At 45.6% G+C, this 1,153,433-nt stretch overlaps 2 protein-coding genes and 1 long non-coding RNA gene across 4 annotated transcripts; 1 reads left to right on the forward strand and 2 right to left on the reverse strand.

The window, feature by feature from the left end:
- Positions 1-50,569: 50,569 nt before the first annotated feature.
- On the reverse strand, positions 50,570-381,437 carry LOC144780992 (uncharacterized). The gene is made up of 3 exons (XR_013600855.1): positions 380,078-381,437; positions 127,169-127,290; positions 50,570-51,441 (listed from the first exon to the last, which is right to left on the reverse strand). It is a non-coding gene; the product is annotated as an uncharacterized LOC144780992 (long non-coding RNA).
- On the forward strand, positions 313,794-688,850 carry PLEKHH1 (pleckstrin homology, MyTH4 and FERM domain containing H1). 2 transcript variants are annotated; one of them, XM_078659588.1, is made up of 29 exons: positions 313,794-313,930; positions 386,983-387,152; positions 446,684-446,746; positions 448,537-448,686; positions 454,399-454,482; positions 464,109-464,190; positions 501,253-502,265; positions 504,035-504,113; positions 532,379-532,470; positions 548,449-548,599; positions 554,929-555,065; positions 556,184-556,294; positions 557,332-557,418; positions 563,203-563,361; positions 565,834-565,914; positions 575,835-576,014; positions 576,708-576,816; positions 578,852-578,964; positions 582,817-582,993; positions 584,551-584,648; positions 592,266-592,443; positions 640,430-640,585; positions 641,683-641,780; positions 660,656-660,797; positions 663,872-664,014; positions 665,254-665,383; positions 668,398-668,484; positions 671,904-672,047; positions 680,598-688,850. In XM_078659588.1, exons 2-29 carry the CDS (start codon positions 387,027-387,029, stop codon positions 680,787-680,789), a joined length of 4,362 nt encoding a protein of 1,453 aa, XP_078515714.1. In that variant the 5' UTR covers positions 313,794-313,930; positions 386,983-387,026; the 3' UTR covers positions 680,790-688,850. The 2 variants fall into 2 exon arrangements, with proteins under 2 accessions (XP_078515714.1, XP_078515715.1); XM_078659589.1 differs by lacking the exon at positions 313,794-313,930 and adding an exon at positions 313,961-314,078.
- Positions 688,851-760,986: 72,136 nt separating this feature from the next.
- On the reverse strand, positions 760,987-782,393 carry PIGH (phosphatidylinositol glycan anchor biosynthesis class H). The gene is made up of 4 exons (XM_078659587.1): positions 782,042-782,393; positions 768,501-768,710; positions 766,246-766,329; positions 760,987-762,388 (listed from the first exon to the last, which is right to left on the reverse strand). Exons 1-4 carry the CDS (start codon positions 782,249-782,251, stop codon positions 762,308-762,310), a joined length of 585 nt encoding a protein of 194 aa, XP_078515713.1. The 5' UTR covers positions 782,252-782,393; the 3' UTR covers positions 760,987-762,307.
- Positions 782,394-1,153,433: the final 371,040 nt, after the last annotated feature.

A 1,153,433-nucleotide genomic window follows, 5' to 3' on the forward strand; every position in this document is an offset into this window, starting at 1 on the left:
GCATTCTGAATCTGCACTCTGAATCTGCACTCTTCACTCTGAATCTGCACTCTGAATCTGCACTCTGCACCCACAATCTGCACCCACAATCTGCACTCTGCACTCTGAATCTGCACTCTGAATCTGCACTCTGAATCTGCACTCCGAATCTGCACTCTGCACTCTGAATCTGCAGTCTGCACTCTGAATCTGCACTCTGCACTCTGAATCTGCACTCTGCACTCTGAATCTGCACTCTGAATCTGCACTCTGCACTCTGAATCTGCACTCTGAATCTGCACTCTGAATCTGCACTCACAATCTGCACTCTGCACACTGCACTCTGCACACTGCACTCTGAATCTGCACTCTGCACTCTACATATGGTATGTTATGCTTACATACGTTCCATATATTATCCATGTATATGCCACATTTAGTTACGAATATATGTTCTGTTTAGTTACATTACTTTGTTTGTATACCCTTTTATGCTGCTCTAAAGTTATTTCAATGGGTGAAATGCGGAGCCTGGGTAGCAGGAAGGAGAAGATAAGAGAGTGCATCGAGTGCGGACTTGTGAGCAAGCGCCTTAAGCCATCAGGATGCTACTTCAAGGCACGTAGACAGGGTCGTAATACCCAATGATACTCGTAAAGGTAGCTACAAAAAATGGCGTTAGGTTGTGCACACACCCTGCAAAGATGCGTGTAGCGCCTTAAGTCACAAGTTGAACCTGGTGTAGTTCGCTACAATAGACGATAGTTATCAGTGAGGTTTGTTCCACCATGAAACGAAAGTTGGCTGCCGAGAGTAACAAGGCAGTGCTGGGAGGGGGGCTGCGCACCAACTGAAGTGCTCTGGTTGCACGGCCTGCGGCCGTGTGAAGTGTTATCAGTGAGGTTTGTTCCACCATGAAACGAAAGTTGGCTGCCGAGAGTAACAAGGCAGTGCTGGGAGGGGGGCTGCGCACCAACTGAAGTGCTCTGGTTGCACGGCCTGCGGCCGTGTGAAGTGATAAGCCTTTGAAGTATGGGAGTGTGGGAGGAGTGCTGCTACGGCCTGGGGGAAGCTGGCTGGGGAGGGGGAGGAGAAATGAATGTAAGGCTGTGGGGAACAGAGTTTATGGCCCAAAAGCGCGTGCCTGTGGCCACGTGAACTTCATGAAAACGCCAGCAAATAGCTAGTGGTTTCATGAGGATTTTGAGCACTTGAATTCTCGATCCCTCAATGCGCTAGCGCGCATTGTAGGTCACAAGACCTAACTAGGGCGATACACTGTGCTCCCATGGGACCGAAACTAACAATATTACTTCTGAGCCTCTCTCCCTCTATTCTTACATATCAGGGCCCTGATTTATCATTATGTCACACAACGCAGCAAGGTGACATGCTGCCAGTGGCGGCTGGTGAAAATTTAAAGTGGTAGGGCATAATTACCTCATCGATTTTGGATGTGTGCACTTAACGTTCTTGTTGGACAGGCCCCACGAAGGGCTCGCTCCCTCCCCGCATGACAGGGCCCAGACATCGGCTCTCCGGGGGCTACCCGCAGAAGCAACCCGCAACCCGTCCCCCTCCGGGACGCCTGCCCCCGGACATCTCTGTGCCACGGGCCCAGGCCCCCGTCAACCCCATTGCCCGGCCCAGCCGCCATCTTGGACACTGCACCACGCGGCCGCGTGGCCTCGGCTCGACCCCAACCCTGGGCCTGGCCGGGCCCCGACATCCCGGCACCACCATCCACCCAGGAGGTGAACGGACCACTTAGCAGGTTAATGGGAGAAAGAAGTGTCGATGGCTCTCCCCCCGCCAGGGGCCGATCGCCCCCAGCCTCCCCGGGTGCTGGCTCCACCCCCCTGCTGGGTGTCTGGACTCCCTCATCCCGGACCTCCCGACCTCCCAGTGCGAGGGTCTGGACATCAAAGGGCGCCAGACCTATAACTGAGGCAGCCCCAGAGCAGGAAGGCAGTTGTATCCTGGAGTCGAGAGACACCGAGAAGAACTCATCCTTGACGGACTGCTGGCGCTGCCGCAGCCCTGCCTTGTGAACTATTGTCCTGCCTGCTGGCGCTGCCGCGGCCTTCTGCAACCTTCATCCTCGTGGGACCTGCTGGCGCTGCCGCGGCCCATTGTAACCGTCATCCTCGTTGGGACCTGCTGGCGCTGCCGCGGCCCGTTGCCACCTACGACCTCTTTGGGACCTGCTGGCGCTGCCGCGGTCTGACCCGTCCGAACGCCGAGCTCGAGGATTGTGAGCTACCACCGTTTCACCTCAGTACCTTAAGGTACCAAGACTGTCCCACTACCCCCTTTCCCTAATAGAGACTAGAATTGAGAGGATCATCGTGTCCTAATCTCCTTGTGTCGTACCACCTTACTCAAAGAATTGCCTATAAAAGGTGTTAAGCTGATCTTCGTGTGGCGTCCATCTGTGGGGGGGAAGTTACTCGTCTGTACGATCGCTGGAGACGGCCCTCACCGGAGGCCTCTCCCCTTGTGCTCGGCCGACCCTCCAGGTCCCCGTCTAACATTGGTGGCCAGCGGCGCGATCCGAACCAACGCGTAACCGTACAGAGAGTAACTCACCCTACGACTAATCCACAATGACGACCAGAGAGAGCGGATCTGCAGAGAAATTCCAGATGAAAAAACTGGAAGAGTACAACCACCGAGAGCTAAAACAATTTTGCATAGAACTAGGCATTGCTACCACCGGTCTGAGCACGAAAGAGGACTTCAAACACGCCCTAGAATCCTGGGCAGAGACGAATACCGCTGAAGCCCCGGAACCAAACACCACTCTGACAGAAGAAAGGAGAACGGATCTCTCCCGGGAAGAGATCCGAGAACGAGAGAAAAATAGACTTCACGAGTTAGAGCTGGCACGGCTCAAATTAGACGGAGAATTGAAACTGACAACACAAAATATGAACTTAGAACACTTACGGCTCCAAGAAGAGCGAGAGGAGAAGCAGAGACAGAGAGAACTCGAAGAAAAAAGACTGGCATACGAACACGAGTGCAAGCTAGCGGAGATAGAGATGCGCAAACAGAACAGGGGTGCCCGAACAACCGCGCCCCCCAGGTACTACCGAACAGAAGGTCCACATCCCCAAAGATGTGGTCCGGGAATATTTTCGGAACAACGACATACAGCAGTGGTTCAAGGCCTACGAGATCGCCATGACTGCCCACCGGATCGCTCGAAGTGACTGGGGAGCCGGTCTATGGGGGAGATTCGTCAATGAAGGCCGTGATGCCCTGCTGCAGCTTCCGGACCATCAAATGACGTCCTATGACCACATGAAGGCCGCCCTCCTCAGTCGATATGGGCTGACGTCCGAGATGTACCGCCAGAGGTTCCGCAACTGCACCCGCATCCCGGGTACAACCTGGATAGAATATGTGAACTATTTCAGCCGAGCCTTCGAGGGATGGATCAAGGGTAGCAACGTAACAACCTACGAACAGCTCTTCAACCTCATTGTGTGGGAGCACCTCTCCAACAACTGCTTCGTCGAGCTCAGGCAGCACCTCCTCGACAGTAAATTGACTGACCCCCGGCAGCTCGCCGCCGAGGCTGACCGATGGGAGAGCACCCGAGTGGCCCGAAGTGGGCCCAACGAGCAGAACAGAACCAACCAAGGTCATCATCGTCCCCGAGGAGGAGGAGGAGGCCCGGGCCGGGCCGGGCCGGGGGAGAGACGTCGTCCCAGCCGCTCCCGCAAACTACACCCCGCCCCCGGCCGGCCGGGGCAACCCCCCGATGCGCCCGGGGTTCCGAGCCAACGTTACGTGTCATCGATGCCAGCGAGTCGGCCACTATGCCAGTGACCCGACCTGCCCAAAGAACCAGACCCCCGGGCCCCGCCAGGTGGCTGCCGCCGCCCTAGGAGAAGAGCAAGTCTCCGAAGGACCTGAAGAGTACGAGCAGGAGCAGCCCGAGTGGGAACCTGCCGCCATGACCCTGGCCTGCCTAGGGGGGAGAGACCTGATCCCGCGGGCTCCCCTACCAGCCAACACCAGGAAGTACAGCCAGTGGGTGAACATAAATGGGCGTAAGGCCGAAGCCCTGCGTGACACAGGGGCCAGTGTGACGGCCGTCCGTTGTCACCTGGTGACCCCAGAACAAATCCTGCCAAATGTTCTTTGCCCCGTCCGATCGGCCGACAATTCGGAGAGCCTGTGTTGGATGGCCTGCGTCCCCTTCGAATGGGGAGGAGTGTCCGGGATGCTAAAAGTGACTGTCCGCGACGATGCCCCCGTGGACTGCCTCCTGGGGAACGATCTCGAGAGTTCCCCGTGGGCAGCCGTTGAAAGAAGAGAGCACCTGGGGATGTTAGGCCTCCCAGGCTGGGCGTGCGTAACAACCCGGTCCATGGCCGCCGACACCATCCCTAGATCTGAAGAACCCGCATGGCCAGCACCTCCTCCCCCGATCACTCCGGAGGGAGACTCCATCCCTAACGACAACCCGGAACAATCCCAAGAAGAGCCCGCTCAGCCCCAAGACCTTCCGGACCTGGCTCAGTGGCGTCAGGAAGGGGGGCCCACCCAAGAACAATTCCGGCAAGAGCAAAAGACATGTCCCTCCCTCGAGGGACTGCGACAGCAAGCGCTCGCCCAGAGCGCAGGAGACACCGCAGGGGCCCACTGGATCTATTGGGACAATGACCTACTGTACAGCGAACAAAGAGTAGCGGAGCTGGGGACCAGTCGAGTGCTGGTGGTGCCCCTCCGCTTCAGAGACTTCCTTTTGAACCTGGCCCATGATGTCCCCCTGGCTGGACACTTGGGGCAAGACAAAACATACAACCGCCTGGTGACTCACTTTTACTGGCCGAGAATGAGAAATGACGTCTCCAACCACTGCCGGTCCTGCCCGACCTGCCAGGCCAGCGGGAAGAGCGGCCGCAAACTCAAGGCACCCCTGCAACCATTCCCCGTTGTGACCACCCCGTTCGAAAGGGTGGGAATAGACATTGTGGGGCCCCTGGACCCCCGAACAGCACAAGGGCATCGCTTCATCCTGGTCCTGGTGGACCACGCCACCCGCTATCCTGAGGCGGTTCCCCTTCGAACTGTAACAGCCCCCGTGGTAGGGCGAGCCTTAATGGGGATCTTCTCTCGAGTGGGCTTCCCCAGGGAGGTCGTCAGTGACAGGGGCACGAACTTTATTTCAAAATATATGAAATCCCTATGGCAACAGTGCGGAGTCACCTACCGATTCACAACCCCCTATCACCCGCAAGGAAACGGACTGGTCGAGCGATTCAACCGCACTCTCAAGGGGATGATCATGGGGCTGGAAGAACCCCTACGCCGCCAGTGGGACGTGCTACTACCGTGCCTCCTCTTCGCCTACCGAGAAGTCCCCCAGAAGTCCCTCGGCTTCAGCCCCTTCGAACTCCTGTACGGACACCCTGTTCGCGGGCCTCTCAGCCTAGTTAAGGAGGAGTGGGAAATGGCCCCCCTGAACACCCCTCCAGACGTCTACAAGTACCTCCTGACCCTCCGCAATCAGACCCGGCGATTCAGAGAGCTCGCCAAAGCCAATCTTGAGGCCAGTCAGGAGGACATGAAGAAGTGGTACGATCAACATGCCTCCTCCATCGAATTCGAGCCTGGCCAGCAGGTGTGGGTGATGTCCCCCATCGAACCCTGTGCCTTACAGGACAGGTGGACGGGGCCCTTCAAGGTGATCGAGCGTAAGAGCCCCGTCACCTACCTCATCGACATGGAATCCCCTCGGAACCCCCTCCGGGTCCTCCACGCCAACAGACTCAAACCCCACTTCGTGCGCTCGGAGCTCAGCCTGCTGATGGCCACAGACAGTGGAGCTGAAGAGGACTCCGAGCCCCTCCCTGACCTGCTGGGGACCGGGGAAAAAGATGGTTCAGTGGACGGGGTCCAACTCTCCGAGGCCCTGACCCCGGAGCAGCGCCAAGACTGTTGGGCCCTCCTGCTGCAATTTGCACGCCTATTCTCCCTCACACCCGGGGTCACCCCCTGGTGCCTGCACGACGTGGACACTGGCGACAGTCCTCCTATCCGACACCGGCCGTACCGAGTACCAGATCGGGTACGCACCTGCATCCAAGAAGAAGTCTCCAAGATGCTCGCCCTCAGAGTCATCGAACCCTCGGACAGCCCCTGGGCCAGCCCGGTTGTACTGGTCCCCAAAGCTGCGGCCCCGGGCACCACACCCGAGCTCCGGTTCTGCGTCGACTATCGGGGTCTGAATGCTGTCACCCGAACCGACGCTCACCCCATCCCCCGAGCCGACGAACTAGTTGACCGCATGGGGGCGGCCCGCTACCTCAGCATCTTCGACCTGACGGCGGGCTACTGGCAGATCGGCCTCACCCCCAGGACACAAGAACGATCCGCTTTCTCCACCCCGGATGGACACTACCATTTCAGAGGGATGCCCTTCGGCATGAAAAACGCTCCAGCCACGTTTCAATGACTTGTGAACCAGGTATTGGCGGGCCTCGAAGAGTTCAGCGCCGCATACCTGGACGACATCGCGGTGTATAGCCGCCACTGGTCTGACCACCTCCGCCACCTCCGAGGGGTCCTGCAGGCCCTCCAACAGGCCGGCCTCACAATCAAGGCCAGCAAGTGCCAAATAGGCCAGGGGTCCGTGACCTACCTCGGACACCAAGTGGGGAGCGGTCTGGTGGCCCCCCTCCAGCTCAAGATCGCTGCCATCCAGTCCTGGCGGCCCCCCGTAACTCAAACCGAGGTCCGAGCCTTCCTGGGGCTCACCGGATACTATCGGCGGTTCGTGAAGGACTATGGCAGCATTGTTCGGCCCCTCACGGAACTCACATCCAAGACCAACCCAAAAACCGTCAACTGGACCCCCGACTGTCAAGCGGCCTTCGAGAGGCTGAAAGCCGCCATGTGCACCGCCCCTGTGCTCCAGGCCCCCGACTACAGCCGTGAGTTCATCGTCCAGACTGATGCCTCAGACCATGCCATCGGGGCCGTCCTCTCCCAACTGAACCCCGAGGGAGTCGACCAACCAGTGGCCTTCCTCAGCAGACGCCTCCTGCCCCGAGAACAGCGCTGGAGTACCATTGAGCGAGAGGCCTTCGCAGTAGTGTGGGCCCTCAAGAAGCTCCGGCCTTACCTCTTCGGAACCCATTTCCGGGTACAAACAGATCATCGGCCCCTGCAATGGCTAATGCAAATGCGGGGAGAGAACCCCAAACTATTGCGATGGTCCATCTCCCTGCAGGGGATGGACTTCACTGTGGAGCATCGCCCTGGCCAAGACCACGCCAACGCGGATGGCCTGTCCCGCTTTTTCCGCCTCGACGAGGAGAGTCCCCAAGAGGATGGGTGACTCTCCCCGCCTTCAGCTGGGGGGGGACGCATGTTGGACAGGCCCCACGAAGGGCTCGCTCCCTCCCCGCATGACAGGGCCCAGACATCGACTCTCCGGGGGCTACCCGCAGAAGCAACCCGCAACCCGTCCCCCTCCGGGACGCCTGCCCCCGGACATCTCTGTGCCACGGGCCCAGGCCCCCGTCAACCCCATTGCCCGGCCCAGCCGCCATCTTGGACACTGCACCACGCGGCCGCGTGGCCTCGGCTCGACCCCAACCCTGGGCCTGGCTGGGCCCCGACATCCCGGCACCACCATCCACCCAGGAGGTGAACGGACCACTTGGCAGGTTAATGGGAGAAAGAAGTGTCGATGGCTCTCCCCCCGCCAGGGGCCGATCGCCCCCAGCCTCCCCGGGTGCTGGCTCCACCCCCCTGCTGGGTGTCTGGACTCCCTCATCCCGGACCTCCCGACCTCCCAGTGCGAGGGTCCGGACATCAAAGGGCGCCAGACCTATAACTGAGGCAGCCCCAGAGCAGGAAGGCAGTTGTATCCTGGAGTCGAGAGACACCGAGAAGAACTCATCCTTGACGGACTGCTGGCGCTGCCGCAGCCCTGCCTTGTGAACTATTGTCCTGCCTGCTGGCGCTGCCGCGGCCTTCTGCAACCTTCATCCTCGTGGGACCTGCTGGCGCTGCCGCGGCCCGTTGTAACCGTCATCCTCGTTGGGACCTGCTGGCGCTGCCGCGGCCCGTTGCCACCTACGACCTCTTCGGGACCTGCTGGCGCTGCCGCGGTCTGACCCGTCCGAACGCCGAGCTCGAGGATTGTGAGCTACCACCATTTCACCTCAGTACCTGTAGGTACCAAGACTGTCCCGCTACCCCCTTTCCCTAATAGAGACTAGAATTGAGAGGATCATCGTGTCCTAATCTCCTTGTATCGTACCACTTTACTCAAAGAATTGCCTATAAAAGGTGTTAAGCTGATCTTCGTGTGGCGTCCATCTGTGGGGGGGAAGTTACTCGTCTGTACGATCGCTGGAGACGGCCCTCACCGGAGGCCTCTCCCCTTGTGCTCGGCCGACCCTCCAGGTCCCCGTCTAACAGTTCTAAACCTGCTTTTAGGGGGTGGGGACTGTTGCTAACATGTAAACATAGATAAACCAGCCCTCCTGTCTGGCCTGGGCTGATCCAAATAAAGTTATCTGCCAAGTGGCTGCCGCCATGTCGCCTGTGAGCCTTCTGTCTGTCCCAGCTTTTTATTTAACATCAGTCTGCATGTTGTGATAGTGTAGACCCAAAATGAAGGGTTGGTTGGTTAAAGCATAACCATTAGCTCCAAAGCGCAATAACCTGCCCACTAACATGTTATGACTCGCTGACAATATTGACAGTGTCTTCAGTCCACGTGTTAGTTGTATAAATAAAATGGTTTGTGATTTTTCTTCATTTTTTCTTTCTTCTCCATCCATAAGTGTTAGACGGGGACCCTGAGGGTCGGCCGGATACTGAGGGAGAGATCCCCGAGGGGGACCGTCTCCGGTGATCGTACAGACAAGTTACCTCCCTCCCCACAAACAGGCACCACACCAAGTCGAGTTCAATGCTTTATATAAGGTTCTTAAGGCAAGGATATCAGCGATACAGGATATCTCGGACCCGGGGGTCCTCTCACTTCTAGTCTCTGTAGGGAAAGGGGGTAGCGGGACAGTCTTGGTACCGGATCGGTACAGGTAGGGGTAAGGGGCGAGCTCACAATCCTCGAGCTGGAGGGTCTGTGGATCGGGCCGCGGCAGCGCCAGCAGGCCAAGATGGTAGTCTCACAAGGCAGAGGGCCGCGGCAGCGCCAGCAGGCCAAGTCGATGGTTTCACGAGGCAGAGGGCCGCGGCAGCGCCAGCAGGCCAAGATGGTTTCACTAGGCAGAGGGCCGCGGCAGCGCCAGCAGGCCAAGACGATGGTTTCACGAGGCAGAGGGCCGCGGCAGCGCCAGCAGGCCAAGATGGTTTCACGAGGCAGAGGGCCGCGGCAGCGCCAGCAGGCCAAGACGATGGTTTCACGAGGCAGAGGGCCGCGGCAGCGCCAGCAGGCCAAGATGGGTTTACGAGGCAGAGGGCCGCGGCAGCGCCAGCAGGCCAGTCACGGATGAGTTCTTCTCGGGTCTCTCGACTCCAGGATACAACTGCCTTCCTGGTCTGGCACTGCCCCAGTTATAGGTCTGGTCCCCTTTGATGTCCGGACCCTCGCGCCTGGTGGCCGGGAGGTCCGGGATGAGGGAGTCCAGACACCCAGCAGGGGGGTGGAGCCAGCGCCCAGGGCGGCCGGGGGTGATCGACACCTGGCGGAGGGGAGCTGTTGACGATTCCTTCTCCCATTGATTTGCCAAGTGGTCACTCTGCCTCCTGGGGGGAGGTTGGTGCCCCGATGTCGGGGCCGGCCGGGCCCAGGGTTAGGGTCGGGTTGAGGCCACGCGGCCTCGTGCTGCAGTGCCCCAAGATGGCGGCCGGTTCGATGTCGTGGTGTGGATGGTGACCCGGGCCAGCTGGGTCCGGGGCTGGTGTCTTGTAGTGGAGGGATTGCAGGGTACTTCGGGTGGTCGTTTAGGGACTCTGGCTGGGGATGCAGGGAGAGCCAGGGTCTAGGTCCTACTGCGGGGAGGGGGGGCAGCCCGACCATGCGGCCTGTCCAACATGCGTCCCCCCCAGCTGAAGGCGGGGAGAGTCAGCCATCTTCCTGGGGACTCTCCTCGCTGAGGCGGAAAAAGCGTGACAGGCCGTCGGCGTTGGCGTGGTCCTGGCCTGGACGATGTTCCACCGTGAAGTCCATCCCCTGCAGGGAGATGGACCAGCGCAACAGCTTCGGGTTTTCCCCCCGCATTTGCATCAGCCATTGCAGGGGTCGGTGGTCTGTTTGCACCCGGAAGTGGGTGCCGAAGAGGTATGGCCGGAGCTTCTTGAGTGCCCAGACTACGGCGAAGGCTTCTCTCTCAATGGTGCTCCAGCGCTGTTCTCGGGGCAAGAGGCGTCTGCTGATGAAGACCACCGGATGGTCGACCCCTTCGGCGTTGAGTTGGGAGAGGACGGCCCCCACACCATGATCGGAGGCGTCCGTCTGCACAATGAATTCCCGGCTGTAGTCGGGAGCCTGGAGCACGGGGGCCGTGCACATGGCGGTCTTTAGTTTCTCGAAGGCCGATTGGCAGTCCAGGGTCCAGTTGACGGTTTTGGGGCCCTTTTTGGAGGTGAGCTCTGTGAGGGGCCCCACGATGCTGCCATAGTCCTTCACGAACCGCCGGTAGTATCCGGTGAGCCCCAGGAAGGCCCGGACCTCCGTTTGGGTCGTAGGGGGTTGCCAGGCCTGGATGGCAGCAATCTTGAGTTGGAGAGGAGCCACTAGCCCGCTTCCCACTTGGTGTCCCAGGTAGGTCACGGACCCTTGGCCAACCTGGCACTTGCTGGCCTTGATGGTGAGCCCGGCTTGCTGGAGGGCGTGTAGAACCTCCCGCAGGTGGCGGAGGTGGTCGGTCCACTGGTGGCTGTACACAGCAATGTCGTCCAGGTAGGCGGCGCTGAAGTCTTCCAGGCCCGCCAGTACCTGGTTTACCAGCCGTTGGAACGTGGCCGGGGCGTTTTTCATGCCGAAGGGCATGACTTTAAAGTGGTAGTGCCCGTCTGGGGTAGAGAAGGCGGATCGTTCTTGGGCCCGAGGGGTGAGGCCGATCTGCCAGTAGCCCGCTGTTAGGTCGAAGATGCTCAGGTAGCGGGCGGCCCCCATCCGGTCAATTAGCTCGTCGGCCCGGGGGATGGGATGAGCGTCGGTCCTGGTAACTGCATTCAGCCCCCGATAGTCCACGCAGAACCGGAGCTCAGGGGCAACGCCCGGGGCGGCCGCCTTGGGAACCAGGACGACTGGGCTTGCCCAGGGGCTGTCTGAGGGTTCGATCACTCCCAGGGTCAGCATTTTGGACACCTCGGTCTGGATGCAGGCTCGTACCCGGTCTGGTACGCGGTATGCCCGGTGTCGGATAGGAGGGCTGTCCCCGGTGTCCACATCGTGGAGGCACCAGGGGGTGACTCCGGGGGTGAGTGAGAACAGGGAGGCGAACCGCCTCAGGAGCGTTTGGCAGTCTTGGCGTTGCTCCGGGGACAGGGCCTCGGAGAGCTGGACCCCTTCCACTGAGCCATCCTGCTCGAAGGCCCTCAGTAAGTCCGGAAGGGGTTCGGAGTCTTCTTCTGTCCCATTATCGGTAGCCATCAGGAGGCTGAGCTCGGATCGCACAAAATGGGGTTTTAGCCTGTTGGCATGGAGGACCCGTAGGGGGTTCCGGGCAGTCTCCATGTCGATTAAATAGGTGACGGGCCCTTTGCGTTCGATTACCTTGAAGGGCCCGGACCATCGGTCTTGGAGTGCACAGGGTTCAACCGGGGACATCACCCAGACCTGTTGTCCCGGTTCGAACTCAATGGAGGACGCGTGCTGATCGTACCACCTCTTCATGTCCTCCTGACTGGCCTCGAGATTGGCTTTGGCGGTGTCTCGGAACTGCCGGGTCTGGTTGCGGAGAGCCAGGAGGTACCTGTAGATGTCCGGGGGGGGTTTTCTGGGGAGGCTGCTCCCAACCTTCCTTGACTAGGCTGAGGGGGCCCCGGACGGGGTGCCCGTACAGGAGTTCAAATGGGCTGAAGCCGAGGGATTTCTGCGGGACCTCCCGATAGGCAAACAGGAGGCAGGGAAGTAGTACGTCCCACTGGCGTCGAAGGGGTTCTTCTAGGCCCATAATCATCCCCTTGAGGGTGCGGTTGAACCTCTCGACCAGTCCGTTTCCCTGCGGGTGATAGGGGGTCGTGAATTTGTAGGTGACCCCGCATTGTTGCCAAAGAGACTTCATATATCTGGAGATAAAGTTCGTGCCCCTGTCACTGACGACCTCCCGGGGGAATCCCACCCGGGAGAAGATCCCCATCAGGGCCCGGCCCACCACGGGGGCCGTCACCGTCCGAAGAGGGATGGCCTCGGGATAGCGAGTGGCGTGGTCTACGAGGACCAGGATGAACCGGTGTCCTTGGGCTGTTCGAGGGTCGAGGGGCCCCACAATGTCTATTCCCACTCGTTCAAACGGGGTGGTGACGACAGGAAAGGGTTGCAATGGTGCTTTGATTTTTCGGCCACTTTTTCCGCTGGCCTGGCAGGTGGGGCAGGCCTTGCAGTGGTTGGTGACATCCTTTCGCATGTGGGGCCAGAAAAAATGGGTCACCAGGCGGTCGTAGGTTTTATCCTGCCCCAGGTGTCCGGCAAGGGGGACATCGTGGGCTAAGTTCAGGAGGAAGTCTCGGAAGCGAAGGGGCACCACCAGCACCCGACTGGCCCCTAGTTCCGCCACTTTCTGCTCGCTGTAGAGCAGGTCTTGGTCCCAGTAGATCCAGTGGGCCCCCGAGGTATCCCCGGTGCTCTGGGCCAGGGCTTGCTGCCGGAGTCCTTCGAGAGAGGGACAGGTTTTCTGTTCGGCCCGGAATTGTTCCTGCGTGGGGCCTCCCTCCTGCCGCCATTGTGCCAGGTCAGGGACGTCCCGAAGCTGGTCGGATCCTTCTTCGGTTTGGGTCAATGGACTGGCTCCTGGGGCGGCCTCCTCTGGGATGAGCGCGGGAGGAGGTTCTGGCCACTCGGGCTCTTCTGGGCTGGGGACCGCGCGGGCGGTCATGGACCGGGTCGTGACGCAGACCCATTCGGGGAGGCCAAGCATCCCCAGGTGCTCCCTCCGTTCGACAGCTGCCCATGGAGAGCTTTCAAGGTCGTTTCCTAGGAGGCAGTCCACGGGGGCATCATCGCGGACGGTTACTTTTAACATCCCTGTTACTCCTCCCCACTCGAAGGGGACGCAGGCCATGTGGCATAGGCTTTCGGAGTTGTCGGCTGATCGGACAGGGCAAAGAATGTTCGGCAAGATTTGGTCGGGAGTGACGAGGTGGCGTCGGACCGCCGTTACACTGGCCCCGGTGTCGCGGAGGGCTTCCGCCCGGCGGCCATTAATGTTGACCCATTGACCGTACTTCTGGGTGTTGGCGGGAAGGGGGGCCCGCGGAATCATGTCTCTCTCCCCTAAGCAGACCAGTGCCATGGCGGCGGGCGCCCATTCAGAGGGATCGGTCTCGTACTCTTCTTGGTCTTCCGGGATTAGTTCTTCCCCTAGGGCCGCCGCTGCAACTTGGCGGGGGGTAGTGTTCGGATTCTTTGGGCAGTTGGGATCACTGGCGTAGTGGCCGGGTCGCTGGCACCTGTGGCACGTAATGTTGGCCCGGAAACCGGCCCGGACGGCAGGGCTTCCTCGGCCAACCGGGGTCGAGGGGTTTCTGGGGGGTGACGAGGGGCCGGGGTCTCTCCCCCGACCCTGACTCCCTCCTCCCCCTCGGGGGCGATACGGTCTGGATAATTCGCTGGGTGCGTTCCGGCCAACTCGGGTGCTTTCCCACCGGTCGGCTTCGACGGCGAGTTGTCGAGGGTCGGTTAGCTTACTGTCCAGGAGGTGTTGCCGGAGCTCCACGAAGCAGTTGTTCGACAGGTGTTCCCATACGATAAGGTCAAAGAGTTGTTCGTAGGTGGTTACTTTGTTGCCCTTGATCCACCCCACGAAGGCTCGGCTAAAAAAGTTCACGTACTCCACCCAAGTTGTACCCGGAATCCGTTTGCAGTCGCGGAACCGTTGGCGGTACATCTCAGGTGTGAGCCCGTATCGAGTGAGGAGGGCGGCCTTCATGTGGTCGTAGGAGGTCATCAGCTGGTCCGGGAGTTGCAGCAGGGCGTCCCGCCCTTCGTTGACAAACCTCCCCCATAATCCGGCTCCCCAATCGCTTCGGGGAATCCGGTGGGAGGTCATTGCCACCTCATAGGCTTTAAACCACTGCTGTATATCATCGTTCTTGTGGTATTCCCGGATGACCTCTTTGGGGATGTGAACCTTGGGTTCGGTCGAAGCAGACGGGGTCGGTCGTTCGGGGAGCCCGAGGTCTTTATTCTGTTTCTGGATCTCCAGTGCTTTGAGATCGCGCTCATGTTCGTACTCTAGTTTCTTTTCCTCTAGCTCTCTCTGTCTTTGCTTGTCTTCTCGCTCTTCCTTGAGCCGTAAGTGTTCCAGGGTTATTTTTTGTTCGGCCAGCTTGAGTTCTCCATCCAAGCGAAGTCGGGCTAGTTCTAATTCGTGGAGTCTGGTTTTTTCTCTTTCTCGGATCTCTTCCAGGGAGAGACCCGCTTTTTCTTTAGTTGGTGCGGGGCTCGTTTCGGTCGTTTGTGTTCGGGGTACGGCCGTACCCGTTTCCGCCCAGGCTTCTAGGGCTCGTTTGAAGTCTTCCTTCGTACTCAGACCCGTGGTTGGGAGACCAAGTTCCATGCAATATTGCTTCAGTTCTCGGTGGTTGTAGTCTTCCAATTTTTCCATCTGGAATTTCTCCGTTGTTCCGCTCTCTGTTGTCATGGTGGTCGTGTGTCGTGGGTCGGGTGACTTTCTGTACGATTATGCGTAGGTTCGGATCCCGTCGCTGGCCACCAATGTTAGACGGGGACCCTGAGGGTCGGCCGGATACTGAGGGAGAGATCCCCGAGGGGGACCGTCTCCGGTGATCGTACAGACAAGTTACCTCCCTCCCCACAAACAGGCACCACACCAAGTCGAGTTCAATGCTTTATATAAGGTTCTTAAGGCAAGGATATCAGCGATACAGGATATCTCGGACCCGGGGGTCCTCTCACTTCTAGTCTCTGTAGGGAAAGGGGGTAGCGGGACAGTCTTGGTACCGGATCGGTACAGGTAGGGGTAAGGGGCGAGCTCACAATCCTCGAGCTGGAGGGTCTGTGGATCGGGCCGCGGCAGCGCCAGCAGGCCAAGATGGTAGTCTCACAAGGCAGAGGGCCGCGGCAGCGCCAGCAGGCCAAGTCGATGGTTTCACGAGGCAGAGGGCCGCGGCAGCGCCAGCAGGCCAAGATGGTTTCACTAGGCAGAGGGCCGCGGCAGCGCCAGCAGGCCAAGACGATGGTTTCACGAGGCAGAGGGCCGCGGCAGCGCCAGCAGGCCAAGATGGTTTCACGAGGCAGAGGGCCGCGGCAGCGCCAGCAGGCCAAGACGATGGTTTCACGAGGCAGAGGGCCGCGGCAGCGCCAGCAGGCCAAGATGGGTTTACGAGGCAGAGGGCCGCGGCAGCGCCAGCAGGCCAGTCACGGATGAGTTCTTCTCGGGTCTCTCGACTCCAGGATACAACTGCCTTCCTGGTCTGGCACTGCCCCAGTTATAGGTCTGGTCCCCTTTGATGTCCGGACCCTCGCGCCTGGTGGCCGGGAGGTCCGGGATGAGGGAGTCCAGACACCCAGCAGGGGGGTGGAGCCAGCGCCCAGGGCGGCAGGGGGTGATCGACACCTGGCGGAGGGGAGCCGTTGACGATTCCTTCTCCCATTGATTTGCCAAGTGATCACTCTGCCTCCTGGGGGGAGGTTGGTGCCCCGATGTCGGGGCCGGCCGGGCCCAGGGTTAGGGTCGGGTTGAGGCCACGCGGCCTCGTGCTGCAGTGCCCCAAGATGGCGGCCGGTTCGATGTCGTGGTGTGGATGGTGACCCGGGCCAGCTGGGTCCGGGGCTGGTGTCTTGTAGTGGAGGGATTGCAGGGTACTTCGGGTGGTCGTTTAGGGACTCTGGCTGGGGATGCAGGGAGAGCCAGGGTCTAGGTCCTACTGCGGGGAGGGGGGGCAGCCCGACCATGCGGCCTGTCCAACAATAAGTCTTACATTATTGGGTGGTAAATAAAAGTTTTTTAAAAATGTGATATGAAGGATTTTTATTGTGACCAGAACCAATTCATCACCGTCCTCATAGAGAACATACAATTGCTGTAACATTTCTGACAATATGACATGGTTTATCAGGCAAGAGGAGGGTGGAGCTGAGGTGCAGATGCTTGCATTATGTTGACACTACTCTGAAAGCAAATGGAGGTGTTAAATTGTCCCGAGCAATGAGAGTCTACTTGAGTTTTGGTTCATTGACACAGCACCACATGCATAGCACCTCCCTTATTGCAATAGGATGTGTTAAGGCAGGACCAGGATACCTGAAGAGACGTAATAAAACGAATCCAATATACTGGCACCATGCGAACTTCCATTATGCAAACTCACAAAAGAATGGACACCTCTCCGGGCTCCCTCAGCCTCCATCCTCGAGGGACTGAGTCCCCTTTCGAAAATTGGTGGGGGAACTCTGTGCACCCACATCTACCCTGATTCGTAACCTACCTTTCAAAGTGTCAGTGGTACAAAGGACAAATAGAAAGGGTACATAAAGAATAAAGAATGGACCTTGGTAATTGAGTGGGTATGATCGTTGCTAAAATTTGAGGTTTTTTGTGGGCTTGGCTACTACTGACTTGTCTATTCCACCGACAGCACACTGTTGCACCTTTTCCATTCTGGGTCAAGTAAACTGCTGAGATGCTGCTCCATTAAGAGACATTTCCTCACAGAAGTTTTAATCTTATCTACTTCGGATGTAAGACATTTCTATGCCCCATTTAGTCAGCTTCAATGTCGAAAAACAAAAAGGGGAGTAATACAACGGTACCTTCTATTATTGCTGGGCTCACAACCTCATCCAGGCCTTCAAAATGTGTTATTTTTACTGTGGCTCGAAAGAAATCTGAAAGTGAAACAAGTCCAGGTCCTACGTCAGAACTGAAGGCAGGCTCATTAAAACTGCTTTCACTCTCACTCACGCTACATTCTGCTGGCATTACTAGCTTTCGTGCTATGATCTAGCAGCATACCTCAGTAGGCCTTGCAGCCAATACCGGAGTACTCACTACATGAGACAGGGACTCTCTATGTGCACTTCACATGCGGCAGCAAGACACTCAGGTAAGAAGTGAGTACTAATTTTTTCTTCTTACGAGCATCTACTAACTGCTGATTGGATGTTAGGGAGCGCTGGGGAGGAGCCGGAGAGTCAGTCTCCTTCCTGGACTCCTCCCCAGCCCCTCACAAAGTCCAACCATAGTGAGCAAAAAGAAAAAAAGAGGGTGGACTTTCCTCCAAGCCTGCTCCACCCACTACTGCCTTGAATTTGCTGGTCTGTCCTGCCCCCAACCATTCAACCAATGGCACAGAGTTGGCCATGCCCAGGGCCACAAACATCGCCCAAGTGCCGATCGAACCACTGGCACTAACAAGAGGCCACGCCTCTTCAATGACGCCAGCACTCTCACTTGTGCCTCAGTGTGGTGTTGGGCCTCAGCAAGGCCTACCAGTGCTAGGGATTCGTCCTTCTCTGCACAAGTCCTCAGACCAATAGGATAGAAGTTGGCACAGAAACTGGAATAGAAAATACAAAGTTTATTAACCTCATGAGGTGGAACTACATTCACACAACACGCTTCGGCAATGTATGAAGTAACACACTGAATGGAAGGAGCGTGGTCCTTTTATACCCACGCAGGGGCTCAAAAGAAGGCGATACAAGTACAAGAAGTAGGTTTTAGGTACATATAAGGTCATACAGAAAATGCACAGTCAACAAGTGGGAGGAGCTAACAGTTGCTAATTCTGGTGAACACATCCTGACATTTACAGACTAACAGCAGCTGCATGGACAGCTGCAAGCTCAACTGAGCATGTGCAAAGTGGAAGAGGCTAAATATAATCTGTCTCTAGGCATATTTCAAGAGTATACAACAGCAAGGTAGGACAGAGCACATGGCATACACATGGTAGCACATGGCAAACAAAATGGCTGCCAGAAATACAAAATGGATTCCACAAAACGGACAAGATAGCCTCTAAATACAGGATGGCTTCTGCTAATGCTAACCGAATCGCTGCCAAATTACAACATCAGGGGCGCCTGAAAATCTTGCTCGGCACAGGCGCAGTTGCATGCCCTATAACAAAAAAAAAATACATCTCGTGGCTGTTGGAACAGCCAGTCCTTTCACTGGGCTGCTTGTGAGTTTTATCCTTCTCCTCTTTCTCTCCTCCTCTTCAGTGTGGCAGGGCATCGCCAGGGGTGGGAATGTGCACAAATCAGTGTTGTTAAATCTGGGAATGTGTGGAAGCATGCGGAATACCCATGCTCCACCCTGGCACAGTGTAACGCAAGGCAGAGCAAGTGCCTTGCGTTACATCAGATTCATCAAGCCATCCAGGGCCTCTGCGTGGCATGGTAAGTCTCATTCTAGGTTTTGTGTCTCCCTGCATCGCCTTATGTGGCACAAGGGCAATGCAAAAACTTGATACATCTGGGTCCTAATCTCTATTCCTAACAATACCATAATTGCACCAGCCTTTGTTCTGTGTATAGAAATTTGAATGTCACCACCCCACCACATCTATTCTTTTTCTTCATTTTTAGAATGAGTAGCATCACAAGCCTTTCCTTGTGGGATTTACATTTTATTTTTTATTATATTAATTTAATTATACATGGCCCTGGCCCCAAACTAGGGTGTGCTGGTGCTAAGGAGAAAGAAAAGGAGAAATCATGTTAATGAAACAACCATATTTAGTTTTACTTTCTGAAGGTCAAGTAAAGGTCAAGAAGGTCAAGGGAATATTCATGAATATTCACATTTTATTCCCGTTTTTTAATTTTTGGGGCCAATTCACAAAGGAAAGTAAGAGCATGTAAAAGAATAGAACTGGGCAACCAATTACAGGACTAAAAAATGTCTTTTGGAATAGACCGACCCCATTGAATCTACATAAGAAATAGTTATATAATCAGTGCTGAGCAGAGCAGGCGGACGGACGACTAAGCGGATAGCAGACAAGGGACAGCGAGTTCTGAGGAGGCGAGGTCGGCGTGTGGTGTGTGGCGTGCAGCATTATCGGAGAGCGCTGAGTGGCGGCACGCAGGTGTTACCGTGGACTTGACAGCACCGCCCAGTACGTTATTGTCCTGTCATCTCCTGATATTGCTGATATTACTGTGCTATCTCAGTGTGGCCAATGAGAAGGGGCTATTTCTGCATTGCACCGCACAGTACCGCATTGTACCCTGACGTTGTGTCAGCCAGCTTCGCTTCTCATGCCTTTCATGCCCTGATGGAAAGGAAACAATTTCGTGGACCCAGTATTAGTGCTGACCAGAGCCCGGGGGAAGCTGACCTGCCTTCCCCTCGCCGCAGGAGCTGAGTGGCGGTGTGCTGTGGTCCTGAGTGCGGAACACCAGGGAGAGAACTGCGCTTCGGAGGTGGAGCTGTAGTCAAGTGAAAACCACGGCTAAGGACCGCAATGGGCCTTGACTTAAGGTGACCAGGCGTCCCCGTTTTGCCAGGACGGTCCCTGTTTTTAACCAGTTGTCCCAGCAAATTTCAAGAAATTTAGCTCATGTCCCCGTTTTTGGAGAGGGTCGACTGAAAACGGTGGGAGGTGTTTTTTATGTTTTACAAAGCAGTTGTTTCAAGAAAGCAATTTAATTAACAGGCAAGCTACTGGGCTTAAAATTTTTATTTTATGTATGTTCTTATTGCCTGTTCTTTAATTCTCTGCTGAGGAGCGCTCTCATCGCTTGAAGTAAAATTGTAGTCCTTCTTCTATTTTTATGAAATGTCCCGGTTTTTGGCTTTAAAATTCTGGTCACCCTAGGCCTGTGCCTGCGGTGCGGTCTTGTTCTTTTGAGCCTTGGGGTCCGAGCAACACGCTACTGGTGATAACGCAGGCATCTCCCTAACCGCGGTCAGGATGCAGCACCTGGGGAGAGGAGAGAGGCCCACTGGTTCCAAGGCTTGATGAGCAGAGGGCCTTGTCCTGCGCACTTATTGAAGTTGGTTAGAGTCTGCAGCTAGGCAAATCCAATTGTTTTTTTTCGGGCACGTTGGGAATCCGGGAGAGCCTGCTGCCACTTGCCGGTATCCGGCGGAGAGAGCAGGACAGGACTGCATGTCCCAGACTCCTCTGTGGCCTCGGCTGCCACCGACGCTGACTTCATGCGCCCAGAGGTGCCTTTAAAACACCCAGAGAGCTCCCGCAGCATGCGTCAGAGCCTGAAAGAGACTGGACTGCGCCAACCCCCTCGGCTTTAGGAGCAGACGTACAGGGACGAGTGACTTCAATTGATTGACCCAATAAGGCTAGTGCCATCCATCAACTGATGTAAGCCTGCTATTCCTGGAAACATTAAGGTGCAATCCCCCTACCCACGGTCAGTATCCCACAGTTTGTTACAGTCTATTGGTCTTTTTTAATATTTTTCTTTTTTTAATTATTGGGAAAATGTTATCCTGCTGGTCAAATTTTTTATCTAGTACCACAGTAAACTCCAGCTATGGGCAAACGTGCTTGCACAGTGAGAAACTATGATACCCCACAGCCTGCACTTCCCTCCCAACCAACCGCAATTGACAAAATGCTCCAAAGGGCTATTGGAGCCGTTGCAAAGGAAATAAAGTGGACAGAGAGATGCCTTTCATTAAACCCCATCATAGCCCAATGTACCACCACCCAGGACTCTGTTAGCCCGCCTCACTTTTAACTACAACGCTGGACTCTCCCATAGAACCCCCAAGGACACGTGCGAAGGCCTGCACACAACATACTGTTGAGTCGCCCATGTAGTGTGCTGGAAAAAAAAGGGGAAACAAAAACCTGCTACAAATATGGGTACCAAGCGGAAAAAGCAAACAGTAACTATAGTAACGAGCAATGAAAAGGGGTCAATAGGCACAGGGGAAACACCACCGATGAACCTTGAACAACCAGCCTTGGTGTCGAATTTGGTGATGGACCATGTGAGAAAGTGGCTCTATATATACTGGACTATACAGTGTGCATAGAGTCCACTAACCCCAGAGGTATAACAGAGGTTAAAGTCAGAACTGACCTTACTCTCCAAAGTGTTGGTTTGGTCGAGCAGTAAGGCAGTACCAGAGGACAGTGTAAAGCATTTGATGTACACACTCAGTCAGCAAAAGGTTTCACACACTCAAGGACTGAACTCCAGGCCAATTGTTTGTATATCCAAAGATATGGTTGTTTTACTTTTAGAACCAACAGTTATAAAAATATACTTTTCAAGTTACGAGTACTCTCATGTAAATACTTTGCAGAGGAACAATAAGTTTGTACATACAATAATTACAGGTTGGCTAATAAGCAATACAGTTCTGAAACACACTCTAGCATTGAGCTCAATGGGTTTTCATAGGAAAGTACAGTTGATTACTTTATGGATTACTTTGGTAGTTCGAGGACTAGATCTTGGATTCAGTCTTGGGGTCTAAGCTGAAACCAGATTAGCAAAAACGTTTTAGTTACAGTGATGATTTTTCCTTAATATAAAGCTGTTTTAAAAGTTCACACTTAGAAAATTTTTGAGGCGATTCTAACAATGTTATTCAATGGGAGGAAATTCAGGTTACAGGTAAAGTACGATCGCGTTACTTTTGTAACCCAGCACTAGTCTCCTAGGGCCAGCACTGGGGGCTTAACTCAAAACAGGTAGGTAATTGCGTTTCAGTATTTCGTACGATTTTGAAAGAATATTTGCAGTTTTCAAAAGTAGACAGAAGAAATTTCATAGAAAAGCAGAAAATGGGTTCCTATGGAGAAAATACAGGTTACTAGTAAACCCGCTAGGGATTACTTTAGTGATTCAGTACTGGGCTGAAAGGTAGTACTGGCTTCTCTCCTGATCACAGGTGAGTATTTTCGAATTCGGACTCTGGCTGATTTTATAGGAATGTTTTCAGTTTTCAAAATTTCACACTTAGAAAATGGTCGAGTCAAAAATGGGTCAATGTTATCCAATGGCAGGTAAATGAATTAACGGTTTTGAGGTGAGTACTTGGTTGGTGAAGTTAGGGTTCTGGGCATAGACTCAGGGGTCCCCCAGGGTCAGGTGAGTACAGTTAGTTCAGTCCCAGCGGCGCAGGGGCGGCCGGGTGCAGAGGTAGGTAGGCCCAATGGTATCCAATGAGGAAAAGGGGGCCTTCGATTGGTGGCTGCTGGCGAGCAGGCCACGCGGCTCTGGGAGCTGGGCTCTTGGTCACTTGCTCAGGGCAAGAGGGGACATAGGTTAGGCCAAAAAAGAGGTCACAGCCAGCCGCACTCGGGCGTCTGGGTGCAGGGTGCTTTTGAGCCGTTGGTCGCTCAATGTTATCCAATGAGGATCTTGAAAAAGGAACAAAGGCTGCAGGCTCGGGGACGGTGACTCTCCAGGGGCGACCAGCACTTCGAGAGGTAAGTTGGGATGTTGGAGCACAGGTAGGTACCCCAAAGGGTGGCACAGGGGGCCGCGGGGCGCCGGGTGCAGGGGTGTCTTTGGGGGTCGGAAAAGCTTACCCTCGGCTGGTCGTGGTTGGGGTGGCCCCTGGTTCTGAGTCTGCAGGCGTAGGCTGGTTCGTCGAGGAGGGTCTTTAGGCACTGGACTACCGGTCCCAGTCGTCGGGGGGATTTCCTCGTGGTCTTGGTTCGAGTTGGCCCGGCCCGGGTTCGGCTGGTGCAGAGTGGCTGGTCCGGAGCTTCCTGGTGGGCACCAGGTGGGTTGTTGCAGCAGAGCCTCTGCTGATGGGAGTCCCAATCGTCGAGATGGTCAAAGCAGGCAGGTTCTCTGGGTGTCCCATGGTTGCAGTCCGCGGAGGTCGTCGGGTTTAGGCAGGAGCAGGTTCCAGGATCAACAGGCCGGTAGGGCTGGGGCCAAGTCAGTTGTTGTTGTCCAGTTGTTAGCAGCTGCACAGCTGGTCTTCTTCTTCTTGATCTTTTTTCTTCTTTTTGATATCGGGATCTCAGGAAGGAAGGTTAAATACTACATTTAGGGGCGTTATAGGTAGGGCAAGGGCAGGGACCAATGGGTCCCTGTCCTGGGGTGAGTACACCCCTAGCCTGCTCCTCGCCTGTGGGAGGGGGGCAGGAGCCTAGCTGGGATTGGGCAGGACTCCCCATCTACAAGATGACCAGAGCCCGGGGTCGTGCTTCACCTCGCCTCCTCCACCTGAGGGGTGGAGTTGGCGCACCCCCCTTCCTGACGTAGTTTTTCCCACCAGTCTTCCCGCCAGAGTAGGTGTAGGACTGGTGGGGAGCTGGTTGATGGGTACAGCAAATGGTCTGGAGAAGCTCTAAGAGGCGGTATGCCTTTGAAGCTTCCCCCTGTCCATCCTGGGGGAGGAGACATAGCACCTCACCCAGGATGTTCTTTGTTGCAGTCCCAGGAGAGCGAGGGGCTCTCCACCCAGGGGTCCAGCAACATGTCTGCTGTGTGGCAGCCTCTGCAGCCACTCAGCCCAGACGTGGATTGTAGGTTCGGGTTTTTGGAGGGCATCTCTAAGATGCTCTCTCGTGAATTTTACATTAAATCCCACACTGGCATCAGTGTGGGTTTAATGTGCTGAGAAGTTTGGTACCAAACTTGTCAGTCTTCAGTGAAGCCATTATGGTGCTGTGGAGTTCGTGAATGACAACCTCCCAGCACCATATACTCTTAAATGGCAACACTGAACTTACAGTGCCTAGGAACGGCCCTGGGTACTGTAGGGGCACAGGGCTCATGCACCTGGGCCCTCACCTCTGGCATAGGGCACCCAGCTAGAGGGGTGACTGAAATATGCCAGGGCAGTGGGTTCTGTGGGCATGGCACACAGGGATGTGTGCCATGTCGGCTCTTGCTTTAGATTTGTACTTAGGCACTCAGCCTGCAAAGGCAGTGTGCGGGAGCCAGGGTACAGGGCCCCGAGGGTGGCACAATAAGTGCTGCGGCCCTCAGGGGTCGTCTCTGGTCACCATGCCCTGGGTACCTAGGGTACCATTTACTAGGGGCTGACAGGGGCCAGAGATGCCAATTGGGTATTTTGTTTCAGCATAGCTTTTCTTTGTAGGAAGGAACACAGGCCCTGGGTACCTGATTGGCAGGGAACCAGGGCACACTCAGTCAAAGTACATCAGCAGTTCAGAATAAAGTGGGGGCATACCAAGGCAAGAAAGATGGCACTTTCTCACACAACCCCCCACCCCCTAAACGAAAGGTGAAGAGACTAACCTTGCCCTGGGGAGTCTTCATTGTCTAAGTGGAAGAACCTGGAAAGTCCATCTGCATTGGCATGGGCAGTCCACTTCAAAGTCCATACCCTGTAGGGATTGCAAATTACTAGAGTGGGGATGACTGAGTGTTAATTGTGCTGGAGTGTGATATTTGTAAAAGTTTTCAATCTGTAAAACAGCTCAAAGGATAAGGTTGCGTTCACCCACCCACAACCAAACTGGGCAATGTCAAAGAACAAAACCGCATATAGACAGTAAATAAATATATCCTGAGCTAAACAACAGTGTATCAAAATAACCACATCAATGCTACAGCAATTCATCCTCTGTGCTGCAGATCCATGATTCAATTTTTCATGACGAGCTCAGCTCGTAATGAGCACACAAGCAGTGTACTGCATGACGAGCTGAGCTCGTCATGAGCATGGAAGGGGTTAAACACACTAGCCGCCAACACGTGTTTTGTTTGGTATAATCAACCTTAGACTTCTTCAGGGCTATGGTTCGAATAAAGCAGAACTCTCCCTTTTTTTCATTAAAACATATAAGCGTAAACTTTATTCCACGAAGGCTCCTAATTCCAGTATAAGTAACGAGATTTGCAGTGTAAAATCTTCATCAGTTGGCCTCCGAGTATCTATCCTTATGAGTTGAAAAAGGATCGTACGAAGAGTGAGTACCGTGGCGTGTAGCTACAGGTATATTTACTTACATACCCTGTAGGGAGATGGACCATCTCAGTAGTTTTGGATTTTCCCCTTTCATCTGCATTAGCCATCTGAGAGGTTTGTGGTCAGTTTGAACCAGGAAGTGAGTCCCAAACAGGTAGGGCCTCAACTTCTTCAGGGACCAAACCACAGCAAAGGCCTCCCTCTCAATGGCACTCCAACACTGCTATCTGGGGAGTAGCCTCCTGGTTATAAAAGCAACAGGTTGGTCTTGGCCTTCCTCATTGATCTGGGAGAGGACTGCTCCTATCCCCAGCTCTGAGGCATCAGTCTGCAATATGAACTGCTTGGAGTAGTCTGGTGCTTTTAGAATGGGTGCTGAGCACATTGCTTCTTTCAGGGTGTCAAAAGCCTTTTGGCAGCTAATAGTCCAGTTCACTTTCTTGGGCATTTTATTGGAGGTGAGTTCTGTGAGGGGAGTCACAATAGACCCATATCCCTTCACAAACTTTCTGTAATATCCAGTCATGCCAAGGAATGCCCTGACTTGAGTCTGGATGGTTGGAGCTGCCCAGTCCAGGATGCTCTGGATCTTGGCCTGTAATGGTTGGACCCGGCCTCCACCAACAAGGTGACCCAAGTACACGACAGTGCCCTGCCCTATCTGGCATTTGGATGCCTTGATAGTCAGTCCTGCAGATTGCAGGGCTTGCAGAACATGCCCAAGGTGGATCAGGTGATCCTGCCAGGTGGAGCTAAAGACAGCAATATCATCACGATAGGCTGCACTGAAGGATTCCAACCCAGTCAGGACTTGGTTCACCAACCTCAGGAAGGTGGCAGGGACATTCTTTCACCCAAAAGGTATCACAGTAAACTGATAGTGCCCATCAGGGGTGGAGAATGCTGTTTTCTCTTTGGCTCCTGGGGCCATGCCAATTTGCCAGTACCCTGCAGTCAAGTCAAAGGTGCTTAGAAATTGGGCTGCCCCTAGTTTGTCTATCAACTCATCTGTTCTTGGAATGGGGTGAGCATCTGTCTTGGTGACAGAGTTGAGCCCTCTATAGTCCACACAGAACCTCATCTCTCTCTTTCCACCCTGTTGATGAGGTTTGGGGACGAGAACCACTGGGCTGGCCCAGGGGCTCTCAGAGGGTTAAATCACCCCTAGCTCCAGCATCTTGCTGACTTCAGCTTTGATGCTTTCCTTGACTTGGCCTGATTGTCGACAGATTTTGTTTTTGACAGGGTTACTGTCACCAGTGTCTACGTCATGGGTACACCAGTTGGTCAGACCAGGGGTCAAGGAAAATATACTAGCAAACTGCTGCAAGACCTGCTTGCAGTCAGCCTGCTATTGGGGAGTGAGGGTGTCTGAAAAAGACTACTCCATCCACAGACCCATCTTTTGGGCTGGTAGAGAGGAGATCATGGAGAGGTTCACTCTCTGCTTCCTGTTCCTCATCAGTCACCATCAGCATGGCGAAGTCAGCCCTGTCATGGTAGAGCTTGAGGCGGTTCACATGGATAACCCTTTTGGGTGTCCTTCTGGTGCCCAGGTCCACTAAGTAAGTGACCTCGCTCTTTTTCTCCTGGATAGGATAAGGACCACTCCATCTGTCTTGGAGAGCCCTTGGTACCACTGGCTCCAAAACCCACACCTGTTGCCAGGTTGAAATTCAACCATGGCAGCTTTTTGGTCATACCAGTGCTTCTGCAGCTGCTGGCTGGCCTCAAGATTTTTGGATGCCTTATCCATGTACTCAGCCATTCTGGACCTTAGGCTAAGCACATAGTCCTCAATATTCCTGTTTGGGTTCTTGGAGAGGCCTCTCCCAACCCTCCTTTACAAGACAAAGTGGTCCCCTTACAGGATGACCAAACAGAAGTTCAAAGGGTGAAACCCCCACTCCCTTCTGTGGCACTTCCCTATAAGCGAAAAGCAGGCATGGCAACAGGACATGCCATCTCCTTTTGAGTTTTTCAGGGAGCCCCATGATCATACCTTTCAATGTCTTGTTGAACCTTTCTACAAGACCATTGGTTTGTGGATTGTATAGGGTAGTGGACTTGTACTGCACCCCACACTCCTTCCACATGTGTTTCAGGTAAGCAGACATGAAGTTGGTACCTCTGTCTGAAACCACCTCCTTAGGAAACCCTACCCTGGTGAAGACACCTAGGAGGGCCTTGGCTACTGCAGGAGCTGTAGTCACCCTAAGGGGAATTGCCTCAGGGTACCTAGTAGCATGATCCACTACTACTAGAATGAATTTGTTCCCTGAGGCTGTGGTAGGTTCTAGTGGACCCACAATGTCCACACCTACCCTTTCAAAGGGTACCCGCACCACTGGCAGTGGTATCAGGTGGGCCTTTGGCTTGCCACCTGTCTTGCCACTGGCCTGACAGGTAGCACAGGAGCTCACAAACTCCTTCACTTTTTGGTTCATCTGGGGCCAGTAAAAGTGGCTAACCAACCTCTCCCAAGGTTTGGTTTGCCCCAGGTGTCCAGCTAGGGGGATGTCATGAGCCAAAGTTAGGAGGAACTCCCTGTACTTCTGTGGCACTACCACTCTCCTGGTAGCTCCAGGATTGGGATTTCTTGCCTCAGCATACAGTAATCCCTCTTCCCAATAAGCTCTGTGGGTACCACTGACATCTCCCTTTGCTTCTGCAGCTGCTTGCTGCCTCAGGCTTTCAAGAGTGGGGCAGTCTCGCTGGCCCTGGCACAGCTCTTCCCTAGTGGGTCCCCCTGGGCCCAGGAGGCCAGCCTGGTAAGGCTCAGGTTCCATAGGCTCAGTTCCCTCTAGGGTTTCCAAGTCCTCTCCCTGAGGAGAGGGGTCCTGAGAGGCTGGCTGTGTAGAAGCTGGTTCCCCAGTCTTCTTGTTTTTTCTCTTGGTGGGTTGGGCCATACTTTCAGACTCCAAACCCACTTGTTCACCCTTTTGTTTGCTCTGTGCTCTGGTTTGGACACACACCAGTCTAGGGATACCCAGCATGGCTGCATGGGTTACTTGCTCAACTGCAGCCCAGGCTGAGGTCTCCAGATCATTTCCAAGCAGACAGTCAGCTGGCAATTGTGGTGAGACCACTACCAGTTTCAGACCAGTAATCTCCCCCCATCCTAATGTTACCATAGCTAGGGGGCGTTGGGTGGTAATGCTGTCAGCATTGGTGACTGGGTAAGTTTTCCCAATCAGGTATTGCTCTGGGGAAATCAGCTTTTCCCTTACCATAGTGATGCTGGCACCTGTATCCCTCAGGGCTTCTAATATGGTTCCATTGATGGAGGGGTATTGCATATATTTGTTACAGTTGGTTGGCCACCCAGCCTCACTGGCAACCTCCATATTCCCCAAACAGACTAGACTAGCTTGAGTGTATTCCCAGATTTGCTCTGGGCACTCCTCTGATCCCATCTGTAGATTTACTCTCCCTGGAGTAGCTGGAATGGGTGCCTTAGGGGCTTTGTTGTAGGGGCAGTTCTTGTCTACAGTTAAATGTCCCTACTTCTTACAGTTGTTACAATAGGCCCTGTGAGGATCAAAGTTTCTTCCCCTATAGGGTTGAGGCACATAGGGAGTAGATTGGGACCCACCCACCTGAGCAGGTTTTTGGGGCACTTTGGAATACTCAGACTTTTTATCTGGGGGATTCTCACCACCTTTCCCCTGGAGGGGTTTTGGGACCACTCTCTATTGGTCACCCCCAGTGGATGTCCTTGTCACCCTAGTCTTGACCCAGTGGTCTGCCTTCTTTCCCAATTCTTGGGGAGAAATTAGACCTAGGTCTACCAAATGCTGATGTAGCTTTTCATTTGTGCAATTACTCAAAATGTGTTCCTTCATTAAAAAAACTATACAATCCAGTAAAGTCATGCACATTGTGTCCAGTTAACCAACCATCCAGTGTCTTTAGAGTAGTCTACAAAATCTATTCAGGATTGGGTCTGGGTTTTATGGGCCCCCCTGAACCTAATTCTGTACTCCTCAGTAGTGAGTCCAGATCCCTCAATCAGAGTCTTCTTCATGAGGTCATAGGACCCTGCATCTGGCCCAGAGAGGGTCAGAAGCCTGTCCCTGCAGTTACCAGAGAACAGTTCCCACAGGAGTGCCCCCCAGAGAGGTTTCTTTAGCTGTCTGGTATCACAAGCCCTCTCAAAGGTTGTGAACCATTTGGTGATGTCATCACCTTCCTCAAATTTAGGGACAATCCCTTTGGGGATTTTAGGATCATAGGATTGCTCTCTGTCCTTGTTATTGGTATTGCTACCACCAAAGATGGGGGTTAGGCCCATCTCTTTTCTTTCTTTTTCTAGAGCCAGGAGCCTGGTCTCTAGGTCTAATCTCTTGGCCAACTTGGCTAGAAAGTCATCCTCTGCACTGGGGTTTCCCCCAATGGGTTCTCTGGGGCCTAGTCCACCTGTGTGGTTCCTAGGCTCCCAAATGTTGACTATTGGAGTCAAGAGTACAGAGACCCCCTTCTTCCCTAAGGATGGGGGGGGCATTATCCTCTCCCTCTTCCCTCACTTCTTCCTCTGTGTGGGTGTCACTCTGCTCAGAGGGGTGGCCTTTTGCATACTCAGCCAGGAGCTCCTGGAGCCCTTGTTTGGTTGGATGCAGACCTACAGTTATTTGTTCAACTTTGCATAGGGCCCTCAATTCCTTGAAGTCCAAGTGCAAGTAAGGTGTGAGGTCGAGCTCCTCCACCAGGTCTGTGTTATCTTCACTAACAGCTGGGGCCCTTTGAGTCATTATAACCTGCTAGATCTAACCCTCAACCCTAGCTTGTAGTGACGTTTATTTTTCAGAACTTCTAATGGGACTTAAGCAAGGCCCTACCAGAGGTTTAGTATTTTTGGAAAAGACCAATTTCAGAATTCTAAAGGTAATTTGAGTTCTGTCGTGTGATCAGATGGTAACCAAGTAGTCCAACAAATGCAAGTTTGTATCCCACCGCTGATCCACGAATGTGAGAAAGTGGTTCTATATATAGTGGACTAGAAGGAAGTACAGTGTGTATAGAGTCCACCAACCCCAGAGGTATAACAGAGGTTAAAGTCAGAACTGACCTTACTCTCCAAAGTGGTAGCTTGGTCGAGCAGTAAGGCAGTACCAGAGGACACTGCAAAGCATTTGATGTACACACTCAGTCAGCAAAAGGTTTCACACACTCAAGGACTGAACTCCAGGCCAATTGTTTGTATATCCAAATATATGGTTGTTTTATTTTTAGAACCAACAGTTATAAAAATATACTTTTCAAGTTACGAGTACTCTCATGTAAATACTTTGCAGAGGAGCAATAAGTTTGTACATACAATAATTACATGTTGGCTAATAAGCAATAAAGTTCTGAAACACACTATAGCATTGAGCTCAATGGGTTTTCATAGTAAAGTACAGTTGATTACTTTATGGATTACTTTGGTAGTTCGAGGCCTAGATCTTGGATTCAGTCTTGGGGTCTAAGCTGAAACCAGATTAGCAAAAACGTTTTAGTTACAGTGATGATTTTTCCTGAATATAAAGCTGTTTTAAAAGTTCACACTTAGAAAATGTTCGAGGTGATTCTCACAATGTTATTCAATGGGAGGAAATTCAGGTTACAGGTAAAGTACGATTGCGTTACTTTTGTAACCCATCACTAGTCTCCTAGGGCCAGCACTGGGGGCTTAACTCAAAACAGGTAGGTAATTGCGTTTCAGTATTTCGTACGATTTTTAAACAATATTTGCAGTTTTCCAAAGTAGACAGAAGAAATTTCATAGAAAAGCAGACAATGGGTTCCTTTGGGGAAAATAAAGGTTACTAGTAAACCAGCTAGGGATTACTTGTGTGGTTCAGTACTGGGCTGAAAGGTACAGTACTGGCTTTTCTCCTGATCATAGGTGAGTATTTTCGAATTCGGACTTTGGCTGATATTATAGGAATATTTTCAGTTTTCAAAACTTCACACTTATAAATTTCGAGTCATAAATGGGTCAATGTTATCCAATGGCAGGTAACTGAATTACCGGTTTCCAGGTGCGTACTTAATTGGTGAATTTAGGGTTCTGGGCATAGACTCAGGGGTCCCTCAGGGTCAGGTGAGTATAGTTAGTTCAGTCCCAGCGGCGCACGGGGCGGCCAGGTGCAGAGGTAGGTAGGCCCAATGTTATCCAATGAGGGAAAGGGGGCCTTCGGTTGATGGCTGCTGGCGAGCAGGCCACGCGGCTCTGGGAGCTGGGCTCTTGGTCACTTGCTCAGGGCAAGAGGGAACGTAGGATAGGCCAAAAAAGAGGTCACAGCCAGCGGCACTCAGGCGGCTGGATGCAGGGTGCTTTTGAGCCGTCGGGCGCTCAATGTTATCCAATGAGAATCTTGAAAAAGGAACAAAGGCTGCAGGCTCGGTGACGGTGACTCTCCAGGGGCGACCAGCACTTCGAGAGGTAAGTTGGGATGTTGGAGCACAGGTAGGTACCCCAAAGGGTGGCACAGGGGGCCGCGGGGCGCTGGGTGCAGGGGGTGTCTTTGGGGGTCGGAAAAGCTTACCCTCGGCTGGTTCCCGGTTGGGGTGGCCCCTGGTTCTGAGTCTGCAGGCGTCGGCTGGTTCATCGAGGAGGGTGGTTGGGCACTGGACTTTGGGTCCCAGTCGTCGGGCGGACGTCCTCGTGGTCTTGGTTCGGGTTGGCCCGGCCCGGGCTCGGCTGGTGCAGAGTGGGCTGGTCCGGAGCTTCCTGGTGGGCACCAGGTAGGTTGTTGCAGCAGAGCCTCTGCTGATGGGAGTCCCAATCGTCAAGAGGGTCAAGGCAGGCAGGTCCTCTGGGTGTCCCAAGGTTGCTGTCCGCTGAGGTCGCCGGGTTTAGGCAGGAGCAGGTTCCAGGATCAACAGGCCTGTAGGGCTGGGGCCAAGTCAGTTGTTGTTGTCCTGTTGTTAGCAGCTGCACGGCGAGTCTTCTTCTTCTTGATCTTCTATCTTCTTTTTGATATCGGGATGTCAGGAAGAAAGGTTCAGGGAGCCCCTAAATACTAAATGTAGAGGCGTTACAGGTAGGGCAAAGGCAGGGACCAATGGGTCCCTGTCCTGGGGTGAGTACACCCCCCAGCCTGCTCCTCTCCTGCGGGAGGGGGGTAGGAGCCTAGCTGGGATTGGGCAGGACTCTCCATCTACAAGATGGCCAGAGCCCGGGTTCGTGCTTCACCTCGCCTCCTCCACCTGAGGGGTGGAGTTGGCACAGGTTGGCAACCCCCCTTCCTGATGTAGTTTTTCCCACCAGTCTTCCCACCAGAGTGGGAGTAGGACTGGTGGGGGGCTGGTTGCTGGGTACAGCAAATGGTCTGGAGAAGCTCTCAGAGGCTGTATGCCTTTGAAGCTTCCCCCTGTCCATCCTGGGGGAGGAGACATAGCACCTCACCCAGGATGTGCTTTGTTGCAGACCCAGGAGAGCGAGGGGCTCTCCACCCAGGGGTTCAGCAACATGTCTGCTTTGTGACAGCCTCTGCAGCCACTCAGCCCAGATGTGGATTGTAGATTCTGGTTTTTTGAGGGCATCTCTAAGATGCTCTCTTGTGCATTTTACATTAAATCGCACACCGGCATCAGTGCAGGTTTAATGTGCTGAGAAGTTTGGTACAAAACTTGTCAGTCTTCAGTGCAGCCATTATGGTGCTGTGGAATTCCTGAATGACAACCTCCCAGCACCATATACTCTTAAACGGCAACACTGCACTTACAGTGCCCAGGAATGACCCTGGGTACTGTAGGGGCACAGAGCTCATGCACCTGGGCCCTCACCTCTGGCATCGGGCACCCAGCTAGAGGGGTGACTGAAGTATGCCAGGGCAGTGGGTTCCGTGGGCATGGCACACAGGGATGTGTGCCATGTCGACTCTTGCTTTAGTTTTGTACTTAGGCACTCAGCCTGCAAAGGCAATGTGTGGGAGCCAGGGTACAGGGCCCCTGAGGGTGGCACAATAAGTGCTGCGGCCCTCAGGGTTCTACTCTGGTCACCATGACCTGGGTACCTAGGGTACCATTTACTAGGGGCTGACGGGGGCCAGAGATGCCAATTGGGTATTTTGTTTCAGCATAGCTTTTCTTTGTAGGGAAGGAATACAGGCTAAAATATACATTGCCAACAAACGCCCCCTCCAGGCAAAAAAAGAGGGCGGATCTGGACTAATCCAGTCTTGAGTCACACATGAGCGAAAGATCCCATTAGAGATAAATATCAGCTTTTTATGGTCGTCAATCATGGGTGCAGAGGTAACTCCAAACCTCTGCATGTGAGTGTTACAGAAATGCCAAGTATCAAAGAGAGAAAAAGTTGAATTTCAGATAGAATTGTGCTTAAATGTGGACATAGAAAAAACATATGCACCACGTCCGCAGCATGCAAGCCGCATCTGCTGCATGCAGTACCAACCGATGAACCCCATTTTGAAATTTTGGCTGGCGTATAGTACAGATCGTACAACACCATATGATGCTGTGCTCTACTCCTACCAGAGAACAAAATAGAGTTGGCCAAATAGATAGACTCCTCGATCTTAATGGAATCCAATCCCAATTTCTCAGCCCACAGCTGTTGTCTAAAAAGTAAATCATCTGGATGTGAAGATAACAAAAGGTTATAAAAATAGCCTATCTTTCTTTTTTGATACATAGAGTCAATCAGAGGAATTCGATGTAGCGATGCGCGTTCCTGCACCATTAATGAGTTGAGATAGCTATGCCACTGTAGATATTTAAAGTAATCCGCATTCGTAAATTTGAATTTAGTTTGGAGCTCAGTAAATGCTAGCAATTTATTGTCCTGCAAAAGATCACTAAGCTGAATAATACCAAGTTTGCGCCATCTTTTCATGATATGGTCTGTACCCGCAAATGGAAAAATATGGGAAGTCATCAGGGGAGTATATCTCGTGATTTTAGGGATATCAACAATGCGTTTGATGTATTTCCAAGCCCTAAAAGCAGCTTTTAAAATCTTGAATTTAGTTCTTTTATAATAGCTGGGCTCAACAAATTTTAACAAGCAGCCCTTAGCCTCTACCCCTAGAACCAGCTCATAAATTGACGGAGAGTGCGAATCCAAGATCGGGGCCTTGTCACTAATTATTAAGGGAGAGATGAATTGCAACACTGATGCTTGATAATAGTAAAAAAAATATGGAATGCCCCAACCCCCCCTAGCCTTTGGTAGTACCATTTTTTGATATTTGATTTTTGATTTTTTGGCAGCACATTGTTTCTGCCGTATAAAGACAGATGTAAATGGTTAATGCGCTCAAGTAAAGCATCAGACTTTTTAATCGTAGGTATGATATTTATTTCGGGAATCTGTGAGACTGGTGTTGTGATCTTGATACCCAGATAAGTCGCTATAGGAACTATATTAGAAAGTGAAGGGGGGTTCTTGCCAGTGAAGAGGATTTGTTTCTTAGCCATGTTCAATTTATAGCCCGAGAAGGCATCAAACTTATTAGCCAAATCTTCTATCTTTGGGATTGCTTTTACTATATCCATGGTAAGAACCACCACATTGTCTGCATATGCCAGTGCCCTATAATGTATACCTGCCGCCACCACAGGTGTTATATCCTGCGCATGATTTAGCTTATTTAGAAAAACATCAATATATCTTGCAAATAGCAACGGAGAGGCCGGACACCCTTGCCTTGTGCCTCGGCAGATGGGAAACAAGATTGATTTGTTTACTCCAATTTTAATAGATGAAGTGGGTGTTCTGTACAAAGCTTTCAATGCCCTAATCATACCAGGTCCAAACCCCTTAAATGATAGAAGATCCCAAAGGTAGGGCCAAGCCACTCGGTCGAACGCCTTTTCGGCGTCTAACAGAGTAACCCCCACCGGTGTATTTGTGCCCTCTGCCCAATCCAACAAAGCGATTACTCGACGAACGTGATCCGTGGTGTCGCGTTTGGGTATAAACCGTGTTGCCATCGGGATACTATGGTGGGAATTATCGATGAGAGCCGTGCCGCTAAAATTTTAGAAAAGGCTTTGCTGTCGGCATTAATAAGGGAAATCGGCCTATAAGAAGCCGGGTCAGAGGTAGGTTTGTCCTTTTTAATAAATGCCATGATAGTTGATTGGCCCCACGAAGGAGGAGTATCACCTTTCTGTGCTTCCAAAAAAGTAATCAGCATGTCTTGTTTTAGCACATTTCTGAACATTCGATAAAATTCTAAGGGGATCCCATTTAGTCCCATGGCTTTACCGATGGCAAGAGAAAGTATCGCCAAATCTATCTCTTCCCATGTGATATCCATATCTAAGGACTGAGCCTGTTTTGGAGAAAGTTTGGATACATTATCATTAGAAATAAAATTCAGAAATAAATCACTAGAGTAATCTAGAGTATCTTGAGCATACAGCTTACAATAGAATTGCCGAAAGACCTGTAGAATCTCATCAGGTTTAATATGTATCTGACCTGCCTCGTCCTTAATTGAACCAATAAAGTTTGATACCTCTTTTTGTCTAATCTTTTTTGCCAAAACTTTCCCGGACTGTTCGCCCATTTCATATATCTGTGCCCTCATAACTGCAGATTGTTCTGCCAGTTTAGCTGCGAAGACTTCGTAAAGTTTTGCTTTAAAGATAGCTAATGAAGATTTAATACATTCAGTGTCCTGGTTGTTCCTAATGGCTGATGTCAGCTTCTCTTCCCACTCTCGAACTGCTTTATATAAGAGATCCATTTTGTCACGAATACGTTTCTGTTTATTAATTGAGTTTGATAAGGTCTCTCCTCTCACCCACGCTTTAAAAGCATCCCATACTATTTTAGGAGAGGCACTCCCTCTATTAAATTCGAAAAATTCCGTGATCCAATTGCCCATATATTCTAAATATTTTGAATCCGCCAACAGTTTTCCGATCGAATGACCACGGCTTAAAGTTAGCGCCAGGGTGAGTTTTTATCGCTATCAAAATTGGGTTGTGGTCCGAAATTATTCGGGGATATGTCTCAAATATAGTACTATCTATGAGAGAGGTATTCATGAAAAAAAATCCAACCGCACCATCTTCTGATGTGGTGCGGAAAAGAAGGTGTAATCAGGTGACGTAGGATTCTTTGCAAATGCCACATCAGACAAACCATATTCTTTTATTAAACACTTTAAAGCCTTATAAGTCTTTTTCTTTAAGCCTGAATAATCGGCACTGCTATAGAGATCTAAGCCCCCATACAAGTGTATGTTAAAGTCGCCACAAAATATCAGAGGAGATGGCCATTGCGCTAGCTCAAGACTTAAAAAGTTCAAGATTTCAGGATCATCTGTATTAGGAGCATAAATTGAGCAGATAGAATAGGTTTTATTGTCAATATTAAGTTCCAGAATAACCCATCTACCATATGGATCAGCCTTGCTGCGCTTAAGAAACCCCAACCCTCTTCTAATAAGGATTGCCAACCCCTTTGTAGTCATTCCTTGATGGGTGCAAGCCAGTAACTGCATACCTAGATCATTAAAGCAATGCCGATCATTCCAGGTCAGATGTGATTCTTGTATGCATAATAGATCTATGCGCATAGTCTGTATCATCTGTGCACAAATCCCCCTCTTCTTTTTGTTATTTAGTCCACATAGATTCCACGAACAAATCCTCAATTTCCCCAACATTTTATTTTAATAAGATACTCCAAAACATAGTTAACATAACCGTTAAAGCCTGATTTACTGCAAAGGATTCTCTCTTGACATCCCCTATGCAATACAACAACAATCGACCTTTTGATATTAAATTTCATATTCAAATAAGCTGCCTCACCAAAAAATATACTCTCTGCTTTAGTTTTATGAAAATTGCTCTTCACCTGACCTATCTTGCACCCTGCCCTCCACCCTACCCACCCCCTTCCCTCTCTAGCTACCCCACCCCATCCCCACCCCCTCCCAAGGAAAGGCAAAGGGACTAGAAAGTCCCTCATCGTGATGATATTGTGAGATGCAACTGATGTGGCCCGCCTAGACTACACTGAAAACATCCAAATATATAATCCCTCCATCATCTGAAAAGAAAAAATGAATCCATGAGAAATACATAGAAAAAGGCATGGAGGTAATTAGCTACTAACTAATAGCTCTACCAAAAGCAATCATTACTTCCAAATATTATGCTCTTTGATATCCCCAGAGATAATCAAAACAGAAACCATCAGTAAATAGAGTCTAACTATAAATCAAATTGATGTAAGTAATTCTTTAGCTGCCCCCTCTGAAGTCAAGAAATATGTTCTTTCTTTAAAGATAACCTTCAATTTAGCAGGGTTAAGGAGAAAAGCCTGAGCCCCCTTCGCCTGAAACAATGGGATCAACTGCCGAAGTTGCCATCGGAGTTGAACGGTAGAGTGACAATAATCAGGACGAACAAAAAACTCAAGGCCTTTTCCCCTGCGTTTCCTGTCTGGCCTGGCTAGGTCATACAGAGCTTCCATTGCAAGAAAATTATTTAAGCAGATCAGGATAGCCCTGGGTTTAGCATTCGAATAGTTTCTGACATTCTTTTGAAAGGGGAATCTATGCACCCTTTGGAGTTCTATGTCCCATTTCCACTGGGTGAGCTCTGGAAAGGCCTCTGTAAAAAGATCAACTACGAATTGCTGGCTTCAGGAATGCCTAAGGTACGTAAATTATTCCTACATGATCTACATGATCTATTTTCAAGATCCACCAGTTTCCAATTGATCTCCTCTTTTAAGCCCTCTAGCGATGATAGCTGTTTGTTTTGCTGAGTCATTGAGTCCTCTATCGCCGAGATCCGAGCTTCTGCTTCTACCACTCTGGCTGAAACCTCATTACAGGTTTTGCCAACCCGTCTAAGATTATTTTGAAGGCGGCGAACTGCGCCTTGGGTACGCAAGTTCTCAGTTCTAGTCTCTTCCCGATGTTGGAGCATAACCTGATATAGAGTGTTTAAAGTTATTTCAGGTGTCGGTGATGTCTCAGACGTTATTACCAGGGGAGTAGGAGACAAATCAATGGTAGGACCTTGGACTGTGAGAACCGTATGCTCCTCAGCACCCCAGTGAGGCCGCTCCGAGGATTTATCAAAGTCATCATCACCCCACTCACCGCCTCCTTCTCCATCTCCATCGCAGCTGCCAACTTCCAGCGCATTGGATAAATCCGACATTGAATAGAATTGCCCTGCTGAGTCGGTAGATTCCACTTCTGCCTGCAAATTAGCTGCCTCTAGTGTCTCCGGTGGGATAATGAGGGGCAAGGTCACCTCAACTGCGGCTGCTGTGCGAGTGGTATGGCAATGTCAGCAAGATTGCTTGTGACGCCCAGCTCAGCTTCTGAAATAACAGGTAAGCCCAGTGTAGACTCATCTTGAGGAACCTGCTCAGTGATAGCAGCATTAGACAGAGTGGGACTATTAAGGATTACTGGGTCATTACTAATCAAAGTCATATGTTGCTGATTTGGTGGCTAGTCAGGTTTTTCTCCTTGTTCTCCCTTTCCTTTATTAGTAATGGCACTCTTATTTATTTTCCTGAAGATGCCGTGGATTTTCGGGATAGTACCGGTAGAAGCACTACTGGTCCCAGAATGCACTGGTGGGGTTTGTGCATGATCCAGTGCTGGAACGCTTGGTACTGATGCCCCTGTTCCTTCTCCAGGTAAAGTTTTACCTAGTACTGTATCATTACCGTCTTTACCATTTTTAACACTTTGACCGGTTGGTGGTGTAGCGGTCCCCCGGCTCTGACCCATGTCCTGAGCCACCGCAGCAGTCACAGCGCGCGTCTTTGGCTTCAGCTGTTTCGGCGGCATTCCGATATGTGCGTTACAAACCGCCGTCCGTAATCCACAACGTTGAAGCCCAGCTGAGCCGCTCACCTTGCGAACGCTTCCGAAGGGGCTCGGCTCAGAAATCTTGCAGCGGCCGGAGGCGTCTCCTCTCCCTACAGACCGCCGCCGCCAAACCACCTGTAACAACCGCTGAAGACTCCAAGAGAGATCCCGCCGCATCCCAGGCTCGCCGGTATGTATTAGTTGTTAAGCACTACCGTACGTGCATGCCAGGTCTCCGGAGACTGTTCAGGGGTGTGTAGAATAGATGAAGGCGAGACCACTACCGCTGCTCCTCACACGGACGCCCTTGCGTCCGCCATCTTATATGTATATTTTAGAACGTGCCATCTATAGAACGAAAGGGCGTAAAAGAAGGGCAATAGGAATAAAAATCTGGCCGCCTTTAGAGCGATGGATGGAGGGGGAAGTGGGGTAGTAGTTCTTGCGTTATTAATTATAATGTTGCCCTTTCTAATGTTTAATCTTGATTGGAAATCTCTGTTTTCTTTTATGTACCATTTACACAAGAAATTCCCCCTGCTGTTTTCATGTTGTTTTTTTGTTCTAAACATGCTTGTAACCTGACCAACTTGCAATGAAAAACAAATAATAAAATCTTATAAAAATAAAAAAAAATAAAAAAGGGAAGGAACACAGGCCCTGAAAAAAGTGGGGGCATACCAAGGCAATAACGATGGCACTTTTTCACAGACCTTCAAGTCCAATTTAGGTTCATTGTAAAGGATGAACTCAATACCTTAATGGAGCGGGTTGATAAACTTACAACACTGGTTGATAAATGGGTGGGTATGGCTGAGTCAAACCTACCAGATTAACCCTGGTAAAACCGCAAGTATTAGATATTCAGCACCAAGGCCTAACGCTCGATAAGGGACACACCACAGCCCTCATCCTCCTTGACCTCTCCGCTGCCTTCGACACCGTCTCACATTGCACACTAGCCACCAGACTCCACAACGAAGGAATACAAGGATCCGCCCTCGACTGGATCCAATCCTTCCTCTCTGGCAGAACCCAGAGGATCAGACTCCCCCTTTCCTCTCTGACCCCACTGACATCGCCTGCGGAGTACCCCAAGGATCTTCTCAAAGCCCGACGCTCTTCAATATCTACATGGCCCCCATCACCGCCATCGTCGGACAGCATGGGCTTAGAACCATATCTTACGCCGATGACACCCAACTCATCCTCTCCCTCACCAATAACCCAGAAATCACCAGACTCAGCTTCCAGGAAGGAATGAGAAACGTAGAAGCATGGATGAAGGACAGCTGCCTAGAGCTCAACTCCGAGAAGACCGAGGTCCTCATCCTCGAACCCTGCAACTCTGCCTGGGACAACACCTGGTGACCCCCCACCCTCGGGAGCCCACCCACCACGACAGACCATGCTCGGAACCTCGGCATTATCCTTGACTCCTCCCACTCCATGAACCACCAGATCAGCGCCGTCTCCTCCACCAGTTTCAACTGCCTCTGCATCCTCCGTAAGACTTTCAAATGGATCCCCCCAACTGCAGAAAGACCGTCACCCACGCACTCATCACCAGCAGACTTGACTACAGCAACGCCCTCTATGCCGGAATCAACAAAACTCTTCTAAGCAAGCTCCAAACCATCCATAACACTGCCGCCAGACTCGTCCTAGGGACACTGCGCCACGAACATATGACCCAACACCTTCAAAGCCTTCACTGACTCCCCGAAGAGAAGAGGATCACCTACAAACTCCTCACCCACGCCTACAAATCCCTCAACAACATCAGACCAAATACCTCAACGACCGAGTATGTTTCCACGTACCCAAGAGGAACCTCCGCTCCACTGACCTCGCCCTGGCAGAGGTCCCCCACATCCGCAGAAGCAGAACGGCTGGAGAGCTTTCTCCCACATCGCGGCCAAAACCTGGAACAAGCTCCCGGTCAACATCAGACGCTCCCCAACCCTCCACACGTTCTGGAAGGACCTCAAGACCTGGCACTTCGACTGACACGGAGCTGCTCCCCCCTAGTGCCTTGAGGCCCTCACGGGTGAGTAGAGCACTCTATAAACCACTGATTGATTGATTGATTGATTGAGGAAAGCACCCCGTGATGAATTTTTTCTACCAGGGACTGCTCTTCCTTGTATTAACCTCCCTCCAGTCGCAACTCCTTACGTAATTGTGCTAGCTGATGTACCAGAGTTGAATAGGGGGATGTAGGGAATCACACTCTGATCTTAAAAACAAATGTATGTTTTGGTTGGTTAATCATAGGCAATTCTACTACAAAGATGCAAATGAAATCATCCTCACACCCAGGTTAGGATGGGTGGGCTGGAGAGTGGATTTGGGGGTCTCCTTGGAAGACCACCCAAAGGTGCAGGGTCACCCTTTGTCCAGGGGTCCGGAATACAAAATGAGACCAACACTGGAGCACAGAGAGAAAAGATATTTATTGCAATCTCATGAGAGAGAGAACATCAGCAACAGACACCCATAGCTGTCTGAGGAGGCAATCTGCCGAGTACTTTGGCTCCGCACCTTATATACCCTTTATCCCCACCCTGTGTATGTAATAATAACAAACAAAAACCCATAATTACACAACAAGCAGTGGTCAATCTGATGAACCAGCAGATGGTAGCTGTTTGGCCCCCGCAGGGCGTAGCCCGAAAAACATAATTACACAACAGCAAGTGGTCAATCTGATGAATCAGCAGATGGTAGCTGTTGGGCCCCCACAGGGCGTAGCGCGAAAATCATAATTACACAACAAGCAGAGGACACCCGCAGGGAGTAATGCGCAGGGTGAAGACGATAAGCATCTGGAAAAACTCCCTGTCCGACTGGTTCAGCATGAGTTGGTCAGTTTGTGGCTGGTCATAGCACGAACAGGGTATGGGAGTCCATGCAGGAATGAGGCAAATCAAGACTGAAGCCCGAGAGTGTTCGTGATACAGAGAGGGAGTCAGTATTGAAGGGTGAAGTGCAAAATGGTTGTGCGAATGGCAAGATAACAAACATACTTTTCCACAGTCCCTCCTTTTGCCATTAACAGACCCATTTTTAGTCAATTACAATGTTCATCAATGGCTGTGTCTCGCATTCAGTCATTATAATAATAATAATAATGATAATACTGATACTTATAAAGCGCAAACAGCTACCCCACCTGGAGGTGTCCCGGCACTATGTGAGCAGCTTAGCAGAGCAAGTAGCAAAGAGGCTTAGATTTACTGCGTAAAGAGCCAAGTTTTTAATTGCTTCTTAAATCCAGATTCCGACGTCGCAGACTGGATAAAGGGTGGTAAGGCGTTCCACAATTTCACCGTGCCAGCAGAAAAGGACCTGCCTCCAAGTCGGGCCTTTCTGACTCGTGGAGCGTGTAACTGGAGCATAGAGTTAGAGCGCAGGAGCCTCGCTTGTTGGTAGCAGGGAGTCTCAGTTTTAGATATTTTGGGCAGGTACCCAAAGTGCCCTAAAAGCCAGGGTCAGAACTTTAAATTTGATTCTGCTTGCCACTGGGAGCCAGTGCAGCTCGCGCAGATGCGGAGAGACATGCTGTCTGAAAGGGATATGCTTTATCAGCCTCGCAGCCGCATTCTGCACGGTCTGCAATCGCTGAATCAAATATTTTGGTAAGCCAAGGTAGAGGCCGTTCGCGTAGTCCAGCCTAGATGTAACGGTCGCATGGACTACCGTCTTGCGGCAATCTTCTGGCAATAAAGAGAGAAACTTGCGGAGATTCCTGAGTTTATGTAGACATCCTGCTGTGACCTGCTGAATATGGGAAGAGAAGGAGAGGCTATCATCCCATCTCACCCCCAAGTTCTTTGCATTAGCGCTGGGGATCGGCGGGGGGCCCATTTCAGATGGCCACCACAGGTCCGGTGGGGGTCGGTTGTCTTTGCCAAAGAAGACCACCTCGGTTTTACCTCCGTTCAGTTTTAATTTGTTGGTGTTCATCCAACTAGCTACATCACGGAGGCAGCCCTTGAATTTGCTAAATGCAGACTCCGACACTTCTGAATAAGGAAAGACTAACTGTGTATCGTCAGCGTACGAAATCGCCTTAATCCCCCATTTGGCAATCAGGGTAAAAAGTGGAGCTAAATACACATTGAAAAGTAGAGGGCTAAGTGCCGACCCCTGGGGCGTTTTGATTTGGAGGAAAAGGGACCCAAAGCCACTTTCTGGGAGCGGTCGGTTAGATAGGAATGAAACCAAACCAAAGCTTTGTCTTTTAGACCGATATCCTCTAACCGTTGTAGCAGTCTGCCGTGGTCTACGGTGTCGAACGCGGCAGATAGATCCAGGAGCACCAGCATTGCTGATGCTCCTGAATCTAAGGACCACCTAATCGACTCAGCCACCTCGATGAGGGCGGTCTCGGTACTGAAACCCAATCTAAAACCTGATTGAGTTTCATGTAGGATCCTGTTTTCCTCAACTAAGCTATTCAATTGACGTTGTATCAGTTTTTCAAGCATTTTGCCTGGAGCTCCCAATAGGGAGATCGGGCGGAGATTGCTAAGGTCCTCAGGCGCACCGTTAGGTTTTTTTTCAAGGGGAGAAGAGTGGCATGTTTCCAGCACTCAGGGAACACCCCCGATGCAATGGACGTGTTCCAAATGTGTAGGAGTGTCATTGCGATTGAGCCTGACATCATATTCCAAAGCTTGGGCGGACAAGGATCGTCCGGGCCCCAGATTTACATTTTTTTATTTCCACCAGTGCCTCCAAGAAAGAGACGGTGTGAAATTGAGCTAGGGTTGGGGTGGGTACGCTATCGTCAGTCGTGTCCGCCATTGCTGTAGGGCCAGGATCAGTAAAAGTATCGTAAACTTTTATTGTTCTCGACATGTGCATTTACGGGGACTGGCTTGATAGCCTTTGCGCAGAGGCCGCAGAATGGGGGACCACATTGAAGGCAAAGACAGCAAAAGAAAATCAATGCAAGAGGTATTGGGATAATAATTAGGACCTTCCATCCCCATGTCAGTAGAAGTTGCCATATCCAGGAACCAAGGGACCATGGGCCGATGTCTTGATGGACATCAGAGGCGATTTGATGAAGGTTGGAAATAGCCTCGTAGACAGAAGAGGAATGATCTGGGACGTACACGCAACAGCTGGTGCCGATGATGCGGCATGCTCCTCCGCGGTCAGCTAGGATGACATCAAGGACCAGGCGGTTTTGGAGAGTGACGAGGTGTACCGCTTTGAGCTCCGCAGTGTTGTTGGGCAAAATACCAGCTGTGATGTTGATGGTGGCTTCCATGACTATTGTGACGTGGCACATGGGTCCGCTGTTTGCCATCGGTCCCCAGAAGGGAAGGAAGCCCTTCATGGCATCCAGGAATTATTGAGAGCTGGTGCCTGTTTAGTCGACCACATTGTTGTGTATGCCTTTGTCCCACACATGAAATAGGTGCTTGGGAGGCAACAAGGGGTGGTGGGTGGAGATATAATGTTCAGAGTTGTTGTTATGGCACAAGAGCTGCCCCAGATGTACTCAGTACTTAAGCCTCTTATATATACAAGTCCAGGAATGTGAACAACAGCTTGCGGTGGCATCCGCTTGACGGGTGTCCTTGCTTTGAATCTGGAGTAGCGAGGTCTATTGGTAGAGTTGAACACCAGCATTTCTTCCTTCACTTCCTCAGACATGGGTGTAGAATTGTTAGTTGGACAAACAGCATTTCCCGTTTTGTTCCGCCAGAACTCATCTTGCAATTGTTGGAGAACGATATCGGCAAGGCCTTTGGACCAATGGGCGCCCATGATGAGCGACATCCAGGCAGCACAAGAGGCGTGTATAGAGTGAGAGTAAGGGAGGAAGGGTATATTATTTTCCGTAGAGTGAGGCAGGAGACCACAGACTCAACAGTTCATTTTATTCAATACCGCATTATGTTTATTCAACATTTGGATGAAGGTGTTGTTCCAAAACTCTTGTCGCCTATTTTGGAGATAAGGGGATAAGGAGACATTGGAGTGTTCAGGAGGCGTGGCATCAGTTGGCAATATGGTATCTTTGGCTGGTACCCCTTCCGCTATGATCCAGAAGAGGATGGCGAAGATAATAGTAAGGAAGAGAACTGTCGTAAAAGCTATTGACCTGTTATTATGCAGTTTGTTACATAATGCTATCTTCTTGTTGGAAAGTTCCATTTTTTTTGTCATTGGTCTTCTTTAGAGCTCTACAGCTGTTGGGGAGGAAAGCTGAGCCCTATGCGTCGCCGGTAGCTGGTGGTTGCTTCACTGGCTAGGCTTCTCAGGACCCCACTACATGGAGTACTAATCCACCCTTCCAGCCTGTACTACCGCCCTGCGACTTTTGGCTCACCTAACCTGTCCGGTCGCTGGAGCTCCAGAGGCCATGCGTGGACGGAGGTTGTATCCTTCTTTGGTTGGCACGGTGTTATCTTCGAATAATTCGAGTTCTGGTTCTTGGAGGCCATACACAGGGGGGGTCGCACATTAATACTTCCTTGTAGGTGGACAAGGTGGGATCAGTTTGGGTGATACTCTATACCTTCCGGCAATGTACGGCATGTATCCAGGGGTTCCAATGTTTTCTTGCGAGCGAAATTCTTTATTATCACGTGATCACCGGGTTGGATGGTGTGTCCCGGCCCAGTGTAACGGTCAGGCAATGCTTCCTGGATCTGTTGATGAATGGCGGAGAAAGTTTGTGTAAGTACAGACAAATATTCACTCAGCAATTCACAAGGGGAATCGGACAATATGGTAGCAAGGGGCGCGCCCCAGATGTTCATTGGGCGTCCAAAAACCACCTTGTATGGGGTCAGCGAGGTGCGAGAATGTGGGACAGATCTTATTGATAGAAGGGCCAGTGGCAACGCATCTGGCCATCTGAGCCACGTAGTTTCCACTATTTTGTCATGTCATTAAGGTCAAAGGGCATGCTACCCCAGTTAGTTTGTTGAATTGGTGCCCATGTATAGCTTACTTCTGGGTATAAGTAAAGGACTTTTCAATCTCTCCCATAGTAAATAGGATATTTCTTCTATGTTAATACTTTTTGCTTTATTAATGACCTACTAACCTTCAGGAGGTTACTCAAGACCTGGCTATTCGAGCAGTAGCAGCACCCCCCAACCCCCGAGCGCCTTGAGACCCTCACGGTGAGTAGTGCGCTCTACAAATTTCCTGATTGATTGATTGACTGTGCCATCAGATTTAAGGGATCATGTTGATTGCCATCACTAACAGAGTTGCCACCCATTCTGAAATAAATACAGACAGCAGGTTTACTAAACTGGCTTTAAGTTCACACACCAAAATAGACGGACTGTCCAATTATTATTCTCATGTATTACAAACTCATATTTCTAAGAACCCACTCTCTAACAATCTGTGAAGAACAACAAAATGGAAAAATACTACACTAAACTCTTAGAGCCTTCTAGATCCTGACTCATATCTTACCAAAAAGTGACCATATCACAGCCCTCCAATTCCATCAAGGAAACGGTGTGATTGTCAGTGGCTAAGATTAATGCAAATATTACATTCACCACTTTTTTGTGTTTTTTATTGTGATGCCCTAACTGTGATGGATTTGCAGACATGGGTTTGGTGCCAACTGTAGCACTGGAACCATACAGCACTTGAATGAACCGGCCCAAATAAGCCAAAATCTGTCTAGGGTTGCTTGTCTTCTGGTTTGGAGACGGCCTAAGCTGGCAGTTCAGTGTGCAATGTATGGGTAACTCACTTAGAATACTTTTAAATTACAGTGTGATTGTAAGCATTATCTAAAACTCTACACAATTCTGCTCATCTCGTGTGTTGTGTAGTTTTTCAAAACACAGGTAGTTGTCCACAGGGCCTAGTTGAAGGTGCCTTATCGGTGAATAATGCATGCCTGTTAATTTCTTGAATCAAAACTGTGGGTCATGTGAGGTGTTTTATTGGATGATCTGATTAAGGTAAATACGGATCAAAAACTTATTTAAAAAGTGGGTGATCCATTTACAGTCCGTAGAGGCATTTTGTTCTGTGTTAATACCAGTAAAAAGAGGGTGACCTCGACCAAACATGAGTGAGTTAACAGACATGGAACATGCCCTGCACATTGCTAAAGTTTATGCCATTATCCGTTGATTATTTTTTGAGATTGTGCTAATTGACTTACTCCGAGTGCAGAAGCCTGTAGTACACTGGCTGATGTCATCAGTGATGTTATCAGTTATGTTATTAAATGTGTGATGAGTGATGTAATATGTGAGGTCATAAGCAGTACATGGTGGGGCGCCATTGTAGTTAGTTCACTATACAATAACTTGAGAATTTCCGTGGTATTTAGGCGTTGCTTTGTAACCATGGATGCATTTTAATTGTGTTTTTTTCAATGACTTTCAGTTTTTTTGTAACATATGTTATGTTGTATTCCCAAACCTAACTATAACATCACTTTAAACTTTCATTGTTTCAGTTAAGTACAATTCTTTTTATCCTAGTCTAAACTTTTTTAGATCTCACCTATGTTTACAGCTAACGTCCAGCCAGGCACTGCGTCTAACCCTCAATGGGCAACCAACTCACGAGGGCAGCCAAAAAATAGAGTGGCCATTTATTTTGCACACCGAGAGGCGGGAAGAAAGTAAACACTGTGACTGAAAGATGGCTTGTAATATGTGTGACATGGCTATCCCAGCATGTACTCATTAGGGACAAGTGGAATGAACCTGAACGTATACTCCCAGGCAGAAATGGAAGCAGTGACCCAAACAGAAATGGAAGCAGTTACAGGATAAAGAGGAGAAGAAACAAAACCACTGGAAGTCCTTCAAATTGCAGAGAAGGTGGAAGATCTAATGTTGCAAATGTTCTTAACTTACTTCAATAAATGTGAAAAAAAAGATATTTCAACTAGAGAGATGAACAAAGCCATCATCTTTCATTCTATGAACCGCAAATATATAATACCACAAAGCCTTCTTCGTAGGTCTGAAAAAGTGAAGAGAACAAAGAAAGTTTTAAAAATTGTTTTAAAACGTTTTTTAAAATATAAAGTACAAAGGTTTAACATAAGTTCACAAAAAAGGGATCCACTGTAAGAACTTTATTAAAAAAGACACTGAAAAAAACAGTAGGGTGGTCTGCCATTGGTGGGTTGGATGAAGCACCTAGCCAGAGACTAGTGGGTTGGCCAACTCTGGAATTTGACTAAGGCCCAGGGCAAACCCTGATGTGTATGGCTGAATGCTGTGCACAGAAGTCCTGGCCACACGTAGATGCTTTAATGTAGGACCTTCATGCAGGCGAGGCCCTACAGGTAAACCTTACTGCACACAGTAAAAGGTTGTGCACAGTGTGGGCTGGCTGCCTGGTGTGAGTTAAAGACTGGGCTTTGCTTGAAGCAAGGCCCTGTGGCTAATCTCCACTGTACACAGTTGTTTATAGAGCACAGATAGGGTTGGCTAGTCCCTGCAAATTTGGTGCAAGACCTGGCAATACGTCCTCCATGGAACACCTGATGAACACAGCCAGTGGCTATGCACAGCGGGGGGAAGGTCATTATGTGCAAAATAAAAACCCAAGAAATTCACTGGAAAAAACAATTAAAAACTGAGTTCTGTGTCAGACCCAGACACAACAAATTCCAGAAATTTGCCCGTTATAATGAAGGTGCAACCATGATTGGCACCACCCTGTGTGTTGTGTATGACATCCCACAAGAAATCATTGATAACATCACACTTGGCCACTCCCCCACCATGCACAGTGTTGCATCAGTGATGGAATTTGGGAGGTCATGAGTGCTGTAATATCTGCTGGTAAAAGCAGTGCAAAGTGAGGACGTGAGGTATAGTGACGTTAGGGCATGAATTTGTGTTACTTGAGATACCTATACCTGGCGAATTCCAGTGGTGTTGCTAGTTTAAAAAGTTAAGTTTTAACTGATATTTTACCTAAGTATAATGACCCTTTAACCACTCTTTTTAGGATTATTTTTTACTTTTTTATGTAAATTAAGTTATTATTACAGTACCTAACTATAACTTCAATTTAACTTTAGTTTTTTTCAGTGAATTTCTCTTTTTTATTTTTTATTTTACCATAAATTAAGATGCCTAAGGCCGTGCACAGCAGTGGGTTAGGGCAGGGCCCTGAGCCCAGCCCCATTCAGGTGCTCATCCCCTGCTAAGTACAGAGGTCATGCCCCCAAACCCCTGCAGATGCCTAATCCCCACTCATGCCCAGCCTGTGTGTGCCCAAACCCTATTTTCCTTTTTAGTAGTCTCCCGGATCCCCCATGATTCTCCGCACTGAGCATCAGGTTGGATCCCTGAAATGAAGAAAAAAAATATTTTTATTTTTGTCCCCAACAGAGTCCCTCAGCGACACTCCCACAAGGCCATAGGAGTCAGGGAACCCCTAATTCTACCCCATTATACTTTATTTAACTATAAGTCCTAAGATGGTGGCCACAATGTTTCCTTCAGGTTCCAGCCAGCAAAATACAACAAGAGGTTGTCCTCACGGAAGCGTGGATCCACCTCAGTTAGTCACGGTCAACCAATCACAGCTCAGCAGGAGGCGTTTATCCAAAGATAATTAATGGTAAGTAATGGGCGGGCTCGAAACCTGTTTTTTTTTTTGGTTTACAAAAGATTACACTGTGCTGTCTCAGGCAAAACCTACAAATCAAGCTTTTTGGACAAAGATCTAGCTTCCTGGCAAATTGAGTGTAATTCTGTTTAGCCGTTTTTGCAGAATTGCTGTTCAATTTTCCTATGAAAATTTGCATGGGGAAAAGAACACATTTTGGGACAGCCCTCTTTTTCTAGCCCCCACTTGACAGATCACCCCAAAACTTTGCAGAAGGGAGCTGAGGTAGATCGGACATTTTTTGGAACGTTTTGTGAAGATTTGTCAAATTGTGCCAAAGATATGAGCAAAGCAAAAATTGGTTGTCCTATAGAAACGTGGTCATATCTATAGCTACCCAGTGGCGAATGTCAGTGGGTGAAGATAGATAGAGTGGTTAGGCAGGCAGGCAGGCAGGCAGGCAGGCAGGCAGGCAGGCAGGCAGGCAGGCAGGCAGGCAGGCAGGCAGGCAGGCAGGCAGGCAGGCAGGCAGACAGACAGACAGACAGCCAGACAGAGATGTGGCACAGCGGCCAGGGCGACTGACGCTGGATGCTGGGGGTCACGGTTCAATCCCTGGCTCCGGTGGCAGGGGTCTGCCCAGCACCATGTGACTCTGGGCAATAGCTTGCTTAATCTTCCCGACGGCACCCAGTGCCTTGACACCTTCGGGTAATTGTTCGCACTTTACAAATAGTGGACATTTAAAAATACTGGACATAGATAGATAGGACATTTTTTGGTACGTTTTGTGAGGATTTATCAAATTGCACCAAAGTTATCAGCAAAACAAAAAATGGTTTTCCCATGAGAACGTGGTCCTAACTATAGCTACCCAGTGGCAAATGCCAGTGGGGAAGATAGATAGACAGACAGACAGGCAGGCAGGCGGATGGACGGACGGACGGACAGACGGACGGATGAATAGATAGATAGACGGGCAGAGGGTGGATAGATAGATTTTTATTTATATGGCTTGGCTCTTTGTTTCAGGAGCCTGGAGCTATAGTTACAAGACAGTGAACCAACAAATACAAGAGCCTGCTCCTCGCCTCCCATCCCTTGTCAGACCTACATTGTGTCACTCTTTAAGCAGCCCCAGGCTGACCACCACACGGCTGTGTTTAGCTCATCTCAGCCTTTGATGTTTGTGCTGCTTTCAAACCTTACCTTTCATCAAGCTGCAGACTCTCAGCTTTTCCCATCCATATGAACCACAAAAATGACAACAAGGTAAAAGAATAAGAACTGTTAGTCATAGTACCTCATCTCACCTCTCAGCCATCTGCTCTGAAAGTCAAGGTCTTTCATCTCTCAGGTTAGTGATGTATGTGTGTGTTTTGTGCTGGGTCCGAACTCTGACCTCAAGACAACATCTGCTGCACAGTTTAGACCTGCATTCTTAATGACAGCTGAAAACAAGAGTGATATGGACTCTCCTAAAGACAGCGGGCATGCAGGTTATGTGTCTGCAGTCCTGTGGAGAGATGTAAACTAGGCTCCAGAGCTAGTTTCTGACATGATCCGAGGTAGGTCCAGCAAAGAAAGGGGTGAGAGTAAGTAGACATCACTTTAGTATTGAATAATGCCTCTCACGTTTACCAAATGCATGTGTGAGCGCCATGTCCACTCCAGATATATGTGTTTGCATTAATGTACTCCAGTTGATTGCTTTATACTTTGAGGTTTACAAGTGCCAAGCTGCAAAGAACAAAATATCTAAATAGTAAACTACTGACACTTGAAATCAGGAAACGTGGTAGCTATGTAGTATATATATTTGGGGCATCAAGAGCGATTATTGGAAGGAGGCTGAGTGGCCATTAGGGAAACTCACAAATCCCCAAAAGGTCCAGAGTCTTTGAAAGGCTGGTAGGGCTGGGGCAGAGTCATTCACTTGTGAGTGAGCTTCAGGAGGCCCTGGAGGGCATAGGAGTCTAGAGGAGATGGGTAGAGAAAGTCCAAATCCGCAGAGAAATAAGTGAACAGTCTGTAGACATAGTTTCAAATCTCTCCTGAAGAAAGAAGAAAAATATATGAAAACAACAATGGAAATCATACTAATGTTTCTTAGATCTCTATGCCAATAACAATCAGATAAGTATGTAGTTTTCAAAACAACAGCATGTTTAGAAAGTAAGCATATTGAAATAAGTGGGGGCTTCTGTCCCCCTCCCACACACATCTTTTCAGCTGCAATTTGTGAGTCCTGTCAAAGCGTCCATCTCCCCCACACACCTCTCATCAGACTAACTCCTGGAAGCTAGGGTAGCTGCACCCTCGTACACATTGTCAGGGACTCCTGTTTGAGCACACACAGGATTACTGCTTTCATCTGTAGTGGATGGACCTCAATGCGGGACAGAGTGACTTTAGGTCAGCTTGTTTTCTGCAAACAGTTATTATGCTGGTCGGTGTACATGCCTCAGCTAAACCCGCACCTCTGCTGAGCTGCTATTAAATGTAATGAGGACGTCAGTCAGTGTCTGCTGTCAATGGTGTACCCTGGGGGTCAATGGCCCCCAGTGCAAGCAAAGAAACAGCCACCCCCACCCCCGAACCTATATTAACATACTGGTGTAAATAAGGTGCATTGTGCCCATCACACCCCTGAGCCCTAGTGTCACTGCACTTACTGCACTAATATATCCTTTACGGGTATCCAAGTTCCTCCCTCTCACCTTCCCATCCTCAATCGGCTCTCCTCTCATCTCCTTCACCCGTTTAATGCTCTTCTCTCTTACCCCTTGCCCACTGTCTCTCTTTACCCTTCTGACCACCACTCATCAGCTCCTTCCTCTCTTCCCTCTCTTTTTTCTGGCTCCTTTCTCTCCCCTTGTCTACTTTGCTCATCCTTATTTCTTTCACTTTCTGGTTCAACCTGAGTTTCTTCTTCTATTGTCACCTTTACCTGTCCTTCTCCCCATTCTTTCACCCTCTGCTTTTTTCATCCATTTGCTCTCTCCTCTCCATTGTTCCCTTAACCCCGACGCCCTCATGCCCTACAAAGATAATACAGTCTAGCCCTTGGCATGCACTGTGTGTTAAAAAAAGTCATAACACGCAGCCTCTGAATTAACATCAGCTGGTGCAGCGCAGACTGGACCCCTCCCACCTCTGGCCCATGGTGCATTGCACCGGCTGCATCAATGGTAGCTAGGTGCCGCCTACTCTATGTTAATAACTACCACTGAAGCTCCGCCTCCTTGGTCCAGGTCATTTTTGCATTCCTTTCTTATATTTCTACTCACCCTGTGTCTGCTTGAAAATTCCGACACAGATGGACATCTTAAACAATCTGTCCAAATCGTCCAAATTGTAAAGGGAATTAAGAAATATGCATTTTCCAGAGAAATGCCTGCACCACAGAGTTGGACCATCGCAATAGATGGACTCATAAACTTGGTTGGGGTGCTGATGACGAAGAAGTCAGGGTTCGCAGCCCTCAAAGTACCTTGGTCCAAGCACTGAGATTTGGATAGTCTTAGTATCCGACAGAAGATTGCAGTCCCATCAGAAGGTGAGACAGAGGGGGTATTTCCTCTCTTCACATTGTTTTGAGGTCCATATACTCATACTGCATAATTTATTTACAGATTCTGAAGCAAGGGTATCTTGTGAGGCAGAAAATGTGGTTATAGCACTAGATGGTCCAGATGCAGACCGAGCCATGCTTTTTCCTTCCCATGAAAATTATTTTTAACTTAGAAAAGGTGCTCTTGCTATGTGGGACCCGCATAACATTTTTAACTCCAGCCCCTGAAACAGGGGTGGCTCTAGGCTCATGGCGGCCCTGGGCAGGGAGCGTAGGTAGGGGGCTGCGGAAGAGGGGGTCCGGGCGGGTCAGAGCGCGGAGGCCAGTGAAGAGGGGGGGGGGTCAGGGTGTTTGGAAGTGGAAAAGAGCCGGAGGCCGCCAAATCCCTGCCAGGGGCCGCCACGCAAATATGTATCCACCCTCAGAGGATTATTATATTAAGGATATATATTGGCGTGGAGGCTCCTGGGGTTTGGAGGCCCTGTGCAGGTGCACAGCTTGCACATGCCTAAGGCCGCCCCTGCCTGAAACACTTCTAGCATGACTGGAAAGTTGACAGGGCAGGGAAGATATACTCTTGTCCCAAGAGTCAACCCTCTCCTTTCTGCATATGTATGTACAGTAATGTCACAGTACTGCAGGGGCAGACACAAGGCTGACAACCGAGGTGCCTTTGTAGTCTTGGCTGTGTGCCTTGTGCCAGAGCTACATCTTGGAATTATTGTCCTTCACTGGAGCCAAAGGACCGGTGCCCAGAGGCTCCACGGTTTCTAACCAGCAAACAACGCGCAGCAAGGGAGTCTGGGAAACAGTAATGGACAGGGACGTAAGGAAAGCAAGGACACAGAGGAAAGGGTTAAGAAGAGCATAGAGGGGAAGTGGGAAATGGCCAAAAAGGAAGCCGAGAAATGGAGGGACTGACAAAGGGTAAAGGTAAGACAAGAAAAGGAAAGGCCTTAGCATCAAAGAAGATTAATGGAACATTCCAGAGTCCCTTAAAACAGGACTAGACGTGATTTTAACAAACCCTAGTGGAGGAGCTGGTGTGATCTTGGTGTGTTTTTATTCCGAGGTCACTCTTACAAGCATTATGAAGCCAATTATGGCGTCAACGCGAATGAACAATACCCGGTCCCATAACATAAAGGCAGCTTTAAGTGTTAAGCTTGCAGTGCTTGCATCTGGGAATTTGAAGGACCATGCAGGACACTTAAGAACTTGCTCTTCGGCAGGATCTGATATACATTCATCCTCCGACCTCTGCTGTTTTCGACCAGCTGATTTTCACCAGGCCCAATCAGGTGCAAATCGAGAAGGCAGATAGCCCACGTGAACTCTTGTTCAAAAGGAAGGAAACATATTAGTATGTTGAGTTATGCAAAGAGGAAAGTGGTATAAATTGGCACTCTATAAAGTACCAATCAGTATTTAACCAGGTGCCCAGTTTGTACCCAGAAGTCTGCTGTACAATTTCAGACCAACGCCTCGTTGGGAGCTTGTGCTCATTTTGTACCCAATTTCAGACTATGCCACTCGGATTGGTGGAATATAGAAAAAAACATATTTTCCCAATTCTGAAGCGTACCTGTTTTTGCTTTATTTATATGCACTATTTGGGTACATTTGTACCTTGCAAACTGTGTGCAGTAAAATACCCAGGAAGTGAAACTATTGGGACGTTTGCAATTTCGGCCACAGTAAAGGTGGTGAGATCTGCACTGTGTGCATAGTGCTTTTTTCGGAGTTTAATCTGCGTCAGTTTTTAGCTGGCCAAAATTGGGTCTATATATAAGCAGCCTGCACCCTTAGCACACAAATCATCTTGTCCATTGGGCCCCAAAAGTACGCTTGTGCCTGTATCAGGATTGACAACAAACATGGAAATGGAGAACAATGATATAAACCGTAGAGGTGCACCACATCAGTAACCCAAAGCATCACGCATATACAACGAAAACAGCCAATGCGTTTCGTCCATACCAATGGACTTTTTCAGGTCAATGATGATCCTAGATGATAACTCAACCCGATCAATGCGTCAAGGCCAAGATGATTTCCTTCATCAATATCCACAATCTGTATGAATCAGGAACAATATCTTACCTTGTAATCCCATTTTCCACTAATTTGATCAATAAGTCAAACATTAAGAATTCCGAGATGGGGTAGTAGTAACAAGGAAAGGTCGGGCCACCAGGCCCTGGTATGCACTGCAATTGGTGCGAGAAACTGCTCAGGCCTGTCGGCTTCGCTGAAGGTAATGTGTGTAGATGGGTATGGAGAACACCATGATTAGCTTCGACATTCCTTTATTGTTTCCAGACTGCTCACGGGGTAGGTGTATATGATGGTCCTCCCTTGGCAGGAAAGGCATGAGGAGGCCAATGGGTGCCAAAATGGGAATTTCAGCTCCACTGTTCTTATAAATGGTCCAATGCTGGCAATGGGTGTTGGGCGGATGAAAGGAGGATCACACGATGCGTTCGCATTGTATCCCATAGAAATGTTGGACTGATGCCATTTACTAACCTGCAAACCATCTTTAGACTGAAACCCCCTGTCATGTGAATGGTGTCTTCGTATGGTCACTTGATTTATTGGTTTGATTTATTGAGATTTGTAGCGCTCATTGTTACCCGAGGGGGGCTTCCCAGCGCTAAAGACAGTCAGAGAACAAATAGACTTTGCATAATCAAAGCTGTTGGAATAACCAGGTCTTCAAAGCTTTTCTAATCTAAGGGCTTGTTTTTCTGGAGAGTGACGGGCAGCATGAGGTAGCGAATGCCACATCTAGGAGTATTGTAGGCAAACAAACGTGTTCACTTTTGTGATGAGTAAATCTGGGGAATTACCCTAAGATGGGACTTAAAGGACCTCAGGACCCTAGAGTGAATGTATGATGTTACAACGCATACATTTGCAATGCATGTCTTTACAACGCCGTTTTTACAACGCAACATACTTTACAACGCATTCTTTTACATAGCATGCCATTACATCGCATTTTCAGAAACTACCTTTACAACGCATGCCATTACAATGAATACCATTACATTGCATTTAAGGTAAGTGTTGAATAGTATAGGGGTAATAATTACTATTCTAACTCCAGTGAGTGCAACAGTAGGGTAAGTTTTGTATAGTGGAGGGGTAAAAATTAATATTCTAACTCTCGTGAGTGCAACAGTAGGGTAAGTGTTGGAGTAAAAAATATTTTTCTATCTCCAGTGAGTGGAACAGTAAGGTAAGTGTTGGATAGTGTAAGGGTACTATGCGTTGTAATGGTATGCGTTGTAATGACTTGCAATGTAATACCTGCGTTGTAGTGACAAGCATTGTAATGACATGCATTGTAGTGACATGCAATGTAATGGCTGCGTTGTAATGACATGCAATATAAAGGATGTTACGATGTAATAACTGCTATGTAAAGGTAGTGCGATGTAATGACTGCGTTGTAAAGGTTGTTTGCCCCTGGAGGGGATGTATGCTTGAATTAGATGTCTTTAAAGGCTTCTAGCAGATCCCGTTTAGCCTTTTGGCATTTAGTATTAAATACATCTACCACTTTAGATGTTAATTCTGCATGCAGTTTTGCAACTCTCTCAATAGTTAGTGGAATACCCTCTGTAAATGTATTCACTTCTTTATGGGAACCCAGTAGAGGTGCGCACAGGAAGTGCCAACTGACTGTTATTTAGGAATGTGGAGAAGAACTCTGCGATCTGTATTATCTGTAGTGATTTTAGTAGGTATTGGGCAGCGCACCAGTATATCACATTCCCATAGTCCAGGTAGGAAGTGATCATGACCTGGACTACAGTTTTCTGGGCTGAGCTGGGGAGGATCCAAATAGAACTAACTTCTGGTTCTCAGTGGGCCAACAGCATGCTGCCAGTTTCTTAACATGCTCTTCCAACGAGAGCTTGTCGTCGAACCAGAACCCCAAGCTTTTGGTTAGCCATTTCAATAGCCTCGCTTAATGCTATTCGTTCTTTAGATACATTATCGGTATATATGCTAACGTTCAATAGATATCTTTAAAATCAATGCAAGCCATCTGAGTGTTATTTCTTCTAAGCAAGGGCCATATAAACTTCCCAGAGGACCAGATCCGCACCAGATTTTTAGATTAAAGACTGACTCTAGAAATGTGTGCTCACGTATAACATGTAGGTATCCTGTAATTTTGCCATGGGTTAGGATCCCATGAATCCCAATTGGGCCCTCGTATTCTACGGTATCAAAGGGTGCATAAACCATTACAGAGTACTGTTCAAATGTTCAGTGCACGCCTCCCCCGCCAGCACACGGTGGTGCATAAACTCTGACTGTTTTTCCCTATGTCTGCTACCAGTATGATGAACACCACACACTTAACTCCCTTAGCAATTGCAGACAAAACATTACATCATAATTAACTTCTCAGTAAATAAAGAACACGTGGGACAGCAGCTGCACATGTGGCATGTCCAGGCAATGAAGTTGTCTTTACGCAATTGGTATTTGTGGTCATTTTAGAACTTGGTTGCTTAGCTCTAAAAAAATATTATTGCTAGTGAGTGTATTTTTACTGTGCTGTTTGTGCTGTGATTAGTTCTAATGTGTACCCCATTTCTGAATCAGGGTGGCTTAAGTTCCCTTAACCCAGATTATGTGGTGATTGGTGACGGTGGAAACACAATGGCGTAACACAAGCCCCCGCAGACCCCACAGTGCAGGGGGCCTCCAAGCTCCAGCAAAAGTGCTAGGTGGTGGGCCAGAGAGGGGCTCCCCTCTGTGCACTTTGCAGGGGGGCTCCCTCAAGTTTTGTTACGCCACTGTGGTAAAAAATTGATTGTCTGCAGGCACACGTTTTTTTACCAGTATCCTGTCCACTAATACTGCCCAGTGAAAAGGCATGAAAGAGTGAGTGAGAGAAAGACAACCTATTCAAAATATATATACATATTACTTACTGGCTGTTGCCAGTAGGTAGTTGTAGTTTGGACCCAATTTATGTAGGAAAAGCGTTTTTTGACTTGCCTTTATCTTTTGTGCCATTTGACAAATCTCCACCACATTTCCCCAAAAGAGTGCACCAGCGATTCTAGTTGTGCATGGAAAGTTTCAGGGCGATCCGTCACGCTGGGCCCGAGAAAAATGGGGATAAAAAAAGTGTGTTTCCCATGTTAAATCCCATAGGGATTTTTAGATGTGACTACAGCCCGAACCGCTGAACGGAATTACTTCAAGTTTGGCAGAAAAGTAACTCTTGATTCAGAAAGCAACCTTTTTGTTATTTGGTATATATCCGTTCAGTAGTTTTGGAGATATTAAGGAAAATCCAAATGTGTATATATATAGCGATGAGGATCCTCCAAGGATCCGAGAGTCCCCATGCTGAAATCTGATTGCCTTCAACCGTGAAGTGTTGGCAGCCATCTTGGGACTCGGCTTTTGCTGAATCCTCAAAAAAACATGAAACAAAGAAAAGGGGGCAGGATAGGAATACCCTGCCCCCCCCAGCACTGGTCCTGGAATTCCCTAGGGACCCCACCAGAGCAAAAAAGCATTTTTTTTAAAAAAATCGTCACAGAGTCGCGAATCCATGGCAACACTTAAAAAAAAAGCACAGGCTCCTGTGCTTGTTGAAGGTTTGCCCCTGGGCGGGCCAGGTCCTGGGGGGTTATTTGTATTTTAAATAAGGGGAGGTGGCACACAAGGCCCCCCTCCCCATAGCCTGTCTTGAACAAAATGGAGGAGGGCCACGCTGCCCTCCTCCTGAGGCTCTTACAGCCCCAGGGAGCCCAACTTCCCTGGGGATTTATGAAAGAAAAAAGGGGGGCAATGCAGGTACCCCTCCATTGCCCAAACGGGTCCCAGGGACCACCCCTGGGACATAGCAGTTTGCATTTGCTTGGGAGGCGAGAGCAAACACTAACTCCGCTCCCAGCAAGCATGAGCTGTCAAACTCAGTTCTTTCATCTGTTTCCCTGCCCGCATGAATCAGATAAAAGTTTGCTCCTGCATGCAGGGAGCTGCATATTTAGGAGCTTCCAGCATGCAGGAGCAATGCCGGCAGATGGGGAGCCAGCAGGCACCGCTGGGGTCTTGAGACTTCCCCCGCGGTCAGCATCATAGCACACTGATGTGCCCTGGGTGGGCTCCAGGGCACCCAGGGAGACATAGCAGGGCCTCGGGGGATCATGTCCCCCGGGCAAAAATAGGCTCGGGATGCGCGGCCCCTCCCCATTACAGAAGAGAGCAAACCAGAGCAGAAGAGGGCAAAACAGATGGCTGAAAAAGGAACAGAAAAGGCAAATAGGAGGACAGAAGAGGCGAAACAGATGATAGAAATAACATGCAGAAAAGGCAAACTGGAGGGCAGAAAAGCGAGCAGAAGAGGCAAAATAGAGGGCAGAACACAAGCAGAAGAGGCAAAACAAAGGGCAGAAAAACTAGCAAGAAAGGCGAAAGAGGGCAGAAAATTTGCAGGAAAGGCAAAAGAGAGGGCAGAAAAATGTGCAGAAAAGGCATAACAGTGCAGAGATGAGAAAACAGGGCCCTCAAACACTCACACACCCACTCAAAGTCCCACTCAGAGACTCATGCACCCACTCACAGACCCACTGAGACACTCATGCAAACACGCACAAACCCATGGGGGAGCCATACTTACCTGTGCAGGGGGACGAGGGGAGTCCTCTTCTGCCGCCGCCACCGCCAGGAGTCCATTCACGGCTGAGACAGCGCCGCCGCACCGGGACTGCAACTCCCGGCTGCCTCAGCGGCGGCGCTGCATTCCCACGCACCGCAAGCGCCAGGAGGCGCCTACAAACAGCGCTCTGCTTGGCGGAGCAGGGGGGAGCCATACATACCTGTGCAGGGGGACGAGGGGAGTCCTCTTCTGCCGCCGCCACCGCCAGGAGTCCATTCACTGCTGAGACAGCGCCGCCGCCCCGGGACTGCAACTCCCGGCTGCCTCAGCGGCGGCGCTGCATTCCCACGCACCGCAAGCGCCAGGAGGCGCCTACGAACAGCGCTCTGCTTCACTTCGCGGGACGCGAGCGGGACGCCGGGCGAAGCCCGGGCAAAGGGTGGGCCCTCTACGGCCCTCAAAGGCCGGATAAGGACGGGACGGGCCACCCCACTTGACCCTTTCCAAGGAGGAGGTATAGAGACGCTTTTAACTCATTATCCATCTCCCACTGTACTGCCTATTGTCGTTTTTCGGGCTTCTTTCTTCCATTAATCATGTCCATCTGGGAGGAGCTGAATGCCCTGTGTGGCACTAAGTACGTCCCGGACGTATCAACCCCCCCTATAATGGGTAGAGACGCTGACCAACTAAATGGCACCCTACGGGATGTACCTCTTTCTCCCATCAAAGTCCAATCTCAAGCCAACACACTGTCCCGGGGTTTAAACTGTAAAAGGAAGCATGATAATGACAATGAGATCCAATCTAACGCTAAGAAATCGTGCACCAGCCCTTTTTTAACCCCCTCCAACCCAACTACAATTATGCCAGACAAGGCTGTGAACAGAACATACGACCCTGTATCACCCCACCTATCGTCCTTACTGGCCCAGTTTGAGCAATTGTTAACATCTGCTATAGCACCTCTGGTCACAAAAATTAATGATTTGGGGGACAGGCTGACTAGCATTGAAAAAACGCTTAAAAAGAACTGTATACCAACCGAAAAAACTGTTTTATCTATTGGCCTTAATCCTCCCATCAACCACGAAAAGCCCAAGCGCTCTGCATGCAGAAAAGCTCAAAATCTTGAATCTTCTCCTCCCACAGCTACTGGCCCTAATATTACTTTTAACCCCGCAGTCGTACCTCATAGAGCTCCCAGGGTCGCTCTAGAAAGAAGGCATCGCATTAACTTACCTCCCGAAGCTGCCCCATACGTGACTGTCCTCTCTGGGGTCCCTGCACTCAGCCGGGGCAAGCTTGAAACACACCAGGACCTGCTAAATAAAGTCATTTTTTGGCTAGAACACAACAGACCGTTGCCACCTGACCTAGACGGCGGAATCCTGAGTGTCAGGAGGGTGGGGTGGCTAGGTACGTTGCCTAAAGACATCTCGGGGGACTTGATTTTAATCAAATTTAAGAATAGGAACATTGTCCCCTATCTACGATTTTGCCAGCCCAAAGAAGGAGATGGCCCCATTTGCATTTGGGACTTGTATGATTTTTATCCCGGCCCCCAACATATTCCAATACCAAGACAAATGACAATAACTATGACTTCTAATTCTTGGCGAAGGGGATCCCGTGTACCCTGTGCTATTAACCGTCCAGCCTGTAATTAGTCCTGAATATATACGAACATATGATTAGTTGATACGTTACATTTATTTAATCCTGTTTTAATAGTTGATCTTAAACTTTGTAATGAAATGTTGAGATATCTTTACATGTATGTATTGTAGTTGCTTTTATGGTTTTTAACTAAAAATCGAATAAAGCAAATCTGAATCTGAATCTGAATCACTCATGCAAACACGCACAAACCCTCTCAGAGACTCATGCACCCCCTCACAGACCCTCTCAGACACTCACGCACCCACTGACAGACCCACTCAGACACTCATGCACTTACTTATAGACCCACTCACAGACCCATGCATTCACTCACAGACTCACTCAGACTCTTGTACTCACTTACAGACCCACTCAGAGGCTCACACACACCTTGACAGACCCACTCAGAGTCTCATGCACCAACTTACAAACCCACTCAGACACTTATGTACTCATTCACAGACTGACTTATACACTCAAGGAGCCACTCGCAAACCCACTCAGACACTCTGACACCCACTCACAGACCCACTCAGACACTCATGCACCCATTCAGATACCCACTCAGACACTCATTCACCCACTCACAGACTCACTCAGGCTCTCACGCACCCACTGGGACATTCATGAGTTCACTCACATACTCACTCTCAAAGGTTAAAAGTTACAATTAGGTAATAAAATGCTAAAAAAACAACTTAAAAATATACTTTAAAAAACAAAGGTTACAGAGATGGCATAGTTAGAAAATAACATTAAAAACCGTAGAGATTAACAAAAAACACCAAAGGTTACAGGGGTGTTATAGTTAGCAAATAACATTAAAAAACCCACAAAATCTTAGAAATTCACTGACAAAACCAAAGGTTAGAGGGAAGTTATAATAAGAAAATAGAATTTTAAAAACATTAAAAGTTCACTGACAAAACCAAAGGTTACAGGGACATTATAGTTCCGATTTTACTCATACAAAACCATTGAAATTCTGCAGTTATAGTTACCTGAGCTAACTATAACTTGCACTGCTTATGACCTCACATATTACTTACCTCATGATGTAGTCAGTGACATCACAGATAACCAGATGACATCACGGATGACATCTCAAATGACATCACTTATGATATTATCCAGTGAATGTGAGTGTTCCGTAAAAGTTTCTTCAATTTAAAGATATATACTAAGCTACTACATAAGTTAAATTAGTATACTTTCTGTAGTACTAATGAGCGATAGTATTTCTAACATGTTATCTGGGTGGCTGTTTGACTGTCTGTATGTTAGACGATGATGCTCTAATATGCCTTCTCAAGATATGTCTAAAAGCAATCATTCTACTGCTTGGACCCAGGCTTGGGTCTGCTTCAGGATTATCAGCGCAGAGTAGAAAGGCAATGGTGTGTTGGCCACTGAGATAATCGCTCTCCACAGTCTCAGGAGAAAAAGCTTTGTACAACACCAGTTTACAATCTGCTATATTTTGGGTGTCAAATGTAATCAGACCAGAGTAATATGGAGGTGCTTTCTGTCCTCAGCTGTGGCTTCAAAGTTCTAGTCGTGTACAGGCACATTAGCCCCACTACACGCACTACAATTTCAACATTACTTAATATTTTTTAGCAAGTTCTTTGTAAAGAATTGCCACATGGGGGATATTTTTTAGGCACTGAGACGGTGATATTGATTGGTTATTGAGTAAATGACACAATGAGGCTTCACATAGTGAATCAAAAGCCAGGCCTGATTTAAATCTTGGCGGTCCAACTGCTGGCCCACCGCGGTGGAACTGAGTACTCCACCGAGTTGACTGTCTTCTGCCCGCCATAATTAAATGTAAACGCAATACACAGAAGACCGCCGTGGCGGCTGTCTTCTGTGCTGGTGAACCGCCCGCTGTTGCCATCTCAACAGCAGGGTACCACCGAGCACATTTGGATGTTCCCGTTGAGCTGGCAGTGTCCTGTTAGCAAAGTACTGGCGGGTGCGAACGAGGTGGCGGAGAGACAGGTAAGTAACTTTTTTATTTACGTACGATGCATATATGTTGTGTATGTGTACATATGTGTATGTAGGTAATATGTAGTAAGCATATTTTGTACTTTGCATTGCGCCCCACAAGCCTACACACATCATACAATGTATACCTGCACACGTAACAGAAACCTACCTTCGGGTCTATCAAAACAGGGTGCCGCTCCATCGCGGTCAAGGTGCAGTAGGTAAGGGGGGACCTGGGCAAAGGAGCAGAGGGTGACATTGCAGGCTGTACCCCGAAAAAAGGTGAGTTATCAGCCCTTTTCCTCCCTTTCTGTCGACTCGAAGTAGGAGGGATTCCCACTAGAATTCCCTTGGAAACAGCCCACATCCAAATCTGGAGGGCAGGAATCCTAGCTGGAGTCTTGCTGCCGCCTTCTGCAGCACATCCTGCTATAGGGGCGGAGAGCAAAGTCCTGGCGAAGTCGGCGGGACCGCAGCAGTCTTCTCTACCATTGGCAGCCAGAATCTAAATTGGGGGCCCCTTAGAGTTTGTTTTTGGTCCAAGTGGGTGAAGGTAAGTGAACAGTTCTCATCTCATTCACCTCAATTTCCAGTGCCGACGAGCAGAAGGCAGATCAGCAGCACCTTAGAGAAAAGAGGGGGGAGGGCATGTCTCTTGTTGTCACAGTTTGGAGGTCTAGCCAATCCAACAAAATTTGTGAATACACAAAATTTGGTATTTTACAAAAATAATATTTATTATGTGGTGTTCTTCTGTAAATCATACAGTTAAGAATGACCTCAATAATAATGAATGTCTCAGCAATTGAAAATATTATAGGGGACATAAGAGAAAAAGAGCTAGGGAAGTAAAAAGATGTTCACTATTATTTTGTATTTTTTACTCATTTACTTGGTGATGTGTATATTTTGTGCAGCATGTGTTTTACAATGGGTTTCAGATATAAATAGTCCAAAACTAATCACCAACATCGCTCTAGGGTTTAGATATCGGAAAGGTGTTTATAGGAGGCTGGCAAGGATTGATTATACCTTGACACAATAGCTCATCTAAAATCTATTTTTTAATGTCCCTTTTTGCTTTGGGTTTTAGAAGCAATTGGCACTGATCTTGCACCTCATCATGCAAGAGAATAACATGTGATGTTGCTTCCTTATGATGATGATGATGATGACATATTTATAAAGCGCACAATTCCTTAGGGTGTCTAGGCACTATCCATGAAGGTAGACATATTCTGCTCAGATGAATTAAGCGTTGTGCCCAAACAGACAAGTTTTTAGACCCTTTCTAAATTTTAGCAGCTCTGCTTCGTTTTTGAGTGATGTTGGTAAGGAATTCCACAGTTTGATTGTTGTATTGGTGAAGCTCTTACCACCCCACCTGGACCTTTTTATTCTTGGGACGACCAGATTCCCAAGCTCGGCTGATATGAGGGATCTTGCTGGGATGTAGGGTTTGGCCTTTAATTGTTCAATGATTTGAATGCAATGCAGAGGGATTTGAACTGGATCCATTCTGTTACTGTCAGTCAGTGTAGATGCGCAAGGGCATTGGTCACAGAGTTAAATTTAGAGATTCCTAAAAGTACTCTTGTTGCAGCATTTTGAACAGTCTGTAACTTCTGCTTACTGTGTTTAGAAGCGCTGGTAAACAGAGCATTCCAGTAGTCCAACCTTGATGATATCAGTTCAGATACCACAGTTTTTCTTAACTCCAGAGGAATCATGGGGAGTATTTTCCTGAGAATTCTAAGACTGAAGAAACAGACCAAAGTGGTGGAATTGATCTGTGCTTCAAAGGAGAGCTTGGTATCTATGATGACTCTGAGATTTTTTGCTTTAGGTACTGGCGTAGGTAAGAAGCCAAGTTAGGCAGGCCACCCGCTGTCAATCCAGATAGAGGGGTTATTGCCAAATATGAGAGCCTCGGTTTTCAAGGAATTAAGTTTGAAACAGTTGTCTGTGATCCAGCTTCCTATGTGGCTCATACAGTCATGGAATCTGGTGGCTGTGGAGCTGAGTGAACTGCTCACTGAGACAATTATTTGAGTATCGTCTGCATACGAGACAAGGGCAAATCCGTAACTTTTTATCAATTTGGCCAGAGGAGTGACATAAAGATTAAAAAATGTTGGGCTCAGGGAAGATCCCTGAGGGACGCCACATGGCAATGTGAATGGGGGAGACTGAAGCTACCAGACTCAACCTGCTGAGACCGCTCAGACAGAAAGGGGTGCAGCAGGGAGAGAGCTTTATCCCTGATTCCAATGGAGGCCAGATGGCCGAGCAGCAGCTCATGATTGACCAGATGAGCTCCAGTTCTGCTATAGTCGGCCCGAAAGCCAAATTGGGAGGGGTCCAAGATTACATTCTGAATAACAAAGGAGGACAATTGTCCTCCTTTGTTAATCAGAATGTAATCTTGTTAATGGCCTTTTCAATCACTTTTGAAGGGAAGGAAAGTCTAGATATGGGTCTGTAAATGGGCCTGTAATTCAGGGTGTCCTTAGCGTCCAGACTGGGTTTTTTTAGTAGCGGGAGTATAGAAGCTTTCTTCCGCTCTACCGGAAAGCGCCCAGCTGAAAACATAGCGATGAAAATGGCTGGCTGTGAGGGGAAAGGCTACACTTTACGATGACAAATGCAGATTAATAGGGAGACAGGAATCTGAGGGGGAGCCAGATTTAATTGCAACAAATATTTTGGTTGTCTGTTCAGTGGTCAAGGCAGTAATAGAGGAAAGAGTTGAAGAAACTACTCCTGCTGTGGGTTGTATCCTGCTGAGTTGGGCGGGAGACTGTGCCAGACCGTTGGATTGGTCCACAAAGATGTCAAAAACAGCCTTGACCTTGTGCTAAAAGGATTCTGCAAGGGAATTGCAGAATTCCTGACTGACATAGATATTCTGTGGAGTTGGGAGTTTGGCTAGGTTTTTTACTGTGGAAAATAATGTTTTAGGGCATCTATTGGCCACTCTGATTTTCTCAGTGAAGTAGGCAGTTTTCTCTCTGAGGATAAGATTTTTATAAGCTTGAAGGGATGATTTGTATTTGCTTTTGGTGAAAGTGCTTTCCTCCAGTCTCCATTTCCTCTACAGTTTACAACAGAGTTTTTTCTGAACTTTGAGGGTATCATTGAACCAGGGTTCTGAAGGTGCGCATATGAGGCGCCGGCTATTTTTAGGCGAGGCTAGATCTGTCATTGCCGTTTTAAGCCAAGAGTGGTAGTTTGCTATTGCAGTTTCCAAGTCAGCTGACATTTTAGGAGGAGTTACTGAGAGCTGCGAATTTAACTGGTTTGCCTCAATTTTACTCCAGGGGCGACTAATGAAGGGTTCCCCAGATTGATTAGAGCATGACCTTCAAGGTAATGATATTTCAAAGAGGACAGCTTTGTGGTCAGACCAGGTTAAAGGAAGAGAGTTGTTCCAATTTAGATAAGGATTACCGGAGAAAATCCCATCAAGGCAGTGACCAGCAGCATGTGTTGAGCCTTTGACATCCCAACCTCTTTGATTTGTAAAATGGACAGGAACTAATAACAAAGTATATTTTGCAGTATGAGCCGTGCTTGGGGGGCAATTGGTGAAAGGACACCATTTATGACCTCCTCTCCATTGAGAGTGGCAATCATAAATGAAGGTGGCAAGTCGTTCTCAGGAAAGATTGCTTAAAATAATTTCACTAATCTGGTCCAGAACATTATTTGGCTATTTCTTCCAATTGAAACAACAGCAGCCATCTTTTGCTCATCGTTAGTTAAGGCTACCAAATTATACCCTTCTCTGATGTGTAAAGCATCACTCTCATGTCTGGCATTACAGGCAACAAGTTCTTGAAAACCTTGAAAAGTGAAAGTATATATTTCGGTATCCCTTTGAAGGTGGACTTTGTACTATCTCACCATTTCAGTTTCTGTGTCTGTATGGTTCTTTGGCTAGAGTTTCATTTCATGATCCCCATGAGAGCACTGTGTATGAAAATATATACATTTGTGTACTGTGTTGTATACATTAGCTGTATGCTCATGGGATGCCGGATCATCACCTTGTTGTATGGTTCTGGGATTCACAAACTATATTTCTTTTTGCTAATTAACATTTTCAGACTCAGATTTCTTTAACACTACATTTCCTTCAGTTTGGATAGTCATATGTACATCAGGCTCCTCCACATACCCATCTGTAATTCCCACCTGAATATAGTTATGAGTCATACTCACAATTAGAAAAGGCAGAAGGGTCCTTAGGACTCTGCTGACCTGTCTAGTATTCTTGTTGCCTACTCCCCCATTCATCAAAAGAACCCTCACTCTGAGGGGCCTTCTGTTTCTTATCAGCTGCTCCTTTCTTCTTCGGTAAGTGCAGCTTCTGTCCAGAATCCTGTTCCTCTCTTTTTTCTCTATACTTTTGCCCTCTGTACCAGGACAGTCTTATGTCTGGTGCCTTGTGTTGATAGGGATAATCATTTTTGTAAAAATCTGAACAGTCACTTCTTTGGTTGATAGAGTGCTTATCTGAGCACATTTCATCTCCTTGATCCTGAACAGAATGTAAATAGAAGTATTTCCTTTTTGGGAGTTTAATTTACCTTCAGTCTCTCAAGTGATATCCGTCTCTGTACTCTACGTTATAACATGATGTTATCCTCCTGCCATGAAACCTACCCTTCTTTGGTCCCTGTTTCTTGTCCTTTGAGCTTTCTGCATTTTCTTTTTTAATCTATGGCTGTGACATAGGAAGTCTTGTCCACAGGGTATTCATTCCAATGGAAGTATATACCTGGGACATATATCATTTTGGGTAATTCCACTTCTTTCTGATCTTGTGGTATAGTCACATTTCTACTGCTTATGGTCAGAATGGCAGCATCACCTTTAATATTGCCTAGAACTATTCCAGCAACAGTATCCATATTTCATACCAAGATGTTCAGCAGGAGGATGGATTTGCTTCCACACTTCAGGAAGCACAGCGAAGGATCAAGAGCCATGGGTGGAGATGTGTTGCATTGTCTTTGTACTTCCTTGTTATTGTCGTGTTACAACCATCGCGATCTGGAGGCACATTGTATCGATTTTACGCTTGTCCTGTAGTGCAAAGTGATAATACACAGTGTAATACTGATAGGTTTGTGAGCTATCCAAAGGGTATCTTAACTTGTTTGCTTGACATGGAACCATTATGACTGTTATTGTTTCTAGATTGATTGTCAGGATTGTGTGTGGAGGCTCGTTATTCCTCTGCTAATAGGAATCCCCTCCCAGTTAGATGGAAGTAAACTACAAGACACACAGTCTCAGAAATATATACTTTGCCACCCATTATGGGCAAAGACACAGGCACTAATCAATATTTTTGGGTCTCCCCTTGTATCTGTTAAGCTTAGCAAACCTTAGTATCATCTCATATCATCTCATTTGTGAAGCGCACGACTCACCTGTGAGGGTCTCAAGGCGCTGGGGGTGGTGACGCTGCTACTGCTCGAAAGACAGGTCTTAAGGAGTCTTCTGAAGGTCAGCAGGTCTTGGGTCTGTGTAGTATGCTTGTTTGATGAATAAAAGATGAAATCCGAGGTGTTGTAATAAAAGTAGATTTTATTCCAAGAATAGATAAACCCACGACCAGCAATGATGAGTAACAGGCTCGTAATGATCGTGACATAGGAAACAAGGCATTCTAAGAACATTCAATAAGAACACTCACGTAACTTTCCTTAAAGCAAAGAAGTAAAATAAATACTATACATACTACACATCCTTCCCCTAATAAATAAACTTAAGCTAAAAATAAATGCACTTACATATGTAAAAAGAAACTAATTCAAAACATAATCCTGAAGTCTCACAGGAACAGATCTGATTCTGCGACCAACCCCCCTACCATCCCCCGCACCAATGGTATTTGAAACAGGTTGTAAAGCAGGGAGAACAGTAACATTATTTGAATCACCCTGAGCTAATAATGAAGATTCAGGAACAACATTTGCAGAACGATTGCCAGGAACAGATGGAACAGATGGAATCATTGAAGCTTCACCAACACCAAACCAATCAGCACTCGAATTATCGGATAAATTTGATGTCTGCTTGTTTGAGGAAATAATCCTTGCTTGCTCATCAGATATCTTAATGAGAGCATTCTTGTTCCACCAACCTCTTTCATATAAAAGAGCTGCACTTCGAGAGACTTTTAGCACTTTCACAGGAGCAGAACATTTGGATTGACCCTTAGTCATTTTGACAGGTTTCTTAATGATAACCCAATCACCCGTAACAAGAGGTTTTTCTGCAACATGCATACGTTTGTCGTAATAACCTTTGTAACTCTCCTGTTTCATTTTAACATGTTCATGAATCTTAGCTAAATCAACATTGACAAGAGAACTCTTCATTAACCAAGAAGGATTCAACTTAGAAGTTGGAATCCTACCACGAAGTAAAACAAAAGGAGAAACTCCTGTGGTACTGTGCGGGGTACAATTATAGTTCCAGATTTTCTCACAAAGAAATTCCGAAATATCGAGTTTATTAGCAGAAGCTGTTTGAACAGCTTCTTTCAACAAACGGTTTGCTCTTTCCACAAGACCATTTGATGCAGGACTGTAAAGAGGAACCAAAGTATGCTTAACCTCCAAATTGTTTAAAAACACATTCACATCCTGTGAAACAAAATGTGAACCATTGTCAGAAACAATTTCATGTGGAGTACCGTCAATGACAAATAAACGCTTTAAAAATGAAATCACAGCACCAGAATTCGGATTCTTAACAAAAGAAAAATAAATCCATTTTGAAAAGTAATCAATAGCCACAATCAAGAATTTATACTCATCATTAAAAACAGAAAATGGGCCAGAAAAATCCAGGGCAATTTTCTGCCAAGGAGCTTCAGGCCATTCTACTGGTATAAGTGGTGAATTGGACAATTTCCAATGTTTATCTGAGCATAAACATTGTGGACATTGGTTGACAAACAATTTTACCTGATTGTCAATACCAGGCCACCAATAAGTGGTTTTAATTTTATTTGTGGTACCAGTAATACCGGGATGACTCTCATGTGCCACAGAAATAATAGATTGTCTAATGCCAGCAGGTGGGACAAATTTGTCTTGCCTAAATAAAATGTCACCTGAAACAGACAACTCGGATGCAACTTGTGCATAATGTTTTTCCTCCATGGACATGCTTCTATCCATAGGCCAACCTTTAATCAAAAATCTCTTAACATTTAGTAGGCAAGAATCATTTTCCATGCCATGTAACCAATCTTGTTTAGTGATCTTACTACCTTGAAGGGCATCGTCAATTGCAAAAACACACTCTAGATCAGAATTTACTGACCCTTGAGTGGGTAAAGGAATACGTGATAAACAATCCGCACGGATGTTTTTACCACCTGGCAAATATTTTATCTCAAAATTGAATTCTTGGAGCCGTGCCAATATTCTAACTAAACGAGAAGAAGCTCTATTGGAGGAACTTTCACCAAGCATATAAATTAAAGGCTTATGGTCTGTGTACAAAAGAAATCTAGTTCCCCAAATATACATTCTAAATTTTTCCACTGACCATGAACATGCTAAAGCTTCCCGTTCGATAGTACTATAATTGAGTTCAGCCGAAGTCAATGACCGTGAAGCAAATGCAATGGTGCATTCTTCACCATTAATCATTTGACTAAGGACAGCACCTAGTCCCCGGGAACTAGCATCCACCGTAATGATGCTCTGAACGCCATGGGAATAAGGCTTGATGGCAGGAGCAGAGAGAATCAAATTTTTGATGGAGTCAAAAGCAGCTTGAGACTGAGTAGACCAGACATATTTGGCATGTTTTTTCAAAAGATCTCTAAGTGGTTGAACAACTAGTGCGTAGCCTTTGACAAAACGAGCGTAATATTCACTTAATCCCAAAAATGCCCTCAAGGAGTCTTTGTCTAAAGGAGAGGGAGCATTTTTAATAGCTTCTAATAGAGAAGATTTGGGTTTAATTCCCTCTTTTGAGAGATTGTGGCCTAGATAATCAACTTCATTTGCTAAGAATTTGCACTTCTTTTTGTTGACTGTAAGACCATGACTTTGTAAAGATTTTAAAACATATTCCATCAAGATATAATGTTGATCCAGGGATTCAGAATGTACCAAAATGTCATCTTGGAATGCCTGAATTCCCGGACAATTATTGAAAATGGTATCCATTAACCTTTGAAAGATACTAGCTGCTGAAGCGAGTCCGAAAGGTAGCCTTTTATACATATACACTCCAAAAGGTGTTACAAATGTTGTAAGAGGTTGAGACTCTTTAGATAACGGAATTTGATGATATGCTGAGCGCAAATCAATAGTAGAAAAATATTTGCTACTACCAATGTTGGCCAGCATATCATGAATTTTTGGCAAAGGATGCACATCAATTACAATGTTGCGATTAAGAACACGAAGGTCTGCACATAAACGAATTTCGCCAGAAGGTTTCCGTGCTACGACGGCAGCAGAAACCCATTCTGATGAATCAATCTGACAAATAATGTCTTGAGCAATAAGAGATTCGATGTGCTTCCTTAAATCTTGTTTAACAGATAGAGGCACTGGACGTACCTTCTGGACAACAGGACAAACCTTATCTTTTAATTTAATATTATGCTCAAAATTTTTTACTAAACCAATTCTGTCTTCAAAAACATCTTTGTATTTTTCTAAAACATTGCAGAGAATAGGATCATTACAAAAATCAAGTACGGCTAAAATAGGTAGATCTCCCAAGGCAACAGGTTCAGGATGACCAGGCTTTAAAATAATACCGAGCCTAGCTTGATCCTGCCAACCCAAAATATCCCTGCCATTCAGTGCAACATAAATTTTGGTATATATTACTCTCCCTTTAAAGTCAATGTTATCTGGGAAATAACCACGCATGGTTATATCAAAACCCCCAAAGGCTTTGGGATTAACATCTGTAGCAAGTAATTTTTTGTTGTTCCAAGAACACTGAAAAGTACTTTCATCTAAAATGGTAATGGGAGATCCTGAATCCGCCATAACTTGTATAGTATGTACACCAATAGAAATTTTACACATCGGACCTTTGATACTGAAGTCACAGAGAGCATTAATCTGAATAAAGGATATAGAAGAAACATTTAACGCATCACAAATTTCTTCTTCTGAATAAACCATATTAACTTTAGTTTTATCTTTAGGTAAACGACATGATGCAGCAAAATGACCTACACGTTTACAATTTGAACACCTTTTACCTTGTGCTGGACACTTAGGGTTGTTTCCAACGTGAAATTTTGAACCGCACCTGTAACAAAATACATTTGATTTTTGTTCATAAACTTTTTTGCCACTATTGCGGTTAGAAACAACATTAACATTACAATTATCACTAGATGCCTGTGAAACATTACAAACAGTTGAAGAAGAGGCATGTTCAGCTAAAATCTTTGAGGAAACCACGGAACACTCGATGCTTTTCGCAATTACAATAACTTCATCCAATGTTGGATTTTTACATGTCAAAATCCGCTCCTGGATCTTTTTGTTGAAACAATTAAAAACTAACTGATCACGCAGAGCAGTTTCAAGATAAGTACCAAACTCGCATTTCGAGGCAAGTACACGTAAAGTTGCCAAATAGTCTTCTATGGACTCTTCATGTAATTGTTTCCTTTTGAAGAAAACATGCCTCTCCACCATGACTGATGGATCATCTTTAAACTGTTTGCCAAGGCGTGTTAATGCCTCAGTATAAACATTCCAAGTGTCATCATCAGTTGGAGCTTGAACAACAGATAAATTATCAAATAATTGTTGACCTGCGTCTCCCAGATGGTTAAAAAGGATAGCTCTTTTTCTTGAGGCAGAATAATCCAAAGCGTCTATTGCTTCCAAATAATTTGTGAATACTCGTAACCATTTGTGCCATGGTGTTGGAGGCTTGCCAGGAGCAATTAAAAACGAAGGAGGTGCTACAATTCCATTGTTGTTGTTACTAGAAGTTGCCATTTAGAAGGAAAATAAATAACAATTTTGAATAAAATTCTTACTTGTCAGCCAAGAGAGTTCACTAACACCGATTTCTGTATTGTTTGTTTATTTAATCTTCTTGTTCAGTAAAAATCCGACTAGAAATGTTAATAGTCGCGTAGAACTGACAAGGAAATCACACGTCAATACTTAGCTTGATAAAATGGCCGTCAACGTGACTAGCGTGATGACACTACACGTAGATCCAGCGTTGGTTAGTAAGCAATGCGCGTTGCCATGGAGCGCATAGACAGCAGTGACGTACTAACAATTGACGTGCTGCGCGTGAACAGGCTGCTCGAGTACAAAGCAAGTCGGCTTGGTTCGCGAGCAAAGAACTCAGCTCGCGTTTGAAATAACGGTGATGCGGAGCCAAACCGTTGACGAGCGCCTTAAGGTAAAATGAAAGAAACTTAATAAACTCACAGTTTTTGTAGTAGGAAGTCCAATTAAACAACAGCGATCACTTGAAATTTGAAAATTCAAAATGATTCAATCGGCTCCGTCCCTGTGGTTTAAAAGCCAAAAGTCGATCTGCTCACGTCGGTGGGTTTGACATCAACAAGCTTCAACAAAAAAAAACGTCGCCAATAAATGTAGTATGCTTGTTTGATGAATAAAAGATGAAACCGAGGTGTTGTAATAAAAGTAGATTTTATTCCAAGAATAGATAAGCCCACGACCAGCAATGATGAGTAACAGGCTCGTAATGATCGTGACATAGGAAACAAGGCATTCTAAGAACATTCAATAAGAACACTCATGTAACATTCCTTAAAGCAAAGAAGTAAAATAAATACTATACATACTACAGTCTGCCGTCAGTGGATGGGGAGGGTGTTCCAGGTCTTGGCGGCGAGGTGGGGGAACGATCTGCCGCCGGAGGTCATTCTTCGGATGCAGGGGACTGTGGCGAGGGCGAGGTCGGCGGAGCGGGGCTGGCGGGTGGGGGTGTTGAAGCTGAGTCATCTGTTGAGGTAGGCTGGTCCGGTGTTGTGGAGTGCCTTGTGTGCATGGGTGAGGAGCTTGAAGGTTATCCTCTCGTTGACGGGGAGCCAGTGCAGGTCTCTCATGTGGGGTAAGTGGGTGCCTTTCCCACTCCTAAGCAAGATATGTTAGTACCTTAACAAATGGGAACTGTCCAGATTGAACTGCCAGGCCAGGTCCTCCCAGAACACAAGCAAACCAGCACTGGTTTCATCCTTATTAGGGCTCATCCGCCGGGTATAGCTTGGTTCCAGTGACACAGTGAGCATAAGACCCACATCTCGGCATCCCTGTCACACTTAGGGCATCAAAAACAAGGTGATGGATGGAATGCTTGAATTAATCCAAACCACTAGCAATCGCTGTGGGCCACATCCCATCCCATCGTTTTTGTGTGTGCCACCTCCTTTTCAACCCTGCAAAATACAAATCAGCCTTGACTTGCTCCAACGGGAACAGTCCAACCTGAACTCCCAGAGCCTCTATGAAGTGCCAGTAGAGTTGTCAACAGTCCTGCATTTTGCAGATTTGTCTAATTGTTGAGGCTCTGGTTCTGCTGCTCCCACAGAGGCAATGTTGTACATAAATTCTCATTTTTTTTTAGCCCTTTAGGATCTGAACAAGAGGGGCTTGTCTGTGGCAGGGAGGGAGACGCTGCATCACAGGAGGCATCCTGCACAATGACATTTCTGGAGGGAGGAGTTTCAGCTATCGAACTGTAAATACAGCACCTGCCATTAAACAGCCTGAATGTGTGCATCTAAACGGTGCTAGGGTTCTGTACTAGGACTCTGCATGGCGTGTTTGTTTCTTCCATTAAGCATGCATGTGCTCAAATAATGCAAAATTAGTGGGTAGAGACATATGGATAGAATGTTTTGCCCTGTATTAAACAGCATTTTAAAATAGGAGTCTTGAGATGGCAGCACACGGTTAGTCGCTCCAAACGCTATAAATGGATCACTATATTGCATTTTGATGCACATACAATGGGGCTGGGCACTGGTCCTTCTACCACAGGTAATATATTCCCATTTTTAAACAACACGCTTACTACCAGCTTTTACATTGATTCAGTCTTGCCACTGGGCGCTCAGAGGAATACGTTCAAAAAGTCATTTCCCAAAGGCATGCACTTTGGTGCAATGAAGAGTCTTGCATTAAAATCCATGCCTCCTTGTTTCACAATTTCCAACTAGTCCACTACAGCATCATTGTGGTGGCAGAGATTCTAATGGCAAAATCAACCCTTTTACCCATAAAAAGTCACTGAGCAGTTCATCCTGCCCAGCTCTAGAATACAGTGTTTATATTTAGCATATTTAGGTGACGTGGTAAGATGTCTAGAATGCTAATTCCATGGCTAAAATGTACCTATTGGGCAACATCTAGTTCTGTTTTCTGCCCACTTCAATGACTTACTCACATTGTTCGAGGTTATGTCAAGGTTTGCATTTTGGTAGCAGGCTCTAGCTGTATTGAGCCTGTTTCTAAGCTCTCCCAATATGTTCATATAATTGGAAAAATATATAAATTGATTGAAAGACCATTTCATTGGGTCTTGTGGCTGTAGGTGGTTACTGGGCAGTGTCCTTTGCGGATATTGTTCTTTATCGTTGGTGCTTCAGGGCTTATGTCTATTTCATTCCATTTCGATAACAGAATTATTCGTTTTGTAAATGTGTCTCTCCAAAGGTGCCAATAATGAACAGTCAAGGATTAATCCAGGAGGTGAAGAGTTTGGATCTCAAATACAGTACGAATAGTAATGGCCCTCTATAAGCTTAATATCCGCCCATTTAAAAACTTTTAAAATGGCCTGATTTAGAGGGTAAACAACCATTACAACACAGTCATTAAAATGCACTACCTTTACAACGCAGTCATTACAATGCAACATACTTTACATCGCTTGCCATTACAACACAGCCATTACAACGCATGCCACTACAACGCATGCATTACAATGCATGCCACTACAGCGAATGCCGTTACAACGCATTAAAGGGTGAGTAATGGGAAATAGTCATTTTTACCCCTACACTATCCAACACTTACCCTACTGTTACACTCACTGGAGTGGGAATAGTAATTTTTACCCCTACACTATCCAACACTTACCCTAGTGTTGCACTTCACTGGAGTGGGAATAGTAATTTTTACCCCTACACTATCCAACTCTGTTGTCCTAAAAGTATTATGCGTTGTAATGGTATGTGCTGTAATGGAATGCGTTGTAAGTGTAGTTTCTAAAAATGCATTGTGTTGGCATGCGTTGTAAAATCGTGCATTGTAATGGATGTTGCGATGTACAAACCGTGATGTAAAGGCATGCATTGTAAAAGTTTGCGTTGTAACGTGTCCTATTCGATTTAGAGGTGTGATATATAGGTTGCAACCCCAGAAATGCACCATGCGACACACAGTCCCCCCGCTACCCAACAAGCACTGATGTCTTAGCATGCAAACTGTTGTCAGGTGCAAAAAGTGTATAACAAAGTTGCAATAAAAGGATGGCCACCCTATGTATCACATGGCCAGGCAACAATGACTGTTTAGAAGACAGACACTGCACAACCATGCACCCATGATGGGGTCTCCATCACACAGGAAATACCCTCTTTCTGTGTCTGGTGGAGGGGAACCCAGCAGCACAAGTGGGCTGTCAATCTTGCTTTGGGTGCAAAAACACATCCGTGTTGTGACATCCAGCACTCCCCACATGACCTGGACTTTCGTCAGTGTCATTGTATGTCACTAATCTAAGGGTTACACAGTGATTCTGACGCAAGCCCTATGACCTAGAGCCCACACTTTAACTGGGGATTCACCTGTGCATCCTGACAAAGGACTGTCTCTGCTCTGTATACTTTCGGCATCTCTTCTAAGACTCAAGGTAGATAACAGAGACATAGCTATCGTAGTGGCTGGCATGAACGGAGAGTGGTGGGTGGGCAAATGGATGGTACTAAAATAAATAACAGAAATAAGCACTTACCTTCCTGGCTTGCTGCATGCCATTCTCCTTCCTCGGGTGTTCCAGTCTTCTTCCCAAGAGGCGCCAATACGGGACCCAGCCAACTCCCCTAACCAATCCGGCCACTGCTCTCATGCTGTTAACCAGCACGAGAGAAGTGCCAGGATTTGAGGTAGTGGCCTCTCGCAGCAGTCTTAAGAGCCCTAGAGGTCTGTGATCTCTCTAAGCTAGCTGTCTTAAAAAGATGGGTGAGAGTGATTTAAAATGTGCATGTCTGGCTGGCCGTCGCAAGCCAGTCGGCCAAAATGACTTTTTACTTAAAGTGCACAGCTCGCTGCTGCAACTCAGCAGCAATGACCCCACCCCGTCCTGACACTCATTTCAAGAAAGGTTGGTGGAAAATAAAATGGTAATAAATAAACTTTATTACCATTTTATTTACCCGCTCTGGTGCTTTTCGGTGGGCATTTTTTAGTGGGGCGACACTCCTCTTCTCTAATGGAGGAGCTGCTCCTGCATAGCTATCATGACACAGCCAGTGCAATGGCACCTGAGCCCAGAGTGGGAGAGGGTCTAACCCTTCCTGCACCAGCTGCTTTTACTGAGGCTTGGTTCTTTGTTGGCTTTACTCTTGAAAATTCAGCAGCATAAAAAATAATGTCAGCACCATACTTCAAAGCTGCTGTGTGATTTTGTGTAATAAGAATTTACCACTTTCTATTGTTTTACTGTTTGACGTTAAGCATTCAAGTACTTCCTACAATGTCACTTCCCTCTACCAAAAACGTTATCAGTTCTATTATAAAATTATAACAGGACTCTGTGTTACAAGATCGATAATGGTCCAGTCCTGAGCTTTCTTTGTAGAAACACATGCAATCCAGTAGTATAATCCAATAGGGGCTATTCATGGGAATCAAGGCTAAAACTATCCCAATGCATTATTTTATTAAATAAAAGCCTAGTACTCGAGCATTGCATCCTGATAATATGGAGTCATGTGGTCATCTTAACAATAAGGGGTATGTCTTTGTTGCTTGGTTAATTTAAAATGATTGCATGGCTGCCAAAAGAAAGACAGGGGCATATTTATGAGAGGTTTGCATCATGCTTGCACCAAGCAATGCCGTACATGCGTGGTGCAAACCTCTAAGTCATATTTTGGAAGCCACGCATAGCCACTATGCTTGGCTTTGAATGGCTTCAAAATATGGAGTAATGCAACACAGCGCAAGTCGACTTTCGGAGACAGTTAGTCCTGCTGCCATGTTTATCACCGAAACGTGGCTAAATGACAGCTCTGGCCCTGATATCGCCATGGCTCTCCCCAATGATTACACCTATGTGGGGCGAAATCGAGTGCTTAAAGACGGCGGGGGAATTGCTATCATCTTCAAGAGAGAATTCTCCTGTAAATGGGAAGACCTTGACTTTCCTAACTGTGAAGCGGGCCTGTTTAAATTAACTCTCTCTCCTCAGTTTACCTTAACCGGCTCCCTGATTTACCGCCCGCCTGGCTCAGCTAGCCTTTGGGCTGCCTCACTTCCTGAACTGATCGCCCGTTCTTAGCACTATCTACCAACTTCACTATTGTTGGGGATTTAAACATTCATTTCAACTCTGCTTCTTGTGCTATTGCTAAACGCCTTATACAGGATCTTGAAGCCCTAGACTTGCATCTCCTCAATTCCGACCCTACTCATAAGGCCGGTAATCTTCTAGATCCCATCATTTCTAACTTGACTGGCATCTCCTATCAATCTTCTACCCCGGTTCTCTGGTCAGATCATTTTATTGTCAATTTCTCTATTAAAACGTGCGGAGGTGACTCGTTCAAGCCTGACCCTCCTCACAAAGCCAGTAGGAACTGGAAACGTCTAGATCTTAACAAACTAAACTCTCTCCTTGCCAATTCTAAACCTTCAATTTCCAACATAACCATCAAAGAGCTACCTGCTATTAGATCATGGTTAAATACTGCATTGGATTCTTGTCTCCCTGCCCAAAAAAACAAATCTCAAATTCATCACCCCCGGCACCCTGGTTTAACGACTCCCTCCGTCTTGAAAAATCTAATTGCAAAAAACTGGAACGGATCTGGCGTTCTAATTATAACCCTGAGCATAAAGCAAAATATAGGTCCGCTCTTAAAATTTACCATGAGGCATGTGACACTGCTAGAGCTAACTTTGCCAACAACACCATACTGACAGCTCAAAACAGACCCAAGGCCCTGTTTAAAATAGTCAAGGAGCGCTCAGGTGCCTCCTCTGTTCCTAAGGATCCCTGCTTAGATACTGCTCAGTGTAACGCCCTAGCCAATTTCTTCCTTGAAAAAATTGACAAAATCTATGCCATCTTTAATTCTACTCCAGCCGCTCCAACTTATGCTGCTCAAAATTCTTATAACTCTCCCCCAGTTACTATTCCCTGCTCTCTGCCTCAGCCACATGAGATTACCACCACCCCACTTCATGCGTGGGATCCTATCTCCCCCGCACTTTTAAAAAAATATCTTCAGGACATCAAATCTGGCTCCCCCCTCAACCCTCTGCCCCCTCAAGTTCTGAGTTCCCTTGACCAAGCCCTACTCCACATTATTTTGGATGTCCTAAACGCTTCCCTAACAGAAGCAACTGTCCCAAATGAATGGAAGCACGCAATGGTGGTACCATTACTAAAAAAGCCCAATGCAGACCCCAATAATCCCTCCAACTTTCGCCCTATTTCTTTGCTTCCCTGCTTCTCCAAGATTCTGGAGAAACATGTTAATTGTTTGCTTAACTCCTTTGTTGAATCCACGAATTTTCTTCATGGTTCACAATCCGGGTTCAGGGCTGGCTTTTCCACGGAAACAACTCTCCTTGGCGTGTCAGAAACCATCAGACGTCAAGTGGATAATGGTGAGACGGTGGCACTCATCCTGCTTGATTTGAGTGCCGCTTTTGATACCGTCTCCCATTCCATCTTATTGTCCACTCTGAAGGCAGTTGGTGTCGGTGGTACCGCCCTGGCCTGGATCGCTAATTTTCTTTCTGACCGCACGTTTCAAGTTTTTTCTTCCACATCCGCGTCTTCTATCCTCCCTTCTTCTTACGGTGTTCCCCAGGGATCTATCCTTAGTCCCCTTTTTTTTAACATTTATGTGAGGCCTCTTGCTTTCCTAGCGGAGCAAGCTGGTCTCACAATTTATTCTTATGCTGATGACACTCAAGTCATCTACTCACTTTCAACTAATAAAAACCTCCCATTTTCCTCTCTTCAAATTGGGCTGAAACACATATCGGACTGGATGCTGAAGCACAAACTAAAATTAAACGGGGACAAAACTGAGCTGCTCTTGTTTGGCCCAGACACCTCCCTCTGGGGCCCACATCATTGGCCTCCGGAGATGGGTCCTCTACCCATTCCATCAGTGTCTGCTCGCAATCTTGGTGTGATCTTTGACAACCAACTCACTTTCAAACAACACGCTGTGAAAGTTTCAGCCACCTGTACTACCATCATCAGGTGGCTGAGAAAGATCACCTGGATGCTGCCTGCGGACACCTTAAGGACCGTAGTCCAGGCTCTTGTCATCTCCCGCCTGGACTATGGGAACATCCTTCTCTTAGGCGCCGCCAAGGAGGTAACCAGGAAGTATCAGGTGGTACAGAATATGGCAGTCCGCCTGATCTGTCACCTTCCGGCCAGATCCTCGGTTACTCATCATATGAGGAACCTACACTGGTTGAGTCAATTTCAAAGCACTTTGCTACATGCATAAAATCATGACGGGTAAAGCCCCCCGTTATCTCTCTAATCTGGTGCAGCAATATATCCCCCCCCGTACACTCAGGTCCTCGACGCAGAATAAATTTAAAATTCCGCGCATCAACAGAGCCAAGATGGGAGGACGCTCGTTTTCCCTGTTGGCCCCATCCTTATGGAATTCTCTTCCTCAATCTTTGCGCACTGAAGTGTGCTTTCTGAAATTCCGGAAGGGAATAAAAACGTGGCTCTTCAACAAATAATGCCTGATCTTACGTTCCTCTCTACCTTTCATCTGTCAGTTTGCTCTAGCGCCGGGAAACCTCCGGGTAGCTGCGCGCTTAATAAATGTAATTATAAATAAATAAATAAATGCATTGCATGACTAGAGATGAGTGCTCCCACGCAACTTCCATTTTTAGGTCGAGCCTAGCAGCAGCGCGCATGGTCTGCTAGCTCTGCGAGGCATGCTGTAGTAAAGTATGCTGGGGAATCCTCGCACACTCTCCGCCCATATTTGACATTGGCTTGTGTCATTGTACTTCTTAAACGCTGGATTCTGATTCGTAGAAAGGCTTGTTAGTCCCTCCTGGGCACCGCCTTGTCTCCTTTAGTTACCACCCATAAAGAGTGGACCTTTTACTTGACTTGTTACCCGGTCTGCCTTATAAGTGGGTGAGCACTATTTTATTTAATGACACTAGGGACAATGGCAGCAGCTTTTTTTTGTATCTGCATGCTGAGCCCGGCTCCTGCTTTAGCTCTGTTTTTTTTGTTGCTAACTTTAATTCAGAGCATGGCGCCCACTGCAGAGAGGTGGTCCGAGGCCACGCCCTTTTTTACACCTCTCTGCAACGCAGCTCTGTGGCGCTTACCGGAGGTACCTGGTGGGCTAGTTGGACCCCAGGGACCCTCAGGATTCAAGGGGACTTAATCCCCCAACTTAAAACGTGCCACAGGGCGCATTTGCACAGTGGTGAAGGTAGGGGCAGGGCCTGATGTGACAAGTGTGCAAACGCGCTCTGTAGCACGTTTAAAGTTGGGGAATTAAGTCCCCTTGTATACAGAGGGTCCCTGGGGGCCAACTAGCCCACCAGGAACCTTCAGTAAGCACGACAGAGTTGCGTTGCATAGAGGTGAAAAAAGGGGCATGGCATCGGACCACCTCTCTGCAACGCAGCTCTGTGGTGATTACTGTAGGTACCTGGTGGGCTAGTTGGGCCCCAGGGAACCTCAGGATTCAAGAGGACTTAATCCCCAACTTACAACGCGCCACAGGGCACGTTTGCACACTTGTCATATCAGGCCCTTACCCCCTCCCTTCACCACTGCAAACGGGCTCTGTGGCATGTTGTAAGTTGGAGGATTAAGTCCCCTTGAATCCCGAGGGTCCTTTGGATCCAACTATCCCACCAGGTACCTCCAGTAAGCGCCACAGAGCTGCGTTGCAGAGAGGTGTAAAAAGGGGCGTGGCCTTGGACCACCTCTCTGCAATGCAGCTCTGTTGCGCTTACTGCACTGCTGCCGCTCCTGCCTGCCTTTGCCGCCTCCTGCCTGCAGATTCCTTCGCTCGCTGCCCGCTGCTCCTGGGAATTTCCCGCTGCTCCTGGGAATTTCCCGCTGCTCCTGGGAACTTCCCGCTGCCCGCTGCTTCTTGGAATTTCCCGCCGCTGCCTCCCTGCGGCCCCGCCCCCCTGTGATTCCATTCGCCGCCCCGCTCCCGCCACCCATCTGCTCCTCCTTCCCGGCTCCTTACTTATGACGCCCCCAGAGCGACCGTGCAGCGGACGCGCGCAGCGGGAGCGCCGATTGAGCACCGAAGGTGCACCAAAGGTAAGCCCGTCTGCGCCCGTCCGCGCCGGGCCCGCGCCCAGCGCCAGGACCCCTGGCCCTCCCCGCCGAGGCAAGACGACCCGACTGACCTACGACGACGCCACTCTCAACGCACTCAATGCCGGCCGGACCCACGCCTGCTGCCGAGCCACCCCGAGATGCACCCACGGACCCTTCACCTGCTGCACCTGCAAGTTCACCTGCCTCCGAACCAGCCCCGCACCCGCCAAGACAAACACCAGCAGCAACCACCTCAAGTGCATCCTGATCAACACCCGCTCCGTCCACAGACACGCCGTGGAACTCTGGAACCTCCTCGACGCTATATCACCGGACGTCGCCTGGATGAACGCCTCCTCTGCACCCGACATCGCCATCGCCCTCCCGGACGGGTACAAGATCATCAGGAGGGACCGCATCAACCAGACCGGAGGTGGCATCGCCATCGTCCACAGGAACACCATCCGCATCACGACCGACGCCAACGACTCCTTCGCCGCAGCCGAACATCTCCACTTACAGATTCACACCGACCCAAAGACGACCCTCAGAGGCACCCTCGTCTACAGACCCCCGGGACCACGCACACAATTCAGCGAAGACATCACAGACTTCATCAGCCCGCACGCGCTCCCCTCCACTGACTACATCCTCCTCGGGGACCTCAACTTCCACCTGGAGAACAACAAGGACCGCAACACCACCGCCTTGCTGGAAAACCTTGCCAACCTCGGACTCAAGCAACTGGTCAACACCCCCACCCACTACGCCGGCCACACGCTTGATCCCGTCTTCTCTTCCAGCAAGTACATCACCTTCAGCCACGCCACCGGACTCCACTGGACCGACCACAGCTGCGTCCACTTCAGCTTCAAAAGATCCACGACCCACCACCACCCGCAACAGGTACCTCACAGGAATTGGAGCAAGATCACCGCAGACCAGCTCACCACCTCCCTCAGCCAGAACCCACCCGCCAACACAACGGACCCCAACGAAGCCGCCCGCAACTTCACACAGTGGCTGACCGCCTACGCCGACGACCTCGCGCCACTAAAGAACCCTCCCAGCAGACCCAGAAGCAAGAAGGCATCCTGGTTCACCGACGACCTCAAGGACTCCAAGAAGACCTGCCGCACCCTCGAGAAAGCCTGGCTCCTCGACCGGACCACCGACAACATGACCGCCCTCAAACACGCTACCCGCAAGCACCACCAGCTCATCCGCACCACCAAGAAGAAATCCCTGAAGGAACGACTGGACAACAACGCCCACGACAGCAAAGAGCTCTTCACTATCGTCAAGGAGTTCTCCAACCCCAGCACCGGCACCAACGACATCACTCCGTCACAAGACCTCTGCGACTCCCTCGCCTCGTTCTTCCACCGCAAGATCGCCGACATCCACCACAGCTTCGGCCCCCCACCCACGTACCCAACCGTCGAACCAACGCCCCCCACCGCCACCCTTCGCACCTGGACCACGGTGACCACCGAAGACACAGCCCGCACGATGAACACCATACACTCCGGATCACCGACCGACCCCTGCCCACACCACGTCTTCAACAAGGCCGACTCCACCATCGCACCCCAACTCCGGAACATCATCAACGCCTCCTTCAACACCGCCACCTTCCCGGAGAGCTGGAAGCACGCCGAGATCAGCGCCCTCCTGAAGAAACATACAGCGGACCCCACCGATCTCAAAAACGTCCGCCCCATCTCGCTCCTCCCTTTTCCTGCTAAAGTCATCGAGAAGATCGTCAACAGACAGCTGACCGCCTTCCTCGAGACGAACGGATCCCTCGACCCCTCGCAGTCCGGCTTCAGAGCCAACCACAGCACCGAGACCGCCCTCATCGCAGCCACCGACGACATCCGGACCCTGCTCGACAAGGGGGAAACAGTGGCCCTCATCCTCCTGGACTTCTCCGCTGCGTTCGACACGGTCTGCCACCGCACCCTAGTCCAGCGCCTCAGCAACATCGGTATCCAAGAGAAGGCACTGGAGTGGATCATCTCGTTCCTCGCCGGAAGAACACAAAGAGTCCGCCTCCCCCCGTTTCGCTCCGAGGCCACCGAAGTCATCTGCGGCGTCCTGCAAGGATCTTCACTCAGCCCCACCCTCTTCAACATCTACATGAAACCTCTCGCAGCCATCGCACGCCAGCACAACCTCAACATCATCTCTTACGCCGATGACACCCAGCTGATCCTCTCCCTCACCAGAGACCCAGACACTGCCAGAACCTGCCTACACGAAGGGATGAAAGACGTCGCCGAATGGATGAAGGACAGCCGCCTGAAACTGAACTCGGACAAGACGGAAGTCCTCATCCTGGGATCTTTGCCCTCCGCCTGGGACGACTCCTGGTGGCCCCCAGCCCTGGGCACCGCACCCAAGCCAACCGACCACGCACGCAACCTGGGCTTCATCCTGGACCCCTCCCTCTCGATGACCAGACAAGTCAACGCCGTCTCCTCATCGTGCTTCAACACCCTGCGTATGCTTCGCAAGATCTTCCGCTGGATCCCGACCGAGACCAGGAAGACTGTCACCCAGGCACTCTGCACCAGCCGACTGGACTACGGAAACGCCCTCTACGCCGGAACCACAGCCAAGCTACAGAAAAGACTCCAGCGCATCCAGAACGCCTCCGCCCGACTCATCCTGGATGTCCCCCGACGCAGCCACATCTCCAGCCACCTGAGGAACCTGCACTGGCTCCCCGTCGACAAGAGGATCACGTTCCGGCTCCTCACCCACGCACACAAGTCTCTCCACGACCTAGGCCCCAAGTACCTCAACGACCGCCTGACCTTCTACACGCCCACCCGCTAGCTACGGTCCACCAGCCTCGCCTTCGCAGCCGTACCACGCATCCGAAGAGCCACCGCTGGAGGAAGATCCTTCTCTTACCTGGCTGCCAAGACTTGGAACTCCCTCCCCATCCACCTTCGGCTGACCCAGGACCATCTCGCCTTCAGGAAACAACTCAAGGCCTGGCTGTTCGAGCAGTAGCATACCCCTCCCCCCAAGCGCCTTGAGACCCTCCCGGGTGAGTAGTGCGCTATACAAATGGCATGATTGATTGATTTATTGATTACTGGAGGTACCTGGGGGGCTAGTTGGCCCCCAGGGACCCTCAAGAAGCCTGCCAGGGGGCGTGTTTGCACAGTGGTGAAGGGAGCGGGGCGGGACTAATGTGGCATGTGTGTACTTATCCAATCACTTGGCCAAAACCCAAGCACTTATAAATTCACCTTGCACTCTCCTTGCAGTACTCTAATCATCCAGTCAGTACCCATGCACTCATGCAATGACCCATGCACTAACTCATGCACTGCTACAATACACTGAGCACTCCCCTTGCAGTCCAGCCATCGCCCTGGTAGTACCCATGCACTCCTTCAATCACCCAGCCAGCACCATGTACTTATCCAATGACTCCACCAAAACCCAAGCACTTATAAATTCACCATGCACTCTCCTTGCAGTACTCTAATCATCTACTCAGTACCCATGTACTTATGGAATGGCCCAGGAACTGACACATGCACTGCTACAATCCCCTAAGGACTTCCTATGCAGATGTCTAACCACCTACACACTACTGATTCACTCCTCCAATTACCCAGGTAGTACCCATGCACTCCATAAATCCTCCTGTCACTATCCATCCACTCCTCCAGTCACCCAGCCAGCACTATGTACTTATCCAATCACTCTGCCAAAACCCAAGCAGTTATAAAATCACCATGCACTGTCCCTGCAGCACTCTAATCATCCAGTCACTACCCATGTACTCATGCAATGACCCAGTCACTAACACATACACTGCTGTAATCCCTGTGTACTACCCATGCAGTCCTCTAACCACTTACACACTTCTCATTCGCTCCTTCAATTCCCCTGGTACTACCCATGCAGTCCAGCAATCACCCCGTCACTCCCTGTGCAGTCCTTCATCACCCAGCCACTACCATGTACTAACCCAAACACTCTGCCAATACCCAAGCACTTATAAATTCACTCAGGCACTCTACTCGCAGAATTCTAATCTTTCAGTCAGTAGCTATGTGCAATGATCCAGGTACTAACTGATCATTGTTGCAATCTCATATGCCCTACACATACATTCCTGGACCCACTTACACACTTCTCATTTGCTTCTTTAATTCCCCAGGTAGTACCCATACAGTCCCGCAATCACACTGTCACTCTCTGTACACTCCTCCAATCACCCAGCCACTACCATGTACTAATCCAAACACTCCTCCAACACCCAAGCACTTATAAATTCACCACACACTCTCCTTGCAGAACTCAAATTATCCACTCAGTACCCATGTACTCATGCAATGACCCAGTCACTAACAAATGCACTGCTGAAATACCTTGAGGACTACCTATGCAGTCCAGTAATCTCCCTGGTACTATCTATGCAGTACTCCAATGACCCTGCCAATCCTATGTGCTGATCCAATCACTGCACCAAAACCCAAGCACTTATAAATTCACCATGCACTCTCCTTGCAGTACTCTAATCATCCACTCACTACTCATGTACTCATGCAATGACCCAAGCATTAACTTATGGCAAATACAGAGTAGGCCATGGTAATTACAGGGGTACCCCAACGCATAGGGTTCGCTAGTGTATGTAGGTGTTTTCACTGTATTCTAAGTGTCTTTTAGCACAGAGCTTGCTCTAGGCCTGGTTAGTCAGAGTCAGTTACCACCAGTACCCATCAGCAAAAAGTTGGGGGCACAGGAGGACTTTCTGCTACTCTCTTGGTTCTTTCTGCACATCTCTTCTTCTTCCTGCACTTTTCTTTGTCTTTATGGACTTCTGTTGCCTCTTTCTGCATTAGTCTTGCTTCTTTCTGCGCTTTTCTTCCTCTTTCTTCACATGTCCTACCTTTGTAGGTATAGTTAGAAATTAGCATTTAAAAAACCTTAGAAATTCACTGAAAAAAACATAGGTTTCAGGGACGTTATAGTTAGAAATTTTCATTTAAAAAACCTTTGAAATTCACTGAAAAAAACATACGTTTCAGGGTCGTTATAGTTAGTTGGAGGTTTCACTCGTACAAAACCATACAAATTCGTCCGTTATAGTTAGTAGACCTAACTATAACTCCCGCCCCCGCAATGCATTGCTGATGACGTCACATATTACATCACTCATGACATGCTCAGTGACATCACTGATCACATCACTGATGACATCTCAAATGACATCACTGATGACATCATCCATGTGATCATCTGATGCACCTCCTCATACCCTAATAAAACCTTTCATACACCCACTCTAAAATACAGACCACCAAGATTTCAAGATTTTTATTTTGGGTGATCGGTCTTTTTAAAAATAAAAACCATTACACCAAATAACAATTTTTAAATAGTACTACTACATATAAACACATAAAATCGTTTGTAGAATATTACAAAACTAATCTATAAGATACTTTTACACATCAAATATTTAAAATTTCATTTTTAAACGACGATTTTAAAAAAATGATGTCTTTCTAACATCATTATTATTAAAAACAGCCTTGGACTCTTCTTAATTTTTCTGGTTGACCGTTAGTTTTGTATAGAGAATCTTTTTCGCTCTCTGTAGAGTTTCAACTGATTTCCTTTAAATACACATTTAAAAGTTTCACCCCTCTACATACTAATGGGATTGAGGTACCGCAGAACAAGGTGGTTACAGCTTCTCTGCATGAGCGCATATTCAAACTATTCAGTAGTGATTTTAATGGTGCCTTCTGTTCATTTAGTATCATAGGGCATACACAAAAAATGTGTTGAATAGATTCGTTTTTATATCCGCACAGTCTGCAGTCTCGATTTTCCCTTTTATCCTTCCATGCTGGGAGTAAGTCTTTTGTTTCCCACATGCCCAGACGCAACCTCATAAATTTATGTTTTAGAGTAAGTGAGAAATAGGCTGATAAATATTCCTGAGGCTTCCTTTCCCCATATGAATTAATAACCGTCCAGGCATGCCGTCTTTGCAGTAGGGTGTTCTCATTCATTGAGTGAGACAAACATTTTATTGCGATGTTGATTTGTTTTGTTGAATGCCTTTTTCCCTATGCTAAGCTTCCAAATATCTAGGGCAGAGATGTCCCTTATCACCTGGTTTAAGTAACTACCCCAGGATCCTTGCATTTTCTTTTCTTTTGGTCTTTCTATTTCTTTCCAGCATAGGTGATCTATGGTTCCGATTGCAGAAGCCCGCAACCTCCAGCACAGTTTTATGAATGCTCCTTTGCTGTGAAATTCCTGGTTTATTAAGCCAAACTCTAGCCGCACCTGAGCAGGCGATGCGCTTTACTGGATATGGAAGACTTTTTTATATACTTTTGTTTGTATTTTGTTCAAAGCCAGGATTTCACACCCTTTCATTATTTCGGTGCCATAGGTTACTGTTGGCATTAACTCTGCCTGCATAACTGTTAATAAATTGCCATATCATGGACAGCTTAATTTATTTTTTAATACATTGAAGCCATATATCAGGTTTTGAGATTTTGACTTCATTGAAATGAGCTGTAATTCATGGGTTAATTTTCGTTCATCCATAAATCCAAGATATTTGTAGGAAGCAACTGTTTCGACTTTTTCCCCTCTATATGCCATGTATATTTCTTGTTTTTGTTTTTGGCATCTACTAGCCGTACGACCTTTGTTTTTGATCAATTCAGTTCTAGCCCTTGTGCTGTGAAATATTTGGCTACGGCACTCATTCTTCTTTGTAAGCTGATTTGCGTTTGACTTAGGAGTACTAAATCGTCGGCGTACTGAAGGCACCTAATTTCCTCATTAACCATCAATGGGGGATGACCATTGATTTCCACAAGGGCATCTTCAAGATCAGATATGTACAGGTTAAAAAGAGTGGGAGCTAGCACGCACCCCTGTTTCAGACCATTTTGCGTGTTTTTTTTCTTTGTTTCCCACCAGCCATCTCCTAACTTTACCCGGCTCCATGTACGTGAATATAATTCTCTGATGGCCTTTAACAGATTTATGGGGATGCCCCAGGTAGCCAGTTTTTCCCATGGACATTCACGGGGCACACTGTCGAAAGCTTGCTTAAGGTCCACAAAACAGGCGAACAGGCAGGTGTTCTTAAATTTAGCTTTTTCGGCTAACAATGTTAATGCCGTTACAGACCACCAATATCGAAACCATAGACAGACCAATCGCAGTTAGTACATACCTGCTCAGTGATTCACACATCTACACACACATCCAAACACTAACCCATATAGTCACTCATACACACAGTCATTCATCTATACTGCCACTGATATATCCACCCATACACCCATATAGACCCTCACACACTGCCACTCACCCAAAGAGTTACTCACTTACCTGGTCATTCATGCAAAGAAACTATCACACACCCATTTCCTTGGTTTTACAGTCATACACACACCACCGCACTTATTTATACAGATACTAACACATTCTTACTCTCTTAAACAATCACTCATAGAAACACACACTCATCCATACAGATATTCTTGCAATCACTCGCTCTCACAAATAGTCATTTATATACTCCAACACTCACATATACTGCTTTAAAACATATGTAGTTACTCACACATGCACCACTGAGACATCCAGTCACTCACCAACACACCCATACACACACTCACCCACCCATACAGCTGTTTCCATATGTACTCTTGAACCCATACACCCAGTGAAACAACCACTCACATATCTATGCACAATCACACCACCCCACCCACCCACAAAGACACTCAGGCACCAATACAGATACTCAGACAACCAATAAATAACCCATATAGACACTCAAGTAGCTACTCACCAAGCCATGCAGCCGCTTACACACCAACTAATAGACTAATAAAGACATTCACACATAGTCACTAACCCATGCATTCAGTAAGACACATTTAATCACTCACTTATACAGGTGCACAGACATAATATCGACTCCAAAATATCGTTTGGACATAATATCGACTCCAAAATATCGTTTGGAGAAAATATCGACAGGACAGAATATAGACAGCCAAAGTATCGTTTTTAAGGTAAGTGAAGTAATATCGTTTTTAAGGTAAGTGAAGTAATATCGTTTTTATTTTTAGGGTTCAGGGTCAGTTTTGGGTTTTTGGGTAAAGGGGTATTTTTAGGGTTCAGGGTCAGTTTTGGGTTTTTGGATAAAGGGGTATTTTTAGGGTTCAGGGTCAGTTTTCAGTTTTTGGGCAAAGGGGAATTTTTAGGGTTCAGGGTCAGTTTTCAGTTTTTGGGCAAAGGGGTATTTTTAGGGTTCAGGGTCAGTTTTCAGTTTTTGGGTAAAGGGGTATTTTTAGGGTTCAGGGTCAGTTTTCAGTTTTTGGGTAAAGGGGTATTTTTAGGGTTCAGGGTCAGTTTTCAGTTTTTGGGTAAAGGGGTATTTTTAGGGTTCAGGGTCAGTTTACAGTTTTTGGGTATTATTTTATTATATTTTATTACTATATATATATATGTTTAATAAATATGAAATAAAAAAATATTTATTTAACTTTCATTAATTATTTAATTATTATAAGTTAATTTAAGTAATTTTAAGTATATTTTAGTAATTAATTATTAATATTAATTTAATTTAACACTGTTTTTAGTAAATACGATATTTTTTACAACTATATTTTTGTAAACGATATTTTTAACTCGATATTTTTGTACTTACCTTTTTGTAGATAGAAACTCGATATTTTGACTGTCGATATTTTCTCAACGATATTTTTGATGGTCGATATTCTGTCCGTCGATATTCTTTCAGTGATCCACTTATACAGTCACACACCTACTAAATCATCCATTCAGGCACTTATACTTCAATACACCTTGGCATATATATATATAAAACATATTTTTATACTTTACAGAAACACATATTCACTGGATAATGTAATAAGTGATGTTATCAGTAATGTCATTTGAGATGTCATCAGTGATGTCACTGAGCATGTCCAAAGTGATGTAATATGTGACGTAATCAGCAGTGCATTGCGGGGGTGCAAGTCATAGTTAGGTCTACTAACTATAACAGCCGAATTTCTATGGCTTTGTACGAGTGAAATCTCCGACTAATTATAACGTCCCTGAATCCTATGTTTTTTTCAGTGAATATATATATATATATATATATATAGTGCAGGAGATGCAAGGTACTCCATGCCCTACATTTTATAGCGATACCTCTGGGGTGAATGTATGAAATTGTTCTGCATTCTGTCCATCAACTATTGTTTTTGCATTTGTCACCCTGAGTGGGACGGGTATGCTCAGACGTGAGTCCCATGATCTCCATGCCACTGGAATCAAGCTATCCTGGCTGATGAGGGCTGAAAACCTGAAACCGGTCCTAGGATGCTGGTTTCCAGGCCAGGGAGGACCTGGCTTGGCAGTTCAGGCTGGACTGTTCCCATGGAGCACAGGGTCAAGACTGATTTGCATATGGCTGGGTTCAAACTGGAAGGGCATGGTGAGCAAGAAAACTATGGATTTAGGCCCAGATCTCTGTACTGGGATGAATGTATGACATTGTTCTGCATTTTGTTCATCAACTGTTGTTTTTGCACTTAATTTTATAGGCCACTCCACTTGGCAAGGATTAATAGATACTCTTCTTAGGTCATTCACCTTCAAGGGACCTCCCACACTTTTTTTTATATCACTGCCTAGTACCTGCAAGTTGAGGGTTGCAAGAAATCTCACCATGACATGCTAGAGTCAGAAGGACTGCCAGATGAAAACTGCTTCAGGTCTATCCCAAAGTTTGGATCGCCCTGACTTATCTACGATAGTATATTATTCAGAGTTCTGTCTTTCAATCAAAATGTTGTCTGTAAAGTGGTTTAGGAAAGTCGGGAGGTCTAAGGCCAGTGCTTGAGCCTGCAGATATGGTTGCATAAATGAGTGAAGGTCCTGGTTTGCAGGTGTAAGGTGATTAGAGAAGTATGAATATGAGATAGCAGAATAACCAATAAGGAGCATCATACATTTACATAGAGCCACTTGGTTCTCCACTCAAAGATAACAGCATCAAGATTCATCAATATGCCAATGATGTACTCTACTTTAAAGTCACCTCTGCTTCAGACATCCAACTCCTAAAACACTGCCTGCACATCATCCAGACCTGGGTGTCCAGCTCCTACATGGAGCCCCACCCAAACAAGAAATAATTCATGTTATTTGCCACAAACAACAAACAAGATACAGTACAGACCTGGGTCAATGACATAAATGCCAAGTCACTTGGATTCACCCTGGACACCAACTTCACCTTGGAGGAATACATGGCCCAAGAAAAAACATCGCCTGGTAACTGCCCTCTCCTCTGAAGAAAGCCAAATTGTTTCTTCCAGAAAGCGACTTTGGAGCTCCTGCGCAAGCCCTTGTGCTCTTGCATCTGGCTTTGATTTGATTTATTTTTGTAAAACGCAGCATATGCGTCTTGGTGACAGAAGTCTACCGTCAAGTCCTCTGTACCGACCATGATCAAAATTACAGTGGAAGATCAAAAAGCCAGCTTTTCAACTGTTTTGTAAAAATCTGCAAGTTGGATTGGATGTTTGTAATGCCCTACTTCATGACCTTGCAGAGTCCACTCTGGCACACCTGAGGGGCATCTTACAGGCTGAAGCACATCCCATCCATGGCTTGAGGAAATATGATCACATCACCCCCATCTTCATGCAGCTCCTTCGGCTCCCATTGCTGGTGATGGAGCGAGATAGAAAACAGAAATCTGTTTAAACTCGTGAAGTCACATTTCCATAACATAAATAATAATATTAATGATTTGTGATGTGTTATGCTAACACAACCTAGATTAAACGTTACATACGGGGACATTAACATGTGTGCTCATAAACGTGCATAAATGTTGCATCTTTTGTTCGTGCAAAAATAATAAATTAATTTTGTCGTTTTCGTTTTGTCATTATTAACTGCAGCAAATTTAAAAGTGGCATGTGCTTATTTTGCTTCCCTTGTCTATGTGGTGTCACTATATTCTCTATAGGTGCATAAAGAACCCTGCTGGATTCAATGAAGAATGGTAGATATAAAATGCTGCTTTATTTGTTTGCTTCTTGCTAGGTAACATCAGACTAATTGGGAGGGTTAATCAATTAGTAAACGAAGGGTGGAAACAGAATAAACGATATTTCTTACATTAATACTTTTCTTGTGTTTGTTTTATACTAGAAAAATAAGTTGCCTGCTTTTGGGCCTAGTTTGCTCGAGTTTGCTAAAAGATGAATTTAATTCTGCAAGGAGCACGAGATGTCAATGTTGAAAAAAGTTTCCGTCAAAGTCACACTCACTGAGCAAAAGATGAAGCGTTGTCATTATTCTGTCGGACGTGGCCAAGGTCAGAAACCGGTAGAAAGAACACTTGCTAACTTGGCATCCGCGGAAGTAAAATGGAGTCAGTGAGAACTTTTGATTAAAATTGTTGCAAACCAAGGAAGCTTTGGATCACGTACAAGAAAGACAATGGTCCCAAAGAATATGACCTAATGGAAGTTTTGAAATGTGGGTGACATGTCACTTGTCACTCTTGGACCAATGAGACATCGACTTTTGCAGAAAATTTTCCTTTACTTAGATTAGCTAGCATAGAAAGGTATAAAAATCCCATGCCCTGGGGATGGGCTGGCTGCTGCTTTCTAACTTTCAGATGAGGGTGTTGTGCTGTCGAACTTTGCGTGGAGCACGTAAGAATCCTCAAAGAACTTTACTTTATTTTCATTTATTTAGCTTAGCTAGGGACTTAGGATTTTAGAAATGTTAAATTTATAATTTCTTGTTTAAAACTGTATTTTTCTTATGATACTTTCCAAACATGCTTGCTATAATTTTAATAAAATTGCATTTATAAAACTATATTTTGAATAATCTAAAATTAGTTAATAAAATCTTACTTTTGAAAACAAGCTGGTCTTGGTTATTCAGAAGTGTAGGTTACTATTAGCTAGATGCCATCGCCATGGTGGTCATTTAAATAGTTAGGATTTGTTCAAATGACGTCATCATTTACAGCGGTTATATATAGTTTGTATATAATTTGTAAATAAGGTGTATATAGGTTTAATTTGACCACATGATTCAGTAGGTCAAAATATGTCATGTTTGATTAATGGGTCCATGAGTTAGAGTAGTATTTTATAAAATAGGTTATAGAGTTGGGTAACATTGTTTATGGCATATTTCCTATAGGCCGCTGGATCAATTCTTCTGGTAGCAGAAATTGATGGTTGCTAAGGGTAACCAAGGTGTTGATAGGGTAACCAAGGTGTTATTGGTATGTTATGGTATAGAAATAGGATCGATGTTTAACACATGTTAAGTTCGTTTTTCGTGATATTTGTGAGTTGTACCGGTACAAACTGTGTGATGAGAAGGTAGTCACACAGAACATTTGATCTGTTTCAGAATTGTGATATCGCCGTGTATCACTAGTGATATCGCCGTGTATCACGTGTTGTGGTCGTGCAACACAGTGTTGTGGTCGTGCAACACAGCGTTAGGGCTAGGTGTGAATCTTGTATAGTGAGGATGATCTAAGAAATTTGATCAGCATGAGAATAGGGACAAAGCGCCTGTTGTAAAACTCACTGTGATAAGAGTATTAGTTATATTCGAGCTTGAGTGAAGGGTAGGGTAACGTCGGTGCATGATTATCTATAAACAGGTGAGAGTCCTGTAAGGGTACATGTTTTATATCTATAAACAGGTGAGAGTCCTGTACGGATAACGTCGTTATTTTGCTAACGGTGCATGATTTCTATAAACAGGTGAGAGTCCTGTACGGATTTCATGTGTGTTTGAAGTTAGGGATTTTTCCGTGTGAAAGTGCGAGTTTGTTTTGTAATTTATGTTCGAGTGGAACTTTCGAACAGTCACTTAGTTGTGCGTTCTGAGGGAAATGAGTTCATAATTACTTGTTTGAAGGGCAGAGTAAAAAGATTACTCTACTAGCAAATGAAAATTATTCTATGAGAATAGGGCCGACTATTCCGAGTTGAGAATACTTGAATGTATGTAAACTATCCTATTTAGAGAAACAGACAGATGAGTCCTTATTGTCATTGTTAAAAATTAATTTTCACCGAAAAAGTGTTTTCAAAATGGCGCTGTGAAAAGATTTTGTGAAGGAGGGGTAAGCGCTAGGAGTGAGAAGTGAGAAACCGCAGCTGCTGTGTACGTCACAGAACCGCGCTGGGATTGGATGACATACGTCACAAGCTGTGCTCCGATTGGTTCTTGAGTCCCTGACGAACTGTAACTTGATTGGTTCTTCAGAAAGTCTTCAATTTTATTGGTTGAGTAAAAAAGTGACGTAGCTCAACTCTCATTGGCTTGTTGGTGTGTTTCGCGCACGGATTGGTTGCTTTTGCGGAACATCCCGGAAATATTTTACGAAAAATTTTGTTATTGAATTTAACTCCTAAAAATGAGTTATCATTTTAAACACATTGAGAAAAAGCCAACGTTGTGTCACAAATTAAAATTTTTTATTTCGCCTGACAAGAAAATTGAAACGCGAGGTGGTAAATTACTTCATAAGTACAAAACACCTGCAGTGTATATGGAAGGTGAATATGGTTATCATACTGTTTTGTGGTTTGATATTTGGAAACACTACACAAAGGATGATGGTGTTTTGGCCTGGCCTGATGATGGTTCATTTAATGTAAAAGTTTTAAGAAATTTGCGAGAGAAAATGAATGCTCTTAATCCAAAGCCAAGACCAACTCAATTCGAAGCTTTAGTTGAATGGGAGGATGAGATGTATCAATTACAAAGAGAAGCAAGTGGAATTAAAAGACCTCCTAAACCTCCTAGTTATAGAAGAGAAACACATGAAGATAGGATGCGAATGTGGAGACAGGGAAGCATGAGTGAAGGACTTTACTTAATTAGGGAAATGGTTTTAGGTTCTCCTGAGGGAAAAAGAACTGAAAAGAGAAATAATGCCCCTGTAGAAAGTGAATCTGAAGATGCAGTTTTAGAGGAAATCTATACTTCAGATAAAAGAAATCAGCCTTTGAGACCCCCTAGGTCGTGGTCTACTCCAATGGTTTCTACAGAAACTACACCAAGTGCACCTCCAAATAATGAAGCCCCTAAACTATATCCAAATAATTGTGAAATTGTTGAAACTCCAAGAAGACCGGAATCTGAGACAAATGCAAATATCCGTAATGAGGGTAGACATTCTTCATTAATTCCAAGAGCAAGGGAAGCTCCTAAAAATTATGTGAGAGAAGTCAGAAATGTAGAGGCTGGAGATTCTTCTGAGTATTTGCGATCAAAGGAAGAATTAATTCGACAAATAACAAAAAGCATGGAAGCTGTGACAGTTTCAGTAACTATTGGTCCTGTTCAGCCTGTTTTTGAGCAAAGAGAAGTTAATAAAACAGGGTTGACTATTCCTTTGAATGCAGAAATTCAGAAGGTTGCTGAAAAATTTTACTCAGATATATCCGAAATAAACTCTTCAAGATCGAGAATGCCAGATTTAACTTTTAATGAGGATTTATCTCCAAAAACACCGATGGTGCAGAATCTGATGCTGAGAATCCTGAAGTCAGGGTGAACAAACCTAAACTTGATGTTGCAAAATTAAAAGCAAATATTGAAGAATTAATAATTGGTACGATTGGTCCTGACAGTTTAAATTATTATCGAGATGATGAACTACTGTTCATTTGTAAGAGTATGCAGTGGAAAACAAAAAACAAATATGATCAGCTGGATGAACTGGCAGCTGAACTTGAAATTGATTTGAGCAGGCAAAAGAATTTTGCAAAACATTATAGATTAGACTTTTCAGAAGGTGACATTGAAAGTTTGAACTCAATGGGAAGAATAATGCACATAAAAGATTTGATTGTTTACATTAAAAAACTGGGAGAATTGAGCAAGTGGAGAGTGAAATGGACGAAAAAGAAGGAAGATGAGAAATTGGAAAAATTGTCAAAACAATTTCCAATGAGAGAGATTGCAGGTGGAGGATATGTTCATGTCCCATGGTCAAGACAGGATATATTGCTGTTCACAAATGATTTTCCAAGACTGAGGGAAAAGCCAGTCGAGTGGTACAGGCAAGTAGACAGGTTCATTAAAGTCTCAAAAGTTCTGTGGATTGATCTGGATGGATTTTTTGACATTGTTGTTCCATCAGATCTTTGGACAGAATGCAAAATAGCCATAAGTTGGCCAAAAATAGAACCTGACCGAAATAAGGAAACAGGTGCTCCAAATCCTCTTGTAATGGATTTTTATGAAAAGGTGATTTACTGGTTGAAAAACAAAATTCCACCAAAGGAGGTTGATTGGGTTAAGATAGAAAGAACAAACCAGGAAACAAAAGAATCAGTTCATTCATTTTACGAAAGGTTACTGTTGATTTTTAAACAATACAGTGGCTATGAAAAACTAGACGAGAAAGATATGAGTCATTTCGTCTACAGATTTGTTTATGGTCTGAAACCAGAAATTGCAGACATGATCAGGAATAGTATTGTCGGATGGCAAGCACTTTCTGTTGATGATATTTTGAGAAAGGCAAAGTACTGCAGTGATGAGCTAGAAGTGAGACAAAAGAAGCTCAAGGAGAAAGCCATGTGGGCTCAAGTAAAAGTGGCTGAGCAACAAATTGCCAGTCTTGGTAATAAAAATACAAATTTTGTTCAAACTACAAATACAAATCAAGGGCAAGGGAAGTTTAAAGGTAATAATTTTGTCAGAAAAATTAACCCAAGGATTGAAGAGATGAAACAAAAATTACCTTGTTTTAATTGTGGCGAGCTAGGACACTGGAGAGACGAATGTAAGAAACCACCTAGAAATTTAAAAAGTCCATTGTTAAATCCACAGATGCAGAATGATGTTGACCTGCAGCAACAGTTACAGTTGCAACAGAATTTAAACGAACTAAACCTTCAGCGACAGTTGCAGCAACAGGTGAATCAGGTGAATAACCGTCAGAATCAATTGCCACAGCCACCGTTTCCAAATTGTGGGGGAACTCAGAAATATAATTCAGGTGTGGGATTTCAAGGAGATGATCAGGTAATAAAACCGCAAAGACAAAGGGTGCAAAATGCAGCACAACAGTTTTTATTAACAGAAGGGCAGGAAAGTGATTCTGATGATTATTATTGATGGTGCCCGAGAGAGGAGGAAGAGTGTGTTGTTGGAGCCACTCTTGAGGTTGACCAGTCTGGTCCATTTGTAAATGGGAAAGTTAATGATGTAGACATCACTTTTCTAGTGGACACTGGTGCTACCCGTTCTACTGTTAGATCAGTGGAAATTGAAAACCTACCTCTCTCTGGGGATACCATCCAAGTTGTTGGAGTAAGCAATCAACAAATCAGGACTGATTTAACTGATCCAGTACCAGTTGAAATTGGAAATTTTAAGGACAAACACAGATTCGTGGTTTGTAACAGTAGTCCAGTGAATTTATTGGGCAGAGATATATTGTGCAAGATGAATTGCAGAATATATTGTTCTCCTGAAGGAGTTGAATTACAAACTATGGAGGAAGATGGCTTGTACAGGATGACAATGATGTTAATGGAAACAGAGGAAACAAAATTGTTTGCCGCGTTTGAAAAAGAAAATCTACCAGAAGAACTCAAAGAAACAGTGAAATCTGAAATTTGGGAATTGACTGGGAATGAGATGGGTCTAATGAAACATGTCGATCCAGTAAAAATTACACTAAAGCAGGGAATAGAATTTCCTAATATTCCTCAGTACAAAATGAAAGCAGAGACAATTGAAGGAGTTATACCTGTGATTGAAAAATTCATTAAACAAGGTGTTTTAAAAGAAATTGAGAGTAGCCCTTGTAATTCACCGATCATGGGAATTAAAAAGTCTAATGGAACGTACAGGATAGTTCAAGATTTGAGAAAGGTTAATCAGATTGTTGTTCCATGTTGTCCTGTGGTTCCAAACCCAGCAGTCATTTTGTACCAGATTCCACATGATGCGGAATGGTATACTGTCATTGATCTTTGCAATGCATTCTTTACTGTTCCTTTACACCCAGAGAGTCAGGAAATTTTCGCTTTCAGATTCCAGAGTAAGACCCTCGCATGGTGTAGAATCCCTCAAGGGTATACAGAAAGTCCTTCTATCTTTAATGAACTGTTAAAGAGATCCTTAGAAAATTTAGATTTACCTGGCAGGTCTACGTTGGTGCAGTATATCGACGATTTGTTGATAGATGCTAAAACAAGAGAAAATTGTGTGACAGACACAATAATACTTTTGAATCATCTAGCAGATGAGGGACATAAAGTGTCTCCAGCAAAATTACAATTTTGCAAACAAGAAGTGAAGTATCTTGGTCACAGAATTGCAAAGGGAAAAAGACAAGTGACAGTTGAGAGAATAAAAATGATTCAAGCAATGCAACCTCCAAGAACACAAAGACAGGTTAGAATGTTTTTGGGAATGGTTGGCTACTGTCGACAATGGATAAGTGGATTTTCAGTAATTGCGAAACCACTACAGAGACTGACAAAGTCTGATGTAAAAGATCCAATTATTCTAAATAAGACTGAGATGGAATCTTTTGAAAATCTGAAAAAGAGCTTATGTCAAGCTCCTGCTTTGGGCATGCCGAATTATGAGAAAGATTTTGAACTGTATTGCAGTGAAAGAGAAGGATGTGCATTGTCTGTGTTAATTCAGAGACATGGGAATCTAAAGAAACCTATTGCATACTTCTCTGCAGTTCTTGATCCCATTGCAAAAGCATTACCAGGTTGTTTAAAAGCAGTTGCAGCTACAAGTGTCAGTCTTGAGCAGAGCGAAGGAATCATAATGGGATTTCCTGTGAAAGTTTTTGTGCCTCATTCGGTTGAAATATTACTGACAAGAGGTAAAACTCAGCATTTAACAAGCAGCAGATTGACTAAGTATGAGAAAATCATACTAGGAGCAGACAATGTTTCCATTTCAAGATGTTTGAATCTGAATCCTTCTACATTACTGCCTGATTCTGAAATTGTTGATGAAAGTGAAGTGGAACATGAGTGTTTGGATGTCATGGAATTTTGCACCAAACCAAGGCAGGACATTAAAGATGTACCTTTGCCTGAATCAGATGTTGTCTACTTTGTAGATGGCTCCTGTCTGAGGACAGAGGGAGGTGTTTTAAAAGCATCTTACTCGGTTTTTACAGTTGCAGATGTTAAAGAAGCATCATGTCTTGAAGGAATTCGTTCAGCACAAGTGGCTGAATTGATTGCTTTGATTCGTGCTTGTGAAGTATCAAAGGACATAAGAGTTACCATCATTACTGATAGTCAGTATGGGTACGGAGTTGTGCATGATTATGGACAGCTCTGGTCTCAGAGAGGCTATTTGACCTCAGCAGGGTCACCAATTAAAAATGCAGTTTTCATCAAAAGATTAATTGAGGCCATACAATTGCCGAAAGAGATCGCAATTGTAAAATGTGCTGCACACACAAAAGGAGTGGATTATATCTCAAAAGGCAATGCCTATGCAGATGAGACAGCAAAATATTGTGCAAGAAAATGTTGTGCATATAATCGGGAAAAAAGTAAAGAATCTGATTCAAATTCATTGATGCTAACAACAGTTGTAGAGACATGGCAGGAGATTAGAGACTTACAAAATGAAGCAGATGATGAGGAAAAAGATCTATGGTTAAGAGCAGATTGTAGACCACGTGATGAGGATGGAGTGTGGACCTACAAAGATGGCAGAGTAGTCTTACCTAACTGTTTGATTGCTGATATGGCCAGATTGTATCATGGCCCAGCTCACCTTGGAAGAGATTCTATGATTAGACTTTTCCGAGAGACTTGGTTCAATACAAAATTCAGAACGATTGCAGAGTCTTTTTGTCAAAGGTGTTTGTCATGCCAACAAATGAACCCAAACAGAAAATCAGTTGTAGGTACAGGGATAATTGGTCGAGAGGGTGGTCCCTTTACTAGGTTACAGATGGATTTCATTGAAATGCCTTTACACAATTGTTTGAAATATGTTCTTGTGATTGTTTGTTTGTTTTCAAGATGGGTGGAAGCATTTCCTACACGACATTGTGATTCAATTACAGTGGCAAAATTGTTACTTAGAGAAATCATCCCAAGATACGGTTTTCCAGTCACTATTGAGAGTGATGGAGGAAGCCATTTTGATAACAAACTGATGAAACTGATATGTGAAGCATTAAGCATTGAGCAGAAAATACACTGTGCATACAGACCAGAGGCATCTGGGGTGGTTGAACAGATTAATGGGACAATTAAAAACAGGATTGGAAAAATGTGTCTTGAAACAGGTGTAAAGTGGACAGATGCTCTTCCACTTGTTTTGATGTCATTGAGAAGTACACCTGATAAAAAGACAGGTTTGAGTCCTCATGAAATATTGATGGGAAGAGTCATGAGGCAAGCTTTTGTACCTGTAGGCAAATTGTTGAGCATAAATGACAGTGCTATTTTGGATTACTGTAAAAAGTTATCTGATATAGTGACTTCTGTGTCTAATCAGGTGGGAACTGAAGCACAATCAAATGAAAAAGTTCTGACACATGATTTGAGACCTGGTGATTGGGTCAGAACAAAAGTACATCGAAGAAGAAATTGTCTAGCTCCTAGGTGGCAGAAGCCTAGACAAATAATTCTGGTCACTACAAATGCAGTGAAATGCAGAGGATTGAAAAGGTGGATTCATCCTAGACATACTATTCCAGTGCCTACTCCTGAGAGTTCTGATGTTGAGAGTGATACTACAGAAGATTCTGATTCAGAAGTAGAAGGTGAAACAAATCCAGATTCTGAAGATCGACAAAGAGGTCGACATCTGGAACCTGTGCCTGTGAATGGAGAATTAACAAGAAAAGACTTGGAGATAATTGAAATAGATTCTGGAGAAGAAGAGAATCTATTAGAAGGAAAAACGACTGAAGATTCAGTCAAGAAGATTAATGGAGTAAGTTCCATTGAGGACAGAGAGGCTGAACCAAAAGAAATTTCTGACCAGGAGAGTATCGAAAAGCAGAAGTTAAGCTCTGAAGTAAGGAACGGAAAACCAGAATCTGGGAAGTTGGAGGTAATTGAAGAGGAGGAGGAAGACGAATTACCGAGTACCAGTGATGGGAGACAAAGCATAGTTCCTGAAGGAGTGAAACTGCCGAATAGAGAAGTTCCTGAGTCGATCATTGAAGTTTCAGTCTGTGATACTGAAGAAAGTGACGTGGATGGTGAAGGTAGAAGTCCAAAGAAAAGATCTTGGAAGTCAGAGACAAGTGCTTCAGAACCAAAGAGAAAATTCGTGAGGAAGACAGATTTCTGGCCTGGTGGAAGATTGAGAGTCAGGTTGATCAAGAAACCGAAGGAACAGGTGGAAGAAATCAGTAGTCAAAAGGGTTCTGAAAAAGAAGTTGGAGTTGGGAGAAGAATTGAAGTAGTGACAAGAAAAGGGAAAAGGATTATAAGGCCAAATCAGAAATATAAATCACCTGAGTGGACTTATCTAGTGATTCCACCTGTCATTGACATTTATGATAGTAGTCAAGAAGAAGAAGAAATTGAAGAAATTAGTGACAATGATTGAAGTACAGAATTTTTAAAATTGGATTTTTGGGTTTTTAAAAGTTTGGCAAAAGGCTGAAGAAATCTTGTTAGGTGACACAAGGTCGAAGAAAAGTTGTTTAGTTGAGGACGATTTAATTGTGACATAAGGTCGAAGAAATTCTGTTAGGTTTAAAAAAAAAAAAAATTATTATTTTAAAAGGGGGGTGTAAATAATTAATGATTTCAATTTAAAATAGTTTTTGTTTTCTTTTAAGGCAAATCTAATCAAAGATGCCTTACGTTATGGAACAGAGTACTTCAAGGTGTTCCATTTTTAAGAGATGCTGTAAGATGACTCTGGTGTGTCTGCTCATTTTAATTCTGCTCTGGTTAGTCTTAGCTGTTATTATTCCATTTGAAATTAACAAAGATTCTCACAAAGTCAACATGACAAGTAAAGCTTCGGTTAGTCAAAACAAACATAGTGCAACAGGAAAAGTTATTGATCATCAACCTAACATTCATCAAGATAAATCTATTAGTGATTTTTCAAGCAATACATTTACAAAGCTTTTGAGTGAATATGTCAAGGTAATGGATGCAAAAGATTGTTATGTGTGCGTTAAATTACCTGCTTCTGTTTATGAGGGAGTGACATATAATATGCTTCCTCTTACATATGGTGTGACTTGCAGTGTATTAGCTAGTTTGTTCTATCAGACTGGACGCTTAGAATACTATTATTCAGATTTTGACGAAATTTTCGCAAATTTAAAAATTGAGGGTGCTTTGAATAAGCATAAGAAAGCCAAACAGATGAGGGAATTTTTCCTTGTTACTAATGAACTCACCTATGAATATGCTTCCAAGAATAATCTAACCTGCAAACTAAGTGCTGAAGGAAAGAAGTTTTTGAACCTGGTTGAAGAGAGAAGGGCAATTTACAAGAGAAATGAAATAACCAAGCAGACTAAGTCCAGGTTCTGGCAGAAAGAGGATGAGAAGCTAAATGGCAAAATGCTTGATAATGTTGCAATTCACATAGATAAACCAATTAGTGGTAAGCTTTGCATTAGGAGAGACAATACACTTTTTGATAACTACTTTGTGGGTGCAAGTAATTGTGAAGATACATATCAAATCTTGGGAGGATGGGGATTCAAAGGTGGAAAAGATCCAATTTTTCCTGGGATTTATTTTGTTTGTGGTGACAAGGCTTACTACAACCTTCCTGATCATTGGTATGGAACTTGTTATGTTGGGATTGTTTTTCCTAAAATATTCCATGTTGACAGAGATTCGGAAGGATTGTTCAAAATTCACAATTATGTAAATAGGGTTAAAAGAGAAACTTTCACAGAGGTTTTGGGAGATATTTTTCAAGCAGTGATACCTTTTGTAGGTATAACCCTGAACGCAGGAAGAATCAGAAAATTGTCCACAATTGTTGACAGATTGTCAACAGATACAGCTGATGGTTTCCAATTAGTAAATGTTGAGGTCATTGCAATCAGATCAATGGTGATTCAAGATCGCCTTGCTTTAGACATACTCCTAGCAAAAGAGGGAGGAGTCTGCGGCATTTTGCATGTGCAACATTGTTGTACATATATCCCTGATGAAAGTAAGGACATTGAGATGTACATTAAGAATATCACAGAGATGCATTCAGAGATAATTCCATTAGAGGAAGAAGATTTTACAGAAAGACTTTCAAAGAGATTTCAATCAATTAAAAACTGGTTCCATGATATTGGAAGTTCAGTTCTTGGCAAGATTTTGGCACCTTTGATTGTGATAATATTCATTTTCATTTTGACAAAAATTGGTTGTTTGTTGCATAAGAGAAAGAAACAAATGAAGGAAAAGAGAAGAATTTATAAAATGAAAAAAGAAGAGGAAAGGGAGATTGAGTTACAAGAATTACACAGAGCTCGTTATGACAATTGTAAAGATTTTGCAGAAACAAATTTTTAGAAATACTAAAACAGATGAATTTGAATCATTTTCCAAAAAGACTAAATTTCCAAATTTTGGGTGGTAGTGTGGTGATTTGTTAATCACCAGATGAGGGAGTTGATGGAGCGAGATAGAAAACAGAAATCTGTTTAAACTCGTGAAGTCACATTTCCATAACATAAATAATAATATTAATGATTTGTGATGTGTTATGCTAACACAACCTAGATTAAACGTTACATACGGGGACATTAACATGTGTGCTCATAAACGTGCATAAATGTTGCATCTTTTGTTCGTGCAAAAATAATAAATTAATTTTGTCGTTTTCGTTTTGTCATTATTAACTGCAGCAAATTTAAAAGTGGCATGTGCTTATTTTGCTTCCCTTGTCTATGTGGTGTCACTATATTCTCTATAGGTGCATAAAGAACCCTGCTGGATTCAATGAAGAATGGTAGATATAAAATGCTGCTTTATTTGTTTGCTTCTTGCTAGGTAACATCAGACTAATTGGGAGGGTTAATCAATTAGTAAACGAAGGGTGGAAACAGAATAAACTATATTTCTTACATTAATACTTTTCTTGTGTTTGTTTTATACTAGAAAAATAAGTTGCCTGCTTTTGAGCCTAGTTTGCTCGAGTTTGCTAAAAGATGAATTTAATTCTGCAAGGAGCACGAGATGTCAATGTTGAAAAAAGTTTCCGTCAAAGTCACACTCACTGAGCAAAAGATGAAGCGTTGTCATTATTCTGTCGGACGTGGCCAAGGTCAGAAACCGGTAGAAAGAACACTTGCTAACTTGGCATCCGCGGAAGTAAAATGGAGTCAGTGAGAACTTTTGATTAAAATTGTTGCAAACCAAGGAAGCTTTGGATCACGTACAAGAAAGACAATGGTCCCAAAGAATATGACCTAATGGAAGTTTTGAAATGTGGGTGACATGTCACTTGTCACTCTTGGACCAATGAGACATCGACTTTTGCAGAAAATTTTCCTTTACTTAGATTAGCTAGCATAGAAAGGTATAAAAATCCCATGCCCTGGGGATGGGCTGGCTGCTGCTTTCTAACTTTCAGATGAGGGTGTTGTGCTGTCGAACTTTGCGTGGAGCACGTAAGAATCCTCAAAGAACTTTACTTTATTTTCATTTATTTAGCTTAGCTAGGGACTTAGGATTTTAGAAATGTTAAATTTATAATTTCTTGTTTAAAACTGTATTTTTCTTATGATACTTTGCAAACATGCTTGCTATAATTTTAATAAAATTGCATTTATAAAACTATATTTTGAATAATCTAAAATTAGTTAATAAAATCTTACTTTTGAAAACAAGCTGGTCTTGGTTATTCAGAAGTGTAGGTTACTATTAGCTAGATGCCATCGCCATGGTGGTCATTTAAATAGTTAGGATTTGTTCAAATGACGTCATCATTTACCGCTGTTATATATAGTTTGTATATAATTTGTAAATAAGGTGTATATAGGTTTAATTTGACCACATGATTCAGTAGGTCAAAATATGTCATGTTTGATTAATGGGTCCATGAGTTAGAGTAGTATTTTATAAAATAGGTTATAGAGTTGGGTAACATTGTTTATGGCATATTTCCTATAGGCCGCTGGATCACTGGCTCGCACTATCTTCAAAACCAGCTGCTTCATCTACAAAGCCATCACGAACAGCACCCTTGCTTATCTTCAAGACAAGCTCATAATCTCTGATGGTTCTCGGCACACCCACAGTCAGGACACCATCAGACTGCAACCTAATAAGTGTAAAACAAAATTAAAAAAGACAATAGGTCTTTTCAATCTAGGCACCCAGGACCTGGAACAACATCCCTGTGTCCATCAGGAGCGCCCCAGCGCTGCTCCAATTTAGGAAAAAGTTGAAGACACGCCTCTTTAAAAATACTACATCACAATACATTAACATTCCATAACCCAGCGTCCTCCCATATTACTAGTTGACTTTATGCTCGTTGTTGATCATGTCCAGCTCTCCGCTGCCGTTTGGCTAGGTTCACTCTATAGAACGACTTTATACATTCATACATACATCCATGGTAAGGGGAGGTTTTGCAAATATCGGGAAACGGGTTCATTACTTTGTTTAAGCATTAAAAAAATCCATCTGAAGTTCAATGACCGCACCTATTTTAATATATTGAAAAGTACTGATTATTTTCTCTGCAAGCAAGGAAAATCTAGTCCAGATTTGCATTAGCAAAACACCCGTTGACTCATCGCAAAATCTTTGAAAGCTTTTACTGGGAAAATTGAGCCTTCCGCTTTTCACGAATTCCCTACAAAGTTTCCTTCCATGCTTCCATCTAGATTTTGTAAATAGATAAACAGACGCGGTGTCTTTCTTTCCAGAAATAGCCGTGCATAGTCCTATAGATAATTATCTTTTATTTAAAGCACTGAAACTTGAGACTACATAGCCCTGTAAATTAACGGTCTGAGCTATTGCATGATCGTTTTAAAAGGTCTAATTAAGCGCGTTTTAAAATGTTCATTGATGAATCCCTGTTATGTATGATATGCAAATGTCGTCTCTAGCAGTGACATTACTGAAATGCATCTAAGCCTGTCCTCTGACTCATGCGGTTTCCATGAACTGCGGGTGACCCACCAGGGGTGAGCCTGCGTCCTCCGCGCCACGTGGGAGCGGCTGGAGCGGCACGCGGGGCGCTCCGCATCCCTGCACGAGCCAGTGACATCATCCCGCTCGAGATCCCCCGGTGACACATCTGAGAGACGCCAGAGCCCACAGAAGCACAGCAGCCGCCAGCTGCGAGCACGCGGCCTTCCCTCGCCCGGGCGCCGAGCCAGCCTAAGATGCTTATTTCCAGTCTAAAATAGCAGAATACTGCAGAATAGATTACTGTGCGGTCCTCTTGGAATTGAGCGGCGGAGAAAAACAAGTATGTCACCCCGTGAAGTAAGATTGTGCGAGGGCCCGGGTCGGCCAGATATTTGAGGCTCAGCAGGGCCTTTCCTTTCCAATTTCACATCAGACTCCAGCAGCGGTCACATTGTGAAGAGAATGTAAGGGGGCGCGCCCATCAGGGAGCTAGCTTTACGAGGTAGGAAATTGTATAGACTTAAAAAAGATAAATAACTGAGCAGTAATAGCGATGCTTAATCCGTGGCTACCTTTACTAGCAAACTTCAACCTAAATTTGCACGCGACATTTTTAGCACTCTAAATTCTCTACTGCGGCTGGACTGAGACCGCTCTAATATGTCCACGTGACTTCGGCGCGTGTACGCGTGTCATGACCTAGCCTCGGTTTCTGTGAGGTGTGAGACGGCCGGGCTGTTATGTGGGGGTTCACATGGATGCACATTAATGGTGCGTAGACCTGTCATTTGTGTAGATAGTGCAGTTGCACAGAGGCAATGATTGTGAGAGGTTTATTTACACCTACTTGTGGCTGCCTGCCTGTTACTACCCAAAAGGAGTTACGATTTGTGGCATACACACAACTGTTTTGCATACTTCATGATAAATAAATAATACATATACTCACATAGAGGAAGCTTGAGTCTTACCTCTGCCCCTCGTGTGTTTCATTTATCCTCCCCTCCCCCACCACAGCATTATAGGGTAATCTCTCTGTCTACTTCCTCTATTGGCTGTCTTGCACTGTGAGTGACAGCATTTTGGCTAATCACATTCACATCTGCATATCAGTTAAAGTAAGAGGGAACTTACTATTTTTTCTAGCTAAAACATCAACAATTTTCAATACTATTAACGACAAGGAGAAGCGGGTTGTACTTCTCTTTTCTTTACTAGCAAATACAGCAGCCAATCAACTTTAAACTACATCACCCATGAACCCTCATGGCTCCTCCTTACCACAAATCTCATGTCAATGTATAAATGTTCATCGGACCGAAGTCCTTCCTCTTTCTTTGCGCAAAATAACATAAGTCCGTAAAACCTTGAACCGACTGGGCTGGAACCAAGCACCCCCTGGCCCATTTCCAAATGGCAAAGACGAACCCCCTTCTCAACGAAGAGACGCAGTGTCAGCCGAACATCAGGCCACTTCAAGTTGCCTTGGCATCACCGGGTGAGAAAAAGAAATCAAGGCCGTAATACCCCAACTCCAGAAACGTCTGTGAAATATTCAGGTGTGGGGGGGGGGGGGTGGAATCTCAGTAAACACAGTAAAACATGCTGTTATAACATCACAAATATATATGAAGCCAAAAGACTACAATAACCCAGTAGACATCTTCCAAGGGCGGGATAAACCTTGCCTCCGTGTCCTTAATAGAACTGAAAATGCTTGAAGCGTTAGCTAGAAAATGTGTTAATTTATGTCAGGAATGGAGGCTTCAGATTATGTTAGTTTAAAGTTAAGCCAGCACATTAGATGCAACATCAACAATTGGCTTATGATAGAATACTTAAAAAGTTGAATCAGAAGACCAATCTGCCGCAGCCATAATGTCCTCCAGACAGGAACCAGTGGAAAAGGCTTTAGAGGCCATAGCCCCTCCTACCAAATGAACTTCAAAAATGGAAATATCAATTCCAGCTACTGTTTAACCCAACGGGCCATGTTACCCTAAGTACCTGGGCTGAAAGGTTTCCTCAAAGAAATTAACAATTGTCCTGTAACATCATTACGTAATTCACGCGTACAGTCTTCATAACACTTTAGACACTGGACAACACACACTTTCTGATGATATGGAAAAGCAGGGTAATTAACACATTTGGAATCAGTTTTGGTACATCTAGAGATAGCAAATGACATCCCCAAAGCAGTAAATACTCCACCTGCTAAAACCAGGGCCTTTACATCCAAGATCCGTCGACAATAAATCATACATAAGAGGAGAATACTTTTCGCTGACAATTGTTAACATGAAAGGCCCTCGTTTGCGGGCCACTCTCTGTAATATTATGTTAAAAGTATTGGGAGAGCACACGTACACCATGTCGTTCCTTGGTGCTGATTAATTCATACGCATTGGAGAACTGCCAAGTTTTTAGGAGTCTTTTAAATTGAAGATAGCACGGTGAGGATCTGATATTTGGAGGGAGGGAGTTCCAAAAACGAGGGGCCAGAACAGCAAATATAGATCCGCCTAGTCTCTTCCTTTTAAAGGTGGGGATAACCAGGAGGCTAAGGTGGGATGACCTCAGGTTCCGAGCAGGGATATACATCTGGGTGAAGGTAGAGACAAATTCCGGGCAGGTGTTGTGCAGGGATTTAAAGATAAGCCACCCAATCTTACAGGCAACCACTGCAGCTTCCTCTCTGAAGATACATAACACCACATTCACACCCCACACCAAGGAATACTTAGTTTGAGGAAGCTGAATCATCATCATCCAAATCCCTCTCAATAGTTTACAAACTAATGGATGCTCACCTACCGGTTTACCACCCAGATGAGGGTGACCAGCAAAAATGGCTGAATGAAAATTGTTCACTATTCCATAAGCCAGACCCTGACTAGCAATATCCAACAGAAAATTAACAATCATATAGACTCTGGATCCATGGGATCCACATCCCGCTCACTACACCAACCAACCCATCTATGCCAGGCTGACTCATAATGTTTGTGTGTAGAGGGAGCCCAAGATTGTGACAGGAATAACAAAGCATCCTGCGAAACCCCTGGCACTTGCCAGCATTACGGGAAAGTCTCCAGATCATGAGGGACAATAGCCCCTGAGTCACCAGTGCGTAGGCCCATCAGATCAGAGAGAAGATCCAGGAAGGAAGGAAGGCACACCAGAGGCACACAAGACAGGAACATGGCTACCAGAAACCAAGACTAAGCCTTCCAATAAGGAATTATCAGAACAAATTCCACCATTATTCGACTCTCTTGTGAAAGGACCCTCTGAATCATGGCAAACGGAGGAAATTCATAAAGCAGACCCGTCGACCATGACTGTAGAAATGCATCCGAACCGATTGCCAGCAGATCCGGTCTCCAACTGTAAAAGTGTGGAAGTTGCGCATTCAGGAAGGAGGCAAACAGTTCTAACGTGCAAGGACCCAATGGTAAATTCAGAAGACGGACTATCTTGGGGTGAAGCCTCCAGTCGCTGGAGTCACAGAGGAATCAAGAGTTTCAATCTGCTACCACATTGGACTTGCCTGGAATGTATTCTGCCGTCACCAATATATGGTGTTGTATACAGAAATGCCAAAAGTCCTTGGCAATCTCCACCAGGAGACAAGCTCTCATCCCACCTAACCAATTGATATAGCGGACCACTAATACCTAGTCTATCCTTAACAAGATGCAACAACCTGGTCTGTTTGGGGATAGAGTATAAACCGCAAAAGAGCCCGCTAGGAGCTCCAGGCAGTTGATACGATGATGTGGTTTCTCCGAGGACCACCTGCCTCCCATTTTCACTGAGCTGCAATGAGCTCCCTAGCCCCACCGATTGGCATAGGATTCTATTATCACTTCTGTAATTGTGGCAAATATGGCCTGGCCATTCCAGGCATCCATATGTTCCAACCAAAAGGACATCTCCATCCTGGCTTCTTCCAACAGAACAATCTACTCCAAATAAGCCAAACCCTTGTGAAGATGCATTATCTTCAAGCGTTGTAGGTCCCCGATAATGGAGGGTACCCAGAAAAATCACCTGAATGGAGGATGCCAACAGTCCTAGCAGCCGAACCAAAATCCTCAATGATATAGTTGGAGCGGCAATCACTCTCCTCAACTCTTTCTTTATTTTTTTAAAGATCTGTTTTTATTATTTGCATTCGATACAGTGGCAGATAAATCAAAACATAAAACCGCAATTATGACAATCATCATATACATTTGCTTTGATAATTCAGCAAGACCTCGCACAGCAGCCCGGCCGGCGGCAAATAAAACTGTAGACATTAAATCGTACACCTCTCCCCCACATTTCTCATGGATCTTCATCAGAACTGTCATCATCATGTTCAGGTATAGGCTCACAAATGTTCCCCCGGTAAGTGTTCCATGCTGTCCATATTTTGGTCCATTTTTGAGGACAACCCCGTCCTCAACTCTTTCTTGATGGAAATTTGCTTTTCCAAGGGTAGCAAGAGTTGCGCCAGGATGGAATCCACCTGGAATCCCAGAAACCCCATCATCTGAGAGGGACCCATGATTGATTTCCCTGTGTTGATGACAAACCCCATATCCTGAAGGAGCTGGATCATCTAAGGGAGATAAAGAAGGACTAAGTCTTTGTCCTGCACTATAATCAGTATGTCATCTAAATACATGATCAATGGAACCCCCCCTTTCTCAGAGGTATTGATCAAACTGGCCGAAGAAGCTTGGTGAAGCACCAAGGAGCTGATGACAGGACGAATGGCATGGCGATAAACTCAAACCACTGATGGCATCACTGAAACTGAAGAAACCTGCGAAGGGGGACAAATATAGGGACAGCTAAATAAGAATCCTTGAGGTCGAGATGAACCATCCAGTTTCCCTCTTGCAAAAGATTGTGTAACTGGTATATACCCTCCATCTTGAAACGGCATCACACAATCCACTAATTGAATTCTTTGAGATTTAGAACCAGATGAAAACCCTGATCCTTCTTTAGAACCAAAAATATTGTGCTGGTGAAACCGTGCAGGTGAGTGGTGGTCTCCGTTATCGACCCATTCCGCAATAACGAGAGCCCTTCTAGATCTATGAAACTGTTCTCTGGGAAAAATGGAGAGGAGTCTTTCATTTTCCCTGATGCGGGGAGGAATAAAACTCTAGGTGGAAACCCTGAACAGTCTGTAACACCAACTGATCCTGAGTCGGCAATCTCTAATTGCTTAGGAATAATGCAATCCTTCACCCCACCATAATCTCTGAAGATGGGAAATCGTTACCTGAATAGGTGGTTTAGCTGGTGTTATTTCCTCCATTGTAGCCTCCAATTTGGGCACGTCCTCAGCTGACTATTGTGGGCAGGGTATACGTTTGAGCACAGAGCTCCCACTCGCCTTCTGAGTGCATTGCCTCTTGAAGCCTGGTAGAAGCCACTGCCTGGCACCCAATCTCGAAAGCGTCCAGCCTGTACAAAAAGGCCACTATTGAAGACTTTTTCTTCAGAGAGGTCTGAGCTTTATCTACGACTTAAATGGTAGACGTGTTTGCCCAGGTCCTTTACGAACTTATCTCCAAAGAGTAGTCAGTTGGCCAAGGTGCCTGCCTCCATAGAGGCTAAATCTGCTAACTGAGGGTCAATCCGCATGAGGAAGGATTTTTGCCTTTCGGTTGATAGGGCATAGTTAGTGTTGCCCATTCCAAGATCTCATTAGGGTCCCACTGAGTGTTTGTATCCTTAGCCAGGATATCCAAATCCAGTATTTTGGTGAGGAGCCCGTAAAAATCTAATAGCTTGTCCTGACATCCTTGCCTGACTGTGCCCAACCTTTTCTTAGGATCGTTCGCAAATTTCTTCAGAAATGTTCCCATATTCGGATCAAGTTCAGGGGTATCTGTTACCTTGCCCAAGAGAGATGGGCGGAGGCATTCTGACTGTAGTGTATTGCACACCTCAAGCTCAAAACACTGGTGAATATTATCCTGCACATAGTGTGCCGCCTCCATGCATGGCACCTACTCAGTGAATATTGGATGAATGATATTTTGGAGATCAAACAGTAGATTCTCACTGATGGGAACTTTGGATGAGACATGGTGCACCTTATGTTTGTGTTTGATCGCAGGGTGTTGCTCTTTTTAGGCATCTTCCAATTCAGAGGAAGGGGAAGGTGAAGGTGAGTATGCAGCCCCCACCCCAGGGTTGGAAATCGTGGAGGTTTTAAATGCACCTTGCGAAAATGAGCTCCCATAGCCGTGATCCCTATGGGCCGAGGAAGCCATTTGCGACAGAACCTCCACCGAGGAGGAACCTTTAAAATCAGCATCATGGGTAAAGCCTGATTACACAAATTCAGCCAGTTATAGACCCATCTCCCTCCTTCCGGCACTTTTGAAGGTCCTCAAAAAACACGGAAACCAGCAGTTTTGCTCCTATCTTGAAACCGACAACCTGTTAAATACTAGCCAATCTGGGGTTCGCCCCAACTGCAGTACTGAGACAGCAATGATTGAGGTGATCGATTTCATTAGACTTAGCCTTGATGCGGAAGGTAGGGTGCTCCTGGTGATGCTAGATATATCAGCTGCATTTGATACAATCCCTCATTATACCTTACTGGCCTGTCTCAGGTCTGTTGGAATTAGGGGGCAGGCCTGGAATTGGCTAGCATCCTTTCTCGATGGGAGAGGACAAGAGATATGGTGCCCTCCCTTCTCAGCCAATCCTCATAAATTTAAGGTGGGAGTGCCACAGGGCTCGGCTGTGAGACCTACACTGTTTAATGTGTATCTTACTCCCTTGGCATTCCTGGCAGAATCACTAGGGGACAAGATTGTATCATACACTGATGAGACCCTATTGCTGTTTTCCTGGAAGAATAACAATCAATCAATCAATCAATCAGGTCATTTGTAGAGCGCACTACTCACCCGTAGGGTCTCAAGGCGCTGGGTGGGGGGGGGGGGGGTGCCGCTACTGCTTGAACAGCCAGGTCTTGAGCTTCTTCCTGAAGGAGAGGTGGTCTTGGGTCAGGCGCAGGTCGGTTGGGAGTGAGTTCCAGGTCTTGGCGGCCAGGTAGGAGAAGGACCTTCCTCCTGTTGTCGCTCTTCGGATGCGGGGGACGGCGGCGAGGGCGTGGCTGGTTGATCTGAGGAGGCGCTTGGGAGTGTAGAAGTTGATCCGGTTGTTGAGGTAGCTCGGGCCTTGGTCGTGTAGGGCTTTGTGCGCGTAGGTGAGGAGACGGAAGGTGATTCTCTTGTTGACCGGGAGCCAATGCAGATCTCTCAGGTGTCCGGAGATGTGGCTGCGTCGGGGGATGTCGAGGATGAGTCTGGCCGAGGCGTTCTGGATCCGCTGGAGTCTCTTCTGGAGCTTGGCGGTGGTTCCGGCGTAGAGGGCGTTGCCGTAGTCCAGTCGGCTGGTGACGAGGGCCTGGGTGACCGTCTTCCTCGTCTCGGTGGGGATCCACCGGAAGATCTTACGTAGCATGCGCAGGATGTTGAAGCAAGACGAGAGTTTCCTGGGTGAGAAAATTAGAAACTGCCTCACCCTAGTCTTTCATTGGCATTCATTCAACTTAAATACATTGCCGGGAAGACCGAGCTCCTCTTCTTTGGACATGAAGCAGAGTTTTCTTTGCAGTCCTTGTGGCCAACAGATGCTCCCCCTGGACTTAATTTTACCTCCTCTGTAAAAAACGTAGGTATCAAGTTTGATGGACAACTTTTGTTTCGCTCACAAGTCAATACCGTGGTGGGTACCTCTTTTGCTTCATATGCTGAAAAGTTTCTGTATCTCCTGTTTCTGATGGCAAGACAGCAGGTGGTCCAATCCCTGATCACAGCATAACTGGATTATGTGAATGCATTATACCTAAGCCTGCCCGATTACCTGATTGATAGGCTACAGCTGGTCCAGAACACAGCTGCGCAAACTATATTTTGTCAGCCCCATAATTCCCACGCATCATGGCTTCTCAATGATCTCCACTGGCTTCCGATCATGAAGAGTATCAGTTTTAAGATCCTGCTCCTCACCCATAAAGCCTTATACGGGACAGGCCCTGATTACCTAGGAGCAAGAATTGAGTTCTACACTCCCCTGAGAGATCTGTGCTCTGCAAACAGCTGTGTTGCCAAAAGTCTGCGGATCAAGAAGGCAAGGTCCGGGGGTAGATATTTTTCCTTCCTAGGCCCCTTTTTGTGGGACAAATTTCCCCTGGACTCAGACGCATTGCAACTACCCCCCTATTGTGGAAAAAGCTGAAAACTTGGCTTTTTCCTAAAACCTGATTCCGTTTCCTTATTCCCCCTCGATTAGCCCTTTTTCTGCATCCGCACCAGGACACTCCTTGGGGTTGTATGACAGTACAACGCGGGCTATTACCACGCGTGCCTTTACAATGCTGTTTTTACAACGCAAGTCGTTACAACGACTTTCGCTGTAAGCGCTGGATAGTGGAATAGTTTAATTTTCTATTCCAACTCCAGCCCACGTTACAGGAGGGAAGGTGTTGGAATAGAAAATTAAACTATTCCTTGCCCAACAGCGCACTCCAGCGCAAGTCGTTGAAACGACTTGCGTTGTAAAAGCAGCATAGTAATGGCAGCGCGTGGTAATGCCCGCGTTGTATAGGCTGTTCCCCCTCCTTAGAGTAACAGTTTATGCTCTAGAAATCACACACATTCATACATACATTCACTCACATCCAAACCCCAATACACGTCTGCCATAATATGTCATGGGCTGAGTAAAGGGTTGCAAAGCCTTAATCAAAGCACGATTCATAGGGTTCTGAATACGTGAATCCAATGCCTTCACTAACTGCTCTTCCAGTTGGTGCTCGTAGGACACCTCTTCATACTCCACATAATCATAATCACCCTCCTCAGCATAGTGCACCATCCTGCAACTGGAGGGCTGGAAGAGGTTTAGGGGGAGAGTAAGCCCAAGGGATGAAACAGTCTGATACTCTCCAGGCCAGGAAGCCAGACCAGCAAAATCTTCAATCATAATATTCTTAATTATTAACTATGCCAAAGACTTATTGTACAGATTCTGGTAGAGGGAGCCACTCTAAACTCTCCTAGGGCAGAGCCCTATAATGCTTTTGCGCCTGCCGGGCGTTCAAAGGGACAGAGAGGCACCTGGAATTAGAGGCGCAGCGAGGAGCCGATTGGAAAGGAAAATTTCCCCGATCCACCCTCGCTTATGAGCTTAGCATTAGAAAGAAAAAGAGGACTCTCTTTTTGCACGTGCAGAGTGTGTAAGTCCCACTCCACCGTTGGTCAAACAATCGAGAGGCAACGCCCCCACGAGAGCTCGATCGACAGAACAATTACCAATTAATGTTTATATAGGTGAAATCAATGCAAACAAACACTTGTACTTTCAAAAATGAAAATTATGCAGAGACGCACATTACGAATGAAAGATTGAATAAGGCACTTAGCTGAGCTGCTGCAGCAGCAAAGAAAGAGGAAGAACTTTGGTCTGATGAACATTTATACATAGACATGAACCCCAGTGATTGTTGGGGAGAAGCTGTGAGGGTTCAAGGGTGGTGTAGTTTCAAGTTGATTGGCTGCTAGTAAAGCAAAGAGAAGCATAATCCGAAGCCTCAATTCCTGACATAGAATTATGGTGTCTAAGCCAGGCTGACTGGCTTTGCCAATGCTTTTTTTCTTGTTTTTATTAGGGGGAATGATACTCTTACTATACCACTATTGGAGATAAGCGCACCACTTGTGTTGCTGCTTATGGGTATCTATTCTTTTCTGGTCTTATTGGGGATCGCAATTACACCTTTAGAGCAAAAGTTAAACTGGAGGTGGCTTGGAACTCCTCAGTATGTTGTTCATTATTTCTGAGAGGTGGCTCACAAATTGGAAAGTCTAGATGTTCTGACAAGTCTTACATCCTATCCTGGGCAACCACTGCTGAAATTGCAAGTTATTTGTTACTTATTTAGTCTGTGATCCAGCTTAGAGCACACAATCATGCATTTAACTCTGACCAAATAACTGTGCAATGCCTCTTGAAATAAAATATTTGTATTAACAGGAAACCAGTTTGCAACCATTTATGGGGGAGCCATATGCACACCTTTGATAGTATAATGGTTCCTTTTCCACCTAATGAGTCTAAAAATACTAAGGCGCAGACTTTAAAGGCTGTCCTTTGTAATATTAAGCCAGCAGCCATTCACCACCAGCTTATTGTAAATTTAATTGAAATTGAAAAAAGTGAAGTTTGAATGTATGGTCTTGCTTAATGTATGTTCATTGTGTTTATTAAGAATTATTCATAGGAGCGCTCTGTTATGACTGAAGTTCTTACAAGAGTAAGCTGGTCCTTTGGTGGATAAGGTATGCTGATTCCTTTAGTGAGATCATATGAGAGTAGACTTGCATGTAGTCAATTGTTTCTCAATTATGTTGCTTTTTTCCCCAGGTTCTCATCCCTGCTGTTCCTACCCTTTCCTATCCCTCGCTTGATCGCCCTAAGACTCTGTAACTTTTAGTTGGAGTTTGGGGATGGCAGGAGGTGGACCCTTTTTTGCATCATCCAGATCCTGAGGAGCACCAAATCCTGACACCTAATACCATGCATAAGCGAGCCAAAGAAACTGTGCATGCAAAAGGAAACAGGCCAAAGAAAACACGGGAATTCAGCAAAGCCAGATGGAAGTCCAAGAGCAAAAGTCAGTGTATTGGTGCAGTTTGCGATCCTACCAACATGGCTGCCATTTCGGGAGGCTGCACCTCCTGTATTGGCCTCCAGGAACAGTCACGTGGGCTTGACCGTAGCCAATGAGCAGACCGAAACGGACATTAAAGAGAAGTATAGCCGGGAGAAGGGGGTGTTCCGGATGTACAGGAAGCCTGTGTCACAAGACACTCAATCAATCAATCAAGAAAGCTTTATTTGATTATCATATCAAATAATCATAAAAGCACATTGATAATACAACAATTCATACATAAAAATCAAAAAAATGTGCATAACTAGTTGATAAAACGTTAAAATTCTGCTTATATTTCAAATTACAATTTAAAAATGATTAAACAAACATGCGTTTCCTTTGATTCAGTGTGTATTTTAAAAAGGTAGCAATTCTAAAAACACTATGCTCATTGTCCAGAAATTGTAGAACGAGAAATGCAGGACGACATTGTCGAAGCCCCATCTATTTTCAAATGGGGAGTAGGCAGACTTTCCTCATATCAATATAGTATTTTCAAAAGAGGACTACATACATTGTGGAATGTATTGATTGGTTGTCACAAGGGCACTTCAAAGCACTAGAGCCCAATCATTAATTTTTGGGAAGGTAACCAATCTGTGAATTACCCCCAATCTAAATCGGGTCAATGAAAACCTATTGTAGATAAGTAGGGTTGGATATTAAAAGTAGTTAAAATCATCTGATTATTCATAACTGGGTTTTAGGATCCCGGAATCCTGGATGACACTCTAATCGTGTCTAGTAATCGGAGACCCTCTCATTTTAATTTCTTCCTTGTTATGTCTATACAACTTGAATTGGTAAAATATTCCATGTGACCTAAATCTTGGAAAAAGTTTCTGACATACCTTACCCACAGAATTTTTAGGACCCCTTCTAGTTTTAGAATGTCTATAATAATATCTCGATTGAGCCTAGGTTCTTCCTTAGTCTAGAGTCTGTGCCATAAAAGAACAGGTTCCAGTTTTATTAAGTCTGAAATAAAAGGGAGACTTAGCTCTGCGTGGCAGATAGAAGAAGAAGTGCTGTTCGGTACAGATAGGACATATCTTAAAAAGGTGTTTTCCACCCATTAAATAGGCAGCTTGTCAGCAAAGCCCCAGACCCCGCCCCATAGATTGCTATGGAGACGCACTTTGCTTTATAGATTTTAAGCAATTCAACCGGTGGTCTCTTACCCAATTTTTTAGCAAAGTTGATAAGGGCACTTGTGGATCTTTGCAGGGCAAATTGTTTTAGCTAAGACTGCCTGTCCCCAGGTATCTCTTTCGTCAAAGAGAATTCCCAGGTACTGAAATCTATTGGCGGCCTCAATCTTCTGCCCTGTCGCAAACATGTCCTTACGCTTATTTATGCTGCAACCGCACCTCATAATAAAAGTCTTCTTGGTATTGACAGTTAGTCCAAGGTCTGACATAAAGGTAGAAAAACTATTTAAAACCTTCTGAAGGCCAACTTGTGTAAGAGACATCAAAACCGCATCATCAGCGTATAAGAGAGCTGGGATTGGACGTCCAGCTACTTGTGGGAAATCTTTATTGTCTCTAAGGAGTGCATCGCCCAGACCATTAATATAAAGGTTAAAGAGAAAAGGGGCCAGACACAACCTTGTCTGACCCCACTCTTTATAGGAAATGGGGCGGTGCACTCACCATTGATACCATAACATAGCCTTAGCATCGGTATAAAAACACTTAAGAAAATAAATAATCTGTGTGTCAACCCCCATCACTTCTAAAATTGACCAGAGTTTACTATGAATTACGCAGTCAAAGGCTGCTGAGAGTTCCACAAACGCTAAAAACAGCCTTCCCTGTTTTGCCCGTAGGTATTTCCCCCATTAGAATGGAGAGATCAAGACTCTGTTCTACCATACCCAAGACTGCACGGAAACCATATTGTAGATCCGATAAAACCGCATTGTCTCCCGCCCAATCCTGTAGGCGTTCCAGTAATATTTGACCTGTTATTTTTGTCACAGTGTCCAGTAAAGAAATTAGTCTGTAACATCTGGGATTCTTCCGGTCCCCCTTTTTAAAAATTGGGACAATAATGGATTCCACCCAACTTGATATAAAAGGTGAACTACCTGGACTATTAATGGACCCCACAGAGCGGTATTTCATTTATACAAATCAGAAGGCACCCCATCTGAGCCTGGGGCTTACCATTCTGGCTCGCTGAAAGTGCCCTAATCACTTCCTCCAAAGTGAAATGCAAATCAATATGAGAAGGTACAGATGGTGAGATATATCCCTCTTGGGCACTAGTATCCTGCTCAGCTAGGATTGCCTCACCATTATATAATTTGGAGAAGTGATTAATCCATTGTTGTTCGGTAATGGCAATTTCGATGGACGGGCCACCTCCATCCATCAGAAAAGGGGCTTTAACTGCCTTCCAGAAAGCCACAGAATCTTTTAATAATGAGGCCTAATGCTGAGCTTCCCATGCTTCATTTTTCAGAGTGGTTTTTCTTTCTCTAATTGCTTGCTTGTAATCCCCTCTGGCCTGTCTTACTCGCTCCTGGTTTCTAGGGATCTCATGTAGAACGTTGTTTAGCTTGGAATATGTAATAGTACACCTGGAATCAAACCGGCCACTTGACCGGGCCTTACATTGGTTCTGAGTGATCATTGATTCTTTAATGGTGTTAGTTATTGTATGAAAGGAGGATAAAATATATTCTGGAGCAGCTGTTTCACTCAAACACATTACAAATGCAAGATTGAAGTTTTCAAGCACTGTCTTGAGTATTTCTTCCATCAACTGGTCATCTTTATCTTGAACAACATGTTCAGTTGATGTTAATAGAATAGGAAAACACAGGGTAAAATGATCGCTCAGAGAGTTACCATTAAAAAAAAAGAATGAGGCCTATGTGCATAGCTATTAGATAGAAGCATATAATCTATAGTAGAATATAGACCTCTACCATTAAAAGTCCATGGCATAGGAGCAGGGAATGAGCATAACTCATTTACAAATCCCAAATCGAAACTAACAATAATTTCTTTTAGCAACTCTCCCATCACTGTATGTTTAAAGTGAGAGTTGCTTGCACCGTCTTCAATTAGAAAACCACATGAATTATTATCAGTGTTAGGACACAAAGTACAATTAAAATCCCCTGCCAGAATCATCAGTGTATCTTTGGCCTTATTGTTACAGGCAGACTTCAAATCCCTGCCCATTTTTTTTAAGAGTGGCTAGAACTTTGTCTGAAGGAATATTATTGTAAAAGTAAACTAAAGCGATTCAACGTTTCCCATCAGCGTGTAGAACAATCACTTGGTAATATGTATCACTAACCAACATTACAATGTTCTTTACTTTCAAACTATTAGATATGTAGGTACATAGCCTACCTTTTGCCCTTCTGCTCAGGCCTTCAATTGGTGGTGTGTGGTATGTCCTATATCCATTAATATGGGCTACCTCGATATTCCATGTTTCTTGGAAGCAAAGAATCTTGAATCTTTTAACAAAATTCCACCATACAGGGTTGTTTAGCTTAGAACGTAAGCCAAAAATGTTCCATGAGACAATGTTACAAAGTGCCTGATTACTAGATACTGCAACTTTATTGTTAATACCATTTCTAGACAACGACCCTTCTATGTTAATATTTGAATTGTCTTTAAGATAATCGTCTAAGGGTTCGACTGAGGAACCCGTGTTTATGTTGGTTGTCGCCAAGCCTTCCCTCTGCTCGCTTGATACTAGGAGAGGGCTACAATTACTTCTCTCAGTGCATGAAAACACAGGATTACTATTCTGAAGAACTGTAAGGTCATCCCTGCAGCCCAAAGAAACAGACATAGTAGGGTGTACAACAGTCCCCACAGTGGGTCAATCTATATCCTCCAGGGAGTCTAAGATTTCAAACCGATTGTGCACTGGGACCATAAATCTCGAATACCTGTTCCCTGTATTATTCTCTACCAAAGGTGTGTGCCATCGAGGAATAGGGGGTTGATAAAAAAAACAGTGGTAATATGTTTATATCCTGGTGGTCGACAAACCAGTTACTTCCTCTTTCTAGGATTGCCTGCTCTAATTTGGGAGAACTAAAGTTAGCACGATACAGTTTCCCCTGAAAGATTTTCCCGAATTGCCCACCCACCGTATTCTCCTGGCCATTTTAAAATGTGAAAAGAGGGCGTTATTAATACCTGTCCTAGTAGTCAGAAGGTGTAACGCCTTGTTCCTTAGAGTGGACCAATGTTCAAACACATGTGATAAGGGTGGGACATTCGCCAGAACAACTGTATAAGGGGTTGCTTCTGGTGGTAAATTTAAGTTCCATGCTTGTTTGTTAAGGTCTCCTTGGGTGGGATTCTGAAGTTCTTTAGTATATCTGGCCTCCCCAGTTGGCACATGTGTGGATGTCATGGTAGGTCCATGTTGACCCTCTATTAGGCTAATATTTTGCACGTGTCGATTGCTTTGGGATTCCTGCAAGGGGAAGTCCTATGTCGGCGATGGTGCCCCACTTGGCCAGATGTTTTAGCGGGGGTATTGACTGTACTGGCAATAGTATTAGTTGCGTTGTTTGGAGTATTGACCTGTCCCCTAGAAGAAATACTCCGAGTGGTCTGCCCGCCTATTATTACAGGGCATATCAGTTCTAAGGTTTGGGCAGATACTGGCGTTACTTTCACAAAATGGGCCTCTAATTTGCTTATCCTAGCTTCCACGGTGGCTAATTTCTGTAATATTGGATACAATAGGACTGAGAGTAGAGTCTCTAGTCTACCCAGTATTCTTTTTCTTGTACGCTGTCTGGTGTCATTTCTGGCACAGTGCGTAACGCAAACATAGAAGACGTAGAAGGCCACTTACCTAAATCATGATCAATAGTAATAGGCCTAACCTTCCTCCCAATCACTTTTGGAGCTAATTTGGTTTGCTTCTGAGGACCTCGCCCCTTCCTTTTTTTGTGTGGTGGTTCATAGGTAGTTTCATGCCATTCTTTATTTTTTCGCGCTCTGGTAGCTACATTGGGGCTGTTTGTACTATGTTCTAACTCAGAGGATATGGGGGAGACTATCTCTGGCCCTGATAACGTGATGAACAGAGCTAGTTCGTGGGGACAACAGATCTTGACTGTTTGAAATTGAAGGATCTCCAGGGACTAAGACAGGTCTAGTCAGAAGGGGCAGAGGCTCTAAGGATAATCTGTGCTCGTGAGTTTGATTTCGTGGATGAGAGCTGATTCTGCCCTTAATAGGAAAGGATCAAGTGTCCCTGCCACACTTTGTCCAGTGCCTGTTTTCCACTTGTTCATGATGAGGGTCGGCAAAGATAACAGTGGAATAATAAGTTCAGCGGGGACAGCTTCAATACAGAGTTATAAATAGTCCCAGAATCTCACTGTCGAAAAATAAAGAGCTGTGGCCCAGCCTAGCCTCAAACAGTCTCGGATGGGCACAGACGGGCCCGCCCTTGGCCTGGGCTTCGCCCACGTGCGTCCCGCGCTGCGGGAGCCTGTCCCTGAGGATAAGGATCAGCTGGCGGGAAAACCAACACTAGCGGCTCCGACCGCTAAGCGCGTCGGTCTATAAAGTCCTCTGGGCCACGCAACATTATGGCAACAGTGTATCTCTGCGGTCAAGAAACAACCGCGCCCCACGCAGCAGGAGCCCGGCCCTGAAGATAAGGATCAGCTGGCGGGAAAAACAACACTCGCGGCTCTGGCCCCTAAGTGCGTCAGTCCTTGAAGTCATCCGGGCCTCACAACAATATGGCAACAGTGTATCTCTGTGGTCAAGAAACAAACGCGTCCCCACAAGAGACTCAGAAAACTGTAAGACACCCGGAGCAGCGAGAGGAGGAGGAGCCAGGTACCAGCGGCACCACAGAAGAATAGATTATAATTAGAAATTATTTAGAAACAAAAACATTATTTATTACATTAATTAACTTTTTTTATTTCCTACCCTATAACGCCTCACAATTTACAACACACATCTAAATTGAAAAAGATGTACTTGAATAATTAACATAATTAATGACCAATTAAAGAAATATTATTAATTAAAAAACAAATTAAAACTCATATTAATTAATACATTTCTCACACTTTACCCATGACCCCACAAACCACAGCTAAAATTAAACTGTAAAAAAATTAATTACACAATTAAAACTTATATTCAATTAAAAAACTAACAGTATTTAACAACTAATTATAAAGTAAGTAAAATTAATTTACTCCCCACCCTTTACACCTATAAAAGTAAAACCCACACACAAACAAATATGAACAATTACCCTAATTAAATATCAATTAATTAATTAATTAATGTTAATGCTCAACTAATTAATAATTAATTAAACATAAATTACTTCCCATCCTTTACCCCTATAATCCCCACAATCCTCACCTAAAATGAATTACACAATTTCTAGAACTAATTTACTATTAATTAATTAATATTTATTAACAACTAATTATTAATCAATTAAACATAAATTACTTCCCACCCTTTACCCCTATAAACCCCCAACCCCCACCTAAAAGTATTTACACAATTTCCATAATAAAGTTTCAATACATTAATTAATATCAATTAACAACTAATTATTCATTAATCAAAAATAAATTACTTCCCATCCATTACCCCTATAAACCTCACAACCCGCACCTAAAATTAATTACACAATTTCCATAATAAACTTTCAATACATTACTTAATATCAATTAACAACTAATTATTCATTAATCCAAAATAAATTACACAATTCCCATAAATAATTTTTAATAAAATAATTAATACTAATTAACAACGTATTATTTATTAATTAAAAATAAATTACTTCCAGCCCTTTACCCTTACAAACCCCACAACACGGACCTCAGAAAATTACACAATTACTATATAAAATCTCAATTAAATAAATAATAATAAATAAAAAATATATTTTTATTTATTATAATTACATTACTTTCCACCCTATTCCCCTATATACCCACAACCCACTACTGAACTAAAAAATGCAAAATTTTATTAAAATAAAATTGATAACTACTAAACATTTAACACATATACATAAACAATACTTATACAAAGAAAATACATCACATACATTTCAAATATATACTTAAGTACATAACACTAATTAAAAAATCGATATTTTAAACAACTATATATTTGCAAACGAAATTAATGACTTCTATATTTTTTTAAACAATATTTTTTACCTTAAAATCAATATTCTTGACCACTATATTCTTGCTGTCGATATTTCGGACTCACGATGTTTAGGATTCGATATTTCTGTAGATCGACATTTCCAACTCGATATCCTGTCTACACACCATATAACTGTTATTTATTTAGTGCTACTTGATGCAATTAAAGGTGGTTCAGCATGCCGTAGCCAGATTAATCACCCATGCCTCAAGAAGAGCTCAATTATTTCGGCTCATTTGCACAGGCTTCCAACAGATTTTATTTAATATGTTCACAATTGTGCTCAGAGCCGCAGAGCCATCTACTAATGCACACCAGACGTTTTAGCTGATACATTTTCCATTTACTCACTTGTAAAAAAAAATGTATGTTCTTGTCAGGCTTTTCTTCCAACTGTGTCTCGGAGACGCCTTTGTAAATTTGGCAATCAAACTTTTTCACTTGCCTTAGCAAAATCTTGGAACTCTCTCCCTTTTAATCTTCAAGCAGACTTACACTTCACCTCCTCTAAGAGAACATTGAAAAAAAAATTATTTTAGAAGTTTCTCAGCATTTACTGCAAGGGTTGAGTTTACTAGCACCATGCACCATGGTGGTTTGGCAACCGAGAGTTCTATATATCCGACCATGGGCCTCTAGCCCTGCTACAGCTGCATTATAGTTTGTATCCTCTCCTGTATTGGGAAGGTTCAGAATAGGTTAAGTATTTTCTCACCTATGTTGTGTAGTAGTAGAAACCTCTTGATGACCTTATCTGTCTGCTGGTCATCTTAAAATAGGGTTTGAGGTGTACTATCCACTCCCACCACTGTGAGGCTGGCAGGGTGAGTGCGTTTGCAACTCATCAGGAATGTAATTCTGAGCAGGTGCATCCGTCTACGCCCCGTTGTGGATACTGACCATGGCCTGAACTTTCACATGTCCAATGTTGCCTGCCTGGTTATTGTCTCCCATACAAAGTGTCTGTCCATCTCAAACGTTGTCTCGTTTTTTGAGCCAATTTAAAGCCTGTACACTGTACTTGTTGGTACTAGTGACTTCTGATGTGTCCCCCTCATTTTTATAAAACTATATGCACTATCTATTCACTCTTTCACAGCCTTGTGAGGCCAACTATGGGTCACAGATTGTATATTTCAACGTTCGCTCTCTCAGTCTTTTAGATATAGCCACCTTACCGGTGTATTCTCCTTTTTATTTCACCATCTTCTTATTGCCTCCTGGCCCATAAGTGCAGGGGAGTGTTTGTCATGTCACTGACTGGGTTGTGCATGGCAACGCAGTGTCCCATCCTTTGTCACTAGAAAGAAAGAAATTGGAGTATTAGTTGGAGGAGAACCCACCTCAAATAATAATCATAATCCTGATCAAATAATAATCACAAACCTTGTCATGAACAGATTGTACAGTGCATCCTACTTTGCTGCCCTTCACCCAACCATCTAGTCCCTCACTAGAGTACAGTAATACATCAAATCCACCAAGGATTGGTGAGACAGTTTCTGGCTGTCCCTAAATCTCAAGTGGTATTTCTCTGGGCTTAGACCACACTTGACAGCAAAGATTTATTTCATGGGGGCATACCTCATCTGGTCAGCTTTCTTTAGGGGTAATAGGGTATCTCTCCAAGTGACTAGAATATGGTCCCAGGCACTAGTCCTCAAATCCTCCTTCTGTGCACGCACAAAGCTACCTCTTAGGCCTCACTCAAACCACTTGTCAATGTCACAGGTCTTTGGGGATGTGGACTCTTTTACTTCCATTAGGAACCTCTGTGTCGCTGCCACCATCTTGATTCGACTCTGTGACCCTCCTGGTTTGCAGGACCCGTTTTTTCTGGCTCATCTCATGCACCAACAGCATTTTATTGTCCTCCAGGGCCATGAATTTCTACTACAGGGGCCTTTCTGCAGCCAATTTCTCAAAGACCTCCTTTTTCCCATCCATGGCTGAAGTGGCAACCTCAGCTCTCCCTTACTCTCTCAGCGTTCATGTCCGCCAGCTCTTCAGGGATCTGATTGTGAGAGGACCGACTGATCACAGGCCTTGACCCGGCAGGGGACCTCTCTCTTGTGGACCCTCCTCTCCCCTCTGGGGCTATTACCATGTGGAAAAGTAAATTTTGCCATGTTCTGTGTCCCTACGTGTCATCCATCATATGTTATGTGTGCATGATAAATATGCATATGTTATTCCCCACGTTTGATTAAAGACGCAATTACAGTTGTGTCCATCTCTAGTATGCCAGTTTCCAGTCCTCGTGAATACTACGAATATCAGGCCTATGTAAAGCCACGTTGCCACGTTTCTCAGTGTGCACGTTATTCCATTATAAAGTCCCCGTTTCTAGGCCTCAAAAGGGCCCGGATACCAGATTCAGCTCCTGTCTCCAGCAGCCTCGCTGAGGAGGGATACAGCCCCCACCTGTATCCTCGACCTTTCACTTACTTCCTGCCTCTCAGTGCCCGGTGCAGCCTGGCTCAGTCTCTGAGTCTGCCAAGAGTATGTTATGAGTCCAGTTATCAGTTCAGCCCTCCTTCCCTGCATTCCTAAGCTACTGAATCGCATCAATAGTTTCCGTCATTGTCTAGCCTTCAGGGCTCCATGTTAGAGAAATACTGCATTTAATGGTCATTTAATATTCTTCATCACGCACTACATGTAGAATAATGCATGGTCCAGTCTCGGAATCAAGTTAGCCTTTCCCCTCCTAACTTCTAGTTCATATCAACATGTTCCCTAAACATCAGATACTAGATAGGGTTTAGGTACATGTCGCTCCGACTCTCCAGACTTCAGTCTCTGCTCCTAGCACAGAGTTCATAGCCCCCAGCTTCTCCTAGTGATACGTCATTGCTAGTTTGCGCGCACGATCAGGTTAGAGGTCCCGGCTCCTCAGGTAGCCCCCTCCATGGTTTCCGCCCCATTCATGACATATCCTGTTACGTCTGCACCACATGTCTATGTATACGCCCCGTTACACCTACTTTCGCCCTTATCTTTCGCGACTGCTACGCGTCACACCTTCTGCTCCACCCACTGCTACGCCTACTGCAATGTAATGCTATGTGTTTGCGTTATGTATATATGCTCATGTATTGTTATTAAAAGTCAGCGCGCTCATCCCAGATCCAGCCCCAGCAGCTGCTGGGCCCTGTCATCCTATTCCTATGCAGGTTGTCCTGTTCCTGTCCTTATGCTGTATTAAACCTGCAAAACTCCTACTACCTCGAATCTTGACTCTTATTTATTGAGCTATCTGTTATGATATATGTCTAGTCAAAAAGAGAGGTATTATTTATTTATTTACCACATAATGGCGCCCGAATAGGGACTTGCCCTTTCCCCACGCGTCGGTGAAGCCACGCCGACCCCCTGACCCTCTGCAGTCGTGACGGAACTCTTCTGCGCAGTGGCAGATATTTCTGCTCAAGTATCCCTCAGGCCCACGGAGGAGACGGAGGAGGCGGTCCAGCATCCAGACGAGACGGTGGAGGAACGCGGCGAGTCCCGACCAGAGCCCAAGCCAAGAGTCCAAGGTCCGAGGTATCCGGAGGTCCACCCGTAACTGAAGTCCGAAGTCCGAAGTTCGTCGTCCGTCGTCGTAGCAGTCCAGTCCAGTCTGAGGCCTTCCGTTCTTGCTGCCCGGTGAGTACCGTTACTGGGGTGGTACCTAGACAGGGTCAATTTAATTGACTCTGGTCTGTGGGTTGGTGGTACACAGTCCCACAAACGAAGTGCCCACTTCGGTGGATGCGGGTCCTGACGTGTCTCTTTATGAGACCGGTAAGTTTCGTACTGTTTCAGCAGTGCATCTAGTTTCTGTTCTAGTCAGTTTCTGTTCTCGAGAAAATTTATGTGTTCTGTTCTCAGTATTTCCAGGTAGTATTCTGTTCGAACTGTTATTTTAAATGTTTTTCATGTATTTCAATGTCGTGGTATGAATGGGGAATAAGTATCGTGTTCATTGTGTATTGTATTGTGTCTAGATTACAGTTCAGTCATGCCCATATTTTCCAAGTTACGTCAGTTAAAAACTAGAAAGGGTCTGCTGGAAGCAGCAGTTCCTGTCCCGCCCAGGGACAGTCCAGGTCACTTTATGTATCAGAAACATGGCATAAGTGCCATATTGTATCTAGATTTATGGGTAGAGTATACCAAACAGTTAGAAGAAAAGTATAGATGGCCCGTATCGGGTACATGGGATGCCGAATGCATCATGCGAGTAGAAGAAGCATTATGGAAAAAGAAAGCCAGACAGTCACAGAAAGATGCCATCGAGTTATGGCGCAAAGAAGCTCATAAAAGAACTGAAAAAGAAATCAGAAAGTCAGAATTAAGTAGAGAATCCTTAGAGCGAGCCCAAGAAAAAGAATTAATCGAGATAGGTGAACAAGTCAAAACTGAACAGAGAGACAGACAGAGGAATGCCCTTATTAAGGGTATGTATCCTCTTCTTGCCGAGGGCTTGCCAAAAGCGACCCCGGAGGCATCCAGTAATTTCCCGCCACCATTAGTCCCGACCAAGCTACGTCACAAACCGACCGCAGCTGATATTTTTATTTCGTCCTATCTGGACGACACAGTCCCTGAATATGCAGATCCTGTTCGCGCTCCGCCAGTCCCTGTAAATCAGGCACATCCTGCTCCTCCAGACACCGGGGCACCCCATGCAGTACCTGCTACGGTACCCCCGGTCCAGCCAGCATTTCAATTTCCCGCTCCGCCACGAAGAATATCAGTCGACGATTCTAGTCTAGGGGCCGCAGGAGGAGGTCCTCCTCAAACCCCGCCGCCACGCAAGCGTTTATCAGCACTCGAATTACATGCTCAAGCATCACAGCGTACTCCCAAGAGTAATAAGTCTGTTGCAGAAATCAGGCAAGCCCTTGGCGAATGTGCCTATGACCCAGTCCCAGGCGAGAATAATATGGTTTTATATTCAGTACGCGTAAGGAGGGTGACCGAGTATCTAGTCACCCTACCCAATATGAAAGAAGATCTAGACAGAATATATCGTTTCATCCGTACAGGGGATGATCCAGAAAGTATTAGTGATGCCATGTCTCAAAGGAAAGCTGAGATCCAGCGTATGATATTAAAGTTTTTAATTAACTGTCTAATAAGAGAACAAGATTACCCGTCTAAAGATCAGGCCGAAATGAAAATCCTGACAAAGTGGAGTGATAATATAGCCGAGGGTAAGCACAATACCATTAGTGCCATGGAGAGTATGTACAAGAAAATCCGTAGAGAAATAATAAAGATACACGAACAACGTAAAGCAGCACAAGTAAGCGAGAAAGAAAGTAACTCTGATACTGAAGAGGTAGAGGACGAGAATCCCGCCAGAATAGCGTATGTAGGAAAATCTAGATTTCCAGATCGCCATTTACGCCTAGAACACAAGTCAATTTTCCATCATTCAGCACCAGAACAAGGTTCCCTAGAACAAGTGTTCCAAGCTACCGATCACATTCTAAAATCACGAATCGGTTACAGTGAGTTAAGTACCATGCATGAACAGGAACTAGCCCGATCAGCAGTCCGATGGATTACTGATTCTACCACTTTTCCAGACGAAATAGTGGCACAAATGTTTCTGAAATTGCCCCCAGCCGAGCAGCGACTGGTGGGTATGTATATGATCCAGCACCTCATTACTCTGTATGAGGGTCAGCACTCTGATCCAGGTCCGTTACACGATATCCTGAACGAGTTACTCCAGTATAGATGGAGAGGTCTAGGTACCGATTTAATTAGTGTCATTCTAGAACAGCGCCACAAATATAGAACGTTTCTGAACCCGCATTTTGTTCATGTCTCACCCCCAGAAAGTAAACCATTTTACATGGAAAGACAGAACCCGTTACGAGAAGTGCATCCAGTTAAGACAGAGGACGGTGAAATGCAACGAGTGTTTGTTTACACCCCGATTACAAAGATGGAACTCCTCGAAATGAAGAAATTAATTCCCTGTCATGACAAAGATCCAGCAGGGTTCCATAGAGAATTAAAAGACATGCTCCGTATGGGAGAATACACTTACCCAGATATCATTAAAATGTTAAAGGTCCTGTTACCCGCAGGGGTGTATGAAAAGCTAAAGGAAAAAGAATGGGAGGTGGGAGAGAAAAAGATCGATTGGGCAGTTCTAGAAGCTGAAGACAAGGCACGAGTACCAGGTACCGGTCTTGGGGATAAATGTAAAGAATTACCAGAATTATTAATACAAGTTTTACCCAGATTATTGACAACTAGAAAAGAAGACTGGGATGCAATCTCAGCCTGTAAACAGAAACAAGAGGAAGATATTAGTGATTTTTATTCTAGGTTTGAAAAATGCTTTAGCATCAATAGTGGCCTCAAGACAAGTAGCGAGTCATACCCTCATCTCTTTGTTACTAAATTAGTCGAGAATTCAAGCCCACAAATTAAGAATCGAGTCTTGAAAGTCGAAAGTACCTGGCAAGCTAATACCCCGTCCCAGATGTTGCAAATGCTTCAGTACCACCAGAATAGAATCAGAGAAGAACAAGAACACGAGAGAAAACGTATGAAAGACACGAAAATGAAAGTACTAGTTGCACAATCTGTTCCTCAAGACAGTCAGAAGAGGGGTCCGAATCAAGCCAGTCATCCTGCGGCTCCCGTTAAAGGGAACTGCAACTATTGTAAACAGCCAGGTCATTTTATCAATGAGTGTGCAGTTCTGAAACACAACATAGCTACTGGTAAGACTAAAGAAAGACCACGTCCGCCTAGACAAGAGCAAGTTTCACAGACTCCTCAGCCACAGAATGCACAACAGACAGTTACAGCACCGCAGCCTATTGCTGCAACACAGCATGTTACATCGCAGATGTACCAGTATGCACAGTCTGAGTATCCAGAGTACCAGCAGTATTCATGAAACAGCCTAGAGAGGGAGGTAGGCTTGCCTCTCATCGAGATACCTGTAGATCAAGAAGGTCCCTATGTTCACAGTCAAGTATTAGGGAAAGACAGAAAGTTTTTGATTGATACAGGGGCAAGTAGGACCACAATTAGTCATGCCGAAGTTCCAGGGGCTCCGCTCTCAGGCTCAAGAAATGTTTCCCTTGGATTTTCAGGAAAACCTATCGTAAATGAGATTTCAAAGCCAGTTACTCTAGAAGTAGGTCCATTGTCCCGCACTACTGATCTGTTACTTACTAAGTCATGTCCAGAAAATCTATTAGGCATCAAAACACTGAAAGAGTTAGGTGCAGTTATATGTTGTTCCCCAGAGGGAATACGATTGTTCCTACGTGACTTTAAGGGTCACTATGTATTACGAGATTTTGATCCAAGATTGTCTAATGTTCCGCAGCATTTATGGGCGCAAGGTCCAACTGATGTAGGTTACATGCAAATCACACCCTATCGTGTGACTCTTAAGCCAGGTGTAGTGTTACCACGAATCAGACAGTACAGATTGCCACCCGAGGCTGTAGCAGCCTTATCCAAAATTATTGACGAGCTCATCGCTCAAGGAGTAGTTGTAGAAACTGACTCCAACGTATGCAATTCTCCGATCATTCCAGTCATGAAACGTACTGATCCAAATGCACCCCCAGTATATCGATTAGTGATCGACCTACGAGAGCTTAATAAATGTATTATTCCGCAGTACCCAGTTGTCCCAGACATCTCTTCTCTATTGACAGCCATTGATTCCGAAGCCACGTTCTTCACTGTCATAGACCTCAAGAACGCATTTTTTAGTGTTCCAATTCATCCAGACAGCCAGTTTCTTTTCGGATTCTGTTTAAATGGAAGGAGCTATATGTTCACACGCGCTCCTCAAGGTTTCACAGAAAGTCCTAGTATTTACAGTCAAGCACTTAAGAGACAACTTGATAATGTTCACATGCCAACTGACACTGCCCTGCTCCAGTATGTCGATGATCTACTGATCACAGCCCGTTCTGAACGTGCTTGCGAGCGGGCATCCCTTACAGTCTTGTATTTCCTAGCCGAGATGGGGCACAAGGTGTCCCCTTCGAAGCTTCAATTCTGTGTCCAGCAAGTGGTATACTTAGGACACTTACTGTCCAAGAGGGGTAGGCAGTTGACACCAGACCGTATCCAGTTAATAGCGAGTCTTCCTCAGCCCAGGACCCAGAAGGAGGTACGTGCCTTTATCGGCCTTACTTCTTATTGTAGACAATGGATTCCTCAGTATGCATTTCTAGCCAAGCCAATGATACAGTTAACGACACAGGAGGCAGCCGCATCGACTGTCCTCCCTTGGACATCTGAACATACACTTAGTTTCAATGAGTTAAAGAAAGCTTTATGCCAAGCTCCAGTTCTAGCTACACCGAACTACAGTAAGCCTTTTACACTTTTCGTCACAGAACGTGAAGGTACAGCATTATCTGTTCTCACACAAGATCAAGCAGGACAAAACAAGCCATGTGCTTATTTTTCGAGCACATTAGATCCAGTCGCCCAGGCTTTGCCTGCGTGCCTCAAGTCAGTTGCAGCCACAGCACTAGCTATCAGACAAAGTGATTCCATAGTCTTAGAACACTCTCTGACAGTACAAGTTCCACATTCTGTGGAAGTTCTTCTGAATCGAACACAAACTCAGCACTTGACAATTGCACGTTTAACAGGTTATGAATTGACACTGTTCCAGCCACACATAGAAATCAGACGCTGCAACATTTTAAATCCTGCTACACTGTTACCATCAGTTAATTCAAATCCTGACCCACATGATTGTGTGGAAGTAGTTAACATTACGACAAAGCCAAGACAAGATCTGACAGATACTCCGTTACCAGACCCCGACCTGACACTTTATGTGGATGGTTCATGTATGAGAACTAGTACAGGAGAACTAGTAGCCGCGTATGCAGTGACTACTGACACCGAAGTTATTGAGACACACCGTATTGACACTCTGTCCGCTCAAGCAGCAGAGCTAGTTGCTCTGACACAAGCCTGCATACACGCCAAGAACTTGAAAGTTAATGTTTATACAGATTCACGCTACGCATTTGGAGTTGTACACGACTTCGGAGTGCTCTGGCAGGAGAGAGGTTTCATGACTTCTCATGGAACCAAGATTCAGCATGGTCTCCTTATTCAAGCTCTGTTAGATGCCATACATTTACCGACATCCATTGCTATCATGAAATGCAAAGCACATACGAAAGTCACTGACATTATTTCCCAGGGTAATGATCTAGCAGATCGCACAGCCAAGCTTACAGCACAGACTCCAGACATTCCAGTTAACATGACACATACTCCAGATCCGACTACATGCATGACAGTTAAGGACCCTACTCAAGATGTCATAGATATCCAGTTACATGCTACTCCCGATGAAATCAAGAAATGGTCCGAACAAGGAGGGGTCCAGACAGTTCAAGGATGGTTAACGAAGGGTAGAGCCACATGGTTTCTCCCCGACTCTATGGTTCAAGTCATTATCAATACCGCACATAGTCCAGCACATTTAGGGGAAAAAGCTATGTTAGATAGTATCCAGAACATTTGGTTCAACAAGCACTTACGAGCTGCAGCTAAGCAGAAAGTCCGTACTTGTATGATATGTTGTCAGTTCAATCCAGGTAAAAGTGTCCCGGTGGAACAAGGTGGTTTCCAGCCCCCTGACCACCCTTTTGAAGTCCTCCAGATGGATTATATTCAGATGGAGCGATGTCGAGGTTTCAAGTATGTCCTTGTAGTTGTATGCGCTTTGTCCAGGTGGACAGAAGCATATCCAGTCCCAGATTACACAGCCGCGACCACTGCCAAGCAGTTGGTTCGTGAGTTCTTCCCCCGTTATGGACTCCCTAGAGTCGTATATTCTGATAACGGCCAGCCATTCTCATCTGAACTCATGAAGCATGTTTCCCTTTTGCTAGGGTACCAGTGGAAGTTCCATTGTGTACGCCATCCTGAAGCAGCCGGTCTCGTTGAGAGACATAATCAGACTCTGAAAATCCGAGTCGCCAAAATATGTAAAGAAAAGGGTGTGGACTGGCTAGTAGCTCTACCAGTCGCTTTATTTTATATGCGCATGGTCGCACATTCCAGATCAGGTCTGTCCCCGTACGAGGTCGTTTTCGGCCGCCCCCCAAATATGTGGGGTACTCCTAGACCCCGAAGTATTACCGATGTTTCAAGTAATATGCTGACAGATTACCTATCTTCCTTGATGTCTGCCCTCAACTCATGTCGTTCACAGGTTGCCGCCGCATTTCCAGACAATACCGAGGTGGCACCGCATGAAATCGTTCCAGGATCCATGGTGATGGTGAGGAACTTTGACAGATCAAGTCCGCTGGAGCCTCGATGGAAAGAGCCGCGACAGGTCCTCCTCACTACCCGTACAGCCGTGAAGTTGGAAGGACGCAAAGGCTGGGTACACCTTTCTCATATTAAACTTTTTAATGGACTGAAACCCGCCTTAAAGAACATTTCCCAGGATTCAAAGGATTGCCAGAATATTGTTCTCAAGGACTGTCCCGCAAAAGACATTGCTACAACCCCTCCCCTGTTAGAGAAAACTCCGCAGCAGGAGTATAAGCTAAAACTCCGGTCTAGTAAAATAAGTCAGTCAGTTTGATTGTCTAAGTCCTCCCCTAGGTGAAACGGTTAGACTGTTTCTGACATGTATAAAATAGACCCCCATAGTGAGAGAGTTAGTCAAAACTCAATCCGATGTATCGTTTTTCTATGTTTCATATTGTTTTTCAGCCTTATGATTTCCTGCACCAGTTATGCATTTTTCCTGTATTTCCCAGTTCTTCATGTAAATAAGTCTGCTAATGCTACAGTAGAGCACACGTTTAGTGATCTGCCCCCTCATGAACTCTCTTACCGCCTCGCTATGCGAAATAACTCATTTATCCGTATGTTACATTACTCACACCAGACCAGCAATGCCACTAATTGTTGGGTGTGTGGTCGACTCCCCCCTTTCCAGACCCCGAAGGGAGTTCTGCCACTTTTTCCTTATCCATTCTCACATAATGGTTCGTGTGGAGCATGGTCCACGTTAACGTCATCCTCAACAGATATGTCTTTTCTTAACAGTACATGTTTCCCAGACAAGCAAGGTCCCCCTCACCGAACAGGTTTAGATCTAGAAAATGAAGTGTATAATTTAGGTAATTATTCGTCGAATTTTATGGTCCTGAATGTTCAGTCTGTTACTACTCCAGACTTACCTGCTATTTCAGTACTACCAGTCAAAGGCGAATTATGTGTCCGAAATAAGGGTTCTGTACACGTAGGACATAGTGATTGTACTACTATTGTCAAGTATAGTGACAGTGGGAAATCTATTTTCAAAGCTTCACGTCATTCATATTTTATTTGTGGTCAAACCGCATATGTTCGTCTGCCCCTCGATTGGGAGGGAACCTGTTACATTGCCTTCCTACTGCCACCAGTTTTCCTAGCCCCACCTGATTATCATAGAAATACACATCTAGTACACATTAGACATAGAAGGGAGTCCCCAATTGTCGATTATACTGAAACTGCTCTAGAACAGTATACAGATTTCAATAGAGGTTTCTTTTTCTTTATAGGACCTATCCAGAATAGTAAGCTAATCCGTAGGTTAACCAGAACCCTTGAAGCTGTAGTAAATGAGACTGCCTCTGCTCTAGGTAACTTAACTGAAGAGCAATCTGCTATGAGATTTGTCGTTTTACAGAATCGTCTCGTCCTTGACGTCATACTGGCCGATAGGGGCGGGGCTTGTAGAGTCATCGGATCTAGTTGCTGCATTTTCATTCCAAATAACGCGCCGTCTGTTTATTCAGCTATAACCAGACTCCATAAAATTGCCCATCTGATACACCAAGATCCAGGCACCTGGACATGGTCTGGTTGGTTCTGGAATATAATTTCCGCCTGGGGATGGAAAATATTGTCCTTTCTAGGTATTGCAGTAGCGATCATATTCAGCTGCTGCCTCTGTATACAATGTGGCCCTGCGATTTGCGGCATTTGTGCTACCTCTTGTATTCCTAGTCCCAAGCCCCGTTCTAAATCCCGTTCCAAGAGAATTCGAGATGAGCAAATGATACTGTATGAAATGATAGATGGTATCATGAATATTGATGTTTCCTGATGGAAACGTAGTGACAAGGAGGGAATGTGGAAAAGTAAATTTTGCCATGTTCTGTGTCCCTACGTGTCATCCATCATATGTTATGTGTGCATGATAAATATGCATATGTTATTCCCCACGTTTGATTAAAGACGCAATTACAGTTGTGTCCATCTCTAGTATGCCAGTTTCCAGTCCTCGTGAATACTACGAATATCAGGCCTATGTAAAGCCACGTTGCCACGTTTCTCAGTGTGCACGTTATTCCATTATAAAGTCCCCGTTTCTAGGCCTCAAAAGGGCCCGGATACCAGATTCAGCTCCTGTCTCCAGCAGCCTCGCTGAGGAGGGATACAGCCCCCACCTGTATCCTCGACCTTTCACTTACTTCCTGCCTCTCAGTGCCCGGTGCAGCCTGGCTCAGTCTCTGAGTCTGCCAAGAGTATGTTATGAGTCCAGTTATCAGTTCAGCCCTCCTTCCCTGCATTCCTAAGCTACTGAATCGCATCAATAGTTTCCGTCATTGTCTAGCCTTCAGGGCTCCATGTTAGAGAAATACTGCATTTAATGGTCATTTAATATTCTTCATCACGCACTACATGTAGAATAATGCATGGTCCAGTCTCGGAATCAAGTTAGCCTTTCCCCTCCTAACTTCTAGTTCATATCAACATGTTCCCTAAACATCAGATACTAGATAGGGTTTAGGTACATGTCGCTCCGACTCTCCAGACTTCAGTCTCTGCTCCTAGCACAGAGTTCATAGCCCCCAGCTTCTCCTAGTGATACGTCATTGCTAGTTTGCGCGCACCATCAGGTTAGAGGTCCCGGCTCCTCAGGTAGCCCCCTCCATGGTTTCCGCCCCATTCATGACATATCCTGTTACGTCTGCACCACATGTCTATGTATACGCCCCGTTACACCTACTTTCGCCCTTATCTTTCGCGACTGCTACGCGTCACACCTTCTGCTCCACCCACTGCTACGCCTACTGCAATGTAATGCTATGTGTTTGCGTTATGTATATATGCTCATGTATTGTTATTAAAAGTCAGCGCGCTCATCCCAGATCCAGCCCCAGCAGCTGCTGGGCCCTGTCATCCTATTCCTATGCAGGTTGTCCTGTTCCTGTCCTTATGCTGTATTAAACCTGCAAAACTCCTACTACCTCGAATCTTGACTCTTATTTATTGAGCTATCTGTTATGATATATGTCTAGTCAAAAAGAGAGGTATTATTTATTTATTTACCACAACCAGGTCATCTTCCTCTCCTGCCCCTTTATTCTTCTGCATCTGTGCTGCAGATTGTAAAAGGCAGACTTATGAGGTTCTGTGGTCTATCTGGTACTCCAGTTTTTTAGAGCATTTTGCTAGCTTCAGACCCATCTCCATTCCAAAATTCTTCAGCTCTGCCGCAGTGAAGCCTTCAATGTTGCTGAGATTCCTTCCATTTAAAAAAAAAAAATCACAGGAGTGAAATTTAGGAAAAATGTAAAAATCAAAAATCGATTTGAATGTCGGATTATGCAATGGATTATACCATGGAATTTTGATTCCACTCAGATCACAGAGTGGTACTGCAAAAGCACAAGTACTGCATCCCACCACTGAACACCAATGTTAGAAATTGGAGTAGTTGAGGGGCATGAGAACCCATCTCAAATAATAATAACCATCCTTGTCAAGGTGAACTACTAAAGTCGCTAAATAAACCTGTCCTTAACCCTCAGATAGCTTCTCAAAGAGTAGTCAGGCTTACATTAGAGGTAATGTGTGAAGTACTTGTGCAGCACTCAAACAGTAATAAAGTGAAAACACAACACAAGAAAAATCATTAACCAATCTAGAAGAAAAGAGTACATTTTAATAAATAAAAAATAACCAAAAAGACAAAAATCCAATAAGTAGTATTGGAGATATGGATTTTTAAAGTCTGAATTACAAATAGCAACAAAAATCACAAAGCACCAACCAAGGATATCTGGTCTTGCTAGATTGGGTCAAAGTCAAAAGTTACAGCAGTTATGTTATGTTATGTTATGTTATAATTGTTTATATAGAGCATGGCTACCCCAACAACAGGGCGTCCCAGCGCTTGCGGACATGCCTAATTACAGGACAGCCAGAATGATGGATCAGTCAGTGATGGATCACCAGTCGGGTACAGGGACCATGTTTATCCCTTTGGAAATATTACCTTCAGACTTAAAAGCCTTCATGGAGAGAAAGTGGTTATTGATGAGAATGGGATTCTAGTGTGGTCGTGGATGAAGGTTGGGAAAGTTCCAAGTGGCAAAGTTCAAGGTCTGTGCTCATGAATGCAGGTTGCTGCTCAGCGTTGTTCCCGATAAAGCCCTCTTCTTTCGGATTTAGAAACTTTTCTGGATGTCAGTTCGCCTACAGCATGGCAAACCAGCAAGCTAAGGCTGACGGCAATTCGACGTTGACAGCTGTGGTTACTATGGCGATCCTGGTCTTGATCGGTTCTTCTGGCAGAACAATGACAAAAAGTTTGTAAGTCCCACTTCTTACAGTTTGGGGACAGGGGAGTACCCTCATAACACCAGCCAAGGGTGCAAGACCTTGAGAGCACCATTTGGGGATTAGGGCTCACTCCTACAGAGGCCAGCAGCAGCATCCATTGTGGTCCCTCCAAACCAGTTGTTGGGCAGCTTCCTTTTACACCAGGTTTGGAGCCAAGCTGGCTAGCAAGACAAAAGGTCTTGGTGTCAGCTCATCTGCCAGTCACACCATAGGCATCATTTCAACTCTGGAAGTGGCTGGGCAAAGTTTCCCAGGACATCCTGCTCAAAGAAAAAAAAACCTTTTTGTTCACTGTCTGGGAGCAATCCACATCTCTCCACAGGGGGGCAATCAGCAGTCAGGTGACACTGGACACTGGGTAAAAGGACTATTTCAGTAAGGCAAGACAATTATAACTTTCTAAAAGTGTAACTTCTAAAAACAGTAATATAAAATCCAACTCGACCATTAAGTTGAATTTTAAATTGCTATTAAAATGAGGCTTTGTATCATTTGTCTAGCAGCTCCCAACCTTTTATTAAGCACTGTTTCCTATTGGAGAGCCAGCCATGCCACAGTGAAAAACACCTTGCCAAAGTGAACAACACATGTATAACATTAAACATACATGTCCTACTTTCAAAACACCATTCGCCCTGCCATATAGGCATTTAGGGCGTACTTTAGGGGTGATTTATAGATAATAAAAAGGAAGGTTCATGCCTGAAAAAAAGGTCTATTTTGCCAGTCTGAAATGGCAGTTTAAAACTGCATACCCTGCCTGCAGGGGCAGGCCTGGAATGCTGTTTTAGTAGGTGGCACAATGAGTGCTGTAGTTTATCAGTACAATTTAAATTACAGGCCTTGGATACACATGGACGAAGGAAAGAAGGCAGTACTGATATTGCTAGACCTATCAGCAGCGTTTGATTCAATCTCTCATAAAGTCCTGCTTATCAGATTAAGAGCGTGTGGCATATCAGATCAAGCCTTGTCATGGATAACATCGTTTTTGACTAACAGGACACAATCAATAGTGCTGGGATCATTCAGGTCACCAGTACAAGTCATTTCTACAGGGGTGCCACAGGGGGCTTCGTTAAGCTCTCTATTATTTAATGTATATATGGCCCCACTCGTCTCATTGATATCCAACTATGGGATCGAGATAACCTCGTACGCCGACGATACCCAATTGATCCTCTCATTGGATAAGGCCAACACCAAGGCAGAAACTGTCTGACGGCTGTGTTGCAGTGGATGAGAGAAAATCATCTCTGCTGTAATACCAGCAAGACAGAAATTCTACCAATTGGGAAATACAATCCTTTCCATCCAAAGGATTGGTGGCCAGATGACACCACAGCACCGCCATCAATTGTGGAAGTGGCCAGAAACCTAGGTGTCTGGTTTGATTCTGGTTTGTCTTTTAAGCCTCATGTCCTGAAACTGACCGGGACTTGTTTTGGGTTTATAAAAACCTTGAGAAAGTTCTTCAGTCTAATTCCCCTGGGAGCTTGAAAGACAGTGGTAGTGGCCCTGATATCATCAAGATTGGACTACTGTAATAGTCTCCTTGTGGGAATCAATAAAACCACCCTAAGGAGACTACAGGTAGTCCAGAACGCAGCAGCCAGATTGGTGCTGGGTCTGCCACGCAGAGCCTCGGCCACAGCTGCATTAAAGACCCTCCATTGGTTACCGGTTTGTAAGAGAATTCTGTTCAAACTGATCCTGATAACATTTAGAGCCTTCCACAGGCTAGGTCCGAGATATCTTTCAGTAAGATTTAAGCCATATATCACGACAAGAACATTAAGGTCAACCACGGCTAACTTGCTTTGCGTCCCAACATTTAAGCTAGTCACCAGAGGCGGAAAGACAGCCACTGTCCTGGGAGCCAAAGCTAGGAATAGCATGCCCAATGAACTGAGGGCCTTTAAACAAGAGAGTCAGTTCAGAAAACAGTTAAAAACATGGATTTATTATCAGGGGAATGCTGCCAAAAGCTTATCTAGGTTTCAGTCATCTATCTGACCGGTTGTAGCTAGCGCCAGGAGACTCCGTTAGGAGTGACAATTGCGCTTTATAAATTTTCCTTTCATTTCATTTCACATGTTTCACATGGTGCCACATACTAGGGACGTATGTGTAAATTAAATGTGACAAATAGGTATATGCCATGTTTACCATGTTTAAATGGGAGAGCACAGTCACATTGCAATGGTTGCAAGGGTAAAGTCCCAATAAAAAGAGGTTCAGCAACAGAAGGCAAAAATCTGAGGGAATACCATGCATAAATGGTCATTTCCAACAGTCTCCAACGTAGTGTGGTGGCAAAGAGCATAAAGAAACTACATAGGAAGCGGTATTGCGGTACACTGGAACTGAGCCCATGCACTCAGACTCTTCTCTGTATGCTGGATCCTGCACTAGGTATGGTAGTTGTGTGACATAAGTGTCTGACTTTCCGGGTACTACACTATATCTGTTAAGGAATGAAGAATGGTGGTCTGGCGAAGGTCGACAATGTGGCTCTTCCAGGCTTTTTACTGCATAAATCTTTAGCCCCTGTAGGCTAGCCAGAAGCTTGAGAATGCCAGCAGTAATTGCTTTGGGGTGCTAGGACTGTGCGCAAACATATGGAAGCGATTGCGACAAGACATAAGGTGGAGGCCAAGTGGAAGTTTATTCCAGAGTTTGGGTCCCAGGGTGCAGAAACACGCTCCCACTACATCTACCTATTTTGAGGCGTAGAATCTGAAGTAAGGCTTAAGAGCTGGACTGCAGAAGTCTAGATGGCAGAATACCCACCAGCACATTTGAGAGAATAGGGGCCCCATTTGTGGTAGGCCCACTCTGCTAGACGTAAGAACTTGAAATAGATCTACTGTTTACCTGAGAGCCAGTGCAAGGGCCATCTTGACTCAGAGATGTGTCGAAACTTCCAGCACCACAGCACGAGTCTCAGGCATTGCAGCTTTTGACAGAACCCAGCTTGGGAAGAAAGAAAGCTAATATAAACTCCCATCATAGGGGCAGAGATGATTGGCTGGCTGTTTCTGAGCAGATGAAGCCGAAGGAAATAGGTGGATTAAATATTTTGAATTCGAGTTTTGAAATACAGGTTAGAATGAAAATGAATACTCAAATTCTTGATCTATTTGGCCGGTACAGGAGTGGGGACCAAAAGGGTGGGTAAGAACTCTGGGCCCCAGCATACTGGCAAAAAGCAAATCATTTTAGCTTTTGAATAGTAAAACCATTTAATTGTTCAGATACACACTGGCTGAGAGTAGGGCTTTTGGGGGGGCGGCCGACCATTGGGAGGCCTGACCCCCCCCCCCCGGGTTTTTTGGGCTATTGGTGCAACCCAGAGCCCAATTGGGCTGGTTGGGCTATAGTTGGGCTGGCCCTATAAGACCGGCCATCTTAGGTCACCAGACATCATTGTCGGTGGGTGACACGACAGCCGGCCTGTAGGGACAGGGCAGAGTGATTTTGTCCCACCCTCCATCGCCAATTTTGTTGCCTACAGGTCTGGGAAGGGCCAGAGTAATTGGGGGGTTTCCTTTTGTCTTCATTCTTTATCATGGTTTGGTTTGTTGGGGACAGGTGCACTAGGTGGGGGACTGATGTAAATATGGTTGTCGCTTGACGCAGGTGCTGGTGTTTTTTCATGGGAAGATCTTAATTTGGTGTTTTTTATGCTAATAGTTGTTAGAGTGTTTACAGTTTAAGTTTATTGGGTGGGAAAACTCACTACGGGAGCAGGCAGGAAGGGGAAGTAGCATAGGAAAGTTTACTTAGATAGTTATCTTAGGAAGTGGTAAGAGGTTACAAGTTGAAGGGGTCTGCAGGGATGACCGAGTTGTTTTTTTTATAAATGTTTGGAAAAGGGGAAACTTTACGGGTGGGGGTTTGGGGGTAAGGAAGGTAGAAAATATTTAGTAAGGTTTCGTTTTGTACGGCACAGGATAAGGACATTTGTTGTAAGGTGCACCTGACTTCAATAAAGCGGCCTTTTTCACACTTAACAAGCCTTGTTTGTGGTCTGTGCTGCGCCCTTCTTTGGCCCAATGGATAGTTGAGGAAACGGGTAGACATTATCGACAGAGGCCATGTTGAGAATAAAGACAATTTCATAGAAGCAATCCTAGTTTGTTTATTTATTTATATTATATATTCCCTAAGAAACTAAAGTTGAAAGGGAGTAAGGATTGGCAAAAAGTGTTTTGTGACTTAAAACTAAAGAAGTAATACATTCACAAGTTACGGTGATATCTTACTTTTGTTTCTCACCCACCATAAGTCAATCTTAATTTCCAACCCTGTTATTACTTGATGAAGCTTGCAATTAAATCTATTTTAGAGACTAATTAATGATATTTATAAGAATGCCACTGGTTCTATGATTTGAAAAATTAAGGCGTTAGACCCTAAGGGATGTGGATTTAGGCAGGGCCATATGCAATCAACAACAACAAGATTGCCTAAACCACACTTTCTTTTAAAGCTTTTATGATTCTTGCTTTATGGCCAAACACAACTTCTTTTTGTTTGCACCATTATTTTATTTCTACCTTTTGATTTGAACTTTTTTATATTTTCATTAAATCATTTATGTATGAAAAGGAAAAATAAATTGCAATTTAATAAGGTCATAAGTGTTTGTTTGTTTTGTGTAAAATTGTGTACTTTGATGTAGTATGCTAAGTATGTCTTAGTGAATATGTGGACCCTAAATGTTTTCTTGTAAATACTTTGTATAAGTGTTTGTATACATATTGTACAGAAGAGTGGATTGTTTTTTCCTTTTCATACATAAATGATTTAATTAAAATATAAAAAAGTTCAAATCAAAAGGTATAAATAAAATACCGGTGCAAAGAAAAAGAAGTTGTGTTTGGCCATAAAGCAAGAATCATAAAAGCTTTAAAAGAAAGTGTGGTTTAGGCAATCTTGTTGTTACTGGTTCTATGATGGTGTGATGAAATTCTGAAAGTCATGCTGTTGAGCATTGTTAAATGGTAGCAGCGTGTGTGCATAATTGTTACTGCATTGGTATATAATGGTGAAAAGCTTGTTAAAAAAAGTGAGCATGTACAATGGTGTGTGTTTGGCTGTCTGATGTAATTGTGTTTGTGTGGTTGTGTCGGTATATGATGGCAACTGCAATGTGATGTGCTTGAATAAATTGTTGATTATGTTTTTGAGATTGTAAAAGGATGTGTGATTGTGTGACTAGGTTCTTCCTGTCACACTATATAGCAGTGATGATAAATGGTGGCTATGTTTGCCTATGATAGTGTGTTGGATTATAATAGTGGGTGTTGCTGTATTATGGTTGTGCAAGCTTTTACTATTGTGTATGGTTTGATACATGATGGTAAGTGTGTTGACATATATTATATGTATATGTGTGTGTGTGTATGTGTATGTGTGTGTTGCTCTTGATGAATGGCCATTTGATGTGGGTTATATAGACATGTGACTGTGTGGTGATGTGAAGGAGTGTGTGGTCGTATTCTGGTGTTTGTGTGCACATGTAAATGGTGCTTCTCTGGTCACAAGATTTTGGATTGATTGAATGAAGGAATATATGATGGTGTAGTTACTTGTGCCTGGTGTACTTAATGATGAGTTATATTGTGTAATATGTGTTTTTGTTTAAACGGGAGTGTGATGTACTGAATGCTGTATGCTAGGGGTGGGATATATGTTGCTTTGGTGGGTGCCTTGTGACTGGGCTGTTGGGGTATGTCGGTGTTTGATGCTCGGTGAGTGTATAGAATGGTGAGTGTTTGGATGTACAGTCACTGGTGTTTTGACATTTTATGGTTTCTGTGAGGGTGTGTGATTGTGCCTGTGTTGGCATTGATGTTGAATGCATGGACATATGTTGGTAGGTGTGGGGTTGTACCTATTTGGTTGTCAGATAGGTGGTGTGTGAGGGTATGCTATTGGTTGTGCGGACATTTAACAGTGTGTGTACAGTACTTGTGGTTGCAATGGTCATGTAATGGTGGAAGCATTGAAGTATGTTGGTAGATGGTGTATAAATATGGCTGTGTGAGTGTCTGGCTGGTGTGTTTGGGCCTATATTGGGCTTACATTGTGGGTGTGTAGTCCTATATAATGTTTAGTGGGTGGGCATATGATGAAGGTGTGTTACTGTCTGTTGGTTAGAAGGTGGGCGAATTGGCATACTATGGTGGGTTACTGTATATGATGTTGGTTGTGTGAAAGTATGCCTATTTTTAGCATATAAGGGATGGGTGGAGTTATGATGTTAGTTGTGTGGACATATGATGATGGGTATGTTGATGTATGATGGTTGCATTGTTGGCATACAATTGGCTGTGTGTACGTAGGCTGCTGGGTGTATGGATGTTCAAGGGCGTATGTTTGTGCTGGCGAATTGTGTTGATTTCTCTAATAAAAGAGAGGGACCCACAATCCAAAGGGGTAGGGTACCAAAAGACAAAATGTCAAAAAACGTTTCCCCTTTGGGTAAATGTATAACATAACAGCAGTTAGTTTCCGCACCCTTTCATACATATATATTCAACTTATAGACAACAGACCAGGAATAAAGGAGTATAGGTGATAAGTTTACAAAAAAATGCACATTTTATTACAATATCATTAAAAACAATATAGCATCAATAAAAACACAGTTATACACGTCAAATCATTACAGACTGTGGGAAAAACAATAAGGAAAATAATTCCAGTTTAAAAAGAGATGAAAAACGCTAGTTGGAAGGAATTTGATCAAACTCCAATTCGTAATTCTATCGAAAAAGGAGTAGTTGTATCCACTGACTTAGCGTATCAAGACTCAAATAAGCATCGACGCGTTTCAGTTTTGGCACTTATAATTTACAGCCAACACCTTCTTCAGGATTAAAAATAGTTTCCCACAAATATATAGTGTATCTCATCAGGGGTCATAAACAGACCTCAAGTTCCTTCACGATTATATCAATAGTATTCACCATGTGCGGTCCCATACATTTTGATTCAATGGGATGGGTTCATATACATAGGGTCAATAACCATGTATGTTCCACCGCTCTCTGATAGTCCTTCATCAACTTGCATAGTAATATGCTATGTATGTTGTTGTCGATAATAATACAAATTATTTCTTGTCCCAATCAGAACCGGGGCTATTGCTTTGATATCGATACCCCTTTTCAGCTAGACCGCCCGCAGTCTGCTAATAGTTGATCAAAGCGGAATACCGGTCACGGAGCCTCGTAGCGATGTGCCTTCCGAATTGTGTTGATTTTGCAGATGTTTGAAGATGGATTGCTGCTTTTGATGCCAGGTTTGTTCAGTAGCAGCTAGCAGGAAACAAGGTTAGTGGGGTGGGGGGAATAAAATATATATAAAAAAACACTTAACTTCTCACAGCCGCTGTCTCTACTCAGCTTCGGCTTCCTGGTGAGTCCCAGAAGCAGGAAAGCACAAAGGCTCCCCTAAGTCAATCACAACGCTGCAATGCAGCGTTGTGATTGATCTCAGCACTGTGGTTTGGTGCGCAGACGGGGACTATGAGCCTGTGCTGTAATGCAACAGGTTGTGCATTACAGCCTGGTGGGAACATGCAAAGTGCATATGACTGTTTGTCCGGCCCAAGAAGGCCAGCTAAACTGTCATGCGCGCTTAAGTGCATGAACCACTCCTCTCCCTGTGGCACCAGCCCCACCCCACCCTAACCCAGCCTCGTATAAAGTATTGTTTGTGTGGGCATGTGATGGTGGGTGTGTTGGCGAATGATAGTGGAAGAACTGGCCTATGATATTGGCTGTTTGTGCATACAAATATGGATGTGTTGGTGTATGATCTTGGTCCACTGCACCTATGATGAGCATGTTGTATGATTACTAACGAGTTGGACTATGACATGGGCGTGTTCTTGTAAGATGTTGGCTAAATTGGCATAAGATGCTGGTTGTGTGGTCATATGATGGTGAGTGCATTGGTCTAAAATGGTGGGTGTGATGAGTATGATGTTGGATGTGTGGTAGTAGATGTGTATGTTTTTGACAGTGGTTCATTGGATGTATGTTGTGGGTTTGTGGACCTATAATGTTACTTGGTTTGACATCTGATGATGGACGTGTTGGTGTATTATATTGGTTGTGTGTATGTATAATGGTGAGTGGGTCAATTTATTATAATGTATTGGCTTTTTTTACTGGGTATATTGGAGTACGATGATGAGTGTTTTGGGATATGATGTGGGCCATGTATAGTAGCTTGGTAGGTATTTTGCTCTTTTATGGTGGTAGTGTGGTGCTATTGTGTATAGTGGGTTTGCTGGCATTTGATGTTAGTGTGTGGAATTACGATTGAGGGCATGTTGGTATATGATGGTTGGTGTCTTGGCGTATGATGATATGTATCTAATAGAGCTGGGTGTCCCCTTTATCTTTCTGTTTGTCTTTGTCCACCACTTCTCCTTCATCCACTTGTGCCATCATCCCTTTACTGTCCCTATGTGTGCCCCCCGTCCACCCAGCAACCCTTGTTTTCCCTCTGTGTACCCCTCTGCCTCTCTTTAGCCCACCTTTGTGTCCCCTAACTGCACTGCAGATTTTTGGGTTGCCTCTGCCGGTCTGCTGCTCTGCAGCCCCTCTATGGGTCCACGGCCTCCCTCTTCCCCCTCTTTGTGCCCAACTGTCTTGCTGCCCTTTTGGGTACCCGTGTGCTCCTTGTAGCCCCTCTGAGCCGCAGCTTGCACCTGCTGTCCCTCTGTGTGGCTCTCTGCCTCCCTGAAGCTTCTCTTAGTGATTTTTAAATTTTTTTTAGAGAGTTTTATATAGCGCGAACTTGACCCGTATCGGGTATCAGAGCCTTTTACATTGCACCAGTTGCATTACATGAGGACACATTAGTTTTTGTTAGGCACGGGGAAATTAAGTGATTTGGCCAGAATCACAATATGTTCAGCGTCATTGTCGAGACTCGAACCCAGTTCCCCAGATTCGAGGTCGACCGCTCTAGCCGTTAGGCCAACTCCTCTGCTTTAACTTCCTCTGGCTAGCAGTTCTACCCTGTCCCTGCAGCCCCTCTTTGTGTCTCCAATCTCCTCTGCAACATTTTTTGTGTGCCCACACTCACACTTCTAAGCATATGTCCATGCCACCCCATGTGTGTTACCGTGTCCTATATGTGTGCCCCTTGTAGCCCCTTTATGTGTTGCCTCCCCCCTCTGTATGTCCCTGCGCCTCTCATGCACACCCCACCAAATTGTAACCCTTCTGCGTGTCCTCCGCTGGTCCCCTATGTGCCCCAGATCCCCCACAGTCCCTTTGGATGCCACTGCCCACCCGTAATCATGCTGTCTTTCTTACATTGCACCAGTTGCATTACATGAGGACACATTAGTTTTTGTTAGGCACAGGGAAATTAAGTGATTTGACCAGAATCACAATATGTTCAGCGTCATTGTCGAGACTCGAACCCAGTTCCCCAGATTCGAGGTCGACCGCTCTAGCCGTTAGGCCAACTCCTCTGCTTTAACTTCCTCTGGCTAGCAGTTCTACCCTGTCCCTGCAGCCCCTCTTTGTGTCTCCAATCTCCTCTGCAACATTTTTTGTGTGCCCACACCCACACTTCTAAGCATATGTCCATGCCACCCCATGTGTGTTACCCTGTCCTATATGTGTGCCCCTTGTAGCCCCTCTATGTGTTGCCTCCCCCCTCTGTATGTCCCTGCGCCTCTCATGCACACCTCACCAAATTGTAACCCTTCTGCGTGTCCTCCGCTGGTCCCCTATGTGCCCCAGATCCCCCACAGTCCCTTTGGATGCTACTGCCCACCCGTAATCATGCTGTCTTTCTTTGAACTTCCAACTCCTGCTGCACCAAAGTGCCACTCTGCTCCTGCAGACCCTACGTGCCCTGCCTCTCCTCATAATGTCTCTGTGACTCCCACACCCTGGAGCTCCAGAGCATGTTGCTCTTTGTGTGCCCAGCTCCAGCATTAACAACCCCAATATAGCTGACGTGTAACTAAGAATGCAAGCTAGACCTATTACCTTTAATAATTTTGTTGTAAAATTAAGTAAGTTGCAGATGTAGTTGGGCGGGCACACACGCGCACACTTACTTCCAACCTATCCACAGGCACACACACTGACACACATCCATTCACAAGCACACATACACACAGATACAGTCATCCATTCGCAAACACATGTGCACACAAACTCACACCCATCCATTCACAAGCACACACATGCACACAGTCCACACACTCACCTATTCACAAGCACATAAACGTACATAAATGCCTTTACCCATTCACAGCAAACGTGTGCAAATACACAGAGACACCCAAACATTAAATAAGAAACTTACAGGGTCACGGCAGTGATGAAATTATCAGTGAATAACAGGCGAGAAAAGCACTACAGCCCATGAGGAGCTGAAGGCTTCAGGAGAGAAGGCAGGAAAGGGAAGATCCCCCTGCATCCGCTCACTGGGTAACCTTGCCAAGGGTTAGCCAAAAAGAGGAGAACCGTCCCCAACTCATTGCAGAAGGGGGTGTGGTGGGTCAGTGACGCTTGCTGATAATGCCGCTCTCTGATGAGTTAGGGAAGAGTTAGGTGAGGCGTCCCTGATAGACAATCCGCCCTCTGAAGTGCCCATGGCTGACTCTATCATTGACTCTCCCCCGCAGAGTTTTGCTCGGCTCATTATGTCACTGGCTTCGTGGCTGTGAGATCTTTAGCCCAGGAAAACTTGGCTGAGGCTGCCAGATGCTTGAGCATTAGCACATGTAAAGCACTTGGCTGTCTGACCCTGGCATGGTGAGAATCTGTCAGGCTGACCTTTCCTTAGCCTCACAAGCACTCATCATGACACTCATCATGCTATGGAAGAGGAGTGGAGGTGCCCCCACCCTGGCCACCTCTATTTAAATCTCTTTTTTTTTTAAAGTACTTCTGGGCTTGAGGTGGCTTAACACATACTCTTTACTCATGACAAGGGGTAAAGTGAGGCATTTACCCCTCTCCTCACCCTCCCCCACCTTTTCAAATCCTGTCCCCTTGTTGCACAATGTTATGAATAGCATGCTGTCATGCACCCTCTTTCCTTGCTAAAGGCCAAGCAGGCGGCGCTGAGCCCCTTCCACCCTCACCTTGTCCAAGGGAGCGGGGGAGGGTCTATATAAAAAAAGTAGACCAATATTGCTTAAGCTGTTGCCCTCTTCTGGATCCTTTTGGTAACTTACAACAAGAACAGTGGCCAGTGAGCCCACTCGTCAGTGGCCCATACCATAATGAGAGCCACAGAGGCATGGTTTGCTGGTGACCTGTCTCTCATTGGACCACACAGTCCTGAAGGTCTCAGAATAGCAGGTCCCTGGACACCCAAGGACCAGTTCACCTCAATTCAATTCATGAAGCTTTATTCGGTACATATAAAATGACCATAAAAGCGTAGGCAAAGGAAAATACATGATATAAATATTACAAGGTTCAAAATTCAGATCAATAAAAACGTTCAGTAAGAATACATACAAATATCTAAAATATCATACTTTTACGTGCATTAATAGATTGATTTTAAAAAGTTGCAGTATAAAAACAGACATCGACAAATTCCAGGTTGAATATTAAACTCATAGCCTGATTGACTGTACAGACACCATATTTGAGAAATAAAGGTTTCAAATAGGCTATTCTGAAATTCATGTACAGTCTACAAAATAGTAAAAAGTGCAAGGTGCTTTGTTTAGAAACGCCATCACATAAACACGGCCCCGTCGGGTGTTTCTTAAGATTCGGTTGGGCCACTAAATGGTGTGCTGCCCCAAACCTTAGTCTGGTCAGCACATACTTATGCGATGGCCTAGTCACCAAGGTAAGATAAACTGGAAAACCTTCCTTTACAATATATTTACTGTAAAACGTGACAGTGGACAAAGATCCAAAGACTGAGGCCCGCTTCCTCGCTCTGCTAGTCAGAAATTTGGCTTTTAGCTCAGCTTTGGAGATTTGAGAAGCGGCAGTTCGGTCAGTCAAAACATTAATGTTAAAAATTTCCAAAAAACAATCAGCAACATATTTAAGCCAATGGATATTTTGGTGTTTATCCAATAATAAACAATCCTCGATTATAGATCTATTAAATTACTTTTCATCCTGGAGCCAGATAGAGCGCCAAGCCATAAGTGGCCTCAGCGATAATAGATCATTTAAGAAATTAATATCCAGTTCCCGATGGGTCAGCCCAGAAGAGGCGAGGGGGGTAAACACAAAAGCTTTTTTAAGAAAGTGTTCTCCTCCTTCTGTAAGTTAGGATCACATCTGTGACCCCAAACACCTGCCCCATACAATGCTATGGTCACACATCTCGCCTGGTATATTTGTAACATATCCCTAGTCCTTCTGTCCCCAATTTTTGACGCAAATTTAAAGACACCCTAGGCGTTTTTGGCCATTTTGTTGCTGTTGTTATGAAATTCATTAGTCCATTTTCTGTCTTTAGAGAAGGTTATACCAAGATAACAAAATGTATCTACTTGTTGCACCTTTTCACAATCAATAAAAAAAGGCATTAGTAATTTTGTTTCTAGCCCCACAGGTCATGGTGTAAGTTTTCCCCTTATTAATAGTAAGTTTTCTACCCTTGATAAAGGAGGAAAATCTGTCAATCAGGCGCTGTAAACCACGCGGGGTTCTTGAAATCAGTACCGCGTCATCAGCGTACAATAACACTGGCACAGAATCTTAGGGGCATCCGCAATTACATTTTTTAAAATTGCGTCGATTTCATTAATAAGCAATATAAAAAGGAGTGGAGCTAATACGCAGCCCTGTCTGATCCCCCGATTGACACCAAATTTGGGGGGTACATTCCTCATTTGTGCCGTAGCGCACACACGTTTGTAATTTTTGGTACAGCCTGGCAAGAAAAAAGATTATGCCCTTCGGGGCTCCTAGCTCTAGCAAGGTCGGCCATAAGAGGGAATGGTCAACCATATCAAAAGCGCTACTTAAATCTGCGAAGCAGAGATATAAGGTGCCATATTTAGCTTCCGTGTATTTACCGATCAGTAAATCAAGGTTTATACACTGGTCCACTGTACCCCGGCCCTTCCTGAATCCATACTGGCTATCGGCCAAGATAGCCTCCTGCTCAACCCACTCTTCTAATCTAGCCAGCATGACTCTGCTCATAATCTTGACTGAAGAGTCTAGAAGGGAGATAGGGCGATAGTTCTTTACATCTGCCCTACTGCCCTTTTTATGTATTGGGATTATGATGGATTCCTTCCAGGTTTTAGGTGCCTCAATGAAGACTGCTGCATTGAAAACAATAGCTAAAAGGGGACTCCACATCTCTGGCGCTGCCTTATAAACGTCTATTGGGACCCCATCTGGTCCCTGGGCTTTCCCTCCCTTACTTGCACGTATCCCAAGTTCCACTTCATTAACAGTTATCCCAGAGGTATAATGGGCCATCTACCAGCATTAATTTCTGTACAGCTATCAGAGCCAAATATATCTGAAAAATGCAAGACCCATCCGTCGCTAGGTACATAGGAGGTTAACTCAGGTATATTATCCTCCTTAAGAAACGGGGAATTTACCGTTGCCCATAATAGTGTATTATTGGATAATTCCGCCGCTTGGTTAAGGGAGGCCCAAGCCTCCTGTTGTAGCTCACGCTTCCTCCGTTTCAGGGCTTGCTTATACTCTAGTCTTAACTTGATTATAGGGCCAGGGTCCCAGGGTTTTTTGGCAAGTGCGTGTTTTAACTCAATTAATAAGCTGGTGCACGAATGGTCAAACCAACCTGGTCCATTATTTTTCTGGGTTCTTTTAGGTCTGGTAAACCTGGCATCAATAGATTTATTAATACAATTAAAAACATATAAAACCCTTTCGAAATCCATGTTATTATCAAGAATAAGTATAATATTGATCAGATTTTCTCTAACGATGGAGCTTATTAATTCTGTGGCTTTCTCTCCTATCCATCTTAATCGAACTCCATTAGGTCTATGGTGTCCCACATTGTTAATTATGGTTCCTGTACCTACATACCTTTTACCCCAAAGAGAGCAATCTAGGATTATGTAATTATGATCGCTAAGGGATGTGACTTCAATCCTAGGAGAAGCAAAAAAGGGAGCAATACTAGAAGAAACAATCACATGGTCTATGAATGAACTGCTCAGCTTGTTCTTATAGGTAGGAATAGGCTGGCCCCTATCATCCTTTGCAGGATCCAAAATTTCCAAATCATAGCATCCCATTAACTTATGCAACGTTTCACCATAACTATTATGTCTAAAATGCAGGACATCAGAACCATCATTATTGGTAACCCTACAAAACGTTTGGGTTGATAATTCACATAGTGAAATGTTAAAATCATCCACCCAAATAATATCAAAGAAAACACAACTTTCTACGCTAAAATTGTCTAATGCGCTAGCCAAATCATTAACTACTGTCGTCCTGGTATTATCAAAAACATTATTATAGTAATTGACTAACAGAATGTTACGCCCTTGATCATCAATGAGCCAGAGAATCTGTGCATGTGTACCCACAAACAGATATCTTTTTACTATAATTTGCAGACTGATAGAGACCAGAATCAAGAGGCCGCCTTTAGCTCTCCCTGAGGCGGATGCTTGCGCCGCTAAATTGTAGGAGACGAACCCCTCGTAATTAACGTCTTCCCTGGACCATGTTTCCTGGAAACAAATAATATCATGGCTATTGATGAAATTCTTCCAGCCCAAAACATTCCCCTTAGACTTCAGTCCGGCAATGTTCCAGCTGACAATTGTAAAACCTAAGGAGCCAGCTCTTTTTACAGCGTCCTGTGCATCATTAGCTTTTGTAACATCTCCAGCCATTCCATTTAAAATATCCCCACAGTTACCAGTCACATTTTGATCGCCAGTCGAATTTACCTCTGGGTGTATTTGCTCCTCACTTGATTCGATCACCTGACTGGGCGTTAACACCTGTCTAATTAAAGGCACATTCTGATCAACCGTCCGAACCAGCTCGGGGCAAATAATCTCCTTGCTAAAATCGGTCACCTGACTACAGGTAAGTACCATGCTGTTTGTGGGCACACACACGTGGGGCCCATGATCCTTAAAGCGTCAATCATTTGAGTCCAGAGAACTTAGGACTTGATACCTATTTCGCGTTGAAACTTCAAGGAAAGGGCAAGGAATAGGTGTGATTGGTCTATTTCTATTAATCGCTGGGGGTGATTTAATTAGGTGACTATAAAAGTAACCAAGTGGACGCGCACAAACATTATTCTCATTATATAATAGCGAGGCAGCTCTTAATAAAACAGTGGCAACATGTTGGGGGTGTTTAAAATTGACAATGACACAGTCACCCCTACAGGTCTTTCTAGAATTACCGATCCAGTGTACCCTCCTAGTAGATCAAATCTGGTCAGAATAAGCAATAGGAAACCCACATTGCCTATGCAGCCATGAAACTGTTTTATTTTTAAGAGAATCATGTGGTTCCTGCTGGTGCTGTCCAGAATGGGTTTCGATTGGTGGCACATTAGTTAAAACGACCACATACGGTGCACAGTCAGGGGGGAGGTTAATGAAATGACTTTTCTTGGCTTCTGCTAATCCTGTGCTACTCTCAGTTGCATTAGCAGCCTGTTTATTTTGGCAAGGTAATGGCAAAGGGTTATGCATAGCAATTTCATTTAAGTTAGGTCGTCCATTAGTTAAGTTGGATACATCTTCCCTAACTCTAACACTATTCTCAACCGTAGCCATCTTGGCAGTGCTGGAACTTCCGGCCGTATCAATATGAGAATTCAGGAGACCACCTAATCTTAATACTTCCGTAGAGATGATATCGAGTTTGAGCACCAGGGGTTTAATCAGCTTTTCAATTTTAGCGTCTATCATGCTGACTAATAAATTAAATTGCTCATTATCTATTTTAACAACTCCATTCTTATCTAGTGGCTCCGAATCACCAGGGGTATTATTAAGTGGTGGGTCTGCTCTTTTTTTATTGCAATTCCCTCCCCGTTTGGTTTGTGGTTTCCTACATGCCCTCACCGCTCTAGGGGCACGAGGGGTCTGTAACAGGGATTCATTAAAGACACTAGAGGCACCCGGGGTATCCTGGTTTGACTCAAGTTCAACAAGCACTTTGGTACACACATCAACAGGGTTAATTTGTTCACCACTATCATCTAGGAGAGTAGTGGTCAAGGCACTTGGAGTTGCAGGGGGAATATCGAGTGGACTCCCCTTAGCTAAAGATTTTCTCCGATCATTATTAATTTTGCTGACCACTTTCACTAGGTAATTATCCAGCATCGCTAGAACTGGTACAGTATTAAGGGCTTTCTGTTTAGACATTATTGACAATATCACCAAGATATAATAGATATGATAACTAGAACAAAGACTTTCATGAATTGTTTAAACCAAATATATGGATAAAATCAGCTCATATACGTATGGCTTTAAAACATTAATAAGTATGGCAGCCAGTCACATTCATAAAGTCATAAATGTCTCACTGATCAGGTGTGAATACCCTCCACTGCGACAACGACCAAGGTCTGTGGCCCAGCCCAGCCTCTCCTGCCCCGGACTGCCACAGACTGTCCCTCCCTTGTCCCGGGCTTCTCCCGGCGCTGCCCACGCGCGTCCCGCGATGCGGGAGGCGTTCCCGGCTCTTAATGCGCCTCCGGGCGCGTTGATGGTGTCACTAGCGTTGCGCCGGACCCCGGGGCTTCTGGGAATTGTAGTACACCCGCTGGCAGTAGGTCCGGCGTGGTCACCCTGCAGCCGTTTCCCTCACGGCATGGGATGGAATGAAGATGCCGTTGCCCTCATGACAGGGAAAGGGAGAGATGCAGGTACGTTGAGCCGTTCCCCTCACGGCGTAGAAAAGTGCTCCTACAGCGACCAGTTTACCTTTTACCCAGCCCTGTATCATGTGACCTGTTCTCCAATTGGGAGCATAGAGTCAGATGCACTAAACATTTTAACTGCAGCACACATTGCAATTCAGCATTTGCAACCATTAAAAAACATTTTTTTAGGTACTAATGTCAACTTATGGGTCAAATAGTTTTCTGAATTGTAAAATCGGATTACAAATGTATACTGATGTTGTATCTAGGAAGGGCGTGTTGTAGGCATCACTTCAAAATACAGATTCTGTATCTTATATGTCAATGCTTTGCGAACAAAATCCGGTCGCAAAACATTGATATTTTACAAACACTTCTAAGGAGGTGGTAATGCATTCGCGACAGAGAAGAGGGACCCTTTGTGAATATAATTTTTTTTTTGAAGAGCAGGCAGTGGTCCAGGTTATCACTGACAACATGTAAAAAACCCAAAGCAAGCATTGGCATAGCCAATAGGTCTCGCCTTTGGGACCTTATAAGTGTTTACCCATGCAACAGTTAATGTTGTTGCACCAATGATATTGTGCTGCATAACTAAATACTTATAAGGTCCCAAAGGCGAGACCTATTGGCTATGCCAATGCTTGTCTATTCAGATTTTGAGTGCTGTTTTTGTACATTTTTGAGAGCAAGCATCTGCTTTTCGAGGACAAACCAGGCAAAGGGTTGCCTACTGACCTAGTAAAGGACAGAACTATCTTGAAAAGGAAAACGAAAACACTTTACAAGCTTAAGTATTTCGGTATTTATAGTTACAGTCCAGGGTCACAGACCGGTGCCTCTGGAGGCAGTGTTGTGTCAATTCCGTTGCTCATTTGAACCTTGACTTTATGTGTTGTTTGTTTGACATTTCTAATGAACACAGTCACATGTAAGTGTAGTATCGCAGCACCTAACTGTTTCACTCTTCTTTTAGTGCTCGGCCCGTTGCCAACAAGCAGACGTGTGTGTGTGTGTGTGTGTGTGTGTGAGATATATGACGCCCTTCTATCGAGTTACTTTGATGTTTAGGGAGTGCTGCGTGTATGATCAGACTTGTGATTTTATGCATTTTGTGGCTGAAATGTGTGTAGCATGTATGAGTACAGTGGCGTGGTACTTCACCTGGGTTAGAGTGCCAGTGCTGCGTTGCGTACGTCTTTTAGCAAGACAGAGAGGCAGAGCAAGGCCCGCGCGGGGGGGGGTGGGGGGGGTGGAGGAGCATGCTGTAAGGCTTAATGATATTTAACAACAAGGGGTGGTGATGGACAGAGTTTCTGAATTAAGCGGAATACTCTCACCCAGTCAAGAGATCAGGGCTAGATCCAACACCGTTTTTTAGCTCACTGCACCATCCCAGTTCAGAACCTGGCTATATGCAAATTAGTCTGTTCCTGTCCCAGTGCATGATGGGAACAGGGCAAACCAAACTATCAAGCCAATTCTTACACTGGGAAGGAAACAAGATTCCGGGGACCGGTTTCTGGCATTTCAGCCGTCGTCGGCCCGGCTTGCTTGAATCCTGATGGTGCAATGAGCAAGGGACTCACATCTGAGTATACCCTTCCACGCTTAGGGTGGACAAAGTATTTAACAACAAGGGGTGGTGATGGACAGAGTTTCTGAATTAAGCGGAATACTCTCACCCAGTCAAGAGATCAGGGCTAGATCCAACACCGTTTTTTAGCTCACTGCACCATCCCAGTTCAGAACCTGGCTATATGCAAATTAGTCTGTTCCTGTCCCAGTGCATGATGGGAACAGGGCAAACCAAACTACCAAGCCAATTCTTACACTGGGAAGGAAACAAGCTTCCGGGGACTGGTTTCTGGCATTTCAGCCGTCGTCGGCCCGGCTTGCTTGAATCCTGATGGTGCAATGAGCAAGGGACTCACATCTGAGTATACCCTTCCACGCTTAGGGTGGACAAAATATTTAACAACAAGGGGTGGTGATGGACAGAGTTTCTGAATTAAGCGGAATACTCTCACCCAGTCAAGAGATCAGGGCTAGATCCAACACCGTTTTTTAGCTCACTGCACCATCCCAGTTCAGAACCTGGCTATATGCAAATTAGTCTGTTCCTGTCCCAGTGCATGATGGGAACAGGGCAAACCAAACTACCAAGCCAATTCTTACACTGGGAAGGAAACAAGCTTCCGGGGACCGGTTTCTGGCATTTCAGCTGTCGTCGGCCCGGCTTGCTTGAATCCTGATGGTGCAATGAGCAAGGGACTCACATCTGAGTATACTCTTCCACGCTTAGGGTGGACAAAATATTTAACAACAAGGGGTGGTGATGGACAGAGTTTCTGAATTAAGCGGAATACTCTCACCCAGTCAAGAGATCAGGGCTAGATCCAACACCGTTTTTTAGCTCACTGCACCATCCCAGTTCAGAACCTGGCTATATGCAAATTAGTCTGTTCCTGTCCCAGTGCATGATGGGAACAGGGCAAACCAAACTACCAAGCCAATTCTTACATTGGGAAGGAAACAAGCTTCCGGGGACCGGTTTCTGGCATTTCAGCCGTCGTCGGCCCGGCTTGCTTGAATCCTGATGGTGCAATGAGCAAGGGACACACATCTGAGTATACCCTTCCACGCTTAGGGTGGACAAAATATTTAACAACAAGGGGTGGTGATGGACAGAGTTTCTGAATTAAGCGGAATACTCTCACCCAGTCAAGAGATCAGGGCTAGATCCAACACCGTTTTTTTAGCTCACTGCACCATCCCAGTTCAGAACCTGGCTATATGCAAATTAGTCTGTTCCTGTCCCAGTGCATGATGGGAACAGGGCAAACCAAACTACCAAGCCAATTCTTACACTGGGAAGGAAACAAGCTTCCGGGGACCGGTTTCTGGCATTTCAGCCGTCGTCCGCCCGGCTTGCTTGAATCCTGATGGTGCAATGAGCAAGGGACTCACATCTGAGTATACCCTTCCACGCTTAGGGTGGACAAAATATTTAACAACAAGGGGTGGTGATGGACAGAGTTTCTGAATTAAGCGGAATACTCTCACCCAGTCAAGAGATCAGGGCTAGATCCAACACCGTTTTTTAGCTCACTGCACCATCCCAGTTCAGAACCTGGCTATATGCAAATTAGTCTGTTCCTGTCCCAGTGCATAATGGGAACAGGGCAAACCAAACTACCAAGCCAATTCTTACACTGGGAAGGAAACAAGCTTCCGGGGACCGGTTTCTGGCATTTCAGCCGTCGTCGGCCCGGCTTGCTTGAATCCTGATGGTGCAATGAGCAAGGGACTCACATCTGAGTATACCCTTCCACGCTTAGGGTGGACAAAATATTTAACAGCAAGGGGTGGTGATGGACAGAGTTTCTGAATTAAGCGGAATACTCTCACCCAGTCAAGAGATCAGGGCTAGATCCAACACCGTTTTTTAGCTCACTGCACCATCCCAGTTCAGAACCTGGCTATATGCAAATTAGTCTGTTCCTGTCCCAGTGCATGATGGGAACAGGGCAAACCAAACTACCAAGCCAATTCTTACACTGGGAAGGAAACAAGCTTCCGGGGACCGGTTTCTGGCATTTCAGCCGTCGTCGGCCCGGCTTGCTTGAATCCTGATGGTGCAATGAGCAAGGGACTCACATCTGAGTATACCCTTCCACGCTTAGGGTGGACAAAATATTTAACAACAAGGGGTGGTGATGGACAGAGTTTCTGAATTAAGAAGAATACTCTCACCCAGTCAAGAGATCAGGGCTAGATCCAACACAGTTTTTTAGCTCACTGCACCATCCCAGTTCAGAACCTGGCTATATGCAAATTAGTCTGTTCCTGTCCCAGTGCATAATGGGAACAGGGCAAACCAAACTACCAAGCCAATTCTTACACTGGGAAGGAAACAAGCTTCCAGGGACCGGTTTCTGGCATTTCAGCCGTCGTCGGCCCGGCTTGCTTGAATCCTGATGGTGCAATGAGCAAGGGACTCACATCTGAGTATACCCTTCCACGCTTAGGGTGGACAAAATATTTAACAGCAAGGGGTGGTGATGGACAGAGTTTCTGAATTAAGCGGAATACTCTCACCCAGTCAAGAGATCAGGGCTAGATCCAACACCGTTTTTTAGCTCACTGCACCATCCCAGTTCAGAACCTGGCTATATGCAAATTAGTCTGTTCCTGTCCCAGTGCATGATGGGAACAGGGCAAACCAAACTACCAAGCCAATTCTTACACTGGGAAGGAAACAAGCTTCCGGGGACCGGTTTCTGGCATTTCAGCCGTCGTCGGCCCGGCTTGCTTGAATCCTGATGGTGCAATGAGCAAGGGACTCACATCTGAGTATACCCTTCCACGCTTAGGGTGGACAAAATATTTAACAACAAGGGGTGGTGATGGACAGAGTTTCTGAATTAAGCGGAATACTCTCACCCAGTCAAGAGATCAGGGCTAGATCCAACACCGTTTTTTAGCTCACTGCACCATCCCAGTTCAGAACCTGGCTATATGCAAATTAGTCTGTTCCTGTCCCAGTGCATGATGGGAACAGGGCAAACCAAACTACCAAGCCAATTCTTACATTGGGAAGGAAACAAGCTTCCGGGGACCGGTTTCTGGCATTTCAGCCGTCGTCGGCCCGGCTTGCTTGAATCCTGATGGTGCAATGAGCAAGGGACACACATCTGAGTATACCCTTCCACGCTTAGGGTGGACAAAATATTTAACAACAAGGGGTGGTGATGGACAGAGTTTCTGAATTAAGCGGAATACTCTCACCCAGTCAAGAGATCAGGGCTAGATCCAACACCGTTTTTTAGCTCACTGCACCATCCCAGTTCAGAACCTGGCTATATGCAAATTAGTCTGTTCCTGTCCCAGTGCATGATGGGAACAGGGCAAACCAAACTACCAAGCCAATTCTTACACTGGGAAGGAAACAAGCTTCCGGGGACCGGTTTCTGGCATTTCAGCCGTCGTCCGCCCGGCTTGCTTGAATCCTGATGGTGCAATGAGCAAGGGACTCACATCTGAGTATACCCTTCCACGCTTAGGGTGGACAAAATATTTAACAACAAGGGGTGGTGATGGACAGAGTTTCTGAATTAAGCGGAATACTCTCACCCAGTCAAGAGATCAGGGCTAGATCCAACACAGTTTTTTAGCTCACTGCACCATCCCAGTTCAGAACCTGGCTATATGCAAATTAGTCTGTTCCTGTCCCAGTGCATAATGGGAACAGGGCAAACCAAACTACCAAGCCAATTCTTACACTGGGAAGGAAACAAGCTTCCAGGGACCGGTTTCTGGCATTTCAGCCGTCGTCGGCCCGGCTTGCTTGAATCCTGATGGTGCAATGAGCAAGGGACTCACATCTGAGTATACCCTTCCACGCTTAGGGTGGACAAAATATTTAACAGCAAGGGGTGGTGATGGACAGAGTTTCTGAATTAAGCGGAATACTCTCACAGAGTCAAGAGATCAGGGCTAGATCCAACACCGTTTTTTAGCTCACTGCACCATCCCAGTTCAGAACCTGGCTATATGCAAATTAGTCTGTTCCTGTCCCAGTGCATGATGGGAACAGGGCAAACCAAACTACCAAGCCAATTCTTACACTGGGAAGGAAACAAGCTTCCGGGGACCGGTTTCTGGCATTTCAGCCGTCGTCGGCCCGGCTTGCTTGAATCCTGATGGTGCAATGAGCAAGGGACTCACATCTGAGTATACCCTTCCACGCTTAGGGTGGACAAAATATTTAACAACAAGGGGTGGTGATGGACAGAGTTTCTGAATTAAGCGGAATACTCTCACCCAGTCAAGAGATCAGGGCTAGATCCAACACCGTTTTTTAGATCACTGCACCATCCCAGTTCAGAACCTGGCTATATGCAAATTAGTCTGTTCCTGTCCCAGTGCATGATGGGAACAGGGCAAACCAAACTACCAAGCCAATTCTTACACTGGGAAGGAAACAAGCTTCCGGGGACCGGTTTCTGGCATTTCAGCCGTCGTCGGCCCGGCTTGCTTGAATCCTGATGGTGCAATGAGCAAGGGACTCACATCTGAGTATACCCTTCCACGCTTAGGGTGGTAAAATATTTAACAACAAGGGGTGGTGATGGACAGAGTTTCTGAATTAAGCGGAATACTCTCACCCAGTCAAGAGATCAGGGCTAGATCCAACACCGTTTTTTAGCTCACTGCACCATCCCAGTTCAGAACCTGGCTATATGCAAATTAGTCTGTTCCTGTCCCAGTGCATGATGGGAACAGGGCAAACCAAACTACCAAGCCAATTCTTACACTGGGAAGGAAACAAGCTTCCGGGGACCGGTTTCTGGCATTTCAGCCGTCGTCGGCCCGGCTTGCTTGAATCCTGATGGTGCAATGAGCAAGGGACTCACATCTGAGTATACCCTTCCACGCTTAGGGTGGACAAAGTATTTAACAACAAGGGGTGGTGATGGACGGAGTTTCTGAATTAAGCGGAATACTCTCACCCAGTCAAGAGATCAGGGCTAGATCCAACACCGTTTTTTTAGCTCACTGCACCATCCCAGTTCAGAACCTGGCTATATGCAAATTAGTCTGTTCCTGTCCCAGTGCATGATGGGAACAGGGCAAACCAAACTACCAAGCCAATTCTTACACTGGGAAGGAAACAAGCTTCCGGGGACCGGTTTCTGGCATTTCAGCCGTCGTCCGCCCGGCTTGCTTGAATCCTGATGGTGCAATGAGCAAGGGACTCACATCTGAGTATACCCTTCCACGCTTACGGTGGACAAAATATTTAACAACAAGGGGTGGTGATGGACAGAGTTTCTGAATTAAGCGGAATACTCTCACCCAGTCAAGAGATCAGGGCTAGATCCAACACCGTTTTTTAGCTCACTGCACCATCCCAGTTCAGAACCTGGCTATATGCAAATTAGTCTGTTCCTGTCCCAGTGCATGATGGGAACAGGGGAAACCAAACTACCAAGCCAATTCTTACACTGGTGAAGAATTGGCTTGGTAGTTTGCTCTGCCCTGTTCCCATGATGCACTGGGCCAGGGACAGACTAATTTGCATATAGCCAGGTTCTGAGCTGGGATGGGGCAGTGAGCTAAATAACGGTGATGGATCAAGCCCTGATCTTTGGACTGGGTAAGAGTGGTCTGCTTAATTCAGACACTCTGTTCATCACCACCCCCTTTTCTGAATCGTTTTTGGCCACTATAGATGTGGCAGGGTATACTCAGACATGAGTCCCTTGCTCACTGCTCCATCAGGATTCAAGCAAGCCGGGCCGACGACGGCTGAAATGCCAGAAACCGGTCCCCGGAAGGTTGTCTCCTTTCTGGTGAAGAATTGGCTTGGTAGTTTGGTTTGCCCTGTTCCCATGATGCACTGGGCCAGGGACAGACTAATTTGCATATAGCCAGGTTCTGAGCTGGGATGGGGCAGTGAGCTAAATAACGGTGATGGATCAAGCCCTGATCTTTGGACTGGGTAAGAGTGGTCTGCTTAATTCAGACACTCTGTTCATCACCACCCCCTTTTCTGAATCGTTTTTGGCCACTATAGGTGTGGAAGGGTATACTCAGATGTGAGTCCCTTGCTCATTGCACCATCAGGATTCAAGCAAGCCGGGCCGACGACGGCTGAAATGCCAGAAACCGGTCCCCGGAAGCTTGTCTCCTTTCTGGTGAAGAATTGGCTTGGTAGTTTGGCCTGCCCTGTTCCCATGATGCACTGGGCCAGGGACAGACTAATTTGCATATAGCCAGGTTCTGAGCTGGGATGGGGCAGTGAGCTAAATAACGGTGATGGATCAATCCCTGATCTTTGGACTGGGTAAGAGTGGTCTGCTTAATTCAGACACTCTGTTCATCACCACCCCCTTTTCTGAATCGTAAGGCTTAATGAGGCATGAAAGGCAGATGGCGGCGGCGCTCGTGAACGCAAGCTTTAGGCCAGCCTCTGGTAGCACTTTTGAAAGCCTGTTTACAAAATTTCTCGCAGACCTAAAAATGAAAACATTACCAGTTCTAAAAAAAAATGGTCTGCTTTTATTTTCAAAAAGTTTACGTCATTAAAAAGCAATCACAGACATGTTGTTCTGCTGACCCTCAACAGATGGCATCCATTCATAATGAGTTGCAGTTTGTGATTTACCTCATTCATTTTCATGAGGTAGGTCAGATTCCGACCCACTATGATTCAAAACTTTAATAACGGACCTATTAACCCCTTCCGGGCTCATGACGAGCTCAGCTCGTCATGATGCACGGTGCTCGTGTGCTCATGACGAGCTGAGCTCGTCATGACCACACCCATTCCTATTATTGTCCAGCACAGGAGAGGAATATCAATAGCAGCCATAAGGTTAACACATACTTTGATTCATGAAAATTCTTTACAGGTCGCGGAACTATTGGTTGCAAATTTAAACTAGTGTATCTAGCCTATAGTGCAAAAGCAGGTAGCAGCTGACCCACTCCAATGTCTTTCGCATGGTGCTGCAAGCCAAGGAGGAGCAACACAACTGACGCCCTTGTGTCCTATTCCCAATTGAAGATGTTAATTAAAACTCTTTATTTTTTGTAAGCTCCATCACTCTTAGGCATGGCGAAGTGAAAAGGGACTCATTTTTCTCCTTTGCTCTTGGACAAGGTGAGAGTGTTTTTCCCTCTCCCCTCTCCATTGTGAAAGCTGAGGGGGTTGGCCCATCGGTGCTACACTGTTATGGAAAGTGAGGGGGAAAAGGACATTCCTCCCTCACCCTTATGTAGGGCATGGATGGCATGATCTCCTTTTACCCTTGGAATCTACAAGTTGTTGACCTGAGTGCTGGTAGAGTCATCCTTCCAAGTTCAATCACAGGCAAAAAACTTTGATTTGGGCTAATGCTAACAATTTCCTGTGAAAGTAAACTATATAGATATAAGAATCAAGCTGAGGTGCTCTAAATACAGCAGCAACAGGGAATAGTTAAAAGATGACTCAATACACAACAAGTGTACTATTTATCTAATTATCCTAAATCAGATGCTTATGCAGCAGAGACTTGGATGGAGACAAAACAAAGGCGCCTGAATGCAGAGAAAACAAGCATTTGCAATGCAATAGGTCTCGCATTAATTAAGTTTGAGCTATTGGCATTGCTAAATATTGCAACACCAATTGCAACAAAAGTCTATAAATTGTAGGCCAAAAAAAGGTGTATTTATTTTTGTAGCAATGGTGGCATGCTGCGCTTTAGATGAATATGTTTAAAAGTAAAGTGCGCCATACGGCGATTTCTACAATAGTTAATTGTGGATGCGTTAACAATTGATGTGTGCACTGATGGCTGGTGGTGCGTGTGCCTGGTGGAAGTGTGTGGTTGTGTGTGTGTGGTTATGTGTGTGTGTGGTTGTGTGTGTGGTTGTGTGTGTGGTTGTGTGTGTGGTTGTGTGTGTGTGGTTGTGTGTGGTTGTGGTTGTGTGCCTGTGGTTGTGTGTGGTTGTGTGTGTTTGTGTGTGGTTGTGTGTGTGGCTGTGGTTGTGTGTGTGTGTGGTAGTGTGTGTGGTTGTGTGTGGAGCTAGTAATATTTGACTAACATTTAGTATGGAAGAAAGACATAACAGACTGAGCAGAGAGAGAGGGAAAGAGCGAGACAGAGATAAAGAGTGTTTTAGGTAGATATGTGTGGTACTGGAGAGTATGAAAGAGTGCAAAACAAAGAATTAAAGAAGAGAGAGTGCACAAGAATCGAAAGGAAGACAAAGAGAGAATGGAAGAAAAGTGAGGAGAGAACGAAAGAGATAGATGTGGTTGGAAAATAATAAGAAATGATAGTAGGGTGTGAGAGAAGGGGAGAGAGAAAGACGGGGAGATAGAGAAAGAGAAGTTAAACAAGCTTGGCTCTGGCGACGGGAGAGGAAGAGCGGCAGAAAGGCAGTTGGCATGTAGATTTTTCTTGCCGATTTTTTCATAGCACCAATTTAGCTCGAGGGCATTAGAGCACTTTCCAATAGAACAGGAGTACGTATTTCCCCATCCCCCTTGTTGGCTTAGGGAGATTGAGTGGTTTGCCCTAAATCTCAGGATGTTGCCTGTTCCATGGCGGGCTGCTCTAGGCGCTAGACGACCACCCCCTCCAGATAAGATGACAAGTTTTAGCTATTAACATTGCAAATAACAATGCTTTAAAAAATGTTTTCGTTTTTAAAACATAAATAAAAGGCATTGTCATTTACACTGCCAATAGATTAAACTCACGTAAATGCGAGACCTATTGCATTGCAAATGCTTGTTGTTCTTGGCTACTCTTCCAACATTCCATCCTTCACTTCTTGGTTTTCTCTTGTCTGTTATCTAGACAAGACTATTAGATAGGAAAATTAGAAAATACTAAACATTGTTTATTTATGGCGTAATTGGTACGGATTAGCAACATCCTAGCAGTCTGTAGTTTGCTGGATTGCATGTTTCATAGTAGTCTTTTATCAAAAGCTTAAATCCCTCTCTGGAATGCCTAGTACCTATTCTTCTGGGAGAATCCTAGCTATGCTCTTGCTAGGACTGATATAGATGCAGAAATGTGTATCGTATTTACCAGGTGTTCAGCTCATACCTTTTCAATCCACTACTGCCTGTATACGGCGTCCAGAAACTGTCCCCTCTTGGAGCAGGGCTTTTCTTTTAATCCTGTTTGCTTAACTGGCTCTAAATCCTTCTCTTCTCACACTTTTCCAGTTTATTGTTCTCGTTTCCAACTTTGGTATGATGGTCATAACTGCCTGTTCTAGTCATTGTTCATGTGTTACCCTGAAGAGTCCATGGCGAAGAGGAGACAAGTACTTCATGGATTGTTGACCAGACGGTCTGGGATAACAGAGAGGGAAATATGGTCAGTTTTGAGATGGTACTGCATGTTCCAAGCTTTTGATTAAACTGTCTCTCAATTAATTTAGTGCTGCCTGAGATGGCCAGTCTGTGTGCGAAGCTATGCTGCTTACATGCTCATCTTCTGTATTGTTTTTCTTATAGAAAGGGGGGGATTAAAAGTGCTTCCGGGGATACTTTCTCTAAATTATTTTGAGAAAGTTGGATGGCTGTCTTTAAACAAGTAACCATAAAAGAACATATTCAGTTGTGCAGCAGGAACAATAAAGGCAAGTTACTAAGTGCAAGCTCGAGGCCTGGGGTAGTGACCTTCTTGGGTGGGTTTATTCCCTACACTAACAAGAACACTCACCCTCCCTCCAGCAGACCCCATATATTTTCCAACAGCCCACTTTCCTTTCTATGCTGCTGCCAGAAGTTGGGAATGGGTGTCAAAATGTCCGCTGATGGCTGATTAGACAACTTGAGTCTCCCCATGATCTGCCTGGCTAGATATTAATTGTCGCTCACCAATAACTGTGGCACAGACTGAAATTCAGTGAACCCTTTTTTGCAGCTTCATAATCCCATGAAACTTGGATTCTCAACCTGTAGGAGCCCACTGGTAAAAAAAGTATTTTCCCCACGACCAGTGCTCTCCAAGTCATAGCCTTGAGGTTGCCCACACTTGGGCCTTTCATCAGGAAAATTAACTGTATCGTGCTGGACTAAACTTTCACCTTTCATTCAGCTCTTCCCGCTTGTAGGTTGTTGAGGGGCTACAGGCGGGTCAAGCGGTCAACCCTGCGATGCCACTGGGAGGCAAGTGGTGTGCAGGCCACTCTTGCAAGCTAGCTTTCTTGTGCAAAACGCAGGTCAGTTAACAGCGCAATATTTTCTTCAGAAACATGAAATACTAATTCACCAGGACACCTACAGTACGTGGGTCACGCAGCTAGGACCGGAGCAAGGCTAGTGACCCAGGGCTGTGACAGGGCCCTGTTTGCCCTTGGTGATGGCCGCCCTCTGTATTTGCCAGTCGCAGAAGGAATCAGGCAGGCGCCTCTCTGCGCCGCCATGACAGCCATTTCTCTGGCAGTGCAGACTGCCAACTGCCCGCATAACCTGTCCCCGTTGTACCCAGCTACAGCTAAAGCAATTTTCGGAACACAAACAGCAAGAAATATGTCTGCCATTACCACGGTTTTGGACTACAAATAAGAGCCAACACTGGGTGTGGTGTTTTCTTATATAAATAATTGAAGAAGAATTTAGAAGATAAAAGAGTAGCTTTAATTAAAGCCTCAGCCACAGGATAAATCTTCAACTGACTCAGAGAGCCAAGATGCATTCCAGAATCTCTCATGAAAATAGAATACACACATTCAGAACTCTAATACATTAAAGGTACAAATACACATATTAGATATATGGTAATATCACACATCTCCCTCCTAAAGAAAGTTTAAACAACAATATTAAAACTGTATAAACAACAATAATGAAATTGCATATTACAGGTAATAAACAATTGAAAAGATATGAAATTATGGTAAGTAGTCTCTTAAATAAATGGGAGGTCTACGTATTCTTTGACTCCTAAGAGAAGATGATGATAAATTTGCACCATTGACAAAACTAGGAGTTGAAGAAATTAATCTTTGTCTTCCACACAAAGATTCACGCAGCGGGATTCTTGACCTAACCACAACCATTCTGCTCTTGTTCCAAATCCTCCCATCCTCTGTTTTAATGGCATTTCTAAATACTTTCACTACTGCTCTCACCTCAGTATATTTTGACCAAGATCTGCAACCAACTGGAGCTTTTATTCGAACAAGATCACCCACTAGTATCTTCTGTACATTCACACAATTTCTTTTATCAAAATATAACTTTCTTTCATCCAACTTCCTTTCTTCCTTCTTACGCCACTCGCCAATTCCATTATCAACCAAACCCTTGTTGAGATCCATCCAACCAGGACACAACCAAGTGTTGGGAGCCCTCCCTTTGAACAACACAAATGGGGATTTCCCAGTTGTCGAATGGGGTGCAAAGCGATAAGCAGATATTCTTTCCTGTAGAACCGATTTCCAATTTAAATTAGATGACCTTGCCAATTGTATAGCCTCCTTCAAAGTTTTATTAACTCTCTCAACTGCACCATTAGTCTCGGGATGATTCAAAGAACATTTCTTATGTAGTATTCCAGACTTCTTCATATATTCCTCAAAGATCCTAGAACAAAATTGTGGTCCATTGTCAGAAAGAAGACTATTAGGAAAACTCTCTTTCTTAAAAAGAGAATCAAGGAATTTTATTACCTCTCCCGAAGTGATCTCTCTAACAGCACACACCTCAATCCATCTGAAGTATAAATCCATTAAGACTAATAGATAAGGGGTATCACTCACACCTGACAAGGGGCCAACTATATCAATAGCTACCTCATCCCAAGGATGACTTGGCAACACTCTCTTAACCATGGGCATCTGTTTAGTTTTCAATATCTTATCACTGGCACAGCACTCTGGGCAATCCCTCACTAACCTCTCAATCTCCAAATCCATGCCAGGCCACCAAAACTGCATGCGTAAAATTTCTTTGGTTTTAACAATGCCAAGATGACCAGAATGGGCATGAGACAACAGTTTCTTTCTAATACCCAGAGGCGGTACCATCGTTGTACCACGAGTTAAAAATCCAGAATTTGTAGAGAGTTCATCAGAAACTAAAGTCCAGGGTTTCTCTAAGCGAGAATTATTACTCAAAGATAACATGACCCTTTTTATCTCTTCATCCTTCTCAAGCTCATCTCTCCATTCTTTCTCTTCAATGGTTCCTTCTGTAATCTCACATACATTTATGAATTCGTCCGAACAACCAGATTCATCTTCTTCTACAAAATGTTCCTTACCTACCATTCTTGATAGACAATCAGCAGATTTGTTTGATACACCAGGAATATAATCAACAGAGAAATCAAACTCCTGTAAGGATACTATCCATTTTCTAATTCTTGAGGAGATCGCATCTAGCCCCTTCTTATCAAAGACCTCCTTCAATGGTTTATGATCTGAAAGAACAGACACCTTAGTCCCCCAAATCAGGTTCTTCAATTTCCTCAGAGCCCAATAAATGGCAAGAGCCTCCTTCTCTATTACAGAATAGTTTAATTCTGAACCTCTCAAACACCTGGAAGAGCAGCAAATCAAACAATCTTTTCCATTTCTTTTCTGTATTAAAACAGCACCAAGACCTTTTTCACTTGCATCAGTGAACAAAACAGTGGGCAACCCTGGTGTGAATGCCTGAAGAGAAGGAGCCTTATTCAATTCAGATTTAATATCATCAAATTCCTTCTTGCCCAACTCAGTCCATATATACTCAACATTTCGTGCTGTCAACTTCCTCAACGACTGAGTTTTATCCGCAAAATTATAAATAAATTTACCATAAAACTCCACCATACCAAGGAAGGAAATTAACTCTTCTTTATTCACTGGCTCTTTAACCTTATTAATAGTCTCCACTAATTCTTTTTTTGGAAAAATTCCTCTATCAGTTATTCTATGACCCAAGTAATTTACCTCTATTACACCAAATTTACACTTACTTCTTTTAAGTGTCATACCCGCATCTTCCAAACGTCTAAGAGCAGCAGATACTCGACCATAATGTTCTTCCATACTGTTGCCATAAATAAGTAAGTCATCTTGATAGCACCTGACACCTGGTAACCCTTTTAAAATTTTAGCCATAATTCTCTGGAAAACGGAAGCCGCAGATACAAGGCCAAATGGCATCCTCTTATATCTGTAAGTGCCCATGGGAGTGATGAAAGCTGTTAAATCTTGGGAATACTCATCCAATACAACCTGGTGATAGGCTGATGCCAAATCTAAAGTGGTGAAAAATCTAGCCCCTTCTAATGTACTCACCATTTCATCTATGTTTGGAAGAGGAAACCTGTCAACCACTACTTCTTTATTTAGCGCTCTGAGATCAACACAGAGCCTAATTTCACCAGTTGGTTTCTTAACCACCACTACAGGAGCTAACCACTCAGTAGCTTCCACTTGTTCAATCACACCATTCTTCAACAATTTTTCAATCTCCTCTTTCACCTTCTCTTGCTCCATTAACGGTATTCTTCTTACTTTTGCTACTATGGGAATGGCACCATCTCTTAATCTGATGCGATGTTTGTAACCCTTTAAGCACCCTAATCCTTCTCTAAACACATTAGGAAATGTATTTGTCAAATCTTCACACAAGTCTTTTCCCACACTCTTAATGTCTACCGTGTCTATCTGATGAATTTGAACTTGGGGATTAGCATTGGTATTCAAAGTTACACCAAGTTGACCTTGATGTACCCAACCTAACAAAGTATCTCCCTTTTTGGCAACATAAATTTTTCCCACAATGGTCCTACCCCCAAGTTCTATCTCAGCCATGAAACAACCAACCAATTTAATTGGATTGTCTGAATACCCAAGTGGTCTCACATCTGATCTCATCATTCTTACTTTCCCAGCAAAGTGTGTTTTAAATAATTCTTCATCTATTAAAGTTATACGAGAACATGAATCAAATTTGAAGTTAATTATGACATTTCCTACTTTTACATCATGTTTTGGATGATCAGATATTTCACATTTTATCTCAAAAGTAATGGTTCTAACTTGAGGTTGTGATTGACTCCAACGTTTCTTTGTTAAATCTGGTCTATATACTTTTGTTCTACAACATTTTCCATAATGCCCTCTCTTCCCACATACGTTACACAAAATTTTTAATGCAGGACAAATTGGAGAGTTGGCTAAGTGACCTATCTGTCCACATCTGAAACATGAAAACCTGTTACTCTGTTGTGTAAGATAGTTCTGATTTGTCGATCCTGAAGCCAAGTTCTCTTTTCCAAAACCAGTTTTAGTCTCATTTGTTTCATTCTTCTTAACTTGACAAACAATTTCTTCCACTTTTGTTTCTTCTTTTTTTTCATTCAATGACCCTTTATCTTTTTCTTTTTTTAATTCGCCAACACACTTTGTCATATGTTCCACCTGTTTTGCTATGGCCAATACCTCTTCAAGAGGTGGTTCATCTTTTAACCACAGTTCTTTCCTAATCTCATCATGTGCACATCTAAGTACAAACTGATCCCTTATTCTTTCATCAAGGGTTAAACCAAAGTTACAAGAAGACGCTAACTTTCTCAATGAAGAAACATAATCTTCCACAGTCTCATCTCCCTTTTGCTCTCTTAAACCAAAATGGTAACGCTCCATTATGGTGCTGATCCTTGGAAGATAATGTTTATCAAGTTGAGCAATCGCAATTTCATACTCATTTAAGTTGCGTTGTTCTCCAGCAGATAAATCAGGAAGATGTTCCAGCACATCCTGTCCTTCCCCTCCCAAACAATGGAGAAGAAGAGAAAGCTTCCTTTCTGCACTCAAGTTAGTTCCACATACCCTTGCATAGTTCGCAAAAATGTTCTTCCATTTTTTCCACTTTATGTTTGGTTCTCCTGGGGTATTCAAAAAGAAAGCAGGCTGTGTTACATTCTGCATTTTTTTTTTTAAATATGTTTTCCTTTTCTCTTTTCCTTCTTAGACCTCCTAACGGTATGAAGCCTCTTAATTATGCCAAAAGAATGGAAAAAAAAACAATCCTACTATTCTTGTAGACCAACACCTTTGATAGTAATTATGATGCCAATCCTGCTTTGTGATGTCAAAAAAAAGAACCTGCAGGTTATTCAGAAAACATTGAGTAGAATGTTCTCTCTTGAGTAGAATGTTCTCTCCAGTGAGTATTCCTTTAGTGTTCAAAACATACTGAATCCAAACAATTACCATGCATAGAATTCATCAAAGAGTAGAACAGGAGCAGAATGTCATTGAATCTCACGTTCTTTTTTTTTTTACACGCACAAATAGCTTCAGCGCGAGTCAGGCTTCAGCGCGAGCAAGGGCAGCTCCAGCGCGAGTCAGGCTTCAGCGCGAGCAAGAGCAGCTCCAGCGCGAGCAGTGACGGCTTCAGCGCGAGTGATGTTTCAGCGCGAGCAGACACCGCGCGTCTTCTTAAGACTGAGCGCGAGAGAAATACGTTGTTTTGCCTAAACGTTTCTGCTCCCTTATTTTTAGTAAAAATACATTTCTAAGTAATCCGCCCGCCAAACTCCTCACCACAATTGTTTCTGAAACCGATACTGCCGCTGGGAAGTCTCCGCTTCCTTTCTCGTTTATATAATAAATACAGCCGCTGGAGGAGTGCGCGAGTTAACTTTTCTTTCTCTGTTTCCGTGTTGAGGCAAAGCTTTGGATCCCACCCTCGTCGCCATAATAATGTGGTGTTTTCTTATATAAATAATTGAAGAAGAATTTAGAAGATAAAAGAGTAGCTTTAATTAAAGCCTCAGCCACAGGATAAATCTTCAACTGACTCAGAGAGCCAAGATGCATTCCAGAATCTCTCATGAAAATAGAATACACACATTCAGAACTCTAATACATTAAAGGTACAAATACACATATTAGATATATGGTAATATCACACTGGGCTGCAGGACGAGCTCTGTCTGGCGGTGGGAAGGCGGATAAATCTACCTTCTACTTCCCTCAAAATCAATTCTACCCCTTCAAGCCAATCGCTCACTCCTAAATGCTCCCGAGGCACCACTGTGGACTCCATACCACTCACACCTCCAAACTGAGGGGAAGTTTAAGCCCGACCCGTAGCGAGGCCAATCCCAGGGCAGCAATAATTCACCGTGATCAGTCCGCGGCGTGTTGTCTAGTTTAACCCGCGGCTGACATCTATCGGCCTCACCTCCTCACAGGGAATAAGGGCTGAGAAGGCGAGAAAAAAGGATTTACATGCCCGGAGGAAACCAACGAAAACACCTCGCACAGATACACAAACCTATGGAGGGAGAGGAGACGAGTAACACAGAGGACCGACCAACAGCAGAGACTGAAAAGAGAGAACTTTGAGAAAACAGGGGTTCAGACTACAGAGGCATCCCAAACACACAGAACGCAGAGAGGGGCAGACTACAAAGAGCTGTCCTAAATAAACAGAGGAAAGACAAAGACAGATATCCTAAAGTCAGAGAAAAACAGGCAACACAGAGAAAGAGATGTTCTACACATACCAATAAAAGACGGGACACACTACGAAGAGATATCCTAACGGCCATGGTGCATGGAGCTCCCTCGTCATGGCTGGTGCGGTAGGCCCTGCCCCTTCCGTGATGTCACTGGGACTCCCCTGACATCACGGAAGGGGTGAGGCCTACCGCACCAGCCACGACGAGGGAGCTCCAGGCTGGGGGTTCCTGCGGCTGAGGCCGCCGATGCGGTGAGTGGGGCTTAGTTGTAGGGGGGGGTGGGTTTGTTGGTGTGTGTGTGTGTGTGTGCGTGTGTGTGTGTGTGTGTGCACTCGTGTGTGTGTGTGTGTGTGTGTGTGTGCGTGCGTGTGTGTGCTCCTGTGTGTGTGTGTGCGTGTGTGAAGCTGCCGATGCGGTGAGTGGGGCTTAGTTGTACTGGGGGTGGGTGTGTGTGGTGTGTGTCTCTGTATGTGTGTGTGTGTGTGCGTGCGTGTATGTGCGCTCGTGTGTGTGCGTGCGTGTGTCTCTGTGTGTGCACTCGTGTGTGTGCGTTCGTGTGCGAAACGAAAGCAGGGGGGGTGTGGCTGTGTGTGTTGGAGGCTTTCAAGGGAGACAGGAGATGGTGAACGCGCGCGCGCGACCTGTTCCGATTCCGGCATGCTGCGCGTGCCCATCTCCTGTCTCCTTGAAAGCAGACTCGACGACTATAGGTCTCCCTGCGACATCGCTTCGCGATGCGTCGCAGGTGCGAGACCTAAAAAGGAGAGGGAAACAATCCACCATAAGCCCCCAAATCAAGATAGGAATAATATCAGCTTTTAAGAATACTTTTGCCAAAATGTACAGCCTACCAAAGCTGTATTTCTTTGAAAGAGCCAGAAAGCAGCTGCAAGGGACTGCTCTCTATGGAGACTATTCTATATTGTGATTGTTAACACTGAAACGTAGTTTCTCTACGATTCTGATAAAAGTGCTCAGGTTCTAGAGGTTTTTTTAATAAGACACATTTATATATTGACGATTCCTAGACTAAATGAAGGTACTGGGTGTTGTGCCAAGGCCGTATGTATCCCTGTGTCTCTACCCAGAAGAACACTAAAGTGCATGCTTGGATAGTGAGGAACCACTCCTAGTGGAAACTTAAAAACATTGTCAGAATAAACATACAACATCTTTATGACTTTGATTTGTTTTTAACAAATACAACCCAAGCATCATTAAAAGGAGTCTTGCATGAAAATAGAATGGAACAATTTTCGAAGTGGGCGTGCAGTCATTACTGAAGCCACAGGGAAAGTGGAAGGTCCAAACATCATTCAAAGAAAAAGTGTAGCAAATGAGTCATGCCCTTTTACCAGGAGGGTGGTATGGGGCAGTAAGTGCTTAGTAATGCAGTTTAGAGCACACTATCCCGAATATATGATTAAAGTGTGGTGTGATGGGATTCTGCCATTTACAAAAATCTAATTTGCCATTGAAATGACCTCCTGAAATGGCTACTAAATTTGCATCAGACATGCAGATTAATTGCTAAACCTATATGGCCCACAATCGCTAACATGTGAAAATTTGGTTTCACTGCATATTTATCATTTTCGTATCACTCAAGTAAAGTGTGTTGATCTGTCTTGATTTAATTTGATACTATTAAAATCTTTGTTTCCATCGCATTTAATAATTATTTAAAAAACAACGTGCCTCATTTGCACTTTGCACACTGCTGATTTATTTTAAAGTCTTTGTATACTTCATTTACAACTATTTAAAGGTTGTACTGTGTTAGAAACATTTGACATCGTACACCCTTTCCTTTTACTGTACCCAGTGCCACAGTTAGATTCTCCCTTGGTTCCCATTGCAAATGTTCCTCACCTTGCAGTTAGTGAAATAAAAATGTAACAGCAGTCTCCATGTTAAATGATTAAGCAGCAGTTTGTGAGAAGAATTTGCCTGAAATTTGTTTTTTCAGATGTGAGCCTGGGTAAGGTTTAAGGCTGAGCAAGGTAGGCCTTTCATCCTTCCGGAGTAAATAAAATAATACAATATGTTGAATGGAGGAGTGGGCTCCAAAGAGCAGTACTTCGAACCCATCAGTAACAGTGATTCCACATGGTGGTTTGGTGTACATGAAGGTGTGGGGAAATGGTACATGAGGAGTGGTTATTCTGCATGATATCTTTGCTGTAGCACCATTCGGGGTTGAAGCAGCAAGGCACAAACATGGTATGTGTAGGCGAGGACAGGGGAAAGAGCACCAGGATGGCGGAGGCCAGGGACAAAGCACCTAAGGGAGACAAGGAGCTATGTACCAGGGTAGGGGAGGGTTACAGACAGGGCCCCATCAAATAATTGTATCACTGGCCGCACAAGATCGTGTGACAGAACTGGATCATGGAGTTACCCTTCTTTAACCCCTTCGCTGCTGCCATCGGCCGTTGAACGTCGCGCGAGCTACCTCCCTGGTGCTGCGCACGTCCAACGGCCGACGCGGCCGCACCTGTTTCTTCGAACGTTCAGCACTGGCGCTGAACGTTCGAAGCAGCAAACGGGTTAATCTACCCTCAAAACTTTTCTTACATTTGAAAACTGTGGGGGACGGCATTCAAGCATGTTCAGATACACTGTCACTTCACAGTACCACGATAAATTAAAAGTCCCACCCATAAGAGATGCTAGCAATATTGCTACTAAGTTACCTGAGGAGAAAAACACTGCATAATTCAGTTGGGTCTAGGACTGTAGAATGTCTAGCTCAGGCTTAGGTTAGTAAACCATTTTTAAAAGAAAGGCATAGTTCTAGGTTATGGCTACAGTTAAAATTTAGGAGCCCACAACCCATACTGCCACCTAGCCAACAAATTCAGAGCTGTTCAACAAATGTATTCAACAAATATGTTCAACACAACTAGAGCTGCCACTTTTGTGAGGGTATTTTTCCCCTGAAGAGCCTTCCAAATATACACAGCATCAGATACTCTGAAGTGAAAATGTCGATGGTTGCAAGTCCACCCTTCCACGTTTGCCTGAGGGAACTGCTGTCACTAATATGAGTCCTGAAAATTGACCACCAAGGTAGAGGTCAATTTCCAGAACTCACATACAAAATGTCCCTGAGATGCTGGGAGGTTTCTCACCAAAGCTATTTGTAGAGGACTTCATTGGTTTCATAGGTGGTCCCACCCATAAGTGATGTGTCAGACATGGTACCCGACAAACCACCCTTAATTAGGTTGCACATCCAACACCCATTCTTATTCACGCTCATTCAGATGGCAGAGGCAGTGCCAGCGCACCCATTGGGAATGGGGCAGTGGAACATAAAGGAGAGTGGTTGGTGCTTCCACATTTTTTGAGTGGATGTAATATTGCAGCCAGCCTATAAATCAGCTCTGGGACGTCTCCTACCTACTCTGCCGGTGTCCCCAAAGTATTTGTCATGTTTTATTGGCCCTTCAAAAATGTCTATCTATCTATCGATCGATCAATTGATCTGTCTGTCAGTCTACCTAATTAATCTAAACTATGGTCTGTCTAATTTAATTCATCCAATCTGTGTGTCTGCCTACCTCATGCATCTAATCTGTGTGTCTGTCTATTTGTCCGTCTACATCTTTGAATGTCTATTTGTCTGGACCAGTCTGGGGTCTATGAAGGCTGGTGTTCTCTCGGGGCAAAATGGTTGTGTCTGGAGATGAGCCGTTGTAAATTGCTTTGGGTGTACCAATGCCTGCTAGGGGTCTCTGAAGGTTTGCTGGGGTGTCTGAGGGAGGGCTTGCAGGGTCTCTGAGATATGACTAGTTGGTTTGAGAGGGCCGGGCCCTGCAGGTCTCTAAAGGGAGATAGAGGTTTTGTGTCTGAAGGTTGACTGAGGGCACCTCAGGGCTTGACCAAATAGTTGTGTCTGAAGGTGAACCTGAGGCTAGTTGAAGTACCTACTTCTCAGATCGGGGCAGGTAGTCCCTCCTATGCTCACAAGCAAAAGCCCATGCTATGCAGAGCGCAAAGGTTGCTTGGCCATTGAGAGTCCAAGGAAATGACTACTCCTACCCCATATATTCTATTTTAACCTATGTTGTGGATGGCTAGCCTATGTTAGTACTGAACTCCCATCTACCTGCTTCCCTTGAATGTTTAATTAGTGTTTCCATTTTTTATATACTCATGTTTATCTGTCTTGTTCCCAAGGTTCCATTTTCTGGATTTTATGTTTTTGTTCTTTTGAATATTTTATATTTTTTTAATGTTTTTATTTCTTATATCTTTTTTATTTTATTTATGTTAATATCATTCTTCCGTTGTTTTTAGGAGTTACCATCAGCAATAAATATGAAAGATGATGAAATAGCCTTCTATGCGATTTTCTGTCATCATTCAGAGAAGACAAGCCATTCAGAATATCAGTGGTCCTCAAACGGAATCCCCCAGGTACTGAGATCAAACCACTCGCTGGTAGACTCCAGGAAAGGGCCCTTTAAATGGTTTCTATTGTTCACACTGTTGTTTTCAAATATGTCATATTAATTGAAATCCTTCCTACAAGATTTTTAGTTACAGCAGTGTAGTAATTTAAATGACCGTCTTAATGGAAGATATTGGATCCCTTGCAGTGTGCAAGGCCAAAGGCAGCATGAAGAAAGGGTCTTAGAGAGCTCGGCTTGTTCCATCTTTGCTGGTAGGTGAGTAGTAGGCCTAAGTGGGTGAGAAGAAACAATATTTGCCTAGCAACAGGGATGGAGACTAGATGGAGCCTATGTGTGTATTTGGCAATAAGTCGGTGAGCGTTCTCACAGACCTCGACTCTCACTCCTTGTGAGGGAGACTCAGACATTTGGAGGTCAGGCTGAGCTCTCACTCACATCAGAATAAATGTATTACTTGCCAAGAACGGCTAGAACCTAGGGGCAGGGGTGCTATTGTTTTGGTTGCAAGAAGTGGTCGCAAATTTTAACCAGTCTTTTTTTGCAACGAGAATCTTATTTTGAGAACCAACCTATGTAGTAATAGTTCGGTTTGCAAACTAACCAAACGGAGTGGACTTACCTGAATAATATTAATTAGATTGGTTGCAAATTGAGACTCACTCCAGTAGGTCAAAATCATCTGGATGTGGCATTCCAGGGTCAGTAAACCACCATCATTGTGATAGATTTTGAAAAACATTTTTTTTATCTGCCTGATTTCCTTAGTGGAAACAGGGCTGATTTAAAAAAAAAAACTTTTCTTTTTTACAAGGTTCAAAATGAGTTTGCAGTGATCACCGGGACCACTGCCTGCTCCCCCTTAAGGTTGTACCCCAGTTCGCAAAGGGGACGGGTCCATAAGGCACCTCTTCTCTTTTGTAAAAAAGTTACCACCCCAACTTGGGATTGTGTAACTTTTCAATAGTTTGCGACCGAAATACAAGTCGCAAACTGTTGATCTATCTAGTTCTGATTCAATATTTGAACACATCCCCCTTTCAAATACCGTATCAGTTACTAGTATTCAGCCGCAATCTTTAGAAATTGTAAAACTTTCCTGACTCCTAAAATAAGTTTTCTATATGGCCAACATCTTTTTTGCGGGTACAAGCTTCGAATTGGAGTGTTTGCAATCGCAAAGAAGCTTTACACACCTGACCTTGTATGCCTAACTCTTGATGCTGATGGGTACGGAGTTTAGCAGCAAAGGTGCACCGTGCAGGGATCATTACTGAATATAGAACACACTCAGGCAGACAACGCCTCAGTTGTGACCCCTAGTTTCTGTCCCTTAGATAGGAGCCAGGCCCATCAGGTTAGTCACATGCTCCTTCTTACACAATGGGTTGACTTCTGCACAAGTCCCAGCCACCCTAGTTACCAAAAACAAAGTTATACTTCTAAGAGTGCTGTAAGGTGTCTCTAGGTTTACTCTCTCAGCAACTAACAGGGATAGTTCTCTTTCCTCTACAATCTGCCAGTCTGAGCTGATGAATGATGCAGGTTTGTTCTTCAGCTGTAAAGTAGAGAGACCCTCACGTGTCCCATACTGAAGCAAGGGGGCCCATGTATGCATGTCTTCAGGGCACTTGAGTGGTTTGAGTGTAAAGCCTCTCTGCACGCATAAGGGGGCTGTACAGGGCCCTAGCATAAATTTAGCTGCAGAATTTGTACAGGGATTGATTCACCGAAGAAGAACTTCCTGTAAGGTACTGTGCACTGTTTAGATACCATTATACCATCACTTTCTTGTAATATACCAACCATGGCCCAGGTTGTTATGTGGGTTACAGTTTCATTGTTTTCTATACACAAAGCGAGATTATTAAACCTGACATGTTAAACCAGGGGGAAAGGTAGGGATGCAGGACTTGTGTGGGAGGAAATCTGCATTTTATCATACACCAGGACCCTTTGTCCAGTAGTCATGTACTCTGGTATTCTAATGTGCCCTTTCCTAATCAGTAATAGGTATGCCCACTGTATTGCTTATATAAGAGTATGCCAATATACCCAGGCTAGGGCCTGTTATCTGGGTCTAGGACCACAACTTATGGCAAGACTCTTATACGCTCCCAGTACCATACCTCTGTCCTCTGCTAAATGCTTATTTCAGCAACTCAAAACTTGACTCTATTTGGGAAAATTGCCCTTGCGTAACACTTATGCCAACAAAACTGTTCCAGACAGAAATCAGATCCGGCCTTGTGTTCATAGATGTTCTGCATTCGCGCCAAATGACCTAGGTGGAAAGTATAATGTGAACCACAAAAACGCAAGCCAGATGTTGAGGTGTATCACCATCTGTGCTTCTAGAGAATTTCACGTCAGCACCAGCACATTCCAGCAAGCAGCGTTTTGCTTTCACCTATTCAGAGATTTCGAGTCTCTCGAATAAACACACATAGACGAACAGATGTCTGAAGGGCGGTTGAGGTCACAGCGGTGGAAACCACAGAAGCAATCAATTATATGTGGTTTGATTTAAGAAAATATCTTTTTAAGCCTACTCTGTCTGTGGCTGAAACACTAATGCTGGAATACATAGAATACAGAGATTAGGCCGACTGGAAGGCCTGGTGTACAGTTATTTAAGCCAGACAGGTTTGACACGTCTTCTTTAAGTTTTTTTGAGAAAATTGCAATGCTCATCAGTTTTCGGTCTAGCTTCACAACACAGCTGTCTGCATTACCTTTCACCCCAGAGGCATACTGCTGTCTCAGCTCATAGTGGCTGTTTGGATACATCCTCCCGCCATCCATTGCAATGCATGAAGGGCTGCTTTACATATTCAAAGTATACTCAGTGATTCAGTAGTTTTTGAGAAATTAAGGTTAAAAGATAATTGTATATCTGGACAGTGGGTCCATGAGAGGCTCGCAAGAGTCTTGCGGGGCTGCCCATTTAAACATGGAACATTCTGATTGGCCCAAGGGGCGTATTTTCCCTTCGGCCATCTTGCTCTCATTGCCTGCCAGCAACATGACAAAAATATTGAGCGCACCCATTAGAGGTCTCAGGAACTTAGTCCCCTGTCCTGCGCTTGTATTAGAAAAAGAAAAATCAGATAAGGGGCAGGGTAGGAACACCTTGCCCCTAAACACCAGGGGGGTACCCAGAGGGACCCCCCTGGAGCCATAATGTTTTTAAAAATTGGCCTTTGTTTCCAAGATCCTGCGGCACTTCTGCGGGATCACAGAAAAAATGCAACAAAATGTCAGCCTGGGACCACATTGTTTAATTGAGGGGAGGGTGACCCATGGCCCCCTTGCCTGTGTCGGTTCGGCCCTGGCTTCCCCATCACCCATGGCCCAATTTAATTATTTTGTGGAAGGGGTGCACAGCCTCCCTCCCTAGGCCTCTAGTGGCCCTGCCCTGGGGACTCTCCCACTCCCCGGGCCGGGCTTACTTGCTGTGTCCCGGGGAACCTACCCCCAGAAAAGGGCAGTTTTGCTTCCCACACCAGTGTGGGCAAGTAATCTTATGTTTTCTCCCGCCTGGTGTAAGTATTTTCAAATCTCCCACCAAACGGGAGCTGACACAAAGTCTGCTCCCAGCGGGCGGGAGCTTCAAAAATGCTCCTGCCAGCTAGGAGCAGACTTGTCTTCTGTTTCCCTGCCCGCAATGATGGGGGTAGGGAAACACAACAAGAGATTGCTTGCACCCTAGGGAGCAGCATAAATATCTGCTCTCTCATGGCGGGAGCAATGCCGGCTCCCGCAGCATGTGGGAAGCAGCTAGTGTTGTGGGGGCCCCTGGGGCCCCAACGTTGGGTAGACATTTTGTGCAAAACTGTGGACTCGAGTTAGCAGTGCTAACTATAACTTGCGCCTCTGCCATGCACTGCTTTTTACCTCATATATTATTTATCTCATGGCTCCATTAATTACATCACTGATGACATCACCAAGCTTCTTTTGTACACATTACTCAGTAAACTTGCATGGCATTTGAGGCCTGAAAGTAAGTACAAAATAGCTCGGAAGAAGATAAAGCGTCATTAATGCCATCCCAAGCACAACTCCCTTAGGTGCAGCAAGCATGTGTTAGGTGGTGCAATGCTGACCCTATACCATACACCTCACTGGTAGCCTAGTTCACATTAATAATCAACTACAGGCATATGGAAACCCTTATTGCACACGGTGTTCAGTATGCATACCACTGTTCAGAGAAACCCAAGTTCCTCAAGATACTCAACGTCTGCTCCAAAATTAATGCCCTACTATGGGCAGCTTTTATCTGTATCAAACCCCTCACAGTCACCAAACCTACATTGTGAAATTAAGTTGATATGAGCTGAAAAGTGGGTACAGTAAACAGGTTTTACTCTATAAAGTGAGTTTACTCTATAACACACTGGGTCATATTTCCAAGCCCCTAACGCCACTGGAGGATCACTTTTTGTGGTGTTCCAGTGGCATTGCACCATTCCCCATACTTACAAGGTGGTGCTAAGCCACGTAACGTGGCTTAATGCCACCTTGTAAATACACCCATTTCCGCCACTGTCCTCTACGGCAAACAGGCGTGCAATGGATGTTGCAGTGGGCATTCCACCTCAACACCCTTTGGTTTTTGACGCAGCTCCAGATTTACAAGACTGGGGAAGCGCCAAAAAGAAGGCCAGGTAATACTTGGTCTTAGAATGGAAATACAAGAAGAAATTATTAATTTCTCGTCGGTTTTTGCTCTTTCTATGATGCTGCATTTTGCAGCACATATAGAAAGAGCAAATTGCCATTATTGATTGTTTAGGTGCAGGAAAGAGCCCCTTCCTGCACATAAACAATCGCCACTGCAGCACAGGCACCCTTGCAACATGGCACAAGAGTGCCTGTGCTGGCTCTACGGAGATTCTTTTGCACCAGCACCTGGGGATATGTAGGGGTGCACTGTATTTTTGTAAATACCTTTGTTTTGAAAATATTGGAGCGTGGCGTTGCCAAAATTGGCATAACACCACACTCTGCCATTTTCATGATTGTTTGTAGACAGTGAAATTCTCATGTGAAAAACACCACAGAGTAGTAAAAGGTATCTTCTAAGAACAGTGTACACTGTAGGAAGGTGGATACCTGACTATGGTTACCCCAGATTTTTTGCCTTGTGTTTAGCTGGTTTTCGACTTAGTTGGCCTGGGATCCTGCTAATCAGGGCCCCAGGCTATCTGCTCTCTCTGTAAAATGGACTCCATGTACCATAGGTACATCACCAATTGGATTTGGGCCACTCTTATGAGTCCCTGTACAGTGTACTATAGGTACCCAGGGCATAGGTGCACCCAAGGCCTACCAGGGGCTGCAGCATATCTATTGCCACCCCTGGCTGGCCATCCAAACTGACACAATTGGCTGATCACTCAGCTGGGGCAAGGTCGTGTAATCACCCCTTGCTTAGATATAGTATTCCTATGTCTAACCTTATGTCTGGATACATATACACCTATAAGTCACTCCTATGGCAGGCCTTAACAATCTTGAACTAAGTAACACCAAAAGGGGTTGGCTCAAAACGCAGTAAGGCTGCGCCAAATATCAATATAAACAAAAACAGTTGCCAATGCTGCGCAAATTAATAAACAAAATTTCCATGCCCAATGATATAAAACAATTGAAGCAAGACCACCATGTACAGTGGGTTTCAAATATTTGGTAATTTATTTTCTCAAAGAATTAGAAAAAAGCCGTTCAATTTTTTTGAAATTTCTAAAGGTTATTAATGTTGGGAGGGGAGTGGGTTGTAATTTAAAATACGAACCAATGTGGAACAAAACGTGCAAGTGACAACAGATATGAACAAAAATCAATGATACTCTCAAACCTCACATTCTACATTTGCTCTGTGCAAGTCTTCCATACAACAATCAAAATCAAAAGAATGAGTGGACAAACGACACAACAAAGCATACAGTGCGCGGTGAAGGAGATTATCCTAATATTTACAGACGGATAAGTTGGTATTGTTATTAAGAAAAAAGTGTCCTAACCAGAAACCGAATAGCATGGTACTCGGAGAATGGTGGGGCACTAGTACTATTTTAAATCACTATCGAGTGTATGATGTGACAGGCCATCTAACCAGTATACATTTTGGCTCAATGTATAACAATAATCACTTCTACAAGATTGGCCACTTAATAATGAAATAAAATCACAACAACGGAAACAACAAGGTCGACGCGTTTCGAAGCCCCTTTAAAATGGGGTTTCTCCTCAGGACCTAGCCGGTAATTAAACCTGCAACGACAAAACACAAAAGAGCAACGTCTTACTTAATTTTGAAATTTTGAGCAGACCTTCAACTTGTCTCCAGACCAGCAAAACGAAGAGAAATACCTTATCTTCTGAAGAAACGATTAATTTCTTCTCACAAATCCTATATTATTGTAGGTACTCTTGAAATTCTCAGCTGTAAAGAGAGATCTACTGTCAGATGCGACACGGTGCCTGATTGAACTACTGTTTTAGAGAGGGCTAGCAAGTGCTCCTACCTTCGTGCAGAAGTCTGTGTGCGGGCACTTCTCATATTTCTTTTCTTTTCTCAATTTCAAATTCCAAAACAACTTTTAGCACCCTGCAGGAAAAACGAATGCGGAGATATAACTAGCTTGCTCTGTACTTTTTATACGGACAGTGGTGGTTGATCGAACGGACAGGGACTCACAGGCGGCTTACCTGGATTCGGGTTTCCTCACTCCTCTCTCGCGGTCGGCGTGTCTGAATCAGCCTTCGCGGAGTGAAACACAGCAAGTGCGTCATATGAAACAGACTTATTCCGGGAATGCTGGGATTTGTAGTTTAAAATTCTAATCCGCGGGTGTCATGTATGTTTGAGATGGTTGACGGAGACATTATTTTAGGGCCCCTAATCCGGTTCCCATTATTATTTGATGTACAAATTTTGAATGTTAGAATTGTACGTGCAAACTGAGTATATTTTCAGATTTCCTAGTCCAATTTATGGATTCCAAAGATGGATGGGCAAATTAGTGCATCCTATTTGTAATGTTAATGCAGGACAGTACCAGGGCATCCTTCACTGTTGAATTTGAAAACGCGGAGCTCAGACAAAAGAGCTCAGAGAAAAATTGGGCTGCTAGTCCTATTGATTGAACTTTGTCTTGCAATTTGTAAACTTGCAGTGCTTCCAAGAAATCCCATTGTGTTGGAATAAGTCGCCTTCTATCGTTAATGGGCAACATACACATGTCCCACATTGATGGTGACCTGTAATGGGTGGTAAATTCAGATATTCTCTCATTGACAGAGGTGCTTGTTTTGGCATGGCTGCTCGAACTATATGGTTTGCCAAGCTTTTATCCTTCTTGAATACAAATAGTGGCAATTCTGTCAGTTGACTGTCCAAATTTTTAACCAAATGCCAGTTCTTGCATATTTCTTTCTTTAACCACTTTTCAAAATCTTCATTCAACCAAGATTATGTGCCTGTACTGTTTTAGACACCCTGATATCATCAATCAATAGGACTAGCAGCCCAATTTTTCTCTGAGCTCTTTTGTCTGAGCTCCGCGTTTTCAAATTCAACAGTGAAGGATGCCCTGGTACTGTCCTGCATTAACATTACAAATAGGATGCACTAATTTGCCCATCCATCTTTGGAATCCATAAATTGGACTAGGAAATCTGAAAATATACTCAGTTTGCACGTACAATTCTAACATTCAAAATTTGTACATCAAATAATAATGGGAACCGGATTAGGGGCCCTAAAATAATGTCTCCGTCAACCATCTCAAACATACATGACACCCGCGGATTAGAATTTTAAACTACAAATCCCAGCATTCCCGGAATAAGTCTGTTTCATATGACGCACTTGCTGCGTTTCACTCCGCGACGGCTGATTCAGACACGCCGACCGCGAGAGAGGAGTGAGGAAACCCGAATCCAGGTAAGCCGCCTGTGAGTCCCTGTCCGTTCGATCAACCACCACTGTCCGTATAAAAAGTACAGAGCAAGCTAGTTATATCTCCGCATTCGTTTTTCCTGCAGGGTGCTAAAAGTTGTTTTGGAATTTGAAATTGAGAAAAGAAAAGAAATATGAGAAGTGCCCGCACACAGACTTCTGCACAAAGGTAGGAGCACTTGCTAGCCCTCTCTAAAACAGTAGTTCAATCAGGCACCGTGTCGCATCTGACAGTAGATCTCTCTTTACAGCTGAGAATTTCAAGAGTACCTACAATAATATAGGATTTGCGAGAAGAAATTAATCGTTTCTTCAGAAGATAAGGTATTTCTCTTTGTTTTGCTGGTCTGGAGACAAGTTGAAGGTCTGCTCAAAATTTCAAAATTAAGTAAGACGTTGCTCTTTTGTGTTTTGTCGTTGCAGGTTTAATTACCGGCTAGGTCCTGAGGAGAAACCCCATTTTAAAGGGGCTTCGAAACGCGTCGACCTTGTTGTTTCCGTTGTTGTGATTTTATTTCATTATTAAGTGGCCAATCTTGTAGAAGTGATTATTGTTATACATTGAGCCAAAATGTATACTGGTTAGATGGCCTGTCACATCATACACTCGATAGTGATTTAAAATAGTACTAGTGCCCCACCATTCTCCGAGTACCATGCTATTCAGTTTCTGGTTAGGACACTTTTTTCTTAATAACAATACCAACTTATCCGTCTGTAAATATTAGGATAATCTCCTTCACCGCGCACTGTATGTTTTGTTGTGTCGTTTGTCCACTCATTCTTTTGATTTTGATTGTTGTATGGAAGACTTGCACAGAGCAAATGTAGAATGTGAGGTTTGAGAGTATCATTGATTTTTGTTCATATCTGTTGTCACTTGCACGTTTTGTTCCACATTGGTTCGTATTTTAAATTACAACCCACTCCCCTCCCAACATTAATAACCTTTAGAAATTTCAAAAAAATTGAACGGCTTTTTTCTAATTCTTTGAGAAAATAAATTACCAAATATTTGAAACACACTGTACATGGTGGTCTTGCTTCAATTGTTTTATATCATTGGGCATGGAAATTTTGTTTATTAATTTGCGCAGCATTGGCAACTGTTTTTGTTTATATTAACAATCTTGAAGGCAGAGTGCTTGGTTTTATGTGAGATGGTGCTCTAGCATGAGCTGAGCCTGTCTGCAGTCTTCGGAACCATGTCCTTGTAGCTGTTCTAGGATATTGCCATACCATATACTCTTAAGTGCATTATGAACCTCGCGGTCAGATGCTAACTTTGGTTTGGTTTTATCAAAACATGTCGTGTAAGGTGTCATACGCTTTGGAATATTACCCCCTCGCCAGTCCTGGCGACAGGGGTAGCATTCCGCCCTTCTAGAGGGAGAAGACATGTTACTTCCATTAATCCCGGTTAAAGTTAACCAGAGCCTCAGCATCACAAAATGGATGCTGCCGCCACAGACACAAGTCTGACCTCCTGCTGCTGGGAGTCCTTCCAGCGAGGGAGGCTTGGACACTAGGTTTCCTGTCACAGGGAGGTGCTAGCACCACCCCAGACAGGCGATAGTGTATTGGGGCAGGGAGGGCTCAATGAAACGAGACACTGCCTGGGGCACACAAGGTGTCCCATGCATAGCCCAGTTCAAACCGGTGCTGGGGCACTCCAGCCCCAGCTCTGGCGCGAAACTGGACAAAGGAAAAGGGGTGTAACCACCCCCTTCCTGGGTCCCACCCATAGGAGGGACCTAGCAGGTAATCCAGCCCCTAGATTTTGTATATAGGTAGGAGCTGAGTCCCAAGACTTTAGATTTATCCTGACTGAAACTCTGATACGAAACTCTGGACCTTCGACATCCTACTTGACGTAGAAGACTGAAGAATCTCCCTTGTGGTCAAGGAGTGACCACACTGTGCAAGCAGGCACCATCAAGCGCTCAACGGTTTGATTTGTCATTGCTCCCGCCGGAGCCCGAACACAGAGCCTGACAAGACCCAGACTTCCTGTGGATCCTTCAGCCCGATCCACAGCCACAGCAAAGCTGAGACCCGTGGAGGCGACGCGAGATGTGGGACCGGCCATCTTGGAAAGCCAGCGAGACGCTTTCCGTGCAGCTTCTGAGGCACCCTCGAAGTTGTGCATTGGGGATTGAGAAGCCCCAGCCCCGAGCATCCACTGCACCAAAGATCACCTCTCCACACTCACCGAGTGCTGCGTGGGGCCCTTTTGCATTTTCCTGCTTGACGCGTCTGTCCGGTCATTTGCCCGGTGGCTAGTGGCCTCTGTGACGACGAAACCCGAAATCTACACTGCTAGTCTGGTTGCTCCAGACTGGCCCTTGCTTCCCTGCGAAGGAGAAGCCCCTCAGTCCTTGCTGGCCTGAGTAAGAAGCCCTCTTCGAATCCTGCATGGGTTGCAGAAGCCGACACCGCCAACAGTGAGAGCCTTCATGGGACAGTCCGTGCCCAGCTCCTGGTTGTCGTCGACACCTCCTGGTCCACATGGCAGTGGAGACAAGCTTCGCGACATCACCTGATTGCTCCCCGACATCGCCTGGTTCCATCCTGGTCACTGGCTAGTGACCCAGACTCTGTCCCCTCTGCTTTCAGGTACTCTTCATCCTCGATCTGCCCTTGGATCCAACCGGACTCTTCTCTCCTGGTCGCCTGCAGCATCTTTTCTCCAAGGCTCCATAGAACTCCACGACGAAACCTGACACACTTTGGGACCTATGCACCCGCTTTCTGTGGGTGAGGTAACGCGAGTACTGCGGTGCTCCTGTGAAGGTTAACACTCCTAGAGTCCTAGTTTCAAGTGGTTAGCTTCTAGTCCAGTCGGGAGGCTCCCAAACCTTTAACTTTCTAACTTTACGCACCCATTGACTTCTATGTGTGCACGCGTTTGCATTTAGACACTGCACCCGCATCCCGTGGGCCTCCTGCTTCTTAACTACTGTTAGTCCAGTGTAGTCCCAGCGATTCCCAAGGCCCTAGGCCTTACCATTGTTCATGACGTGGTTCTAATACCACTATTTTAGTATATGGTTTAGTGGGCCACCAGGGCCTATCCATATTGTGCAACTTATTGTATGTTATATTGAGTTACTTGTTGTTATGCGCTTGTGCTTCTGTGCTCATAAAGAGTTCAGGGGATTGATTTAGAAATAAATACATATATATTTTGAATATATAACCTGTGTGGTGTCCTTTCATTTGGTATTAAAAGGATTGCATATGGTAAAACAGCTGGCTTCACATGCCCTCTTGAGTTTAGCCTAAGACTGCTTTTGTCCATGCTACCCCTAGGATAGCTGGTCTATAAGGTTGACTTTACAACCATTACCATGAGGGTTGTTTGGACTGGTGCAAGGTGTTCACTAGAATAGTGAACATCATATACCAGGCCAACTTCTCACATTGGTGTGCAGCGGTTGGGATTTGAGCTTGCTGTTGTTTTACCAATTGTAATCTTTGATATATCATTTGAAAGATCACATTAGGTACCATAGGTACATATAACAAGACTTAGAATACATATGTTCTACTGAACTTAGTTGTTGTAGACCAAAGGGCCCAGCACACCCTGACTACAACTCCTAGAGAGGTTGTAGTAGGTAAACACATAGTGTAGGTAGGTGCACACACAACACCTCACTAGAATCATGTCTACCACAGGGGAGCCAAGTATGACTCTTCCTGGGGGAGGTGACCCTCCCAGGGCACCCTCTAGATATGAAATGCTCAATTTCCAAGAGATGAGACACTTGTGTACCTCAAGGAGATTGAAACAGGGTTCCAACCCTACCATCCCCACCTAATAGAACTCCTAGAAAGAGCTGATGCTGAGAAGGCCTCTAGACAGGGTCCCTCAGTTCATGCAGAAGAGGTCTTACCCTCTGCAGATGATGCATCAGACCCCACTATAGTAGGTGAAGAAGGAGATGAACAAGAGGAAGAATCTGAAGAAGTTTTCCAAGATAGCCAGGTCCAAGTTGGGAGACTTAGCCAGGCTAACCTAAGCCTACATGAGGCTGACAATGGGCTAGCCCCATACAGACCTATTAGTAGACTTAACCAGGGGTATGAGAGGAGAAGGTCCCACTCAGGTGAGTCCCTCCAATGCCTCTAGGGGATCCAATACCCTTGCTCAGAGAAGGATGACCTCTCCTGAAAGGAGAGAACATCAGGCTAGGATGAGGGAAGCTAACATGAGGATTGGGAGGCAAGAACTAGAAGTTGCCCTTGTCAAAGAGAAGCTTGCCCTAGCTAGAGAGCAGAAGTTGGGTGGGTTAGAACCCACTGGTGGCAGCAATATCCCTAAGGATAAAGACAGGTCCCATGAGAATACTAGGCACCTGAGTAAGATAGTGCCCCCCTACAAAGTTGGGGATGACATCCACAAGTGGATAACTGCTTTGGAAAGGGCCTGAAAAGTCCAGCAGGTTCCCCAGAGTCAGTGGGCAGCTATCTTGTGGCTCTCCTTTGAAGAAAAAGGCAGAGATAAGCTCCTCACAGTTAGTGATGCAGATGCTAATAACTACACTGTCCCGAAGAGTGCTCTGATTGATGGGTTTGGCTTAACCACTGAACAGTACAGGTTGATGTTCAGGGATACCCAGAAGACACAGACTCAGAACTGGACTGATTTTGTAGATTGTGCTACTAAGGCTCTGGAGGGCTGGTTATTGAGCAGCAAAGTACATGACTATACAGGATTGTATAATTTGATTATGAGGGAGCAGATCCTTAGTAATTGTCAAAACCAGCTTCTACACCAGCACCTGGTGAACTCAGATCTGACCTCTCCACAAGAATTGGGTTAGAGGGCAGACAAATGGATCAGAACCAGGATTAGGCCTACAAATCAGGGTGGTGACCAGAAGAAAGATTCTACCAAGCCTCAAGAGAAAGGTGGAGATAAATCAAAAGACAAGTCCTCTACAGGGCCCCAAAACTCCAATGGTGGGGGTGGGTCCCAAAACACTTCCTCTAACCCTAAGAAACCTTATTGCCATGTCTGTAAACAGCCTGGCTACTGGAAGACTGACAGCAGTTGCCCAAGGGCCAACAATAAGGAAAACACTCCCCCAAGTAATACTCCCAGACCTCCTGTTACTGTTAGTAGTAATCCCCCAGGTGGTGGGAGTGCCCCCAAGAATTTGGCTGGGTTTACTTTGGGAACTCATGTGGACTCTGGCTTAACCAGGTCCCCTTCCAGTTACTCTTGTCTGTGAAAATGGCATGGGGTTTGCCAACTTCACTGCTTGTCCCAACACTTTGGGCAAGTACAGGCAGGAGCCCCACATCAATGGCCAGAAAGTTGAAGCCTACAGAGACACAGGGGCTAGCATCACTATGGTGACTGACAGTCTAGTCCCCTCAGGACAACTTTTACCTGGGTTCACCTATCAGGTGATCAACATTGATGGAGTGCAGAAAGATCACCCCATGGCAGTAGTAAATCTCAGCTGGGGAGGTGTCACTGGCCCAAAGAGAGTGGCAGTGTCTACACACTTGTCTGTAGATTGTCTACTGGGAAATGATCTAGAGATCTCAGCCTGGGCTGAGGTTGAACAAGAAACCCATTCCAAAATGGTAGGCCTTCCAGAAAAGGTTAGTGGGGCTGTGATGGCTACAGCTCCAGCTCAAGCAGAATTCCTTCCTAAAGAGGTTGGAAGGGCTGTGATGGTCACAGTCCAAGCTCAAGCAGACTTTCCTGAAAAGGCTGACAGGGCTGTGATGGTCACAGCCCACACCCAGAGTTCCTCCCTGAAAAGGTTGGTAGGGCTGTGATGGTCACAGCCCAAACTCAAGCAGATTTCCGTGTTGTGAAGCCTGAAACTATGAATCACTCCACTCAAACAGAGATAATTGGGGAGAAAGAAGAGTCTCCCTCCCCCCAGACATTAGGTGAGAGTCAGCCTCCTCAGGGAACTGACCCTACCCCTTGTGAAGAAACTGCCCCAGAGGTAACCAGGCCTGGCCTGACAGAGCCTCTGATGTTAGTGGACCCTTCCAAGGTGGGACCCAGTCTGGAGCAGGTAACCTGCCCCTCTCTATCCTGCCTCAGTCAGCCAAGGCTGTAGAGGACAGGGAGGCCAGTGGACACCAAAGGGCCCCCTGTCAATAAGAACACCCCCATCAGCAGATTAGGGGCACCAAAGCTAGCAGCCCTAGCAAGGTGAAAATTTCAAAAACTCCTGAGGGATCTCCCTTACTCCTAGTTAGGAACCTCGCTCAGATGGATACTGTTGGGCACAGCCAAACCTGGGACCCAAAGGCCCCAAACCTGACCTGTCCCTCCAGTAAGCCTACAAAAGGGACCCAGCCTCCAGGTTAGCAGGTCTTGGGTCTGTCGTAGGCTCAGTGGGAGGGTGTTCCATGTCTTGGCGGTGAGGTGGGAGAAGGATCTCCCGCCTGTGGTTGTTCTCCGAATGCGCGGGACGGTGGCGAGTGAGAGGTCGGCGGAGTGTAGCTGGCGGTTGGGGGTGTAGAAGGAGAGCCGTCTGTTGAGGTAGGCTAGGCCGGTCTTGTGGAGTGCCTTGTGTGCGTGGATGAGGAGCTTGAAGGATATCCTCTTGTTGACAGGGAGCTAGTGCAGATTTCTCAGGTGGGGGGTGATGTGGCCGTGTCGTGGTACATCGAGGATCAGTTGTGCCGAGGTGTTTTGGATGCGTTGTAGTCGATTGATGAGCTTGGTCGGGGCTCCCGCGTAGAGGCCGTTTCCGTAGTCGAGTCTGCTGCTGACAAGGGCTTGGGGGACTGTCTTTCTAGTATCTGTCAGGATCCATCTGTAGATCTTGCGGAGCATGCGGAGGGTGTTGAAGCAGGAGGAGGAGGCGGCGTTGACTTGCTTGATCATTGAGAGCGTTGAGTCGAGGATGATTCCCAGGTTGCGTGCGTGGTCGGTGGGGGTCGGGGCTGCCCCCAGTGCCGTTGGCCACCAGGAGTCGTCCCAGGCTGACGGGTTGGAGCCGAGGATGAGGACCTCCGTCTTGTCCAAGTTCAGCTTCAGATGGCTGATCTTCATCCAGTCGGCGACGGCCTTCATTCCTTCATGGAGGTTGGCTTTGGCGATGATGGGGTCTTTGTTGAGGGAGAGGATCAGTTGAGTGTCGTCGGTGTAGGAGAGTATTTTGAGGTCGTGCTGTCTGGTGACGTGTGTGAGCGGGGCCATGTAAATGTTGAACAGTGTCGGGCTGAGGGAGGATCCTTGGGGTACGCCGCAGATGATCTCGGAGGCTTCGGAACGGAATGGGGGGAGGTGGACGCTCTGGGTTCTGCCAGAGAGGAAGGAGGTGGTCCATTCCAGAGCCTTGTCACGGATCCCTGAGGCGTGGAGTCGTGCACGTAGTGTGCGGTGGCAGACGGTGTTGAGGGCTGCGGAGAGGTCTAGGAGGATGAGTGCTGCAGTCTCCCCGTTGTCTAGCAGAGTCCTGATGTCGTCAGTGGCGGCGATGAGGGCGGTCTCGGTGATGTGGTTGCTGCGGAACCCTGACTGGGAAGAGTCCAGGATTCTGTTCTCTTCGAGGTATCAGGTTAGCTGTCTGTTACGATTTTCACAATGATCTTGGCCGGGAAGGGGAGCAGAGAGATGGGTCGGAAGTTCTTGAGGTCTCTTGGGTCTGCCTTGGGTTTTTTGAGTAGGGCGTTGATCTCAGCATGTTTCCAGCTCTCTGGGAAGGTCGCGGTCTCAAGGGAGAGATTGATGACGTTGCGTAGGTGGGGTGCGATGGAGCTGCTTGCTTTGTTGAAGACGTGGTGCGGGAATGGGTCTGACGTAGAGCCGGAGTGGATTGTGCTCATGGTCTTGATGGTGTCATTAACGCTCACGCTGGTCCAGGCTGGCAAGGGGACGTGGTCGATAGTGTGCAGAGGGTCTGTTTTGTTGCTGTCTGTTGGGGCTGTCTGGGTGTTGAAGCTGTTGTGGATGTCTGCTATCTTGCGGTGGAAGAAGGTGGCGAGGGAGTTGCACAGGGCTTGCGACAACGGGATGTCGTTGGTGTTGGAGCTGGGGTTGGAGAGTTCCTTCCTGCATTGTTGTCGAGGCGGTCTTTGAAGGAGGTCTTCTTGGCAGCCCTGATGAGGTGGTGGTGGTTGCGGACGGAGTCCTTGTGTGCTGCGTGGCTGTCCGGAGTTTGTTCACTGTGCCATTTCTTCACTAGTTTCCGGCAGGCTTGCTTGGAATCTAGGAGTTCTGGGGTGAACCAGCTTGCCCTCTTGCTGGTGTTTCTTCAGCGGGGCGAGGGTGTTGGCGCAGTCCTCGATCCAGCATCTGGGGTTGTGGGCAGCGACGTCGGTGTTTAAGGGTTCGGTGGGTGGGCTGAGAGCGAGGTTTGCATGTAGTTGGTCTTCGGTGATTTTGCTCCAGCAGCGGCGGGGGATCTGTTGGGTGCGGTGGTGTGTGGTGGGTTTCTGGAAGGTGAAGTGGATGCAGCGGTGGTTGGTCCAGAGGAGTTTGGTGGTGTGGCTGACGGAGACGTGCAGGCTTGAGGAGAAGACGGGGTTGAGCGTGTGGCCGGCGGAGTGGGTGGGCGTTGTGATGAGTTGCCTCAGTCTGAGGTTGGCGAGTTTGTCGTTCAGGGTGGTGGAGTTGCTGTCGTTGTTGTTCTCAATGTGAAAGTTCAGGTCTCCGAGGAGGATGTAGCCGGTGGATGTCAGGGTGTGCGTGCTGATGAAGTCGGTGATGGAGTCGCTGAACTGGGGGCGGGGTCCGGGGGGTCGGTAGACTTGGGTGCCTCTGAGGGTGGAGTTGGGGTCAGTGAGGATCTGGAAATGCATGTGTTCAGCGGTGCTGAGCGCGTCGTCGGTGCTAGTCAAGACCCTGATGCTGTTCTTGTGGACGATGGCGATTCCTCCTCCGACTCCATTGGTGCGGTCTCTGTGGGTGATCTTGTAGCCGTCTGGGATGGCTATGGCGCTGTCGGGTGCGGAGGAGTTGTTCAACCAGGTCTCTGTCAGGAAGGCGATGTCGGGGCGGTTGTGTTGAGCAGGTCCCAGAGCTCGACGGTGTGTTTGCGTGCGGAGCGGGTGTTCAGCAGTATGCATCGGAGGTGGTTCAGGTCTTTCTTGGTGGGTGGTTCGTCGGCTCTCTGGCTGGTGTAGCTCCAGTTCCGGCAGGTGAAAGGACCGTGTGTGCGTTTCGGGTGGCCTTGAAGCAGTTGTGGGTCCGTCCGAGGTTGAGAGCGTGCAGAATGCTGGCGTCGTAGTGGTGGCAGTCGCCGTGGTGGGTGCGCGGGGCCAGGGGTTCTGGCGCTGGGCGCGGTCCTGGCGCACACTTGCGCAGACGGGTTTGCCGCGCGGCGCGACCGTGCAGCGGCCGGCATGTATGGGGAGGTGGGAGAGAGGAGCAACTGGGAGGCGGGGGCAGCAAATGGGTGGTCAGGGGGGCAGAGCCGCAGGGGACGCAGCGGCGTGGGCGGTGAGGGGCGTCTAAGGAAACAGAAGGTAAAAGGGTACAACAATTGAGGGGAAACGAGTGCCACAGAGGGAAGAAAGGTCACAAAAGGACAAAAAGGTCACAAGAATATAGCGGGAAACGAGTGGCACACTAGGCAAAAAGGTCCGAAAAAGGGCAAAAGGGTCACAAAAACGGGGGGAAACGAGTGGCACAGAAGGCAGAAAGGTACCAAGAAAGGGCAGAAATGTCACAAAAAACAGGGGGAAACGAGTGGCACAGAGGCAGAAAGGTCCCAGGAAAGGGTAGAAATGTCACAAAAAAATAGGGGGAAACGAGTGGCACAGAGGGCACAAAGGTCACAAGAGAGGGCAGAAAGGTCACAAAAATGCAGGGGCAGCTAAGCAACAGAAGGCAAAAACGGGCAGAGAGGCACGGGGGCCGCGAGGGGAGCAGAAGGAAGAACCAGGCAGAGAGACACGGGGGCAGCGAGGGGAGCAGAAGGGAAACTGGGCAGAGAGACACGGGGCAACGAGGGGAACAGAGGGAGAGAACGGGCACAGACCACGTACAACGGGCACAGACCACGTACAGGCAGCGGGGGAGACAGACAACAGCAGTCACAGACGCAACAATGAAAATGCAGTCAGTACAACAGGAGCAATGAAAGAAAATACTGGCAATACAATGGAGGATGAGAAAACCTACAGCCTACCACTGGCCACCCGGGATGAGGCGCAGGTGGTAGCCTGCGGGTGGAGGAGGGCCTCGAACTTCCTCAGCAGCGGCAGCTGGGGCAGGGACACACAGGCGGTGCTGTGCGGAGGGGGAGCAACCTACCTGGAAGGGTCAAGGGTTTAATTGACCTTCTTTTTTATAGCAACACTGACTTGTTGGCTTGCCTATTCTTAGTAACCTAACCCTGAAGGTACCAGCCCTAATTAATTACACATGATCTTTCATTTTATGCATAGCTTATCTCTGAATTACTTCAGTCTCCCATACCTAAGAGCATTGTAACAACAAAGCTACACTGTGTTATTGTGTTATAATTAAGTTTTTTTTTGTTTTTACAGATTTTTACAGATAAATACAGACAGAAAACAATGTGTTTCGTTGCCTGTATTTATTTTTAAAAGCGTAAAAATACTGAAAATCGTGCTTATTTTGAGAGACTCTCCATGCTGTTTTTCATGAATTCCAGGCAACAGCTGAGCACATAGACAGCATGGAGAATTAAAAAACAGGATGAGATTTCTTCAAATACAGGCATATGCTAACATATATTTGTAGTATAACGCTAATATGTACCTTTGATTGTAGTCATTTGTTATACTGAAGCATGACAGGCATCCATTTATGAGTGCACGTCCAAAAGTTAGATAAATGTGGAGATATACCATTTTACAGTGCCATTTATTTTCAAAACACAAAATAAATATGGATAAACACCAATGAGATGGCCAAAAAATAAATATGGATAAATACAGATGGAAATGTTAGAAAAATAAATACCATAACTCTGGGAGCCCTAGTTATAATACAGTTCATCAGAAATTTTGCAGCATTGTTGCAGTAGGTAGGTGTGAGAAGGGCACCTAAACCACCACAGGGTAACAACTTGGCAAAATTTAACATGGCTACAAAAAAGCAACTTGTATTACTTTCAAGGAAAATAGCTCTTGTACAATTGGTGATTGGAACTGGTATAGAAAGCACATAATTACAAATGTTTGGAAATCATTTTTTGTTACAGTGTGACAAATTCGATAGTTCTGCACAAAACTGAAATATTTGGGTCATGGAGGAGCAAGCAGGATTATGCAAGGCAGTCCTTATTTTAAGTGAAAAATGCCTAGTTGCAGCATCAATGAGAGATGAAGCAAACAAAAGACCTCTAAAAGTAAGCAAATAATTGTGCGCCAATCTGTTGTACTGATAAAAAATGAAATGATCAGATCAAGTTGTCAAGTGTAACATACATATTTCGGTCTATGAGCTTTCACAAACATACAGCAACAAGTGAAAGATGAACTGGGACTTAGTTATGATTGTTAGGTATATAACTCGTTTGTGTGATTTAATCAATTATAATGCTGTTCTGTGTTTATTAAGAATCTAGGCCATTTATAGGGTGCACAAGGCAAATGACTTGCATTTGGTTTCTGCCTGCCACCCACGCTCCAATCTCATGATGTGCCAAGAATTAAAGACAACGCATTAACCTTTGATGTAAAATAGGAGAGCTTGGAGAAATAAAGAGATGTCCATCTAGTGGTTGAAATGAACAATATGAAAGCAGAAAACCTGGGATCAATCCCGGGGGTACCAGCTTGACCACTTTGTGTGAACCTAGACAAATCTCTCTCTAATCTTTGATTTAATTGGTTGTAATGTTGCATCACGTATAATAAAAATCAAGGCCACAAATAGGATGCACTTGACACTTGACTTTCATATGACTTCTTCCTGCCAGCCACACTCTAACCTGCGCCAACAATAAACAACAAAATATTAACCTGTGGTGTGAAATAAGAGAAATAAAGAGATGTAAATGTAGTGACTGAATTGCACAAAGTGAATGCAGAAAATCCTTTGAGCTGCCCATGACCTCCGTATGCCAGGAGAGGGTTGCAGTGATGCTTGAGAGTTGTGGCCCTGGTGCATTGCTCTATCAAGAAGAGGGCCGCCACCCTTTAGGGTCCATTTCCCCATGTGTGCAATTATGAGCTGCTTATGCCAGGAGGGGCCGTGGTGAAGGGAGCGGGCTGTCACTCTGGAGCAGTGTGCAACCATGAAGGAGAAGCAAGCCATTACCCACAAAGGAAGAGCAACAATTCAACTATGCAGAAATCCAGGAGGGCCAAAGACCTGCCACAGGATTCAAGAAGGCTTACAGCGGAGGAGCTTGTGGACACCTGCCACCTCCACCGTCGCATCAGGAAACCTGCTCACCCCCAAGCCCCAGGTATGTGTCAGGGCACTCTGAACCATCGCTCCAGCGAAACCTTGGAGGCAACTTGCACTGACTAACACTTTGACTTTTTCCGAGTCATCATAGAACTTCTAAGCCTTAAACTCATCAGCGGACCTAGCTGGCATGTCACCTCACGTGAATAGGGAATTACCATAATCCTTCGACAGGTAAGTGGGACTCAGGAGCAGACCCAGGGAATGCTAGTGTGCCTGAATTAAGAAGACTGTATATATTATTTGCACACAATATACATGTGTGGATATACGGGAAAGATATTTCTCCTTGTTATGCCAGCCTCGGGTAGACTCACCAGTTTAGCGCAAACCTATGCTTACAAGTCTTTGTAAATATGGGTTTATATCAAAATATATGAGTGGATGCACAGGAACGTCTAAGCACCACCCATTTTATGTTTAACTGATGCAAGTAAATGCAACACAGGTCAATGTGCTGCCTTGCGGTTGTTTTAAAGAACATAAAAAAATTAAGCCACACAAATAGGATTTGTATGGCACTGAATCCTAAAATAAATTTTGCGTCAAATTTTGCCAGATAAGTGACGCAAACCCAACACAAAATCTGAGGATCAACTTCAAACTACATTTGTTTTTCTAAACCTCTGCCACAAAGAATTTGACAACATGTAGAAACGTGACAGTAAACCTGATCTCCTTAATTGGTTGCAGAGTCTGAATTTTAAAATATCTTACAGGGTGAAGGCACCTACTGCAGAGATTTATGTTTTACCAATAAATCTGAGGAAATACTAATAATAACGGTAAAATAAGTCTAGTGGTTAAGGGATTTGATGGAAAGATCTGTATTTTGTCAAGTCTCAGTTTTGACACAAAGTATCATAGAGAGTTAAAGTGTCTCCAGCAAAGCACATCATGTAACATGCAGATGACAGATTTTTTTTGATGTAGGTAAGTGGGTTACTGCTTTTAACAGAGATGCTTTTGTTACTTGCAGTTCATAAATTGTAATCCTTCTAATATAGCACAGTGAACTATGAAGGATATTTATTTATTTATTTACGTCATTTGTAAAGCGCCTGAATCACCCCAAATGGGGTATCTCCGCGCTAAGGACAGCTGTAAGGACGGGCAGCCAGATTAAAAGAGTAGTGTTTTGAGCTTCTTTCTGAATCCTAAGTAGTTGGTGGTAAGGCGGATCTCAAGAGGTAGATGATTCCATAGTTTAGGGGCGAGATATGAAAAGGACTTTCCTCCCAATCTGGCTTATTTTATGTGCGGGACCTTGAATAGGCCCTTCTCTTCGGAGCGGAGGGAGCGGGGGCGATATATTTCACTAATTTATCTGCAAGATACGCCGGGCCCATCTGGTTTATGCCTTTGAAAACGATACAGCAGATTTTAAATTGTATTCTTTTTCGAACTGGCAGCCAGTGGAGTTTGCGCAGCAGAGGTAGAGAGGGGGTGCGATAGGGAGCTCTGGTTACCAGGCGGGCCGCTGTATTCTGTACCACCTGCAGGCCTTGCAGAGCTGATTCCTTAGCGGCAATCAGCAAGGCATTGCTAAAGTCCAAACGACTGAGTACCAGAGCATGGACAAGGGTTTTGTGTGTGGATACCGGTAGGAAATGAAAAACTTTCCGAAGGAGGCTAAGAGCAAGGAAGCAAGCTTTTTTTATAGCCTCTATGTTTTCGTCCATACTGAGATCGTTGTCCATTAGCACCCCTAGGTTTTTGACAACTGTCTTTGGGAGGGAGGAAGGACCCAGATCATCAGGCCACCAACTGGGGGACCAGCTGGTGATGGCGTCCTTGAAAAGTATGACTTTTCAAGGACGCCGTTGAGCTGTAGGAAATTACTGCTCATCCAGGAAGTTGGAACTCGCACCCCTTCTTGAAACAACTTTTGGATGTCAGGTGTGTCTTTCTTATATGAAAGGATAAGTTGTGTGTCATCCGCGTAGGAGATTGGGATAAACCCAATCTTCCTGAGAAGGGCCGAGAGATGAGCAATGTATACATTGAATAGGGAGGGACTGAGACATGACCCCTGTGGTACCCCTTTGGTGACTTGAGTGGTTTTGGAAGAAAAAGGTCCCAGTTTGACTGTTTGCGTCCTGTTTCTGAGAAAGTCTGAAGCCAGGCAAATGCTGAGTTCTGGATGCCTATAGAGCTCAGTCTGTCCAGCAAGATTTGATGGGAAATGGTCTCAAAAGCGGCGGATAGGTCAAGCAGTATAAGAATAACTGCTTGACCATCGTCCGCCAGCATTCGAATATCGTCCGTTACATTGACCAAAGCTAATTCGGTACTATGCAAAGGACGAAAGCCTGATTGGGACTGATCAAGGCAGTGGGAGGCTTAATAAGGGGAGCAAAGAGATCGGGCGGTAGCTGGATACCTCATTGGGGGAAAGTTTAAGATTTTTCCTAATCGGCATGATCTGCGCATCCTTCCATTCATAGTGGAGACGGCCCTGTGTAATGGAGCTATTGAAGATGGTGCAGATAGGCTCAGCTAATTCTGCAGCAGGTTTTTTCATCTCTTTAGTCGGTAGTAAGTCTTTGGGAGAGCCTGATTTGGCGGATTGCAATAATCATTTCGTATCCTCGATAGTAAGCAAAGGGAAGCCGTTCAGAGTAGACTGATTTTTTTGAGCCGGGTCGTGTCCTACTAGGGAGACATAGTTAGTGTTGGTGGGAGAGGCTAATATCTTATTGTAAATATTCTCTATTTTTTGCGTGAAATGACAGGCTATTTTGTCACACAGTGATTGAGTCACTTCCTCATCCGAATTACAGGTATTAGGGTGAATGAGGGAATTCAAAATATGGAATAGTGTTTTAGGTGTATTGCCTGCTTCTTCCAACTGGTTGGCTATGTGATTTTTCCGTGCTAATCTTAGATTTTTATGATACGTAACTAAGGCCACCTTATACTGTTCCTTATTTAAATGATTTTTGTTTCTGCGCCATTGGCGTTCTAGCCTTTTGCATTTACTTTTCTCTAAGCGCAGATCTGCTGTGTACCAGGGTGTCTGTGTGCCATGGGGACCACACAGGATATTTTCTCTGGAATTAGAGTGTTAAGCGTGCTCATAACTGTGTAGTGAAAGGACGACAAGTGGTTGTCGACTGTATCTGAGATGGCTAGGTTTCTGGGGATATGTGTCTCACGGAATTTGCTAGGAGAGAGTTTATGCCACTGTCTGTATATACGCGTTATTGGAGCCATTTGGGGATATGTGACTCCTATACCGTGTAACCCTCACTATCTTATGTAGCACATCCCGTACATTGATTTACACACTTGTATTGTTTATTGTGAATGTAATGTGTATGTGTGATGTAAAGCTCTCTTACATCCTGCATTGGGATGAGTAGCGCTATAAAAGAAATACAAAATAGTGATATTTAAATTGTTTTTTTGTGTAAATAATGGGACAGACCAAAACATCTGGCATTCTTACAGAGAACAAATAAATACCGTTACTTAGGACCAATGGGATTTTAAAGACCAAGCCCTGGCAAGCTCCCCAGATATATTGAACAACAGATATGCCAGAGGGTCTACAGAGAAAACTCTTGATATGACTAAACAAAGCACACTCTATAACTAGACTGTTCTTTTATGCATGTGTGTTGACAGACTAAGGTTATGCCTATAGTGGTCAAACATGGATGCCCATCAGTCACCATACGGAACCGCCCTTCATCATTTGGGATTCCGAACAAAACCAACTACAGGAGTGACCCTGTGTTCTCATGATGGGGGGCCCAGATGTATATAAAGGTACTCTTAACCCATCAATTAGATCATGTAATGGTCTTGTGTATTCAATTTAGAAGATAATAGCACACATGTAATATGCGGGGACTGATGTTTGCAGTGCTCAAAAAAGTACTTGTGCACAAAATTAATAATAAGAAAAAGTGATTTAAAAGTGGATGAGAGGATGCTAATAACTTTATTCTGGCGCTACCCCAACCTCCACTGTTAAAAAGTAGTTACTGTCAGTCACTATAATAAGGACTGTCTGAATGATTTTAAATGGTCAACATGTTTCAGCAATAAACGGCATAGTTGCCAACTGCCTTCATCAGGACCGTGTATAGTAATCGCTACTGCAAATAATAATAATGAAAAGAAACACAAAATCCGTGCTCAAAAATCAGAACAGATACGGACATCACCTGAGTTCACTAGGGGTCCATGTTGTTTCTATTCACTCTTCCAAGTCGTATGGGGATTACTACATGGAAAAACACATGAAATCAGAAGGAAGAGTACACAGTGTGCAAAGTTTAGTTCGTAACATAAAAGTGTAAATACTTGGTGACGTTCTGTGACCAAATTATGTATCACTTACACCATCTTAGTGCATTAACCCAATATTGGTTTTAATTATTAAGAAATACCAATCTTGTATCAAAACAGGGAAAGTCCCTTACCGTACTTGTAAGAGGGCAACACCTCACCCCACCTGGCCACGGCTCAGGAAAAGGGGAAGCACCGCTCTGTGGCAGGGAGAAAAGGAAACAGACAAACTCTGTTATCTAAATCCCCTGTACTATGTCTGAATTTCTTCAACCTGCTGCGCAATCGATCGACAATCCACTATGTAATATGGCATTTATTCTCGAATACTGGAGGACGTAGAGCACTCATTTTCAACGTCAACATTACGAGAAAAATACCTAGCGCTTCTCGTTTGAAAAGCCTGAGCGTGGCGAGTCATAAATAAATTGACATCATGCTTAAACTCAAAAGGTGCATATAACAAAACAAGCAGAAGCGCTTGAAGAAGTTAGCGTCAGGCAATCAACCTGAAATGCTAGTTTAAAGCAGAAAAGACGTTACTGCGCTTACCTATCCGTCGGTACTTCACCACTCGGCATCTAAGCCGATCGGGGAGGTGCCGCGGCAAGCTAAAGCAAGCGATTATAACCCAGTGTGTGATTGGTCAACAGGCCGATCACGTGGTGCGTAGTGCCGATGACGTACTGAGTCAGATAAAAGCAAGTTGCTGATAGGTTCAGCGCGCTTAGTTCTTGGCCAATTGTTGATGAAGACGGTATTTGGAAGGCAAACCCATTTTACCTTCGCTAAACCCTTCGTGACTTGTTGAATTAAAAACTTTATTAACACACGTAGACAAGATGTTGCATGTTATGTGGGTAAAAGCTCATGTATATAATGACAAAGACGTTATATACATAGGCCAGAGTCATATCACCACATCCAACGTAAGTCAGAGCGTGAACATGAGAAAAATAGTCAGAGTGCTTGATTAGCTGACTTTTATTGTTATTCTTTTATTCTTTAAAGGCCAGAGACAATAGTGAGCCAATTTTATTGATCAATAGATGTTAATATTCTAAGATCAGACCTACTGTCAATCTCTCATTCTGCTATTTACTTATCGGCCAAGATATCCCACAAATATAAATCAGAGAAATGAGAAAAATGAAAACTACAGTATGGATATCCAGGCGGGTGCAATTGTGTAGGCCATTGATCATAGAGCTGACCAGGGTATGTCATCGTTCAACCCAAGACGGTTAGTTCCCATTTTGAACACCCATTTTTGTTCCTTGAGCAGTAGATATTTAGATATATCTGGAACATGTGATGGGATGTATGGTTTTTCTAAGACTGTCCACACAAAAGATGTTGAAGAGTGGCGTGCTTCAAGGAAATGATTTGTCAACTTGGTAGCCTGTCTCTGACACCTAATAGTGCTTTTATGCTCAGAGATCCTGACCTTGATTTTACGGGTCGTCATACCTATGTATCTAAGGCCACAAGGGCAGGTAATTAGATACACAAGATTGTCGCTATTGCAGTTGGTGAATTTGGTTTGAATCCAAGGCCTAGACGTTCCTATGTCTATTTCTGTTGTCTTCATAGTTTGAGGGCAAGCTTGGCAAGTGCCACAGGGGTGGTGGCCACTTACAGGTGGCAAGTCCCAAAGAGCACCCACTGCCCTGGGTCCCTCTTCCCGCGGCCGTGTGTGTACCAACCGGTCCCTAAGATTTGGTCCCCGCTTGTATGAGAACAAGGGACTTTCTATTGAGACCTGATCAGAATTAAGGATAGACCAATGTCTTTTGACCACTTTTTGTATACTGTTTGACATGGTGCCAAAAGTTGAGTTCAGCTATAGGTTTCGGTCATACAGTGTAGGGCGCTCATACAGTGCTGACAGAATTGATGGTAATGAATAGAGTTAGAATAGGTTGAAACGGTGCATACAGTATAGAGGGAAACCTAAGAGCCTTTCAAAGGTGAGCAGACCTAGAAGCGTCTGAACACTTGAATACAATGAACAACAGGTACCGTGCACACGTGTGGTACAGTCGTATTCTGTGATACAAAATTCAAAAGACAAAGAGGAACTTGAAAATCAATCAATGGTCAGTTGTATTGGTTCAGTGTAGATTCTTTATTTCTTAGTCTTGTTTTTATAGCAAACGCCAGCCGACACGTGTTTCGTCATTAGGGTACAACCTGTGACTCATCAGGGCTGTAAGACATATTGTGATAAAAGAAAAAGGAGAAAAATAAAATTGAAAGCGGACTTATGGCAGCAGTCCAAAATATAAGGAAACATTGGATAACACCAAGAACAGAACGATAATGAGGTAAAAAAACACGAGGAACAACTCTCACTAAATGGTCATAGTGATTTGTGCGAAATCTTCGAGCGGCGTGCATAATCAGAAAACGCATGCACTAAAAGTATAAAAGAAGTGATAAGGTAACTGATTTCGGACAATATATACAAGAAACCTCGGTGAGATGTAAGGATTATGACATATCATGTGTCAAAAAACCACAATCCGAAATGAAAAAAGACACAGTGAATGTGCGTCATTGTGAATAAACAGGAAAGTATGCAAAAATATAAAAATATAAAAATCTCAATAGGGACGCTCTGGAAGACATTAACAGTACGGTGAGTATACCGTGCGTGTGTGCATGCAATCGATAAAAATAAGGGCATATTGAAAAAGTTGGCCAGGAACTACGTGTGAGAGAATAAAGTGGTGAAAAAGTGCAAGGCAAAACGGACGCCTATTTGGTAGCACGAAGCGTGGTATTGAACTGACACATGCTCACGGTGGAGACCGTACCTGGTAAAAAAACGACAACATGCTGATTTGATGGTGCACGTGACTAAGGCTAAAACAAGGGTCTGATGTTTTAGAAATCAACATACATGAAAAAATGACATTTAGGCAAAACATATGCGCGAAGAACGATAATCTAAAGTACAACTCACTGTAAAGTCATTGCTGTAAGTAAACATAATGAGCGGTAATGGAAATGGAGCGATTATCAATCTCAAATGGAGCATTAGTGATATGAAAACACAAATCAAGTGGGGCAAAACATCGAGAAAATATGATAGGAATTTTAAACATTCACTAAATGACGAAAATTACGTTCAGTTACCGCGTCTTTTCTCACAATCATACTGTAAATATAAGCACTGGGTATGATCCCCAAATAAAGGTAAGGCAAGTAGGAGTTACCTGAAAGGCGTATCAAGAATCTGTAGTTGGAGAAAACAGACAAAAAAACCGGGGTTGTGAAGGACCATAAGCGTGGAGTGATCGAAAAGCCAAAAAATAGATAAGGGTTGGGGGTTAGAAGTGATAGAGACAAAACACCTACCAGGGATAGTATTCTTAGCTACTGAAGTGACAAGGTCGACGCCAGCTAGTGTGAAAGCTGCAACGTCGCGACGCCAAACAGTGGATAATGCTGCTGGTGTATGGGAAATGAAAATGAAAAAAGGGCGTCGCTAAGCTACGAGTAAAAAAGGCAAAAAGCTCAGTCAGTGGATGTAAGTGCCTGGGAAATGGAGAAAACATACCTTCGGATCGTGAGGAATGCTCCAAACCGGGGTCTGGCAATATGTAGTGGAGAACGAGTCTCCAACAAACACAAGGTTAAGTAGTACTGAACACTAATGATGCACTAATTGCACCTGTGTCTGCCAGGCCGGAAATGACAAGGATCAAGGAAAACTAGACCACTACTAACCGTGGCGGGTTACTCTAGTGTAGGTGAACGGAAAGGGAGTGGAAATGAGAAATGTAAACAGTGAGGGCGCCGGGGATCGTACCAAGGTAAACAAACTATCTAATGAACGAAACAAACACGAGAGGACAGATAGAAAAAGAGCATTGTGTGCGGAGCATATTAAAGAACATGGGATGATAATTACATTCTGAGTAATGGAAATCTAACACATATAAAAACAAATTCAATGCACAAGTACAATTCAGAGAAACTGGGAAAAAGGTACATTATGCGGTATGATTACGGGGTAACACAATGTTAGTAAAAAGTTATGTCACTACATGGTAATATTCTGTGTTTATACATCTAGGGTAGAGATATTTATAAAAGAAAAAGAGCAACAGAATGCATGAGAAAGAAAGGATATAAGTACTCATCTAGAGAAAGGCAGGAGAAAAAGAGTACAGGTAGCAAGGGCATACTTTTCAGGCATTAATTACGTGACCAGGAAGTTTTCTAGTTCAGAATCCATATTCTGGCCATACTTGACTGTGTGTAAACGTAGGATCCAGGTAGCTTCCAATCTGCGTAAGCGGAGTTCACGGTTCCCCCCGCGTACGTTAGGTTGGGCAATGTCTATTCCGTAATATTCAAATTTCTTCTGAGTGGATTGGCTCACACAGTTGGCTATGTGTAGAGCCATAGGGTAGCGAGGATCTTGCTGTTGCATTGCTCTTGCGTGCTCACTAATGCGGTCTTTTAAGGCTCTGATTGTGCTGCCAACATATTGGCTGTGGCAAAGACATTCCACAATGTACACCACAAATTTGGTGTTGCAGTTGATATTTGTTTGAATTTCGTATTGCTTGCCTCGATGGTCAAAGAAATGTTTAGTGTTATTTCTTGCCCACTTACATACTCCACAACAGCCACATTTATGGAAGCCCTTCATATGTGGAGTCAGCCAGTTCTTGGTATTGTGAGTGTGTGGTACAGTGGGACTTAGTCTGGTGCGTAAGGTCTGACCACGTCGATAGGTGATCTGTGGTTTGGGACTGATGTGGGAAACAAGGGTTTTGTCTGCCAAAAGTACATTCCAGTGTCTGTTGATACTTTTTCTGACAACAGGGCTCATTTCATTGTAATCCATGACCATCCTTGGTTGGTCCACCATGTGGGTGGTTTTGGGCTTAGATAATAACGTGTTGTTCCTGTCAAGTGATTTCGCTCTCTGGATAGCTTTGTTAACCCCCTTGTGGTTGTAGCCACGTTTGAGGAAACGGTTCCGCATGTCCTCTGTGCAGGCTTTAAATTCACTGTCCTCACTGCAATTCCTGCGAGCTCTAACAAGTTCGCCATAGGGTATTGTTTCTATTTGGTGTCGTGGGTGTGAGCTATCAGCTCTGAGAATAGCGTTGCAGGAGGTCTCTTTCCTGAATAGCCTTGTTTGTAATTTGTTGTTTAGAATGTAGATTTCTAGGTCCAGGAAGGTTACTCGGGAGGTGCTGTAGTTGCAGGTAAATTTCATGTCCATATTGTTGGAATTTAGATGATCAAAGAAAGATTCGAATTGGGGGTGGGTGCCTGACCAGATAAGAAGGCAGTCATCAATGTATCGCCCCCAATACACTATATGGTCCACCCATTCTTTTCCTGCAGTGCTCCAAATCCAATTGTTTTCTAGTGTTCCCATGTATAGGTTCGCAAAAGAGGGTGAAAACCTTGAGCCCATGGCCACCCCCTTTATTTGTTTATACCACTTCTGGTTGAACATAAAGAAATTGTTTTTCAAGATAATGTCCATCATGGTGATTAGCATGTTGGTGTGTTGCCAAAGGTTTGCTGGTCTGGAGTTGAGATATTTGGATACTGCAAAAAGACCTTTTCTGTGGATCTATAGATGTGTACAAGGACACGACATCTAGGGTCGCCATTGTCATCCCAGATTGCCAATGTATATCATTCAAAATGCTCAGGATGTGTTTGGTATCCTGGATATAGGATGGAAGATTCTTGACCAAAGGATTAAGAAAAATGTCTACGTATTCTGCAATTCGTTCGCTCGGCCCACCTATACCAGATACTATAGGTCTTCCAGGGGGAAAGGGGGCCAGTTTGTGGATCTTGGGTAGTGTGTATAGCCAAGGGGCCATAGGTTTGTTGACTTTGAGATAGGATGTTTCAGCATCATTCAATAGACCCACTTCGTGCCAAATTTTCAGTTGGTTGTTTATCAAGATAGTCACAGTCTCTGTTGGATTGTTTTTGATGGCGGTGTAACAAGACACATCATTGAGTTGAGAGAGTATTTCTTGCTCATAATCGGTTCTGTTCATAATGACGACGTTCCCGCCTTTGTCTGCCTCTTTTATTATTAAATCTTTGTCCAATGATAATGTCTTCAGAGATATCCGCTCATTCCTGGTGAGATTATCCTTATCAATGTGTATCCGTGTTTTCTGGGTCCTATTTTCAAATCTTTCTAGGTCGTCTAGTACTAGTGTGTGAAATATGTCTATGGGATTTCCAGCTGGTAAGTTAGGGGTCCACTTGGATTTGCATTTTAGGTTGCTCGTGATGGTGTTGTCATCATCTATGTCTAGTTCTTGTAATAGATGTTCCGGTGTGAAAATGGCCTCCACACCTTCTTCCAAGGTCAGGAGAAGGTGTGTATCTAAGATTTCTTGTATGGTATGCATACTTTGCGTCGGCATAGCCGCTCCAATGTCAGGCCTTTGTGTTGGATTGTGTGCGAAATGTTTTTTAAGTTTCAATCGACGTACAAATTTGAACAAGTCTATTTTGATTTTGCACGGATCACCGGTGGCATGAGGATTAAAATTCAGTCCTTTACTAAGTACATTTGTCATATCAAGAGTGAGAGTCTTGTCAGACAGGTTGACTACTTGGACATCGTTAGTGTCAGTATTCATCTGCGGGCGTCCCTTGATCTCAACTTCTTCTTGTACTCGTCTTTGTCCGGCACGTTTGCTCCTTCTGTTTTTTTTGTAATGGGATTGAAACGCTGTTGAGTCCTTTTCTCGCGCCGGATAGTTAAGATCTCGCCGAAAAAATTCGACGCGTTTGTGTTCCTTTCTCCTTCGGTTTCTGTCTCACTTGGAATAGTGTTAAGTGAGGAAGAACTGGATGCGTTGGACACTGTTCCGGATTCTGGTGTCTTATCAGGTGTCTTCTGTTTTTTGACCAATTGGTCGTATTTTTTGGCGAATGTAAAGACTCTTCCCTCCCTGTAGTCAGCTTCGTCTCGTTTGAGTTGTCTACTCTTCCGTTCCTTGATCTCTTTTTGATGAATAATGAGAATGTCTTTGAGTATTGCGTAATTGTTATCTGTCACTTCCTTAAGGTTTAGACTCTTTATTTCTTCTTCCAATGTCTGAATTTCAGCTTGCAGCTTGCACACCTTCCTCTCACCGCTTTCAATAAGAATGTTAATGAGTGTATTGGAATTGATAGTCAATGCTTCTTCCCATCTGCCCAGTAGATCGTCGTCTAGATCATCAAAAGTGGGAAAAATTTGTGAGCGGAGTCCTCTGGGGACCCTATTCAGTCTGAGATATTGTTTCAAAGTGGCGACGTCCCACCACCTTGAATTCTCTGTTTTTTTCAGTCTCTCAAGTCTGATAAACTTATTCTTAAGTGAGTCCTGTCTTGGTTGGTTGCTACTAGTTGAGGGACCTGTGGATGGTCTGTCTTTTTGCAAGTTTTCAAAAAGATCCGATGCCTCTTTGTCTCTATCCATCACCCAGAGGTTGGGTAGCTATGTGGTGAAAAGCTGTAGAGCTGCCAAACTGTAATACAGAGATGAGAGTTCAGCTATAGGTTTCGGTCATACAGTGTAGGGCGCTCATACAGTGCTGACAGAATTGATGGTAATGAATAGAGTTAGAATAGGTTGAAACGGTGCATACAGTATAGAGGGAAACCTAACAGCCTCTCAAAGGTGAGCAGACCTAGAAGCGTCTGAACACTTCAATACAATGAACAACAGGTACCGTGCACACGTGTGGTACAGTCGTATTCTGTGATACAAAATTCAAAAGACAAAGAGGAACTTGAAAATCAATCAATGGTCAGTTGTATTGGTTCAGTGTAGATCTTTATTATTTGTTACCAGGTACGGTCTCCACCGTGAGCATGTGTCAGTTCAATACCACGCTTCGAGCTACCAAATAGGCGTCCGTTTTGCCTTGCACTTTTTCACCACTTTATTCTCTCACACGTAGTTCCTGGCCAACTTTTTCAATATGCCCTTATTTTTATCGATTGCATGCACACACGCACGGTATACTCACCGTACTGTTAATGTCTTCCAGAGCGTCCCTATTGAGATTTTTATATTTTTATATTTTTGCATACTTTCCTGTTTATTCACAATGACGCACATTCACTGTGTCTTTTTTCATTTCGGATTGTGGTTTTTTGACACATGATATGTCATAATCCTTACATCTCACCGAGGTTTCTTGTATATATTGTCCGAAATCAGTTACCTTATCACTTCTTTTATACTTTTAGTGCATGCGTTTTCTGATTATGCACGCCGCTCGAAGATTTCGCACAAATCACTATGACCATTTAGTGAGAGTTGTTCCTCGTGTTTTTTGACCTCATTATCGTTCTGTTCTTGGTGTTATCCAATGTTTCCTTATATTTTGGACTGCTGCCATGAGTCCGCTTTCAATTTTATTTTTCTCCTTTTTCTTTTATCACAATATGTCTTACAGCCCTGATGAGTCACAGGTTGTACCCTGATGACGAAACACGTGTCGGCTGGCGTTTGCTATAAAAACAAGACTAAGAAATAAAGAATCTACACTGAACCAATACAACTGACCATTGATTGATTTTCAAGTTCCTCTTTGTCTTTTGAATTTTGTATCACAGAATACAACTGTACCACACGTGTGCACGGTACCTGTTGTTCGGTGCCAAAAGTTGTTACAAAGGTAAGCCTCTCCATAGGTGGTTTGGGGACCGGTGGTTCCAGGAGAGCCAACCTGTTGTTGTTGCGGGCCCGCTTCAGTGATCGCTGTACTAGTCTAGGTGGATATTTTCTGGAAATCAGTTGTTCCTTGAGGGCCAATGCATGTGTTCTAAAAGCCACAGGGTTCGAGCAGTTCCTCTGGACCCGTAGAAACTGTCCATATGGCAGATTTTCCCGCAAAGACTTAGGGTGGTGGCTGTCAAAACACAACAGAGAGTTCTTTGCCAGCGGTTTTCTGTACAGCTCTGACTGAAGACCATCCGGAGTCGCTGTGATAAGTAGATCCAAGAAAGCTAGTTGGTCGCCCCCTACTTCCATGGTGAAGCGGAGGAAATTGTTTCTATTGTTCAGCCAGACCAGAAAATCATTGCACCTCTCTATCGTTCCCCTCCACACCACTAGGACATCATCGATGTACCTCTTCCATATTTTAATAGAATTGATGAAAGGATTTGTGGTTACCAGTATGTGCTCCTGTTCAAAAGAATGAACATAAAGATTTGCCAGGCTCGGAGCGTAAACGCTCCCCATACTGGTACCTGACGTCTGGAGGTACATCGAGTTCTCAAACTGGAAAAAATGTTGTTTCATTGCCAGAGTGGCACAGGCCATAATGAAACTGGGTGGTGTGATGCTATCCAGATCTTTTGACTGCAGCAGAAACTGTATCACATCAAGGGTTTCGTCCAGTGGAATCGATGTATATAGAGCTTCTACATCGAACGAGACGAGAAGATCCGTGGTTACATCGAAATCGATTTCTGGTAACAGGCGTAGTACATCGGTCGTATCCTTCAAGTAAGTCGGCATCTCTTGAACCATAGGACGCAGAAAATGATCGACAAATGTCGATAACGGTTCAAGGATGGAACCAATGCCCGAGATTATACACGGTCCTGATGAAGGCAGTTGGCAACTATGCCGTTTATTGCTGAAACATGTTGACCATTTAAAATCATTCAGCCATTCTTACAGAGAATACATATCTCTTATATACATAGGGCCTGAACAAAGTCAAAAGTGTGCCTCTCTTAAATATTTGTGAAGTGCTAACAAGCTGTGTGCCTTTGTTTCTCCTCCAATGCATTTGCATCTCGGTGAGAGGTTCCAGATAGCTCCCAGCCAGGACACTCGAACAAAAGGAGGCCTGATGGCTCCTTAATATCGGCTTTTGTTATGGGCCCAGCTGGAGTCTGAAATAGGAAAGTCCCATAGCCACCTGCACCTTGTTTCTGGGAGCCAAAGCAGACAATGAGCACGCTCTGCTGAATGTGTCCCAGTGTTTGAAAATTACACTGGAACGAGTTCAGTATATTTTACAGTGGGGCCCAACTTCTTGGCAAGGTGGAGAGCTTCCATCCTGTGGAAATAGTGGGTGGAGGCGTCTCCACCTCAACTTGTGCCCTGACTTCATACACCTGAAGAGGCACTGAAGCACATTCCGGGAAAGGGTAGTGATCACAGTGTTCCGTACATTTTGAACCATGAGTGACAGCTCCGTGCGATGAATATGAACTCTGATTCTCTGCTCTAGTTGGATAAAAAATGCCAGTTATGTTATGTTATATGGGAATTTGTAGCGCGCACAACTACTCTTGAGTATCCTGGCACCTTCTTGCCCAGTGATGTACTGCTGGTGGTACCAACCATCAGCCTAGGCTTGTCTCCAAGTACAGCACTCTACTGACGTTCAGCTAGGTTCATGCTATATAAATATGACATACAGCAGCTCATGTTGATTTTCTCTACAAAACTTTCCATTCTCTTCATTAGTCGCCCTCCATATCCATTCCTTCCCCCTTCCCTCTCATTCTCCCCCCTCACAAAGCTTCTCACCTATAAACAGGTGATTCAGGTGAAGGGGAAGGACGGGGAAATAGGCATTCACAGGCTGGTTGCTCCTAAGGTAATCAACCAGGACCTTACTGACCAGTTAACACTAAGCACCAGTGGCGCCTGGCACATTTAAGAGTGGGGGGATGCGGGCGGGGTGGTGGGGGTTGAATTGACAGATGACGGGATAGGTAACACTGCATTAAAAAAATAAATACAACTGCTTACCTTGCACTCGCGGCAAGCACATGGTAAGTGTTTTTAAAAAAAATATTTTTTCATTTTTACTATCCTGTCGACGTCACCCCTCCCATTCTGCCCCAACGTCCCACCGCTCTTACTTGTGCCGGCCACCACTGCAAAGTACAAAACAAAAGGCCCCATATTAAGATCATCTGCAGCAGCAAGGGGGAAAGACAAGGTCAGAAGCGTTGAAGGTGGCAGGCTTTCAATAATGCTCCCTTTCTTACCCAGTCTTGGTCCACAATATTCACTGCTAGGGATCTTTTGTGTTCTATACAACGCTTAGAAATGGCAGAAGGTGAGGAAGAAGTATAGGTGTCACCAAATTTCATTTTACCCAGGAGGCTAATTGGGCACATGCTGGCCCTGCTCACATACATAAACAATGTGGTAGGAAAGGCAGTGTCCCTCATAATACTGTATTCTGAAAAATAATGTCCACAAATGTAGCCACAGTCTGCCATAGTGAAAACAGACATGTTCATCTTTTATACATCGCCAGATAAAGCAATGTTAAAAAAAAATGCAAAGGGAAAATAATGTTGCTTAGTGGTAAAGTTACAGTATGGAAAATATGTGTTTGAATTCTGGCTTCCACTTTTAACTGAATTGTGGGATCTTTGGCAAATCACTTTGTGTATCTGTTTTTCTGTTTGTATGAAATTGGGTTACTAGTTTAGGGGGTTGAAACCTTATTCAAGCAGCAACCACAGTTCTTGTTAGGGGGAAATCACAAGCAACCCCCCTCTGGTAGCGCGGCACAAAAGCAGTCAGGCTCAATTTAGAGGCAATATGTAAACTATTTATGCAGCGCTCCAAACATTAATAAAGAGAATATACCACACAAGAAAGATCCCACACCAATTTAAACACAGTAAAGTAAAATATTTATTTTTTTAGACCAAACAACTCCAATCAGTAGAACCGGAGATGTGCAATTTTAAAGATTTCGGTAAAAATAGCATCTAGAAGCAGAAAGTGTCCAATGTGATTTTCTGGTCACGCCAGACTTGTACAAACTCACAAACTCAGGTTGATCATGATGAAGTGCAGACCGACTACCGGTACCCAGTCAGGCCCGCTGAACGAGAGTACCTTAAACCCTAGTTGTGGAGCATGATCCTGTTTCGATGATGTGTCACGCTGCAACGGTGCCATGGAGTTTTGAGGCTGTGATGCGAGGTCCTGCATTTTCGTCAAGGATACCATCGATGAGGGGCTTGCTATGTGAATTCCTGTGTCAAAGATGTTTTGCACACCGGTTGGTTCTGAAGAAGTTGCGAGGCTTGCTATGCGGAGTCCTGAGTCGTCGTCGAGGATGCTGTCGATGAGGGGCTTGCGATGCAAAGGTCTGTGTTGAGGATGCGATGCACCTTAGCGATTACGAGGAGATGCGTCATGCTGCATCGACTCTGCCCACAGGACTACAACTGGGCTGATAGAGCACTGCAGGTCCACTTCCAAGGGTCCAGGACTGGGGTGGCACTATTGAGGGAAAAGAATAACAGCAGACCAAGTCCTGGTGACTGGTTCAAGATGGTGGAAGCGTGTTCTGTCCCTGAGACTTCTGATCAGCAAGCCAGCCCACTGGCCCCTGGAATCACCCTTGTGGTCCTGGGTTCAAGAAGCAGGTCTGGTCCTTCACTCAGGCAGTGGGCAGTAGGGCCGCCAAACAGCAGTCCTTCTGGCAGAGCAGCACAGCAATCCTTCTGAGAATTCCACTGGTCCAGAGGTGCACTGAAGAGTTAGTTGTAAGGGTCCAATATTTATACCTAGTGCCCACTTTAAAGTAGGAGAAGGTTCTGGAGGTTTCCACCCCAGAGGTGTCTGGGATTTCCTGGCTCCCTACCCTGGCTCCAGCTTGACGGGACACAAAAGACTAGTGCCAAACTCTTTGTGACAGTGCTCAGGCAGGACCTTTGTGATGTGCAAGTGTGGTAGGCGACAGCTCCTCCCCTTCAGTAAGTCTGAGTGGCCCATCCTGCCAAGACATATCTTCCTTTTGTCTCACTATCAAGGATCAGTACACAAGAACCATCTTCCAGCTACACATAGTCATGTGACCCAGGGACAGTATACAGTCACCAAAGGGTTGGGACTAGAAAATGCCAACTTTCTATCAGTATTGTCAGGTAAAGTGTGCCAACAAAGGATTTCATTCTGGAGATAAAATCACTTATGAATTATTTTTAAAGCAACTTCTTTGATAGTTCAATATTAACACATTTTTAACCAGTAATGAAATGAATTAAATAACTTGTGCAATCAATGCGCAGAAAATCAAAACAGCAAAAAACAAAATACAAACACGGAAATATCTTATAATCAAAATATATTTTCAATTGTGAATCAAAATTAGCAGGGTACAGTCAAAACTGAAGTTAATTCAATGCATACACATGAAAAAGGTATAGTGCATTTTAACTTAAAATTCATGGGTAAAAATATCCAATTACTGGTTAGATAAAGACGAATTAAAATATTGGCTGTCGTAAAAAAAGATTGTATCCCAAGATTGACACGTACGAATTGAGTTCAATACATACGCCTTAAGGTATCGGCATCATTTCTCTGTCAATTAATACAACAGAGTCAGATGAGGAGCACCAGTGAGTGTCTTTGAAATTGATCCAAGCCTGCTGCAGTTCACACAGATTGGCCTTTATGTCAAAAGGGTCTTTGCTATATGCAGTTTCTTTTGTCCTGAAGATGGTATGAAGGATTCACATCATAGAAGAACGAAACGTCGACTGTATTTCACTCCCACGGTGTATTATGTAAACAATTATCAGGAATGTGACTGTTTTTGGGACGATGTAGTGCCCATACTCTTGTTCTTTTGCTCTTTAGAACCTGAATCAGGACCCCTGATTGTGGTATCAACCCGAAATGCATTGGGTTGTAGATCATAACATGAATTAATGTTTATGGAATCGACATTTCATCACTTCCTATGAATAGGAATGAATTACAAGAATAAAAACTTTAAGAGAACAACTAGCAGCCCGTCCCGACATTGTCCGGGTATGAATTGCTGCCGGCCAGTAGTATATTGTTTTGTACGATTTCGTTTTGATAGCATTTCTTATCTGTGACAGGCCTGTGAAACGCTCCGATTCACAGTGCACTGCTGATGCACTTAAGAGTGCGCGTTCAGTAGCGTGTGAACTCGAGTTTCCCTACTTTATTTTTCCTTGCAATATTATATAGCGCGAACTGGACAACATGGCAGGAGCACAATTTATATTACAGAAGAACACATTCATTTGTGGTAGGCATGGGGAGACAAAGCGATTTGCCTGGAATCACAAGATGTTGAGCTGATCGCGAGATTCAAACGTACCTCCCTAGCTCTAAAGTTCGCAATTATAGAACTTGTGGCGGGAGGTGTGTCTAAAAGTATATGTCGGTGCTGGCCATCAATGAGAGAGACCTGTGCATTTTTCAAATGGGTGGTGAAAAAATATGAGTATGTTGCTGGAGATGTGGGCCGCCGTGCCAACAATGTACTTACGGGGGAGGGTAAACACCCATTATTTTGCAACTTTCTTTCCGCATACCATCACTCCGCATACTTTCATTACGAAAGTACCATGACTCCGCAATGCCATTATAACGCATGACATTACATTTTATATGCTTTTACCACGCATACATTTACAACGAAATTCGTTGTAAATGCATGAATGGTAAAAGCATGTTTTTTTTATGTTTGGATAAGGTAAGTATGGGTATAGGGGTATATGTTTTGGGGTACTGAGGTATATGTTTTGGGGTGTTTGGGTTTTTTATGGGTTCAGTTATAGTTTTGGGTTATGGGGTACAGGGGTAGTTTTAGGGTTTAGGGATAGGTATGGGTTTTGGGGTACAGGGGTATTTTTAAGGTTCAGGGCTAGGTTTGGGTTATGGGGTATAGGGGTACTTTTAGGGTTCAGGGGTAGGTTTGGGTTTTGGGGTACAGGGGTATTTTAAGGGTTCAGGGCTAGGTTTGGGTTTTGGGGTACAGGGTTATTTTTAGGGTTCAGGGCTAGGTTTGGGTTTTGGGGTACAGGGGTATTTTTAGGGTTCAGGGGTAGGTTTGGGTTTTGGGGTACAGGGGTATTTTAAGGGTTCAGGGCTAGGTCTGGGTTTTGGGGTACAGGGGTATTTTAGGGTTCAGGGGTGGTTTTGGGGTACAGTTGTATTTTTAGGGTTCAGGAGTAGGTTTGGGTTTTGAGGTACAGGGGTATTTATAGGGTTCAGGGCTAGGTTTGGGTTTTGGGGTACAGGGGTATTTTTTGGGTTTAGGGATAGGTTTGGGTTTTGGGGTACAGGGGATATTTATAGGGGTAAAATGGGTTAGTGTTGAAGGGTGTTGGGGTATTTTAAGGAGTAAGGGTGGGTTATGATTATGGGGTGCAGGGGTATTTAAAGGGAGCAGGGTGGGATTAGCACACGATATGAGACATGGCATGAAGGGCAGAACGTACGACACGCCCCCAGCGTTTGTCACGCCCACAGCACAACGCAGACACGTCCACAAGGGACTACTTTGCTGGCACGGTTCTTTTACCATTTAAGTGTATATGGTGGGCGGCTGCATAGCCTATGTCCTTCTGCTGCAACTGCCCTTTCCAACGCTGTATTGGGTGTTGTGATTGGTGCTGTGGTTCCTGAGATTACCCGCCTCAAAGGTTTGGGCTCTCTCTTTATTATATTAATACTAGCAGCCCGTCCCGACCTTGTCCGGGAGCAATCAGGCTTCCCGGACCCCCGCCCGTCCCGACATTGTGCAGCAGCAGCCCGGCCCCCCGCCCGCCCCGACATTGTCAAGCAGCCCGGGCCCCCGCCAGCCCCATCCCGTCCCCCGCCCGCCCCGTGCCCCGCCTGCCCTGACATTGTCAAGCAGCATGGGCCCCTGCCCGCCCCGTCCCGTCACCCGCCCGCCCCCCGCCTGCCCCGACCCCCGCCTGCCCGGAGCCTTACCTCAGCCGCCGCTCCTCCCCCGCGCTCCTCATTTCACTGCTCCTCTCCGCTTACCGCTCCTCCCGCCTGTCCGCCGGTCCTCACCGCCATTCCGCCGTTCATCACCGATCCTCCCCCATGCCATGTCCGCCGCTCCTCCTCGCGTTCCTGGACGCCGCTCCTCCCTGCGCTCCTGACGTTAGCACGCAGGTCGCGGCTGGCGCTACTTCGAAGGGACTACTTTTTTTTTAATGTTAACTTTTTTAAATAACGCATATTTTTATGCTTTATATAGCCTATGTCCATCTGCACACCCTGACAATTACAATGATGTATCGGGTGTGTGGATTGGCACTGTGGTTCCCGAGTTTACCCGCCTCAAAGGTGCAAAGTTCTTCCTTTATAATAATAGTATAGATAGATGAAGACTCATTCTTATAGAACTGGATTAATTCAGTGCATAACATTTTATTTAAATTGGAGGAAAGCAATTGACCGTTGCTTCTTGAAGTTGTGCTCCCACCAGTGGCAAGGTGGTCCTCCCACAGTCTTGTATACAGTTCTGCATTAGGTGTCCAGGGACCAGGCACCAGGCGTGGATGCACACAACATTGTGATAAAACTTTAGTGAACCCGAGATCAACTCATTGAGTCACGAGTGCGCACAGGCAACATTGTTTCATTAAAAAGTTGGGGAACAACAACGTCAAGAATGTCAGGTCCAACACTGTTTCCCTGTATTATTGGCAGAACTTTCAAGCCATTTAGTTGACTTCCTTTTGGTCGCACAGGTGGTGGCCAGCTGATTTGGGAGAATTCCCGGTTCCAGTCAAGACGGTGAAGAATCTGGGTGGCATATTTGATGACAATTTGACCTTTAAACACCAGATCAGCAATCTTTCCTCCGCTATCTTCTTTATTTTAAAGATGATTAGGAAAGTTTGTACCTTCATACCGTCAAATTCCGTGAAAACACTAGTGACAATATTAGCTCTGTCCAGACTTGATCACGGAAATGCCCTTTAAATGGGCTTGCAAAAGCAGCATTTACTCAAGTTGTAACGTCTGCAAAATGTAGCAGCCAGATTGCTGCTGGATATTCTAAATTTCAAACAATCTCTCAAGGACTGAGAAAGCTGCACTGGCTCCCAGAGGAAAAAAGGATAACATGTAAATCCTTATGGCTAGCGTTGAAAGCATTGCATAGGAACGGTCCTCAGTATCTGAAACAACACCTAAACTGGTATTTACCTGTCAGAAAGCTAAGATCATCACAGAGCAAACTCCTAAATACCCCCAAATTCATCAAAGCTCGTTGGGGCGGTAAAAGCGTTATTCTGGGAACAGTGAAATCTTGGAATTCACTTCCAATTGACATAAAAAAGAGTCTGACACTGCTCTCCTTCAGAAAGGCACTAAAACATGGCTCTTCATTAACTAAATTTCCACTCTCACTTTTCTTTTGGGCACCTTACCGCTTAGCTGCTAGACGCCCTTGGGCATTCTTGCGCTGTACAAATTCTCAAATCAAACATTGCGCATAGTACAATTAGATTCATTAAGGGAGCACGGTTTACACAAGCAAGCAGCTGGCAGGCGGAATTGTAAATAATGTAAATAAAGCTTATATAGCACGCCATTACCCGATGGCGTTGTGGCGCTAGCTATCAAAAAGAAATCACCAAAGCTTAACCAGAGAGAAAAGTCTTAATTATATTTCTGAGAAAAAAGCCAGGTTTTTAACATTTTCCTAAACTGCAATAGATTGCATTGAGATCTTAAATTTAATGACAGAGAGTTCCAAAGTTTGCTAGCACAGAAGGAAAAGCTCTTACTGCTCAATCTTGCTTTATTTATTCTGGGGACAACCACTAGTTTAGCAGAGCTTGATCTAAGCATACGGCCAGGTGAATACCAAAAGAAGATTTTTTGAAAATATTCAGGTCCTGTCAGATGAAGAGCTTTACGAACCAAACATAGGGGCATATTTCCAAAAACTTAACCCTGCTGAAGGGTCAATTTTTTGACTTACAGCAGCTTTTTTTATCGCCGTATTTAGAAGTTGCCTCTAACTGCGGTTAGCAGCACTTTTTCAGCGGAAATGTGAATTTTCAGGATTGCCACTTCTGATAGTGGGACTTAACAAAAATCAGATGCAAGGTAGGCGTTCCCGTGATAAAACTCTCGCTAACCACACTTCGCGATATTTACAATGAAATTCCCGTACGGCGATAACACTCCAAAACTTACGCTAAGTCCAGTAAGAGGCAGTTTTTAAGACCAGAAAATAGTTTGCTGGCAGCTGTTATAAGCTCTACAGTTCCCAATTATGTTTCTGATTTCTCTAGGTACTCCGTCTAAATCACGGGCACTCATAGTAGACCTTGCAGACATAGTACCTATGTTCTTTTGTTTTTTTTAAAGAGTGTCAGCAAACACCGCCGCAGCAGCGCAGACTCCAAGAGACCCTGCTCTATGCAGGCCGGGCGATTCCAGTGATAGGCAGAGTGGAGCCACCGGGGCGCTAAGAAGAGGTGAAATACAACAAAGCCTCGTTAGCAGTAAATGGTCTTTTAAAGACCTGTGAAGTACACGGGTGCGGCTGTGTGTCTGCCCGGGAAGCTATCTCAGCCCGGGCTGACACACGCAGGGTGAGGTGACAGAGGGTGAAAGTGGACGGCAAACTGCAAAGGAAATCGGGGGCTGCTGTATAATGAAGGGGTAAAATGCTAACTTGGTATTAAGTGTGTCAGACAGTAACATGGACTAATCATATCATTGCCAAAGCCAACTAGGTGATGCTGCATGTGGCCCTGCATTTGACTTGGATTTTCCATTAAAAAGAGTCATGCAAGCTATGCCAGTGTGTCCCGTTAAAAATGATGGGGAGGATAGAGCAAAAAACTAGAAAAGAGACAATACATGGAGAACCGCAGTCACAAGGAAAATAAGGTAAAGAGAAAGAGTGACACAGATGAAGAGAAAAGAGACAGCAGAAGAGAGAAAGAGAAACAGAATGAGAGAGAGAGTTAGAGAGAGAGAGAAAAGTTTGTTTTCCAGTTACAGCCCATCAACAACAACAAGTAACGCGATCACAGACATAGCAATTGCCAATTGGAACATGAAGATAATGGTGTGTAGAATTTGAAAGTGAGCACAAACATAAGTCCTGTGTTTTAGGTGACAGAGGACAGCAGGGTGTGAGAGCTGGGTGAGGTGACAGAGGACAGCAGGTTGTGAGAGCCGGGTGAGGTGACAGGGCAGCAGGGTGTGAGAGTCGGGTGAGGTGACGGAGGGCAGCAAGGAGTGAGAGCCGGGTGAGGTGACAGAGGACAGCAAGGTGTGAGAGCGGGGTGAGGTGACAGAGGGCAGCAGGGTGTGAGAGCCAGGTGAGGTGACAGATGACAGCAGGGTGTGAGAGCCGGGTGAGGTGACAGAGGGCAGCAGGGTGTGAGAGCCGGGTGAGGTGACAGATGACAGCAGGGTGTGAGAGCCGGGTGAGGTGACCCGAGGACAGCAGGGAGTGAGACCCGGATGAGGTGTGCGTTAAGAGCCTGTGATGTGATGTTTACCGAGGCACAGAGACAGATAGAGACAGAAAACAGACAGAGACAGATAGAGGCAGAGCCAAATAGAGACAGGGGCAGAGAGAGCTAGATAGAGGCAGAGACAGGGACCGACTTACAGAGGCAGTGACAGATAGAGGCAGAGACAGGTAGAGGTAGAGACAGACAGAGACAGACAGCGAGAGAGACAGAGAGAGAGAGACAGAGACAGAGATAGAGGCAGGGACAGACAGAGGCAGAGACAGATAGAGGCAAAGACAGACAGAGACAGGCAGAGACAGACCGAGATAGAGACAGGGACAGACAGATAGAGGCAGAGACAGGGACAGGGGATGTCAGCTAGAGGCAGAGACAGACAGACAGACAGAGAGACGGAGAGGGAGACAGAGGGAAGGAGACAGGTAGAGGGAGACAGAGAGAGACAGAGAAAGAGATAGAGACACAGATAGAGGCAGGGACAGAGAGAGAGACACAGAGAGAGACAGAAATAGAGGCAGGGGCAGAGAGAGGCAGGGACAGATAGAGGCAGAGACAGACAGAGATAGATAGAGGCAGAGACAGGGACAAGGGCAGACAGATAGAGGCAGAGACAGACAGAGAAAGATAGAGACAGAGACAGGGACAGACTGACAGATAGAGACAGAGACAGAGACAGATAGAGGCAGAGACATATAGAGACAGAGACAGATAAAGGCAGAGACAGATAGAGACAGGGGCAGAGAGAGCTAGATAGAGGCTGAAACAGGGACGGACTGACAGCGGCAGAGACAGATAGAGGCAGAGACAGATAGAGGTAGAGACAGATAGAGACAGATAGTGATAGAGACAGAGAGAAAGACCCATAGAGAGAGGGACAGATAGAGACAGGGACAGATAGAGGCAGATACAGATAGAGGCAGAGACAGACAGAGACAGGCAGAGACAGACAGAGATAGAGATAGACAGGGACAGACAGAGACAGATAGAGGCAGGGACAGGGGCTGACAGATAGAGGCAGAGACAGAGAGGAAGACAGAGGGAGGGAGACAGGCAGAGAGACAGAGATAGAGGCAGGGACAGAGAGAGGCAGAGACAGAGAAAGGCAGAGACAGATAGAAGCAGAGACAGACAGAGATAGAGACAGAGACAGACAGAGGCAGATAGAGGCTGAGACAGGGACAGGGGCAGACAGATAGAGGCAGAGACAGACAGAGACAGAGAGACGGAGAGGGAGACAGAGGGAGGGAGACAGATAGAAGGAGGCAGAGGGAGGAGGGCGACAGACAGAGGGAGACAGACCGAGACAGACAGAGGGAGATGGAGGGAGACAGAGAGAGTGAGGGAGACAGAGGGAGACAGAGAGAGTGAGATAGAGAATGGGAGAGAGGGAGGGAGAGAAAGAGAGAGAAATAGAGAGAGGGAGGGAGACAGAGAGGGGGAGGGAGAGATAGAGCGAGAGAGAGAGACAGAGAGAGAAATGTGTGTATGCCGAGTCTGGTGGCTAAGTGGATAAAGGCGTCTGCTGCAGGGGCCTGTGTTCAACCTCAAGGTCACATTTTTTTTTTGCTCTGACCCTGCCCCCACCGGTGCGGCCCTCGGCCACAAACCACACTGTAAATGTGGCCCCGAGAGAAAGTTTGTGAGTACCCATGGTCTAAATGATGTGCTGACACTTGCTGAAGGACACCAACTCTAATGATATCATTGGGGCTATTCGCAAAGGTAACTTAATCTTGTGAGTAATTACACACATGTAATTTACTCTTACACTTTTGAGTGGCTTTCCTACTTTTAGCTATCAGAGAGTAAATTTACTCAGTGTAGACTTATTCATCTCCACCATCTAAAAAGGGGGTGGAGCCATATTTAAGAGCGTAAGTTACTACACCTGAAAATATACAGTTGTAAGTCTCGGACCACACATGGCCAACCACTGATACTTCAACACCCTCCTATAGAAAATAATGGAGGTAAGGACTTAAAATATGAGAAATAATGTTAGATTGTATTAAATTATTTAAAATGGTTTAAAATATAAATACATATAATATAATGTTAAAATATTTACAAATAAAACATATGATCTTAAATTATAAAATATTTTAACCTTTTTTCAGTTTATCCTTTAATATTAATTACAATATAATTTAACTACTTTTAATTATTTCTATACATAATGTATTTATTAAGTTACATTTCAGAAAAAGAATGTTATTTTGATATATATTAATTAATGACTTATTCACAATTAGGTTAATAGGGCCCTACCATTGTTTTCTTGTGCTATACATTGAAAATAAATATATTAATAAGTTGACAGTAACATTTAACATAACATATTTTTACCAATTTATTACAAAGTTTAACAAACATTTTTAATTTTCACTATAATGTACTGTAGGAAGATCTCCACCCCCTCCGTAGAGTCTCCCTACAGTAACAAATAGGGAAATGTTAAAAATATTTATTTAACTAGAACAAAATTAGTAAAAATATTTGGATGTTAAGTATTAATGCGTGTTCTGTATTGTGAGTATAGTGTGAGGAAGGTCCCGTGTAAGTATGAGCGATGTGCATGCACAGTCCCAATGTGATGACCAGAACAGTGCCTGGGTGAAAGCAAGGTGAGCATTGTTCCTGGGTGCTTGGATTCAGTGAATAGGGTGAGTGCATGGAGAGCTTATTGCCTGTTGAGTGCAGGGTAAGAGGAGTGCTTGTATTTGTATATGGTGAGCAGTGTGCATGGGGGTCTGTCTGTAAGACTGAAGAGCGAATTGTGCCTGTATGAGTGTACGATGAGTGATTTGACTGTGTGAGAGTAGAGCGAACAGTCTGTATAAATGCAGGGTGAAGCCAATGCTTGTTTTATTGAGGTGATCCCCTAATTGTTCAATTTATTAGAGAGCTATGTGGCTATTTAAATATGAAAAGCATATGAGCGTGGATTCTCCAAGCTGTAGCTCACTGCATGTCAGAACTCTACCAGGGTGTTATGTAGTTCCAGTGAAAAACAGTCTACAAGCATCCCTTAAGCGTGAAGAGTAGAGTGGCCTTTTTCTGTGTAACGATGTGGTTGGATTTTGTCTTTGTCGTCTAGTGATTTTTCTCCATTTGGACAGTAGGATGCAGAGATCTGTTCTCGTGTTCTTAAGCTTGTCATGGCTCCCGGTAATCCTTTTCTTGAGGTTGTTGTTTTTTTTATGACTTCAATGATAGCTGGTTGTGAGGGTTTTCAAATAATCAGTTGTAGAAGGCAGAAGCAACCTGTAGTCGCCTTCATGTTGAAGTTTTGACGCTGTGGGAATTCATTGTTGGGAAATTTGTTTTCTTCTATTGTCTGAGCATGCTTTGGCAACAATGCACTGTGTTTATGTTTATTCTGTAGGCCAGAAGGTGTATTAGGAAGGCAATGGCATGATGGTCAGCTCATATTACCAGAGGGTTGCTGATTATTAAGATGTCCAGGAGGGGCATCTAGTTTGTGCCTAGCAGTATGAGTAAGTCAGGTGTATTTTGGCAGAGGTTTGTGGACTTAGGTTTTGATGTTATGAAAGCTGCTGTTGGTAGATGTTGACTTTTGTGCCAGGTGTTAAAATCCCTAGGATGTACAGATTGGGATAATTCAGCAAAAGTGTTTTTCACTGCATCCAGTAAGGAGTCCTTACATTTTCTGTTGCTTGTGGACTGTGGATCAGGAGGAAGGAGCAAGCCTTCCAAGAGTAGATCAGAAATGTCCATGTGGGTGGCGTGGCTTGCGCGCCGGCTGTTGAGGACGGACTTCCCGTGAGCTCCGCTTCGGACGACAACGCGGATGCCGTGAGGTCCTTCCTAGCCGTTTCTCGAACAGCTTTTCTCATCGGCAGTGGCGTCGGAAGGCATGCTGATTATGGAGATGCAACTTTGCAGTGTCTCCCAGCAGCGGAACGGCAGATATCTGCTCTGGTAATCTGAACTCTCTCTTCAAATCGGGTGGCCGCCATTTTGTTTCATGTTTACCGCGAATGCCTCCCAGCACCGGCTTTTCATGCTGCGGTTCTTCCTACATTAATGCTGATGATTCTGAATGCTTATTTCAACGTGGCCTCATCATTTTATCAGCGTTTTACTCCTTGCTAGATGCCAAATGCATTTTGCCTCTAATTTTTGCTGTTCTTACATTTTCTCTGACGTGATATGGCCGCCATTTTGAGTCTACTACATATGCACTGCTGCATGTCTTTTTGAAGGTCTCTCCTGTGCCTGCTTTTGAGACCTTATTTCTGACTTTCTTGGCTCTTTTTCTTTTTGATTGAGCTCACGTCCTTAGCCTCCTGTGTCTTCCCAGCGCTCTGTTTTTTGGGTTTTTTTTTTTATATTGGACATATTTTTTCCTTCTTGTGTGAAGAAACCACGGCCGCCATTTCTTACTCTCCAGTGTGCCTCCACTTTCTTCATTTGGTGACAACATCTTCGAAGTGACTTTGCCTTTATGAAATACTGTTTTATACTTGTGCTGGCTTTCATTGATGCTCTCTATTTATGCTGTGGTTCTTATCACACAGTCTTGCTGGTTTTATCTTGCCTTTCGTCCAGTGAGGGTATCAGCACTTAAGAGTAGTGCGTTTTTTTGTTTTTTGGCTCCTCTTTCAGGTTGCTTCATTTTGAGCCACACTCTGTATGTCCCTCTTACTGCCTAAGCATCTCTGGACCCTGCTGATCTCTGTTGGTACCTACCTGAATACGGCAATTTGTCAGGCGTCCGTCATCATGGCTAATAACTCCACCTCTCCTAAAGTGTCACAAACTGGAACCAAACCTAAGAGGCCTAAGAATGACCCGCCTTCTCCTATTGCATCTTCGTCTAATCCTGTTCTGGACTCCATTCTTGAAGAGGTCCGTGGTTTACAACCTTTTATGTCCGCTACTAATGCAAAACTTCAACAAATTGAAGAGCGCTGGGTTGTTATGGAGGGCAAAGTTTTGAGTCTGGAACAGCGTGTGAGCGATATTCATGATGTCTCAACTAAAATTCCATTGTTGGAACAGGAGATCCTCAAACTCAAACTGCACACTGAGGATTTGGGAAATCGTAATCGTAGGAATAACCTACGCGTTTATGGTGTTCCGGAAAATTTAGAGGGCCCTGATATGGTCTCCTTTATTCGTAAATTTCTTCAGGAACTTTTGGATCTTCAACCAGCTTCCCACCCTCTTAATATCCAGAGGGCTCATCGGCTTGGTCGCATTAATTCCAACTCCTCCAAACCACGTGGCATCATTCTGCTGTTCCTCGAATTCACAGAATTAATGTCTGTCCTGAAAGCTGCCAGGGTCAAACGACGTCTCCAGTGGTCTGGTCATAACATTTTTATCTCACAGGACCTTTCCTCGGCCACGAATGCACGACGAAAAGAGTTCTTGAATCTTCGACCTTTAATGCGTCAACTGAACATTCAATATGGAATACTGCATCCCTGTTTCTGCAAGATCACGCATAATGGCCGCACCAGATCCTATGATGATCCGCAAAAACTTCACGAATATCTTCTGAGTGTCTCTCCGTCAAATATGGACACTGCTCATTAGTGTTTTTCTTTTCTTTCCTTTGCTAACTGCTGTTATTCGATTCTTTCTAGCCTCTTTTGCTTTTTCTCCTTTATTCTAGATCTACTTCTTGAGGTTTTGTCCTCACATCCTTGTGTGTTTCCTTTTTGTGTACGTCCTGTTTCTTGGTTGCTCATGGGCTGAGTTCTTTCTCTGGCGCATCTTCGCCTCAGATGTCTTGGTTTCTCTCTCCTTCTCTGATCAGGCCTTTCTGCCTTGATCTGGCTTTTCTCCTTACCTATCTTTCTTCTTTTTCTCTCTTCTTTCTCTCTCGTTGCTATCTTTCTCCTAAATGGTCTCTACTTTCATTTCTCTTCTTCCAATTACTGTTTCCTTGTTTTTTTACTCTTACTGGCTCTATTATTGTGAGCGTCTTCAGAATCCACTGTCTAACTGGTATTTTTTGTCTTCCCTTTTGTAGTGATCTCCTTACCATGTGTCGCTTCCATTTGTCGCCCATCCTCCCCTCCTCCCAACATGTGTAATTTTGTCTCTTGGAATGTACGAGGTCTTGGTCATCCTGTCAAGTGTCAGAAGGTATTGTCTCACTTAACCAAATTTCATTCACAGGTTGTTTTTCTTCAAGAAACACATTGCTCGGATGTTGAATCGCTTAAGCTTAAGAGACATTGGGTGGGTCAGGTTGTTTTTTCTCCTGCTGTTCACAAAAAGGGAGGGGTTGCTATATTGTTTCACAAAGCTTTGAATGTTCAGCTTATTTCCTCTCAACATGATGATGAAGGACGTTGGGTAATGGCTAAGGTTGTTATACAAAATAAGACGATGGTTCTGCTGAATATATATGGCCCTGTTCGGCCAGATCCAAAATTTTGGAAAGATATCAAAGTTCTCCTTGCATCCATAGATTGTCCTGATTTTATTGTGGCTGGCGATTTTAACCAATGGTTAGATCCTTTTTCAGACCGATTGTCCTCTAGTAAATTTCAGCCTGACAAATCTCATAAGAGTTTTCAATCTGCCATTGCCTCGCGTCCTTTATATGACTCCTGGAAAATGTGTAACCCTGATTTATTGGAATATACTTTTTTTTTTAATGTTCATCATACACGCTCAAGAATTGATTATATTATGATCAGTAAGTCTCTTCTACCCTCGATCCAAAAATCTGTTATTGGCTCTATTTTTATCTCCGATCATGCCCCTGTTTACACTACCCTAGACCTCTCCCTTACCTCCTCTAAATTTAGTCGCTGGAAATGTAATTCTTTTCTTTTATCTGATGCCACTTTCATGAAAAAATGTACCGCGTTTTTCAATGAATACTTTTCTTTTAATAAGCCCTCAGACACCTCTATTCCCATCACCTGGGATGCTTTTAAAGCATCTTTTCGAGCCTTTACGATTTCATATGTTTCTACAAAAAAGAAACTTAATCGACAAAAGTATGAAGATCAGCTTAAAAACCTTGAACACATATATTTTACTTCTAAATCCTCTTCTGCTCTCCAGGACTTGATTCTCGCCAAAACAGACCTTAACAAAATTATCACTAATGAAGCTTGTCACACCCTTCTTAAAATAAAATCTAAATTCCATGGTGGCCAGAATAAAGCAGGGAAAATGCTGGCCAATTACTTGAAAATAAAGTCAGAACGCAAAGCTGTTGGCCCAATCTTTAATGATTCTCTAAATAAATTAGTTACCTCTGATGAAGACATTGCTGATGTATTTCACAACTATTACCAAGCCCTATACTCTGATGATACACACCCATCTGATGCAAACTTAACGACATTTTTTGATGGCCTTCCTTCCCCTCCTTCCCTCCCGGTGGACTTCTCTCACTTGGAACGTGACATTACTATCCAGGAAATTACCACAGCCATCCACTCTCTCAAAAAATCGAAAGCCCCTGGTCCCGACGGTCTGCCTGTTGAGTTTTATTCCTCTTTCCATTCCTTTTTTGCCCCTAAACTCCTTCAGTTATTTAATTCCTTTATTTCAGATGCTAAAGCCTCTGGCTCCTTTTTGGATGCTATCGTTGTCATTATCCCCAAACCTGACAAGGATCACTCACAATGCAAAAACTATCGCCCCATATCTTTGATTAATTATGATTGTAAGATTTTTGCCAAAATCCTTGCCTCTCGCCTTGATTCCATTATCCCTCGCTTAATCAAAACAGACCAGGTGGGTTTTGTTAAGGGCAGACTTGCTGCCGATAATGCTCGCCTTTTTTCTAATATCATTGCTCATAGTAAGAATGTCAAAGTCCCCTTGGCAGCCCTTTCCCTAGATGCTGAGAAAGCCTTTGATCGTATTAATTGGCAATTTATGTTCCGTACCCTCCAATGGTTTGGTTTTGGTCCAACTTTTATATCCTGGTTAAGCTCCTTTATTCCTCCCCCCGTGCCAGTATTTTTGTTAACAACCAATTTTCCAGATTCTTTTCTTTGACCAGAGGCACAAGACAAGGTTGTCCCCTTTCTCCTTTGTTATTTATTTTATGTCTTGAGCCCTTCCTTGAACGCATTCGTTCCAACCCTGCTATTACTGGTATAAAATTTTCCTCTGTTGATACTAAACTATCTGCATATGCTGATGATGTCCTCATTTACATGTCTAATCCAGAATCCTCCCTCCCACCTTTTTTGAATGAAGTTCAGTTGTATTCCTCCATATCAGGCTATAAGCTTAATCTATCCAAAACGGAAGTCCTTCCCCTTAACTCAATATGTTTTCAATACATGTTTAATAACACTGATTTTGCATGGTGCCCATCTAAAATTAAGTACCTTGGTATATGGTTTTCTTCCTCTCTAAAGGATACCCTCAAATTAACTTTTGATTCACTGACTTGTAAAATTCAATCCCTTCTTCAAGTTTGGTCCCCCTTATTTCTATCCTGGTGGGGTAGACTGGACACCATCAAAATGATGATCCCCCCACATGTTCTGTACACTGTTTCTATGCTTCCTTTCAAAATTCCCAAATCCTTTTTTTCACGTATTAATTCTCTATGTACCAAATTCCTGTGGAATAATAAACATCCCCGCATTGGTTTGCATAAATTGATCCGACCTAAACATGAAGGTGGTGTTCGCTTCCCTGACTTTATCTCATACCACTCTGCCTTTTTGATCAAACAATCCTTCTCCTTGGCATATGACTTCACTGATAATCCTGTCCCTAAGTGGGTTCTCCTGGAACGCTCACTTCTGAAAGATTTCCCCTTTAAACATATCACCTTTATGTCAAATTGTACCTTTTTATCCAAATATCCCATTTTGAAATATTCCCAATCTCTATTACAAACTGTTTTCTCCTCTACCCTTTCCCCTCTTCAATGTTTTTTATCCTCTGTGGTTTGGTACAACAAATTTCTTAGATACAAAGGAAAATCGTTCTATTTCAAACACTGGAAGGAAAAGGATATAATGTTTGTACATCCATTTTTTCTTGACTCCTCTCTTATTTCCTTTCCAGTTTTACAAAACATGTTTCATTTACCTTCAACATTTCTCTCTGAATATACTATTATAACATCTGCTATTCAATCTCACTTGTCTTCCCTATCTTCTTCTTCTGAGTCTTTCTCTTCCTTCACTCCTGTCACTCCACTTTATTCTTTATTTTCTACTCAACTCCCTAAAGCTGCTCTAGTTTATTCAACTTTATTATCCAATACCTCTGATCGCCCAAAATCTAATGTGGAGACTGCTTGGGAGACGGATCTTGATGTCTCTCTCGACACTGCAATGTGGGATCGGTTATGGTCCAAGATTTTTAAAGTTTCCATTGCCGCACGCATTACCCAATCCTTGCTTTTTATATATCATAGAGTTGTTATTACCCCGGTTAGTATTCATAAATTTTCTCGTGCCTCTTCTCCTTTATGTTGGTCTTGTTCTGAAGTTCCAGGCACTCTAAAACACCAACTATACGATTGCTCCCCTGTTTTATCTTTTTGGACTAATGTTTGGAATATTTGCATGAAAATGTTATCTCTCTCTTCCCCATTATCTTTCTTACACATATTTTTAGGCTCTTTATCTGATGATATTGATATTGTTACACCCTCTTCTGCTAAATTATTAGACCTGTGTATTGCTCTTGCATTTAAAGTCATTTTATTGTGTTGGAAAGATAATTCTAAACTGTCTGTCCACACATGGTGGAACTACATCTGTGATGAACATAGAATTTCTATTGCTTCCTCCACCTCTGTACCTCTAAAAATTAAATCCGATTTCTTATGGCTTCCCTTCACTTCATATCTTTCCTCTAATCCCTCTCCCTTACCACGTGCTATTCTTCCCACATGATTTCTCTGGATACCTTCTTTTTTTCTTCCCTTTCCCATCTACTCTTTCCTTCTCTTTCGTTTTCCTCTTTCTTTCTCTTTCCTTCTTTTCTTTCTCTTCTTCTTTCTCCCCCTTTTCCTCATAAAACTCCTTTGGACTGATGTCATTTAATATTATATTCTTATGTACTTTTTTCTAACTTTTCATGACATGTCGTTTGTATTACTTTTAATGCCTAATAAAAAATTCCTTAAAAAAGAAAAAAGAAAAAAGAAAAAAAAAGAAATGACCATGTGATTTTTGTTCATCAATCTTGCATTGCAGAGCAGGTAGATCAGCATCCCTATTTCTATTTTACTTTTACTCTTGTGTAGAGTGGATTTGGGCCTGATATGGGGGGGGGGCGAGGTGGGAGCAGAGGCTTTGTACTGGGCTGATTTTTCTGGAGCTGGTAGTTGGTAGGAGATAGAGGAGCTCAGTGGTGACAGCTGAGGAGGTAGTTATTGGGAAGAGGCGGGTGGTGTTACAGGCCTCTGTACCTGTCAGAGATGAATTGTGGAGGATTTTTGAGAAAGGCGCAACCTTGAATTCTAGTAATCATCCCCTCATTCTGAGCTTTCATTTCATGGAATTCCCTCCCTCTTGCTCTTAGAGAGAATAACAATCTGCAGGCATTCAGAAAGCTTTTAAAAACGTATTTGTTTGGAACAACCTGTTAGCTCTGTGCCCTGTTACCCCTTGATTCTAGCCAAAGCGCTGCAAGGCCTCAGGGTAGATTATGCGATATACAAATTTAATTTTCATTCAGCTCTGATCCTTTGCTGGTGTCCTGTCCATTGTAGGTGGTTGAACATTTAGGAATGCGGTCCTTCACGGATGGGATGTCTATACATAACATTGAGTTTTGTATGTGCGTGGCAAGTTTGGAGTATAGATAGATAGTCAATCAAAATTTTCCATGTTGAAAACCTCAGAAGTTGGTCATGGTGAAGATTAGGTATACTCAGAGCGAGTATCCTGCCTTGTAACATTTGAACTGGGTTAAACATAGGGGAGATTAGCTCCTTTAAACCCAGCTGTGGTTACCACCGCCCTGTAGAAGTGGGAGGGGGTTATACCAAATAGCATCTGTCTTTTAGACCCAAGGATGAGTATCCCACCTCACGGGACTGCATTTGCATTATACCCAGGAGTGGTTATACCCTCAGACTCAAGAGTGGCTATCCGGTCCTGTAGAAGTAGAGGTGGGTAAACCAGGAAAACTACCCTTTGGATCCAAGGATGATTATCCCTCTGCATCTGTCTGGATGTGAGTTTTACCCAGGAGTTGTTAAACCCTCTGAGCCAAGAGTATTTCAGGATAGTTGTCCTTCTTCAGTAGATAGCAACACATGTATTGAGGGTGTTGGAAATGCTGCCTGTCACCGAAGTAAGTGTTATCATGCACTGCATTTACTATGATGCATCGGGGCAAACTGAGTGCTGGGATATGAGGCACTGTGTACCCACCCTCCTCCTGTTTGAAAAGGCTCCCTTGAGCTTATGAGCTGACGAGCTCTGGTTGATGCACCTGCGCCCAGCGAGTGGTACAGAGACCTGAGAAGACTTTGGGCAGCATTTCCAACACCCCCCCCAAAAAAGAATGTGTTGCTCTCTACTGAAGAAGGACAATTATCCTGAAACACATGTCTGGAGATACACAGCACTGGCTGCACCAACAAGGGTGAAAAACGAAAGTCAGTTGCCGAAGTAAGTGTTATCATGCACTGCATTTACTATGATGCATCGGGGCAAACTGAGTGCTGGGATGTGAGACAGTGGGCGCCCACCCTCCTCACACCTGTACAGCCACTTGCTTGACCGAACTAAAGCAAAGTGGTCAGCCCAGCCATGTGAATCAATGCCACTGGAGCTACCGCCACCAGGTATAACACTTTCCTTCAGTGGGAGGGCCAGGCAATTTAGTTGATGAATTCCACCCACAATAGCATTGCTGCAAGACAGAAATATCACTAGCGCCAAAAGAAGTAGATTTATCAATGCTTGTTCAAATTTTCGGGTGGTACTATTTGGCTGCCGTACCCCAAGCAGCATGAGGCGTCAGCTGTTTTGGGCCTTGCGCCTGATACATTTCAGTGTAATTCACTATCATTTGGCATCGTAAGGACGTGAATTAGATTAAAATGGGTAGTAAATTTAAAGGTGTTTCAAGGAGCCCCAAAATATGTCTTGTGCAAGATACCTAAAATCATTAGGCTGGCACTGCCTTACATGTTATCTTCGTGTATGTACTCCACCCCATTGCAGTGTGCATGATGTACACTTGTCTGTAAATCAGACCTGGGAATATATGAAATTGAAGTAAGTTGAGATTTGCTGAAGAAATCGTTGCCACAACCTATCATGTGCGGGCTAAGGAGATTTAACTCACCCGCGTAAAAGGTTAACCTCACCCAGCAAAATATTTTCTTTGTTGTAAATAAAATGTGACATTCTTACATGTAAAAGTCGTGAAACTAAACACTTTCTAAGCAGTTAGTAAAATCTAAACCTAAAAGTTCAATATGGTGAAAAACCCTGGAGTGCGCCTGATAAAATAGCCCTATATTTACATCGCAAGGGTTTCCAAAATATAGGTCCTTGAGAGTGAGATGCATGTCAGATTTTGAAGATAACTATCTAAACTAAATCTAGATCTGTTGCATGTAAAGTAATCTCATGTGGATGTCAGTGGGCATCACAACTTTTATGAGGCTTTGTGCAAATCCCTGAGAATCTCAGGGCTGTTGACAGTATCCTTGACTTTCCCAGAGCCTCAGAGTGTGCTGGAATATTCTACTCGTATTATGTCCTTTTTGCCTATGCCTACTGCAAGGGCCTATTACTCAGGAAGAGGGTCTTTAATAACCATAATAGCCCTCAGCAGCGGTCTATAATACTACATTATTCATGTGTTCGTGCAGTGCGTTAAAATTAAGCTTTCTCAAGAAAGACCGAAGTGCATTTCGGTTATGAATCGACCCCAGGAGACAGTCAAACTTCTCCCAGTGACCTTGTGGTTGTGCTGTGCAGACATAGCAAAACAGCGACGAAGACATTTAATTATGTCGGTGACTCTACACATGACACCTGGTGTTGTTGTTTTCCAAACCCCTGCCCACAGCTGATCCCTGTCCGAGACGTACACAAACACACTGGACGTTCTCTTGCGTCCAGAGCCACACCTGACAATTACTTTGACGTCTGCAATAACACCTGTGGACACCTTTGTGGACAATTAGACCTCCGGATTTAAAGGTGCAATGCCTCTAGCTTAGGAAAAGGACATCCAGGATTTGCGTGAACGAAACCAGGACAGTAACATTATTATTAGTCCTATTTGTGGATGGAAAGGATATTGCTCAGTTGACTGGATTTTTTGCAACTCATGGTTCCTTCGGTTAAGTGGGGTTCATGTTCACTGTCAATTTTGAGGAGACGATTGGCCTAAACAAATTAGAATTTGATTTTCAGACTCACAACTGACTGACTCTCTGTGTGATTCTAGGCAGGGTATTTTATGCCTCTAGCTTTTTTGTTTCAAATGTATTTAGTACTTTTGCTACAGCCAGTAATTAGGAGTGCCCTATTCGTTGCTACACTTTGGAAACCGTCTTACTTATTCACTTCTTGGTGCATGGCATATTCATATAATAAGGAACCTTGTGAAAGTTCATTTATTATTCAAGAATAATTCAGAAAGTGGAAGGTTTTTGAGTGTTAGATGTGGTTAGAATAAAATATAATGTAATCAGGCACTGGGCATTCGTTCTCGCCTTGCTCTGCCACCAAGATAATGCTTGTTACTATGAAGGGGCATTAAGGTTTGTTACCATGATAATGTGTGAGGTCATTATTGCACGCTTCTTGCATGCAAGCTTTGATGCGCATTTTTGCATGTGGCCATTCATGCATATACAGTTTGGGGTCACTGAGTCATGCTATTGCGTGGGCCATTGATGTATGTTGCTCTGAGAAGGGTGTGATGCATTACTGTCTGGGGGAATTTCTGCCCAGGGTCACGTATATATCCTGCATATTCATTGGCCCTTAGCTCCTTAGAGGTTGTTGAAGATAATGCCACACACACTTCACGCCTATGTAAATTAAGCAAAACACAAACATCCCCACCAAGCAGGCTTAGGGTTTTCCTGTGCAAATTAACGTATGTGGTATGTACGCCAATGTTCAAGTTTAACCAACACTCGAAACTCATGCAGTATAAGTCTTTGCCAATGCCAAGATTTTGGAGAAATGACCGTCGGGGTCGAGCTTATTGCATTTGTCAATGCTTGCTCTCTTTGTATTCATAAAAAACGATATTTCCAATGATTATTCATATACCCTTTTCCACTGTGGCCAGTGATAAGCTGTTTTCAGCCTAGAAACGGTTAAAATGTTCACCAAGTAATAACTTCTTTTAGCTTCTTCCACATGTCATCTACCGTTTTTTCTGCAAAGAATATTTTATTAGCATTTTGCAAGAATACAAACTGAAAAACGAGCTTCTTCTAGGGAGGACATTTTGCTCTTGTATACATAGCTACTTTCAGTTTCAACGTGCCCCAAACCAGTTCACCCTTCCCCTCACCGACCTTCTCCCCCTGAGATGTATAGTTGTCACAGTCATATCGTATTATCATGCCTTGTATCTGAATCAGTCATTTTCTGTGTACCTCTCCTCCCAAGCAGTGGTCCTCCATATCAAAAGAAGAGCCCAAGCCCTCCATCTTGGCTATAGGCTCAGTGAAGGTCTCACCTCTAGTAGATGCCCTCCAATGCCAGCTGCAAGCCCTTTAAAACACTGGTCAGCCATTCCATTGCCAGAATGGGCCATAGCCCTGGGTACCATCAGTCAATCATTAGGGGTTGAGCTTTTTTCCAGGCATATGCGATTGCTAGTTTTGCTGCACCAGTCAGGTTTTTTCATGTGTGGATATTTGGTTGGTCTGAGCCTCAAGAGGTACGTCCCAGGGTTGCACCGTAGCAGAAAGCCCAGAATTCTCTGAACTGTATCTGCAGCTTTCCTCCAAAACCGGGAGAGCTCTGGAGAGCCCCACTAGGTATGTACAATGTCTCCAGCTTGTAGCACAACCTCTAGCATGCAGATAAAGTTACTGGCACGTAGTGCTAGTCATGTAACACCTTCTAGTATATTTTCCTGTTTCTAACATTAGTGGAGTGCTGTCACGTCTCAGGATATCCCATGTTTTTTGGGCATCTACAAGTTTAAGAGTGCCTGCAGTCCCTTCTGCATGCAAGGTTATCTTACAGCTCCTTTCTGAAACATACTTCTCTTGATATAAATTACTATCTACAGAATTATGTCCCTTTCCCTCTTGAAAGAAACAGAAGTGATAGTAATAGGTAAGAATTGTAGATGATCATCAACATGAGGGATGACCTCCAAGTTTTCCTCCAGCTGGGCTTATTTCTGCTCAATTTGCAAACCTATTGCTCCAGATGCTATTAAAGAACGCCTCATTTTGCTTCTCAGGTTAGAATATACTGGGCAGCTCCTATGCCCTTTGATAAGGTAGTCAAAGACTCTAAGGGAGTGAAAGATGCATTTCCAAAATCCCTAGGTATTGAGACAACTGGATGTTTTGTGTCTATATTAAATAAACGAAATACAGCCGAAACCACCAAAGAGACGAAGAGCATCACCACCTCTTCGGACAGCTAGTCTGGTGAACTAGTTCAGGTTCATAAAGGAGTTATTGCCATAAGAGAGGAACAAAGACTTGTTCGGAAAATTAGATTTCACTGTTGTTCCTCCAGTCTTGCATGGCGTTCCTCAATTCAAGAAATATTTAACACTGATGTAAAAGGAATAATGCCCATACTTGGGAGATATTAACCGAAAGCAAATTGCAATACCTGCACCTATGGATTTCTCAGAGAACACTGCAGAAATCTGGGATTCCATTGTATTTCACTGTTGTGACTATCAAAAGACCTCTCCTTCTCCTTTTGCCCTTTCATTACATTCATTGTTTACCTGACAAGGTCGGGTGCTACACCTTGCTATGTTCCTTGACGTCATTAGACATGTTCTCAAATTCTCTCTTGTCTTACTTCAATTAGCTCTATTATAAGGAATTATTAAAGGCACACAACCCTATGCCTTGTTGTTTTACCAGATTTCTTTATCTGTCATTTATTTATTGTTCTGTACCACTTATGTCTGTCTTCCATGTTTTCTGCATTATGTTGTCCTTTGGCAAGATGATGTACTATCACACATATTTTATTCTATGTGCTGTAATACAATGAATTGTTTTGTACTATGACTACATCTTTTTTGACGCAAGGCCTATGCATCTTTGTACTGTACTTTGGTTATTTAAATGGCAATAAAATTATTGAACACTATAAGACCTTTAAGGCAAGATTCAGGTCCACCCGAGTCACATTAACAGCATATTTTGATCAGAGTAACAGAATAACCCGAGTTTCACACCCTCTCCTGCAATAAGTGAAGCAAGGCTCCCTTGATTGCCACAGTGACTGGAAGATCTAAAGCAAATGTTTCAAATCAAAGAAGAATGGAGCCCTTCTTCAATAAAGAACGGGATGTTGTTTTGCCATATGATGATGAGTTGAAGGATGTCCCAGACACTTGCTGTGGACAGCGAAGGACAGGAAGTGCCGGACACAATAGAGACACTTCTAGCCAGGGCAGGATAGACGCTGTCTGGTTTAGGACAAGCTCCCCTAGAAGAAGAAAACACATACTTATCTAAGAAGCTTCTCTTTTTCCTCTGCATTCGATCTTTATAGGGGGATTCCAATATAGTCAGAAGGGAGCCCAGCTTGGTGTGAGCTATGAAGTCATTCAGTTAGTTTATGTAGGAATTGGTTCCTCCCAAACAACTTAACCTTCTTAGAGGACCTCACCTTGATGATGGATGGCCATATGGGGCAACCTTTACAAATGAGACGATGAAACGTAATGATCTTCTGTAGCCAAGCATGAGTTTCCTTAGAATCTACCAGCTCGTTTAATGAAGTGGGAAAACCTGGGACTGACTTGTCTTATAGAGGCAGGTGCACTACTAACTAATGAGGTAATAGTTCTAGAGAGACTCCTCATTGTACTGTGAGAGTTCCATAACCTGTCTGGCTGCTCATTTACATTTTTTAGGGATAATAAAAGCTTTTTTGGAAAGATTATTTTGGAAGGCTCAAGTCAGGTTCAATATAAAACAGAGAGGCCCCTCACACCAAGGGGACAGGGTTCCACTCACCAAAAAGTTAAGAATCTCCCCAATGGATACGAATCACATAAAACACTCAACCTTCTCGATACATTCACCCCACATCCAAAAAATGCAAAAAAATCCAAATACCAAATAAGTAAAAAAAATATATAGCTGCGTCAATCCTCATTCTTAAAAATGATTACACATCAAATTGCAAATCAAGTTTATAACTCGAATTAATACATTTGAAAAAAATATTGTTTTTTTTAAAAAAAATCACAATGACAAAAGGGACAACAATTAGGACCAAGTAATTCATCTTCATAAAAAAGCAGGTATGCTGCTCTTGTCGACAGGTGTCCATGAATTAGTTTAATCCCATGTGAAGACCCCCCCCCTCCGAGCACTGCAGATTCTGCTTTATTGATCCGTTGGCACTTTTCGGTGGACACTATTATCAATACCCACCTTCTCAGAACTACAAAACATTCTCCATCCCAATGTTTTCATACAATAACAAATAATCAGTGGCAGCTCCTCTGATAAGGCGGAGGGGCGTCGCATCACTGCTCTTTGAGCAGTGCAAAAAAATAAAAATAAAATGATAATAGCAAGACTTTATTATCATTTTAGTTTTCTGTGTGGATTCTGAGCTAGGTCAGGGTGGGGTGGGGCTGGGCTGGCCAGAGCAGAGGAAGGAGTGGTTTGCACTCTCTAAGTGCACATGACTGTTTGGTTTGCCCTCTTGGGCCAGCCAAACTGACATGCGCACTTAGCATGTTCTCCACCGGGCTGTGTTACACAGCCGGTTGGAGAACATGACCAGGCTCCTGTACGGCCGCTCAGACCAACCACGACGCTGATGATGCAGCATCGTGATTGGCTAGAAGAGTCTGGGAGCCTGGGTGCTTACGTTCCTGCTGCCAGTGCCGAGATTGAGGACGGAGAAGATGTGGCGGCTCTGTTGACAGGTAAGTTTAATATTTCATTTTTTCTCCCTTGCCGCCCCACCACTGCAAATAATGATATTAATATTAAACGCTATAGGACACCTATGTGTTCTTTCATTATCTAAGAGGATTATCAGGCTATTCTATCTGTCTCCTGCTTTCCTTTCCTCTTCTATCAGAATAGAGAGACCATCCGTAGTCAGCTTGTCTGGTGCAATGTATCCACCACACCCCAATATTGGCTTGAAGGCTGTCCCTACTGAATAATGAGGTCTTACTGAGTTCCAGTTAACATGCTCGTTCTCTCCTTATCGGGAGTTCCTCAGGCACACTCTCCCCGTATCTGTTGATATGACTTAGCCCAACAATAACACTTGCAAAGCGCAAAATGAAATAAGATTAAAAATGTAGGTTTGAACCGGATGCCAAACTCTGGCTTAGCGTGAGGACTTCATGGACCCCCCCAAGACCTTAACCCAAATATGAGTTGAGCTTTTGTGTGGCTTCTGCCTGCCAACAACGTAGTAACGTTTTGTGCCAAGAATTAAAAACATCGCATTAACCTTAGGTGTAAATCAGAAGGTAGAAAGAGAGACCCATCTACTGGCTGAATTGCACAATGTGAAACACGAAAACCTGGGATTTGTCCTGGTTTAGTTGCTTGACTAGATAATGTGATCATAGGCAAACATTGCATTTCACTGTGCCTCCTCTTTCTTCATTATTGCATACAAGAGGACCTAGAAATTTGTGAGATCATGATGTGCACTGCCCAAAAACTAGGCTCACTAGCCTAAAATATTGCTCCATAAGAATCTAGGCCATATTATAGGGTACACATGGCAACTGACCTGCAGCTAGCTCACTAATGGCATTGTCGCTAGGGCTGGAGTTGGGGCATGATTGTGTCTACTAAGTTCATGTTTAAAAAGTATCAATTCTAAAAAATGCCACTGAATGCAGGGACATAATCTAATGTAGTGAGGTGAAATGCGTCCACATGTTAAAGAAATGTATTGTTTTGTTTTTTTGAAGAGGCCCTATCATATTTTTATGTGATGCTGTTTGCATGTCAGCTCACCCCGTGCACAGGCTCTTAGGTCCATATGTATCAAGCAAATTCGCATTCGCAAACACCGAAATTCTGCGAATTTCGGTGTTTGCGAATGCAAATTTGCAAAATGGTATGTATTAAGGAAAATTGGTGCAATATAAGGAATCGCAAAATTTGCGATTCCTTATTTTGCAATTGCATTTAAGGAATCGCAAATTTTGCGACTCCTTAAATGCAATGTATGTAGCCAAAAAAAAAATGCCAATTGTCCCTAAGGAATCGCAAATTACCACCAACTTCAAGTTGGTGGTGATTTGCGAATTCCTTGAAAAATGCACATTTTTGCATTTTTCAAAGTGCCATGTGATGCACATACATGCCCTTAGGGATTGTGTGTGCGCCACATGTGCGCCCATGCTTATTTCAGGGGTGCAACAGGGTGTCCTTTGGACACCCCTGTACCCTTGAAATTATTCTCAATTTGCGATTCTTAAATTGCGAATCGCAAATTGAGAATAACTTCCTATTCATTCCTATGGGCCTCCTGGCCCATAGAAATGAATAGAAAAGTATTCCTTAATTGCGATTCGCAATTTGCTAATCGCAATTAAGGAATACTAAGAATTCGCAAAAAAATTGCGAATTTGTACATACATCCCAATTTGCAATTCTGAAATAGCGATTTCTAAAAATCGCTATTTCAGAATCGCAAATGTGTACCTTGATACATATGGCCCTAAGAGCCACGCCTGACACTTGGCTCGGCTCTCGTTCTTCATGTGTTGGCTTGCCAACCACTAGTGTGATAGGCATTTGCAGTCATTTTCGGGGACCAATGTGTATTTTTCTTCATTAGCCTTTGAACCAGAAAAAGAGAAATCAGAAAAGGGAGATAGGAGGAATAAAAATATAGGAAAACAGTGAAGGGGAGGAAGGGGGCGAAAAAGAACCTGGAAGAGAGAGATTAGACAAATGAAGTGCAGCATAGTAGAAGAAACCGGCATGAAGTGGATTCAAAACTCGGGTGTCTCGATATTCTGCGACCATGATATTCGGTAGCACAGGGGCGAGATTCTAAGAAAAACTTTAGAACTACACTTATGTTTAATAACAACTGCTTGCTATACAACTTTGAATAGCTGTGTTGAAAAAAAAACAAATCATGTACTGTACAATAGTCTGTTCAAGTGGCAATCTGCCCGATAAAGGCTTGCAACAAAATACATTTTTCTTGTGTGCGTCATGGCTGGCAATTGGCAAATACCATTGGATAGTAGCTGAGCGATGGATTGCATCAGCAGAAGCCGGGCACAATGGTTCCAAGAGTTCGCTTTGGCTGTAGGAAGTCTTCGCTTCTCTTACGTTCGCTGTTGCCGTCGCTTCTGTGTCCCCAGACAGCTGTGTTGGACGATAAGTTCATGCGAGGGTGACCTTTGCAGAGGGAACAATGGCGCGCTCGGTATGTGCCTCCACTCAGATAAGACTATTGCCACTTAAACGTGAAACCCAGCCACCCCGTCTATATACCAGCTATACTTCAAAGGGATCTCAAACCAATTTGCGACGGAGCATAGCTAGAACACTTTTTGGGCCTGATGTACATAGACTTCTGTTTGCGATTTCATAATAGTGAATTTTTGCGTTTCGCAATTAGGAAATCGCAAACAGCTATGTACAATTTCCAATGGGTCGCAAGGGATTTGCCTCATTAATATACTTGCCGCAGGTCGCAATTTGCGACCAATTGGGAATGGCCGGCACTTACAGGGATGGTGGCCTGCTAGGGTCAGCACATCACCATGTCTGTGACTGCTTTTTAAATAAAGCAGTTTTTATTTTGAAATGCAGCCTGTTTTCCTTAAAGGAAAATGGGATGCATTTAAAAAAGAAAAATGAAAAGTTTCCTTTGAATTTTTTGAGTGTAGGCAGTGTTCCGTGGGACCACTGCCTGCTCTTAAAAAATGTTGGCGCCCCCATTCACAAAGGGGTCCCTTGAGGATCCCTTATCGTTTGCGAATTGGTTACCACCTCCTTCACAGAATCGTTAAAGTATGAATGTTTTGCGACCGCATTCCGGTCCCAAAACATTCAAACAAGCCCCTGCGACTCGTTATTAGGAAGGGACGCCCTTGGCACGCCCCTTACTAATAGCGACTCGCAAACCCAATTTGCGATTTAGTCATAGTTTACCAATTCGCACATAGGGTTTTGTACATGTAAACATGCTTTTTGCAAATTGGGCCGTTAACAAGCTGAAAAAAAGCTTCATACATCTGACCCATTTGTCCCTAATAAAAACTCCTCTCCCACCGTGAAATGGCGGCAAACATGTCCTGTCACACGTGGTGGCGCAGCTACAGGCCGCACTGCTAGTGTTCTTAACCATGCCTGTGTTCTGTCAGGTGTGCTTATGTAGATGCGCTAAGTGACGTAATTTTAGGCCACATGTGTTAAAATTGGAAATTGCGATTACCTAATTGCGATTTTCTGAGAATTGCAATTAGGTAATCGGAATTTCCAATCTATGAACCTTCAAGAGTTTCATATACCGATTCGTAGTGGGCCGCAATCCGACCTATCTCATTGATATTAATGAGACATGGACCTTAACTACAGCACCTCCACCCGACCTGTCCATTTCGAACAAACTGGTCATGGTCTTAAAGACCATGCATCCGGTCTTAAACATCGACCGCTTCGTCACAGGAAGCCAATATAGCTGCTTCGTATGCATCACCATGCTCTAGTAACTGTTTATAACCATGTAACTTTTACCAAACTACCTACCCCCTACCCCTCCCCGCTCTACTCCTCTCCACTTTCCTGCTACTGACCTCTGCCCTCACCTGTCATGGCCCTAGTCCCCACCCTGTTTACCTGTGAATTTTCCCTCGTCATTTGAGATCTAGCTATTTTGTCTGATGCCCGATGGAGCTACCTGGTTTAGCTATAGGGGAGACAGGTCGGGGATTCCCTTCTTGGACGTCACCTACCCAGTCGGTCTTTAGCCAGACTTCCTTTCGTCTCTCCTGTCGTCTCTTCCCGCATCCTCACCCTATTTATGTCTCTCCTTCTCTCCTATCTCAATCTATTGAGACTGAACTATTTTGTCTGATGCCCGATGGAGCTACCTGGTTTAGCTAAAGGGGAGATGGGCAGTGGACTCCCTCCTTGGTCGTCACCTACCCAGTCGGTCTTTAGACAGACTTCCTTTCGTCTCTCCTGTCGTCTTTTCCCGCATCCTCAACCTATTTATGTCTCTCCCTCTCTCCTCTCTCAATGTATTGAGATTTAACTATTTTGTCTGATGCCCGATGGAGCTACCTGGTTTAGCTATAGGGGAGATGGGCCGTGGACTCCCTCCTTGGTCGTCACCTACCCAGTCGGCCTTTAGACAGACTTCATTTTGTCTCTCCTTGTTGGCTCTTCCCCTATCCTCCCTCTCACACCTTCCCTGTCCCCTCCCCTCTACGCTCCATTTGTCTTGCCCTCCATGTTCTTTAATTGTTTCCCATTGAGACCTAGCTATTTGGCCAAAGCCCGATGGAGCTACCTGATAGCTATAGAGGAGATGGGTTTTGGGACTTCCCCCTTCACCGTCACCTACCTAGCCGGACTTTGGGCAGACTTTCCTTAGTCTTTCTGACGTATCTCCCTCCCACCCCTTTACCCTTACCCCCTTCCCATCTATTCTTCACTTATCTTGTTTTCTATGTTCTTGTAATTGTTTTTCACGCAACTGATGTAAATTGGAACTGATGTAATCTTGTAATTTTGTGGAATCTCATGTAAAGCACTCTGATACCTCCGGGTCTAGCCAGCACTATATAAAACTCTTATAAATAAATAAATAAATAAAAAATTAGGTAGATCGCAATTTACGACCCCCTAGGAATCACAAAAATCACTGGGATGGTGGCCTGCTGGTGTCAGCAGACCACCATGTTTGTGATTGCTTTTAAATAAAGCAATCTTTTTTTAGGTCAAGCCTAGCGGCAGCGCACATGCACTACTAGCTCTGCGACGCATGCAGTATTCGAGTATGCTGTGGAAGCCTTGCCTACTCTCCTCCCAGATTTTGCATTGGTTGGTGTCATTGTCCTTGGTAAATGCTGGCTTCCGATTGATAATGAGGCTTGTTAGTCCTTCCTTGTTACCGCCCTGTCTCCATTTGTGACCGCCCATGACGACGGGATCTTTTCCTTGGCCCCGTACACCATTGGCTTTATCTAGTGGGTGAGTACTATTTTGTTTATGGGCACTTATGGGTACAATGGCGGCGGCTATTTTGGGGGGTATTTGTATCCTGAGCACGGCGCCCACGTTAGGGACACAGCGCTCAGTCAAATTATTTATTTAATCACATTTAATACTGAGCGCAGCGTCCACTTCTGGGACACCGCGCTTTGTTTAATTTTCATTATTTTGAAACTTTTGTAGTGTAGCCTGCTTGAGAGACACTGAGCTCTGTTTTTTTATTTTTTTTATTTTACTGTAAAACTGAGCGTGGCGCCGCATCAAGGACACCTCGCTCGGTTTCTCAATTTAAAAAAAAACTTTAACACTGAGCACGGTGCCCGCGCTCAGTGTTAAAGTTAAAAAAAAAGGAAACCAAGCAGTGTCCTACAAGCAACACCGTGCTCAGTTTTAAACTTAAGTATTTGCAATGCATTAGGTATCCCATTTACGCAAGTTTAAGGTATTGGCATTGTAAATGGCAATGCCTTTTATTTATGTTTTAAAAAACAAAAATAATAGGCATTGTCATTTACAATGCCAATAGATAAAACTCGCGTAAATGCGAGACCTATTGCATTGCAAATGCTTGTTTTGTAAAGCAGCCCGTTTTCCTTAAAGGAAAACGGGCTGTTTTTTTCAAAAAGAGCAGGCAGTGGTCCGTGGGACCACTGCCTGCTCTTTTACAAGCATTCACAAAGGGGAAGGGGCCCCTTGGGGACCCCTTCCTATTTGCGAAAGGGTTACAACCTATTTGAAGTAGGTGGTAATATGCAAATGTTTTGCATTTACGGTCACAAAACATTAATACATTCCATTAAGATTCGCTAATTGGAAGGGAGGCCCTAAACACGCCCCTTCCAAATAGCGAATCGCAAACCCATTTTGAGATTAGGTAACAGGTTACCGATTAGCAAAATAAGGTTTGATTCATGTGTCAAGCATTTTTTGCGATTGCAAATGGGCCGATTCTGAGAATCGGCCCGTTTGTGCACACAAAAATGATTGACAAATGTGGCCCAATCTGATGTACTGCAAATCTCATATTTTGTACGATTTTCTTCTAAAAATATGTCCTGATTAGTTGCCTGTCCACATCTATGTTTCATCCGATCTTACTGCCACAGTATCTCAGCATCCCCTGCCTGGTGCGATCGTGCCCTGTAGCGGCATCAACATGTTCAATCTGGAACATTAAGGCTCCTTGAACACTTGGGAACCCGACCAAGTTCAATTCTGGCCCCCCTTAATTGGATATCCTACCGAGACCAAACTTGGCTTAACTCCATGCGGTCCAATTGATTACCGCTCACTCTAGATCTTGTTTACTGACTGTGCCGCCTTCTACCATTAGCTTCCTGCAGTAGCCCTTACATATTCCCACCGGGTCAAGAAACCCCTGCTGGAAGAGACGCCCTATTCACCCAGAATTGATCTTTACCACTTGCGTACATACTACGCAATTCTCAGTGGAACCAAGACCACGCTCAATACCCACTGCGGCCAGGCTTGCATATTCAGGCAATACAATGTTAGTCCTGATGATGATCCTTTATTTTTAATAGGATCGAAACGCCGTCGGCAGTTTATGTAGTTACACACCAGTTCTCCACTGTGTTACCCAATTGTGTCTACTACATGAGTGCAGCTGGTCTGAATTGTTTACCCTGCTAGCGTCTCACTAATTTTGAAATTGCCTGAGAAATTCCCTACCCTTGTAAATAAGTGTTGTGTGTACTGGATGCTTGTTCTATGTACTGGATGCAGGATTGTGTCCCACTGTGTTATTTGTCCCTTATCTTACCATTGATTAAATCTGTGTCCAGCTGGACACGCCTTTCATTATAGCGCAGAGTGGTGCCTATAAATTATTTAACAGTGTCTATAGTGTATTCTGTCAAGGACCGTTGTTGCTTGATAACAGTATCTCAGCAGGCAGGACATGTAGCAACATTTTCTTGGGTTTCCCAAAATATGCACAAGGTGCTCATCCATAACTGTAGGGGTGCTGGTGGCTGAGCTACACCCCTGTTCACATGAGGCAAATATCTGGAGTATGGTGATAACCCCAAAGGAGGGGAACATGTAATTTTCGAAGCTCAAGATGTGATCTTAGAAGTGTCAGAAAGATTCGATACAGCCATGAACTTGACACATCCTGGCAGCCTGGCTGCCGAACACATTTATTTCTTTGTGGTTAGGAAAACTTTCACAGCACCTGGTGGTGAGCATATGCCTAAATTGAAAGCTGGCAATTTAATAGCACACTGCTTAGGAATTAGTGGTGACGCGCTGTCACTATTTTTTAGTTTGCATAACTTATATGCTAAACTACACATAATATACACATATGTAAACTGTGATTTTCACGTTAAGTTAACTATTGTTAATGTAGGCCTCAGTTTAAACGAGTAGCGCTTACTTGAACATGTACTTTAGGCTGTTGTGTTTTCTTTCTCTTTCTCTTATTTCAGGCGCCAAGCTGCATAGTTTGAGGTAAATGGATTGTTGCAAAATGTTTTGGTTTCTGTGAGAATTGTTTATCTATGTGTGTTTCACAGAAGCTGAATAATGAATTCATGCACCTGTGTGAGGACAGGCTCACTGCGATATATCATCCTGCTACAAGATATCTCCTGAAGGCCGTGCAGCTGAAACCTTCCATTGTGTCATCATGGCTGAGAAAAGGACAGACTCCCCACTGTTGTGAAATGTACAATCCTGATTGATCCCTTCTCCCTGGATTGGACTGGCCTATAGGACAATCAGGCAGTGCCCAACCCAATGGGTTGGTCTGACAGAGTGTGTGGGCCAGTTTTTAAGCAGTTTGTGGGCCTGTTTTATGGCCAGTTGGGCCGATTTATACTGCTGATTTTCCTTATATTACTATAAACATTGCCTGCAAAAAACACAAATGCATGCAGTGTACCATACTTTGCAAAATACCCATACAGTGTGTCTTTAGAAGTTAAAAACTGGCCTAATTAGCAAATGTGGGCCACTTTTTTACATTCCTGGTTCGCTAAGGGGGCCACTTTTATTTTGGGGCCTGGGAACTGTGGGGAGTGTTGTGTCTTTTTAAGAAATGTATGATTTAATTGTGCATTGCTGAGCTAGTTAAATTCAGATGCCCCTTTCACTGTCTTGAGACTAGACATCCAAATTTGCTCCTGAATCCATTCTCATTTACATGACTGAATTGTGGCATCTGCTGCTATGGATGTCCTTACTTTCTATGTCTTGTATGCAGACTTAGCTTTTAACCAATCTTGCTCACAATGTACTACACTTCCCTCCAGGCAGATAACGCCTGACATTGCTATACAGCTAACTTACTGGCACGTGTGTGCCCTGGTTGACACTATGTGCAGTTCTTTTCTACATAACATGTATTATTGGAGTTGTGTCAAACTGAGTATTGCTAAATTTGTTTGACACGTTCAACATCCTTTTTTCAGAGCGGTGCCTCTCCCTGGGCTGTTGCCAGGCTGAAGTGAGGCCTCTTATCCTTAAACAAAGGGTAAGCCACTATGTTATTTTCGCACTCTGTATAACACAGCAGGCCAGTGATGAGAACAAAGTTTCACACGTTTTTTTTAATGTTCTTGCTTACATGTTATGAGACACGTGCATTTGATTTCTCCTGTTGCTTCTGTTTCCCACAGGTACGACCAGTAAATCAAGTACACCAAAAGTGGGATTACTGGTTTTGTATTTACCTCTTATTACTATTTTTCACTTTTTCACTTCTTTCTTTGCAGTAGCACTTATTCCAAGGTCCTGACGAAAGCGGCAACACCTTTTTGGGTCTATTAGGCTGAAACATGTTGACCTGGTTTTGTATGTGATGAAGCAAAGCTTCGCATTCGCGACGTGCTTTATTCATGAACCTCGCCCGTGTGTAATCCAGTAATAAGTTGTACGTCTTACTAACGTTTATTCTATGTTTAAACGAGGTTTCCCAACGCTTGCCTATGTGTTTTACTAAAATAATTAACTCGAGTCTTTTAAAATGGCCGCTGCTTGGAAGTAAGTGTCTGCGCATGCGTCAGTCACACTCACGTGTCCTGATGTGTTCGCGGGTTTGGAGGGAAATTGTTGCGCATGCGTAATGCATAGCTTTGCCAGTAACGTGGTACTGCTCGTGCCACTGCTCTTGTGTACGTATACATGTAGCTAACATTTAGACTGCATAAGTATATTTTATAGTGATAAGTTGAAAGTACAAACCCTGTGATGTGTTTTCATAATGTTATTTCTATGTATTAATTTGTTCTCGCTTACTTTTCATGTACCGCGGGGGAATGGGGGTCTGACTGAGCCAAATGCCATCTTGGAGGGCCTTTCTGCGCATGCTCCTCCATCTGGGGAACTGACAACCTTGACTGGTGGAACTTGGCCAGCTGGCAGGGATGGGCAAGATGCTCCTGAGAACTGACCTGAAAACCCAGGAAAATGGAGCCATGTGTCCCTACTCTGCAACAATGTAAATTGTCATTGTATTTCCCTGCAGTTTCTCATGGGAACCCCAATCTTGCTAGGCGGTACCCAAAGATGCAAATTAGGCATCCAAATAGTGTGTTATGATTGGTGTGTTACCCAAATCCTACCTTAGGACCAATCCAAAATGAGGGATTCTGACACTTTGCAACATTGGGGGGTGGTACACCGTCCCCAAACTGTATATCTACCCTGGGTTTACCTAGGGAAATTGTCCGACTTGTCTGGTTTAGCTGACCTGTCACTGACCCATCGTACTCAATAGGTGACTGAAAATACAGAGCGCTGCGGAGCACTCTGTCCTAAATTGACCATAGACTAAGGTTTTACTGAACCTTAAAGTGCTGGCGAAGCACTTGGCTGGGAGTTCGCTGACCCAATCGGGGTCTTGATCGATAGCCGCAGAGAGGGTGGAGCGCAGGCGTTGCTTCCAAACTGCGGGTGCGGTCCTGTCCTGAGCGGTCCTGTCCTGAGGGTTTTCCTGTCCTGTCCTGAGGGTCCTGTCCTGATTCCTAATCTGAGGGTATCCTGTCCTGTCCTGGGTGTCCAGTCTGCACCTGCTGTCCATTGAGGGGTATCCTTCCTTGAGGGTTTCCTGTCCTTAACTGACCCATGGCCAGGGTTTGGTTTTCACACCAGTCTAGGTAAATATTGCTCTAAAATTCTTTGAACTTGCACCTTTCTATTTTTCTGTCTTTGCTTCAATAAAGAGACACCTTTGCACATGTTGATTTTTCCATGCTTTTTTGCCGCAACTATTGAAACGTAAAGTCAATTGCATATTTTCTTAACTTGTTCCTATGTTATCCTACCTATTAGAAATCATATTTTGCATTGCAGTTTGTCATTTCCTGATATGGTCTAGAACGGCCTTACTTAAACTGTCTAAAGAACTTTTACCTTAAATGCATAGCGTTTCTTGTTGCATCTCATATTAGTATTTCCATGATTACCCTGACTTTATTTCTCTATAGTTATGTACTCTTCGTTATCTTGATTATTGATTGTCTCATTCTTGTAAACTTAATGCTCAACGAAAACGAACTTTAGATAAAGCTTTTAAAACTTCCAGTTGTCCGTGGTCATTTACAACAGTATTGAATGTCATTTTGGGTTGGTATTTTGCTGCCTTTCCCTTTACAGCTAGCTCCCTGATCCGTTGAGGTCATAGGTACCCGTGTCGGTGGATGGTAAGTCGGGTACGCTGAGTAATAACAGTAGGGAAATTCACACAAATTGGTAGCAGCCCGTGAAGTCACCCTGTCAATGAATAGTGTGAATTGAAAGTATATGGGCCCAAAGCCGGAAACGGCGAAATTTTTGGCTGGGTGCCCTCGCGCGCTCTATCAGTTTTTCTGGCTAGCAGAGGATGGTTAGGGACTAGTTGAAGGTTAGGCAGGATTAGTCAGACTAGTTAAGTCGGTAGCTGCTAGTATATCAATGCTGCTACAAAAGCGGCCATTCCGAGGGAACCGATCACTCTCTTGAAAGGTGTTGCTTTTTGAAAATTCATGAATTGTTTTATCATTGTTATTCTTGTTCTTATATTGTTATATGTATTAATCCATGCGTTTGTAAACCGTATCGTTCATTGTTGTCCGAACTCCCCGGGGAATTGAAAAGGCAAGTGGTGAATAGAATCCATTGCCTTGAGGTCGCAGGCTTAAGGACGGTTAGGTGCAGGTTAGGATAACCGGGAAGCACTGACTAGGGTTTTTCTGAATACGTGTGTGAATAAATGTCAGTAACGAGGTTCATTGGCAAAATTCCCATAGTGGCGTAACCTAGTAAGGGTCACATCGGAAGAGTAGCAGGTTCCTCGGAGCTTGGGTGAAAGCAGAGGGGTCCGCTGGGAAACCTTAGACTCGGATATATCCCGGAGAAGTGGATGAGTTTAGGGGAATAACAGGTTCACCGATGCTAGAGTGAAGGGTAGGCGGAAGAGATCTACCCGCAGCGCGTGAAAAGTAAATGGAAGTAGTTTACTTGCAGTAACAGAAATCTTTCCTGTCTAGACACTTGAGCACTGTGGCGAATGTGTATTCGTTGTTAAATAACCAAGCACTAGCACTTTAGAAAGAAAGAAAGTTTCCGTTACCTTGTGAAGGGAGGGAGTCAGCCGCGAAGCGTCTCTGACGTCACTCCGTGCCGCGCTGGGATTGGTAGAAGCAGCGGGTGGGTAGCGGGGCTGGAATTGTAAAGGAGGGGTGAAGCGCCGGAGCGTGAGGACAGTCTCACGAAGGGGCCGCGCACCCATTGGTCGAAACTATTTTTGAACGCGTGCACCCATAGGTCGCACGAAATTGCAAAACGCGTTCTGATTGGAGGTGACATTGTAAACAGAGTTAAGCGTAGAAATCGTATTTGGCACTCGTATTGTCCAGAGACTAGACCCGATCCAAGAAGCCAAGGGTTTGAAAGGATCAGTGGAAAGCCAATAGATACGATATTATGTACGGGACTAAGAGAAAGATGTCCCTTGTAAATAGGGTAAAGATTTTTTTCAAAACGGACAAACCGATTAAATCCAGAGAGGGCGTTATTGTCCCGCCACCGAACACTCCCGCCTCGTTCATGATGTTTGACCGAGGGTACAATACCTGTGTGTGGTTGGAAAATTGGGTAAAGTACACAAAAGATGACGGAATATTGGCTTTTCCGTTAGACGGTACTTTCAATGGCAGGATTTTGTTTAATTTAAGAACCCGAATGAATGAATTGCATCCCAGACCGAGACTAACGCAGTATGAGGCATTAGAGGAATGGGAGATTGAGGCTTTCGAAAGAGAGAAACCCCGAATGGACAAAGGTCTGACCAAGTGGTACCCAAGGCTGAAACAAGAGACCAGGGATAAAAAGATGAAACAGTGGAGACAGAGCATGATTGTTGAGGGTCTGTTTCCCATGATGCCAGCAGGTACCCCTTCTGCGGGAGAGAAAAGGACAGAAAAGAGTAAGCATTGGGGAGCGCTTGGAGAGTCAGACGATGAATTGTTAGATGACATCTTTACGAGAAGTCCGCCCCCTTATGATGAGGGAACCCGACTTTCCAGTACAGGAGGGAATCCCCAGCGTCCATCTATTAAGGAGGAGGACAGATCCCTAAGTAGGGGGGGAGGTGGTCAAGTACTGCCCTATTTTGAGAATCCTGGACCCGCGGAGGTACGAGAGATATATCCTAGAGTGCCCGTGAGCTCGGAGGAAAAATATTCCCGTGAAAGAGCCTTTTTCCCCGGACCTCTTTATGAAAACGAAGAAAAGCCATTAAGTTCAGGAATGCCCTTTTTGCAGCCTCCATATGGGGAGGAGCGCAGGTCATTTGGCACAGGAACTTTGTTCCCAAAACCAAATTATGGTGGGGGACCAAGTGAAACGCATCCTACTGCCCCGAGTCTTACCCCTCACCTGACCCCACAGATGATACCTGACCGGACATTAGGAAGAGTACTAGATGAAAGGGAGCAAGAGGCCCTAGCTAGACAGAGGACAGAAATAATTCAGAAAATCTCCCAGTTAAATACCAGTCCTGAGGCTTTGACTATTCCGGTAACAATCGGACCAGTGGTTCCATTGTATGGGAATAATCAAGGAGGTCCAAACCCTCCAGTTATGAACCCTATCATGGCCCCGCCGAGGCAGGAGCCCCTACTGATAGACGATCAGTCCAGTGAGTGTGAGTCCGAAGTTGTGTTTTTGGACCTGCCAAACAAACAGACCGGGAAGGGAGTGCAGAAGAGGCATAATCCTTTTAATGCGAAAGAAATTAAATTAGAATCAACGTCAGGTACTAGGAGTGTTTCTTTGGTAACTCCGGAGGAAATTGAGAATTGGAGTCGTGAATTAGAAAAACAGACTCCGCAAACGAAACCTTTAGCCCTCTACAAGCTGAGGGTAGAAATAGAGGAATTGATGGCAGGAAATGTGGGATTAGACAGATTAAACACCTATTCTGAAGAAGAGTTGCTGTTTATGTGTAAAAGCCTTACCAGAAGTACTAGGGTGCTCCACGAAAAGTTGACAGACACTGCCGCTAGTATGGGGGTAGATATTTCAAGATCCAAGCCCTTGCAAAAACCTTACAGAGCTGAATTCTCAGACAAAGATATAGAGAACTTGAATGTGTCAGGGAAAAAGTTGCAGATTAAAGAGCTGCTAGCAATTTTGCAGAAATGGGGAGACGTGGAAAAATGGAAAAGCAGGTGGGCACGAAAGAAAGATGAGGCTCGATCCAGACAAGCGACCCCTGAGTTCCCTTTGAGAGAAGTAGACAAGCCTGAACAGTTATGCCCCATGCGTGAAGTACCAGGTGGGAGGTATGTGCACGTTCCATGGTCCAGACAGGATATTGTGTCCTTTACTAACGATTTCCCGAAATTGCGCGAAAAGCCAGTTGACTGGTACCGGCAAGTGGAAAGGTTCGTAAAGGTGCAAAAATGCCTGTGGAAAGACCTGGATGGATTTTTCGACATTGTGGTCCCGGTAGATCTGTGGACCGAGTGTAAAATTGCCATAGGCTGGCCTAGTGAGGAGTACCCGAGGGACTCTAGCACAGGGGAGCCGTCGATTGAAGTGATGAAAAAATACGAACAAGTAATGCTGCATTTGAAAAATAAGGTGCCAGCAAAGGAAACTGATTGGACCAGGATAGATAGAACCACGCAGGAGAGAGACGAGACAGTGCACTCCTATTATGAAAGGCTGTTGCAGGTGTTTAAAACATACAGTGGTATAGATAACATCGAGATGAAGGATATGACACATTTCATTTACAGGTTTGTAAACGGTTTAAGGCCTGAAATTTGTCAGTGGATAAAGGATAACAAAATTTGTTGGCACTCCAAAAAGATAGACGAGGTCCTGCGGTACGCAAAGTACTGCGAGGACGAGATGGCAGAAAAGAAAAAGGCACTCAAGGAAAAGGTCATGTGGGCTCAGGTGAAGCTCGCAGAACAGCAGGAAAAACAGTTGAGTAATATGGTCAAAAACACTCAGAACCAAAGTCCTGGGGGTGGGGGAGGAGGTAAGCCCCGGCCCAAAATGAGCAGGGAGGAGGCTATGAAGAAATTTCCCTGTCACCAGTGCGGAGAAATTGGACACTGGCGTAACGAGTGTCCTTATTTGCCTGACGATAACCCCAAAACACCTGATTTAACTCCACAGACGCAGAAAGAAAGACCAAGAAAGACTCAACCACAGGTAAAAACGGTTCAGGTGCCCCGAGCTCCTAAGCAAGTACATAAGGGAAAAGGACCAGAGGGTGATGAGATAGAAGTCTGGGAAAGCAATGAGAACAGAAATGCAGCAACTTCGCAGTATCTGTTGAACGATACCTTCCTTTGTGATGACCAGTACTGACGGGGCCTGAGAGGGGAGGACGAGGAGTGCGTACTTGGCGCCTCCTTGCCGGTAGACCAGTCCGGACCATACATTGAAGGAAAGGTTGACGGAAATGATGTCACTTTTCTGTTGGACACTGGCGCTACCCGTTCTACTGTGAGAACAGTGGACGTTCCAAACCTACCCCTCTCGGGAGAAGCCATCCAAGTAGTGGGGGTATCTAATCAATTGATTAGTACTCCTGTTACCAAGCCCATGGAGATCTCAATTGGAAACTTTAAGGAAATGCATAGATTTGTCGTTTGTGACACCAGTCCAGTGAACTTACTGGGACGTGATTTGCTGTGCAAAATGAACTGTACCATCTTTTGCACACCAAAGGGTGTTGAAATTCAGACCCCAGACGAAGACGGCATTTATAAATTAATGTTAATCAGACCTGACTCAGAAATTAAACGAATGACCATGCAGGATTTGCCCCAAGAACTCCAAGAAGCAGTGAAGCCAGAGGTATGGGACTTTACTGGGAAAGATGTAGGGTTAATGAAAAACGTGGACCCCATACAGATAGCAATCAAGGACAATGCGGTATACCCCAATACTAAACCCTACAGAATGAATGCAGAAGTGAGAGCTGGTGTTACCCTGGAAATACAGAAATTGCTGGAAGGAAACATCATACAGGAAGTAATGAGTAGCCCATGCAACTCCCCGATTATGGGCATCAAGAAGCCTAGTGGCAAGTACAGAGTAGTGCAGGACCTACGAAAAGTCAACAAGATAGTGGTCCCCTGCTGCCCTATTGTCCCGAACCCAGCAGTGATTCTGTATCAGATTCCCTGGGATGCTGAGTGGTTCACTGTGATAGACCTGTGTCATGCATTCTTTTCCATTCCCTTGCATCCAGATAGCAAATTTATTTTCTCATTTGCCTTCAATGGTCACGTGTATGTCTGGAACAGGGTCCCTCAAGGGTACACAGAGAGCCCCTCTATCTTTAATCAGATCTTGAAAAAATGTTTGGAAACTTGGTCTTACCTGGGAACTCTGTCCTAGTGCAATACATAGACGACCTCTTGGTGGCGTCTAAAAGTCATAGGGATTGTGTGATTGACACCATTGCCCTACTGAATCACCTGAGTGAAAAGGGACATAAAGTGGCCCCTGACAAATTACAGTTTTGTGCAAAATCAGTGAAATATCTGGGGTACCAGATAGAGAAAGGGGTCAGGAAAGTAACATCAGAAAGAGTGAGAATAATTTAAAAGATGCAGTTACCCCGTACTCAGAAAGAGATCAGAATGTTCCTGGGAGTAATAGGATACTGCAGGCAGTGGATTCTGGGATTTGCAGTCCTGGCTAGGCCTTTGATAAAAATGACCAAGAGAGGAACACCAGAAATTGTAGAATGGGATGATGAAAGCTTAACAGCCTTCACCAAACTGCGAGATTGTCTGTGTACAGCCCCTGCATTAGGAATGCCAGACTATTCCAAAGAATTTGCCCTATTCTGTGACACTCGCGATAATTGCGCGTTGTCAGTCCTGACACAAGATCATGGCACAACGAGAAGGCCTGTGGCATATTTTTCTGCCACCCTGGATCCAGTGGCTGCTGGATTACCAGGTTGTCTGAAAGCAGTAGCTGCTACCTGCGCAAGTTTAGAGCAGAGTGAGTCCATTGTCATGGGACATCCGGTAACTGTGTATGTTCCACATGGAGTAGTAATTTTACTGACCAGAACAAAAACTCAGTATCTCACCCCTAGTCGGCTGACTAAATACGAGAGGATTCTTGTGGGTGCTGCAAATGTAAACATTGTTAGGTGCAGTATTCTGAACCCTGCCACCTTGCTCCCAGACCCGATGGATATGGAAGGTGGGATGGATGATGAGCATGATTGCATTGATTTAACAGAATTCAATACCAAGCCACGTCCAGACATTAAAGAAACACCATTGCCTGTGCATGACAAGGAATTATTTGTGGATGGTTCATGTCTAAGACATGAACAAGGAGGCCTGAGTGCTGCCTATGCGGTAGTCTCCTTAACAAAAATTGAAGAAGCAGGTTATCTATTTGACATAAAGTCTGCACAAGTAGCCGAATTGATTGCTATGATAAAAGCTTGCAAAATTGGGAAAAACCTACGCATAACAGTGTATACTGACAGTCAGTACTGTTATGGGGTTGTGCATGACTTTGGCCAGTTGTGGCTACAGAGGGAGTTCCTGACTTCCTCAGGTACCCCAATTCGAAATGGAAAAGTCGTTCAAGACCTTTTAGAGGCAATCCAGTTACCAAAGGAACTGGCAGTGGTGAAGTGTGTTGCTCATAAGAAGAGTATGGACACTGTATCACTGGGAAATGATTTTGCTGATCGAGTGGCCCAATGGTGCGCCAGAGATCGGTATATCGTAAATCCAAAACGAGGGGGGCCAGGAACCAGCTGCCAACTTCAGGTGTTTGAAGAAGTGCCTACATGGGATGAAGTGAAAGAGTGGCAGCAGGCGGCACCTTGGCAAGAGAGAGAGAAGTGGAAGGAAGATGGGTGTAGACCAAGACGTGTGGATGGTGTCATCTTAGGTCCAACTGGTATGCCTGTGTTACCTAGACACTTACTTAGCACAATGGCGAGGTTGATACATGAAGGATCACACATTGGTAGGGACGCCATGATTCTAGTGTTCCAACAGACTTGGTACAGTAAAAAGTTCAGGAAAGTAGCAGAGTCCCTCTGCCAGAGGTGCCTGTCATGTCAAAAGATGAACCCAGGGAAGAAGACTGTGGTGGAACTGGGGAAAATTGGGAGGTCCGGGGGTCCCTTTGTGAGAATACAGGTTGATTTCATCACCATGCCCCGTTGTGAAGGGAAGCGATATGTCCTTGTCATGGTCTGTTTATTTTCAAAGTGGGTGGAAGCTTTCCCTACTCCCCAAAATGACGCAAAAACAGTAGCTAAGTGTTTACTAAAGGAACTGATACCTAGGTTCGGGGTTCCAGTCACTATTGAATCAGATCAAGGCTCACATTTTCAGAATGAGGTGATCGCCGAACTCTGTAAGGCCTTTGGAATATCTCAAAAGCTTCACTGTGCATACCGTCCAGAGGCTTCTGGAATAGTGGAACAAATAAATGGAACTATCAAAAACAGACTAGCAAAACTGTGTGATGCATCTAAGATGAACTGGGTGAAGGCCCTGCCCCTGGTCCTGATGGGACTCAGAAGTGTTCCTGACCGCAAGACAGGCCTAAGTCCCCATGAAATCATTATGGGAAGAGTGATGAGACAAGTATGGGTGCCAGGAAGCAAACTGTTGAGTATTACTGATGATTTGGTGCTTGAATACTGCAAGAGATTGGGTGACCAAGTGCGTTCTATCTCTCGCCAGATCGGAGAAGACGCCATCCTCAATCCAACGACTCCCCTCCACAAACTGGTCCCGGGGGACTGGGTGAAGATAAAGAAAGATACTCGGAAGAGCTGCCTGGAGCCAAGGTGGGGAGAGAAACGTCAGGTGATCCTGGTAACTACCACAGCAGTAAAGTGTGCAGGGGTTCCGTGCTGGGTACACGCCAGCCACACCCAGAAGGTATTACCAGACTAGGAGCCTGAAGAAGAAGGGCGTCCAGCAGAGGACTCTGCAGGAGCCAGACCAGAAGTAGCTGACGACGTACAGCCCAGTACCAGTCGAGCTGCAGAATCAGCAGACGTTGGCCCAAGAATAGTTGAAAACGAACTACCAAGAGTCCAGCCTGCTGAAGGGGTCCAAGAAGCTGAGCCATAAGTAGCTGAAGACGAGCTGCCGAGCATATGGCCAGAGGAATGGATACCATTGATTGATCTCACTGAAGACCCCATTCGAACGAGTGAGAGACTTTGGGAAGGTAGAGAGTGGACTAGGGAGGAAAAACAAGGCACAGGCGAAGAGCCTCAGAATCTTGAGATTCACATCAAAACTGAGGAAGGAGAAGGTCAGACAGGGACAGAGCAAGTGATTGATACAGAACAAGTGATTGATACAGAACAAGTGATTGATACAGAACAAGTGAAGGATACAGAGCAAGTGATTGATACTCCTCCACTGACTCCTGATATCGGGAAGGGACAGACTAGACATAGCGTAATAGTTCGAGCAGAAGAAAGTCCAGAGATCGCAGTGCTTGAACAGGATCAGATAGGATTAGAAGAACGTGTTCAGGAAACAGAAACAGAGACATTTGAAGACCAGACGCAAAACTGTCCTGAACGAGGCCAGATTAGTAACCAGGCAGAAGAAATAGATGCTAGCCCTGGAAATAGTCAGATAGAAGAGGAAGAAACTGGAACAGAATTGCCACAAACTAATGAAAATAAAAGGGCAAGAGAAGAGAATGAGGTCTCAGTGCCAACTAAAAGACTCAAGAAAAGAAAGCACATTGAGCCTGGATACATAAAGAAATTGAGACTGAGAATAAAAACGGTAGAAGAAAAACGTGCAGAAGAAAGGAGAAGTGCTCGCATAGCAGGACAACCAGAAGACACTTCCAAAAGAAGAAGTGATCGAATAAAGAGACAAAACAAAAGGTACAAGTCACCTGAATGGACACTTGTGTTGGAAGAATTTGAAGATCTTGATCTAACTGACGAGAGCGACTGAGAACCCGTCCCTGAGTACTCTGCCGAAGAAGAAGACGAGCCACCGTGAATTTGCACAAAGTAAGCTACTCGTGTAAAGTCACAAAGAGGGGTCGAGAAACTTCTTCTGAGCCAAAATGTCTGATTCAACCGTGAATGGTAGACCTAGTCGCAGCTGTTGCAAAACTTGCTGCAAAGTATGTGTATGTAGTACAGTTGTCCTGATATTAGTTTGGATAGGACTAACAATTTTCATTCCCTTTGCTGTAAGCAAAAATACTAATATTGTCCCTACTGAAATTGTAAATACTGACAGTGAAGAGCTGACAACACAGAGTGTAGCCAGACATGAGAGAGCACTGAGACAAACAAAACAAGACTTAGAAGCATCAGATGAGGGAGAACTACATTATCATGGAGTTAAGAACAGGACACACTTAAATGTTTTCGCAAACTTGTTAATACACTATGTAGAGACTGTGGAAATTGAAAATTGCTATGTCTGCATGAAGCTACCTACTTCTGTAGCTGAAGGCGTGACATACCATCACTTGCCGCTGACATATGGAATCTCCTGTAGCATTTTAGCTAGTTTATTTTACAAAAGAGGACCGTTACAGTACTATTACTCTAATAATGACGTGATCTTTTCTGAGCTTCCTATACGTGGGAACTTGAATCCTGTACATACCAAAAGCGAAGTGATACGATATATGGGAGACTACTTTCTGACTATTGGTGATATTGACATAGGTGACGCACACAGAGATAACTTGACTTGTTCTTTGCGTGAGCAGGAAAAGATGTTCCTGAACATGGCAGAGAAAAGGAGAATTAAAATACAAAAGAAAGCAAATGACGAAAGTCAGAAAAGACCAAGGTGGGCAGAGAACATGGAAGGCACCTCAACTGGTGGGGCGGGTCCTGCTCTGTTGCTGGATTTTGAAAGGAAAGGCAAGCTATGTCTTCACCGCGAGAAGACTAGCTATTATAATAACATTTTCATTGGTTCCAGTGAATGCGAACATAATTACAAGGTAATTGGAGGTTGGGGTTTCAAAAATGGGTCAGAGCCTGTGTTTCCTGGAATTTATTATATTTGTGGGGACAAGGCTTATTTCAAATTGCCGGATCACTGGTATGGAAGTTGCTATTTTGGCATTGTCTTCCCGAAAATATACCATGTGAATGGAGTTGCTGGAAGCAGTGAAAATACTAATGGCTTAGTGCGTAGTAAAACAGAAAGTATAGGTGAAATAATGGGTAGTATTTTCAGTGCACTGATACCTGGAGTGGGAGTGGTTCTGAACACTCACAGAATTTGTAAATTGTCCACTATAGTGGATGTGTTGTCTACTGAGACAGCTCATGGATTTCTGCTGGTCAATACCGAAATGGTTGCGATCAGATCAATGGTTTTGCAGAACAGACTTGCTCTTGATACCTTATTAGCAAAAGAGGGCGGAGTCTGCCGGATGTTGAAGGCGCAACATTGTTGCACTTATATTCCGGACAAAAGTGTGCAGCTTAAAAGATATGTGAAAAACATTACTAATTTGGCAAAGGAACTCAAACCACTCGAGGTTGACAGTGCCTGGAAGAGACTGGTAGATGGTCTCTCAAATGTAGGTCATTGGCTTGCTAGCGTAGGTAAAGGCTTATTGTTCAAGGTACTGATGCCAATTGGAATTATAGGGCTTATCCTATTTTTTATATTTGTCTGTTGCAAGTGTCGTAAACACACTGGAAAGCAGCAAGTGAATGCCAGAGGAGTGAAACGAAGTGTGGGTGAGCTTGAATTGGAAGAAATGAATAATCAGATATACAAAAGGGTGAAGAATTCTCACCCTACCAAAGATGAAAAAGAGAAATTGAATCGTTTGCTGGAAGAGATAGAGATGTATAAGGTGTGATAAGTTGGCATCTGGTTCCACTTATTTGTGTGATGATAGTAAATATCATCAAAGAGGGGATTGATGAAGCAAAGCTTCGCATTCGCGACGTGCTTTATTCATGAACCTCGCCCGTGTGTAATCCAGTAATAAGTTGTACGTCTTACTAACGTTTATTCTATGTTTAAACGAGGTTTTCCGACGCTTGCCTATGTGTTTTACTAAAATAATTAACTCGAGTCTTTTAAAATGGCCGCTGCTTGGAAGTAAGTGTCTGCGCATGCGTCAGTCACACTCACGTGTCCTGATGTGTTCGCGGGTTTGGAGGGAAATTGTTGCGCATGCGTAATGCATAGCTTTGCCAGTAACGTGGTACTGCTCGTGCCACTGCTCTTGTGTACGTATACATGTAGCTAACATTTAGACTGCATAAGTATATTTTATAGTGATAAGTTGAAAGTACAAACCCTGTGATGTGTTTTCATAATGTTATTTCTATGTATTAATTTGTTCTCGCTTACTTTTCATGTACCGCGGGGGAATGGGGGTCTGACTGAGCCAAATGCCATCTTGGAGGGCCTTTCTGCGCATGCTCCTCCATCTGGGGAACTGACAACCTTGACTGGTGGAACTTGGCCAGCTGGCAGGGATGGGCAAGATGCTCCTGAGAACTGACCTGAAAACCCAGGAAAATGGAGCCATGTGTCCCTACTCTGCAACAATGTAAATTGTCATTGTATTTCCCTGCAGTTTCTCATGGGAACCCCAATCTTGCTAGGCGGTACCCAAAGATGCAAATTAGGCATCCAAATAGTGTGTTATGATTGGTGTGTTACCCAAATCCTACCTTAGGACCAATCCAAAATGAGGGATTCTGACACTTTGCAACATTGGGGGGTGGTACACCGTCCCCAAACTGTATATCTACCCTGGGTTTACCTAGGGAAATTGTCCGACTTGTCTGGTTTAGCTGACCTGTCACTGACCCATCGTACTCAATAGGTGACTGAAAATACAGAGCGCTGCGGAGCACTCTGTCCTAAATTGACCATAGACTAAGGTTTTACTGAACCTTAAAGTGCTGGCGAAGCACTTGGCTGGGAGTTCGCTGACCCAATCGGGGTCTTGATCGATAGCTGCAGAGAGGGTGGAGCGCAGGCGTTGCTTCCAAACTGCGGGTGCGGTCCTGTCCTGAGCGGTCCTGTCCTGAGGGTTTTCCTGTCCTGTCCTGAGGGTCCTGTCCTGATTCCTAATCTGAGGGTATCCTGTCCTGTCCTGGGTGTCTAGTCTGCACCTGCTGTCCATTGAGGGGTATCCTTCCTTGAGGGTTTCCTGTCCTTAACTGACCCGTGGCCAGGGTTTGGTTTTCACACCAGTCTAGGTAAATATTGCTCTAAAATTCTTTGAACTTGCACCTTTCTATTTTTCTGTCTTTGCTTCAATAAAGAGACACCTTTGCACATGTTGATTTTTCCATGCTTTTTTGCCGCAACTATTGAAACGTAAAGTCAATTGCATATTTTCTTAACTTGTTCCTATGTTATCCTACCTATTAGAAATCATATTTTGCATTGCAGTTTGTCATTTCCTGATATGGTCTAGAACGGCCTTACTTAAACTGTCTAAAGAACTTTTACCTTAAATGCATAGCGTTTCTTGTTGCATCTCATATTAGTATTTCCATGATTACCCTGACTTTATTTCTCTATAGTTATGTACTCTTCGTTATCTTGATTATTGATTGTCTCATTCTTGTAAACTTAATGCTCAACGAAAACGAACTTTAGATAAAGCTTTTAAAACTTCCAGTTGTCCGTGGTCATTTACAACAGTATTGAATGTCATTTTGGGTTGGTATTTTGCTGCCTTTCCCTTTACAGCTAGCTCCCTGATCCGTTGAGGTCATAGGTACCCGTGTCGGTGGATGGTAAGTCGGGTACGCTGAGTAATAACAGTAGGGAAATTCACACAAATTGGTAGCAGCCCGTGAAGTCACCCTGTCAATGAATAGTGTGAATTGAAAGTATATGGGCCCGAAGCCGGAAACTGCGAAATTTTTGGCTGGGTGACCTCGCCCGCTCTATCATATGTCGCATGTAGTTATATATTTTTTACAATGCAGATGCACTGTTTTTAATCCTGACCCTAGGACCGAGCTAATAAAGTTTTTTCCGCTCCTGTGAAGTTGGTTTTAGCATCACTATTCCCACTTTTGAAAAAAATAATTTACCTGCACTGCGGCCCTTACCCAACTAGTTTTGTGTCTTCTCATTTGTAGGATTTAGTATATCCTTCACAGACTAGGAATAAAAACATCCCTGAGCTCCTCCCACACTGTGAGTGGGTTGTAGCCCGTGGCGGGGCTAGGTGATCCCGTCAAGAGGAGAATTCCAGACGATAAAGCATGCCACCTCGGTGGGTGATGGGATTTCATCCTAATTAAAGGACTCCCCCACTCGTTCCAGGAGATCATCCCTGCTGTCTCTGTCTGTGTAGTTTGGCACTTTTTGCACCCGGAGAGTTCCTTTGTTTATTTGTTAATGTTTGGGGATCTAATCTTCGCCGCTCTCTAAATTTCCCTTGGACCCCCTTCTCTCTTGTGTGTGTATTATCTTATGTTATGCCATTGGTTCATATAATGTTCTGTTATGGAATGTTATGGTGTGATGTTTTAGACTAGTGTCAGTTGTGAAGACCTCCTGGGCACTTTTGTACCTGTGTAGCTGTCTCTTCTGTTCTTCAATAAATATACTAGACATTTTCCTACAATTTGGTTAAGCGTCACATTAGCACTGAGGAGGAAAGGAAGGAAAGCTAACACATATTTGTGTCAAGTTTGCCTCATAGAGCTATTGTTCCTAGCTGATGAATCAGTGTTCTGTCACGAGACAGCCTATGTGGAAAACCACTGGTGGTCTTGCATCTGTCTCCTTTGCTTTTACTCATATAAACTGATAGGCTTCCAGACTCGGGCTCGGCCTGACACCAAGCCTCAAGGTCCAAAGCAATCCACTGGAAGGCGGCTGCACAAGTCAGAGGAGTTGCTGCTTTTTTAGAGGATGAGTTTTAGAGGAAGACTAAAGCACCACTAGATCTGTGATAGGGCTTTTCCAGCATGACCTGAACTGAAAATATGACATCAGTTTACCTCAAACCTAGGGGGTTTAGAGACCACACCTTCAAGGCATGTAGGGGCGTATTGACAAAAGCATTTGAGAGCAGGAGCGGCCCATGCAGGTAGGAGCTGTGGGGCGGTTTGGCAGTGGAGAAGACAGACGACGATGAGGCAAAATAAAATGTAAAAAAAGAAAAACACTTACCTCGCGCTCGCCGAATCACCGACTCGGTGACCTGGATCCAGACGAGGTGATTTCACAACTTATGAAGGTTGAGGATCGTTGTTTGAGCAAGCATCAAAGGAGGAGATTGATCCTATTATTTATATACAGTAGGAACAGCGAGTATCAAAAAAAGATTTACACTAAAGTGATCAAGTCAACACCCGTCTTCAGTCAGCAGATTGAATGTCCCCCATAGGGTGAAAATATCAAGATTTTAAAGGTAGTTAAATCACATGGCAGGAGTCATTTGTCCAATCCTGACAAACAGTACGGATGGAAAATTATTTCTAATACAGTAACCACTGGTAAAGAAAACCCTGATGAAGGCTCTGCCGAAACTCGTTGGTAGCCCACAACTAAAACCTATGTTTTGAGAATGGGAAAACTAATATCATAATTGGTTTTTTTTCATTTTCTTCTTTCTATGCCAATATCACTAGAGCATAACAATTGAATATATAGATAAATATAGGGTTGTTTACACTATATGTCAATCGGTGGTATGAATATTATCATGTTGTTTATTTTCATTATTTATGGATGATTAATTATGTCTGATATTAAATGTCTATCAATGCTTTATGTCTAATCTACTGTTTTTGAAAACAGTTGACAAAAAGTAAGAATAAGATTAGGAAAAAAAAAATCAAAAAAATATATTTTTCTACACATGTTGCTTTGTGTATTTTGATTGAATATTGGTCTACAGGTTACGAGCTTCAACAAAAATATCCAGCACTGAACCCGGTGCATCACTTTCCTTCCCAATACAGTTTTTAAAATCAGAGACAGATATTGGTCAATGAACATACATTTTTATGAAAATGATAAAACAAGAAAATAAGTCAAAGAGCTATAATATTGTGGGAATCGACTTATCAGACCCATGGATGGCCAATGGCCGAATTACTGCTTGCAGCACGTCTCCTGATAACGTATGTTAATGGGGCCATAGCTTGAAAACTAGAGGCATTGTATCACTGATGCTGAGATGCGAGAAATATACTGCGTTTGGAAACATGTCTACAAAAATTGTCTCAGTGTCTATTAACATATGCATGATGCATGTCTTAAACCATCACATTAACATCTGGCTCACAGATAGAGGGATGAAGTTTTCATTTGTAGGAAGATAATGACATGACATAAGCGACTCTTAGGTCATACATAAAAAAAACATCACTCAACGCTAATGTTGTGATACGACAAACAAAAACATACACTCCAGAAGGTGTTATTATTATTAGCAGTGTAGCATATATGTGTGGGTTCTGGGATGTGTTTAGACATGGGGCCTAGCACAGCAGAGGCTGCTCCTACTCCAGCTGTTGGTACCAATGCACATGAAATGGGGAGTCTATAAAACAAGAAAGAATGCTATACAAATAATATAATACGTGCACTCTGTAAAAGGTGGTTAAAGCTGAGCGTGAGTAACATGTGAGAGGTGTACCTGGCTTTGGGCCTTGGGAGAGAGTGATATGACGTGGATAGTTAGAGGGGTTTTGTTTCTTTCTTGGCCCGACATTTGGACTTCCCATACTATCAGGTTGTATAGCAGGCCAAGGTGCGTGGCAGAGAGGCTATATAAGCAGTTGACAGGATCAAGCCTTACCTCCAAGAACAGCCTTTGCCGCCTGACTGGTGAAAACCTTCTCCTTCACCTGCCTCTTCTCTTCCTTCCACTTTTTAGGTCCCCTAGAGTGTGACCCTTCCAGGCTAAATGTATTGACAGGGACTGTCACCTCCTGCTTCATGTTTAAATTCTCTGCTCCACGGATGGAAACAAGCCATGCAGTTCCTTGCAATGATCAAGAACAAATGTAACTACAAGATCTATATCCTTCTCAGTGAAGTTCCACTTCCTCTTGAGTAGACTTGTGTGCATCCTGGAAGTTGTTGCAGGTCTCAGGTTCTTTGTCAGGAAGTAAATTAGCACAGTCCAATGAGAAGAAGGCAGATTTAAGGGAGGTGGGGTGTATTTATGTGCTTCTTGGGTAGAAATTGAAAAACAAGTCAGGCTTAACAACTCAATTATTAAAGTTCTAAAGGAATCCCTCTCTGCATTACAGCTGGAGGAGGCCTGGCTCACCCTCACAACATACTCCACCTTCAAATCCTTAGCAAACAAAGCAATCAAACGGATTTCTTTACTAAAAGATAAAACAGCTTTTTCAAAGAAACATCATGCATGGACAGTGATTCAAGGAAATCAGATGCTGAAACCTCAACCATACTTGTTGGATCACTTTTCTTTCCAGAAAAAGCATTACTTGACGCTGCTGCGGCTAGGGTCATTCCCAACGAAAGACCTGACTACAAAATGAAAATATTCCTGGCAATCCAATTAATGCCGCCTGTTTGGACAAGGGAACGAGTCAATATTGCACCTAATTTGTGTCTGCCCCTTCCTATTAGAAATCCGAAAAATGGTCCTTCAGGAAGTCTTGAAGAAGGAACAAATAAGAACTTGCAGAGCCGCAATCATTCAATGTCTTGGAGGATTATTGATCCAACTGTCTTGTAGAGCCCTAAAATTCTTGAAAATTGCTGCAAAAGAACTGGCCAATAAAAGTGAACTGACTTAAGGTGCCCTAGTATATACAGTCTATTTATATTGCCTTGACAGTGTGTCCTAACTTTTTTTTAACTCAATCAATGTCAACTGCTCGCAGAATGATCTTCTTGTCTTTTAAAATGTAAATTTCATGTATTCTTTTTTAATGATGGTTTTCCCACTCTTTTATGATTTTTTTACGTAATCCAATAAAAGCCGGCACATCACGGAGGAAGGTGAGGACGTGGAGACAGTGTATTCCCACCAACGCAGCTTGCGAGTGGCATGGTACCTGAGCCGGAGGCCCCAAGTGCATGAGAGGTGGCAGAGGCCTGGGCCTGCAACAGGTCCCGGTGGTGTCGATACGGAAGGGAGTCACCAAAGAGTAACACCGGGAAGGGCCTGCAAACTATCTTGGTGTGGGAGTCGCCCCACCTTGTGCCTCTGAATTGCAAGCACGCCGAGGAGGGGATGTACTGGACCTGAAGGGGGTCTGGAGGTTTGCTGGTGGTTTCAAGCAGTAGGGGAGTGGAGACACCCAGTCTTGCCGAAATGTTGTTGCATCCTCCTTCTGATCGCTGGACTGGTGGTGGACAGGAGTGGCCCTATGGGATCCCACGCTGTAGGGACTCCCTGAAGGACTGATGCCTGATCCACTACTGCCCAGTCCCCATGGGACCACTGCTGGGGTGTGACGCAACCTGTCCCAGGTACACAAGGGAGCCGGATTTCCTTTGGCTTGGAAGATGGAAGCCATAATGTATCTGGGCATCCAACTCGTTCCAATTATAGCAAAGAAGTTAGCTGCAAACTATGGGTCCCTCCAAGACCAGACAAATAAGTCACTTTCCCCTATGAATCGTCTGCGGCTGTCCTGGTCGGGCTGCATAGCAGTAGTTAAAATGACGGTACTTCTGAATATTCTTTATATTTTCCAGACCCTACCACTGACTCCAACACCCTCGGTGTTGTGCTCCCTCCAACTTGCTGTCAATAAATTTGTTTGGGTGAGAAAGGGCCACAAATCCATTATAAACAGCTCTCTCGGCCCAAAGGGGCTCCCCATGGTAGTTCGATACTTCCAAGCCATGCAACTCCACTTTCTGGTGGAATGGAATAGACCTCTCTCTAAAAAGTACTGGTCCTTCATGGACCAGATGGTTGCAGGTGCAAATATCTGGTGGGAGCGTGGCTGTCTCACAAGCATAGAGCGTGGGGGTTGTACTCCTCACCGATTACGACTATGAAAATATGGGACCACGTTGCCCTCAATGTTCCCCTCCCCAATATTGCTGTTTGTTGATAATCCTGACTTCCCCCCCTGGCTGCGGCTGGGAGGTGTTCAGCTCCTGGTGTGAGCAAGGGTGCGAACGGTGGACTCCCTCTTTGACTCCTCGGGGATGAACCCCTTTGGCCAACTTCGACTGGATTATGCGCTCCCCGCATCTGATCTGTTTTCTTATCTGCAGCTGCAGAACTGGGTGACCTCTCTGGGATATACGTCGGCGGCTTCTCACCCCCTTACTGTTTTCGAGAAATGGCTGGTTCATAAGGAGGGCGATAAACGCCTTATCTCTGAACGCTACACTATACTTTCCAAGAGCGCCTCCATGGGTAAAGCCAAAGGCCAGATACACGAGGAGGAGGAATTGGGCATTCTCTCTCCTCGACTCGAAAAATTAGAGTGATATCTATTACAGAGCACATCATACAACACACAACATAAGGTACTGAGGAGGCGTACAAAATAGGCTCCTACTGGTATCTCACACCAGTGCACATTCCCAGATGGAACAAGGGTCGATCTGAGAAATGGTGGCGGGATTGAGGACAGACTTTTCTCAATCTCCTGTGGCATTGCCCCAAACTGTCTCGGTCCTGGGAACAAGGAAGATGACATCGACTTAGCACTTGGCACCACGCTCTCCCGCTTCCACTTTACTTGGGCTGCCGAACCATCTGACCTTCTTGTTGCGTTTGCTATGGGTTGGCCAGATGGCCTAAGCGTTAAATGCTGCGTGACAAGTGATCCTCATGCTTTGGGGCTCTGAGTGCATACCGGACCATACTTCCTGGCTAAATAAGCACTGGTATCCTAGCAATGGAGAGAATATCTCTCACTGGGCCGGGCGAAGCAACATCATACCCTGACCTTTGGGCCCACTTTATCTGAATTTTCTCCGTGGAATTTCGGGAACTGACCAGCCACAAATATCTGCAAATCTTATGCCTGCTTCCCCCACAAGTCACTGAGGTGCCATAAACATTCCCAACAGTAGGGGACATATTGCAGAGGTCCCTAAGGGACACAACTCTGTAGAACGATGAATAGCTATTTGACTCTGCTACGGAGGAGAAGGGCGGGGTATATGCTCCCTTTTTTAGGTCGAGCCTAGAGCAGCGTGCATGCGCTGCTTGCAACACTTTTAGTAATGGGCTTCTGAAAGCTCACCACACGCTCATGTATGTGCTTTTGTTTGTCTCCCAGGCTATTGGGCTTTGCGTGCGTCTTTCTAAGAAAGACAGCACGCAATTGGGCAAAGGCAGGTGCATGTCCCGCCTTTGCTCTGCCCACGGGCTATTGCTTGTGGTTGCCCGCACAGGCCACATCTTTTTTCAATTATTGTGCCCAGACACGGGCGCAATAATTGAAAACAGATCACTCGCTGTGGCTCGTGCACGCGCACCACTCGCGGACTTGTCTTTTGAAATGTCTGCCTGACTCAAGATGGAACTGCTCCTACTCTACTCCTGAGTATAAACCGTTTCTGGAAGAATATCATCTACTAATTTTGAGGCATTTTCTCAATTTTTTGCATGAAAGGTATCATCTCAACGCATAATGGGTTTCTTGTTTACATTTATTTTTAAAAACTGTATGAACGCGGCACCCGCGCTTTACTTTAGCTAGCGCGTGTGCCATGATTGTTGAAAAAGTAAAGAAATAGATTATTTCTATTTCTTTACATGGTTAAAGGTAAAGCGCGGGTGTCGCAATTGTTGTAAAAGTAAACAAAAAGAAAAAAATCTATTTCTTTACTTTTTCCAACAATCGCGTGACCCGCGCTTAACTAAAGTAAAGCACGGGTCCTGCGATCATACCGTAACACATACTAAGGTGTTTACAAATATAATAACTTTGCTCAGCTAATGCGTTGCTCCAGGCTCTTCTGCGGGGAGTTCTCCTGCAGCAGCTGTCACAATGGCCTCGGGTGTCTCTCCTCCACTAGCGTGGGGATCAAGGCCCGTACTGGACCTCGGATCCGGCGTCACCTCATTCAGGGACACTGTCTCAGTGCCCGAGGAACCGCATGCACCTACTCAGCAGGTCGTGGCTTTCCTAGCTCCCTGCTGGTCACTCTGGCTATTTGGGGTGCTTTCCCCACACGTCAACAATCCCGCCCCCTGGTCACTAGCACTCCGACAACCCTGCTCTTCTCGCTTGCAACCACTTGCAGTCCTGGGCCCGAAACGACACTTGTGCCCCAGCCCTTTGTCTCCGCTGCGGGTGGTACTGGCCCCCGGATCCGGAGTCTCCTCATTCAGGGACACCGCCCCACCTTGTGCCTCTGAATTGCAAGCACGCCGAGGAGGGGATGTACTGGACCTGAAGGGGGTCTGGAGGTTTGCTGGTGGTTTCAAGCAGTAGGGGAGTGGAGACACCCAGTCTTGCCGAAATGTTGTTGCATCCTCCTTCTGATCGCTGGACTGGTGGTGGACAGGAGTGGCCCTATGGGATCCCACGCTGTAGGGACTCCCTGAAGGACTGATGCCTGATCCACTACTGCTCGGTCCCCATGGGACCACTGCTGGGGTGTGACGCAACCTGTCCCAGGTACACAAGGGAGCCGGATTTCCTTTGGCTTGGAGGATGGAAGCCATAATGTATCTGGGCATCCAACTCGTTCCAATTATAGCAAAGAAGTTAGCTGCAAACTATGGGTCCCTCCAAGACCAGACAAATAAGTCACTTTCCCCTATGAATCGTCTGCGGCTGTCCTGGTCGGGCTGCATAGCAGTTGTTAAAATGACGGTACTTCTGAATATTCTTTATATTTTCCAGGCCCTACCACTGACTCCAACACCCTCGGTATTGTGCTCCCTCCAACTTGCTGTCAATAAATTTGTTTGGGTGAGAAAGGGCCACAAATCCATTATAAACAGCTCTCTTGGCCCAAATGGGCTTCCCATGGTAGTTCGATACTTCTAAGCCATGCAACTCCACTTTCTGGTGGAATGGAATAGACCTCTCTCTAAAAAGTACTGGTCCTTCATGGACCAAATGGTTGCAGGTGCAAATATCTGGTGGGAGCGTAGCTGTCTCACAAGCATAGAGCGTGGGGGTTGTACTCCTCACCGATTACGACTATGAAAATATGGGACCACGTTGCCCTCAATGTTCCCCTCCCCAATATTGCTGTTTGTTGATAATCCTGACTTCCCCCCTGGCTGCGGCTGGGAGGTGTTCAGCTCCTGGTGTGAGCAAGGGTGCGAAGGGTGGACTCCCTCTTTGACTCCTCGGAGATGAACCCCTGTGGCCAACTTCGACTGGATTATGCGCTCCCCGCATCTGATCTGTTTTCTTATCTGCAGCTGCAGAACTGGGTGACCTCTCTGGGATATACGTCGGCGGCTTCTCACCCCCTTACTGTTTTCGAGAAATGGCTGGTTCATAAGGAGGGCGATAAACGCCTTATCTCTGAACGCTACACTATACTTTCCAAGAGCGCCTCCATGGGTAAAGCCAAAGGCCAGATACACGAGGAGGAGGAATTGGGCATTCTCTCTCCTCGACTCGAAAAATTAGAGTGATATCTATTACAGAGCACATCATACAACACACAACATAAGGTACTGAGGAGGCGTACAAAATAGGCTCCTACTGGTATCTCACACCAGTGCACATTCCCAGATGGAACAAGGGTCGATCTGAGAAATGGTGGCGGGATTGAGGACAGACTTTTCTCAATCTCCTGTGGCATTGCCCCAAACTGTCTCGGTCCTGGGAACAAGGAAGATGACATTGACAAAGCGCTTGGCACCACGCTCTCCCGCTTCCACTTTACTTGGGCTGCCGAACCATCTGACCTTCTTGTTGCGTTTGCTATGGGTTGGCCAGATGGCCTAAGCGTTAAATGTTGCGTGACAAGTGATCCTCATGCTTTTGGGCTCTGAGTGCATACCGGACCATACTTCCTGGCTAAATAAGCACTGGTATCCTAGCAATGGAGAGAATATCTCTCACTGGGCCGGGCGAAGCAACATCATACCCTGACCTTTGGGCCCACTTTATCTGAATTTTCTCTGTGGAATTTCGGGAACTGACCAGCCACAAATATCTGCAAATCTTATGCCTGCTTCCCCCACAAGTCACTGAGGTGCCATAAACATTCCCAACAGTAGGGGACATCTTGCAGAGGTCCCTAAGGGACACAACTCTGTAGAACGATGAATAGCTATTTGACTCTGCTATGGAGGAGAAGGGCGGGGTATATGCTCCCTTTTTTAGGTCAAGCCTAGAGCAGCGTGCATGCGCTGCTTGCAACACTTTTAGTAATGGGCTTCTGAAAGCTCACCACACGCTCATGTATGTGCTTTTGTTTGTCTCCCAGGCTATTGGACTTTGCGTGCGTCTTTCTAAGAAAGACAGCACGCAATTGGGCAAAGGCAGGTGCATGTCCCGCCTTTGCTCTGCCCACGGGCTATTGCTTGCGGTTGCCCACACAGGCCACATCTTTTTTCAATTATCGTGCCCAGACACGGGCGCAATAATTGAAAACAGATCACTCGCTGTGGCTCGTGCACGCGCACCACTCGCGGACTTGTCTTTTGAAATGTCTGCCTGACTCAAGATGAAACTGCTCCTACTCTACTCCTGAGTATAAACCGTTTCTGGAAGAATATCATCTACTAATCTTGATGCATTTTCTCAATTTTTTGCATGAAAGGTATCATCTCAACGCATAAAGGGTTTCTTGTTTACATTTATTTTTAAAAACTGTATGAACGCGGCACCCGCGCTTAACTTTAGCTAGCGCGGGTGCCGTGATTGTTGAAAAAGTAAAGAAATAGATTATTTCTATTTCTTTACATGGTTAAAGGTAAAGCGCGGGTGTCGCAATTGTTGTAAAAGTAAACAAAAAGAAAAAAATCTATTTCTTTACTTTTTCCAACAATCGCGTGACCCGCGCTTAACTAAAGTAAAGCACGGGTCCTGCGATCATACCGTAACACATACTAAGGTGTTTACAAATATAATAACTTTGCTCAGCTAATGCGTTGCTCCAGGCTCTTCTGCGGGGAGTTCTCCTGCAGCAGCTGTCACAATGGCCTCGGGTGTCTCTCCTCCACTAGCGTGGGGATCAAGGCCCGTACTGGACCTCGGATCCGGCGTCACCTCATTCAGGGACACTGTCTCAGTGCCCGAGGAACCGCATGCACCTACTCAGCAGGTCATGGCTTTCCTAGCTCCCTGCTGGTCACTCTGGCTATTTGGGGTGCTTTCCCCACACGTCAACAATCCCGCCCCCTGGTCACTCGCACTCCGACAACCCTGCTCTTCTCGCTTGCAACCACTTGCAGTCCTGGGCCCGAAACGACACTTGTGCCCCAGCCCTTTGTCTCCGCTGCGGGTGGTACTGGCCCCCGGATCCGGAGTCTCCTCATTCAGGGACACTGGCCCATTGCCCGAGGAACCGCATGCACCTACGAAGCAGGTTGTGGCTTTTCTGGCTCCCCTCTGGTCACTCTGGCTATCTGTGGCGCTTTCCCCCCACACGGCAACAATCTCGCGCCTTGGTCACTAGCACTCAGACAACCCTGCTCTTCTCGCTTGTAACCATGTGCAGTTCTGGGCCCGAAATTACACTTGTGCCCCAGCCCTTTGTCTCTGCTGCGGGACACAGGAGCGATCGGGGTCTCGCGCTTCTCCCTATGCGGCTGTCTCTGTGATTTGCTCACACTTGTCCTTCTTACCAATTTCATTGCGGTTTTAAAAAATAAATGTATAAGCTAACTGTCAGACTCTGCTGTCTGTTCATTACTCCATCCTTCATGACTCTGATTCCATTCCATTGCCACAATCTGACACCCAAATGTTGGGTTCCCAGGGTATGTATGTTTTTCCAGTTCCAGCGCTGTGCCCTCACATTATCCTTGGCTCTCTTCCCTGTGCCCTCTTCAGTCCCGCTCTTCCCTTTGCTTCCCACACACTCAGCCTGCTCCCTGCTGTACCTCAGTGTGCATCGGAGGGCCGCCTCTGCTTATGTCCTGGCAGGCGCGGCTGCTTCTCCCACTTTTGACCCCTTGGGTGCTATTTATTTATTTCATTTATAGAGCGCACTGTCACCTGGCAGGCATCCTGGCGCTAGCAATTCAGGGTATAAAATCAAAAGAGCATAAAAATGTGCCCCAGTGCCGTCAACCTGCTAGGTCTTAGGAAACAGACATGTTTTTAGTCGCCTTCTAAAAAGAAGAAGGTCACTAACTTGTCTAAGCTTCAATGGCAGTGCAATCCAAAGACTAGTAGCTGCAACCCCAAACGATCTACCACCTGACCTGACTTTCCTAAATCTAGGTACCTTCACCAGACTCACCAGTGAGGATCGAAGAGTTCTCATGGGGACGTACCACTCAAACTTTCTTTGCAACGAGACGGGCCCCATCCCATGCAGGGCTTTAAACACCAGGCAAAGAGACTTAAACTGAACTCTCTGTCTCAAAGGGAGCCAATGCAGCTCCACCAAGGCAGTGGAAGAAGAAGACCTTCTGGGCCAGCCTAGCGCTAACTTGGCCACCGTAAATTGAATCCTCTGCCATCTATCAAGAAGAAAATTCAGAGATTCAAGTAGCAAGGCCTTACAATAGTCTAGTCGACTAAGAATAGTACTACGTGCTAAGAACGCACGCGCAGAAGGAGGTAGCAAAGGGAAAATGTTCCGCATTGACCTAATAATTGCTAAGCAACAGCTAACTATTTTCGTCACCTGAGCCTCCATAGTCAGTTTGTTGTCAAACATAACGCCCAAATTGCGAACCGTCTTTACTAGACGAACAGCGGCCGAGGAGTCAATGGGCCAGAAGTTACTGGGCATCACGGAGGGAATCCTATCCAAGGAGCAGTAGAGCACCTCCGTCTTACCCGCATTAAATTGCAGCGAGTTTTTCTGTAACCAAAGTGCCGTATCATGCAGGCAACTATGAAACACTTCCAATGAAGTCGACCGATCTCCCTCAAGAGAAAAGATCAGCTGCGTATCATCAGCATAATTTACGATGTTAATATTATGATGTTTGATGACCGTGATCAGGGGTTTCATATAAATATTGAATAAAATGGGGCTGATGGCCGAGCCTTGTGGAACAGCATGCAGATATTGGTATAGGCAGATTGATGTTGGCTTCTCCAACACTGCTGCAGGCTCCCAGACCAATACACTCTCTTTTTCTTACCTGTGGGCTCTCTCTACCAAATTGTCACTCCCCTTCTTCCCCACCTTTCCCCCGGGGGTCCACTGAACTTTCAGCTCTCCCATAATGCTACTCACTCACCCCTCTCTACCCGAGTCCATCTCATCCCCCAGAGTAAGATCAAATGTTCTGCAAGAGTAACTTTCATGTTTTCTCCTAAAAACAGATAAAACAATAATTTTTTCACCTAGTGTGCACGTCAGGCCCGCTTTACCACAGTCATGGGCGTTTGATGGCGGACTCCATTTCTGCGTTATAAATTGGGACAGCTAATTCATTTAGTTGGGAAATGGTTCAGATATAGTGTGAACAATCATAGGTTTTCTAGGCAGCTGCTAAGAGAAGCTAATTAAATGTAAAGTACTTTTGACCAGTAATGAGGAGCATTATTTCTCCGAAGGAGTACATTATGTCTCCACTTGTAACTTATCAGGCTCAGAGGGCTGAATGCAGAGCAGTGTGTCTTAGCCTATCAAACCCTGTGTGTACCCTATGTAAACCATGCCCGCGGTTCAATCCTGATGCTGTTAATCTAAAATCCAAAACACGTTCCTTTTCTGCAGCCATTCCTCCCCACCCCCCACACTTGCTTTGTTTTGTGCTTGTTAAGTGTTGCTTTCCGCTTGTGTTTCCCATGTTTTTAAAGGCTGTGGTCACCCTACGAGAGTTCCTTTACTGCTGCTAACTTCTATCAGCACATCCACCCAGTCTGCCCTTCAGTGTGTCCGGCAAAGTTGCTAATTAGTGAAACTAGGGAGGAGCCTCTTTAAACGTGCACCTCATTGTCAATATTTTATTAAATAAAAAATAAACACCTGCAATGCACGTTTAATTTTCAGTAAGAAACTCATATAGGGGTTGCGTATTTCACAGATTCATTCAAGTTAATGACAGACAGACACCGCTTCCCAAGCGGACTTTGCACAACTTAACAATTAACAAATACAAGTTGATGGGGAGAGATAGATCTTAGTACAAGCCATTATTTCTGCCGCGCCTAGCAAATTTATTTTTAACACTTATATGGTCCCAAAGGCGAGACCTATTGGCTATGTCAATGTTTGTTTCTTTTTTGCTTTCTTTTGCTGTTTATTGATAAATGGTCCCTGCATTGCTGCCGACCTCAGGGCTGTGGGCATACAGCTGTGAACTACTGGCTTCTATTGTGCTCGCTGCCGACCACTCGTTGTAGGCAAAAAGCTGTGTTATGTCTGTGGTGGACCCCAATAAATACAATTGTTTCATAAATTTTAGAAGTGTCTAAAAGAGGTCACATTGAATTAGGTAATAGCACCACTTCCATATTGGGTTACAGTGCTGCAGGATAGTGCCAACAAATGGTACACAAAGATAGATTATATTTAAAAAACACTAATAATATGATAGAGACATCTAGCTGCAGTTTACTTACCTTAGAATTATCCCCAGGTGTCAGACTGGATCCGGACATTATTGATCAGTATCCTTGAGTGCCAGTAGGTGGCGTTGTTCGGTTCCGTGTTGGCATCATCTGCGCCAGAAGTGGCATGTACGGTGCCTATATAGGTGCCATTGCAGTGCGCTGATATCAGTTTTCTACACCAGCCCGCACAGATACAGAGAGAGCTATCCCCAGTCAATTTTGGCTGTCCTTTTTTCAACTTTTTGTCAAGATTTGTATGAGAATTTATTTTCTCCTGGTATGCTAGGGATATCCCCAAAGAAACCAGCTAGTTTCAAACCATGTGCTCCCTGTCAAAGGCAGATGTCTTTGTGTTAGAAATGGGGCTCTCTAGTTTGCAGTGGTAGGCACCTTGTCCAAGTAGGAACCCTTGCTTCTAGTCAGGATAAGGGAGTTACACACTTGAGATAACCTCTGCTCATCCCCTTGGCTGCCTGGCATGAGCAGGCTGTCTTATCCCAAAGGCACTGCATGAAGTATTTGCACCCAGACTTTCAGTAACACAGTGAAAAGACTACAAATGGACACCACAACAGTTTAGAAAAATTAAGTATCTTTATCTAAACCAAACCAGACCAAAACAACAAAAATCCAACATACACAATTCAAAATATGACTTTTAAAATGTTTCAAGCAATTACATCCATCGAAAACTATTACACAAAGTACCTCAAATGCACCAAAATCCACAAGGCAAAACTGTTGCAGAGAGGGGAAGTGTCAAACACCACAGCAATGCGTCAATTTCTGAGTAATTGGGGAGGCGATGAAACAGTTCTGCTGCACTCCAGAGAAGTGGTGCATCAAATCCGAACTGTAGGGGGAAGTGATGCATCAATTCCATGACGTTTCTGGTCTGCTGGTGATGCATATGAAAACTTGCCACCCTGGTGTGATGAGTGTAAATCTGGGATGTGACAGATGTTGATGCGGCAAAGAGGCGCTGCGTTGATTTCTTCAGCCACGATGCGCCGATTCTTTCAGCTGCACAGCAGGGCTTGAGTTGGAGTCGGTGCAGTGATCTTTGACTTCGGAGATCGGTGCACAGGACTCAGACCCTGGCATGGGAGGGGGTAGAGGAGTGCTATGTGTACTCTCTAAGTGTGTATATTAGTATGGCTGGCTGTCACAATGCAGCAGGGCTGGGGAAACCCCACAGACTCTCTGACCTGAGAAGTCGACAGATGATGGAATAGGTATGATTAAATAAATAAATAGCACCTATTCCGTCATCTCTCGGCTTCCCCCCCTACTGCGCCCTGCCCCTCCACACCACCCCACTGCGTTTACTTGTGCCGGTAACCGCTGCAAATACACACACTAAATTAACCTGTACTCACTCTCTGGTAACTTGGGACAGAGCAGGCAGGCATAACTTAAGAGATAATGTGTAAAGTATTCGTGCAACACTTTAAACAGTAAAACAGTGACAATACCCCCAAAAAAACATCCACACCAGGTTGGAGAAATAGAGCTAAATTTAAAGAACAGAACAATACCAAAATGACCAAAATCCAATTTGTAGAACCGAAGTTATGAATTTTTAAAGATTGAATGGAAATATAGTGCTTGAAAGCATTAAGCGCCAACCTGGGGCACCTGGCCGTGCTTGACCGTGGTAAATCCAAAAGTTCAGGCCGACCGCGATGGAGTGCAGGTTGGATACAGGGGCCAGCGTTGGCCCGTTGCAAACAGTACCTTGCGCAACTGTTACTCTGAGGAGTGTCCTGGCACTACTGCAGAAAGAGCATCAGCAGGGGAATAGGAGGGAAAGACCTACAGACTGGAAAAAATTACTATTTTTACTCCTGGAAGGTGCAACAATAAATAAAGTGTGTGATATTATTGTGGCAGGATTTACTATCCTAACTCTAAGAAGATGCAGCAGAAGAAAATGTATGTAAAAGTGTGTAGGTTCGAAAACATTTTATAAAACAACAGTAAATTAAATTTAAAGTGAAACATAGAAAAGCTGTCATTTTCGTTTCTTTAAAATGCATTTTAAACAATTAACAACATAATCATACTGTTCTCTTCTTGCAGATTCTAATAAAAGTCTCCATAAAAGTACAAAGAAACTCAAAACCCAGAAAACCAAGTCAAAAACACCAAGGAAACAACATCAGCCTCAAAAGGTAAATCAAATAACAAATATAAGCTATGTAAAAAATCAGTAGACAATACTACAGTATTAATACTGCAGGAACGTAATGCAGTAGGGAAATTGTAGGATAGTGTAAGAACACCATTTCATATTTTATCTCTAGAAAAGTGCAGCAGTAACAAAACTGTGGAATAGTGTAGGGTCAAGAACTACTAATCTGACTCCAGGAAGGTACAACAGTAGGGAATGTGTGGGATAGTGTAGGGGCAAGATTTTCTATTCTGACTCCAGGAAGGTGCAACAGTAAGGAAATTGTGGAATAGTATAGGGGCAAGATTTATTATTCTGACTCCAGAAAGGTGCAACAGTAGGGAAAGTGTTGTATAGTATAGGGGCAAGATTTACTATTCTAACTCCAGGAAGGTGCAATAGTAGGGAAAGTGTGGGATAGTGTATGGGCAAAATTTACTATTCTAATTCCAGGAAGGTGCAACAGTAGGGAAAGTATGGGATACTGTATGGGCAAGATTTACTATTCTGACTCCAGGAAGGTGCAACAATAAAAGTGTGTGATATTATTGTGGCAGGATTTACTATCCTAACTCTAAGAAGATACAGCAAAAGAAAATGTATGGGAAAGTGTGTAGGTTCGAAAACATTTTATAAAACAACAGTAAATTAAATTTAAAGTGAAACATAGAAATGCTGTCATTTTCGTTTCTTTAAAATGCATTTTAAACAATTAACAACATAATCATACTGTTCTCTTCTTGCAGATTCTGATAAAAGTCTCCATAAAAATACAAAGAAACTCAAAACCCAGAAAACCAAGTCAAAAACACCAAGGAAACAACACCAGCTTCAAAAGGTAAATCAAATAACAAATATAAACTATGTAAAAAATCAATAGACAATACTACAGTATTAATACTGCAGGAACGTAATGCAGTAGGGAAATTGTAGGATAGTGTAAGGACACCATTTCATATTTTATCTCTAGAAAAGTGTAGCAGTAACTAAACTGTGGGATAGTGTAGGATCAAGAACTAATAATCTGACTCCAGGAAGGTGCAACAGTAGGGAATGTGTGGGATAGTGTAGGGGCAGGATTTTCTATTCTGACTCCAGGAAGGTGCAACAGTAAGGAAAGTGTGGGATAGTATAGGGGCAGGATTTACTATTCTAACTCAAGGAAGGTGCAACAGTAGGGAAAGTGTGGAATAGTGTATGTGTAGGATTTACTATTCTAACTCCAGGAAGGTGCAACAGTAAGGAAAGTGTGGGATAGTATAGGGACAGGATTTACTATTCTAACTCAAGGAAGGTGCAACAGTAGGGAAAGTGTGGAATAGTGTATGTGTAGGATTCACTATTCTAACCCCAGGAAGGTGCAATAGTAGGGAAAGGGTTGGATAGTGTAGGGACAAGTCTTACTATTCTGACTCCAGAAAGGAACAACAGTAGGGAAAGTGTGGGATAGTGTAGGGTCAAGATTTACTATTCTGACTCCAGGAAGGTGCAACAGTAGGGAAAGTGTGGGATAGTGTAGGGGCAGGATTTACTATTCTGACTCCAGAAAGGTGCAACAGTAGGGAAGGTGTGGGATAGTGTAGGGACAAGATTTACTATTCAGACTCCAGGAAGGTGCAACAGTAGGGAAAGTGTGGGATAGTGTAGGGGCAGGATGTACTATTCTAAGTCCAGGAAGGTGCAATAGTAGGGAAAGTCTGTGATAGTGTATGGGCAGGATATACTATTCTAAGTCCAGGAAGGTGCAACAGTAGGTAAAGTCTGGGATAGTGTAGGGGCAGGATTTACTATTCTGACTCCAGGAAGGTGCAACAGTAGGGAAAGTGTGGGATAGTGTAGGGACAAGATTTACTATTCTAACTCCAGGAAGGTGCAACCGTAGGGAAAGTGTGGGATAGTGTAGGGGCAGGATTTACTATTCTGACTCCAGGAAGGTGCAACAGTAGGGAAAGTGTGGTATAGTGTAGGGGCAGGATTTATTTTTCTAACTCCTGTAAGGTGCAACAGTAGTGAAAGTGTGAGATAGTGTAGGGGCAGGATTTACTATTCTGACTCCTGTAAGGTGCAACAGTAGAGGAAGTGTGAGATAGTGTAGGGGCAGGATTTACTATTCTGACTCCAGGAAGGTGCAACAGTAGAGAAAGTGTGGGATAGTGTAGGGTCAGGATTTACTATTCTGACTCCAGGAAGGTGCAAAAGTAGGGAAAGTGTTGGATAGTGTAGAGGCACATTTTACTATTCTAACTCCTGGAAGGTGCAAAAGTAGAGAAAATGTGGGATAGTGTAGGGGCAGGATTTACTATTCTGACTCCAGGAAGGTGCAACAGTAGAAAAAGTGTGAGATAGTGTAGATTTTTAATTAATATTTTTAAAATACATATTAAAATAAATCTATTTTTTTCCACAGAAAATGTCATCTCAGGAAACAGCATCATATATGAAATCTAGAAAAGGAAACCGTTTATTAACACATGCAGGATATTTATATTGTAAAGAAAGGATACGTTTTCCACGGAATCATTGGAGGTGTGTGCAATACTATTCATCCCATTGCAGCAGCAGAGTGGTTACCCTTGATGATATCATAATAAAAACAACTGATCATAACCACTCTGCCTCTGCAATGGAGATTGAAATAAGGGAAACCTTAAATGAAATGAAAGAAATTGCATGCACCTCCAATGATTCTACAGGAACAATTTTAACAGAGGTTGCACAGCATGTTCCCAGTCATGTTGCTAGTAATATGCCTATTATTCCTAATGTGAGAAGAATTATACAAAGACAAAAGCAGGCAAGTAACCCAAATACTACAACTCCTCAAACTTTTTCTGACATTGTAATTCCTGAGGAGCTGACTATTTCTTTTGCTAATGAACCATTCCTTCTGCATGACAACAAAAACCCTCAAAAACGTATTATTATTTTTAGTACACCCCGTAACCTTGTTAAGTTAGAAAATATGTTATGTTATGTTATGTTATATTTATGCTTCTATAGCGCACGGCCACTCCATTTGGAGCATCCCGGCGCTTTTTCGAAGGTACCCACCAGATGAGGGAGAAACATAACACTGAAGGGACATGCAACACACACATAAAAAACAGCAGCGGTCTAAGGGAAAAGCCATGTTTTAAGGGCCTTTCGGAAGGACAGCAGGCTAGAAGCCTGTCTTAGAGAAATCGGGAGGTCATTCCAAGCACGAGGAGCTAGATAAAATAGTGAAATTTGGATGATGGATGGGACGTTTAAAAGTACACCCCATCCATTCACCCAAATTTATACTATTCATGGAAAAATTAACAATAATGTGATCCCCTTAGTATATAGTTTGCTACCAGATAAGCAATCTGCAACCTATACTGAACTTTTATCAGTTATTAAAAACATTAGAAAAAAAAGTCCTAGGAAAATTATTGTTGATTCTGAATTGACTATGATCAATGTGATCACTAAAATGTACACGGATACCCAAATTCAGGGATGTTTTTTCCATTTTTCCCAGGCATTCTGGCGTAAACTACAAAAAACATCCCTGGTTACCGATTACTCAACTGATAGCAAACTACAGTTTGAATTAAAAAAATTAACAGCTCTTTGCTTTGTTCCTCCCAAAAGTGTAGGCGAGTACTACACTGCTATTACTGAATCTGAATATTTTAATCAAAACGAAGACAAATTGGCACCCATTCTAAATTATTTTGAAGACACATGGATTGGACACTTAAGCAGATCTGGTCGCAGGAGGAAGCCACGTTACCATGTGGAGTGGTGGAACTGTTACACGAGCTGTTTAGAGGGAGAAGCAAAAACAAAAATGCCATAGAGGGATGGCATAACTCCTTCAACCATACAATTGGCAAACCACACCCTAACTTCTACTCTTTTCTTGAAACTTTGAAGAAGGAGCAAAGCTTTCAAGAATTGAGAATTTCTCAAACATTAACTGGTAGCCTAAACCCACGAATTTCTACCAAATCAAGGGAAATGTCTGAGAGACTATTGGGTGCACTACAACAGTTTTCGTTGTGTGTGGCTCTAGACTACTTAGAAAATGTTGCTAACATTCTCCATTTCTAAAATATAATTTCAACTTACTTTCCTGCTTTGACCTAAATTAAACCAAATACAAAATTCAATTGGCAGTTTAATTTTTTTAAAACATTTTTTCAAAATTTACGTCGGGTCACCCTACCTGTAGTTGCCTTCTTTTTTTTTTTCTTCTTTTTTTCTCCATATTAAATGCATTTGATCCAGTTAAAAAAAACAGAATAATCCAAACTGGAAGGAATACAAATATTTTCCAGCATTTTCAATTTTTTTTCTCCAGTTCATAAATCAAACCATCCAAATTAATGGCTTATATTTAAAAATGCATTAAATAATATAAAAATAAAAATATCTTCTTGACTTTCCAAATAAATTTTCTTCTGGAAAAAGCTTCTTTACAAGTCCATTTACTTTTCTTCTTTTTTGGAAACAATAATCTGAAAAAGTTTTTTTTCTCTTGTGAATAAACCCAAAAAAGATTTAAAATACATGTGGAACTTCTTTGAAAGTAAAAATGTGGAAATAGATATTTTTTCCAAAGTCCATTTTTAAGAAACTTTAAAGTTCAAAAAGTATATGTTCGAAAAAAATCTATTTTCCCCTCCGTCAAAATATCTTCTTCTGCAAAGTTGAGCAAAGTTTTTCCAAAGTGAATGCCCTTCTATTTTTTTACAATGGTACATTACATTTTTTTTTTCCAAAGTCCTTCTTGATATTGAAGATTATTCCAGGAAATCCAATTTGAATACCTTTTCTTTTTTTTAAAAAAACAGTCCATTAAATCTTTGTTTTCCAAAGTCCTTCTGGATATTGAAGATTATTCCAGGAAAAGCATTTCTCAAATGCAATGTTGTTTGAAAAATAATTATTTCTCCACAGCCATCTTGTTAAAAATTCCAAAAACCCAAATTCAAAAAACAGTTAAATTTTTTTTCCTTTTTTCCTCATAATCCATCTTCTATTTGATACAAAAACATGGTGCAAAAAAAGCCAAAGCACTATTAATGCATCCTAAAATAACTCCTAGCCAAACATTTTCTCACTATGTCTCCCTATCTACTTTTGTAATGAATCTAGAAGAACATACTTGTGTATTTACCTAACGCCATATATTCAAATTGTAAACTGTAACAAAAATATTTTAATAATTTCTACCTCCTAGCAAAACATATTCTCACTATATGTCCCTTGCTAGTTTGTTACATGTTTAAAATTTATTTTTGGTTGCAAAGATAAAACACCATGCAGAATACAAAACTTCTACCTCCTGCCAAACAATATTCTCACTATTTCACCCTTATTATATTCAAAAAAGTTCCACATCCATATATTTTATATTTAATTAAATAAAACTCAACCAAACGCAGCATACAAATCAAAGAAGCTTTTTTTCTAACTCATTTACTACAATTTCTACATTTCCATGCTGTTGAAAATCGAAAAGATATTTCTAAACAATGCATTTTCAAATATACTGTTGCGTAAACAATACAATTGTCATAAAACATATTTTTTTTTATTATCTATTTTTAACATTAAATCCAACAAATAACATTTACCTATTACTTTTAACGACCCGAGATAGACATATTCTAGTAACATTATCGGCGACATGCTGTTTTCACATAAATAACATTCTTTTTATAAACCGCAACCTCTCCTTATCCTTTCTTTACAATATATATATACTTATTTTCGATCTAATATGTTTAAATAAAGTAAAAAAGTGTTTCCTACCTGAGCGCAGATCAGCTTTCTGCTGCTTCCTCCATCGATGCTCTTCAAAATGGCTGCTTATGTAAACGTGAACGCATCGACGTCATCTGAGGCTGCAAAGATTGAAAATGGACTATTTAATGTTATATTATTTTCTTAAACATATATTTTTTTTAACGATATATAATTTAAAAAAATTTACAAAAATATGTAAAAATATTATAACTCGCTTGAAATATTTTTTACATGTCGTATCTTTTTTTCATAAATGTTTAAATCTTAACATAATCTTAAACTTAAATGTTTCAACATCTAAAATAATGTTTTTTCTTCTTACCTCTATGCTTATTCCATTTCTTTTCTTAACCTCTCCATTCATCCTTTTTCTTTACTTCAAAAGTAGTTCAGCGGGATCCATGGCTTCAACTCTAAAAATAAAAGAAGGACAAATGTTCCGATTGGTTTCAATGCTAAAGCGTGGGAAAATCTTTTAAGTAATGTAAAAATACATAAATTTTCAACATATTTAAATTTTTTATAAATTCTTAATGTACCTAATAAATGTTTTTAATTGTTCGAAATATTATTTTTTACAAATTACCAATATTTTGATACAATAAAATTATTATTTTTTAAAATACTATTAATAATTCTTAATATAAAAAATATGATTAATACTTAATTTATACTTTCCAAAATTTAAATATAAAAAATGTAAAACTTTAAAACTTTATACATTTCCTCTAGCATTAATTTAAAAAAATATTACCTCAGTATTAAATTACTTCATTAATTCTCAAATTCCCATCTTATAAAACTTTAAATTTTTTTTAAATCTCAGGAAATTATTTCCCTAATTAATTATTTTTTTATTTGTTAATTAAATATTTAAAGTATTATCACTATTTTAAAAATATATTTCCTAAAAAATATATCTTATTAATTAATACCAGAATATAACTTTAATTTAAATATAATCCCTTTTTATTAAACTTTTTAACTAATACCTGAATTTTACTTTAATCCAAATAATTTAAATTTCTTCAACAATACTCCATTTTCCCTCTTCTAATATTTATTTATTTTTAAACAATCACTTTTTAGTTAATTCCTTTATTAAATATATTTTTATTAGTTTAAAGTTCATTAAAATAATTACTCAAAATATAAAAATAAATTCCCAAATATTATAAATTTTAGATTAATACCTGAGTATTTTTTTAATAATATAATCCCTAAAATTATAACTTTTTAATTAATACCCGAGTATTAATTTAATTCAAATATATTCCCAAATAATATATATTTTTCTAAAAAAACAGAGTATTAACTTTATAAAAACATACTCCATTTACCCTCATATTAATCCATTATTAAATAAGAAAATATTTCTTTTTTTAATAATAAATAAAAATTAATGTACTTCAAACTCAATCTTTTTACCCTCAAACAAATCTATTTATAAAAAACAAAAAAAAATACAATAAAAAAAATACAATAACACTTAATACTTACGTTGTAAAGGCACTTGCGTTGTAAAGGCACTTGCGTTGTAAATGCATGCATTGTAAAAACATGCGTTGTAAAAGTTCTTGCGTTATAAAAGTTGCGTTGTAAAGGTAGTGCGTTGTAAAAGTTGCGTTGTAAAGGAAGCTCCCCATTTCTCTTTACTAGGGACTTATAAGTAAATTAAATATGCCAATGTTTAGGGGAAGAGCACATGCACTTTAGCACTGGTTAGTAGTGGTAATTACCCAGAATACTACGGCCAGCAAAAAATGATGTCAGAAAAACAGGAGGTCAGAAGGCAAAAAAGTCAGGGGAAACCAGACCAAGGATGCCAGGTCTAACACTTCCCCTGATACCACTCCTGCCTAGAGTTCTCAAAATATCAGGAACAACCAGGCCCAAGTCCTTCTTGTGGCTCCGGATTGGGCACGAAGAGTTTGGTACCCACAACTCCTGAGCATGAGCATCGGTCATCCGATCAGGCTGCCTCTTCAGAAGGAACCTGTGCACCCTCCTCCTTCATGCATGGAGATTGAGCAGCAGCAGTTGACAGCCTTCGACCTTCCTCCTGAAGTCTGATGTTATTTTGACGGACAGGATGCCTCACACTAAGACCGTATATGCATGCTGCTAGGTCAAATTTGTGACAAGGTATGCATCCAAGAGCACTGACCCTCTTGCTACACCATTATCCAAGGTTTTACTCTTTGTTCCTTCTCTGGCCCTGGTAAAGGTTAGTTGTTGGCTTTGTAGGCCATTTGCGATTGCCGGAACAACCTTCTTTGTTTAAATCATCTGGTGTGACTCATTTCCTCAAGTGACTACAACACCTGTTTCCCTCAAGACCATTTGTTATGTCCAAATAGGACCTCAATCTGGTCTTAATGTTTATTGTGTGTGCGCCCTTCGAGCCACCGCACAACTGTTGGTTTCTTACCATGAAAACTGCTTTTCTGGTGGCCATTACATCAGCCAGGAGGGTCAGGAAACTGCAAACACTCTCTGTGCATCCTCCCTACACAATATTCTTACCAGACAAACTGGTTCTGAGAACCTGTGTTTCCTTCCTTCTGAAGGAGGTGACTCCTTTGCATGTAGGCCTTTCTTTGCCCTGCCACACCCTTCTGAAGAAGAGGAGAGATTCCACTGTTTTGACCCAAAAGGACCATTACTGTTCTATATTGATCGTACTAGAGCGTTTGGTTGGACGATCAAATGCTCATTAGGTATGTCAGTGCAAAGAAAGTAAAGGCTGCACAGAAACAGCATTCTGATGATGGATAGTACTCTGCATAAGTAAACTGCTATTTATTGGTCTAAAAAGAACCCACTTTGGGTTTGCATGCTTTTCCCATCAGAGCCAAGGCTGCAACCACTGCGATAGCTCCCAGAGTCCCTGTCTTGACATCTATCAATCAGCAACATGGGGACATTACACACGTTCACCATGCACTGTTGCCTGGATGGTAAGGTCCATCATGATGGGCACTTTGCCTGTTTATTCCTGCGGGACCTTTTAGTCTTACCATTCGCAGACCCACCTCCTTGAAGGATTTGCTTCGGCATCTATTCTGAGGTAAGGAATATGCGGCTAGAAGTCTCTATCAGATGAACAAGTTACTTACGTTTGGTAACACCTTATGTGGTAGAGACTCCATCTAGCCACGAGTTCTCCATGCTCTGTGAATGGATGTCTGCCTAGGGTCACCCTTCTGAGGCCCACAGTGATGCACACCAGTATATCAGCATTCTTTGTGGCTCCGTGCTTCTGGTGTGGAAAGGTTGTAAAAAGAAATTGATGTCAGCGCACTAGTTTGGTGACTATATAGGCATCTTGCATGTCACTTCCGATGCGGATGAAGCTTACACGGAGCCAAACGTGACACATACTGGTGCACAGGGAAACTGCTCAAGAAATTCCAGATCCAGTTTAACGTCTGGGGATAATTCTAAGGTAAGGATTCTGTGGCTAGTCTCTACCATATATGGTACTACCGAAGGTAAGTAACTTGTTCTTTTGGAAACAAAAAGAAATGAGTTGGGACTTTACCCACAATAAATGCAGAGACTTGTTAATTATGTTGAAGAAATCCTCTGACCTTGTTAGTTCCTCTCAACAAATGATCCTCTTCAACTCTGGAATGAGCCTACCTATGGCAAAAGAAAAGCACCATCAATCCTATCACTACTAAAAAAGACAGCTCCCAACCCCTAGGTCTACTAATCTTGGACTGGTCTCATTGTTTCCTTGTCCCCTTCTATATGTATCCTAGCACACCTGCCTTCAGGACTCAAACTACAGGAAATGAAAATGAAAAAGTAACTATCCGATATCCTCTACAACTTAACCTCTCCAGGAACATATCTAAGAAAGGGTTTGTAATTTCTAAATTTCAGACTGGTGCCTCCTCTCCATCTGGTTTTGATGATTCCAGATGTAATCAATTCTCCGCTTTTCCAACATCCCTCTCCTAATTCAGCCGACTACAATCAAACTGAGCTCTCATTCTTTCTCATGGTGGAGGACACCATTCTTGCTGCTGTCTCTGATCCCAAACTGTCCCAACACTCCAGTGACCCAATCCCTGATACCATAGCCAAAGAACTTGTTCGAGTCTTTCTTCGTCATTCGCTTACCCTTACCAATTATTCTCTTAAAATGGTGTTGTTCCAAACTGTCTCATGGCTGTGTACATAAAACCCCTCCTTATAAAGCCTGCCCTTGACCCCTTCCCCTTCCCCTTCCTCCGACAATGGTTTAAGCTGCTGCCCCATCTCAAGCTTCCACTTTCTAGCCAGCTTTATCAATAAATGTATATCATCTCAAGTGAATAAGTATTTCTAAGAAAATGATCTGTTGGGTAAATTCCAACCTGGTTTCATTGCAGGTCAGCATGGAATCTGAAACAATAATGCTGACTGATATGTCCTTTGCACTTTTGAAGCTGTCAAGTTCAACCCTTCCTCTTCATGGATTTAACTACAGCTTTTGACCCGGTCGACACCTTAAAGAACAAGATGGATCTTGTGGGAACTGTCCGCTGTGGTTTTACTTAAATGTAAAGGTTTATATAGCGCTGGCTAGACCCGGAGGTATCATAGCGCTTTACATGAGTATAAGACTATAATTGCAGGTTACACCTTTACAAAGGTTATACAGTTATTAGAGCATGGCAACATAGTGACAAGTAAGGTTGAGACTAACAAAAAGGAACATATAGGTAATGAAAAAACAAGCAAGGGGAGAGATTCCGGGGAGGGGGGGGGTTAAGAGCAGGGGAAGTAGACAGAGAATATAAAGGGTCAAAGGGTCAAAGGTAATGAGAAATACATGATTACCAAGAACAGAGTACAGGACCATCGTCATCATCAGAGTAAATAAAAAGATATCTTACAGAAACAATTAGCAATGGGACATTGACCATACCAAGCAGTAAACAAGATTAGCAACAATTTAAAATTTAAAGGATAAGGGCTGTCACTGGAAAAAGTGATGATGCCAGGAGTAATGGACTTAAGGAGCAAAGGCAACAAGAGGCACTGAGGAAGGCCCTGCATGAAAATAGTATTAGACTGCCACATACAAGTGTTTTTGAAGGAGCAAGTTCTTATGGAGGGATTTGAAGACCTGAAAGGAGGGGGAAATGCTTTAAAGTAAAGAGGAAAGGCGTTCCATATTTTGGTTTTTGCAACAAATTACTAATTGTTTTTGCTGAGTTTAATTTCATTCTATTGATTCTGCTTTCATTCTTCCAGTCTGCAAGCATTGTATATGTTTCATGTAAATGAGCAAGAAAGCAAGGATTTAAACAGCTTTGTGAAGGCTGCTGTGTGACTGTATTATAAGGAATAAAATACCCTCTGTTGTATGTTAAAAGGATATTACAAGTCCCCTTGGAGTTCCATGACTTTATAAAGGAACTCGGTGTTTGGACTGCTTCCTATTTATGGTCAGAGACCCTCTTGGTGACTTGCAATATGCTTCTACTGTACAGGAGTGGGTGCTTAAACTCATATGTAATTTGCAGACTGCAAATATGTCATGTTTCTGATAGAGTATCCTGCCCGCCAAACTTTAAATAAGGAACTTAGTCACCTAGCAGAGGTATATCGCATGCAATATTTGAGGTGAGTTAGTAGTATTGACAGTTTTAAAATCATAGCGCTTCTTCTCAAATAGTAGATAGACTTCCCAACAAGGTTTAATGGAACAATGCATGCACTTTGCAGATGAGCAGCCTTTGATATAGTAAACCATCTTATGTTCCTTGACACCCTCAAAAATCAAATGAGCATTGATGGCGTGGTCATTAAATGGTTTCAATCAATCAATCAATCACGGCATTTGTAAAGCGCGCTACATACCCGAGAGGGTCTCAAGGCACTGGGGAGGGGGGGGGGGGCCGCTACTGATCGAAGAGCCAGGTCTTGAGGAGTCTTCTGAAGGCCAGCAGGTCTGTCGTAGGATGGTGGGGAGAGTGTACCAGGTCTTGGTGGCGAGGTAGGAGAAGGATCTGCCGCCGGCGGTGGTTTTGCGGATGCGGGGGACTGTGGCGAGGGCGAGGTTGGCTGAGCGGAGGCTTCGGTGGGGGTGTGGAAGCTAAGTCGGTTGTTGAGGTAGGTGGGTCCGGTGTTGTGTAGTGCTTTGTGTGCGTGGATGAGGAGTTTGAAGGTGATCCTTTTGTTGACGGGGAGCCAGTGAAGGCCTCTCAGGTGGGGTGTGATGTGGCTGCGGCGAGGGACGTCGAGGATGAGTCGGGCCGAGGCGTTCTGGATTTGTTGGAGTCGTCTCAGGAGCTTGTTTGTTGTTCCTGAGTAGAGGGCGTTCCCGTAGTCGAGTCTGTTGGTGATGAGGGCCTGGGTGACGGTTTTTCTCATGTCGAGGGGGATCCATTGGAAGATCCTGTGGAGCATGCGGAGGGTGTTGAAGCAGGACGCGGAGACGGCGTTGACTTGCCTGGTCATGGAGAGAGTGGAGTGGAGGATGACCCCCAGGTTGCGTGCGTGGTCCGTGGGTTCCGGGGCTGTGCCTAGCGATATGGGCCACCAAGAGTCGTCCCAGGCTGATGGGGTGGGCCCGAGAATGAGGATCTCCATCTTGTCTGAGTTCAGCTTCAGTCTGCTGTCCTTCATCCAGTCGGCTACGGCTTTCATTCCTCTGTGGAGGTTGGCTTTGGCGGTGTGGGGGTCTTCGGTGAGGGATATGATCAGCTGGGTGTCGTTGGCATAGGAGATGATGTTGAGGTTGTGTTGTCGTGCGACGTGGGCGAGAGGTGCCATGTAGATATTGTACAGCGTTGGGCTCAGGGAGGATCCCTGTGGGATGCCGCAGATGATCTCGGTGGTTTTGGAGCAGAAGGGTGGGAGGCGGATGCTCTGGGTTCTGCCGGAGAGGAAGAATGTGGTCCAGGCCAGGGCCTTCTCTTGGATACCGGCGTCGTGGAGGCGTGCTGATAGGGTGCGGTGGCAGACCGTGTCAAAGGCTGCTGATAGGTCCAGGAGGATGAGGGCGGCTGTTTCTCCTTTGTCCATCAGGGTCCTGATGTCATCAGTGGCGGCGATGAGGGCGGTCTCGGTGCTGTGGTTGCTGCGAAAACCGGATTGGGAAGGGTCCAGGATGTTGTTGTCTTCGAGGTAGCGGGTCAGCTGTTTGTTGACGATCTTCTCCGTCACTTTTGCCGGGAATGGGAGCAGGGAGATGGGCCGGATGTTCTTGAGGTCCTTGGGGTCCGCCTTGGGCTTTTTCAGAAGGGCGTTGATCTCGGCGTGCTTCCTGCTTTCTGGGAAGGTTGCTGCCTTGAAGGAGCAGTTGATTATTTTCCGGAGGTGGGGCGCGATGGTTGTGCTGACTTTGTTGAAGACGTGGTGAGGGCAGGGGTCCGATGGGGATCCGGAGTGGATGGAGTTCATGGTTTTGTTGGTGTCTTCGTTGCTGACGCTGGACCAGGCGGTCAGGCGACTGGTGCGGGTGGTAGTCGTAGGGGTGGTTGACTCGGTGGTGGGTGCGGGGGGTCGGAGTTGAAGCTGTCGTGGATGTGGGTGATCTTGCGGTGGGTGAAAGAAGGTGGCCAGGGAGTCGCACAGGTCTTGTGATGGCGGGATGTCGTTGGTGTTGGAGCTAGGGTTGGAGAGTTCTTTCACGATGCTGAAGAGCTCTTTGGTGTTGTGTGCGTTGTTGTCTAGGCGGTCCTTGAAGGCGGTCTTCTTGGCGGTCTTGATGAGTTGGTGGTGTCTGCGGGTAACGCTCTTGAGGGCTGTGTGGTTGTCTGGTGTTCGGTTGTGGAGCCATTTATTCTCCAACTTCCGACAGGCGTGCTTGGAGATCCGGAGGTCCTCGGTGAACCAGGCGGCTTTCTTAATGGTGTGGTTGGTTGTGGGGGTCTTGAGAGGGGCGAGGGTGTTGGCGCAGTTGTTGATCCACCGTGTGAGGTTGGTCGCGGCGGTGTCTGGGTCGGTGGGGTCGGTAGGTGGTCTCAGGGCGAGGGCGGTGGTCAGTTGGTCCTCGGTGACCTTGCCCCAGCAGCGGCGTGTTAGCTGTTGGGTGTGGTGGTGAGTGGTGGGTTTCATGAAGGTGAAGTGGACGTATCTGTGGTCGGTCCAGTGGGGTTCGGTGGTGTGGTTGAAGGAGACGTGGGGGCTTGTGGAAAAGATGGGGTCGAGCGTGTGTCCAGCGGCGTGAGTAGGTGTCGTTACGAGCTGTTTGAGTCCGATGTTGGCGAGGTTGTCGATCAGGGTGGTGGTGTTGGCGTTGTTGGTGTTCTCGAGGTGGAAGTTCAGGTCCCCGAGGAGGATGTGGTCCGTGGAAGCGAGGGCGTGGGTGCTGATGAGGTCGGCGATGGTGTCACTGAACTGTGGGTGTGGTCCGGGGGGTCTGTAGATGAGTGTTCCTCTGCGGGTGGTGTTGGGGTCGGTGAAGGCCTGGAAGTGCATGTGCTCGGCGGTGGTGAGGGTGTCGTCGGTATTTGTTGAGATTTTGATGGAGTCTTTGTGGATGATGACGATTCCTCCTCCCACTCCGTTGGTGCGGTCTCTGCGGGAGATCTTGTAGCCCGGTGGGATGGCTATCGCAATGTCTGGTGCTGAGGTGGCGTTCAGCCAGGTCTCCGTCAGGAAGGCGACGTCGGGGGCGGTGGAGTCTAGGAGGTCTCAGAGTTCGATGGCGTGCTTGCGAGCAGAGCGGGTGTTGAGGAGGATGCAGCGGAGAAGGTTGGGTTCTCTAGCTGGTGGTTTGGAGGGTTGGATGCTGGTGAATCTGCAGTTCCGGCAGGTGAAGGGCCCTTGGGTGCGCTTCAGGGTGGCCCGGTAGCACGGGTGGTCTCGTTCGGTGTTGAGTGCTTGGAGGGTGCTTGCATCGTAGTGCAGTCTGGTGTTGGGGGTGCGGGGTCCAGGGGTTCTGGTGCTGGGCACGGTTCAGGCACGGACGGGTGCAGATGGGCTTGCCTTAGGCGCGCCTTCGGCACGCCAGCGGCGCACCAACTGCGCGCGGCTGCTTCGCGGCCTCCATATGAGGGGCAGAGGGAGGGAGGAGCAGCTGGGAGGTGGGAGCGGGGTGGCCAATGGGATTGAAGGGGGCGGGGCCGCAGGGGCTCAGCGGCGGGAAAAGACGGCGGGAGAAGCACCAAGGGTCACGGAGGGAGGGTGGGATAACAGAAAAAGGGGGCACAAAGAAGGGTGAGAGCACAGGGGTAGAGAAATAAAAAGGGAATAAATACAGTCGAGTAGGCAAAAACGGCAAAACGGCAAAACGGAGGTGACAGGCAACACCGCACACAGCCGGGATGCAGGCGGCTGACACGGGTGTAGGCAGCGGGTCCAATCACACAGGGGGCTGCATGGCGGTTGGGGGGAGTGCCCTGCCTGGTGACAGGGTCAAATTGGTAGATTGCAGAGGAATAAAATGATGATTGTTAAGCAACACCGAGGGCTATAGATGAAGAGGTTACTATGGGTTCTAATCTAGGCCGAATTTACTCAACCTGTATATCGAGCCTTATGGAATCCTACTAAAAGAAGCAGGGATCTCCTGTCTTTAGTATGCATATGACACCCAACTATATTTATAGTCTCCTTACCAAATGACATCTTGTATCTGACCATCACTTTAAACTCTGTTCAAAACTGGATGTCTTCTCATAATTTAAAACTCAACCCTCACAACATTCTTGAGAGAGAAAGGAAATCCCTCCTCTTGGGGTCACCCCTTCCGCATCATATTTCGATATGATGGTCGGCTGCGACAGATTCGTTCGCTTACGGAGGCTAAGGAAGTGCTGGGTCTGTCTGGTCCTACGTCCCTGGAGTTGCAGCGCAAGCCTTCTATGGGGTCCAAACACAACAGCTATAGGTGGCAGACAGTGGGTAGGTCCGCTGCCGCCCACAAGCCGGACACAACCACTATTGCAAAGGAAAGAGAAGCAGTTATCTCCTCATTGGACTTCTCCCCTGTCCGATCCTCACCCTCCCGAACCATTTGCAAAGCGGAGTATGATTGATCATGGAGCAGGGCTGGAGCCCATGTGTGTTCATCTGTGAGGGACTAGGTCTACACGTCCCCCTTTCAACGTTTCCTTGACAAACTGTGGTCCTTAGAGACTCTAGCTATTGTTTTATTCTATTAGATATCAGTTTTTCTTGCTTATGTGGTTGGGGTATTATTTTTGTTGGGTTACCTGCACCGCTTCTAAAACGGCACGCTGCACAGCTGAGCGCTTTCTCTGGCGATCCCCCTATGCTGGATCCCCGTCTTATACGAAACGATGATGTCTGACCCCTAAGGGAAGGGATCTTAAGGTTATCAGTCTTATTGTCCAGGGCCTCAATCACGCTGTAGAGCGCACTACCATCCTTTCCCTACTAGAGCACAGTGACTGAGACATTTGCATGTTACAAAAGACCCACTGGCTGTCCAAAGACTCAGTCCGTATGCGCACAAGATGGTTTCCACGTCAATATTGGTCCCCTGGCACTGCGAAGAAAAATGGGGTGGCCATCCTTCTGGGTGCAAAATTGGACGGGAAGATCCTTTCTACCCTCTATGTAGCAAAGGGTAGGGTTCTGTCACTTAGACGTATTAATGTCTACGCTCCTAACACGCACCAAGAGTCTTTCTTAATTAGAACCAATTTTATCAATGAGAGGGAACGAAGGGCTTTTTAAGGTCCAACATACAAGCCCAAAGACTAGTGTAACAAATACAGTATGACGTTCCTGAGGGAAAGAGCAGGTGGAGGCTAGATCAGTCAGGGGAGGATAATGAACCCCAATGTGAGACGAAATCTCAGATCAGGAGGAAGGAATTCCTCCTATGCAGAAAAAGACCCTCACACACCCAACAAGCGGGTGTCTTGCTTCATCATCGGGCCTGCTCCTACTCAGGTCAGCTGTGCAATACCCGATCAGGCGCCCTGGAAGGGGCCTACTTGGCGGATATCTTTTTTCAAGCCGTTGGGTGCAGTGTGTGTGAGGGCCCTTGGTATAAGAGTGGGTGTAGGTGATGATCAAGAGTTGTGTGGGCTAAAACAGGGAACAGTGGTCCACTCAGAACTATTTTAATGAGATGTGGCCACTGCCCTGGTTAAAAATTGAAAGATGCACCCTCCCACTTTAAGGTGTGTGGGGACGTGTGCTGTTGAAAACTCAGAGGGCCTGGCCTCACCTGAAGCTGCCATATTAGTGGAAGGGGATCTCAATCTGGTTATGGACAATGACATAGACCGCTCTGGCCAGAGGAGTACATAAGTAGGGGCGCTCTCCCTCGAGGGTATACAATGGCTGACTGAGAATGGCTTGCATGATGTTTGGCGACTCAAACACCCGGAAGTAATGGACTATACACACTACTCTGCTGCTCACAAATCCTATACGCGCCTAGACCTGGTTCTTGTTTCTAAAGTGCTATTACCCAGAGTAACCCAGACCATGCCCGATCACCATCACTATCCAATCAGGAGGGGACATGCGCGCCCGCGCGAGGTAGTGTCTGTGAGTGGGACTACTGCATGCGCCTGCCACTGTAGAGAGCTTACTGCCAAGTTAATTGAATACTTACAGAATAACGATAAGGGGGACAACCCGTTGGCAGCCATTTGGGAAACTCTCAAACTAGCGATGAGAGGAGAACTTATGGTGATTTCCACGGCTAACAACAACAAGCGCTGGGAAGTCCGGCAGGGCATTGAACAGGAGGTGAGGGAGCTTGAGACTATACACAAACAGACTGGGGTGTCGCGGGTTTGGAGGAGTTTAGAGAAGAAACGCCTCATTTTGAAATGCTTGGACCTCGATAGAGCGGGTTATGCGCTGTTACGCCTTCACCACAGGTTTTATCTGAGTAGCGATAGATGTGGGAGGATGCTAGTGCAGAGATTATAAACCAAAACTATGGCTACTGCCGTTCATCACTTGTGCAGTCTTCGGGGGTGGGGGTAAACTTGGACACCCAGATAAGCGAAGAGTTTAGGCAATTCTACCAATCCTTATACAGCAAGGAGGCGACGGATAGAAAAAACACGGGTGCCTACTTGGAATCAAGCCAATTCACTCGTTTCCCAGAGGCCCAGGCATCGCAGCTTGAGGATCCAATACGCATGGAGGAGGTTATCTCGGTAATTGTTAGATTGAAACTGAAAAAATCCCCAGGCCCTGATGGCTTTCCGGCACTATTTTATAAAACATTTTGTGGGGAACTAGTACCCGTGCTGACGAGGCCTTTTAATTCCTTCCTGGACAGTGGAGCGGTCACGGACTCCATGTCAGAAACCGCCATCTCGGTGAATCTCAAACCTCATAAAGACCCTAGACTTTGCAGATCCTATCGCCCTATTTCATTACTCAACATAGACACCAAAATCTTTGCTGGTGTTCTGGCGGCCTGGCTGAATCCACTAATGGCAAGGCTGATTGACCCGGATCAGGCAGAGTTCATTCCCACCCAACAAGGAGGAGACAATACAAAACGACTCCTACGCCTCATGGACAGCACTCATAGGTCCAGCAAAGAGGCCATATTCCTGTCCATAGATGCAGAGAAAGCGTTTGACTGGGTGCAGTGGAATTATTTATTTGATACATTATGTAGCTTTGGGTTCGAGGCGCGCTTCATTCACTGGGTTCAATGCATTTAACACTCTCCCGGGGCCTTTGTTAGGGTAAATGGGGTGTCTTCGACCCCCTTCCCGATCGCGAGGAGTACAAGGCAGGGTTGCCCACTCTCGCCCCTCCTGTTTGCCCTCTATATGGAACCTTTCGTCCAACGGATTCGAGATCACCCAAGCCTTAACAGCCTCCGATTTGGAGGCAATACCCACAAAATAAGCCTCTGCATGGATGATGTCGTCTTGTCGCTCGACGATCTCCTCTCCTCCCTACCCGAGCTCATGAATGAATTGGAGTCCTTCGGAAGGATATCGGGGTTTAAGGTAAACTTCAGCAAGTCCCAGATTCTCAACTTGTACTCTCCTCAAGCACACATCGACCTACTGAAAGAAAGGTTCACGCTGCAATGGACCAATGACTCAATAACCTATCTAGGTATCCTCCTTGCCCCTACCCTATCTCGCATGTTAGAGCGGAATTATTCAGTGCTGGTTGAGCAGACCACGAAGGTGGTCTAGACTTAAACTGGCATGGTGTGGGCGCATAGCAGCAATAAAAATGACAATCCTACCGCAGATTCTCTATCTCTTTCAGACTCTTCCCTTGGTGCCCCCTCCGAAAGAGGTGGGTACCCTGCAACTGCCCATTAATACATTTGTCTGGGGAGGTAGAAAGGTGCGCCTGCCCGTATCCCTACTAGTACGACCCAAGAGCAAGGGAGGTGTAAATTTCCCGGTCATTCATAGATACCTACAAGCTTCCCACCTTCGCTATGTCTTAGAATGGAACCGCCCTCTGTCCGAAAAACACTGGACCATCATGGACCAGGCGGTAGTACGGGCAAACACCTGGAGGGAAGTGTGGCTACCACGTAGGCTGAGAGCATGGGGCATATACTCCTCCCTGGTTACAGCGGCGACGCTCAAAGTCTGGGACACAGTGGCGTTCAAGAGAGGGCCTACAACATTCCCCTCCCCAATGACCCCGATGGTAGCTAACCCATATTTCCCACCAGGCTGTAAGTCTGAGGTCGCCCAACGCTGGAGAGAAGCTGGTTGTAAACGCTTGGGCTCCTTATTTGATCAGAAGAGGATCCTCTCCTTCACCCAAGTGTGCCAGGATTATAACCTAGCCGACACTGATGGGTTCTACTATCTAAAGCTGCAACACTGGGCGACTTCGGCGACCTATCTGCCCCATGTCTCCCGCCGGCTTACCCCTTTCTAATGCGCAAGAAAGATGATAAACATGCTTTGTTTGCAGCGGGTCAAGATGGAAGACATACAAAGGGTAAGCTGCATTGGGAAGAGGAACTAGGGAGGGCCCTTTCAGATATGGAGTGGGCGAACATTCATTATAGGGCACTTCATATTGCCTATAACACTGCTGGCACTGAGTCTGCGTTTAAGGTCACATCCTATTGGTACCTCACGCTGGCAAGTATCCACCGATGGGATAAAAAACACACAGAGAAATGCTGGCGCGGCTGTGGACTGGCTGGCTCGCTGGTGCACCTACTCTGGCACTACCCAAGGTTAGAACGATTTTGGGAGAAGGTGCTGAACGACATAGACGCTGCCTTCGAGACTGAAATTCCCTGTTTCCCGGCATATACACTACTAGGGGTTTCAAATGCTCTCACGTTCCCTTTGCACTCTCTGAGGGGCAGGAAAATGGCCGTGGCATTATTAGCAGCACCGCAAGCGATTCTAGCGAACTGGGGTACTCCTATGGTACAAGATCATTCAGCTTGGCTAAGTAGATCGATCCTAGCCATGGAACGCCTTACGCTAGTACAAGATCATAAGGGCGAAGCTTACGCAGAATTATGGGCCCCCTTCATATCTTTACTATCTAAAGAACTTAGAGAAGTTACGTGTCCCAAATTGCTACAAATCCTACATCTGATCCCGATGTCCCAGGACAACATATTGCCCCGTACAAGGTGTAGGGAGTCCTAGGGTGGGTAAGGGTATTGGGATGAATGGGGCCACATGATCCATTAGTACAGGGTGCAGGTGCTCTTCCCTTATTCTTTTTTTTTGGTGGGCTCAGGGTGGGTTGGGGGGCTTTTTGTCGCTCTATTTTCTAAGTTCCTGCAGGGATGCTTATTTTGTTCTTAGGTAAACGGATAGACTTGACCAATCCTGATATCACTGACGGCCTACATAGGCATTGAAGCCGTGTAACTTTGTTTTATGCATTTATCCCATGCTGCCGGCCAAGGTGGTTGTTGGCACACAGATGTGTATTGTCGATTGTCGGTCTCACAAAATGAATAAAAAGATGTGTTCCATAAAACTCAACCCATCCAAAACTCAATTCCTCCTCTCTTCCTAGTCGAAATCACCACTTACGGTACAATCATGGATGGACACACTCAACATCCCTAACAGCAATCCCATTTTAAATGATAGTGCCAAATACCTAGGAGTCATCCTAAATAAAAGACTCAACTAACAATCGCATCATGGTCAAAAATACACAATATCAACAGTGTCTTCTTCTCTGGGTAATCTGCTGCCACATTCCACAGCAAGACCTGAAATCTCTTGTTTGATCACCGGTGCTTTCCAGAATCGACTATTGTAACTCTCTCTTCACCGGTCTTCTCAAGACCTATCTCACCTCTCTGAAATCAGTTCTTTGTTCGGCAGCCCGCTTCGTCTATGGAGCCTGAAGGAATGACCAAATCCCACCTATACTGGTCATTCCTTCCTTTGAAGCCAGAACTGCTTTTACCAACTATAATGCCTACATTCATTCACTCCCTGCTACATGGCTGACAACTTAAACTATCTGGAGGCAGCAGACCATCCTGAAATCCCAATGTACTGTTGCTAGAGCCTGCGACCCTTGAAAAGGAATGCTCATGGCACAATCCTTCTCAGAAAATACAACCAGAATATGGAGCTTATTACCTCTGACCCTATGCACCACCACCTCGCTTCAAAATAGAGCTGAACGCTCTTGTCCTTCGAAGACATTATAGCAAACTACATCTTGGTTAAGCTCTACTGGGGACTGTGTTCTCTCACCGCTATGGCATTACCTCTGACCATTGCCCTGAGATTCACTGCGCTGCCTCTATTTCATTCGACTATCTCTACCCGGAACCTGGCACCAGCTGACAACTGGTTTACTACTGCAGTTAAAATTATGTGCCTTATGCGCTATTTTGTAATTTCTGACCTTTTGTAACAATCTATGATTATTACAGACCACTCTGGCATCTTTGGGTAATGCCCACGCTGTATAAAAATGCATAAATAAACATGTGATAACGGGCACTCGTTCTTCATTTTCCACATTTCCAGCTCTTACTTTCAGAAGAACTTTAAAAAGTTTTTTTAGGTCTCGCTGAGCCCATGCGCATGCATTGCTCTGCGAGAGTTAAGTAAGGGCTCTCAAAAATGCTCCCAAAGTCTGCAGGCGGATCGGGAACAGTGCATGTATGCCGGGCACGCACACCATTTGTCCGCCTGCAGCCTTTGGGAGGACTTTTGCGGCCGCTTTGATGTTCTCAATGAGCCACGCGGCCACTGAGAACATCAAAGCGGCCGCGAAAGTGCTCACCATTTGTCACCCCTCCCTTATCCCACTTCCTGCTTGTTTAAAAAAGATCTTTCTCACTGCTGTAATGACTTGTTTCTATTCCCCAATCTGTCGTTCTTCTCTTAAGAAAACCTTTCTAAAAAATAATCCTAGTAAGAGCGATTTTCTTCATTCAAAACTGTAAATTTGTATTATCAATAAAATCTTTAGTCATGTTAGTTTTTGCATGTGTGGTCAACTGGAGACAGTTACCTCGATGGAATGAGACAACAGAAGAGGTTTCATAGAAGTGACTGAGACTTTGTAATGGAGCTTTTTAACTCCAGATTTATTTAGGTGGTTTTCTATTCCATCGTTTTCAGTTAAATTTTCCAAGCATATACAAATCATTCTTGGCCCACCAATAAGAGAAACAGTTTATACTAATGCGCATATTAGTTTCTGTAAGTGCTGTCGTGCAGGGGCATGGGGTAGAAGAAATATCAGTGCTCTAGATCGGATATGGTATTGCCTCAAAGATTAAAATATATCTTTCCTCGTCTAATTTCAATACTTGTTGCTCATCCATAAGTTGTCCTGCTCAGAGTTGCTCTGTTGCCATTCTAGATCTGTTTGGAAATGCTGACATAGTAACTGTGGTTCTTCAATCAGGGTGAGAGAGGTAGAAGTTTTGATCCATTCAGCTTCCACTTATATATAAAAAAATCAATAGGAGAATGGATCACTTTGTGAACTACAGCACCAGGGTTTTCTATTTGGTACGGCCTTCGTAAAAAACCCTCATACACGCACGTTAGCGATGAGGTGGTATATGTTGGTTCTCCACCAATTAACGTGGCGTGGGTGCATCATCATAGGGCTCTTTATTAGTTGTATGCAACCTCCACCCGGAGGTACCCACTGGTTTTGTAGCAGTGCTCCAGAGATAGTGCTCCCAAAAAAAGGTGTGATAGTGCAATAAAAATCCTTAGATCGACAAAAGCAACTATTTTATTAAAGGTAAGGATCAAGGATGGTTAAAAAATAGTTTGTGTAGAGAAAGGTCGATTTACTGGACCCTCTATACATACAAGTGATCCATTCTCCTATTGATTTTTTGATAGTAACTGTGGACTATATGCCGGTGGTTTTCCAGTATTCTAGTCAATATGTGCATCCGGGTACTTCTGGAAGATGCCTATGAATATAGTATTCTTGTGGAATGTCATTGTTCCGTGCTGAACAGACGGAGGAAGACACCTATATGTTTTAACTCAATGCATATAGTCCTTTTTAGGTCTCGCTGAGCCAACCCTACAGACACACACAACTCCACACACACACATGCAACCCCACACAAACACAACCACACACACACAACCCCATACACAACCACACAACAACCACACACACACAACCCCACACACAACCCCACACAACCACATACACAACCCCACACAACCCCACACATAACCCCACACACACCCCCCTACACACACACCCCCCCACACACACACACACCCCACACACACACCCAGAACCCCCCACACACACAACCCCCCACACACAACCCCACACACACCCACACACACAACCCCACACACACACACACAACCCCACACACAGAACCCCCATACACACAACTCCAAACAATGCCCCCACACACACAACCCCCACACACACACAACCCACTCACACAACCCCACACACACAGAACCCCACACACACAACCCCCCATACACACACAACTACACACACACAACCACACACACAACCCCACAACCATACACACAACACAAAACACAACACAAAACACAACACACACAACCACACATACAACCCCAAACACAACACAGACAACCACACATACAACCCCACACACACAACCCCACACACACAACAACACATACAACCCCTCACAATCCCACACACAACCCCCCAAACACACAACCCCCCCACACACACACCCAGAACCCCCCACACACAAAACCCCCCCACACACAACACCACACACACAGGCACACACAACCCCACACACACACCCACAACCCCACACACAGAACCCCCCATACACACAACTCTACACAACCCCCCCACACAACCTCCCACACACACAACCCCCACACACAACCCCACACACACAACCCCACAGAACCCCCCACACACACCCCACACGCATACAACCCCACACACACAACTCCCATACACACACACAACTACACACACAACCACACACACAACCCCACAACCACACACACAACACAAAACACAACACACACAACCCCAAACACAACACACACAACCACACATACAACCCCACACACACAACCCTACACACACAACCACACACACAACCACACACACAACCACACACACAACCACAACCACACACACAACCATCTATCTATCTATCGCCCTCACTCTATCTATCTATCTATCGCCCTCACTCTATCTATCTATCACCCTCACTCTATCTGTCTATCTATCACCCTCACTCTATTTATCTATCGCCCTCACTCTATTTATCCTATCTATCTATCTATGTATCGCCCTCACTCTATCTATCTATCACCCTCACTCTATCTGTCTATCTATCACCCTCACTCTATCTATCTATCGCCCTCACTCTATTTATCCTATCTATCTATCTATCTATCTATCTATCTATCTATCTATCTATCTATCTATCTATCGATCTATCTATCTATCGCCCTCACTCTATCTATCTCCCTCACTCTATCTATCTATCGCCCTCACTCTATTTATCCTATCTATCTATCTATCTATCTATCTATCTATCTATCTATCTATCTATCTATCTATCTATCTATCTATCTATCTATCTATCTATCTATCTATCTATCTATCTATCTATCTATCTATCGCCCTCACTCTATCTATCTATCTCCCTCACTCTGTCTATCTATATATTGCCCTCACTCTACACAACTCCACACACACACAACACTCCACACACAGACAACCCCCCACACACACAACCACACACAACCCAACACACACAACCACACAACAACCACACACACAACCCCACCCACAACCCCACACAACCCCACACACAACCCCAAACACAACACACACAACCACACATGCAACCCCACACACACAACCCCACACACACAACCACACACACAATCACACAACCACACACACAACCACACACACAACCACACACACAACCGCACACACAACCACAACCACACACACAACCATCTATCTATCTATCGCCCTCACTCTAGCTATCTATCTATCGCCCTCACTCTTCTATCTATCACCCTCACTCTATCTATTTGTCTATCTATCACCCTCACTCTATCTATCTATCGCCTCACTCTATTTATCCTATCTATCTATCTATCTATCTATCTATCTATCTATCTATCTATCTATCTATCTATCTATCTATCTATCTATCTATCTATCTATCTATCACCCTCACTCTATCTATCTATCTCCCTCACTCTATCTATCTATCGCCCTCACTCTATTTATTCTATCTATCTATCTATCTATCTATCTATCTATCTATCTATCTATCTATCTATCTATCTATCTATCTATCTATCGCCCTTACTCTATCTATCTATCTCCCTCACTCTATGTATCTATTGCCCTCACTCTACACAACTCCACACACACACACACAACACCCCCCACACACACAACCCCCCCACACAACCTCACACAACCCCACACACACAACCACAAAACAACCACACAACCCCACACAACCACACACACAACCACACGGTGCACAGACATAATATCGACTCCAAAATATCGTTTGGACAGAATATCGAGTCAAAAATATCGTTTGGACAAAATATCGACAGGACAGAATATAGACAGCCAAAATATCGTTTTTAAAGTAAGTGAAGTAATATCGGCTGTAAATAATATAGAAAGTGAAAATATGTAAGTATATAATATAGATAGTAAAAAAATTCGTTTTTATTTTTAGGGTTCAGGGTCAGTTTTGGGTTTTTGGGTAAAGGGGTATTTTTAGGGTTCAGGTCAGTTTTGGGTTTTTGGGTAAAGGGGTATTTTTAGGGTTCAGGGTCAGTTTTGGGTTTTTGGGTAAAGGGGTATTTTTAGGGTTCAGGGTCAGTTTTCAGTTTTTGGGTAAAGGGGTATTTTTAGGGTTCAGGGTCAGTTTTCAGTTTTTGGGTAAAGGGGTATTATTAGGGTTCAGGGTCAGTTTTGGGTTTTTGGGTAAAGGGGTATTTTTAGGGTTCAGGGTCAGTTTTCAGTTTTTGGGTAAAGGGGTATTTTTAGGGTTCAGGGTCAGTTTTCAGTTTTTGGGTAAAGAGGTATTTTTAGGGTTTAGGGTCAGTTTTCAGTTTTTGGGTAAAGGGGTATTTTTAGGGTTCAGGGTCAGTTTTGGGTTTTTGGGTAAAGGGGTATTTTTAGGGTTCAGGGTCAGTTTTCAGTTTTTGGGTATTATTATATTATATTTTGTTACTATATATATATGTTTTAATAAATATGAAATAAAAAAATATTTATTTAACTTTCATTAATTATTTAATTATTATAAGTGAATTTAAGTAATTTTAAGTATATTTTAGTAATTAATTATTAATATTAATTTAATTTAACACTGTTTTTAGTAAATACGATATTTTTTACAACTATATTTTTGTAAACGATATTTTTAACTCGATATTTTTGTACTTACCTGTTTGTAGATAGAAACTCGATATTTTGACTGTCGATATTTTGTCAACGATATTTTTGATGGTCGATATTCTGTCCCTCAATATTATTTCAGTGATCCAACCACACACACAACCCCACACAAGCCCACACACAACCCCACACAACCACACACACACAACCCCACACACACACAAACCCCACACACACAACCCTTCACACACAACCCCCCACACACACAACCCCCCCCACATACACAGACCCCCCCACACCCCCACACATACACAACCCCCACACACAACCCCACACACATACACAACACCACACACAACCCCACAACCCCCACACACACCCACACACACATCCCCACACACACAACCCCACACACACACACAACCCCACACAGACATCCCCCCACACACAACCCCCCACACACTCAACACCCACACACAACCCGCCCACACACACAACCCCACACACACACCCACACACACAACCCACCACACAACCAACCCCACACACACAACCCCACACACACAACCCCACACACACAACCCTACACATACAACCCCACACACACAAAAAAACCCACACACACAACCCCACACACACATCCCCTACACACACACAACCCCACACACATACAACCCCACACACACACAACCCCCCACACACAAAACCACACACACAACCACACATAACCACACACACACACAACCACACACATACAACCACACACACAACCAACCACACTCAACCACACAACCCCACACACAACCCCACAACCACACACACAACCCCAAACACAACACACAACCACACACACAACCCCAAACACAACACACACAACCGCACACACAACCCCACACACACAACCACACACACATCCACACACACAACCACACACAGAACCACACACACAACCACAACCACACACACAACCACACACAACTACACACACAACCACAACCACACACACAACCATCTATCTATTTATCTATCTATCTCCCTCACTCTATCTATCTATCTATCTATCTATCTATCGCCTTCACTCTATCCATCTATCACCCTCACTCTATCTATCTGTCTATCTATCGCCCTCACTCTATCTAACTATCGCCCTCACTCTATCTATCCTATCTATCTATCTATCTATCTATCTGTCTATCTATCTATCTATCTATCTATCTATCGCCCTCACTCCATCTATCTATCTATCGCCCTCACTCTATCTATATCTATCTATCAATCTATCTATCTATCTATCTATCTATCTATCTATCTATCTATCTATCTATCTATCTATCTATCTATCTATCTATCTATCTATCTATCAATCTATCTATCTATCTATCTATCTATCTATCTATCTATCGCCCTCACTCTATCTATCGCCCTCACACTATCTATCTATCTATCTATCTATCTATCTATCTATCTATCTATCGCCCCCCCTCTATTTATCTATCACCCTCACTCATTCTATCTATCGCACTCACTCTATATTTACGCATCACCACAGCATTTCTCAGCACCACCACAGCATCACCCAGGGGCACCACAACATCACTATGCGCTACCACAGCATCACTGAACACCACAGCATCACTCGTCGCCACCACAACATCACTCAGCGCCACCACAGCATCAATCTGTGAAACCATTCAACAACAACTGGTTCAAATATGTTCTCTCAATGTTTCAAGCTTTATTACAAATGTCACAAAAAGATGTTAATATTTCACTTCTTGTCTTGGATTTATCTATCGCCCTCATTCTACCTATCACCCTCACTCTATCTATCGCCCTCACTCTATCTATTGCCCTCACTCTATCTATCACCCTCACTCTATCTATATATCACCCTCACTCTATCTATCACCCTCACATTATCTATATATCGCCCTCACATTATCTATCTATCGCCCTCACTCTATCTATCTATCGGACTCACTCTATCTATCTATCGCCCTCACTCTATCTATCGCCCTCACTCTATCTATCTACTTATCTATATATCGCCCACACTCTAGCTCTCTCTCTCACTCTATCTATCTATCGCCCTCACTATATCCATCTATCGCCCTCACTCTATCTATCTATCGCCCTCACTCTATCGCCCTCACTCTACCTATCTATCGCCCTCACTCTATCTGTCGCCCTCACTCTATCAATCTGTCGCCCTCACTCTATCTATCTGTCGCCCTCACTCTATCTATCTATCACCCTCACTCTATCTATCTATCGCCCTCACTCTATATATCTATTGCCCTCACTCTATCTATCTAATCTTTCTATCGCCCTCACTCTATCTATCACCCTCACTCTATCAATCGCCCTCACTCTATCTATCTATCTATCTATCTATCTATCGCCCTCACTCTATCTATCTATCGCCCTATATCTATCTATCGCCCTCACTCTATCTATCTATCTATCGCACACACTCTATCTGTCTATCTATCGCCCTCACTCTATCTATCGCCCTCACTCTATCTGTCTATCTATCTATCGCCCTCACTCTATCTGTCTATCTAACGCACTCACTCTATCTATCGCCATCACTCTATCTATCCATCTATCTATCGATCACCCTCACTCTATCTATCTGTCTATCTATCTATCGCCCTCACTCTATCTATCTATCGCCCTCACTCTATCTATCTATCGCCCTCACTCTATATATCTATTGCCCTCACTCTATCTATCTAATCTTTCTATCGCCCTCACTCTATCTATCACCCTCACTCTATCAATCGCCCTCACTCTATCTATCTATCTATCTATCTATCTATCGCCCTCACTCTATCTATCTATCGCCCTATATCTATCTATCGCCCTCACTCTATCTATCTATCTATCGCACACACTCTATCTGTCTATCTATCGCCCTCACTCTATCTATCGCCCTCACTCTATCTGTCTATCTATCTATCGCCCTCACTCTATCTGTCTATCTAACGCACTCACTCTATCTATCGCCATCACTCTATCTATCCATCTATCTATCGATCACCCTCACTCTATCTATCTGTCTATCTATCTATCGCCCTCACTCTATCTATCTATCGCCCTCACTCTATCTATCTATCGCACACACTCTATCTGTCTATCTATCGCCCTCACTCTATCTATCGCCCTCACTCTATCTGTCTATCTATCTATCGCCCTCACTCTATCTGTCTATCTAACGCACTCACTCTATCTATCGCCATCACTCTATCTATCCATCTATCTATCGATCACCCTCACTCTATCTATCTGTCTATCTATCCATCGCCCTCACTCTATCTATCTATTGCCCTCACTCTATCTATCTATCTATCATCCTCACTCTATATTTACGCATCACCACAGCATCTCTCAGCACCACCACAGCATCACTCAGGGGCACCACAACATCACTATGCGCTACCACAGCATCACTGAACGCCACAGCATCACTCGTCGCCACCACAACATCACTCAGCGCCACCACAGCATCAATCTGTGCAACCATTCAACAACAACTGGTTCAAATATGTTCTCTCAATGTTTCAAGCTTTATTACAAATGTTATGTTATGTTAACAGACATTTATAAAGCGCTCGTACACCCTAGGGTTTCATGGCGCTGAAAACTGAAGCTGATACGGTCGAGATCCTAAGCATAAACCTTGAGTTACTGGCCATGGACTTGTTTGAATAGCCATGTCTTCAAAGACTTTCTAAAGCTGAGGAGGTTATTACAGCTTCTAAGTGCAAGAGGGAGGGAGTTCAAAAAGCTGGGGGCAAGGTGGGAGAAGCGACAACCTCCAATGCGCTTCCGTATGAAAGACGGTGTGGTAAGCAAGAAATGATGTGCAGACCGTAGATTTCGCCGTGGAGTATATTTAATGATCATATTCTTTATGAATTTAGGGCTTTTGCCATATAGAGCCTTGAAGACTTGGCAGCCAGTCTTAAAGGATACACGGTGAGCTATCAGGAGCCAGTGAAGTTGAGCTAGAAGGGGTCTGGCTGATACCCACTTGGGTTGTCTATGGATCAGTCTGGCAGCCTGATTCTGGACCATTTGAAGCCTTTTTTGCAGGCCTACAGGAAGGCCCAGATAAATAGAGTTGGAGAAATCAAGCCGTGAGTGTATTAATGCTATAAACACCTGGGTTAAAGCAGACTGAGTCAGCAGGTAGGCTATTTTTCTAATTTTTTGCAGTTGGTGGATAATAGAAGAAATCACGGTTCCCACCTGCCCACGGAGTGACATGTCAGCGTTGATGGTAATCCCTAAGCTTTTTACAGAAGCAGAGGGAGTGGGAGGGGGCCCGAGTTCTAGTGGCCAGAATTGCGGGCCCCAACTACTTTTGCTGTCCCCAGGCAGGACCAACTCTGTCTTGCCCGGGTTGAGTTTGAGGTGGTTGACGTCCATCCAACGCTGAATATGGAGCATGGTGGATTGAAACTCACTCGCGGCATTGGGAGAGCCAAGAGAGAAGATGATCTGAAGATCATCTGCATAATTAAAGATGGTGATATTCCTGCTTTTTAATGATTGTATTAAGGGTTTCATATAGAGATTAAAAAGCAGTGGGGACAAAGAAGAACCCTGTGGGACCCCACATGTGGAGGAAAATTTGGAGGCAGTAAAATTGCCAAGCCTGACTGCCTGCATGCGGTCGACTAAGAAAGATTTAATCCACTCCAGGGCAGGGCCGCGCAGGTCGGCCTGCTCGACGCGGTTTAATAAGATGGTATGATCAACCGTGTCTAACGCGGCCGACAAATCCAGTAACACCAGCGCCTGGTGAGCGCCCCTATCTGCGTTGGCTCTAAGGGTGTCCAGGACAGCCAAAATCACTGCCTCCGTGGAGTGTCAACAAATGTCACAAAAAGATGTTAATATTTCACTTCTGTTCTTGGATTTTCGTCACAATAAAATACACTGAACATAATCCTAACAAAAGTTATTTACAAAAGTTTAAGCTAGTGCCATTATAAATTACAATAACTTTGATTTAAGTATTAATCATTTAAAAAAAATTAAAAGCCATTGTTATTTGTAATATCAATACATCTAAGTCCCGTAAATACAACACATATTGCATTACAAATGCTATAGGTGTAACATTTGCGAAAGTTATAAGTATTGGCATTGTAAATGAGAAAGCTATTAATTTCGCTATTTTCAAAACCAACACATAAATAAAAAATGTGTCTGTTACAATACCAATAGCTCACACTTTCCTAATGCGAGACCTATTGCATTGCAATTGCTTCTATGTCTTTAGTTCAGCGAGGTACCATCCACCTCCCTTAACATTCTGGAGAGATTTCTGAGCGGGTTCTGTGTGTACTTTTTGCACGCAGGGGTGTGAAGTCCTAATTTGAGTTATGGATTTATTTTAATGAGTGATTTACCAAAGCTGCATGAGTCACGCAACTCTCAACATTTCTGCAGCACCCCCATTTCGGCAATCTTCGGGTCCAGTCGGAAAAGTGCCGAACTGTATGAGCTGGGGAACTCGCTAGGGGTGCGTGATTTAGCACAACACGAGAGTGCTGGGGGTGCTTTGTTTTGCAACCTAGCCCTCAAGGGTGGTCTCCTCTTCCCCCTCCTCTGCAGTGACATCCTGAACCATAAGAAAGAGTGAGGGGCGTTACGTCATTTCCTCGCGCTTCCAGGGGCAGGCTCTGAAACTTGAGCCAACTCTCCTCTCGCCCTGAGTGAAAGGGGAGGAGGCGGCCAGAGAATGGGAAACTGCTGAATGGGGTAGAGGGAGGCCGGAGTTTGCCGGTGAACTTTCCTGTGGCAGCTCCCTAGAGCGGACGAAAATGTCCCGGACAACGTGGGGCTACCTGTGACCCCAGAGCCCAAAGGACCAAGAAAACAAGGTCTGTGCCTCCTCCCTTTGCAGTTGTTCTTTTGCACTTTGCTGTAGCAGCTAACTGTTCCAGTTGCATGCTGGCGAAGCCTTTCCCGCAGTTCTGGGGTTGATGTGGAAGCTGCTGCTGTGCACCTCATCAGGGAAGAACAATATGTGTACGTCTGTTTTGAAGTTTCCAAAGTTCTATTTATTGCTGATGCTGCGTGCTCTTCGGAAGGGAGCAAAATATTGCCGGTTGCTGTTTTGTATTTTTTTTTTCATTCACTATGTTGCTACTTCTGTGTACTTACATTGCAGTGCATAGCTTTTTATAAAATGAGAATATTGTATTATTCTTTGCCACGTGCATGTTCACGGGGGCACTTGTAAATGTTATGTGGGGTATTATGCATTTTTTTCTGTTTTTTATTGGGGTTCTCCTTATGTACCTGGTGGTTTTCTCAGATTTCCTGCCCTCTCATTCATTGAGTGTTTTAAGATGTATTTGTCCCAAGCAAAACTTCAAGTCCTAGAAAGCAAAGATGCTAACAAGAGGACGTGTCGCTCTACTTTACCTGTGAGATGTTGCAGCGTTTATGTTTAGCAGTTGTTTTGAATGCTCTTTCCTATGGAAGCAGGAAAAGAGCGAATATAAAAGTTATTACAGCTGTGTACCGGACAGATCAGCAGGTGCAGGGTCGAGGGTTGTATTGATATAGCTGAGTGAAGGCTGCTGCTGAACGTGGTATGTTTGTGTATTTCTGTTTATCCAAATAGCACCAACGTTGAGCATTTTGGCTGCCTCAAGGCGCTTGGATGCTCTGCAGTCATACATGAATAATAGCAGGTTCTAGCGAGATGGCTGTTAACATGACACGCGTCATGAAGGTGCCTTTCAGCCAGGTCTGGCTGCACTGCCTACGGCACTCAGCAGTCTGGGACTTGCAGGCCCTTGCATATAATGGGCAAAGTGAAACAAAAATCATATTGATGCTGGCTTATTGCACTTGACTGCAAACCTAGGGCCTGCAGAAGCGCACCCTTGTGTCACACAGCCAGATGCATATCTGCATGTCATGTGTGGTACAGTGAGCTGTCGGTTGCATTTTAGGACTTGATGTTTCTCTTTGTAATGTGCAAACAAGAGATCGAAGTGGGCGGGATCTGAAGGGAACGACGTTCTCTTACTTTTTTTAGTTAACAAATCTGCCCCCTCCCCCCCCAATTTCTTCTTAAAAGGGAACATCCATGGAAATGTTAAGATATCTTGGCTGAAAGGAAGGGGGGGCGACCTCCCGCCTGTCACAGTGACTGTCTCCTGAAAGAAATGTGTGCAAATGTTTAATCTGGAAATGGAAAGGCTGCTTGAAAGCCAGTGTTGGGTTTAATTGATGCAATAGGTTGAACCTTCATATTGACGGAGATTTATACTTTTTGAGAGGTAACGTAATGGTGTTACCAGTTCAATTCTGCAGCGCGTGCTGTTAATGGACACACAAAATGTGTGCTCTGAGTGCAGTCTGATTCCTTATTCAATTCTCTGACCCTCTGGTTACACATACAGACATCTACAGTGATCGCATTATCCAATCAACAGGCTTCCTAACGTAAACATACTGCATTTTTCCCACTGATCAGTTTAACTCGCATTTTTTTTCATTTGTATGCTATTTTATATGCATTTATCTGAAAGTGAACGACCATCAATAGAATATTTTTTCTTTCTAGCTATACTTTTGACCCCTCACCCAAATATCACAGTTCCCATGCGTTTTTTTAAATGCACTTCGACCGCAGATTGAAAATATGGGTTAAACATTCTAGGATGAAAAATGCAACCTGTCCATGTGTGGTTGAAGGCGTCGCAGTGACGCGGGGCTCTTCGCATCTTTGCTGCTGATTGCAAGGAGTGGTGTTTTAGCATTGGGTGGTTGTGCGCAGCTCCCCAAGGAGCCCTTGTGTGAGTCAAACACCGAATAATTCATTCTAAAAAGTCGCGTGCTTCTGCATCTTTGGCGACCATCAAATGAAACTAATTAAACAACCCCTGTAGGAAATCCTGCTTGCCTTTTAAATTATTTTTATCGAGGGATTCTGGTTTGTGTGGCCGATCATGGTTGATCAAAGAAGACCATTGACTCCAGGGGCCCTTGATTTGGATTTGTGAACACATATCTTAAATCACTCCACATTCCTATAAAATAATGTATACTGTGGTAATCTAATGCTTCTGGAAATAGGGATTTATAATATAGTACAGTTTTTAGACTCGTGGCGACATTATCTGTATGTTAGATCCTACCAAGAATAGCTTCGAGGCAAAGACATCTTTGTTGAGTGCTACTATATGTGTTTATTAAATCTTTCACATGGGTGCATCCTTCAATATAGCACTCCACGTTTGGCATATATATGTGCTTTGTTACTGCGTAACTGCGGTCTTAAGGAATGATGAACCAATAGCCTCTGTGTGGTGGGACCACTTGGTGTACACACCAGCCTCTTCTTCTGGGACATTTCTACCTTCTGTGGTTTCCCCCGAGTGACCATCAGCCCAAAAACATGTTGCTGCTTGTTTGGTGAGTGGGAAAGGTCTGTGTCTAAATAAATCCAGTGTCGCCCCATCTGTCCTCTACTGTAGCATTTAAAGTGCATGTAAGTTGTCAAGGTTATGTCTATTGATGTGACTTTTGTGGAACATTGCGGGTCACAGGTGGGAGTTCTGTAGGGCTCAGTTGGCTTTCTCAGTTTTTGGAGTGACACTGAGCTGCCTGTAGTCAACCAGTCACATTTTTAGCAGTGTGAAAGTGGTCCAACATTATTCATTTCTTTTTATGTTTGAGGTTTGTAAATGCCACATACTGCTGTTGCCGCGTGGCACTAGTGCAAACTGGTGGAAAACAGTGCGGGAACGGAAAGTAAATGCTAAAGAAGACAAAATATCATTGGCTTAAAACTTTGTCTTCAGCTTCTTCCGGTAGGTGAAGAGGTTTCGAATGTGTTGGAGATATTGAGGCAAAGTGTTTCCAATGAGAGCTTCTCTTGAAGCAAATCTTCCACCTGTAGAGAACTTGAAGGAAAACTGTTTAATTGAATTGCTATGGAAAGAAATTTGAGGTCTATGCGTGGCTTTTTGAGTAACCTCATTGGAACAGTCTTTTAGCTTTATTGTAGAAGGACTTGTGCATAATAATAAAGACCTTGAATTCAGTTTTCCTTTAGTGGGCAGCCAATGAGGAGACTTCTGGAAAGGTGGCACATGGTTGTTGTGGCTTTCACTGTTGAGGAATCTTGTCTCCAATTTTTAGAAGAATTCAGAGTTGAGAAAATCTTGGTAGGCTTTTTCTAAAATAATATTGTGGTGCTCGAATTTTGGCATGACGACCAGTGTTGCTGTTCAAAGATCTTTGAAGGAAAGTAGATGCTTCATACTATGTGTAACATAACATTACCAAGTAATTGATAATCAAAAGCTTATGAGGAATCACGTTAAAAAAGTCTGCTGTTGCAGCTTGCTTATCAAACCATAATCAATGAGCTCTGGGAGTCACTCATTTATTCAGTTCTGCTCTACAGGGGTTGGTTTCCGGTGAATGAGTGAATTTATCTGATTTATGTTGTCCTAGTCAATAAAGGAGGAGTGTCAGTAACAACAAGTGTGGCAGTACTGACTAGGTGAGCTATGGGACGTGGCACAACCACCAATGCTGGTGTTTGGGGTGGTTGCTTTAATTTGCAATGATCATATTTAATTGTTAAAGCTTACCCCTCTCCCCATGTTTCTAATCAAAATGTATATGAAATTATTATTGCCTTGTGTCCTACTTGATGGCCGAAGTTTCCTTTTTCATCCTAATGTAGTTTCCTTGATTGTTATTTGTTTTCCGCTCTCTATGCTCTATATTCATATAGTTTCTTCTTCTGTATCGAGTCCCTGCTTCAGAAGAATTTGCCCATTGCATCATCTCACATTTCCTACAGCAATGATTTATGTAGCATTTGTATAAGCAGTAGCTTCTAACATAGTTATGTGCTGCACTAGTTAAAGTAACTTTTTTCCTTCCTTTCTTACATAGTTGAATTCATATCCATAAAAAATTGCAAAAGTATATAGATTGAAGGATTACATTTATTATCTACTAATATATGAAGCTCGTTCTTACAAAGTTACTTTAAAACTGATTGCCAACCAAAACATTTGAGATAAATATTTCCCTTGTTAAATGTTTCAAAAAATGTCATCCATCCATATCCATATCCATATCCATACTAATATTATAAAGAGAGAGCCCAAACCTTTGAGGCGGGTAAGCTCCGGAACCACAGCGCCAACCGGAACACCCAATACAGCGTTGGAAAGGAGAGTATCAGCAGATGGACATAGGCTATACACCAGCCCAACATATACATTAAGAGGGAAAAAGAATGTTTGGGAAAAAGTAATCCGTTGTGGGCGTGTGCGTTGTGCTGGGGGCGTGTGCATAGAGCGATGGGCGCTGCATTTGTAAACCCAACCCTGCTGAATTATAACGCTTGCGATGGGCGCACCATTCGTCAAAACCCAAACCTGCCAAAAGCCAACCCTGCTGAATTATACCGCATGCGATGGGCACGGCATTCGTCAAAACCCAACCCTGCTGAATGATACCGCTTGCGAGAAGCATTGTGCTGGGGGGTGTGCATAGAGCAATGGGGGGCGTGCGCATACAGCGATGGACGTGGCATTCCTCAAAACAAACATGGATTCCACCGCTTGCGAGAAGCGGAAGTTGCATTTGCCATTAGATGCGAGAGTTGCATTTGGCATTGTTGGCCGTTGACGTCATGTGGTGCGTCTAAGTGGCGCTACAGCGGCCAAACTCGTTCGCGGCTGCCGCGTCGCCTGGAGCGGACACACATGTTCGCATATTGCGGCAAGGACATCAAACAGAAGAGCACACGCTCACCTTCAGCGGTACCGAACGAGGGCTTCTGAGCGGACGCACAGGCAAGTTTTTAAATAAATTTGCCTTGCCTATTACAACCATTGTAGAGATTCTATTTCATCTCCGGACAACGTCGGGGCGGGCAGCTAGTACATTTCATAACGAGCCAGGCTTTCCTTAACATCGTGTAGATATTTATCAGTGTCTTTCTGAATTAGAGGCTGCTTTCACATTGCACTAATTTCTTTCTAAATGTTGATTTATTAAACTGTTACCAAACTTATTAAAAATGTATTCATAATTCTTAGTTGCCTTATTCTTCTTGCGCGCAGTGATGCATATTTTTTATCCCAGCCATTTTCAATTTTAGCTATTGTGTAATTACACGTAAAGCTACTAACATTTCAATAAAAAGGAATCTTGTTTTCCCATAATCAAGCAACCTAAATCTGTGGTACAACAAATCAAACTGATTGTGGGGTTAATAGCTATGTTTGATACTATAAAATAAATAAAATCCATGCCAATGTGTCTGAAAACATGGCCAAGCCACATGGTGCAACTCTAGTCTCCATTGTTGTAATTTTGAATTCCTGGGTAGTTATCTGATACTGTGTCAATGAATTTATGGAGATCGACAGGAGTATAGTATATTGTCCACCTTGAAACCTACTACATGCGGCTTGGATTGGCTCCATTAATCTTGTGAAATTGTGCTTCTAGATATCTAACCACAGTGAAGTGGAAATCACAACGCCAGCCCCTTTTAATATGTCATAAATATCGTCCAGTGATTTAACATTGAGTGAATCCGGTCAAATGCTAGGAGATCTTTAATATAATGCCTTAAATCAAAATCCTTAAGATCTCACTTTAACCAATGAAATGGAATTGATTGTAACAATCCATTAGTTTTACTTCGGCATGGGCAAGAGGGACAGCACATTCCTCTGCTTAATTAGATGATCCAAGATCACCTGCCTTTCTTGTTGATGAATAATTCTGAGAATGCAAGGTGTATCTAAAGTCTTTTTTTATGTAATTACATTTGTTGCATTGGTTTCTTGGTGTTTGCCACTGATTATTTCTTAATATCTAAGGAGATAATATGTACCTTTTCTTACTATTGTCATATATTTCCTGAAAATCACTAAGCCTGATAATCCTTCATCCTCAGTTCTGTGGGGGGGGTCCATAAATGAGAAGGAAAATGAGAAGTGTGGCTCAATGGTTAGAGCGGCAGACCCTGATGCAGAGGTCTATCCCGGGACCAGGGTTCAATTCCCCGCCTCGGCGGGTCTTGGGCTAAAAAAAAAATTCCACGGACCTGATCATTCTCGCCTCGGTGCCTATTCCAATCATGGAGTCCCACTCTGCAACTCTGAGCAATAGCTTGCTTAATCTCCCCAACGGCCCCCACAACGCTAAGGATGCCTGGCCTCCACCTTGGGGGTGCCCAGGAGTGGACACCTCACAGGGAAAGGCAGGATGGGTTCCACAGCGGTATTCGTACAAGCGCCTTGAGACCCTTGCGGGTGAGTAGTGCGCTATACAAGTATCAATTTACAATTTACATAAATTCACAAAGGAAAATCAGTAAAATCCTGTTCCTATCAAGATTTTTCAGATGAAGTCAATTTGGATGTTCAATCTATTCAGTTTTTGTTGTAATATGCTTTTGTCGATCTCCCCTCAACATTGGTATAGTGACTTGTATGACAAATTTAGTTTGGTCTAGAATATGTCGCTTAGTATTACAGGCCAAGCAATGGGTGATTTGTTAGATCTGTGATCGTTCCAGGGTTGTTTGACAGGTCTTTCCATCACACCTACATAAGATCATGTACAGGAACATATTATGGCATATATGCAGTATCAAGTGTTGCATGACCCATAAATGTGTCATTTGATACCCTCTCCGCCGGAATGTACAGGAACATCTGGGCATATATGCAGTATGAAGTATTGCATGACCCATAAATGTGTCATTTGATTCCCGCTCCGCCGGAATGTACAGGAACATCTTATGGCATAAATGCAGTATGAAGTATTGCATGACCCATAAATGTGTAATTTGATTCCCTCTTCGCCGGAATGTACAGGAACATCTTATGGCATATATGCAGTATGAAGTATTGCAATACCCATAATTGTGTAATTTGATTCCCTCCCCGCTGGAATATAGATGTGTTCATCATATCATCTTTTTGCAGTGGACACACCAGGCAAAGTGCTGGTGGGGCTTCAGGAGCTAGCACAACTGATTGGAGGAAGTGCATCACAAAGATGGTGGGGAAAGAGTGGAAAATACCGATAGAAGAGGAATCGAACGAGCAAAATTGACAGCCCTTATTTCTTGACCCACTTTTCGCTCAATTACAATGTGATCCCATGATAAAGGAATCTTAAGTGACCGGGGAATAACAAACAGCATAGAGGAGGGGCTGTTTCAAAGTTTCACTTTTCCCAGATAAAACAAGGATAGAGGCGGTGGAAGGTACTGTGCAAGATGATCGATTTTTCATTTTTGTTATCCTGATTGCACACACCGACATACGCCATGACAATTGTGTATTTCAGCGTGTCAATGACAATTTGGAACACATCTTGAGCTCTGTACCTCCAAGGAGAATTATATTTACCCCCTTTGGATACTAGCATGAGATGTGACCTTCTCCTCTCGCACTTCTTTGTGGTCTCAGAGCATTTACCTCCACTTTAGCTAACCACTTTTGCCAGTCCTGTTGTGGTTTTGCAGAATTGTGCAAGGCTACAGTTCTGATACCTGACAGTGATGCACAGTGGTGCATTTCATCTTGCAAATGTTCCATATCTGCACACTGCTAATGTGCTTACATACTTATACTAGTTTTGATTTTGGTGCCTAATCGCCCCATGAGTCATCAGCATAAGTCTGCTGGTGCATATTTTCTCCTTTATCAGTTCCTATGCTCAGCGCAACACCAGTAAAGTGTGTAGGGGTCAACTCTGAAGGGTACTATCCCTTTATCACTAGTGTGCTACTCATCATGCGTATTGTCCCACCAGTGTCCATGTTTGTCCAGTTTCTGCCTTTCAGTCGTATTGTCATTTCTCAGTTTCAAAAAGTCACAGAAAAGCAAGTATTTGTCCTGTTGAGACAATACTCCAATGATGACGTTTTTCCTATTTTTACAGTGCCATAATGATTTTATTCGTCCAGTCAGTACCATGACACTTTAATGCACATATTTACAAAGTTGTATTAATGTTACAGTGATGCCTGCTTTTGTCCTGTGTTCACAATGATTCAGTAGTGTAGGCATTTGTCCAATTTCTGAAGTGACGCAGTGTTTCTCATATTTGTTCTGTTTCCCCAGTAATGTAGCAATGCACATATTTTTCAAGTTTGAGCAGTGCTACAATTCAAATTTCTACTCACTTTCCAGTGAGGCTTGTAAATAAACGTGTTTAGCTTGTAGGCAAGCGCTTCAGCAAGTATTATGTAAGTGCTGCAATACAATGCAGTACCATACCTTCTGGAATGCTTGTGATGTTGCCACAACGCCACAGGAATAAAGGTACTTTCCTGATTTTTCATAGTGCTGACGCAATGCAGCTTTAATCAACTTTAACCCATTAAGCCACACTTCTCAACTTTTACAAAGTTCAGTAATGCCCACATTTGCACAGTTTTCGCACTTGTTTTTGTTTTGTTTACATATGTGGGCCTCAGCACTAGGATGCACATGCACAAGTGGGACAGGCAAAGAGGGGCCCATGCAAGTGTCCACCATGCCTCTCCCTTCTTTCCCTGTCTGTCCCTCCACGTGGCTGGGCTCCCAGGAGGCATTCTCTGAAGCAGAAGGGGCACACTTGGATCAGCAGTGAGGGGTGAGCATCACCTTCGCTGGGCTTTGGGTACAAAGCGAGCAAGAAGCCGAAGAAGGCTTGTGGTCTGCATAAGCTCGAGTGTTGCACCCACAGTCATTGCTTCTGGAGCAATCTGTAACTCACTACGAGTAACTGTTGTACATATATGTAGTGATACCTACTTCCATGTTACTCTTTTTCCTTATGTAATTTACTTCGCTCTATTGCGGCTCTCACACCTCTGGGTAAAGTATGCGCTATATAAAAACGCGTAAATAAATAAGCTCCTCCATCCACTCATTCCATGTCAGTGGACACCCTGTGCCGATTAAGTTGAGGATGCTTAAGAGAATGCGTGGGATGGGACTTTCTTATATAAGATCAGTCTCGAAGAAGGTAGGGTTTTGTAGCCATGGAGATGCCCACAGTCTAGTGATTGGCAGGGCTAAAATCAGAATGGGATTTTAGATTGTAAGTTTCAAATGCAGGCCATCTGCACCGGTGGACAATTAAGGGAAAAAATGACAGTACTTCTGACTGTAGTATTACTCCATAATGTAAATTAGGCTTCTCTTATTTGTGGTCAATGTATCTTTGGTCTCTTGTGCTGTTTCTCTGGAAAAGTTAAGCAAAACAGCACCATTGTGTCGTAGAAATTAAAACTAATATACACCGACCAGGTCTAGAAATATTCTCTAATTGCACATTTGTGTATGCAGAATCTCAGTTACTACAAGCTGGGTAGAGTGCAGAATCAGTTTTTGCCACTGAGATGATTATTTCAAATTGCTGAAAGGCCAGTAGGTGTCTTGGTCTGGCAGAACATAAACCCACCTGTGCCAACAGCGATCTTTGTAATGCCTTCTAGAATCTCCATTGTGCCAGTGATAATCTGGGGCACATCTGCCACAGCACCGTTAGTAAGCTGTTTACAGCCGTGATGGCCTGAAACAGAGCTTCCCTCACTTGTGGCAGTACGAGAACCTGAAAGATGGCTCTTGAATGATTCGATGGCTTGCCGAGCCATACGGCATGTTTGTGGTTCCAGTATTGGGTGGTTGACTCAACGACGGGCTGTATAGTTGGAAATCAAAGCTTCATAGAATGGAATTGCCAATTGTAATGGCAAATTGCCCACAGTCGATGTAGGGTTGACTACAATCTGACTGTCGACTAAAACCAGGAGTCTGTGATGTGGTCTTTGACATGTAAGTTAGCAGAGGAACGCTAATTGGTGTTGGTTCGATTTCATCAAGGCATTCCTGAAAGTTTGACAATGCATGGGCAATAACTGTTAGTGCCACAATACAACACAATCTACTCAAAAGGCCTATTCCACAAACTACAACTTGCTGCCCTTTGTGTACTTTTTTTCTCCTTAAAATTCAATTACAAATTCTATCAACGAGATCGTGTGATATAATCGAGAACGCCCTGGGTTTAGTGTTGGGGCTTCCATGTTTACTGATGCACTGACACATTATAAAACCGGGCACTACCTAGCACCCCAATTGAGCTAAAAGAAGGTTAGTCTCTTGTGGCATGTTTTGTGTTTATTCTTACCTTGCAAAGTTCATCTAAATTACGTTCCCTTAAAGATTAGGTTAAGTCTCAAATATATACCTATGTATTGTAGGGTTCAAGTTTAATAAAAGACCACCTGCAAGAGACCTAGCATAACATTTATTGTGTTAGGTGAAATGCCACCAACGTCCCCCCAAAGGGCAAGAACTGCACAGCCACAATTGTGCTCCGAGCAATGGGTGACAGCCTCTGAAACAACTTGTAGGGAGTGATGGAGACCTCCTTCAGTCCAGGATCCTTGACAGCCTGTCATGAGCTGTCTTCACTCAGTACAGAAACTGATTTGAGTGATGTGAGGAGTCGGAGATTTTATACATATCATAAAGTCCTATTACCTGAGCTCTCTACCGTTTGATGCAGAAATACACAAATGTTGATAGGCGCCAGCCACCTCCTGCTTTGCTACAAGAAAGCTCCACCATATTGTAGCTCCAGATCTGTACAATGTATTTTGTCAGTATGCAGTGGTGACAGTCTGAGCTTGGCACCCTCTGCTACCTCCCCATCCCCCACCGCTGTGCTTATTGTGAGTGGCCAAACGCTCAGATAATTCCATAAGTCCCACATGCTTCTTTACAGCTCATTCCTGTGTTTTTGATTTGTTTGTGTTTTTTTTTTTTTTACCTGCTTTCCTTCGTGGCAGGTGCTCTTGCTCTCCTGTCCTCCAATGCCAAGGTGAAGTATGTGTATAAGTGCATTACAATACTGCTGTGCCACGTTATTTTAAAAATAACTGTTTACTTTATTTAGTGTTTTAGTAAATAATTTACTATTGCTTAGCTACTACTTTTTAAATGCAGTATGCTTTTTAGGTCGAGCCTGGGCAGTGCATGCGCTGCTCTACGAGTCATGCTGTATTCAGATATGGGCTTGAAGCTCCGCCCACTCTCCACCCATATTTTACATTGGCTTGTGTCCTTGTCCTTTGGAAACTGAGGCTTTTCATTGGTCAATAGGCTTAGCAGTCCCTCCTTAGTACCGCCTTGTCTTATTTTGTAACCTCAAAGGTAGTCTTTAATCACAGCCTCCGAACACTATTTGCTTAAATGGTTTTCTCCACGCAGGACACGCTCTCCCCCATTGCTTTAATTCTTTTGTTTTTTTTATAGTACGCCACGCTTATACCGTGGCGGCCGTACCTTTGGGTTATTTGCAGCGCTGAACGCGACCACATGTTTTTTTTTTTTTCTATTTCTTAACTTTTATTAGGTTTCGCCTATTATCGTTCGCTTGCGAATGTAATAGGCGAAAATTTAAGGGCTCGATCGAACTAGTCAAACCACTGCGGTTTCCACTGCAGTTTCTTCACAGTGCATGTGATTGGGTCACATGACCACACAAGCACGCGCACCTCAGGCCGGCATTTCTCCTCCCCTAATTACCGCCCGGCACATCAAAGGCTGCTGCTCTCCATGCGTCTTGTCACCCGCCTCCGCAATGCCGAGAAAACACAAAAGCTTCAAAGCGGAGTTTAAAACCCTATACATTCACGCGCACCTCAGGCCGGCATTTCTCCTCCCCTAATTACCGGCCGGCACATCAAAGGCTGCTGCTCTCCATGCGTCTTGTTTACATTTTGTTTTCTTCGGCCTCTTTTCCTGTCCCCCCCCCTCCCATTTCATTCTCTGTGGATCTCTTCTGGTGCGCTATCTTTTGCTCCAGGTCTCTTCATTTCTCTTTCTCTTTACGTCTAAGTTTCACTTCCTCACTGTTTTCCTTTCTATCGTGCTCTCTCTTTCCTGCTCGCTCACCTCCTCTGGTTCTCGCATTGCCTTCCTTTTTCACTCCGCTTAGTCTTCTGCATTTCTCTCATCCGTGTTTCCATTCTCTTTCTCACACTTGTATGGTCTTTCCATCTTTTCCAGTTTCACTACCTGCTCACTTCGTCAGTCTTGCTTTCCTTCTCTCTCTCCAGTCTCACACTGCTTGCTTCGCCTTTCCCCAGCCCCTCGCCCCCCGCATGTCCTTTTTTGCTGTCATTCACTCCTTCCCTTTTGTCGTACACCCCCTCCCCTCCCCACACCTCGCTCTCTCTCTCGTCACCACTTTCCCGTTTTGTCTGTATACTCCGCTCCGTCTGTCCTCTTCCCCCTCTCCCTCCCCTGTCCTTCTCTCCCATCCGCACCCTCCGTAGGCCCTCTTCAGTCACTATGAATTATGCATACTTTGTTGTAAAAAGAATACAACTGCTGTATGCCCGCCATCCTGCCAGGCTGATTTGCGGGCAGCAACAAGACAAGGCGGTAGGAGTGACATTAGCCAGCCACCGCAGGAACCCGGGGCCATCTTTCAGTAAACACCTCATTGGGTTAATGTGCCTGCTTCTGAGACCTGTGTGTAACTTGCAAGTCACAACAAGCACTGGCGTTGCCAATAGGTTTCGCATTTGGAAAGTTGGAGCTATTGGTTTTGTAAATGACATTTTATATTTATATATTGTAATTGACAATGCCAATAACGATATATAAATATAAAATGTCATTTACAAAACCAATAGCTCCAACTTTCCAAATGCGAAACCTATTGGCAACGCCAGTGCTTGTTTTTAAAACTGCCCCATGCCACACTTTCACTGTGATGGCGGCCTCACCCCTTTCTTTAGACAAGCAGGGTCTAAGGAAAGGGGCGCGCCCATAGTTAAAGTGAAACCACGACATGAGGCGCTTTTACAAAAAAAAGTTTTGTCAAGTTGACAGACAAATGCTTTTTTTTTTGTAAAAGCGTCCCATACCGAGCTTTCACTTTAATCGCGGATGTGCCCCTGTCTTTAGACATGGCTCGTCTCTGGCAAAGGACGTGGCCGACATTAAAGTGAAAGTGCTGCAAGGGTGCTTTTACAAGCATTTGCAATGCAATTGGTCTCGCATTTACAAGAGTTTTGTAAATGCGCAACCTATTGCATTGAAATGCTTGCTTATTTTTGGGATCCATCTGCAGGTTTCAGTCTGGAGCCAATCTACTTGATTGTTAAACGAAAGGTTTTTGTTCATTGCCTGTAAATTCCTTTTACTCTTTTTACTTTTTGCTGCATACCAATTCCAAGTTGGCAACTCAGCTCGCGTAAAGGAATGCTGAAATGTGTCTTCGCATGAGCTCACCAGTCCTACATTTAATGGCAAGGCGCCTGTGCCTCATGTAATTGTTACTAGTCGGAAAATTCAAAAAGGGACTCACCCCAAATCCAGTCCCCCATGCCCAACTATACTGCTTATACTAGACTGTTTCTCCAACGTGATTCAGATATGTCACCAATGCTTCAGCTGACTTAGACTGACAAAGGCAGTATATTAGATGGACATCGTTCACATAACCCTTATTGAGTTAAACAATTAAAGAAAATATCTGCTGGCACAGTATGGCAAGAAAGAATGTTGGTGCAATGTTGGCCTACTGTGAACCTTTAGGAAGTTCTGCATGGTAGCAGCCCATGATGGACACACCCAGGCTGAAGTGTTGCCTTTGCTATACCAATATGAAGCCCTACTAGGGAGGTCCAGGCTGCAGTGTTGGCCTACTCGAAACAGGAAGCTCTTGGAGGTACGCATGGCTCCCGCTCACATTGTCGCATGCAAAACTAACAGAAAGCCAAGCGAGGTACATCCAGGTTGCAGTGCTGGCCTATGCTAAACCAACTGAAAGCCCTACTAAGTGCATCTAGGCTGCAGTTCTTCCCTATGCTAAACCAACAGAAAGACAAGCAAGATACATCCAGGACGCTGTTTTAGCCTACCATAAACCAGCAAGAAGACCTTACAGGTAGGAGCACTGGAGGCATAAGTCCATACTGCATCATTTGGCTTCAGGCGGCATGCAAGTATTGCATTGGGTATCACTGACAGACTCCGAGTGATGAGCAGTTTATATGCAAGTCGACAGCTCCTAGTGTGGTAGTCAGTAAAAGTACCTTCAAATGTTGCAGGTGGGCCAGTGGTGACCTGTTTCTCGGGATACCATCTTAAACTAACAGAACGTGTTTGGCAATTGATTTATTTTCTTTGATGTATTGTAAATTGTTTATAATGGTATGAAATCTTTTTTTCAATGTTATTAAGTTCAGGTTTTCTATGGCATGAGGAGATGATCACTATTGCAACTCTACTTCGTTCTTCTGGAATATGTGAGTGGTGGGAACTATGTCTTTATACTCAGAAGTGCAATAGTGAATTAGGGTGGTATTCCCTTTCAGATTGCTGATTCCCTTTGTACGTGAGCAGCTGTGATATATTTTACATCCTATATCACACCCAGGGGTCATGCATACGATGCAGGTAGTAATGACATTTGGAAATAGGGGCCCCAACATACAAAATATACTTGCTTAACATAGGGAAAATGACAATAAAGGAGAAAAAGGACTAAAGCAAGTGTACAAATTACAAGAAATATATATCAGGACAACACAATATTTTTACACAAACCAATGTACATTAGTTTCAAATATAGAACATTGGCTAATTTATTATACAAAACCTTTTATTTATTAATTTTAGTTTTTGTATCTTTTAGCAAAACATTATTTTTCTTATGATAAATAATTAAAATCCTCAATACAAGGAAGACATTGTATTACGAATGTGTATCCATGAAAACCAATTCAATTAACATTCCTAGACATTCTGATAATTTCATTACACAATATGAGCAAGTGAGGAAATCCAATATAGTCGTAGAAAAAGGAGAAAGAAGGCTGGCGGTAGTATTGAACTATGCGTGTTTCGGCTGGAGTGCCTTCGTCAGGGAACCGTCTCAACTTTCACTGCATGGAACACTTAGTAAACACAAGTAAAGATACGTATGCACATGTGTTTTTTGGTTGCTCATAATTAATTCTGATAATTAAATAACGTCTAATCTTAGAATCTTGATTAATTCAGTTGAGTATATTAGGGTGGGGAAAGAAGGAGATGAAAAAGTTAAAACCATACGCCACACATGACTTTGTAAAAGTATATGTGCTAAAAATGCTTATTGACATGCTTATTTAAAGCAATGACCTAAAGAGGTATTGGCTTTGCCAATGTGTTTTATCCATGTTGGACACCAGCATGGCTGCTATTCAGCATGGCTAAAGGATAATGGCATAGAGGAGAACGGCTTAGAGTGGAGTGGAGTGTCAGTACAGGGAGTGGAGTACAGCGGAGTGTTGTAGATTGAAGTGTCGTGGTTTAGAGGGGCATAGAGTGAAGGGGCGTAGAGTAAAGTGGAATGGCATGGAGGAAATTGTGTAGTGTGTTGAATGGAGGTGCATAGACTCCTAAAGTGTTCATAGTGTACAGTGTCATGTCAGGGTGGAGTATCGTGGAGTAAAGTTTTGTAGGGTAGCGTAAAGTGGATTAAAGTGTTGTGGAGGGTCGTAAAGGGGCTTAGAGGGTTCATAGACTGAAGGGACCTGGAGTTGAGTTAAGTGTTATAGAGTAGAATAGAGATTTGTGGAGTGTAGTAAAGTGGAGGGTCGTAGAGTGGAGTAAAGTGGTGTGAAGTGTCGCAGTGTGTCGTACAGTGTCGCAGTGTGTCGTAGAGTGTCGTAGATTGGTGTAGAGTGGCGTAGAGTGTCGTAGAGTGGCGTAGTGTGTCGTAGAGTGGTGTAGTGTGTCGTAGAGTAGAGATGCATATAGTGGAGAATAGTGGAGTAGGCATGGTGTGGTAGTGAACTGCCATTACAAGCAACATATTTTCTGTTGAAATACCTTTACATTTGCACAGACATAAAGTTTTACTGATAAGACTAAACAGTGCATAAACGATAATGTGTGGAAATGACATCACCTAGTAGTGTATTGATTGTATTATAATTGTTTAGAGCACACTTCATAATTATAAAAAAAATCCATCATTTGTTCTTACCTAATTCTGACATAGTCTGAAATATTTGCATAGATCATTTACAGACATTTAAATGTCGTTGTTTGCTAGAAAAAGTATTCCATTCACACCCTCAGATTGTCAGATAAATACTCTTACATTGAAGTCAGAGAAAGAAAAGTAAACACTGAGCACCCTCAAAAAACAGAGATTGACATTTTGCCTCTGTCTTTGAATGCGCAGTAAATGTTACAAGGTAAGAACAAAATTTTAAGGCTTGAAAGCGAGCACTCGTGCAAGAATACATCAAACAGGCTATGCTCCATGGGAGGGACAAAGACATTCTAGACATCCTAAAACCAATAAATCCATCAAATAGATAGCAAGCAAATGTGAATTACAAACCACAAAGCCAGAGGTAAGCAATGGGCGGAATGCGTTCTTAGGTCAGCTTTTAGAATGTCCCCCAAAAAGTGTTTACCAACATGACAGCTGTGCTGTCTGGTAGGTTTTAGCCTAAAATTGTGAGGAATGGAACTTAAGTCTTGCCCATCGTATTGGGTTGCACACTCCCCCATGCACCGCCCCCCCCCCATGCACCAGCCAGGGTTTCTGCCCCTTGTGGGGTGCGAAGGGGAGAGGCAAATTGGAGGGTTCACCTCCAATCTACCTGTCCTTGGAAAGCAGAAAGCATACAAATCCTCCGAGATCGATGTCCAAAAAAGAGTGATGTGGGGAACTAGCCCGCTTTGCCATTAGTCCTTACCCGTGGGCATCAGATAATCTTTCTGGGGGACCCAGAGTGGAAGGTTTCTGCTTGCCCTTAAATCAAAACTAAACCCAAGTAAATCCCAATGTCCCCTCACTTGCCATGAGAGAGGGTGATGGGGGTGGCTGCAGTATTCAGACTCTAGTTTCCATTGGGGTAGAAGGAGTGTCTTATGTCATGTGGCCGGGAGCAGGGCATGATAACAGGATGGGCCAGCTTCTCCCCTAGTACATTCCCTTCCTGGTGGCTCAGGGTACATATAGTCACATGGTGATGACATCACACAGGTTCTAGAATTGGATTCAGTGCCTCTGAAATTGAAACACATTTTTTGCATTTTATGCACCCTACATATTGGTTAAGGACTGCCACAAGGAAACTACATGTGAGCAATGGGAAGAAGGAACGTCTGAATCCAAGAGAAAGACAGAAAATGGATAGTTCAGAGCATAGTATAAACTCGATTGCATGGTCAATCGACATCTCTGAAGAAGATCCAGAGAAAGGTGTAGACAATAGTGTTCATTAAGGAGTAGTGTGATGTCACCTGGTTTGCTCGTGTTGACAGTGTGTCTTGCAGCCTAGCTTCCTATCAATTGTAGCCTGTTAGTAAGCATTTTGGAGTGGTCTGCCGTGATACAAGAAGTAGCAAGAATTCTGTTCGGAAAACCTGATGGCTTCATTCAGATTTTTATTTTGTTGAAATGAGAGAATTGGCAAATTAGTTATTTGACTACCTGAACAGGTGCTTTTAATGGCGACTTTGCTATGGATTTTTAAATAAAAGAACACAAAAAAGTTGAGTTGTTGCTGTGGGAGGATAGAGGTAATGTATCCAACACTGTAAATTTAGATTATGTTGCAAAGATTATTGCATTCTTAACCAATTGGAAATGGATTCTGCTGTATTCACTTATCAGCGTATTTGTTTTTGGATATGCAATCGACTGCTTTTGGAGAAACTCCAAGTTGTATTTAAATACTGGCGATTCTGCTTGTACTCACTGTTAGTATGCAGCCAATTTGTGTATTTAACACATAAATGTAATCTAATGTCTGAAACAAAATGTTGCGACAAAAGCCACTAGAATCCATTTAAAACTGGTAAACTTGAATTTACACCAGGATAGAGAGATGGGGAGGCCTTTCTATTTAATTAAAAAGCAGGAGGTCTCCTTTTAAAGCAGTCGAAATCCTCGCCAAGCTCTGAAGCAGGGAATTAGTGTTTTTTTCCCTCCTTTCTTCCGCTGCTGGCCAAGCTTTCAAGCCTGGAGCCACAGCAGCGAGAACACCTGGTGACTTTTTTGTGTCTGCTGTTTGAAGGGATGATGTAATTTGTGTATGCCCTCTTTGTTAATCCTCTTCCCTCCGCCTCTCGTGGGGAGCATACAGTCGGAGGGTGGGAAACCCTCTGCTATCTTAAGAAGACGTGGAGGAGTCCAGCAGAGTCAGCCAGCTAAGGGAAATTTCAGGCCTTTCTGCCCTGTTTGTTTTGTAACCTTGGTTTTAGCACCCTGTTGCTCCATGCTTTATTAAAGGGAATAGTCAGCACTTAGGCATTGTATAATGGAGCAACTGGCCCTTCAAGTGGCTTGAATAATTTTTATATTTTTTTTTTTAGCACCATCTCCCTCTACCATGCCTTGCATTTGCTTAAAATTACGGTGTGGCATCAACAATATGGTCGCAAAGCTTTTACCTATTTTGCAACATTTGCAGTCTGTGAAAATCTTAGCAATTTCACAAAGTGTTTCGCTTTGCGATTCCTGAGCGCAAATCGAGACTTGTGACATTTTACTTCTCTTGCATCCTTATTTAGAATTAACAACATATTCCTGCATGAGATTTACTATGGAAAATACAGTTGGTGGTCTTATCGGCAATGCCATTTTGCAAAACCCTACAAAAGGCTCATCTCGGGTGGTTCTGGTGGCCTAGCTGCTGACTCTGGAGCCCAAGGTCCTGGGTTCGAATCTGAGCCTCGATGCTCAACTGACAATCTTGTGATTCTGAGCAAGTTACTCAATCTCTCTGTGCCTAAAAATATAACAGGTGAAATAAAATTTTATTATGTGGGATAGAATCCTCTTGCTGTGGGGAGAATACGTTTACATGGGTCAAAACTAACTGGGAGAATTTGCCAAGGGCAAAAAATAGAAACCTCGCAGCACTTCAACTGCAGAAAGAATCATTGCCTATTTAATCAAAACCATGCACTTCTGTTTCCCACAGGACAGTCACCTGTCTTCAATTCTTTAAACTTTGTAAGTTGTCATGAGAAGAGTGTCTCGGTTCTTGGGAGAAGCAGTCACATGTCATTGTATTTGCATTTTTACTGTCAAGAGGGGGGTATATATTCAGTATTTTGCATACCATCCTAATTAGCATGCAATGTATCCGCTTTCTCGAGCATCCACTTAAAAGATACACTATTAAATAAACAATTACAGCGGATAGATGGTGGTGGTCAGGTCTTTACCTTCTGTAAAGCGTGATGGTTGCCCTTTTTCACGTGTAGTCGGTATGGCCTTCGAAGGTTGGATGGTATAAAAAGAAGAATTAACTTCAGATCTCATCTTTGTAAAGTGTAGCTGGGATTGACGTCCCAGGGTAGAAGATCTGGTGCTCCAGAAAATCATAGGTATAGTGTAGATAAAGAAAGAGGAGGGTTCAGCTCATAATAGCATTTAAAAACAGTTGGCCTGTTTAATTTGGCCCCATGCTTACCTCTTAATTGTCAGTAAAAAGCCTTCGAGTCATATTCGATGCTGATTTGATCTTCGAACTGCAGTCTTTTTCTGAGTGTCTGAGGCCACAGTGTATTAGTGCTCTCCCATCTGAACTAGACCTAAAGAGCTATACCTTGAGGCACCGGAATCTCTCCTGCTCACAGTACAGCAGGACCTAAACCTAGTAGTGAGACTGCCTCCATCAAGGCATAACAGAAGACTAGCACATCATGTTCTGTGTTGGCTTCCAGTATCCAGTAGTATCTTTATCAAGCCCCTATTCTTTGTATACATCTTATGCGTCAACACCTTCCTCCAAAGTAGACTTCGAATCCGAAAATCAACCTCTTGATAAAAAATGCCGTCCTTCAATAGATCTACGCTTGGACTTTTTCCATTCAAAGTGCAGAACTGTGACTCCCGCCAACTCACGAGCATCGTATCTTGCCTTTCACAGGGCCATTAAGACCTGGCTGTTCCCAATTAGTTTTCTTCTTCACTGAAAGACACCATGACTCTGGAGAACTGCCTACTGAACCTAGACTTAGTGTGTAACCTAATGTCATCCTCAAACCTCATTACCTAGTTGAGACTCTTGCTAAATGGACCACGTCCTTCTTCTTCTGCACTCGTCCAAACGTGCATCCAACTTCAGCACAAACTCCCCTGCTTTGTCTGCTTGCCTCTGGCCTACAGCACGTCCTGCAACTCTTCTTCCAATCAAAGACTGTGGGCCGTTATGAATCATCACTTCATCACTGCATCACGACTGGGGCATCGCTCTGGTTATAACTTGCATCAACCACCTCTATAGAAACAGGTTGCACCAGACATCACCTTTCACAGCAAAGCACTCATGCCTTTCGGACAAGTTAACAATTCTTTGAAGCCACATTAGTGGCAGTACACTAATATAGAAGCGACCGCTCTGCATCAGGCCTCATATGGTGTATTTGGCCACACAGAGTTGATGGAACTGAGCCAATACAATAATGTCTTCTAGCTCTCGTCTGTAAACGGGCCACCGCTTTTTAAATACGTTGCAGACACTTCCTCAGGACATGCCTAAATAAATGCAGCTGTCGTAATCCAGTTGTTAATGTGTCTTGAGAAAACCCTCAGTTGCCAGATGCATTGCTAGAAGTAAAGGCACAATATTTCGCAATAGTGTGAATTGACAAATGCAGGAATTTGATGGTGTAAGACACTGGAACAATATTTATCCTAAAGGAAGCCAAACGTATTCACCTTTCTGAAAGGGCATGCGTCGAAAGAAGAGGACCACTGTGCGATAGTCCTTACACACTTTTGTAGTCAAAGACAAAAAAAACTTGCTGTTGTTACCATTCGGTTTCAGCCACTGGCTCTTATAAATCCACTAAACGGGAAGAGGCGTGTCCTTTCATTTAAATGTATAACTTGCAACTACCACCACCATTCACCATAATATACATGTTATCTTCTATTGTGAAATATGAGACATGTCGGTGCCTTGGTGTAATATGTGAGAGTAATGGGACCCTGGGTGTAATGTCGCACCGTAAGATATCCCATGTATAATATGTGAGACTGATGGGTGCGTAGGTGTAATATGTGAGACTGATTTGTGCCTAGGTGCAGTATGTGAGACTTTAGACTGTCCCTGGTGTAATATGTGAAACCGAATTGTGTCTAAGTGTAATATGTGAGACTTTGGGTTATCGCCTGTGTACAATGTGACATTGTAGGGTGAAACCTGTGTAATAGGTGAGACTATGGTAGCTAGGTGTAATATGTGAAACTGTAGGTTGACTCCAGTGTACAACGAAAGACAGAAGGGTGCCTAGGTGCAATATGTGAGATTGAAAGGTGCATGGAAGAAGGCCAGAAAACTGAAACGAATCCATTGGAACTATACAAGTGTGGCAGTCGGTGTTTTTAGGTTTTGCCTGCCAATGCGTACAAAGTACGCATGCGCTAGCAAAACCTCTTGACATGTATATGTGATGGATGACCCGCCTCTGCCTCTCATTGGCTAGCTCCATAAATGGAGGCTAGCCATTGGGAGACAGAGGCTGTCAATCACGCTTTCTCACGAAAACGCGATTCGGGGGCGTTTCTCTGGCTTTTTTAAAGCCCCGTCCCTTTGTCCTGGGCCGCGCTGTCATTGGCTGCCGGCCCGGGACACCCCGTGACGTCATTCCCCGGGCCGCGCTGTGATTGGCTGGCCGGCCCGGGACCTGACTTGTTCTTTCCTTTCCTACCTGCCTTCCCCTCATCCACTCCTTCACTTCGTTTCTATCACTCCCTCCCTCCGTGTTATTCCTTTTCAATGTCCCGTTGACCTCTCTTTACGTTTCCTTCCACAGCTCCACCCCTGCTTCCATTCTGACGTCACCACTCCTCCAGCACCTTCGTCATTACTCTGCTTCTCTCCCTGATGCTCTTTTCATTCCTTCTCTTTCTAGACACCTATTATGTTTCTTCTCTCACGCTGCCACTCCCTTTCATCTCTTATTCTTTCCCTACCCTACCTCCTCTCTCAGACGTTTAATCTCCCACTCATTCCCTTCACCTCTGTCGCACCTCCTTCTTTACCTCCCCCTTCCTTTCCTTGCTTCAGCCACCTCAACCCCGGTTAGCCTCGTGGGTTGCAGCGGTGCGCGACGGGGGCCTCCCTCCCCTGCACGAAGGCGCAACTAGAAGCGACGGGTCATAACTCCTGCTCCTTGAGCCATAAGCAGCCCAGGGACGGGAAGCGCTAGAGGACGCCCTCCCCTCCCCGGTAGTACTAACTGCTGACGGGCACTCCTCAGCCACTGAGCACACCTGCACGTGAGCATCTGGGCGCACCCGGAAATGCGTCGCTCCAAAAAAAGCCTCCTATAGAATCGGAATATTTAGGTGACTTGGTTAAGCAGCGAATTACACACACCAGCAGCAGTAAAGATGCCTACTTCATTCTATTGGCCAATCCTCAGTTTGGTGATAGGGACAGAACCAGTATGAAGAGAAGACTTTTTCCAGCAGCACACAAGGGTCAGTAACTTCTTGTTCTATTCTCAGGTCATCGGGTATCCGCAATAGCTTTTTTTGTAGCTACTTCCATTTACTGGCCTCCTGTCAGACCCTTGCTTTTCAATTCATCCGACATGCATCCCTCTAAATTTACTTCACAACAGATTGTCTCGTTGTAAATCACCAAAAACCCAAATAGCACTAAAGCATTCCAATACAACATTAGCATTTGCTTAACAAGCACAGGATAAACATTTTTGCTTCTTTAATGAAACGTTTGCTTTTGTATTTTGTTGACTTGTAATGTTCTCATGTATCATTACTGTTCCTATTGTGAAGCGCTCTGACACCTTCGGGTAAAGTCCGCGCTATATAAAAACGCATAAATAAAATAAATAATAAAATAAAACAAAGAACTGCATTTCTTTATTAGAGGCTGCAAGATACATAATCCATGCGCCCAAGAAACATGGGACCCAGCGAGAGGTGTGTGTTTGAGAAAGTGCTGTGTGGTGGGTAAGAAATGACCTGCCAACGTGGGGGAAATCAGGTTCGAATCCCTGCTTCGGCTCAACATCTTTTCATTCTGAGCCGATCTGATCACATAATCTCCCAGCGCAAAAAAAAAACACCCAATAAAAATCGTTCCTTGTGTAATGTAAAGCACTCTAATGCCCTTGGGCCAAGTTAACATTATGTGGAACTGTAAACAATAATACAAAGAAGGAGCTAGTGTTTCTGTGTAAGAGTGCTTCTTCTGGCAGCTGCATGTCTTTGTTTTTTGTGACGAATGGAAAGTGAGCTGTCTTCTGTCAATAAATGATAATGTGCAGATTATTCTGCAGTGCTGATTTTTTTTTTTTAATGCAACCCATTTTGTTACCTCCTCAAAACCGTCACTTAATATTTGGGGTGCTCTTTGAACAGCGGCTGCACTGGGTCAAGCTGACTGCTCAAATAAAGGGATGCAACACTTTAAGGAATCATGATGCGATGGCCATTAACATTTTATGATGTAGATCAAAGTTTTGCAAGGAGACCCCTGGGCGGGAAGACTATGAGGCCTTAGCTACTGTCAAATACGTGCTGTAAGGAATATGTACAGAAGGCATGAAGTGATTGACGCTCGCCCCCACCTACAGTTATTTACTACACAGTATTAGAGGGAAAAGCGGCAGTGTTACTAGAGTTGCTTTGTAAACCTGCCCTCCGGTCACCAAACCCTAAAAGCATGGTTGCAGCACCCCAGTCTTCAATTAACAAATGCACACCCAGCCCCAAGATCGGTGTGCTGTGCTGAAGAGTTTCAGTTTGTATCAGAGTGTATATATGTTGGGTGGGAGCAGATAGTGTTTCTCTTCCTCATGGCTGTGTGTTCAGGAATCAATTTAAGTATGGGTAACCCCAGCATCACCCTTGTGTTACGGGGAGACACTCCGGTTGGAGTAGCTGTTTACAAGTTTCGATCTAGAGATTAAACTATTGGCATTGTAAATGACAATGCCATTTATTTATCTGTTTTCAAAACCAACACATAAATACAAATTTTGTCATTTACAATGCCAATAGCTCAAACATTTCAAAAGGCGAAACCATTGCATTGTAAATGCTTGTTATTGTTGGGATGGAATGGAGTGAAGAGGATGGATTTAAATAGGGAGTGGTCAATCAATAAAGTCTGTATTTGTTCACGAGCCAGCCAGATTCTTTCCTGAAGCAACTCTATGGCTGGCAATGTTGAATGTGGGTTACAGAGATAATGACGCCTATGCCACTAACCCCCGAATCCCCCCCCCTGCCCACCTCTCCACCCAAGCCACAGATAAATTGCAGTAGCAATTCGTGGATTTCCCTGTTTATAATCGAGTACCTTTTTCAAGCCACAGAGCTGGATTTTAAGTTGCCCCACGTTGAGTAGTTTGGCTGGGAAGGGTAAGTTGGAAATGTTTTCTGAAATTTGATTTAAGGATAAAATCAGGATAATATAAGATATTCTTTCGGTAAAAGAGATGGACCTCTGGCTATTTAGCTGCTGTGTGCAGACTCGAGAGGCATTGGGTAGAGTCTGTAGTTATGGCATTTGAAGAGCGTGCTGGACAGGCCAGGAATTATTCCAGAATGTCTGTAAGAGTGACTTATAGAACAGGCACACCTGCAATGGGCTGAACCTCAAGGTTGTCAACAGTGCGTAATCAAGGGATCCCAAGCTCCACTGGCCAGTTCCTGGAAGCTTGAAGAATCACATCTAACACAACCGATGAACATTTAATCTCTTTCCCTTTCTGATGTAGACTGTAGTGTTTTAAGGTATTGTGAGCATCCTCCAATCTCCTCCCGAGTTTTCAAAGTGTCTTTATCAAATGGCATGACTTCAATATTTGGTGAACTCCTTTTTCTGGTCTCTCTCTTTCTAACCCATCCTTTGTACCTATTAAGCTTACCATGACCACCGTGCCCATTCAAGGTCAGTACGAACACTATTCCAAGTCCAGAACATTTGCTTTATTTATTTATTTATTTATATTCTTATATAGCGCCTGAATAAACCCCCAAAGGGGTATCTCCGCGCTTTGCCAGTCAGAATATAGCTCCAGATGATCTTATTCGAGGGATAGTACATCATACAGGGAAGAAATTAGTTACTGGTAAATAAGTATGTTTTTAAGGTCTTCCGGAAAGTCAGGTGGCTAGTGAGTGATCTCAGCTCAAGAGGTAGAGAGTTCCAGAGCACTGGTCCCACATGAGCCAGCGCTCGGCCTCCTTGTCTGGACTTCTTTATTCTAGGTATCTGCAGTAGCTGTTGACTGCTAGAACGCAGAGAGCGCCCAGGTACATGTGGCCGAAAAATTTCGGCCAAATATCTTGGGCCTTCGCCTATCACACTTTTGTGGATGGTGCATAGGGTCTTAAACTGCACTCGTTTCCTCACCGGTAACCAGTGGAGTCTAGTCAGCAGGGGGCGGGAAGGAGTCCTAGAGGGAACGTTCAGGACTGTCCTTGCCACCGTATTTTGGACTACTTGTAACTTATTAAGTTGTCCTTCGTTGGCTCCTAAAAGAAGACCGTTACAGTAATCCACTCTGCTGATGACTAGCGCCTGCACAAGTGTTTTCCTGTGGCAATCTGGTAAATAGGGAAACACTCTTCTTAGCATCCCAATTGCCCGAAAGCAGGTACCAGCCACCTGGTTTACATGATCTTTAAACGTGAGTGTCTGATCTAGTAACACTCCCAAGTTTTTTACCGTACTCTTAGGGCTGGGAACAGAGCCTAATTCTGAGGGCCACCATTCAGGTGACCAGTGTGTTGCCGCTTGTCCAAACAGCATGACCTCTGTTTTCTCTACGTTGCATTGAAGACAGTTTGATGACATCCACTCTGATATTGCTCTCATTCCATCTGCAAATGATCTTTTTATAGCAGGGGTCAGACTTTTAAAAGGAAAGAGGAGTTGGGTGTCGTCAGCGTACGACACCGGGGTAAACCCAAATGATCTTGCTAAGTTGGCCAAGGGGGCCACATACACATTGAAAAGTGTCGGGCTTAAACATGAGCCCTGTGGCACTCCCTTGTTGAGCTCCCTATAGATGGATTTGTGGGAGCCCAGCCAAACTTCTTGGGAGCGACCGGATAGAAAACTTTCCATCCATGTCTGAGCCACTCCTTCCAAACCTACGTCCTTTAACCCCTTCGACGCTGATGACGAGCTGGGCTCGTCATGAGGTAGCCTCCTCGCACGTTCATGACGAGCCCAGCTCGTCACGTAAAGTGCGATTTTAAAAAAAAACAGCGTACGGGCGGAATTCCGCCCGCACGCATGCGGTTAAACGATCGAGAAGCACCGTGTGAGACACCGTATCAAAAGCGGCGGAGAGATCCAACAGCACCAGAATCATAGAGCTGCCCTCATCCAGTGCCATTTTGATGTTATTGGTCACTGTTTGGAGGGCTGTTTCGGTGCTGTGGTTAGGCCTGAACCCAGATTGCGAGTAGTCCAGGCCCTCCGTCGCTTCTAGATGTCCTGATAGATAAGTGTTCACGTGCTTCTCTGCTATTTTGCCGATATAAGGCAAACGTGAAATGGGACGCAGGTTTGAGAGGTCTGTCCATGGGTAAGCCGCTTTTTTCTGATTGGGTTTACCACCGCTCTTTTCCAGTCTGCCGGGACCTGTCCTTTCATGAGAGAGGTGTTAATAACACTCTTTATGGAGGGTCCTAAGAGAGAAATCAGAGGGGCAACCATCTTGGCAGGGAGGAGGTCATGTGGAGATCCAGATTTAATATGGGCGATAAGGGAAAGGAGCTCTGCATTGTCAATTGGAGGAATAGCTAGCAGCGGATGTTTATTGTACTTTGGCGGGATCGGGGATAGGGGCTTATTGGTATAACCCATCTTATTATTAGCTGCCACTATTCTTCCATAAATAGTATTTATTTTTTCCTCGAAGAATAGCGAGATTTCATCTCATAGAATCTGCGAAAAATCGTCAGAGCTCTCACATGCTGCGGGTTTTATGAAATTCTGCAGAATTTTAAAAAGCTCTTTGGGACAGTTACCCGCTTCTGTTAATTGTTGCATTAAATGGTGTTTCCTAGCTTGCTCTTTGTTTTTATAGTATATTATTTGGGCATCTAGAAAAACTGCTCGAGTCTCCTCAGTTTTACTTCTCCTCCATTTTTTCTCTACTCGTCTACATTTCCGCTTCTCTTCTCTTAACTCAGGTGAGTACCAGCTCTCCTGCTTGGAGGAAGGATGCTGTTTGTGTGATCACCTAATCCTTTCTTGCTGCAGTAGTCTTGTTTAGCTTATCTATTAAACTAATTAGACTAAAAAGACAGTGTCCTTAATGATGTGGAAGGAGGTGGTTACCCTAAATGATGTCTTCATTGGTGCTCTGGAATTAGAAGGGGGCTTTACTAGCTTGGAAGTTGTGATTCCCACATCTACAGTTGTTGAACGTTTACTTGTATGGATACACTACGGGCGTCCGATTATGGCAGGATCACCTCTTTGGACCAGCACTTAAACAAAGGCCAAGATATCTCCCTTGGTGGCACCACGTTTAAATAGCTGCACCAACTTTTGTTTTCTGAAATGTTTCTGCCAAGAACCGAAAATGGATGATTCTTCCTCCTTATGCTTTGTTGATATGCCTGCAACCTTAGAGGCAGCAGATGGTAACTTTGTGATACTGGGAATACTTATCTTAGAGAAATGGTGTTTGGGAAAGACGAGATCCACCCCCTCGAGGTTTGGGTACTAGCTATCAGGATTCAGAGGAGCCGACTGAAAAGCGGAATAAAACCATAAGGCTTTTAAGTCTTGGTCGTTATTTTTTAACTAGAGCTCTATTGAGTCTGAAGCAATAAGAGTGTCATTGTAAAAAGGTATTCACTTTTAATGTATATTGAAGTATTAAACACTGTTTTGTGCTCCTCTCAAAATTAGAAAAACAGCACCACCATGTGGTGGACTGTCATAAGTGCTGGTGTTGAAAAGGAAGTGCTTGTGCTGAGCACTGGAAACCTCCGGCCCAAATTACGCACAGCTCCTCTCCATGACATGCATTGAATAACCCATGCCTGTTCACTCACCCAACTTTCATTTATGGTTATGCCTTTTTCCAAAATATTGAAGTGGACTTTAGTAGTTACAGACATCATCCATGAATTGTAGTCATTGGATCCAAACTGTAAAACCCCCAAAATATGCCTTAAATCAATACAACTCAAGTCAGAAAATAAGAATGAGTGTTAAGGAGCAAACTGTTTTGTGTTACAAAATCTCTAGTGACTGGAAGTTAAAGTCCAGTCTTTACATTCTAGTTACTCATGTCAAAAGTTGACGATTTTAGGCCGTCCAATAACCGACCATTTTTTCATATAACTCTGTTCATAAGGCATGCAAGAATTGTAGTGGACACATTAGGGATGGAATACTAGAAATACACCTAGTTCAAGTCTTGCAGGAATTGCCTAGAACACAGGAAGGAAGTTAGTTGTCCAGAACGCCCCCAAAAGTCCCAGGACTCTTACTGAATGGTCTTTGTAGTTTTCTACCTTAAACAGGGCTGGTAGTAAAACATAAATGTCGTCTACCTACTTTTGCTGATAGCAGTGTAGGAAATGGTGGAAATTTACTCCAGGAATCCATAAATTGGGGGATCAAGGTGTGGCCCCCTTATTGTTTTTTTCTTATTCTGTTGTTATACTAAGATTGCAAAGAAGGCTTCCTTTCGGAAGTAATGCGTCTCATTAGTACAGACAACCACAATGATATGATATAGACATTTATTATAGCGCACAAATCACTCCAGAAGGAGTATCTTGGTGTTGCACTGCTGAGAGAGGAGAAACTTCCTAAAATAACCAGATCTTCAAACCCTTGTTAACCCCTCCCATGCTGATGACGAGCTCAGCTAGTCATCAGCCACGGTGCTCGTGTGGTGATGACGAGCTCAGCTCGTCATGGCTGTTAGAACGCTCACACGCGGGGATAATTCCCCTGTTGTGCTGAGCGTTCTAAGGAACGGGTGTGGCCGTGACGAGCTCAGTTCGTCATCAGCACACGAGCACTGTGCTGCATGACGAGTTGAGCTCGTCTTAAGCACCGGGGTGTTGTGCGTGCCCCCCAGCACAGCGGGGGAATGTGCCCCGCAGCCACGGGGTTAAAGGAGACAAAGTCTGATCAGAAGCGGAGACTAGGGGGAGTTTGTTTCAATGATAGGAGGCAATGTACTAAAAAGATCTACCTGCCTGATTTGAGGTCCGAATGTGAGGGATAGTCAGAAGAACCTTATCCGAAGAGCTAAGGCATCGCGTGGTTCGATATGTTTTTAAACGCATCGACAAGTAGGAGGGGTGGGATTTGTGAAGTGCCTTATGTGTCAGACAGCAGAGTTTAAACGAGACCCATTTTCTGATTGGCAGCCAATGACGCTTCTGAAGAAGAGGGGGGGCGAGAAGGAAGATTACAAATTAGTCTGGCGCGGCGGTCTGAACCACCTGCAACACAGTCGACAAGGTGTTGTTTACTGATATTAACAGAGCATGCCCGTAGTCCAGGCGACTGATCCTGAGAGCCTGGACAAGAGTTTTCCTAGCACTGTCGGGAAGTTAAGGGAGGGCCTTTTTAAGAGGCTTCAATAGTGGCGAAGCAGGAGCCGCAGGTGGCATTTACTTGGTCCTTAATGGAGAGCGACCGATCAAGCTTCATGCAAGATTTTTCAGTCTGCTTAGGTGAAGGGGCTGGGCCAAATTCAGGCTGCCACCAGTCGGGAGACCCGAGCTCAGATGCTTTACCAAAGAGCATCATCTATCTTGTTGCTGTTTAGTTGGAGATAGTTTCTAGACATCCAAACAGCGGCTTCCCTTCTACAATCAGCATCACTGTGTTATGTTTTATATCCAATACTGTTTCTCCTGACCACTCACTCTTCACATATAATATCTACAAGTATGGATGAAATGTCTTATGTAACATTTCCTGTACATTGATTTACACGCTTGTATGATTTATTGTCCCTCTGTTTATGATATAAAGTGCTTTGACACCATACGCGGGGATGAGTGGCACTATAAAATAATTTAATAAAATGCAGGTGCCTTTTAAACCATTATTTGTATAATTACTCATGCAGACAGATACATCTTACATGCCTACACTTCAAGCACATCTCTTAAATAGGGAGTTGAATAAAGTTGAAAACCTGCCTCCAAATCATAGTTTCTTTTAAATGCAGTGATAACAAGCTGTGTACCTTTGCTTCCTTCCTTTGCTTTGGAGGCTGTCGGCCAGTATGATGCTTGAACAAAAGGAGGACTGATTCCCTTTAATCAGGTCTTTGTTAGGGCCCTCCTGGATGGTAAAATAAGAAAGCCCCTTCGCTTCCTTCAGATTTCTGCTCTAAGTGGAAAGTAGACAATCTGGGGGCGCTGTTGAATCCCGCCCTGGTGTTGGAAAATGACACCAGGAAAAAAATCATCATATTTCCCTGGAAATAGCTGCAGGAGGGATCCGGTGGGTTCCCCCTACTGTACAGCTCTGGCTGGCAGCCATGTTTTGTTTCTTGTCCGGTGTCTGCGAACATGAAGTTTGTTACCGAAACCGCTGCTTCTCTAATGGCACAAGTGGAGTAACAAAGCGCATATCTGATTAGAACAGTTTTCATTGTACTGGTGAAACTCCACTAGGATTTATAGCAACTCTTAGAGGAACCTACAAAGCCAGATTAAAGTTTCCTCAATTCTCGGAGGTAATAACTGGTTATGTTCTATCATCGTTCCACCAGTACCTACCCAGTCTCTTCTCATGCTGACACTGGGCACAGTGTACAGTGGCCCCACTTTGCCATACTTAACTTGGTTACAAGGTAACATGCTATTGGATAGTTCGCTCTCTCTTTTGCTCTCCCCCGCCCCCCCCAACACCATCCCCAATTGGACCCTCCTTATAGAAGATGGTCACCAAATCATTTTATTCTTTTCAATAGCTGTTTGCTTGTGAGATTAAAAAAACTCAGAATTCCAATTTCCTGCATTAGGTGGGTGATCAGTGGGAGCCCTGGAGCAGGTCGCAGGTGATGCCCATGCATTCTGGATATAAGTGATAGTTTTGTCTAAGGAGGCCAGGTGTATTATGAGCAAACCATAACACTCTGATGTGTCTCCGGATCTTCATGAGGTCCAGCAGGAGTGAGATGCTTTGATGGCATCTCGAGATCCCATTCGTTGTTGCTCTTATGGACATCGCCAGGCCCGAACTGAGCCCTCCGGCATATGGGTGCACTTTACCTGTGGTACCAATTGACAACGGACACCTCAAAAAGCAATAATGTGGAACGATTTTTGCTTGAGAATAAGACCAGTGTCCCATTAACGTGTAACGGAAAAATGATGTTTACTTGAGCGACATCTCCACTAAGATTGAAGAATGTGAATTAAACTTCTTTGGATACAAGACACTAAGACGTGCCATGTTGTGAATAATTTTTGTGCACTTTACATGTTTCATTTGATTCTGACTCTAACAATGTTATATTGAGCCAATTACAGTGCCAAGTATAGTTGTGTATAATATGTTTAAGCGTCCTCGACGCATTCCGTAGTGTACTGGGTCAGTCCAGATCATTGTCTGGATACATTTTCTTCGTACTTGAGGGAGAAAGCAGGACAAAGACCCCCCTCCCCCCCCCCCCCAAACACGTGGACTTCCTCTACAAAAGTGTGGCAATCTGTTGGCTATGTTCAGGGTTTCCAAAGATGCTCTGAATGCCTAGTGCTGTTTAACCTCAAACTGTGCTTCAAGTAATCTAGGAAATTCAGGCTCCTTTTGTATGTTGGAGTCCTTATTTTAAGTGCTCTCATTGGGTGGATTGTGCTAGGCATGTGCTGGGGTAGAAGGAATGTAGGCTAACGAGCCTTTGTCTGTTTTTCACCAAAGTAGCCGAGAGCCATGAACAATCTTGGATGGATTTTTAACCTGCCACCACGACTAAAGACATACCTTCCCCATGGCCTTTGAGACCATCGGTGTTTTCACTCATCTTTGGGGAAGGTGTACTAATCCAGCTCATTTGAGTTCTCAGCTAGTTTGAGACTCTTAAGTAATCCCCTTAAAACCACTTCTTATAGTACAAATGTTTGCAAAGACCGACTACCCCACCTTCCCTTTCTACCTCGTCGCCACTGTTTTTTACTTCCATTAGGCAATCATTTCTCACAAGAGGTAATCATTAAGGTGGTTTGTGACACGTGGACCTGTGTGAAAAAAGGGCTTTTGTTTCCCCCTGGAAGAAAACTATTATTCCTAGTAAACATTTACAGCCCTTGCTCTTTAGGTTTCTCCCAGAGACAAGTTTTCTTTGTCTGTTGCCGATAGACTTATTGTGGACAACACTAATACTTCCAGTGGGTTTTGTGTCAACCCATTGGACAGCACAGTTTGTCTTTTTTGTCAATCTCATTTGCTAGATTCTTAATCAATGTCTTTCTCCTCTTCTTGTATTTGTCCTTCCCCTGAAACATAGCTTCTTTGCCATCCTTTTGATGGGATGACTGGTATCCTTCCACTGTTTACATTGAGGCAACAACACATTTTTTTTGTTTGTAGCACTCTATTGGAGTATTTGTACTTGTATTTCCTTACCCTCCCTCCATTTCCTTTGCCTGCTGCTTCTCCATTCACACCCCACCCTTGGACTCTCCATATTGCTCTCCCACTCTCAGTGCGTCCTTTGCTTCTCCCACCATCCCCGTCCAACTAAGCTCTTGTTTTATACTCTCCCTGTTGCTCTCCCTACCTGCTCACTGCTGCTACTTTTCTTCAGTGTTCAATTGTTCCCCATCCCACTGCTCCACCGTTGCTCCTCCGCTTCTCCCCGTTGCACTCCGCTTTATATTTCATCTTCACTGCACCCCCCTCCGTTGCCCCCCAAGCCTCTCCGTTTCGCCCCTGCCTCTCCTGGCTCGGCAAAGCCAATAACAGAGCCACAAAGCATTGACAAAGTGAGACCTATTGACTTTAATAGTGCTTATTAATACTTTATACAGTGTTTCTAAAATGTATATCCTGATCCCCAATATGCTTTATGTAACCAATACAAGTTATAGACTGTTGTTAGCTATTCGATTGCTCTTAGTGCCCAGTGAGGACCAGAGAAGCTTACTGCCCGCAACCCTGATCTTTCACTCATCTAGCCAAACACCCTGAAATCATCTAAGCACCAATGTTGCTGCTTGACTTCCTTCCTTCCTTCCTGTCACTATTACTACCACCATCTTCCTCACCGTCCTGAAAGCAACTTAGACCTGTGCACCAAGCACATGATGGGAACACTAGTATTCGTGTGGTGACTACTAAACCTTTGTGGACCAGTCCTCATAGTTCACTTAATTGAGTTAATCTTGCTGAACCAGTAAACCAACTTGTAGCTTGTAAAACAAGGACTCTTGCAATGTCTGCATTTGAAGAAGTGTCTAGAAATGTGTGCTTAAATGTCCCTTATGTCCGAGCAAGCCTTAGAACCTTACATGTGACACCACACTATTCCCTTTATTGCTAACCCTGCAAACACAAACGCTTCCAACCATTTATGCAAGCTTCGACCGGCAACTAGTTAGACAAGGCCAGATATAAAAGACTGCACAAGCTGGTCAGATGCCCAAGAATGGATTGACTTCTTCAACCTTGGCTTTTTGGGCTTTGCTCGTCAAAGGCTTTATCATATTTTGGGACATATTAGATGACGAGAGTCAATGGCATGGACCTCCTTTTCCTGATGGGCTAATCGGTTAATCCTCCGCAGATTCTGCAGAGCTGAATCCTACAACCTGCCATTCTTAATATGTCCGTATAACCACTCTGCAAAGTGCTTTGAGGCAACCGGTGGATGAGGAGAAGCACTTTCTTCAGACTGCCAAATCCTTAAATTGCTAAATTGTGATAGCTGCTTACCAATACCAAATTTGTGTTCCCTCTTCCACAGCCTTTCATGACCTCTGCAGGGAAGCAGCCCTATTATTTGAAGACTAATTTTCATAGCTGAATGGAGCAGTGATTTGGGAGACCCAGACTCCATTATATGATCGTTTTAGGAAAACCACACATAATGGGTCCTTTAATCGACAAATAATACGAGCAGTGCACGTTTCCAACAGTGTCCTGGAGCATGATTTTCCTCTGGTTCAGTGACTTTTCATCAATATGCCCCACCTGGCGGAAGAAGAGTCCTGAGAGCTTATTAAAGGAGGCTGTTGACCCAGGCATTTAAACGATGAGCTGAAAATAACCTGTAATTAGCATAGTAAATTAGATGGAAGCAATGCACGGGTTGGGCCATGGAGCCAAGCCTGGTATTAAATGCCTGGTATTAAAGGCGCTTAGCTGTATGCTTTATGCTATATCACATTAATAGCTCTATGGTTAAGATTAATAAATCCATTTTCCCCTAAGTGTACTTGCCTTGATTATATGGTAGTAGTTGCTATTTTCTAGCTGGTGTAAGTGCCGTTTAATATTACCGACCTTGATAGTGTGGCATCCATCCATTAATTCTTCTCATTTAGGGAAGGCAGACCTGGTTGCAGTGCTTTAAAGATGGAGTGTCCATCATTCCATCCCTCTATTATCCTTCTGAATCCAAATAACTTACTAATATATCCGCCACTCAAATTACTTTCATATTTCACTATATTTTCACCACTAATCCTTTGGTTCCGGAGTAGCGTGCTACTTGCCGAAAAAGCACTTTGACGCCTCGTCAGGGGTAGTAAGTGTTATATAAATGCAATTACAATACAATATGACCAGAAGTGCAGGGTTCAAGCCTGGGTGTCGGGCTATCCCCATGTGATTAATTTACATAAAATGACTTTTTCAGGAGCACATTTACCATCCCCAGGGATTAGCTAGAAGATTTAGCTTGGATCTGGGACTCTTTGAACAATGTTAGCTGCGCCTTTAACCCCTTCCGTGCGGCGCACGTTCAGTGGACGTCGCGTGCACTACCTCGGTAGTGCTGCGTACGTCCACTGAACGTTCCGGTCCCGCCCGCGCAATAGAACGTTCCGCACCAGCACGGAACTTTCGGCGCAGCGGAGGGGTTAAAAATGGAGTACTCCCCACTTCATCCCCTGTTTCCTATGTACCGAGGTCTGGCACTGAGAGCTGCCATTGGCCAGATTAATGGAAAATGTTTTGTAAATGCCCCTACAACTCGTTGAAGTTAAACTTTGTATCCCTAACTACAGTCTCTGTCCAGCATTCTGGCATCCCCTGAAAAAACTGACTGAAACAATAAAGCTCTGTAACCATTTCTAATCCCCTTTTGCTGTGACAGTGTCTGTGCCATGGGGCACAAAGCGCACTAAAGGCACCAGATGTCCACGGTGGTTCTTGTTGAGTTGACGCGGCATCCGAGAGCGGAATCAAGTGTACATGCACATTTTGCTCCTGAAAGCAAGGGAAATTGTCCCTCCTTTCGCCCTGGTGCACAGTTTTCCAACTCACCTCACTGAGTCGAGGACTGCCAGATGATAGACCACAAGTCAACCTGTCGAACAGACTTCAACAGAGAGCATCTATTGTGGTGGGTGATTTGGTAGATTCACAGTCCGTCATGATGTCGTGGCTCTGAATGGATAAGTTGCCTTGATTTAGAATTTGCCTACAGCGTGACCTCAAACTCCAGAAAGGTGAGCAATGTGAGGGCTTAGTGGGTGCACCGGACAAGAAAGAATACAGGCAGAAGTCAAAGGCATCCAAATATTGGCTTTTTGATGCAACAAACACTTAGCTCGGAATAGGGCAAGCGACTATATTCAATGTGATTCTTACAGGTGAGGTTGTGGTTTTAAAGGAAGGGCAAGTCCGTTTTTCCTTTATTTTTTTAGCTCTGGCTGGAGGCAAAAAGATTCCTCATGAATAAGTTCTTACCTTAACAAGAGGGGTGACTGTCCGCTCTAATCGCATCGGACATACTACAGTATTGGTTGTTAATCTTGTATATTATTATTGCATTTGCTCCCCTATGTCAATATGTTTCATCGACTAGCCCATTCTTCGCTTACCCCAGGTTTGTAAACGGTCTGTTATGTGAGCACTATTTGATTCAATGTCTAGGTAGATTCCCCATTTGACTCGTACTGAACTGTTACCTTCCTTTCTCTCAAATTGTAAAGCGCTCTGATATCCTTTGGGATCAAGTTTGCGCTATATAAAACTTTATAAATAAAAATAAAAACATCTTAAACTGCTGATACTTAACTATGGAAAATTACTTTTAAACTACCTCTGTGGTGGCAGGTAACTTTATATTGATGTAGCACGAGGTTGGTGCTTGTCAGGAAAGTGTAATGGTGAATAAGAGTTTCCAATTCGCTATCCTTGCTTGTGTGTGATTGGCTCGGTGACAGATGGACAACAGAGGCAGGGGAGGGGGCTGGAAAGAGCAGGGTAACTATAATTGCCTCCGGGGAGGTTGTACGGTAACATCCTGATGTTGAATATGTGCTGACCGTGCATCCGTTCAGGAATCTGAACCTCTCTGTGCATGTAGATAGTTAAAGGGCCTGGCATGAAACCTGCAAAAGGTGAAACAGAGGCGGTGCTGGTAATAAATGTAACTTTTGAACCATGCAATATAAGGAAATTATTCGTCATGTATAAACCTTAGGGGGAAAAGGGAAGTACGAAGAAAACAAGCAACACCGTTGTACAGTGCCAGAGAAACGCCCAATAAATGCAGCCCCTCAGAGAAGGCCACGTCCACCCAGATAACCATGCCTATTCGCACACTGAAGGGCCTTTGGAGAAGGTTATGGTGTCTTGACTTGAGGTACATAACAAGCCTTAATGCATCTGCAGGAATATATAACATGTAGGGCTACCAAGTATTTGCTGAAGATGCAGCAGCCTGGACCCTGCTCTTTAGGGTCGGGACTCAGAGGTAGAAGGATGGGTCTCTGAAGTGTGCAAAGACCCCTTGAGAAGGGAAGAATGTAGCAAACCGGTCTGAGATGCTCGGCATAGATGCTGTGTTTCAGCACTGTCCAGCGACCGCTTCCAGCGTAGATGCCGTCCATCTTTTGGCCTTGATGAAAGGGGATTCATCTCTGAACTCTCCCAGGTACAGAAGTAGAATATTAGGAAGTTATTACCATTTCTAGATGATCTGCTGTAAGATACAGGACGGAATAGCATAACAACAGGTACGGCTAGACCTGCAGAGTGGGAATTCTAACTGGTTGTACTGATCGTCTCCAGAACCCAGAGGCTCTGTCCTCTCAGACACCCTTCAGGCTTTTGGTGGGAAACACAAGGTAGGCATCCTGGCCTACAGAGTAGAAGAGACTGGACTGAGCTAGCCAACCTCAATCAGCCCTGGCAGAAATGTTCAAACTAGCCCCACAGTGTTGAAGGCAGCAGGAGGAATGGAGCTCCTCACCCATGCTCACAAAGCATTCCACGATGCCGGACCGGAATACTTCAACAAGCGACTCACCTTCTACACCCCCAACCGCCAGCTCCTCTCCGACAACCTCGCCCTTGTCACCGTCCAACGGAACAACCACCGGCGGCAGATCCTTCTCCTACCTCATTGCCAAGACATGGAACACCCTCCCCATCCACCTGTGACAGACCCAGGACCTGCTGACCTTCAGGACACTCCTCAAGACCTGGCTGTCTGATCAGTAGCTGCTCCCCTCACCCCCCTCAGCACCATGAGACCCTCACGGGTGAATAGAGCACTTTACAAATATTTGATTGATTGATTGATGAGACCAGACTAAGTCATGGTAGACCATCCTCCTCTGAAAGCAGCCACGTCACCTGCAGCCCATGTGGCAAATGCGAAGGTGGCAGACCCTGGGCACAAATAACATTATGCTCCTTCTGGGGAAAAATCCTCTAAATGCTTTTTTCCTGGAGGGATTCGTTTGTCCTCCCGTTCCCAGATTGGCTGCCAGGCAGCAGGCAATTCTGAGACCAAGACTTCAATTAGAAATCCTGCCCACAGGAGCGACTCTGACAACAGCTGGGTTCCTTTTTGCTGGGAGTTGACCTTCTCTGGCATGTGCGTGACCTCTGCCATCTTTTTGGCCTTCTATTTGAGGAGAAGTGGGGGACATTTGGCCGCCACGTCAGTCCTCTGTTTGGCGAGACTTAGGACACAGCTGTGGTGTTGTTCCCTGCCTCTTTTCCTATCCTCCGCTCACCACCTAGTCCGCCCAAAGGCCTTTAAGTTAAATGGAACTTCCTGGCCGCTGCTTTGCATTGTGCGGGGTGGAACTTTCATGGTTAGAGAGGTCCCTCCAACTCCTCCCCTTTTTTTCACTCCCTCTCCCTTCTTTTCCCATACTTAAAATTTTAAATGTTTTAAAAATTGGGAATGCTATGTATTTATTTAATATCAGTAAGTTGTATCACTTTATATTGTAGAACTTGTTTTTTGCTGCATTTTTCACATTTTTACTGTCATATAATATTCTCTACTTTTACGATGAAATGTTTCTCACTACTGTTTCCAATTTGAATAAACCCTTTTTGAAACTAAAAAAAAGAAATGCCCCTCCACCCCTCAAAGGGTAAGCTAACCAAACCGTACAGATCCTAGCCTGAAGTAGGAAATTACAATGCTTATTTTTATCCATGCCAAATTAATAAAATAGGCTTTAGATATATTGATGTACTAACAAAATACTGTTATTCTTGGGGAAGAGAAGTATTGTGAATTATATTAGGTTTAGAAATGAACAGCATCTTCCTGTCACCTTCCCAAGAGAACAGTGGAGTCTGAAAGGTTTTTTCCTGATGGCATAATCAGATGTTGTGCTGTTTAAAAGGCAAACCACCGCAAAAGATATTTTTAATCCTAATTGATCAACAGAAGTTTTATTTCCAATGCAGCTGTGTCTGTCTCATCTTTTCTTCTATTTGTGTCATTTTAATTGGGTTATCCTACAACTCTGCAGAGTGATTGCAGTGCCTAAGACCATGAATTCCTTTGGCGGGACAAGGTATCTGGGTGCAGGTGCACTGGACAGCCCTCTGTGCTATATAGTAGATTCCAGTAGGATGCAGGGAGAGGTGCCTGGATAGAAAATACATGTATTTACTGAGTACACAGTATGAAAATAATCAAAATGTAAATCAAATGATAGCTCTTCTGAATTAACTCTGACTTGTAATAGAGCTCCCTGTGGGAGTCTGGTCTCAAAATGCCCTGATTGCTAACAGGGACCTCCTAGTAAAAGTGGGCAACTAAAGAATTTGCATTATACTTAAGTGCTGGTTAGTCTAAAAAATCCCATGGGGTTGCAGAAGGAAGAAGGAGCTGCACATGCAACCAATCACGAGTTAAAATTTCAATATTACCGGTGCTACTAGAGCAGGAACCACCTGCTTTGTGGTGGAGCTAAAGGTGGGTAGGTACTTCTCCTAATGCCACGTGCTGCATTCAAGAGCTGTGCATTAGGCGACTGGGAGCATCCATTAGCTTAGGTGGTGGCTGCAAGGAGTAATGTTACCGGGGATGTGAGGCTTAAGCTGGAGACTTTAAAGCCCTATTCACAAATGCATTTTGGAGCACCTAAGTAGTACTCTTTTATGCATTATTAACATGTTTTTATGAATTTGCCCCAAACATCTAAAACGGGAATATTGGCATACAGTTAGAATAAACAGAAGGGACTGAGCCCCCTTTTTTTTCCACTAATGGTGTGGGGTTGGAAGTTTAAGGGGCAATCCATCAAAGGGGGGTAAGCGTATATAATGGGGTGCTTCAGTAGTACTGCTTCCTGTGTGTCTACGTCATGTGAATCAACTTGCTATGCTTTGTGAACCAGCCGCTTAGATTGGGTATTTTATAGAACACAATTTTTGAGCAGACAAAATTCAGCCATGGGCGTCCGTGGTAACCAATGGGACCAGCTGCTACCCCTGGCCCTAGCCTTTTGTACTACTTCTCTCATGGTTCAAGTTTAGGAGGTGTACGGTGTGGGCAGACACATGTTGGCTTCACACTGCTTCCAGTTTTGTGTTTTGGTGTGTATTATCGTATTAATTCGTTTCGCTTCTTGCCCAACCCCTAGGTGTTGTCGGAACTCGAAGTTGTTAAGAGGTCCCAGGAGGGACAAGGGGTCCTCTTGACAATGAGTTTGTGATGTCAGTTTCACTACCACTGGCATTATTATGAATGGACTCCCATGCCTAGATTAAGTGAAATGCAGCAAAAAAGGAATAGCCCCTTTTCTTGTGACTGTGCTCCTCAAACTGGAGAGTTTGGTGGTATGCAATTACGTCACTTTGCAAAGTCGCTCTTTGCCAATTTTTGCAGGAGGCAGCGAATCCACAGTTTAGGGATCGGCGTAAAAACTGAAAATGAGTTTTCAAGGCCAAAGGAAATACATTCTAATGCCTAAAGTAATACATAATTGCTCACATGTTGTTCCGCAGTTTAATGAAACTGTAAAAAGGTGGGCGCTTCGCCCAGAAGTTCCTGAATCATGGCGCAGCCTTTGAACTATGTATGGCGCGTGCCAATGAGATTACAAAGTGTAATTAAGAAAAGGAGCCCAAACTTCTGCCAGGGGCTAGCTGCATTCACGGACCAGTCTCATCACGCTCTGCAGAATAAAATGCAATAATGACTAATTAAAATGGGGCCTTTGGACAGTGTCAAACAATTTTACGAATCCTACCTTTTTGTAGGATTTCGCTTAAGAATCGACATTGGGGTATGGTGTGTTTTCCTGCTCTTTCCGACTAACTGCTTGATTTGTATAAAAAAGGCTGAGAATTGTGCATGTACGATAAAAAAAGTAGAACTTTGTAAGTTATTAGGCACTGTGCAAAATACAACTCAAATAAGGAATCATCATAGAGTGCTGCAGTTGCATTGGCATTCCATTGAATATATTTTTTTTATTCATAGTCGTCTCTGCCATATTACTCCTCTCAAAGAAGGGTCAGTTTGGGTCTTCTGTCTAGGGACTTCTCCATCACTTTCCATTTTCCAGCTTTTTATCTTAAAACTATTTATTTTTTAACCGAGAATGTTTCTTCCTGTTCTCTCTTCTTGTCGGCTGATTGCTTTTACTTTACATCAACATTCAAGTTCGGTATTGGTTCCCTCTAGTTGGCAGGCATCTTGCCCAGTCAGTACATGACTTTTTTCTTGACTGATTCCTGTTTGTTTGAGGCAAGAGGGAGAAAGACCATCTCTCTATTTCCCCAACCTTGGTGTATTAGTAGCATTGTTAGGCTGCACTTTTGGACGGCTTCATCAGCGCTTCATAACTGAGCAAACATAGATTTACTAGATGGCACCAGGTCATAGCGATACAACACTTTCAGTCCTCACCTTTCGTTTTACAGATCATTGTTTACTTGCACTGAGTAGACTACAACTAGCACTGATGCTGGTTTGGTAAATAAAAGTCACAGACTGAAACAAAAGTATCAAAGCGATATGGAGTCTTCCATCAACCATAAGCAAAGCACTACTTTCTCTGATTTTAATCTGTTGTAGACACTACCTGCATTTGCTGCCTTGGTGCCCATCTGCGGAACTGCCAGCCTGCCACCACCCAATTCCAGGAGTATGGCTCTCTTTGGGCAACATCGTCTGAAGCAAGAAACCTGTGAGTGATGATTTGACTTCACTAAGTTAGCAGAAGGGATTTCTTCACTGTTCAAAATCTCTGATGCATCTTTGTGCACCGAGGTTTCCCTCAGTAGGTCTAGGCTTCCGTCACCCTAGACATGTCCTGTCTGACTTCGCGATGGGAAACTGACCATTAAGTCACTAGGTACAATGCCAGACAGTCCAGATTGTTTTGAAGGCCTGAGACAACCCCCGCTAACATAGCGCTGCACCACTGTAGGTGACCACATTCCATATTAACGTCTGTGAAGGAGAACATGTTTCTAGAGCTGTGTTTAGCAGAACATTGTCTATGCTAAAGGTTCTTGCTCCTATTTACCTTGTAAACAAAAGCTCCTCTGCATAGCTTCTAATCAGTGTGCAGGGCCGCTCGAAGGATATCTGAACGAGGCTGCTCTAGGTTTCTCAGCTCGCCCATGTCTGGTCTATGCAGATGGACATTACCTGGGAGTGCCATTTTATCTACTGTGAAGACTACAAAAAATACAAAATGCAGCAGCCAGACAATTAATTACTAAACCTATGCCTATGTGCTTATAGATCACCAGCCTGCCAATCACTCCACTACCCATAGCCATACACTCCTCCTACAATGCACTCTGCATTGCCACCAGCCAGCTATGGAACCAGACTATCATTCGTTCAAAGAAACCTCACATATGCAGAACAGTTGTATGCAGTCCGGCTGGCAGCTATACTACCTATCTCACTTTTCAAGTTGTCGCACATTTTTAGATCCATCTCTTTTGTCCTAGTTGCAAAACTCTGGCGTCATTTCACAAGAAAGGCGAGCAACATCCAAGATCTCCTGGAATACAGGGAAGCAGTAAAGACCTGGCTATTCCTCACCTGTTCAATCCAGACCAAAGCCATAACAAGAATCCGATCAATTACACTTAATGGCATATACCATTATATGATAAACCATCTCATTCCTTTTCACTCTTCTACATTCGTTAGTGCAGCTAGGAGGCTGCCGCAAAACAAGAGCATCTCTCTGTTCATTCACAAAACCAAGATGCTTCACTCAGACCACACTGTAAACCCGCACTTTACAATAATACACCGCAAAGGTATATAAAAGCTTATGCAAACGTAACCTTCACTCTTTTCCAGTCTACGGCATTCTCTAGTGCAGCTAGCATTACACAATAAAACACCCCTTTGGTCATCGCACATGACATCAAAACACTCCCTGTATAGGCTATGTTAAACACCCACACTCTTCTCCAACTACGACCTAGTGTACTACCGGACACCAAAAACACCTTTCACGCCTCGTTTTTGGAATAAATAACTTTTCAAATATAAGAATACAAAAAAATAAACCAATAAATGGCCTGATGCCTAAGCTTTCAATGTCACAAGTAGACTGGCCCTTCAGGTGGCAACTGTTTTAATCCAAACCTCCTAGCCCACTAGCTCAGGACTAATAAAGTATGCATGGAGTTACCATGCAACCTTTTAATGTAAGTGGATTGACTGGTTGATTATTTTCAGAAGTTGAGGGACAGGCAAAACATGTGACTAGTATTTCCCGATGACTCGCTGCCCCAAGGTCGTCTGTTTTCCAAAACTAAGATTTCCTTTTAATAATCATTTTATTAGGGGTATAGTCCCAACTGAACTAATCTGACAGAACAGTTCATACAATACACTTATTTGTTAAAGGAAAAAGCATGAATGTATAAAGTTCTGCCGGTGACCTAGTGATCTGGTAATCCTACGCATGGCTCAAGTATCCAAGGCTGCCTTCCTAGTGATGTCTTTTTTGATGACTGGTTGTTAGAACCAGTTTATCAGATGACAGCACCTGTGGCTTGGGGTTTGCTTGGGCTTCAGGCTTTCTCCTTCCTATGTTAACAGAATGATAGGTTGGTGTGAGAGGGAACATGCCTGGGGTCCACTGACATCTGATCATTTTCATGAACTGTCTTTTTAGGAAGACATATTTTATATGAAATGGTTCAGAAGAAAAACTCATGTGATATCACCCTTTCTTGAATTATAATTATTTCAAAGTAGAGTTTACTTTGATATCTAGAAAAACGAACTTATCCTTTAGGATTTTGACAAATTTGTGATTAAAAATTATTTTGTGTGTTAATTGTGAGATAAAACCACATCTGTTAAAAGCATGTTTCATCTTAGCTCTTCTAAACTATTCAGTAATATTGCTGTTGGGGGGTTGTAACATACAAATACTTTTTTGCTCTATAATGGAAGATTACAACATGGATAGCAAATGTGTCACTAAAAGATTTAAAGAAAGAAGCTATACACATGAGATCATTGAGAAAGCTATGCCTGGGGCCAACAGTGTTAATTAAAAAAGAACACTATGTAAGATTTTTCATAAAAATTTTATGAAAATGGTAAATTGGTTTTGCTCACCACAAACCATGCCATTTACTTGGAACTGAAAATAGTTTGGGACTGTTTCTGAGAAACCTAGTGTTATGTATAGAATGGCTGATAACTTAAAAACGTTTTAAGATCCTGTGATATGATTAAAGTTATTCTGAATCCAAAAACGTGTTTACAGCAGATGCCATCTGGCTTGTTGGTGTGCTTCACATATACTGAGTTTAAAGCAACAAAGTTGTATGATTATTTAGGTATATTAATGTTTCCTATTGATGATTTTATGAGCTGCAAAGTATTGTGGATAAACACATATAGCGGTGCACCAACAGAAATTCAGAATGCAAAAAGTCCAAACAAAATGTTGACTGTTCCTTATCTTCTCTATTTTGATTTGAAGACCGCCACATGATTTCTTCAATCTAAACGTTACAGCCAAAGACAAAGACAACACATTTTGTCCACGACCGTGAACTTCTTCAGGGCTGTATTATGACAAAGCAAGATGTATATAAATAGTAATAAAATGTACAAAGTGATAAAAATGAAGAAAAACAATCCCAAATAGTGATATCTATCATAAACCTATATATATATATATATATATATATATATATATATATATATATATATATCTATATATATATATCTATATATATAGATATATATATATATTTATATTTAAGGAGGTGCGCATATATCAATTCACCGTGATTTGCCTGTGACACGGTATAGAAGCCCACGCATCACAAGTGACACCGAAATCATTGGCAGCTCTGGCTGCTGATTGGACATTTCTGTGGTAGCAGATTTTCCGGAGTCTACCTTATAACCCCAGGAGAAGGAGAAGCGTTGTTGAGGCAATTCCGCCTCACACTGGGCTCGGTGCATGGCCACTCGGATCCACGCGGAAAGGACACCTGGGTGCTTAAGGTTGTTGCGATGTGGGGACCCGAGGGAGCGCCTTTAACTCAAGAATACAGAGAAATGGTGGCACGCTCCGCCCCTTGACTCACCTGCCAGCTATTTCTTTCAATGTGGTGTTTCCCTACCCTATGGATCCCTGTTGCTGGAACCGAGTATTCTGGGACGTGTAGTCCATTGAACTGTCGGGGACTACATGTCGGACATCCCGCTCCGGCTGGAGTGGGAGGGATTGGGTCACAACCTATCAGAACTGAGCAGGATGACTATAGCAGCTCAGGGAGAGGGGGCCTGTTCATTTCAGCATTACTGGGCACCAAAGAAGGCCTCACGGCCGAAATGCATTTGCCTGATGCACTCATGAAAATAAAATGGCTCCTTGGTACCCCCCCACTGTGGCTTCTACTCTTTTCTTTTAAGGAGGTGCGTATATATATATATATATATATATATATATATATATATATATATATATATATATTCATGAGATATTTTTTGATAAAAAATGTGTTCAAACAGTATTCATATACATCAGAGAAAGCAAAACAAACATGATAATGGCATCTTGAGTGCAAATTACAAATGTTCACATTTTTCATATTGCATCATCCTAACTATGAAACATGAAAAAATATATATCTCACTAAAACAGAAGAGGGAAAAAAACACGATTTGGACGAGTGCAGCCTAGAAAAACACAAAAGGCTTAAAAATATACTAACACATCTTGAGGATGTGCAGACTTCTGGATTGACAGCATAGATCTGACCCATCTGCCCTGCTCTTTCGGGCTCCCTATTCTGTGCAAAGGTGCCTGCCTGTCCTCTGTGGGAGGAAGCGTGCTTGTTCGAGGTTCCCACGATATTGATAATAATTGAGGCTGACCTCTTACCTTTCCTCCGAGGGACTTCTCCCTAGGGGGCGGGTCAACGTGACTAAACCCTGCACTTACATGCTGGGGCACATCTTGAACAAGGTCAGGGGTCAGACTTGCTCTAAATATCAGTCAGCACAAGACCCGACTGATGAAAAGATGCTGGAAGCAACATTGACTGACAGGCTGAACGAGTGTGATTGTAAGTGCAGGATGTATTTGAAATAGCTGTCAACCAACCCCACATCCTCAGGATGCTATGCATCCATGCCATGTTTTTCAGTGGGCTGCTCAAAGCATGCTGGGACTTGTGAGTCCATGCCTTGAAAGGGATAAAAGGCAACTGGAGCTGCGGAAAAGTCAAACCTACATGCACAGGCAGGGCCAGTTGTTGGCTTGGATTTAGAGTTACGTAGGTGCCATGTAATTTGTTTCACATTCAACCTGTCCTGGTTTTTAAACCAGACCGCACATTGTTTTCTGGTTCTTGTAGTTTCTATATTAACAGTGCATTGATAGACTTAAAAATCCCGACTTGCAAAGTGGTGTTAGGTAAAAGGCCAGGAAGATATTGCACATGATTTGGATCCGCCACCTGCCAGCTATGATGAACTTGACTTTTTGGGTCTATAGATGGGAATGTCCAGATAAAGTTTGGAACAGGAGACACTAGGTTCTAGTCACAGCTCGCGGGCTGATAAATTATATCCTCATGATGTGATGATTTTGGTTTGAACTGGGACCTTGTATGTCTTTTTATGTACATTTCTATACACTTTATCTGCCAGCTAATTTGCATTGCAGCACTTTCTGTAGGGCCTGATTTGGATTTGTTCCTGTGTTACGTGACTCTGCCAATCTAAGTAAGCTGTGCGTAAGCGTTCTTTTTGTTTGTTGCCAGTGGTGGATCCTCTGCTAAGGTGGAGGAGGGTCACCCCACTGCTTTCTGAGCAGTGCAAAAAAATACAAATAAATTGATAACAAGGCGTAATTATCATTTTTATTTTTAAGTGCGGACCCCAAGCCACCGAGTTAGGTCAGGGCTGGGCTGGCCAGAGCAGAGTGAGGAATGGTTTGCAATCTCTAAGTCCACATAACGGTTTTGCCGACCCTCTTGGACTGGCCTAACTGTCATGCACCACTTAGCATGTTCTCCACCTGGCTATTAGGACCCGGATCCCCCAGCATGCTCCACGCCCGCATACCCACCAATCAATCAACTTGGAAAAGTGGTGGGTGTAAAAAGGCCATGTTTAATCACAAATTCATAAACATGACATATACATTATTAAAACATTATCAACTTATGAGCAACATTTATCATTTATTATTAACTCATTTGATCAACTTGTATTATGCATTATTCAACTTGTATTTGCTCATAACTTCTTGATTCCCCCAGCACCAAGGGGCCCTCTGGTTCGCATCCCCCAGGTAGAGATGCCCACGCAAGGTGCAACCCACCTGCGCCCCTGAGCGATGGGCCCCAGCCCTCGGGTCCTTGTCCGCCATTTCCAGGGCCCCACCTCTCGTCCACCAGGCTGCCTAGGAGGCTCGTACCTGTCGCCCTCGCATCCCCAGCCGGTGGTCTCCATCCCCCTGCGGAGAGCTTACCTTCTCTCCCCTCAGTGCTGGCATAGGGAGTGCGCAAGGCGGACTCCCCTCCATTTTGTAAGTCTATCAGTGGTCAAATGTCTCTTTTCCGCAACACACACCTCCAAATCACTGCCTTAAGGGTACGGGTGGGTGGGAGATTAAACAAAGTTCCTAATGGCGAGGGGAGTGGGCGAGCAAGTCCGGCGCTGGCGAGGAAAGAGGCAGAGTTGTCCGTGATCCTGACCTAAATAGGTCATGGCCTCTGACCCCACGCCCCCACCGGACGTGCGTCACCCCTCCCCGACCCGGAAGTACTTCCCCGGCCGGTCGCCCATAGGGCAGGCGGCCGGATCCTTTGACCAATAGCGTGGCGTGGGCTGGGGGGCCGGGCCCTAAAGGCGGGCTTGTCTAGCCTCGCCCTTTGTATAGGACCCAGATCCCCCAGCATGCTCCATGCCCGCATACCCACCAATCAATCAACTTGGAAAAGTGGTGGGTGTAAAAAGGCCATGTTTAATCACAAATTCATAAACATGACATATACATTATTAAAACATTATCAACTTATGAGCAACATTTATCATTTATTATTAACTCATTTTATCAACTTGTATTATGCATTATTCAACTTGTATTTGCTCATAACTTCTTGATTCCCCCAGCACCAAGGGGCCCTCTGGTTCGCATCCCCCAGGTAGAGATGCCCACGCAAGGTGCAACCCACCTGCGCCCCTGAGCGATGGGCCCCAGCCCCCGGGTCCTTGTCCGCCATTTCCAGGGCCCCACCTCTCGTCCACCAGGCTGCCTAGGAGGCTCGTACCTGTCGCCCTCGCCTCCCCAGCCGGTGGTCTCCATCCCCCGGCGGAGAGGTTACCTTCTCTCCCCTCAGTGCTGGCATAGGGAGTGCGCAAGGCGGACTCCCCTCCATTTTGTAAGTCTATCAGTGGTCAAATGTCTCTTTTCCGCCACAAGGGAGACTAGGGCCCAAAGGTCCGTCGCCCTTCCCCCCTTCAGCCAAGTTCAGCACAAATGACCAAATCCCTTTAATCCACGTGTCCGTGCCAGTGTCAGATAAATGTACTCCATCATGGTGAAACATATTCGGCCCTGAGATCATCTTGTGTGGGAGATGTAGCAAGCGGCCCTTTCCTGAGCACAACTTTGCCAGCTCCCCGTTGAGACGTCTTACTGACACATTTAACGGCCTCGCCCGGATTCCATCGCCCCACCATTGTCGTGGGATCATGCAAGACCATGTTATCCTGGCCTGAGGGAAGGTCCGCCCAAGCCAAGCAAATTCCGTGAGCAGTGCTTCTTTGACAGCCAAGCGTCCCCTGTCTACCATATCACTGCCGCCCAAGTGGATGATGATCAATTCAGGGGACTTCTGTCCCTCACGTCCTCTCATTTCTTCCACGAGCCGCCGCAGGTGCCGGATACGCATTCCTCCCACACCGTGCCACAAGAATTCCGTCCCTTCCAGCCCAGGTGGTTTCCGCACTCGCCGTTGCTGCAATCGCACTGCTGCTCGCCGGACGAACGAGTGTCCCAAAACCCACACCACGTTCCCTGGCATACTAGTAATCGGAGAGGAAATAGAAAAGTCAGGCATGGGCATAGCATTGCATGAAGTCAAAGTAATTCAGGCCTTACATAACGCCTAAAGCAGTTGGACGACCAGCGGCCCACCTTCTTCACTGCATTGGATGACATTGGATGGTGCCCAGGCCAACTCACTCACGGCTTTCCATACCTGTATGGCAGAAATGACACTCTGGCTAAACCAGAACTCACTACAATTTAATAGTGATAAAACGGAAATAATGCACTGCGCAGTTGGCAGAATTACCAGAAGTCTACCCTCCGATTTCTGGCCCTTGGACCTGGGGGAGTCATTAGCCCCAGTGAAATCAGTGAAAAATCTCGGAGTCAGCTTTAACGACTGTCTGAGCTTAGAGACCAATGTCAACAAGCAGATGAGTAGCTGCTTTGCTTTAATGAGAGGACTGCGAAAGCTGCTACCCCTCTTACCAGCGCAGGTCAGAACCACCATAGTTAGGAGCACCATTCTCAGCCGCCTGGATTACTGTAATGCTCTGCTTCTGGAATCCCCGACCTACTTGATCTCCAGATTGCAAAGCATCCAGGCGGCAGCAGCGAAGCTGGCACTCTCCCGAGAGCGAAGATCCTCTACCACCCTCGCTCTAGCCGATCTTCACTGGCTACCTGTACATCAAAGGATCTGCTTTAAATCCCTCTGCATTGTCTTTAGGGCAGTACACGGAATGGGCCCCCGACCACTTCAAAAGAAATTCAAATGGTATATACCCACACGGTCCCTCCGTTCCTCATCCTCCAACCTGATAAGCATACCCAGGATCAGGAAAGCCACTTATGGTGGCAGAGCCTTCAGCATAGCCGCAGCCCATCTGTGGAACAAATTGCCTATCGACATCAGGAAAACAGACGAACTGATGGCTTTCCGTAAAAAGGTGAAAACATGGCTCTTCCCCAAAGTTTAATCTCACCAGAACTTTATACTATCCCCCTCCTCTGATGCACAGTATTTTCAGCAATATGTACACAGCGCCAGGATGCCCGTAGGGTTGCAGAAGCGCTCTACAAATGCTATAAATAAATAAATAAATAAATGACAGCCCCGCTCCTGCTGCCAAAGTAGCAGCCCCTATCCTGAATGAATGGGATGAATAACCAGAATCCCCCAGGTCCAGATCTACTAAGACCATCCGCAGCACTGCTTTGAATTGGTACTGCGACACACAATCCCCTCCCTCATGAATGAACAGGGCCTGACTCTTCCCCCCCAGGGCGGATGGCTAAGTATGACTGCATACATGCGACCGGGCAAATAGGTGTCTCCGGCGCAGGGCACAGCTGAATCACTGCCCCTTTCCCCAACTGATCTGTCTTAGATTTTCTCAGGATCACTTCTAAAGACCCCGCTCTAACCCTGGTGTCCCCGAACTGCAGTCCCCCACTGTGGTCGCTGCGAGATGTTCCTACAATCTCCCCCAAGCGGAATGCCCCATAAAAGGCCAGGGAGAAAACTGCCCAGAATAACGTGCCTTCAAAAGTGGAGGTGCACAGTCTCGGGAGGGCACCTAGCATGTCTTTTAAGGTCCTAACATCTAAAGGCCGTCTACTATCTCGCTTGGGGCCCTCCTTCCTGGCCCAACCCGCCAAGGCTCTCTTGACTACAGAAGACGTCCCAGGGTCATATAAGCCCGCTAACCTGGCGAAAAACCCTACGGAAGTTACATGGGTCCTAGCATAAGACAGAGACCTGCCTTGATCACTAATTCGCTGAAGAAAATGAAACATTGCCTGATCAGTGTGCCAACATGAAAACCCAGCCTCTTGTACCAATGTCCTGAAATACAAAAAACTTTGTTGATATGCTTTCCGAGTGCGGTCACTCAATGAGGCACCTACCAGCCCCGCTAAAGCGGGGCTCCAATTTTCCACAGTGATGGTGGGAACACTGTCATCCGGTCCTCTGCTCCGGGATGGAACCTCCGAAATTCCTGCAGCTTGGAACGAGACAAAGCATCAGCAGCATGATTGTCAACTCCCGGTATGTGTGCTGCCTTGAACATCAAATTCAATTTCAAACATGCTAACACCAGATGCTTCAGCAATCTCAACACATTCCTGCATGTCGCCCCCTGTCGATTAATGGCCTCAACTACAGCCATGTTGTCTGACCAAAATATCACTGATCTGTTCCTGAAGTGCTCTGCCCAAACGGACACCGCCACTAGAATAGGGAACAACTCCAACAAGCATTGGCATTGCCAATAGGTCTCGCTTGTGGGACCTTAGAAGTATTTAGTTTTGCAGCACAATATCCTTGTTGCATAATCGGATATTGTGCTGCAAAACTAAATACTTATAAGGTCCCACAAGCGAGACCTATTGGCAATGCCAATGCTTGTTTTTTTTTGCTGCTTTTTAAAAATAATTTAAAATACGTTTGCCTTGATATCTGCTAAATAGTTTAGTCCTTCTGTGTGCTGCACTGTCTATATGGTTATCAGCAATATATAAAAATTAAATTATACTGCACTATCTTCTTCTAGGAGTTTGACAATATATGTGCAGCAAAGTAACGTATGTTATGCAAGTCCCTACGACTTGCACGGCAGGGTGTCAAAGAGGACATATTGTACCCGGCTGCTACCCTGGCTGATGACGGAAAGGGCTGGTCAAAAAGGGGAGGAAGGACAGAGATGAGTGTGATCGAATGGGGAGACGGAGTCAGAGAAGGATGCAGGGATAGGAGGGGTTCATTGAGAAGAGGAGCGAAGGAGGGGGAAGTGATCCACCAAGGAACGTTTAAAAATGCAAAACGTTTGTACTCTTGCTGCAGCCAAGTACGTTTTTGTGAAAAGAGAAAGCTGCTGTCGCTTGTGATGCCATGCTGTTCCAAACATCAACAGCTAATTGAAACCCTGGCTATGGAGTATTTGTCTGACATGTAATGTCTTTCTGCTGAGAAAGAAAGCACATGAGTGAGACGGCAACACAGGTGGAGTGGGGGAGAAACAGACGGGTGAGAAAGGGATATTTTGTTGTGAAAGGGGATAAGCTGCAGAGTAGCAACAGCACGGCCCACGGGAGTGACGAGCAAGTAACAAGTTTTAGTTTTGACCAATTTCACCAACAAGTCAAAACAATATAGTGCCCCTCGTGTTCACGCAGCTCAAGCTGAAGGAGGAGGGGGTGGGAGGAATGAGGGAACATGGCCTGGGGGAAGCTGGCTGGGGAGGGGGAGGAGAAATGCAAGGAAGGCTGTAATTAGGGGAGGAGAAGCCGAGAAGCCGCAGAGCGCACGCTGGGCGAAGCCCTTTGATGTGCTGTGCGGCAAATGGAGGGAGGCTGATGCGCGTTCATGTTTGAACACGTGGTTCACATGAACTTCATGAAAACGCCAGCAAAAAGCTGGTGGTTTCATGATGTTTTCGCCGCTTGAATTCTCGCTCCGCTCGATGTGCATGCGCGCATCGATAGGTCGCGAGACCTAAAAAGGCTATGTTCTTTGTCAATCCATCCTTGTGCCACTCTTCTGGCCATTCCGCCCCACACCACCGTGAACCAAGGATAGCCACAAAACCAATGCTGCCTGCTGCATCCGTGTACAGTCCCAGCTCTGAGTTAGACACCGGGGTGGATGGCCAGACAACAGCGCCATTAAAGTTTGCCAAGAAGTCGCGCCAAACCCTCAAGTCCTCTCTCACCTCTGCACGGAGGCGTACCCTGTGATGCTTCTGAGTAAGGCCAACCATTGCCCTGGCGATTGATCTAGAGAAGGGGCGGCCCATTGGGATGATTCTGAGGGCGAAGTTCAACTGCCCGACCAAGACCTGCAACTGATGCAGTGTAACCTTAGGACCAGCCAAAGCTGCGTCTATAGCCTGGGAAAAGGCCTGCACCTTGTCAGATGGCAACCTGCACTCCCCAACCACTGTGTCAATCTCAATTCCAAGGAAAGTCATACATGTCGCTGGGCCTACTGTCTTGCCCGGGGCCAACGGGATATTAAACTCCTTGAACAAGGCCACCAGCTGGGCTAACGCTTGATTACAAGCTGTTGATGCAGCCGGTCCCATCACCATAAAGTCGTCCAAGTAATGAACAACCTCTTTGTACCCTGTCCGATGCGAGAACAACCATTGGAGCATACAACTGAAGGTCTCAAAATACCTGCAAGAGACAGCGCACCCCATAGGCATACACTTGTCATAGTAAAATTGAGGGTTCCACTGGAACCCTAACAAATGATAATCCTCAGGGTGTACAGGCAACAGGCGAAACGCTGACTCTGTCTGTCTTGGCCATGATGGCATTAGGCCCCAGGGTCCTCACTTTATTCAACGCCACGTCGAATGAGGAGTAGGTCACCGAACAAAGGGCCGGGTCGATAGCATCATTCACAGACTCCCCTTTTGGAGCTGACAAATTGTGAATCATTCTAAACTGACCCGGCTCCTTCTTAGGTACCACTCCCAGTGGCGAGCACCCAAAACCAGGGAGTGGGGGGGCCGAAAAAGGACCCGCCACGCGCCCTAGCCCGCGCTCCTTCTCCACTTTCAACCCCACTACTGCAGGCTGTGTCCTTGCAGACAATAGGTTATTGCAATACTCGACCGACGGGGCGCCCTGCGCTGGAATGCGGAACCCTTCAGAGAACCCAAAGTACAACAATTTGGCTGCTGACCGGTCTGGGTACTGATTCAGCCAGAAAATCAGTTTCCCAATGTCTACAGGAGTGGGCAGCTTATGGCTGAGAGTGCTTAGCTTCTCTGCCCCCTTCGCCCCGTTCCTTGGATTTTTTAATGCATTTGAATTCGGGATGGGAAGGGTGCCCGCAAAAGGAACACGCATGCTTGTATCTGCACTTCTCGGTGGACCAGGTGCACACTTTCTTATTAAATGCCCAGCATGCCCCTCTCTTCTCCCCAGGCCCTCCCTGGGAAGTCCGAAAGGGCTGCCTGTTGCTCTGGGATCCGCCTGACTTGCCATTCACATTTTCTAGCCAAACATTGACCTCCACCTGGTCCCAACCCATGTCCGGGTCCTGCACCTTTTCCCACCTGAAATCTCTATCGTAATCCAGCCAAGCTGTACCACCATGCGTTGTGTGCGCCTTCAAAATCCTATGCATATAGTATACCAAAGGCCCTGCTAACTCTGGTTTTTTCTCAATGACTACTGTCATAAACACCTGGAAGCCAAAGAGCCAATTCGTAATAGATTCTTCCACCCTCGGTCTCTTGTCCCTAAAGGAGCTGTCCTTTCCTTCTTTGTCTTTGCTCTCCACTTCCACTCTTTTTGGCCTGATCAAAGAGAATATGTCTACAAATTCTCCTTTCCAAATCTTCTCCTTCATTTCAGGAGACACATGAGTAGCTAGACGGCCTGGTTTAGATAACACATAACCCTGGCCCCCTCCAGCCTTCGCACCCCCTCCGGGCTCATTATTTAAAGCCTCAGGCTTACCTCCTGAAGAACTGGGAGCATTTGAAGGGGCCGAGACCACCGGATGCGCCGCCGGTACATTCAAGGACTGCGCTTTCACTAATAGAGCTAGCTGTTCCCTAATCTCGCCGAGGGGGCCCTCGTCCGTCCTTCCTGGGGCCCAAGGCGCGACTGCTGCCGACGCGGTCGCTACTGCTGACAAGGGGGGTGGAGCCGCTACACTTGGCAATGCCCCCGTTCCCCCTTGAGGTGCCTGCCCCTGTGTTAACGCCCTTAATGCGCTTAGTATTTCACTCAAGGCGCCCCCTGGCACTGCGCCCCCCGGTTGTAAGGGAGGGGGAGCGCTCACTGGTAATGGAGGAGTCACATTCGCCTGCCTAGGCGCCACCGGGGCGGAACCTAGCGCTGCTATGGCCCCCCGAATTTCATCTAAAATCCCCCCAGACGCATCTACAGCAGGAGGCACTACCGAGGGACAAGGGGCGCTATGCGGTACTATGGGCAGCTGAGGAGAAGGGGGGGGGGGGACAATCGTAACTACTGGCTCCAAGGGAACCCTAGGTGGATGGTTCGCTCCAACCCCCTTACTGCTCCCCTTCCTCTTCTGCGTGCTTCTTTTACTCGGTTTCTGCACTCTGGGCTTCTTCAGCAGGGGTGGGAAAGCTGCTTTGGGCGGGACCCCCTGCCTGCGCGGGCGCTCTACAATGACCGGAGCCTCACCCTCGGGCTCCGAAGGAAGCTCCTCGGCCTCCCCCTCGCTGCTCTCGTCGTCCCTACTGAACTTCGCCAGCAACAGGGAAAGCAACTGCGCTATCTCAGGATCTTTGTCCTTGCGCTTGTGGCTCTGCCCCCTGGCTGGCATTGCTCTCACAGGTCTTCTAGCACGCTGCACCACAGGCACTCTCGCTCCCACCCCTCGCCGGCGCAAACCTGCCCACCGCGTCGGAAGGTGACGGTGCCGGAGCCCCCCTACCCACACTCAAGGCTGCTGCGAGCGCACGTGGGCTTCCAAGACGCCCTCCGCGCAGTGCACAGGCGGGGGGGGGGATTGAGGAAGGGCAAGAAAGCCCGGTTGCGAACTCCCGCGCCCGCCCGCAGCCTCGGCAAGCCCCGGCACCTCACCTGACGAGTTGGTCGACGCTCTCTCTGCTCGACTCGGCTCGGCCGCAACCCGCTTCTCCTCGAGGTCCTCCGGCACGCGATCGAATAAGGGACGCGACTACGGGGGAGGGGAAGCTACTGGGCCGTGGAACGGGTTAAACAAAGATTAAACAAAGTTCCTAATGGCGAGGGGAGTGGGCGAGCAAGTCCGGCGCTGGCGAGGAAAGAGGCCGAGTTGTCCGTGATCCTGACCTAAATAGGTCATGGCCTCTGACCCCACGCCCCCACCGGACGTGCGTCGCCCCTCCCCGACCCGGAAGTACTTCCCCGGCCGGTCACCCATAGGGCAGCCGGCCGGATCCTTTGACCAATAGCGTGGCGTGGGCCGGGGGGCCGGGCCCTAAAGGCAGGCTCGTCTAGCCTCGCCCTTTGTATTTGCACAGCTGGGTGGAGAACATGCCCAGGCTCCCAGGCACTGCCTGAGCGGCCAAACAGGCCACTCAGACCAATCACGAAGCTGCTGTCATTCAGCGTTGTGAATGGCTGGGAGAGTCTAGAAGCCTGAGTGCTTCCGTTCCTGCTGCAAGTATCGAGGCTGAGGATGGAGGACAGGTGGCGGCGGCGTTCACAGGCAAGTTAATTATATTTATTTTTTCACCCACCACCCCCGTTCTGAGGCAGCCGCCACTGTTTGTTGGATCAGTCCAATGGACAGTACCAAATGTAAGTTTTCTTGGCAAAGGAGGGAGGCCTACTCATCAAAAGTGGGAGGTCAGTAGAAGACCTTCAGCTTGGTAAGGGCTGTAGTCAGCCAATAACATTAACCCCTCACATGCTCATGACGAGCTCAGCTCGTCACGAGCCACGGTTCCCTTGTGCTCATGACGAGCTTAGCGTTCTAAAGAAACGGGTGTGGTCATGACGAGTTCAGCTCCTCATGAGCACACGACCACCGTGGCTCATGACGAGCTCAGCTCGTCATGAGCACCTGGGCGCTGCGCGCGCCCTCCCTCCCCCCAGCACAGCGGGGGAATGTGGCTAGGAGACAAGGGGTTAAAGTGACCCGGGTATGTTTTGAGGCTACAAGACAGCGCGGCGTACTAAGAGCATTGTCACAAGCAAAAAGAAGAAAGTTGTGGTGGTGTTTTTTTTTTTAGTATGGGCTTCACTTCAGCAACCAAGCAATTGCTAGACCATCTAGAATTTTTGCTCCGGTTCGAGATCATCCTTTGAGCATGATAAAGGTAGAGTGGCGACGTTCCGAAAGTGGGTGACCCCAATGGTGCCATGATTCAAAGCACAATTAGAAAAGGATTACAAATCGGAGGTCTCGATTTATGAAGGAGTTTTCAAGACTAAGGAGAAGAGTCAGTTTGTTGACTCTATGTTAAGCGCCAAAGGTGAGGGTTGTCCCCTGTGCACTAATTTAGCATTTATTGATGTCTGTGCTCTTTAAGAAGGATGGGCCGGTCATCTGCCTCTTGTTGTCGAGGTGGACCCTATCGGCCAAACTCTAAATCAGTCCCTTACTCTGAGTTGGTAAGAGCGCTTCATACACAAATAGTTTTGCCACGTCCTAAAATATTCTTAGGTATATTTTAAGCAGGGAAAATCTATTGTGAACGAGGCCGAGCTGATTTAAGATTTTCTTAAGCTAGGAAAGACAATGTTAGCACTAACATTGTGGAGAAGTGTGGCTCAATGGTTAGAGCGGCAGACCCTGATGCAGAGGTCTAGCCCGGGACCAGGGTTCAATTCCCCGCCTCGGCGGGCCTTGGGCTCAAAAATTTCACGGGCCTGATAATTCTCGCCTCGGTGCCTATTCCAATCATGGAGTCCCACTCTGCAACTCTGGGCAATAGCTTGCTTAATCTCCATAACGGCCCCCACAACGTTAAGGATGCCTGGCCTCCACCTTGGGGGTGCCCAGGAGTGGACACCTCACAGGGAAAGCCAGGATGGGTTCCACAGCGGTATTCGTACAAGCGCCTTGAGACCCTTGCGGGTGAGTAGTGCGCTATACAAGTATCAATTTACATTTACATTTTTAGCACTATGCTAAGCCAGATCAAAACCCCTTTTAAAGCAGACCTTTTTTATCTGACTTGGGGCCATCTTAACTTTACCCCATTCCACACGGGTTAAGAGTTGCAAATGCATTGCCTTGTCTCCTGAAATAGAGATAAATAAAAAAATTTAAATTGGTAATTATGAAGTTCAAGTTCGGTATGATTCAAGACAGCGTTTGTAGTTTTTTTTACCTTTTTTAAGGTAAATCCCAGACTCAAGTTAATGACATTAGGATGCAGGAAAGCTATGAATTAACCAAAGCTACTTCATTTTTGTTGGCAGGTTAAGTATTACCACAGTTATTCGAAGTATAAAAAAGTGAACATAGACTAAATGAAATAATCGAGTTATTTTTTTATTATTACGTGGGTGTGTTGAACCGTTGTTTGTGAGACCTAAACATCTTTGACAAAGGTCTGGCTTGGTTTTAAAAAAGTGACATTTGAAGTCACCGTCTCTTTCCAAGCCTGTGACCCTATTCTGAACTTATGCTAAGATTTAATGAGGGTAGACCGTGGGTGTTTAATCGATGAAAGTGTGCACCCCACTGCTTTTACCTAATAAATGATGTTGGGGTGAAACGCCTCCTTGAAAGGGTCAATGAGGCGGACGAGGGTGTGTATAACTGTCGGGGCAGAGTGTGATGTGTATAAATACGCGCGCCCCCTCGCAGCCCGTCCCCCGCCCCCTCCCTAGGATGGCAGTTCTGTTCACATGCTAATACCTCGTAGCCCGGGGCTTTGGCCTAATGTGGCTGTCATGCATAAAGACACTTGCCCCATTGTGTGCGGATCGCGTCAACTAAATCGTGGTCTTTCATGAAAGGGACTTTATGGCCGCTTGCATTTACTCCCGCCAACTGCCGGACCCGGGCCTAGCAAAAAGGGCTCTTCACGCATGGGCGCGCGCACCGCGGGGCCTGCTGGGAACACCCCGGTTTGGAGGGCGCGAGGTACTACATAGACTGCCCGGTAGACCACAGTTGTTAGCCCCCTTATTACACACCCAAAGACTCTCTATCCCTTTCCTTCAGTGTTCAAGATGGAGTGTGGCAGGGCTGCGCCATTAGTGAATGTTCAGTAATTGAGATTGTTTTTGAGATAATGGTGAGATTTTTTTTTAACTTCATTGTGAGGATTTAGTTGGAAGGAGCAGTGAATACTCGTGTAACTTAATTAATTCCTTAACTCTCCCATAACAAACCAATATACCTAAATGTCACCTCTTCCTGTTATCTCTGCAGATGGATACCATAGATCCAAGCCTGCCAGGGCTCTCCTCAGCCATTCTTCTGAAGCCCTCCCCACAGCCAGAAACGAGAAATAACACAAAACAAGGGGTGTCCTCATGGGAGGATGCAAAAAAGAGACAAGGCGGTACCAAGGAGGGACTACTAAGCCTATTGACCAATGAACAGCCACAGTTTATAATGGACAATGACCACAAGCCAATGAAAAAAATATGGGAAGAGAGTGGGCAGAGCTTCAAGTCCCTACCTGAATACAGTATGCCTCACAGCGCAGGCGCTGCCCAGGCTCAACCTAAAAATAATTACTGTGACTGCAAGTGTTTCTTGTGAGTCCGATATGAGCACTGCCGAATACTAGAGATGTCAAATACCGAGGCTGCTCAGTTTTGATTCCAACTAATTTCTCTTACTTCCACCCCCCTAAACTTCGTATTTCTTTATTTCACTCTTCCGAGTACTTTTTCATCCCTGCTTTCTCCGGTTGCCACCGTTTTTTTTTCATTCTCTTCTTTGTCTCTTTTCTGTCTTGTATTTTTAAGCCCTGAGAGAAAGTCTGATGATGAAAAATAAGTCCTGGGCTCCTTGCATTAGTCACACTGCCTCCCACCTGCACAAATTAAGCACTGTATAACCGTCATTGAAATGCGCTGAACAGTGTTCAATAGATGCTGTTTTTAAAAATCAGGCTCAACTCATTCAGAATTTCTTCCATGTCTCTATTTTTCCTGCATGAAAACTTGCTCAACTTTAATCAGGGAAAGATATAATGTGGTTAGGAGACAGCCTAGAGGAGATGAGTAGTGATAGGATATCTAAATAAAAATTTCTGTTACTCTCTTTCTATCTTAATCTGTTGAGGTGCATCTTTCCCAAAAGATCAGGCACTCCACTGTACTAGCAAACATTTTTTTGATAAGGTAACCTCCCAAAGTACACTTCCCCCTAGTGATGGTCTATTAAATAATTGTGTGGGATTTTGTCCTTCAAAAATGTCAACTCCTCTAGCAGTAGCTGATCTTATTTCATGAGATAACATTCTAAAAGGAACATACAAACACGAGTTGACTTAAGGAAATCCTATGAGCTCATGACAACACTAAGAAAACTTTACCAAATGTATCTACTTTGGCAATATATGTTTGTGAAGGTACTTGGTCTGTTTTTAAGAATAATACATCTGTACTTACCTATGTACACTTACCAAGATGATGTTGTAGTAGTTGACATCCTTGAGTTGGCAGTTAAGCAGGACAGTATTTTGTCACTCAATACTATGTCATACGAACCCCTCAGGCATACAAGTTCTTCTGTAATGGGAGTGGATAAACCTAGCGACTCTTCGATACCTACCCAAGCACAGCAGAGAGCGAGTCGAAGGATCTGTGCTGGATGGCCTGGTCATACTCGGCTGGAAAAAGAATGGGAGAAGTAGTGTGATGCAGATTGCAAATAAGTAATCCGAGTCTCTTCATCTTCTTCCTTGTTGTAATCTCTGCTTTGATGAGGGAATAAGATGCCTGCCTTCATCTACACAGTTGAGCCTGATAAAAATTCGCCAGGCCCATTTGAAGTGCAAGATATCCGTTTTATTAAGCCTAGTGAATAATCAAAATAGGTCTTACACTTGAGCGTAGAGGAGAGAATCGGAGTACCAAACTCTAGCGCCCTGCCATCTTTCCCATCCAGCGGATAGAGGGTATCAGATTTGGTCTGCCGCTAAATAGATCATGTAGGCGGTGGAACTGCTAGAGTTCTCTTCTCCTGGTATAACTCTTAGGGTGGAGTAAGAAACTTGTTGGAGTTAGGTGTGTTTGAGAAAAGCTATGGTCACCTGGTGCATGTTCCCGCGAAGTGGATGCACCTCAGCAGAGTAGCGACTTTTTCGAGGAAGTAATGACATTCATTGACTTTTCTCTTGGCCTCTCTTGATGAGCAATGCTTGCTGGGTAATGGATGGGTAGCTAAATGTACCACTGCACGTGGTTATGCGGGCTTATTCCACTTGAGTTGCACTGGTGTGGGGATCAGGCGATCATGTTCTGTCTACCACCAGATTTCTGCAACTGGTCTTATCAAGTATGTATCCAGACTCAAATGAGACTCTTGCGTGCATTAACCAGAGCAAGCAGTACTACATAAAAGGACCCGCAAGTATTATCCAAATTCAAATGTTACTATTTAACAAGCAGTACAAATTAGGCAGGAGGTAAATACACAACTGATGTCAAAGGGCTGCAACAAGTTTGTGATGTACAAATACATCTCGCTTTTTGAGAGCTGTTAAGATGCTGTTTTGAACTAGCAGCAGTTACGGATGAAGAACCTAGGAGGAGTTAAAATGGACAACCATGCTCAGGGTGTCTTTCTTCACTAGCGTTTTGGTCAGGCAAGGGTTTGAGGTGTCCTGACATTTGTGGGTGGTTTACCCTTGCATTGCCTGGTGTGACCGTGTTTGCCGCTTTCATGCTAGTGTTGGTCATGTGTAATAGAGGTGGAGATGATTTGTGCTCTCACAAGTCAGTAATACCAACGCACTGGCCTAGGATGGCACTAGCAGCTCGGCATTAAGATGACACTAGCAGCTAGACACCAGGATGCCACTAGCAGCTAGGCACCATGATGCCACTAGCAGCTAGGCACCATGATGCTACTAGCAGCTAGGCACCAGGATGCCACTAGCAGCTCGGCACCAGGATGCCACTAGCAGCTCGGCACCAGGATGCCACTAGCAGCTCGGCACCAGGATGCCACGTGCAGCTCGGCACCAGGATGCCACCAGCAGCTCGGCACCAGGATGCTACCAGCAGCTCGGCACCAGGATGCCACCAGCAGCTCGGCACCAGGATGCCACCAGCAACTCGGCACCAGGATGCCACCAGCAGCTCGGCACCAGGATGCCACTAGCAGCTCGGCACCAGGATGCCACTAGCAGCTCGGCACCAGGATGCCACTAGCAGCTCGGCACTAGGATGCCACTAGCAGCTCGGCACCAGGATGCCACTAGCAGCTCGGCATCAAGATGACACTAGCAGCCCCTCGACTCGACACCAGGATGCCACTAGCAGCTAGGCACTAGGATGCAGCTAGGCACCAGGATGCCACTAGCAGCTCGGCGCCAGGATGCCACTAGCAGCTCGGCACGAGAATGCTACCAGGATGCCACGAGCAGCTCTGCACCAGGATGCCACGAGCAGCTCTGCACCAGGATGCCACGAGCAGCTCGGCACCAGGATGCCACGAGCAGCTCTGCACCAGGATGCCACGAGCAGCTCGGCACCAGGATGCCACGAGCAGCTCGGCACCAGGATGCCACGAGCAGCTCGGCACCAGGAAACCACGAGCAGCTCGGCACCAGGAAGCCACGAGCAGCTCGGCACCAGGAAGCCACGAGCAGCTCGGCACCAGGAAGCCACGAGCAGCTCGGCACCAGGAAGCCACGAGCAGCTCGGCACCAGGAAGCCACGAGCAGCTCGGCACCAGGAAGCCACGAGCAGCTCGGCACCAGGAAGCCACGAGCAGCTCGGCACCAGGAAGCCACTAGCAGCTCAGGACCAGGAAGCCACTAGCAGCTAGGCACCAGGACACTACTAGCAGCCAGACACCAGCATGAATAGAATAATCAAATAACCCTTCTAAGTCACTATTATCAAAACTACAGGTCGTGCAACACACAGCAGCGCGGTTAATTTGTCATCAACCACCTAGGTCAGCTTTTGCTTCTCTCCTAAAAACTCTTTATTGGCTGCTAGTAAAGAACAGAATAATATTCAAAATGTGCTGCTTACGCTGTAAAGCCCAGTCGGGCAAGGGTCCCGAGTATCTCAGTCGAAGGCTCAAAGGATATCACTCTGCTAGGAATTTGCATTCTAGCGAGAATGAACTACTGTGAGTCCCCCGTATCCGATGATCTAGATGGGGTGGAAGATCCTTTTCATACAACAGCCATTTCATGTCAGCACCTGTCCTGAATACAAGAAATTTAGGAAAGCACTAAAAACTGTTCTGTTTTAACTCCGTATCTAACCTGCTGTATCAACTGTGCGCCGAGATACCTTTGTGGGGGTAATTTGTCCGCGTTATCAAATTAGTTCATTCATGCATAAGGTTTGCAAAATGTACAAGGGGCTACCAAATCCTTGCACCATTCCAGAATATGCCCCTGAACTAGGGCTCACCCCGAGTTGTATATGCCCATTTTTTCAATTTCTCTTGGGCAACCTTATAATTTGTAAAGTCACACACGAGGTAAAAGATGAATAAGTGCCCCAATTTTCCCTCAGCGGGGCAGTTGGAGTGATCACACGCTCACCCCTATGTCCCCTTATTGTAGAGACCGTGCATGTTCTTCTCGTTAAACAGACATTTATCGTCCTTGGACCATCCTCCAGTGACACCAGAAACCTGTGGTTCTTGAAGTGTCTTGGACAGTCGTTACTGCTCCAGCGAAGCAGTAGCAGGTTTTAGGGGGGGAGAATAAAAAAAGATATATGTTCACTTATCTCTCGGCACAACGCTGCAATGCAGCATTGTGATTGGTCTGAGCGCCATGTTTGGGTCTCAGATGGGGAATGGGAACCTGGAGATGTCCTCCACCCAGGCTGTAATGCAGCCTGAATGGAGAACATGCAAAGTGTGCATGAATGTCCCAGAGGACCGACCAAACATTCATGCGCACTTAGGAGGAAGCCACCACTCCTCCCCCCCCCCCCGCCCCCGTCCAGCCCAGCCCCGCCCTACACAACGGCCCCAGCACAGAACAATAAAATGATGATAACATTGCGTTCTTAGCATTTTCTTTTTTCTTTTTTGCCATGCCGAAATGCAGTGGGGCGTCGCTCACCTGCCTTGGCGGAGGAGCCAGCCCTGATCTTGGACCTCTCCCAGGGTCATGAAAAGCAACACTGTGCATGGAGAGAAGACACAGGTGGCAGGAATGGAGTTTGTCAACAGTCATCAAACCTCATGATGTTTTCTAGGCCTGACTTTTTCTGAGCCACATCCTAATAATGCTTCCCAGATGAGGAATTGTTTCCTTGCAGTCCCTGCACCGCCCTCTATCACTGCTCTGTATTAAAAAATTACCTCATCCGAGTAGTTTATTCCCTCCTGATTTGGACGAATGATCATGCACCAGGCTGTTACAAACACAGATGTTTATTGTGACATCATAACAGCAGTTTTTCTTTTGTATCTAATCTGGTGCAGATGGGAGAGGCAAGGGTTCTGGGTTACTCCCCGTTGGGATGCATCATTTTAGTTGAAGAATGCTCCCTGGAAGGTGGTATGGCTACATTTAACCCCTTCGGTGCTCATGACGGAACGGTTCAGTCATGAGCGTTGGTTGGCCTGTGCTCATGACGGAACCGTTCCGTCATGAGTCCATTGGTTCTTTAGAACCTTCAGCACCGCAGCGGAATTCGCGCAGAACTGAAGGGGTTAAGTTTGAAGTACAGAGATAGATTTTCAATGAGCGTAGAGTTTCACGTAAGATTAGATTTTCAGATATGGCATGTTCCTCATAGAAGTTGACATATCATTCACTTGTATGTACACTAGTGCTGCATGGGGAAGAGGGTGACACATCAAAGTGAGTATGTGTGTATATGAATGCGTGTGTGTGTGTGTGTAGGTATGTATGTATGTATATATGTATATCTATATGTGTGTATATATATATATATATATATATCATTAATTTTGAGCGAGTGATATTGTTCATTATTTCCTATTGATGCTAAACTGATTTCTTCCTCTTGATGTAAGTTGAAGACAATGGGCAGTAGACCCAGGGATGTCTACTGCCACAACCCAGTCAAGGGTGACTCACTGGAGTATTCCTGTTCCATCATGGCCGATCAATACTTTCAGGAGAAGTCCTACATTTTGTGCTGAATGCTGTACAGGCGATCTCTAAAGGTAGTCTGATGTAGAATATAGTACTAGCTGTGTTGACGAAGCTTGATTACGTCAATTGTTCACAAGGCACTGATACTAATCATATTCTTCTGTGCGTTATGTGCCTCTTGGGCAAAAGTGACATTGCATAAGTTGGCTATCTTGAAAACAAAGCTGAGGCATTTTATTCAGCTAGGGCACAGAACATTAGGAAATTCCCTAGGCAGGCAAGCTTATGATCTGTCCATTCCCGTTGGATATTGTGTATCTGTTAGAAATGGGGTAGCCAATTCTACTGGGGGGATGGGGGGGTGGGTTGTATGGTGCAGAGCGGGCAGGCCAAACTCCTGAGGACATGTGTGACGCATCCACGCAGGACACACAGACGACACACAAGGCACACCACAAAAAGAGACACAACTCCAGTTTTGGCGAAAAAGAATAACTTGTGTATTGTCTCAAATCACAGTAGTCACAACGCTGCGCCAACTGGCGCCAGGGCAATATATACACGGGGGATTATTTACAGGGTAAATGAAAAAGAAGAAAAAGGTAAGTCCATTAGGGTCAATGTTGCAATTAAAACGTAAGCATTAACATTTAGCATAACACATTAGGTGAAAAGCTATGCGTAGGCATATGAACTCACTGTACCTCATCAGCACAAGCATGAGAACATTGAGGCCTAACTTGAGCAGTAGGCGAAGAACAGCAGGCATTCAGCATAAAATAAACCATTAGGCGTGAAAGCACAGTATGGCTTGCATTAGCTTCTCCTGCAAAAAGGACAATAGGCGTACAAGGCAGATGAACATGGAGGCATGCAGACATTAGACCTAACTCGGGGCATGACAGGTGAACCTAGGGTAGCTTCCTGGGACCACAAGCATGGTCAACACTTTTAAACACAGCAGGCATCATGCATGGCATTAGGCTACACATCACCCTCTTAGCAGAAAGGCCTAGGACAGGGGTAGATGTCCTCCCACCCTTCCCAAATTAACACTGCCCCCAACGATGGCCCTAGGGCGTTGCAGCTGCCCACTGTCCTGCAGGGCAGCTGTGTAGGGTAGCTCAGGCCAGCAGGAAGGATGTGGGAGTCCCTCTTCTGGGGCTCGCTAAATACACAATGGCCCCCAGTGTTGGAGTCCCCTCCCGGGACTCGGTGATGGGAGCACTGTCCAACTCCCACCCCTACATGTCAGTCACAGGGGGGCGGGCACTGGCAGTGTGCCCCGACTCCAGCCCCCCAACTCCCACGCAATGGGGCCCCACTCACCGGGATCCGGGACTCTGCTCCTGCTCTTCTTGCCGGTCTCCCCTGGGCTGCAGGCGCGGGGCTTCCCACCCGGGACCCGCTCCGGGGCCCGGGGCTTGAACAGGCCGCAGGTATTTCACCGTGGAGGGGGAAGGCACAGACAATGTGCCTCGAGGCCCCCCCTCCGCACTCCCCAGACAATCGCGGCACTGTGAGACCCTGACCGGCGGGGTGGGCTCCCGCTCCGGTCTCTCAACACTCCCGGGGCTCCCTCGTCGCTACGGGAGCCCCGCAACGTCACCGCTGGCTTCCGGCAGTTCCTCGCGCCCCACAGCCAAACTGTGCGCGGCTCCTGGGGGGTGTGGCGCCGGCCGCCAATCACAGCGCAGCCGGTGAGGGGGTGCGGCAGCAACAGCAAATCCGTGTGTGGCGGGCAGGGGACGTGACCGGTGACGTGGCCAGCGCCCTAGCCACGTGATACCGCCCTCCTTGGCTTCTAAGGCCTGGCGCGGCCGACTGCGGCACTGCGGGAATACCACGGCGGCCCTCCCCAGGCTTCGGGGGGCCGTGGCGGTGACCTTCAGTGTCGCCTCTTCTGGTCTCAGCGCGGCAAAGTCTGCGCAGACTCCTTAACGTCCCCCGGGCAGCAGCGGTGAGTTCTCCAGCAGCGCTTCACACGCGCTTATGCTCAGGCATGCTAGAAGTGCGGGTGGCCTCCTGTCTTCTGTTTCTCGGCACTCGCTCCTCCGGCCAGCACGCACGCGGGGTAGGCTCCCACCGTGTCTAAAACAGCATAGCATCCTCACGCGGGGTAGGCACCCGCTTTTATTTAAATTAGCACCAGGGGGCAGAATCTTGCGCTGTAGCGCTTAGAAGGCACGGCGCAGGTTATACATGCAGCGCTCAGGAGGCACAGCGCTTCCAGCACACATCGCTTCGGGGTTATGGCACTTAGGGGGGCGGACAGTCCCAACAGCAAGCCTCCGGGGCCCCAGGGTAACGCTCCTCACCTCCTGGGGGTCCAGTCCAGCCCCAATATAGCGCTCTCCTACCACAGTCGCTTTTAGGTGTAGCGCTCGCATGGCGCAAGGTTCCACCAACCTCAGGGACCTAGGATGGCGCTCCTTCCTCAGGGGACAAGCAGCAGAGCAGCAGGCACTATTGAGCAAGGTCAGCAGTCAGTGGGTACTAATCAAGACAGGGCGGTAGGCTTTCACCATCCTCCACTGTAGCGTGGCACTCCTCCTGTACAGCAGCCTGTACTCCTGCAGTGGGGTTTTCACTAGCCCTGGGGGACAGCAGAGGGGTTTTGGTTGGGTGCAGGGTCCAGCACACAGGACCAAGTGGCGGTATCCCCTGGCAGCAGGTCCCCTCACGTTCCTGTCCCTGCTCTGACTGAGCACATGGTGACACAGCCCTCTTATTTATGCGCCCCTCACCCCACCTCCGAGACAGTGCCAGAAGCTTCTAGAAGCCTCTGGGGAACTGGTTCAAACTGGCTCAGGGGGAGGAGTAGAGCACCCTGGGTGCCAGGCTTTCCCTCCAAATGCTGGGATGGCTGGGTACCAAACAACTAGACCGCTAACCCACTGCAGCCAGGTGGCACAACACACAGCCATGGCATCCATTTTAAAAGCGTCATCTCAGTAAGGTGCATGTTTACAATAGGGGTATTACAGGTGCACACACCATTGCGTCACATTTAACATGGCGTCTCACACCACACATGGCCTATACAGTGTTCTTTACAATGGGGGAGACATCCTAAACAGGGGGGTGAAAAGCGAAAAATGTTGGGAAAATGGGCAAAGTCCAACAGTGTTCAAATGCAGTGCAATACGGGTGTCTCTTTTAGAAAGAAAAACATGTCCACTACCACGGCATCCAAGTCTGATTTATTTGGTTTCCAGAGGACTGTGCTAAGTGCTACAACCTGTAAAGCCTCCACCTGAGCACCATTGCATACGTTTTTGCTATACAGCTTCAGCACTAGTTATAAAGCTCATTGTGCTAAGATGGATTCACAGAAAATATTTGTCTGATTTTGGGTGGCAAGGGTATTTGAGGGTGGGTTTTTGGGTGGCAAGTATAATTTTAGGGTTTAGGGTAGATTTAGGTTTTTGGGTGACTAGAATATTTTTAGGGTTAAGGGTGGGTGTGGGTTTTTTGGTGGAAAGAGCAGTTTTAGGGTTTAGGGCAGGTATGGGATTTTGGGTAGCAAGTGTAATTTGTGAGTTTAGGGCGGGTATGGGTAAAAAAACATTAAAGTTGTTGTACTATATTTTACATGCTTTACTTAATCTTGCATTCCCTATGAGTGTTTGTTTTTTTCCTGGATGTTGCTAAGTTTTTTTTCATGCAGCATATGACACTCGTCAAGTGCATAACTTGAATTGAGTCTAATTGAGGCGTTTATAAGAGGCACAATGGAGTTATGACTAAAGGCAATATGAGTTTCTTTGAGTGCCTGTAAGTGGGGAAAAAAGATGTTCAGAATACGTAGTCACCCACTCATTGGCCTCTCTGCAAAGCGCACAGATCAATGGTCAATTATACGAATTGCAGTTGCGATTCGTGGCAAATGTGTGATAGCGTGGCACTCTATGCAAATTGTACTTGATATGTTTAAACTACGTCCCAAAATTATATAGGACTCACCCCTTTCAGCTCCCCCACCCCCCACTTTTTAATTCCACTTAAAGCCCTAGATTGCCTCCCAGTCTAAAGGCTAAATATTACAAACTGAATCCTGGTTTATTTATATTTTACTTTTCACTTACTCTCACGCCATTTTTGCTTTAACCCCTCTCACACAGCCTCACCTCTTGCAAAGCCTCACCTATCGCATCCTTTCCCTGCCCATCTTTCCCTCTTAACTCCTGTCCAAATATCACATTCTTTCCTCCCTCCCAATCGGCAGCTCTGGCCGCAATGCCACATCCTCTTCCCAAAGGAGAGGGTTGGTTACCGCCCACCAGCCGTTGCGCTACTTTAAGGCACATTCCACAGAAGCATGGTCTGCTGTGCAACATATCTTAAAGTAAATAGAAACAAAGCGATAAGACGTGGTCATCGCTGACCGGGCCATAGCGTTTTCTTTTTATTTACTATGAACCTTGCTGCACAGCAGCCTGTGCTGCTGTGCAACATCTTTTAACAATATTGACTAAGCCAATAGGTCTTGCATAGGTGAAACCTATTGGAATGCCAGTGTTTGTTAATTTCACCTTTTAGGTGAAAGAGTTCTCCGATGTTTTGAGATGATGAAATTTGTATGGTTTGTGTAGCGCTGAGTTGTGACAATAGGTCCACTTCGCAGCACTATTTATTTGTCATAATTGTAATCTTTGCAGTCTTCCGCCAATGAGCAGAAAGATATTGGTTGACATGGAAGGGCAGCCAAAAGTGAATCATTGGTGCTGGTCTTTAAAGGAGAGTGAAAGGATTTTGTTGAGGCCTTGTTTTGGAGTTTGAAGTGGTCGCTATAATTTCCGGGTAAAGAGTGAATTCCTCTTTGAGACTCGTCAGATTTACTTTGAACAATTACAAGTTAAGATGGCCTCTAAAATCTGTATTTGGAATGTATGACGGAATTCCGTATGTGTTATTCACGCATGCCTTACGAACTCCGTCATTTGAACAAATGCGTCTTTAGCACGCATTTGTTATGCACGCAAGTTTTTTTAACAGCTTTTCTTAGGGGGATATTGGAATAGTTTAATTTACTATTCCAACTCCAGTCTGCACAACAATAGGGAAGGTGTTGGACTTTAATTCCAACACCACTCCACCAATGCGCACCCCTTAAGCAAGTCGTTGTAACTGCTTACGTGCAGAACGAATGCGTACTAAAGTCTCATTCGTTCTGTTGCCGGTGCTGTGAAGGCACAGGGTGAATCTGGCTTCGTCCTAAAGGACGTTTGCCCTGTATTTGGTGTGTTCTAGAGTTTGACGTCCAGGATCCGAGTTCTTTTCTTCCCTCTTTGAAATGAGTATGGTTTGTGCACTCAGGTTGGCGTGACTTGACCTCAAGTTTTGACTTGGGTAGTTCAGCACCTGCTTCCGTAAGTACTCCTAGAGCCTCTCGTGTCCTGAAAATAATGCAAAATAATTCCAACCATTAGCTTATGATAAAGAGGAAAGAACAGGTAAGCATCTTTTTATTTTGGAATGATTAACCACTGTGATCGATCTTTTACCGCGTACAGCCAGATTCCGCCTCTGATTGTTCGTACTGTGTTTTAAGGCAAACCAAGTCAAAGCTAAGCAGAATCAATTTTTGGGATGATCTGTGGATCAGGCTAGCCACTGAACATCCACTGATATCGGTTCGAAATCCCACCCCTGCCTTCCCACTAACAGGAAAATGCAGTCTCTTTGAAACTGAGTTGTGCTTATTAAACATTTGATTATTAAAGTTGTTAATAAAGAGATCAGACTAATGAGCAATTCTAGCTTCAATCAAAACAGTTGATTTTTTGTATCTACCGTAGGCATGACAATCGGAGCCTGATTTACTGGCTGTTAACCATACTATTGCCTAGATCCTACATAGACCTTCCACTACCTTTCCCAGAAGAGCTGATTTTTTTTTAGGTCTGGCTTGACAGTGCACTTATCTACCAAACCTATTGTCACTTCTTTCAAATGTACTTTCAGTAGGCTTTGGCTCCACACTAAGAAGTATTTCTCTCTTCTCTTCCTTTTGGTGTATTATTGTGTATTTGCCTCCTGTTGATTGCTTAAATTAGGAATATAAAGTAACCTTTTGTTATTTTGTTTAGTTTTTTTTCTTTGTAGCAGTATTTTTCTATATTTTCTGCAAGACTCAAAACGCAATCCAGGCCTTTTGAAGTTCCCATCATTTATCCCAAAACACTGCTTGTGTCCTGAACTCAGGCACCTATATTTTAGAAACATGTATTAGGACCTATTTATATAAATGTCTCAAAACAGAAATCTGCGTTTGTGTGTCAACATAATAAGCTGCAAGCTATATTACATGTTATTGTGATTTAGTTTTTGATTAGTTCCTTAAAGGGCAAGCTTAGGTGGCATGTTGTTGGTGCCAGTCTCACTGCAAACAGGGATTTCCAAATTTTTCTGCAAATGTAAGAGATAATTTGAATCAGTGAAGGCTTTTGCAAGACTATGAATATGTGAAATAGGAACAGCAAGTGGCCAGATGCAGCAGGCAACCCCAAGAAGGGCAAGGAGGATCTCTTCTCATTGGCCAAGACAGAATGTAGATCGATGCTGATCAAGAAGATTGTGAAACTCTTAAATGGCACTGCCATTGCATTTAGTGGTTTATGAATCTGTCTTACAGGTTGCTAGGAGCTGAGGTCAGTCAACCATGTACTACATGCATGGCTATCTGCATGGAGAAATTTGTGTCATGGCTCCAGCAAAACGAATATTAGCAAACTTACCTTTATCATTCTCTAAAAAGAGGATCAGGAACTGCACACAATGAAGCATATTTCAAACATTGAAGGAGTGACCTCTTATGGACTTCTGGGCTTGAAGAAAAGAGAATGGGAAAGGTGTCCGACTCTGCTGGAGTGATTCCTGTTCCCTAAGTGCGGTCCCTGAGGTCCTGGGAGCCTTAAAAGTAACCAAGAGGCGCTGCTCTAGAAACTCTGTCAAGTTGGGGCTTAAAACATTTTTGAACTTCGATGACCTCTGGAGCGTCAAGTGGGACCTAGCGGCAAAGGTATCTAATTTCAATACGACTTTTTCAACTACTTTTTCAGGTTTGCCCTGTTGGAGGATTTTGAGCCCCATAAAAAGGACTTCAGTCCAACCATAGTAATTTTGATTTGGCGAAGGTGCAAAAATTATCCATGCAAGGACTTCATCGGCTGCAAAATATCAATTTCTCCTCCTCCTGAGCTTTTCCCGGCTATACCAATAGCTTCAGTGGCAGTTGATGCAGCAGCTGTCTGGCTTGGAGAGGACTTTGACCAATACAACTTGCAGCCTTGCTCACCGGAGGATTTTAAAGTACATTTCAGAGACTAAGTCAGAAGGTAAAAATCTTTGACTGGGATGATCCTGCTTGGTTTATCTGACCCCTGCTCCATCGCACAGTGAGACTGAAATCATGCCTAGGTCCCCGGTTAACCGTGAACAGTGGCTGTTGATTGGTGCTTTTCTTATTTTGAAGACATTTTGGCTTAAATCTTCCAAAATGTATATCTTCAGTCACCTTTATTAGATTTTTGTTGTTTGGTGTCAATTCGCTTATGACATTTTTCTATTTTCTATAAATTGGAGTAGAATTTTTATTGTGTTGTGTTTTTGACGTTTTAATTGTTTTGGTACTTCTAAGAGCTTTGTACTATTTTCTTTAAGTTGGACCTGTCTGCTCTGTGCCATAGCTACCAGGAGTTGAGCTCCAGTTTAAATTATTGAGACCTTTGCCTGACGCGGTATCAACTTTATTACCTGTGGTCGACTACTATCCACTCCAAGTAATACTTCACGTTCTTACATTTAGCTCCAGCACATAGAATTTGTTTTGTAGCCTTTGGGTCAATGGGAACAGTGGAAAGATCAAAGAAAGGAGTGGCGATGGAAAAAAAGATCAGGGCAGCCTGTGCTTCATGGGAAGGTTACTTTCTTGTATTTATTATGCGTACATTTCTCCTTGCATTTTGCAGTATAAAAAGTCAATTTTGTGTTTGAGTGAAGGAGTGTATTTTGAACAAAAGATCTCATAGAGGCATAACTCAGAAATGTATTAAAAATGGCAATATTTAGTCTTCATGGAGGGGACTACATGTGTATGTGCAAGTATGTTGTATTTTGCATTTTTTTTAGTGCGGCCTAGGTGGTGATTTGTACTGACCCTAAAATGCTTCACCTAGTGTTGGGCCCTTTATATACATGTTTCTTGACATATTACTTTTTTTATACTGTAGGGGCCTTCTGAAGGACCTGCTTAAACTAACCAACGACTTCCACCATGGCGGACCTAATGCTAGAGAGTAGCAGCTGCGTGGACTGGCAGAACCGCTGTCTAGCACTAGAGACACAACTCTTCAAATTTCGACTGCAAGCCACCAAGATCCGAGAGCTTCTGGCGGAAAAGGTAAGACCAAGGAGCTGGCTTACCATAATCAATGTTGACAATGACACGAATGATCATACCATTGTCTAATAGCAGATGAGTGAAGTAGTTCCTAGAAAGACAAGTCCAAGCAGTTTTTGTTTCGAACGTTTGGAAGCATATTAAAGTAAGAGGGGCTGATATTTGTGACTTGGAAGCTATCCAGAAGGGGGTAGTTTTCCACTAAAGGAGCCAGTGATTCATTTGTGAATTCCTTTTGTGAGACACAACTCCAGTTGATAGTTCTGCTGAAAGCACCATACTCTTCTTGTCGCATCTGGTTTAGTTTCTCCTTTTGTAATTCCATGGACTCTTCCAGAAGTCTCTATGGTGGATTTTTTCCCCCCAAGTGGACGATATTTCACAGACTCTATCATCTTCTTCAATAAGGACTTTTTAGCTGAAATATTTAATTGCACGTTTTGTAATTCTTTACAAAACCCTTTGCAAAGAGGTTGATAACATTACTCCCGCACCAATACTTCTTAGCCACCCTCTAGGAAAAAGAATGGGGAGTCTACGCTTCCTCTTTCACCAGCCACCAAGATGTCCATATTGATACTGCAGATATTTTGTAAAAATGTTCCACATAACTGTGCCATTACATACATCATTTTATTATCAACTTACCATTGACTCTGACCATTAGCCTACTGACTGAAACTAAAATATTTGGTCTCACATTTACTTGTTTTTCTATTGTAGTGGGACCAAATGCTTAAATATATTTTAAAATGTGTTCTATATGACCCTTTGATCACCTCTGCTTCCACATGTAAATATTACAGTCTATGGGTTTCAGAAATTGCCAACTAAGGCCCTAATTACGATGGCGGCCGGACCGGCCGTCGACCATCATTGTATCGGGCAGGTGACCGTCCGACAATGAGTCAGTGGTCCCACCTGCCCTATTTTGATTGGACTGCCGTGCAGGCAGTCGTAAAGTGCTCTTTTCTACTGCGGCTTGTGCTATGGCCCAGGGAAAGGGTCACAACACAAACCGCAGTAGAAAAAATCACTTGGTGAACATCAATTGAAAAGATGGGCGGAAAATGGTCAGAGCTTAAAGTCCATACCTAAATGCAGCAAGCCTTGCAGAGTAGCACATGCACTGCCCAGGCTCGACCTAAAAAGGAGTGAAGATGATGGGAGTCTGGAAGCCCAGACCCAAGTATACTAAGTGATAGCAAGTTAGCAGTAACTCAGCTTACCACTAACAATCCCGGTGAATAAAATACGGCACAGGTGGGACCTCACTCCATCGTCCAGGGGTTAGCCATGCTCTAAACAAGGCCCTCACCAAAGCGCCTGTTTTCTTAGCAAGGAACTACTGTCGCACCTTTGTATTGCTTATAATGGGCAAGCCCTCAGGAAAGGAAGTCTGGGACCCCGCTAAAGAGGGTAGAGGTTCTACAGTTCCTAAGTGGGATGCAGACATCAGAAGTATGCTACCTTAAAACTCTAAGTACTAGGGAGCCAATAGGGCCAGTGAGGTCCGATAAATATGCTGGAAGATAATCAAGTATCTTGTCTTACCTGGGACCCAGCTGTTGGTCTGCATCGGTGATGTCCCACTGCATAGGGGTTCTGGAAAAAGAACCAGGAGTCTGTGTGCGAAGACCTAGGACCTAGGAATCACACAACTAATATATCTTTTAGTCATAGCTCTGCTAGGGTACATTTCCATCCTGATCCAGCCCTCCCCTCCAAATCCCATGTAAATCCACATAACCAGGAAAAAAGACACTGTCTCCTGGCTAATGTCAGATCCCTCCCTAAACACGCCACTGCAATTTGGGATCTTTTAAACGACAAATACCCAGATATCGGATTCTTTACCTAAACTTGGATTAAACCTTCAGCCACGCCAGCTATTGCTCTGGCTCTTCCACCAGGTTTTCGATCCAAAGCCTGATTAGACTAGAAAGAGCTGGAGGGGGTATCGCTATTGTCCATAAAGATTCACTACCTGTCACGATCCTTTACCAACTGAGCAATGACCAATATGAATGCCTCATTTTTAAATGTGATATACATCCCCAACAGAGCTGGAAAGGTGCCCTGGTCTATAGGCCGCCTGGTCCACTGCAAAATTTTAATGATCTACTAGAATTTTTTTTTCCCTAAGTCATTGCCACACGCAACTTCTTACTCTTAGGAGACTTCAACATTCATAGCGAGGACCCCCACAACCCTGAGGCAGTGACCTGTCTGGAGGACTTGGCCTCTGCCGGTCTCCTCAAAATTAATAACGCCCCCACCCACACTTGGGGCACCACTCCCAAGCCAACGGACCACGCACACAACCTGGGCTTCATCCTGGACTCCTCCCTCTCGAATGACCAGACAAGTCAACGCTGTCTCATCATCGTGCTTCAACACCCTGCGCATGCTCCGAAAGATCTTCCGATGGATCCTCACCGAAACCAGGAAAACGGTCACCCAGGCACTCGTCACCACCTGACTCGACTTCGGAAACACCCTCTACGCCGGAACCACAGCCAAACTTCAGAAAAGACTCCAACGCATCCAGAACGCCTCCGCACGACTCATCCTGGACATCCCCCGTCACAGCCACATCTCCGGCCACCTGAGAGACCTGCGCTGGCTCCCCATCAGCAAGAGGATCACGTTCAGACTCCTCACCCATGCACACAAGGCTCTCCACGACCAAGGCCCCAAGTACCTCAACAACCGCCTGACCTTCTACACGCCCACCTGCCAGCTATGGTCGACCAGCCTCGCCCTCGTTGCCGTTCCACGCATCCGCAGAGCCACCGCCGGAGGAAGATCCTTCTCACACCTGGCAGCCAAGGCATGGAACTCCCTCCCCATCCACCTTCGGCGAACCCAGGACCACCTCACCTTCAGGAAGCTACTCAAGACCTGGCTTTTCGAGCAGTAGCGGACCCCTCTCCTTCAGCGGCTTGAGACCCTTCCGGGTGAGTAGCGCGCTATACAAATGTCATGATTGATTGATTGATTGATCCACATAGCTGGGCACACATTAGACCTCATTGTCTCCAACTCCCAAAACATCTTATATGAGGACACCTTTCCGCTGACCTGGTCCGACCATTCTTTACTAAGTTTCCAACTTATAAGTCTATCCAACACACCTAGCCCCTCGCCCGTTACGGACAGATGGTATCGTCCTTGGCATAAGGTCAATGCCGACCTTTTTGCATCCCCTTTTATGACCTGGGACACAGACACTTATCACCTCAATGTTGACCAACAACTATTGCACTTCAATAACATCATCTCGAACATTTTGGATGACACCGCACCTCTCAAGCCAGTCACTCATGCCCACACATCCACAACCTCTGACTGGTACTCCCCGGACTTACGTGCCGAGAAGGAGTGCAAGAAATGAGAACGCACTTGGCTACTCCATAAGGACTCTGACAGAGACAGATATAAAAGTGCATTAGCAGCATATCACAATAACATCAAGAAAGCGAGAAAAATCTACATCACTCAGCAATTGGAGCAAGCCGGCTCCAACTCCAGGACCCTATTCAACATAGTTAAATCCTACTCTAATCCCAAGGCATGCGACACGGCGGAATCTCCCTCTCAGGCGCTCTGCAATAATGTTGCAACTTATCTTACACAGAAAATAGATTCTATTTATCAAAACATAATTTCGGCTAACTCTATCTCCACCCCCACTACGACCAACACAGCTAATTCACAGGACACTCCCAATCTTCTTATCTCCTTCCCCCTTCTCTGTCCCAAGGAAGTTATATCCCTTTTAGACAAGACCAAATCAGGCTCTCCTATAGACATTATACCTGCCAAGATTGCCACCAAATTCGCTACCCAACTCGCTCCCCCTATCTGCTCCATTCTTAATAATTCCCTCAACAGTGGCCGTCTTCCAGCCTCTTGGAAAGATGCTCAAATCATACCCTTACGTAAGAACCTTAAAGCTCCTATCACTGACCTTAGTAACTCTCGTCCTATATCCCTTCTTCCCTTACAGACCAAGCTCATTGAAAAACACATCAATAAACACCTTTCAGAGTACTTGGAATCTTCTCCACATCTAGATACTTCCCAATCAGGGTTCAGAGCCAAATAGGGCACCGAATCCGCCCTTATCGAAGTCACAGGTAACATTCGTATGGCCATGGACAAAGGTCAAGCAGCACTTCTTGTGCTGCTTGACCTATCAGCGGCATTCGATACTATCTCCCATCGAGTCCTACTGGAGAGACTCCAGGAGATAGGCGTTGGAGGGCTGGCCCTGAAATGGCTCACTAGCTTCCTGACTGATAGGACACAGACTGTCACTATGGGCACCTTTAAATTTGCCACGACAAGAGTCAGCAAGGGGGTCCCTCAGGGCTCCTGCCTCAGCCCCACCCTTTTTAACATGTATGTTTCTCCCCTGGCCAGACTGATGAGATCATTAGGATTCACCCCCATTTCATATGCAGACGACACAGGCATTGCCCCCATCCCCCAAAGAAACGGTCAAAAATCTAGGTGTCAGAATTGACAGCAAATTAACCTTTGAGACACATGCTAACACCACGGCGGGCTCTTGCTTCTACATCCTTGGTCTTCTGCGCAGGATCTTCCCCCTTCTTCCCACATCCACCAAGAAAACGCTCATGCAGGCCTTAGTCGTTAGCAGACTAGACTACTGTAATGCCCTCCTATTTTCAGCTAATGGAGCCTCAATAAAGAGGCTACAGGTAGTCCAGAACACTGCTGCCCGCCTCACTGTAGACGCTCCAGCCAGAACACCCTCTGCACCTCTTCTGAATCAACTCCACTGGCTCCCCATATTTAAGAGAGTAAAGTTCAAAATAGGTTGTATGATTCATAAAGTCCTCAGGGGGCAGGGGCCTATATATCTGGCACCTTACTCCCCCACGCGCCCACTCAGATCTAGCATGGAGCTTCTGATCACCACCCTGATCAAAAAGGCACGCAGTGGGGGCAAAGCATTCTCTTACCTGGCCCCAGTGTTTTGGAATAGTCTGCCGCTCCATCTACGGGCCTGTTCTAATTTGGCCCAATTCAGAAAAGATGCTAAAAACATACCTCTTCTAACTTTCTGGTCTTGTTATTCTGTCTAGTCCCAGCGCCAAGATACCCTCATGGGTGATTCAGCGCTATACAAATCAATAAACATAAACACCAAGACCAGGGTCAACGGACTCCCATTCTAGTCTTGAGTACAAAAAGCTCAGTAGCCACTGCATGCCCCCTTTCCTCCCCACACCCATGAAGCAGCAGAGCAGAATCTAGGCGCCCAGAGCAGCTTTAGCCAGGATTTTTCAGCAGATGTACATGCCTAAAATATCCTCTTCGCCATCTTTGCTTTAATTATATCAGATGTGCAACATGCAAACAATAACTTCTATCTTAATTCAATTATGCTTTTCCGGCCTATGTATACATTATCCATAACTATTCTTAGTTGTGCTGTTAAACGAGCCTGGAGTTAATTTGGCCGTTAAGAAACCATACTTGTTTCCTGGAATTTGCACATATATTTTGCACTGCATGTTTATTCTTTGCAGTTTTCTTCCTGTTATTTCTGGTGCAGACACTGAAGCTGTCTGTTTTATCATTATTGTTTTGGAGGTTTGGCCCCCCGAAATAATTGCTGGGTTCCGCGTAATGCCAGGGATCAGTAATTCAGCGTTAACACAAATTCCATCTTTTGGCTGAACTAGCTCCTCTGCATCCAGCCTTCAAATGATTCGTTATAATTCCCACAGATTCTTTCTTCTGTAGCAAGGGGTTCCCCCTATATTGTACCTCTACTCTTCCTTGCTACTCAGGTGCATTATTTTTGCATTTGGTTGCCTGCTCGGTCTCCGACCGTTGTTTATTTATACCTGGGCTTTTAAAGTGCAGCAACCACCTGTAAGGCCTATCTGTCTGGCGGCAGCTGCCAGCCTTTTACCTTTGCAATGGTTGTTTTGTCTTTTTTTTCTTTTTTTGAGCTGTAATGTTTGGGGAGCTGCTGGAACCTTGCAAATATATTTAAAAAAAGTCTAGTTATCTAAACTCCAAAGTATTTGTTTTAGACTGAAGAGGCACACATTACCATAGTAGTCTCTGGTACTGAATGGAACTACTTTGTGTGCGGATGGGCTCCTTCTGAAACAGAGGTAAGCTGTCACTCACAGTGACTGCAGTAGGCTGATCTGTTGCTGCAGTGGGTGCATACAATGTGTGGATAACCTAACAGGCCAATGAACGAAGGCTGAAAGCCCCTAAAAGTAAGTATATTATACATACAATTTTAGTGGAACTAAAAAATCTTCACTGACGCAAAAACTAAAAAGGGGACACATGTATTATGTGACTGTTTGTTTTTTTGCACTTTAAACCTATTAGAAGTTTAATAGGTTTAATAGTTAAATTGAGTGTGATTTGTATCCAATGACTTATAATTGGCTGTAAGCTTGTTGTACAGTGGACTACAAAAACTGTAGTAATGGGCTTAAACTATGTCTGTGCTTGTTAGAAGTAACAAATGCTATATCAGCAGCAAACTATATGCAGATTTTGCAGCTCCAAAAATAAATACCTGTGCGAGAAATTGGGATTCGCGTTGTCCTTGGTTCGCCGAAAGGAAGTGCTGAGACAGCGTATTGTTTCATATATATACATATTGTATACATGTATAACAGCATATTGTACCATCATACGTAGTCTGCAATGCAAAGAGAAGGAAAGTGGATGCACTTTGACAGAAAGCGATAAGCGTCTCATGCTCTATGCAGAAAACAGAGCCATGAGCCATCCTAATAAGTGGGGAAAACTTACGATGCGAACAAACAACAATAGATCTTTACTGGAAGGCAGTGAATACCATCATATAACTGGAGCTATGACATCGTCCTATGGGCGGGTTTGGGAACGGGGATGGGGGAGATGTGTGGTGGAGAGGCAAGTTCATTTGGTACGGTCACGAGTGATGGAACTGGTAGTTGCGGGCTCCTCTGTTAATAGGGCCAGAGAGGGATTTTGAAGTGCCTGAGAGATCGCAGTAAATGTATAGTGAAGTGGTGATAAGATTTAGAATTTGCAAGTTTGTGCCTCTCGAAGTGCAAGTCCCTGTGGGGAAGTGGGACATAGAAGTAATTTCAGTGGCTGTCATCCATCAAGCAATGGTCCTGGTATGAAAGGTTATAATGGGAGAGTATCGTGCTTTTGAGCGCAAAATGTCTCTTGGAGTACATCCCAGCTCATTGACAATGGGTATTTAGGAGTCCCCGGACTTCTTCACGTCGAAGCAGTGTGTTCTCTGCTTCCATCCATGTGATCACTCCACTGACACATGGCGACGAGGAGTTAAGTGCTGCAGCCTTCCTCAGGCACAAATGCTAGGTCAAGAAAACTGGAGAGTCCTGCAGGCCGTGGAGGGTGCAAACAAAATCCCTCGGTGCAAACTTTCCACCGATGGAGGTTGGGCTGTCCATACACTTTTTGCTATTGGTTTGTAACCTCAGACCAGAAATGCCAGTGGTTTGGACGTGAGCAGATCATGTGTTGTAGATTGTCACCTATCAGACGGTAGCAAGGACAGGTAGAACTGGCTCCCATAAAGAGAGCATTGACATTCTCCTGGGTCAAATGAGCTCTGCGCAAAATGTAAAATTGTATACATATTTGTCAAGCATTTCTGGATACTGTGATGGGGTGAGCAAAGACACAGTCCCATGTAGCATTGTGGAACACTCTACCAAGATCCGCTTCTCCATTGACTCGCAGCTCACCAAGGGAAGCTAGCGAGTGTGATGCCAGTGAGGTGGTGATCCATCTAAAAAGATGATGGCTGTTGCCAAAGGAGTAGATATACTGGAAAACCTCATACATGGGCAGTTTTTCAGTAGTGATTTGCCAGTGGTGGCTAAGCGCGTGCACTAATGCATTGTAAGCCAAGAAGTGCCTCTGAGATACTCTGTAGTTTTCCGCGTGATCATTGAAGGAAAGCAATCGCCAACCTTCAAAGAACTCCCCCATGGTCTTAAAGCCAAACGTGTGCCATTGCCGAAAAGGGGGAAGGGCAATGTGAGTGCCGAGGTGTCCTGGGTTTTGCAGCAAAACAGCCGACGCATAGGGGAGGACTTGTGACGTGATGCGTAGGGCTCTGACGTAGTATTGATGAGCCACCTGCAGGAGTTGGGGGGGAAGGATGCGATAAGTGTCCCACTGGTCGATAACATCAGAGCACATCCCTCTGAGGCCACTGCTTGCTCATAATGGTAGTGTCATCTAGGCAGCTATCGACCATCTAACGAGTTACCCGCTGGAGTTGTGAGGCAATATAAAAATACTCTAAGTTGGGGACACCCAACCCACTTTGGTCATGGGGGTGTCAGAGTTTCATCAGAGCCACACGCCACCTGCCTTTATTCCAAATCAGTTCAACTATCAAAGTGTCAGGGTCAGCTCGCTCCTTCACAGTCAAATTTAATAAAAAACCATTTTTAAACGGACATTGGCAACGCCAAAGGATGCCAGCCAATGTCAGACGTGTTGATTTACCAGTGCTTGTTTTTACATTCACACAGTGGCACCATGGCTGTAGCAGACCTTCGTCTTCTGCAGGGTCTTCTTTTCAATTCCCTTTGCAGTGTAGCCGAAGAAGCTTGGAAAAACATGAGCCCTTGCTCTTATTCTTGGGCAAGTTTCCACCCAATTTCAAAAGCATAGGTACATTTTTAATGTTTAACATAAACTTTTTGCAAGCTTCAATTAAAAGAAACTGCAACAGAAGATGTCCACAAGGTTTCAGGGGGTTGGATTACCTGGCTGTAGTGATTTTTTTCTGATTTATGTATCCCACCGATGGATTTTTAACTGATATTTTCAAATGTTTGGGGAAAAAAGCAGATGTACTGCCAGCTTTGAAATCGGAACGCTCGTCTGCATATCAAACGCTTTGGAGCATATTTCTTTAAATTGAAGATTGCAGTAAATGTATATTACACGTTAAAGATTTCTACTGCTTTGTGGAAAGTATTGGAGGCTAAGTACTGTTGTGGTAATCACCTCAGCATCGTTAACCACAGGACGTCTAGAGACAATCTTTTAGGATCTACTTAGGGTGTGTGTGCACTTTTTGCCCAAACCTCAGGTATTGTGTGTTTTTTACATAGTACTGGAAAAAAAGTATGTCCTCTGCCAATCCAAAATGTGACCTTGAGTGGTACAAAATGACCTAGACATATTTCTGACTTGTAAATAAATGCCCCTAAACTCTGCACAGAGTTGGCGTTGGCTGTAGTGGCCTTGCTGATGCACTTATATCATGAATCAAACTTGCAATCATGTATTACTAAGCGGTGTTATTTCATCCCAGATGTGAATTATTTGTGTGCAGTTAATTTGCTGCCTGAAATGGTTACATTTTCCGACCTCTCCCTAAAGTTTGTGACGAAGAGCCCTGAAAGCAGTGCTGGTTCTCAGTACAACAAAAGCTGCTAAAAGCGTTTCTGCAAAAGACCAGATTTTGCACAGAGGAGGGTGTGCAAAAAAGTATGTTTTGCACAGAGGAGAAGACCTTGCAAACCCTACTGTTAGTTGAGGAGGGCAAAGCCGGTTCTGGTGAGTCAGTGGACTGAGGAGGGCAAAGCCGGTTCTGGTGGGTCAGTGGACTGACGCATCCCTTCTGGAATGTCTGTTTTACCCCATGGTCACGGGTTCGAGTCCCGTGCTTTCACCCTCCCGAAGCCCTTAAAATGTGATCCATTGATGGATGACACCAGCCGTCAGCTCCAAGTTGTGTCTCGTGATGAACATGTGCTTCGCAAATGCACAGCTTACGTTTTTACAAGTTTCTATGGGACAAATTTTCCCCCGAGCTTTTTTGCTGGAATTTTTGCTGCTATCGAAGCTTTGCTAATTGGGGAAGATGTTCAGTTTCACAACACTCCCTATGGTTTAAATTGCGTTTTTATAGCGCTTACTACCCCTGACGAGGCTTCGAGGCGCTTTACAGCAAGTACCTTTCCTAATGCGAGACCTATTGCATTGCAAATGCTTGTTGCAGGTTAGTTTTAAATTCCCACTCTATGCATTCACGTCACGTCATTATCACTGCACATCACCTTACTTTCCATAAAGCTGCTGTTTGGTGCATGGCAGGACTTGCCTTACCTCAGTGTGGGCTGTTGCGCTAATATTCCCGCATTTGCTGTGTTCTGGCGTTGTATTCTCAATACAAGATCTCCTTTCATGAACTAACGTGGGAACGGCTGGTGCAAGGCGAAGGGGAAAACCTTGGATTGAAACATTTCTTCTGGTTGCGCCTGGAGTAAATAATTATTATCTCCCAAGTTGCAGGACGCTCCAAGAAAGAAGAAAGCCCACCCCCAGCTGTTCTTTGATGTGCGCGGAAGTTTGTCGTCTGTGGTGGAGGATCACCCGTAGCGCCCAGACGGCCAGATAGCAGGCAGACAGCTGCGCCGTGGGGGATTACAGACCACCCCCGGAGCAGCCAGCAGCCTTGAAGGACCCTCTGCTTTCTGTTTATCCTTAACCACGCCCACTCACATCTCGGAAGAGAGCAGCTTCTTAGCAAAATATGAAGATAATGAGTGATTCTAAGGCTTACTGAGAGGAAACAGAGCATGCATTAAAATCCTTAAACACATGTTTAAAGAATGCTGTTTAACAAATACAAAATGGGAAAAACCTACTGATTATGCATAGAGTCCACTTTTATGTGTCCTCCGCCCCGCCCACAAGCCTGCACTCCCCCAAACACCACCACAGCTGCTGAATGTAGGAGGTGACAGAAAAAACAGACTGCACCACCTTGCTTGCAACACTTTAATTTGTCCAACTCACTTGTCAAACATGTGAATTTGTGTGTATGGTTGAATATATCTATGGATAAGTATAGATTTATATGCACAAAGTCAGTTGTAAATATTTTGAGCAAATATACTTGTACTTTAGAGGTGGCCCCACCAATTTTATCAGTGGCCCTATGTATGACCCCTCCCACCACCCCCTAAATCTCTTTAAGACATTTTAGGGGGCACACACCCTCAACTCTTTTAGAGAGAAAAGTAATGGGGGTGTGAGAGGTAAGAAAAGGTGCAGAGTATATAGGACTACTCCCAGAGCTGCAGACGGTGGAACCAGGCTCGAGTCTCGGCGTCGGCTCAATGCCATGTGATTCTGGGCAAATAAATACATCTCTCCATAACCTAAAAAAAATAATAGGTCCTTGTGTAATGCAACTGGTGCTCACGTATAGCGCTCCAATACTTTTTCGGGTCGAGCTCGCGCCACACAATTCTGAAACCAGAAGCCCAGTTGGTTTTCTTGTTTTTTTCCCATCATTCATACCGTCCCCTAATGTAATGGCCGCAGTTCGCATTGTTTACTTTTTGAATGTGAATAAATATCAGTTCTTCGTGTGACAGAATTGGTCAACTGATATAAGCGGAACAGAACCTAGCCTGTCATGGGGCCCGCAGCCTTGACAACAAAGCTAGCCTCCTGCAGGACACATCAGACTGAACTTCACTTGAGGGGAATTAAATACACACTGCACACAAGACCTGTAAGTCCGGATGCACACATCTGTCTGCAGTTGCAAATCCTGCGATTGCTGTCTGACTACAAAAAACGCCGACTGCTTTGCAACCCTCTCTTCTCGAGGCTTTAACGACTGGCCTGTAAATCCAGTCCTTGACCTGGAGGGATGGGGAAATAAGCCCCTCCCCTTTCCTCTTGGAAAAGGAAACAATTATGCTAACCCTGCTCTTAAGTTTGTTTTGAACTTTTTCTGTGAATGGCGCGGCAGCCGGGCCTATCGGGTTACTCTGTAACCCAGGACCGAGGCTTTTGTTCGAACGGTTTCCTGAGAGGTTAAAGGTCAGTCTGTTCCATGTAGGAGGGGAGGGGAAGACTGCGGTGCAGAGGGTGTTTTGTGGGACTGGGATAGGTTTACACACCACATGCTGTTGTTTTCAGACTAATGGCTTTTACAGTTGTCTTTCTTTTGTTCGACTTTAGTGAAGATTGGGTTTAGTTTCCTTGAAAAGAGTGAGGCGAAAGCAAGCATGGGTTACCCTGAGATGCTTCCTTGTCATGGCCAGAAGACATCCCAGATCTCTGGGGCTTCACTGTCCTTTCGAAATGTTCCAATTTGCAGGCCTTAAAATGAAAGCAGCAGGGCAGCAGGGCTAAATGGCTGTAATCCAGTCAGAAGGTCGCTCAGCTGGTGATATTTCCAACCCAGCCGGGCCCTTGACCACAGATACTCCGATCGAGTATCCGATATGAGAACAATTATTATTCAATGTATATCAGTAAGTATCCGCTTGACGATCAAAATTGTATGGTTTTCTTTATAGGTTGCCCACGGCGAGTAGGGTAATGCTCTATTGGTATAAGGTATACTTTATTGCCGTGGTAGCTATCGATGTGTCTTGCGCTTCAAGCTCAATCAAGCGGAGAAGCGGCGTGTGATGCGTCCAGATCCGACGGTCCAAACAGGAACACGGCCGTCGGATCTGGACGCATCACACGCCATTTAGCCCTGAGGAATCGCGAATGCGATGAAACACGTGTCGGCTGGCTGTTTACAACATTAAAGACTCCAAGATCTACTCATTGAGAGTTCTTTTGTTTTGATAATTCTGTCATTTTGTCATGTGCTTGGTTGAATTTTGTTACTTAACATTGTATACACTGTCTTGAGTGCAACGGCAACCAATTCTGGGATGTGTGTGTATATATATATGTATGTATATATGTGTGTGTGTGTGTGTATATATATATATATATATATATATATATATATATATTGTGTGTGTGTGTGTTTTATGGTAAAGTACGGCACTCCTCACATGGAGTAAGACTCTGAAAAAGCAGTCTGTACTATAATTTAAGCACTAAGTAGACAGACAGCTATGAATGCTGGGCCGCAGATCCATTGAGCTCCATGGTCATGGCAGGTATGCTTTTTTGGGCGATGCTCTTGGATTTGAACTGGCTCTATCTACATTGCCACGTTTACGTCCAGCAAGCGCAGAAGATAGCCACGTGGGGCTCATCTTTGTGTGGTCTTGCATGGGAATTTGTGAAGCATGAACCATGAAGCTATCACACACCAGTGGTTCTGCCTGATTCAGCACAAAGCCGGGCTTGTCTAAACTGGCTGACAGGCTTCATTGTCCCATCTGAGGATCAGACTGGGAAGGGGCTCTGTAGGGCTTTGGGGAGCTTTGATCTTTTTTTTGTCCTGTGAGGTGCTGAATGTGAGCTGTCAGGTTTGATCTCTGTCTGGAAATACAGATCTTCCCAATAGGTTCCTAGCAGCACTGGGAGTAAATACTCCTATTATTAATTCACAAAATAATCGTCAGTCCAATAAAAAGAAAACAAAAATGTTTTCTGGCTGTGCCAATTTTTAATTGCTTCATTTTCTACCCTGAAGTGGTTGAGTAAGAGTTAATCGTATAAAATGTATTCTTATAGCAAACATTGCATTGCATTATATTGGTATTTCTAAAGGGGTGTTTGTTCCCCGGAGGCTTAAAGCGCTTTCTGGGTTGTTGAGTTTTGTAGCTACACTTTATTGACGATTAATATAGCGCTTTGTAGCCTTGACGAGGCCAGTGAGACTCCGATTATCATCCGGATCCTGGGCTTCATTCTGGTGTATGATTGATTGAAGGGTGGTGTTTGTAGTTTAGCCGGTGTGGGGGAAAAGGTTGGGTGCAGTGCAGTGAGGTTCGGAGCCAGGATAGAAGTGGTGCATAGGGCTTCAGGGCACATACGGTATTGGTGTTGCAGTGAGTGTAGGAATCAGCACATGCATGCATTTGTATACTTACTATTTTTGTGTATAGAGATTGTTAAAAATGGTGCTAACAGTTAATGATATTTGTGTAGAGCACTGTGTAGTACACTGCAATGAGCACCACAAGGTTGTACAGACAAACAATGATTTCTGGCACATCCATCAGTGCTTGTAGACAACAAGGGGGGACGGAGATGGACAATATTTAGAGGGGTCCAGTGTACTTGTCCAGGGCACAAGCAAAAAAAGGCCGGCTGTTCCGCGGACATCACACGCCGACGGTGTGGGGGTAGGTGATATCGACGAGTATCTCACGCCGCTAAGGTCTGACGGTGATGCAGTGATCCTCGCCTTCCTTAGACCTAGACCTATCAGGTTGTATCTATAATAGCCTGTAGCTCACCTTCTGGGGCACATTAGGTTCATATGAGCACATTTTTTCGGTCCTGACGAATTGCCCCGCTGGGCATGAAACATGTTGACCAAATGGAGGGTCGATATGAGGCCACACCAATAGCTACGTTGGTCCTCAGTACCCCTCCCTATACCTTTTAATAAAGTGGCTAACCACCTGAATAAAGACTTCCCTGTGGATTATCCAACTTTTTTTAACATTTTTTCACCGTTTTGCTCACTACCTCACTTTTTAAGCCTCACAAGTTTCTACTGATCACGGCAAGGAACAAAAGACCTCCGCAAAAGTGTGACACTTGTTGTTACCCGTCGGGCATTGCAGCGCCGGCCCGACGCAGGAGCAGGAAGCCGATGATATAAACAACATCCCCAGTAGGCTGAATGAGACATGTCATCCAGCTCATCAGTTGTGTGAGGCTTCCTTAGTTCCGTCAAGGAACTTGCTGACTACCCGGCACCCCCACACCCTCTAGCTGACTTTCAGCTAGCTGTGAGAGAGACCTTATTACTTGTTTAACCCTAGGGGAACAGTGTACACCCTTTTTTTGCTTGACATCCATCAGTGCTGTCAGTTTAACCCATGAGGACATTGACATCCATCTGGTGGTGGTGACAACTTTGGTGTGTGCTTTGATTCCTTTATGTTGGATCTCAACCTGAGATCTTGACCTGAGCTTTTATATGATCTTCAGAAAGTTGTACTGTACAGTTTAGGGATTTTCTTAATCAGTTTTTATGAACTTTTGGTGTTTTCGGATTGTCCCAATTGTTTTTTAAAAAGTATTTTATGGTTTACAGCTATGTACTGGGAAAATTATTAAGTCTATACCAGGTTCTTCTTAAAAGAGAGATAATAAACAGTGCTGCTATTGGTGACCTAAAGTTCTTTGTTTGAGTGCAGAATTTGAATATGAATTGGAATTATAGAAATATCAGTACATTGCAATTTATTTTTCTGTGGGCAGTGCAGAGGAGTTTGAAAGAGATGCATCTTACACAAAGAAAGCGATGTAGGGCCTTGAGAACTGGTATGATGTGATCACTTCTATTAAGACAAAGAACCTGCTAAGTAACATCATTCTGAATTCCTTGACATTTGCTGTTTAGATGCTTTGCAAGTCCAATTTAGAGCTCGTTGACCTAGCCTAAGCGTGATTTCACTAGGGATGTTGAGGCCTATCCCTACGAGAGTAGCCCTAGTAGGGAAAGATCTGTCGTAATGTTCTCAAAATGTTCATGGTGCTTTTTGTCACATTGTTCACCTGGCTTTCGAGTGGGAGTTTGGAGTCCACAATTAGATCACATTCTGTACTTCTGCCACCATGGTGAGTAAAGATTCAATATCTTTAGACTATGCTGTAGTTGGGTGATAGGTTTTCATTATTAAGCAAGTTAAGATAAACATTTTCGAGAGATTGTGTCACATCCTGCTACCACTTCATTCATTAAGTTCAGCTGTCCTGTGATCTGACCGTTTTAGGTCGAGCATTCAAGACCTCTTCAGGGTCGGATTGGTAACGCGGGCATGTGGGCAATGCCCGATGGGCAGGTGTCCAGTTCCAGCTGTGGGCATCTTTTTTGAGCAGTCTGGTGGGCGGTTTCTGCGTTGTTCGGATACCGCCATCGGCCCAGTGGGTGCCTGAGTGGTCTTTCTTGAGGTAGATGGACATCCATTACCTCCCTTTTATCAAAGGGCAGCGGTGTCACTCCCTTTCTCTCGCTGGGCCGGCCCATTAATATATGCATATTGAGCGGGGGCAGGGGGCCTGAGCAAAAGTGGCCTCTCTTGTTTTCAGGTGTGTTTCACCAGTGTAAATTAATCAGTGCATTTTTTTACACCCCCCCCCCCCTTTTTTTTAATAACATTTTGCAGAAGCAGTGTTTTGCGGAGAGGCAATATGCAAATATGGGCCACATTTTTTTAGCGTGCCCAGGACGATTTTTAATCCCAATCCAACCCTTTGTATGTACTTTGTGGGCTCTGGAGCTCAGCCCTAGGACTTGTCTGCTTCCGCTTAGGGACTTTTTTTTCTGTTCAACTGCCTCTATTTAACGGTCTTGATAGAAAACTACCAGCAGAGGTCAGTAAAATACCAGAATCACTTTAGCATTCTCTTGTATTTTCAGTGCTATGACCACCGAAGGCCCTGATTTTATAATAAAAACAGAGCTTTGCACTATACCATTTCCCGCTGAAAGGCAATATTTCTCTCCATATGTTCCCATATCTGGGGTGTCACGCAGTTTGGTGCTTACTTTCCCTCCATGTTAAAGAACAGTAGATGTTTCAGCACCCAGGCTAATGTGCTGCATAGCTAAATACCTATAAGGTCCCAAAGGCGAGACCAATTGCATTGCAAATGCTTTTTTTGCCAAGTTAAGAAGTACATGGATGTTGTCAGCATTTTTGTAGTATGTAAGTAGAAAATAGTTGCTAAATTGAGGGAGCGCAGCTGAGTATACGCTTCAAAGCAGAGGTGCAAGGGTTGATCCTTGAGAAACATTTAACGAGGATGGTGCTTATAGAAATGGAGGCAGTGATACAACTTGAGTTATAGCTGTGCATTAGTACTGAAACCATGTTAGGTCTGCTCTCTGTCATCCTTCCTTTAGTTTTTCCAGTAGAAGTTGTTCTGTGGTTTTGAAAGCTGCTGAGATGTCAAGGGGGGCTGCAGCAACTCCGATTCCTCCTGTATTCTTGAGATCTTTCCATTTTGCGATGAATGCTGCTTCAGCACCTCTGCAAGGTCGAGAACTTCCCTATTGGATGAAGAGGAGATAGTTTTTCTCATGGAAAACTGAAATCCAAATGAAGGCTGCTTTTTCAGTCATTTTACCTGTAATCAGTCATTTTGATATACAGGTCCGTGTTTAGTTTGGTCCAGTCCCCAATCATTGCATCTTTAGAATCTGCTTTGTGTAGGATGTTTTTTAATTTCACTGGCAAATCCTCTGGATATTAAGGATTTATTAATGATATTTAATTAAGTGGTAACTGATGAATTAAGAATGTTTTTCTAGATGCTGTAATGTCTCTGTAATCAAACGCTTTAATGGAAAGTCCCACAAGACTTGCCCATACTGAGATAATCCTAGTTTCTACAAGTAAACAGTACATTGATATGATCTTCTGTTCGGACTCTTAAGCCAGACATCAAGGTGTGCAAGTATGTCCAGAGATGTGGAATCTACCTATGATTCTGACTTCCTCTGTAAGGAGGTAACCTTGAGGCCAAGAAAACTCTTCTGCATGGAGAAGTCGGAAGTTTAGACTTGAGAGCCTATGGTTTTACAGGGAGTTGAGAGACCGGATGCACCAGACATTATCTATTCTATTCGCAGGGATTTATTGAGCACATGGCCAACCAGAAGGGCCTCCAGCTCTATGACAACCAGGTATCCTACAGAGATAACGCAGTTAAAACAAGCATTTGCAATGCATTAGGTCTTGCATTTGGGAGATTTTAAGCTATTGGCATTGTAAATGACAATGTCTTTTATTTATCTGTTTTGATAATTAACACATAAATAAAAGGCATTGTCATTTACAAATACCAGTAGCTGAAACTCTTGTAAATGTGAGGCCTATTTTACTTCAAAGAAGCGTCCGCCATTGTCCCGGGCTGCTTGGAAAGTGAAAGTGTACATGGTGAGCTGAATGATGCAGGCAAGCATGTCGTGCCTGCAGTAGGAGAAACTGATTAAAGAAAATCGTGCTTAAAGACTAAATAAGACATACTGTGTAACACAAGAAGTAAAAGGGCCAGTCCTCATGGGTGGTTACAAAGGAAGACACGGTGGTACTAAGGCGGGACTAACAAGCCTATTAACAAATCAGAAGCCAGCATTTACAAAGGACAGTGACACAAGCCAATGAAAAATATGGGCGGAGAGTGGGCGGAGCTTCAACTCCATACTCGAATACAGCATGCCTCGCAGAGCAGTGCATGCGCTATCCAGGGTTGAGTTAAAAAGGAATGTTTTTAACCATTTCTCAAATGCTAGTTCTGATTTGGTTTCCCTTTGACTCTGAGAGAGTGCTTTCCAAAGTGTTGGTACTAGGAAGGCGAAGGATCTTCCTCTACTAGTGTTCATTAACAGGGGGACTGCAAACAGTTGCTTAGTGTTAGAACGCAGCGGGCTTGTTGGATTTACGGAGTAAGTAGATTTTGAATTCGTTTAGGACCCCTTTCATGCATCACTTAGTGAGCCACACACAGTACCTTATCCAGTATTAGGGTATCTTTCATAGATTCACATGCCTGAATCATTCCCCGTCGTCGAGGCGGGAGTCCCACGGTAAATTATATACAATAGCAGTGCCTAAACATTTCTTGTAGTAGGCTGGAAAAGCCCAAAGGCCTAACTAGGCCTCAAAACTTAGCAGCCTATCTACATCATTATGTAAAAAGACCTGAAATAGTAGCCTTAGCCAATCAGCTGACCTCACCCTCTAGAACCTTCCCAGCTCAGGCAGTTCTCCTCAGATTTTCACCGCACTTCGTGTGTAAGGGAGTCTCCCATAGTGCCTACTCAGTTTTTTGATCTTTATTCCTTAAAATGTCTGAAAAGAAGGCTCTTTTCAAAGCTTGTGGGACCTGCTTCAAGAAGAGAGTCCATGTGGATGACCAGCACTCTGACTGCATTTATTGCCTGCACCCTTCACATGTTGTGAAGGACTGTCGAATTTGCCGTACCTTCCCTCAGAAAACTATCAGGGATAGGGAGGCAAGGGTTCTTTTGTGGTTGAAGTCTTCTTCCACTGATGATGAGGACAAAGCCTCTACCTCCAGCAAGAGAGCTAGATCCAAAGAAAGTGCTTCTCCTGAGAGAAAGAAAAAACTAAAATCCTCTCAGAAAGCTTCAGAACCCTCTAAGAGTGCATCGGCTTCTTCAACTGTAAGTACAACCCAGGCTAAGACTATTTCTCTGGTGTCTGTACCTACCACTACTTGGACTTCTACCTCCTCATCTACTTCTATGGTTACCACTTCAGCTATTACGTCACCTTTGATGTCTGTTCAACCATTGCTGACTATATCCAAGTTACCATCGTCGAAGTCCTTCTCGACGACGGTTCCGTCGACTAAATCTCCTGCTCCGTCGACGACAACAAAGCCGTCGTCGACGAAGACATCGTCATCAAAGGAATCGTCGTCGAAGTCACCATCGACGGCCTCGTCGACTAAAGACTCGTCGACGAAGACATCATCGACGGTCTCGTCGACGAAGAAATCGTCGACGAAGACACCAACGGCGGACCCGTCGACGAAGGACTCGTCGACGAAGATACCATCGACGGTCCCGACGACGAGCGACCCGTCGACGAAGACATCACCGACGGTCCCGACGACGAGGGACCCGTCGACGAAGATACCATCGACGGCCACGACGACGAGGGGTTCGTCGACGTAGATACCATTCACGACCTCGTCGACGGCAAGATCTTTTTCATTGACAGGACCGTCGACGGAGATCCCTGTATCCGGGGCTTCCGCTCTGACATCTGTTCATCGGATACACGGTTCCCCTCCGGCAAAGATACAATTCACTCATTTTCAAATGAAAACGTATCAAAGGCAGGATTATTCACATATTTCTCCACTCTTGCCATCGCACATTTTGGAGACATACATGGAAGAGGAGCCAGATGAAGGGGAAGAGGATAATGGTCCTTTTGGGATTGCCCGTCACCCTTCTCAATTAAATATTAAATTGCAGGAGGATGATGAAGAGGAAGTTCATGATCGTTATACACATGATGTTTATTCCACGCCATATCAGTCACCTCATACTAGACCTTCTCAGTCTGAGGACACTACGCATTTACCAACCTCCTTAATACAGGATTTGCAGGCTATGTTGGCAGATTATCGCCAGAGATTTCCATCCAATCAGGGTGCGCCTGCTGGGTCACCTGTTCCAGTTACTGTGCCAAGACCTCCGTCACCAAGAGCTTCATTGTCGCCACAGCAAAATACTGCGCCAGTTCCTCAAATTGACGACAGTTCTTCCAATGATGATGAAGACAGCAGGGAAGAGGGAGAGTTACCGGATAAAACACCTGTGGATCCTTGGGAGGATTATGTCATCCCTATGCCTTCTCCACCTCCTCCTCGCCCTTCAGATTCTCCACCTGAAGATATTGGTGGTTTCCACAATATTATGCAGAGAGCTGCTAATCGATTTGAGTTAGCTGTCACAGTTGAACAGTCGGACTGTTTTTTACATGACTTTAAAGAGGGATATCGGAGAGTGGTCAGGGCCATTCCTATTATTGATTATATCTGGAAGGAAGGCCTCAACATAATGAAAACTCCTGCTTCGATTCCTGCAGTCCTGCCAAGGATAGACAAAAAGTATCGAGCACCATCTGATACTCCTGCTTGTTTAATAGGTCACCCTTGACCTGATTCTGTAATATCTCAGGCTGCGCAGCAAAAATCCTTCTGCTCCCATTTCAACGCCACCTGACAAGGAGGGAAGAAGGCTTGATGCAATTGGAAAGAAGTTTTCAGCAAATGCAGCAGCCTCCATTAAGGCTGCTAATTCATTAGCTATTCTAGCTCGTTATGATAGACAAATGTGGTCTGAGCTCACGGAATATCTGGAAATGATCTCTGAAGATCATCAGATGGAGGTGCGCAGAATTGTACAAGAGGGGGAAAGGGCGGCCTCAGAAATTATTGATTGCGCCCTGGACATTTCTAACACCAATTTTAGACAATTGGCTGGAGCAGCTGTGCTTCGGGGTCAAGGTTGGCTCAAGGCTACCACTTTCAGGCCTGAGGTCCAAACCAAAATCTTGGACATGGCATTTGATGGTGAGTCATTGTTTGGGAAGCACATTGATGACGCTTTACTGGCTATTAAAACTGATACCGATACAGCGAAATCTCTTGGAACCCTGCAATACAAGAGGGGATCCTTTAGAGGAGCAAGAGGCCGTGGTTACTCATCCAGAGGCAATTATTCCAACCAACAAAATCGCCAGTATCAATCTAACTACAACAAACCCTACTACCAATCTTCTTACAGGCAGCCTGCCTCTGGTTCTTTCTCTCGGCAAGGAGGGAAACGACGCTCAGGCAATCGAGGCCGAGATTCCAACAAGCGCCAATGAGCTTTGCCGGATGTCAGCCACTCACCTTTCCCTTCCCGTGGGCGCCAAAATTTCCGCCTTTTACCACCAATGGCGGAAGATAACTTCAGATCAGTGGGTCCTGGATTTTTTTGCAGAAGCCTCCGACAACGCCGCCCAGGGGTCCCCCTCCCCCTCGTCTTCACTTACTCTTCAAAGAAGCCTTAAAGATGCAATACAAGAATGCGATAGAACGAGTCCCTCCTTCTCAAAAAGGGAGGGGGTTTTATTCTCGCTTCTTCCTCGTGGAGAAAAATTCGGAAGAGTGGCGTTCAATATTAGATCTGCGCAAACTCAACAAATATCTAAAGAAACAGAGTTTCCGCATGGTAACGTTGAAGGACATTCTGAATTGTCTCAACGAAGGGGACTTTATGGCTTCTCTGGATCTACAAGAAGCCTATTTCCACATCCCTATTCACCCGAACCACCGCAAATTCCTAAGGTTCCAAGTGGCTGGCGACCATTTCCAGTTCAAAGTGCTTCCATTCGGCCTCAAATCGGCCCCCAGAATCTTTACAAAATGCCTGGCTCCAGTGGCAGCAATGTTGAGGTCCCAGGGAATGCAAGTTTTCCCATACCTCGACGACTGGCTGTTAAAAGGTCCAACCAAAAACTCGGCAATGGAAGCGGTCAACAGTACGCTTTCTCTCTTCTCGAATCTAGGACTGACCCTCAATTCAAAGAAATCTCAGCTCCAACCTCGTCAACAATTGACATTTCTGGGTGCAATCTTGGACACATGCCAGTGCAAAGCATACCTGACACAGGAGCGACAAAACAAACTCGTAAAACTAGCAAAACAGATATCCGCAAGAAGGTCACTTTCAGTTCGGATATATGGTTCCCTTCTAGGGATGTGCTCATCTGCGATCAACCTCATTCCTATGGCGAGGCTCAGAATGAGACCGTTGCAAGAAGAGTTACTTCGTCAGTGGAAGCAAGTCGAGGGATCATTCGACGACCGCATCAAGGTCACTGCCAAAATGAAACATGCTCTTCTTTGGTGGTCAAAGGCACACAACTTGTCGCCGGGCCTCACCTTTCTCCAAGAAATTCCGGAGTTCACCCTGACTACGGATGCGTCCATGGAAGGTTGGGGGGGTCACCTTCAGGACCTTCAGATCCAGGGAAGATGGTCTCGTCAGTACCAACAGATGCACATCAACAGCTTGGAACTAAGGGCCATTTTTCTTTCCCTACAAGCCTTTCTGCCAAGGATTGTGAATTCGTCCGTGCTGGTGCATACGGACAATACCACCAGCATGTTCTACATAAACAAACAGGGAGGAACAAAATCTCTTACCCTATCACTGCAAGCGCAGGAGATATGGGATTGGGCCCTGACTCACGGCATATCCCTCAAAGCAGAGCATGTACAAGGAGTTCGCAACTCTCTAGCAGACCGTCTCAGCAGAACGTTCGTGGGCTGTCACGAATGGGAACTCGAGCACCATCAACTAGAGAAGATTTTTCGGTTCTGGGGGAAGCCGACGCTGGATTTGTTTGCCACGCAACAAAACAGCAAATGCCTGTTTTATGCCACCAGGTTCCCAGAACGGGGGTCAAGAGGAAATGCCCTCCTGATGAGATGGACCGGAATGTTTGCGTACGCTTTTCCTCCGATTCCGCTCATTCCGAAGGTGCTGCAAAAGATGACGAGGGAACACTGCACTCTCATCCTCATTGCTCCACGTTGGCCAAGGCAAGTTTGGTTTCAGGAGCTCCTTCTGTTGTCTCAACAACCTCCGTTTAGTCTCAAACCGACAGTGTCGATGTTGACAAGGGAGGGAGGTCAAATCCATCATCCGGATCCTCAATCGCTGCACTTGCACGCTTGGCTCCTGATTTCCTAGAGTTCAAGGATCTGAACATCTCCTCGGACTGCAGGGAGATATTGTCGCAAGCACGTGCGCAGAGTACCATCAAAACATATCGTTTCAAGTGGAAGAGATTCTGTTCATGGTGTGGAGATAATGAGGTTCATCCACTTCAGGCTCCTCCTGAAGCCATTCTTCCATACCTACTGTCGTTGGCTAAGGCAGGTCTAGCTTTTTCATCTATTAAAGTGCATCTGGCGGCAATATCCAGATTCAGGAAGAGTTCCAACAAACCATCCTTATGTTCATCCTCTTTGGTCAAGCAATTCCTTAAAGGCCTATTCCGAGCTTTTCCGCCAGTTCGTCCTCCTCCTCCGGAATGGGATCTTAATGTTGTTCTTTCCCAATTTCTAAAAAGGCCTTTTGAACCGATTCATAGAGCAGAACTAAAGTTTCTGACTTGGAAAGTGGCAATCTTGTTGGCTCTTACTTCAGCTCGCAGAGTTAGTGAAATACAGGCCTTCACTATTACTCACCCCTTTCTGCAATTCTCTAAGGACTTTGTTACGCTTAGGACCAATCCAAAATTCATTCCTAAAGTACCAACTCAATTCCACATTAATCAACCGGTCAAACTCAGAACCTTTTTCCCGGATCCAAAAACTCCTGCAGAGAGGGTTTTACATTCTCTGGATGTGAAAAGGTGTCTGAAGTTTTATCTTCAGAAGACAAAGGACATCCGCAAATCTAAACAACTTTTTGTTGCCTATGGGAAGGCCACCATGGGCCAAGCTGTCACAAAAGCAACTATTGCCAGGTGGTTGTCTTCTACAATTACTTTCTGTCATGACAAGGCCAACAGACCTTTATCAAGGAAGGTCAAAGCTCATTCCACAAGAACAATGTCGGCGTCTACGGCCCTTTTCGCTGGAGTGACGCTGGAGAACATTTGCCGAGCTGCTACTTGGAAAAGTGTACACACTTTTACCGAACATTACTGTCTGCAGTCGGCGGTCCAGGATGACACAGCTGTTGGTGATGCGGTGCTGCAGCATCTTCTTCACTAAGGTTGGATAGCTTATTGTCTTTTTATTCTTCTTTTAAAGTTTAAGTATTTCTAATGCTGTCCTATCAGTCATGTTTTTGAAGGTGTTGATGCATATGTTATGTTAACAAGTTTGTACTCTATTACCTTCCTGGTTGAGTGGGGATAGATATATATGTTTTCTTTGTCTCCCACCTTCCTCTATCGACAGACATGATGTTACTGCTTGCTATTCTGATTCAGGCATGTGAATCTATGAAAGATACCCTAATACTGGATAAGAAAACGAGTTACTTACCTGTAACTACGGTTATCTAGTATTGGTATCTTTCATAGATTCACATGCACCCACCCTCCTCCCCGGTAGGGCAGTTCTTCTATGGATACTCATTCTCACTTGTGCTGGGAAAATCTGAGGAGAACTGCCTGAGCTGGGAAGGTTCTAGAGGGTGAGGTCAGCTGATTGGCTAAGGCTACTATTTCAGGTCTTTTTACATAATGATGTAGATAGGCTGCTAAGTTTTGAGGCCTAGTTAGGCCTTTGGGCTTTTCCAGCCTACTACAAGAAATTTTTAGGCACTGCTATTGTATATAATTTACCGTGGGACTCCCGCCTCGACGACGTGGAATGATTCAGGCATGTGAATCTATGAAAGATACCAATACTGGATAACCGTAGTTACAGGTAAGTAACTCGTTTTCTTAAAGTGTATCCTTTTTTGCACTGTCAGCCAATGGAGGCTTGCCAGGGTGGTTGTGGCAGAGTGACAAATAGGAATTTTCCATAGGATACGTGCTGCAGCATTTTGAATGACTTGGAGTCTTTTAATAGCAGACTTTGGGCTGCCCAGGTTCAAGGAATTCCCATAGTCTTGTCTACAAATGACCAGACCTTGTACTACTATCCTGCGTGATGCTTCTGGTAACCAGCTGAGCAGTTTTCTCAAAGGTTTTAGTATGCCGTAGCAGGACGGTGCCAGTTTTTTGGCTTGAGTTACCATCGTCAACTTATCATTAAGTCAAATACCTAGGCTTTTGACTTCTGATTTTACAATAAGATGGTTACCAAGGGATTCAGGCCAGTCCAGTTCCATCCATCTGCAGGGGTTGTTTCCTATCACCTCAGTTTTCACCCAGTTAAAGCCGTTAGCCACCATCCACTCCACCACATGCTTAGGGCAGGTGGTTAGGGTGTTTGAGGTTCTTTCTGTTTGGTTGGTAATGGCAATGAAAATCTGAGTGTCATCTGCGTAGGATATTGATGAGAAACCATAACTGTTTATTATTTCTGCCAATGCGATGATATACAGATTGAACAGTGGCGGGCTCAGTGAGGACCCCCGAGGGATCCCACGGTTAAGAGAGTAGGTGTTTTTCAGAATGGTCTCCTCACAAACTTGAAAGGTTCTATTCTACAGGAATGAAGTTGGTCACAGAAGTGCGGATCCGGAGATTCTGATTTCCTTTAACCATGTGATTAGCACCTGAGGTGAAACGGTATCAAAAGCCTCACTCCGATCGAAAGGATCAGAGCTGCGGTCCCACCCTGATCTAAGATGGTATTAAACCCTTTTGTAGCTAGCAGCAAGGCTGTTTCCGTGCTACTGCCTGAATGGAAACCAGTCTATGACTGATGTAGGATGTCATTAATTTCCAGGTATAGTTAGAGATTATTCTTAACATGTTTCTCCAGGACTTTGCTGGGTCCCGGCAGAGGAGATATTGGGCAGTAGTTTTCGCATTTTTCTGGGTCAGCCGATTGTGTTTTTTAATGGTGGCTTTGCAATGGCATGTTTCCATTTTCCTGGCACAATTCCTGAGCTAAGTGATCAATTAAACATATATGACAAAGCAGAGATTACTGCGTTCCCTCCTTTTTTTTTTCAGAACAAAATTTTATTGTGTTGTTGAGGGATTGCAAAAAAGGGCACTGCTCTCCGGACACCGGAGGAGCAGTGAGTAGGTGAGTAACAATCATATATAGGCAATTCAATCAACATTTTGAAACAGATTAACATCCCCGATTTCCCCCCTCTCATCTCCCTCCCACTCCCCCAGCCCGGATCCCACCCCAACCCCCTGCACAGTGTCTACCTGGTCCAAAATTAAAAGCAGATTAAGAAACATTCAGTGTGTACTCCTCTTCACCCAAGATCTAAACTCAATTGTCCTGCATCAACATCGTGTTGCACTGGTGGTTCCAGCCACAGTCCTCTATAGTCCGCCCATCTCTTCCATATTTTATAGTGTTTTCGGGGGCAGCCCCTGGCCTCGAAGACCGGGCGTTCCAGTCCCATATAAAAATCCAATCCCTTTTTCCATACACCCACCAGGGGGGCCCTGGGGTCCTTCCAGGCCCGAGCCACATTTCTTTTGGCCACTGTGAGGCCCAGGAGCAGCAGATGCAGTTTATAGATATTGCCCCCCACGTGTCCCATGACATGAAGAAGACCCAGCTGCGGTGTGCGGGGGAGGTCCCAACCCAACACTTCAGACAGGCAATCCCACACACTAGTCCAGAACCTCATCAATTTGTCGCAGGACCACACCGTATGCATAAATGTGCCCGCCTCTCGACCACACCTCAGGCAATCAGGGGATGCAATCAGGCCAGCTCTCCATAACCGTTCCCTAGTGTAGTAAGCTCTATGTAGTTATTTGAATTGAATAAATCGCAGGCGCACCGCAATAGCCGCTCCCCTTGGGGCCTCAAGGGCTTCTCTCCAGTCCTCCTCTTCTAATTCACCTATGTCTCCCTCCCATTTGGTCCGCAGCTTGTCTAGGGAAGAGGAGCAATGTGTAACCAGTGTCTGGTAGATACAAGATATTTTCTTATTTTCCAATTCCCCCATAAACACCTTAGCCTCCAGGGGGCTAAATTCAGGCAGTGAGTCCAGGCCGTTTAAGGCGGGCGATATGGCGTGGTGGAACTGCAGGTATTTAAAGAACTGGGTTCGGGGCATATCATATTCTTCCCTCAGTTCTTGGAACGATTTAATGGTCGTGCCTTTCATAACGTAGCCCAATGCCGATATTCCTATCGCATCCAATCCGCGGAATCCTTGTAAGGACGCCAGTGCCGGTAACTGCCCATCCTGCCACAATGGGGTTTCCCTCGTCATTTTGTTTCACCACCCCATACGGTGTAGTGCCCCGCGCCATATCCGGAAAACCACTTGAGTAATAACCGGGAGCCTCTTCCTCTTCGCAGCCGAGTATAATATAGTGTGCAACGTGTCCGGGTCCATCATGTATCTCTCAAGGGCATAGGCCGGGTCGCCCCGGTCCCCATACCACCATTCGTTCAGTACCAATAGGTGAGACGCCTGATAGTAGGACAAAATATCTGATGTTGCCAAACCACCACAGTATGTGGAGAGGAAACAAGTGCGGAGTGCCACTCTCGCCGCCCCTCCAGCCCAGAGAAATTGTCCCAGCGCCGAATCCACCTGTTTGAACCACTGCGGTGAGCTAGGATAGGGATGATTTTGCAGTTGGTATAATAGACGCGGGAGAGCCACCATCTTGAATATGGCCGAGCGGCCATATATGTTCAGGGGCATTCGGGACCATGTTTTCATGTCCGAACGAACTCGGTCCCAGACAGGCAAAACATTACGCATCCAAGAGACCCCATGTAAATCTGCCCAGATATTTAAGGCCTCCGGCCGCCTCCTGCAACGCGGACGCCCAGGATCCCAGGCCCCCGCGCTCTCCCAGTATCCACAGCGTGGATTTTCGTAAGTTTAAATGGAGGCCTGACACCTCTCCGAATATCCGCATTATTTCGAGGACCCTTGGCCCTGACCTATTCAGATCTGTGAGGAAGAAGAGGACGTCATCGGCATAGAGCGCGATTCTATCAGACGGTCCCGCTTCCCACTCAATGCCTCGCATCTGTGCGTCCATCCGTACCCACGCCGCCAATGGCTCCATGGCCAGGGCGAACCAGTATGGCGATAGGGGGCAACCCTGCCGGGTGCCCCGGCCTATAGAGAAGGGGTCAGACACCGCCCCAGCCACTCTCACTGACGCCGTCAGATCCGTGTACAGCAGTTGCAGATACGATAGGAAATGGGGCCCGAGGTTTAGGTGAGACAGGAGTGCACGGAGGTAGACCCAACTTAACGACTCGAAGGCTCTATCGATGTCGGCTAGAAGGAGTGCCGCTGGAATCTCGGCAGCCCGGGCCGCTTCCACTGCCACCTGCGCACGTCTGAAATTGTGTCTCGTCGCCCTGTGGGGCATAAACCCGGCTTGGTCCGGGGGGACTAGGTCGGTGATGTATGGGAGGAGGCGATTGGCTAGTGCCTTCGCCAGTATTTTCGATTCAACATTTAGGAGCGATATTGGCCTGTAGGATTCATGGTGTTCAGGGGGCCTCCCTGGTTTACAAAAGACCACGATTTCAGCATGTCGCCAGTCCGCCGGAAGACGACCACATTCTCTGGCCGCCTCCAGTGCCCTTTTATAGTACATCCCTAGCTGGAGATGAAATTTCTTAAAGAATTCACACGGGAACCCATTGGGTCCGGGGGCCTTACCAGTATTTAGTTCTCCAAGCGCTGTGTCCAGCTCTTCAGCCGACAGCGGGAGTTCAAGACAAGCACGTCCCTCATCTGAAAGTGCCCGTGGCGGGAGGTCCGCAAGGAATTTGTTGATGTCTTCCGCTGGGAGAGACTCTCGGGGGGGGTATCCTGGCCCGCATAGTATTGTGCAAAGCTGGCTGCTAAGGCTGCTGGGGCCGTCATGGGTTCCCCTACCTCATCACGAAGTCCCGGTAGGGACTGCGCCTGGAAGGTACCTTGGCAAAGCCTATAAAGCATTGTGCTGGACTTATCGCCCCACTGGTATATTCTACTCTGTGTTGCCAGCCACAGCTGTCGAGCCTCGTCTAATAACAGAGAGGTATATGACTGCTGCGTCAGCAGCAGCTGTCCAACGTCGTCTGCATCCCCCCCTGTATGGCACTTCTCCTCCAGGTCTCGAACCCGACCCGCTGCCTCCTCTATATCCTCTCTGCGCGTCCTACGGGCCACCGCGCACCAGGCAATATCCATGCTGCGGAGCGTGGGTTTTAAAGCCTCCCAGAGGGTCATGTCATCAGTTCCGGACCTATCATTATCGTCCCAGTAATAAGCTATGGCCTCCCTCATACGCGTCTGATAACTGTCTTGTTGCAGATGCCACGTGGAGAGGCGCCACCTGAATGGCTGCCGCCTCCTATCTAGATGTACGTCTATCGTTGTCGGGGAGTGGTCCGACAGGCCGCGTGGCAACATGGATGTGGAGTCTACCCTCCCTATCCAGGTGTGGGGGACAAACAAGTAATCTATCCTAGAAAAGGACTTATGTACTGCAGAAACATAGGTATATTCGCGGCTATGGGTATGTTGATAGCGCCATGCATCTACCCAGCCCATCCCGCTCACCATGCTGCTCAATTTAGTGGGTGTATCTGCTAGCAATTCCCCCCCTGGCCTATGACGATCCATCCGTCCATTCATTACATCATTCCAGTCATCGCCCACTACAGCCATCACGTTCGGTATCTCGGCCATATACCAAACAGCTTTTCTATGAGGGCCCCTTGTAGTGGGGGCGGGGCATACACACTACCAAAGACCATTGGCTCATCACCTACCATTCCTTTAACGAAAACAAATCTGCCTTGTGCATCGACCCATTGCGTCTCATGTACATAGGACAGTCTGCGATGTATCAAGACTGCCACGCCCCGGGACCCCCTCACAAAGCCAGTATGATACACCTGCTGGTAGCCATAGCGTTGCAAGCTAAGGGTTTTAGTGCCCAGGAGGTGCGTCTCCTGCAAAAGTAGTACATCTGCCTTTTCTTTCTTCCCTAGCCGCAAAACTGCGCCCCTCTTTATTTTATCAAGCATCCCCCGTACATTCCAGCTCACAACGCGTAGTAATGCCTTTGGAAGGCCTGTTGTGGGGGTGTCAACCGCCATCTATGGGCAGAAAGGTCAATGGCCTAGGTGTCAGGGACCACACACACACGTAAAATTCCAACAGGACTTGAATGGACACTGTGCCGATGAACGTTACCCCAACCCCTCCAACCCCCCCTCAACTTTCTTCCCCACCAACCCAGTTCCCCCCCAACAGCCCCCCTACCCTTCCCTTGCCCCAAGCCATTTCTGCAACTCTCCCACCACCCCTCCTCCCCATATCTCAGCAACATTTAAGTATCTGTCGCGGTGTAGATTATCTCCAACCCCCAACGGGAGGCTGGAGACCCACTATCCCAATGGATCCCCGTGAACTACTCACTCAATCCCAACTTACCCCCTACCCAACTAACTCCGCTAAAACTCAGGGGTTGTGTCCGCCCTCCCTTCGACATCCCCCAACCCACGTCCCATAGCTATACAACTACTGTTAAGTAAAGTTTCTGATGATGAATCCCAAGAATGTTCTTCGCCCACGATGTGAGCATGCCCCTTCCGCAATCATCTGGGGCCTTACGCTAGAGATCCGCAGAGCAGCACAGGGCCTCATGGCTCCAGAGTCGGAGTGTCAGCAATATTGGTTGCCTCCGTCGCCTCATCACTGGGAGGCGGGTGCTTCTTAGGACGCGATCTCCAGTTGCTCCTGCTTAGCGACCGCCGAGGAGTCCTTGGGGGTTCTGCCGTGGAGGATGAATCGGAGTCGCGACCCGGAGGGGTATGTACCCTGACCCGGACTGTCTCGTCCGTCCAAGTGAAGACCTCCTCTGGAGTGTTAAAGAATTGGGTCCGGGAATTGGGTAGAGACTTTCCCTCCTTTTAACATACTATCGGGGGACCCGGGTCGAGTGGGGTGCCTGATTTGATGGATTTCAAAATCTCTTTAGTGTCTACTTGGTTCATTTCTGGGACCAAGTTTAATTTTCCCTGTTGTGTATCTGGAGGCCTACATGGGCTAGTGTCTTTCCTGGCCTGGGGAGAATATTATTTACCTTCTCTACAAAAAAGTCGCATTTGTGATGAGGGCACGTTTTTTTAATAGCAGGTTTTATTACACAATTTACAACATTAAATAATCTCTTAGAGGAATTTGCAGCATTGTTTATCTTTTATGCAAAGAAGCCTACTCTAGCGTTCCTGATGGCATAGTGGTACTTTTGTATTGCTTTCTTATAGTTCTCTTTCTCTGTGGCATCGTAATTTTTCCTCCATGCTCTCTCCGATTTGTTTAGCTTGTTTTTTTAGTCCTAAAAGTTTTGATGAGTACCATGGTGCTTTCACTCCCTTTCATGAGCAAATATGTTGTTTAGGGGGATTAGCTAGTTGGAGACGCTCTGTATCCTTGGCTTGAATTTACTGTATCTATTGTCTATGTCCTCTTACATTTCAGGGGTAGTGCTTGAAAGCATGCTTTTCCTTGCTTCAGTATTCAATTTCGGCTAGTTTCCTTTAGGGTTACTGTGATTGGATTTGGTATTTTGTAGATTAAAACAACCCACTTGAAATGGGATTACTTTATGGTCTCACCAGATGATTTCCTATGGGTCCCCTATAGTTAGTTTTGGCATATTAGAAAATACAGGGTCAGGTAAATGGCCATGTTTGTGGGTAGGGTCTGTAACCCATTGGGTAAGTTGCATTGTTGCTAGGTGTATTTGTTTTACATTTGTTTTAGAAATCTCACAGCTGGAGTTGTCTAGATGGAGATTAAAATCCAGAGCACTGAGGCACTTAGTATGCTATTTTCTGCCGCTATGTCGGGTAGGGACTCTATGAATTGCGTGACTGGGGTGGGGGATGGGCAATATATTATCAGATAACGTACAAATGGGTGAGAGTTCAAGAGCAAATGATGCACATTCACTTCCTTCAGCTCTTCATTATAGATAATGGCAACTGCCCCTCCCCTTTTTCCTTCTCGGTCAAGTCTAACAATTGCGGAAGGGTCATTGCGAGGTCCGCCATTGATTCCTCTTGGAGGCGGGTTTCAGTTGGGAACAATGCTGTTATTTAACTCTCTTCTTAAAAGGTCAATAGGTCTAGACTATGCTTGGATAAGGACCTGCAGTTCAATATATATAACTGCCAGTGCTGACTGTGAAAGCCTTCTTTTGTGGTGTTCCTTTCCAAATCTATATGGTTTACCTTACCTTGGTTCATTTGACATTCCCCACATATTAGGTTATTCATACCTGGATTTAAGGTGTGGTCGCATCTCTTGTCCCCATTTTTCCATCCCATGCATATCTGTAAATTTACGGCTGTTGCGTTGTTATCCATTTTTATTTGATGGTTATGTTTTAAGGAGTTGGCTTGTGCACCCTTGCTGTTATTTTGTATGGCTCACCGACACCCTGGTAGAGTTACGCTTTATACAAATGTGAAATAAATGTAATATAAATTACAAGATAAATATTCTTGCTCTTGTTTTAAATGTGATTCCTTTCACCTTGACTACTCTGGTTGTGGGTAATTACCACAGAGGTCAGGGTGAGGGGAGAAGGATCTCACCCACCCAACGAATGTCTACCTATCCATGTGAAGATGTGCAGATGAGGGAAGTTTTCAGCCATTCGCTTTATCGCCGGATTGTGTGCTACATCATGCAGTTTAAATGCTGGCACTGTCATTGATGATGATAGCTGTTGATATTGGTATGCTTATATCATCCCTCTTAGACTGGCAGTGTGGTAGATGTGCAGTGTCACTCCCAAGAACACAGCTTCTGTCTGTAATTCTGTCTTCTGTGGCTGCATGGAAACATTGGTGCTGTCCTTTCTACCGAGTCTGTGGCTTTTTGTGTGTGATGTGTGATGACATGGGCTACCGTGCAGTACGGTGTTGAATGATGTGCAATTTTGCGCGGGTTCAAGCGAGATGTGATGAGAGATGGTGTAATATGATGTTGAATAGTTTTATATGATGTAGTACAGTATTATTTAATTTAACGTGTTGGAGGGTGTTTCGGTGTTGTATAGTTTCAAGTAGGGAGTAGTGTGAATAGGACGTAGTATATTGTGATGTAGTATGGTACATCGTGTTGAGATAGTTGATGTAGAATGTTGTGATATGGTTTTGGAAGGTGTGATGTCATATGACTTGGTATGGTGGGATGTGGCATGGTGCTTACTGGTGAATTAAGGTGTGATGTGGTATATCTATGGTGATATTATCATTGTCTTATAGTGTGGTCATGACTGATGTAATGTATGGTGTAGAATCTTGCATTCTGTTGTATATGTGATGTTGGATGGTGCGAAGTGATCAGGTGCTGTTTGAAAGCTATGTGATGTTTGAAAGTGTTATGTGGCGTTGCATGGTGTGATATTGTTTTGGATGCTGTTACGTGGTGATATTCTTGAGAGCACTATAGGAGTGGTGTGCAGTTGTGGTATACAGTATTTGTCAAGGGTACTGTGTGCAGGACGTTAGTCTTGCATGACGTAGTAAGATGTGGTCCGTATGATATTATGCAGTTACATATACGTGATGAGACCGTGTTCTGTGTAATGAATTGTCATCAGTGCATGGTTCATAATGTGAACTAGAGTGATGTGATGCGGTGTAATAAGATGTGGGAAGATATGATGTGCTGTGGTACGGTGGGAGTTTGAAGTGGTAATATGGACAAATGTGGCAGTTTATTTGCCTTTTTTTCAGAAGAAAGTGGACAAATTATATGGTTGCTACATAAACAAGATTGGCAAATCCAATAGGTCTCGCCTATGTGAGATTTATTGGCTTTTCCAATGTCTTTTAGCCATGTTGTACAGCAGTAAATTTAGTGGCCTAAAGAACAGTGTCCTAGAGGAGAGTGGAATAGAGTGGCCTCGGGTGGAGTAAAGTGGCGAAGGGTAGAATGGGGGTGGCATTGAGTAAAGTGACGTGGAGTGGCATAAGTGGGGTGGGGTGGCGTAGAGTGCCGTGGCGTAGAGTGCCGTGGCGTAGAGTGGCTTTGTGTGGGGCGGCGTAGAGTGGAGTGGTGAGAAGAGTATAGTGGCATAGAGTAGTACAGTTGTGGGTGAAAGTAACTAAAGCGTCAATAAGCAAGGAATATAGAGTAAAAGCAACATAAATAGTAAGCCAAATGCCTGTGTTAAATGTAGGAAAGCACATTAACTGTTAATGGATAATAACGAAACGCTTATAAAATAAAACAAAATAGTACATCTTAAAAAGAGGAGGAAGAACACCTGTACGTGGTCAATGCTCGACAGAGATGCTGGCAAAAGTAAGGAAGGGAAGCCTAAAAAATCGAAGTATTGCAAATGTGTGACAACAAAAACAGCTAATGGTATACTGTGGGCCGGCTGTAAGCCCATCAAATGTTAAACTGTATGTCTTGCTGTGTAAGCAAGACCTCAAAATAAGAGCCTCTATGTGAACAAATGAGACCTCACCAAAATATGGTAGCATTCACAATAGAATTGCATGGAGTGGCGTGGAGTGGCGTAGACCAGTGTTGAATGAAGTAGAGTGAAATGATGTTGAATAGAGTGGCATACAGTGGGGTGGCAAAGAGTGTTGTGGAGTAGATTGGTGCTGAGGGAAGTGGTGTAAAGAGGCATGGAATAGAGTACATTGGCGTAAAGTGGAGTGGCATAGAGTGCAGAAGAGGGACATAGTGTGGAGTGGCGTAGAACAGCGTCGAGTGGTGTAGAGTGGCATTGAGAGAGTGGCATAGGGTAGAGTGGTGTGGAATGGTGTCGCGTACAATGGAGTGGAGAAACCTCTGCTCCGCCGACCTCGCCCTGGCAGAAATCCCTCGCTTCCGGAGAGCCAGAACGGGAAGAAGAGCCTTCTCCTACATTGCGGCCAAGACATAAAACGAACTCCCCTACAACATGAGATGTACCCAGGGCTCGAGTCGAGGTACCACGCGGGTGGACAGCTTCCCCCCATTTATTGTGCCAGGAGCTCGATTAGTGGAGCAAATGGAGCCACACATTCATACTTTGGCTCTCTGGGGCGAGATCGGTGCGCATTCAGTACGCTTCTCACGCCCTGGCTTCTTTGATGCAATCGCATCTAAGGGGTGAGCGAGGGGAGGCAATGAGTCTGAATGTGCAAGCCACCTTTCGTGACGTAACTTTGTGACGTCCGCGTCCCACCACTTGTTTTTTTAGGACTTGTGACCTGGATGTACCCCCACACAGCAAGTATTCAGGAAGAGCCTCAAGACCTGGCTCTTCGGATGACACGGAGCTGCCTGATATCCCTTCCCCCGTGGATTTGTGAGCTAAGCAATGAAAGATTGCAAATGAAGTACACCGAAAACAACTAATGGTATGCTGTGATAGCGGTGGGCAAGCCAACAAATGAACAGGGAGAACTTGGCCCTGAAAATATTTGCTATGCAACTCATACATCAAACATCGCAGAAAACATGATAGCCTCTTCAGAGTTTTAAAAAGGGTATTTCTTTAACATGTCAAATCGTTGACATTAATATGTCACATTATATCATTGCACTGAGAAGTAGTTATTAAAAGAGATCTTTTTTAAACCTTAACCATCAGTGAACTAAGCATTAAGAGCGTTATCATGTAAACCCTATAAGTGGCTCAGATTACTGCAGAGCAACATTATAGTCTATTAAATCAAACAATAGGTTTTGTACAACTGGTATTCTGAATTAACAAATGTGAAAGTGCTTTCATACCCGATAATGAAGAAAAAGGAGTTGCTGAAATAACATATGTACCTAAGATCACTCAATTTAAGTGGAGAAGCCACAATTCAGCTAAGGTTTCTGGTTTTAGTTTGTACAAATCCCCCAGTAAATGGGTATATATTTGTCTTTCCTTAATAAGGCATTGTTTTTACCGGTATGTGCATTTTTCTCCAGTTTTTATGGAGCACGAACTAGATCCAAAGTTACTGGAGCGCTTTACATGAGCACCAGTTGCATTACATAAGGTCACATTTATTATTTATAGGCACAGGGAGATGAACTGATTTGCCCAGAATCACAGGATGCTGAGCCTATGCCAAGACTCGAATCTGCTTCTGCAGTTCCAAAGTGAGCAACTCTGGCTGTAACGCCACATCTTAGGTAGAGAGAGGGAGGCTGGCAGAAGCCACTTGAAAGCTCGGCTCGAGGTTCCAACAAGACCTCGAGCTGAGCCGGCCTTCAGGCTCGAGTTTTCAGGGGCTCGCCCACAACTATGCTATGATCGGGTTTTAAGCCCACTGAATTGTAAACAATACGTCTCGCAGTACAGCACATGTTCTGTGTTTTTCAAACTTAAAATACGAGTCCTTGTGTACATATGAGACCTTGCAAAAACATGGTAGAATACATGGTGGAATTGCCAGATGTTAAGCTTGTTAAAAAAAATCTAGGGTATTCGACTGATGAAGGGTGGGTGGACTGGGACTGTATGTGGACATGCAGGGATGAGCCTCTCAACAAAAGGAGAGTGTCTGAAAAGTAATTGATTACAGAACAGACGTCACACTCGATACCCTTTTGTAATCATTGACCAGCAGTGAAGATTACCTTCGGTGCAAACAGTCACGTTCCCACGGAGCCAGGTTTCCATCTCACTGCTTCCGGGTTAATGGGTAATTCTGGTCGCCAGCGGTTCCTGCGTCGGGGGCGGCCTCCCATTGAACTCTATAAAGTTCTCCTGAGTCTTTTTTTCATGTCTACATGTTCTAGCAGTGCCTTGTTTAGCTATGACTACACCTAGCCACAACAGAGCCCTGTTGTGTCTGTTGCTATCACTGTCTGTTGTGATAAGTGGTATGGTGTCCTTGGGAAGTCTCCAACACACAACAACACCTCCCCCAGACAGGCGAACACAAATTAGCGTGTGTGCAAGAACTTAAAATACCGTCTCAGTTTCTGCCATTATATGTCTCTCTGTGTTACCTAAATATTCACAAGCACACCATATTTTATCGGGGTGCTGCTCTTGAATTCCTCTCTGCTGCGTAATATGAGCGTTCAGCTATTTTACTGCTCCCTGTGCAACCCTCTCTTGGAGGGTCACTAATGCTGACACTGTGTCAAGGGGCTGCCCAAGGTTCTTCCCAGGGGTTCACATGCCATGCTGCCTTAAGAACACTGATTTTGCAGTCTTGGACTGAGGATAGTTATCCATCAGGTTTCAGAACTGGCAAAATGGCAGTATCCGTGGTGCAGAGTTCTACAGGCAGGAGCCAACCCAGTGTCCCAATGCATCAGTAAGTAAAGCGCCACAGCAAGGCTGTAAGCACAGTGCCCTGGTTGGTTATGCACCATAACCAGGCCAGATCCTTTATTGTCCTTGTTTGTACAGAACCTTCGCTTGGCTGGTGGCTACCATGCCGCAGCGTGCAGAGCACAACAGTCAGGCCATGCCGTTTAGGGTGGACTGTACCCAGAAGGAGCAGGGTCAGAACTGATTTGCATATTGCAGGCCCCCGGCAAGAGTGAACCAAGTTAATTGGTATAATAATAGGTTGGATTGCTCCCAGGGGTTTGGTGGCTTTATTTTTTTGGCTTTATATTGCCTGGTAGTGAAAACTGAAACTTTCACTCCACTTAATTTCGTTCTAAATTAAGTGATGCACATGTGTGAGATTAATAGCTGAGAGACTTTACCTAGCTCTCCTACGCACTCCTAGTTTTTACATTTTTCGTGCACATGATTGATTGTGGGTTTCTAAAGCGCTAGAATCGACTCCCGAAGGAGTATCTCTGCGCTGTAGACCGCTGGGGAACCCGTCCTGGCTTTCCCTGTGAGATGGTCCCTTCTGGGTACCTCCAAGGTGAAACCAGGCATCCCCGGCGTATGTGGGGGGGCCGTTGTGGAGATGAGGCAAGCTAATGCCCAGAGTTGCCGAGTGTGATCCCTAGTTAGAGTAGGCACCGAGGTGAGAATTATCAAGTCCATTGACCCTGGTCCAAGACCCTGCCGCGTCGGGAATTGAACCCTGGTCCCGGGCCGTCCTCTGCTCCCGGGTCTGCCGCCTCTAACCAGTGAGCCACACCACTCATAGGGTATAAAGTTGATTAGTTTTATTGGGTTGAGAACAACATGTGTATCAAGCAATACTGAAGAAAGCACAATACATAAAAGTGCAGGTGAAGCCTACCTGACCGCAGATTCTGAATAACGAATCCTAGATAAAAGACCTTCCCTTAAGCGCCAACTTTACAAATCGTGTGACCTTGTCTAGACTCTGGATAAACTGCTGTAAATATAGAAAGGTTGCTCTGCAGTTAGTGATCCGCAAAGTGCCCATCCTGCCGGGGGCGATAGAAGGGGAATGTGCTATAACCGCTCCAATCTTATAATAAATTAGGTTCATATATACTTGAAAGCAGCATCAGATAGCGCTCTAATCCAGGGCAAGATTTGATCAAAACAAAAGTCATTACTGTAGGGGTTTCAACTTCAGATCCCCCTGCTGCATAACTCTTCTTTTCATGAATGCTTTTTTTGGACCATAGTTTATCAGATTTAATAATGTTCCTGGGGCTGAGATACAGTTCTGGATTACCTAATTTAGGACAAACGTACTTTACATAACCATTTAACTTTATTAGAAGAACCCAAATGCATACAATGCACGATCTTCTCCTGGGTCAAAATGGCCACTGGAATAAAACAGAGTGAAATCCAAAGAGGAGTGGCAGATATTTCGTTAAATTTCCTCAGTTACTCTAGTCCCAGCTCCTCATAGCAAATAAAGCGGGGGCACTGTGCAGGAGGGCAACAAACGTGCAACATCTGTTTTCGTCACTTTGCAGACTTAACCTGTGGGTCCCCATACTCCTTCACTATATGAGGCAACTGATGCACATTTACTGTTGTAAATAATCTTCATGTACCTCAAGGGTTTATTCCCTCTTTTGGAGGGGAAGTTAAAAACTGATCATATAATTGATAGACGTCTAACTTGTAAGAAATATGCCCACTTTGTGGTATTATTGGTGAACTCACAGCTGTAAGAAAGAAGTCCTTTTTAGATAACTGGTTATTGATATTAAAAAGTTTAGATTTAGTGTACTTGGCTCCTAAGGTTAAAACAAAGGTCTTGTAAACGTTGGTGGTAAGGTCCTTGCTGTCCACGAAAGCAACATTACATTCTATTAAATCATTTAAGCCATGAGTATTGCGGGACAACAAACTGCATCACCTGGATATAAAACCACGTGTACAAAGTTGAAGCCCACCCTCTGGGTGTCTTTGTCTTGTCGGGCACCCATCAGTTGCTGTTCCAATCAATAGCATGAAGAGTAAACAAAATGGCAGCTAACGCATAATCCTGGTGGATTCCCCGGAATCAAGTAAAAAATATCATAGTACTCAAAACCTGGTCCAAACCTCACATAGGCTGTTAAGATGCAATGGAGGCAACTCAAAAAAGCAACCTTAAACACCTAAAATGTCAGACCCTACCCCCCAAGTCCTTAAGATCGACTGAAATTTCCACCTGTTTACCCTATGGAAGGCTGAGTTCTACAAAAGCTAAATGTAGAGACCCCTTCTGGCTCTCGTAAATTTACAAGACAGCAAGTGGAGGTTCTGACATTGTTCCACGGTTCCCAATCATGTTCTAAATCCACCTTGATATTCAATCATAATGCCATGGGAGACAGCCCATACTTGAATTCTATCCATCACGATTCTGCCAACTTCTTTAAACCGTGGACTCAATCAAAGAGATGGGTATACAGCATTTAAGGATTGAGGGGGTCCAAGAATGAGGAGTGTTTTCAACACACGTGGGGTTCAAGACATTCAGCAGTTAAAAAGTTCTACTTAAAGGGGGCACCGGGACTCTGGACTCATCCAGCCCGTAAGCTTTGGCCTGATGGACCATTATTGAAGACTTCTTCAACTTCAGCCAGAGTAAAATTAAATTTGTTGTGTGTTTGGAAGAGATTTATACAACCACAAAAAATATGGATCAGTCTAAAGTCCTTCACGCATACTTCTGCCTTAATATGTACACACATACGTACACGATAACGGTCATCAACCCTGTGAAATTAACTAGCATTGCGAAGCCTCCAAAAAGCAGCAGTGTCATCAGTGGCACGAGCTGTGCTTACATTTTCCCATGTTTTGTGTTTCAAGATGAGCTGGTGTCACTAGTGTAATTCTTCTAATCATAGATGCACTTATCTATTCATTATGATTAGGGCTCCCAGGTTTATTGTAATTTTTTTATTTAAATTTTTCGTCTGTATCCAGATGGATTTTTTTGCTCATTTTTTTATGTATTTATCCATTTTGAGTTTGTGTTTTCTATATAAATGAATCTGCAATGGGTATTTTTACACATTTATTTGACTGATAAATGTATACTCGCATTTTAATGTCCAAAAGGTTTCACCCACATACAGTGCAATAGCGTTATCTGAAAACACTTGCATTGTAGAATAGCATAAATAACTGTAGATCTGCACTTAATTTAGCTTAATAAGGAAATATATTTTCTTTTTTCATCTCACCTACCTCTCAATCTGTACACCTACTAACCTGGCACTCATGATTGACAGTAGGATAAAATCATCCAAAGAAGACCTATTTTTCGTATTTTTATGTCTTTTAAAAATAAATACAAACAGGAAAATAAATAGTTTTTGGTCTTTATTTATCTGTAAGAATCAGTGAAAACTGGGAGACCTAATTATGATTGCTCGGGGAATGCTTTAAAGCAACCCTCAGTTTACAATCTGCCTTACTCCAGGCCTTATAAGACCATTTATTGGAAACATAATGGTGCCTACTATGTAGGGATTACAGCAAACAAATGATGGACGGAATGCTGACAATGCAAACACTCTCCCCCAGTCAAAAGATCTGGGTTAAATCTGTCTTTCTTTTGCTCACCATGCCACCCCAGTTTGGACCCAGCCATATGCAAATCAGTCTTGACCCAGTGCCCCATGGGAACAGTCCAGACCGAACTGCCAGGCCAGGTCCTCCCTGTACTGGAAACAAGCATCCTGGGACCGGTTTCAGGGTATGTCACCCTTCTTCAGCCAGGCTTGCTTGAATCCAGTGGCACAGTGAGCAAGGGACCCATGTCTGAGCATACCCATCCCACTTAAGGCGATAAGTGTTACAGCAAACATAGTGTTACAGCAAACAAATAATACTATGTAGGGGGACCGCCTATGCGATAGATGAAAAAGCGTCCATAATATGACAGCCACTATGTAGGGGGACCGCCTATGCAATAGATGAAAAAGCGTCCATAATATGACAGCTAGTTGGCGTATCAGTCCGACATATGAAAACCATGCTGTAGCAGTGAGGATCTTTTTTAGGTCTCGCCTGTCAATGCGCATGCGCATTGAGCAGAGCGAGACTATGGGGGCTTAAACAAAGCTTACCTACACTGGCGATTCACTGGCGATTTGATGAAGTGCATGTGCACTTTTAACTCAATGCGCAAGCGCAATTAGTTAAAATGCGCGTGCACAGCATCAAATCGTCAGCTTAGTGCCGCCAGCAGCTCTTCCCGCTCCGCCCCCTGCTGCATCAAAGGCTTGGCTCTGTGCCTCAGCCCAGCCATTCTCCTCCCCTAATTACCCCCTGCGGCATCAAAGGCTTTTTCACGGCCGGCCGGCCGTGCTTTCAGTTCACGGCCGGCCGGCCGGCCGTGTCTCCTTTTCTTTTTTTTTTTTCATTAATTGAATGTCTTCCAGCAAGCTCTCCTCATCCGTAGCTTTAGGTGTGATGACAGCATTTCCTTATAAGATTACTGCTCTCTTGGGAATATATGAGGGCAGGAAGCCTTCTGAATTCGGCTGATCATTATCAGAGAGTGTTTTGGTGAAAATACGGGACTTTTCTTATGCGTGCTGCTACAAAAAGAGCTCAGCTCTCCTTAGCTACGGGAAAGCTGTTTGGCTTACTTCTGCTCGCTCAGCCAGCAATTGTGCCATGTGGTGTGTTTTTAGCTTTACTAGCTCATTGGTGTGTACTGGCTTGCCACTTTGCTGGAATAAAGTACCGGCCATAACGCTGAATACGACTTTCTTTTAATTAGTTCACCAGTTTGCTGCCAAGTGAATTTGAGAGTAATAGTGGCAATCATGTTTGAATCTGCATAACGTGAGCGGAATAAGCTTGCAAGCCGCAATCACCCCACATCCACCACATCCACCACCACATCCACCACCACCTCCACATCCACCACCACCGCATCCACCACCACATCCACCACCACATCCACCCTCACCCTCACCCTCACTCACCCTCAACCCCTCACCCTCAACCCCTCACTCACCCTCACTCTCACTCACCCTCACTCACCCTCAAACCCTCACCCTCACTCACCCTCACCCTCACTCACCCTCACCCTCACTCACCCTCAACCCCTCACCCTCACTTGCCCTCACCCTCACTCACCCTCAACCCCTCACCCTCACTCACCCTCACTCACCCTCACTCACCCTCACTCACCCTCACCCTCACTCACCCTCACTCACCCTCACCCTCACTCACCCTCACTCACCCTCAACCCCTCACCCTCACTCACCCTCACTCACCCTCAACCCCTCACCCTCACCCACCCTCACCCTCACTCACCCTCAACCCCTCACCCTCACTCACCCTCAACCCCTCACCCTCACCCTCACTCACCCTCAACCCCTCACTCACCCTCACTCTCACTCACCCTCACTCACCCTCAACCCCTCACCCTCACCCACCCTCACTCACCCTCACCCACCCTCAACCCCTCACCCTCACTCACCCTCAACCCCTCACTCACCCTCACCCTCACTCTCACCCTCACTCACCCTCAACCCCTCACTCACCCTCACCCTCACTCACCCTCAACCCCTCACTCACCCTCACCCTCACTCTCACCCTCACTCACCCTCAACCCCTCACCCTCACCCTCACTCACCCTCACTCACCCTCACTCACCCTCACTCACCCTCAAACCCTCACCCTCACTCACCCTCACCCTCACTCACCCTCAACCCCTCACCCTCACCCTCACTCACCCTCACCCTCACCCTCACTCACCCTCCCTCACCCTCACCCTCACTCACCCTCACTCACCCTCAACCCCTCACCCTCACTCACCCTCACCCTCACTCACCCTCAACCCCTCACCCTCACCCTCACTCACCCTCACCCTCAACCCCTCACCCTCACTCACCCTCAACCCCTCACCCTCAACCCCTCACCCTCACTCACCCTCACCCTCACTCACCCTCACTCACCCTCACCCTCACTCACCCTCAACCCCTCACCCTCACTCACCCTCACTCACCCTCAACCCCTCACCCACCCTCACCCTCACCCTCACTCACCCTCAACCCCTCACCCTCACTCACCCTCACCCTCAACCCCTCACCCTCACTCACCCTCAACCCCTCACCCTCACTCACCCTCAACCCCTCACCCCCTCACCCTCAACCCCTCACCCTCAACCCCTCACTCACCCTCACTCTCACTCACCCTCACTCACCCTCAACCCCTCACCCTCACCCTCACTCGCCCTCACTCACCCTCACCCTCACTCACCCTCAACCCCTCACCCTCACCCTCACTCACCCTCAACCCCTCACCCTCAACCCCTCACTCACCCTCACTCTCACTCTCACTCACCCTCAACCCCTCACCCTCACCCACCCTCACTCACCCTCACCCTCACTCACCCTCAACCCCTCACCCTCACTCACCCTCACTCACCCTCAACCCCTCACCCTCACTCACCCTCACCCTCACTCACCCTCACTCACCCTCACCCTCACCCTCACTCACCCTCACTCACCCTCACCCTCACTCACCCTCACCCTCACTCACCCTCAACCCCTCACCCTCACTCACCCTCACTCACCCTCACTCACCCTCAACCCCTCACCCACCCTCAACCCCTCACCTCACCCTCAACCCCTCACCCTCAACCCCTCACTCACCCTCAACCCCTCACCCTCACTCACCCTCACCCTCACTCACCCTCACTCACCCTCAACCCCTCACCCTCACCCACCCTCACCCTCACTCACCCTCAACCCCTCACCCTCACCCACCCTCACCCTCACTCACCCTCAACCCCTCACCCTCACTCACCCTCAACCCCTCACCCTCACTCACCCTCACTCACCCTCACCCTCTCACCCTCACTCACCCTCAACCCCTCACCCTCACTCACTCTCAACCCCTCACCCTCACTCACCCTCAACCCCTCACCCTCACTCACCCTCAACCCCTCACCCTCAACCCCCCACCCTCACCCACCCTCACAACACATATTGTGTTACAATAGGTGTCACATTTGCGAAAGATAAAACTATTGGCATTGTAAATAATAAAGCTATTAATTTAGCTATTTTCAAAACAAGCACATAAATAAAAAATGTGTCCTTTACAATACCAATAGCTCAAACTTTCCTAATGCGAGACCTATTGCATTGCTGTGCTTCTCTTCCCTGCTGCACTCTCCTGCTCTCTAGAGATGTGGCCTAACGACCAGAGCTGCCATCTAAGTCACGTAAATACAAAACATGTTGCATTCCAAATGCTATAGGTGTCACATTCGCGAAAGTTATAACTATTGGCATTGTAAATGACAAAGCCATCAATTTAGCAATTTTAAAAACCAACAAATAAATAAAATATGTCATTTACAAGACCAATAACTCCAACTTTTCTAATGCGAGACCTATTGCATTGCAATGCTTGTTTAAGGCTGCAGTGGCATCAGTCTTATACCCCTGCAGACTGTCTGCCTCCCTCCAAGCCCTCTAGAACACGAGGTCTGATTATAGGGACCTGGCCCGACATAAGCTGCAAACCAGGGGTGATCACAATAGGATTGTGGGCACTGAAGTTGCTCTCCCAGATGTTATATTCTAAAGTTCTTTTTCTCAGGCAACCAGATGTAAAAATATGATCAGTTGTACTATTTCTACACAAGCAGTGTCTGTTCATGGAACTGGAGGTGCCGGGTTTCTGTTGGTTTTGTCTCATTCTGTATCATCCATCGTTAGGTCTGAGGTTCAACAACTCTGCTGTCAAAAAGACGTGTTACTAATACTATACAAAGATTGGGCTTTGCGTCTGCCACTTTCAGTCATTGGCGTTCTTCAGCCAATAATTTAAGACCCTGCCAATCACGTTTTGGCTCAACCCTTAGGAGTATTTATCAGGTGCCTGGATACCGTCTCGTGTGATTCTTGCGCTATACAGATCAATATAACATAATCATATCACCTAACACTATGGTTGTTAGAGGTTTCCTTCCACCGCCACTCCAGTGCTTGCATTGAACTTCATGAACTTCTTTACATATTTAGACCCTTCTGACGAATTCTGCTGACTCCCTCTTTAGTGAATTATTTTGATGTGCTGACATTGCTTGCGTTGTTACATTAAGGCCAGACCTTTTGGCTTTACCAATGCTTGTTTTAGGTCACGATGGTTACACTGAGTGTTTTGACCTTAGTTGAAACTGATTGACAAAAGCGACTCTGCTGGCTGTCAGACACCCCCTCCCGACCCCCATACCCAGCCAGTTGACCCTTCTTGGGTGGCATCGGAGGGGGCGCTTTTGCTTCATTAAGGGGGGTACGCGAGGGGGTGGTGTTGATTTTACAAGAAGCGTTGATGGATGGGAAGGGTCGTAAACAGTAATGTCGTAAAAGAAGCCCCAGGATGTAATCGGAATATGAAAGGCGCTGACGCATCTGGCCGCGGTAATTACAGCAGTTTACCTTTTTAGAGGGAACGCCAGCAGCCTCCTGACAGAACACGTCCCCCGGATTCGGCGCTTACATAAACATGTCTGTCACTTGTCTTCGGCCTCCTTCCGTAGTTGTCAACACAAGGTGCTTTTACATTTCTCGCAAATGTGTTGTTACTTGAACTACAGAAAAAGTAAAAAATGGGCTGCGCCTGTAAGACGCCAGGGTACTGTTTTTTATTATTATTATTTTGTTTCTGAATGGCTTTTGGAGAAATGTGGCATTGGTGTGCACTGTGGCGATAAAGCAGCAAGGCAAAACCCATCAAGCTGCAATCATTGGACCACACGCAGCCCCAAAGGGCCAGCCTCTGGAGTAAAGAGCTGCCGACTTTGGAGCTGGGAAACCAAATTCGACCCTCGGCGTCGACTCAACAGCCTGTGATTCTGGGCAAATCACTTAATCTCCCCATGCCTACCAAAAAGTAATGTGTTCTTATCATGAAATGCAACGGGTGCTCCTGTAAAGCACTCCAATACCCTCCGGTTGAGTTCCCCGCTATATAAAATGCAACAACAACAAAAGTCACACCCTCGTAAAGGCAGAGTTTTCTGTGCTCTCTGTGAGGTGGACAACAAACGCTTCTTGTTTACTATTGAAAAATAGAGGTTTTCGTGGCACTGTGATAGCACTCGCCTACGTCCAGTGAGACTGTTGGTATTTTCTGAGCGGCACATGCCTACCTGCTTGTGTGTCTGGAATGTGGAGGCGTCCATTCATATTTTCATATTTTCCACCATCCTTCCCGGAGTGCACACCTCTGCCTCACAGACACATCTCCAGGGCACAGATGTCCCCGCTCAGTGCACAGCTGTTTTTAACATCACCGGCCTGTTTGCGGTTGCTTTCTTCAGCAGTAATGTTCAGGCCCGCCAGAGACATTGCCTTAAAATTGTGTTAAACGCGTTTTATTACCCCAAGAACTTCACACTTCCACCTCCTGTCCGATCTCTTGGTGCAGTATTCACTTCTCAAATGTTTTGCTCAGAAGCTCCGCTCGAAGCACGGTATTTACATACCTGCCCCCTCGCCCTCTTTTACGGGTGACAGATTCTTTTACCCCCTTCGTGCACCATATATAGACTGTATTTAAAAGCTCTTCCTATTAGACCCTCTGATAATGTGCTTTGTAATTGGAATGTCTACAAGCTATGCTGTTATCACTGTGTTTAGGTGGATTACCCACAATGATAAGCTGTTTTTAGGTCTGAGTTGCCAATGAAGCTGTCTAGGAAAAAACTGAACTAATCCTATTCTCTCCAAAAAGTAACCATCGTCCAATCCAAGAGTGGCTCAAGAATCTGGTTGCCCTAAACTACCCCTTACCCTATCCGACTCAGTTAAGTCTCTAGGCATCACTCTTGAAAAGAACTTATCAATGGAGGCTCACATCAAAAACTCTGCAAAAAGTGTTCTCTTCTCTCTAAAACACCTCAAGAAACTGAAACCTTTTCTACCCCACAATGACCTCAAGACAGTAGTCCAATTCCTAGTTCTCTCTAAAATCGACTACGGGAACGCCATCCTTACAGGGACTCCAAAAGCTCACCTAGCCCCTCTAAGAGCAGTGCTGAACATGTCCGCTCGACTCGTACCCGGAGTTAAAAGATTTGAACACATCACTCCAGCTCTCAACTGCCTCAATTGGCTTCCCATGGAAGGGAGATGTATTTATAAATTGGCCTGCATCACACACAAAACCCTTCACTCTCCTGACCCCAACTACTTAAATAACAAACTGAGTAGAGCATGTCAATCCAGAACACTAAGAAGCTCCAACTCACTCCTTATTCCTTTGAAATTGAAAAAGAAACCCACCCAATACCGATCGTTTTCTGGCAACGCTCCCAGGATATGGAACGCTCTCCCTGGAGTCCTCAGGTGCAACCCCTCCTTCTCCTGTTTCAAAAGGGACCTGAAACTCCATTTCCTAAACAATTACTTTCATGACCAACGTCAACTAACCTAGTCTTCTTTATCCGAGTTGTCTCCTCTCTCTCTTGACATTCAAGAAGAGTGGGTGACCGGACTAGGTCACTCTCGCCTTTTCTTTTATTGCTCTCTCCCCCTACGCTTCACTGCATATTTATTTCCCATGCTGTATTTTTTTCTGTGGTTTGCTTCCTTACTGCCGGCCTACTATGTAATGTAATATCCTTCTGCTGTTTACTGTGTGTATGTAAAGCGCTCTGATACTTACGGGTCAAGCTAGCGCTATATAAAACTTTTAAAATAAATAAATAGGACTTAATATTTTCAGCTCTTTAAACTACAAATTGGGCTTTGGCTCGAGGGCCACTCTTTCACCTCAAGCTATTGGCTAGTTGGCGCATCATACCACCTGCATGAGGGACTGCTTGAGTACACTCCATCAACACACTGTTTGTCAAGTTCTCTAGTTTATCTCCTGTAGACATTCAAGCCAGAAAGTAATCATTTTTTGTTACTTTTTACCCCAGCACTGGCAAAGCCTGTAAGGTAGGCTTTAATGTGATGAACATGTGTACCTGTATTTACCTGCGTTGGCACATTCAAGCCACAGTAATTGGCTTTGCCATTATTTTTACTATTGCTCCATGTAATTTGGTAATGTAAGGCTATCCAATCTACCGACCTTCCTAAAGATTGAAGGATTAACTCGTGACCTTGATGTAACCCTTGGTTTGGTAGCGAGTCCAATTCAGTGGGCCACCCTGCTGCCGCCATAATTAGATGTACTACCCTGGACCAGCCATATATTGGCTCTGTATTTAGATGCTCACCAAAAGGCTAACTTTATGGCACCGTGTACACAGTCCACAAGCGCCATGTTTCCTTTTTATTTAAATGCGTGGTTGGCACACCTCCTACATTCTCTGTATTTAGATGCCCTCACCACTTAGCCTCTTGTAGGTGCTGCTTTGAGATAATGTTCCCACGGGTCTTAGAGCTGGCATTAGTTTTGATGCATTGCTCAAAAGTCCAAGGTGACCCTAACTGTGCTGCGTCCATGCTTCAACAATACAGAAAATAACTATTAGTAAGTACACATGGTCTCAAAGGTGTATTAGAAGAGTGCCCCAGTAAAAGGGGAGCATGCTCCAAATAGGATGACCAGAGTCATGCAGAGTGATGTGCCAGACTTTTCCGTCACTACAACTTGGATGGTTGATACATGGCCAAACGCTAAGCAGCAAGGGGTTTCCATAAATTACAGAAATTGAGAAATTGAAGCAGGAGTTGAGACCTAGAGTGGCTTGCTGTGGTTAGCGAAGGGCTTCCCTGCTGAGCAGCATGAAGGGGTGGGTGCTTCATTCCTTTTAATATATAAATCTCGGGGCTCGTTCTGCTTATTCTCTTTCTTGGCTATTTCCTTACATAGTAAACACTGTTCACTGTTTTGCTTTGAAACCCAAGAGGTGGGAGTGAGGCTGTCACACTAGCAGAGGGTGCCCCTGGCATGACTGACTGGTGTGTTCACTCAAAACATGAAGGGTTATGAGAAAGGGGAGTGTAAAGATTCTCACACACGGTTGGTGGAACATTCACCGATTCGCGAGGGATCGCTTTGCGCCCCTTTGTCATTGTCAAGGATAAGGTGTGCGAATAACATTGGGAGAGGGGCACTGAGTGAGGGAGTGAGTGAACTGTAGTTATGGATTTGGGAAGTGAAAAGAAGGGCAGACTCTCAGGGCAGAAAACACAGAACTCTTCAAGCAGTCACTACTTATGGGAATGTGTCTCGTCTGCTGTAAGAGTTGCTGTTCCTTCCACACCCTCCCATTAATTCAATTTCTCCATACTAATAATTCCTTGATTTCTTCCCATTCATGCACAATCTCCCTTTAATATGTGCTTCTCAAATCCCTAAGCAATTTGTGTTCAATAAACTTTCTCTCTACGCACAACTTCCTTGACTCTTTCCAGTCTGGATTATGCTGTCTCCGTTCCACAGGGATGCTTCTAACTTGAGTCTCAACCTACATGTACTTTGCTCTTCATGCACTTTTATTCTTTTTCCTCCTACGGCTTTGACACAGATAACCAAACTGCGCTCCTGACCTTCCTGAAGATCTCAGACCCGGCTCTAGCATAGGGTCCTGTGTTCCTCTGGATGGTCCTTAAGCACTACTTGACACTCCCCACCAGCCACTCTGCTGGCAGTCGGAGTACTTCAAAGCTTGGACCTCTGCTCTGTTCTGGTGACCATGTCTTTTGATTACTTAATCTTTTTATTTCCTATGGAACACCAGTTTTCACATGATACCCAAACTTTTTCCTCCATTCCCAACTTCACCCTTCCTCGCCACCTCCAGGCCAAAATCAGGCTACTTCACACCCATAGTAACTGGATGTCCCTTCAGTCTCTGAAATCTGAACTAATCTTATCCTTATACACAGCCGCCATCTCTGCCTATCTTCTATCGTCTCTGTGTTCCTTCCCTACGGCCCCGTGTTTTGAAACCTGGAAATGCACTTCACCGTACCAGTTTAATTTTCTGCTTCCAACTTGTAATTATATTAAGCATCTGGCAACACATAAACTTTCTGCAAACCAAAACCCTTATAAACTTTAAGGCCCTATAGAAGCAGGACTATTTCGATAGCCTCAGCTTTGTTTCCCCAACTTAAGTCCCCTCAGCAAGCACATCACTTTCACCCTCTAGCCTGCTATTCTTCCTCCAGATGTCAACCTTCTCTTCTATTGAAAGGCAGGTGGTTCTTTGCTGAAAAGTCTTTCTGTTCACATAAAATGTTTTTTTCTAGCACTTCCTCAACAGTATGGCAGTATTCACATATTTTTCCCAACCTGCACCCTTGGCTCTGCCACCCATCACATCTTTGCTACCCACAAACTTCCACGTGCAGTGTGGATGGCTCAGCCTTCTCCATTAAAGTTCTCTACACAGAATTCCCATTACTTAGATCTTTGAGATGGGCTCTCCCCTCCATCCCCCGTGAAGGCCTACAGGCTCACTTCTTGGCAATGGAAATCCATACACAAGGCTTCTCCAGAACCTCTAGGGAATCTTGGAATATATTTTGAGGTCAGATCCGATACTACTGAAGTTTAAAACCAGAATTGTTCAGACAATCATATTACTGTAACACAAGGACGCCAGCAAGGATGCAATGGGGATCGGCAGCCAGCGGGCTATAGACGCATTCTGATAAGACAAAGCAGCATAAATACTCTGTTCTAAAGGATGTATTTCTACCCTAGACCTGGACTACACTTCAACAACTCTGACTCCATAGTAAGCCAGTTTCGCTCATCACCAGATAATTGAATGTATGGTGCGTCAAAATAGGAAAGAGGTAGCATGTGGTGCAGAATAAAACATAAAAAATGCATGGTTTTATTCTCCACATTTTATTCCTCAAGTCCATGAATTTGGTTTATGTATACAGTGATTGAGTACATAGCCCATATGTATTATAGTATTGTGTAGTGCCTATTATCTTATGTAGGATTCTAAAGCACTTGTCCACGCAATTACTGTGTACACCATATGGGTATGTGCTTGGAAGTGTGTTTTGTGCTTTGAGCCTATGTGGGAAATGTTTCCATGTCATGCTTGATGATCACCGAGGTGCAGTTTTCATGGTATGAGACGCAGCACTTAGCTGTGTGATGCAAGTGTGAGAGATCTGTGCACATTTTTGAAATTTGTGTTATACTGGCCGCTTCGATGAGGTCAACAGGTGTGTTAAGTCCCTTTATTATGTTGGTTGTTTATATTTTCTATTCTCCAAGGCTAGAGTAACTTTCCTGCAATTTGTGGTTTGAATCTTATGTCATTAAGCAGGTTGCTTGTCTTCAGGTGCAGAGTGGAAGCGGTCACTTCTAGTACTGGTTAGAGAGGCATATTGTATGGTTTGGATGGTGCAATTATATTACAACCATTTGTCAAGGTCATTGCAAAGTTATGTTGGGGGTGGAGCACACCAAGATTGGTCAGGTACCTCTGTCTCTTGTTGTTTGAGTTACACACCAGAACTATGCAATTACCACCATTCTTGCAGTCTTCCATCACCTCAGCTCTCCTCTTGCAGTCCAACTTTTCATAGATCTTCACTTGCAGGTTATGCTTTTTCAGTTTTAGCCCCAAAATATTGGTGTACTGTTGGGTATCAAACTTGCATTCTCCCATCTTATTTTACAAAAACAATTAACAATCTTCCTCTTCTACTAAAAGTCATGTTTACCTGATTCTTAATTTTTTTTATGCTAATGCAAGAGAACCTTGGATATGAGTGCTTTAAAAGTCAATTTAACATAATATGACAAGATGTGCTGATTGGAATGGTTCATAGCTGCGTACCATGTTTATACTGGTAGAAGGGTTATTTTTTTGGGTTCTCTCCCAGAGTCAGCAGTTGATGTAATTATCTTGGGAACAACCTAGTGCGGCTTGTACCACGAAAGCAAAGCCTTCAATATATTTCATATTGTTATGCGGTATAACGATGTGTGGTACTAGCCTGGAGTCAAGTGTCATATTTTGTTTGTATTGTTAAAATTACATTTGTTGGTATAGTGTTCCTTTTCCTTGGGCAGGCCCTACAGACGCTTCAGAGTGCTTTGAGCATTGAAGGTCTAGGTACAGGTAACTAGTGAAGTGTTTGCAGGACTGGTGTCCTGGGTTTACTGGAGTAAAGGCGTATGATGAAACAGAAGGACACCAAGTTGTAGACGGCAAGCACAGTCTGGCTTGACGATCACAAGAATTAGGCTAGCTTGTACTTTGTGTTGGTATCTAAGGTATGGAAAGATGCATCCCAGTTCATTTTTTAACCCCTTGTCTGCGGGGGCACATTCCCCCGCTGTGCTGGGGGGCAGGGGTGGGGGGCGCGTACAGCGCCCCGGTGCTCATGACGAGGTCAGCTCGTCATGAGCTACGGCGTTCCGGTGCTCATGACGAGCTGAGCTCGTCATGGTCACACCCGTTCCCATGGAACATTCAGCACAGCAGGGGAATCAGCCCAGCGTGCGAGCGTTCCACGGGACGGGCGCGGTCATGACGAGCTGAGCTCGTCATGAGCACCGGAGCGCCGTAGCTCATGACGAGCTGAGCTCGTCATGAGCACCCAAGGGGTTAAAAGGTGCTTCTTGTGACTTTATTAGCATGCAGTATCCGGGAAATATGTGATTACTATACTTACTGCCAAGTTTCTCAGTTATCTTGATGTAGCTGGCTCGGCATCAGGTTCCAGGGACCATATGTCTGTAGGCTGCATCAAAGGGACGGGGGCAGTGACCAAGTCTTTATTTGTTTAGTCTTCTGGGACATCCATTTTTAAAATGTGTGACATCTGCCTAGCTGTAACATGTACGCTTGAACAAGCTCATCGGGTCCAGTTAAGAGGGTTAGGTAGAAGTGGAATAGGAGAGTAGAGATGATTGATCCTGGAAAGGTACCACAATGCTGAGTGTGAGTGGCAGATATGAAAGGTGATAGCAAGGTTGAGGTATTCGTAGGCAGTCTGGGAGATGGTGCCTATGGTCGTGCCTATTCTGTATTGCCTCTGGGACCACTTTGAGAACGTTGTTTGAGATGGGCAGGATGCTGCAAAGCAGACCTTGTTCTCAGCCTGAACATTGAGGACTCTATGGCACAACAGGACAAGCATTTGCAAAGCAATAGGTGTCCAATTGCGAGATTTTGACCTATTGGTATTGTAAATGACGATGCCTTTTGTTTGTGTTTTAAAAGCCTGCAATAATAAAAGGCATTGTCATTTACAATACCAATAGGTCAAAGTTTCTAAAATGCGAGACCTATTGGATTGCAAATGCTAGTGGTTTACATGTGCCCCATGCTGGCTATCATGTTAATTGAGGCCACGCCCCTTTCTTTAGACGTGCTGTGTCTAAAGAAAGATCTGCGACCGCTATTAAAGTGAAAGCGCGATATGGGGCGCTTTTACCCAAAAAAACATTTGTGTATCAAATGCTTTTGTTTTGTAAAAGCACCCCGTAAAAGCGTGCATGGCGCGCTGAATGTTGCGCGAAAGTATGAAGTGTCTGCAGTAGGAGAAACCATTAAAGAAAATAATGCTTAGAAAGTAAATAAGATGTACAGTGTAAAAACTGAAGTAAAAGGGTCAGTCCTCATGGGAGGTTACAAATGAAGACACAGCGGTACTAAGGAAGAGCTAACAAGCCTATTAACAAATCAGAAGCCAGCATTTAGGAAGGACAATGACACAAGCCAATGACAAATATGGGCGGAGAGTGGGCAGGGCTCATACTTCTGTGCAGCTTGGCTTCAGAGCAGCGCATGCGCTGCCCAGGCTCGACCTAAAAAAGGAAAAAACATCCCACCTCCAATTAACACGCTCTACATAGAGAGTCAAATACAGTAATGAATAGCACAAAAAGAATATAATAAATGGAATATATCCAATGATTGTCTTTATTTATGTGTTATAAATCATTGCTTACGTTTTAAAGCATGAGAACATATGTTGGTAATATAGTCATAGGAGAACCATCTCACCCTCACCCACCAAACTCATCGTACTCACAGACTACAATTATACCACTGATGTTTAGCGCATCTTACAATAACGTACTAAAACAGTAGTGTACTGTGTCTCCGTGACATGAAGCACCAATCCATACATAATCTTTGAATGCTTTGTATAATTGGAATACGTTCTTATTGCTTCTCCAAACATAGTGGCCTGAAAGGGCATTCGCAGATCTCTATGGAACAAATCCTGTTGCACTTTATAGTCTAATCAATCAAATTCATTGTATCTTGTTACTATCCATATCGTTAGATACACATTCTTCCAATGTTATGTCACAAAGACAGTGGTGCCGACGCGCGTTTCGGTGTAAGGTGGCCAACTGACCACACATGTTCAGGGCACAGAAATGGATCCAACATGGAATAAAATAACATTGGGAGAAAGATGGTTCACAGCCCACCGGCCCTCTGTGTTGGTAGATGAAGTCCAGCCAAACTCTTCAGAAAGTCAAAGAAAACTGCAAAATGAAGAGAAAAGGCAATTTCTCATAGGCCTGAGTGAGCCTATAGACTGTGTTTATTGTTTTGTTAATGGGAGTGGCGACCTGCTGAGGCTTTTTTCCTCGACCCTGACTCTTGCACCTACTCGTACTCTATGCTGGGCCCGTGTTCAGGGATCAACATTAGCCCGGTAGCACCTTTCCTTGAGGTCTGACTAGGATTGCTAATATTTTTGGAATAGATGTATGCTATTGGTCTATAGGTTCACTCAAGCCCATGAGAAATTACCTTTTCTCTTCATTTGGCTTTTTTCTTTGATTTGAGAAGTTTTGCTGGACTTCGTCTACTGCAAAAAGAACAATTGATGGACAGAATGCTGCATAATGTCAAACATCCATCCCAGTACAGATATATGGGCCTAAATCCATCATTTGCTTTGCTCCCTGTACCATTCCAGTTCAGATCCAGCCATATGCAGATCAGTCTTGACCCTGTTCCCCAGGGGACCAGTTCAGCCCGAACTGCCAGGCCAGGTCCTCCCTGGACTGGAACAAGCATCCTGGGAATGGTTTGGGGGCATCACCCCCTCATTAGCCAGGCTAGCTTGAATCCAGTGGTGCAGCGAGCAAGGGACCCAAGTCTGGGCATACTCTCCCCAGTTAGGGCGACAAAAGCAAAAGGAACAACGGATGGATGGAATGCTGAACAATGCAACCATTTCCCCCAGTCACAAAGATCTGGGTTTAATCCAGAGTAGTTTTGCTCCAATTAGACACAGCATTCAAAGATTATGTATGTATTGGTGCTTCATGTCACAGTATACTATTGTTTGTGTGTTATAGTAAGATGTGTTAAGCATGAGTGGTATAGTTGTAGTCAGTAAGCATGAGGAGTTTTAGTGGATGAGGGTCTGACTGTTCTCTTATGACTATATTTCCAAGGTATGTTATCATGATTAAAAAATTAAGAAACGATTTATAATGTATAAAAAAAGAAAATCATTGGATATATTCCATTTATTCTTTTTGTGCTATTCATTCCTGTATTTGACTCTTTATGTAGAGCGTGTTAATTGCACGTGGGTTATTTTTTCCTTTTGTCTTCCCTGTCCCGCTCTATTATCTGTCATTTTTGGGGAACTCTTCATTTCATTTAGATGCTATACAGTCTGTGGATTCATCAGTGGCTATCCACCACCACGCCGGACTTCCAACCATGGGCTTTTCATGGCGTGTACTTGCAAACTTGATGGGCATGCCTTTTGATGTCTCATGCCTGTTTGACGAGACAGCTGACTCAGCCATACAGCACTTTAAGGGCTGGTTACACCTTGATCCTTAGCAGTGACCTCCCCTGTCTACCATTGCCACTGGCAATACAGTAACTGTCTTGTCTATTCCAGGGGTGTGCCATTACTCCAATATCCACCCTCCCAGCCGATCGAACAGCAGCCAAACCAGTTTCTCTGGCAATACTGAGGACATGTTGGATCTCAGGGTCACACCAGCCAGCACCGCCCCTCCTCCTACTACTTTTCCGCTGCACCACACGCAAAACTGCTTTGGATGACCCTCAGGAGATCACAGGCATGTTTTAGAGGGAAGTACATAAGGACCCTAGCAAGCCATCAGTATGGAAGATGGGTTCTCTGGATCATGGAAAAGGGATATGGCCTGTATGTCCAAGAATTGCCCCTCCTATTTCCCTAATCCCCTTTGCTCCTTTAGGCTGGTATGTTTATCTCATCCAACAGAAAGTCTTGGCCCTTCTGAGTAAGCGGGTGGTGGCACTAGTTCCAGAACAAGAGATCAGGCAGGGAAGTTACTCCTGATAATTTCTTGTACCCAAAAGGACTGCAGGATTAATTTTATTCTCGAAAATGAGGTTTTGAATGCTTTACTTCGGAAGGAGAAATTTAAGATGCTGTTGCTTACCAAGTTCTTTTAGCTCTGGAAGTGGGAGAGTGGATGTGTCTGTTGACTAACAGGGCGGCTATTTTCACATACTGATCCCTCAGTCTCACAGGAGGTACCTGCATTTTGTGGGGGGTTCTTCCCAACACCAGTTTTCAGTCCTCTCATTCAAGACAACATTGGAACCTCATGTCTTTGGCAAGGAGATGGCTGCTATGGTGAATTGTTGCAGGATGGGGATGTCCATATTCCCATACCTCCACGATAATCCGCTGAAGTTGGAATCGCAGCAGCTGGTGTTGGACCACGACTTCCTTCTGTCCGATTTGGAGTCATTCATCAAGCTGCTCAAGTCACAGCTGGAGCCATCACAATTATGCTTCTTCATCAGATTGGTGCTGGATATGATGTGGCACTGGGCATTGCCACCACCCCAGAGGATTCAGGACATTAAATAATTGATCCCTATATCTTTTGGGATAAAGACCTCTTCTTCCTTTCTTGACTGTCCGCTGCCTGTTGGACCTCCTTGCCTCCTGTCCTGGTATTCACCCACAACCAATGGCACATTAATGCCCTACATTACGGTCTCCATTCCAAGTTCAGCTTAGGAGCCGACTCTAAGATAACATTCACATTTTCCTGGAGACAGCAATAGATCTTCCGTGAAGTTTCATTGACTAGGAATTTCATAGGTGGGAGATTCTTCTGCCCTCGACCAGCAATGGCCAAGGTGGTGATACATTTCCCCACTTTAAGGTGAGGGGCTAATCTGGATGATTTTGGAGACCATAGCACTCTGGTCTTCAGCAGAGCAGCTGTGTCATATGAACCTGTTTGAGCTGCGCACCATTTATCTGACACTGAAAGTGTTCTTTCCATCCCTTCATGGTTTATCAGTCCAGGTCCTCATGGACAACAGAATTTCGGTGTTGCCCCTGTAAACTTCCCTGAACATTAGCACCTTGACCTGTGTCCTATGTCAGACCATGAGTGGCATCTCCATCCGAAGGAGGTTTAGTCTGTCTTCCCTTTTTAGACACACCTCTGTGGATCACTTTTCCATCCTGGAAGAGTACTCACTGCCCTCTATTTTGTGCCCTCCCAATTACCACTGCAGGTGGCTCTAGAGAACGTATTTCCTCTGATGTGGGACTTTCCCCTCCATTAGGTATTTCCTCACATCCCTCTGATTCCTCAGTTCCTGTTGGAAGTTACTGCAGGATTGGACACCTGTGATTCTGATCATGTCAGTCTGGCCATAGAGGATATGATACACGGATCTAATGCGTCTGTCTCTGCGTCTTCCTATCCCAACTTCCATCCTCTCGCCGTCAGAGTGGTATGTTCCACACCCCAAACTTTAGAGCCTTCACCTTCATGCCTGGATATTGAGCAGGGCATCTTAAATTCATCTGATTTACCCACCGAGATTGTGTTTTTCATCCTATTTGTATGTCATCCTGCTCTACAGCTACCCGTGAGTAGCTCTCTATTGACAGCTCAACCTAGTTGATGGAAAGCTTTTGTTTGGTTTTATTAGATAGGTTTACAAAATTGAAAACAATTATTTAAATGTAAAATGTCTGATTTCTAACCTGCAAAGCAGGAGAAATAATGAATGTAATGCTAAATTAAATGGCTGTTCATGCTGCACTGGGGAGTCTTATTACTGATTTTCTTTTCTTTCTTAGGTGCCAGGTTTAAAACCTTAGAAGTATTTTTGAAATGGCTAGCTACTATTTTTCCCGCAGACTGTCTCAGAGTCTAGGTCCACTCCCTCTCCCGGATTGGGAATCCAATCGGCTGCTAAGCTTTCACTTTTTTTCACCTCTAGGAAAAACGTAAGGCAAGGAAACTCCACTTTGCCCCTCACCTAACTATTAACATAAGCTGTTTTGTCATGGAAGTAAGTTTTCTCAACATTTTTAAAAAGAATCAATTTGACTTCTTAAAAAACATCACTTTCAGGAAATGTGAGATCTACAGTGAACTGAAGTGCCATCCTTCCCAAACTGGGAAACAATCTGCTCACTATAGGCCTTCAAATTCTACATGACCTAGTTCTGATCCTCCTTAACTGGTGACTTGGAGCTCACATGAGCACGCATCAGAAATGCTGTTGTGCAAAGTCTAAGCTTTAGGGGCACAAAAATTGGGCAATAATCTGTGTGTGTGTGTGTGTGTGTGTAGTATAGTATAGTATAGTATAGTATAGTATGTGGAGAAGTGTGGCTCACTGGTTAGAAGCGGCAGACCCTGAGGCAGAGGTCTGACCAGGGTTCAATTCCCGACGCGGCAGGGTCTTGGGCTCAATGTCCACGGACTCGATAATTCTCGCCTCGGTGCCTACTCTAATCATGTGTCCCACTCTGCAACTCTGGGCAATAGCTTGCTTAATCTCCACAACGGCCCTGAAAGCACTGGGATGCCTGGCTTCACCTTGGGGGTGCACAGTAGGGGGCATCTCACAGGAAAAGCCAGGAAGGGTTCCACAGCGGTATACAGCGCCAGGATGCCTGAAAGGTGATAGTGCGCTTTACAAGTATGCATACATACACATACATACAGTATGGACTATTGACTGATCTGGCATTTAGAGGGAGTGGCATACAAATATATCAAGTTTACACATGTGAATGAAACAATACAACATGCTTGTTTGTTATATGTTAGTGCAGTAAATGTAACGTCAAAACATTTTACATCTAGGATTATCTCTAATTGCAGATGCAAGAGCTGGAGCAGAGGGTTTTTGAGGCTGAACTGAGAGCAGAGAAGGCGGAGAAGCAGGTACAGTATTTCCTAATGACTGTATTTTTGACATTTGACGGCAGGTGTCTCAAAAGAAGCACTGTCATTGAATCAAAATCCAGACTTCTCCACTTAGAGGAGGGCGTTCTAGCTCATGTTAGGAATAGGTAAATGAGTAATCGTAGTGTGGGTCTCGTTGAAGCTCTTATAGTGAGGTCATCAGACCATCGACACAAAGCAAGTGTGGAGTAGACTCAATTATTTATGCCTACTATCCCTCCTAGGGTATAGGCCATCAACGAGGACTCTCCAGCCATCACTGTCCTGGGCTTTTCTTTCAGTCTGACTCCAGGTGTATCCCTTCTTCTTGCAGTCAGCCTCGAGGCCTCTGCGCCGTTGATTCTTGGCCTCCCTCTTTTCATTTTCCCTTGAGGGTTCCAGGTGAGGGCTTGCCTGGTGTGTTTGATTGGGGCTTACAGAGGCTGTGATCTATCCAACTTCAGCATCTTTTCATGATTTCTTCATGAGCAGGGAGTTGGAAAATCTGCTGCCATAGGTTGTTGTTTCTGCAGGTGCTGGGCCTGCAGATATGGATGATTTTTCCTCAGACAGGTGTTGATACAGTTCTGGGCGTAATTGCTGGTGGTGACTGTTCTGCCAAGTTTCTGCACCATACTGAAAGACAGATTTTACTTTGGTGGTGAAAAGCATGATCTTGGTTTGCAGCATTAGGTCCTTGGAGCTCCAGATCTTCTTTAGCTGAATAAACGCTCCCCTGGATTTGCCGATTCTTGCCTTGACGTAGGCATCTGTGCCGGCCTGTTTGGCTGTAACACTGCACAGGTAGGTGAAGGCCTCAACCTCTTCCAGTGAATCACCTGCAAGTGTGACTGCATTTTTGCCGGCCGTGTTAGCCTTCAGGATCTTGGTTTTTCCCCTGTGGATGTTGAGGCCAAGTACCTCTGGAACTTCTTGGCAATGCAGACATGGTGATCTGATTCTCTTTGAATGGTCGGGTGACACCCACGTTGCTTTGTGCATTCTTTTATGTGGGACTACAGTACCACCTATCACCAGACTGTTCAGGGCACAGAGATCTGCGAGCCTTTCACCATTCTCGTTCATATCGCTGAGATCATGATTGTCCATGACTTCTTCGTACCCAGTGTAGAGTTCCCCATCAGTATGCTGAATTGTCTCAAGGCATTTCTCCAGGATGGACTGGAGTCTGTTGTAAAACTCTTCTTTTTCCTCTTGATTGATGTCATTTGTAAGTGCATAGCACTGGATAACATTCATGTTGATCCTCATTTTTTCGCTGTTATAATTCTGAGACCGTGGGCTTCCCATCCAATCGGAGCTCTGCTGGTGTTCGCATCAGTGCTAGTTCCTGAGTATATGGGGCGTTCTCTTCCTCGTGGCTAGAATACAGCAACATTTCTCCTTGAGTCAGTCTTTTGTGTCCGGACTGTGTTCATGAGTTCTCGTTGATGCCAATCAGGGCAAGGTGGTATTTTTTCATCTCCGCTGCCACTTGGGCTGTCTTGACTGTCTCATACATAGTCCTCACGTTCCATGTCCCGATGGTGATGGTCTATGTCGAAAGCAGGTGGATTGGCTTTGTGGCTTCCAGGGATCTCTGGCTTTCACTACAAGGTGTCATTTCTCTCAGTGAAGGAGATTCCTCTCTCTCAAGGCTGGTATGTCTTTTGGTTGAATTTCCACATATTCATGGTGTCAACCTTTGGAAATCATCTGCAGCCCTGTATTCGACTGCAATAATGTTTTCTTGCATGAAGTCCTGTGTAACCCTCAACATTCTGTTGCAGGTGAGAGCAATGGAAGAAAAGCTGAAACTGGCTGATGTGAAGACAAATGAATCTGAGAGTACCCTGTATAAGAAGTACCAAGAGCTCACCAGTGTTGTGCAAGAGAAGGAGGACGTCATTCGGAGAATGGAGACGCAGCTAGAGAAACAGGTAGATCATGAATTGTATATTAAGATAGCACTTCTCACAGAGAAGTCTTTCTCCGCCTCACTAAATGCCAGTCACTTTTCATTTCACTGAAGTCAACTTCATGGCTTGCTTTATGTTAATCTCTGACTCATTCAGTGTAGGAGAATAGGTTCCAACCCATTTAAAACACTTTGATACATTTGCATTTTAACTACCTTGTTTCTGGACTTTAACTGTGAGTGAATCTCACTGAAAATGGAGTGGGAGGGCTAGCCACTAGTATCTGCCTTTTAAGTCAAGGTCTTTCTGCTGTGCAACTGGGACAAAAGGATTTGTGTTGGCTGCACGTGAACCTGTGTTTTTGTGTGCAGGCTTAGTGAGTCGGAATACTGTCCTGCTCAGCCCAGTATCAGTGCACAGGTAGCCTGTTGGAGAAAAAACCCTTCAGGGATTGGTGCTGTCCTAGTGTAGGCCTTTGAACATGAGTGGACATTAGCAGTATAAGTCTGTAGTGCTTAACTGTAAAGAGTGTGTGCATACTGTCTTAAACATTGAGTAAAACCAGCACCAAAGTACAGTTTTGCTGCATGTAGGCCTATAGACTAGCGTGACATATTATTCCTAAGGTAAGAATGGATTCCAAGTGCACATTAGATGTACTGTGTCATATCCAAGTGCACATTCAATGTAACCTTTGTCATATCCTTGTGGCACTAGAGGTTCTGTCATGTTTCTCTGACTTTCTACTTATACTCTTGGCTTTTGTTCTTCTGTTGGGGTAAGTTATGTACTCTGCTGGCCAGCTAGAGGATGAAAGGCTTCCCTATTCAGTTGGGCCACTTACCAGTGCTTGGGCCTGTTCCGTAGAAAGACATGGGTGGGAATGGATTGTGCATATGGTAATTACATTTTACACTGGAGTGGAGTGGTGTGGCTCACTGGTTAGAGGCGGTAGACCCGGAAGCAGAAAACGGCCCGGGACCAGGGTTCAATTCCCGGCAGGGTCGTTGACCAGGGTCAGCGAACTCGATAATTTTCGCCACGGTGCCTACTCTAACCAGGGATCACACTCGGCAACTCTGGGCATTAGCTTGCCTCATCTCTACAACGGCCCCCCACATTCGCCGGGGATGCCTGGTTTCACCTTGGAGATACCCAGTAGGGACCATCTCACATGGATAGCCAGGACGGGTTCCCCAGCGGTCTACAGCGCCACGACGCTTCAGGGCAGCAGTGCGCTTTACAAGACACATACATTTACACATTTACTGCACCAATCCCAGGAAGGCACATCTCTAGGACACCAAAGAGGTTACAACCAGAACTCTTGAGCCAGCCAGAGGAGGGGTTCCTCTTGAAAGTTTTGGTGGGAAGGGACCAGATAGCTGTGGAAGTTAGGTGTGTAATTTCAGGCTTGCAGAAAGGTCTGTCAACATACCTCTTCTAGTTGCCATCTTCAAATGCCCCAAAATGTTATGCAGGAGGGTTGTGACAGTGGTTGGAGTAATGATGTGTCATTCTGAGATTGAACAGGGTGTTTATGTACTGGAAGGTTCGCTCCCACTTAAAAACCTCTGCATAGGTGCTAGAAGGGGAGAGAGAAGATGGATTTTGTAGAACTCCGAGAACACCGGACCACAGTCTATGGTGCTGTATTCCTTGGCCTTAAACCGGATGGGAATCTGTGGAATCACCTGTCCATTGGCCCTGGCCCTCTTGCACTGTCTGCTGAGGACCCTGGAGGAGTGGGGTTCCCCCAGGAGCTTTTACAGACTGGACCTGAAGACAGGTAACCCTCATCGGATGTCCAACCCCTGACTTATGCTATCATACAGGTGGCCTTCAAGTCACCATGGGGACTATGATCCCTGAAGCTCGTAGGCATGGTATTCTGCCTTAAGGGCTGCAGTTTGTACTGTTCGAGGTGATCCCAAGCTTAGGAGAAGGCCAGGCCCTGCACAGAGGATGGATAATGAGTAGAGTGAGCAGTAACAAAAAGAAATCAAGCTCTCAAACAAAGACCAAGAGCAAGGTGCCACCTCCCCTGTGAAAATTGCCCCAGTGGAGCCTGAGAAAACAAGCAAATTGTGTTACTGCCAGGGAGGACTAGTTGAGCTTGGGCATGCAAGGCGTTCTGCTTTATTTGGCTTCCATGGCTCCCCCATCTCCCCAGGCAACAAAGCAGTGGAAAAAGTGGTCAGGGGGGAGTGCATGCGCCCCCCCCTCCAAAATCACAAATGGTCCCCAGGGGTCCCATTTCCCCAGTGACTATGGAAAGAAAAAATAGCTGTGGCATGCACGCATTCCCCCTCCTCTTTTTGATCATAAATTGTCCCCCAGAGACCCCATCTCCCCAGAGACTCTTGCAAAAAGAAACCAGGACTGCTCCAGTTCAACAATGGTCCTAGTGATCCACCAGTTCCGTTGGAGCCTAGGAAAGTAGAGTGCTGCCGGCCATCAAACTTGAGAGCGTCCCCGGGGGCCCCCAGTGCCCCAACCCCCTCTTCCCACACCTGGAAGCTGGTAGGAGCGAAGATTTTGCCTGTGTGGCTAAATGGGTTTTATGATTTCACTGGGCCCAGATTCCTAACCAAAAATTAAACAAATGGAAATAAACCCAAACTTTTATTTGGGGGGAGGGGATGGCTGATGAATCAACACTGCCAGAGGCAAAAGGACAACATAAGCATGTTTCCTGCAATGATGCTGCAGGGAGAATACAAACACCACCACCATATGAAGATGTGTTGTGGGGTCTGCCAGAAGTGCAGTTGCCCACAGAGGAGTGTTCATCAAAGGTTTCATAAGTATGACACTAAGTCGCCTTGGTAGTCCAATTTATGCCTCCAGGAGAGGCTTGCCAATTTGATGACCATTTCTTCTTGAATATTTGGGAGGGGTCTCTCCATTGGTTTGGAGTTTGTTGGCAGGATGTGAAGTTGATGTTGATATTTGTTCATTGAGAGAATGAGGCTGCTACAATGATCGGGTCTTGCTCTGCTGCATTGATCCCTTAAGGATATAGCTTTTGATGGATCGCGCCTATTTGATGAAAAGACTGATTCTACCCTAGAACATTTCAAAGAAAGCTAGACCATGGCAAGTTCTCTTGAACCCTGCCACACATTTTCCTCATCAGATTAGGCCCTTTTGAAAATCTCATATTAAGTGTTATTTATTTGCCCTTTCAGTCCCCACCATTCTTGTTTAAATCACCTGTTGCAATGTAGTTTTTTAAAGGTTTAACAAATAATGTTCCCTCCCAAACCATTTGTGATGTCACAGTGGGACATTAATTTGGTCCTGGCGTTTCTTGTGTACTTTTTGGAGCCGGTGCACAGCTGCTCATTGTATCTTCTATTTGTTAAGACTGTCTTCCAGTCGATTACTTTAGGCTCTACGCTCTCTCTGAGCAACCGCTCTTCACCACCTTTTGTCGAGACAAGTAGTGAATATCATGACACATTTTCACATTCTGCAATCCATCACTCTTCAAACAAACATTCTTTTCCCTGCCTCATGCATTGAATGAGCAGGAGAGTTGCTATTGACTAGACTTTAAGCTTTTATATTGACCACACCAAAGACCATCTGGTGGGCTATCAGGTTTTGTGCCTTTCTCAGGGACTACGAAAGATAAGGCTGTGCGGAAAAGGACTCTGTCAAGATGTATAACCTTTCCAATAAGATCTGCTACACATTGGCCAAAAAGCAGCCTTCGGAAGTTATGAGGGCACATTCCACAAGAGTGAAGACTGCCACCATTGAATTTGCGCTTGGAGTACATATTAATGTCATCTGCCAGGCTAAGACGTGGACGTCAGTGCACATGCTCATGAACCACTACTGTCTAAATAGCCAGGTCCTACGGTAGGAGCATTTAACCTGTTTGATCCTGCTGGACATTTTGGTCTGAGCAACTTACACATAAAGCTGAAGATTCTGCGGTTAGAAACACCCATCAGAAGAACAAGTTATTTACCTTTGGTAACACTCTTTCTGGTTGATACTCTATCTAACCACAGATTCCACACTGCCCTGTTCTGTGCAGTGGTTTCTTTTGTATTGTCTAATTTGACTTGTACCTCCAATTGACTTTGTGCGTTGTGTCAGATGGCACTAAAAGAGTCTAGTAACAAATTGACGTCTACATGCAGGGGTGGCCATGTACACGTGGCCCTGCTCTGTCACCTTTGAGTTGGAATGAAGCAAGCATGGAGCCACACTGCACCACCTTCCGGCGCAGGGTAGCACTACTATGAAAAATGGATCCAGTCTAGCCCCTCGGCAATATTCTAAAGGTGAGGATTCTACGGTTAGATAGAGTATCCACCAGAAAGGGTGTTACCGCAGGTAAGTAAATTGTTCATTTGAGCTCGGACCATGATTGGCACTTGACAGAAGTCTTCTGACTTGTCTCGGTCTGTAAACCCTGGAATTCCTTCTTGCGTGAGCTCAACTAAAGGACTTAATAGTGCAAACACTCTTCCCCCGTTTCTCAAATTGTCGCTTCCTGCTATGTGTCTATTTTGGCCATGTAGCTAAAGAAAATTCACTGTATATTTTGCTTCACATGTTCAATATCTCATCCACCTACATCTTCATAGTAATTCCCCTAGTAAAATTGCATGCACCTAGTATACTGAATATTAGTACTTGATGGAGATTTTTTGAACGCAGTAGACCCTACTGGTGCCCCCACTTCTGCTTTGTCAGTCTGACATTATTGCACCAGCGTGTGGGGACTCAAATTACTTGACAAGGTCAGAGTGTTGAACACTAAAAGGTGCTCGTAGGATAGTATTGAGGAGCTATGGATGAATGCAATGCATCACTGAATCCGGCCTGCGCGCCAACGCTGCTGGCCTGAACTTGTGACTTTGTCCCAGTCTGGTGCAACCAGATAACCACAGTGTTTTGTGCTTTTAAGCACAATTTTTGCCTAAACCTTTCAAATTGCCTATCTCCGGTTCTTTGTTGTCAAATAATATATTAAAATGTATTCTCTTTTTCTAAGTAGGTGCGGGATTATTCTTGTGTTGTGTTTTCACCTTATTACTGTTTATGTCCTGCATAAATACATTAAACATTGCCTCCAAGTTAAGTCTGACTGCGTTTGTGCCAAGCTGCCAGAGGGTTAAGCACATGTTATTTTAGTGACTTTTTGTGGTTCACCAGGACAAGGATTGTTGCTGTTGCTTGAGTAAGGTTTCACCCCCTCAACCAACAACCCAATTTCCCACAGGAAGCTCGCCTGAGGAAATAGTTGAGAGACATTCATGGGGAGGGGGTTCCCATATGCTGCCCTTTGGGCATGCATTCATATTGGATACGAAGAATGGCCGCATCAGAGCTGACAGCTTTTATGTGTGTCCCTGTTCATGTCATCCAGGACCATTTGTAAATGTAAAGGACGCTACCAGCCATCTCTGTGTATTACTTGCCTAAATAAGTTGGCAATGTATTCTAAAGTTGTTACTCAAGTTACCTAGCTCTGTTTTTGTATTTTTTAGTGTTTCCACGGTTACATTTATCCAGAAAAATCCCCGCCTTACCTGTTCCTTTAACCCTGGCTTTCGGCTTGTATATAATATTAGAATAAACTTCAATTAATGTCTTTCTAGTATGCTCCGTTTCACATTGATGTAATGACAGCCCTCTAAACAGTATCTGATTGTTGGGTTGTACGCCTTGGCTTTGTCGTAATCCACTTAATCTGCTTGTTTACTTCAGGTGCACCTAAGAGCTCAAGAAGCAAAAATCATCGAAGAGAAAGCAGCAAAAATCAAGGAATGGGTGACGTTTAAGCTGAAGGAGGTATGTCTGTTCTGATCCCTGTTTATCGCAGCGCCCTGGGTAATTCATGATAATGACATGCTGCGAACAGATCACATACAGCACCAAATTGGAGGGTTTGTGGCTCCTTTATCTGCAGACAGTCATCATCATGTTGCTTAGACTAAGAATAGGTCTTTGTCGTAAGCTGCTCAGTTTAAGGCAATGTTTTGGTTCAAGGTCTTTTTATAGAATGGCAGAGGAGACCTTTTAAATTGGAAAAGAGATGCAGTCAGATCATGCACTGAGGTGTAACACCCAGAAGAAGACCAGAAGAAGCCACTGGAACAGGGCGATGGACCAAAAGAAGTACTATGAGGATTACATGAGCAGGGTGTTGAGAAAAAAGTGGGGACAACAGCATAACACCCACATCTAAGGTGATGAGAAGCGGCAGGCAGCAGTAGAGCAGGAACCAGAACTAGTAGTTTTGAAGAGGGTGTTGATAAGTTCAGGCAGGAGCAGGATGAGGGCGAGACATATTTTGGCTTTGAGAGTAATGACAAAACAGCAGGCAATAGCAGGACAATGGTAAAAATTAAGCAAGCATTTATAAAGCTGATAGGCCTCGATTATGCAAGAGCTTTTGGCTTTGTCAATGCCTTTTAGACATATTGTACAAAGTGTGGTTGTGCAGCATGGCTAAATTGAAAGTTATCAAAAACGTGCTATGGCACAGCAAGTGCTGGGGTCGCGTCATAGTGCTTTTTATGCTCGGGTGGAAGAGTGGGATTGGCAAGGTGGGGTGTATGGTCAAGCAATAGCAGAGGGGTGGCAAAGAAGCAGACAGCAACATGGAGAAGTGATGGGTAGGAGGAAAAGTCGCAACATGTGTTTAAAAAAATAAATAGCCCTTTAATCAAGGCACAGGTGGACAACCAATTAAATAATCTGCTAATCTGCGCTTGGTCCATGCATCAGAGAAAGGAACAGAAGTGACGCATGGCCTCTCCTGGCCATTTAGGATGCAGCAAAGCAGAGGGACATTGACTCCAACAAATCGGTAAGCAATGGGTGGGTTGCAAGTCCTTCGTTTTTTACCATAGAAACTCTCTTGTGAGAGCACATATTCATGCGCTGTCGCAGGCTCTACCCTAAAAAAACCCCTGCAATATAGGCCCGATTTATGAGTTCCATCATACTGACGCGGTGCAAACTCCTTTTTACATTTTATATCAGAAAGGACTACAAGGTGTAGTGTAGGAGTTACATGTCATCAATACTGGTAGGCAATATAGTTTAAAAGTCTTTATTCTGGAAAAGCGCAAATTCAGAATTTAAAATATAACATCATGTTCGAAGCATATGTGCTGCAGACCACACACTATTGCATATTAGATCACCATCTGGTGGTGGGCCCGGATGATTACACTTTGTTGTTGTCTTGGAAGAGTCTTTGTCTGTTGGATGACTCCTCCCTAGGATTGTAGTGCGTATGGGCATCGACTCCATCTTTTGATTGTTTTTTTCCGCCATCGGGCTCGGATGTGTTCATCGTTCGGTCCCGTTACTGATCTCTTTTCAAATCCATAAATCAATCAAAATACCATCGGCATCGTCATCGACATTGATTCCGGTTACCAGCGTCGAATAGAGACTTCACTTATCGATTTCAGCGTTCGTCGGGGCCGTCGGGCCCAACTGCGCCATTGGGCCTTTGTCTCATGGAAAGAACACCCTTCAAGAAGTGCCCTCGGTGTGGACATCATTTCCCTCACACCGATCTTCATGAGATTTGCAATCTCTGCTTATCTCCATAGCACGAGAGTCAAGACTGTGAGGCCTGCGCTTCGTTCCGGTCCAAGAAAACAATCAGGGACCGTCGAGCTCGAAGAGTAATGGCGCAGTCATCTTCGTCGACACCAGACCTCATCATAGACGAGGCTCCAATTGAAGTAGACGCCGAAGAACAACAGCAAGAAGACATTGCTTCCGAATCAGAGGATTCAGCTTCTGCAGTCGAGGATCAATCCGAAGATGAAGATCTTCCAGCTGGTCAACAGGTCGTGAGTACAGACGTCGACCCTGTCCACCCCACCATACCGGGACAGGCTTCGGTTCCACCGATGCCCCGCCTTCTGGCTCGGCAGCGAAGAATACAAAAAAGCCTCGAGTCGACTCAGGCTCGAGTCAGTCTGTCAGTCCCAAAAAGCAGAAGGTCCTTAAGCCAAAATTAACACCGGCACCAAAGCATCCTTCGGTACCGAAAGTGGTCGAACAGAAAGCAAGTTCGACACCGAAAGAGGTTCCCAAAGCTACCGAACCGAAAATCACCCCAGTCCCGAAAAAAGTGGACCCGAAGAAGGTTCCGGTACCGAAACATACTTCGGCTCCGAAGGTAGATGAGTCGCAACGTACTCCGGGAACAAAAACTCCGGATCCAAAGAGCACGGATCCTAGGAAAAAGTATTTGGAACCGAAACCAAAATCTGCTGCAAAGACAATAGACACTGTTAAACCCAAGCATTTCGGCCCCATACCATATAAATAGGAGCCGAAAAAAGATTTGCCAGTAGAAGAGCTACAAATGCGCCCCATTCAAGAGTGCTTGGCAAGTCAGTGGAATCAGGCTCAGCAACAAATAACAGATCTGGTGGTGGTAGACGACCGGACATATCGCTCTCTGCAATGGTGGAACACCAAGAACCTTTCCAAGGGCCGGCCGTCCGTTTATAGAACCTGTTCCACAAATAATACCAACCACAGACGCATCTCTCACAGGATGGGGAGCGCATTTACAAAATCACACAGTACAGGGTACATGGACAATGCAACAAAAACTACTCCACATAAACCATCTGGAGTTACTAGCGATTTTTCTAGCTCTAAAATTGTTTCAGCATTACCTATCAAATAAAGCTGTGCTAGTTCGGATGGACAATATGACAGCAATGTATTACATTCAACAACAAGGACGAACACACTCACTACAGCTCATCCGGCTGGCACAGAGCATATGGAGATGGGCCATTCCTCAGAACATTTTTCTATTAGCAGAACATCTACCAGGAGTTCACAATCAAGTTGCAGACCTGTTAAGTCGTCAAAGACAACAGATACACGAATGGGAACTTCATCATCAAGTTCTTTCAGCCATTTTTTCAAAAGTGGGGTCAACCAGAGATAGATTTGTTTGCTACAAAACACAACTCCAAATGCCCAAGCTTTGCCGCCAGATACCCACACCCATTATCCAAAAGCAATGCGGTATGGATGAACTGATCAAACAAATTTGCGTACGCTTTTCCAACTCTCCAACTAATTCCATTAGTTGTACGCAAGCTACAGCAACATTCTCTCACATTGATTCTCATAGCACCAACGTGGGCGAGACAACCTTGGTACACCACGCTACTAGAGATGTCAGTAGTACCACATCACAAACTAAAACTCTCTCCACATCTACTAACACAGAACCACGGAGAGATTATGCATCCAGACCCTATGCCGCTCAATCTAGCGATTTGGCTCCTGAGGTCTTAGAATTTGGATATCTAAATTTACCACCTGATTGTATGAATGTCATTAAAAAAGCAAGACGCCCTACCACTAGAGCATGTAAGGCAGCAAAGTGGAAAAGGTTTGTTGCATATTGTACAAATAACAACATCAATCCCTTAGATGTTTCCATACAAAACATTATATGCTATCTGTTACATCTGCAAAGATTTAACTTAGCGTATTCCTCAATCAGGTTACATCTTGCTGCTAAAGCAGCATCTCTTTAAAACAAACAATATTTGTCATTGTTTAGAGTACCTGCAATCAAAGCTTTTATGGAAGGACTTATAAGAATAATTCCTCCTAGAATACCACCCTCTCCGGTTTGGAATTTAAATGTTGTTCTCACAAGACTTATGGGTCCTCCTTTCGAACCATTGCATAAGTGTGAATTACAATTCCTTACATGGAAAGTTGCTTTTTTAATAGCTGTAACTTCACTTAGAAGAGTAAGTGAGATTCAAGCATTAACAATTCAATAACCATTTATACAACTTCATCATAATAAAGTGGTTCTTAAAACAAATCCAAAGTTTCTGCCAAAGGTCATTTCACCTTTCCACCTCAATCAATCTATTGAGTTGCCAGTATTTTTTCCCCAACCACAAACAGTGGCAGAAAGAGCTCTACATACATTAGATGTAAAGAGAGCGCTTCTCTACTACATAGATAGGACAAAACCTTTTCATAAAACTAAACAACTGTTTGTGTCTTTTTCTCCTCCACATAAGGGAAATCCAATTTCAAAAGCAGGCATTGCAAGATGGATTGTTAAGTGCATTCAAATTTGTTAACAAAAAGCAAAACGCACTCTATCCATTCCCCCTAGGGCTCATTCTACCCGTAAATTAGGGGCATCTATGGCATTCCTAGGGAACATACCATTAGATGACATCTGTAAAGCAGCTACATGGTCTACTCCGCACACATTTACAAAGCACTACTGTTTAGATGTGCAGGCAAAACAACAAGCAAGTGTGGGCCAGGCTGTACTCAAAACATTATTTCAAACTACTGCAACAGACATGGCTGGTCGCCGCTAAGGGAGAAACTGCTGTGCAATCTATGCAATAGTGTGTGGTCTGATGCCCATATAAAAAAATATATATATATATCGCCCGTCTGATGCCCATATGCCTCGAACGGAAAATGCTACTTACCAGTATGCATCTGCTCTTGGCATGTAGGGCTGCAGAACCACACACGCCCACCCACCTCCCCAGCTAGTGTCTTTTCCAGTATTATCTTATTTAGATACACAATACATGGTCATCTCTATATGTACTCCTATAACTCCATCATTTGCCCAATGGCGAAAGCAATCTGAAGATGGAGTCGATGCCCATGCGCACTTCAATCCAAGGGAGGAGTCATCCAACAGACAAAGACTCTTCCAAGACAACAACAAAGTGTAATCAACCGGGCCCACCACCAGATAGTGATCTAATGCAATAGTGTGTGGTTCTGCAGCCCTACATGCCGAGAACAGATGCATACTGGTAAGTAGCATTTTCCTTTTAGGGATTCTCTTTAATAATAATAATTGTTTTCTACCCAAATAAACCCTTTTTGGCAAGATTAGGATAATGATAGACTGGGCAAAATTACATATAGCGCTAATATATACCTTGCAGTTAGCATGCAGCACTTTGATGACAGTTAATAGCTCAATCTTCTATATTAGGATTTTGACTTCTAAACGACAAGTAACAAAAGGAGCTCTCTTACAGAAGCAGTAACCCACTGACCTATTTCCCCTATATGCACTTTGTTATCTGCATGGTACAGGTCTTAGCAGCAGGCATTTTAACCCTCTGTACTACCATAGTATGTGTCCAAATTTCCGGTCTCTTCTGCCCAAATGTGTCTTGCGACTGACACTGAAGCCACTGGCGCTGGAAGATGATGCCAATGTCTGGCCTCTAACTGACTTCAACCCGAGCCCCACCAATGTAGCGTTACAAAATAACAAGTGTAACCTGTTTCTCACCCAGTGCCTCTGCCACGTCACACCCACGAGCAGAGGCTCTATTCACGTTTTGGTTCTGACTCTGATCTTATGCCAGAGCAGGGGCTACTCAAAGATGTTGATGTTAATGATGGTGATGGGAATAGCTTGCCTCACTCAGTATACTGATGATTCCTTCTGCATTGATTTATCGAATGCCAATGGACTTGGCGCCTCGTCTCAGATAGAGCTTGACTCACCTCTTGGGCCTCCGACGGAAGAGAGTGCCTCATTTGCTGTGGTGGTACAAAAGGCATCCGAGTCATCACTAGAATTGCAGCTACCCTGTCGGGTTAGACCAAACCAAATGTTCTGATAGAGATTTTTGCAGACTGGGCCAGTGAGTTCTGAGCCCTTGCTTCCTTTTAACAATTCCCTTGCGAATACTTTGACAGGCACTTTATCGAAGCTTTGTTCTTGCCCACCTGTGAATAGGCAGGTGGCCAGACATCACGTACCGGTGCCAGGTTTTCTCACCAAGCACTTATTGTACAGGTCTCGACCAGTAAGGTGACTCTTAACTCGTTTCTAACCCCTCCTCCAGATAGGGAGTTCAAGAGAATTGATTCTTTTGGCACGCACATTTTCTTCCGCCATTATAGCACCGTGCTCTGTAAATGCTGTTTGTTTGCTGTGTCATTAAACACATGCCGTTTTGGACTTGGCGAGCAAGATCTTATTGATCTTAGGACTTCTGTGGCCCAGACGATCCATGATGGACAGGACGTTGCCATTTGTTATCCACACGTCTGGACATTACTGATTGCTTAGGTAAGGCAACCAGTACCAGTGTTGTCCTTTCTTGACATGCACAAATGTGTTCCACAGGATATTCTGACGAGGTTTAGGCCTCCGTCATGGATATGACTATTAATGGGTACCATCTTTTGAATAAAAATGCGACTCTGCCATAGAGCACTTTAAGGACCCCAGGGCCTATGCGCACTGTTTGGGGCTGTTGACCCCTGCTAGTATAGACAGCTAACATTCCCAACCAGTGATGCAGCAGGCAGCCCATTCCTTACAAAGCCATTGAGGTACATGTGGCAAGCAGCACGCAGGCCAGCAGGGACAGCAGTCCTACACATCCTCTTCCCCTGCTACAACGGACACCAAACCACTTTAGTTTGCCCTTAGTAATGCATGCCTAACCAGTGAGGGTTAGGATTCAACACTTCTTCCCATGTAGGAGATTCATATAGTCTTGTAGATGGGTCTTAAAATCATTCAAAATGACCATACCCTGCCTTTTCTCTCCACCATCTCCACTATTCCTTCTACAGCAGAGAGAAGTTAGGAAAAGCACCTATCTGTTCTGTTGCAAGGGGTGCGGTTGTTGCTCTCCAAGGTGCTACTGAGAGGGTGCTGAAATCAGAAAGAGAGGGTGGATGTAACACTCGCCGTTTCCTCATTCTGTAGGACTGGGGCCTTAAGCCTCTTCTGGACCTTCTACCTCTGAATTCCTTTTTGCGGAATGACAAATTCAACATACCTCCGCTGGCCCAGACCCCGTCTTCTCTGGACCTAGGCGACTGGATTGGTACTCTTGGACCTGCAGAATATGTATTTTCATAAACCCATCCTGCAGTCCCACAGGTGTTATCTGCTATTCTGGGTAGGCCAGTAGCATTTTTAGTTTGCTGTGCTCACCTTTGGCCTCACCCTCAGTGTTAAGGAAGGTGATGGTGGCCGTTGCATCCCATCTTTGGAACTTAAGGAAATCTATATTCTCGTACGACTAGCTGTGGAAGGTGGGCTTGACACGGTTAGTCGTTGAACACATCTGGATGAAGGTAAACCTCTTTACTTTGTTAAGGCGCTATCAATGAGGCAAAGTACCACCTGACTACTTTTCATTGGGTTACATTCTTTGGGGCAGTCCTGGACACAGTAGAGTCCAGGGCTTTCCCTCTACTGCAACGAGGCCACGATATTTGGCTATGATCCCAATATTTGAAGCTCTGTAATTGGATTTGAAGTTTTAGTGAGCAAAGCACCATGACAGTATGTCTGATGCTATTCTGTTCTAACAAGAGACAGTGCAAGATTTGCAGAGGTGGCTACTCAAACACATTTAGTCCCATAGCAGGCCCCTCACCTTTCCCTGCCCAGACCTGACTTTGGTGATGGACGTTTCTCTGCTGGGCTGAGTAGACAAAGATCAGGGAACTCTGGCTCTGAAGTCTGGAAGGCCTTTGTGCTGTCCATCAAGAGGAGCTGGTGCAGCTTCTCATGATAACACAACCTCAATGTAATACTGCAACAAGCCGGGTGGAGAAAGGTCCTGGGTACTGTTTCAGAAGGCTCTGTCCCTTGGAGGTGCTTGGAGCGTGAGGGCATTTTACCAGTCGCAAGCCACCTAGCAGGGCCCTGAATGCCAGAGCAAACAATTTGAGCAGGTGGTGTCTGGCAGATCATGAGTGGCATCTACATCCCGAGATGCAGCAGGACATCGCCCAGCAGTGTGGAGAAAACTGGCTACATCTTTTTGCTACTGTTGTGAATACACACTGTTGAAAGTTTTGTGCATTTGGGTTTCTGCAAGAAAACTCATTAGGAACACAGGACTGTTAAACACCTCGCCCCTGCCTCTGTACCCGAAGTTCTGAAAAAGCTCAGGAACCAGCATCCCAGGTCATCCTATGGTTCTGGATTTGGCCACCAGAGTGTGATACTCAGACCTTCTGGGCATCAGCATTTGTCCCCCAATCAGGCTGCCACTTTAGAAGTACCCTTTGGCTCAACAACAAGGCAGGATCCACCACCAAATTTGTGTAATCTACACCTAGATGCAAGGAAATTGAGCAGCTCCAATTGCCTGTGCTTGGTCTGCCACTTTGCCCCAGATGCCCTTCCACAAAATCCATTTATGCCGGGGGCTTGGAAAAATGAGTGGCTTGTGTAGGCATTCGCAAGACTTACACCTTACAAGCAAAGCTGCTTGAGTTCCTGTTGTTTGCTTCATCTTTCTTCCAGCAAAGCCTTGAAGAGTGCACTATAAATGGTTATTTTTCTGCTGGTCTATGTTTTCCAGACCCACCGTCCTTGTTTTACTCACCTGTTGCGTTAAGGTTTATTATAGGTTTGTTAGACTTTTTCCTTCCCAATCTGTTGGTTGTGCCACAGTGGGACCTTAATATGGTATTGATATTTCTTATGAGTACTGCCTTGGAGCTGATGCAGAACTGTTCGCTACGTCTCCTGGCCTTAAAACAGTCTTCCTCATTGCGGTTACATCAACACATTGCATGAGTGAACCTCCAACACTTTTTAGAGCAGCCGCTCTCCACTACCTATTTCCTGGATAAGCTGGTGCTGAGGACTCTGGCACCATTTTTAACCAAAAGTCACTTCCATGTTGGGCAATCCATCACTCTGCCAGTGTTTTTTCTTCACCTCACTCTTCGAAAGAGGAGGAGGAGAGGCTTCATTGGCTGGACCGCAAATAGGCTTTAAACTTTTGAATTTATTATACCAAGTGCCATCTAGTGGACAATCTGCCTTTTTGGGGGTCCCCTGGAGTAAAGAAATGCTCCCATATCCATTCTAAGGTGAGGAATCAGAATAAGACAAGGCTCTTTCTGGCGGATACTCTTTCTAACCGAGATCCTTTTCCTCATTGATAATCTGGGCTGTAGTGGGCGATTACAGAAAGTAGAGGAAGAGAGAGTAGTATATGTTTAAAACTCTGAGGCTTAACTCTTCGAAGGAGATGACAAGAGGCAGGGTGGACCAGGGTTGGGTGCCTCCTAGAGGGTGATTAAATCAGAGAGCTAGAACAGAACTGCAGGCAGTAAATAATAATCTGAGGACCATGCAGGGATGGCGATGAGAAGAAGCAGGAGCCAGATAGCCAAAGTATCCACCTGGCTAATAAATGTTACAATATGTTAATTTTTGAAATATAAATCAATATACCTCCAGAAGAAAACCATTAACAACAGAACCAGTATGGTAAGGCCACTTGAGTTTCATTGATTGCACGACAGCCATATTGTGTTAAGTATCTGGAAATTACAGACGCATGTGCACACATGCACACGTAAAAACCAGTTAGCATGGCAAGATGATGCATGGATGTTTTTTTTCCCTGTCTTAGCTCGAGATGGAAAATTACCAACTGAAGATCCAGAATCAAAAGCAGGTGGAACAATTGCAAGCGCTTGAGGACACCTTTCAAGGTAAGGTTTCCTTAGTCTTGTCTGGAATACTTCATACAACAAGATTCCATTGTTTCAAGCACACATGCACTGACATGAATGTGCGTTGCCTCTGTTACTTAGTTGGTGGAGCGACTTGTCTGGTTAATTCCGATAACGAACGAGACTCCTCCACGCTAACTAGTTACGCGACCTCCAGAAAACTGGCTGTTGAACGTTTAAATAAAACTATTCCTGTAAACCTTCAGAAAGTGATGACAATCTTTAAACCAGGATCCAAATCTGAAGAATAAAAGCAGAAAACAAAAATTGCTTGGACCTTTGGATTTTTACCGATCGGAAGAATGTTAATATTTACCAGGGAGGATTATGCACTCACTTCTTATTATTACTTCTTATATTAAGAGGACAGCAAGTACCTAGAATTAGCCTCCTCCTACCACAAATTGGCAATATCATCCAGGAAAAGAATCTCTGGACCTTCTTTTTTACCTAGAATAATGTGCTATAGTCCTGGCTAAAAATAGGATTCCACTTAGGGTCTAATCATCAAGTTTCTTTCTATGTGCTCTGACCAATTAGTTGCATTCTGCCCCATTCTCTACCTTATTATTCTGCCTTCCTGACCTGTTTACTTCTTGTGCAGAACAATTAAGTTGTGCAACAGTACCGTCATATTTTAACCCTTAAAAATGGAAGACATGATATGAAAATGTATTGTTGTTATGCAAATAAGCATCTGGATGTATAGGATTTCTACTGTTTTGTCACTGAAGCTCTAAGTTAGAGTGCGGTGTTTTATGCAAACTCTGATTGAAACAAGTGAAGATGAGCAGAACATGATTGATCATAGTCGTTTTTTAGAAAGTCTATGGAATTTAAATGTGTTTAATGGAAACACATGAAAATTGTTTGTATGTGATATTCCAACTTGCTGCATTTGTGAAATTTTAAACGATGGTTATTTTTTTGTGTTATATTTTGTAGGTCGAAGCCTGCCAGACAGCGCAGGTGTCTGGTTTGCTAACAACTTCTTATGGACTTTCTTAAAGCTTCCATGGAAAAGCATTTCACCCATTGCTTACTGTTGGCTTTGTGGTTTATAATTCACAGTTGCTTGCTTTTTATTTGCTGGCTTTGTTTTGGTTGTCCAGCTTAAGTTTGTCCCTTCCATGGTACATTGCCGTTTTACAGTATAATTTCAGAGCACTCGCTTTCTGTGAACAGGCCTTTAAACCTTGTTCTTACTTTGTCACATTTGCTGTGCATTCAGAGACAGAGGTCAAATGTTCAGCTCTGTCTTCTGAAGGAGCTTGGTGTTTACTTTTCTTTCTCTGACTTCAAAGTGAGCCAATTTGTGTGACAATCCTACTGTGTAAACCCGCGTTAGAGGAGAGGCTGTAGCATCTTATTTTTTTTCTAGTACACAATAAAAATTAAATGTGCTGATATTTCAGAAATAGGAAAGTACAAATGAAGCATATTTGATTTGTAATTTTGAAGTGTGATGGAAACAAATACATAAATACCATCAAAAATGCATCAATAAACTAGGTGATGACATTTCCAAACTTTATCGTTTGTACTCAGTACATCTGAAAGTCTGTGCAAATGTAATGGTCATTTCTATTAGAAATGTGTTGACTGTAATGGCAGTGCGCTACAACACCATGCATTCTCCACACTGTGCCACTCCACTTTACACCACTTCACAATACTCTCCTGCACTGTATGCCCTTCCACTCTATACCATGCCAGTCCAATCTACGACACATGACTCCACTCTGACACAACACTCCACGTTACCCCCTCCACTCCAATGCACTCTGACTCTCAACTCTACGACATGCCCCTCCACTTTACATCACCCCACTCCACTCCACCTCACTTCAATCTATCCCAATCTACTCCACTCCAATCTGCCTCACTCCAGTTCACAACAATCCTTTCCACTCGAATCTACCCCATTCCACTCCACTCTGGTATATACCACTTCACTCCAATCTACTCCACATCTACCCTACTCCAATCAACCCCACTCAACTCAATCTACCCTAACCCACTCTACCACAATCTACCCCACTCTACTCCAATCTACCACTCACTCCAATCTATCCCACTGCACTCCAATCTAACCAAATCCACTCCGCTCCATAGGCACAACAAGTAGGTGTGCGGGAGGCGTTGAAGCACCCTCAGAATAACTATGTATTTTTGGAATGGAGGAATCCAATCAATAAAAATATTATTCCTTAAATCATTCTGTTATGGCCCTTTATATCACATTTCTGTAATTTCTAAGCAATGTGAATTACAGATGTTTGTATTACCCAATTTTATGGTACGTAATCTGATGACTTCCGTTGCATGGAACACTGAGCTGGCCATGCCTCAAGATCACTGCATTTGTCAGTGATGAACTTTCAGCTTACTGAGCTAGCCTGTCGGCCACTGTCTTCAGCCCATTAGCCTATTGTTAATGTTAATTGCATTTGTAGAGCGCAGCTGTTACCAAAGGTGTCCTGGCGCTAGGTGAAGACCTAGCAGGGAATCAAGCAATTGGTGTATTGAGCAACATAATTTGTGAAAAGCCGAGTTTTTTTAAATGCTTTCCTGAAGGCCATCAGATTGGTCATGCGTCTCAGATGTATTGGAAGGGTACTCCAAGCCTTAGCTGCATTGGCAATAAAACGTCTAAAACCCCAGTTGGCTTCTTTCACCAGGGGCATCACCACCAGTTTAGCATCAGATGACCGGAGTGCCCTTTTTGGTGAGTACCAGCGGAAGTGTTGTATTAAAAAGTCTGGCCCGTTCCCTGAAGAGCTTTGAAGACCAGACATAGAGCCTTGAACTGGGTGCGCTTCCTAACTGGCAGCCAGTGAAGTTTTTTGATCGCGGCTGTGACTGATACATACTTAGGAGTGCCCGTAAGGAGTCTGGCTGCTGCGTTTCATTGATCCTTCTTGTCACTTGAGGTAAAGACTATTACAATAGTTCAATCTGGACATTATTAATGCAGTGACCACCGTTAGTTGTGCGTCTTTAGGTAGTAGTGGCATAATTTTTAACACGATCCAAGGATGTATGAAGTAGTAGATGCCACGGCGTTCACCTGGTCCTTGAAACTGAGTGTATCACGCCCACACGTGAGGCCACGCCCACCTCGAAATCGTACTTAGGCGCTGACTGATAGCGCGCCATTTAAACTGTGTTGACCTCTGAGGCGGAAGCCGGAGGACTTTGATCGCATTTTTAAAAAAACGTGTAAATTGTTTTTAATAACTCACTGTCCATTCTCACGAGCACTTGTCACTTGCGCCGAGCAGTCTCCCTGATACCCCCTGACACAGCGGATCTTAACGCTGCACCAGGGAATTTCCTCAACCGCCATCGCGGCTCGAAGGCGGAGACACGCCCACACGTGAGGCCACGCCCACCTCGAAATCGTACTTAAGCGCTGACTGATAGCGCGCCATTCAAACTGTGTTGACCTCTGAGGCGGAAGCCGGAGGACTTTGATCGCATTTTTTAAAAAACTTGTAAATTGTTTTTAATAGCTCACTGTCCATTCTCACGAGCACTTGTCACTTGCGCCGAGCAGTCTCCCTGATACCCCCTGACACAGCGGATCCTAACGCTGCACCAGGGAATTTCCTCAACCGCCATCGCGGCTCGAAGGCGGAGACACGCCCACACGTGAGGCCACGCCCACTTCTCTCTCTACTAATGTGCCTGCCACGCAAGCGCAGCGGACGAGCGCAGTGGGAGCGCCTAAGGCGAGCCCGTCTGCGCCCGTCCGCGCACGACCGGGCTCAGGGCCAGAACCCATGCCGGAGCCAGCTCCCACGATGGTAAGCTACTCGCGTCGGGACCTCCTTAGTCTCAGACCCACCAACGACAGCACGTGCAACTATGTGCATGATTTAGACGGACCTTTCACTAGCTGTACACTCTGTCACCCAGTCCAGCTACAACTCACCAATCCACCCGTCTCACCCCCGGGCCTTAAACTAGCTGCACTGAACTGCAGGTCACTCCCTATGCATGCTCTGCTCATTAACACCTTATTATAGACCACGACCTGGACATCCTGTTCCTTACGGAAACGTGGCTTACTGACCACTCGGACTCGGACGTGGTCTTAGCCCTACCCCCGGGCTTCCTTATCCAGTCCCAACCACGCCCCTCTGGTAGAGGAGGCGGACTAGCCATCCTCTACCGGGATCACTTCTCCTGTAGAACTAATGATGCCCACATCTTGGACTCTGAAAGCTGTCATTTTACCATCCAGCTAGCACCGACAAGTACGCTGTCAGGCCTCCTTGTATATCGTCCCCCTGGCCATTTTGGCCCTTTTGCTAGCGCTCTCCTAGAATCAATATCATCTCTGGCCCATTCTACCTCCAACTTCTCTATACTAGGAGACCTCAACATCCATTTCGATGACCCCCTAGACATAGGGGCAGCCGATTTGATCCTAGACCTGGCGGCCTACGGCCTCCATCTTACCAACTCCGGAGCCACACACAATAAGGGTCATCTGCTAGACCCAGTGTTTACCAATATCCACACCCTACAAACCAAAGAGTCCCTCCCCCTCCCGTGGACTGACCATTTCTTGGTCCCTATCCTTCTGCCAGGGGCATTCAGGAAAACCCACAAGCCCGCCACCTATACCAGGGACAGGGCATGGTCCAGACTCCCTGCAGAGGACTGGGCCAGAGCCCTGAACTTTACAACCCCCAGTCTAACGGAAGACCCGGTCACCGCGGACAGAAAGTTCAGGGAGTGGATCTTTACCTCCCTCGATTCTATCCTCCCCATAAAAACCCGTGAGGATAAAAACGGGAAAACAGGATCAGCCCCATGGTACAGCCCGGAACTCAGAACTCTCCGCAAAGAATGCAAAAAAGCGGAGCGACTGTGGAGAAAAGACTGGCTTTATGCCAGTAAGGACGCCTACCATAGGTCGGTGAGAACCTATAAATCCACCCTTAAGCTCGCTAAAGCCTCTCACTACGACGCCAGAATAAAAAATTCCACCAATTCGGCGAGAGAATCCTACCTCATCGCCAAAGAACTTCTGAAAATACCAGCGCCCCCCTCTTCCAACATATCCCCTCCGGACAGAAGTGATGAACTGGCAACCTACTTTGACTCCAAAATCGCCCGGATCCTAGCCTCCCTCCCACCGCCCAGTCTGTCTAACCATATGGACAAGGATGCACCTACTAACCATACAGGCAACATCCCACACCTACAGTTGACCGCATTCAGGGCAGTATCTTTGGACGAAGTAGGAACGACTCTGGCCAAGATGAAAAGCGGCTCCCCCCTTGACCCCGCCCCCATCAGATTCCTGAAAACAGTGGCCCCTGCCATTGTGCCCACTATCACGGAGCTGATCAACATCTCGCTATCCCAAGGCTCTGTCCCTCCGAGTTGGAAGAGTGCTGTAGTCAAAGCTCTTCTTAAGAAACCTCAACTGGACCCCTCCGATCTGGCTAATTACAGGCCGATCTCGCTTCTCCCAAGCATTAGCAAAATGGCCGAGAAACTGGTCAATGTACAACTGTCCCAGTTCCTCGAATCCAACAACCTTCTGCGTCGGTCCCAAACTGGGTTCCGTCCCGGCCACGGCACGGACACCGCCCTCCTCGCTGTCATCGAGGAGGCAAGGTGCATTCTGGATTCAGGAGGGTCAGTGGCAGTGATCCTCCTGGACCTCAGTGCAGCCTTTGACACGGTGAACCACCGTGTCCTACTCCACCGGTTGGCCGTGGCAGGACTCGCGGGCACCGCGCTCGCATGGATAGAATCCTTTCTATCAGACCGTTCGTTCCAGGTATGGGACGGCAACTCCCACTCAGCCCCTCTCTAGCGGAGTTCCCCAGGGGTCTTCGCTAAGCCCCACTTTGTTTAACGCATACATGGCCCCTCTTGAGGATGTCGTCGCCCCATTCGGGATCAAGATAGTGAGCTACGCGGACGACACGCAACTGGTCGTCTCACTCTCACATCTTGACAACCACCCAGACAATCTGTTGAACTGCCTCCAGGAAATCCACCACTGGATGTGCGAGTCATCACTTAAGCTCAACGGATCGAAGACCGAAGTCATGCTCATGGGTAAGAAATGGACCACCATCCCCCCATCGGTCTGGCCAGACGTTTTTGGCGAGGTGCCCACCCCGAAAAAAGAAATCAAGACTTTGGGAGTCTGGCTTGAACCTGAGCTGTCGATGAAGATCCAGGCAGCCAAAACAGCAGGAACATGCTTCGGACTCATGCGTTTCATCCGCAAGATTCTTCCTCTACTCCCTCCCCTATCAAGGAAACTCCTGGTTCAAGGTCTGATCCTTGCTCGGCTAGACTATAGCAACACTCTCTATCTTGGAGCCCCTGAATCTACCCTGGCAAAACTTCAGCGCACTCAAAATGCGGCTGCCCGGCTCCTTATGAGTCTCCCCTCCAGAGCCTCTGCCAGACCAGCGCTCAAGGCCTTACACTGGCTTCCAGTGCGTCAGAGGATAGAATTTAAGGCTCTGTGTACCGCCCACAAACTCCTCAACGGTCTAGGCCCTTCTATCTTGAGAGACATGGTCACCCCATACAAGGCCCCCAGACTCCTGCGCTCGGATTACGAGCGCTTGGCAAATGTCCCTAGATTTAGGAAGGCACGCACCGGCGGTCGACGCTTTGCAGTAAAAGCGTCCTCAGGATGGAACTCACTCCCCCTCTGCCTGCGGCTGGAACCCTGCCACTTTCTCTTTCGTAAAAAATTGAAAACTCTTCTTTTCCCCAAATAGTACCCCTTCCCTCCCAGGTCTCTACAAGTTTTATAGCGCGGGGATGCCTCCGGGTCACCAGGCGCTCTATAAATCGCTAAATAAATAAATAAATAAATATCATCAATCCATACTCCCAGGTTCTTCACCTTCCTAGTCGGGGAGGGCAGTGGTCCTAAGGTGTTCAGCCAACAGTCTGGGGTTCCAGAAAACAGGTTTCTTGCCGAAAAGCACAACCTCTGTTTTACTGGAGTTTAGTTTTAAACAATTCTGTGCCATCCAAGCCATCCTAACTTTCAAAAAGCCCACCTCTTTCAACTGCATCATTTCCTTCTTCCTCTGTGCACCTCTACGTGCCTTTCCTTTCTGTGCCCACAGCTGCAGAGGGCAAACCTAGGGCAGGAAGGGGTGGGGGGGAGGGGGGGTCAGTCGATCCTGCAGTGTTGAATTGGTAAGTTACCAACAGGGCCTTTGATCGAATGGATGAATGGCATGTCTAGGATAGGCATTCTCCATCTGTACTCCTTCGGGTGAACTGTAAGGGCATTGGCATAATGTCAGACCCTTACAGTTGAGTGCTCCCCTCTTGTTCACTAGCACAGTGCCTATAACATGGAAAACATACGTGGTGTCCGAAAGGTGTTCTACGCGCTCCTAAGATTACCCTAGAAGTTATATTTTCAACTGTGCTTGCACTAGAGCAGGCAGTGACTGGATATATTTTAACACACGAGACAGGTCAGGTGAACACATCAACTCCTGACCCATGGCTCACTGTGGGATTCTCCTACTTAGGGATACACTTATGTTTATGGCTTCCACTTGGAAGCCACAGAATGGAGGCTCTTTTCATAGTTTTCTGTGATCAAGGTTTTTTATGTCCCTAACAAATAATACTCATTGTTACTTCCAGCCCATATTTAGAGAAATAAATTATTAGGACCATTCAATTTGGGGTGCAGGATGGCAGCATACAGATTATGCTGTATTTCATCCCACAGTCACTTTTGATTAAAGATTTGTTTTTATTTCTTTTGTTCGCTTTATTTTTTTTACCAGTATTATATTTCAATTCAATTCAAGAATCTTTATTCGGTGAATAAAAAACACCATAAAAGCACATTTATATACACAAATAAGAATAAAACATTATTAAATACTAATTGGGATCCTTGTACATAATTGATACAGTAAAAAGATTTGCCAACAAAGGGCCAAATAAATACAAATTCACAATTTTTCATTCATCTCCGCCTGTCTGTCTTAAACGAATAGCGACTTTAATAAAATTCAGAATGCTACATAGCGTTAATGGGTCAGAGGCTTTTAACAGAAATACTAGGGCATCCCTGGCGTGTTCCAGTCGCGCTTTTTTAAAAATATTTACAAGGAATCTACGCCTGGGCATGGAAAAATAGGGACAAAGCAAAACAAAGTGAAGGGTATCCTGCGGAGACCGATTGTCGCAGCCGCAGGGACCCTTCTGCTCAATAGATGAGGTAAACCCTGCAGGTATAGCCAACATGAAGGGGAGCAGATTCAGTCTGAGACGGCACATTAAAAATCTGTCCTGTGCATTATGCAGAAGAAATAAGTAAGGCTCCATACCCTCCACACTTTTTACCAATCCATGGGCCCTTACAGTCTTTTTCACTCCTTCAGCATCAGCTCGACGTTGGGTTTCTTGCCCCAAAAATAATTCCCCTACTAGTTTCTTGTGCTGTGCTGAAATAATGGCAGGGTTCGTGAAAAGATTCCCCAGCCCTATCTCCTCCAGGGTATTTTTCACGTATTTGAGCCAGGGGATGCGCATTGAATGGGTCCTACCTAGGCAGTCCAATAGTATTTCTCTACTTAAATGCGCATCCGGGTTTATCCATATTTTTAACCACGCCACTATAGGTCTAAGTTTTACTAAATCTTCCAAATATGGTCTCCAGTATTATAACTTATGATATTGTAACTGCACATCCCCTTTTTAGGGCTCGGGCCTCCGCCTCCACGAAGTGGGGAGGCGGAGCTTCCCGAGAACTTATGCGTTCAAAAGAAGAAGGAATTCAGAAAGGGCTCTTTCCAGGCACATTCCTTAGTGTTTTCTGGTATCTGCCTAGTGATTCGTCTAATCTGTGCTGTTTTTTTTGTAGCGTTGACCTGATAGGCTATAAGTAATTTACGCGTGGCCGATGTGGCATATTGTGTGCGCGAACGAGCACGGCCGAGTGATTAATCTTAATTAGGAGCTGTCAGAGTGCCCGTGTAATGCAATCCAGATGGTGCGAGCGCGTTCACCATGGCATTGCATACAAAAAGTCATAAACACACACACACATGGCCGTGGCATCATGTTACAGTTGGCACGCGCACCGGGCGGGAAGCGGTGGAGGTCGTGCAGCTTTAAAAGTGGTTTTAAGGGCCTCGGTGTTTGTTTGCGCCTCCTGTGGGTGGGTGCAAGTCCGAGCATATTTATTCAGGGGATGAATGGGTTTATCGCGGTTTCGGCAGCTTGCTTCTTTCATTTGGAGTTTTACTGTTCCAGTGCCGAGGAGCTGTCAGGGGGATAAATCTTGCGTTCGGCGAGCATGTCGATTTGTTCCCACCCATCCCAGAGGCTTAGTATTGAATTCAATGTACACATATTTAACCCACACTCATGCACAAAGGGGTATTAGTCAGCTATTGACAATAAATACTGATTTTCATTTTATTAATCGGTTGTCTTTGCCTTGTGACTACCAGCGCTCGCTGTCCAACGGAGAAGCGCTGGTTTATAAATCAGGGACACTCGATTTTATCGACCTCAGAAGCATGAAGGCTTGAATCTTCATACGGAATTCTGCAGCAGGTACACTATTCTCCTGAGCTGCCTACACAGTTCTGAATGCATTGTTCTATTAGTTGTAACTTGCAAACGTTCCAAAGAAACCAGCATCCTTTTCGAAATGTATCAACGACATAAAATGAGTAACAGGAACTTAGGTCTGAGGTAGTAAAAAACATGTCTACAGATTGTTGTTAACGCGTAGCACTAGGAATTGTTTGAAAGAAGAGAAGACAAAATGTAAAGGTAAAAAAAACAGCTTACCTATTGTAGCATGGCGCCTTGTGAGCTAGGGGTGCTTTAAGGGCGCAGTGCAATCTGAATCAGCTTGCACAGGAGTTTCAAAATGCTGCCAAATAGGAAGCGCTATATAAATGCAATTTCAATATATCAGTGCAAGCCGGCTCCAATATTGTGCGTACATTTCTGTGTGGGTTTCGTTTCTAACTTGCGAGACATGTTGTTTTTCGAGCTGTGACTCCCTCACTTAAAATGACTTCGATTTCTTGATTCATATGCGCCAATCATTGTGGCGCCTAGATGCGGGTCAGCTAGCATTAAGCGCTGCAAAGGGACATGCCTTTTTTATGAAGCATTTCAAACAGAGAGGTTTGTAAATCTTGGCAGTAAGAATTAAAGCTCTGTTAGAACTTGTGTTTGGCTCTTTATTTTGAAAACGCGCTATATTTACTGTGAATATGGGCTTCCTAAGACACCACAGCGAGGAAGCATCAAACACTATTGCACTGCTCCAAAAAGGAGAGATACGTGTGCGATGTGTAAGAGGAGAAAAACAATTACGTGTTTTTATGTCGAGTTACTTTCGTTGAATTTGCCGTTTGCCAGTGATGGAAATGAAATGTCACTTAACCACTTTTCTCAACTGAATTGCATTCAGGCAGTTTATCCCTGCAAAAGCAGAACCTTCGTGTCACCTGCAGTGCGCTGCAGGGGGCGCATTACCCTGTGAGTTATCTTAACGGATGTTCTGTTGAAAGGAGATACTGCAGGCTTGGTATCTTTATGTTGTCCGTCTGTAGGGCTGTAAAAACAAGTGTGGACAGTACACCAAGCCCCCGAAACGGCGAAGGTGGGTTCCTCGGGATAAAACGAACACGACATGGATGACTCCGCCTGCTGCTGTAAATGCGTGACACCAACCTCAAAGAGGAATCAACAGACAGCTGACTGCCTGCATGTCACGCGCGGTTTGATAGGTGAGCGGTGTTTGTTGTGTTATTGGGGTCGGAGATGCTACTTCTGCTACACACATAACATGCTAGTTTTGCATCAGAATCAGACATCTTCACTCTGGTCTACAGATATGAATCAACTCCACGTGTCACTCTTCTTCACGCTTTTGGTACATAAGTCACGCTTCAAAATATTTTTTTTCATTTTTCCAAACGGATTTTTTTACATTGAACATAGTAATTAACATAGTGGACTATGTCGTTTGGTTGCTCGCAGTAAAATGACAGAACAGTCCTTCATTATATAGAGAGGGGTGTATAATTTTTACTAAAATAAAAGGTACAGTTTGCACTGTCAAAAACAAGTTCTGTTCCCAGAAGGGAGGCATTGTTGGAGTTGTTCGTTCAAGTGTGCGGCTAACTATGGACACTGTTTGAAACTAGAATGTTCACGTTTTGTTTGCCTTTCACAAATGGCATGTTAATAAAGCAATAGAAAATTGCGAGGGTCAGAAAAATATGCAATTCTGTCACTTTGGATGCAGGGTTTACAGCATAATTATGAACTTGCCACATTGGCCACATAATCTGCCTCATAATTAGCACTTTTATCAAAAGTAGTGAGTGCAGAGTAGTGAGTAGAGTAGTGAGTGCAGAGTAGTGAGTAGTGAGTGCAGAGTAGTGAGTAGTGAGTGCAGAGTAGTGAGTAGTGAGTGCAGAGTAGTGAGTAGTGAGTAGAGTAGTGAGTAGTGAGTAGAGTAGTGAGTGCAGAGTAGTGAGTAGTGAGTAGAGTAGTGAGTAGAGTAGTGAGGTGAGTAGAGTAGAGTAGTGAGTAAAGTAGTGAATGCAGAGTAGTGAGTAGAGAAGTGAGTAGTGAGTAGAGTAGTGAGTAGAAAGTAGAGTAGTGAGTAGTGAGTGGAGAGTAGTGAGTGGAGAGTAGTGAGTGGAGAGTAGTGAGCAGAGTAGTGAGCAGAGTAGTGAGTAGAGTAGTGAGTAGAGTAGTGAGTAGAAGGTAGAGTAGTGAGTAGTGAGTATAGTAGTGAGTGGAGAGTAGTGAGTAGTGATGGAGATCGGTAATTTCTTCTGGTAGTTTCTCAATGCAAAACCCTCATGCTACCTCTATTTTACCGCTCAAAAGGTGTTGGGCCCTTCACACCATGTATTACCATCAGGAGAAATTTAAATAAAGATGAACAGTCAAAATACAATTATTATTGTAAGCCAATAAAGAGAGTTGTTGATTATTTTAAATGGTTTTATTTTCTAGTCAAAAAGTTAATTTTTCTCTGACCCTTTATTCATTAGTAAAATATCAATCAGGTTACAGAATTTGGAAAACAGGAAAAATATCAATAATACAGAACACATTACAGTCTGCATATAAGCATTACATGTAGTTATGAAAAATGTGGCGCAAAAGTCTTAAAGAGTTTCTAAGAAAAATAGTCTTGCAAAGCTAATCAGTACTTAAATAGTTTGCAAAAATATGCTATTAAGAGAAATAAATGCATAAATCAAATAAATCTTTTCAGACCTAATTAATTAGTCAAAACATATTAGCATCTAATCCTATCCTGATCCACTGCACTCTCTGTCTGTCTGTGTCTAAAGAGGAAAGCAGCCCGCCCTTCACAGGCCTCAAAGGAATGTGGCAATGAAGTGCCAAGATATGACGTGGAAGCAAGAAACCTCCCCCTGACACTCCTCGGACGCAAGCCCGCCCTTCAGCAATCTCCCGGGACGTTTCTCGTACCTAACCCATAGAAGCCAGCTGAGCTGAGAAAAAGAAGAAGTGGCAGCTCCCATCCAGAGAGGACAGTATTTATACCATAATTATTGGCAGAGTACACAAAGATGTAACATTTTTCAGTAAAACCTTTACGTGATTGGTCAATCATAAAGGCAATGAGGTCACACTTCCCTGACTCATTCTAAAAACCTGACTTCACTAGTCTTAACAAAAGAAGCATACATGAATAACTACATTTATAAACATTGCAACATTTACTAGGAAAAATGTTTCAATCTAATTCATCTTTCCTTCCTTCTCAGCGCAGTAGATGGACACTTTTAACTAACTGGTACATTGGCAGAATGACAAGAATTCAGGTTGTCCTTGACTTTTTGTCATGAGGAAAGCTGCCACAGTCTGCGCATGCTCCCTTCTCATTAAATTGCAAGCCATAGTCTTGATGGATTCACAGGCAGCCATGTTTTGTGTAGGCCCCAAAAATAAAACAAACACAAAGATAATATTAATTTCATGTAAATCAGTCCATTATGTGTCCCAAGTGCATTATTAATTCACACACATTATAAAAAGAGGTGTTATTAACTGAAAATGTTTATCAAAATATGCAACAAGTCAAAGTCTATTAAGACAGGAATAATACATTTAGTTTACATGGATGTGCTGGGAAGAGAGAAACACATTCTATTAAAAATCTTCAAAGGTAAAAAGGCCACTTTTTCTCTACATTGCAAAAAAAACACATGTTAATTTAATTCAGCAAAAGCATTTTCAGTCTGAAGTGAATAGGCCTCACTTTTCATGTTTTTCATGTGCCATGTTTTTTAACCTGCACCAAAATGTGCGTGGCAATTTAAATGCAGCCTATCTGAAGCACAAAAAATAAAACAATGCATGACTGCAGATGAAATCTGCTCCATCAATCCACCCTCTTGATAATTCAAATCATAATAAAATGATTTATAATTCATCACACATATTTCATTTCATAAGTGACAATTTTTTTTTATTTATTTATTTTTTTTATTTATTTTTTTTTAAATTGCAAAAGCTGAGCATATAAGAATGTTACTTCTATTTCTAAGGCAAACACAAGTTTGGTCTGTAATCAGATCATATATAGCCAAGCTCAAATGTTTTAGTGCAGAGATCTGTAAGTAGCTTCTTGGAACAGTTAGTCTTCTTTAAAATAAGTAACTAAAATAATAAAAAAGGAATTCAACATGACAGTTTCAGCATTTCTTTGCTCTGTGTCATCAGCTTGCCATCAGAATGGCTCATAAAGTGTGGCATTCTGTACTTTTTCCATGCAAATTAGACTACTTAGGTGCTGAGAAACTCTGGCAGAGCACCATCAATCCTTTGCACTTTTTCAACCAAGGCCTTTCACTCTTATTTTCACTTTGATCAGATTCAGATGTTTCACCACAGCATCTCTCAGATCAAAACCGTTGCACCATCCATTATGCAGATCTTGTGTAGCAGCTGCAATCTGGTGAGAAACTGCACACTGTACATCAACCAGACCTACACAGCAATGGCTAGTGTTCTCCTCAGTGTTTTCCACAAGTGCATTTGCATATGCATTTTCAAGCCACTTTAGTGTTGCTGAAACACAGTCTTTTGCAAAAGGTAACTCAGTGCTGCCATTGTGTTGTTTTATTATGCTTGACACTTCAGGCAGATAGCTACAATCCATTTATTGTCCAATCTGTTGTTCTGCACTCATTATCTTTGAGACCACATTATGATCTGATTTCAGAGAAACTGGCAATCTATACCTGGGCATCAGTCTTTGCAATAACACATTTGCCACTATGCAGTTGTCATTTCTCTCAAAAACAGTTCTGATACAACCCTGTTGTGCTGCTTCAAAAACATTTTCTTGAGCCTCTTTTAATTCATCTGTGAAGATTCCATAGAATGTACATGCTAACAGAACACAAATTTGTGCAACTGAATTAGCATTTCTCTCTCCCATGACTACAGTGACTCCCAATTGAGCAGATATACTGCATGTTATGGTAAGGGCAATCAATTTCGAATTTTGGGCTGGGGTAATTACTAAAAGCCATGAAGCTTTGACAACATCATGTATAAGGAGCACAGCATGTGCTGCTTTTAATGTGTCACCTTTCAAACTTGGGCCATCTACAAAAAGGACACTGTTGGGCTGACTCAGATGTTCATCCTTCAAGTCTGAATTTGGCTTTATGCATATTTTCATGATATTTAGACACTCATATTCAGTTTCATCATAATCCAATTCATTTGCTGACATTTCTGTGAAGCTAGGGTCAAAGGTCATTGGGCAATACATCACAGACCCTTGAAAACATTCATCTTTTTGAATAAGCAATGAGAGAGCGCAGCCCTCCCTCTCACTGCAAATTAGTGTATTTTCTTTCAAATAAACTTTCATTCCTAGTGCTGGGGCGCGCCATTTTTTCTCTTTCAACTCTAGGAATGCTTTTGTGCAGTTGTTGTCCAATGGAAGCGGATCAGACACACCTGAGTGTGTCAGCCTCAGTAAAGGCTTAGCCACTAGGGAAAGGTTTAGTAACCACTCTCTACAGCAGCTAACCATTCCCAAAAATGTCCTGACTTCTTTCTGAATTTGAGGTGGATTTTTCTTTGAAATCATTTCCACTCTCTCTGGTGACACCTTTCTACCTTCCTTTCCAATTTTGTGTCCCAGACATTCATCTTCTTTTTGACAGTACTCCTGACTATTCTCATGCAATGGCACTGTGACATGAACTTGGCAAAAATCAATAAAAGTAAGCCATTCTTCACCACATGGAATGTGAAAAAATATATTGGCTGGATTCGGTACCACAGGACAACATGGAAAAAATATGCTTTTAATCTCCTGCACTATTCTGTTCTTTTCATTTATTTTCTGTGAACCTATGATCAGAAAGTTACACAAACTTCCAATCAGTTCCATCAAAAATCCTTTTATTGGTAAAATTCCTGCAACTGATTGTGTTCCTGAATACATGTCATCTGGTTCAAATTTTAATAAGACATGTTCAGCACATTTTATTAGCCTGGCATCCTTCTCTGTGAACTCTCTTATTTCTGTGTTTAATATTTTTTCCAAAGCAGAAGGTAATTTTTCAACTGTCTTTTCTGAAAACAATGCTACAACTGTCTCTTGATGGGCCATTTAAAAATGTACATCCTCATCAGGAATCTGAAAAATAGCATTATCTGGTGTACAGTAATCTGTGCTGCTTAATTTGCAAAATAATTGTTTTCCTGCTAGGCCTGAGTCACAGACAACAGTTTTGCAATCTTCCTCAAATGGGCCTAATTTTGGTGCACAATTTTCTAATACTTGGTTTGTAATTTCTTTCTTTAAAACTCCTGCAACTAAATCTGGACTTTCCACTGCCCTCACAATGGAATTGGTAAATTCAGAATTGTGAGTGTTAAAACTCTCATTTGCAAAAAGAGCAACCTGTTGAACTGTATTCTCATTTTTTCTCAGGAAATAATTCCCATTTGCTCTGGACAACCTATTTAAATTAATGTTAGCATTTTCCATATTTTGTGGGACCATCTGTGCTTGAAAAATTCCTGCCATAGGTACCTGTTTCTGAACTGACATTTGCATTTGCTTAACTGGCATATTTTGCATCTGCAATTCTCCATGTTTTTGTGCATCATGTTTAAATTTATATTTCTTCTTCCAATGCTCAAATCTGTTATAAAGATGGCAAAAGGACACATTTTCCAGCAGTACAACATCCATACCTGAATTTGCACTAACCAAAACACCTTTACTTCCATCCTGTGTTCTTTTAATCTGTACCCAATCAACATCCTTTGCTAGCACTCTGCCCTTTAGGAAATAAATCACTGCTATATTTTCCTCCATAACAACAGAAAATGATGGTGCATTCATGCAAACCCTTTTCATTGTCTCTTCACTTGGCCTTTCCACAACTTTAGATTCAAACCACAATTCTGTTTGCATGGCAATGTAAAAGAACATTTCCAAATGAATGCACAACTCTTTTAAAAATTCATCAAATCCATCAACTTGTGGGTACCACAGCATAAATTTGTCTCTCAATTGTGGGATTGTGTTCAGAAATGCTGCAAGTTCACTTTTATTCTGTGGCATATGCACATACATTTCTCCCACCTTTTCTCTCAATGAGTAAGCAAAAGCTTCTCCCTCATTCTGCTTATTATTTTTCTCAACTAAATCTGGTGGCTTCCTTTCCTTAGCCAGTTTCCTTGCTAGGTCTGGTGGTTTCTTTTTCTTCTCATGTTTTCGTGCCCATTTGTCTCCTAATTTCTCAAACCCATTGCATTTGAAAATATATTTTATTTCTGCAAGGTGCAATTGCATTCCTGAAGAACACATTTTCTCATTTGCTTCATCATCCATGTGTACCCTAAAACTTTTCTGAAATGGAAAACTTCCTGAAACATCAGTTTCATATTTTTGAGCCAAATCTGTCAGTCCATTATGAGTAATTAATGAACATGTAGCTGTTTCCTTACTCAGGGAAATTAATTCTTTTTCTTGACACTGGTTCACATTTTCATTATTTAAACAGCAGGGACAATTAATTTCTTCATGTTCACATGTTGAATTTAAAACACTAAGCTGTTTCTCTTTTTCAGGGCCTGTGTTAATATGTTCCCCCATGTTTTCTATATTTTTAATCACTGCTGCTTCCTCAGAGCAGGTTTGAAAAATCCCATTTTCAAATATATTTATTTTATCCTGGGCTGCAGATGTTGTAAATACCATTTTTCTCTCACCTTTCAGTGCTTGGTGTACTTTCTGTTCAATAATCTGTGTATTCTTAGTTTCTGAAATAAATTCTGGCAAAATCACTGATTCTGCAGCTCTTTGAACTTTTTCAGTAGGGACCATATTAATTGGGACAGTCATAATTTTTCTAGGCATTATCTGTGCATCTGCAGTTTGCAATTCTTGAACTAAATCAGGCACATTTGAAGCAGTAACACCTGGAGGTATCACTGTCAGTACTGAATCAACAGGTAATGGGTCAATATAAAATGTCTGCACAGTTTTCTCAGTCTGTATTTCTCTCTGTTCAACAGAAGCAGTAACCCCTGTAGTATTTACTGGTGCACTATTTTCAGTATTTTTCATGGGAACCACATAAAGTGGTGGACACTCAGTTAACAATGCATCCATTATTTCATCACCTGAATCATTATTTATTTGAAGCTCTTTGTCAGCATTAATTCCCTTCTCCTGTATATGGTGCTTTACCTTGTTATCCTCACTTGCTTTCTCTCTTGCTGTCTTTTCCCATATGCTTAAGGCCTCAAATTGTGCAGCTTTAGATGGTGTCTTTATTTCACATAAGACTTCCCTTAATTTGTCAATTATTTGCAATTCAAAAGTACCATCTTTTGGAAACCTCAAAGCACCCTCTTTTTCAGTAATCTTGCACCATTGGTGAACCCACATACATGTGTTTTGTCCCAAACTGGTAGACATAAAATGCACAGGTGTTCCTTCAGGAGCATCACCAATAAAAAACGAATTTTTCACTTTACCTCCTAACAGCTTCTTTAAACCTTCAAACAGTTTCATTTTTGCAATAGTTCAATGCAATTTCTTTTCTCCAAAGCTGTCAATCTAAATTTCAGTCAGTTTTACTCCTACCACTGACCCTCCACAAAATCTTACTGCAATATTTCTCTTAATCAATAACTCTGTTAGTAACAACATAAATACATTCGCTACTCTGTCTGTTGTGCTAAATAAAGGATAGATTTATATTCACTGCGAGTAACACATTCCGCTTACCCTTCACAAAGTAAAACTTTCTGTTTACTCTTCAAACACTACAGGTAAATCCCTTCCGCTTACCTTTCACTCAAGCTCAGAAGAACCTGCTACTCCTTTGGACCTATCCTTCAGGATATATCTTAGGCCAAAGTTTCACCAGCGAACCCTTTTGCTGTCAATCAAGCTCAGAAGAACCTGCTACTCCTTTGGACTTATCCTTCAGGATATATCTTAGGCCAAAGTTTCACCAGCGAACCCTTTTGCTATCAATCAAGCTCAGAAGAACCTGCTACTCCTTTGGTGTGACCCTTTCTAGGTGATATCAGACCAAAGTTTCACCAGCGAACTCTTTGCTATTAATCACTCACACAGAAAATAGTCCCTAATTTAACACTGCCAGCCCTACCTAGCTTCTCAGTGTTATTCCAACAGACGAGTAACCTCAGTGCAGTGTGGCTTCCATTTACCACCCGCTATTCCTTCCCGGGATTCCACAGGTGTGCATACCTGCGTGTTCCAGACAACACAGAACAAAACACTAACTTAACATGAAGAGTTAAAACATGTAATCAATAACCAAAAAAAATTATGTCCTATGAAATTACCAATATAATCAATAACACCATCAATTCAAAATGAGCAAAATTTCACCAACAGCAAAAATCATTACTATTTTCAACACTTCAAAAAATACATGCTAGCATATTAACAACATTTCACAACCCTATTGATACTCACAACACTTCTTGCATCACCTGCCAGTACTGCTTTGCCAGTCTTCAGGTTCTGAGCATTGGAGTCAGGAATCAGGACTTGGACATTTATCTAACTTGGGCAATTATTTTATTTCCCTCTTAAGGTCAATGATCCATTAGTTGAGTAGTTGATGGTGAAATCAAAAATTACTAATCACCAAACTAATCAATAATGACCATCCTCTGCTTACCAAAAACTGATGGAGAGCGGTAATTTCTTCTGGTAGTTTCTCAATGCAAAACCCTCATGCTACCTCTATTTTACCGCTCAAAAGGTGTTGGGCCCTTCACACCATGTATTACCATCAGGAGAAATTTAAATAAAGATGAACAGTCAAAATACAATTATTATTGTAAGCCAATAAAGAGAGTTGTTGATTATTTTAAAGGATTTTATTTTCTAGTCAAAAAGATAATTTTTCTCTGACCCTTTATTCATTAGTAAAATATCAATCAGGTTACAGAATTTGGAAAACAGGAAAAATATCAATAATACAGAACACATTACAGTCTGCATATAAGCATTACATGTAGTTATGAAAAATGTGGCGCAAAAGTCTTAAAGAGTTTCTAAGAAAAATAGTCTTGCAAAGCTAATCAGTACTTAAATAGTTTGCAAAAATATGCTATTAAGAGAAATAAATGCATAAATCAAATAAATCTTTTCAGACCTAATTAATTAGTCAAAACATATTAGCATCTAATCCTATCCTGATCCACTGCCCTCTCTGTCTGTCTGTGTCTAAAGAGGAAAGCAGCCCGCCCTTCACAGGCCTCAAAGGAATGTGGCAATGAAGTGCCAAGATATGACGTGGAAGCAAGAAACCTCCCCCTGACACTCCTCGGACGCAAGCCCGCCCTTCAGCAATCTCCCGGGACGTTTCTCGTACCTAACCCATAGAAGCCAGCTGAGCTGAGAAAAAGAAGAAGTGGCAGCTCCCATCCAGAGAGGACAGTATTTATACCATAATTATTGGCAGAGTACACAAAGATATAACATTTTTCAGTAAAACCTTTACGTGATTGGTCAGTCATAAAGGCAATGAGGTCACACTTCCCTGACTCATTCTAAAAACCTGACTTCACTAGTCTTAACAAAAGAAGCATACATGAATAACTACATTTATAAACATTGCAACATTTACTAGGAAAAATGTTTCAATCTAATTCATCTTTCCTTCCTTCTCAGCGCAGTAGATGGACACTTTTAACTAACTGGTACATTGGCAGAATGACAAGAATTCAGGTTGTCCTTGACTTTTTGTCATGAGGAAAGCTGCCACAGTCTGCGCATGCTCCCTTCTCATTAAATTGCAAGCCATAGTCTTGATGGATTCACAGGCAGCCATGTTTTGTGTAGGCCCCAAAAATAAAACAAACACAAAGATAATATTAATTTCATGTAAATCAGTCCATTATGTGTCCCAAGTGCATTATTAATTCACACACATTATAAAAAGAGGTGTTATTAACTGAAAATGTTTATCAAAATATGCAACAAGTCAAAGTCTATTAAGACAGGAATAATACATTTAGTTTACATGGATGTGCTGGGAAGAGAGAAACACATTCTATTAAAAATCTTCAAAGGTAAAAAGGCCACTTTTTCTCTACATTGCAAAAAAAACACATGTTAATTTAATTCAGCAAAAGCATTTTCAGTCTGAAGTGAATAGGCCTCACTTTTCATGTTTTTCATGTGCCATGTTTTTTAACCTGCACCAAAATGTGCGTGGCAATTTAAATGCAGCCTGTCTGAAGCACAAAAAATAAAACAATGCATGACTGCAGATGAAATCTGCTCCATCAGTAGTGAGTAGAGTAGTGAGTGCAGAGTAGTGAGTAGTGAGTGCAGAGTAGTGAGTAGAGTAGTGAGTAGAGTAGTGAGTAGAAAGTAGAGTAGTGAGTAGTGAGTAGAGTAGTGAGTAGAGTAGTGAGTAGAGTAGTGAGTAGAGTAGTGAGTAGAGTAGTGAGTAGAGAGTGCAGAGTAGTGAGTGCAGAGTAGTGAGTGCAGAGTAGTGAGTGCAGAGTAGTGAGTGCAGAGTAGTGAGTGCAGAGTAGTGAGTGCAGAGTAGTGAGTGCAGAGTAGTGAGTGCAGAGTAGTGAGTGCAGAGTAGTGAGTGCAGAGTAGTGAGTGCAGAGTAGTGAGTAGAGTAGTGAGTAGAGTAGAGTAGTGAGTAGAGTAGTGAGTAGTGAGTGCAGAGTAGTGAGTAGAGTAGAGTAGTGAGTAGGACATCACAGGCAGCAGCTGTGCAAGCTTCTTACATTCACAAGGAGACCACAGGCAGCTGAGGTGCAATCTTCTCCCACTCACAAGAACGACATCACAGGCAGCAGCAGTGCAAGCTTCTTACACTCACAAGGAGACCACAGGCAGCAGAGGTGCAAGCTTCTCACACTCACAAGAAGGACATCACAGGCAGTAACGGTGCAATATTCTCACACTCACAAGGAGATCACTGGCAGTACACACCACATGAACACACTCCATAACACTTAGCAACAATACATTGGCATTTACAATGCCATTAGCTCAAACTCAAATAAATCCGAGCCCGATTGCATTTCTAATGCTTGTTCTTATTGGAATGTAATCCATAGTATAGGTGTGCATCCATAGAATATTATGAAATGGGCCCCTTTTTATTATCTTCCACATTCCCATCCTGCCTGCCCGCAGGTGTTACCTGTGGTTCAATGTGGGTCATCACTTTCAGCTTGCCGTGCTCCCTTTTGTCCTTACCAGCACACCTTGGGTGTTCACCAAGGGAATGACAGTGATTGCAGCTCATCTGCGGAGATCAGGGGTGCCAGCCTTCCCCTATTTCAATGACTGGCTGTTGAAGGTGGGCTCGCCCCAGCTGCTGTCTCCAACCTACCACCCTCAGACTACGGCGGACTTCCTGCATTCGCTTGGGTTCACTAATAACATAACAAAGTCAGAACCTGACTCCCTCCCAGGTGCTCTCTTTCATCAGAGCTGTTTTGGACACCATGCAGTTTCGGTCCTATCCTCCTGAACGTCGAGTCGAGGATAATCAGGCTATGATACCAAGGTTTCAACCTCTATCTTAGATTTCTGTGAGACTGACTCCAAGGCTGCTGGGACTCCTGGCCTCATGCATCCTGCTGGTGACACATGCTCACTGGCATATGTGGGCTCTACAGTGGGACTTGAAGTTCCAGTGCGCGTAGCATCAGGGGAATCTCATTCGACATGGTCCAGATCTCGGAGGAAACTGCAACAGATTTGCAGTGGTAGTCCATGAACCACGATTGGGTCTTTCAGATCCCTCTCTCTTCCCCAACCAGATTTCACAGTGGTGACAGATGTGTCATTCCTGGGATGGTGCAGCAATCTGGGAGAGTTGGTGATCAAGGACTCTGGTATCTGGCGGAATCCGTGCTCCACATCAGCCTTCTGGCACTCTGGACAATCCAGCTGGCATTAAAATCCTTTCTTCCCTTCAGCTAGTACAAGTGTTCATGGACAATACCACTGCTATGTGGTATTGCAACAAGCAGGGCAGGATGGGGTCATGAACCCTTTGTCAAGAGGTCCGGCTCCTCTGGACATGCCAAAGAGCAGGACATATCCCTGGTGGTTCAACACCTGGCAGGTTCTCTGAACGCGGGGGCAGAATAACTCATGGTTTCTCCATCCGGAGGTGGCACAGGGTCTCTTTCTGCAGTGGGAAAAGCCTAGGTTAGATCGGTGTGCCACTGCAGAGAAAACGCAATGTCAGCAGTTATGCGAGTTGGAGTTTCCAAGGTGGCTCTCGCTCAGAGATTCTTTTTATTTTGACTGGAGCGCAGGCCTCCTGTATGCCTTTCAGCCATACCACTCCTGACCAGAATTCTCAAGAAGATCAGGACTACCAGGCACACATCGTTATTGTGGCTCTTGACTGGGCTCTGATAGTTTGGTATCCCGAGCTGTGGGGAATGACCATCATTCCTCTGATCAGGCTGCCCCTGCAGGATGGTCTTCCGTTACAGTAGATGGGGAGGGTTCTCCACCCAAACCTGTCAACACTCCACCGCCTTGTGTTGAGATTGAGCAGCGACAGTTGTCGGCTTTCGTACTTCTGCCCAAAGTCTGCAATGTTATCTTGGCAGTCAGTCGTCCTTCCACCAAACCAGTATACGCCTGCTGTTGGGGCAAGTATGTGGCATGGCATGGTGAGACGAGAAACAGATTGACCCTCTTTCTGCTCCTCTCTCGCAGGGCCGTCTCTTTAACCTTTCCCTTGCCCAGCCTATCCGCTGTTGCCTAACCAGCCATCCCTTTTACAATCCCCTATTGTACGAAGGTTTTTAAAAGTTTTGCAACATATATTTCCTCCTTTCTCTTTAATCATGCATGAGTGGGACCTTAATTTAGTCCTGCAGTTTTTGATGTGCACTTCTTTTGAGCCCTTGCACAACGGTCCTCTCAGGCTGCTTACCATCAAGACACCCTTCTTGGTGGCAATAACATCTGGCCTGGGGGCAGTGAGCTTCAGGCTTTGTCATCCAAGCCTCCATATCTGTATATCTTCCTAGACAAGCTGGTTCTTCGCACTAGAGCTTCCATTCTGTCGAGTGGTTACTCCTTTTCATGTACGCCATTACAGGACCCTGCCTACATTTAACGCTCAACCACATCCCTCTAAAGAAGAGGAGCGACTCCGCTGCCTGGACCCAAAAAGAGCATTTTCGTTCTACATTGATCACTCGAGAAAGTTTCCGGGTGGACCACCACATCTTCATGGGGTATATCGAAGCAAAGGAGGAAAATGCCGTGCAGAAGCAGACCATCTCCGGATGGATCATGCTCTGCATTAAAATCTTCTATGCACTGGCCAAGAAGCAACCTCCTGAGGGCTTGCGTGCTCATTCCACCAGAGCCAAGGCTTCAACCACTACGTTTACATGCTGAGTCCCTGTCCTGAACACCTGCCAGGCAACAACGTGGGTCCCTCTGCACAACTACACAAAACACTGCTGCTGTACAGTCAGTTCTGTGAGGACAGGCACTGTGGCCGCTCTGTCTTGCTGGACTTTTTAGTGTGAAATTGTTTTGCAGACCCATCTCCAGGGAGGTATTGTTTGGGTATTTATTCTAAAGTAAGGAATCTGTGGCTAGAAGTCTCTATTAGATGAACAAGTTACCTACCTTCGGTAACACCTTATCTGGTAGAATCTCTATCTAGCTGCAGATTGGAACAGATATCCCTTATGTTGCTGGGCTCTCAACTTTGCTTCACTCCACGCACAAGCATATCTACACTTTTTGACAGCATATGCGCAACTTCCTACACAGATGACACCACAACACTTTTGCTTCAAAATGCGCGAGTACTTAACACAAAACTATTCAAACTAACCCCACACCCATCCCAGCATGCCATGAAATAACTTGTATGCATGGTGGAAATTTTATAAGATAAAGCAGTTGTGGGTGCATTTTATTGCTGACCAGTATGTAACAACTGTTTTGAATTTCTCTCACCTGTCTCAGAGTGTGTAGCAGGGATAAGTTATCTGTGGTCAGGATTCTTAAAGGGCTATCTGTGTGCTATATTTCTAGTCACTGCTATTTCTTTTCGTACTATTCAGATTTTCTCCTATGCATGTGTGTTTTTTTGATGACCAGCTGCGTGCATTTGATGCAGTGGAGCATTAAAACTGAAAGCATTGATAAAGTTTTTTAAGCGCACCATAGAACAGTCTGTGAAATATGCCACTTGTTTGAATATATATCAAAAAATAAACTTCAACCACCTATCACAACCCCAGATCTTTGTGAAAGGTTAGGGTTAATTGGTGACGTAGGAAGTGATGGACCCCGCCCCCCCCAAATGCCCCGATTTAGTAAGGGCAATGTTGTGCTGTATGTGACAAGCCACATATAGCTATTGACCACTAGAGATGCCGGTTTAAGAAAGTTAATGCAAGATGCAATTCAGCACATCGATGTAGCGCTGACATTTTGTAATTGGCTTAAAAAAAGCCCTTTTGGCTTATCCTCATCATGCTGTGACATAATCATATGTCACCAAGCAGCGGCTCAGTATGCCTTAGTGATCCAGATGGAAAATAAATCTGAATTTTGGGGAAGATAATTTGGGGGGAAGAATTGATTAGGACAGCCTCTGAACTTAAGAAAATCCAATTTGAATAAAAGTAAAGCTAATGTCCTTGTTTTTCTGGTTGATTTTTAAAATGCGCCATTAGTGACTCATGACAAATTCTAGGCCCGTCATCCGAAAACCTGCATTGTGTCAACAGAAAGGTCTCACTTTGCCAGGTTTCTGTCGACCATAATTCTTTCTGTAGTCCACCGAATGCGATAAGGCAGGATCTTGTAGACATCACATAGTCAACATTTGTATTGCAGCTGTGTTGCTGGTTACTGTTATGTACTCTGGATTTAAGCCATTGAATACTTGGTTGTTGACGCTCTTGGTTTATAGTAGGTCTTCTAGACAGATGTTGCACAGGCGATCCAGTGGTTAGTGTCATTCTCTCGTGGAGTAAAGCAAGCATCCGTTGACTGCTTTAGGATTGGTGGGACCTTCACTGAAGGGACTCGGTCCAAAATTTGAAATTGAGCAGCTAATGTGGAGACACCATTAAATCATATTAGAGCAGAAGAGGGTATTTCATTGGGAAGTTAATGAACTTGTAATATTAATAAAACACATCACATTTTTGCAAGATTGCCATTATGTGGCTTTCACTGTTTTCTTACCCAAACATGTATCAGGGACTTCAGAACATTTACTCGCTGTACATTCATGAAGGCATTCTGGCTTTTGGAGGGGGGTGGAGGGAGATGGTGTTTATTCGGGCATTAATACAATGTTGTTTTAGGCAGTTTATTGGGTTTGTTAGGCATCTCACCTATGACCAATCATTTATTTTTAAACTGCTTGGCCTATTTCAAAGTCCTATTTGTAGGGAGTTGAAGGGAAGTAAGAAACCGAGTTGCCTAAAATAACAGATTGTTTTTAGGAAGCTGAGACCCAAAATGAGGAACTCTTGTGTGCCTGCTCTGATTGTTGTACTGAAAGTTGTTGTAAGTGATTCAGGCGAGAATTTGCATCGGTCAATAGAGTCTGGCAGAGCTTGACCCCTTTTGGTGAAACATATGAGTGCTGGTTCACATTCTCCCAAGCAGGAAGCATTCAGGAGTCTCTGTCCTGCCCAGGATCACATTCTGGAAATCACAAAACCAACCCTGAACTAGGTGCGCTTGTTTTTAGTGGTAGGAAGAACCATTGTCCGCAAGTTCAGGGGTCCTGCTGGTGAAATGGTGTGTGTGTCCACCCACCTACTTTCTCAGTTGTGTGTTGTTTCTATGGCTTTCATGTGCACAGTGAACCAACTCTCTGCATGCTCAGCATGTGACAAGGGGGTCTCTGGACTTGCTCGTTTTGCTGGTTCATTGGTTTTGTAACCCACACTGAGCACCTAAGTTGTTTCAGAGTCATCAGTGGCGGACCTAAGACCGCATTTTTTGTTGATGTTTTTTTAAGCATTTATTTCAATGTATATTGTTATAGAAATGCAGTTGTACTTCACCAGGTATATTCAACAATCATTCCATTTTGTGCAAGGTAATCTAAGGAATGACCAGTCTTTCAGCACATCCCATCCCATGTAGTAATGATGTGTGGGAAACTCTTCTGCCGTTTAGACGCGCCTTGCTATTCTAGTTTTTGCTTCACACTGAGAGGAAGAGAATATGTGGATTGCACAAAATTCCCTTTTATTTGAGCACGTCTTCTGCCCCTGAAATGAAACCAGTGGTCCCCTTTTTAGCCTGAAGTAATGGCTAGTAGATAGTGTGCAAGCGTTGAGCTGGTCTTTCGGGTCTTGTATGAATAAGTCTTTGCAAGTTGCCGTCCTTCCTCTCTGTCGCAAATTGTGCAGAGGTGAAGATGCTTTCTTGCCTGAAAGGAACGGCAGAAGATGGCGCCTGCAGGAAGTGTAGGGACGTTCCAACCAGATTGTAAATAATTTGGGTTCAGTTGCAATAAGGGCCAGATTTACGACCATTCCGTTTTGCTTGTCGCAAATTGCAATTTGTTGCAACTTTCAAAACAGAATGTACTAATGTGTCACAGACACAGTTACAGATTCTCGATGGGGGTCGCAAATGACCTGCCTCCTCCTATTCACGAGGCAGGTCGCAATTTGCAACCCATTGGATGGAAAACGGGATAGGTTTAAAAGAAAAAAATTTAAAATTTTCTTTTTGGGACCACTGCCTGCTCGTAAAAAATATTTTCACAGCCAAACACAAAGTGAAGGGGTGTCCTGGGCATCCCTTCCCATTTGCAACTGGAGCTGCAATAGTTTTCCGACTGCAAAACAATTGTATATCCCTGTGACTCGCTATCAGGAAGGGACGCCCTTAGCACGCCCCTTCCTAATAGCGACTCGCAAATCCGGTTTTGGAGGTCGGTAATAGGTTACTGACTCGCAAAATAGGGTTTGTTCATGCTACAACCTTTTTAGCGGTCGCAAATGGAACGATTTTCTATTTGCAAACGCTATAAACTGTCGTACATCTGGCCCAAGATGCTTTGCTGTGAGACTTTTAGGCCTTTTCCTTCTTCACGCTTGCACTGAACTCAAAGCCACTGTCAATAAGGAGTAGATCCTGTACCTGTTCAGTCTGATCTGGATTCGGGAAGCTAATCTCCATGTTACAGCCACTGGGCGCATGTAGGCAGAGGCTGCTGTCAAGATTTTCACAACTTTTCAAACTCCGGCTCTTAAACCATCAAGGGGGCGGCCATTTTATGTCACGTGTCTGTCAGTCACTGGGTTAAACACTCTCGGGTATAATTCCAATATTAAAGATTATCCAGGTTAAACAGAATAAAATAAACTGCACCTAGACTCTAGGCAGCTAAATATGGAACTTTTGGGTGCTCGGTTATTCGAAGCAGGTTACCCTGTTCCATCTCTCTTTGTCTGGCTGTGTTATTTTCCATATAATTCCAGTGTTTTGGCTGAAAAGCAGTAAAAGGGGCAGACTTGACTTAAATACATGCACAGACCACTTGGAATGACACGAGATTTGATTTCTTTATGTCCCTTTTTATGATCTGGCTTCCCCAGTCAGGCCCCATGTGGTGCTCTCGTAAATTCTGAGCAGTTTGCTGCACTTTTTCCAGATGGATGGGCCTTGAAGCTTTGTTTAATCCCTTCCCGCCCCACTTGATGGAATAAACAGAACAACATGATGCAAGACGAGGGAATAAGTCTGCTTTGCCAGGTCCATTTGGCAGGCAGCGATGATGTGCTAGCAGCGTTTTAGCTTTACATTCTGTAAAGAAAAAGAACAGTCGTTCTGTAAAGTGAGTATTGTTTGTATATATATCACTTAGTAAAAATATTCTTTGTAAACTAAGCATTTTACCAAGAAATGCTGGATATGGTAACCTTGCATTACATTGGACCCTAGGCAGGGCCTCCGGAATTATGCGATTGTGCGGCTGCAGCTTTTTTCCCTCATAATTATGGTTCTCCTGCATTTGCCACATAAACCATCATCTGGCAGATTTTACCCCCAAAAATGTTTGCTTCTAGCTTAAACGGTTCAAAAGTTAAAATGCAGCAACTCGTTTTGGCCTGCAGTGGAAGGCCCTTTGCAAAGGTTGGCTGGTCACCTTTCTCTTGCTTATTGCTATGTTTGAGCATTAAACTGGTACTAATAAGGTGCAATTTATGCCCAGACAGGGTTAACAAGTGTCAAAATTACAATAGAGTAATACTAGCAGAAAATGTGCAGCATTATGCTGCAAAATTTGCTTTTCCTTGCTGTAAAATAGGAACCAACAAGTTGAAGATAAAAAGTAGTGGTTTATTAGAAGAAAGATCCCAGCCACAGGTGAGCATCCAGCCAGCATCAGGGTATGACTATAACTGCTTCTAGGTCAAAGCACAACATTCCATATTAGGTTCCAGTGCTCCATGACATCAGCGCAGCTGTGCCATGAAGAGCATAGAGAACTACGATGCTACACATCTCCCTTCTTAACAACAGTAACAAAATTACAAAAGGAAATGAGTTAACATTTAGGCTTAAATAAGAAACGAAGTAGGAGGAAAAAATTAACATAAAATCATAAATCACATAGTCACATAGTCTCTTAAATACTCAGGAGAATGAGACATCCTTGTGGACTTGCGACGAAGTGAAGAGGGTTCACTACTAGGAATTTGGCAATGAGAATTGTAAGACGCCTCTACAAGATCATTTCTAACTACCACCACCCTGTTCAAATTCCATACACGATGATCTGCAGTCTTGATGGCGTTCTTAAAAACTTTAATGACCCGAATGGGCTTCTTAAAGGTAGCCTTATTGTTTTTACAGGGATTTTTAATGATTACCCAATCTCCCACTTTAACTGGTGTGACCTTTACAGAATTCTTTGCATCAAAATCTCTTTTTCTATTTTCAATTCTAGAAGATTCACGCAACATCCAGTCATCACAAACATCATGAGGACTTGGTTGTAGATCATTGACCCATGCAGGTACCACTAGGGTATTGGGAATGCGTGATCTAAAAAGTTCAAACGGAGTCTTCCCAGTAACAGCATGGGGAGATATCCTGTAAACCTTGACTTTCTTAAAGACATCTGTCCTCCAATCTGTACCAGCAGACTTGGCCATTCTGATGGTTTCTTTGAGAACACGGTTGAACCTCTCAACCATACCATTGGTTTCTGGGTGGTACAAAGAGGACCTTTTGTGTTTTACACCTTGGTCTAATAGAAAATGTTCCATCTCGTTAGATACTAATTGGGGACCATTATCCGTGAGAATGGTGTTGGGAATGCCCTCCCTTGCGAAAAGTTTGGTTAAAAAGGCTACTACATGTTTAGTCTCGATGCCACGAGTAATGGCTATTTCTGGCCATCTGGAAAAGAAGTCAACAAGGACCAAAACATACCACTCACAACCAGCAGACACAATGGGCCCCAAAATATCCAAACCAACTTCTTTCCAGGGTGCACTCGGTCTGTCTCTGATCACCATAGGTTGAACCTTAGGTTTAGCTACTTTTTCACTAAGGGCACAGTCAATGCAATCTCTAACCTTACGTTCCACTTCTAAATCCATATTAGGCCACCAATATGACCTCCTCAATATCTCTTTGGTTTTAGAGACTCCTAAATGGCCAATGTGTGCTAAAGACATAAGCTCATCCCGCAGAGTTAGAGGTGGAACCAATCTAGTTCCTCTAAAAAGTAAGCCATCCTGTTCTGAAAGCTGATCTTTGACATGCCAAAATTTCTCGAGGCCTTCATTAGATTTGGGTTTGACTTTCCATCCTGTCGTTAATAGTTTAAGAACTTCCATGAGAACTAAATCCTCTTGAACCATCTTCAACCACCTCACCTTATCTATGACAGCCTCTTCTACAACACAAACCATCTCATCGTCTTCATCACAATCTTCTTCATCATTAGTCTCAGAACTAGGAACAAGGCGGGATAAGGCATCTGCTACCTTGTTTTCTACCCCTGGTAAATATTTTACATCAAAATCATAATCTTGCAACCCAACAACCCACTTAGTGATCCTTCCAGACACAGCATCAATACCTTTCTTTTTTAAAATTTCACAAAGCGGCTTGTGATCCGTCCTAACCTCAAAGGTGGTTCCCCATAATAGATTTTTAAGCTTCTTGATGGACCAGTAAACAGCGAGAGCTTCACGCTCAATAACTGAGTATCTAGTTTCAGCTCCCTTTAAACTCCTTGACAAGAAAAGAATGACCCTCTCGGTGCCCTCAAACTTCTGTATCAGTACTGCACCTAAGCCCTTCAAACTTGCATCAGTAATCAAAATTGATCTCTCAGAAGGATCAAAACTGCTCAGTTTAGGTGCAGAAGCTAACCTCTTCTTGATGACTTCAAATTCATGTTGACATTTTTCTCCCCAAACAAAATCCACTCCTTTCATCAATAATTGTCTCATGTTGGCACACAAAGAGGCAAAATCTTTCACAAATTTACTGTAATATTCAGCAAGTCCTAAAAAACTCATCAATTCTTCCTTATTTTGAGGGGAAGACAACTTAGAAATGGTAGAGATTAAGTTTTCCTTAGGTAAAATTCCTCCTTCAGTAATTGTGTGACCTAGATAGTCAATGGAAGTCTTTCTAAACTTGCATTTTTCAATCTTAACAGTCAAACCTGCAGTACATAGTCTTTCTAAGACTGCAAAAAGCCTCAAATCATGCTGCGAATTATCCACGCCAAACACAAGAATATCATCTTGGTATATTCTGACACCTTGTAGACCTTTTAAGACCCTTTCCAATGCCCTTTGGAAAACCGATGCGGCTGACACTAAACCAAATGGTAGTCTGACAAACCTAAAGGTGCCATAAGGTGTCACAAAAGAGGTTAAATTTTTCGAACCTTCTTCCAACCTAATCTGATGGTATGCGGACCGTAGATCAATGGTGCTAAAAATCTTAGCACCCTTGAGTAGCATAAGCATGTCAGCAATTTTGGGTAAAGGGTAATGATCAGTGACTACACACTTATTGAGCTCCCTTAAATCGACACAGAGACGAAGAGAGTTGTCCGATTTTTTAGCTGCAACAATCGGGGCAACCCATTCTGTTCCCTCTACTGTTTCAATTATGCCTCCTTTGATAAGTTTCTCAAGTTCAGCTTTAACTTGCTCTCTGACAGCCACAGGTACATTTCGTACTTTGCAGCAAACAGGTACAGCATCTTTTTTCAAAATGATACGATGACAATAATCATTAAGGCATCCCAAGTCTTCAGAAAATACTTTAGGAAACTTCATTTTCAACTCAGTGGTGAAATCTTGAGAAACCAGAGAAATTGTATGGGAGGTAGAGGGAAAAGGCTCTTTTAACACAATAGGAGGGGTCGAATTTGGATCAAGCATAACCCCCAAATCTTTGAGAGCAAACCAACTTATTATGCTATCTCCCTTTTGAGAAACATAAATTTTTGCTTTGGTCAACCTATTCTTATAATTGATTACTCCTTCACACACCCCAAGTAGCTTAATGGGTTGTCCCGCATAGCCGAAAGGTCTTATGTCAGGGCGAGACAACTTAAGTTTTTGGCCTAACTTATTCAAGAAAAAATCTTTTGCAACAATAGTGATTTTTGCTCCAGAATCAAATAAAACTTTTGTGGGGAAACCTTCTATTAGAATTTCGTCAGAAGGCGAATTCTTTGCTTCTTCAGCACTTACAGTTTGTATACAAATTTGGCTACAATCTAGATTTTCATCAGAATTACATTCATTTTCAAAGTCATAAAATATCTCACTCACTCTACTTTTGTAGTTTCCCCCTCTACAACATGAGGTAACATGTCCCTTCCTTTTACATTTACCACAATATGCTTTCCAACCTTGACATTGTCTATCCGTAGCAAAATGTCCCATTTTACCACACCTATAACATCTTACTTGGGAGAAATCAAGACTGTTCTCCTTCTTTTTATAGGGAATTTTGCTTGCACCATTTTCATTTCTAGACTCTTTCTGGTGATTTTCGCCTATTCTAGGAGTAGATTTTACAACACTTACTGTGTCTTTAGTAATTTTGTTCTCCCCATTTTTCTTTATAACTTCTACACATTTGATAGAATGTTCTATCCTCTTAGCAATAGTAAGAACTTCTTCTAAAGAGGGTTCGTCCTTCTGCCACAATTCTTCCCTCACCTTCTCAATATAGCATCCGAGCATGAACTGATCTCTTATGTGTTCATCAAGACTTGCACCAAATTTACACGAAGAAGCCAGCTTTCTTAAAGCTGTAATATAATTCTCAATTGTCTCTTCTTCTAATTGTGTTCTCCGACCAAAATGATATCTTTCTAAAATTGTACTGACTCTAGGAAGATAATGTTCATCTAATTTGGCTATACACATTTCATATTCATTTAAACTACTATTATCAAGGTCAGGCAAATGATCGAATACCTCTTGTCCTTCTGCTCCCAAACAGTGTAACAGTAGGGCGGTCTTTCTTTCAGCACTTAAGCTAGATCCACACACTCTAGCATACCTTTCAAACACCTTACGCCATTTTTTCCATCTGATAGGTGGATCTCCAGGTGAGGATAAGAAGAAGGGGGGGGCAGTTACGTTTTGCATATTATTGTAACCAACAAGTAGAAAACAAGAGCTAAAAATAAAAACAAATTAGCACGGGAAAAAGAGAATTAAATGTCAAATTTGTGTGTGTGTCACAGTGAGTGCACACAAAACAATAAAATTCGTAGGTGCAAAGTCTAGTGTGTGTGTCACAGTAGCTGGACACACAAAACAGATTCAAGTGAGAGTCTCCAAAAGGTAGAGAAACGGTTGCAGTAGTAAAAACAGTACCTTTGTATTGTCTATTTGAAATTGTGGCAAAGCTTGTAATAAATAAGAGACTTCAGGGTGATTTGTAAGAATTAGCGATGAAAACGCACTCCGGAGTCATGAAATGCGATGAAAACTCACTCCGAAATGAAAATGCGGAAGTTGACCAATCCAAGATGGCGCCCACGCCAGCGTGACTCCCAGCGTACCTTGCGGCACGTTTACGTGCTTCCCAGCAGGCTCCGCGAACCGCCGTGAAGACGAGCAAAGCTGGTGTGTCCACTTTAAGGCTCTGAAATGCTGCTAGGTAACGGTGTCAGCGTTCTCGACAGGATGCAGCGGGATGAGCTCGCGAGGAGTCAGCAGGTATGGCTCTATTTAAAAGATGCAGATCGCAAAGTAGATCGCTTCTTCCAATAATGAAATGAAGCGCAAACGTCTGGTAAAGCGATCGTAAAGGTGCAACAGGAACAATAAAGATCAATCGCTAATTTTGAAAACAAAAGTTCTGTTTTCCTTTTTTATGAAAGAGAGAAAAAAAAAAACGTTTCTCCTTACCCTGAAAAGATGAAAATGAAGTTCTCTTTTGAAGTCCAAAGTCAGTGAAGTATTTCCAAATCTTCACAGTTGAATGCCACGTAGTATCTCATTAATTGTGTTCAGAAAAGTCCACGAGTTTTCAAAGAAAAAATTTCTTTTTTTTTTTTTTTGAGATAGGTGTTGAGATCTTCTCTTCTTATCCCATCCTGCGTCGCCAAATGTAAAATAGGAACCAACAAGTTGAAGATAAAAAGTAGTGGTTTATTAGAAGAAAGATCCCAGCCAGCATCAGGGTATGACTATAACTGCTTCTAGGTCAAAGCACAACATTCCATATTAGGTTCCAGTGCTCCATGACATCAGCGCAGCTGTGCCATGAAGAGCATAGAGAACTACGATGCTACACTTGCTACATAATTTGGTCAGCCCTGCCGCATAATTTTGCCTTCTTCTGCCGCATAATTCCAGTGTCCTTGATCGTAGGCCGTAGATTGGTTTTGTTGATAGATAGTGGAGCTGCGTGGTGATGAATGGCACATTACAGTGGAAGAACATTGCACACAATTTACATGACACACTTTCACACACTACATTGCATTACACAGATCTACAATTTAAATGAAGAGATATTTACACATAATCACAATCCTTAATCAAGCACTGAAACCCATGCCTCCCTGGTCCAAGTCTGCAACCTTGTCGCTTGACCACATGGCTTATATTCTAGCTAACCTGACAATCCTTTCACACCAGTTCTTCCAGCTGCTTCTGTTCAGTATTAAACCGAATGGATAGTCTCTTTGGCTTGATGATTAATAATCAGCACTGGCATGGACGTAGTCAGAACTTTGATCCCTACCTATCGGACTTTAGGCAGGAGTAGAGGAACAGCAAAGCAGTTTTGTCTGTGTGCCGCATGCTCCTGCAAAGAAAGTATCATTAGAAAATATCCAGAAAATGTCCAATGGGCTGAAAAAGTATCTCTCACAAAGAATTAAAATGTTTTATAGTTGGGTTTATTCATCCGCCAAGTAGACGAGAGCCACCCCGTTAATTGCTTTCCAATTTTTTAAAACAAGCATTGGCAAAGACAGTCGGTCTGACAATAATGTGTTAACATGGACATGCGCAAATACTCGTTAATGTATTGAAGTTGTACTCATTGGCTTTGCTGATGCTTGAAAAAGTAACAAAAAAGTAGTAAAATGCATTCAAATCGAGCACTATCTAAATACACCTATGGACCAATATTAGGAGATGAAATTGAATAACCAAAGCCTCTTCTATGGGGGAATAGGGGAGTGGTGTTGTGATCTGTGCACTGTTTTATTGTGTGGTCTATTGCTATTATCTATTTTATTTGCCTCATCGGTTAAGAAGGAAGGCTAGGGTGGGAGGGCCATTACTTACTGATAATGGCATTACTCCTAGTCGTACCCCCTCGCCTTCCTTAGGAACCCTCCGGTGCGGTCCAACTGAGTTATGGCTCGGCTTGTTTACTTGCAGTAGGTGTTGGGGTATGTTGTTATAGGTTAAGGTTGGGTCTATGGGAGGCAAGGGGCCTCATTGGTGAAGAAGGAAGGCGAGGGAGTAGGACTAGAAGTAATGCTTTATCATTAAGTAATAGATATGTTATCCGCTTATTGGTGACACATATGTTTTGGTGTTATGATTTGGCAGATAATATGATCTGCGCAACATATTGAGGGTTAGTTGGACTACAATATCTCCTTGGATGCCTGGATCCACCATAGACACGTGGGTAACCTGTGGGCCAGTCTACCTCATCCACTAGCTGCCTTGCACTATGAGTGACAGCAACTAGCCTGAACACACGTGCACAGGTACCTTGAAAGGAGTGCATTTGAGTGCCAAGGAAGGTCAACGCAGGCTGCAGGGCCACTTCTTTTTTTTTAAGATTTTTTAGGTTTGCCTAATATTTTACATATATTTTCAAAAAGATAAACCTCACTCGCTTAATTGCTGGCTTTACCTGTGCTCGTATGTTTAGCTGTTTTGCTTTGTCTGTTATCATTGTATATCAAGAGATAGGGCAAAACTTCTATATGGTAACGGGGAGAAATGTGTTGTTGGACAGCTCTGGATTGGAGGCTGTTTATTTTATCCACCAAATTGGTTTTGAATGTGACTTACCAAAAAGTGAACAGATCTGGGATGAATTAATGTTGTATTCACAATGTAAGATAAATACCGGGTTAACAAGCTTTGGCGAAGCCACTCGGCCTGGAGTTGGTTGCCGGCGTTTGTTAGTTGCCGACTTTTGGCCATCCCAGCGTTTATAAATGGCTTTTGTAAAACTGCACAAGTAGATTGCATTGTGTGTTTGTAAGTGCACACTGTGGAAGAGAGAATACCATAACTTGCAGAGAGGTAGGGTATTGACTGAGGTGGTGGGCTAACTCTCTGCCCCAAGCTGGTATGCTATGTAAGCATGTTGCCATTTTCCGGAAAGACGTTTTATCTCACATTAAAGGCCTCTTAAGCATAAAGTTTGGTCACCATTATTCTGAAGTTGGCGATAAGGAGGAAGACTCCGAGTACCCACCTACTAAAAAATATGTAACCTATATGTTAGTGGCGGCAAGACTCACAATTGCTCATACATGGAAATGAGCGATCCTTGATGTACTGACCACCGTAGAGTGTGATAAAGGGAGCATACTGGAAAAATCTGGGCTCACATTTTGAACTTACATTAAAAGTCTCTGCCACCACCACAAAGGCCCACGATACATGGCAGAAACGTTCTATAGATCAGGCCTATGCCAACCTACCGCCTCTTCTGACTTCTTTGAAAGCTGACAGAATGATGTACTCATTCACCTGTGTATGTGTACTTAAAGTATTTGAAAGTCTCACTGAGTTTGATCTTGCTTTGTTTTATTTGGCTTTAAGTGTACATTTGTGTATTAATGGTCTATGTGAAGGGCTTTTCTTATTCGATCAATCGGCAAAATGTTTTATCTCTACGCCACCAACAATGAAATAAAATTGTTAAAAAATTCTCCGTTTTTAATTGAATTGTGTTTAACTATTTGTTTTTGTTATAAGCAGGTATGAATAGAGTCCCTCCTGTGGAGTCTCGTCAGGCAAGCATTCTACCTGGGCTTGCGCTCGCATCTGTAGCTGAACATTCTACTCCGAATCACAGGATCCTGTGCACAGGGGTAACGCAGCCATACCAGGAACATGCGGAAGGTGCCGCTCAGCAGGCAGCAAGTGAGCTTATGGACAATGAAGACCCTGACTTGGTCGGTAAGATAGCTTCATCACAGAGTCCAACTAGAGCCGCGGATGAGGCCTTCCTTGCAAGGACTGCTGCCTGTTTGAAAGGAGCTTTTACTGTGAACTTGGAAGACACTCTAGGACTGGAGCGCCTATCTCCAGATCCCTTGGCTGAGTCTGCTGGGACAACACTCAGGACAATCAAGGAAACCTTGATTCTAAAGTCTTCTTTGGAAAACCAAAGTCATTCGAGTGATTGCAGTTCCTCCAATCAGACGTCTGACCTAGGAAATTCCTCCGACGAGCTGAACAGCAAGTTCCGCTCCCAAAGGTTAGATTCATCGTCCTCTTCAGGGGAAATGTCTATGCACAGTCCACTCCTGACCCCTACCATGATGGTGAAGCTCCCAGCACCCACTGTGACCTTGACCTCGTCCATAGAGAGGACCTTCCCAGTGAGGGAGGGCAGTTTGGTTAATAGCATGACCTTGCCAAAGGTGAGGACGCCTTCTGTGCCCAGGGACAGCATTCAGCTTGCCAAGAAACATTACAGCCAGCCTCAGCCTGGTGCGGACCGTCTAAATCATGTAGTTAACATTGACATCTGCTCCTTCAAGCCCATCGTTTTACCTCCTGATATGGTGCAAGTTGAGGAAACTGATATAGATGATGTACCTGAGAGCATGGAAACTGAGGCGGACTATGAAGGTGAATTGGAGACAGAGATTGGGATTAACCTGCTTGGCTTGGTTCAGAAAGAGCAGGAGTATTTGGATGCAGAAGCCGTTGTACATCGAGGAAGCAAACCTCCAACACCGCCACTTCATAGATTTCCATCCTGGGTAAGACGGTCTTCTATCGTGTTCATTGTGTCTGGGTAATAAGCAAATCACCAAAAAGTAACATGCTTCAGACTGAACTTTGGTGTTTTGATCGGGGCTAGACTCTAGCGAAGGGATATATAGTGTTAGCCCAACAGGGCCGCAATCATTTTTTAAAATTATTATTTTTTTATTTATTAAGTTTGGTACAGAGCAATCTTGGTGCACATTATAACTTCACAACCAAGCATGCAGCGCTTAAAACGTTTGCAGGATAATCAATTATTATGTCACCGACCTCATTTAAGTCCATAGTTTACAGAATTATCTTATGCAATGCCTGAAAACCCTGGCATGGCTCTATCACCCCAGGATACACCTGCTCTAGTGGAGAGCTTAACCTGGTCACCGTAATGGAATCTCTTGCTTTGATAGGGATTGTCGTAGGAGGACTCATTTTGATGTGTTGACATTTTAAGACTGGGTTTTTGCCAGCACAGATGTCAAACTGATCAATATATAAATAGATTGGCGTTTCGGTCAACCCCTTTTAACCTTTGGCTTTCTTTAGGCAGCCTCTTGTAGCCATTGGCTTCAGATTTTGTAAGTCCCATCTTGGCTGAGCCCAGTGGATTATCTCTTACCAAATACTATTGACTGTTCGGGTGTATCATTGTGCCTCCGATCAGGCGCTTGCATTGATCTACATGTGGGCTACTTTACAATAATATTTCTGTCTGCGCCCGCTGGCTTCTTTCCATGTGCTTACCTCTATATTGTGCTAACGCTGTGTGCGTTAGCACCAAAACCCGAATCCATTGGTATTGGCAATGCTTGTTTCACTTGCATAATACTGGAAATGAATTATATCAAATAATGTGCCCCTGGCAAGGCAAAATGCTGCATGGACAGTTTAATGATCATGAAGGTTTTCAAGAGTTTAGCTTGCTCTTTCAGGTAGTCACACCTACTGTATTCATTTATTTTTGTTTTTTAAATAGGTTCACCACTCTTTGCACAATTTCTGTTTCATCATAGAGGTACAACTGTTCCAATCAGCAATTCTTTACAGTTCCATTTCCAATTTTATAAACTTTAAATTGTAATATTCATACATTTCCAATGTTCTTACAAGAAATACATGGTCTACTTTTCCTAATACTGATGGAATTGAATGATATGCCAATACTTCCCTCCATTTTCTTGCCTTGGTGCATACAAGAAATAACATATGTCATCAACGTGGGGACATCTCAAATTATGTGCGCCATAAATAAAGAAAAAATGACCGCGTGAGTGGTATATTGAAAACACATAATTAACTGAAATCTGGGCAGGTTGTTTTTGCCTGCTGAGTTTCCAAATCCTATAATTTGATGTATTGGAAATATCTTATATGTCACTGTTAATCTCCCTGCAATAAGTATACATTTGATTAAAATGCTATGATGATGTAGTTGAAGAAATAAACATTCTATATTTTTGAAGCCTCCTTTAGCAACTCCCGCAATCAGAGCTGTAGGCACGACACCCGCAAATTGGAAACTGATATTGACATTCAAAGGGTGACCCACAAATGCCTGTGGTAAGAACACATTTTTAAGTATTAGGTGTTGTGATCCAGACTAAAATGTTCATGGTGGGTCAACTCTCTTTTTAAAGTTCTAGACTCTCTTACAGGTCCTCACTGTCAGAATTTATATTGTAAAATAATATGCAACATATGAATATAAAGAGTTTGTGTGCATCTTTAATGTATTCTCTTTGGTATTTGTGGCTTTTTGCTGCAGGAAAGTCGGATATATGCATTGGCAAAGTCAGGAATGAGGCTGTCGGAAGTGTTACCTGGATATGAGGTGCCCAATAGAGGTGAGTTACTAGAACAAAACCAAGGCTTTCAACCACACCGCTTCCGAATGTTTCAGGACATGCAAAGGGTTCAGTCTCCGATTCTTTTTTTAAATAAAAAATACAATTAATACATCCAGCGTGTATCTTGCAAAGATACTATGTTTTTAAAGCTATGTCATATTTTAGGTTGCTAATATTTAAGACAATCATCTCTGGTATTTCCAGTCTGCTTTTGTAGGAAATGATAAGTCCCTTGAATGTGCTTTATTGAGGTAGGAGGTGATTATCTTTTTACATATCCCTTACTATTGGAGTTTTGCCAGTCGATAACAAATGTAACTATTAACTGTTCTAATGGTACTCATTGTGTCAACTCAGGCATTTTAAACTCCTCCTCCTCTGTTATTCGGATCGTGTGGGACAAGGTTGGCAACAATTTTCTCTAATTGGAACAGGCCCCCTTACAATGTAAGAGGTGCACATTGCTTTATGAGGTAGCTGGATGCGAACTGTCTATGTAGACCAGACATTAGACAGTGTGGAACTTTATTCACCCATGAACCAGTACCGTAGTCCTATGTGAATATGTAAGTAAGTGCTGTTGGCTTTAGTCCATGGAATCCTGTTTGTACTGTGTTCGGGCTTTGTAATGTAGCAGTGCTGTGGCCTTTTTCAATGATGGAGGGAATGTCTAGGCAAGTGGAGTAACTGAATGCAGATAGTGAAAGATTTGTGTTCTCAGTCCATTCGTTCGCAATTCACATGATGCCCTCGTCCAGCCATAAAAAGTTATAGTTAGGTGAATATGTCAGTAACAACATTAACACTTTGAACTAAAAAAAATGAAAAACACAGTTTTAGTTAAAGTTAGCAGAGCTAACTACAACTTGCGCCCCTGCTATGCACTGCTTATGACCTCACATATTACATCACTCAAGACATGTTCTATGACATCATTTATGACATCTCAAATGAGATCATTGATGACATCACTGAGGACATCATCCAATGAGTGTGTTTGTTTGTTTTATAGTTTGCATAGTGGCAGGTAGCTACCATATTACTTTTCTACCTAAAGTTGAACATCCTGTGTCCAGTCAATGTGTGCAAGTGTTTATAAAACGCATGTGCTCCTAATTCATCATAGGTATTGAACACGTTATAAATCTTTGTATTGAAGAGTAACTCTGTGCAGGTGACAGCTGACAACTAGTGTTCATTATGTTCCCCACATGTTTTTTGCTACTCTAGGAAAAAAGGTTTCCAACAGGGCAAAGATTTTATATACTACATAACGAGTATTGTAGGCAGTCTTAAGTTATTAGACAGATTTGTCTCAGCATGACAGTGTCTACGTAACAAGACGATTTTGTGCACCATGTACAAACCTATGTGTGTATGTACTTGTTTTACTTCAGAAGATGGGCTATCTGGAAAGTTTTCACCTCAGTATGAAACCTGCAGGTAGTATGATGTATAGCACCTTCAGACCTTAGTTCTTTTAAGTGAATAGTCGCTCTTTCGACAAGTTTTACATAGCTTGTACACTATTTTTAGCAGATACTTTTTGATACTCTGTGGTCATAGGAGTTTTACTCTCTGCCAACAGTGTGGTACAGAATACATTATCTCTATAAACAGTATTAACAGAACTCACTTTGCTACATATATCCACTTATTTTCTCAATGTAGCTTCAGGGACAATCAGGGACTTGATACCAGTAAGGATGGCCCATAGTAGGCCATAAGTTATGTAACAGGGCTTCAGTATCTGGAGAAACGTGGTTTCCCTGAACAGTTGTATACAGATTAAATACCGTGTGCAGGATAGGTTACCACTTCATCTGTGGTTCATAGACAGCATGAACTCGGCTACCCATGAAGTGTATGGTAGAGGGTCAAAGTTGCAAATAACACAATCTTGCTTTACCTGTAGGCGTTGTATGGATGATAGCAGTAATGAGGCATCATATTATTCGGAGCTATTTTGCACTTACTTTCGTAGCTCTAATATTATATCCGTTTATTGAGCAATGTGTACACAAGAAGCTTGTATGATGTCATCAATGATGTCATTGAGTTTACTGAAACAAGTTTATGCTGACATTAAATTAATTACACCAAGTGCAGCAGCAGCGTGAGGTGGCCTACGCGTTTCAGCCATTCCAGTGATGTTATAGAACAAGTCATGAGTGATATATGTGAGTTCATATAGTTAGCTCTGCTAACTATAACTGATGAATTTTAATGGCTGTTAAAATGTGTTAACCCCTTAAGTGCTGCCGTCGGCCAACGGTCGTCACGGGCACTACCTCCCCAGTGCTGCGTGCGACCGCTGGACGTCCAGTTCAGCACCGGATAATGGACAGCGCAGCACTGGGGAGGTTTGTTTACTAGCTCCCAAGTGGTTAAAAACGTTAATATTGTTACTGACATATTCACCAAACTTTAACATTACTTTAAACAGTTTTTTCAGTGAATTTCTAGTTTTTTTAGGTCTCGCCTGTCGATGCGCATGCGCATCGAGCTTGCGAGCCTATTGCGGCTTAAACAACCTTTAACTAAGAAGCAAGGAATCGTGGCGATTCCTTGCAGTGCCCGTGACTTTTAAGCTCAATGTGCATGTGCATTGAGCTTAAAAGCGCGTGCACATCAGTTCCCTCAGCCGCAATCGCCGTCTGTTCCCTCAGCCGCATTCCTCCCGACACCTTTTGAAGTGAAGCTTAGCTTCACTTCAAAGGCCCCGGCTTCTTCACACCCACATGCCGCTCTCCCCGCTCCGCCCCCTCCCCTGCCCGCCGTGTGCATTTCTCCTCCACCCCCTCCCCACAGCAATGCCCTCCGTCTTGTTTGTTAATTTCCTCCAACTGCCCATCTCCTTTCAATACGTTTCCATTTAATCGCCTACCTCTCGATGTCCCTCATCCTCATCTCAACTCATCTATCACTCCAGCTATCTCCTCTTACACGTTATACGAATATCTCTCTCTTCACCTCCGTCCCACGATCTCTCATCTCTCTTCCTTTCACCCTCTAATCACGATCGTCTATTCTGTTGCTCTCCCCTCGCTAGCCCTCTCCCCCACCTATTAATCTTTTCTGTTTTCTACGCATTTTCACCCTCTTACGTCTTCCTTTTCTCCCTCGTGCTTCCTTCATCTTTCCTTCTCTAACCATTTTCCTCGTCCGCCTCCCGCCATCTCTATACACCTCTCCCCTTCTGTGACCGTCACTCTCCTTCCCTGCATCTCCGTCGCTCTAAGCACCCCTATATCTCAGCCCTCTTACCCCCGTCGCACCTATTTAATCTCTAACTTCTGTCATGTCTCCCCAGTACCCATCTACTCCTGTTGGGTCACCTCGTGCTCTTCTCCTCTGTCCCACATGTCCTTTCATTTTCCCTCTCGCAATCCCATTTTACAGCTGCTCTTCTGATGTGTTCTCTCCATTGCTGCATGTTTCCTCTTTCTACTTTTTCCTATTGTCTGTTTCCCTACCCTCGCTCTCCCCAGACCCCGCCTCCATTTGTCTCCGCTCACTCTCTATCCATTTCTCTGCACGTTTCCATCTCCCGGTTAAATAATATTTTATTGGCAAGACAAATCAGCTAGACATTCACGGAAGAGAACAGGACGAGCTGCCAGCCCTCCAGCCCTCGACCCTGTTCAATATGCCCTGTTCAGTGACGAGGGAAGGCACATGCTGAGGTGCCATTTCTGACAGGGTGGAAATAAGCCGTTCTGCAGGCCTGTGCGCGTTTCCCTCAGGGGAAAGAGTCCGAGTTTTTGTGCCGCGCTATGTTGCCGTTTGTGGGAGACGTTCGCTTGCTGTGGAGCACGATGCCATGGTGTAAATCTACATGATGTCACCCCGTCCTTCCGAATCCCCCCCCCTCACCAGTTTCTCACAACTCAGGGATAGTCGTAGAAATTGAGTTCAAGGGGTACCCCAGCCTGTCCCAGCCTCCCCCTGCAGGAGCCTGCGCTACGCCCCAGGCTCCATACGATTTTTTTGCTACTCGCAATCACTCACCCTCACCCTCACTCACCCTCACTCACCCTCACCCACACTCACCCTCACCCTCACTCACCCTCAACGCCTCACCCTCACTCACTCTCAACCCCTCACCCTCAACACCTCACCCTCACTCACCCTCAACCGTTCACCCTCAACCCCTCACTCACCCTCACTCTCACTCACCCTCACTTACCCTCAACCCCTCTGCCTCACCCTCACTCACCCTCACTTACCCTCAACCCCTCAGCCTCACCCTCACTCACCCTCACTCACCCTCAACCCCTCACCCTCACTCACCCTCACCCTCACTCACCCTCAACACCTCACCCTCACTCACCCTCACCCCCACTCACCCTCACTCACACTCACTCACCCTCACTCACCCCCACCCTCACTCACACTCACTCACCCTCACCCACCCTCACCCTCACTCACCCTCACTCACCCTCACTCACCCTCACTCACCCTCACTCACCCTCACTCCCCCTCAACACCTCACCCTCACTCACCCTCAACCCCTCACCCTCAATCAGCCTCAACCCCTTACCCTCAATCACCCTCACCCTCACTCAGCCTCAACCCCTCACCCTCACTCACCCTCAACCCCTCACCCTCACTCACCCTCAACCCCTCACCCTCACTCACCCTCAACCCCTCACCCACCCTCACTCAGCCTCACCCTCACTCACCCTCACTCACCCTCACCCACCCTCACCCTCACTCTCACTCACCCTCAACCCCTCACCCTCACTCACTCTCAACCCCTCACCCTCACTCACCCTCAACACCTCACCCTCACTCACCCTCAACCGTTCACCCTCACCCTCACTCACCCTCAACCGTTCACCCTCAACCCCTCACTCACCCTCACTCTCACTCACCCTCACTTACCCTCAACCCCTCAGCCTCACCTTCACTCACCCTCACTTACCCTCAACCCCTCAGCCTCACCCTCACTCACCCTCACTCACCCACAACCCCTCACACTCACTCACCCTCACCCTCACCCTCACTCACCCTCAACTCCTCACCCTCACTCACCCTCAACACCTCAGCCTCACCCTCACTCACCCTCAACGCCTCACCCTCAACACCTCACCCTCACTCACCCTCACCCTCACTCACCCTCAACCCCTCACCCTCAACACCTCACCCTCATCCCCTCACCCTCACTCACCCTCACAACACATATTGTGTTACAATAGGTGTCACATTTGCGGAAGATAAAACTATCTAGAGATGTAGCATAACGACCAGAGCTGCCATATAAGTCACGTAAATACTAAACATGTTGCATTCCAAATGCTATAGGTGTCACATTTGCAAAAGTTATAACTATTGGCATTGTAAATGACAAAGCCATCAATATAGCAATTTTAACATCGCAAAAAAAAAAAAATTATGTCATTTACAAGACCAATAACTACAACTTTTCTAATGCGATACTTATTGCATTCCAACACCACTCACACACGCAACGCCACTCACACACGCAACGCCACTCACACACGCAACGCCACTCACATACGCTACGCCACTCACACACGCAACGCCGCTCACACACGCCACTCATCCACGCAACGCCACTCATCCACGCAACGCTACTCATCCACGCAACGCCACTCTTCCATTTGCAAAAAGAAAAATGTCTAACTATTCTATTGCGAGACCTATTGCATTTCCAATGCTTGTTTTTTTAATGCAAAGTAAAGTTTTTTTAACCATTCATAAATCCAACCCCCCTGCCATGCTCTGGGAGTGGTCCCTGAGCCTTAATATGCCCTGGGTACCGCTTCCCCCAGGGCCACAACTTAATATAAAGGGGAGGGAAGCCACACGTTCCAGTGGCGGTAGTTAGGTCAGATATATATATATATATATATATATATATATATATATATATATATATATATATATATATATATATATATTCACTGAAAAAACCATAGGTTATAGATCATATATAGTTAGGAATTAGCATTTACAAAACCTTGAAAATTCACTGAAAAAACCATAGGTTATAGACCATATATAGTTAGGAATTAGCATTTAAAAAACCTTATTTTACTCACACAAAACCATTGAAATTCCATATATAGTTAGTTGCACTAACTATATATCGCGCACCCGCAATCCACTGCTGATGATGTCACATATTACATCATTCATGACATGGTCAGTGACATCACTGATGACATCACTGATGACATCTCAAATGACATCACTGATGACATCATCCATTGCCTGTGTGTTTCTGTAAAGTTTAAATATGTTTTACATATTGAAGAATGAGTAGATGTATAAGTGTCTGGATGAAGGATTTAGGTGCGTGACTGACTGTATGAGTGAGTGATTAAATGTGTCTCACTGAGTGCATGGGTTAGTGACTAAACTGTCTTAATTTGTGCATCATTATGTCTGTTGTTCTGTAAACTGCTGCATGTGTTGATCAGTAGCTATATGAGTAACTATATGGGTTATTGATTGATTGTCCAAGTATTTGTATGGGAGACTGAGTGTGTGTGTGGCTGGCTGGGAGATGTGTGACTCTGTGCAGATCAATGTGTACTTGTATCAATGATTGTATAAGAGAGTAAGTATGTGTTAGTATATGTTTGAAAATGTAAGGTACTCTATGTTTAAATGGAAAATGGAAAAAATAGAAAATGGAAGTGTGATTGATTATTTACAGGACTGACTAGGTGTGTGAGTAACTCCATGGATGAGTGACAGAGTGTGAGAGTCTGTATAGGTGTATGAGTGCATATGATAGTGTTGTAAAGATGAGTGATTGTATGTATAAATGATTGTATGGGTAAATGAGTGAATGTGTGTGTAAACATAGGAATCACTGAGTGCGTATGTAGTAACTAGTATTGGTGTGTCAATGGTTTCAAAAATTATACTCTGTATTTAACACTGGGTGTAACAGAGGTTATATTAAAGTGTGAGGAGATGCATTGTATTGTCACATGAATGATATCATCAGTGATGTGGTCATTGATGTCAAATGAGATGTCATCAGTGATGTCATCAGTGATGTCATTTGAGATGTCATCAGTGATGTCATTTGAGATGTTATCAGTGATGTCATTTCAGATGTCATCAGTGATGTCATCAGTGATGTCATTTGAGATGTCATCAGTGATGTCATCAGTGATGTCACTGACCATGTCATGAATGATGTAATATGTGACATCATCAGCAGTGGATTGCGGGTGCGCGATATATAGTTAGTGCAACTAACTATATATGGAATTTCAATGGTTTTGTGTGAGTAAAATAAGGTTTTTTAAATGCTAATTCCTAACTATATATGGTCTATAACCTATGGTTTTTTCAGTGAATTTTCAAGGTTTTGTAAATGCTAATTCCTAACTATATATGATCTATAACCTATGGTTTTTTCAGTGAATTTCAATGGTTTTTTAATGGCAAATATCATAAGCTGTCGAATGTCAAGTACGTGGTAAGTGAAAACATTTTCGTGTTTATGCACACTGATCTGCTTTGAATGGTGCCCCCCCCCCTCATTTCTATTAGGAGTACTCTCTCTTTGCACATAGTGAAGGGTAGTTAACGCAGGCCTTTGCCCCCGTTGTAATACGTCGTGCCTGCTTCTCTCTCCATTTGATTGATTGTTATCCAAGTATTTACTGTTTTAGAATTGGTTCTCTTTGGTTCATTCTCTATTTACAAACAAACACAGAGTCGCAATACTCTGTTTAGTCTTTGCAGATAACGAAAAATCGTGTAAAAAAAAAAAAGAAAAGGAATCGAGCAAAATCAGTAGGCCACTAACGGGATCTCTTTTTGACCTCGCTAAAATAGAAACATTAGGAACAACCCCTCATGACAAATACAAAACTAGTGAAATGAACTGAACTCCACACAATGATGGCTGCAAAACAGCTCGGCTCCGCCACCCACCCCGCCCAAAATAACGATAAAGAGCGGCTGCCATGATTGGTTGCGGAATGGCCACGACGGAGCTACGAAATGGTACTGCTCTCATGCTAACCCCAGCTTCAGTCTGAAACATCCAGAAACACTGTAGACTACCAATTCGATCAGTTCCGGTAGCGCCCCAATGTAACCCGGTAGAGAAGAACTAGCCCTCCCCTCTTTGACTGATGGTTCTTGTTGCCTGTCCCTTCTGTTGTCATTTAACAGAACTATTTAGCCTGCTGAAAGGGGTTGTGTTCCGACCGCTGGTTGGTGGAGACATTTTGACTATATTCTGGACCTGCGTTGTAGCGTAATGCGTCATATGACGCGCCGCGTTAGCGCATCCGGAAGTCATCCGGGGCGCGCAGCGCGTAACGTAAGCATAACAAGTCATGTGACTTGTTAATAAAACTTTTCATTGGTTCATTTTACTTTTCTTATTCTAATGATGAAAGGCTTGGTCATATGACCTAAAAATTACGCTTTTTATTACTTCCGAACATTATTTTTTCTTAAATATATGTTATAATGTTCCAGGCTAATGTACTTTCCCGGAAAATTTACAACTGTCCTGCAAGTAAAATATATTCTTTTTTCGAAAAAAAGAGCGTTTCTTCGTCCCATGACGGAGCCGTTGAGCAAAAGAGGGTCGACCTGCTGTCTTAGTCGCCGATACGCCTGAATATGAGATTCTTATCGATCACTTTATGTTGCAGGAATAGAAAACACAACAGCCCTTGACCATTTATCTTTACTGCGTTCCTTCGTATTATACCTTTTACCCTTCATGTAATTGGTCTGCTTTATTTCACTTGCCTTTTAATGATTCTAAAACAGTGACTATTATTAAAAACTTTACCAATGTATATACTACTACCATGTTTTCTTTTAAAAACCTTTATTGTGAAAATTTCATTATACAAATACGAGCCTATAACCACGTGGGCCTGCCACGGAGCAAACTGTAATCGTATATGATGAGTAGACATTTACACTGTAGAGGAACGTAACGGGCGGGCCATTAGGTTGCAAGAACTAAGGTGTCTAACAGTTACGGAATCGGTGGACGTACATTTTATAATTAAAATACGACAGGGCCAGTTACAATAAAATTATCTAGATATACATTTGCGGGCAAGTACCATGGGTGACGTTAATTCGAACTTTCAATAGTACAGTAATCAATAACACATCAGAACTTAATATCAATAGGGATGTCGAAATATTCAATCAATTCTCGTCCCCGCCCGCCATGTGCTTCAAAACTGCATACGTATCTCGTGATTTCAAGGTTCTGCAACCAGTACACAACAAGGAGTTACGAGTCCCATTTATTCCGGCGCCATTTTGGGCGAGGACGGGCAGGTCCAGGATATAGTCAAAATGTCTCTACCAACCATCGACTATGATGATGGTCATATGCTGTATTTATTAGAGTAACACTCATCTGTCCACATGAAATTAATTTGCCACAATCTAAACATGTCATTTTAATCTTTCCAAAGTTCTTCTAAATATTTGGGACCGTTTCCCTTGCCTCTGATGCTGTCAGTGCCACTTCTTTGATGAATGTACTAGCAGGTCAGGGGTTCTCCTCCAAATCTCTCTTTTATGCAGCACTATAATTAATTGGTGCCACCTCTCCATATGACGATGCATGGTATAGTTACCATAACTATATTTTTTTTCGGTTCCTCTGGAGAGTTCATCGTGGCAGATGAAGCGTGTAACGTACCGGGCATTTACCTTTTTTTGCATGTACAGGAAAGGAAAAAAAAATCGAGCGTCCGAGTTCTAAGGTGTCCCAGGGCCATTTTAGTGGACCAGGCCCAAATCCAAAGAACAGGCCGCCATTTTGAGAGTCCTGTTGCAGCCGCCTGTCGCTGTAGCATCAAGAGCAGCCGAAACTCAGCTGAATGGCAACTGAAACGGTAAAGGGGCGCCCCACTACAGCAGACGAGCCTCCACCTAGGAAGGCCCGTTCACGCCGCCTCCCCCCCCCCCCCCCCCTTCGGGCACCCCACGCCGTTATTCGGAGCAGTATTGTAGGATGGCCACACCAGTGCGGCAACCTGCTAGACATCACCTCGGTGGTAACCGAATCTCAACGCCTTGTGGTGTCTTCTATTCAGAAAACATTGTTATGCTGCCTTCGACCTATTCGCCGCAAGTGCGCACACAACTCAACTGCATAGCTTGCTAGACACCACCTCGATGCCATCCGGATCTTGGAATCTCAGCGCCTTTTGGTGTCTTCTCTTCAGAAAATATTGTTGCGCTGCCTTTGGCCCCATTCGCACATCGGTCCGCTACTGACGCCATCTCACAGGCTAATGGGGCGCCCCACGCCGACTTTCAGCATTGTAGGATGACCACACCAGTACAGCAACTTGCTAGACATCACCTCGGTGCCATCCGGATCTCGGCGCCCCACTGCAGATGAAGTGCCTCTCAACTATGAAACCACCACGGTGACATCCGGATCTTGGCGCATTGTGCTGCCTTCGGCCTATTCGCACATCGGTCCGCTACTGACGCCATCTCACAGGCTAATGGGGCGCCCCACGCCGAGTTTCAGCATTGTAGGATGACCACACCAGTACAGCAACTTGCTAGACATCACCTCGGTGCCATCCGGATCTCGGCGCCCCACTGCAGATGAAGTGCCTCTCAACTATGAAACCACCACGGTGACATCCGGATCTTGGCGCGTTGTGCTGCCTTCGGCCTATTCGCACATCGGTCCGCTACTGACGCCATCTCACAGACTAATGGGGCGCCCCACGCCGAGTTTCAGCATTGTAGGATGACCACACCAGTGCACCTTACTAGACACCACCTCGGTGCCATCCGGATCTTGGCATCTCAGCGCCTTGTGGTGTCTTCTATTCAGAAAATATTCTTGCGCTACCTTTGCCCCATTCACACATCGGTCCGCTACTGACGCCATCTCACAGGCTAATAGGGCGCCCCACGCCGAGTTTCAGCATTGTAGGATGACCACACCAGTACAGCAACTTGCTAGACATCACCTCGGTGCCATCCGGATCTTGGCATCTCAACGCCTAGTGGTATCTTCCATACAGAAAATATTGTTGCGCTGCCTTTGGCCCCATTCGCACATCGGTCCGCAACTTAGACATCACCTCGGTGCCATCCGGATCTTGGCATCTCAGCGCCTTGTGGTGTCAGTCAGAAAATATTGTTGCGCTGCCTTTGGCCCCATTCGCACATCAGTCCGCTACTGACACCATCTCACAGGCCAACAGGGCGCCCCACGCCGACTTTTACCATTGTAGGATGGCCACACCAGTGCCACAACTTGCTAGACACCACCTCGGTGCCATCCGGATCTTGGCATCTCAGCGCCTTGTGGTGTCTTCTATTCCGAAAATATTGTTGCGCTGCCTTTGGCCCCATTCGCACATCGGTCCGCTACTGCCGCCATCTCACAGGCCAACGGGGCGCCCCACGCCGACTTTCAACATTGTAGGATGGCCACACCAGTGCGGCAACTTACTAGACACCACCTCGGTGCCATCCGGATCTTGGCGCGTTGTGCTGCCTTCGGCCTATTCGCACATCGGTCCGCTACTGACGCAAACTCACAGGCCAACGGGGCGCCCCACGCCGACTTTCAGCATTGTAGGATGGCCACACCAGTGCTGCAACTTGCTGGACACCACCTCGGTGCCATCCGGATCTTGGCGCGTTGTATTGCCTTCGGCCTATTCGCACATCGGTCCGCTACTGACGCCGCCTCACGTGCCAACGTATTTTCTCCGCATTTTATACCCTATGCCGCATAACAGGTCATGTGACTTGTTTATAAAACTTTTCATTGGTTCATTTTACTTTTGGTTTCCTAATGATGGAAGGCTTGATCATATGACCTAAAAACAACACTTTTCATTGGATGAAAACTTTTTTTTTTCCCAAACGATGAAAGCCCCACCTTGTTTCTGGATGTTTCAGACTGAAGCTGGCGTCAGCATGAGAGCACCACCATCTCGTAGCTCCGTCGTGGTCATTCCGCGAGCAATCATGGCAACCGCTCCCCACCAGAAGCCTACAGGAGTCGGGGGCCCCCAAAACTTTTGATGAATCCTCAAGGCGGAGGGGACGCTTTCGAGAATGGGGTCCAAGACCTAGCAGACAAGCGTCCGATTTCCAAGGTGTCCCAGGGCCATTTCAGTGGACCAGGCCCAAAAAGGAAAGAGCCTGCCGCCATTTTGAGAGTCCTGTGACAGCCGCCTATCGCTGCACCGCAAGAGTGGGCGCAACTCAGCTGAATTGCGGCTTTTGACACAGTGGACCAAAAACGGACGGAATGGCAACTGAAACGGTAAAGGGGCGCCCCACTACAACAGATGACACTCCACCTGGAGAGGCCCGTTCACGCCGCCTCCCCCGGGGCGCCCCACGCCGTTATTCGGAGCAGCATTGTAGGATACCAAAACCAGTGCGGCAACTTACTGGACATCACCTTGGTGCCATCGTTCTGCTGCCTTGGAACTATTCGCACAACAGTTTGCTACTGATGACCCACCCCCCGCGACGCCCCACGCCGGAAATCTGGACGTTGTGCTGCGTTGGGACTATTCGCACAGCCGACTGCTACTTCGTTGTTTTTCCCTAAAAATGTTTATATGTTATTACTATTTTTGTTTTCTTGTATATATTTATAAGTTATTAAAGTTTTATAATCTTACTACTTTGTCGGAGTGCTATATATTTTTAATGTGACACATAATTGTAAAAACTTTGATGTACAAAGAGTCATCCCTGGAATCTTCCGCTTCAGGCTCGGTCCCCTCCCCAATCACAATACAGGATGGTTTTCAGATAATAGGAACGCGTCTGCTGTGACGGATCTCATCGAGTGTGGGCCTTGATCTACTATAACTCCTTTGAAGAGGGGTGATTCTTTACAGCTGGGGCCATAAACTACATCTGCAGGGCTAGCTGATACCCTAGGACCAGCCTGGACAATCGGACACAGAGGAAAAGGAGTGTCAGAGGGTGCGGTAGTGAATAGGGCGAAAGGGAGGTGTCGGGCGGGCACAGGGTGTGATTCTCAGGGAAGAGCAGCGCAGATGGGGGGAGGTTTATTACCCATGCATAAGACAGAGAGCGGGGGTGACCACTTCCTGGGGGAGATGCTTGCGAGGGTGGGGAGCCATGCTAAGGATCGACAGCGTGCACAGAGTGGGTCAGGTCAAGGCATCTAAAATGGCTGCCGTGCACGACAAAAGTGTGGCATTTGAAAAAAGACAAGATGGCGCAGACAATGTTTTTCAACACTTCCTGATTTCCTTCGAATCGAACGTTAACAGACGTTGGGGCATATTACCAAAGTTAAGCGATATTTATCCCTAACAATGCTTAGCAACGATTTTTTTACCGCTAAGCATCGTCAGAAATTATCGAAGATAAACCTTGCTATTATCAAGGTTTATCGCAAATACGATAATAAACGACCGCAATGCATTAATATCGCTGAAAACTCAGCGATATTCATGCATTACCGAGCTAATGCTCTTAGCCATGTTATCCACCTCCCATTGGATAACATGGCTAAGAACTGCTCAGGGCAGGTGCTAGCTTTTGGAGATATTCGCGCTTATCTCGAATATTTCCAAAAGTTGATAATAGGAGATAGCGATGTTAGCGACTGTTTCCAGTCGCTAACATCTTGGCATGCCCACTTTGCATGTCATTAGTGATAAATAACACTCACATGCAAAGTGGGGCCCAAGATGGTCGCTATCTCCTACTAGCCGTCGCTAACTGGTGTTAGCAACAGCTAGGTAATACAGATATAATTTTATCTCCGCGAAGCGGAGCGCTGTTACAGATATATATCTTGTTTTTGAACGTTAATTTCTCAAAATCCACTGAAGCACATATATTGAGACCTAGCAAAGGCACATCGAGCTACCAGTCCCTACAATTTTGCCAAGTTTCGTGCAAATCCATTCAGCCGTTCGATTATTATTATTATTTTTTTTTTGCCCCGCGGGGCCCTTTTAAAACCTCCACATCAAACCTAAGAGGTCAAGGAGGATCTACTATGCCCCCTTATGGTCATTTGCCCCTTCGCTTTGGCCTCCTCTTGTCTCTCGATCCTACCGAGAGACAAGATGGCGGCCGCTACGGACTGTTTGCAATGTTTACAGACGCCGGAGAACCAATCAGCTTCGCAAACCTCCGTTACGCGAAGCGGAGCGCTGTTACAGATATATATCTTTTTTTGAACGTTAATTTCTCAAAATCCACTGGAGCACATATATTGAGACCTAGCAAAGGCACATCGGGCTACCAGTCCCTAATATTTTACCAAGTTTCGTGCAAATCCATTTTGCCGTTCGATTATTATTATTATTATTTTTTTTTGCCCCGCGGGACCCTTTTAAAACCTCCACATCAAACCTAGGGGGTCAGCGAGGATCTACTATGCCCCCTTATGGTCATTTGCCCCTTCGCTTTGGCCTCCTCTTGTCTCTCGATCCTACCGAGAGACAAGATGGCGGCCGCTACGGACTGTTTGGAATGTTCACAGACGCCGGAGAGCCAATCAGCTTCGCTACGCGAAGTTCCGTTACGCGTAAAGTCCGCGAACCGGAGCGCTGCCCGGTCCGCTGTTACAGATATATATCTTTTTTTGAACGTTAATTTCTCAAAATCCACTGGAGCACATATATTGAGACCTAGCAAAGGCACATCGGGCTACCAGTCCCTACAATTTTGCCAAGTTTCGTGCAAATCCATTCAGCCGTTCGGCTAAAAGTGAGGCCAACCGCCCTATGGAAAACTCAATGTTAAAAACACGTTTTGGGACCCCCCTTTTTTCTCGGCCCCCCCTTGACGAACCCCCCCCCCCAAATTTTCAAGGGCTGCTCAGAAACAAAATGTGCCATTTTCCTGAAAATTTCAGCCAATTCCGTCCACAAACGCCAAAGTTATTAGACATAGAATTTTCAAAAATCCCATAGAGAAAAAATCCTAACTATATATACCTACTGGCGACCGCCAGTAGGTAATATATATATATATATATATATATATATATATATATATATATGACCTATATATTCCTCCTTCCTCCCTTCGACCGGGAGGAAGGAGGAATTGATTTGCATAATTAGCGCTCTGCCTGTGGGGCGCACCAAGGACCCTTTCGCAACAAGCGGTCACGGAGACATGGGAAATCATTGGACTTAAGCCAAGGTGTTGGAGTATCCGTGACCCGCCACTACTACTTACCAGGTGCCAAGAAGCCGCTGTAGTACATCGGGACAAGACTGCTAGGTGAAACGCTGTCACTACACTTGCGTTTCCTACTTGTGTCCCTGGGAAGTTTGTGGCAGAAAGAAGGGAACAAGAGGCGGACATTGCTTGAACATCGTGGCGGCTTCCCAGAGCACCGGATTGCCTACATACTGCATTGTGGGACTGGTAGTCCCCGTTATTGGCGCAGGCGGGAGAAATCCAGTGCAGGTGAAGCTCCTAAACCACATGGTGGAGGAGCCCACAGAACAACGTAAAATGGGGAGCACGCAGTTTGGACTTTAGCATCTGAAGAAGGCACACGCCGAAACCGGTTATGCTTTTAATTCCAATAAATAGCAGCCTCAGAATGCCCTGCATTGTCCTTTTCCTTTGATTTCTTCGACCGGGAGGAAGGAGGAATTGATTTGCATATATATATATACATTGAAGCTGATACCAGTACTAACAATATTGAAAATTTAGCTCAACTATCAGCCTCTGATGTACCGTTTTTTCTTGAAATGCACGACTTGGAGAATGTAACCAGCTCTCAAACAATGATCAACAATGGCGAGACTAGCACACAAAAAAGACTAGAAAAAATCAACTTAGTTCAAAAGGGTGCCGGTATTACGCCATTTAAAGGAAAATCAGTTTTTCTACCCATCATGGCAAAAGATGCGGTGGATGTTTTTCAGGATTGTATAATTGCAGACATCAAAGATTTGTACAGAAAGACCAATAACTATAAGAAAAAGAAGTACAATGTGCAAAAGGCCAAATACTTTGAACTCATGAAAAAATTAAAAGACAACCCCAATATCGTAATAAAAACCGCAGACAAAGGCGGTAATATTGTTATTTGGCCCAAATCTGATTACTCTGCAGAGGCACAAAGGCAATTACAAGATCCTGCCTGTTACGTCAAGTCAACAAATAAGGAGTACTCTAAAGCTAATGATGTTTTGCACAAACTACTTCTAAAATACCGCAGAGAAGGCCTCATCTCAGCAGACGAATACAAATTCATGTACAATGAACATCCTGTACTGCCATGTCTCTACTTAATTCCAAAGGTCCACAAAGGAACATCACCGATTCCCGGTAGGTCCATCATCTCCGCCATTGATAGTTGTGGAGAACATGTGGGCCAATATATTGATTTCTTTTTACAGAGTTGGGTTAGTGAACTCCCCAGCTTTGTCCGAGACACTACTGACTTTTTGGCTAAAATAGAGGATTTGGAATGGCAAAATGACATGTTACTCATTACCCTTGATGTTGAACAATTATACACCAGCATTTCACATCTTGATGGCTTAAATGCAATAACATACTATCTTGGCCAACGACCTGTTGAATTGTACGAACATAATAAGGTGATTTTAAGTTTGATTGATTGGTGCCTAAGTAACAATTTTTTTTCTTTTGGTAAGGATATCTGGAAACGATTAAGGGGTGTGGCTATGGGGGCCTGCTTCTCCCCCAGCTATGCGTGTTTACACGTTGGCTGGTGGGAGGAGCGGGTCCTTAATGTCACACACCGAACTTGGGTACAGGAGAAGATTGTAAAGTATCTTAGATATATTGACGACATTTTTATTGTTTGGCAAGGGGATGAATATGAAGCACAACTATTCATTGCTGAAATTAATGACAACCCCCTCAACTTAAAATTTACTTCTAACATCAGTGCCAAACAAACAGAGTTTTTAGATGTCAAAATATACATAGATGATGATAGCCATATCCAAACTACTTTACATAGAAAAGCCACGGCGGGCAATACCACGCTCCATGCTACAAGCCTTCATCCTAAGCATACTATCCACAGCATACCTTATGGAGAAATCCTAAGGTTAAAAAGAATATGCAGTACGGCTGAGGATTTTAAAAAATGCATTCTCGAGTTAAAAGTACGAATGAAGGCCCGTGGATACTCAGACCAGATATTCAACCAAGCACTGGCTAAAGCTGAAAATTCTTCTAGAATCAGTCTACTCTCAAACACTGTAAACAAACATAATGCGGCCACTGCAGTGGCCGAAACAAATGATGTAGACTGTCCTAGATTTATTACGGATTACAGTAGTCAGGAAAACAAAATTAGGCAGATAATCAACAAACATTGGCCTATGGTTCAGACTGATGCTGTTTTGGGATGCATGTTACCTGATAAACCCTTGGTCACTTTTAGGCGGGCACAAAATATGGGCGCAATTTTAGATCAGAGCAGCCCTGAATTACAACAGAAACCCAATTGGTTAATATCAGCAGGTTTTCGCAAATGCACAACTTGCAGAGCATGCAAGTTTGGAGTAAATAAAACTCACTATAGAACTCCCTTTTCTACTGTTGATATTCCAATTAAAGGTAGCCATAACTGCAAAACCGAATATGCTGTGTATGTCCTGACGTGCACCTGTGGCCTTAATTATATAGGCAGCACAAAACAACAGGTGCACGTCAGGATCTTGCAGCATATTAGGGCTATCTTACATAGTGACCAGGCATATCCAGTGGCTCGCCACTTTGAAAGCACCCACAAGAAGGATCTTAATTGTCTATCCTACTATGTAGTGGCTTCTGTCCCCAAACCTAGAAGAGGAGGCAATCGAGAGCTTAAATTGAGGCGATTGGAGTCGAGTTTGATCCTGGAATACGATAGTAAATGGCCGAATGGCCTCAATAATACAGAGGATCTACGCCATTTTCTTTAAATGCCGACTCCAATACTTATATGCCACACTAAGTAAATACATTTTTCATCCTAAACAGCATCCTAGTGGCTCCCTAGATATGTCAGGTTCCCTGTGATCTGGGGAGGTGTCCCTGTCTGAAACATTGCACCTAAGTAACAATATGTTCGTACATATTGTTGTAAGTGGCTGGTCAAGTTCCTTGTCAGCCACTTCTTTGTATATTTCATCTTGTTCTGCTTCTTCACTATAGATAATATTCACTTTTATATACATATATTCATGAATTTTAGATGTGAGGTTTTTTAAGCACTTATTTTACTCAGGGTGTTTTTTTCTAATCTTTTTATATGATGATGTATTTATACTGGTATCAAATGTTTTTATGCATGTTTTTAATAAGACAGATAGGAAGTTATCAATTCTCCTTTAATGTCTAAATTAGCATTTATGCATTATATACACAGATTAATATCATCATGCACTCACAGCACTTTTTTTCTCTTTCCTCTACGTGTATTTCTGTATTGAACACAAGTTACTCCATGAATTGCAGACTGCGATTCAATGACAGTTTGTTATTTGCACTTTCACCACCTTTCCCGCTCCCCCAATGTTTACATATTGCGAACTTTGCACATATGATAACATTTGCACAGGGATTTATCCCAAAATAACTGAATAAGAACTTTTAAGAAAATAGATGTCACTTATTTTTAACAAAAGAAATATTTTTATTTTTGAAAGTTATTCCTATGAATGTAACTTGTGCAATATATGTAATATAGCTGGTCATTTAAAATGTAGAGTCTTTTTTCTACCTTTGTGATCATGTGACCCAAACGTAAAGTGGTGGGGAGGCGGGCTTGCACTGCATTATAAAACTAAAAAAATTAATTGAATCATTGCATGTGAACAAGGGCTTTGTAAGCCCGAAACGCGTCTTGCCCTCGCAATTTTCAACCTTTGCAATAAACATCTGTGAATCCTGGCTGTGGTCCGTCTCCAACTTGCCTCGTGGGTTCTGAATCGTACTAGGACCTGCAGCGGCGTTTTTGGGAGTTTGCGCAGATATATATATATATATATCTATCGTTCGGCACTGAAAACAAAACACTGCACAGCCAAAGCAGTTTACTGAAACAAGTTTATGCTGACATTAAATTAATTACACCAAGTGCAGCAGCAGCGTGAGGTGGCCTACGCGTTTCAGCCATACCCTTTCACAGGGCCATGAGATATATATGTCAGCTGTACCATAGGAAAAGCATTTGTGGTGTGTGTGTGTGAGTAGAGATATATATATATATATATTTCACTAATAATGTCCTATACGAAGGGCGCTCTCTCTCACAGCTGGTGCTGGTTAACCAAATTTCAAAAACACGCAGCACTCTCCCAGTTTGGCAGGATAGTGATTTATTCAACCTTTAGTAGAGCCATTATTCTCCTTCACCAACACGTTTCACCCTGCTGGGCTTGATCACGGTGCACCGTGCAAATTTGGTTAAAGATATATATATATATATATACTCACACACACAAACACACACACACAACAAATGCTTTTCCTATGTACTGGACCCTATATTTCACAGGGAATTGCCTGTGAAATACGGATGTTATAATCGTAATGGTAGCCCCCAAATCACTCTGCAAGGCTTTATTATTGGCAGGGTTAGTAGGCTTGTGTGGCATGGAGGACCAGATTATGCTGCAACTAATGAAAAATATGTGCTATATTTTCTATAACTGTTACTTTCATCTGTTTGAGATACTAATAGTATTTTGTTGAAATCTGCAAAATATGTGACAAACTATGTGGCAAATGCTGTAAATCCATAATCGTGCATGACACGCTGCAGCCACAGAATCACCTAAATCCACTGACCCACATCATTGCCCCTTGCTTTATTAACAGTTTCCTAAAGAAAAGTAAACAAAGCCAAAAGGTCTAAATCCATGCAATGCCCATTTGTAGCTGCACTTTGAAGGTTTAGCTTTTTTTAAGCCAACTTTCTCTAAATAAACTGTGATATAAAGAATACTTAATTGGTCAGATGTATATATGGTCCTATAGTGCCATCTCCGAGGTTTTGCAGTATTGGACCATATTACACCATCACTGATTATGTATGCTGTCTATAAACGTACACATACATTGTTTTCAGTAAAAAACAATAGTTAAAAACTGAGTTATGGCTCTGACTCCTGAGTGAAAAAGTACTGACATTCCCTAGATATGATATGCAATGCATGCAACATATGCCATATCTCACTTCACCTGCCATGTTTAACTCTAGCTTGAGTACCGGAAACCTTTGGAGTAGGTAGCCTGCATGCCGCCAAGAGGCGCGTGCGACTCCACACCAATGCGGTTCCTACTAGCAAGTGATGAGATTAACCTCATATAAGTGCCATCCATGCAGGCAGACAGCAGTTCTTTATTTCCGTCCCTCCATATGCAGATCTGAAGCCTCTTCGTGATATTTAGCCTCAGCTTGAACTTAAGACACTTCCCACCTGGTCATTTGGAAAAATGGTAAAACAGCTGTCTAAATATTTTGGTGCACGTGTCTTCTTCTCCTCCTCACTAGAGGCTTCAGACTGTGACAGAATCCAATAATGTGACCATCTTATTCCTAGACCCTGACTTTGATTTCAACATTTGAAAAAGATTAAAGACAAATTGTGGCTTTTGAGCCCCCCCATAGCCCTCAGGCTTTGACCCTCCCTCATGTCCTACATGAAATTACACATTTTCACCAACCATAGGGAACATACACATGCCTCTGGGATTCCCTGGAGGATTGCTTACTTGCCTGGATGAGTGTACCCACCAACCATCCTCTTCCGACCAGATGGATCTTCCCTGTCGGAAAGCAAAAGGATAGATGTGCCCTTAAACCAAAGACTGAAAATCCACGTCTATGGTGGCCTTCCCTTCCAAAAAAGAAAATAGTTATAGCTGTGATCCCAAATATCTGAACCACTGTACCCTTCAAATGATTAAATGGAAATTCTAATGATCCCTTAGATACCATTCTACTCCAATGAAAATAAATTATCCATCATGGTGTGCACCATCCAGCTTGGAGAGAAGTTCTTGCCTTTTTATCTGGGATCTGATAGTGTCTTCAATGCAAGGCATCTTATAAAGGTTGATCTGCAGTTGCAGATACGGGGAAGACTTACCTGCAAAACTATCCATCCGTTCTCGCGTTGACCATCCTGTTCTTATACTCTGCAGCAGGTTATTGGTCACATTAGAGGCATCCTACCTGCTTTCAAAGCTACTGCCAGCTTCTCTTTTTCATATGCAATATTTGGTTCTCTGCACATCCTCTAAATTCCTCCTGTCCCATGATAGTCCCGCTGTTGGCCTCTGTTTTCACAATGAGCATTGATTCTTGTTTGACTGAGCTGTGGACAAAAATACTCCCAGGTGGAGCAAGGAGAAAGGAAAACATGGTACATGGTGGTGTGAATTTCTTTCCCTGAGGATCATTGAGTCCAGGCAATGTGCATCAGTGTTTGCAAACATATTCTGATTGGTATGTGTTCATCAGTTTTATTCCTCTTGTCTCATTTTACCTACGTTCTCTGGGCATAAGATGTTGAAGGCCGATTCTGGTTTTCCCAACACTAATAGGGGGAAGGTAGAAAAGTGCTTACTGCTTCTTGAATGAAGGCAGGGCCACTGGAATTATGCAATTATGCTGCTGCAGCGTTTTTCGCATAATTATTGATTTGCCGCATTTGCCACATAATCTGATGCATATTATGCAAATCATAACAACATCAAAAATGTTTCTAGCGCAAGTGGTTCAAAGGTTACTAATAACACAGCAACACGTGTTGCTGTTTGCAGAGCTTGACTGGTCACCTCTCTGTTGCTTATTGCTATGTTTGGGTGTTAAGTTGATACTAATGGGCTGTAATTAATGCTCAAACAGCGTTAACAAGTGTAGAAATTACAAAGTAAAGTGATATGATCACAAAATGTGCCTCATATTTTGCCTTTTCTTGCCGCATAATTTACTCGACCATGCTGCATAATTTGGCCCTGTCCGGTCGCATAATTCTAGTGGCCGTGAATAAAAACCAGCACTAACACAACTGACTCAACATTACTGAAGCAAGCAATGAAATATTCCTAAGCATTTAGTAATCATTCCTGGCTTAAGGCTTTGTTAGGAGTAGCAGATCAGAGACGTACTCCCAAAAGTAGCAGATGTCCTGTACAGAGCGTACAGGGCATACTCTAAAAAGTGGTGGCTGTCGTTGTGTTTAATAATTCTTCACTTTATCACTTTTCTTTGAATACCCTATCGGCCTAAGCCCAAAAGCAACACTTCTGTGCAGTAGACAGCCTCTTCTCTGCATAGCTGCCAAGTTTTCAAAACACTTATGTGTAACAATACTGTGGATTCAGTCCAATATGAGTGACATTTTACTGTCAAATGTGTAGAACTTTGAGTGACACTACCTTGCAAGTAAATCAAAACAATGAGGCACAGAGAGGAAAGACAATCTGAGGACTTCCACTGGGGTCCAGTGTGAGATGGAGGGGGTCTGCCTCGCAAGGCTCCTGAAAGGCCTCTTTGGACCTTGAGTTAGGTTGACTTGTTGTTAAGCTCATTTAAGGTTGTTTGCGTAGACCGTGGTTATTTTCAAAATGTGGCGTGGATCGGACGTGTCCCTGCTCTAAACCTCATCCTTTCTTGAAAGGAGGTTAGTCTGGCAGAAGATTTGCTCTTATTAAGATACGTAGGTGCAGCATAAGAAGCTGCTTTTACGAGTGATGGATCTTGTACTTTCGTCCTGCAGCTGTTATGCCTCTAAGACGTGTGGATTTTCTTTCAAAAACCCATTATCAAACGCTGACCTCATGTTTTTGAAGACTGGCTGATGGCATTCTTAATCCAGCTAAAACGGATTTTGAGATGATCTGTGGCCTCCTTGCATGTGAACTCTTCTGAAAATTGTGTACGATACACTGGTTATATTGATGTAGTTCCTCTAAGCTCTGCTGGCATTAGTGATTTGTCGTTGCTTAGCCTTACTGGATTTTCACTGACTGAAGCAGAGCAACATCTCAATTGATGTGAAAAGATGTAGGCTTAACAAGATGTGATCCCTGTATTCTCAAGATTTTGGATGGTGTCCAACTGCTCTTATTTGACTTGCTCATGAATTTGTCAAACATAAAGTACTCTAACTACCTCTTTCTCCACAGATGGATTCCATCATTTTAAAGGAAATGCTAGACAAAGCTTTTAGGACTAGAGGGTAAACCCCACAAAGGAACTGAAATTTGCTCTGTGCTGAAAATATTAAGGTGTTGAAGCTTGTAGGGATTTGGTATGCCCCCATCCCTGGAAACTATGGTCGGCAGTCATACAAATGCATCTGAGAAATTGTTTGGCATCTGGAAATATGCTATTAAGATGTTTCCTTTTCTTACACTATTTTGTAGAAGAGTTATATTGTTTTTAAATCATAACTTTTTTTAAAGTGTTTTTAAAAGATTTAGAGCCAAGGTTGAAGCTGGGTGGGCGAATATATAAAACCATTGCCACTTTGGAAAGAGTTTACGTTTTTGCTGAGAAATATGTCCAGCCATTTAAGAAGTATGGCAAAAATGTCTGGCATTTTATGGCAGAGGGATAGTTGTTCCACTGAATGACTATGCTCATACTGAGGTTAGGTTTCTCCGTTTGCTTATTACTATATGTTTTTCAATTGTTATTGTGTTGGTGGACAAAAGAAGTAATTAGATATTAAGAATGAAATCAGTAAAAATATATATATATGAAAAAGCAAACACTAAAAGAAAGATCTAGAGCTGCAATTAAAAATAAACTGTGATCGACTTACATTTCAGGCATCTTCAGAAGTGTCCATACAGCAGCTTCTGGTCTATTAAAACATCCACACCCTCAGTCTTTAAAAGTGCTATTGTGACTCTCTGGAATACCAACACAAAGGCTCTTAATATTGTGTAGCTTTACCAGTACTTCATCAAGAGAAGGCAGATTTGATTATGAGTTGCAGTGTTATGGCTATATAGATCATAACTATAAAGGGCAAATCGTGTGCTTCAGAGTGTTCGAAGGCTGTCTCAATGTATATCAATCACTTCCTGTGCCAGCGTACTATTGTATGTTTTTGTTGGGTACCAGTAGAGAACGGACATAGCCTCAAGGGAGCAGTGGATATTAACAGGAAAACACATATCAAACATGCATGGAATTAAGGGATTTGGGAACATTTACCTGGGACTAGGAGGATTGTCTTAATGAATATGTGAGACAATGTATATTGCTCAGCTCTATGACCCATATGATCACCAGATGCTGGACTTCTAGGTTGCAGTAAAGGAAGGACTAAAGCAGCTAGGTCTTGAGATATTCCTTAAAGCTATTCAGTGGACCGTAAATGTCTCTTCCTGGAGTAGGCAATAGCTATCACTTCGAGATAATGGTTCGCGAGTATGTGATTTACATAATAGGAGCAGAGGAGGAAATAGGTTGGCAACACATGGTGGGAGGTAAAGAATACTGTGGTGCAATGAAATTGAACCTCCTGAGACTGATTAAGACAAAATTTCAAAGCTGATTAAAATGCCAGTTTTTGGATTGAAGGATTATGTCAATATGCGTTTCTTTAAACCCTCTCTGTACTTGTAGCACATACAGTGTGAAGTACAATGGTTGTTTCTTTTTCAAGTTGAGGCTCTGTTGTGGCCTACGGCATTTCATGTCAAGCTAGAGTGATGCACTGGTTTGTACAGGTGGCTCCAAAATGTTCAGTCTGTTGGTGAGGGAAACTGGTATGTCGGATGGGTAATCTTTATAAATAACAAAACAACTTTTGAATAGGATTCAAGCCAGTCCAGATATGTTAAGGTAGTTAAAATGGGTCTGAACTTCCCTCTATTGGTGATCATTCAAGTTGTTACAGTTTGCAACCGTGCCGGGATTTCCTCTTTACATTGTGGTGGAAGGATGGGTTGCAATTTATTTGAAGGGCAAGAGATCTAGGCCCAGTGGAGAGAAAGCAAAGAGGAGTTCAGATTGTGAATGTAAATCTGGAGCCTGTCCCCTTTAATAATATCAGACAATTTGTGTGGCTTTCAGCTCAAGGAATAAGGTGGACATGAATGGATGGATGGGCAGGGGGATGCTTACACATTGGTATGTTTATTAGGGCAATGTCCTTTGGGCTGAGAAGAACTCATAGTGTTTCCATATATTGTCTAAGTAGTGTTGGGGCAAGCACAACGTCTTTTGGAATGCCACATGTGACAAGTGGAGATGGTGACCCCTCCATCTGCACTAATGGTTTCTGATGATGTAGATAGCAGATGAACCTCTGCAGAACAGCATAGATGTTGCCCATTTGTGAGTGTTGGGTGTCAAGTGCTCTAGATGGTCTTCTTTAGATAACACCCTACTGCTCCCATACATACCTTTTCAGCCGGATAGATAGTTGAATGAATTAAGCATTTGCTGCAGAGATTGTGAGTAATCTGCAAGTCACACATACCAAATCCAGCAGGGCCAGCATAAAAAGTTAATAGTAACGTGTTACTTATATTGCCACAGATCAACAGAATTGGGACATATTCTAAAAGATCACATTATTATGCTGTTAACTTCTAAGCGCTGTGTGCAAGCGTGCAAGTAGAGTTTGCAGTTACAGGATATGGGTAGTGCATCGTGGTATTATGTTTAACAAATTATAATTTCAAACACAGGAGTCAATGTGAGGTTACAGTTGGTTATATTAATGTTATGTTGCAAACAATTTAATTCTCTATTTCCTAGGTTGAAATATCTACACTAAAGAAAAGCACCAGTTACACTCAGAATGTATAACTATCTGTACTACATGTGCGCTATTGTTTGGAACGCTGATACAGATGTAATACTGGTGTCAAAACATAACTGTTTTGGAATAATATTACTAGACGTGTAATGATAAAATGCAAGATTGAAAAACAATAAAAACACATTAAAAAAAATATATATATCTACTATGCTCTTCTTGAAAATGTAATTGAATCAGAGCGATCCTTTCCAAACTCTCTTGTAAAGTTGGTCAGATGCTAAGTAGGGGAATATTTCCACAACATTCACTAGTGAAATCCTAATGGGGCTTTGCGGGGGGTGGCCAACCGGAGGGAGGCTCCCCCCCCCCCCCCCCGGGGAATTTTGGGGCCCAGGGAGGAAAGGGGGGGGATAGAATAGCCAGGGGACAGGAAGCTGGTTTGGGCTGGTTGGGCTCCTTAGGAGGATTTGGGCTGGCTTGGGCTCTTTTTGGGCTGGTGGGATATATGTACGGCCATTTTGGGTCACTGTGCACCATTTTGTGGACAGTGACCCAGCAGCCGAGTAGGCAGGGGAATTGTTGTCCCGCCCGCCCTCCCTTTGAGGCTTGTTTTTCTGGTGGGTTTTGAGCGGGGGGTTGATTCCTGGGTCCGGGGGGTTGTTTCTGGAGGGGTTTTGTTGGGAACAGGGGCGCTCTTTCGTTAGGTCGGCTGGGATCTGATGTCGCTGGGGGCAGGTGCTGGAAAAACTGTTGTTGGGGTGGCGCTTTTCCTAGTTAAAGGGGGGGTAGTATAGGAGGAATAAGGTTTCCTGGACAGAGGGGGAGGGAGTGTACATATGGCAAGTGTTTAAACAGTTCAGGCAAGCGTTTGGGTAGTTGGTACTTATATTTATGTTGTTGGCGGGGGAACTTTTTAGGGGTGGGGGTGGGGGTTTGGCAGGTATGTGTATATGTAGTTAGGTCTAGTTTTGTACGGCAAAGGCCAAGGATGTGGTATTGTGTTAAGATGCACCTGTTCCCAATAAAGCGGCCTTTATCACACTTTATATTGTCTCCGGTCGGTCTTCCCCTCCCCGTCTCCCGACGGGCCCCAATGTCTCCTTATATCTGTTTTTCTTTTAACTTTGCACCCTTCCCTGAGTGGTTGTGGGGTTGATGGGGCTGGGTTCTCTTCTGCTTCTTTACAACATATCCTTTGGTGGAGAACCTTGTTTCTTGCTTTATACCCATTCAGGTGATTCTGCTTCATGTAATCTCACTACTATCTCATTAGGCTTCTTGCTAAGGTCAGCTAGTTACCTCCCGTCCCATTTGCCTTACAAGATGATGGGTCAAGGTATATAGAAAGAGAGTCATGTGCTTCCAAGACCAAATTAATCAATTGCTCTGCTTATCTTAGTTCTCTGAAAAATACCTGTTACTGTATGTCAAGTTCCTACACGCCCAACCTTTTCCCTAAATCTTGCAAAACCTTCGCTCCCCAAATTGAGAGTAGTAGGTTCACCTTGTTTGAAGAAGGGGAAAAGCCATTAAGTTCTACAGAAATAAGTAGCAATGGAATTATGAATGCATTCGCCTCCCCTTTCCTCTTCCGTTTACAATTTTCTGGGCACGTCGAACATCTTTCTTCTAACAGTTAGTTGATCAGTGGAACCTCCTCCTCTGTCAAATTTGTTTTCCCGTTACTCCCATTTTAAGCTTTTTTTCTCCTGCACCCAAGTAGTTGTCTTGCAATTAGTAAGGATTTCCAGCCTCCTTCCTGGTATGGCCTGATCCCATTTCCCAAACACATGGCTTCAAGGTGTATGTTTCTCCCAAAGGCTGACAACCCTTGGGATCGAATACAAAGCTCTGTGAATCAAGATCTTGTCCTGTGGATAATTCCATGGATATAGCGCTGCTGCTTTTAGTTGTTGGTGATTACACGCACTTGGTGCGGTCTGGACATGTATCTGTTTCTCGTGCTCATGCTTGTGGCCATTTCTGTTTGTTTCATAGTGGTGGGTCCTTTTATCCAAGTTTGTTTCAGGATAGCTGCTATTGCAAAATAAAATGTTTATCTGGACCTTCCAAATAGCTTCTCAAAAAGACTAAAACTATTTCACACTAACATTTGACCAGAATAAAAAGATAATCAAATGTGGTGTATTTCTACAACACTCAATAAAAGACTGGTTGCGTAACTTATTATTTACTTGATGGATTTAAGAGAATCATTCTTAAGTGCTTGGGCAACTGAGTTAGCGATTAATGTTTATATTTATGCAGAGGTTACGTTGGATACCAACATGTCACATTATTGTCACTTGGCCGACTTGCCTTAAGAGTGTCATTTTCAGTTCATGAGTCACATATTTTGACTAAGAGCAGAAGAGTCATTTAAAGTGTATTCTTGTACTAGCTATTCACAGAGTCAATGAACTAGGTTTTAAAAAGAATACTAAATCTATAATAACCTTCTATGAATATAAGTTGCCTTTTTAACTTGTTTTTCATACTTTGGTTTTCTAGTTTCCAATTTTCCTGCATGTGCGACTCCAGGACCATTTACGCATCTCATCTACAAAAATGTGTCCGTTCCGGTGTACACTACACTCAAAGGGGTAAGACGATTACCTTCAACAACTCACTCCTACATGAAGCCTGGTCTGAATTTTGTACAGGACTATGTGATATGTAAATGTAAATGTAAATGTAGTATACTTGTAAAGCGCACAGCTGCCCCAGCAACGGGGCGTCCAGGCGCTGTATAACTCTGGGGAACCCGTCCTGGCTTTCCCTGTGGGATGGTCCCTTGCTGGGAGTCCCCAAGGTGGAGCCAGGCATCCCCGGAATTGGTGGGGCCGTTGTGGAGATTAGGCAAGCTAATGCCCAGAGTTGCCGAGTGGAACCCCTGATTAGAGTAAGCACTGAAGCGAGAATTATCGAGTCCGCTGACCAAGGTCCACGACCCTGCCGCGTCGGGAATTGAACCCTGGTCCCAGGCTGACTTCTGCTCTCAGGCCTGCCGCCTCTAACCAGTGAGCCACACTACTCCACACCTCCACACATATCTGTTGAATGGTTATGGTATTGGTTAACTAAGGAATTTTATGTATATATTTCTCATGTATGTATGTTCACTCACTTCTGCCCTCCCGGTTAAAAAGAAACACAAACCTTTAACAAGCATTTGCAATGCAATAGGTCTCGCATTTGCGGGAGTTTAAGCTATTGGCATTGTAAATGACAATGCCTTTCATTTATGTTTTAAAAACCAACACGTAATAAAAGGCATTGCCATTTACAATGCCATTAGCTCCAACTCTCACAACTGTGAGACCTATTGCATTGCAAATGCTTATTCTTCCCAGCATCTCCTGGCCTGTGAAGCGCAAGCCCTGGCAGGGAGAGGCAGAGCCTGTCCGGCAGCTCCTCCTCTGACGCCTGGAGATGCGGAGCGCGTGCACTGCAGGGACTGGCACGGGCTGCAGTGTGCATCTGGGCGGCCGGCTCTCTCAGTGCCTTACCTGTAATGTGCCGAAGACAGCTGGGCTGCAGGGTGACAGGCAGGGGGGGGGGCAAGAGAGGCAGAGAGACGGCGCCTTGTCGAGAGACTGAGGAGAGGGAGGCGGTCAGCAGCGAGAGAGAAGGGAGAGGATAAGCAAGGGGAGAGAGGGGAGAGGAAGAGAGAAGGTACAGAGAGATAGAAAGAGGATGGAGACAGAGCGCTGACGAGAAGGAGAGAGACAAAGTGAGAGAGGAGGAGGGACAGAAGGGAGAGGTGGGGAGAGAGGTGGCTTAGCAGCGAGCACCAGACCGGAATGAGGGGTTGGGGGAAGGGAGATGGCCCGTGGACTTTATTTCCCTTTTAAAACTTTAGACAGACTCGCCCTGCGAACTGCTCGGCCTCCGGCCTCTACCTACCGTTGCACTATTCTTATCCTTCGCCTTTGACCGTCTCCTGCATTCTGGCTCGGCGTTCAGGCTCTTGTCTCACCTCTTCTGGGTGCTGGACTGCATGAAGATGGTGTCACCTGCTAGGGGCAGCACCTCGGACCCAGGACCTGCCTGCAGGGGGTCCCTACTGCTGTTGCTAGGTGAGCGACCCCACACCTCGCGTTTGCATGTGTGCTGGGGACGAGGCAGGCTGTCAGTCACGGGGCAGCCAACCCGTGGAAAGTCATAAGTCATAAGTCATAAGTCATAAAATTTGTATAGCGCACTACATACCCAGAGGGTTTCAAGGCGCTGAGGAAGGGGAGGAGGATTATTTGTCAAATATCCACGTTTTAAGCTGCTTTCTGAACGCTAGGTGATTCTGGGTGAGGCGAAGGTAAGCGGGGAGAGAGTTCCATGTTTTGGCAGCCAGGTATGAAAAGGATCTGCCTCCCATGGTGGTCTTGTTGATGCGAGGTACAGTGGCGAAGGCTTGGCTGGAAGAGCGAAGTTGGCGGGAGGGGGTGTAGAAGGACAGTCGAGAGTTGAGGCAATCTGGTCCGATGTCGTAGAGTGATTTGTGTGCGTGGGTAAGCAGTCGGAAAGTGATCCTCTTATTGACGGGTAGCCAGTGGAGGTCTTTAAGGTGACCAGAGATGTGTTCGTTGCGTGGGATGTCTAATATGAGCCTGGCTGAGGCGTTTTGGATTCGTTGTAGTTTTTTCTGGAGTTTAGCGGTGGTACCTGCGTAGAGGGTGTTTCCGTAGTCCAGTCGGCTCGTGACTAGAGCGTGGGTGACTGTTTTCCTTGTTTCGGAGGGGATCCAGCGAAATGTTTTTCTGAGCATGCGAAGAATGTTAAAGCAGGAAGAGGATACGGCGCTGACTTGTCTGTTCATTGAGAGTGAAGAATCCAGAATGACGCCAAGGTTCCGTGCGTGGTCTGTCGGGATGGGTGCTTTTCCGAGGGCTTCCGGCCACCAGGAGTCGTCCCATGCAGAGGGGGATGTACCTAAGATGAGGACTTCTGTTTTGTCTGAGTTCAGTTTCAGACGGCTTTGTTTCATCCATTCGGCGACTTTTTTCATTCCTTCGTGTAGGTTAGTTTTGGCGGTGCTGGGGTCCTTGGTGAGAGAAAGGATCAGTTGAGTGTCGTCCGCGTAAGAGATGATGTTGAGGTTGTGTTGGCGGGCGATGGTCGCGAGGGGGCTCATGTATACGTTGAAGAGGGTGGGACTGAGTGAGGATCCTTGAGGTACGCCGCAGATGATTTCAGAGGCCTCGGACTTGAATGGTGGGAGGCGGACTCTCTGGGTTCTTCCGGTGAGGAACGAGGTGATCCATTCCAGTGCTTTTCCTTGGATTCCGATGTTTCTGAGGCGTTGTAAAAGGGTGCTGTGGCAGACTGTGTCGAAGGCTGCAGAGAGGTCGAGGAGGATGAGGGCGACTGTGTCTCCATTGTCCAGTAGAGTTCGAATGTCGTCTGTTGCTGCGATGAGGGCGGTCTCAGTGCTGTGTTTGGCTCGGAAGCCAGATTGTGAGGGGTCGAGTGATTTGTTGGCTTCGAGGAAGGCGGCGAGCTGGTTGTTGACGGCTTTCTCGATGACTTTGGCCGGGAATGGAAGAAGCGAGATGGGGCGGTAGTTTTTGAGTTCGGTGGGGTCTGCTGTTGGTTTTTTCAGAAGGGCGGTGAGTTCAGCGTGTTTCCAGTCTTCTGGGAAGGTAGCGGAGTTGAAGGAGCAGTTGATGACGTCTCGGAGGTGCGGAGCAATGACGGAGTCTACTTTGTTGAAGATGTGGTGAGGGCATGGGTCTGTGGGGGATCCGGAGTGGATGGAATTCATCAGGCGGATGGTGTCCTCAGTGGAGATTGGGTTCCAGGCGTTAAGGGTGTTTACGGGGGGAAGATGGTCAGCAGATGGTGGGGTGGGTTGGCTTCCGGGTTGGTTGTCAAAGCTGTTGTGGATGTCAGCAATCTTGTTGTGGAAAAAAGAGGCTAGGGAGTCGCAGAGGGTTTGAGAGGGGGTGATGTCGTTGGAGTTGGCCGAGGGATTGGAAAATTCCTTGACGATGTTGAAAAGTTCCTTGCTGTTGTGGGCGTTGTTGTCAAGTCGATCCTTGAATGCTGTTTTCTTGGCTTTACGGATAAGTTGGTGGTGAGTACGGATGGCGCTTTTGAAGGCGTCCTTGTTGCTGGTGGATGGGTCTTTTTTCCAGGCCTTTTCAAGGGAGCGGCACAGTTTCTTGGACTTCTTGAGATCATCGTTGAACCATGAGGCCTTCTTGTTGCCAAGTTTGTGTTGACGTTTTTTCAGTGGTGCTAAGGTGTCGGCGGTGCTGGATAACCAAAGTGTGAGGTTGGAGGCAGCTTCGTTGGCGTTGGAAGAGGGGGCTGGGGAGGTTCGAAGGAGCGATGTGGAAATCTGATCCGTGGTGATTTTGTTCCAGTTTCTTTGTAGAGTTGGTTGGAGGTGGATGATGGGTTTCGGCTTGTTGTAGGTGAAGTGAACGCAGCTGTGGTCAGTCCAGAGGAGATCCGTAGTGTGGCTGAAGGAGACATGGTTGCTGGAGGTGAAGATGGGGTCGAGTGTGTGACCTGCGATGTGGGTGGGGGAAGTGACCAGTTGTTTAAGTCCGAGGTTGGCGAGGTTGTCTAAGAGGGTGGCGGTGTTGCGGTCGTTGATCTTTTCAAGGTGGAAGTTGAGGTCTCCCAGAAGGATGTAGTCTTTGGAGGGGAGCGCGTGTGGGGTGATGAAGTCCGTGATGTCTTCACTGAATTTTGCGCGGGGTCCTGGTGGTCTGTAGAGGAGGGTGCCTCTGAGAGTTGTCTTGGGGTCGATGTGAATCTGGAAGTGAAGGTGTTCGGAGTTAGCGAGGTTGGCGTCGGAGCTGGTAGAGACGCGGATTGATTTCTTATGGACGATGGCGATTCCTCCTCCTGTATGGTCGGTGCGGTCCTTGCGTGTGATCTTATAGTCATCAGGGATGGCGATGGCGATGTCAGGGGCGGAGGAGGCGTTCATCCATGTTTCCGTCAGGAAGGCGACGTCAGGGGAGATGGTGTCTAGTAGATTCCATAGGTCAATGGCGTGTCTGTGGACCGAGCGGGTGTTGAGAAGGATGCATTCTAGGTGGTTGGGGTCGGGAATCTGTGGTGTGGTCGTAGCGGATATGTTGTCGGTGCCGCTATATTTGCAGGAGATGCAGGAGAACGGTCCATGGGTGCGTCCAGGAGCGGCTTGGATGCAGTTGGGGGCGCGACCGGGGTTAAGGGCTAGGAGGGTGGCGGCATCGTAGGTAATGCGGGGGGGCTGGGCAGCGCGAGGGGCAGGGGGTCTGGCGCGGACGGGCGTAGACGGGCTTACCTTTGGCGCACCTTCGGCGCGACTGGGGCGCGGTCGCTGCGCGTGAACGCTGCGCGCGGGAACTACTGTCATATATGGATGGTGGAGGGGGAGGGGCGAGGGCGTCTCAGCTGGGAGGCGGGTCGGGCACACGAGGAGGATGATAAACAAACAAAATGGAGGCGGGGGGAGGAGCAGGTCGGAGCGCTCTAGGCAAATGCGCATACAAAGTTAAAAGCAGCCAAATTGAAACACTATAGCGCTAATCAGGCAAAGCGCTACACAAGGCACACAGCAGGTGAAAAGCAATTCCAAGAATCACAGAGATAATGGCAGAGCAGCGCTACGATACCAGCTTGAAGTCAGGAGTACAGGGAGCGACCACTCTATCCTTGAGGAGGAGCGAGTCACCGACTCAGTCTGACTCAGTCTCTGAGAGACGCCGCCAGAATGTGCCTGACTACCTCGGCTGTTTAGAAACACTGGGCTGCCTGGACTGTCTCTTCCTAAGTCCTAGTATCCTTGAAAGGAACATGCTATTGACTGTTTCATCCCTACCGGCTGCACTTCTCAGGCAGACCCTCAGACACATGACTGACTTTCCCTGCACTAACGGCTGCTCTGGCCCCTCTGACGCGAGACTGACCCGGTGCCAGCCCTACTACGCAAACGGAGGCAGTCTGACTGTTTACCGCGCTTTTACAACACTGTCTTGCTGTGTGTGGACTGTTGCAGGTCAGCATGTGTGTGTCAATATTCCATCGCACTATATTGCCGGGTGGGATTCGAACCTGCGGTCTGCTGGCGATGTTTGTGCAGGCGCAGATACCCGCCGAGCTATGGTACTTCATGGAAGATTTCTTTTAAGCTGGCAGTTCGAGAAGTTTGGTGTTTTTCCTTGGAGGATGAGTGGGCTGCACCCCCCCTCCCCCCGCTCATGTTTATCGAGGGATAGGGTGAGGCGCATGCAGGAGGTGAGCGAAGTACAGGCCGGTTAGTGTCAGCCGTACTTGCTAAGAGGGACGGTGGCACCTCCACAGCCAAGAGGCATTCTGCATACTATAATTTGTGAGCCCATACGTACAAGTTAAAAGCGAAAATAAATGTCCCAAAATGCATTTGCGGTTGAGGGGGGAAACACAGGGCTGGTGACTGTGTGACACGTGAAGTGGGGCCGCTCGGACTGACTCCAGCTGTCAGTGCAGGGTCAGCTAGCCTCTGATCAACGCTCAGATAACCAGAGATATAGCATGACTGAGAGCCAAAGGGCTAACAACAAGGGGTAACAAGTCACGGAAGAGATGGCGTGGCTTTCGCCAATTTGAATTCTTTTTTTTTTTTTATAATCTTTCTGTCCAATGCAATTTAGTAGGAACAAAAAAAAAACAGGCCTTTGCGTGGAGCCGCGGCGAGCTGGACCGGCTGCCATTGGTTAAGAGCCGAGCTCAACCTCTTCCTGGTTCTCGCAAGGGGTGCATGTTATTCATGAGGCAGTCCTCGGTGGGAGGGGCCTGCCGCCTCTCCAGGAAGGAGGCTCCGCCGGGCGATGGCCATGTCTGTCAGCGCCGATGACGAGAAGTACGATTAGGAGCAGGTGAGAGGCTGCCTCTTTGTCCCCGAGCTGTGCAGGAGGGTGAGAGACCGCGCTGCGATTAGGAGCAGGTGAGAGGCTGCCTCTTTGTCCCCGAGCTGTACAGGAGGGTGAGAGACCGCGCTGCCAGCGGGTGTTACTAGAAAGCTCCCCGGACGTGCGCGGGGGGGGTTGCCGGCGGGTGTTACTAGAAAGCTCCCGGGACGTGTGAGCGCGTGGGGGGGGGGGTCGTAGGGACGCACCAGAGAACCGGCTGCCCGCATGGGCGAGGCGGCGTTCAACCAGCAGCTCTGGAAACCATGTGGGCGGAGCCTCGTTGGGCACGGCGCCGTGCGCGCCCACGAGGTACAATCTTGGCCAGAAAAAGCTTGTCACAGTCTGCTGTCCACATTCCCCCAAAAGTAACTACATAAGTTGTCTCGCATAGACAGCAAAAGCTTCGCTTTTGCTTTCGTCTAGCGAGACCTAAAAATGTGCATAATGATATGCATTTCTCTGTGGGTTGCGTGCTGAATGCACACAGTGGCGCCCCCCCCCCGCCCTAGACTGTGTTTTGGTATCTGGGAGAGAGCAGCTTATTCCAGCTGACTGTGACACCACCGGGAGACGATTGCCGCCATGGATTATTCTCACAGCGGAAAGTGGGCAGACTCATACGGCCGACAATGTTGGGGCATTACTGAGTGCACGGACCGGTCACTACACCTGAGTCCACGTTGCGGAATTACCTACATGCCCGGTCTGTGAGACCTGTACGGACTTTTTGTTAGTGTGGGGACTTCAAGTTCGAGGCATGTGGGCTGCTAAATTCATATCTATTGCATAGATCGCCGCCTAGTGTTGGGTCCGGATGATTGCACATTGTTGTCCTGGAAGAGTCTTCGAAGTATCACGAGATAGGTGGCTCCTCCCCTGGACTACAGTGCGCATGGGCATCGACTCCATCCCCAGATTGTTTTTTTCCGCCATTGGGTTCGGATGTGGTTTCGACGTCTCCGTGTCGGAACCGAAAAAACTTTGTTCTTAAGGCCAAAAGGCCTTCGTTACCTGCGTCGGTATTGCTTGCGTGCGGTCTCGAGCATCGTCCGACTCTCTGAGCCGGAATTCTGCGGAGTCGAGTAACTCTTCGGACATCGAGGCCCTCTCGTCGCAGCAAGACCCCGACGAACTTAACATGGAGCGGAGCCCGTTCAAGTTCTGCCCCGTCTGTGGATCCAAATATCCACATATCGACGTGCATCCGGTCTGTAATAAAAGCCTCTCACCGGACCACAATGAAGAAAACTGTATGGCCTGCTCTAAGTTCAGGTCAAAGAAGACGCTCAAGCATCGGCGCGCGGCGCGCCTCGAGGCACAGAGAGCGGCACCGGCACCCGACAACATATTCGACGACCCCGCAGAAGACGGCGGTAGCCATCATCTCCAGATTTCACCACCGTCGACGGAGGTCCAGGCCGATCCCGAAGAACACGTCGAAGGACAGGGCCAAGACCTTGAATACGTCGAGGAGGTAGGGGACGACGAAGAAGTTTATGGGGCCGCGGAAGATAGCTCAGAGGAAGAGCTATGCCCCGAAAGCTACATGACTCAGGCTCAGGTCACGGGATCGCCACTCGGCCTTACCCACGACCCTGCACCGCTATCCCCGGCCCCGCCTTCTGGCCCGGCCACGGACACTCAAGCGGAGCCGCCATTTCACGTATCGAAACCAAAACCAAAACCTTCGGATTCGACGGCGCCAAAGATGGCCGACGTCCAGCCAAAAACGAAACCGAAACCATCGGATTCGACAACACCTAAAATGGCCGACGTACAACAAAAACTATCGAAGCCTGCTCCTTCATCGACTCCGTCGCCCTCCGGTCCACCAAAGTCGAAGAAGGCTGTCGAGTCGACAGCGCCACAAAAGGTGCCCAAGGAACCATCCTCTAAGAAGGCCGTCCATCAATTGTCGACCACGGTTGCTCCGGCGCGGACATCTAAGACTGTTGACACGCCTTCGGACGCTGCTACGGCGCCTACAAGTAAACGCACAGTCGAACCAAAGTCGACTAAAAGCCACGACCCGAAGGCCGGAGGCACTTTGCATCGGCACAAGGATGCCGGATCTGCAGCTAAGGCGTCGGCGCCAAAGCCTACAACGGAGTCGCGACCCGTTAGAGCCGAAGATTCGTCGGCGGAAATATCGTCGACACCGAGGGACTCCGACGCTACCGAACATCGGCCGTCGGTTACAAAACCCTCTGCTTCCTTCACAAAGCAGGTCACCGACTCCCTCAAGCGTATTCGGGAGAAGACTTTGTCATCAACGGCTTCCACGCCGTCGGCTCCGAAATCGGTGGACACACCTCCGAAGACCTCTACCAAGCTTCTCTACACTCTGCCACCTAAGGTGGCACCGAAGGCATTTGTGCCCAGATCGGTGCCGAAAATCGCTGACACGTCGGATCCTTCGACGCAAAAGAGCCGCTTGGATCGACATCAAGCCTCAGAAGAACAATCTGAGCATTACATCGATGCCCAAACGGGAAAATTGACCCTCTACAAAAGGAAAATCACTTCCCAACCACTGGAATCCTATGTTATTCCACTGAAAAAGAAAAGGCCGGCACAGGACATTCCTGCCCTTGTTGAACCTCTTCTGCCACCACCAAGAAGGAGTCCATCACCTTCCCCCAACCAATCAGGAGGAGAGGATGATGACCAAGATGACCAATACAATTTCCCAGTTGACAATGACCCTGATGTTCAACAGGACTCATATGACGACACTGGGGACCAAGGTGGACATCAGGTGGTACAAGATCCACAAGGTTTTGGGGCACGTACGTCACCAACAGAGGATTCGGCAGCATTTAATGCTTTGATAGAGCGGGCAGCAGCAAATCATGATGTGGACATGCATGCTGACCCGGTGGAGGAAGATTTTTTGTTTGACACTTTCTCTGTCTTAGAAAGAACAGTTAAAATACTTCCTATGCTCAAAGGTGTCCTTAAACATGCCCCAGAGATCTTTAAAGAACCTACCAGGGCGAGAGTGGTGAACCCACGTATCGAGAAGAAATACAGGCCGGCACCTGGGGACCCTGCATATATTCTGGGACAGTTGCCTCTGGATTCGTTGGTGGTCGCCAATGCCCGCAAAAGGGCAAACTCCCAAACAACGGGTGAAGCTCCTCCCCCAGACAAGGAGTCGAAAGTGCTTGAGGCATCCGGCAAAAGGGTGGCTGCGCAGGCTGCCAATATCTGGCGTATAGCAAACACACAGGCACTATTGGCACGATACGATAGGGCGCATTATGACACCCTAGAACAGCTCCTTCAACACCTACCTGATGAGTTTAAGGAAGCGGCTGAAATGCTCATACAAGAGGGAAAGCTCATCTCAAATGCTGCAATAAAGTGTGCACTTGATGTGGCTGATACAGCGGCTAGGGGAATTAACACTAGCGTCATGTTAAGGCGACAAGCTTGGCTTCGCATATCTGGATTTAAACCTGACATTCAAACAACAATACTCAACCAGCCCGTCAATCCTGACAGACTGTTTGGTCCAGATGTTGACACCACCCTTGAAAAGATTAAAAAGGACAATGAGACTGCTAAGTCCATGGGGGCGCTTCAGTCTCAACAATTCAGGGGAAGCACTTTTCGTCGCTCAGGAGCACGTGGTGTTACCAGAGGACACTTGGGTCAACAAACACAATTCACGAAGGGTGGTGCACAATCCTCGTACCCCAAGCAGGGTAGAGGGGGTTACAGAGGTAACAGTGCCAAGGGCAGAGGCAGAGGGAACAACAACTCCCGGTCCTCTGCCACCAACAAACAGTGACTCTCTGTCACTGCCCCCCGACCATCCAACACCTGTCGGGGGGAGACTCCAGCAGTTCCTGCCAGTCTGGACGTCCATCACCACAGACAGGTGGGTGAGAAAACTTATCCAGTACGGTTATTGTTTGGAGTTAACATCCACTCCTCCCAACATTCCCCCAAAACACCGTCCTATGTCGGCAGAGCACTTGCACTTATTGCAGCAGGAAGTTCTGGTGATGCTGCAAAAAGGCGCAATCGAGCTCGTACCAGTGGAGGAGGAAGGAACAGGAGTCTATTCCCTGTACTTCCTCATCCCAAAAAAGGACGGATCCCTCAGACCCATTCTGGATCTACGCCCCCTCAACATGTATATACTGTCAGAACACTTTCACATGCTGACACTTCAACAAATTCTTCCCCTGCTGAACCAAGGGGACTTCCTAGCAACCTTGGACCTCAAGGATGCTTATTTCCACATCCCACTCCACCCATCCCACAGAAAATACCTCCGGTTCACCATTCAAAACAGGCACTATCAGTTCAAAGTCCTACCCTTCGAGGTGACTACTGCCCCCAGAGTGTTTACAAAGTGTCTGGCGACGGTGGCGGCGCACCTCAGGAGGCAGAAGATACATGTCTACCCGTACCTAGACGACTGGCTTGTTCAAGCAAAGTCGGAACGACAGTGCGCCGCGGACATGTCCCACACTATTCACCTCCTTCACAGTCTGGGGTTCTCGCTAAACTACCCAAAGTCGCACCTTCAACCAAACCATGTGCGGCAGTATCTGGGCGCGACAATAAACACCCTGACCGCTATGGCTCAGCCAAACCCAGTCAGGATCAACAACATTCAATCGCTGATCCACAGGTTCAGACCACAGCACTCCCTACCAGCGAGAGTGTTCATGCAGTTGATAGGCATGATGGCCTCCTGCTTCTTCATAGTCCCGCACGCGAGGTTGCACATGCGTCCGCTCCAAGAATGCTTGGCAAATCAGTGGACACCGGCTCAGGGACAACTGACAGACCTAGTGTTGGTGACCGGTCGGGCATACAACTCTCTGCATTGGTGGAATCCACACAACCTCTGCAAGGGACGACCGTTCCAAGAGCCAGTGCCACAGATTATCCTAACCACGGACGCATCTCTCCAAGGGTGGGGAGCTCATGTGCTCCACTACACTGTGCAGGGACTGTGGTCCACCCAGCAACAGAAGTTGCACATCAACTACCTGGAATTGATGGCAATCTTCATGGCGCTCAAGTCCTTCAAAGTACATCTGTGCAACAAAGTCGTGTTGATCCGGACGGACAACATGACAGCCATGTACTACATCCAGAAGCAGGGAGGTACTCACTCGCCACAGCTTTCTCATCTGGCTCAGAGCATGTGGAAGTGGGCCATTCAGAGGAACATTTTCCTCATGGCGGAACACCTCCCGGGCAAGGACAATCAGATGGTGGATCTGCTCAGCAGATACAGCCATCAAATGCACGAGTGGGAGATACATCCATCAGTACTCCACCCGTACTTCCAGCAGTGGGGTCATCCAGAGATAGACCTGTTTGCCACAAGGGAAAACGCAAAATGCCAAAGCTTTGCCGCCAGGTTCCCTCACCCGGAATCGCAAGGGAATGCGATATGGATGAACTGGTCAGGCAAATTTGCGTACGCTTTTCCCCCAGCGCCTCTCATTCCGCTGGTGGCAAGAAAGCTAAAGCAACACTCGATGACTCTCATCCTGGTTGCTCCAACATGGGCACGCCAACCATGGTACACCACGTTTCTAGAACTCTCCGTGGTACCGCATCAAAGGCTGCATCCCACATTCAGGCTCTTGACGCAGAACCATGGCGACATTCAGCACCCAGATCCGCAACAGCTCAATCTGGCGATCTGGCTCCTGAGGTCTTAGAGTTTGGCTACCTCAACCTGCCTCCTGAATGCATGGACATCATCCGGGAGGCAAGAAAGCCCACTACCAGAGCTTGCTATGCAGCAAAATGGAAGCGGTTTGTCATTTACTGTACAGACCACGATATCAACCCGCTAGATGCATCCATTCCTAACATCATCTGCTATTTGTTACATCTTTACAAATGCAATCTAGCGTACGCTTCCATTCGGATACATTTATCCGCCATAGCGGCTTATCTCCAGAATAGGCAGCATCTCTCTGTTTTCAGGGTGCCTGCCATTAAAGCCTTCCTAGAGGGACTGAAGCGAGTCATTCCTCCAAGAACACCACCGGCTCCAGTGTGGAACCTGAATGTGGTCCTCACTAGGCTGATGGGCCCACCTTTCGAGCCACTGCATTCCTGCGAAATTCAATTTCTGACATGGAAAGTGGCTTTTCTCATTGCTATTACATCGCTCAGACGTGTTAGTGAGCTGCAAGCACTCACAATCCAAGAGCCATTCATCCAAATACATTCCAACAGGGTAGTGCTCCGCACTAACCCCAAATTCCTTCCTAAGGTGGTGTCACAGTTTCATATCAACCAAACTATTGACCTGCCCGCATTCTTCCAAAACCCACAAACAGTAGCGGAAAGAATGCTTCATACATTCGACGTTAGGAGGGCGTTGATGTACTACATTGACAGAACACAACACTTTAGGAACACACAACAACTTTTTGTTGCCTTCTCAGCACAGCACAAAGGCAACCCCATTTCCAAAGCAGGAATAGCCAGATGGATTGTTAAGTGCATTCAAATCTGTTATCAAAAAGCTAAGCGTACTTTAACAATACCCCCAAGGGCGCACTCCACACGCAAGTTGGGGGCCTCCATGGATTTCCTGGGGAACATTCCTTTGGAAGACATTTGTAGAGCAACCACATGGTCTACACCACACACATTTACCAAACATTACTGTGTCGATGTGCATTCCAAACAGCAAGCAGCTGTAGGACAGGCTGTTCTCAAGACACTTTTTCAAGCTTCTGCAACTGGCACGGGCAACCGCCCTTAATGGAGGGACTGCTATGTATTCTATGCAATAGATATGAATTTAGCAGCCCACATGCCTCGAACTGAATATGCTACTTACCAGTATGCATCTGTTCTTGGCATGTAGGGCTGCTAACATTCATATCGCCCACCCTCCTCCCCGGTGCCCGTAGCGGCTGCAGATACTCTCTTGCATTCATCATTAGCATGGACATCCTTTACACTATTTCACTCCATCTCTGCCACAATGGCTAAAAACAATCTGGGGATGGAGTCGATGCCCATGCGCACTGTAGTCCAGGGGAGGAGCCACCTATCTTGTGATACTTCGAAGACTCTTCCAGGACAACAATGTGCAATCCTCCGGACCCAACACTAGGCGGCGATCTATGCAATAGATATGAATGTTAGCAGCCCTACATGCCAAGAACAGATGCATACTGGTAAGTAGCATATTCATTACCAGCATTAATAGCGAGTACTGCAGCAGAGGTTGAACAGCGGAGCCTCTGATTGGACCAACTGGACTCCAATGGGAGTACAACAAGCAGTACATACCCCACACAGAACCATCGCATCTAAGAACACAATTCTGGCAATGAGGAAGGCAAGCGCCGAAACGCGTCTGCCAGGTGTTTTTATTGAATTTTGATGTCCGGATGGTGGTAATAAAACTCCCCTGGTGTGGTTCCAACGCATGTGTCGGACCCGTTCTTTAGGAAGAGGCGGGACTGGTGATATATATATATGTATATATATATATATATCTGCCTGTAAATCACAACATGCAGCACACTCAGCTTGCAAGGTACTGGTGGATGTGGTTTCTGTGTCAATTTTTCATTTTTAGGTATTTTATGTCTTTTTTTGGTCTTTGCATCTGAACCAGGACATGTACTCTTACCTAGGCTGGCTCAAACAGCTGTGTATGTAGGTTAGCTTGGGTCTAGATAGATTTGCAGCATCAGGCAAAGAAAGCGGATCGGATTGCTTCTAAAAAATTGCAAACCTTTACTCGTAGGCTTATTCCCCTATTTGGGTGTATAATTGTTCTTTTTATTCCCAAAGGTTTCCAAGACTATCCTGGGAACCTATTGTAAAGTTTCAAATATGTGCATTTGAAAGATGTTTGTTGTGCGGAATTGTACATAGTGTAAAGTTGAGTTTGCGAAAATACCTTTGCTCTTAGTGCAGTTTCAGTTTCATTTTCATTTTTTTAAACGTTTTTTTAATCCGCACCTAAAATATTTGTATTTCCCTTAAAAACTCCTTCTGGCACTCAAAAATGTTTTGGTTATTTCCCCTATCCATTTCCACCCTGGAAAGGAATTTATTGTTGCCCTTTACACGAGGGAATCTTCGAACATTTCCATAGGGAGGAGAAATAGCTGTGAAAAGTTATCTGAATACCCATAATCTGAAAGGTTTTTGGGTTGACCAAACCGGTCACTGATTTACCTGCTCTGGAACCCCTTCTCCCCATCCCTATGAGATAATGAGCTCATGCATTCTATTACACGTAGTGAGTCATTTTATACACTACTAAATAAATCTCCTTAAGAGCCCAAATGAAACTTTTGTTTATATAAAAGTGAACGTGTACTCCTGAGTCAAGCCAACTAACTGCATGTATAAGTTCAGATTTCCAATGGTTTTGTCAGTTTACTCTCCATTGAGGAACCCTGTTTACACATTAATGATGGCAGAAATACATGTGCCTCTCTTATCAGTTGAATGGTACTAAGGATGACACTGCATGGTGTGAGTTTATATGTTGACTGAGGGGGCTGGAAAGGAGGCTGAGCAGTCAGAGTGGCATGGAGGTGCAAAGATGTTCAGAGCGGCTGCTAGAGGTATCTGTACACATGATAAATGTGTATAGTGTCCTGTTAATCTTCAGCAATCGCCATCCATCAGCCCCATTGCCTCTCTCTGTATTCTGCTGTAACGTGCTAATATCTTAATATAACACGTGTTACTATTGCTGGGTACTGCTTTTCTTGCTCAAATGGTTTGTTATGCACCAAAAAATAAGTAAGTGTTTGGGCTGATAATTATTTTTTTGGAAATGAAAAAATATATTCTAATCATGAATTGCAACAGAAAAAATTTACTTTACTGTATACTACCTACAGCATTGAGGAATTGCTTGTAATCAATTAGTCATCCTATTCTCTTTGTTTTGGGCAACCAGGTTTAGTATATATTTTAAGTTTAACAATTTTTTTATTGTTGCAACAATGAGCATATGAAGCATGCTATAAATTCCGCCGGTGAGACATCAACATTCAGCCAAACCAGCTCCTTGGCAACTTTAGAATAAACTCTCCCCCCCCCCCATACCACCTCCCACCCCATTTAGTATAAAGACATCACACAAGCTGCCTTATAATGTATCCTGTTGCAGTAAAGTATTATCATTGTTGCTGCATTATGTCATTTAGACATTGGTTTTCTAAGCATGTGTGACATTTAGAATCTCAAAATGTGTGTGCAAGGTTTTTGATACATATTTGACTATGTTGTTGTACATCACAGCACCTTGTATTTGACGTAGAAGTAAATGTCATCGTAATATTTTGTCTTGGCCCAAACACTAGACAAAATTCCTGCAATCGTCTTATGATCGTTATGTTGGCAGGAACACAACCATCTTTGAGTGGTCTTTGGAGAAACTTTTGTTGAAATGGAAAGTACTTCTAGATTTTGAGCTGCAGGGTATAGGAACACTGTCCACACTGAAGAGAGGTCCATACGATGTATTTAGAAGGACATTTGCAAAAGAGGAACATGAAGTAAAAGACCATGGTGAGCGCAAAGTCCAAGGGTAGACATAACATGCTGCTCTCCTCTGGTGCACGCTGTGTTGAATGCCAAAGTGAAATCATGGAATCTCTGTGTTTCTGTGTCAGCATGCCCTTTTGTTCACAGTCTGCCCATCTGGGGGTTCTTTTCCAGAGAGCCACACAGATAAGCAACATTCCGTTCCTGGATGAATCATCGGGCTCCGATGATGATTGCAGCTCCCATGCCAGCTTCAGGGCATCCAACGCGGGATCTGAGACCAAAAAGAGCAGCATGCCGGGGAGCCCCAGAGCTGTGAAGCGAGGTAACGAAAGCTTCTTTTTTCCAATTATTATTCTAGTTGGCCTTTTCAGCTCATTCTGTACCCTCTTCAAGGCTGAACACTGAATTTATTTGGCACGTGCCCTAAAAAAGTATCTTAGAAAAGATCTGGCACTTCTTTTAAGGCTTTTTGCTGCTTTCCTTGTGCAGTGCAAAATGCACATCATAGTTTTTAGGTGAATAATTTGAGGTATTAGGACTCCCTCCACCCACCCCTAATCGAATACCTGAACACCTGCCATTCATTTAAATATTTTGTTGAGCCATGCTTCTGGCATTCGCACATCATTTGCACATGTATGACATCATTATCCAATCAAATGCTTCAATGAGCCAAGAAGAGGATGATTGGCTGCACAGTGTTGGAATGGAGTAAGACCTGCGTTGGATGGGACTCCATTTGTTGGTGATGGTCCGCAGTGTGGCATTTGCTCCATGTATCCTATTGCTGTGGTTACAGCGTATAACAGTGAATGGACAGGAAGAGTAAGTATATTTCAGATACGGAGGACATTCAAACAACCCTAGCCTAGATGTGTGGTTGCTAGGCTGCTGACCGGATACGTGACCTATATGTGAAAAGTTTTGGTGTTCTGTGTCCAGGGCTTCATTGCCATGCACTTTTGCCGCAGATACCACATGCACGTGAACCAAAGTAGGATGTACATCTCTGAGAATAGACCTGCCATGAAATGGAGATTACTCACTGTGTGTGAGTAAAGAAGGTTGAGGCTAATTTGTGATTGACAGGTGAATAGCTAGTTACACATCTGGGTGAAGTGTCAGTGAACACCAGCACATAACGTTCTCTAAATTGTCAGGATGGCATAGAGGGAGGTGGTGAGTCTGAAAAGGACGAGGGCATTAGATGCCTATACCATGAAGAGGACATTTCCTTTTGCAATGCACTAATATTCACCTAGTTATAACTGGATGAACAGGACATTTACTTCTGAACGAAGAGCCCGGCACCCTGGACGCCAAGGTGCAGCCTAGAGATTGAGTCCTGTCCCTCAAACGTTGCACCCAAATCAGTTAGACCAGAGTGCTATTTAATCACCCAGCAAGCTACTTATCACCAACCAAAGGAAATTGCTGGTTTTCCTGTCACCAGAGACAAGTAGACTTGTGGTACCTGGTCACCCAGGTGTTGTGGGAGATTGCCCACTGAAGTCAACCCCCCTCCCCTCCAATCTAGCTTGAGGACCACGTGTTGGCCATGGGAAGGCCCACAACACTGGCTCAGCATCCTGTATCCCTTGTATGAGGACTACACCCTTGACGTCAATGGTGGTTTGAACATAGCATTCAGAACTGGACTGAAGACTGCTAAACCCACGGGTAACTGTCCCATTGACTGGTTCCTGCTACTGGCTTCCTATTGGAGCTGGCAACCCCAAGAATACCCATGTAGCTGTTTTTACTTACTTTGTTGTGACTAACTCTAACCGCGATTGTGGTCCTATACAAAGATTATTTGCATTTTGTGAAAAGCAGTGATTTAATATTTCTTTAAAAATTCATGTTTCCGGAACCCTCCTGTGGATTATTGGCTCTGAAGTGACTATTTAAAGCTAAAAATACAGCCTATTTTTATACATTTTCTTCTTTGCGTTGTTGGGATGTCTTAATGCTTTACACTTGTTCCTTTGATTAAGCCACAGCTTCCCAGGACTGAGCTATGGTTTTAGAAAGGACCTGATACGGATTTGTGCAATTATTATATGATGAGGTCGCACAACCACGCCAAATAATAATTCACATTTCCTCTCAGTGGGGATGCACACCAGTTAGTATATCTATTTATACGATTTTAAAAAGTTTCTTATGACAAGATTTTGCGGTGCTGCAGCATCAATCCACTGGTCAGGGTTTACTAATAAGTGTGTGAGTTACTCTAGAATTGCTTTAGAGTGTGTGTGGGTGCACACCCACACAACAGAGACAATTTGCCCGCTGTAATTAATGCCCCTTCTAGTAAATAGGAGGGGACTTTTAATGTGGGCTTTGAATCATCTGCAGGGTTATGAAGAAAATCTAAAAGAGCATCACTTTCGATATTTACTTCAGGAGAAACAAGAAAGAAAAGGTTGAGAAGTTGTGGTTCTTTTGTTGCTAAACTATTTTAGTTGTGGAATAAGTTAATAGAAAGGAGTGTAAAATTGTTTATGTATAAAAGAAGTGTTGAACGTATAACTCTTCTTGGCTTAAAATACTTTCGACTCATGTTTTTTGGTCTCGTTGTGTGCTGAAATGTGTTGTGTGAGGAAAGGCCCTTTTGCGGGATTTCTTCCACTTATTTGCCCACACCTTTCTTCGATTTTGTGCTAGTTTACAAACTGAACATTGAGCTGCTGAGGTCCAGCTCCCAGCGTTGTAAGTCCTCTTACCCCTTAATGATATATGTGCAATTGACTAATGCCTGGTGGGGATATTTAAATTACCTTGAGGTCCCTACAATATGGTATTCTTGCACCCAGGGTCTGTAAGGTAAATGTCACTTGTGAACCGAGGCTCCCATTGTGCCACCAATAAGGTGACAGGTGTAAACATGACTGTAGGCCGAACACTGCTGCCTTGCTGCTCAGTTTCTAAACTGCAAATTTGACCTGGCAAAGTAAACCCTTTGCCAGGCCCAACCCTTCCTTTGTAATTACTCCTTCCTATAAGTCACCCCTAAGGGAGGTCCTAAGTGCCCATAGGGCAGGGTGCATGGTATTTAAAAAGTTGGACTTATGTTTTTAGGTTTTACATATCCCTGGCAGTGAATAACCTCCAAAGTCAATTTTTACTCTGGCAATTCTGACTCTCCCATAGAGAAGCACTGGGTTACATTATAACAATAAATAATGTATTTCTTTGGTTTGAGAATAGCAAGACACATTATTCAAGTACTCAAATTAATAGGAATTTAAAATCCAATCTTATGGTAAAGTCTGATTTTAAATTCCACTTTTGAAAATGCCACTTTTTAAAAGTGTGCATGTTCCGGTCACCTGGCAGCCAGCTGGGAGGTGTACATTGCTCACAAGAAAGGGAACAATAGGGCTTGGCTAGTAGAAGGTGTGACCACCTCCTGAAAGGATGGCCTTTGGTCATATGACCACCAACTGTACAAGCTTCAAAGGGGCACCCCTGTCACAGGCAGATGTAGCTTACACCTATGTCTGCCCCAGCCATTGTCCAAATAGCCAGAGTGGATCCAATCCCAGTGGGCAGGGTGAGAGGGGGGGACCTGCCCCAGAACTGGTTTTCTACACTTTTTCACAAAACAACCAAAGGCTTCCATGGGATCGCAGACGCTGCTGTGGCAAAGCAGATCAGATTCAACTTGCTTGTTTGCAATGCTGAAAATAAAAAGAAACGGTTTTTAAAGTCCCATTGTGGAGGATTTCATTGGGGCCAACCCAAGCAGCACCCCGCCATCGTGGAGCCCTCCGTAGGATCCAGCCGGTAGCCCGTCCCACTGACATTAAAAAAACGAATTCAGAAGATAAACCTGGTCCCTGTAGCCGACCTGCACTCCAATATAGTCGACCTTAACTTTTGACTGTGACACAGACTTGCGCGACCTAATACCCGAAGGCGGCTTTTTGGTGCTACAAAACTCTAGAACACCCAAATATCCCCTTCTACAATTGTAGTCTTTTTGGTGTATTTGCTCATTCAAAGTATAAACGTATTTATAAATTAGAGCAGGATTTTTATTGTGCTGTATTTTCCCCTTATTAACTGTTTTGGTACTAATAAATGTTTTACACTTGTTTCCTTGGAATGAAGCCTGACTGCTCTTTTGCACAGCTTTTCGGGACTGATCCGAGATTAATAATAAAGTATTCTAACTGGACTTGATACAGCCTAATGACATTATTACATGGTGAGGTCTCACAACCACCCCAAGTAATAATCCACTTTGTCACACCTTGTTTCTATTTGACAATGCATTGCCTAATTATGTAACAACACTAAAAACACAGTTTAACACAAGGGGGCGACATTGAACTGCCAAAATATTTTTTTTCAATGTTTGATTTGAATCTTGCTGATGTTTTTGCATACTGTATATTGATTTTATAAGTGTGTTTCTGTGTGAATTTAATACCCACTGTACTATTTTGGGTAGCCTAAACCATTTCCTTCTTTAAATTAACTTGTTAAGTGGTTTTGATGAGACCAGAGTGAGGCTTGATGCCCTTAATACCATGCTGAAAGTTTGACCTATATCTTAATCTTGAGAGACACATTTAAAGTCAGCCCACATCGCACCCGATGCCCAGGCTGCTGGTGCAGGGCGACTCTTCGTTCCCATCATAAATAATTACCAAATGAAGAGACGGGCACTGGAAGTAGGAAAACAAGAACAGAGTTTATTGCTCATGAGGAGAGCATGTCCTTTGGGACACTCGCATAGTGTCTTCGGGAGGTGCTCTAACAAGTTTCTCTGAGGCTTCGTCTTTTATACACAGGTTTATGACACACACACATCCTTCATTACAATCAAGACATTGTAAAGTACGAAGATATTCCAACACGTGGCTACAGTAGGGGCCCTTATCCTTCATACAATAGGAGGGGGCTGTCATGCAGCTGAGTGTGCTGTTGATTCCGTTGGAATGTGTGCTCCTGATCGAATCTCAGGGGGTGGGGTGGTCATGATCAATAGTGGCTCCTTTCAAGAGAGGCGAGCACATATAGTAGTGGGCAATGAACTGTATCCTCAGGCTAAGGGATGACCAACGGTCCATGTAGACAATTAGGTTCAGAGGAAGAGGTCATCAAAGGAGGGGTATTCATGGAGGGACAGGAGGGGTTTTGGTCAGGCGCGGGGTGCGATTTCTCAGAGACAGAGTCATGCGGGAGGGGAGGGCTCATGACTTGTGCGTGTGAGAGCGGGGGCAGTCAGGGTACATGGGGGAAGCTTGCAGGGTCAGGGAAGGGGCGCTAGTGATCGATCGCAAACTGGGAGACCATGATACCTAAAATGGCTGTCGTGTACGTGTGTGCATGGGTCTATGCTAGCGGGATGACACAGTCAGTGTTTTAGCGATATCCGTTCTGCTTACAACAAGGGGTACAGTGAACACAAATGAACGCCGCTTATGTGTATATATAATGCCAATTTCAACACAGTCCCAGTGGGCTGGGTGAGAGGGGTGAACCTGCTCCAGAACTGGTTTTCTACACTTTTTCACAAAACAACCAAAGGCTTCCATGGGATCGCAGACGCTGCTGTGGCAAAGCAGATCAGATTCAACTTGCTTGTTTGCAATGCTGAAAATAAAAAGAAACGGTTTTTAAAGTCCCATTGTGGAGGATTTCATTGGGGCCAACCCAAGCAGCACCCCGCCATCGTGGAGCCCTCCGTAGGATCCAGCCGGTAGCCCGCCCCACTGACATTAAAAAAACGAATTCAGAAGATAAACCTTGTCCCTGTAGCCGACCTGCACTCCAATATAGTCGACCTTAACTTTTGACTGTGACACAGACTTGCGCGACCTAATACCCGAAGGCGGCTTTTTGGTGCTACAAAACTCTAGAACACCCAAATATCCCCTTCTACAATTGTAGTCTTTTTGGTGTATTTGCTCATTCAAAGTATAAACTTATTTATAAATTAGAGCAGGATTTTTATTGTGCTGTATTTTCCCCTTATTAACTGTTTTGGTACTAATAAATGTTTTACACTTGTTTCCTTGGAATGAAGCCTGACTGCTCTTTTGCACAGCTTTTCGGGACTGATCCGAGATTAATAATAAAGTATTCTAACTGGACTTGATACAGCCTAATGACATTATTACATGGTGAGGTCTCACAACCACCCCAAGTAATAATCCAATTTGTCACACCTTGTTTCTATTTGAAAATGCATTGCCTAATTATGTAACAACACTAAAAACACAGTTTAACACAAGGGGACGACATTGAACTGCCAAAATATTTTTTTTCAATGTTTGATTTGAATCTTGCTGATGTTTTTGCATACTGTATATTGATTTTATAAGTGTGTTTCTGTGTGAATTTAATACCCACTGTACTATTTTGGGTAGCCTAAACCATTTCCTTCTTTAAATTAACTTGTTAAGTGATTTTGATGAGACCAGAGTGAGGCTTGATGCCCTTAATACCATGCTGAAAGTTTGACCTATATCTTAATCTTGAGAGACACATTTAAGGCATTCCAAATACATTAACCATCTTATTTTTTCAATTTCTGCCACTTATAATGCATGCCTGGACCAAAAAGGCATTAAAGGGAAAAACCTTGAGAATAGGTTTCATGCAGTAGGTGACTCAGTTTCTTGACTCTTGTAGGTGTCTCTATGTCGTCGATGAGCTCGGAGAGTGACTATGCCATACCGCCTGATGCCTGCTCCCTAGACAGTGATTATTCCGAGCCGGAGCATAAGGTGTTGCGAACCTCTTCCTATTCCACAGATGGCATCTGCAATGTAGGTTTGAAGTTTTATTTTATTATTTTGCCTACCTTCAGTGAACTGCGAAAGTTTAAACACTATGGTCCATCCTCTTTGCCCCAAATAAGGCACCAGTGGTCTTGTAAAAGAAGCTTTATCGTGTTCACATGGTAACCTATAGCTGAAAGAATTATGGTGAATGGCAACTGTCAGGTTGTTACTGAAGTTTTTTATCTGTGACCATGGGTTATTTCTGTCCACTGACATCACGGTTTCGATTAATGCAGTTGTAGATCCGCTCATATTTTATTTGCTCTCAGCGGCCATCGAGCATACAGGCACACGTTTTGTACTGTATTTCGTACTTGTGAAATTGCGAAAGACACAAATAGTGGGTGGAAAATTTGAATTCACCTCAGCCATGGGTGAGCACCAGACGTCCTATTCCAATCCATCGTGTTTGCACACAGTTCCACTCTAGGAGCTACCCATATCCAAATCACTCTTGGTCTTGCTACAATAGGAATTGTGCAGTCCCAAGGTCACACCCTCTCAGATGGGGAAACAAGTAATGCCGAATGACTCATTGGTGAGCTGCTGCTTCATTGTGGGACCCACCTCTGGGTATCAATGACGCCTAGATGTATGTAGTGTGTTGACTGAGCCCTTTGACTCACGCCACTTATCACGGATGAGCCTTAAATTCGGCCAAGACTAGTCTGAGATTGCTTGTGTTTCCACAAGATCTTAGCTGGCCTGGCAGTCGGTGCTTTGCTGTTCCTTTTGGACAGGACCAAGCCTGATGTGCATGTGACTCGCCTCTGCCTAGAGTGACATAGGGCATAGTGGGCCAAAAAACAATGGACGTGAATGTGGCTCAAGTCATTTATCAGTGACTATTATTAACTCAAGCGCTTCACCCCTCAATTTGCGTGAACTTGACGCATACATCTACAAGATAGAAGTTGTAAGTCGCTAACTCATGAAGATGTATTTGCATAGCGTTGAAAGAGCATGAAGTTAGACGACATTTTATGGTCTGTGCACATTTTTTTCTGGCCTACCATGGCATTTTCTGCAGCTTACTATTCACAATGCTACCCCTAGCTCAGTATTCTTTTCGCCTTCATTATAAGTTCTGTGTTTTTCTCCAGGAGCCACTGGAGAAGTCCGGCTACCTGCTGAAGATGGGCAGCCACGTGAAGACCTGGAAAAGGCGCTGGTTCGTCTTGCGGAATGGAGAAATCCTGTACTACAAGTCACCTGTGAGTGTGGCCCCCAGACACGTGATTGCAGCCGAGGTGGCATCAGTTAGATTAAAGAAGAGACTGTTATCTGTGAAATTAGAAGGTTTTAAACTTTTATTTAGTGGATAGACACTCTATGGTTAAAGCGGCCGTTCCCCCAGATTCCCCTTGTCTTTAAGGTGGCCTCTCACCATAAACCCCAGTAAAAACAGGTCTAGGCCTTGATGCTTTAAGTATACCACGAGAGAGTCAGACATGGAGAGAAGGGGCTGGTTTCAGAAAAAGGTGATAGGTGTGTGTGTGAGGAGGTCTTAAATATGAGAAAACCCCTCATGACACATTATAACGTTTCCAATATATGGGTAAGGACAGCTGTGGTTGTACATCGGTATAGTATTTAAAGTTGAATCAATGCAATTATCTAAGGATTTTCTCGCCAGTATCTGCAATAGAGTATTTTATTATATACATACTTGAGTAGCAAATAGTGTCCTTAAGGTGTGACATTTCACTGAGCTTCGTAGGAATGTTTCCAAATGTGCGTCTTAAGTTGCCCTGTGCACAGGTGTCGGATTATCGGCCACTCCGGGCTTTTACGGCCCTCGTGGACTCTCGTTTATAATGCAGACATTCGAACTGCAAGTACCAGAATGCAAAGTGGTGTGAGCTAATCAGCCAGGGAGGGTTCATCCCGCTCCTGACACGGGGCAACTTGAGATCTCTGCATAGAGAGGGGGTGAGTGGTCAGCCCTCCGTGACTTCTAGACGGGACTGTTGTAGCTGCCAGTGCCTGCTTAGAGCCATCACCACCCACCGTGGCTCCAGCAGAGTAAGATGCCAGTGGGCCGAGAAGAGAGGCCGCCTCCCCGCTCCCCGTGTGATCCACGGGCCTTCGAGTGGCCTGCAGGGCTCTCCCTTTCATGTAGTGGAATAACAGAGATGTTTTGCATACCGGCTGCCAGAGCCGGTCCCTTCACTTGTTGAATCTGACGATGAGCGGCCGAGGCAGGCCTCACCCAGCACCGCGGAAATGATGCCTTTGTTTGTTCCCGCAGAGTGATGTCATCCGGAAGCCCCAGGGGCAGATCGAGCTGAATTCCTCCTGCCGGATCATCCGAGGGGAAGCGTCGCAAACTTTCCAGGTGAGAGCGATGGTCCTGTTTCCAACCCCAGCTGTTTACAGCTCACGCGAGTGATGCTCTGCACGAGGCGATGACAGCTTGGCTGCTTCAGAGCTCTGATGGGGCCGTCACGAGAGTCTCGCTGCCTGCGCATCCCTTTAGTAACCTGCATGTTTGATGACACACTGACTGCCTGCTTCAGAGCTCTGTTGGGGCCGTCACGAGAGCCTGGCTGCCTGCGCATCCCTTTAGTAACCTGCATGTTTGATGACACACTGGCTGCTTCAGAGCTCTGATGGGGCCGTCACGAGAGCCTGGCTGCCTGCGCATCCCTTTAGTAACCTGCATGTTTGATGACACACTGACTGCTTCAGAGCCCTGATGGGGCCGTCACGATAGCCTGGCTGCCTGCGCATCCCTTTAGTAACCTGCATGTTTGATGACACACTGACTGCTTCAGAACCCTGATGGGGCCGTCACGAGAGCCTGGCTGCCTGCGCATCCCTTTAGTAACCTGCATGTTTGATGACACACTGACTGCTTCAGAGCCCTGATGGGGCCGTCACGAGAGCCTGGCTGCCTGCGCATCCCTTTAGTAACCTGCATGTTTGATGACACACTGACTGACTGCTTCAGAGCCCTGATGGGGCCGTCACGAGAGCCTGGCTGCCTGCGCATCCCTTTAGTAACCTGCATGTTTGATGACACACTGACTGCTTCAGAGCCCTGATGGGGCCGTCACGAGAGCCTGGCTGCTTGCGCATCCCTTTAGTAACCTGCATGTTTGATGACACACTGACTGACTGCTTCAGAGCCCTGATGGGGCCGTCACGAGAGCCTGGCTGCCTGCGCATCCCTTTAGTAACCTGCATGTTTGATGACACACTGACTGCTTCAGAGCCCTGATGGGGCCGTCACGATAGCCTGGCTGCCTGCGCATCCCTTTAGTAACCTGCATGTTTGATGACACACTGACTGACTGCTTCAGAGCCCTGATGGGGCCGTCACGAGAGCCTGGCTGCCTGCGCATCCCTTTAGTAACCTGCATGTTTGATGACACACTGACTGACTGCTTCAGAGCCCTGATGGGGCCGTCACGATAGCCTGGCTCCCTGCGCATCCCTTTAGTAACCTGCATGTTTGATGACACACTGACTGCTTCAGAGCCCTGATGGGGCCGTCACGAGAGCCTGGCTGCCTGCGCATCCCTTTAGTAACCTGCATGTTTGATGACACACTGACTGACTGCTTCAGAGCCCTGATGGGGCCGTCACGAGAGCCTGGCTGCCTGCGCATCCCTTTAGTAACCTGCATGTTTGATGACACACTGACTGCTTCAGAGCCCTGATGGGGCCGTCACGATAGCCTGGCTGCCTGCGCATCCCTTTAGTAACCTGCATGTTTGATGACACACTGACTGCTTCAGAGCCCTGATGGGGCCGTCACGAGAGCCTGGCTGCCTGCGCATCCCTTTAGTAACCTGCATGTTTGATGACACACTGACTGCTTCAGAGCCCTGATGGGGCCGTCACGAGAGCCTGGCTGCCTGCGCATCCCTTTAGTAACCTGCATGTTTGATGACACACTGACTGACTGCTTCAGAGCCCTGATGGGGCCGTCACGAGAGCCTGGCTGCCTGCGCATCCCTTTAGTAACCTGCATGTTTGATGACACACTGACTGCTTCAGAGCCCTGATGGGGCCGTCACGAGAGCCTGGCTGCTTGCGCATCCCTTTAGTAACCTGCATGTTTGATGACACACTGACTGACTGCTTCAGAGCCCTGATGGGGCCGTCACGAGAGCCTGGCTGCCTGCGCATCCCTTTAGTAACCTGCATGTTTGATGACACACTGACTGCTTCAGAGCCCTGATGGGGCCGTCACGATAGCCTGGCTGCCTGCGCATCCCTTTAGTAACCTGCATGTTTGATGACACACTGACTGACTGCTTCAGAGCCCTGATGGGGCCGTCACGAGAGCCTGGCTGCCTGCGCATCCCTTTAGTAACCTGCATGTTTGATGACACACTGACTGCTTCAGAGCCCTGATGGGGCCGTCACGATAGCCTGGCTGCCTGCGCATCCCTTTAGTAACCTGCATGTTTGATGACACACTGACTGCTTCAGAGCCCTGATGGGGCCGTCACGAGAGCCTGGCTGCCTGCGCATCCCTTTAGTAACCTGCATGTTTGATGACACACTGACTGACTGCTTCAGAGCCCTGATGGGGCCGTCACGAGAGCCTGGCTGCCTGCGCATCCCTTTAGTAACCTGCATGTTTGATGACACACTGACTGCTTCAGAGCCCTGATGGGGCCGTCACGAGAGCCTGGCTCCCTGCGCATCCCTTTAGTAACCTGCATGTTTGATGACACACTGACTGACTGCTTCAGAGCTCTGATGGGGCCGTCACGAGAGCCTGGCCCCCTGCGCATCCCTTTAGTAACCTGCATGTTTGATGGCACAATGGCTGCTTCGGAGCTCTGATTGGGCCGTCGTGAGAGCCTGACATAAAACGCAAATCCTCAGCACACATATGTATTTAGCAATAAAGTAAGCACAGATTAAATGCAAGTCGATGCGGTCAGTTCTTTTCCTTTTATTTCTGGGTGTTCAGACAGCCGACACGTGTTTCGTCGCATACATGGGAATTCGTCCCGTGACCAAGGGATCGTACTCGGTTACACGACGAGCGACGACCGTGTTGGTCACTTTGATAAACATCGTAAGATTTTCAGCATTTGGGACTTACGGGGATCCCTTGGTCATAAGGTGGAGTATTTTGGGTGGGAAGTATCACCACAAATAAAGAATTCCTAATAAGAAGACAATAGCCTTGATACAGTTGCATTTAATCTGTGCTTACTTTATGCATGTCTACATTATTGCTATATACATACGTGTGCGGAGGATTTGTGTTTTATATTTGTTAGTTGGCTTTTGCCACTAGGTTTGGGGAGCTACGACCCAGTATTTTTCTAACCCTGGGGAATCCTTCAAGGGAAGGTCCTTTTCATAGTGCCAGAGCCTCGGAGACAAGATTGACTTCTCTTATAATATTTTTTTTTGTTTACAATGTTCCATGCTTTTTATTTTTAAGCACTGTAAATAACAGGCGCTACTATTGCCTAATTTAATGTTACTTGGTTTAACCACCACACAATGGTGAAAAGTAAAGTTGGCCTTGCTGAGTTTTAAACTCCTAACTTAGAGAAGGTTGCATATTTCAGCAGAGAGCACTCGCCGAGCCATTTAATGCATCTTCTAATCCAGAGCTTCTGAGACTAAACTTCATACTTTGGGCCTGATTTATAATTTGGCGGTTGGGGTGTCCTCCGCCACAGCAACGGAGTAAATTATTCTGTTGCCCTGGCTGAGGTTGCGACAACCACATTTTCAAATGTTCGTCAGGCAGGCGGACATTCCAAGCAGTCAAGGCGGTTCCTGCCAATGTATTGTAACTTTGCCATACGGCTGCGTCAAACATGCCGGAGCCGCACGGCAAAGTTACAACTTTTTATTTTCAAAAACAAAACCCAAAAGCAGGATTATTTTCGGGATTGGGAAAAAAGAAAAAACAGTGTCCTCCTCTCTATAGGAATTATCTCCCATGGCAAGGAGGGCCATTTTGCAGTTTTCACTGCCTCTTATTGTCTGGGTTTTCCTGGAGGCGACGGGCAGTGAAAACTGACCTGTATATCCGCCCATGTAAACTAGATAGGTGGATATACAGATCAACCTCCGACCGCCTTTACACCTTTGGGCGTCAGAGGGGTGTAACCAATAGAGTAGTCTCTGCCATCGGACCAAAAAAAAGGTCCTCTTGCTTTTAAAAAGGTTGGGCGGACCATTACGTTGGCGAAAACAGTATTCGGTACCTTTCCTCCAATGCATGGGTACTCACAAACTTTCTCTCTGGGCCAAATTTACAGTGTGGTTTGTGTCCGAGGGCCGCACCGGTGGGGGCGGGGTTAGTGGGGGAGGGGGCGGGGCTAGAGCAACAAAAAAACCTGTGACCATAGGTTGAACACAGGTCCCTGCTGCAGACGCCTTCGTCCACTGAGCCACCAGACCCGGCATACACACATCTCTCTTTCTCTTTCTCTCTCTCTCTCTCTATCTCTCTCTCTCCCCCTCTCTACCCCTCTGTCTCCTTCCCTCTCTCCCCCTCTGTCTCCTTCCCTCTCGCTCCCTCTGTCTCCTTCCATCTCGCTCCCTCTGTCTCCTTCCCTCTCGCTCCCTCTGTCTCCCTCCCTCACTCTGTCTCCCTCCTCCCTGTCTCCCTCCTCCCTACTGTCTCTCCCCCTCCCTTTCTCTCCCTCCCTTTCTCTCCCTCCCTTTCTCACCCTCCCTTTCTCACCCTCCCTTTCTCTCCCTTCCTTTCTCTCCCTTCCTTTCTCTCCCTCCCTCTCCCCCTCTGTCTCCGTCTCCCTCCATTTCCCTCCCTCTCCCTCCCTCCCTTTCCCTCCCTCCATTTCCCTCCCTCTCCCTCCCTCCATCTCCCTCCCTCCATCTCCCTCCCTCCATTTCCCTCCCTCTGTCTTCCTCCATTTCCCTCTCTCCCCCTGTCTCCCTCCCTCCCTTTTCCTCCCTCTCCCTCCCTCAATGTCCCTCCCTTTCTCGCCCTCCCTCTCCCTCCCTCCATTTCCCTCCCTCCCTCTGTCTCCCTCCATTTCCCTCCCTCTGTCTCCCTCCCTCCCTCTCCCTCTGTCTCCCTCCCTTTCCCGCCCTCCCTCTACCTCCCTCTGTCACCCTCTGTCATCTCACCCTGCCTGTGTGTGCCAGGGCTGAGACAACCTCCCGGGCACACACAGCTGCACCCGAGCACTTCCCGGGTCTTTAAAAGACCATTTGCATGTTAATGAGGCTTTGTTGTATTTCACCTCTTTGCCCCTGAAGCTCCACTTTGACTATCACTGGTCGCCCGTCCCCATAGAGCAGCGGAGTCTCTCAGATTCGCGCTGCTGCAACCGGCAGTGTTTGCAGACACTTGTATACGATGTCTGAAAGGTCTGCGGGCCGCCGAGGAAGGCTTGCCAGGCTGCTGGCGGCCCACGGCCATACTATGAGTACCCGTGCTCTGTGTGAATTGGCCCCTGTGCAGGGCTTTAAGTGAGATTGAAAAACTAGAAGGTCTCTCAAAGGGGCGTGGCCGAAGTAATTAGGTGCTGCTTCTGTCATTTCATCCAGATATATAATACAAGTAACATTACACCTACAAAAAGCCAGGAGTATTGGCTTAGCCAGTGTTTGTTAGTTGTGTAAGATAAATAAGCAACAACTATGACTTCGTTGTATAGTATATTGAAAATGCTTCAGTTCTGAAATGATGAGACTGTAAAAAAAACTATTAGGAGCCTCTTTGAAGTTACATCAAAGGCAGTGTAGGGTGGCACAGCTGCAGAGTTAAGATTGCTTTTTTCACCCTGAGAGTGAGGCAAAAATGGAGAGCTCGATAGTGACCCGTTTCAGCACCTGCTTTTAAGAACTACCGGTGTTCAAGCACCGGCAGGACCCAGCCCACTTAAAGCCCTGTTGTAAGATGTTGATTTGTTTCCTGTGTCCTCGAAGTGTTAAGCAAATTAAACGTTTATCACTTTTCATAATCAAGTGCTCAATACTGGGAACTATGTGTGATCTATCGGTTAAAAGTTCTAATCCAGGCATAGACAATTCAGCCATTCATCCTTTTGGGGATGATTAAATGAGTGGCAGTTTTGATTGGGGGTAACAATAGAATTAAAAGAGGAATCTGAATTACGAGAATGTTTTGTCGAGTGATGTAAAGCACTGCTTCCTCCCCCAGCTGATTACCGACAAGAAAACCTACTACCTGACCGCAGACTCTCCTAACATCCTGGAGGAGTGGATCCGAGCGCTGCAAAGCATCCTGAAAGTGCAAGCCACCAGCCCTGTGGCTGCTCAGAGCAGCATAAAGCCCACCGTGAAAGGCTGGCTGACCAAGGTAAGTCAGATTATTTTGTATCTAATACTTTGCGTCTTGCATTAATTATTGTTTTGCAATTTCTCCTGGCTGAAGCAGAACGTCTGGTTAAAGAAACACTTTTGAGTATATTTTATTAAACTTTTTGGCAATGACGATTCAGACCCAACGTCCTGTATTTCGTCCTAAGTATGGGAGGGGGCGTGGTCTAATGGCTAAATTGCTGGCGTTGAAACATAGAGACCGTGGTAACAGACCCTGTTTTGAGTCAACTCTCCATACCCCTTAAAAGTCTCCAATGTCCCCGAGTGATGTTCACGCTTTATAAATACGTATTGAGAAGTGCCCTGCGTTCATTGGTGCTCTCCTTTTCCCAACTAGTGGTAACTGCTGCCACCTTGTGGCGGTAGTGTGGAACGGTGGTGGGTAGGCGCGAGATAAAAATAATGAGGCCGATTCACAAATATTTTGATATACGTAGGTATAACTTACTCCTGGAATTGAGGCGTTCTATATGAATAAATCAGAACAAAATCATAGACGTATGTACATTTAAACGCGTTGTCTATAGAACGGAGTAGCCTAGTCTGGTGGTGGCTTAGTGGACTAATGCGTCCACTTTAGGGGCCTGTGTTCGACGACCTGGTAACAGGTTCAAAAGCCGGCTGGTATGAATACTCACTAAATACGTACAACCGATAACAGGCGTATATATTATGAGGCCACTTCGCGTCAGCTAAGGATGCAGGAGCATTTTATCCCTCAGATTTTTTTACCCTAAAATTCAGAAATGAAGTTTTCCTGTATTAAGCCACCATGTAGTAGATTGTGTGCCCGGAATTAAATGTTACACCCGGCAGGATAACTGTTTAGTTGCTAAGTACAAAAGTTAAATTCCGCTGCTTGCATTTTTTTTATTTAGCTTCTTACTTATTGCTGGAGGTAAGCAATCCAATTGGCAGTGATGGATATCTGCAATACCACTGAACAACCGTCAGGCGGAGCTGCGATCACAGTGGGCCCTACTTTTCCACCATGAGTTTATACCTTGGTGGTCCCCTCAGATTTCTGGCTTGCTGTTCTATTTCACACAGCGGTTTAGGGGGCTGGTCTGTAGGTTCGTGTGCAGCCCCCACTTTTCTCCGACTAGGCCAGTGCTTTCCAGACACCAGGATGCTCCCGCGCACCTGAGGTGTGGGTGCTGTTATTGGTATAACCTTCCGGTGCCGGTGGTCCAGTTGTGATTGGTAGTACTGCGGGTTGTACATTTCATAATATTAGTGGTCTTTAAACATTTTTCAAAGACAAGCCCACTCCGGCTTTCCTTGAGTAAAAATACCCCCCCCTCAAATGTGATACCTTGAAGAGACCGATACAATTTTGTAATAACATTTTATTGGCTGAAGTTTGGTGGGGGGGAGGGGTCCGAAAGCTTCTGACAATATATGAAGCTCAATGATGTTTTTTTCATAAATAATTCAACCTAGCTAAATATTTCTAGGGAATTTAAAGGGGAAAACTACCAAGAAACCTAAAAATGTTGTCTTTTTTGCACAGTAAATGTCCTGATAGAGAGTAATTGAGAATACATTGTAATGTTTTTTTGCTTGAGCCCTGATGTGAGGGTTTGAGAGATGCTGCAGCATCCTAACATGTAAACACCCAAAGCACCGTATTGTTACAAGAGGATGCCTCGTGCTCAGCAGCCAGGGCCCAGCCTCCGGTTTAGAGGTTGTTGTAGAGAAATAACTTTTTTTATGACTAGCAGTAGCAATTATTAAATCATGCCTCCATAGCCTTGATGATGTCATTTGCATGGTCTTGTATGTGCTTTTAGCGAATAACCAGGAGGCAGATCTTGATATATCATCACTCGCAAGGCGAGGGGAGTATATTTCCCAATAATCGAACTAGCTAGTGTGTTTTACCAAGTGCTAGACTTTTCAACTCGTTTCCAGTTTCCTCGCTTTCTACAAGGATTCTAGTCACATAACTCTAAGAAGCCATCCACTAAATACAGTTGACATCTTTAGCCACCCAACAATTGGTTTACAATCCAAAATCTGCTAAAAAAAAATACCCTGTCTAAACAGAAAATTCCATATTTGGTGAGAATAAAAATGTATTTTTAACTGCTGTTTCCATTCAGTACATCTTAGCAGGTATGAGGTGCAACTGGGTGATGTTGTTGCAGGGTGTCATTGATTTAGTAATTTTGTTGTTTATAGGGCTTCCTCTCAATATCTTTTTCTGTATAAAGTATTCCATCATGACCACCTTTTTCCAGGGGTGTGGATGTCCCAAGCATCATCACTTGCTTATTATATTGTGTGTGTGTGTGTGTGTGTGTGTTGACTTAAGTTTAAAACTTTTAAGAATCCCACACCCGAGCCCCACTTTGTCATGGTACTCCTTGATGTTCACTGTGATCATGTTCCGTGAACTGTGTGTAACTGGACTTCTTCTCTCTTTATTGTCTCCATCTCTTTGCAGGTGAAACATGGGCATTCCAAGCTCGTGTGGTGTGCCCTGCTTGGGAAAACCTTTTACTACTACCGAAACAACGAAGACAAGGTATCTCTTTGTATTCTAGCTGTTGAGACTTTCTGATTTACACTGTGTCCTCAATAGAAAGCAAGGATGTTTAAAACACACGAACAAGCGGATATGGTGTGTAGTTCCCTAGCGAGAGAGAAGAGGAGGAAGAGGCTGGGTCGGTCTACCATCCCAACCCTCTGGTGGATACAGGGTGTCTCCCACTTTGGGATTTGGGCCCTCAAACACCCAGCTGGGTGTCATGCTTCATCATAGGGCATGCTCCTTATCAGGCCGGTGCTGCAATGCCTGATGGGCACCCTATGAGGGGCTCTTTACTGGAGATCTTTTTTTCCCAAGCCGTTGTGTGCAGTGTGGGTATAGGGACTCACGGTGTAGATGTGGGTGCAAGGTGTGAGGGAATTGTGCTGAGAGGGCTAAATTGAGGCACAGTGGTACTCCAAATCAAATTTAATCAGCGAGCCCACTTGTACCAATTAAAAGCAGGAAATGTGAATTAAAAGCAGGAAATGTGTGCCATCACTGAGATAATAGACAGTGGTTGACATATTTTTTGCCTGTCTGGTGGATCACGTGGCAATGCTTCAGGACCAAGTATATACTATCTACACAGTGGTTGGTTCCAGTATTGGTGTCATATGTAAACCAAGTACTTAAAGCAACCTAGCAATGAGGTACCTTATTAGTAGATCAACCCAATTAGGGCTGCTCACTAGCTCCTTTGAGGAACAGGCAGAGGGTACGTTAACACTATTAACGTCAGGTTCGAGGCATGTGGGCTGCTGAATTCATATCTATAGCATAGATCGCCGCCTAGTGTTGGGTCCGGATGATTGCACATTGTTGTCCTGGAAGAGTCTTCGAAGTATCACGAGATAGGTGGCTCCTCCCCTGGACTACAGTGCGCATGGGCATCGATTCCATCCTTAGATTGGTTTTTTTCGCCATTGGGTTCGGATGTGATTTCGTTAACTCCGGTTCGGAATCGATATAAAACTTTTTCGAGGCCAAAAGGCCTTCTTCTAACCGTCGGTATTGTTTGCGTTCGGTGCCCGACGTCTTCCAACTCATCGAGTCGGATATCCGGGGGGTCGTGTGACTCTTCGGGGATCGAGGCCCAGTCGACGCAGCAAGACTTTCGACGGCATGGAACGGAGTCCGTTCAAGAAGTGTCCCGTGTGTGGATCCAAGTACCCACACATCGATGTCCACCCAGTCTGCAACAAATGCCTGTCGCCGGACCACGACGAGGCCAATTGTATGGCCTGTTCCGGGTTTCGTTCGAAGAAAACGATCAAGCTTCGGCGCGTAGCGCGACTCGAGGCCCGGCGATCGGCTCCGGCACCGGTGGACATCTTCGTCGACGCAGAAGCGGACGAGCAACAGGTTCAACTGCAGATTTCACCCCCATCGGTGGTCGTCGAGTCCGACTATGAAGCGGACGCCGAGGGCCAAGACGTGGAGGAAGTCGTCGACGAGGTAGGGGACGACGACGAGGCCTATGGGGCCATGGAAGATAGCTCAGAGGAAGAGCTATACCCCGTTCGTACTCTTACAAAAAAGGCTCAGGTCACGGGATCGCCACATGGCCTTACCCAAGACCTTACACCACGATCCACGGCCCCGCCTTCCGGCCCGGCTACGGACACTTCAGCGGAGCCGCCATTGTCGAAACCGAAACTGAAACCAACGGTGTCGACAAAGACAAACATGGCCGAGGCGCCATCGAAACCGAAGACGTCTGCTACCCCATCGACGCCGTCGTCTTCGGAGGCCTCGAAGCCAAAGAAAGCTACCGACCCAGCCAAGGTGCCAAAAGTGGTCAAGGAGCCAAGCTCGGGGAAGGCCGTCCAATCGGCGTCAAGCAAGGCAGTCGAGCCCAAATCTAAGAAGGCTGTCGTGACTGCATCGGACAAGGCCGTCAAGGGCGCAGAGCCGAAGTCTGGGGTCCCGAAGCCGAAGGTCAAGGCTGCCGATCCGAAGCCGTCAGCGTCGACGTCTGCGGCCGCGGACAAAGATCGTAGCGCACCGGTAAAAGATGCTCCTGCGCCTCGATCGGAGAAACAGAAGGCATCCACGCTCGGGTCTTCCCCTGAGGGCGGACCCAGGTTATCGGTCGGGTCGACGAAACCTTCCACTTCCTTTGCGAAGCAGGTCTCGGACTCCCTCCAGCGACTCAGGGACAAGGCTTCTGCGTCGGAACCGAAGACACCTTCCGCCCCGAAGCCAGCTGTCCCAACGCAAAAAACTTCGACGCCGATCCTCTTCACATTACTGCCTAAGGTGGCGCCGAAGGACTTTGCACCACGGTCGGTGCCCAGAGACTCCGTATTGTCGACGCCAATTCACCCGGCTGGGAGTTTGGAGCATCGACAACACTCTTTAGAGGAACAGTCGGAGCGTTTCATCGATGCCGACACCGGAAAGCTTACGCTTTACAAGAGGAAGATTACAGCATCAAAGCCCTTGGAGTCATTCACAATTCCCCTAAAGCGCAAAAAGCCTGCACCGGACACACCAGTCTTGGTTGAGCCACTGGTTCCACAACCTCTAAGAGGCACATCACCCTCACCCACTTATTCTGATGGAGAGGATGGAGGGGAGCAAGATGAGGAGTACAGTTTTCCTACCAACACAGAGCCTGATGAGCAACAGGACTCGTGGGTGGAGGCAGGTGATCAAGGGGATCAGCATGCAGTCCATGACCCTCAGGTGTACAACGTCAAGACTTCTCCCACTGAGGATTCTACGGCATTTCATGCTTTGATTGAGAGGGCGGCTAAAAACCATGATGTTGACATGCATGCTGACCCTGTGGAGGCTGACGTTCTTTTTGACACTTTCTCCACTGCTGAAAAAACTGTCAAGACTCTTCCAATGCTAAAAGGGGTCCTTAGGCATGCTGCGGACATTTTCAAAGAGCCCACAAGGTCAAGGGTTGTTAACCCTAGAATTGAGAAAAAATACAGACCGGCGCCTGGCGATCCAACATACATAAAGGGCCAGTTGCCATTGGACTCTTTGGTGGTCTCTAATGCCCGCAAACGGGCGAACTCGCAAACCACGGGTGAAGCTCCCCCCCCCAGACAAGGAGTCAAAAGTGCTGGAGGCATCATGGAAGCGAGTAGCAGCTCAGGTGGCCAACATCTGGCGTATCTCAAACACGCAGGCGCTATTGGCCAGATACGACAGGGCACACTATGACACCCTAGAGACCCTGTTGCAACACCTACCAGATCAGTTTAAGGAGGGAGCTCAGATGCTTGTCCAAGAGGGCAAGCTCATTTCCAACGCAGCTATAAAGTGTGCACTAGACGTTGCGGACACAGCAGCAAGGGCAATCAACACTAGCGTGATGTTGAGGCGTCAAGCATGGCTCCGTATCTCAGCGTTCAAGCCAGAGATACAGACTACCATCCTCAACCAGCCGGTGAACCCGGACAGGTTATTTGGTCCAGAGGTGGATACCACCCTGGAAAAAATTAAGAAATATACTGAGACTGCCAAGTCCATGGGGGCTCTCCAGTCCCAACAGTTTCGTGGGAACACTTTTCGTCGCTCAGGCAATCGAGGTGTTAACAGAGGCCAGATGTCACAGCAGTCGCAGTTCAATAAAGGTGGGGCGCAATCCTCGTACACCAAGCAGAGTAGAGGAGGATACCGGGGAAACAGCTCCAAGGGCAGAGGCAGAGGCAACAACAGTTCCCGCTCCTCTGCCACCAACAAACAGTGACTCCCTGTCACTGCCCCCCGACCATCCAACACCTGTCGGGGTAGACTCCAGCAGTTCCTGCCGGTCTGGAAGTCCATCACCACAGACAGGTGGGTCAGGAAACTTATCCAGTTCGGCTATTGTTTGGAGCTAACATCCACTCCACCCAACATACCCCCAAAACACCGTCCTATGTCAGCAGAGCATTTGCACTTATTGCAGCAGGAGGTTCTTGCAATGCTGCAAAAAGGCGCAATAGAGCTCGTACCGGTGGAGGAAGAAGGCACAGGGGTGCATTCCCTGTACTTCTTAATCCCAAAGAAGGACAGGTCACTCAGACCTATTCTAGACCTACGGCCCCTGAACCAGTACATTCTTTCAGAACATTTCCATATGCTAACACTGCAGCAGGTTCTTCCATTGCTAAACCAGGGAGACTTCCTCGCAACCTTAGACCTCAAGGATGCTTACTTTCACATCCCGCTCCATCCTTCCCACAGGAAATACCTCAGGTTCACCGTCCAGAACAGGCATTACCAATTCAAGGTCCTTCCTTTCGGAGTGACCACAGCCCCCAGAGTGTTCACGAAATGTCTGGCGACAGTGGCGGCGCACCTCAGGAGACAAAACGTCCATGTCTACCCTTATCTGGACGACTTGCTGGTCCAGGCAAAGTCAGCCCAGCAGTGCGCAGCCGACATGTCCCACACCATTCACCTTCTTCACAGTCTGGGGTTTTCACTACACTATCCATAGTCGCACCTTCAGCCAGCCCATGTGTGGCAGTATTTGGGCGCGACGATAGACACTCTGGCGGCCACAGCTCAGCCAAACGCAGTGAGGATAGGCAACATCCAGTCGCTCATCCAAAAATTCAGACCACAACACTCACTTCCTGCGAGAGTGTTCATGCAGTTCATAGGCATGATGGCCTCCTGCATCTTCATAGTCCCGCACACACGGTTGCATATGCGTCCGCTACAGGAATGCTTGGCACATCAGTGGACTCAGGCTCAAGGACAGTTGAAAGACCTAGTGTTGGTGACCGGTCGGGCATACAACTCTCTGCATTGGTGGAATCCACACAACCTTTGCAAGGGCCGACCGTTCCAAGAGCCTGTGCCACAGATTGTCCTGACGACGGACGCATCTCTCCAGGGATGGGGAGCTCATGTGCTCCACTACACGGTGCAGGGACTATGGTCGACGCAGCACAGGAAGATGCACATCAACTACCTAGAACTGATGGCAATCTTCATGGCACTCAAGTCCTTCAAAGTACATCTGTGCAACAACGTTGTGTTGATCCGGACGGACAACATGACAGCCATGTACTACATCCAAAAGCAGGGAGGTACACACTCTCCACAGTTGTCTCATCTGGCTCAGAGCATGTGGAAGTGGGCCATTCAGAGGAACATCTTCCTCATGGCGGAACACCTCCCGGGCAAGGACAATCAGATGGCGGATCTGCTCAGCAGGTACAGCCACCAGCTGCACGAGTGGGAGTTACATCCATCAGTACTCCGCCCGTACTTCCAGCAATGGGGTCATCCAGAGATCGACCTGTTTGCCACAAAGGAAAACGCAAAATGCCAAAGCTTTGCCGCCAGGTTCCCTCACCCACAGTCGCAGGGCAATGCGATATGGATGAACTGGTCAGGCAGATTTGCGTACGCTTTTCCCCCAGCACCTCTCATACCGCTGGTGGCAAGAAAGCTAAAGCAGCACTCGATGACACTCATCCTGGTTGCTCCAACGTGGGCACGCCAACCATGGTACACCACGTTTCTAGAACTCTCCGTGGTACCGCATCAAAGGCTGCACCTCACGCCCAGGCTCTTGACGCAGAACCATGGCGACATTCAGCATCCAGATCCGCAACAGCTCAATCTGGCGATCTGGCTCCTGAGGTCTTAGAGTTTGGCTACCTTAATCTACCTCCTGAATGCATGGACATCATCCGGGAGGCAAGAAAGCCCACTACCCGAGCTTGCTATGCAGCGAAATGGAAGCGGTTTGTCATTTACTGTACAGAACACAATATCAACCCGCTGGATGCATCCATTCCTAATATCATCTGCTATTTGTTACATCTTTACAAATGCAATCTGGCATATGCTTCCATTCGGATACACTTATCTGCCATAGCGGCTTATCTTCAGAACAGGCAGCATCTCTCTGTCTTCAGGGTGCCTGCCATTAAAGCATTCCTTGAAGGGCTGAAGCGGGTCATCCCCCCTAGGACCCCGCCAGCTCCTATGTGGAACCTCAATGTGGTCCTCACCAGGTTGATGGGTCCCCCGTTTGAGCCTCTACATTCCTGTGAGATTCAGTTCTTGACATGGAAAGTGGCTTTTCTCATTGCCATCACGTCTCTACGACGCGTTAGTGAGCTACAGGCGCTCACCGTACAGGAGCCATTTATACAAATTCATTCTAACAGGGTGTTTGCCACAAAGGAAAACGCAAAATGCCAAAGCTTTGCCGCCAGGTTCCCTCACCCACAGTCGCAGGGCAATGCGATATGGATGAACTGGTCAGGCAGATTTGCGTACGCTTTTCCCCCAGCACCTCTCATACCGCTGGTGGCAAGAAAGCTAAAGCAGCACTCGATGACACTCATCCTGGTTGCTCCAACGTGGGCACGCCAACCATGGTACACCACGTTTCTAGAACTCTCCGTGGTACCGCATCAAAGGCTGCACCTCACGCCCAGGCTCTTGACGCAGAACCATGGCGACATTCAGCATCCAGATCCGCAACAGCTCAATCTGGCGATCTGGCTCCTGAGGTCTTAGAGTTTGGCTACCTTAATCTACCTCCTGAATGCATGGACATCATCCGGGAGGCAAGAAAGCCCACTACCCGAGCTTGCTATGCAGCGAAATGGAAGCGGTTTGTCATTTACTGTACAGAACACAATATCAACCCGCTGGATGCATCCATTCCTAATATCATCTGCTATTTGTTACATCTTTACAAATGCAATCTGGCATATGCTTCCATTCGGATACACTTATCTGCCATAGCGGCTTATCTTCAGAACAGGCAGCATCTCTCTGTCTTCAGGGTGCCTGCCATTAAAGCATTCCTTGAAGGGCTGAAGCGGGTCATCCCCCCTAGGACCCCGCCAGCTCCTATGTGGAACCTCAATGTGGTCCTCACCAGGTTGATGGGTCCCCCGTTTGAGCCTCTACATTCCTGTGAGATTCAGTTCTTGACATGGAAAGTGGCTTTTCTCATTGCCATCACGTCTCTACGACGCGTTAGTGAGCTACAGGCGCTCACCGTACAGGAGCCATTTATACAAATTCATTCTAACAGGGTGGTGCTGCGCACTAACCCTAAGTTTCTTCCTAAGGTGGTGTCGCAGTTTCATGTCAATCAAACCATCGAACTGCCCGCATTCTTTCCAAACCCTGAAACAGTAGCAGAAAGAATGCTCCACACGCTTGATGTCAAAAGAGCGTTAATGTACTACATTGACAGAACGAAAGATTTTAGAAAGACACAACAGCTCTTTGTTGCCTTCTCGGCCCAGCACAAAGGCAACCCCATTTCCAAAGCAGGAATAGCCAGGTGGATCGTTAAGTGTATTCAGATTTGCTATCACAAAGCTAAGCGCACTTTAACAGTCCCCCCTAGGGCCCACTCCACACGTAAGTTGGGGGCCTCCATGGCGTTCCTAGGTAATATTCCTTTGGAAGACATTTGTAGAGCAGCCACATGGTCTACACCACATACGTTTACTAAACACTACTGTGTAGATGTGCACTCCAAGCAGCAGGCAGCTGTAGGACAGGCTGTTCTTAAAACACTTTTTCAGATTCTGCAACTGGCACGGGCGGCCGCCGTTAATGGAGGGACTGCTATGTATTCTATGCTATAGATATGAATTCAGCAGCCCACATGCCTCGAACTGAATATGCTACTTACCAGTATGCATCTGTTCTTGGCATGTAGGGCTGCTGACATTCATATCGCCCGCCCTCCTCCCCGGCGCTCGTAGCGGTTGCAGACTTTTTTCTTGCATTTACTCTTAGGCATGGCCATCGCTTACACTATTACACTCCATCTTTGCCACAATGGCTAAAAACAATCTAAGGATGGAGTCGAGGCCCATGCGCACTGTAGTCCAGGGGAGGAGCCACCTATCTCGTGATACTTCGAAGACTCTTCCAGGACAACAATGTGCAATCATCCGGACCCAACACTAGGCGGCGATCTATGCTATAGATATGAATGTCAGCAGCCCTACATGCCAAGAACAGATGCATACTGGTAAGTAGCATATTCATTCAGCCACCGCTGCCTTGCCGGAAGACCTACCACTTACTCCACCAGCTCGGGAACGTAATTTTGTCTCCAGTTCTATAATCAGTGCAGTGTACTTGTGAAATTTGAGGTTTATTAACAGGTGTTTTTGCCAAAAATTCCTTTCATACGAGAATATTTGAGTTTATATACAAAGAAAACACTTTTAAAAAGCAGAGTAAGGACAGAAAAACAAAAAAAAGTTACGAAAGCTCGCAAAACATAACTTTCTTTTTTAAGGGTTTACTGTAGGCAGCCAACCCCTCCTGGACCTCTAACCCACATTTTGTATATTATTTTATTTTTATTTTATTGTCTGTACCACAGTACGTTCGCTGTACTGTGTAAGTTTACCTCTGAGAAACTTGTACAACACTGTGAGTTTCCAGGGATTGAAGTGGGCCAAGCTTGTGTGGCTGTTCCTACATGAGTACAGTTGTACCTTACGAGAGGGCTGCGCAGGATCCCGCTGGAGTACCGCAATACCCATGGCATGAAAAAAAAAGTTTTTGGCCCCTGCGGTTGTCCCTCTGGTGTCACTACCCAGCCTTCTTGTATCTTTCTTTTTTTGTCATATCAGAGCACAGGGATTAAGTCCCACAGTCCTGTAAAGGCAGCTTCAAAATATTCTCCATGTTGCTGCCAGGTAGAGTGGTACTGAAATGGTCAACGGGAGAACAAGCTCCCTCGGCAAATCAGAGGACAATATTTTTAGAATTTTTCAGTACTGCAGAACTCCTGAAGAGCTAAGTGTCCAGCCATTTTTTAACCTGCCATGACCACCTGAGCACCTCAAATTTGTAGAAAATATCTGAATGGCTTTACAGCAGATCACAAAAAGTACGCTGTCTGCGTAAAGTTTTAACTTTGTGTCAAATTTAGTATAATTTCGTTCACCTGTTTTTTTCTGTATCTACGACAGAAGTTTCCTATGGGAACGAACATTATGAATGAACGTTTTGGGACCCCCTTTTTCTAGGCTTCCGCTTGACAGATCACCCTGAAGCTTTCCAGGAAGCCGATTGTAAAATCTTTTCGAAACTCGGACCGAACAAGTAATACAGGATAACGAGTAAGATGCCACAGGGAAATACATTGAAGAGTGGAGGAAAGGAAATCAAGATTAGGGGAAGTGTGAAGGACATAAGAGGTACCAAGAAATAACTAAACGAGGAGAGGCACTAATTAGTTATTGGTTTTATTTCATTTCAGACTTTTTTATTCGACTATTTTTATATTAAACCATGTTCAAAAGGCAAAGGTCTCTTGTTCCATTACCAAAGGACCCACTTAGCCTATTTTCTTCCTAACATCGACGTAGTTAGATCAAGGCGTAATGGAAACACCCAATAAGCACTTTGTATTATGGGGGCTAAAATGCTAGACAAGCAAATTATCAGGGCATTTTAAGAAAGCTTTGACACTTAGGGGTTGGTGGATAGATAGATGATAAATGTCAATTGTTCGTAAAAGTTACCAGGAGGAAGAACAATTTGATAATGTGACAGAACGTCTGCAGGGCCCTGATTCCTGCATTCCCTTGCACCATTTTTAACTCCCCTCTTGAGGTAATCATCTCTGAAAATGAAGGTTAAGTTCATTAGATAAAACAATACATTATTAGGACAAAGAGGACTAGTCCACCAACACTAGCTGCAAAACAAACCCAGGGTTATCTATTTTTAATACCCACATACCTGACTTGGACCAATGACTTAGAAATGCAAAATCTTCAAACCAGACCCCACTCGTTGAGCTATCCCTGTGTTCTTATCGATTTAAGACACCTTCTCCCTATTGTTCCATGATCTATAGTTTTGCGTAATGAATCCTTTATCTTTATTTTAATATCAATCCATGTACAATGTAGAAAGGTTCTCATTCGCTGAACGCTGTTCTTTTTTCCCAGTGTCCCTTGGGGCGGCTGCAGATCCGGGAGGCAAAAGTGGAAGAGGTTGACCGGTCCTGTGATTCAGATGAAGATTACGAAGCCACGGGCCGTGGATTGCTGTCCTCGCATTTTACATTAGTTATTCATCCTGTGGACCAGAGCCCCACATACCTCCTTATCGGCACCAGGCATGAAAAAGTAGGTAGAAATCTACTGTGACGTTTCAGAGCAATTTCTTTCCTTGGTGATGCATTTCCGCTTATATACCATCTGGCTCAAAGCAGAATCTGTAGAACCTCTGCATCTTCAACAATAGAGTATCAGCTGAATTCAACAGGCATTACAGCCTCTGGTGGACACTTTTCTACTGAAGAAAGGCAGGACCAAGTTTGTATGACACCCAGTGTGTCATCCAGAAAATGTTAAACTCACAAGCTATAGCATTATTGCACATAACTGGTTTCAATTAAACAGTCTGTCCACAGTCATGCAATGGATAATTTGCACTAGATATGTCCTTAGCTGCCTCTCCTAAGCACTTCTGTATTACATTTGCACATCCTTGTCGGGGGCACAGGCAACTTGTCCCAGTCCTCCGTGGTGCTATCCAGACCAGGCCCCAAATCCAGCATTTTGTTTAGGTGTATCTCTATTCTAACATTTTAGGGCCGGTCATGCTTGTATGGCCCAATGCATCTTTTTTAAATTACATCAGCAGCTGTTCACCTACAAAACATTGCTGTGTTGTCATTGCAAGCTTATTGCTTGAAACACATTTCAGATAAAAACTGAGATGCTGAGACATGAGTTTCTAGGCACAGAGGTAAGTTGCTGATCTTGTTTGGAGTCAATGTTCATTGTTGCGTCTTCTTTAATCTCTGTTTTCTCAAGGACACCTGGCTTTACCACCTTACTGTGGCGGCGGGAAGCGGCAGTGCCAAAGTGGGTACCTTATATGAGCAGCTAATTGGAAAACTATTGGACATAGAAGGAGACACTAGTGAGTATCCAAATGTTTACTATGACCATAGACCAGTGCTGCTAGATGTGTAGTGTCCCTCTTCAGATTCATCTATTCTGACTGCTAATTTACCTTTTTATTTATGTTTATTCTGTCATCTTTCTGGGGTAAGTCTGTTTGTTGCCCGGGTGCACGTATCCCAGAAAGATTACAATTGGCACTGCCATATGGGGGCCACTTGAACCGGTACTGAGGCTGACCAAGCAGGGGTACGATAGTGGGACAAACACCCGGCATGACAATACTACACTTCACTTCTGTGTCCTAAGTGTGGTGTCAGACCTAGAAGCACATTCTTGCTTCCTCTAGGAAAGACCCCTCCTCTGGAAAGACCAAAATAGAATTTAGTCCTGTTGCTTCCTCATACAATATCTAAATAAAGTGGGCACTTGTGGGCAACACAACACACAGGTACCAGATTTCTAAATGTCTAAAAACGTAATGCAATAGCATAAAAATACTGTTTAAAAAAAACAATACCAAGTTTACAATATACTAGTTTCAAGAATAGAATTGGTGTTATGGTTCACTGTAGTAGATGGGGGTCCTTTTGATTATCACCTGTATATAAACATGAAAATACATAGTGCTAAGAAATCAGAACTCTGTACACTGAATACAAGCCAAAGACCATTTATGTGACAAGGGATTACAATTACATTCCAATTTACATTCAAACAAAGGAACAAGGGAGAGCACTTTTTATATATATTTTTTTCCTGAAAACCTGCATAAAAACAGTTCTCTCAAGAAGAACACTTACAAGGTAAATCTAAGCAATTTGTGCAAGCATTGGCAAAGTCGATAGGTTTGACTTGCATATGGAGCTCTGATTAGAACATTTTAAAAGCCTGCTACACTGCAAAAAAAAAGAAAAAATATTGCTTGTGCAGAGAATGCATTTATGAGAAAAATAATTAAATTTTTGGGTCTCCGTGACCGAGGGGAAAACTAATATGCCTTCACACCAGTCCATCAGACACACACCAACAGATCTGCTAGATTTCCTTCCATCTTGTCCACCAATGTTTCAGCTTGGATCGCCATTGGGTAACTGAGAACCCTGATGAGGGTACTTCTCCTTAAGTTATCAAACAGCTTGATTTTGTCATCTAGTTGTCCTCTGGTCTCTGTTGCAAAATGTGTGAAGGCCTTAAACCTCTGACACAATCCCCAAGCTTCTCCTTCTGGTTTATGTTTCATAGTTTTTATTGAAAAAAAATCAATTTCTAATATCCGCTCCCACACCCTCCACGCACCTCACATTTTCTTATCCTGCCCTTTCTCATTTGCCCATTGGGATTCTGCATTGTAGTGTCCTACTCTCATATCGCCTGTTGGCCTTTACACTATCAATACCCTATAGAAGTATCTCTGTTAATTTATGAAACCTAGTAATCCTAGTCTCGAGGCAAGTGAGGCCTCTGAAGTCTCAGATGATATAAGGCCATCGTTAGCAATTTGACCCATTGCAGACCCAAGGTGCCGTATGCTACTTTCTTGTGTCTCAATAGCCTTTGTAGCCATAAGTCAAATTTCTAGTCCGGTCCTCTCCCCCGTTATTAAAAAAACTACTTGTGTCGCTTCTAACAGTAGGCACAATATCGTCTTCCACAGGGCAGAATGCAGTGGGTAGAGTGTTTATGCTGGTCGGCCTAAAATCACTGTCTCAGTAGCTCGCTACCTATAGCAAGTCTGATCCAATTGATGATGTCTGAGCAGCAATTTTATAGATACTGGCATCTCCATAGGATAAGCAGATTTGAGCCTGTCTCTCCACACCTCTTTCAGCATTCCCCACTCTGTGTGATCTATTGTGTATAGCCTTGCAGTGTATTGTGCCATTAATAGATGAGTTTACAAATTGTTTCTGTCCATAGTGCATGCCTAGCATAATTATTTGCTCAAAGAAAGTCATCCTACCACTCAAATGAAAAATAAAGTAACACCTTACATTTAATAAAAACATTGATATTGTCCTTAACAGTGTGTTCATTGTGTTTAATCCCGGCAGGTTCTCCCCTGTGGAAAAACCCAACTCTGTGTTATAGTAAGGATGGCCTGCAGAGTTCCCTCACCACCCTGCCATCGGAAGCCCTTCAGACGGAGGCACTGAAGCTCTTTAAGGTAGCACCATTTGAATCTCAAGAAAAGCGACATTCTGGTGCTGAACAGACAGTATTTTAATTTTTAGCACCCGTCTAGGACAAGAATGATTATTGAAAGAGAGGGACATGAAACCGCATGCACCTTCAGAAAATTTAGTCTGCGGTGAACTGCATTTAGGAATTGATCTATAAAACCTCTTGTTGGCACTTTGTTTATTGCACCGACTGTGTTTGAAGCGATATTCCCAGGCCTCATAAACCATCCCATTGCCACATGAAGGAATTAAGGATGTTGGGGATCTGGGACTGCTATCCAGTAACAGGTCGGTTTTTTCGCCCTACTCCTAAAACTTTGTCCTCTAAGGCAATATATATTTAGGTGTTCGAAAGAGAGAGGGTCTCTTCCTAGAAACAAAGCTGTCTGCCATAATTCATACATGGTATGTGTATATATTCCTCTAGGAAAGTGCATATTTTTGGCATGGTCACCCCCACTTTTTTTCCTGGTATACAATGCAATGTCACGTGGAAATGCACTGGGTTCCTGCTAACCAGGTCCCTAGTGCCAGATCTTTATTTACCTAAAACTGTGCAAAATGTACCCCAATTGGCAATACCTCTAGCACCCCCTGTAAGTCCCTAGTAAATGGCACACCTGTTACCTAGGGCGTGGGGTACTAAACAGGACCCCTAAAGGCTGCAGCATGAATTGTGCCACCTTGAGGGACATCTCAACAAGCATAGGAATACTGCCATTGCAAGCTGCTTGTCTTGGTGCAGACAAAAGTGAAAGATGACATGGCACACATCGTTGTGTCATGCCCACAGACGCTGCATGCAGCCTGGGCAAGTCACCCAAACAGCAGGCCTTACAGCCCTAAGGCAGAGTGGACCATGCTGCTTGTGTGGACATATCTTCATGAGCAGAAATGCCCCTGTGCTCGTCAGTTCCAATTGCTGCCAGTTCAAGTGACCAGGGAAGCCATTTTAAGTACATGAACTGGACACTGGTGAAAACGAGTCCTCCAGCCTCATGATGGCTTCACTGAAACCCAAAATGTTTGGTATCAAACATGTCTTATTAATAAATCCACACTGATTCAAGAGATGGATTTATTAATGCATGCACCCAGCGAGCAGCTCAAAGGTGCCCCCTGAAAACCTACCAATGACTAGTGTGCTGACTGACTGGTCCTAGCCAACCTGCCACCACAAACAAGTTTTGAACCCCCAGGGGAGAAGGTCAGGAACAAAGCCTACTCGGGCCGTGGGTGTTTTCACCCCCTTCCACAGGATGACCTGGAATTAGCATTCCAAGGCAGGGAGCTTAAAAGAGCCCACCGCATTTGGTGTGTGGATCGAAAGTGTCTTCATGTCCCAGAGCATCGTGAGGCCTGATTCCCCTTGTTGGTTCAGACCATCTGGCCTCCCAGTCCAAACCTGCAGCCTCTTTCTGACCGGACTGATTCCCATTCATTAGCCTTGGGCATCTGACGCTGTATTGCACCTCTGCACGTGGCCACTCAAGTTTCGCCGGGTGTGACCTCTTGGTGCTGTCTTGGACCTTGCCCTTTACTCACCTTAAATCCAGGAGACGCTGTGATGGACCTCTATGCAGTATTTGTTTTTCTTCGATAGGACAACATTGCAGCCTCTGGAAAGTGTCATCTTTTGAAAACTAAAAGTGTTTCTATATCAAAACGTACTTACCTGATCATATTGATTCTTGTACTTAAATGTATATAAAAATACATGTTATTTTTATAAATTGGTGTGGATCTCTGTATGGAGTTGTGCCGATCATTTATTGATTATGTGTGTATTTGCCGATGTCTGACACTGCTCTCTGATAAGCTGCTGCTCGACCACACTACCCCCTAAAAGAGCACTTTGGAATAGCTATAGCAAGTCCCTGTCCACTCTTAAGAGAATACCTTGATTCTTTGCACGGTCTATCTCTTTTTGGTGTAGTATATAAAGAGACAGCTTCCTACGATTCCTGTAAAGGACTGCATGCTATTCTACATTGAAACTTGTAACACAGCCATTCAGACCCTCTTGTCCAGATCATCATAATATAGTTGGGACTCTCCTAGACAAAGTTGCTGTCTCACATTAAAGATGGAAACAAGCAATTTACTTTCTAAATCTAGACATGCTCCCATGGTTATGAGCTCTGCACGCCATGTTATTTCACTCTGGGCACAACTAGAAAATCTGTATATGATAATGAATTAATACATTTGGCTAAATAATTCAGTAAGTCAGTACCTTGTTAGTGCACAATTGTATTTATTTTTAATAAGATAATACATGAACGAAATTAAGTCTGCAATAATGATGACGTTTTCTCTTTCAAGATTTCCTATTTTTTGGTTAAAATTAAACAAACTTTGGATTGCAATTTATATCCGGATTTAAAAATGTCATAAAAGTAGCAGATCATATGGTCGTACAAAACATGCAAATTCGCACACGAAAACCCACTAATCTGAGTCATAAAAAATACGAAATCCTAAAAGATGTCAGTTTAAGTGAATATTATGGTACAATCCAAACCAACTGACATTCACCTATTAGGATTATTCAACCAACTATCATTCCCAAGCTACTGAAGTGTTTTTAAGTAGCGCTTTTAAAACCTACTTTAGTTGATAATCTTGTCTCCCATAGCATCCCTTAAATGTTTCATTGTAAAGAGATGTGTGCGCATGTTTGTGTAAAAAAACAAATATTCATTAAATATTTTGTTCAATACATATAAATTGAACTGAAACTACATGAAAGAGACTACATAATACATCTATTTCTTTAGGTGCTATTTATTATTTAAACGTTATTTGTGTGCCTGATACAGTAAGTTTTTTTTCTGTAAGTATGGCTCGTAGACACCCAGGAGTAATTCACAACTAAGTATGGAGCAATTCACACCTACAATTTACAATTACTACAGACGTTGTACTTCTGGTACTCTGTTTTATATATCGTATCATACGTGTGCAACGGAAGCATAACCAGTACACAGAATATCAGGTACCAAAACTCTTCAGGAAATCAGCAGGTGTGGGGTAAATTGCTTCTAATGATGGCAGTGCTACCCTCATCCACTCTTCCATGGTAGAATCTCATTGTTTCCCTCTGCATGCAGCTATTCTCATCTCAGAGGAAGAAGAGGGATGTAGATTAAGGATTTCACTTGTTCTTCGCTCGCTCGTCTTCATAATGATGTCTTCATGCTGTAGGAGCCGTCCCACACCCTTTGTTAGTATCCTGCTACTACTTTTTATTCTCTAGGTCTTCTATGTGTACTACGTCCATGATCATTGTGAGGAAGAAGCTTGGATATCCCTGGTTCAAACTCAGTTTCAATGAAACTTATTCACTCAATATGGTGTCTTCTCTTAGGCCACATGTAAAGGTCCTTTTGTCAGTTCAGTAGCAGTGGCCTCCATAACGGCAGGTCTTCCTCAGGAAGGGAAAGTTCCAGTATGGCTCACAAGCCTTTTAGGCACACAGAGGAACCCGTCATGTGACGTGGCTTCCACTAGCTGGGACTATTCAAGGAGGTCTTGTAATTGTTCTCCTTTCTTATGGTTAGAAACAGCCTTTCCAGACCTAACATTGACGAACATCCGCTACATCCAGTCCAATTAGCAAATTTAACACATGCACACGGATGCAAATTATATATCCCCTTTTCATCATGCAGAATTAAAATAAGTGAAGAAAATCAGGTAATAAATAAAATGATGAAATAGCTACATAATTTCTAAATATACATGAGATTCTTCATACATTGTATGATAAATGATTGCATGTGTACATCAAATTTGATTTTCAGTCTTTCGAAATCCACTTTTTTTCCTTGTAGTCTTGTCAGCTGTTCATCAACGTGCCCTTGGAAGCCCCATCCATTGATTATCACGTGTCGTTAGCACAGACTGCATTGCAGGTGTGCATGACGCACACCGAGCTGCAGAATGAGATCTACTCCCAGCTGATCAAGCAGACGAGCTGCCGCCAGCCCCAGAACCACTCAGTCATTCAGGTGGGTAATGCTGCCACCAGTACGGTCTTGCAAAGATATTTAAACCCCAAGGTTCTTCATTCCACATTTCATAAATATAAACTTTACTTTTCACGGCATTCTTATTCACAAATTTGTCGGCGCTCGTCAAGGTTGTTTCGTAACCTCAAAATGTCAGGAATCTGTCTGATATTACCTAAAGTGCCTATTATTGTGTTACTGGCATATCCGAGGAATTGATATATTAGTACATTTTTTCCAAAGCATTTCGTGGTTGTCACAGCCTGCTACTACAACTTGGAATCTGTAGCCATCAAAAGGGGCAGTGTCAGTGGCCCCAGCAGTTTTAGAGATGGAGCTACCACAGTGGAAGGGTAAAGAGGGGTGTGCAGAGTCAGGATGAATCCTTGATGGGGGACTTTGAGCCCTGGTGTTTCTTCATGCTAACATTGCTTCTTGTTCTCTAAGGCCCAAAACATATCTGGTTTTTTTCTCCCTATGAGAAGATATTAGCCACTTTTAAAAGTGTGCTGCCGAGTTGCTGTGTGACCAAAGATTTTTTAAATGTTAGGATCTCCTTCGTGAAGGCATAGAAGTGAAGTCCGAGGAGGTCATGGGTGGGACTAATTCCAGCGAATGCTCATTGGCCGGAGTTCCCCTTTTGGAACAGCCTTCTACTGGTCTGCCTTTTTAGCATGTAGATCATACAAGTTGATTTACATTTAGAAAGACTAGACACTCAGCAAATTTCTCAGGTTAAAAAAAAACACAGCGGACCCGATTCATAGCAATTTTGAGCTTTCAACTTAGCTTTTTACAGAAATTCTGGCGAATAGGGAGTTATTTTTGCCCCTTAGGTTCACGAGATATAAGCAATATTAGCCACCTACTACAAATTCTGCACCTGACGCAATAATTTGAAACTAAATAAACAGAAGAAACTAGCGCCCTCAAACTATTCGCTTCTTGGGGTTGCAGATGAAGTGTATTGAGAGTCAGCGCAATTGCACTAAGTGTGTAAATAAAAACATTATCCAAGGATGTCCTGTGGGAAAGAGCGATTGGTCTTGGAGAACTTAGAGTTGATACCTACATCTTACTTCTGGAATTTCTTCTGAACAGGTATGCATGGTGCCAACCCAACGCTTCTTGTCTCAAGTATGAACCAAATTGCAGTAAGATATGGCATCAGTGAGGAAAGCCTAATGGGAGTAGCTTGTGACTAATCCCTTGGAGTACCGTGTTCAATATGGGATCTGTTTGATCTGTTTTGATCGCTGATTCACGGCATCAGAGACTTAGGATGTGGTTTGTTTGTGATTAGTGGGTTAAAGTCACTGTTTGTTCATTGATAAGCATGACATTATACTTAAAAAAAAAAATTATTAGAGTTTTAGGTTATACCAGTAAAAATGTGTGAAACTTTCAAGTAAATGTCAGTAAATTAAATTCCAAACTGTTTGCATGCATGCATGCAAGCGGGGATAAGGCTTGTTGCTTGCCTGCTCGGGCCAGTGCCTTTAGCTACTTGTGGAGTTAAGTGACACTGAATGTGTTCTTCTGAATTTATCTTGACAGTGCTGGCAGCTCCTGGCTCTCTGTGCCGCCCTCTTTCTTCCTCAGCACCACTTCCTCTGGTACCTGAAACAACATCTGCAGCGGCATGCAGATCCCCGGTAACAGCGCTAATTTCCATTGATGTTTTGTATATACTAGTGATTGTCTCCCAATGCATTTTATGTTCAACTAGATCTTTCTGATCAGCCCAAAAACGGGTGAAATCAGTATGTGATTGTCATGAGAAAATGCTGCACGTTTTCAGGGTGACAGGTACACTGAGATAGTCAATACTCGGAGAGAGCAACTGAAAACGTTGCTTGTAGACAGGTTCCTCAAACAGAAGTTTTGCAGCGTGAATCTTTCTGGATTCACTATGCTGTGCATTATTCCGCGGTCTTGTGGTTGGGTCCGGATTCGTAGTCTTTTCTTTGTTTTTTTTTTTTTTTGTAGCCCAGGTGGGCGTCGGCGTCACACCCCCTTGGGTGTATTTCCGGTGACGTCGGCATGCTTCCTGCGGAAGCTCCCACTCCTGGGCGCCATCTTCAGATTCTTTTTTTCCGCGGTCGGGTCTGGATCGTTCCCGCTTGGGCTCCAGACATTTTTGGAGAAAGAAGAAAGAAAAGACAGAAAACGCAAGGAGAAGTCATCTGAAGACTCCAGGGAACTTCATCGACGAACAATCAGCAAGGAAAAGGCGTTTTTTCATCGAGATCCTCGACGAACACGCGACCAGGGAAGCCCTGGACGCTCGAGGATGGACAACACGCCGTTCAAGTTCTGCCGTAACTGCCACCACAAGTACGCGCAGAAGGACTAGCACCCGGTATGCAACCTTTGCCTACCGGTGAATCACGAAAGCGGGGACTGCAGCGCCTGCTCCGCCTTCGCCCCGAAGACCCTTCGTGTGAGAGAGAGGCAGAGGGTAGCACACGACGCCCTGCAGGGGAAGGCCCCAACGCCATCCCTCTACGAGCTGGGGATGTCCTCCGAGGAAGAAGACAACGCTGCCGCCGAAGACGACAGCTACACGGTCGTAGAGACCGATTACACGAAGACTTCTGATAAGGTAGGAGACTCTTCGGCCCCAAAGAACCCGAGAGACTCTGAGTCTCGAAAAATCGAGGGGAAGACCCCGAAAGCGCCGACGCCAAAAAAGGCGGCGTCCGCGACTACTCACAGGCCCAGCGGATCCTCCGAGAAGGACTCCCCGGCGCCGAGAGCTGCTGATCAGCAGAAAACGTCGAAAATCGTCCACGAAAAGGATCGATCGACGCCGAGGGAGAAAGACCCTAAACTAACGACGACGGCGAGAGACCCAAAATCCGGTTCGACGTCGACGTCGAAAACTTCGACACCGAAAGGCACGGCACCGAGCCAACTGCCGAAAAGAACAGCCGATCCATCCGACGCGGAACACGCGGCCGAGATGGAGAAGAAGAGAAGGCGCCTCGAGGCCGAAATGGAGAACAACATGCAGCGTAAGAAAGATTTCGACGCTAGGATGAAAGCCTTCACGATCCCTCACAAGACCAAGCCACCGGTGGTCGAGGTGGTCGAGGAGGAAGAAGAGATCGCCGAGGTCGCCGAGGAACAAGACCAGGACGTCGAGGTGGTCGATGACCAGGAAGAGTCCGACAATCCCTACGATAGTTACAACTATGGGGAGGAAGAGGACAGCAGGACGGACGCAGAGTCGGCACCCTCTGACCTACAGGAGGTAGATTACATTGATGTCGACACCGACAGCCCGGAGGAGGTGGTCGACACATACCCCTCGAGGCCCTCGCCGCCGGACGACATCGGGGCCTACAACTCGGTGATACAATCTGCCGCAGCAGCATTCAAGCTCAAGCTCGACGAAGAGAAGCAGAAAGCAGACTTTCTTCTAGAGACTTTGCTCCCAACACAAACAAGGAGCCAGTTCCTTCCAATGCTCAACAGCGTCTTGGCTCAGGGGAAGGAAGCATTCAGGGAACCCGCAACATGCAAGGCAGTAACTCCCAGAACAGAGAAGAAGTACAAACATTCCTCAAAGGACCCAGCCTACATTCAGGGCACGGTCTCCGCAGACTCCATTATCACGGCCACAGCAAGGAAGAGGGCTAACGTACCCACTACCTCGGGTCCACCACCGGATAAGGAGAGCAAAAGGATGGATCTGGTGGGCAGAAGGATCGAACGGAATGCCGTGACCCACTGGCGCATGGCTAATTCCAACGCCCTGATAAACAGGCACATGTACCAGATCATGGAGGGGCTGGGGCAGTTGGTGAAGGACCTGCCCCAGGATGCCAGGCAGAAGGCAGAAAAACTGGTCGAAGAAGGGAAAAACGCGGCAAATTCTTGCCTTAAGACGGCCCTGGATGGGGCAGACACCGCCAGCAGGCTCATGATGATGGGTGTCACGGAAAGGAGACACGCCTGGCTCAGGATCTCAGGTTTCAAACCGGAGGTGCAACACAGCATCCTGAACACACCGTTCAACGGCAACACGCTTTTCGGGACAACAGTTGATGAAAAGCTCAGTCAACTGAAAAAAGATAACGAAACAGCAAGGTCCATGGGAGCATTGCAGTTCAGAGGCAACAAAAGGGGCACCCCGTCACGGAGGCCTGGCGGGAGAGGTGGAAACCAGCCAGGTACATCACACCAGGCTTTCCAACAGACGCACCAGGCAGACTCGCAGGCTCAGCAAGGTCAGCAGAAGCAGTCCTGGCAGTACCAACCAAGAGGCCAGTCCTTTCGAGGGAGAAATGGACGGGGACAGAATAGAAGAGGGGGACAGCAGCCCGCCTCTAAGTGACTTAAAAAAACTCCGTGTGCCCGCCCACAGAAAAGATCCCAGGGGGCAGCACGTACAGAGGGGTCAGGACAAACTAGACACCTACAACCACATGACACCAGTGGGAGGAAGATTAAGATTTTACCTCCAAGAATGGAGAGAAATCACATCAGACAAATGGATCCTCAACATTATCCAATTCGGATACTGCATAGAGTTGGAGGGGAGGCCAACAAGCAGAAAACCAAAAAGAAAACCACTAGCAAGCAAGCAGCTGCAGTGTCTTCAGGAGGAGGCAAGGGAACTCCTGCGGAAGCAGGCCATAGAACGGGTACCCTTCAAGGAAAGAAACACAGGAATATACTCAACGTACTTCCTGGTACCAAAAGTAGACGAGACAATGAGACCCATTCTGGACTTACGGTTCCTGAACAAATTCATAAGAACGCAAAAATTCAAAATGACCTCCCTGCAAGAGGTGCTCCCACAATTGCAGATCGGGGACTTCATGGTCACAATAGACCTCAAAGACGCCTACCTGCACATCCCAATGAACAGAAAGCACAAACACATGCTCAGGTTCACCATTGGAGAAAGCCACTACCAGTTCACGACACTGGCCTTCGGACTAAAATCAGCACCAAGAGTTTTCACAAAGTGCCTCGCAGCAGTCGCAGCGCACCTACGAAGGCAAGGAATACACGTATACCCTTACCTGGACGACTGGCTGGTGAAAGCAAACTCATACCAGAAATGCAAGCAGCGCGCACATACAGTGACGAGCACGCTCATAAGCCTGGGGTTCTCCATCCATTGGAAGAAATCATCAATGGAGCCGGAGCAAGTGAAGATCTTCCTGGGAGCACAGATCAACACCTTACGGGGCAAGGTGTTCCCCAGCGAGAAGAGGGCGAGGGCACTGGTGAAGGAAACTCGCCTCTACTGGAAGGGACAAGCTCGGACAGTGAGGACTGCGAGCAAGATCATGGGCATGATGGCATCATGCATCCACCTGGTACCAAATGTACGACTCCACATGAGACCCATTCAAGAATGGCTACAGGAGCAATGGTCACAAGCTACAGGCAGTTGGTAGGATCTAGTGGTTGTAACGCACGCAGTGCAGAAGGAGATGGCATGGTGGACCATAGAGAACATAACAAGGGGAAAGCCTCTAACGCCCCCAACGCCAACAGTGACCATCACCACAGACGCATCCCTGAAGGGATGGGGCGCTCACATGGAGGAGCTCAAGGTGAGGGGACTGTGGACACCAACAGATGCGGCAAAGCACATCAATTACCTAGAATTGAAGACAATCTTCCTTGCACTGAAAGCCTTTCAAACAAGACTGTACAAACACAAGGTGTTGATACAAACAGACAACACCACTGCGATGTTCTACATCAACAAGCAGAGGGGCACACAGTCAGCCCCACTTTCAACGCTGGCGCAGGAGATATGGAGATGGGCCATCCCTCTTAAGATAGACCTGCTAGCCATACACCTACCAGGGAAGGACAACATACAAGCAGATTGGCTCAGCAGACAGACATCGGCATCCCACGAGTGGGAGCTCAATGCTCAGGAGACAAGGTGCCTGTTCGACAGATGGGGGACACCATCGGTGGACCTGTTTGCCACACGCCAGAATGCAAAATGCCAAAACTTCGCATCCAGGCAGCCCGAGGAGGGGTCACTGGGGAATGCCCTATGGATAGATTGGTCAAGGACATTTGCTTACGCCTTTCCCCCGATACCACTGATGCACAGAGTGCTGAGCAAGTGCAGAGCGAGCAACATGACACTGATACTGGTCGCACCACAGTGGGCGAGGCAGACATGGTACTCGCAGATCATGGAGATGACAGTGTGCACCCCACAGATTCAGCAGGAGGAAAGACCTACTCTCCATGCAGAACGGAGAGGTGCTACATCCAGAACCAGAGAGCCTGAGCCTAGTAGCGTGGCTCCTGAGGACATAGTCGCACATTTGAGACTGCCAGAAAGCACCCTGCGGGTCCTTCGGGAGGCAAGAAGGCCCAGCACTCGGAAGTGCTACGTTGCGAAATGGAAAAGATTCACAATATGGTGCAGACAAGAAAGACTTCACAATAAAATGAAGAGGGACTCCACAGTGCTAAAGTACCTGACGCACTTGCTGGAGAAGAACCTTAGCTCATCCTCTTTAAGAGTTCACTTGGCAGCGATAGTCGCCTACACAAGGGGAGAAACTGGCAGGAGTTTCTTCACATCACAGGTGGTGAAGAGATTCCTAGAAGGAGCGAAAAGGATCGCACCACCCAAGCGGGTGCCGCCACCCGCATGGAACTTGAACATAGTCCTAACGGAACTCATGAAAGAGCCCTTTGAACCACTTCACAAGTCCTCCCTAAAGATGCTAACTATGAAAACAGCTTTCCTGGTTGCAATAACGTCCTTACGCAGAGTAAGCGAGCTTCAAGCGCTGACGCTACAAGAACCCTACATACAAATACACAACGATAGAGTTGTGATGAGGACTGACCCACACTTCATGCCGAAGGTGGTTTCCAAATTTCACATGAACCAGTCCATACAGATACCAAGTTTTTTCCAAAAACCAACAACTAGCGCAGAGCGAGCTCTGCACACTCTAGACGCCAGAAGGGCTGTCATGCACTACATTGAGAGGACGAAGGGACACAGGAAAACAAAACAGTTCTTTGTGTCATTCGCCAACAGCTTCATGGGGAAAGCAGTAACCAAAAAGACCATTGCACGATGGATCGCACAGACAATTCAACTCTGCCACAAGCGTGCAGGACAAGAGCTGGCAGAGGGGACACGTGCCCACTCCACTAGGAAGAAGGGCGCTACAATAGCCTTCCTGGCTAACACACCCATACAAGACATATGCCTGGCGGCAACATGGGCTTCGGTGCACACGTTCACGAAGCACTACTGTGTGGATATACAAATGAACAAGGAAGCTCAAGTTGGACAGAAGGTGCTACAGCACATATTCAATACCCAACGCTCATCTTCCACCCAGCCGCCACAGAGATGAGAAACCGCTACAAAATCTATGCACAGCATAGTGAATCCAGAAAGATTCACGCTGCAAAACGAATAGTTTTCTTACCTGTCGGTGTAGTTTTGCAGCTTAAGGATCTTTCTGGATTCACTAGCGAACCCACCCACCTCCGCCAGAAAGATGAGGCTGGAGAGAGAAGAGGTGGTTAAAAAAAAGGACTTTTAAAGTACAAGCGGTAAAATATCATCTAAATAGAACATTGCCATTACTTCGGAAATGAAAGAAACACGGAAAAAAAGAACCCGAAGATGGCGCCCAGGAGTGGGAGCTTCCGCAGGAAGCATGCCGACGTCACCGGAAATACACCCAAGGGGGTGTGACGCCGACGCCCACCTGGGCTACAAAAAAAATAAAAAACAAACAAAAGACTACGAATCCGGACCCAATCACAAGACCACGGAATAATGCACAGCATAGTGAATCCAGAAAGATCTTCAAGCTGCAAAACTACATCGACAGGTAAGAAAACTATTCGTTAAATATCCACATGCAACTCACAAGAAGGATGTTGCTGATTTGCCTCGTGGAAGCTGATTTGCTGTGTAGTTTGCAAAGGTAGTGGACTATTGGGAAATGCATTGGGGTTTCATTTCTTGCCATATTTGAGGGTGCACCCTCCTCCATAGTGACCAGAAATATTACCTCTAGATTTCCCTTCTCCATCCCTGTCAGGCTTCATAAAATCCTGACATCGGTTTCGCTTCTTGAAATGGAGAGCTGGGCATCAGAAACCCCCTTTTAGTTGGTCACATAGATCCTCATGCCCCCCTAATTTAATGAAAATGAAATGAAATGAAAAAAAGATTTGTTAAGCGCGGTTGCTGCCCACGGGCGTCCAAGCGCTGAGTTAAAGCAGAGAAGTGACGGAGCAGGGAGATAAGGACTAGAGGGGTTTGGCGAACAGTACTGTTTTCAGCTTTTTCCGGAATGAAAGCAAATCAGGGGTGGACCGAAGAGAGAAGGGGAGGGCATTCCAAAGCTTGGCGGCGTTCAGCGAGAACAGCCTACCCCCGGACCTGGCTCTCTTCACTCTAGGAACAACTGCCAGGAAAGCATCCGTAGACCGAAGGTTCCTGTTTGGGTGGTAGGGGATAACAAGGTTGTTGTTGATTGCTGATCCTGTCTTCCAAAAGGCCCGATGCGCAATGCACAGCGCCTTGAATGCCACTCTTTGCCTCACTGGCAACCAGTGCAGGCTTTTCAGTCCAGGTCTGGCTGACTGGGTTCGTGGAATCTGGAGTAGGGTACGTGCAGCGCAATTTTGTACCACCTGCAGCTTCCGGAGGGTCATCTCAGGGGCCCCTACGTATAGAGCATTGTTTGAGTCCAAGCGGGACTGGATGAGGCCTTGTACTGCCACCTTTTTGGCCTCTAGAGGCAAAAGTGGGAGGACCTTCCTCAAGATTCTAAGTAGGCCGAAACAAGTGGCGGACAGCTTGGTGGCCTGGGTGGAGTAGGAGAGCTTTTTGTCTAACCATACTCCCAGGCTCTTGACACTTTCCTTGGGGGTGGGGGGAACACCCAGACCGCAGGGCCACAAGGAGGTGAAAGGTACTGGCGAAGCTGGGCCTAGGAAAACTACCTACAGAAAGAACTAGGGACAGTGCACTGAGTTGGCAAAAATAAAGCATCAAAAACATTAAGATTTGGTCAGCAAGTATTTGTTTTTCATGCCTGATCATGTTGAGCTTATGTTCACAGTTTATGCAAATGTCAACAAGTATCTTGAGAACCATTTCTCTCATAATTTATTTGTTACTGAAGACATAGGTCGACTAGCTTTGGTACCTTCATTTTATAATGTCAGTGTGTCACATATTCTGTCAGCTAAGTGAGTTTTTGAAACTTATCTTTTGTACATTGCCTTTTGATTAGAAGTGAAATTGGCAAGTATTCCATCTACTGTCAGCGATCAGTGGAACGCACATTGCAGACTGGGGATCGCGAAGCCAAGCCCTCTCGGTTAGAGATTGTGTCAATTCTTCTCCGACATCCATACCACCATTCTCTGCCTTTCAGCATACCAGTGCACTTCATGAATGGGACCTACCAGGTGAGTCTATCAGAGGCAGAAATATTCTGAAACTTATACACTGATTCAGATGATTTGGTGGTCACTGCACATAGTGACATAAGAGCCGGGCCCTAGCTTTTGACTATTGTTATTGACAACAACATAGACTACAGACAGGCATAGTATATTCTTCCAAGAATGCAAATTTGTTTGTTGTAATTTAAAATCAGAGATTTTACATTTTGTATTTCTCATTAGCTTATAAATGTAATTGAGTTTTTAAATGTCTTCATTTTTGATTTGCATTAATTGCATTTGTTTGGGGGTGATTTAGGGGTAAGAACATTGTCAGGTAAACTCCGGTGCATCTGGGAACCATAGGTTTTGTGTTGTATTTACCTTACAGTGAACTTTGGAATTGAAAGGGGTGACTGACATTAAGCACATATGTACATTTGTATAGTATTCTTATATGAATAATGTTAATGCATGATGTAAGTTATAAACAGCACATAGACCAATCAATCAACATTTTATCATTTTTTGCAACAAAGTGAACAAGGGCAATACGAATCGCTATATTGTATATTGCATAGCAGGGGGTGGTACATCCGCTTCATACAAAGGAGACTGCAGCAGTAAGAGCTGCTAATATGCACAAAAAAAGATAAAAAAACACATCCCTCACAGATTGTATTAGCATACATAGCAGAGCTCTAATCTATGAAACAGTGTCATGGCTAGTGGGATATGAAGAATGTTCAATGAGGGGTGGGTTAGAGTCTTGGCTTTGGGCGTCAGGTTCCAGAGAAAGTAAGTAGTCACGGAGAGGTTGCCAAATTTCCTGCGGCCGTGCAGTGGGGGATTGTAATGTGGCATGTACCTCACTTATCACAACTCAATATGTCATACTATGCAGCTATGCTTTAATAGTGAGGCAGATCCAGCTGCCTTAAAGCAGCGCTATTTCTCTCCTCGCCAATAGCAGGGCTATATCAGTAAATCTGCAGGCACTCTTCGGGATGTCAGCCACATACCCCAGAAGTGCCACCAAAGGGGTCGGCTCGAGTTTTGTTGATATCATGTGTGAAAGGATGTCCAACACGTCCGTCCAAAAAGTAGAGATTATTTATTTATTTTTGTGTTTTATAGAGAGCAAACTTGACCCGTTAGGGTATCAGAGCGCTTTACATGGATCATAGAAGTGTACAGTAGGCATGGAATCACAAAGTACAAAAGATAAAGAGGGGGCGGGGTGCTTGATACATAAGGGATAGAGGACACATATGTACAGATTACATTTAGTATTACTTAAGATAAGGCCCCAGGATTCTTGGTGAGGTAGCTCGATAGTCAGATGGGGGGCGCTAGTCAGTAGTTGGTCGGAGTCTCTATGTTGGTAGGAGGCAACATTTAGGAGAGGAATTTACCCATGAGGAAAGTTTTGGCCTCCTTTTTGAAACGAGACAGAGAAGGGATTTTTCTGATGGCGGGCGGGAAAGAGTTCCATATTCTTGGAGCGGCCCCAGAGAAAGCCTGATTGAAAGGTTTTTTTTCCGGAAACATGCAGGTTGGAGTAAGAGGTCTTTGGCGGACCGGGAGTTTCTGATTGGGGACAGGTCCACGTCAGGTAGGGGAAGTCTGCCTCTCGGGATCTGCATTTGGGTCATGAAGAGGACCTTGATGGATCAATCTTGAACAAGCCAGCGGGGATGGTATATGATCTGGGCACGGACCGAAAGAGGAGAAATTTATGATGATTGTTGGAGGACACCAGTTTAGTCTGAACTCAGCAGTAGGACCATTCTTTATCAGTGAAAGCTTGAGTTTCCTCTAGGCCTAGCACGTGGTAGACAATGTCTGAATGTCTGAAGGTTCTAGTTTGAGACCTTGCAGCAATAGAGACACCGGGGGCGGGGGGTGGGGGGGTTGCTTCCGCTAAATCACACTCTAGTTTAGCAAAGGGTATGCAAGCATCTGGGTAAAACCAATGATATGCAAACTGGCTCTGTGCTACCAAGAAAAATGTTTGGAAGTCGGGGACTGCAAACCCTCCCTGATTGTAGCGTGGGACGAGGGTGTCCCAGTTGATCCGGGGTCTGAAACCAGCCCAAATCAATTTAAGGAGTAGACCGCGCAACATAAAAAAAAGAATTCATCAAAGGTATGGGCGTGTTAAAAAACCAATACAAAAAGTAGGGAGAAGAACCATTTTGATAATGGCAATCCAGCCCGCCAAGGACAGCGAGAGCCAAATCCCTCGATCAGTCCGAATGTGGATCTGTCCATGGCGGGACCATAGTTGAGATGGATCACCTGGTCCTTTTCCCTATGTAGGGTTATTCCCAAATATTTGGTGGAGTCTTCACAGAAGGTATTCACAGGGTGAGAGCTTAGTGGCTTCCTTGCAAGAGAATAATTCTGATTTTGGGCAGTCAGCATGCAAACCAGAGCGACAACTAAATCTGATGGTTTCTTGCACCAATGGTGCAAGGTTGTCCGAGGGATTTCAAATAAATAACAATATATCGACCACATACATAGACCGAAGCAACAGGCCAGGTGTCAATTGGAGACCACGTGATTGTGTTTTTCTAGTAGATGGCGCACTAGGTTGGCCTATGGCTATAATGAATAAGAGGGGCAACAGGGTTCAACCATGCCTAGTGCCTCTGCCTATAACGAAGGGCCTGGAGATTGGGCCACTCGCCTGTAAGCAGGCTACTGACAGAAGCTTGTTCGGGAAAACAAAACCACCGAGGAATCTCAGCTTCCACAACACTGCATGGAGAAAAAGAGTCAGTGGCCTTCTCCGCATCAAGAAGGGCAACAGCGGCCAGTATGTCCGGTGAAACTCTGTTGAGGACCGAGAACAGAGTGCGAAGTTGAGGAAGGTAGACCTACAGGGGAAAAATCCCGTTTGGATGGGTGAGATGATCTGGTCCATCAATAAGAACAACCTGTTAGCAACCTCCTTACAAGGATTTTATTGTTGAAATTAAGTAATGAGAGCTGCCTATAAGAGGAGCAGCTGTTAGGGTCCTTACTGGGTTTGACCAATAGGGTAATCACTGCTTCTCGAAGTGAGGGCAGGAGGATCCCCTTGTCAAGGGCATCAGCGTACATGTCTAGTGAGGGACAAGGAGATTCTTTTATGCCTTGTAAAAGGTACCTCTAAGGCCGTCCAGGCCAGGGGCTTTGGAGCCATCAAGGGAATCAATTACCTGAACAATCTCCTCACTTGAGGCGTTGTTCTTGGGTAATCCGGATCACAGCTATTTCCTCCAGGTATGTCCGTTGTGAGGTTTCATCAGAAGCCCACCATGAGGTATAGAGTTGTATATATAGTACAAGAGCATGTCCTCGTTAGCGGTAACCCGGTCGACCCGGTGGAGTCCTGAAATAAATTCTGGGCCTCGGTGTGGACGCAGGAGCCGGACCACTGAGTGCGGCCAGGGTGCTCGCTGTCACCATATCTGTGGGCTGCAGAGAATTTACCTAGAAAGGCAGTCTCTCTTTAAGCTAAGTCGTTGAATTCAGCAAATAAAATTGGAGTGCCTGTGTGGGAGTGACCCAGGGCGTAGGGAGTCGGCCCAGTCAATGTAGGTGAGTTCGACTGTTATGAATGTCCCTGTGGGACCCCTGCTTGTGAGAGATACAGATTCCCTATATGTACGCCTTGAAGGTATCTTATAACGCGGCCCGGCTTCAAACAGAACCCAAGAGGAGCTCAAAATATTCGAGAATGAAGTTGTGAGTTCAGATTTGAAAACAGTCACCAGTAGGGCAGCACCAGGGAAGCACCCCCACCTTTCCAACCCCCCTCCATTGGGATGTCAAGAACCAATGTAATCGGGGCACGATTTGATAATGTGCATAGTAGGAGCTGCACATCTTTGAGACACGGAGCAGCCGCCTTGAATATGTGCCAGGTGTGTATCCAGGCATAGTAGCATGGCGAAGACGTCATTTATCTTGAAGAGTGTATGTGTTGGTGATGTAAGGACGTGCAATGCATGTGGCTTAACACGGGTGTAAGCGCTGGTGGTGTCTAGCAAGGGGTCAAGAATCAGATTAAGATCCCCACCTAGCAATACAACATTGGCATCAAATAGCCCCAGAAAGGTGGTCAAGTCCTGAAAAGGAGGATTGTCTACGTTGGAGGCATGGGCGTTCAGCAGAAGGAGCAGATGCCCCACCAATGTGCTGGCCACAAGGACATAGTGGCAGTTTTTGTCAGCAACTGTGGCATAGTGATGAAAGGGAAGATTTTTACTGATAAGTATACATACATACTCCACAGGAGTACATACTATAACTTGCAAAATAACTGTGGGGTCCCCCGCAAGCTGCAAACACAGGGGAGGATTGGTGAGGGAGGTTGGTTTCTTGCAAGAAAGTGATGCTTACACCAGGTCTAGTGAGATATTACAATACCTGTTTGCCCTTACAGGGATTGTTAAGGTCATGGATATTCCACGTCTTAAACGTGAACTTCCCCAGCCAGTCCCTAAGCTCTAGGTATCGTTATGTGAGGATCAGTCATAGATGATGAGTTGTGTGCTTACAGCAAGGGCGGTCTCGACCAACTAGCTAAGGATACAAAAAAAAGCAATAAACAATACCTATGTAAATCACCAAAACACTCTCCCCAACCACACCAGGCCCCAAAGACCTAGGAAATGCCAATAATACCCAAAAAGATAACAAAACAAACAACACCCTGGTATTGTAGAGGATCCAGCTCCCAGGCTAAATGCAGCACAGTGTTACGGTCACTGTAATTAAACAAGCGTGCAATAATTGAGCGTGGGGGAGCTCCCAGTGGTGGACGAGGACCCAATGATCTGTGGGCTCTCTACCACAAACTTAGATGTAAAGTGCTAGTCACCAAACAGTTCTGTGATCAGTCATTCCACAAAAAGTTTGGGGTGTCCCTTTTCTGTTGATTCTGCAAGTTCCACAACGTTATTCCTGCGTGATCACGCCTCGAGATCTTCATTTTTTATAGCCACCGCCTTTAGGAGCTGCTCCGTCTTCTCCAACAGCTTGCTAAGTGAAACTGAGCCATCCTTCAGACCCTAGACACGCTCCTCCACAGCATCCAGGCGAGTACCAAAGCTCAGCTGGCATCGATTGCGCAGAACCCCACACTCGGCCATAATAGCCGAAGTACCCACTGTGGGTCACCGGCCTGAGTTACACCAAGACCATCCTCCACATTTGACAGGAAGTCAGACCTTCTGGCCACCTTGGTGCGGTCAAAGGTGAGTTTGCGCTGTTTAGAATCCCCCCGGCCCATGTTGTCCAGCTTACTAAGTACACTGTGTAGGTTGTAAAGGCAGGCACAGCATCCACGGTGGGCATATAATAGTTATGTCAGAGGGGGGGCACCTCGTGTTCAGAAGGCCAAGGCCAGACCCAGATCGACCCTGTAGGTACTATTAGTGGGGCACCAGCTGGGGTGGGATGCAGCAGTCACTGAAAGTAGGAAGGACCAGTGTCAAGAGTACCATCCACTGCCCAGCTCCATGCGCACAGCGAAAGAAGCGCACTGAGAGGGAAGAGGGAGAGTAGACACGTTTATGGGGGTGCCTCTGGGTCTATAAATATCCCAGTGGGTATATTAGGAAACTCCCAGCTGGTGGGAAACTCTGGGCAGGACCTCGAGGTGGAGGTAAGGTCAAAATTCTCAGTGGCGCAAAGCAGTTGTCACCTTAGCAGCGGGTAGCAGCAGGCCCAGAGGTGAAAGGAGGTCTCAAAGGAGTCAGGCACTGTACTCACAAGTCAGACTCTCCATGCTGTTAATCGTCACTGCACTGGAGGCCAGAATCCGTTCTCACCTGCACCATCATGTGTGCCGCGGGGGGAGATGGGGTGGAGCAGTAGTGGCATACTAATGGAAAAGGGGAATCCACACATAGCCACAGCTGGGCAATTGGCTAATAAAGGTAAACTTACAAAAACAATGGCAGTAAAAAAATATTTAAATAGTGATTTAAACACTCCACGGACTAATGCACTCTATAAGTCTGGAGAAATCATCCCCATTCCCAGAACAGGACAAGGTGTTCTTGGATGCAACACTAAACTCAAAGAAAGCAAACACATTCTCATTGTTCAAGAGAGCCCTGGCATTGAGAGAGAAAGGTAGCCCTTACCAGAGATAGCAATATCTGACAATGAGGACTGTAATGAAACTGATGGGCATGATGACATCCTCTGCACTGTTAGTCCACATGCCAGATTACACATGCGCCCCATCCAGGAGTGGTTGCTGAGCTAATGGTCACAGGCTACAGGGAGTTGGAGGAACCTAATTGTTGTCATACAGACTGTGGAGAAAGGCATACAGTGGTGGAACATGAAAAACATCACTAAACAGTCCAAATACAGACAACACAACTACCATGTTTTACCTCAACGAGCAAGATAATATGTACTTTTCAACTGACCTAGAACATCTGGAAATGGGCCATTCCAAGACACATAGGGCTGGTGGCAGTTACACCTGCCAGGAGTACAAAGCGTAGAGGCAGACAGGCTAAGAAAACAAGGAAGTGCCTTGCATGAAAGGAACCTGAAAGATTGGGTACGCCAAGGAGTGTTTTGAAGATTTAGCATGCCCGGCATAGACCTGTTGGCAACACCATGAAATGCAAAATGTCAGGGCTTCACATCGAAGTACCCCACACTACCTGTCAAGGTGGAATGTCCTATCAATAGACTGATAAGGGAAATTTGCATATTATTTTCCAGCAGTACCCTTGATACCATTGATGATAAACACCTGCAAACAATTACCCATGTTGCTAATTTTAATAGCATCACAACGGGCAAGACAGACGTGATACTCAAACCGACCTAGCGGAGATCTCATGGGGGCAGTAATGACATGACCATGTTCACAGGTCCTGCTGACAGTGCAGTAGAGACAGGTCTGCCCCCCGGAGGCAGACAGCCTCAAACTAGCGGCGTGGTTCCTCAGGACTTAAATTTCGACACCTGGGTCTCCCTCAGAGAAGCAGAGATCCTAAGGGAGGTCAAAAGGCCAGCAGAAAGAAAATGCAACATAGCAGTTTGGACAGGTATTTGTACTGGTGCAATAGGGAAGGGTCGATGAACAGTAGGACACAGAGATTGCTGTCATTTGATACCTTACTTACCTTCTAGTTGATAACCTCACCTATGTGTCACTCAAGCTCCACTTGGCAGCCATCGTGACATACACTAAAAGACATAGGAGGAAACTTCTGTTCGAGGCATATGAGCTGCAGATCGTACACTTTTGCAATAGATCGCCACCTGGTGTTGGGCTCGGATGATTGCAGGTTGTTGTCTTCTTGGAAGAAGTCTTTGTAGTCACGAGATAGGTTGACTCCACCCTTGGACAATACTGCGCATGGACATCGACTCCATCCTCAGATTGTTTTTTTCTGCCACTGGGTTCGGATGAAAGTTTTCCGCTCTGGCTAGAAAAGACTTTTTCAGCAACTTCGAAGCGTAATAACTTTATACAAACATTATCGACATCAAATAGACTTTTCGACATCATCAGCTACATTCCGGTGCGTCGACGCGGGCCGTTGGGCCTATCGGCGCCGTACGGCCTACGCCTCATGGACAGAACTCCATTCAAGAGATGCCCGGTATGTCGAGCAAAATTCCCTCATAGCGACCATCACGAGGTCTGCAACCTCTGTCTATCGCCGGAACACGACAAGTCGACCTGCACAGCTTGTGCATCCTTCCGATCGAAGAAGACCATTCGGGATCGGAGGGCACGTCGCCATGAGATGAGGAGAACGGCCCCAGCACCGGAGGCCATCTTCGAGGAGGAGATCATCGAAGAAGACCTCTCTGAGGGCGAGGACATCTCCGAGGACGAGGCTCCACTCGCCGCCGAGGAAGACTCGCCTGATCTCCAGATCATATCAGAGGCAGAGGACTCAGATGACTCGATCCAATCTCGTCAACCCGTGAGTACTCCTGCCCCTGCACAACAGACACTACCCAAGCCAAAGGCAACGGTCAGCACTCCGCCTATGGGGCCCAGTCGAGACCGAAATATTCCCTCAAACGCCCCACCTTCGGGCTCGGCTCCGAGGAAAACTACACCTTTCGGTGCCTCGGCACCGACAAAACCACACGTGCCAATTCCACCTCGTCCATCGACACTGAAGCCAAAACGCCTTTCGGTGCCCAAAGACAAAGATCCTTCGGCACCCAACCCAAAAGATGCACCGGTGCCGAAGCCGAAAACTGTACCAAAGACTCCAAGGCCTGATTTAGAGACACCTAAACCCTCTAACAAGCCTACCAAGCCAAAACCACCTTCGGCACCGAAAAATTTGCCACGGGACTCGGTAACGCCTCCTACAGCAAAAAACACAAAACAACCCCTATTGGCACCGAAAAAATCAACGCCGAAGAAGGTTGGAGAGGAAGAAGAACTGTTTAGACCAGATCCTAAACAAAAGAGAGTCCATATCAACCCAAAAACTGGACATGTGGAAGCTATTCCTTACAAGAAGAGACCAGCAGACACACCACTTCTACCTGTGGTTCCCGCCAAAAAGAAAGAGTTCGAGGCATGTGGGCTGCTAAATTCATATCTTAGCATTAGATCGCCGCCTAGTGTTGGGTCCGGATGATCGCACATTGTTGTCCTGGAAGAGTCTTCGAAGTATCCTGAGATAGGTGGCTCCTCCCCTGGACTACAGTGCGCATGGGCATCGGCTCCATCCCCAGATTGTTTTTTTCCGCCATTGGGTTCGGATGCGGTCCCGACTTCTCTTTGTCGGAACCGAGAAAAACTAACTTTTTCAGGCCAAAAGGCCTTGTATTTTCTAGCGTCGGTATTGTTCGCGCACGGTCTCGGGTTCTTCCAACTCTTGAAGTCGGATTCAACGGAGTCTACACTCTTCGGACATCGAGGCCTTCTCATCGCGACACGACTACAACTTTCCAGCATGGAGCGGAGTCCGTTTAAGTACTGTCCGCTCTGTGGGTCCAAGTACCCACATATAGACCTCCACCCGGTCTGTAACAAATGCCTTTCACCGGACCATGACGACGGCAAGTGCAAGGCTTGCGCTCAATTCCGGTCCAAAAAGACTCTCAAGCTCCGGCGCGCGGTGCGCCTGGAGGCCAGACAAGCGGCCCCGGATCCAGAAAACATCTTCGGCGACCAAGAAGAAGATGAACAGGGTCATCATCTCCAAATCTCCCCACCCGAAACGGAGGTCGAGGCGGATCCGGTGGACGACGACGGAGTCGCGGGTCAAGACCTTCAATACGTCGACGAGGTAGGGGACGTCGAAGAGATTTATGGGGCCGCGACGGATAGCTCTGGGGACGAGCTATGCCCCGAAGGTTTCGAAGATCAAGATCGGGTCAAGTGGCCTTACCCAAGACCCAGTGCCGCAAGCCACGGCCCCGCCATCAGGCCCGGCCACGGACGTACTTGCTGGGCAAGCCGGATCGAAACCGAAACCTGCGGTGTCGACTACACCTAAAATGGCCGACCCGAAAACGAAACCGAAACTTATGGACTCGAGCGTCCCTAAAATGGCGGCCGGCCCACAGAAACCTACTGCACCCACTGCCGCATCGGCTCCGTCGGGCTCCGGTCCGCAGAAGGCGAAGAAGTCGGTCGATTCCGCTGGAACGAAATCGGCGCAGGAGGAGGGATCCTCTAAAAAGGGTGGTCGGCACGGATCAACCGCTGCGACACCGTCTAAGCACGCCAAGGCCAGCAGCGTAGTGGATACGGAACCGACTCAAGCGCACGGATCGACTGCTGGCACGTCTGCGCATCGATCCAAGGACTCTGGGTCGGCGTCAACGGCATCGGCGTCCAAACCTCAGAAGGGCCACCATCACGTCGGATCCGAGGGGAAGGTCAAGACGTCCTCGTCAGCGCCAAAAGCCACTGTGGATGAAGCGTCTCCCATCGCCGCTTCGCTGCAGAGAATCAGGGAAAAGGCCGCTGCTACGTCGGCTCCGTTACCGTCGCCTCAGACGCCAAAGGATGCTCCGGCCAAGCCTAAAAGCAAGCTTCTCTTCCTTCTGCCGCCGAAAGAGGCTCCGAAGGCTTTTTCTACAAAATCGACGCCAAAGAAGGCGGATTCTTCTACGGCAGGGGTACCTTCAAGTCGAGAACTCGAATCAGAGGACGATTCTGAGCACTTCATCGACGCCAACACAGGCAAATTGACAATATACAAAAGAAGGATCACATCAGAGCCTCTAGACTCCTATGTTATCCCACTAAAGAAGAAAAGAGTTCCTCTGGACGCTTCTAACCTCATAGAGCCTATCCAGCCTCCTCCAAGAAGAAGCCCTACTCCCTCACCAGAACATTCTGATGGTGAGGGTTATGATGAGGAGGACCAATACACCTTCCCAGTAAATGAACCAGATGCACATACAGATGCATATGGTGACATTGGTGACCAAGGCACCCAAGGTGTGGGGCAAGACCCACAGCCTTTCAGTGCACGTGCATCCCCAACAGAGGATTCTGCAGGTTTTCATGCACTCATCGAGAGGGCAGCTGCTAATCATGATGTAGACATGCATGCTGACCCAGTAGAAGAGGACTTTCTCTTTCACACTTTTTCAGTCTCTGAAAGAACTGTGAAAACGCTGCCTATGCTCAAGGGAGTCCTCAAGCATGCAGCTGACATCTTTAAAGAACCTACCAGGGCGAGAGTGGTCAATCCACGTATCGAAAAGAAGTACAGGCCAGCACCTGCAGACCCTGCATACATTCGGGGACAGTTGCCTCTGGACTCTCTTGTGGTCGCAAATGCCAGAAAACGGGCCAACTCCCAGACAACGGGTGAAGCTCCTCCCCCTGACAAGGAGTCCAAAGTGCTGGAGGCAGGGGGCAAGAGAGTGGCGGCACAGGCTGCCAACTTTTGGCGTATTTCAAATACACAAGCACTCTTAGCACGTTACGATAGGGCGCATTACGACACCCTAGAGCAAATAGTACAACACCTGCCTCCACAGTTTCAAGAGGGCACCAAACTGCTTATAGAGGAAGGTAAACTGATCTCCAACGCAGCCATCAAGTGTGCACTTGACGCCGCAGACACAGCAGCTAGGGCTATCAACACTAGCGTCATGCTGAGACGACAAGCTTGGCTCCGCATATCTGGGTTTAAACCCGATATTCAGACAACAATACTTAATCAGCCAGTCAATCCTGATAGACTGTTTGGTCCAGATGTTGACACCACCCTCGAAAAGATAAAGAAGGACACAGAAACTGCTAAGTCCATGGGGGCCCTGCAATCACAACAGTTTCGTGGCAATAATTTTCGTCGCTCAGGTGCACGTGGAGTCACCAGAGGACAAATGGGTCAACAATCTCAATTCTCAAGGGGTGGAGCACAATCCTCGTTCACGAAACAGAACAAGGGAGGTTACAGAAATAACAGCAACAGAGGGCGCGGCAGAGGAAACAACAACTCCCGCTCCTCTACCCCTAGCAAACAGTGACTCTCTGTCACTGCCCCCCGACCACTTAACACCTGTCGGGGGGAGACTGCAGCAGTTCCTGCCCGTCTGGAGAAACATCACCACAGACAGGTGGGTGCGACAACTAATCCAGTATGGTTATTGCCTAGAGTTGAAATCCACTCCACCCAACATCCCGCCAAGGCAAAGGCCTATGTCCGCAGAGCACTTGCACTTATTGCAGCAGGAAGTAGTGGCAATGCTGCAAAAAGGCGCAATCGAGCTCGTGCCAGTGGGAGAGGAAGGCACGGGGGTATACTCCCTGTACTTCCTTATTCCAAAGAAGGACGGATCTCTCAGACCCATTCTAGATCTACGTCCCCTCAACCTGTACATACTGTCAGAACATTTCCATATGCTTACACTGCAACAGATTCTCCCCTTGTTAAACCAAGGGGACTTCTTAGCAACCTTGGATCTCAAGGATGCTTATTTCCACATTCCACTACACCCGTCCCACAGGAAATACCTCAGGTTCACTATCCAAGGAAAGCATTACCAATTCAAGGTCCTGCCCTTCGGAGTCACCACAGCCCCAAGGGTGTTTACCAAGTGTCTGGCGACAGTGGCAGCGCACCTCAGGAGGCAGAACATCCATGTCTACCCCTACCTGGACGACTGGCTCGTTCAAGCCAAGTCGGAACAACAGTGCGCTGCAGACATGTCGACCACCATTCACCTCCTACACAATCTGGGATTCTCGTTGAACTACCCAAAGTCGCATCTTCAGCCGGCACATGTCCGGCAGTTTCTAGGTGCGACGATCAATACCCTGACGGCCATGGCTCAACCAAACCAAGTCAGGATAGACAGCATGCAGTCTCTAATCCAGAAGTTCAGACCACGACACTCGCTTCCAGCGAGAGTGTTCATGCAGTTGATAGGCATGATGGCCTCCTGCATCTTCATAGTCCCTCACGCACGGTTACATATGCGCCCGCTCCAGGAGTGCTTAGCAAATCAGTGGACACAGGCTCAGGGGAATTTGACAGACCTAGTGTTGGTTACCAGTCGGGCATACGACTCTCTGCATTGGTGGACTCCACACAACCTTTGCAAGGGCCGACTGTTCCAGGAGCCAGTGCCACAGATTATCCTGACGACGGACGCATCTCTCCAGGGCTGGGGAGCTCATCTGCTCACTTACACAGTGCAGGGACTATGGACGACGCAGCAACAGAAGATGCACATCAACTATCTGGAACTGATGGCAATCTTCATGGCAATCAAGTCCTTCATTGTACATCTGTGCAACAAGGTAGTGTTAGTCCGGACGGACAACATGACCGCGATGTACTACATTCAAAAGCAGGGAGGCACCCACTCGCCACAGCTGTCTCATCTGGCTCAGAGCATGTGGAAGTGGGCCATTCAGAGGAACATTTTCCTCATGGCAGAACACCTCCCGGGCAAGGACAATCAGATGGCGGATCTGCTCAGCAGATTCAGCCATCAAATGCACGAGTGGGAGCTACATCCATCAGTACTCCACCCGTACTTCCAGCAGTGGGGTCATCCGGAGATAGACCTGTTTGCCACAAACGAAAACGCAAAATGCCAACACTTTGCCGCCAGGTTCCCTCACCCACAGTCGCAAGGGAATGCGATATGGATGAACTGGTCAGGCAAATTTGCGTACGCTTTTCCACCAGCCCCTCTGATACCGCTGGTGGCAAGAAAGCTAAGGCAGCACGCGATGACTCTCATCCTGGTTGCTCCAACGTGGGCGCGCCAAGCGTGGTACACCACGTTCCTCGAACTCTCGGTGGTGCCGCATCAAAGACTGCGCCTCACGCCCAGACTTTTGACGCAGAACCATGGAGAAATTCAGCATCCAGATCCGCAACAGCTCAACCTGGCGATCTGGCTCCTGAAGTCCTAGAGTTTGGATACCTTAACCTGCCTCCAGAATGCATGAACATCATTAAAGAGGCGAGGAAACCTACCACCAGAGCATGCTATGCTGCGAAATGGAAGCGTTTTGTCATTTACTGTACAGCCAATGACATCAACCCGCTAGATGCGTCTATCCCTAACATCATTTGCTATCTGCTACATCTGTACAAGTGCAATCTAGCCTATACTTCCATTCGGATACATCTGTCCGCCATAGCAGCTTATCTTCAGAACAGGCAACATCTCTCTGTCTTCAGAGTGCCTGCCATTAAGGCCTTCCTTGAAGGTCTGAAACGAGTCATTCCCCCAAGAACACCGCCAGCTCCGGTGTGGAACCTCAATGTGGTACTCACCAGACTGATGGGACCACCTTTCGAGCCACTGCACTCGTGTGAACTCCAGTTCCTAACGTGGAAAGTAGCTTTCCTAATAGCTATTACGTCACTGAGGAGGGTTAGTGAGCTACAAGCGCTCACAATCCAAGAGCCATTCATTCAGATTCATCCAAATAGGGTAGTGCTACGCACTAACCCCAAATTCCTTCCGAAGGTGGTGTCACAGTTCCATCTCAACCAAACTATTGACTTGCCTGCATTCTTTCAAAACCCACAAACAGTGGCGGAAAGAATGCTCCATACCTTAGATGTACGGAGGGCGCTGATGTACTACATAGACAGGACACAACCCTTTAGAAAGACAAAACAACTTTTTGTTGCCTTCGCACCACAACACAAAGGCAACCCTATTTCCAAGGCAGGAATAGCCAGGTGGATTGTTAAGTGCATCCAAATCTGTTATCAAAAGGCCAAGCGCACTTTAACAATACCCCCAAGGGCGCACTCCACGCGCAAATTGGGGGCATCCATGGCTTTCCTGGGGAATATTCCTTTAGAGGACATTTGCAGAGCAGCCACGTGGGTTACACCACATACCTTTACAAAACACTACTGTGTTGATGTGCATTCCAAGCAGCAAGCTGCTGTAGGACAGGCTGTTCTCAAAACACTTTTTCAGGTTTCTGCAGCTGGCACAGGCAACCGCCGCTGATGGAGGGACTGCTATGTATTCTATGCTAAGATATGAATTTAGCAGCCCACATGCCTCGAACTGAATATGCTACTTACCAGTATGCATCTGTTCTTGGCATGTAGGGCTGCTAACATTCATATCGCCCACCCTCCTCCCCGGTGCCTGTCGCAGCTGCAGATATACTATTGTATTCAATCATTAGCATGGACATCCTTTACACTTTTCACTCCATCTTCTGCCACAATGGCGAAAAACAATCTGGGGATGGAGCCGATGCCCATGCGCACTGTAGTCCAGGGGAGGAGCCACCTATCTCAGGATACTTCGAAGACTCTTCCAGGACAACAATGTGCGATCATCCGGACCCAACACTAGGCGGCGATCTAATGCTAAGATATGAATGTTAGCAGCCCTACATGCCAAGAACAGATGCATACTGGTAAGTAGCATATTCATTGTGCAACTTCTCCAATGCACCCTTCCTCTCCTTCACCTTCTTCCTCTCCTATCCCTCCTTACATTTCACCTGCAGTTTCTCCTGTTCAATCTCCTGCATCATCACACCACACTGATGAGGAGTATGATCTAGGTGGAGGGAATGACATACAAGAGCCAAATGCATACCCTGTAGATGAAGATATCAATGCAGATACATATCCTAGAGATGACGATTTATATGACTGCCCACCACACAATGTGCCTGACATTCCTGATCCTTAGTCCTACCCAACAAAACCTTCCCCTCCAGAAGATAGTATTGGGTTTAATCATCTCTTAAATAGAGCTACCCTTTACCACGGGGTTTCAATGCACTCTGATGCTATTGATGAGGATTTTTTACTTAATACATTTGAGCAGTCACAAAGGTCTACGCAAATACTACCCATGATCAAAGGAGTCACTAAACATGCTCCAGAAGTATTTAAAGACCCGATACGTTGTAGAGTGTTAAATCCAAGAATAGAAACGAAATATAGACCAGCACCATCTGATCCAGTCTTTATTAAGGGACATCTGCCACTAGACTCTTTAGTAGTGTCCAATGCACGGAAAAGGGCTAATTCCCAGACTTCTGGTGACACGCCCCCACCTGACAAGGAATCCAAAGTTATTGATGCGTCAGGGAAACGGATTGCTGCGCAGGCTACAAATATATGGCGTATAGCAAATACACAAGCCCTGCTCTCGCGCTATGACAGGGCTCACTACGATCAATTAGAAAAACTGCTTGAGCACCTCCCAGATCAATACAAAGATCAGGCAACAGAGGTCATACAAGAAGGAAAATTAATATCGAATGCCTCAATTAAATGTGCACTAGATGTAGCTGACACAGCATCCAGAGGAGTCAATACTAGTGTTCTGCTCAGACGACATGCGTGGTTACGCATTTCAGGGTTTAAGACGGAGGTTCAGACTACCATCTAGAACCAGCCCTTCAATCAAAACCAATTGTTTGGGCCGGAAGTAGACACTACACTGGAAAAAATGAAAAAAGACACAGACACAGCTAAGTCTATGGGTGCATTACAATCCACACAGACTAGAAGTTGTTTTCGCTGCTCCTTTTATAGAGGAGGCTCTAAGCAAACCGGCGCAGATACGACATCTTTCAAAACGCACACCCAGACCTCCTCTAACAAAGGCTACTTTAGAGGAGGATACAGAGGCAATAATAATAAGGGAAGAGGTAGAGGTAACAACAACAACCACTCCTCTTCCACTCCCAAACAGTGACTTCCCTCTGCCTCCCCTACAGCATTCCACTCCTGTCGGGGGCAGATTATCACAGTTCCTACTTGTCTGGAATTCCATCACAACAGACAGGTGGGTGAGACAAATTATCCAACATGGCTACTGCCTAGAACTCACAGCAACCCCCCCCCACCCCCCCCCCCCCAAAAAAATACCACCCAAGCAGCGTCCACTGTCTACAGACCATATGACTGCTTCAACAGGAAGTTCTAGCACTTCTACAAAAGGATGCTATTCAATTAGTTCCTTTAGAAGAACAGGGAACAGGGGTTTACTCCCCCCTGTACTTTCTAATCCCCAAGAAGGACGGGACACTACGGCTAATTCTCGACCTCAGGCCCCTCAACCATTACATACAATCAGATCATTTTCACATGATCACTTTGCAACAAGTACTCCCACTACTACAACAAGGCGATTTTCATTCAACACTAGACCTAAAGGACGCCTACTTTCACATTCCTATACATCCTGCTCACAGGAAGTATTTAAGGTTTGTCATACAAGGGCAGCACTATCAATTCAAAGTCCTTCCATTCGGGGTCACAACAGCACCACAAAGTGCTTAGTAGTAGCAGCACATCTCAGAAGACAACAGATACATGTCTTCCCTTACCTCGACGATTGGCTCATAAAAGCAAAATCATTCAGTCAATGTGTCCAACACACAAAGCAAACAATTCAAACATTGCACGACTTAGGTTTTACCATAAACTACACCAAGTCGCACCTAGAGCCTTCGCACGTTCATCAGTATCTAGGAGCTACCATAAACACATCTACAGCTCTAGCGTATCCCAGTCCAGTCAGGATACAGAGCATTCAGACCTTAGTCTCCATTTTTCCAACACCAGCAGTCTCTCCAAGCCAGAGTGTTCATGAGACTTATAGGCATGACGGCGTCTTGCATCTTCATAGTTCCACATGCAAGACTGCAAATGCGCCCATTACAAGAATGTCTAGCACGACAGTGGAATCAGGCTCAAGGTCAGCTCACAGACCTGGTGTTGGTAGACGACCGTACATATCGCTCTCTGCAATGGTGGAACATCAAAAACTTGACAAGAGGACTGCCGTTCCTAGAGCTTGTTCCACAGATAGTGCTCACAACAGACGCATCCCTCACAGGATGGGGAGCCCATCTCTTACACTATACCACACAAGGCTAATGGAACAACCAACAAAAAATGTTCCATATCAACCATCTAGAGCTGCTAGCAATCTTCCTAGCACTCAAAACGTTTCAAGTGCAAGTACAAAACAAAGCTGTCTTAATCCGGCCAGGACAATATGACAGCCATGTACTATATGCAAAAACAGGGGGGGACGCACTCTCTACAACTTTCCCAACTCGCGCAGAACATTTGGAGATGGGCCATTCCTCAAAACATACACCTGACAGTAGAACACCTTCCAGGAATTCACAATCAGATAGCAGATCTGTTGAGTCGACGGGCACCACAGATTCACAAATGGGAAATACATCCACAAGTTCTTCAACCATTTTTCCAAATTTGGGGGCATCCACAGATAGATCTGTTTGCCACCCACAAAAATGCAAAATGCCCAACCTTCGCCGCCAGGTTTCCACACCCACGGTCTGAAGGGAATGAACTGGTCAGGCAGATTTGCGTATGCTTTTCCGCCTCTCCCACTCATTCCACTAGTAGTGCGCAAACTCCGACAACAGTCTCTCAAGCTAATACTAGTAGCTCCCACATGGGCACGTCAGCCGTGGTTCACCACACTACTAGATCTCTCACTGGTTCGACATCAAAAGTTAAAGCTCACGCCCTCCCTGTTAACACAGAACCATGGAGAAATAAGACACCCAGAACCAAGCCAACTGAATTTGGCGATCTGGCTCCTGAAGCCTTGGAGTTTGGTTACTTAAACCTGCCACCAGACTGTATGAACATAATTAAAGAAGCTAGAAGACCCACTACCAGAGCGTGTTATGCCGCTAAGTGGAAAAGATTGTAGTGTAGTTCCTATTATCCCAATAGGCTCTGCGCATTGGAATAATACCTTCAATAGTATAGGCCTAGACCAGACGTTAACTAGGTCTTCTATTGTCGATATTAGACTTAAAGTTTTGGGTTTGCCAGCTAGCTCAGAGTTCACTAGAAACTTTCTCGAATAGGCAAGGAGGAGTTGAACCTCCCTGGATAGACAAGAAGGGATTTAGTTTCTGACAACCATAGAACATGACAACTTTGCTCTCCCCTAATCAAGAGTGTATCTCTAGAGTCGTGTGAAAACAAAAGACGACTTATTTTACTCAGTCAGTACGTGCATTCTTAGTCTCACCAGATTGTAGAGAAAAGGAAGAGACGGGCGTGTTCAATAAAAGATGGTATTTATTGATCAGTCTCTTTTCTCATACAAGAGAAATGGATCGATATTATTGCAATACTTATGGTTAAGTAAAGTGCATACATTAAAAGCAGAAGTATAAAATAATACTGTAAAAACATTGATATGGTTTCTAAGCCATATGATGGGTTAAAATGGATAAAATAGATACATACACATATACATTTGACTAATCGTACTCAACTGGTGTTTCTAACTACGCCTACCCCAGATGTACCTGACCTAAGCCTAATACGTGGGCGGGAATAGAAAGTAGCAGTTTAAGTTAAGTTTGTTTTGCCAAGTGACTGACTCAAGAATTCTCTGCAAGGGGTTATTCAGTTCTGTACCTGGAGTCTAGGATGAATGAGGGATGGTATCTCTCGTCTCTGGTCTCGATATTCCAGGCTGCCTGCGAGGGCTACCCGGAAGCGCCGGAGCTGGATTTCTCGGCAGGAGAAAGCAGCGTCTCGTTCTCAGCGCGTCAGGAAGGCAGGGCTGCGCCAGCGGGGTCTGCTCTGCTCTGAGCTTCGGCAAGTCTGGCTGCTCCGATCTCGTCACCACCGCGTGTGTTTGCATAGGGCAATATCGGTAATATTTATACCTTTAAGGTGCCGAGATTGACGTAAGGATGGACATAGATACGTCAATAAGGATGTCATACGACCTGGTCGTTAGCACATTCTTTTGCTGAAGTTCTCGGTGAAATCAAAACAATGGCCGCAGGGTTTTTCCCAGGTTGTCATAGGTTTGATTTGTTTTGAGAACTCCGTATGCCTTATCAGGGGCTGGAGGAATATCGCTTGTCTAATTAGATGGCAAGCGTTATGACCTAATCAGATAACACGTTCCTGTGCCGTAGTGTGGCTTAATCAGATAACGGTTCCTGCATCATGGGGGTTTTCTGCCTCATGGGATGGCTGCTAGTTAACTTGTTAACCAGAATAGGGTCAGGAATAGGGGGATCGATACAGAACCTATAGGAATACATCACACCCACTCCACGCTAACTATGGACATATTTACGAATCTATGCATAGTAAAACATACTGTAGAGTATCGTGTATACCTTACCACCCCAAAATACATAAATGCATTTTGAAATTATCAAATATACGGAAAAAACAGTCACATGTAATATATGCACTCAAGCTGTAGAATAATGCTAAAGTAATCACGCATATCTATACATTATCACTAATTTGTATATGAGAATTTACACATGAAATGGCTCTTAATACAGAAAAAAAGTTTAGAGACCATTCCATCACAGAATAAAATAATTATGAACATACCAGCGGGCAGCTAATGTCTATAAACTATTTAAAATTAGAAGTTTTAGTTCTCTAAGAATAGTTCTTACTTTAAGCAGAAGATAAGTGTCCCGAAAAATATGTAAAAATATTTTGGGGCTGCTGAAAAAATCGCTGTCCGTGAACTGGAAGGAAAATTGTTCATGGTATTTTGCTATTCTAGTTGAAGGCCAAATTCAGGGAACGCCGTGTGCGAGCTTGCTCAAAAGTCTCTATTTCTGCTCTGGTGAGAACATCATATCATTTAGACTGTCGAAAAAGCTGTCAACAGCTTCCTGGGAGAGTTCCACTAACTCGGAAAAGGATGTAACCATGCATTCGTGCGCATGATTGTCTCCATTGACGTTTTGATTAGTATTGCTGACAGAAGGTCGTACCTGATCAATGCTGCTTTCATCTTGAGCTTCACTACCCCTCATTCGTAGTGGTGAAGCTTCCACGAATGCCGTCATCAGGATTGGTAGCCGTTGAGGGCAGCACAAAGCATGAGCCTTTATTGGACTCAACAATGTTTCTGCATCCATTGGCGCATCTGATTGTAGCGTCAGACAGGTGTCTAACACGCATTCTTCTCCGCACAGCAAGCACCTTAATACAGGTAAAACACATTGTTGCCACATTGGTCGAAATGAAAGAAACCAAGTCATGTTCAGATCTCTAAGCCGGGATAGTCCCAAGATTTTTGATATCCGGTCCCGGTATCCAATGGCTAGGATTGTTTCTTCCCTTGTCGCAGGTGTTTTGTCTGTGACATGGTTTGCCATAACGAAATATAAGGACTAAGAATAGTATTCCTGCAATTAGTCCCAAAATGAGGGGAAGTCCGCCAAAAATTGAATGGACGAAATCTGGAAAAATACCCAGTATGGCTTTGAATGGTGTTAATGCCATCGAAAATACTGTCTTAAATACTTTTGAGACTCCACTGGTATCAGAAATATTTAAGATTTCATTCAGGATTTCTGCGAAATGTATGGGGGAATTAGTTGATAACAATGAGTGAATCTCTGCAGTCGTCCTTGCGACTAGGAGATCATACGTTTCTTTTGATGACGTGAGCCTGGTCGGCGTCTGAAGAAGCACTGTTTTCATTCTGCTTAAAGTATCTATTCGAATAGAAGTAATTTTCAAGTTGGGCCATGCCCTTGCCTCCCTGTGTGGAAGGGAGCTGGGGAACAATAAGCGTCCACAGCACTTGACCTTCGCAGTCGTAGTTACGAGATAAGGAGTCCCGGGCATAAGACTACAGCATCTGCGGTCCACAATTAGAATGTAACTCCCATTATAGAGTCTGTGAAAGAATGGTTCTATCTCTGTTGCAGGTGCGCCTAGCTGGTGACATGAAAGGTTATTTGAGTTCCCTTCACAGGCTCCATGCAAACTAATTCCATTACACAGAAGTGTACCGCTCAGTGACATCGCACAATTATTGCCACTAAGAAACACTTTCTGTCCTTTATTACTGACACATGCATGTGAATAGGGCAAGTTCCATGTTGTTTTAATGTACCCTTTTCCCAATTTTTCGTACATGCCAGCCTGTATATATTTTTGGCAGTATTGAAACCTGAAGGTTGATATTGGAATATTAATTATCCCATGTATTATCCATTCACTGACAGGTCGTTCTGACATTGTCACTGGTAATCTCTCGAGTTTCTCAATGCTCAGGATTGTATAATCAGCACCCTTTTGTGCCATACTGATTTGTTTATCAGTGAGGTTAAAGATATTGAATAGTGACGTTGTGTTGATTAAACGCCAAGGCACATAGCCTGAACGCAGATTTTGTAACGTCCAGCCAAGCTGTACAATAGAACGCAATTGGGACTGACCGTGTTGTAACAACAGTAAGTCTTGCGATAATATGTCGATTGCTGAAGACACAATGCTGTCCAGAGAAAAAATTCTGGAGGACAGAGTCATTAACCCATTGTCCACCACAGAAAGTGATTTTTCCAAATTAATACGGTCAATTTCCCGTATACTTTCTGCTGTCTCAATTTGAGTCACCTTCCAGGCCTCGTTGTATACAGAGGCTGCTATGAAACGTTTCTGACGCTGTTTGCGCGGTCCCATAATGAAATCACGCAAGTCAGCACCATCAGTAAGTAAAGTTAGGTGTTGCTTAATTTCTGCCAGTGTGGAAGTTTGTAGCCACTGAAGGCATAATTTGCCCACACTGTAGGTGGTTATTATCCCTGGGTGTTGTCTTTGGGAATATCTAGGGTCTGGCCTGGTCATTTTGAACCCCTGTGTTTTGTTCAGGAATCTGTCTTGACAGTTATTAGTATCTGTGGGCCAGATCAACCACTTTTTCCAATCAGGATGTGTTCTGTTTCGGTTTAATACATAATTTACGTCTATCTCTTCATCTGTAGAGCTATTGCTGTTCATTGTTGGTTTTGGAATAGACGGTTTATTTAAGTCTTTGATTTTGGCTTGGCCAAGACAGGTAGTTTGTTGAACAGTGTCATTTAAAAATATAATTTGTTCTGGGATCATGCAGGCTCTAAACAAAGATTCTATACCCTGTACTTGCCATTCTTTTGTACCCCAAACACTCTTTACTTCAACATTTTTGTCCCAATAATCAAAACCAAAAGTATTCATTTGTTCAAAGAATGAGTCTGAATATATCAATTTCGTGTTTATCATGGTCTTTGTCCCTGTCTTATTTGACAATTTGAAATAAAATGTTTCAGCATTACTTGTGTTAAAACCTGAAAAGTATGAATATTTGTCATAAACGGTTCTTGAGCTTCCTTTTGGAGGGGTTGCACAATGTTCCCATTGATTATAATTTAAAACATTTCTAGGTTGTGCAGATCTATGTAGAAAATGGTTACCATAGTGGTTATAACAGTACATACTATCATAATTTGTCGAACCCTGCAAATAATCATGTTTGGTAAATTTAGCAGACATCACTAAGTCAGACATCATATTATTTATACTTTCAAAGTCCCAATCATCAGCAAATGAGCTTGTTTTAACAAGCCACTCAACGAGATCTTAATTTGGTGTGGATATTTCAGGATTTCAACCGGACCATAAATTTCGTAGTCAGTGTTGTCCCATGCTACCCCACCCGGTATAGGATTGGCTGTGAAGTTGACTGAATAAAGTTCTCTTTTCTCGACGTGTGAAGATGTGTGTGGTTTGAGGATCAAGTTGATTTTCTGACTTGCTGTGTCCATTTTAGCATATTTTCCCTCAATGAAGCGTCCCAAAGTTAGTACCATGATGAGCCAAAGTATGAGGATAAATGCACCAAAACCCACCCAAAATTCAATCCATGGAGAAATCAGATATGTTTCTTTCAGTTGTTTCAAAAGTACTTTAACTTTATCTTTAAAGGTTTTTGTTGATGGCTGTGTTTTTGATTCAGTGAAGCCTTCAGAGGAATCATCGAAGTTTATGAAGTAGCCGGATGCAGTTCTGTCAATTGTTCCAATTGCTTCAGGATTACTGTTTCTTGCATAGTCGTTTGTTACTTCATTATAGATTGGTGTGTCTCTGCTAAATGTTTTTATTTGGGTTTTCAGAGGTCTAAGTTCCATTGCGTTGTTGCATAGTCCTTGTAGTTCTGTAGGCGTTTCGAATGTGATTAGCCTCTTAGATTGAACCTCTGTGTTTGTAGCAAATCTTGGTGTTCTACTACTTATCGGGAGTCCACTTGGCCTACTATTTGTTATCGGCCACATGATTGTGGTTTTACCAGGTCGATGGATACAACTCGGTTCTCCTTTTTACCAGCAAGCGGCGGTAGTACAACTGATCTTGTCCCGTTGATGGACAAGACAGGAACTGCTTTTCTGTAAGAAGGCCCAAATTCCTTCTTTACCGCGATCTTTTCTCTGACTAGATCCCCGACTTTTGGAATCCAGACAGGTCTTGCTGGGACAGGTGGTGGTTCTTCAGTGGTTGTTGGCTGCTGTTTCAACTTTATGTTGCTCAGGTCTTTTCTTGTTTCGTTTAAGTCCTGCAAAATAGCCAAACGATCTTTGATATTAAAGCTTTTTTCCTTCACCACTGAAGTCTGACTGTCGAGGTCTAAGACTAACATCCTAGTTCCAAACAATAATTCGTACGGACTGAATCCCTTCAGAGAATTTCTTGGCAGGTTATTTAGACTACGTTGGACACTTATTAGATGTTTGACCCACCCAGCTCCCGAACCTAATACCTTTGCCGTTATAGATTGCTTTATGTCACGGTTTTTTCTTTCAACAATTCCGTTCCCCTCAGGGTGAAATGGACAAGAGTACCGCAATGTAACGCCCATGCTGACCATGGCCTCCTTATAAGCTCTAGAGCTAAAGGCAGGAAGGACCATGGTCCGAATGCAGCATGCCAATTGTGTATGTGCCGATAAAGACTCGCAAATCTTTTATAACAGTTCTGGCGTCAGCCGTTCGCTGGGGCCACATCCATATGAATCTCGTGCATGAGTCCACTGCAACCAAGATATATTTATAGTTACCATCCCTTTGTAAGGGACCACAGTGGTCTAGGTAAACACAGGCTAATGGTTTATCCGAGATTAGAAGGGGCGTCTGCGCTGGACGTCTCACCGTTGATACTTTCATTCTTTGACATATTTCACATTCTAAAACATAGTTCCTTGTTTGTCTTCTCATTTGTGGCCACCAGTATCTCTGTTTTAATAATGATACTGTGGCTGAGACGCCAGCATGTATAGAAGCAAGCCCTTCGTGTGCCGCTATTATCAGTCCTAACCTATGTTCCATGTTTGGAATTGCCCTATCCCCCACTCCAGGGATTCGAGCAAAAGGAACATTGTTTGCATCAGTTATGTATGAGTATTTTACTGGAAAGCCTTTCGGGAGTGTTTCTATCGAATCCTTTTCTGTAGCGCTGACAGCCTGTAATATTTCGCTGTCTATTTTTGTTTTTGACCGTGTGATGGCAGCTACGGAAGCCGTTAGCACAGCTGCCTTCGCGGCCTCATCAGCCAATGAATTCCCTGCAACGTGAACGCCATCACGTTGATGACTCAGTGAGTGTATCACGTGAGTCTTTGGTAGTTCTTTTTTTAAAAGAACTATTTGTTCCCAAAGCAGTTTTTGCTTTATTGTTGCACCTGTGTCATCTTTGTAACCGTTTTGAATCCATGTCTGCAAATCGTTGTTATATGATTTGACGCAGTAATATGAATCGGACACTATAAGTGTCGGGAATTCGCGATCCGCATTATCTAGCGCCATTTTCAATGTTATTATTTCAGTCTGTTGTTCTGAATTAATTTCTACTGAGTGTGTTTTTGTTAATAGAGGTCTTAGATTACCTCCGCGCCACACTTCTTTTGTAATCTCACATGTGGGGTTGTATGCTTGTTCTCCCCAAACGGAGGGTTGAGCATGTCCGTCTGTATAGATTACACAAGCGTATTGTCGTAAGGGCAGAATGTCGATAGGCAAAGGCAATGTTCTTTTAAATTCTAGATTTTCCAATTCCTTTAGTTCTGGATCAAAGTAGTAGTATACTTTGTCCGTTGTAATTGAATTCACCCATTGTATCCATTCCGGATTCAATGTTGTTGTTGGTAAATTACACGGTGTTGTTAATGCCTCAAAGGCTGATTCTGCTGTTCTGACTGTGATATGTCTACCGTCCGCTTGATCTTTTTCTCTAGCTATTGCGGTTTGAACTGCATGAACAATGTTTTCTTTAATGCTGAATTTCTTTTCAGCTTCTGTGTACAAGTGTGATTTGAATGCATTGGTACCTTTTCTCCCTCAGAGGTCAGGTATGTGAATCCGCATCTTCCTCGGATGACTCGAATCACTAGGTTGCGTGTGTTATCACGTGTTTCTAATTTTGTTTTAATTAACATGTCTGTTTGTAAGGATCTCAAAATTTCTGTGTGTATTTGAGTCCAATTGGTTCTTTTAAAATCTGGTTTTATTAGATCGTAAAGGAGTTTGACCCTTTCTGCGTAATTTGCAATGTATGTTCTTCCGAAATTTAGGAAGCCTAGAATTGACTGTAGGTTTTTTAGTGTTCTAGGGGCTTGGAGTACGGCACATTTCTCTAGGAAATTGTCAGCCAGGCTTTTGCCTTCACTTGATAATTCGTATCCTAAGAACAGGACTGTTAGATGGGCAATTCTAGATTTTTTAAAGTTGAATTTGTAACCCTCTGCTGCGAACCCAAGTATTATGGTGTTCACTCTCTTCAAGTGAGTATCCAAGTCATCATCTGTTAGGTATATGTCGTCGACATAAGATAATGCCTCGTCATCATATGTTTGTAGTAATTCTGTTACTCTCGCTGAGAATACCCCTGGGCTATTCTTGTACCCCTGGGCTAACCGACAGAATTGTTTTTGAGTGCCATTTATTGAGAACGCAGACAAATATCTGCTCTCTGGTGCTATGTTTTGACAAAAGAATCCATTAGAGATGTCTAATGTTGTTTTGTATTTTTTACGCACTATGTTATTCATTAGTGCAGCACTATGCGAGTTTTGTACTGCAAAAGTTTTGCAACATGAGTTCAGGTGTCGGTAATCCAAAACTAGACGATATGAATTGTCTGGTTTGGAGACTGGAAACAAAGGGTTGTTCATTTGTGAGGTGCAAGTTTCAATCACCCCCTGGTATTCTAGTTGATCTAGGATTTCTTTTACCTGTTTTTTAGCTTCTTGCTTAATTGGGTACTGTCTTTGTGCAGTAGGTTGTGATTTTAACTGGATTTTGTGAGGAGGAGAGTCCTCATCCCATCCTACATGATTTCTATATAAAGCAGGAGCTTGAGCTACTGCCCACTTTCTGGCAAGTGTGTATTTTTTATGAATTGGGATATGATTTGAGAAGGCAGGCATAATTATTTCTTCGCCATGAGGGCACTCCCTGACAAACTCTGGTGGCCAGTCTTTTTCAGCTAGAAGGATGTCATAGCCCTTGGAGAGATTATCCCAAAATAGTCCCCTTATTTTTCTAGTCTTATCCCCTTCTATACGTAAAGTTATTTCATATATTTTGTGAGGTTTGCTAACTCTGGTGTCTGCAGTTTCCACTTGAAGATATTCATTCGTGTCCACTGTCTCCAGAAGATTCATAAGGACTTTGCGAGCTATGCTCACTTCTGCTGCGCTGTCTAGCATTGTCTGAGCCCATTCTCCGTTTTTCAGTTGTGTCCTCAGTATTCTCGGCATTGTTAACTACCTTGATACTGGCTACCTTCTTTTTTGGAAATTGTAGTTTCTTTTTTAGATGAGCAGATTCCTTGTCTTTGGACTTGGCGTGCTCTTCTCTTTGTTCTGATCGTCCTCTTCTTTCCGATTTCTGCGAGGAAGTCTGAAAAGATTGAGAGGGACGTGTATCAATGTCTTGATATCTATCAGGCTTCTATTTCTAAGGTTATATCTTTTCCCAGAGGGGTCACTTTGGGGTGACCTGTGTCTTTGGTTCGGAGATTTTTCTCTCCGCGGAGGAGACCTTCCTCTGGACTGGAATTTCTTTTCTTTAGGATTGGATTGTTTGTTTCCATCCCAGCTCTTTTTTTGTGATGTTGAATTATTATTAAAAAATATTTTTCCAGGACTTTCAATTAGTTGTGGTTTTACTGGTATTCCACCTAAACTATCTCTACCTATTTCCTCATAGGATTTTTCTATAATTCTGGCAATTTCAGCTGGTTGGTCTGCTATATCTGTCTCCTTTAACCTCTGGCGGATCGCCACGTTTGCTGCTTCTCCCTTTATGTTGGCTAATAATATAGCCGAGACCTGCTTGAAGTCTTTTAGTAATTTCATACCAAGAGTTAAAGCGGGTTCTGGACCGTATTCGTCTTGAATTTGTTTTAGCACATCTGGTATTACCGAAATGGATGGAACACCGTGCGTTTTTGTGTAGATGGAAGCAAAGACTGTACCCCAAGTGTCACAGTCCTCCACGTGTGGTGCGATTCCCATTGAAAGACAGATAGTCAGAATCCTGTGTTTATCCACAGGGGTGGTGTCTGGAAACACCGCCTCTATTTGGGTGATTTTTTGTGCTAACCAGAATGGTATTTGTTCCCTTTTAGCTGGTACTTTACCTAGGCAGGACTGTATGTTCTGTGGTGTAATTTTATTTGTGTTCCCCTGATGAGGGGTCAGCTGTGGAATTTTAATTGCTGGTTGAATTGTTGAAGTCCGCATCACATATTGGACTAATGGTCTATGTAATTTTATTAATTGTTTTAGCTGTGTTAAAAGCTCTGCTGCAGACATCCCATCGATGTCTGGATGTGGTGTGTATCCGGCTAGGACCGGCCACGTTGCTCCTGGTCTACCTAATGGACCGAGCCTGGTGATGTGATTATTATGTTTTAGGGCGCCATTAAATAAGAGCAGATGCTCTTGAAATTTAAGTGGTACTTCCACCTCCTCGAAAGGAGTGTACTCATTGGGAGGTTCCTCTGTTTTGTAAAAGTGGAAGACCTTTGTTACAGCATTTGCTGCTGGAAAGTGTATCCATGAATAAAATACCTCTGTCTGCCGATATTCGTGTGCCTCAATTACGAATATGACTGTGCCACCTCTAGGTGTCAGTCCATTTTCTATAAGTTTTAAAGTTATAGATTTTCTTATGTTGACCGCGATGAGTATTATATCCGGGTCAGCGTCTTGCAGTGCATTATCAGCTGCTGCGAGTTCAGTTATTATTCTAACTGCCTCTCTTTCTCCTTCAGTGTCTGACATTGTACTGTCCAGAAGGTTATTTAGTTTGTTTTGCAGATCAGGTTCTTATGGAAACAAAGATTAGATGCACAATATTTTGGAACAGTGTATCCTTCAACGTTGACTAAACCAAGGACCATACATAGGAGTTTCCTCCTGCGAGGTCTGGCGGATATTACCTTTCACCCACTCCAGACGTCTTTGGAGTATTATGGGAAAAAAGGGGGTCTGAGTGAAAAAGCACGACTGAGTTACTCTAAATGTCTTACGTTAGTTTTATCGCCTATCCAAACACGTTGGGCGCCATGTAGTGTAGTTCCTATTATCCCAATAGGCTCTGCGCATTGGAATAATACCTTCAATAGTATAGGCCTAGACCAGACGTAAACTAGGTCTTCTATTGTCGATATTAGACTTAAAGTTTTGGGTTTGCCAGCTAGCTCAGAGTTCACTAGAAACTTTCTCGAATAGGCAAGGAGGAGTTGAACCTCCCTGGATAGACAAGAAGGGATTTAGTTTCTGACAACCATAGAACATGACAACTTTGCTCTCCCCTAATCAAGAGTGTATCTCTAGAGTCGTGTGAAAACAAAAGACGACTTATTTTACTCAGTCAGTACGTGCATTCTTAGTCTCACCAGATTGTAGAGAAAAGGAAGAGACGGGCGTGTTCAATAAAAGATGGTATTTATTGATCAGTCTCTTTTCTCATACAAGAGAAATGGATCGATATTATAGCAATACTTATGGTTAAGTAAAGTGCATACATTAAAAGCAGAAGTATAAAATAATACTGTAAAAACATTGATATGGTTTCTAAGCCATATGATGGGTTAAAATGGATAAAATAGATACATACACATATACATTTGACTAATCGTACTCAACTGGTGTTTCTAACTACGCCTACCCCAGATGTACCTGACCTAGGCCTAATACGTGGGCGGGAATAGAAAGTAGCAGTTTAAGTTAAGTTTGTTTTGCCAAGTGACTGACTCAAGAATTCTCTGCAAGGGGTTATTCAGTTCTGTACCTGGAGTCTAGGATGAATGAGGGATGGTATCTCTCGTCTCTGGTCTCGATATTCCAGGCTGCCTGCGAGGGCTACCCGGAAGCGCCGGAGCTGGATTTCTCGGCAGGAGAAAGCAGCGTCTCGTTCTCAGCGCGTCAGGAAGGCGGGGCTGCGCCAGCGGGGTCTGCTCTGCTCTGAGCTTCGGCAAGTCTGGCTGCTCCGATCTCGTCATCACCGCGTGTGTTTGCATAGGGCAATATCGGTAATATTTATACCTTTAAGGTGCCGAGATTGACGTAAGGATGGACATAGATACGTCAATAAGGATGTCATACGACCTGGTCGTTAGCACATTCTTTTGCTGAAGTTCTCGGTGAAATCAAAACAATGGCCGCAGGGTTTTTCCCAGGTTGTCATAGGTTTGATTTGTTTTGAGAACTCTGTATGCCTTATCAGGGGCTGGAGGAATATCGCTTGTCTAATTAGATGGCAAGCGTTATGACCTAATCAGATAACACGTTCCTGTGCCGTAGTGTGGCTTAATCAGATAACGGTTCCTGCATCATGGGGGTTTTCTGCCTCATGGGATGGCTGCTAGTTAACTTGTTAACCAGAATAGGGTCAGGAATAGGGGGATCGATACAGAACCTATAGGAATACATCACAAGATTTGCAATATATTGTAACAATATTCACATTGATCCTCTGGATGCTTCCATCCAAAATATCATTGTAACCTTTTACACCTACAAAGGTCCAATTTAGCTTATTCTTCCATACGCCTGCATCTGGCAGCAATTGCAGCCTATTTACAGAATAGGCAACATCTATCTCTCTTCAGAGTACCTGCAATCAAAGCATTCATGGAAGGATTAAAATGAATAATCCCACCTAGGTTACCACCTGCTCCGGTATGGAACCTAAACATTGTCCTTACAAGACTTATGGGACCCCCTTTCGAGCCTTTACACAAGTGTGAATTGCAATTCCTAACATGGAAAACTGCTTTCCTTGTTGCCATCACCTCTCTCAGAAGAGTTAGTGAAATACAAGCATTCACAATACAAGAACCATTATTTCAAATACATCCTAATAAAGTGGTTCTTAGGCCTAATCCAAAATTTCTGCCAAAGGTTATCACTCCTTTTCAGCTTAACCTATCAGTAGAGCTACCTGTGTTTTTCCAAAACCCAGACTCTGTGGCGGAAAGGGCTTTACACACCTTAGATGTTAGAAGAGCCCTGTTATACTACACAGATAGGGCTAAATCCTTTAGAAAGACAAAACAATTATTTGTATCTTTCTCGCCCCCACACAAAGGCAACCCCATCTCTAAGGGGGGAATCGCCAGGTGGATTGTAAAGTGTATACAAATATGCTATCAAAAAGCTAAACGTAAATATACCACTAGAGGACATATGCAAGGCAGCAACATGGTCTACACTACACACCTTCACTAAACACTATTGTGTTGATGTGCAGGCCAAACAGCAAGCTGCAGTGGGCAAAGCTGTCCTTAGAACACTGTTTCAAAATACTGCAACGGATACAAGCGACCACCGCTAGGGGAGACACTGCTGCACAATCGATGCAAAAGTGTACGATCTGCAGCTCATATGCCTCGAACGGAATATGCTACTTACCAGTATGCATCTGTTCTTAGCATGTAGAGCTGCAGATTCGAACACGCCCTCCCGCCTCCCTGGGACTTGTATCCGTTCCAGTTCTCATTTTATTTAGATGCACACGCATGGACATCCTTTCTCTTTACTTCTACTAACTCCATCATTTCCCATCATGGCGAAAAACAATCGGAGGATGGAGTCGATGATCATGCACAGTATTGTCCAAGGGAGGAGACACTTATCTCGTGACTACAAAGACTTCTTCCAAGAAGACAACAACCTGCAATCATCCGAGCCCAACACCAGGTGGCGATCTATTGCAAAAGTGTACGAATCTGCAGCTCTACATGCCAAGAACAGATGCAAACTGGTAAGTAGCATTTTCCTTACTACCACAATCATCAAAAGATTCCTAGAGGCAGCAAAGAGGATAGTACCATCACAAGCAGCCCATGTGGAATTTGAATTTAGTTCTCACACATCTAATGAAAGACATTTTTAAGCCAATGCATAGGGCCGAACTCAAATGTTTACAATTGAAAACAGCCTTCTCACTAGCCATCACGTCAACTGCAATTGTGGATTTCAGCCACTGACAACACAGGAACCCTGCTTTCAAATACACAAGGACTAGAAACATCCTTTACAACGCAATGCCTTTACCACACATGCATTCACAATGCATGGTAAGTATTTATATGGTTTAGGGGTGAGTAGTAGTAGAGGGTGGTAAGGGTAATATTGAAGTTTGGGGGTGGCCAGTGGTAAAGCAAATTAGGAGTATGTTTAAAAAAAGGGGAGAGCTGGTGGTGGGGGGGCTTTCCCCTCCCAAAAGAAAAAAAATAATGTAATATTAAATTTAAAAATATAGGTTTTACTTACCTAATTATACTTACCATGTGTGGTAAAGTCATGCTTGAAAATGCATGCGTGGTAAAGGCATATGTTGTATCATCATGCAACCCATAAGAACAGGGTGGTTATGAGAATAAATCCACAGTTTCTCCAGGAGGTCATTGCACAGTTCCATGTTAACCAGTCCATCCAGGGATCTTCCAGCAACCAAAGACCTATGTAGAGAGAGCTTTGCATAGGTTACATGCGAGGAGGGCAGTTATGTACTACCTGGAGGAGACAAAATCAATCAAGAAAGGAACATGGTTTTTATTTCCTTCACACCAGCGAACAAAGGTTCACCTATGTCCAAGGAATCTATGGCAAGATAGTACAGCAATCCTAGCATGCAATGAGAAAGCAGAAGTGACACTGGAGGAGAGGCAGAGGGCTCCCTTCACGAGAAAAAATGGGGCCACATTAGCCTTTCTGGTGGATTTTTCAGCTAATAACCTGTAAGGCACGGACATGGTTATCCATCTATTCATACCTTACTGAACACTATTGTGTGGAAATTCAGGCCAGAAAGAAGACACAGTAGGGCAGTATGTATTAAAAAACCTGTCTGCCAACATGCACTCATTTCAATCCAACCTCCTGTATGAAAAGAATACAGCTAAAAATCAGTGTACAGCATGTTAATCCAGAAAATATTCACTCTGCAAAACAAAATGGTTACTCACGTAGTTTTGCAACTTTCTGGATTCATATGCCTATTCCTAAAAAGCCAAGATGGCCGTCGGACAGGAGCTCTCGGTAAGAGCTCCGGTGCTGGGGATCCAGTTTCTCTGGTCTTTATCCCCGTCAGCTCCGTGAGGCACCGTCTTGAGCAACGCGACGCAAAAGTAACTGGAGTTACAAGTAACAGGTTTAATACAAGTAACTGGATCTCTTACCTGCGGATGAAAAGTTGCTGAGGACCCCCGACCCGACTGGAGACCAAGACCCGCAGGAGAAGTCGAGCCTCGCCCGCCTCCTCATCAGACTTTGGGCTGCTCCCCGTGGATGCCTGCTGTCTAGAGCCAGCTTTGGTCGACTGGTGTACCTTGCTGGACGTCGCTGAATCAGACCATGACCTGGACCACTGATAGCGCCTAGAGTGAGACAGGCACATCGTCGCGGCGGTTGCTGTAGTGACCCCCGGAGTCCTGCTCGCGCTGGGAGCTGTGCGCTGGTAGCTAACACATCACGGACCATTTTACATGTAGCTGGACGTCGCTCAATTGGACCGGGACCTGACCACTGCTGGCGCCTGGAGGGCGACGGACACATCGTCGAGGAGTGGCGCTGCCCGTCGGTGGCTGCTGCCTGGAGCCTCGGTGTCCTGCGCGCGCTGGGAGCTGTGCACTGGAAGCTAGCACAGCACGGTCCGCTGTACCTTTGTACCATGTACCGTTGTACATCTGCAAACATCGGCTTCGACACCCACTCTGGATGACGACGGGTGCATTTTGAGTCTGCAGGCGAGGGGAGCTGTAGCGGAGCCTGAGAGAGCACCGTCGCATACGCCAGACTGACTGGGTGGTGGTAGACCCGGTGTCTGACTCACGACGGGAGTGATCTCCCTGCCCTGCCTGGCAAACTGTTTGCCTGGCTGTTCGTCCCCTGCCTGCGGCCACCAGGACACCAGAGGAAGCTGACGCCTTGCTGTGGTGTGGATGGTCGTTCCCCCCCTCCCCCCCCTTTGTATCCAACACCCAGCTGTATCAGGAACAGACAGACCGACTGGTCTGCAAATGCTAGCGAAGATCGTCTTTGCCGAAGCGACAGCTAAAAAAAGGTATTTGCTTTGCCCCACGCGTTTTATTGGAAAAGTGCACATCTGCCCCACTCGTTTTGTTTTACAAAACCTCTGTTGTTCAAAATGGCGGGGGTCATAAACTGAGCACCTAATCCCCTCCTGTACCGCCTGAGCCCACGAGGCCCCTCAGCAGCCCCTCTTAAGATAACAAAAAACTGAGATAAGACTCCCCTTGGTATGCAAGTTCCTGCGCCGGCCGAATAGATTCTGAAACTACTCTCCCCTGCTCTGATATCAGTAACAACGAAAAGAGGACTAATGAGCCCTTTACTTGGCGGCCATATTTAGACTTTCCTCTCCTATTGGCGGCCATCATGGACTAGTCTTTCGGATTACTCTTGACTATCGGTTCCACAGACTCTACATAGCCCTGTACTCAAATCATTAAGCGATTAAGTGTTTGCCTTTTATTACAGTATTATACTAATATTTTACTACTGGTACTTTTACACTGTATGTAACCTACACCTATTTCACTTATTACTGCAGTTTCTATTTTATTTTATTTTATTTTATTATTACTGGCTTCCTACATTGTATGCATTGCTATCACATTACTATCGTATATTCTAGTGTTATATTTGTTATTGCTGCAATTTGTATGCACATTTATGGGATTCAGTAACTCATTAGTAGTTTAGCCCTATTTTAGCCTGTATTTTATATGCGGCAAGCTGCACATATCTCACCTCTATCCCCATCATTCACTGTCCGCTACCGCATTTATTTATTTGTTGGTTTTTCGATGTAAGCTACGTCACGATATTGCACTGATTATTACTACCTCATTCAATTCGCTCTGTCATGTAAGCTGCACCCAGCCACTTTCTACGCCTAGACTACACTGCTGTTACCTCGTACATTCTAATATGTAACTTGGCTTCCACCTAATCGTTCCTACCTCTCATAGTTGGTTACACGGTGTAAGCCGACTGCTACCTCGTATATAGGATACACTTGGTAACATGCACCTACGCACTGTCTGTTCGGGGATCACACTGACTTCTACCTCTTATATCTTTGATCACTCACTAGTGTCTTCCTTGGCCCTGTAACTAGCGGCTGACAGTTTGTACTTTCGTCCTATTTCCTACACCTAACACCACAGCCTCTCTAAAATGGAGCTCAACGGCAAGCACACTTTTAGAATTAACTACCCCTCCACTCCTCTCTCCAAAAATGCCACTAAACGTTTTAAACACAACTTCTTGAGGTCGCACCCTGAAACACCCTTTGCCGACACTTACTTCTCATCGGGCAATGGAGCCCTGGATACTGATATCATCTTCCACACCTCACGCAGAGCCCAATGGAGAAAAACTTTCCTATCCCTACTCACAGTCTCCACCACCAGGAAAACAACTCATGGCCTAATTCTCACCATCACACCTTCCCACCTCTTCCCTGGCAGGTCTACCATTACTATCTACAATAACGGGATTGTCCTAATCCAATCCACGGACAAGAACCTGGAATTACTAGACAACCTGTTCCCCATGTTCAAAGAGCACCTCTCCAAGCTGCGGACCCCCACCCAGAACTCCGCCAGCACTATCACCCCTGACATCGCAGCCACCACCTACTACACTTCTACCCCCAGCACCCCAGTAAATGGCCCACCTGCTGTTAACGCTCCCCACTCCCCAAGGACAGTCACAAATATCTCCACCGCACATACTAGCAGCCCCTCTAACATGACCCTTCTTATCCCCACCCATACCCCCTCCATCCCTCTCCCCCTGGACAGAACATCCCCCACCCACAACACACCACCATCTGAACAAGCCACCGCCCAAAGTTTATCCACCCCCCCCTCCCATCCCCCCCACGACAGACACCTCTCCCTCCCCATCTCCCTCTCCACTCCCACCCACGAGTCTCTCACACCTGACACAACAACTCCCACACACAACACGCCTACATCTGCACACACCATCACTCGGAGTTTATCCACCCATCCCCCCCACGGCAGACACCTCTCCCTTCCCTGCTCCCTCCCCACTCCCACTCACAACTCTATCTCCCTCCCAACAAAAGATACAGAACATACCTCCTCCCTTACCTTAGCATCCCCCTCTCTCCCACCTCCTATTCTCAGCCCTCACTACCCTCCTGTCTCCCCCACTGTCTTCAGCCTTCACTCACTCTTCTACTCACCAGCACCGTCTCCCACTGAAGTCACTACCTATGCTTCCCACCCACCGCCTGCCTCACCTCCATCACCCACACCCCTCGCCCACAAACACGTCCACACCTTGAATACCATCCCACTCATTAGCACCGCGGAACCCCTCAACAACGCTAGTATACCCCCCCCCCCCGATACCCTGCCTGCTCTCCAGCTCACTACTCCACCACTCACCAACGGCTCTCTCCACCAACACCTTCCCCAATGACCCTCCTGACCTGACTTTATCCACCCTCCAACAAGTCAAAGAGGAAATCCTACAAATAAAAAAAGACGTCCACACAATCAAAGACCTTCTCTCCTCACAGCCCAGTCTACCTCCCACCATCCCACTACCCTACAAACGACGCACCCTCCCTACATACCCTCGCCCCCGACGACACCAGCAATGGCCTACTATCCCCGTTCGCAATAATTCCCACCGCCCCCGTCGTGTTCTCAACCCCTTGTCGGACCGCGACCTATGCTCTCTCCTACGCTCTTATGGCCCAGGTCCGGAAAAAGACTTTTCCAACTCACACATCCCCATACCCACAATTCTTACAAACCCTCTGAGGCTCCCAACACACAACAACAGAGGCTCCGTCCCTAACAACCTCAGAAAAGTTCCCCTCACACTAGAAAGCTCGACCACCCTTCTCTCTCCCAAACTCAAATGCATCCTACTAAACTGCAGATCGGCCCAGAGACATTCCTCCGACATCGCGGATCTCGTCTCAGATAGGGAGCTGGACCTAGCCATTCTAACGGAAACGTGGCTCACTGAAGCCTCTACCCCGATTATTGACATACTAGTCCCCCCCAATTATCACATCATTAGGCTGGACAGGTCTCCTGGCAAGACGGGCGGGGGAATTGCATGCATTTTTAGGAGCAACCTCTCCGTTACTCAAGTCACCTCCCCCTCCCTTTCCTCCTGTGAACTCCTCTGCCTCGACATCACCAGTGAGGGCAAACAAGTCTGTGCTTTACATCTCATCTATCACCCGCCTGGTGACAATCTCATATTCACCCAACAATTCATGGACCTGATCACTTCCAATGCCGGTCGGCAGACCACTCAAGTCTACCTGGGTGACTTCAATCTCCACTGGAACGATCAGAAAGACACCGTGGTGAATAGTCTCAAAACTTTCCTCAATGCGCTTGACCTCACCCAACTATGCGATAAACCAACACACGACAAAGGCGCGATACTCGATCTCATCATTGCCAAAGAGAACGCTATTCAACTGGAGGCGATTCTACCCTGCGATTGGTCAGATCACCACATTATCACCTTCTTTATCAACGAAAAAGTTAAACCTAACCCTACTCAACCAATCAAATCCAAAACATGGAAAAGGGATTTGAAGAATCTTAACCCCTCCACCCTACCTCCCCACATCGGCAACCTCCTACTTCCCCCTTCAGGTGCCTCAGATGTTCAATCACTGACTGACCACTACCTTGACTCTATGAATACAATAGTCAATGAAGTCGCCCCTCTGCAACTGAAGAGAGTCTCCACCAAAATTTCTTACCCCTGGTATGATGACAGACTCAATGACGAAAGGCGTAATATGCGAATGGCAGAGCGCACCTGGAGATCGGACCCTTCAGCACTGCATCTCAAAAAGCTTAAGAACAAGAGAAATGCCTATTTTAGGAAAATAAAGCGCACAAAGTCGGACTTCTTCAGCCGCCAGTTGGACCAAGCGAAGAACAGGCCAAGAAAGCTGTTCGAGCTAATCAAGACCCAAACAAAGGCACAACCCACACAATCAAACAGCTCAACAAATGACACCCCACACTGTGAAGCCTTCTCTGCTTTCTTTAAACTAAAGACTGACAACATAAGAAATGACCTCATCATGGATATAAGTCGATACCCCAACCACACCAGAATGGCAGACACTCAACCTAAAAACAAGGCATCCTGGCAGTACTTCGATACCTATTCGGAAGAAGCAATACACAAACTGCTCTGCACCTTGAAGCCCTCTAATCACCTCACAGACCCTCTACCTGCTAATGCTGTAAAAGACTTTATCCCCTTGCTCCTCCCTCTCTGGACCAAGATCATCAACAGCTCTTTGCAACAAGGCCACATTCCAGACTCCCTTAAGGTGGGGCAAGTCACGCCTATACTCAAGAAACCTACAGCTGATCCGTCTGACCTAAACAACTATCGGCCCATCACCAATATCCCCACCCTGGCCAAACTGCTGGAGAAATGTGTCCAACTCCAACTAACAAAACACATTGATCAATTTGACCTCCTCAACCCTCATCAATCAGGCTTCAGAGCGAAACATAGCACTGAAACAGCTATGACACACATAATTGATGACGCCCTCCAAATTCTGGATCGCAATGAGTCCTGCCTCCTCATCCTTCTTGACCTCTCGTCTGCATTTGACACGGTCAAACATGAGAACTTGCTGGAGCTGCTAAGTACTAGAATGGGGCTATCGGGAACTGTTCTCAAGTGGTTTTCGTCCTTCCTTCACAACCGGTCTCAGAGGTTCAAGATCGACAATGTGCTATCTACACCTGTACCTGCAGATCTAGGTGTTCCACAAGGATCCACCCTCTCCCCTACACTGTTCAACCTCGTTATGGAACCGCTCGCCACCTTGCTTCAAGCATCCAATGTTCAATTCCATATGTACGCCGATGACACACAACTCTATCTAAAGTTACAATCCCCGGAAGATATCAAACATCTGAATTCCACGCTTATTAACACCCAATCTTGGCTGGCCGATAATCACCTCAAACTAAATGCTCTGAAAACTGAGTTCCTACTCATCTCACCCCCGGCGAAAATCTCCACCACCCAAACCTGGCTCAACAACCTAACAGCACTCAATGTCCAACCTACCATCGTGGACTCGGCGAAATCCCTAGGCATCACACTCGACGCCAAGCTCAACATGCAGCAGCACGTCAGCAAAGCCACAAAAGCAGCTAATTTCCAAATTAACACGCTGAGGAAAATTAAACCCTTCCTCCCGGCCAAAGACTTCCAAACTGCTGTACAAGCTTTAGTCATCCCTCGAATAGACTACGGAATTGCGACCCTCAGCGGTCTCCCGCTATCCACAACAGCACCCTTAAGAGCCTCCCTGAACGCTGCCGCGAGACTCATTACTGGCTCTAGAAAGCATTCGCACATATCCCCAGACTTAAAGTCTCTAAAATGGCTGCCTTTTGAAGCCAGAATACAGCTAAAAATTGCAGTTATGACACACGCGGCCGTGCACCACAAGGCACCCAACTACCTCGCTCAAAAGCTGTCTATATCAGGAGGTTCGAGATCCAATAGGAGCACAAAAAATCTACTCCTGAAACCTCGTAGATTCCGGAAAGTGAAAACTTACAAGCGCTCCTTCTCAGGAATGGCACCCAGGATCTGGAATGCGCTCCCTCCTGAAACCAGGCTGATCTCCTCCACTGCACTCTTCAAGAAAGAGGTGAAAACCATCCTTCTGGCCAAGATCTCCTGATCGTTATAGATGTTGGTTCAGAGACTCTGCATTGCTTTGTATCACTGCTCACCCTATCCCCTGGCACTATACTCTACTTGTTGGGGGCACTACTACGCTACTCTCTTACTACCGACCAAGATATGATACACGTTGGTTTACTGATCCACCTGTACACCTCTGTAGTGGGATCAATGATTTGCGCTGTCCTATATTACTTCCTTACCTGATTGTATTTGGATTGGTTTTATGTATGTTTTTATTATCCATGTTATTACCATGTTATTGACTATTATACTGTTCCCATTATCTCTGTTGACTCCTACTGCCCCTTCCCTGTCTGTGTGAAGCGCTCTGATATCTGTAAGGATCCTGTTCGCGCTATATAAAACTTTGAATAAATAAATAAATATGCTACCATCCCGCCTCCCCCAAAATGAGGTCCCTTTAAGAGAACAAATGGAATGAATTATGCAATAGTTGGAAAACCAGAGGAAGAAGTCGCAAGGTACAACTAAAAATGTGAAATTGGTGACCATGCACAAGGGCTTTTGGGGAGTACATGTATTGTCACGAGGGGAAGGATGTAACTAAATGGTCCATGACAACTTCCAGCTGGAAAAACAAGCATTTGCAGTGCAATAGGTCTAGCATTTGTGAAAGTTAGAGCTATTGGTGTTGTAAATGAGAACATTTTTTATTTACTTGCAGGTGTGTAAGCAAATACATTTAAGGGACAGCATATGTAGCATGACGAAGCAAGGAGCAGCAACCTAAAATGAGTGTTAAGACGAATGTACATGTGACAGCACCGCATAAAGGTTGCGTGAGAGGGAGCAAGGCAGCAACTCTGAAACTTGGGTAACATGAAAGTGCGAGTATGATAAATACACCTCCAGGAAGGAAAATAGAACTTATTAAAATCTAAAAAAAACACGGGGACACGAGTGCAATTCAGGGTTCCAAGTACATCAAAAATAGTAACTTAAAGATAAAAATTAGATAGAAATATACTTACAGTACAGGAGGTGGGTGCTTGAGGTCCCAGTAATAAGCGGGAATGCTGGCTTCACATTGCAGAAGAAAAGCAAGCTGCATGGGCGGTATTATTAAAATGAAAGCATGGCATGGCGCGCTAGTCAAAATTTACAAAATAGTCTTGAAAAAAATTATTTTTGACAAGCCGCGCAGAAAAACACAAAAGTGTGGCCATCACTTTAAAGTTTAAGCTTTACGTAGCGGACTGATTGATCCACTCTGCTTGCTGTTACTGTCATTACCCAAGGTACGGGCAGGAGAGCAACCTCTTTATTTCAAAGTATATCCTGTACTGCTGTTTATTTTTTCATGCGGTGTTCAGGAGTCGCTGCTGCACAAGACCTAGTCCCTACGCACACCACTCGCTCTCCCAGCTTTCCTACTAACCTTCGTACCCCCGCTCTTCCTCTTGCCTCCTCCTCCACACTGTGCACTCCCATACCTTCCCCAGCACATTTTCTCTCGGAGCACCCCTTCTCCCCCAATGGCACCACACACAACATGTCTCTCTCTCCGACTTCTGCCCCCCCCACACTTAGCACTCCCACCACACCTAGCCTGCACCCCTCCATCAACCTCCCACCCCCCTCGCTCACTCCTCAATACCCCACATCGTCCCCCACAACAGCCAGCCTACACATCTCCCCCTTTTTCCGCTCCCCCCCTAGCACGGATGCGCTTCCAAACACCTGCCCTCTCGCTAACGCCCCCAACACCCTCATCAGTTCCGACTCTCCACCCGGACTACCCCCGGTCAACGCACCCATCATCACCTTGGACACTATTATGTCTACCCTCCTCCAATTGAAAGAAGAAGTACACTCCATTAAAGAGTTGCTCATCACACACCCCAGACACCCCCACATCAACACCCCTACCACACCTAACACCACTTCCCCTTCACCTCCTACCCGCCCTACCACACAACACTCCACACACCGGACCTTTATCCCCCCACGCAATACCAACAATCGCAGTAACAATTGCAATCTCGTCACTACCAAGCGCAGTACTCCCCCTTCTCCTCCAAACAACACTTCCTCCTCTCCCCCTACTCGCCTTAACACACATCTCCCCCCACATTGGACTTCTACCCCCTCTTGCAATACCACCAATCGCCCCAGACGCACCTCCAACCCGATCTCTGACCATGACGTACACACCCTTCTCCACTCTTACGACCCGGCTCCCCAAAAGCCACTAGCTACCTACAACATGTCCATCCCAACGATTATATCCAACCCCCTTAGGCAACAAAAGGATAACAGAGGCGCTGTCCCCAACAACCTCACTAATGTACCCCTCATTACGGAATCGTCCTCCACCCAATGCACCCCTAGCCTTAAATGCATACTTCTCAACTGCAGATCGGCCCAAAGACATTCCACGGAGGTCGCCGACCTCATCACGTCCCGGGAACTGGACCTAGCCATTCTGACTGAAACGTGGCTGTCTGATTCCTCCACACCTATACTGGATATCCTAGTCCCGCCCAACTACTGTATCATTAGACTTGACAGGGCCATAAAGACAGGCGGTGGAATTGCCTGCATCTACAGAAGCAACCTCTCAGTCTCCAAAGTGGCCGTCCCCTCTCTTACTTCCTGTGAATACCTTTGCCTCGATATCATCAGCGAAAGCAAACCGGTATGCTCACTACACATTATATACCACCCACCTGGGGACAATCTCTCCTTCGTCCAACAACTCATGGACACAATTACAGCCAACTCAGGACGGCAGCACACCCAAATTTTCCTTGGCGACTACAATCTCCACTGGAATGACAGCAATGACGCAGTGGTAAACAGCCTCAAAAGCTTTCTCAACGCATCTGATCTCAACCAAATATGCAATAACCCGACCCATAAGAGAGGTTCAACCCTTGACCTTATCATCTCCAAAGAGGGCGCTATTCAACTGGAATCAATCCAACCGTGTGACTGGTCAGATCACTACATTGTCTCCTTCCTCATCAAGGAAAAAATCAGACTTAACTCAGTTCAACCCCCTAAGCACAAAGTGTGGAAAAGAGACTTGAAGAAACTCAATCCAAACTCCCTACCGCCGAACAGCTGCATTCGCCTACTTCCCCCTCCCGGCGTATCAGACGTTCATCTTCTGACTGACTACTATCTCAATACTATGTCCACAATAATCAATGAGGCGGCGCCCATGCAACTGAAAAGAGTCTCGTCCAAGAAGACTTCCAACCCATGGTATGACGGTAGCCTCAATGAGGATAGACGAGCCATGCGAATGGCAGAGCGCACCTGGAGATCAGCCCCTTCTGCAGTGCACCTAAAAAGTCTAAAGATACAGAGAAACGCCTACTTCAGGAAAATAAAGCGCTCAAAAAGAAACTTCTTCAGCCTCCAACTCGCCCAAGCTAAAAACCGTCCAAAAAAACTGTTTGAGTTAGTCAGAACACAATGCAAAGAGCAACCCCAGACACCCAGCCCTATGGGCGATACCCCTTCCTGCGAAGACTTCTCTGCCTTCTTTATCCAAAAAACTGAGAGAATAAGAAGCGATCTCCTCAAGGACGCTATCCTGTACTCCAACCCCCGACACACAGCAGTGCCTCAACCAAAGAACAATGCTACTTGGTCAGCCTTTGACACCTACTCCGAAGAGGAAATTGGCAGACTGCTCAACACCTTGAAACCTTCCAATCACCTCTCCGACCCCCTTCCTGCTAACGCTGTAAAGGACTTTTCTCCTTGGCTTCTCCCACTCTGGTCAAAGATTATCAATAGCTCTCTTCAACAAGGATCCATCCCCAACGCCCTCAAAGTAGGGCAAGTCACTCCGCTACTGAAAAAACCAACAGCAGACCCCACTGATCTAAACAATTACCGCCCTATTACAAACATTCCCACTCTCGCTAAACTGCTGGAAAAATGTGTACAGCAACAACTGACTAAACACATAGATAAGTTTGATCTCCTAAACGCTCATCAGTCAGGCTTCCGAGCAGGGCACAGCACCGAAACTGCCATGACCCACATAGTGGACGATGCCCTCCAAATCCTAGACCAAAACGACACCTGCCTCCTCATCCTTCTGGATCTCTCCGCAGCATTCGATACAGTTAAACATGAGAACCTACTCGAACTGTTAAACACAAGAATGGGCATATCTGGGACTGTTCTAAAGTGGTTCACCTCATTCCTACACAACCGAACACAAAGATTCAAAAGCAACAACCTGCTGTCCTCTTCGGTACCTGTATCGCTAGGCGTCCCTCAAGGATCCTCCCTCTCCCCAACACTGTTCAACCTAGTTATGGAACCTCTCACTACATTGCTACAGGCATCTAATGTGCACTTTCACATGTATGCCGACGACACCCAACTTTATCTCAAAATACAATCTCCCAAGGACATCATGCTTCTGAACACCACAATCAGAAACACCCAATCCTGGCTTTCTGAGAACCACCTCAAACTCAATGCTCTGAAGACCAAGTTCCTCCTGATCTCACCTCCCGCTAAAATATCCACGGCTCAAACATGGCTTAAGCATTTAACGGCTCTAAATGTACAGCCCATCGTAGTTGACTCCGCAAAATCTTTAGGCATAACACTGGACACCAATCTCAACATGCAGCAGCACATCAGCAAGGCAACCAAAGGAGCGAACTTTCAAATCAATACCCTGAGGAAACTCAAACCCTTCCTTCCTGCCAAAGACTTCCAAACTGCAGTACAATCTATAGTCATCCCGCACATAGATTACGGTAGCACCGCCCTCTGCGGGCTCCCCCTAACTACAACGGCACCCCTAAGAGCGTCCCTTAACGCCGCAGCGAGACTCGTCACTGGCTCAAAAAAACACTCGCACATCTCCCCGGACTTTAAATCACTGAAATGGCTACCTTTTGAAGCCAGAATACAACTGAAAATCGCTTGCATGACACACAAGGCTGTGCACCGGAATTCACCCGCCTATCTCACTCAAAAGCTGACAATCTCGGGCGGCTCCCGAACTACTAGAGGCACAAACAATCTTTTGCTGAAACCTCGAAGATTTCGGAAGGAAAAAACTTATAAACGCTCCTTTTCAGGAATGGCACCCAGGATCTGGAACTCACTCCCTCCGGAAACAAGGCTCATCTCCTCCGAAACAATATTTAAGAGGGAAGTTAAAGCGATCCTCATGGCAAAATACACATGATCTATTGCTCCGTATCACTCATGAATCTGCCTTGCAAGTCCTTCCCGACCCTGGTCTACTGTGCCACCCGTGTTTTCTAATTACTTAACTGTATACGCTCATTCTTTGTATTTTGTTATAATGTTTAATGCACATGGCTGATTATGTATATTGTTATATTGTTATATTATTGACGCACCTGGTTGACTTTGCACACTTTACCCTCTCCATCTCAACGTTCCTTACTACTCTCGCACCTGTGGGACTATACACCCTGCTCACACCTACCTCAACCTAACTGTATACGCTCACTCTTTGTATTTTGTTATAATGTTTGATGCACTTGGTTGATTATGTATATTGTTATATTGTTATATTATTGACGCACCTGGTTGACTTTGCACACTTTACCCTCTCCTTCTCAACGTACCTTACTACTCTCGCACCTGTGGGACTATACACCCTGCTCACACCTACCTCAACTGTTCCCTCCTTTAAACTCTAAATATTCTAAACACGTTTAAGCAGGTATATGCTCCTTATTATTGCACTTTATACTATTGACGCATTTGTCTGTCTATACACTGTGTACCGACACTACCTCACCTGTTATCTACCTCATGTCCTTTATCCCACCTATGTAACTTGCACCTTGTACCTAACTACCTCATATATTACTCTGTATATACGCTTTATTACTTTGTATTTTTTACCCCCATGCCCTTGTAAAGCGCTCTGATATCTGCAAAGATCCTGTTCGCGCTATATAAAACTTTCAAAATAAATAAAATAAAAACAAGGGCTCTTAGGGACCTTCTCCTCACAAACATAACAAAGTGGGCTGCTGCAGCTTCAACAAGAGGACATGCCATTCTTTAATGGAACGAAAGTAGCAATTCACTGTCCTCGGTCTTGGCGGTGCACAAACGAAACGGAGCCCAAGCTTCACCGCAAGCGAATCATCTATAGTAAGGGCCGGGCGACATGTGTGAACATGGTACAATATTGTATGACGCATGCTCCTCTTGAACTCATTGTCCTGTACGCTGCTGGCCGCTGCTGGCCGCCATTGTTGGTGATTAGGAGCGGGGTGACTGACTGCTTGAAAAAATGTTGGGCTAATGAAAAATTAGAGTTGTTCGAGCCACGTGGCCGCCATTGATGAGGATTAAAGGCGGTGTGCTGCGCTATTTAAACTTTTTTAATATTAAAAAAAATAGAGTTGGGCGATCTGCCCAAAAGAAAAAGGCACGGATGCCATTGTTGGTGATTACGAGCAGCGTAGCGCACTGTTTAAAATAAAATGTTGAATGATGTAAAAATAGAGTTGGGCGAGCCGCGGGCCCCCATTGTTCAAGATTAAGGGTAGCGTGCCAAAGACAGGAAAAAATTAAGCATACTAATGCGCCAATAATAAATAAAAGTGCACGGCGAGCTTTGTTCGAGAACAGCTGAACGCTAGTGCTGCTTGAGGACAGCTAAAGGGAGAAATAGTGGTCCGAAGTGTTAAAATGGACATGCAGCGTAAAAGCCCATGTAACGGGGCCAGTCTGTATAGGACGTTACAAAGGAGGGACTATTAAGCTATTTCACCAATGAAAAGCCCAAAGACAGTAAGAGGAGCCAATACAAAAACAAGCATTGGTAATGCATCAGTTTCACCTGTGTAATTAATAAAGAGCTGTTTTCATTATTTGGGAGAATGAAAGAGCTCCCGCACAGGTGACACAGGAGTGGAGAGAATGTGGCGCCGTGGGCAGGCTACTGACTCAAGAACTGGGGATCGAGGTTCGAGTTTTGGTGGCGCCGTGCAACATCCTGTGATTGTATGCAAATCACTAAATCTCTCGGGTGATAAATTGTTATATGAATATACTGCAATAGTAAAAGGCAAAACTTTATGAAAATATAGTTCCACCAAAGCGGATGCTAACAGTATTTCGGCAGCAGAAAACTTATAAGAGAAGCAGACGAAATATGCTACACCTAGTAGAAATGGAGCAAATGTAAGTTGCATGCACAGAATGCACAGAAACCAGTGAGAAGCCAGGAAAGAGAGGAGGTGGGATGTAAGTCCCTTATAAGTTTATAAGTTTATAATAAAAACAATAGATTGACCAAGCACTGTGCAGGCAAAACCTAAAAATGGGAGGGCCCATATCCTAAACACAGAATGTCTCCAAGAAACAGCACAATCGCTGTCTAGGCTAGACCTAAAAATTAATAAAAGTCTGTAATGGAGAATGCCAGACTCAACCACTAGATGGTAGAAAAATCCACAACATGTGAATCCAGAAACACGTTTAAGCTGTCAAACGACTCCTACAGATAAGTAACCATTTCACGCTCAGTGTCAGTGATTCTTTATCATTTTTTGGGAAATACACCTTTGCAGGACAACTTTCAAGATTAATATTACTTGATTGAAAGCTCACTGCATTATGCATGCTCACAATAAACTATAGGGACTTTACTGGGGATTTGCATACAGATTCAATCAGAAGCTTCCACAGAGTTATATCCTGAAGTGAAATGTCGCTCATCTGCTTCTATTCCTTCATGTGGAAACTTCTGTGTGCAGAGACCGTGTTGGATTGTTTTATTTTTCTTCAAATGGGCGTCAGCACTCAAACGATACTTCATTGCTGCAAAGGATAATTAAAGTGAGAAGAGAAAGTGTTGCGGCTTAAAGGAATATGTAGCCGACAGTTTCCTTACATGATGAAGGTATTGCATGACACATCCTAGAGCAGCTACCAGGAAGCAAACATCTGGCTACTGACACAGGCATTAACCCCACAGGGCCTAGGAGAGTGATGTACTGTGTTCCTGCGCCTGCTTGTTGTTGCTCAGTGTGTCTGATACAGTGCTTAATTTGGGCCGGAGCTTTCCGGTGCTGAGCACCGTCCGGCACTTAATTGGTTTCCGGTGCTCGGCACCGGCACCTAATTGTCAACACCACACTTAAGGCAGTCTGCCACAAGGTGGCGCTGCTCATGTCATTTAGAGATCAGCAGTATACCAGTTGTTTAGGAAAACAATATACATAAAAAAATACTAATACCTGCCTCCCCAGCCATTCCTTTAGCTTTGGGGACCTGGAATAATCTGAACTGTCACATTTACATGCGAGAGAGATGGTTAGTAGTTGTTTTGGCAGCGATGACAGGGGCGATGGGTGGTGCAAGCTGCAGTGGCCTCCTGGTCAGTGCCCTGGCACTTAATATTTTACAAATTAAGCACTGGTCTGATAGTTCTCCTTTTTTCTAGGTTGTGGGGTTTGATGGCTCGACCACGGTGGATGAGTTCCTCCAAGTTTTGAACCAAGAGACCGGCATGAGGAAGCCTTCTCACTCTGGGTTTTCGCTCTTCACGGACGATCCTTCCGGCAAAGACCTGGAGCACTGCCTGCAGGGGGATGTGAAGGTAATCTGCAGTGTGTAGGATCTACTACAGTCTACTCTGCCTAATCAACACCAGGACCTTGTGCACCAATGATTGATTTAGGCAGCACTAAAAACCTTTAATAAGTGTCTCAGTCCAGATTGATTTCACTAATGGTTTTTCCTTCAGCAAGTTTCAGTAAAATAATTGCCATGCATACTTCCAAATGTACACACATAGAGACATGAACAAACTACAGACTAGATTACATTCCATTCCTCTACTTTAGACTCATCTCTCCGGCCTAAAGCTTTCTGTACCACTGCAGCTTGAGGTAACTAGAAAGAAGTCTGGGACTCAATTATTCCAGCCATCAGGACTCCTAAATCACCTTCAAGACACCAACAGACTCAAAATAAAGCCATTCAGATACACTCTGGCTGTTTCTGTTAGCTTCTGCTAATTACTGCCTGCACCAGCTCAGTTGCATACTCACAGCTACAGCCATGGTCTTTAGTTCGCAAACAAAATCGACTCCAGCAAGGCAAACATCACACCTGCACCAATGTGGACAGCTAGTTTACTGAACTTAAGCCCAGTCAAGCCTCAAGACACTGCAAACATCGTACTGTCTTAAAGATAATTCTTTCCCATACAAACCTCTTTAGTTCTAAGGTTTCCTTTGTGTCCTCCTCTTGCTGGCCCCCGTTATCCCCATGCGGTGACTCGTGTCTACTGGTAAATCATCCCCAAAACGAAACCTTCAAAAGTCAACCCACATTTGACAACACATAGTGAAGATCCTACTATATTGTCCAACGTGTGGTGGAACCCTGATCTCTTGTGCATTGCAAAGGCATCACAATCTGGCAAGTCCCCTACTCCAGGCATAGCCCCACAAGCGTACATCCCCTGCACTTTCCTACAGGCGTAGACTGATTCCCGGAAACTTCCACCTTGAAATATGTTTTCGACTAGTTTTGCCACCTTCTGTGTACCCAACATTTTACAACAGTTCTGTAGTATTAACCACCTACTTTCTTATATGTAACTACATTTCACTTTCTATGTCTCCCACACAATTCCTCACACCATTTTGGAGTTCACATGTCCATTGAATTGTCTGGTTTTTACTGTAGGTCTGTGATGTCATTTCAAAATGGGAACAGGCCCTAAAGGAATTGCACCCTGGAAAATATGAAGGTACCAAAATCGTTCGACTGACCTACAAAAACAGGTATGCCTATATTTTACTTAATCTGTATACTAGCAATTTTGTTTAAATTGTAGTACTTTACTGTAAAAAAAGACCAATGCAATGCTGACTGGAGCAAAACATGAATATTTAACAAACTGAACGTTATTTTCTTAATGTAGGTGGTTGGCTTGCTGTATTTGGGGCACAAGCCAGGGATACAAAAATGTGAACCATAGAAACAAGCATTTGCAAATCCAATAGGTCTGGTTGTAGAGTGCCAGTGTATAGAGATCTAGGCAGGCACACACAGCACAGAATATCGTGTTGCCTCTCTGCAATCTGCCTTTTTCTGTCAATCCTAGGACTATAACCAATTTTTCATTTTCCAAGCTGGCTTACACTGTTGAATGGCTCCAACACTGCAATCTTAGTGAATAAAAAACCATGCAGTACTGCTACGGGTTGCATCAGCAATGCCTGTCTGTACAGTTCCTCTCAATATCATGTCTTGTGGAAATGGCTGGGGATAGCTATGCAGAGGACGTATAACACACAGATTGGTGTTAAAAGGTCATATTTAGTTCAATGTTGACTTCGTCTATGATGTACTGGCATAAGTAGTGTGATCAGAAAGCACTTGGATGTTGTTGACAGCATCAGGTGCAGTAGATGGGTACACCGCTCTGCAAGTGTGATTAAACTTCTGTGACCACACTTAGGTGAAATATATTCTGGAAATTTGATTAAAAATTAGATGGATTAGTCACAAAATTATATACACATCCGCCTTCTTACTTGTTCTTTAGCCTCAAACCTGGGGAAAGGCATGTCCTTATGATTTTTATGAGAGTGCTAGCCTCCAATCCTGACATGGAAGCCACCTCCACAATTAACCTTAAAATCACTTTTAGACTTAAGTTTCTGCTTAAGAAAGTAAGAGTGGATAGTGAGGCATCCTATTGCTTGTTATGCTACATGCTTAAAGCATTGAAGTGAAATATCTTTACTGTATAATTAATACACGAGGGGGGCAATATTGCTGACAGATCGTAGAGATCAGCTTATGTGAATCTATGCTGCATGTTCCGTGACCTCTATGCAATAATTTTTTTTTTACAAACATCAAATGCTGTATGTAAAGGTACACTGATCTGCAAAATTGATCATATTTCTGTGACCACTCTTAGGGGATTTAGGTTCTGGAAATTTTATTAAAAAATCAGATTGATTAGTCACAAAATTATATACAAATTTGACTTCTTACTTGTGCTTTTGTCTTCAAACTTTATGATATGCTATAGTTAAATACTGTTCTGTTAGAGATTTCTAGATGCAAATTCCTAACCTTTTTAAGTTTTTGCTGGCCGTCAGACTGGATCTGGAAACTTTACAGCAGTACATCTACACACCAGTAATTGGTGTCCTATAGCTCCACATGAACACTGTTCCGCTCCGGAAATGATGTAAGGAGCCTACATAGGCACCAATCCTATGCGTTGACGTCAGTTCCTTTGTTTCTGTGCAACGGATCAGAGCTACCTCTCCTTCTATGAGACTCTTACCTATTCCAACATTTTCAGTGTGAAAGGTAAATGTCACATCCCAAAAACACTGGTATTAAACCCTATAAGGACTATCGCAAGCAAATATCTATAACAGATCCTCATTAGATTTGCCTGGGGTTGAGACACGATTCTAAGGCCTGCAGTGATTGCATGGCAATGAACACGAAGGCCATACGAGACTGCAAATTGAAATTTTACATCGCCAAAGACTGAAAAACTCTGCAATGAGACTGGACCAAGTCGAAAGTTCGGCCCCAGTTATGTTCCTGTTCTAGATACAAATGTCACAGGAGTCATTCGAGAGTCTCTGTCTTGATCAAAGTTGCAGGATAGGTCAAAGAAAATTCACAAGAAATCAAAGCAGGACTTGGCCCCGTCCTACCACTCGCATTCTCCTGAGAAGGAGTGGGGGGCATCACCCTAAATCTCAGTCTCACTCCCGCAGTCGATCGACATTGGAGCCTATCCTGCAACTTGTTCTGGCATAACATGAGTTTCTGGGGCCATCTGCCACCCAAAACAGATCGAAGAGATCCACAAGGCCATGCTCCGACTCTTTGGAAACTTGCTGATGTCTTCTGGTGTGCCTTCCAGCCCCTTGGAGTTGAGAGGCTCTCCGTTTGGAATACCATTGTTGGGTTTGCCCTCTGCGAACCCACCCTCTGGGGTAGTTGAACCCAAGAATATCTAATTCTGACTCTGCACCCATGGTCCATGTCGGTTCCTGTTAATTCGGCGCTGAATGCCAACTCCACCAATGCCGGTATCTATTGTACTCTCCCACTCAAAGTCCATAGTGATCCGATGGAGACTGTGCCCGGCTGATGTTAAGTCACCACTTCCTCCACTCGACCTGCAACCTACAAAAGTGAAAACATGTTGAAAGTTAGGCTGAAAACCGTCAACATTATCGGCGCCCTCTTGCTCTCCTTAAACCTTTTGTGCGCGTAAAACAGCCGCCATTTTGGACACCATGGCTTACCTGCTCTCGCCGAGAGCCAGCGCGTCTCTCTCTCTCTCTCTCTCTCTCTCTCTCTCTCTCTCCTAGCTTCGCTGGCAACCCCCTGCTTGCACCTGCCTTGAGTCATAAACCCCTCTTCGGCGCTGCTCTGCCCCAGGCCCTCATCCTGTTCCCAGCGCGACACCTCCCTGCTTCCCCGTCATGATCTCCGGCCCTTTTGATGCAAACCCCTTTTCCCGTGTGCCCGTTTGTCTTCCCCGTTCCCAGGCCGACACCTAGCTCTGCCGATACCAATCCCTTGCCCCTCCCCATACAATAGAAAGCTTCCCTCCTCAAAGGACCCCCGAGATGATCAAAGCCCCCCCCATCCCACGAGATCCGATCGAAACCCGCACACTCCGTGAATCGGCGGAATACCCAGCTGCGCGATGACCATCACCTGTTGTGAACGGGGCGGGGACTTCCACTGTAACCTTGCGTGGGAACGGGCTGGGAAGGGGGGGATTCTGAGGATGTCTTTCCGTACATCAAAGTATCAACGAGAATGTGTTACATGTAATAAAGAGATAAACTTGTGTATAAGAGGCCAGGCCTCAGGGATGCAGTTAGAGCACCTCAGAACGATACCTTCTGTCCGTTTCGTTGTGTTCTCCTCCGGAGAAAATAAAAACCTTGTTTCCTGCCTTCCAGTCTCCAGCGCCTGCCTCTTCAATAGTTCAACTTTTTTGTGGGTTCAAGAGGCGACACCGCCGGGCAAATACTTAAGGATCTTATATTCTGGTTGGTAGTGCCCCCCAGTTGTATTTTTCCACAATTGGCGTCCCAAGCGTGGGGCCCATCAGCGACCCATGGATCCAGTGGGAGAGGTCCTGACGACAAAGTGAACGACTGCAACGATCGGGAACGCGTCTGTCCGATAGACCCTCGTCTGACAGCCGATCATCCGAACTTCACTGGTTCCGAACAGACCTCTCTCGAGTGATCTACGGTCCTGACTGGGAACCATCAGGAGTGCCGCGAGGATAACGAAGAAGAGAGGACGATCGGGCGCTGGATTCGGAAGTCAGGAAACTGTCCATGCGGTCCGGGTAAGGTCGTGTTACCACGACAAGTTGCGAAAAAATTGCTTGATTGCTTGTTTGTTAAATACTAGTATTGCTCTTTTTGTTTATTTGGAGATTCACTGTCTGCAAACGGAGAAACAACAGGCTCTCTCTTTGCAAGCAGTGGAGGATAGGTAGGGCAGACAACCGTGCTTATTTTTCTCCCCCACTCAATAATCACCTGAAACTGAACTGTTGTTCACAAACTATTGTTTCCTGGAGATTCCCTGTCTGCAAACAGGGAAGAGACCACCCTTTTTGCAGATAGTGAAAAGGGTAGGTAACGCAGATCTTTGCGGACCTACTCATTCTCCCCATTGTTATTTATCGGTCTTTTGTTATCTTGATCTATGAGGGATTCACTGTCTGCAAACGGAGAAACAACGGGCTCTCTCTCTTTGCAAGCAGTGGAGGATAGGTAGGGTAGCAGCCGTGCTTATTTTTTTCTCCCCCACCCAATAATTGCTTGAAACTGAACTGTTGTTCGCAAAACTATTGTTTCCTGGAGATTCCCTGTCTGCAAACAGGGAAGAGACCACCCTTTTTGCAGATAGTGAAAAAGGTAGGTAGCGCAGATCTTTGCGGACCTACTCATTCTCCCCATTGTTATTTATTGGTCTTTGGTTATTGTGATCCATGAGGTATTCACTGCCTGCAAACAACGTAGAATAGAAATATTCTGTCTAGTCTTTGCACCTAGTGATAAGATAGGCAGTGCTGACTTTTTAGTCCCTCGTTACGAGCCGTCATGTCTGTCTTCTCCCCACTGATGAGTAGCCTGTTTAGCCCGGACCGCCTATTAGAGATGGACCATCCAGCCCCGCTGGAAGGCACCCCTAATAAGGACATGTTCATGAAGCATGGATTGACCGCTATAGCCTATAGTAAACTATGGCATAAATATACAAAAAAGGGTCAAGAAAGTCAATGGCCCCTGATAGGATCCTTCGATGATGATAAAATAAAAACGCTAGAAACCGCCCTGGGTAAAAACAAGACAACACCTACTATGCTTGACAGCTTCGGCATGTGGCGAAAAGAAACTGAACAGCGTAAAAAGAAAACTGAGAGTAGGTTGGAAAAAGAGCTGCAAAAAGCAGCCCACCTAGCTGCTCAGAAACTAAAAAAGGAGATAGAGGAAAGAGAGAAAGCTAAACAAAAACTAGAAAGGGAAACGCCAAGCCAGTGTCCGGTTAGAACCCCCTCCATGCTCTACCCTGACTTACCCTCGAAACGACAAGCCAATGAGGACCTGCTGTTAGGTCCTCCTATCATCTACATGCCCCCTCCATATGCCCCTTCTCAACCCTTGGCGCAGCACGCGCCACCCCCAGGTACAAGCGAAGGTACCGCCACAGCGTCGGCCCCAATAGCCTCTGTGCCAGCCGAACCCCTTGTATTAAAACCCGCATCAACAACAACGTTAGATGACCATGAGACTCGAGGGGCTGGCCCTGCAAGAACAAACAGACTAGACAAGGATGAGCGAGCGGGGATCGACAAAATAGCGAGGACACTGGTAGAAAGGAAGGATGATGAAGAGTACATCACAGATATGTTCAGCTCGTATACAGGGAGTCACAGACGACATTTTACCGTACGACTGTGTTATCATGTCTTGAATGCATACGAGGACCGATATCGAGACAAAGGTCCCGAGAGCCTAAGGACTCTGTACCGGAAGGTCGATATCGGGGATGAGGGCGAGTGTGATGTGTCGGACCTCCTTACGCGTACGCTTGAGGTTTTCCGCCACCTCACTGAACGAAAGCCAGGAGCTAAATCCGCAGCCCCCGTAGTGACCGAACCACCAACCGAGCAATCTAACACCATGATGCCGATACGTGAGGCTGCCCCTTACTGGGTTCCCCCTCGAGGTACAGGGACTCACGATGATGCAAACAACCAAGATGCAAAGGGAAGGGTAGTATACAACTGGGTCTACCAGCCATGGGACCGGCAAGAGATACTGACATTCCGGAAATCTCTACCCGACCTACGTAAAAACCCCACTGCCTTCTATACTGAATTAGGTACAGCCCTGGGTTCAACGATCATGACCCTGGCTGACATCGACTTGTTCTTCGGGTTATGTCTGCCAGCTGATGTGTGGAAGCAAATCCGGAAAGTCGACCACCTTGAGCTGTTCGGACACACCTGGTCACAACTCGATGACTTGGACAAACAACGGGGACCAGGACAAAAGCCGTTGAAATCCATTCTAGACCTCCCAGATAAAATCGTAGAGAAATTAAAAACCCTAATCCCAGAAAAGAAAGTGGACTGGTCGATAGTAACAGCCTGTCGCCAAAAACCCCAGGAGGATGTATCGGAATACTTCTCCCGGTTTGAAACGGTGTTCTCCGATTACAGCGGCCAGGACATGACCACTGCAACCGGACACCATCTGTTTGTCCAGAATTATGTTAAGGGCCTATCATTGGACATCTCCCAGAAACTACAGGCCAGCGAGAGTAGTTGGGCAGCCTCCAAACCTACAGCGATTCTCCAAATGGCCCAATATTATGAGCATCAGAAAAATGAAAACGATAGGGCGACAGAGAAAAAGAAGAAAGACTTAAAAGAGAGGGTGATGATTGCCAAACTGCAAGGGGTGACTATAGGACGAGACCAATACCGGGGAAACTACCAGACAAACGTCCCTAAGACTGCATTTCCCCAGGACCGCACTCTGACTCCCTACAGTGGACGCACAGACCTTAGAGATGACCAGTGCGCTTTCTGCAAAGGGACTGGCCATTGGAAATCCCAGTGCCCAGTTCTCCTGGAAATGATCAGGAACAGAGACCCCAGGGATGTAGCAAACGGACCGAGACCTAAGGGACCACAACGAGGGCCCCCAAATGACGCGACTAATGACAGATCAAGCAGACCAAATACGTTCGATCGACCCAGACAGAACCAATATCAACAATCTGACTATGACGACACTCACACCTTTGCATAGGACAGCCAAGGGCGAGGGAGGGATCCAGTCGAGCTCTATGTTGACCAGCAGGGCCCTTATGTCACTGCTAAGGTCCTGGGTACCAAGTCTCCATTTCTGGTAGACACTGGCGCAACACGTAGTGCGTTATCTAAACGACTGATTCCAAGGGCACCCTTGTCTGGCTCACTCATAACATCGACAGGTTTCGATGGAACGCCCTCCACCAACCCTTTGTCTGCCCCGATTCTCTTTGACGTAGAAAACAACACCACCGACACCACGTTCTTGCTTTCCTCCAATAGCCCTGACGCCATTATGGGACTTGACTTACTGAAACACTTCCGAGCGACGATTAGGTGTTCTCAAGATGGAGTTCGAGTGTTTCTTTACGACAACCCCGTTCTGCTTAGACATTGTTCCCCCCGACACATGTTTTCCATCACCGACGTCGACGCGTCCCTGCTTGACACTCTACCTCCGTATCTGTGGGCAAAAGCGGATTCGGACGTAGGGCGTATGTTAATTGACCCAGTGCACATTACTGTCCGACCAGACGCGACACTCCCAAAACTCCCACAATATCGGATATCGCCAGAGGGCGAGAAGGCATTGGTAATGATTATCCAGTCACTGATAGACGCAGGAGTGGTAGAGGAAGTGGTTAGCAACGTTTGCAACAGCCCTATCTTGCCCATTATCAAGAAGCAGGGAGAGGGAGATGAGAAAGCATACCGTTTCATCATCGACCTCCGAGAGATCAACAAAGTGGTGGTACCCCAGTACCCTGTGGTCTCAGACATCACCACCATCCTGACCTTGATTCCATCCACTGCCACCACCTTTTCCGTCATCGACCTCAAGAACGCATTCTTCTCCATCCCCATCCACCCAGACAGCCGATATCTCTTCGGCTTTACCCTAAAATCCCGCTCATATAGGTTTTGCCGAGCCCCTCAAGGCTACACGGAGAGCCCTAGCATCTACAGCCAGGCCCTCAAAAGGCAACTAGACCAAGTCCGGTTACCCGACGGGGTGGTGTTGGTACAATATGTCGATGACATCCTTTTGGCAGCCGACACCACCCCTCTAGCGGTTACCGCCACCATTCAACTCTTGCACTTCCTTGCGGAAAATGGCCACAAGGTCTCCAAGAAGAAGTTGCAATTCTGCCTACCCCAGGTCACTTACCTGGGCCACCTTCTGTCCAAAGATGGAAGGAAACTCACCCCTGATCGAATCCAGACCATTCTAGACACCCCTGTCCCTAAAACCCAGAAGCAGGTTCGCTCCCTATTAGGCCTCACCTCCTTCTGCCGACAATGGTTGCCAAACTTCAGCCTCGTTGAAAAACCACTGCTCTCTCTCCTAAACAAAGACGTCCCTTTCCCACTCCCTTGGACTCCTGAGTGTCAAACTTCTTTCACGGAACTACGAGATGCCCTTTGCTCAGCCCCTGTCCTGGGTACCCCTGATTACAGAAAGCCCTTCTCCCTTTTCACTCACGAAAGGGAGGGGTGCGCTTTATCTGTCTTGACCCAGGCCATCGGTCCTAAACAACGACCGTGCGCTTACTTCTCTGCCACTCTTGACCCTGTCGCCAGAGCCTTGCCTGCCTGCCTTCGAGCTGTAGCTGCTGCTGCAGTCTCTATCCGACAGAGCGAGGGGATTGTACTCTCGAATTCCCTCACGGTACTGGTACCCCATGCAGTCGACACCCTCCTGAACCAAACCAAGACGCAACACCTGACGAGTGCACGACTGACTGGATACGAACTGACCTTGCTTGCCCCCCATATCACCCTGAAAAGATGCACCACACTGAACCCAGCAACTCTGTTACCCTTGCCAGAGAACGATCCCAATGTGCACCCTGTACATGACTGCGTGACTCTTACGGACGAACAGACCAGGAGTAGGGTCGATCTCAGAGACACAGCTTTCCCTGACCCCGACGGGGAGTTGTGGGTGGACGGTTCTTGCATCAAACTCTCCGATGGTACCACTTCCGCTGCCTATGCAGTCACCACGGCTCGAACTGTAGTAGAAACAGCCCGCATCACCCAGCGATCTGCCCAGGCAGCGGAACTGATTGCTTTGACGAGAGCCTGCATCCTGGCAACAGGAACCACGGCGAACATTTACACCGACAGCCAGTATGCCTTCGGGGTGGTTCACCATTTTGGGCTCCTCTGGAGGGAGAGAGGATACTTGACCTCACACGGCACACCCATTTTGCACGGGGATTTAGTCTCCGCCTTAATCGAAGCTGTCCTCCTCCCCAACAAACTTGCCGTTATCAAATGCCAGGCACACAAGAAGGTGACAGACATTATTGGACAGGGAAATGCACTAGCCGACATCACCGCCCGAACGACAGCTGAAAATAGAACGACAACACATATGTACGTGACCAGGTCACAAGCAGAAAACTGGACTGACGCCAAGGACACAATTAGAGACATACAAACGGCTAGCACACAACACGAATTGACTGAATGGGCACGGGTGGGATTGAAAGACGATGAAGGCTGCTGGCGGACAAAAGACACGAACAGATGGTTGCTACCTGATTCATACTTGATTCCCATATTAACCATGGCACACTCCCCTGCCCACATTGGATCAGCCCCCATGATCGAACTTGTCTCCAGGGTTTGGCACAATGACAAGATCCCAGATTCCGCCAAACGCCTGGTCCAACAATGCTTAATATGCCTGCAACACAACCCCGGGAAGGGAACTGTAGTACCCCGGGGGGGATTTGGGGTCCCAAACCACCCATTTGAAGTCCTGCAGATGGACTACATCCAGCTAGACAGATGCCAAGGCCTGAAATATGTACTCGTCGTGGTGTGCGCATTTAGCAAATGGGTGGAAGCATATCCAACCCGTGACAACACCGCTATGGCCACTGCAAAGGTCCTGTTAAAGGAGTTTTTCCCCCGTTATGGCCTCTGTCGTGTTTTATGGAGTGATAATGGCCCCCACTTTGTAGCCAACGTTATCCAGCTCATCCTAAATGGGCTGGGTATCAAACAGAAATTCCACGCAGTCTTCCACCCTCAATCTGCTGGGCTTGTCGAACGACACAACGCCACACTAAAGCTTAAACTGGCCAAAATAGTGGCTACGACGGGCCTGAAATGGCCAGACGCCCTCCCATTGGCATTGCTATCGATGCGCTCTACCCCCACCCGACATCACTTAACCCCTTATGAAGTTGTCTTCGGTCGACCCATGAGCGTCTGGTCTGCCCCGAAACCAACTTCCATTCATGACGTTCCGGATGTCCTAATGTCTGATTATCTGTACAAATTGACTGAAACTTTGTCTGTCCTTCATCAGCAGGTGCAGCAGGCCATCCCCGATGCTTCCAGGGGTCCGGGTCACGCCATCCAGCCGGGGGACTTCGTGCTGATCCGAAACTTTCAGCGATCAAAGAGTTTGGAACCCCGGTGGACGGGCCCCTGGCAAGTGCTGATCACCACTCGGACCGCACTTCGAGTGGAGGGGAAGAAACACTGGCTGCACGCTCATCACTGCAAGAAGGTCTCTCCAGCCCTGGCCACGACAGACACCGTCAACACCCAAGAAGAGCTCCTGAACCAGGACCGACCATCGTTGAACTGCTACCCTGATACAGAGACACTTGAACTTTCAAAACATCCTGACCCCACTGTGCCATCTCGAGAAGGGTATTTCCTGCGTCGAAAGGAGGGAGCTTCGGCTAAGTAGGCCACGGACTAGGTTAGAGGATCTCAGAACGGTGACCCAAACTACCAAGGGTTACCTGGAGAGAAGCTAAAACTAAGTCTGTGGTCCTGCCCACTACCGAGCACCTTGAAGACGAAGATGATGGAAGCGCCAGATAAGAAGATGATGGAAGCGCCAAATAAGAAGCCGACGGAGACAGCAGGAAATACCCACTACAGAAATCCGAGAATAGACAGGCTCCATAGCTCAAAGACAATTGCACTCTTCATCGTAATTCTCCTCTGTTTTCTCCTCATGACTACGCTCTGGATTATGGAAGAACATGCACCTGCTCACGAAACATTCCTAACCACTGCTCAGCCTACCACCGTGAAGGAACATTATCTAATTTCGCTCTCTCCTCAACTAAGAGAGAGACGAAAGGAGTTTTGGAACAACTCTTTCGTGCAACTACTTCACCAGCACAATCTTGCCACCAACGCCACCAACTGCTGGATCTGTGGGTTGCTACCCCATGCCACTGGACATTCAATACCATTCATCCCTTCACCCTTCTCCGTCCACGGCTCCTGCCTTGCCTGGCTGATCCTCTTGCAAGAGAGCTATACGGACAATGCCACCTCCAGCAGAACTGCAGCACATTCTCCTCATGGGGCCGGGCGAAACAAGACAAAGACACACTTCTGCCCGCTGACCCCCAGCGACTCGATCCAAATGGACATCCCGGCCAAAGAACGAATCGAAATGCAGGTGTTCAACAATCCAACCAGACCCACCTTCTCCTATCTGCGGAAACGAACGGCTGCCACTCTGACTGTGGCCCTGACGGTCATCAACGTCACAGGCCACATGTGTGTAGAAGGACTTGGGACACAGCTGGTGGGTCGCAGCGCTTGCCGCTTTACCAGAACTTTGGACTCCACGGATCCACCTTCCTTTGTGTCATCCCCAAACATGTATTTCATCTGTGGCACGAAGGCCTACACCTGGCTCCCCAAAGGCTGGGGGGGCACTTGCTACATCTCCTTCGTCCTTCCTCCAACTTATGTGGCCCCAGCGAATCACCACAGACAAAAACGAGCCAAAGACGTTGAGCAAGCCGACTCAACAGGGGCACAGTTCCTCGATGCTATGAAAGGACTCGTCCCCCTCTGGGGCCCGATGGCAAACAGCCGTGCCATCCGACATTTGACTCAGGCAGTCGAGACAACCATGAACATCACAGCGGGCATCTTTGCCAACAACACTGCCGAGCTCCAAGCGGTCCGTTTGGTGGCTCTTCAGAACCGCCTCGTTCTAGATGTGGTTCTGGCGGACCGTGGAGGAGCATGCCGCATTATTGGGGCCAGCTGTTGTACATACATACCGGACAACTCACCCTCAGTGTACAAAGCCATCGAACATCTTCACAGACTCTCTTCGGAAGTTCACCAAGAGCAAGAAGAATGGTCGCTTGGTGGTTGGTTCTGGGACACCGTCAAAAGCTGGGGCTGGAGACTGCTCACCATTATCCTGATTCCCGTAGTTGTAATATGTGGCCTATGCTTAGGAATTCAATGTTTGCCACCTATGTGTTCCTTATGTGCGAGTTGTATTTTTCCCAAAACTGTGGACATTGGAAGCGAACATATGAGGGCATTGTATGATACCGAAGTTAGGAATTTGATGAAAATTGACATTGAGTAAGCAAGTTGGCTAGATATGTTGAAAAGGGAGGACTGTTGAAAGTTAGGCTGAAAACCGTCAACATTATCGGCGCCCTCTTGCTCTCCTTAAACCTTTTGTGCGCGTAAAACAGCCGCCATTTTGGACACCATGGCTTACCTGCTCTCGCCGAGAGCCAGCGCGTCTCTCTCTCTCTCTCTCTCTCTCTCTCTCTCTCTCTCCTAGCTTCGCTGGCAACCCCCTGCTTGCACCTGCCTTGAGTCATAAACCCCTCTTCGGCGCTGCTCTGCCCCAGGCCCTCATCCTGTTCCCAGCGCGACACCTCCCTGCTTCCCCGTCATGATCTCCGGCCCTTTTGATGCAAACCCCTTTTCCCGTGTGCCCGTTTGTCTTCCCCGTTCCCAGGCCGACACCTAGCTCTGCCGATACCAATCCCTTGCCCCTCCCCATACAATAGAAAGCTTCCCTCCTCAAAGGACCCCCGAGATGATCAAAGCCCCCCCCATCCCACGAGATCCGATCGAAACCCGCACACTCCGTGAATCGGCGGAATACCCAGCTGCGCGATGACCATCACCTGTTGTGAACGGGGCGGGGACTTCCACTGTAACCTTGCGTGGGAACGGGCTGGGAAGGGGGGGATTCTGAGGATGTCTTTCCGTACATCAAAGTATCAACGAGAATGTGTTACATGTAATAAAGAGATAAACTTGTGTATAAGAGGCCAGGCCTCAGGGATGCAGTTAGAGCACCTCAGAACGATACCTTCTGTCCGTTTCGTTGTGTTCTCCTCCGGAGAAAATAAAAACCTTGTTTCCTGCCTTCCAGTCTCCAGCGCCTGCCTCTTCAATAGTTCAACTTTTTTGTGGGTTCAAGAGGCGACACCGCCGGGCAAATACTTAAGGATCTTATATTCTGGTTGGTAGTGCCCCCCAGTTGTATTTTTCCACAAACATATACACTGCATTCCCTGTTTGGCACTGATTCGGACAATAAGTATGACATGAATGATGATTGGTAAGTCATACCACAAGGAGAATTGGTAGAAGACCTTCAAGGTAGTAAATGCCTTGATACGTTCCATATCATCCCCTGATCCATCCACTGAAGTTACCGCTTCTTACACCATGGTGATGTGTAGGGTGGCTGAATTCCTTGTCCTCCTGCTCCCCACTTTGGAGATCAAGACCAATGTCCTTGCAGAATTGTGCAGCTGGTGCAAACGTCCACTGAGCCTCTCTTGTATTTCAGTGAGGCACTTGTTGAGGGCATGGGCCACAGCTTACTTTGGCCCCCCAGTCAACTCTCAGATCTCAAGACGCCAACACCCTGCCACGGGTGACCCTGCATTTTTATCTCCGCACCCCTCCCCTGAAAGCTTGGTGCTGCAGGTGTTTAAAAGCAGAACAAACCCAAACACATTTTCACTTACCCCCCCACCAATGGGGAGTCAAAACAGCTGAAAATGTTTGGTAAAAGAGTAGTCCCATCCACCAGCTTCCTCTTAGATCAGTGAATGCCAGTTGCCTTTTGTGGCGCTATTCTTTGCACCTTTTGGGAAACAGTGTCTCAAGTAGTCCCAGGTGTTCCTGAAGATCTCCAACCTGTCCATGCCATGCTATAGAGGTCATGACATGGCCAAGTTCACAATTCAGTGTGGCTTGGACACCAACCATTCCATTGAGCAGGTTATTGGTATTAGTGTAGCTGTTCACCAAAATGCTTGGCTGAGGTTAACCTTTTTTTCAGACGATGTCCAGTCGTCGCTCTAAGACATGCCCTTTGATGAGACTCGCCTGTTTAGGGAAGAGGCAGAATCTGCTCTAAAGTGGTTCATGGAGTGTAGGGCCACATTCCCTTCCTTTCCATTCCACCACATCTTCCACCATCCCAAAACGATTGACTGAGGACCATCTCTCTGTTTTGTGGCAGGAAGTGCAAAACCGTACCTGCGCCAGAAGTAGGTTTTAGTTGTTATTCCTGCTACTTTTCTGGCTCAAAAAACGGACAGAGCTGTTTGTACTATTTTAGGCCTGCGCCCTCTTAATGCCTTCCTTTCTAAGGAAAAATTCAAGTTGCTCATGCTGGCTCAGGTCTTGTGTGCCTTCGACCCTGCAGACTGGATGGTGGTGTTGGACCAGTGAGACGCCTGTTTCTACATAACCATGCTGCAGGCCCTTCGCCTCTACCTGTGGTTCGTGGTGGGACAGGAGGCTCCTGTGCTTCCCTATGGTCTCACCAGTGCCCCTCGGGTGTTTACAAAAACGATAGCGGTGGTAGCAGCACACCTTTGGCGCTCAGGAGTCATATTCTATCGTCCCCCTCAACGACTGGCTGTTGAAGGCAGCCTTGCCCCAGGGATCCATCAACCACCTCCAGATGACGGCGAACCTTCTGTCATCTTTGATGTTCACTATCAAGATGCCATAGTAACACCTGACTCCTTCTCAGACGTTCCCCTTCATCGACGACATTCTGAACACATTCAGGGAGGTGGGAGCGCACCAGACACGCCCCAACGAAATTACCTTTTGCATGATAGTTCATGTAGTTCATTATTTCTCGCTCAGTTCATTTCAAAGTGTTCATAGCCAGTGCTGTATGATTAGTTTCAATTCGTATCCCTAGACACGTGTTTCATGATTCCTCAATCGTCAGTAGGGGGAAAAAAAGCAAAGTTCATAGGTTGCAGGGCATGCTACCTTATCTCTCAGGACCAGTTCCACTCACAGCATGAAGGTGCAGGCTCCCGAGCTCGTCAGCTCACAGGAATTTGATACTTTCAGGGAGGTGGGAGCGCACCAGACAAGCCCCAACGAAATTACCTTTTGCATGATGGTTCATGTAGTTCATTATTTCTCGCTCAGTTCATTTCAAAGTGTTCATAGCCAGTGCTGTATGATTAGTTTCAATTCGTATCCCTAGACACGTGTTTCATGATTCCTCAATCGTCAGTAGGGGAAAAAAAGCAAAGTTCATAGGTTGCAGGGCATGCTGCCTTATCTCTCAGGACCAGTTCCACTCACAGCATGAAGTTGCAGGCTCCCGAGCTCGTCAGCTCACAGGAATTTGATACTGTCGCTCCAGTCGCTCCAGACACGCCCCAATGAAATTACCTTTTGCATGATGGTACATGTAGTTCATTATTTCTCGCTCAGTTCATGCTCGCTCAGTTCATGCTGACGATTGAGGAACTAATAATACACTTTGAATTGAACAGAGCGAGAAATAATGAACTACATGAACCATCATGCAAAAGGTAATTTCGTTGGGGCGTGTCTGGTGCGCTCCCACCTCCCTGAAAGTATCAAATTCCTGTGAGCTGACGAGCTCGGGAGCCTGCACCTTCATGCTGTGAGTGGAACTGGTCCTGAGAGATAAGGCAGCATTCCCTGCAACCTATGAACTTTGCTTTTTCCCTACTGACGATTGAGGAATCATGAAACACGTGTCTAGGGATACAAATTGAAACTAATAATACAGCACTGGCTATGAACACTTTGAATTGAACAGAGCGAGAAATAATGAACTACATGAACCATCATGCAAAAGGTAATTTCATTGGGGCGTGTCTGGTGCGCTCCCACCTCCCTGAAAGTATCAAATTCCTGTGAGCTGACGAGCTCGGGAGCCTGCACCTTCATGCTGTGAGTGGAACTGGTCCTGAGAGATAAGGCAGCATTCCCTGCAACCTATGAACTTTGCTTTTTCCCTACTGACGATTGAGGAATCATGAAACACGTGTCTAGGGATACAAATTGAAACTAATAATACAGCACTGGCTATGAACACTTTGAATTGAACAGAGCGAGAAATAATGAACTACATGAACCATCATGCAAAAGGTAATTTCATTGGGGCGTGTCTGGTGCGCTCCCACCTCCCTGAAAGTATCAAATTCCTGTGAGCTGACGAGCTCGGGAGCCTGCACCTTCATGTTGTGAGTGGAACTGGTCCTGAGAGATAAGGCAGCATGCCCTGCAACCTATGAACTTTGCTTTTTCCCTACTGACGATTGAGGAATCATGAAACACGTGTCTAGGGATACGAATTGAAACTAATAATACAGCACTGGCTATGAACACTTTGAATTGAACAGAGCGAGAAATAATGAACTACATGAACCATCATGCAAAAGGTAATTTCATTGGGGCGTGTCTGGTGCGCTCCCACCTCCCTGAAAGTATGACATTCTGAACACACTTCAGTTTTTCGCCTTCCCCCCGGAAAGGAGAGTCTAGGACTTTCAGGTGATAATCCTGAACTTTCAGCCTCTGTCCTGTATTTAAGTGAGGTCAACTCTGAGGCTATTGGGATTGAGGGCCTCCGGCATGCCAGATGGCATATGCGGGAACGATCTGCAGTGGGATCGGAAGTCTCAGTGGCCCAACATCACCAGGACCTCCCCAACCATGTCCACATCTTGGAGGAGACTGCGAAGATTTGCAGTGGAGATTACAGAATCACTGTTGGGTCAACGGTAGACCCTATTCCTACCCCACCCAGAGATAACAGTGGTGATCAATGCGTCCCTAATGAGTTTGGGCAGCCAACTATGAGAGGTGAAGATCATAGGCCTCTGGTCTCTGGCAGAGACCTGCCTCCATATCAGCCGCCTGGCGCTGCGGGCCATCCACTTGACGTTGAAAGCCTTCCTTCCATCCATCAAAAGGAGGCTGGCACAGGTGCTCACGGACAATAGCTCCGCCATGTGGTGTTGCACCAAACAGGGTGGGGTCACAGACCCTGTTCTGGAGGCCCTGTGCCTCTGCAAATGATTGGACCACCAAGGAATTTTCCTGGTGGTGAACTACCTGGCAGGATCTTTAAATGCCAGGGCAGACGAGCTTAGCCGTTGGTGTCTAGCAGATCACGATTGGCAGTTAAACCCTGAGGTGGTGCAGGGTCTCTTCTGCGGATGATAACTTGATCTACTCGCCATGTCAGCACTTCTGCGTTTTGGAGTTCTCCAGGTGTCTCTCGCTTGGAGACACGTTCGCCTTGAGAGGAACTCAGAACTTCTTTATCACTTTCCGCTGATACCAAGTCCAAAAGTTCTCAAGAAGGTCAGGACCTACCGGGCCTAAGTCATACTGTTTGCACCAGATTGGAGTACAGACGGTCTGGTCATGGGCAAAAGCATCTGTCCTGCTCAAGCTGCCCCTCTGAGAGGATCTGCTGCACAGCAGCAGGGCAGGTTATCCACTCAGGCCTTCGCAATCTCCATCTTCATGCTTGGAGATGGAGCGACGACAGCTGAACATCTTCAGCATTCCTCTGGGAGGTGGTTGATGTCATTTTGGCAACCAGGTGTCCCTCAACCAAAACTTTATAAGACTGGTGTGGTACTCAACAGACCCCCTGCTGGCAAAGTTATCTGATTTTTTGTTGTTTGTTTTGTCCCAAGCAAGCAAGGAAAAAGCAAGACTTTTCTTAGGGCACAATTAAAAGTGTACGTTCCCGCTCTGTTATGCTTTTACTTTTGCCAAATTTGCTCTCTTTCTAATTGCCTCCAGTTGTTACACATTTTTTGAAAGGCTTCATTTGTTTACGCCATCTACCTTTGTCATGCTATGTTGGGTCTGTAACTTGGTCTTCACAAATCTGATTGTGTACTCCCTTTTGACTGCTTTGCAGCTGCCCCTTGCAGCTTCTCACCTTCAATACATTTGTTCTTTGTCACCATAACATCAGCACAGGTGGTAGTAAACTTCAGGCACTCTGTCAACCCAGCATACAACACATTCTTCCAAGACAATCTGGTTTTGTGGACACTGGCATTCTACTTCTACTATAGTTGTGGTGCCATTCAAAGTAGGTCAAAACACCTTAGCAGCATTCTATGCTCCGTTTCACCCCTCTAAGGAGATGTGACTACACTGTTTGAACCCCAAGAGAGCTCTTAGATTTTGTACTGATTGTACTAAGGAGCACCAGGTGGAAGATCAGCTCTTTGTGGGGTTCTCTGAAGGAAAGGTTGTGCAGAAAAAAACCATCTCCCACTGCAACTGGCTTTGCATTAAAATCTACTATGCATTGGCCAAAAATCAGCTTAAAGTTGCACTGCATGCTCATTCTCCCCAGGCTAAAGATGCTACCACTGTGTCAGCATGTGGTGACACTGTCCTGGCCATTTGCCTGGTGGCTGAGTGGGCATCTCTCCATATGTTCCTGAAGCACTATTGTCTGGACAGTCTGGTTCCCTAATAGGGGATTTTTGTCTGCCCTTTCCTGCAGGATTTTCTGGTTTGAATCCATTCACAGTCCCACCTCCGAATAAATACTTCTTTCGTATCTATTCCAAAGAAGAGAAATCGGCTTCAGTAACACTCTTTCTGGTAGCGACTCTATCTAGCCACAGATTTCTCATCGACCCTTCCAACCTCCCCCATTTTGTGATTGGACTCTATTAATTAAAAAGATCCCAAATCTAGGAATCTGAACGCTGGTGGGGCGTGGACTGGCTTGAAAACTACTGATGTCATCGCTTTGGAGTGTTGCCTATATATGCTGGGAATGTTCTGTCCGACTGGAACAGCATCAGTGCAGAGGTGCATGCTGCCACCTACTGGTGTGCAGAGGGGCTGCTGAAAAGTTTCCAGATACAGACTGATGCCTGGGTAATATTCAGAAGTTGAGGATTCTGCGGCTAGATAGTCTACCAGAAAGAGCTTTACCGAAGCTAACTAACTTGTTCTTCTGATAGAGACTTCTAGCAGCCAGTTTCTCATCTTTTGAATAGATGCCAAGGCAAGATTTGAGAAATAACAGATTTATGTAGACTGTACGGCAGCCCATTAGAAATCCACTCATCAAAGTACCTACCTCTATCTTAAAACTGTGCTGCCTGATCATGTTCACAATAATAATACAGTGTTCCCCAATGCTATTTTGTATGCTTGTGATTGTACTGCACAGGATCTTTTTTAACTTATTTGATTTTCGTTTTGTCATAGAATATACTTTAGAGCTCAAGCGAAAGGTGAAACCGATCGAGAGCGCCTTCTGCTGGCTTCTCAAGTGAGTGACGAGATCACCAGCGGGAGGTTTCCTGTCAACAAAGAGCTTGCTCTGGAAATGGCAGCCCTGATGGCACAAGTGAGTAGCTTTAAATATTCAAGGCATATTTATAAAGGATCCATGTGCTGCGTGCCTCGCTATTGGCTATTAAAGAGAATTGCCTTCTTTATTACACTGCTGGCTTTCCTGTTTTCATATTTATTGAACATTTACCCTTAAAGTCGTGAAAGCATGTCTCATTTATGCTTGCCCTCTGCTCAACTCCTACAGGCATTGTATTGTTACAACGATTGTGGTGTCTGTGGCGGGCCAGTGCCGTCACAAGACGTTCATGCTGTTGCATTCCAAGGCGTGGGTCAGGATTGCTGGGTGGTGGACATGTCAGATTACGTTAAAGTGCTGACAGATGCAGGCGGAACAAATGCGGCTCCCATAAACAGATAACCTGGTTATGTGGTCACTACTCATCAGGCCTGCCAATTGCCACGCATCTGGTGTTAGAATAACGCATTTCCGATCATTTCCCCAAATTATTGCAAAGCCAGAGATAGTCTGTTTCAGTTTCTCTCTATGCTAGGTCGGACGGCATAAAAGCTGAGCTTGAGTGCTGTTTTTCAAATGCCACGAGATGGCACTAGTGTACAGCGGGAGGTATAGGATTCTAAATATATTATGGCATGGAAATATCTTGCTATCACTGTAAGCCAAACAAACGTAAGAGATTTGAAGACCAAAACAGAAAACTACACACCTGCCTAATTCATGTAAAAAATCACTCCTTGTTCAAACCATAGTGTGAGAAAGTGCCTCTCTTGCATGGTTAGTCCCCACTTTTAGCCTGGTTTTGATGTGGATTCAAATGTAGTGCACAGGGTCCCTGCCAACCAGGTCCCCTATGCCAGTGCTCCTTTCCTAAAAACAAATCCCTAATTGGCACTTCTGCCCTCTGTAAATTCCTAGTAAATGGTACTCTAGGGCCTTGGAGCTGAAGAGTGACCCCTGGGACACCCCTCACAGGTACCATGCCACTGCAGCTTGCATGCCCTTGTGAGGGAGAAAACAAACAAAGTCGACATGGCACCCTGCCTGGGTGCAATGCCAGCTAACACTGCCTGAAGGCATAGGTAAGTCACCCCTCTAGCATATATATATATATATATATATATATATATATATATATATATATATATTTAACAACCAGCTTTCCAAACAAATAGGACACCAATTCCAGTGCTGCTCAATTTTAAGACCAAGTTGACTAGGTACGTCTGTTTAATCCTAGTCAGCGCAGCATGTGAAACATTATTGATTATATAACATAGGCACGGCTGAAGGCATGCTTTAGACCCACCTATTCAGAGCTCTAGCGTGGGGCTGCCACATAAATACAAGACAACCAAAGATGCTGGATCACAACCTGGTCCCTACACCTATAGAGTGTGTGCTGGAAGTATTTAAAAGCAGGTGTTGTAGATTAGTTTGTCTCCTTTTGATACAAATGCAAGTATCTCCTGGAGTAAGTTATACTGATAGGCTTCTTTGCCCAGTGCAACTTCACCACCACAACTTGTATTCCATAAGGCACATATTTGGCCTACTCTGTAGACTCTTATTCATCAAATGTTGACCTGCATGGTCATCAAATTCTCAAAAGTAGCTTAACTTGAACCCATTGTTCCTGTGCAGCCGAATCGTGCTTTTTTTGTTTCCTACACTGAAATCTTTACACAATTACCCCCACATGCATCATTGTAGGATTTTGCATTTCCTAAATTGCGAAAATTAAGGAATCGCAATTTAGGAATTGCAAAATCCTATGCATCAAGAAATCCTAATTTATTTTAGGATTTCTGAATTTTCTGAATTTGCGATTCCTTAATTGCGAATCGCAATTAAGGAATGGCATTACATTGATTCCTATGGGCCTAGAGGCCCATAGGAATCAATGCCGTTTTGCATTTTTTTTTTTTAACTCGCAATTTGTTGATGCATTGCAAGGGTGCGGGGGGGGGGGGGTCCAAAGGACCCCCCCCTGCACCCCTGAAATGTATTTTAAAGTGCATGTTTCACACACACATGTCCTAAGGACATGTGTGTCTGTAACATGAAAGTTTAAAAAATGCATTTTTTTGCTTTTTTAAAGATTTTCGCAAATTAACACGAGGGTCAACCTCGTGTTAATTTGCACTTCCTATTTCAAAATTCGCATTTTTAAAAAAAATTGATGCATTGCATTTAAGGAATCGCACAAATGCGATTCCTTAAATGCATTCGCATTTTTAGGAAATGCAAAAAAATGCGAATTTTGAAACATTGTTTCATGCATCCCAAAAACGTATTTAGGAAGTGCAAACGGCCGAATTTACCGATTCGCACCGTTTGCACTTCCTAAATAGGTTGATGCATGTGCCCGTTAGACCATAGGGAGACCTTGTTGGGAAGGGAATAACATTTGACTCACCATTGTAATAACTCTTACTATAATAATCAATCGTATGCCATTCTCTGTGACCCACCATTCATCTGACAGCTTAAGCTGACTTTAAATTGTAACAATGATTAGTAGTTGAAGTGGAACAACCGAGCTATCAAGGTTTGCGTTATGTGATGGCGTCGGGCACATGTAAGTGCTGTTCGTGCACTGAATGCGGGGCTGATTCACAAATATATGTGCACAGGTATGCACAGGCAAATTTGCGGTGTTCTTCCTCCCAAAACATTACAAACACAGTAGTCCTCGGACTCCTAGGGAAAAGATTGCTCATGTAGGAAGGACTTGCACCAGAGCGCACACTTGCAGTCAGTTCCGCTGACTCTTGGTGGTGCGAGTAGCAGCATGGAGTACAAATCCATCTGGGGCACAGTAAGTTTATGTATTTGGAGGAACATGTAGAAATTGAAATGTTCAGGAGTTGCTAATGGAGATCATTAGGAAGTAGGCAGCGGTCACAAAGGAGAACATTACAAGTTTAAAGGAACACCTTGAAGAAAAACTGCAACTCCAGATGAAACCTAGAACAACCAGAAGATAACACACCTTTTTCTACATATTAATCAAGTTCTCGTACTAGCAATACAACCAAGAACATTTTGAAAGCACACTTGAAATATTAGATCCGGATCTTGCATAACAATGTGTATGTATTCCTCAGGTAGAGCACGGTGACCTTGATCGACCAATCCCATCAAGCCCTGGCGGGACAGCACATTCCAAAATGGGGCATCTTCTCCAGCAGGTCCTGGATAAGTACTACCCGAAGCGATACAAGCAGAACCTCACTCATGAACAAAACAGGTTGGCTATACAATTGCTTGTTGTGCATACCTGGCTGATCGCTAAAAGACTTTGTATGAGTTATCAATGAAATGTTAAATCCCTTATGTAATTGGCAACTACAGTTTGCTACTGTAACCTCACATTAGATTTGCAATTGGATCTTCTGACTCACCTATCTCACTTTCCTGAAGTCCCAAACATCTTTCTTTTGCATGTTTTCCACATTACAATACATTGTTATGTCATATATGTTCCGATTAATGTTATTCAACATCATACAGTGTCTAGTTGCCCAAGGCCTGATATATCGAGGTATTTCACCCACACAAATAAGGTAAGGTAGGAATCTAGGGAGTGATGGCTACTACAAGCACCCACCCACGAAAGAGGAAGCCCACTGTTATTCACAAACTATACTTTTGAAGTTACATCAGCTTGAAAGATGACAAAGCAGCAGTTAATGTACTCCAACCCAGACTTGGAGTAATTCAAGCACCAGACATAGGCACTCGCAAGTGTTGCAACACACACTGCCATAAAAAACAATGGCGGCAGGTACTTAAATGAATATCCCATAGGAAATAATGTTTCATTAATTTTGATTACATATATATCATATATCAGTTAATTACAAAACATATTTTATTTTATAAATTATACGCATAGCAAAATGTATTACTTATTACAAATGTTGCAGTGGAAGTGTTTTAAAAAACAATCGTTAGGAATTATTTATAAATTAAATACATATATTTTAATTAGTCCATACTCCAAAATGGTGAACCGCAAAAAAATGGAGATGTACACCTGGGTGCAGTATTATATTCATGCACGAGTAAACCTATACATGTAAATGTACCGTTGTGAATCAGGCCCACAGTTTGAAATATTGCATTCTATAGGTCAGGGTAATGCTGAATTAAACCTCAAGCACTTTACATTCCCTTACTATATGATTAATTTAGATTCTGTGGCATAGCATTCTATTCATCCTGTTACTTGATGTCATTGCAATTAAGTTTTCAGGACAATTATTTTTCTACATGGTGTAGATATCCTCCAGTTACCTCATTATTGAATGCAAGTTCCATGCCTATGTGCTGTTTAGGTGCAGAGATTGCTTTGTGAATATAACCTAAAGTCATTCATCTCTGGCACCCCTTTTCTGGTCTAGAACGTGTATGCTTTTTTCATTCAGAAATGCTAAAATAAGAAGAAGAATCCTTCAACTAAACATTTGTTCTCTGTTCTTTTAAGGCGACTTGCGGACAGACTGGCTACAAAGTGGATGATTTTGAGAGGATGCTCAGCACCAGAGTGTATTCGGATTTACTTAACCGTGGCACGTAAATGGCCGTTATTCGGTGCCAAGTTGTTTACAGCAAAGGTATATGCAGTGTATTGTACTACAGAATTTATATAGCTCTTCTTACTCCGGGGTCAATTCTCTAATTTGCATCAGGGTAGTTAGCTACTTTATTACATAAACAGTGCGTCTACTGTCCTGAGGAGGAAACTGTTGACCAGCGCATACACTTGCTGGAATTACTATTGCATTAACCTTGGGAGTGTGGTCAGAGGTACGTAGTAAAGTGTAGACCATGCTCTTCATTCATAACGGTGTAGGGCATTTTTCTGGTAAAGATTGCGATGGGACATAGATTAAGATTAGAGGAACCTGGTTACAGCAAGGCATAGATCACGTCTAAGAACTCTGTTGATTGTGCTCTCTTCCACTGCAGATGGGGCCACATCAGAAAAATGACTGCAAAAAATGTTTGGGGTACTCCACAAACATATAATGCATGTGAGCTTTGCTCACAATGTTGAAGCATTGACTGCTTTCTCTGCAGCGTTTATGATGCTTGTAATATTGCAAAAAACACAGTTGATGGACAGAATGTAGAACAATGTCATACATTCACCCCAGTACAAGGATCTGGGCCTAAATCCATCGTTTTTTTGCACTCCACACCACCCTGGGTTAGACACTGGCTATATGCAAATCAGCTCTGACCCTGTGCCTCATGGGAACAGTCCAGTCCAAACTACCAAGCCATGTCTTTCCCAGACCGGAATCAAGCATCCAAGGACCGGTTTCTGGCAATCAGCCTTCATCAGCCTGGATAGCTTGACTCCAGTGGTGTGGAGAGCCTGGGACTCACGTCTGAGCATACCCAGCCCACTCGGGGTGAAAATTGCAAAAAACACAGTTGATGGACAGAATGTAGAACAATGTCATACATTCACCCCAGTACAAGGATCTGGGCCTAAATCCATCGTTTTTTTGCACTCCACACCACCCTGGGTTAGACACTGGCTATATGCAAATCAGCTCTGACCCTGTGCCTCATGGGAACAGTCCAGTCCGAACTACCAAGCCATGTCTTTCCCAGACCAGAACCAAGCATCCAAGGACCGGTTTCTGGCTATCAGCCTTCATCAGCCTGGATAGCTTGACTCCAGTGGTGTGGAGAGCCTGGGACTCACGTCTGAGCATACCCAGCCCACTCGGGGTGAAAATTGCAAAAAACACAGTTGATGGACAGAATGTAGAACAATGTCATACATTCACCCCAGTACAAGGATCTGGGCCTAAATCCATCATTTTTTTGCACTCCACACCACCCTGGGTTAGACACTGGCTATATGCAAATCAGCTCTGACCCTGTGCCTCATGGGAACAGTCCAGTCCGAACTACCAAGCCATGTCTTTCCCAGACCGGACCAAGGACCGGTTTCTGGCTATCAGCCTTCATCAGCCTGGATAGCTTGACTCCAGTGGTGTGGAGAGCCTGGGACTCACGTCTGAGCATACCCAGCCCAATCGGGGTGAAAATTGCAAAAAGCTGTAATATTGCAGCACAACTCATCATTAATTTATTTTTATGTATGTTGCAGTTCAGTGCTTTATTTGATTCTCATACAGGTTCAAGATCCACTTCTGGCATAAAAAGACTACAGAGTCTGTTTTTTGCCAGAAGTGGATTTTGAATACAGACGTATGAATATGCATACTTTCCTTATAAGGTAGGAATTGTCATCAAAATATATGTAAAGTAGTCCCAGATTTTATGTCAGTAATGCAGTCCATGCATGTGTTTAATTTCCAATTGTTACTTGTATGTATGTGCTATCTGTATAGTGTAAACCTAGCCGAAAGGCTACGGAGCAGTGTTCAGGGTCAAAGGTAAGAATACAGTTAACGAGTGATTGGTGAGGTAGCTGGTTTCTGGGAGCAGAATTGTAGTTACTGCATCTTGACGTAGTGTTTTTAAGAGGTGTGTCTTCGACTCTTATCTAAATTAGAGCAGGAATGGGCAGTCCTGATTGATACATGACTGTTGTTCCAATCCTGGATGCGTAGATGTTCTTTTGACACTTCTCTGCTTGTCTGTTGGTATAATGCCCGATGGTGTGCAAAGAGCAAACTGAGATGGTGAGCTTTTCCGAGTCATAGGTGGGAGTCCCAGCTGTGATGGCAGCTGGTTTTGAAGATGGTGAGGACCGGTAAAGGCGGCAGTGCAATTCCAACAGGATGTGGGTGAAATGATCCTATTTCTTCATGCCCTAGACGAGACGTGCTGCCTCATGTAGGATGCCCTTATGGGAGCCCGTGTGGACGGCCAGGGATCAACGCATTACCACCATCCAGATGCAAGAGAACACGGTTCAACTGCCGTTCTGAAGTCACTTGTGACAAGAACAGTTTCACTTTCTTTAGTAGAAACCGCTGGTACAAGGCCGTCTTGCTGAGTGGTCCAGCAGCATCAGGAAACAGACAATGTTCATCTTTGAACAGCAAGGTGTTGTCTAGGATGTGATCAATCTTGTAGTTGATCCTAGAAGATTTTTAATTTTTTGGGGTGATATTGCTGATGAAAGTTACATGAGTAATGGAATGGTAGTTGGCAAGGTCATGAGGTCTAGTTTAGGTTTCTTTTGGAGTTGGAGAATCTTGCCTGTTTTGCGAGATTCTGAGAAGAGGCCTTTAGTGAAGGAGGCATTGACAGTGGTGAGTAGGGATGAAAGCTTCAACAGAGAGAGCTATGATGAAGGATGAGGTTAAGGCATGATCTTTATTGATGGTGACTTGTAGGGAGTTGAGTATGTCAATAAGTTCTGCAAGAGATAGGGCATTGCAGGATGCTCAGAGAATGGGTGGGTCTAAGAGGTGGAGCACAATTCAGTTGTCTATATGCTGTTTAATATTTTATATGTTTTCCCCTAAGTAGAGGTTGATAGTGTTGCATTTGTCTGTGGAGTGTGAGATAGTAGGTTCAGGCGGTGCCTGATTGTCTCAAAGAGGGTGATGCTTTAGGTGGCGGCTTCATTTATAGATGTATTTGTTCAAAGCACCATTAATGGGCACATATAAACAATTTCTCTCTCACCTCCTAGACAATACCATCTTCTCCCCTGGAAGATAATCTGGTGTGGATGGCAGTGAATGAAGATGGAATCAGTTTACTGGATTACAGCTCAATGGTACGGAACACAGAAATAGGCATGTTAACTTAACGTATGCACATATTCCCTTTTCTCGCTCTGTGCTTGACTGCTACATAATGCTAGTCTCCGGAGGCATTTGTCCAATTAACTTATAAGGTCTTAACCGGTCCTGAAATGGGGAGGAGCCACAGTACATACATTCTTTTGACTTTTTTTTAGCATTATCCCACCGGTTATATATTTTGGAAGTCTGCCTAATACACTCTGACACTGACATATTCGCTCTAACTCTTGAGGTTACATAATCCATGTCTGCTTATCTCAAAAGTGGGCTTCTTTCGTACCGTGCACCTCTGCTCTGCCTTGGATGTCAACTAGCAAGTTGGGACAATGCAGATGTTTACAGAGGACTAGCCAATGAGGCCCGATAATAGTTGTGCTACAGGGGAACTCTTCCAAAATGTAAATATTGTTTTTTACGTCAGGGGCACTCTTCTGTATCAAGAGTGTATATCTGTTTCAGTCTTTCACAAGAATCATTTTATCTCAATTTGTATTGTATTATAATTATCTCAGTACAGCTGGTCTTGATGGATCAACACATTTAATTGATTTGGAGTTGTTGGGGGTTCCTCCTAAAAGCTATGGGTTCATTGAATGATTAGAGCTAATAATTCCTATGTAATGATTCCTGTGCAAATAATTGTAAGGATGGAACAACAGTGTATTCCTGTGGAAGATAAACGAAAAAGATAAGACAAAGTTCAGGGGTGCTTGCTTTCATCCATTTCCGAAGTAGACTGTTTGTTCAAGGAGGCTCAGAAGAGGCAATAAGTATTTTTTCACATTTGCGTTTCTTTTACCTTTTTTCCAACATTTAGTACAATCCAAATTTAATTCAAAAGACCCAGTGAGATCTCAAAGCCATAAAGTAGCAATGGGACAAACTTGGAATTAAAAACATTTAATAATAGTCTTAAAGTATAACCACTGTAGTGATTGACAGAGTTTGTTTGACCCATAGCCGTAGCATTACATTTACAGTGACTGATCCTAGATGTATAGACCTGTAAGTCAGAATCATTCCTAAATTGTAATGCCTTCTTCAATTTTTTGTCCATTGATGTAATTATAAGTTTCTTCACCTGGAATGAGGAAAACGTGTACCGGGTTTTTCCCGGTCAAAACATGTATGTGTAGCCCTTTTGGGAGCCGAATAGTGGGGCTTTTTTCATTCTGTTCTCCACTTGCCCAGACCTGCACATGTTAGAGTGAATTTCCATCCAGTAAAACCAGGTACTGTTTTTCTGCACCCAATAATCCTGGGTACGGGACCTCCAGGCCATTTGTGATTGGGCTACGTGACATATAAAATATCAGTTGCTTGTTAAATGTTTTCATAAACAGAAGAATGTCTTTTGACGTTCGCGTGGACTGTTATTTGTTATGTGTATGCAGTGTGTTGTTCAGTTGTGATGCCTTTTCCTATTGTCCCCAGAATACACAAATGGCAGTATATCTGGCAAAGTGGAGGGACTATTATATTTAAATATTAAAATTTACCATACAGGTAATGAACCATGTGTGGTTGACATCTGACATAAGCATACATGAATAGGGAGCTGCAAATGGTACTGGTCAACTTAGCCCGAGATATATAGCTAAGGGAATGAGACCTCCAGCGCCTGTAAGACTGCATTCAGTGTGCTATTGTTTGTAAATAGGAAGCTTTCATGATTCACGTGCATTTAATAGGTAGCACTCATATGGCCCCAGATTGAGTAGGGTGAATCACTGAATATAGTCAACCACTAAAATAATTGGTTCTAAGCCAGAAACAGGAATCAGCTAGTGCTAGAAGTGGCTAGGTAGGATGTGTTTCCCAAAACCTTTAGTAGATAACTTCATCATTTCTGGAAGTCTGGTGGTAGCGAGCAGGATGTAGGCGAGAGCATTTAACAGCTGGCATTTCTAATAAATAAAAAAATAAGTGTGTCTATGCCTGCTTTGTAGACTCTAAGGGTTCAATTACATGTCGAGTGGTGCAATATCCCCTGTTAATAGTAACAAACCATATTGGCAATCCTAATTTCCTAATACTATGACACTTATGATGCAGGTTCTAGTGCGGCACTAGGCCCGAAAACTTGTAGATGCTAGATAATGTACTTGCCTAGTCGTCTGTTTTTCTTTTCTTTTTTTTTTAATCACAAACCAATTTTAATGCAGTTAACCACAGAAGACTTTTTTCACCCACCTGGGCAGAGTGGGTATGTCTGGACACAGGAAGAATATATGTTTTTAATTTTAAACTGATAATATTCCCACGCTACATAGGTCTCGTCAGGAATTGCTATACAGGCAATTAATAAATACCTGGAGGCCAAGCAACGTTTCTATTGCATCAGGCCCACCCATTAGTTCTTTTTACCTTTTAACTTTTTAATATCTTTCATTTGAACTTCCTAAGACCTGTCTAAACAAAAAAAGAGTTGGGGCAGCTCATTCGGCTTAAAAAAAAACCTTCAAGAGCAGAATTCCTTATGTTTTACTATGAAGACTCTCATGGGACTCCTTTCTACCTGCTCAATCCTCTGCTCAGAGAATCCCATCACCTGAGCTTCCGCAATAAAATCCATAAGGTCATTTCCCTGCTCTCCTAATATGGTCTAAACCTTACAATGCGTGCACATCACCACCACAGAATCAAACCTTTCTCCTTTGTAGTAGCCTCTGATATTCCATCAAATTTCTGGTCCCCTGATCACCAGCAACGCCCTCCTTGCAGTTCTCCCAAAAAGTTATGCGAGTCCACGAACAGCTAATCCCTGGAATGTAGAGGTCTGAAACAGTAACTCTGTACACGCGTGCAACACTTCAGTGCCTTTTGAAGCACCCAAGTTACCTTTATGAGACGATAGTAAAGCTATTAGAGAACTGCTATCTCAATTCACCATTGTGAAAGTCACATTAAAAACCTAAAAATAAGCCTCATTCTTTGCTCTGCGATTATGAAACTCCACTCCTTATTATATCCAACATTTTACTTATCAAAGATATTCCGATAAATTCATAAACTACTTTTTTCAAGATGCACTCTAACAGTAAGCGCTACCAGATGAACCGGCTATTTCTTTATACATCCTGCTTGCCAACTTGTTTTTGCCTCCCTTTTTTACCTCGCTACTATTAACTGTTGATTTTTCCAGCTATTTAAATGGTAAGTAAAAAAATATATAATGAGGGTGAGAGGAAGTTCTAGAAGTGACGAAATGCCACTGAGAAGGTGTGCCCGCCCCCAACACTCTATATTTGGCATTTCATAGTGATGTGTTAACTTCTGTAGGCGGAGCAGTAAGTTCCTCTGTGTAGGTATGGTTTAGAGTAAATAGAACTCTGTTGTTACCTGTGTTGGCTTCTGTGTAACCAGACAGTATTTGCTCTCCACCTCATAGCACTTGAAAGTATCATATCCATACGCCTCAGTGATGACATTCGGAGGCTGTCGGGAAGATTTCATGATTGTCGTGGGGCAGACAAACGACAGCCTGGGAAAGAAGACCATAGAAAAGCTTCTCTTCGCTATGGAAAAGCCGAAGGTGAGCTTAAAAATTTGTATTGTGTAAATTTATAACACTCGAGCAGCAAGCAGAACAAAAGTGAGGCAGTGCTATTAAGGATGGAATTATCAGAACTGTGTTCTTTGCTCAACATTAGTTACTAGGAAAACCAGAAATACACTCCTCTGGTCTGACTGGTCATCAAGTTGATGCATAACTGTAATGTGTTAAAGAGCGTGACAGTGTTTCTCGTCAACGTACCTTACAAGCGCTAATTATTTACTATGGGGCATGTTAATTACTAGTCAAGACTAACACGGTTCTGGTTTGACTGTAGGAAATCCAAATAGTTTTGCATATTTGCCTTGGAGCTTCAGACAATCAGTTCACTTTTTGGTCATCAACACCTCCAGTTTGGGTACAGAATGGAGTTGGACGGTCAACTATAGAAGGAATGTTCGACACAGAGAGGGCATACACAATATTGAAGTCTCTCAATTAAGGCAATATGTTTCATGGGATTGCATTGCTTTTGCACCATGAAGTGGAGTGCAAAAGCGACGCAATGTGATTTAGCAAGCCATGCAAGGTCCCCTTGCATGGCCCTGAGAGTAACGTAACGAAGCATAAATCACTGTGTTGCATTACTCTGCACCAGGGAGGCGTTCCGTGGGTGTTGCATGGGTGTTCCACGCGACACCCATGGATTTGACACATTCCCAGATTTACCATTACTGGTAGACCTGGGAATGCTACGTCTTTATTTCCACTCGTTGCTTCCTCTTGCTCTTCATTCTGCAGCACACAGAGAAAGAGGAAAATTACTCTGGATTGTTTACTGCTCACAATGCAGACACACTTGCACAATGGTGCATGGTGCCTGCATTGGCCAGTATTGGGAAAATGCAGGAATGTGGTAAATACAGCGCATTTCTGCCCTTTTCCTGTAGCACAGCAAGGTGACTTGCTATGTTGAGCTGTATTCCTTTTTGACAATTATGGCCCTTAATTTCTTTCTGTTACACCCAATATTTTACTAAAAAGAATAAAGTACACCAATTATCTCCGAATATAATGTAAACTATGCAAAATTCCTCAGAAGTGGTAAACTTGTTAGAAATGAAACCTAGAATCTCAGATGGATGAAGTATGGAAAATGAATGACCATGTGTCCAGTGGTCTCTCTGACATTGGTTCAACAAATTGCGGTTTTCCAGATACTCCCATATTGCTTTCAGTTATTTTTGGGCCACATCCTCTATTGAAGTTTGGCAAGTGAAGAGATTCATAGTCAGATTGCCTATAGAGAAATGTGTATAATTTACTGAACTTCACAATCCCCTGGGATAACCTAGTGGGATGTTTCTTATTCGCATCCATCCAGCAGCCTTTACCCCAAGGTATGAAAAAAGGCTACCTAAAACATCATTAAAAAAAAGTATCAAAAACAGGGGGGCAGAGCTTGCCTGATTCCAAGATGGCAGTTAGTTAGAGGAGCTCCCACAGCTGCCGCCGCCATCCAGCAAAATCCTGGTGCCCCATAAGCACTAAATATCCTTGAGACTCAGCTGGAGCAAGAAGAAAAGATAGAGAAGCAAATGTTCCCGAAAAAACCAATTTAAAAAGGGACAGCACAGTGCCAAGCGTACTCAAGGCCTATCTGTAACGCTATGTGCGCAGCCCCGATGTTGTTGCGGAGGCGGTCCCTGGACTTGCAGACACAGTGAGACAAGGAGTCCCCGGGGCCCAGCCACCGCATTAGGGACATGGCGAAGAGCGAACTGAGCAGTGCACAGAGGGGGCTGCAGATGCACTGCATATAGCCCAGCCCCAAGATCAGCATCCCTGAAGGTTCCAGCAGCTGAAGTGAAACTGATTTCTAGGTGAGCGGGCTGAGTGAGGAGAAGGGACGGAGTGAAACCCGCCGTCAGGTAGCCATAACTGGATGAAGGTTCAGGGCGGAGTTGCGACCAGTAATGAGGGGCGCGAGACCCCTGGACCAGGGAGAGATTAATGCTCATGTGAAAGTTAGAGGCTGGGAAAACTGGATCAGCTCTGTGGCCCGATCAAGGCACTAGAGGCCCCCCTGGGAGTTTGTGCTTCCATCAGACCGGTGGCAGGGACTAACAAGATCTAGACCAACAACTGGGGAGCAATGCGTTGAGGCCTAGCACTGGAAAGGGGATAGCGGACAAGATACGAAAAGTGGGCGCCTGCAGGGAGCAGTCTGGTTGTAATTGGGTGCATCGGAACGGCGTCCGGTAGAACACGCCTGCAGGGTGAGGCCCCACTAAGAAGTCTGTAAATACACAGCTCTGAAGAGGAGCTGAGGGGGCAGCCACCTGTCGTAAAGTCATAGAGCCCAAACGTGTGTATTGGGGAATACTGAAAGAAAGGCCTGAGCTAACCGCCCATGCCGAGAGATGGACAATTGGCACTTCTACAGGCTTACAAGAAGAGTAAACCAGATAAGCTGCATTTTGAAAAGCGCAAGACCCCCCGGATCCTTGGAAGAGGGCATGTCGGAGCCAGATGGATCACTGGAAGATGCTGAGATTGACCTCAAACACATATTGCAAAGTTTATCGAAAATTAACAGCAAAATAGACGCCCTCACTTTACGAATGGATAGAATGCCTGAACACTTAACAAAAGACTAGACACAGTTGAACAGAAGATGTTCTACAGACCGAAATCGTGGCGTATAAAACAATGGACAAGCTACTAAAATCGCTCAAGTCCAAAACCGAGGACTTGGAAGCGAGGTCACGAAGAAACAACATCAGAATTCTTGGTGTAGCAGAAACAACCAACATCAACAATATGGAGGGATATGTGGAGCGGTTTTTGTCAGAACTACTGGGCACAGACACCTTCTCTAATGTCTTTGTTGTGGAGCGCACTCACCACTCACTGGCGCCTCGCCCAGTTCTGGGGGCAGCCCTGAAACCAACTGTTGCAAAACTATTAAATTGCAGAGATCGCGACGCGACCCTGCGCAACTCTCGAGAACTAGGAGCGATGCGTCTGGAAGGATCGGATATATCCCTGTTCCCAGACTTTATACAGCAAGCTCAAGAAGCGTGCTGTCTGTTCATTCATGCCGAGAAAAACCTAAGTGAGCTCAACATTGATTATAGCATGTAATACCCAGGGAAACTAAGAATAAAGCCAGAAGGTAAGGTGCATCATTTCACGGGCCACAAAGCAGCAAAGCAGTTTATTATGCAGATGGGGCGAGCAGGTGGATGTAGAGGTTCCCTGGGAGGCTCCTAGAGCGGTGATGGAGGAATGGAGGAGAACCTGAGGAACAGTAGCAAGAGCAAAGGAGGCTGATAAGAAAGTACCAGATATGAAACTATCACGAGTTGCTGCTAGGGATAGGCGGCAACTCAGGAGTACAAGTCCAAAGTGTTGATGTACACACCCTTTCGTCTGAGGCTCCAGTGCGGACACTTCAGAAGTGAAGCCTTGGACGGATACCCATGCACTGAAAATTGGTAAGCCTGTTCCTATAACTTCTTATAGATACAATATGCTCACATAACAACACGGTTCGCCAGGATGCATGTAGATGGACACATGCCTCTGGAACTGTCCCATTAAAACACTTGCAGTGGGAGGACAGAATAATGTAGTCTGGGCAACAAATGACTCAAGTGGCAAGAGGAGATATCTGGAACACTATACACTACACGACAAAATGTGTGGTGGGGAGGAGCAGAAGAGTCAGCAACATTTGCCCCGAGTGTGCTCCACTAAAAGAAATGTGTTCTAGGACTTTTTTGTTTTTGGGTATGTTTAAGGGAGGGTCACAGGGAAGGTATGAAAGTTGGGGATACACATAGCGTGGGAGCGATTATTAGGGCAGGGTTGTTGCTAAGCTTCATAGAGGGGAAAATTTGAGACCAGATGCTAAACTAGTGCAGTATTGCTCTTGCAACAATTGCAGGCGTAGACCCAGGGGCGGCAGGTGCGCAGCGCAGATGAGTTGAGGGTACTTACTTGGAATGTCAGGAGCCTCAATGACAATAGAAAAGTCAGGAAGGTAGTTGCATATCATAAGAGCCATAAAATAGACATTGCAGTCCTGCAGGAAACGCATCTTAAAACAGATAATGAAGAGTTAATACAACTTAGAATGCAGGGACACTGTTATGCTGCTAGCTACACATCACATGCCCAAGGGGTCTTGGTTTGGACAGGACGACACTCCGGGGTAACACTTAGAGGGCTTTATAAAGGTCCAGGAGGTAGATACACAGTAGCCAAATGTCCCAAGGATGATCTGACATTTTTATTGGTCGGAGTGTATGGGGCGAATTACGACGACCCTCCGTTCTATCACTCTATTGGAGCAAAGTTACAACAGTGGGCTGGCATGTCACAGGTATGGGGAGGTGATTTTATTTGTATACTAAACCCTAATATTGATTGGTCTAAAGGCCCCCCAAGGCGCCCATCAGCAGCAGCAAGTGCTATCCTTGACATGATGCAACGAGAGAGACTTTTAGGAATATGGAGACAGGGATCCCCAGACGCAGCGGGATATAAACACTACTCCTCTGCATATGACTCACAAACCAGCATAGATTACTGGTTGATTTCGAATGGGTTGAAAGCGTGTGTAACGGAGTGCGTCCACCTCCCCAGAATGCAGAATCCCAGCTTATACTTGGCAATTCCCACCATACTCCCTGGTAGAATCTGTCTTCAAAGCAGAACTATCACAGGTCATAGAAGAATACTTTGAGCAAAACACGGGCTCGGTTGCCACATTCGCAATGGTATGGGAGGCCTTCAAGGCCTATGTGCGGGGGTCACGATCTCCAAACACGCGCGAGTCCTTCACTCAATAAAGGGTAGGTTATTTACCATGAAGGGAGAAATAGCTGCCATGGAGGACATATCTCAGAAACAGCATTAATGCAGAGATTAAGCAGAAGTTAATAGTTTCAGGAAACGGCCAATGACGAGATCAAACACTTGGGGAAATATGCAACAGCACGATCCTATGGAGAGCGGGATAGGCCAGGCGCGACACTAGCGACTATAGTGAGACCCCCAAAAACAGCAGACATGGTCACGGACATTCTGGATGACGAGGGCGGACGTTGTGTGCCCCGAAAGACATTGTACAACAGTTTAGCAAATACTACAAAACCCTATACTGCTCCCAAACCCCCTTTGACGAGGGAGTGTTAACAGACTACCTGACCCACATTAAAATGCCTTGGTTGACATCCGAACACAGGGAACATCTAATGGCGCCCCTGCAACTGGCCGAAATTAGGTCCACACTACAGAGCATGCCAGTTGAGAAGGCACCAGGATCGGATGGCCTGACTGTGGCATTTTATAAAGCACTTCAGGAATTGTTGGTACCGCAGCTAAACACATTATATGAGGAGATGGCTAAGATGGGGTTAATGCCTCCCACACTGCAAGAGGCCATGATAGTAACAATTTTAATAATGGACAAAACACCCGCTCTCTGCTCACCGTACAGGTCACTATCTCTACTGAATTTAGATGCCAGAATTTATGCAAACATATTGGCCAACAGACTGGCGCCATTATTGCCAGGAATTGTATGCCTGGAGTAGGCTGGATTCATCCCAGGCTGAAGCCTGACTCATAATTAACAAACGCTATTCGGAGTGCTGCAGTGGGCGGATCCAGAAGTCAAAGCAGCTGCAGTGTTTTTGGATGCCGAAAACGCATTTGACTCAGTGAAGTGAGGGTTTATGTTTGCGGTGCTGCGTAGAAAAGGGGTGGGCGACTTTTATATCCGACTAGTTTCAATACTATATGCAGCACCATTGGCCCGAGTGGGGTAAGAAATGCGGTCTGACACCTTTAGCATCTCAAGGGGAACTAGGCAAGGTTGCCCACTGTCACCATTGCTATGCGCGGTGGTGGCCGAGCCGCTGGCCTGCACACTCCGCAGATATAGTAATAGCGGATTAAGTTTCCCTGGTTATAACCTAATTATATTCGCGTATGCCGATGTAACATTTTTGCATGTCCGTAACCCTGATGCTAACCTTACTCCCATGCTTAGATAAGTGGTGCTATTTGGGGGCCACTCGGGCCAGCATATGAATTGGGATAATTCAATCATCTTTTCCCTCACTCCAGCTACAGACTCCCTGATGCTGGAATAGCCTCTGCAGTGGAGTAAGATATCTAAGTATCCTGGTCCATACAGATCCCTCAGTAGTGTTTCTTGAAAATTACGGGGTGGTCATACAGCAGCTGTCAGAGGATGTGGACAGATGGATCAAACTCCCATTATCTCTAGTGGGGCGTATAACTTTAATAAAAATTCTAATCCTGCCCAGATACGTATTCCTATTCCAGAATATACCACTACTGCTAACGTGCAGTGTTTTAACATCTGAGCATGCTATTAATTAAATTGGCCTGGGCAGGAAAACAGCCTAGGGTGGGTTGGGAGTCGTTCATATTACCTTATAATTTGGGTGTTCTAAATGCCCCTGACCTGAAAATGTATTATAGAGCTGCTCAGAGTACATTTGCACACTACTGGATTCATGGCCCACAAACTACACCTCATCTAGCTCTAGAGAGGGACGCAGCTGACCCACTTGCCCTTTTTCGCATCCCACCCAAGCAGCGCAGGACATTTGAATTTCTGGCAATTTACGACACAGGCATGTCACGCATTATTAAATAGACCAGCTGGAGCGTTACTATATTCTCCAGAAATTCCACTGCACTGGTGTTTGTTGTTCCCGATGGGTCAGGAGGCAAGAGCAAGATGGGCACTCCGCTCCCTGGGGATAGGCACGATGGGTGACTACTTCACTAACAGAGCAGTGAGCAGTTGGGAAACAATCTAAGAAAAGATTCCACACATGTCAGAATAGCTAGATACCATTATCACAGGGCCAGACACAAGCTGCAGGAGTTGTTGGGGGAGGATATGCCGTAGGCTAAGGGTACACTCACAACATTAATACTAACAGAAACACCATATAAATTAATCATGAAATTTCCCACCAGTGCATAGGAGGCGTGCGAGCCAGAGATGCTGGAGGCCAGGCTGGATTGGCAGTGAGATCTGGGTGGGCCCTTTAGTGATAAGGAGTGGCAATATTGCTGCACTAGGATCAAAACTGTGGACATTAACTCCTTCCATGCTCATGACGAGACTAGCTCGTCATGAGTCACAGTGGAGCTGTGCTCATGACGAACTGGGCTCGTCATAACGGCCACGGCCCGCCCACGCGCAATTGATTCCCCGTCTGTGCGGGAGAATTAATCAGTGGGCGGGGTTGTGACAAGCCCACAACAGCTCCACTGTGACTCATGACAAGCTGGGCTCGTCACGTGCACCATGTGCCGCGGACCCCCCCGCTCCCCATCCCCTCCCGCCCCCATTGACCGTGGTGGAATTATCCCCGCAGCGAAGGGGTTAACGGATGACACAGGCTCATACACTTCAAGTTCCTACATAGGGCTTATTACACACCTGAGCGACAATATAGGTTTGGGTTACTTGAGGACTGAAATTGTTGGAGATGCTGCGAGGAAGATGCCAGATGCCTCATCGGTTGGCAATGCCCAGGGTACACGAGTACTGGAGTCAGATATTCAGAGAATTGGGATCCATAACAGGAATAAAATTAGAACCAGACCCGAAGTTGGAACTGCTGGGATATGATCTCAGTATAGATTATAACTATATAAACTGATACATACAATGAGCTACTCCACCCACAAAGCAAACCCAAAAGCTGCTGGGGAACATACCAAACATACTTAATAAGCAAAGAGACGGGGGTGAAAAAGGGTGAGGCGGCTCAGGAATCATGAAAAATGGGTTGTAGAAGCATTAGGAGTACCTCCTAAACAGTGAGCATAGCAGCTCACACCAGAAGGAACTTGTTTTCCATGCGCCAACATGGGGATAACGAGGGACAAGGAAGACGTTCTAATGAATGGTAATGCAAATGCTACTGTACGAGCTATAACGGGTGGTGATTTCAATGTCCAAGATGCGCTAATTGGGGATCTGCTACTGTAAATCAATTGTAATATACTGTCATATTTCAAACAATGTGGTTATATTGTCTGGTCAAGATGTATGCTGTTTATATTGGTTTAATAAAAACAAAATAAAAAATAAAAAGTATCAAAAACAATGGGCCCTCACATTTATTTACAGTGGCCAAGAAACCAGCATATTATATTATATTTGTTTCTTTTATTTTCCCACGATTCCATTTCCAGATCCTGCATTGTCGCTACTTTAAGGACAATTGCCAGTGTGATGTCATGGAGGAGCGGCAAGATGCCAAAGTGAGGTCATATGGAAGTGACATTGCCCTGGCAGCTGCCCTTGATCCTCTGAAAGTATAGTGCTGCCCATTGTATCTGTTGGGATCATAACACAAAAAAATCGGATTCACCCTATCCCTTTCTGATAAAAAAAAAAAGAAAAAAGTAAAAAAAATATATCAAAAAAAGTCATAAACCCCATTGCTTGTGACGCCTTAATAGAGACGTGATCAGTGAAGACTTTCTCGTGTACAATTAATTTTTTTCATTTTTTCTTGACAGATTGTTGAGGCGACCCTGTTAATAGCCAGCTACATTAACTACTACGCCACACAGCTCCTGTCCCTGTCACCGAACTCACAGAGTGCAGCATCACCACTGAGTACCATGTCAGTCAAGAAGCTGTGGGAAATAGAGAGCCGCTATTTCCTTCCCTCAACGGCGCGTACCACGAAAGGTCCAACGTTGCTGTAGGAAAAGTGGCCAACATGAAGACTGTGTAGCACATTTACGTGGCCAGCGCCTAGCTGTCCACAATAAGGCTGGTTGTCAGTGAGCAAAGCAGTGGATTACCTTCCTCAAAGAGGTAGTCCATCTTGGGAAGCATGTGTTTGATGCATTAGGAAACACTGCAGGCTACTGACAATCTGTAAAGCTTACCAAGAGGCCACTGAGTGACATGCCCATGCAGAACCTTTCTGCAGTGATGTGAGACAACCAGTTTAACTTTGTGCCTGGAGCACGCTTGATCACAAGTTGATGGGGCTGTCGATAACTACAGCAATCTTCCACACAGCAGAGAATTGTGTGTAGCATTAAGGACTACAAGCCAGCTGAATTACATAGATTTTTTTTTTATATGGCTACACTGCTATAGATGGTACATGCCTTTAGTTGTTCCATACAGTGCCTTCTTCCATCGTGGATTGAACTTGAAGTTAGTTTTAAGCATGGAGCATGAGTGCACATTTTTAGCGTATACGGTATTATTTTTCTACATGTTTTTGTACAATAGCGTTGTGTACATGGATCACAACATATTCCGTAGTTCAGTGTATTTTAATAGTGCTATGTCTTATCTTATTTGGCTAGGGCCAGCAGGCCTCCATTGGGTCCTTGTATTAGCTCTAACTGGCCGACATGCACAAAAACAGACCTACAGCGAGATGATGTCAACTTGTTATCAAATACTCCTTTTTGCAAGCAACAGACAACGATGCTCCACCTTGGAGTCTATGGCTAAAGAGGAAATGGTCTTTTCTTTTTCCTGTTGCAGGTAAATGGGCCTAGCACATAGGATAAAATCACCCTAGAAGATATGCATACAGAGTGGTTAATGTCTTTTAAAGGATAGACTACCAAGCGCTCTGCTTGACTGAGCACTATCTCTGTTGTCAATGTTTGAAATGTTTTAGTATAATTGAGCATGATGGTGCGAAACTAGACAAGTGGCTTGCTTACTTGCCTTGCCTGCTTCTGTGTTGTCTTAAATTTCAGTAGGTTCCAGACCTGTGGTCCTGCAGTGCTCACCAAATATGTGTTCAAACCATATGTTCGTGGAATTACCCATTACTTACGTAACTCTGATCTTTTTTGGTTTGTCTCACATGGGCTACTACAGCAACCACATTAGGCTTAACCCCAGTAGGTTTTTGTGGGACTCTTTGGGGTGGTAATGTAGAGAAGTTTTAGTCTTGACAAATGGAGTCCACACTAGCTATAATTGCCGGACAATTATTGCACAGTTATCGTATGTGAAGATGAGCCTCCACCAGGGAACAGATTTAGCAAATCCACTTGCCTTAGAAATAGTGTTTAAAAATCGAGTGGTATTTACCAGTGTCCTTTGTACATAAAGTGTTAACTACTGTTTGACCGGATTGCTATAAGTAATCCGCAGTGCAATGCAAAAAAGTTGTGCACATATTTTCTTAGCTATTGGGTGAGTTTGTTCAAAAATGTGGTATCTTGAACCTACATACCGGTGCATGATTATCACACCATTCCTTTATGTTTGCATCCAATGTCTTTCCCTCCAATCTAGAAGGCTGACGATCACAAAATTGCTGACTGCTTTACGTTTTTTTTGATGATATGAACGTTAGGTTCACATTTCCTGGTCATGGTCGCTGAATTGCTTTTAACAGGCTTTGTGTCATGAGAGTGACTTAATGCCAGTCCTGCTTTTCATTCAACAGGTCTGTGGTTGCTTAGACTACTAGGGCCACATGTGCAAAATTTAGGATTTGCTAATTCCTAATTGTGAATCTTACTAAATCGCAATTAGGAGATCGCAATTCACAATATATGAAAGCTTTAAAAGTTTTCAATAGTGATTCTCAAGGGGTCGCAAATCGACCTACCTCATGAATATTAATGAGGTAGGTCGCAATTTGCAACCCATTTGGATTGATAGCAATCACACGATTGGTTGCCTGCTGTTGTCAGCAGACCACCATGTCTGTGATTCCACTTTCATAAAGCAAAACATATTTTTAATGTAGCCCATTTACCTTAAAGGAAAACGTGATGTGTTTAAAAAGAAAAAATGTAACTTTGAAGTTTCATTTTTAAAGAAGAGACAGTGGTAATTTGACATTTGTACATATGGCACCTAGATCCATACATTGAATGAAAAATGTGAGACTATAAATGCAGCATTGTTAGTACAGGAGGATGAAAAACCAGGCATCATTGAAAAATGATGGACATGTTTAGGCATGGGGCCTTTGGCTGCTATACCACAGGATCTCAGGCTGCACCGGCTGATAATGCACATTAAAGCTGACACATGTCTAGGAATGCTTCTTCTTCCATTCAGAGACAAATAGCCTAATAAGTTGGGCTGGACTACTTCATTTAGGAAAAGGTCAAAATTGGTCTGTACGTGGTTGTCCACATCTGTATCGATAAGCTAAAGATCACTGGTGTGGAATGAGCCTCAATAGTTGTCAGTGTTTCAGATTAATTCAAACATTTGATGCCTTTCCTATTAATCAATCCATGACATGGGGCCAGTTGATGGTTGTATCAGTATTTTAAAAAAGGACGTATGATACATGGAACAAATGTATGTAGCCTCTTTACAAGCCGCCTCTTTCTAATTACACATTAGTATTCAGAAACATATATACGAGAGGGAATTATTAAAGGTTCTTCCCTGATTAATGTCACTGCAGATAGCAGCAGAATGTTTTACTAGTAAGTGCTCCAAATTTGTTAAAGTGAGTTTGAACACGTCGCATGCATAATTTGTCACATAGCACATTCGGCTTCCAGAGCAGTTTGCACACTAATTTAAGGGTACAGTCGTTATGTATTTGTGCTAAACAGTTATCATTGAAATGTCTAAAAGCATGTGCAAAACAAATTAGACATGTCATTCCATGGCCCTTCAGTGATGCACATTTCTTCCTCTAATGAATTCACATCTTACATTGACCCTCGCCTTCCTCAGCCCACAAGTTTATGAATGATTAGTCATTTGATCCATATTTTCCACACACCTCCATAGAATTAAATGGTGAATGTAGAGTTGTGCTTCTTTTTACTATAATATGTAACATTTGTTGTCAATGGTACCTATATATAGCGTTCAGCAAATGTACGTTCTAGAAAAATATATCATTTAATTGAAAATTCAGTTCTAAAGCATTGGCATCTTTAATTAGTCCACATGCTTGCTGTTTAACTATTCCCCACGTTGTACAAGAAATCGACCTATTTACAGAACATACTGAAATTATGTATGTAAAAAGTAATTCCACACCAGACATCATCTTAGCCATATTCTGAACATGTAATTGTATAGAATATTACATATACGTAGAACCAAGTGTAGGTGGAATAGGAATCCATATAGATATAAAGCTGAAGAACTACATTTCAGGTGAATAACTTCTATTTCTCCAGTGTTGGATCTTTTATAAATTGACAAGCATTATGAATACTTTACTAAACAGTAAATACCTCGGGAGGTGTGCAAAAAAGACATGTTTTACGGCAGCCTGACCAAGCTCTGCTAATGGTTTGTTAGCCATGAAGTTGGAAGACGTGGTCTTTTCCACATCAAATGGGTTGCAGCCTGCACCAGTAACTGCCAGTTTGCTGTTCGTTATGCATGTTCACTGTATCCCAACAGCTGTCCATGAATAGCTGACTTTGTTGCAGGCTGTCAGTTGAGTAGTAGACCGAAGAGAATTTTTAGTGTAATTGTAGTAGCTCAGAATTGCTCTTGATGTCTAGCGTGTCTAGAGCTATCTTAGCCTCAGGTATAGGTTCATTGAGGGACACTACTTGGTTCAAAGAGATGGAAGTCTAGACCTTTAATGTGGCCCCAAGTGTATTCTTGAAGTGACGTTGTCCTCATTAAATTCTGTGTACAGTACCACTGACAATAACATATTTGACCACCCTCCAGTCAAGGACGCTCATGTGCACCTGCTAGCCTCAGTCCACAGACCTTCAGCCAAGAGAGAACACGTGGGCTGCCTTGCCCTCCAGAGAAGTATCTGTGATGACCGTGATCTGGAGCTGAAATGGGTTGGAGAGCCTACCTGTTGCTGGATCGGTATGCCTTACCCATCAGGCCAGGGCTCGTTTCTTTCTTTGTTATTCAGATGTCATTTTGCGAATCTCTTTATTTTGTGCCAAGTGAAGATGCAGTCAGTCAATGCCTGAAATCCGTTAACTTGCTAGAATTTGAGTCCACGCAAGATCCCAGTTGGACCCTTTCTTGGTGTGGGTCTCAATTGGAATTCTAAAAATTCAGTGCCAAACTATGATCCTTAAACAGATGCAGCCATCATGGCACTGCCTGGGCACTTTCATGAGGCAGTTACCTAATGAGGTATTAAACGTGAGCCAGTTAGCTCAATAGGGATAATGCATGATAGCTCTGTGCATTCAGTTAAACTGCCAAGAGTGCTATTCACTTTGTATAGCTATATGGCCTCTGCAATCGAGCTGAAGGGAAGAATCTTAAATCGTAGGAATTGCAGTGAGTTTTCTGACTTGAGAATACATAAAAATACTTTATTTAAAGGTCAAATCCCCACAATGCCTTTTGTGAAGGTGTTGGTACAATTGCTATACAATTTATCATACAACCGGATTGTACTTATGGACAACCTTAGGTAAATGATTGGCCCGAGTTCCAGGGTTTTTCAACACAAGGAAGCACCTAGAGTAATTTGCCTTAGTTTCTCTCAAGACCAACCTTGCTCCTTGGCACTGCCTTGTGTGCACCTCCACTTCCTGTGATGGACAAGTCTCTTCAAGTCTGATACTGGAGGTTGTGGTATTGGTTTCTTTGTGAACCCCAGTTTATGAACTGAAGACAGGATGTCCAGCACATATTTGCTAGACAAGATTTCTCCAATTTCAGGGCACAGTGGCATTTTCCCATGATCTCTCACTACAAGCTGCAAGTCGTCTTGGGAGTATTGAGCTGTTTCTTGCACCTCAGCTTGGCACCAATTCCCTGTCGATCTTGAAACAATCCGAAGCTCTGGATTGAAGGCACCTATAATAGGGCGGCTTAAAAGAATGTAGCCGCATTCTTCATTGTCCCTCTCTCTCTAGTCTGTGCTTGAATTCCTCAGATGCAATACGTTTATGATTTTCTGTCCCTTGGCACTGTGCTCCACTGCAAGTAAGAATTCAGCTGTGAAGCTAGAGCGTTCTATGTTCAAATGTGTGACATCACAGAAGTGACACCGATGCTTTCAGTGCCACATTTGCCCTGAAGTTCAGATGGTTACCCTCCCAACCTTGGGGAGACTGCAGATTTTCAAGTGTTAAATGACATAATGTCTTTAGTACCATTGTAGTAGTGTTTGATGTCTGAGCTGACAGAGCCAGGATGGAGCCAGCATGTCATCAGTCACAGCACCATCTCTCAAGTCTGAAGAGAATTGGCCAAGGGGGGCAACATCAGAATCCTCTTTGGATGGGGGAGGCAGTGAAGGGAAAAAAGCATGCAACACTGCAGAGGTGTTTTCCTGTTAGGTCTGTGCCTCCAGAGAATAAGTTCCTCATGAGGTGTTGCATTTGGAATTTTTTCTGGAAAGGGCTTTCAGAAATTCCTTAAGTTTCTTTCTTGGTGTGTCAGACTAAAGATGCACCAATCTCAAGGCACTCTCTTCTGGAGAATTGCTGGCAAATATCACATCAAGATAGATTTTCTGAAATGTCTATTTAACCACACTTGGCCCATGCTTTGTAGAGAGCCTCATTTTTGGTTACCAATTAAAATAATTTTTTAATAATAAACCCACCTACGCTCACTTCCTCCAGCCCACCCCACCCACCTTGCAGGATAGTACTCATCTACTCCATGGTAACCATTCCTGCAGCCAAGGGTGCTAATTCTTGCATTTTTTCTGCTCGAAATTTTGAAAGAGTACACTCTTTGATCAAGACTTACTAACACTTCATGTTCTATAGCAAGTCTAGCTGACATGGTGCTTTTTGTGATACCCCATTTGAAATGGGGGCACATTCGGTCTACAAAAGACCCACTGCTGAAGAAACATTTACCACCTAATATACCAAGTGTACAGAGAGAAGCAGGGTCAGGTTCACAGCACTACTCTCCATTTGTATGAACACAAATGGGTACATTTCCATGTTCTATTTGGCGTTAAAGCATGGAGAACTATGCCAACATGCATTGTCAGATAAATAAATTGCACACTGGAAAATTACTTCTCTGCCATGTTTGCATGAACTCACTTTCTTGTTACTTGTAATTCGTTATTTTCTTGTATTTACTTTTGCTATTATGAAATAAATAGCTTACTTTATTTCAAAGAGAATACATTGCTACAAACAAAAGAAAATACAAAAATACCTAACAGGAATACAGTTTTGTCATTTACTTAACCTAGTATTAGATTACAAATTAGATAAGATTTAATTTTTAAAAATCAATTTAAAAAATCAATTGATAATCTGTTTTCCTCAATACACTTCACACTAATACATACATATTATTTCAGCGTAATTTTTGTCTTGAATGTCACAAACATTCAGGGGTTATGACAGAACCTAGTTCCTACATAGTTGTCATTCTCTACAGGTAGAATAGTATTACAGAGGATAGGTACTATAAACTCAGGATGATTAAGCAGGTGTGCAAAACTGGTGGAGAAATGTTTATCAGGTGGTTAAGAAAGTGTATGAAGCCATGCCCAGACCTTCATATGATGCTACAATGGGGTTCTTGGCATTTATGCCAGAGAAGGAAAAACCCAGAAACTTTGAAATTTTGCAACTTACAATCAGTGCTAAGAGAAAGTGTTCCCATTTGACTATAATAAATAGAACCTAGAATATGTAGTGCCATGGACATGGGAGAAATGTAGCCTTTGTCTGGTTACAGAGAAAGAAAAAAAGTTCTGATAAACTAGGCGAAAACTATGTGCAGCACTTTGTCCCTTGTTTTGTTTGTAAAATGTGTCGTCTCTTATGAACTACGTGGGCTTGATTGATTTGATCATTAGCCCATCATTTCCCGAATTTGTCACTCTTCATATTTTGCAGCATGGCCTATATATAGTCTAGATTTAGCATGGAGTGCAATTTTCTAAAATTTCTGCGATTGCGCCTGGAATTACGTAGATAAAAAATAAACTATTTTAGTTTGAGAATTAACCATAGGTCGATCTAGTGACTCAAGCCGAAGTTGGCCATTTGCTCACAAAGCCTCACTATGTGGTCCCCCACACCCCCTTCTTGAGACTCATTTTTATTATGCAGTTAGTCTCCTTGCACCAAATCATCACACTGGGACCTTTTTTTTTAATAACCACTCCATTCCACATCACATCAATTTGCCAGGTACATAATTATAGTAAATAAACCTCTTTCTTATCTACCTCAAACTTGCGAAAAGCCGAGTAACTGATCGAGCTAGAAACTTATGATTCAAGGTTTGCACAAACTCCAGCCGTAGACTGCGAGTCTATGCCCCCAGCCAAGAAAACCCTGTTATTGATGTGTCATACAAGACTGAAGCTCTGCCCATGTTAGTGCTGTGAGGGCTTTCAGAACGTTCTTGCAGTGGCTCAACTGATTCGGTTTTGCACATAATCCATCAACTCTTACATAATGCTAATTGCCAATCATACTATTAAACCATTTTTCTAAGCTAAAGTGTAAATATATGTCGGTCTTTTCTGTTTTTGCCACATGCATGGCTGCTATACAAACGTTTTCATTTTGCATTTGTTTGTGAATCCTTAAGTGTTACAGGGAAAACCCCACTACTTAAGCATATGCTGTATACCTCTTATTTATAGTGCGTATGTGTTGAATTCCGCTACTGTTGTAGAGCTCTTAGGTAGGAGTACGAATTCTTCGGAAGTGAAAACAATTTTTTTTTTTAAAGCACTGTTGCAAATAACTGGATTGCTTCGAATGTTTAGTATGAAACACTGATTATAAAACATTTGTTTTGCAATGTCTGTTATTCAGAATACATGTTTGAAATGCTGTGATTTGTTTTTTTAATAAAAATGGTAATGTCAGCTAGTTGAAGTTTCTCTGTTTTCTAGTAGTCCACCAGTACCAGGTTTACTTACTTTACACTAGCGTAACTATTGCATGTTTTGCTTAAAGGCTCCTAATCACTGCCACTGGCTTTCCTCAGAGGATGGCTCTCACCTCCCATCCTCCTTCCCTACTCCCTCTCAGAATATCCTCACTTAACCACATGAGCGCTAGCGAAATTCCGCTCCTGTGCTCATGTTTTAAAAAACCCATTATTCATGACGAGCTGGGCTCGTCATGAGCGTGCTGGGAGGCTACCTCATGACGAGCCCAGCTCGTCATGAGCGTCGAAGGGGTTAAGCTAATGTTCCTCGCTTTCTTCAGAAATCTCAAGGTGCTCTGTGAAAGGCGAGTGTAGCTCATTCACGGGCTTCATTCTGGTAATTTGTTAGGTCATCTCGGAAAAAAGCAAACTTTATGGGAATATCAAGTCTGAGAATCCATTCCACCTTGCCTGTTGCTTTTAAATTTTCAAGGTAAATGTTTGTCCTAAGTTTTTGAATCCGCCGTAACGCCTTATATCTCGAAATACCATTTGATCCGGTCTTTGGGTAGCCCTTCTTTAAATGCAACCTGTTTCCTTCTGCTTTTGCTCTGCCTTCGTCTTGCCTTCTCCCATTGGCAACTCAGATCAGATCAAATAACTTTATTCGGTTATTCATAGTAACAACCATAAAAGTGCATTTCATAAACATACATTAACACATAAAATCCAAACATTATTAAAAGCAACATCTAGTACAAAGTCACAAGCAGGATAGACATTAAAAAAATATAAGTTATATTAATTAAAAATATATCTATCAGCAGCACAATTACCCCTCCATACTTTTCCTGAATTTAAGTGCTAATTTTAAAAAGCTGCATACAAATAAAGTACAGTCACCGCTTAAAAGTTGGAGGTAGTAAAGTGCTGGTTTGATTTGTGCAAAATTCAGCTGTTTGAGGCATGGTTTTAGATATAGCCTCCGTGGTACAGTATAAAAGGGGCAGATGAAAAGAAAGTGTGCCAGGTCTTGCGGAGACTTTTCGTCGCAGCCGCAAGCTGGCAGCACTTGGCCACGATGGGCACCCCTAGGTACGGCTAATAAAAGATGGAATATATCTAGGCGAAACCTCGTCAGCAAAAAGCGATCATAACCTGACAAAGGCCATGACAGGTACGGTTCCATGTACAAAGATGTTTTTAATAGCACATGTTTCCGAACACTGTCTTTCATTAATTCGCCCTCCTCCCGGGCTAGATACCTGGATGTAATAAAGGTCTTCTTCACAAAGATAACATCAGATATAGTTATAGACGTTGGGGTTACAAAAAGATCGGGGCGCCCTAAGTCAGAGAAACAGTTACTGATATATTTAATCCAAGGGACTTTGAACCTGTTATCCCATGTTAAAGCTTCTTGCAAGATTTGTTGTGTAAGGGGTATATCAGTATTTAGCCAACAAAGTAAAGGATTTACGGCTATCCTGTCGCATAAATATGGCATGCCCAGCTCTTCATGCACTGAAAAGTTTGCTGTTCCCCTTGGGACCCTCAAAATCCGTTTTAAAAAGCTATTTTCTGCAACCTCCAGGCCACCAGGGGAGGCATACCCCCATAACTCGCTTCCATAACATGCAATAGCTATACTCTTGGCTGGGTAAAGTTGAAGCAGTGCGTCCACTGGACTGTTACCCATTTTGCTTGCAAAATCAAGTATTGCTGCATTTGATCTGGTTATCTCGCCCGTTTTCCTCTCTACTGCAGGTCCCCAATTTAATTGATAGTCAAAGAGGACACCCAGGTATGAAAATGTTTTAGCTACAGGTATTTTTTCGCCGTTGACGTTAAAAGAATTTGGCTTTTTTTTCCCTTGGCCTACCTTCATAACATATGATTTTGAGTTATTAATACTCAAGTCCCGGGACTTCATAAAGGCGTGGAAAGAGTTTAACAGAGTTTGCAGGCCAATTGCAGTCCTGGATATCAGGACTGCGTCATCCGCATAAAGCAGGACCGGTAGGCCTTTCCGTCCGACATAGGGGTAATCTGCTCCTGTACTTAAAAGATGCTCTTCCAAGTCGTTGATATATAAATTAAAGAGGAATGGAGCTAAGATACACCCTTGTCGGACGCCCCGATGAATTCCGAAGTCCCTCGTTACTTTCAGGTCTTGTGTGTAACGGACATTTGCTCTTGTGTCGGAATGCATGTCGGCTAACAAATTAATCAAACTCTGCTCCACTCCCATTTTTACCATGGCATCCCATAGCCTACCACGGTCTACGCAGTTGAAGGCCGACGATAGGTCCATGAATGCCATGTGGATTGTACCTTGCCGGGCCATAGTGTATTTTCCTATAATCATATACAGGTTCAGACACTGGGTAACTGTTGAGTGACCAGGCCTGAAGCCGTATTGAATCGGGGAAATTATATTATTTTCATCTGCCCATGCTGTTAACCTGTTTAAAATTACAGCCCCCAATACTTTCACTACAGAATTAATTAAAGATATTGGTCTGTAGCAGTGGGGGCTATTGCGATCACCTTTTTTAAACACAGGTACTATGGTGGAGATCCCCCACGATTTTGGGCAACCAGAGGCCGCTGCTGCATTCACTACAGCTGTGAGGACAGGAGCCCATAGTGATGGATAAGATTTGAAAAGATCTGGGGGAAGGCCATCGGGCCCTGGGGCCTTATTACAGGTTAAGCCTGGAATTCCTTTTTCAACATCATTAATTGAAAAATGCAAAAAATTCTCCTTAGGAGTAACAAAACTATGCTCAGCTTGTGGCTCGTTGCTTTTAAAAATGGTACTAAAATAGGTGACCCAATCCTCCTCTGGGATATTAGTGCCAAGAACGGTGTTACTTGGATGGTCAAACAGAGGTTTATTAATAATATCCCAGAACTTGGCACTGTTACCCAACATTTTTGGATCCAGAAGGGACTCCCAAGTACTTGCCTTTACCTCTTTTTTTCGTGTCGCAAGTGATTTATTATAATTGGCGCGCATAACCTTAATACGTGCCGGATCTCTGGGTCTAGCTTTTAGGGCAGTCTTAAGGTCTCGACTAGCTTTAGAACAGGAGTGATCAAACCATTTTGGATTACTGCCAGCATGCCCATTTGCTGGCACCATTAACAAAGACCCTACTGTTGATACAACCCCATCAAATGCAGACAGGGTTTGTTGAGGGGATGATGTAGGTGATACACAAAGTGAAAGATCAGAACTACATAGGTTATTAATTGAAACATACAGGCTATCATAGTTCACCAATGTCCATTTCAAGCGACGCTTTCCGTTTATACACTTTAGAGACCCAAGGCCTTTGCGTTGCTTTCGCATTTCAAAGATGCCTCCACCCAGTTTGATGGAAATTGGGTTATGATCACTATGAATATTCATTTGGATACAAAAATCTGAGGCAAAGTTGGCAAGGTCAGCAGATAATAGGATATGATCTATGTATGATCCGTTTATGTTGCCTTTATACGTAGGGACGTGAAAAAGTGTATGCTCCGCCATCACGGACATGGCTGCCACTAAATTGTTTTCGTTCATCAAGGTGTTAAGTTGGGTTCCTCGCCGAGAGTGATCAAAGTGAAAGCCTTCCTGGCTATTACACTCCAAATGTCCCATGGGCGGGCGTCACTCCTGGATTCCCACAGGGATGGGTGTTAAAGTCACCTGCAATCAATATGTGGCGCGGCAAATTCCCCACATTTGCTCTCAAAAAGTCGCACAACTGCAGTAGGTTACACTCACCATGTTGATTCACTGCATTATAGAAGTTGATCAAGGTCAAAGTATATTTGCCCCTCTTTAACTCTAGGACTTGGATATTCCTATTGCCTAAGTGGCGATTGTTTATTTTCCAAATAAGGGCCAGATTAATGTAAGTTGCCAAACCGCCCTTTGCTCTTCCACTACTCAATGGTTCGGCTGGCGTGAAGAAACTTTGATATCCCTCGATGTGGATATTTTTCCCATCTACCAACCATGTTTCTTGGAGGCATATCACTGCATATTGCTTGATAAAAGACAGCCAAGTGGGATCACAAGCTTTATCAGCCAGGCCCGCCACGTTCCAGGAGACCAAGCTTTTGTGACTTGATGGTATTATGTCTGCTTTGACGACTGTATCTATGTTTACGCTGTCGGCTAGGTTTAGGGCAATACCTTCTGTGCATGTAACTACCTGCTCTTCCATGATGCAGTGATTTTGTTCTATGCAGGTTGAAACAAGGATATAGGCCTCTAAGAAGTCGATGGGTGAACTCGGTTTATCTTGTAAGAGCGAGCTCTTTAGTAGGGATCTCATTTCTGGGCCTATCTGGTCATTTAATTTTGGCTTCTCAACAGGGATGGATTCAGTCAGTCCCTTTATGTCTGCGTCTTTACCAGATGATATGACAGAGTGTGCGTACTCAGCATAGACAGTGGGGATTAGTGTTGCGGGTAGTCAATCAACCCCCTCCAAGCCGCTCTGTTTGTAGAAGGTATTAAACCTATTTGAGATGGGAACGTTGTACTGATTATACAAATAAGTTGAGTGGGGATGTTCTTGTTGGTGTACTTTATGTATACCTTCCCTCCTTTCTGGATGCCTAACATGGTGGTTAGCATTTCTGTAGACCCTGGGTATGGCTTGATATAAATATGATGGATCAGTTGGCGTATAATCACCTTAATTCCCTGTATTATCCCAGTATTGGTATTGGTTAGCAAAAGTATAGGATCTCCCTTGTTCCTGGGAAAAATTTTGGTACGTATTATTTAGCCCAAGATCATTTGAGGGGTAAAAGTAACTGAGATCCATAGTGCGAATCAAGCTATTTGTGAGGCCATCCCTCCAGCCACAAATATAGCCTGCCACACGAGTGACTCTGAAACTTACAATAATGCACTCGCCTTCAGTAGACTTGAATCTATAGCCCACCCAGTCTGCTCTTCTAACATGGGATATTTGCCCAGTGAGGTGTGAGGGGAGCGGTCTGTGTGTAGTTAGCCAGTGGCTCACTTTATTTTTTAGTTCCCCGTACGTTTCTGTTTTCCCCTCACCCAGTTTCGGGACGCCTATCATTACTATCGTATATGGGTGAGACTCAGGGGGAAGATTGATGTAAATGGGTTTTTTAACTGGTATCCGATTTAAGGGTTTCTTGGGGCGATCATTTGTGGGCATATTTTGAGGTACTATGGGCCTTAAAAGCCCAGGCTGGTCATTTTGTTTATCGATACATAAGCCCTCTGCAGCCCATTCGCTCTAATCGTTTTCAGTTGTAGAGGACTCAGGGGCTATATTAGGGTCTAGGACCGTTACAGATGCTTCTTTGGCAATAGGGATAGCTACAGGAACAGATGTAGGAACAGATATAACCGTCTGGGCTATACCTAAACCTACTAACTCCTTATTGATCGCTGGAGTAGGGACTTTTTCCTTACGGGTTTTAGGTAGCTTAGACAGTTTGGTAACTGAGTGTGAGATAACTCTGAGAGTGGGTTCAACAAGGCCCTTGACATCACGTTCGATCCTTTTTAGGTGGACCTCAATCTTGCTCAACCTCTCTTCTAGTCGGGCTAACAGGAGCTTAATAGTGTCATAAATAGCATTAGGCTCCACCTCCAACACCCTCTGTGGCATTTCTTGGCTTGGTGACCCATCTAAGACCTCTACTACCCTGTTTGGCGGAATGGAGCCTGTTAAACCAAGAGGTGAATTGGCAACAACTTGCACCGCAATAGGTGGGTTTGCTTTCCTGCCCTTACGACCTTTGTTTCTCCTCACACCTACGTTATTAGGTAATTGGTGGGTCTTTTTAGGTATTGCCCCTGGGTCCTTCCCACACTGTTGCCTGGTATTATACACCTTTGCTACACTAGGTGCAGTGGGAAACATTTGAGGCGACAACAGCAATGACTCTGAGGCTGTGGATTCGCTGCTAAGGCTTGTCTGTGACAAATTACAAAGGGGAAGCTGTGGAATTGGGAGCTCTAAAATGGGGGAAGCACTTAGGCCACTATTGGCAATCGAGTTATCAGGAGTCCGAGCGTCCGCAATTAGTCCCATAGAAGATCTTCTTGCAATGGCTAATTCATGCGAAACACGTCGCTCCATTATGGTAATCCCCTCATCAACAACATTGTTCATCTTTATAATGAACTGGTCCATAGCTCCCGTGAATATTGCAGCACCCGCCCTCCCCTTGGCCTCTTTAGGAGGCATACCTAAGTCTCTCAGTTTGTCGCGCAGGATTTTAATGGTAATGTACTCACTCTGGTGTGCAGGTAGGTAAATGAAAGGGGGGTGGCCCGACCCGGCCTCTCAGGTCTTGAACGGGCTTAAACGGGCCCGCCCTTGGCCTGGGCTTCGCCCGGCGTCCCGCGAGACGGGGATAGCGTTGATTTTAAGCGCCTCCTGGCGCGCAAAGCTGTATCTGAAAGAAACAGGTTAGTATTAGATTCCTTACCTTAGAATATCCCCAGGCGTCAGTCTGGATCCGGAAACTTTTGCGTAGCAGTACCCCTGCGCGTCGGTAGGCGTCGTCTGCAGGCGTCCCCTGCGGCTCCGCGTCGTCGGCGTCGTGCGCCGTGATGACGTCGCTGGAGTATATAGACGCCGCCTCCGCGCGCTGACGTCAGTTCTTCTTTTTTCCGCGCCAGTTAGCGCAGATCCGAAGAGCAGTACTCCGGTCTTTGACCAAGTTTTTTGTTAACTGATTGATCTTTACGGTGCCGGTAGGATGCCCGGTTTCAAGAGTTGTGACGAGTGCGACCGCATGATGTCGGTCACCGACCACCATCGACTCTGCCTCCGGTGTCTGGGCGCGGACCACGACGTGGAGTCCTGCGTCGACTGTCGGGCCTTGACTGGAAAAGCTAGGCGGGAGCGGTCCCGCAAGCTTCTCGAGCTCCGGTTGTCGGCCCCGCGTCGAGAGCGGTCCCGGTCCGGTCGGAGGTCGAGGGAGCGGTCGAGGGAACGGTCGCGGAGCCGCCATGGGCGCTCCGGGAGTCGCCACCATTCCTCCGGCTCGTCAGGTAAGCACAAGAAGTCGGGGCGTCGCCATCGCACCCCCGACTCCCCCCGACGCCCGCGTGCTGCGGCCGGGGGCTCGGGTGACCCCACCCCCGCGGTCCCGCATGGGTCGCCGACGCCGTCTACCCCACACCTGTCGGTCCCTGGGGAAGGCGCGTCGCGTGAGGAGATCGAGGCCTTCCTCATTGCTATGAGGGCGAGGTCTTCTCCGGCGGGGCCTTCGGCGCCTGCGGGCCCGTCGGTCCCGTCTGGGGGCCCGAGCGGTTCGGGTGCTCCTGCCCCGGCGCCGCCGGTGGCTCCGGCCCCGGCGCCGCTGGTTCCCTCTGGTTCGTCGCCGGCTGGTCTCCCGGCCTCTCCGGCGTCGGTTCCTGTGGGCCAACCCGTGGTACCGCCCCCGCGTGGTGCAGCGACTCCGCCGTCGGCTCCGGCCGGCGTCGGGTCCCCGGCACGACGCCGCGCGGCGCCACCCCCCTTTCCTCCCCGACTCCGGACTCGGAGCCGGACCGGCGTCGGCCGACGCCGGACCCGACGCCGATGGGGCCCGTTGACCCCGATGTCTATATCGTCGACCCAGAATATGGGTATGACGAGGAGGAGTATGGAGAGGGTTGGGAGGGGTCTGAGGACCCTCTATCCCGTGCCTGCCAGTACGATGTGGACTGGGTAGGTGATCTGGGTGATGCCAGTGGCCTGGACGAGTCGCCCAACCCTGGGTTTGTCTCTCCGTCCCCTGTGGCGTCCGAGGCGGGTGCTGCCTATTCGGTGGTCCTGATGAGGGCTGCCAAGGCCTTACACCTTGAGCTTCCCGTCGCGAAGGTCAAACCGAATATTCTGACGGAAGTTTTTAAATCGCAGTCATGCCCCCAGGAGCCTCTGCTGCCGTTTAATGAGGCCCTGACGGATGTCCTTCTGGGCACCTGGTCCAGGCCCGCTTCTGGTGCGCCGGTTGACCGGAACGTTGCCAGGCGTCACCGTCCCTGCTCGGACGACCCTGCCTTCCTGTCCACCCATCCCTCCCCGGAGAGTCTGGTGATCCAGGCCTCCACTTCACAGTCCGCATTTCCGTCGGCTCCGCCCGACCGGGAATCAAAGAGGTACGACCAATTTGGAAAAAAAGTGTTTTCCTCTTTGAGCGCTGGACTGCGGTCTTGTAACACCGCGTGCCTCTTGGGCCGCTACACCCACTCCCTGTGGGATACGGTCGAGGAGTGTTTGCCGCAATGCCCCCAGGAAGTGCGGGACAAGCTCACCCGGGCCTTGGTTGAAGGCCGGGATGCGGCGCGGTACTCGATCCGTTGTGGTCTGGACACCACGGACTCACTGGGACGGGCCATGTCCACTACGGTGGCGATTCGTCGCCATGCCTGGCTGAGATCTGCCAACTTCTCACCAGACGTCCAAAATACACTAATGGACATGCCATTTGATGGCAGTCGCCTATTTGGTGACAAAGCGGACCACGCGCTGGAGCGCTTCAAGGACTCCAGGGTCACGGCCAAGTCCTTGGGTCTCTCGACCCAGCGCCAGCAGACGGGTTCGTTTCGGCCCTTTCGTGGCCAAGGGAGGGGAGGTCCCACACGTGCTGCCAGCCACGCGGCGCAGAGCGCTCCCCAGCGCGGTGGCGCCCGTGGTTTCCGCCGTGGTGGCGGTAGAGGCCAGCGTCGTGGTCAGTCCACGCCTCCCTCCGCTGCGGCATCCAAGCCTTCCTAGTCCGAGCTTTCGGGCTCACGTGACGCCAGTGGGTGGCAGGGTTCGCCATCACCACTCCCGCTGGCGCGCGATAACATCGGACAGGTGGGTGCTGCAGCTTGTCCGAAGGGGCTATGCCCTCCCCTTCGAGTCCACTCCTCCAGCCATGCCACCGCAGAACCACCGTGTGTCGGGGGACCACTTGACACTTCTGCAGGAGGAAGTTACGGCCCTCTTGGCCAAGGGGGCCATCGAGCGCGTTCCTGGGCCAGAAGTAGGGTGTGGTTGCTACTCCCACTACTTTCTGGTACCCAAGAAGGACAAGGGAGGCCTGCGTCCTATCTTGGATCTACGGAACGTCAACGGCTTCCTCCGGAAGGAGAAGTTCAAGATGTTGACTTTGGCTCAGGTCTTGGCTGCTCTAGACCCACAAGACTGGATGGTAGCGTTGGACTTGCAGGATGCGTACTTTCACATCCCCGTCCTGCCGGCCCACCGACGTTACCTGCGGTTCACGGTAGGCCACGAGCACTTTCAGTTTATCGTGCTCCCATTCGGCCTTACCAGCGCCCCACGGGTGTTCACGAAAGTGATGGCGGTGGTCGCAGCTCATCTGCGCCGGTTAGGGGTTTCAGTCTTCCCCTACCTCGACGACTGGCTGTTGAAGGCGGGCTCGCCCCAGACAGTCGTCCACCACCTTCAGATGACGGCAGACCTCCTGCACGAGCTGGGGTTTTCCATCAATGTGCCGAAATCACACCTGTGTCCCTCTCAAAAGCTCCTTTTCATCGGAGCGGTTCTCGACTCGGCGCAGTTTCGGGTTTATCCTCCGGAACGGCGGGTCCGGGATATTCAGGCTCTGATTCCCATCTTTCAGCCGTTATCCCGGGTTTCGGTCAGGTTGACGCTGCGGCTTCTGGGGCTGATGGCCTCCTGCATCCTTCTGGTGCATCACGCCAGATGGCGGATGCGGGCTCTGCAGTGGGACCTGAAGTTTCAGTGGGCCCAGCATCAGGGCAACCTATCCGACCATGTCCTGATCTCGGAGGGCACTGCGAGACAGTTGCAGTGGTGGCTTACGGACCGCGATTGGGTCAGGGGCAGATCCCTCTCCCTTCCCCAACCGGAGCACGTGGTTGTGACGGACGCGTCCCTCCAAGGCTGGGGTGGCCACTTGGGAGAGGCGGAGATCAGAGGCCTCTGGTCTCCGGCGGAGTCCCGGCTCCATATCAACATGTTGGAGCTGCGGGCTATCCGCCTAGCACTGAAGGCATTCCTCCCCTTTGTCGACGGGAGTGTAGTGCAGGTGTTCACGGACAACACCACCGCCATGTGGTACTGCAACAAACAGGGCGGTGTGGGGTCGTGGACCCTTTGCCAAGAGGCTCTGCGCCTCTGGCAATGGCTGGAACGTCAGGGCGTGACTCTGACGGTTCAACACCTGGCAGGTTCTCTGAACGCCAGGGCGGACGAACTCAGCCGTCGGTGCTCGGTGGATCACGAATGGCGTCTGAACTCGGATGTGGCGAGAGGCCTCTTTCAGCAATGGGGAGAGCCTTGGTTAGATCTATTCGCCACAGAAGAGAACGCGCAATGTCATCAGTTCTGCGCGTTGGAGTTTCCAAGACGGCACTCGCTCGGCGACGCCTTTCGGCGCGAGTGGAGTTGCGGTCTGTTGTACGCCTTTCCGCCTATACCACTTCTGCCCAGAGTGCTGAAGAAGATCAGGCGCGACCGGGCCCAAGTTATCCTTGTGGCTCCGGACTGGGCTCGAAGATACTGGTATCCCGAGCTACTCAGCATGACAGTCGGTCCCTCGATCCGCCTGCCCCTTCAGGAGGACCTTCTGTCGCAGCAGCAGGGGACGGTCCTCCACCCGAACCTGTCCAGTCTCCACCTCCATGCGTGGAGATTGAGCGGCGACAGTTGAGGCCATTTGACTTGCCTCCTGAAGTCTGTGATGTTATTCTGGCAGCCAGGCGTCCCTCCACAAAGTCGGTATACGCCTGCCGGTGGAACAGATTTGTGGCATGGTGCACAGCAAAGGCTGTGGATCCCCTTTCTGCCCCTCTGTCTGAGGTTCTCCTCTTCCTCCTTTCCCTTGCCCAGCAGGGCTCTGCTCTGGGCACTATCAAGGGCTATCTTTCTGCCCTTTCCGCCTTCTTGAGGCTACCTGATCAGCCATCTTTGTTCAAGTCCCCTATTGTGTTAAGATTCTTGAAGGGCATCACGCACATGTATCCTCCAACTCCGTTCGTGATGCCTCAGTGGGACTTGAACTTGGTTTTGACTTTCCTGATGTGCGCTCCCTTTGAGCCCCTTCATTCCTGTCCTCTCCGTCTTCTCACCTTAAAGACGGCCTTCCTGGTAGCCATCACCTCTACCAGGAGAGTGAGTGAGCTCCAGGCTCTTTCTATTCAACCTCCTTTCTTGTCTGTTCATCCTGATAAGGTGGTTCTTCGGACTAGACCTTCTTTCCTGCCCAAGGTAGTCTCTGCTTTTCACATTGGGCAGTCCATCACCTTGCCCTCCTTCTTCCCGCCTCCGCATCCTTCAAAGGATGAAGAGCGGCTCCATCGTCTGGACCCAAAACGTGCGCTTTCATTCTATATGGATCGCACACGCCAGTTCCGGGTGGATGACCAACTGTTTGTTGGCTACGTGGGTGAGAAGAAGGGAAGGGCGGTACAGAAACGGACCATCTCTCGGTGGGTCGTCCTGTGCATCAAAGCATGCTACTCTTTGGCTCGGAAGGAGCCTCCTGTTGGGCTGAGGGCCCATTCCACTCGGGCTACGGCGGCTACTACTGCCCTGGGCCGGGGAGTCCCTTTGCAGGACATTTGCCAGGCGGCTACGTGGGCCTCGCTGCACACCTTTGCGAGGCACTACTGCCTGGACAGTCAAGTCCGGAGGGATGGCTTCTTTGGCCGTTCGGTCCTCCAGGACTTTCTGGTGTAGGTTGTATTGGTTCGCAGACCCACCACCGGGGTTGGTATTGCTGGGGTATCTATTCTAAGGTAAGGAATCTAATACTAACCTGTTTCTTTCAGATGAACAAGTTACTTACCTTCGGTAACGATATATCTGTAAGAAACAGTAGTTAGTATTAGATTCCTTACCGCCCCACCCGTCCTCCCCGTTCTGCGAACTGATACCTAGGGTTAAGGACATCCCTTTCAGGGCCCTAGTTTCAAATGGCACCAGTGTTGGTTCTCACATGGCTCTGCGTGTTCTGGCGCGGAAAAGCTGTGTGCAAAGAACTGACGTCAGCGCGCGGAGGCGGCGTCTATATACTCCAGCGACGTCATCACGGCGCACGACGCCGACGACGCGGAGCCGCAGGGGACGCCTGCAGACGACGCCTACCGACGCGCAGGGGTACTGCTACGCAAAAGTTTCCGGATCCAGACTGACGCCTGGGGATATTCTAAGGTAAGGAATCTAATACTAACTACTGTTTCTTACAGATATATCGTTACCGAAGGTAAGTAACTTGTTCGTCAGGGTGCCGCTAGGGCTGCTGGGGATTGTGGTCCTGTGCCCCGCCCACTCTCCGCTCGGCGGCCAAACTCCGCGGTGGGATCAGGAGTAAGGCGGCGGGAGGCGGGCAGGCAGACCCCCGTGGCGTGGTCCCCCCAGGCAGCAAATGCATTGGCAACTTTCTTGCCCTTTTTTTGGGGATCTGACTCCTCAAACCCCCAATTCTCAACTCAGTTTTTGTTTCTTTCTTCTCCCATTCTCTTGTACCCTGCCCATTTTTTTTAACTTAATAAGAGGCACTGTACCTGTGCGCATAGCGTTTATCCTCTCATCTAACCCTCTTCAGGACTTACTTTATTTTATAAAGGCTAATACTTCCCTCTTTCCAACATTTTATTTTCTTACAATGTTTATCATTTTCCAAACATCAGATTTGATGCTGGATCTGAGATGTTTTTCTCATTTTTGACCCCAAATTTTCTTACAGAATCTCTTTCAACATGTTGGATTACGAAAATTGTGTGTGCAACTAAATCACATACAACAACTTATAGCTCTACAGTTCCATCTAGAACATCTTAAGTATCACAATTTACAACAAGTATCAGCAAAGCCAATAGCTCTTGTTTATGTGAGAGCTATTGGCAATGTTTTTAATCCATGTTGTACAACAGCGTGGCTGTGCTCCAAGGCTAAAAGCACTATGATGCGGTGTTAAGGGGGATAACAGGAGGGAGGGTGTTAAGGACAAACACCACCGATGACAGGAGGGTGGGAGGGAACAAGAAACACTGACAACGGGAGGGTAAAAAAGAGCTATGACATGCTTTTGTTTCTCTTATGGTGGGTGGGGGGGTAACCGATAGCGGGAGGGAGGGTGAGGGAACAAATAACACGAACAACAGGAGGGTGAGAGTAAAGAAACAATACAGACTGAGAGAAGAAGCAATGCAGATAACTGGGTGGGAAAAGGCAGGAAAGAATGAACACAGAAAACTGGGTGGGAGGAAAGAAGCAACACAGACAATGGGCAGTAGGAGTGAAAAAACGACAAACAGGTGAAACTGAAAAAATGTACAGCACAAGTAGCAGAAGAACACAAAATCAAATGAAGCAATCAGTTCGTGGTCCATGCTCCAAACTTAAGAAGAGGAAGTGAAACTGGCACGTACTGGCCAATAAGGAGGCAGCAGATGATAATGGAAATGACACCAATAAATTGTAAGCAATGTGTGGGCTCCAAGCCGAGTCAGGAGTGGATACCATCGTTTATCATTGTTGCTCATTGTTAATCAGCCCTTGAGTTCTCCAGTTTTATAACCAAGTTAATTTTTTCAGTCATTTTACTCTGCACTTGTCAGGAAGTTGAGTAGTCGAGGCTTACTCTAGAAGGTTTAAATGGGGTAGAAACTCTGATACAGCATCATACTAAAGTAACACAAAAACAATGTGCAGTGAAAGCCATCACTTCTACAAAGAATATAACTTGGCTTGCATGCAACCAAAACAGAGCAGTTACAAAGACTATGTACACAAAACAGAAGGTATTACCACATCTGCGATATGAACACAAACTCTTTTATAGCATCTTAAACACTAGTTCGTATTATAACATGGAACTAGCTATAAAGTTATCCTAGGTTGGAAAGATTTCAACATTGTTATCCGACACCTTCAGGTTACTATTGTTTATGTCAAGCTAATCAGTGGGGCAGAATTAAAAGGCACAGACATCCACTTTATTAAGTTAAGATCTGATCCGTCTGCCATTTGTGCATGCACACTTCTAGGTACTTGTCGGAATAAGGTGTCTAACTAGGGTGACCACCTGACACCAGGTCATTTGACACAGTTTCCAGTCCTGCACTGCTGTATTATAGCCTAAGGCGTTTTGGGTGTTGTAGTCTTGTTTTGCTTTACTTGAACTAGGGTGACCAACAGTCCGTAAATTTCACGGACCGTCCTTAAATTTCACGGACCGTCCGTAAATTGGACCTCACGTCCATTGTCCGTGATGATCCCTTTTACGGATGCCTTTTGTCCATCATTTTAGGCCTTGCATGAACAGAGCTGTTCCCTCTGAGAGACCTTATCTCCCTGATGGGGCAGCCTCGCACTCATCTGCGAAGCACAAGAGCAGGCCCACCCTGCGCATTGTCATTCTGTATGCGGCTAATTGCCATATACAGAATAACAATGGGCCAAGCTAGGCTTTGAAAGCATGTGGTGGCCTCCTCCAGTCTCCTTCTAGAGCAGGGCATTCTCTTAGCGTTAGATGGACGACATTTAAACCTAAGACTCCTCTTAGGCAGGTGGTATGGAACGTGACACTGAACACTAGTCTAGATAGCCTACAGCAGTACAAGGCTGACTTGAAATGTTATAACTTGGAACCCCATTTTGATTCTCACACAAATCTAGGTGTTGTGAGCTGAGCATTTAGTAAACACCAGTGACACGGGGTACAGCATTTTTCGGGTGACATGTTGCACTTCATTCAGTGTTGACGTTTTGACCCCCAGAATGAGGAATAACTATTTACCTCAGCATGTGTTTTTCCGATTCCAAGGTGCAGAAACTCAGATTTCTCATATTTCTCTGTATGATTTGAGGCAGGATTTGCCTGGCGAAAAGCATGCAGGCAAATAAATACCTGTGGGTTGCACAATCAATGCCTTACTCAAATTCCCAAATCTGCTGCAGGTGGGAGTTGGCGGACGAATTAGGATTAGCTCTTGTTTCAAGGTGTCCATGGTGCACCTAAGGGGACCACAGCACACAAACTGTAGGATTCCCATTACTTATCGTGACCCAGACCCTTTTCTTTACTAGTCATTCTTCCAAAACACTATTGCGACAGAAGGAAAAGATACACCGAGCAGGCAAACAAAAACAATATGTAGAAGAGAAGTACCATGATTACAATGTACAAAGTTACAAAGTTAAAAACAAGATCTTATAGTTCTTTCACAGTCTCATAATTTCAGAGCTGAAGCATTATTAATATTATATACAACGAAGCCATAGTTGCTGCTTTTTTATTTATTTTATGCATCTAACATCCATTGACAAAGCCAATAGTCATGGATTTTTGTAGGTCTAATGTTACTGGATGCAATGATAGAAACAGCAAAATACCAGTCGGGCGGCACACTGTGCTCAGCACATATTTTTAGCTTAGGTGTTTTAAGCCAATCCCTTATTACATCAGACACACCCCTTGGAGAGACCCCCAGTTTTTTCATCCTACGTAAAGTCCTGGAAACACCATGTCACAGTCACCTCAAGTCCTGGCACTGTGCATCATGCATGACTTATGGCTTCCAAGTTTTCAGATTGCCTATGAGCAGGGGCTAGTGAACCCTCCCTCCCCCACCCCACCCCACCCCACCCCTTGCTTTAGGAACTACCGCGAGGGTGAAGTTCTTGATGGACCTTTACTGTCTGCAACTGGGTGGGTGGGTGGGTGGGTGGGTGTATGGGTAAAGTGTGGCTGAAAGAATGGGTGGTTAAGTGAAAGGGGAATGGAGAGAGAAAAGGAGGATAGATAGATGGATGAGTGAAAGCATGGATGAATAATTGTAAGAATGGATGGGCGAATGGGTGCATGGATGAGTGAAAAGAAGAATGTAAAGATGGATGAGTGAAAGAATGCATAATGAGTGAAAGGGAGGGTTTAGAGTTGGAAGAAAGGCTGGATGGATGAGTGAAAGGGTGGACGGATTAGTGACTGGGTGGATGGATGAGTAAGTGAAAGGATGTCAGGATGGGTGAAAGGGTAAATAGTTGGATGGATGAGGGAATGTATGGGTGGAAAAGTGGATGGATGAGTGAAAGGATGGTTTGGATGAAAGGGTAAATGGTTGGATGGATGAGTGAATGGATGGATGAGTGAAAGGATGGATTGTCTGAAAGGGTGGATGAAGGGATGGATGAGAGATGATGGAAGGATAAATGATGGATAGGTTTGGATATCGATGGGCACACGGATGGAAGAACAGAATGAATGGTGAAAGATTGAATGATGGATGAAAGTATTAATGGAGGACAGAAAATAAATTATCATGTGAAATACCACAAAAAGACCTGCACAGTTGTTCAAAGCTGCACGCATACCAAATAAACGTGCAGTGCATGATTGTCTCAATCTAATATAAACTTATTTTGACTTGTACTTAAGTGGTTGTCTATTTACTTACTTTTATACTATCGCGCAACTTCCCCTGATGTGTCTGTAAAACGTACCTTTTTTCACAAAGTTTTGTCCTGCATTTTGACCTTCTGTCCTGAATTTTGACCCTCTGTCCTGAATTTTTAAATTTACCGGCCTGAATTTGCACCCATGCCAGTTGGTCACCCTAAAAGTGGACTAACAGACATAAAATCAATGATTTGTATGTGAAAGATCCTATACTTGTGGGGTAAGAGGCTGAACGACACGCCAAGGAAAATGGCGGTGCTTTTCTAGAGCTCTGAAACAACCGACCCCACAATGGGGATAGCGGCAGAAACAGACTCCAATGCAAGTAGAAACGCACCAGGAGACGACTGACCGATCCGCGGAGCGTGAGAGCAGCATGCTGACACCCCAGAGCTGAAGCCCCTCTGCGTGCCCCTACACCCAGGGGAAGTGAGGGGTGGAAAGCGTGCTAACTAGAATAAGTATATGCCTTTGAGTGCATATATAGGCTCGTATCTCTGTGGGAAACCTCCACTAACACAGAATGAAAGAAGTCGGCAATTTCCAAATTGAGTGACAATCCCAGGCTCGCTAGTGATTCTGACTAATAGTTTAATTTTAGCAGCAGCCATCTTGGATTGGTCACCGAAGAAGCAATACAGCCTAATAGTCGAGGGTTGTTCGTTCTTACATATTGACTTTAGCTTAAGACTACTATACAACAGAGCACTAATTCTGCCCTTCCTATCAGCCATATCGCTCTCTAGATTCATTGACAAGTCAGGTTGCTAATATAGAGACCACACTCAAGACCTGGCTACATCTAATCCATACTTTCCTGCTCAAGCACCGGCACTCCCTCCACTGACCTGGCATGTTCACCTATACAGTGGGGTTTCCGCAACCTAGCAATAATAAGGAAAGAAAGCGGCAACGTAGAAGTTTAATAATTTATAAACATGAACCACGATGAACTATAGCAGAGTTAAAAAGTATCAGGTGAAGACCTGTACATTGTTACATGATGTCCAAAATTTGCAAGGCAACTCCTGTTAACAGGCGCAGTAATAGTAAAACAACACAGAACCTCAAAGTATACCGAGGCAATGGTTCAAGATGGGCTCCCAGATGCAATACTCAAAGTACATATGGTTTGAAATAATTATGTTTTTTCAATAAAATAGCACATATCCAAGACATCAGCAGAATTCATCTCGATAAGGGTGGACCTTGCTGCCTTCAACTCCAAACTATCGGCAACTGAACAGACTCACAAGCATGAAGTAGAAGCTGACAACCATGACAGATGGGGAGGAAGATCATTGGTTCTTGCAAGAGAAACTCACCGAGCTAAAATACAGAAATAGAAGATAAAACCTATAGTTATCGGTGTCTCAGAGACAATGGAAACAAGCATTTGCAATGCTATAGGTCTCGCATTTGCAAGAGTTGAAGCTATTGGCATTGTAAATGACAATGCCTTTTATTTATCTGTTTTGGTAACACAAAAATAAAAGGCATTGTCATTTTTAATGCCAGTAGCTCAAACTCTTGTAAACGCAAGACCTATTTCATGTCAAAGAAGCAACCGCCGTTGTCCCGGCTGTTTGGAAAGTGAAACCGAGCATGGCGTACTGAGTGTTGCAGGAAAGCATGTCGTACCTGCAGTAGCCGAAACTCATTAAAGAAAATGGTGCTTACAGACTAAATAAGACATACCGTGTAACAACAGAAGTAAAAGGACCCTCATAGGAAGTTACAAATGAAGACAAGGCGGTACTAAGGTGGGACTAACAAGGCTATTAACGAATCAGAAGCCAGCATTTACAAAGGACAATGACACAAGCCAATAAAAAATATGGCGGAGAGTGGGCAGGGCTTCAAGTCCAAACTCTGATACAGCATGCCTCGCAGAGTAGCGCATGCGCTGCCCTGGCTCGACCTAAAAATTATCTAAATTCTCCACTTCATCCTGGATCTCACCAATTTGGAATTCAACCTGCCGCTGGAACTGCAAAGAGCCTGCAGGATGAAAAACAGAAATGACAAAAAGGAAATGCTAAGACATGTGATTGTGCTTTTTCATTGATCACCAACAAGCAAAAGAGGTTCTGCAAGCAGCCAGCCAACTAGGCCCATTCATATATCAAGACTGCAAAATTCACATGACACAATGCTTACCGAGAAAGAGGCTATGCTGAAATGAAAAAAAAAGGATCCTAACTCTGAGAACCCAGCTCAAAATGCTTGAAATTTGTAACGGACTATTCGATCCATGACCATCTTGTTAACAAGAGAATATCATTGCCCAGAACAACTGGAAGAGTTCTTTGACACACTGAACCCAACGTTTATGGATATATTCCGAAAACTTGACAATTCAGCCCCTTCACCCAGACATTTTGAGGGCCCTACAGACTAAGTATCTTCAGCGAAAAGAGAAGGACTTGCTGAGGTCACTAGATTCTAGGCCAGGGGACACAGGCACAAACACTCAGATTGGCCTGTACCTGCAAAAGATGAATCAAGATCACAATGATGACAGATGGATCGCTCGTGGTTTGGGACAGTTATTTGGGAAGAGGTGGAGATCAGAGGCATCTGGTCTCCGACTGAGTCCAAGCTCCATATCAACCTTCTGGAGCAGAGGGTCATCTGCTTGGTGTTGAAAGCCTTCCTTCCATCCATCAAAGGGAGGCTGGTGCAGGTGCTCACGAGCAACACCACTGTCATGTAATATTGCAACAGACAAAGTGGGTGGGATCTCAGGCTCTGTCTGGAGGCCTTGCGGTTCTGGGACTGGCAAGACTGCCAAGGATTTTTTCTTCGTGGTGAACCATCTGGCATGATCTTTGCCAGGGTGGACAAGCTCAACCATAGACTTCTCACGGATCCCGAATGGCAGTTTTACCCAGACATGGTGCAAGGTATCTTCCGCAAATCAGGAGAACCTTAGCTCGGTCTGTTTGCTTCTTCAGAGAATAAGTTAATGTCAGCACTTCTGTGCGTTGAAGTTTCCAAAGCGTGTTTCGTTCAGAGACGCATTCTGCTTCGAGTGGAACTTGGGACTGTATGCCTTTCCACCGATACCACTCCTGCCCAGAGTTCTCAAGAAGATCAGGACAGACCAGGCCCAAGTCGTCCAGATGGCTACAGATTGGACACAGAAAGTGTGATATGAAGAACTCTTGGGCTTGAGCATTTGTCCTCCAATCCGGTTGTCCCTCCTGGAGGACCTGCTGTTGCAGCAATAGAGCAGGAGAGCAGGGTTCTGCACCTGGGCCATCACAATCTACATCTTTGTGATTGGAGATTGGGCGGCTACGCTGAACACCTTTGACCTTCCTCAGGAGATGGTTGATGCCATCTTGCCTGCCTGTCCTACCTCAACGAAGACTGTCTACTCGGGTTGTTGGGACAAAGTTGTGGTCTGGTGTGTCACTCACCAGATTGACCCCCTCCAGGTTTAGTTATCGGACGTTCTAGTGTTTGTTTTATCTCTTGCCCAGCAAGACTTTGCTTTGGGCGCAGTTAGATACTTTTTCGGCCACCTTACAGTTTCCAGATCAGCCCTTCTTGTTTCAGTCATCAGTTGTGATGTGATTTTTGAATGGGCTCCAATTTATGTTCCCCTCCCTATCTCCGTTTGTGATGCATAATGGGACCTTAATGTAGTCTTCACTTATTTTGATGTGCACTCCGTTGGAGCCACTTCACATATTTCCCTTCCGGCTTCTTACCCTCAAGACTGTGAGCAAGCTTCAGACTCTCTGTGTTAATCCACCATGTACCGCCTTTTTCCCAGACAAACAGGTTCTGCCGGCTCTGGCATCCTTCCATTCTACAGTTCTGACGCAGTTCCACTTTGGTCAAACCGTCACTCTGCCGGCATTCTATGTTCCAACTCACCCCTCTAAGGAAGAAGAGAAACTCCATCGTTTGGAGCTCAAGAGAGCGCTGAGCTTCTACATAGATCATACCAAAGCACAATGGGTGGATGGTCGGCTCTTTGTGGCAAGGCTGTGCAGAAGAGAACCATTTCTAGCTGGATCGTGCTCTACAGTAAGATCTGCTATACATTGACTAAAGAGGAGCCTTTGGAATTTGTGTGTTCATTCTGCCAGGGCCAAGGATACTACCACGGAGTTAGCATGCAGAATCTCTGTCCTAGACCTTTTGCCCGCTTGGTCCTGATGGACTTAAGTTTATTCACATACCCGCCTACCAACTTACTGTTTTGGTATCTGTTCAAAAGGTGAGGAAGCTGTGGCTAGAAGTCACCATCAGAAGAACAAGTTACTTACGTTTGATAATTATTTTTCTGGTAGAGACTCTATCTACCATCAATTCCTCGCTGACCATCCCATTCTCCCCGTTCTGTGATTGGACCCTACCCATTAATAAGATCTCAAGTCCAAGAATCTGCCCACTGCTCACAACCAGTTTTTTCTTGGGATCTGTGTCTGAGGGTGCATACAGCCTCTAAAGCAACTGACGTCAGCGTGCAGGAGTGGTGCCTACATGACTCTAAAAGTCTTTTTCGGAGCGAAAGGGAGTCAATTCTGAGCTGCACCGTGCAACTTGGCAGCACACCAAGGTACTGCTGAAAAGTATCCTGATCCAGTCTGACACCTGGGAAATAGTCAAAAAGGCGAGAAATCTTTGGTTAGATAGTCTCTACCAGAAAGAGATACCTGAGGTAAATAATTTGTTCTTCATCATTAACAAAACAGGTGAGTGCTAATCAGAAGGCCTTGGGGTAGAAATATACACTTCTCATGACCCAATACAATGCAACACCTTCATCGGAGGTATGCACTCCTGAAAGCAAAATATGATCGCAATTGGCTTAATAGTGCAAGGGTAGAGTTTTTTCTTAAAAACGTTATTCCAAAAAGGGGTAGGGGGGCAGGTCACTTACTGGCCTTCAAGTTGTGACAACAAGAAGCCTATCACACTATTTATGTATTTAAAGCTGAACGGGTCAGAGAATCAATCATCCACTAGATATTTTATCAGCTTTTAAGTCAGGGTGTCCTCTTCGCGGAAGACCAATTCTTTTCTGAAAGACTGCTACCCTTGCTCGCTCCAGAGTTAGCTTAGAACATAGTCAGAGAAATAGAGGAAGAAAAATCCCCACTTCTAAAGCTCCTGGGCTAGATGGTTATCCAGCTTATTAATAATATATTAATATACTTATATTTATAAACAAGTTATGGTCACCTACTTTATGTAAGATGTTTAGAGATGTGTGGGACCCACATTCTCCCTCTCCAGAGGCGAATAAGTCCAGAAATTCACTATTATTCAAACCAGACAAAGACCCTCTGAGTTGCAGACCCATTTCTTTAATTAATGGTGACATGAAGCGTCTAGACCAAGTATTAATCAACAGATTAAAAGTGGTGCTATCATCCCTAAAACACTGAGACCTAGTGGGTTTTGTCCTTCATCGTTCTTCAGCTGCCAATTTGAGTTCACTTGCCCATGTTATGTGGCAGAGGCATAACGTTAAAGTAGTGATTGCAGCATGTGACTCTGGGCAATAGCTTGCTTAATCTTCCCTACGGCCCCAGCGCCTAGAGACCCTTACGGGTGATGGTTCGCGCTTTACGAATGTGGATTATTATTATTATTATTATAGTGGAACTATCTGACCGGGTAAACCTATTCATTTGAGGAAGGAAGCACTCCCCATTTGAAAATGGTCAACCATATGCTGCCACAGAATTTGGAGAGTTAAGACTACCACATTTTGAAACCTACTGGCTCCCTTTTCAGTTAGCACAGGGCCATTACTTCTTATATAATACCCTACAAAAACTGTCATAGATTAGGATAGAAAACACGCTTATGAGTAAGGCGGGTGGCTTCAGAACTCTTAATACAAAAGGAGTAGTTTCTGTCCTGTAACTCCAGTTCTGTAGTAGGGGTATCTCTGTTATAGTCATAATCTAGTGAATAGTCCCGCCCATGTGCGTGGACCCCGGAGCAATCAAAAATAATCTCTTACAGTGTCGAAAAATGCAGAACTGCACAGACACTTAAGAGAGAATTTAAAGACAGATAATGCAGCCTATAAAAGCTACACTGTCCAGTACTTCAACTATAAATTCCACCACAAAATCCACAAAACCGCAAAGCCTGTACAGATTTCCCTTGCTTTAACAGCAAACACCCTCTGGAATGATAGAGAGGAGAACCTGGACAGACAAGCCCCATAGGCTGCCATTATGTGGCTCAGAATAGGATACTGTGCCTTTAAGAGAACCTTCCAGAACTTCACAGTATCCCAGAATGCACTGCAGGTCCCAGTTACTTTCAGTTCCTTTTGAAGGCGTAACACGCCAGACCTGTAGCATTCCTCACATGAATATCTCTCCACCGGGGAGGAGGGCGGGCGCTTATGACTATAACAGAGATACCCCTACTACAGAACTGGAGTTACAGGACAGAAACTACTCCTTCTGTAGTAGGGGATCTCTGTGTATAGTCATAATCTAGTGAATAGAATGGCAAGCCCATCCCCACACCAAAGCGGCGGTGGAGAAACGAGAAATAACACCACTATTGTGCGAACAGATTTCGCAGCGAAGCCTGCCCAACCTGAGCGTCTGCCCTGGCATCAGTGTCCAGGCAGTAATGCTTAGCAAAGGTATGGACCGACTTCCAAGTGGCCGCCTTGCAGATTTCTGCAATGGAAACATTACGAAGCAAAGCCGTCGTGGCAGCTTTGCCCCTGGTGGAATGAGCCTTAGGTTTGCCCCCTAAGGTCTTATTAGCCTTTTGGTAACACAATTGTATGCAGGACACAATCCACCTCGAGATGGACTGTTTAGAGGTAGCAAGACCCGTCCTGACTGATCCATAATTGATAAACAATTGGTCTGACCTACGAATATCTTTGGTTTTATCCAGATAAAATTTCAACACCCTCCTAACATCCAGGGAATGTAAAGACCTTTCCGCTGGAGATGAAGGATTCTGAAAAAACGTAGGCAAAGTTATAGTCTGGTTGACATGAAAATCAGAAATAACCTTGGGAAGAAATTTAGGGTGAGTACGCATAACAACCTTAGCAGCATGAAATACAGTATAAGGTTCTTGGCAACACAACGCCTGAATTTCACTCACCCTGCGGGCCGATGTAATGGCCACGAGGAACGCCGCCTTCCAGGACAGGTGCTGCATCGAAGCCTTATGAATAGGTTCAAAAGGCTCCTTCATCAATCTGGACAGCACCACATTCAATTCCCAGGAAGGCGAAGGAAGCCTGACAGGAGGGAATACTTTCTTCAAGCCTTCCAGAAAGTCTTTGATCACAGGGATCTGGAAGAAGGAAGTCTGTGAAGGGCATTTCCTGTAGGCAGTCAGCAGCCAGATGAACCTTAATGGAATGGACATTAAGGCCAGACTGCGCCAGATGTAGTAGATATGGAAGGATGACATCCTCCTTGCATGTCGTAGGGTCATAGTTCTTGGACTTGCACCAGATGCAAAACCTCTTCCACTTGTAAGCATAAGAAGTCCTAGTGGAAGGTCGCTTAGCCTCCTTCAGTATGTCCATGCAATCCTCTGGGAGATTCAGATGGCCATATTGCACTATCTCAGGAGCCATGCCGCCAAACTCAAAGACGAGAGGTTGGGGTGCAACATCCGCCCCCCGAACTTCGTGAGAAGGTCCGGCCTGCACGGCAGCTTCATGTGAGGAAGGAGAGACCAATGAAGCAGGTCCGTGAACCACCACTGTCTGGGCCATTCCGGGGCAATCAGAATCATCCGCGCCCTGGACTGGGACGGCTTGATGAGAACCGTCGTAATCAGGGGAATGGGTGGAAAAGCGTACAGAAAGCTGTTCGACCAGTTGATCCAGAATGCATTCCCCAGCGTCCCCGGCTGGTAGTACCTGGAGGCGAAGTCTCGGCATTTGCTGTTTTCGGCGGTGGCAAACAGATCTATGTCTGGAGTTCCCCACCTTGCGAAGACTTCTCCTAGCACTTCATGACACATTCGTGTTTTTCCTGAATCAGTCTGCTCAGTGCGTCTGCCTGAACATTCTGCACACCTGGCAGATGGGTGGCCGTTATCGTCAGTCCTCGGGCCAGAAGCCAGGGCCAGATCGCCTGCGCCTCCTGCGACAGGGTGCGTGATCTCGAGCGCCCCTGCTTGTTGCGAATACATCGTGGTCGTATTGTCCGTCTGTACAAGCAGAGAGTTGGTCTGGAAGGACGGGTGAAAAGCCTTCAGCGCCAAGTGAACAGCTCTGAGTTCCAGGAAATTGATGTGGTACGTGGACTCCGTCGGGGACCACGTCCCTTGAATCTGTAAGTCTCCGGAGTGCGCTCCCCATCCCTGGAGAGAAGCATCCGTCACGATAGTCTGAGTGGGAATGTCCTTGTGGAAGGGAACCCCTCTGAGGAGATTCTCCGCTGAACAACACCACTTCAGAGACTGAAGAGCATGCAGAGACAGTCGTATCTTGTCGTCCCAAGATCCGCTCCTCTGGTCCCACTGATCTTCCAAGCACTCCTGCAGCGGTCTCATGTGCAGCCGCGCATGTGGCGTCAGGAAGATGCAAGAGGCCATCGATCCCAGTAGAGAAGACACCGTCCTCCCTGTCGTAGATGGAGTGGTCATGAGAGCCTGAACCTTCCGAAGGAGTGATAATCGTCGCTCCTCCGAAGGAGACACGCTTGCCGACAGCGTATTGATGGAAGCTCCCAAGTACTGAATGCACTGGACCGGAGTCGGGACAGACTTGGACATGTTAATGTGCAACCCCAGCTTGTTCAATAGAACGCACGTCTTCCGGAAGTGCGCTTGAGCTTCCGAAAAGGAGGAGGCCTTGATCAACCAATCGTCCAGGTACGGGTAGACAAACACCTTGTTCTTCCGCAGGTGTGCCGCTACCACTGCCATGCACTTTGAGAAAGTCCTGGGCGCAGACTTCAGCCCGAACGGAAGTACCATGTACTGATAGTAATTGGTGCCGACTTGAAATCGCAGGAACTTCCTGTGTTTGTGTGCAATGGGCACATGGAAGTATGCATCCTGTAGGTCTATGGCACACAGCCAGTCCCCCTGTTGCAACTGAGGATAAATCTGATGCAACGACAGCATGCAAAACTTTTCTCTGCGAATCCACTTGTTTGCCTGTCGCAAGTCTAGAATGGGCCTGAACTCGTTCTTGTCCTTCTTGCGGACCAGAAAGAACGGGAGTACAGACCTCTTCCTCTTTGAGACAGAGGTACATCTTCTATCGCCCTTTTCCTTAACAGGATATCGGCCTCCGCCTGGAGCTCGCGCAGCTGATACCGCGAGCTGACCGGAGGAATCGATGGAGGAGGGCTGGTGAACCGAAGACTGTATCTAATGCAAACAATATTCAGCACCCACTTGTCCTGAGTAATTTTTCTCCACTCTGCCAGAAAAAATTGAACAATTCCCACCACCGGAGCGGGTAACGGATGAAGGGGAAGTAACCGCTCAGGGTCGAGACCCGGCCGGGCCTTTGTTCACAGTAGAGGACTGCTGTCCACCTCTACCCCTCTGGTGTTTTTGAAAGGGTCTCCGGAACTGCTGCTGTTGTTGTTGCTGCTGTTGTCCCGAAGACTGTGCTCGTCCTTTCCCCTGCGAACCGAACCGTCTCTGGAACGGGCGGTAGGGCTTCTTTTCTTTGGGCTTCTCCAAGCCCACAGCCGTCAGGGTCTCCGCCTCAGCCTTCATGCGGGCCATTTCATCATCGGCATGTTTTCCGAACAGTGTTTCTCCGGAAAATGGCAGATTGGCCACCTGCTGCTGTGCCTCAGGCTTGAGTGACGTAAGTCTGAGCCAACCATGGCGGCGCTGGTTGACCCCGTGACAGTAACCATGGGCCGCCAACAGCGAGATATCCGCAGCGGCGCTGATGACCTGGTTGGAAACCAGCATCCCTTCCTTAACTATTTCTTGGAAGTCCTCCCTCCTGTCGCGTGGCAGAAGGTCCGCGAACTGTTCCAGGGAATCCCACAGTGCACGGCCGTACCGCCCCAGCAATGCCGAATCACTGGAGGCTTTCATAGTCGTGGAAGAAGTCCCACAAGCCTTCCTTCCAGCCGAATCAATCCAACGGCTTTCTTTATCAGGCGGCACGGTGGAGGACGGGGAGGTAGAATGTAACTTCCTGGCCGCCGTCACTATCACGGAGTCGGGTACTGGGTCCATCCGCAGGAAGGCCGGGTCCGAATCCGGTGCCCTGTACTTCTTCAGAAGTCGGGAGGGAGCGGCCTTCACCACCGCAGGCGTAAGGAACAGCTCCTCCGCAGGTTCGACCAGTCCTGGCACCAATGGCAGCAGAGGGCGAGAAGGATTAGTTACTTACCTGTAATCCTAGTTCTCTTCCAGGGGTATCCTCATCAAAGTCATAAGCATTAGAATATTCCCGCCCATGCGCGGGACCCCGGAAACAATATATTATATGTGCCCCACATATATATAGACATATATATATAAATATATATATATATAAAAATAAGCAATTGCAGCCAAATAAAACAACAGAGCTGTAATATGCTGTGAAGAATTTCCACCATACAGTGTATTTTGCATTAGAAACATGAGAAACAACACCAATGCTTGTTTAGAAACTGTTTTAATGCTTAAAAAACAGTAGAAATTCTCATAACACACTGTAAACATATACAGCTCCCAGGCTGCATTGCAAATCCCCAGTCTAAAAAGACTGAAAAGCTAACCTGTAGCTGAATGCACTAAAACTGACGCTGTGCCTTTAAGGCACCTCTGCCCCTAGCTTCCCATCATGCCTCAGGGGTTACAGTTAGGTCAGTTGTTCTTTTCGGAGACTAAAAACCAAACCATGGTAATAACAGGTTAAAAAACATCTCCTATGTAATAAACAAAGTCCTTTGCCCGGGGAGGCGGGAGGGTTGCTTATGACTTTGATGAGGATACCCCTGGAAGAGAACTAGGATTACAGGTAAGTAACTAATCCTTCTCTTCCAGGGGATCCTCATCAATAGTCATAAGCATTAGAATAGAGTAGCGAGCCTCACCTCATCCCTGCGGGCAAAGGAATCAACAGATAACATTCATATCCGTAGGCCCAAGAACAGGCCTTAATCTACCCAAAAAGGTTTCTCAAGGAGGCTTGCCCTACTTGAGAATCCGCTCTGGAATCAGACTCTAGGCAATAATGCCTTGTAAAGGTATGGACTGATTTCCATGTCGCAGCCTTGCATATTTCTGACATAGGAATGTCATGCAAAAAAGCTATTGTGGCTGCTTTCCCTCTAGTGGAATGAGCTTTGGGTGATTGCAACAAAGGTTTGCCAGCCAGCTGGTATGCTAGTTTGATACAAGAGACAATCCATCTGGAGATGGATCTTTTGGCTGCTGCAAACCCGGTCCTCATTGCACCATAATTGACAAAGAGTTGGTCTGTCTTTCTGGTGTCCTTCGTTCTTTCTAGGTAAAACTTTAGCACCCGTTTAAGATCTAACGAGTGCAACGACCTCTCAGCTGGGGTCGATGGGTTAGGAAAGAACGAAGGAAGGGTAATCGTTTGATTTATATGAAAATCCGATACCACCTTTGGAAGGAAAGATGGGTGAGCCCTCATTACCACTCTGTTGTGGTGAAACACAGTGTAAGGTTCCTTGGTGCAGAGTGCTTGTATCTCGCTAACCCTGCGCGCAGAGGTTATTGCCACCAAGAAGGCCGCCTTCCAAGTGAGATGCTGCAAGGAGGCCTTGTGTATAGGCTCAAACGGTGTAGACATCAGCCTGGAGAGAACCAGGTTCAACTCCCAGGGAGGAGAAGGATTTCTCACAGGTGGATAGACCTTCTTTAATCCCTGAAGGAAATCCTTCACCACTGGGACCTGAAAAAACGATGTTTGTGTAGGTGATTTTCTGTACGCTACTATGGCGGATAAATGAACCCTAATAGAAGCGTATTTCAACCCTGATGTCGCTAAGTATAGGAGGTATGGCAGGACTACGTCTTCTTGCCCTTTGGTGGGATCAAAGCCATGGTCCTTACACCAAATGAAAAATCTTTTCCACTTGAACGCATAAGACGTCCTTGTGGAAGGTCTCTTTGCCTCTCTTAAAATATTCATACATTCCGGAGGCAGATTTAAGTGTCCATATTGCAAGACCTCAGGAGCCATGCAGTCAGGTTCAGCGACGGGAGGTTGGGATGCAGGATCCTCCCGTCCATCTTGCTCAGCAGGTCTGGCCTGCACGGCAGACGTCTGTGTGGACACAGCGACAGATGTAACAGATCTGGATACCACCATTGTCGCGGCCAATCCGGAGCAATTAGGATCATGTCCATGCTCGATCTGATGAGCTTGGCCACCACCTTCGGAATCAGTGCCAGAGGGGGAAAAGCATAAGCGAACATTCCTGTCCACTCCAGCAGGAGAGCGTTCCCTTGCGTCCCTAGCCGGTGGAACTTGGACGCGAAGGCGTGGCATTTGGCGTTTTCTTTGTCCGCAAATAAGTCTATGTCTGGACGACCCCAGCAACGGAAGAGTTCCTCGACCACCTCGTCGTTGAGCACCCAGTCTGGCTGATCTTCGAAGTGCCTTCTGAGTGCGTCTGCTTTTGTGTTTAGCTCGCCTGGAAGGTGTACTGCCACCACCGACACTCCCCGAGCCAGAAGCCAGTGCCAAATTGTCTGGGCCTCCAGAGACAGAGGGCGAGATCGAGTTCCTCCCTGCTTGTTCAGATAGAACATAGTTGTAGTGTTGTCCGTCTGAACCAGGACCTTGTCCGTTGTTATTGCTGGAAAGAACGCTTTGAGCGCCAGATGAACTGCTCGAAGTTCCAGCATGTTGATGTGGTATGTCTGAAGGTTGGTCGACCAGCGACCCTGAATCTGAAGATGACCCATGTGAGCACCCCAGCCTTCTAGAGATGCGTCCGTTACCACAGACAGCGAAGGAAGAGGTTGCTGAAAAGGGACTCCCTGCAGGACATTCCGAGGGCGAGTCCACCACTGTATTGAGGTCAGTGCTGTTTGAGACAGGATGATTCGATCCTCCCAATCTCCAGTCGCTTGGTCCCATTGATCCTCCACCGACTCTTGTAGAGGCCGCATCCTCAACCTGGCGTTCGGTATTAGGAAGATGCAGGACGCCATGGAGCCCAACAGAGACGCTACGTCTCGCACCTTTGGACGAGGAACCTGAAGTAACTTTTTGCATTTTTGTCCCATGGAAGAAAGTCTCTCTTGCGAAGGAAACGCTCTTCCTAACTTTGTGTCTAGAACTGCTCCCAGATAGTGGATAGTTTGTGTGGGCTGCAGGATCGATTTTTCTGACTTTACATGGAGGCCGAGCCTGTGTAGCTGTTGGAGACACAGGTGACAGTCTTTGGTGGCTTGTCGAGGCGACGGACTCTTCAGGAGCCAGTCGTCTAGATATGGGTACACAAAGAGACCTTTTTTGTGTAGACACGCCGCTACCACTGCCATGCACTTGGTGAAGACCCTTGGTGCGGATTTGAGTCCGAAAGGAAGCACTTTGAACTGGTAATGCTTGGACCCTACCAGGAACCTCAAGTACTTTCGATGACCTGGTGTAATAGGAATGTGGAAGTACGCGTCTTGTAAATCCACCGAACACATCCAATCTCCGATCTGTAGATGAGGACATATTTGGTGGAGTGCCAACATGCGAAACTTCTCTTTGACCACCACTTTGTTGAGGAGTCGAAGATCCAAAATTGGTCTGAATTTGCCTTCTTGGTCTTTTTTGGGGACAAGGAAATATCTTGAGTACACTCCTTTCCCCCTTTGGGATAGGGGTACCACTTCGATTGTGTTTTTCTTTAAGAGGACGCTCACTTCCTTTTTGAGGAGCTCTAGTTGGTACGAGCGAGACTTTTTTGGAGGAGCCGGTTGTGGTTTCTTCCTGAAACGTAGCGCATATCCATTGCGCAGTATATTCAGCACCCACCGATCTTTCGTGATGCTGACCCACTCTGCCAGATGTTGTGCAGCACTTCCTCCCACTGGAGTGGGTAACGGCGTCAGAGGAAGCCACTGCTCAGGCCTTGCCTCCTCTAGGTGTGGTAGAGGACTGATGATGTCCGCCTCTACCTCTGCTTGACCTTCCTCCTCTGTATTGTGGCTTTCCTTGCGGCTTGTTTTGAGACCATTGAGGGGTTTGAACCCTCTGTTGGCCTCCCCGGTTCTTGTTGGTCTTGAAGCGTCGTTTGAACGGTGCTTTCTGTTTTTCCAGACCTACTGCCTTTACTGTGTCTAACTCAGTCTTCATACGGGCCATTTCCTGATCGGCATGCTCCCCGAAGAGTGAAGATCCGGAAAAAGGCAGATTGAGGATGCGCTGCTGGGCATCTGGTTTGAGCCCAGTTAAACGCAGCCAAGAGGATCTCCTCGCACATATCCCATGTGAGTAGTTATGTCCAGCTAGAAGGGCGTTATCTGCTGATGAACTAATCATTTGGTTTGCCACCAAACAGCCCTCCGTCACGGTCTCCTCAAAGTCCTTCTGGTCCTCCTTGGGCAATTTCCCTTTGAATCGTTCCATGGAGTCCCATAGGGCTCTATCGTACCTTCCCAGAAGGGCTGATGCACTAGAGACTTTCAGGGATGAAGCTGCTGTGCTGCATACCTTGCGTCCCCAAGAATCTTGCGTCTTGCTGTCTTTGTCAGGAGGAACTGACGAAGAAGGAGCGACTGTGTGATTCTTCCTAGCTGAGGCTACAATAACTGAGTCCGCCGCAGGCTCACCTTTAACAAAGATAGGATCTGAGTCAGCCGGCCTATATTTTTTCTGGATACGTGCCGGTACTGCCCTGATCGTTGCTGGCGTGAGGAAAACCTCTTTGATTGGGTCCATTATTCCTGGAACTAATGGGAGCAACGGCCGTGTATATGATTTGTGATGAAGAGTCTCAAAAATCACAGTAGTGGACACCTCTGGAGTGGTCATTTCTATATTCAGCTTGTGAGCACCCCTTTGCAAAACGTCCAGATACGTGTTGACGTCGTCAAGAGGGGAAGCTCTTGAGCGAGGGCTGTCTGCCAGCGTCGGAGAGTAGTCCCCTTTAGAAGATCTAGGCGAAGATGGAGGGGAGGATGATGGAGTTCTTCTTCTCCTGTGGTGAAAATGCTCCTTCCTCACCGGTGATCTCCTAGGTCGTTCCTCCCTTCGAGGAGAACGTGATACCCTCTGATGTACTGGAGATCTCGATCTCTCAGTCCGTACCTCCTTTCTCGGTGTTCGAGATTTGGGTTGCTCCCTCCTTGGCGATCGGGAGACCCTAGGGGCATGCGACCTGTCCGCTCTTCTCTCTCGTGAGCGTGATCGGTGAATGGCAGGACTCTGTCCATCTGCCTCTTCTGCTTGCTGAAGAGGAGACCCGTGGACTGGACTCAAGTACCTTTGAAGTCTCTCTGGTGCCTTAGAATCCTTCCAATTACTCAAAGGAGCATACCATCTTGGCGAGAGTCTTATATGTGAAGTGTAACCCCGCTGGGGATTCTTCTGAACCGGACTCCTACTCCTAGAAGATGACCCCGTTGAACCCGAGGCACTTGAGGAGGAATGGAGTGAAGCAGATTGTGTCACTAGGACTGTCGAAGGCACCGAAGGAGATCTCCGTCTCACCGGTGTTGGAGGACATCTCAAAAGTCTTTCCCTCGACGTCGAACGCCTCTGCGGCGTCGACGGGGTGATAACCTTCGGCGTTGAATGCTTTGACGATGATCTGTGGTCCCTCGACGACGATCGGCGATGATGCGCCGACGGCGGAGTCTTCTCCCTCGACGTCGAACGGTGTTGTCCTGCCGTCGACGGAGGTCTCGACGTCGAACGGCGTTGTCCTGCCGTCGACGGAGGTATCGACGTCGAACGGCATAGCCCTGCCGTCGATGGAGCTCTCGACGTCGGCCGACGTTGATCTGTCGGCGAAGGAGATGTCATCGACCTGGCATGTGGCGACGGCGGAGGATCGGACATCCTCGACGACGAACGCCGACGTCGTTTTTTCAGCGCCGAGCCCGGTGCTGAGGTTGATGGACGCTCTGACTTGCCTTTGGAGGGAGTTCTGGGTCTCTTTGAACTCTTCCTCTCTGCAGATCTTCCTCTCATGGATCTCTGGGCCAGACCATAGAGCCTGTTCCTCTCTCTGTCTTTAAGAGTTCTGTCAGACAGATTTTTACAATGAGAACAGTCTTTAGGATCATGATCCTCTGGCAAGCATAAAATACAGACCTCATGAGAGTCCGTTTTTGCCTTCTTGTGGCCACAAGAAGGGCAATCATCAAATAATGAGGGCATCCTGAAAGGAAAACCTCACAAAAAATTGACTGCTAAGCAGTTATTTACTTGACTCTGATGTGAAAAGTCAAAGTAAATCAAAAAATTGTTCTTTTGAAGATTTTCTGACTGAAAAAGGCAGAAAAATGTGGAGCTGAGTATCCAGGGTCCTTCCTGAAGGAGCCGGAAAGAACAACTGACCTAACTGTAACCCCTGAGGCATGATGGGAAGCTAGGGGCAGAGGTGCCTTAAAGGCACAGCGTCAGTTTTAGTGCATTCAGCTACAGGTTAGCTTTTCAGTCTTTTTAGACTGGGGATTTGCAATGATATGATATGAGAATTTCTACTGTTTTTTAAGCATTAAAACAGTTTCTAAACAAGCATTGGTGTTGTTTCTCATGTTTCTAATGCAAAATACACTGTATGGTGGAAATTCTTCACAGCATATTACAGCTCTGTTGTTTTATTTGGCTGCAATTGCTTATTTTTATATATATATATATTTATATATATATTCACTGAAAAAACCATAGGTTATAGACCATATATAGTTAGGAATTAGCATTTAAAAAACCTTATTTTACTCACACAAAACCATTGAAATTCCATATATAGTTAGTTGCACTAACTATATATCGCGCACCCGCAATCCACTGCTGATCATGTCACATATTACATCATTCATGACATGGTCAGTGACATCACTGATGATATCTCAAATGACATCACTGATGACATCACTGATGACAACATCCAGTGACTGTATTTTTCTGTAAAGTTAAAATATGTCTTGAGTGGATGTATAAGTGTCTGGATGAAGGATTTAGTAGGTGCATGACTGACTGTATGAGTGAGTGATTAAATGTGTCTCACTGAATGCATGGGTTAGTGACTAAACTGTCTTAATTTGTGCATCATTATGTCTGTTGTTCTGTAAACTGCTGCATGTGTTGATCATTAGCTATACGAGAGGCTATATGTGTTATTAATTGGTTGCCCAAGTATTTCTATGGGAGATTGAGTTTGTGTGGGGGTGGCTGGAAGGTGTGTGACTCTATGCATAGATGTGTGAGCAGTTTATTCACTAGGTGTATGAGTTCAAGAGTGCATGTGGAAACAGCTACATGGGCAGTTGACTGTGTGCATGAGTGTATTGATGAGTGAATGGATATCTCAATGCTACATGTCATAGTAAGTACATATGTAAAACACAGTACATGTGAGAGTTGGCATATATAAATAACTGTGCATGAGAGCCAATGAATGAGTGAGTGGTTGTATCGATCATTGTGAACTTGTATCAGGGATTGTATAAGAGAGTAAATATGTGTTAGTATATGTTTCAATAAGTAAGGTGTGTTTAACTGTATAGTTGAAGAAATGGAGGTGAGATTGTTTCTTTGCATGACTGACTGGGTGTGTGAGTAACTCCATGGATGAGTAGCAGTGTGTGAGTGTCTGTTTACACTGAGTGTATCTAAGGTTATATTAGAGTCTGAAGAGGTTTATCGTATTAGCACAAGAATGATGTCAAATGAGATGTCATCAGTGATGTCATCAGTGATGTCATTTGAGATGTCATCAGTGATGTCATCAGTGATGTCACTGACCATGTCATGAATGATGTAATATGTGACATGATCAGCAGTGGATTGCGGGTGCGCGATATATAGTTAGTGCAACTAACTATATATGGAATTTCAATGGTTTTGTGTGAGTAAAATAAGGTTTTTTAAATGCTAATTCCTAACTATATATGGTCTATAACCTATGGTTTTTTCAGTGAATTTTCAAGGTTTTGTAAATGCTAATTCCTAACTATATATGGTCTATAACCTATGGTTTTTTCAGTGAATTTCAATGGTTTTTTAATAGCAAATATCATAAGCTGTCAAATGTCAAGTACGTGATAAGTAAAAACATTTTTGTGTTTATGCACACTGATCTGCTTTGAATGCTGCCCCCCACCCCTCATTTCTATTAGGAGTACTCTCTCTTTGCAGATAGTGAAGGGTAGTTAACGCAGCCCTTTGCCCCCTTTGTAATACGTCGTGCCTGCTTCTCTCTCCATTTGATTGATTGTTCTCTTTGGTTCATTCTCTATTTACAAACAAGCACAGAGTCGCAATACTCTGTTTAGTCTTTGCAGATAGCGAAAAATCGTGTAAAAAAACAAAAGGAATCGAGCAAAATCAGTAGGCCACTAATGGGATCTCTTTTTGACCTCGCTAAAATAGAAACATTAGGAACAACCTGTTGAAAATAGCAATGCGTATGTACATAAGCGGCGTTCATTTGTGTTCACAGTACCCCTTGTTGATTGTTTCAATCGAGCATTGAATTGTTCGAAGTTAATTCTCTTAAGGATCTTCTCTACCTGCAAACGAGGAAGAATAGAAATATTCTCTCTCCCTTTACAGATAGTGAAGGGTAGGTAACGCAAGCCTTTAACACGTCGTACCTATTTCATTCCTCATTGATTGATTGATTGTCCGAACATTGACTGTTTGGGAATTAGTTCTTTTTGGAGGTATTCCCTGTTTGCAAATAAACGTAGGAAAATCTTTGCAAGTAGTGAAAGGGTACGTAATGCGGACCTTTCTCCCCCGTTGTAATCTGTCATGCCTATCTACTCCCCACTGATTGATGCACCTTTTTCACCCGGACCATTTACTAGAGATACGTCATCTGGCCCGACCAGAGAGCACCCCTAGTGAAAAGGACATATGCAATAATAACGAAGTGATCACTGTATCCTGTTAACAGAAACTTTACCATGAAACAACCTGGAAAGAAAAAAATAGGAAAACGAAAATCAGTAGGCCACTGATGAACATGAACTTTTATTAAACAACAAACAAAGAAACGATAACATAACGTAATGATAAAACCTATTAATGTCCTAGAAACAAGAAAACGTTAAAGTATGCCAGTGGTGAGAGACCAGAAAAACAGTCCGAGAAACCAAATCACCCCTCGCTGTCCCAACTCATGCACTCTGAAAGTTCAAAGTTTTGAGGAGTGCTTGTAACATTGTCTGAAGCCTATTTGCAATTGCTTCATCTTCACTATTCTTAAAGTAAGTAGGGGCTGTTGTGATGCGGTGCCACCCTGAACCGCTTGACGGAGGCCCCCGAGGGACGGTGTCATGTCGCGGACTCGGAGGGGGCGCTTGGCTCCGGCCCCCTCCCCAAGTCGTGTTGCCCTGGTGTGGCCTGAGATCGCCCCCGACATAGGTGGCCGGCTCCCGGGGTCAAGCGGAACTTTTTTCCTTTTGGTGACTCTTCCATTCTTCACCTTGTCCCACAATCCGTTTCACCTAAAGACACGCTGTAGTGGGGCACCCCTTTTCCGTTTCATTTGCCATTCAGCCCGCTTTTGCTACACTGTGCCTCTTCCGCTATTCAGCTGTTTACCGCCCGCTCTTTCGACTACAGCGTCTCGCTCACCATGTACTTGAGTTGCTCCCGCTCTTGCGGTGCAGCGATAGGCGGCTGCCACAGGACTCTCAAAATGGCGGCCATCTCTTCAGATTTGGGCGTGGTCCACTAAAATGGGCCTGCGACACCTTGGAACTCGGACGCTTGTCTGCTAGAGCTTGGGCTCCATTCTCGAAAGCGTCCCCTCATCCTTGAAGATTCTACAAAAGTCTTGGGGGCCCCCGACTCCCGCAGGCTTCTGGTGGGGAGCGCCTAGCATGATTGCTCGTGGAATGGCCACGACGGAGCTACGAAATGGTGGTGCTCTCATGCTAACGCCAGCTTCAGTCTGAAACATCCAGAAACACTGTAGACTACCAATTCGATCAGTTCCGGTAGCGCTCCAACGTGACCCGGTAGAGAAGAACTTGCCCTCCCCTCTTTGACTGATGGTTCTTGTTGCCTGTCCCTTCTGTTGTCATTTAACAGAACTATTTAGCCTGCTGAAAGGGGTTGTGTGCCGTCCGCTGGTTGGTGGAGACATTTTGACTATATTCTGGACCTGCGTTGTCGCGTAATGCGTCATATGACGCGCCGCGTTAGAAAGTTTAATAAATTATGAAACACAATAAACAATCCTTAAAAAATAAAAAAAAATAAAAAATAATCAACAAAACCAACAATCAATTAACATACAGTATTTGAAAAGTCTATCATTCATTTTTCATTGCAGTACGCTGCCCAGAAAGCTTCCCGGTTCCCGGACCGGGCGCTACCCACGCAAAAAAACAAAAAAAAAATGTTTTTTTTTGCCCCGCGGGGCCCTTTTAAAGCCTCCACATTAAACCTAGGGGGTCAGGGAGGATCTACTATGCCCCCTTATGGTTATTTGCCCCTTTGTTTTGGCCTCCTCTTGTCTCTCGATCCTACCGAGAGACAAGATGGCGGCCGCTACGGACTTTTTGGAATGTTGACAGACGCCAGAGAACCAATCAGCTTCGCTTCACAAAGCTCCGTTGCGCGAAAAGTACGCGTCCTGCGCCGCTGCCCGGTCCGCTGTTACAGATATATATCTTTTTTTAAACGTTAATTTCTCAAAATCCACTGGAGCACATATATTGAGACCTACAAAAGGCACATCGGGCTACCAGTCCCTACAATTTTGCCAAGTTTCGTGCAAATCTATTCAGCCGTTCGGGCTAAAAGTGAGGCTAACCGCCCTATGGAAAAATCAATGTTAAAAACACGTTTTTGGACCCCCCTTTTTTCTCGGCCCCCCCTTGACGAACCCCCCCAAATTTTCAGGGGCTGCTCAGAAACAAAATGTGCCATTTTCCTCAAAATTTCAGCCAATTCCGTCCACAAACGCCAAAGTTATTAGACATAGAATTTTCAAAAAACCCATAGGGAAAAAATCCTAACTATATATACCTACTGGCGACCGCCAGTAGGTAATGTCTATATATATGTGGGGCACATATAATATATTGTTTCCGGGGTCCCGCGCATGGGCGGGAATATTCTAATGCTCATGACTATTGATGAGGATCCCCTGGAAGAGAAAGATGCTTCTTGTGCAGTGTCTCGAATATCACGGACGTCGTAGGTGTAGGAGCCGTCACCGTGATACCCAATTTCGCAGCCTTTGTGTGATCTCTGTGTATAGTCATAATCTAGTGAATAGTCCCGCCCATGTGCGTGGACCCCGGAGCAATCAAAAATAATCTCTTAGAGTGTCGAAAAATGCAGAATTGCACAGACACTTAAGAGAGAATTTAAAGACAGATAATGCAGCCTATAAAAGGCTACACTGTCCAGTACTTCAACTAGAAATTCCACCAAAAAATCCACAAAACAGCAAAGCCTGTACAGATTTCCCTTGCTTTAACAGCAAAAACCCTCTGGAATGATAGAGAGGAGGACCTGGACAGACAAGCCCCATGGGCTGCCATTATGTGGCTCAGAAGAGGATACTGTGCCTTTAAGAGAACTTTCCAGAACTTCACAGTATCCCAGAATGCCTTGCAGGTCCCAGTAACTTTCAGTTCTTTTTTCCGGCTCCTGCAAGCAGGACCCTGGAGCATTGAGCTCTCCCTTTTCAAGGGGAGGAGAGGGCCATCACCAGAGGTTGGCCAGGCTATCCAGGATAATATAATCTCTAGTCCAGAGCAATTGAGTAACTTGGAAGGGACTCACGATTCGTCTGGATGCTCGCTCTCCCTATCGGATCATTCTAACCTTCCAGAGCGGAGATTTCAAAAGTTATCGAAGTGGAGGAGTGCTCTCGGTGTACTATTCTGCAGGTTTTGTATTCTAAACGGGCAGAGGCTCAAGAATATTATACACAAGCATATGCAGACAGTCAAATGATAAAACAGGCATTAACAGATGTCACTAACAGAGCTATTTTGCTCTCAGAAGTTTGGGATTTACAACAGTGGGTGGCAGCGGCGGAGGAGGAGGAGGTCAGCTCTGCGGTGGTCAAATCAATAAAAACTCAGGAAAACCCAGAAGGTGTTTTTGCATGGGAAAATTAAATATCTTGAGAATATGCAACGCCATAACAATCTGAGGGTTTTTGGCATACCTGAAGGCTTGGAACCTAGAGCTCAGAATATTTCAGTAAGCATTCCCTGATCTTGATGACTGAGATATGGGCTCACAGGTTCACCCGGCACATAGACCACCAATTTCTGTAACCCAGGGAGCCTGAACCAAGTCGTCATACTCTCGTCCAATGCTTGTGTACATTGGCAACTTCCTACTCCGACAAGCAATTTTTGCTAAAGCCTGGCCTACTACCCATGTTAAGGAGGACTCAATCTTTATCTTTGTAAGACCAGACCTGTGTAAAGCCACAATGGACAAGAGATGGAAGTTACAACAGTTGATTGATCCTCTTAAAGCAGTTTGCACACAGGTCTTCTTGCAGGAGCCTGCTCGTCTCAAGATTATATAAAAAGGCAGTCACTCAGAATATTTCCACAGAGACTGAATCTAAACAAGCCCTCTCTAGGTGGCATACTTCATAAAAAATGTTGGGGTATGTATTTCTCTTATCTATGTCGTAATATGAACATCTGCATTTTTCTTCCTTCTTTTGTTTTTCTCTAGTGGTGGTCATGGGGTGGGTATGTTAGAGTTGGGGGATTTGGGAGGTTTGCTGTCTGCAGGATGTCAGTCATCAACAGTAAAGAGGGAGGAGGATTCCTTTTTCTATATACAGGGGTGGGCAGAGCTGGGTGGGTTTAGGGAGATATTGAGAATCGTTCTCTCTTATTCTATTGACATCACTGGATGGGGGTAGTTGGGGGTGTAAAGGAGACAGCAAATTTATCGAAATATTTACAAAGACAGAGTTTTGAAAAAGAACAGGGTGGTATAAATAAAAAACAGACTAAAGGGAACGATAGCATGAATAAGAATATTTAATGTCTAAATTGAAGTATATGTGTTGGAATGTCACAGGACTAAACCAATCTATGAAACGTAAACTGATTTGTGAAGAGCTTAAGGCAGTTAAACCACAGATACTTGGTTTAACTGAGACCCATTTAGCCTATAAGGATAGACATATGCTTAAACAATTGGAATATGATGTTTTAACATGCACCTCTCAGACAGTGTCAGTTGGGGGAGGGGGGGTTGCCATAATGAAATCTAAAAACTTAGCTGTAAATATACTATGCACCTCAGCAGATTTTAAAGGAAGATGGGCAATAGCGCAGCTAGTAATCCTGGAACAAAAAGTCACTATTTGCATGGTATATGGTCCTAACATCGATAACCCTGACACATTTGATTACCTATGTTCAGAATTATTAGAGTGGACAGGAGATTTGATACTAATAGGGGATTTCAATTTTATTATGGGCCATAGGATAGACACTACAAGTAGAAAAGCGCAGGCAAGGATGGGTAAGACGTGCACCTCTATATTTGAACTTGAGAATGTATCAGTAACATGAGGAGTTGGAGGACATTATTTCCAAGTTCACCAGGTTTCACGTACTACTCATCCCTTCACAAACAATACTAACGTATCAACATGATTTTTGCTAAGGGCACAGCTTTAGAAAAAGCCCATATCAAGGTCTATCCTAAAACCACATCAGGCCATATTCCTGTTATGTTAACAAAATAGATAGGAGTAGAAGGAAGAGATGGTCATCGTTCATTTTCATTTCCTCGTCATTTACTCAGCAACCCCGGAGTATTGTGTGCATCTTAGAGTGGCATTGGGGAGTATATAGGTAACAATAAGGGTTCACTTTGACATCGGTCGTCTGGGACTGCATGAAGGCATATGTCAGGGGTGTGACCCTCCAGTTCATTCTAAATCAAAACAGGGGTATATATCAAGAAGCTGAACAATGTTGTCTTGACTGTTTAGACCTAGAATGCCAGCATACACAGGTAATTAAGGGAAGGGATTCCATTGAGCAGTCGATATATCTTAGGTTTATTGAGAAGCGGCACATGTTAAATAGAAGGCTAACTGAAAAAGTAGCCGCCAGCTATAATAAACCTAGAATGATACAATATGAACAAGGTGAGAAAGTGAGTCGGCTTTTGGCTAGTCAGATTTCTGATAACAAGGCTAGATTCAACACCAAGCGTATTGAAGGGGAGGGAGGGGTGCTTTATTCACAACCACAGGCTATCGTTGAGCAATTTTAAAATCTTCGAGGACCTCTCTAGTCCAACCTGTATGAGCAATAAGGTAGCTGCTTCGCAAGAACTTTGCGAGGAGATTGCTGCTCATTTTAAAGACAAAATTGCTAAAATTGTCGGAGATCTTCATCCTAATAATACCAGCAACCAGGACAATTCAATCCAGAGGCCGGATGAAGTGGTCCAGGTGAACGCCTCCCTGGACAAATTTCTAGTGCTCACGGATGACGCCAACCAAGGCAAACTTCGCCTACAGAAAATGAACAGATTATACAAGTCAGCTATCAAAAAAGTAAGGAAAAAATACTATGCAGACAGAATTCAAAATCTTAAAATGTGCATATAAAGAATTCTATAAAATTCTCAATGCATTTTGTAAACCAAATTGCCTAGAAGCAGCTCATCCCGTTATTCAAACGTTAACAGACAAACTGGCAAATCATTACATGGGCAAAACAGACACGTTGGACTTATACTTAAAACAGAGACAAAGCATCAGCACTAACCCTTTTACAATGTTTCAATCCAAGAATATTCTAACCCAGCCTCTACAGTCCTTCCAACACCTTCTCACAAAGAATTTATGGACCTGGTAAAATCAAGCAGGCCTGCCGGCAGCCCTTGTGACCCATATTCACCACACACCTTCAAGACAATACTTCTAACAACCTCTGCAGCCACTCCTGTAAGGATGATCAACTCCTTAACTACCGGAATATTTCCACAAAGAACCAAAACAAATCATACATACACGCATTACTGAAGAAAACAAACTTGGACCAGCTGAACCCTGACAACCACAGACCAATTTCAAATGGACCTTTCCTGGGCAAACTGATAGAAAGAGCAGCTTTCACCCAGATGTCACAAGTCATTCAAGAGAATACCATACTTTCAGACTTCCAAACGGGTTTCTGTCCAGGAAGAGGCACAGAATCTGCCCTCCTTGCCATCTAGGAAGAACACAGCTGACTGCAACAGGGTTGCTGTCCTACTTCTCTTGGATCCCTCAGCTTCCTTGGACACGGTTGACCTTGACACACTGATACAAAGACTACGAAGCCTGCATAGAGGGGACTGCTCTACACTGGATCGTGTCAAATCTTCGCGACAGAACTAATGTCATCCATACCCCACCTTTCTCATCCAAACCGTACTACACAAAAGCAGGGGTGCCTCATGGCTCGATTATCTCGCCCATGCTTTTGAACATCTATATGAAGTCATTACTGGCACCAATCAATCAATTTCACCTCACCTGCTAGAACTATGCAGATGGCACAAAAATACTCCTTCAACTAAAAAGCCCAAAAGACATTGGAAACTCGCCAATTTTCAAATGTCGTAGTCATGGATCAATGAATGACGTGGAGCCATCTCAAATTGAATGCTTCCAAAACAGAAATCGTCACTTGTGGGAAAAGGAAACATTATGATCCACTTGCCCGTGGTCTGATGATCTGGGAACACCACCTGAACTATGGAGAAAATGCACTGTTCTTAAATTTCCCCGCCTACCTACCAAGACCCTAAGGAATACCAAAAAAATACAGTAGCCATGTTTCCACTACACATCCTCCCAAAAGACGGCACCTCACTCATCGTGAGAACAATGCACTGGTTATTGGTCACTCCGAGAGTAAGGATTAATATTTCCTGCATGACAATCAAAGGATTCCACAGTAACACTAATTTCAGGACGAGGTCTTCCACCTTAAACAACTGCTAAGATCAAGCTTGCCTAATGGGCGTCTAGGTCCGGTACAGTGAAAAAACACAAGGTGAAGTTAAAATAATTTCCACCTTGGTTGTGGACCTTTGGAATATTCTTCCTCTGCATTTTCAGGGAACCTGGGAGAATGTTATGCCATGGGTATCAGAGTTCATGTTCACAAATTGACAAATAATCCGAGGTGTGAGTAAAGCAGTATAATGAACAGCACCTAACAAACGAGAGCGTGGCAATCATGAAGTACTTTGAGGAAGTCAATAAGGCAGTAGGCATCATGTGATTCTCATTGGTGTAAACCATTTTTAAACACCTGGTGATCATGATCAGCCAAAGACCAAAAAACTATTGAAAAACCATTTCTTTACCCGCTGCTCCAATTACTCTCAGATCTGCGGCTCTCATCTCCTTAATGTGACCGTAAATCTTTTAATTTTCCTTACTTAGCTTTGTTTTTATCCTCGTTCTAGTACTGTGTAGCACACTGGGACACGGAACATTTCTGAATGCCATGTTTCGGTCTGACTTGACAGCGGTCACCAGATCTTACGTGTGCAACTGAAAAAAGAGCTTTAGAACTACTACTGAGATAGGGGCTTGGGCACTGCCCATGTGATGGGACCTTGAGTACATCTATTAACTTGGCAGAGGTTGTATACTTTCACTGAAAAACAGTGCCTATATTGAACCTTTTGCCTTGTGAGAGAGCTTATGCTCAACACACTGGGACTGTGTTAGGTATGATGGCAAGCCAATACCCAAGGCTGAAGGCCTGATCTGTTTATTATGAAAATGTATGATAAAGGCAGTAGGCCTGATCTGTGTATTGTGAGAAGCATATCTTAAAGTCAAAAGGCATTTGAGGGTGGATTGTTGTTATCCTCTATTAAAGCCTGCAGAGAGCTATTTTGTTTAATTGAAACTCAGATTACCGTAGCAGGAAAGGACTGTGCTTACTCTCTCTGACGAACAGTGTGGCTATAGGATTTGTTAAACTTATTCCGTGCTCGCGTCGGCCGTTGGCTGACATGAGCACTACCTTCCAGGTGCTCCGCACGACCAATGGCCGACGCAGTCCCGCCCACTGCGTAGAAAGCCTGTACCGCGGCAGAATGTCCGCCGAGGTAAACGGGTTAATAGGATTTAACAGTGGAATGTTATCACACTGTGTTACAAGCTGTAGACAGGTATTCTTTTCACATGACTGTCATAGATCACTGTAGGAGGCAAAGGCGTTGGGGCTAGAAGAGTTTTACTGTGATAATCCTCGTTAGGCCCATTTGAGAGGGGTTGTATAGTATTCTGCCAACAAAAATTTTGCACAGATTTCTAATTTCATAAGTGTATGAATGAAGGTTTCCAGTTTACGTACACCTCAGTAGGCCTGTGTAAGTTAGGGTGTCAAGCCAATCGTAAAAGATATAGATTGGATTAGTTAATTGACAAAAGATTCCATAGGTTTGAGCTGCTTAGTATTAAAAGTTATATTCAAGCCAGTATGCCTGATATAATTCTGCAAAGCATGTCTGAAAGGCAATAGATTTACAGGTGGATTATTATCACACTGCACTAAAGCATTTAGGGAGGTATTTTGCTACACGGAATCTCAAAGAATACTGCGGGAAGAAAGGGTTTTGGCGCTGATGAGCTACGCAAACAAACTGCACTAGATTACCCTCATTACGCCTATTAGGAGGGATTTTATATTAGTTTGACAAGTGTCATTTGTACATTTTTGTAATTTTATAATGGTATACCTGATGGTTTGTGGGGAACCTTCTGCTTACTGCAGTAAAACTCAGTTGGTAATGATGAAGGCTATGATGAATTACAACATAGTAAGTAAGCAAGCCTGATTTATTTATTGTGAAAAGCATTTATTAAAACCAATAGGCATTTAATAGTGGATAGTTATCACACGGTGTTAATGGCTAAAAACTGGTATTTTGTTACATGAAATCTCACAGATTACTGTAGTAGGCAAGAGCTTTTTGGTTGATCACCCCCTAACCATCCCTGGGAGTAGAAAACATTTATTGTGATAATCTTTTGTAGGCCCCTGAGAGGGTTTTCATATTTTTGTCATCTGTAACTTTGAACATATTTGTAATTATGTATTATGGTTGCCAGTTTATGAACACTTAAGAGGGCCTGTGTGGGTAATAGTTTCAAGCGCAATGTAAATATTATAAACTTTATTGGTTCTTTGAAAAAGTTATAGTAGATTCCATTGGCTTGATCTGTTTATTATCAACAGTTGTGACAAAGCCAGAAGACCAGACTTGCTGTATAAAGCGTGTTAAGTGGACAGGGTTTTACGGGTGGATTCTTAATGTGGCAGGCATTGCGCAATATGGGAATTTCACAGATTACTATAGTAGCCAAGGCGTTAGTGACTTACTCAAACAAACCATGGGATAGAAGATTTGTGCTATAATAATCATTAAGCCCTCTAAAGGACATATTTTATATTGTTTTTACAATCACAATTGTACACAAATCTATAAATTTATTACAGCACACCTGATGGTCGCCTTGTGGGAATGCGGATGTTCAATATACTAGATAAGAGTTTGTTATGGTTACAAGCCAATGACAAACGCTCTAAATCTGACTTGTTCATTAGGAAAGTTATTTCGGATGCCATAGGCCTGCCCTGTTGACTGTGAAAGGTTATGACATGCTTGATTTAATTATTATGAAATGTATATGCCAACAGGCCTTTAAGCATGGATTAGTACTGCACTGTGTTAAAAGCCCACAGACGTTACATGAATTCTCAGACTGCCTTTGCAGGAAAGGATTTTGATGTTGTTTCACCCTTTGACAAGCCTTAGGGGTAGAAGATTAGTGCTGCTATAATTCTTGCTAGAATCCCTCCAGAAAGCCTAAAGGGAAGCTTAGTTGTCTGCCAGGCTCTTGTTTATAAAACATTCTTTAAAACAAAATGCATACATATAAAATATACACATATATAAATATACAGAGGGGCTTGGGGTCAGCTCTCATCAGCCATTGGTCTATACGAATGTCATTTACATTCTGTTTCATCAATGACTGACTGCATACAAAATTACAGCATGGGTCAATTAGTCAGTCCACTTCAGCCGTTACTTCTTTTGCCCTGTGAGTGACAGCATTTGCCTGATCATATGTGCACATTCACTTGAAAATGAGTGTGCAACCCTGCCAGGCTTGGTGGCCCATTCCCTTAGTTATTATTGTTTGTTCTTGTTTAGGTCCCATTTCTTTACTTCTCCTCTTTCAGTTTAGTTTGTTACAGTACACTACAGCTACCAAGAGAGTACTTAAGGGCCACTTGCTTGCCGCTCATTTTATCTGCAGTTCCTATAAATCAGGTAACTATCATAGAATGGTATTCTCCCTAGAGAATCAATATTTTACTATTCCAAGATGACCAAAAAATTCTAAATGTGGCGGCCATGCTAGAACTTAAAATAACAATGATACTCTAGGTAGAAAAACGTTACAGGGCAGCCACCTGCTATGTTTATTTGTATTTGTTATTGTAAGCAGGTAGCAGCATGTTTTGTTTTCTATTTTAATTCTTTTAACTCCTTCCATGCTAGTGACGGAACCACTCCGTCACGAGCCACGGGTGGCGTGTGCTCATGACGGAGTGGTTCCGTCACGCCGCGGCCGCTCCGCCCACGCGGCACTGATTCCCCGCCTGTGCGGGCAAATTAGTGAGTGGGCGGAGCCGTGACGGAACCACTCCGTCATAAGCACAGCGCGCCCGTGGCTCGTGACGGAGTGGTTCAGTCACAAGCATGGGTGTGCCGCACGCTCCCCCCTGCCCCCCAGCGCCGCGGCGCAATTACTGCCGCGGCCAAAAGGTTAAATTAACTCGTACTTTCGCTGTGTGTGTCTGTGTATTTTATTGTGGTTGTGTAAGTGGGTGGAAAAATGAATGTATGTGTTGGAGTGCATGTATGATCATTTATTGAACCCTTAAACCCATTAGTAAACAATCAGGCACTTTCTTTCATAAGCTAGACCTGGTGGCATTGTAAATGCCGGTTATATTTTTAGATAGCACAAAAAGTGATGGATCGAGTTCCTATAAGAAGCCCATCCCCGGTAAATACTTCAGGCATGCTTTCAAGTCCATCATTTGTACCTTATGCATATCAGTCTTGGCTCATCCCAGAAATTATAATTAAGATCAAACTGTAGAACAAGTTTCCCTTTGAACAGGAACATAAGCAACCCAGGCTACATTCGGGATTGTCGAGTCTTGTTAGTTAGGTACATACTTGTGCTTAGCACAAACTCAAAAGAATCAAATACTTGAATTAGGCACAGTCACTGGTATGTATATTCTGGATCATATTCTAGTTCAAAGTTTTTTTTTTTATCTGTGCCAATACAGAGGGGATGATTCATATGCAAATCAATCTTGGCCCTGCTCCACAAGGTACGTGTAGCCTGAATTAGTAGGCAAGGTTCCCTCTGACCAGAAACACAAGCAACCCTGGACTGGTTTTCTTGGGCCTGATCAAGTGAGGTGCAGCTTGAGGAATACCCCTCCTACGAAGAGACCCTTGCTCAGATAGCACTTTTTATTTTAATATGTTTTATATTTACACTAATAAATCTTATGTAATGATGTTTGAAAGCAAAAGGTATAGTTCAACATCCAGCAAATGAGAGGGGACCTGTGCTGCGAGAAAAGTATCACACAGTTATTAAGCAATGCTCAAAATTTTCCCTTTCCAGGAAATATAACGATTTCCAGTCACTGGTAACAGTGTGATTCTTTAGAACATACAGCAGATAGAACAGTGGAGCGACACCTAAGTGATTGCAAAGTGAAGATCTGTGGGAGCTTACTGGTGGATACAATACTTATCTGTCAGAAGTTATCAGCAGAATTTGGCCTTCATAGGAACTCAGCTGACATTAATGTGGAGGCATATCCAGCAGTGAAAACAGATGCCTCGCACCTGATGTTGTTGCCCACAAGGTGTGGGAAGAGGGTCTTTTGGAGCTGCTGATAAGGTGTCACGGCAGGCTCACCGCCATGAAGTCTGTGGCGGTGAGAAATCTCGTAATATGCTTGGCGGTGCAACAGCAAAACCACCAGCATATGGCATCCCTCGGACACCTGCCAGGGATTGCGGTTCCCTGGCGGTTGTGGCAGTCAGACCACCGTAGTTGTAATGCAGTGGTCGGACAACTGGTGCGGCGGTCCCTGACTGCCTACGCAAGTTTGACGATCCTGTGTACCACCTAACTCGTAATTAGGCCCTAAGTGAACGCTTCAATTTAATTTTCTCCCATTTCAAAGTATCGCATTTACAAACAGCAGGCCTCTTGCGCCCAATGGCCAGTAGACACTGTGCCATTTTTAGAACTGAAAAATACAGTCAATATTATTAATGAGAGAAATTTAAAGAGAAGAAAAATAATTCTATGAAATGCTAAGTCTTAATGTGTTTCATGACTTTTATGGTGGAGACAGAGAAAGCACCTACCTGTACCCAGGCCATACCGGGGACACGAACGCCGCCACCGGCCAAGAGTCGATCCCTCTTTTGCATCGCGCCGCCGCCCCGGGACCACAACTCCCGGAAGCCTCAGCGGCAGCGCGCACCTCTGACCTCGCGCCAGCGCCCGGAGGCGCTTTAAATCGGCGCTGAGGTCGGCGGAGACAGAGAAAGCACATACCTGTACCCAGGCCATACCGGGGACACGAACGCCGCCACCGGCCAAGAGTCAATCCCTCTTTTTGAGGTACTGGGTTTTCTTAAGAACCGGCACAGATACCGATAACCCAGCGGTGTCAGGGTACACCCAGAGACCTCGGGTTCTTCCTGATCCAGACCACAGAAACTCAGAGTCTTCTAGGTGAAGTCAAAGATCGATTTATTGGCTGCAACCAAGGTAACAAGTGTCCTAGAAGTACAACACACGGGAAGTATATTCTCAGGAGACTGCTCGAATTTACAAAGTCAGGCTTCTCTTCTTATACACAATTTTAAGCTTCAGGCAAACATTCTTGGTTGTAAAGTAAATCGTTAACATATTTCCAATACAAAGAAAAAGCAGAGTCATGATGACATGTCCATATTTCACGTCGTGCTGCCCACAACAAATCACTCGGCAGGGCCCAACATTTCATCAGATAGCGGTGGACCCCCAATAAAAACGGGCACCTCCCCATCATAAAGGAAATGAAGAGAAAGGAGTGGAGACAGATGTGAGCGAGATACGGCAGGTGTGCGCGCTGAAATGGTTTTATGGCTGGTTGAGCCTTGATGCTATCTTGCTCGGCCACTGGGAGGGGAACTGACCTAACGAGTTCGGCCTGGGGCAATGGTTCCAACTTGTATAGGTAAACGAAGAGTCGATCCAAGGAGTATGTGTCCTTGTGGAATTGAATTCAGCTGGATTAAGGCCTAAGTAAAGGGCAACACACAAAATGGCTGCCATATACAAAATAGAAGCCAAGGGTTCAAGGTTCGAGTGACAATTTTGAGGTGAAACCGTCACTCGAATGCGATGAAAATGCTTGTGCATAATGTACTCGTCATTCTCGGTCTTTTTATACCAAATTCGTCATGTTTCGGAGAGTTTTAATTCTCGAGTCCAAAACGATTATACGAATCCAGAATTTCAGAACCACAAACCCTCCTTTTGCCCTTACATAGGCAATTAATCTATCCTCACGTTAGTCTGAGTCCAGATCTATATTCCTAAAGTCATTGAGATGTTGCTGTAACATCACTCTAGTACTTAGTTCATCTCTTGACACAGGCTTCCTTACACATGATGTAACACAGAGGCCACATATTGCAGGAGCACACTGTATGCACAGACAGAACAGGAAAAGAACGGCTAAGGCCATCCCAATGACCATTAGAATTTTCCATCCCCAGGCAGATATCAGTTCCCAGAACCATCCCATTAACGACCAATCTCCTTTATCCACATGAATAGATTCGGAAATCTTATGTAGTTTGGAGATGGCCTGGTACACCGTTGGAGCGTTATCTGGGATAAAAATGCAGCAGCTAGATTGGATCAATCTGCATACCCCACCTCGGTCTGCAAGCATAACATCTAAAGCGACCCGGTTCTGAAGGGTCATAAGTCGATCCGACTGGAGCTCAGCAGTCAAGTTACTAAGGGCACCAGCAGTTTCGGTCACGGTGGACTCAACTACCCTTGTCAATTGCCTTATGTTCCTACTGTTAGCCATGGATCCCCAGAACGGCAAAAAACCCTTTGCAAAGTCCCCAAATTCTTGACCTGCAGTGTCTTCTTTACTCAAAACACCTCTAACTATCCTTGTCCGGTGGTAGTCTGCCGCTGCTGTGTAGGTGGGAGGCAACAGGAATGAAACAAAACATGAGCCCGAAAAGTCAGGGGGCAACCATGTATAGGCTCTATCATGGCAGATGAAATAAGTACCCTTAGCTGCTGAAAACGCAGGGGAGGTCTGAGACCCAAAAACATACGTTTCTGTACAGACACTTCTCCCTAACTGAGCTCTGGGATTATTGCCAATACCTTGCAGACACAGGTTACCCTGATGGGGTACAATCCAGATCGGGGAAGACCTCTTTGCTTGCTGTTTCCCACTTAAAGTAGCTCCATATCCGGTCACGTTCCAACCTACATATGCAAGTATCTCATCATCCGGGGTGTCTTCATAAGAAATTACTTCCTTAATCATGTCAACTATACCTTTGACTAGGGCGCTAGTCTTGAGGTTGTCTTTTACAGAACGTAGGGGTTGGACTTCTCGCGCATATATGAACATTGCTCTGTATGCCAACACAGAGCCATTATGACTGAAAGGCAGAACTAGATAAGGGATACCTTTATCCGTAGTGTGAGGCATAAGACCACACACCCAACAGTTAGTTGTGTTCATTACTAGTTGGTGTTGGTGCAAAAGCTGAACGAAGGAGTTATTAATGAACTCTAACCTTCTATTGGATTCATGATCAGAAAGGGGGTGGAAAGAATGAGAGGAAACAGTGGGAGGGAGGAGGTGATGTAGTGGGTGCAAATGTTACACGAAAGGAGAACATAACTTATTAAAAATACCATTATACTAGACAGCATAAAAGTGCACAATATTATAAAACTTCTCTTTGTCATCACGTTGCGCAATTTGATCTTAAAGTTCGTTCGTTTGGCAGGTCTCTCCACATCGGGAAACTCCATCCTCTCTAGAGTGCTGCCCGCGGTGGGAGGTTGATTCTGCTAAAGGATGCTTCCGTCAATCCAGGGCAACTCCCTTAGACCAACCGGAACTACCGACCTAACGTCGTTAGCTGCACCCAAAAGACTTTTTAGGCAACCTCGGCCCTAGCAGCGGAACCCGGATGGCGGATCGAAAAAACAAAAATAAGCAAGTTTCCTGGATGGGAGAGCTGCACTTTCAAAAATAGTACTTGGGGGAAAAGGAAAATATCGATTTTTTATTAGTCTATGGATCTTTTGTCTCAAATTGCAAAAAGGAATTTTTATTAGTTCGTTTTTCTCGGTCTCAAGTTATATCGTTGTTTCCCCAGGTATTGTCTGATCCGGAAACAAAAGGTCAGGCTCTGCAGTGTTCAATAGCTTGGATGGTGGCACAGCCTTGTGCGAAACGTTCTCATTTTCTGGTCCAGAGTCAGTTCTTTTTATGTGCAAATCATTAAAAGGGACGGCATGTGCCACGGTATCAGGTTCTGGGTCAGTGACACCCTTCTGGACCCACTGGTCATGAGGCAGAGGGAAAGCGATTTTTTTACAATGGATCCCGTGGACCCAGTTGGCCTTCCCCTCCACCCGAACAGCAGATCTCGTGGAAAGAAGGACGAGGTGAGGTCCAGTCCACCTGGGCTGGTCGTTTTTTGTCCTCTGGAAATTCTTTACCAGCACCCAGGATCCAGGTTCAATGGCATGTCCTGGAGTCTCAGAGACCGGAGGTAGGGTGTCATGAACCTGTTGATGCAAAACACGCAATTTAGCCGTCAATTCATACAGGTAATCAAGCAAAACAGGGTGTTCAAGCTCGCTAAACTTTTTGGGCCTAGGCACTCCCCATATATTGGCTGGCCGACCAAAAATGATCTCATATGGGCTAAGTTTCACTCGTGAATGCACAGTCATCCTAGTGGACAGGAGTGCTAAGGGTAGAGCGTCAGGCCATTTAAGACCTGTGCTCGCTTGGATTTTGGCCAGTTTAAGTTTAATCGTGCCATTGTAACATTCTACTAATCCAGCTGATTGGGGGTGATTTGCAGCGTGAAACTTCTGCCGGATACCTAGTCCTTCACATACATTCTTCATTACACGACCCACAAATTCACTCCCGTTGTCAGACCAGACCATTCTTGGCATTCCGAATCTGGGGAAGTACTCTTTCACCAGGGCTTTTGCTGTGGACAAGGCAGTATTGTCTTTTAGGGGATAGGCTTCTACCCATCTTGAGAAAGTACAAACAACAACAAGTACGTATTTTAAGTTGTTGCACCTCTCCATGTGGATGAAATCTAGCTGCAAAACCTCAAACGGATACGTAGGAGGTGAAAAGTGACCAGCTGGAGTTGGGGTTCCCCTACCAGGATTGTGTTTCAAACATACCATGCAATTCTTGACAACATTCTCTGCACACTTGGGAATCCCTGAATTCTTCCATACTGGGGCCAACAATTCGCAAATCCCTTTCACGCTGATATGAGCCATTCCATGAGCCATTGTAACCACTGCATACACATATGCATCGGGTAACAACCATCTCTGATGCTCTGATAGGTCAATCCAGCATCCATTTGCATCCATCCTACCCGTACTTTCTCTCCACATGCTCAACTCTTTCTCTGTGGCCTCAGCTTGAATGGACATCACACTCTCTATCGTGTCTTCACACATTCCAACATCACCAGTCCATCTTGCAGGGCCTGCAACATACATTCGGCTCATCACATTCTTTGCCGTTTCCTTCGCGATCTCATCAGCAAATGCATTTCCACGACCAACATCATCAGTCACCTTCTTGTGAGCACTACATTTCACAATCTCCACTTGCAGAGGCAGGGTCAGTGACTCAAGGAGCTCATTCACCAACTGACCATGCTGAATCTTAGCTCCATGCGAAGTCAGGAATCCACGTTCTCTCCACAATCGTCCAAAACTGTGAGCCACTCCAAAAGCATACTGGCTGTCGGTGTAGACAGTCACTTTCATCCCTTTAGACAACACACATGCTCTCGTTAGTGCAATCAGTTCTGCGGTATGAGCTGAATTATGCGGGACACGTGCAGCTTCAACAATTGTATGCAAAGTCGTAACGGCATATGCCGCAGTCGTGTCACCACTCGGGAGCTTGAAGCATGAACCATCCACCCATAGTGTTCCATCACACTCAGCAAGAGGAGTATCGAATAAATCTATTCTCCCTTTCGTTTCTTCCTCTGTTCTGAGAAAACAATCGTGTTGTTCTGAACCATCTGATTCCTCTGTAATTGGTAACAACGTAGCTAGGTTTAAGGTACTGCATCTTTTGATGTGCACATGACTCGCTAGCAGTGTCAATTCGTAGCTGGACAATCGAGCACTAGTTAAGTGCTGTGTCTTGGTTCTGTTTAACAACGTGTCTACTGCATGTGGGACCATCACGATTAGTGTATTATCCATTACTAGACCAGCGGACTGTCGAATAGAGACAGCCTCTGCTGCTGTGGCTCTTAAACAACTCGGCAATGCTTTAGCTACCAGATCCAAAGTCGATGAAAAATAGGCACATGGACGCTGCCTACCTCCAAACAACTGAGTCAACACAGACAATGCACAGCCCTCTTTCTCGTGGACATATAATGTGAAAGGCTTACTGTAGTCGGGGGTACCCAACACAGGAGCCGAACACAATGCTGTGTGTAATTCGAGAAAACTTTTCTGACACTCGTCAGACCAAGGAATGGGATTGGGTGTGCCTTTACATGTTAATGCCACCAAAGGTTTGGCCAATAATGAAAAATTTGGAATCCACTGTCTACAGTACGATGTAATACCCAAGAAAGCACGCACTTCTCTTTGTGTTCTAGGCACACAATTTCGCTATTGCCTGAATTCTCTCTGGGGTCAGTTTCCTTCCCTCCTTCGATAAGAGGTGACCTAAGTAGGTCACTTCTTGTCGGCAGTATTGCAGTTTGGAAAGTGACACCTTATGATGTAAATCACACAGATGGCGTAACAATGACGTGGTTGCTTTCTTACAAATTTTCTCAGTATCTACAGCGATAAGTAGATCGTCAACATACTGCACAAGAGTAGCACCTTTTGGCAAAATAATCGTATTAAGCTGTGTTTTTAGAGCTTGACTGTATATCGATGGACTTTCACAGTAGCCCTGAGGAGCGCGTTTAAAGCGGAAGCTGCGACCTCCTAAACTGAAGGAAAAAATATCCCTGCTTTCCTCGGCAATAGGGATGCTGAAGAAAGCATTCTTCAAGTCAATCACCGAAAACCAAGATGCAGAAGCTGGAATCATAGTCAATAATGTAGTGATGTCGGGGACAACTGGGAATTGTGGCACAACTATTTTATTGACCTCTCTAAGATCAATCACGAATCTGTACACGGGTGGCTGAGAAGGGTCAGTTCGTTTTAAAACAGGCAGAACCGGACTATTGCACACGTTGCCTCGTGTTTCTTCAATTACATCCTTTTCAATCAATTCATAAACGATCGCTAACAACGCTTTTTCACCCTCACTAGAAATTCGGTATTGGGGAATTCGTGGCATTTTCACATTAGTTTTCAATGTCACAACATATGGTGGAATTTCTAAAAGACCCACATCATTGGGACCAGCGGCCCAAAGGATATCTGGAAGAAACGACAATTCTGCTGGAAGTTTGTCTCTTGACAGGTACATGGGAGAAACCACTTTCTTACCTAAAGTAAGTTGTACTCCTGAAGGAGAACAGTACAAAGTTGCATATAATCTCTTTAACAAATCCAATCCTAGCAAGTTTTCACCACAACCTGTTGTCAGAATGAGGGGTGCTTCGAATTCGCAAGGACCAACAGAAAGAGACAAAGGGTCAGAAATCGGATTTCTAACTGGGGCGCCAGAAAAACCTACAGAAACGTTCATTTCGCCAGACAAAGGTGCGCCAGGGAGTTTGGAGTGCATAATAGAACTCTTTGTAGCACCAGTATCCAACAGAAAAGGTTCTGACACACCTGATGTAATCACCTCAACGTATGGTCCACTCTGATCTACTGGAACTGAAACAACTCCCTCTCTTTGTCTATGGCTGTCCTAGCAATCATTAGTTTCCCAATTCTCACTTTCTGTATAGTAATCATCAACATAGTACTGAGCTGTTCTGTCAGATGTGTTGTTCTGTTGATCGAACCTATTCATAGAATTTTGTGGTGGAAGTGGACGTGTGTTTTGTGGGACGTTTCCACGTCCTCTACCTCTAGATGCTTGCTGAATACCTCGACCTCTTGCGTTTGAACCACCATTTGCACGCTGTAACAGAATTGGACAATTATTCTTAAAATGACCTTCTTCCTTGCAATATAGACACTGGTTGGGGCCTATAGTTGCACGTGGCTGAGTATACTCGACTCTTTGCGAGTTCCTTTGATACTGTTGAGGTTGTTGAAAATTATTCTGATAGTAGTTTTGGCCGTTATTATTCTGATTACCACCACCACGTGGCGGATATGCTTGTTGCAACAAAACCTTCGTTTTCAACCCCTTAGTTTTCTTTTCTGCTTTGTCTTTCTCATCTTTGTCCCTATTTTCGTAGTACTGTGCTGTAGCTAATATCTGCGCTGAAGACGAAACTGCCCAAAAACTTTCTGAATCCTTCAACTTTTTACACAATTCCGGAAGTAGATTGTGCACGAATTTATCGACGAACAATCTCTGACCACCTTCGGTGGTCATATCCTGACCACTGTGATCGACAAATGTTTCTTCAAACCTGGTGAAGAAATCTGAGACAGGTTCTTCTTTCTTCTGCTTGCATGCAGACAACTTGTCCCAATTTACACGTATTGCAGGCATTATCGTTTTCATGTAATCTACTATTTTACCGGGGAGTTCTGCTATCAAAGGCTCAGGCTTGGCACCACCAACTTGTCGGGCATCTGTAGCAGCAATATTAGCCCATGAGTCACCTAATTCCTGATCGTGATCTGTATGACGAATCTTACTCCATAATGGCTGTGGAACAACATTCCCAAATAGCATATCTATATCGGCTAAATTCATTATACATGATCCAGCAGTTTGCGACAGCTCTTTGTAATACCCTGCAGGATTCTTACGCGGATCAGGCAATGTCTGTTTGAGTGCTAAAACTTCAGCTCGTTTCCATGGGACATGTACCCATACACGCTGAAAATGTGGCAGAATAGGTGGGTTAGCGGTTGTGTCACCCTCTCTCCACTGTGGGGGAACTTCTCTCATTGGGTATTGTCGTGCCTTTTTCCTACTAGATGCACTATGCTCAGATTGTGAACCAGAAGCGGTTCCCTTACACCGATATGATAACAACATTTCAACTGCTTTCTCGACATCGGGACCTACAATCATACCCTCTCCAAACTTAAACCGTACACGACACATCTCTTGCGGGATGCATTCCATATCATTGTCCTCCAAATCCTCACAAAGGAAAACACACATTTGTTCGAAAACATATCTCTGCGTCGGTGCTTCCCATTGATGGAAGACTTCCATGACCGACTCTACATCATATTTTACGGTGTCCATAGCCCACTTTCGTGCCAAACGATTCAGTGAGTGCCTTTCTTGATAATCAGGCCGTCGACTTCGCAACTGTCTTCGTTCCATTTTAGGGGTCGTAGTAGGCGACCCAAAAAGGGGTGAAAGAAGGCTAGTGACAGTGCTGGCCATTTTCTGCCGAATGGAAGGTGAAACTGAAGGAAGAACAGGCGGAAAAACGGGGTGAGACAAGGCAGAGTCAGAAGCCATAGCAGAGGAGGCGTCAGAAGAAGTAGAAGGAGCGCTAGGCAAAATCGTAGAGGGAGCATTAGGAGAAGTAGATGTGGTCGGTGAGCCTTGAGGAGGCTGCACCAGAGAAGTATGAGCCAGCTGAAGAGTAGCTGGTGGGTGCTGTAGAGAAGCAGGCATAACAGCTACAGGGGGCGCAACTAAAGGTTGCGGAGGTGCTGTGGCATTTTGCGCATAGGGTGGTGGCGAACTTAATAAATGTGACATTAACGGGTCTTTTTCACGCTCTTTTGCTGCCTCTTGCTGAAGAGACGGCAAAACTGGATAGCATTTATCTATTGCCATTTTAAGTTGCCTGGGCAACTGCTCACTCATCTGCTCTTCTTCATTGTCTTTAAACTGTATAGCAGCTTGCATTACTGAAAGTTCCCCTTCTCTCTTATTTTTCTTAGCTAATTTGATTTCCTTTTGTTTGGCTTCTTTACGCCATAGGCGGAAAGAGTCAAACATCGCCGGCCGGGCTTTCTTTTTGAACAGTTTAACTTCAAGGTTATCTAAGATTTCGGTATCAAAGCTACCGTATTGGGGCCATTTTAAAACACCATCTTTTCTGGTGTATTTGATCCACACTTCGTTGTATGTGATGGGGCCTACCCCATGTTTCACATATAGCTCTTAAGTTGGAGTTCCAACCGGAGGAACCGGACATGAGTCCTCCAATCGGGAGTCCCTATTATTACCACCAAGACAAAACAAATTTCCAAGTCTAAGACTAGGCATCTTCGCTCTCTAGTCTAGTTCCAAACTTCTAAGGATTATCGATTACGATAGTTCTTGTGAATACACAAGTCCCTCGGTTTTGGTGCTTGCAAGTACCAACACAAAACTATCCCAAAAATACCAAAGACTAAGACCAACTAAGGACTGGGAGACGCTCCACTTATACTTAACTGAAATATCTATGACTTCACCAGAAGACTCGTCTTAGTGTTTCGCTCTACCAAACTTCAAGGGTCCAAATCAGGGCGATAGCCAAGGCAGCAGCCCTCGTAGCCGTCGGGAAGCGGGGAACCTCGCAGCAAAGACCTTCGGACCACGTCGACATGCAGGGGTCGATGAGGTGGTTGGCCGTCCTCCGGAATTTTCACACGAAGCTCCTCACGAACCTCTGGCTGACTGGTACCACTGGAATCGCCCCAAACGTTGGGCGCCAACTGAGGTACTGGGTTTTCTTAAGAACCGGCACAGATACCGATAACCCAGCGGTGTCAGGGTACACCCAGAGACCTCGAGTTCTTCCTGATCCAGACCACAGAAACTCAGAGTCTTCTAGGTGAAGTCAAAGATCGATTTATTGGCTGCAACCAAGGTAACAAGTGTCCTAGAAGTACAACACACGGGAAGTATATTCTCAGGAGACTGCTCGAATTTACAAAGTCAGTCTTCTCTTCTTATACACAATTTTAAGCTTCAGGCAAACATTCTTGGTTGTAAAGTAAATCGTTAACATATTTCCAATACAAAGAAAAAGCAGAGTCATGATGACATGTCCATATTTCACGTCGTGCTGCCCACAACAAATCACTCGGCAGGGCCCAACATTTCATCAGATATCGGTGGACCCCCAATAAAAACGGGCACCTCCCCATCATAAAGGAAATGAAGAGAAAGGAGTGGAGACAGATGTGAGCGAGATACGGCAGGTGTGCGCGCTGAAATGGTTTTATGGCTGGTTGAGCCTTGATGCTATCTTGCTCGGCCACTGGGAGGGGAACTGACCTAACGAGTTCGGCCTGGGGCAATGGTTCCAACTTGTATAGGTCAACGAAGAGTCGATCCAAGGAGTATGTGTCCTTATGGAATTGAATTCAGCTGGATTAAGGCCTATGTAAAGGGCAACACACAAAATGGCTGCCATATACAAAATGGAAGCCAAGGGTTCAAGGTTCGAGTGACGATTTTGAGGTGAAACCGTCACTCGAATGCGATGAAAATGCTTGTGCATAATGTACTCGTCATTCTCGGTCTTTTGATACCAAATTCGTCATGTTTCGGACAGTTTTAATTCTCGAGTCCAAAACGATTATACGAATCCAGAATTTCAGAACCACATTTGGCATCGCGCCGCCGCCCCCGGACCACGACTCCCGTAAGCCTCAGCAGCGGCGCGCACCTCTGACCTCCGCCAGTGCCCGGAGGCGCTTTATATCGGCGCTGAGGTCGGCGGAGCTCGGGGAGACAGAGAAAGCACCTACCTGTACCCAGGCCATACCGGGGACACGAACGCCGCCACCGGCCAAGAGTCAATCCCTCTTTTGCATCGCACCGCCGCCCCAGGGCCACAACTCCCGGAAGCCTCAGCGGCGTCGTGCACCTCTGACCTCGCGCCAGCGCCCGGAGGCGCTTTAAATCGGCGCGGATGTCTGCGGAGCTCGGGGGAGACCGAGAAAGCACCTACCTGTACCCAGGCCATACCGGGGACACGAACGCCGCCACCGGCCAAGAGTCAATCCCTCTTTTGCATCGCGCCGCCACCCCGGGACCACAACTCCTGGAAGCCTCAGCGGCGGCGCGCACCTCTGGCCTCGCGCCAGCACCCGGAGGCACTTTAAATCGGCACGGAGGTCCGCTTCGCGGGACGCCGGGCGAAGCCCGGGACAAGGGCGTGACCGTCTGTGGCAGTCCGGGGCCGACCGAGGCTGGGCTGGGCCACGGACTTGGCTCATCTTCCTTCACCCTAAAACTGTGAGACATTTGTTTATGTTACGGCCTTTGTTTTTATGCACGTGTATTTTTAGCAGGTATCTGGTATAAATATGTCTAAACTTAGATCGGCTAAAACCCCTTTCGTGACGAGTACAATGGATAACTACTTGGTCAAAGTAGTAAGTAAAATCAATAAAGAAAGGCGTCTTTCGTTAAACCGGATAAGCCCCCCGGCTTCACATATCTTTTAGTGCGATCCCACAGATATTTCTGTTCCTGATCTTAGCTGCACCCAAGGCTCCCAATTATTAACTGGTAATGAAATAGATGCCCCCCTAGCGCTGAGTCAAATAGTTCTAGATAACTCCCAGGACACCTCACTGCAACCTTCCCCGATATCTTCTCCAGTACCATCTCCGGTACGAAGAGTAGTAAGGGCTTGCAGGAAGTTACCTGCTGTAACGGCAGCGGTAGGATTGGGCAGGAGACGTGTTTTAGTCAAAGGTTGAAGGTTTATTTTAGACAGCAAAAAGTCAGTACAAGTCGGGCGGGTGAAGACCCTGCGTGGAGAACGGCTCCTATCTGTACGTCGTCTCCTCCTGCTCGAAGCTTCCGCCTTCTGAGTCGGTCGGGTGGGGCTTCTTCGGGACCTTGACTCTGTGGGCTCCGTGGTTACAGCACACTCTCGGAGGAAGAGAACGGACACAGGTATCAGTCAGGGGTACTTTTGTGAGGTTGTAGGGAAGGGGAGTGAGGGATACACCAACTTGCTAAAGGCGTCTTAAGTGAAAGGGTAAGTGCAGGGATGGGGACACCGGTGTAACACCAAGGGCAGCGGTCACGGCTCAGACCCTCCCTTCCTACCCACCCAACCCGCAACCCGTGCACGTACCTCTAGGAGCCACACGCTTCCTCCTAGCGTGCGGCTGGGCGGAGCGAGTTGTCGTTGGCCTCCTGGCTTAATCTGTGGCTCTCTCTCTGTTCGGCTCTCGTCTTCTTCGTCAGTCGTACTTCTTCTCTCCACTCCTCCCGTCGGGTCAATTCCGGTTACTTCCTCTCCTCCGTACACGCCTCCGGTGAACAAACACACCCCTTCCTGCTGCGGCGCTCCATTTGACGGGACCTCCGACTCCGCCCACTTTCCTGCACTAGACCAGTTAAAGGAGCCGCTCTCCTCGTCCTCCTCGGTGTGGAAGTCAGGTCGCCAACCATTCATGTGTTGTTTCAGGAGCCTGTGAAGACAAGAGTGTGGAGGGTTGATAGGTCACAACCCTTCCCCCGTTACCGGGATGCCCAGAACGAGTGGACGGAGGGCGCACCTCCTTACACCTGCTAAGCGTGGGGGAAATAGGAAGACTAAGAGAGCTGGCACGCCACCAATAATTGTAGGGGGAGCAAATGAGACCTCAATTAAGACCGAGGTGGCAAAGCTGAATTCCGAACAAATTAACTTGTTGGCCAGCCTCATTGAATCTAAATTAGATCTTCTGATTAAACCTCTTATGGCCAAAATAGATCAGGTCTCAAAAGAAGTATCTAGACTGGGTGGCCTATTGAATTCTCAATTAGGTATGTTAAATAAGAGCACCCAGGGTGGGAATAATACAATTAGAGTCGCAGCAGATATTGGTAATGGGGGTAACCGGATTATACAACCTGTACCAACTACACAACCTGCACCAGTCTCCCAACTCCCCCCTGTAATTGTACCAGCTGCTGCACCACCCCTCCCCTCAGCCACTCAACCACCCCTAATGACCCAGAGAAACCAACCTAATTCGACAGGTGGGCACAATAGTGAGGGGAGAAGGGAGACAAATAGAAGATGTTCAGTTAATCTCCCCCCAGATTGTGCACCATATATAGTGGTATTAACTAACGTACCTGGGGTGGATTCCCACCTTACTGAGTCGGGGATAGAATCTCATGATTCTTTGAAAAACAAATCAGTGTCATGGTTGAATAGAAACTGTGGGTTTCCACTGCCCTTCTCAGATGATATAATATCTACTCGTAGAGTTAGCTGGATAGGAAACTTGAGGAAAAAAACCAGGGGGGATTGTATTATTGTTAATTTTAGGCATCCGCAGCATGTCGCCACAGTTTTGCTTAGAGCGGCCAATTGATGAGAATACTGTATGTGCTCGCCCCCTTGGTTTTTTCTATAACCACCATGGCAATACATCACATTTGCATACTACTCTGCCCAAGCCAGTTCCATCTCTACTTAGGCGTGGCTGTGATATACCCTCGCAAATTGGAAATTATCCTGTGAATAGAATGGACCCATTTCATTACAGGTTGCCCAGGCCAAACAGTTATTTTGATCACCCACTCCCACTGGCCAATCGATATTCCCCTCTATCATCTTTGGAGGAAAATGATTGACTGCCAAACATTCCGAGGAATAATCTACAGCCCTCACATTCATCTTGCAGGATCATGACATGGAATATTGCTGGAATTAAGGCCAAAGCAGGGAATGATACTTGGATCAACTATTTAAAAACGTACGACATTATAGCGCTGACGGACAGTTTCTCCTTGGATGGGTACAGTCACTTTTGCATTCCAGCAACCTACAGTACGGCAGGCAGAGCTAAGGGTGGTTTAGTGAGTTTATTTAAAGTTGATCTAAAGGGCATACTAACCTTGTGTAACTCAGGATGTCAAAATTGTTTAATTGTTGAATTATCAACTTCTGATACTCCTAAAATTTTATTTATTAATTTCTATAATTCTAATGAGTTAACTAATTTAAATCTAGATTTTTGGGAGAAATTTCTGTCAGTCTATAGAAGTAATGTGAATACTTTTGAAATAATCCTTCTAGGGGACTTTAACATTCATCCCTGTAACCAACCATGTGCCAATACAGAAGAGGAGGGACCCCCTTATTCTTCTCCTATTCATCTTGAACACTCAAAACGGGGTGAGGCCCTCGAAAACTTTTTGGCAAGATGGAATCTTTATGAGTCTGGTTGCGGGGAAGGTGTTTCTAGGACCCCCCACTTTTAAAGGGTCAGTCGATGGCACTATTGATTATATTTTTATGTCTTCCTTTGTATTATGTAAGGTTTTATTGTACAAAACTGAGGTCTCGGTCTTCAGTGACCATAACCCGGTGTCTGTAGACATAATAGCCGCAGACTTATTAATTTTTAAAAATGCGACACTTAAGGGCGGCTTAAATGTGATTGCTAAAGACCAAGGACGCAGGTTAAAATGGTCTAATATAGTTCCTGAAACTTTCCTGCAGGATGTACTGGGTAGGGTTGAAGACGATGTGGCCATATGCCTAGAGAAGCAGGCTCAAAATATTCATGTGGTCATCACCTTTGATAACATCTGTAGACAAATTAATCATAGCCTACTTACTGGCCCCAGACAGACAAGACCTCATGGGAAAAGATGGTTTAATAAAAAATGTTCTGGGGCACATGCACGTTTACTTAAAGCTCTGAAGGCTACCCCTAAAGATAGAGTTGAAATAGCAAGGTTGAGATCTGCATATAAGAAAGCTATCTTGGACCGAAAAAATGAGTTGAAAGAAGAGGCCTGGCTGCAACTACTTGCCCCTGAGACTTTAAAAAATAGTGGGCAGTTCTGGAAAATCGTTAATCAACCACTATTCTCGGCTGAGGATAACTCTCTTCTAGAGACAAACATCCCGGATGAGGGCTGGATCTCACATTTTGGGAAAATCTACTCAACCCCAGACTCGGAAAAACAGCAGATTAATATATTTCCTAGTTCTGAGGGCTTATATGTGATCTTTGAAGAAACAGAGGTAGAAAGAGCGATTGAACAGACCCTAAAAAACAAGGCCCCAGGCCCCGATGGGGTTCCCTCAGAGGTTTTTAAATGTGCACCAAAATTTTGGTCTAAAATCCTGTGTAATGTTTTTAACGCCCTGAAACAAAACAATATACCGGAGTCTTGGAAAATATCTATCATTATCCCAGTTTTCAAGAAGGGAGACAGGCAGAACCCCTCCTGTTATAGACCTATCTCCCTAATAGATTCCTCAGTAAAAATTTTAGGACGTGTTATTCTTCATAAATTAACGGTTTGGCTTGACGACAGAGGGGTTTTGTCGAACCTGCAATATGGGTTTAGATCAAAAAGAAGTACTTTAGACCAGTGACTCAACCTGCAATTGCTTTTAGATAAATACACCAAGGCTAAAGAGGGGTCAATGTATCTGGGATTCATGGACCTCTCATCAGCATTTGACCTCGTAAATAGGTCTAAGCTATGGCAAATTTTACTTGACATGGGATTAGATCGGGCCTTTAGTTAACCTCTGGGCGGATTTACACTCGGGACTATTGGCATCTGTCCGGGTCACCACTGAGGGGCGATGTTCTAGCCATTTTAACTCAGAACGGGGTGTCAGGCAAGGGTGTATCTTGGCCCCCCTTCTTTTTACGGTATATATTAATGCCCTAGAACCTGCATTAAAGGAGGCAACCCTCGATATACCGCGTATAGGGGAACTTGGTATACCAGTCCTCCTCTACGCGGACGACGCTGTCCTTCTTTCACGGACGGGGGTTGGACTCCAACGGCTGCTAGATGCCTTTGGAAATTTTATGGGATCCCTGGACCTTAAAATAAATGCAAAGAAGTCACAAATCATGATTATAGGGAGGTGCAGCAGGAAGAAGCAATCTAAAACGTTCTACTGTTGCGAAGAAGAACTTTGCAGAGTGGCCACATTCCCCTATCTTGGGCTTACTTTTGATGAGAGGGGGGATTGGGGCCCGCAACTTAAAAACAGAAATCTCTCTCTTGCTAGAACTACTTCTGCACTCCAGGGATTCTCAAAAAAACTGAGGCAAGACCTATAGCTGCATTGATGAAGATATACAAAGCAAAATGCATTGCAGCAGCGACTTATGGTAGCTCAATATGGGGCTATAGTGTTCCGGATTGCTTACAGGTGACAGAAAACATTCCTGAGATCAGTTTTATCAGTCCCACAGTCCGCTCCCTCATACACTAATCATTCGGAATTGGGGGTAGGGTTAATCTATGACATGATAAGAATGGCTCCCGTAATATCCTGGATGAAGACCTGGTTGAACCAGGAAATCTCCTTGAACCATATTATCTTGAAAGATTGTCTCCTACTAGAAAATTCCAGTAAGATTCAGTGGTTGACATACATCAAAAAAAGTTTTTTTAAACTAGGGAGATCAGAGCTTTTCTCCTCCCCAGAGATAATAACTTCCAGGGTCATTACACAAATTAAGGGAGCCATGATGTAGTGCTTAGCGAGAAGCCCATCTCCCAACAGCAGAAATCTGATATCCTTTGCGGAACTCAGAACTAACTGATTCGCCCCCGAACTCCGTCTCTTATTGCGTTATTATTGTTGTTGTTTTTTTGGTGTACAGGCTTTATTTCCCTCCTATCGTTTCCGATTCTTGTATTCTATGCTTATTGCCTTGGTTGCATTTCTCTATTTGCTGTGAAGCGCTCCGATACCCCCGGGTCCAGCTAGCGCTATACAAAACTTCAATAAATAAATAAATAAATAAATGAATGTAGTTGATGTCTCTGGAAAGAGAGGAAATAGAGCTCAGAAACCCCACGGTAAGGGCTAACCTTATTGTCGCTAGTTTACCAGGTCCAGAAATGTATCTCAATGTGGTAAACCGTCCTTACCATAGGCTTCTTTTAACTCGCTTCCGTTTTAACCTGATCCACTTGAATCTTGGTCATTTTCCAAAATGGAGCACTCCTGAAAATGCATTGCCGTGTTCTTGTGACAATTTTTCTAGTCAGAACACATTGCATTTTGTGATGTTCTGTGGGCACTTTACGGAACCTAGAATGAAATTCTTGGTCCCAATACTTAGGGAGGCGGGGTTTCTGCAAGTTAAGCCCGCTCTCTTGTACTTGCAATTACTAAAGACTCCCCGGATCACTTTTCACGTCGCTAGTTTTTTTGTGAGTGCTGTTAGAACTAAGAACAGGAGGATGATTAATGGTACATAAATGTTCAGGGATGTACTCTATAAGGATGTTTTTCACTGTAAAATTGATTGCTAGGGCACCCATTTTGGTTGATGTTTTTATCCTATTTATTGTGATCTTTTAACCTATGAAAACACTGAGAACCCCTTAATTGGTTTAATGTCTTTCCGTTTATCATGTGAAAATAATGTATTTAATGTAAGTGTTGTTTTGTACCATTGTCTTTTTATGATATTGAGTTATCGAAATAAAGTATTCTGACTGACTGACTTTTAATTAAGCGAATTACGTCTTAATATTTTATGAAGCATGTTTCTTCACTTTAAATTACTCCTGTATACACAAATAGCTGTATTTTTCTGTTATGCATATGGCACTGTGTCTACGGTCACTGGGTGCAAGATGCCAGCTGTTTGTAAATGCAACACTTTGAAATGGGAGAACATTTAAATGATCTTTTATTGAATCCAAGTAAACGTAAAGTTAACTCTTCAGTTTAATTTTCTCCCATTCAAAGTGTCACATTTACACACAGCAAGCATCTTGCTGCCAGAGGCTGGTTGACATGGTGTCAGATTCAGACCTGAAAAATACAGCCCTTTTTAAGTAGGAGAAATTTAACATTCATAAAAATGTTCCATATTACGAAAATTTTTGCAGAACATGTCTACACTTGAAATTTCTACCATTACAAAAATGGTTGTGTGCTTGTGTTCTACATGTAACTGTGCCACATATGGTGAAATGTATGTCCTGTGCCACAAGTGCATACAACACAGGCTCTCATTCACCCATACACAAATATCCTATTCATACGCACACATATTCATACATCCATAAAGACCACGCTCTCACTGGCGCACATGGTATAGTGCCCCTAGTCAAAGTATTTTGTTCAAACCATAGTATCTGTCTCTATGGACATTGGGCTTAAAGTCAGTGAAGCTAGGCATGGGGGTGTCTGGTGACACTGCGCAAGAGGCTTCGCCTTCAGTAACTCAAATGGTTTTTCCTTATCAGAAGTAGGACCCCTGCTTTAGATCAGCCAAGAACAAAACCACATATGTAGCAAAATCTGCAAGTATGTGTTTTAACTTTTGTCCTGAATCCCTCATATTAGATCAGGATAATAAAATACCAGGTTCATTAATTTTAACCACTTGGATGGCCTTACCAGGGCTCAGGGACTGCCTCCAAACACTTGTGAAGAAAGAGGACAAAAGTTAATTCTATTACAGGACCGGAGGCTTCAGATTAAGCTTCTCTTTCTTTACTGTATAAAACACAGCAGCCAATAAACATACAGTTTAGTGCAAATAAAACTTCAAAGACCATGATACTTGGCATAGCCACGCCTCCTTCAGCACCCATAAGAGCCTAGGTCACACCTCTAGCTTCCTCTTTCTTTGCTGCTCACACAGCAAGAGTTAAGTGCCCAGCCCCTTTCTCTATATGCCTGTGTGCTTGAGACGTTATATGTTTTAATTAGGGGCGATTGGATTGTATTTTGATTACTAAAGTGTGCACGTGCCCCCCTAGTGCTTAGCGCTACAGTTTATGCATGTTTTTGAATTGTTCTGTTCATTTGGGGGCTTGTCGACTTTAGCGGTGCTTGCCGCTGTGTTTTCCCCGCCGGAGGCGGGTGTTTTGGCAGGCGCGCCTCGCGCTTTACCGGAGCTCTGCTCCGACCTTCAGAATTTGAGCGCCTAGCAGCGCGCGAGTCAGCAAATGACCGTTTGACGGTCGCGCCTACCTGGGGCTTCCAGCAGTGCCCTCGTCCCCTGGCAGGCTCGCGAGGGCTCCCCTGATCGCCCGAACGCATAACTGAGCCGCAAACCACACGGCAGGAGCGTGTAGCACGACGCGCACCCATTGGGCTTGTTTCTAGTAGGATTTGGGTGCGCGTTGGGCTACACACGCCGTATGCCGTTTTTTTCACCATCAAACACGATCTATTCACCGGAGTTGGTTGCATTTACGCCCGACTGGCTGTAATAGTAGTCTTTGCCCTGAATTGGAGTGGCACACGCTCCTTATATTACCTTTTTTTGGCTCAGACGCCCTGCTGGGCTGCAATAATTGAATACAGCATCTGCTGAGGGGGGTCTTAGACTGACTCTAACGTTAGGTGCAGTGTACATGGGGCTGACCCCCCCCCCCCCTTGACTCCTCTAGTGCCTGGCTCTTGGATTAGGCTGTGTAACCTCAGTTTTATCGCAATTCATTATGGAAGGTTGGCAATATTACGATGAGGAGGCGGAGGAAGGACCCTATGAGGAGCAGCCTTCTGCTGCAGTGGAAGATAAAATTGTGGAGGCCCTGGATGCATCTGTTCAGGCCTCGGTTAATAAGGCAGTGGAAAGTACAGTGCCAGCTACTGTACAACAAGCATTGGCAGCAGCATGAAAGCCGATCACCAAACAGCTAGAGAGTTTTGCTAAGCGCCACGGCTTTGCCAAAGACAAGTCCGGTAAAAACAGACACCAACTCCTCAGGCAGGTTCTGTTGATAATTAGCCACACTCCGGCGCTTTGAGTTCTCTTCCGAACCCAGCTATCTCGAATCACGCTTACGCAGGCAGTAGTAAGGCCAAGAGCAAGCAGCATTACGTGGACACTGATACCACCACCACCACTGACACCAATACTACCGACACAGATGAGGAGCAGCCCCCGAAGAAGAAGGCAAAGAAGTCTGCCTCTTCGGCTTCGGCGCCCCCTCCTCCCGACACGCCATTTACGTTCAATCCTTCGGAAATTGTGCATCCCCGGTCGCAAGATTGGGTTCCAGCCCCTGCCGTGGCACAATACCTAGAGGAGAATTTGAGAAAAGGGTTCGATAAGGAGGTCCGTAACAGGCTGCGTTCTGAGTGCCCCCGTCCTGATCTTCCCCATAAGGTGGCCGATACCCCAGATATCGACGCCAGTATGCTGACGTTCCTAAAAAAGTTCGCCAAAGATCCCAAGAAGGGATTGGATCGTGCCTGGAGGGGATGCCAGGATAAGATGTTGGACGTGGTTGGACCCCTAGCCAAGATCCTGGAAATGGCTTTGCACGCCAAGGAGACCAACGTCACTATAGATCCGGACATCCTGGCGGGCTGGACCCAACGCGCCATTTGTCTGCTCGGCAACGCTAACTGCGCCGTGTCATCCGAAAGGCGCAAGTCTCTACTAATGAGAATGGACTCAAATTTGACCGAATTGGCCACAGCGGAACCGGGGCCCCTGGCTGAGGGCAATCTCTTTGGGGATCGGTTCGTGAAAGACGTTTCCAAATATGTGGGAACCTTCACTTCCCTGGACAAGGCCCACTCGGGCATCAAGCGAGCCCTGCAGAATAACCTTTTTAATAGGGCCGGACGAGGTAGGGGACGCTCGCCAGGCCGTTTCGGCAATCAAGGTCCCCGCAGAGGTGATTTTGGAAGGGGTCGAGGTGATTGGGACTCGTCCAGAGGAGGTACCTTCTACCCGACCCGTCGCGGATACCCCAGTAACAGATACCATGGAGGCGGAAAGAGGGCAGGCTTCCACGCCCAGAATAATTCAGGTGAGCGCTCTAGATTGTTTTCCCACTCCTTTGGGGGGTCGTACGATGTTTTTCTTACACAATTGGAGTCTACTGACTCAGGATGCATGGGTTCTCCAGACCATTCAGGGGTTTCATCTAGATTTCTATCAACATCCTACACAGAGGGTGGCCCCGAGAGTTCTCCATTTTTCCCAACTAGAGGCGAATTCTATAGACTGCGAAATAGAAGAATTGCTTCACAAGCATGCCATAGCAAGGTGCGAGTACAACCCGCACGGGTTTTGCAGCAATATCTTCCTGGTGCAGAAAAGAGGTGGAGGTCACAGACTTGTTTTAAACTTGAAGGAGTTCAATTACTTCCTGGTCTACAACCATTTCAAGATGGAGGGTATCCATCTGTTAACAGATCTTTTACAGTCAGGGGATTGGATGGTGCGTTTAGACCTAAAAGATGCTTATCTTTCCATTCCCATTTACCGCCCTCATCGTCGGTTCCTTCAGTTTCAATGGAGAGGACGGTGGTTCGAATACTCAGCCCTTCCTTTCGGGCTTTCCGCGGCTCCTTGGTGCTTCACCAAAGTGATGAAGCCGGTGGTCGCGCACCTCAGGGAACAGGGGGTGCGCCTCATCATATATCTGGACGACATCTTGATCTTGGCTCACTGCCCGGATCTGGTGTCCAGGCATCTTCAGATGACCATATCCCTACTCCAGAATCTAGGATTTGTAATAAACAAGGCCAAATCGGCGCTAATTCCGTCGCAGGAGATGGATTTTCTGGGTTTTGTGATCAATTCACAGATGGCGCAATTGAGCATGCCGAAATCGAAGTTGAAGGACTTGAAGAAGGAGATCATATCTCTTTTAAGCAGGCAGGTGACGTCTCTGAGGTCAGTTGCCAGAGTAGTGGGATTGTTGGCATCGTCAGTGCAAGCGATCTTTCCGGGCCCTCTCCATTACAGGGCTCTGCACAGACTCAAAATCCAGCACCTTCAGAGAGGGCTGGCTTATTCCGATTTGGTCCCGCTGACTCAGGAAGTGCGGGACGAGATGCAATGGTGGTTGAGCCACATGGAAGCGTGGAACGGCAGAGCCATCTTCGGCTCCGTGCCAGAAGTGGTCATAGAATCAGACGCCAGCCTTTGGGGCTGGGGCGCGCGTTGTGGCGATGTTTCCACGGGAGGAAGATGGTCGCAAGAGGAGCTAAAATTGCACATAAATTGTCTGGAGCTCCTAGCGGGCTCCTTCGCGATCAGGACACTCTCGCCGCAGAAGAGCTCGTGTTGCATCCTTCTTCGGATGGACAACGTCTCTGCGGTTCGTTACATAAACAAGCTGGGAGGGACGAGATCGTCCATGCTAGTGGAGATAGCCAAGGATTTTTGGCATTATTGTCTCAGTCATCAAATCTCGGTGATTGCGGAGTATATTCCGGGACAGTCCAATGTGGTAACGGACTGGAACTCGAGGCACCTTCGGGATTACAGCGATTGGCAGCTGCTTCCCAGGATCTTCAGTTGGTTGCAGGACCTATGGGGTCCGTGCCAGAGAGACCTATTTGCATCCAGACTGAACCGTCAACTTCCCAGGTTTTTCAGCTGGAGACCGGATCCAGCAGCGGAAGCGACGGATGCATTCTTACAGGACTGGACGGGGTTGGTGAATTATGCATTCCCCCCCTTTCTATTGATTCCACGAGTGGCCTCTCACATTGTCAAGCAGAAGGCCGAGGTGATCTTAGTGACGCCTCTGTGGAGGTCGCAACCATGGTTCCCGATGTTACTAGGGATATGTTGCGACCTTCCCAGGAGGATTCCATGGTCGGAGTCGCTACTCCTGGGACCGGTGCGGGAACAGCATCCGCTAATTCTGTCTCAATGCCTCGCGCTGATGGCATGGAGGCTTTCAGGCAACAGTGGAACGTGCCGGGAGTTTCGGGAACGGCTCGCGATTTCATCAAGCAAGCCTGGGCCCCCTCCATGAGAAAGAGATACTCTTCAGCCTGGAAGAGCTGGTTATGTTGGTGCGTGGAACGGGATCTGGATCCCGTGGGGGCAGGACTTTCTCACATAGTAAATTTCTTGTCGGACAAAGCGGCTAGCGGTTTGGCCTACAGATCCGTGAACAATTTCCGGTCGGCCATTTCTGCGGGACACGCCCACATTGACGGGAAACCGGTGGGCATGCATCCCTTGGTTTGTAGGCTCCTTAAGGGCATACGGGTAGTGAATCCCCCCCAAGCCGAAATATTCTGGACTTTGGGATGTCTCTTCAGTTATTAAATTTCTAGACGCCTGGCCGTCTAACGATTTGCTTTCTAGAAAGCAGTTGTCAGCAAAGATAGCTATGCTGTTATGTCTGTCAGCATGTAGGAGATCTTCGGACGTTCGTGCCTTGGATATTACAGGTAGAGTATTTACTCCAGAGGGAGTTTCTTTTACAATTACAGGTCGCACGAAAACACTTTCTAGACACATGGAGTATAATGCTTTTCCTAGCAATCCAAAGTTATGTGTGGTCCAATGCTTGAAATCCTACGAGGAGTGTACTCGTACGTTAAGGCCCCCGGGGGCCATGCAGCTTTTGATAGCTGTTCAAAAGCCATTTAAACCGGTGTCCTCGGCTACTATAGCGAGATGGCTGAAGTTTATCATGAAGGAGTCTGGCGTTGATGTGCAATTGTTTAGGGCGCACTCGGTGCGAGGTGCCATGGCTTCAAAATCGTATTTGTTGGGGGCTAATATTAATGATATTATGCATTGTGCAGATTGGTCGTCTGAATCGACATTCAAACAGTTTTATTATAAGCCGGTGGGAGATATTACTTCTGTGGTATTTAATACAGCTTTGAACTAGCATAATCTGAAGCCTCCTGTCCTGTAATAGAATCAAAAATTAGCTAGCATTCGCGCAAAGAATTTTCAATTCAATTAAGGCCACGGAGGCGAGGATTATCCCACCCGGCTATGCTCAATGTATGATCATGCTTACCCACCCGTTGTTTTCTGATTAATCTGTTTTATACAGAAGTTACAGGTTGTCTATTTGGTTTTTTCCAGGCAATGACAAGAAAAGCGAGTAAGAAGTCTTCCGTTGAAGAATGAAGTTGGAACAAAGTTCCGGTTATTCCATGTTGGAGAAGTTATAGACTGTTTATGGTTCATGGACTTGTGCAGTTCGCGCAAAGAAAGAGGAAGCTAGAGGTGTGACCTAGGCTCTTATGGGTGCTGAAGGAGGCGTGGCTATGCCAAGCATCATGGTCTTTGAAGTTTTATTTGCACTAAACTGTATGTTTATTGGCTGCTGTGTTTTATACAGTAAAGAAAGAGAAGCTTAATCCTCGCCTCCGTGTCCTTAATAGAATTGAAAATTCTTGGCGCGAATGCTAGCTAATTTTTGATTCTACATGTTACCGTACAGTAGCAGACATGGACACAATGCTTACAAACTAATATTTATTACAAATCATCTTATTAAACAGCAAACATAATTTTTTACTGTAACAGAATTACAAGATGTTTTGAATGAAAACTGCACGTACGTTATTATAAGGGAATTAATAAGGGAATTAATACACCTTGATCAACGGCAAGACAGCCTTAAAAGAAAACAGCAGTTTCTTTTTTTTTCAAATAAATAAAATAGCCCTTTAACTGAGCTGTAGAACTCGAATTATGGTCCATGGTGTATATAAACCTCACAGGGGAAATTAAAACAAATCAAATACAAACAGTAATGGGTGCAACAGAATCAAGCCAAATGTGCCTTACTGAAGGTGACGAGTAAACTAGTTTCACCTTTTCTTGGTTCCGCCAGTGGTCATATGCAGTTGCATTTCCTACATCACAGTGTCAATCGTAACTGTGGCAATTAAGTCTTATGCAACTTGGAAGAATTTCCTCTACATTCCCTCCAACCAGCGTGGTCCCCACCTACAAGCAAGCCAACTGGCACTCCTGAGCTGTATGGCAGTTTTACAAACTCAAGCCTAGAAGGCCATTTCAGCCCAGAGATTTAGGCCCATATGTATGAACACATTTTCCCATAGTCACAGAATGGGTAAAACTCTTTGATACATATGGCCCATAGACTTTTATCACAATTTTCTAACTATGTACATTAAATGCGAAGACCACTGCCTGCTCATGTGAATTGAGCTTTTCTTCTTGCTCTTTAATTTAGTGTTATGCTTCGGTTGAAGGAATTCAGGGTCCTAATCTATCATATCACTACAATCTGGTGCCCAAATAGCCGCTTTGCTTTTGTCCGATGTGGGCACGGTGTGGCAGATAGTTTTCAAGAAACTATTTCATCCAGTGCTACTACAAAGCTAGTTAGATTTATTGGTCTCTCCAACAAATAAAAATCTAATGGATTAACAAGTATATAATACTATGGCAGTGCTTGTGCACTCACAGGTCTAAAAGAGATCTGGATAGCCCCATACGCTCCCTTACAATGGAAGTAGTAAAACAGAGGCCAGCAGTGATAAATGAAAAAGTTGATTCCGATTTGCAGCTGCCAAATATCCCCAAGCTTCTCTTCTACGTGTATATCTGTGTTGTCTTTTGGACTGTATTCGAATATTATCCAAGTGGACTTCTGGGGATATACATGTTGGAAGTTCTGTTCCAGAGTATGCTTTATGGAAGAGTGGAACATGATTATACGCTTTAGGACACACTTGCCAGGATGTAAGCGCTCAGTTGTTGAAAGTGAGCCATCATCACAATTTCATTTGCAACAACGTTTTGATGTAGAATTATGGAGTCTTCTCTTGTCCCAGGATCTCTTGGCAGCTTTTGTAGACTTCAACCAAACAGTCTAGGCGAGGCTTCGAGCACTAAAGCACAATAAAAACAGAAATGTCAAACAAACGCTCTTGGTGGACTTCATAAAAAAAAGGGAATATATACATGATCTATGGTCATCTAGAACAACTGGGATCCTGGTTACAAGTAGCCCATTAAATTGAGATCTGATTTGTAAAGGGATCGAAATTGCAAGTGGTACAATGTTCATTTAACCAGGTACGATTAAAATTGCAGCCTTCATTAAATTTCACCAGGTAATAGCTGCCAAAATTTAAATGGTGGAGAAAGGGGCGGCATTTACAGAAACACTCAAATTTGGGGGCAATATGCCCCAAAATCCACCGCTTATAACACAAACAGTCGAAATAGGTGATAATTATCGCATACAATAAGGCCTGAATACCTCCATGCCCGAATTTATAGGGTGCGATTATTATCGGCCTACGCCTGAGTCCCCAAGTGTTTTTTGTTGAGAATGCAGCAGAATACGAACTGCAAGAAAACATATGACTGTGTGGTTATCTTGCTGCTGTGCAACAACTTCTGCTACCCTTTTCCACATGCTCACTGGGCTCCATTTCGTTGTCCTTAATTAAACAGGAATGCAGAATTTTATAATCTATCTTCTTGTCCAATGGATGGGATGCTTCCTAAATCCAATAGTCGTGTAAAATAAATAAATAAATTATTAAATAAATATACACTTGTCCATTGTGTTGCCATGCAGAGAGGTGACAAATTATGACATCATTCTCATTATTTAAAAGCCATGATACTAGCTTGTCTGATTAGGTCAGGCTCGTGTAATATCAGGGAATGGATTCCAGCAAAATTCCGATTTTTCCACCATTTATGTAAATCTATAGGCCAAGATTAGGATTTGAGCAGAGTGGAATTCCTGTACGGGATTGCGCTCAATCATAAGTGGGCTGCTGTTCCCCCAACACAGATGTACAGGGTGCAAGAACAACAAACCTGATTATACACTACAGAAAATCAGACCAGTAAAATCACTTTCGGAATTTGCTACATTGCATCCTGGACCGGTTTTCCCGCCTCTGCTCAACTCTAAAATGAGTTACATGGGAAGCAGGTAATGCCCGCTCCTGACAAACTACAATCTTCCCTGTCCTTCCCCACATCCTTTCTCCTCCCCGCAGCAGCACCCCCTAGGGGTCATACCCTGCCTAGAGCAGGCGGTAAATGTAAGCGAGAATGCCCACAGGAAAGGAAATATTGTCTGTAATTCTACCTGATTAAACCAGATCGGACAAACAGATGCGGGAATTAGGCAGGAAGTGGACGCTTTGACGAGCTTTGCTTCCACCTCCTTACCTAGTCGTATGTAAAAGGAAGTAATACTGCTTTTATTCCATAATGTGTACAAACTCCCCTCTGAAACGGATTTGGAAAGCTCTTCTAGAAGGGTACCCACAATGGAATTAGTAAATCTTTGACACGGTTGAAGAGTTTAATAATAGGTATATTGGGCACACTCAGGAAAGTCCTCCATATCGAGCACTCAAAGATGTGTATTTTCATGTCTGTGCATAACTGTAGTTTTTACCTAAATGCGTGTCACCCTTTCCCCGTGAATAGGAAGACAAAAGAGGGTTAAGACACATGTTTATCCATCTTAACTTAACAGCATTCTTGAGATGAGAGGGGACGGTCTGCTCTACGGTGCTGGTTCTAGGGCATTTTGAACGGGCATTGGGCTGCGGATTAGGCCTTGAAGGCACCGCATGATAAGCCTTGGTTAAGTTGTCTACTCTCTCACTGTGAAATTCATCATAGTCCGGAAGAGCAGTAGACGAAAATTAAGTAGAACAGCAATAAGTGCAAAAGGTGCTTGGGCCTCAGACACAGACCAAGTGTGTCAGTCTCACAAAAACGAGATTGGCAGGCTCCACATGGCAAGACACTTTGGGACATCTGGTACAAGGGGGATCATGGAACTAACACATATGGCTGAAGAATAAAACATATTACCACTAGGGGGATCATGGAAATAACACATATGGCTGAAGAATAAAACATATTACCACTAAAGAGCTATGTGAAAGGTCTACAGCATTGATGGAGCAGGGTTTTCACGAAAAAATAAAATCTGCACGGATTGAACCCTTAGTAACATCTACTAACCATGTGCAGTGAAATTGTGCGGAAGGGGTCTAATATGAGGGGAAAACGCTACTGCGCAAGCGCGTACTAAAGTACTAAGAGTAGGAGAAATGCTTTTGACTAACGAGAATACAAAGGACTAATGCTGCTTTTATGCACGTTATTAACGGTTGCTAGGAAATTGGTAATAACTAATAGGGGTTGCGCAGGGGTAATTGCAGCATTGGGTTGGTGTGTAGAGAAAAAGAATTATAAGTGAATAATAATGTCTGTGTTTCTTTTTTCTAGAAGCAGGATTTTCTATTCTGCATGACAAATAATTGGTTAAAGTGCTGCCGTAATTAAAATGTGTTTAAAAGAAGAGAGCACGAGAGCAGTGAGGAAGGTGGAACATTATTCTGTCCTTCAGTCCCGAGTGTCTGTCAAAACCAGTATGAAAGGACAATGCGACAAACAGAGGAAAGCTTCCTCTGCAGAGGCGCTCAGTGAGAAAAAGATACACTAAGTTCACAATATTTGCCGGAGAAGAGGAAGAGAAGAATGACAGAGGCTTGAGTTTGTATTTCCTGGGGTGGAAGCTTATGTCATAGATTAGACAATGGGACATTTAGTAAGACGGACGTGTATAGAATGATGTGACCATACACCCCCTTCCTTAACCAATCAAATGTGAAGAAAACCTGTAATTAGTTACATGTGTGGGTTGGACATATGGGTTTTAGGGCATAATTGAGGTGTCTGGTGGGAGGGGTTAGGAGACTGACTTGTGAGTCTGTTGGTAGATAGTCGTTGGTTTGCTGTCCTGTTCCTGTTTACGGATTCATGACTTAGACTTTGCCTCTTCAAATCTTCTTGAGGGGCCTTGCTGCTCTCATGGCCATAGAGTAGATTTCCTTATTCCTATATCGGTTAGTATAGACTGAAATCGGAGTTTGCATAATCAAGTGCAAATGTATTTTGTCTCTGAATCTTTTGTCTCTTCGCCTAGCCACTCCTTTATGCATGGTCATTGATATGAATTTGTCATTTTCTCTTCTGATTTTGTTCTCCTTATGACTATTTATGATTCATGCTGTATGATTGATACAAAGAGCATATGTTCACATTATTTAGATAAACATTATACATTTACAAAGGAGTCTGTCTTTATTAGGAGTGATTCATTCCAGAGTATTTGATTTGCCAAATGTAATCAACTATATAAAAAGATTGCATCACCAATTTTATTATACAAAGAGATGAGAGTACATTTATTGGAGATTGGTAAGTTTGGTATAGTTTATGAATTCCACTAACCCAGCGTGAAGGGACTATATTGGGTAATGAAAATTGGGCCTGGTCTTCAGGAAAAATTCTAGTCTTGAATCGCTGGATTACAATCAACTTTGTGTGTTGTTCAAGACTGTTTCTGAGAACGCCTTAAGGAAGAGGCACTGTTTATTAATTTTTATGTTGGATGATGCCCTTGGTGCTGGAGCAGTACTTCTTAATTAAAAGAAGTAACTTTTCATAAAAAGACAATTCTACACAATTGATTGGTGACTTATTTTTTTTATACTCATTTTAGTTTTTTAAGCACATTCTGCCGGGAATGTTAAGGTTTGTTTCAGCAAGTGCCTTAAAGGACTTATTTTGCAATGATATTAAGGCCTGTAACAGCACCAAGAGCGGATGATACGACATGGAATGGAATACTGTCAAACTAAGTGATGAAAACACCGGTGACTAGGGAGCTACACACTATTAAAAATGTTACACCCACCTTAAACACAGGAACCACTTCAGAAACTCCATTAGGATCCAATGGATCTCGCAAAAGGATGCACAGGTAGTAGATCACCTTTTGCTGAAGAAAAAGAAGTTAAAAATCCTTAAGAAAAAAAGTTACAGCTACAATTCTGTATGCTGCATGCCCATATAAAGAAAGGCCAAAAGTTAAACAGTAAAATGGTGGCCAGCTAGTATTTCTTTAACAGCACAAAACCTCCACGATTAAGCATGTAGGGCAGCCTTGATAAAATACTGAACACTGCAAGCGTGGACACCCTCTACATACTACGTAAAGTCAAAAGGCACACATGGCACATACAATATCAATGTCAGAGATTCCTTCTCGTGAAGGTGATGACTGATTGACATTGAGAGATTAAAGTCTCCTAAAAAATAATTGTATTATATTGTCCCATTTTTGCATAGTAGCTTATGTTAGTTCAATAAAATAAATAAAAATCTGAGATTCGAGACTTGCCCAACACAACATAAAACCTTTTATTTCTTTGAAACTGGAAGCCTAAGTTTTCATAGGCAAAAAGAGTTGGAACATAAATCCAAGGATCCAAGACACAAATGCAGTGATCTAGGGCCACATATACGTAGCTTTATTTTGGTCGCATACAGCCCAATTTGTAGAATCTGGCTTTTTGCAATAATAAAAAAATTAAAAAAAACATTTTCCTATGTACAAAACCCAATTTTGTGATTTGTTAACCTATTACTGAATCGCAAAATGGTTTTGCGAGTCGGTATTAGGAAGGGCATGCCTTCCTAATAGTGACTCGCAGTGCTAAGTACGAATTTTTTGTGACTGAAATGCAGTTGCAAAACATTAGCTTCTTAAGCACCAATTTAATGTTGGTGCCAAAGCATTTGCAAACAGGAAGGTGTCCCCTTCCCCTTTGAGAATGCATGTGAATATGTTTAAGAGTACACTGCCTACTCTTAATTTTTATTTTTGAAAGGCATCCCGTTTTATTTTAAGGAAACCGGGCAGCCTTTAAAAATACAAAAATGTGGCTTTATTTAAAAGCAGGTGCAGACATGGTCGTCTGCTGTACCCAGCATGCCACCATCCCTCTGTTTTTAGCGATGCCCAACGGTTCGAAAATTGCGACCTACTTAATCAATTTTAATGAGGTAGGTCAACTGCGACCCGCTGGGAATCCAAACAGTGTAATATACACTGTTGTACATAGCTGTTTGCAATTTCCTACTATTGAATCCCAAAGATTTGCTATTAGGAAATTGCTAATCCAAAGCTTCATCCATGGGGCCCCTAATGAACACAACAGTTACACTGTAAAACAGAAAAGCAAACAACGGCCAACCAAGGTTGAGCACTTCAATTCCACTTGTTTCATAGATCACAAAAAGGTGCAACTACTCCTGGCATCCGCCGTTGATGGGTGTCAATTTTGTTAGAGAATTCACGAAAAAGGAAGGTGCACTCTGATAGAAGTCAGTCAGAAAACATAAGTATAGTGCCGGTTTTAAATAAAAAGAAGATTGATGGACTATACTTATGTTTTCTGACTGATTTCTATCAGAGTGCACCTTCCTTTTTCGTGAATGCACAACAGTTACACCGTACTGGCTGTGTGTAAGTGCATAAGCATTGCTAGGAATTCACAACCACCCCCTGCTTTGGTTTACATACCATTAAAACTATGGAAATTATTTACTCCATTAACTGAGACTTCGCCACCTGAAGGATTAAAGCCATTGTCTCTTCATGTCCAGTACATGGAAATAATGCACTTTTGGAAGAACATGACCATATCTCTCCCAACAGACCTACAACAATAACCGACTTCACGCTGTCAAAAGACAGACACAAGGCATTCTCTCATAAGCCAGTGGGGAAATGTCAGACACAAACTTTGGGTAATTGGTTGTGGAAGAAACAAATTAGGGGAAAGTTAGCCTCACCCATCAAACCGCACCAGTATGACCAGTTTTCATGTTTAAATCTTGCAGCTCAGTCACCAAGAGTATGTGATTTGTAATCAGATACTAAACACCATCTCTAAGGTGTTAAACACACCGCATAGACTTTGTCCAACTGTGCATTCCTTAGACAATTTACAACACCTTTAATCATACTGAGCTTACTGGTTAATCGCACAGCTGTTTAATCACCGTTTTTATGTCTCTCTGAAGGTACAAAACAATGCTCTCATAGTGCAAACCTATAATTAGTGCTTTAAATGGATACATGCATTAAGAAGTAGATATAAATACCATATAGATAGCTTCATTGATCACAATGTCTTTCACTTTGCCGATTTCGATAAAGTTTGTGCTCTCCTTGCCAGAGGCATAAAAGGATGTCATCTGAACGCCAAGTGAGCCAATCACCAATAAAGTCTCCTGGTCAATTTTCACAAAGTGCAGATAGAAGAGCAGACCCAGTATGGTGACGAATATTGCAGACGACAGCACCATAGTGTTCTGAAACAGAAAAAGGTTTACTTTTTTACAGAATGAATGGACAACAGTCCAGCTGCTTTACTCAGTAAATAAACTAAATAAGAATATGTTAAAATTAAAAGCAAATTGGTTACGGTTACAAAGCACACCAACTTAAGAGACAGACTTTTTAATATGGAGGTACTCAACAATTTTGTTCTGATGTCTAGTAATTTCAATTCAAAGCGGTTATATGACTTAGAGTCAAGGGACACCAATTGTCTCCATAAATATTCCAACTGTTAGTCGTCAAAAACAACTTAATTTGGCCCAAAATAAAATTGTCATTTTAAAAAGAATAGGGTTTTTGCATTTTGACAGCAAGATCCAATTCTTATCAAGAGCACATTACACCCACTTTCCTCTGGTGCAATCTGTTCTGGACTACTCTCTAGTACGTTTTCTGTATTTTAAAGACTTTAAAATTATACGTCGCATAGAAAGTGATGAGAATCCACAAAATAGGACTCCACGCTGGTCTTTTAAATTATTTGATATCAAGGCTACTTCTAGTCATGACTATCACAGCAATTAATGATAGGCACCTTCGAAATAACTGTTTGTCAACTTAGTTGGAGCACCTGTGGTCTCAAAAATGTGTTCAACAAATTAGCACTTTACTGGAGAATACACATTTATTTAGAATATCTATTTTTAAAATGTGGGTGCATTTTGTGTCATGGGTATTATTCTTTTTAGCTTGTGACAGAAATAAGACCCAACAACTTCCTCTCCAATGTAAGTCTAACAAATATGATTTAAGAAGGACGCCCGTACCTTTTGCTGCACTTTCTTTCTGCTGGGGAAGCGGGTCCAGGAGGCCGGACCATAGGTCCCAGATTCTCTTGCGGCTTGCAGCAGTCCACTTCGGCAGCAGCATCAGGAGTCGCTTTTACCATCAAGCGCTCCTGCAGCACGGGACGCCCGTACCTTTTGCTGCACTTTCTTTCTTAGGGGAGCTGGGCCAGGAGGACGGCCACAGGTCCCAGACTCTCTCGCGGCTTGCTGCAGTCCACGTCAGCCACAGTGCCAGGAGACGCTATAAGTATCATCAAGGGCTTCCGCAGCACGGGATGCAAGCAGGCGTGCCCAGGCCAAGAGCGGGCTAGTCTGCGCCCGTCAAAGCCCAGAAGAGGCTGTGCTGGGCCACGCCCCTAAGGCCTCTAGTAGGACTCTACTGTCTCGTGTAAGCAGCCATCACAGAATAAGGTACTGTTTTTAATTCTGTCCCAGATATTTCATCCTTTTTTTTAGCCTTGAGAGTTGTGGCTAGCGTGCTTATCTGGCTTAGTTTCTGCCTGCCTATTTGTTCCTGCTTTTATTGGTCCACGTCATTCCCACCAGGCTTGTAGCATGGGCAAGAGAAGGGGTGCCTCAAGCGTCTCCAGCACGTTACCTCCCTCCCGCACCCGCTCGACTGTCGACAGTTACCTAACTCGGGCTGTGGACATGGTTACTAATGCAATTCGGCTGATGGAATGTCGCCTCTCACAACGGAAGAGATCACTCATATACCTATTAATCAAAGCTCCTGTGAGCGGTTACCAATGCAGAGTGTATCATTAGCAACAAGCTCAACTTCAGCGTCAACGGGCCACGTTTGCTCCGCGGAACAAGTTAAAAATGTGGGCGACTGTCTAGATTGTGTGGGGGTTGGGTTCCCTACACCAGGAGCTGGAACTAAGCCCGGTCCAACCAGCACGGAGGGTGGAAACCAGTTTTGAGATTCTGAAAGGGGGGGGGGGGGGGAGATAGTGGCCCAAAAGCCAAGCACAGGAGGAAAACTGCCAAATCAAATAAGTCTAGAAACTCTGCCACACCCAGCAAAATTGCCTCGCGCCATAAGGCTGGTGATGAAGAACTGATTGGGGGTTTAGCAGTGGTAAAGGAGAACACCTGGAGTAAACTGAGCTAGTGTATAGGGGATCTTTTAGACTCCAAGTTTCGCCCTATCCTCGAACGTTTAGCAATAAGTGAATCCAAACTGGCAAAGCCCTTGGATTCCAGGACTTCTGTTTGTACTCAGTATTTGACCTCTGACCTTTCCCCTACTATACCTGTTGACAGCATGGTCGTACTTCATCCTCATGACAATTTAACAGCAGAGCAACCTGCAAAACAAATGGCAGCGTGTGCGCCAAGTCAGGACTCTTTACTTGTGATAGAACTTCCTCCAGTATCTGCCCCTTACGTCGTTGCCCTGACTAATGTCCCTAGGCTCACAGAAGACCATATGGAATACACCAGGGGCCCAATGAATACATCTATCCATTGGTAGAATAACAACGTCACTGGCAATTGGGACATATCAAAAGATCCTGATGGCAAGACCGGTGGTGGGCGATATGGGCTCAGTGGGGATGTTATTGTGGTCAACACCCATAATCTGCTGGTTGTTCAGGAAATACTGTATAAAGCAAGTATGGGATTGGTTAAAACCAGCTCTATTAAGATAGCCCCACTTGGCTTTTTTTATCAGTATCTTGCGTATCGATCTTGTACTCCTGGTAGTCTTAGAAGATCGGATAAAGACAATTGAATTGATTTAAGAAAAGGCTGCGTCAAATAGCACTATGAAAAATGTGCAAATTAATGGAAATTATTTGGAGATTGTTTTATCAAACAGCTGAATTTAGAAATATTCGCATTGCTCTGGCTATTGTATGAAGAACTCTGGCTTAAGTTATTTTATATAATTAAATGTAGGAACTCTTGTAAATTCAGGAGTTTGGTTGGTTTCGGCTGTGACAATTACAGACGTTCAGCAAACTATCATGCCTATTATGAAATATGGACCTCATACATTGAGGATCTTTATGCAGACATGCTGGTACATATTGGAGCTACTGTTTAGATATTATTTGTAAGTGGACATACTTTTTACATACTTTTTTTTTAAATGCCGACGTTTTTGCATTTCCAAATGTTGTGGAAATTCTCCATTTTACAGCCCGTTTATAACCGTGGGCCGGAGTTGATACGTAGAAACTACTGTTTGATTGCTTCGGTTGACTTAGATGGCAAACCTTTTGCCAAATTGCTTCCATATAAACGGTTAAAATCTGTATTTCAATGGAAATAATTAAAATTCTCTCAAAATGGTTTCAAAGCGAGCAGTACCACAATCGATGATATTTTTGCATATAATTTGTGGGTGAAAAGCATTAGAAGACAGTAGTTTTTATTGAATATTCTATTCCCTTTACCAGGTGAACAGGAATAGTCTTTGCAACAAATGGTCTAAACCTTCTAAATGCAGGCATCAGCCACCAGCTTCACCCACACTCCTTTCCCAGTGTGTTTGTCTGCGGTTAGCCGATGCTGGGAAAGGCTCTAAGGGACCTTCTGGTTCTCACACCAGAGAATTTACTTCTACATTGTTGAGGTTGGGCTGCTGGGGGAAGACCTTCACGAGCATACAGTCTTTTTGGGAAGGGGGGGGGGGGGGGGTGGGCAGGGGATAAGGATCAGTGTGCATGGCGTGCGGACGTAATTTCCCTGAAAGTTAAATAGAAATGAGCCAATTGGCCCATTTAACTGTCAAAGGTTCAGTTCTCTGAAACATATCTCAGCCCCCCCCCCTCCAAGCATTGATTATGTGGGGAGGTATCATTGGTAAGGAGAGATTATCCTGTGTCCAATTATACCTTTCCCTAGCGGGCCCCTTCTTGGATCCATCCAGTAGAAACAAGGGATAGGATTCTGCCTGGGGGGGCTGTCCCCTTTGAAATGGGCTTGTGCTTCCTCCGCCCTGGGCCCCACAAGTCTTTCTGCCTTCACCACGGAGGAGTGGTGGATGGGAGGGATGTTCTGTGGTGGAAACTTCCAGAATGTGTGGGGATGCACACATTCCCTACCACCAAGCACAACCCTACTTATCTTGAAAAAAAACTGTACCCCAAGTGTGAGGCAGAACCCGACAACCGAATCAGAAAAGGCCCTAAAACGAAACAAGGAGAAATCAGCAATAGCAGTAGCAGCTGTATTTGGGTCCAGGCTGGCGGTCACAGAGGAAACCTACCAAGCACAGATATTTCTGAAAGCTAGGCACCCAAGGTGCCTCGTATGGATACCTCAATGGTTTCTTACCCACAATTTATTTTATTTATTTATTTAGAAAGTTTTATATAGCGCGAACAAGATCTTTGCAGATATCAGAGCGCTTTACATAGAAAGGGGGAGCATGAGGGAACATAGTCAAACAGGTACGTCAGAAATGCTAATAGTACAAATACGAGGTAGCATAGAAAATCACATAAGTCGTTAATACAGATAAAACAAATACGCCACGGGGTCGAACAAGTAGTACAGATCGGTGCAGAGTCTTAAAAGAGATCAAAATGGTACTTCAAGTGTATTTAGCCATGAAGATAGCTTTTACTTCTTTCTTAAACAGTGTAGTGGAGGAGATAAGCCTCGTTTCAGGGGGGAGTGAGTTCTAGATCCTCGGTGCCATTCCTGAGAAGGAGCGTTTATAAGTTTTTTCCTTCCGGAATCTTCGAGGCTTGAGCAGAAGATTGTTTGTGCCTCTGGTGTTTCTAGAGCCGCCAGAGATTGTCAGCTTCTGACTGAGATAGCTTGGTGAGCTCATGTGGACAGCCTTGTGCGTCATGCAGGCGATTTTCAGATGTATTCTGGCTTCGAAAGGCAGCCAGTTCAGGTATTTCAAGTCAGGGGAGATATGTGAGTTTTTTTGATCCAGTGATGAGTCTCGCTGCAGCGTTTAGAGAAGCTCTTAGGGGTGCGGTGGTGGTTAGGGGGAGTCCGCAGAGGGCGATGCTGCCATATTATATTCGAGGGATGACTAGTGCTTGTACTGCAGTTTGGAAGTCATTGGCAGGGAGGAAGGTTTTAAGTTTCCTCAGGGTATTGATTTGGTAGTTCGCTCCCTTAGTTGCCTTGCTGATATGTTGCTGCATGTTGAGATTGGTGTCAAGTGTAATGCCTAAGGATTTTGCTGAGTCTACGATGGTGGGTTGGACATTGAGTGCAGTTAGGTGTTTAAGCCAGATTTGTGTGGTAGAGATCTTGGCGGGAGGTGAGATAAGGTAGGAACTCGGTTTTCAGAGCATTGAGTTGGAGATGATTATCGGCAAGCCAGGATTGGGTGCTTCTGATCGTTGAGTTCAGGAGCAAAATGTCTTTGGGGGATTGTAATTTGAGGTATAGTTGGGTATCATCGGCGTACATGTGAAAGTGTACATTGGACGCTTGTAACAAGGTGGTGAGAGGTTCCATAACTAAGTTGAACAAAGTTGGGGATAGGGAGGAACCTTGTGGGACGCCTAACGAAACAGGTATTGGCGAGGACATCAGGTTGTTGCTCTTGAATTTCTGCGACCTGTTGTGTAGAAAGGAAGTGAACCATTTGAGGACCGTCCCAGATAGACCCATTCTTGTTTTTAATAGTTCGAGTAAATTCTCATGTTTAACGGTGTTGAATGCTGAAGAGAGATCAAGAAGGATGAGGAGGCAGGTATCGTTTTGATCTAGGATTTGAAGGGCGTCGTCAATTATGTGAGTCATAGCAGTTTCAGTGCTGTGCTCTTCTCGGAAGCCTGATTGATGAGGATTGAGGAGACCAAACTGATCAATGTGTTTAGTCAGTTGTAGTTGTGCGCATTTTTCCAACAATTTGGTGAGAGTGGGGATATTGGTAATGGGACGGTAGTTGTTTAAATCAGAGGGGTCGGCTGTAGGTTTCTTTAGTAAAGGTGTGACTTGTCCTACTTTGAGGGAGTCAGGGATGGTTCCTTGTTGAAGTGAGCTGTTGATAATTTTAGTCCAGAGTGGGAGGAGCAGAGGGATAAAGTCTTTTACAGCGGAAGCAAGAAGGGGGTCCGTGAGGTGATTGGATGGTTTCACGGTGCTGAGCAGTTTGCCAATTTCTTCTTCAGAGTAGGTGACAAAGGATGACCAAGTGGCATTGTTTTTTCGTTCAGTGGGTGCTATGCAATGAGGTTTGGAGTAGAGGCTTGCGTCAATGATGAGATCGCTCTTTATGTTGTCAGTTTTTTGGATAAAGAAAGCGGAGAAGTCTTCACAGGAGGGAGCCTCGCGCATATTGCTGAGTGGCTGGGGTTGTTCCTTGCATTGAGTTCCGATTAGCTCAAACAGTTTTCTCAGCCGGTTTTTTGCTTGGTCAAGCTGGAGGCTGAAGAAATCTGTTTTTGAGTGTTTAATTTTCCTGAAGTAGGCGTTTCTCTTTTTCTTCAGTGTTTTTAGGTGCAGTGCCGAGGGAGCTGATCTCCAGGTGCGTTCTGCCATTCGCATGGCTCATCTGTCCTCATTGAGACTCCCGTCGTACCATGGATTGGAGATTTCAGTAGAGACTCTTTTTAGTTGCATAGGTGCAGCCTCATTAATTATTGAGGTCATTGCGTTGAGATAGTGGTCAGTCAAGGATTGAACGGCCGAGATGCCGGTAGGGGGAAGTAGGAGATTGCAGCTGGTAGGGGGCAAAGAGTTTGGTTTGAGTTTTTTCTGGTCTCTTTTCCAAATTTTGGGCTTGGACGATTGAGCCGGGTTAAATTTGAATTTTTCATTGATGAAGAATGTGACAATATGATGGTCTGGGATCGATTCGAGTTGGATAGAGTCTTCTTTGGAAGACTTCCAAACCTTCTTTTGCCTTCCAAACCTCAATCTTTGCCTAAGATCACACATTTTACTTGGATTTCTGTGACGTAAACTTCCAGAATCTACAGGTATCCACTAAATTCCTAAAACCCAGCATTCCATTCCCATTTGTTCTAAAAAAAAAAATAGTGCCCGCAACAGGAAAGGATCAAACCAGGGTTAAGTGGAATCTAAAGCGAGGACTCCAATTGACCCTAGCTTAATCCGTCACTGTCGCAGGAACTAGGCCCACCCACACCAGTGAGGTAACATTTTTTATTAGGAGACTTGGGAGGGACACTGGGTGGTAGGAAATGTGTGGCTCCCCGCAGATTTCAGAACTTAAGCGCACAGAAATGACAAAAATATGTGGGTTTTTTGACACAGTTTTAGGTTTGCAAGGGCTTCTGAGTAAACCACTGTGTTAAAACCACACGGCACACCACCCTGGACACCCCCATGTGTCTAGTTGTCAGAAATGTCTTGGGGTGATAGGTTTTCCTCGACGGCTGCTGAGCTAGGGCCTAAAATCCACAACTACCCATGCTGTAAAACACAAAAGCATGGATTCTGCCGAGTAAAATATGATGCTTCCAAGTAGAGTTTTGAGGTGTATTGTGTCACAGGCCCTAGGCCCATCCACCCATGTTAGGTAACATTTTTATCCGGAGCATGTGGAAATACAAAATAGAAGAACGTTTGTTATTTATTACCAATTGGATTTCTCTGCATTTGTATAATGTAAATAACAAGGACCCCCTGTGGAGAAAATCAATTCAATATACAGGGAACTAGACAATGTGAGAAACTTTTTGGCATATTGTCAACACAATGGAAGGGAGAAGTGGCAAAAAGCAAAAGGACTCAATAATTATAAAAACCAATATCATTTAATAGGTATCTGGATAATCACTTTAAAAACAATTAGTAAAACAACATAAGTATAAATCAATAATACCAAAGGTAAAGTAAAAAACACTCATGTGCAACGTACAACATACAGGTTAAAATAATCATCACAGTGGCACTGTGATGATTATTTTAACCTGTATGTTTTACTAATTGTTTTTAAAGTGATTATCCAGATACCTATTAAATGATATTGGTTTTTATAATTATTGAGTCCTTTTGCTTTTTGCCACTTCTCCCTTCCATTGTGTTGACAATATGCCAAAAAGTTTCTCACATTTTCTCTGCATTTGTGCCATCCAAGCTCTGTACTAGGGTGAACTTACGACATTGTTCTGCATTCTGTCCATCAATTGATCTTTTTGTGGAAGTTTTTTGAAAGCACAAAAATTAGGAAAAATGGCAACCTCTTAAAAAAAATTCAAAACTAAGGTTAAAAAAATACAGCTCTGCATGTTGAAAGCTGGTGATCGTTGGACACCAAACCTTTCGTTGATGTCATTTTTAGGAGAAAAAAAACGGACACTTGTGTAAAGCACTTCTTTCCCCATTTTTCCCAAAACAATTTGGTATATTTTGGCTATTTTATCGGTCCACTTTGATGGAATTCACAAATCCTAGATACCTTTAGAATTCCCATGATGTTGGAGAAAAAAAGGATTCAAATTTTGATACATTACATGGAACAAACGTTATGGAGGTGTAAGCACGAAGTACTCTAAATAGCCAAAAAAAGAGTTCAGCACTGGGGTGGAAACGGCTCAACAGTTAAAGGGATACGCAAAGATGCATCTCAGCACTTCTATCATTGTTATTATACAAGGCTAACTTATCAGACTGTGTAGACCATACAGAAGCTCTAACCTCAAAATTAGGCAGAAAAAGGATAAATCATATAGGACATATTGACAACCTTGCCTTTAAAGCTTCCCCCTTGAGCACTGTGCTCATCCTGGGGGTGGAGGTGTGACAACTCCACCCAGGATGGGCTTTGTTTCTGGCCTCAGAGAGCAGGGGCTCTCGACCCAGGGGAAAAGAAGTATGCCTGGTGGTGGCAGGCTGCCTAAAGCAAGTCAGAGATCACACCAGGTATGGTAGGCTTTCAGGGGGCACTCTGAGGTACCCTCCGAGTACATGTTTTAATAAATCTAACACTGGCATCAGTGTGGGTGTATTAAGAGGAGTTATTTGGTACCAAACACACCTGGTTCAATGAAGCCATCATGGTGCTGGGGAACTCGAGTTGTCCAGTTTCCAGCCCATGTACTCTCTATCAGTCGCGGTCGGTAGGGGAGTACCTGCTGGGGCGGTGACGTGGGGAGGAGGAGGGGCAGGGTGGGGGTTAGTAATGTATGGATAATGGAGGTTTGCAGGTAAGTAAACATTTAAATAAATCAAATGAATTTCGTTGTGTGCACTGCATTGCATTTGGGGATGCAGTGCACGCAATGAAATTAGTTTGATTTATTTATATGTTTACTTACCTGCAAACCTCCATTATACATACATTACTAACCCCCACCCTGCCCCTCCCCACGTCACCGCCCCGGCAGGTACTCCCCTACCGACCGCGGCTGCTCTCTATGGCTTCCCTGTGACTTACAATATTAAGGATTGACATATATTGTAGGGGTACATCTGCTCATGCAGATATGTCCTTGCCTGAGATAATAGTGCACCCTGTCTAAAGGCTTGTAAGGCCTGCTAGAGGGGCGATTTACCTATAGCTTGGGCAGTGCTGCTGGACGTGGCACACAGTGTGCTTTGTCAACTTTATCCTTATTCTCTACACCAAGGCATGCAGGCTGCAGTGGCAGTGTGCATGACCTTGGTGAGGGGTCCCTACGGGACCCTCTCAAGTCCCAATGCCCGAGGTACCAGGGGTACCATCTACTAGGGTCTTACAGGGGGACTGACGTTGCCCATCATGGTACAATTTTAGGGAAGGAGCTCTGGCACAGGGGACCTGGTTGGCAGGGACCTGTGCACTTCCAATCAAATAACAACAAAGGAGTGACTAAATGGAAATAAAAATGGTGCTACAAAAATTAAATTGTGAAGTCTGTTTTTTCTCCGTACTATGAATGTGGTCATTACACCCACATGCACATGTACAGGGTATTTTCTATCTATCTCCCTGTGAGTACCCAACAGGCTCCCCTCTTAGGAGGATACCTCCAGTGTGCAATTATACCTCTAGACTATCATAAGGGGAAGGGAAAGATCATTTCTTTTATTGAAGGACCCTCACTCACCACTAGTTGGTGACATGCTTCATCATTGGGTCCCCGCTGGGGTGACCGAATGTCCCCCCAGCGTGCTACAACGCCTGGTTACAGCGGAGCGGCATGTGGTGAGTGTAACAGTGCCCAAATTAGAAAGTGACTATAAATGAGTGTGCAAGTGTATTAGAAAATGCAGAAGTTGTGACCTTTACAAAAATCTTTAATAATGGCCAACCTGCATTGGGTTAAAAACAAAGTGGACGGACTGCACTAGGTTCTGAGTTAAGGAACCGGAGTCCTGTTAGATATAAAAAATGGTCAACATGTTTCTGCTGCTTTGGTTGTAATTTGCTCAGCATTCGTCAGGACCTACCAAAAAAGTCCTGAGTTAAGGAACCGGAGTCCTGGTAGATATCAAAAATGGTCAACATGTTTCTGTTGCTTTGGTTGCAATTTGCTCAGCATTCGTCAGGACCTACCAAAAAGTCCTCCGGTGGTGTGCGCGCGCTAAGGCGTACCCTCCCGTGAGGCTCTACGTGTAAAAAAATATTTTTCATCATATGTGGTAATTCACCAGTCAGTTTCCGTAGTTATCCACTACCATTTGTAGGAATAAACCAAAAACTCCCGGAGAGACAGCAGCCGAGAGAGCAGGTATACCGTGGGGAGCCGCGAGTGCCGAAATAGACACCGCGTGAAGGGAACCCGCGATGTCCTCATCGAAGGGGCGTGTTTATGCCTCTTGTTAAGTTTTTGGTTTATTCCTACAAATGGTAGTGGATAACTACGGAAACTGACTGGTGAATTACCACATATGATAAAAAACAATTTACACGTAGAGCCTCACGGGAGGGTACGCCTTAGCGCGCGCACACCACCGGAGGACTTTTCGGTAGGTCCTGACGAATGCTGAGCAAATTGCAACCAAAGCAGCAGAAACATGTTGACCATTTTTGATATCTAACAGGACTCCGGGTCCTTAACTCAGAACCTAGTGCAGTCCGTCCACTTTGTTTTTAACTCAATGCAGGTTGGCCATTATTAAAGATTTTTGTAAAGGTCACAACTTCTGCATTTTTTAATACACTTGCACACTCATTTATAGTCACTTTCTAATTTGGGCACTGTTACACTCACCACATCCCGCTCCGCTGTAACCAGGCATTGTAGCACGCTGGGGGGACATTCGGTCACCCCAGCGGGGACCCAATGATGAAGCATGTCACCAACTAGTGGTGAGTGAGGGTCCTTCAATAAAAGAAATGATCTTTCCCTTCCCCTTATGATAGTCTAGAGGTATAATTGCACACGGGAGGTATCCTCCTAAGAGGGGAGCCTGTTGGGTACTCACAGGGAGATAGATAGAAAATACCTTGTACATGTGCATGTGGGTGTGGGTGTAATGACCACATTCATAGTACGGAGAAAAAACAGACTTCACAATTTAATTTTTGTAGCACCATTTTTATTTCCATTTAGTCACTCCTTTGTTGTTATTTATGAATCTGATTGGGGTATAGGAGTGTCAACTCATGCCCTCTTTCTCTTGTTGGTATTGACTGACCCACTTTCAATCAAAACCACATCATTTCCAGGCAAGAAGTGGGGGGCTATCTATGTCAAAAGAGGCACGTTCTCACACTAAACAATTATCACAATCTCCATAAATAAGGTGTTCTTTTAGTTTATTTGGCTTGTATTCTAAGGTACATTGCTGATAACAAACAAGTTATATAATGATAGGAATGGTGCATTAAGATTTTGTGTGTTGTAGTTGAAATTCCTTAATAAATTTGGAATCAATATTATCTGATACTATTTTAACGAGGTTTAGGATGCATTTTATTACAGATGATTTTTCTTTCTCTATATAATACAAACGTCTACCATCTGTCCACCCTCTTTTGAGCCACTTCTCCTTATGTATATTAATTAAAGGTTGTCCTCTTCTCTATCCACATCTTCTTTCGACCACTCCTCTCCTCACCAATTTCGCTTTTAGCAATCTCCACTCTTTCTTATGAGCGCTGATCCTTGTGTATGCCTCTTATAGAACCTCCATTCCATTCTACTAAAGCACCAATGCAACTTTATTTCCTTGCACTTTTCGTTGGGGCCAACTATGGAGCCTTAAAGTAGTCCATAGTTAAAACAGTAAATTACAGTTGAGAAAAGGGCACTTCTATTTCTTATGTTTACAATGCACACTGCTACTCTGCTTTTTTTAAAATATGTATTGCTCTGTTTAGTTCTCATATTCTCCCAAGAAAGCACCCTTCAAGGGGTGTTTCTGTACCACTTAGAAAGCACAATAGGAATAAATAACTCAATGGTCGACTGATTACCATTACTCTGGGAATACCAACGTTCCACCCTGAATAAATGATCAAGAAAAGCTGCCACCTTGGATACTTTAAAGCCAGTGTTAAGTGCGCTTTACTATTCTAAATCCCACTCATCCTGATTTAATGAATTCGGTGCGAGTGGGATTTAGAATTTGTTAGGTGGGTACCTCACTCCGTTTCCTCAAAGACAGTTTCCAATCCTGGACTTTCGTGTGAGAAACGAATGCATTTAGTGTGGTGTGAACTATTTCCTCTTATGTTGTTTTTTTGTAAATGCCCAGCTATACTTGGCAAAATGTTTAGGATAGAACGCATCCATGTCATATAGAAAATACGATAAACAAAATTGCACTTTAAATGGTTACCCACAACCCTTCTCATGAGAACGCCCATGCTCTCACCTCATATCATAAACCCATGATCACGGAAACACTGTCAATCTTTAACATTTTATACCGTCGGAAGTGCTTTTTAAGAATCTAAATTCCACTTTTCCTGAAGCTACGAACTAAAACGAGTGCAATTTAGAGAACGGAATCCCGCATCAGTGTGGCTCACTGGTTAGAGGCGGCAGACCCGAGAGCAGAGGACGGCCCGGGACCAGGGTTCGATTCCCAGCGCGGCAGGTTTCTGGACCAGGGTCAGCGAACTCGATAATTCTCTCGCCTCGGTGCCCACTCTGATCAGCGATCACACTCGGCAACTCTGGGCATTAGCTTGCCTCATCTTCACTAACGGCCCCACCAGACCGCCGGGGATGCCTGGTCTCACCCTGGAGATACCCATTAAGGGACCATCTCTCAGGGAAGCCAGGAAGGGTTTCGCAGCGGTCGAAGCGCCTTGGGACCCTACGGGTAAGTAGTGCGCTATATAAATGCCTATACATACACATACAAGCCAAGTCATCGTAGCCTGTTTTCAATGCAGTTTTCAAGTAACAACATAATGCTTTTCTGGTATTGTGATCTTGGTTTGTGTATTGCTACTGGTGATAAGTGATTTGAAATTTAAAAGACCTGGAGCAAGATGGTCTACTTACATATCATTTTGCATGCAATTCATCTATTGCGAACTGTGCTTAAAAAATACAAAGTGACGACGAAAAAGAACGGACTGCTAGATTGACCGCCCCACCTCCCAAAAAAAAGATGTGTGAACTAAACCACTCCTTCCAACCCACAGACAGTTTACTAGTTGTAATCCTACCACCCCATACCTCTGTGATGGTGAAGAGGCCATAGGCAATCAGCCAGACCCCACACGTGTGGACGGTGATGGCCCACAAGGACACCTTGGGACAACTGATGCTAAACTCGCGGCACGACTCGCTGAAGGAGCGGCGCTGCAAAGAGATCTCGGCTCCGCACAAGTCCGAGAAGCGAGCCTCCTCGATCGGCTCCTCCATAGCAGGATCACCGTTAGCCATGGCACTAGAGGGTAACCTTTCCGAATGGGATCACCAGTCCTTTCCTCACAAGAACTGACCGTTAGGTCAGCCCTACGTGCGTCGTTGATGTTTTGACATTGGCCCATAATCCCGGTACTTCCGGATAGCAGGACAACCAATCAATTGGCTGAAAATATTCTGGCAGTCGCGTGTTTGTGGGAGGGACGCGCAATGTGTAAAGTGTCCTAGGAGTGTAGAATTATACCGCAGCCAATCCCAGTGCGCTGAACATAACTCCGAGGTAGTCATTGGCTGCGAGTTCGCATGTGCTTCTTTGTGATTGGACACAGTCCTTGGTGTACCATTAGCCTGTTGATTGGGGAGGGAGGCGAAGTTTGTAGTTTACTGCTTTTTGCAGATGAATAACACAAGGAGGCATGAGTACTCGCAAACATGTGCTCGGGGCCAAAAAAGTACAGTCTGTGATCGCAGTGGCCGCATTGATGGTCGAGTTGGGGGGAGGGGGGCATTCGTTGTAACTCATTAGTACCAGTTTAACAGCCAAACAAGCAATACGCAACAGCAAGGTGACAGTCAACCTTTGCAAAGGGTCTTCCACTGCGCGATAACAGGTGACTGCGTTTTAGTAACTTTTAAACTGTTTGATCTAGAATTTTTTTTGTTAAAATCTGCACATTATGCAGCAGATGATGGATTATGTGGCAAATGTATAATTATGCGTTAATCGCTGATGGCTGTACAATCGCATAATTCAAGTGGCCCTGAATATAAGAAAACACATAAAGACAGGGCCAGCTAAAGCGCTGGTGCCGCCTGGTGCAGCAATCCTTTTTGGTGCCACAATGACTCCCTCCTCCATGTATTCTCTCGCTACCACCCTCCAATAGTGACCTTCTCTCCATAGACCTGTTGTGTTGGGGGCCCTAGGCCCACATACTGCTAAACTTATGAGTCAGACACAGGGAGTATGGTGGTTAACTGGCCCAGGGCACTTGGTGCTGCCCCTTTTATTATCAGGGTCACCTGATCAGTGATGCCTGTGATGAGTTGGTGTAAAGCAGGGGTTTTCAAACTGTGGGGCGCGACCCCCAGGGGGTCGTGGAGCGATGCAAAGGGGGTCGCGCCTTCCCAGTCACACTTCTGCCCAGGCCCAAGGGCGTCAGCCCCCTCTTCCCCGTCCTGTGTGTCAGCCCGGGCTCACTAGCGTAGCTAGAGGGGGGCGGTCCGCCCCAGGCGGCACTATTTTGGAGGCGGCGGCCTTTATAATTTTTTGGGGGACACTCACTGTCAGTGACTGCAGTCAGTGTCCTCAAATAAATTATAAAGGCCTGCCCCCGTGTAAAGAGCAAGGCAAACGCACCTGCTTGTAAATGCTGCCTGCAGTGCAGCATGCGCTACGAACCTGTCCCTGTTTAATGTTGCTTGTGAGTCCCGTCCCAGGGCCGTCAATCTTCTAGCGCGCGAAAGCGCTACCAATGACGGCCCTGGGCATAACGTGTTTGGCCAGCCCTCGCTGAAAAGAAGCGCCGTCGTGACGAGTGATGAGTCACGTGCTCCATCACCACGCAGTACGACTGTCACTGGAGGCGGGCCGGACCCAGGCGGCAAACTCAAAGTGCCGCCGCGGCCCCCTGTAACTCACGGCCTCAATCTGCCTTGCTTGCACCTCTGCAGACCGGAGTGAGTCGATGGCTTCAATTATAGAAGTGCAAGGCCAGAATTGGGAACCGTTATGGGGTCCCGGCGTCCAACCTGCTGCAGGGCTCCGCAAATGTGGTGCTTGCACTTGCAGAGTCAGCAGAGGCTGCTGCATGCCACTCGCACCGGCCCCACCGAATGCTATCACCAGCCGTTTTATTTTCCTTATTTTCCCCACCCCCTAATTTAATAATGCCAGACCGGAGAGAAATCAAGTGAGTGGCGGAGGGGGGAAGGCAGCGGCCGCCAGGACATAGCCTGCGTGTCACTAGACGGCCTGCCAGCCCGAGGCTGACTGTTAAATGAGGCGGTCTGCAAACCCGAATCTACAGCCACTGCCTTAAAAGACAGAGCGTCAAGAAATTCTCGGAGCGCCACACTCCTCAGGACTCTGCAACCACTGCCCAAGTAAGTGCCACCAGCCTCTGATTTACACAATAAATGGCAGCGTGCGGTCAGGCAGCGAGATCATTGTGAGGTGGCACGTGTTTAAACTCTTTCTCAGCCAGTGTGTGATATCTGGCGCGCTTTTGTCACGTTAAAAATTTCCAATAGAAAGGCTTTATGAAGTTTTAATAATGGTCATTAGGATACTGATGACATCATTTGAATTGACCTTTGTACCCCCAGTTGCTATTTTTAAATGTGTGCTATATTTCTTGCAGTACACCAGGCCAAATGCTTGTGAACACTGCAAATCACTTCCGTTTCATAATTAACTACCTATGAAACCACTTCAGCTGTTGTCAGGGGACATGTGCTACAAATAACATTTTGCTAGACTGGAATACCTACGAAAGAATCATTGTGTTGGTGTAATGTGTGTCTGATGTAAACTACTCTGGCACCCTACATTGGTATGAGCAGCACTAAAAAACAAATGAACAATGTGTGAGAGGGGCTGAAAGATAATACAGTGCTTTACAAATAAAGATATAAGGCATATAAATGATACCACACAATGGCGTTGGGACATATTTGATAGACAAAGAGCATACAAATATAAATTACTGCAATCACAAATATTGAGTAACAGCAAAGCCACAGGTTCGTCATTTGCAGCAGTTTTCAGATCTTCTTAAGAGTTTCTTCTTGCTCAAATGGGTGCAATTTCCTAAATTTATATGCTTCAGTCATCTTCATTGCTTGAATATGCTTGCTCGGAAGTGTCACTCATTGGCATTGAAATGTCACTCATATTTACATTGAACCTATACAAATGTCACACATAAGCAATCTGAAACCTTGGCAGCTATGGACGGTGTTTAGGGTCTCATCAGCAGGCACTTGACTTGTATACTTCATGAAGGTAAGACACTTTTTTCATAAATTGATACTGTGACTTACATACTGAGAGGTGCTAACGTCTAGCTATGGGAGGGAAAGGTTTGTGTTTTTCCTGATTAGATGTCCCATACAGTGACTGCTTCCTAAATCAATTTAAAACACGACCTGTATTATGTTTTATTAGCTCTTCTGCTTTTGCGTTCACCATCCTGTAGCACTGAAAATCGCAACATACATTAGTGTCGTTGAGCAACATTATTCAGAAAGTTATTCTTGCCAAATACATGCTCAGAAAGCGATTTAAAACAGTGCATATTATATTTTATCACCTAAGGCAACTCATGCAGCCCAGCATCAGTCCACAGACATTAGGTACCTGAACTCACTGTGTCTCCAATGCAGCTCTCTTGTATTCTCTCTCTGTTTTGGCTGAAAGCGCTTACCTGTTTATGTGCTACAGTACATATATATATAGCTTTCTTTGTGCTCATGACGTGACGTCTCCGTTGCAAATAGGGAATGTCATTTTCTGAATGGCCATTAGTCTAGACACTTTCCACATTATTACCATTAGTCTTTCTGACTTTAATAGTTGTTCCAGGCTTTTGTGTTTAACATTAATGGGACATCCATCATCAGCTGGGAAACTGATAAAGAAGTGCTCCTCCTGCCAAAACGTATGGTAGATTAATAAAAAAAAAAATGAAACTGCACACCCCTTTTGTTGCCTATGTCAAAACATTAACCTGTCCTCTTTTGGTGTGTCAGCATCTGCCATGTTTGGATTTTCTCATAACTGGACATTCCATTTTACACACAACACCGCTCTGGCTGGCTGTAATTTATGTGTGCCTCAATCCCATGGATTGGGCAACTCCATCAAATAGGAGGACCCTTCCAAGAGCAGATTGTTCGCAGGAAAACTGTAAGGAATCTCCCAGTTAGCTGGAATTCCTGGACTGAACAGAAAGAAAAGCCTAGATAGCAGCCTGGAGTGTCTGAAATCCTGCCAATCCACCTCCGCTACTTGTCGTCCTTTTTCCCCCGCATCCCCCCCCCCAAGTACCTATCAGGGGCGCCAATCTGAGGGATAGCCCCGGGTGCCAGAAGCTCTAGCTACGCCCCTGCCGGGCTGCTGCAGTGCACCTCGAGCTGCTGGGGGCTCAGCTGGGCAGTGTCTGGAGTCTTATCTCCGGCACGCCCGAGTTTTTCACAGCTCTTTAAAGACCATCTGCATATTTACATGCCTTTGTAAACTGGTTACAGAAGCTTAGTTTTTTTCCTGGTTCCAATACCCCCAGGGTACCCACCCTGCCTATTCCTTACATTTGTATTTTACATTTACTGCTTTAGTGTGAGAATGCATTTCATGAAAAGGAATATAAAGTAGGGTTGCCGAAAGCAAAATGCCTGCCGTGTTTTGTGTAAAGAGCCTGCAAAGACCTCCTCTTGACACTAAATAAACTTATAAATGAAAAAGTATGTATGCATTTGTTATGTGACTTTTCTGTCTTTGTTCTCTTTAATTACCAGTCATGGATCATTGAGGCAGCCCCAGAACACAATTAAAAGTGCTTTCTATTTATATTTGCTGGTCAAAGTATGCACAGATAAGTGCTGGAAATTCAGCTTTAGGTGACTGCTTATTTTTGTACCGACTGGGCCATCAAAATAATCTGCTGGCAACCCTAACCAAAGGACTGTAACTTTGGCGCAGGATCTGCACATTATTTATTTCCTCCACCCTCGATCCCCGATTAATGCCATAATAGCAATAGTTTAACTTAGTTCTTAAACCCTATGCTGCCGTCAATAACATGCTGAGTTACTCCAAGTGTCTGGGAATGCACCCTGTATTCAGAAAACTCACTCCACATTCTCGCCCTTCACTTTCACGCTCAACCTGCACTCACAGCGATTACAAAGCACTCACACTGATCACCATGCACTCACACCATTCACCCGCTCACCCTGCACTCACAGCGATCACTCTGCACTCACAATGCACTTGCGCTGTTCACCCTATACCTCACCCTGCAGTCCCATGAGTACACTACTCATCCTGCACTCATGAGACACTTCACTCACCTTTCCCCCTCATTGCTCAATATGCAACTCACTCAAACAAGCCCATCAGTAATCATACATTCATTTGTCCCATTCTGAACTTGCATCTGCACCCAAAGTCATACGCCACCTCACTCACCCTGCAGTCGCTCCTCTTACCCTACTCTCACACTGAGTAGCGCTATAAAAAAATGACGAGGTGAATTAGAAGTGCTGAGGGGCACGGGAGGTGATGGGGCCATGAGATAAATGCGAGAGACTGTTTGGGATGAGGGCAGTGAAAAGACAGAATGGCAAGAGGTGATTAAAGGTGAACCGAGAGGTTGAATGGGGAGAGTTCAGGAGTTGTAAAAAGGAGTGAAAGAAAATGGCCTGGAAAGTGAGAGAGGGATCCGGGGTTAGGAGAGGAGAGAGGGATGGAAGGGAGGGGGTGAGAGGAAAGCTGCATGTGTAAACTGCTTAACTCGGCACAAAACCACCAAGGTTTTAAGGGACCCCTGCTTCTCCCGGCCAGGGACAGGTGAGATTCTAATGTGGCAGCACGTATTCCTGCAGAGTGGAAGGCCCTTCACAAAGGTTGACTAGAAATCTTTCTGATGTTAATTGCTGTATTTTGGTTATAAACGGGTACTGATGGGGTGAAACTTTTCCTCAGTGTTACTGTGTGTAAGAAATGTCAAAATAATGAAGCAATGCTATCCTGACATCGGCATTACATAACATCATTTACATTTTCTTCCCATACAATTTAGACAAGCCTGTCGTGTAATTTGGTACTCACCTGCCTCATAATTCCATTAGCCCTGTCTACAGGTTCAGAAATGTTTGTAAGGAGGGGGTCCTTATGCCTCAAAATGTTGACAGGGGGGTCTCGGCATCCAAAAGTTTGAAGACCTCTAGTGTAAAGTGTATAACATCTATATCCTGAACACTAGAACCTGTCCCACAGGACACTACATCCCTTCCAAACTTTATTGGAAACTAAATCAAACAAAAAGTCAGACCTGTGAAAAAAACACATAACAAAACACAGCACCACTGAGTCTCTTCAGGCCATCTGCCGGGCAGTGAAGGATATCTGGATTGCACTGCAAGGTTTAGTTTGCCTCGCCGATGTAGTTCAGACCGGCCTGGTCTCACGGGGTTGGAGACTATTTATACAGTTCAGTAGGCGTGCATACGTAGCAGTGGTGGAGTCCACTTCGGAGATATTCTTGAAGGCGCTCAGTCTAAGATGGCGAGCAAATCTGCTAAGACTAAGGATGACCTTGGTGGATGAGGGCCTTCCTTAAAGGCAATGATGGGTCCCAGCGCCCGCTGGCAGATAGGCTTCGGACCTCCCTCTCCTTCCTGGACTCCCCTCTCACAGGAGTCTCCTTGAGGCCCTTTCCGCGAAGCTGCTACAGGATCTTGTGGACTGTGCAGGGCCTCCCATAGACCATGCAAAGGCCTTGCTGAGGAACTGCAAACAGAACCACAACCAAGTCGTTCTTACACCTGCCTATGGTGATGTCTCAGGGTCTGTGTGTTTTGGCTGTCAGGACTCAGGTTCACATGCCTTCCTCAGATAGTCTTCGGGTGGCCAGTCTCCGTCCGCGACCTCCATGCTTCCCAGTGCCTGTCAGGGAGCAGCTGCAATGTATCTCTCTTGTTGGGATTCCCCTCTCACAGGAAATCCCTTGAGACCCTTGCTCCTGGGTTGCCACGTGACTGCGTGGGCTGTGCGGGCCTCTCATAGGCCGCGCTGAGGGGTCGCTGCGGATCTCCCAGCAGTGCCACGACCAAGCCTAGTGGATAGTCCAATGGTCAAGTATGCTCTTCTTCGGCAGGGCTCAGGTTTACGGGGCACACAGAAGGTTCCTGGGTGGCTAGCTTCCCACGGCACCAGGAGTGTGTCGTTGGTCTCCTGATGTTTCAGTCATTTACATCCACTCTGGTGGTGCGATGCTCCTTGGGTGTTTCTGGTGATGCACCTGGGTAATGAGTATAATTACCTTATTACGCTTGGGTGACATGGGGCGATATCTTGCTTGAGGTGATATCTTGGAGTAAGGTGGACAGGAGGAACTCATTGGCCACTTGCGGTTCTCTTGTGGTAGGTGCACTTGCTTGCTGGGATACCATTGATGCCAAACAGCTGGTGACCGGTGACTGGACGGTCGAACTGTGAAGCGTGGGGCCTGGGTGCAGATCACGCTTGCTAGCGGCTTAAGGTTGGTCCTCCTGCTGAGTTGTCTCCAGTGATGTCTCTGCATCGCGGTGGATGGCTTGTGTTGATGAACACTTTCTCCGGTGCTGGCATGAGTCCTCTGTCATATCTCACTTCTCCTTTTTCTCTTGCGCACCAGTGGTGATTGTTCACCCTGTGGCATTGTGCCACTCCCTTACTTCCGACCAGGTACTTCACTCTGATATGGTATCATGCCACATGTCTCATGTGTGTGCCACATGGGCATCTCGCTGGTCACGTCCTGTTATTAGGACTCTTTTCTTTGCTGCGCACCTGTTGCAGGTCTGTCCTGTCAATAGGACATGCTTCATTTCCTTGTGGACCTCTCACAGGCCCCATCCCCTCCTCAGGGATTTTCGTGTTGCTCCTCTCCCAGGATGTCAGATCACCTTCGCTTGACGGCATTGTGATTGTGCCTCGAACCTACGCCGTCATGGCGATTGCTCCTGTGTGCATTCAGGCATGCTTGGGAGGGTTGGCCACTTTGCGTGACATCCTCCTTTTTGCTTGCAATGCGATGTGGCGTCTGTCCACATGTCGCATGTCTCCAGTGCACATGTTGTGGTGGCACCTTGCCACTTGGAGTGTATGGCTCTCCTCTTACCTGTCTTGGGCCACTGGCGACTCTGTCTTGAGGCAGTGCGAGGGAGACACTCTGTGCTGTCTTTGGCCCACTGTGGGGCTTCGCTGGTTCAGTGGAGATGTAGAGGCTCTCCCTGCTGCATTCAGCATTGTTTCTTCTCTTTGGAGAGGTCTCTCCCTCCCGGGCTCATGCCTGTACTGTCAGCTTTCTGCGCACGTATGACTTTGCGCTCTCAGTTCTGCTTCATGGGCACCCTCTTCAGGTGCTTTGATTGCCCTTTCTCCTGGCTTGCGGTGAAGGTCTTTCACCACTGGGGTCATGCAGTGCACTTTCTCCTTCGCTTTGCTACTTAGCTGCGGCAGCTTTGGGCTACTTGAATGCTCTCTGCTGGGTTTACAGTCTCTGGCCGTTGTGCCCTTTTCTCTTAAGCCAAATGTCCCTTGAGCCTTCTGTAGCAGACTTCGGCTCAGCCTGCTCACCTCCTTTTCTCCTTGGACGTTGCTTTTCCTTCGAAGTTATTGCTTTGATTTCAGCTGTCATTAGTGTCTCTTCCGTGGTTGGGGCAGCTTTTGGGCTTCTTAGGGCTCTTTAGGGGGGTTTAACAGTCTCTCTTCTTGCCCTAGAGCAGAGCAATTCAAACAGAGGCACTGCAGGCCATGCTGTCCTCTGCTTTGTCCAGTGCAGCATAGACTCTCATGCTGTGCACAGTATTCCCCGGGGGCTGGCATTTTGAAGGGACAGTTTCTATATCACTTGCTTTGGTTCAGATGCTGCCATTCACTCAGGCCGGGGCAGCTCTTCTGTGGCTGCAGGCCTTTTCAGTTCAAACGTCGGTGTTTTGGGAGCACTCAGTGCTTTTCAGGCAGACGCTCTCCGCTACGTGCTGTAAATGCATTAGATGAGCCTTGCACTGGGCTGCCACCAGGTGGCATTGCAGTCACCGTCTTTACTTGAGGTTGGCCCCTGCGGAGTATGTAGGAGTCTCTTGAGGAGGCCCTTGCTGTGTTTGCATGGGCTGAGGCACTCCACTTCTCAAGGGCCTTGATACGGTCGCTTATTGTTGCTGAGGCCATTATGATGTACAGAGGGAGGGCCCTTTAATTAGCAGGTAAGGACATTCTATGCCGGCCCACTTCCTCAGGACACTGCAGCACCTTTCCTCGTTCTCCATGGTAAATCAATCAAGCAATCAATCCATTTATAGAGCACGCTACTCACCCGTATGGGTCTCAAGGCGCTGAGGGAGGGGGCGGAATACCGCTACTGCTCAAAGAGCCAAGTCTTGAGGTGTTTCCCGAATGTGAGGTGGTCCTGGGTCAGTCGTAGGTGGGTGGGAGGGAGTTCCACGTCTTGGCCGCCAGGTAGGAGAATGATCTTCCTCTGGTGGTGGTTATGCAGATCCGTGGGACGGTGGCGAGGGCGAAGCTGGCGGAGCGGAGTTTGCGTGTTGGATTGTAGAACGTGAGGCGGTTGTTGAGGTATTCGGGGCCTATGTCGTGGAGCGCTTTGTGTGCATGGGTGAGGAGCCTGACGTGATCCTTTTGCTGACGGGGAGCCAGTGCAGGTCTCTCAGGTGGGCTGATATGTGGCTGTGGCGAGGGATGTCGAGGATGAGTCGTGCAGGTGCGATCTGTATGCGTTGGAGTCTTTTCTGAAGTTTGACTGTGGTTCCTGCGTATCGGGCGTTCCAGTAGTCTAGACGGCTGGTGGCGAGGGCCTGGTTGACCGTCTTTCTAGTTCTGGTAGGGATCCACCGGAAGATCTTACGGAGCATGCGCAGGGTGTTGAAACATGAGGATGAGATGGCGTTGACTTGCTTGGTCATCATGAGAGAGGAGTCCAGGATGAATCCCAGGTTGCGTGCATGGTCAGTGGGTGTCAGTGCGGTGCCCAGTGCTGTGGGCCACCAGGAGTCATCCCAGGCGGAAGGGGATGGTCCGAGGATGAGGACCTCCGACTTGTCTGAGTTCAGTTTCAGACGGCTGAGTTTCATCCATTCCGCGATGTTTTCCATTCCTTCCTGGAGGTTGAGTTTGGCGGTGGCTGGGTCTTTGGTGAGGGAGAGTATCAGCTGGGTGTCGTCGGCGTATGAGATGATGTTGAGGTTGTGTTTGCGGGCGATGGTGGCGAGGGGGCTCATGTAGATATTGAAGAGGGTTGGGCTGAGTGATGAGCCTTGGGGTACGCCACAGATGATCTCGGTGACTGCAGAGCAGAAGGGAGGGAGGCGGAATCTCTGGGTTCTGTTAGAGAGGAACAAGGTGATCCAGTCCAGGGCTTTACCTTGCATCCCGGTGTTGTGGAGGGGGGTTATTAGGGTGCGATGGCAGACTGTATCAAAGGCGGCTGAGAGGTCTAGGAGGATGAGGGCGGTTGTTTTCCCGTTGTCAAGCAGGGTCCTGATGTCGTCGGTGGCGGCGATGAGGGCGGTCTCAGTGCTGTGGTTGGCTCGAAATCCGGACTGGGATGGGTCGAGGGAGCCGTTGGCCTCGAGGAAAGCGGTCAGCTTTTTATTGACGATCTTCTCGATAACTTTAGCAGGGAAGGGGAAAAGAGAGATAGGGCGGAAGTTTTTGATGTCTTTGGGGTCCGCTGTGGGTTTCTTCAGTAGAGCGTTGATCTCTGCGTGCTTCCAGCTCTCTGGGAAGGTGGCGGACGCGAGGGAGTTGTTTATGACGTTCCGTAGGTGGGGTGCGATGATGGTGTCGGCTTTGTTGAAGATGTGGTGGTGGAATGGGTCTGAAGGAGAGCCGGAGTGGATGGTGTTCATGGCGTGGGTGGTGTCTTTGGTGCTGATAGGAGTCCAAGTGTTGAGGATGGTTGTAGGGGGTGTTGGTTCGGTGGCTGGGGGCAGAGTCTGGGCGTCGAAGCTGTCGTGTATATCGGCTATCTTGCAGTGAAAGAACGTGGCGAGGGAGTTGCAGAGGTCTTGCGACCGTGTGATGTCTTTGCTGCTGGCCCTGGGATTGGAGAGCTCTTTTACGATGCTGAAGAGTTCCTTGCTGTTGTGTGTGTTGTTGTCCAGCCGCTCTTTGAACTATGTGTTTTTGGTGGTGTGGATCAGCTGGTGGTGTTTACGGGTGGCGTTCTTCAGGGCCATCATGTTTTCAGTCGTCTGTTCGCATCGCCAGGTTTTCTGGAGGGTTCGGCAGGATTTCTTCGATTCTTTGAGGTTGTCGATGAACCATGCTGTTTTCCTGTTGCTGGGCTTGCCTGGAGGGTTCTTCAGTGGCGCTAGGGCGTCGGCGCAGCTGACGATCCACTGTGTGAAGTTGCGGGCTGCGTCGTTGGTGTCGGTAGTGTTGATTGGTGGGTTCTGGTTTAGTGATGTGGATAGCTGGCCGGTGATGACTTTGCTCCAGCATCTACGGGGATCTGTTGCGGGCGGTGGTGGGATGTGGTCTTCTTAAAGGTGACGTGGACGCAGCTGTGGTCGGTCCAGTGTAGTCCGGTGGAGTGGCTGAAGGCAATGTGGCTGCTGGCAGAGAAGATGGGGTCGAGTGTGTGGCCGGCGTAGTGGGTGGGGGTGTTCACCAGTTGCTTGAGTCCGAGGTTGGCGAGGTTGTCGTATAGCGTTGTAACGCCAGGGTAATTCCTAGCCTATTCTTAGATAAATAGTGACTATAATCTACTACCATTTCAGTCTTAGTAACATTCTCATTTAGTTATAGGGCTTAACTATGTACTTTGGCAGGGCCTAGTGCCTTTTTCCCATTAGTTCAGGCCTGTAGGCCCAAAAACCATAGAGCAGCCATCTTGGATAGCTGCCTCGTTCATTTTAGAGAGCTGCCTCGTCTGTCCGAGGCGCTTGCAGAGCAAAGGTAATGTTTAGAATATAACTTATTATTCGCTAGTGGAGAACCGGTCAGGACCGGCCCTTATCGAAGGAATGTATTTTGCTCTTCGGTGGTAGACGCTACACGCAGGTGGCCACTGTGAGTGGTGTGGACGGCAGGAGACTGGTACAGGAATTCGGTGGGAGTCGGCCTTAGGCTGGAAATTTCCATAGAGAAAGGGAGAGATATATTATCAAAGAGCACGTAGCAGAAGGGTAGAGAGCAACGTGTGGAGCAGACAGATGAAGTTGGTCCCAGAGCTAGTGACCGACTGCTAACATCAATGAAGAGAGGAAGAGATCGAGAATCCTGTAAGGCTAAAACCCAGGAGTGGTAAACAGAGACCGAGTCCAGAAGCGGGTTCGAGTTTCGGAAGCAAGGCAGCGTAGACGAGGTGTAGCGGTGCAGCCGTGTACTCGTGAGCCATAGTGGGAGAGCAGAGTCCCGAGCGAGTGAAGACCCAAGAGAGAGAGGGATCAGCTCCGCTGCTGAGATGAAAAGACACACGATTAAGGTGAGGCGTTCTGAGTTAGTGTAGGAAATAACTAATCATTCCTTCTTCCCCCCTTTTTAGGTGTAGATGGAGACTAATTTCAACCTTGTCTAGATTGCTAATGCTATTATGTTTAAATGTAGAATAAAGATATACTGTTCGATACATATATTTCAGTGTTGTTTCCATGATAGGACTAACCTTTCTTTTCAGCCAGATGCTGTCGTATAGAAGGATGAGGAGTTCCCTTCTAACAGGTAACTGAGAAATAAAGGACTGGGTGGTTTTACCAGGAGAGAACTCCAAAATAGGATAATTAGAGAATTCTTCCTAAGAGTTAGGGAATAAGTCGCCGGACGTAAAGCGAGGAATAGTCGGGAGACTCGAATCCAATAAATAGTCGGGAGGCTCGAATCCAATAAATAGTCGGGAGACTCGAATCCAATAAATAGTCGGGAGACTCGAATCCAATAAATAAATAGTCGGGAGACTCGAATCCAATAAGTAGTCAGGAGACTCGAATCCAATAAATAAATAGTCGGGAGACTCGAATCCAATAAATAATCAGGAGACTAGAATAAATAAATAAATAGTCAGGAGACTCGAATCCAATAAATCTAGTGGTATAGGCTTGTAAATAGCTCATAATCACCTTTTCAGGCAAATCTTTCATATATCTCGTAAATAGCAACCTGAGAAGAGTGTGTTTGCGTGACAACTGGGTTGGCCACCATAGGTGGGCATCCTGTTCTAAAAATCCGGTCGCCACATTTGGCGTCACGAACCGTTTTCGAATGTTGGGTGCGGGTAGGCCTTCGTGATTTCTTGTGAGGGTCCGTAGGTTTTCGCCGTACATGATTTAGTATATTTTTCATTGTTTGTCAATTTTTTGTTGATTTCGTTTTATTTGCTTTCATACTGTGTAGTTACTATGTTTTCAAAAAAAGTGAAGCCTCCTTTCCGATTGCCTGTGGATATTCCTGGTTGGGATGCGACTGCTTATGAAGCGCTTGCGCGTGAATGGGCTGATTCTACTGGTTTGAGTGAGAATTGGATTTCTTCCTTGGAACTTGCTGAGCCGGCTCAGGTGGTTGCGTGCTTACAGAAGGTCCTGGTTGCGAAGGGCTGTGAGCTCCCTGTGTTAGGACGGAGAGGCTGGATTTTGTTGACTGCATACAGGCTTGTGCATGAGAATTGTTCCCAATTACGACGTAAGAATGTGTCCTTGGAAGAACAGTTTGTTCAAGTTCGGAATGATGTTACTCTTTTACACTGTCAGAATAAGTTGCTCGCTGATAAACTTGAGACATATCAGACTGTGGCCGAAAGGGCTGCTGTCCGTATTGCGAAGTACAAATATCGACGTAGGCGTGGAAGGGTTAACACTAGGAAAGTACATATGGCTGTTGCGAAAGCAGGTCTTGATTGGAATCCCGATGAGTGGGATGGTGATATTTGGAATTCGTCTGACTCGTTTTCTTCGACTGAGGAGAAGGTTGCGCATGCACCTTCCCGCGATACGTGTCGAGACCCCTCTAAAGATCGTACTGACATTTCTGCTCATCCAATTTTTCGACGTAAATTGCAGGGCAATCCTAATGCTCCCCAGGGTATCCCGCTTGACAGCTTGGAAGATTACACACAACAAGAATTGAATGATATTTTGGAGCGTTTCTGACAGAAGTCGGGAGAATCCTTACTTACTTGGATGGTCCGTCTTTTTGACACAGGTGCTTCGGGCATCTCATTGGATCAGGGTGATGCGATGAAGTTTTACTTTGAGTTCTGATACAAGTATTCAGGAGACTTTTCGCCATTTTAATGGCAATAATCAGACTAATCTTTTGCAGTTGGCGGTTGACGGCTGCAATCGTAAATATCCGACGGAATCTGATTGGCCTCTGAATGACAAGCCTTGGTATACTCTGAGAGATGCGTCTCAGCGATTGAAAGAGGAATGTATGAAGACCGCAATCTTTTTGGGTACGGCTGATAGGTTGATGGATGCTGTTCTTAATACTTCTGTGAGGAACAGGATCATTCGTACTTCTCCTCCTGCTTACAAACAAGTGATGATGACTTTGTTGATTAATCAGACTGGTAGTCCTTTGTCTGATGTGATTGAAGCTGTGCGTGAACTTGGTGAGTTGGGTGAATGGATTAAACCTGAAAGACAGTCTCGACCGGAAGGTCGCACTAATGATTACCAATTCACTAGACTTGATATGTTTCAGGCTCTGCTTAAGGACGGTGTCCGTGAGGAAGATATTCATAATAAGGCTAATAATGTGCTTTGGGATTTGTTCCAGAAGCGCGGTTTGGATAGAAAGGAAGGTGCCAGGAGGGTTCCTAAACAAAACTTGGACTACAACCGTTCTGATGGCAGTGACAATGATACTAGACCGTATCGAGGGAATGAGAGAGAGAGTGGGAGAGAAAGAGAGTGGGATAGGACACGAAATGACTCATCTTATCCCAGGAGAGAGAGAGATAGAGAGGAAAGACGAGATCATTCTGTACGGGAGAAAGAAAGAGAGAGAGATCAATCCCCAGAGGTGAGGATGAGAGATAAAAGATCACGATCTCTTGAGAGAAGATCACAATATGTTTCAAATGATAAAAATCCTTTTCATGAGGATTTAGGATATGAACGAAATGCGACACTACCCAAACGATATGAGAACCTTTACCCTGATTTATCTTGGGCGCAAGAACATGGTAAACGAGACTAGGAAGTAGGTCAAGCTCCAGTGCGAAATTGGTCTTGTAAAGACCGTAGGCCTTATGTAGATATTGAGATTTATTGGAGACATCGAAATATACAGAGGGCCCGAGCATTGGTAGATACTGGAGCGGAGGCCACTCTTATTTCTGGAAACCCTAAAAAGTTTAAAGGACAGGGTTACACGATTACTGGATTAGGTGGTAAAGAGACCCCCGCAATACAAACTAAACTTGAGTTAAAAATAGGAAGAAATCCCCGAAAAGAGTATCATGTGTTGGTGGTACCTCTTGATGAATATATAATTGGCATTGATATTTTAAAAGGTATGACATTGTACTTAGATGATGGATGTTATAAATTTGGACATGACTATTACATTTCGGCAAAAGCTGTAAGAGTGGGGCATTTAATTATGCTTCCGATTAAGATTCCTCAAGCCACGAAGGTTGTTTCAATGACACAGTACCGCATTCCCGGTGGGCACAGTGAGATCAGTGCTACGATTCAAGATTTAATGGACGCAGGAGTAATAATTCCCGTTACTTCGGCTTGGAACAATCCTGTTTGGCCGGTCCGTAAGAGTGACAATTCTTGGCGCATGACAGTCGATTATCGAGAATTAAATAAACATACACCTTCTCTGACTGTTGCAGTCCCTGATGTTATTACTCTGATTGAGAGAATTCAGAAACATGCAGGAACATGGTATGCAACCCTCGATATTGCTAATGCTTTCTTTTCCATTCCAATTGCTCCCGAATGTCAGGAACAATTTAGTTTTACATGGAATGGCCGTCAAATGACGTTCAGAAGTCTTCCCCAGGGCTACGTACATAGTCCAACAATCTGTCATCGGACGGTGGCAGAGCATTTAGATGAAGTGACTGTTGATCCCAAAGTTCAGGTATGTCATTATATTGATGACATACTAATACAAGGTGAGACACAAGATCAGGTGCGAACACAACTTGAGCAAATCATTGCACACTTACAAAGCAAAGGCTGGGAGATTAATCCTGATAAATTGCAGGGTCCAGCGCAACATGTGAAATTTTTAGGTATTCATTGGCACGAAGGTAATAGAGAAGTAATTCCTCAAGTGAAACAGAAAATTGCAGAATTTGCTGTCCCTAAGAATAGGAAGGAAGCTCAAAAATTCATTGGTTTATTCGTTTTTGGCACCAACATATTCCACATTTGAGTCAGATTCTGGCCCCTTTGTACAAGGTTACACGTAAAAAGAATGTGTTTGAGTGGAACACAGCACAGCAAGATGCGTTTGATTTAGCAAAAGAAGCGATTCAACATGCTTTGGATTTGTGGCCAGTGCGCGATGGTGATGTGGATCTAAATGTATCTGTACAGGATATGTATGCGAATTGGAGCCTATGGCAGAAGCAAGGCAACACTAGAGTACCGCTAGGTTTTTGGACCAAAAAGTTACCAGATGCTGGTGAGCGTTATACACCTTTTGAGAAATAGTTGCTTGCATGTTACTGGGCTTTAGTAGACACTGAACAATTGACATTGGGACATGATGTAAATTTGAGACCAGAAATTCCTATTATGCAATGGGTTTTGAGTTCGCCAAAAACTCATAGAATTGGACATGCTCAGGAAGTGAGCATAATAAAGTGGAAATGGTATATACAGGACCGGGCTTGTGTGGGTCCAAAAGGAGTGGCAATATTGCATGAGAAAGTGGCGCAGGCGCCGATGAAAGAAAGAGAGAATGAGTTCTCTGTACCTGTAGTACAGGAATCGCCTGTTAAATGGGGTATACCATTCGATGATCTGTCCGTTGAGGATAGAAAACACGTTTGGTTTACGGATGGTTCAGCCAGGTATATGAGAGAGAAGAGACATTGGAAAGCTGTTTCATACAACCCCAAAACCCAAAAGTTACTGAGCACGACTGGTGAAGGGAAAAGTAGTCGGTTTGCATAATTATATGCTGTTTACCAAGTTCTAAAACAAGAATTGCCTGGAAAATGTTATCTTTTTACCGATTCATAGTCAACTGCAAATGGGTTGGTAATGTGGTTGCCTACGTGGCAGTCCCATAATTGGCGGGTCCATAGCAAAGAGATCTGGGGTAAGGAATTATGGCAGGAAATTTGGGAGTTACTTCCTCAAAGTGAGGTGACTGTTTTTCATGTTGATGCTCATATGCCTATTGATTCCCTTGACAAATTGTTCAATAATATTGCAGATGAGAAATCTAAAATTTCTGAGGCAGTGGTGGACCAACAGAATTCCGATTTGGCAGGTTTGGCGAAATGGGCCCACCAAAAAGCGGGACATTTCGGAGAGAAAATTACTAGCAGGTGGGCTGCTGAGAGAGGCATTTATATTCCTCTTGATTTGATTAAAACTGCCATACTCCACTGTCCTATATGCCAACATTCCCGACACAGAGAGGTGCCTCGAATAGTGAAAGGCCAGTTGCATCGAGGCAAATCCCCTGCACAGATTTGGCAGATTGATTATATTGGTCCTTTGCCCATGAGTAGAAACTGCCAATATGTTTGTACAGTTGTTGATACTTTTAGCGGTTTCTTAATCGCTTTCCCCTGTAAGAATGCTACACAAGTGAATACATTGAAAACTTTGGATTTAATTACATTGTATTATGGTACTCCACTTCAGGTGCAATCTGACAATGCTTCACATTTCAAAGGAAGATTAGTACAAAATTACTGTGCCGAAAATAATATAGATTGGATATTTCATATACCCTATTATCCACAAGCTTCCGGTTTAATTGAGCGGATGAACGGATTGCTGAAAGATCAATTACGCAAATTGTCAGATGGTACCTTAAAAAATTGGAGAGATCATTTATCAGATGCTTTATTGATTTTCAATAATAGACCTTACCTATATGAGTATTCTCCTTTAATGCGTTTATTTCCTCCAACAGCTGATGTGAAACCTAATACAATAAAAAATACAGTGTCCTATTGGGAAATCACCCCCGGAGCCTTGGCTCCACGTAGAGCTACCCCTAGATCTGCAGGCTTAGACTTGCATTCTTTAAAAACTCTACTTTTAAAAGTTAATGCGATTACAATAATTGAAACAGGAATAGGTGTCCAAATACCTACTGAATATTTTGGTTTAATTGCCCCGAGATCTGGTTTAGCTTTAAAAGGTATCCAGGTGCTTGGTGGAGTAATGGACAGTGATTATCAAGGAGAAATTAAAGTTATACGTTGAACAGTGGCGATTCTGAAATTATGATTCAAGAAACTGATCGAATTGCCCAATTGGTCATTATGCCTGTTTTCAGTGGTGTGATTCAGAAGGGCACTGCTCCAACTTTATTAACAATGCGTGGAACGGGTGGCTTTGGTTCCACCGACAATCCTGGAGCTAGAGTGTGGGTGCAGTCGCCGAATAATCCCCCTGAACAGGCCGAAATTATTGCAACAGGATCTGATAATACAATATTAGTGATGAGGCCAGGTCAGGAAGGCTGGGATGTAGTCCCGGCTGACAAATGTTATCTGCGAGAATAAATTATGCTCGATATTTGTATTGCAGATCATTATCTGGATTGCTGCTGCCGGATGTGTCGTCGTTGGACTCCCGTGGGTCTGCTGCGACGAGAGTCAAGAGAGAGTCCAGGACCGGAGTAGTCGTGTGGACAAAAGACATTATCCTGCTGCTTCGTGGAACATTACAACTAATTTTTGGGCCAGCTTGCCGCGAACTATTTCAAATTCATCCCATTTTTGTTTGACTTCTATGAGGTCTGTCAATGACCTTCTTACCACATGCCTTGTGGCTGTCCCAATCTCTATAGCCTCCCTTTTACATTTCTTTAATGTATCGGAGTCTCATTCTGAATTCATATATTCAGACTTTACACCCTACAGTTATTGTGCCTCATGTACTGTTTTAAATGGACAAAAACTTCCACTTACTTTTAAGATCTCTACCTATAACATCACTGAGAGTGATGTATGTTTTAATCTAACTTGTGACCCTATGTATATAGGCAAATGTGCCCAATTGCGATTGCAACGTCCTACTCACCTTTCTACACATGAACATTTTTTGTGTCAGACTAGAACCACTGATTCATGCACTTCTGTCAACAATGGCATGAGCTGTAAACGTATAGTAGTAACTGCAAGTCATTATTTACATGTGTTATTGCCAACCGGATGGCTCTTTTCCTGTGGTAACATGTCCTGGTCCTATATCCCGGCTAATATTTCTGGAGGTCCATGTGCCTTAACACGATTGAGTCTTTTAATGTTTTCTCCTGATGAAACAATGTCATCCCGTGTTGCACGTGATGCTACCCTTTCAAGTGATTGTGATTCATCACTTCACCTTTTCTCCGCAACTGAATATCTTAGTTTAGCTATATCCATTGTGGGTGTTCCTGCTTTATCTGTACACAATGCCAAAACTATAAGCAAACTTGCTTGTTGGATGGTAAAATCTCTTAATAGTACCTCAGCTATTTTAACCGATTTGTTATTAGATAATCAAGGAGAACGCCGTGCCATTTTACAGAATAGAGCCGCTGTTGATTATTTATTATTGAAACATGATCATGGCTGCTCAGATTTTGAGGGTCTGTGTTGTTTTAACTTATCAGACCATTCCCAATCCATTAAATCCCACCTTGATAAATTACATGAGCTGACCCAAGAGGTGAGGGTGCAACTAAACGGAGGGTGGTTTGATTGGCTCTTCAGTTGGCTACCTGATTTAAATTCCTTACAACAAATTTTAGGCGGAATTATTTCAGTAATTTGTATCTTAATTGCCGTTTGTTGTTGTATCCAATGTATACCATCCCTTTTCCATATGTTCCGTCCGCGTGCTATGACTAGATCTTTTAGTATTGTTTCTTGTTATTCCTCAAATGATATACATTAGTTATAAAATTGATTATTTGCTGTTCTAATACTTCAATGCTAGCATATTTAGTCAGGAGCAATGTTCCCTCTAATTTTTTTCCTCTGTGTGCGGCAGTGTAGGGTCTCTGTGCGCTGCAGCCATGGCAATGTGCGCCAGGAACCAGACCGTGCGTGTGTGCAGCGCCAAATATCCCTCCAAACTTTTGCTTAAAAATCTGAAAAGATGGTGCATTTCCACACATACAGTGTCACGTTAAACTATACTGTGTTGTGCGGTTAGGTTTGCTGTACTTTTTAGCTGACAAAATAGCAAATACAAGTTAAAAGCACTTAAAAAGTATTTTAAAGTTGTGTAAACTAATTACATCGGTGGTACTCATAGTACGGCCCGCGGGCCGCCAGCGGCCTAGCAGGCCTTCATTGGCGGCGCACGCACCTTGCCTTGTCGTTTCTAGGCAAAGTGGAGATGCATGGGCTGTAAGAAGGTGTGAAAAAAACAACAAAGCCTCATTAACAAGTAAATGGAAGCCCTGTGAAGTACTCAGGTACAGCTGTGTGCGCGCCCAGGAAGCTGTCTCAGCCCGGGCTGCCACAAACGAATGGGTAAGTGGGGGAGGCTGGGGCTTAAGCCCTTTGAGCCCAATGGGCATTGCACGCCTGGATGTAAGCACATTCAGAATTTGGACAGATAGGGACAGAGACAGCCAGATAGATAGAGACAGAGGTAGAGAGAGAGAGGAAGGTAGAGGGAGGGAGGGAGAAGGGGGTTAGAGGTGGGAGAGGGAGGTAAGGTAGTGGGGGTAGATGGAGAGGGAGATAGAGGTAGAGGGAGGTAGAGAGAGAGAGAGGGAGAGGGAGGGGCAGAGGGAGGTAGCAGTTGAGGGAGTTAGAGAGGGAGGGACAGAGGGACGGAGAGGGCGGGACAGAGAAGGAGAGGGCGGAACAGAGAGGGAAAGAGAGAGACAGAGGTAGATGGAGAGGGAGGGACAGCGAGGTAGAGGGAGGTAGAGAGAGGGAGGTGCGGAGGGAAAAGGAGGTAGAGGGAGGTAGAGAGGGAGAGGGAGGGAGGGAGAGGGAGGGACAGAGAGGTAGAGGGAGATGGAGGTAGAGGGAGATGGAGGTAGAGGGAGGGACAGAGGTAGATGGAGAGGGAGGGACAGCAAGGTAGAGGGAGGGAAAGGGTGGGAGAGGGAGGTAGAGGGAGAGGGGGAGGGAGCTAGAGGGAGGGACAGAAAGGTAGGGGAAGGAAGAAGGAGAGGGAGGTAGAGGAGGGAAAGGGAGAGGGAGGGACAGAGAGGTAGAGGGAGGGAGGTAAAGGGGGAGGGAGGGAGAGGGAGGGACAGAGAGGTAGAGGGAGAGAAAGGGAGAGGGAGGGACAGAGAGGGAGAGGGAGGGGGGGGACAGGGGTAGCGGGAGGTAGAGGGAGGGACAGAGTTGGAGAGGTAGGTAGAGACAGAGAGGGAGGTAAAGGAGGGAAAGGGACAGAGCAGGCGAGGTAGGTAGAGACAGAGAGGGAGGGAGGGAGGGAAAGGGAGAGGGAGCTAGAGGGAGAGGGAGGGACAGAGGTAGATGGAGGGACGGAGGTAGAGGGAGGGAAAGGGAGAGGGAGGTGAAGGGAGGGACAGAGAGGGAGAGGGAGTGGGAGGAAGAGGGAGGGACTGAGGTAGAGGGAGGTAGAGAGGGAGGGAGGGACAGAGCGGGAGAGGTATGTAGAGACAGAGAGGGAATTAGAAGGAGGGAAAGGGAGAGGGAGGGGCAGAGAGGGAGAGGTAGGTAGAGACAGAACCACATTTCAAAGGCATCACGCACCTGAGAGAGGAAACGCCGCCTTGCGAGAGTTAGAGAGTGAGTCTGTCAGCGGGACTGCGACGCCAGTGGAAGCAGGAGCTGAGTCCCCTCTGCCGCCGCAATCTAACATCAACGCGGAAAGCAGAGCGGGGGGACTCCAACACCCAGGAGCCTGAGCGGGCGCGCGCACCAGTGACGCGCAAGAAGGCGCCCGGAGGCGCTTAAAACAGCGGCGCCGCCGGAGCACCTCGGGAACCACATTTCAAAGGCATCACGCACCTGAGAGAGGAAACGCCGCCTTGCGAGAGTTAGAGAGTGAGTCTGTCAGCGGGACTGCGACGCCAGTGGAAGCAGGAGCTGAGTCCCCTCTGCCGCCGCAATCTAACATCAACGCGGAAAGCAGAGCGGGGGGACTCCAACACCCAGGAGCCTGAGTGGGCGCGCGCACCAGTGACGCGCAGGAAGGCGCCCGGAGGCGCTTAAAACAACATCGCCCCCTCCGCGTAGCGGGACGCGAGCGGGACCAGGCGCGGGGCGAAGCCCGGGCAAAGGGCGGGCCCTCTGTGGCCCTCAGAGGCCAGAGGAGCCTGGCCTGGGCCAGACACCCTGTCAGATTGCCATCAGCTCACGGGATCATGGGTTACTGAACTGTAAGTCTGCCAACTGTTTATGTTTTATTGTTTTTTACCACCGGGACTTACTTACGAGATTGACATTTGTGCTCGGCTGATTTAATTGTCGAAACCTCCCACTGCTCTATTTTTGGGCACTGATAGGGTGTGTTATGAACTGCAGAGAGACTAGAAGCATGGCAGCCGCAGGGGCAAAAAAGTTGACTGGTACCCTCGATGACTTCATTGTCCGTACCCATGCGTTAATTGATGAAGGGATTATTTTAATGGATAGAAGGGTGTCTCAAGACTTGGCCATGGCTAGGCGATCCTCCTTAGGCCTCATAGCTCAAGCTTGTACCCCCAATGCTGTAACTGGTCCGAACACTCTTGCTATTGTACACAATGAGGGGGGCTATGATGTCCTAAGTTCTCAAGAAGGTTTGGAGGCAACCCCTAACCTTAGCCTGCTAGCAGATAGCTGCCCAGTTGAAAATGAGATTGACAATCTTTCTATGGTTAATGCTCTAAATCAAAGGGGTATGAAAGAGGGGGCTATTCCCAAACAAAAGACCAACAAATCCACCATTCGCAAAGGGAAAAAAGTGCATGTTACCCATAATCAAGATCTAGCCCCTCTAGACCCGGTGATCTCGAACACGAGTAGCAACCTGGTTGCGCCTAGTAATGATATTGGGGGAGCGCACCAGGCTAATGTCGGCCTACCCTTAAACCTATCAGATGATACTGTTATAGACAGCAGCTTGGAGGAAATTTTGGAACTAAGTGGCGAGGCAAACAACCAAGTTAGAAGGAGTGAGGGTGGAAGTAGCCTAAGTATGGTAAACAATAACATCTTTGAAATGTTAAAAATCCTCCTTGAACCCATCGAGGTTAGGTTACGCTGCTTAGAAACAATACTAAAAAACATCCATAAAGACATAAGCGCCCCTAGTTTCAATTTGAATAATAAAGTATCCCATCTACAAACCATAACGAATAAGTCATCCTTAGTTAATAAAAGTGTTCCCACCATCAAAAAAAATTTGCCCAATAATCCTGGTAACACCATCAACCCAGGAGGCACCATATTAAAAACTCCCGACCATAAACAAACTCTGAACCCAGCCAAACCTAAGGTAACTCCTCAAGTCAAATTTAAAGATCCCACTCCCGCGACTCCAAAATTGGACCAGGCTCCAATAGATAAAAGAGAGTCCCGGAGAAACATCCATCTACCCCCGGATGCATGTCCATACGTTGTGATCCTGACCGGGGTTACTGAAATTGCACCAACTGAAGTAGAATCTTACCAGGCCCTGAAAAATAAAGTATGTCATTGGCTGACTAAGAACCACCCATTATCGGCCAATATGCCTAGTAACATCTTAATGGTGGAGAGATCTCCTTTGGTTGGTGGTAACAGAAAAAACCTTCAAGGAAACTGTATCGTGGTCACCTTTGAGAACCCACAGGTGGTAAAACACATTTGTGGACGTACTCCTCGCTATCATGCAAGCACAGTTACCGCCAGGCCTCTTTCCTATTTCTACTCACAGGGGAATCAACTAGACAAAAGATGGAGTTGGCTAAGGGGCCCACAGGAACACAAAATCAGACAGAAGTTCAATCCCCCATGGGAGGTGCAATCTCACGGTTGGGAGGAGGGTGTTGAGGATGGATGGAACCCGGTCAGGAGAAAAAGAGCTAGACCTTTCCAGGGAGGGCTTGCTGTAGTGCCCCGAAATAGCTACCCATATTATGACCACCATACTGCGAATGGGCAAGAAAACTATTTTAACGTCCCAACGTTTAACCATTATGAGTGCCCATCATTTATGGAATGGGTAGATTGACAAAAACCGGGCCCATCCACCAAACAGTTGCAAAACATCCCTTCCATTGCCCCACAGTGTAGTCAGCCCATACAGGAGTTAAATATTGAGTTAAATACTGACCCAGTGTTAACTACAGGCCAGGGAAGTGAGGGCGGGACATTATCCTGTGCGAAAGAGGACAACGAAATGGGAAGGCGGGGGATCTCCTTGACCACATGGAACATTGCGGGTCTTAGGAGTAAAATAGATGACCCTTATTGGAGGGACCTCATAGGCACCATGGACATAATAGCCATGTAGGAGACATGGGCCACTGAAAATATAACTCAAAGCGAGGGCGGGCCAGAGGCGGTCTAGTCACACTGATATCCGCCAAAATTCCTGGCACCTATAAAGAAATACCTACTGGCAGCCCCATCTTCCTCGCAGTTTTAATTACACCTAGGGGCTCTAATACCGTATTGCTAGTGAACTTTTATAACTCCTTTGATAGGGAACATCCGGTTGGCAACCTGTTGAGGTTAAACTATTTCTTAGTCAACTTCAAGGAGTCTATTGAGCCTGAATGCATTGTTATTTTAATGGGAGATTTTAATGTCCATGGTTGCCAGGATAAATGTCCCCCCAATGTCCTATTTGGCCCCCCGGAAGAAGAGAATACCCATTTTGAACACTCAGAACAGGGAACTTTTTTGGAATCCCTGTTGGTTGAGAATGGGTTAATGCTGCCAACCGGGGGGGATGAGGATATTCCAACTTTCACGGGTCATGGCAGTGGGTCTACAATTGATTACATCTTTTTGAGTAGCAGCCATGGGAGCCAAATTATTAGTTATTCAGTTGTAAGGTCCCATTTCAGTGACCACAATCTGGTTGTATTAAAAGTTAAGAATGTATTTGTTATTAAGGAAAATAGCTTGAATCTAGTAGACAAATGTGATATACGACCAACTGACCAGGCACGCAGAATTAAGTGGTGTAGAATAATTCCTGAGGATTTTTTCTGTAATCTTTGCATTAGTAGCCAGGAGGCCTTAAAACTCTGTATGGATAATCAGGCTGGGGATAGTGAGGTAATAGAAGCGTATAAAAGGGTCTGCGCTGATATTCTGTCCAACCTGACGCGACAGGGCAAAAGCAAAATACAAGGGAAGGAAGGCTGGTTTAACAAGAAATGTTCCGCTGCTAACCGTAAATTAAAAGCAGCACTTAAATCTAAACCAGTAGATAGAATGCTCGTGGCTACCCTTAGGAAAGAATATAAGATCACCATTGAAAAAAGGCGGCGCGAGATCAGAGAGGACGCTTGGGCCGACCTGACCTCAATTGATGTTTTGAAAAGTAGCGCCAAATTTTGGGCCGTGGTCAATCAACCCTTTTTCTCAGATTCAAGCAATAATTAACTGGATTGTGGAATCCAAGCAGACAAATGGCACTTGCACTTTAAATCTGTTTACGAACAGGAAACTTTGGGGGCTGAGGGCATGACCAGCTTCCACCAACTCCCCTACAGTTTGACGGTGGATGAGGAAGAGGTGGCCGTGGCCATTGGAAAAATGACTAGTAATGACTAGTAATAAAGCACCCGGGCCGGATGGGGTTCCCGCCGATCTTTTTAAAGTTGATATTTTATTTTGGTCCAAAATTTTAGCTAAAGTTTTTAACAGAATTTTCAAAGCAGGTATCCCAGAATCATGGACCCAATCAGTGATTGTCCCTATTTGCAAAAAAGGGGATAGGGGGGAACCGGGAAATTATCGCCCTATCTCCCTTATAGACTCTGCGGTCAAGGTTCTAGGGAGAGTGGTCCTATGCAAACTCACTGAATGGTTAGAGGAGACTAACACCCTCTCCCCCCTTCAGTATGGTTTTAGAAAGGGGCGTAGCACCATCGATCAAAGTCTAAACCTACAACTGCTCATTGGGAAATACACACAAGTAAAGCAAGGATCCCTATATGTTGCCTTTATGGATCTGTCCTCGGCATTTGACCGAGTTAACAGATCCAAGTTGTGGGGTAAGCTTCTTAGCGTTGGAATAGACCCAAATATTGTGTATTTTCTAGCAGACCTTCATAGGGACCTTACTGCCACGGTTCGCTTTGACAGAAAAGGGAACTGTACAGGGAAAATCAGTATCACCAATGGTGTAAGGCAGGGATGCATTCTTGCTCCCCTGCTTTTCACACTATATATAAATGATCTGGGCGGAACCTTGGGTACAGTTTGCAAGGATATACCCAGGGCAGGGAAATATCTACTGCCCGCTCTATTATATGCGGACGACGCTGCCCTTATAGCTAGAACCGCAGTGGGTCTACAAAACCTGTTGAATTCTTTTTATATTTTTATGACAAATCTTGATTTAAGTATTAACTTTGGTAAATCTCACGTTATGGTGATAGGACATAAAGCAAAGGCCAAAAAAAATGTGATGACGCTGCATTGTAACGGTCCCAAGCTGTCAAGAGTTTCCAGATTCCCTTATCTTGGTGTTGTTTTTGATGACTGTTCTACATGGCACCCCCAAATGCTGGAGAAGAAAAAGGTTTTGGCACGTTCCATCTCCGCGGTCCTGGGTTTTTCACGCAAATTAGGGGTGAAGCCCATAGAGGCAGTTTTAAAAGTGTATGCTGCTAAATGTATTGCCATCGCCATGTATGGTGCAGACCTGTGGGGCTTTAGGCCTAGTAAATTCCTTCAAGTGATAGAAGATAACTTCTTAAAATCAATTCTTTCCTTGCCAAGATCCACTGCCAGCTTCATAGTCCATCAGGAATGCGGCGTGGACTTCTTGGAGGATCGAATTGCTATGGCCCCCCTTTTAAAATGGATATCGGTGTGGCTCAACCCAGAGCTTGAAGTCAACCATGAAATCCTGAAGGACTGCTTAAAGTTAGATCATTGGAACAAGATTCCCTGGCTGAAATATGTAGAACAAATGTGTGTAAAACTGGGACGGCCCGAACTGTTTCATAAACCATCCGTCCTGGTAAAAGCTGATTTGAAGTGGACAAAGATCACTTTCTTGCAGTACAGTGGTATGGACAGAGAAAGCAGGGAGTTGTTAAAGCCCTCTGTCAGGACTCACCAATTGATTGTTCTCTCATACCACGATCTGGAACTCTACCTGAAGGTTGTTAACAACTCACACCACAGGTATCTTCTAACTAAGTTCCGACTGAACAAAGTCCACCTATTAATTTCAGGCCGCCCCAGCTGGACTAGGGACTTGGATTTGAATTTATGTAACTGTGATGGTTACTCAATCATGGACACTGCCCACTTCTTATTTTTCTGTGATCACTTTAATGACATCAGGAAAAAATTTATCATACCCCTGTTAAAGGGGAAAGGTTTCAGGCAGGTCAAACCAGCTTTATTGTACCTCCAATTGTTAACAGATATTTGGGAAATTTATAATGTGGCTAAATTTTTAACCATTGCAGTGAGATTGGGCAAAAAGATTAACTGGCCGTAGAATATCTACCATAAACATTGTCCACTGTAACTTGAATCAAGTTTTTTACCCTGTGAAATTTTAACTGATGCTTTTCTTTTTAATTGTAGAATGCTGCTCTTTTTACTGTCATGTCGCATTGTGATCTGTGGACCGTTTTTTGTGTCTTGTACTTTTATGGTTTTTGTAAATTGAACCGAATAAAGTATTTCTTGACTTGACTTGAGGTAGAGACAGAGAGGGAATTAGAAGGAGGGAAAGGGAGAGGGAGGGATAGAGAGGGAGAGGTAGGTAGAGACAGAGAGGGAGGGAAAGGGAGAGGGAGGGAGAGGTAGGGACAGAGCGGGAGAGGTATGTAGAGACAGAGAGGGAATTAGAAGGAGGGAAAGGGGGAGGGAGGGACAGAGAGGGAGAGGTAGGTAGAGACAGAGAGGGAGAGGGAGGGAGGGACAGAGCGGGAGGTATGTAGAGACAGAGAGGGAGGGGGGGGAGGGAGGGACAGAGAGGGAGAGGTAGGTAGAGACAGAGGGAGGTACAGGGAGAGGGAGGGAAAGGGAGAGCTAGGGAGAGGGAGCTAGAGGTAGAGGGAGGGACAGAGAGGGAGAGGGAGGGATAGAGCGGGAGGGGTAGGCAGAGACAGAGAGGGACGTAGAGGGAAAGGGAGGGAACGGGAGAGGGAGGTCGAGGGAGGGACAGAGCGGTAAAGGGAGGGAGATAGAGGGAGGGAGAAGGAGATGGAGGGAGGGAGAGGTAGAGTATTTGCTACTTCTGTGGACATTGTGGACAATGTGCAGCCTTTAATTTTAAACTTTTGTGCATTCTAGGAGCAAATTTGAATGTTTTCAGATATGTTTTTGTCCTACCCTAACAAGGGTGTAAATGTTGATTTAGGTATTTCACTGGTAGTAAGGTCAAAATGTCATGTCTTAATTTTGGAGGTCGGTTGTGGGGTAGAACATTAGCATCAAACAGCCCGAGCATTGTTCATAATAAAATCAGTTTTGAGGCAATGCTATCGTTTTTAAGAGAACAATGAGACTGTTTTTATTAACCATATTTTGCTTAGTAGTATAGAGTATAGCCCTCATAAGCTAGAGTCTGCATCAGGGCCATTGGATACTTTTTAGGTCAACACTATACTTCCTAGATTACATTCCACATCACTATAAACCACTTCATAACACACCATAACACTCAACTCCACGCCACTCCATAACAATGCACTCTACTCCACGTTAGAAGGCTTCACTCCATGCCACTTTGCATCAGTAATTTTTAGCCATACTGGATAGTAGCCACACTGCTGTAAAACATGGCTAAGACATATTGACCCTCACCACTGCTTTCCTGTTCTAGAAAAATTGTGTTTTGATAGGGGGAGAGCTGGGGTTAACTCACTGCCTCCAAGGCACCTTATTCTCGACAAACACTGTGGGTGTTTCAGTAATGTATAAAGGGTGATACCAAGAACTGATTGAGCTAATTAGGTCTAGAAATGCAGAAATTAGGAAATATAGGGAGTGAGGTGGAAGGCTGCAGGTTAAAGTTAGGATGTTTCAGTGCCCTTTACACTTGTGACAAAGCCTCCTTTTAATGATGGTTTAGGGCAGGGGTCTCCAAACCGGTCCTGGAGGGCAGGATCCATGCCAGATTTTTAAATTAACCACATGTATCTCAATGGGGACATCCAAAAAATCTGGTATGGATCCGGCCCTCCAGGACTGGTTTGGAGACCCTGGTTTAGGGTCTTCAGAGCATGTAGCAAAACCCCTCTGGCTGCTGGTGATAAATAGAAATTCCCATTAATTAAATTGATGGTTTTGACCTGCTTTTTCCTCCACCGAGTAATAGTCTCCTGAAAGAGAAACCATGACTCATGATTCAGCACTTGGCACAATGCGATTAATCAATATTCTCATTTGAGCTGTCGAGGGGGGTGATGATAAAAAGGGGGGAGAAGGACGGCATCCAAATAAAACTGATAAAAAGTATCAGACCATTAAGTTACAGACTGCAAAACGACAAACCTTAACTCATGGCAGCCGAGAACTGCAGAGGTCAGGGCAGGGCAGAGGCCCGGCTGGGGCCGCTCGTGCACACTGCACTACTTAAATGTAATGAGAGAGAGGCTCGGCTGTGTGTGTCAGGAAAAGGCAGGCTGAATGTGATTGGTTGCGGATTTCAATTATGCAGATTTTTAAAGCAGTGAGTTACCCAGGATCTACTGAGAATGCTTTATTTCAAAGAATGTGTCTGCCTGTACATCTTTAAATAGTTATTTTGTGGTGTTATACATCCCAATGTTTTTGTTGGAGTTGGCGATGTTGAAACTTTTCTTACTGTATGTAAGAATGGTTTTTACTTTTTCTGTCCGTGTGAGCTGCAGTCGTCTGTTACTTCACCAGACTATGAGAGATTGTTTCCATAGTGCTCATCTAAGGAAATGAGTTTCTATAGTTTGTGGCTTTCGCAAACTGCAAGGAAGAGTTTTAACTTCCGAGCGTGAAACGATCGAATGCCGCGTGTATGACACTCTGCATTACATTTCTAACAGTGCCCAGCTGCTGGTGTGCATTGCAAATAGCACAAGTACTTGTACATATCCCTCAGCTGTGCACTCTAAGAACTGTCAGGAACTGTCAGTGTCCCGCAGAGAAATGGCATTTTTTCGCGCCGCTCGCATTTTTAAAGCAGCGGTGGCGCGAACGGTGTTGCAGGGAGTGCGCAGTAAATATAGTTCACTGCGCGCTTAGGGTGACCGCTGTGCGCGCGCGCTCACCCGCGCAGCTTATTGGGAACAGTGGTCAGGAGTGGAGTGTAACGCCAGGGTAATTCCTAGCCTATTCTTAGACAAATAGTGACTATAATCTACTACCATTTCAGTCTTAGTAACATTCTCATTTAGTTATAGGGCTTAACTATGTACTTTGGCAGGGCCAAGTGCCTTTTTCCCATTAGTTCAGGCCTGTAGGCCCAAAAACCATAGAGCAGCCATCTTGGATAGCTGCCTCGTTCATTTTAGAGAGCTGCCTCGTCTGTCCGAGGCGCTTGCAGAGCAAAGGTAATGTTTAGAATATAACTTATTATTCGCTAGTGGAGAACCGGTCAGGACCGGCCCTTATCGAATGAATGTATTTTGCTCTTCGGTGGTAGACGCTAAACGCAGGTGGTCACTGTGAGTGGTGTGGACGGCCGGAGACTGGTACAGGAATTCGGTGGGAGTCGGCCTTAGGCTGGAAATTTCCATAGAGAAAGGGAGAGATATATTATCAAAGAGCACGTAGCAGAAGGGTAGAGAGCAGCGTGTGGAGCAGACAGATGAAGTTGGTCCCAGAGCTAGTGACCGACTGCTAACATCAATGAAGAGAGGAAGAGATCGAGAATCCTGTAAAGCTAAAACCCAGGAGTGGTAAACAGAGACTGAGTCCAGAAGCGGGTTCGAGTTTCGGAAGCAAGGCAGCGTAGACGAGGTGTAGCGGTGCAGCCGTGTACTCGTGAGCCATAGTGGGAGAGCAGAGTCCCGAGCGAGTGAAGACCCAAGAGAGAGAGGGATCAGCTCCGCTGCTGAAATGAAAAGACACACGATTAAGGTGAGGCGTTCTGAGTTAGTGTAGGAAATAACTAATCATTCCTTCTTCCCCCCTTTTTAGGTGTAGATGGAGACTAATTTCAACCTTGTCTAGATTGCTAATGCTATTATGTTTAAATGTAGAATAAAGATATACTGTTCGATACATATATTTCAGTGTTGTTTCCATGATAGGACTAACCTTTCTTTTCAGCCAGATGCTGTCGTATAGAAGGATGAGGAGTTCCCTTCTAACAGGTAACTGAGAAATAAAGGACTGGGTGGTTTTACCAGGAGAGAACTCCAAAATAGGATAATTAGATAATTCTTCCTAAGAGTTAGGGAATAAGTCGCCGGACGTAAAGCGAGGAATAGTCGGGAGACTCGAATCCAATAAATAGTCGGGAGGCTCGATTCCAATAAATAGTCGGGATACTCGAATCCAATAAATAGTCGGGAGACTCGAATCCAATAAATAGTCGGGAGACTCGAATCCAATAAATAAATAGTCGGGAGACTCGATAGTCGGGAGACTCGAATCCAATAAATAAATAGTCAGGAGACTCGAATCCAATAAATAAATAGTCGGGAGACTCGAATCCAATAAATAGTCGGGAGACTAGAATAAATAAATAAATAGTCGGGAGACTCGAATCCAATAAATAAATAGTCGGGAGACTCGAATCCAAAAAATAAATAGTCGGGAGACTCGATTCCAATAAGTAGTCGGGAGACTCGAATCCAATAAATAGTCGGGAGACTAGAATAAATAAATAAATAGTCGGGAGACTTGAATCCAATAAATCTAGTGGTATAGGCTTGTAAGTAGCTCATAATCACCTTTTCAGGCAAATCTTTCATATATCTCGTAAATAGCAACCTGAGAAGAGTGTGTTTGCGTGACGACTGGGTTGGCCACCATAGGTGGGCATCCTGTTCTAAAAATCCGGTCGCCACAAGCGTATAGCGCAGGGCTGGGGGAACGCCAGTGCATACTTTATTATTATTATTATTTTTTTAATGGGGCCACTCCCGTATGTCTCTAACTTTGAGGTGGGGCTAGCACTTCTCACTTCGGGAGGCCACGCGTCGGGGATTCTTTTCAGAGTGATGTTATGGCCTCGGACCGTCATTTCCTTTGCTGGCCGGTCACCGTACTCCTTCCCTGCAGTTCGTTATTCACTGCGGGTAGGTGGGGGTAGCAGTTGTTTGAACAGGGCTGTGGAGGTGCCACAGGCCTTCTTCCTGGCGGTGATACCGACCTGAATTTAGGGGTCAGTTTATTGCTGCTCTACCGGTGATTACTTGCAGCGGCTCCTAGGGCGCTGCAGACGCCTCTCATGTTAGGCTGCAAGAGTCTCTCCTTGAGCCTTGACACTTACTGGACATTCCGATGCGGGCCTCACATGGTTATCGGTGGTGGCCGATTGTGCTGGGACCCAAGCCAGAGACTCACTGCAGAGGTATGCTCAGGCCTTTTAATGTGGGGGCTCGTCCAGAGCGAGTGGGCTGCCTCACACATCTCAGTCAGCTGGGTGCAGGCAGGGCATTTTTTATATGCCTGAGCAAATATGTGGCATATAGGCAATCACGGCGCTGCTTAGCCTTTGCTTTGCCAACAGGCACCTCAGCTGGTGGCACTGCTCTGGGTTTTCGCCCAACCCGATCACACACCACTCTTTCACTTTGGAACATACCGGGGTGCACAGTAGGTTGGCAGGCAGCGTACAGGGGCTCTTGCTATCCAGATGCGCTTTCTTTTCTCACTTGGGCCCTTCACCCAAGGTACTGTCAGCGCAGTTTTTCTGTCTGCCCACGTGGGAACTACCAGGAACAGGGGAGGTCTCTTACCTCTTTTAGGACTGTCCGCAGCTTGGTGCGATGCCTACCCCTTTACACAGATGTCTCTCCAGCTGTGGGGTCTTGCTTGAGGTGGTCATACCAGTCAACGGACTGAGTCACTAAAGGCGTCGGCTGCTGAGGCCACATCAGTGGGGGCCGATGTACATGGCGAGTGCCAGTCTTCTCGCTCTGTGCCTTCTCATTCACAGGCACACTGGCAGTCTGCAGTGGTGGAGGGGAGCTTAGGAACAGGCTGCACTACCCCGACGACGAGCACTGAAAACAGCTGACAGGTTACACGCGGGGGTGATCCCCCTAATTGCCATTGTTGTGTTGTGGGCCCTAGGCCCACATACAGCTTAAAGTACGACTCGGACACAGGGTCATCCCGGAACTTTTTTGCCTTCCCCCTAGTTTTTTTTTCCTAATATAGAATTGGTGGTTCGAAATGAGACACAATAAATATGTATGTTTGGTGGTTGAACTGGAAATAATACATGCTGCGCAATGGTGTGCAGAGGTTTATTTTCCCCAGTGAAGGAAATGTCACTTTTAAAATGGACGCCATTGCTGTGTGCTTTGTGCCGCCTGCCTGCGGTGGTTTGGCAGTCTAGTGTTTGAAGTGACAGGGTGCCCTACACCGCCCCTACAGTGACAGTTGAGACTGGAACTGCTAGGAGCCTTCTAGAAGGTTCTGGCCCTTTCTGGTAGGTGGGGTGAGGGGAGTATATATAGGGGGGCTGTGCATCCATGTGCTCAGAGTGTGCGTGGATTTTGATCGAGAGGGGACACTCTGTCAGGAGGTACCACTAAGGGCCTGCGTGCTGGCCCCTGTGCCCATCTGAACCCCTCTACTGTCCACGGGGCAAGTGAGAGACTCTGCTGGAGTGGAGACTGCTGCGCTAGCAGGATGGCCATCGTAATGACTGTTCCTAGGAACTGCTGCTTCAGGTCTGGTGACCTGCCCTACCTCCCGCTGATCTCGCCCTGCATTAACTGTCTCCTGGCCCCTAGCGCCCCATGAGCGCTATAGCTCCAGTGACCATACTTGCCCGCCTCCCTAGCGCCTTGTGGGGGCTGCAGCTTTATTTGGTGGGACCTAGTGCCTGGGAAGCGCTACAACTTTATTCCAGCAGTGACTGTGCCCTGCCTGCTGTCTAGCGCCTGGTGAGCGCTTTGTCTATACTGCCCAGCAGGTGAGGAACGCCTGCCCCCTGCAGCGCTGTGCTGCCTGGAGGAGCTGAAAATCTGAAAATACAGTGGGAGCCCACCCCGCGAGTGTGCCGCGATTTAGGCTTATTTGAACCAGCGGGAGCCCACCCCGCGGTCTTTATGCTAATTTCGTGGGAGCTCACCCCACGTTGATGCCGGAGAGAGCTGCTTATTGTAAAAGGCAGCGGGAGCCCACCCCGCTGTCTGCTGAAGAAACGGGTGCCCACCCCGCAACCTCCTGCTTCGACACTGCGGGTGCCTACCCCGCAATTGTCTTGATTTGAAGGCGGGAGCCCACCCCACACTTCTAAACTGCCCCCTCGAATCACCGCCACGGACCCTGGGAGAAGAGGCGCCGCTGACGCGACACGGAAGCTTTCACCCCCTGCTTGGAGGTGGGCGGGTTCCCCACGACGGAAGCCACTGCTGGCCAGAGCCTAGTGGAGGTCCTCTCCACCTCCCCCTGCCTGGAGGAAGCCGGAAGCGAGGCGGTGGTGTTGCGGGGCTCCCGTGAGCTGATGGGAGCCCCGTGTCTGTTAAGGGGCCAGGCGGGAGCCTACCCCGCACTGGCAAACGGGCCCAAAAGTCGACTGAGACTTCGCTCCCTATGTGGGGGCTCCCCTTGAGGGAAGGAGAGCCCCTGCGTGCCGGCTTGATCGTCTGGAGCCTTGCGGGCTCAACACCGAAGTCCCGGGTCCCGGAGAGGCTGTCCACAAGGATGCCTAATGCATATGATTATGCCTATGTGCATCTTTATTGCTTTCATTCCACGTTAAGAGGCTTCATGTTTATACTCACATGTTATGCCTAATGCTTTTATGCTAATGTGTTTAAACTACGTGCATGGACTTGCCATAAGCTACTGGCTGTTATTCATCTAATGCTGATGGACTTTACATTTATTTCTTACACTTCATTCTCATGTGCTTATTGAAATGCCTCAAGTGTTATGTCTATGCTGGTATGCTTTTCTTCCCCAAAGGCCTGTACTGCTGGTTTTATTTTTCTTCGCACTTGTGATGGTTCTGGCAGCGGCCCGATTGGCCCTGCCGTGTAAATAGTCCCCCTGTAGACTGCTACCCGGTGGCAGTTGGCACAGTGTTACAACTGTGATTGCCTTATGACGTGTTCTGCATAATACATATGCTGTTTATTTCACCTGACCTGGTGCGGTCTCTTTTTGTAGTGTGCCTAGTGTGTTGCCTGTGAGTGTGCTGCGCAGATGCTTTACACAATGCCTCTGAGTTTAGCCTACCCGCTCCGCACCACCCTATCCCTTTTCTAACAGGGAGTATGGTGGTTAACTGGCCCAGGTCACGTGCGTCCGGCCCCTTTTATCATCAGGGTCACCACACCGGTGATGCCCGTGATGGGTGGGTGTAAAGTGTATAACATCCATCTCCTGAACACTAGAACGTGTCCCACAGGACACTTCAAGCCCCCCTTATACAGGAATTTCATTTGTTTTACAGAGCTTCTCATACCAGTGTAGGGTGTTACTTTACATCACACACGCATATAGAGACAGTGAATATTACACGTGTAAATCAGTCTATGCAAAATTTTATATCAGACAATGAGGATTACAAGGTGTAGGTATCAATTCATCCATATTAGTAGGTAGTATCTTTTTTAGATGGTTTGTCCTGGAGCAGCACAAACTGAGGATTTAAAATGTGCTACATTGGTTGGGGTTGACTTTACTAATAAGAATGTATTTCTATTCAAACAAACTCCTTTTAGCAACATTAAGATAATGAAAGGCTGTGGGAAAAAACCATAACGTTTTAACCCATATCATTCAGTTTGCATGCAGCTCTTTGTTGACAGTTCATAGGTCACTGTGCTATATTTGGAATATAACTAAAGAACTACAAGTAACAAAAGGATGTATGTGACGAAAGCATTGACCCAATGAGCTATCCCCATAAAATACAGTTCTGTGATTTGCGTGGTACACATACTTTACAGAATGCATATTAACCCTCTGTGATACTTTATGATTTCTACAGCAGGAACATTAATCACCATCATTTTCTTGACATTTTTATTGTTGTCTGAGAACTGCTGGTCAAACAAGGAACTCTGCAGCAGGGTCTTTCAAACCCATATGTTTTTTTGTAAACACAGCACCACCCCAAGGTCAGCGCCAGGTGTGGCAGCACAGTTCGCACTGCCCTAAAGCCAGCCCTACACAAATCTTGGCTTTAGAGTCTACAAAAGCAGGAGTAAGGAGTGCATGCATCTTTCAAGAACCTTTTTTAAAAGGGACTATAAAATGCAGCGTTTTGAAAAATGAAATTTGTGAATAAACTTGAAATACAACTGGACGTGTGAAGATCTGGGTGTACCATATGATATGGCTGAGGGGCCTTATCGTTAAGTACACTCACAGATACCAGCCTAGGTCTAGCCAGTATTGTTTACTTAACTTTAGCTCAACCCTGGGTAGGTGTGGCTGCGAGCAGTAAGGCTTGGAAAAGGAACTTAGTGTGAAGCATTTAACAGCACCAAACAACGAAATAAGGGATTCACACAACAAAGAGACACAACAACAATTTATAAAAATAGAGCATATTTTATGAATTTTTAGAATACTTGATCATCAATATCGTCCAGAGGAATCCAGATATACAGATTTTTAAAGCAATGAATACTTTTAAATACAACCGCAACCAAGCATTGGTCAACTAAAACTTAGCACACTTTTAAAAAGTTTGAAACAGTTTGACAACTCCGATTGGTTTGGGCGACCAATTCCAACAGGGCACAGGTCTAGGAGTATAGTATGGATACTTTGGACAGTTACTTGGCCACCAGAGCGTTTTTGAAGCAATTTCTCAACTTTACAGGATGATCGCAATAGACTCTAATGGAGTGGTCTTGAGGCTGAGGGACGCAGGCAAAGGATGCTCAAAGAATGCTCCTGATGCTGTGCGGTCCACAGGGTTGAAGTCCGGTTGAGTCCTCGGTCCACAGGTGAGTGGGGATAACTCTGTCCAGGGATTCCAGGATCCCACAAAGTCCTCTATGCATGGTTCCAAGGGCTGAAGATGCAGACCTTGTGCTTTTGCAACACACCGGTCACAGTGTATGTCTTTCATGGAGGCTGGTGTCCACCTTGGGTGACGTATCAGGTCACAACCAACACTCACTGGTCCAGCAGACACGGGTGCACCTTTTGGCTGTTCATAAAGAAAGAATCCCAATTCTAAGAAGGGGGCGAAAATAGTGTCAGTCAGAACCCATGAAGAGTTCAAAGTGAAAGGCAAGAGTGAGAATAAAGCATGAAGCTTAAAAACAATAATGAATAATTCTTGCACTTCCCATAAAGAGAGGTTCAAAAGATTCAGTAGAAGCTAAAACAGCATAGGGTAAATAAGCATTGGCAAAATCCAATTAACAAGAGATAAAGCATAAAGCTTGGTCTGTTAGATGTCAAAAGAGCTCAGTCTATCTTCTCTGCTCTCCTCTTTCTGCTCTGCTCCTCTCATCTGCTGCTCTCTGCCCTCAACTGCTCTCATGAGCGGCTGCTGCTCTGATCTGAACTCTTAAACTAAGAAAGCTTTAATAAGACAATAATTCATGTTGCAAAACATGTGGCCTGTTCTCTCAATGAGAATTGAGGATTCTCCAAAAGGCAGATTTCTCTTCAGTTCTCACAACCATCATCTGTCATCTGAACGGGGCGGTAGCAGGCTATTTCCTACGTTGCAACAATAAATCTACTTCACATGGCACATTTCTTAACTCGAGTCTTTATGTACCATGAATTCACGTCCCTAACCTTCCAATAACGCAAAAAAACGTATTTTAACGAAACTACTATTTGTATAAAAACATTGCATTAGCTGCAAAAAAAGATTATTAAGCAGGAAATTCAATAGAAACATAAAATATTTTCTGCTTTCCTCAGCAAGTACAATAAAACTTTAGTCAGTTATGAATGGCTTTCTGTGCTAACAATAAGATTTAGCAGCAACAAATTATGCTATCTCAGTGAGGGAAGACACGTCTTCATTATTTCACGAAATGAAAGGCAAAAGTGCTTTCCTATGTTATCTGAGGCTAAGATGAGGTCAGCTTTTCAAGCGTGTTTTAAACCATTATTTAAGCAAGCTGTCTAAAGTATTCAAGATTTCTACGTACTGCATTTTCTGCACCTTTAACGTTTTTATTTTAAGACAAACTGCCCTTTATTTCTGCACACGTTTAATGATTGTTAGTTTAATAAAAACACGTTCTACAATTACTACAAAACCTAAGTTAGTCATTTTAGCGTGGTTCAGTTTTTCCTAAAGAACATTATTTGTAAATGGAAAAGTCTAATTATGGTCTACCATTGATGCCTCGTGCATTTTGCACCATTTGTCTGCATGTCATTTTTAAAAGTGCACTTTTCATGTTGAAGCCTAAGGCAGATTAGCATTGTTAATGATTAATTTTATAGGCAATTTTTTGCATTATCACATTCAAACAAAGCCTTATTGCACATTATGTGCTAGCCTATTTACACTGTGTGCAACTTAACTTATGCTGTATGTAATCAAATTTTTAACCCCATGACTTACTTAGTCACAGTACTTTTTGTCACAGGCTTTCCCCAGTGCACCGACCAGGATTCAACTCAATGACTGTTCAGTTACACCCAGAGACATACGACGTAATCGCGTCAACTAACCGAGCTGTCCTACTCGAAAAATCCATTTCCCATACATAAGTTAAAGTTGCACTTATTTTCATTTAAGATGTGTACATTATATTTTATATGCATTTATCTGTAGGTGAAAGGCCAACAAAAAATGTTACAGAATAGTTTGTTTATAGAGATGTCTCCAGCCCCAGCCCCACCCCCAGGCTCGTTGACCACACCCCATTGTACCCAGGGTCACAATTCCCATACTTTTCTTTATGCACTTTGACTGCTGCACAGAAGTACACATTAACAAGGTAACATTTCAACCAGAGTGACTGGGTGGTAAAATTAAGTCTCAAGTGGACTATGGTCTCTGGTTTCTACAGCGGGTGGTTCAGTGGTGGACCGGTCAATACATAGATGACAGCCGGGCCTGTTTTCGCCGCTGGTTGCTGTCTACAGTATTTCACTTTTCCCCAAGGCTATGTCAGTGACAGACATGGCATACCTCTTAGTCTTTTGCAGCAGTTTGGCAGGCTGGTTGGACTCCCAGTTTCGCAGAGAGACTCTCAACATGGGATTTTTATTTTTTTGCAGTTCATTTCAATCCCCATGTTTCAAGCTCTGGATAAATATATATATATATATATATTTTTATATATATATTTTTATTATTATAACACAAGAGAATAATATACATATCGGGCGCCATTAAACGAAACACAGCACAGCTGTGGACGGGCAAATGAATTGAAGACACACCATACAGTCACGAGCGGCAGAAAAATCAATACCAACAAAAGCTGAAGCAAAGCAGTTAAATATCAGTGACCGCAGGCATCCCCCCACACCATCCACCCACCAGAAATACAGGATATACGATGCATACATGTGACACCCAGAGATGATGACGAAAAACAGGAGAATACGCCACAGCTCTTGCGAAGAAGGGAAAGGGGAAATAGAAAGGTCATAGAAAATAACAAAGGAAAAATAAACCCCCCCCACCCTACACCCGTGCCGATGGCTACGACCTAACCCCACTAGCAGTGTGCCTGTCGCCCCCTAAACTACACCCCAAGGATGGGGAAAAAGGTGGAGGAGGAGAATGTTACAATACGATACGAGCTCCCAGACTCCCACCCCCCCGCCGAAAGCAGACACCCCCTACCGTAAGAATAGCAGATCATAGCAAAGCAAGAGGCAGTCTGTAGGGGAGTCGCAAACAGAAAAAAAAGGAGAACATCCCATCCGATCCCCGGCTCCACAGAGATAGCAAACCCCGTCCCAGGCACATCAGAAAAACAGTAGTCAGACTAATCAGATGCACAGCCGGCCCCGCTCCCACAGATACAACCCAGCAAAAACAAAAGGAACATTGCATCGAAGCCCAATCAAGTTCAGCCCAAACCCTCACGGTCCATCACGAAGACCCCTTCCAGCACAAACAGGTCGCCGCGATTCTCCACGTTAGTTACATCCATTCGAACCGCCATCACAACAAGAATATCCAAAAATAGTAGAGTGTCAAAGTCAATTCGAAGGGAGTTCAAAAGTCAGAGCAAGTCCACTGCCCACCAGCGATAAAACTTCAAAGCGGTGTTGATCGCTCACCGAAAGAGGCGAAGGTGTAATTTGGCAGTCGTAGGAGAAGGCACACTGTCTCATAGGGATAATCACATCAATCTCGGGCGGTATCAATATAGGGCTAAACACACAGCCAGTCCTTTCGGCCCCGATCGCCGCCATCTTAGGGTTGCGGGGAGTTTCCAAAGCAATGTTCTGCACGGGGTCCCCGGTGCCAATCAAGACGGTATCCGCGGGTGGAGTATCTCGGCTTTCTAACAACAAAGGGTCGGAGTCCGGTCTCGGGCTGAGACGGTCTACAGTTACGATCATCCCCTGGAAGGTGGCGGTGAACCGTTTGTGGAGCTGCAAAATGGCGGCCAGTACAGTGCGTAGCGACGGTGTAGTTTCAGCCCGCTCCATCGCCCCTCAATGAGCGTCCGGGCGGGTGTCCGAACCCCAGAGGTCGACTTCTCCGGGGCACAGGGCAGAAGCAATGTAGATACCACTGTAAAACACGTCTAAAGCACGATAGGTGTTCCGTCGCCACCCACGAGGAACCGAGCCCAGAGAACCATCAGGAGCTCAACGGGGTCTCCGGGGAGCGGATCCCCGAACAAATAGCCAGTATTAACAGGCCACCGTAGTTGCAGGGTAGAACCGTCACCGGAGCACCATCCAAGAAGGGAGAAGAAAAAAGCCGCTTCGGGAGACCAGATCCACCCACTTTTCACAGCCGATGTTGTTCGACTCCAAACCGGCCAAGTTGAAACTCGAGGCCCCGGCGTCAAATCTGGGCTATGCCAAGAATGGCGCACGGCATATCTTCGCAGTCCGGGCCGCTAGAAATTTCGGGGTTGCACCTTTCAAACCAGGCACAGTTCATCTGCACAGGAGTCCGGCGGGAATCAGGATGAGAATCAGGATTTATGAGCCTCTGGCGGAGGTCGGCGGAGCTGGGAGCTTATGCGGCCATCTTGGTTACGAGCGTAGCTCCTCCTCGATAAATATATATTTACATGTGAAATATCTGCTTTATTCTAGCTTTCTCCCACCTAAAATTGCATCTGCTTCGTTAGAAGTAAATCGGGAAAATATATTATTTTTAATGTCCCACTTTCCTGTTCTAAAATGTAGGCATGTATGGAGCTGTGCTTCTGAGTGCAATGTGAGCGTGGCCTCTGAGTGTGGGGAGCGGGGCCAGAGATGTGGCTCAAAAGTACAACATATTTTTTTTTGTCCTGTCATCCTCAGGCAGATACGTACACAATATATCGCACACACCTTAAATGAAAAATAAATCAAGTTAAATAAATCTGTGGGAAGTGCACTATTGTATAAAAAAAGGTCACCATAGGACATGGAGATAAATTGTGGGCAGAGATTGTACAAATTCAGGGTAAAGGGTAAAAATTCAGGACAAAACTTCAAGACAAAAGGTCAATTTTACAGACACATCTGAGGATGTCAGGCAATAATGTAAAGGGTTGTAAATAGACAACGACTCGAGTACAAGTCAAAATAAGTATCAATTCTTTGCTTTGTATAATACATTGCAGTGTTGTTCCACTCTGGCATTTATCTGGTGGGCTGCAGACTGAGAGGCTGCTTTGAGGGTAGGATGGACTGCCGTAAGCCACCCATGCCTCAATGGCACGATTGCTGTCTCAGTCTACTGCATTGTGGGACTGGTTGAACTTTTTTGCTGGGCTGATTTTGGTTTCCAGTCTTGCTCTACTGGTAGGGGAGGAACACTGACATTCTCGTTTGAGATACATTTTGATGCCCTAGAATACACAATGATGTTCAGTATACAGTTCCACATTCTATCATGCTCTGTCAAAATAATAATGCAAAATAATTCCCTAGACAAATACATTTAGCATGAAACATGTTTTAATGCTTGTGGATTTCTTGTACTCTTAGATTGTCGGCTCTCTCAGTTTCTCACGTTTATTTTCTTAGTGCAGAGAAAAAAGCAATTGGCGCAGCCTTTGCCCCTCATTATGGTTTCTTTCACTGCCCTGACTTAACGCTCAATTTCTCCTCCTGTGCTTTTTTTTCTTTTTCGGCATATCCTGTTATCCTGGTTCCTATCCCTTATCTTCTCTTGATAATATATCCCTCATTCTTTGTATTTCTTATATACCTTCTCTCCTATCTCTTATCCCATCTCCTGTTTTTGTACCTGAACCCCCTTCTATGTTATCTCCTTTGCATTCTCCTGCTTTCTTCATATCCTCCTCTTCTCTTTCTTACCTGTTTTTGTTTTGTCTACCTGTTCCTTGTGATTGCTCATCATCATCCTTTTTCAATACCCCACCTGTCCCTTTTTAAGCTAGACAAAAGCAAAGCTCACTGCAAAATGCAGGGGTGAGGAATTCCTATAGCACATATTGTGTAGGGTAAAGGACAACAAGTGTTCATGTTTATTTTGTCCTTGGTACAAGTAGGCCCAACCTCCTGCAGCACAAACCCTGTGGCTGGCAGTTTACAGTGCCACATTATGCATCTTGGAAAGGCATTGTCTACATTTAAGCAGTCACAGTCTACATGGCTCACGGGTGGGGGTACTGGGGGGCTGCACGGGGAGGGGGGTCGCGCGGGGAGGTCATGCGGGGGGTTTAATTTAATAATAATGAAAAAAATAATAATAATTAAACTTACCTTTCCGCCAGCCAGGTTACGCGTCTTCTCTGCTCCTGCTCTCCTGCCTCTGGCAGGAACAGGAAGCAGGCAGCCAGGCTCCCTTCCTAAGCCAATCGCAATGCTGCAAGCAGCGTTGTGATTGATTGGGACACCACCCAGCCAGCAGCTTATGGGCAGGCCATTTTCTCCATGCATTGCAGCCTGCGTGGAGAAGGGCAGAGTGCCCATGACTGGTTTGGGCGGCCCCAGGGGGCCGATCAAACAGTCTTTGCGGACTCGGGAGTGGGCAGGCACACCAATCCTCCCTTGCCCTGCTCGCAGAGCAGCCCCTTCCAGTCACTCGTCTGCAACCAAACATAAAATGGTAATAACTGGAAGTTATTACCATTTTATGTTTCTGCTTCTTGCACTGCGGGAAAGCAGTGGGGCAACGCTCCTTCGCCCTAGTGGAAGAGCCATCCCTGCATTTAAGGTAATATTTGTGTGTATCTGTTGATGTTGTTCACATTTGTATTTAAGGTTCATTAATACAAAGACTTCATTATTAGAGTGAGCGCTCTAAAGAAATGCTGTAAGCTGTAACTGCACTAGTCACAGTAGTCCCAGTATAAAAATGTGCACGAACGTTTGCAAAGTTTAACAATATGAGGCTACATACAATGCTCCCTGAATGCTCTCTGATTAGATACAAATATTTGTAGAAGCTTGAAACAAGATTGATGATTGTTGGCTTTCACAAAATGTTCACAAAAAATGCAACGAGGAAAAAAAGTTTTGCTTAACTGCTGTAAAATTTTAGGTACTATTTCTTTGTAACATCATTTAGAAAAACGTGTTCATGCTTGCTAATATTTCCCAGAAATATTCATATTGGAAAATCAGTGTAGTCAATTTCAATAAGATTATGGGAAACATGAAAATAAACAAGCATTGGCAAAACTAATAGCTCTTACATTGGTGGTCAGCCTTTTGGTTTTGTTCAGTTCATGTCCTGTTTTGGCATAATGTTTGTAAAATGTTATTGGTATGGGAGCTGCAGTGCCCTCAACATTATCGCAAACATTGGCAAAAATCCCCAAAATGTTTTGGTCTCAACGAATACATTGTCCGAGTAGTTCCTGACACTGAACAAAACTACTTTGTGTGCCAATATAGTCCTTGTGAAATATGCTGTCACTCACATTGAAGCCAGCCAATAGATAGATAAGAGAGAGGGATAGAATTTTAATAAAAACAAAAGGTCTTGGTTAATGCCTGACCTAATTAGGGGCAAAATTCTTAAATAATTCTCAAAATTGCAAATATGGTATATGTCCTTGCATTAGTGCAGATTTACGGCTTTCATGAATTCAAGAGAATTTACAGAAGTAGGCCAGGAAATTGTACTCCTAGAAAACATTTTTAAACAGCATTTTAGCACGTGCAAATGTGCATATGTAGATTTGGATTTCGTAATTGGTGGGGTTCCCTGTTCTAATTGTAGCAGACTGGGATCGCTGGAGTGAACTGAGGAGGGGTTTGTAGGGTTTGGGGCTCTGCTGTATATGGCCTAGATAGGATCTTACACAGACAACAACAAAATGAATAAAGGGAAGTAACTAACGGACACAAGAGTTATATAAAAAGGGATGTGCAGAATTTATTTTAAGCCTCCCAAAAAGGGTTACAATCTAAAACATAATGCAAAATTATTAAAAACCACCTAAAGCGGTAATACAGTGTATAAAAATAATCAAAATGTAAAAAGTCGACGCGGCGTTTCGGTGCTTGTAAGTCTTGACACCTTCTTCAGGACATTAAGGACATTTGACTTGGTATCTGTATCTTGTGTAGAGACCGCTTATCAATTGCGATTCAGTCTGATATCGAATTCATAAAAATTGATCACCGGATGTTTAAAAATTCTTAGAGATAGACCATCACGTTTTGTATATATTTGCACGGAGGGGCCACCGAGGTCAATAGAAGTAGATTCTCTATGACGATAGGGTATTCTTTTTTGAGAGATAAATTCTTCTTGTGGCCAACATCTGTGGTTGCTGTTGAGTGGGTCTGTGAATATCCACGCATCCTTCCTTCCGATGTGTATGCGCATTCCACATCGGAATGAAGGATCACGCACGGAGGAGCAGGGAGGCCGATTTTAGAACAGAAGAAATCGAATTTCCTGGCTAAAAGAAACCACTGTTCGGTGGATATTCACAGACCCACTCAACAGCAACCACAGATGTTGGCCACAAGAAGAATTTATCTCTCAAAAAAGAATACCCTATCGTCATAGAGAATCTACTTCTATTGACCTCGGTGGCCCCTCCGTGCAAATATATAAAAACGTGATGGTCTATCTCTAAGAATTTTTAAACATCCGGTGATCAATTTTTATGAATTCGATATCAGACTGAATCGCAATTGATAAGCGGTCTCTACACAAGATACAGATACCAAGTCAAATGTCCTTAATGTCCTGAAGAAGGTGTCAAGACTTAAAAGCACCGAAACGCCGCGTCGACTTTTTACATTTTGACTATTTTTATACACTGTATTACCGCTTTAGGTGGTTTTTAATCATTTTGCATTATGTTTTAGATTGTAACCCTTTTTGGGAGGCTTAAAATAAATTCTGCACATCCCTTTTTATATAACTCTTGTGTCCGTTAGTTACTTCCCTTTATTCATTTTGTTGTTGTCTGTGTAAGATCCTATCTAGGCCATATACAGCAGAGCCCCAAACCCTACAAACCCCTCCTCAGTTCACTCCAGCGATCCCAGTCTGCTACAATTAGAACAGGGAACCCCACCAATTACAAAATCGAAATCCCCCTCCCTGACATTAATAACAGGGGATCCTCCAATTTTTTGAAGCATATGTAGATTTGCTCATGCAAAAGTCTGTTGAGTGTTTGCAAGTTCACTTTCCCTCCAACCTTGTCAGGAGTACATTTTCAACCTTTCTCAGTATGGGAAAAGAGTAGAGAAGAGCTAATGAAAACCCCTAAAACATCCAAGGTAGTAGGTTTGCATGCACTTCGAAGGGCATTCCAACCTTGGAACTATTGCTTGTCGCTACCTCCAGCCACAGTATGTAGATCTACGGAAAGGTGGCAAAATAAGGGATTGCTAGTATTCAAACCCTACTATAATATGAACCATGGCATATTCAGAGAGGCTATTATCAGAGCTCCTATATAATGTCTGTTGCCATAATTTGTTGCTGCGTTACATGGCACCAAAGGGACACATGGGTTTTGTTACAAGTCAAGTTAATTTAAGAAGCAAACTATCCGATGGAGAAGTAGATATTTTATTAAATTCCACACCCCTGAAAATGTATTTTTACCAATTCTTTAAAATATACATGAATCCATTTTTTTGCTCCAACCAGAGAAGTAGCACGCTCTTGCCTCAGGCTAATGGCTTTTTGATGCATTATTCTGACTTCCTGGAAGTGCTTCAAGATGTAGGACCGTTTTTAGAGATCGCCAACTTAAAATCGAGCCGTTTGGGACCACTAAAAATGGTTGTAGTATGGTCAAACCCTATTTCGGGAGTCAGTAACCTTTTACCAACTCGCAAAATAGGGTTTGTGAGTCACTGTTAGGAAGGCGCGTGCCAAGGGCGTCCCTTCCTAATAGCGAGCTGCAGGTGGATCTACGATTGTTTTGCAACCGCAAATGCAGTCACAAAATAATCACAGTTACCACCAATTTCAAATTGGTGGTCAGTCAGTCGCAAACAGGAAAGGGTCCCCAAGGGATCCCTTTCCCTATGTGTTTGGCAGCAAAAATATTTTTTCAGATCAGGCAGTGGTCCCCTAGACCACTGCCTGCCTTAAAAAATTAAACGAAAACTTTTCATTTTTTTCTTTAAAATGCATCTCGTTTTCCTTTGAGGAAAAGGGGCTGCATTTGGAATTTTTTTTTGCTTTATTTAAAAAGCAAACACAGACATGGTGGACTTCTGTCCCCAGCTTGCCACCATCCCTGTGATTGTAGACCATTCCTAATCCCCAGCAGTCCACCATCCCTGTGTTTGTAGCCCATTCCTAATGGGTCGCAAATTGTGACCTGTCTCACGAATATATGAAGCAGGTCATTTGTGGTTCCATTGGGAATCGCAAAATGTGTCTGAGACACATTAGTACATTACCTTTTGCCAGCCGAAAATTGTGAGTAACAAAAAATTGGTCGTACAACTGGCCCCATGAGTAGAAAAGAAGTTTAAGCTAGCACTCTGAGACCCGTCGTATATCCATGGACATGTTCCCTTTAGACTCTCAAGTAGTACGCACCTCTAGGAAGTTTGCGGGGAACAGTGGCTACACTGCACCCATGTAAGGAGATAAAATAATTACGGGCAGCAAAGAAAATAGTTTGCCTTCGAGTGTGCAACTTATTGGCACATACCAAACTCGTTGGGCCTATTAGTAAGGTATTACATGATCTAGTGGGAGTTATTAGAACATCTTATGCAGCACCTTCCTGAACCTTACAAAATAGGAGCCAAAGAGGTCATAGAGGAATGAAAACTTACAGCCAGCGCACACAGCCTTAAGGCAAGTTAACACCAGCATTCTCCAACCATGACTGACTGCAGTTATCAGGATTCTGCCCTGATGATCAGCAACACCTCATGGACCTGCCATTTGTTGGGCAACATATCCTCGGCCTTCAAGTATAAGGGATTGTTAGAGATTGGAATATTTTTTGGGGTGGGTGACTACTCGCCTCAAGGAATAAGCCCAACCCTTGTCATTCTGAACCTTCGAAGTCACGAAATTAACCTGAACTCAACCTCCTGGTAGGTATGGCACAGAGCAAGTAGGCTTAACTTTGGGCAGTGTGTAAAGTATTTGTGCAGGACCAAAACAATAATAAAGTCAAAATGCAGAACAATAAAACCCCAAATTGAATTAGAAAAATGTAATAAACAAAGTGACAAAAACCCAATAAGGGAGACTGAAGCTAGAAGTTTTTAAATAAGTAAGGGAAAATAGCATGAAAAAGCACAAAGAACCAAAGATAGTCTTTGATTACAGTAGTCCAGGACCTAGGTGCATTTGAGGCCGACCGTAATGGAGTCAGTCTGCCAGCCAGGTTCGTCCTGGTCAAATATTTTACTTTCTGACTTAAGGACTGATTTACATGGCCATGGGAAAAGATTTTACCCTCTGACTTAGAGCCTGATTTACATGTTGGAGGATGGGGGGTTTACTTCTTATGGGAGACGGAGTAAAGTGCTCTGTCGCACTGACAGAGTCCCACGCATGCCAAATTATGAGATGCCTGCCCACCCACTCTAGCATTGGCAGGAACCACCATTAGTACGATTCCTTTCAGTGAATTGTAAGTTTAACGTCACGGCAAACTTACAACGTTTTTTTTTTCAAAGCAAAAACCCAAAGTGAGTTTATGTTTTGGAAAATAAAAAAATAATATCACTCTCGCGGTGAGGGACAGTGAAAACTGGCCATTTGTTCACCCACTCTAAATCGGGTAAGCAGATACATGGCGGAACCTCCAACGGCCATTACTCTGTTGGTGGTTCATGTTGCAGAGGAGACAGAGTTGTGTCTGCCCTACACATAATGAAAGTTCATTCATCTCTAAAAGAGGCGATTGGACCTTCAGTTTGGCAGAGAGGGTACCCCACGCTGTTGCAATCAAGTACCCTCGCTGCCAAATTCTTGGGCCGCTGGGTCCTTTGAGTACCAATTCACCACAAGAGTATACTTCTAAACCCCCCGGGACATCTGTAGATGCACTTAGAGACTTCCAGGGTGTCAGAGAGAGGCCAACAAGAGGGTCCAATCCAGGTTCAATTGCCACTTGTCAGCTGGTCAGATGCAGTTTAGTTTAGTTTGTAGATTTATATATTGTGTCTTATCACCCGCGAGGGTATCCAGGCGCTGTCCATGGGCGCAGGGGGATTAAGTGATTTGCCCAACATCACATAATGTTGCGCCGACTCCAAGACTCAAACCTGGATCCCCAGCTCCCGAGTTGGCAGCTCTGGCTGCTGCGCCACATCCTCTCCCCTGCAGGAAAGGCCTCTTGTAGCTCTTGAAATGGAGGTCAGCCTTATAACCCTTAGAGACGACCTCTTTGTCCTGGGTACAAGAGGGAGCAGGTCCAATACTTCAGGACGCCTTTCAGGTCACAAACAGCAGGTCCAGTCCTATTATTTTCATCCTCAGATCGAGGAGGGTTCAAAAGTGGGTGTCTGGAGATGCCACATTTATGCATGGCATGAGCTATTGGGTGGGAATGACTCCTGGGCACACCCTAACCAATGGAGTAAAAATTCCAGGTGCCAAACTTACCTACTTTCAGCATTTTCAAGATAGCATAAGTCTTTGTCCACATTAAACCTGGGCTCTGAGGACTGGGGTGTATGTGGGGAGTGTACTATGGTAATCCTAGTGTCTTCTCACATATAACGCTAAAATCCATTATGAGGCAGCACTGTACCCACAATAAACCCAGAGACAGACATCTGGTAGAACAAAAGTAAGATTTTCCAGCAAGCAGATAGTATTACACAAGAATTGTCCTGTTTCTCTTCCTTTCAAGTGTGCCAGGAGTGTGGTATGTAAACTCAGACGACCTACCAAGCAGGCTTTGACACTAATATTAAAAAATGATACACACAATACCCCCACCCTGCATAGTCTATGAGGTTCAGAAGAGTCATTTCTGCACATTCACACCTGCTTATTGTTTGCTCCTGCGAGGTGTTTCACTCCTTTTTCATAGCTCTTCAAATGCTAATCAGTAGCTGGGAGAAGTCTGAGAGCAAATGCAAATTAGCCTGCTGGAACTTCTGATTGAAAAAGGTAACTTTCTAAAAGATACTTTTCCTTAACATTTATTAAAAATGATAATAAAAATATTTGTCTAATTATTTTTCTAGCTAGTCCCAGTCCCGTGATACAATTTTAGGATTTGTAATCTGTAATCTGGTTTTCTAAATAGAGCAGCTAGGTCTGCCACAGTGAAAAATAGCTTTTGGGTACTAGTCACTGTAAGTACATGGTAACATTACATTTCTACATGTCCTACTTTTAAATACCATGCACCCTGCATTGTGGGCAATAAGGCTTGTGTAGGGATGACTTATTAATATTATAAGGGAGGTTTGACCTGTCAAAAGGCTTCATTTTGACTGCTCAAATTGCAGCGTTTAAACTGCCACATTTCAGCTACAGTGATAGGTTTGAAACCATTTTTTATACTGTCACTGTAGTGTATTGCACAATAAGTGTTGTCGTCCACTAGTAACATGTAACTTACAGGCTCAGGGTAAACTTTTTTGTACCATACACTGGGGATTTTTCGATAAATTAAATATACCAATTAGGAATATGCCAATTCGACCATGTTTAAAAGGGGGAGCACAGGCACTTTACCACTGGTTTTCAAGGTGATGTGCACAGAGTTCTAAAGCCAAATATACCAATTAGGAATATGCCAACTTGACCATGTTTAAAAGGGGGAGCACAGGCACTTTACCACTGGTTATCAAGATGATGTGCACAGAGTTCTAAAGCCAGCAAAAACATAGGGTGCCGCAAAAGGCAAAAAATATGGGGAGACCACACAGAAAAGACGGATTTCCTGAGAGGTGTTAGGAAAAAAGTAAAAGATTATGCCCACAGGGCCAAGGCAATGGGTATTCTCCAAAACATCGATGAAGGGGAGGTTTCTTGAATCCACAGACACGTCCCAAAGAAAAAGCAGGAGGGTCTAAAGGTAGACTACCCTACCAGCCACAGCAGTTCTTTCTGGAAACACAGCAGCAAACAAGACAAATACAATATGCAAAGGGAATATTTTTTTTGTTGAAAATATTTTTATTACATAAATGCCAGCTCATATACTGTTACATTGGTTATTACCACATCACCATGCATATGTATCATCACATTAGTCAACAATCTTACATCAGGTACATTTTTACGTTTCTCGTGCACTATCCCTGTTCCTTCGTATTTCCAATTCTACCACTGGAGATACACACAGGTCTCCTCTGTACATATTCCATTTGGCCCATTTCCTATCCCACTTCTTCGGACACCCGCGAGCCATAAACACTTCCTTTTCAGCAATCATGCATTTATCCAGTTCCCTCATCCAAACTGCAACTCCCGGTGGACTGGCCCCTTCCCATCCTCTAGCTATTTCTCTTTTAAAAAGGGTGAAGCCCAGCGTTGTAAACTGCCGCTCCATCTCCGTAAGGTCTGCGGCGTCCCATATATTCAGCAGGCTAAGTCGTGGCGTCAAGGTAATCGTCTTATTCAGGGCAGTTCGCAGATGTGTCACTATCCTATCCCACCGGTTTTGTATCATCGGGCAATCCCAGACCATATGGTAGAAGCCAGCCGACTGTTTGCATCCCTTGAAACACAAATCGTCTGACTTTGACCCAATCAATGCCAAAGTAGTCCCCGTCAAATATGAACGATGTAAGATACGGAGTTGTATGAGTCGATATCTAAGTAAGATGGCAGCCTCCCTAGGAGACATCAGCACTTGTCTCCAGTCCTCCTCTTCTATTTCCCCCAAGTCCCTTTCCCATTTCTCCTTGAGCTGTATGAAGGAGTCTGGCACATGGTTGTTAAGCTTCCTATATGTAAGGGATATTGCCTTATTCTGCAGATGCCCATCTACTAGACGGTCCTCTAGGGGAGAGTTGTCAGGTATATCCACACAATCAGGAAACGCCACCATCAATGCATGTCTAATTTGCAAATAACGAAAGGTTTTACTAGGTTCCAAGTGGTACATTTTCTGTAGCTCTTCAAACCGCAAAATCCTACCTTTCTTAATCAGATCCCCTACCACCAAGATACCAATCATGTCCCATTTGTCAAACCCGGGATAGTGACAGAGCATACCCAGTTTTTGCGCAGTCCATAGCGGCGTCATAGTAGTAAGTCTATTCGTCCAACCTAGTCGAGAATTAGCTAATCTCCATATCTGCAGTCGTCGAGTATAACGCCCCAAGATAGCCTGCTCTATCCATCTGATATCTATCCAGGGCACAAGCCGGGTCATCAGGCAGGGCATACTTCCACCTATTCACCGTAATCAACTGCGCAGCCCAGTAATATAGTCGTATATCTGGCAGGGCTATAACCCCATCATACCATCCCTTCGTTAATTTCTGAAGCGCTATTCTGGGGGCTCTCCCATCGCACAGTAGTGTACGCACCTCCCCCTCCACTGCACTAAAGAAGGCATCAGGAACTCTAGTCGGACAGTTCTGTAGAACATAAAGGAAACACGGGAGGGCAAGCATTTTAAAGAGGGCAGCCCAGCCAACCAAGGACAGTGGAAGGGATCTCCTATGCTGAACATCCGCTCTCAGTCGGGCAAGCAACGGTGTCAGATTGCTCTGGTGGAAAAGAGCCGGATCCGGTGTAACAAAAATCCCTAGGTACTTAAAGCCGTCGGCCGCCACCATTAGTGCGCAGTCATTTGGAAGACTCGGAGTCTGTCCATGAAGCATGTACAAAATCAATTTGCCCCAGTTAATAGTGTATCCAGAATACTTCCCAAAGATAGTAAAGATGTCCAGTACCACCTGAATGGATCTATAGGGATATGCTAGGTACAACACTATATCATCTACATAGAGTGATATTCTATCTTCATATTCAGAGGACCATCTCAGGCCTCTAGTCATTACGTCTTTCCTGATCCATGTTGCTAAGGGCTCCATCATTAATGCAAATAATAACGGTGACAGGGGACACCCCTGCCTTGTACCTCTACGAAGTGAAAACTGTCTGGACGTGTAGTTATTCACTCTAACCTGTCCGGATATGTCAGTGTACAGCAATCGCACCCATCATATGAATTTGGAGCCTAGTCCCGTTCTCACTAACACTTCAAACATATAGGACCATTCTATTGAGTCAAAGGCCATAAAGGCGTCTAAGGATAATATAGCAGCGTCTTCTTCTAAATAGTCCTTCCGGGCCAGCACGTTGTGTAAACGACTGATATTAAGGGCCGTATTTCTACCTGGCATAAAGCGGGACTGATCCGGGTGTACCAGGGAGGTTATAACCGTCCCCAGTCTTGTGGCTAGAACCTTTGCCAAGATTTTCGCCTCCACATTGATTAATGAGATCGGTCTATAGGAGCGACAGTCATCTACTGGTTTGCCCGTCTTGTAGATCACCACAATACTTGCCAGTCGCTGGTCAGGGGGCATAACACCTTTTTCCCAGCTTTCCTGATACATGGCCCGTAAATGTGGGACCACCTGGGCGGCCGTTGCTTTAAGAAATTCAACCGGGGTACCATTGGGTCCCATAGCCTTTCCTGACTTTATTCGGCCGATAGCCGTTTGGATTTCCTCATCGGAGAGATCAGCCTCCAGGGAATCCCTATCGTCAGCGGACAGAGCAGGCAACACACACTCTTCCAAAAACTGACGTGATTCCTCAGCTGTATATATGGCCGACGGCGAGTACACTTCCTCAAAGTGGTCAGCAAATGCCTCAGCTATATCTCCTCAGCTATATCTCCGGGGCAAGTTACCATGTCTCCGTTGGTCGCCCGTATCCTAGGTACCCACCTCGCACCCTGCTCCTTCCTTTCCAACCAGGCGAGTGTCTTCCCAGCCCTATTCCCTAGTTCAGTGGTTCCCAATCTGTGCACCGCGGCTCCTTGGTGTGCCCTACAGACTAGCCAGGGGCGCCGCGCTGTGAAGGTTTCAGAATTACGATTTCAGCCATAAATTGCCAGTAATATCACAGAAATGTGAACTATTTGTTAAAAGCATAAAACGCCTTTATCCACCAGGTGGCAGCAGAGCGGATAACTGAATACTTTGCGCCTGCCCGAGGCCACCCTGTGGCCATCAGGAGGGCGGGCCCTTAGTCGCGGAGGGCTGCCCCGTCCCGTAAATATGGTCAGCCACTCCTCCCCAGGGCAGGCGTTGCTCTGTGGGATGTGGGCGGGTCGGTGACGCGCGTCCGGGGCGGCAGGCAGGGAGAGGGGGGTATATCTCTCCCTCTCGCCATTTCTCAGGCCTCTTTGCCGCTCCGGACGTTGCGCGCTCCACGTCGGGGACACTCTTTTTAAATAACCTCATCTCTGGTCGCCGTCCAGAGGTCCGGTCTTGCGTCGAGGTGACGAGTTTCCGACATTCGACTGTTTGCTCGGTGAGTGGGGGTGATTTTGGTGGGTCGCGTTCCCACGGAGCGGCGTGGTGGCAAGTTTCTTTGTCCGGGTGCATGCGGGGTCGTTCGTGCAGGCTCCGGCGGGTGGGCCCCTCCTCCTGTTGGTCACACTCCTCGTCCCTCGATGCCTACGCTGGCATTTCCCTCCAGGGGTACTATAGCTCTCAGCGCCTAACATTTCGGTGTGTTCATTCGTGGCGCTTGTTATTATTGCCTACGTGTTGACATGCCTCTAGAAAGGCCGGGGGAAAGCCTCTTGCAGCGGAGGGCTGGGTTCATTTTGGGGCGTGTGTTTTTCAGTTGTGCTGGCCTGACGGGGGGTATGTGGGGCTGTGCGGAACCAACAGTCAGAGATGCCCGGAATGAGCCAGGTGTTACTCCGACATCGTTTCATTACTCAGCCTAATGCACACCGGGGCTTGTATACGTGGGTGTCGGCTACACCGGGCCTGGTTTTCTCACGTGTAAGATGTGGCTCAAACGGTAGGGAGGCCAACTTTAAGATCGGGGAGCCATGTTCGTATCTGGCAGGAGGTCGGTCAGGCGGTGTTCCTATACATGAGTATCCCCCCTGTCTCATTGCTGCTAGTGGTCATGTTTACCGCTGTGGTAACTTTTCACCCCGTGCCAGCTTGGGGGCTCAGCGTACGTTGTATAGGGTTTTCCTTTTCTTTCTTCACTCTCCCCAGCAGCTCTGCGGGCTGTGCAGTCAACGCTGGTGTTCTGGGCCTCCAGGAGGAGGGGTCCGAGGCTGCCCCCGTCCCGATATTTTGCCCGTTCTCCTGCTCGGCTTCTGTCTATTGCCTAAGTACTTTTAAGACTCGCAGCTTGTGAGTTTCTAGCGCCTTCGCTCCCCGGCTATCCTCTGTGCGGCATGTGTGCAAGTGAGGGAGGCGACCATGGCGTTAGGCGGGTGGACAAGGTGGTACTGTTTAGGCGCCCCAGCTCAGTGGCCATTTTCCTACTAGTCATTGGGGGTGGGGAAATTGGCGCGCTTTCTCTTCGGCCATGTCCGGTCTCCTCCACCCCCTTCCCCCTCTGGTGGCCATTTCTTCGAAGGGTCAGCGTTTCATCAGTTTTCCTTACGGGGTTCCACGTTGCCCGGTCTTTTGACGCGAGCGATAGGTATTTATTTGGCTGATGTCTATTTTGGGCTACTCAGCACTAACTTACCAGCAGGAGTGGGAGCGCTTCTCTATAGGACCAGAACTTTCTAGTGTTTAAGGGTCATAAGCGGAGGATATTTTATTGAGGTAGAGTGACACCTGTGAGATGTTCATTCAATTGATCTCAAACTATCAGCAGGTTCAGTGCGGCGGTCTTTTGGGTTGCCTCCCACGCTGCTTCTGGGCGGTAATGTGCGGCTCTCCAACCATTTGCCCCTTACTAGCACGCTGCGTTTTCGTCGGCTCTTCTTGTAACAGTAGAGTGGGTCCTCTCTTTAGGGTGAAGGGTTATCGCACTTTTGGAAGGGTGCGGGGCAGAATCCGTGCTCAGAGCCAGTCTCGCAGTACCCTGTTAGTCACCGCAGGGAGGCCAAGGTTTAAATGGTCAGGTGAAGAGCTTAAGACCTGGGAGGCAGCATGCCTATAAGCACATGTTGTATGTTTACACCACACCGGGGCAGAGAGGTAAAACTTTATCGTGTGCTGCTCACATGAGGCTGGGGCTCCGGGGTGATATCAGGCGGGCAATCGGGAGGTCGATGCCCTCTCTCAGACTGAGACCTACAGCTGCGGCATGCTTTTTAGACCCGCTGTTTTAAGTGTGTATTTTTCAACCGTAGACCGGCTGTGCCTCGCTAGCCCGTCACCAGGGCGCGTTGGCCCTGGAGGATGAGAAGAGGATTTGGCAGGGGGGGGTCACTCTAGATTCGGCATCACATCACAGCGGATTCTGTGTGGTAGAAATGTTCTTAGAAAACATTTGCTTTCGCCGTTCAGCACTCTTTTGTTCGGGCCTATTTTCGTTTGCATTACTTCATTCCGGCGCCAGTGCAAAGGCAGAGGACCCCATCATCGAAAGGTGCCTGTGCCATATGTAACAGGGACGGCGCTAGCATGCGCTCTGGGACACATAGTCCTTCTCTTGCCTGGCAGGTTTTTCTCATGCACGTGTACACGCAGTGGCGCGGTTGTGTGAGTTGATATGGGATTTATAGAGTGAGCGCGAGGTTATTGTTTTCAGGGCATTTGGGGAATTTTGAGTGCTTTCTCCAAAAGCCATTGTCTCTTTCCGGTGCCTTGCTGCTTTACCCATTCTCCCGGGGTGAGTCGTCATATCTCTATGCGACGGATGCTTTAGTCGGGTTTGTCATCAGGGGGTGAGGCGGAAGGACTTCCTGACCTTGCTGCCATCCTTTAAGAGCGCTCTCTCTGGTGCAGTTCGGGTGGAGCATTAGCGGAGCCTAGAGCACATCGGAGATATGGGGCCTTAATGCGTAAGCGGTCGACTGCTGCGGCGGAAACGGGGTCGAGTCTCGCTATGACGCTCCGCATACCGCTGTAGTTGTAAATTCATGTACACGTTCGCTTATCCCTTCCAGATAGAGCAGACTTTTCCCGTTCGTGTCAGTGGCTTCACTATATCAATACAATAGGTGGCTACCTGTACATTTTAGAGCGCTTAACAATAGTAACTGCACGGATACATGGGAGCACCATAGGTGAGCACATTTCAAGCAAACGCCAAGTTACATGTAGCAAGTGTCAAGCGTGCGCATCAATATAAGAGGTGCATTACAAGAGGAAAGGGGACACGTGCGCAAGTTTCTTTGATTCCATATTACAAGTATGAGTATATCATTGCAAAGTATGGAGGACACTCAACAACTAGAGGTAGCAAGCTCGTGTTACAAGAGAAAAGTGAAGTGTGCATATTGCAATTGAGTGCCAACCACAGGAAGAGGGATTCTTCTTCTTAAATAGCAGACTCGCTTACCTCTGGAACACACTGGGAGGACACTTCCATAGTCTTGGGGAATAGAACTTTCTTTAAGAATAGGTCTCTCTCAGGTAGTAGAGAGGGCATGTCATTTGCACGGGACGATTTTATTGTAATAGTAATATTAGACTGCCATGTGATTAGTTATAAGTCAGAGCTCGGGAGGCATAGGTGTCATATTCCCACAGGGACGTTTTACATGAGCATGCACCCTGGTGCCACTGCAAGGCAGATTTTATTAGTATAATATCTGTACTAATTAATACTGACAGACATCAATGGTCACTACAAGTTGTCTTTCAAGAAAAGAGTGGCGTGTGTATGCTACACAATCGTATCAAGCTCAGGCGCGAACATTGCTCTAGGTGGCAGAGCGCCGCATAGAAGAACCATTTTCAAGTAATACAAGCCATGGTTGAAGCTTCCATCATGCTGCGGGGCAGGAACTGTAGCTTTGTCTTTATAAGTGTTTCATATAGCGCGGCCTCTGCACATAGGTGTCAGGGCGCATTACAGAGAATCAGTTTCACTACAGGGGCGCTGAGCTAATAATTCGATTAGACAGAAACGTCTACAGTTGCTTAGGAAGAGTCCACTCTACACAAGCTATGTTCTGCTATGTGGATCGTGTACACCTGTATTGGAAGTGCTTCAGTGTGTGTGAGGCAACCGGGCTAGCAGCAAGCCGATACCGCATGGTATGAGGTGACTAATGTGTATGTGTAACTGTGTGCCCATATGAGAGATTTGTGTTACTTCAGACTAACAGTAAGCCAACCATGCATGAGGTAATTGGTATTCAGGTGACCGCATATCCAGTTCTAAGATTTTATGCGAATACACCAGCCAAGCAAAGGCTACTGCATAGTGTGACTATATGTACACACAACCGTTTGCTGGTGTACAGGAGAGGGGCAGTGTTTCTGGCCTCCAGTGCACAGATACAGTATGTGGTGGCTTAAATATCAAAGGGAGTGGGTGCCCATCTTTAGGGGGCCTTTACTAGAGCAAGCCATCCTCTGCATGATATATGTTCAGGTGTCTGAGGCATGTTTGTTAGAGATGTGCTACGCACCATACCCTGCATGCTGTGGCCGGAGGGCAGGTAAATGAGTGGCCATACATAGGCGTTGAAGGGAACAGAAACGGTGTGAGGGGTACGCAGCGTACATGTGAATGAGCGCCTGTCACCCGCAGGAGGATACTGAGCAATGGGTCATGTGGGCACAGCTGTCTCATGAATGACTGCTCGGTCCAGGAGAGGCGCGTAGTTGTGCGCTCAGGGTATATGTATTGGATTGGACGCCTGCTCTTGCGCAGTTGTAAGGCCATTTTAGCGTTGGTTGGACCCCATCTATCATTATCCCAAAACAAGACAGTGCGACTGTCCGAACAGATGTACGTAGAATACTACAGTGTGGAATCAGTGTGCCAAAGGTGTTAATTTTCAGTCACGTATGTCATTGGCGTCCTTTGGGTCTGTTCTAATACAGTAGAGCAGCCACCCCATAGAATTACACGTCTATGGTGCTAGGGGGAGCCCCGCGACGCTTTGTGACTCTCTAATGGCGGTGTGGTAATTTTCATTGGCTCCTGAATATCATACATATTGTAGTTTGGCTGTTGTGCTTATTCCTGTGGCCCTCAAGTGGGAGGGGCCCTCTCTGTTGGGGTATTCTTTCTGTACTGTCTTGGCAAGGTATGACCGTAGGGAAGTCCGTCTAGAATGTGCCACAATTCGGATATTTAGCTAGTTCTAGGCTGGCCCTAAGCTGATAAGTTCATAATAACCCATTGCGCATAGCAATCACTGGGGGCATTGACCAAGCGGTATAGTTAGTTTGTCTTTGTACAATCCGGGGTCCTGCACTGTTTTAACTTAACCTATGAGAAGAATAGGTCCCATGACAATAGTCCATTTGCTTCCATAATACTGCTGTTGTCTGTCTGTTCTTCCAAGGCTCTGGAATCTGGAGCAGCTTATCTGAGAAGAAAGGTCACATGACATTGGTCAATTTGCTCCATATTACTGCTGTTGTCTGCCTGTTCTTCCAAGGCTCTGGAATCTGTGAAGGCAGCCTATCTGCTGAGCCATCAGTTCGGGAGCTCCTGCTGCCTCTCAGTAGTATGTAGTGACTACAGCCGGCAGTGTTTTACTCATTTCACTAATAGTGGAGCCACTGTGCTACCTCTGCCTGAGCCTGGTCGGCCTATGTTACTTATAGAAGTGGGCCCCTAGAAGACTCTCAACATAGACTTCCCTAGAAGTGAATTAACATCTGATATGGAAACTCAGTATGCTATCTGGTATTCCAACCCCCCCCTTTTTTGCTTTTTTTCTCTATTATGGGTGGTGGCTTTGCACGATGGGCTCCTATCAGGAATTAAACACACGGCGTCTCGTTCACAGTTAATGGGGTTGGGCTCCCCTTGCTTGCGTTGGTACAGCCTCGTGAATGAACCGGACTAATCTTTAGATCCCTTGTGCGACTCTCAAGGCGAGAAATGGCCTGAGGTTTGATATCGCCAATATGGGGAGCACCTGGGTGCAGCTTTGAAATCCCTTATGGCGGGGGTCGTAAGGCAACCTTGTAGACAAGCTATTCTTAGGTAGCTTGGTCTATGTTGCCTCCAGGCTGGGGGGGCATGTGTTGCCAGCTGTTTACCTGTGCAGTCCTGTTATCAAATGTAAGTTTACCACGCAAGTTATACTACATTGTGCATTTCGCACTGATTTATCCCTCTCTTCTTTGCTTATTAGAGTGGCACAGTCAGTTGAATTTTGAGAAACTATGTTTTAGCAGCAGTTGTACATTCTGGGTTTAGTCTGCTGAGGCTTGAGTGAAGGTGTGTGGTGGAGATCTTGGTTCAGCTTACTCATCCCTTGGCGGGGGTTGTCAGTCAACTTTTTAGACAAGCTATTTATTGTTGGCAGCAGGGTCTAAGCAGTCAGGGTCTAAGCAGTCTTCGGCCTCCAGGGTGTATGTGTCTTTGGCTGCTTACCTAAATGTGAGTCCACCACTCAAGCTATACTATTTTGCACCGAGCACTTAAAATAGCCCGCTGTACTTTGCTTGAGGATAGTTGATCAAGCGTACACATAGCACAGTTTACAGTTGTATTTTGTGCACGGCATTTCAGCAGAAGTAGTACATTACTGGGTGTAGTCTGCTGATGCTTCGTGCGAAGGTGTGTGGGGGGTATCAGTGTCATGCGCTGGTCCTACTATGGTTTTGATCAGGGAACGATATCAGCAGGAGAGGTCCCCTCATCTCTTGGACTCTTTTCAGTGGTATTACCTCTAGAACCTGGGATAGTCTACACTATTGCTGTAGAGGGATTCGTTCCCTTGGGTATTTGCTGACTAGTTTCAGTGGGCTTCTGGTGTCAGCGGGCGTGTCATGTTGCAGGTCGGGATCTTAAGGGGGCACTTTGTTTCTGTCCCAGCAATCCCTTGGTGGTGGTCTTAAGTCATTCTTACAGACAAGCTATCTACTGGTAGCGTTGTCATAATTTAGCAGCGATTAGATTAAGCATTAGCAGAAGACATCCTGTATTTAGAGACTATCTTGTCTTTTTATGGAATCCATTTTGTATTTGGCAGCCATTTTAGATGGCCATGTGCTCACCATGTACTCAGTCCTATCTTGCTGTTCTCTGCTCGGTATATTTAGCCTCTTCCTCCTACTTTGCACATGCTCAGTTGTGCTTGCAGCTGCTAATATTCTGTAACTGTCAGGATGTGCTTGCTAGCATTGGCAAAACTGTTAGCTCCTCCTACTTGTCGACTGTGCATTTTCTGTATGACCATCTATGTGTGTAACTCTTCTTATGTGTACTTGTACTGCCCCTTTTTGGCCCCTGTGAGGGTATATAAGAGATACTGTGGCCTTCAGTCCTCAGACCACCTCATACAGAGTGCTGCGGCTTGTGTGTGACATGGCCTCACTTGTTGTAATTTAATAAATATGTTTCTCTTGATTACAGATTCTGTGCCAACTTTTTCATGCTGCTTTAAAGGATCAGGTGTTAGTGCAAACCCCTGAGATGGGATTTTTGATTTCCCTCATTTGGCGCGCCAACGTGTGGTTCATCAGAGCGGTGACTATCTGCAGGAGCGATTTTTGGTCAGGAGACAGAAATTTACTGAGGAAGACAAGGCAGGAATCTACTAAAGGAGGTACTAATTCTGGGGATTCTTTGTCTCTGAAGCCCAGTTTACTTCTGATCTTCCTGATTTTTGATCCTCCACATGATGGCACCCCTGACTGAGAACATTTCTGGCGTGAATATTTTAAAAGAAAAGACTGTTAGGTCATTCAAAACTTGGCAGATAGTATCTGGACGCTCGTGCTTGGTAAGAACCATTGTATGGTAATTACTGTGAGCTTATGGTAGCCAGTGACTCGCAAGGCAGTTTTAGGATACGCTTGCTGTGGCTTATGGATATGGATATGGATATGTATGGATGATCTGTGGAAAAGTAAATTTTGCCATGTTATATGTGCCTACGTGTTCCCCATTTTATGCTATATGTGCATGATCGATATGCATGTATCCCCCTATGATCGATTAAAGACGCAATCATAGTTGTGTCCAACTCTAGTATGCCAGTTTCCAGTCCTCGTGAAAGCAACGAGTATTAGGCCTATGTTGCCACATTTCACAGTGTGCACGTTAAGTCATTGAATTGTCCCCGTTTCTAGGCCTTGAAAGGGCCCGGACATCAGATTCAGCTCCAGTCTCCTGAACCCACTCCGAGGAGCGATACAGCCCCCACCTGCATCCCTGACCCTTCACTTACTTCCTGCCTCGCAGTGCCCGGCCCGGCCTGGCTCTGCCTCCCAGTCTGCCAAGAGTATGTTATGCTTTTAGTTATCAGTCCAGCCCTCCTTCTCTGCATTCCTAAGCTACTGAATCGCATCAACAGTTTCAGCCATGGTCTAGTCTTTCTGTCTCCATGTAAGAGAAATACTGTATTAATATTCATAATATATTCCTAGCACACGCAATATATGTAGAATAATGCATGCACCAGCCTTAGAGTCAAGTAGCCTCTGCCCTGATAGCTTTTAGTTTCTATCAACATGTACTCCAAACACAAGATACCAGATATGCCATAGGTACATGTCGTCCTGACACCGCAGACTTTAGTCTCCTCTTCTAGTGCAGAAGTCATAGCCCCCAGTTCTCCCTAGTCACACGTCATTGCCCGTTTGCGCGCACCACTAGGTTAAAGGTCCCAGCTGCTCTCAGGTAGCCCCCTCCAAGTTTCCGCCCCATTTATGACATTTCTGTGACGTCTACATCACATGTCTATGTATACGCCCTGTACACGCCTTCTTGTTACACCCATTTTGTCCTTATCTTTCGCGACTGCTACGAGCTACGCCTACTGTATTGAATGTAATGTAATTGTTTTTGTATATATATACTGTGTACTGTTACTGAAAGCCCCCCATGCCATTCCCATTCCCTGGCAGCTGCCATCCATTCTATTTCCGTGCAGGCTATCCCGTTCCTGTCCCTTCCCTTATGCCTGATTAAAGCCTGTCAGACTCTGATACCTCGAATCCTGTCTCTTATTTATTGAGCTATCTGTTTTATTCATTATAATCAAAAATAGTACCGGTAATTAATTATTTATTTACCACATAATGGCGCCCGAATAGGGACTTGCCCTTTCCCCACGCGCCGGCGAAGCCACGCAGGCCCCCTGACCCTCTGCAGCCGTGACGGAACTCTACTGCGCACCGGCAGATATTTCTGCTTCAAGTATCCCTCAGGCCCACGGAGGAGACGGAGGTTGCGGTCCAGCATCCAGACGAGGCGGTGAGGAACGCGGCGAGTCCCGACCAGAGCCCAAGCCGAGAGTACAAGGTCCGAGGTATCCGGAGGCCCACCTGTAACTGAAGTCCGAAGTTCGTAGTCCGACATCGTAGCAGTCCAGTCCAGTCCGAGGCCTTCCGTTCTTGCTGCCCGGTGAGTACCGTTGCTGGGGTAGTATCTAGACAGGGTTTGTCTCTGGTACAGTGGGTTTGGGTACACAGATCCAGTCAGAAAGTGTTCACCTAGGTGGACACGGGTCCTGACGTGTCTCTTTATGGGACCGGTATGTTTCGTACTGTTTTAGCAGTGCATCTAGTAATTCTAGTAAGTTTCGTTCTCGAGAAATTCATGTGTTCTGTTTTCAGTATACCAGGTAATATTCTGTCCGAACTGTTGTTCTAAATGTTATTCAATGTGTTTTCAATGTGTTTTCAATGTCGTGGTATGAGTGATTTGTTTTTTCTATTCATTACTGTGTTTATCGTGTATTGTATTGTGTTCGGATTCAAGTTTAGAATGCCTCTGTTTTCCAAGTTATGTCAGTTAAAAACCAGAAAAGGGTTACTCGAGGAAGCAGTTCCTGTCCCGCCTAGGGACAGTCCCGGACATTTTATGTATCATAAGCATGGCTTAGGTGCCATATTATATCTAGATTTATGGGTGGACTATACCAAGGAGTTAGAAGAGAAATATAGATGGCCCATATCAGGTACATGGGATGCCGAGTGCATCATGCGAGTAGAAGAAGCATTATGGAAAAAGAAAGCCCGACAGTCCCAGAAAGATGCCATCGAGTTATGGCGCAAAGAATCTCATAAAAGAACCGAAAAAGAAATCAGAAAAACAGAATTAAGTAGAGAATCCTCAGAAAGAGCCCAAGAAAGGGAATTAATCGAAGTAGGTGAACGAGTTAAAGCAGAACAGTCAGACAGACAGAGAAATGCCCTTATTAAGGGTATGTATCCTCTTCTTGCCGAGGGCTTGCCAAAAGCAACCCCGGAAGCACCATGTAATTTCCCGCCGCCATTGGTCCCGATTAAGCTACGTCACAAACCGACCGCAGCTGATATTTTTCTCTCGTCCTATTTGGACGATACAGTCCCAGAATATGCAAATCCCGTTCCGCCAGTTCCTGTAAATACTGTAATTCCTGCTCCTCCAGCCACCGGGGCCGTGGGTACAGTTCACGTTACAGCACCCGTTACAGCATCTGTTATAGCACCCCCGGCCCAGCCCATAGTGCATGTACCCGCTACATCAGTCACTCTGCCAGCACGTACAGTACCCACCGACGATTCCAGTTTAGGAGCCGCGGGGGGAGATTCTCCTGGTACCCCGCTTCAACACAGACGTATGACGCTACATGAACTAGCGTTACAGCGTACGCCAAAAGTTCATACATTCACAGATATCAAGCGAGCACTTACCGAATGTCGTTATGATCCAGTTCCAGGCGATGGTACTATGGTCATATATTCATTACGTTTAAGACGGGTGACCGACTATTTGGACACCCTGCCCGATATGAGAGAACATCTAGACAGAATATATCGTTTTATCCGTACAGGAGCAAATCCAGAAAGTGTTCACGAAGCCATGGTTCAAAGAAAAGTCGAGACTCAGCTCATGCTTTTAAAGTTTTTAATTAACTGTTTAATAAGAGAACAAGATTATCCGGAAAAAGATCAAGAAGAAATGAAAGTCCTGACCAGGTGGAGTGACCATATAGCCGAGGGAAGACACAAGACACACAATTGTATAGAGAGTATGTACAAGAAAATTCGTAGGGAAATAATAAAGTTACACGAGAAACGAGAAGCAAAACAAGCAACCGAGAAAGAAGACAACTCTTCTAATGAAGAGGTAGACGACGAGAATCCCTCCAGAATAGCGTATGTAGGTAGAACTAGACTTTCCGACCGACATTCACGTCTAGATTACAAGAAAGTTTTTCCTCCTCCAGCACCAGAACAGTGTTCTCTTGAGCAAGTATTCCAAGCTACCGATCACATTCTGAAATCACGAATAGGTTATAGCGAGCTCAGTACCATGCACGAACAAGAACTAGCCCGATCAGCAGTCCGGTGGACTACTGATTCTACCACTTTTCCAGACGAAATAGTGGCACAAATGTTTCTGAAACTGCCCCCAGCCGAGCAGCGACTGGTGGGTATGTATATGATCCAACACCTCATTACGCTGTATGAGGAACAGCATTCTGATCCAGGTCCTCTACATGATGTATTGAACGAGTTACTCCAGTACAGATGGAAAGGTCTAGGTACTGATTTAATTAGTGTCATTCTAGAACAGCGCCACAAATACCGAACGTTTCTGAATCCACATTTTGTTCACGTCTCACCCCCAGAAAGTAAATCATTCTACATAGACAGACAGAATCCGTTACGAGAAGTACATCCAGTCAAGAAAGAGGGTGGTGGTCTAGAACGAGTATTTGTTTACACCCCCATCACTAAGATGGAACTCTTAGAGATGAAAAAGCTAATTCCCTGTCACGATAAAGATCCAGCAGGGTTCCACCGTGAATTAAAAGACATGCTCCGTATGGGAGAATACACGTATCCTGATATCATTAAAATGCTAAAGGTCCTGTTGCCCGCGGGCATATATGAAAAACTCAAAGAAAAAGAATGGGAGGTGGGAGAGAATAAGATAGATTGGTCCGCATTAGAAGCCGAAGATAACACACGAGTACCAGGTACCGGTCTTGGGGATAAAGCTAAGGCTTTGCCCGAACTGTTAATACAAGTCTTGCCAAGATTACTAGCCACGAAAAAGGAAGATTGGGATGCCATCTCGGCCTGTAAACAGAAACAAGACGAAGATACTAGTGATTTTTATTCTAGATTTGAGAAATGTTTTATTATTAATAGTGGTCTGAAAACAAGTAGTGAATCGTACCCTCATCTTTTTGTTACCAAACTAGTAGAGAATTCAAGTCCACAAGTTAAAAATCGAGTACTGAAAGTCGAGAGTTCTTGGCAAGCTAATACTCCGTCACAGATGCTCCAGATGCTCCAGTATCACCAGAACAGAATCAGGGAAGAGCAGGAACATGAAAGGAGACGTATGAAAGACACGAAAATGAAAGTACTAGTTGCACAATCTGTTCCACAAGACAGTCAGAAGAGGGTTCCGAATCAAGCCAGTCATCCTACAGCTCCCGTTAAAGGGACCTGCAATTACTGTAAACAGCCAGGTCATTTTATAAACGAATGTGCAGTTCTGAAACACAACATAGCTACTGGTAAGACTAAAGAAAGACCACGTCCGCCTAGACAAGAACAAGTTTCACAGACTTCCCAGCCACCGCAGAATGCACAACAGACAGTTACAGTACCGCAGCCTATAGCTGCAACACAGCATGTTACACAGCAGATGTACCAGTATGCACAGACAGAGTATCCAGATTATCAGCCATATTCATGAAATAGCCTAGAGAGGGAGGTAGGCTTGCCTCTCATCGAGATACCTGTAGATCAAGAGGGTCCCTATGTACACAGTCAAGTATTGGGGAAAGACAGAAAGTTTCTGATTGATACAGGGGCAAGTAGGACTACCATCAGTCATGACGAGGTTCCAGGGGCTCCGCTCTCAGGCTCTAGAAATGTTTCCCTTGGATTTTCAGGACAGCCTATTGTTAATGAAATATCGAAACCAGTTACTCTAGAAGTCGGTCCATTGTCCCGAACTACTGATTTGTTACTCACGAAGTCATGTCCAGAAAATTTATTAGGCATTAAGACACTGAAAGAATTAGGTGCCATAATTTGCTGCTCCCCAGAAGGGGTCCGCCTGTTCCTGCGAGATTTTAAAGGTCATTATGTATTACGTGATTTTAATCCAAGATTATTGAATGTACCACAGCAATTATGGGCGAAAGGTCCAACTGATGTAGGTTGTATGCATATCACACCCCATCGTGTGACTCTAAAGCAAGGTGTTGTTTTACCACGAATCAGACAGTACAAATTGCCACCTGAGGCTGTAGCAGCCTTATCCAAAATTATTGACGAACTTATTGCTCAAGGAGTGGTTGTAGAAACTGACTCCAATGTATGTAATTCTCCTATCATTCCAGTCTTGAAACGTACTGATCTAAATGCACCTCCAGTTTATCGATTAGTGATTGACCTTCGAGAACTTAATAAATGTATCATACCCCAGTACCCAGTAGTCCCAGATATTTCATCCCTATTGACAGCCATTGATTCTGAAGCTACGTTCTTCACAGTTATCGATCTCAAGAACGCATTCTTCAGTGTCCCCATTCATCCAGACAGCCAGTTCCTTTTCGGTTTCTGCTTAAATGGAAGAAGCTATTAATTCACACGAGCACCTCAAGGTTTCACAGAAAGTCCTAGTATTTACAGTCAAGCACTTAAGAGACAACTAGACAATATTCACATGCCAACTGACACTGCCCTGCTCCAGTATGTCGATGATCTACTGATCACAGCCCGTTCTGAACGTGACTGCGAGCATGCGTCACTTATAGTTCTGTATTTTCTGGCCGAGATGGGGCACAAGGTGTCCCCTTCCAAATTACAATTCTGTGTCCAGCAAGTGGTATACTTGGGACACTTACTGTCCAAGTGGGGTAGGCAGTTGACACCTGACCGTATCCAGTTAATAGCACGTCTTCCACAGCCCAAGACACAGAAGGAGGTACGAGCTTTTATCGGCCTCACTTCTTACTGCAGACAATGGATTCCTCAGTACGCATTTCTAGCCAAACCACTGATACAGTTAACGACACAGGAGGCAGCCGTATCGACTGTCCTCCCTTGGACCCAGGAACATACACTTGTTTTTAATGAGTTAAAGAAAGCTTTATGTAATGCACCTGTTCTAGCAACACCGAACTACAGTAAGCCTTTTACACTTTTTGTTACAGAACGTGATGGTACTGCATTATCTGTTCTCACACAAGATCAAGCAGGACAATACAAGCCCTGTGCTTATTTTTCTAGCACATTAGATCCAGTGGCCCAGGCGCTGCCTGCGTGCCTCAAGTCAGTTGCAGCCACAGCTCTAGCTATCAGACAAAGTGATTCCATAGTGTTGGGACACTCCCTGACAGTACAAGTTCCACACTCCGTGGAAGTTCTTTTAAACAGAACACAGACTCAGCACTTGACAATTGCACGTTTAACAGGTTATGAACTGACACTATTTCAGCCACACATAGAAATCAGACGCTGCAACATTCTAAATCCTGCTACACTGTTACCGTCAGTTACTTCAAATCCTGCCACACATGACTGTGTGGAAGTTGTTAACATCATGACAAAACCAAGACAAGACCTGACAGATATTGCATTACCTGATCCCGACCTGACACTTTATGTGGATGGTTCATGTATGAGAACAAGTACAGGAGAACTAGTAGCCGCGTATGCAGTGACTACTGACACCGAAGTTATAGAAACACACCGTATTGACACCCTGTCTGCTCAAGCAGCAGAGCTAATCGCTCTGACCCAAGCCTGCATACGTGCTAAGAACCTGAAAGTAAATATATACACAGATTCACGTTATGCATTCGGAGTCGTACACGACTTTGGAGTGCTCTGGCAGGAACGAGGTTTCATGACTTCTCATGGAACCAAGATTCAACATGGTCTCCTCATTCAAGCTCTGTTAGATGCAATACATTTACCGACAGCTATTGCTATCATGAAGTGCAAAGCACATACGAAAGTCACTGACATTATTTCCCAAGGTAACGATCTAGCAGATCGAACAGCCAAGCTCACAGCTCAGACTCCAGACATTCCAGTTAACACGACACAGACACCCATTCCAGAACAGACTACTTGTATGACAGTTAAGGACCCTACACAAGATGTAATAGATATACAGTTACATGCTACTTCCGAAGAAATCAAGAAATGGTCCGAACAAGGAGGGGTCCAGACAGATCAAGGATGGTTGACAAAGGGAAAAGCCACATGGTTTCTCCCCGACTCTATGGTTCAAGTCATTATTAATACCGCACATAGTCCAGCACATCTAGGAGAAAAAGCTATGTTAGACAGTATTCAGAACCTTTGGTTCAACAAGCATTGACGAGCATCAGCCAAGCAGAAAGTACGTACCTGTATGATATGTTGTCAGTTCAATCCAGGTAAAAGTGTCCCGGTGGAACAAGGTGGATTCCAACCTCCTGACCACCCTTTTGAAGTCCTCCAAATGGATTATATTCAGATGGAGCGATGTCGAGGTTTCAAGTATGTCCTCGTAGTTGTATGCGCTTTGTCCAGGTGGACAGAAGCATATCCAGTTCCAGATTACACAGCTGCGACCACTGCCAGGCAGTTGGTTCGTGAGTATTTTCCCCGCTATGGATTACCTAGGGTCGTGTATTCAGATAACGGCCAGCCATTCTCATCCGAGCTCATGAAACAAGTTTCCCTTCTGTTAGGGTACCAGTGGAAGTTCCATTGTGTACGCCATCCTGAAGCAGCCGGTCTCGTAGAGAGACATAACCAGACTTTGAAAATACGCATTGCCAAAGTATGTACAGAAAAAGGTGTAGATTGGTTGGTAGCACTGCCAGTTGCCCTTTTTTATATGAGAATGGTTGCACACTCTAGATCAGGTCTGTCCCCGTAAGAGGTCGTATTCAGCCGTCCTCCTAATATGTGGGGTACACCTATGCCCCGAAAGATTACAGACGTTTCCAGTAATATGTTGACAGATTACCTAGCTTCCTTGATGTCTGCCCTACACTCTTGTCGTTCACAGGTTGCCGCTGCATTTCCAGACAACACTGAGGTGAAACTACATGAAGTCGTTCCAGGGGATTTCGTCCTGGTGCGCAATTTTGATCGTTCAAGTCCGTTGGAGCCCCGTTGGAAGGAACCCCAGCTGGTGTTAGTAACAACAAGGACCGCAGTCAAGCTCGAAGGACGCAAGGGCTGGGTGCATACCAGCCATATCAAGAAATTCCATGGATTGCGACAAAGGACATTTATCAAAGACTGCCCTATTCTTAAGGACTGCCCAAAGACAGACTCTAAATTCAAACTTCCCCTGTTAGAGAAAACTCCGCAGCAGGAGTATAAAGTAAAACTCCGGTCTAGTAAAATAAGTCAGCCAGTTTAATTGTCTAAGTCCCTCTCGGGTGAAACGGTTAGACAGGTTCCTGACATGTATGAGACAGACCCACACAGTGAGAGAGTTAGTCAAAACTCTAAAAGATGTATTATCGTTCTATTCTTTTTATTGTTTTTGAGTCTTATGGTTACCTGCATAAGTTATGCTTTTCATTTATGTTTTCCTATTTCACATGTACATATGTTTTCTAATGCTACAATAGAGCACACATTCAGTGATCTGCCTCCTCACGAGCTATCCTATCGTCTTGCTATGCGTAACAGCACATTCATCCGAATGTTGCACTATTCACACCAGACCAGCAACGCTACTAATTGTTGGGTGTGTGGTCGACTCCCCCCTTTCCAGACACCGAAGGGAGTTCTGCCACTCTTTCCCTATCCGTTTTCACATAATGGTTCGTGTGGAGCATGGTCCACGTTAACGTCATCCTCAACTGATATGTCCCTTTTGAATCGAACATGTTTTCCAGACAAGCAAGGTCTTTCCCATAGAACAGGGTTAGATCTAGAAAATGAAGTATATGATTTAGGTAATTACTCCTCGAATTTCATGGTCCTGAATGTTCAGTCCGATACAACTCCAGAATTGCCTGCTATTTCAGTACTACCAGTCAAAGGCGAATTATGTGTCAGAAAGAATGGTTCCGCACATGTAGGACATAGTGATTGTACTACTATTGTCGAGTATAGTGACAGTGGGAAATCTATTTTCAAAGCCTCACGTCATTCTTATTTTGTTTGTGGTCAGACCGCATATGTTCGTCTGCCCCTCGATTGGGATGGAACATGTTACATTGCCTTCCTACTGCCACCAGTTTTTCTAGCCCCATCCGATTATCACAGAAACACACATCTAGTACACGTTAGACATAGAAGGGAGACCGAGTCCCCAATTGTCGATCAAACTGAAACTGCTCTAGAACAATATCAAGACTTCAATAAAGGTTTATTTTTCTTTATAGGCCCTGTCCAGAATAGTAAGTTAATACGTAGGTTAACCAGAACCCTTGAAGCAGTAGTGAATGAGACTACTTCCGCTCTAGGTAATTTAACTGAAGAGCAATCTGCTATGAGATTTGTTGTGCTCCAAAATCGTCTCGTTCTTGACGTCATACTGGCCGATAGAGGAGGAGCTTGTAGAGTCATCGGATCTAGTTGCTGCATTTTCATTCCTAATAACGCGCCGTCTGTTTATTCAGCTATAACGAGACTTCATAAAATTGCCCATCAGTTACACCAGACTCCAGGCACCTGGACATGGTCCGGTTGGCTCTGGAGTATTATATCTGCATGGGGATGGAAAGTATTGTCATTCCTAGGTATAGCAGTAATGATCGTATTCAGTTGCTGCCTCTGTTTACAATGTGGCCCTGCGATTTGCGGCTTGTGTGCTACATCCTGTATTCCTAGTCCTAAATCCCGTTCCAAGACAATTCGAGACGAGCAAATGATGCTATATGAACAGATAGATGGTATCATGAATATTGATGTTTCCTGAGGGAAACGCAGGGCACAAGGAGGGAATGTGGAAAAGTAAATTTTGCCATGTTATATGTGCCTACGTGTTCCCCATTTTATGCTATATGTGCATGATCGATATGCATGTATCCCCCTATGATCGATTAAAGACGCAATCATAGTTGTGTCCAACTCTAGTATGCCAGTTTCCAGTCCTCGTGAAAGCAACGAGTATTAGGCCTATGTTGCCACATTTCACAGTGTGCACGTTAAGTCATTGAATTGTCCCCGTTTCTAGGCCTCGAAAGGGCCCGGACATCAGATTCAGCTCCAGTCTCCTGAACCCACTCCGAGGAGCGATACAGCCCCCACCTGCATCCCTGACCCTTCACTTACTTCCTGCCTCGCAGTGCCCGGCCCGGCCTGGCTCTGCCTCCCAGTCTGCCAAGAGTATGTTATGCTTTTAGTTATCAGTCCAGCCCTCCTTCTCTGCATTCCTAAGCTACTGAATCGCATCAACAGTTTCAGCCATGGTCTAGTCTTTCTGTCTCCATGTAAGAGAAATACTGTATTAATATTCATAGAATATTCCTAGCACACACAATATATGTAGAATAATGCATGCACCAGCCTTAGAGTCAAGTAGCCTCTGCCCTGATAGCTTTTAGTTTCTATCAACATGTACTCCAAACACAAGATACCAGATATGCCATAGGTACATGTCGTCCTGACACCGCAGACTTTAGTCTCCTCTTCTAGTGCAGAAGTCATAGCCCCCAGTTCTCCCTAGTCACACGTCATTGCCCGTTTGCGCGCACCACTAGGTTAAAGGTCCCAGCTGCTCTCAGGTAGCCCCCTCCAAGTTTCCGCCCCATTTATGACATTTCTGTGACGTCTACATCACATGTCTATGTATACGCCCTGTACACGCCTTCTTGTTACACCCATTTTGTCCTTATCTTTCGCGACTGCTACGAGCTACGCCTACTGTATTGAATGTAATGTAATTGTTTTTGTATATATATACTGTGTACTGTTACTGAAAGCCCCCCATGCCATTCCCATTCCCTGGCAGCTGCCATCCATTCTATTTCCGTGCAGGCTATCCCGTTCCTGTCCCTTCCCTTATGCCTGATTAAAGCCTGTCAGACTCTGATACCTCGAATCCTGTCTCTTATTTATTGAGCTATCTGTTTTATTCATTATAATCAAAAATAGTACCGGTAATTAATTATTTATTTACCACAGATCGATCATATTTATGATATGGTTTATGTGATATGTGCGTTGCAACACATGTAGGCAGGTAATGTGGAGATGTTTCTCCATTTATGGTTATGAGCGGCGCAATGATTAAGTGCCATTTTAGATTATGATAATGCATATTTTGCATTATGTTTGTTTGCATGCCTGTTCCAAACTCACATATAAAATGTGTAGTTTTATGAGAGGTACCATAGTGAGATATGAATTGTTTTAGCCGGCTTCCCCTAGAGGGAAAACTTAAAATAGGTTTTAGGTATGAAAACATATTTCTTCCTTGGTGAAATTTTTCCCCAGGGAATTTAAATATGCCCATAATACACATGAGGATCCTTTGTTCTGTGCAATTTTATGTATGAAGATATGCAGAGCGGTTTTTGGTGTTCTGCCAGCCTGAATTAGTGAATTGAAAGTATTTCTGCTTCAGTTTTTAGAATACTGTTGAGAATAGGGTTTCTCCTTGTAAATATGACTTACAACTGGTATTTACATAGGTGGTTTGGATGCAGTCTGTGGGCGGTGCTTTGTTTCTGGCTTTAGTGTTGACCCATGGTTTAAAAGGTGTGTTTAAATGTCTAGCTTGTTTGTGGGGTTTTCCCATTCATGTAACTTTTGCTTGTACATTGCGTTGTCGCTATTTATGAAACATGGCTAAAGCGCGCTGTATTGTGGGTCTTTTGTGTTTTACCCCTTTCTGTTTATGTCTGTACTGAGCTCACATGCATTTTCGTGGTTATTTTTGATGCTTTCAGTCTGTTAAACATAATGTTAGATTAATTAATATTGGATAAAAATTCGATAGAAATTCAGGAATGACCTATGTGATGTGCTAAACATAACTATATGTTTCTCCTTAAAGTTATAGGGTAAGGAATAGCGCACATGTACAACTGTTAAATGTTTAAGGGATAAACTTAAAATTCTTATTCACTAGGAATATTAAAGGCCTACAGCAGAAAAATGAAATGGTGTGTTTTTGTAGACAACACACTCATAGCGTGTTTACTTAATATACATTGCATTAAGATGCTTACAGGCAAAACAGTTTAGCTGGAGGGAGTTTTTTTGCACTTAAAATGTGTATTCTTAAACACGCATTTCAAAGCTGGGAATGTCTGTTTTTAGTAAGGCTGCCTCCAGGAAATTTAACACTGGGTAGGGCCTGCCGTCAAGGGCACACTGTTATTTTCGCAGGCCTAGTTTATTTAGCCAGGACTTCTTCCTTAGTTAAACGTGCAACTTTGCATCTCAGAGTGTTATTTTGGAAACAAGGTTTACAAAAATAGGGTTAATTATTTGTATCACAGCCAGACATTTTAATTGTGGTTTCCCTTCTCTTTTAGCATTTCTGGCTCTGTTGCTAAAATCATTGTCCTTTTCAAACAAAAGTAGCACGAAGTTGACGTGTATTTAAAATTGAGCTTATGTACTTAGGCTTGTGAATAGTTGCTCTAAAAACATAAGCAAGGGGCAGATTTATAATAGGGATGCAGCTTGGTTTTAAATATAGGAATATTACAAAAACGAAATATGGAGAGTAATTTTGAATTATGACATAAAAAAATATTTTGAAAAAAAAAAAGTGCTTTTTAAAATCGTTTTTTGATATTCATAAAGCTTAATACTCATACTGTGACCTCCTAGCATTATAATTTAATTTAAGTTGTGCAGTACTGCATAATGAGGACATTTATGTATGGGACCTTCACTTGAGGCAGGCGTAAGAACTCATTTTTTAAAGATTTACATGAGATATGTCTAAGTCTGATTTCTGCAATCTGTAAAGAACATTCTGAGGATGATTAATATGTAACACAAGTATAGGTTATTTATTTTTAAGTACCTCAAATTGCAAAAACTATATTGAGTTAAATAGACCATTTTAAAAGGCTTTCTTGCCATTTAAACTAGTTTTATAGTGCCTTAGGCTTCAGTGAATGCATACATTCAAGTATAATACAAATGTGCACGTTTGCTTTTTCATAGCTTAGTGAGTTAATGTGCCCAGCGCAGAGGCTTATGTTTAATATCAGGGTTGAAGGTTTTGACTTCAGCGGGGCCTACTGAGCCATTCATTTATTTAAGGTTGATAAAATATTGCATGGGATAGTGACACACATTTATTCTGAAGCTGGTATGGTGTGTTGTTATGTTCCATGAATTATTCACAGGCTCTGAGAATAAATAAATTGTAGTTCTCTAAAAGAAGTGATATATTTAAAATGTTTTTTTTTTTTTAAATAAGGCTGATTCACAGTGAGGGTCCCAGGGAGGTTACAAGAAAGCTTGGTGTTCCAGCTAGATTTTGACCTTTAAGTCAGTGTGGTGCGTGGCTCAGTGGTTAGAGGCGGCAGACCCGGAAGCTGAGATCGGCCATGGACCAGGGTTCGATTCCCCGCCTCGGCGGGTCTCGGGCTCAAAAATTCCACGGACTCGACAATTCTCGCTCCGGTGCCTACTCGACTCACGGGGTCATACTCTGCGACTCTGGGCAATAGCTTGCTTAATCTCCACTACGGCCCCTTGCGGCGGGATGCCTGGCTTTCACCTTGTGGATACCCTGCCGGGGTATCTCACAGGGGAATACCAGGACGGGTTCCCTAAGCAAGCGCCTTGATACCTTCGGGTGATACGTGCGCTATATAAGTCGCAATACATTTACATACATTTACATTTAGGAGTATGTGACAACAAATGGTGAAATGATTGCTTGGAAAAGCGTCACGCAAAGGAGCCATTCACGTCGACATTTGAAGATTGCATTCCTGACACGGCTTTTTATAAACAGCAGGGCCTAAACTGGGGGGTTGGTGTAAGGGACACGCAGAGGCTGTGAAAGAGTTTTTGCTTAAGATATTTCGTACATTTACGAAAGCTGGGTGGTTCCACTTGAGATTTTGCGTGTTATGTGAAGTATTGGCTGTATGATGAAACAAAGATGTGTTTTTATGACTTCTTTGAAATGAATTATCTGTGCATTTTTCATGTTTTTGCATTTCTTCTATGAATTTTCCCTGCTTTTCCTGTGTGTCTGACGCGATACAGTAAGTTATATTTGACAGCTGATCTTCACTGACTGCTTGATCTGCTGTCAAAAGGGTGAGGATGGATTAAAAGAAGGTGTTATTTAGGTATAAGTCTGACAAAATTAAAATGGGCCCGAATGTTTTTTTTAATGTTATTGGAGTGTTTATTGTGCAGAAAGTGCATGAAATGGTGTTGCATGCTATTGTGTTTTTTCTGTGCTTCGGTATATAGCAAAGTATATCTGATGGCTTGGCATGAAATGTCCTATATTATGTATGTTTGTGATCCATGTTGGTGCTTTTGTAAGTTTTGCTGTGTTGTGAATGGATGACATGACGATGTATATCCTTTGAGCAACAGTGGTTAAAACTTGTTAAGTAGTAAAACTTGCTGATACTAAATTATGATATATGATATTGTTATATTGTGAGCAAGAACAGACAGCACTTCACCAAGTGCATGCCTATGTGGTTATAATATATACAGCAAAGTGTGTCACCTTTACTCACGTTACTGCTATTTTTCCCTTAAGGAACAGGCAGCCTCACATTTATATTTCCTTGATTGGACCTAAGGATGCAATTATAGATCTGTGACTCTTATGCAAGGTGACCTAATTTCTATATAGTATTAGTTAAATGATGTTCTGTCTTAAAAGGAAACCAGGTTTCATTTTCCCCGAGAAAGGAAGGAATGGGATCAAAAGCTGAGATTACCATAGATGGTGTAGTGGCCAGCGGTAGAGTTATAATATGTGTACTATTTTTGACTTTTTTGTATCACCCATGCTCTTGGCATTATGTCACAAACTTGATTATCACCCAAGTCATTTTTTGTCCTTCCTATAGATTTTTCTTTTGCTGCTTCTCCCCTGATTGATGTCACATTGTGCCTAGTTTTTGGGGATTTTAGCTGTGTTCTAGTCCTATTTTCTTTTGCGTTTTTCTTTCACCATTTAGAGGTTTACATTTCCAGACTACAGTGATGTATCAGGTTCCTCTATAATATGTGTAATTCCCTTTTGTATGACCAAACTGGTTTTCAAAATTTCTTTAGGCATACTCTGATGTTTTCTAGTCTGACTGTTAGGGTAGTGATAGATTATAGTAAGATAAGTTGTCCACCTCAATAGGAGATACTTCCACGTGTATTTAGTATGACAAATTCAAATGCCTATTCTAATTTGGTTTTTAGTTCTTTTTCCCTGCTGCTTTAATTTTTGGTGGGATCAGATGTGTCCTAATCATAGAAATACCAGGACTCTAGTTCTTGTCTGTTGTTACTACATTGCTATTAGCTTTTGTATTGTATAGTCCACCTGACGCACAATTAGTCTACATGTCCCTGATAATCTGTATTATGTGATTTCTCTTTTTGAGGTGTTCTAGATAAGGAATTTAGGAACACCTGCACTTAATAATTGAGGAAAGTTTGTTTACCCCCTTAGACAATGTCACTATGTGTGAAAACATCCACTCAAACAGAATTTTTTATGTAGTTGTCTACCTTTAGATGGTAGAGGGTATGCTCAATCAATCAATCAGTCAATGACATTTATAGAGCGCACTACATACCCGTAGGGTCTCAAGGCGCTGGGGGAGGGGGGGTGCCGCTACTGCTCGAACAGCCAGGTCTTCAGCTTCTTCCTGAAGGAGAGATGGTCTTGGGTCAGGCGCAGGTCGGCCGGGAGGGAGTTCCAGGTCTTGGCGGCCAGGTAGGAGAAGGACCTTCCTCCTGTAGTCGCTCTTCGGATGCGGGGGACGGCGGCGAGGGCGTGGTTGGCTGATCGGAGGTGGCGTTTGGGAGCGTAGAAGTTGATTCGGCTGTTGAGGTAGCTTGGGCCTTGGTCGTGTAGGGCTTTGTGTGCGTGGGTGAGGAGGCGGAAGGTGATTCTTTTGTTGATGGGGAGCCAGTGAAGGTCTCTCAGGTGTCCGGAAATGTGGCTGGTTCGCGGGATGTCGAGGATGAGTCTGGCTGAGGCGTTCTGGATCCGCTGGAGTCTCTTCTGGAGCTTGGCGGTGGTACCGGCGTAGAGGGCGTTGCCGTAGTCCAGTCGGCTGGTGACGAGGGCCTGGGTGACGGTCTTCCTGGTCTCGGTGGGGATCCACCAGAAGATCTTCCGTAGCATGCGTAGGATGTTGAAGCACGACGAGGAGACGGCGTTGACTTGCCTGGTCATGGAGAGGGAGGAGTCCAGGATGAAGCCCAGGTTGCGTGCATGGTCTGTCGGTTTGGGTGCGGTGCCCAGGGCGGGGGGCCACCAGGAGTCGTCCCAGGCGGAGGGTGAAGAGCCCAGGATGAGGACCTCCGTCTTGTCCGAGTTCAGTTTCAGGCGGCTGGTCGTCATCCACTCGGCTACCTCTTTCATCCCATCATGCAGGTTGGCTCTGGCGGCGGCGGGGTCGTTGGTCAGGGAGAGGATCAGCTGGGTGTCGTCGGCGTAGGAGATTATGCTGAGGTTGTGTTGGCGTGCGATGGCCGCGAGGGGGCTCATGTAGACGTTGAACAGCGTGGGGCTCAGTGAGGATCCTTGGGGGACGCCGCAGATGACTTCGGTGGCCTCTGATTTGTACGGTGGTAGGCGGACTCTCTGTGTTCTTCCGTCGAGGAAGGAGATGATCCATTCCAGTGCCTTGTCCTGGATTCCGACGTTGCTGAGGCGCTGTACTAGGGTGCGGTGGCAGACAGTGTCGAATGCCGCGGAGAGGTCTAGGAGGATGAGGGCCACTGTTTCTCCGTTGTCCATCAGGGCTCGGATGTCATCGGTGGCGGCTATGAGGGCGGTCTCGGTGCTGTGATTGGCTCGGAAGCCGGACTGTGAGGGGTCGAGGGATCCATTCGTCTCGAGGAAGGCGGCCATCTGCTTGTTGACGGTCTTCTCGATGACTTTGGCTGGAAACGGTAGGAGCGAGATTGGGCGGTAGTTCTTGAGTTCGGTGGGGTCCGCTGTGGGTTTCTTGAGTAGAGCGCTGAGTTCGGCGTGCTTCCAGCTCTCAGGGAAGGTGGCGGTGTCGAAGGATGTGTTGATGATGTCTCGCAGGTGGGGTGCGATGACAGCGTCGGCCTTGTTGAAGACGTGGTGAGGGCAGGGGTCGGTCGGTGATCCGGAGTGGATGGAGTTCATCGTGCGGATGGTGCTGATCGGGGTCCAGGCGTGGAGGGTGGTGGTGGGGGGTGGTTGTTCGGTCTTGGTGTACGTTGGTTGGTTGTTGAAGCTGTTGTGTATGTCCGCGATCTTGTTGTGGAAGTATGACGCGAGGGAGTTGCAGAGGTCTTGCGATGGAGTGATGTCGTTGTTTCCTGCGCTGGGGTTGGATAGCTCTTTCACGATGTTGAAGAGTTCTTTGCAGTTGTGTGCGTTGTTGTCCAGCCGGTCCTTGAATGCAGTTTTCTTGGCGGCGCGGATCAGCTGGTGGTGCTTCCGGGTGGCCAGCTTGAAGGTGGTCCTGTTGTCCGGTGTGGGTTCCCTTCTCCAGACTTTCTCGAGGGCTCGGCAGTTCTTCTTGGAGCTCTTGAGTTCGTCGGTGAACCACGGGGCCTTCTTGCTGCTGGGTCTGTTGGGCGGGGTCCTCAGCGGGGCGAGCTCGTCCGCGCAGATGCTGATCCACTTCGTGAGGTTGTCGGCGGCCTGGCTGGGGTTCGCTGAGCTGGCAGGAGGGTGCTGGCTCAGGGAGGTGGCGAGCTGGTCTGCTGTGATCTTGTTCCAGCTTCTGCGGGCGGCCTGTTGCTGGTGGTGGTGGGTCTTCGTTCTCTTGAAGGTGAAGTGGACGCAGCTGTGGTCCGTCCATTGAAGCTCTGTGGCGTGGCTGAAGTCGATGTCTGTGCTGGAAGAGAAGACTGCGTCGAGTGTGTGTCCGGCGAGGTGGGTGGGGGTGGACACCAGCTGCTTGAGTCCAAGATTGGCGAGGTTGTCGAGCAGGGCGCTGGTGTTGCGGTCGTTGTTGTTCTCCAGGTGGAAGTTGAGGTCCCCCAGGAGGATGTAGTCAGCGGAGGGTAGGGCGTGCGGGCTGATGAAGTCGGTGATGTCCTCGCTGAATTGTGTGCGTGGTCCCGGGGGTCGGTAGATCAGGGTGCCTCTGAGGGTGGTGTTCGGGTCGGTGTGGATCTGGAAATGCAGGTGTTCCGCAGTGGTCAGGGAGTTGTCGGTGCTGGTCGAGAGACGGATGGTGTTCCTGTGAATGATGGCGATGCCTCCTCCCATCTGGTTGGCGTTGCGGTCCCTCCGGACGATCTTGTAGCCCTCTGGGATAGCGATGGCGATGTCGGGAGCTGAAGAGGCGTTCATCCAGGTCTCAGTGAGGAAGGCAACGTCAGGGGCTGTGGTGTCTAGGAGGTTCCAGAGTTCGATGGCGTGCCTGTGGACGGAGCGGGTGTTGAGCAGGATGCACTTGAGGTGGGTGCTGCTGGAGGTCGACTTGGCGGGTGTTGGAGCGAGGCAGGTCCGGATGCAGGTGTACTTGCAGGCGTGGCAGCTGAAGGGTCCGTGGGAGCGACGTGGTGTGGCTTGGTGGCATTCTGGGAGTCGGCCGGTGTTGAGTGCGGTGAGGGTGGCGGCGGAGTACGTCAGGCGGGTCGGTCGGGGTCCGCGGGGGCCAGGGGTCCTGGCACTGGGCGCGGTCCAGGCGCGGACGGGCACAGACGGGCTTACCTTTGGCGCGCCTTCGGCGCACAATCGGCGCACCCGCTGCGCGTGACCGCTGCGCGTGACCGCTGCGCGTGACCGCTGCGCGTTCGCACGGTCTCCATATAAGGCGAAGTGCGCGGGTGGGCGGAGCAGCTGGGAGGCGGGAGCGGGGAGGGTACAGAAGAGAAAGGGGCGGGGTAATCGGCGGTGGCGGGAAGCGGGGAGGGAGAGCGGAGGGCGGCGAGGTAGGCGGACAAACAGGAAGGAAAAAACGATAACACGGGCACAAGTTACAAAATACGATGATACAAGCACAAATTAATGGCAAAACAAGACCAGATACTGACAGAGGCAAAAGCGGCCGGCAGCCGAGCACGGACCACGCCGCTCGGAGGAGGGGGCGTGGTCAGCGGCAGCGAGGCAGGCGGCGAGGCAGTAGAGGCAGGGCAAGGGGCACACGCAGCAGCTGGTGGCCGTGCGGCGCGGGGGTGTCCCACAAGTGGGTCACACTCACCTGCGTCGCACGGTCTCCATATAAGGCCAAGTGCGCGGGTGGGCGGAGCAGCTGGGAGGCGGGAGCGGGGAGGGTACAGAAGAGAAAGGGGCGGGGTAATCGGCGGTGGCGGGAAGCGGGGAGGGAGAGCGGAGGGCGGCGAGGTAGGCGGACAAACAGGAAGGAAAAAACGATAACACGGGCACAAGTTACAAAATACGATGATACAAGCACAAATTAATGGCAAAACAAGACCAGATACTGACAGAGGCAAAAGCGGCGGGCAGCCGAGCACGGACCACGCCGCTCGGAGGAGGGGGCGTGGTCAGCGGCAGCGAGGCAGGCGGCGAGGCAGTAGAGGCAGGGCAAGGGGCACACGCAGCAGCTGGTGGCCGTGCGGCGCGGGGGTGTCCCACAAGTGTGGTATGCTCTCACATGGAAACCCAATTGAAGAGGCTAGAGGTGCTGTTTTATCTACTACCTTTTGTCTTTGTACTCTATGACAATGACAGTATTTTGTTTCAGATCACTATAGTCCCATGGTGTATGGCCACTCCTTTGAAGATTGCAGGCCACCTGCTTGCAAATCCCCTGCAATGAATTGTTTTTTGTATACTTGCCAATAGGTCCAGCCTGTGTTTTTCTTTACTCTCACATAGATAGATGGAAGTGGTTCTTGGGTGCCTTGCTAATATATGGGGCATCCCAAGACTAGGAAGTATTTTCTAACACTCTGTTGATAGACTGTTTCTGTGCCTTGTCTAAAGACAATTTGTTCTGTCCACCAATAGATATTTGCTGCTGTACAAACCACTACCAGAGGGGCCCGGACATCAGATTCAGCCTGGGGAGTCAGCGTCAGCACCAGCGCAGCTTGAAGCCAAAGTGAAGGTAACCAGCACAAGCATTGCTGGCAACTAGGACCTCAGTGAAGGCGGAAGCCCTGTGATTAAGTGTGTACCCCTGCCACTGTTTTAAGCGAAAGACGGGGTCACAAATCAGAAAGGAGAAATCGTGGATCATGCCCAGCTGAGAGTCACAGACCGACCAGAATGGCAAGGAGGCTTTGCTTGAGGTGACCCCTTCTGAAACAAGGGTTGCTGCAGAGATCCTAGAATAAGGCCTCTGATTTCTGGTCCTAAAGTGAATACAAGTTTGCACCTTTGTTTGTTGGTCAAGAGATACCTGGGTACACTGGATGTAAATGTGTAGCCCCAACGAATGAGCAGTGCGCCAGCAGAGCAATATAGGAGATAGGGAAGGACTTGAGATTAGGGTTCAAGTTCTGTGTCTCTGGTGCCTGTTAGATTGAAGTGAAGAAAAGTGGTGCACTGTTTGAGACACTGGACAGGATCGCTAAGAGCATTTGCCTGTTGGGTGACTGCCCTATCCTGAAAGAAGAGACTTTTTTCCTTGAAACAGGACTGTGATTCTTGAGTTGCGAGTTGTGCAGCTCCACCATGGAAACAACAAGAGCCTGCCTGTGAGGCTCAAACGGACACAGGGAGAAGACTCCCCCTCTGGTTGGTTGTACAGCGGCTTCAATTTCCCCAAGGACTTCTTCTTTTTGTCAATAATGTATCCCTTTAGTTGTCCCATTTTTGAAGAGCTGCCCTTTGCAGCTCTTGGTCCTAATTCCTATGGCCCTGTGTGGTCCTCCTGGTCCCAGATATGCTTGATGTTCTAGCCATCATAAAAGGAAAATGTAACAGTCAATTGGAAAATGTTTTTATTAGATATGAGCTGTTAGCTATTCTGAAATTTAAAATGAATAGTCACTGAAATGCATAGGAGCCCTGAAAATGTCTACTAGAGAATTTTAGGATTTGCTTTAGCTTAGGCCATGAAAAATGATAATTCTGTTTATAATAGTGGCCATTGCTTTCTCCTACTGCCTGTATGTTTATTATGATCCAATGCCCGTTTTTCTTGGATTCCTGCTGATACCCTTAGTAAAATGTTTAGACTGGAAAATGCTCCCCTAGCAATGAATTAGGATATTGATAAATTGTGAAAATTAATGTACAAATATTTTCTATGTTCTTACTGGATCATGGGAATGTCTTCAGCTAATGCTAAAAGGGTCGTCTGTCGTAATTTAGCAGCGATTAGATTAAGCATTAGCAGAAGACATCCTGTATTTAGAGACTATCTTGTCTTTTTATGGAATCCATTTTGTATTTGGCAGCCATTTTAGATGGCCATGTGCTCACCATGTACTCAGTCCTATCTTGCTGTTCTCTGCTCGGTATATTTAGCCTCTTCCTCCTACTTTGCACATGCTCAGTTGTGCTTGCAGCTGCTAATATTCTGTAACTGTCAGGATGTGCTTGCTAGCATTGGCAAAACTGTTAGCTCCTCCTACTTGTCGACTGTGCATTTTCTGTATGACCATCTATGTGTGTAACTCTTCTTATGTGTACTTGTACTGCCCCTTTTTGGCCCCTGTGAGGGTATATAAGAGATACTGTGGCCTTCAGTCCTCAGACCACCTCATACAGAGTGCTGCGGCTTGTGTGTGACATGGCCTCACTTGTTGTAATTTAATAAATATGTTTCTCTTGATTACAGATTCTGTGCCAACTTTTTCATGCTGCTTTAAAGGATCAGGTGTTAGTGCAAACCGCTGAGATGGGATTTTTGATTTCCCTCAGCGTGGCCTATGCTGCTTCCAGACTAAACCCGAGAGGGCAGGTGATGCCCGCTGTTTATACTTGTTCAATCCTGTATTGGCATATGCAAAGTCATCACCCAAGTATATAGTATAATATGTATTTATCCCTTCAATGCCCTTGTGCTCTTTCGAGTATAGCTGCACAAGCGTCATTGTAAGCACACTTTTCATGGGATGCGGAGAACGGCGTGCAGCAGGAGTTGTAAATTGCTGGGTATAGCCTGCTGACGCTTGGTGTTATGGGTGTGGTTGAGTTGCAGGGCATGTGCTGGAACGCCTATTGCTCGATTCGAAGCACCTTCAGTAGTAGGGGCCCCTCCTCATCACTTTATCATTCACCTGGAAGTATGACTTCAGGTAACCGGGTATGGTTGCACTATGGTTGCAAAGCATTCAAAAGACCCGGGGTATCTGCAGATTAGGGGCAGAGGGGCCTGGGTTACTTCAGGCATGTAATTTTCATGCCAGGATCAGGTCGCTTCGAGGTGGAAAGGGTCCACCGCTCACCTGTCGTTTTGGTCTTGTTCCTTGGACCGACAAAATGCTCTGCAGAGCAAGGGTTGCAGGTTTCCCTAAAAAGCGAAGTGGTGGGGGGCCCGGACGGCGACGGTGGCCGCCGGCCGGGCTGTGGCGGAGTTACAGGGCGATCCGGAAGCTGAGAGGTGCAACAATGTACTTCAGCGGGCACATAGGGGTGCCAGAGCCTAACCTGGAAACTCATGGGAGGTCCAGGAACTCGTGTCGGCGCCCCAGTAGTCCTTCGGGCGGTTGTGGGCCTGTGCAACCGGGGGTTTGCCTAGGGCGTGTGTCGTTTTATTACCATAATGGTGCAGCAGTTGGGTGGTTCGCCACTGTGCTGATTGGCTCAACAGGCGGGCAGGTGGCGAGAATGCGGCCTGCCCTTTGATCGTCCGTAAGATAACCCACCGTGACTACATAATGTTGTATGTAATAATAAACCTGCAGCAATTTTTCCCAATCTTAACACTTGTGTCCGTGTGTTATTTGCGGGATGTTGTATATGTTGGGGCGGGGGGTCCTGTGGCCCTGAAGTGACTATGCGCCTGCCCGAGGCCACCCTGTGGCCATCAGGAGGGCGGGCCCTTAGTCGCGGAGGGCTGCCCCGTCCCGTAAATATGGGCAGCCACTCCTCCCCAGGGCAGGCGTTGCTCTGTGGGATGTGGGCGGGTCGGTGCCGCGCGTCCGGGGCGGCAGGCAGGGAGAGGGGGGTATATCTCTCCCTCTCGCCATTTTTCAGGCCTCTTTGCCGCTCCGGACGTTGCGCGCTCCACGTCGGGGACACTCTTTTCCCTCCCTACCTCTTACCCAGAGTGTCTGCTTGGGGGAGGCGCTCATAAGGGAGTTTTTAATGTGTTCCTTTTTCGTTGCAGGCGGAGTTACAGGGCGATCCGGAAGCTGAGAGGTGCAACAATGTACTTCAGCGGGCACATAGGGGTGCCAGAGCCTAACTGGAACCTCATGGGAGGTCCAGGAACTCGTGTCGGCGCCCCAGTAGTCCTTCGGGCGGTTGTGGGCCTGTGCAACCGGGGGTTTGCCTAGATACGCCCCGCAAGGGGCGTGTGTAGTTTTATTACCATAATGGTGCAGCAGTTGGGTGGTTCGCCACTGTGCTGATTGGCTCAACAGGCGGGCAGGTGGCGAGAATGCGGCCTGCCCTTTGATCGTCCGTAAGATAACCCACCGTGATTACATAATGTTGTATGTAATAATAAACCTGCAGCAATTTTTCCCAATCTTAACACTTGTGTCCGTGTGTTATTTGCGGGATGTTGTATATGTTGGGGCGGGGGGTCCTGTGGCCCTGAAGTGACTATGACTTTCTCAAAGTCTTTGCCGAAGAAAGGTGTATTTATCAACTGAATCTGTGAGAAAACGAAGTGCTGTTTTCCCTCCATGTCGCTTTAGTTTTGCAAGTAACTTGAAATGGCCTGCGTTCCACAGTTGTCAGCAGTCGCCTGCAACCCCTGGCCAGACTAAAGAAAAATGGGGACAGGATATGAGGTCATAGAGGGTGCTGAGAGGGAAGATGATGTTAATATCCCAGAGAGGTAGATATCCGAGCTGCTTCCCGTCGATCCATTCTGCATCTGGGACACTACACATGAGGCAGACTGTTCAGGTTGGCCAGGTGAACAGCGAGAGGTGCTTAAGGGGTTGTGAACATCAGGGAGCACTAGAACACACCTTATGAAGTGTCTGAAATTACAGCTCCTGGTTAGGATTTCAGTGAGAGAATGAGAGAGGCTTCAAGAAAGGTATAGTGCACCATACAGAAGAGACAAAGAGCTTGCAAGGGACTAAGATCAGAGCTACCAAGTCCCACCTCTGAGCCAGGACAATGGTAGCAAGTCCCCGGTAGAAAGAACACCCTCCTTGCCAGGGCTTTAAGTGGGTCGGGTTCTCAACGGAGCTCAGTTTTTTAAAGGGGGCCTCAAAACGGGTCTGCATCAGGCTCAGTTTAGTGCCCTGGCACAGGCGGTCCTTTTTTTCCGGAATGCAGTGACAGCAGGTACATCGGCACATCGATGTGCGTGCGTGTGGTGAGCGTTGTAGAGGAAGGGAAATCCTTTAAAGCATATTATTTATTAACCAGTATTGTTATTTGTAAGTGGTGTTTGCAAATGCTTTCTTATGTTATTGAGAACGTGTTCTCCTGTTCTTGATTCTGGAGTGTTGGGAGGCTGTAGGCTGGAACGGACAGTTGGTGGAGCTGGTTGTTTTAGAAGGCATATTCAGTTTGGCGTCCCTACCTGTTTAAATGTTTAAATGCTTGAATTCAATATTACCTCATTTGTGTGGCTGCATTTCTTCCAACACCCACACAATGTTTGTGGTGACCTGTGGTGCATATTTGGCTTCCTGAAGTTATAGAGTACATCTTCCTAAAGTAAATTAAGTAATTTTTCTTCTTATAAAAGAATTGACATTTATTGTGTGTGATAAATGTCCCAACTGAACTAGGTGTTCCATCCCATTCTACACTACAGGAGCACCCCATGACTGTTAGGCATGTCATGGGGTACATGACCCAACTTTATCCCAATTATTTTCATGAGAAAAGTGTAAGTACTCCCGAGGCCATCCACCCGCAATTTATTTTTAGCATAATAGGGAGCCACGGCCAACAGCCAATAAGCCAAGGGAGCCATAGATTGAAAAAGTTTGGGAACCACTGCCCTAGTTCGTATAATCTATGATGAGTAGCCGTCTGCGTAGCAATCATATGCTCTCGTGCCTTCAGGTTGTATTCACTCCTTTTGAGTGTCATGGCATGTACCAACTTCTCCGAGTGGTGGAGTGCACATCTTGTCTCTATATCCCTGAGCTCGTCTTCAAGCTTTGTCAGTATCTCCCGCCATTTTGCAACATATTGCGTCTTCAACGAGAGAGCGTATCCTTTCAGCACTACTTTATAGGCTTCCCAGATCGTTTGTGCGGAGTCCACGGACCCCACATTTTCTTCAAAACAGTAGCCAGTCTGTACAGTCAGCTCCTCTCTTATATCGGTGATCTTAAATAGCCATGGATTAATGACAATAGTTCGACTTTGTTGTCTAGCCCCGTGTGTGGTCTATTCCTACAGGGGAGTGATCTGATAGTCCTCTGGGATATGTCCTGGGTCTCCTAAAATTACCCACTGAGACCGCATATGTTAAGAAGTAGTCAATCTGGGAGAGGCTACCATGTACACTTGAGAAATAGGTATAGTCTATGGGGTCGTCCCGCAATTCTCGTCCCACATCTATAAGTCCTAACGCCGTAGTGAAGTCCGACATAAGTTGATTTGGCCGTGCAGTTTGACTCACAGGACGTCTATCTGTTAGGTCATTCATCGTTATGTTATAGTCGCCCCCCATTATTAAGGTCCCGTCCGGGAGATCTGGGAGTATCCGGCCTAATTCAGTTAAGGCCACCCTGCCCAACGCCGGCGGTAGATAGACTGATATAATATTGAGGGCTCTTCCCTCCCATTGGGCCTCAACCACTGCAATCCTACCAACGGCATCAGTCCTTGTTTTAAGAACAATAAGAGGGACATTTTTCCTAACCAAAATACATGTGCCCCTAGACCCTGTAGTGTAATCCACATGCACTAAAAGCCTATATCTCTACCTATTGAGAGCCTTACACTTATTGCCAACACAGGTGAGTTTCCTGCAGAAGAACTAAGCCCGGGGATTGCCTTTTCAGATATTGTTGGACTATGCCCCTCTTAATTCTATCTCCTATCCCATTAACATTCCAAGTTAGGACGGAGAGCACCGATTCACGATCCACTACCATTAGGTACAATTACCAACATCACATTGTAGGCCGGAAATAGGGTCAACAGTATCAGTGGCTCTGTATATATGACAAAATCAACAACAGCTAGCACTCCACCCTCCCAGCAGGAGCGCAGAGCCAAAGAAACATATATCGTTCTGCGTGCACAACATTGTCTGTCCTCTCGAGTCGTGGCATAGAACCAAACAGTTTGAGCAGTATTATGGCAACAACAACAGCACACGTCCCAAACCCCCTTCAACCCCCCCCCAGTCCCATTAACTACCCCCACCCTGCTACCCTACCTGTGGATTTAAAACTACCCACCCCCAAACTCGGCAGAGTGCCTCTCGTCCCATTGAACATGCTAGAAATGCAGGAGGAACCACTCTCCCCCCAACCATGGCTATTCTAAACTTATCATTAACCACTACCACCGATTTTGCTCTAAATAAATTCGTACAACATCATATCACATCAGTCTATACTATAGATATCTCACATCATCAATCTCAAGTGACGCATGGAGTAATTATATCACTAGGTTCAAAGAGTCACCCCCACCCCTTTACTTGTTCATCGTGCACCAAGGATGCTGTCTCAGTTCAGCATACGTGCAATTTTAGTCCTGATCCTCCAGCCTGCTAGACTCCACGGCCGTCTCCGTGAGTGCTGTAACCGTGCTATCATCATTGTGTCCTCCTGGTTGACCAGGCCGATTCCCTCTCCAACATTCCACCGTGGTCCAACCCTCCATCCAGTCCCAGACTGCCTCCATGAATCGAAGAACCATGATTTTCCCTTTGATTCCACGTGGAGTCTCGCCGGAAAGAACATGGAATATTTCACTTCTCGGTCTCTCAGTTCTCGTTTTACTGCTTCGAAACTCCGTCTCTACGCCTGGACTTTAGCCGTGAAATCTGGAAAGAAAGTCACTGTGTAGTTGTCGATCTTCAATGGCGGAGCAGACCTGGATGCCTGTAATATGATATCTCTGTCCCGATAGTTGAACACTCTGGCAATCAGCGGTCTCGGGGGGGGGGGGCTCCTACTTTAGGCTTACCTCCAGGCACTCTATGAGCTCGTTCAATAGAAAAGTATCTGGACAGCGCCTTTGGTTTCAAGTGTTTTGTGATTAATTCCTCCACGAATAGGTCCGCCGCCAGCTCCTCCGTCTGCTCCGGAACACCTAGTATCCGAATATTGTTGTGGCGGCACCTACCTTCATAATCGTCCAGGTGCTGCGCCATCCTGTCCTGTTTCTTTTGCATCTCGAGCATCTGGCTTTGTAATTCAGAGGTATCCGTTTGTAGAGCAGTCTTCACGATCTTCAATTCCTTCACTTTCTCGTCCATTTTTCTAAAATCGTCTCTGAGTAGTGAGACCTCAACCGTGACAGAATCCACTGACGCGCGGACTCCCCCAATTGCCGCCATAACGCCATGTAGAGTTGGCTCCGCAGCTGTCGAGTTTCCCGCTACTTGACTCTCCTTATTCGATCCTGGCGACTCTCCTTTCTCCCCTCCCCAGGCAAATTTTGCTAACTTATTCTGGGCATTGGCCCTCACCCCTCTGCCCCCGGTTGCCATTGCTGGAGGAGCCGTAAACCCACGCAGGCAGCAGGCTCGTCAGCGGCAGCGCAAGCGTTCACTTTTGGGTAGCCTCCCACGTGCCGTACGAACGCCCGCACTCTTATTGCAGCATTCTCCGCCGGTCAATCAGGGTGGCGGCCGCCTGGAACTCCGAAGTAACCATAATCCGCCCACTTAGCACTTACAATGCACTCTGTCTCTCCACTGGGTAGGTCGCTCTTCAGATATCACCCATAAGCTCTGGCATCCAGGTCGAAATGCAATATCTCGCGATACACAGTCCAGTAATGTGTTTCAGCAGAGTTATATAGGCCCCAGCACTTCCATTAACATCCAGCCACAGTCAGGGGTCTCCAGGGGACCAAGCGTCACATCTCATCGTCCCTTCGTTCTCCCTTCAGTCCCTCAACGTTCTTCCCCCAAGGCCCAGACGCGCTGATCACCGCGTGTGCGTCCACCTAGTGCACCACGCCTCGTGCTCCAATAGTCCAGTGTGGGGGGGGAGCACCCTCCAACAAGCCGTATCCCCCGCATCCACCCCGCGGCAGACCCAGCGAGTGGGCCGACCAGGCCCAAAGCCAGGGCCTCAATTCCAGCAATGTTCCGACATGTGGCAGCTCTACGGGACAACGAGCGGCCTAGCCCCCCCCTTCAAGCCCCCCCCCCGCTGCCCGGCCACTCGGCAGCCAACGATTTACCTCCTGGACCCAATGACGGGGGGCAGGAGGAGGGCGCGCCCCTCAGGTCTGTCCCCACCTCTCCGCTGCCCGATCCACCGCACCAGCAGTGTGTAGGCCCAGAAGCCGGAGCCTCGATTAGGGCAGGCCCCGGCGTCACAGCGTGCACATCATCCTCCAGAGGGGCCGGGGCCCGCGCGGCACACAGCGATCTCCTCTCCGGCCCCCCTCCTCACCCGAGTCTTGCACCGGTCCTCCGACGCCTCCACAGACACCGTGCAGGGAAGACGCCAGGCTCCATCACCAGCCAGCACAGGCCAGCGCCGCCATTCAAAAATCACCGCGTCTTCGGCCCAGGCTCTCCCAGCATCGTCCTGCCCCTCAGGGGCCCTCCTGGGCTTATTTTCAGCAGGGGGAGGGCACCAGAGTAATGCCCCAAGCTTTCCACTGCGTGCACTCGGTCTTTGTCGGTAGTATATCTGTTGACTCGCCATGGAAGGGCGAGAGCTCGTTTAGGCAGCAGCCATCTCCCTCAGCTGCTAGCCATGCCCCGCAAAGGGAATATTTTGAGAGATTGGGAGAGGCAGAGCTTGAGGTGCACAAGGACGAGGCTCCGCTGCCACTAAGCAGTGACCTTTTCAGCATTCTTGCCAATCAGTTCACACCTCTTGGGGGAGGTTTAATGTTTTACCTCCCAGAGTAAAAAGACATAACAGCTGATAAGTGGATCTTATTCACCATTGCCACAGTTAATGCTTGGAGTTTTATACCAATCTCAAACAAAATCAACAATAATCCTGTCAATCTACTATTGGAGGAAGTGCAGGCACTTCTTGTTGACCTTCTAAGTCAACAGAAAGGGAGATTATTGTATTGAGATCTCAATTCACCCCAATCTTGTGATTTGGCACCTAAGATCCTAGGCTACTTGCAGTTACCACGGAAATGCATGCAGGGCCGGCTCTAGGCTCATGGTGGCCCTGTGCAGGGAGCGTAGGTGGGGGCCCCGGAAGAGGGGGTCCGTACGGGTCGGAGCTCAGGAAGGTGTTTTAATAATACGTCCAGAAAAGTCGTTAGATGATTGACCAGTACCTGCCCTTGCGCCGCCGGTGCGCCACTTTTTCCCATATTAAAAGTGACGCACTGGTCGCGCAAGGGGCTTGTAAATAAGCCCCCCTGTTCCACTCACTAGTCATAGCTGCCACCAGCTAGCTGCCTGTCTCCCTTAGGCTGGTGAGAGGGCACTGTACCAATACCCCAGCGGGCTTCAAAAACAACAAGGAGCACGTCCAGTGAGATCCAAGATAGGAAGCCTTTCGTCCTTACAAAAAATCTGCTCTGCCTTCCCCCCCAAAAAAGGACCTAATCCAGTTGGCTCTGAAATGTTATGTGTTTTCGCGAAGGAACTATGCCAGCAGCGGTGTTCTAACAAGGCGCCATTTTCTTGTTGTTTTTAAGCAATCTATGGTTTGTGCACTCATAATTCACACACATTGTTACACTTGCCATAAGCCCTAGCTTTCCGCTCAAATCATTCTTTTAATTGTTGTTGGCCCTTGAAAAAAAAACCTTCCTGTTTGGAAAAAAAAAGCGAAAATGATGGCACGCGCGCTGCTAGGAACAGTAATGAAACATGAGGAGAAAATTACAAGTGAACAAATTACAAAAGCAAACGTTAAGTTACAATTGGCAAAAGTGACAATTGTGAGCAAACAAAATACATGAGGTTGCACACGGTGCATTACAGGAGGAAAAAGTGACATGTGTGCAGGTTACACAAGTCCTTAAAAGATGACTGAAGGCAGGTTTTGAATTTTCCAATCCCTGAATGTAAGAGCTTCACATCCACTGTCTGAATGCTAGATGAATTATCTACAAGAGTAATTAAACTAATAACAGTGTATAAAAGCAATTACTACTAATGTGTCTTTATTACTAAAGGAACACTTTTGGGAAAAATTTGAATAATGAAAACTGAGCAAAAAGCACAGTTTCTAAACTTATACCTTGCAGTTACCATCCATGCAATTCCTTAAAGATGGTTCATAATTCATTAAGCAGGTATATTACAAGGTGGTAACCTGAGACCTATCTCACTAAAGAATGTCTGTTATGTTATGTTATGTTATTCGGGATTTATTAAGCGCACGGGCACCCAGAGGTTTATGGCGCTAGTGGTGAGAAGGATGTAAAACGATAACCTAACCGTGCGCTTGCTTGAATAACCAGATCTTCAGTGCGCTCCTGAATTCCGTCAGCTTAGTGCAACTCCGGAGTGACAAGGGAAAAGAGTTCCAGATCTTTGGGGCCAAATAAGCAAAGCGGCATCCGCCAAGACGTTTCTTTTTAAAGGAGGGCAAGGTGAGGAGGGACAGGTGGGAAGAGCAAAGATTACGAGTCGGTTCATGTTTGTTTATGAGGTGGTTAATAAACTTAGGGCTTTTTCCATGGAGAGCCTTAAAGGCCAGGCAGCCTGCTTTAAAAGTTACCCGTTGGGCTATAGGTAGCCAGTGAAGAGTGGCCAGCAGTGGTTTTGCCGAGCTCCTGCCGTTGCTTTTGAAGATAAGTCTGGCCGCCTGATTTTGCACGATTTGTAGGCGTTTAGACAGAGTCAGGGGGAGGCCTATATAAATGGAATTGGAAAAGTCCAAGCGGGAGAGGACTAAGGCGATTACCACCTGGATGAGAGCAGAGTGCGTAAGCAGATGAGCGATTTTCTTAATCTTCCGTAGCTGGAAGAAACTAGATGAGATCACCGTTCCTACCTGACTTTTCAGTGAGAGATCGGAGTTGAGAGTGATTCCGAGGCTTTTCACCGAAAGAGAGGGAGACGGAGGAGATCCCATTGATGACGGCCAAAAGTGAGGGGCCCAGCTGGTTGCGCTTTTACCTGGGAGTTTTCGGTGGTTCATCTCCATCCACCCTTGAATGTGCAGCATAGTGGCCTGAAATTCCTCGACGGAGTCTGTTGAGTTGAGTGGAAATATAAGCTGCAAATCGTCCGCATAATTATATATTGTAACCTTCCTGTTTTTTACAGAGTGCAATAGGGGTTTAAGGTACAGATTAAACAGGAGGGGGGACAATGATGAGCCCTGCGGAACGCCGCAGGTGGTAGAAAGTTTAGGCGCCGTGAAGTTCTCAAGCTTGACTGCCTGGAATCGGTCATTCAAAAAAGACTTGACCCAGTCGAGGGCCGCGCCTCGTAGGCCGGCTTGTTCGACACGGTGTAATAAGATGGTATGATCCACCGTGTCGAACGCTGCCGACAGGTCCAGGAGCACCAAAGCCTGGTGTATGCCCTTATCGGCATTAGACCCCATTGTGTCCAGGACAGCGAGGATCACCGCCTCGGTAGAATGCGCCTGGCGAAAGCCGGCTTGGTTGGGCTCTAGGTAGTCAGATGTCTCTATAAAATTAAAGGTACAGCTGGTCACATGGGCTTCAAGAATCTTTGCACCATAAGGGAGGAGGGATATGGGCCGGTAGTTCGATAGATTAGAAGAGTCGGCACCTGGTTTTTTAATTAATGGGACCAAAGTGGCGTTTTTAAATGAGTTGGGGACTATACCCTGCAGTAGGGACTCATTCAGGAAGGGGAGTATTCCTCGAGGGAGTGTAAAATAAACTTCCTGTAATACCTGCAATGATGAAAGCAGTAACTCGCTGAGCTTCCTACGCAAAATACAAATCTGTGACCTGCATGGTGCATGCTTCACTTTGCAGCTGGGACATCACATTTAACTCTGTCTCTTTATACTTTGTATGAGTGACTGAGGCCGGCCTGTAACTAGACTGCACACAGATCTCGCCAGTCACCAGCAAGTGTATTCACCACCAAAGTTATCTTACAGCTACAATGCTTTGGAATTTGCTGGGTAAACAAAGATCTAGGTGTCTACAGTCTAATCCCCTGCAATAAACTATTTTAAAAGTGAAGCCTGCTCGAGAGAAAACAAAGTATAATTAGAGGAGGTATAATACAGCAATATATGGTAGACACTCGAGCACAAGAACAAACGTTACGTTCGTATGCAAAGGCAATAGTGGCACTTGTGCAAGTATCAAAGCAAACAAAATGCCATTACCACGCAGTCCCCAGCCTAGGCCCTGCTTACCTTGCTGCCAACACCAATGGTTAATCTTTTATGTCCAAGAGGGACAATTCATGAGGTGAAAGTAATTTTAACAATAAATGAGCCAAACAAGCCAGGATCCACAAAGACAAATCCAACATCTGTAGATATGAAGTTTGTGCTGCCAACATAGTCAGATCCAAGAACGAAAGTAAGACCTGCCTAGTGAGCACCAATTCTATCCTGCCTGAAGTCGCCTTCTTTTAATGTTCAACAATGAAAGTCGCTAGCATCGGTGACCGCTGCTCCTGGGCCTCCAACTGTTGCTTAAGCTACACTGCGCACGTCAGGATTTCGCCCCCATTGTTGCCGCTTAGTACCAGGTACTACTCGGGACAAGCGCGTGGAGCAGCTGTTATTTAATTGGGGTCACAAGATGCTCTGATCTGTGCGAGGAGGAAGTGCCCTCCCTGCCTGCCAGCGGCTGCGAGTAATGCCTCGAGGCGCTGATTATGCAAGCAGCATTTGTTTATTTTATTTAACATTTGCATTAGAAAAGTTTTACAGAAACCACATTGATTGCATATGGAGATGCGACTCGAGGAAGGCGTGTTGGAGATAAATTTAAATACGAAGAGCAGCTGTCAGGTAGAAGTAAGTTGTGCCAGTTTAAAAAAAAAATCTTTATTGATTTTATACTCAACAAACATTATATTGCGTTTAGCATTTCTTAAACATGCCATTTTAGGATTTTAATCCGAGTTGTAAATGCCAGTGTGTTTAACCATAAACAATCTTACCAATTATTGTACCACAAAGGCCCCCTCCTTTCTGTCCATCTAATATTATGTACCGGAGAGACTAAATGGAAATTCCTTTCATTATAGTGTATTATGAGCATGGTCATCATCTAAATATACTATATGTTTTACAAGTCTATCAGTCCTATTGAATTATCACCTCATTTAAAACAGAAACTATGGCCTACGCGGTCACGCTACCTTTTGAGGTACAAAAGATGACCTTTCCTCTCATTTTTGAACCCCTGAAGATAGGGGTTGAAGGCTTGGTGGTAGGAAGCTCCAGTCGAGATGGAAAAGGGGGTGGACGGATTGGATCTTGAAGGCAGTGCAGGGGGGGTTTGGGAATGACTAGACATTGTAGTAAGCTGATCTTAAATTTCAAACACGTGTGTAGCGAGATAGGATGGATCCCAGAGAGGTGTGAGGGGCCAAGCCCTTTATTGTGTTAAAAAAAGGTGTAAGTAGCTTGTATACAACCTTGTTTATGGCAGAGAGCCCACCTGCCTGGCCACGGTGTGATGAAGTGGGGTTATGTCTAAGTGGACTGAACTAAGTCCTAGGAGTGGAATTTATTACCTTCTTGAGTGGTGCAAAGTAATACTAGAATAGGCCCGCTACTAAAGTTTTAGTCAAACTTGGTGAATATTAATGAGTTAATTTACCTTGGTAAAGGGGGATGAGCAGTTAAATCTCATGTATAATGTTCAAAAGTTGGTATGTCGCTGTGGTTGCTATGTTCGATATGTAGGGCCCAAGAGAACCCCCAAGGTTTCAGGCCCAGATCGTATATTTCAGAGTATCATGGGAGAAGGTAAATAGGGCCAGTTAGGAAGGTGAGTGCTGATGAGAAGGGGAATTATAGGACTACTAACTAATGTGTGTATCATCATAATCAAATCAGGTGGGGTGGGGCGGATTGTGGGGTTAGAGTAGGATAGTGAGTTGGATACCAATATAAGATCTAGGTGATTGATTAACGAGTGATCAGAGACAAGTTGTGAGCAACGGGTGTCTACAACTAGGTATTGATTAAACTGAGTTACCTGGCAATCCGGAGACTCGGAGTCGGACACGGGACAGGTGTTCTCTGATGATCGTCGGTGACCCGGCCGCGTAATTGTTCTTTATTCTCACAGTCACAGACACGTGGATGACGACGCACAGTCAGTGGCACCACCGCTCACGCACTCTCCCTGGCGGGAGCGTCAGAGCAGCAGCAGGTGTGCAGTTCCGCACTGCGCACAGCGTGCGGGGGCTGTCCCAGGGCCGTCACGTAATACGGTCATTGGTAGTAGGGAAGATTGACGGCCCTGGGACCCAAACTGCTGGCTGGCTGCCTGAGCAAAGTGAAAGTGTAACAACAAGAGATTGAACACAATTGCCATTGCTAGCCGGTACTTGGAGTTTGGACACGCTGTGGGAGCTTGCCTGCTCACCTGTTCCGTTTGTGCCTGTCCTGCGCTGCTCGCCGCTCCCGCTTCGCGGGAGCCGCTTCGTGGGAGGACCCACGACGCCGACTTCTTGAGCCTGATTCCCGGAAGAGCTGTGAGCCGGGCTAACATCTGTGGAGGCTGCAGGGGTAGCGCGGCAGGGACTCACTATCCCAGGAGTCCCTGCTGACCACGTGACATCTGGTCTGCGCCCCCCTGCGTGCCCCGCCCCCGCCGGCAACCGGTAAAAAGGAACTGGAAGCCTTAACACACTGTGACCCTGTACTTGGAGTTTGGACACGCTGTGGGAGCTTGCCTGCTCACCTGTTCCGTTTGTGCCTGTCCTGCGCTGCTCGCCGCTCCCGCTTCGCGGGAGCCGCTTCGTGGGAGGACCCACCAACGCCGACGCCGACTTCTTGAGCCTGATTCCCGGAAGAGCTGTGAGCCGGGCTAACATCTGTGGAGGCTGCAGGGGTAGCGCGGCAGGGACTCACTATCCCAGGAGTCCCTGCTGACCACGTGACATCTGGTCTGCGCCCCCCTGCGTGCCCCGCCCCCGCCGGCAACCGGTAAAAAGGAACTGGAAGCCTTAACATACTGTGACCCTGTACTTGGAGTTTGGACACGCTGTGGGAGCTTGCCTGCTCACCTGTTCCGTTTGTGCCTGTCCTGCGCTGCTCGCCGCTCCCGCTTCGCGGGAGCCGCTTCGTGGGAGGACCCACCAACGCCGACGCCGACTTCTTGAGCCTGATTCCCGGAAGAGCTGTGAGCCGGGCTAACATCTGTGGAGGCTGCAGGGGTAGCGCGGCAGGGACTCACTATCCCAGGAGTCCCTGCTGACCACGTGACATCTGGTCTGCGCCCCCCTGCGTGCCCCGCCCCACGCCGCCCTTCCTACAATACCAGGGGAAGCACGCTCTGCGGGACGCAGGCGGGACGCCGGGCGAAGCCCGGGCAAAGGGCGGGCCGTCTGTGGCCGTCCGGGGCCAGCAGGGGCCGGGACGGGCTACCCCCCTAACAACTCCGGTAAGCCTCCTGTACATCATAAAACGAGTTGCTCATGTCTGCATTTTCACCAATGGCAACACGCTCAGGCAGATGCTCACGTAAGGGGGGAAACACCACGTTAGGGACTATGGACAATTTCATAACCCGTGCGGTATCAGTGGTAGAAAAGGAGATCATACTTGCGGAACGCAGACTGTCACGGGAATACCTGGCTCACAGACGATCCTCTATGGGGTCTCTCGCACAGGCTAAATCACCCCCAAATAGCCTCATACCAGTCGACACTAACCCTGCTGCCATTCCCAGTGATACACAACCATGTGTCATTGACACACGACGGGCTAGTGACTTTTATGAAATTACATCTGACCAGGTTCCCTTACAAAAATCTCCTACGAACGTTCAAATAAACAACACTCAAACTTCAGCACCATTGTCCTTACCCTTAGTAATGATACATGATGCTCCATCAGTCCACCCCCTCAAATCACCTCATAAGAGGATAGGGCGAACAGCTGCTAAAAGGAAAAGATTGGTCACCCCTCGTAAAGCGTATAGATTAAAAACTCTAAAAAGAATACGTAAGAACTTTATGAATGTAGGTGCCAAGCGCCAAAAAATAGCAAACCATCCAATGAACAACGGGAATGAGCATGGAGAATCCATGGAGCATAATAAAACAAGAGAGTACGCTGACACAGCTGTTACTATAGAATCAGCCAACAACTCTGTAGAAAAACCGGCATCAGGGAAGCTGATGGAAGACATTCTTTCACTCATGATATCACAACTACAGCCAGTAACAGTAAAACTGGAAAGGCTAATGGACCGTTTGGACAAATTTGAACAAACATCTTTGGATAATTTTTTTGCCCTGAAAACGCTGGTAAAACTTCACTCAAAGATTGATCAAGAATCCGTAAGATCGGAAAAAAGTTCAATATCACCTAGACCAGCACAGCAACCTGGTCTAGCTACGAAAGACAGGGCTATGAACTCAAAAAAGCAGGTGGCCTCGAGTAGGTCAATCACTGTGCAGGAAGGACCAGGCATAGAGTCCCCGAAAAACGCAATAATCAGTGATAGACCGAAACCGGCTGATCCACCAATACCGGCTCCACGTAAAACTAAACAAATACCAAAGTCTACCACCCTGGAAACTAAGGCACCTGTTAATCCAACAAAGGGAACGCAAGCTGCAGCCACTTGCAATAACATCAATGCCCAAACATCAGACCGTAGCACTGTCCCGCATAAGCCCAAAAGGGCTTACAATGCACATCTTCCACCAGGATGCCAACCGTATGTGGTAGTTCTCACCGGGGTTCCTCAATTAACATCAAATAAAAGGGAGTCATATGACGAGCTAAAAAACAAGACCTTATACTGGCTAAAAGAAAATAGACCTCTGCCCCACACAGTAAATTGCCAGGTTATCCACGTCCGAAGAGTCAGTTGGGTGGGAACAAGATTAAAAGACATTGAAGGAGATTGCATCCTGGTGAACTTTAAAGATCCCTCTGTTGCCCGACTCGTCTATAGCCAACAGCCATGCAGTAACAATAGAGGAATTGGGACCTGCGACCTTAGTTATTTTTACCCGATGCAAGGGGAACAGATTAGCAGAGTTCCACTTCACCATGGGATGACGACTAACAAATATTCCTTTTTTGACCCTCCGACACCACTTGAAAGAATACCACCGTTAATCGTAGGGTCAGATAAGAACTGGTCATGGTGGGGTTATTGACAAACAAACAAAGAGGTTGCTACCAAAGGTCCGCCTGCCCACCCATTCTATAAGGATCTGCAGGTAGGGAAAGCCGCTATCGTTGAAGGTAGCACTGGGGGCCACGATTCCCTTCCACGTCCCTTGCACAACCAAGTTCATCGGTCTCAGGCAGTTGCACTGACAACTCCGGAGGTCCCAAAGGAGAGCGATCTCTCGGCTACAAGCCACTTAATTGATCGAGAAGCCATTGGTCTCGAACCCTGTAAGCCAAAGCGTGACTTAAAGATCTTGTCATGGAACATTGCTGGGTTGTCCAGGAACTTGTGCGACAGAGACTGGAGCTCCTTTATTGAGGAGCATGACATCATATTTATGCAGGAAACATGGGCCACCAACATTATACACAGACTTGGTTTCAAAACGTTCTTCAAGGGGGCAATTTCATCATCAAGAGGTAGACCTTCTGGGGGTCTAATAATATGGACAAGTATCTCCCTGGACGTTGTCGTATCACCACTGTACTTTCCCTCTAAAGATTTACTAGGTGTTAAGATAACCACGAAAAATATGGGTGATGTATATATGATAAATGTTTACAATAGACCTTCCCCACGAAATAAGGCATCATTGGTTATTGAACAACTTACTTCTTACTTAGCTAACATAGAGTCGGATTCCAAAATATACATAAGTGGGGACTTCAACTGCCAGTTCGAACCCATAGTGGGGCTCGAAAAACTACTAGAAATAGAAGATAGAGCGCTTGACATCCCCCCCTTAGATAATATAAAATATGTAAAATGTTCAGTGGCTGCTATGCAAATTTATGAATTGACTGTATCGCATGGATTGCGGGCATGTAATGGCCGATTAAACCCAGATAAACCGGCCAATTTTACTTTTAGTAAAGGTTTGTCTAAATCCCTGATTGATTTTATGCTAATTTCAATAAACCTCTGGTATCTATTGTTGGCCTTCAAGGTTGTGAACAGACCCGAAAGTGACCACTTCCCCTTACAGCTAGGATTATTATCTGACCCTTTTCTGATACAAGACTGCGGGACGGAAAATGAGAGCGGGGTAGCTGAGGTTGCTATTTCTAACAATAGGAAGGCAATCAAATGGCCGCACATTCTGGCAAAAGAAGAGACACTCATGGGAATTTACAACATCTTCTCAGATATCGTCCCCCAATATGCAAACACAAGGTTGGGATCCCACGAGGTCTTGGAAATGCACAATCACCTAGTGGAATCTCTAACTCCCCTCCTGAGCAAATGTTGCACTACTAAAAAAGTCAATGTAAATAGGCAACTGGAACTAGAAACGCCCTGGTACAACGAACAATGCAGTATAGCAAAATCGAACCTAATATCTGCAGTGAAATCTAAAGACCAGATGAGGGTTAGAGAGTGTAGGAAAGCTTATAAAACCCTTATGTTTAATGCAAAAAGGGAATGGGACGATCAAAACTGGGAAGACCTTTTGAGTGCAGCTAGGAGACATGATCAAAGCACTTTCTGGAATTTAATAGCCAAAAATAACAAAAAAGGCTGTTCTAATAGGGATTTCTTCCTGGACGAAAAAGTTTGGTTTGACCATTTTGTGGGTTTGTATGATCAAGTAGGGTCTTCTGGTGTATATAATGACCCCGGATTTCTTACTCAGTGCACAATTTCGGTGCAATTTACTATTAAAGAAACGCTCTGTGCCATAAAAGCAGTTAAGGCAGGGAAAGCTCCAGGCCCGGACAAGTTACCTGGCGACTTGTTTACCCATAATTTGGAGGTATGGAGCCCGTACATAAATTTCTTGTGCAATTCAATTCTATTGGGCACCCCGATCCCTGAAACATGGAAAGGGGCGGAAATTATAACTATTTATAAAAAAGGGGATCGTTACAATCCAGGGAACTATAGACCGATTAGTTTAATCGATATTTTACAGAAAAATTTTTCTAGACACATTTTAAATCGGCTTTTAATATGGATTAATGACTCTGAAATCCTATCTAACTATCAAGCAGGGTTCAGATCCAAGACTAGCACTGTGGACCAAGTGTATAGATTTATGTGTATATGTTGGAAGTATGTTAATATTAAGAAGAGTAGCATATATGTTGCATTTATGGACCTACGCTCTGCGTTCGATCTTGTCCCCCGCCACTTATTATGGGAGTGCCTAAAAAAGATGGGTGTCCCGGACGATTTGTTAGGTAATCTTATAAAATTGCATACAGATAATTTTGCTAAAGTAAGGTGGGGCAGAAATGGAGAACTTACCCGATCCATCCCAGTGAAAAGAGGTGTGAGACAAGGGTGCGTTCTAGCACCAACCCTCTTTTCATTGTTCGTAAATGATATCCCCCACTACTTAGCTCAATGCAATCATGATTCGCCCAAATTGTGCAGAGAGGCAGTCACTGCATTACTATTCGCTGATGACACCATCCTCATATCTCAAACTCCGAAAGGCTTGCAAAATTTAATAAATACATTTAACAGTTATTGTGTAATGAAGGGGTTAGAAATAAATTCAACCAAAACGAAATACATGGCAATTAATCCCTCCAAATCTTTTAAGAAGAACTTGGTCCTAAATAATAACAAACTTGAATATGTGGAGTCTTTTGACTATCTGGGCATTAGGCTGGACAGCAGAATGTCTTGGGCGAACCAACTCGACAAAAGCAGGTTAATACTTACACAGAATTCATTGCCCATCTTAAAGATTCATGGTGGGAGTATATCTAAAGCTATTACACCTGCGATCGATGTGTTCCAAGCAAAAGCCCAATCCGCCGCCCTGTATGGGGCCGAAATTTGGGGGCCTTATTCTAAAAAAACTTTTGATGTTGTAGAAAACAAGTTCTTCAGACGCCTACTTAGACTGCCCCTAAGAACACCCTTGGCGTCACTCTACTTAGACATTGATGTAAAGCGTACTGATTTCTTGTGTTTTTTGCGACCATTGCTTTATTGGGTGCGATTATGGTCTACCCCAGAACTAAGTAACTATAGAGCAGGCTTATTGGAAATTATGGAAATAGATTTATACAACACAATTAAGTGGCTGAGACATGTATCCTACTGGTTTACAGTAATAGGCCTATCACATTACTGGGAAACACCAGCTGTATCTATCACCTTGCCTAATAGTTGTAAGACCCAGGTAAAATCTGCCTACTGGAACTATGTGAATAATCACATATATGAACGTGCCACTGGAAAATTAACGTCCACATTCTTGCAATTCAAGGATCTTCCATCATTTGAACTTTTTATGGACGAAATTGAGCCACCCCTGGCTAAATCTGTCTTCCTCAAATTTAGATATGGAGTGTTACAGATTAAATTAAATTCCTGCCGGTGGGGAGGAGCAAGCAAAGATCCTCATTGTATTTCATGTGTATTAAACCAGAAAGAAGATGAGGCTCATATCCTCTTCTTTTGTCCATTATATGTTAAACTTCGAAAAAAATGGATCATGCCTCTATGTAAAAATATGGGGACACGTTCATTCAAAGAGGCAGAAAGAATACTCAGATCCTCTAACAGTAGGCTATTAGTGTTTGGTCTGAGTAGGTTTCTCCATGGTGTTTGTATAATTAGAAAGAAGCTTGGATTACCATTTTAGGATTAATTGATTTTAATATTAGTCTTTTAACATTTTTACTATTGTATATAATCGTTTTAAAGAGACACAAAAAAATTGATTGAACTGGTCGAGTATGATACCCTGGTATGTATATCCCCTAAAATCCATGATTAATGAATATGCCCTGAATTGCACTTTGTCTAAACAGCGCTTTTGTACAATATGAATATTTTTAAAGTTTTTATTCATTGTAACAAATTCTTATTCATGAAAAAGTATGTGTATTATATGTATGTTGGCTTAATGACATAAATGTCGAATAAAAGCTTTTTCTACTACATTGCTAGCCGGGGTCGGAGCCGGAGGCCGCCAAATCCTGCCAGGGGGCCGCCACTGCCACGATTATCAGATCCTTAAGTGCCTAGGGCCGGCCCTGATATTGTAAAGCTCCCATTTGGCCATCAAAAACATTCACACCAGACAAACTGTAGTTAAAAGTCTGTTCCAACCTTATTCCATTTTTTGCTGACAAGCAGCTGAATTAGGGATTTAGGTACTTCTTTTCAGTCTATGCAAAGCATGTGGTCTACAGCAATTATTTTTTTTTGCAGAGTTTTATATAGCGCGAACTAGACCCAAACTGAATCAGGTATCAGAGCGCTTTACATAGCACCAGTTACGTTACATGAGGACGGACACACATTCATTTTTTAGGCACGGGGAGATTAAGTGATTTGCCCAGAATCACAGGAGGTTTTTGGCGTCGTTACCGAGACTCAAACCCAGATCCCTAGGTCCGAGGTCGAGCGCCCTAGCCGTTATGCCAACTCCTCTCCCCAGCAATACATTCTGCAAACCAAATGTTTCTTAACTGTCACACAATGTTTGTGACTTATTAAGCTGTAGGTTCGCATGCCACCTGGAGGTGCCTGGAGCATGGTGAAACTTGTTTTAGCATATTCAAAAATCACTTTCCTTGTGGGATTTCAAATTAGTTTACAGTACAAAGACATTAGTGTCACGTTGCTCTGCCATACACCTACCCATTATGGGGAAGCACAGTCTCTGAGGTGGATCTTATGTCCTGGTGCATTGTGGGTTTCCGGGAAGGAGTCAGTCACCTTGGCACTGAATCTTCTTCATAAAAAACATACTTTTAATCCTCCAAGTCGAACACCAAACGGTAGGAGTGTGCACAGCTTGTTATCGACAGCTCTACAAGCTGCAAACTGAGGGGCATATTCACAAGAACGTGCGATAACTATCACCAAAGTAATTTATCGGGTGAAAAGTTAGCACTGCCTAACCCCGATTTTTTTCACTGTGATTGCGTGGTATTCACAAGCCCGCGCTACATGGCGATAATTACAGTGAACGGCGGAGAAAACAGTTGACAACAACATCCCAACGGCCATAGTTATTCCTGCGTTAGCAGGCAATAGCTGTGGATCGGCACATCAGCGCCAGATAACTCACCTTTCTCAATCCAGGCGATATCACATTGCGAACATGGCCCTACAAATATTAGGATGTGAGGGTTCGGATCTCAAGTGAATAACAAATGCAGGAGACATTGTCTGATTCATTTAACATTCGGCAAGCAGCCTGAAAGACTGCTGTGTCAACAGAGGCCCTTTCCCAGACCTCTGTATCCCCGCTCTATTGAAAGACCCTGCCAGCCAACACCTACAAGTGATAGATGGAAATGCATTCACGGGTGAATGCTGAGGGTTTGGCAGGTTATTAAAAATATATGCCGGTGGGGCTGGGGGTGATGGCGGTGGGTGTTGTGACCCTCATGGGTATCGGAGCTACATGATCATTGCCTCCATGACATCTGTGGGTCTTCAAGTGTGGCTCTGAACTGGGCTCCCTTTCATACTGGGGGTAGTCGTCCTGCTTAGCACCAGCAAAAGGCAAGTGTAAAATCCCTGGTGCTTCTGCGATTTATCTCCTGTTTTTGCTTCGCTTCGCAGATCTGGCAGTTCGTTGTGAATGTGATGTTATGGTTTTCTCGTGTGTTTTTGCACAGGAATGCCTACTCTTCATCTCATTAGTGTTAGTTGGTGGTGTCCACCGTGGAGATAGATTTGGGGGCAGTTATCGCAGGAATACTGGTGTTGTCTGCAGTTTGCACCAGCTTGTGAAAGGGGTGTTAAATCTATCTCCACTTTTGCTGTGTTAAGGTGGAGATGAATCGGAGTTAACTCCTTGTGAACATGCCCCTGAGTGTTACAGGTAATAAAATTTTTGCTTTTAATCTATTTGAGTAGGTAGATCACATGATATTTCCTGAGAAATAAAAGCAATATAACAGATATAAAGAAAGTAGAAACTTGGCTAGCAAAAGTGCTAGACTGCAGACCACCAAGGTGTTTTCTTTATTGTCTTTAAACGTCCTGGAGAGGGAGCATACTTGGCTTGTGTTTTCAGTAGAAAGATGTCCAACTAAGAGCAATCTTGCAATGTGAAAGCCTTGGGTGGTTGTCGAGGTCCCTAGTTTGACAAATCAGAGAAGTTGTCTAAAACTAAAGTTTTAAGTTTTTTCGAACACCAGTTGACTGCAGTATTAAATTAAAATAGAAACTTGGTATTTTTTCATGAAAGCCGTCAAAATACAAATCAGCTTTTAAACCAGGAGAATGCGGTGCAGAGCCAGTGTTCACCTAAAATGTTTAGGCAGTTGAAGACGCAGCAAAACCGATATCATTGTCCAATTTTGAGTCAAAAATCATGCAAATTCGTGTTTAGAGGCTGCATCCAACTCAGACTTGTTTCCTGAAATTTGTCAAATGCAGGTAGGAATGCCACTTAGGTACCCTGAGATGAGAACGTATTTAGAAAACATGTACAAAATAAAGGTGTAATGTATGTAATGGAGACTTTTCAGGTGCCTGTGAAGGAAGGTGAGATATGCACACAAATAAATTGGATCTCAGCTTAAAATGTTTTCTACAGTGTAGGCTGAGACCTACAACAATCGTTTAATATCACTACCAGTCAGCGGCAGCCAGAGTAATGGCTATGGCTTGCTTATTATTTTAAATTATTCACTTTTTCTGGATTGCACTATTTACATCATCAGTTATATCAATGACAAGTAATCCATGTCACTTGTACCAGTATATCTTGTCTTGCATTTGTGGTCTGCATTTTCAATACCTTCTAGCTGATAATGCGCTGATGGTTCTCTGTCACTAGTATAGTAATAAGCAAGTACTAACGTTGAGATATGCCCTTCCAGTATCCCTCTTCCGGTATAGGTCAGTTATTGACTCCTGTTCACCTGGGGAGTTCCTATCCACTGGACGAGGGAAGCTGACTACCCCAGAACTCTGTTTATACTTAAGAATGATCTGCTTTAGTCCATTAAGAGAACATAGGTTTCAACCTCTAGGTAGCCATCGACCTTGTTAGAGATAGATTTGTTTGACAGTGTGCCACATTTCTCACTCTATCGCCATTTACCTTGACCCCTACCAAAGTAATTATCATATGTGATCTTTTTGTTTGTACTAATGTCCTAAATAAATTAATGCAGGATTTAAAGTGGACAGCGTGCTATACGAAGGCAGAAAGTTCTTTACATGCAGCTATCTCCTGTTTACATTCTGGGTACTATTGGCTTGGCAACCTTTGATACTTTATTCGGAAATGCTGTACACTGGCAAGCAATTACATTTAATTTTTTTATTCCATTCTGGTCATTATTTTGTTGATAATAACACTTTGACTTGTATGCTTTCTTCTTAAATGTAAGTCATATCAGTAGAAGTGAGATGCAACCACACTCATGACTCGGGATTAAGCTAAAGTAATTTGCCCCAACTTGCCAATTACAGTAAAGGCATCCTTTTACTGTATGAAGTCATTGCGCATCCCTAGAAATTTGCTTGCACCTCTATTTCTGCATCAACCAGCTGAAGGCCACAACATGGCTATTTATCTGTGATGATGCATTAAACAAGAGAAAGCTTAAATTATAGCCATATTTCTTTAAATGTTTTATTTTCACCTCTGGTGTGACCTACACTTTGGTAGACTTCTATGTTGATCCTGCCTAAACGACTTCTGCAATTGCAGAGCACAACACAACAACATTTACAAAAACAAACCCTCAGACTCAAGATCATAGCCTCATACTGTGGTGGCAATGCAAACGTGAATTATGGACAATTACTTTTTATTTTGGGTAATGGCGATAACTGCCTAGCAAACTGCCCTACATTGTCTTTGTTCTCAACATATTGCATTGTTTTTAGTCATGTTGTCCTGTAGCTTAAGATGGATTAGTTGAGTGCCCCTGAGGCTCCTTCCATTCTAGGAATATTGAAGAGCAATTCGAAGAAGCAGTCAGGAGGCAAGTTCTTTGCTTTTGTAATAAAACAAAATTCCCCCTGAGCTGTCGGCATGAGCACGCAGAGTGAATTTTTAACATTTTTTAGGGTTGTGCAGCCTACTTGGAAACGTTGTTCAGGTGTTTGGGAGACCTAGTAGTTACTGTTTAAGAAATATGATAACCTTTCAACAAATTGTGTGCAAAGCTTCTGATGCTGAAAAACATTTATGTTATCTGCAACCCCGAATACTCACTTTATAAATAAATATAGTTTAAACACTCCGGGCTTGCGTAATAGCAGGCACTGATTTGCCACATACTTATAAATGACTGGTAATGTATTTTTTAGGGTAGGGTAGGGTAGATCGCTTGCCTGAGGACCAATGCAGTGCTCTTATCATGTTTTTGACTCTGCTCCTTTGCGGGAATTTAAAACAGTGAGTATTAGAGCGCTTAAGTGTAAGCCAGCAGTCACCCACTATTTGTTTCCACATTTTAGAAATTGTGGTGCATCCTTGTTTAGCAAAGAGCTTGGGCATAAAAGATAAAGCCTAACCAGAGTGGGTCAGTAGGGTATGAATTGCCCCGTGGTCCATTCAGTGTATGCACTTAAACTACATTTCAGGTCTAGATGCCCACAGAAGAGAAGTCGTAGTAAGAGTCACACACGTAATACAAGCGTGTAGCCTAATTTCAAGTATACAAAGTGTAGTTGCATGTAGAGGCCAAGATTAACATTCACTCTCCTGGTTCCACACTTTCCAACTCACACACAACACCCCAACTGATGTGGAGTTGGTTCCTGCTGGCGAGGCAAAAGAAAGGCCCTTCGTGGCAAATGCCAGTTGTAGCAGCCCTCCTCTGCTTACTAATGCAGTGTGTGTTACCAGCATGTTTTTCTAGAATGTTGTAGTAAAGCATCTAACTTGCATGCTGGGCCATTACCCTGCAGCCAGCATCAAGCAATTCATCCTAACACTAGGAATGGATGTCACAAATGTACTAAATGATTCCCTGTCCATGGGGCTCTTACCATGTGTTATTCTTTGCACCTACTCTCTTATTTCTGTTATTACAAGTGTGTATTTGAGTTCAAAGTTGTAACTTGATCATTTCAGTAGAAAGGGCTCTAATGCTCCAGGGCCATGTTAGCACCTTATAAAAGCATAAAAATAAATTGAACAAATTCCAAAGTACCACTGTGCAGGAGACTTTCTGTGTTGCAGTTCTTCCCAACTAGTTACCAGATCAACAAACACTGGTCAATCACATGACTATCCCTGCATAGATCTTAGTTGCAGTGTCAGGTCTGAAACTTCTTGTTCAGCCGCTCAAGGCTTCTAAGCCCACCCGTGTGTCTCGCATCCCCCAAACTGATGACGCTCTGAGCAGATTTATCTGTCTCTGATCTTCCAAGTGCCTCACATGGCATCATCATTGGTGATGAGCAGAAAGCTCCATTTGTCTTCTAACAATGGCTTGGTGCAGCATAGGGGCCTCGATCGTTTGACGGTCATGCAGATATTGGGATGGGTGATAGGCCAGTCTAGGTGCAATCCATGAAGGAATGGTTCAAAAGGTAACCTGACTCAGGAACTAATGCAATCAAAGAGGGACTTATTCAAGACATGTCTAGGAGCTCAGCAGCTGCTTAACTCTAGATGTGGGCAAGTCAGCTGAGAGATAGGAGAGTATAGCCAGGGGTCTGGTGGTCCTAAGAGCCACGAGTGAGCCATCAATAATCACATAAATTATGCAACTGAGGACATTTAGAATGATAACTTTAGAATTCAACATGCTTAATTTTTTTTAAGAATTATTTTTCAGTTTAATACATTAGACTATCTTATTGCAGTGAATGAAGTTTCTTAAAATTAACATGAATATTTTTGACACTTAAATATAGAAAGATTTAAGAAGAACTTGCACTCCCAAAGAAATGTAACAACCAGCTTAGTGTATGTGATGTGTGATCCCGTATATGTGTGTGTATTAGGCTAAAGTGATGTTATCGTTATTAGATGAAATGAGATCAATATTAACGTTTAAAATGTGAAAATACAGAGAAATGTACCAGTTTTAGTTTACACAACTAACTATAACTTGCACCCCTCATGCACTGCTTATGATCTTACATATAACATCACTGACGACACCATCCATATCACTGCTATTCTCCTTACTCAATACACCTTTGCAGCCTTTAAAAAAATATATAGTTGTAAAGGGATGTAGTCCTATACAGCATACATTTACAGTGCATTTAGAATGCAAATAGCAAAGGTCCTGGATCCAAGTCCAATTGTGCATTGGAAAAGTGGTATTTTGCATGGTTTCCCTACCACTAAGGTTACGGATGCAATGAATATTCCATATTAAACTAAGTTAAGGATGAGCAGACGAGGTGTGGGTTACACAGCCACATTTTAAAGCAGGTTCTGTATTGAACATAAAGGCTTTTTCCTAAAATCTATGAGAAACAGTGAGAGCTTCTGTTAAAAAATGTTCATTCATCTAATATAATAAGGCGCAATGTGGAAAGTTAAGTGAGAGGATTCCTCTTTTCATATCTTTGGTCTAGTCCATAAGTACATGGCTACGGGATAGAGATGTGGAAATGTATAAAGCAAGTAACGTGATCAGAATCTGGGGTTTCGGCTGTTTGTGGTGAATATTTGGGGGAAGGAAAGTGTCCCCAAATACCTGAAACTCTGGCTGGCCCTGGGCTGAATGTAGCACAGCTAAATGTTGCCAGTAGCGACTTTGCAGGATTGGAAAAAGGACATGGATTGGCGTATTTTGACGGAAGTAGTGATATGAGGGCCAGGGGTGCTCTACGAAGTAGGGGGGAAATTGGGTGTTTGGAAATCCTAGTGGTAACTTTGAGAAATTGTTTGCAAGGATTGAAATCTGAAAGAAATGGGTGCAACGAATGCTTGTGTCAACTATAGATGGACATGCAGATGAGCACCCCATTTAAAAACCTGGGATATTGGGTTTTGAATTTGCCTCGATATTTTCGATACCGATGACGTATGATTGCTATGTTTATAAAACACAATAAAAATATTTTATAAAAAAAAGAAAAGTTTATTTTCCTGTGGATGTTGCACATGCCCAAGTTTAATACGTCATAGACAGCTATAGATTGTATGTAGACTACAGATCTGTAAAATGTGAACAACTGTTCCCAGAATTTCCCTGATGATATTGAGACTTTGCACCTTGTTAATTAATGGATTACGTAAGTTTGACAAAAACACACTGAAATGGCAGTAAGGGATTTATCTGTTGCACCACCTGACTATACACAAAAAGGTTTTTTAATGAATATGACCACAAATGCTGCCCACCTCACTAGTCCACTGCCACAGGACTAAACAATTATGAACAAACCAAAGAGCACACTGAGAGGCAGCAATAAAAAGACATTATACAATGTTTAAATACATCCAAAGAGACACATGTCCTTCTTTTGATATGAAAAAAGTCCTTCTTTTTATTATCGTTATATCCTGTTGATAAAAAGATGTAAAAGAACGACAGCCAATGTTCTTAATAAATGAAGACCAAGGAAACAGCCAACGCGTTTCGCCCGTAGGCTTCTTCAGGGCTAATCTTCAAGGTAAGAGCAGCTAGACTGGTTTCCACTTGAGTAACTAATCAAGAACGTGTCTGCTAGTAATAGAGACGATAAGGATGAAGCTTGAGATCACAGGGAAGAAGCTTCCAGTTTGTTATTTGTTGTGTCCCATTGGTACAGTGCTCCTCTTGCGGGAACCATGGTTGAATGCTGCGTCACTACTGAAAGGCTTTTGCTTCCTTTTTCTGAAAGGAAAAATAAATAAACAAAACATGGCACCTGGAGGACAGGAGAGGCCACATGAAGAGCATCAACAACAGGAGGAACAGCCAAGGACTTCACCAGAATCAATTGCCTGGTAATCATTTATATTCTAGCTGGAGAAAGATTATTTGCTTAGCGTTATGGCATGTACTTCAAAGAATGTAGCAGGAGTACTGGGAAGAAGTACTCTAATGGTACTTCAGGGATGATGAAGCAACTGAACACGTGGTACTGTCAGTAGTTAAATGCTGCACGGAGGAGATTAGAACATGGGGCATTAGTGTCTTCTGGGGCACACTGGCAACTCAGTACTACCACAACTGCCTGCTAAACAGCCAGATGTCAATCTTCTGTAAAGAAATATTGGATTGCACTAGGTGCTCGGAGGTCATTTCTGCATGGCAGCAGAGTTCTGCAGCTCGTTATAAGCAGGTGACTGCACACCATCCTGAGTGGAAGCAGTATTTCTTTTATGGGGGATTAAAGTTCAGATGGCCTGTTTTTTCCAGTTGAACCACAGAAAAATTGTAAAAATCCAGGGCAAAAAAAAATATATTTTTTTAAAACTCCACAAAGGCTCTTATTAGAACCACCGACCATGGTTAAAAAATAAAATGAACATTCTTATTTCGTCACGTCAGTGTCTTTATGTTAAAATGCACATGGAAGCCTAAAATGAGCCAGTGCTGAGAGGAAGGAAAACCACATCTTATCTTAGTAGATTTGGTGCTATTCTCTTTTCTCCATTTCATGCCATACAGTGCATGGTTGCTGCTCTGCATGAAAAGCTAGTGAATCTGTCCCATGTTACACTACGTTCTGTGAAAATGTGAGAAACACTAAAACTAACAAGATATGGTATTCTATTTTTCTCTCCTTTAGCACTGGTGGACTTTTGACTGTCATGCGGTAATGCAGATATCTTCACACCATAATTCAAGAGTTTGTGCATTGTGTTAAGCATATGAGTTTGTTCTGAAAGCGAACCCTTCTAGCACAATAACAATCCTTTAATCTTGTATATGTACAGTAGAGTACAGTACTTATGGAAAGTTGACAACGCATAAAGAAGTGAAAATGTTTCTCCTTGTTATGTTTGCCTTGAGTAGGTGTGCCTTTTTGAATCAAATCTCTCTCTCAATCATATCATTTGTAATCAATCATATCATTTGTAAAGCGCACTACTCACCCATGAAGGTCTCAAGACGCTGGGGTGGGAAATGCTGCTACTGCTCGAAAAGCCAGGTCTTGAGGAGTTTTCTGAAGGTCAGCAGGTCTTTGGTCTGCAGTAGGTGGATGGGGATGGTGTTCCAGGTCTTGGCGGCGAGGTGGGAGAACGATCTGCCGCCTGAGGCCGCTCTTCGGAAGCGGGGGACTGTAGCGAGGGCGAGGTGGGCAGAGCGGAGTTGGCGGGTGGGGGTGTAGAAGCTGAGTCGTCTGTTGAGGTATGTTGGTCCTCTCTATGCATGTTAATACATAAGCATCAAAATCGTTCCGGCCATTGAAAACTAAACATCTTCTCAACACTATTCACTGTACTTACGTAAGGTAATTAACACAAACCAGGTCGAAAGTATTAATGGATATGTGTCAGGGTCAGTTTATTAACAATTTCCATGGAGTTTGTGTCCCAAAGGGGAAACATCCTTTACAACGCAACTTTTACCACCATCAGTGCCTTTACGACACAACTTTTACAACGCAAACCATTACAACACATTGCGCTGGGGGGCGCTCTAGGATAGGGAATACGTTTAATTTACTATCCAACACCTTCCCTAGTGTCCACGGGGACTGGAGTTGGAATAGTAAAATCAACTATTCACTATCCAGCACCCCAAAGCGCTATGCGTTGTAAAGGTTTGCGTTGTAAAAACCGCGTTGTAAAGGCATGCGTGGTAAAAACATGTGTTGTAATGTCATACATCCGTCACAAAGTGATGCAGAACCCCACAGAATGTTAAATTACTTAAAATGTCTGGGTATCACGGTACCAAAAATGGTACAGCTGTACCAATGACTCTGTAAAACCACAATAATATTCATCCAATTGGAAGTAGTTACAGCCCCATTACCTGCATAAGGGATTTGGCTATTACTTGGCTCACAAACATATGGGGAGAGTATGGTTAACCCTCCACTCCCTGGCTGCACAGTGTGTTTGTGGATACTGATTCCAATCGTTCGAACGATTGGAATCAGTATCCACAAACACGCTGTGCAGCCAGGGAGTGGAGGGTTAACCATACTCTCCCCATATGTTTGTACGTAAAGTCAGTGCATCCGGGCATTGCACTACCCCGGCTGGCACGCGCACCACCAGATTAAACTGCTGTAAAGTATGAGATTAAAACCGAGTAAAAGGTGTGCACACCACCCCATGTGATTATTACTTGGCTCACACATTCTGAAAGCTTTTTTTGGACATTCTCTTTTTTTCCCAAGGATTATTAAAAAATTGTTAGACAACAGCATCAGGAGACTCGACCTTGACCCCCAAAACCCTGAAAATCAGCAGGAGGAAAGCAGAGGCCCACCCTAAACCATTGTTCTGGAATTCTTCTCAAATTCCACTTAGTGAGAAGAATTCTTGGCAAAGAAAGTTGCATGCATGATCTGTGACTAGTTCAGCCGAGGAACAAAGAAGAAGTGCTTCCTCCTGTGGTATTACAGTTAAATACAAACATCTGAAATCATAGCATCACAGACAGCTAAAAGCTGTGAAAGGAAGCAGGCAGGAAGATCAACGGGCATCTAAATCCAGCACTGCCCTCCAGCACTTGGTGGCTCCTAAACACACTCGCCTCAATTATCCAAGCTAGTTAAAACAGTTTAGCATTAGGCAATTTGCCATAAACTCGTTCTTCAGGTGGACTCAGAGCACGTAGCTGGAATGGACAAGAACTTTGAGAACCTACTCAGCAGAACTCCTCAGCAAACACACGAATGGGAGATCAATGCTCACGTACCTCAATGGTATTTTAACTACTGTGGGACTTGGATGGACGAACTGTTAGCCGTGTGCAAGAACGCAAAATCCCAAAGCTTTGCCTCCTGATACACGCACCCACAGCTCCTGGTCAGTGCACTGTGGATGGACTGGACTGGGATTTAAGTATGTTTTCCCTCCCCTGCCACTAATGCATATATAGTGAGGAAAGTGAGGCAAGCGTCCATGAGGCTCTTCGTGGTTGCAACCACTTAGACAAGACAGCCATGGTATTTATACTTTTGGAGATGTCCATACATCCCGTAAGAAGCTGCTTCTTTGAACAGGTCTCATCACACAGCATCAGTCTGCTAAGTCATCCCAACCTAGGGGCATCTAATCTTGCAAATTGACAGCTGAAATCTTAGAATGTGGGCACCTTGAACTTCCAGAGGAAGGCATGTTAATTTTTAAGCAGGCCTGCAAGTCCATTCCCAAGGCTTGTTATGTTGCCAAATGGACCACATTTATCCAACACTCCTTTAATCTTCACAAACAGCCCCTACAGGCCTCTTTGCAAGACATTATCTGCTATTTGTTGTTCTTACAGGACAATAGCTTAGCGTGCACTTCTCTAATGGTACATTTAGACGCCATTGCAGCTTACATGCAAAACAAACAACACCAGTCAGTATTCAAAGTACCAGTGGTTAGAGCTTTTATGAAAGGAATTAAATGAGTTATCCCTCCTAGGGCATCACCTGTCCCCTGGTGGGACCATAACAATGTTCTCAGCTGGCTCATGGGGCTGCCATTTGCACTTTTGCACTTTTGCCCTCTACAGATTGTTTCATGGGAGATGGCCTACCGTATTGCAATCAGATTCCTTTGTAGTGTCATTGAACCGCTGGGTCTAACTGTGAATGAGTCAAGTATGCAAATACACAAATACAGGGGCGTCCTTAAAACAAACCCTTGTTTTCTGCCTAAGGTTATCTCCCCGTTCCATGTCAGTTAAACTAATGAGTTGCCCTTTTTGTCCTCCAAACCTCAGGAGCCTGCAGAAAGAGTTTTACACACTTTAAATGTTAAAACTGCCCCCATATGTTACATTGACATAACCAAATCTTTACAAAGCCTTTGTAACTTTTTGTAAGACCCCCTTAGGATAATGTATTTCTAAGTCTAACATTGCTCTATAGATAGTTTAGTGTGGCCAAGTCTGTTATGCCAAAGCCATCGGTACACTGATTTGGAGTTTTTGACAGTTTTGGGCAGGGACAAACAAGCTTTCTCGAAACTAAAACCAGCATTTTGAAGATAAACGTGCAATATCCTCGTCCAGCACTAGATGGCAGTAGTGTATGTGGATCCACAGCACTACAAGATGCAAACTGATTGTTACTCGACCCTCCTCACTCTTCCTCGCATTTATTTATTTATTTATGCGATTTTATATAGCGCGAACTTTACCCGAAGGTGTCAGAGCGCTTTACATAAGAACCAGTTGAGAAACATAAGGACTTAGGATTACATGCGTTACATAAAGGATACAAACAGAAAAAATTGCAAATGTACAAGATGTAAAGTCACACAAGGAGGAGATACAAATGGATATACTCCAAGAGTCACATAGGAATGGTAGATAGTACAAAGGTCTACTGCATATACTAGTGATTAGAGTTATCTCTATATACATAGGGAAGGGATATGACTGGATATACTCTAAGAGTCACATAGGAATGGTAAATGGTACAAAGGTCTACTGCATATACTAGTGATTAGAGTTATCTCTATATACATAGGGAAGGGATACACATGGATATACTCTAAGAGTCACATAGGAATAGTAGAGTACAAAGGTCTACTGCATATACTAGTGATTAGAGTTATCTCTATATACATAGGGAAGGGATATGAATGGATATACTCTAAGAGTCACATAGGAATGGTAGGTAGTACAAAGTTCAATCACATAAACTAGTGATTAGAGTTATATCTATATACATATATATACAAACATAGTAGATTTCCTCAGGCAGAGTTCCATTAAGTGGGGTCGGAGGGGGGACGTAGTCACAACACCAAGGGAGGGTGGGAGGGATTCGAGGGTATGGAGGAAAGGCAAAACAGAGAGGGGAAGAAACATTTGAGGATCCTCAAGGGGGAAAAGAGGGAAAAGGGTAAAAAGATGAGGGAATGGACAAGATGACGGGTCGGGGACCAGGGAAAAAACGGGCGAGAACAGCAACAAAATGGCAGGCAGGACAAATGGAAAAGTAAAGAAGTCCATGAGAGACTGTGGTCCACAATTGCAATGCCTCAGGAGTTTCCCGTACCGGGAGCTGTAATTGTGCGTCATACGATTCTCCAAAGCGTCTTATAGGAGTGCCCTGTCCGGCTTGATGCCTGCTTGTAAGGGTGCTTGTAAAGGTTCAGCAACCAGCCGCTGGCAAAGTCACAAACTGAAATTTAGGGTAATCCGCAATCAGACAGTTCGGGGCAGTCGCTATCTTGCTCACCGGTGTTTGCAACCGAAAACTCCAATTGCGGGGCCAGCTACACAAGTTAGGGCAGTGATATTATGCCCATGCACCTCCAACCAAATTCCGGCGCTGGAACACGCTCTCTATTCCGGAGTGTGGTGCTGCAAAGATCCCTTCTGTAGCCTGGAGAGCAGGGTCGACACGGAGCTTCAGCTCCAGGCGCATTTGAGGGCAATTTCGGCCGCCATGTTAAAGTCAGGCATTAAGGATGTAAAGCGCCGCAGACTCCACCGCCTCCAGAAACCCCGAGCGCGCTTCGTGGGGCTCACCTCTGTGATCCTCAAGATTCCAGTGTGTCTGTAGCCGCGACGTTTCTCAGAGGGGTCGGGCTGTCTCTCATCACGGGCGGGCTCCGGCCGCCATCTTGTCCCTCGCTGGATTGTTAAAGTCAGGCATTGAGGATGTACAGCGACGCAGACTCCACTGCCTCCAGAAACCCCGAGCACGCTTTGCGGGGCTCACCTCTGCGTCCCTCAAGGTGCCGGTGTGTCCATAGCATCTGTGGAGGCCACGTTGTTCAGAGGGGTCGAGCCGTCTCTCGTCAAAGGTGAACTCCGGCCGCCATCGTAGCCCTCGCTGGATTCTCTTCCCGGAGAAGTCGCAACAGAGTAAGGCCTGTGCAGGCGCTCCCGAGAGAGCAAAATACATTCCACCGGAGCCTCACATCATCCGACGCTGGTAGGTTCTTTTACCGACGATTCTGCCTCGGGGGGGGGGGAGGGGGTAGGGTCGCCGAAAATAGCCCAGAGAAAACGCGTGGACCAGGAGCCGAGATGACTCCCGACTCCCGGTCCCCGTATTCCTTCAAAAGCAGATTTGGCAGCCCTTCCTGGGAGCGTATCTTAAGGGGGTGTTTGGGGTGGAACCCCTAATAATTTCTCAGAGTTGGGTCATTGAGCCCCAGTCAGCCTGGTGATGATCACGTCAGGTTTTGTCATTGTTAATTCACTGAAGAGGGCAATGTTCTCTCCGGTGTTTACCCTCCAGGGCGTGATATGCAGGCAGGTCTAGGGCTGCTGACAATGGGTCTTCATTACAACTGCAGTCTGTTTCCGTGGGCCTCAACATGTCACTCACGCTCTCTCTCTTTTTTGGGGGGTGAGGGGGAGGGGGATGAGGGGGGAGGAGGAGTTTTTTTATAGCGCAAACTCGACCCGAAGGTATGAGAGCGCTTTACATGAGCACTAGTTGCATTACAGAGGAACACATACATTTTCGGGCATGGATTAAAAAGGATTTGGCCAGAATCACAGGATGCTTGAGACTCCCACCAGACTTGTACCTGGTTCTCGAGCTTCAAAGTTGGCCGCTGTGGCCGTTAAGTCGAGATGACTCCAGTATTTCTTCACTTTATCTCCCACAACAGAGGACCTTTTCCTGCCTGGTCACTGCATCTGTTCGTGACACAGTATGTAATCACCTTTAGCAAGATCATGTTGTGAGAAGTTGGCCTGGTATACGCTGCTCACTAGTTCTAGTGATCACCTTGTTCCATGCCAAGCAACCCTTATGGTGCAGGTTGTAAAGTCAACCTTATAGACAAGCTATCCTAGGGGTAGCATGGACTAAGCAGTCTTAGGCTAAACTCTGTAAAGGCATGTGAAGCAAGCTGTTTTACCATACACAATCCCTTGAATACCAAATGAAAGGACACCACACAGATATATATTGAAAATATATATAGATTTATTTCTCAAAAGATACCCTATACTCTTTATGAGTACAGAAGCACAAGCGTTAAAACAAAACACAGTTTAAATACACAAAAGTTGCACGAATATGGATGAGCCCTAGGGGCCACCTAAACCATATACTAAAATAGTGGTATAAGAACCACTATGAGGAAAGTGAAGAGGCCTAGGGCCTGGGGAATCGCTGGAGCTGATTGGGACTAGCAGTGAAGAAGTCGGGAAAGGCCCGCGGGACTCGGGTGCAGTGCGGAAAGCGCACGCAATACCAATGCAATGTCAATGGTGCGTAAAAGTTACAAAGTTAGTTATTAAGGAACCTTCCGAGTGACCTAGAAAGCTGAAACCTTAGACACAGGCCCTAGAGGTGTGTACCAGTGTGGGAACACCGGCGGAGCTGAGTTACCTCACCCACAGGAAGCGGGTGCACAGGGTCGAAGTAGTGTCGGGTTTCGTCACGCAGGTCGATGGTGCTTGGAGCTGAAGATGCTGCAGGCGGCTCGATGTGAAGAGTTCCGGTGGATCCAAGGGTGGATCTGAAGAGGTGAAGACCTGAAAGCAGAGGGGACAATGTTCAAAGTCACTAGCCAGTGACTACCGTGGAACCAGAGTGGAACCAGGCGATGTCGGGTGCAAACAGGCATCGAGGTGTAGCTTCTCTCTGCAGCCACGTGGAGACGAGGGGTCGAAGACGTCCAGGAGTCGGTCACAAGCTGTCCCACGCAGGCTTCTCGCTGTTGGCGGTGTCGGCAACCGGATGGAAGCAAACAGGCCTTGGCTAAGGCAAGCCACGCAGGAATCGAAAAAGGCTTGTCACTCGGACCAGCAAGGTCAGAGCGGGTGCTCCCTTTTACAGGAGCAAGGGCAAGTCTGGAGGAACCAGACCTGCAGTGAAAGTTGAAGGTTTCATCGCCAAGATGGCCGCTAGCCACGTGGCAAGTGGCCGGGATGGCGCGTCGAGTGGCACGGTGCAAAAGGGCCCCACGCAGATCGTGGAGATGCTGGGGGGCTGATCTTTGGTGCAAGGGCTGCTTGAGGTTGGGGCTTCTCAAACCCCAAAGCACAGCATCGAGGGTGCCTCTGATGCTGCGCAGTCAGCGTCTCGGGGGTCTTCCAAGATGTCCGGTCCCACGTCTCTCGGTGCCTCCACGGGTCCCTTCTTTGCAGGGACTGTGGATCGAGCGGTGAGAAGTCTGGGAGTCTGGGTCTTGTCAGGCTTTGGGCTCGGGCTCCGGCGGGAGGCGGCGGCAAAGCAGACGTCGAGTTGCTGGTTGGTGCCTGTGTTCACAGGGTGGTCACTCCTTGGCCACAAGGGAGATTCTCTTCCGTCTTCTGAGCAGCAGAATGTCGAAGTCCAGTCTTCTTCTGTATTTCAAGTTGATTCAGGATGATCTGAAGTCTCAGGACACAGCTCCCACTCTTATTCGAATCTGGGGGGCCGGATCACCTACTAGGTCCCTCCTCTGGGTGGAACCAGGAAGGGGAGAGGTTTCACCCCCTTTCCTTTGTCCAGTTTCGCGCCAGGACTGGGGCTGGAAGGCCCCAGCACCGGTTTGAACTGGCCTATGCACAGGGACACCTTGTGTGCCCCAGGCATGTCTGATTCTATTCAGCCCTGTCCTACCCAATACACAAAATCCTGTCTGGGGTGGTGCTAGCACCTCCCAAGGCAGGAAACCCTTTGTCCAAGCTGCCCTCGCTGGAAGGACTCCCAGCAGCAGGAGGTCAGACTTGTGTCTGCGGTGGCAGCATCCATCTTGTGATGCTGAGGCTCTGTTTAACTTTAACCGGGGTTCAGGCTAGGTACATGTCGTGTCCCTCTAGAAGGGTGGAATGCTACCCCCGTCGCCAGAACTGGCGAGGGGGTAGTATTCCAATTCGTATGACACCTTACTCGACATGTTTTGATAAAGCCAAACCCAAGATAGCATTTAACCGCGAGGTTCATAATGCACTTAAGAGTATATGGTATGGCAATATCATGAAACAGCTAAAGGACATGGTTCAGAAAGCTGCAGACAGTCTCAGCTTATGCCAGAGCACCATCTCACATATTTCCAAGCACTCTGCCTCCAGGATTGAGGAGGCCTTCCATAGGAGTGACTGATAGGAACATATGTGTCCATTTTAGGTTAGGTATAGGCATACTACACCTAAGTAAGGGGTGGTTACACCGACTTACCCCAGCTGAGTGATCAGCCAGTTGTGTCAAATATGGAGGCCAGGCCAGGGGTGGCACAATACATGCTGCAGCCCCTGGTAGGCCTTGGAAGCACCTATGCCCTGGGTACCTGGGTACACTGTTACAGGGGCCAATAAGGTGAACCAGTTCCAATTGTGTATGTACCTAAGGTACATGGAGTCCATTTTAAGGAGAGAGCAATTAGCCTGGGGCCCTGAATAGCAGGATCCCAGGCCAACTATGTCAAAAACCAGCTAAACACCAGGCAAAAAAGTTTGGGGGTAACCATAGTCAGATATCCACCTTCCTACATAACCCCCCCCCCCCCAAACGAAAGGAGATAAGGCTATCCTTGACCAGGTAAGCCTATATTGCCTAAGTGGCCATATAAGGAAGTACCAGCTCTGGCTTGGTTACCCCCTGTCTCATGGTCCACTAAGCAATCCCTCACCCTAAGGGTATCTGAGGGTCTCCACCATAGGGAATCTCTACCTGTGGTGTGTCTTTGCAAAGTTAAAGGCTGGTGTTGGGATGGAGTACTGAAGTGAGATCCCTCTGTAGGACTCAGCTTCCTCCAATCACTCTCCACCATGTGTGCCTTTCTTTCTTTGACTGAGTTGCACTGTGCCCTCAGGGTCAACCTCTGGTTACCTAAAGCTGGAGGCTGGGTCCCTCTTGTTGGCTTACTGGAGGGACAGGTCAGGTTTGGGGCCTTGGGGTCCCAGGTTTGGCTGTGCCCAACAGAATCCATCTGTGGGAGGTCCCTAACTACTTTTAAGGGGGCTCCCTCAGGAGTTTTTAAAGTTTTCACCTCACTAGGGCTACTAGTTTCGGTGCCCCTAATATGTTGATGGGGGTGCTTTATTTGACAGGGGGCCCTTTGGGGCTCACTGTCCTTCTTGTCCCCGGCAGCCCTGGGCTGAGCAAGGCAAGGTAGAGAGGGGCAGGATACCTGCTCCAGACTGGTTCCCACCTGAGAAGGGTCCACTGTCATCAGAGGCTCTGTCAGGCCAGGCTTAACAACCTCTGGGACAGTTCCTTCATCAGGGGTAAGATCAGTTCCCTGAGGAGGCTGATCCTTTCCTAAAGTCTGGTGGGAGGGAGATTTCTCTTCCTCCTCAATGCTCTCTGTTTGTGTGGAGTGATCCATCTTTTCAGGCTTCACAACACATGTATCAGTTTGAGTTTGGGCTGTGGCCATCACAGCCCCACCAACCTTTTCTTTCAGGAGGAGACTCAGTTTGGGTATGGGCTGTTACCATCACAGCCCTGCTAATCTCTTCAGGAGGTAAGTTAGCTAAAGATGGGGCTGAGGTTTGCTCAGCCCTACCAACCTTTTCAGGAAGGACATCTTGGATTGGGGCTGTAGCCATCACGGCCCCACTAACCTTTCCATGGAGATTTACCATTTTAGAATGGGTTTCTTGTTCCACCTCAGCCCAGGCTGAGATTTCTAAATCATTCCCCAGTAGACAATCTACAGGCAAGTTTGATGACACTGCCACTCTCTTTGGGCCAGTGACACCTCCCCAGCTAAGATTTACTACTGCCATGGGGTGATTGGTTTCTATTCCATCAATGTTGGTCACCTGATATGTGGCATCAGGTAAAAGTTGCCTTGAGGGGACTAGACATTCAGCCAACATGGTGATGCTAGCCCCTGTGTCTCTAAAGGCCTCAACTTTCAAGCCATTGATGAGGGGCTCCTGTCTATACTTGCTCAAAGTGTTTGGGCAAGCAGTGAAATTGGCAAACCCCATGCCAGTCTCATAGACAAGAGTATCTGAGGTAGGGGACCTGGTTAGGCCAGAATCCACCTGTCCTCCAAAAGTAAACCCACCCAGATTCCTGGGTGTGCTCCCACTTCCTGGGGGATTACTGCTGACAGTAACAGGAGGTGTTGGAGCTGGCTTTGGAGGTATATTCTCTTTATTGCCATTCTTGGGACAACAGCTGTCTGTTTTGTAATGCCCAGCCTGTTTACAGACATGACAATAAGGCTTTTTCTGGGTTGAAGAAGTGTCTTGGGACCCACCCCCATCCTTGGAGTTTTGGGGCCCTGGGGAAGTCTTTTCCTTACTTTTATCCCCACCCTTCTCTTGAGGCTTGGTAGTCTCTTTCTTTTGGTCACCACCCTGGTTCTTAGGCCTGATCCTGGTTCTGACCCATTTGTCTGCCCTCCTACCCAATTCTTGTGGGGAGGTCAGATCAGAGTCAACCAGGTGCTGATGTAGAAGCTGATTTTGACAATTACTTAAGATTTGCTCTCTCATAATTAAATTATACAATCCTGTATAGTCAGTAACCTTACTTCCCAGCAACCAGCCCTCCAGAGCCTTAGTGGCACATTCAACAAATTCAGACCAGTCCTGAGTCTGTGTCTTCTGGGTGTCTCTGAACATTAACCTGTACTGTTCAGTGGTTAAGCCTAACCCATCAATCAGAGCACTCTTCAGGACCAGGTAGTTTCTAGAATCCCCATCACTAACTGTGAGGAGTCTGTCTCTGCCTCTACCTTCAAAGGAGAGCCACAAGATTGCTGCCCACTGCTCCTGAGGGACCTGCTGTACTTTGCAAGCTCTCTCAAGTGCAGTCATCCATTTGTGGATATCATCCCCAACTTTGTAGGGGGGCACAATCTTACTCAGGTTTCTATTGTCATAGGACCTGTCTTTATCCTTAGGGATAGTGCTGCCACCAGTGGAACCTAATCCACTCTCTCTAGGCTGCCTTGCTCTAGCAAGTTTCTCTTTGGCCAGGGCAACTTCTAATTCTTGCTTCTGGATCCTAAGTTCAGCCTCTCTCATTTTGGCCTCATGTTCCCTTCTCTGAGGGCTAGTCAACTCCCTTCTGGAGTTGCCATGAGAACCTCTAGAAACATGGGAAGTATTGGATTCACCTGAGTGATTCCTCCTCCTCCTATGCTCCTGGTTAAGTCCATTTGGGGGTCTGAATGGGTTGGACCCACCTTCAGTCCCAAATAAGCTTAAGTTAGCCTGGTTAAGCCTGCTGACTAACACCTGGCTATTTCTACCATCATCAGAATCACTTTCTTCCTCCTCCTCCTCCTCCTCTTCCTCTTCCTCTTCCTCAGGCTGAGTATTCCCAGGGGTCTGGTCTTCCTCATCTATCTGGATGACAGGGGCAGGGGCATCAGGGTTATCATCTTCAGAAGGTGAAACTTCCTCACCAGTCCCTAAGGGGCCTGGTTTGGAGTTCTTTAGAGCTTCAGACTGGTCTAACAGCTCTCTGAGGTGTCCTGCTGTAGGAGTAGGACCTGTTTTGATTCCTCTCATGGAACACAGTTGCCTCAGTTCCTTAAATGGAAAGATAGCAAATTTGGATGGTGCCCTTGGAGGGTCACTCTCAACAGAGTTGGGTCCAGTGGATCCCTCTGCTCCAGACATTGCTCTAGTGTGGTGGATGTGTTGCAATCTACCTACACTTGTGTTTTCCTACAAAACCTATCTAGTAGTTGTAGTCAGGGTGTGCTACTCCCTATCCTCTACAACAACTAAGTTCAGTAGAATTTAAGTATATCTAGTCTTGTTTTAGTGTACCTATCAGGTACCTGTATGATCTTTCAAATGATATTTTCAAAGATTGTAATGGTAAAACAACAGCAAGCTCAAATCCCAATCCGCTGCTCACCAATGTGAGAAGTTGGCCTGGTATACGCTGCTCACTAGTTCTAGTGATCACCTTGTACCATGCCAAGCAACCCTTATGGTGCAGGTTGTAAAGTCAACCTTATAGACAAGCTATCCTAGGGGTAGCATGGACTAAGCAGTCTTAGGCTAAACTCTGTAAAGGCATGTGAAGCAAGCTGTTTTACCATACACAATCCCTTGAATACCAAATAAAAGGACACCACACAGATATATATTGAAAATATATATAGATTTATTTCTCAAAAGATACCCTATACTCTTTATGAGCACAGAAGCACAAGCGTTAAAACAAAACACAGTTTAAATACACAAAAGTTGCACGAATATGGATGAGCCCTAGGGGCCACCTAAACCATATATTAAAATAGTGGTATAAGAACCACTATGAGGAAAGTGAAGAGGCCTAGGGCCTGGGGAATCGCTGGAGCTGATCGGGACTAGCAGTGAAGAAGTCGGGAAAGGCCCGCGGGACTCGGGTGCAGTGCGGAAAGCGCACGCAATACCAATGCAATGTCAATGGTGCGTAAAAGTTACAAAGTTAGTTATTAAGGAACCTTCCGAGTGACCTAGAAAGCTGAAACTTTAGACACAGGCCCTAGAGGTGTGTACCAGTGTGGGAACACCGGCGGAGCTGAGTTACCTCACCCACAGGAAGCGGGTGTACAGGGTCGAAGTAGTGTCGGGTTTCGTCACGCAGGTCGATGGTGCTTGGAGCTGAAGATGCTGCAGGCGGCTCGATGTGAAGAGTTCCGGTGGATCAAAGGGTGGATCTGAAGAGGTGAAGACCTGAAAGCAGAGGGGACAATGTTCAAAGTCACTAGCCAGTGACTACCGTGGAACCAGAGTGGAACCAGGCGATGTCGGGTGCAAACAGGCATCGAGGTGTAGCTTCTCTCTGCAGCCACGTGGAGACGAGGGGTCGAAGACGTCCAGGAGTCGGTCACGAGCTGTCCCACGCAGGCTTCTCGCTGTTGGCGGTGTCGGCAACCAGATGGAAGCAAACAGGTCTTGGCTAAGGCAAGCCACGCAGGAATCAAAAAAGGCTTGTCACTCGGACCAGCAAGGTCAGAGCGGGTGCTCCCTTTTACAGGAGCAAGGGCAAGTCTGGAGCAACCAGACCTGCAGTGAAAGTTGAAGGTTTTGTCGCCAAGATGGCCGCTAGCCACGTGGCAAGTGGCCGGGATGGCGCGTCGAGTGGCACGCTGCAAAAGGGCCCCACGCAGATCGTGGAGATGCTGGGGGGCTGATCTTTGGTGCAAGGGCTGCTCGAGGTTGGGGCTTCTCAAACCCCAAAGCACAGCATCGAGGGTGCCTCTGATGCTGCGCAGTCAGCGTCTCGGGGGTCTTCCAAGATGTCCGGTCCCACGTCTCTCGGTGCCTCCACGGGTCCCTTCTTTGCAGGGACTGTGGATCGGGCGGTGAGAAGTCTGGGAGTCTGGGTCTTGTCAGGCTCTGGGCTCGGGCTCCGGCGGGAGGCGGCGGCAAAGCAGACGTCGAGTTGCTGGTTGGTGCCTGTGTTCACAGGGTGGTCACTCCTTGGCCACAAGGGAGATTCTCTTCCGTCTTCTGAGCAGCAGAATGTCGAAGTCCAGTCTTCTTCTGTATTTCAAGTTGATTCAGGATGATCTGAAGTCTCAGGACACAGCTCCCACTCTTATTCGAATCTGGGGGGCCGGATCACCTACTAGGTCCCTCCTCTGGGTGGAACCAGGAAGGGGAGTGGTTACACCCCCTTTCCTTTGTCCAGTTTCGCGCCAGGACTGGGGCTGGAAGGCCCCAGCACCGGTTTGAACTGGCCTATGCACAGGGACACCTTGTGTGCCCCAGGCATGTCTGATTCTATTCAGCCCTGTCCTACCCAATACACAAAATCCTGTCTGGGGTGGTGCTAGCACCTCCCAAGGCAGGAAACCCTTTGTCCAAGCTGCCCTCGCTGGAAGGACTCCCAGCAGCAGGAGGTCAGACTTGTGTCTGCGGTGGCAGCATCCATCTTGTGATGCTGAGGCTCTGTTTAACTTTAACCGGGGTTCAGGCTAGGTACATGTCGTGTCCCTCTAGAAGGGTGGAATGCTACCCCCGTCACCAGAACTGGCGAGGGGGTAGTATTCCAATTCGTATGATACCTTACTCGACATGTTTTGATAAAGCCAAACCCAAGATAGCATTTAACCGCGAGGTTCATAATGCACTTAAGAGTATATGGTATGGCAATATCATGAAACAGCTAAAGGACATGGTTCCGAAAGCTGCAGACAGGCTCAGCTCATGCCAGAGCACCATCTCACATATTTCCAAGCACTCTGCCTCCAGGATTGAGGAGGCCTTCCATAGGAGTGACTGATAGGAACATATGTGTCCATTTTAGGTTAGGTATAGGCATACTACACCTAAGTAAGGGGTGGTTACACCGACCTACCCCAGCTGAGTGATCAGCCAGTTGTGTCAAAAATGGAGGCCAGGCCAGGGGTGGCACAATACATGCTGCAGCCCCTGGTAGGCCTTGGAAGCACCTATGCCCTGGGTACCTGGGTACACTGTTACAGGGGCCAATAAGGTGAACCAGTTCCAATTGTGTATGTACCTAAGGTACATGGAGTCCATTTTAAGGAGAGAGCAATTAGCCTGGGGCCCTGAATAGCAGGATCCCAGGCCAACTATGTCAAAAACCAGCTAAACACCAGGCAAAAAAGTTTGGGGGTAACCATATTCAGATATCCACCTTCCTACACATGTCATGTCATCTTATTTATGACTCGATGAACACGACCCCTCCTCACCAAAGGCGGAAGCAAATGCGTACCAGTTAGTCACTTTGGAAAGGTTTCCAGGCCTTAATGAGTGTACATTCAACAGCTTGGTACATAGTGTATCCTCGGGCTCACCGGAAGACCCCATGCCGGTAAAAATCTGGAAGACATTTGGGCTTCCAACCCTCCCATGGCTGCAGCGCATCTGTAATCAGTCCATCGAGGTGGGCTCGGTCCCGGATGGCTGGAAACAGGCGGTGGTGACACCCCTGTTAGAAAAAACCTCACTGGACCCCACCAAGCCGGAGAGTTATAGACCCATTTCCCTGCTGCCCTTCCCGATTAAAATCTTGGAACGGGCAGTGGGTGGGTCACTATTTGGCTTCTTGGAGGAAAATCAGCGGCTAGACAGAGATCAATTTGGTTTCCGCCCAGCACATGGGACGGAGTCCGCACTGACTCTGATGCTGGATAAACTGAGAATGCGGGCCGACAACGGGTAATGTCACGGTGTTAGTGCTTCTCGATATGTTGTCCGCATTCTATACGGTAAACCACTCTATCCTGCTAGGAAGACTGGAGAGTATGGGGGTGCGGGGATGTGCACTACAGTGGCTGTGTTCTTACCTCTCCGGGCGACAGCAGGTAGTCACATTGGCACCCTTCTCTGCCTATAAGACGTTAATAGCCCACGGGGTGCCCCAGGGGTCGGCCAATCAGCCCCATCCTGTTTAATGTATATTTACAGCCACTTCTTCCCCTTATTAAATCATTTCGGGTAGAGGTAGTCAATTACGCAGACGACACGCAGCTGGCCTTCTCCCTGGAAGGGAAAAACGCAGTCCCAATGGAAACATTGCAAGAATGTATGCGACATACAGCCAGCTGGCTCCGGAACAACTCCATACAGTTCAACGGGGAGAAAACAGAGGTGCTGTACTGCGCCCCAGCAAGGCTAACTCAGCACCTACCGAGGGAGTTCAGGCTGACTCCGGAGGAAGAGCCAGTGCCCCTGTCGGACACATTAAGAAACTTAGGGGTCCTGCTCGACAATAGGATAGCTGGCCAATGCTTCGGTCTCTTGCGGATGCTGCGTCGACTCCTCCCAATTCTTCTAGATGATGAGCAGTCGTTGGTGGTGAGAAGCATTGTGATGAGCAGGCTGGACTACTGTAACTCTCTGTATCTGGGGGCCCCTCAGTTTGTCATCGACAGGCTGCAGAGAGTACAGTCGGCAGCAGCCAAGTTGGCTCTAAAGAGGAATCGCAGTGCCTCGTCGTCCCAAGCATTACGGGACCTGCATTGGTTACCGGTTAAAGAGAGGATACTATTTAAGTCTCTATGCATGGTATTCAAGGCAACACATGACCTGGGCCCAGTCCCACTGCAGGGTTGATTCTCCTGGTACCGGCAACAGAGACAGCTCCGTTCGGCTGGTGCTGGTCTGCTGGAAGTCCCAAGTTTCAAGCGGACCAGGCTGGGGGGCAGGGCTTTCCGGGTGGTTGCGGCACGCTTGTGGAATGAGCTTCCTCTGAGTATCAGACGGAGTGAGTCACTCATGAGTTTCAGAGGTAACCTGAAAACGTGGCTCTTTCCGACCTGCTAGGGTTTCCCCGTGCTCAAGTCCTTCCATCTGAGCATGATGGTGTAAAATCTAAAACGATTCAAAAAGGGGGGTGGTGATGGACAGAGTATCTGAATTAAGCAGAACACTCCTACCCAGTCAAAAGATCAGGGCTTGATCCATCACCGTTTTTTAGCTCACTGCACCATCCCAGTTCAGAACCTGGCTACATGCAAAGTAGTCTGACCCTGGCCCAGTGCATCATGGGAACAGGGCAGACCAAACTACCAAGCCAATTCTTTACTTGAAAGGAAACAAGCTTCCGGGGACCGGTTTCTGGCATTACAGCCGTCTAGAGCTGGGATGGGGCAGTGAGCTAAATAACGGTGATGGATCAAGCCCTGATCTTTGGACTGGGTAAAGTGGTCTGCTTAATTCAGACACTCTGTTCATCACCACTCCCTTTTCTGAATCGTTTTTGGCCACTATAGGTGTGGTAGGGTATACTCAGACATGAGTCCCTTGCTCACTGCTCCATCAGGATTCAAGCAAGCCGGGCCGACGACGGCTGAAATGACAGAAACCGGTCCCCGGAAGCTTGTCTCCTTTCTGGTGAAGAATTGGCTTGGTAGTTTGGTCTGCCCTGTTCCCATGATGCACTGGGCCAGGGACAGACTAATTTGCATATAGCCAGGTTCTGAGCTGGGATGGGGCAGTGAGCTAAATAACGGTGATGGATCAAGCCCTGATCTTTGGACTGGGTAAGAGTGGTCTGCTTAATTCAGACACTCTGTTCATCACCACCCCCTTTTCTGAATCGTTTTTGGCCACTATAGGTGTGGCAGGGTATACTCAGACATGAGTCTCTTGCTCACTGCTCCATCAGGATTCAAGCAAGCCGGGCCGACGACGGCTGAAATGCCAGAAACCGGTCCCCGGAAGCTTGTCTCCTTTCTGGTGAAGAATTGGCTTGGTAGTTTGGTCTGCCCTGTTCCCATGATGCACTGGGCCAGGGACAGACTAATTTGCATATAGCCAGGTTCTGAGCTGGGATGGGGCAGTGAGCTAAATAACGGTGATGGATCAAGCCCTGATCTTTGGACTGGGGAAGAGTGGTCTGCTTAATTCAGACACTCTGTTCATCACCACCCCCTTTTCTGAATCGGTGTAAAATCTAAAGCGCCAGGATACCTGTAGGGTGACAGCATGCGTTATATAAGTACCTCATACAATACAATACAATACAAGCAGGCCTATAAATAGGACCGCAGGTCTCAGACAAGCAATAATTAAAAACTGGCTTTTAAACAACTCCCTACTGTGCTCTGTAATCAGGTTCTTAGTTTTACAGGCAACAATACCTCTAAAACCCCTTTTGGCAATGTCATAGATGGAGTCCTTGTTTATATTGTGCTTATTTTTTATTACTTCATCTTGAAAACCGTAGGAGTATTTGCTTTTTCTTGATGTGTTACTTCTAGTTTTTTTTATGTGACAAAGGACCTGTGTATAATATGTAATGTGAAATTAGTTACTTCTTGGTACTTACTTAGGTGGGTTCAGGTTGTGGGTGGATGTTTATGACAGCGCATGATTGAGAGTTTTGGTAATGAGGTTGAAGGCATTGGAGGATTCTCACTGTGTAATCAGCGGATCATAGAGGTGCTCAGCCAACATGCACATTCAACCCTTGGCCTCTCTCTAGAACATCCAGACCAATGGTCACATATGTGCCCTGGGGCATAGCTTTCGTGGGGGGGGAGTCGTATATGTGGTGGGATACCCCCTTAATATTTACAAGGCTCTCAACAACATTGGACCCAGCTACCTCAACAACAGAATAAGTTTCCACGCACCCACAAGGAACCTCCGTTCAGCGGACCTCGCCCTGGCAGAGGTCCCCCCCATCCGCCGAGCCAGATCAGGAGGAAGAGCTATTTCCTACACCGCTGCCACAGCTTGAAACTCTCTCCCATTAGGAATACTGAGCTCTCCTAACCTGCACTCATTCAGACGAGATCTCAAGACCTGGCTCTTGACTGACCTGGAGCTACCCTCCCCTCAGCGCCTCGAGACCCTCACAGGTGAGTAGCGCGCTTCACCAACCCCTGATTGATTGATAGATTGATTGGTCTTACGTGGCAGTGGCAGTCGATTTGGCTGTCTGCAGCTACAGTGGCATCAAGTCACTGTTGCTGCAGACTGGGTAGAGGTGAGCAAGCCATCTTATTAACAGAGAGAGTCGCACCAGAGATGAGCCAAGGGTTGGGCATGGCTTTAAAAGCCTGTGCATGTGGCAAATCATGAAAATATTTGGCATGTACGTCATGCATCAAACATCATGTACAAAAATATTATTAAGTTAAGTGTATTTCTTTAACATGCAGATGCATTTCGCCTTAGTACTTCAGAATATATCACTCCATTGAGAGGCATGTATTAAAAGTAATAGTTTTAAAACATGAACTTAGAAATATTCATGCCTCCCCCGCCCGGACAATGATGCCACTACTGAAATCAAAGGCAAGTCAGTTGTTATGTGTGCCCCATATGTGGCCTAGATTCTTCTGGTCGATTGAGTAGTACTATAGTCTTTTAAACCCCTCCGTGCTCCCGTCGGCCGTTGGCCGATGGGAGCACTACCTTGCGGGTGCTGCCGTCGGCCTTCCGCCCACTCTTTAGAACGCCCGCGGCGGAAAAAACGCTGCGGTTAAGGCGTTAAACATGAGAGGTTGTAGTGCCCTTCCTGTACACATGCATTTGAAGGGACTCTTATGTGTGATAATGAAAAAAAAGGAGGCTCTGTGAATTAATTATTTGCCTAGGATCACACATTTGTTCAAGCAGGAAACTCGGGATTAACCCCAGACTTTCTGGTTTCAAATTGTGCAGTTCAGCTACTAGATTGGCTTCCCTATCTCTTGCAACACTTTACATCAAGGGCACTGCATGGCGGTGATTCTTTGTGCATGACGTTAGAACGTGGGGGCACGCAGAACCACATGAAAGCTTATCATTTTGGCCTTGAGGATTCCAAAAAGACTTGGAGCTAAGCCTGGCATCTAGCTTGAGATTTCGGTAGCTCACTTACCTCTAAGACTTGGTCAGAGATTGAAGAGTGACCTACGAAGATGTGTGTGATGCTCAGGTAGGGTTGAGGGCATGGATCTGACTGGGCTCCTCATTGTGTGTTGTCTTCAGGGATTTAAGTGAGTCGGGTCTCGGATGCAGAATTAATTAAACACTTTGAAATGTTTCCCTATTAGGGCCTAAATTCATGCCCTATACAGTTGAAAACAATACTCAAATTCCCAACAATGACTGTAGACAGCCTTGAGGGGGGAACATCGTTTACGACGCGGTTTTTACACCGCAGTGCCTTTACCCCGCAGCTATTACAGCGCAAGTCGTTACTACGATGTGGGATAAGGAATCTTGCAATTTTATATTCCAACACCTTCCCTACTGTTACGGGGACTGGTGTTGGAATATAAAATTATAAGATTCCTAAATCCACGCCCTCCAACGCAAGTCGTTGTAACGACTTGCGTTGTAAGACTTGCATGGTAAAGGCATGCGTTGTTACAACATGTGTTGTAACAACGTACATCCGCCTTGAGGTAATCTATTAAAGCAATGCCGTCCCTGTTTACATTACATTGTAACTTCATCTTGCCTTCCGTAAGAGCATTTATTTTTTCAATATGGTCTGTTTCTGTAGTGTTTCTGCAGTTTTTCAAGGCCATATAACTCTTATGAGAACCAATTCACCTCTATGCTTATGGGAAGATCCTGTTGTAGTTGTGTGTACATGATTGTCACGAGTGCGACCTCTGGAGATGAATCTGCAGGCAGTGTGGATTTCCCAGTGTTTTTCAGTGTGCCATAAATGTGTTCAGACTTCATGCACATGCAATCTTGCTGACCATCCTAATGTTCTGCTGACGTTAGGTATGGGCTTATGGTAGCCCACTCTGTGACTTCATAGACTAGAGTCCACACACAGAGGTCCTCAACCTTTCCCAGTAACTAAAAACTAACGCTTCTAACCCTGTCCATTACCATCGTCCAGTGGTGCCGTCCACCCTATAATTTGTAGTCCTGTAAACCTCGGTGCTTGTTGGGATATCTCAGCCGCACACCCCCCACTAACATTTTTGGCCAAGTTACGCCCCTGGCCCTTCCTTCTTTTTTCTTGCTGCTGAAGGAGAGAACACATTTTCATAATTGATTTGTCCTGTGAGTCCCCAGTCATTCACAGTTTTTTTACACAAACAATCCTCTACGTAGAGTGCTAGTAATTTATTATGATTGTTTTTTAGGTCGAGCCTAGAGCAGCGCATGCGCTGCATGCTCAACTTTAAGTAAGGGGTAAAAAAAGTGCTACCAGATGCTGCCATGGCTTGCCTAGAGCTTGAGTGCATGTGCACGGGCACGCGCTTTGCATGTGCCTCTCTCTGTGCTTCAATTCCCTCCCCCACCACAGATCGCATCACTCTGCTGGTCTCCACTCCCCCCTCTCTATACTGCAGCAGACCGCGCAAATACTTTCATCAGTTTCACTTTCGCAGCATTCATCAGTTTCACGTTTGTGGCCAATGCTTGTTTCCCGTGCAGCCAATGCTTGTTTATTTTGGTACACAACATTCCGGGGGATTTACTTTTCTAAGTACAGTCTGGTTTAGGTCCGTGAAGAATCAGAATGCCGTTGCAAACTTGCATCCTCCATTTTCTGACCTTGTTATGGAATGATTACCAACAAACATCTGTGCAATAATTGGTGTATGTCTGCGTTTGCAAACCTGAAACTACTTTCTCGGTATTTGGCTGCATTTGCAAACGTAAAACCACTTTGTCGGTATTTCTATGCCTGATCATTAGTTTGCACTCGTGCACTCTGCCTCGATTGGTGCAGATACGGTTATGAACATTTTCATTGGTAAGTGAACATTTTTATAAAGTTGTGCGAAACTGAGAATATGTCAGGCAAATCTTTTGCCATATACTCAGTCTGGGATAACTTCATGAAATGTTTCCCAACTGAAGAAAAATGCATTATGCGCGTGTAATGAGTACAGGTCTGTGTACCTACTGAAGATTAAACCAGGCGTTAACTGAGTAGAGGGAGGGCAATTATTACAAAGGCGAGCATTTCTTATGCCAGGTACCCTGTTGCATATAGAACAATCACTTATCAGCCTCACTTTCTCCAGCGATGTCCTCCAATCAGAACTCATTGCCAAACTGGTCTTTAACTGTGTGCCACGTCTACTGAAACAAGTGCCCGCATGCTGACTGCTTTCAGCTGCGACATCAGGGCTGGGTGAAAGTCACTATCTTGTCGCGTGTACAGTGACAGCTCGCTTGCTGCTCCATTTATTACGATGACAGCTGTACCAAAGACAATTGCTGTCGCGGGGGTCTGTCGGAGGGAGGTACAGTATGGAGCTATGTAGATACCTTCGGGAGGAGGTGTAGTATGGATATATTTAAATACCTTTCAAGAAAAGTAGAAAATTGCAGTATCTAAGCATACAATGAGAGGGAGGCATTGTATAAAAATATTTAAATACTTTTGAGGGAGGCATAGTATGGAAGGAAGGTACAGTATGAAGCTATTATAATTCCCTTCGGTGAAAGTTTTGTAACAAGCTTTCCTCTTATTCTTGTCACTCGCTGGTGGAAGTTATGTGCTGGGTGGGCCAAGGCCTGCTGGCGGAGCGGTGTGCAGCCATGTCCCTGGTGCCAGCCCCTCGCTTCCTTTTTCCCATGGTACCCCTGTTCAGTGCCCGCTGGCCTGGAGCTGGCCTGGCAGGGACTCAGAACATATCAGCCGAGGGTGTGAGGTGCCCACCTGTCTGCCAGAGGTCCGGATAAGCCGCCTAATCAGGGGGCGTCCCCGCCCCAGCTGCACTCTGGGAGTTAACTCATTAACACTTGGTGGGTGTGCGCGAGGCGGAGGGACTTCGAGTGGTTTTGAAAGATTCTCTCTTCGAGTTCACCCAGGCCCCATCCAACTCCATGTCCACCCTTCACTTCTGCCCTTCTCCTTCCTCATCTAGTCTCTCTTCCTCCTCTATTCATCCATCTCTTGTCTTTTCTCCTTCCTCATTCTCCCTTCTTCGTCTGTGCTCACTCCTCTATGCCTCTGTATTGTCCCTCTTTTCGCTGGCCCCTTTATGCTCCCAACCTCTCCCTTCTCTAATCTCTCTTCATCCTCCATTCTGTCCACCGCTTTCCTTCTCACAGGTATTTTTAGCAGGATGGATTAAGCATTTGCAATGCAATAGGTCTCGCATTATTAAAGTTTGAGCTATTGGCATTGCTAATAATAATGCTACACCAATAGCTCAAACATTCAGTGATGCGAGTCCTATTGCATTGCAAATGCTTGTTTCTTGTGTTGCTCTACCCTCATTAATCGTTTCCTTCTACATTCCTGCTTGAATTTTTTGAAAGGTATTCTTCCACGATTTTGAGTGAGTCTATCAAGAATGCAGCCACAAAGTTGTGATCCAGACTCTAGTTCGCCGTTCCTCAGTTCTTGGAGTGCTCTGGTGCCCTACCTTAAACCTTAACACTCTTGTGTAATGTTTCTCTGTTGTCAGTTGAACGGAAGTTCTCCAAGCAACTGTGAGGGTGCGTGATCGCCCACACGCATTCCAAAGTCTTTTTTCCTATTACTCAATATTTTAAGCAGGTCATTTACTGCTCGTGAGAAAAACACAATAGTAACCCCGCCTCCTAGATGCTTTATCAAGCTCCCAGGCCAGACACAATGGCGTTGGTGGTGAGGATTGTTTTCATCTTTACATCAAAACTATGCAGGAATGCGGGCTCCATTTTACTTTGCTTTAACATGCTGAAAGCTTCCTTACAATTTTATGGCTGCTGAAGTTCCACAACTTTCTTAAAGAGTGTTCTCAAAGCATGAATGTTGGGTCCAAACCCTTGTGCAAACGTGCTATGATAGTTCCAACAAGCATTGTCAAAGCCAAAAGATCTAGCCTGTGCAAGTATTTTACATTTTATTTCATTTTCTATTTTATCAACATATGCAATATAAAAAAAAAAATTTGGCATAACAAACCAGGAGACCAGCAGCCCAGAAACACCAGCCCTGGCATTTGAGCACTTCTTTTCAGGTGGAGGCACACATGCGTTGAGACAAAAAAGCTCCCTCTCACAATGCAGTAGAACCAATAGCTGAAACGGCAGACTCGTTGCCCTTTACTATATTCTCATGGTGGGTGGAAGCAAAATGGGAATGGAAGTTGAACAGACCAATGGATGAAAGGGGCTGACCCTAAGCCCCTCTATGTAAGTTTAAGTGTATGTGGTTTTTAGTTCTGAATTTTTATTTATTGCATGGGGCTGGTGAGAAATTAAAGCTGTCTCTAGACCAGACTATTTTTTAAAAGTACAGTTTTTCCTTGTTTTTGGTACTATTTATGACAAGGTCTTTACTATTTCCTTCCCTAAGTGTAACTCATTCCCAGCCACAAAATGTCCTAAAAAGTTACTTTCCTTACATTTATATTACACTTTAAAAAAATGTGAAGACTAGCCCCTTTAAGTAATCCTTTCTAACCATGCACTAAACCATCTGTGCTGCTGATTCCCTTCCAAGATGTGACCTGTCTCGCTTTTTGTAGTTAGCTCATTGTCAAAGACTAGGTCTGAAGTGAACACCTACTTCATGCATCCTACCTAATTTCGGTCACTGTATCATGTGGAGGGAGTTATTATCGAGAACTTCCTCCTATGTGATCAATGCTACAAAGTGGAAACTTATTACAAGCCAGCGTACTATAAAACAATTGATAAATATTTCTCTTTCAATTGCTACCTTTGCATTCTTGGGCACCTTAAATACTTGATGCAAGAAGCTGGTGTGTCCTTGAATGTTCCCAAAAATGTAAATGGAGTACCTATTTGCCCACATAGGCACTGTACACTCCCCTGGCCTCAGGTGGCATGCCTCTAACAGTGGGTAGGTTTGGCAGTAACCTGCATAGGAGCTGGCTCACATCCCAATTTGCTGTTACTTTTGTGCTACAGGGATGTGAAGCTTTCTCATGAAAGACCTTCAATGTTGCAGCCATCCTGATTGGTTTATCAAACACAGTCATATGTTTCACACTTGTGACGAAGACACCAATATGCAAATGGTTCGGTGCCATACTCTAGAAATGTATTCCCGCAATACCCCAGTTTCAGCGGGGCAAAGCACAGTTGTTCGTAACCATGTGGCAGAGACATCGGCCGGAGGCGCCCCCCTTGAGACGACTAATTCTGTGACTATAGGTAATCAGTGCTACACCAGCCACTTACGGTGTAGGCCGGGACATCACAAAGTCTAAATACGGAAAACAAAGGCACACCGTGGACCACATATATTTGGGACTAATATCTGCACAGAGTCAGAACATTTGTCGATCATCAGACGAATTTCTTTATAACTTCTCTGAAAGGGAGATCATTGACAAAGATAATGAGAACCCCCTGGTTTTAATAGAATGCATGTATCTGTCTGTTGTCCAGTCTTATGTTGGCCCTGAAGAAGGTGAACTAAAGCAATGATACCACCGAAACGTACGTAGGCAGTACGCACCTGAGACCCTCATACAAAATAGAATCAAACTTTGAAGAAAATAAGGAAAGGATTATAAAAGATCACTAATCCGTGCAAAAATACAAAAAGGAAGACTCAAACTACTGGTTGAGCTACAGTTTGAGGAGTCCATTAGAGGACATATTATTATTTCTTCATTGTGTATGTTGTGTTAGTTTTGTTAAGATAGAATGTATGAGAGCCAGAGTTTGTATGAATGATGGTATGAGTGACAGTATATGTATATAGATTGTTTCAGGGGTTCCTGCTAAGCACAGTCTTAGCCCTGTATTTCAAATTTTTGTACACATGTTGATATATTATTGCACGATAATTTTGACAATATGAGCACCAAAAAATGCAAAAAATAACTTGTTAAAATGATGAATAAATGGAAAATAATAAATTCAATGTCTAAGTGAATGATTTCATATACCCTGATGCATCCTGTCTGAAATTGCGAATAGACTTTAATGCTATTATGTAAATACAGATAGGTCAGAATAGAGGTTTTCTTGCTCCATTGTTGTTCGTATGCCACTCGCTCCTCTAGACCTGAAAATTACCGTCGGGAGTACCCTTGTTACTTTTGTTCGTAACCATGTGCCTCTGGAAGTCCTAGTGTATTTGCGCTCTCTTGGGTAACACAAACTTGTTTCCTTCTCCTACAATTATTGAGGCTCACATACACACTTAGGGGCCAGATATATGAAGCTGTTTGCGATTCGCGCGTTTGCGAATCGCAAACGGTGTTTTGGTATGTATGTGCAAAATGCGATTCCTTATTTTGCTCAAGCATTTAAGGAATCGCAATTTTGCGATTCCTTAAATGTTATGCATCAAGCATTTTTTTTTTGCGAATCCACATTAAGAAATCGCAAATTACCACCAACTTGTAGTTGGTGGTAATTTGCGATTTCTTTTACAAATGCACTTTTTGGCATTTGTTAAGGTGCCATGTGGCGCTCATACATGCCCTTAGGGCATGTATGTGCGCCATATGCGCGCACATGTAAGTTTCAGGGGTGCAGCAGGGTGTCCTTTGGACACCCCTGCACCCTTGAAATTATTCTCAATTTGCGATTAGCAAATTGCGAATCGCAAATTGAGAATAACTTCACATTCCTTCCTATGGGCCTCCTGGCCCATTGAAATGAATGGGAAATTATTCCCTAATTGCGATTAGCAATTTGCTAATCGCAATTAAGGAATTTTAAGAAATTGCTAAAAAATAGCGAATTTCTACATCATCCCAATTTGCAATTCCCAAATAGCAATTCCTTAAAAATCGCTTTTTGCAAGAAAGCTTGGAGGCAGGGGAACTTCCATTAGATCAACGCACGGCCACTATTGTAGCTATATTAAAACCAGGGAAGCCAGCTGACCAATGTGCATCCTACTGCCCGATCTCCCTCATAAACGCCGAGGCTAAAATACTCGCTAAATTATTGGCGCTGCGTCTCACGTCCCATTTACCCAAACTCATACATAAAGACCAGTCTGGCTTTATGCCCGGCAGGAACACGGCGCTCAATTTAAGGAGAGTTCATGGCGTACTGGCGCGCGCGAAATATCTTCTGGAGCCGGCTGTGATACTGTCCCTAGACGCGCATATGGCGTTTGACACGGTCCACTGGCCCTTCTTATTTGCGGTGCTACGCCATTTTGGCTTTGGCCCAAGGTTCTGTTCCTGGATCCGCCTATTGTATGAAAAGCCCATGGCGCATGTTGCTGCCAACGGCCACATCTCGGCGGACTTTCCACTGTCCAGGGGCACGCGTCAGGGTTGCCCATTGTCCCCATTACTGTTTGCCACGGTCCTGGAACCTTTGGCAGAATGGATAAGATGGGAGCCTACTATCAGTGGCCTCCGTTGGACTGATGAATGGGAAGATAGAATATCCCTATACGCAGACGATATCCTATTATATCTCACCTCTCCCAAGCGCTCAATTAACACTCTTCTGGATGTCTGCACAGCCTACGGCCGAGCCTCAGGCTATTCGATCAACTGGTCTAAATCCACCATGTACATACTGCACGGCCCCCCACCACGTTTGCCGGACATCTGCCCATTAAGGACTTCAGATAGTGGGTTTAAGTATCTGGGGATATACATCACAGCTAGCCCAGTCGACTTCCATACACATAACCCACAGCCCCATCTTGATCGTCTTAAACGTGACATACGGCATTGGGAATCACTACCACTGACAATGCTGGGAAAGGCGGCTCTTTTCAAAATGATAGCCTTACTCCGCTTTCTCTGCGTTTTAGAAAATACGCCCTACCCCGTACCAACCGCGTATTTCAAAACCATTGAAGCACAAGTCTCGGTGTTGATGTGGGGTCCTAAGCCCGCATGTATAGCGCAGGCCAAGCTAACACAAAGCTGGTACGACGGAGGCATAGCACTCCCAGACGTCAGCCTTTACTATTGGGCATCACAGTTGAAGGTCGTTAACCAGTGGCTTCATCTCCCACAGTCTGAACCGGCTCTAAAGGCAGACAGGGCACAATTGGGGTTTTCTGGTATGCTGGCCCCCCTTTATGATAAATCCCTAGTCGCCACAAAGTTTGGCCCACTACAACACACACTCACTATATGGCACGCGGCGCTGACCAGGTTGAAATGGCAGGGCGTATTAACACAGTTAACTCCGTTGTGGGACACAAAGACGCTGGGGAAACTCAGGCAATCCAAGGGCTTTGTCCGCTGGGATGATATAGGCATCTCAACCATTGGGGATCTATGGCAAAAGGGACATGTGCTACCCTTTGAGACACAGCGACAACAATATGATCTGGCACCAACAGAACGTTTCCGCTATATGCAGATACGTCATGCATTAACGACGGCACTGCCGCCCGAAAAGGACATCCCAGAGGCGTCCCCGCTCGAGGACAGAATAATTACAGACTATATGCCATCAAAGGCGACATCACTGACATATCGTAAACTAATAAACAATTTACCTGACCCTCTGGTAGCCTTGCGGGAGAAATGGTCACATGACTGTGGAGACATTGATGACTCGGAGTGGCAAGAGGCCATTGCGTCTCCGAAAGAAGTGGGCATCTCCTCACGTCTCCGCTTGGTGCAACTACGCATACTACATAGATCATACTACACTAGAGACACATTGCATAAGATGAAATGGATTGCACATCCATACTGCCTGCGGGGATGGGGTGAAGTAGGGAGCTTCTATCACACAATATGGGATTGCCCACGAAGTGCACACTACTGGGTTCAGGTGATGCGCACCATGTCTCAATCAGAGGAACTTTCCATACTGCCTGACCCCAGGCGTTGCCTTTTAAATATATGGGAACCCAATAACCTCACACGCTATGGGCAGGGCTGGATGACACTTGGCATGATGGTGGCAAAGAGGAATATAGCGCAGAAATGGGGCGGGACAGTGTCACCAACACTATCGGCCTGGAAGCCCGATATGGACACGGCGATGATTTCAGAATGGGCAGTGTTCAGCAATAGAGGTTGTCCCCAAAAATGGAATAGGATTTGGGGGCATGGAATAAGTATAGAGGGAACATTTGTGACCCACCCTCAGATAATGATAGTTCCAGCTCTGATACGGAGTGATGCTTTGAAGCTAATGTACTTGCTGGCAGCCCATGTTATGATCGATGGAATGAGATGTACTTGTACTAATGATATAATCATACTGGTTTCTGTTGACAAACTACTGTGCTTCAATTATTTTGTGTTTTTGCCGAACAACGTATCGCACTGTTTTAAAAATGCAAATAAAAATATTTTCCAAAAAAAATCGCTATTTGGGAATCGCAAATGATGGGGATGATACATCTGTCCCCAAGTGAGGTAAAGTTGCTTCTCACCTGCCTCAAAGGTATTTTCACACACTCTGGCAGCATATTGCCAGAACCTATGCACCATAGTGCAACACCCATTGCACGCCCCTTTCACACAAAGTGATGTGTGTGAAGGGGGCGTATTTACAAGGCTTAACGCCACTTTGTAAATATGGAGAAGGACATAGCGGTACCAGAACATTGCTAAAAGTGATGTTCTGGTATGCTTAAGGGTTTATTTAACTATTTAACTATAATAACACATCTCTGGTACAAAGTGTGAATATGATTATAGCAAATGTATCAATAAGTGCTTCACTAGTGAAATATTGGGGAATAAATATATTTAAAACAAATTGTACAAATATAATAATAAGTACAATTAAAAAAAGAAATACATTCACAGCAAAACAGAGAGCCTGAGGTTGTAAATATTTATCCATGTATGTACATATGGGACTTTATCTAGTACAATTTAGAATCTCCTGATTATTTGCCTTATGCGTATCATGTTAAAATCTCTATTTATGTATATCTCTTCTGTGTGGTTATGTATCTACATATTTAGATATTTTCCTCACACTCTATGACCCATCCTATTCCTCTTCCAAAATATACTCTACCTCCACTCTCTGATTCATTCCAAACCTCTTTTACTACGATGAATTCCCAAATAACCCTTTTCAAACCCTTCCCTCCACTATCCATCTTTTATCATATTCATCCAACTAACAGATACAAATGTCTACCACTCCCACCATTCCCAATAACAGTTTATATAGCCCTCTACTATTCCACCACTGATCCACCTTTGGGTTCCAGTGTAGCGTGCTACTCACCGAAAAGTGCTTCAACAACCTTATATGGGGTAGTACGCACTATATAAAAACAATTATAACTAATTACTTGGCAGATTACTTCAAGAAACATATACTTACTCTGCCTGGCCAGAATTATCATATTTCACAACATCAGATATGACAAGTACACACACGATACTCAACTGCACCTGAAGCTAGATGAGGGGCAATGAAACCTGCAGCAAGTTGAAGCCTGCGTTGAAATATTCAGGAATGGATGCACAAAGCATATTTTGCATCCAAGATAGAGAGCCGGTTCCTGGGAATGCCCAACCTTGGCAACCTTCCACTCAGTTGCATGACGCCTATAGGCCATCACCTCAGCGCACAATGAAGTGTTTGTGTGGATCCTGATTTACAGTTCTCATGCCACCTTGATCCCTTAAAGCATTCACTACTATCTGGAACTATTACAGGTATTACAGGGCCATAATATCTAGACTACTGCAATGCCATATGTGTAGGACTCCTGGTGAAGCGTGTAAACTTCAGATAGTTCAGAACAATTCAGCCAGTTTCATTAACCTTCCTCAGTGATCTGATCACACACCCCTTTCCTTGATTGCATTTCACCGAGCCCCTATCATAGAACAATCAGTGCAAAAAACAACGTACCCAGCCCTTAAGGAACTGTATAGAAAAACCCTATGGAGTATATTTACAAGGGGAAAGCTCCATTGTATAAATTCCTTTTGGCTATTAGATCCCTTTCCATTTGGAGTATTTTGTGTTCCAGCGACTTCATTTGCAGTGCCTCCTCTTTCTTTTTGCCTCCTATAATCGCCTGTGTTCGGCCCCTCAGTACAGCCTTGTACGCTTCCCACAGAGTCTGATGCAACTCTACTGACCCTGTATTTTCTTTGAAGTAGAGGTCTGTTTCCTCCCAGAGTTTATCTCTGAGTACAGGATACCTTAGCTGCCAGCGGTCGATCCTAGGGAATGGTAGCCTATTGGTATTCAGGCCTCTAATTGTAATGCCTCCTGGGGAGTGGTTGGAGATGCCCCTAGCCATAATTACTGGCGAGGCAAATTCACTTATTCTGTTATTGTGTGTAAACAAATAATCAATTCTTGAAAAGAACAGTGTCTTGATGAGTAGTGCGTGTATTGCCATTTCTAGGGATTATGCACCCTCCAGAGGTCAACCAATCCCATGGCCACCGAGAAACCCGAGAGGGCCTGTTCTCTTTTTTGACTCATCTGTGGATTAGAGCGGTCTAACTCAGGGTCTAAAACTGTTAGCATCTCCCCCCAGCAAGAGGGTACCCATGGGGAACCCAACTAGGATCGCCCTTAATTTGGGGAGTACCACTGCCTGCAAACTCATAGGAATGTAAAACGAGCACAGCGCTATTGAGCGCCCCTCCCATCTGCCCTCTACTGCTATACAGCAGCCAATATCGTCTAACCACATACCATCTATAGTGAGTGACAATGTATTCCAAATCAGGATTCCCACTCCCCGGGTCTCAGTCGAGTATCCCGTGTGCAACCAGTCTGTACCCAAAACGGTCCGGGGCTTTACATTGGCTCCTTCTAAGATGTGTCTCCTGCATCATCACTATGTCGGGGGAGCGTCTCTTGATGTATTGAAGTACAAGTGTCCTTTTGATTTTGTTCCCCAGTCCATTTACATTCCAGGTCCAGACACGGATACTAGTTGTGCCTCCTATTGTCACGGTTGTGACGGTTGTCAGTCATGGATCGTCTCCCCCCCTTGATCGGCACAGTGTCAATATGCAACATAATATGACTATATTTGTCCTGACCAGTGGTACGGTAGTAAACAAAACATTTAAAAAAGTTTCCCAACACCCCCCTCTCTGCAACCCTGCTTGGTAAATAATAAACCTCCCACCTCCCCAACGTGAAGAGTGCCTGTCACCCTAAATGTGTAATGATAATGGTTGATGAGGGGGTGGTGAGCTAGCCTTCACTCTGTAGTATAATAGTTACACTGTCGGGTAGCTCCATACCCCATTGTTCCTCATGAGAGCTTATCTATCTACTGTCCCTTGTTGGACAAAGTATACTCTGTGTAAGGGCACCGTGCATCTCACAACCATTATCACTTAATAACATCCCCATTTCTCACTACACCCATCACCTGACATATTTTCCCCGAGGCCTCCCACTTCAACCCTAAGACCCATATGGGGACAGGAGAGTTACTGATGACCGTAGTCTTCTTTGCTGCTGGGTAGGGCTATCTGGTGTGGAATCTGCTTTGTGCCTCTTTGAGTTTTGGTCTTTTGCATTGGATGTTTGAGGTGTGCCCCCTTTACTCCCAACTGTCCGCCAGCCCTCCAGCTAATCGCCTGCCACTTCTGGTATTGTGATGAAGTAGGATTTCCCTCCGTCAAGAATCTTTAGCTCCCCTGGGAATAGCATCATGTACTTCACGTTCTGCTCCCGGAGAGCCCTTTTGATCGCATCTAAGGTGTTCCTTTGCCGTTGGGCCTGCAACGTGAAGTCAGGAAAGAAGCGGATGGTGGCATTTTCATACTGCAGGTCGCCCAACTGACACTCCACCTGCAGGATAGCACCTCTATCTCTGTAGTTCAATATGCGAGCTATAATTGTTCGAGGGGGGCTCCCAGGCGCACACGGGGTCCCAGTGTATGGTGTGATCGCTCTATAGAGAAAAATACAGACAGGTGCATTAGGTTGAGCTTGTTCAGGATAAGATCCTCCAGGAAGAGGTCCATCGATGGCCCCTCCATTCCTTCCGGAACACCTACTACTCGGATATAATTTCAGCATGTTCTGTCCTACTGGTCTTCCAGTTTAATCAGGATTTCTGCCTGGTTTTTGGTTAATGTGGACACCTGGTCTTCCAGGCATTTCATTTTGGACCGTAGGCCCCCAATATTTGTCTCCGCAGTGGACATCTTGTTTGCCATCCTTCGAAGGTCTGCCCTGAGTAGGTTTATCTTCTCCGTCACAGAGTCCAGTTTTGGTTCCAGTGTACCACGCAACTCCCTTATCACTGATAAAATGTCTCTTAGTGAAGGCTCCTCCCACCCTGCCGGCAAAGGCGCCCCGGCAGCACCCTCCCTATGGCTCATTGTTACTGTATCTTTGTCCATTTGATTGGTCTGGCCTTGCTCCACGTGCTTGGTTTGAACCATTGTCAGAATCCTCCGTAGTGTTACGATTCCCAGGGGTGGGCCCTGTTTTCAATTGAGTAGTTTGCCTTTAGTCACTGCAGAACCTGGATGACCCGGCATCTCCATCAGAATCAGCAAGGCACCTCTGCAAATCCACTTTCACCCCACTTTGCACTGCCGTTCTGGGAGGCATACGCAGCTCTTTATTTTGTCTGTTTATTTGTACAGGTTCCACTGAGCAGCGGATTGAGGTCTCCTCGATAAGGGAGGGGGCACCCCCAGAGCTGCCACCAGGGGATTTGCTTTATTTCACTGGGCCTTGGTCCACTGTCTCACCAGGCGGGTGCTCAGCTATCGCAGGTCCGGCAACCCGCCGTCGGGCCCGTTCACTCCTGGTCCGCTCCCAGAGTCGGGGTTCCGCGATCCAGGGGGGGTGCACTCCAGGGTCTCTTTGGTAGGTGCGGAGGACCAGGCCACCAGCGTTGCACCTAGGCGGATGGTCGTTCCCTCGCAGGTCTCGTCGGCCTCCGCTTTTCTCACCACCAGGAGGGAGGCACCATCTTGCTCAACTGCCTTGCTTCTTCCTCGTTTTCTTCCAGGATAGCCGTTGTCCCTACGGCTCCCCATTGGCCTTGGGAGCAGCCCACTTACCGCTGTTTCCCTGCAGTGAATACTCTTGCTGAGAATGGATGATGACGGATTTTAATGGGGCTTAAGGCTGTCGGCTATCGCAGCTCATTCGGCCTGAGGCCATATTTGCCGCCTGCTGGCCACACCCCCCTAGCTTTCCAATTCTTGATTGTCCAGTGAGATAATGTGTGATCTTGGACAGTGGTTTTCTATCCTGTGTGACTGACCCATAGTCCCCCTTTCGCTATGGAGTTTCCAAGCCCTGTTGGTTTCAGAATTTAACTAAAGCAATGGCTGATTCTATCCTTTGCCTGCAGAGCCAGGTCCGCATGCAGCCTTTGAGCTCCAAGGGGGCTGGCACAGAAACAGCAGCTAGGTGTGTCTGTGGCTAGGGACAGGTGTGTGTGTGGGCTGCGTGCCTTCAGGAGGCCTGACACATGGACCAGGTGTTTGCATTTAAATTTTAATGTACTCGTAGAGCGCAGCGTTCACCCTAAGGCATAGTAGTGCTCAGAAGCTGCGAGCAGTGTGCCCCCAGGAGGTGGGGCACAAAGGGAAGAGGGGACAGGCGGGGCTGTGAGATGTGTGCACTCAGTGTCATCTTAAGGATTTTGGGGGCCCGGGCAAAACATACTTTAGGGGCCTCTGTTCAGAACAGCTTTTTATGTTATAGCTGATTTTCTGCTGATTCAAGTCCCATGAAACTATAAATATTGAATAATACCATAAAAGTTGAGATGGAGAAATAGACGGATGAAAGATAGAGATAAAGTTCACTTTCCCAGGGACCCCTTGGAAGGTGGGGGCCGGGCAATTGCCAATTTTGCCCATGCCTTAAAACATCTTTGTGTGCACTCAGGAGGTTTGACACAGAGGGAAGACTGGGTGAGGGGCTGTGAGATGTGTGCACCCAGGAGGTGTGGCACAAAGGAAAGAGGGGGCTGGTGCGGCTGTGAGTAGGGGTGATAGAGTTAAGCACCTGCATTTTTATGCAACTCAGCAGAATTCTACGTAGTGCAACTCCGCAAGATCTATACACCCCTAGATTTGATTGATGTTGAAGTAAAGAGCCCTTTTTTGGATTCAGCCAATGTAGCCTGTCCTCCCCCTTAGAAGGGCGACGTGGAGCAAAAAACATCAGGAGGATTATGTTTTGCCTAACATGAAAAGGACCATTACCAGGAAGTAACCACGGCCGACTGATCCGGATTACTTTCTTTCCTCCTAACGCGATCGAGCATATTGCTGACGCGTCTTTCCTAGGCTTCCGATAGCTGGATTGCCGGGTTTATTTACCCAATACTCCACCTTGCCCTGCCCTGACTCCTTAGGGTGGGCCTATTTGGCTACAAAGGTTTACATTGTTTAGGCATTATCTATTGTCCTGATGATGATCCCCATGACTTTATAGTGGGATCGACTTTCCTGAACACCATTTACTTAAAACGTATACCATGTGTTATATACCTGTAATGGTGTTACTTGAATTTCTGTTGCATTATTAACTACAGGAATCTGAAGCTCTTGCCTAAAAGCCTTGTTTTGTTTGTTTGTGATTCTCTTCACCATGCCAATTTGTATGTGTTAGGGTACAGGCTTGTGCCCCACTACGAAGGAAATTCTCTTTGATTCTTTTGGAAAAGTAAAAGATTGAGACCTCTGTCCTGCTGGACATGTCATAACTAATATAGTATCCATTGTGTCTATATTGATTATTGTCAGAATTTTGTTTATGCATGGGACCACTGTTGCTTTCAAAAATATGTTCCCCGAGGTCTTTTGCTGACTCGTATGGGCACCCTTGTTGACCTTTAAATATAACATGAAAAGGAATCACCACCTTTGGCAAAAAAGGAGGAACAAGTCCTAATAACTAACTTGTCTCTGTAGAAACTGGTGTAAGGTGGGCAAGCAGAGAGGGCCTGAATGTCACAGCCGATGTTATGACCACCAGAAAGACTGTCTTGAGGGTAAGCAACCGGAGGGGACAGCTGTTTATAGGATTGACTAGATACCACATAAGAAAAGTCAACATTTAATTCAAGTCCCACTGGGGGATGATAAAAGGAGAAGGAGAAAACAAATATAACCTTTTCAGAAATTGCATCACAACATGTGATTGAAACAAGGAAGGCTTATCAGGGAAACATAAACAGGCCAAAATAGCCAACAAGTTGTCTTTCACAGTACCCAAAGCCTTTCTGGGTTATGGACAACATGAACAACAGGACCTCGACAGTTTGGCATGAAGCATGTCTACCTGCTTGGTAGCGCACCAGGGCACAATCTTATCTGACCATCAGGCATGTAAAGACTTGGAGGAGTGACTCCTGGCTGCCAGAATGGTATCCAGTACCTCAGGAGTAAGCATGGGCGGATTTTGCGGATCCACGATTCGCGGATTTAGCGGATCCACGGATCGTGGATCCGCAAAATCCGCCTATTTAGCGGATTCAGCGGATTTGCGGATTGGGGGCGGGGCTTCCTCGAGTGTGTGGGCGGGGCCAAACGGACGGGGCTTCCACGCGAGCGCACATGCCTCTTGTGTGTCTAAAAGGTCAGAGACCGATCAGAGCAGCATCGATGGGATATTTGGGAAGAAGGCACATCTGCCCAGCCTCCCAACGCTCACGATTTTTTTTGGGCTGATGAATGAGTCACTACATTTGCGCTTCAACTAGTTCCAGCGACCAAGTGAGACCGATCAGCAGATTAATTTTTGGGCTGATCAATGAGTCACTGAATTAAAGCTTCAACTAGGGCACATGCTTTATTGATATCTGCAAGTGTTTCCTGTTGAGGTTTATTTTTTTGTGCCAGGACCGTCGTGCCCGAATGAACCCTGCCCTTCATATTTACTCAAGAAGACACCACCGTTGAAATAATTTACGATGGCGCCGGCAAGCTGCCAGCGCCATCCTGCAATAGTTACTTAATTAGCTTCAACAGGAAGCTCCAACTGTTAAAATAAAGCAGGCGCTCGAGCCCCTGCTGTATCTTATCTATTAGAGCTTCCTGTCGAAGCTAATTAAGTAACCATTTGAGGATGGCGCTGGCAGCTTGCCGGCGCCATCGTAAATTATGCAGGCTTGAACTTTTGACCGCAAAATCCGCTCCGATCGCGGATTGCGGATTCTCGGTAAATCCGCGAGAGTTCGCGGATCGCGGATTTACCGAAAATCCGCAAAATCCGCGATCGGAGCGGATTTTGCGCTCATGCTTACTCAGGAGGAAGGTCAAAAGTGCTCAACTGCCACTGCTCAATCTCCAAGCATGGAGATGGAGGGAGCGCAGGTTTGGATGCAGGACCCTGCCCTACTGCTGCAACAGGAAATCCTGCCGAAGGTACAGCCTGATCGGAGGGCTGATGAACATGCCCAGAAGCTCTGGATACCATACGCTCTGTGCCCAGCATGAACCCACTTGGAAGATGTGGGCCAGGCATACCTGAACCTCTAGAGAAATAGGGGCAGGAGAGGTATCAGTTGAAAGATGTAAAGGAGTCCCAAGTTCTACTCTACATGAGGTGCCTCTCCAAGCGAGAGCCACATTGGAAACATCAAGGTGCAGAAGTGCCGACATTGCATGTTCTCAAAGGTGGCAAACAGATTTAGCCAAGGTTCTCCATCCATTTGCAGGAGAGACCTTGCACCACCTCCAGGTGTAACCACTATTCGTGATGCGCAAGGCATTGACAGCTGAGTTCATCCGCCATGGCATTCAAAGATCCTACCAGGTGCTGTACCACTAGAAAAATTGCCTGGTGTTCTAGCCACAACCTGAGGTGCCGAGCCTCCTCGCACAGAGCGTACGACCCCATCTTGCCCTCCCTGTAGTAGTACCACATGGCAGAGGTGTTCATGAACACTTGAACCAGTGTCCCTCAGATGGATGGTAAGAAGAACACCAAGTGCATGGCTCGCAGCTCCAACAGGTTGATGTGGAACCAGAGACCTTTGATCCCCACTGTTCCCAAATAGCCATACCATCCCAGAGCCTGCCACTGACCCAATCATGGTCCAGCAGCTACCACTGCTGATCTTTTGCAGTCTCCTCTAAATTCTAGACTAGATCAGAGAGATTCTTCCAATGCTGTGCCCACTAGGACTTCCGATCCCACTGCAGTGCCTGCATATGCCACCTGGCATTCTTGATCATAAGGCTGCAGGAGGCCATCAGTCTCAGCAGCCTCAGAGTCATCCGCACTGGAGTCCAGGACACAGGCTGAAACATCGGGATTATGGTCTGAATGTCCTGGGCTCTTCTCCATGGATAGGCCTGAAACTGCACCATGTTCAGAATGACTCCTATGAAAGGGATCATATGAAATGAAGATTACTGAAATGGGTAGCAGACTCTGGGCTTTGGTGCTACATTTGTCAGGGCCCAATGTTGATAGTGACACGTACCTCATAAATGGCTACACCCAGAAGCCATTGCAAAGTACAAGTTTGAGTAGTTGATAGAGGACTGTGCCTTCTTAATGAGTTTATTGTAAGTGGAATAATTTCCAGAAATCAATGATCATTTCCAAACATGGTGTGTTTATTTAGAAATATCACACATGAAGCAGCAAACAGCCGACACGTGTTTCGCCCGTGTGGCTCGATGGCTGTGGGCTTTCTCAAGGCTGTATAGACATTGTTAGACATGGTACAGGGAATGATGTGACGGTGTATGAAATAGTAAAAGTATATATCAAACAAAAAAGGTTATGGTGATTGAGGGAAAGAGACGAGAGAAAGGGGAAAAGAAAAGAAAAAGACATGAATAGTCAGTGAAGATATCACAGAAAACCACAGAGGGGGAAAATGAAAGAGGCAAAACGGGGAAAAAACAGAGAAGAATTCACATTGGTCCTTCTGATCAAAAAGACTGGATAGTCTAGCACATTATAGTCTCTACGTTATGAATTAATCATCAATGGTGTACATTTAAAAGATAGATGCATGGCATACATTGCAGGAAAAAAACACACTGGTACAAAGTATTGAGAAGTGCATGATGACTAATGGGTATTGTGTATCATAGCCATAGGAAATAAATATTTCAGAGGCGAGAGCAAAGCATAATCATGTTTAGTGATTGAAATAGGAACCAGTCTATTAGTCTATTATTAAACTTCATATATGACGTGGAAAATGAGTAGAGAAAGTGCATGTCCTATTTCACTAGCCTATATAGCCAAAAATGTTGTGTGCTTGTGTTACGTTAATGTAAGTGAAAGAAGGAATATTAGCACTGGAAAGGCGACTATCGGAGAGTACTGCTTTCATCCCATCTTCGTGACGATTTTAGTATTTCCCCTACGATATTCTTTCCTCTACTTTGCCTTTAAATTATGAAATATGAATAATCATTAAACTCTCCGCAGTATGGAGGTGGGTGACGACTGCCTGGGGGTGAGACTGCCTTCAGCAGCCAGTCATCAAGGTAGTGGAAGACTGGAATCTCTGACCTCAGAAGATGAGCTGCGCCCACACAATCACTTTCATGAACACCTGAAGGGCACTGGTGAGGCCAAAGAGGAGCACAGTGAACTGAAAAGGGCTACCGTAAACCACAGATAGTGTCTGTGGGCCTGGAGTACGGGTATGTGAAAATAAGCATCCTTAAGGCCCAACACTACCATCCAGGGTCAAGGGAAGGCAATTCCTGGAACAGGGTGAGCATCTTGACTTTGTCCTTTTGCAGGGCACAGATCTAAAACTGGGCGAAGGCCTCAGTCCTTATTTGACACCAGAAAATTGCGGGAATAGCAACCACGTCTGATGCTGGCACCTTCTCTCTGACTCCTTTTTTCAAAAAAGAAGCTGCTCTACCTGCTGTAAATAGGACAAATGGTCCTCTAACAGCCTTACTGGTAATGGTGGCAAGGGGCGGGGTGTTTCCAGAAACATCGGTATCATATCCCGAATGTCCTGGACTGTGCTCCAGGGGATATGCCTGAAACGGCACCATGTTCAGAATGACCCAGATGAAAGGGATTGTCTGCGAAGAAGTCGCGTGCAACTTCACCATGTTTTATAGTGAACTCTAACAATATCAAGAAGCTGTTCATAGTCTGGAGATGGGTGATGACTGCCTGGGGTGAGACTGCCTTCAGCTGCCAATCATTGAGGTAGGGGAAGACTGGAACTCCTGATGTCTGAAGATGAGCTGCGATCATGCAATCACTTTCATCAACAGCCGAGGGCCACTGGTGAGGCCAAAGCGGAGCACAGTGAACTGAAAAGGTCTACCGTAAAACACAGATAGCATTCAGGGGCCTGGGGGACGGGAATTTGAAAATGAGCATTCCGCAGGTCCAACATTACCATCCAGTGTAGAGGGCAGACAATTCCTGGGCCAAAGTGAGCGTCTTGAACTTGCCCTTTCGCAAGAAGGTATGAATAGGATGAAGATCTAAAACTGGGCGGAGGCCTTGATTCTTCTTCGGCACCAGAAAGTACTGGGAACAGGAACCACGCCAGCACCTTCTCTATGACTCCTTTGGCCAAGACAGCGTGCACTTCTTTGTTGTAAAAGAGACAATTGGTCCTCTGTGAACCGTTCTGGGGATGGTGGCAAGGGTGGCGATGACTCCAGAAATGGTAGTGCATAACCCCGCTGGACTTTCTGCAACACCAACTTGTCCAAGGTGATAGCCTGCCACCCTGCAAAAAGTTCTAGATCCTGCAGGCTAGCTGTGAGTCGCTGAGGGCACACTAGAGAGGCTGTGGCAGCTGGAGGGGCAGTAGACAGGGCTGTACACTGCCACTGTTGTCCCGTGGTCTGTGGGAACTGCAGCCATAGCCACAGCCATGAATAGACCGAGGAGTATGCTGAGCAGTTGAGAGTTGCTGATGTTGAAAAACCCTACCGAAGCCATTAGGGATGAAACTCTGAGGGCTGAAATGGAGGCCCGACAATCCCAGAGAGCGCGCTGTTGCCCTGCTGTTCTTAATGAGCTCAAGGGATAAATCTGTCTTGTCCCCAAAAGGCAGGAACCATTAAATGACATGTCCATCAGACTGGACTGGCCATCCCCCGAAAAACAAGCGGTATGCATTCAAGTATGTCTATAAAAGGCCAACCTGGTTCCAATAGCTCTGCCCAATGAATATGTCATCTCAATACACAACGAATTGTGAATTTTGCTGCATTATAGCCATTCTTACCTGGCCTAGGCCTGGATAGCGCAAGCCTCTTCCAGAACAGTTGGAGGGATCAGAGCCACAGAGTCCCAAAGGGCATGAGTGTAGGGGTATAGAAGGCACGCAGCACTCACCAAACGCATGAGACACTAGAGGATGAAAAGACTTGCCTACTAAAAGTGTCATTTCATTTTGACTCTCTGTTAGGAGGAATATAAAGGATCTCGTACGGGTTTACTTTACTGGTCGAGGTCTACACAAATAGACTCTCAGTGGTAGGATGCAGAGTGAGAAAATCTGGGCCACCTGGTGCAGCGCTGAGGCAATGGTTAAGCTGTTGGTTGACCGGGGGCCCATGCAGTGCTTAGCCACCCTGCAGGGTATCAATAAGGGCATCATTAAACACAAGGAGAGTCTCCAAAGAGGTCTTTCCAGGTTAAAAACAGTGTTACACATTGATCTTAACTTCTTGACATGGGAGCTGGAGGTCAAAGACCTCTACAGCCCTCTGCATCATCATAGCAAATGATGCACTCTCCTCTGTAGCATGGGCCAGGAAGAGAGAACAGGACAGGGTCTGGTGAAGTGTCCAGGTCCCTCCTGGAGATCATTATACCAGCTGTTGTCTTGGTATCGTTGGTCAAGATAATCACCAGCATCATAAAAGCCATTGTCAGAATCCATGCCAAACGTATCATGAATAAGCTGGTCCCTAATGTGAGGCAGAGGGACAGTATCAGTATCTGATGGATTTCCCATACTGGAAGGAATAAGCAATGTTGAATGCGACCTCAATCTTGGTCGGCGCAGCACCATCTCGGAGTCTGACAGCACTATGGGTTGACTGTCATCAGTGAAACCAGCATCGGCGTAAGTCGAGGTGCCAGTAAGGGGGTCCAATACCAACAGCACTATGGATCCAGAAAGCCCAATCTTGACCGAGGGACGCCCGCCAGTAGAAGTACAGAAGGAAGGCCTCTTGACTCCTTGGGGCCAAAAGACACACAAGATGGAACCGGTTGCGCAAATAAACACATCATAAGGTCATAAAACGTCTTTAGATGATGAGGAGTTGCCAGAGGAAACTTGAACTAGCACACTGAGGCATCAGGAACAGGCTCTTCAGGACGACTTTGGGATTGAATCCTGGAGGCACGATGGCACCCACTGGCCATCTCTGGGGACTTGGAGGTGAGAGAGAGGGTTGAGTCCCGTTTGGACTTCTTTTTAGACTTACTCAAATATGATTTTATTTATTTATTTATTTTAAAGTTTTATAGAGCGCGAACTTGACCCGTGAGGGTATCAGGGCGCTTTACAGGTTCAAGAGTAATACAGAAAGAATCGGTTGACAAAATGATAGCAATAAATAGGGGGGGTATACAGAAACAGGGGTCATATGGTAGGCAGGGGGTCAAGGGGTTTGTGCAAGGAGGGAGGGAGGGGGTGAAAAGGTATATAGGAACATTTTACAGAATAAATGGTCATACATTGACACAGTGATCTTTACAGAGTCAAGGATCATACAATAGCACAGGGTATCATACAATAGAACAGGGTATAGCCTAAGAAAGTTTGTCTCGTTCTCCAGGAAGGTTTCAGGCACATCTGAGCACAGTTACTGCAGGCCGCAGAGTCTTGGGAAAAAACTTAAAAATATAGTCTAAAAAAACTAGGGGTGACTCTGGATCCACATCTGTTGGCATGGAAAGAAAGGAACTGATGTCAGTGTATATGGGTGGTGCCTATATAGGTCTTCCCACGTCACTTCTATGTAAATGTCATGGTACTTATAGAGCGCACTGTCACCAGACGGTCACCTTGCGGTGTCGCCTATTTGGCGCTGATACTCATACCGCTGTGGAACCCCTCCTGGCTTTCCCTGTGAAGTGTCCACTCCTGGGCACCCCCAGGGTGAAGCCAGGCATCCTCAGCGCTGTTGGGGCCGGTGTGGAGGCTAAGCAAGCTATTGCCCAGAGTTGCAGCGTGGGGCCCGTGATTAGAATAGGCACCGAGGCGAGAATTAACAGGTCCGAGGAAATTGAGCCTGAGACCCCGCCGAGGCGGGAATCGAACCCTGGTCCCTGGCCAGAACTCTGCATCAGGGTCTGCCGCTCTAACCATTGAGCCACACTCCTCCACTTCTGGTGCGGAGTGACATTGATATGGAGCTGCCAGCACACTAGGGTACTGCTTTGAATCTTCCAGATCCAGTCTGACACCTAGGGAATATTCTAAGGTGAGGAATCTGCATTTAGTAGTCTCTATCAGATTGATCATGCAAAGCATGTTACCGGCTCTGCCGAAGTCTCCTCAGCTTGAGGCATGAAAAGTAAGACGTACTCTGCTGCTTTTGAAGTGGGTACTTATGCCAACTCTTGGCGGCTCAAAAAGGACGCAACTGTTTAGATGGTGCTTCTCGAACCCCGGGAGCCATCAACTTTGACAAACAGCTTAAAGTTAAACAGCTGCAAAGAACGAAGGAACAGAGAATAAACAATATTCAGAGCAAACAATTTCTTACTACAGAGCGGTGGGAGTGTCTCAGCTAAAACAAAAGCAAGATCAGCAGTCAGAACACTAAACATACATAGAATAAACACATATATTAAAATGCTACAAAAAAAAGTGCTAACATGCTAAACAAAGGAAAGATTTGAGTTAACTTAACCGACTGCACAGCAACAAGAAACAGAAAGTGCAGGACGTCGTGGGTCTTAATATACAGGACTAATAAAGCACTTGCATTGGCAACATTAGTATTCTAGCACTCAAGCTTGCTGGGTATTGTCATTTCTTTTTTGCTTTTTACTACTCTTGGTTTTTCTTTGTTCTTAACTGGCTACAATTTCATTAAATGGCACGATAGACAGCATATCAGTTGCCTCTAAGTTGACATAATATTTGTGTTCAAATCCATTTAATGTCAAATGTCATTAAACCTAGTTGTTGCTTGTTTTTCTTGGCAAATAGTAGAAATTCTGTCCTGGATGAGATACAGACAGTGTTTGAAGCATGGGATGCCTGGAGGTGAGGAGATGTTCAAGTAGATGTGTGTTGCTGGTATATTGGTCATTTCTAAACACATTTTATTTACATTTTTCCCCAAAAATTACACACAAGTTCTATACAAATGTAGAGATATTAAATATATAACTTAAATCAAAATTTTAAAAGATATACCTAACAGTATTATAGCACATAGCTAGACTTTGGTATTCAAACGTAATAGGGAAATCAATAGGCTGTAGCATAGCCTACATCATATATTCTTACATGTACAGTTTTATTATTAATAAATACTAAAAATGGGGATGAAAGATGGGTACAGGTGGGCACACAAGGAAAATGGGAAGGGGAACAGAAGACGAAAAAAGGAGGTTTGGCTAGAGTAGAACAAAACACACAAGTGCACTATAATGTTTATACAATGTGCAATTCACTAAATACTTTTTGAGAAACTGTTAACTTATGTTGTGAAATGTATATCCTGTTGTTTTTTTGTTTAAAGCCTCTCAAGTGATGCTTGGGACCACATGGCAATACTCTACTCATGAAGCTTCCTGCTTTTCTATATTCTCAAAATAATCCTCTTTCAATGGCATGTTATAAAAGGCTCATTTCAAGGATATTCAGCTTATAGATATACACACTGCAGATTTTAAGTGTGCACTAATTGATATGGGAAGGTTTTCTGCTTATAATACCACAGACTGGATCCTCAGCAGGAAGGCAACAAAGAATTAGCCCACATGAAGATTATCTATAGGATTAGAAGAAGGTGAGTAGTGTTCAACAGTGGGCCACAGTACGAGTGCCCAGCCCCTTCTGAATTTCGAAATCCTTAGATTTACTACAAATCTGATGTCTTTCACTCATGGACTTTATCTGCTGGAACTAATGTAATTCCTCAAATCTTAGGTATACACCATATTTACTCTGCTTTTCCCCTCACCCCGATAATCGTGACATAAAGCCCCTAATGTATGACAGTGTTTTAAGTAAGCCACACTCCATCTTCGGTAATGGGAGTCACCATTTTCCCAATCTTAGGTAATGGAAGTCAACATTTCCCTCTGTTTACACAGAATCATTGTTGTGCCTGCAGTTGATGCAGATGTCGTCTGACCGTATCATTCCAAGAACAGTAAAAGTGTCAAGTCATTCAGTCAGTGACATAGATCACACCTGATGCGACATCGCGCCTTGGACAAGTGACCGGTTATCATAATATCAAGGTCAAAAAGAGCAAACACAGACATATAGCCAAAGTAATATGGTTTGAATTGATTGACCTATATTTGCCCTATACGTTCATAAGGATAATTTGGGACACACAGCTTGATGCACATAATCTATGTCAGACATTCCTAAACTCATGTCAGAAATTCCAATCTCTGATTAGATTTAATATGTAACGACTTCCCCATGACCACTTCTGAGGAGAGGTCTTTCACCCAGATTATCACATAAGATACTGTTGCAGACAGTCTTGATTGCTGCCAGCATACCAAGAAGATGCTACATCATACTCAATGCAGATAATGAGCTGAGTCCAGGAGACAGGAGACTGCCATGGTGTGTGTTTTCCTTTGCAGGGCACACTGCTTTCACGCCTCTGATATTCACAGCTTTTGCTGTCAACAAGGTATGCAGTGTGTTGCTTCTCCCTAAGAAAGTCTAGACTGCAAGTTATACTTTCCATGCTATCTTCTAGTTGTTCTTCTGTGGATCTACAATAACCTGTCTTTCACGTTGAGTACTGGTGCATTGAATCTAGTTCACGTGTCATCCGTGGGTGGGCAAGGAACTAGAACTATGACAGAGTCGTAGTTTACGCAACACCTTGAATTTATTTACAGAAATAAATACTCAGAATCAACATATATGGAATAAAGTACACTCTCCAGAACATTATAAGAGTATTGCAAGTCACTGAGGAGTTCCATGACCATATAGAGGAACAAGACCAAGGGCTGAGTTCCTTCAAAAGTTTAGGTAACTCCGAGGTGACTTTGAATATCCTTATAATATATGGCAGGGGGCACTTTCCCCTTAGAATATATGGTCACACCATCACCTCAGTAAACTCGTTACCCTTCACCTATATTCTCTCCCAACATTACACTTGTCACGGTTTACAGGGTGCTGACCTTTTTCCTAGATATTACACTACATTCGGAATTCGGGTTTTTCCTAGTTCGAAATCTCATACATTATGCATGAGGGTTCTTGGAAGCACAGCTGGACTGCCATCTCCTGTACAAAATCTATGTATAAAGTTCATGCCCGACGTCATCCTTAGGCCGACACAGCAAGGTAGGACCCCTGGGGAGACCTATGGGTATATATACATCACATAATGCTAAGATAGACAGAGGGAACAGAGACTTTCCGGCCGACACACTGACCAGTGATGCTGAGGTTCCTGCATGCAGACACACCAGCTCGCAGTGGTCTAACATCCCTCGCGGGGTGTCCAGCTCGAGACCAGGACGGGGTCCCATAGTCTCACTTCAGGTAATGAGGTTGACTGAATTCTGGACTTAACACCTACACCCATGCTATGTACACTTTGGTGCATCTAGTTAGGGAGTCATCGTAGGAGTACACATCTTGTTAGCATGTGTTTTATATACTTGAATGTATTTATGATTTTAGTAAGATGGTAGAACTATACCATCCTTTTACCTCTATAGTACTGTTAATCATGTATATCTTATACTGTCTAACGGTTGTTGCAGCGCATCTATTCTACACCAGAATAACAACTGTTTAATAAATGATTATTGAAAACACCCAGCTGGTTTTATTCGGTGTATCTCTCTGAGACAGACTAAGTAGGAACAAGTGACTGAGCGAAAGGTAGTATATTGTTTCCACGGTCCTGAGGGATCAGGGTTGTCATGGTCGATGGTTGCCAAGAACTTTTCCCTCCTTGGTAAGAGATTCTAGTGGCACTGTGAACTAGTTGGTACAAGAAGGCCAACATACCCGGTAGGGGTGATCAGAGTTCGTCTGACACCAATCCTACAGGGTATGTTGTCTAAACATGCAGATCCTGTATATTTTCTAGAGGAACTACCCAACAGAACAAATATACAGAAAGATTATGACTTTTCTGTAACTACCTTAGGAGTGTAAAAATTTGATTTTTTGCCATAAATCTCCCCTTTCAGATTGTCAATGTACAAATAAAAAATACCGAGCAGAAAAAAGATCAAGGTTTCATTTTTGTTGCTTTACACAGCTGCTCTGCGGCCTGACCTGCCTTTCACCTGGCTGCTGGCTCTGTCAGCAGGCATTGTCATGACAGAACCTGGTTGTAATAAGTTATTACAGTTGACTTCTGACCTGATTTATTTATAGCTCCTCAATGAGTCGTCGAGGAGCTCACACCAGTCTTCCAGATCTAGTTGTACGAGACAGCGGAGGGGTGCCTTTATCTGGCATCTCTGGAGAAGAGTCAGATGCTTGACTTGGGCCCTCAGGTGGACATGTCCCACTCATGATGAACATCAAGGCAAAGGCTTAAAGTGTGATCAGTCACTGGTTATGGATTTTTCAGGTTGTTGGGCAGTTACCATATGTACTTTGCTCGTTACAATTCTTAGTGATTCAGCATCGAACGGAGCGTCCTTCTTGCGTGTACGCTTTTGCTTGACAAGAACTCGGTCTCCTTTTTTGAAAACCTTGTCTCGAGCGTGTAGACGTTTATCGGTGTAAGCTTTAATTTTGCGTTTGCAAGAGGTGTCAGTGACACAAATCTCATCAGGGTCTATTGACCAGCTGCCGGTCCAGTATGGTATCTTTGTTCCAAGATCTATCCCAAACAGCAAGGTGGCAGGACTTTCTCCTGTTGTGGGATTAGGAGTGGAACGGTTGGCACTAAGGGCTGGGCATAAAACAGACTTGAGGTCGATGCCTTTCAATGCTGCATGCTGAACCACCTTTTTCAAAGTACTCATAAATTGATCAACAATGACTTTCGTCTGTCGCCAGAGAGGTGTACTTTTCTGATGTTTGATGTTCAAACGATTAAGAAAGTCTTGGAACTCTCTACTATTGAAGGGTAGACTGTTGTCAGATTTGAGAATGGAGGGAACACCTCATGTTGCGAAAATGTCATCCAGCCTCTTGATGACTCTGTCATGTGTGGTTGATGATAACTCTTCACTAGTGGAAAATGTGAGTGCTCTTTGACAACTACCATGAGATGATGTCCATTACTGAGAAGTCAACCGCAATCCTTTCCCAAGCTTGCTTAGGTAAATCAGACATGTTCAACGGGTGCTGAGTCGTTTTGGGAGATAGGCAGCTGCATGGATGACAAACTTTAAACTCCATTTCAACTCGTTCATCAAGACACGAGAGCCACACTCAATCCGTGAAAGCTCTTTTGGTTGCGATTCTGGTACTCAGCATCATCTGTAAGAGAACAAATATTCTTCCTCCATGATTGTGTTTTAATGATTTCTTTGAGTTTAAGCATATCTTTGCCAGTATTAGCAGCTGTCAGAATCTGTTCAACAGAAGGAGCTGCATGCATGCTTGACTTTACTATAAAACTGATGTAGGCCTCAGCTGCTTTGTACATTGTACTACGACGCTGAAGCAGCACACGTGAAAAGTAGTCTGCTGGGTTTTGATCTTTCCCCGTTTTGTGCATAGTGGTGTAATCATACTCCTGCAAACGCAACACCCACCTCTCGATGCAAGAGGGAATCTAGGCTTTCGGATTCCTGAAGATGGTTAGCAACACCTGATGATCCGTGACAAGGGTGAAATGCTTTCTGTACAAAAACACATGGAAGTGTTCACACGCCCACACTACAGCTAAGCTTTATTTCTCTGGTTGAGAATAAGCATCTTAAGTTTGAGATAGACTGTGGCTAGCATAGACCACAATGTGTCTCTGAGCTTCGAGCTGTCCATTGTGTTGGGCAAGGATCGCACCCAACCCTACCAGACTTGCATCTACCACAACTTTTGTATGCAATTTTTGATAACAATAAGCCATTTCTGTTGAATTTCTTTTTTTTAATTTGTTTTTATTGGCATTTGTAAAAACATAAAGCACAATCTAGACAAACAATCAGCAGGCATCACTTGGTGTCACCAGGACAGTGGTGTCGTAGCCACTAAGTTCTTATACAACATATAGCAGGTGTATTCAACAACAGTACATTACAGTATTTTTACAGTGGCTATCATACGGTTTCATATGTCCGGGTTGTACTTTTGATTGGAGGCAGTTAGCCTTCGGCCCCAGGTGGCAGTCAGCTATTGTTACCCATTAAGCATGTTAAAGGTCGTCTATATTGACTGTGTTCAGCCAATTTACAAACGATCCCCAGATGTCCCGGGGGCGGTATCGCACTGACATCAGTTCCCAGTGTGTCTCTAGTTGTGTCTTGCAGTGTGTTACACAGAGGATCCAGTGTTTCAATAGTCGGCAGTAGAACCACCCTCCAATGAAGGGCCACCTGATGCTTGGCCATAATTACCAGCTTAGCAGTTAATTTCTTTCTTTTCGGTGGAACATCAGTGTTGTCGCCCTGCAGCACCACCAGCGGCGTGCAGGGCAGTTCGTATCCAGTTATGTCATGTGTGTGTTGCAGTGTGCGTACCCAGAAGTTAGCAATCGGAGTAGCCTGAGTGTCCCGCATCTCCAACAGTAATCGTCAGGGCGTAATCCCATTCGGTGCAGTTGCACCGAGGTCCAATAAAGACAGTGTATGTACTTGAAATGGATTAATCTCTGATGGTAGTTTGAGGACAACAGATGCAGCTGGCTACAGATTAGCTTCCATTGGTCGTCAGAGATTTCCACCCCCATGTCTGTCGCCCATATCTTTCTAGCCCCAGGAGTGAGAATTGGGGATTCCCATTGTGTTGTGTTATATATATTCTGGTGATCAGTTTGAGGCCGTGGCCAATCGTGAGCACATTTTCTAATGCTGGTAGTGCGGGGGGGATTGGGGAACGTATCAAATCGGCTTCTGCAGGAGGAACGCAGCTGATAATAAAGTAGCATGTCCGCAGCCGAGGGGGGTGCCTGATCGCACATTTGTTGTAATGTTAGGAAAGTTTCTGCAGGGAATAGGTCCTTGCCCAGCCGTATTCCAAGCTGTGTCGCTCTCTCCCTTGCCCTACGGTCTTCCAGTCGGGGTATCTGTGGGTGGTTCACCAGTTGCGTAGAGAGGGTGTAGAGCATGTCCAGTTTTGCTCTCCTGCACAGCCCCGTCAATGGCCATCGCAGCGCCTCAAATGTGTTCACTTTCTCGTGTGGTCTCCGATATGCTTGAAATATGGCAGTGGCAAGTGGCGTCGGTGCTGCTATGTCTGTTTCAATAGCCACGTGCGGCTGGAAGGGTGAAGGGTGCACCCAGTAGTGTAGGAAATGTGCCTGTGCGCTGTATGCAAATAGCGCAAAGTCGGGTGCGGCCAGGCCCTCCTGGGATTTGGGTAGGGTGAGTACCTCCCATGCTATTCTGGGTTGTCGTCCCGCCCATACCAGTTCAATCATAAGGGAGCACAGTGTTTTGAAGAAGTGTGTGGTTAAAGGGATGGGGATGTTTACAAAAAGGTACAGCAGCTTGGACAGGATGATCATTTTAGCCACCGCGATGGGTCCTATCAGACACAGGGGCAGTGTTTTCCAACGGTGTACCCTCTCTGTGATCCAGTCATTCACTCTACCGTACTTTTCAGACCATAGTTCATTAAGGTTGTTGCTTATCCATATCCCCAAGTATCGTGTTGGTCCTGTCACCTATGTGATCGGGTACTCAGTTTCGAAAGGCCGAGTGCCGGATGTCAGGGGGATGATAACAGATTTACCCCAGTTTATTCACACCCCTGAGAGTTCCCCATATCGAATCAGTTCTTGCGTCATGGGTGCTAGGTTGTCTTTTGGGTCGGTCATGTATAGCGTGATGTTGTCTGCATACAGTAATACTGTCAGACCCCATGTCGTCAACCCAATGCTGCGATGTGTGATGTTGTCTGATTCGAACTGCCAGCGGTTCAGTTGCAATGGCGATAAGGTGCACCCCTGTCTTGTTCCCCTAGTGATTGCAATGGGTTCAGCGACCAGACCATTCACACTTAAGGACGCTGTGGGCATAGTGTAAAGCAGTTTTATCTGTTGGATAAAGATGGGGTTGAGACCTACCCGTTGGAGCAGCGAGAAACGGAGCCCCCACTCCAAGGAATCAAATGGCTTGGTGGCATCCAGCAAGGCTGCGATCGCCAAGACATGTGGTACGAGATAGTGCATTAGGGTGAATAGCGTCTGGAGATTGTGGGACGTGGACCTACCCGGTATAAAACCAGATTGTTCTGGTAGTATTATCTGAGGAGGCAGTGGTTGCATTCGGGTGGCTATAAGTTTGGCAAAGATTTTCGCTGCAATATTTATTAGTAAAAGTGGGCGATAAGAATCACAATTAGTGTGGTCTTTGGTTTTAAAACAGTTATAATAATGCCTTCTCGCATTGAGGCGGGCAAATGGCCTACCTCCATGGCCTCTTGATATATTGCCAGGAGACGTGGCGCCAGGATATCTGTGCACTCCTTATAAAATGTAGCCGTCAGGCCATCCGCACCAGGGGCCCTATCTGCTGGGAGAACCCCGTATGGTCTGCTTGACATCCTCCACCGTGAAAGGCATCTCCACGTATTCTCGGTGGGCTCTGTCAAACCATACAAGTGCAATAGAGTCAAAGTAGTCGCGCAATAAGTCCTCTGCCGGTTTGGAGGTGGACTTGTATAGTTGTGCGTAGAAGTTGCGCATAGTGGAAACAATGTCTGGAACGCATTATTTCCCCATCCGTGGTGGTCAGTTCTATGATGAAGGGAGAGCCTCTGGGCTTTCCCATGAGAATGGCCAGCGTTTTACCCGGTCTGTCCCCCTCTCCGTATCTACGCACCACGGCCTGTTTGTGCATACATTTTGTTTCTCGCTCAGCTTTTTCCTGATAGGACATAAGCGTGATGCGTATATTCGCCAAGACAGAGGGGGATGGTGTTGTGCAGTAGCGTGCCTCTAGTTCTTGTAATTCTTTTTCTATTCTACTCAAACTGTTCTGTATATCACGTAGGACTCTGAACTGACCTGATATGCAATGCCCTCGAATGACCCCTTTAAATGACTCCCACAGAGCGCCCTCAGTTGACATTGAACCAGTGTTGTGTGCAAAGTACTCCTGGATATGTGTTCGAAGGCCTTCGCAAAAGGCTGTGTCTAGTAAGGTGTGTGGAGGGAGGCGCCATGAGAATGGCTGTTGATAAGGTTGTGGGATCAGTAGGGCCAGGGCCACTGGGATGTGGTCCGCTAGTGTCCTCGCCTGGTGGGTGGCTTCCTGTACCCGGACCTGTAGGTCTTTGGTTAAGAGCCAGAAGTCTATTCTGGACCAGGCTTGGCGGTGGTGTGTGATGCAGGTTCCCTCTCATGCTGCGGGTGAAGCGCGTGCCAGGGGCCAATTAGGCTATAGTCTTGTATTATACTATGTAATGTCGCTGTCGCTTGCGGGTGGTGAGGCCGGGACGCTCCCTCCCTGTCCATGTGTGGCATCGGTGCGATGTTAAAATCTCCGCGACAAAGTATTGCAGAGTCTCCCAACAATTGGATCTTACGCCAGAGGTGGCGAAAGAATGTTGGATCGTCTATGTTGGGACCATAGACATTAGCTGCAATTAGTGGCCTTTGATATAGTGTTCCCTGTAGGAGGAGATACCGACCTTCGGGATCTTTTATGACTGTTGTGTTTGCCAGGGCAACCCCTTGCGAATAAGAGTCGCTACCCCACGGGAGTAACTTGAGTAACCGGCAGTATTAACCTCGCTCCAGCGAGCGGCCGACAACCTAGCACTGGCCACCCCCAGGAGGTGAGTTTCTTGTAGGAGGCAGATATCTACCCATGTCGGGACAGGTAAGATTGTACAAGCAGGGACTTACGCTGGTCGTTCAGACATCGCAAGTTTCAAGTGAGGCAGGTAAGTTTAGTCATCTGCAGCATTTTCTTAAGCTTTATCTGTGTTGTGTCACTATTTGCCCATCATCCCTGTCTCAACCCGTGCCTCTGGTATAGCCACCATCTCGTTTTACGTGTATGCCTGCTCTGTGTGCTAGCTGGGTGTGACTGTCTGCGCTTAAGATAGCATAATCCGATGACTGAGCTGTTCTGCAACCGACAATGACAAACATTAACATTCCCCACCCATTCCCCCTCCCACACCAACCAACCCACATCAGGCTATGGATCCCTTGTTGAACAACACCCCTTATGAGGAAACCCATTAAATATAGTGTAACAGGGAATCATCCCAGAGGGCCGCGGGGTTGTCTGCTTACTGCCCTGCCACAGTTGGACAGGTCAGGCTCAGGGGCGCACCAGCAGTTAGCGTCCATGCAATACGCAGAGTGTATGGCCCACATCCCTCACACAATCAGTGATTGTCACTCATCTAGTTACTGGAGGCGGGTGAAGTCTCTCTCTCCTGGTTGCGGTATTTCCTGGCGGTCTGTTTGGCATACTTCAGGGCAGCACTGGCGTCGGTGAAAAATAGGGGTTTTCCCCCGGTGTGAACTCGTAACTTGGCCGGATACATCATTGCGTACTTTATACCAGCTTGTTGAAGTAGTTTTTTGGCCAGTATGAACTCTCTTTTTGCCGACAGTACTGCTTGGGTAAAGTCCGGATAAAGCGCTATTTTGTTCCCTTGGTATTGGATGTCTCCTTTATCCCTTGCCACTCTCAACACAGTATCTCTGTCTTTACAGTTGAGTAGGCGAGCTAGGATCGGTCTCGTGGGAGCCCCCGGAGATGGTCTAGGGCCCAGTGTGTGATGCGCAAGTTCCAACAGGAACATCGGGATAAGTTCCTCCGCACACAGATCTCAGAGCATTTCTTCCATGTATCGTTCCGTGTTTTGAATGTTTGTAGATTCCGGTACCCCGGTGATACGGACATTGTTCCTTCTTGACCTCGCTTTCAGGTCTTTGTTGCGGGCCCGTATTACCTCTAGCACCTTCTCCATGTGTAGCATGTTGCCCTGCGATGCCTCCTGTCGATCCTCCGAGCCCGATACCCGCTGTTCCAGTGTATCTACCTGGCTGTCATGCTTTTCTATTCTTTGGGACAGGTGGTCAATTTCTGCCGCCATAGTGTCTAATTTTGTATCGATTGCTCTAAGGCTGCCCCTTACCTCCCGCATCATTGCTCTTATGTCATCATCCTGGTCTGAGTCCATTTGTGTCCGGGGACTACAGTGATCGGGCGGTGGTGGGGTCTTGGACACGTGTTCTTTTTTCGAAGGAGATGTTAGCTTGTTTGTCATCAGTCTTCCCCATGTCGGTTATTTATTCTACTACCCCTGCAGAATTTTTGCACTGTTTGTACAGCCAACAGTTTCTGCTGCTGTGGCGCGTTTGGTCAGCGAGGCTGAATGGATTGTTCTATGTCTTTACATAGTTCTGATCTTGCAATGTCCACGCGCGTCCTTCTCCTGTCTTGTTGTGTTGCGCACTTGTGGTGTCGGCCGCCCACCTGTATTCGCATGGCTCTCTTCGGTCTGTCTTTGGGTGGTGCTTCTGGTGTGTTGCTCACCGGATCTCGAGCAGGCTTCACGTTTAAGCACACAGTCACGGTAAGGTCCAGTGTATCCACTGCTCGTTATCATTCCTCCACCCCGGGAGTCAGCTATACATTTCCCACACATGTTTCTGGAGTAGCAGCCCGTGAAGCCTGCACATTCATTCCCACTCGTCAGCGCTTTACTCACCGGTACAGTCGCTGCCTCTTGTCTTCAGTCGTGTTTGTGCGTTCCCGCATGGGCTCAGAGATCTTAATCAGCAGGCGGTTTTGTGTTTGAGCCGGTCCACAGCTATTCGCCATCTTTGCTATCGCCTTCAGGGGGAGTTACGCGATGTCCAGCACTCCCCTTGTTGTGCTGGTCACTCTGTTGTCACCAGGCAGTGTCTCCTGCAGCGCTTCAGTCGTGGGCCTTCTACTGCTGGGCAGCCACTCTCGTCTTTTCAGGTCCTGGGAGGCCACGCTCCTTTCATGCACTGCCCTGGTGCTCCTAGCTTACCCTTGGTGCATTTGCAACAGGCAGATATATCAGATGTTTGGACGGTCGTCGCTATCTCAGCGGCCGTTACCATTATCGATGTTCCGTGTGTGGTATATAGTCATGAGCCTCCTTATTTACTGGCAGCTGGGTCCTCACTGCCCGGATGGCGGCGTGCTCGGACGGGCCCTGGGGCACTTTTCACAGCGTCCGCCTGCACACTGCCAGTTCGCTCCCTCCGGTTGGATCGTTCCTGTGCACTACGATTTATACTTGCGTGCCGCAGGCCCTGCGCTTCGTCTAGAAGGGGGGGAGACGCCGTCTGGTGAGACTCAACGTTGACAGTGCTTGCACTCTGCCTCACTTCATCACTGTAGTCTCCAGCAGAGTTCTGGTGCTAATGTACACCCGAATGTACGCCAGACCTCTGATGTTAGTCGGATTATGTGCTCTGCCAGCAGAGCCACCTCACTGTGCGGCCATCTTGCTGCTCGGCTTAGCCACTACCCCATTTCAGTTGAATTTTAAATTGCATGTTTTATTTTCTTGACACTTCGGTCACATTCAGAGGACCATTCAAATGGAACATCTCGCTTTGTCAGTTCTCTTAGAGGGGCACGCATAGTAGCAAAATCACGAATGTATCTTGAGCAATCGCTGGCCGTGCCTAAGAATGAAATTCACACTTCTCAGCATTTAGTGTGAGACCTGCATCAGCAAGCAGACAGCATACTTGTGTGAGTGCTTTGTCATGTTCCTTTCGTGTAGCTCCAAACACCAGTATATCTTTACTGTAGTTAAAAGCATGTGTGGCAGGCTGAATTATTCAGCAAATGACATCTTTAAAGATTCCTGCAGCTGATGACGACACACCAAAACTGATTTTTTTATGTCTGAACAAACCAACATACGTTGAAAACGTAACAAGGTACCTACAGTTTTCTTCCAGTTCAAGTTGATGGTAATCTTTGTTCAGATCAAGGTGGGAGACAACTTTGGCACCCCTCAGCCGTGTGATCATGCCCACAATATATGGACCTGGATATTTTTCTGTTTTGGTTGCTCTGTTGGCCTGTCGCATATCAACACACATGCGCACTGAACCTCCACTGCCCATTTTCGGCACCACCACTAGAGCGCTCAATGATGTCATGCTTTAACAGTGTTTCTAGATCCTTTTTAATGGCTTCCTGTGAGTGAAAAACAATTCGACTGTGTCACTGTGCAATGGGGCGAATATCTTAATCAATGTGAAGCTGTACCTTCATTGTCTTAAGTTTTCCAAGTCCATGAAACAATGTCAGGAATTCACTCACTACTTCAGAATGAGCATTCAAGCTGTAGTTAATAGAAATCATCCCCCTGTCAGCCACAGTATCAAAACTTAAAAAGCATGTACTAGACAAAGTACCAAGGAGGACATGAATTGGCGCTTGCACTGTCGTTTCCTGTGCTGCATGGTCACCTCAAGAGATCCTTTGCCCTGCAAGCGTGTAGAAGCTGCCCAGCTGATCACCTTTGTTCTTGACGGTGTGAGACGTGGTATCACAGACAGTTGTTTGTACATTTATGCCGGCATGATGTCTATCGACACACCACTATCTATAATAAAGGTTGTAGGGCATGGGTACTCACAAACTTTCTCTCAGGGGCCAAATTTACAGTGTGGTTTGTGTCCGAGGGCCACACCGGTGGGGGCGGGGTCAGTGGGGGAGGGGGCGGGGCTATAGCAACAAAAAAAACTGTGACCATGAGGTTGAACACAGGTCCCTGCAGCGGACGCCTTCGTCCACTGAGCTACCAGACCCAGCACCACAGTTAGGTTTTGATAATGAAACTTGTAATTACAAATGAATTTAATGTACATACTTGTTTTTTCCTACTGTGGTCTACAAAAAGAGGCGACGTGTATTAAAATTGATGAATTCTTGCATAAATATATGTTCGAAATGAATTATTCCCTTTTTTACAATTATAGTTTACTTATTTTTTGCACATGCACTTTAAAATGAAATCACTCACGATTTTTGTATAAAAAAACCCGTTACAAGATGGCTGCCTTGTAAAGTACACCATTGAGGTCGGTGGAAAGTCCATCTTCTGTTTCCATGGATATGACGACATGTGAAGGGTTTAAAATGGTTGTTTTTTACATATGTAATCGACATTGAAAAAGCAGCGAGGCGAAACGCGTCTGTCGGTAGGGGGGAGAAGGCTGAGCACCGAATAAAGCATTTTTGGCTTTGAGAAACAACTCCGTGTGTGCCTTTCATTTGTGAGCTGAAGGATTGCCTGCTGTTCTAAGAATTTTAAGCGGTTCACCACCGCTGAAGTGTGCACCCAGAAATACGGAGCGGCGGCGGTGGAGGTCCTGTGTTATAAATCAATATGGCCACCAGCCCGGAGGTTTTTGATCAATAGTAACGCCGAGAGAAAACCAGGCGTGAAGAAAGAGCAATTTCGTGAGAGGAAACTAGCGGATCGACAAGCCGCGACGTTGCACGGACGAGCCAGTTTGGAGAGTGACACGACGGGAGCTGCGGCACCGACCTTTGGTGAGTCTGTGTTCCAACGCGCCTTTAGAGACTGCTTATTATCGAGCTCTGAGCCTTTATTCCGAGGAGTTAAAAATGGTGCATGAAAGCCTTCTCCTTCCCCTGCCTACAATAACCAGTGCGAGTGCAAACTGAGGGCGCGACTTGTCTGACGCCGAAAACGCCGAAACAAAGGGCGATATGTCTAGCTTAAAGGAACGGGAGGAAATTGCAATGGGAATGTTTAAACCGGGCTCAAGAGGGCTGCAAAAACAGACTGTAAGCAACCAGGCCATAGCTAATCCGGCCAGTAATTTGACAATACTTTTCCAATCGTTAGAGAAAGCCCACGAGAGAGAACTAAGAAAATGGTGGGGGGCTACCTCCCTACAGGGCTATGTGGACTGTGACCGGATACCTAGGGGATTCAGAATCTATACAGTGCTGGCCTATGAGAATCCAGACCCCCAACTTCTTAAGGATTTGGCTTTATACACTGCTGAATCTGCAAAAGGTATGGTGAAGATGCTGATTCATTACGCTTGGAGTGATAGAAAGAAAGCTCTTGCTGAAATTGAAAGATTGGAAGACCTAATTGGCAAAGAGCAGGATACCCAAAGCGCAGCTGATTTAAAAAACGCAATGCTGAAAAGGCTGAAAGACTATGAACAAACGATCAGACGCAGAAAACAAAATAAGTTTGATCGTGATGAGCAGGACTATGCGACAGGACGAGTACTGACCTTCGCACGAAAATATGACAGCGCCAGAAAAAAACCAAACAAAGGCGGCGCAACAGCAAGCGGGGGCCAGGAAACATCTGAATCAGATGCAGATCTATCTGAGGAAGAACGCTCAAATAAAGAAGCTGGTTCCAGTGGACAAAATGTGGAGACTGAGATAGAGCCTCCATTTTTTCGCGAATACAAGTTGATCAGAGAAAGCCGCCAAAGACCAACACAACAGATTCACACCCCGGTACAACAAAAATCGAAAAATCAAAAAAGCGGAAAACAAGGAGGGGTAGGAAAGGCGGCAGAAGAAGCGCCAACACAGAGAGAGACCAGGAGCCAACAGAACAAGAACAAGAGCAAGTGCTAAATAAACGACCTGCACAGACCGTAGTTAATCTCTCAAGTAGAGTTTTAACTCAAGAAGAGCAGAAGGTCTTGGAGCTAGGCCCTACTTTTTGTCCCACCACAGGATATGATTACGCCAATGTCCGCATAGACCTGTTCAAGTTTATACAGAAATTAAAATTCCCAAACATTTCTTGATCAACCCCAGAAATGAGCTGCAAATACCTGACACCACTCTCAATGATGATGATCTAATTGAGACAGAGTGCACAGTGAATGCTTTCCGAGCACTGTCAACGATGCAAGCATTGGAAAGCCTGGGGGCTGGTGAAACTACAGTGCCCAATACCCAGGAGTCGCTTGAACAAGCCGGCATCAAACAAATAAGCTGGAACAGCAAATTCAAGAGGAAATCAAGAAAAATACCACACACAGCTTTTGACGCTATAGACGTTTTTAATGAGGCCGTCATTACAGACCTAAAAGATCTTGCCAAACATACGAGCGTAGGAATCGAACATTACAACATACCACGCAAGTATTGGGAAGCATTAAAAACCTTAAGAAATGATAAAACCATCGAGATCAAACCATCAGACAAAGGGGGCAATATGGTGATTTTTAACAAAGAACATTACCAGAGAGAAGCAATGCGGCAATTGGAAGATGTGGAATGTTATACTCCGATCCATCGCAAGAAATATGTGGAATGCATAGTGGAATACCATCACCTATTGGGTCAGTGGAAGGAGGAGGGTATGTTAACCAACGATGAATACCTCTTTCTGTACTGTGATGAACCAACTTTGCCAACATTCTATCACTTGCCTAAAATTCATAAACACTACAAAAATCCTCCAGGGAGACCTATTTTGGCCTCAATCAACAGTCTCCTAGAGAATACAGCTATTTATGTAGACTCTTTTCTAGCCCCCTTGGTGAGAAACCTGGCGTCATACATACAAGACACACAGGACTTTCTTAGACATATAGAAGGGGTTGTATGGGAAAAAGATTTGTTGCTAATAACCCTGGACATTACCAGCTTATATATCTGTATCTGTCATTCTGATGGTCTGAAAGCGATAAGATGGTTTTTGGGTCAAAAACATCCCAAATTCACCCAACACAATGCAATGCTGTTAGACATGATCTCGTACTGCCTTCACAACAACATCTTTACATTTGGAGGGCAGCTGTACCAACAAAATCGGGGTACAGCAATGGGTACATGCTGCGCCCCCAGCTATGCGAATCTTTTCGTTGGCTGGTGGGAGAAGCATGTAGCCTGGGGGAGGCCAATGACCAATGGCTGGACAGGATCGTACTTTGGTCGCGATATATTGACGACCTCTTTATTATATTGCGCGGCGACCAATCCTCGGCTGAGGAATATATCGCATCGCTAAATAATAATGAATTAAATCTGATATTTACAGGCAACATCAGCAATAGTACAGTCAACTATCTGGACCTACAGGTCTATATCGAAAATAGCACCTTACTGACCCGTCTCTTCAGAAAGCCAACAGCAGGAAATGCAGTCCTGCATGCAGGCAGTCACCATCCTATCAGCCTGATAAAAACCATACCCTACGGGGAACTGTTGCGCTTGAAGCGCAACTGTACCACGGAAAGGAGCTATACAGTTGCTAAAAATGAAGCATTGGATCACTTCAAAGATAGAGGGTATAGGAAAGGCGATTTGAAAACTGCTGAAGAGAAGGTACAGGCAATTGAGAGGAAAACATTGTTGACCTCCAGAAATAAAACAAGGCGGACCAATGATAATACTGTACGAATGATCACCATGTACAATGATAAATCTGCCCAAATAATTCAAATATTTAAAAAGAACTGGCATATCCTCCAAACTGATAATGTGTTTAAAAACCATATCCCAGAGCGTCCTCCCATTACATATAAAAGGTGCCCTTCGATTGGAGACCATTTAATACACAGTCATTTTGCTAATCCCAATATAACTCACAACAAATTAGGGATAAATGTATTTTTTCCATGTCGGAAATGTAAAGCTTGTAAATTTAGTGGAAAAGTTACCACTTTTGAAGGCAGACCAGGGGATCCTAGGCCAATAAGAACAATCAAACAATTCTTCAACTGTAACTCTGAATACACCATCTATTGTCTTACCTGCCCTTGTAAAAAAAGATACATAGGCAGTACTAAGAACCCCACAAAAAAACAAATATTAGAACACATGCGGGCCATCTCAAACAAAGACCCAACCTACCCTGTCGCAAGACATTTTGAAACATACCATCAAAGTAACAGGGATCTGTTACAGTTCTACTGTATTGACGGGGTGGACAAACATGAAAGGGGTGGAGATAGGTTGAAAAAACTTAGAGCCATGGAATCCCGTTATATCATTGAGCTGCAAAGCATGAGTCCCGCTGGACTTAACAATGATGAAGAGCTTTGGACACAACTGGAATAAGCAGTAGAGATGTAAATGTCGAGAGAAAGGGTAACAGCATTTTTTAATTCCTCCCTTCTCCTTTTTCCTGGTAAACTAACTGCCCAAAATGAAAATAGAATCTTCCAGTAAGAAAATAAGGAGCAGTTACAACTAACTAGACAAAAGTCAAAAGCCCATTCAGGGCACAATTCTGAAACCACAGTTAGGTTTTGATAATGAAAGTTGTAATTACAAATGAATTTAATGTACATACTTGTTTTTTCCTACTGTGGTCTACAAAAAGAGGCGACGTGTATTGAAATTGATGAATTCTTGCATAAATATATGTTTGAAATGAATTATTCCTCGTTTTACAATTATAGTTTACTTATTTTTTGCACATGCACTTTAAAATGAAATCACTCACGATTTTTGTATAAAAAAACCCGTTACAAGATGGCTGCCTTGTAAAGTACACCATTGAGGTCGGTGGAAAGTCCATCTTCTGTTTCCATGGATATGACGACATGTGAAGGGTTTAAAATGGTTGTTTTTTACATATGTAATCGACATTGAAAAAGCCGCGAGGCGAAACGTGTCTGTCGATAGGGGGGAGAAGGCTGAGCACCGAATAAAGCATTTTTGGCTTTGAAAAACAACTCCGTGTGTGCCTTTCATTTGCGAGCTGAAGGATTGCCTGCTGTTCTAAGAATATATATATATGTATATACATATATATATATATATTATAATATATTATATATAACTAGTCCTGCAGCTCTAGTACTATGGAAAATCCCCTCGACCTGACTGCAATCCACTTGACCTCCGTCTCTGAAAAGGGAGCAAAAGTGACAAGATAACAAGATTTAAAGGCATCTTTATTGCTCATTCCCTTTGTGAGCAATAAAAATGCCTTTAAATCGTGTTATCTTGTCACTTTTGCTCCGTTTTCAAAGACAGAGGACAAAAGTTAGTTTGACTTCCTACTCGCCAGAAAGGGCGAGTAGGACCTAAAAATAGCTTGTCCTCATCCATTCTCCCTCGCAAATGCGTGCGGGCGAGCGTATTTGTCGAGCCCTGTATATATATATATATATATATATATATATATATATATATATATATATGCCTCCCTCTCTCCATCCCTCTATCTCCCTCGCTCTCCCTCTCTGTCTCCCTCTGTCTCACTCACTCTGACTGTCTCACTCCCTCTCCCTCTCTCCTTCCCTCTCCTTCCCTCTCCTTCGCTCTCCCTCCCACCCTCTCCTTCCTTCTCCCTCCCCCTCCTTCCCTCTCCTTTCCTCTCCTTCCCTCCCTCACCCTCACTCTCCTTCCTTCTCACTCACTCCTCTTCCCCCTCTCCCTCCCTCACTCCCGTTCCCTCACTCCCCTTCCCTCAGTCCCTCCCAAACTCCCCTTCCCTCACTCCCCTTCCCTCACTCCCTTCCCTCACTCCCTACCTCCCTCCCTTTCCCTCACTCCCTCCCTCACTCCCCTTCCCTCATTCCTTCCCAAACTCCCCTTCCCTCACTCCCCTTCCCTCACTCCCTTCCCTCACTCCCCCACTCCCCTTCCCTCACTCCCTCCCTCCCCTTCCCTCACTCCCTCCCTCACTCCCCTTCCCTCACTACTTCCCTCACTCCCCTTCCCTCACTCCCTCCCCTTCCCTCACTCCTTCCATCACTCCCTCCCTTTCCCTCACCCCCTTCCCTCACTCCCTTCCCTCACTCCCCTTCCCTCGCTCCCTCCCTCACTCCCTTTTCCTCCCTCCCCTTCCCTCACTCCCTCCCTCCCCTCACTCCCTTCCCTTCCCTCACTCCCTTCCCTCACTCCCTCACTCCCCTTCCCTCACTCCCTCCCTCCCTCCTTCCCTCACTCCCTCCCTCACTCCCTTCCCTCACTCCCTTCCCTCACTCCATCTCCCTCACTCCCTTCCCTCACTCCCTTCCCTCACTCCGTCTCCCTCACGCCATCTCCCTCACTCCGTCTCCCTCCCTCTGTCGCCCTCCTCCCTCTGTCTGTTTCCATTTCTCTGTCTCCATTTCTAGGTCTCCCTTTCCCTCCCTCTGTCTCTCTCCCTCTACCTCCCTCTGTCACCCGCTGTAATCTCACCGGGCTGAGACAGCTTACCCAGCCAGCTTCCCCAGCGCGCACAGACACACAGCCCCACCCGAGCACTTAACAGGTCTTTAAAAAGACCATTTGCATGTTAATGGGGCTTTGCTGTATCTCACCTCCTCTTAGCCCCTGCAGCTCCACTCTGGCCTCGCCGTAATGAATCGCCCGGCCCCCCACAGAGCAGCAGAGTCTCTCCGAGTGTCTCTGCAACCGGCAGTGTTTGCAGACACTCTGAAAATGTTATTTTAAAACACGGGTACGATGTCTCATGGTCCGCGGGCCGCCAGGGAAGGCTTGCCGGGACGCAGGGCCGTACTATGAGTACCCATGTTGTAGGGCAACCATTCACCTTGAGCATGATTTAAGAACAATGTCTAAATGAACTTTGTTGCTTCATGTGGCGATTCTTTTCAGATTTGTGTTTTTCCTTGCAAGCGGGCAAATTCTATTTGCGTATGTCTGTCTGCGACTGACATCCCCATCACACATCCATCTTCCTCACCGTCACTCGATGATGATGTCAACAAACCATTAGAAGATGAGTTTGATAACGATCAACTTCATTTTGTTTCCACCTGCCTTAGTCGAAGTTGCTGTTTGGCCATGTGGGAGGGGCTAGAATGCTTCTGGAACTTTCTGGCATCTAACTTCTCATCTCTTTGTGATGCCCTTAGTTTCTGTTTTACTTTGCAAACCGTTATGAAATGGTTTTCCTTCCCATAACCTTTGCATATTTGTCCTTTAGTAGGACATTTACCTTTATGTGAAAAGGAGAATCCACAGCGGAAACACACTTTCTGTTTCTTCCAATACGTTACTCGGTGGGCCTCTGGCTTATGTTTCTACTTGCTTTTCATGTTCAACGCTGGTTGATTTTAGGTTGTTCCAGCTTCCATATCAGCAGCTTGTCAATCAGCACATTCCTCCACTCTTGCACCCATTCTCCTAACTGAGCGTTTCTCTCAGTCGCGCCCAAGCTGAAGTCGGCGGGTACCATCTTCCTTCTTCACAGTGAGTAATGATTTCGCTTTTTGCATGTGCCCTTCACTGGTCTACATTTTATGCATTATACTTGGCTGTCACCGCCTTTAGCATTTTTTTGTATCTGGTCTTCTCTGCCTCTAGAGCTTTCTCATAACTGGTTGTTACTGTCTATAGCGCTTCTGCTTTGTATCAGTGCTAGCTCTGTGTTATGCTGTGCCGCAGTACCTTTTCTTTCAGCCTTACTGGTAGACTTTTGGCAGGCTCACTGACTGTGCTCCTCTGTAGGGCTTTCACCTTCTTCGAGGACCTTCCAAAAGCTGTAGTTGAACTTGACGCCACATATGTCAACCGTGGACCGCTTTTGAGAGCACGTGGCATGCACAAGCAGTTTGCAGACCACTGCAAATTCTCAGGGTGATCAGTCTCATATCGTTGGGTGGAGTACGTATCCCATTCTTGTCACTTGTTGTAGCGTTCTCCGCAGCCCAGGAGCATGTAACAGACACTCGCCACACATGAAGCTTTGGTTTGCACAGCTTTATTTATTTATTTATAAAGTTTTATATAGCGCAAACAAGATCCCGAAGGATATCAGAGCGCTCTTCAGCATGCAACCGTTAACTGAATGCACTGCGTCACAAGCTTAATTAACCACACCCAATCACAGCTACTAGATCAGGTAATACTTGTAAGGAGTCTGCCAAGGGACACTGGGGCCCTCATGCACAGGACACAACTGCCTCGCCGTGAATAAACAAACCATGCAGTGAAGAAATGCTGGCAAATAACTCCAGCAACAGAAATAAGTGGATTATTACCAGGTATTGCGAGGTTGCAACCTTGTCTAGGTTAATTTTGACTTTAATCCTTATAAGGGTAATATGAGTGAAAGTCCATTGAGCAACAGTAACATCTATTAGTTAAAATGATATCAAATAAATATCTAAACTCTGAAAAAACATCTTCTCTATATTTTTGTTACCAAAACTTCAGACTCTTTGCATTGAAGCATGCGGACTCAGGGGCACAGAGCCCGCATCGTAGCCTTTGTTCTTGCTACTGCCCTTCGCGTCAGCTTCAGCTTCAGCGTCAGCCAACATTGGGAGTGCTCAGAAACGGCTTAAGGAGTGTGGCAAGGAATAAGGGCATTAGAGTGCGGTGGGGAAAAAGCTGGTACGTGAAGTTCCAAAAAACGTAAATAAACATGAACCTTACGAACGTGACAAATTGCTCTATTTTTAATTGCAGACTGAAGTCTTTTGTTGACAAATTGCTTTCTCTGTTCTTCAGTTCCCATTTCGACCAACAAGGGAGTGTTCACAAATAACCAAAAAGGCAGATATTAATACTTAAATAAAGCACTAGGAAATTATATTTAACTTAACTGGAGGCTATGAAAAAGGAGGGGCAGATTCTAGAGTTTCAGCCAGCGCGTGTTCCAATTCATCCGAATAAACTCGCACATGTAAAACTTGTGTAATCTTACGTGTTCCTTCCTCAGATCATCTGTACTTCACACTGGCCACGATCAGACAGACGAGTCACTGCTCTGCAGGGCACAAGTCCTAAACAAGCATTGAAAATGGAATAGGTCTCGCCTTTGATTAAGTTAAAGCCATTTGCTTTGCTATACAATACCATGAGCAAAGCAAATGGCTTTCACTTAATCAAAGGCGAGACCTATTGCATTTTCAATGCTTGTTTTAAAATGTGGCAGCCTTTTTATTTTTCATGCCCACCCTACTAGCTCTAACTTCCTGCCACCTCCCCCAATGCAAGTGCAGATTATCCTACGAGCCAGCTGTCGGTGCAGCGTTTTTAGGTCGAGCCTATCCCATTCCGCAGGAATAGATAGGGGAGAATTTCAGTGTGCAAAATAAGTTCTCAAACCATCGGGCGGATTTCAAACAGTTCACGTGAAATCACGTGAACACAAGCACGCGCATTTCCCCACATCAAAGCCATCAGCCCCCCTCCCACAGGCTTCCCCAGCGTGCACAGTGCGCGCTGGCCTCACTTCTCCTCCCCCCTAATTGCTTGCACTTTCACAGCCGCCAGGCCGTGAGCTACATCAAAGGGTTCCGCTGCCCCGCCCCCTGCTTCATTGCCACCAGCAGCATTTCTCCTCCCCTAATTATTCACTGCCCACGGCCGGCCGGCTCACCTTGCTACGTCACAGCCTCCACTCACCGACCCCTGGATAACATGTTATGTGAAAGCACACAACAGTAGCATCGTTAGTACCGCCAAAATACTCCATTACAGTTAACTAAATACAAAACAACCCCAATATTTATTTAGCAGTAGTTGCAGCAGGTAATGTCTTCCAACCCCCCTCCCCTTCCTTTGGGCATCCCTTGAATAGACCCTGTGCATGTGCAGATCGGCTCTTGTGAACACACGGCAGCCCGGGCCTCTCCTTGCTGGGTTTGAGGTAGAGGCGCCAATCAAAGGGTCTCCGGGACTGAACCAGCTGTCTGAGGGCAACGCTCGCCCACCACCCCCCAAACAAAACGCCAGAAACTTATTATGCGCCTATGTTTGGTTCATCTTCGCAGTGCTGTAAATAAACACGGAGCGACACTCTCCAGACATGAACATATCAAACACATTGGCAATAAACTCCGGATTGCCCATGCAGTTATTTTCCTCCTGGTACTCTCCCTACCCCCTTTCCTGTACCGCCAACCCCTCCATTCTGCAGCCTCTTTATCCGGTCTCTCCCTACCACTCTCTCTAGCCGCGCTCACGCCCCTCACTTCGCCCCATTTCCTCTACCGATCTGTCCCAGACTTTCTCCCTCGCCACCATCCTCTCTTTTACATTCAGACCCTGTCTCTCCCACCTACTCCCTTTCTCTACTTTTAGTCAGGCTCTCTCCCCCTCCTCTCTTTCCTACATATTGCCCCTTTGTTTCTCTATTCTCTGCTTTATATCGACCGCCTCTCAATACCATTTCTTTTCCCCTCTGCCTTTCTCTTCAACTCTCCCCCGCCCACTGCTTCACACTTCACGGCCGCCAGGCCGTGTCTCGCATTTCTCCTCCCCCCCCCCCCCCCCCCCCCTCCCGTCCCCACAGCAATGGCAATTTTTTTTTTGTTACCACCTAATTAGGCGATGGGGGAAGGCTCCAGTTTTCCTGCTTGGCTTTGGCCCACCTTGCTACGTCACAGCCTCCACTCACCGACCCCTGGATAACATGTTATGTGAAAGCACACAACAGTAGCATCGTTAGTACCGCCAAAATACTGCATTACAGTTAACTAAATACAAAACAACCCCAATCTTTATTTAGCAGTAGGGGCAGCAGGTAATGTCTTCCAACCCCCCTCCCCTTCCTTTGGGCGTCCCTTGAATAGACCCTGGGCATGTGCAGATCGGCTCTTGTGAACACACGGCAGCCCGGACCTCTCCTTGCTGGGTTTGAGGTAGAGGCGCCAATCAAAGGGTCTCCGGGACTGAACCAGCTGTCTGAGGGCAACGCTCGCCCACCACCCCCAAACAAAACGCCGGAAACTTATTATGCGCCTATGTTTGGTTCAGCTTCGCATCGCTGTAAATAAACACGGAGCGACACTCTCCAGACATGAACATATCAAACACATTGGCAATAAACTCCAAATTGCCCATGCAGTTATTTTCCTCCTGGTACTCTCCCTACCCCCCTTCCTGTACCGCCAACCCCTCCATTCTGGAGCCTCTTTATCCGGTCTCTCCCTACCACTCTCTCTAGCCTTGCTCACGCCCCACACTTCGCCCCATTTCCTCTACCGATCTGTCCCAGACTTTCTCCCTCGCCACCATCCTCTCTTTTACATTCAGACCCTGTCTCTCCCACCTACTCCCTTTCTCTACTTTTAGTCAGGCTCTCACTGTTACGGGCTCTCTCCCCCCTCCCCTCTTTCCTACATATTGCCCCTTTGTTTCTCTCTTCTCTGCTTTATATCGACCGCCTCTCAATACCATTTCTTTTCCCCTCTGCCTTTCTCTTCAACTCTTCTCTCATCTCCCTGCTCTCGCTCTCCCTCCCTACTTACACCCTCCCCTCTATCCACACCCTAAGATGTCAGCTTACAGGCCCTCTTGACGCACATGAAATCTAGCCGTCTCTCACAGAGAGTGAATATTTTAAGTGAAAGTCGATGACATTATCTAAGGCACTGGTTTTTAAATGCCGCAATCTTTTATCCCTCTCCTGTGATGTGAAACTAATTTCTGGACGTGGTCGCCTATCGCCACCTGCAGGCCAAAACTGCAGGCCTCACACCCTCTCACCCTCACTCACCCTCACACCCTCACCCACCCTCACTCACCCTCACACCTCCTCACCATCACACACCCTCACATCCTCACACCCTCACTCACACCCTCACCCTCCCTCACACCCTCACCCACCCTCACACACCCTCACTCACCTTCACACTCTCACACCCCCTCACCCCCTCATCCTCACACACCCTCACTCACCCTCACACCCTCACCCCCCTCACCCTCACAACCCTCACACCCTCACCCTCACACCCTCACTCACCTTCACCCCTCACACACCCTCACCCTCACACACCCTCACTCACCCTCACCCCCTCACCCTCACAGACCATCGCTCACCCTCACACCCTCACACCCCCTCACCCTCACACCCTCACTCACCCTCCCTCACACCCCCTCCCTCACACCCTCTCACACTCACTCACCCTCACACCCTCACCCACCCTCACTCACCCTCACACCTCCTCACCATCTCACATCCTCACACCCTCACTCACACCCTCACCCACCCTCACACCCTCACCCACCTTCACACCCTCACACACCCTCACACCCTCAGCCCCTCATCCTTACTCACCCTCACACCTCCTCACCATCACACACTCTCACATCATCACACCCTCACCCACCCTCACACCCTCACCCACCCTCACACACCCTCACTCACCTTCAAACCCTCACACCCCCTCACCCTCACATCCTCACATCCTCAACCCCTCATCCTCACTCACCCTCACACCTCCTCATCATCACACACCCTCACATCCTCACACCCTCACCCTCACCCCCCCTCACACCCTCACCCACCCTCACACACCCTCACTCACCTTCACACCCTCACCCACCCTCACACACCCTCACTCACCTTCACACCCTCACACCCCCTCACCCTCACACCCTCACACCCTCATCCTCACTCACCCTCACACCTCCTCACCATCACACACCCTCACATCCTCACACCTTCACTCACACCCTCACCCTCACCCACCCTCACACCCTCACCCATCCTCACACACCCTCACTCACCTTCACACCCTCACACCCCCTCACCCTCACCCCCTCATCCTCACACACCCTCACTCACACACCCCTCACCCTCACAACCCTCACACCCACACTCACCTTCACCCCTCACTGTTAGAAAGGCGACCCCGGGGGAGGCAGAAGATGTCTGACTGACCACCCCTAGGTCCACCTCTCCGTCGAGAAGCAGCCGAGCGTTTACCGAGAGGCCTCCTGAATGAGGGTCCTCTCCTAGGATCGTACAGCAGAGTAATCACAACACTACAGATGGACACCACACAGGAAGTTCAGTTCGCAAGCTTTTATAGGTAATAAACGGTTACTGGTTCTGGGCAGTATGTACAAGCAGATCGAGGGATCTGGAAAGTCTCGTAAAGGGGGGTAAGGTAGCGGGACAGTCTTACTCTGGGCGGAGGAAGGGATACCCTACGCACAGCTCTCAATCCTCGAGCTGGGGGGTTCCGAGAGGTTCGAGCCGCGGCAGCGCCAGCAGGCTTGCAAGGTGGTTCAGCGAAGTAGGCCGCGGCAGGGCCAGCAGGCTCTCAGATGTTTCAACAAGGTAGGCCGCGGCAGGGCCAGCAGGCTCTCAGATGTTTCAGCAAGGTAGGCCGCGGCAGCGCCAGCAGGCTCACGGAAGGATCAGCAAGGTAGGCCGCGGCAGCGCCAGCAGGCTCTCAGATGGTTCGACAGGATAGGCCGCGGCAGCGCCAGCAGGCTCTCGGAGGGATCAGCAAGGTAGGCCGCGGCAGCGCCAGCAGGCTCTCAGATGGTTCGACAGGATAGGCCGCGGCAGCGCCAGCAGGCTCTCGGAAGGTTCAGCAAGGCAGGCCGCGGCAGCGCCAGCAGGCTCTCAGAAGGTCGTCGGGTTACGGATGAGTTCGTCTGGTGTCGGCCGTGACAGCGTCAGCAGGGCTTCCAGTCCAGGATACAACTGAAGAACTAATCTAGGGCTGGCCCAGATATAGGTCTGGAGGTCTTTGAAGTCCGGACCCTCGCGCCTGGGGGTCAGAGGGGCCGGGATGAAGGTGTCCAGACACCCAGCAGGGGGGTGGAGCCAGCGCCCAGGGAGGCCGGAGGGCGATCGATACCAGGCGTCCGGGGACGGCTGGAGGGCCATCGAAACTCCTCTTCCTCTGGGATCTGTCGAGTGGCCACTCGACCACCTGGGTGGATCTTGGTGCCTCGATGTCGGGGCTTCGCTGGGGCCTGGGCCGGGGCCGAGGCCACGTGGTGGTGACGTGGTGGCCCAAGATGGAGTCGGGCACGGCCTCGTGCTTAGGTCGTGATGGGCCTACGCGGGGGCAGGCCTGCGGTGGAGGACCGGGGTGGTAGCCGGCCCTGTGGTGTTGGGGCGTGCAGGATCGGGCCGAAGGGGCCGCCCGAGGTCCGGTGGAGGGCGGACATCGTCCTGGGCCCGCCATGCGGGAGGGGTAGGACCACGCCAGGAGGCCGGGTCCAACACGCGTCCCCGCCAGCTGAAGGCAGGGGAGAGTCACCCATCCTCTTGGGGAGTCTCCTCGCCAAGGCGGAAGAATCTGGACAGGCCGTCGGCATTGGCGTGGTCGTTGCCGGGGCGATGTTCCACGGTGAAATCCATTCCTTGCAGCGAGATGGACCAGCGTAGCAGCTTCGGGTTTTCTCCCCGCATCTGCATCAACCAACGCAGGGGCTGGTGGTCGGTCTGGACCCGGAAGTGGGTGCCGAAGAGGTAGTGCCGGAGCTTCTTGAGGGCCCACACCACGGCGAAGGCTTCCCTCTCGATGGTGCTTCAGCGTTGCTCTCTCGCCAGCAGGCGTCGGCTGATGAAGGCCACAGGCTGGTCGATTCCTTCGGGGTTGACTTGGGACAGGACCGCCCCAATGCCGTGCTCTGAGGCGTCGGTTTGGACTACAAACTCTCTGCTGTAGTCGGGGGCCTGGAGCACAGGGGCGGTGCACATGGCAGTCTTTAGAGTTTCAAAGGCCGTTTGGCACGCAGGGGTCCAGTGCACCTTCTTGGGTAGTCTCTTGGAGGTTAGTTCTGTAAGGGGCCCCACAATGCTCCCGTAGTCTTTTATAAAACGCCGATAATATCCGGTGAGCCCCAGGAAGGCTCGGACGGCGGTCTGGGTGACCGGGGGCTCCCAATCCCGGATGGCGTCTATCTTTGGTTGGAGGGGAGCCACGTGGCCGCTCCCCACTTGGTGTCCCAGATAGGTCACGGACCCTTGGCCTATCTGGCACTTACTGGCTTTGATGGTGAGTCCGGCCCGCCGAAGGGCCGTCAGGACCGTCCAGAGGTGGGTCAGGTGCTCACCCCAGTGAAGGCTGTACACAGCAATGTCATCGAGGTAGGCGGCGCTGTACTCCTCTAGTCCGGCCAGCACCTGGTTCACGAGTCTCTGGAAGGTTGCGGGGGCGTTCTTTATGCCGAAGGGCATCACTTTGAAGTGATAGTGGGGTCGAGAAGGCTGATCGCTCCTGTGCACCAGGGGTAAGGCCGATCTGCCAATACCCCGCCGTGAGATCGAAGGTGCTGAGGAATTTGGCAGCTCCTAAGCGGTCGATTAGTTCATCTGCCCTGGGGATAGGATGGGCGTCGGTCCTGGTGACTGCATTTAATCCCCTGTAGTCAACACAAAACCGGAGCTCCGGAGCCTCTCCGGGGGCGGCGGCTTTAGGGACCAGGACAACGGGACTGGCCCAGGGGCTGTTGGAGGGTTCGACCACCCCCAGAGCCAACATCTTGGCCACTTCTGATTAGATGCAGGCCCGAACCCGGTCGGGTACTCGAAATGCTCGGTGTTTCACCGGCGGGCTGTCTCCGGTATCCACATCGTGGACACACCACCCGGTAACCCCCGGAGTGAGGGAAAACAGATCCGCAAACTGTTCCAGCAGCTTCCGGCAGTCTTGTTGTTGTTCTGGGGTCAGGGTAGAGGAGAGCCGGACCCCTTCGAAGGAGCCGTCTTTCTCGGAGGTGCTGAGGAGATCTGGCAGTGGGTCGGAGTCGTCTTCCGCTCCGTCATCGGTCGCTAGCAACAGACTTAGTTCAGTGCGGGCAAAGTGCGGTTTAAGTCGGTTAGTGTGTAGAACCCGGAGAGGGTTCCGGGGGGACTCCATGTCCACTAGGTAGGTGACGGGGCTCTTGCGCTCCACCACCTTGAAGGGCCCCGTCCACTTGTCCTGGAGGGCGCAGGGTTCGACCGGAGACATGACCCAGACCTGCTGGCCCGGCTCGAATTCGATGGACGAGGCGTTCTGGTCATACCAGCGTTTCATCTCCTCCTGACTAGCTTCTAGGTTGGCCTCGGCAAGTTCCCGGAACTTCCGAGTCTGGTTGAGGAGTGTCAGGAGGTACCGGTACACATCAGGCGGGGCATCTCGGACGGCCGTCTCCCAGCCTTCCTTGACCAGGCTGAGGGGGCCTCGGACCGGGTGTCCGTACAAGAGTTCAAAAGGACTGAACCCCAAGGACTTCTGGGGTACCTCTCGGTAGGCGAACAGGAGGCAGGGCAGCAGGACATCCCACTTGCGCCGGAGTGGCTCTTCTAGGCCCTTGATCATTCCCTTCAGTGTTCTATTAAATCTTTCTACTAGTCCATTGCCTTGGGGGTGATACGGGGTGGTGAACTTATAGGCGACCCCGCACTGTTGCCATAGGGACTTCATATGCTTCGAGATAAAGTTGGAGCCCCGATCACTCACGACCTCTCGGGGGAAGCCGACTCGGGAGAAGATGCTCATGAGGGCTCGGCCCACCACGGGGGCTGTGATGGTTCGGAGGGGGATGGCTTCGGGATAGCGGGTCGCATGGTCCACCAGGACGAGGATGAAGCGGTGCCCCTGCGAGGTGCGAGGGTCCAGGGGCCCTACGATGTCGATCCCCATTCGCTCGAAGGGGGTGGTGACCACTGGAAAAGGCTGGAGCGGGGCTTTGACTTTCCCCCCGCTCTTCCCGCTGGCTTGACAGGTCGGGCAGGTCCTGCAGTGGTTATGCACATCGTTCCGCATTTTCGGCCAGTAGAAATGGGTCACCAGGCGGCTGTAAGTTTTGTCCTGCCCCAGGTGCCCGGCGAGGGGCACATCATGTGCTAAGTTTAGGAGGAAGTCTCTGAATCGGAGGGGCACAACCAGCACCCGGCTGGCCCCGAGTTCGGCAATCTTCTGCTCACTGTAGAGAAGGTCGTTGTCCCAATAGACCCAGTGGGACCCCGCGGGGTCTCCCGCGGCTTGAGTAGCGGCTTGCTGTCGGACCCCCTCAAGGGAGGGGCAGGTTTTCTGCTCCTGCCGGAACTGTTCGCGAGTGGGACCCCCTTCTTGGCGCCATTGAGCGAGTTCGGGGAGGTGCTGGAGTTCGGGGAGATTTTCTTGGTCGGGCTCTTGGGAGCCGTGCTCCAGGCCAGGGTCCTCGGGGATGACGGGTGGCAGCGGTGTGGGCCACTCCGGCTCTTCAGTCGAAGCTTCCCCCGCTGGGGTGGAGGCTCGGGCGGACATAGAACGGGTGGTCGCGCAGACCCACTCGGGAAGGCCTAGCATCCCTAGGTGCTCTCTTCTTTCGACGCCTGCCCAGGGGGAACTTTCCAGGTCGTTCCCAAGGAGGCAGTCCACGGGGGCATCGTCGCGGACAGTCACTTTTAGTATGCCCGACACTCCCCCCCACTCGAAGGGGATGCGGGCCATCTGGCACAAAGTCTCTGAGTTATTTGCGGACCAGACTGGGCACAGGACGTTAGGAAGGATCTGTTCGGGGGTCACCAAATGGCAGCGGACTGCCGTTACGCTGGCTCCAGTGTCACGGAGGGCTTCGGTTCGGCGACCATTGATGGTGACCCACTGGCGGTACTTCTGGGTGTTGCCGGGGATCGGGCCTCGGGGGATCAGGTCGTGAGTCCCCAGGCAGGCTAAGGTCATGGCGGCGGGCTCCCACTCGGCCTGCTCGGGGCCGTTGTCCTCTTCCTCACTACCTTCTTCCCCCAGGGTCGCAGCCATTATCTGGCGGGCTGGGGGCCCGGTGGTGCCGGGTCGCTGATTCATCGGACAGAGGGGGTCATTTGCGTAATGACCCTGTCGCTGGCATCTGTGGCACGTAACATTCGGGCGGGGCCCTGGTCTGGCTGGGGGGCCCCCTCTCTGGCCCAAGGGTGGCGACGTGGAGGCAGGGGATGACCCCTGGGGGGCGTCTCGTCCCCGGCTCTGGCCTACTCTGCCGCCTCGGGGTCGGTGGTTTCCCGGAGATCCCCGTCCGGAGTCTTCCGTCGGACCCCGGGCGACTCAGGTGCTCGCCCATCTATCCGCCTCGACAGCGAGTTTTCGTGGCTCAGTCAGTTTGCTGTCGAGGAGGTGTTGCCGGAGTTCGATGAAGCAGTTATTGGATAGATGTTCCCAAGGAATGAGGTCGACCAACTGCTGGTAGGTGGCGACCTGACAGCCCCGAGTCCACCCCTCGAAGGCTCTGCTGTAATAGTTCACGTACTCCACCCACGTGGTACCGGGGATTTTTTTGCAGTCTCGGAATCGCTGCCGGTACATCTCGGGGGTGAGTCCGTAGCGAGTGAGGAGGGCGGTCTTCATGTGCTCGTACGAGGTCATTTCGGCGTCGGGGAGCTCTAGCAGGGCGTCTCTCCCTTCGTTGATAAACTTCCCCCACAGGCCGGCGCCCCAGTCCTTGAGGGGTACTCGATGGGCGGTCATGGCGACCTTGTAGGCTTTGAACCACTGTTGGATGTCGTCGTTCTTATAGTACTCTTTGACGACATCCTTGGGTATGTGCACCTTGGTGTCCCCCGGGGGGGTTGAGGTCTTCCCCCCGGCGCGGTCAGTCTCGGTTGCCTTGGCTTTAAATTCCATTTCTTTGAGGACGCGCTCGTGCTCGAGCAGGAGTTTCTTCTCTTCGAGGTCTCTTTGTCTTCGCCTTTCTTCTAGGTCTCCTTCTAGCCGTAGCTGCTCGAGGGCTAACTTCCTTTCTGCCAGTTGGATCTCTCCTTCTTGTCTGAGTCGAACGAGCTCCAATTCGTGGAGCCGGTTCTTCTCTCGTTCTCTGGCATCTTCGTGGGCGAGGCCCGTGTCTGGGTTCGCGGGTCTCCCTCCCGCTGGGTTCGTCGCAGCCTCCGGGCCTCCGTTCGGGCCCGGGTTATCTTCCCTCGGGGGTGGCACCTCGCCGGCGTCCACCCAGGCCTGCAGGGCCGATTTAAAGTCTTATTTAGTACTTAAGCCAGTGGTAGCGATGCCTAAGTCCTTGCAGAATTGCTTTAGCTCCTTGTGACTGTAGTCTTCCATTTTCTCTTTCTGGAATTCTGCGCTCATGGTTGCAGTGGTTTTTTTTTCTTGGTAGTGAGCGAATTACTCTCTGTACGATCTGCGTGGGCTCGGATCCCAGCGCTTGCCACCAATGTTAGAAAGGCGACCCCGGGGGAGGCAGAAGATGTCTGACTGACCACCCCTAGGTCCACCTCTCCGTCGAGAAGCAGCCGAGCGTTTACCGAGAGGCCTCCTGAATGAGGGTCCTCTCCTAGGATCGTACAGCAGAGTAATCACAACACTACAGACGGACACCACACAAGAAGTTCAGTTCACAAGCTTTTATAGGTAATAAACGGTTACTGGTTCTGGGCAGTATGTACAAGCAGATCGAGGGATCTGGAAAGTCTCGTAAAGGGGGGTAAGGTAGCGGGACAGTCTTACTCTGGGCGGAGGAAGGGATACCCTACGCACAGCTCTCAATCCTCGAGCTGGGGGGTTCCGAGAGGTTCGAGCCGCCGCAGCACCAGCAGGCTTGCAAGGTGGTTCAGCGAAGTAGGCCGCGGCAGGGCCAGCAGGCTCTCAGATGTTTCAACAAGGTAGGCCGCGGCAGGGCCAGCAGGCTCTCAGATGTTTCAGCAAGGTAGGCCGCGGCAGCGCCAGCAGGCTCACGGAAGGATCAGCAAGGTAGGCCGCGGCAGCGCCAGCAGGCTCTCAGATGTTTCAGCAAGGTAGGCCGCGGCTGCGCCAGCAGGCTCTCGGAAGGATCAGCAAGGTAGGCCGCGGCAGCGCCAGCAGGCTCTCAGATGGTTCGACAGGATAGGCCGCGGCAGAGCCAGCAGGCTCTCGGAGGGATCAGCAAGGTAGGCCGCGGCAGCGCCAGCAGGCTCTCAGATGGTTCGACAGGATAGGCCGCGGCAGCGCCAGCAGGCTCTCGGAAGGTTCAGCAAGGCAGGCCGCGGCAGCGCCAGCAGGCTCTCAGAAGGTCATCGGGTTACGGATGAGTTCGTCTGGTGTCGGCCGTGACAGCGTCAGCAGGGCTTCCAGTCCAGGATACAACTGAAGAACTAATCTAGGGCTGGCCCAGATATAGGTCTGGAGGTCTTTGAAGTCCGGACCCTCGCGCCTGGGGGTCAGAGGGGCCGGGATGAAGGTGTCCAGACACCCAGCAGGGGGGTGGAGCCAGCGCCCAGGGAGGCCGGAGGGCGATCGATACCAGGCGTCCGGGGACGGCTGGAGGGCCATCGAAACTCCTCTTCCTCTGGGATCTGTCGAGTGGCCACTCGACCACCTGGGTGGATCTTGGTGCCTCGATGTCGGGGCTTCGCTGGGGCCTGGGCCGGGGCCGAGGCCACGTGGTGGTGACGTGGTGGCCCAAGATGGAGTCGGGCACGGCCTCGTGCTTAGGTCGTGATGGGCCTACGCGGGGGCAGGCCTGCGGTGGAGGACCGGGGTGGTAGCCGGCCCTGTGGTGTTGGGGCGTGCAGGATCGGGCCGAAGGGGCCGCCCGAGGTCCGGTGGAGGGCGGACATCGTCCTGGGCCCGCCATGCGGGAGGGGTAGGACCACGCCAGGAGGCCGGGTCCAACACGCGTCCCCCCCAGCTGAAGGCAGGGGAGAGTCACCCATCCTCTTGGGGAGTCTCCTCGCCAAGGCGGAAGAATCTGGACAGGCCGTCGGCATTGGCGTGGTCGTTGCCGGGGCGATGTTCCACGGTGAAATCCATTCCTTGCAGCGAGATGGACCAGCGTAGCAGCTTCGGGTTTTCTCCCCGCATCTGCATCAACCAACGCAGGGGCTGGTGGTCGGTCTGGACCCGGAAGTGGGTGCCGAAGAGGTAGGGCCGGAGCTTCTTGAGGGCCCACACCACGGCGAAGGCTTCCCTCTCGATGGTGCTCCAGCGTTGCTCTCTCGCCAGCAGGCGTCGGCTGATGAAGGCCACAGGCTGGTCGATTCCTTCGGGGTTGACTTGGGACAGGACCGCCCCAATGCCGTGCTCTGAGGCGTCGGTTTGGACTACAAACTCTCTGCTGTAGTCGGGGGCCTGGAGCACAGGGGCGGTGCACATGGCAGTCTTTAGAGTTTCAAAGGCCGTTTGGCACGCAGGGGTCCAGTGCACCTTCTTGGGTAGTCTCTTGGAGGTTAGTTCTGTAAGGGGCCCCACAATGCTCCCGTAGTCTTTTATAAAACGCCGATAATATCCGGTGAGCCCCAGGAAGGCTCGGACGGCGGTCTGGGTGACCGGGGGCTCCCAATCCCGGATGGCGTCTATCTTTGGTTGGAGGGGAGCCACGTGGCCGCTCCCCACTTGGTGTCCCAGATAGGTCACGGACCCTTGGCCTATCTGGCACTTACTGGCTTTGATGGTGAGTCCGGCCCGCCGAAGGGCCGTCAGGACCGTCCAGAGGTGGGTCAGGTGCTCACCCCAGTGAAGGCTGTACACAGCAATGTCATCGAGGTAGGCGGCGCTGTACTCCTCTAGTCCGGCCAGCACCTGGTTCACGAGTCTCTGGAAGGTTGCGGGGGCGTTCTTCATGCCGAAGGGCATCACTTTTAAGTGATAGTGGCCGTCTGGGGTCGAGAAGGCTGATCGCTCCTGTGCACCAGGGGTAAGGCCGATCTGCCAATACCCCGCCGTGAGATCGAAGGTGCTGAGGAATTTGGCAGCTCCTAAGCGGTCGATTAGTTCATCTGCCCTGGGGATAGGATGGGCGTCGGTCCTGGTGACTGCATTTAATCCCCTGTAGTCAACACAAAACCGGAGCTCCGGAGCCTCTCCGGGGGCGGCGGCTTTAGGGACCAGGACAACGGGACTGGCCCAGGGGCTGTTGGAGGGTTCGACCACCCCCAGAGCCAACATCTTGGCCACTTCTGATTGGATGCAGGCCCGAACCCGGTCGGGTACTCGAAATGCTCGGTGTTTCACCGGCGGGCTGTCTCCGGTATCCACATCGTGGACACACCACCCGGTAACCCCCGGAGTGAGGGAAAACAGATCCGCAAACTGTTCCAGCAGCTTCCGGCAGTCTTGTTGTTGTTCTGGGGTCAGGGTAGAGGAGAGCCGGACCCCTTCGAAGGAGCCGTCTTTCTCGGAGGTGCTGAGGAGATCTGGCAGTGGGTCGGAGTCGTCTTCCGCTCCGTCATCGGTCGCTAGCAACAGACTTAGTTCAGTGCGGGCAAAGTGCGGTTTAAGTCGGTTAGCGTGTAGAACCCGGAGAGGGTTCCAGGGGGACTCCATGTCCACTAGGTAGGTGACGGGGCTCTTGCGCTCCACCACCTTGAAGGGCCCCGTCCACTTGTCCTGGAGGGCGCAGGGTTCGACCGGGGACATGACCCAGACCTGCTGGCCCGGCTCGAATTCGATAGACGAGGCGTTCTGGTCATACCAGCGTTTCATCTCCTCCTGACTAGCTTCTAGGTTGGCCTCGGCAAGTTCCCGGAACCTCCGAGTCTGGTTGCGGAGTGTCAGGAGGTACCGGTACACATCAGGCGGGGCGTCTCGGACGGCCGTCTCCCAGCCTTCCTTGACCAGGCTGAGGGGGCCTCGGACCAGGTGTCCGTACAAGAGTTCAAAAGGACTGAACCCCAAGGACTTCTTTGCTACCTCTCGGTAGGCGAACAGGAGGCAGGGCAGCAGGACATCCCACTTGCGCCGGAGTGGCTCTTCTAGGCCCTTGATCATTCCCTTCAGTGTTCTATTAAATCGTTCTACTAGTCCATTGCCTTGGGGGTGATACGGGGTGGTGAACTTATAGGCGACCCCGCACTGTTGCCATAGGGACTTCATATGCTTCGAGATAAAGTTGGAGCCCCGATCACTCACGACCTCTCGGGGGAAGCCGACTCGGGAGAAGATGCTCATGAGGGCTCGGCCCACCACGGGGGCTGTGATGGTTCGGAGGGGGATGGCTTCGGGATAGCGGGTTGCATGGTCCACCAGGACGAGGATGAAGCGGTGCCCCTGCGAGGTGCGAGGGTCCAGGGGCCCTACGATGTCGATCCCCACTCGCTCGAAGGGGGTGGTGACCACGGGGAAAGGCTGGAGCGGGGCTTTGACTTTCCCCCCGCTCTTCCCGCTGGCTTGACAGGTCGGGCAGGTCCTGCAGTGGTTATGCACATCGTTCCGCATTTTCGGCCAGTAGAAATGGGTCACCAGGCGGCTGTAAGTTTTGTCCTGCCCCAGGTGCCCGGCGAGGGGCACATCATGTGCTAAGTTTAGGAGGAAGTCTCTGAATCGGAGGGGCACAACCAGCACCCGGCTGGCCCCGAGTTCGGCAATCTTCTGCTCACTGTAGAGAAGGTCGTTGTCCCAATAGACCCAGTGGGACCCCGCGGGGTCTCCCGCGGCTTGAGTAGCGGCTTGCTGTCGGACCCCCTCAAGGGAGGGGCAGGTTTTCTGCTCCTGCCGGAACTGTTCGCGAGTGGGACCCCCTTCTTGGCGCCATTGAGCGAGTTTGGGGAGGTGCTGGAGTTCGGGGAGATTTTCTTGGGAGCCGTGCTCCAGGCCAGGGTCCTCGGGGATGACGGGTGGCGGCGGTGTGGGCCACTCCGGCTCTTCAGTCGAAGCTTCCCCCGCTGGGGTGGAGGCTCGGGCGGACATGGAACGGGTGGTCGCGCAGACCCACTCGGGAAGGCCTAGCATCCCTAGGTGCTCTCTTCTTTCGACGCCTGCCCAGGGGGAACTTTCCAGGTCGTTCCCAAGGAGGCAGTCCATGGGGGCATCGTCGCGGACAGTCACTTTTAGTATGCCCGACACTCCCCCCCACTCGCAGGGGATGCGGGCCATCTGGCACAAAGTCTCTGAGTTATTTGCGGACCGGACTGGGCACAGGACGTTAGGAAGGATCTGTTCGGGGGTCACCAAATGGCAGCGGACTGCCGTTACGCTGGCTCCAGTGTCACGGAGGGCTTCGGTTCGGCGACCATTGATGGTGACCCACTGGCGGTACTTCTGGGTGTTGCCGGGGATCGGGCCTCGGGGGATCAGGTCGTGAGTCCCCAGGCAGGCTAAGGTCATGGCGGCGGGCTCCCACTCGGCCTGCTCGGGGCCGTTGTCCTCTTCCTCACTACCTTCTTCCCCCAGGGTCGCAGCCATTATCTGGCGGGCTGGGGGCCCGGTGGTGCCGGGTCGCTGATTCATCGGACAGAGGGGGTCATTTGCGTAATGACCCTGTCGCTGGCATCTGTGGCACGTAACATTCGGGCGGGCCCTGGTCTGGCTGGGGGGCCCCCTCTCTGGCCCAAGGGTGGCGACGTGGAGGCAGGGGTGACCCCTGGGGGGGGGCCTCGTCCCCGGCTCTGGCCTACTCTGCCGCCTCGGGGTCGGTGGTTTCCCGGAGATCCCCGGCCGGAGTCTTCCGTCGGACCCCGGGCGACTCAGGTGCTCGCCCATCTATCTACCTCGACAGCGAGTTTTCGTGGCTCAGTCAGTTTGCTGTCGAGGAGGTGTTGCCGGAGTTCGATGAAGCAGTTATTGGATAGATGTTCCCACAGAATGAGGTCGACCAACTGCTGGTAGGTGGCGACCTGACAGCCCCGAGTCCACCCCTCGAAGGCTCTGCAGTAATAGTTCACGTACTCCACCCACGTGGTACCGGGGATTTTTTTGCAGTCTCGGAATCGCTGCCGGTACATCTCGGGGGTGAGTCCGTAGCGAGTGAGGAGGGCGGTCTTCATGTGCTCGTACGAGGTCATTTCGGCGTCGGGGAGCTCTAGCAGGGCGTCTCTCCCTTCGTTGATAAACTTCCCCCACAGGCCGGCGCCCCAGTCCTTGAGGGGTACTCGATGGGTGGTCATGGCGACCTCGTAGGCTTTAAACCACTGTTGGATGTCGTCGTTCTTATAGTACTCTTTGACGACATCCTTGGGTATGTGCACCTTGGTGTCCCCCGGGGGGGTTGAGGTCTTCCCCCCGGCGCGGTCAGTCTCGGTTGCCTTGGCTTTAAATTCCATTTCTTTGAGGACGCGCTCGTGCTCGAGCAGGAGTTTCTTCTCTTCGAGGTCTCTTTGTCTTCGCCTTTCTTCTAGGTCTCCTTCTAGCCGTAGCTGCTCGAGGGCTAACTTCCTTTCTGCCAGTTGGATCTCTCCTTCTTGTCTGAGTCGAACGAGCTCCAATTCGTGGAGCCGGTTCTTCTCTCGTTCTCTGGCATCTTCGTGGGCGAGGCCCGTGTCTGGGTTCGCGGGTCTCCCTCCCGCTGGGTTCGTCGCAGCCTCCGGGCCTCCGTTCGGGCCCGGGTTATCTTCCCTCGGGGGTGGCACCTCGCCGGCGTCCACCCAGGCCTGCAGGGCCGATTTAAAGTCTTCTTTAGTACTTAAGCCAGTGGTAGCGATGCCTAAGTCCTTGCAGAATTGCTTTAGCTCCTTGTGACTGTAGTCTTCCATTTTCTCTTTCTGGAATTCTGCGCTCATGGTTGCAGTGTTTTTTTTTTCTTGGTAGTGAGCGAATTACTCTCTGTACGATCTGCGTGGGCTCGGATCCCAGCGCTTGCCACCAATGTTAGAAAGGCGACCCCGGGGGAGGCAGAAGATGTCTGACTGACCACCCCTAGGTCCACCTCTCCGTCGATAAGCAGCCGAGCGTTTACCGAGAGGCCTCCTGAATGAGGGTCCTCTCCTAGGATCGTACAGCAGAGTAATCACAACACTACAGACGGACACCACACAAGAAGTTCAGTTCGCAAGCTTTTATAGGTAATAAACGGTTACTGGTTCTGGGCAGTATGTACAAGCAGATCGAGGGATCTGGAAAGTCTCGTAAAGGGGGGTAAGGTAGCGGGACAGTCTTACTCTGGGCGGAGGAAGGGATACCCTACGCACAGCTCTCAATCCTCGAACTGGGGGGTTCCGAGAGGTTCGAGCCGCGGCAGCGCCAGCAGGCTTGCAAGGTGGTTCAGCGAAGTAGGCCGCGGCAGGGCCAGCAGGCTCTCAGATGTTTCAACAAGGTAGGCCACGGCAGGGCCAGCAGGCTCTCAGATGTGTCAGCAAGGTAGGCCGCGGCAGCGCCAGCAGGCTCACGGAAGGATCAGCAAGGTAGGCCGCGGCAGCGCCAGCAGGCTCTCAGATGTTTCAGCAAGGTAGGCCGCGGCAGCGCCAGCAGGCTCTCGGAAGGATCAGCAAGGTAGGCCGCGGCAGCGCCAGCAGGCTCTCAGATGGTTCGACAGGATAGGCCGCGGCAGCGCAAGCAGGCTCTCGGAGGGATCAGCAAGGTAGGCCGCGGCAGCGCCAGCAGGCTCTCAGATGGTTCGACAGGATAGGGCGCGGCAGCGCCAGCAGGCTCTCGGAAGGTTCAGCAAAGCAGGCCGCGGCAGCGCCAGCAGGCTCTCAGAAGGTCGTCGGGTTACGGATGAGTTCGTCTGGTGTCGGCCGTGACAGCGTCAGCAGGGCTTCCAGTCCAGGATACAACTGAAGAACTAATCTAGGGCTGGCCCAGATATAGGTCTGGAGGTCTTTGAAGTCCGGACCCTCGCGCCTGGGGGTCAGAGGGGCCGGGATGAAGGTGTCCAGACACCCAGCAGGGGGGTGGAGCCAGCGCCCAGGGAGGCCAGAGGGCGATCGATACCAGGCGTCCGGGGACGGCTGGAGGGCCATCGAAACTCCTCTTCCTCCGGGATCTGTCGAGTGGCCACTCGACCACCTGGGTGGATCTTGGTGCCTCGATGTCGGGGCTTCGCTGGGGCCTGGGCCGGGGCCGAGGCCACGTGGTGGTGACGTGGTGGCCCAAGATGGAGTCGGGCACGGCCTCGTGCTTAGGTCGTGATGGGCCTACGCGGGGGCAGGCCTGCGGTGGAGGACCGGGGTGGTAGCCGGCCCTGTGGTGTTGGGGCATGCAGGATCGGGCCGAAGGGGCCGCCCGAGGTCCGGTGGAGGGCGGACATCGTCCTGGGCCCGCCATGCGGGAGGGGTAGGACCAGGCCAGGAGGCCGGGTCCAACACTCACACACCCTCACACTCACACAACCTCTCACCCTCACACCCTCACCCTCACACACATCACTCACCCTCACACCCTCACCAACCCTCACTCACCCTCACACCCTCACTCACCCTCACACCTTCTCACCATCACACACCCTCACATCCTCACACCCTCACTCACACCCTCACCCTCACCCACCCTCACACACCCTCACTCACCCTCACACCCTCACACCCCCTCACCCTCACACCCTCACCCCCTCATCCTCCCACACCCTCACTCACCCTCACACCCTCACAACCCTCACACCCTCACTCACCCTCACACCCTCACTCACCTTCACCCCTCACACACCATCACCCTCTCACACCCTCACTCACCCTCACCCCCTCACCCTCTCACCCTCACACCCTCACTCACCCTCACCCTCACACACCCTCACACCCTCTCACCCTCACCCACCCTCACTCACCCTCACACCTCCTCACCATCACACACCCTCACATCCTCACACCCCCACACCCCCACCCACCCTCACACCCTCACCCACCCTCACACACCCTCCTTCACTGTCACACCCTCACACCCCCTCAACCTCACACCCTCACCCCCTCATCCTCACACACCGTCACACACCCTCACACCCTCACCCACCTTCACACCCTCAAACACCCTCACACCCTCCCCCCTCATCCTCACTCACCCTCACACCTCCTCACCATCACACAACCTCACATACTCACACCCTCACTCACCCTCACACCCTCACACCCTCACCCTCCCTCACACCCTCATACACCCTCACACCCACACGCCCTATCACCCTCCCTCTATCTATCTATTGCCCTCCCTCTATCTATCTATTGCCCTCCCTCTATCTATCTATCGCCCTCCCTCTATCTATCTATCGCCCTCCCTCTATCTATCTATTGCCCTCCTTCTATCTATCTATCGCCCTCCCTCTGTCTATCTATCGCCCTCCCCTCCCTCTATCTATCTATCGCCCTCCCTCTATCTATCTATCGCCCTCCCTCTATCTATCTATCGCCCTCCCTCTATCTATCTATCGCCCTCTCTCTAGCTATCTATCGCCCTCACTATATCTATCTATCGCCCTCACTCTATCTATCTTTCACCCTCACTCTATCTATCTTTCGCCCTCCTTCTAGCTATCTATTGCCCTCACTCAATCTATGGCACCACCACAGCATCACTCAGGGGCACCACAACATCACTATGCGCTACCACAGCATCACTGAACCCACAGCATCACTCGTCGCCACCACAACATCACTCAGCGCCACCACAGTATCAATCTGTGCAACCATTCAACAACAACTGGTTCAAATATGTTCTCTCAAAGTTTCTAGCTTTATTACAAATGTCACAAAAAGATGTAATATTTCACTTCTGTTCTTGGATTTTCGACACAATAAAATACACTGAACATAATCTTCACAAAAGTTATTTACAAAAGTTTAAGCTATTGCCATTACAAATTACAATAACTTTTATTTAAGTATTAATTATTTAAAAAAAATGAAAAGCCATTGTTATTTGTAATATCAATACATTTAAGTCACGTAAATACAAAACATGTTGCATTACAAATGCTATAGGTGTCACATTTGCAAAAGATAAAAGTATTGGCATTGTAAATGACAAAGCTATTAATTTCGCTATTTTCAAAACCAACACATAAATAAAAAATGTGTCATTTACAAGACCAATAGCTCAAACTTTCCTAATGATGGATCTTGACCCTTTGGACTCCTTCTCGGATATGGAGACAGGTTATGCCTCCTACTGTACCTGGCTTACCAGGGCGCTGGATACTCTCATTCCGGCAAGATGGGTCAAAGGACGCACACAAGACACCAATCCCTGGTATAATGATACCTTGGCCGGCCTAAAGACTCACTGCAAAAGACATGAGCGGGATTGGAGAAAGGATTATGCCTTAGAGAAAAAAATTAGTTATATGATAGTGCTCAAGGCTTACCATAAAGCTATCTGTAGGGTGCGAGCAGAATTCTATGTCTTTGAAATAAAAGCCAGCACTAACCCTGCCAAAGTTATTTTTAAAATTCTTAATGAGCTCAATATGAAAAAATCGGTTAGTGCTACCCCGACCTCGGCTGTTCTATGTGAAGAACTGGCTACTTTTTTTGTGGACAAAATTCGGGGCATTTATCAAGCCTTTGTCCCGGTGCCACAAGATAACCTTGTTCCTGGTCCTCTACCGGGTTTAATTTCTAAGATGTCAACTATTCCCGAACTATCTAGAGAAGAATTCGATAAGCCCATATCTTTGCTACCCTGGGCGGCGAAGATTGCGGAGTCCCATGTGAACTCAGTACTTACCAGCGTTCTGAGTGCAGGTGACATTCTGGATGACACCCAACATGGGTTTCGGGCCGGTCACAGCATGGAGACGGCACTCCTGGCTGTGACTGAGCACCTTCGCTCCACTATGGACGATTGGTCAAATGGCGGCACTGGTCCTGTTGGATCTTAGTGCCGCCTTTGACACTGTCTCTCACCAGATCCTTTTCCACCGTCTTGAAGAGGCTGGGATCATGGATAGGGCTATTGCCTGGTTCCGTTCTTTCCTTACCGATAGAACATTCCGTGTTTCCACTCCCCCCTTCCTTTCTAGGGCGCGTACTATTGAGCAGGGTGTTCCTCAGGGCTCAGCCTTAAGCCCCACCCTGTTCAATCTTTATGTTCAACCACTGGCTGCGGTCGCTAAAACATGGTGTCTCAACATCGTTTCCTATGCTGACGATACGCAGCTAGTGGTTGCCCTAACGGAAGGTCTCACCATGGACCATAACAGGTTCAAAGCAGGTCTGGCAGCCGTTGCTAATTGGATGACAGCTAACTGTCTCCAATTAAATGCCGCTAAGACGGAAGTGTTGTTGGTTGGTAGAAACATGGGCCTGTGGGGCGACCATTGGTGGCAATCCTCTTTGGGGACAGCCCCGATACCGAAGAATGAAGTGAAGAATCTGGGAGTCTGGGTATATTCAGAGCTCAGTTTCTGTGCCCAAACGAAAAAGGTTGCTGCCACGTGTTTTGGCATTTTACGCAGCCTTAAGCCAGTTTTGAAATCCTTCGACCCCGCCACCAGACAATTCATTGTTCAGTCGACGATACTTTTCAGGCTGGACTATGCCAGCTCTAGCTCTCTATTTATTGGTGCCAATAAAACGGAAATTACCTGCCTTCAACATATCCAAAATTCTGCTGCTAGAGCATTAATAGGCTTGCCACGTTTTAGTCCTACATCGGCCACTATCCGGAAACTTCATTGGCTTCCAGTAGCTCAGCGGATACAGTTTAAAACTTTGTGTATCGCTTTTAAAATTATTAGACTATCCATTCCTAAAGTGCTGAGACCACTGCTTAATCTGTACATTCCTACGCGGTCTCTGCGGTCGGCAGGACAAAATCTGGTGGTAGTCCCCCGATTTAATCGCAGTAGAGCAGGAGGTCGTTCCTTCCGGTTCCTGGCGGCTAAGCTTTGGAACTCACACATCCATCTTCCTCACCGTCACTCGATGATGATGTCAACAAACCATTAGAAGATGAGTTTGATAACGATCAACTTCATTTTGTTTCCACCTGCCTTAGTCGATGTTGCTGTTTGGCCATGTGGGAGGGGCTAGAATGCTTCTGGAACTTTCTGGCATCTAACTTCTCATCTCTTTGTGATGCCCTTAGTTTCTGTTTTACTTTGCAAACCGTTATGAAATGGTTTTCCTTCCCATAACCTTTGCATATTTGTCCTTTAGTAGGACATTTACCTTTATGTGAAAAGGAGAATCCACAGCGGAAACACACTTTCTGTTTCTTCCAATACGTTACTCGGTGGGCCTCTGGCTTATGTTTCTGCTTGCTTTTCATGTTCAACGCTGGTTGATTTTAGGTTGTTCCAGCTTCCATATCAGCAGCTTGTCAATCAGCACATTCCTCCACTCTTGCAGCCATTCTCCTAACTGAGCGTTTCTCTCAGCATGCATCGTCGGAATGAATCGGAGGGGCAACCATCAATAACTCTAAGACGCATGGCTTCTTCATCATTGAATTAATTGAACTTGTAGTGCTTTATAAGCATATCAAGTCTCTCAAAAACTCATCAATTATCTCACCAGGTTGCTGTCTTGTTTGGCTGAAAGTGTACCTTTCATAGTCGACATTTGGCATTGGATTGAACTTAGCCTCCAACTTCCTCTTGATTTGACGGTATGATTCTTCACCAGCTTGTGATACCTTCTTTATCACCTCTTTTACTCTGTCACCTTCAAGGTTCTTTACGTATTTGATGATCTTTTTGTCATCTGCTTATTGTATAGCATCTATGAAGTCATCAAACGTTTCAAATCAGGCAGTCCATCTGGTGCCAATATTCTGCTTTTTGGCGGTGTCAAATGGAGGCAGTGGTTTCAGGAACACAGCAGCATCATATTTGGTACTCCTTCCTACTAACGTTGAGAGTATATGCTGTTTAGGCAGCATTTGATCATCAGCGTCACTTGGCCCAGTGACACCTCTGCAAGCATCAGCCTGCTCATTTGTCCTCTGGTAGTCGCGCCCAAGCTGAAGTCGGCGGGTACCATCTTCCTTCTTCACAGTGAGTAATGATTTCGCTTTTTGCATGTGCCCTTCACTGGTCTACATTTTATGCATTATACTTGGCTGTCACCGCCTTTAGCATTTTTTTGTATCGGGTCTTCTCTGCCTCTAGAGCTTTCTCATAACTGGTTGTTACTGTCTATAGCGCTTCTGCTTTGTATCAGTGCTAGCTCTGTGTTATGCTGTGCCGCAGTACCTTTTCTTTCAGCCTTACTGGTAGACTTTTGGCAGGCTCACTGACTGTGCTCCTCTGTAGGGCTTTCACCTTCTTCGAGGACCTTCCAAAAGCTGTAGTTGAACTTGACGCCACATATGTCAACCGTGGACCGCCTTTGAGCGCACGTGGCATGCACAAGCAGTTTGCAGACCACTGCAAATTCTCAGGGTGATCAGTCTCGTATCGTTGGGTGGAGTACGTATCCCATTCTTGTCACTTGTTGTAGCGTTCTCCGCAGCCCAGGAGCATGTAACAGACACTCGCCACACATGAAGCTTTGGTTTGCACGGCTTTATTTATTTATTTATAAAGTTTTATATAGCGCAAACAAGATCCCGAAGGATATCAGAGCGCTCTTCAGCATGCAACCGTTAACTGAATGCACTGCGTCACAAGCTTAATTAACCACACCCAATCACAGCTACTAGATCAGGTAATACTTGTAAGGAGTCTGCCAAGGGACACTGGGGCCCTCATGCACAGGACACAACTGCCTCGCCGTGAATAAACAAACCATGCAGTGAAGAAATGCTGGCAAATAACTCCAGCAACAGAAATAAGTGGATTATTACCAGGTATTGCGAGGTTGCAACCTTGTCTAGGTTAATTTTGACTTTAATCCTTATAAGGGTAATATGAGTGAAAGTCCATTGAGCAACAGTAACATCTATTAGTTAAAATGATATCAAATAAATATCTAAACTCTGAAAAAAAATCTTCTCTATATTTTTGTTACCAAAACTTCAGACTCTTTGCATTAAAGCATGCGGACTCAGGGGCACAGAGCCCGCATCGTAGCCTTTGTTCTTGCTACTGCCCTTCGCGTCAGCTTCAGCTTCAGCGTCAGCCAACATTGGGAGTGCTCAGAAACGGCTTAAGGAGTGTGGCAAGGAATAAGGGCATTAGAGTGCGGTGGGGAAAAAGCTGGTACGTGAAGTTCCAAAAAACGTAAATAAACATGAACCTTACGAACGTGACAAATTGCTCTATTTTTAATTGCCGACTGAAGTCTTTTGTTGACAAATTGCTTTCTCTGTTCTTCTTCAGTTCCCATTTCGACCAACAAGGGAGTGTTCACAAATAACCAAAAAGGCAGATATTAATACTTAAATAAAGCACTAGGAAATTATATTTAACTTAACTGGAGGCTATGAAAAAGGAGGGGCAGATTTTAGAGTTTCAGCCAGCGCGTGTTCCAATTCATCCGAATAAACTCGCACATGTAAAACTTGTGTAATCTTACGTGTTCCTTCCTCAGATCATCTGTACTTCACACTGGCCACGATCAGACAGACGAGTCACTGCTCTGCAGGGCACAAGTCCTAAACAAGCATTGAAAATGGAATAGGTCTCGCCTTTGATTAAGTTAAAGCCATTTGCTTTGCTATACAATACCATGAGCAAAGCAAATGGCTTTAACTTAATCAAAGGCGAGACCTATTGCATTTTCAATGCTTGTTTTAAAATGTGGCAGCCTTTTTATTTTTCATGCCCACCCTACTAGCTCTAACTTCCTGCCACCTCCCCCAATGCAAGTGCAGATTATCCTACGAGCCAGCTGTCGGTGCAGGGTTTTTAGGTCGAGCCTATCCCATTCCGCAGGAATAGATAGGGGAGAATTTCAGTGTGCAAAATAAGTTCTCAAACCATCGGGCGGATTTCAAACAGTTCACGTGAAATCACGTGAACACAAGCACGCGCATTTCCCCACATCAAAGCCATCAGCCCCCCTCCCACAGGCTTCCCCAGCGTGCACAGTGAGCGCTGGCCTCACTTCTCCTCCCCCCTAATTGCTTGCACTTTCACAGCCGCCAGGCCGTGAGCTACATCAAAGGGTTCCGCTGCCCCGCCCCCTGCTTCATTGCCACCAGCAGCATTTCTCCTCCCCTAATTATTCACTGCCCACGGCCGGCCGGCCCACCTTGCTACGTCACAGCCTCCACTCACCGACCCCTGGATAACATGTTATGTGAAAGCACACAACAGTAGCATCGTTAGTACCGCCAAAATACTCCATTACAGTTAACTAAATACAAAACAACCCCAATCTTTATTTAGCAGTAGTGGCAGCAGGTAATGTCTTCCAACCCCTCTCCCCTTCCTTTGGGCGTCCCTTGAATAGACCCTGTGCATGTGCAGATCGGCTCTTGTGAACACACGGCAGCCCGGGCCTCTCCTTGCTGGGTTTGAGGTAGAGGCGCCAATCAAAGGGTCTCCGGGACTGAACCAGCTGTCTGAGGGCAACCCTCGCCCACCACCCCCCAAACAAAACGCCAGAAACTTATTATGCGCCTATGTTTGGTTCATCTTCGCAGTGCTGTAAATAAACACGGAGCGACACTCTCCAGACATGAACATATCAAACACATTGGCAATAAACTCCGGATTGCCCATGCAGTTATTTTCCTCCTGGTACTCTCCCTACCCCCCTTCCTGTACCGCCAACCCCTCCATTCTGCAGCCTCTTTATCCGGTCTCTCCCTACCACTCTCTCTAGCCTCGCTCACGCCCCTCACTTCGCCCCATTTCCTCTACCGATCTGTCCCAGACTTTCTCCCTCGCCACCATCCTCTCTTTTACATTCAGACCCTGTCTCTCCCACCTACTCCCTTTCTCTACTTTTAGTCAGGCTCTCGCTGTTACGTGCTCTCTCCCCCTCCCCTCTTTCCTACATATTGCCCCTTTGTTTCTCTATTCTCTGCTTTATATCGACCGCCTCTCAATACCATTTCTTTTCCCCTCTGCCTTTCTCTTCAACTCTCCCCCGCCCACTGCTTCACACTTCACGGCCGCCAGGCCGTGTCTCGCATTTCTCCTCCCCCCCCACACCCCGTCCCCACAGCAATGGCAATTTTTTTTTTGTTACCACCTAATTAGGCGATGGGGGAAGGCTCCAGTTTTCCTGCTTGGCTTTGGCCCACCTTGCTACGTCACAGCCTCCACTCACCGACCCCTGGATAACATGTTATGTGAAAGCACACAACAGTAGCATCGTTAGTACCGCCAAAATACTGCATTACAGTTAACTAAATACAAAACAACCCCAATCTTTATTTAGCAGTAGGGGCAGCAGGTAATGTCTTCCAACCCCCTTCCCCTTCCTTTGGGCGTTCCTTGAATAGACCCTGGGCATGTGCAGATCGGCTCTTGTGAACACACGGCAGCCCGGGCCTCTCCTTGCTGGGTTTGAGGTAGAGGCGCCAATCAAAGGGTCTCCGGGACTGAACCAGCTGTCTGAGGGCAACGCTCGCCCACCACCCCCAAACAAAACGCCGGAAACTTATTATGCGCCTATGTTTGGTTCAGCTTCGCATCGCTGTAAATAAACACGGAGCGACACTCTCCAGACATGAACATATCAAACACATTGGCAATAAACTCCAAATTGCCCATGCAGTTATTTTCCTCCTGGTACTGTCCCTACCCCCCTTCCTGTACCGCCAACCCCTCCATTCTGGAGCCTCTTTATCCGGTCTCTCCCTACCACTCTCTCTAGCCTTGCTCACGCCCCACACTTCGCCCCATTTCCTCTACCGATCTGTCCCAGACTTTCTCCCTCGCCACCATCCTCTCTTTTACATTCAGACCCTGTCTCTCCCACCTACTCCCTTTCTCTACTTTTAGTCAGGCTCTCACTGTTACGGGCTCTCTCCCCCCTCCCCTCTTTCCTACATATTGCCCCTTTGTTTCTCTCTTCTCTGCTTTATATCGACCGCCTCTCAATACCATTTCTTTTCCCCTCTGCCTTTCTCTTCAACTCTTCTCTCATCTCCCTGCTCTCGCTCTCCCTCCCTACTTACACCCTCCCCTCTATCCACACCCTAAGATGTCAGCTTACAGGCCCTCTTGACGCACATGAAATCTAGCCGTCTCTCACCGAGAGTGAATATTTTAAGTGAAAGTCGATGACATTATCTAAGGCACTGGTTTTTAAATGCCGCAATCTTTTATCCCTCTCCTGTGATGTGAAACTAATTTCTGGACGTGGTCGCCTATCGCCACCTGCAGGCCAAAACTGCAGGCCTCACACCCTCTCACTCTCACTCACCCTCACACCCTCACCCACCCTCACTCACCCTCACACCTCCTCACCATCACACACCCTCACATCCTCACACCCTCACTCACACCCTCACTCACACCCTCACCCACCCTTACACACCCTCACTCACCTTCACACTCTCACACCCCCTCACCCTCACCCCTCACCCCCTCACCCTCACACACCCTCACTCACCCTCACACCCTCACCCCCCTCACCCTCACAACCCTCACACCCTCACCCTCACACCCTCACTCACCTTCACCCCTCACACACCCTCACACACCCTCACTCACCCTCACCCCCTCCCCCTCACAGACCATCGCTCACCCTCACACCCTCACACCCCCTCACCCTCACACCCTCACTCACCCTCCCTCACACCCCCTCCCTCTCACCCTCTCACACTCACTCACCCTCACACCCTCACCCACCCTCACTCACCCTCACACCTCCTCACCATCTCACATCCTCACACCCTCACTCACACCCTCACCCACCCTCACACCCTCACCCACCTTCACACCCTCACACACCCTCACACCCTCAGCCCCTCATCCTTACTCACCCTCACACCTCCTCACCATCACACACTCTCACATCATCACACCCTCACCCACCCTCACACCCTCACCCACCCTCACACACCCTCATTCACCTTCAAACCCTCACACCCCCTCACCCTCACATCCTCACCCCCTCATCCTCACTCACCCTCACACCTCCTCATCATCACACACCCTCACATCCTCACACCCTCACCCTCACCCCCCTCACACCCCCACCCACCCTCACACACCCTCACTCACCTTCACACCCTCACCCACCATCACACACCCTCACTCACCTTCACACCCTCACACCCCCTCACCCTCACACACCCTCACACACCCTCACACCCTCTCACCCTCACCCACCCTCACTCACCCTCACACCTCCTCACCATCACACACCCTCACATCCTCACACCCCCACCCACCCTCACACCCTCACCCACCCTCACACACCCTCATTCACCGTCACACCCTCACACCCCCTCAACCTCACCCCCTCACCCCCTCATCCTCACACACTGTCACACACCCTCCCACCCTCACCCACCTTCACACCCTCACACACCCTCACACCCTCCCCCCTCATCCTCACTCACCCTCACACCTCCTCACCATCACACACCCTCACATCCTCACACCTTCACTCACACCCTCACCCTCACCCACCCTCACACCCTCACCCACCCTCACACACCCTCACTCACCTTCACACCCTCACACCCCCTCACCCCCTCATCCTCACACACCCTCACTCACACACCCCTCACCCTCACAACCCTCACACCTACACTCACCTTCACCCCTCACACACCCTCACACTCACACAACCTCTCACCCTCACACCCTCACCCTCACACACATCACTCACCCTCACACCCTCACCAACCCTCACTCACCCTCACACCCTCACTCACCCTCACACCTTCTCACCATCACACACCCTCACATCCTCACACCCTCACTCACACCCTCACCGTCACCCACCCTCACACACCCTCACTCACCCTCACACCCTCACACCCCCTCACCCTCACCCCCTCACCCCCTCATCCTCCCACACCCTCACTCACCCTCACACCCTCACAACCCTCACACCCTCACTCACCCTCACACCCTCACTCACCTTCACCCCTCACACACCATCACCCTCACACACCCTCACTCACCCTCACACCCTCACCCCCTCACCCTCACAACCCTCACACCCTCACTCACCCTCACACACCCTCACACACCCTCACACCCTCTCACCCTCACCCACCCTCACTCACCCTCACACCTCCTCACCATCACACACCCTCACATCCTCACACCCCCACCCACCCTCACACCCTCACCCACCCTCACACACCCTCATTCACCGTCACACCCTCACACCCCCTCAACCTCACCCCCTCACCCCCTCATCCTCACACACTGTCACACACCCTCCCACCCTCACCCACCTTCACACCCTCACACACCCTCACACCCTCCCCCCTCATCCTCACTCACCCTCACACCTCCTCACCATCACACACCCTCACATACTCACACCCTCACTCACCCTCACACCCTCACACCCTCACCCTCCCTCACACCCTCACACCCTATCACCCTCCCTCTATCTATCTATTGCCCTCCCTCTATCTATCTATCGCCCTCCCTCTATCTATCTATCGCCCTCCCTCTATCTATCTATTGCCCTCCTTCTATCTATCTATCGCCCTCCCTCTGTCTATCTATCGCCCTCCCTCTATCTATCTATCGCCCTCCCTCTATCTATCTATCGCCCTCCCTCTATCTATCTATCGCCCTCTCTCTAGCTATCTATCGCCCTCACTCTATCTATCTATCGCCCTCACTCTATCTATCTTTCACCCTCACTCTATCTATCTTTCGCCCTCCCTCTAGCTATCTATTGCCCTCACTCAATCTATGGCACCACCACCGCATCACTCAGGGGCACCACAACATCACTATGCGCTACCACAGCATCACTGAACGCCACAGCATCACTCGTCGCCACCACAACATCACTCAGCGCCACCACAGTATCAATCTGTGCAACCATTCAACAACAACTGGTTCAAATATGTTCTCTCAAAGTTTCTAGCTTTATTACAAATGTCACAAAAAGATGGTAATATTTCACTTCTGTTCTTGGATTTTCGACACAATAAAATACACTGAACATAATCTTCACAAAAGTTATTTACAAAAGTTTAAGCTATTGCCATTACAAATTACAATAACTTTTATTTAAGTATTAATTATTTAAAAAAAATTAAAAGCCATTGTTATTTGTAATATCAATACATTTAAGTCACGTAAATACAAAACATGTTGCATTACAAATGCTATAGGTGTCACATTTGCAAAAGATAAAAGTATTGGCATTGTAAATGACAAAGCTATTAATTTCGCTATTTTCAAAACCAACACATAAATAAACAAGCATTTACAATGCAATGGTTTTGCCTTTGTTAAAGTTAGAGCTATTGGCATTGCTCTTGACATTTTTTTTATTTATGGTTTTTTTTTAACATAAATAAATGGCATTGTCATTTACAATAGCAGGGCAGGGCACAGGGAAGGGGGGCGAGGAGAGACGAAGGAGAGCTGCGGGCTCTTGTTGTAATGCTTGCATGGATGAGTTGGTGGATGCATGCATGGGTGCATGCATGAATGGGGGTATGGATGGGTGTATGTATAGATGCATGGATGGGTGGATGGATAGATGCATATATACAGCCAATCCCTCAACAATTTATGCAATCCACCAACCAACAACCCATCCATCCATACATCCATGCATCATGCATACATCCATTCATCATGCATCCATCCACCCACCCACTGTGTCTCACTCCGACCCCTCTAAATATAACTCATTTTTTCGCTATATAGAGATGATTGTATTCACTAGTATATGCAGTAGTGTGTGGTGGACTTAGTTTGAGTGTTTGTTTCCTGCACACTCACACACTGCTCACCCTGCACACTCACACTGTTCACCCTGCACACTCACACAATGTGCACCCTGCACACTCACACACTGCAGTCACTGTCACTCTGCAGTCACTGTTACTCTGCAGTCACACTCACTCTGCAGTCAGTCTGCACTCACTGTCACTCTGCACTCACTGTCACTCTGCACTCTCACTGTCACTCTCGCACTCACTCTGCACTCACTGTCGCTCTCGCACTCACTCTGCACTCACTGCCGCTCTCGCACTCACTCTGCACTCACTGTCGCTCTCGCACTCACTCTGCACTCACTGTCGCTCTCGCACTCACTCTGCACACACTCATTCTGCACTCAGTCTGCACTCACAGGCACTCACTCTGCACTCACTGTCACTCTGCACTCACAGGCACTCGCACTCACTCTGCACTCACTGTCACTCTGCACTCACAGGCACTCGCACTCACTCTGCACTCACAGGCACTCGCACTCACTCTGCACTCACAGGCACTCTGCACTCACAGGCACTCGCACTCACTCTGCACTCACAGGCACTCTGCACTCACTGTCACTCTGCACTCACTGTCACTCTGCACTCACTGTCACTCTGCACTCACTCTGCACTCACTGTCACTCGCACTCACTCGCACTCACTCGCACTCACTGTCACTCGCACTCACTGTCACTCGCACTCACTGTCACTCGCACTCACTGTCACTCGCACTCACTGTCACTCGCACTGTCACTCTCGCACTCACTCTGCACACACTCTGCACACACTCAGTCTGCACTCACACTCACTCTGCACTGTCACTCGCACTCACTCTGCACTCACTGTCACTCTGCACTCACTGTCACTCTGCACTCACTGTCACTGCACTCACTCTGCACTCACTGTCACTCTGCACTCAGTCTGCACTCACTGTCACTCTTCACTCACACTCACTCTGCACTCACTGTCACTCGCACTCACTCTGCACTCACTGTCACTCGCACTCACTCTGCACTCACTGTCATTCTTCACTCACTCTGCACTCACTGTCACTCTCGCACACTGTCATTCTTCACTCACTCATTGATTGTTATCTCGAAGATCCCATACCATCATTTGACGAATAATAAAACCCCAGAAACAAAATAAATTATTTTGCCTTTTGCTCATACTTATTTAACAGAACAGAAAAATAGAAAGGTGTTAAGGCTCACCCACAGATACACTATGACCAGACCCCAAATCATTTCTAATCGGATTTCGTATATGTGCCCACCTGGTTGTCTATCATCCTATACAAAGTCGGTCGCTGCTACATATCAAGCCCTGATGGGCAAACGTTGGCGATCTTGACCTGCATGATTCCCTACCTTTCCTGGTGGTGCCGCCAACCTTCCTAGAATTGGTAAGGCACACCCACTACCCCAAATGCACTGCCAGCTCGTCATCAATGTTCATCCCATGGGAAATGTTGGTCTGCAAGGTAAAAATTAATTTCAATTCAAGTCTTCGTAGCGCCGAAGCCCGGTTACCACCTCTTTGGGAACTACTCTACACAGTAGAAAACCTCAAAATATTCCAACTACTGGTGTGAGGTGCCGGAGAGCGCCTAACCACTGGGTATGAAGAATCCCCCTTGGTTATGGTTCACACATGTTCTAGAATACTCGTCTAGGTTGGATGTATGTGGTGCTTCCAATGTATTGTTTACTGCAGGGACACACAAGACAATACATGGTTGGATCTGAATTGCAATTAAAAAATGTGTTGGTCCTAACCAGCTTTGTTCTGCCTGGTACCTTAAACATAGAGACCGTACTGCGGAGAATTGGGAAATATATACACCTATAAATAAATGGCAGAGTGGGTCCAGGTTCCCCTCGATTTCAAGTAAAATCGATAGTTGTGTCATGAAATTGAGTTGCGGTGGATGAAGTGTTTTGGTTCAGTCTATGAGCTCGGAGCTGTTATTTACATATCTTTAAGAACAGTTTTTGTTGGTTTCCGTGTTGGTTATTTTGCACTAAACCTACGTACTAATGCTGGTGACCAGCAGGGGTTAGCTGTCCCTTTCAGTCTTTGAATTGCTTTGTACTTGCTTTTTAAGATCACGTCTCCTCCACAATTGAATACCTGAATCAAGGTGGGGTGCTCATCTCTGGTCAATGGGGAGCCCTTCTTTCTTTACTGTCGGTACTCTCGGACATGCACTCATAGAGAGAGTATTTATTTTGCCCTTTAACACTTGTCTTGATTTTTCCAGGAGTAAGGGAACATTTTCAAACAAAATATGCATTATACAAATTTTACTCTCATGCAATAGCAGGCGTTTAGCTTTTGTTTTTAAATTGAGCGAAATTGATAAAGTTTTTCTTTTAGATTGCTTAGTTGTGAAGTCCGATTTCCCAGAACCCTAGGATGGGAAGAGGGCAAGTAAGTAAGACTCATGAAAAAACGAAGGGAGAATCATTTTGCTCAACCTTTTTGGTAACTTTTTGAGCCATGTAAGAATTTCCCTCCTTATAGATGGCTGTGACGTCTTCGCTGTGGTTCCATACTCGCTGGTTTTGCTGGACGCCCAGGGAAGTTCAGCCGTTTGATGTGCCTGCCAAGCCATGTTGCAAGCACTCGCTGGGCTTGCCGTGTTATGCCCGGCGCGCCCTGTCTCAAGATGTGTGCCTCTATGATTATGTAGAGCAAGCTGATTTTTTTTAGATGCTTGCCTATATATTGTAATCCAGGGTTTAAGATGCATACGTATGCATGGAAATTTAAATAACTCAAACCTGGCTACAAGGCAAAGGAGTGACGGACAGAAAGGGGTGTTACGTGAGGGTAGAGTTAGAGTTGTGGGGTGGAGGGGAAGTGGTAAAACCTTCTAATCCCTTGAAATCCGTTCAGCTGACAAGTAGTCCCATGTCATGTTTGACGGCGCCAATCAGCACCACCTATGTAAACTACACTATGTTGCATTATGGGACTCGTAGTTCCACTTTTGACATTTAAAGTCTGCGCTCAAACTCCCAAGCCTGTAAAGTGCTCCTGGATAGAAAAAAAAAAAAGGACGGGACAGTTTGGAAGCTAAGAATCTGTGTTCCTGGCTGTGCAAATGTGACCGTCAGTCACTGCTGTTAAGACAGGTCCAGTGCAATGGTGGCCGCCAATCCTGGCGTGAAGACACTGAATACCACAGGTAGTCCGATGTTCCTACAGTAGCTTTAATACAACGTGCCGCACGTGTTTTAAACAAATATGTCGAGAGTGGAGCGCTTCCTTGCCCTAGCCCTGTCGGCGTGTGTTCAGCAGCTGACGCTGGTTAGCGCCGCGGGGGTGACCTCTCTCACTAGTGACCCCAGTGACACAGCAGGATTGACCTCTTGTTACAGCCTCAGCCTTTAAAAGTCTCCTATGTGCTGCCGCGAGGAAGAATAGCTGTCCAGCAAGGGTCAAGGAATGCCCGATCCGTGCCAGATTTTCATGATAACCGGTGACTCTGTAAATGCCTTCCATTTATCGCGGGTGTAAGGTGAATGCGCGTGAGTTCACCTCGGCCCCTCCCTAGCACCCCTTCCCAGCAGGTATCGACCCAGCGCGATGCTGCAGCGCCAGCCCTGATGTATAATGTATGTGATGTCCACAGCGCCCCTCCCCCACCCCTGGAAGCATGACGACAGCACTCATCAATGCACCCCCTCCCCGCCTGTTCCCATTCCCGCCCACAACACATGCCTGGGATCCTTCGACCTGCCGCAAGAAGATCCCAGCAGCATTTCCTCTCCAAGGCCCACTGCGGGCGGCGTGGTGGTGCTGCAGGGCTCTCCCGCCTCTGATGCCGCCGGGCTCCCTCAGCTCACGGGAGCCCGGCAGAGCGCCCGCCTTGGTTGTTCTCCTGTCTCCCGGGCTGCGGGGGGGGGGGCGGGACTTCCGGCCGGCCGCGCAGGGATTGGCCGGCCGGAAGAAACAGACCGCAAAAAAACGGCCCGGCTGGAGTGAAAAAGTTCAAGGACGAAAATGGAGAGCGGGAGGGGGGGGCAGGGGCGGGAACGAAGACACGGAGAGCGGGAGGGGGGGCGGGAACGAAGACACGGAGAGCGGGAGGGGGGGGCGGGAACGAACACACGGAGAGCGGGGGGGGCAGGGGCGGGAACGGGCACTTCCATTGTGTCGGCTCGGAGTAGAGAGCCGGTCAGGTCTGCGTCCTCACACGGAGAGCCGTCCAGCTGGTGTGAGGAAGGATGCTGCAGAAAGAAGAAAAAAATAAACACGCCCACCGCCCGATGACGAGGCAAAAAGGATGGAGAGGGAAAAAATCTCGGGAACGCCCCCGAATCTGGTCCGGCCTTGACGGACAGATCTCTGTTCCAATGGCTAGCCTCCATTTATGGAGCTAGCCAATGGAACAGAGGGCGGGACTAAGAGTACACTGTAGGGACATAAGATTTCTCCTGGGCAGAGCTAGGAGCTCCGGCCCCAGGCAAAACCTAAAAATGTGTCATTTACAAGACCAATAGCTCAAACTTTCCTAATGATGGATCTTGACCCTTTGGACTCCTTCTCGGATATGGAGACAGGTTATGCCTCCTACTGTACCTCGCTTACCAGGGCGCTGGATGCTCTCATTCCGGCAAGATGGGTCAAAGGACGCACACAAGACACCAATCCCTGGTATAATGATACCTTGGCCGGCCTAAAGACTCACTGCAAAAGACATGAGCGGGATTGGAGAAAGGATTATGCCTTAGAGAAAAAAACTAGTTATATGATAGTGCTCAAGGCTTACCATAAAGCTATCTGTAGGGTGCGAGCAGAATTCTATGTCTTTGAAATAAAAGCCAGCACTAACCCTGCCAAAGTTATTTTTAAAATTCTTAATGAGCTCAATATGAAAAAATCGGTTAGTGCTACCCCGACCTCGGCTGTTCTATGTGAAGAACTGGCTACTTTTTTTGTGGACAAAATTCGGGGCATTTATCAAGCCTTTGTCCCGGTGCCACAAGATAACCTTGTTCCTGGTCCTCTACCGGGTTTAATTTCTAAGATGTCAACTATTCCCGAACTATCTAGAGAAGAATTCGATAAGCCCATATCTTTGCTACCCTGGGCGGCGAAGATTGCGGAGTCCCATGTGAACTCAGTACTTACCAGCGTTCTGAGTGCAGGTGACATTCTGGATGACACCCAACATGGGTTTCGGGCCGGTCACAGCATGGAGACGGCGCTCCTGGCTGTGACTGAGCACCTTCGCTCCACTATGGACAATGGTCAAATGGCGGCACTGGTCCTGTTGGATCTTAGTGCCGCCTTTGACACTGTCTCTCACCAGATCCTTCTCCACCGTCTTGAAGAGGCTGGGATCATGGATAGGGCTCTTGCCTGGTTCCGTTCTTTCCTTACCGATAGAACATTCCGTGTTTCCACTCCCCCCTTCCTTTCTAGGGCGCGTACTATTGAGCAGGGTGTTCCTCAGGGCTCAGCCTTAAGCCCCACCCTGTTCAATCTTTATGTTCAACCACTGGCTGCGGTCGCTAAAACATGGTGTCTCAACATCGTTTCCTATGCTGACGATACGCAGCTAGTGGTTGCCCTAACGGAAGGTCTCACCATGGACCATAACAGGTTCAAAGCAGGTCTGGCAGCCGTTGCTAATTGGATGACAGGTAACTGTCTCCAATTAAATGCCGCTAAGACGGAAGTGTTGTTGGTTGGTAGAAACGTGGGCCTGTGGGGCGACCATTGGTGGCAATCCTCTTTGGGGACAGCCCCGATACTGAAGAATGAAGTGAAGAATCTGGGAGTCTGGGTAGATTCAGAGCTCAGTTTCTGTGCCCAAACGAAAAAGGTTGCTGCCACGTGTTTTGGCATTTTACGCAGCCTTAAGCCAGTTTTGAAATTCTTCGACCCCGCCACCAGACAATTCATTGTTCAGTCGACGATACTTTTCAGGCTGGACTATGCCAGCTCTAGCTCTCTATTTATTGGTGCCAATAAAACGGAAATTACCTGCCTTCAACATATCCAAAATTCTGCTGCTAGAGCATTAATAGGCTTGCCACGTTTTAGTCCTACATCGGCCACTATCCGGAAACTTCATTGGCTTCCAGTAGCTCAGCGGATACAGTTTAAAACTTTGTGTATCGCTTTTAAAATTATTAGACTATCCATTCCTAAAGTGCTGAGACCACTGCTTAATCTGTACATTCCTACGCGGTCTCTGCGGTCGGCAGGACAAAATCTGGTGGTAGTCCCCCGATTTAATCGCAGTAGAGCAGGAGGTCGTTCCTTCCGGTTCCTGGCGGCTAAGCTTTGGAACTCACTCCCTGCCCAGATTCGAGAGATAAAGGATGCGCTGCGATTCAGAAAAGCCATTAAAACTTATCTATTTCCGGAGAAATAGTGTCTCTCCGTTTTTTTCTACCCCAGCTATGTTTCTTTACTTGGGACTAGCGCCGGGACGCCCCTTTGCTGGGGCAGCTGTGCGCTTAATAAACTGTATAACATAGCATAACATAATGCGAGACCTATTGCATTGCAAATGCTTGTTCCTTTCTGTGCCAGACCGCGCACTCCAATTGCCCCTTCTATGCCCTCTCCCGGAAGTAAAAACAGGAATTCCCGTGCATTGGGTAGGGAGATGCCAGTACCGGCAACTGATGCACGAATCAGCTGATGTCAGCCCTACTAGGTAATTTGCCTGCTGTGCCCCTTTCCCCGTTAACCCCAGTGGCTCTCTAAAGTGACAACTTATGTCATCGTCTTTTCATTTAATTGTTTTGATTTTCGTTTCTCGGGCAATATTTTTCATTGGGGTACGTTTGATATGTAATTATAAAGCCCAGCAAATTTAACAGAGTAAAATATGTTTTATTATGGTACAAATCACAGATGCTCGTGCACCACGAGCAACTGCGATTTGTACCGCTCGTAATTTGCTAGATTCCGCTGGAAATGACAACTGATCAATTTCGCAGGTGTGACGCGTGTGTTTCTTGGACATTGAACTATATCACCATCCTATCAAAATGCAACAAGAAAGCAACTGAGTATAAATTATAAAATACCAGCTGGCCCCAATAGACACCATCGGACCCAAAAATGAGTCTCTTCATAGCGCAGTATTGCCTAAATGCAAAACAAGGGCCCATTACACTCTGAGAGCGGCCACTGGCACTGCCACCAGGGAGAGACTCGGTCACCATTTTGTTCTATGTTCACAAAGATTTGCACTGACGCACATCTGCCGAGGCCTTCTCCATTTCAAGTGGCTCTTGTGCAAAGGCTTGTGAATAATTTTTTTTGGTACCCGAGCACCTTGAAACTGCTGCAGACATCTTTAGACGTGCTCCAGTGCCAGTGTGTGTCCATATCGCATGAGGTGCTAGAACTAATGGGCTATGCCCCCAGGCACATTTGTTCCAGAGTAAATAGTATGTTTACTTTACATCGTTACATCTTTTATTAAAAGTTGATATTCTGACGCAGACGTAGGGTGTATTTATTTTTGCTACAAAAAAAAGAGATTTACCTTCTACCTATACTGTCTTGAACAACACAAAAGAGGGAACAGAGGGTGGTCCCCCGGTCTGGGGCGGGGTCCCTGATAGAGGAAGAGGCAGGAATGTACCTGGAAACGTGTCCTGAAACTGCTGTTGCGCTGTGCTCTGTGGATGTGTGTGGTGGGTCCCGAGGACGGAGGAGGCCTCGGTACCAGGCTCTAGCGCTGCGACGTACTGGCCGGAAGAAGACTGCAAGTGGGGGGCGTGAGCCCCGGTCTGCCGGATCGCGCTTATTGAGAAGGTGATGTCTGTGGTCACAGAAACAAGGAGAAGCTCCGTTATTAGAATACTGCTGACTCAACATCCTTCACTTTGTATGGTGTGTGTGTGCTGCGTGCAATCCATGGCGAGGAATGCAGCCTTCAACCAGAACCACCCCCCACTGCATTGTGATGAAGCAGACAGATGCTGCGTGAGATAGAGGTAGAGCAGGAGGTGAGCCTGCTTCACAGCTGTTGTGAAGACTTTTCTTATCTGCTTGTTAAATAAACAAGCAGATAAGAAAAGTCTTCACGACAGCCGTGAATCAGGCGAGCCAGTCCGGCAAAAAGCCAAAGGGAGGCAACGAAAAACCCTTCTTTCCAATGGGAAGCCAGCGTTTACCATAAATGCTGACGCTACCCAATGGAAATGAGGGGCGGGGCTCGAGTCCCCTTCTCGAAACTGACTTGCTGACTATAGCTCTTGCAGGCGAGGAGCGCATGCTCGCTCCAACGCCAGCTGAGACCTAAAAAAGAAGTGGGGGGACTGACCTAGTTTGGAAGTATGCCAGTGGCATCGCGGCGCGTGACATCACAGCGCGCGACATCACGGCGCACCACATCACGGCCCACGACATACAGCGCACTACATCACACATGGCATCATAGGAATTGGCATCATAGAAATTGGCATCACAAGCCACAACTTTACAAAAAGTGGCATCACAAGAAGAGGCATCAGATCTAAAGCCCGCACACATATGTTTAGCAGGTCTGTCATGTGTATGTTTGAGCGCATTGCGAGGATAATAGCACAGTGAGCTATGGAAGATGATATGTGACTTCTACACCTTGAAATCCCCGGTTTTATGTAGCACATCCTGTACATTAATTTACAAACGTATATAATTTATTGTACATGTAATATGCACATGTTGATGTAAAGAGCTCTGACACCCTGCATTGGAATGAGTAGGACTATAAAAAAAAATAGGGCTACTTAAAATATTTCAAGGCCTCCTCAGGGGAAGTAAGCTCTATATAAATGCAATTTGCTTTGTGTAAATACTGGGAAAGACCAACACATCTGACATTCTTACAGTGCATGCATATCTGCTAAACAGGGACTGAACAAAGTGAAATGCTGCCTCTCAAGTATGTGTGAAGTGCTAACAAGGTGTAAACCTTTGTTTCCCCTACGCTTCTTTTGCATCAGGTGTGAGGCTCCTGACTGCTCCCAGCCAAGAGACTCGAACGAAAGGAGGCCTGATGACCCCTCAGATTCGGCCTTTGTTATGGGCCCAGCAGGAGTCTTAACCCCTTCGGTGCTGGTGACGGAACCGCTCCGTCACCAGCGTCGGTTGAGCTGTGCTGGTGACGGAGCGGTTCCGTCATGGCCCGCCCAGCTCGATAGAACGCTCATGCGCGGCACGAATTCCGCGCCTGCGCTGAGCGTTCTATTGAGCGGGGCGGGCCGTGACGGAACCACTCCGTCACGAGCGCAGCTCCACCGACGCTCGTGACGGAGCGGCTCCGTCACGAGCATGCGAGCGCCGCGCGGCCGCCCAAATTCGTTAGCACTGCGGCGGAATAGCCGCCGCAGTGAAGGTGTTAAATAAGAGAGACACACCCTCCCGCCTGCATGTTGTTGCAGATGGAAAGCAAACAGCATGCAGGCGCTGCTGAAAGTGTCCCGTGTCTGGAAATTACACGGGACAAGTTCAGCACATTCTTCAGTGGGGCCCAAATTCTTGGCAGGGTGGACGGCGTTCATCCTGTGAAAAGAGTGGTCGGACGCCGTCTACCCCCATGTACCCCCGACTTGTACCCTGCTGCTCTGTGTCTGAAAATACAATTAATGTGGTTGAGCAGAAAGGGCTCAGTGGATGAGCAAAGATGGCATGGTGTATTATACTTGATTGCATGTTATACATCTCACAATCAAGAGACACCTGCTGTAATCCTGGCTTCCCTACCTGAACTGTGCGAACCTGGGCACATCAGTCTATCTAACCTTGCACTTAGTCACTTCAACTTGCAGAAAGTCGGAGAGTTTAGGCGAGCTCAGTTCACAATTGAGTGCAACACAACACATCCATGAAGGTGATAAGTGCAGCAGAAGGGAGACAAGCTAGGGAGAGGTGGGACCTAGGGCCAGATGTACTGATCATTTTAACAGTCGCAAATGCTCCAATTCTGCCAACTCGCTTTTTCCTACGTACTAATCCCATTTTAGGAATCAGAAAAGTTTTTCCAACTCCTTTTCTGGCTCTTAGGCTCTTTCGAATTCAAACCTAGATTCTTAGGTCCACTCTTGTTGACCATGAGGTAGGTTTGGGTGCTGCTCACCAAGTCTTACCACATTCCATGTAGATAAATGCAGTGTTTCACTCTTAAAGCAGGCCTAATGCTCAGCCTGCCTTCTCAGGAGATCCCTTCCATTGTTGGTACACAGTGTGCCGAGGTATGAAGTAAAACAAGATCATGGCTTCCCGTCTCCGGATGGGGTAGCTCTGGTACTTGCTCAAGTGGGTTGACTGTGGACCCGAGGAACGTTTTCCGGGACCTGGCTGGCCATGTTTATGCTTTACAGTGTTTCATAGATATTTATTTTCATATAAATATGCATTTGTATGTAAGTGTTATTTTTTATATGGTTACATTACATAGTATGTTATGTTTCCAATGTATGTTGTGCTTGAGCCTCCTTGTGCTGGTCCCAGGAGTACTATCTTCCAAACAGACACTTGTCGGTTGATATCTGTGTCCTTACCGGCATACTGTTTTCCGTGGGCTCAATTTCCTGTAGCTTGATAGATTCTAAGAAGAATCAAGGTCTCCCCGTCTCTGTTCCTGTACCGAGTCATTCACACACTGTTAAGCTGTTCACCATGCCTACACTAACAGGTTTTGAGGTGGGGGACCATACTGTGGAGATGACCTCTCGGCATACTCCCTTGTTACCCAGACAAGTGCTGACTGCTTTCCTCAACAACAACAAGAGATGGACCCCACCAAACACTAAAGGCTGTACCGCACCCCACATTGCACTAAGTGCCTGTGCAAGAGAGACAAGGACATCAGATAATCCCAAGGCATTTGGCAACACAGTGGGCTGCTCTCAGACTCACAATTTAAATCCCATGGTCTTGTGAAAGTGAAAAAATTCTTGGTGATGAATTGGGCAACTTGCACTTTCTTTTGAGCAAATTCTCAAGAACTTGCTGGCATTCACATAAAAGAGGCCACCCCGGGTTCCTTGTATTTTTCAACACAAATTCAAGAACCAGTGGGCTCTGCTCTGGTATATCTGATACATTTAAACATAGAAACTTTAGAGTCCTGGATCCCAGTATGTCAATTCAACATTAACTACTGTAGTTTCGGATCTTTCATGTAACATACAAAAGGAACACCCTCACAGGCGGTGGACCTTCTGTCCCTCAAAAACCTGCAAATGAAAGTCTACCCTGACTGCTGAGTACTGTCTAGTGACTCTCCTGTGACCCTGACCTGACACTGTTGCCTAGTAATTTATATGTTTAATGATCTCTAGAGAAAAAACAAACAATACCATCACATGAGGACTAAGCAAGGCACAACATGTCGGCTTTAAAAACAATCTATTGGAATTCCCAAAGGTAGGAACTTTGGGATTTTGTACATTAGACCCCTGGTACTATCCTCTTGGAGTAAAAAGACCATTCCTTAATATACTCACTCGTGAAGCTAATAGGTGTGGCTTTACTAAAATTAAACGCAATTCGTGGACATATGTCGAGAGACATCCTTTACATCGTATGCGATACATCGCATACCATCAGAACGCGGTTGTTACAACGACCGTGTTGTTACATCGCATACCTTTACAACTCAAGTCGTTACAACATTGCTGTAGAGGGTACAAGGTATTGGATTTAAAATCCAACACCTTCCCTACTGTTGCACAGACTGGAGTTGGAATAGTAAATTATACTCTTCCAACATCCAGCGTCCCCTGCAGCAAGTCGTTGTAATGACTTGCGTTGTAAAGTTATGCGATGTAACAACGCGCTCATTGTAACAACCGTGTTGTAATGGCATGCAATGTATCGCATGGGATGTAAAATCAAATAGTCCATATGTCTGTGTCATGTATCGCAAGAGGACAATATGATACTTCTCTTTGTATTTCAAATGTCTTCTTTGCACTTTGGTGTCTTTCTCTGAAGGCAGAGTCAGGATGTATGACATTACAATGCATGCTTTTACCACGCATGCTTTTACAACGCGGTTTTTACCACGCATACCATTACAACGCTTAGCGCTTTGGGGTGCTGGATAGTGAATAGTTTAATTTACTATTCCAACTCCAGTCCCCGTGGACACTAGGGAAGGTGTTGGATAGTAAATTAAATCTATTCCCTATCCTAGAGCGCCCCCCAGCGCAATGCGTTGTAATGGTTTGCGTTGTAATGGTTGCGTCGTAATGGTAGTGCGTTGTAAAAGTTTCGTTGTAAAGGCTGTTTACCCGGAGTCAGCATGAGTCATCTTGGCCTCTCTCAAAAATTCCAGAATGTCTGATATTTCATTAGGACTTCTAGCTCTTCACTACCCACACAGTTTTCGCTGGTTGATGGTTAAGCTACTGCATCTTTACCACACTGGTAAAATGTCTCTAGAATAAGATCAATTTCAAGTGCAAAATTAAGTCTTGCATCCTGAGTACCTAAACTCAGCTGCACAGTTGATAGCTATGCCTTCCTGCTTTATCGTGTTCTCGTAAATACAGATGTTTATATTATCTCAAGACCTGGTCCATCTAAGTATAGTGACTGTGTCGGGTACCATCATCTTCCAATAGATCTGGTCTCCCATTTCTAACCTTTACAGCCCCTGCTAGGCAAAAATGATCCAAAGGCCCGGTTTACAAGTGTGCTAGATGGGTGTGAGGTGTGCTCCTCACCGTGGGCTCTTTACCACATACGGCAAATATCTACTATTCTAGTAAATACTAGTCCTCTGCACACGTCAAAAATACAGATATAATTGGTACAGTTATAGACCACACTGGTATTTCTTTTTATTCCATAGTTGTTTTATTTCTTTTCCTTCTGTGGATGGTGTCTGCGTATACCCCAGTCAGTTCTTGATGTTCATAGCCAACACGTGTTTCGTCGCTTTACAAGGAATGATCTGTGACTTCTTCAGGGCTATTATCGTGTCTTTTAAAATTCCTTAATTTCGGTGATAATTCCAACCCGAAATGGCTTTAGGATTATTCTCCCTTTTTTTTTACTGAGTTTGCTGTGTAGCAAATATTGCCTCTCTAGTTCCATATTTCTTCAATGTAAAGGAGCTTCCACCCAGTGCCCCATCTGGCATAGGTTCTGGCTCGAAGCATGTGACTTCGTACTGTGAGAACTTCCGGATACACTGCGGCCATACACTGCATTTTTTTAGATACACACAGACACATTTCTTAGCGACATGAGAGGCAATCAGTGTGAAGTACCTGTGTTAAGAAGAACCAGACGGACTAAGCAGGCGATGTTTTCTCTTCTATTATCCACCTCGATTTTCCCCTGAGTAATGGAGCAGTTGGAATCTTCTGCCAAAATTCAGACGGTGTCATTGTTTTAAGTGGTTTGGGAACTAGCTTCTGGAATCACATCTTGCTCCTACGGGATTGAACAACCTGAGGAAAAAACCAAGAGACAGGTTAGTACCAAAGCGTTACCATACCTGCCCTTGCAGCAAGGTCACACCTCAGGTGCCAGATGACAGTGGGAGTTCATGCAAATGAGCACTCAGAGGCTTTAGGCAGGGAGAAGTACCTTTTCCAAAATATGTATTACAAGACCAACTTCAAAAGTGAACTGGACTTGTAATATTCCAAACGACCCAAGAATTACATTTGTAGGTATTTCACAGTCAAAGATAACATTATTAAATTCAATATTATATCCCAATGCTTTCCTATGGAACAGCCAATATTGCTACAGGAAAAATAGCATTTGGGGCCTTCTCACTGTAAAGACTTGTAAAATATTCAACTTCTTCAGGCCCTACTTTTAAATACCATGCACCCTGCCATAAATCCCATACAGTAAGACTTACTTAGGTATGACTTACATTTAAAAGGAAGGTTTAGACCAGTCAATTTAGGCAGGTTGAATTTTAAGTTTTAAAACTGCACAGCCATGCTACAAATGGAAGGTCTGCATACGTGTTTACAATGTCACTACAGTGGATGGCACAAGGGTGCGGCAGTCCTCTTGTGATATTTAACTTACACTTTGTATCATATATTAGGTACCAATAGGAAAGCTAAATATGACAATTAGAGGTATACCATTCTCTTCATGTTGAAATGGAGAGCACAGGTATTTGATCACTGGCTTGAAGGGGTAACATGTGCAGAGTTCTTCAGCAAGAAAACACAGTCAAGGCAAACATCTGGGGGACACCATGCCAAATAATGGTAATTCCGGACACACTGTGCATGATTGCATGCTTCATTTTTGGATGCTCCCTCCTACGCTTGGGGAACTTCATTTTGTTGTGTTTTCTGGCAGTTTGTATAGCACACAACTGCTACTAATGTGGAATGATTACAGCAGGCCTGTATGTGTGGTTGGTAATGTACGTGGTGTAATGAAGCCTCTGTAAGTAGAGCTGGATGTAGTAATCTGTGTGTCAGTCTTACCCTGACCAATTGCTTTCTATCTATTCATGATATCGATTTGTTAACAATGCTAGGCTTAGCTCTGACTATCTCTTCATGCCTTTGTCTCACCGAGAGACCTGACACGAGTTCGCACAATATCCTCCTTAACAATCTTGCCTCTTTCGGTATCGGCGATAAAGCCTTGTACTGGTTTTCATCCTTCCTCACTGACCGGACTTTCTAAATCTTTTCTAATACATCTACGTCTAATACTTATGTCTCCCCACATGGTGTGCCCCAGGGGTCTATTCTTAGTACTCTTCTTTTTAATCTTTATGCTATTCCTTTGGCCCATATTGCTCACTGTTTTGGTCTGAATCTATTCACCTACGCTGATGATTCACAGATTGTGTTCTCCCTATCTCAAGCTGATCCTACCTCTCCTTCATCTTTGCAAACGGGTCTTAGTGAAATTTCCCGTTGGATGAATCGTAACTTTCTTAAATTAAATAGCGATAAAACGGAGGTACTAGTCTTTGGTAACAAACTCGATCTTTGGAGCCCGAGACATTGGCCTTCGGCCATGGGTTCCTTACCCACTCCATCGGAACGAGTGCGCAATCTCGGGGTCATCATTGATAGGGATCTATCCATGAAAGACCAGGCCAACAAAGTGGCAGCCACCTGTTTTACCATCCTAAGGTGGCTGAGAAAAATCTTTTGGATTCTGCCCTCTGATACCCAGAGATCTGTTGTGACGGCCCTGGTGACCTCCAGACTAGACTACGGGAACGTGCTCTACCTGGGGTCCACCAGGGCGGTCATACGCCGTCTCCAATTGGTTCAAAATGCTGCTGCACGGCTTCTCTGTGGCTGTCGAAAACGCGATCATCTCACTGAGCGTCTAAAGGAGCTGCACTGGCTCAATCTTGACAACCGGGTAAAATTCAAGGCATAGTGTTTTATGCACAAGATCAAAATTGGAGTCGCCCCCTCTTATCTTCAGTCCCTTGTTAAACCTTATGTGCCTGCTCGTTCTCTTCGTTCTTCTTCCCAACACCTTTTTTGTATTCCTAAGTTTAGGCTCTCGAGAATGGGCGGTCGCTCTTTTGCCACCTTAGGACCCAAACTCTGGAATTCTCTTCCCTTAGACTTGCGAACGGAGAACTGTCACTTCCTCTTCCGTAAAGCCGTAAAGACCTGGCTTTTTGTCCAATAAATTTCTCATTTGGATTGTATTTTGCTACCACTGTTTTTTAGCGCAGGGAAATATAAAATTAATAAATAAATAAATAAAAAATAAATAAAATTGAGTGGGAAGGCTGGTGAACCTTTATAAACCACTACCTGTGGCAGCCTGGGCAGGCTCAGGCGCGATAGCCCTCATATGTGCCTTTAACATGCTCACTATGTTTACCAGGACCCTCCTTAGTGAAGATTTAAGCTCCTGAGCTGCCATGTGACTTCCAGACATCTAGTCAACATTTGCCAAAATCCATCTCCTTCCAGAGCATGGTAGAAAGTTGTGAAATTTTCAAAATTCTCTAAAAAATATTACCGGAAAGAGCTGGTTAAGTGAAGCACATGACTAATAAGCAGGCCACAAGTGTCACCATCGTCTAACCATGTACTTGAGTTGGTACATATATAGTGGCTCAACTATAATTAGTAAACAAAAACTTCCCTATGACTGCAGTTTATATAGAACAATTTCAAAGGTAGTCTGGGTAAGTTAAAGAATACCTATAGAATAAATGTATCCATGCATGTCCATTTGATGTCAGATACTGATCTCGAAGTGACTGTTCTACTGAAGTTCCCAGAACTTCAGCAATGTGAGGCGAGTACTGAAGCAAGTCAGAATGCAGAAGCCTGGATTAGCTAGGGACTCAGTACAGCAGTACTGACTTTCTCACCTCCTTCCTTGCTAATGACAAACACTGGATTTTCGAAATGAACAACCTGTCTTCTCTGTTGCAGGAATACAGTCAACAAAGTGTTGATCCTTCACCATTGCAACATCTTCCACAATAGGTGACATGGAGGCTACTGCTTCTAGAGCAGGCCACAGTTATGCCAGTATCTGCTTCCACCACATGGAAAACATCAACACTCTATCAATGTCAGTGTTTGCCCTGCGGTGATTTTTTAGTGGGGGTTCCCAAACCCTAGCTCCCTTCCCACTTCCATGTGGCTCCACTCCCCTCCTCACCATGCCCACTGGGATTTCCCCATCTCAAACTGCAGCTGTTCAATTAGGCACTGCATTGCACGCTGCAAAATGCCCATTAGAAAAAAAAATGAAACACAAACCGCTTTTGCCAGTTTGGTGCAACACAAATGCCTCGTCTTTGCTCCATTGTAGCTGACATGGTTTCAACCCAGATTCTGGTAGTTTGGGATGCACTGGTCTCATGAGGTTCAGGGTCAGTACTGATTTGAATGAGGTGGGCCTCTGTATATATTGGCACAGTGGATGAAAAACAATGGGTTTGAATGCAATCCGAAGCAATTGCCATTGGTTTAGACTATGTATGTACAAGCATTCCACCCACCACCTTTTGTTTATTTGATGTACCAAATTAAGTGACCACGGTAATGCCTAGATGTGGGTCCCCTGTGGATCTAAGGTATCCCTTACTGATGAGGCCTATGTTTACTTCTGGAGGGGCTTTGCATGGTAGTACGATATGGACTGTTCCAAGAGGAGCAGGGTCAGCTTTATGTTGTATAAGGTGGGCCTCCATCTACAGTGGCACAGTGGTCGAAAAAACAATGGATTTGAATGCAACCCAGAGCCATTGCCAGTGGTTCCTCCCATCATCTTTTGTGTGTCTGATTCAATGCAGATTCTGAGATTGGTAAACTACACTGACTTTCACAAGGCAAAGCAGAATTGAAAGCATCTGTACCATGCAGAGGGACGAGGGCAGGTCACCTACAAACAATGATCACCACTGTTTTCAATGACAACCTCCATCTTGTGGCTGCAAACACAAGCACTATAGGCAGGTATAGTCTACCTCTACATATATACAGTTGTAGAACACTTTGGTGGAGTGACTAGCAGGGACCCATTCACTGATTATCCTGAATAGTGGTGAGGCTTCTCCCTGGACATTGGGAGTGGTTAAATATAACCTAGAACTGAAATGTCCAGCTTGTGGATGTCTCTGGAGCCATCCCAGGTCCTGACGGGGGATTTCCCGGGATTAGATCCCAAGTTGGTGCACACCGTGTTATATGATTTGATCAGATCCTAATTCTCAACTACTATTCCGACTTACATTCAGGCACAGAATCCACATACAACTTATCTACCTTACCATGTAAAAGGGACATACTCGAACACAGGCACACACACAGGTTGTTTCTGGCTCTACCTCCTCTTACCAGGGAATATATACAATTCTATCCCAACCCCATGAAGGACAGTCCGACATTCCTGCCACATATTGAGTCAAAAGGGTCTGACAAGGCTCACTTTTCAGGCACATTTATGATTTGACTTGATGCAGGCAACTTACAAAGCCGATCTCACTCGAAGCACACATCCTTTAAGAAGGTGGATTTACTCTTCCTAATTTAACAGCCTACACTCGGAAATGTTTTTTTTGTAAATGTTTTTATTACATTTTTCATACAACAACAAACAAATACCCAGCATTATTCATAATCAATGCTCATCATGGAAACCTTCACCCCAGTCAAAAGTTACACTGCTCCCTGTCGTCATAAGCACAGGGTTACTGTGTGTTTACAGTCTTAGAACCGTCCCTCGCTAGTCCTGTCTCGATACTTGTTGCAACAAACCTAAAGGGACCATCCCTTGACAACTATCAGGAGCGTCTGTTCCATATTAACTTTCCAACATAACAAAAATAGGCCAAGTCAAGTCAAGTCAAAATATGCTTTATTCGAGATTTCACTCATAAAAGCAAGAACAATTTAAAAATACAGTTAAATTATCAATCAATTATAATGGAAAAATAAAGCATATTATTACAGTTTTTATGGCTCCGTGTACAAAATGAAATTTAAAAATGTCATATATCATTAGTATATCCAAATAAGTATTTAAAAAAGTTAAAAAAGACACCAATACTAACAAGTTCCTATGAATATAACATGGATACATTATACGGGCAATTTACATAGACAGAGAATAGTCGCATGACTAGCAGTCTCTGACTATTTGACCATGCAGTTTACCCAGACAGAGAATAGTCAAGTGGCTAGCAGTCTCTGTCTGATCGACCATGCCCATCCAAGGTATTTGGCAATTGCAATTGATATCCATATCTCACTACTGGTACATATAATACGCAAGGCAACTATACTACTAGTAGTCCCTAAGTTCTTGCACATCGGTTTTAGCCATACTCGTCTTGGGTCCAAGTAGGCTGTACAAGAAAATAAAAAATGGCCCTTTGTTTCATTAGAGGAACCACACACAGGACAGCTAACATTCAGGCCACCTTCCCATTTAGCAGTCAAAGATCTAAGAGGTAGTGAACCTGCTCTCAATTGGAATAAAAGTTTTCGATCACTAGGCCTAGTTATACTATCCCAATAAGGTTCCAGAGAGGGGTACAACTTAGCCTCTAAAAATCCCTCAGTCATCGATCCTATGCTAGGGCTGCTCCAACCCCTAGAGGCTACCTTTTCCCAATAAATTTCTTTCAAAGTACTTTTGGTAGGGAAAGTTGTTCCAGCTGGGTCTGACCAAAGGGAACTCATTCCCAAGTCATTCAAAATTGCTTTCAGGGAATTAAGCCACCGTTTTTTATGAAATGTATCCACTTTGATAATATCTAAAAACCCCTCGGCATAATGGGAAAGCTCAGGCGTAGTCCAGAGCCTTCTCCAGTACAGAATTGGTCGAAGTCTGACCAAGTCTGTAACCATTTTTCTACCCAAGTCATACCTGAGGGGCAACAAGGGAGTACTTTTCGGAAGACCAGTGATAGACCGAAAGAACTTATTTTCCGAGATTTGTAAGGCAGCCACCTTCTCGAAACCCCATAGCTCAGCACCGTATAGTGCAGAGCATAAAGCCTTTGCCTCGTATACTTGCAAAGCAGGTTTTATAGGTTTCGTCAGGGACTTTCTATGCTCGGAACTGATAACACCTGATAGTTGCCTATGTCTTAATGTAGCTATATCTATATGTTTACTCCAACCATTCTTATTTGAGATATGAATACCCAGATAAGTGAAAATATTCACCACTTCTAGAGGCCGACCGTTCATAATGATTTTAGATTTAAAACTGGGATGCGGTTTAAAAATCATTAATTTTGTCTTGGACACATTGACCTCGAAGCCGTGCTCACCGCAAAATAGATCAAAGATAGCCAATGCTCGCTGTAGGCCACTTGGAGTTTTTGATATGATGAGCGTATCATCCGCGAACATTAAAATTGGTATTTTAGTACCAGCTAATGAAGGGGCATCCAACTCTGCCGATAACATGCGGGGTACAACACCGTTGATATACAGTGTAAAAAGAGTGGGGGCCATTGAACACCCTTGCCGAACGCCCCGTTCTACCGGGAAGTCCACAGTCTGCTGACCCTGGCCCCCCCACTGGATTCTGGTGAATGTTGATTCGTGGAGCCGCATTATCAGGGTTAGTAAATCATCAGGAACACCCAGGTTCTTAAGAACAGACCACAATTTTGACCGCGGCACAAGATCGAAGGCAGCCCGCAAGTCGACAAAAGCCGCATATAGGCTGCCTCCACCCAGCACCATGGTCTTCCATTGTAGTAAGTTAAAGCGGAAAACCTGATCCACAGTACTTGTGGCCCTACGGAATCCCGCTTGAAACGGTGACAAAGCATTGTTGTCCTCAGCCCAGTCAAGAAGCCTATTCACGATCACGAGCCCTATTATTTTTTGTACGGTGTCAATAAGGCTAATTGGCCTGTAGTTTCTGGGCTGGGATCGGTCACCTTTTTTTAACACTGGTATGATTACTGCTCCCTTCCAGGATTCCGGTACCTCTGCACCCTTGGCGATATTGTTAATTAGGAGGCAGATGTACTTACACCAGCGTTCTTTATCATTAATAAAGACGTCAGCGGGTACACCATCCATGCCTGCTGCACGGCCACTGTTCGCCGAGCTCAAAGCCACCAGGATTTCTTGTAGACTAAAAAATTTATCTTTAAAGTGGGTATAGTCTTTATCTGCTATAGATGTAACCTGTTTCGGCATAGCATACTGAGTTCTAAAAAAATGTACCCACTCATCTTCCGGGACCTTGTTATCGGGGGGTTTATGTTTCCCCTCTCCACCCCATTTAACAATGTTCCAGAGCAGTCTAGAATCTTTCTTGTCACTGGCCCTTTTTAATTCAGACCAGTGATACTCATCCCAAGCTTTCTTTGCGTTTGCTATACTGGCTTTATATTCCTGTCTAGCGGCTTGTATAGCCATAGTATCCCTACCCTTTAGGGCAGTACCTAGGGCATTTCGTGCATCCCTACAATGAACGTTATACCATTTTGCATTCTTAGGAACTCTCTCACCCTTGCCTTTTACAGGCTTCAAAAAGTGTTTTTTAATTACTGAAAAAAGAGTGTCGTGGATAGCTGCCAGGCCATTCAGCGCAAAACTAGAAGGATTAATATGTTCCATGGCTGATATCGTTTTGTCAGCTTCGATTTTGATATTGTCCATAGCCTCTTGATTAGTTGCAACATTTATCCATCTCAACCTACGCATATCGTTAGTGGGGACAGTTAGGGGTGGAACAAGAGCTGTAGAACAGGTGGTCCTTTTGGATAATGACCACCATTTATGCTTTATACACAGAGGATTGTGATCACTCTCACTCCTCCACACAACCTCCATGTCACTTAACATCGGCCATAATTGTAAACTACAGAGTACATAATCTATTCTACTCCTGTGCCGCCCATTGTCGAATGTCATGGACCCATTTTTGTCACCTGACGTCCTACCATTTAGTGCCCTTAGACCTTTCTCAAAACATAGGGCATTCATACCAATCACATCTTCGGTCCAGCGCATAACTGGTTTCAACTCTAATTTAGGTACCCCCCAATGCCAATCCTCTTCATCCCCTAGAAAATCATCATCTATGGCTAAGGGTTCAAATGTTCGATTAAAGTCACCTGCTATGACAATATGATTATCTTGGGAGTTTATCTCAAGTAGGGAGCCCAAGGCCGCCAATACCTCTGATCTCCCTCCCTTAGATCTCCTCACATATACATTGTAGATGTCTATTGTACCCAAAATATCAGAATTCAATGTTATTAGTTGAATGTCTCTATGGCTAGTTTCTTTTACTTTGACATCAAGTCTCAAAGACTGCCGAACCCAAATGGTTAGACCACCCATTGGTCTGCCCCTTGGGCCTTTTAAAGCTGGCACAAAGTAATTCAAGTATCCTTGAGCAAAAGATGGTTCACATAACCAAGTCTCCTGGAATATACAAAGATCAAAGGAATTGACAAATATGAGCCACTCTTCCGAGTCCAGTTTAGACCCAAAGCCTGCAATATTCCATGAGAAAATTTTCCCCCCATTATCCTCAATGTCATCCGGGACCATTATTAAGGCATTCTCAACACTTTCTTCTAGTAGGTCTTGTACGAATCCAGTCAACATACCTTCGTTGCTAATACCATCAGTAACAACTACTCCCCCTGTGATGTTTTCATTGTTAGTGTCCATGACAGAGACAGCAGCACACACATCAGTCTCAGACTTTGCGATGGATTCCGACGTCAGCTTTGGGGGCTCGTTCTTCTTGCTATTAGCCAAAGGGAATATGTCACCTGTTAGTCTTCCTTCAGCCATACGAGTTACATTAGAAAATCCAATATCTTCAACAGCAAAAGTGTAGGTCAAATTTAACTCACCCAAATCCTTGACCACACCAGTACCTGGCCTATCAAGTCAATCGCATTCATTCAGGTCAGACAATGCCGCAAATCTATTTTCAACATTGATTCCCCATTCGCTAGGTTGTGCAACCCTACCCCAATTGTTTGTTACCGAGTTCCATTTTGTCTTTAAAATACTTGGGTTCACTGTGCTACTTCTCCTATAGAAAAAGTCCAAGGTTAATGGAACAATCTCGGCAGTCCTGCGTTGAGGAGGAAATATATATCTTAGAAGCTCCGGGAGTACCTCTGGGCTTAGAAAATGCAGAACTACACAGTCTCCTTTAAGTTTTTTAGCGCTATTCCCTATCCAGTCCACCCTTCTTGCCATGGTGATTTCCCCTGCTAGTAGTTGTTTTCCCCTCGGAGATATCATCATATTATTACAAAGCCAATGGTATGCTTTGCTAATCAAAGAAGAAGTGGATTCGACTTGACCTGGTTTTAGGGAAGGTACATTAGCCAGAACCAGGACAAGGGGAGAAGCCTCAACAATGAGTTGGAGCGGGCCTTGGTCGACACCAATCCCTGTAGTATTTGGTGGTAAGTCTTTGTCGTGTATTACCCTGGCACCTGCACCAACTGTCTGCTGAGTATGAGTATGAGGCGGGACTGGTCTTACATCACCATTACCCCCTGTCCCTCCCTTAGGGATATTTGTTGGTAGTAAGACCCTGTTCGTGACTAAGGTTGATATGTTACCCACCTCCGCCACTGTCTTGTTTAACAGTCCCCCTAGTCTATTTATTTCAGCTGTTAATAGATCAATTTTGGCTACTAGTGGTTTAATTATCGATTTCATCTTGGAGTCGATGATACTCACTAGCTTATTAATCAAATCATCGCCAAATATCTCATTTTCGCCTTGTTCCCCATTATCTTCTATTATGGCAACTGCTTTCGGCGGAGAAGCTGCTCTTTTTCTGCTAGAACGTAACCCACCCCGTTTGCTCTGACCCTTTCGGCATGCTCTTATAGCTCTAGTCGTAGGCGCAGACACAGGGGGAGGGAAATCATCTATTATGTTTAACTGGTCACCCGGGTCATTATCTAGATTAACAGCAGAAGAGATGTTCAAATCAAGATTAGCATTAAGGCTTATCTCGGTGGCTGATGCATCACTACTATGTACCTGTACCGGGACTTCTAACACAGTTGAGTCCAACAGAGAACCCTGCATAGAAGTACCAGGAGGTGAGCTCAAGCCCAGCGATATACGTCTTGTGCTATTTATTTTGCTTACCACCTGAACCAGGTAATTATCTATAGTAGTAGGTACAGATGAAGACCTTTGTTTGGACATGTTAAAAACAATTAGTTAGTAAACAGCTAGGAGTAGCACCCAGAAAGAAGAACCGTTTGCCAATTGAATAAATCAACAAAGACTTCAGGGGTATGTAGACAAGGATTTTTCTGACTTGACAGGTGGCAATGATGTACCTCGACAAAAACAAGCAGGGTTCCTGGCCCAGCCCAGTTACGGCCAGTCACGGACTGTCACAGACTGTCCGCCCTTTGTCCGGACTTCGTCCCGAGCTGCGTCCCGCTGACGCGCAGTAGGGCCGCCTAAAATACAGGAAACAGGCAGAAGGGGAGGAGACACGGGAAGAGGCGGCAGGTTTGCGGAGTGTGGAGTTTTGAGGATGCGCATAGGCACCGGGTCGCTGGGAGAGCCACTTTTAATTGTGGCGAGCGTTGTTAGAACCTCTTTTATTGTTATCGGGCCGAAAGTGTCTAGGTAGATGTCAGAGCTGTCCGGATGAGGGTTAGAGTCTAGGTCTGATTTAAGAAGACCGTTGTCGTTTGCTCTATGGTTAACTTGGGGCAGGGTGGCGAGAATCTTGGGTATTTTCTCGTCAAAGTATTTAGCCAACTTGTGGCATTTGTCCTCAGAGGTGTTAGGAGCTTGGGGAGGGTCGGGGACTTTGAGTAGTTCTTTCATGATGGCAAACGTTTCTCTGGCAGAACAGGAAGAGTTTTTTATTCTTTCATCAAAGAATTGGCTTTTAGTGTTGCGTAGGGCCATTTTATAAGTTCTTATGGAGGAACGGAAGGCGTCTTTTTTGGATATGGATCCGTCCTTCCTCCAGATGCGCTCTGTCCTTTTACACTCCTTACGTAGCAGTTTAAGCTCCGGGGTGTACCAGGGGGCAGGGTTGACTCTTTTGGCTTGTTTCATGATGCTTATTTTGGGGAGAAGGGAGTCGAGTGATAGGGAGAGCCAGGAGTTGAATTGCGTATCGGCGGTGACTGGGTCTAGAGCTGGGGGGGGGGAGGGATTCCGTAAGCCTGGAGGCCCATACTTCAGGCGAGAGTTTGGGCCAGCGTCTATCAGTGACCCGGGTTTTGGGAGGTTGGGGGGCGGGACGTTAAGATGCCAATCGAAGGGGACCAAAAAATGGTCTGTCCACGGCAGTGGAAGGGGGGTGATGGTTTTGAGGTTAAGGATGTTTGTAAAGATAGGGTCCAGGAGATGCCCTTTGTCATGAGTGGCCTCTGAATTCACTTACCGAAGGTCGTAAGAGGAAAGATCGAGGAGGAGGTCGGAGGCAGTTAGGTCCTTGGGGTCTAGTAAATGGAGATTCAGATCTCCCAGGATCAAAAAGTTGGAGGATGTCGTTGCCATGAGGGTGACATATTCGGGGGCGTGGCTAGCAGCCGATGAGGAAGGTCGCAGCCTAGCGAGGCTCCCGACCCTCCGCCCGACGATCCGCCGATTATCCTGCCTGAGACCCAGGATCCCAGCGCAATTTGGGTGGATCCCGAGTGCACCACCTGGGCATGCTCCGGATCGAGTATCGAGCTGGTGGACCTACCACAGCGGGCGCCACGCACCGCGGAGTGCCCCATCTCCGTCGTTGGCTTCCTCCTGAGCCGGCGCTGGATGGGATCGGATCACGGACGGGGATCAGTCGGCGCTCCGCTGACCCGGCGTGCATAACGCGGCACCCTGCGTGGCAGCGACCCTGCAGAGGCCCTGCCCCACCGAAGACCTGAACTCAGCTCCCCGGCTTTGGGGCCGAGCGCCCCTGTGAGACTTGGAGGGCGGCTGGGGCCCTGACTACCCGCCAAGGGGGTGCGTTCCCACTGTGCTTCGCCCCGGATGTGAAGTGCGGTTCATTACGCACTATTCCAGGCACTGGAGGATCGGCGGCTGCTGCCGAGTACAGCCGGAAGGCGGCTGGGCCTATGCTGCGCCTGAAGCGGGGACCGGGGTTATAACTTGTTCGGGGGTGACCAGTGATCTTCACGAGAGTGACCGGGGACCTACTTTGCCTGCCGACCTACGCAGCACGAGCACCTCGGGGAGGGGCCAGCTTGGGGGGGCGCTGCGACTGTCTACCAGCGCCCAGCTTTGCACGGGGAGCCCCGGTTGGCCTCATTCCGGCAGTCCCAGGGTTGCGATTGGGACCCGGGAAATAGACTTTTGAGCCAGGGGTAGCCCCGCGGTCAGACTACCGGAGGAGGGAGAGGAGGAGGCCCCAGGTTGGCACGCGGAGGGCAGCCCGTTGCGGGAGGCGTTGCTTACCCCTGCATATCCCTGGGGCTCAGCTCAACGACATGGTGTGGCATGGGGAAGACCAGAGGCCCCAAAGAGGACGGGAGCCCTGCCTCGGAAACGCCTGAGGACTCCACACAGCCTACTACGGAACTGCAACAAATGCAGGATAGGATCCTGGAGGCTATAGCTGCTACGAAAGATGCCTTACACCACGACATCGCGCAGGTATCGGCTGGGCTGGGGCTCCTGCGGGCTGACCACGCAAAACTAACGCACAGAGTCAAAGAAGCGGAGACCACCCTAAAGGACATTGTCCCAGCCCAAAAGTCGATGGACGGGAAGCTCACGGAGGCGCTGGACCGCATTAACATCCTGGAAAGGAGAGCCGAGGACGCTGAAAATCGCAGTTGACGGAACAACGTGCGCCTCGTGGGCCTTCCGGAAAAGAAAGAGGGGACGGACATGGTGGGCTACTTGCACGAATGGCTACAGTCGGTGGTGGCCCCGGAGGGCCTCTCCCCCTTCTTCACCCTGGAGCGAGCACACCGAGTGCCGTCGAGACCTCTGAAACCGGGCCTCCCGCCTCGCCCAGTGGTCATTAAACTGCTACACTACAAGGACAGGGACTGGCTGTTGCAGCGAGCCAGGGAAGCGGGACCCTTCCAGGTGGACAACAGTAAAGTAACGCTGTTTCCGGACTACACGTTCGAGACCCAAAAACAACGCGCCTCCTTCCTCTCTATCAAAAAAGAACTACGCACGGAAGGCATACAATACTCGCTGCTGTTCCCGGCCAGACTCCGGGTAGTGGTGGACGAGAACACCCTGTTCTTCCCAACAGCGGCAGAGGCATGGACCTGGTGGGATACCTACAAAGCGGGCACGGATGGGGCTCGATTTAGGGCTGAGGAGGAGCGCCAGGAACAATCACTCAGGCGATCAAGACGACACCGAGGGCGCGGGCAGGGCTCCAGAAGGCCGACGGATTTCCAAACAGCGGATGAACGTAGAGCAGCGCTGCAGGCAGTAAAAGAAGTATCGGGTTCGGCACTGACCCAGTCGGAGAAGGAATCGGGCTCGGAGGGCCAGGGCACGGGCTCGGACACTGAACTGTCGGAGCTGGGCGGAGCCAGAGGCCCGAAGGTCACGCCACAGACGTCGGATGAAATCATCGAGAGCTGAACCCCCGACACGGTGCCTGGTTGAGAGGTAGAGGCTAAATGCAACTACTAAGAACTCTGGAGCAGGCCGCTGTAAGACTGAAATGTTGTAAGTCATGATGCATATTGCGGGGCTGGGGTTAGGGGACAGCATTTGAAGGTTCCAGAGGCTAGCGCACGCACCCCGGGGCCCATAAGGCCGACGTAGTATTGACTACGACTTAGAGGATCAGTGAGCACGTTGCTCAATTGTTTGGATGGGAGCGACTCTTTTGAGGTTAGGTCCTGTTCTGGGGGAGGGAGGGCCTGGAGAGGTTGGGGCGACTCTAGGAGTAGTTTGGGGAGGGGGGATCTGGGGTCTGTTGGGGATGGGAGGGGTCGGGGTCAAGTCTGTGGTCTGGATACACACTACCGGAGATCTATTCTACATCCAATGGGACAATGGCTAATGTAGGTTCATTGAAATGTGTGTCCTGGAATGTGCGGGGCTTGAATACAATGGCGAGGAGACACAAAATCCACTCGTACCTAGTTCGCAGAGGAGTGCATATAGCATTTCTACAAGAGACCCATTTAACCAAGAAGGAAGGAATTGCGCTCTAGCGTAGGTGGAGGGGCCAATTATTCTATACTACATACTCTGCATTTGCTAGGGGAGTATTAATTTGGGTGAGAGCGGGAATCCCCCTCCAGGTGACTAGGCACACAGAGGACCCGGATGGGAGGTATGTGGTGGTTGAGGGGCTACTTCGAGGCCGACACATAGTGCTCAGTAGCATCTACGCGCCGAATGTAGATCAAGCAACATACTTTGCAAGACTTTCTAGGGTACTTGCCAGCTACTTTACAGGTCCTGTGCTGATGGGAGGGGACTTCAACTCCATAGAGAATGTTACACTAGACAGATCACACCCACCACTACGCACTTCCCCAGTACACCGGTTGGCGAAGTGCAGATCAGAATGGCAGGGTACATGGGACCTAACAGACAGCTGGCGCGCGCAGCACCCTACTGAGCGGGATTACTCATTCTACTCTAGCCTACACGTACGCCTTGATTCCTTCCTTTGCTCCCCTGTGGTACTTGCTGCGGTGGCCCGGACTGAATACCTGGCGCGCACGTTATCTGACCATAATCCACTCCTCCTAACGCTGGATTGGATGACTGAGCCACCTAAAATCCCAACATGGCGACTGCGGCCGGACACATTGGATGACCCGCCCTTCCGCGTTGAGCTGGGAGATCGGATCACCCAGTATTTTGAGGAGAACGAGGGTACCTCCTCCTCCAGGGCTATAGAGTGGGATGCATTTAAAATAGTAGTGAGAGGACACAGCATTGGTAAATTTGCGGGAGTACGCAAGACATTGGTAGAAGACCTAGGAAAGGCTGAACGCACACTGAGGGAAGTGGAACTAGACCGACCTAACCGCCCTGAATTACAGGGGAAAGTATGTGAGGCGTGGGAGGCGGTGGCTGTAGAAGTGGAGCGCCTTCGTAGCTTTGATTATAAGACATATTTAATGAAGACTCTCGCTGAAGGGGACAAAACTGGCACACTTCTGGCCTGGCTGGCAAACCTCATAGGAATAGCCAACCGATTCTAGCATTACAAGGGAATGGTGGTCACACCCACACTACACAATCCGCAATCCTGGACTGTTTCAGGTCATATTACGAGAGGTTGTATAGAACTGAGCCAGGAGATCACACTGAAGCGCTAGACGCCTTTCTGGACGACTTGCAGCTCCCGCACCTAGAGCAAGAACAGGCTGACGCCCTAGGAGGCCCAATCAACTTGGCTGAAATAAGGGGGGCAGTAAAGCGCATGGTGCGCAATAAAACGCCGGGGATGGATGGGCTGCCCATTGAATTCTACGGGAGATACCTAGATCAACTAGCCCCGAGACTCCAGGTGATCTATAATGAGGCCAAGGAGGAGGGCAGCCTCCCCTGATCAATGCGCGAAGCCATACTGATCCCTTTACTGAAACCACGAAGAGAGAGCACAGACCCTGCATCCTATAGACCGTTATCCATGTTAACGACTGACTACAAAATATTAAGTACGGTGCTGGCCACCAGACTGCTGTCCCATATGCAAGATCTGATCCATACAGACCAGTCAGGTTTTATACCCACGAGAAACACTACACACAACATCCGTAGACTACTCAGGCTAGTGGATACTCCACCGCCTGAGGCGAGGGCCCCCCTGGTATTGGCGGTCGACACAGAAAAGGCCTTTGACAGCCTAGAATGGGATTACCTCTACAGGGTGATGCAAGGGTTTGGCCTGGGAGAGGGGTACATACGGTGGACGAAGGTGCTCTACTCATCGGCGACAGCCAGAGTGAGGGTCGGATCATTGGTATCAGACCAGTACGAGGTGGCTCGGGGAACCAGACAGGGATGTGCACTTTCCCCCCTGCTGTTTGCGCTTGCAGTGGAACCTCTGGCAGCTATGGCTAGAAGAGGCGAATATTACGACGGACTAGCCTTCAGAGGTGCACTCCATTACATCTCCTTATATGCGGATGACCTCCTCCTCTTTTTAGACAATGCGGAAGAGGCTGTGGAGGGCGCCGAGAGACTACTAGAGCGCTTTGGCGATATATCGGGATTGCGGGTAAACTGGACAAAAACCTGTCTCTTCCCGCTACGGAGAGGGGAGGAAAGCCCTTCGCTCCGCCCGCACCTCCGCTGGGAACCCCATTGCCTGAATTACCTGGGAGTGTACATATACCACGAACCGGCGGACCTACTGGACGGTAACGTAGGTCGCTGCATCCGTGCCTTGCGGGGTTGTATGTCCTTCTGGACCACTCTACCCCTTTCGACGGCGGGCCGAGTCGCACTCCTGAAAATGGTGGCCCTGCCGCGACTCTTATATTTCTTCCGGACCCTCCCTGTGTGGATACCTGGAGCGATCTTCAAACAATTGAGATCAATGTTAGTATCCTTTTTATGGGGAACGGGCAGACGCAGGATTGCACTGGCGACACTAACCCGCCCTAAGGATGAGGGGGGCCTAGCTGTCCCGGATTTTGAGCTCTACTACTTAGCAGCTCAATTGCAATTCTTCACTCAGGAGGTAGCGAGAGTGTACCGTGGCCCGGAGCAGGAGAGAGAGGCCGGCATCCCCCGCCATGTCCTAGCGTACATCACCCTGCAACAAAAATTACTGCTCCGAGGGCTAACCCAGGAGGAACGGACCCTCCGATTGTGTTGGAACTGCTCGCAGAGGCGAGCTGGACCCGGTCACCCCTATGCGCCCGAAATCCCACTGGGCATGGTGACGGCACTCCCACACGGCGGGGACTGGTCGGGTCTACGTCTCTGGGAAGAGGCGGGGTTGCAGATGATAGGGGACCTCTACGACGATGGGGTGTTATCCCCATACCAGGCTTTGCAGGAGCGGTACGACCTTCCGAGGGGAGACTACTTACTGCATGCGGCGGTGGTGAGAGCCATACAAGCGCACTGGGGGGGGGGCCTGATAGAGCCCACGACGACATTAGCGTGCCAGTACACGATGATGGCGGCGGGAACGTTTAAAGCTGTTACATGCCTCTACCGCAGAATGCACTCGGAAACCCTACTGCCGCTTACGTCACTTAAGAATAAATGGGAGGCGGACCTGCACTTAGAAATTCCAGACACGACATGGTCACAGCTGGTGCGGAGAGCCAGAAAGAGCTCCAGGAACGCGCGCTTCCAACTGATACACCTCTATATCCTCCACAGGGCTTACCTCACCCCGAGTAAAATCACAGCGTACTTTCACGTAGTTGACGCAGCATGCCCCAGATGTAACCAAACAGGAGCTGATCTAGTACATATGTTAAGGGGTTGCCCCCGTATACAAGAGTATTGGACGGAAATAGAAGAGACCCTGAATGCAGTAACCGAAAGGGAATTACACTATGACAGCGCGGTCACTATTTTACATTGGTTCCCTCACACGAAAAAGAACAAACTGTCGAGTAAATTCATAGACATGGGCTTACTCATAGCGAAGAGGGAACTGACCAGGGGGTGGAAGTCGAAAATGGGGCCGACACATAGGAGGTGGCTGAATGAATTCTTGAAATGGGCGACAGCGGAGAGCACGATACGTTACCAACTGGCCCGCCGCAGTTCAGACGAAAAGGCGCAAGAAGCAGCAATGGCATGGGAAATACTGGTACAGGCACTAAGGGATAGCGCAATAGAAGAGGAGGGGGAGGAGGGGATGGAGGACATGACAGCCCCAGCATTAAAGATCGCGTCTCCAGCACTTCCGCATGACACACGCACACATTAAAACATGATAGATTCATAGACCCACGGTATAGGCACACATGCTAGCACCGAGCACAGACGTAGACACCGGGGGAGGAGGGAGGGGAGGGGGGGTTTAGCACAAGGGAGTCCTGCAGTGGAACATGTACGTCCTTACTAGAACAGCAGAGCGACGCTGCACGCCAAAAGGTTAAAAGCAGTGGGCGAAGAACCTCATATACTGACAGTAGCGAACAGCCCAGCCCAGAGAGAGCACTGTATTGCGAACTAACGCCGCCCTGCCTCCGGGATGTGGGCTGAAAGGCTGTGTAACAAACATCTGGAAAGTGATGAGTGAACAGCGACTCTCTACTATAAGATACTAAATGTGGCACTGTATATTGTACGTACCCCTGCAATAAAAAATTGTTTAACAAAAAAAAAATGAGAGTGACAGATTCGACGAGGGCATTAGAGAACTTGGTGGGAGCTCCCGGTGGGCGGTATATAAGTAGTCCAGAGAGGGAGGTTATAGGAGAGATCTGTAAGGTAAAGTGGCAGTTTTCGCAGTCTTCGATATTGCCGTTATTTGCTCTACAGGCGAGGTGCTCTCTGTATATTATTGCTAGGCCACCTCCTCTGCCGAGGGGTCTGTTCTGAGAGTGGATTTGGTAGCCCGGAGGTAGAGCATTGACGATGTCGGAGTCAGAATTGGGGGTGAGCCAAGTTTCCGTAAGGAACAAAATGTCGAAGGCGTGATCCTGTATAAGAAGGTTTATCTCAAGAGAGTGTTTAGGTAGGGACCTACAGTTAAGAAGGCCGAGCTGTAGTCCGTGGCGTCCTGCCTCGGTAGGGGCAGGGTTGCAGAGGTCGCAGTTGGCGAAGGGTTTCTCTCCTTTATAGGTGTAAATGCAGTTTCTATTTTTCATAGGGTTCAGTGAGAGGAGCTCACCTTGGGTATATGTGAGATGGCTCTTGGAAGAATTGGGCATACCGACTGGGCCTAGAGCCGGCTGGGCCCGGACGGGCCCAGACGGGCTTGCCTTAGGCGCGCCCGCTGCGCCCGTCCGATGCGCGTCCGGGGTAAACACATATTTTATAGAGAGTGGTCGGGGCGTGGCCTCATGTGTGTGGGGGTGGCCTGGGAAAGATTTCCCTTGCCCGCGGCAGCATTGACCTCGGCTGCGCGGGGGGGCTGAGTAGGAGTAAGTGCCCTGGAGTGCAGGGAGCAAGGTAGGATAACGTTTTTAAACAATTCAAAGTTTCAATTAATCATTTTTTAAAAAGCGACAATCAAACAAATGCACCGGCTGTGCCTCAGGAGTGTCTCAGATCTATGCTCGGGCTCGTAAGCAGCCCGGCTTAAGAAGGCGGGGGCGTGGCCTCGGATGAATGGGCGTGGCTAGCGATCAGGCCCGGTAATGGCACCTGGGAAAGATTTCCCTCGCCCGCGGCAGCGTTGACCTCGGCTGCGCGGGGGGGCTGAGTAGGAGTAAGTGCCCTGGAGTGCAGGGAGCAAGGTAGGATAAAGTTTTTAAACAATTCAAAGTTTCAATTAATAATTTTTAAAAAAGCGACAATCAAACAAATGCTCCCGGCTGTGCCTCAGGAGTGTCTCAGATCTATGCTCGGGCTCGTAAGCAGCCCGGCTTAAGAAGGCGGGGGGGGCGTGGCCTCGGATGAATGGGCATGGCTAGCGATCAGGCCCGGTAATGGCGCCTGGGAAAGATTTCCCTCGCCCACGGCAGCGTTGACCTCGGCTGCGCGGGGGGGCTGAGTAGGAGTAAGTGCCCTGGAGTGCAGGGAGCAAGGTAGGATAAAGTTTTTAAACAATTCAAAGTTTCAATTAATAATTTTTTAAAAAGCGACAATCAAATGCTCCCGGCTGTGCCTCAGGAGTGTCTCAGATCAGGAGGTCAATGATACAACTAATGCCTCCCATGCCCTTGCAGTCTCCAGTGCCTTATCATTATTAGTTCACTTAGCATGTTGAAGCCGAACTGTACCTTCACTCGCTGCCCATTTAAGTAGTTCTGCTTTCCACCTTTCAAAGCTGGGCCCTCCCCTTGAATTCCAATGCGCTTTTATATCCCTTTTAGCCAACAGCAATCCCAGGTCCAGAAACTTACTCGTCACCTTCGTTTTAGGGGTGTGCAGGAACCAATTTAATAAACAGGTACCCATGTCAGGTTCAATTCTCCGATCCGTAACTTCGCAGAGCAGGTCCACCACCTCTTCCCATTATGTACCCAGTTGTGGACAGCCCCACATCGTGTGACTGAACTCCGCCCCCTCTAAAGAACAACGGGGACATTGGGCAGTATCTATTTTAAAATACTTTTTAATCTTAACAGGAGTGAGATACGCCCTATGTAAGATGAAAAAGTGAACCAGTTGAAATCTGGAGTTCCTGATACTCTTTCATGCTCTCTTGACTATGTGAGCCCATGTTTCCTCGGGCATCTCTTTGCCTAAATCCGCCTCCCATTTCCATTGCAATTCCCTCATAGGTTCCGTTCCCTCCCCCACCATGCGCCTGTATAGACATGTAACTGCTTTGAAGGTCCCCGCCGCCATCACTATATACTGACATGCCATGGACGTCCGTGGCTCCGAAGGTCCCTCCCTCCAATGTCGGTGGAATGCTGAAACTAGGGCAGAATGTAATAAATAATCCCCGCATGGGAGACCATACTTATCTTGCAAGACCTGATAGGGCAATAGAGCTCCTCATACAAATCCCTCAATACATGTACTCCCAATGCCTCCCATTCGGCCAACGCAGTCCAGTCCCCCCATGTGGTAATGCCGTGCACATACCCAGAGGAATCTCGGGGGCATAAGGACGAGCAATTCCAGCTCTGCACTGGCTCTGGTTCCAACATAGCCTCAGCGTCCACTCCTCGTTAGAGTGCATCCCAGGACGCAGTCGCTGCTGGAGTATTGTAAAGGACAAAACATGGCGTGATATCCACTTTCTCCCAGGACCATCAGGGCCTCTGTACTCCAATGCCACTGCCTGGGTAAGCCACTGCAGCTGGGCTGCCAAATAATAGATTTCTAAATCTGGCACCGCCATTCCCCCGTCCGCCCTCGGGCGCACCATCGTATCTAGCGCCACCCGCCGTCTTCCAGACCCCCACAAAAAAACCCCAACGAGAGCACGGAGCTGTCAAAATGTGGATCCCAGCAACCAGATTGGCAGCGTCCGAAAATAGTACAACAACCGGGGGAGCCTCTTTAACAAGGCTACCCGGCCGACCACCAAAAGCGGCAAAGTACTCCAAAACATTAAGCTACCCTTAAGCCCTCGCAGTCTTCTGCCTATGTTCCCTTCTTCCAGGTCCGCAGATGAATGATAGATGTTGGGTCCGAGATAGGGCAGACAACGGGACTCCCACCAAATTCCATTAACCTGAGCAGGCCCCTCCTCCGATGGGTCCACTGGAAACAAGCAAGTCTTCATCCAATTCACCCCCAATCCTGAAACCCTACCAAATTCTCCATCTAAAGCCTTCTCTGTGTTGGCCAGAAACATAAGTAAATCGTCGGCATATAGCAAGATATATTGCGCTACCCCTCGGAAGTCAAGCCCTGGGTAGTGCCGGCCCAATCTAGCATGTGCTACTAGCGGCTCATTAGCCAATGCGAATAACAAAGGAAGCGGGCACCCCTGTCATTTTCCTCGCCCTACTGGGCAAGTGGCTGAAACCATAACCCCCGTCCGAACCCGGGCCGTCGCAGATCTATAGAGGATTTCAGTCCATCCCACAAAGGTCTCCCCAAGACCAAACATCCGCATGACATGAAATAGATACGGCCATTCTAAACTATCAAATGCTTTTTCAATGTCCACTGACAAGACGGCCGCAGAGGGGTTACCCCATGGCTCTCACCCAATATACGAAGCAAACGCCGCACATTGGTGGCTGTATTCCGGGTTGGAATAAATCCCACTTGATCTCGATGTACCAATTGCGTCATATAAGGGATGAGCCGAGTTGCGAGAATCCAACTCAATATCTTATAATCAGATGTAAGCATGGATAAGGGGCGGTAGGCCGTCTTATCAGTGGCGTTCTTCCCAGGCTTCAGCAGTGAGACAATTATCGCCTCTTGAGTGGAGGCCGGTAGGACTCCAACCTCTTTCACCTCCGCAAACACCGCCAACAACTTAGGGACCAATAAGTCAATGTAAGCCGAATAAAACTCTATAAGCAGCCCATCCGTGCCTGGTGTTTTGTTACGTGCCATATGTTTAATCGCACTCCTAATTTCCCCCAGTGTAATCTCCTGTCCGAGTAGGTCTGCCTGTGTCTTTTCCAGTTGCGATGGCGCAATGTCTGCAACAAAATCCTCTATGTCAACCCCGTAACCCGTAGCTTGATGTGATATAACTCGCTATAGTAGTCTAAGAACAACCTATTAATCCCCAACTGGGTATACACCAGGATCCCCGTCGGGAAGTCAAATTCCAGCCAGGCTAACAGGGTGCTTGCTTTGTCTCGCTCCAAGTGTGCCTGTGCCAAATATTTCTTGTGGTCGAAGCAACGCAACCTCTCTAGCTGTGCAGCCTCTGCTTCCCTAGCGTCCGAAACTCCCCCCTGCGCCTCCGGGTTCTCAGGGCGGCCTCTCTCAGCTGCCCGTAAGCGTTATTCTGCCTCCTCTATGTCCCTCAATAGCGTCTTCCGTACCCCACCAACGCATCAGGTCGCAACCTCCAGACTGGTATCGTGGGTCTCTCTTGGTCCCATTGAATCCTCAACAGTAGCGGGCTAGGATTTGAGAGCGTACTTGCTAAATATTCATTATGGCCCACCGTCGAGTGTATATCCAGGGAACACAATTTTGTATCCAGCCGCACCTGCAGTTCATGCAGTGCAGAAAAGAAAGAGTAATCCCGCTCCCCTGGGTGCTGCGCACGCCACGTATCAATTAACTCCCACCTATCCTGCCAGTCTCGTCTAACTTTGGAAAGTCTATGGTGGGCGATTCAGGTAATGGCGGATGAGATCTGTCCATGTCAGTGTCCCTTATGGAGTGAAAATCGCCCCCAATATCACTGAACCGGTCAAATACGGAGCCAACCTCCCCGATAGATTGGTAAAAAAGGCAGCCTAATCCACATTGGGAGAGTATACACTACACAACGTCACATCCTTTCCATTAAGGCGCCAGCTACCGCTACAAACCTTCCCGCTGGATCAACTAGGTATCTATTGCTTTCATCAGGACCGTGATTTTTTGCTACTGCTTTATATATCAAGGTGCAAAACAGAAAGAAATGTTTTCTATATCACCTGAATTTTCATTATCGTCTCGGAGACGTCCCAGATGGACGTGAGGAGTACCGACGGATAGAGCCGGGCTCCATATACCTGAGCCGTGGCGTGGTGAGGGGAAGCACGTTCCTCCCACAATAAAGTACGAAGGAGGACAATAATGAAAATTCAGGTGATATAGAAAACGTTTCTTTCTGTTTTGCACCTTGATATATAAAGCAGTAGCAAAAAATCACGGTCCTCATGAAAGCAGTAGATACCTAGTTGGATCTTTTAAACTACAGAAACATGTTGACATAAATATTCCAACCAGTAGCTATTTGTTTAAACTACTGGTATATATTTTGCACTGGTTTTTTTAGCCATTGGAAGTTGAGGGTTATCTAATAAAGTTTTTTTTCCCCTTGACTCTCCAATTTTAAACAGTTCACTCATCACTTTCACTTCCTTTTTATGCACTGCTTTTCAGTTACCAGTACATGCCACCTTTGAATTGACATATTTTTGCTCCACACTGGGTTACACACTTAATTTCCAAAAGTTTAGGAAGTGATTACAACATTAACTCTTCATTGTGTGAAGGGGCCCAGATGATGAAACGGGCGGTACAGAACGATAACTGATGGAATTTTTTCACATTATGAAATATCCTGTTGTATTCCATATTGCACATAGGATACACATAGTATAGGTTTTTCATGCACAGAGAACACAAGTAGATCACTTTAGACCCACAGTTATTTTGTGTTAATAAATACTCCTAGAAAGTGTCAACAGTTGTAGCTTACCTGAGTGCTCCTAGACAATTATTTAATTTTTTTAATCTGTGTAAAAATTATCTTACTCTATGGATAATTTTTTCTCCAAATTCTCCAGTAATTTTGTAAGGTTCTTCCCTTCTTTCTCTTAAAGGGATTTACTCTTGGTCCTTTTCCGTAACTCTCAGACTATTTCCGTGGTGGGAATGGGTTAAGAACCGGCTTGTGAATTTTCAGGTTATTTGTGCTCTGGAACCACTGCCTTCACCTTGTAGGATATGTATTCACATTATCTTTATGACATTTAGGGGCCCAATAGGATGGCGGGCGGGCTGAAGTTCGCCCAGAATCCTCACGGTACTGGGACCGGCCGCCATACGTGGGGTGGTCCCGCACCGCTGATTAGGGTGCAACCGCCACCCTGGTGATCGCAGTCTTCATATTTGACATTGCCGCGGGTGCTGCTTACAGCAGCACCCGCCGCAATGCCAAATTGACATGTTGTGCATGGGAATGCAGGGGGGGTACACCATGGGTACCTCCCAAGTGCCCCCACCCCCCTGGGGGCCCACAACGGGCTCATACAGCACATCCCTGCTAGCCTTTCCATGGCGGAAAGGCCTTTTCACCCAGGCATCATAATATGAATGGCGGTGCCCCAGCTCCGCCCGGCTGGCAATCGTAACAATTGCCGACCGGCAGAAAAGCGGCGGACGGACTTTCCATCTGCCGCAGTACCCCTGCCATGATAATATGGCGGGGGGTAAATCAAGTTGGGATGGCGGGCGGATCACCCCCTAAGTTTTTTTTTAGTATAAAATATAATTTGTGAGCTTCAAAAATGTTTTTATACTAACAAATAAGGCTATTTGTCAGTCTTAGCTGAACTTATACCTGCAAAATATTTGTGAGTCCTTACAGTGGAATCTTGATGCTCAAGTGAAAAAGGTGAGCTGTAGTACGCAGTCAAATTTGTGTTACATGTGCTAAAACCATTAAGCCTTGTAGAATTCTCAACCCTGCAGTGGTGATAACATTTTACAACCTACCATGGAAAAGAGGGATGCTTAACCCAGAAGGCCAATTCAGCATATGTGAAGGCTTCTTCTGTTACATGTTATGTGTGGATTATTACTCCAAAAGGTACAAGAATGAAGTAAAGACCCAATCAATAAACCTGTTGGGAAAGCCAAGAGGAAGTGGGCCAAAGAGAAGTGTGATAAAGGTGTGTTCAAGGTTATCAGGGCCAGTATAGGTGATGGAGAGAATTTGCAATTTGCACCAGTGATGGCCACGAATTGGAAGACGTATAGTGTAGTGGTGGTGAGGAACTAGAATTCTGATTGTAAGACTCTTCCTCCAGATGACAGCAGGACTGGGACAGCCCTAGGCAAAAAGAGGATGATTGCATAATTGGACCTGTGAAAATAACTATCCAATCCAAAACTAAATCATTAAGATGTATTAGCTGGTGGTACCTGAGGTGCCTGAGTTTCTTTTTCTGCGTATCTCTGGAGTGTTTCAGTTTTGTTTTCAGTTTTAGTACTTTATTTCGGCTTATATAACTATAAAAGTTCACATTCAAACACACAGTTTAAAAATACATTAAATGGGTAAGCCGATCCAATTACAAATTTACTTAAGAACAATGCAACATCATAAACATTGGGTTTGAGAACATTTTAAGAGACAAAGACTTAGACCCTATCTAAAGTGCATGTGCGTCAAAAACTAAAAGAGTTAAAAAGGGACTGAAGAGGTCAATCTTCCGCTAATTTTTCATTTTTAACGTATCTGTTCTCAGTCTCCAAGCCCATAATAGCTATCTAGACACACTGAAAACAATGACCTCCATGGTTTCACATCTAATAATGCTTGATGCTTCACAAAAATGGACAACACCCATCAACTTGCAAGCAGGAAGAATCAATTTCTTACGAGGCATAGTACAAGTAGGACAAAAGAATAAAAAGTGATCCATAGTTTCTTCTGGGTACAGACAAAATGGACATTTGGCAGATGCAGGGTTAATTTTATCCCATGTGGTAATAAAAGAGTTTAAAGGCAAAATACCATGCCTGAATTTTATGTACAAAGTTTTGGCTTGAGCTGGCCCAATTCTATTCAAGAAGGGCTCAAAAAATGGGCCGCAATTGTGTTGCAAGAATTTCTCAGTTACGAGCCCCACTTTTTAGTCTTCCCATACACGTTCGCAGGTGCCTTCCCAGTAAGATTGTTTTAGTTTTGCTTCAATATTCTTTGGCATCTTGTCAGGGTGTAACCATACTTCTTCCATCTTTGGCGAATCACACAACACTTTTATCTTTTTTAGCCAAGGAATTATCTAGGCTAATAATCTCCTATTAACCATCTCTATAAATCCCAATTTCGGGGGTATTCCAGATTCTGACCCAGTACATTAAGGGTTTTAATAACTTCATGTGATCAATCCTTTTTAATCCTATTTCGAATCGAGTTAAATAAGTGGGGTACTTTATGGAGATTAAAAAGGGACCTGATAAATTGGGTTTCCACACTGAAAAGAGTTATCTCTGGAGTGTTAGTATACAGTGAGTGAGAAAAGCTGTGGCTGTCTTCTTTTATGTTTAAGTTTAAGTGAATGTTATATTGACTCTATACTAGTGACTGTATCTATCACTTTTGTGTTTGGTGACTTTCTTGAAGGTTTACTTATATGTTCTGCTCTTAAACCCTTTGTACTGAGCTGTTACTCACCCATGCAGATATGCTGTGCAGTGTGGGGTTCTTGTAGGTTTGTCTCATAAGTCTTGCGTAAAAAGCCTGACTTGTCTTGGAAAAGCTGTACCACACTGTTCTGTTTGAGACTGGTTGCCAGCCCTGTTTTTCCTACCCAGTGAAAATGACAATCTCTGAGCCTGATGGAGGTGTGACACTTTGCTTGGAAGTGATATTGTACTCTACAGTCTAGGCTGTATTGTTTGCAGGGAGGTTCTAGCGTGTACATCCACCTGCTTGTGAGGGTGGCTACTATCCCCTTGTTCCATATAATGGGTGACTGACAATTGATGGAAACTGACTCATGAGTCAGGGACACAAGGCGTACTCACCTGCATTAAGTTTACCGGCACCTACCCACACCCAGGTAGTGAGATCACACAAGAAACATGATACACATTTACAGGCATTACAAAAGATTGATAAAAAACAAGAGTCTTCAGCTCTTTATGGAAAAGTCCATGATTAGATGTACTTGAGCCCCTTCCCTTGCTCCACTGATGAGCATGACATGATTGCCTAGCATCTGGTGGACTTTGGTCGAAGATGCCTGGGTGTAATCCACCTTTCCAGTAAGCACTTGCAACTGGTCTTGTCTACCTTTCTGAACAGCCTGAGAAGAAATGCCATGAAGATGTGCTTAAAAATGTAAAGACAAGCACAAATCTGGTTGGCCCAACTTTCCACCTGTTCCCCAAAGACTAAATATATACAGTCAACATGGGACCAGTATTTTGTATTTTGTATTTTATACGGCAATAGGAAGCTTGTGGTGGGTGTTTCCCTCCAGAGCAGAACTAGCCCCAGACTTCGTCCTGCAGGTCCACTATTAATGCAGTTGCAGGCTTTTGCTAGGAGACTGAAACGTAAATTGGAAGTCCGAAGAGCCCCGCACTCCATCTGCCCACAATCGACAAGAAGCATCTTCATTATTAGAGAGAATTCCCGAACTGTGAATGTAGTGAGCCTGAATCCGCACCGACCCACCTGCCATCATCTCCGACCTCAGGAGAAACCATACAGCTTGGTTTTCATTCTGAGGGAGACAAGTTGTATTTTTTTCACCCTGGCCTTGGAGTAGTGTCCCATAGCCTGATTTCAGAATTATTTGAACGTTCTCAAGCTGTAACCATCATGAACGTATGTGCATTTGAATTCACAGTTTGCTCCTCAACAAGTTCTTATTCTCAAACAGTGGAACCTGTGACTTTCTGCTTTGCTGTGGGTGGTCCAGGCAACATCTGGGTGGCCTGTGGATCCAGGGCACACGTACTTTGTTCAGTTTTGGTGGTAGAACCTTTCGCCCGCCATCCAAAAATAAACAGTGGTCCGTAGTCACAAAATGTTGAATGGAATGCCAAAGGTGAACTCCATATTTAATTAGACACCTATATTATTTTCTACATCTTGCTGTCCTGTGCGATGCTGAGCCCAGACTTCTGGTCATCAGATGAATGAGGGGTTGGGATCAGTTCATATTTTGCATGATATGCCCCAAATATATGATTTAAAATGTGTAGATGCCCAGAGCACTGTTAATGTTTCTCGCTCTACCGAATCTCGAATTTATGATTCACTGAATGTACAGGAGGCGTATGCAGTTACTACTTCATAATTCCAATTAGTGCGTTATGCCACTCCTTTCTTTTTTCAGACTTTCCAAAACATATTTCCATCTGACATCAGCTTCCGCTTCTGTCACTGATAAAACAATATAGGGGCATATTCTCAAGGACCTAGCGCCGATTTATCGGCACTTTAGCGCTGCAAAAGTGGCAATAGATTTATCGCCCTATTCTCATGCTGGTGCAAACTGCCAACATTGCCAGTTTTCCAGCGATAGCTGCCGCAAAAAATATCACCACAGATGAGAGCGACAACTAACGCTAATGATATGCAGAGTAGGCGTTCCCGTGCGAAAACACACAAAAACACCACTTCGCGATATTCTCAACGACCAGCCAGATCTGCGATGCGATCCAAAAACAGGCGACAAGGTGCGTTAGCAGCATGGATTTGACACCAGCCTTTGACTGGTGTTAAGCAGGACGACAACCTGCAGTATGAAAGGGAGCCCAGCCCAGAGCCACATCTGAAGAATAACACATGTCGTAGAGCTACTGATCATGCAGCTCGGAGACCCAGAAGGTCTACAACACCCACCGCCACCACCCCCAGGACCCCCCCCCTCACCGGACTACCACCTAGGCAGCGCAGAACAAGAAAGCGGACGTTTCTAAAACGCACAAGCCTCAGAGACTCAACGCCAGAGGATGCCATTGCCCACTACAGGCTCAAAAGGACAACCATCCTCTGCATCCTGACCCACATTGCCCACAGACTGACGGAACCAACACAGCGGAGAACTAACATCCCTCCGCGGACAAAGCTGCTGGCTGTGTCGCGCCTGTTGGCCTCTGATACCTCCCGACCAACAACTGCCAGAGTCGAAGGAGTCACACAGCCATCTCTATCAAACTTCCCCACACATGTCTGGCTGCATATCCACAAAAGCAACTGCGGTCCCTGTATCCGCACCACAAGCTAGTTCAAATTCGTAGTGTTCCTGCACAACCAACCCCAATGCCAGTCGTTGTTTGACGCCCCTGTGCTCCAGACCCAAGTTTGTAGTCACTGAAATGGGGGTGCACCAGATCATGAAGTCCAGTAGTCAACAGTAGTGTAAAACAGTTCTTTATTACAAATACATAAATCAACAAATCGAAAAGCTCAGCTAACGTGTTCCATTCCCAACGGGGAACTTCATTAGGGCAACGTGTGGATTCAATTAACTGCATATGCTGCGGGAACTCCCCAATACAATTCCATATTCCGAAAGTCAGTATTCAGAAACCTGTTGGATAAATGGTGACAATGGTCAAGCGTCTGTATAGTCACAAACGTAATCTGGTACACTGTATTGCACTTGGACAAACCGGAATGCTTACAGGTATGATACATCCTGCATAAAAAGACCGTAACAGAAGTGCCTGTGGTCATAACCTATGTAGGAAAGAAAAGGAAGGTTATGACCACACAAACTTCTGTTACGGTCTTATTATGCAGGATTGACCATACCTGTAAGCATCACGGGTTGTGTCAGCTTGATACCCCTGCACCTTCACTTCCCCAATACTGCGCAGGAACAGCTGGAGACCAAACAAGGGAACTACACCATAGCTGGCTTCCCACACGTGTTGGGGCAATTGACTGCACACATGTACTACTTGTGCCCCCTGCCGACACTGCACACAATCACCGCAACAGAAATCAGACACATTCCATCAATGTGCAGGCAAAGCTGGACCACCGGGGCCTGTTCACCAATGTCGTCGCAAACTTCCCAGGCAATGTGCATGATTCCTACATCTTCCGCATGTCCATCACCAACCAGCCCTTTGATGATGGCACCTATGGAAATGCACTGCTCGTCGGTAACTACCAACTTAACTCCACAATCAAACAACTCACAACTGTGGGAATGCACACGTTATCAAATCACATACAACATGCCAATCAACATGTCCAACTACCAGACATGAAAATAAAAGTAACTGTGGTAACCGTGGCCAGCCATGTAGACAAACCATCCACGGCATGGCACCTCTGCCACACAATTGCAGAATATGGGAAGAGGGGGAACCAAGTATGTGCGAAGGAGGTAAGTGACTCATCAAAGAGAATGTACACAATGCCAAGTGTGGCAGTGATGTGCTGGACAGACTTCAGTATGCAGAGCACAGACATGTCCATGTGGACATATACTGCTGGTGTTTGTAGTGTTGTGGACAGTGGACACAAACAGGTCACCTCAGGCAGTGTGGAAAGTTTGGACATGTAGCTTTGTCGTACCCCCCTGTAAGCGTGAGCGGAGTGGCCTTGGCCGGCGTATGTCATGAATAAATAGCCCGGGGCTCTAGGTGTGGTTCAGTTCAGGGTTGGCCACCAAAGTAACTGCTGCGTGTGTCTCTGTGTCTGCCATATCCTGTCCATAGGCCTACACACACGTGGCCAACCACCTTCAGCGGCCAGATTTACACTGGAGACGAGGTGGCTACGTCCCCAGCCAACCCGCGCACATCACGTCATCGCATGCAGGGTCGTGTCTGCCAGGGCAGTGCCCCCTCACCCAGATACGAGGCCGCCGCCGTGACCGGTGGTGCCTGCGCGATCCTATATGCCTGCTGCACCCCAGCCCTGGTCCCCAGACCCGTCCGCACCCAGCAATGACTGGCCGCCCCTGCGCGCCCAGGCCTTAATGCTCACCTGCCGCCACCGGCACATCTCGAAGAGGGCTCACCACGTGCCAGTGCAACCTCCTCAGCCGATTGCTGGATTCCGCGCTACAGGACCCCAGCGCACGCTGTGGCACTGTACTGCGGAGATATGTGTGTGCTGACAGCTGCCTTCGGCGTACACTGCGGTCCAGCAGGGCTCTCAACTCAAATCGAATCTTGATTGGCAGGACGGCATATCGAGGCCAACGCATCATCGCAGGCTGCACACCCGCTCAGCTCTTCGGGTGCCCCTACCTCAGTGCACCGCAAGTAATCGTCCCGTGGTGGTAGGCCCGTGTCGGCCGCAGTGCATCGGGTGCCACCAACTCTGTGCAACGGAAGTCATCTTCCCGTGGCAGTAGGTCCGTGCCGGCCACAGTACTTCGGGTGCCACCAACTCTGCAATTCAAGTCATTGTCTCGTAGTGGTAGGCCGGTGCTGGCCGCAGTGCGTCGGGTGCCACCAACTCTGTGCAACGCAAGTCATCGTCCCGTGGCGGTAGGCACGTGCCAGCCGCAGTGCATCGGGTACCACCAACCCAGTGCGTCACAGATCATGGACCCTTTATGATTGAGTCTCATGGTGCGGACGCCATCATATCAACTACGGCAGTGGGGAATGTGATGTGGTAGGCCCCTTCTATTGGCAGGGTCACATGTCTTGTGACGCCTGTGATGGATGGGTGTGGTGTGGGTGTAAACCAGCCCTCCGGGAGTGGCTGTGGCATGCTGACAACTAGACCAGTGATCAGTAGATTACTACCCGGAAGATCTGGGACATGTGGCTTTGTCGTCCACCCTTGTAAGCGGAAGCCGAGTGGGCTGGGCTGGCGTATGCCAGTCCAGCGTAGGGGTGTGAACAATGAGCCCGGGGCTCTGGGCGTGGTTCAGTTGTGGGCTGGACAAGTAACTAACTAATTGCAGTTTGCAGTGTCTCTGTTGTAGTGTCGATGCCACTCGGACCGCAATCAGCAATATTGCACCCTGTGACTCAAGTACCACAACATGAGCAACATGGACGTAAGGGGGAATCACTAACCCTACTTGAATGATCATAGACATGACACATCTGTGTGAATTTGAATGTTTTATTCACATTCAGTGGAGTGTTGAAGCTGGAGCAGTACAGGGCCATGCAAACCCCACTTCACATTGTTGCCCCATGGAGGGCCAGCCAGAGTCCTTTAGGGAATGACAAGTTCATCAGAAGAGGAAGAGTTCAGACCGCAGTCTGACCGCTGTGTCATTGGTAACCAAGAATATTGCAGTCCATGTCGAGGTCCAAGGTGAGTGTCACAGAGTGTATCAAGGGACAGTGGAAGGTTATGATGCAGAGGGCAGAACCAAGCAGAATCAGGCCATATTGCGGAGATGAATGCTACTGCGTCCTTCTTACCACTAAGGCAGAATCATCTGCATCTTCGCCCTCCGATGTGTCATGTGCCTCACATGTGGATGGTGGTGTATTTGTCTGCAGCACTGAGTGTCACTGACACATCAGGGGCCGGAGGTGGAATGTTTGCCGCACTGTGTGGCAGTGACACATCAGTTGGCGGAGGTGGATTGTCTGCAGCACTGTGTGTAACTGACACTTCAGGTGACGGAGATGTAGATGGAGTAGTAGCAGCTGCATTCATCCGCTCCAGGCCTTGTGGCAGCAATGTCATGATGAGGGTCTGCAGGGCATGGAAGAACCCAGCTACCTCTCGCTGGTGTGCAGCCATGGCAACCATTCTTTACGCCTGCGTCCGCTCCATGTTCTCCATGATCTTCCGCATGTGTCCCAACTCCCGGATGAGATCGCTGGAGACACTCTGACTTGACAGTTGTTCTTGTCTCAGAGTCAGGACTCCAGCGATATCAGCCATGGATCGTTGAAGAGCATGGAGCGGACTGTGGGTGTCCGTTAGGGACTCTGAGTGGTCCCTGACGGGACTTAGACACCTACGTATGGCATCTAGTTTGGCTGCCATGAGGTCAAACCCCACTGGCACCCGTTCAGCCATCTTCTCCTTGCACCCCAACACATGGCGTTGGAAGGCCATGTGTTGTTCGTGGGGGTCCTGGGAGGCAGCCGTGGTGATGGGTGCTTCCTGCTGTGTGGTCTGTGCAGGGGGTGAGGTCTCCTCAATGCAGCGGGGCTGGCCTGCTCCTGGAGGTGGATGCCGAAGCTGTCCATGAGCTCTTAGAGGGCGTTGTTGTCGAAGGTGTGGAGGTCCTCTTCGTCATCAGTGAAGAGATGTTCGGTCTGCTCTGCAGAAGGTGTTGATTTTCCCTCTGCAATGTGAAGGGGAGATGCAGTTTAACATTTTGTTCACATGTATGTTGACGCTTTGTACAAGTTTACATACAGACTGCATGACAATGTACATTGTGACTGTTTGGGAGGAGCTGCCTATTTTATGCGGGACAGTGGACATTTTGACAACATCACAGATGTGTGTTTGTACTTGTACATTATCATCTCACATTTCCCTGTTATGCCAAATGTGGTTGGCCAGTTTCTACACACAAGCGGCACCAGTTGTGTCCTCTGTTCTGTTGTGAACATGTTGCAGTTTGTACCACATTGTTCTCAATGTTGATGTGCTCTGACTGTTATGTGTGTGTGCTGTATTTTGGGAGAGTCACTCCTGCAGCTCTGATTTTGCTGCCCCTTATTCCCTTCAGGTGCTGTGCCTTTGACTTCAGTGCTTATACAGTGCTGAGATGTTGCTTACTTAGGTACATTGGGCTTTTGGTGGGAGTTGGGAGTTCGGAGTCTTGGGCATGGTTTGGCCACAGATGTGTTTTTGATGTCAGGGGGTTGTTTGTGCACATGAGTGTGTCAGAGTGTGACCTGCTCCTTTACGGATGTGGTCCACACTCAGCCACCTCAGTGTTGTGGCGTGCAACATGTCATGATATATTGACTGCAGCCATGCTATTCGTCATGCAGTGTCACTTGCATTGTCAGTGTGGCTCACAGACACGTAGCTTTGCTGGGTTTTGGCACATGTGCATGGGTCGGTTGTGAGATTGGTGTTGTGTTGGAAGGGCCCCCTCTGGGCACATAGTCGACGGGGGCCTACTTGCTGTTTGTAGGTGTACTGCAGTGTGCCAATCAGGGACATGATCCAGAGTCATTGTGGGTGTGCACTGTGCTATACTTAATTGTGCATGTGCACCATTGTGCCCATCTCCCCCCTGTCCCCCCGGCCCCTGGTTGTTACTCACCCTGTTGCTGTTGTGTCAGGTCATGTTAAGCAGTATCCAGTCCCCCAACTCCTGCCACCGTCTCCACACTGATGACTGTGGACACCATTTCCTCCATCTCATCTAGCTCCTCCTGTGGCGCTGGACTGCCACCTCTAGTCTGCATTGCTGCCTTCTGGTTGTTGCCGAGTTTGTGCATGGTTTGGCGCCTCACATCATTCCAGTGCCTTTTGACCTCTTCAATTGTCCTCATCAGCACTCCGACTGCATTCACCTTGTCCACGATGGGCTGCCATATTATATTTTTTGTTGGTAATGACACAGTGAAGGTGACGAACAGTAGTTGATGCTGTTCTATCACCTCCGTTATCAGGATCCTGTTTTCCTGCAGACTGAACCGTGTGTTCCTCTTCTTCTTATCCCTGCCCTTCCCTGACCCCGAGGTCCAAGGCTGGTCCTCTGTGGGGCTTGTGGGGTTCTCATTGTTCTCTGTACTTGCTCCAGCTACCTCCATTGTGCTTTGCAGTTGTTTTGGTTTTGTTTGTGGGTTTTTTTCTGCTTTTATAGTGATTTTTCTCGCCTGACGTCTGTGAATTGCGGGCCTGGCACAGCTTATCACTGATTTTTTATCACGGTTGGGTCCATCGCAACTTTTTTCACGTTCGGCTTTGGATTTTTATCGCTGTCACGGTAGTTTTATCGCGAACATTTGCCGCGTTATCGGGAGACTATCGCATGTTACCGCCGTGTTGTGAATACAACAACACAGAGTTATTTTCCTGCAATAGAGGGCCATATGAAAATTTGCGTTAACAGATTTTGGTGATGATTATCGCACGTTCTTGAGAATATCCCCCATATTGGCTTTTGTTATGTTATGTTATACCGTTTCTTTTAGAGCGCACGGCTACCCCAGGGGGTGTCCCGGCGCTTTGACAAAGAGACCTGAAAAACCCAGAAACATAACGGCTAAAACGCTACAGTCACGAGATTACGCGGGGAAGAGCGTGGTCTTAAGCTCCTTCCTAAAAGCCAAGAGGCTGTTAGCTTTGCGGAGGGCGAGAGGGAGCTCATTCCAATGGCGGGCCGCCACATATTGGAAGGATCGTCCTCCCATCCGAACGCGTTTAACAGCCGGCACCACCATTTTAGCCAAATCGGCTGACCTCAACAACCTCCGCGGTACATAGAAAGCGATACGTTTCCTGATGTAATTAGGACCGACGGAGTGAAGGGCTTTGAACGCCAGTGTAAGAATTTTAAACGTGATTCTTCTAGAAATAGGTAGCCAATGCAACCTATTTAGAAGCAATGAGGCACTGGCTCTCCTAGGCAGGCCAAATATGGCTCTAGCCGCCGAGTTTTGAACAATTTGCAGTCTGGCCAGTAGATACTTGAGCAGACCTGCAAATAGCGCATTAGCGTAGTCTAACCGAGATCCTACTAGCGCCTGGACAACAGTCTTTCGATACTGCAGGGACAACAAAGGAAGAAATTTTCTAAGCATCTTGAGGATGCCGAAACATTTCCCTGATAGTCCCACAATATGGGGTCGGAAAGAAAGGTCATCATCAAACACAACTCCAAGATTTTTCACTTGGGAGGACGTCTTCTCCGGAGGGAACATGTCCTGGGGCCACCACGACTTCCAGCCAGGATCAGGGGCACAGCCAAAGAAAAGCAACTCGGACTTATCCGAGTTGCATTTCAGGCTGTGCCGCTGAAACCACGCAAAGACCGCACTCAGACAGTCCTTGATCCTGTCGCCGTCAAAGACCTCTCCTTTCCTGCAAGTAAACAGGAGCTGGGTGTCATCAGCGTATGAGATGACCCGGGCCCCATAAGCCTCCGCTACCATCGCCAGAGGGGCCATATAGATATTAAAGAGGGTGGGGCTCAGAATGGAACCTTGAGGAACCCCTACCTCTAGCGATGGCATTTCAGCGGAAAACGGTGGAGCCCAGATCACCTGTCGACGGCCCGATAAGAAGGATTGAAACCAATCCAACACCGTCCCACGCAATCCGATCTCCCAGAGTCTTGAAAGGAGACAACCATGTGGGACGGTGTCGAAAGCCGCCGACAAGTCCAGCATGACTAACATAGCCTTACCTCCATGATCGAGCGTCTCCCTGATGGCTTCGGTCACCTCCACAAGGGCTGTCTCCGTGCTATAATTAGCACGGAAACCGGATTGAGAATCTTGGAGAAAGTTGTTACTCTCAATAAAGTTGGTAAGTGTATACTGAACATGCTTCTCAACCACCTTCGCCAGCGCAGGGAGCAAGGAGATCGGTCTATAGTTAGCCAGCAGCAAAGGATCTAATAGAGGTTTTTTGATCAGCGGCAGAATCAATGCGTGTTTCCATTCTCGAGGCACCACTCCGGAGCTCAAAGACAAATTGAGCAGGGGGTTCAGCACGCTGTTTAATGCCGGTGCCACTCTACCCAAGCACTTTGCTGGGCATACATCCAAGGGTGATCCGGATTTAAGCCGGGACAGTAGCTCAAGCGATGTTTCACAGGATAGCTGTGGAAAGACCGATAGTGTGGGCCCAGGCTCTGCCCCTAAAGATGGTGCAGGCCTCCAGTTACAAGCTGAGGCGTCCATGTACATGGAGAGATCTATGGGAGGGAAAGAGTCTTGGATAGTTTTAATTTTCGTGACAAAAAAGTCTGCAAGCTGCCTAATCCACCCTTCAGTATGGGAGTGTGAGAGGGCACCTGCGACAGGATCAACAAACTCCTTAACAATTCTAAAGAGTTCCCTACTCATATTATCCGCCTGATCTATTCTGTGCTCAAGATAATCCTTTTTAGCTTCTGAGATGTGTTTGTGGTACTGTTTTATGATATCACGGTATTTTATTTTCTCAACTGGGTCGTATTTGCGACGCCATAGTCTTTCCGCCCTTTTACATTCTTGGCGCATTTTTCGTAATGCGGAGGTGAACCAAGGAGCGGAGTCAAGGCTAGGTGCTGTTCTACCTAACTTCACTGGGGCTAGCTCCTCAAACCTCGTTTGCAGCCAGTTCTGAACCAAAGCCAGGTCAGCGTCTAGAATCCCTGTAAGTTTACACGGATATTGACAAAGAGCATCCGATAGCATATCCGCTGTAATTAGATGAAACGCTCTAGACTGTCTAGTCACACCCTTCTGTGCTCTCTGGCTGATCCTTGTCTCATATAAAATAGCAAAGTTTATTAGAAAATGGTCTGACCATAAGACAGGGAGCGGCGGGGAGACCTCAATCGGCGTAGTAGAAAAAATTAGATCTAAAGTATGACCTTTAACATGGGTAGGACTGTCAATAAACGGGACTAGGCCCAACAGTGCAGTAATATCCCGCAGCTTGGAAGCATCAGAATCGGCAATCGAATCCATATGCAAGTTTAAGTCGCCTAACAACACACAGTGCGCCGATCGCATACAGGGTACGGAAAGAGCCGCCTGCAGGTCCTCAAAAAAGGTCCCAATAGGCCCAGGAGGTCTATAAACAAGGATCCCTGTGCAGGTCTGGGAGGCAGACAGACTAAATGTAAAGCCTAAGGCTTCACATCCTGCGATATTCTCCACAGGAAAGGAAGAACACAAAAGGGCCTTATCCACTATCAGGGCCACTCCTCCTCCTCTGCCCCCCAATCTGTCCCTTCTTAAAATGGTGTAATTGGGTGGTAGGGCGCAGGCAACATCCGGTTCAGATCCTGCCCCCAACCAAGTCTCAGTTAAAAACAGACATGATAGATTGGAGTCGGCAAGAAGATTCCAGATATCCGTGGAATGGCATGCCAAGGACCTGGTATTCAATAAGGCACAGTGACAGTACTGAATGGGAGGTGGCGGGGCAGGGGTGGGTGGGGCCATTGGGCGCCAGCCACATCCTGGACAGCCTTTCCCCAAACGGCGACCACCTGGAAAAAGGCATTTACATCCCGAAGGATGATAACGCAGAGCTAACAAAACATCAACACTATAGGTAATCATCCCAGAACCACCATAAACAGTACAAACCTTAATAACAGTAGAGCCCCACTGCTAAAGGTCTGAGCCGAAAGTATTTTACCCCTAGCTTGCCATTAAATATCGTCTGCATCATCATTGAAAAACCACAGAGGAATGCTTTTATGTGGGTGTGCCCTAAACGGTGTGATAGATTATACAAAAGGTAAAAGGTGTTCAATATGATGGTATGCTGAGTCGAGTGAGGAAAACACTGGTCTTTTTCTTCTGGCCTTCCCAGTGTATATCTTTTACAGGTAAGGGTCTTAGGAATTCTACACACTGTCTAATCCCTTTTAGAATATGCATCAGTGCTTAATTTGTTAAAAAAAAAGAACTGCCAGGGCCCTTGTCAGGAGACCACTGCTGCTTGCACCATATATTGCCCCTGGCAGCACTGTCATTGATAGTATAGAGACAACTACTAACCATCACACTCCTATAAGTGTGCCAATTTAGTTTAATCTGCCCTAACACTGCAGGTAATAGTCATTGTTAGTGCTTATTGAATTAATAAACAGAAGTTGTTCTGCTCAGTTCTAAACTAGACAAACAGCGCCACAACGATGTTGAAAATGAAGTTCCTGTGCCGAGCACCGGAAGCCACCGGCTCAAATTAATACACTGGTATGCATGGGCAAAAGATGAAGATTGGACTCCAAGCAGGGTCTAACAATAGGTAATACATGATGGCGTAGGGTGGCTTGAGCAGCCACTCAGCCAGAGTTCTGTCCCCAAAACTCATAAATGGTCGATCAGTTTCAAGGACATCTTTTTGTCAAGATAACAGTGCGGAATGTGCCTATCATACATGTTTTGTAATGTTTCCAGACTACAGAGTATGGAATTCTGCCAGGCATTTTTGAACAAAAGAGGAGTGGGGCGTGGCCTAGCAGAGTGGAAGATGACCACTAAGGCAAAGAGCTCAGCAATTGGCTCTCCTGAATCGTCTCCTTTTTCAACAACCATCGGAGTATTGTTATACCCACGACCAGAATCTGAAGCAGGATGATACATAAAGGGGTTGATTCCGATCCGGTAAAATTCCCGTCCGTACGATCCGCATCCAGAGCCGTTTCCGTACGACTCGTACACACACCGTACGACTCGGCGAGTACGATCCGGACTGGGGTATCAGGACGCGATTCATATGGTCCACGTCAGGTAAGGGCGATTCATACGGAAAAGCGCACATTCACATACACACCGTACGGTGCGTACCCCTCCATGATCGCAGGGGTACGCACCGTACCCCTGCGATCATGGGGGGTACGCACCGTACACTCAGCGTACATGGGGTACGCACCGTAAACCCAGCGTACATGGCGTACAGTGTGTACACCCCAAGATTGCGGGGTACGGTGCGTACACCCCGTGTCGCAGGGGTACCCACCATACCCCTGTGAACATGGGCGATACGCACCGTACCCGAGGGGGGCCGTTCCATACCTGTTTCGGGGCGAACTCTTCTTTTACGGCTGTTTTCAGCTCCCGTAGAAAAAGGGTCGTACGGTGCGTACCCAACACGAATCGTACTTGCTGGGTCAGAAAAAGCAGCCGCGAACCGTACAGATGTCGCGTACAGCGGGTTCCGAGGGAGATTCGTACGGGGATTTGATTCGTACGGTCCCTGTACGATTCGTACGGAGTCCAGCTCCGGATACGGATCGTACTTCGTCGTACATACGGGGGACTTGCAGGGTACGATTCGTACAGGAAAAACGCTCCGAACGGCAATTCGGAGCGCTTTTTACCAGATCGGAATCGACCCCTAAATGTCAACGGTATTAACCATCCTGTAAAAAGAAGGACAATTGCAGACTATCTTTATAAAACTAAGCGGGATTTGGTGTAGCTACAGGAACCTAAAATTACAAATAAATAAGTATCCACCTTTGATGGTCGATGTCTGGGGAAGATAGTTTGTTTTCCCGCCACTTATAAAAAGCACAGTGTACTTAAGATCATAGCGAAACGATTACCTCTCAGTTTTAGAAGGGGGATGGATTTTTAATAAACTAGCAAGATGGACAAAGATTTTCACACTTAACTTCTATGCTTTCTATATCAGAGACACAAAATTTTGCAACTTAATGTAACATACTTAATGACCGTTTGAACAAAACCTCGAATGATGCCAACATAATATTTGGAGGGCACTTCGCAATTGATATTACCCTCAACAGGTTGTTGACTTTAAACGCTTGACCCTCTCCATCACTTAACCCCTTAAAGGAAATCTGTGGCAAACACTACATGAGGGATGCTTGGAGATTACAGAATCCTTATTAAAAAGACTTCACCTTTTTTTCTCACTCATACCAAATACACTCTAGAATTTAATATTTGTAAATGTTGTTAACTTGGTAAGAACCACAAACAATTCCTCAGTCGAACCGAGGGTGATTTCTGATCATTCACCAATTACCCAATCACTTGCTTGGACTTCATTTCCTAAAAAAAAAAATACTTGGTGTTTAAACCCCAGAATTATGCTAGACCTGGCCCACCAGGTACCTCCAGTAAACGCCACGGAGCTGCGTTGCAGAGTGTTGTAAAAAGGGGGCATGGCCTCTGAACACCTCTCTGCAACGCAGCTCCCTGGCGCATACTGGAGGTACCTGGTGGGTTAGTTGGCCCACAGGGGACCTCAGGATTGAAGAGGAATTAATTCCCCAACTTAAAACGCACCACAGGGTGTGTTTGCACACATGTCACCTCAAGCCCCGCCCCCTCCCTTCACTATTGAGCAAAATATTCCTCTAAAATCAGCCGAATTACGAATTCCAATTTACTCACCTGTTATCACGAGAGACTTCAGTGCTGCATCTTTGAGCCCAGTACGGACCCTGAAAAGTAAATCTAAGCGTACTTACCAGTAACTTGTATTTCCTTCCATAGGAATCTATTGTCTGGTTTTCACCAGAAAAGTTTTTGTGTCTATTTTTGAAACGTACAAATATTCCTCTAAAATCAGCCGAACTACGAATTCCGATTTACTCATATGTTATCCGGAGAGACCTCAGTGCTGCATCTTTCAGCCCACTACTGATCCTGAAAAGTAATTCTAACCGTACTTACAGTAGTTTGAATTTCCTTCCGTAGGCTAACATTGACTGGTTTCACTTGGAAATTCTTCTAAGTGTGGAGTTTTGGAACTTTAAAAAATTCTTCTAAAATCAGCCAAACTACGAATTCCGATTTACTCACCTGTTATCAGGAGAGACCTCAGTGCTGCATCTTTTAGCCCACTACTGATCCTGAAAAGTAATTCTAACCATACTTACCAGTAACTTGAATTTCCTTCCATAGGATATCATTGCCTGCTATATAATATATATATACATTTCAAAAATATATAAAATACCAAAAACAAATATTACAATTTCAATATTTTTTAAAACATTTTTTTTTCAATTTATATTAAAAATATGTAATGTAATTTAAAAAATAAAATTTCTAAAAATAAATAGATAAAAACAATGTAGTAAATCAGTATAAAAACAATAACAATCCATTTAAAAATGATCATTTACAAAACCTTTGAAATTCACTGAAAAAAACGTAGGTTTCAGCCACGTTATAGTTAGGAATTAGCATTTAAAAAATCTTAGAAATTCACTGAAAAAAACGTAGGTGTATGAGTACATATGATGAGTGCCACTCTTTCACAAGGATGATGTCATCAGTGATGTCATCAGTGATGTCATTTGAGATGTCATCAGTGATGTCACTGACCATGTCATGAGTGATGTAATATGTGACGTCATCAGCAGTGCATTGCGGGCGCGCGAGTTATAGTTAGCTGAACTAACTATAACGGGGGAATTCAATGGTTTTGTATGAGTGAAATGTCCAGCTAACTATAACATGTGTGAAACCTACTGTTTTTTCTGTGAATTTCTAAGGTTTTTTAAATGCTAATTCCTAACTATAACGTGGCTGAAAAGTATGTGTTTTTTCAATGAATATATATATATACATATACATACATATATACATACCTATATATACATACACATATATATATTATGAATTTATGAACTTATGAATTTATGAATTTGCTTGCACTATGCACTTTGCACTTTCTCAATACACTTTTAAAAAAGTACTTAACAGTATATAAAGAATGATATAATTGAGAATGGAGTGCAAAATGGCGACCAAAATGTGCCATGTAATGTGTCTTAGGTTGGCAGTCTAGTAGTTTTTAAATGGTATGGAAACAAATGAGGGTACTAGCACAGAGCACTTTATAAATGTTCTAGACACGAAGGACTCTATGGTCCAGTTGAAGACTAAATGTAGTCGAAACGCGTAGGCCGTCCTTTTTTGCATTGCACATGGTGTTTGAAATAAGAATAAAATAACTTAGTCTACTTACTGCTGTGGTGCCGTGACTTCTGTCTAGCAGCGTGGAGACAAGAGGAATCGAAGCAAATATATATATATATATATATTATATATATATATATATATATATATATATATATATATATATATATATATATATATACATACATATATATCGAAAACTCCATTGACAGCCGGCCTTTGAAGTATCACAAAGATGGAACACGGACCACCATTCAGTGCACAGAATCTCCTTTATTTGGGTTAAACTCTGTCGGCCATTACACGTTTCGACACCGAAGTGCCTTGATCACATGACAAGTGAGTCAGTCACCTGACTGCTTTTATACCAACACTTTTTTTCATTTCTATTTTTTTTACCATGCTGTGTTAAAGTGAAAGTGCATTTACATTTTGTTAAAGCATAAGGGATACACACGATTGTCTAGTATCTAGATGGGAAGTTCTTTACCCCTCTGTAAACAGTCAATTAATTACTCTGCAATCAAGGTATAAATACCAGACTTTCCTAGCGTCATTCTGCCCCACAGATGAGTTTATGTGCAAAATTACGCAATTTTAGATAAAGTGCAAAGTGCAATACAGTTCTACATGGATATAGGTCTACAAAAAAATAAATATATAAATAGATCTAAAAGTATATCATAAAATCTGTTTGAAATATATTTAAAATATATTATAAATCTACTGGAATGAACCCAAGTGTACATTGGAGGTAAACTCTGTGCAATTCTGGGTATTCATACCCTTAGTTCAATGTTAATATCAACATCACCCTTGCACGATGTTTTGGACTTCATTTCTATTGTTTTGATAGGAACCCTGCTAAGCTCTAAGTGTCCCTTAGAGTCCATCTAACTTGTTTGATAGTTCATCTCACCTATATTGTTTATCTGTGCTTTTTTCTATTGCCTTATCACTTTGTTGGTGTTTACGTTGTGAAGTTCATGCGGTGAATGGTATGTAATATTAGTCTTTGTTACCCTCTATTTTTGCAGTAAACATTACTAACCGACTGAAGCCTCTGTCTTTAATTATGTGTGTGTGTGTATATATATATATATATATATATATATATATATATATATATACATATATATATATGTGTGTGTGTGTGTGTGTGTGTGTGTATATATATATATATATATATCATATATATATATATATATATATATATATATATATATATATATATATATATATATATATATATATATATATATATATATATATATATATGTATATGTATATACACACACACACATATATATCTCAAAATTGCTACATGGACCAGAGTCCTAGAGCAAGAGGTAATACAATACAATTCTGTTTGGAAATAGTATGTGAAGAATCAAAATCTTCAGCACTACTACATAGTTCATCACTGTCTCACACCCACCTATTCTAACCAGTCAATAGTTGACACGTAATCATATGATTTATACAGGAAACATTCTTCCTGCAGGAGTGCATGCTGGTTTGAACTGGTTCTTGTTTACCATCTACCCCCAGAACCTCTACATACCAGCGGCTTCCTGCAAACAGGCCTCAACAGACTGCACTTGTTTTTGTCTTTCAAACCCTTCTGGGCGTGATCCATGCATTAAGTGCACGGGCTGTACGGAAATTGTATAAATAGGTGTACACGTCATTACATTACTGTCACACGTTGTTACCAAAACACACATTAAAAACAAAACATTGAGGTACATAATAGCACAAAGTGTTTTACAAGAACTGGCTATATGATGTATGTGCTCATTTAAAGGTGTGTGTGGGTGCGTGCGTGTGTGTGTGTTAGTGAGTGTGTGTGTACTATTCCACATTTTCCTTATTGTGCACAAATTCGAAAAGTAAAAACACTTACAAGACGTAATTTGGCGCCCTAATACTGCATGAGACCACAGAAAAAACAAACCCAGACTGTGGTAGCACTCAAACAAAGCATCACAATAGTTTTGACCTCAATAAGGCTCTCTTCAGCAAAGGCCCACAGCATTATGGTAGATGTAGTCCTTGCCTCCCATTCAATCTCCAGGCTTCAATTAACAGTAAAATACCCATCAATTTCCAATGGACATCATGCAGTTGGCTTCTATTAAAGCACTTCAAAGAAACTCAACCTTGTTAGGTGGTATTATTACATTCTATTATGTTCTAACTTACAAACCTGCTACTACAGCAAGGAAAATGGCTCTGTAGTCACAGCATGCTGCAGATCATTTATCACAAGTTGTAAAACATTAACCTTTTTTCTTATGCCTTGGTAACAGGAAGTAAAACCTATGACCAATATTCTTGCCCTAAAGCAATCCTGAAGTGTTTCTCAACTTTTTATGCAGATTAGTTTGCGCCTCTCTACACTCCTTATCAACCCTTGTCGAGTGCACATTGCAGTGTGTCAGTGCTTTTGCTGGCTGAGAGATACTTCTTGTAGGTGTGTGATTTACATGTTATCTGTTGCTAGCTGATTTCATCCTGTAAGTACACTGAGCAATTCATCTGACTACTGTTGATAACTTTATACATACCTTAGTCTGCATAAGAGATATGCAAAGATTTCTGTTGGTCAGCTTTGTACCACACTGCAACAAGGAGATGCTCACTACAGATTCATGGAGGGACCTTAAAACAATAATCTCAAACCAACCACTATGTACTCAATAGGTAAATCAGAAAGCCAATGGACAAATGTATGCCTTGCAGAAAGGCCTTTGGTATGTACAATACCAAAAACTACAAATATTTTTTCCAAAGCAGTGCCTTTCGAACAAGCAGATGAATTCGGAAAAAACAGTGTCAGGTATGCCAAACTACTGGCCTCACAGATACCTTTGTGGTCATACATGCAGTCATCTCATATTTGAGAGTTAAAATGCTCACCCATCAAAGAGTGCACTGACCAGATCATCTCATTTATCGTAATTCACACATTGATTTACCTCATGAATTCATGCTTTTTATTTTATTTATTTATTAAAAGTTTTGTATAACGCTAGCTGGACCCGAAGGTATCAGAGCGCTTCACATCATGCACAAGAGTATGCCTTATCAGCGAGGGAAGATTGATAACTGGAACACTCAAGGGGCTTTCAAATAACAAAGTACATACAGATCATAGTGATTACACGTGGTAATATGAGCATCTCTTACAGTTCAGGTGGCTTCCAGGAAGAGGGCTTTGAGTAAAGTCTTGAATTTTGGGAAGTGGGCGGTTATTCTGATGTGAGGAGGGATGGCGTTCCAAATCCTGGGTGCATTGCCTGCAAAGCATTTGCTTAAAGTTTTGCGTTTCCGCGGTTTCAATGGAATGAGAAGAAGTGAGTTGGAACTTCTGAGGGTCCTGGACTGGCCAGCCCTTTTGAGTTTGGCAGCCAAGTATTCCGGTTTGCCTGTGTGGAGGGCTTTGTGTATAAGGCATGCTGTTCGAAAGTTGGCTCGTTGTTCAATAGGGAGCCATTTCAGGTCTTTGAGCGCAGGGGAAATGTGTTCGAATATCTTGGTTCCTGTGACCATTCTGGCAGCGGCATTGAGGGTGGTTTTCAAGGGTCTTAGGTGTGATTTGGCTGATCCGGTCAGGGCTGCGATACCATAGTCAATTCTGGAGAGCACCAGTGCTTGAGTGGCCTGTTGAAGGTCCTTGGGAGGAAGGAATGGTTTTATTTTGTAAAGAAGTTTCAGATTGAGGAAAGCGCTTTTGGCGGAGTTAGCGATGTGATTTTTCATGTTTAGTTTGGGGTCTAAGGTGATACCTAGGGATTTGACTGAGTCTTTTGGCTTAAGGGTGCCATTGAGGGCGTCAATGGCTTTGAGCCATTCTTCAATTTGGGGGTTTTCGTCTCTGTTGGAGATGAGAAGGACTTCAGTTTTTTCTTGGTTAAGCTTTAAGTGGTTTTGTGAGAGCCATTGTTGAACGTCTTTGAGCGTGTCGTTGAGTTTGAGGATGTCGTCCATACAGGTGGTTTCCAGATAGAGTTGTGTGTCATCAGCGTAGAGGTGGAAGGGGATGTTGGAATTCCTGAGTATTGAGGTAAGGGGTTCCATGTAGATATTGAAGAGTTGAGGGGAGAGGGGAGAGAACTGACCCTTGAGGGACTCCTCTGCTGACGGGAAGGGGGGTCAGATTCAGAGTTTTTGATTTTTACTCTTTGGAAGCGATTGTGTAAAAAGGAGGAGAACCAGTTCAGAACCGTCAAATCCAGGCCTGCTCTTTCTTGAAGGACTTTTAAGAGCAGCGAGTGATCGACAGTATCGAATGCGGCCGACAGTATCGAATGCTCAAGTCTACAGTGGATTTCGCAGTGTTGCCTGTTTCCTAAAGTCCAAGGGCCTTATTTATGAGGCCTTGTGACAGTTTTGTGCTTCAGTTGCGCATTGGCGGTTTAAAACATGCCTCCTGTTGTGTCCTATTTACAAAGTGATGCATCTAAGCAGATGTGTCACTTTGTAAACCCCTGCGCTACATTATACCTGCGTCAGGTATAATGTATGCAGGGTGGGCGCTCCCACGTAAGTAAGCCTCGTAGAAGTGACACAGTGAAATCCACCAGATTTCACTGCGCCACTTCTATGGTGCAAATGCATCAATATCTTACGCCTGCCTCACAGCAGGTGTAATACTGACGCAGGCCTTTTCATATGGGGCTTGTCCCATTTGAAAGGACACATTGCTGGAGTTGCGTCACATTTGTGACACACTCCAGCAATGCTTCATTTTTGTGCCTACAGATGCATAAGAAAACTGACGTATCTGTAACTCCTTGTGACATGATGCGTCATACAGTAAATATGACGCATCAATCATGTCGCAAGGAGGGTGCACTGAAAAGTGACACATCGCTGCTTTCATGCAGCAATGTGTCACTTCTCATAAATGAGGCTCCAAGGGTCTTATTTACACGCTCCTTGCGACACCTGTACGTTACTTTTCCCATGTTAAAAATGACACAAAGGTGGCGCAAGGGGCTTGTAAATAAGCCTTCCCGGGGCTCACTTATGAGGTTTTGCCGTAGGGCTTTCCTGCTGCGCTGCCCTACGGCAAAAGAAAAGGCTAGGAATGCGCCGTATTGATCAAATACGCATTCCTGTCCTTTTCCCCTGCGCCGGCGCACAATGGGTTGCCATGCGCCAATGTAGGCACCTTTACACCATGTTGCAAAGGGGCCTGTGTTGAGGGGATGATTATTTTTGTACAGTAAGGGAAACCTTCCTGTACAAAAATAATCACAAGAGGCGTTTCTTCTTTCTATGTGTGGTACAGAATGCAGCACACATAGAAAAAGGACAAGCAATTGCAATGCAATAGGTCTCGCATTACGGGAGTTTCAGCTGTTAACACTGCAAATGGCAATGCCTTTTATATTATGTTTTAAAAAACAAAAGCAAAAAAACCCATTGTCATTTACAATGTCAATAGGTCAAAATAATGTAAATGCGAGACCTATTGCATTGCAAATGCTTGTTATCAATGGGCAGAGGTGTCACTTCCTTTCTCTCGCTGGGCCTGCCCATTAATATATGCATATTGAGCGGGGACAGGGGGCCGGAGCAAAAGTGGCCTCACTTGTTTGCAGGTGTGTTTTGCCAGTGTTAACTAATCCATGCATTTTTTTTTATTTCCCCCGCCCCTCATTTTAGCAAAATGTCGTCGAATCAGTGTTTTGTGGAAAGGCAATATGCAAATGTGGGCCATTTTTTTAGCGTGCCCGGGCCGATTTGTAATCCCATTGTCCGGGTCCCCCTTGTGCCCCGTCCCTGTGTCATTTCGCTCTGACTTTCTCCACCGACGCCTACTTCTGCAAAGCGAAGCCACCCACATGTTCCCTTTTCTGGTTGCGACAAGCTTCCGGCTGTGCCCTTGTTTGTTTTTCAAGAAGTGTCAGGCCATCTCTGGGTGTCAAGTCACTCCATCGGCGCAGGCAGGGCCGGCGCTAGGCATGGGCAGTGTGGGCAGCTGCCCAGGGCCTCGCGCTCAGCACAATAACATGGGGCCCCCGCTTCGTGTGAAAGACCACACTACTCCCCGAGGCCCCCCTCCCCAACCCGATCACCTTGCTAAAGTATTTATAAGCGAGGTATCTTGACCTCGCTGTTCAGGACATGGTGGCATTCCTGGGTGTGAAAGGTGGAGGGAGGGTAAACAAGGGGTAGATGACGTGAGAGCAGCAAAGCCAGTAATTACCTCAGCTCTCCGGAACAAGAGCAGGGCAGCACCTCTGTTAAAAACCTGTGGTGAAGAACTTGTGTGCCCTTTGTGTATTTTGTCTCCAGGCGATAGAAGGCTCTTTTGTTTCCACAATGCAGGCAAGGAGAGGTTGATGAGGGGAGGGGGGAGCATCTAGCTCAGACTGCCACAGTAGGGCAGTGTTCAGCAAAGTGCCTCACTACTGCTTTGATGCACAGAGGAGGTGGTCCTTATCCCCCGGGCCTCGAAGCACTGAATCAGGCTGCAAGGTTAGACGTGGGGCCCCTTTCACTGGGACTTGGGCCAATATCTAGTGCTGCGAAGTCCAGGGCAGGGGTGCCTCACAGCACTCGACCAGGCTGTAAGGTCCAGATGTGGCCCCCCATCGCGGGGCTTTGTAGCTATTATTTTGTGCTGGGAGGCCCAGGATAGGGGGGCCCTGTCCTTGGCTTCACAGCGCTACTGTTAGATCATTAATTTTTATTTCCCAGAGAGCCTAGCATGTTTGCTTCCCAGTCTAGCCCACCAGTGATGAACAAAGAGGGTTGTCTAGTAAATGCGGCTAAGTGCGTAAAAATGGATTACCACCCAATTTCACCTGCAGGAAGTTCCATGGCCCCTCTTATCGCGAATAAAGCAAATTTACTGCTTTGTGATACACTTTGAGCCCCTCACTTATGTCCGAGCGCTGTGAATTTCTTGTCCATTTAATTACTTGTAGGGGATTTCATGGATACTGTTTTGACAGCCCATGTTTGTGCTGCACCTGGGTCTTGTTTAACAGGGCAGGGAAGGTGGGGTGGGGTAGAAGGCAGAAGGGAAGTACTGTAGCTTGACAAAGTTTCTTGTTGTGAAAGAGTGTGAAACGCTGTCAGCTACTAACCATGAAAACATGTTGTCTGCCTTTTCAGGTGTAGAAATGACAAGCAACTTCATTGATATTATGAGTTGAAAGACATTGAAAAACCTATTCAGTGTAATGTGCAAAGGAATAAATGCATTCCGATGAACTACTGCCGGCAGAGCCAACCTTTATCCGTAGGCCCTTGTCTCCCATCAGTTCCTTAGAAAAGCCGCAAGGGTCCTTAACATCCCTCTTTTTTAGCTCTTTCTTTTGATCTCTGAAGATAGCAAAATGCGCTGCGCACGTGATTGTTGAAAATCTTTTAGTGCTACTCTGACCCATTTTAGGGTTGTGCCTGCAAGAGCATGCGCTACCGCATTCGTCTTGCTTGCGAGACACTATTGTATGCATAAAAGGGCTTGGAACCAGCCCGTTACTTACCACATATTGATTTGCGTGGCACTCTTTACAGCCTCATAATTGGTCACAGCAGATCTAACATCACTTCCGTTCCTCTCTGTGGAGCAGGGACCAGGCACTGATTGATTCAACTTAATCAGTGCACGTTCGCTGCTCCCGATGGGATTGAGGTACTATTTTATTCTGTTTAACTTTTAGTGTTCTGCAAACAGAAGACGTGAGACTGGTATTTCTATAGTTAAGTTTTTTTATTTTGCCAAGTCTTCTTTTCTTACTTTTCACTAATGTTTTCTTTTGTTTTTGCTTGTGTACGCTGTTCTCAAATATTATTGCAAATTGACAATGTTTCTTTCTTATGTGTTGTTTCTGAAAAATGCTTTAACACATAATAGTTCAGTACACCTCCAATCGGTCCCACTCTAATCCACGCGAATCCATCCCACATCACCCCACACCAATCCACCCCACTTAATCCAATCAACCCTAGACCAATCCAAACCACCCCACTCCACCACACTCCAATCCTCCCACCCCACACACCAATTTGCCCCACTTCAATCCAAAACAATCTGCCCACTCCAATCTCCGCACTCCAATCCGCCCCACTCCAATCTCCGCATGCCAATCTGGCCCACTCCAATCCAAAACAATCTGACACACTCCAAAACAGTCTGGCCCATTCCAACCCAAAACAGTCTGCCCCACTCCAATCTCCGAAACTCCAATCTGCCCCACTCCAATCTCCGCATGCTAATCTGCCCCACTCCAATCCAAAACAATCGGCCCACTCCAACACAAAACAATCTGCCCCACTCCAATCCAAAACCATGTGCTCCCATCCAATCCGCGCCACTCCAATCCAAAACATTCTGCCCCACTCCAATCAGCACCAATCCAAAACAATCTGCCCCACTCCAATCTGCACCACTCCTGTCTGCTCCACTCCAATCCAAATCATTCCGACAAACTCAGTTCAATCCCACTCCAATCCAATCCACTTCACCCCTATCCAATCCAACCCGCTCCAATCCTATCCACCCAACCTCAATCCAATCCACCCAAATCCAATCCAATCCACCCAAACCAATCTACCCCACTCCAATCTGACCCACCACACTCCAATCCAACCCACCCCACCCCACCCCAATTCAATCCAATCCACCTCACCCCAATCCAGTTCACCCCAACCCATCCAATTCACCTTAATCCAAGCCACCCCACTCATTTCAATCCACAAACTGCAATTCAATCTACTCCACTCAAATCCACCCCACCCCAATCCAATTTACCACAACCCATTCCACCCCACCTCACTACATTCTACCCCACTCTAGTCCACCCCACACCACTCCACCCCATTCCTGTTCACTCTACTCCAATCCACCCCACCCCAATCCAGTCCTTCCTCCCCATTTTAATCCACCCCACTCCAGTCTAATCTACCACATTCAGTCCACCCCACCCCACTGCAGTTCACTCCGTCTCCACCCCACTTTACTCCAATCCCCCCAACTCTGCCCCAATCCACCCTACCCCAGTTAAGACCACCCCAGTCAGACAAATCCCTCCAGCCCACCACACTCCAATCCACCCCAAACCAATCCAACAGAACCTACTCCAATCCACCTCACCCCATTTCAATCCATACCACTCCAATCCAATCCACCCACCTACCCAGTCCAACTCACTCTATCCCAATCCACCCCAATCTACTCCAATCCACTCACTACTTCAGTCCACCCAACCCCCTCCACTCGATTCCACCTTACTCCAATATACGGCACTCCACTCTATGACTCTGCACTTGATGACATTGCACTCGACGACACTCTCTGACACTGAACGACTAAACTCTACTCCCCTCTATTCAACTGTATGACACTCTACTCCCCCTATTCCACTCTACAACTACTACTTTAAAAAATCCAGGCAATTACACTATATTCCTATCACTTCACTCAAGGACACTCCTTGCCACTAACTGTTAACCATACTGAAAAACAGCCACACCGGTGTACAACACGGCAACTCAACATTGCCAAAGCAAATATTTCTTCTAGGCAAGACCGATTGGCTTTGCCAATGCTTGTTAAAAGTGATGTTGTTCTGAGTCTTTGCCTAAAATATTAAGCATGAAAAGAGGCGCAAAACACATTGGATATTAACCTAGTGGTGAAACGCACAATACCTATGTGGTGGTGTGTCAAAGTTATTTTTAGCTGTCATTTGAATTATCACATACATATAAAGGTGTATCATTCCACTTTTTCTAAGGAGTTACTATTATACTATTTAATGACGCTCAGATAATGGATCCTGGAAAAACGCTTGTATTTTGCATAGATTCAAACGGCTGATCTGCAGTTATACAGCCAGGGTACAACTCACAAAACTATTATGCTATCAACTGTGAACAAACTGAGGCCTTTGCTTGCCTCCTCTCCAGGCTTTGTTTGTCAACAGATTTACTATCCAATCCTAGGCCCCAATTATGATGATACATGATGATAAAGGCCCGGCAAGTATTTAGCCATGTTTGTTGAATGTTCTGAGTACAAATCCACTTTACAAAGAAATCAGAAAGTATATAGACATTGTCCTATTGGCCTCGCATGTAAAGGTGTAGCCATAGTATTGCAATGGTGCTCACTAACTCATTCCTTAATCCCAATCTACAGACTTTGGTTTTGGTACATTGGCAAGATGGCAGCCATTTGGAGCTTTCCTTTTCAAAGGTTTATCCTTGAGAAACGTAATTTTTAGTGTTGCGAAAAGCATACATTACTGTTACCCAGTTTAAGGATACGTTAATCATAGGCTGGACAGCCTGTTAAGTGAGTAATTCAATAGGTACACTTCTGAAATTCTTCATGAAAGATGAGAGGTCTGCACTTCCCTGCCAACCTTATGTCAGCTAGCCTGCTCCAGGTTGCACTCTGATTACAACAGACATTACGTTACCCCACTAAGCAGCCTTATAGATTAATATTCAAGGCTGTGTAACCCACAGCAGTAATTTGGAAACATTTCTAATTCATTTGAATGGGATTTTAGCTTTTCAAGTGTCTTACTTTGATGTGTCCAATTAACATATTGTATGGTATTGTAGCATTTGTTTAGCACTTACTACCCATATGTGAGGCGCTGAAGTACTTACCAGCATAGATAGCAAGCTACAACATATGTGTTGTTGGAAGGGTGTTGTGTTGTTTTGAGCTTATGTGTAAAGTTTTTTATGTCCTGCGTGATGGGCGAGGTATATCTTACTTTATGGGACGCAGTACCAGAGGGTGAGATGGGTTAGGGTATGTGAGAGGGAGACTCACAAACTGTAATTATAATAAGGAATTCCCAGCTTAGCCACAGTGATAGGAAATGATGTGTGCCTGTACCCCAAAAAGGGTGATAATCATAGAAGGCCCAGTAATCCACATGGCGACATGCGCCTGGAAGCAAAGGCTTTCAATGAGTAAAAAGATGCCCAAATTGCTAGAAAATATTAATTGGTGACATAAGCTGTAGCCATGCACTATTTTATTTATTTATTTATTTAGAGGCAGAGATACGGCCTATTGCTAAAAAAGTACACCTAATGAAGGAGTAAGGAAGCCGAAGAGAAATCAAGGCTGACAACCTCAGCAGAAACAACACAAACTTTAAAACATCCAAATTCCACTGAATACTATGGGACCTGAGGAAGCCAACATTTTTTGCAGGACTTCACACAAGCCTCTCTCAAGCTGCAGAAGACTGTCAAAAGCAGATAATGACCAGTTGGACGGGTCTTATTTGGATTGTGGTTCAGACCCCAGACACACTGGTACCCTGCGGGGATATGCTACAATAGGAGCAAGTGCCCTCACACACCTGTGTGTGTGTCATGCTTCATAATCGGGCAAGCTCCATTTCAGGCTAGCACTGCAATGCCCAATGGGCACCCACAAGGGGGCGCTTTACCGGAGATCTTTCATAGAACTTTTGGATAATTATATATAGTAAGGAGCTTGTATGCTGGATCTAACCGAACCTGCCCCATCCCCCCCAAGAGCCTTGTAAAAAACACTTTTTATGTGTCTCCACAAGTTAACTTTACTTCTGATCTCCAATGTTTTGAGGAATATGCTGACCAGCTCAGAGGGCAGATTATACCAATAACTTCCAGATGTGTACAGGGCATGATACGAAGATGGCAATTTCTTTTTTTTTTACATTCATGCCCTACCCCATATTTTTCTCAAGTTGGACGACCACATAAAGTTGTGAATATATAAAAGAATAGTATACTATCTTTATGGGGCGATTGAGGCACTTTCATCAGAATAGTGTCATTCTGCAACTATCATTTTCAACAGTTCTGACACCAGTTCTGACACCAAATGAAAAACCTTGGTATGAAAACCCCATAAATCTGCAGCATACCTTTACTTTAAACACACAGATACTGAACTTTACATAATGAATCAATACCAGGGAGCCAACCAATGAGAATAACCTAGAACTTTTAAGTTACTCTATTTATGTTTCACTGGAATTGTCTTTTTATGTACTTATCAATTTACTTATCTCCTCATTGTCAGATTGCAATGTTTCCTTTTATCTGCTTTTTATAAGAAATGTATATTCCCTCACCTGGCTTACATCCCCTGTGAGGAGAATATAATTATTCTGAATCCTAAATCCAAAAGCTTTTTTTCTACCAAACTCTGCTGTCCTTTTTTGTCCTACTCTGATTTATGAAGCTCTCAAAAAGAATAAAAAAGTTATTTGTATCTGAATTCAACTTCAATTTGCTATACCCTGTTGCAAAATTAACTAGGAGTTCGAATAGCCATCTTTGTGAGATCTGCGTCTAGCTTTACCATCCAATGTGACTAATGTAATCCACTTAATACAGTTTTAAAATTGACATATTTCATTTGGATATTGATCTTTTAGTTCATGTTACTGATATCAACAGTATGTCTCTTCAGGAATGACAAAGATCAATAGTCTAATGATGTCAGTTTTCTATGATGTCACTTCTTGTGATGTCAAAAGTAAATTAGAGGGGCCTCACATCTTCCCTTTCGCCCAGGGCCCCACAAGTCCTAGGACCGGCCCTGGACGCAGGTCCCAATTAACCGGGTGTGGGAGGGGGGGTGGCTTCTCCATTGAATCCAGTGGCGCCTACTCATTCAGTGCTTCAGCATCCCTCAGGTGCCCCCACTTCACTTCATTTTAGTCTTCTCGACCTTGGTGCTAATATCCTCCTCATGCCCCCCTCCACCCGTTCCGTCCTTGCCGCTAAGCTGTCACTCGGTACCCAGGAACGAAACGAGTGGAGTGGACGAGAAGAGTGAATCAAGCATTTTAACACCCCGAAAAGTACTGTTCGGATAGATGAGTAAGAGACATATATGAGTCAAGCATTTCATCCCCAAACAGCGCAGTTTTTTTGAAGATGAGTGTAAGAGAGGTATGAGAGAAACGTTACATGTGCGCAACAGTATCCGGTAGTATCCAGAAGGCATACACGTCAAAGCCAAGTCTTTCAACCCAACCAGTGTTTTTAAGCAAACCAGAGTAAGAGGGGTTTGCGACAAGCACCCCCCCCCCCAAGGGTAAAGGGGAGCTGTGAGTGAGTCACGCATTTCATTCCCCAGCAGTGGCCGGAAGGCAGAGTTGAAGAGAGCTGTGAGGCAAGCACTTCCTCACAGGAGCCATGTTTTCTTTCATGCAGGTGTGCTAATAGGGGGCTCTGGAGTATTTGGCAGCATGGGGGGTCTGGTAGTTATTTGATTTAATACCTCTTTCCTAACTATGGTTAAAGGGTTTACAATGGCGTTTGTTCTGTCTGGTGGCCTCCCACAAAACACACAACTTGTTTCTCCCAACCACACTGTAGCGTCGGATGAAGGTTCCAGTTTTGTTTTCTATCAGAGCCTCGTCTGTGGCTACCTGAATGTTCTCTGAACTCCGCCATCTTGACTATGCTGCCTACGTTGTATCGGGGTGGCCAGTCCTCAATCACCCCTTGTTGAAACCGGCGGGTTACACTCAGCCCACTTCAGCAATGAATGACACCTTGTGTTACTCTCGCCAATTCAGTTCAAACATCTCTTAATTTTCTCTCACTCCGAGAGCAGGGGCCTTCATTGGGAAGGAAGGAAGTGACGTTGCAGAAGACCCAGCCTGTTGTAGGCATTTAAAACCAAAAAGCTGAAAAGAGGGCCAGCGTGGAACAAATACAAGGATATAGAACTGAGGTGTAATAAAAATGTGTGGCCCTCAAATTGTAAACCAGCCACTCCCCAGTCACCAAGAATTGTCACTCAATGCCCGGCAGCTAACATGGAAACGTATTTGATGGTAGCCACCATGGACTTCGTGAAATATGCGTCAGGTAGCCCCGATGCACAACACAACGTCTGCCATGTCCCAGGCCTACTTAGCAGCAGCCATGGGTCTCCTTGCCGGCGCATGGCATTTACCACGTAACTGTCATATGTGACACTATTTTCAAAACATCCTTCATAGCACCTAACATGTACTTCCCCATCACCATGGCACGAGTCAAGTAGTCGTTACACATGCATTATGTGTAGAATACCCCATCACTGCATGATAGACTGTAGAAAGCATTGACTTTGATGGCATTCCATCATGGACGTCCCTGTCACCAAGTGGTACATACCAGGGAAGGTCATGCACAGCGCTGTGTTTGGAACATTCCACGAATGCCGGGCAGCTACTATGGACTTTGCGGTCCCCATGTGGTACATACCAAGTAGTTGTCACTATAATTGCAATGTAACATCTCTGAGAGAGATCTCTCTACAGGACCTACCATGATCCCACCATAACTGCATTTCACGCACCGAGTACTCGTCATGTCTAGAATTTTCTATGACGTATTGCAACAACTGTGCAGGGCCGGATTGAGGAGACAGCCGAACAGATGAAAGAACCTGAATGGAAGGGGATAAGCGATTAGCCTGCAAAGTTGGGCGTGCTTAAGTAGAAATACGGAACTTGTTTTATATGTAGTGCTTCATCCCGTAACGTTGCCATCTCTAAGCTCTCTAAAGGTGCAAGTGCTGCCCATTTTAATTTCCCTCCCTCAGATGGATGTATGGCAGAATTAGCCTTGGCCATGATTTGAAATGTGAGACCTGGAGGCCACAGCAGATGCAGGCAGGTAGCGTTTAACTCAGCCTCAAGATGTGATGCACAGTGCCTCCGCTCCCATGTCCGCCCTGAGGGCCTGCATGTGATGGGCGCACGTCTGGGCTGTGTGAACACACTAGCATGTCTCACACGGTACCATAACAAAACAAGACTTTACTCTGACAGCCTGACAAAAACAGGCCATATAATATACAATACATAATCAAGCAAACATTAAGCATTTGACAACATATCAAAAATACTTGCATGCTAAACCAGCCCGCGAGTGGTGCGCGCGCGCATGCCACAGCGAGCGATCTGTTTTCAATTATCTCGCCCATGTCTGGGCACGATAATTGAAAACAGATGTGGCCTGTGCGGGTAACCGCAAGCAATAGGCCGTGGGCGGGGCAAAGGTGGGACATGCACCCGCCTTTGCCCAATTGCATGCTGTCTTTCTCAGAAACACGCACGCAAAGCCCATTAGCCTCGGAGAAAAACAATAGCACACGCACAAGTGTGTGGTGAGCTTTCTAAAGCCCATTACTAAAAGTCGAGCAAACAGCGTATGCGCACTGCTCTAGGCTCGACCTAAAAAACGAGGAGAAATAAAGATATTTCTCCTCGTTGTGCCTCTCTTATGCCTCCCCTGGGGAGGCATAAGCTTTTGACCCTGCCTCAGATTTTCCATTTCTCGTAAATCTGGGGCAGTGTCAAAAAGCCATGGATGCTGTGGGAACGCCCCCAGCACACCGAATGCAGGCCCCTTTAACGCAGAAAACTGCTTTAAAGGGACTGATATTTATCAGGCAGAATTAAGCCATATACAGTGGCTTAGTGCTGCCTGATAAATATCACGCAGGCTTCTGCGCCATTGAACGTCACAAAAAGTGACGTTCCAGAGGCGCAAGGAGTCTCATAAACGGAGGCCCCAACTCCCTGGAGTTAATACTAACCCCCACTAGAATAGAATTCCAGGTTGAGGCTGTGCTACCTAATAATTTTATAGAGGCAGTTTTCAATTTTTAAGTCTCTGAACTTGTTTGAACTAGATGCAGGCTGACTACAGCGTGACAGCTCAATCGCTGAAGACCTGCAATTATTTATAACATTCTGTCCAAAAAGAATTTCTGCAGGCCTAATTTATCTTGGCAGTGACACTGACACAGAAAATCCTCTCACTTGCCAAACGAAACCTGAACGGGTTTTTTAACAGATGAAAAACATAGTGGTCTGTGAATCACAGATTCAGCTGGCCATAACTTCTCCCAACACGGCTGATTGGGCCAGCGCCTAGAAAGATGGCAGAGCCACAGTTATACACAAGCACTCGTACATTTGAATACGTTCATGTGAGTAGGCTGTACTCGTGATGAAAAAGTGAAACAACCTTCCAATAGTAACAACATTATGCAAACATTTCGGATGAGCCAGCTAGCCTTGGTTTTCTCGCAGAAGGACACAGCTCAGTATCGGAGACGGGCACTTCCTGTGGGGAGTATTTACAGGAGCAAGAAAACACAGCTGAAGCAAAGTATGACTACTCGGATGCAATTTCTACAAATGCAACAATGTTATAGGAAGTGAAGTCATGGAAAGTGAAGTAGCAGCTCTGTCCGTCTCCGGGCTTCATTATTTGCAACTTATGATGATGTAATAGGAGCATCCTGTCACGTAAGTAAGTTTGATTCAGCACTACAATACCACAGGCAGCACTGCTCGAGCAATTAGGAAATAAGGTGGTATCGAAATATTTCTTTTTAAAGTTGCTAGAATCTCATGTACTGTTTTACCTATATCAATTGTTTGGTATACGACTTGGCATCAAACCCATACACACAGGATTTAAGGAAACCCTGGGTTGAACCCCCACTGCTGAGACCTGTGTGTGACTTATATGTGACACTTTGTTATCCCGGCCGGTCACACTCAGCCTTTGATTCTTCCATAAGCAAACAAATGAGGCCCAGGTTACAGTGGGTGATGATATTTGCACTCAAAAATGTTTCATGTAAGGTAGACATCTATCACTGCGGAATAATTAATATTTGGGAAGCACTCTGCTAATTTAACTGGGTGTCCTGATGTTGAGACTTCAACAAATGCAAAAACAACAATTGATGGACAGAATGCAGAACAATGTCATACATTCACCCCAGTATAGAGATCTGGGCCTAAATCCATCGTTTTTTTGCTCACCATGCCAATCAAGTTTGGACCCAGCCATATGTAAATCAGTCTTGAACCTGCGCTCAATGGGAACAGTTCAGCCTGATCTGCCAGGCCAGGTCCTCCCTGGACTGGAAACAAGCATCCTAGGACCGGTTTCGGGCTTTCAGCTCTCATCAGCCAGGATAGCTTGACTCCAGTGGCATGGAGAGCACAGGACCCACGTCTGGGCATACCCGTCCCACTCAGGGTGACAAATGCAAAAACAACAATTGATGGACAGAATGCAGAACAATGTCATACATTCACCCCAGTACAGAGATCTGGGCCTAAATCCATCGTTCTTTTGCTCACCATGCCATTCCAGTTTGGACCCAGCCATATGCAAATCAGTCTTAAACCTGCGCCCAATGGGAACAGTTCAGCCCGAACTGCCAGGCCAGGTCCTCCCTGGACTGGAACCAAGCATCCTAGGACCGATTTTTGGGCTTTCAGCCCTCATCAGCTTCAACAAAGGCTCAAGGTCTACCAAACAGGCCTCCCAAACTGCTAGGGCATCAGTTTCTTTAGAAGACAGCTACAGCTTGCCACAAGAATAGACTTAGGGAATGAGTTCCAGTATGTGGCGACTAGTAGGAGAAGCACATCTACTCCTATGGATCTGGAGATGGTCATGATCTGCACAAGATGGGCAGAAGAAGAATGAAGAAGTCTAGAGGGAATGTGAGGGATCAGACGGAGGTGAATATAGGAAGGGCCAGTCCTGCTTCACACAGAACGCTAAAGCAGAGGGCCCTGAATATGATTTAGAGGCAATCAATGAGAATTATTTGGATGGGCTGAAATAGAGGATCATGCCGGAAAAGTCTGGCCGATGAGTTTTAAATGACCTTGAGTTTGAGTTGAGCCTTGAGATACAAAGGGAGTTGCAGTGGTCCACATGGGATGGAATGATGGACCTGATAACTGATTTATGGCATTTAATAGAAGGAACAGTTTCACATAATAAGCATTAGAAGCAGTACGCTGTTGCTTTATTTATTTGAGAAGTGATGGAAAGGAAGGAGAACTCAGATTTCTGAGAGTCAGATAGAAAAGTTGCAGAACCTAGTTCAGTGGGCCACCAGAGATTGGACAAATGGAAGAAGGCATTCTGAGTATCAAATCTTCATATATCAAGTTTTCAGTGTCATGGAAGATTAAGCAATTTTACCAATCATAAAAGTAGAGTGTCTTTTTTTCCACCGCTAGTAGAATTTAACTCATGTTAAAGCAAAACAAGTGCTACCTTCAATGAATTAGAAATACTTTACCACCTCTTCTACCTTCCTCGTCCAGTATAACATTCCTTTGACCAACAATAGATTCTGTTTTACCTACTAGGGAAGCGCAGTCTCGTGCAGGTACAGGGATCATCCATCCCTACGCACTCTTTTCCTTGAAAGTGTCTCAGCATGCTTCTGCTTTCTGTTTTGCGTTTCTTTCGTGCTTCTGATTGCTTTTATTTTCTGTGCTAGTCCCCTTAGAGCAGTTCATGTCTGTATTTTTTCTGGCCTTCCTGGCTCGTGGCTGCTCTCTTGGTTTTGCATTCTGGCCAGTGTGGGCCTGCTTGGTGCTTCACTGTTGTAGGGTCTGACCAAGCTCGGCCGTGGTGGTGTTTTTGCTCCATGTCTTTTGGGATGTGTGAAGTTTGTCTTTCACTATAGCTGCCAAGCGTGTGCCATGAGTTTGTGGCATGTTGCACTGCTTCTGAGAACACCACATGGCCTGCCAGAGTCCATGATGATGGTCAAATCTGTGACAGAAGTGCATGCACATTGGATGATGATGCTGGTAATTGGTGGATCCAGAACTACGAGGATTTTTACCAAGACTGATGATCTCGGTTCCTCACTGTTTCATCATTTTCGCTTGACAGAGTCTGCATAGGAAAAACATCCCCAGCAGCTCTCTGCTAAGTTTGTTGATGTTCGTCAACTGCCCAGTCACCAGTGGGTCTTCCGGCTGTTGTTGATGGTGTGGCTGCTGCTGAGCCCAGTCTCCATTCTAAAAATGACTTATTTGGCTAATCATGAGGTGGTTTTGGAGGATGAGCTGAAGTTGCGGACCTCTTGGTGGTTGCCCAGCAATCTCAGGAACATTATGGAGTTTCATCCTCCCGCTGTAGAGGAAGCTCAGGATGATTTCTTCACCTGCTTTCAGTCTCTGGAGTCTGAGCCCCTGCTGATGCACAAGGCAGATCACAACACGCTTGACATGGTGTGGAAGGACACCGAGATGCCCTACTTGCTCCTTTGCTTGGAAAATAAATACCAGCTGGAAAGGACTTATGGTCAGGTTCCCTTAGTATCAAAGGTGGACTCCCTTTTGGTGAGTCGATCTTTGCAGGCTGCTCTCACTTCCGAAGATGCATCTCTTGTTGACGACAGGCACCTCCATATGTACATTTTATGAGGTCCGAAACATTTACTCTCAGCATCTTTGTTTCCCATAAGGCTGTGGCTTGTGCTCCCTAAATGATTCAGTTCTTGCTGAAGGACTACCAGGCCCTCTTTAGGGTCATACACAAGGATGAAAAGGCGGTCCTGCCACTCAAATTAATAGTTCCTCTTCAGTCTCACTTGTACTCTATGTTATAGGGTGCTTCTATAATCAAGGAATGGTTGTGTCTCAAGGGGTACTCGGCAGGTATCACTTTTGAGGTTCTCTGTGCTTGCTAACATCGCAAAACCTGGCAAATGTCACCCACTCCCATAGCTCTTTACTTTCAAGTTTGATGACGCTTCTGGAGGCTTCATCCACTTTGAAGGACTCTCTTACCTGGTGGTGAAAGGAGAAGAAAATGTTGCAATTTCCTGTTCTCCGTGTTCTCACCATTGACACTAGGCTTTGTGGGTTGGGGAGCAACCATGAACGGACTGTCTACTTAGGGCCATAGGTGTCCCTCTGAAGCAAGAAGAACTGCATTTGGTGGGAGCAAAGCGGTATATATTTTTTTTGTTTGTTTTTCACCCAGCATCTGCAGGGCCATCATCACCTGGTCAGGACTGATCGCCAAGTGTGTTGGGCCTCTATCATTTAATGAGGGAGGAAAGAGTTGGGGTGGGGCACATGACATATTGTATTAGTTAGGGTTAATCTTTAACCACTTACAATCATGTATCTCCCTGGGATGGAGAATATGCTTACAGATTGTTTCAGTCACCAGCTATGCCTCTCTGTATGTTTCTGCCTATATCAGTATGTGTTTCTTCAGATCTGTGCCTGTCAGGGGACTCTTAGGTTGGACTTGTTTGCCTCCCAGGAGAATGCCGTTGTGCATCAGTTCCGCACCCTCAGGCTTGAAGGGTCAGTCTTATGGCCTTGGGGCCACATCTATTAATTCCGGCCTGGTGTTGGTGAAAATTCAGCTGGAATGAGTGGAAATAGTTTCATTGTTTCTGGTATGGCCTTGCCTCCATTGGTTTCTGGTGATGTTGCAGATGGGACATGGTACTCCTTGAATGTTACTTGTGCTTCAGTTCCCTCTCCAATTTCCTCTTCTGTCATTTTCCACACTGCAACTCTTTGATCTGGGATTGTGGCTTTTGTTCGGATTGCATTTCAGCACTTAGTTCGGTTTACTGACAGTAGCAACTTCCTATTGCCCTTCGACTTAGAAGTCCTGTATATATAATCTCCAAAAATAAATCTTTCAAAGATTCACATGCTTGAATCTTCCCAGTAGTCGAGCTGGGAGTCACATGGTAAATATATTAAGTAGTGCAAAGCACCATACAGTAAAGCTTAAACAAGTGATATTGTTAACCAATTTACATCGTTTTAGAGAGAACCAAACTGCAGCCAATCACAGAACAGTTCTTGAATTATCCTTCTCCTCCAGAGCCACCACAGCTCAGATTTCGAACCGCGCATCAAGTGAAGGTTGTCTCCTTAGCTCTGCTCTGTTCTGCTAGTTAGCTGTTACTCTGCTATCAGCTGACCTTTGATTCAACTTTAACTATCATCAGACAGAAGATCTCACCCTGCTTGTGGTTTATTTTGACATAAATTCACCATGTCACAAGAAGGTATTATTTAGACCTTCTAAGTCCAGTGGAAATCTGAGGCTCTTTTCAGTAGACCCTCACAAAGTGTGTCTTTACTTCTCATATCATGGCCATAAGCCAAAGGATTGCAAATATTGCAGTACTTTCTCTGTCAAAACCCGGAAGGACAGGGAAGCAAGGCTTTTTTTGTGGCTACAAAGGAAAAAAAGCCACAGAAATTCCAGTCGCTTGAAGAGGAACACAGATCCTCAACTCCTACTAAAGAAACCTTTAAAATGAAAAGACATGAAAATATAAGTGAGCAGCCACCAAAGAAATTATTGAAAGGCAAAGAAAAAAGAATGGCTAACAAGAGTCAAGTTCAGCCCAGGTAGAGGCATACAACATCTTCTGGGTCATTTAAACAAAAGAAAACAGGGTCAGAGCCTCTTACTCCTTTTGAAACTCCCTTATCTTCTGCAGATATCAAAAACCTACTTCAGATGCTCCTCACAGACCACATGCACTGACAGCAAAATCATCAACATGTACTGATGCCTATGCCAATGCAGACTCCTTCCATACCTTTTCTCAGCATCAATGCATCAAAGAATCCTACCGCATGTATTTAGTTCCCCCTGATAAGGAAAGTAGGAGGTTGGATAATTTTGGGAAGTTTTTTCCAGTCATGGCCGCAATTACTATAAGCAAATGAAATATCTATTCTGGGCAGATATGATCACCAGATGTGGTAAGACTTAGCTCCATTCATTACATCTTTAAAAGGAAACAATAGGCGGAATCCATTCACCGGAGGGAAAAAGGACTACATCAGAAATTAGTGACATGGCGATGAACATAGCTTTGACTCCAAGGCTGGTTGAAGGCAACCTATTTTAGACCAGAAGTACAGTCAAAAATATTAGACATGCCTTACAATGGAGTAACTCTGTTTGGAAAGCATATAGACGATGCGCTTCAGTCTAGAAAAGCTGATACTGAGACAGCAAGGTCTCTAGGAGTGCTTCAACAGCACTGGTTTCAAACATTTCGTGGTGGTAGGGACCGAGGTCAGCACATTTTCAGAGGAGGATACCAATCCACCAGATAGCAGTTTAGGGTCAATCTCAACAGTGATATCGACAGCACCCTGCACAGCAATATTGACCTACACTGGCTGCGGCTTTCTCCAGATAGACCACTAGAAGGAAACCTGCAGATACAGAATGAGGACACAAGTCCTCCAATAGACAATGGCGGTGCCGACACCTGTTGCCTCTTTAAAAGCAGCGACCTTGAATGTAAGAGACACTCTTTACAACTTTACCGACAATTGGAGATCCATCTCTTTGGATCATTGAGTGTTGGACATTATCCAACATGGTCACGCCCTAGAATTTACTGAGAAACCTCCTCGAAATCCCCTCACTCAAGGTCAAATCAACACCTTTGCATTTTATACTCAAGGGAGTGACAGAAGAGGTTCCACAGGCACACAGAAACCCAGGTCTCTACTCCAACTTCTTTCTCCTAAAGAAAAAGAATTGTAAGTAGCGAAAGGTATTAGATCTAAAACAACTCAACAAATACCTCAAAAAACAATCATTCGGAATGTTACACTGGAGGATATAATGCAAGTGCTAAACCCAGGAGATCATGAGGCATCACTAGATCTACAGGATGCTTACTTCCATGTCCCCATCCATGTCAAACACAGGAGCGATCTCAGATTTGAGGTGGCAGGAGGTCACTACCAATGCAAAGCCCTCCGTTTCCGATTAAAATATGGCCCAACGATATTTACCAAATGCACGGCTTCAATTTGTAGCCTAGTTGAAATGTAATGTACACCAGAGTTTCCCATATTTGAATGATTGGCTAATAAAAGCATGTTCGTACTAGGCTACAGTCTGTTCAACAAAAGCCTGTTTTCAAATATTCAAGAACTTAAGCATCAGATTAAACAGAAACATTCTGCCTTATTCCGAGCACATGAATTGTATTTCTAGGGGTAATTCTGGACACAAAGGTCTGCAAGACTTTTTTTTACAAAAGAGAGGATTACTAAAATGAGAACACTAGCTTATATTCTCTCAAGAAAAAAAACACTTCAGTCAGACAGTACAAATCATTCCTGGGAATGATGTCGTTTTACATTCCATTGATTCAAAATTGTTGCTTTTTCATGAGACCATTACAGAAACAAATAGACAAACAAATGGAATGAGGTAACAGGATCCTTTGTCAAGGTCATCAGGATACCACCGAAAATTGTAATGACTAATGAAAAGGTGACCACAAAAAGAGAACATTTCTATGGATTTAACCTTTCTCAACAAGCCACCATATTACGTGATTGTTGTTATTGTTATTGTTAAGTGCTTTTATAGCGCGCAATAGCTACTCCGAGGAGTGTCCCAGCCGGAACCAAGAAGAGTCTCTAAACTGCACAACCAACATCTACGGGAACAGGTGAGTTTTTAATAGTTTCTTGAAGGCTATTTTCTTGACAAAGGATGTATCCATGGAGGGTTGGGGAGCTCATCTCCAGAACTTTGAAGAGAACTGTAAATGGTTGTCCAAGGAAAAGAAGAGGCACATAAATGTTTTAGAGATAAAGGCTGTGGCCTTTGGGCTACTTGATTTTCTTCTAAGAATAAAAAGATCTTCAGTGCAAGAGTGCATGGACAATATGACCACAATGTTTTGCCTAAACAAACAAGGAGGAACAAGATCACAACTCCTATCCAAGGAAGCATTAGATATTTGGAATTGGAGTCTGCATAACAAAGTTCCTTAAAAGTAGAATATTTGCAAGGTACAGACAAACAAGTGGGAGAACGATCTAAGCAGATCCTCAAAACAATGCCACGAATGAGAGCTGTCCCAAACATAACTGTCAAAGATTTTTTGCAAATGGGGAAATCTGACTTTAGACCTATTTGCTACTTTGCTCAATTGGAAATGCTGATGCTATGCAAGGAGATTTTCCAACAAGGTGTCTTAGGGGAACGCCTTTCAGATTGCATGGTCGGGAATCTTTGCATATGCCTTTACACCACTGCCTGTGATCCCTGGGATACTCAAAAAATTTAAAGGGAAACTGTGTTGAATCATTCTAATGGTCTAGTGTGGCCATGGCTGTTTTGGTACATGCATGGGACTTCTACACATGTCGATACAGCAACATATTCCACTTGAACCAGTCCCAGGAATGATTTCAATAGATAAAGGGCAGGTGATTCACCCGAATACAGAATCAGCCAATTTAGCTGCCTGGCTACTGAGCACAATTAGTTCTACCAATCGAATACCTCGCAACAATGCGGAGACATACTAGCTAAAGCTAAAGCTGACTCTACGAATAGACCATATAAGGCAAAATAGCTTAGCTCTCTCCACACTATCACATAGCTCAATCAAAATTCACCGTGCAGCGATATCTAGATTCAGAAGTTCTCGGAATCAATGATAAAAAGGGTGAGACAGATTCATAAATGAATTCTTAAGCAGGTTCTTAAGAACTTCCTCTCCAATTAAATAGCTGCTGATTCCATGGCAGTTAAATACATTTTTGGCTCAATTAGAGCAAAGATATTTTGAACCTATACATAAGGCAAACATCAAGTATCATTCATGGAATATGGAACTTCTCTTAGTCCTGACATCGGCTAAGAGATTTCGTGAAATACAGGCATTTACAATATAACATATTCTGCAATTTAAAAAAGGCAGAATTATTTTACACACTAACCCTCATTTCATCCCCAAGGCCCCAGTCTTAATGAACCTATTATCTTAAAAAATGCTTCCAGATTCCATCAAATGACTCAGAAAGAACCCTTCATTCTCTTGATGTTAAAAGGTGCTCGAAAGATTACATCAAAAGAACTAAACTCTTTTGAAAATCTGACCAACTTCTAGTCTCTTTCACCCACCCTCTTGTTTTTCGGAGGCCCACCAGAGGGCAACAATTTGTTTTAATTCGACAGCTGCACAGAACCTACTAAGGTAAAAATGGACTGTTAAGAGGCATCCTTGAGTGAATGATGAACTGTACTAAACATTCCCAGAATGCATTGTAATTATCTTTCAATTGTGTGTGGGACATATCCCTCCTTTCAATCTGCGTCAGCTGCCGTGATGCCTGTGAGCAAGGAGGTCATACTCAATCAATCAATCAATCACTGACACTTATAGAGCGCGCTACCTACCCATAGGGTCTCAAGGCGCTTAGGGGAAGGGGGGGGGTTCCGCTACTGCTCGAACAGCCAGGTCTTCAGCTTCTTCCTGAAACTCGTAAGGCCGAGATAACAAGCTCTGAACTGCGGATGCTGGCAGCCTGTAATTTAGTCTGTTTCTGAGTGCTCCTCGAACGGGAGGGGAGTTTGTTTACAATTTTACTATATATATATATATATATATATATATATATATATATATATATATATATATATATATATATATATTACCTACTGGCAGTCGCCAGTAGGTATATATAGTTAAGATTTTTTTGAATAGGGATTTCTGAAAATTCTATGTTGAATAACTTTGGCGTTGATGGACGGAATTGGCTGAAAATTTCAGGAAAATGGCACATTTTGTTTCTGAGCGTCCCCTGAAAGTTTGGGGGGGTTTCGTCAAGCGGGGGCCGAGAAAAAAGGGGGGTCCCAAAACGTGTTTTTAACATTGAGTTTTCCATAGGGCGGTTGGACTCACTTTTAGCTCGAACGGCTGAATGGATTTCCACAAAACTTGGCAAAATTGTAGGGACTGGTAGCCCGATGTGCCTTTGCTATGTCTCAAGATATATGCTCCAGTGGTTTTTACGAAAATTAACTTTGAAAAATATATATTGGGCTACATTGGGCTATATATATGTTAGAGCCCAAATGTAGCCCAATGTAGCCCAATGTAGCCCAAAGATGGCCACCAGAGACAAAAAAAAACAAATGTAGCCCAAATATCAGCCAGATGTAGCCCAACTATAGCCCAATGACAGAATGTCCCAGAGTGTTCTAAAGAACAACTAGAACGCTAACAGTCTTACTTATGACACAAGTATGGCACACCTGCAGTCATCTTGATTGGAATAAAGTGGTAACACTTAATACATTTAATTTGAAAAGGAACAAAATGAGGGGTTTCATTTTGCCATAGAAATGTTATATATATATATATATATATATATATATATATATATATATATATATATATATATATATATATATATATATATATAATATATATATATATATATCACCTACTGGCAGTCGCCAGTAGGTATATATAGTTAGGATTTTTTTGAATAGGGATTTCTGAAAATTCTATGTTGAATAACTTTGGCGTTGATGGACGGAATTGGCTGAAATTTTCAGGAAAACTGCACATTTTGTTTCTGAGCGTCCCCTGAAAGTTTGGGGGGGTTTCGTCAAGCGGGGGCCGAGAAAAAAGGGGGGTCCCAAAACGTGTTTTTAACATTGAGTTTTCCATAGGGCGGTTGGATTCACTTTTAGCTCGAACGGCTGAATGGATTTCCACAAAACTTGGCAAAATTGTAGGGACTGGTAGCCCGATGTGCCATTGCTATGTCTCAAGATATATGCTCCAGTGGTTTTTACGAAAATTAACTTTGAAAAATATTTATTGGGCTACATTGGGCTATATATATGTTAGAGCCCAAATGTAGCCCAATGTAGCCCAATGTAGCCCAATGTAGCCCAAAGATGGCCACCAGAGACAAAAAAAAACAAATGTAGCCCAAATATCAGCCAGATGTAGCCCAACTATAGCCCAATGACAGAATGTCCCAGAGTGTTGTAAAGAACAACTAGAACGCTAACAGTCTTACTTATGACAAAAGTATGGCACACCTGAAGTCATCTTGATTGGAATAAAGTGGTAACACTTAATACATTTAATTTGAAAAGGAACAAAATGAGGGGTTTCATTTTGCCATAGAAATGTTATATATATATATATATATATATATATATATATATATATATATATATATATATATATATTACCTACTGGCGGGCGCCAGTAGGTAATATATAGTTAGGATTTTTTTGAATAGGGATTTCTGAAAATTCTATGTTGAATAACTTTGGCGTTGATGGACGGAATTGGCTGAAATTTTCAGGGAAATGGCACATTTTGTTTCTGAGCGTCCCCTGAAAGTTTGGGGGGGGTTTCGTCAAGCGGGGGCCGAGAAAAAAGGGGGGTCCCAAAACGTGTTTTTAACATTGAGTTTTCCATAGGGTGGTTGGACTCACTTTTAGCTCGAACGGCTGAATGGATTTCTATGAAACTTGGCAAAATTGTAGAGACTGTTTGCCCGATGTGCCTTTGCTAGGTCTCAAGATATGTGCTCCAGTGGATTTTGAGAAATTAACGTTCAAAAAAATATATATATCTGTGACAGCGTCCCGGTTGTTGTGTTGTGTGGGTGATGTAAGTACCAACATGTAGGTACCAATGAAGAGTCTAAAATTCAATGTACACCGTCTCCTCTGTAGACATTTTGTATGTTGTAATATGGGTTATTTAAATGTAAATGTGTGGAAAAGCACTTCATGCTTTAAAGCAATTGTATTTTTGAACTGATTGTTCTTTCCTCTTAGTCCTCCTCTTTGTTTTTTTTCCCCCACACTCTTCTTCAGCATGATAGTTGATAAATTCGTTCCCTCAAAAAATTTATATACATAAAAAAATTATATTAGATACATATACAATATATTTTTCCTTTAAAAGAAGAATACATTTTACAGCTTTTGATATTTGCTATTAAAAAACCATTGAAATTCACTGAAAAAACCATAGGTTATAGACCATATATAGTTAGGAATTAGCATTTACAAAACCTTGAAAATTCACTGAAAAAACCATAGGTTGTAGACCATATATAGTTAGGAATTAGCATTTACAAAACCTTATTTTACTCACACAAAACCATTGAAATTCGCATATATAGTTAGTTGCACTAACTATATATCGCGCACCCGCAATCCACTGCTGATCATGTCACATATTACATCATTCATGACATGGTCAGTGACATCACTGATGACATCACTGATGACATCTCAAATGACATCACTGATGACATCACTGATGACAACATCCAGTGACTGTATGTTTCTGTAAAGTTAAAATATGTCTTACATATTGAAGAATGAGTGGATGTATAAGTGTCTGGATGAAGGATTTAGTAGGTGCATGAATGACTGTATGAGTGAGCGATTAAATGTGTCTCACTGAGTGCATGGGTTAGTGACTAAACTGTCTTAATTTGTGCATCATTATGTCTGTTGTTCTGTAAACTGCTGCATGTGTTGATCAGTAGCTATATGAGTAACTATATGGGTTATTGATTGGTTGCCCAAGTATTTGTATGGGAGACTGAGTGTGTGTGTGGGTGGCTGGGAGGTGTATGACTCTGTGCATAGATGTGTGAGCAGTTGATTCACTAGATGTATGGGTTCAAAAGTGCATGTGGAAACAGCTGTATGGGCGGTTGACTGTGTGCATGAGTGTATTGGTGAGTGAATGGATATCTCAGTGCTACATGTCAAAGTAAGTACATATGTAAAACACAGTACATGTGAGAGTTGACATATATAAATAACTGTGCATAAGAGCCATTGAATGTGTGAGTGGCTGTATGGATCACTGTGAACTTGTATCAGGGATCGTATAAGAGAGTAAATATGTGTTAGTATATGTTTGAATAAGTAAGGTGTGTATAACTGTATAGTTGAGGAAATGGAGGTGTGATTGATTCTTTGCATGACTGACTAGGTGTGTGAGTAACTCCATGGATGAGTGACAGTCTGTGAGTGTCTGTTTACACTGAGTGTATCTAAGGTTATATTAGAGTCTGAAGAGTTTCATCGTATTATCACATGAATGATGTCATCAGTGATGTGATCAGTAATGTCAAATGAGATGTCATCAGTGATGTCATTTGAGATGTCATCAGTGATGTCATCAGTGATGTCATCAGTGATGTCATCAGTGATGTCATCAGTGATGTCATCCGAGATGTCATCAGTGATGTCATCAGTGATGTCATCAGTGATGTCATTTGAGATGTCATCAGTGATGTCATCAGTGATGTCACTGACCATGTCATGAATGATGTAATATGTGACATGATCAGCAGTGGATTGCGGGTGCGCGATATATAGTTAGTGCAACTAACTATATATGCGAATTTCAATGGTTTTGTGTGAGTAAAATAAGGTTTTGTAAATGCTAATTCCTAACTATATATGGTCTACAACCTATGGTTTTTTCAGTGAATTTTCAAGGTTTTGTAAATGCTAATTCCTAACTATATATGGTCTATAACCTATGGTTTTTTCAGTGAATATATATATATATATAATGGCGACTGGTGGCGTTTAAATGCACAATAAAACTCACTGGAACGAGAATCACCGAGTTTGTGGCTTTTTTCGAACTTTCGTTAAGCAGCAAAAGCGGATGCCAAGCTGGTTTTCGAGACTTGTGGAAATATATATATATATATATATATATATCCACAAACACAGGAAACCCATTTGAAGTGAAGCCACACGAAGGTAAGTGTGCGCTCACATTTATTAGTAGACAGCCTGCCAGCAGGAACCATCAAGGAACAACCGAGTTCAGTATGTATACGCCAGACGGGTTTCAGGGGTAAACCTTTCGACAGTGGCGTTTGTTGCAGAACGACTGGAAGAGCTGCTGAGAGCACACACATTAATTACAGCACCTGCCCTGGTGGGCGTGGCCTTCCTTATGGCCTTGTGGGTGATGTAGTGCTCTTCTGGTTTTCCCTAGTGGGTGCGTTATCTCTGTCTCTTAATCGCAACACATGGATGATGGAAATGTCCAGGCGGGACCTGCTCTGCTTTATGGCTGACAACCGGAGCTTTCAAGCTGGCTCCCCTCTGTATGGGCACCAGTTCACCTTTGTTCAAAATGTGGCAGCGCCAGCGTGGTGCCACCAAAGACCCGCAAACAGCGGTGGGTTTCTCTTCGTGACCGACTAAGGGCCGCCTTTACATCCACAAACACAGGAAACCCATTTGAAGTGAAGCCACACAAAGGTAAAGTTTGCGCTCACATTCATTAGTAGACAGCCTGCCAGCAGGAACCATCAAGGAACAACAGAGTTCAGTATGTATACGCCAGACGCGTTTCAGGGGTAAACCTTTCGACAGTGGCATTTGTTGCAGAACGACTGGAAGAGCTGCTGAGAGCACACACATTAATTACAGCACCTGCCCTGGTGGGCGTGGCCTTCCTTATGGCCTTGTGGGTGATGTAGTGCTCTTCTGGTTTTCCCTAGTGGGTGCGTTATCTCGGTCTCTTAATCGCAACACATGGATGATGGAAATGTCCAGGCGGGACCTGCTCTGCTTTATGGCTGACAACCGGAGCTTTCAAGCTGGCTCCCCCCTGTATGGGCACCAGTTCACCTTTGTTCAAAATGTGGCAGCGCCAGCGTGGTGCCACCAAAGACCCGCAAACAGTGGAAGGGTTTCTCTTCGTGACCGACTAAGGGCCGCCTTTACATCCACAAACACAGGAAACCCATTTGAAGTGAAGCCACACAAAGGTAAAGTTTGCGCTCACATTCATTAGTAGACAGCCTGCCAGCAGGAACCATCAAGGAACAACAGAGTTCGGTATGTATACGCCAGACGCGTTTCAGGGGTAAACCTTTCTTCAGTGGCATTTGTTGCAGAAGGACCGGAAGCGCTGCTGAGAGCACACACATTAATTACAGCACCTGCCCCAGTGGGCATGGCCTTCCTCATGGCCTTGTGGGTGATGTAGTGCTCTTCTGGTTTTCCCTAGTGGGTGCGTTATCTCAGTCTCTTAATCGCTACACCTGGATGATGAGAGCCAGCTTGAAAGCTCCGGTTGTCAGCCATAAAGCGGGGCAGGTCCTGCCTTGGACATTTGCATCATCCATGTGTTGCGATTAAGAGACTGAGATAACGCACCAACTAGGGAAAACCAGAAGAGTGCAGTGCCACTCCACTCTGTGCCACTGCACACTACTTTAACCACTACACTCTATACAAATGCACTCTACCCCACTGCCCTCTGTGCCAATCCACTCTGCACTACTGCACTGTGCGCCACTACACTCTACTTTTCAACAATCTACATTACTGCACTCCACACCATTGTACTGTACACCACTGCACTCTATGCCACTCTGTTCTGCTCTAAACCACTGTACTCTATGCCACTGCTCTATACAGCACTCCACTCATACCACTCTACTCCACTACATTCTATGCCAATGCACTCTCCACCACTCTACTACATAACACTGCAATGACAGTCTACTCTGCAACACTGCACTCTCTGCAACTGGACTCTTCACCACTTTACTATATGCCATTGCAGTCTCCTCTGCACCACTATTCTCTATGCCACTCAATGCCAATGCATTCTTTGTCACTACATTCTACGCTACTCTATTCTGGTTCACCCCACTCTATTCCACTGCACTCTACAATGCACCACTCTACACCACTGCACTCTACGCCAATCCACTCTCAGCCACTCTAATCTACTACTCTGCAACACTCTACTCTATGCCACTTCACTTTAAGCCACTGCACTCTGTGCCACTGCACACTGAGCCACACTATTCTACTCTGCACCATTGTTCTCTACACCACTACTCTTTACACCATTTTACTTTGCACCACTCTACTCTATGCCACTGCACTCTGTACCACTGCACTCTAAGCAATTCTAATTTTTACCACTACACTTTATGCCACTGTATTATACTCTGCACTATTCCACTCTATGCCACTACTCTCTACACCACTTCACATTGCACCACTGCACTCTATGCCAATGCACTTTAAGCCACTGCACTCTATGCCACTGCACTCTAAGCCACAATATTCTACTCTGCACCATTGTACTCTACACCACTGCTCACTAATGCCGTTTTACTCTGCACCGCTCTACTGTACGCCACTGCACTCTGTACCAATGCACTCTAAGCCACTACATCACAACACTTTATGCCACTGTATTCTACTCTGCACTATTCCACTCTATGCAACTCCTCTCTACGCCACTTCACATTGTTCAACTGCACGCTATACCAATGCACTCTAGACCACTTTACTTGAAACCAATATACTCTGTGCCACTGAAATTAATGCCACTGCACGCTATGCCACTCTACACCATTGTACTTTATGTCACTGCACTCTACTCCACTCAATTCTACTCTGCACCACTGTACTCTACACCACTGCTCTCTGCACCACTCTACTCTCTGCTATTGTACTCTGCAAGACTGTACTCTGTCCCACTGCATGCCATACCTTATTACACCATTGCAATCTACACCAATGCCTTCTGCACTACTGTATTCTAAGGCATTCTACTCTGCAAGATTGCACTCTCTGCTGCTGATTTCTACACTACTCTGCACCACTGCATTCTATGTCACTGCACTCTACTCTGCACCCCTCATCTCTATGCCAATGCGTTCTACACCACTGTACTCTGTGCCAATGCACTATATACCACTTTACTCAAAACCAACACACTCTACGCCACTGCACTGTATGCCATTGCACTGTACGCCACTGCACTCTAAGTCACTGAACGCTACACCATTCTGTTCTACTCTGCACCAATTCACTCTGTGCCATGGCTCTCTACGCCACTTTACTCAACCCCACTCTACTCTACCCTGCTGCATTCTATGCCACTGCACTCTAAGCCACTCTACCCCACATCACTGCACTCTACAGCACCCTACTCTGTAGCACTGCACTCTCCACCACTGAACTCTGCGCCACACTACCACTGCACTCTATGCCACAGCACCACACTACACCCCTCTATGCCCCTGCTCTAAACACAATACTTATATGCTATGTACCACTGCACTCTACACCACTGCACTCTATGTCACTTCATTGTACAACTCTGTACTCTACTCTGCACCACTCTACTCTATGCCAGTGCACTCTACTTTACTAGGCACCACTGCACTCTTCACCACTGCACTCTATACCACTCCAATTTAGACCACTCCACTACACTCTGCACCACTACACTCTATGCCAGTGCATTCTACGCCACTACTGTATGCCACTCCACTCTACCCTGCACCACTCCATCCTACTCTACAGCACTCCACTATACGTCACTTCACTCTACTCTGAAATAATTTACTCTACACCACTGCAAACTACACTAGTCTACGCTATGCCACTGCACTCTACACCATTCTACTGTAAACCACTGCACTCTACCCAATATACTATACACCACTTTACACAAAACCAATGTGCTCTATATCAGTGCACTCTATGCCAACTACTCTGCAGCACTGCACTGAACTGCACTGCACTGAATGCCACTACACTCTATTCTGCAACACTCTATGCCACTGCACTCTACGCCACTGCACACTAAGTCACTCTACACCATTGCGCTCTATACCACTCTATTCTTCACTGCACCACTGTGCATTATGTCACTGCTCTCTACCGCACTCTACTGTGCAACACTCTACTCTGTGCCATTGCACTCTGCGCCGATGCACTTTACACCACTGCACTCTAAAACACACTAATCTACAAAACAGCACTCTTCGCCACTGAACTCTATGCCACTGCAAGCTACGCCACTCGAAACCATTTTGCTCTATTTCACTCTATTCTACTCTGCACAACTGTACTGTAAGCAACTGCTCTCTACAGCACTTTACTCTATGCCATTGCACTGTACGCCAATGCAGTCTCTGCCACTGCACTCTAAGACACCCTACTGTGCAAGACTGCACTCTCCGCTATTCTGCACAACTGCACTCTGTCTCTGCACCGCTCATCTATATGCCAATGCACTCTACGCCACTTCACTGTATGCCATTCTAATCTACTCTGCACATTGCACTCCACACCATTGCACTTTAGGGGACTCTACGCCCATGCACCCTATGACAACCTACATGCACCACTCCACTTAAATCTGCACCCCTTCACTCTACTCTGAAACAATCTACTCTACGCCACTGTACTCTACGCCGATGTACGCTACTCCACTCTACTCCACCGTACACAACTCCAACGCCACGGCAATCTATGATGTGCCACTATACTCTGCTTTGCACTACCCTACTCTGCACCACTCTTCTCTACGCCACTGCAATCTACACAATACACTCTACACCACTTTACTCACAACCAATGAACTCTAATCCACTGCCCTCTATGTCAATCTACTCTGCACCACTTTACTTTATGCCACTTCCGCTCTAACCACTGTACTATACAACACTCCACTCTATGATGCTCTTTTCCATTAAACTCTACTCCACCCTACTCTACTCTTTAACACTCCACTCTACAACACTCTACTCCACTCTATGCCACTCTACAACACTCCACTCCACTCTATGCCACTCTACAACACTCCACTCCACTCTATGCCACTCTACAACACTAGTCCACTCTATGATGCAACTCCCTCTACACCACTCAATGCCACTTTACTCCATTCTATTCTACGACACACTACTCCACTCTACTCTACTCCACTACTCCACTCTACACCACTTCAGTACGTTGTTGTATACTACTTCAGTCCCTGCCACTCTATGCCGCTCCACTCTATGACACTACTCCACACTACGCTACTCAATGCATTTCACTCTACTACAGTACTCCCCTCTATGCTACTCCACTCTACAACAATCTACTCCACTCTACATCCCTGTGCTCTACAACAATCTACTCCACGCTAAGCAAAACACCCTCTACACCACTCCACTCTGCTCTACACCACTCCTCAGCACTCAATGCCACTCCACTCTATGATACTCCATGACACTCCATTTCACTCTACTCTACCTCTACACTACACCACTCAACGCCATTCAACGCCACTCCACGGCTCTCTACACCACTCCATAACACCCCACTCACCTCCAAAGCACTCTACTTAACGACACTCCAGTCCATGCCACTCTCCCTTACTCCACTAACTTTTAGCCATGCTGAACAGCCGCCAAGCTGGTGTACAACATGGCTAAAACATATTGACAAAGCCAATAGCTCTTGCACACGTGAGACCTATTGGCTTTGCAAATGCTTGTTGTTTCTGGCTATATGCTCATTTAAAGAGTTGTGAGTGCAATGCCCTCTCTGTGACTCTCTGTGTATCTTGAAAACACTGTTTTCTTCTGCTGTTTGGAGCCTTTATTGGTTACGTTGACCTCATCTGTGGGTATCCTGAACTACTGGATTAAACTGTCTGTTTCTATGAGTTATGCCCCTTTGAAGGCTTCTACCTAGCAGGAGAGGGTCCCCATTGAGAGCAGAGAAGGGTCACCCTGCTAAAGAAAAATGTCCCTTTGGCCAACCTTCTTGGGCCGGTCAGCCAGACATGTGCATTTTAAATGTCTCTAACCTAGCTGTCTTAGACAGCTGGGTTAGAGAAAGCACAGGCCTCCAGTGCTCTTAAGAGCACTGAGCGAGGCCTCTCCCTCCAATCCTAATGCTTCTCTCATGCTGTTCAACAGCATGAGAGTAGCAACAGGTTGGGTAGTGCAGTTTCCTGTATCCAAAAGCTTCGAGGAGAGAAGACACCTGAGGGACGAGGATGTATAGCATGAGAAAAGGAAGTTATACAGGTAATAGAAGGTGAAGGGTTTGGAAAAAAGGAGCTTTCATATAGGGACAGTGGCGGCCGGCATGACTCATGGGTGGTGAGGCTGGGGTGGCAGGCAGGCAAAAGAGGGCAGGGGCGCAGGTAGCGCAATGAAAAACAACTTTAAAAAAAAATTTACACACTTACCTTGCCGGGGTCCCGCTGCCGCGTCTCTGCTCCTTGCTCCTGCTCTCCTTTTGGGACAGAAAGCCAGGCTCCGCTGACAACTCACAACACTGCAATGCAGCAATGTGATTGGTAAGCACCCAGGCTCCCCGACCAATCACAATGCTGCAGTGCAACGTTGTTATTGGTTTTTAGTATCCTGGTTGACGCTCAACCAGGGAATGGGAGCCTGGGCATGTTCTCCACGCAGGCTTTAATGCAGCCAGCATGGAGAAGGGGAAAGTGCGCATGACTGGTTTGGCTGGCCCGAGAGGGCCGACCAAACAGTCATTGCGCACTTAGGAGTGGGCAAACCACTCCTCTCCTGCCCTGCTCCGTGAGCAGAGCAGCCCCGCCCACCCACAAAGGAAGGAAACAAAAAATGATAAGAACTAAAAGTTATTATCATTTTATATTTCCTTTTCTTTACACTGCTCAAAGCCATAGCGGAGGAGCCGCCACTGTATGAAGGGGAACTGACTATCTCCAGGGAGAGGATTCATGTCATATCTTAGGACTGTGAAGAGGAAGGATAGACACTCTGTGAAGTACCACTTTTAAAGTGTGTGACAGCTTACACTGATAGCACATGTATGTATTGGTATTTACATAGCACAAGCCCAGCTGAAGAGCAATGGACCCCTGCATATGGCCCAATATCGTTGCACATCAATCAGGGATTTACACCTTATTGGATTATAATTCTCGTGTTTTACGACGGAAACGAATTTACAGGTTTTTGGGGCACAAAAAGATTTAGCGAATCGCTCAGAATTGCATGATTTTCAGTCTAGTGTAAAAGCTAGGATTAAAAACCAGGTCCCCACTTCAAAGGCTTACAGCCTTGCACTGTGTGTGTAGGACTCCACACCCACCACGCCTGCTCAGAGGAGCAAAGCAAGCATCCCCTCTAAATAACGCTGGAGCCTATCCTCCACTTGTGCCCTGATCATACGTTTTGTGTTTTTTACAAGTTCGCTACAAGTACAGGTTTTGGTGTTTCCTTTATCACTTCATAGCGGAAGTTAGCCAATGTCTGAGAACATCCGCATAAGCAGGGAGGGGAAATGATGCGCAGGAAGAGGAGATGATATGCCAGGGAATGAGCAAAATGTGTCATGTTCCAGCTCAAATTACGAATCCTGATACACAGAGCTACACATTTAAATTACAATTGTTGAAAATCTACAGGGTGGGTGGAAAAGGAATGATTGGATCAAAAGTATTCACAAATGTCCCTAGTGCCTTTCTCACCCAAAGAACACACTTGTCTCAGGCCCATATTTATCAAGGTTTTGCGTTGCCTTGCGCCACGTAAGGGGACTCAAAGTGACGGAAAGTAGCGGCTGCTACCAGACCTGGGTGGTGGGGAGGGGGTGCACAAAAAAAGAGGGGAAAAACCACTTACCTGAAAACAGCCGTCCGCCGCCTCTCTTCCGTCCTCTTCTTCCTGTCTCTGGTCTGGCACCAAGAAGCAGCATGAAGCGCCTGGGCCCCCAGGCTCCCCTGAGCCAATCACAATGCTGCATTGCAGCGTTGTGATTGGGCTGGGCGCCGTGGTTCGGCTCTGAGACCGGGAATGGGAGACTGGGCATGTTCTTCACCAGCTGTGCATTACTAAGAAGGCCGGCCAAGCAGTTGTGCATCCTTAAGGAGTTCAAACCACTCCTCCCCATGTACTGGCCAGCCCCGCCCCACCTCAGGAGTCACTGACTGCAATAGGAAAATTAAAAAGATAATAACGATCCGTTAGTATCATTTTATTTTTCCTTTTGAGCAGTAAGGCAACACAAAAACGAAATGAGATTTACCAAGCCACGCAAGGCCACCTTACGTGGCACTGCATGGCTTGATAAATCTAGAATAACGCAAAGCAGTGCAAATCGCTACCTTGCGTTACTCTGCCGCAGGGAGGCGAGCCATGGGTGGAGCGTGGGTGTTATCACGCATCTACCTATGCATTCTGACACATTCTCAGATTTTCAAACACTGGTAGGCCAAGGAATGCGTCATACTTGTATGCCTCTCACCAGAGGCGCAACAAGGAGAAATATCTTTATTTCTCCTCATTGTTTCCTCTTTCTAAGTGTGCTGCATTGTGCAGCACATGTACAAAGGGGAAAATGCCCGAGGGTTTTTGTGCAGGAGGGTGTCCCTTCCTGCACAGAAACAATCCTGCCTACAACACAGGCACCCTTGCACCAAACTGCAAGGATGCCTGCGTTGGTGTTAGGAAGCCGTTTGTGCGCATTTCTGCCCTCTCACTTTCACGCAGTGCCGTGGCATGAAATATTGATAAATATGGGCCTCAGACTGAAACAAGCATTTACAATGCAACGGTTTCGCCTTTGTAAAAGTTAGAGCTATTGGCATTGTAAATTACACATTTTTTATTTATGTGTTGGTTTTGAAAACCGATAAATAAATGGCATTGTCATTTACAATGCCAATAGCTTAATCTCTTGCAAAAAAAAATGTGTAAATTGATACTTGTATAGCGCACTACTCACCCACAAGGGTCTCAAGGCGCTTGTACGAATACCGCTGTGGAACCCATCCTGGCTTTCCCTGTGAGGTGTCCACTCCTGGGCACCCCCAAGGTGGAGGCCAGGCATCCTTAGCGTTGTGGGGGCCGTTGTGGAGATTAAGCAAGCTATTGCCCAGAGTTGCAGAGTGGGACTCCATGATTGGAATAGGCACCGAGGCGAGCATTATCAGGTCCGTGGCATTTTGAGCCCAAGACCGGCCGAGGCGGGGAATTGAACCCTGGTCCCGGGCTAGACCTCTGCATCTACAGAGCAGAGGGTCGTATTTCAATCTGAGCAGCGCAGGTTGAGGCGCCCTCGACACCTGCTGCCGGCGTCGCGGCGCTGCAGGTTAACCCCTGGGCTGCGGGCACGGAATATACACATTTACAATGTATCTGCATCCATCACTCCTCGATTATTTGTTTTTAGCACTATTCAACACCATGCACTAAAGGACCTACCTACCCACAGAGCCATCATTCCGCGCTTCTTTATTTGTATCACTATTTTTCACCACTCGCTAAGAGGACCGACCCGTGGCTAAATGCAAAACAAAAGGGGCGAAAGAAAAACGAAAACAGGAAAAATGCCACTAGAGAGGATTAATAAAAAATATGGACAAAAAACGTCCATTTTATCAGAGGACTGCAAAATGTCAATATGATTTTTAATCATTTGCTCGCAAAGTAATTACTCACACACACTATACTTAGTCAGAATCCGGCGTCTAAGCACTTCACAGAATAATTAACAAGAGTTGCCACATTTGACCAGGGTAACACCATTAAACGAAATGAAATAACAAAATGCAGGTTTTAGTTGTCAAAGACGTTGGAACTTACTTAAAAATGATATTCTGGTAACTGAATCTGAACGCTGTGTGTGAACGGAGGTAGAATAAGCCGACCATGACTCCCCCACCCCCCTTACAGGTGGAAATCCCCTCACCCCCGGGGCTGCAGCGGATGTACCTCAGCGCCGTGTGACCTGAGGCGGACTGTCTCCGCTTCCCCCAAGGCAGCATAATCCTGCCCCCTCACTTACCTCCAGGTGGGAACTCGTCCCCTCAGGCGGGGGCTGCGGCGGCTGTACCCCAGTGCGGTGGTCGCGGAGGCTTCAGAATGTTTTGGGGAAGAGGCGGCAGTAAACGAAAGCAAAACTTAAGTGAGGGCGGGGCGAGGACTGCAGTAGGGGCGTGTCATATGAGGAGCGCAGCCCTCTTAAGTTTCCCAGGCCCACACTGGAGCAGTCGCAAAGTCTTGGGTTAAGTGCATTGTGGGACTTGTAGGCGTTATTTTACAATGTAATGAACACGACTACAAGTGCCCTAAGGCGAGGGATAAAAGCCCCGAGGGCAGGTCTGTACTTTTTATGCGGAGGAGGGGCCGATGCATGAGAGAGGGTGACAGCAAATGAACAGGAGCAACAGGTGCACAAGCAGCTGCGAGCTACACACCCCTCATGCCACACAAACACACAATGCCCACGTGCCGCCCCTCTCCACGGCGGTGCACACACTGCGCTTCCTCCCACCAGAAAGTGCACACAGGGGCCGCCACCCTTACTTGCGCTCAGCAGCAGCACAGCGCCTCGCTGCCCCGGGAGCAGCGTGGGCGCTTCAGACCAGGGGTTCAGGAAGCAACTCTGCATGGCCGAAGCTCACTGAGAGCAGGAAGTGAGATCCGAGGGAGGGGGAGAATTGAGAGCAGAGGGAGGGGCCGGGAGGAGGAGAAGTGAGATCCGAGGGAGGGCCCTGAGGAGAGAGGGAGGTACAGGCCGTGGGAGGAGGAGAAGTGCGAGGAACAGGGGGAGGGCCCGGACAGAGGGAGGGACCGAGGTGGGAGAAGCCGGGGAGGAGGAGAAGTGAGAGCAGAGGGAGGGACAGGAGGAGAGGGAAGTCAGAAAGGGGAAGTCAGAGGCAGTGATTAATGTAAAGTTTTGAGCGCGCTTTGTATTCCACAGTTCTAGCGATGCACAAATGCAACACAAAAACGTAGCAGCGTGGGGTGGCATAGGGGAGCCCAGCGCTCTCGATTTTCCTAAATTCCTGCGTGAGTAATTCGTCCACTCCAGGTTTTTCTTAGCATTCTGGGATAGGTAGTACAGTTTTTATAATGTGCGCACAAGAACTACAAACCTCAGAAGGCAAGGAAAACAAGTCAGGTCCCGGGCCGTGCTGTGATTGGCTGACGTCACGGGGGTGTCCCGGGCCGGCAGCCAATCACAGCGCGGCCCGGGAAATGATGTCACGGGGGTGTCCCGGGCCTGCAGCCAATCACAGCGCGGCCCGGGACACACGGCAACAAGGGGCGGGGCTTAAAAAAAGACCCAGAAACGCCCCCGAATCGCGTTTTCACGGGAAAACGTGATTGACAGCCAATCTCTTCCAATGGCTAGCCTCCATTTATGGAGCTAGCCAATGGAAGAAGGGGCGGTTTCAAGTCCCCACTATAGAGATAACATTAGATTTCGCCTGGGCGGAGTTGCAACGCCAGGGCGAAACCTAAAAAGGAAGAAGTAAGTGAGAATCAAAGTGCCGAGAACCATCCTATAGATTTTAGATTCATTTAAAATAACTCTAAACTTGTGGATTCCCCACGTAGGTTCAGGGGAATTAGACAAATTACTGGAATTCTAAACGTTATGAGTCTACAGAATTTAAACAATATTAAAAAAATGTAGCCTCTAACCACTGGACTAACATTGCAACTTCTATCCTGAAACAGTGCAACACTGTTTGCAATGTCTGTTTATTTCAGGAATCATGTCCTCTCTCACCTGTTCCCCCTCACACACTGCTATGTATTGAAAGGACGCTCTTAAGGAAAGATGGAGAAATACAATTTACACAAGTCGAATTAAGCTTGTTCAGAAGGTATATAGACATTCTCTACTGTCACATATAAGCAGCCCTACAGGAAGAAGGTATGTAACAGACCTGCAGTGATGCAGTTTAGCAAGAGGGCCTCTTACACACATTCTTGACAAAATTGTTTTCCTAGATTTCTGTAGCTTAAGGGCACAGCCGGAATTTGCACTTTATATGAATGTTTCTGAACAAAACGCACACAGCCTCCCAGAATCCCCTGGCCAATCACAGCGCTACCTCAACAGCATTGTGCTAGATCTAAGAGCCGTGGTTTCCACACTCAGACAGGGGCTGGCAGGATGTGCATGTTCTCCATAGTGCGCATGACACTTTGGCTGGCTCAAGACGGCCGGCCAAAGCATCATGTGCCCTTTAAGTGCTGCCACCACTCCTCCCCCTGTGACAAGGGAGCTTAGCCGCGCCCGTCTGACTTCAGCTGCCACGCTAAATACAAAAAACAAAATGAAAATAACAAATGTTAATATTTTATTTTTTGTATTCAGCTTGCAGCTGAAGGAGTGGGGTGACGCTTCTCCGCCTTAGCGGAGGAGCCGCCACTGCTTAACTGCTGCTAATAAAGCATGACCAAGACTTTGTAATTTTAGGGAACATCACAATTCATCTGTGTCCACTAAATCAACAGAAGATTTCAGATCTATAAAGGCCATGAATAATGACACTTTCTTCATTTGAGTGTTTACAAACAAGCTGAAGTCTCATGGCCTGGTCAACAGTGCCAATCCCGCTCCTCAAACCAGCCTGAGGATTAGAGAAATCAACTGTCTCAGGCCTGTCCTAGATACGGTTCAATAAGGCACGGTCATACATTTTCCTAGATTCAGTAAGTGCACACACCTTGTGCTCTGACACAAGAGTATGTGCATTGGCGCATGGCTGGCAAAAGTGCGCCAGTGCAGTGGGAGAGAAAAATGTGCCATATCTGTTCCATCAAGATAGCAAAAGACACACAATTGATGGACAGAATGCAGATGGACGGAATGCAGAACAAATCACGCGCCACTGGAATCAAGCTATCCTGGCTGAAGAGGGGTGAAACCCCGAAACTGGTCCTAAGATGCTTATTTCCGGTCCAGGGAGGCCCTGGCTTGGCAGTTCGAACTGGACTGTTCCCATGAGGCATATGGCCAAGTCCAAACTGGGGTGACTTGGTGAGCAAAAGAATGATGGATTTAACCCAGATCTCTTGACTGGGGGAGAATGTTTTGATTTGCTCTGCATTCCGTCCATCATGTGTGTGTATTATGACATCTGTTCCATCAACACCTGCCCCCACTACCATGTAAACTCTGTATTGGGGTCTTCCAGCCTATCAATTTAGGAGACTTCAGTTGGTACAGAATGCCGCTGCGGAGCTTCTGTTGAAACTCCAGAGAGGGGATCATATTTGTCCCCATTTGAAAGCTGCAATGGCTACCTATCAAGGAACGAGTAGATTTCAAGTGGCTTGTGCTGGCGCACAGAGCTTCCTCTCGAACCAAACCTCAGTACTTGGCTGACCGGATTACCCGTATCAGATGTCAAGAACTGTTTATTTATCGAACACTTCGAGGGTGGTGATTCCATTAATAAAAAGGAAGAGATGGGATGGTACCTCCTTCTCCTTTGTTGATTCCAGGGACTCGAATGCTCTTCCTCATCATCTACGTGCTACGAGAAAGCACTTAAGTTTTAAACGCAATCTTATGACTTGGCTTTTTAATGTGGCTCATCAGTAACAAAGTCAGCAAGATGGTCAGCAAATCTATCTAGTACTGGTACACTCACTGAGTAGCTGTGCACTTTATAAATCTCTATGATTGATTAATTGATTGATGAAGAGCAATGGAGAAACTTTGGTGCATCCCTGGCCTTGAGTCAAAGAATAGTCAATCTGGGCCTCACTCTCACACAATCTCACTCACTTCCTGTCACTTGGCTGGCATTTACTTTCGGCCCCACACACATGCTTACACATACAGAAACATTTTCCGGCACATACACACACTCTCTCTCACTTAAACACACCCTCACCCGCAAGCACAAATCCAAAATACATTTAAAACAATTTTTACTTGCCACAGTTGCCACTGTACGTACTAAGTGTGCTCTATCTATTCTTTATTACACTTATATTGAATAACAGAATGTTATTCTTTATTAGTATAATGAAAAACAGGTAGACAATAAGGAATGCGCAGCCATCATGTGTTCTTGGCATGGATTTTTGCCACTCCTGATGCGCAAAAAAGTGACAAGGGCTGCAAGGGGCAAGCCAGGGGTTGCAGCTACGACCCCTAAAAAAGTTCCATGGCTTTTTGTCAGCCTTCGTCATCTATTGGTCTGTTCAGTTGGCATTCACCCTTTTGTTCCACCCCCACAGCATACAGCATGAGGCAATGGTACAGCCCAATTCAATCAATGGCTCCACTGCCTGTCAGTGACTGCATTTTGCTTGTGCAGATACTCCATAAATAGTGCCCTTTAGTGTCAGGGTTCGTGGGCCGTTGTGCACTTTTACACAATATACATTATCTTTTATCAAATATTTTTGTTAGTTCCTCTTGCAAGGGCCCCAAAACATCTCAGATTGCTACAGCGAGGATTGCTACTCCAAGACAAGCCCTACTTTTAGTCATTGAGAGCCATAAACGAGATGACAGGAGCTGCTTTAGAGCGCAGTCACCTTATGACCGAACTTGTGAATGCCATTTCATTTCGTGCCATAATCAATGTTGATTGAGACGACTGGTGTGCATTTATTACCAGGAGCTCCTGTAACACTTGCATCAGAATTAAATTTAGGGGCATATGTACAAGGAGTTAACACCACCGGGACGTCACTTATTTGACGTTCTGGTGGCGTTAACTTCTTTGCCGTATTTACGAGGCAATGTTAAGCCAGATTTTGTGGCTGAACACCACCTTGTAAAGAATGCCACTATTCACGCAGCCCTTTGAGCGAAAGGGCCGGGCAATGGGTGTTGCGGTGGGCGTTCCGCTGCAACACCCATTGCTTTTTGACACTGGGCAAGATTTGCAAGTTATGGGGCAGCGCCAAAAATAAGACCAGGAAATACCTGGTCTTAAACAGGCGATACGAGGAGAGTTTTTTTATTTCTCCTGGTATATTGTGTAGTGTAGTTCCTATATTCCCAATAGGCTCTGCGCATTGGAATAGTATATCCTGTAGTTTAGACATAGGACTGAAGTTGACTAGGTCTCTATCGAATATACTAGACTTAATTGTGTGTGTGACAGCTAGCTCAGAGGTCACTAGAAACTTTCTCGAATGAACAAGAAGGGATTAGTTTCTGACAACCGCTTAAAACATGACAACTTTGTTTCCCAAGAATAAGAAATATATCTCTAGAGTCGTGGAAACAATAGATAGTTATTTCACTCAGTCACTCGTACATGCTTCGTTTCACCAGAGGTTCAGAGAAATAGAGAGACAGGCGTTTTCAATAAAAGGTTTTTATTGAACAGTCTTCTTTCTCAAGCATAAGAAATGTACTGCTGCAATCGTAATACTTGTGGTAAAGTACAAAGCGTACAGTACGAAGAGTATTATAAAATAATATTGTAAAAGCATGATATGGTTTCTAAGCCATAAAATACCTAAAATGCATAAAATACATACAGTGATAAATAATGACTAAAATGACTCAACTGGTGCTTCTAAAAAACGCCTAGCCTGGTGTACCTAACCTAGGTCTAGTACAAGGGAAGAAGTAAGTAAGGTGTAGCCTAGTTTTAGTATTCTTTGCCAAGAATCTATTCCAAGAATTCTCTTAGGGTCTAATCAGCTCCGTACCTTGGTTTAGAATGAAGGAGGTCTTGTATCTCTCTCTCATGACTCGATTTGCCAGCAACCTGCAAGGGTAGCCTTGAAACACTGGAGCTGGATTTCTCGGCTGGAGAAAGTACAGCGTCTCTCAGTGTGTCAGCTGGAGGGTCGGCTTTAGTAAAAACTTTTAACTATTCATTTTTACGTTGTTTGCTGTGAAATCAGTTTGACACAACACCAAGTTTTCTTTTTTTTCTGAGCTCACAACCAAGATCTTAATGCATTGGTTTTCAAAATTGTACTTGTGTTTTATGGATTACGTTAATTTCTATGGGGAATCGAAATGCACTGCATAGCGTGTATGGCTGGGAAATGGACACTCAGCATTTTGTATTCAGGGAAGGGAATCCTTTTACTTGCTTATCAAGAAGTAGAAAAAGGAAAGTTAAACATTATTTCACTGGTGTTTCTAACATGACTTTGGACTATTTTGTGATGCAAGTTTTTTTGGTTGTTGTAAAACGCTGCTGTTATTACTTTTTCATAAACATGATTGCAGTTCATAATATTTTATTTCCATTCCACGTCTTTCATATTTTTAATCGCGTTTTTGCGTTTAAATTGTGCTTTGAGCTTATAGTAATTCAAAGTAAATAGTACATCTTCGTTGCATCAATGGGAATCATATTTTCCTGTGATGCGCAATCTACAAAGGGTGTCTATTATTTTTCTCAAGGTGATATATAATGGTTAGTTTTTTTTAAATTAATATGGTTCCTAATTTTAGGTAGCTTGGTTTCTATTTTCCTACTTCTTTTAATTTTTGTGGCAAATGCTTGCAATAAAAAAGCTATAAAAAAAACAACACCTGCCAAGACCAGACTTATTAGCTTTCCCAGTGCTTGTTTATACTGGAAGATCCAGTAGATGGTGCTTAAATAAGAACTTGTGTAACTCCCTCCCCCCCTGTATTCCTTTATAGGTTGTGTTGCCTATAGACAACTTTAGCTCTTTGTTGTTGAAGATCTGTTATGGACAATGCATTACATAGAGTGGAGTTTGGGTCGGCTCCTTATTTGTAATTGGATGGCTTTGTTGTCTATCTGAGTTCCTGGCTCCTGATAGGATGGCTTAGCTCCCAATATATGTGTTTGTCCTGCCAAAGGGGCATTTAGGCCTCACTGTGTTTTGCTTGGTTTGCATGTATCCTTCCACTGTAGATGTTAGACGTAGACGTAAGACCTTGCATTGAACTGCATATGGAGATTTTTTTTTCCTCTGAGTCTCTCAGCGCTTCCTCCCACCAAGCTACCTCTCTTTAATAAAATTCCCTTCATCATCAACGTTCGCCTCCCCTAGCCTTCTCACAATCTGAACGTCACCCACTCATTGAAGTATCGAGGCGGGGGTTTGTAGACACATTTTACAATGTGTTTGAATAAGCATGCACGGCTGCCATCGTTGGGATGAATTTTCTTTACTTTAAGAAAATACATCCTCCCTAAGGTAAAACAAGCACTGGCAAAGTCAGTAGCATTCACTGGTCAGATTTTTTGGCTTTGCTAAAGCAACATCACCGCCTTCCATAACAAATGGCTACATGAGGTTGTCAGTGTGGCCCGCTCTATCCAGTACGTGCTGAAGTACTGGTAGACACCTCATTCCTGCTGAATAGCAGAGTCAGGAAGCCAAAGAAGCCAGAGGAGGCTCCTCCATTGGAGCGGGTTAGCGTCGCCCCACTTAAATTACCCCCAAAGTTGAAAAATAAAATGTTAATTCAATGCTGAGTGACAGCAGCAGGGGTAGGGTGGCTGGCTATGCACCTTTTAAAGTTTTCATGTCTGTTTTGCCGGCCATCTGGCTACAGCCGGCCAGACATGCAAAATGTGAAACCTGTAACCCAGCTGTCTAAGGACAGCTGTGTTAGAGTAAGTGCAGGCCTCCAGGGCGCTGGGGACCACAGAGTGAAGCCGCTCCCTCCAATCAGGGCATTGCTCTCACAGCATGAGAGCAGCACCAGGATTGGTTCCTGCACTGCAACTTCCAGTTCCGCAGAAGAGGTCAGGAGCGAAGGGCATCAGTTCAGGTAAGTTTTTATTTTTTTAACATTAATATTTCCGGGCGCTCCCCATTAATGCCAGCCGCCACTGAAAGAAGCAATTTTCATTGATAATCAGGAATTTTGAGTTTTGTGTGTCAGTGTCTTGGCAGCAGTGGAATTTAGGATATAAACAGGCATAATGACGTAGAGGTCACTCTCCTGAGCACACCTGCTCTAACTTAAAAAAACTGTAGGGCCATAACATCATTGGCGAATTAAAGTCACAAAGCACCTTTTTCTCCAGAGTTTTTGAAAAAGAAGAACACTGGTGAGAGAGGATGACTCTTTGCGGATTGCCAGGATTGTCCAGTTTTTTCACCATCTGTTTCAGAAAAAAATCAGTAATTTTAGCATGTATGCAGGTTTTCAGAGAGGGTCGGCTGAACAGTGAGGGAGGCATGTTTTCATGTGTTCCTGTTCAAAATTAGTCACCAGCACCTAGCAGCAAGCAATTTAGTTAACACAGATTATACGGTGCGTAAAAGTAATTCCTCTTAGTGTCACAATGTCTGGAGTGGTGGCATTATCTTGGTTAAAATATGTAAATCAAGAGCTAATTTTCCTAGGTATGATAATCTCTGAAGTAACCCAGAATCCATCATCCCGTCCTCCATTAAATTGGTGAAGAATTCCTACTGGGAGAAGGAGGAAAGAAAACGTACCCAATCATCAAACCTTGTTACATTAACATAGGTTTTTAGAGATACATTCAACTCCTAGGAGACTTGATAGAGGAATTGAGGGGCATATTATCAAGCAGGGCTATAGGCAATTATCGCCGCTTTAGCGTCCGTTTTCGGCCGCTGAGCGGCGATAATTCTATCGCCCTATTAGCAAGCTGTCGCTAACTGATGTTAGCGACAGCTTTTAGGCAATAGCGAGCGGTTTGGGGCCCGCTTTGCATGTCAGCGATGTTTATCGCTAATGACATGCAAAGTGGTCGTACCCAACCAGTTAGCGACTGAAAGCAGTCACTAACGTCGCTATCGCCTATTAGCAAGGCAGGCGTAGCGATGGAAACATTCGCGCTAAGCGCGAATATCTCCAAATACTAACATCTGCCCAGACCAGTTCTTAGCCATGTTATCCAATAGGAGGTGGATAACATGGCTAAGAGCATTTTGTCGCTAATGCGTGAATATCGCTGTATTCTCAGCTATACTCACGCATTTCGGCGCTATCGCTGGATATTTTAGCACAATGGAGAAAAACATTGCTAATAGCATGTTTTCTCCGCTAACATATCCAGCGATAGGCAGCGATAAAAAAAAATGCACTAGGTGCATTTTGCGATAAATATCGCTATTCCTTGGTAATATGCCCCGAAGTCTTCTGTTGATCAGTGATGCACTGGCATACATCATGCAACACTCAGGCATACACATTTTCAAAGGGGCTCTAATGCCTCATTTTTCTTGCTAACTGCATGAAGGTTTCATCCCACACGAGCCCTAGTTTTGTATTAGCACAGTCAATTCCTTCAACAAGGACGGATAAACTTAGCAATGCTTTATTGTGTGACACCAGTTAGTTATGACCCGAAAGCAACTTTGGCCACTTATGGTCCCGTTCACCACCTGCAGCCTGTAGTACTCCAAACCTGATTTAAAATCCAACACATTCCTTGGTGTTGCGCGCCATTTAGCGTGTCGTAGAAACGACTTGCGATGTAATGCCATGCATAGTAACAACGGGACGATGTAACGTCTGCGTTGTTACCTACCTGTATGATATTGACAGCGTTATAAACGTTGTTTCCCCTCCATATCACCTCTCCACCGCCCGGCTATCTTTTTTGTTCCCCTTGCGTCCCCTGCCTGGATAAGAACAAAATAGATGAATGTGCATGTGTTTTAATTGAAATTAAAGCATTTCATTTGCATAAGCAGGAACCCAATTTCAGGCTCGGCACACCAGGCAACTGCATTTTTGCAAATGAACTGTTGCATTTCCAATGTCTAATGCTTCACAGTTCATTTTGCTGACCTTCCTTGCGAGAAGCCGGTCCAGGTCAATACGTGGGGCACTGCCGGGTTTAACCGCATCGTTGCGGCGCATTTTCCCCTGCTGTGCTGGAATATGCAAAAACCCATTATTCATGACGAGCGGGGCTCGTCATGAGCGTGCGAGGAGGCTACCTCATGACGAGCCCAGCTCGTCATGAGCGTCGAAGGGGTTAAGGGAGGCACTTGAAGACTGCATGTGCTGTTTGTTTCTGTATTTGCGGCCCAGCTCCGGTGGCGGTCACACATCACTGCAGTCAAGCTTGGCCGCCAATTCTCTCAACCAAGCTGAGACCAGCAGTTCATGCTGCCATCAAGATACTCGCAAAAAACAACAAGTGATGGACTGAATGTGGATCAATGTCACACACTCCCCCAGTCAAAAGATCTGGGCCCAAATCCATCGTTTTTTTGCACTCCACACCACCCTGGGTCAGATAATGGCTTTATGCAAATCAGCTCTGACCCTGTTGCCCCATGGGAACAGTCCAGTCCGAACTACAACAGCCATATCTTTCCCAGACCGGAATCAAGCATCCGAGGACCGGACCGGTTTCGAGGTAACACCTCTCTTCAGCCCGGCTAGCTTGACTCCAAGTGGTGTGGAGTGCCTGGGACCCACGTCTGGGCATCCCCAGCGCACTTAGGGCGGCAATTGCAAAAAACAACAAGTGATGGACTGAATGTGGATCAATGTCACACACTCCCCCAGTCAAAAGATCTGGGCCCAAATCCATCGTTTTTTTGCACTCCACACCACCCTGGGTCAAATAATGGCTTTATGCAAATCAGCTCTGACCCTGTTGCCCCATGGGAACAGTCCAGTCCGAACTACAACAGCCATATCTTTCCCAGACCGGAATCAAGCATCCGAGGACCGGACCGGTTTCGAGGTAACACCTCTCTTCAGCCCGGCTAGCTTGACTCCAAGTGGTGTGGAGTGCCTGGGACCCACGTCTGGGCATCCCCAGCGCACTTAGGGCGGCAATTGCAAAAAACAACAAGTGATGGACTGAATGTGGATCAGGGCTGGACTGTTCCCATAAGGCACAGGGTCAGACTGATTTGCATATAGCCATGTCTGAACTGGGGTGGCAGAGTGGGCTAAAGAACGGTGATGGATTAAACCCAGATCTTTTGACTGGGTGTGAGAGTTTGATTGATTCAGATGCTCCGTCCATCACCACCCCCTTTTGTACCGCTTTTGGCCACCATAAGTGTGGCAGGGTATGCTCAGACGTGAGTCCCTTGCTCACTTTGCCACTGGATTCAGGCAAGCCGGGCTGAAGACGGCTGTAATGCCAGAAACCGGTCCTCGGAAGCTTGTTTCCGGTCCAGGGAAGACATGGCTTGGCAGTTCGGGCTGGACTGTTCCCATAAGGCACAGGGTCAGACTGATTTGCATATAGCCATGTCTGAACTGGGGTGGCAGAGTGGGCTAAAGAACGGTGATGGATTAAACCCAGATCTTTTGACTGGGTGTGAGAGTTTGATTGATTCAGATGCTCCGTCCATCACCACCCCCTTTTGTACCGCTTTTGGCCACCATAAGTGTGGCAGGGTATGCTCAGACGTGAGTCCCTTGCTCACTTTGCCACTGGATTCAGGCAAGCCGGGCTGAAGACGGCTGTAATGCCAGAAACCGGTCCTCGGAAGCTTGTTTCCGGTCCAGGGAAGACATGGCTTGGCAGTTCGGGCTGGACTGTTCCCATAAGGCACAGGGTCAGACTGATTTGCATATAGCCATGTCTGAACTGGGGTGGCAGAGTGGGCTAAAGAACGGTGATGGATTAAACCCAGATCTTTTGACTGGGTGTGAGAGTTTGATTGATTCAGATGCTCCGTCCATCACCACCCCCTTTTGTACCGCTTTTGGCCACCATAAGTGTGGCAGGGTATGCTCAGACGTGAGTCCCTTGCTCACTTTGCCACTGGATTCAGGCAAGCCGGGCTGAAGACGGCTGTAATGCCAGAAACCGGTCCTCGGAAGCTTGTTTCCGGTCCAGGGAAGACATGGCTTGGCAGTTCGGGCTGGACTGTTCCCATAAGGCACAGGGTCAGACTGATTTGCATATAGCCATGTCTGAACTGGGGTGGCAGAGTGGGCTAAAGAACGGTGATGGATTAAACCCAGATCTTTTGACTGGGTGTGAGAGTATGATTGATTCAGATGCTCCGTCCATCACCACCCCCTTTTGTACCGCTTTTGGCCACCATAAGTGTGGCAGGGTATGCTCAGACGTGAGTCCCTTGCTCACTTTGCCACTGGATTCAGGCAAGCCGGGCTGAAGACGGCTGTAATGCCAGAAACCGGTCCTCGGAAGCTTGTTTCCGGTCCAGGGAAGACATGGCTTGGCAGTTCGGGCTGGACTGTTCCCATAAGGCACAGGGTCAGACTGATTTGCATATAGCCATGTCTGAACTGGGGTGGCAGAGTGGGCTAAAGAACGGTGATGGATTAAACCCAGATCTTTTGACTGGGTGTGAGAGTTTGATTGATTCAGATGCTCCGTCCATCACCACCCCCTTTTGTACCGCCATCAAGATACTCAGCAGTGAGTCTAAAGCAGACATATGTAGATGAGGCAGTCCTTCTTTCAAGAACATCTACTGGGCTGTAGCTGCTGATAGATACATTTGTAAAATATATGGATGACAAAGATATGAAAGTTAATTTAAAGAAAACTGTCACTATGGTAGCTAGAAAAGGCAGAGCAAAAAAGAGGATACATCACATCAAGGGGGAGAGGCTAGGGGAGACACAAACCTTAACATACCTGGGTATTCAGTTCACTGCATCGGGCTCCTGGGAAAGTCAATAGACATGTCAACAATGCAATTTTTAAGGGTGGTAGACTCGATTTTTAAGTTTTATAGTAAAATAAAATAGGCCAAAAACTGATTAGAGAAATGTGGCTGCTGTACAAAACTAAATGTTTACCAAGTGCTGGTTATGGTGCTCCTTTATGGGGTTATACAAATTGCGCAAAACTGCAGATACTAGAAAATCTGTTCTTGGCACTGATAGAGCGCGGGCTCACCTGCTCAGTTTACCATACTCACCTGGGCCCATAATCTATATATACTGAACACAGGTAAACCTACACTCAATCAATTTTGATTTTACCATTCGGGATCTATATTTGTCTTACCAGTCCAAGCCACCGATACCTTTAGTCCTAAAGGATCAAGGGCGTTAGCAAGAAAATAGGTAGTATAATAGGTACTGATTATACCCCGATTCTGAGAAACCTAGTCACCCCCTACAGACCTAATAGACCCTTACGATCAGAGAATGGGTACCTGGCCTCGGCGCCCAGAATCAAGAAAACTCGCACCGGAGGTCGTCGCTTCTCGGTGAAGGCAGCCTCTCACTGGAACGCCCTTCCCCTACAACTACGCGCCGAACCTGTCCTTCTCCGGTTCCGGAAAACACTAAAGACTCTTCTTTTCCCCAACTAATCCCTTTTCCGACTCCCCCACCTCCTCAGAGTATTTTTCATTCCCAGAGCTGGGATGCCTTCTGATAACCATGCGCTCTACAAAAACGACATACAATACAATACAATACAATAGGTAGTATAATAACATTTAGCATTTTCAGAAATAGCCACAAACTCAGGAAAGATTACATTTTTTAATCTAAGTAAATCTTCAAATCTTGAAACCATGAAATCAATAATTTCTTGTTCTATTTAGAATGATGAAGAGACAAACATATGCAATAATTTGGAAAGAAAATATCATTAAGCATTTAGACGAAGGGTGGGTAGAGAAAGGGAAAACAGTACAATGACAAACCCACACTTTATAGTTACCTAGAATAATGTGATGACCAACCCTGGCCACGGGCTGAGTCAATGGGTAAGAATCCCAAAAGGCAGGTGCCAGCAGGAAAGAACAGGTGCATACCAGAATCAGGACAGGTTACGGACCAAATTAGATCAGGACAGAACCACCACGGGCTAAGACCGGCACCCACAGCTAAAGTGCAACGCCAGCGTCACAACCCTCTCTGCAGCTAACAGTCGAACCCCGAATGGGTCATCGAACTCCTCTCCAGAACCCCGATTGGGTTTTCGAATCTTCTGACAGAGTGCTCCGCCAGCAACTCTCCTCGGTAGTGAATGTAACAATAAGACAATTTAACAATTTATTCAATTCAGCTTCCTCTGACAGGGTGAGGAGTTCACTCTTCTCATAGTTCTTGCCATTCATGTCAGATTGGCACGGTTTCAATGCCACAGCTTCAGTGGCTCGGGGTTTCGTCCGCACAGGGGCAGTCTCTCCAAAGATGGAGTTCAGCGGTACATTTAGGCCCAAATACGAAACATGCAAGAATAGAAAAGAAGCAGTTTTAGAGACACAGAATAAAATGAATGCACTGTATACCACTTCTTTCTACTCTATTCCCGTTATTTTTCTTTAACTATGGCATTAAATGTTAGACAAAACAAACAGCTTAGCAAAGCAGCGATGCAAGCTTCTTGCACGTTAGGACACAGAACAGCCATCTTAGTTCTAGTGCGCAGAATCAAAAGTTTTCCCACCAAGCATGTCACGTGAGTGTGACAGACGCATGCGCAGTAGAAAATCCTGCGTAGCAGCATCCATTTTAATGCAAGCAGATTATAGTTAGTAAAAGCACATTGTCGAGCTTCCCCTAGATACCTAAAATGTCATGTAATGCAATATTATTATGACAAAACATGTTAGTACATTAATATTATTTTCGAGAAGGTTAAATACAAGCAAGTCGCTTTACGTGTGCAACCTTGCTCCATCAATCCCCTCTTTGATGATATTTTATATCATCACTAATTAATGAAACATGCCAACTTTTACATTACACCCAACACAATTTCTTCAAACTTTCTGTTAAAATTCTTTCCATTTTTCATATGAAGGTCTTTCACTTTCTTGTACAAATGTCCATTATGCTCTTCTAATTCAATTTTGTTAATATTTCTTTTCTTTCCTCTCTTATTCACAGTATATGTCTCTTTATGTTTGCAACATTTGCAACAAGTTATTACCCCTAAAATCAGTAGGGCTATTCCCACCATTGGCATCAGTATTTTACCTACAAAACTTTTACCCAAAATTAGAAAACCAACTACCTATAGAGAAGAGACCATCTGTTAATCTCTTCCATGCACATTCAACTTCCAGTGGTTTGAATTCTTTTTCTAATTGTGTAATATTCCTTACATACCTTTTCAGTTCTACACTTTTGTCAGGTATGTAAGTGCAACAATGTTGCACTTTCAGCATTCTACAGACTCCACCCTCTTTTGCCAACAATGTATCAAGAGCTAGTCGATTTTGTAAAACCATTGACCTTACCGCAACTAGTTCAGTATTGATCATTAAAAATCCTCCAGCAGTGTCAGTCGATAAACGATCCACCACTGTTGACAATTTGCAAATTCTTTGAGTATTCAGAACCACTCCCACTGAAGGTATCAATGCACTAAATATATCACCTACAATTTCTGAAAACGAGCTCTTTCTTCATTGCTTTCAGTGACTTTGTATACATGATATACCTTTGGGATACTATTCCAAAATAGCAACTCCCATACCAGTGATCAGGCAATTTGTAATATGCTTTGTTCCCACATATATAATACATTCCAGGAAATACTGGCTCAGTTCCATCTTTGAAACCCCAACCCCCAATTATTTTATAATTGTGTTCACATTCACTAGAACCAATGAATATATTGTTATAATACCTTGTTCTCTCCCTGTGGAGACAGAGTTTCCCTTTCTTTTCAAAGTCCAGCAAAATAACTGCATGAGTTTTGCCATTCAAGGTGTATTCTTTATTTTCTGCCCATATAGGAGTTTTTCGTTTCTGTTCTGTAGCTTTTCTCTGGAAATGCTCTCTCCTTTTCTCAACTAAATTCAAAAATATATTTTCTTCTTCATGTAAAATGCATGTTAAAATATTCTTGTGTGCTTCAGCTATATCATTGTACCTATTTTTTGAAAATATTCTCTCATATAACGAGCTATGTCACCTTTAGTATGTAAGTATGTACAGGATTCAGGTTACTATGAATTGGAAGTTCAGAGAAAATCACATCTGAATTAGAATAATATTAGTGTAAGGGTCCTTTCTTGTAAAATAAACTAGCTAAAATACTACATGAAATACCATAAGACAGAGGCAAATGATGGTAAGTGACGCCTTCTGCTACAGACAATGGTAGCTTCATACAAACATAGCAATCACTTATTTCCATTGCCTCTACATAATGTACTAACAGATTTGCGAATACGTGTATATTTAACTTAACAGGTACATCTACTTTTTCATGAATACTAGTGTTATTCTTCTCACTTCTATCCATTAGATAAGGAATAGCTACTGTCAGTCCTAACCATACTATGAGTACTATTACTACACTACATGTGCATATTCTACAGCATGTTCTTAAGCAGTTTCTTTTCGGTTTACCGTTAACAGTATGATCAGCAGTTTTCTGCTTTAAGGAGACTTAGCCCCTCTTTGAGACTTTTCACAGAATTTTAACCTGTGAAATTTTAAAGTTGGCTTTACTTCTTTGTCTGCTGGATCATCAATTAATTCGTCATCATTTTCATCACTCAGTTCTAGATTTTCAAAATCTTCAAGGATGACATAGGTCCATTCAGGGCCTCTGAACTTATTATTCAGTCTTTTCAGTCGTGGACTTCTCCTTCTTGGTTGTTCTGTGGAAAGCCCAGTTTGACTTGATATTTTGTTTACTTGCTCTGGTTCTTCATTTATTGATTTAAGACAAATTGTCAGTCTTTTGACAACACCAGGCCACTTATCTCCCTTTCTGAGTCTTTTAGCTGGCACTGTGCTTTGTTTTACTTCAATTGCTCTTTTATTCTTGTTCAGTTGTGGCACAATTTGTACATCTTGGTCGTCTGTATCCCTCTCTATCTGACTTGGTCCAGGTCTTGCTTCTGTTTCTTCTGGCTGGATGCTAAACTGGCCTTGTTCAGGAGTGTGCTGCAATTGACTTTGATTTGGTTCACTTTCTTCTTCCTGAACACGTTTTTCTACATCTGTCTGATCCTGCTCGGGTATCTCGAACTTTTGTTTTTTGTCTTCCTGAGCCTTCGCCCTATTACCTATCTGTCCCTCCTCAGACTCTGAAACTGTGACAGGTATCTTGAATGTGTGAGTATATTGATCTCTCCTTATCTGTTCCTCCTCAGAATTACTATTGGCTTTGATTTCAGTAATCTGAGTACGTTCTTCTACTCCTGTCTCATCCTCACTATCACTCTGTCTATCTAAATAAGTCTGGCTTCTGGTTCTCACAACATCTGTAGGAATGTTAATCACTGGAATCCATTCATCCTGACTGGTGCTCGGTTGTTCATCATCAACTACTTCGGAATCACTTTCTTGGGACTCCACAGCTGCACAACCTTCAGCTTCAGTTTCATCAGGTTCAGCCACTCTTTTAGTATGACTTGCATGGACCCAGTTCGGAATTCCTTCACATTTTACTGCTGTAGTGGTAACCAATATCACTTGTTTTGGTTTTACCCACCTCGGAGCTAGGCAAGATTCTCCTGTATGTTCCTTTACAACAACCCAGTCACCTGGAATCAGATCATGTGCTGGAGTTGTTTGCCTTGTGACAGCGTCTTCTCCAACCTGGTGAGAGATAGAACGCACTTGGTCAGCCAGTTCTTTGCAGTACTCTAGTACTAAGTCATCAGATATATTTATCAGATTATGTCCTGGCACCCATGCCTGCCTCATTGCTCTTCCCATGAGTATTTCATGAGGACTGTGTTTCTGTCTGGAATGCTTCTGAGTCCCATCAGAACATTAGGTAAAGCATCTGGCCATTCTAATCGAGTTGATTCATATATTTTTCCCAATCCTGACTTGATTGTGCCATTCAGTTGTTCTACAACTCCGGAAGCCTCTGGGCGGTATGCACAGTGCAGTCTTTGCTCAATTTTAAATGCTTCACAGATTAGACCAATTATTTAATTATTAAAATGTCTTCCTCGGTCTGATTCAATTGTTACTGGAAAACCGAAACGTGGTATGAGCTCTCTAAGTAGTAGTTTTGCTACTGTGATGCTATTATTCCTACGTGTAAGGTAAGCTTCCACCCATTTTGAAAATAGGCAGGCAATGACAAGAACATACTTCATTCCTCTGCAAGGGGGTAGCTGAATAAAATCAATTTGAAGTCGAATAAAGGACCTTCTGCTTTCCCAATCTTTCCTGGCAACACTACAGTTCTCTTCCCAGGATTCATTTGTTGGCAAATTAAGCACCTATGGCAAAGACTCTCTGCAACATTCCTGAACTTTGCATTGAACCAAGTTTGTCTGAATAATATAGTCTTGGCGTCCCGCCCTAGATGATCACCATGGTACATCCTAGCCATAGGAGCAAGCATACAGTTTGGCAACACAGGCCTTCCATCAAGGTAAACAGTGACACCATCTCTAGCCCTTCTCTGACATCCTATATTTGCCCATCCTTCCCTTTCTTCCTGTTCTGCATCATTTTGCAAGTCTCTCACTTCTTCCCACGTTTTCACTCTTTCAAGCAACATAAGTTGGCAGCTGTTTCCATTTGTTTCAATTTTCTTATTTATTGCCATTTTATTATAGGCACAATATTGAGCTAATTGGTCAGCATATTGGTTACCTGCTGTCACTCTGTCGTTGCCAGATTGGTGAGCAGCACATTTGACCACAGCTACTGTTTCAGGTAATTGAATTGCTTTTAGCAAATCTTTCACAAAATTTTCATTTTTAATAGGAGTGCCTGATGAAGTTAGAAACTCCCTCTGCATCCAGAGTTGGCCAAAATCATGCACAACTCCATAGCCATATTGGCTATCAGTATAAATAGTCACTTTCAAATTTTTCCCAAATTTACAAGCTTTTGTCAATCTAATTTGTTCAGATACCTGTGCAGATTTGACTCCAGGTAAATATGATGCTTCAACTCGACCACTTAGAGTACAAACAGCATAAGCAGGACTCAAACCTCCTTCCTCATGTCGCATGCATGAACCATCTACAAATAGCTCATATTCTGAATTTATTAGTGGCTCTTCTCTTATATCTTGGCGAGGTTTAGTACAGTATTCTGTATGATCAATGCAATTGTGTTCAACTTCATTTTTGACTTCTGCAAAGCGTGATTCAGGCAACAATGTTGCTGGGTTCAGAATATTACACCTAACAATTGTCACATTTTCTGCACCAACAAGAATTCGTTCATACTTAGTCAGCCGACTAGGTGTTAGGTTCTGAGTTTTAGTCCTGGTCAACAAAATCACAACTGCATGTGGGACATATACGGTTACTGGATGTCCCATAATAATGGACGCACTCGGCTCAACACTCATGCAAGTTGCTGCTACTTCTTTCAGACATCCTGGCAATGCTGCTGCCACTGGATCCAGTGTAGAAGAAAAATATGCAACAGGACGTCTCATCAGACCATGGGTCTGAGTCAGAACTGAAAGTGCACAATTGTCTCGTGTTTCACAAAACAATGCAAAATCTTTTGAATAGTCAGGCATCCCCAATGATGGAGCTGAACACAGACAATCTTGTAATTTTGGGAAAGATGACATGCTCTCGTCATCCCTTTCTACTGGATCTTTTGCTCTTTTCTTTGTCATTTGTATCAATGGTTTTGCTAGAACTGCAAATCCCACAATCCATTGCCTGCAGTAACCTACAACTCCAAGAAACATTCTGATTTCTTTCTGCGTTTGAGGTAGATTCATGTTTTGAATTATTCTGATTCTTTCAGAAGTAACCCTTCTGACACCTCTCTCTATCTGGTGCCCCAGATATTTCACTGATGTGGTACAATATTGTAGTTTCTCAGGTGATACTTTATGTCCCCCTTTACCTAAATGATTCAGTAAAGCAATAGTATCAGTCACACAGTCATTTCGATTCTTAGATGCCACCAGCAGATCATCTATATATTGTTTAAATATCCACAAAAGCATCAAATACTATAAATGCAGGAAGACAATATATTCCAGTCCTTGTTTTGATATAATCAAATTAGTCCTTGTTTCCAGACAGATTTTATTCATCCACTGTAATCTTCAAAACGCAGCCAACACGTGTTTTGTCGTGCTTTATAAAGCAAAAAGACTTCCTCAGGGCTGCAACCCAAATAAATAGCGCATAAGTATTACACACATTACATAAGGGCAACACAAAATACCCTAATACAACATAATTCTAAAATTAACAATCTAAAGTCATGGAATCCCGTTCAAGAAAAGAGTAAACAAAGGAAAGAACCAAATCCAATAGTCACGAAACGTGTAATTTGTCATTCAGCATATAAGCCTCCACCACTCAAATATAGGAATATTTACAGGGACTTGATAAGGTTGAAAAAAGTTTTAAAATAAAAGTTATGTAGTCATCTGTCATACACACTCCTAACAGAATTCCATAAATCCACAAAACGTCTTCACAATCAATTACCTGCAATAATAATCCACAAATATTACTCAATTATATATTACTACCCTCTACGTCACTATTGATAAACTTCCTCTAATAAAAAATAGTCACAGCTCATGTACCGTTATTCGATCTCCCACGCCGTTATGTCTTAATCTTCTCCTGTAATCAAGTTCTTAATCCGTCAATCTAATCAAATCCTCTAATATCGTGTTGTTCATATAATATCAAAACGATATCCAAAATTCGCTATAATATGTATATATTGGTACTACCAGGATTGATAATGTTGCTCATAACCACAACTATACATAATATATCTACTCACCCCTTGGGTTCAACTCATAATCATGCATCTTCCAAATTCCTGCGTCAGTACAAATCACTCCGATCGCTTCATACTAAAAAGTAAATATACATCATTTTTATAATCCCCTCAATACTACGCGATCAACACAACCCGAACACATAATCCACACTTGCAATACCTATAATAATATAACCATATCCTGTTTAGATAAACCTAATATATATATGCTCACTTGTTCTAACCTAATTCCCACTACAAACAATAAATAAGTTCTATCCCACGTATATGCGCTGATCTAATCTATCGTAAATTTGAACTATCAAACTTCTCTAAGCAGCTACAGACGCCAGTGTATAGGCGTACACAAAATAATCCAAGATCCGATTCTGTTCAGGTAAAGAAAAGACAAAATAAGCTCACCCATATCCATATGCACCGATATACTATCCATCATCGGTCTACGGCGTCCTCAATCTGCGCCATCTTTGTAAAACCTAATATACCCACCGAAGCGGGCGCCATCTTAGAATGTGTCCGAATCTAGTTTACCTTGTGTATTCAAAAATAACCACAGTTAAGTCTACCAATCAATCGTTCATCTATTCACAATAATTCTCACAATAATTATTCAAAATGCTGAAGTAAACCTGACCAAAACTAACACCAAAGTTCCCAAATCGGCAATCTGCGTGACTCGTTGGTATCATCCTCAATGCAAAAGTAAATAAACACGCGCCATCTTTGAATATGTACGCGCCAGATTCCAAATCATTACATCGCGACTCGATGGTATCATCCTCAATGTAAAAATAAACACGTGCCATCTTAGAATATGCTCTATCAGATTCCAGCCCATTACACACTACAATTATGTAATCAAAAACATAACATCTTCTCGTGTATCAAGTCTTAATTCTAACTATACCGGTAGTCAATGAATCATCATATTCAAAATACTACCCGTTCATCCTTCATTAAAATGCAAATAAAGTCATAGCACCACATGTTCGAACCTTGCATATAAAATGAAGTATGAACACGCCATTGTATAATATATTCATTCCAAATTTCACACAATCGCAATCAAATATTATCAGTTAACAACAAGTCACTCCTTATGTCATATATTAAATCTTAATGAGTACCGGTACACCCTAATTTTTAATTACATGTTACAAACACAAAACTACCGAAAAAATCAGATGAACTCAACAATGGCTAGTATCAATTCCCACTCTCCTTGATGGTATTACATTTATATGAGGCGGGCAGGGTTATGAATGATCAAATCCCCACTAAGTTGATACCAAGATAAGTCGCATCAAAATATATATTGTACAATGTCTCAAAATAGTTTGTCCTATTCAAATAAACGTATATATGAGAACTCCAATCCCTACCACACCAATCCAATTATGTACAGTAATAAAAGTCTTATTAGGAAGACAAACCATAAGGATGGGGTGGTGTGTATATATATAACTGTCACAATGCTCCAGCATTTCACAAATTCTTCCAACAAGGGGTGCAGATATTGCTCATTACTAGATATCTACTACTAAAAAATCCAATCACTGGTCTTAAGATAGTAAGATCAAGGAGTCATAGAAGATAGTATAAAGAGGTAAAAAAGAAGAAAGGTAATAGGCAATTTCCACCTATATACAACATAATAATCATATTTCAAATTCACAATAGTATACTCGGTATCCTATTTACACGGTCATCTTATAAGTATATTACATAAACCAAACATACACAGGGTTTATCACGGTCAGTTATAAACCCGCTAAACTTCATATGGAAAAACATTCATATTTACACATATTTTGACATGATTAAATACCTTCATAACATACAAAAGTCACATAAAAGTTAACACAATAAGACTAATCCAATACCGGTATAGTTAGAATTAAGACTTGAAAAATGAGAAGATGTTATGTTTTTGATTACATCATTGTAGCGTGTAATGGGCTGGAATCTGATACGAGCATATTCCAAGATGGCGCGTGTTCATTGAGGATGATACCATCGAGTCGCGATGTAATGATTTGGAATCAGGCGCGTACATATTCAAAGATGGCGTGTGTTTATTTACTTTTGCATTGAGGATGATACCGAGTCACGCAGATTGCCGATTTGGGAACTTTGGTGTTAGTTTTGGTCAGGTTTACTTCAGCATTTTGAATAATTATTGTGAGAATTATTGTGAATAGATGAACGATTGATTGGTAGACTTAACTGCGGTTATTTTTTAATACGCGAGATAAACTAGATTCGGACACATTCTAAGATGGCGCCCGCTTCGGTGGGTATATTAGGTTTTACAAAGATGGCGCAGATTGAGGACGCTGTAGACCGATGATGGATAGTATATCAGTGCATATGGATATGGGTGAGCTTATTTTGTCTTTTATTTTACCTGAACAGAATCTTTGTGTGCGCCTATACACTGGCGTCTGTAGCTGCTTAGAGAAGTTTGATAGTTAAAATTTACGATAGATTAGATCAGCGCATATACGTGGGATAGAATTTATTTATTGTTTGTAGTGGGATTTAGGTTAGACAAGTGAGCATATAGATATTAGATTTATCTAAACAGGATATGGTTATATTATTATAGGTATTGCAAGTGTGGATTATGTGTTCGGGTTGTGTTGATCGTGTAGTATTGAGGTGTTTATAAAAATGATGTATATTTACTTTTTAGTATGAAGCGATCGGAGTGATTTTAACCGACACAGGAATTTGGAAGATGCATGATTATGAGTTGAACCCAAGGGGTGAGTAGATATATTATGTATAGTTGTGGTTATGAGCAATATTATCAATCCTGGTAGTACCAATATATACATATTATAGCAAATTTTGGATATCGTTTTGATATTATAGGAACAACATGATATTAGAGGATTTGATTAGATTGACAGATTAAGAACTTGATTACAGGAGAAGATTAAGACATAACGGCGTGGGAGATCGAATAACGGTACATGACCTGTGACTATTTTTTATTAGAGGAAGTTTATCAATATTCACGTAGGGGGTAGTGATATATAATTGAGTAATATTGGTGTACTATTATTGCAGGTAATTGATTGTGAAGACGTTTTGTGGATTTATGGAATTCTGTTACGAGTGTGTATGACAGGTGACTAAATAACTTTTATTTTAAAACTTTTTTCAACCTTATCAAGTCCCTGTAAATATTCCTATATTTGAGTGGTGGAGGCTTTTATGCTGAATGACAAATTACACGTTTCGGTGACTATTGGATTTGGTTCTTTCCTTTGTTTACTCTTTTCTTGCACGGGATTCCATGACTTTAGATTGTTAATTTTAGAATTATGTTGTATTAGGGTATTTTGTGTTGCCCTCATGTAATGTGTGTAATACTAATGCACTATTTATTTGGGTTGCAGCCCTGAGGAAGTCTTTTTGCTTTATAATGCACGACGAAACACATGTTGGCTGCGTTTTGAAGATTACAGTGGATGAATAAAATCTGTCTGGAATACAAGGACTAATTTGATTATATCAAAACAAGGACTGGAATATATTGTCTTCCTGCATTTATAGTATTTGATGCTTTTGTGGATATTTAAACAGGGTTTATTATTATTGTTTTGGAGTGCTCAGGGAGAACTATTGTATGTTATATTAGTGAGTATGATTGGTAACCATACTCTTTACCCTTAGAAGCACCATGGGAGAATAAATTCAGGTAACTATCCCTTTAACTTAAGCAGAGCGCCCTTATACACTGGTTACCAATTGTAGTAGTGTCATCTATATATTGCACCAGGACTGATTGTCCAGGCAATATCAGAGATTTAAGGCACTTTTTCAAAATCTGATTAAAAATCGATGGACTTTCTGTGTACCCCTGAGGGACGCGATTCCAAACGTAGATATGGTTGTCGAATTTGAATGAGAAAAGATACTTGCTATCTGGATGTAATGGAATGGTGAAAAATGCATGGCATAGATCTATTACAGTGAACCAACCTGCTGCCCACGGTATTTGATACAGAATCACAGCAGGGTTTGGCACAACTGGACAACATGGGACAACAATTTTATTAATTTTGCGAAGGTCATGTACGATCCTGTACTTTCCACTCGGTTTCTTAATGATTATTATGGGTGAATTACATGGACTGCTCATTATCTCCTGCAAAATTTCTCCTTCTACTAAATGTTTTATTTCTAGTGCAACTCCTGCTTTTATTTCTGGGCTCATTTTATACTGTCGAATATTTGGCTAAACTGTACCTTCTTTTACTGTCACTTTTACTGAGTCAACATCCGCCATTAATCCTACATCTTTTCCCGTGAAATCCCACACTTTAGGATCTACTGTATGTTGTAATTCTTTTGGCAAGTCTTCTAAAGTAAACTTTTTATTTTCAGTTCCTTGTTTTGCTAACATAATTTTATAAATTTCATCTACATCTGGGGTTTGGATTTCAACACCATTTGGTGTCAAAAGATAGTGCAATTCATTTTGCACAGCAAATCCCTACCTAACAGGTTTACTGTGCTGGAGTCACATACAACAAAGTTGTGCTTTTCTTTAAAATTGCCTATTTTGACTTCCATTGGTTCTGTAATTGGGGTACTAATTTGTTTATTAGAAACGCCTACCACTTGGATCGCTTCTCCCGAGAGGGGTAGGTTTGGAACGTCTGCTGTTCTCACAGTAGAACGGGTAGCGCCAGTGTCCAACAGAAAGGTAACATAATTTCCTTCAACCTTTCCCTCAATGTATGGACCTGACTGATCTACCTGCAATAATGTGCCAAGTACGCACCCCTCGTCCTCCCCTCTCAGGCACCTTCAGAAACTGTCTTCATCAAACTATGAATCACTCAAAAGAAATTGGGGTGTCACTGTGTCCCTTTTACCACTTCCTTCCCAATTTGTAGTATCCACACTGTATGTGTGCTGATTCCCAGGGTTTGGCATAGGCACCAATGGTAACTGGTTTTGTATTACCTGTTGTTGCTGCTTTTTCGATACCTCATTCTGCGTCTGTGAATTCAAATTATTAGTTTGCACATTATTATTTAATACAGCCTTACACTCGTTCTTCCAATGCCCCAACTTGCTGAACCCATGACAAGGAAATTTCTTTTTAGCTTCATCTCGGTTATACTTTTCCCTAGGTTTATTGCCATTTCCATCACCTTGTGTCTGAATATTTTTCATTTGAAGTTCTTGTTGCTCTGCTAATTTTACCTGTGCCCACATTACTTTTTCTTCTAAATTCTTTCGCTTATTGTCCAATTCATCTTCACAATATTTTGCAAATTTGAGTATTTCATCAATAGGTTTGACCTGCCGGCAGATCTTATGATCTTTAATCCATTGCGAAATGTCTGGTTTCAGCCCAGACACAAACCAATAGATAAAATGCGTCATATCTTTGGTGTCAATATTTTCTAAACCACTATACTGTTTAAAAACGTGTAAAAGGCGTTCATAATATGCATGTACAGATTCAGCTTTATTCTGTGTAGTTCTGTCTATTCTAGTCCAGTCAGTCTCCTTTGGAGGTACTTTTCCTTTCAAGTACAGTATTACCTGATTATATTTCTTCATTACCTCATCTGATGGTGCTCCTGTTTTTGGATCTCTAGGATACTCATCACTTGGCCAGTCTACTGCAATTTTGCATTCTGTCCATAAATCGACAGGAACGACAATGTCGAATAACCCATCCAAATCTTTTAGCAACACTTTTGAGACCTTTACAAATCTCTCGACCTGCCTGTACCATTCTACAGGTTTCTCTCTGAGTTTTGGGAAATCATTTGTAAATGACAAAATATCCTGTTGGGACCATGGGACATGTACATAACCTCCACCTGGCACTTCTTTCATTGGACACAACCTTTCCACTTTTTCTGTTTCTTTCAACATATATTCTGATGCAGTGCTTTTCCCTTGAGCCTCTTCCTTTTTCTTTATCCATGTAGCTTTCCATCCATCTAAATCACCCCATTTTTGCAACAGTGATAATAACTCTTTGATCTGTAATTTACGACCTGACACAAATCCATCAAAGAAATTTCTGACTCACATACACTTGTTTGGTCATCCACTATGAATGTTTCTTTTCTTGGCTGCACTACAAGTGTAGTTAGAACAGGAGGTCTAGGACTGGTTTGTTTATCTCCATATAAAGGAACAACAGGACCTATAGTCACTGGAATTGTCAAGGCTTCATGACTTACATTTAACTGTGTAATTTTCTGAATTAACTAATTTCTTTGTTTATTTATTGCTTCTCGTTCCTTTTCCTGTAACACTTTTTCTAAGCATGCTTCATGTAATACTTGCGGAACTAAAGGTGGCTTTAAGAACGGAGAACTAGGATTAACTTGATTTTGCTCCACATTATAAGGTGGCGTATTTTTCATTAGTAAATCATCCAAGTAATCATCTTCTGGATCAGCATTTGTCATTAGATATTTATTTTTCTCTGTACTTTTACTCCCTGTTTGTTCTTCTAAAGCTCGGGCAGGATATAATCCTTCCACTAACATGGACTGCCTCCATTGTTTCATCTGTTTATCTCTCGTCTCTTTAGGAAATTTGGGATAAAATGTATTTAAACTTTTATCACTTCTAGATCTGTCTCGCTCAAAAGCCTCTGTTTCCCATTCCTCCAATGCCTCGTATTGGGTTAACCTAGGGGTTGGATCTAATTCATTCATGCGTGCTCTTAAATTGTACAAAACTCTACCATTAAAGGTACCATTTTTTGGAAATGCCAAAATTCCATCATCTGTTGTATATTCTATCCAGTTTTTTAACCATATACAAGTGTGATAGCCCCTTTCAACCATCATGTATGATGCGGGTGTATTCGGTGGTGGAATAATAATCCCTTCTCTGGTTTTAATTAGTTTATCTTTTTTAAAGAAATTTTTAACTTTCTTGACAAATGACATTTTTCTTTTATCTCCGTACATGATATAAGGTCTCCCTCTAATCATCTGATCTTTAGCAAAACCTAGATATTTTCTATCTGGTATATTTCCTATGAATCCTGGATCTAAATGCCACATATATTTTATGCCGCTTTACTTCGTGACGACACACAGTTTGTTTACAAAGAAAACTCCAATACCAATGCGTTTCTTATTTTCAATGACCAATCAATGATTAGAATTCAAATAAATCAGCCAATAATTGTGCGATTTTTCTCGTGAGACGAGTTCTCACGTTCCTGTACTCACCCTTCCTTTACAATATTACCTCAGCTACACAACCGCTGTCTCAACCAATACCAGCGCAGCTCTGAGTGACGTCAGTGCAGCTCCGCAACTGACTCCCTCCTTTGCAAGGTAATATGCGAGTTTACTTCTATTCACTTTTAAATGTTTATTTTAATTATTTTACAACGTAAAAAACATTTGCCACTGTGTCTGAGTAACTAATTCAAAGGAACTCCCTTCCGTTTACTCTTCATACACTGCTAGTAGATCCCTTCTGTCTTACTTTCACGCAAGCATCGGAGAAACTGTTATTGCCTCGGGCTCACCCTTTCTAGGTTATGTAAGGCCAAAGTTTCACCAACGAACCCCTTTGCTGTCAATCAAGCTCAGAAGAACCTGCTACCCCTCCAGTGGGACCCTTTCTAGGTGATATCACACCAAAGTTTCACTAGCGAACTCTTTGCTAACAATTATTCACACATTTATACAGAAGAATCTCTAAAACAGTGCTTCCGGTTTTACCTAACCATGCACTTACTTCCTCGGACAAGTGACCTCACTACAGAGTGGCTTTCATTTACCACCTGTTATTCTGCACCCGGGGTTTCCAGACAAAACATAAAACAGGTCCAAACTATTTTGTTAATACATAAAATCAATACAATCAATAATCAATAATCGATCAATAATCAATCAATAATCAATACATAACTAACTACCTATCTTAACTAATCCCTAACCTTACCTCTGCTACCAAAATAACTGATAGAGCGCGGGCTCACCTGCTCAGTTTACCATACTCACCTGGTCCCATAATCTATATATACTGAAAACAGGTAAACCTACACTCAATCAATTTTGATTTTACAATTCGGGATCTATATTTGTCTTACCAATCCAAGCCACCGATACCTATAGTCCTAAAGGATCAAGGAAGTTAGCAAGAAAATAGGTAGTATAATAACATTTAGCATTTTCATAAATAACCACAAACTCGGGAAAGGTTTAAGTTCTTTTATCTAAGTAAATCTTTAAATCTTGAAACCATGAAATCAATAATTTCTTGTTCTATTTAGAATGATGAAGAGACAAACATATGCAATAATTTGGAAAGAAAATATTCTTAAGCATTTAGACGAAGGGTGGGTAGAGAAAGGGAAAACAGTACAATGACAAACCCACACTTTATAGTTACCTAGAATGATGTGATGACCAACCCTGACCACAGGCTGAGTCAATGGATAAGAATCCCAAAATGCAGGTGCCAGTAGGAAAGAACAGGTGCAGACCAGAATCAGGACAGGTTATGGACCAAATTAGATCAGGACAGAACCACCACGGGCTAAGACCGGCACCCACAGCTAAAGTGCAACGCCAGCGTCACAACCCTCTCTGCAGCTAACAGCGGAACCCCGATTGGGTGTTCAAACTCCTCTCCAGAACCCCAATTGGGTTTTCGAATCTTCTGACAGAGTGCTCCGCCAGCAACTCTGCTCTCGATCACCTATTGAGTGCGTTGGGTCAGTGACAGGTCAGCTATTCGGACAAGTCAGACAATCTAACTAGCTAAGCCTACCCTAGTTATACTATTTTCCAGGTCAGTGTACCACCCCCAAATGTTGCAAATGTGTGAATCCCACAATTTTATTGGACAAAGGACGAGGAGTAATCATCACACCATATTGATATGAGGTAACTTGTCAATCATGCATTTAAATGTTCCCTCCCATAACTTTATCTTCCCATGTACTTTTATTCCGCCGGGTAGTGAATGTAACAATAAGACAATTTAACAATTTATTCAATTCAGCTTCCTCTGGCAGGGTGAGGAGTTCACTCTTCTCATAGTTCTTGCCATCCATGTCAGATTGGCACGGTTTCAATGCCACAGCTTCAGTGGCTCGGGGTTTCTTTCGCACAGGTGCAGTCTCTCCAAAGATGGAGTTCAGCGGTACATTTAGGCCCAAATACGATACATGCAAGAATAGAAAAGAAACAGTTTTAGAGACACAGAATAAAATTAATGCACTGTATACCACTTCTTTCTACTCTATTCCCATTATTTTATTTTAACTATTGCATTAAATGTTAGGCAAAACAAACAGCTTAGCAAAGCAGCGATGCAAGCTTCTTGCACGTTAGGACACAGAACAGCCATCTTAGTTCTAGTGCGCAGAAGCAATAGTTTTCCCACCAAGCATGTCACGTGAGTGTGACAGACGCAAGCGCAGTAGAAAATCCCGCGTAGCAGCAGCCATTTTAATGCAAGCGGATTATAGTTAGTAAAAGCACATTGTCGAGCTTCCCCCAGATACCTAAAATATCTTGTAATGCAATATTAATATGACAAAACATGTTAGTTAGTACATTAATATTATTTTCGAGAAGGTTGAATACAAGCAAGTCGCTTTACGTGTGCAACCTTGCTCCATCACTTGGCACCTTTACTTGCAATACCAAAATCTAGCCCATCATACATATCATATAAGGATCTGGCTGTCCCCTTTTTAGAAGATGACCTACATATCAGGTCCACTATCCTGTGGCACAATATATGGAGTAAAACGGGGTCACGGTTTACGAAGGAGATCATTCTAGACTGTCTCAATCTAGATGCATGGAAGAAAATTAAATTGCTGTCCTATCTGGATGTTTGTTAGAGAAAACTGGATCCTGACATAAGTGTAATCGATACAGCTAAAATTCTTACCTACTCCAAAAAAGAAGTCAGGACTATACTTATGGGACAAAGAGAAAAAGAGAGAAAATTAATTGAGAGCAAAAAAATACGGTAGCTAGTTATTGCAACGTTATATGCATGAGGGCCAGCCAAACTACCTGACAATAGTTAAAAACAGCCAACAAATATTTCATCTCACCAGAGTGCACTTAGACATACTTTATGTACAGTCTGCCTTCCTAAAAAGTGGAGTATGGACTAAAAAACCTCCCAAATTACCCATGCGATGGCAAATCACGACAAAGCACAGCACACTTTATTCTATTTTGCAGGTTTTATAAAGACTTCAGGAAACGCTTTTTAGCCCCTCTTTTTAAAGTGGCTTTTAATTATTTATGTGCCCTGGAAAAATGTGATTGCTCGAGTCCCTAACATATGAATAACTAGAGCAACCCACTACTTCCTAATTTCTGACCTAAAAATATGATTTCAGAGTCTGAAGCCATGTGATTAGAGATGTTCTTTACATCCCTAGTGAAGCCTTCTGCTGGTCAATAAGAGTTGAATTTATGATGCTGAATTATAACTGTTAGGAGGAACTATAATGGGGAACGTATTTTAGTGCATGAATATGTTTATGGACTGTTTTTTAAATCTATTTTGTGATTATGATATATTATCGTATACTTTTATGGTTTTATGTCTATAAACCGAATAAAGTTATTTGAATGAATGAATGAAGATGACAGTAATGGACAGCTTCCACGTGATTTACAATTTCTTTTTTTCATTTTTCAATAGTTTTTAGTAGAAACTGATAAGTGCTGTCGGTAGATGTTATCATTTTTAGGTCTCGCCTAGGCAGCGCGCATGCGCTGTCTCTTCGAGACATAAAGTAATCTATATCATGGGTGAAACTCCACCTATTGCCGGCTAATTTGTCCTGCCGCTTGGGATTAGTTAATTTAGGCATTTCTTTTGTTAGCGTGCTTACTACTGGCTGAGCTTCCGATGCGTCACTTCTGTTTATTCCAGAAGCAGCACCGCCTAACTTTAGTTTCCATACCCTTACACAGGGTGAATGTTTTTTATTTTTAAATAGTGCTCATTAGCATGCGCATGCAACTTTCCCCTTTCCAGCAGCATTTGTTTAGGAAGTCGCCACCCCAGTCAAGTGCTGGCTGATTGCTCCAGAGATGTTCAAGAAGCGGCCGGCAGCTTTAGTTTTCTTTGCTGCGCCGCAGCCAGTGCAGTTAAGGGGGAAGATATGAAAGGTAAGATTGTTAGACTTAGCTAATATTTTTGGGCTGTCTGAGGGTCTGTTGTGTATAGTTGGCAGCGCCAGGTTTTAGCATTGATTTCTCTGACTTTAACAAAGCCTGCTTCGCAAGATCGCCTTCGTTCTTCTGTCTCACCAAACTCACGAGACAGGACCCAGTATCCGAGCTAACTCCTACTGCAGTAGCTCACGCTCGTCCTGGAGCCGAGTTCCTGTGGTGTTTGACAAAATATCAGACACTTGCACTTCAGTTAACACGTAATGCCTTGCCTGGCATTGTGGCATGCAGCAATTTGCATGCTAACAAAATGGCCAGCCGCCATGTGCTACTCTGGGCCTCTCTCTGTCTTTCTTCTCCTTCATCTCTCCCTCTTTCAGTCTTCCTCTGCCCTCTTTTTCTTCCCCCACCCCGCCCTTTCCCCTATCTGCCATTGTTCCACACAAATCTCCAAAAGTACTAGCGTTTTGAATGGTTGCTCAGGTGACGTCATGCTGCATTGTATTGAAGGAATATGTTTTATGCACCAACTAATTTCCTAGGATTTCATAATTTACCTCCTATAAAAACTTCTCTCTCATCTTCAATGAGCTTAGTTACTATTTTAGACAAACACAGAGCAGGAGTGTTTTCAGTGGGCTGTAGGGAGACTGGTGTGTATTTGTGACAGCGACTGCCCGTAGTATTAGCATTAGGATGCTGGTCCGGGACTTCAACAGGTGCAATAAACACTTATTTTCCTTAACAAAGTACCTCTCATCCGACATGCTTTTCACGATGTATTTTTCTCAATCGTCTCCATACAAGAACTGTGCATTTTAATGTCACAAAGTTTGATGTGGACGAGGAAACAAATGGACAGAGAGCCCAGTCCTGTGGCGGGATGGGCAGTGGCACACTACGGAGTCTCTCCATAATAAATTTGTGACTAGTAATAATCATTTATTAGCAGGCAGAGACAGCTGAACTGGGTGCTAGGGCCCCTCACACATGCAATTTCAATTTGGTTACAGTTTGGTCACAAAGTGGAGAGCATGTGTGTCATATTGGTTACTGCACTACCACTTCTGGTGCTTGCAGCAGTTCTAAGATTATCTATGAGAATTGCCTGGGCGACTGGTATTATTAATTTTTAACACATTGAATTTTTAAACTATCTGTTGATGAGCTTACATCAAAAATAAACAAACAGCACTACCATGTGATTTCATAAGAGTGGATGTTGAGAATAACATTATGGCATGGACCACAAGCAAACACCAGCTGATCTTCCGGCAACAACTTTGATGTCTAATCCTTTAATATTATTATAATGCCTTGTTCGTATTGGATATTATCACTATGCTCTTAATTATGGAATATTTTTACTACATAATTATTTTTAACACAATGATTTGCTCTCTGAAATACTTTTCTAGTTTCATTTTTTTAACTGTGAACTGTTATAGCAATTGCCAACAACAGTACAACTCACCACCGCAGGAGATGAGCATCGCAGCGACCTGGCACAGCCTCCTGCACTTCTAACCCATGTACCTATGCCGGAGGAACTTTCTTAGGAAAGGCATTAGTAAGCACCCTGACAGGTAGATGGTCCCCATTAACATCACAGGATACTACTGCCTGCTTGGGCAGCGGTGCTAAGGGTGTGAGGACTGCTCTTCCCCTGGTTTATGGCAGCTTCATTGCATGTGAGCACAGTCTTGATGAAGCTCATCAAAAGTACATTTGTTTCTAAAGTTGTGCTCTGCATTTTTCCTTCTGCACTGCACCTGCACCTGATCTCTCGCTGGAGTAAACAAAGGAAGGCCTCCCTTCAAAGCCATATGCCGGACCGTAACAAGGCGAGGGAAGAAGGGGCATTACGCCACAGCCCTCACCCCCCCTTGTCAGGGTCCACGCCCCTTACTGCAGAATTAATTTATATGTATATATATATATATATTGCGCTCAAACAACCTTGCAAATCCAAGGAAGAAAAGACAGCACTCGGGGGGGGGTACCAAATTCACACAGTAGTTTTATTCACCACAAGCGTGCCACAGACGCGTTTCGGCTCTTAGCCTTCGTCAGTGTGTGATTTATATATATATATATATATACATATAATATATATATATTTATTCTTTTTTTTTTTTTTTAAGCCTTCTTGTCCATTAATTATGAGGCAGCTAAATATGTGCATACCAATAGAAGCACCTGATGCTGGAGGTGCTCTGTTTACATTTTTTTTTAACCTCGAAGCAAGTGCTCAGGGCACCTGGAATAAACAGAAGAACTATGCGGAGCTTGCATTCATTTTTTTTACCCATGCTCCTCAAAAACTATTGACAGGCCTGCAAATATGCATGCTTCATTTAGGCTCCACTCTGAATTTACACACATTAGTAGTTTATAACAAGCATTTGCAATGCAATAGGTCTCGCATTACCGAAAGTTTGAGCTATTGGCGTTGCAAAATATAATGCAACACCAATAGCTCACACGTTCTGTAATGCGACACCTGTTGCATTGTAAATGCTTGTTTATCTAGGCCTAGGCGAAATTTTGTTTACACCTGCATAATCTCGCATATTTTCCGACATGTCTCATGACACTTGTTATGCCAAATACCAGTTAAGCCGTTCCGCAAAGGTGCATTAATGCGCTTCTATTCTGGTAAAAATCCTGTTGCAGGAGCACAGGAACAAAGTGTACAAATAGAATTCAAAGGCTGTTATTTGCGTGAAGCACAATTTAGCATTTTTGTTTTTTAGAGTCAAATGGGTTCTCCGTTCTCGTGTCCAATATTGACCACAAGACCGCATTTCATGCAAAAAAGCGCAAAATACAGGATCGGCAATTCATGTAGGGGCATATTAGCAAGAACCTCGTTAACATTATCGCTGTTTTAGCGGCAGGAAACTGCCGCTAAAACAGACATAATGGGCTTGCTAATATGCGTTATAGAATTCCAATAGAAGACCAGGTTAGATGTCTCTTCAACGTCCCGTAGCCCTGTTTCAACCCAGCATGTATTGTGTTCCAGGTCAGGTGACTTGACCAGGATTGTCTCTCTTCTCATCAGGCCTGTATGATCCAGGGCTTCCTCCAAGGTTTCCTCATCACCATTCCTTCACCCCTTGGTATTAGGAGGTTCTCAAAATAAAACCAACTGGAGATATATGGAGCAACATACCACAAAAGAACAGTTTGGAGGAGAGAAGTGTCACAAACAGGACTCACCCTCACCCTGCTGTGATTGTGTTGGGATAACAGTTCTGGACACATGGAGGCAGGACTGAGTCCACTTGTGATCTCCACCTCTCATGCAAATCTCTCCACCAGCCTCTCCACAGCATTCTCACTATTGGTTCCAGGCCTTGTATAGCTCAGACCTCAAAGCTTCTTTGTTCCATCCGTAAACTGAAAGCTTTTGCAGACTTCTAAAGGTGCCCAACCTACTCCACACGTCTGTTTCATGGAGCAAAGCTCGGCCCGCCACTGCTGATGCCACAGATTCACTATTTCCAACAGTCTATCCATTGTCAGCGACTAGGAGGAGAGCAGACACTCCCCCTTACACACCTCAATTGCCCCGGACTCAGAGGAAACACCAAACTGTTAGTGGCACTGTTACATGTTTCTGGTTCAGAGGAAGCAGGCAGAGAAACGAAGCTCTAGCGTGAGTACCAAGTAAAGCTGGCCATCTTAGCTCCTGACTGCCCCACAATTTTTCTTTGTTCTTTAAAAAAAATCTTAAATAGACTGGTTTTCTTGGCTTCTTAACACAACAAAGCATGAGATGAGATGGCAAGTTGATGCTCATTAAAATACTGCATGTCCTCACCAAGTAAATTCTTTTTCAAACATTTAACACCTACATATAGTCGTAAATATCCTCAAAGAGGAATTTGGTTTTTTTTGTTGTTTAAAGAAGTGTATCTGGATCCTGCTTTCCCAAACGTTTTTTCTGAAAACCATAGGGCCTGATTTACAAATGTAAACTGTGACGAAGGTCTAACTTTACGACTTTCAGTTTTCACAAAGGGCATTTGCGAGTAGTAAAGTTAGACTTTTGTCTCAGTTAAACTTAAGTTTTGGTCTTAAGTTAAACTGAGACCAAAAAGTCTAAGGACTTTGACAAACTTAAAATCAAAACTTAAGTTTAACTGAGACAAGTTTAACTTTACTGTTCATAAATGCCTTTTATGTATATCTAAAGTCATAAAGTTAGACTTTTGTCTTAGTTTACCTTTGTGAATCGGGACCAAAGTGTGGAGCAGCCGGTCATAGGCCCTAATCCTTTACCTACATGAGTGCAAGCCTGTGAATGATTTGCTTGGGGCAAGCACAGCATGGAGTAGTCCACACTTGGCTCAGCCAAGTCATCACACAGGGACCAAGCCTATCCTGTGCGGAGTCAGGAGGTGATGCTTGTATTTCTGATGGGAGATACATGAGCTGGCTGGATTGGGGGGCTGTCAAGGTCTACACCTATCCCCAGAGTCCCTGTCAGAGTAACCATTATTAAAAATTATTGACTGGACAACTTTCTACTTGTGCCTGCTGTGTTGAATTATTGGGATTTGTACAGTGCATAATGTACCACTCGAGTGGGTGCTGATTTCCCCTCTGTTGTGCTACCGGGCACCCAATCCCAACAAATGTTCCTTATAACTCACACTGCAAAGTGGACTGCCTGTTGAAGCTCTTAATAAGATAAAGACACTGAGATGTAGAAGAGAGAGGGTTACACACACATGCACAGTGGCAGCCGCCATATAATTTATATTACACAGTGCTGGCCACTATGTTGTTATACTTAGGCTAGAGTTTACATAGAAAAGGCATTTTTTGTTTCACTGATAACTTTGGCAGTTAGACGAATCTGCACCAGTTTCCCAAAAAAAAGTTTATCCACCTCACCTCCTTCCTGGAAACTGTTGCGCCTGGTCCGTCATTTGGGGGCCAAGAAAAAGGGGTAGTCCCAAAGCGCTGATTTCCCATGTTAATTCCTTTAGGAAATGGTGCTTTCCAATGCAGAAAAAATGGCTGAATATAATACCAAAAAACGTAGCAAAAAATTTGAACTTTAGTCAGAAAGCATGCTTTTTGTGATTTAGTTTAAATCCGTTCAGCCATTTAAGACATTTGCATTTAAAGAGGTGCTAAGGTTGGGGTTGAAGGGATTAAAAAGTTAAGTGTATCTGGTCTGTTGGTCACATAGGAGTCCTGCGGTGCGGTCATTAAAAAACATAGAGCTCTCTGATTGAAAGAGTGAGGTTTTTCTACCGTTTGGCCCTTTCGGTACTGTGAGATGGTCTGACTGGCTGGTCACAAAGCAGAAAAAAATGTTGCGGCTGCCACTACAGGGCTCAGGGACTAGGGCCCTATGTCTTGAAAATGTAAAAAAAGTAGGGTGTAATGGAGTAGAGTAGGGACACGCAAACCCCCTGGCATTTGTGGGGGGCAGGGAGGTAGAGAGGTGGGGGTGGAGGCTCACTCACGGTCAAAATTAAAAAAGAAAATTGTGCCATGGGTACCGCAGTACTCACGCGGGACCCAGAGTGGGCCTCCACCATGGTACTCCAGTGGGAGTCGCTGCTCATGCTTCACACGCAGGCTGCCGCGGTACCATGCAAACTTTGTCAGGGTTCGCCATTGTTAGTTCACCCCTTTTTTTCCATTTCTGCTTTGTATAATGGCTTGACATTCATGAACAATAGATAGAGATTTGAATTGTGTGTGCTTGCGGACTGGTAAAACAGACAGAAAAGAGGAGGAAGATGCTTCCTATTTTTGCAGCTAGTAAGCAGTCCAGTGGCTGCATTTTGTTTTAATTGTAGACGTCAAAGGAATGAAACAGAATGTTCCAGGTAAATGCATTTACCTTTATTTAACCTGGACTGGATGAAGGCAAGATCACTTAAAAGTAAAACTAGGAGTCCAGAAAGACAAAATGCAAAACAGGATTTTCAGGCAGAAAAAAAAAAGAACTAGAAACTGCAGCTATCTTGGGTTTTAATTGGAGAATTTTCACCCAGGATGATACCTAGACTACATGCAGTTTTAGCAGCAACTGATGTTGGGTTCATGGATAGATGATGTTAAGTGGTGCTCCAATAAGAAGAGGCTTCAGCTAATAGTAGCTCTCCCTTAGAAGGATTTAGCTTAAGAACCTTTTAGGACATTCACCGCCATACTACAGTGAGGCAGGAGGTGAGATGAACCGAAGAAGAATGGAATTGGGCAAGATTAAAAAGAAGATGAGTATCATCTTCCAACCCATAGAATTTGGCACCAAGAGCAGGAGGTAATATAATATGTTGAAAAGAAGTGGCAGTCAGCCAGTAGGCAGCAGGTAGAAGTTCAGACTGGGTGATCACCAAGGGACAGCCAGAGGCTTCAGCTGCATGTTAATCACAACCGCCCTGTGCTGGTATCCCTGGCAATCGCTCAACTGTCCTTAGCTCCACTCTCTCGTTGGCACCTCACAGCAGTCAGGCTCGCGCGTCACACTGGCTATACAATGTACAGCAGAAGTGGGAAAGGCTCCAGGAGTTCTAATTGGCGGTGCATTAGATTTCAAAGCATTGATACAGGCAAACACATCAAAATGTCTCAATCGTGGAGTGTGACTCTTTGTTTTATATCATACTGTATTGGTCAAACACCACATTTCTCATATATCAATTTTCTAAATAGAAAAATAGAAAAATTATTTTCTTTGCACTCAAGTTTCAAAAAGGTACAATTCCTGCTAATTCTTCTTTCTGTATAAGAAATGTGATACATGCTCAAGTATCATTACTACATACTAAGGCCAGATGTACGACCAAGGAATTTGCGACTTGCAAATTGCGTCACAATAGCGCCTTGCAAATTGGTATGTACAACAGTGTCTGCTAAACTTATTGCGATTCCCAATGGGGTCACAAATTGCATGTCTCATTCATATTCATGAGGCACTCGCAATTTGTGACCCCATTGTGAATGGCTGGCCCTCCCAGGTATGGTGGCCTGCTGGGCTCAGCAGACCTCCATGTCTGGGACTGCTTTTTAATAAAGCATTTTTTTTTTAATGCAGTCCGTTTTCCTTAAAGGAAAACAGGATGCATTTATAAAAAGAAAAATTAAAAGTTTTTGTTTAATTTTTTAAGGGCTGTTAGTGGTCCCTGGGAAAAATATTTTTAGAGGCAGTCACAAAGGGGAGGCGGTCCCCTGGGGAGCCATTCCGGTTTGCGAGTAGTTTACCACCCTTCAGTGCAGGGTGGTAAACTGCGACTGTTTTGCGACTACAGTCATTTGGCATTTGGGGTCGCTATTAGGAAAGGAATGCCCCTTCCTAATAGTGGGTCGCAAAACACTGTTTTCCGAGTCGCAAATCTTTGCGAGTCGCAAAATAGGGTTTGTACAAGGACAAAAGGATTTTTGCATGCACAAACGGGTCAAAGACCCGTTTGCGCATTCAAATATCTGTCGTACATCTGGCCCTAAGTCTTGTCATTAGGCATGCACGATTGGGAATCTGCAGGACATCTGCAAGAAAATACTCTCTTTTGTGTGGTCGCCCCCATATTTATGCTGAATTTTATTGGTGGTTTTTAGCTACTTTCAAGTGCCCAGTGCATATGCTCTGACCCCTAAAACTTGTAGAAATTGGTTAACCCCTGACTAGTTTATTTAAATGTCATATAAGCCAGTAGTATACCATGCAGAAAGTGCACCTATGACATAGAATGTTAAAATGTCACATGTGGACTGCAACACTTATTGTGCCATCCACTAAAGCACCAAAGGAAAACATGGTGTTGGGCCTATCATTGTAACCCGACTGATGCAGTGTAAAACTTGCAATGTGACCTGTTAAAATAACACATTTTTAGAAGGTAATACCTCCCTTTTAAATATTAGTATGTCACCCCTATGTAATCCTTGTAGCCCACGAGGTAGGGAGCATGGTGTGTAAAAGAGGGACATGTAAAACATAAGTATCACCTTGTCTTTGCAGTGAAAAGGCCCAAAAAAACTGGTTGCACTGTGGCAGGCCTGGCTGTCCTATATAGAAACCCCGAGTACAGACTAAAATACTAATACTGTATCTCTAGAATGGGACCAGCTACAAGAAATAATGAATCCACTATATATAATAGTTGTAAAAAATCCAATCAAAAGGTGAAGTCTGCTTTTTAATAAATATTAAGGAAAAGTATTAGCCTCTGCCATCTCCCAGCCTGAGGTCAGCCTGGGAAGAAGTATGAACTTCCTCACAAGTGCACACAATAAGCTGACCTGAATAAGCAGAGATGACTCCTCTGAGCTCAATAGAATATGCAGGATGGAGGGCTGTGCTCCTTAGGTTGACACCATAGTGTCACGTCTTGTATGTGAAGTTTGTCTGTAGCCATGTAAAAGCTTTGCACCTTTCTAAGGGAGTGAGCGGATTGCCAATACAATTTGTGTGTAACCCGTATGGTTGCTGAAGGACTCTGCCTTTGTCTTTCCCATCGTCTGTCTCTAGGTTTGTTGTGGGTACAGTGCCTGCTTCAATCCGGGTTTTAGTAGTAGATGAGGACACAATGATTATCATAGTCCACTCCCCTACCCACACCCCACTACTCAAAGCTTAAGTTCAGTTGTCCAAAACCATCACCATCTTGGATTTGCCCTGACACATTGCATTTCGGGCCTGTTTGTAGTAAAGTACACAGAAACAACTAAAAAATAGGAAATCCAGGGCTTGGGAAAAATGATTAAAATTGTCATGGAGGGACTAGGTGTGTTGTAGGGTGCTCCCACCCACAGGCTGGTGAACCTAACCAAGATGGACCCTCAGACAGTCTTCCTCAGAACACAGAGGACATTCTTATTAAGATCCCCAACTGACATGTGGCAATGGACCTAGACTGGCCTTTGTTGTTGTCCTCTGTCTGACACCTAGAGAGTGTACCCCTGGAATCCTGGGTGCCTTGGAAGTGTTCTCCAGTGATTGTGTGGGCCCGAACAAAGTTTGGTAACTTAGTTTCTTTTTTTCGCTGCTCTGTGGGGTGTATAATTATTGTCCCTAGTGGTTTTAAACACTGTTACCAGCTCCATATGCCATTGCTGTTCGCTGTTCTTACCTGATACTTTGATCAGTTTCAAGCATCCCGGTCCACCGCAGCCTTTCGGGCTGATTGTTGTGAAGGGTGACTTGAATTAGAATGCCGGAAACCCTTACTTCCGGTTTCACCTTTCTAGATGCCATCTTGGCTGGTGGTCTAGTTGGTGGGTGCTCCCTGTAACTCCGGTACTTAAGTGAACTATGACGTGGAAGCACAGCGGACACGCGCAGCGGACAGGCGCAGCGGACGCGCAAAAGGCAAGCCCATCTGTGCCCGTCCACGCCAGTACGTCGCCTTTCGCCAGGACCCCTGGTCGGAATCTGTCTGGATCTCATTCCTATTGCCGGGAAGAATTACTGGCTATTAACTCGATAGCTACAACATGTAAGGCACCTCCACTAAACCCTGGGGCAGGACCATTTGGGTGCTCTCGCTGTGGCAATGTTATCCCTACTCTTCCCTCCCCATCACCCTTACCCGTCACTTAACCTCAGGGCCGGCTGAAAATCTTTCAGCTTAATGTGCGATCGCTGGCTAAACATTATCTAGAAATTCATGACCTAATTATAGGGGAAGCTCCGGATTTGTTTTTCCTGAACGAGACTTGGCTGAATGAGGACATGGTGGCCGAACCTAATTTAGCACTGCCCTCTGGTTATTCTATATGCACGATCAATAGGGATTCAAGAGGGTGTGGCATTGCATTGATTTTTAAATCCTGCTATTCCTGTCTTTTTATCAAGGAAGATATTGAAGGTTGCGAGTGCGCTCATTTTAGCATTTCTGTGAGTCCCCATATGACCCTATCAGTGCTATGGGTTCTGCTAATTTCAGTTTTTTTGGTGATTTTAAATTGCACTTTGATCTAACACATGACAACGCAATTTGTAGTTTGCTTGCAGATTTGGCTGCAGATCAGCTAATCCAGCTGGGTTCTGGCCCGCTATGTCAAATAGTTAACTCCTCCTTCTCCAAGCAACTGTTCCAGCGCTGTGGAAACAGACATGGGTATTCCCCATTCTCAAGAAACCATCTCTTGATCCGGCCAAGCTTGAAAACGTCAGACCTATATCTCTTCTTCCCTGGGTGGCCAAGATAGCAGAGGTGCAAGTTAATAATGCACAGTTTTGAACTCCAACAACATCATGGATCCATCGCAAAATGGTTTCCGTCCGAGCCATGGTACTGAGACGGCTCTCCTGGCCACAACTGAATATCTGCGGACCATTCTCAATTCCGGTCTGACGGCGGCACTGATCCTGCTGGATCTTAGTGCCGCCTTTGACACGGTTTTGCATCGTATCCTGCTACAGCGGCTGGAGGAGGCGGGGATGACTGGTTTTGCTCTGGAATGGTTAAGATCTTTTCTGACCGGAAGATCTTTCCGAGTGTCTGCCCCCCCCCCGTTTCTCTCTCAGGCCCATTCTATCGACCAGGGGATGCCCCAGGGCTCGGCATTTAGTCCCTCGTTATTTAATTTGTACATTCAGCCTCTGGCAGCGGTCACCAGGCAGTGGGACCTTACTATGGTCTCGTATGCGGAACACACGCAGCTTGTGGTGACCTTGGCTGAAGGATCCTCTCCGAATGACTCCAGTTTTAGAGATGGGCTGGCGGCCGTGGCGGAATGGATGGCTACCAACTGCTTGAAACTGAATGCCAACAAAACCGAGGTCTTGCTGGTCGGGAAGAACGCAAGCTTGTGGAGTGAGCTCTGGTGGGCGAGTGCACTGGGTAAGACTCCTAACTCAAAGGAAGTGGTAAAAAATTTGGGGGTATGGATGGACTCCATGCTCAGTTTCGAGGTCCATACCAGAAAAGTTGCTGGTACGTGCTTCGGCCTTCTGCGGGGTCTGAAGCCCCTTTTGAAGTACTTTGAACCTCCGATACGCCAGTTGATTGTTCAGTCGACTATTCTATCTCGTCTGGATTATGCCAGTTCCCACCTGTTAGGGGCAAATAGAGCTGAGATACGGGCATATGCATCAACAATCGGTAATACATGTCGGTAATAGCGAAAAATAAGGAATCGCTATTAAGGACATGCAAACCGCGATGCATCAAACAAATCGGTAAAAATTACCGAATCGGTAATAATCGCTATTAAATTGCGAAAGTACGACAGCCAGAGTAGCAAATACCGAGTTAGCTAATACCGATTCGGTATTAGTGAATCCGGTATTTGCGAATTCGGTAATAGCGAAAACGGGAAATTTACGCGACGCCTCGGAAGCAGGCCGATGACATCACAACCAGAAAGTAGGACAGCCACTCTGCATTCAGTGTTCGGAGTAGCACAGAGGAGGAGGCAGAGCACAGGAGCTGAGGACCCTGACAGAACCTGTAGCAACCAGGACAAGGCAAGCAGGACAAGATGGAGAAGGAGGCCCCCCAGCAGGGAAAGGACACACCCCGAAAGCGAAAACGCAAATTTTCTGATAAGGAGCTGGAAATCCTAATAGAGTGTGTGACCAGCAACAATGACCGACTGTTTGGGAAGTTGTCGCTGAAGGTGCCAGAGGCAGAAAAACGAAAGATGTGGCTGCGCATCAAGGACAAGGTAAATGCCTGCGGAGTCACCCACTGCAGCATCGACTACTTAAAAAAACGCTGGTATGACCTGCATAAGAGGGCCAAGGAGAAGATAGCGCAGAGGGTCAAGGATGCTGCTGGCACAGGAGGGGGCACATCCAATGTGATGCCTAACACAGCCCTGGAGGATCTAGTGGAGTCCACCATAGAACCGGAAGCTGTTGTGGGGGTCACACGTCTGGACACCTCTGGTGCTGCGGAAGGAGGACAAGGTAAGAAGCATGGCAGCGTAACAATGCAGCGTGTACTAAGTCCCTACCCAATCCCCCATGCCAGACCCAGTGCACATGTAGCGTTGCCCTAAACACATACCCTCACCACTGTGTTGCACCATGGGAGTTGTAGTCAATACATGAATGGGTGCATGCCAGAGCCCAGAGATGAATACAGCAGCAAAGGGCAAAATGTCAGTCAGAAAAAGTAATTTATTGTGAGATGCCACAGCTATTGTCACATACTATACCATGATAATAACTATGCACTATTTCACACAGAGATGCATCCCCCATCGATTCTGACGACAGTGCCCGCCTCGTCATCTCAGAGACGCCAGTGTTGTCAGATGCGGAGTGCTCACAGGGAGCTGAAGCCATGTCCTCCCCTTCACCACCACGGCGGACAACACCTCCACCATCCCTGCGGTCCATAACACCACCACCACCACCACCATCCTCGCGGTCCAAGACACCACCACCACCACCACCATCCTCGCGGTCCAAGACACCACCACCACCACCACCAGTGCGGGCCACTCCGCAGAGCCTCAGAGCAGATGTTGCCTCCCTGCCCGTGATGGAGTCGGATCACAGTTCAGCACACCCAAATGTTCCACGCCAGGCTGTCGTCACTCCAACCAGCCAAACTGCAGCACGACAGCGCATCAGGCAGAGGGCTGTGCCCCCGGGTGGGGCTGCTGCACGACCAGTCGATCTGTCCGAAGGGTACGGAGTTGTGGAGACCCGGATGCTGCGTGTCCAGCGCCTGCAGGGGAGACACATGGGTGCCATGAAACTCTCCATGACCAAACTTTGCAACAAACTAGGCAACATGACTGACACTGTGCGTGAGCACACCACTGCCGTAGCTGCCGGCAACAATGAAATCAAGCTTTGCCTGCAAGAACTGACACGTGCCGTAGTCGCAGGCCAACAGAGTGAGCGCCGGCGTCACAGGCAGATCATGCTGGCAGTGAATACAACTAACAAGGCCATTAATAAGCTGTGCAACAGCACGGCTGTGCTGTCCCGCAGGTCCGTGTCCCTGCAAGTGGACCTAGGTCATTATTGTGGGGATGTGGCAAAGGCCCTTGAGAGGGTGACCACTGCAGTGGAGCAACTGCAGCCTGGGTCAGCCAGTGTCAGCAGTCTGGGAGCGGAAGAGGGGAGTGAGGCAGCCTCCAGTGTCAGCAGCGTCTCCCTGTCGGAGACCAGCGGGAGGAGGCGCAGTAGCCGCAATGCAACTGCCACTGACTCCCATCGTGTAGAAGCCGAGGAGTCACAGGACAAGAGACGGCAAACGGAAGTGAACATGTGGCAAAGTCACACTGTCCTTGGTGACGTAACCATGGCCAGACTAAAGTGCCGCACGCATCACCCGTTCTGAGAAGGGACAATTATAGTTTGACTTTAACTGCAGCAGCAGCATGTTTGTGTTACGTATTTCTGCACCAGTCAGGTATCCATGCCCATTAAACGCTTGCAAATCTGATCCTGTTGTCAAGTCACTCTCTTACCTGTCTCAGAAATGATTCCGTGTGATGTATGTCCGCCTCCTCTGCCCTTCAGCTGTGTTGGGCACATGCGCCTGTCAGTGTTGGGGGGGGTTGCTGTGCACGTAGTTCATCCTCTCCGTCCACCTCTATGGGTATCCCCCTGCGTGTGGCGATGTTGTGCAGGATGGCCCCCACAACAATGATCTGGCAGCAGGTCACTGGGTCGTACTGCAAGGCACCTCCAGTCTTGTGCAGTATTCGGAAGCGGCTCTTGAGGATGCCGAAAGTACGCTCCACCACATTCCTTGTGCTGATGTGTGCTCTGTTGTAGCTGGGTTGAGATAGGGAGTGAGGAGATATTCACGCAATGCGTATGCGCTGTCACCTGCAGGATGGGGAGAGAATGGTAATCAGCATGAATGAAAATATACATGTGGGGATGGAGTGGATGGAGAGTACGATGATGCATCTATATGTACCTAGTAGGTGTCCCTCTCCGAATTCACCGTTGATCAGGCGCCAGTGGAGGCCACAGTGACGGAATATGTAGGCGTCGTGTGTGCTCCAGGGGAATTGGGCTACAAGGTCCGTAATGATGTACTTGGCATTGCACACCACCTGCACATTTATAGAATGATATGACTTCCGGTTGCGGAATGTGTATTCGGTGGCTGATGGAGGACAGATGGGGACATGCGTGCAGTCAACACACCCTATGACATGGGGGAATTGTGCCACCTGGTAGAATTCCCGTTTGGTGCGGGTCAGCTGCTGGGGGGTTGTGGGGAAGGTGATGTGGCGATTTATTAATGTCAGCATGGCCTCTAGGAACCGGTGGAAGAAGCATGATAAAGCACTTTGCGACACGCCTCCAGTCTCAGCTATTACCCCCTGGAAGCTTCCAGACGCAAGCAGGTGCAGGCAGCATAGGACCTGCACATGGGCTGGTATGGCGTTGGTCCTACGGGTCTCGTGCTGCAGTAATGGTTTCAGGTCTGCTATTAGGCGCATTATCATGGCACGGTTGAGTCTATACTTGTCGTACACCTGTTCCTCGGTCTGCCCCAGCAAAGTGATGCGCACCCTGAAGATCCTGTCCTATATCATCCTCCTGCGCTGGGCCTGGGCGTTGATCCTCCTCCTCCTAGCAAGCACGTAGAGGGCAGCCATTTTGGTTGACATGTGGGGTTTCCCAGGGCATTTATGAAGGTTTACTGATTGTCAGCACCTGCTGATGGGGTTAGAATTTTTTTTTCTGTCCTTCAGTTAACTTTACCTCCTGATTGTGAATCCCCTTATTTTGCTCATGCTAAATAGCGATTTTAGGGTTTTTCGGTATTAGCGACTTTTCATGCATACCATTGCGATTCGTTAATAGCGATTCGGTATTTCCGAAGTCAGCTTTGGGGTTCGGTAATTCCGATTGTCTGTTTAGCGATTCGGTAATTTACCGCGGGGTTTTTAACGATTCTTTATTTTTTTCCGATTTATTGTTTGATGCATAGCATTTTCTGGTTTTGCGTTCGGTATCGGCGTGTTTTACCGATTCGGTGTTTTACCGGGAGGTATTTTCGTTGATGCATCTGCCAGATAGCCTGGCTGCAGCGTGTTCAGAATGCTGCTGCCAGAACCTTGGTGGGGCTGCAGCGGTTCTGCCCTGTTGCCAGCGTCATTCAGAGACTTGACTGGCTCCCTATGGAAAAGCGCATTCAATTCAAGACGTTGTGTCTTTCTTTTAAGATTCTGAAGTTCGCTAGGCCTAGCCTGTTGTGTAATTTGCTTAGCCCCTATGTTCCCCCTCGCCAGTTGCGCTCTGCGGGGCAGCACCTGGTCAGTGTTCCCCGGGTGAAGTGCTGTCGCGCGGGGGGGCGTTCTTTTCACTGCCTGGCGGCAAAGTTATGGAACTCCTTGCCTGTTCAGATACGCGGTATGGAATATCTGCTTGCTTTTAGGAAAGCCATTAAAACCTTTCTCTTTCCCTTAATTTAGCCTCTGTGGTCTTCTTTTGGGGCTATTCTGCTGTGGTGTCTGGCCTGCCTTACTGATGCTGATAGCGCCGGGACGCCCCTTTGCTGGGGCAGCTGTGCGCTATACAAGAACGGGTAACATAACATAACATAACATTAAAATCTTTTGCTCCAGATCTTTAAGGGGTCTGACAGCAAAAAGTATCCGACTGGCTGTTCCGTGGCATCGAATTTCAGGTTTGTTCCACATAAAGCAGAGTTTTCCTGAGAAAAACAACAAAGTCTCTTTTCACATTGGGACTCAGCGAGGTCAATCGCCTTGGTATATCTAACACACGCTACATCGTGGTTGGCCTCAAACTGCACCTAGATCCCTGTCTACTGAGACCATTGACTGGTATTATCGATTCATGCTTTTTGGCGCTATTTTTACTTAACTCTTTTAAAATTCATATCTCTGGTTCCCCTTATTCGATTTTTATTTCTTGAGTGTCATTTTGCTTGTTAAATGTCCTCTATTTTTATAAATTGAGATGGGATTTTTATTGTGTTGTGTGTTTGCCTTTTTAGCTTTTTTGATACTGCTAAAAGCTTTAGACGTATTTGTTAAATTAAGCCTGCTTGCTCTATGCCATTGCTACCAAGGTGTCATGTCGTAGAAGCAATAACGACTGACAAATCTTTAGGTTTATAGGAGCTTTATTTCTCTCATCTTATGCTGACCCTGTCCCTACTCTAACTACCCTTATCCTGTCTATACCCCTCCTCTTCCCCTCATCCCCAGCTAGCTCCACCCACCCAACTACTAGACTGCTGACTACATAACATCTCCCCCTTTCTTGACAAAATGAAATTAACTTCTACCACGTTCGCACTTGTCCACTCAGCCCCATGAGTCGGCAGACAATCTGTTTGGGCCACAGGAAGGTGTCCCCATGCATGAGTTCAGATTCAATCCGGTCTTCGAGTATCAGTGGGGTCGAATCAGTGATGGGCCTGTCTTTGGTCGATCCTTCTGTTGTCTCAACACAGACATCTTTGACCACAGGAGCGCTTTCTTGAAAATGTGAGACATTGTGCGTCAACTGCTCGTTCTCAGAGTCCACAGTTGTCACGATTTCTTTTGCTGTGTGACTATTGATATCTCGGCGTGGCAGTGGCAGTCTGTTCTCCATTGTGGCACTTGTTCTCCTAAGCATCCGTTTGTGAGTTCACTTCTTTTGTCCATTCGGTCAAGGGCATCAACGCTCTCGTGCTCACAACCCTGCATATTGGACAATAGAGCACTGAGTGTCCTGGTTCGGTTTTGGGACTCATGTGCAGGCTCTATTGGTCCTATCTGCTCCCACTCGCGTTTGTCAGTGTTGAACTCCTTGAGCATTGGGGCATGGGCACGTTCCGTTCTCGTCTCTTCTTGTCTTCGTGATGCCAATCCATCTTTGCTAACACACCTTGTCTTCTTGACGGAGTGATGAGACGGTCCTTTTCCCAGCCAATGTACAGTGTCCCATATGGTTGTCTTTCTTCCGAAAGCCCTTGGAGTCAGCCTCGCAAACCCCGTCAGGGGTGACGGTATCCTCCTCCGGTCCGGATAAGACTGCAACGGACCGGACAAGTTGCTTGACGAGGTGATCGATTGTTCCGAGCCATCGGCGTGAGATGTGTTGCTTTGGATGGGTGGAACAGTCTCTGAGTCCAATGTCCGCTCAGGTGATCGATACCATGGGGTTTGTCGTGAGCTTGAGTCTGTTGATCCGAGTGATTGTACCGACATGTCCTTTGACTTAGGGAAGTCTCTTGCTGATTTCCTTCGGGACCCTTCTTTCAAGTGTGGTTTGACTGATACACTTCTGGAACCGGTAGACTGTGACAAACTGCTTTTAGAGTCAGAACTGTCTTTGGGACATTTCTTGGGATATGTCTCTCGACATGTCTTCCACGCTGTTCCTGTGGAGAGACTGTCTGACAACCAAGCGTTTATTTCTTTCGTTCGATCCCAAGGCCTTTTGTCGCTGCCCCTCTGGTATGTGGTTATTTGTCTCTTCCCAGTTTCCTCATTTTCACTGGTATCATGAGTGTGCTTGCCTATCACTTTCTGGTGTCGGAGTGAATCACCCAGTTTTGTGAGGTCCCTTTCTTCTTCTCGCTTGTTGGGGGCCCTGGTGTCCGTGTCCTGGGAGTGGTGTTTTCTTCGGCTACATGGTACTTCTGACTTGTCTGTGAAGATTGGTGACCTGCACGTTGCTCGGGCGTGCTTGTGTAGCGGCTCCCAGAGTTGACATGACTGGTCCGGCGTTCTGTGGCTTGTCTTTCCTCCATACTTGTTGAGCAGGCTGACCTCGGTTCTGTCCATGTGATCCGTCCCACTTGACTCTTCTTCAGAATAGTTTGTACCATTTGTTGAGTGACTCCTTGAGGTTGAATAACTCCCTGAGGCTATGTCGGTGGGGCTGTCATAATCCTGGATCATCTCGGTCTTTTGTCTTCGCATTGTTGACTCAGGTCACTTTGTCTTTCCCGCTGTCTTGTCACTGGTCTACCTTCATCCTCCCTCTTTCTGGTTTCGGTTGCCTCTTGGATTTGATGCTCTGACACGAGGGATGTCTCCTTACGCTTATCTTCTTTTCTTGTATTGACATGCAATTCTCTTGACAGCTCTCTTGTTTCAGCTCGCTCTCCAGCTTTAGCCCTCCTGATGATTTCCGTTAACGAGAGTTGCCTTCGAAGTATCTTGCGCTGTGCGTCTGGTTCTAAACAGCTCTCAATCGCCTGGAGACGGACCGCTTCCTCATTTGTGAATGTATTGAATTGACAGTATCGTACTAACTTTTGTAACCTCGTTATGAAGTTTGATAGTGATTCCCTTAGTTCCCGCCGTGCGGCATTGAAAACGATGCGTTCATGATCGACATCTTCCTTTGTGGTGAAATGAGCACGTATCGTTCTTTTGAGTTTTCTATATGTTCCTGTATCCTTTGCTGAAAAGGTTCTGATCAGGCGTCGACCTTCGTGACCCACCAATTGGAGTAGTAGTAGTAGACGTTTGCTATCTCTTCGCTCTCCGATAACGTCATGAAATGCATCCAGTGATTCCAGCCACAGGTTCCATTCTGGACCCAGACTCTGGTTGCCGGTCTGTGTCACTGGGGGTGGCACTCCAATGCAGGGGCTCAATGTATGTGTTTCTTCTCTCACCAACATGATGGTGGAATGCGCTGGCGTGACACTGTCGCAGGACTGTTCCTTTACTCTTCTTCTTGTCTTCTTTTGATTTTGGGAATGTTCGCCACTCCTGGGTGACTACTGTATTCTGTCCGCCCTTAGCACGACTGTCTCGGTAGGCTTCAATGAGTTAGGCCTGGATTTCCTGATTTCGAAATGGCCACTACTCAGATCATTTGATCTCTTAGCTCTTCTTACTGTTAATCATCTATCTTCGCGTGGTGCTGGAAGTTTACTTCGGTATTTGCCTTTGCTCGTGTTTGTTATGTTCAGGATTTGCATTTGCTTGTGTTCGTTTTGTTATTCTTCTTGCGTTCGCTTATGCTTGTTCTGCTGCACTTCTTGTAGTTGCCTGTGCTTGTGTATTCGTTTCAACTCTTGCCTTAGCTTGTGCTTGTTTTCTCCTTTCCCTTTTGCATTTACTCGGGTTTGTTGATTTTGCTCTCTTGCAGTTGCTCGTGTTTGTTTACTTTACTGTTGTCCGTACTCGTGCTTGTTTGTCTTCACTGTTGTTTTTGCTCGTGCTTATTTTCTTGTTCTGTCTCTTGCATTTGCATGTGCTTATTCTGTTTGCTATTGCCAGTGCTTGTTCATTGTAGGTTACTTGCATTTATCAGTGCTTGTTTATCACGTGTGTCAATGCTTGTTGCTTGTCTTTGTCAATGCTCATTTCCAAACTCTGCTTGCCTGACTTAAAGATGGCCGCCCATTCACTTCATAGGGATGTCCTATACTGTCGCCTGACTTCAAAATGGCCACCACCAGTCATCCACGAGGTTTGAGCTCCTCTTCAGCCTCAATCACACTCGGGCTCTTTCTGCACTCACCGAGGGTCCCTTCTTCCAGCAGCAGGGATTTGGCAGCTCTACATCCACTTCTGGGCCACTTTCCACCATTCAGGTAGGCCCGGGGCAGGCTCTAGCGTCTTCCGCTCGCCGCGTGCCGTTTCTCACGCATCGGGGGTGAGACCCGATGTCGGCGAGATCGCCGCTTTCGTTCTGGCGCCTCCGCAGGCTTCACTCGCCTCACACTGCGTACCTCACTTGAGCAGGACGCCTCAGGACGGCTGGGGTGGGCTCCCAGTCCCTTCCTTCTTGATGCAGTCTTTGGGACACACTCCCGATTTTGGTGTGAAAATCGCGCCGGACACCAGAGGGTCAGTGCTTCACTTCTCACTGCTCGGGGTAGCCTCACACGATCTCCTGGTCGTGGGACAACTCCTCCACCGCTGGCCTCAGGCTGTAGGCGGCGGCGACCTCAAGGAACAGACGTCGCAAACGGCGATCGCGTGTGGCTGGTGTCCGGGACAGGTCAGTTCTTCCTCTCGCTCTCCAGCAGGATTAGCAGGTCACTTATATCCCACCCTCGTCGCCAGTTGTCATGTCGTAGAAGCAATAACGACTGACAAATCTTTAGGTTTATAGGAGCTTTATTTTTCTCATCTTATGCTGACCCTGTCCCTACTCTAACTACCCTTATCCTGTCTATACTCCTCCTCTTCCCCTTATCCCCAGCTAGCTCCACCCACCCAACTACTAGACTGCTGACTACATAACACAAGGGTTGAGCTCAGGTTGAAATTATTGAATTGCTTGACTGGACATAACAGTATTGTGACTTTATTATGTGTGATGGACAACAATCCACCCCAACTAATAAACCACTTCCTCAAAGAAGCATACATATTTTATTACCTCATTTGTATCATAGTGACTAATGCAAGGCACGTTGAGTCAACTAAATGAGGAGGTTTATCACTGTGTGTTATATTTCTGAGAAATAAGAGACTGAACCATTCTCTACGCTACGAAAAATTGAATATTTAGGGTGAAAAATGTTTAGCAATCATCAATATTTTCAATGTAAAGATTAAAAAGCTACTTCAGTTTTCTGAAATTGGAGAAAGTAATTTTTGTAACTCAGACTTGTACGGTGAAAGAAAATCAACATACGAGAAGTGGGGTATTTGAGAAATCGTTATTGCGGGTTCCCACCCATTGCTGCTACTGTTACCAGCACCACAGAGATGAAGGAAACTGATTGACTACAGCGGGATGTTGTGATGCACAGAGATTTTGACTGTCAAATATTAAGAACATTTCATTGGTATTGACAAAGTCCTTAATGTACCCTTTTAAGGTCTAAAGCGTTTATTCTACATACTAAGTGGTTCAGTCCTACATAAACTTGACCTGCAAGCACATGGACCAGCTCTATGGTTCGAAATTGTAGAGCAGATCTCAAAAGACATTTCGGTCCACATGCAAACAATCTTTTAGATGCAACGATAATATCCTTGACAGGGCTGGATTGTGAAACCAAAAGCAGCCCTGGCAAAAATGCTCAAACCAGCCTTTCTCCTTTTGTCTTCGCATGCTGTCTTTCTCTTTCCATCCATCCAGTCTCTCTATCTCCACTCTGATCGCTTAGTCGCTCTACCTTCCCTCTGCCTGCCTCCTGTGCCTGCTGTATTTAACCTTGAAGAGATAGGGAAAGTGTCAGAGGGACCAGGAGCGGATCTTGGTATTCAAAACCGGCCTCCGAGGACTCCAGCCCACCGGGGAAATGCCCTGTGGAATGAAAGGCCAGTCTCACCTTGGTAATTGATGAAAATACCACATGGGTGAGGATAATACACGGAATAATACAAAGTCAGGACATATTACCTACGCAGAGAGAGCTGGACATTTTCCGGGCAGAGCACCCACCTTGATGAAAGTGTGACTACATGGGGGCTCTACCAATTTCTCGCCAGTTTCAGCATTGTAGTATATGGAACTCGATTATCAAGTGTGAGTTACATAGGGGAACCCTTTGTTTGGAACGAACAGATCCCAAGGATACCTAACCCAGGTACAAAGGGTATCACATTTTTGGGATCCGAAGGGTCCTGAGGAATGCCGTTGTGACCCAACACTGCGGGCACTTATTAAACGGCAGAAACATGTCAACACTTTGGCAGTAAGGAGGGGTGAAGGAACTCTTTATCTTCTCCAATCAACACCATCCTTCACGTTTTTAGACCTAGCCGGTGGGCCCAGGAATAAATTGTTGAGAGGAGACACCACTGAGCTAGTTTTAACCTTCACTGCTCTTTTCTTTCGGTGATCCCAATCAAAATATATATATATTTTTATGTTTGCACTGTCTTCCCCTCCCTTTGCTCCACCCCAGGCATTGGTCTGCGCAGGGGAGTACTGAAGCAAGCCCAATGATGAAGCATGTCACAATTTTGTGAGTGAGGGCAGTATTTTCTCACAGAGCACATGCCACCCTTGGATCACATTTCCACTCTTGGATTACATTTCCCTACTCCTCTGTGTTATAGTTATGTGATAGGAGGTCGGAGTAGTGGAATGTTGCCTCTACTCCCTTCTCAGTGTGTGAGATTCGTATGCCCTTGATGGTGTGAGGTGGCAAACACAAAATGTTGTGTACCCCTCCTGAAATTAATGTCCCATTACGTTAACATTTACTAATTGCATGTTTTGTGAAAGTAACCAACCATAGAGTAAAATGCACACATTATTTTTTATTTATACACGAGAAAAACTAATTTTGCTTGCATGTTGCCATATAATTGACTAATATGTATTGTTACTGTGTTGTGAATTAATGCGCAGCTTAAATATAAACAAACGCAGACTAAATGTGCTTATTGTATACGTTTGTGTGCTAAAAAGTGGTCGATTATGTAATCATAAAACGCATTTGTGTGGCTTATTTGCTAGGTAACAACTAATGGGAAACATTAGTATGGCGGGAGGTAAACAGAATGGGTTAAACTTCAATAATTAACATGAATTTGTGTTTGTTTCTGTGATAGTTCCAAAAGTGGCTTCTGAGGCCTAGATAAAATGGACGCTTGGGTGAACAGTGAGCAAGAGCTGGACAGTGCAGGCACGCCAAAACCTGCAAGTCAGAGTGAACTGCCTGTGCTCAAGGAGGTTCAAGGCTGCCTTAGCCCGCAACCTAGGATGGGTGCGAAATATGGACAGTTGAACGTTGTGATCATGGGAAAGGGTGCTGATGTATCTACTAGAGGAAATAACTAAGCTATGGACTGTCCTAAAACAAAGACCCTTTATTTTTCTGCTGAACCATCGAGAAAATGATGTTGTAATGGTGAGATGATGCTCACTCACCCCGAAATTGTCCAATGAGAGTTTGAATAGTTACTTTTTAGATAGATTAAGTAAGGGAATTAAGATATAAAAAACCCTGGTTTTGTCAAGAAGGGGTCGCTTTTTCGATTTCTACTGGAGATGCTGCCCATCTGATGACCAATTCCTGGATGTAAGACTCTAATGATATTTTACTTGTTTGCTTTGCAGGATTGAAGGATAAGATGAGGGTGTTAGTTAGGGATGTTAGGAGAGAATGAATTTGGAACTATCTGTTCTTTGCTAAACTTTAACTAAATTCTAAAACAAGCGATTCCTTTCTGAGCTCTAAATAAAATGATCATTTTTTAAATAAAGTTTAAGATTTTACTGAATAAAGAATTTACTAATGCATAAATGTCAGACATAATAAAGTTTTGCTGTTAATAAAATTGGGAAAATGGCATTTTAAAAACTGGTCTTGTGATTTTCCTATGCCTAATTTTCTTTCTAGCAGATCCATTGCCACTATGGTGGTGTGTCTGAATAATTAAATGTTTAAATGAAACCATGGTAAAATGCTTTAAATTGCAGGTGTAAATAATAAATAGTTAAATAGGTTTAGACGCTCCACCAAATGTTACAGCATTTCTCCATTTCGATTCACCAAAGCCTTGAAGCCAAGTACAAGTGAACAGGGTAAATGCGCAGTGTTATGGGCCCCACTGATGCATGATTTGTGAGTTTTTTAGGTTTCAGGGAAATGGTGAGTATTGATTAGAAATGATTTCTGGAACCGCGCTGTAGCAGTTATAACTTGGTAGCAGAGTAGTGGTTGCTAAGGAAATTAGCTAGGGTTATGTATAAAGTACTATAGAAAAATTGATGTACAGAATTATGACTAACATCTGTTGAGTTTGTATTACGTTATATGTAGTCCTGAAAAGGCTTCCAAGTGTTGCGTGAAGCTAGTGCCTCTGTCTGCAGGCGGAGGAAGTGTGGCAAGGTAAAGTCGCACAGTGCATTAGTCTGTTTCAAAAAAGGAGTATTGCCGAATACTGCGGTGGTATCGTCGCATATCACTGTTTAGGGATATTAGGTGTGAAAGGATAAATGTATAGTGAGGACAATCTATGGAATTTCAGCCTTCAAGTATAGGGATCATTTTGTACATCCTGATTAAAACTTACTGCTGGGAGAGTAATAGGTCTTAATCCAAGCTTGTTTGAAGGGTAAAGGGAGTGGCGTCTCTCTTTTGCTAACAATAGAGGAATTCTGTGGTGGGTTGGATGGACGCGCTGCCTACTGGTAAACAGAGTTCATTTATATATGAATAGGGTTTTCCGTATGAAAGTGTGTAAATGATATTGCAATACGCGTTCAATTGAAACTCTGGGATTGTCTCTAAGGAGGTGAAAATGATCTCTGTATGTGCTTTCCTAGGGAAACAAGTTTGGTATTGCCTGATAGAATGGTAAGGCCAGTAGTGTTGCTTTATCGACGAGTCTAAAAAATTCTGAGGAGATAAGTGTCGTCTACTCCGGTTACAGAATGCTTGTGTGATTGAAAATTCTATCACTTTATTAGCGAAACAGATTAGTGGAATTGTTTTGTGTACGTTACTAACTGATTTTGTAAAATATCTTGTAAATACGGCTTCTTGAAAAATCCTTGTAAGGGAAGGGTTAATCGGCGCTGCAGAAGCCGGAGCGCTGGTGACGTCAAAAGTGTCGCGAAGGGATTGGTCCTCGTGACCAAGTCAGAGTAGGAGCTGATAGGTTCATCACGAAAAAGCAGCAAAGCGATTGGTTAAGCACTTAGAAAAACGTATCGTGTTCTAATTGGTACGATAGTGTGAACCGTGCTGCTATCGGTTGGTGTACGGAACAGCAAACAGGGAAGTGCGCGATCTTTTGAAAAACAGGAAATTAACGGAAAAATGTATTATATTAGTAAAGAGAGAAAAGTTTCACTGTTTGGAAAGGTAAAAAGATTGTTTGTGAAAGACAAGCCTGTAGAAAAACCGCAATTTAGATTAGAGTTTTCCCTGGGAACGCCTGTATCTCACATGCTAGGAAAGTATGGCCTTCATACTTGCGTGTGGATCGAGAACTGGGTGCAATATACGAAAGGTGATGGTGAGCTTGCATTTCCTCAAGAAGGTTCCTTTAACTTAGAGGTTTTGCGAAATTTGAGAGAAACAATGATCAAACTTAGGCCTACACCTAGACCTACGCAATTTGAAGCGTTAATGGATTGGGAAGGTGAGGCACATGAGAAAGAAAAACACAGATCAGAAAGAGGTTATGATTTTGGTTTGAATAAATATCAAAATAAGAATATTGAGGATAACATATGTAGATGGGAACAGGTAAATGTACCAAATGATTTGTTTCCTGTCAGGAGTATGGGAGGAAGCGCAGCATGTTCAAATTTTAGACTGTAGATACAGTGACACAAAAGATGAATTGCGGACATTCTGGATGGAGAAGTGTGGCTCAATGGTTAGAGCGGCAGACTCTGATGCAGAGGTCTGGCCCGGGACCAGGGTTCAATTCCTGCCTTGGCTGGTCTAGGCGGATCTTGGGCTCATAATTCCTCGGACCTGATTTCTCGCCTCGGTGCCTACTCTAAGCATGGGTCCCACGCTGCAACTCTGGGCAATAGCTTGCTTAGTCTCCACAACTTCCCCCTACAGTGCTAGGGATGCCTGGTTGCACCCTGGGGATGCCCAGGAGTGGACATTTCACGGGGAAAAACCAGGAAGGGTTCCCTAGCGGTATGAGTACAGCGCCAGGACACTCAGAAGTATCAGTGCGCTTTACAAGTACGTCTACATTTACATTTACATTTACATAACAGATCACCTCCATATCTAGGGGTGTCTGCAACAGTGGTTCCAAAGGTACTGCCAGCAGAAATTACAAACGTTTTCCAAACTGTTCCAGTTCCCATAGGGATTAATGCAATAAATAGACAGGAACCTGTTCAAATTAATAGTTTAGTAACAAAGTCAGAACTCCTTCCAATGAGTAGTTGGCAAGAAAGACAAGTGATAAATTGGTCAAATAATAAAGAAGAAGAAAATGAATTAGCAGTCAAAACACGAGAATTGTCTGAAAGTTTAAAAGAAATGCCTATGAATATCGAAACTTTAACAGTCCCAATGAATTTAGATTCTGAAATTTCTGTTTGCAAAGGTGAGGTAGAGAAAGAACATTCACTGACCATACCGTTAAATGAGGTAAAACCAGATCTTAAAAGAGAGTTATTATCTGAAAGTGTCAGGAATAAACTGCCTAGTGTGTACGAATTGGATACAATGACAGATCTGACAAAAGCTCTGACTTACGAAAATGGAACTGAAATACTAGCTGAAAAACAGACTGGATGGTTGCAGGGAGCGAAACCTTGAGAAAGAGTAAATGAAGCCTCTTTGGGTCTGACAAATGAGGAGTTGGGAGAGTGGGTACAAAGTGGCTATAGAAAAGTTGCGGAATGCCAACAGATAGATATTGCAGAATTAAAGGTAGACATGGAGGAATTACATTCTGGAATATATAAGTATGAACAGATTAAAATGTCACCAGGATAAAGAGATACTCCTTAAGAGTAGAAGCAATGCCTTGAAAAGTAAGGATTTGCAGGAAAATCTTGAAGAAGCTACCAGTGAGACAGGAGTAGATATCTCCAAATGTAGGGATTTGCAAATACCATATAGATCAAACTTTACAGAGAAGGGCATAGAAAATGTAAACAAAGCTGGAAAGAAAGCTAAAATTAAAGAATTGCCGAGAAAAAGAAAGAAAGTTGAAGAATGGAGAAGCAGGTGGAAAAAGAAGAAAAAACGAATAGCAGATAGGGGATCATTAGCAATTCCTGTTGCTCACAAACGTGAAACTGACTACAGTACCAGAGGGAATTGGTTTGCAGATGAATTGGCAAAATATTGCATAAAACAAAATTGTTCTTTGAATAAGACATGGGCGAAGAAAGACACTTTTTCCCAATATCACATGCTTACTAATACAGCAGAAACATGGGAAGAAGTGAGGGAAGTGCAGGATCAGGCAAGTGATGAGGAAAAGGTAACATGGGTAAGAGAAGGTGGTACAGAAAAAGAAGAGAATGATGAAAGAGCTGTTATGCCCAACAGTATTTTGCCCATTTTGCACACATGTATTATGGACAGGCACACACAGATAGGGAAACTGATCTTGCCAACAAAGTTATCAGACTAATTTGTGAAATACTGAGCAATAAAAAGAAACTGCATTGTGCATGTTGTCCAGAAGCTTCTGGAATTGGTGAACAGGTGATTGGCACAATAACAATCAAATTAGCAAAAATGTGTGATTCCACTGTCTTGAATTGGCTAGATGTTTTGCCCCTAGTTCTAGTGACCATGAGAAATACAAATGATAGAAGGACAGATTTAAATCCTTACAAGGTACTAATGGGACAGGGAATGAGAAAAGCACATATACCTGATCAGCAAGACAGGTCACTGAGAAATAAACTGCAGATTTTGGATACATATTCAGAATCAGGTGCTAAGCAACCAGAAGCTGGTAACACAAGAGAAACAGACTGTAAAATTGGTGATTTAAGACTAACAGACTGTGAGAGTGTACAGCATGGTGTAAGACTTAATGATTTTTCACCTGACAACGATTTAGAAAATACTACAGAACTAAGAAAAAAGACACAGAGACCAATTCTGAAGTATAAGTCACTGGAATGGACATATATGGCCCTTCCTGATATACAAGAGGAAGCAGATAGCCAGGAAAGTCTGGGAGTGACTGTACGAGAGGTGGTCAAGGAAGAAGAAAATTCAGAAGTACTGAGAGTTATCTTATCTGACACTAGAGGAGGCAAGGATGATCAGGAAAATCAAAACAAAGACTGTGAACCTATAGATAGGGATGATTTACACATGAATTCAGGGATTACTTGAAGTGACCATAACATATTACAGAAAACATTTCTGGGTTTTAGCACACAAGGCAAAGACGATTTTTGATAAAAACATTCTAAGTAGTTAAAATAAAAGAAGGGGCAAAGGACTGAAAGTCATTCAAGTGTGGAAACACACTTTGTACAGACAGTACATATTTAGTAGATTAGATTTATAGGATAACTTAGATACCATAGTAATTATAATATGTTTTGCTTTAGGTATAAGATGTTTTTATGTTGTATCATTTTTTCTCTAATGAGACTGTTAACAATGTACGAATAGTTGCCACCAGTAGATAGAATTGCACTTCATAAGGATAAGTACATTTCAGATTTAGAACTAGAGATAACATTTTTTGTCAAGAACAAGGAAAATGAGAAAGAATTTGCTGAATTTACAAACATTATTGAGAAGAAGTGTCTGATCGAATAAAATTTAGTGGAAAATATGGGTGGTTTGGGGTATTTGGTGATGATTTACAAATCGTTCAAGGTATTCAGGATTTGTAATCATCAAAGGAAGGAATTGATGGAGCGAGATACAGAAGATTTTATGTGTACCTCATTCAGATCAGTCACCTCCATAATAAAGTAATATATTAATTTTGATTGCTGTGTATTAACCAAAACACACACATTACATGTGGGAAATGCTTTGCACTAACAGGTTTAAATAACATATTAATTGGTGATGTAAAACGCATGTTTAATCTATTTTGTGCATTTAAGTGGTGTAATAATGCATGTCTGTGTCATAATGTGCATTGTGCATTTGCATGTTGCTTTCTGCTTTATTTTAATGGCTTGCAGTGTGATGCTTTTCTGCTAGGTAACAGTCTTAAAGGGTAAATATTAGCACTGGTGGTTGGGGGGACAGAAAACACATATATTCTGTGTATTCACATTTTCTTTTTCTGTTTATCGTAGTTTTGGTGGGTTGCCAATTCCAAAATGGCTTCGCTTTTCCCGGTTCTGTGCAGTAGAAAGGCTTAAAATCATTTTGCTGAAAGAAACTCGTCCATGCTCTGTGCTACACTGACAACTTCTCAACCTCAGCTAACTATGATTCGAGGCCACTTGATAATGAATGCTGGTGAAGTGGCTGCAGGCCAAAGTGATAACCACGAGAACAGCTGAATGTCTGCCAAGGACAAAAGCAGAGTGTCTTTCAAAAATGACCACGTGGAAACAGCTGAATCACTGAAAATGAACATTTAAACTAAAAGGCCTAATGGCGAACAGGAACTGTCGAACGTGTATTTATCAGTTTTATTTACGAACATCCTGGAAGTTGAGAAATGCATGGACAAGTTGAATTTGTATCTGTCAACTTTTAATCAGAAGGTTATTCATGAACATCCTGAAAGTTAAGCAATACATTGTTAATTAACGAACATCCTGAGAGTTAATAATTGCAATGTCATGACCAATCAGAGAATGGAAACCGGAAAGTGTTGAAACATTTGAGGGTAGTTAGCCAGAAAATACAGTATAAATATCAGAGCAAAATTGGGGTTTAATGTCATTGGAGCTGAACGCAGAGAGAGATGCTCTTTGCACTGCAGCTGTTAGCAGAGATGCTGGGAGCCTGAAACTATGCCAGACTGCTTGCTGATAACCCCTGTAGGTTGGAGATTCGTTGCGGGATACTAAGCCTGGGTGAGAGACTGTGTCCGAGGAGACTTTGGGTTAGTAAGTATAGCTTTGGGTTTAGTGCTGGGTAGGCAGGTTTTAGTGTAGAAATCTTTAGAATTAAATGCATGTTTTAACTATGATTTCTCTGATCTTTTCATGCAGAATTTCACTTTCAGTTGCATTGACCAAGGTTTGATGTTTTATTTTAGAGAATAATGCAATTAATGTGAACCTGAATTTTCTCTTTATGATTAAACAGTTTTACTTGATTTATTGCCTGAATAAATAGCAATGCTCAGGGAGAATTAACAATGATAGAATAAATGCTAATTTTCTCTTATGCAAATTAATTACATAAAATCTTTTGAATAAAAATTAGATAAATGAAGAAGCAAAACTGGTCTTTGATTCTTCCTACGCCTAATTGTCGTTCTAGCAGATCCATTGCCACTATGGTGGTGTGTCTGAATAATTAAATGTTTAAATGAAACCATGGTAAAATGCTTTAAATTGCAGGTGTAATTAATAAATAGTTAAATAGGTTTAGACTCTCCACCAAATGTTACAGCATTTCTCCATTTCGATTCACCAAATCCTTGAAGCCAAGTGTAAGTGAACAGGGTAAATGCGCAGTGTTATGGGCCCCACTGATGCATGATTCGTGAGTTTTTTAGGTTTCAGGGAAATGGTGAGTATTGATTAGAAATGATTTCTGAAACCGTGCTGTAGCACCCTCTCCTTCAGATGAAAGCCTACAATGCTCAGCAGGGCGATTGCAGTGAAAGTGACAGGCTCTGTTCCTCCGTCAGTGGTCAAAATGGGAGGGCTTTGAGGGGGCACGAGGTGCACTTACTTTTTTCTCTTAATAAAAACAGTTCCACTACTTTTTGTGGAAAAACAACCACCCTAGTTCAGTTAATTCCAACAGATTAACTGCTTTAGCTAAAATGTAAGGCAGAGAGTCTCCTCTGCTCTGATACCACCACCGTGGCAGAATATCCGCACTGCAGTTTCTCATTCCGGAGATTCCGCGACGAGCGCGGAGACCCCGCAAGGACTGCAGACCCTCCGCCAGGAGTGCGGAGGCTCTTTGTAAAACAGGCCATGGTGTCAACCCAACCTCCCCAATACCAAGCCGACACTTCCCTCAGTTCCCATTCACTTTGCTCTGCTCTTGGGCCAATATTTCACTCGGTTCTCTACCAAAGCCTCATGCCAGTCTGTGGTACATTAATAAATACTCATTGTACCAGCACTTTTAATCAGCCTTAGCCCGTGCAGGTAAGAGAGTTGGGGCAGTAGGGCCTGTGTGTGTGTGTGTGTGTGGGGAGGGGGTTCTTGGACGGACAACGAGGAGGGAAAATTAAATAATTAATTTCCCCTCAAAATCCCTCCCGCCCTCCCCCCCACCGATCTGTCCTGCACAGGCCACGGCTGCTTTTAATCTACCCTTTTAAATAACTGAAAAACAATGACACATGTACTTGACTGACTATAGACCGTTGGTTTATTTTGATCAAACGGCCCACTGGCTGGATCTCCCTCTTTGGAACCGGAGAAGCAGGCTCGAATCCCGGCCCAAGCTCACCCTCCTGTGATTCTGGGCAAAAAACACTTAATATTCCCGTCCTTAAAGTAATGTGTAACGTCATCTAGTATTTTTGTAAAGCGCTGTAATGCACTTGGGTCTGATTCGCACTACGGTCATCACAAATCTTTAAATAGTGGTCCATACATCAAGCATAACTGCAACAGTCACCGCAAAAGTCAACTACATGCAGAAATAACTTATAAAGGAACGCCTGTGCACGGACTATCAATGCAGCAGTTGGGTAAGTCAGTCCAAGCAGCCCTTAAAAAGCTTTTATATTTTAACAGCACCTCACATCGTCGGATGCTTACTGATTGCATACATGTTATAATTATAGCAGCTCAGCCGTCATCTGAAAGGGAGAATGTATTCCATGCCGTGCTAATTTTGATTCCCACTTCCTGTTTTAATTGTGGGACTTATGGATACCGCACTATCTTTGCAACACTAGGGGCAGGCAGAAAAAAATGGAGGCGCAGCAGACACCACCCATTTTAAACTTTACATCTGGTCTCGGGGATGAAAAGAAAACGTAATTGCGGTAGAGCACAAGTGGTAAAGACCATGAATTTAGTTGAATTAAAATAAGCGAATATTCTAGTTCCTATATTGCAAAGTGAGCGATCAGGGCCTCCATGCACTTTATTTTTCAGCTCCTAAGCGCTGTAGTGCACCTGCTTCACCTCCACCAGACCCTTCTTCAATGCTTAATTTGTGCAGGCGATTTATTGAGGAGTGGGACCTATTTTACATCATCAAACTTTGCCCCAAAGTAAGAGAAACGTAGAGAAGGAGGAAGGGAAAGAACAATTTGTAACATAGGGAACAAGCATTGAAAATGCAATAGGTCTCGGCCTTGTTTAAGTTAAAGCAATTCTGTTTGTAATTTGGTGCCGTTTTAGCTTTGCTTTTATTAGTGTTTTTCAAACGTTCATGTACATAACAAGCATATGTATGCATATATGTATATGTATGTATGCATTTATATTTGTATTTATGTAGATATGCAGATGTGTATATATATGCTTATATATGTATGTATGTAAATATATACATATACATATATATAAATGCATATGCATATATATACATATATATATATTCCAACAAAAGCCCAAAGGCGGATTTCGAGGGCACACACAGCTCACCAGCCCTCCGGCGTCACTTTTTGCAACTAGGCCCGAATCCTCGTGATATCATTTGCCTACGCGTTTCAAAGCATGAAGCTTCTTCTTCTGGGCAGGAAAACACAGGTAACACAAACTCGCATTATTTGTTCTCACCATATTTATTTGCATTACGGCCCCCTAGTGGGCCTGTCTCGTTTATGCTGATAATTGAAAGCAGACTGGGACACGTAGTCCAATGCCAAGTTTAACTTCTCCCCTCAGTGGGTGTGTTGCCTCATGTTTGACATTTCTCCATACATTTCTCCTTAAGTAGGAACCAGGCATTTGGGGCAAGTTCATATAACATAGGCTTGCTGTGCTGCCCGGTGGGCCCGATCAGTTCCAGCCCGCAGCCTCACCTCTGTTTGTACCCAGTGGCGTAACAAAACTTGAGGGGGCCTGTAGTGAAGTTAGCAGGCTAGTGGTTGTGGGTGGAGCTTAGGGGGTGGACAGGAAGAGGAGGGAACCCACGAGACAGAGGCAGTTAGAGTAGGGACAGGAGACAGGTTGGATGCACTACAATAAAGCTCCAAGTTATATAGCAATAAGTGTCTGTGTTTATTGTAGCAGGATGCTACAACTGGCGACGAGGATGGGATGGCACTGACTGCAGCCCACAGGATCACAGAAAGGCACCCTGTCTCCTGCAGCGTCGAGGGAAGAGCTCCGCTGCCGAGTAAGCTAAGGCCTGGTGTTTGTGGCCGAGAGCAAGTGACTGCGACCCTAGAGAAGCCGGGACCTGCGAGCGCTGAAACGCTCGGTCGAAGAAACCCTTGAGCGCTGAATGCGCGAGTCCCGCCGGGTGTGTGGGTGACCCAGCAACCGTGAAGAGACACGAGTCGGGAGCCCACTCCGACCCTGTCCAGCGCCACACGGCGAGTGAGGAGGTGTCCTGGAGGAGAGGACGCTGCCCCGATAACCTTGCAGCCAAGCGCGGCTAAACGCGCCAAACCGGAGCTTGAATACCGGTGAAAGTAAAACCTCACGCCCGATGCGTGAGGTTTGGCATGCTGTCGGCGTAAGTGAGAGCGGGAACTGTGACAGTGAGCTGGGAGCTCACCCCAAGCTCACCTGAGGACTGCTGTGGCCGAAAGAGAGTGCATCCTGGTGTGGACTGCCCCCTCGAAGGTCCACTGTCAAGCGCTGCTGAGCGCGGTAAAATTGTGCCCGGCGTCGGAAAAAACCTCACGCCGGATGCTTGGGTTTTGGCACGCCGCTGCCGAAGGACTCTGCAAAGTAAGGCGGGAGCCCACCCCAACCTCACCTGACTGCAGCCTTGACCAGAGGGAGCCAAATCAGGAGTATGCTGACCCTGGGAGCAACTGCCGGTGAGTCCTGTGTGAAGAAACTGGGTCGAATGAAGAGAAAGTAGTGCCTGCAGATAACCAAGGCGGCCATCTTTAAGTCAGGCAAGTTTCAAGACAAACCCCTTGACTGTTACACGGCGGCCATTTTGAAGTCAGGCACTGATGAAAGAAACAAGCATTGGCAAATAAACAAGCATTGGTACTCAGGAATAAACAAGCATTGGCAAAGAAACAAGCATTGGTACCTGAAAGCAAGCAAACATTGGCAAAGAAACAAGCATTGGTACCCGAAAACAAACAAACATTGGCAAAAGAAACAAGCATTGGTTCCCGAAAACAGACAAACATTGGTAAAGAGACAAGCATTGGTGAAACCAAGTGAGTGTGACGAAGACACAAACAAACACTGCAAAGATGTCCGATGATGACAGAAATCAGCCGCCACCGGCAGCTGCCAAGCCTAAGGTTCCAGGTGGGTCGCACCTGCGAGCGCCTGAACCCCTAAAAGTGACCACTGGGGGAACCATGGGTCCCAAATGGCAAGAATGGTTCGAAGAATTCGAGGATTATATCGAAGGATCAGAAGTGACTGAGGATAAAAAGAAGTTGATTGCCCTGCGTAACCTGGCGGGGCGGGAGATAGTCAAAATAATCAAAGACCTTCCTGACGCTGAGTCGGACACCTATGACAAAGTGCGTGACGCATTAAACAAGAGATTCCTTCACAAAAAGAATGTCGACTATGAACGCCATACTTTTCACTCGGCTCGTCAAGGGAAAGAGGAACCAATGAGCGCTTTTATGATGCGACTGAGAAGACTAGCTAAGCATTGTGCATTTGATAATTTCTCGACAGATGCCGCAATTAAGTCACAAATAATTGATGGATGTCACTCCGACCAATTGAGGAGACGACTATTGAGAAAGGAACATAGCCTTGATGATATAGAGGAGATGACACGAATATTTGATCAAGCAGAAGAATATGCAGCAGACATCGAAACGGGACACAAAGGAAGTCGCGAACAAGTGCGACGCGTGCACGCCAAGAATGAAAGTCGAAGACGCTCGAGTGACAAACACTGGAGATCACGTCCGTCATCACGTCGAGAGCAATCAGGACATCAGCGGCGAGAACCGTGGAAGAAGGAAAGGAGATCAGAGAACGTGAGGAAGTGTTTCCGTTGTGGGTACGATTACCCCCATGTAGACAGCTGTCCTGCCATGGGCCAAAGATGTCGGAAGTGTGGTCGAACTAATCACTTTGAAGCGATGTGTGGGGAATACCACAAGGAGAGGAGAAGTGGTGCCACAAAGACAGCTCAGCCCTACTCACGAAGAGGTACCCCGAGAACGTCCCGATCTGGTTCTCGAAGACATCATGCCCGAGCTGTCCAAGACCAAGCTGAACAGTCTTCTGGGTCATCACACTCCAGCCGAGAGTCACGTCGGTCCAGGTGGGAACGGAGATCACCATCCCAGGAATCGAGACCGTCATCCAGAGACTCAACTTACACCATTGACTATCTGAACTTAGCTGTAGATCAAGACCAGCTCAAGACATATCCCAGACTGGATATCAAAGTTGGCAATCATGACACGCAATTTGTACTAGACTCAGGTGCATCTCTGAACTATATTCCAGTCACCGAATATGAAAGAATGAAGCCACGTCCTCCACTGACCTTTGCACCAGTCAGAGTCTTTACATGGATGGCTAAGAAGCCACTCCCCTGCCTCGGGAAGTTTTCAACGACCCTCCAACATGAGGACACAACCATCCCAGCAGTAATCCACGTCATTAAGGGCCCGGAAGCGGACTGTCTACTGAGCCTCCCGACAGCTGAACGCCTTCATCTAGTGGAAATCCTTTTCAGGGTCAGCGGAAATCAAGATGTGACCCGCCAGTTTCCCAGACTATTCCAAGGACTAGGCAAGCTAAAGAACTGCCAAGTACGATTACACATTAATGAACAAATCAGACCTGTCGCTCAACACCCTCGACGGGTACCATTTCACCTACAAACCGCTGTAGAAGAAGAACTCCAGGACTTGCTAGCTGCTGACATCAGCGAGCGCACCGAGGGTCCAACACCATGGGTGTCCCCAGTAGTTATTGTTCCCAAAAAGGGCACGGCCAACAAAGTCCGACTCTGTGTGGATATGCGCCTGCCCAACACTGCAATTGAAAGAGAGCGACACCCGGGGCCGCACTTGAGTGATATGATTTCGGCCCTGAATGGAGCGAAAATATTTTCCAAGTTGGACTTAAACAAGGGGTACCATCAGTTAGAATTGGAGGCAAAGTCGAGATATATCACCACATTTGCAACCCACCTGGGGTTGTTCAGATACAAGAGACTAAGCTTTGGGGTTTCCTCTGCAGCTGAAATATTCCAGGAAGCCATTCGGCAGGTCATTCAGAATATTCCCAATGCCTTCAACTACAGCGACAACATCCTTGTCTATGGCTCAGATCTGCGAGAACATGATATCGCACTCAATCGTGTTTGCCACGCACTACTGGAAGCAAACCTGACCCTCAACAAAGAGAAATGCGAATTCCATCAGGACACACTAAAATTCTTTGGTCATATCTTCTCAGGCGCTGGCATGAAACCTGACCCCGACAAGATTGGGACTCTGAACAACACCAAGAGCCCTCAAGACGTCAGTGAGCTCAGGTCGTTCCTCGGCATGGCCAGTTACTGTGCTCGCTATATCAGGGACTACGCAACAATCAGCCATCCCCTTCGCCTGTTGACCAAACAAGGCCAGCCGTTTGAGTGGACTCCCCAATGTGAAAAATCCTTCAAGGAAATCAAGAAGGCGGTAGCATCTGCGGATCACTTATCCTATTTCAACCCAAAGAGAAAAACGGAAATTACTGTGGATGCCAGCCCCGTTGGTCTTGGTGCAATCGTGGCACAGTATGACAATGACTCAGACCCACGTCGGATAATTGCATATGCGAGTCGTAGCTTGACTGACCCGGAGCGGGCATACTCGCAGCCAGAAAAAGAAAGTCTTGCCGTAGTGTGGGCATGTGAACATTTTCATGTCTTCATATATGGAAAACATTTCACTTTGATTACGGATCACCAGGCTCTTGTTACCATTTACGGAAACCCACGATCCAAGATGCCCCCAAGAATCGAAAGGTGGGGTTTACGACTACAGGAGTACACATTCACCATCATCCACAAGCCAGGGAAGTCAGAAAACCCAGCTGACTATATGTCCAGACACCCGGCCACATCTTCAGTCTCTAAATCGTCCATTGCGGAAGAGTACATACACTTTGTGACCGATCAGGCTCTTCCTCCCGCTATCCCAATGGACACCATCAGAGAAAGCACAGCACAAGACATCATCCTGCAGAAGGTCCTGCGCAGGATTCAACATAACAGATGGAGGCATGATTCTCAGGATGCAGAGACTGATCCGGTCCTTAAACAAGAAATGCAAGCCTTCCGGCATGTGTGCAGTGA

This window comes from Lissotriton helveticus, chromosome 9 (genome assembly GCF_964261635.1).
Source record: "Lissotriton helveticus chromosome 9, aLisHel1.1, whole genome shotgun sequence".
NCBI classification, from domain to species: domain Eukaryota; kingdom Metazoa; phylum Chordata; class Amphibia; order Caudata; family Salamandridae; genus Lissotriton; species Lissotriton helveticus.

Excerpts from the sequence above, each read along its gene's own strand:
- PLEKHH1 (XM_078659588.1), top strand. The coding sequence starts at position 387,027 with ATGGCGGACCTAATGCTAGAGAGTAGCAGCTGCGTGGACTGGCAGAAC. Across the intron at positions 555,066-556,183 it reads CCACAGATGGCATCTGCAAT|GAGCCACTGGAGAAGTCCGG; the intron begins GTAGGTTTGAAG and ends GTTTTTCTCCAG. Across the intron at positions 664,015-665,253 it reads CTCACTCATGAACAAAACAG|GCGACTTGCGGACAGACTGG; the intron begins GTTGGCTATACA and ends TGTTCTTTTAAG.
- PIGH (XM_078659587.1), bottom strand. The coding sequence starts at position 782,251 with ATGGCTAACGGTGATCCTGCTATGGAGGAGCCGATCGAGGAGGCTCGC. Across the intron at positions 768,711-782,041 it reads GCCTCTTCACCATCACAGAG|AACACTATGGTGCTGTCGTC; the intron begins GTATGGGGTGGT and ends TTTCTGTTTCAG. Across the intron at positions 766,330-768,500 it reads TCAATGAAGCTATCTATATG|CAAAAGGTGATCTACTACCT; the intron begins GTATTTATATCT and ends CTTTTTCTTCAG.